This window comes from Bos indicus, chromosome 15 (genome assembly GCF_029378745.1).
Source record: "Bos indicus isolate NIAB-ARS_2022 breed Sahiwal x Tharparkar chromosome 15, NIAB-ARS_B.indTharparkar_mat_pri_1.0, whole genome shotgun sequence".
Classification (NCBI taxonomy): Eukaryota; Metazoa; Chordata; class Mammalia; order Artiodactyla; family Bovidae; genus Bos; species Bos indicus.
This window is the reverse complement of record NC_091774.1, coordinates 42,354,808-43,496,904: the sequence shown is the minus strand read 5'-3', so window position 1 is coordinate 43,496,904 and position 1,142,097 is coordinate 42,354,808. Positions and strand designations below refer to the sequence as shown.

The following is a 1,142,097-nucleotide window of genomic DNA, read 5'->3' as shown; positions in this document are numbered from 1 at the left end:
ATTATTTTCTTTTTCTTTTTACACTAAGCCCTGCAGATTATGTAGCCTGCCCTGCCTAGGAAAGCTCTTCAGTTCTCTTTTTGCTGTCACACAGGAGGTGTGACTCGTGTTTGGGGAATATATCATATGCTTCTGCTTTTTAGGTTATGGGCTCCCATAGGGTAACTGGGAATTTCTACTTCCACAGAATTCTAGGCATCCTGCAAAGCAGGTCACCTCTAGCTTCTAAACTCACCTGCCTTGAGAGACACAAAGAGTCCTCAATCCTTCATGCAGAAATTTCATATTGTGTATAGAACTCGGCTAAAATTGAAAGACAGAAGGCAAGTCTTGTGAGCATAAAGCATGCTCAAAAATCAGGATAATTGCATGAATAGTTAAGATGAAAATTAGCTGGCAAAAGTTTTTTCTTCTCACTTTTCTGCTTTTGAATGACAGAGAATAGCATTCTTGCTCTAATGTCAATCCTAAATTTCTCCTAGATTGCTTCCTTTCTGCAGTTTCCCTGGACACACAGGAGGCATCCAAAAACAAGACAGAGCACCTTCACTAATCTGTCCGGAAGGCCATCTGCATAAGGAAGGATGTGGAAACACAGTTCTAATCTGAGTTTCAGACTCAGTCCCAGAGCCCTCTAGATAAATTCTGCAATTTCTAAGAAAAAAGGTAAAATCTCTGCTGCCACAAGGGAGTTGTCTTATCTTTTTAAATAGGGAACTTTTGCTCCAAGCAAGTGATGGCACTTTTGTGCCGATGAGGACGCTGGGAGGGCAGTAGGTCCAGATGGGAGCAGCTGTTATACTCACCAGACCTTTTACCCAGACAGAACTCATCAGCTAAGCGGTTTCCCCACTGCCTTAGAGCTTCTCTAACTAGTAAAGTAATGCTCAAAATTCCAAGCCAGGCTTCAGCAATATGTGAACCACGAACTTCCAGATGTTCAAGCTGGTTTTAGAAAAGGCAGAGGAACCAGAGATCAAATTGCCAACATCCACTGGATCATGGAAAAAGCAAGGGAGTTCCAGAAAAACATCTATTTCTGCTTTATTGACTATGCCAAAGCCTTTGACTGTGTGGATCACAATAAACTGTGGAAAATTCTGAAAGAGATGGAAATACCAGACCACCTGACGTGCCTCTTGAGAAACCTGTACGCAGATCAGGAAGCAACAGTTAGAACTGGACATGGAACAACAGACTGGTTCCAAATAGGAAAAGGAGTATGTCAAGGCTGTATATTGTCACCCTGCTTATTTAACTTATATGCAGAGTACAACATGAGAAACGCCGGACTGGAAGAAGCACAAGCTGGAATCAAGATTGCCAGGAGAAATATCACTAACCTCAGATATGGAGATGACACCACCCTTATGGCAGAAAAGTGAAGAGGAACTAAAAAGCCTCTTGATGAAAGTGAAAGAGGAGAGTGAAAGAGTTGGCTTAAAGCTCAACATTCAGAAAATGAAGATCATGGCATCTGGTTCCATCACTTCATGGGAAATAGATGGGGAAACAGTGGAAACAGGTCAGACTTTATGTTTTGGGGCTCCAAAATCACTGCAGATGGTGACTGCAGTCATGAAATTAAAAGACGCTTACTCCTTGGAAGGAAAATTGTGACAAACCTAGATAGCATATTCAAAAGCAGAGACATTACTTTACCAACAAAGGTCCATCCAGTCTAGGCTATGGTTTTTCCAGTGGTCATGTATGGATGTGAGAGTTGGACTGTGAAGAAAGCTGAGCACCGAAGAATTGATGCTTTTGAACTGTGGTGTTGGAGAAGACTCTTGAGAGTCCCTTGGACTGCAAGGAGATCCAACCAATCCAATCTAAAGGAGATCAGTCCTGGGTCATTGGAAGGGCTGATGCTAAAGCTGAAACTCCAGTACTTTGGCCACCTCATGAGAAGAGTTGACTCATTGGAAAAGACTCTGATGCTGGGAGGGATTGGGGGCATGAGGAGAAGGGGACGACAGAGGATGAGATGGTTGGATGGCATCACTAACTCGATGGACATGAGTTTGAGTAAACTCTGGGAGTTGGTGATGGACAGGGAGGTCTGGTGTGCTGCAATTCATGGGGTTGCAAAGAGTCGGACACAACTGAGCGACTGAACTGAACATTCTGAAATTACAGAATATTCTTTGAATCAGAAAATCAGGAACAACAGAAAAGTGGACAATTTTTGGTGTGCAAAGGTGAAGTTGGTGAAACCTTGTGGGTGTATTAAAGTCAAAAAGAAAGCAATTAGCTAAGAGATGAAAAGCTCTGGTGAGCCTTGGGGTCAGCCACCAGCAGGAGGCACTAAGTAGGTTCAGGGAGCAGTTGACAGCTACACACGGCTTCACCACTTCCTTCTGGAAGGAATCAACTGGCTGTGGCTGGATGAGGTCAGTCTTTAATCTCAAAGGAATTCATTTCATGCTAGGAGAAAACAGGGTTAGTGATAGGAAGAGAAGAACCCTGACTGCCTCCTCAGGTCATGGCGTTTGACATTAGGACAGGGGTCCCCAACTTCTGGGCTATGGACCGCTATGTCCTTTCAGATCAGTGGTGGCATTAGATTAGAAATAAAGTGCACAGTAAATGTAATTCTCCTGAATCATCTAGAAACCACCCGTACCCCACCCAGGTCTGTGGAAAAATTGTCTTCTGTGAAACTGGTCCCTGGTGCCAAAAATGTTGGGGACCACTGAATTAGAAGGAAATGCCCACACCAGACTTAGGAGACTAGCTTTGTCTCTTGGCTCAGTCTCACAACCACTTCTGGCTTTGTAACCAGTGTTGACCAAGGAAATACTTCTGAGCACATCTGAGATTTAGTCCTGATGCCAGTTGCAATTCTTGTGACTAGAAGGTGCTGAGGACTAAATATTGTTTTCAAGCCTGCACTTACAGGGCAAATCTCTGCCAGGCCTACTGGGTCCCAAGTACTAGTCACTTACTCTACCAATGTTCAACACTCCTCAGCCCAGTCCTAATTAATGTACGGGCAGGTTGTTGGCAGTATTTATTAGTGGCATCCTGCATCCCTGCATGGGCTTCCCTGGTGGCTCAGCAGTAAAGAATCTGCTTGCAGTGCTTGCTTCGGCAGCACATATACTAAAATTGGAATGATACAGAGAAAATTAGCATGGCCCCTGTGCAAGGATGACAAGAAAATTTGTGAAGAATTCCATATTTTTTCAGGATGTGGAACACATGTACACCCATGGCTGATTCATGTCAATGTATGGCAAAAACCACTACAATATTGTAATTAGCCTCCAATTAAATAAGCAAATTTAAAAAAAAAAAGAGAGAGAGAATCTGCATGCAATACAGGAGGCCACTTGTAATGCAAGAGACCAGATCCGATCTCTAGGTTGTGAAGATCCCCTAAAGAAGGAAATGGCTGCCCACTCCAGTATTCTTGCCTGGAGAATCCCATGGACAGAGAAGCCTGGCAGGCTACAGTTCATGGGGTTGCAAAGCGTCAGACACGACAGAAACTAAACCACCACCACCACTATCACTCTGCAGTCTCGGGGTAAGGTCTACAGGGCCACTTTCCTCCATCTTCACAGAAAAAGCCACTTGCTCACTCAAAGGCAGACCCCAGTTCAGGGCCCCAGAGTCAACCATGACTGGATGCAATAGGGTGCTGAAGCTCTTACCCAACGTCCTTAGCAACCATTGGGATGAATGCCCTTTCCTGCCCTACCCTTGGATTTGAGTCTAACAAGTAGGCTCTGACTGGGGGCTTCCCTGATGGTCCAGTGGCTAAGACTTTGCAGGGGGCCTGGGTTCGATCCCTGATTAGGGAACTAGATCCCACATGCCATAACTAAGAGTTCAAATGCTGCAACTAAGAGTTCAAGTGCATACCACCACTAAAAATATCCCACACTCTGCATAGACAAATAAAATAAACATGGAGGCTCTAACCTTGTTGCCAGGGTTTGCAGATGCTACTACTCTGGAGATATTTTAAAAAGTGTTTTTAAAAAAAACAAAACCTATTGCCTTTAACTACCTTCTTTGGCTATCTTTCTTCCTTTTTCTTCCTTACTGGGTATCAGAAGACAAGGAGGAGCTTACTCATACTGTATATGCAGTGACTAAGATTTACTCTTTCAGAGGAAGAAGAGCCTGTTTCTAGCTCCACCTCTGAAACTAGGAAGTTAGAACTTAGCACTCAATCCCTAGGAAAATTTTTCAAGCTTTCCTAAATGACCCTTCAATCAGTGACAAACCAAGACTAAATTATAAACTAGTTTTAAGCATATAGCTGTGTGAATGTATGGTCTTCAACTGGATGTGAAAGTATGAATGATCCTCATAAATCTAAAGTTGAGCAAAAGAAGCTGGATGCAAGAGTATAGACCAAACTATTCTCTTTATTTGAAGTCAGGACACTGACTACCTCTGCTAGGGAGTGGGGCTGAGGATGAAAAGAGAGCCAAGAGGGGAGTCGAAGAGCCAGCTTCAGGGGCATGTGTATAGGGCCCTGTGCTTTGAAAGACCCCACAGTTGACTTCAAGCTCTGCAGTCACCATCTTAAAGTTCTTAATAAAACTGGAACATTGCATCTTCATTTCTCTTTGGGCCCTGTAAATTATATAACTGCTTCTGGGTATTGGTGATGTTTTCTTTATTTTTTTATAATTTTATGTGTTTATTTTATTTTAGCTATTTTTGGCTGCACTGTGTCTTCATCGCTGCGTGAGTTTTCTCTAGGTGCGGCAAGCAGGGGCTACTCTCTGTTGTGGTGCACGGGCTTCTCACTGCAGTGGCTTCTCTCGTTGCGGAGCGTAGGCTCTAGAGCCCAGCCTCAGTAGTTGTGGTGCACGAGCTTATTTGCTCCGTGTCATGTGGGATCTTCTTGGACCAAGGATTGAACCCTTGTTCCCTGCATTGCAAGGTGGATTCATGACCTTACACACTTTTATTGCTAAATAAGAAAAAATAAAATTTCATTAACAAAGCAGATGACATAGGAAATTAGAAGAGGAAAAAAGTCACAGCAAAGCAAAATTTAAAGAAAGCAAAAGGAAGAAATTAATAAAGATAAAAGCAAAATGAATTATTTCAATAGCAGAAAAGCAATTGATTGATAAATCTAAAATCTAGTTCTTTGAGGTTGCTGCTGCTGCTGCTAAGTCACTTTAGTCGTGTCCGACTCTGTACGACTCCATAGACGTCAGCCCACCAGGCTCCCCTGCCCTTGGGATTCTCCAGGCAAGAACACTGGAGTGGGCCGCCATTTCCTTCTCCAACGCAGGAAAGTGAAAAGTGAAAGTGAAAGTGAAGTCGTGTCTCTTAGCGACCCCATGGACTGCAGCCCACCAGGTTCCCACCAGGAACCCACCAGGCTCCTCCTCCTTGCATGGGATTCTCCAGGCAAGAGTACTGGAGTGGGGTGCCATTGCCTTCTCCGAGGTTGGAGGAAAGCAAACAATAAAACTGATAAACCACTAGCTAACATGATGAAAAAAGACTAAATAGGGAATTCCCTGGTGGTCCAGTGGTTAGGACTCTGTGCTTTCACTGTCAAGGGCTCAGGTTCAATTCCTGGTTGGGGAGCTAAGATTCCACAAGCCTTGTGGCGCAGCAGAAAAAAAACACAACAAAACATAAATATACAAATAAGGAATGAGAAAGGGCTTATAAGCATGGGTAAGAGGAAATAATGAGAAATACAAGTGAAAACTTGGCCCTATTACAATTTAAAATCTGAAAGAAATGGATAATACTCAAGGAAATATAAATTACCAACAGGGACTCAGAGACGGTAGAAAATCTAAATACACAAATAACCATGGACAGAAGCTGTCAAAAGCTATACCTCAAAGAAAAGTGCTGAACCCAGACTCATTAATGAGCAACTTCTTTCAAATTTTCACAGAATCAACCATTCTTATACTATTAAAGCTGTTGGAAAGCAGAGAAAGAAGCAAACATTCCACTATTTTGTGAAGCCAAAATCTTATAGAGATTGTACGACAGAAAAACTATGGCTCAGTTCCATTTATAAAAATAGATGCAAAATGCCTAAATGAACATAATTTTGCAGTATACTTTGAAAGCAGCTTGACTATAGTTTATTTCAGGAAGGATAGAGTGGCATAATAGAAGGAAATCCATTAATTTAATTCACCACATACATAATTAAAAACAGAAAAAAAGACTAATTAAGAGAAATGCTAAAAAGGGGGTATAATGGAATATTCACTCCTCAAATATTCTGATGAAAGAATATTTCTCTAATATGGTAGATATAAATCAAGTCCACATGTACATATATACACATCTTATCACCCAATATTATTCAGTTCAGTTCAGTCACTCAGTCATGTCTGATTCTTTGTGATCCCATAGACTGCAGCACACCAGGCCTCCCTGTCCATCACCAACTCCCAGAGTCCACCCAAACCCATGTCCATTGAGCCACTGAGGCCATCCACCCATCTCATCCTCTGTTGTCCCTTTCTCCTTCTGCCCTCAATCTTTCCCAGCATCAGGGTCTTTTCAAATGAGTCAGTTCTTCGCATCAGGTAGCCAAAGTATTCAAGTTTCAGCTTCAATATCAGTCCTTCCAATGAACACCCAGGACTGATCTGCTTTAGGATGGACTGGTTGGATCTCCTTGCAGTCCAAGGGACTCTCAAGAGTCTTCTCCAACACCACAGTTCAAAAGCATCAATTCTTCGGCACTCAGCCTTCTTCACAGTCCAACTCTCACATCCATACATGACCACAGGAAAAACCATAGCCTTGATTAGACGGACCTTTGTGGACAAAGTAATGTATCTGCTTTTTAATATGCTGTCTAGGTTGGTCATAACTTTCCTTTCAAGGAGTAAGTGTCTTTTAATTTCATGGCTGCAGTTACCATCTGCAGTGATTTTGGAGCCCCAAAAAATAAACTCAGCCACTGTTTCCACTGTTTCCCCATCTATTTGGCATGAAGTGATGGGACGAGATGCCATGATCTTAGTTTTCTGAATGTTGAGTTTTTTTTTTAAATTTTATTTTTTAACTTTACAATATTGTATTGGTTTTGCCATATATCAACATGAATCCACCATCCTGAACCCTCCTCCCTCCTCCCTCCCCATACCATCCCTCTGGGTTGTCCCAGTGCACCAGCCCCAAGCATCCAGTATCCGCATTGAACCTGGACTGGCGACTTGTTTCATATATGATATTATACATGTTTCAATGCCATTCTCCCAAATAATCCCACCCTCTCCCTCTCCCACAGAGTCCAAAAGGCTGTTCTATACATCAGTGTCTCTTTTGCTGTCTCGTATACAGGGTTATTGTTACCATCTTTCTAAATTCCATATATATGCGTTAGTATACTGTATTGGTGTTTTTCTTTCTGGCTTACTTCACTCTGTATAATAGGCTCCAGTTTCATCCACCTCATTAGAACTGATTCAAATGTATTCTGAATGTTGAGCTTTAAGCCAACTTTTTCACTCTCCTCTTTCACTTTCATCAAGAGGCTCTTTAGTTCTTCTTCACTTGCTGCCATAAGGGTGGTCTCATCCGCATATCTGAGGTTATTAATATTTCTCCCGGCAATCTTGATTCCAGCTTGTGCTTCCTCCAGCCCAGTGTTTCTCATGATGTACTCTGCATAGAAGTTAAATAAGCAGGGTGACAATATACAGCCTTGACGTACTCCTTTTCCTATTTGGAACCAGTCTGTTATTCCATGTCCAGTTCCAACTGTTGCTTCTTGATCTGCATACAGGTTTCTCAAGAGGCAGGTCAGGTGGTCTGGTATTCCCATCTTTTTCAGGGAAAGAGAAAGCCTTCCTCAGCGATCAATGCAAAGAAATAGAGGAAAACAATAGAATGGGAAAGACTACAGAGCTCTTCAAGAAAATCAGAAATACCAAGGGAATATTTCATGCAAAGATGGGCTCAATCAAGGACAGAAATGGTATGGACCAAACAGAAGCAGAAGATATTAAGAAGAGGTGGCAAGAATACACAGAACTGTACAAAAAAAATCTTCATGACCCAGATAATCACAATGGTGTGATCACTCACCTAGAGCCAGACATCCTGGAATGTGAAGTCAAGTGGGCCTTAGGAAGCATCACTATGAACAAAGCTAGTGGAGATGATGGAATTCCAGTTGAGCTATTTCAAATCCTGAAAGATGATGCTGTGAAAGTGTTGCACTCAATATGCCAGCAAATTTGGAAAACTCAGCAATGGCCACAGGACTGGAAAAGCATAGAACATAGTTTGTGTATTTATTTCATCCTTGCCATATTTCTGTGCTCTTGTTGTTTCTAACTACTGGTTGATAAACATACAGACAGACACACAGAGCCCTGGAAAGTCAGCACAGCTTAGTCATGGTGGGTGGGAGTGGGGACAGGCATCAAACACAAGACTTGGCTGCTTCAGAAATCTTTGACGGCAAACCTGCTTTGTCCGCAAAACGGGTGATACAGTCAGAAGTGACCGGAGCATGTGTGAGCTATCCTATGCTCCAAACTGAGTTTCTGGATCAGTTAAATTCTGAAGCTGGTTACTAGGGACAAAGTCTTTTATTCTGCACTTAGAAGTGAGCCTGCAATAAATCAAGAGTGATCCTGGAAGCCCCTTCCTTATCAGCACTCACCATGGACGACAGGCAGAACACAGAGCTGCTTGTCTGAGACCGGCCGGAAGACCAGTCCAAATGAAATAACCAGGCTGAGAGAACCGGAGCACACGCTCCTATCCCAAGAGCAAAGCCAGAGAAGGGAGAAAGGGACATGAGAAAATGGAAGGAGGGCTGGGGCGTCAGTGACCAGAAAGAGTGGAGAGCTACAGGATGTCAGAAAAAGCAGGGTATGGTTCTCCAGGACCTCTGCCATATTCCACTTGCCCCATCCTGTTTTAGAGCAATGTTACAGCTTCTCTCTTGTCTCTCTCGTTAGTTGGTACCCAGGCATTTTGGAAGTGAGATTTTTTGATAAATTTGTATATTTCTCTGTATGGTTAATATATTTACTGTAGGCTAATTTTTTTTTTTAGGCTAATTTTTTAAATAGAATCATTATATAGTTTTGCAACCTTTTTAAAAATTATATCTTAGATATCTTTTCATTTTGTATGTATAGCTCTATCTCATCATTTGGCAAACTGTGGTTACTTAATATTTAATAGACATTCAGGTGGCTTCCAATTTTTGGTATTATATGCCATACCTAGAACACAATTCTCCAGATCTCCATTTGGCTTATTCCCTCACTTAATTCAGACTCCTGCTCAAATGTCACTTCCTCGAAAGGCCTTCCTAGATCACCCTATTAAAATAGCACCTCCCCCCAACCCTCTGGGGCTTCCCTGGTGACTCAGAGGGTAAAGAATCTACCTGCAATGCTGGAGACCCGGGTTCGGAGCCTGGCGGGCTACAGTCCATGGGGTCGCAAAAGAGTTGGACACAACTTAGCGACTAAACAACAAACATTCTTTTACATATTTTTGCAGGCCTGTACCCATGGACAGAGGAGGCTGGTGGGCTGCCGTCTATGGGGTCGCACAGAGTCAGACACGACTGAAGCGACCTAGCAGCAGCAGCAGCAGCAGTAGCAGCAGAAAGGTTTAGTAGCATTGCTGAGTCAAAGATGATCAATATTTAAATTGCAGAAGAAACAGTCAAAATGATCTTTTAAAATGGTACCAATTTATACCCACCCCCATAGTGGACAGGAATGCGTTTCTCCAAACCCTTAGCAACACACCATAGTATTAATCTTCGCAATTTTTCCTCTTGAATTTAGAATTTAAAATACATGTGGGTTTTATGGTATAACAAAAAGGCAGAGGTGCCAAGTATGACTGTCTTTGACACCCATGGCCCCCACCGCGTCCTGCTACCCTAACCCTAGCAGCGCACTGTCCATGGTGGGGTCCTGTGACCCCGTCTTCAGCAAGTCTCCCAGGTAGTTCTCACCCTCACCTGACCCAATCCAGCTTGTGTGAAGGTTCTAGCGAAGGAGTGCAGCTATTCCAATACCCTTTCCGACGAGCTTGATCTTGCAGCTTGAGGAGGGACACACGTGAAGGGGTGATGCAGGAAGGGGACACTGGTCTAGCCAGCCAGATTAGCTGAGTCAACCCTGGTGATTAATGGGGTGATAGATGTCACAGCCAGATCGCCCTCACACGCGAAAGAGCGAGTCTTGAAGTCAGTAGTGACACAGTCTCAGTTATACCAGCTGTATGACTATGTGATATAGGCATTTAATCTAGTTGGGTTTCATTTTCTTTCATTTTTTTCATTTTCTTCATTTGTAAAAACATGAATTAAAATACCTCGGAGCATTCCTATAAAGATTAGATAAATATGGAAAGCATCTGGCTTAGTGCCTGCCATATACAGCCAGCACTATAGCCTTCCCAGCTCCCTCCAAAGCACCCCAGCTTTTTTGTGGCCCTTAGGATATTTCTCATACCCTGACTCGTATAAAGGTAAGGGGCAGTAGGCAGGATATGGATCATGCTTGAACAAGGCACACACCCAATAGAAGATGCCAGGTAGAGTTGATTTCTGCATTCAGGAACTAATTCACCCTCATGGGTATTTTTTTTCCATGTACATATTTATGCCCACCAATCAGCTGATCGTACCTAATACTACTGGGTACTCTCCACCCAGTTAGCTCCTGGATGAGCTCATCTCTCAATCCAGTCTGAGCTGGATTTTTACAGAACTTTAAAACTGACTCACCACTGAATCATTAAAACATAGCAATACCCAAACACACCCCTGTTGCCACACAAAAGACCAGCAAGGGGTGTCTGCCTCATCTCCTTTCCCTCTCCTACTGAGACAGGGCCCCTTGTTTCACTGGAGAGGTGTCATCACATCTTTTGTGTTGCAGTAATCTGAACAAAGCTGGTTCAGCCAATCACAGTGTGGCCGCAGAGACTGGCAGTCCTGTAGTCCTCCAGATCATTTCCTGTGTGTGTCACTAACCCAGGAGGAGAGGCAATCAATCAATTACCGACTGTGTATTTAGCACTGCTGTTCTGTTGCTCACTCGCTCATGACTCCTCCTGTTTATAAATAGATTCCTGTGACGTGACCTTTTCAGTTACTGAAACTCATTAAGAATTTAGAGAAAAGCAGCTCTTTGCAAGTATTAACAATACTGGAGAAAATGGGACTACTTAGTTCCATTCCTCTAAAAAGGAATTTTGAAATAGCAAATAGGAAGCATGATGTTTTGGCTGCCTCACAGAGCTATAATTTTAAATGTTGGTTGAGAACTCCTCTCTTATCTAGGAATGCTATGTCCAGTGGCCAGTACTGTCTCGGGAAAAGTCTTAAAGTTAGCATTATTGCCACAGGCCTTACTGAGTGCAGTGGACTATCAAGCCTTTGAAGGCCAGAGGGGCCATGTAAAGGCTTAGATGACTTCGAGTAGGCCTGAAGGCTTCTCTAACTAACACAACTGGTTATAGCAGAGGTTTTGTGTATGTACACACACAGTGGTTTTTTTCCCTTTTTGTTTTGGCCGTGCTGCAAGGCATGTGGGATTTTAGTTCCCTGGTCAAGGATTGTGCCTCCTGTAGTGGAAGCTTGGAGTCTTAACCACTGGACCACCAGGGAATTCCCCAGATACAACTTTTAAGTACCCTAGCACGGTCTTTCAGTGTTGAAATCCCCAAAGATAAACTGAATGAGAATTTTAGATCCTCAAACTTTTTGTACATAATCTATATAATTGATACAATTGTATGTAATGGAATCTGCTGTTGATCTTACATAAATGTTAGAAGGATAAATGGAAAGAGTATGTTGGTAATCCTTAAAGATTAATTAGGCATGAAAATAAAGTACATTCATTCCATTAAAATACAAGCTTTCAACTGGTCACTCTTTCCTAGCTATACTTTTCAAGTTCTTATCAATACTATCTCTGTTCTGATTTGATCATCCTCACTGGCTATACACAGACTTAACTGTTTATTCACATTGCGTGTTTAGTCGCTCAGTCATGTCTGACTCTTTCTGACTCCATGGACTGTAGCCTGGCAGGTTTCTCTGTCCATGGGCATTGGGTTGCGCCAGGGGACCTTCCCAACCCAGGGATCGAACCCAGGTCGCCCACATTGCACGTGGATTCGTTACCCTCTGAGCCACCAGGGAAGTCCTAAGTTTCACGTTAGGCAAACTTGTTTTGAGGACACCAGGAATCACAGGCTGCATTTACTGATTAAAGCCATTAACAAGTATGATTATTCTCAAATAACACTGCTGTAATTAAGGACTTTCCTGGCAGCCCAGTAGTTAAGACCTTGCCTTCCAAGGCAGGGGTCACAGATTCAGTCCCCAGCTGGGGAGCTAAGATCCCACATACCTCATGGCCAAAACGTCAAACATAAAAACAGAAGCAATATTGTAACAAAGCCAATAAAGAGAATAAAAAATGGTCCACATAAAAAAAAAAAATCTCTAAAAAAAAATTGCTATACTTAAAAGTACACACAAGATTTATTGAACACTATTTGTAAGGCACAATGCTAGTCTCCCATTTAATCTATTGAACAACTAAGGGGGAACTGGATTTGATTATTCTGTATCAGAGTGAGCTGATGAACACGCGGTGAAGTGGTCAAACAGTGTCATCCATCAGAGGGTATTACGGCAAGCGACAAAGTACAGAAATCTAAACTACACCTGAGAAGTAAAATGCAAGCAGTGGTAGGGTTACCACATTCCAGCCTGAGAACTGGATTCTGGAGCCAAATGGCAGTTGGTAACAGTTAAGAGCTGGGCTGAAGTGAGGTGAGCTTTGCTGAGAGAACCAGTGGAAGAGGATCGGTAAAGACACCAGGAAGATGAAGAAAAACAGTTGAATTTTTCAAGCATATTATTTGGTTTTTAAGTGAAAAACAGATTTGACCAACATGACTTAAAAAAAAATTAGATATCTATTAGAGTAGGCTTATCTTTAGAAAAAGTTATTTCTCCAGAATAAAAAGCATAAGCTAGAAAGGATTCAGCTGTGGGTAAAAGCAGGCTAGTCTTGAGAAACATTCCTAGAAGCCTTACATCACTGTGAAAAATTAGTTCCTAGTTCTCAAGGACCTTTCATTCAAAAGTTCATGGCTTATGTTTACGAGAATACGCACATATATTTATGTGCTGTATAAAAAGTATTTGAGAAGGTGATTTAGGACTCTCAATTATAAATTTTCAGGGCAGAAGACTTATTTTGCTGCTAGGACAGGTGAATGGGCCAACAGCGGATGAAAGCCTTTACTTGGTAAATCATCATTGTTAAAGGAGAGAAACAGGTTAAGTTTGTTCTCCCAGAGCATGATTTTTACTCAGTTATTACAACATTACCACAAAAGCTGCCTAGTAACATTAGTTAAAAACAACACAGGGTAGGGAAAGAGCAGGAAATTTGAATTAGATATGCCCCGGGGCAGGTGGGCGTAACCCCTTCTCTCAGTACAGTGAGTGCTGTATTCTGAAGAGCGTGAAATTTAAAAAATCGGAACAATCGTTTAGAATTTCAGTTAGGATATTGCTGCAGTTAAACCCATAACGCTGTGCCATGTTCTCAGCCGCAGGAGGCAGGGCCTGGATTTCTTACTCATTTGGGCACTTTTGTTGTTTAAAGAACACTACATTTTAATTATTCCGGAAACATTTATTAAGCACCTTCTTTGGAGCCAAGGCACACTGCTGTTTTCTGCAGCTCTAAAGATAAATAAAACTTGATCTCAGCCCTGGTTGGGAGAGAAGCCAGACAAGTAAACAAAGGGTGTTACATAGTCCACGCAGGGTGTGGTGAAAAGTCTGGAGCAGGGAACATCTATTTTACATGGAAGTGGAGAAAGTCAAAGGATTCTTGCCCTGAGTATCACTTTTAATGATACTTAAAAAAATTTGTTTTCGTCTTTCCCCCAGTCATTCTATACATCTGGTGGGAATTTACCTCTCCTATTCTGTGTGAGGACCTGGGTGTGAACCAAGAAATCTTCCCTTCCCATTGGGAATCCACACCCTTTTTGCCCCCGCTGATTTTAAGAATATCCCAGTTTAGGGAAGCAGAGAGGTGGCAAGGTTAAGAGTTGACAAACAAGGAGTATTAGAAGAGTTTTCACCTCCAGGAAGGGGGCTTCGGCAGAGGGTTGCGAGGTTAAGTGGGAGACTTCTGTATCATTTGAACTAATAATATTGAGAGATAAAATAAACCAATAAATATGTAAGTAAGGGTCCTATTATCACTCAGAAGATACTGAGCACCTAAGCCGTATCATTTACTTTGCTGACAAACGTCCACATAGTCAAAGCTATTGTTTTTCCAGTAGTCATGTATGGATGTGAGAGTTGGACCGTAAAGAAAGCTGAGCACCAAAGAATCGATGTTTTTGAACTATGTCATTGGAGGAGACTTTTGAGTCCCTTGGGCTGTAAGGAGATCCAACCATCCATCCTAAAGGAAATCAGTCATGAATATTCATTGGAAAGACTGATGCTGAAGCTGAAGCTCCAATTTGGCTACCTGACGGGAAGAACTGACTCATTGGAAAAGACCCTGATGCTGGGAAAAATTGAAGACAGGAGGAGATGGGGATGACAGAGGAGGAGACGGGGATGACAGAGGATGAGATGATCAGATGGCATCACCAACTCGACGGACGTTGAGTTTGAGCAAGCTCTGGGAGTTGGTGATGGACAGGGAAGCCTGGCATGCTGCAGTCCATGGGGTCGCAAAGAGTTGGACACGACTGAGTGACTGAACTGAACTGAAGCCATATCAGAATACTGCAATAAACAAAAGGAAAGGTCCTTATACTCAAGGACCTCATTTTCTAGAACGGAATAGTAGTTAACAATCAACACACTCTGAGATAGATAAAAGCCTGTCAAGGAAATGAAGCAGGATGTTGTGAAAGAGTGAAGGGGGTGGGAGGCAGCATGATTTTGCATACATAGAAACAGCAGATATAGAATTCTTTATATAGGAGAAGCTTGGGGCAAAAAATTAGGGGGCAGGGGTGTTTAGGAAGCACACTGCTTTCCATACAACTCATGTTACAGATCAACAAAGAGTAGAAGTTTTACAGAGTTATTTTTATTTATACTTCACATGAAATTTAGAAAATGTCAACTATCCATATCAAAGAATTTATATTTCTCACTAGGAGGGAAGAGGTGTTGGAGTGCTGAATCACTTCAGGCATGTCCAACTCTTTGCGACCCCATGGACTGTAGCCCACCAGGCTCCTTTGTCCGTGGAATTCTCCAGGCAAGAATACTGGAGTGGGTTGCCATTGGGGAGGGTGCTAAAAACCACTCCTTGGCTTTTCAGAGAATGGCACTCCTTGAAACATACAAAATAGTAGAGTTCCTGTCTTCTGAGCTTAAAATTAAGTTTGGATTAACACACACAAAAAAGAAATATCAGTTAGCAAATATTTGGAGAAAATGACTGTTTACTCTGCACTGCATCTTCAGTTATGTAATCTCAGGGAATTTCCCATGTGATAAATACTAAGATGTGTTTCCATTACTAAAAATCCAGCTTAAATTTTAACTTTTGAAAAGTGTTAGAACAGCATATATGGTCAAGTGTTAATATTCATGAAGTGCCACAAGCCCATGAAAACTGTCCAGTGATATGAATCAAAACAACAAAATTAGATCAACAAACATTAAGTACCCAGAGAGTCCCTTGGACTGAAAGGAGATCCAACCAGTCCATTCTGAAGATCAGCCCTGGGATTTCTTTGTAAGGAATGATGCTAAAGCTGAAACTCCAGTACTTTGGCCACCTCATGCGAAGAGCTGACTCATTGGAAAAGACTCTGATGCTGGGAGGGATTGGGGGCAGGAGGAGAAGGGGACGACAGAGGATGAGATGGCTGGATGGCATCACTGACTCGATGGACGTGAGTCTGAGCGAACACCGGGAGTTGGTGATGGACAGGGAGGCCTGGCGTGCTGCGATTCACGGGGTCGCAAAGAGTCGGACACGACTGAGCGACTGATCTGATCCGATCTGATCTGATCTGATGTCCAGAATTCTCAGAGTGTACTGTAATCCACTGCCAGTGAGAACATAATTTTTTTTTTCTGGAGAGCAGTTGGGCAGTTTATATACTTTGACACAGTAATTCCTACTTCTTTCAATGTATCCTAAAGAATAAAAAACAAAACGGAGAAAACAACACGAGAAGGAAGAAGATTCATTAGGGTGTTAGAACTGAAAAAATTGTCAGAACCTTCTGTTTTCGACAATAACAGAGGGATAAATCACAATTTGACAGGAGTACTAGGGAAATTTTTTCTCAAGTTGCTTTGAAGTTTGCAGCAAGCTAAGCCGATCTGTTTTGCCAACACTTGCCCACGTGCTGGCAAACAAATATAAACACCGTGGCCGCGTGGTGGGCACTTGGTTTTGTGCTTAGGGCCGAGTGTGGAGCTGCATTATTTACGGTGAACGAGTTGGGGGGTGGGGTGGGGGGGAACGGAGATGGCAAAGACCACGATCTGGGGGCGTTCTGCATACACCCCGGCCCATAACAGCCTTTCTGGAGGGAAACAGAGGCTCAGAGACAGCCCTTCAGCCAGGGACCTCGCCTGAGAACTCGAGTCTCCTCCTTCTGACTTTCAGTCAGTTCAGTCGCTCAGTCGTGTCCATCTCCTCCGACTTTGGTGTCAGCCTAACCCATTTGCACACACTTCGGTCCAGAGGCCGGAGTTACCATTCCCGGCTCAGACCACGACTCGGGAACCTAACTCCCCTCAGCCACGCCCATGCGCCCCAGGGGCCGGAACCAAAGGGATGCGGGACGTTAAGGTCAGTCTCCCTCGGGAGCAACCAAGGGCCACATCGGCCTCCTGCTCGCTCCGACCCGCAGGGACTCGGAGGCGCTCTCCAGCCGCCAGTCCAGCTCCACCTCCGAGAAGTCGGAAGGGCCCCGAGGCTGTAGTGTGCGGGTTGGCGCTCGGCTCGGCTGAGTTCAGCCCTCAACCATCGCCCCTCCCAGAGGGCCGCCTAGGGTCTCCTGCCCGGCCCAGTCCGGGAGGCGCCAGACCCAGCTCCCAGGCATCCCGCTCGCTCATAGGCCCGAGGCGCCGCGCCCGCCCTGGCCAGGCCCGGCGCCGAGAGGGAGGGGCGGAGCCAGCGAGTTCGCGCCAAAATCGCGTAGCCGATCCCTCCCCAGCGGACTACGTCGCGCCCTCCATTTTTTTCAAACCCTAGGCTGGGTGGAGATTGGCGGACTGGGCACTCACGTGGTTAACGGTCGCGGGAAGCCGCGGAACCCGAACCTGCGGCTGGACCTGCGGAGACCCCAGACTCGGCGCCCGGGCCGCCCCGCCACTGCCGGACAGCCCGCGCTGCCGCCTGCCCCGCCGGCCGCCGCCCAGAGCGTTCCGGAGCCGGCGTTCGCCGCCGCCGCCGCCGCCGCCGCCGCCGCGCGGGCCCGCCGCCGCCGCGGCCCCCGGGCGCGCCTAGTCGCACGTGGCGGACCCGCCCCCTGGGCCGGCCGAGCCCTGGACTCCGCGGGCTCTGGTTCTCCGGTCCTCCGCCCCGGCCCCAGGGGCGCGATGAGCTTCCTGAGCCGGCAGCAGCCGCCGCCGCCCCGCCGCGCCGCGGCCTCCTGCACCTTGCGGCAGAAGCTGATCTTCTCGCCCTGCAGCGACTGTGAGGAGGAGGAGGAAGAAGAGGAGGAAGAAGGCAGCGGCCACAGCACCGGGGAGGACTCGGCCTTTCAGGAGCCCGACTCGCCTCTGCCTCCCGCGAGGAGCCCCACAGAGCCCGGGCCCGAGCGCCGTCGCTCTCCGGACACAATCCCCGGTAGCCCGGGGGAGCTAGAGGAGGACATGCTGCTGCGGGGCGCCTGCCCCGGCGCGGACGCGGCGGGCGGCGGGGCAGAGGGAGACTCGTGGGAGGAGGAGGGCTTCGGCTCCTCGTCTCCGGTCAAGTCGCCGGCCGCGCCCTACTTTCTGGGCAGCTCGTTCTCTCCAGTGCGCTGCGGAGGCCCGGGGGATGCGTCGCTGCGGGGCTGCGGGGCGCGCGGGGTCGGCGAGGGCGCCTGCTCGCCGCTGCCAGACTACCCGGGTACCCCGCCCCACAAGACCTTCCGCAAGCTGCGGCTCTTCGACACGCCGCACACCCCCAAGGTGAGAGGACGCGGCCGCCGGGGCGCCCAGAGCCCGCGCCGGCCCAGCCTTTTTAAAAGGCCGCGGCGCCGGGAGCGGAGCGCGGCGCTGCCCGGGTTCGGTTACATAACCGCCCGGCCTCACCCCAGCTCGCTCTCCGGCGCGGTAACAAAAAAGTTGGCAGTCTTTTTTTTGGGCCCTGCCCAGCAGTTGTCCGTTAAGATTATGTAACTGAACAATGGGCCTCGTCTGGAACTTCTTCATCTTTCAAAGGGGCTGATCGGCGCCGTCCAGGTGGCTGATGATTTAACGCCCGCCGAGTCGGGGCGGCCCCGAGCGTGGCAGGCGGGAGTGTGGCACCGATAACGCGGTTTGGAAGGATGCTCCAGTGGTGCTGGCCCGGCCACCTGACACTCCTCAGCGCCGCAGCCATCTGGTGCCTTTTAAACGCAGTGATCACTCCTGTAATTTGGGCGGCGCACTCAGGAGTTCGGTTAAAAAAAAAAATGCACTTATCGTTTCGTATCAGGTGGCCTTTTGGGGGAAAGTTTGAGATACGGAGGGAGACTGCGCTTCGACTTGGGAGAAAAGGCTGGCCTTCAAGTATTTACAGCCTTAAAAAGGCTCGTAAATAACTCGGGGTAGCGTTTAAACCTCTTTCCGGAAAGAATATTTTATTTGGTAAGCGTTTGTTTACACTCGGGTTTGCAGTTCCCAAGTTTGATCAGCCGAAGTGTCTGGATTAGGAACGTCCAGCTGTTAAAAACCAGCGTGGATTTTGTCGCCTGGACCCTCAGGCTTTCATACCATTGATAATGTCTCTTAAAGAAGTAGGTATTCAGCACCTGTGTGTTGAGTGGCAAGTGAGTATGCAGATTACCACTTGTAGAACTTTACAAGTAACAGCAGATTTTAAAGCAGACACTTACCGAAATTCAGACAGTATCGAACTTAAAAGATTAATGTGGAAAATGTACCTTTTAAAGTGAGTTTCAGTCCGCTTACTAGTCATAAACCTTAGGAGATGTGTGCTTTTTGTGCCTTACTGTTTATTGGCCGACTTGCCCAAGGCAAGTCTGGAAGTGAGGGGAGGAGCTCTATGGTGGTGGCTTTCAAAGCCCTACTTGGATGGGGGAGGGGAGCTTTTATGTGACTCCCAGAATGCTTTCTATTTTTAGATGGATTGAAAGGTTTCTTAACTTTTAGCTCCTAGAGTGAACTTAATTTTAGTTTTCATTCATATTCTTTTTAGGGCTAGAGACCTGTTGACTTTTTCAGGAAAGGTAGTTGGTATCCAGCTTCAGGCTCCTAAGTAAACCACTGTCTATTTTGCTTGAAAGATTAACAAGGGTTGGTGGTTGCTTTGACCTACACATTCAGCCAGGAGAAAGACTTGTTGAAAATTAGGTTGAGAAGGCTATCTATAGCACTTGGATCCTAAGCGTTTCTTTTCCTCTCCTAGAGTTTGCTCTCCAAAGCTCGAGGAATCGATTCCAGTTCTGTTAAACTCCGAGGTGGCTCTCTATTCATGGATACAGAAAAATCAGGAAAAAGGGAATTTGATGTTCGACAGACTCCTCAAGTGAATATTAATCCTTTTACTCCAGATTCTCTGTTACTGCATTCCTCAGGACAGTGTCGGAGAAGAAAGAGAGCATATTGGAATGAGTAAGTTATTTATTTTTCAACAGTTTGGTTCCTCAACCACCCAAGACTGGTTTGGCATAATTAAAATTTAATTTCAGCCAAATGATTTGGAAGTTTATGGGCTGAGAATTTTCTCCATTACTAGCAATTTTCAGTAATCAGCTATGGCATGGGAAAGGAAGAAAGAAAAGGTCTAGATAAATTATAGTAAATCTGCTTGTGTCAAAATGAGGCAAGCAGAGAAAGTTGATTTAGAAAGGCTTTAATTTTGATATGTGTGGTGGTGTTGGTATATCTAAACAGGAACAACATTTTCATCACTTGGTCTGTATCTTGTCATTACAAAAGTAAATGCTTTCTTTTCGGTTTTCATTCATTAAATTTTCATTTTGCTATATATCTGTCAGATAGTTTTGGATCTCTAGTTGATGGATCTGTCAAATACACTGATAGAAAAAATAATATTTTTCAGTTCCTGTGGTGAAGACATGGAAGCCAGTGATTATGAGTTTGAAGATGAAACAAGACCTGCTAAAGTCAGTAGCTTTTGATTTCCTTTTTATTGGTTTTTAAAAAAATTTTCTTTTTATTGATTTTTATATTTGTTTCTACTTAACAAGCTATCATATATACATGTTGAAATTGAAAGCCACTCAGTCATGTCTGACTCTTTTCGACCTCATGGACTATAGCTGGCCCGGCTCTTCCATCCGTGGAATTCTCCAGGAAAGAGTACTGCAGTGGGTTGCCATTTCCTTCTCTGGAGAATCTTCCTGCCCCAGGGATTGAACCCAGGTCTCCTGCATTGCAGGCAGATTCTCTACCAACTGAGCCACAAGGAAAGCCCATATATACATGTTAAATAAGCATTAAAACATAAGATAAAATTTTTAAATTTCATAGTGTTATCACCTTAGTGAAAAAATCACTTTCGTACCTTTATAAATATATGGATACACTTTTTATTACAGAGAATTACAATTACTGAAAGCAATATGAAGTCTCGATATACAACAGAATTTCATGAGCTAGAGAAGATTGGTTCTGGAGAATTTGGTTCTGTGTTTAAATGTGTGAAGAGGCTGGATGGATGCGTTTATGCCATAAAGCGATCAAAAAAGCCATTGGCTGGCTCTGTTGATGAGTATGTATTAAAGATTTTGTCTTTTGCTCTTTTGTTCATCAGTATGGTGTTAGAAATGTTAAGGTTTTAGGTGGTCAGTCACTGAATTTAATCTCTAATGTTTGAGAAGTTATAATGACTTAAATCAGATCCATTTCATTTTGTGCCATTTGTTTTTATTGGATTTGGTAGAGTAATATGAGGAGTCTGATCTTGGAGCCTAATTTAAATTTTGTATTTCTAGTAGCATCCATGAATTCACAGTAGAGTAGAATTTCATCTTTCCTGAATTGTAGGGCCAGCAAGATTCCTTCTTTCTAACATTCTTAAATGGCATGATGTGTGCTTAGTCGTGTCTTATTCTTTGCAACTCCATGGACCGTAGCCCACCAGGCTCCTCTGTGGAATTTGCCAGGCAAGAATACTGGAGTAGGTTGCCATTTCCTACTCCAGATTCTTTAATGGAAACCTTTGGGAAAATCTCATACAGAGTTTTAATCCTCTTTTAAGCAAGTTCTTCAGCATAATGAATGATAGATCCAGAAGTCAAGATTCTTTTATGAACTTTCAGATAAATTAACTCAGTTTATCTTAAATAAAAATGATTTATGATTCTCTTAATCTCAAACTTCTAGGCAGAATGCTTTGAGAGAAGTATATGCTCACGCAGTGCTTGGGCAACATTCTCATGTAGTTCGATACTTCTCTGCCTGGGCAGAAGATGATCATATGCTTATACAGAATGAATATTGTAACGGTGAGTAATGGTTCCCCTGTAAATGTGTAAGCTCAAGAAAATGAACACCAAGGAAATAATTTATTTTTTATCTAAAGTCTTGCTCTAATTCTATATATCTTTTACCTGTTATAAATTCAAAGATCAAAAGCCCTGACATGAAGTGCAAGTTATTCTTACCTGGAACATAAGATTGAAAACCTTGTTTTTTCTACCTAGATAGTAGAACCATGCATATTATTTGTATGTCTGTTACTCAAATTAAACTGATTTTCTTGAGAGGATAGCAGCCTTGCCATGTATTTTGGTATTCCTAGCACTTAGCATGGTGTGGGGGAGGGATATAATAGTTAATAAGCCAAGCTCCCTGTATCTAGCCTTCCCTTTGCCTTTCATTTTATGTGCTGCTGAAACTGATAATGGTTACTTGTAAAATGACAGTGACTCTCCATTGATATAAATTCAGCCATTTTTGAATCTTGCTCCCCCTACCATCTATCCACCCTTTGTTTACCACTAGAATCCACTGAAATGTTTCTGTAAAGAGAGAATTATTCTCATTAGTTCCCTAGCTGTGCTTGCCTCCTTTCTTCCTCCCTGCCTCCGCCCAAAAAGCATTTATAGAGGTTTAACTTTGGACCTTTATATGGTTTTGAATTTCAGCAGGTCCTTCAACAGTCATCCTGGGTCCTTCCTTTTTCACTAAATCTTTACCAAAGTCCTGGCCTCACTTCTGATTCTTACAGATCTGTTATTAAACACCTAAAATTTTGTATATGATGGATTTTTATTTCTGTACATCTTCAGTGAAATATTAGAGAACTTAGAATTTATTGAATACTTGAGTAGTGAAGATTATTTTTGTTGATTCTCATTTTTTCCCCTAAGACTAGCCATTTCATAGCTTGTGAATAAATAAGTGGTATAAGTAGTAGATCAAGTTTTCTGTTTTGGAAAATAATGAACAAAACAGATGTAGAAGATCCATTTCTCATACCTGACTTCTCACTGAGTTGTCATTTTATTCTACACCCTTGAAAAAATATAATTGTTCAGTATGCAGCATTGCTGCTGCTTTCACAAATCTCTTGAAATGTTTCTATTCATATCATCAAAATATTTATGTAGCTGTCACCTGTGGCTTTGTGGACTATTCTGTTGCTTAACCTCCATTTTTTAGTTACTGCACTTACTAATAGTATAACTTGATCATAATACCTCCTTTCCTCCATATTTGCTAGACACCATCTCCTTCTAGTTTCTTTCTACCTCTCACCTTGTTGATGTGACTTGCTGTCAGCCACAGTCCAGAAATCACAAATTTGTAGCAACCTACCAAATACGTGGTTGTGTTATTTAGTTGATTCTGAGATAACTGGCTTGGGCCTGGGATTTGAGTGAGGGGGATGAGCCGTTTTGCTACCCTCTCAGATTACAAAGACCCTGTCCTGTAATAAAGTTAGATTATAAAATAATCTTTTGAAATAATTTATTATTTTGGAGCAGTCTTAAGCACTTTAGGAATATGGATCTTTAAAAAAATAAATAAACTTGTGTAAAATAGAACAGCCTCTTTGTATGATGTTTTGCTTAGATGAAAGAAAATGAGGCTGTCTAGATATATTTGTGAGCTCTTCTGTTTGCGTTTTCCACCATTTTCTCCACATAAACCCTAAATGTCCTAATAGACCTAGCTAGATCCTTTTCTGTAGTTTCACAGGGATGGATTCTGTTATCATTCATTTGTAGTGTTGATTAACTGATATCCTTTATCTTAACTGACTTTTTATCGAAAACAGTTGTTTGCATTTTGAGCCTGTTTTCTTGATTTGGTGATAGATGGAATTTCTACTCTTGATAAGCAGGTGTAGAAAAATGTTAATTGATAGCGCAGGAGAACCTGAAATATCAGATGAATGGTTTGCTCTTCTCACCTTTCTTACCCTTTCAGCAGCAAGATAGAAGAAACTGGCCCAGCTGTAGTAGCTAGACCCATTAAAAAGCAGCCATATTATTTCTTGGTGAACTTGATCTAGGACTTCAAATTCACATATCCCAAAAAGCTTATTGACCTGCTCCCTTCTAGAGCTCTCTTTTTCCCACAGTTCAAGATTTGTACAAATTAAGTTTGGAGAACATACTTAATCCTAAACTATACAGGTGTGTGATTTACTTTTATTTTTACCGCACATTTGATGTTTTTGCTATTTAGACTTGTTCAAATTATAGGACCTCCTTTTCTGAGTAGTATATCATCGACCTAGATTTTTATTACCTTGCTTCTGGTTTTATTATTCCCAACTAAGCTTTAAGCAGAAGTGGTTTGTTTATTTTTTAAACATAACTCATTTCCTCTGAGACAGAGTATAAACAAAGTTTTTAATAAAACTTATGAAGTATAAACTTAAAGTTTTTTAAAGTATAAACAAATTAGCTGATAGGTTTGATTCTATAAAAGCAGGTTTGTTCTTATTCATAGTAAGAGTGGTATAAATTAAAACTATACTAAGATACTGGATTTTACTTATAAAATTTGTAGACTCTGTTGTTATGTGTGTGGGAAAATAGGTATTCTCGTACATTAAGCATGGAAGTGTGATTTGGTACAGCCTTCTCTAAAGGGGACTGTGTGTGTGTGTAATCGTCCAGATTTGTCTTCCAAATCCCCAGATTTACATAACCTTATGCTAGCAGATTTTAAGTATTAGCCTTTTGAAATCAGGAATTGAGTGTGTTTTATGTGAGCTTTCAGAGGCAATCAAGTCTTGGCATTGATACTGTGAAAACCAACCCAAAACTGTTTTGTAGGGTAAATGGAAATGGCGCTCTCAGCTATAGGAATTTATCCTATATGTAATAAAATAGTGTCTCATACACCCAATGAATGTGTATAGTACACTATATATACCATTTGACCCAGCAGTTTGTTTGTAGGAGATAACAAAATATGTGTGAATTCCTGAGACTATAATTTGTAGTATTGAAAAGTGAAAGTGAAGTCGCTCAGTCATGTCCGACTCTTTGCGACCTCATGTACTGTAGCCTACCAGGCTCCTCCCTCCCTGGGATTCTCCAGGCAAGAGTATTAAAGGCTTGGAAATCATTTTTAAATGTCCATCAATTAGGGGATTGGTTAGTGCATTACCATTCAATTATGCAATGGAATTTTGTATACCTAAGAAAGGAGTGGTCTTTGTATATTATAAAGAATGATCTTCAAGATAATGAAAATGTGTTATTGCTTGTATAAAAAGGAGTTGAAAAGAATTCATAACATTACTCTGGGAAAGAGAACTAGGTGGGTTGCTAGAGTATGTATTGATAAGACAGAGACTTTATATTATAGTTTGTACACATGTGAGTGTTTTAGCTAGTGAAAGAATAAATACAATTTTGATTTCACAAGCAGGTTGAAGAGAATAGGTCCTGTAAAATGTCATTTTCTTGGTTGCGTCTAGTCATACAGTAAAGATGAAAGAAAAATGGTATTTCAGAAAGAAGAAAATTCTGACGTTTCTTGTGTTTGTTAGGTGGCAGTTTAGCCGATGCCATAAGTGAAAACTACAGAAGTATGAGTTACTTTACAGAAGCAGAGTTGAAGGATCTCCTCTTACAAGTTGGCCGGGGCTTGAGGTATATTCATTCAATGTCTTTAGTTCACATGGATATAAAGCCTAGTAAGTATTACAGATCATCTGACCTATATATGTTCTTTAGGGTTTTATAGAATAAATGATTTCATTAAAACAATATGGCAACATAAAACATTTTACTATATTTTTTCATTGTTTTTTTTAACTTTTTATTTTATACTGGAGCATAGCTGATTAACAATTTGTAATAGTTTCAGGTGGACAGCAAAGGGACTCAGCCATACAAATACATGTATCCATTCTTGCCCCAACTCCCCTCCCATCTAGGCTGCCACGTAACACTGAGCAGAATTCCCTGTACTGTACGGTAGGACCTTGTTGGCTATCCATTTTAAATTCAGCAGTGTGTACATTTCATTTTAGCTTTAAAAGATTTTTGACCCACTTAGTAGTAGTGTTTCATTTCCCATCACCTCTTCCCTTGTTACACCAAAAGATCTGAAATAATACTCTCATTTTTACTAAAAGCTGAAAAAAAATGTTCTGCATCTTATGGGAACCACAGTCTTAGAGTGGGACTGATGGGGAGACTAAAAGAACTCATGTTTAAAGCCTGTCTCTTGTACTAGGCTATATAGATCTGTACTTTTAAATTAATGCTGGTGCGGCTAAGAGGGTTATTGTTATTACTGTTTTGTTCAGAAAAGAAAATGGTACATGCATTTTTATTTTGCGTTTAAAAAAGGATGCAAGTGAATCCTACACTAACATTTTAGTGCAGATCCCTCTCGTCAAAAGTCACGTCGTAATGTACATACTGTTTTAGAACTTTTTTAAAAAGACACTGTCTCTACCTTTCCATTTCAATAATTATCTACTTGCCAGGTCATATTAAAATTTTTCCTAGTTGACCAAAGTCCTTAGCAGTTGCTTCATCCAAACTAGCGTCCATTTCAGAACCATGCATTACATCAGGGTAAATCCATTTTCTTTTTTTAGGTTTTACTCTTCCCCTACTTATATAATAATAATACAGACCTTGTTTTGCCAGATTTCCTTTCTTCTGGGTTCGACTGGTTGCTTTGTTGCATCATTTAGCTAATTCCTTTTTCTATCCTTTAATTTAGAAGTTATAACTAAAAAGTTAAGGATTTTAGGGATTTAAGGGATTTAAGTTAAACATTTTAGGCTAGGTGTTTTTAGGCATTGTCAGGTGGATTCTTTACCGTTTGAGCCACCAGGGAAACCCAACTGAAAGGTTGATGGATTTAAGTAAACATTTTAGGCTGAGTGTTTTTAAATTGAATTACTGAGGTTCTTTTCTTTTTTTAATCTATGCTAAGTCGTGTCCTACTCTATGCAACCCCATGGACTGTGATTTAAATCATTTTTCGCAACTTAATTATATGAATTATATGAAGAATTTTTGTATGTCAACTTATTAAAACATTTATTTTCAAAAAGAAAAAATTAAGTTTGAACTGGTTGCAATTAATGTAGATCATTGAGGTTTCCCCATACTCATAGCTTGTATTTAATGTTATACAAACATAGGGGACCATTACATTACAGGTACAAAAGTTGAAAATATTAAGGCATGTGAAGTTTTAAATTTACAAATATCCCCATAAAATAAGTTGTCCTGTAAATAAAATTGAAAAGATGCTAGTGAATGAAACATTGATAAAACTACTAAAATAAAGTTTGCTGCTGAAACTTATATTTATATAACCTTACCTGCATTAGATGAAGAAGAAGTTTGTGTACAGTAGAAATAGTGAACCACAAAACCTCTTTGGGTTGTAGATGCTGTATGGTCAGCCAAACTCAATAACTGCATGACTTGTTTTCACACCAGCCTTGTAGCATTAGATTAAAATTTGTGCCTCAGTAGCATCACAGAGTCGGACACGACTGAAGTGACTTAGCAGCAGCAGCATCATGAATTAGTATGTTAATTGCCCTTTGTATTATTTCTAAGTAATTAGAACTGCTGAAGATCAATGTGTAGCTGACAAGAGTCTAATGCAGTGGTTTTCAAGTGTTAAAGGACCAGTGCTAGACCAGAAAGTACATTTCTGTATTTTCTGTATCTAGAAAATACAGTCCCCTTTCCTTCTTACTGGGTTTGGGTAGAACACATAGTCTATATATTTAAGCGCTTTCTGAATGATTCGTTGTATGACTTGTTTGTGAACTTTGATTCTATTAATTGTTAGTATGGCTTACCTAAATAACTGTTTGACAGGTAATATTTTCATATCTCGAACTTCAATCCCAAATGCTGCCTCTGAAGAAGGAGATGAAGATGACTGGGCATCCAACAAAGTTATGTTTAAAATAGGTAAGAAAGAAAAGTAACCAAATTATTTCCTTAAAATAGAGGCTGTTTTGTTTTAATTCTTGACTGTATTTTTTTCAATACTTCTAGGTGACCTTGGACATGTAACAAGGATCTCTAGTCCACAAGTTGAAGAGGGTGATAGCCGTTTTCTTGCAAATGAAGTTTTACAGGAGGTAGTTTTTCTTCTTTAAGCCATTTGCTTTGTAACACTTATTATCAGATGCTAGAAAACTATAAATGCAGATGTACTGAAATTTTAAGCTAATAACCAGTAGAAAGATAATACAGAATAGAAAGTGTAAACTGTTAGCTTGTTGGGGTATTTAATCTAGCAAAAGTCAATAAAGGCAAAGATTTATCATATTCAACAGTGGTGGGGTTGCAGTAAAAAAAAAGTTTCCACGCATTACTGGTGAAACTTTAAAATGACAATGTCTTTTCGGAGATCAAAGTGTTAACATCTGTCAACATTTTAAAGTCACATTCCCTTTTACCCAGAATTTCTATTTCTAGGAGTCTCTCTTAAAGAAATATTCATATACAAATAAATTGAGAATGTTAATATTTAGCAATAAAGGAATGATTAAATAAAGTATGGATACAGTTAATAATGTGAAAGTATGTGTTAGTCACTTAGTTGTGTCCAACTCTTTGCGACCCCATAGACCATAGCCCGCCAGGCTCCTCTGTCCGTAGAATTCTCCAGGCAAGAATACTGGAGTGGGTTGCCATTTCTTTCTCCAGGGGACAACTTCCTGACCCAGGGATTGAACCCAAGTCTCCTGGATTGCAGGCAGATTCTTTGCCATCTGGGAAGCCCCATAGTTAATAATACTATTTCAAAAACAGTGTTGTAAAATATTTCTTGATAAGCGTTTTTGAATGGAAATAGAATAACTAGAACAAATGAATTGTATGACACTATTCTCTTTATGTATATTTGTGTTGTATATGTATATGCATATTTCTAACTTGTTGATGTTTGTAGTTTCATATGAATGCCCCGAGAGCTAAAGTTTCTTCTGAGAGTTGAGTGAGGCTGGTGATAAAGGGGAGGCCTTTTAGAAATAACCTGAATACTTTTAGAAATGTATTTACCATCCCACCCCAAAGTGTATTGTTGTTTAGTCGCTAAGTCGTGTCCTACTCTTTGCAACCCAATGGACTGTAGCTCGCCAGACTCCTCTGTCCGTGGAATTTCCCAGGCAGGAGTACCGCAGTGGGTTACCATTCCTTCTCTGGGGGATCATCCCAGCCCTGGGGTTAAACCTGTGTCTCCTGCATTGTCAGGCGGATTCTGTCCCACTGAGTTACCAGGAAAGCCCCAGAGTGTATATAACTTTGTCATTAAAAAAAGTATAATCTCCCCAAATTTAGCTTGTTCTCTGAGTATGTCCTAAATTTAAATGTATCACTGGACATTTTAATTTCATCTTATTTCTCACCCAAATCATCATTGAGGTGTAATCTTACTTTATTTTGACAATCTTTATATTCCCTTAACTTTTTTTTCCCTTTAATTTTACAGAACTATACTCACCTTCCAAAAGCAGATATTTTTGCCCTTGCCCTCACAGTGGTATGTGCTGCTGGTGCTGAGCCTCTTCCCAGAAATGGAGACCAATGGCATGAAATTAGACAGGGTAGATTACCTCGGATTCCACAAGTGCTTTCGCAAGAATTTACAGAGTTGCTAAAAGTGAGCATTTTATATGTGAAGCACTTTATTGACACAGTTCAATATTTTATTAAATTGCATATCTTTGTGTTAATTTTACTTCTCTTTTTAAGGTTATGATTCATCCAGATCCAGAGAGAAGACCTTCAGCAATGGCACTGGTAAAGCATTCAGTATTACTATCTGCTTCAAGGAAGAGTGCAGAACAATTACGAATAGAATTGAACGCTGAAAAGTTCAAAAATTCACTTCTGCAGAAGTAAGTGATGGGGTTTTTGTTTTTTTAGTTTCTCATTTTTATTCTCAGATTTTAATTAGAAATGATTTATACTTTCCATCAGTGAAGAATAAAGTGGCTTGGCATGTTATATGGTTAAAGTTTGGGGACTTCTGTCTTGATATTTGACCTATAAATTGGCATTGTTTCTAAACTTTGAAATTATGGACTTAAAAGGTTTTTAAACCTGCATGTATTCAAAAGTGGTGATATCCTTATGCCCAAATTGTCCCAAAAGCTAAAATGAGCAGGTATCAGTTTTTTCTCTCCAAACTCTTGTCATAAATGACATTCTCCTCAAAATGTTCTGTTTACTTTTATGAAAGGATGAAATTAATGTCAATTGGGTTAGATGATTTTCACATTTGATCTGAATGACCTTTGACATTTTTGGAAAACTGGTTGGAGTGTTTATCTAATTCATTTGCTTTATTGCTACCATTTTTATACTAACCTAATAAAACTGACTTGAAATACTTAAAGGTTATTTTGCCATTAGTTTGATAGCCAGCATAGTTCATATAAAGAGGAAATAGAATTCTCCTTTTGTCTCTTATGTAAATAGATTTTCACTTTTTTTTCTCTTTAATTTTATCTTGGAGTAATGATGGCACACAAAAATCTCCCAACTGATAATGTAGTTTGTATTTGGCCTCTTAGGATCCCTTTCTGGGTTTAATACAGTAGGTGAAAAGTCTTGTTTCCTATTTTTATGTTGTTAGAGAACTCAAGAAAGCCCAGATGGCAAAAGCTGCAGCTGAGGAAAGAGCACTCTTCACTGATCGGATGGCTACCAGGTCCACCACCCAGAGTAATAGAACATCTCGACTTATTGGAAAGAAAATGAACCGCTCTGTCAGCCTTACCATATACTGAACTACTCATTACCCACCTCCCCCCAAAAAAACTGTGACAAGAGGAAGCTAGGTTGAAATCACTGCTACAATCCAGTTAGCAATTCCTTTTTCAATCGGTGTCAGTAATTTTACTGAAGTACCTTTTAGGACTTATTTGTGAATTACAGTTGAAAGCTGTATTTTTACCAGTGCTTTATCAGGCTTTTGTCTGGTCTTACCAGTCTGTCTTCTGTAGGATGTCGGTCACTGTTGGATGTTACACCAGCCTGTCCAGGGTTAACCACTGTGGTGGTGTGCTGCTTATGGTTTGCTGTTGCATTGTAATAAAAGGTATCTTTTCCTGTAGTGACCTGTACAAGGACCCAAGGGCTTTATTACATACCTGTTCTCCCTTTGAAGGGAATGCTAAGAGACTCAGTACTCCTCAGCTTTCAATGTACCTGTGTGTCAATCGTATATTTCTTTTTTTTTTTTTTTTTTCTAAATTGTGAATTATACTTGTATACCCAACTGGGAGCACTTTGTAGGCATTGCATGAACCATGGAGTGATAATTCTGTGGAAGTACTGCCTTGTGAATTTGCTGCTATTTTAGTTTTGTCTTTGCTGTAAAATTGTAGCATTAAACAATCATTGTTGTTAATAGGCTTTCTTTTTAAAACAATTATGTGAAATATATAGCTGCTCTTGATGAAAGTAGCTATTTGCCTTTTTTTTTCTTTGAACTTTGAAGCTAGTGCATTGGAGAAATGCACCTCCCTCCCCTCCTTTGGAATGCTATATTAATGTAGTATAATTATTACTGGTTTTGTACTTTTTTCCTGATAATACCCTTCTCTGACTCTTTAAAAAATGTTTTCTCCTTCCACCCAAGTTTTGTACCTGATTGTATTGTTAGTCTGTTTTTAAATGTTTTGCCCGGTTTCTCTTCAATATTTGTGTATATAAACTAATCTTGGTGATACTGTACATAGCTGTTTGAAATGGCAGAATGATTTCTGACTATCCCAAGCTTTTCACAAAATATATTTTATCTGTGATTAGCCATTTGACTAATAATACTGGCTAACAGATACTGCAAAAAAAAAAAAAAAAAATAGAATTTGTCTGTTGTTTTTCTATTAATTTTCTTTTAAAACATGTTTGCACTTGTCTGTTTGACTTGTGTTTTATTAACATTGATTGGCATATTAAAAGTCACTCTGAGCTTACCTTCATTGTGTGAATCTTTGTGGTGCCTGTTTTCTACTATTTTATCTCCATTATCACTACATTTTTTTTTAACACATTTTAAAATGTTGAATATAATGTATTTAAAGTACTAAAGACAGAGGACACATTTTTGATAGAGTATGAAACATGATTTAATGATGAGCTTTAGTTCACATTGGGCTTCCCTTGTAGCTCAGTTGGTAAAGACTCCACCTGCAATGCAGGAAACCCTGGTTCAATTCCTCGGTCAGAAAGATCCCTGGGGAGAAAGGGATAGGCTACCCATTCCAGTATTCTTGGGCTCCCCTCGTGTCAGCTGGTAAAGAATCTGCCTCCAGTGCAGGAGACGGGTTCTATCCTTCGGTTGGGAACATCCTTTGGAGAAGGGAACAGCTAGCTACCCACTCCAGTATTCTGGCCTGGAGAAGTCCATGGACTGTATAGTCCATGGGATCACAAAGAGTTGGACACAACTGAGTGACTTTCATTTTATTCCACATTAGTTAAACTTTGAGATTTAAGAAAAATTTACCCATCAACCTTGAATGTTTTTTGTCATTATAAATAACATCTTTATATCACATTGGATATTATGCATTTGATCTGCTAGAAATGTATAATGTGGTTTGAAATAGCTCTAAGTTAATATAATGGATAGGACTTATAACTTTAATTTGAACTGAGTGCCAGAAGAGAGTTTTGAAGTGGGGAGGGTTTTAACTCACTAAACTGGACTAGATTTTAGAATTGATAGTGTAAATTTAAGTTATTAACAGTGCTAATTCTACACATCTTTTTCTGACAAATTAGTAGTGAAGGCCGTTTAGCAGGTAAAAATGTCACAAGATCCTTGTGCTTTTTCATCATGGGTACATACATCATTTCTTCATTAGGGTCCATTTATTTCTGCTCTTAGCGTTTCTAAAAACCTTGATTATTTTAGCTTTTAAGCGCGATTTAGAGGTGTGAGAGGAGTTGATAGAGACATAAAAAGTAGATATATTAAAGTTGATAGGTGTGGGAAACAGGAAAAAGTTACATAGGCTAGAGCAGGTAATACGTTTTAGCCACTGAGGACAAAGCTATAAAGAAGTATAATAATTGGTGTTTATTAGCATCACTAAGTGATTAAGGTGCATTTTTCTAGTGCACTAGCTTCAAAGAAAAAACTAGATGTTTTTCATCAAGATTTGTAGTAAATTTTTCTCATTGTTTAAGAGTATTTGATTGAGTAGGAAAAAAGTCTGGTTTTCAAAGAGAGTTCTTAGGCTATCTGAAAGCTGATAAAAGAGTTGGGCTCATATTCAGTGTAAGATACTTAACATTAAGTGCCTTTTTTGTGATAACTGGTAGACCAAAGAAATGGTCTTTGTCCACTAGATACTCAAGATAAAATATAGAAGACTCATGTAAACACAAAATGACAATAAAATTTGTTTAGTGCTGTGTTGGAGGGATGGTTCAAAGGACAACTGCAAGATATGCAGTTGTTGGGAAAATGCTGGTGGCAGATTAGAGAATGGACCATGGCAATTATGTTTGGCTTGGTTTCAAAGCCATTGTACTAAATCAGGGTAAGATTAAGGAGGGCCTGAACTAAGAGGCCTATGGATGGAAACAAGGGGATGGGATTTCATTAGGAACACTATGTTGAACACTTTATAATAGAATGAGAATTTGTTAGCATAGCATCAGGATTGGGGAAAACTGCAAGTGCTAATATGGAAGCATTGAAGAAACTTCCCAGAAAAATCACTTAAATTGCAGAGGTCTGTTATTGTTTGAGACAGATATTTAACAATGATAAAGTTACTTTTTTGGGAAGCTAACTTTAGTGAGGAAGAAAATATTTAAAATATTTTAAAAATTTAAATATTAAAATAATTTTATGTTTAATTTAATTATATTTAAATTATACTTATATAATATATAATTAATTTAATTATAAATATTAAATATTAAAAAATTTTTAAATTAAATATTTAAAATATTGACTATGCAGTTGGGTAGGAGGAATCATATTGCAGTTGGCTACAAGTTGACACCGTTGCCTTACCTTTATCTTGCCAAGAATCGAAGGCAATCCCCTTAAATTAATGCCTTTTGAAGAGCCAGTTCTCAAACTTCGGTTTTTACTCTGTTCCAGAGGGAAAAAAATGGTACTTAATTGATAACAGCTGGGTTTGGATAATGCTTTGACAGTCTCCCAATTCTTAAGCAGCAGCATCCTGCCTGATAGTTTTTCTTCCTCTCATTCATATCCACAAAGCGTCTCACTGACTTTAGCCAACAGATCAGAGTTGTTGCATCCTTAAGATATTTATATTTGTGAAATTATTAAAGGTCAATTAAAGCAATTAGCAAAGAAGATGAATCAAAAGGAATTGTGGAAGTGTTTTAGATATTGGTTTTTTAAATTTATTATTTATTTGTTTTGGACACTGAAAATCATAATTGAAGCCCTGGAACTAGGAATTTGGAGGAAACTGCCTCAGTGTTTTGAAGGCGTTTGTATAACTGTAAAAAAAATCACCGAAACCGGTCAGCATTGCAGAGTGAGCAGATCTAGACATTTGTCCCGCAAACCTGGTTGTATTGTTAGGTGTTTCTCAGAGGCTCAGCAAAGTAGATTTTTATGAGATGCAGGTTTGATTTCTGGGTCAGGGAGATCTCCTGGAGGAGGAAATGGCAACCCACTCCAGTATTCTTGCCTGGGTAATCCCATGGACAGAGGAGCCTAGTGGGCTACAGTCCATGAGGTTGCAGAGTCAGACATGACTGAGCACGCACGCACATAAGACATCATTGAAACTGCCCCTCTTCCAGCATTTAGTTTTCAGAAACTTTGAGAGGCCTCTTTTTTTCTTTGTGGCAGATGACCCTAATTTTCAATGTAGTTCAGAAGTCTCCTAGAATAAGGAAAAATATCTGTGTATGCCCTAGGAAGAGTTACCAGCAAGAGAGCACATGTTCTGTCCAAACTTCATTAAACTAAGAGTCTAAGAAACCTCGGCCAGTCCATCCTATGAAGAAAAATGCCTCAAAGGAACATTTATATCATAGTTCATATTGTTTAGTTTTATACGGTTAATAAATATTTTGAAGAGCACATTTTTTGTTTTGAGTTTTGACATTCTTAAGGTAGGAAATGAGTTTCTAAGTCTGGAATTCCAGGTTAAGCCTACTGATTCATTACACCCATGGGAAATGTAGGCTTAGTGTACAATGACTCCATTTGGACTGATTATCCAGGAGAGAAGTTACCTTTCCACAGACTAGAGTATGGCGGCTCAGGTAGTTAAGTAACAGGAACTCAGTTTGGTAAGTAGGAGAGCCAGAATTCCAACTCAGACCTCATAGCAAAGAATTGTGCTTTTTTTCCAGATACATGAAAGTTGAGGGCAACACTAATTAAAGGGCAGAGTGAGGCAGCAAATGAGAGTAGAAAGGATCAGTATGAGAATTAGGAAAATTGGGAAGACTAGTGTCATGGTGGAGAAGGCAATGGCACCCCACTCCAGTACTCTTGCCTGGAAAATCCCATGGATGGAGGAGCCTGGTGGGCTGCAGTCCATGGGGTCGCTGAGAGTTGGACACGACTAAAGTGACTTAGCAGCAGCAGCAGCAGCAGCAGCTAGTTTCATGGAGACCAAGAGAGAACTTTGAAGGAGAAATTGGTTGACTGTGCCTATATGCAGAAAAGATTAAGAAACAACTTGAAGCTCTATGAATGCATCTGAAATTTATTCAATCTTTAGCAAGCAGTGTCAGTAGAGGGGGAGCAGAAGCGATTACAGTGAGGTATAAATGGGAGATGGACAAGTAGAAACAGCAAGCATAAATTCCTTTTAAGAAACATGGCTGAAAATGCATGGCAAGGGAGGAGGGGGCCGAATAGTTGGAGAGGAATCTTTGGATCTTGTTGTGCTATCATGTACTGATCACCTGGTATATGCTAAATGTTTTCCATACATAATGTCATTGATCCTCATAAGAATTCTACACAAAATCCTCACTTTACACATGATATTTAGAGAGGTAAAACAAATTTCCCAGATGACATAGCCTCAAAGCTTCAGTGTTCAAGCCTAAAGTGTTTGGCTGAACTACTAGCCTAATTCATAGCAATTCCTTTGAGCAGAGGAAAAATGTGGATGAGATAAGTTTGGAAGTGATGGGGGGGATGCAGGAAATGGGAAAGGAGAATTCCAGTTTGAAGTCTCAATAGTAGAGTCCCATGAACTGAAAATGCCTGTGGACAAATAAACATACGTGGGAGGAGTACTAACCCACTCCACTGCATTCTTTCTAAATGAGGGAAATATATAAAGAGTATACTATAAGGCTACCGTCAATGGGGTCTCCAGAGTCGGGAACAACTTAGTGACTAAACCACCACCACATATGGCCATTTAAAGCAAAGTTTCAAGGAATTTTTATGACTGAGGGAAATGTATGAGTTATAATGTTAAAGTGGAAAAAAAAAAGGAAGCAAAATTGTGTGTAAGGGATTTTTTTTTTAAGCACTAAAAGAATGAGGCCTAACAATGGCTGTCATTTGAGTGGTGAGATTATGCATATTTCCCACTTCTTAACCTTCTATATTTTAAACAATGAGCCTTTATTTTGTAATCAGAAAAAGTAAAGTGTAAAAATGTTTGATGTTTTTAACATCTGTAGTCAGTACAAATGGGGCTTAGTCAGCTGAATTGCAGACTTACCCATTGATCATATCTGTGGGCCCTAAAATTTCTGATAATAAACCCACTCCTTTGAGTGTATGCTAAAGATCCTAGGGTTCCGAATAAATCCCTTCGTTAAGGCTCCTGTTGTGTCAAGACTCCTGTCTGACAGCAGCAGACTCCACAGCAACCTCTCCTGGCCTGCCGTGTTTTTTCTGGTTATGTGTGGGTGTAGCATCAATTTTCTAGTGGTTATTTTGTGCTAAGCACCATGCACAACAGTTCCAGAAAGAATTCTGCTGAATGTGATTAGACACCACATAGTTTTATTAACAGCTCAAGAGATTTAGCCTGGTAAATCTTTAGACAATAATTGGACTGTGCAGTTTGTTTTCCTGTCTGCCATACTCTATTGCTGTGATGTCACAAATGCTTTTTTGTTTGTTTGTTTGTTTCTACTGCGATGTGCAGCATGCAGGATCTTAGTTTCCCGACCAAGGATCAAACTAGTGCTTCCTGCACTGGGAACACACAGTCTCAACCACTGGACTGCCAGAGAAGTTCCAAATATGCTATTTTTGAATGAAGACATTGGAGATAGAAACCAGGGGAGTGGGCTTCCCTGGTGGCTCAGTGGTAAAGAATCCGCCTGCCAATGTTTTCCTTTTCTGGTTTTCAGTTCCCTGACAAACTGCTAAGAAATATGGATTTCTGTTTATTCTGTGCCGAAGAGTTGAAAATGATGATAAGTGAACAAATGAAAGAAAAATAAATAATAGGTCCTAGGTCTTGGCTGTCAAGGAATATGAGCCACAACAACTGTGGGAGGAAAAGAAGAGAAGAGCTTCGATCACTGTTGCAACCTCAGCGTCTTCCGAGCTCCATCCTCTGGCAAGGACCTGGAGGGTCTGCTTCTGCTGTGACAATGGTCCTGCTGTCCGCTCCAGGAGCAGGCCAGCTGTAGGCACCTTTTCTCCTGTCCTCTGTATCATCCTCCTGCCTCCAGTGCTCCTGGTGCTGCCTCCTCTGTGCCCAGACCATGTGCTTGAGCTCAGGCATTGCCACCCACATGCCCCTTCCTAGCTCCTGGTCCCTGAATACTGAGCCATTCCAGCAGAGACAAGACTTGGAGCAGGTGGTGGAGGGCAGGCCTGTACTCTGGAAATAAGCATCTCCTCCCCTTTGGCAAGGGCGGCTGCTTCTCTTCCTTTCTTACTCATTGGTGTCCAGAGAGGGCCAGGAAGGACCTAGCAGCCTCCTCCTCTATGAAGTTGGATGCATTTCTGCAGCTGAGCCCGCGTGATACTGCTGTTATGATCTTGACTAGAGTGCTTGCCAAGCGGGCTGGCAGGGAGGGATCTATGGAAAGGCTAAAATGAAAGGCTGAAATGAAATCCTAACCAACGAGGCTAGAAGGTGAATAAGAGCTAAATCTAGAGAACTACAGGGGCCAGCGTAGAAAACCAAATTCAGCTGCAAGCCAGAGGCAGAAGGCTTGGATCCTGGCTTGGATCAGTCTGGCACACTCCCTTTGGCTGCTTCACTGATTGTCAGCTGTGTAGGTGTTAGTGTGTTACACTGGTTCTGCGAGCTCACACGCACACTGGTTCATGCAATTTGGAGGCCAAAGAATCCCTTCCATCCAGGAAGAGACCCAGGCCCAGATGGGGAGCCTGTGATGGGACGGCTTCTCCCCCTGTCCTCTGCACTGGAAAGGAAATTCTCTCAACCACCAAGGCTCCTTCTGAAAAACTGCAGCGGGTGCAGGTTTACATCTGTTTGCATTAAGAATGCGGAGAGGGCAATGACACCCCACTCCAGTACCCTTGCCTGGAAAATCCCATGGACAGAGGAGCCTGGTAGGCTGTGGTCCATGGGGTCGCTAAGAGTCGGACACAACTGAGAGACTTCACTTTCACTTTTCACTTTCATGCATTGGAGAAGGAAATGGCAACCCGCTCCAGTGTTCCTGCCTGGGGAATCCCAGAGACGGGGGAGCCTGGTGGGCTGCCGTCTATGGAGTCGCACAGAGTTGGACACAACTGAAGTGACTTAGCAGCAGCAGCATTAAGAATGGAGGCAACGTCGAGGCTCCCCCTTTGGGCATAATAAAAAAGAGAGCAACTCAGAGATAAGATGGTGCCAGGGAAGGAAATACGGAGGGTGGCTTGTGAAAAGACATGGGCAGCTTGGGAGAGATGAGAGGGGCTGAGAGGCCTTAGAAGTGCAGCAGAGGGAGGGCAGTTGACTGGCCTGAGAGGGATGACAGAGCAAGGAGAGAGGCTCAGCCGTGTCCCCACATGCTTTAACCCTTGAACTCCGCACGGGCAGTTTGACTGTGCTTTGGGTAAGGATTGAAAAATACTTACTTAGCAATGACATAGTAATGCTTCTTAGAGGTGGCTACCTGTATTTTAACTACAGCATTTGGTTTTTGTTTTTTTTACAGCACTGCGCAGCCTGTGTGATCTTAGTTTTCCCACTAGGGATCAAATCCATGCCCCCTGCAGCGGAAGCTTGGATTCTTAACCACCGGATCACCAGAGACGTCCCTAATTATAGTATTGTAATTGTAATGTTCTAATACATCTTCTGCTCTGGGAAGTGTCCTTATTACATGGGGCAGGTACCCAGTGAGTGGGTCTGTACTTTGGGACTCATTTCCTCAGCACAGCTGGTTGATCCTGTGAAAGACACTTTGACTCAAGAGGGCTCTCACATCTCTTCATAGCCCAGTCATTGGTGATATTTTTATGGGACCAAACTTGGATCTGCTTGCCTTCCATGCAGCAGTCCACGGACGCTGGGTCTTGGTGAAGGAAAGGACGCCGTTTATTGCAGGTGTCATGCAAGGAGAAAGGGACCACTCCTGCTCCAAAGTCCTCGGCTCCTGGAAGACTTTGGGGGAAGGGTTTTCAAAGACAGAATGCAGGAGGGGATCTCAGGGTGAGGGATCAGCCTGTGTGCATGCTTCTGATTGGTTGGTGGTGAGGTAACAGGGTAGTAGTATACTTAGGAGTGAACATCAACAGCTTTCTGGGTCCAGCTGGCCTGGGGGCTATGTGCTGGTTGTCAACAGGCAGTCAGCTTCCTCCATCTGGTATTTGTTTTTTTTTTTAATTAATTAATTAATTGATTTTTGGCTGCCTTGGGTCTTTGTTGCTGCGAGTGGGCTTTCTCTAGTTGTGGCAAGCAGGGGCTACTCTCTAGCTGCAGTGTGTGGGCTTCTCGTTGTGGTGGTTTCTCTTACTGAGAAGCATGAAATCTATGGTGTGCAGGCTTCAGTAGTCATGGTGCGCAGGCCTAGTTACCCCATGGCATGTGGGATCTTCCCGGACCAGAGAGTGAACCAGTGTTCCCTGCACTGGCAGGTGGATTCTTAACCACTGGACCACCGGGAAGTCCCTAGTGGGGGTTTTTAGTATCTGCAAATTAACTTAACAATGTGCATCAGACTTACCTTTACTTTTTCTACAGTGAAGGGAGGGGTTGGGGGGTGGGTCCCTGTGACTGATTTATTGTTTAACTTAACGACTACTCTCCTGCCTGACTGTGCGAAGATCTTTGTTTCTACATTCGTTACTTCCCCAAACATTAACTGCTGGGACCTGTTGTTTGTTCCACAGGGAGGGCCTAGGAGGTCACAGTGTACTTCTATAGCCTCTTTTCCCAAGAGGCCATCAGTGGAAACACAGAAGGGTCTGTCACTGGGAAGGCCGCTAACGGACTTGCTCAGTTTCAGTATGGAAGTCAGTCCACAGCCCAAGCCAGGACAGGATCTCCTCTCAGAACAGAGAGAGACTAAGCCAGTCCCTCTCTGCAAGGGGCCAGGTGGGATGTAAGAGGCCAGGGAGCTTTTGGCACTTAGCCTCCCTGAGGAGCCCAGTCTCCTTAGTGGGGAAAGTTACAGTCAGCATGCAGAGAGAACCAGACATTGAATCCTTGCTTCTAGTTATATCTGCAAGTGAAAGCGTTAGTCTCTCAGTCGCGCCTGACTCTTTGAGATCCCATGGATTGTAGCCCACCAAGCTCCTCTGTCCATGGAATTCTAAGCAAGAATACTGAAGTGGGATGCCATTTCCTTCTTCAGGGGATCTTCCCAACCCAGGGATCGAACCCTGGTCTCCTGCGTTGCAGGTAGATTCTTTACCAGCTGAGGTACCAGGGACTGAGGCTCAAACTCAGAGTTTCCCTCCCATTCCTCTAGTTTAGTTGCTGTTGAAACAATTATCCTTCCAACAAGCCCCACAATCCTGTTTTTCTTTCTCAAAGTAGTTTTTGGTTTCTTGTATCACACTCCAAGAGGTCTTTCTTACATGGGTGACCGACTGAGTAGACTAAACTCATCTTATCCAAAGCTTTCTTCATTCTCAGACCTCAGATCACTCTGCACCCCCTTTAGAAGCTCCATGACCACAGCTTGTATCTGCCCTTCTAGGAAACTCTCAATCCTAGAAAGACCTGGGAACTGCCTTTGAGAACCCACAATTCAGGAGAGAATAGGAGACCCAGATGCTCAGGGACTTTCCTGGAGTTTCCTCAGAGGATGTCTGCTTTTAGCTTTACATTTGACCCAGCCTCTTCCCATAGGAAGCTGAACATCTGCAATACAGCAAAACTCATTTTTAACTATGCAGACAAATGCACTGTATCTGAAATCGTTTGGTGTCATTTCATGGGCTCTAGTACTATAGTCCTTTATGTCTTCATGCAGAAAGAATTCAGCGAGAGGGAGAGTGACAGATAAGAAGTGATTTATTAGAATAAACCCCATGGACTGTAGCCTGCCAGGCTTCTCTGTCCGTGGAAGTCTCCAGGCAAGAATACTGGAGTGGGCTGCCATTCCCTTCTCCAGGGCATCTTCCTGACTCAGGGATTGAACCCAGATCTCCTGCATCGCAGGCAGATTCTTTACCATCTGAGTCACCAGGGAAGCCCAGAATAGAGTGCTTGTGAGTCTTAAGAGTGGGTGGGCACGAGAATGTCACACCCTGAGAACTTATTGGGCTACAATTTTATAATCAAAGGAAAAGTGGGGAGGGGGAGAAGACCTTCTTTGTTTTTCTTGAGTAGACGTCATGGTTCCATCATCAGCTCCTCCTCAGGTTGAGCAGGGGAGTTTTCTTGTCCCTACATGGTCAAGCTAGGTCCACAAATTATTGTTTTTTTTGTGTGTGCAGAGAGCATGTCCTAGGGATCATTAACTTAGTGAGCTCACTGGGCAGGATGTGGGGCTCATGCCACCATTGTTTTATTGTTTTGGGCATGTCTTCTGCTTCTGTTGCAAGGTTTTGTTGCTAGACAGCCTGCTTGGTTTTCTGGTTAAGCAAACCTACTTCTTGAGTGATCATTAACTTACAGGGATCCCCCATATTTTTTCCTATGGGCTTCCCAGGTGGTGCTAGTGCTAAAGAAACGGTCTGTCAATGCAGAAGACAAAAGAGACACAGGTTCGACCCCTGGGTTGGGAAGATCCCCTGGAGAAGGGCATGGCAACCCACTCTAGTATTCTTGCCTAGAGAATCCCATGGACAGAGGAGCCTGGCAGGCTAGAGTCCACAGGGTCGCAATGAGTTGGACACGACTGAAGCAAATTAGTGTGCACAACCCCCAAGTGGGATTAACTATTTAATCATCTCTTTTGTCCCTTTTTACTCTGTCCCTATCATATCTACTCACCTAGACCCTGCTCTGTACTGCATGACTCATAGGTCTTCCCCACCTCACCCTCTGAAAAAGCACACTTACACAACAAAATGTGCCAGGAATCTGACCATACAGACAAAGCAGCAGGTGAGATTCCTCGTTGGAAAGAATGACTCTCAATGGAACATAAATAGATCCCCTCAAAGCATATATATCTCACATGAGTGTGAGACTACATATGTAATATATGAAAAGGAATTTGGTCTCTCCCAAATTATTTCTGGTTACTTAGAAATAATAATCAACATCTCACTTGAGGAAGTGGGAGTGCTACAGTCATGTCATAGATCAAGGTCCACTTGCTCCTGCACACGCTTCCCGTCTGTACACTATATTCCCTTGCTGAGTGGGAGCATCTGCTGATCTTAATTTTGACTCTGCCATTTCACACAGAGTATGATGCTTTAGTGAAGAGAAAGAGGAGTTCAAATTACAGAACAGAAAGTTCAATTTTGGCCATGTTAAGTTTGAAGTCCCTGGGGGGCACGCTGGTGGCAATATCCAATGGGTGATCACCTATCTGTTCATGTCAAAATTTTAGATTTGGGCATCATTGGCATTTCCATGGTCATTGAAATCTTGGGCCTCAAGAGAGAGAGAATCTGAGAAGAATTTATAAAATGAGAGAAGTAAGCCCAAGGAACAATATTTATGGAATTGAGGGAGGAAAAGGCATTAGGGAGAGCATCCCAGGAGACAGAAGAAAATGAGGGGTGACAGGTGTATCAGTAGCCCCAGGAGAAGAGAATTTCAAGAATAAGGAATGTAGAGAAGGGGACTAATTAGATAAGGACTAGAGTGTCCCTCTGGTTTAGCAATACAAAAGTCTCGTGACACTGGAAAGAGCAGCTTCAGACATGAGGAAGAGAATCCAGACGTCATGGGCCTGAAACTGGAGACCCTGGCCCCTGTCCACAGGGGAATGGAATTTTCCCTGCCCCTGCTTAGCAGTCGGTGTTGACAAGAAGATAGAAGGATAAGGAGACAAAGGAGGTGGAGAGATAAGAGGAGAGTTACAAGTATGGCTGTGTTTGGAGAATGGGGCTTTATCATAGAGTGTAGCCCTTCTAAGTAACAACAAGACTTAGAGTATGACCAAGGGGATGAGTGGCTCAAGCAGTAGGAAGAACAAAGGTTACTGGAGACAAAGGAGTCAGAGACTTTAAGATTAAGATGGAGAATGTATTATCCACAGAGATACTAAGTTATTTATGATGATGACAGTATTACCCAGTGAATGCTGGGAGATGGGGAAGATGATGTTGCCAATGAGGGGAGACTCAAAGCAGAGTGACAGTCCAAAAGAGGTGGTGGGAGGTAGAAAGATGCTGACCACCCTCCTCCTTGTCCTGTCATAGGTGGACAACGGGATTGAGCCAGCATCTCTCAAGAGATCGGCAAGGGAGGCCTTGTCCCCAGCCAGATTTCAGTTAAGGTAGAAGGTGGAGGGAGCTCCTTTCTGTAGGTGAACAAAGATTGCAGGTGATACAGGCTCAGGAGACTGAGAGTAGTGGCAGGAAGGTCAGAGGGCAGCATTAACCAAGACTATGGGAAGAGGCAGGTAGCTAGATTGACATGTATTTTGGGTGTATTAACTCAAAAATTAGCCACAACCTGAAAGTAGAGAGTGTTATATGGTGGGAATGTTTAGGACTCCAAACCCAGGAGACAGCATCTCAGTAGCCCTAAGAGACTGCTCCAAGGAGGTGGGAAAGGGCATCAGACTATATGTTTGCAACAAAGGGGGCCGGCAGTCTGAACATCAAAGATTATTGTTAAATAAGATAAACCAGATATCAAGTTAAAACTTTTAGCATTCTTCTGTGCAAGATGCAAGAGTCTGGGATTATTGAAGTCATTCCTTTCATACGCATCTCAAGTATCTGGGGCCAGCGCTCTGCATTTTTACAGAGAAGAATAAAGAGATATTCTTCTCTTCTTGAATTCCCTTAGGTCACACCAGAGGGTTGTAATCACTGATGATTGTGACATCCTTAAGTTTCTCCTATGTGGAGTGGTGCAGCTTGTCGGCATGGCTCAGAAATTCGCATTTGGAGGGCTGGAATTGCAGATGGCTATGACACTTCTTGCCCACCATATGGCAGGGAACATTTCATTTCATGGGAGTTAGCCCGGGATGACAAGCAGGGAGCGAGGTACAGTGAGACTGATTGACCAGGACCAAAGGAGACCATGATTGAAATGGTCTCCATGATGTACAGACCAAGACCCAAGGCAACTTGATGTACAGTTTAGGGTTTTGCACCAGGTTCCCAACAAAAATATGTGGGTGTTGTTTGGGAGTCTCTGCAAGACCTGGCCTTGGTGAAGGGATGGGTAACTAGACTGCATCAGAATAGAAACAGGCAGTTATCTCCCACACCCCAGCCCTTAGTGGATATTCCTTTGTCATGGATCCTGTGACAGGTCCCCATGCCCCATTCATGCCACTCTCTTTTCTAAAGGGAAGCCATGCTCTTTAGTCCAGATTGACTTCACTTCCAGCCCCAGCAGTGTGTTGTCAACCAGCTAGAGAAAGCCCATCTTCCAGCCCAGTGCCTGATTCAGGGAAAGGGCCTAAGGCAGCTCCCGCAACTCCCTAGCTGCAGAGGTTGCTGTGGGACTTCCCTGGTGGCTCAGCAGTAAAGAAACCGCCTGCAGTTCAGGAGACCCAGGTTGGATCCCTGTGTCAGGAAGATCCCCTGAAGGCATGGCAGCCCATTCTAGTATTCTTGCACTGAGCTGAGCTTCCTGTGTTATACAGCGGCTTCCCTCTAGCTATCTGTTTCACACATGGTTGTATATATATGTCAATGCTACTCCCTCAATTTGTTCCACCTCTTTCCACCCTGTTTCTGCAAGTCCATTCTTTATATCTACAGACACATGTTTATATTTTGTAGAACCTTTTGTGGGCTTCCCTTGTGGCTCAGATGGTAAAGAATCTACCTGCAATGCAGGAGACCTGGGTTGGATCCCTGAGTTGGGAAGATCCACACTTCAGTATTCTTGCCTGGAGAATCCCCATGGACAGAGGAGCCTGGTGGGCTACATCACCTGTGATCGCAGAGTCGGACACGACTGAGTGACTAAGCACACATACACGCAGACCCTTTTGCACTATTACATCTGTTTTCTTAATAATCCCCCTAAGCTAGTTTTCTGGTTTTTTTTTGGTTTGTTTTTAGTGTTCTGTTAATGAGAATGTTGCCTCCCATCTCTGATCTTTACCACATTGTACAGTACTGCCTGCTTTCCCTTCCCTCTCTCATTTATGTAGGGAACATTTATCCAGTGTCCATTATGTGGCAGGCACTGTGCATACACAGTGAACAAAACAATCATCTCTGCCTTCAGAGGTTTGTGTTCTAAAGAAATATAGATAATAAACAAAATACACAAGTGAAAGACACATACACAAACAAAATACACAGGTGAATTACACACACGCATGTATATGTGTATATGTATATATACACATATATACTTTATTTTTAGCCACCCAATGAGGCTTATGGGATTTTAGTCCCCCCGACCAGGGACTGAATTGGGGCTGTTGGCAGTGAGAGCACAGAATCCTAACTAGGGAATTCCCTACATACCTTTAGATAGTGATAAAGTAGAAAAATCCAAAGCAGGAAGGTTTGTTTTTTTTTTGTTGTTTTTGTTTGCCTCACTGAGAAAGTTGTTTTTGCTTCTGAGTAAAGATCTGAAGGACGTGGGGCATGTACCATGTGAGACTATGGAGGGGAAAACCCTCCTGGCTGAGGAAATAGGTCCGTCATGTGGGCATGTGCCTGGTGTGCTTGAGGAACAGCAAGGAGGCCAGTCTAACCAAAAGGAGTCATGGGAAGGGAAAGGAGGAAGAGAAAAGGCCAGAGATGTGGGGGAGGGCTTTAGGGGACAGCGACCACCTCAGCTTTTACAGGTGATGATAGATGGAGAGATTTGGGTAAGTTTTAAATACAGAATTGGCATGATCTGGCCCAGACCTAAAGGAAAGAGAAGGACTCAAGGATGACTCCAAGTCTGGGGCCTGAGCAAATCAAAGAACTGACTTGCTATTAACCGAGATAAAGACTGTTAGAAAAACAGTCGTGCGTGGTGTATGCGTGTGTCTGGAGAAGGAGAGATGGAGAACAAGCGGTCAGATTTGGACATTTATGTTTGATATCCATTTGAAGAGGTCAGAGGACAGACAAATATTTGAGTCTGAAGTTCAGGGGAGAGGTTGGGGTTAGGGATCTGTTTTGAGAATCATTAACACAGTGATGGCATTTAAAACCACAGAAGTGAATAAACTAAGTCAAGATCTTTTTTTGCTTTTACTTTGAAGATCTTTTCCCTAAACTGTGGCAGTACTTTAATTCATATCTTTAGATACTTTATTTTGCAACAGACTGAGTGTACTGAAAATGAAGCAGTGGCATTTTACGTCTGGCTAACTCCAACTCTGGGAAAAGGATGAGGTGAAGCAATCTTTTTGCAGTCACTTTCCATTGAAGTTAAGGGTTTTGTTAATTGGGTGAAGATAAAATAACATATATTTGACTATATTACTTCAGTTTAATGAATTTATCATTGTCTTAAGATGTATATAAGATAAATCAATTTTTAAAATATTCAAAGTATTATTGTGAGCATTATTTTATTGCTTTGCTAACATCATGCATTACAATTTTACGGCATTTCTTCAACTTTAGTAGATGTATGGTGCTATGTCAAAGTTTTTTTTTTAATAAAAGTATAATTGATTTACAATATTATGTTAGTTTCAGGTGTACAATACAGTGATGAAATATTTTTCAAAGTTGTTTGAAGTTTAAAATATTTGATTATCTGTAACAATGAAAATTTCCTCCTATACTTGTGTACTAATTTTATTTCTCCTCTTGAATTACATACTTCTTTGTAAATTGAGTTAGTGGAATCTTTGTTTTTTTTAGATATATAAACAAAATTTTATACGTTTGAGGGATTTTCTGTTTGTTGTTTTGTGTAAACATTTTTCTTTAAAAAATCCTGTGGAGTTTTTGAATGTTAGTCTTCCTTTGCAGTTTCTTGTTTCAAAGCTTTGGGAATGCTGACATTTACCCATAAATCTGTTTTATCCTATTTAATATAGTGTTTCTATGATGTTCTTTAAAATATTTAGAATTTTAATCCACATGGAGTTTATTTTGATGTATAATGTAGAACTTCCTTTTTTTCCCTCCAAATGTTCATTCATGTATGCGAGCATTCCTCACTAAGTAATCCCGTTTTACACCCGTGTTTGGGAATATTAATTTACTATGTGTCACATCAGGGTTTTAGACATACACACATGTTTGTTCAGTCTCATTCCTTTCAGTTGATCTCAGCTTCTATTTTTGGCTCTGGTTTCAGTCCCAGCCTAGCAGTAGAAACGAACATTTTGCCCCCTGCAGGCTGCCTTGGTCCCACCGGACCTGAGAAGCCTGGGGCCGGGCCTAGAATCTGCCTTCCAAGCCCGCAGCCCGGGTGTGTGTGTTGGGGGTGTGTTGGGGGTGTGTTGCGGGGGTGGGGGTGGGGTGGCGGGCGCTATGTGTACCTCTGTCTCTGCAGGAAGATTTGGGGCCCTTTTGACCGGCCTCCTTCTGTTCAGGTCTCCTGGAGTCTCAGGTTTCCCCAGTCCCACGTCTCTAGTGCCTCTAAGAGCTGGGCCTGTACCCGGCTATCAGGTAGTAACTATCCCCTTCGGGCTCTCCCTTTAGCATCTTTCTTTCCAGTTCCGTGATGAGGTCACGTGGTTCTCGCCCTCTGCGCGGAATTCCGCGGCACCAGGCGCTGCGCCCGGATATGTTCTAGGAGCTGACTTTCCAGTCAGCAGCTTCCTGCGTTTTTTACCCCACTTCCTTGGCCGCCCCCCATCCTTCTCAGCACATCACGGACTGTACCCACTCCGAACAAGGAGCTCACTGTTGAAATGTTGAAGCAGACACCGTTCAAACATGAAAAATAAAATATTTTATTTATTCAGCAGACGCATACATACAGAACGTGTGCAAGATGCTATTGTCAGATGAGTCCCGGACTGAGTCGGGCCGGGTATTCTCGAACCAGCCAAGTTTGGTTGCCAAAGTGGAAATCAGGTTTGGGGGCATCTCAGGGAATGAGAAGACAGCCGGGAGAGGGGTCGGCCTGGAGTCGTCAGCGATGAGGAACAGGCTGGCGCGTGCGCCCCTTTGCTTACGGTCTCCCTTCAGTCAGCGAGCCGCCGGGGAGGAGGGTGTTTGGGAACCGCACCGTCTCGGGCCTGGCGCCGCTCAGCCCGACGCCGAGGCCTGTCGGGAGCCGGCGCCCTACGGCGCCCCCACCGCCGCCACGCCCGGCGCGCCCCTCCGCGCGGGAACGCCGCGCGCTCCCTGGTCTCGGCCGGGCTTCCCGGCGCGCCCAGGCGGGGGAGCTCGCGGGCAGGACATTCCGCGGTTGGCCGCGGCCCAGCCGGCCGCCTACGCCCGGGCGCGTCAGGGCTCCTCCCCAGGGCGCTCACCCGGAGCGCCCTCGAGGGCTGCGCCACGCGCTCAGGACCGTGCTGGTTATTTTTGTAGACACTGGCTGACAGTCTACGTCCAGAAAACCCAGTGATAATTGGGGAGTAAAACTTAAAATACAGGTGAGCCAACCAGCGGTTGCAGCATTTCCGTGAAAAAAAAAAAAAAAAAAAAACCCCGAAAAGCACAGGCGCCTTCCAATGCCTGGGCCCCGGGACCCGCCAGGGCAGGACCCACTGTCTTAGAAGGGACATTGGGGGTTCAGCCTTGCAGCAGGGATAGGAGACCCCTGGGATGGAAGACCCCCTTTAACGTGTTCCTGGACCTGTAGGGGCGTTTACTGTCTCTTTGGAGAACATAAAACAACAACAAAGTCCCTGAATTCAGTATTTCTTTTAAATTAATCTGTACTTATTTATTTGTGTTTATTAATCACAAACCTATCAACAGATGAAAAAGAATGTTCACGTCATACACTATGTATGTAGCAGATGCAGCAGGAGTTTTTAATCTAGGGGTACAGGGCCAAGTAAGCTTGTCTAGGATTTAAAGAGTCCGTGACAACCCTGAAATTGTTTCCAATTTGGGGGGTGATGTGCCTTTTTCTAGTAAGAAATTCGGTAGCTTTTATGATGACCAATGTACATAACCTTAATTTGGTTATGAACAGCTTAACATTCAGTGGGTTTCTAGATTCAGATCTCTCGGCACTAACATGGAGGTTCCCCTGAGGAGCGACCCGAGGCCCACGAATCTGGACCCCAGTGGAAGTGTTTGGTTCTCCAGTGAGGGTCATTACAGCCTGGACTTGACTTTCTCTCCTTACAGAAGCCCCTTCCACCACCCCCAAAAACGCCTCAGGGGCACAGTTGGTTTCGTTTTAAAGACAAATTAGGTTCACGTAGATCTACTTCTGCATTTCTCTGTGCTTAAATAGAAATAAGTCTCTGGTGGGTTTTTTTTTCCTGGATTAGTCATGCAAACGCTCTATGCCTCACTTACCACTGGGTTTCAACCTCTGGGGCAGCCCTCTGTGCAGGCGAGGCCCAGGACCCCTCCTCCATGCAGGGGAGTCTCTGGGGAAACTTGGGTGCTGACTTCACTGGGCTGGGATTTTCCTCAGCCAGTGTGCCCAGGGAGTTAAAACGTGCTCCTTTTAAGGAAGAAAGAATACAAGATTTTTTTTTTTTAATTGTAAAGGGAAAAAAGAAAGATTACAAAACCACCCACAATGCCACTAATAGGCCTAACACAGTAATTTATTTTGTTTTAAACATCAGCTCTCCTGTGTGCACACATTTGCATTGCTGTAATTATAGCAGCACAGTAATTACATATTGAGAACTGTTCTATTTCACAGTCTGCTACTTTTAACACACTATAGACATTTTACTGTCTTCATAATTAGTGTTTTTAATGGCTGTATACTTTTCCACCCCGCAAACATATGTCACATCTCCCTTTGTTGTACATTTTCATGGGTTTTAAGTTATTGAGGGTCTGTGTGTGGTGGGGTGGGGCGAGGGGCGGTGGTTATGCCATGAACTTGTGTTCAAGAGTTTGTGCTGAGGTCTTTTTTCTCCAGCCAATTTCTGGTGTCATGATGAACTCTTGAGCTCCAAAGAAGCCAGCCTTCCTTTCTTCCTTCCCTCTTTCCTTCCTCTCGCAAATATTTAGTGAATGTCTACTACCTGCCAGGCACTGGTCCAGGCACTGAGGATAGAGAAGTGAATAAAGTCTGTGCTACTGTGAAGCTTCTAGTTAGGGAGACATACAATAAACATATATATTAAATATTATGTATTATGTATTATATTGTCTGATAATCATAAGTGCAACAGAGGGAAATGAAGCCAGGTGAGGGAGATTAGGTGTACTGTTTTTATGTAGAGTAGTTGGGGAAGATTTTTTTCTGATGTAACATTTGAGCAGAGATACGAAGGAGGTGAAAGAGCAGCCGTTTTGCAAATCTGGAGAGGGGGCTTTCATGGCAGAAGAAACACCAGAGCAAAGACTTTGAGGCAGGGGCATGTGCTTGGCATGTGGGAAAAAGCCTGTGTGACGGAAGTGGAGTAAGTGGGAAATGAAGGGGACGCAAGCAGAGTGGTGGATTGTATCACATACTGTGATAGTGGAGCCATTGGAGGGTTTTGAGGAGAGGAATGAGATGCTCTGATTTAGCTTTTAAAAGAATCAATTTGATTGTCAAACTGTCAGAGTTTGGAGGTTGTTAATAATTCAGGCAAGAGATAATACGGTGCTTTGAACCAGGGTGCACTGGTAAAGGTGGTACAGATAGCCTGGGCATGGATCCAGCAGCATTTGTTGATGGTTTGAATGTGAAGTTTGAAAGGAAGAGTCGGTGATGGCTTAAAGTTTTAGAAAGAATGGAACTGCCATATTTAAAAAATTTTATTGTTTGTTCTTCTGTTTGTGTTTTATAGAGGGAGTCAGAGAATTAGGAACTTAGTTTTGGACATGTTAAATCTGAGATGCCTCTTAGAAAGCTAAATGAATACATCAAGTAGGCAATGGAATTTAAGAAATTGCAGCTTAAGAGACAAGCCAGCTGATTTTGGAGATGTCAGTGAACTCCATATTTAAAGCGTGGGAAGCCATGAGAGAGCCAGCCCAGATCTCTCTCCTTAGTCATTTATCCAGTTGTCTACTTGACATCTCCACTTAAAAGTTTAAAAGACAACCCAAGGTCAGTGTGTCCACACACAAACATCTAATCTTACCCCCTGTACTGCTCTACGCACAGCCTCCCCTGCCTCAGTTGATGAGGGTGGTCTTCTTCCATTGCTCAGACTAAATAAAGCCTGAGAGTCATCTTTTCTTTTTCTCTCACCTCCTGCCTCCAACCAGGAAATCCCTACGGCTCTGTCTTCAGAATATACCCAGAGTCGAATCCGTACGCTGCTCACGACCTGCACTGCTCCCATCCTGGTCAGAGGCACTCTTAGTTATTTCTTGCCTGGGTTACTGCAGTAGCTCCTACAATTTGCTCTGCTTCTAAATCCACCCCCACCTCCAGGAGTCTGTTCTCCATTCAGAAGCCAGAGGAATTCTTTTCAAATATGTCATAGCAAGTCCCTCTGCTCAAGACCCTCTGACAAAGTCTTGTGTGATCTGACCTAGAGGACTGCACCTCTGGCTCCTACTGTTCTTGTCATCATTCACTTTGCTCCAGCAACAGGGTCTTCTTGTCGTTCCTCAGTCATGTCAGACACACCCTGCCTCAGTTCTCTCTACTTAGAACATCCTTCTCTCAGCTATTCTCCTTGTCTTCTTTCCCCACTTTCTTAAGATTTTGCTCAGTTCACTTAGCTCACTTTCTCAGTGGGACAGCTCCTGGCAGCATCTTTCACCCTGCGCTCTTATGCTGGTTTCCTTGCTTTTTTTCCTTTATCTAACTTTTTATAGTATAACATATGATATAACATGTTTATTCAAATGTTATATTTATTCATATTTATTCAAAAATGAGCCCTTGCAGAACACTGATATTTGTTTTGTCTTTTTTAATTTATTGATGTGTCCCAAGGAGCCAGAGCAATACCTGGAACATAGTGGATGCTCAATACATATTTAAAATTTTATTTATTTGTTTATTTGGCTGCACTGGGTCTTAGTTGTGGCTTGCAAACTTTTAGTTGTGGTATGTGGGCTCTAATTCCTTGATCAGGGATTGAATCTGGGCCCCCTGCATCGGGAGCATGAAGTTTTAGCCAGTGGACCACCAGGGAAGTCCCTCAATACATGTTTGTTGAATGAATCAGTGGTTGAATTTAGAACATAATGAAATGAGTCAGATGGTTTCCAAGGCAGACTGTGATGGTAAAGCTGAAGTGGAGTGATGGAAGATGCCAAGAACAGGTATAGGGATAATGCTGAGACTCTTTCTGGGCTGGGTGCAGGGTACAGGTAAGAGATTGTGAGGACCTGAATCAAGACAGGGAATGGAAGCATATTTTTTAAGTGACAGACTTAAAAAACTGAAATTTACAGAAACCAGGTAGTTATTTGTTCATTCATTCATTCGCTCAGTCTTTCATAAAATGCTTTCTCCGCTCCTGCAACATGGAAAATGTGGAGAAAAGCAATGCTGTGTCCTGCCAGAGCTTTCCTGAGTTAAAAGGTGAAGTGTCCAAATAAATTAAAGAGCTAGTGTATTCCTTGAGGAGGGCATTTGTCTCAGTCTCATGGGTTATCAACACTTACATGAGCTGCCAAACACCTCATAGGTGGGAAAAATGAAAGCAGAATGAACTGAACTGGCTGGTTCTCCTCTGGCAAATCTGCTTGCTTTTTTTGCTGCCGGGGACGTCTGGGCCTGCCTTAAGTCAAGGAGGCACAAATACAGGATCAGAACTCCGAAGTTTCCCAAACATCTGTTCAGGTAAGCTGTGTAGGCTGAGACCCTGCTTACTGCTCCCCACCCTGCCCCCTGGGAACTGTCTGCAGCAGGTCAACTCCTGGGGCAGCACATGTTGACCAGTGGAAGCAGTGCTGAGACCAGTTTTGAGACTGAGCAGGATTTTCAAACATCCAAGTCCCTGAAAGGACTGATATGGATGGGGACTAGGCTTTGGCCTGCAGGGGCTACACTCAGACAGATACCCCGGGGCCCTGGAGTCAGAGCCAGCTGGAAACATAAACCATGTCACAGTTTCATCTTTTACAGTCCTGAGTGTGTCCATGTGTGCATAACTTGCCACGTTGATTTAGACCTTCAAGGCAAGCAAAGATTTGGATCCAGGACAGCATGACACAGGAGTCTGGCCCACTCATCTTTGATCTGGTCTGCATCCTCCTCCACTTGGGATCTGGCATCATAGAAATCATCCCATTTTGTAACAGCTGTCTTTTTACAGAAAGGAGATTGAATTAGACTAAGAGGCTCAGTTCAGTTTAGTTCAGTTCATTTCAGTTGCTCAGTCATGTCTGACTCTTTGCAACCCCATGAATTGCAGCACGTCAGGCCTCCCTGTCCATCACCAACTCCTGGAGCCTACCCAAACTCATGTCCATTGAGTCGGTGATGCCATCTAACCATCTCATCCTCTGTTGTCCCCTTCTCCTCCTGCCCTCAGTCTTTCCCAGCATCAGGGTCTTTTCAAATGAGTAAGCTCTTCGCATCAGGTGACCAAAGTATTGGAGTTTCAGCTTCAACATCAGTCCTTCCAATGAACACCCAGGACTGATATCCTTTAGGATGGACTGGTTGGATCTCCTTGCAGTCCAAGGGACTTTCAAGAGTCTTTTCCAACACCACAGTTCAAAAGCATCAATTCTTTGACACTCAGCTTTCTTTATAGTCCAACTCTCATATCCACACATGACTACTGGAAAAACCATAGCCTTGACCAGACGGACTTTTGTTGGCAAAGTAATGTCTCTGCTTTTTAATATGCTGTCTAACTGTTCACTTTTACATTTGACTTTACTTGAATTCTTAAATTGAGCAGGAATTATTTTTGTTATTTAAAGCTTTGGTTTTATCAGACCACCTGACTTGCCTCTTGAGAAATCTGTATGCAGATCATGAAGCAACAGTTAGAACTGGACATGGAACACCAGACTGGTTCCAAATAGGAAAAGGAGTACGTCAAGACTGTATCTTGTCACCGTGCTTATTTAACTTATATGCAGAGTACATCATGAAAAATTCTGGGCTGGATGAAGCACAAGCTGGAATCAAGATTGCTGGGAGAAATATCAGTAACCTCAGATATGCGGATGAGACCACCCTTATGGAAGAAAGTGAAGAACTAAAGAGCCTCTTGATGAAAGTGAAAGATGAGATTGAAAAAGTTGGCTTAAAGCTCAACATTCAGAAACTAAGATCATGGCATCCGGTCCCATCACTTCATGGCTAATAGGTGGGAAAACAATGGAAATAGTGTCAGACTTTATTTTTTTGGGCTCCAAAATCACTGTAGATGGTGATTGCAGCCATGAAATTAAAAGACTCTTGCTCTTTGGAAGAAAAGTTATGACCAATCTAAACAGCATATTAAAAAGCAGAGACATTACTTTGCCAACAAAGGTCCGTCTGGTCAAGGCTATGGTTTTTCCAGTAGTCACATATGGATGTGAGAGTTGGACTGTGAAGAAAGCTGAGTGTCGAAGAATCGATGCTTTTGAACTGTAGTGTTGGAGAAGACTCTTGAGAGTCCCTTGGACTGCAAGGAGATCCAACCAGTCCATCCTAAAGGAAATCAGTCCTGGGTGTTCATTGGAAGGACTGATATTGAAGCTGAAACTCCAATACTTTGGCCACCTGATGTGAAGAGATGACTCATTTGAAAAGACCCTGATGTTGGAAAGATTGAAGGCAGGAAGAGAAGGGGACGACGGAGGATGAAATGGTTGGATGGCACTACCAACTCAATCGGCATGAGTTTGAGTAAACTCCAGGAGTTGGTGATGGACAGGGAGTCCTGACGTACTGCAATTCATGGGGTTGTAAAGAGTGGGACACGAATGAGTGACTCAACTGAACTGATAGTTGATTTACAATGTTGTGTTAATTTCTACCATACAGCAGAGTGACTCACTTATACATATATATGTATATTCTTTTCCATTATGGTTTATCACAGCATATTGAATGTAGTTTTCTGTGCTGTACAGTAGAATCTTGTTGTTTATCCATTCTATATGTAACAGTTTACATCTACTAATTCCAAACTCCCAGTCCAACCCTCCCTCCCTCCCCGCCTACCCTCTCCTTTGGCAACCACAAGTCTGTCTTCTATATCTGTGAGCCTATTTCTGTTTTGTAGATAGGTTCATATTTTAGATTCCACATAGAAGTGGTATCATATGGTATTTGTCTTTCTCTTTCTGACCTACTTTCATGTAGAATGATAATATCTAGACACACACAGGTGAGGTTGAAGGGATTGAGGAACAGGCCAAGACCAGAACCCGGGTCTCCTAAGATGAGAGGAGTCTAGGCCCCAGGGTGAGGCGATTTGAAGAGCAAGTGGGCCTTCCCCCGGCTCAGCCCCTGCCTCCACCCGCAGCTGCCCTCCTGATGGAGGAGCTGAATCCCTATTCCAAGATCAGCCAAGCACTGGGTTCAGGGTGGCACTGGGTGGGTGCTGTCACAGGCATTGTCCTCCTGTTGCTCCTCATTGTGGTACTGCTGCACCTGTTCGCCTGGCGCTGGTGGAGACAAAAAGACAGGGGCAACAAAAAAGAGAAGAAATGCCCAAAATGGCATTATTTCATTTGTTTTTCCAGTGGATGAGTAGTATCCCATTGTGTATATATACCAAGTCTTCTTTATCCATCAATGGACATTTAAGTTGTTTCCATGTCTTGGCTATTGTAAGTGCTACTATGAACATAAGGGCGCATGTATCTTTTTGAATTATAGTTTTCTCCAGATATGTGTCCAGGAGTGGGATTTCTGGATCATATGGCAACTCAATTTTTAGTTTTCTGAATAACTTCCATACTGTTCTCCATAGTGGCTGCACCAATTTACATTCCTACCAATAGTGTGGGAGGGATCCCTTTTCTCTACATCCTCTCCAGCATTTATTATTTGGAGACATTAATGGTGGCTCCTGTGCCTGGTGAAGGTGGTATCTTGTAGTTTTCATTTGCATTTCTCTAATGATTAGCAGTGTTGAGCATTTTTTCATGTGCCTACTGTCCATTTATACATATATATTTTTTGAGAAATAGCTACTTAGGTCTTCTGCCCATTTTTTGGTTGGGTTGTTTGCTTTTTGTTATTGAGTTGTATGAGCTGTTTGTATATTTTGGAGATTAAGTCTTTGTTGGTTGCATCATTTATAAATATTTTCTCCTAGTCCATAGATTGTCCTTTCATTTTTTTTTTAATGGTTTCCTATCAAAAAAGCAAGAGAGTTCTAGAAAAACATCTATTTCTGCTTTATTGACTATGCCAACGCCTTTGACTGTGTGGATCACAATAAACTGTGGAAAATTCTGAAAGATATGGAAATACCAGACCACCTGACCTGCCTCTTGAGAAACCTATATGCAGGTCAGGAAGCAACAGTTAGAACTGGACATGGAACAACAGACTGGTTCCAAATAAGAAAAGGAGTACATCAAGACTGTATATTGTCACCCTGCTTATTTAAATTCTATGCAGATTACATCATGAGAAACGCTGGGCTGGAAGAAGCACAAGCTGGAATCAAGATTGCCAGGAGAAATATCAATAACCTCAGATATGCAGATGACACCACCCTTATGGCAGAAAGTGAAGAGGAACTCAAAAGCCTCTTGATGAAAGTGAGAGAGGAGAGTGAAAAAGTTGGCTTAAAGCTCAACATTCAGAAAACTAAGATCATGGCATCTGGTCCCATCACTTCATGCGTGGGAAATAGATGGGGAAACAATGGAAACAGTGTCAGACTTTATTTTTTGGGGCTCCAAAATCACTGCAGATGGTGATTGCAGCTATGAAATTAAAAGACGCTTACTCCTTGGAAGGAAAGTTATGACCAACCTAGATAGTATATTGAAAAGCAGAGATACTACTTTGCCAATAAAGGTCCGTCTAGTCAAGGCTATGGTTTTTACTGTGGTCATGTATGGATGTGAGAGTTGGACTGTGAAGAAAGCTGAGCGCTGAAGAATTGATGCTTTTGAACTGTGGTGTTGGAGAAGACTCTTGAGAGTCCTTGGACTGCAAGAAGATCCAACCAGTCCATCCTAAAGGAGATCAGTCCTGAGTGTTCATTGGAAGGACTGATATTGAAGCTGAAACTCCAATACTTTGGCCACCTCATGCAGAGAGTTGATGTATTGGAAAAGACCCTGATGCTGGGAGGATTATGGGCAGGAGGAAAAGGGGATGACAGAGAATGAGATGGCTGGATGGCATCACCAACTCGATGGACATGAATTTGAGTGAACTCTGGGAGTTGGTGATGGACAGGGAGGCCTGGTGTGCTGTGATTCATGGGGTCATAGAGAGTCGGACACGACTGAGCGACTGAACTGAACTGAACTTGCTATGCAAAGGAGCTTCCTTCATACCTCAGTTGGTAAAGAATCCTCCTGCAATGCGGGAGACCCCGATTTGAATCCTGGGTCAGGAAGATCCCCTGGAGAAGGGATAGGCTACCCACTGCAGTATTCTTGGGCTTCCCTTGTGGCTCAACTGGTAAGGAATCTGCCTGCAATGTGGGAGACCTTGGTTTGATCCCTGGGTAGGGAAGATCCCCTGTAGAAGGGAAAGGCTACCCTCTCCAGTATTCTGGCCTGGAGAATTCCATGGGCTGTAGTTGGACATGACTGAGCAACTTTCACTTGCTATACAAAAGCTTGTGATTTTTGACTAGGTCTCATTTTTTAATTTTTTACTTTTATTTCTATTACGTTGGGAGACTGACCTAAAAAAACACTGGTATGATTTATGTCAGAATGTTTCACCCGTGTTCTCTTTTAAGAGTTTTATGGTATCACGTCTTATGTTTAAGTTGTTAAGCCATTTTGAGTTTATTTTGTGTATGGTGTAAGGGTGTGTTCTAAATTCACTGATTGACGTGCAGCTGTCCAGCTTTCCCAACATCACTTGCTGAAGAGACTATCTTTTTGCCATTGTATATTCTTACCTCCTTTGTCAATGATTGACTGTTGGTATGTGGGGGGAAATGAGTTTTGATATTGTAGACTTTCTCAATTATTTGAGCTCCTTCTGAATTAAATGCCAAAAATCACATAGCAATTTCCTATCAAAATTATTTTTAACAATCTGTCAGCTGACACCTCAGTTTTCAGTTTTGTTGAAAGCAAAAGAGTTGGAAAGCACCTAACTTTCAAAGGAACCATTACCCACAGCTTCACTCACTTAATTCCTGGGAAACATACCAAGAAAGGCTTTATCAATACTTAACAAATTAATAATAATATTACTTATGTATTTTATTCTTCAGATAGAGGCATTTTATTTGACCCCAAATCCTCAGAAAAAATTGGGAACATAAAAAATTAATTATAATATACCTTGCAATACAGCTCCCCCTTGAACAACATGAGTTTGAACTGTGTGGGTCCAGTTAGAGGCAGAATTTTTAAATAAATATATTGGAAATTTTTTGATATTTGTGATAATTTGAGAAAACTCTCAGACAAAACACATAGCCTAAAAATAGTGAAACATTTTTAAAAAGCTTGGTATGTCATGAATGCATAAAATATATCTAGTTACTAGTCTGTTTTACCATTTATTACCATAACATTTACACGGATCTATTATAAAAAGTTAAAATTTATCAAAACTTACATACACAAACAGAGACCATCCATGGCGCCATTGGAAGGCCAGAGAGATGTAAATGAACATGAAGATGTGGTATTAAATCATAGCTGCATAAATTAGCTGTGGTACATACTGTACTGCTGTAATAATTTCATAGCCACATCCTGTTGCTATTGCAGTGAGCTCAAGTGTTGTCTGCTTAAAAGGCTTTATGAGGCTAATCATCGCCACATGAGCAGTTACTTAACTGCTTTTTCCAGTAAATAGCATATTACAGTAAGAAATGATCTGTCGTGGTTCTTACGTATTTTTCATTGAGTTTAAAGCAGTACCGTAAACCTTAAGTAACACTGTAGGACCCATACAAAGTGTTGCTAGTGATGTTGGAAGTGCTCCCAAGAAGCAGAGAAAAGTTACGACATTATAAGAAAAAGTTGAATTGCTCGATATGTACTGTAAATTGAAATCTGTAGCTGTGGTTGCCCACCATTTCAAGACAGAGTCCAGCGTAAGGACCATTGCAAAAAGAAAGAAGAGGCAAAGTAATGTCTCTGCTTTTTAATATGCTGTTTGGTTTGGTCATAGCTTTTCTTCCAAGGAGCAAGCATCTTTTCATTTCATGGCTGTAGTCACCATCTGCAGTGATTTTGGAGCCCCCCGAAAAAAGTCTCTCACTGTTTCCATTATTTCCCTAACTATTTGCCATGAAGTAAAGGGACCAGATGCCATGACCTTCGTTTTTTGAATGTTGAGTTTTAAGCCAGCTTTTTCACTCTCCTCTTTCACTTTCATCAAGAGGCTTTTTAGTTCTTTTTCGCTTTCTGCCCATAAGGGTGGTGTCATCTGCACATCTGAGGTTATTGATATTTCTCCTGGCAATCTTGATTCCAGCTTGTGCTTCTTCCAGCCCAGCGTTTCTCATGATGTACTCTGCATATAAGTTAAATAAGCAGGGTGACAACATACAGCCTTGACGTACTCCTTTCCTAATTTGGGACCAGTCCGTTGTTCCATGTCCGGTTCTAACTGTTGCTTCTTGACCTGCATACAGATTTCTCAGGAGGCAGGTAAGGTGGTCTGGTATTCCCATCTCTTTAAAAATTTTCCCCAGTTTGTTGTGATCTACACAATCAAAGCCTTGGGAGTATAATAAAGCAGAAATAGATGTTTTTCTGGTATTCTCTTGCTTTTTCAATGATCCAGCGGATGTTGGCAATTTGATCTATGGTTCCTCTGCCTTTTCTAAATCCAGCTTGAGCATCTGGAAGTTCACGGTTTACATACTGTTGAAGCCTAGCTTGGAGAATTTTGAGCATTACTTTACTAATGTGTGAGATGAGTGCAATTGTGTGGTAGTTTGAACATTCTTTGGCATTGCCTTTCTTTGGGACTGGAATGAAAACTGACCTTTTCCAGTCCTGTGGCCACTGCTGAGTTTTCCAAATTTGCTGGCATATTGAGTGCCACAGTTTCACAGCATCATCTTTTAGGATTTGAAATAGCTCAACTGGAATTCTATCACCTCCACTAGCTTTGTTCATAGTGATGCTTCTTAAGGCCCACTTGACTTCACATTCCAGGATGTCTGGCTCTAGGTGAGTGATCACACCATTATGATTATCTGGGTCATGAAGATCTTTTTTGTACAGTTCTGCTGTGTATTCTTGCCACCTCTTCTTAATATCTTCTGCTTCTGTTATGTCCATACCATTTCTGTCCTTTATTTAGCCCATCTTTGCATGAAATGTTCCCTTGATATCTCTAATTTTCTTGAGAAATCTCTAGTCTTTCCCATTCTGTTGTTTTCCTCTATGTCTTTGCACTGATCACTGAGGAAGGCTTTCTTATCCCTCATTGCTATTCTTTTGAATTCTGCATTCAGATGGGTATATTTTTCCTCTTCTCCTTTGCCTTTAACTTCTCTTCTTTTCTCAGCTATTTGTAAGGCCTCCTCAGACAACCATTTTGCCTTTTTGCATTTCTTTTTCTTGGGAATGGTCTTGATCACTGTCTCCTGTGCAGTGTTACAAACCTCCATCCCTAGTTCTTCAGGCACTCTGTCTATCAGATCTAATTCCTTGAATCTATTTGTCACTTCCACAGTATACTTGTAAGGGATTTGATTTATGTTATACCTGAATGGTCTAGTGGTTTTCCATACTTTGTTCAATTTAAGTCTGAATTTGGCAATCAGGAGTTCATGATCTGAGCCACAGTCAGCTCCTGGTCTTGTTTTTGCTGACTGTATAGAGCTTCTCTACCTTTGGCTGCAAAGAATATAATCAGTCTGATTTCAGTGTTGACCATCTGGTGATATCCATGTGTAGAGTCTTCTCTTGTGTTGTTGGAAGAGGGTGCTTTCTATGATTCGTGCGTTCTCTTGGCAAAACTCTGTTATGCTTTGCCCTGCTTCATTTTGTACTCCCAAGGCCACATTGCCTGTTACTCCAGGTGTTTCTTGACTTCCTACTTTTGCATTCTAGTCCCCTATGATGAAAAGAACATCTTTTTTGGGTGTTAGTTCTAGAAGATCTTGTAGGTCTTCATAGAACTGTTCGACTTCAAGCTTCTTCAGCGTTACTGGTTGGGGCACTTGGATTACTGTGATATTGAATAGCTTGTCTTGGAAACAAGCAGAGATGTTCTGTCATTTTTGAGATTTCACTGAAGTACTGCATTTCAGACTCTTTTGTTGACTATGAGGGCTATTCCATTTCTTCTAAGGGATTCTTGCCCACAGTAGTGGATATAATGGTCATCTGAATTAAATTTGCCCATTCCAGTCCATATTAATTCACTGATTCAGACAGAATGAAAATCCACAATCACAGAAAACTAATCAAACTGATCATATGAACCACAGCCTTGTCTAACCCAATGAAACTATGAGCCCTGCCATGTAGGGCTGCCAAAGATGGAGAGGTCATGGTGGAGCGTTCTGACAAAACGTGGTCCACTGGAGAAGGGAATGGCAAATCACTTCAGTATTCTTGCCTTGAGAACCCCATGAACAGTATGAAAAGGCAAAAAGATATGACACTGAAAGATGAACTGCCCCGGTTGGTAGGTGCCCAATATGCTACTATAGATCAGTGGAGAAATAACTCCAGAAAGAATGAAGAGATGGAGCCAAAGCAAAAACAATGCCCTGGTGTGTATGTGACTGGTGATGGAAGTAAAGCCTGATGCTGTAAAGAACAATATTACATAGGAACCTGGAATGTTAGGTCTATGAATCAAGGTAAATTAGAAGTGGTGAAGCAGGAGATGGCAAGAGTGAAGCCTACTCTGGGTGACCTCTTTAAAGAGATGACTTTTTTAGGTATCTAAGCTCTTTAAAGAGATGACTTTTTTAGGTGTCTGACTCTCTTAGGATGCGTGGGTGATGCACTTTTTTTTTTTTCTTCATAAAGAGAAGAACAGTTGTGAAAGCTGTAGTGGGGATAGACAATAGGCATGATAGTGTACATGGAAGGTGCATCCTTACATCAATTTGAGGCAACAATGCATATGGAAGCCAAGATCAGATCAGATCAGTCGCTCAGTCGTGTCCAACTCTTTGCAACCCCATGAATCGCAGCACGCCAGGCCTCCCTGTCCATCACCAACTCCCAGAGTTCACTCAGACTCACGTCCATCCAGTCAGTGATGCCATCCAGCCATCTCATCCTCTGTCGTCCCCTTCTCCTCCTGCCCCCAATCCCTCCCAGCATCAGAGTCTTTTCCAATGAGTCAACTCTTCACATGAGGTGGCCAAAGTACTGGAGTTTCAGCTTTAGCATCATTCCTTCCAAAGAAATCCCAGGGCTGATCTCCTTCAGAATGGACTGGTTGGATCTCCTCGCAGTCCAAGGGACTCTCAAGAGTCTTCTCCAACACCACAGTTCAAAAGACATCAATTCTTCGGCGCTCAGCCTTCTTCACAGTCCAACTCTCACATCCATACATGACCACAGGAAAAACCATAGCCTTGACTAGCCCAACCTTTTTTGGCAAAGTAATGTCTCTGCTTTTGAATATGCTATCTAGGGTGGTCATAACTTTCCTTCCAAGGAGTAAGTGTCTGTTAATTTCATGGCTGCAGTCACCATCTGTAGTGATTTTGGAGCCCAGAAAAATAAAGTCTGACACTGTTTCCACTGTTTCCCCATCTATTTCCCATGAAGTGGTGGGACCAGATGCCATGATCTTCGTTTTCTGAATGTTGAGCTTTAAGCCAGCTTTTTCACACTCCACTTTCACTTTCATCAAGAGGCTTTTGAGTTCCTCTTCACTTTCTGCCATAAGGGTGGTGTCATCATTCCAGCTTGTGTTTCTTCCAGTCCAGCATTTCTCATGATGTACTCTGCATAGAAGTTAAATAAACAGGGTGACAATATACAGCCTTGACGAACTCCTTTTCCTATTTGGAACCAGTCTGGTGTTCCATGTCCAGTTCTAACTGTTGCTTCCTGACCTGCATACAGATTTCTCAAGAGGCAGGTCAGGTGTTCTGGTATTCCCATCTCTTTCAGAATTTTCCACAGTTTATTATGATCCACACAGACAAAAGCTTTGGCATAGTCAATAAAGCAGAAATAGATGTTTTTCTGGAACTCTCTTGCTTTTTCGATGATCCAGCGGATGTTGGCAATTTAATCTGTGGTTCCTCTGCCTTTTCTAAAACCAGCTTGAACATCAGGAAGTTCACGGTTCACATATTGCTGAAGCCTGGCTTGGATAATTTTGAGCATTACTTTACTAGTGTGTGAGATGAGTGCAGTAGTGCAGTAGTTTGAGCATTCTTTGGCATTGCCTTTCTTTGGGATTGGAATGAAAACTGACCTTTTCTGGTCCTGTGGCCACTGCTGAGTTTTCCAAATTTGCTGGCATATTGAGTGCAGCACTTTCACAGCATCATCTTTCAGGATTTGGAATAGCTCAACTGGAATTCCATCATCTCCACTAGCTTTGTTCGTAGTGATGGAAGCCAAAGATCCCTTTAAACTGATGTCCTTAAACTGTCCATTCTTGCATAGCTGTTGAGAGCCTTGTTTAAAGACCATTATCTGAAATTCAGTTCGGATCCTCGGCTTCCCAACTAAAATTTTGAATGGCTTCTTATTGCCTGTGGTGGTAGCTCCTAATCTAATTATCATCAGAAGCATGGGTCCTACCCGCCAAAGATTATGATACAGAATTGCTAGAGTATAACTCCAGAACATTCATGTTTACAGTGTTCCTTAAGTAGTTCTAATGGCTTCAATGATGCTAAAGCCTTCTAATGGGAACATGAGTTCTGGGCTTACAGCATTTGCCTCCATCCCTCCTGCATAATTACTCTCAGTGACTCCAGCATCCAACACCCAGGCCTCGATTCTGTGTATTTGTTTGGCTGAGTCAGGTCTTAGTTGTGGCACACAGGGATCTTCGATCTTTGTTGCGGGACATGGGATCTTTATTTTTATTTTGTAAATTTATTTATTTTTAATTGAAGGATAATTGCTTTACAGAATTTTGTTGTTTTCTGTCAAACCTCAACATGAATTAGCCATAGGTATACGTATGTCCCCTCCCTCTTGAACCTCCCTCCCATCTCCTTCGCATCCCACCCCTCTAGGTTGATATAGAGCTCCTGTTTGAGTTCTCTGAGACATACAGCAAATTCCCATTGGCTGTCTATTTTACATATGGTAATATAAGTTTCCATGTTACTCTCTCCATACATCTCACCCTTTCCTCCCCCTTCCTGTGTCCTTAAGTCTGCTCTTTATGTCTGTTTCTCCATTGCTGCCCTACAAATGAATTCTTTGGTACCATCTTTCTAGATTCCATATACATGCTTTAGTATACGATACTTTTCTTTCTTTCTGACTTACTTCCCTCTGTATAATAGGCTCTAGGTTCATTCACCTCATTAGAACTGGCTCAAATGTGTCCCTTTGTATGGCTGAGTAATATTTCATTGTGTGTATGTACCACAACTTCTTTATCCATTCATCTGTTGATAGACATCTAGGTTGCTTCCATGTTCTAGCTATTGTGAACAGTGCTGCAATGAACATTGGGGTACATATGTCTTTTTCAATTTTCGTTTCCTCAGGGTATATGCCTAGGGGTGGGATTGCTGGGTCATATCATGGTTTTATTCCTAGTTTTTTAAGGAATCTTCATACCATCTTCCATAGTGGCTGTGTCAATTTACATTCCCACCAACAGTGAAAGAAGGTTCCCTTTTCTCCACACCCTCTCCAGCATTTATTGTTTGTAGACTTTTTTAAAAAAAGATAATATATTTTTATTTGCTCAGAATGCTTGTTTTTAAAGATCACTGAAATTAAAAATGTTTACTTTCTAATGAAGTTGTTCACATCCAGAACTTTATTAAGTTTACAACAATTAAGAATTTACAACAAATAGGGACCTATATAGTCTTAGCTGATATCTGAATAGTAAGGTATACACTCTATGGTGGCGCATATTCTTTTTATCAGAGCATAGTCTCCTGAACAGACACAGAAATGCAGAAGTAAGTAACAGTGTTATTTTCACTTTTATTATGCTTGAGTATAATAAGATTTTAGTTCCTAGAATTCAAAACTCAAAATTGTGCACCCAGATTTAGTTTTTTTTCCTTCTTGTTCAAGTCTGGAGAGCTCCTCTATAAAATTTTACATTTTATAACTTTTCCTTTGAAATATGAGAAAAATGTGGAATCTCCTAAGTTACATGCAACTTATATTTAAACATTATTTAAAAAAAAATCACAAATTAACCACCATATATATCCATAATAAGCATCCTTACTATTCACATAGTTCTTTAAACAATATTCAAGTATATTTGTGCTTGTATGTTTACATTACTTTAGAGCCTATTTTTAACTTTCCATAATACTGTATCTATAAAAATTACTCAAATATTTAATAAATAAAGCAAACCAGTCATTATGAAAATATAAATTGTGTTTACAGCCTTTTCATCTTTCATGTTTTTATGCATTTCCTGTCAACCATATAATTTCCTTTTCCTGAGGGAAGTTGCAGAGAAGGCAATGGCACCCTACTCCAGTACTCTTGCCTGGAAAATCCCATGGATGGAGGAGCCTGGTTGGCTTCAGTCCATGGGGTCACTAAGAGTCGGACACCACTGAGCGACTTCACTTTCACTTTTCACTTTCCTGCATTGGAGAAGGAAATGGCAACCCACTCCAGTGTTCTTGCCTGGAGAATCCCAGGGACAGGGGAGCCTGGTGGGCTGCCGTCTATGGGGTCGCACAGAGTCGGACACAACTGAAGCCACTTAGCAGCAGCAGCAGCAGGGAAGTTGATAAATTATTGTCTTTGTAATCTCAACACTGCTGCTTTCTCAACTGGCCATTCAGATTTTCTGAACACGTGGTATTCTCTTTCTGTATCAGTTGTATCCGTGGAACCTGATAATGTTGCTATTCATCATTTCCAGTTATTTCAACTGCAGGACCACCTTGTTAGCTGCTTCCCAGGAATTTATTAGATTTTCAGCTCTTCTTTACTCATTTCAACAGAATATGGCTTGACTTCACCATTTTCTTTTACATCTAGATGAATGTTTAAAAGTGGCATTTGTAATATAGCAATCTTGTCACTAGGAAGTGCAAGCTTTAACTGCCAATCAAAATTCTGTAGCTGTGCAGAGGAAATATCAACTGTTTCTTCCAACAGAGTCTGCTTGATTTCATCTTTCCTACTTTTTAAGCATTTCATGATAGCTTCTTGATGAGATGAATTCAGCTGATTCAACTGCTGAGATATCTCTTCGTCAGATAAATTTTTACCAACTACAGCTCTGAAAAAGGTGGTAATGTCTTCTAGAACATGCATCCATTCTGCTGAATCCCAAATCCTGTGATAATCCTGGTAGAGAGGATAAGTTCGGCCACAAATGCCATCAATTATTTTGTGAAGAAGCTGCAGGCCCTGCTCTGTGGGAAGCTTCTGCAGCCGCCACAAGGGTGTCCCTTCTTCCGGGTCCATCCCTGTGAGAAGCTAGGGGCTCTGTTTGTAGACTTTTTGATGTTGTCCATTCTGATGGGTGTTTTGATTCACATTTCTCTAATAACGAGCAATGCTGAGCATCTTTTCATGTGTTTGTTAGCCATCTGTGTTTTCTTTGGAAAAATGTCTGTCAACCCACTTTTTGATTGGGTTGTTTGTTTTTCTGTATTGAGTTGTATGAGCTGCTTGTATATTTTGCAAATTAATCCTTTGCCAGTTGTTTCATTTGCTATTATTTTCTCCCATTCTGAGGGTTGTCTTTTCACCTTGCTTATAGTTTCCTTTGCTGTGCAAAAGCTTTTAAGTTTAATCAGGTCTCATTTGTTTACTTTTGGTTTTATTTCCATTATTCTGGGAGGTGGGTCATAGAGGATATTGCTTTGATTTATGTCATCGAGTGTTCTGCCTATGTTTTCCTCTAAGAGTTTTATAGTTTCTGGTCTCACATAGGTCTTTAATCCATTTTGAGTTTATCTTTGTGTATGGTGTTAGGAAGTGTTCTAATTTCATTCTTTTATATGTAGCTGCCAAGTTTTCCCAGCACCACTTATTGAAGAGGCTGCTTTTGCCCCATTGTATATTCTTGCTTCCTTTGTAAAAAAATAAGGTACCCATAGGTGCATGGGTTTATTTCTGGGCTTTCTATCTTGTTCCATTCATCTGTATTTATGTTTTTGTGCCAGTACCATACTGTCTTGATGACGGTAACTTTGTAGTATAATCTGAAGTCAGGATTGTTGATTCTTCCAGCTCCATTCTTCTTTCTCAAGAGTGCTTTGGCTATTCAGGGTCTTTTGTGTTTCCATATTAATTGTGAAATGTTTTGTTCTATCTCTGTGAAAAATGCAGTTGGTAATTTGATAGGGATCACATTAAATCGGTATATTGCATTTGGTAGTATAGTTATTTTCACAGTATTGAGTCTTCCTACCCAGAAACATGGAATATCTCTTCATCTGTTTATGTCATCTTTGATTTCTTTCATCAGTGTCCTAAAATTTTCTGTATACAGTTCTTTTGTCTCCTTAGGTAGGTTTATTCCTAGATATTTTATTCTTTTTGTTGCAGTGGTGAATGGGGTTGATTCCTTAATTTCTCTTTCTGATTTTTCATTGTTAGTATATAGGAATGCAAGTGATTTCTGTGTACTGATTTTGTATCCTGTGACTTTGCTAAATTCACTTGTTAGCTCTAGTAATTTTTTGATAGTATCTTTAGGTTTTCTATGTATAGTATCATGTCATCTGCAAACAGTGAGAGCTTTACTTCTTTTCTGATCTGGATTCCTTTTATTTCTTTTTCTTCTCTGATTGCTGTAGCTAGGACTTCCAAAACTATGTTGAATAATAGTGGTAAGAGTGGACACCCTTGTCTTATTCCTGAACTTAGGGGAAATGCTTTCAGTTTTTCACCATTGGGAATAATGTTTGCTGTGGGCTTATCATATATGACCTTTACTATGTTGAGTTAGGTTCCTTCTGTGCCCATTTTTGGAAGAGTTTTAATCATAAGTGGGTGCTGAATTTTGTCCAAGGCTTTTTCTGCATCTTTTGAGAGTATCCTATGGTTTTTATCTTTCAAATCTTTAATATGGTATATCACATTGATTGACTTGTGTATACTGAAGAATCCTTGCATCCCTGGAATAAACCCAACTTGATCATGGTGTATGAACTTTTTAATGTGTTGTTGAATTCTGTTTGCTAGAATTTTATTGAGGATTTTTGCATCTATGTTCATCAGTGATACTGGACTGTAGTTTTCTTTTTTTGTGTTGTCTTTGGTTTTGGTATCAGGCCTCATAGAATGAGTTTGGAAGTGTTCCTTCCTCTGCAATTTTTTGAAAGAGTTTTAGAAGGATAGGCATTAGCTCTTCTTTAAATGTTTGATAGAATTCACCTGTGAAGCCATCTAGTCCTGGGCTTTTGTTTTTTGGGAGATTTTTGATCACAGATTTCAGTGCTTGTAATTGGATTGTTCATAATTTCTATTTCTTCCTGGTTCAGTCTTGGAAGATTGAACTTTTCTATTTAATCTGTCCATTTCTTCCAGGTTATCCATTTTATTGCCATATAGTTGTTCATAATAGTCTCTTATTATCCTTTGAATCTCTGCATTGTCTATTGTACCCTCTCCTATTTCATTTCTAATTTTGTTGATTTGATTCTTCTTTTTTTCTTGGTAAGTCTGGCTAAAGATCTGTCAATTTTGTTTATCTTCTCAAAGCACCATCTTTTAGTTTTATTAAGCTTTACTATTGTTACTTTCATTTATTTTTAATTTATTTCTGCTCTGATCTTTATGATTTCTTTCCTTCTGCTAATTTTGGGGATTTTTTGTTGTTGTTGTTGTTTTTCTTTTTTTCTAGTTGTTTTAGATGTAACATTAGGTTGTCTGTTCGATGGTTTTCTTGTTTCTTGAGGTAGGATTGTATTGCTATAAACTTTGCTCTTAGAACTGCTTTTGCTGCATCCCATAGGTTTTGAGTTGTCATGTTTTTGTTGTCATTTGTTTCTAGGAATATTTTGATTTCCCTTTTGATTTCTTTAGTAACCTGTTCGTTATTTAGAAACATATTGTTTAATCTCCATGTGTTTGTGTTTTTTACAGTTGTTTTTTTTTTTTTTTGTAATTGATGTCTAGTCTCATAGCATTGTGGTCAGAAAAGATGCTTGGTATGATTTCAGTTTTCTTGAATTTACTGAGGTTTGATTTGTGACCCAAGATGTGGAGACGTGGGACCTTTAGTTAGGGCATGCAGGATTTTTTTACTTGTGGCATGTGGGATATAGCTTCCCAACCATTTGAACTTGGGTGACCCACTACATTGAGAGCCCAGAGTCTTAGCAACTGGAACATTAGGGAAGTCCCTCAATTCTGTGACTTTCTTGTCGTCAATGACATTTCTTCTATTCCTTACTACTCTTGTGGATTCACTTGAGATCTTACCACCAAAATCTTCACCACCTGCAAAATCTCCCCCTTCCAGTTCTCCAGCTCAGTGTTCTGCTTACTCCATGCTGTTGTGGGCAGGATAGAGGTCCCCCAGAAATGTTCACATTCTAATCCCAGAACCTGTGAATATTCTACTTTACAGGGCAAAATGGACTTTGCAGGTGTAGAAAAGGTATGATGTTTAAGATAGGTAGGTTATCCTGGATTGTCTAGGTGGGCCCAGCCTAATCACGTGAGGCCCTAAAAGCAGAAAACTTTCTGTGGAGTCAGAGAGTTATAACCAAAAGTGTAAAGCAGAAGAGATGTGGCCAAAGGGGCAGTCAGAAATATTTGAGATTTAAGGAGGACTCCATGTGCTATTGCTGGTTGGAGGATGGAAGAGACAACATAACAAAAGGAATGCAGGTGTTTTAAGAAGTTATAGAGGTTCCTGCCTGACAGCTAGTAAGGAATGGGGACCTGAGTCCTTCAACCATATGAAACTGAGTTGTTTGTTGTTGTTGTTGTTGTTTTGTTTTTTTTGGCTGCAGTCTGTGGCATGCAGAACTTTCCTGACCCGGGATTGAGTCTGTGGCCCCTGCAGTGGAAGCGTGGAATCTTAACTGGACCACCAGAAGTCCCTGAGGTGTTTGTTTGTTTTTTAACATTGAAGTGTAAATGACTTACAATATTATATCGGCTTCAGGTGTAGAGCATAGTGATGTGATATTTTTATACAAGATGATCACTACGATAAATCCAATTACCGTGTCACTCTACATAGTTATTAAAATATTGATGATATTCACACTGAATATTACATCCCTATGACCTGTTTATCTTATAACTGAAAGTTTGTGCCTCTTTATCTTCCTCACCTATTTCATGCTACCCCTACCCCACCTGGCCACTGGCAACCACCAGTGTGTTCTCCTGTCGATGAGTCTGTTTCTGTTTTATGTTTACTCCTTTGTTTTGTTGTTTAGATTCTACATATAAGTGAACTCATATGGTATTTGTCTTTCTCTGTCTGCGATTTTACTTGGCATAATACCCTCTAGAACCATCCATGCTGTCACAGAGGGAAAGTTTCATTCTTTTTTATAGTTGAGTGTATATATATATATATATATGTATTAATATATGTGATATATATAATATATATAACACATCTTATTTATCCACTTATCATTCAGTGAACACTTAAGTTGCTTACATTATGTTGATTATTGTTAATAAGGCTGCAGTGAACCTAAGGGCACACATATTGTTTCAAATTAGTGTTTTTGTTTTCTTTGAAAAAAATACCCAGAGATGGAATTGCTGTCTTGTATGGTAGTTCTGGGCTTTCCAGGTGGTGCTCATGGGAAAGAACCGCCTGCCAGTGCAGGAGATGTAAGAGACGTGAGATTGATCCCTGGGTCAGGAAGAATCTGTGGGAGAGGGCATGGTAACCCACTCCAGTATTCTTGCCTGGAGAATCCCATGGACAGAAGAGCAAAGAGTTGGACATGATTGAAGTGACTTAGCACACATGCATAGTAGTTCAATTTTTAATTTTTTTTTTTCTTTAATTAGTATACATGTGTTCCCCATCCTGAACCCTCCTCCCTCCTCCCTCCCCACACCATCCCTCTGGGTCGTCCCAGTGCACCAGCCCCAAGCATCCAGCATCGTGCATTGAACCTGGACTGGCATCTCGTTTCATACATGACATTTCACATGTTTCAATGCCATTCTCCCAAATCTTCCCACCCTCTCCCTCTCCCACAGAGTCCATAAGACTGTTCTATACATCAGTGTCTCTTTTGCTGTCTCGTATACAGGGTTATCATTACCATCTTTCTAAATTCCATATATATTCGTTAGTATACTGTATTGGTGTTTTTCCTTCTGGCTTACTTCACTCTGTATAATAGGCTCCAGTTTCATCCACCTCATTAGAACTGGTTCAAATGTATTCTTTTTAATGGCTGAGTAATACTCCATTGTATATATGTACCACAGCTTTCTTATCCATTCATCTGCTGATGGACATCTAGGTTGCTTCCATGTCCTGGCTATTATAAACAGTGCTGCGATGAACATTGGGGTACACGTGTCTCTTTCCCTTCTGGTTTCCTCAGTGTGTATGCCCAGCAGTGGGATTGCTGGATCATAAGGCAGTTCTATTTCTAGTTTTTTAAGGAATCTCCACACTGTTCTCCATAGTGGCTGTACTAGTTTGCATTCCCACCAACAGTGTAAGAGGGTTCCCTTTTCTCCACACCCTCTCCAGCATTTATTATTTGTAGACTTTTGGATTGCAGCCATTCTGACTGGTGTGAAATGGTACCTCATAGTGGTTTTGATTTGCATTTCTCTGATAATGAGTGATGTTGAGCATCTTTTCATGTGTTTGTTAGCCATCTGTATGTCTTCTTTGGAGAAATGTCTATTTAGATCTTTGGCCCATTTTTTGATTGGGTCATTTATTTTTCTGGAGTTGAGCTGTAGGAGTTGCTTGTATATTTTTGAGATTAGTTGTCTGTCAGTTGCTTCATTTGCTATTATTTTCTCCCATTCTGAAGGCTGTCTTTTCACCTTGCTAATAGTTTCCTTTGATGTGCAGAAGCTTTTAAGGTTAATTAGGTCCCATTTGTTTATTTTTGCTTTTATTTCCAATATTCTGGGAGGTGGATCATAGAGGATCCTGCTGTGATGTATGTCAGAGAGTGTTTTGCCTATGTTCTCCTCTAGGAGTTTTATAGTTTCTGGTCTTACGTTGAGATCTTTAATCCATTTTGAGTTTATTTTTGTATATGGTGTTAGAAAGTGTTCTAGTTTCATTCTTTTACAAGTGGTTGACCAGATTTCCCAGCACCACTTGTTAAAGAGATTGTCTTTAATCCATTGTATATTCTTGCCTCCTTTGTCAAAGATAAGGTGTCCATATGTGCGTGGATTTATCTCTGGGCTTTCTATTTTGTTCCATTGATCTATATTTCTGTCTTTGTGCCAGTACCATACTGTCTTGATAACTGTGGCTTTGTAGTAGAGCCTGAAGTCAGGTAGGTTGATTCCTCCAGTTCCATTCTTCTTTCTCAAGATCGCTTTGGCTATTCGAGGTTTTTTGTATTTCCATACAAATTGTGAAATTATTTGTTCTAGCTCTGTGAAGAATACTGTTGGTAGCTTGATAGGGATTACATTGAATCTATAAATTGCTTTGGGTAGTATACTCATTTTCACTATATTGATTCTTCCAATCCATGAACATGGTATATTTCTCCATCTATTAGTGTCCTCTTTGATTTCTTTCACCAGTGTTTTATAGTTTTCTATATATAGGTCTTCAGTTTCTTTAGGTAGATATATTCCTAAGTATTTTATTCTTTTCGTTGCAATGGTGAATGGAATTGTTTCCTTAATTTCTCTTTCTGTTTTCTCATTATTAGTGTATAGGAATGCAAGGGATTTCTGTGTGTTGATTTTATATCCTGCAACTTTACTATAATCATTGATTAGTTCTAGTAATTTTCTGGTGGAGTCTTTAGGGTTTTCTATGTAGAGGATCATGTCATCTGCAAACAGTGAGAGTTTTACTTCTTTTCCAATTTGGATTCCTTTTATTTCTTTTTCTGCTCTGATTGCTGTGGCCAAAACTTCCAAAACTATGTTGAATAGTAATGGTGAAAGTGGGCACCCTTGTCTTGTTCCTGACTTTAGAGGAAATGCTTTCAATTTTTCACCATTGAGGATAATGTTTGCTGTGGGTTTGTCATATATAGCTTTTATTATGTTGAGGTATGTTCCTTCTATTCCTGCTTTCTGGAGAGTTTTTATCATAAATGGGTGTTGAATTTTGTCAAAGGCTTTCTCTGCATCTATTGAGATAATCATATGGTTTTTGTTTTTCAATTTGTTAATGTGGTGTATTACATTGATTGATTTGCGGATATTGAAGAATCCTTGCATCCCTGGGATAAAGCCCACTTGGTCATGGTGTATGATCTTTTTAATGTGTTGTTGGATTCTGATTGCTAGAATTTTGTTTAGGATTTTTGCATCTATGTTCATCAGTGATATTGGCCTGTAGTTTTCTTTTTTTGTGGGATCTTTGTCAGGTTTTGGTATTAGGGTGATGGTGGCCTCATAGAATGAGTTTGGAAGTTTACCTTCCTCTGCAATTTTCTGGAAGAGTTTGAGCAGGATAGGTGTTAGCTCTTCTCTAAATTTTTGGTAGAATTCAGCTGTGAAGCCGTCTGGACCTGGGCTTTTGTTTGCTGGAAGATTTTTGGTTACAGTTTCAATTTCCGTGCTTGTGATGGGTCTGTTAAGGTTTTCTATTTCTTCCTGGTCGAGTTTTGGAAAGTTGTACTTTTCTAAGAATTTGTCCATTTCTTCCTCGTTGTCCATTTTATTGGCATATAATTGTTGATAATAGTCTCTTATGATCCTTTGTATTTCTGTGTTGTCTGTTGTGATCTCTCCATTTTCGTTTCTAATTTTATTGATTTGATTTTTCTCCCTTTGTTTCTTGATGAGTCTGGCTAACGGTTTGTCAATTTTATTTATCCTTTCAAAGAACCAGCTTTTGGCTTTGTTGATTTTTGCTATGGTCTCTTTTGTTTCTTTTGCATTTATTTCTGCTCTAATTTTTGAGATTTCTTTCCTCCTACTAACCCTGGGGTTCTTCATTTCTTCCTTTTCTAGTTGCTTTAGGTGTAGAGTTAGGTTATTTATTTGACTTTTTTCTTGTTTCTTGAGGTGTGCCTGTATTGCTATGAACTTTCCCCTTAGGACTGCTTTTACCGTGTCCCACAGGTTTTGGGTTGTTGTGTTTTCATTTTCATTCGTTTCTATGCAAATTTTGATTTCTTTTTTGATTTCTTCTGTGATTTGTTGGTTATTCAGCAGCGTGTTGTTCAGCCTCCATATGTTGGAATTTTTAATAGTTTTTCTCCTGTAATTGAGATCTAATCTTACTGCATTGTGGTCAGAAAAGATGCTTGGAATGATTTCTATTTTTTTGAATTTACCACGGCTAGCTTTATGGCCCAGGATGTGATCTATCCTGGAGAAGGTTCCATGTGCGCTTGAGAAAAAGGTGAAATTCATTGTTTTGGGATGAAATGTCCTATAGATATCAATTAGGTCTAACTGGTCTATTGTATCGTTTAAAGTTTGTGTTTCCTTGTTAATTTTCTGTTTAGTTGATCTATCCATAGGTGTGAGTGGGGTATTAAAGTCTCCCACTATTATTGTGTTATTGTTAATTTCTCCTTTCATACTTGTTAGCATTTGTCTTACATATTGCGGTGCTCCCGTGTTGGGTGCATATATATTTATAATTGTTATATCTTCTTCTTGGATTGATCCTTTGATCATTATGTAGTGACCTTCTTTGTCTCTTTTCACAGCCTTTGTTTTAAAGTCTATTTTATCTGATATGAGTATTACTACTCCTGCTTTCTTTTGGTCCCTATTTGCATGGAAAATCTTTTTCCAGCCCTTCACTTTCAGTCTGTATGTGTCCCCTGTTTTGAGGTGGGTCTCCTGTAGACAACATATGTAGGGGTCTTGTTTTTGTATCCATTCAGCCAGTCTTTGTCTTTTGGTTGGGGCATTCAACCCATTTACGTTTAAGGTAATTACTGATAAGTATGATCCCGTTGCCATTTACTTTATTGTTTGGGGTTCGAATTTATACACCATTTTTGTGTTTCCTGTCTAGAGAATATCCTTTAGTATTTGTTGGAGAGCTGGTTTGGTGGTGCAGAATTCTCTCAGCTTTTGCTTGTCTGAGAAGCTTTTGATTTCTCCTTCATACTTGAATGAAATCCTTGCTGGGTACAATAATCTGGGCTGTAGGTTATTTTCTTTCATCATTTTAAGTATGTCTTGCCATTCCCTCCTGGCTTGAAGAGTTTCTATTGAAAGATCAGCTGTTATCCTTATGGGAATTCCCTTGTGTGTTATTTGTTGTTTTTCCCTTGCTGCTTTTAATATTTGTTCTTTGTGTTTGATCTTTGTTAATTTGATTAATATGTGTCTTGGGGTGTTTCGCCTTGGGTTTATCCTGTTTGGGATTCTCTGGGTTTCTTGGACTTGGGTGATTATTTCCTTCCCCAGTTTAGGGAAGTTTTCAACTATTATCTCCTCAAGTATTTTCTCATGGTCTTTCTTTTTGTCTTCTTCTTCTGGAACCCCTATGATTCGAATGTTGTAGCGTTTAATATTGTCCTGGAGGTCTCTGAGATTGTCCTCATTTCTTTTAATTCATTTTTCTTTTATTTTCTCTGATTCACTTATTTCTACCATTCTATCTTCTAATTCACTAATCCTATCTTCTGCCTCTGTTATTCTACTATTTGTTGCCTCCAGAGTGTTTTTAATTTCATTTATTGCATTATTCATTATATATTGACTCTTTTTTATTTCTTCTAGGTCCTTGTTAAACCTTTCTTGCATCTTCTCAATCCTTGTCTCCAAGCTATTTATCTGTGATTCCATTTTAATTTCAAGATTTTGGATCAATTTCACTATCATTATTCGGAATTCTTTATCAGGTAGATTCCCTATCTCTTCCTCTTTTGTTTGGTTTGGTGGGCATTTATCCTGTTCCTTTATCTGCTGGCTATTCCTCTGTCTCTTCATCTTGTTTAAATTGCTGAGTTTGGGGTGTCCTTTCTGTATTCTGGCAGTTTGTGGAGTTCTCTTTATTGTGGCTTTTCCTCGCTGTGTGTGGGTTTGTACAGGTGGCTCGTCAAGGTTTCCTGGTTAGGGAAGCTTGTGTTGGTGTTCTGATGGGTGGAGCTGTATTTCTTCTCTTTGTTCAGTCGCGCTGTGGGGAGGGAGGGAGGGATGCTGCAAACAAATAACACTGGCGTGTGCTTGCAGTGCCTCAGCCACGCTGGGTCTGCCCCCGCTCACGGTGCGTGTAGCCTCCCTGCCCACACTGCTCGGGCTCTAGGTTGTTCCGCCGGGAACAATCCGAGGCTGGCCCTGGGTTGCTTGTACCACCCAGGTCCAAGCCGCTCAGGTTCAGGCACTCGGGTAGTCCTCAGAGGCGCAGACTCAGTTGGGCCTGAGTTTTGTGCTCTTCCCAGGTCCGAGCAGCTCAAGTGATGAGGTGTTTGGCAAGGGCCAATGCTGCAACTTATCGCCTCCCCGCCACTCGGTTATCTGGGTGTAAAACCGGCGCACCTTCTCAGGCAGATGTTAACCGTCCAGACCCCCAAGAAGTTTTAGTTAGCTAAGAAGCCTGCTTACAGTTTTATAGGTAATGTCTCTCTGGGGCTGCGATTGCCCCCTTCCGGCTCTGGCTGCCTGTCACCGGAGGGGGAAGGTCTGCAGCCGGCTATCTCTGTTCAGTCCTTTGTTCCGTGCGTGGGCCTGGCGGTCTTAGGTTAGGGCTGGCTTTTCGCGTGGTAGATATCCCACAGTCTGGTTTGCTAGCCCAAATTATTTCGCTCAGATAGTGCTCAGGGTATTCAGGCCAGATTCTTACTCTAAGCGATGCAGCCTGCGCTGCACCTCCCTGCCCAGCCCCCGCTTGCTAATGGCGGATGCAGGCGTCTGCGCTGCTTCTCCGCTGGGGGAGTTACCGTAGGACTCGCAATCTTCGAGTTTTAATTGTTTATTTATTTTTTCTTCCTGTTATGTTGCCCTCTGTGCTTCCAAAGCTCGGCACAGATTCGGCAGTGAGAAGGTTTCCTGGTGTTTGGAAACTTCTCTCTTTTTAAGACTCCCTTCCCGGGACGGAACTCCATCCCTCCCTCTTTTGTCTCTTTTTTTGTCTTTTATATTTTTTCCTACCTCCTTTTGAAGAGTTGGATTGCTTTTCTGGGTGCCTGATGTCCTCTGCCGGCATTCAGAAGTTGTTTTGTGGAATTTACTCGACGTTTAAATGCTCTTTTGATGAATTTGTGGGGGAGAAAGTGTTCTCCCCGTCCTACTCCTCCGCCATCTTGGCTCCTCCTACCCATCTCACTCCTATTTTTAATTTTTTAAGGAAACGTCATATTGTTTTCCATAGGACTGCACCAGTTTATATTCCTACCAGCAGTCCGCCTTTTCTCAGCATCCTCACCAACGCTTGTTATCTTTTTGACAGTAGCCATTCTGAAAGGTGTGAAGTGATACTTCATAGCTTTTATTTGCATTTCCCTGATGATTAGAGCATCTTCACATGTGTCTGTCACCCATCTGTACGTCTTCTTTGGAGAAATGTTCAGGTCCTCTGCTTGTTTTTTTTTTTCTTCTTCTGGCTGTGCTGATTTTTTGTTGCTGTGAGGGCTTTTCTCTAGTTGCAGAGATGGGGGCCACTTTCTAGTTGTGGCGCCTGGGCTTCTCAGTGCAGTGGCTTTTCTTGTGGAGCACGGGCTGTAGGGCACGTGGACTCAGTGGTTGCGACTTGCTGGCTCCAGAGCACAGGCTCAATAGTTGTGTTGCATGGGCTTAGTTGCGCCAAGGCATGTGGGATCTTCCCAGAACAGGGCTCAAACCTGTATCTCCTGCACTGGCAAGTGGATTCTTCACTACTGAGCCACCAGGGAAGCCCCTGTCCGTTTTTTAATTGGGTTGTTTGGTTTTATTTATATGGAATTGCAGGAGTTCTTTACTTTGAATATGAATCCACTATAGGATATATCATTTGCACGTATATTTTCCCATTCAAGAGACTGTCTTTTCATTTTTTATTTCTGGCTGTGCCATGTGGCTTACAGAATCTTAGTTTCCTGACCAGGAATTGAACCCAGGGCCATGGCAGTGAAAGCGCAGAATCCTAACCTCTGGACTACCAGGGAATTCCCTCTGTCTTTTAATTTTGTTGATTATTTCCTTCTCAGTGTACAAGCTTTTTAGTTTGAAGTAATCTCATTTATCTTTACTTTTGTTTCTCTTATTGGAGGCGAGATATCTGAAAAATTATTGCTACTATTTATGTCAAAGAATATATTGGTTGTATTTTCTTCTCTGAGTTTTATAAAAGTTTCAGTTGTTATATTTAAATGTTTGATTCATTTTGAATTTATTTTTGTGCATGGTATAAGAGAGTAATCCAGTTTGATACTTTTGCATGTAGCTGTCCAGTTTTCCCAGCAACATTTATTGAAGAAACTGTCTCTCCCCTGTTGTATATTCTTGCCTCCTTTGTTGTATATTGTGCTGTGCTAAGTTGCTTCAATTGTGTCCAACTCCTTGTGACCCCACAGACTGTAGCCTGCCAGTCTCCTCTGTCCTTGGAATTTTCCAGGCAAAAATGCTGGAATGGGTTGCCGTTTCCTTCTACAGAGGATCTTTCCAACCTCTGGACCAAACCCGCATCTCTTAGGTTTCCTACATTGGTATTCAAATTCTTTACCACTGGCGCCACCTGGGATTGTTGTAGATTAACTGCCCGTGTAAGTGTGAGTTTATATTTGGGCTCTCTATTTTGTTCCGTTGATCTATATGTCTGTTTTTATGTCAGAATCACACTGTTTTGATGACTGTAGTTTTGTAGTATAGTTTGAAAGCAGGGAGCATGATACCACCAGCTTTGTTCCTCTTTCTCAAGATTGTTTTGGCTCTTTGGGGCCTTTTGTGTTTCCATACAGATTTTGTAATTATTTGTTCTAGTTCTGTGAAAAATGCCATTGGTATTTTGATAGGAATTACATTAAATCTATATATTGCCTTAGAGAGTATGGTCTAAGTATAGTCATTTTAATAATAATAATTTTTCCAATCCATGGACATAGTATATTTTTCCATTTGTTTATGTCATCCTTGATTTTTTTCATCAGTGTCTTACAGTCTTCCAAATATAGATCTTTTACTTCCTTGATTAGATTTATTCTTAGGTATTTTATTCTTTCTGATGCAATTGTAAATGGGATTGTTTTATTAATTTGTCTTTCTTAGATCTTGTTATTGTACAGAAATGTAACTTATTTCTGTATGTTAATTTTGTATCCTGCTATCTTACTGAATTAATTTATTAGTTCTAAAGTTTTTTGGTGGCATCTAGAATTTTCTATATATAGTATTATATCATCTGCAAACAGTGACAGTTTCCTTAATAATTTTCTTTGTGGATAATCTATTGATGTAAGTGGGATGTTAAAGTCTCCTATTATTACTGTGTTACTGTCAAAATTTCCCTTTATTCTTATTGATATTTGCTGTATATATTTGGTGCACCTATGTTGGGCACATATGTATTTACAATGGTTGTGTCTTCTTTTTGGATCTATCCCTTTATCATAAGGTAATGTGCTTCTTTGTCTCTTGTTACAATCTTTGTTTTAAAATTTATTTTAAGTATTGCTATTGTAGATTTTTTGTTTTGTTTCTATTTGCATGGAATATCTTTACCCAATCATCTCACTTTCTTTCTGTGTGTGTTTTTAGATCTGAAGTGAGTCTTTTGTAGGCAATATGTATATGGTCTTGTGTTTTATCTATCTAGTCACACTATGTCTTTTGACTGGAGTATATAGTTCATTTACACTTAAAGTAATTATAGGTATGATGTGGTTGTTGTTCAGTCACTATCTTATGTCCAACTCTGTGGCCCCATGGACTGTAGCATGCCAGGCTCCTCTGTCCTCTACTATCTTCTAGAGTTTGCTCAAATTCATGTCCATTGAGTTGGTGGTGCTATCTAACCATCTCATCCTCTGCTGTCCCCTTTTTGCCTTCAATCTTTCCCAGCATCAGGGTCTTTTCCAATGAATTGGCTCTTCTCATCAGGTGGTCAAAGTATGGGAACCTCAGCTTTAGCAACTGTTCTTCCAATGAATATTCAGGGTTGATTTCCTAGGATTCACTGGTTTGATCTCCTTTCAGTCCAAGGGACTCTCAAGAATCTTCTCTAGCAGTGCAAATAGAAAGCATCATTTCTTTGGCACTCAGCCTTCTTTATGGTCCAACTCTCACATCTGTACATGACTACTAGAAAAACCATAGCTTTGATTAGATAGATCTTTGTTGGCAAAGTGATGTCTCTGCTTTTTAATACACTGCCTAGGTTTATCATAGCTTTCCTTCTGAGGAGCAAGCATCTTTAAATTTCATGGATGCAGTCACTGTCCAGTGATTTTGGAGCCCAAGAAAATAAAATCTGTCACTGCTTCTACATTTTCCCCTTCTGTTTGCCATGAAGTTATGGGACTGGATGCCATGATCTTAGTTTTTGAATGTTGAGTTTTAAGCCAACTTTTTCACTCTATTCTTTCACCTTCATCAAGAGGCTCTTTAGTTCTTCTTCACTTTCTGCCATTAGGGTGGTGTTGTCTGCATATAACCTCACCTGAGGTTATTGATATTTCTCCCAGCAATCTTGATTTTAGCTTGTGATTCATCCAGCCCAGCATTTCACATGATGTGCTCTGCATATAAATTAAATAAGGAGGGTGACAGTATTCAGTCTTGCTGTACTCCTTTCCCAATTTTGAACCAGTCCTTTGTTCCATGTGCAATTTTAACTGTTGCTTCTTGACCTGCATACAGATTTCTCAGGAGACAGGTAAGGTGGTCTGGTATTCCCACCTGTTTAAGAATTTTTCAAAGTCTGTTGTGATCCATATAGTTAAGGGTTATGTACTTACTGACATTTTGTTAATTGTTTTCTGATTGTTTTCATAGTTCTTTTTTGTTCCTTCTTTTGCTCTCCTCCCTTCTGATTTGATGACCATCTTTAGCGTTATGTTTGGATTCCATTCTCTTTTGTGTATGTGTATCTGTTATAAGTTTTTGTTTTACGGTTACCATGAGGTTCATACTAATATATAACCACCTTTAAATACACATGATTATTTTAAGTTGGTAATCTAAGTTTCAGCACATTCTAACAACCCTGCATTTTATACCCCCCTGTTTTGACATCATATTTTATGTATTTTTGTTTTGCATATCCTTTCCTCTAATTGCTTATTGTGGATATAGGTGATTTTACTACTTTTATCTTTTAACCTTCCTAGTAGCTTTGTAAGTTTTGATCTACTACCTTTACTGTATAATTACCTTTTTCAATGAGATTTTTCCTTTTGTAATTTTCATAATTCTGTATGTGATCTTTTCTGCTTAGAGAAGTCCTTTTTATATTTCTTGTGAAGCCAGTTAAGTGCTGCTGAACTCTTGTAGCTTTTGCTTGTCTGTAAAATTCTTTTATCTCTCCTGCAAATCTGAATGATAGCTTTGCTGGCTAGAGTATTCTTGTTGTAGTTTTTATCTTTCATCACTTTGAATATGTCAGGCAGCTCCCTTCTGGCCTGCAAAGTTTCTGTTGAAAAGTCAGCTGATAGTTTTATGATAGTTCTTATGTAACTAGCTGCTTTTTCTCTTGCTGCTTTAAAAATTCTTTCTTTATCTTTAATTTTTGCCATTTTAGTTATAATGTGACTTGGTGACCCTTTTTGGGTTCATCTTGTTTGGGACTTCCTGGACCTGTTTTCTTCCCTAGGTTAAGAAAATTTCCAGGTATTATTTCTTCAAATAAATTCTCTGCCCCCTTTCTCTCTCCTTCTGGGAATCCTGAAACCAAATGTTCATACACTTGATGTTGTCTCAGAGGTCTCTTAAACTAGCCTCATTAAAAAAAAATTTTTTTTTAATTTTTGGCGTGGGTAATTTCTACTCCTCTTCTAGTTTGTTGATCTATCTCACTGTGTCATCTAATCTACTATTGATTTTTTCTAGTGTATTTTTTATTCAGTTTTGTTTGTTCCTTTATATTTTCTGAGTCTTTGTTATACTTCTCATCATGTTCACTGAGCATCTTTATGATCATTATCTTGAATTCTTTATCTACCCAGATTGCTTATCTCCATTTCACGTAGTTCTTCTAGAATTTTATTTTATTCCTTAGTTTGAAACTTATTCCTCTGTTTCTCATTTTGCCTGATTCTCTGTTTATTTCTATGTATTGGGTAGGTTGGTAACATTTTCCATTCTTGGTGAACTGTCCTTATGTAGACGTCCTAGGGTGCCCAGCAGCACACTCCCCTCTGGTCACCAGAACTGAATGCTCTAGGGGTACCCCCTGTGTGGGCTGTATAATCTCAGTGTTAGGAGGGATGAGTCCTGTGTGACTGGCTGAATGGCCTGGGGTGGCCTGGGGCTGATGCCAGCCCTCTGACAGTGGGGGTAGGACCTGGTGGGGCAGGCTATGTGGTCTCGGGGGCGGGGGGGCAGCCCCTAGGACTGGTGCTGGCCAGCTGGTGGGTGGGTAATTTCACAGGGCTAATAAACTAGAGAGAGTACACCAAAAAAATCACTTGCCAGACTAGTGTCTGCATGATAGAACAATCTCCCAGAATTGGTGGTGGTCAGAATCTGTGTCCCCAGGGGGAGTTCCAGTTGCCTCCTGCCTCTCCAGGAGGCTCTCCGAGGTTAGCGAGTGGATCTGACTCAAGATCCTTTAAAATCATTGCCTCAGCCTGGGAGCTTGAAGCTTGTGAGAATTTGCACGTGCCCTTTGAGAACAGAGTTTCTGGTGCCCACAGTTCTCTGGTTCTTTGTACACAAGCCTTGCATCTTTCTGGTGCAGGACCTCTGGAGCCTGATATGTGGCTTGGACCTTTCACTCCCTGGGGAGAACCTCTGCAATTGTGATGATCCTTTCCTTTGTGGGTCACTTCCCTGGGGGTGTGGGTCTTGACTATACTGTGCCTCCACCCCTCCTACCTATCTCATCATAGGTCCTTCTTTATATCTTGGAAAGAAAGTGAAAGTGTTAGCTGCTCAGTCGTGTCCAACTCTTTCCATGGACTCCATGGACTACAGTCTGCCAGGCTCCTCTGTCCATGGGATTCTCCAGGCAAGAATACTGGGGTGGGTTGCCATTTCCTTCTCCAAGGGATCTTCCTGACCCAGGGATTGAACCCAGGTCTCCTGCATTGCAGGCAGATTCTTTACCATCTGAGCCACCAGGGAAGCCCACCACTTTGTATCTTTAGTGGTGAAGAATCTTTTCTTCTGATCGTCAGCATGTTCTCATAGATAGTTGCTCTGTAAATAGTTGTGTGCCTGCAGGAGGAGGTGACTTCAAAAGTTTTCCTATTTTGCCTTGCATACCTCCTACCTCAAGGAACTAAATTTAGTCAGCAACCTATATAATCTCAGCAGATTTTTTCCTTAGAATCTCCTGTGAGGAATGCAGTCCAACCAACATTGACTTCAGCCTTTTTGATACTTTGAGCAGAGGACCCAGCTGAGCTGTGTTGTCCTGGTACTTCTGACCCACAGAACTATGAGATAATCAGTGGGTGCTATTTCAAGCCACTTTATTGTTGTTTAGTTGCTAAGTAGTGTCTGACTTTTTGTGACCCCCTGGATTATAGCCTGCCAGGCTCCTCTGCATAGGAGCCTGGATTTCCCAGGCAAGAATACTGGAGTGGGTTGCCATTTCCTTCTCCAGGATCTTCCTGACCCAGAGATCCAACATGTGCCTCATTATTGGCAGGCGGGTTCTTTACCACAGAGCCTCCAAGGAAACCTTCCAAGCCACTTAGTTTGTGGTATTGTGTAATGGCAGCAATAGAAAATGAATATACCATACTCTGGTTGTTTACGTTATATTCTAAGCCATTGATCCCCATTACTTTATCATTATTGGTCAGTCCCTCATGCCTTGACTTCCTTTCTTTTCCAGTTTAGACTCTCTAGTCTGCCATTTAATTATTCCCTTATAAACACCCTCAGGTCTCTTTGTTCTTTCCCTTTTTAAAAAAAAATTTATTGGCTGCGCCAGGTCTTAGTTGGGGCATGCAGCATCTTAATTGTGGCGTGTGAATCTTTCACTGGCGGCATGCTAACTCTTAGTTGCAGCATGTGGGATCTAGTTCCCTGACCAAGGATCAAACCTGGATTGGGAGTACAGAGTCTTAGCCGCTGGACCACCAGAGAAGTCACTTGTTCTTTTATTTCAGTGCTGCGCAAACTTGACTGGGTGTAGCATCAGGGTCACCTGAAGGGCTTGTTAAAACACAAACTGCTGGGCCTACCTTCTGAGTTTCTGATTTAGGACATCTGGAATGAAGACTGAGACTTTACATTTCTTACCAGTTTTCAATAATTCTGATGCTCCTGGTCTGAAGACCACACAATCATAACCCCTGCCTTACTATGATCACTCTGATTGAACTCAACAGATTGAGGACAGGAGGAAAAGGGGACGACAGAGGATGAGATGGTTGGATGGCATCACTGACTTAATGGACATGACTTTGGGACTCTTGAGAGTCCCTTGGACAGCAAGGAGATCAAACTAGTCAATCCTAAAGGAAACCAGTCCTGAATATTCATTGGAAAGACTGATGCTGAAGCTGAAGCTCCAATACTTTGGCTACCTGGTGCAAATAGCCAACTCATTCGAAGGGATCCTGATGCTGGGAAAGATTGAGGGCAGGAGAAGGGGTCAACAGAGGATGAGATGGTTGGATGGCATCACTGATTTAATGGACATGAACTTGGGCAAGCTCCAGGAGATAGTGAAGGACAGGGAAGCCTGGCGTGCTGGAGTCCATGGGGTCGCAAAGAGTCGGACCAGCTTAGTGATTGAACAACAACATTGTCTTTTCTGTACCTGCAACCAACTAGCTGGATATTGCTTAAGAGAAATCACCAATTGGACTGACTGCTTTTGTTTAAATATGTGATTACAGACTCCAGCTGGTCCCTCAACAACTGCCTGGCTGTCCGTTTACATTTCTCTAGTAAGGTCTCTAACTTTTCTCTCTTCTCAAACTTCCAGTATCCTGCTCACCCCTTAGTTTCAGCTGATAGCCTCACCTCCCACACTTCATTCACGAAGGTGAAGCCAGGAGATGTGAACTCCCTCGTCTTCCCATCCACAAGGCTTTAGCTCTGCTGCAGTCTGCTCCTTCTTCTGTTCTGTTCTACAAAAGATAGATCTTGCCCATAATCAGTCAACCTCTTCTCCACGCTCTACATCTTGTTGCCCTCATCTCACCAAGAACTCTACTTCTTTAATCCCCTCCTTTCTCCTTTGCTGCAGTCCATGGGGTTGCAAAGGGTCTGACATGACTGTGCAACTGAACTGAACTTTCTACTGTACTACTGATTGTGTTAATCTGATTATGCCTCATATCCCCATTTTTAACCCTCCCTAGATCATATTTAACTTCATGGCTGCAGTCACCATCTGCAGTGATTTTGGAGCCCAAAAAAATAAAGTCTGACACTGTTTGCACTCTTTCCCCATCTATTTCCCATGAAGTGGTGGGACCAGATGCCATGATCTTTGTTTTCTGAATGTTGAGTTTAAGCCAACTTTTTCACTCTCCTCTTTCACTTTCATCAAGAGGCTTTTTAGTTCCTCTTCACTTTCTGCCATAAGTGGTGTCATCTGCATATCTGAGGTTATTGATATTTCTCCCAACAATCTTGATTCCAGCTTGTACTTCTTCCAGCCCAGCGTTTCTCATGATGTACTCTGCATAGAAGTTAAATAAGCAGGGTGACAATATACAGCCTTGATGTACTCCTTTTCCTATTTGGAATCAGTCTGTTGTTCCATGTCCAGTTCTAACTGTTGCATCCTGACCTGCATACAGGTTTCTCAAGAGGCAGATCAGGTGGTCTGGTATTCCCATCTCTTTCAGAATTTTCCACAGTTTATTGTGATCCACACAGTCAAAGGCTTTGGCATAGTCAATAAAGCAGAAATAGTTGTTTTTCTGGAGCTCTCTTGCTTTTTCGATGATCTAGCAGATATTGGCAATTTGATCTCTGGTTCCTCTGCCTTTTCTAAAACCAGCTTGAACATCTGGAAGTTTACGGTTCACGTATTGCTGAAGCCTGGCTTGGATAATTTTGAGCATTACTTTACTAGTGTGTGAGATAAGTGCAATTGTGCGGTAGTTTGAGCATTCTTTGGCATTGCCTTTCTTAGGGATTAGAATGAAAACTGACCTTTTCCAGTCCTATGGCCACTGCTGAGTTTTCCAAGTTTGCTGGCATATTGAGTGTAGCACTTTCATAGCATCATCTTTCAGGATTTGAAATAGCTCTACTGGAATTCCATCACGCTTACTCCTTGGAAGAAAAGTTATGACCAACCTAGATAGCATATTGAAAAGCAGAGACATTACTTTGCCAACAAAGGTCTGTCTAGTCAAGGCTATGGTTTTTCCAAAGCATCCACAAGAGTTGAACTGTGAAGAAAGCTGAGCGCTGAAGAATTGATGCGTTTGAACTGTGGTGTTGGAGAAGACTCTTGAGAAGACTCTTGCATCTCCCTTGGACTGCAAGGAGATCCACCCAGTCCATTCTAAAGGAGATCAGCCCTGGGTGTTCTTTGGAAGGACTGATGCTAAAGCTGAAACTCCAGTACTTTGGCTACCTCATGGGAAGAGTAGACTCATTGGAAAAGACTCTGATGCTGGGAGGGATTGGGGGCAGGAGGAAAAAGGGACGACAGAGGATGAGATGACTGGATGGCATCACCGACTTGATGGACGTGAGTTTGAGTGAACTCCGGGAGATGGTGATGGAGAGGGAGGCCTGGCGGGCTGCGATTCATGGGGTTGCAAAGAGTTGGACACGACTGAGTGACTGAACTGAACTGAACTGAACTAAACTGAGATCATATTTACTCTCTCAGTCATCCCATTTCTCCATTTCTATTCACAGCAAAAATTCTTGAGAAGATTGTCAACTTACTGTGTTTCTACCTCCTCAATCCCCATTCCTTCTTTTGAAAGGTGCATGGGTGGTATATTTATTGATTAAAATATTACATTGGATAGTTGATATCTGTTAAGTTTTGTTCTGCAGTTCCCACTGTCATGAGTTGGTGGGTAAACCCCTAAATATGGCATTTAGAGCAAGTGCTACACAGAAAACAGAAGACAGTGGTGGTTTTTGTGACTCATAAGGGCATTCATGAAATTTATATTGAGTACCGACAATGCACCAGAGAATGTATCAGTGAAAAGCAGAGGTTTCTGTCCATGTGCTGTTTACTCTTCTGGAGAATATAAGAAATAAGCAATGACAACAAAAAGATAAAAGTATATGTTGGTGATATGTGATATAAGGGAAAATAAAGCTGAGAGAGTTAGGGTGTGTATGCAGGGGGATTGTAACTTTAAATATCATGGTCAGAAAGGGACCCTCTGAGAAGGTCATTTGAGTAAAGACCTGAGGAAGGTAGAAGAGTTAGCTGGGGAAGAAAAGGATGGAAGGAGAGAGCAGGCGCAAAGGCCTCAGGGTGTGAGCATGCCTGGCTGTGGAGTAACTGCAAGAAACTACAGACTTATCAAGGAGTTGGCCTGGAGCTAGATGAGCAAAGGGAGTGACCAAGAGTCATCAAGGAGCCGGACTGTGACAGGCAGGGATTGGCAGACTTTCCTGTAAAGAGCCAGATAGTAAATATGTGAAGCTTTGCAGGACACATGTGGTTTCTATCACATATTTATCCCTTAAAAATGTTAAGCAACCTTTAAAAAGTGTTGAGGTCTTTTTTTTCTGTAGTACAAGGGTTTGGCCCACTGGCCCTAGTTTGCCACTCTCTGAGACCTTGTAGACTGTTTTAAAGGTTTTGTTTTTACTCTGAGTGAGATGAGAGGCACTGGAGGATTCTGAGCAGAGGAGTGACAGGGCCTCGTTTTGATTTTGGATGGATCTCTCCTGCTGTTGTGTGGAGAACAGCCGAAGGGGCGGGGAGGGGTGCCTTGTGAAGGAGGAAGCAGGGATGCTAGACTTTAGGTTGTACATGGGGCAAAATAAACCACCCATCACTTACAGACTGAAGCAACAAACTTTTACTGTCACTCATGGTTCTGTGGGTCAGGAATTTGGCCAAAGCGCAGCAGGACTACCAATCTCTGCTGGGCCTGAAAGGTCCCATGTGGCTCCTTCACGCACATGTGTTCACAAACAGTCAGGGTCCTGGCTGCAACACACTTGGGGCCACAGGTCTGGGCAGCTTGGCTCCTGCTGTTGGCTGGATTCCTTGGTTCACTTCCAGATGGTCTGGTAGCCTCTCCCTCTTTTCCTGTGGCCTCTCTAACAGGGTGGCCAGACTTCTTACGTGGCGGTGCAGGGCTTCCAGAAGCGTAGGAGTAAAAGCTGGCAGGCCTTCTAAAGACTTTGGCTCAGCATCAGTTTTGCCACATTCTCTTTATTTAAAGCAGGTACCAGGCCAACTTTGATTTGAAGGGAGGAACCATTCAAGGACATGAATATAGGAGCTGAAGTTCCCTGAGGGCACCAAAGTGAAAGTCCAACACCACTGAATTGAAAGCTATTTCAGTAATTGAGGCAAGATGACATGGTGGTTTGGGCCTAGGTGTTAGCAATGGAGACGGGAGGAATTCATTGGTTTCTGGACGTGTTCTGAAAGTAGAGTTGAGAGGATTTGCTGGTGGCGTTGTAGGCAGGTGTGAGACAGACAGTTCAGGGTGACTCAGGTTTTCAAATTGAGCACCTGGAAGAATGTTATTTACTGAGAAGCAGAAGACTAGGGGAGGGGCAGGGTTAATAGAACTGTTAGTTATTCCAATTTGGAATTTTAAGCTTGAGATTTCTGTTGGACATACAAGTGAGATATCAAGGAACAGCTGAATATTCAGGTTTGGAGAGGTCTGTTGTGGATATATAATTTTCAAGTTGTTTCAGGGTATAGATGGTATTTTAAGACCATGAGACAGGATGTCACCAAGGCAGCTTGAAAGCAAGAAAGGGAAATTTCCAGGAGGCAGAAATCAAAATGCAGCCCAAAGCTAGTAACCTGAGCAGAATTCAGAGCTGGGACAGGATGGGTCTCAGGCACTAAGGATGGGATTTCATGTCATTATGGCAACAGGAGATTAGGCTTTGGACTCGCTAAGACTTGGACCTGGGATGAAGGTCCCATCATAACATATGAAAGAGTCCACTGAAAGTCTAGCAGAGTGAATCAGAATCAGTACTCCGTGGAGAAATTTCAGAACAGTGTGGACAAGGAGGTGTTCCTAAAACCTTTCAGGGAGAAAGAACCATTTTCTACAAAGCCTTAAAGATAAGACATCAGAATTCTCACCTTTCTCATGGAAAGCTAGGAAGCAATGGAAAAATGCCTCCAAATACTGGGAAAAAAAATTTTTTTTTAATGTAGAATTCTAACCCTACCAAGCTATCAAGTGATGGTAGAAAAAATTCTTCAGACATGCAAAGTCTAAAAAAATGTTGCTTCCAATGCACTCTTGGGACATAACAGGAGAATTTGCTCCAGGAAAACAAGGGGATAAACCAAAAGGGAGGAAGAATGGGAACTAGGGGACCAGGTCTTTATCACGAAAGAGAGGGAAAGGAAGTCCCCAAAACAATGGTGAATGAAAAAGCCAAGATGATGATGATGCTGCAGGCTTAGAGGACAACCAGCTCACGCTGGAACCAGTCAGAAGGCTCCAGGGAAGATTTCAAGGAGATGGGATAGACAGCATGCCTAAAGGGAAGAAGTATGCTTGAAAGGAGATTCACACAGCTGATGGAATGTTTGAAGATACATTAGGATAAGGACATAGAAGACTAAAGGAAATAAAAATCTAGGATTTTTTAAAATGGGGAAACAAAACTAAAAGTTGCCAGTTGATTGTAATATGCATCGTGACTTCAGAGATGTTAAAATGTGAACAAATGTGCATGTTAGAATCAAAATCCAGTAGTTCATTAGGAAGGGCCTATGAGGGGTAAGAATTTGTTAGTTTTTATATGCTGAGATTCAGCTCCCCTAACACTCCTGACTAATAATTTGGTTGAGTCTAAATTTCTTTCAGGGACTTCACTGGTGGTCCAGTGGCTAAGACTTGGCGCTGTCGATGCAGAGGGCCTGGGTTTGATCCCTGGTCAGGGGACTAGATCGCACATGCTGCATCGAAGGGTTCACATGCTACAACTAAGCATCCTGCTAGCTTTGACTAAAGATACATAAATAAATTTCTTTCATTCCTAAGACTTTTTCTTCAATTCTGGAAAAAAATACTCAGTGCTTTTCAAATATTGCTCTTTCTGCTATTTCTTTCAATTCTCTTTCTCTGGAACTCTTATTATATGAATATTTCAACCCTTGAATCTGTTCTCCATGTTTTAACTACGGTTACTTTCCATTCACCTCATATTATACTGTAAGTGAGCTCCTGAATTGTCTTTTGCAATTCTGTAATTCACTCTCTGAATGTGTTCAATCTTGAGTTTCTCCTGTTACGGCCTTTTTAAGCTTTTTATCTTTGGCTGCACTGAGTGGCTTGCAGGATCAGATCTTAATCAGGGATTGAACCCGGGCTTTCCGCAGTGAAAGTACAGTGTCCTAAAGACTGGGAATTGCCCCATTGGTGACTTTTAGATTTCAATGAGGGTATTTTTCATTTCAAGGATTTCTGATTGGTTATTGTTCATATTGTTCATTTCAGTCTGTTTTTGCCTAATAATTTCCTCTTGAAATCAAAGGTGTGCATTCATCTCTGAACATTTTCAACATCCTATTTTAAAGTCTCTTTACACTCTTTCACAAATTTTCAGTGGAAATTTGAGAAAATTTCTGATCTGATGGTTAATTTCAAAGGCCATCTCCCTCTCACCAAGTAGGTTCTTTCATATGTTTTGGAATTATAGTTTGAGTAAGAGAATGTTTGTTTTTGTTTGATTTCTCTCTTTTTCTGACTTTCCTCTCATTCCCTTCTCAAGATTCCACCGTCTGGCCCTCTGGCCCTCAACCTAGATAGAGCCAGGAGAATTATGATCCTCCATCCCCAGAGGTTAGGAATGTCACATCTGGTCAAGGGCCAGGAGATGACTTGATGATCAAGCAAGGTGCCCTCACCTCCCCAGACACTAATAAAACCAGAGTCCCACTGTTTTATTCAGGTTCTTTTCACAAGCAGTGGAGCAGACATAAGCCTCTGGTATCAAGCCATGAGTTTCAGTCCCCTCATTAAAGGGAGCACTCGATCCCCATAGTCACTGAACGTCTACCCAACTGCCAATGTCCAGCTTCCAGACTTGGAGCCCATAAGCCTGAGACATGGGCCCCACTGACCTTACTGTGTTTCTGTTTCATTTCTGGCTCATGGACATATGTGAGGGTACAGCTATATCTTTTTTACTTTTAATTTATTTGGCTGCATTGGGTCTTAGTTACAGCATGCAAGATCTTAGGTTGTGGCACGTGGGCTTTAGTTGTGGTATGTGGGGTCTAGTTCCCTGACCAGGGATGGAATCTGAGCCCCCTGCCTTGGGAGTATGCAGTCTTAACCACTGGACCACCAGGAAAGTCCCCAGCTATATCTTTTTAAAAAAAAATCATTTTTATATTTTTAAATGTCATGGCTGGCTATATGTTTGAAGTAAGGGGGTTTTGGGAGATAAAAACTCACTTCCTTGTGTTGAATTTGGTCTCCTCACACCTGCTTTCTGTCCCCCATCCCGCTACTTTTCCCACTAAGTCAAAGCCACTGATGATGATGTCCAGGTTGCCAAATGCAGTGTATGTTTCTCTGTCCCGATCGTACCTGACTATTTGGCAGCTTTGATGTAACTACTTGCTCTGTTCTCAAAACATCCTTCTCTGCTTGGCTACCCAACATTCTCCTGTTCTCATTCTCATTGCCTTTTAGCATCTCAATAGATCAGCGGTTTTAAGATATTCCTTTGTCTTCTGCCATTTATCGTTGTTGATGATGGCCTGCTAAAGCCTATTCAACTTCTGTAGGTATTCTGTCTTTTTCCATAGATTGTTTTTAAATTTTGTCTCTTACTTTTGATGTTCTTCAATTTTACCATGATGTCTAGGGTTGAATTTATTTGTATTTTGCTTAATATTTGTCACCTGAACCTGATGGATAATGTGAATTTGGGTCCCACACTGGTGCAGAACAGGCAGGCTTGGGGTCCCAAATTATCCCTGGTGATTCCTTTTCTGCCTGTGACCCAGGCCAGTGGTGAATGTTCTTGCTCCTTCCCCAGGGTAGTAAGCAGAGTTTTTCTATCCTTCTGTGGGGAGTAGATAGGACTTTTATTCCAATTTCAGGTCTTGTCAGGGCTCAAGGCCTCATCTTCTGCTGCCATAGCAACATTAAAATCTCACCCCTAATGCCTAAGACCTGTCCTGTCTCAGCTTTGCATTCTGCTTACTGTGATGGCTTTGGGTTCCTATTGATTTCTGGCCCCTGAGAATTTCCCTTTTTCGCTTTCAATGTCAGATACATCTTAAGAAAAAATTATCCAGCATTTTTCTTTGTGTGAGCAGTGAGTTCTGCTTCAGTTCCATCAGCTTGTCTTGGTTTCCAGACACTGTTTTGCAATACAAAGCCAAGTATTTAACTCTTTCTCCTCACTGGGCTCTTTTGGGTCTTATTTCCTGTGTCAGTAGAGCTCATCTTTAAGATCTAGTACAACTAAGCTGGTGAAAATTGAGTTTTGGTCAATTAAAGCCAATGTTTAATACAGTGGGGTTTGGGAATTTCTGACCTTCAGGATAGAGGTCAAGTTCCCCAAACATTTTTAAAAAATATTAATGATTTACAATATTAATTAGTTTCAGGTGTACAGCATAGTGATTCAGTATTTTTATAGATTGTTCCCCAAATATTCTGATCCTAAGTATGTTCCTAACTCTACTTCTTATTATCTTCTCTTACACACCCAATCTTTTGATACACCCAAGTACCTGCTATTTTCCAAGTACCCCTGAAGTTTCTCACATCCATGACTTTCATATTACTCCTCACCCAAAATACTTAAACACATTGTTTTTTTAAATTGGAGAATAATTGCTTTACAGTGTTGTGTTGGTTTCTGCTGTACAGCAGTGTGAATCAGCCATTAGTATATATATATATCCCCTCCCTCATGAACCTCCCTCCCACTACTCAGAATACTGCGCCATCACTTCAGGCCAAATCCAAGCTGCGTTTCAAAGTCCGGCTCAGCTGGTGCTCCTTAAGTTACCTGTGTTTCCTCTGAGTTTCTGTCACTGAGGGAAGCAGCTATGGTATGAAGGACTGAATCTGTGACTTGATATCGGGACCTAGTTTTTCTACTCTTTAGCGATCTGAGCCTCAATTCTTCTTTCTTTCTTTTTTTTTTTTTAAATATTTGTTTACTTAGGCTGTGCCGGGTCATAGCTGTGGCATGCTGGACCTTTAATTATAGCATACAAACTCTTAGTTGTGGCATGTAGGATCTAGTTCCCTGACCAGGGATTGAACCTGGGCCCCTTGCCTTGGGAATGCAGAGTCTTAGCCACTGGCCCACTAGGGAAATTCTTCAATTTTTCTTATATAAAACGGAGGTACAAATATCTACCCCATGGAGTTAAAGTTTCTTTTGTGACTCTTTTGCTTTTGAGTGACAGAAAAACCCAACCCAAATTGGCTTCTGATGAAACAATATTTATTGGTTTGTACAGGTGAAAAGTTGAGGGGCAGAGATGGCTTCAGGCAGGGGTGAAGTCCAGGCTCAAATGATATAATCAAGAGTTGGTATCTCTCCTTCTTTCAGTTCTGCTTTTTGCTCTGTCACCTTCAGGCTTAGGTTCAAAGAGTGGCAGCAGTCCCAGAACACACAGTCTTTGTGCTCTAAATCTAGCAGACTCATTTGGAATCTCTTTCTCAGAAGTCCTAACTAGGAGTTTCCCTGGATGACTAGTGGGTTAGGACCCTGTGCTTTCACTGCTGAGGCCTGGGTTGGATCCCTGGTCAAGGGACTAAGATCCCACAAAGCTTGCAGTGTGACCAAAACCAAAGAAATCCTAATTGAATTTTCATTGCCCTCAGTGAGTGATGTGCCCGTCCCTGAGGTGGTCACTAATGGCTAGGAGAACTCCATGCTTGGATTGGCTGGGGCCCAGGAAACTTGTTCTACCTCAGACCCTGGGTGCAGGCCTGGGAGTAGGACACAGGATCAGAGTGGGTGGGTGGAGTTTCTTCCCTGAGAGGTTAGGGTACACTTAACCCAGAGGGGGAAACGATGCTGAATGAGAATTATGGCAGATGCCCACCACAAGTTGTGTCAAGGAGCAAGTGAGATAATATAAGGAAACTGACTTCAGAAAGCCCCATTCAAATATAAATGATGATTATTCTTTGGTTATCTCTCTCGTGGCATGTATCACTTTCTTCCTTCAATTACAGCCATCAAATTCATGCTTTATCTCCTTTACTGCACCCTGAGCAGCTAAAGAACAGGATCTGTGTCCTGGTCAGATCCTTGGTGGGTATTTCACTATTTCTGACTCAGCACAAAGAAAATAGAAAGTACTCAAAAATTGATTATGGGTTAACTGAATGAGCCTAAAATCCCCAACATTTCCCAGAATTGTGCTAGGCCAAACTCTTGAAGGACTGGGGAACTTTACGCTTTCAGTGCAGTCATAGGCCAGTCAGCTCTGACTTTTTTCACAGTGACTGGAGGGGTAGGTGTGTACATGCTCATTTGCTTCATTGGTGTCTGACTCTTTGCAGGAGAGGAGCCTGTAACCTTAAGGGATTCTCCAGGCAAGAGTATTGGACTGGATTGCCATGCTCTTCTCCAGGGGATCGTCCCAATCCAGGGATGGAACACATGTCTCTTGCATTGCAGGCAGATTCTTTACCCACTGAATCACCTGGGAAACCCCTGGGAGGGTAGGGTGAGAAATAATTTCAGGAAGATGTGTCCTTGTATTGATTTGTTGATCTGGCCAACCTAAAGCCATTCAAAGAAAAGTAAAGTCCTTCTGGTTTGTTTACTTATTTGATTTCTGGATTATTTTTCTCTTCCTGCCCTCACAATTGGGGAATGGGCTTCAGGAAAGTACAGACTGAATGAAAGAATTTTCCAAAGGCACTGATCAGCAGGACATGTTTGGGGCTCCCTCCTTCTTCTTGAGACCTGTGCGTCCAGGAATTTTTGAGTTTAATTAAAGGAACTGGATATCAGATCTACTTGAGCAGCTGGACAGCCAGCCCAGTGAATCTCTTCTGTGTCTCTGAGATTGTATTCATTGTAATCCTTGGATTTCCTATCTGAACATAGAGACTGGAGCTACTGGGGCCATACTGGAGTTTAGGAAATGAACTCTCAAGAGAGGGGATGAAGGATCCAAAACACATCTTCTAAAATTTCTTTTATGTTTCTTTATTTGGCTGCATTGGATCTTAGTTGTAGTGGGATCTTCATTGCGTCATGCACAATCTTTCGTTGCAGGGCACAGACAAGTTATAGCACATGGGCTGCAGAGTGCACAAGCTAAGTAGTTGTGGCTGGCGGACTTGGCTGCTCCATGGCATGTAGGATCTTAGTTCCCCGACCAAGGATTGAACCCACGTCCCCTGCATTGCAGGGCGGATTCTTTAACCAATGAGCCATCAGGGAAATCCCTCAAATCACATATTTTTGTGTGTGTTTTTTGGTAATTTTATTTATTTATTTGACTGTGCTGGGTCTTAGTTGCAGCACGCAGGAACTTTTAGTTGTGCTATGCGAATTCTTAGTTGTGACATGTGGGGTCTAGTTCCTTGATCAAGGATCGGAACCCAGGCCTTCTACATTGGGAACATGGAACCTTAAGCCACTGGACCACCAAGGAAGTCCCCCACATCACCTCTTAAAATAGTTTACAGGGGACCCCTACTCCAAAGTTTGCCTGGACCTTGTTTTTTGACTGATTTTGCAATAAAAATACCAATTCTTCAGTCACAATTGTTAAGCAGGAAAGGTGATATGGATTATTGTTGTTCAGTCACTCAGTTGTGTCCGACTCTTTGTGACCCCATGGACTGCAGCACACCAGGCTTTCCTGTCCTTCACCATCTCCCAGAGCTGGCTCAAACCCATGTCCATCGAGTGGGTGATGCCGTCCAACCATCTCATCCTCTGTTGTCCACTTCTCCTCGTGCTTTTAATCTTTCCCAGCATCACGGTCTTTTTTAATGAGTTGGCAGTTTGCGTCAGGTCGCCAAAGTATTGGAACTTCAGCTTCAGCATCAGTCCTTCCAATGAATATTCAGGATTGATTTCCTTTAGGACTGATTAGTTGGATCTCCTTGCAGTCCAAGGGACTCTTAAGAGTCTTCTCCAACACCACAGTTCAAAAGTATCAATTCTTTGGCGCTCAGCCTTCTTTATGGTCCAACTCTCACATCCATATGTGACTGCTGGAAAAACCATAGCTTTGACTAGACAGACCTTTGTTGGCAAAGTAATGTATCTGTTTTTTAATACCCTGTCTATATTTGTCATAGTTTTTCTTCCAAGAAGCAAGTGTCTTTTATTTTCATGGCTGCAGTCACCATCTGCAGTGATTTTGGAGCCCAGGAAAAATAAAGTCTGTCACTGTTTCCATTGTTTCCCCATCTATTTGTCATGAAGTGATGGGACTAGATGCCATGATCTTAGTTTTTGAATGTTGAGTTTTAAGACAGCTCTTTCACTCTGCTCTTTCACCTTCATCAAGAAGCTCTTTAGTTCCTCTTTGCTTTCTGCCATTAGGGTGGTGTCATCTGCATATCTAAGGTTATTGATATTTCTCCCGGCAATCTTGATTCCAGCTTGTTCTTTATCCAGGCTGCCATTTCTCATGATGTACTCTGCATATAAGTTAAATAAGCAGGGTGACAATATACAGCCTTGACATACTCTTTTCCCAGTTTGGAACCAGTCCACTGTTCCATGTCCAGTTCTAACTGTTGCTTCTTAACCTGTATACAGATTTCTCAGGAGGCAGTCAGGTGGTCTGGTATTCCCATCTCTTTGAGAATTTTCCACAGTTTGTTGTGATCTACATAGTCAAAGGCTTTAGCATGGTCAATGAAGCAGAAGTAGATGTTTTTCTGGAATTCTCTTGCTTTTTCTATGATCCAATAGATGTTGGCAATTTGATTTCTTGTTCCCCTGCCTTTTCTAAATCCAGCTTGAACATCTGGGAGTTCTCGATTCATGTACTGTTGAAGCCTACTTTGTAGAATTTTGAGTATTACTTTGTTAGCATGTGGAATGAGTGCAATTGGGTGGTAGTTTGAACATTCTTTGGAGAAGGCAATGGCACCCCACTCCAGTACTCCTGCCTGGAAAATCCCATGGACGGAGGAGCCTGGTAGGCCTCAGTTCATGGGATTGCTGAGGGTCGGACACGACTGAGCGACTTCACTTTCACTTTTCACTTTGATGCATTGGAGAAGGAAATGGCAACCCACTCCAGTGTTCTTGCCTGGAGAATCCCAGGGACGGGGGAGCCTGGTGGGCTGCCGTCTATGGGGTCACACAGAGTCAGACACGACTGAAGTGACTTAGCAGCAGCAGTTGAACATTCTTTGGCCTTGCCTTTCTTTGGGACTGGAATGAAAACTGACCTTTTCCAGTCCTGTGGCCACTGCTGAGTTTTCCAAATCTGCTGGCGTATTGAGTGCCACAGTTTCACAGCATCATCTTTTAGGATTTGAAATAGCTCAGCTGGGATTCCATCACCTCCACTAGCTTTGTTCATAGTGATGCTTCCTAAGGCCCACTTGACTTTGCACTCCAAGATGTCTGGCTCTAGATGAGTGATCACACCATTGTGGTTATCTGGGTCATGAAGATATTTTTTGTACAGTTCTTCTGTGTATTCTTGCCACCTCTTCTGGATATCTTTTGCTTCTGCTAGGTTCATACTGTTTCTGTCCTTTATTGTGCCCATTTTGCATGAAATATTCCCTTGGTATCTCTAGTTTTATTGAAGAGATCTCTAGTCTTTCCTATTCTATTGTTTTTCTCTGTTTCTTTTCATTATTCACTTAGGACGGCTTTCTTATCTCTCCTTGCTATTCTTTGAAACACTGAATGGCAGATGGGCATGTCTACTTTTCTCCTTTGCCTTTTGCTTCTCTTCTTTTCTCAGCTATTTGTAAGCCTCCTCAGACAATCGTTTTGCCTTTTTGCATTTCTTTTTCTTGGGGATGGTTTTTGTCACTGACTCCTGTACAATGTTACGAACCTCCATCCATAGTTCTTCAGGCCCTCTGTCTATCAGATCTAATCCCTTGAATTTTTTGATATGGCTTAACATATGGAGGCTGTGGGGACCTACTGATTTTCAAGCTGGCCTCTCTTCTATTGTAGCAATAATGCTAATCCAAGAACTTGGGCCCTATCAGGGCAGAAACAACAGGGACAGTTTTTTAGAGAAGGAAATTTACATGATTACATGTATATTGAATATGGACATAAGCACTTGACTAAATTGTAGAATCATTGTTGGAAATAGTGTTGTAGCTCCTCTATATCAAAGAAAGTTACTGGTTGGTAGGGGAGTGGGAATGAAAATTGTCCGTGGGCACTGTTAGTAAGTTAGGAGTCACCAAAGGAAAATCTAAGCTGGTGAGTCAGTAGCTCCCAGTCTGTTGCTTGGCAAGCTTGAGCTCACAGGCCAGGTGTTGCTTGAAAGGAACTCCTTCTTCACTGTGTTTACTTCCTGGACTCTCCAAGTCACTACAGATTCATTTCTGGAAGGATATCCCTTGACCTTACCACCCTTTCATGTCTCTGTCACTTCCTCAGTTGGCATTTTCTCTCTTTTCCTGACACTGGCTTCCTCTTTGGCCTCAGCAGAGCCTCAGCGGTGTTCTCATAACTATTTTGCATAATGCTGTTCTTGCTTGAACCTGCTGATTGGTCTCTCCTTCCCACAGGTAGCCACAGGTGTTCTGCCCAAGGGACCTGTATCAGCATGGCCAGAGAGAAATGGCCTAAACCTGGAAGCTACACAGAGGTGGGTTCTAATCCTGGTTCTGCCATTTATTTAACAGGATGAACTTGAGCAAGATATTTCATTTCTCTGAAGTCTTAATTTCCTCATCTGTGAAATGGGGATAATTTATCTTACTGGGTTTCTATGAGGATTTGATAAGTTAAAGACCTAGGATAGTGAGCAGGTTGACCCTTGGTTGACCCTTGGCAGCTCTTACTAAAAGGGAAGAGCAGACTGGCAGGGACACACTGCACAGCATCACCTGCATCTCACCAGTGATAGCATCTGACCAACAGAATCAGGCGTTTACACTGGGGAAACTTCCTGCATAGATGGAGCCTCTACTTCCTCATTTGTAACCTGCTCTAATATTGCACCGTCTGTCGGTCCGGAAATTGTTCTTAATATCTAGCCTAAGTTCCTCCTAACTGCCATGTGTCATATCACAGTTTTTAACAAATGACACACAAATAGACTCATGAAAATGAGCAGAGTTTTCTATGAGTCAGAGGCATTCACAGGCCTTGGATTTACTCTTAAAGAAACCAGTGAATGCTTGTTGTGTGACCCCTGTAGACCAGGGACTGTGCTGGCCTATGCTGGAAGCTCCAGAGAGGTGTGACAAGACTCTCTTGAGACTCATGTGCCGTTTGGGCCAGTGGTCAAAGTCTTTCACTCTCTCTTTTAATTTTTCGGTTGCAAGTGAATGACTGATCCTGATTTATAAAATCTGGGAACACAATAAAGGACTTTAGCAGGACTGATCATGTTGGTAACGAATCATAAATACCCAATTTGGCTCTGGCAAGGATTGAAATGAAAATTTTGTCTTCGTGTTTGATATTTAAGCAGATGACACTGACCAGCCACACACAACAGATTATTTTGTTCAACTGTGCATGTGCGTTTTGCAGCTCATCCTTGCTGGGCTATTATTACGAATTACATCTTTTCAGCTATGTGGCCCCAAATCTCAGTATATGAGCAGCTCCTGTGAGAAGGAAATGTTTGCACATTCCACATATATCCATCCTATGGACGTGCTCTAAACCTACCAGCTGAGGTTGCAAACTGATACTCTATGCACCACAGATAGCTTGTAGATGTATTCTATTTGGCCCCGCAGTGTTTTGTTTTTAAAACTGAATTGGTTGGAGATTTCCCTGGTGGCCCCATGATAAAGAATCCACCCTGCAATGCAGGGGATATGGGTTCCATTCCTGGTTGGGGAACTAAGATCCCACATGCTGCATGCCGCAACTACGAAGCCTGAGAAGCACAACTAGATTCCAAATGATGCAATGAAGATCCTGCGTGCCACAAGTAAGACTCAACACAGACAAATAAATATTTAAAAAATTGAATTGGTTGCCCTAATCTAAAACTTCATATGATTCATATGATCCAGTTTTTTGGCTTTTCTTGAAAAAGGGAAGATTTGGCAACAATAAAGCTGCATTTCCTCACCATAGCATCACCTGGGTTTGAGTAGCAATGCTGCCTGTAGATGGGAGCACCATTCCCTACTGCTTCATTTCCACTCATTTTCCTTCATGTATGGACCCTGCCTGGGCCCTGAAGGCATTTGAACTGGGGACTCCTGGTCTGTGAAGTCCCCTTTGGTTGTTGATAAAAGAGCATAGCTACTAGTGATCTGTTCCTTTGGGCTCTCAAACTTCTTGCCCTACACCAGAAACCAGTGTTTATGATTCCTACAGATACCAGCAGAAATCAGTTGTTTGGGATTCCTTCCCTGAGTTTATAATAAACATCACAGGTACGTGTCATGTTACCAGTAGGTCCTCATATGAGGATCAAGGGCATGAAGCTGTCATTGCAATTTGCCTTGCCATATTATTTCTAGGTTCTTCAGAGTCCAGGAGATTTCTTTCTGTGCAGAGAAGCATTTTCTACAACTTCCAGTCTAATTGATGTTCAGTTTATCAAATTTATATGCCTAATCAACTGACAAAACTAATAAATTTTTAAAGTTTCTCAAAATACAATTTTACATTTAAATCCTATTGTAAAATGTTTGTTTTGGCTGGAAATAACAGAAAGCCCTGAAGTGGGGTGGGCTGTGGGCACGGTGCACCTGGGCTGCAGCTCCACTTCGTCATGATCCTCTTGGTTCTGCCCTTCTCCGTGTGCGGGCACCACCCGCAGGCTTGTAGCATTGTGGCTGCTGCAGTGACATTGTCATATCCAGACACAAGTCAGAGAAAGCAAGACTCTTACTTCCCTTTGTTTGTAACTGTGGAAAACTCCCAGAAGCTCTCTGTGGACTTTAACTCCCATCTCTTTGGCCAGAGTTGTGTCACATGCCTGTTCCTAAACCAGTCACTGCTGAGGAGAATGGGATGGCCAGTTGGCTTTTACTAATTATCCCAGAGTGGAAGGACTGTTGAGAAATCCATCCTAATGATCACCACATCACTTACTGAAATTCCCTTAAACAATCCAAATAGTAAACACAAATCCAGTAAGACTAATTCCTCAAACATTTGAAATGTCCCAACACACCAAATAGCAGACAGAAACATTAAAACAAAGTACTCACAAAGGCTATAACCACGTTTAAGTCTGAATTGTTAAAACTATGGATTTAATTTCTTTTTCATTACTTCTATACTTATTCATGGAAATAATATTTATTTAGATACCTTTTCGGTTACAGTGATTTTACTAGACCTCCAATTAAAATAATACTATTTCATACTGGCCAGGGTTGTAGGTTATTTATGTAGGTTGGGGTTATTTAAAATTTAAAAAGTTCATTTATTTGGCAGTGCCAGGTCTTAGTGTGGCACATGGGATCTTTGATCTTCATTGCAACGTGCAGGACCTTTAGTTGAGGCATGTGGGATCCAGTTCCCTGACCAGGGATCAAATCTGGGCCCCCTGCATTGGAAATGCAGTGTGGAATCTTAACCACTGGACTAGCAGGGAACTCTTGGGGTTACATATAATTGATTCTTGGCTGGAGCAGAGGATTTGGTGACATCTTCTAAACTTGAGCTAGTGTGCATGAGTCTGCCCTCCTCTCTTTTATTGTAACAGCTTTACTGAGATAAGATTTACGTACCATATCATTCACCTTTTGAAATATACAATTCGATAGCTTTTAGTATATTCACAGAGTTGTGCTACCATCACGCAATCAATTTTAGAGCATTTCCATCATGGCAATGGGAAATTCATTAGGACTCACTCCCCATTTCCCTCCTCTTCCAAGCCCCAGGCAACCAGCAGAGATGGCATTTTCTGTCTCTATGGATTTGCCTATTTTGGCCACTTTGTTCACATGGAACCATAGACTATGTGGAGGCTGGGACCCTTTTAATCATTAAACACTTTACATGCTCCATCAGTGGCATTTGTCGTGTCTGTTTCATGTGCTTCCCAGGTGGCACTAGTGGTAAAGAATCCGCCTGCCAATCCTCCTGTGAGATGTAAGGGATGTGGATTTGATTCCTGGGTTGTGAAGATCCCCTAGAGGAGGGCATGGCAACATAGACAGAGGAGCCTGGTGGGCTATAGTGCATAGGGTTACAAAGAGCCAGACACAACTGGAGTGACTTAGCACACATACAGCCCTTTCATAGGGGGATTTCCTGAAATTATGTAGCTTTGCTTAGTTAGTGCAGGTATGCCTCATTTTATTGTGCTTTACTTATTGCACTTCACAGATACTGTGCTATTTATAAACTGAAGGTTTGTGGTGACCTTACACTGAACAAGTCTATCAATTCACAATATTTTAGACTTTTTCACTATTATTATATTTTTATGGTGATATGTGAACACTGATTTTTTTATATTATTTACTGTTTACCATTGCATGAAGATTATGACTCACAGAAGTCTCAGGTGACAGCAGTTTTTAGCAATAAAGTATTTTGTAATTAAAGTAGGTACAGTGGGGTTTTTTTGGCAATGCTGTTGCACAAATAGACTACAGTATAGTGTGAATGTAACTTTTCTATACACTAGGAAAACCAAAAAATTCATGTGATTTGCTTTATTGCATAGTCACTCATAGACTCATAGACTCTCCTTTATTGCATATTTGCTTTATTGCAGTATATGATTTATTGTGATAGCTGGAAGTGAATTTAACCCTCAGTATCTCTGAGGTATGCTTGTATTATACAATTAGTTGTGCTGCCTTTGTTATATATTTACACAGTTGTTTGGAATGACTAGAAATATAAGCATTCTCTCCCTTCTTTTCTTCCTTCATGCCTTCCTTTCATGAATAAGCATTGAGCATCTTCTCTGTGTCAGGTATTATGGCAGTCACTTGAAATACAGCACAGAACATGTGGGTAAGCCATTCCCCTCATGGACTTAGAGTTGGGTAGATGTCCTGTCCTTTCTGCTGATGACTTGAAAAGGCCACGACATGTGGATGCTGCTGAGTACCACTCAAGAACTGTTTAGGGTCCTCAGAATAGCTTCCTGATCTCTCTCATACGTCCAATCTTCCCTTAGCTCTCCTACCATCTAACCTTTGACATACAATCTTCAAGTGTATACTTACCAACATATATGCAAACTTTTCCATACATGGTTAATTATCTTATTATCACAATAACAACTCATGAAATATGTATCAGATTTGCTTTGTTACCACATTTTATTTGATCACAACACTAAGCTGTTCATTTGTTTCATATTTATATCTACATTATTCCCCAAAAAGGATCAAAATTGAAGCAGAACACATGTCATTTCTAAATAACCAAGGTATAGATGTTAACAGCTAAGAAAATCTTTCTTACAGTTGAGCCCTAAATTTATTTTGGATCAAAAAAAGAATGCAAACAAATTTGCATCCGTGAAGAGACTTCTGAGTGGTGACAGATGATTCAAACAAAGATTATAAAAGAGAAGAAATTATAATCATAGATTTGGTGAGGGGTTAAAAATTAAGGAAGTAGAACATATATTAAATTATTATATTCATATATTAGAATAAGTAGGAGTTGGATAAAAGTGGAAAGATTTAATGCAAATTGATGGGGACTCAGGAAGAAAAATACTTTTCAAGTTTGTCACCTGTAAACAACTTTACTTACTACCAAATTGATTTGCACACCCAATATCCAGATTTTGGATTCTACTATGCCCCTTTAAAAAAGCCTAGACTTTAAAAAATATACATATATATTTATTTAGTTGGTGCTCCAGGTCTTAGCTGTGGCATGTGAGATCGGGTTCCTTGACCAGGGTTTTTAACTTGGGCTGCTTGCATTGGGAACATGGAGTCTTAGCCTCTGAACCACCAGGGAAGTTCCCAAGACTTTTGAAAGCTTAGTTAATTCCATGTCTTGGAACAGGGAAAAACCAGGGAGGGCTCATAGTATCTGAGAAAATGATGCTTCCAAAAACACTTGAAATAGTACTGACTGGACATTGAAGCCAATATAACAGGGCTCTCAATGGCCATGTTGTCTCTTTGAGCATCAAAAAAGAATAATAATTATAGTTAATTAAAACATTTCTAAAGTCCATGATTCAAAGTGAAAGTTTTAAAGAAGCATATAAAAAGGTAATTATAATGCCAAAGGAGGTTAAATATAATACAATACATTTAAATTCTTATTAGTTTTCAAAGTAGGTGTTAATATTTTTGGCTGCTTTGTTTCTTCTGGTAGGTACATTTTCTGTAGTTCTGGGGCTTAGGGCAGGCCACCCCAAAATGTGTCTCATAGCATATAGGTTATTTTGAATAAAGTTACTTAAGAAATGGCCAACATAAGAGGTATACTTTGACCTCCCCTCATTCTCCCTGAAAGCAAGAAATAGATCTCTCATGTGAAAGGTGCCCTCCCTGCATCTGGAGGCAGAAGGAGACCCTATCCCTAGAGATAAGGAATTCAGGCCAAGATTCCTGAACAAACAAATCCTAAACAAACCTTGTTACTTCTTTAATTTACTACCCCAAGCCCAAACTCTGTTTAGATTCTTCACTAACTGAGCATCCAAAACCAAAAATTCTTTGTCGTCACTTCTTCACAAATTTATTGTTTTGTTTTTATCTAAAAAGTATAAAAGTTGCCTGCGTTGGCCAATTCTTAGGTCCCATTTCTATGGCATCTCCATGTGCATGAATTAAAATTTGTTTCATTTTGCCTGTTAATCTATTTTATGTCAATTTTATTATTAGTCCTACAGGAATTCAAGAGGGATAAGGTAGAAATGTCAGTTTCCAGGAGAAATATCAATAACCTCAGATATGCAGATGACACCACTGTTATGGCAGAAAGCAAAGAAGAACTGAGGAGCCTTTTGATGAAAGTGAAAGAGGAGAGTGAAAAAGCTGACTTAAAACTTCAACATTCAAAAAACTAAAATCATGGCATCTGCTTCCATCACTTCATGGCAAATAGATGGGGAAACAGTGACAGACTTTATTTTTTGGGGTTCCAAAATCACTGCAGATGGTGACTGCAGCCATGAAATTAAAAGATGCTTGCTCCTTGGAAGAAAAGTTATGACCAACTTAGACAGCATAGTAAAAAGCAGAGATGTTACTGTGCCAACAAAGGTCCATCTATACAAAGCTATGGTTTTTCTAGTAGTCATGTATGGGTGTGAGAGTTGGACTATAAAGAAGGCTGAGTGCCGAAGAATTGATACTTTTGAACTGTGGTGTTGGAAAAGACTCTTGAGTCCCTTGGATTGCAGGGAGATCCAACCAGTCCATCCTAAAGGAGATCAGTCCTGAATATTCATTGGAAGGACTGATATTGAAGCTGAAACTCCAATACTTTGGCCACCTAATAGGAAGAATGGACTCATTAGAAAAGACCCTGATGCTGGGAAAGATTGAAGGCATGAGGAGAAGGGGAAGACAGAGGATGAGATGGTTGGATGGCATCACCGACTCAATGGACATGAGTTTGAGTAAGCTCCGGGAGTTGGTGATGGACAGGGAGGCCTGGCGTGCTGCAGTCCATGGGGTCACAAAGAGTTGGACGTGACTGAGTGACTGAACTGAACTGTTGAGAAGAACTGACTCACTGGAAAAGACCCTGATGCTGGGAAAGATTGAAGGTGGGAAGAGAAGGGGATGACAGAGGATGAGATGGTTGGATGGCATCACTGACTCGATGGACACGAGTTTGAGCAGGCTCCGGGAGTTGATGGTGGACAGGGAAGCCTGGTGTGCTGCAGTCCATGGATGGGGTCACAAAGAGTCAGACACAACTGAGTAACTGAACTGAACTGAAGGTGGAAATTTCCACTTCCCCAACAGTATAAAGTATAAGTATTTATTTCTGTCAGTGTTATGAGGGAAGAATGTATATAGTGAACAAAAGTAAGCCAAAGAATTATGTAAAACGCAGAAGCTGTACTAAGAACAGGAAAATACACTTAACCTGATGGTCACATAATAACCAGCTTAAAAGGGAGTCTGATAATATGTTAAAAGATGGTGTGTCAATCAAATATCATAAAGAAAGCTGACTCTACTGTCTCGGTCCTTTGTTTCCGGAAAGTAAAGTCTTCAGATGATTCTACCAAGGTATCAAAGGTTAGATGATGGAAGAGATGGGGAAAGATTGAAAATATGAGAAGGAGCAGGAAGCTATTCTGAGGACCCAGTGAACAATCCTAGAGTGGTGCTCAGCAGCACGCACGTGGCATGGCCTCCTGAAGTCATCAGCAGAAAGGACAGGACATCCACCCAACTCTAAGTCCATGAGGGGAAGGGCCCACCACCTGCATGTTCTGTGTAGATTCCCAGTGCCTGGCACAGTACCTGATACAGAGAAGATGCTCAATGCTTATTTGTGAAAGGAAGGAAGGAAGACATGGAGGAAGAAAGGAAGAGAATGAAGAATGTTAAGACTTTTTTTTTACATTGCTGATTTTCCCTTCATCTTTATTGAGGTATAATTGATAAGTAAAAATAGTATATATTTAGGGACTTCCCTGGTGGTCCAGTGGCTACGTAAGACTCATTGCTTCCAATGGAGGGGGCTGGGTTCTATCTCTGGTCAGGGAACTAGATCCCACATGCCACAGTGAAGAGTTCACATGCCAAAACTAAAGATCTTGAGAGTCACAACTAAAGATCTGGTGTGCCACAATGAAGACCCAGCACAGACAAATAAATATGAAAAAAGTAGTATATGTTTAAGGTGTATGACTTGATGTTTTGATATATGTATACATTGTGAATCTTAATGGCTATAGTCAAACTAACTGACATATCCATCACTTCACATAATTACCAGTTACCATTTTTTGTGGTGGTAAGAACAATAAAGATCTACTCTCTTAGCAAATTTTAAGTATATACTGCAGTATTGTTAACTCTATTCCCATTGCTGTACATCAGATCTCCAGAACTTATTCATCTTGCAAAACTGAAACTTTGTGCTTTTGACCAACATTTCCCTCCTTCTCCCTCCCTGCAGCCCCTGGCAACTATCATTCTACTCCTATCGTCTATGAATTTGACTGTATTAGATACACATACAAATGAGATCATGCAGTATTTGGCTTTCTGTGTCTCCCTTATTTCAGTTATCATGATGTCCTCCAGGTTCTCCTGTATTGTTGCAAATGTCAAGATTTCCTTCTTTGTAAAGGTTGAATAATATTTCATTGTATATGTGTGTGTGTGTGTGTGTGTGTGTGTGTGTATATGTGCTGTATTCTTTACCCACTACCCATCAATGGACATTTAGGTTGTTTCCATATCTTGGCTGCTGTGAATAATTCTGCCATGAACATGAGAGTGTATATATCTCTTCAAGATGCTGATTTCAATTTTGATGTGTGAATGTTTTCCCTGCACCAAGCAATCCTCCAACACTAGCTGATGTCAATTTCGACACTCTCTACCTGGAGACAGCTAACCTGGAGACAGGTTAAAGGCTCAGTCCCACGACTCTTCACTTCAGATGCCAATTCCAAGTACAAGTTGTTACCTGTGCTTCTGACCCACTGGCTCTAACTCAGAGGTTCCCACGACTCCTTGGGGATTTGACTGCTTTGCTAGAATGACTCACAGAAGTCAGGAAACCAGTTTACTTATTAGATTACCAGTTTATCGCAAACGGTATTAAAGGTTATGAATGAACAGTCAAATGAAGAGATACATATGGTGACTTTTCTGAAAACAGGAGTTTCTGTTTCTGTGGAGTTTGGGAGCTGGAATATGGATGCATTCTGGTTTACCAACCGAGAAACTCTCCAAATCCTGTGTCCTTTGAATTTTTATGGAAGTTCCATTACGTAGGAACAATTGATTAAACCATTGGCCATTGGTGATTGAGCTCAATCTCCAACCCCATTCCTGTCCCCAGAGGTCAAAAGGGGTGGGACTCCAAGTTCCAACTCTCCAATTAAATGGTTGGTTCCTCTGGCAGGGAGCCCTTATCCTTAGGTTCTTTATAAAAGTTACCTCATTAACATAACAAAAGACACTGTTATGGCTGTCAATGCTTAGGAATTTCTAAGGGTTTTAGGAGCTTGTGCTAGAATGCTGCTGCTGCTGCTAAGTCGCTTCAGTCGTGTCCGACTCTGTGCGACCCCTTGGACTACAGCCCACCAGGCTCCTCTGTCCCTGGGATTCTCCAGGCAAGAACACTGGAGTGGGTTGCCATTTCCTTCTCCAATGTACTGCTGCTACTGCTAAGTCACTTCAGTCGTGTCGGGCTCTGTGCAACCCCATAGATGGCAGCCCACCAGGTTCCTCCATCCCTGGGATTCTCCAGGCAAGAACACTGGAGTGGGTTGCCATTTCCCTCTCCAATGCATGAAAGTGAAAAGTGAAAGTGATGTTGCTCAGTCGTGTCCGACTCTCAGCGGCCCCATGGATTGCAGCCTACCAGGCTCCTCCATCCATGGGATTTTCCAGGCAAGAGTACTGGAGTAGGGTGCCATTGCCTTCTCCGTCTCCAGTGCACACATGCATGCTAAGTCACTTCAGTTGTGTCCGACTCTCTGCGACCCCATGGACAGCAGCCCTCCAGGCTCCGCTGTCCGCGGGATTCTCCAGGCAAGAATACTGGAGTGGGTTGCCATTTCCTTCTCCATGTGCCAGAATGGGACAAGATTAAATGTATATTTGTTATAAATCATGATATCATATAGCCAAAGCACTATCCTTCTTCTCTTTTTTTTTTTTTGCTTTTCTATTTTTGCACATGCAGCTCTTTCTGGAAGGCCCTACCTCCTCTTCTCTAGCTATCTATGAACTTTCACTAATTCTCAAGACTCAGTCTCCACATCTGACAAGGGCTTCATCTCCAAAATACACAAACAGCTCATACAACTCAACAACAGAAAACCAAACAACCCATGGAAAAATGGACAGAAGACCTTAATAGACATTTCTCCAAAGAAGACATACAGATGGCCAGTAGACACATGAAAAGCTGCTCAACATCACTAATTATTAGAGAAAAGAAAATCAGAACTATAATGAGGTACCACTTCACATCAGTCAGAATGCCATCATTAAAAAAAAAAAAAAGTAAATAACAAATGCTGGAGAGGGTGTGGAGAAAAAGGAACCCTCCTACTCTGTTGGTGGGAATGTACGTTGGGGCAACCACCATGGAAGACATATGGAAGTTCCTCAGAAAACTAAAAATAGAGTTCCCTATGATCTGGTGATCCCACTCCTGGGAATATACCCAGACAAAACTATAATTTAAAGAGTGCACCCCTATGTTCATAGCAGCACTATTCACAGGAGCCAAAACATGGAGACAACCTACATGTCCACTGACAGATGACTGGATGAAGATGTGGTACATATACACAATAGAATACTACCCAGCCCTAAAAAAGAATGAAATAATGCCATTTACAGCAACATAGTATGATGTGAGTATCATACTAAGTGGGGTAAGTCAGAAAGACAAATACCATATGATATCACTTATATATGGAATCTAAATGTTTGGCACATATGAACCTATCTACAAAACAGAGACGTATAGAGAACAGCCCTGTGCTTCCCAAAGGGGAGAGGGGATACAGGTAAGAAGAGGGGTGTACAGGGAGTTCAGGGTTGGCAGATGCAAGCTACTACATTTAGAATGGATAAACAATAAGGTTCCACTGTATAGCACAGGGAACTATGTTCAATATCCTGTGATAAACCATAATGGAAAACACTGTAAAAGAAGAATTGTATATAACTGAGTCACTTTGCTGTATAGCAGAGATTGGCACCGGAGAAGGCGATGGCACCCCACTCCAGTACTCTTGCCTGGAAAATCCCATGGACAGAGGAGCCTGGTAGGCTGCAGTCCATGGGGTTGCTGAGAGTCGGACACAACTGAGTGACTTCACTTTCACTTTTCACTTTCATGCATTGGAGAAGGAAATGGCAACCCACTCTGGTGTTCTTGCCTGGAGAATCCCGGGGACGGGGGAGACTGGTGGGCTGCCATCTATGGGGTCGCGCAGAGTCGGACACGACTGAAGTGACTTAGCAGCAGCAGCAGCAGCAGAGATTGGCACAATACTGTAAATCAACTGTAGGTCAATTTAAAAAAAAAAAAAAAAAGACCCAATCTCCATGTCTGTGAAGCTTCTCTCAACCCTACCCTCATCCCTATTCTTAATGGGTCAGGCTGACATGGAATTTTCATACATGGATCTATTCCATGGGGCAGTAGATCTGGTCTTGGTCTCAGTGAAAGATGATTAAATAAGGATTTTCTGTGGAACACGGGATTCACCCTAAGCTTCAGCTAGTGATGTCAGAGAAGGCTTTTAGTTCTTACAGTTAAAAGATCAGATTTTGCTGCTTCTGCACCTTGAGCAAGTCACCCAACCCTAAGGCCTCAGAGGATTTTGTTCTTGCTGGCATCAGAACTCTATTATTCTCCTTCCTGTTTATCACCATTGTCGGTCCCATTTGGACAGGCTTTAGTGACTATGCCTCACTTTCACGGCTGTTAATTTTACTTGATCCTCACAATAACCCCCGAGAGCTGATTTTACCAGCTAAAGAGACTGTAATTTGTCCTGGTTCTGAGAATGTAAATCCTGGCATTGGTTTATGAAACTTCTCATGGAACCAGAAGCTTCCTCTCAGGAAGCTGTGGGGTGACAGCAGTCACAAAGATGCTATCAGCGGCCTTGTGGCTGAGGGCTGGACACCACTCCCATATCTGCCAACGTCAGGCACAGTTGCTCAGCATTTCTGCTTTTTGTTCTAGGTTGTGCCCACTGATTACGGGGCATTTCAGGTGATGAAATAAAATTCATATTTTATGGCAAGGTAAGGAAAATTTAAGCATAAAAGTTCTCTCCATCTGTTTGGGCCTTTTCCTTCTCCTTGCATCTGCATTACCCAGAGCTCCTTAGGAGAATGTTTTCCATCTTCATCTTATAAGGGGTCATAATGACTCACTTTGTATATGCAGATCTGATTGTGGCCACTGTCAGTATATCTTCTGATATAAAACCCTTTGTCTCAAAAACTTATATAGCTGTGCTTTGACCTCTAACAGGCAGAACAGTCCTCAGAGCTTTCTGAAAGACTGCTTCCCGCATTATAATCTTCAGGTAGGCTTGAATAAAATCTTCCATCTCTTTCTTTCATTTTTGGGCTGTGCCATTCCCTGACCAGGGATCAAACCTGTGCCTCCTGCATGAGGCACTCATGAAAGCATGGAGTCTTTTTATTTTTATTTATTTATTTTTTGAGAGATGATACCATTTAAAAAATATTTTTAAATTGGAGAATAATTGCTTTACAATGGTGTGTTGGTTTCTGCTATACAACAAGGTGGATCAGCCATAAGTACACATGTGTCCCCTCCCTCTTGAACCTCCCTCCCATATCCTACCCCATGCCACCCCTCTAGGCTGTCACCGAGAATCTGATTGAGCTCCCTGTGTTATACAGCAAATTCCTGTTAGCTCTCTGTTTTGCATATGGAAATGTATATGTTTCAGTGCTACTCTGTCAATTCGTCCTACCCTTCCTTCCCCTGCTGTGTCCACAAATCTGTTCTCTATGTCTGCGTCTTTATTCCTGCCCTGCAAATAGGTATATCAGTACCATTTTTCTAGATTCCATATGTATGCATTAACATATGATATTTGTTTTTCTCTTTCTGACTTCACTCTGTTTAACGGGCTCTAGGTTCATCTACCTCATTAGAACTGAGTCAAATTTGTTCCTTTTTATGGCTGAGTACTATTCCACTGTATATATGTACCACAACTTCTTTACACATTCATCTGTCAATGAATATATATGTTGGGAAGAACTGAGTCTTAACCACTGGAATGCCAGGGAAGTCACTTCCATTTCTTTCTTAGATTGACTGTCGATTGATTTTTTTCTTCAACACAGGTCTCGGCCAAGATAAGCGCTTGACAGAGCTCACAGGCAGGGCTGTTTCTCTTGGCTTATTATTTTTCCAATGTTGCCTCTCTAATTTCTCCTCTCAGCTCAGCACTGTCTCCCTGTTCTGCACACTCAGGCCACACTGGTCTTCACTTGGGTTTCATTACTGAACTATGCTCCATCTACACTCTTCATTCTGTCTGGAAATTTCTTCTCCCGTTTTTTGCCTAGCTCACTGCAACTTATCCTTCAGGACTCAAACTGATTGTCACTCTTCATTTGACACTTTCCCTGTTTCCAGCAGAGCAGTGTGTTCTCTACACTCTCATACCATCCTGTGTTTCTCCTTTGTCGCAGTTAGCAGAAAAAGACAGGATGTCCTGGGACACAGTCCAAAGAGAGGGAATGCCATCTATTTGTAACACTTAGAAAGGTAAGTGTTAACCATAACTGTGGTATTCCTGAATGAAAGAACACAGTCCACCCAGCCAAAGCTAATTTTGAAAGTTTTCACGTCCTTTATCTGTACCTTTCAAATGGGGCTATGTAGTCTTTCCTGAGATCTCTTAGAATCACCCCTTCTCCCACCCACTGCCTTTACATAAAACTGCTTTTCTTTTCTTCTCAACCATTACCCCTTCTCCCAAATTCTGCATTATGGTCTCTTTTCCCTCTTCCTTTCTTCCTAATTTGCCATTATAAGAAAGAGCTCAGGAGCTGGTCTGGGAAAGAGGGACTCTCCTTGAAAGGCAGGGGGAGGGGAAGCATCCTGAGTAGGCCAAGCCAGAATCTTATTCAGTGGGCAGCGGAAGGAAGCATCTTGGGAACATCACCTTGCCCCTGCTGTTCAGTTATCTAATGCTACCCAGCAAACCACCCAAACCACCATGGTATTTCATGGTGGGATGAAACACCAACCATTTTATTATGCTAATGATTTGTGGGTCAGAAGTTTGGGCAGGGCACAGGAGGGATTGTTCGCTTTTGTTTCCCAATGTCTGGGGCCTCAAGCTACATTGTCTCAAATGGCTGGAGATGGCAGGAACAGCTTACCTGGGGTCATAAGTCTGGGGTTTTGGTTCTTTTCCATGTTGTATTTGCTGAGACTAGAATGTCCAAGATGGCTCCTTCATTGACATGTCTGATATCTGGTCTTGGATTGTTGCAACACTTGGGGTTTGGCCAGCATCGTTCCCTCTCTCCATGTGGTCTTTCCACGTGACTTTAGCTTCTCATGGCATAACAGTAAGTCCCAAGAGAGCATATTCAAGAGTAAAAGTCCAAGAAATTGGGTGAAAAGTGTAGGTTTTTAATGATATGACCATAGAAGTCCCAGGCTGCCACTTTTAACACATTCTGGAAGTCAAAGGGTCTTCCCAGGTGGCTCAGTAGTAAAGAATCCACCTGCCAATGCAGGAGATGCAAGAGACATGGGTTCAATCCCTGGGTCAGGAAGATCCCCTGGAGAAGAAAATGGTAACCCACTCCAGTATTCTTGCCTGAGAAAATTCCATGGACAGAGGAGCCTGGCGGGGTACAGTTCACAGGGTCGTAAAAAGTCAGACATGACTGAGTGACTGAGCACACATACGTCAAACAAGTCACTAAGTCCAGCCCATATCCAAGCAGAGAGGAATTAGACTTTTTTTCTGCACCTCTTTTCTTTTTAGTGTTTATTTGGCTACATGGGGTGTTGGTTGGGCACATGGGATCTTCACTGTGGCATGTGGGATGTTTAGTTGCAGTATGCGAACTCTTAGTTGTGGCATGTGGGATCTAGTTCCCTGGCCAGGGACTGAACCTGAGTTCCCTGCATTGGCAGTATGGAGTCTTAACCACTGGACCACCCAGGAAGTCCCAGACTTCACCTCTTTATATGAGGAGCAGTATGTCTCTATAGGGAGGGACAGAGTTACTAGCAGCCGTCTTGGAGACCATCCACTACAACCCTCACCTCATCCCAGTTACCACAATTCATGTGCCTTTGATGGAATTGGCTTGAAGTCTAGGATCTCATAAAAATCCTGGTAATTGCAACTCCTCTTCATTTGAAGAATTGTGAATGAAACAGACAAGTTACCTGTCCCATTACTTCCTATGTTGGGCATCCCCAAGACCACCCCCAGTGAATTTCAGTAATTTATTAAGAGGACTTATGGGACTCAGCATATAGTCATACTCAGGGCTAAGGTTTATTACAACAAAAGAATTCAGAGCAAAATCAGCAAAGGGGAAAGGCAGATGGGGCAATGCCCAGAGAAAATTAGGGGCAACTTCCAGAGGCCTCTCCCAATGGAGTCACACAAGATGTGCTTAATTTCCCTAGAAATGCATTGTGAAGAGACATCTGAAATGTCACCAACAAAGGAAATTCATTAGAGACCCAATGCCCAGGGTTTTTTATTGAGGGTTAATCAAGTAGGTAGACTCTGCCTGACCTGTACCTGAATCATAGACACCCAGATAGAAGACGAGTATTCAACATGAACCATATTGTTTGTCCAAACAGTTTAGTAGGCATAGAGAGCCACTCTAATCAAGTAATGGTGGGAGCCTTCTAGAAATCTAGGTTCCCAGTTGCCTGCCAAAGGCCAACCTTTTTTCTCCCAAAGGTCAATTTTATATGCAGACTTTCTAAGGTTAAGCAGTCAGGTCTGCTATGTTAGCTCTTTTTTGTACACTGGCCAGTATGCAATGGTAATATACGGACAGAATAACTATAACAACTGCTGCTGCTAAGTCTCTTCAGTTGTGTCCGACTCTGTGTGACTATAACACCTACTTCCATTCAAAAAAGTGGAGGGGAGAGGGATGAAAGGCAGGTAGCAGTCACTGGTTCATAGCAGTTCTGAAATCCATCCAAGCATATGTTTTAATTCCTTGACTAAGGCCTGGTCCTGCTTAGAAGTGTTTCTCTGTAATTCTTGGCTTTTCCCTCTGGATTCTTGGCTCTGTAGTCAGTCATTATTCCTTTTGCATAAGAAATAGCCTATGTTTGCAAATGGGTTGCTCTCTCTGTCATCTTCCTGTTCGTATAGTGTTGCTGTCCCTCCCCCAGGCCACTTTTCATTCTGAACTATCTATGTTTTTTCTGTCCAAGTTGATGGTGCTTCTACCAATATCATTTTCTTAACAACATTGTGGGTTTTCTATTAAATGCATTGAAGTCTCTTAAATATAATCCCCTCTGTTCCTTGATCTTCCCATTCCAATACTCTTGCCTGGAAAATCCCATGGACGGAGGAGCCTGGAAAGCTTCGGTCCATAGGGTTGCTAAGAGTCGGACACGACTGAGCGACTTCACTTTCACTTTTCAGTTTTATGCATTGGAGAAGGAAATGGCAACCCACTCCAGTGTTCTTGTCTGGAGAATCCCAGGGACGGGGGAGCCTGGTGGGCTGCCGTCTATGGGGTCGCACAGAGTTGGACACGACTGAAGTGACTTAGCAGCAGCTTCCTTGATCTTAGAGTCAACATGCTCTGAGATAATGCTCTTTAAAGTCTTAAAGCTTTTTTTTTTTGGTCTAACTGGGAGTATCTGTGAAGCATACCTTTCAACCTTGCGTTGGATCCTTGAGCTGAAAAAAATCCTGAGATGATTTTTACCTCTCCTTTTCTTCAAGTGTGCTGGATTTAATCTTTGCTCTTAGGCTATGTCCTGCTTTGAAGGTCTTTTACCAGGAGAAACTGGGAATTAGAAACAGTTTTATCTTTGAACCCAGCATATCTTGGCTTTGTTACAGTCCCTCTGAATGCAGCTTCCAAATTGAATAATTCCATCTTTAGTTCAGCTCCCTTCATGTACTTTATCTTAGACAAATAGAAGAATCCAGTTGGCAATTTCAGCATTATGACTGAAAATCTCCTTAGCCAGATCCATAGATCATTAAATATCCTTACTGTTTTTCACTAGATACTCTATGTTTTACATTGTGTCAGGTAACAGCGTTGCCAAACTTTTTGCTAGCTATAACCTTTTGTCCAACACTATTTGCTAGTGGTGCCATGGTAAAGTACTACAAACTGGTGGCTTAAATAACAGAAATTTATTACCACATGGTTCTGGAAACACAAGATCAAGCTAACAGCGGGGTTGGTCCTTTCAAAAAGTTATGAGGGGGAGTTTCTTGGTGGTCCAGTGGTTAAGACTCCATGCTTATCAGAGGATCCTCTGTGAAGACCAGAGGAAACTAACCAGGGATCACAAAAGAAAGCTGGTGAAGAAGTCTATGGAAGGCTGTAGCCTCTGCAACCAGAAATGGGCCTGAAACTGATAGTCATCACAGCTAACAGGAAGACAACTTGGATTGAACTCAGAGAGAGTGAGGGCAAACTAGAATTCATAAGGACAAACCGGAACCGGTGAGGTCAGAATAGAACCCACAGCTATCTCTCACATTGCTGATGCAGGCAGCCTTCCCCGAGAAGTTAATGCTTTACCACAGAACTACATGTATGCCTTGCCCCAGAGGCTTGTTGTTGTTCAGTTGCTCAGTCGTGTCCTACTCTTTGCGACCTCATGGACTGTAGAATGCCAGGCTTCCCTGTCCTTCACTATCTCCCAGAGTCTGCTCAAACTCATCTCCATTGAGTTGATGATGCTGTCCAACCATCTCATCCTCTGTCGCCCCTTTCTCCTCATGCCCTCAGTCTTTCCCAGCATCAGGGTCTTTTCCAATGAATTGGCTCTTTACATTGGGTGACCGCAGAGGCTAGGAGAAGCTGAAATTGGAGATGTGGTGGGAGGTGGAGGAGCTGGGGACCAGTTGCTGCTCTGCACCAACAGTGTGCCAGCAGGTCAGTAAAAAGTTTACAATCAGCAGCTGGTACTTGGCATCAGCCATGGAGCACAATCACTGCTGCTTCACTTGCTTCTTTCAAATCCTACACAGATTTCTCTTGTGACCAGTCCTATCCTGGAACCAGAATGGGAAGGGAAGTTTGGGGAACTGAATTTGAGTTCAGTTAAATTGACAGAGCAGAAAACCACCACAAGAGCCAAATATCAACAGTTGTCAGGTACCAGGGTACTGTGTCTCATATATACTGATGTCTCATTTAAGCCTTATAGCAGCTTTGCAAGATAAAGATTAGCCTTCCCATTTTACATGAAGAAATGAAGCTTCATATTTGCTCACAGGTGAGCAAATGGTGGAGTTTGGGTTCTACCCTACATCTGTGTGGTCACCAACTTCCAACATGGGCCCCAGTGATTCTTGGCTTTTGATTGTTGTTTAGTTACTAAGCCATGTCCAACTCTTTTGCCACCCCCATGGACTGTAGCCCACCACAGTCCTCTGTCCATGGGATTTCTCAGGCAAGAATACTGGAGTGGGTTGCCATTTCCTTCTCTAGAGGATCTTCCAGACTCGGGGATTGTACCCACATCTCCTGCAATGGCAGATGGATTCTTTACCACTGAGCCACCTGGGAAGCCCTGCCTTCTGATATTCAGGCTCTTTTGGAGTTCCCCTCCCACCTTAAATAGGTCTGACCTGAGTAATCAGTAGAATATTACAGTGATGATACGTGACTTTTGAGGCAGGATCATAAAAGACATTGAAACATGTATAATATCATGTATGAAACGAGTTGCCAGTCCAGGTTTGATGCACGATACTGGATGCTTGGGGCTGGTGCACTGGGACAACCCAGAGGGATGGTATGGGGAGGGAGGAGGGAGGAGGGTTCAGGATGGGGAACGCGTGTATACCTGTGGCAGATTCATGTTGATATACAGCAAAACCAATACAATATTGTAAAGTTAAAAAAAAAAAAAGACATTACAGCTTCCACCTTTTTCTTGGATCACCTGCTCTGGGAAAAGCCAGCTGACATGTTGTGAGGACATCCAAGTAGCTGTAGGCAAACCCATATAGGGAGGAACTGAGGCCTTTTGTGAACACGTCCATGTGGGTGAAACAAGATGCAAGTAATTTCTACAGCACCGGCCTCCCCTTCAGATGACTACAGTCCCATATTCTGACCGAAACCTCTCAAAAATCCTCAAGTCAGAACTATAGGACTAAATGGCTTCTAAATTCTAGAAATTGATGAAAATATGAGATGATTATTGCTTTAAGCTGCCTAATTTTGGGTTAACTGGTGGATGCAGCAGTAGATAATATAATTTGCTAGGTTCCAAAGCACAGTTCCTATGACATTATTTTGCTTTAAAATTTGTTCAGATTATGAGACTGCGGATTGTGGAAGAAGTCGAAATTTGAAAGTTCAGAATGTGCTGGTCATGTGACACCTCGCACCCCAGCAAAAGCTTTGAAACATCTTTCTGGTGCTTCCAGATACAGAGAGAAAGAGGAGTGTCATCTAGTGGTTAATCTGAACCTTGAGAATTAGGAGGGTTTCTTTTTTGTCACTACCCAGGAAAAGCTGAGTTGTGTGAAGAAATTAGAGGTTAAATCATGTGTTTTTGTTGACTGGAAGACTTGACCTGGAGTAGGGAAGATCACTGATGGAGACTGGATTCTAGCAGAGAAAGCAAAGTCCTGACAAATGGAGAAGCAGGGGCTTAAGTGCCCTCCAGTGAGAGACTGACAGTAACCTCTGCTTCTGCCCCTTCCCTTCAACTGGGTTATCCCTTCCTCTGCCCCACCAAGTTCCCTTTGGCCTCAAGCTCACTGAAGTAGCTTTCCTTTTCTGCTCTCTCCAAATCCCCCTTGCTTATGATACCCTTTTCCTTTTAACAAAGTGCATGTACATGCATTTAGGAACATAAAAGAGGAAAACAAAACCATCTGAGAACCATTTCCCTTTGAAAATTCTTAGTAATTGTTTTTCTCTCCTTTTTGTCCAGATTTGGTCTTGGATCGGAGATGTAAGGCACTGTGCCTGGTGACTTAATCAGACTGGAGTCAGCCAGCAGAAGTTACTGCCTTAGGATGTTAGCACTAGCAGAGCCCTTCCAGAAAATTTGGAGCAACCATGCTCATTTAATATGTGGAAAATTTGAAACCCAAAGAGCTCAAGTGATCACTGTTAACAGATATGAAATGAACATCTACAATGAGGAGGACATTCTTCTGGGCATGGATAGGTTCTTTTAAATGGTCCACCCATTCTGATTAGTAAGATGGGTGGAGTGATTTGCTGGGATCCTTCCAGATCTCATATTACACAAGCACAGAAATATCAGTAAACAGCATGTCAAACCCTCTGTAAGTTGTGAACTGACCCTAAACAGCTGAGAGTTAGAATGTTGCCTGACTCTCTGACTTCTAAACCCACCTTAAACCTCGTCTCTGAGACCCCCGAGTCCACTACACAGTAGACATCAAGAAACGGTTTGCAAAATCAACGCACCAATTTCCCTCGAGGCCCTTCCCTGCTTCCCGCCCCCCCACCCCCACCCCCGGCTCCATATCCTGTCCCACTGGGAACTGTGCCAGAATTTGAGCCCCTGCCCGGGAATTTTTGGAATCTTGTCTGGCCTCCTCAGACTGTGACCCCCTTATAGGGTCAGGACCAGGGCTCCCTTTTTCGCTGCTGGACGCGTACTGAAGCCGAGGAGGCTGCTCTCCTCTACCCTCATATTTTTCTTCGGGATAGGGACTTTTGTTTGGAAGGCGTGCAAGTACCGAAAAGTGGCCCGAGCTAGTTTTGGAAGCACTAGGGGAGTGCGTGGTGTCGCCTGTCTTCCTGGCCGGGCGTCCCTACCCGCAGGGATAGGCAGACCACGCGACTCCGTGCTCCCTCGGCGGAGCGCAGTTCCCCCGCGGGCGCCGAGTGGGCGGGGCCTGGTGGGGGCCGGGCCTGGAGAGGTCATGTGACCGCTCAGCAGGCGGGGGAGGCAGAGGCAGAGGGGCTTCGGACGCACAGAGTGGCTGGCGGGGCAGTCGCGGCAGCCGGAGGAGCAGCGCCGCAGGCATGGGGAGCTTGAAGGATGAGCTGCTCAAGGGGATCTGGCATGCGTTCACCGCGCTCGACCTGGACCACAGCGGCAAGGTCTCCAAATCCCAACTCAAGGTGGGCACACCCTCTCCCGGACCCCTATTCGCCCCTCCCCGGCGCGCGCTCTACTATCCCCGGGTGGAAGCGGGCAGGCGGACGGTGACCACAGGGAGTGGCAGGCCAGAATGTGGCCGAGCAGCCTGCTTGGGGTGGCGGGGGCAGAGACCGGCATTTACATTTTTTGGACTCCCTCTTGTATTGCGTTAGTTTCCCCAGGGCTCACCTTGAGCAAGGGACCCCTGGGGTGGGGACCCTGAGCGGCGAGCTCGGCTCCCTGTTGGCGCAGGAGGCCGGGAAAGTTTCAGACTCCGAGAGGGCGGTGGGAAGCTCCCTAGGAAACTAACCCAAAGTTTCCTCCTTACTCTGGGAGAGGAAGGGTCTTGCCCAAGGTGCCTGGGCAGAGCCCTGCAAGGCGCACGCTCCGCACCGGGGCAGTGCTCAAAACGGCCGGCTGCACCGCAGGCAACCGGGCAGTTCCGAGAAGAGAGGGAGAAGTGCCCCAGGGCCCGGCCCTCGGCGGCCTCCGCTTTTGGGGCGCTGTGGCAATGGGGGACGCTTTCCGATTAGTGACGACGACCTGGCGTCCTCAAGTCTGGATCGAGTCCAGGGTGTGCTCTGTCCCGCAGGAACGTAGTTTCCGGGTGAGGAGCTCTATCGGCACCCTGCAAAGGTCTTTATTGTGACTGCCAAAGACCCCATCATTAAGTGAGAGTAAGGTATGAATAAAGGAATGCTTGCAAATTGAGTAATCCCAAGCAGGGCAAGTGGCAGTTGGCTAGGAGAAATTGGCAGCTTGAAAGTTTAAAATATGGAAACAGACAAGAAGAACCATTCATAGGCATTTTGAAATATACACATTTTGGATATGAATGTCTTGTTTTCTTAGCCTACTCTGGGAGTGAATTTCTGAAGATTGAGTTTGCTTTGTATATTTTGTGCCGTCATCAAGAGGTTCTTATGACTAGTGGCTTTTATGCCAGTAGGACTCAGCATTCTGCCTGTTTTCCTTTCACTCTACTCTTTTTTCTTATACACAAAATCATAGTCTGGAACAATTCATGGAGATCATCCACTTAATCTTTATTTGAATAAATTTTTTAAATTAACAGTAAAATTAACTTTTTTGGTGGATGGTTCTGAGTTTTAACATGCATAGATTTGTATAACTACTACCAAAATTGGGTTTCTGTCAGTTACATCATCCCCAAAATTTGCTTCATGCTGCTCCCTCTTCCTTAACTGCTGGCAATCAATGATCTGTTAATTACTGTAGTTTTGTCTTTTCCACAATGTCATAAAAATGGAGGCATAGAGTATGTAACCTTTTGACATTGGCTTCTTTTATTTAGCATATATGCCTTTGAGATTCACTGATGTATCAATAATTCTTTTTGTTTCTAAGCAGTATTCCACTGTATGGATATACCATGGTTAATCCATTCACTCTTGAAGCATATTTGTGTTATTTCCAGTTTTTGGTAATTATTTTACTCTTCACTGTTTTTACTTTTAGTTTACCTATACCACCATGTTTAAAGTGAGTTTCTTTAGATGGCATGTAGTTGGTTTTTTAATCCATTTTTATAATCTGTAATTAAATATGTGTGTACAGACCAATTACATTTAATTCTTGATGTGGTTCGATTTAGGGCTAGCATTTTACTATTTGGTTTCTGTTTGTTTCCACTATTTTCATTTTTTTTGTCTTCCAGTTGATGACATTAATGAAATGTTTCCTATTTTGTTCTATACCATTAAGCATGGTCTTTGTGGCTACTTATGGAAAAGGTGTCTGGAGGATTCTTGACTGCAGGCTTGGTGTATGTGCATGCTAAGTCACTTCCATCATGTTGACTCTTGACCTCATGGACTGTAGCCCACTAGGCTACAGCCCCTCTCTCCTGGATTCTCCAGGCAAGAATACTGGAGTAGATTGCCATGCCCTCCTCCAGGGAATCTTCCCAACCCAGGGATGGAACCACCTTTCTTACATCTACTGCATTGGCAGGTGAGGTTCTTAACCCCTGGTGCCACCTGGGAAGCCTAGGCAGGAAGTAAATCCCAGTTCATAACTTTTACCCACAAGATGTTGATAATGCAAATGTGCATTTGTATTTTGTCTCTTTCTCAGCTTAACTGAGAGATTTGGGGATTGATTCAGTTCTGTTCATCTTGCCAATGTGTCTGGAATTGGAAATATTAGAAAATTGCTATTTAGTTCTCTCCTTTTTGGAATTTTGACTCTGTAGTTTGGTGGGCTACAGTCCATGGGGTCACAAAAGAATCAGTAATCCATTGGCTAGGAAGAATTTGTGCCTTAATTTGCTCATTCATTTGTTCTTAAATGACATTTGTGTGTACTCTGTGTAAGGTATCATGGTAATTTCATTAAAAAATTAGTATTTTTAGGCTCTTTAAGAGTTAATATCTTGGAGGAAATATAGAATTGATTAAATAGAAAAAAAATTACACACCCCAAATGAGGTTAAAATTTATCACTTTGGAAAACTATATGGGCATTCTGAAATAAGTTTGACACTTATCTTTTTGAACTACTTTCAGTTTTTGACGTGCGTGGTGACACTTGATGTGTTATTAGATACTGTGCCTAATTCTAAGGGTAATATGGATAGCACAGGTGGAGGAGAAAGAAACATCAGTTTTTGCTTTTAAAGAGTTTAAATTTTGGTAGGCAAACTAAAAACTTAAGCAGCCATTAGGGAAATCTCTCTCTCTCTCTTTGTCTTTCCAGGTATATATGTAAATTATATTACTCAGAGAGTTACCCTATCCTTAAAAAATGTAAGATCTGGTGACAGAGATAAGAAGTACAGAAATACTATTAGAGGAAGATGCTGAATGTGATAGAAGATAAGAGGCCATGAGATTTCAGAGGAAGAGACCAGTAGTTTTTACTGGTGAAATTACTTCATGAAAAAAAGCATTGAAGTGACCTCTGAAGAAAGCTAGGGTGTGATTATGTGGAATGGGGGAGAATTAAGCCCATTCTATTAATTCATTCAGCAAGTAGCCAGGTGACTCAGTGGTAAAGAATCCACTTGCCAATGCAGGGACAGGGGAAGGAAATGGCAATCTACTCCAGTATTCTTGCCTGGGAAATCCCATGGACAGGGGAGTCTGGTGGGCTACAGTCCCAAAGTCGCAAAAGAATCAGGCATGACTTAGCAGCCAAACAATGAGAACAACAGCATTCATTCATTCATTCTTTCAATGGATATTTATTGACTGGTTTTAGCTCTAAGGGATCCATGTAAACTACTGCAGGCCACAGAAATTCATCAGGCACTTATATATAGAGACTTCTGTGTGACTTATTTTGATTGGAGCATAGGATATGAGTGTGTTTGTGTGTAGGAAGAAGAAAGAGTTGTTGAGGTCCTCGACGGATGGAGGTTTAGCTGGAGATGATGTTCTTGGAGAAGTGCGGGGCTGTTGGTACAGATCTAGTAGTTGAAGCGTGGAAAGAGGAGAGAAATTCAGCAATGGCCTTGGAGAATGGCTAGAGTAGAGGGAAGAAAAGAAGCCTGGGGACCAGAAGTGAGATGCAAGAACCACTCTGGGACAGCATTGGTGCTGAGGGAGAAGGGATTTTCCAAAGAAGACCTGATTTGTTATCTTTGAGAACTTATTATTAATTATGTATATATATTTGGAGATTATAAAATAATGACTGATTTTTCCCAGCTGTAGATCATAAACTACATATTTTTTCTTTTCTGAAGGGAAGTTGTGAAATTTTCTTTCTTTTCTCTCTTTTTTTTTAAAAATAATTTTATTAACTTATTTTTGACTGTTCTGGGTCTTCGTTCGTATGCGGGCTTTCCTCTAGTTGCGGCGAGTGGGGGCTTCTCATTACGGTGTGCAGGCTTCTCACTGCAGCGGTGTTTCCCTGGTTGCCGAGCACAGGCTCCAGCGCGTGTGGACTTCAGTAGTAGTGGCTCCTGGGCTTTAGGGCCCAGGCTCAGTAGTTGTGGCCCTTCGACGTAGTTGCTGTGCGGCATGTGGGATCTTCCTGAATCAGGGATCAAACCCGAGTCTCCTGCATTGCCAGGTGGATTCTTTACCACTGAGCCACCAGGGAAGCCTGAAGTTGTGAAAAGTTTGGAATATTGGCATTATCTTGGGAATAAAGTTATCTTTTACTTTTAAGGAGATTACTTTGTAGTATAGTTCTCATTTAGATAAATGTTTGGGTCTCTGCTATAATTAATATTTATTTTCCTTGAGGGACCCAGTTTAGTACAAAAAGCTTATTTTTTAAATTTATTTTTTAGTGAAGGATAATTGCTTTATAGAATTTTGCTGTTTTCTGTCAAACCTCAACATGAATCAGCCACAGGTACACATATATCCCCTCCCTTTTGAACCTCCCTCGCATCCCCTCCCTATCCCACCCCTCTAGATTGATACAGAGCCCTTATTTGAGTTTCCTGAGCCATACAGCAAATTCCCATTGGCTATCTATTTTACATATGGTGATGTAAGTTCCCATATTACTCTTTACATGCATCTCACCCTCTCCTCCCCTCTCCCCAGGTCCACAAGTCTATTCTCAATGTCTGTTTCTCCATTGCTGACCTGCAAGTAAATTCTTCAGTACCATTCTTCTGGATTCCATATATATGCATTAGAACACGATATTTATCTTTCTTTCTGACTTACTTCATTCTGCATGATAGGTTCTAGGTTCATCACCCTCATCAGAAATGACTCAAATGTGTTCTTTTTATGGCTGAGTAATATTCCAATGTGTATATGTACCATTCTTTATCCATTCATCTGTCAATGGACATCTAGGTTGCTTCCATGTTCTAGCTATTGTAAATAGTGCTGCAATGAACAATGGGATACATGTGTCTTTTTCCATTTTGGTTTCCTCAGGGTATATGACTAGGAGTGGGATTGCTGGGTCATATGGTGGTTTTATTCCTAGTTTTTTAAGGAATCTCCATACCATCTTTCATAGTGGCTGTATCAATTTACATTCCCACCAACAGTGCAAGAGCATTCCCTTTTCTCCACACCCTCTCCAGCATTTTTTGTTTGTAGACTTTTTGATGATGGCCATTCTGACTGGTGTGAGGTGATATCTCATTGTAGTTTTGATTTGCATTTCTCTGATGATGAACGATGCTGAGCATCTTTTCATGTGTTTGCTAGCCATCTGTATGTCTTCTTTGGAGAAATGTCTGTTTAAGTCTTCTTCCCTCTTTTTGATTGGGTTTGTTTTTCTGGCATTGAGTTGGATGAGCTGCTTGTATATTTTGGAAATTAATCTTTTGTCAGTTGTTTCATTTATTATTATTTTCTCAAAAGCTAATTTTTTAAAAAAAAATTTAAGTTTAAAAAAATTTACTTTATTGAAGTATAGTTGACTTAGAATATTTTAATTTCTGCTGTACACCAAAGTAATTCAGTTATACATATACATATATATACACACACCTTCTTTTTCATATTCTTTTCTATTATGGTTTATCACAGGATATTGAATATAGTTCTCTGGCCAGTAGGACCTTACTGTTTATCTGTCCTATATATAATAGTCTGTGTCTGCTAATCACAAACTCCCAATCTATCCCTCTCCACCTTGACAGCCTCAAGTCAAAAGGCTTATTTTTGACACCTAAATTTTATTATTAAATAATAGTCTGTTTTTGAGTAAAACAAAAATTACTATCTGTATAAATTTTGAAACTTAAACTCCAAAAAAAATTAACTTAAGAAAGATATTTGTTGAGGCAAACATAGTTTCATTAAAGTTATCAATAAGATAAAAATATAGAAAGAATTTAAAAACTACTTGTGACTTTCGTAAGCTACTATAGAAGCAGATGTTGAGTAGTCCTCTAGTCACAGTGATGTTTTTTGTTAAACCCCACCCCCAATCCCCCACCCCACCCCCTCCATGCCTTCTCGTCCTCCCACAAATAGGGAACCAACTCTGCCTCATTCCTCCCCTCTAGCTTCTTGGTGGCAATCTGTGCACCCTCTCCAGGTGACTCTTTGGCTCCAGTTGTGGCATTTCTGGCTCCCCACCTGTATAGGTGAACTTGTAGCTGTATAGGTGAAGTTGTAGCTTCACCTCCATAGTCAGCCTATGTACCCCTGTAGAAGTCATCAGCTATGTTAGCTTAATTTGTAATTGCAGCGTTGCAAGGCAACTCATTTTTTAAATTGTCATTGGTTTGCTCTCTTCTTCAGGCTGGAATACAGAGGGATACTAAACTAAGTTACTGTTTTAAGTTAAGCTTGTTCTGATTGTGTAGAGGTCTACTTTTCACCTGTGAAAGTAGATAGTAGACTAATGGTGGGAAAGAAATCTCAGAAACACATTCTTTACTTGCTTTTATACTTGTATTCATGAACAGTCCTTCCTTAGAACAAACTGTAGTTTATTGTATGCAATTTTAGTATAGTCTATGATAACTGAAGAAAGGTTAAAAACTGAGAGAGATTTTGATGGAAATTTTTCTGTATAGGAAGATCCATACATATAGGTGGCTGAGTAAACATTATTGAGCTTAATGTTTTAGAAATTTTTTTCACCAGTTTTTCCCTTGGTTTTGATGTTTGTGCCCTTCTTTTGTCTGTTGTTGTTTTTTAAGGAGGGACATTTGTGTGTAGATCCTGTATTTTAGGAAACTTTATTAATGTGCCATCTGAAGCAGACATTGATACTTTTAGGTTATGTAAATTTCTAAAATTCCTAAGGGAAAAAGATATGGCGCATATTATTTGAAGGAGAAGCAGCAATTCTTCTCCACTGTATGTATTTATGGCTGTGCTGGGTTTGTGATGCTGTGCATGGGTTTTCTCTAGTTGCAGCGAGCAGGGGCTACCCTCTTCTTGTGGTGCACAGGCTTCTCATTGCAGTGGCTTTTCTTCTTGCAGAACATGGGTTCTGGGGGTACCCAGGCTTTCGTAGTTGCAGCTGTTGGGCTATAGAGTGCAGACTCAGTATTTGTGGCGAACAGGCTTAGTTGCTGTGCAGTGTGTGGGATCTTCCCAGATCAGGGATGGAACCAGTATCCCCTGCATTGCAGGGCCGACTCTTAACCACTGGACCGCCAGGGAAGCACTGCACTGATATTTTAAAAATATCTTCAGATGATTTAGAATTTCGATGGTCTTGCAGAAAGATACTAAATCTCCAGTGTTAGTTAGTGGGGATTCTTGGAATTCTAATACATGCAATTCTAAGAAGATGAAAAGATGAAGCCTATCATTTAAAAAATATAAACCAAAAAAAACCTGTTTGAATACCTCCTATATATACATGATATAAAATTCATAATTTTCAAAAGAGCATTTAGGAGAGTGAAAAGTAAGTATCATCTATACCCTGGCCCACACTAGTTATCTACCCTCAAGGTAACCATTTTTACTAATTTTTTTAATATTCCTTCTAGAAATCTAAATGTACCTTAAAATTGAACTCTCCTACACTGGTGGTGGGAATGTAAATTGGTGCAGCCACTTTGCGGAACAGTATAGAGGTTCCTTAAAAAACTAAAAATAGAATTGCCATATCCAACAATCTCACACCTGGGCATATATCTGGAGAAAGCTATAATTAAAAGAGATACATGCATCTCTTCACTGCAGCACTATTTACAGTGAATGGATAAAGAAGATATATATATATATATCACAATGGAATATTACCTGGCCATAAAGAAGAATGAAATAATATCTATAGGAAATAAATTTCCACATTGGAAACAAATTTATGGTTGCCAAAGGGGAAGGGGGGAGGAAAGGATAAATTAGGAGTTTGGAATGAACATCTATATACTACTATATTGAAGACAGATGACTAACAAGGACCTTCTGTGCAGCACAGGGAACTATACTCAGTATTTTGTAGTAATCTAAAAGGGAAAAAAATCTGAAAAAGAATATATTAGATCCCCCTCCACATGTATATGTACCTGGATTACTGGGCTGTACACCTGAAACTAGCAGAATGTTATAAATCAACTTCAATAAAAAAGTTCCTGAAAATTATTCCTTTTATTATTATTAGTAAATGTTTTCTTAATTATAGTAAAATCTAGTGATATTTTTGCAACCTCTATTATGATTTTACTTTATAATTATGGTTGCAGTGTGAGTTACATGTCAGTGCTGGAAATATCTTGAAATAAGCTTACTGTCTCTGCACTTTTATCCTTTTGTTTTTAGAAACACAGGATTTTGTTTTGTTTTAAATTGTGCCCTTCTGAGGTAAAAGAGCTCTCAACTAGTGAGAATCTAAACGAAAACAATTTGAGGAGCAACATGAATACTTTGAATCTTTATTCATTTCTCAATGATAGATTTTCAACTAAGTGTTTTTAAATTTTGGCCATGCACTTGTTTGAGTATCTTGTGAATAATGTCATGTGTTTTGTTCCCATGTAGGCATTTAGCCTCAAAAATTTTTAATCTTGCTAGTTTCAGAAGTAATTGAGCCAGGCCAGCAATCTGTTGAAAATATAAAGGAAGCAAGCTGCAGTAAAGAGCTGTCTTTGTGTGAAACACAATGTAAAAGATTTGGTTAATTCTTGTGAATTTGGCCTGTGTAAGTATTCCCTTTCTAATCTTTAGTGTTATGTTTCTGTTAACCCCTGTGGTTAAAGCTGTTTCTAAAAATCTAATTAAAAAAAAATCCCCATTTAGAGGACCAGAGCATGACTCACAAGTGAGTCTGTGAAAGTCTTTGTAAATATTTTTTTGTATCTCACCAAAATGAAACAATAAAGGCAGCTTTCCAAATAAAGAGCTTATAAGAGACATGTAAAAATCTTAAAATGGTAATAATGGATTCTAGATTATTTCCTTTTTCCATTTGCTAGAAACTTTTCAGTAAGACACATTGGAAGTTTTTATTTTATTGAAATACACGTAAGCTTTTGCTTTATTGAGGATAGTATGCAATCTGTGAGGTGTTTTTTTATGTGTGACCTTCCATCTTAATAGCCAGTGCTTTTCTAATCTTATGACTCAATGACTCTTAACCTTCCTGGTCCCCGTTTTGTATTTCCTCTGGGGTCTTACTGCAGTCCCAGAGGTACATAGTAACTGGAAGCTAGAGACGGAAGAGGCTTTGAATGACCTTTTCTCACTTAACACAGTTTGCCCTCCCATTTTCCCCAACAGGAGGGTTACTGTAATCCCCTCAGTGACTGTTAGCACACTGAAATCCAGATACTCCCAGCTTTTCTCCTCAGTTCCTCTTGCGTGTGTCCCAGTTCCCTTCCTGAGCCTTTGGATCAGTTTCCTTTATGTTCCCCAAGGCTTCATTTCACGAATCTGTTTTTCTGCTCTGCTGTCTGCTTTATTTACTTCTTCTCATTCTACCTTTAGATTCCTTCTTTTTTTTTAACCCCAATGTGTGTCTCCTTGAAACTGCTGTTTGCTGTTGTTTAGTTGCTAAGTTGTATCTGACTCTTTGCAACCCCATGGACTGCTGTTTTCAGAGATTAGGGTTTTAATTGTGGAAAAGTATTTGAGAGTAAGTCTGCATGTAGTCAAATTTTATGTAAGGAGATCTTACAGTTAGGAAGATCTGCACTATTGGAAAGACTAATTTTTTCATCTCAAGGTTCTTCTCTGTCTTCTCTACCTTTTGCTTCTTTAGGAATTATTAGCTTTACAACTACCAGGAGAGTGTTGTTATGTGGGCCTGGTGCACCAACCAGAAGTGCAGCAGTTAGAATGAAAGCTGTTCGGTCTGGTGGACAATGTTGAAGGTATTTTATTTCACTGGGTAGGCAGCTCTGGGAGGATGGAGCACTGTCTGCTTTACCAGGCTGCACATCTCCATCAGTTCTTTTAGTTCATAGGATATTTGATGTCTCAGCCAGATGCTGTTACCTTGGAGTGAGAGCAGGAGCTGGTGGGCAGCTGACTTAACTCTCGTGACTCCCTTCAGGGATGATTTGAGAAGACACTATTAGATAATGGGACATCGGCTTCCCAGGTGGCACGGTGGTAAAGAATCTGCCTGCCAGTGCAGAAGACACAGGAGATTTGGGTTCCATCTTTGGGTCAGGATTATCCCCTGGAGTAGGAAATGGCAATCCACTCCAGTATTCTTGCTGGGAAAATTGCATGGACAGAGGACCCTGGTGAGCTACAGCCCATGGCTTTGCAAAGAGTCAGACATGACTGAGCACACATGAGTGCGTGTGTGCATGGACCACCAGGGTGTTAGCAGATCAAACTAGGTTGGAATTCTGAAGTTCTACATTGGGATTATTTGGGGAATTTGCTTTGCTCATTGTATTTTAAGTGTGTGCGTGCTCAGTCCTGCCCGACTCTTTGCGACCCTTTGTACTGTAGCCTGCCAGGCTCCTCTGTTCATGCAATTTTCCTGGCAAGAATACTGGAGTGGGTTGCCATTTCCTATTCCAAGGGATCTTCCTGACCCAGAGATCGACCCTGAATCTCCTGCGTCTCCTGCGTTGGCAGATGGATTCTTTACCGTTGTGCCACCTGGGATCCGTTAAATGGGAATAAGAAGACATTTAAACAACATACTTGCTTGAATAGATGAAGCTCACAGCCTGTATGTGTGACAACAGAACATTTACTAGCTAACTGTTTCTTACCACACACTGAGGTTGAAGAAAACTAATCTACAAAGCAGCATATAAATTTGAAGGTTCTAATCTATACCTTTTGCTCGGATTCTGGGGAAGTGAAAATTGTACAACATTGCCCCTTACATTGAGAAGCACGTGGTTTAGTAAAGAAGACAATACATGAAATGACTACAGCAAGTTAATATATAAGCCAGTTCTACAAGTGGAAAATAACTATGGAATATGATGTCCAGTACATTAGCCATTAACCGAATTTGGCTATTGAGCATTGAAAAAGCAGCTAGTCCAAATTGAGAAGTGCTGTAAATATAAAATATACACTGGATTTCAGAGACTTAGTACAGGAATGTAAAACATCTCTTTAAAAGATTTAAAAACATTGATTACATGTTGTAGTTGTAATATTTTGGATATATTAGTAAATTTAATGTTAGCTTTTTTTTTTTACCTTTTGCATCTTTGTACATTTTTAAAATGTAGCTATTAAAACTTTTAAATTCCATTTGTAGTTTGCATTCTGTTTCTGTCAGATGATCTGCTGTAGAAGTTTAAAGGAAACAGAGAAAAAAATGCACACGGTTGTAGACAAAAAACGTTTCATGGAAGAGATAGACTGTCAGCTGCTTCTGGAGGGAGTGGGGCTGATCTTGTCCAGTATAGTCAAAGAAAGATGGCAGTTATGGCGGTGGCCCTGTGCATGAGAGCAAGAGCTGAAACTTGCAGTATTGTGAGCGATAAGGAAATACTTTGACTAGAGTGTTTGTTTTGAGACATGGTGGAAAATCAGGATTTAAAGGGAGATGGGATTACATTTTAGATGATTTTGTTCTTGTACAGAATAAATGAGTAATGTGTATTTGTTGACTATGTTATAATGAGTAGTTTGGAACTGATCCTGTAAAGAGGGGAAGTTATTAAACTTTGGAGTGTAGATACGTGACAGAGAGAGTTCTGAGATTCTTCTAATGATGTGGGTGTGATGATACGAGGTGAGAGGCTGGAGTTGGGGGACCAAGGGAGGGACTGCTGTAAAGACTGATGTGTGCTAGACTGGGGTGGCGGCCCTGGGAATCAAAACCAGCAAGCTTCCTACTCTCATGGAGCTTGAAGTCTTGTGAGTGAAATGTATCAGCAAACTGACAGGGCAAAGATAATGAGATAAAGAAAGTACCCAGTGCTGGGAAACACAGAGGAAGGGAACTGCTTAGCTGTGGTGAGGATTGGAGGCATTGGGTCAGAGAATGCTTCTACAGCAATAGTCAGTTGTCATTGACCCTAAGGAATGTGTGCGGCTTCTCAGTAAGCACATTTGCGGTGAAAGATTTGGAAAGTAAATCCCTTGGAGACAGAGGAAAAAGTGTCAGGAGAAAGAGAGCACTGGTTAGGGAGTCAGGAGACTTGTCTCTCCTTTTGTTTGTGTGTGACCCTGGGAGGTTTCTTCTTCCTGAGCTTCATCTTGCTCATTTGTGAAATGTGGAATAGCAGACAAGATCTTCAAGTCTTAGCCTTCTAATTGAACGTCGTCAGCTTGATGTGTTTACCATGTCGTATCCTCATGAGTGGCCTCTGTTAGGGCCTCAGAAGGGAGAATGGGACCTGCTGCTGAGAGCAGGAAGCCTTTGCTCCCCCAGCCTCACTTTCTCTGGTTAGTCTTTCACCAGCAGAGGGGCATGAGGGGGGTGAGGAGAGGGATTGACCCTGGGGGAGGGGATTGAATTGGATCCAGAAATAGGACAAACTATATAAAAAAGTACAAGAGGAGAGTCCATAGTTTTATTGTTAAGGGAATGGTGGTACCACAGTCAGAATCAGAGTGGGAAACCTGTTTTAGGGAGAAAGATAATGAACTCTCCTTTGGATTTTTTGGATTGAGACAAATTTAGCCTGGAAATCTTTAATATTAGTGATATAAACCAGAGCTCAGTTGAGAGGTCAAGACTAGAAAGGGATCTGGGAGTCATTAAGGTGACTTGTTGTTGTCAGAATTAAAGCACTCTTTAAGAACTAGGGGCTCAAAATTGGGCTTTGAAAAATGTCCAGAATGGGAGAATAAAGGGTGAGGGAAGTGAACCCATAAAGATAGAGCAAGGTAGAGCTAGTATGTCGTGGGACCAAGAAAGTCTTAAGTGGAGAGGATGATCCAGACTGCCAGAAACTTGGGAGAGTGAATTGTTTAGAAGATGTCTGTCCCAGGTTGGGTTCTCCAGGAAGCAGATGTTGAGACAGAGCTGAAAGTGCAGAAGGGTTACTGGGGAGAAACATGTATGGGGGAGAAAAAGAGAGAGGAAGCAGGATTGGGAAAAGGAGCTATCAGTCTAGGACATGGACTTGACAAAACCAGGAGCTCTGGAGCAGAGATGGCCTCTTGGAGGACACCCACACTGGGGAGAAATGACGTCACTACCTTGCTCAGTCATTGGCTGAGGTGGACCCTGGAGGTACTAATAGCTGGAGGCTCTGCTAACCTCAGCTCCTCCTTGTAGCCGGGCCTCAGTTCCTTTCTTGAGTGCTGCAGCTGTGTGTCTGCCACAGAGTCTTTTTGAGAAAGCAGTTTCATGACTCTGATAGGGATAGAAAGAAGCCGTATTATAGTGACCAGAGGGGACAAGGGGCCTGAGTGGTCAGAGGATGGGGCAGCAGAGGTGAGCCCTCAGATCTGTGATCTTTGTCATCACTGAGTGGTCAGAGGATGGGGCAGCAGAGGTGAGCCCTCAGATCTGTGATCTTTGTCATCACTGAGTGGTCAGAGGATGGGGCAGCAGAGGTAAGCCCTCAGATCTGTGATCTTTGTCATCACCTTTGGTGTGTACTGTGGCCTCAGATCTCTTGGAGAAGAGTATACTAAAGTAAACTGCCTGGTTTCTCTGTCTTCTACTGTACAGTTCTCTCTCATACACTTGTTAATTTCTCTCGAGTCCTTTCCTCAAAAATCCAAACTGGACTGCTGTACTAGGTCTCAGGTCAGATGAGTAATGCCTGCTAATTCTGGGAGTGTTAGTGACTAATAGAGGTATTGTATAGAGTTTTTTTTTTAAACTTCAAAAATTATTTGAATTAGAGATTCCAATTAAACAAAAATTCTTTCTGGAAAGAATATGCTGGTAGTTTAGTGAAATACATTAAAAAAAAACCCACATCTAGATTAAGGTGACGGAGAAGCAAACTAAATGAAACTAAACCAAAAAAAAGAAAGAAAGAAAATTCTTAAATGGGACTCATTTAGCAAACATTTGTAGGCATCAGACACTGTCTTCTCGGCATTTCATTAGGTTTTAGTACTACAGGATAGATACACTAGTCTATAGTCTATCCTCTCTCTAAGGAGCTTACAGAGTTGTGGGAGAAATAGATAGAGGCTTACTTCCTGTACATGAATTATCTTCTTAAAGACATTTGTTTATGCTCTGATCCCGTGGGAGGCTGGAATCTAAGGCGGCTGCTCAGGTAGGGAGACTTTATTGCCCACATTGTGGCTTCAAGAGGCATGGCAAAGCACAGTTCTTTATGGATGACTAAAGTGAGTTAATTTCATCAACTTTATAGTCCTACAGTGATCTCTTCATTTAATTTTATTGGTGCTTTCTAGCTGGGATTTTTAAAAATTCCTTTAACATTAATAATTTTACATAAATATATTTAAATTTTACATAAATATAAAAGCTTCGCCTTTTCTTATTTTAAAGATAGTACATAGAATATTCAAACAATACCTTAAAGTATAGAGACAAAGATAAAAGCACCTGGACTTCTGCCACTAAAGGCAGATGCAGTTAATTTTGCAGTGATTATCCTTTTAGCATTTCTTTGTCCCTCCCTATCCTTCCTCCATCTCCCTTACTGCTTACAAGCATATACATGCGTGCACACATGTGCATATACATATATATTCTTTTATGTAAATAGGATCCTATTTCATATGCTTTTGTAACCTGTTTTCTTAATCAGTATGTTAGGGTCATGTTTCCATGTCAATGCACATAGACACAGACACCATCATTCTTTATAATGACTATGAGCTATTTTACTGTGTTGATGAGTCATGCTTTATTTAACTGCTTTATTGCTCACAGATATTTGAAATGTTTTGGTGGTTTCAGCCAGGGATGCTGTGAAACTTCCTACAATGCATAGGACTCTTCTCCCTGCTCCCCAGCAAAGAGTTATCTGGTCTAAAATGTCAGTAGTGCTGGAGAAAACTTGCTCTATACCTTCTCTCGTATTGGATGTTGGCAATTTTTACTCTCCTATGTCTGGTCAAATGCAAGGAGTTGCTTTTCAGGTGAAAAAGTAGTTGCTTTTTTAATGTGCATTGTGTTGATTACTAGTGAAGTAAAGTAGCTTTTCCTGTATTTATTAATCATTAGCTGCTTTTGTGAATTTCCTATTCCTGTCTGTTGTCCCTTTTTAAAATTAGGTATTAATCATTAGCTGCTTTTGTGAATTTCCTATTCCTGTCTGTTGTCCGTTTTTAAAATTAGGTGTTCATTTCTTACTTAATAATTTCTAGGAGTAATTTGAGTATTGGAGCTATTAGCCTTTTTTGTTTATGGTGTCTCTTTTTAAAAGGAAATTTAAGAACTTTTATGTAGTCAGATCTCCCAGTATTTTCTTTCTGATTTCTGAAGAGGGCCAAGTTAGTGAACTATCCAAAATAACTTTTTAAAGATGGTCTATTTAAAATGTAATCCCGTGGCGTATGCTCTACTTTGTTGTTGTTGTTTAGTTGCCGAGTCGAGTCTGACTCTTTTGCAACCCTGGGGACTGTAGCCTACTGGACTTCTCTGTCCATAGGATTTCCCAGGCAAAAATACTGGAGTGGATTGCCATTTCCTTCTCCAGGGGATCTTCCTGACCCAGGGATTGAACCTGTGTCTCCTGCACTGGCAGGGGGATTCTTCACCACTGAGCCACCTGGGAAGCCCATGCTGTAGTTTAATGGCGTGTATTCTGTGGACAGCATTGCAACGGGTAATTTTGAGTTAGCTATCCTGCCTTAATGTGTCTGTGAGTGTTATATTCCTATTGAGTCCTCCCTTAACCCTCTGCTAGTCACTGAAGGATGTGGAAGAACAGTTTAAGGCAGGGTTTCCTCCCTCTCTGAGCCACAGTTAGGTATTTGAGCTATTGCTAGTGTATGAAGCAGAATTCACATAAGTGCTAAATAGGAGTTCAGTGGACAGAGGGGGCAGTGAAGGGTTCCTCGAGTTTATGAAGAGTGACCAAGTCTTGAATGATGCGACTAGGTAACAGATAACATTTCCAGCACAGGGTTTGATTGTGGGACAGGCAGTTAGGAAGGAGAGTTGGGTTCTTGCTTCCGATTTGTTACTCATCAGTTCAGTTCAGTTCAGTCACTCAGTCATGTCTGACTCTTTGCGACCCCATGGACTGCAGCACACCAGGCCTCCTGTCCATCACCAACTCCCAGAGTTTACTCAAACTCATGCCCATTGAGTCAGTGATGCTATCCAACCATCTCATTCTCTGTCATCCCCTTCTCCTGCCTTCAATCTTTCCCAGCATCAGGGTCTTTTCTAAGGAGTCAGCTGTTCACATCAGGTGGCCAAAGTGTTGAGGAGTTTCAGCTTCAGCATCAGTCCTTCCAATGAATGTTCAGGACTGACTTCCTTTAGGATGTACTGGTTGGATCTTTTTGCAGTTCAAGGGACTCTCAAGAGTCTTTTCCAACACCACAGTTCAAAAGCATCAATTCTTCGGCACTCAGCTTTCTTTATAGTTCACCTCTCACATCCATACATGACTACTAGAAAAACCATAGCTTTGACTAGATGGACCTTTGTTGCCAAAGTAATGTCTCTGCTTGTTAATATGCCGTCTAGGTTGGTCGTAACTTTTCTTCCAAGGAGCCAGCATCTTTTAATTTCATGGCTGCAGTCACCATCTGCAGTGACTTTGGAGCCCCGAAAAGTAAAGTCTGTCACTGTTTCCACTGTTTCCCCATCTATTTGCCATGAAGTGATGGGACCAGGTGCCATGATCTTAGTTTTCTGAATGCTGAGTATTAAGCCAACTTATTAACTCTCCTCTTTCACTTTTGTCAAGAGGCTCTTTAGTTCTTCTTCACTTTCTGCCATAAGGGTGGTATCATCTGCATATCTGATATTTCTCCTGGCAGTTTTGATTCCAGCTTGTGCTTCATCCAGCCCAGCGTTTCTCATGATGTACTCTGCATAGAAGTTAAATAAGCAGGGTGACAATATACAGCCTTGATGTATTTGTTTCCCTCTTTGGAACCAGTCTGTTGTTCTGTGTCCAGTTCTAACTGTTGCTTCCTGACCTGCAACAGTGTGTGTGGCTTAGACAAATCTCAGGCTTCAGTGTTTTTATCAATGAAATAAAGAGATAGGATATTTCCTAAGATTGTTGTCACTGTTAAACTTACTGTGGTTTTACTGTCAAAGGAGAATTTTTAGAAGGAATTTGTTCAGCATTTATTGAAAGCCTTCTGCATTCTGAGTAGCATGCTAGGTATTGTGGGAATGCAAGGATGTAAGACATGGACCTTTCAGAAATTTAGTCTTATGGGAGAGAGTAAATCATGTGCGGGAGTGTAAAATAAGAAATACAGAGTGCTTGGGAAATGCAGAATGGGGAAGACCGTCTTGATTTTGGGTGGTGGAGGCTTTAGAAAAGAATGGCATTTATGTTAGGTAGAAATGGAGGTGTAGGGGTGGTTGAGCAGAGGCCTGGAGGGGGACAGGGAAGTGATACGGGGTTTGCTTGAAGTGCTGTACTCAGTCACTTCAGTTGTGTCCGACTCTTGTGACCCTGTGGACTATAACCTGCCAGGCTCCTCTGTCCATGGAATTTTCCCAGCAAGAATACTGGAGTGGGTTTCCATGCCCTCCTCCAAGGGATCTTCCTGATGCAGCAGGTGAACCTGAGTGTCTCCTGAGTCTCCTGCACTGCAGGCGGGTTCTTTACTGCTGAGCCGCTGGGGAAGCCCCTAAGGTGTTCTGCGTAAACTTGTTTGCCTAGTTTTGTACAGTTGGTGCAGAAGGGTGGGAAAAGATAAGGCTGAAAGTAAAGTGGGACTGGCTTGCCAGGGGGCATACACCACCTTGGTTTTTCCCTCCGTAGGCTTTTTATGGCTTTCAGACAAGGTGGGAGCGTGAGGTGAGCAGCCCTTGAAGATGAATGTGGTAGAAGTGGCTAAGATGGTGATTGATTGCATTCAGGGACTTGAGTCAGAGATGACGTTGAGATTTCTGAGGCTGAGTATAATACAGATAGTTTAAGAGAAAGCTAGCAGGCCTTAAGCAGTGACAAGCAGGACGAAAAGATATTGTCAGGAAAGGGAAAATGAGTCCTTGTGGTAAGGGGCGGGATTTCTATTAAGACAATGCTCTTAAGGCAGGGCATAGCATGGGTAGGAAATTGGTCATTCTGTTAGGAAGCGTTTTCTGGTAATTCACCATCAGCTTGAAATTTTATTAATCAGACAGGAATTTTCACGCTTTAAAAAAAGATTACCCATTATGAATTTTAGTTCTGTAATTGTGTCCCTTGAGATAAGCTCGCTGGGATCTCCACCCCTCTTTTTTTCAGTGTTGAATTTTGCCCATTACGCACATCCTGTAAAGGGAAGCAGCATGTGACTGGGGTTCGGCCGGGAGGGAGGTTCTTTTCAGAGAACCTTTGTAATCTCTGCATCTTTGGGAGGGAGGAGGGTAAACATTAGGCATTAGGCACTCATGTGTGTTAAAACACTGTGTAGTCGTTCATCATCCTTGAGTTCTTTCCATGATAGTTGGAGTAAAATACTTAAAAAGGGTAAACGGCAAACCACTGAACAGGAACCAACCACACGAGCAGTTAGTCATTTCTTGTCGGCAGAGGCCCTGCAGAGGCCCTGGCAGACAGCTATGAAGGAACTGGAATGATGAGGGTCTGGCATGGATATGGATCTTTTATTGTAGTAACAATAGTTTATTCTTCAGATCAAGGAATGAGAGCAAAGTTGCTTAGCAATTATGTGGGCGTTGAAAGAATGGCCTTTGGAGGAGCAGGCATTTGAAGTAGGATAAATTCAACTTTCTCAAGAAACTTACACTGATTAGCGTGATTCAGGGGCAGTCCTTTTACAAATCAAGAATGTGTAGTCCTGTTTCCTCCTGATGGCTTTGGTCCTCATCTGTTTTCCAGTTTTCTCATCTGGAGAGGAGGATGGTAACTCTTGGAACAGTTTTCCCCAAAGGCAGGTGCTGGGAGATGAGGGCTCCCAGAAAGAGAGTGGTCCCAGACTTCTAGGCAGATGTGGTTCTTTACCGTTGGATCTAACTTCGCTCCGCTAAATAGCTGTGGCCGTCTTGCTGGGTGCTGGAGACCTGACCTGGTGGGCACTGGTCCATCACTTCACCTTAGCAATAATAGACATGCATGGCCACAGCACGCAGGTCACTTTTGTATGGTCAGGGCTCTCTGTTTGTCCAGGGGGAAAGGGAAAGTGGTAGGGCGTGGAAAGGGCACCAGAGTATAAGGTTTGGGTTCTAGTCCTAGTTTCACTGCACCAAAAACTATGTGATTTGGGAGACATCTCCTCATCTCTGAATTAGCGTCATCTGTACAGAAGCAGTATTATCTACTCTCCAGGGGTGAGACTAAAAGCAACTAATGGATAATGTGAGTCTACTCTAAAAAAGCATCAACTGCTGTGTAAGTTTGTGGAGATTTTACTTCTTGTTACTAGTTTATATTCTGGCCTTCAGGAATCCTCTTTTTTTTTTTTTTAAATACCTTTTACTTAAAAACTTTGAGATACTGTTGTTACTTTGTTTAAAGAGGACTTCCCTGTTCTAGACCTTACTAACAATGAAAAAAGCTGAATTTCTGATCTAAACTATATAGTTCTTTCTGTTGAATTCATGAAATGAGTTTTGGTTGATAGTTAAGGATTGGACTTTTGAAAACATTAGTTTTAGAAACAAGTCACCAAGTCTTCATTTTGCAGTGAGGGTACTGAGACTAAGCAAGTAAGCAGCAAAATATTCTAATATTTTAAAAGGGTAAATGGTAAACCACTGACCAGGAACAGACCACATGAATACAGTGGGTACTCAAGTCTCCTCCTCCAGGGTCCTTTAATATAATCTGATGCCTCTCGCACAGTTTGCTTAACTAAAATAGATTGTTAAGAAAGTTATCCTTGAATTCAGTTATCCCTGTATTTTTTAAAAGTGCTGTTTAATTATCCATGGCTGGAGTCTAGGGTTTAAATCTAAATCTTCAGTGAGATCACTGGATTGAACTAAAGCGTCTACACAAAGATGTTGATTTTAGAAAACTGAAAACATAATGTTCCTTATTACTGGAGAGTGTTGGACCAGGGTTTACAAAACCTGACTTAGTCTCAGTTCTCCCAAGTCACCTTAGTCAAGAAAAACAAATTTAATCTCTTGGAGCCAGTACTCACCATGTGTAAGATGGGAAGGATCTAAGGCCTCTACCAGTACTTTAGTTGGAGGGTCTGTGAAACCCAAAGGCAGAAAAAGGGATGGGTGTGGGAGAGATGGTGTCTCCTTTTTTTGTACCCTGAGAATTTTGCATTTATCAGTTACTTTTCTCATATTTTATCCCTGTATCTGGAAGACCTTCCAGTTGCCCTTTTCCTACCCAAAGTGACAGTGAAAGTGGTAGCCACGATCAGTTGTGTCCGATTCTTTGTGACCCCATGAACTGTAGCCTGCCAGGTTCCTCTGTCCATGGAATTCTCCAGGCAAGAATACTGGAGTGGGTTGGCATTTCCTTCTCAAGGGGATCTTCCTCACCCAGGGATCGAACTCCGGTCTTCTGCATTCCAGGCAGATTCTTTACCGTCTTGAGCTACCAGGGAAGCCCTTTCCTACCCAAAAGCTCTCCTTATTTTGGGGCCTAGGTTACATTTCATTTAATATATGATGTCATTGTAGCACACACTATTCTTTCTGAACTCATTTGTTGCCCTTATACCTTATTCATCCATTAGTCATGGTAGGTTGCTGTGGGATATGTCTCTCTTTTGTACCTAATTTTTAGGGGGTAAGTTAATGTAGAAGATAAAGTGTAGAGTTCAAAGATAAGTTGATTTAGCTGTGTGGGACTTCCCTGGTGGTCCAGTGGCTGACTCCATGCTCCCAATGCGGGGGGCCCAGTTTCCATCCCTGGTCAGGGAACTAGATCCTGCATGCCAAAGCTAAAGATCCTGCCTGGTGCAATAAAGATTGACGATCTTGAGTGCTACAACTAAGACTCAGTGTGGCCTAATAATTTTTTTTTAATTAAAAAAAAAATATTAAAATATTTAATGTGAGCTTAAGCTGGCCATTAAGAAAAATGTGTGTATGTATATATGCTTAATTTTTAAAATAGCTATTACATTTTTTGAATAGGTAAAATTTTTTCCAGAACTTAATAACGAGGGAGATACAGTGAAAAATCTTTTGGTCTTGGTCTGCAATCAAACTAGTTTTCCCCCCACTGTTACTTGTTTCTTATATATCCTTGTAGAGTTCATAAATTTTTTTCTTCCTTTTTCTTTTACACAGAAGCACACTGTATGTAGTCTTAGATACATTGTTTTGTTTTGTTTTTTTTTTCACTTAAGTTACCTGGGAGATCTTTTCATATCACTACACAGTAAGTTCCTCATTGTTCTTAATGTTTTATGGATATACCATAGGTTAACCTGTGATTGGGAGTTTTTACTTGGGTAAAGTCCCAAATAATTTTAAAATCTGAAAGACTATTGGGCCTTATAAGAGGACTGTATTCTTTATTTTTCTATATTTCTACAGTGTGTTGCAGTTTTTAAGCACTTTATATTCTTGAAGTAGATCCTCACAAAAACTCTATAGGTGTTACAAGGTAAATAAAGAAAGGAAATGTCTATTTAGGATTTTTTGACTGTGGTGCAAGATTCAATAAAAGCTCCACCGTGCCCTTTTCATGTGCTGTACTACTGGCAAATAGAGAGTTTACTTGAGAAACACAGCCTGCTTTGTAGGGCTGATAAAAGTCTTCATTACTTCATTTATAACCATTTGTGTACTTCCTTCACTTTACTTACTTCCTTAAAACCAGCAGAGCATGTAGAAAAGGATCTCCACATAAATGAAGCTTTGAGAAACAAAACAAATGTAGACAGAAGATATGCAAATGTTATTTTTATAGATTAATTTTTTAAATTGTAAAAAATCCTAACTGAAATATATGTATGCAGAAAAAAGTGACTTGCTTAATGTAATTGGAAGTATTCATTGAGGTGAATGTGGCTCCTTAAAGCAATTGAATGGGTAGGGCTGAGAAAAACAGGGAAGATTTTAACCTGGGATTTAACATCTAATAAGATTCTGTATTAGAGGAAGTACCGCTTTAGCTGTAGAATTTGACCTGTTTAGAATGCACAAATGAAATGGAAGGAATTTAAGTTTTATTTTTAAATTTTCATTTAATATGAAACACAATTAGTACTCAAATAGCCCAAACTGCTAACTCAACTACCTGAATGTTAAAGTGTGCATTTAGATTATGGCAAGACCAGAACGCAAATTCTCTGCAAAATATTTTCAGCCATTTTGGTGACTCTTGAGATATTTTTGCTATTGATTTTTTTATATATTTTTAAACCAGGCAATTGATTTCTTTCTCTTTTATACTTTTATACTCATTTTATACCCTCATTTTATACTCTTTTATACTCATTTTATACCCTTTTATACTCATCCTGAAAACTTAACCTAGCATCATGGAGTTATAGAGATGGTTGGACGACTAGAGATTACTAATCAATATTTGATATATTCGTACATTAACCTGGCCCTTTCTGTTGAACAAAAGAGAGAAGTGAAGCGGAGCGAGGTTGTGGCCAGCCTGGCTTGGCCACCTTATCCAGAGCCCCCAGCCGCAGCTCTTCAGTACCTTGCGGTTTCTTTCACAGCTTTGATTGACAGACACTGTTCCTGCCTGGAGAATCCCAGGGATGGGGGAGCCAGGTGGCTGCCGTCTGGGGTCACACAGAGTCGGACACGACTGAAGTGACTTAGCAGCAGCAGCAGCTCTGCTTGGGGAGATGTTCAATTCTGAACACATTCTCTTGCTCTTTCCCCCCTTTTTCTTTCTAATGTGGGCCAATTTATAAAAGCCTACGAGGAGTATGTGCAGAAGGGAATGGCAGTCCACTCCAATATCCTTGCCTGGAGAATTCCATGGACAGAGAAGTCTGGCAGGCTGTAGTTCGTGGGGTTGCAGAGCCAGACACAAGTCTAACACACACACAAGGAGTACTACAGATCTTTCATGGAGCCTGGCTCATTGTAGGCAAGTAGAAGAGACTTGTTTGAAGTGAACCAAAACTGGAGAGGGAATGAGACCCTGTCGATAACAAGTGGGGAACCTGGCAGCTGGCAGTTTATTTTTCATCTTTCTCTCCCCAGGGTAGGGGCAGCCGTTTGTGTTCCAAACGTGAAGGTGCCACGTGCTGCTTAGTGGATGCCTCTAAACTGCTCTTTCTCCCTTATAGGTCCTCTCCCATAACCTGTGCACGGTGCTGAAGGTTCCACATGACCCCGTTGCCCTTGAAGAGCACTTCAGGGATGATGACGAGGGACCTGTCTCCAATCAGGGCTACATGCCTTATTTAAACAAGTTCATTTTGGAAAAGGTATGATTCTAACCTCTTCCTGCTTATAGCGGGTGTTCAAGTTACACATTACAAGTGGGCCCCACACATCTTTGTTGGTGAGTTCCCTAAGGAGTTTAGTTGTGAAGCATCTCGAGATAAATCAGAATGAAAGAAGAGACTGACAGTGCTTCCTCTTTCTCTCTCTTCTCCAGTGTCTTCTAAACCTTGGTTTGATACTTTTACAACTGGCTCTTTTTTTGAAATTAAGAACTGTATTTTGTGTTAATCTGCACCTGTCTTCTCTTTGGGAGCTTTTCTTTTTCCTTTGTAGATTCTGGTTCCACATGTACCAGAATTGTTAAAGCATGGATTTGATATATGATTTTTTGTTTTGAATTCTGGTTCCACATGTACCAGAATTATTAAAGCATGGATATGATGTGGTAAAATATCTATACTTTATAGATACTATACAGCAAAGTTTTCATCCTGGACTTTTCTGGGTACCACATGGATGTTTCCTCTATTATGTTTTAACTAAGGATGCTATAAACTATTAGGTGTTTGGAAGCCAAATATAACCTACTGGTATTTTCTGCCTCATTTGAGGTCTCCTTTGGTTTGGATAATTAAAAATGACACATTAAATTGTTAGATATAATGTTCATTTTTTTTTGAAGAAAATCATCTAAATTAATGGCACATTTAATTAAAAACATTTGTGATTTAAAAGTTATGAAAGATAGGAATTCCCTGGCAGTCCAGTGGTTAGGACTCTATGGTTTCACTTGCTGTGGCCTGTGTTCAATCCCTAGTTGGGGAACTAATATACTGCAAGATGCAGCCAAAAAAACTAATTAAGTAAAGTCTTAAAAAATTACATAAATTGGCTTATTGTTAAATAGGCACTTAGTAAAAATATATGAGATAAAAAGTGAACTCCCTTTTTAGTCTGAGTCTTTAGGAGTAACCACTTTTAATTATTTGCTGACCCTTTTATATGCATGCAAACACACACCTATACAGTACATAGTGTTTTATTTCTGTCCCAATAGGATCGTGCTACATAAAGTTCAGTTTGTTTTTTTAACTAAGCAATATATTACTGTCATCTTTCCATATTATGTACATTTAGTTTAGATATGAAAAGTAATCATATATGCACATTAAGGGTTGGGAGCTCCTACTTTTGCTTATTTATAATATATAGCATGAATTTTGGGGGTATATGTTAAAAATGTCTTTCAAAAAGTGACGGTGATAATACCTTTAAATTAAAAATAAAATACATTATAAAGCCTACTTTCCAATCACCTAAATACCATAACTACTGACATATTTTTTCCTATGATTTAAAAAATTTTTATAGCTATTTATATGTATAAATTCTTTTTATAATTTAGTATCTTTTTATAATACCAAAGTACAATAACTAAAATGTATAATAATAATTTAAGTTATTGGTTTGGAAAATGCCAAAATGTTGGTCAGCATTTTTTTTTAAATCACATTTTATTTTTTTAGAAATTTTGCAGCAAAGACTGTCAAAACTAGAGTCTGTTCATTTAGGTAGTGTTCTTTGTACCTATATCTATTATTTTATATAAGCCTCAACAATACAATTTATGCTCTTTATTTGTATGTGTGTGTATGTTTATATAAATATAAAACATTGCCTTGGTCATGCTTTTCTTAGAAAAGAAACTGCAGAGGGAAAAACCACACCAAAATGAAATGTAAGACTTAAACTTGCAAAAACCGCCTATTGTATGATCCAGTTTATATGAAATGTCCAAAATAGGCAAACACATGAAGATTCAAAATAGATTAGTGGTTGCCAGAGGTGGAGGGAAGCGGGAATGCTGAGTGACTGCTGATGGGTTTGAAGTTTCTTCTTGGGGTGATAAAAATGTTCTCGAGTTAGATAGTGATGATGATTGTAAAACCTGTGAATATACTGACTACTACTAAAATGTACACTTCAAGAGTGAATTTTTTGGTATGTGAATTATATCATGATAAAATTTTAAACAAATTATATATAAACTGTATAATTGTTTCTATATATTGCAGTATTGTTAGTTATTGACACAATGCTGTGCAGTAGATCCCAGATCTTTTTCACCTTACGGCTGGAAGTTTGTACACTTTGATCAGCATCTCCCCGTTCCCACTCCCTCTCTCCAGCCCCTGACCACTGCCATCCTATTCTCTTATTTCCTTAAGTTCATTGTTTTAAATATTCTACATAAAACTGAGAACATATAGTATTTGTCTTTCTCTTAAATTGTCTTAGCCATGGTTAGTTAAAACAACTTCAGAATCCTGAGTTTACCATTTGATATTTCTGCGTTAATTTAAATAAAAGTCAAGAGGTTTTGAATACAACTGCAGTGGTGAGAACGTTTATATTCCATTAACAGCCCCTAAGACAAGAGAGCCTGTTGATGAGGGTGAAAGAGGAGAATGAAAAAGCTAGATTAAAACTCAACATTCAAAAAACTAAGATCAGGGCATCCGGTCCCATCACTTCCTGGCAAATAGATGAGGAAAAAGTGGAAGCAGTGACAGATTCTAGATTCTTGGGCTCTAAAATCACTGTTGATGGTGACTGTAGCCCTGAAATTAAAAGAAGCTTGCTCCTTGAAAGAACAGCTGTGACAAATCTAGATAGCATATTAAAAAGCAAAGACATCACTTTTCATACAAAGGTCCGTCTAGTCAAAGCTATGGTTTTTCCAGTAGTCATGTATGGATGTGAGAGTTGGACCATAAAGAAGGCCAAGCGCCAAAGAATTGATGCTTTGGAATTGCGGTGTTGAAGGAGACTCTTGAGAATCCCTTGGACATCACGGAGGTCAAACCAGTCCTTAGTGAAATCAACCCTGAATATTCACTGGAAAGGCTGATGTTCCAATACTTTGGCTGCCTGGTGTGAAGAGCCAACTCATGGGAAGGGACCCTGATGTTGGGGAAGATTGAAGGCGAAAGGAGAAGAGGGTGGCAGAGGATGAGATGGTTAGATAGTATCACCGACTCAGTGGACATGAATTTGTGCAAACTCCAGGAGATGGTGAAGGACAGGGAAACCTGGCGTGCTGCAGTCCCTGGGGTTGCAGAGTTGGACATGACTCAGCACCTGAACAGCAACAACAACAGGATAAGTGGTTAGCAAATGAAGCCTGCCCAGATCCCACATAAGGGGTCAGATTAGGCGTATTCCCCTCCTTTTCGATCAGTACCTATTTTAATCACGTGTAGGCTCCAGTACTCTTGCCTGGAGAATCCCACGGACGGAGGAGCCTGGTGGGCTGCAGTCCATGGGGTCTCGAAGAGTCCGACACGACTGAGCAACTTCACTTTCACTTTTCACTTTCATGCATTGGAGAAGGAAATGGCAACCCACTCCATTGTTCTTAGCTGGAGAATCCCAAGGACGGCGGAGCCTGGTGGGGTCACAGTCGGACACGACTGAAGCGACTTAGCAGCAGCAGCAGCAGGCTGTATGAACTAGAAGCAAGACAGTCTGCAGTGGACCGTCAAACCCAAAGGACCCCCTTTCTCTGTGCCTCTAGGACAAACAATGCCTAGATCCCTAATTTTTTCACCTAAAGTATATATGTTAGCACTCTGGCATTGTGGACTTTAAAGAAATAGACAAAAACTTGTTGTCTTCCCTCTTTTTATAAACATGTGTTTAAAACATACTACAACCTCATTGTATTTTTACTTTTTAAAAAATTTCAGTTTATTTAAACCAAAATCAAAACCAGAAACAGAGAGGTACCATTTCACGCCAGTCAGAATGGCTGCGATCCAAAAGTCTACAAGCAGTAAATGCTGGAGAGGGTGTGGAGAAAAGGGAATCCTCTTACACTGTTGGTGGGAATGCAAACTAGTATAGCCACTATGGAGAACAATGTGGAGATTCCTTAAACAACTGGGAATGGAACTGCCTTATGATCCAGCAGTCCCACTGCTGGGCATACACACTGAGGAAAGCAGAATTGAAAGAGACATGTGTACTCCAATGTTCATCGCAGCACTGTTTATAATAGCCAGGACATGGAAGCAACCTAGATGTCCATCAGCAGATGAATGGATAAGAAAGCTGTGGTACATATACACAATGGAGTATTACTCAGCCATTAAAAAGAATACATTTGAATCAGTTCTAATGAGGTGGATGAAACTGGAGCCTATTATACAGAGTGAAGTAAGCTAGAAAGAAGAACACCAATACAGTATACTAACACATATATATGGAATTTAGAAAGATGGTAACAGTAACCCTGTGTACGAGACAGCAAAAGAGACACTGATGTATAGAACAGCCTTTTGGACTCTGTGGGAGAGGGAGAGGGTGGGATGATTTGGGAGAATGGCATTGAAACATGTAAAATATCATATATGAAAGGAGTCGCCAGTCCAGGTTCGATGCACGATACTGGATGCTTGGGGCTGGTGCACTGGGACGACCCAGAGGGATGGTATGGGGAGGGAAGAGGGAGGAGGGTTCAGGATGGGGAACACATGTATACCTGTGGTGGATTCATTTTGATATGTGGCAAAACCAATACAATATTGTAAAGTTAAAAAATAAAATAAAATAAAAAATTAAAAAAAAAACCAGAAACAGTTCACACAGTAAATATGTCTTATATTTGGCAAATGTTTGATGACCTGCTGTGTGCATGTGTTTGAACTTAAAAATTAAAAAAAAAAAAAGCAGAATTATGTCTGTTATTAAAATATATGGAACATACCGGGAAAGTCTCAGAAACCTGGAAATTGCGGTTTTTCAGTGCTAGAATTTGTGTGGGCTGGAAGACTGGGTAGAGAGACATGGTTGAATATCTTGAGGTGCTGTACCCTGATACCACATTTTGTTCTCCTTGATGTAACTTTCTTTAAACATCCTGAGCTTTAAAGTTTTAAAATGTTCTTTGTTTTAGTATTCAGGTATTTAAAAGTTTTGTAACTGGGGGAGAAACTATATGACAAACCTCAGTTCAGTTCAGTTCAGTTGCTCAGTTGTGTCCGACTCTTCGCGACCCCGTGAATCGCAGCACGCCAGGCCTCCCTGTCCATCACCAACTCCTGGTGTTCACCCAGACTCACGTCCATCGAGTCAGTGATGCTATCCAGCCATCTCATCCTCTGTCGTCCCCTTCTCCTCCTGCCCCCAATCCCTCCCAGCATCAGAGTCTTTTCCAGTGCGTCAACTCTTCGCATGAGGTGGCCAAAGCACTGGAGTTTCAGCTTCAGCATCATCCCCTCCAAAGAAATCCCAGGGCTGATCTCCTTCAAAATGGACTGGTTGGATCTCCTTGAAGTCCAAGGGACTCTCAAGAGTCTTCTCCAACACCACAGTTCAAAAGCATCAATTCTTCGGCACTCAGCCTTCTTCACAGTCCAACTCTCACATCCATACATGACCACAGGAAAAACCATAGCCTTGACTAGACGAACCTTTGTTGGCAAAGTAATGTCTCTGCTTTTGAATATGCTATCTAGGTTGGTCATAACTTTCCTTCCAAGGAGTAAGCATCTTTTAATTTCATGGCTGCAGTCACCATCTGCAGTGATGTTGGAGCCCAGAAAAATAAAGTCTGACACTGTTTCCACTGTTTCCCCATCTATTTCCCATGAAGTGATGGGACTGGATGCCATGATCTTCGTTTTCTGAATGTTGAGCTTTAAGCCAACTTTTTCATTCTCCACTTTGACCTTCATCAAGAGGCTTTGTAGTTCCTCTTCACTTTCTGCCATAAGGGTGGTGTCATCTGCATATCTGAGGTTATTGATATTTCTCCCGGCAATCTTGATTCCAGCTTGTGTTTCTTCCAGTCCAGCGTTTCTCATGATGTACTCTGCATATCAGTTAAATAAGCAGGGTGATAATATACAGCTTTGATGTACTCCTTTTCCTATTTGGAACCAGTCTGGTGTTCCATGTCCAGTTCTAACTGTTGCTTTCTGACTTTCGTACAGATTTCTCAAGAGGCAGGTCAGGTGGTCTGGTATTCCCATCTCTTTCAGAATTTTCCACAGTTTATTGTGATGCACACAGTCAAAGGCTTTGGCATAGTCAATAAAGCAGAAATAGATGTTTTTCTGGAGCTCTCTTGCTTTTTTGATGATCCAGCAGATGTTGGCAATTTGATCTCTGGTTCCTATGCCTTTTCTAAAACCAGCTTGAACATCAGGAAGTTCACGGTTCACGTATTGCTGAAGCCTGGCTTGGAGAATTTTGAGCATTACTTTACTAGCATGTGAGATGAGTGCAATTGTGCGGTAGTTTGAGCATTCTTTGGCATTGCCTTTCTTTGGGATAACATATTAAAAAGCAGAGACATTATTTTATTACTGACAAAGGTCTGTATCGTCAAAGTTGTGGTTTTTCCTGTAGTCATGTATGGATGTGAGAGTTGGACCATAAAGAAAGCTGTGTGGAACAATTGATGCTTTTGAACTGTTGGAGAAGACTCTTGGGAATCCCTTGGACAGCACGGAGATCAAACCAGTTTATCATAAAGGAAATCAGTCCTGAATACTCATTGGAAGGACAGATGCTGAAGCTGAAACTTCAGTACTTTGGCCACCTGATGCAAAGAGCTGACTCATTGGAAGGGACCCTGATTCTGGGAAAGACTGAAGGGAGGAGAATGGGACGACGGAGGATGAGATGATTGGATGGCATCACCAACTCAATGGGCATGAGTTGAGCAGGCTTTGGGAGTTGGTGATAGATAAGGAGGCTTGGTGTGTTATAGTCCATGGGGTTGCAAAGAGTCAGACACAACTGAGAGACTGAACTGAACTGAACTGAGCGACTATAGCACTATTTAAGAAGTCCAAAATTAGCCACTACATTTGGGGAAAATCTTATTCACAGAGCAAGTGAGGATGTGATGAAACAGTGAGCCCTTGTTTATTATTGCTTAGCCACCTGGAGTGGAATTTTGCCAGGCTTTCAGTCCAAATAAAGCAGCCGAGGTTTCCATGGTGTGGGTTTAAATTGAGCGGATTGGTGCCTTGTTTTGAAACTTGGTTGAAAAAAAACGCCAGTAGTGACTGAAGAGTGTTAACAGAAAACTTAAAGATTGTCATCAGTTATGTAATGAATATATGAAATGATGATTAAACATTTGCAATATGTGCTTTTATACATACACACACACACACACACACACGGTCTGATTTGATCCTCCTGCTAATCCTATGATGCATAACTGGAATTCTTATCCCCATTTAACTCAGGAGGAAATAGAGAACATAGCTAATAAGGGGTAGATAGGTTTTGAACTTAAGCTATTTCACTTCTAGACCAGAGTACTTTTACCTGTATGTACTATTGAGGGATTAATTACTACTTTGCAGAATTAATACTTTTCTAGTTACTGGATGTATAGTAGGGGCTAGGGGAAAGTGGTTTAAAAACTATTCTCATCATCTCAAACTCTTTCATCCAGCGTCAGAACCCTTAGGTTCTTTCTCAACTGTTTTAATGTAACTTTTCTTCTTCTTCTTCAGTATCTGGTGTTCCTCAGTGTTCAGGTTGGTCATTTCTCCCCTGCCCACCCCCCACCCCAATTATTTGAGAGGTTTTTCTGCCTTCGCCTAAGAGAGTTACTCAGAAGGGGTTGAGACCAAGAGATAAATTATAATGAAACTTGCTTTGCAAAAAATAATTTTTCCTTTTGGTTTCTGTATTTGCTTCTTCAGAGGGAATAATTCATGTTGTTTTTCACATTGATAGAATTTATTTTCAGCTTTCCTGAGACTTCAGATGATGATTTTGTGTGTTCATGTATTGAATATTTTGCTTCTGCTGATTGTTAACTTTTTTCTTGTTTGTTGAATTCCTTTTTTTTTTTTTTTTTTTTAAGTAAAGAATAGGATTCTGTAAACATCCAGGAAGAATTTTTGAATGTTTGTGAGCTCCTCCCCACCTTTTTGGGACAAAAAAACACTGTGCCTGGATTTTCTGACAATGAATAATTGAAGAAAGTGGTATATTGTTACTTTTAAAATTTTGAGCCCCAGTAGACTACACTGGAAACTAGTTCTGAGACTTCGCTGGTAGTACAGTGGATAAGAATCTGCCTGCCAGTGCAGGGGACATGGGTTCAATTTGTGGTCTGGGAAGATCCCACATACTGAGGGGCAGCTAAGCCTGTGTACCGCAACTGGTGAAGCCCACTCACCACTGGGCCTGTGCTCTGCAGTGAGAAGCCCATGCTCCACCATGAAGAGTAGCTCCCACTGGCTGCAACTGGAGAAAGCCTGTGTGCAGCAACAAAATCCAGCACAACGTAATTAATTAAAAAAAAAAACAAACTAGTTCTGCCTCAGCGTGTTATGAGGCAATCTAAACCTTTCATGAGCTTTAATAGCCTAGTTGGCTTCTTCGTCCAAATCATTGTCCGTTCTTTTCCCTGATTCTACACATTAAAGGTTGGTCTGGGCTATTTGACTAAAAACCAGTAATCCTTTGTCAATAAGCCAAGTCCTAATTGGGGGATTTATTGCTTTCTAATGTAGTCCTTTTTTTGTTGTTGTTTTTGTTTTAATTTTGTTTTGGGAACACACACACATGCAAAAGAAAAATACACAAAGAGAGCCATTTTTGTTCAGTATAATGTTTCTTCTCTCTAGCAGTCTGCATTCTGTTTTCTTAGGCTGGACGTTATACTTTCTTCCCAAATGCTTACTGTCCCTTAGTTATAGTTCTACCATAAAATGAGTTTTCAAATTTCTCTTACCTTCAGCACTCAAAATGTTGTCCAATGTATACCTAACAAGTATCATGTAATAGGAAAGGGTGCGTGCGTGTGTGCTGAGCTGCTTCAGTTGTGTCCGACTCTTTGCAACCCTATGGACCGATTCCGCCAGGCTCCCCTGTCAGTGGGGTTCTCCAGGCAAACATACTGGAGTGGATTGCCATGCCCTCCTCCAGGGGATCTTCCTGACCCAGGGACAGAACCTGCCTCTCTTAAGTCTCCTGCGTTGGCAGGTGGGTTCTTTGCCATTAGTGTCACTGGGAAGCCTGATAGGAAGGGTGCTGCTCTTAAATTCCCCAAACCAGGCTTTTATATGATTCTTTCTTCTTATCCTTTAGCCTGTGTTGTTTTTTCTTTGACTGTTGCTTGAAAGTTACATAGTATTAATTTAGAACAATGGCCAAGTTGGACTCTTTCATCATGTTTGCAAAGTAATACAGGACTAAAAACTTCTGAGTGACTGAAGAGGTTCCATACTGAGAAGTATGAATGACTTTATGTCATTGAACACCATGGCCAACAATATAAAACTGATGTAGTCTACAGAAATCTTATGTTTTTTTAAAGTGTCAGTTCTTTACTACAGTAATCAAGAGGGAGAATCACCTTACTTATTTATGCCTGCAGTGTGGGGCATGTGGGATCTTAGTTCCTCAACCAGGGATCAGACCTGTGCCACCTGCAGAAGCACAGAGTCCTGACCACTGGAGTGCCAGGGTATTCCCAGAAGTACTCCTTTTTAAGATAGCAACTTTAGTGAGATATAATTTGGTGGTAAAAACCGTATCCATTAGCACTTACTGTCCTCCCCCTCAGCTGTAGGCATCCGCTAGTCTGCTTCTCACCTGTATGGATTTACTCTTACCTCTGTGGATTTACCTCTGTCTGGACTCATGCATGTGACTGGGACCATATGACCTTTGCGACTGTCTTCTTTCATTTAGCGTCAGGGTTTCACAGCTCATCCATGTGGTAGCACATAACTACTTCATTTCATGTCCGAAACATATTCCACTATGGATATACCATATTTTGTTGGCACATTCATTGGATGACGGATGTTTTGTTTTCTTCCCACTTTCGGTTATGAATTTACTGCTGTGAGCATGCATGTTCAATTTTTGTGCGGAGGTGTGTTTTCAGTTCTTGGTCGTATACCTAGGAATGAAATTTGGGTTATGTGGCAGCTCTGTGTTTAACCTTTTGAGGAACTGTCAAGTTGTTTTCCAGTGCAGCTATGCATTTCACTTTCTGCCAGCAGCGGCTGAGGGGTCCAGTGTCTTCATATCCTCATCAGCATTTTGTTTTTATTATAGCCATTCCAGTGGATATGAAGTACATAGCTTACTGTGTTTTGATTTGCATCTCACTGATAATTAATATAAAATTCTGTTTTTAAAATTTGTTTTTTATTGTAATGGTAATAAAAGGGTATTATTGAAATTAAGAAAAAAACTTATTAAGAAAATATGTATCATCCATAGTTTAACATACAGAGGCAGTCACTGTTAGCATTCTGATATGTTTGTTTTGAGTTTTTATTTTTATTTTATTTTTGTGGCCACACTGTCTGGCTTGTGGGATCACAGTTCTCCAACCAGAGATTGCACACGCATGCTCAGCAGTTAAAGTGTGGACTGCCAAGGAATTCCCAAGTCTTTATTTATTTATTTATTTTTCCAAGTCTTTATTTTTTAAAGTGTTTTTATATATTGTTTTTCAAGGGATCGTATTGAACACTTAGCATTAATATTGCCTGTCCCATGTCATTGAATTTTTTAAAAAAACCTTGAGTATAAAGATGCTACTATTTATTTAGAGTCTATTGTGTTTCAGATACTAAATGTTTTAAACAGGTGTTCTAATAAAGTCTTTATGTCAACTCTGTAGGTTAAGTACCATCATTACCACCGTTTTAAAGATGAGGAGATGGGCCTTGGGTTAAATGCTTGCTCAAGGTCACCCAAGTACTAAGTGGTATTCAGTGATTGTGTAATAGTTTTGTACTTTACAACCATGCCTTTTTTTGGTGGACTTTTTATTTTTTTCCCCACTCTTTTAAATAATAGTGACTATCCTAGGTGAATCTTTATCTGATTTTGGATCTCTTGTTAGGATAATCAACAAGTATTGATTGAACAAGTATTGATTGAACAACAAGTAATTAAATAGAATTATTGATCAAAGAGTATGAATGCTTTCTGAGAAAAATTTCTGCTGTTTCTAAAGCACTAAATTGACCAATTTCCCTGTCTTTTGAGAACTGTTTCTGTTCCACAAGAACTTTAGTCTTGAGCTGGGTTTGTATGAAGTTTCTAGTTTAGAGAACATGTGAGTTTAGTTTTGTAAATACTTTTAATACTTTGAATCAGAATTGAGGTGGTATCTTATTCTTCATATGTATGAATCTTGATGTAAAGTAAAAATTTTATGTAAAAATAAGAACCACTCTACATATTTCTTTCTTGGAAATTATCTTCGGTTTGGACACCTTGAAACCACTAGCAGCAATTATTATTAAATGTGAGACTATTGATTTAATATATGTGATACAAACTAGAATTTTGGAGCCAGTTTGTTCTTGTAGATGAGATAGAGTATGGAATCATAGATTTTTAGACCTTTTATAGTTTGAATGGGCCTAGAGACCATTTCAATTTATGGATTTATTTCAATTGAGGTAACATTGGATATTGAGTGCATACCCTTCAGTGGCTTGTGTTGTTTTTCGGTAAGTCCGGCATCTTTATCATGACACACAGGGCCATGTTCAGTTTGGCTTCTGCAGCCTCTCTAGCCTTCTCTCCCCTCCTTCTTGCTCACTTCAGGGCAGCCACCTTGGCCTTCCTCAGATTGCTAAGCCCCTTCTTGCCACAGAGCCTTCAGAGGCTGCTTCCTCTGCTGTGAGGTTTCCTCCACCATCATGTGGAGGTCTCGGCTTGATTGTCACTTCCTCAGGGAGGTTTCTCCAGGTAGCACCCCACCCATTCTAGACCTAACCAGCTTTCCTGTAATATACACTTGTGACATTCTGTGCTTTTCTTTTTTGCCACTCTTTTCACCATATAGGTGGTTGTGTTATTGCTGTATAGTTTGATATCTTATTACTCCCCTGGAGTGTAAGTTCTAGGATGGCAAGAACTGTTTCACCCATGTTGATGGGTTGTGTTTTTTTCTTTTTGTTATGTGCAGGAGCTTTTAAGTTTGATGTTATTTTGTCTAATCTTGCTTTTGTTGCCTGTGCTTTTTTAGCATCATGTCTAAGAAATCACTGCTCATTCCAGTATCATGAAGTTTTTCCTCTATATTTCCTTCTAGGAGTTTTATACTTTCTGGTCTTACATTTAGATCTTTACTCCATTTTGAACTTAATTTATGAATATGGTATAAGGGTCCATCTTCATTGTGTTGCATGTGGACATTGAGATTTTCCAACACCTTTTGTTGAAGAGACTGGCCTTTAAGTATAAATGAGGGTTTATTTCTGGGCTTTCTATTCTGTTTTATTAGTCTGTGTGTCTGTCATTATGCCAGTACCATACTGTTTCTTTTTTCTTTCTTCTTCTTGTTTTTTTGGTCATGCTGAATGACTTGCAGGACCTTAGTTCCCCAACCAGGAATCAAACCCATGCCCCCTGCAGTGGAAGCATGGAGTCCTAGTCACTGGACTGCCAAGGAATTCCCTAGTACGTACTGTTTTGATTACTGTATCTTTGTAGTAGGTTTTGAAATCAAGAAGTATAAGGCTTCCACCTTTGTTTTTCTCAAGATTGTTTGAACTATCATGGACCTTTGAGATTCCTTGTGAATTTTAGGGTAATGTTTTTTGTTTCTGCAGGAAAAAAAAAAGCCATTGAAATTTTGACAGAGATTGCATTGAATCTGTGGTAAATGCTTTGGATAGTGTGGGCATTTTAATCGTGTTAAGTCTTTCAGGCCACAAGCATAGGATGTCTTTCCACTTATTTATGTCATCTTTAATTTCTTTGAGTACTGTTTTCTAATTTTCTGTATACAAGTCTTTTTATCTCTTTGGTTCAGTTTACTCCCGAGTATTTTTGATGCTATTACAAATCAGATTGTTTTTTTAATTTTCTTTTCAGATTGTCATTGCTTCTTTCTTTTCAATTTGGATGCCTTTTATTTGCATTTCTTGCCTAATCTCTGTGCCTGGGATTTTCAGAACTATGTTGAACAGAAGTGGTGAGAGTGGGCATCCTTATCTTGTTCTTGATCTTAGAGGAAAAGCATGCAGTTTTTCACCTTGAAGTATGATGTTAGTTGTGGACTTTTCCTGTATGATCTGATTTTGTGCCTTTTTTTTTAAAGGTGTAAATGCCATCATTTAATACACTTTTACCTTTGAGTGTTCTTAAACTAAAGAATAGTATTGACAGATTAGAATATAGAGAAGTAATAAGCCAAACAAGCAACTTATTTAAAATTAAGTAAGACAGTGAGCACTTGCACTTGCATCAAAAAGCCACTATTTATTTCCTGGGAAAGCTAATTTATGGAGAATTTGCTTGGTTTCTGATCCTATTGCAGTCTGACTTTATACACAGACTTCTTGGCTGTCTTGAAAGTAACTAACTAGTGACCAGTCAGTTGCAAAACCAGCAACTGTCTTTTCTTAAATAACTCTTTCTTAAGTTCTCTGTAGCGTTTGGCACTGCAGTAGCCCCTCCTTGTCTGTAGTTTCTCTTTCCGTGGTTTCGGTTGCCTGTTGTCAACTGTGGTCTGAAAATATTAAATAGAAAACTCCAGAAATAAAGAATTCATAAATCATTGTGTGTTCTTCTGAGTAGTGCGATGAAATCGCACCTTTTTGCTCCATCCTTCCCAGGGCGTGAATCGTCCCTTGTCCTGTATGTGCCACCTGTTAGTTAATATCCATCTGGGTTATCAAATTGACTGTCATGGTATTACAGTGAACACATGAGAATGTGTTCAAGTAACCCCCCCCCCCTGTTTTTTTTTTTTTTTTGGCCATGTCACATAACTTGCAGGATTTTAGTTCCATGACCAGGAATTGAACCACAGCCACAGCAGTGAAAGCTCCAAGTCCTAACCAGTGAACAACCAGAGAATTACCAAGTAACTCTTATTTACTTAAAAATGGACCCCAAGCACAAGAGTGGTGATGCTGGCAAGTCAGATAGGCCAAAGAGAAGCTTTAAAGTGCTTCCTTTAAGAGAAAAGGTGAAACTTCTCTACTTAATAAGGAAAGAAAACCTGCTGACATTGCTAATATGTTTGGTAAGAATGAATCTTTTATCCGTGAAATTGTGAAGAAGGAAAAAGAAATACTGCTAGTTTTCCTGTTGCATCTCAAAACTGCAAAAGTCATGGCCAAGTACACGATAAGTGCTTAAAGATGGAAAAGGCATTAACATTTGTACAGGGAGATATTTTGAGAAAGAGAGAGACCACATTCATATAACATTTATTACAATATGTTGTTTATGATTTTTCTTTTTATTATTATTGTTGTTAATCTTCTATTATGCCTAATTTGTAAATTAAACTGTATCATAGACTTGTATGTATAGGAAAAAAACACATGCGGTTTCAGATGTCCACTGGAGGTCTTGGAACTTACCCCTCATGGATAACAGGGGAGACTGCTGGGTTGGTCAGACCGTCTTCTTGTTTGCTCACTCAGTTTTTGTCTTTGTGGTTCTCCTGTCACTTTGATTGTTCTTCCAGTCATCATAATTCCTTATCCTTCTCTCTCTTTGTAAATGTGCAGATCCTCTGAGGTTCTGTTTTGATTCCCTCTCTTTTCTCACTTTGAGTTTCCTCTCAGTGATCTCATTGAGCGTTGTGGCTTCAGTCCTCGTCGGCATGCAGTTGATTCACAAATCTGCCTTTCCTCTTAGGTTACAGTTCCTCCTTTGATTGTCTTCAGACGACACAAATATCTCACCAGAACTGCAGGTTGAAGATGCACATGCTTGAACACTTTCTCTCTGCCCTGTTTGTGTCCCCTTCATCCTGTGGCTGTTCCGCAGACGTGGTTGGTGTGCGCTCCTGCTGAGCCCTTGCTCATGCAGTCTCCTTTCCTATCCTTTGCAATACTGTTCCTTGTACTGTTTCACCGTGCTTTGAGGTCTGCCCCAAATACCGTCTTTTCTGCCAAGTACTGATCTGGCCTGTAGGTGACCTGGCTGTTCTTTGCTCTAAAACGGGGTGTTTCCTAAGGCTATTTATTTATTGAAATTATAAAGCTCTTTGTGATTTCTGTCTGTGTTTGCTTTTCTAGCCATAAATCTGGCCACTCCCTCTCAGGAAGTCTTAATTCACCACATGATCCACATAGAATCACTTCTTGTTCCTCGGAGCAGAGCTTTTTGCTTCCATGCATATGTCATTTCCCCCGGTGGCGTGTCTTCCACTTAGTGCTTTTTAGGGCTGTGGGTGTTTAGAGTTGATAAACTGGCCTTTGAGACTAGTCCTGTAGAGAACTCTTCCATCATACAAATAGAGTCCTTCGTCTGCTGAGTTCTACAAGCCGTTGGGCATAGAAAAAAGGGATAGAATGTAAGCTTTGAACTCCAGTCTTGATATTTACTAGTCATGTAAACTTGGTACCCAATTTTCCTGAACATGTTTCCTGATCTGTAAAATGAGGATATTTAACCTTTATGGGGCCAACACAAAGTTTAAATGAGAAACTGCATATAAAATGCCAAGTATATGCTAAGTCCTCAATAAATGGTGTTAAAGAAAAAAAAAATGAAAAGGAAAGAAAAAAGAGAAGCAGAAGCTGTTACTTTCCCTTCGTGGGGTCATTTGTGTATACTGGGGGCATGGGAAACTGTGTCAGACCAAGACTGGGTGCCGAAGGCAGAGCACAAAGGATATCTTCTTACTCTTGGGAAACTGGTTTGCCAACCACAAAGAGAAACTTCTTCCTGCAGCTAACTAGCAACTTCTTCCTTATGTTATACACACTTTGTTCATCTCTCTCTCTAAACAGAATTGCTTTGCTCGTGTTGTCCTGTTACCCACTCTGCCTCCTCCCATTCTCCATACTGTCCCTGGCCTTAAAATGCAGGCTGTGTATGTTGCTCCCTCCCACTCCTCCAAGTCAGATAAATCCTAATTCTTTACCCTGAACTATATATTCGGCTCTTCGTGATCTGGTCTTCACTCTCTCTAGCCTAGTCTTTCACCATGCCGCATACAGTGGGCATTTGTTTGTGTTTTTTTTTTCCTGACTGTCCAGTATCTGAATTCCTTTCTTGTGTATGGAAGGAGGACAGGACCTGTCTCATACCTCACATATTGAGAAGTTTAGATACTCATCTTCCCTCTTTCCTGGTAGCTCGGGCATAGAAATGTGACCCAGTGTGACTCTGAAGCTGCAGTGAGTGACATGGAGGCTCGAGGACTGGATCAGTGGCAACAGCGATGGCCTCACGTCATACTGACCGTGGTGTCTCCCCCTGCTGGTACCACGAGCAGTTTCAACTGCAGTTCTGACTGCCTAGCCTGGATTGTTACTGGCTTAGTTTCAAGAGTCTAGATTTTTTAGCCTTTGTGTTAGATCTTTGAGGTTACCCATTGCTTTTCCAGTACATTTTCTTATCTGTTTAAAGGAACTCAAGATAGTTTCTGTGGTTTGCACTTATGAGCAGCCTGACTTATACCACCCGCAGTACCAAGTAGCCCATTCACATTCATCTTCTGCAGTTCTTCCACACTGACCATGGTTGTTTCCACCTCTGGGCTTTTTCACGTTCTGTTCTACCGGTAACAGTCTTTACCCTGTTTTCAAACTGTTTGACTCTTGATGGTTCTTTGGGCCTCAGCTCTATCACTTTTCTGGAAACCTTTCCCCAGTTCTTAAGATTGGGTTGTTAGCCCCTCAGTGTTCCCACAGAAGCCTCTGTTTACATCTGTGTAATACTTACCACATTATATTGTAACTGTCTTGGCATTCCTTGGAGACAAGGGCTAGCAGTATTGAGTTGGCCAAAAAGTTCGTTAGGGTTTTTCTTCAAGCTCTTATGGGAAAACTCGAACAAACTTTTTGTCCAACCCAGTATATTCAGTATCTCTGTGATGGCCCTGGCAGATAATGACTACTGTCTACATTTTATCGGTTGAATGAGTAAAAACTATTGAATCATACACTGTGTTATGTTAAGATTTGTCTGTTTGCATGTCTGTTTTTCATAATAAACTGTGACTGTTCTAAGAGCAGGGACCAAGTTATTCTTCATCTTTATATCATTCATTTTTAAAAAACTGTTTGTTTGTTTCTTTATTTGGCCGTGCTGGATCTTTAGTTGTGACATGTGGGATGTAATTCCCTGACCAGGGATCAAACCCAGGCCCCCTGCATTGGGAGCACGGAGTCTTCGCCACTTGACCACTAGAATAGTTCCTTTATATCCTTATGTAGCTTAGTAGTTGGCTTATTTGTGCATGTGTGCCGAGACATCTCAGTCATGTCCGATTCTTTTCGATCCCATGGACTGTAGCCCACCAGGTTCCTCTGTCCATGGAATTCTCCAGGCAAGAGTACTGGAGTGGGTTACCATTCCCTTTTCCAGGGGAGCTTCCTGACCTGGAAATCGAACCCAGGTCTCCTTCATTGCAGGCAGATTCCTTACCATCTGAGCTACCAGGGAAGCGAACCAGTAGACCCTGAGGGAATGTTGAACGCATGATTGAATGACCGAGTGGCAGAGCTGTCTTTTTAGAATTTCAGTTAAATAGTTTTTCCCAAGAGAAAGTATCTTCTTTGACCATATAGGTAAAAATGATATCCGCATGTGGCTCATATTGAATAACTGACATTCTCAACTCCTATACCAAGATTGGTAGTCTGTTTAGAAGATAATATCTATACATGAAAAAATTACTTGACAAGCTAGTATTTCATGTGGCACGTGAGTCATATGAGCAGGTGTTACTTCAGCGTCAGGCTCAATAGAACATTCTTAATTGAACCTTTGAAAGTGTGGTATCTAAGCAGCTCCTTAGGAAATGGCTGTTGGTTAGCTGGATTGATTAAAATGGACGCCTGTAGTAGGCTTTGTCTTTCTGTTTTACTTGGTGTACATGCTACTTATTTTGGACTGATTCACTGGAATTTTTCCTCCTTTCTTTTTAGGTCCAAGACAACTTTGACAAGATTGAGTTCAATAGGATGTGTTGGACCCTCTGTGTCAAAAAAAATCTCACAAAGAATCCCCTGTTCATTACGGAAGAAGATGCATTTAAAATATGGGTTATTTTCAACTTTTTATCTGAGGACAAGTACCCACTAATTATTGTGCCAGAAGAGGTAAGGTGTGGCTCTGGGACGTTTTATGTGACTATCTTAGCATCTAATAGATCTAACTTGGAAGTATCTGTGTTAGTTCAGTGTAGATATGGAAGGAGGTCCTGTGCTAGTTTTTTGGATCAGAGGCAAAAAAGCGTGGATCCAAAAAAGTCCCAGACTTAGTAATTTGAGGTCATGCAGTAACTCTGGATATTTACAGGTAGGGTGGGGCTTTTCCTCTTTAAGCTGTTCTAATTATAGACAAATCCATTCTCACATTAAAGGAGTCTTTTTTCAGTATAAGTCACAACATAATTTTCTGCCTACGTAGATGTTGGCAAACCATAAGAACTAGCTGAAGGATACTATATGGGAAACACACAGGATCCAGAATGGTATTCCCAAGGCTCATTTATGTGAGGAAATACTACTCCTGTGTCAAAGTCAAGGATGGAGACTATTTTTAAACCATACTTTACAAAAGAAATTAAAAAGGACATTTGCTTGTTTTGTTGTGGATTCTTTTCCCTGAGCTTCCAAAGGTGGGGAGAGGAGCAGGGAATGCAAGAGTAAGGCTCTGTGCTGTCTTATTGCCCTAAAAATGATACATATAATATATGCTTATTACAGTTGTAAATTTAGAAAAGACTAATAATATCAGATTAATCAACTGTAGTCTTCCCCTTAAAAAAAGTCATCTGTAATCCTCTAACATTGGACAGTGTTATTTAACCTCTTGAATTTTAATTTCCTCATCTATAAATCGGAGAAGGCAATGACAACCCATTCCAGTACTCTTGGCTGGAAAATCCCATGGACAGAGGAACCTGGTAGGCTGCAGTCAATGGGGTCGCAGAGAATCAAACACAACTGAGTGACTTCATTTTCACTTTCATGCAATGGAGAAGGAAATGGCAACCCACTCCAGTGTTCTTGCCTGGAGAATCCCAGGGATGGTGGAGTCTGGTGGGCTGCCATCTATGGGGTCGCACAGAGTTGGACAAGACTGAAGCGACTTAGCAGCAGCAGCAGCAGCAGCATCTATAAAATAGAGCTCTTAAAAATGTTTATTCTAAGAGTTGTGAGGCTTCATATTTAAAGAACTTAGTTCAGTAAGTGAAACAAGTCAGAGAAAGATGGATACATATGATTTCATGCATATGTGAAATATAAACAAAATAATTAACCAAACCAAACAAAAACATGTAGATGCAGGGAACAGAGTAGTGGTTATCAGAGGGGTAGTGGGGGTAGGGCTGGTAAAATGAATAAAGAGGGTCAACTGTATTGTGATGGATGGAAACTAAATTTTTGGTGGCGAGAACACTGTAGTGCATTTAGACGTAGAAATACAATGTTGTATATAAGAAACTTATGTAATGTTATAAACCAGTGTTACCTCAATTAAAAAATCTAAAATTAAAAAAATAATAATTGTGACTAGGGGAAAAAATAAAGGAGTTAGCTCAGTGCCTAGCATGTGATACGTATTCAGTAAATATGTTAGGTCCTGTGACTAATATTATTGCATACATTTTTGCACACTAGTCTGCTTCTTTCTTTCCACAGTGTCAGCAGTGGAATTCTAAGTCCTAAAAAATGCATACTTTTAGGGTATTAGATAAACGAAGCAGAACTGCCCCTTCAGAAAGGCTATACCAATTTGTATACCCACCACTAGTGATCAAGCATGCCCATTATTATCCAGTCTGTCAGCATGGAGTTTGGTCTGCGATTTATTTCTGTGATTCATGTTCATGTTAGGAAAATCTGTTTAAAAGTCTATACCGCAATATTTTTTCAAATCAGCAAGTATTTATTGACTGGCAACAATAAATGAGGCAATAAGAGGAATCTGAAGTGAAAAAGATGACTTCCTGCCTTCAAGAAATGTGCAGTCTGCTCAAGGAAAAGAAAGTCAAGTGTAATTCAAAGCAAAATAGACAACCTGTTATAAGAGAGAACAAATACCATGTAACTACAGAGAAGGGAAAGATTTATTCCAGTTTGGGAGAAGTCAGGGATCAGGGAAGTCTTTTTAAGAGAGGCAATAGAATGTAGTGGTTAAAAGCAGCATCTTAAACTTTTTCAGTGAAGGCCAGACAGAAAATATTTGAGACTTTGTGGGCTTTCTGGCTGTATTGTCTGTGTTGTAGCTACTCAGCTCTGCTGTTAATAGCATGAAAGCAGCCACAAGACAGTATGTTGCTTCAATAAAACTTTTATTTATAGATGTTGAAATTTGAATTTCATATAATTTTCATGGACCATGAAGTATTATTATACTTTCGATTCCCACCCCTCCCCCGCCCCAACCACTTAAAAATGTGAAAACTGTTCTTAGAGCAAGGGTGTATAAAAACAGGTTGAGAGTCAGATTTGGCTGGTAGGGTAGATTTGACTCATGGGCTGTAATTTGGTGTTCCCTGGTTAAGAGCAGAGATCTGGAGTCAGATGTCTTGGATTTGAATTCTAGCTTTATCACTGCTTACTAGCTGTGTGACCTTGGGCAATTTATTTAATTTTTGCTACAGTTTCCACCACTGTAAACTAAGACTAATGCTACTATCTACCTCCTGCTATTTTTGTGATGATGAAATGAGAAGAACGCCTGGCTCTTAGGAAGTGCTCATTAAGTGTTAGCTGTTATATTTAGGGGGAAATAGCACTTATGCTGGATCTTAAAAGATGGAAGAGTTTTGACTAATGGAAAAAGCCAAGGAGAATACTCCTGGATGGAAGGGACAGAGGGCGAGGTCATGTAAGGCAGGAAAGCAAAGGAAGAGCATGTCTGAAATGAGTGAGGTATCTCACTTGGCGAATTGCCAGTCTTCAAAGCAGCTGGACTTACTGATTTAAGCCAGAAAGGTAATTTAAAAAATGTTGGGTAGCTTATAGAATGGCTATTATGGCTGAAAACCAGATGTGGAGGCTGTGTAGTGAGGAACCACAGGGAAACTGTGTTGTACTGTGGAATATCTCTGGCCCTGCATGCTGCTGCCCAGGAACTCAGATCTTCTTGCAGCTGTTCTTGCTACCACAGAGAGCTTTCTATGCCTACTTCCTAATCACAGGGCATGATGCATCTGATTGTTATGATCTAGGTCAGGTGCCATGAACTAGTTGCAGAGAAGGCTTGAAAAGGGTCCATTTGTGTTTAGCTTCCACATTGGGAATTCCTCAGACATAAGGGGGTTAGCATTGATTTCATCAATGTGCTTGCTAGCTTCTCCCACTCTGGACTGGTCTGTTTACCTGGTCATTCTTTTGGTCATGGTCAAGATTAGACTCTGGGGTCAGTCACTTCAGTGCGCAGCCTACTGGTTTTTTCCAAAGAGTGAGAGTTGAGATATGGAATTTCAGTATGCCCTAGACAACCTCCATTTGTGACCCTAGAGAACAGAAGTACCTGAAACATGTCATTTTGAAGACTACTCATTTAGGGTTTTACTTTGAACTTTCCTCACTAATAAGGTTAATAATGAAATGATACTCCCAACAATAACTATTGCTACTAAGCCCCTGTAGAGATAAAAGTAGATCAGTGATAAGAGCTTTTGTGCACTATTTTTAGTTCATAGAATGAATGAATGACTGATTCATGCCCAGAGCTTAATTATGTGAGGGTTTGGTGGCTGTCACTCTGATCTTTTGTGTGTCTTCACTGGTTTTCATGGTCAGAAAGAGGCAGACCTGCTATATGTAAGCCAAGTTTTACTGGCTTCTGTCAGGGAGCTGGTAGAGAGAGTTATTTTAAAAAATTAATAGCATCCTTTCCCTATAAAACCAGACCACCTTACTTGCCTCCTAAGAAATCTGTATGCAGGTCAAGAAGCAGCTTAGAACTGGACATGGAACAAAAAGATTGGTTCAAAATTGGGAAAGGAGTACGTTAAGGCTGTATGTTGTCACGCTGCTCATTTAACTTATATGTACAGTACGTCATGCAAAATGATGGGCTGAATGAATCACAAGTTAGAATCAAGATTGCAGGGAGAAATATCAATAACCTCAGATATGCAGACACCACCTCCCTTATGGCAGAAAGCAAAGAGGAACTAAAGAGCCTGTTGATGAAAGTGAAAGAGGAGAGTGAAAGAGCTGGCTTAAAGCTCAACACTCAGAAAACTAAGATCATGGCATCCAGTCCTATCACTTCATGGCAAATCGATAAGGAAACAATGGAAACAGTGACAGACTTTATTTTCTTAGGCTCCAAAATACTGCAGGTGGTGACTGCAGCCATGAAATTAAAAGATGCTTGCTCCTTGTAAGAAAAGCTATGACCAACCTAGACAGCATATTAAACAGCAGAGACATTACTTTGCCAACAAAGGTCCATCTAGTCAAAGCTATGGTTTTTCCAATAGTCACGTAAGGATGTGAGAGTTGGACCATAAAGCTGAGTGCCAAAGAACTGATGCTTCTGAACTGTGGTGTTAGAGAAGACTCTTGAGAGTCCCTTGGACAACAGGGAAATAAAACCAGTCAATCCTAAAGGAAATCAGTCCTGAATATTCATTGGAAAGACTGATGCTGAAGCTGAAGCTCCAATACTTTGGCCAGCTGATGTGAAGAACTGACTCATTGGATTAAGACCCTGGTGCTGGGAAAGATTGAAGGCTGGAGAAGGGGACAACAGAGGATAAAATGGTTGGATGGTATCACCAATTCAATGGACATGAGTTTGATCAAGCTCAGGGAGTTGGTGATGGACAGGAAAGCCTGGCGTGCTGTACTCCATGGGGTCACAAAGAGTCGGATACGACTGAGTGACTGAACTGAACTTTCCCTATAAATAGCATCTTTCCCCTGGTAGCTCAGACAGTAAAGAATCTGCCTGCAATGCAGGAGACCTGGGTTTGATCCCTGGGTTGGGAAGATCCCCTGGAGAAATGAATGGCAACCCACTCCAGTATTCTTGCCTGGAGAATTCCATGGATAAAGAAACCTGGTGGGCTATGGTCTATGGGCTCACAGAGAGTTGGACATGACTAAATGACTAACACTTTCACTTTCCCTATAAAATATCTGTTAATTACACAAATGTTAGATTCTTATTCTACTTATTTCTACAAATAAGTATAAAGAACTTTCTTTCTATAGTTCTGTAGTTCTGCCACTGAAAGAAAACCAAGGTTAGCATTTGGAGATACTTTTTATATTTTTTCTATTCATGACTTAAAAAAAAATACAGTGTAATTGTACAATATATAAAATTTTCCCTGCTCTTTTTTTTCAGTTAACATTATGCTGTAAACATGTCATTGAAAATTAATGTAATTTAATAACTAAAAAAGGGAGGGATTAGGTGCTGGGCAATAAAAATGAATGACACATGTCCTTTTTAACTGGAGCATGATGGATGTGCAGGGACAGAGACAACTTTCAGGTCTGGGCAACTGGGAGGAAATACAGTGTAGTTGTTTAAAGCCTTATCTTTCAGATCAGACTGCCTGATTTAAATCCCTGCTTGACCACCTTTTGGCTCTGTGACTGTGAACAGATTACTTAGTCTCCCTGTTTGGGTTTCCCCATCTGGAAAATGGGGATCATTGCTTCCTTCACTGGACACTTGTGAGGACTAAAATAGTTGATGTATGTGAAGCATTGGTGATGAGCTATTTGGGGTGTGATGTATGGTGACGGTTTGGTACAGTTGGCATTGTGAGGGGATCATCCTTGTGGAACTGCCTTGTTTCAACTGGAAGAGTACGTTCAGAGCCGTGAGAGGCCAGGGCTGGAGACAGAGACAGGGAAGCCGTGGGAGTCGGTTAGGTCAGGAAGAAAGAGACGGTGGTGGGAGAAGCGAGGGCCGAGGACAGAACCACGGGTATGTTTCTGTAGCCGGGGGAGGAAGTAGATTTGGTAAAGGAAGTTTAATAGTCTGTCAGGTAGGAGAACTGGGAGAGTGTTGAGTCATGGGTGCCAAAGGAAAAAAAAGTTCTAAGAAGCAGAAAAGTAGTTCCTAGCATTAGGTGCTATAGAAAAATTAGAGGGTGATGAATGAGAAGTTGTCCTTGGATTTAACAATTAGGTTGTCATTGATAAGCAAGGAGAAAGCAAAGTTCACTATAGTGGTGGGAACAGTTTTTCAGTGTTTAATAATAATAATGTAATTGTGCACATATGTTAAAGGGGAAATTAAAACATGTTATGGAATTTTTGTCCATGAAAATTATCTTAATACAGAAACATATGGAAGGGAATAGAATGTTGATAGATGTAGATATGCCAGTGGTATTTTTAAACCTAGCTGCTGCTTGGAAAAATTATGATAATAAAATCTCCATTATTGTCGTTTAAGACATTTTGTAGTTTCATTCTGGATTTTCTTTGGAACTGGAGATGTAGTGGGTCTCTTACCCATGATCTTTTGGTTCTTTCCATCACCAAAATATACATGGTGGACTTGAAAGTGACCTTAGAATTAGAAATTACTTTGTAGGGAGATTTACCGTATTCCTTGAAGCAGCTCTGACTTGATGTGGGAGGACTTGTCATTGGCTTTAAGTCGTCACTGAGTCACAGGCTGTGGAGGGAGCCGTCGGCACCAGCTTCCTGACTGCCCTGCCTAAGACACTCAAAAGATTTCTGCTTTGGGTGGCCTGAAAAACTGGGACTCACAGAAGACTTGAGGTGGGCCATGAGTTTTATTTTTCTGCACCCAGAGCCCAGCCAAGACTCCACAGCTTGCTTGTTTTCCTCTTTGCAGGCTGACAAGAGTGTCTTGCTCCTCTCCTAAACAAGTTAGTCTCATTTGAGAAGGGAACCCCAGGCAGCATACCTTCTCCTGTCAGTTTGGACTTACTCTGTTGTTTTGATGTCCTTAGCTCCCTCACCGTTCTTCTGATTAGAAGTAGAATTAGAGTGAGTTCTACAGATTACTCCTCTGTGGCCAGGAGTACTTGTGTGGGGAAGGAAAGGATCATTAAAACAGATTTGTGTGAAATAGCTTTGTCTGAATGCTGAACCAGCCTCCTAAGGTTTAAAATATGGTCTTGTGTTTATTTAGCTCTTAGCACATCTCCTGGCCTTTGCTCAAGCAATGCAAATTCAAGGTTGCGCATTTTGTGAAAAACAGTGGAGTTATTGCTTAAGGTTCCATTCTCTGTTAGATTTTGCTTCCTTCCTAAGTATTTATTAAAATACTTTTATGGTACTAAGTATTTAAAAAAACTGTATTTGGAACTAGTTTTAGGCTTACAGATTTTAATTAAGTGTGAAAACATACACATTTAAAGTAAAATTGAAGTATAATGTCTTAATTTGTCACGTATGAATTTGATTTGTAATATTACCAGTTGATTTTATGCTTTATAAATTTAAAGTAATCTTTATGTTTCCAATAAGTCATTTATCATAATGATCATTTGCATTTTAAGTCCAAAATGTTTTTAAGTGAGATTTTATTCTCCGCCTTTGATTAATACTGTATTAGACATAAGTAACAGTAGTAGTTATATGAATAACATAAGTGGTATAGATAAATTTGCTTTTGATTCAGATTCCCATCACCCAGAAAGTAGTATCAAGAACATTGAATAAACAAGTGACTTACTTCACTAAAGTCCAGAACTAGCGTGTCCCCATTTGAGATGGTTCCGAAATTTTTGTCAAATGGTTTTCCTGGAAATGTGGGTGTGTGAAGTATAGTTTTTATGTTAGTATTCATTTCCCACTGAGCCGAGAAGAAAACAGGATGTGTCTGTTGCTTATTTGGAAGAATTGCCTTCATGCAGTTAAATCTCAAACCTGAAAGAGTTTTAAGAGATCCTCAGTGAAGTAAAATCTGAATTAAGTCAGTAAAGACCCTCGTTAATGATTACAAGGAAAGAACTTTTAACAAAGAAGTTTCAGAGCCAGAGGCCTCAAAAATCACATGCAGCTTGAAAGTTTATTCTTTGTTATTTTTGGTGCAACTTGCCTTGGAAGGAGGAAGTAAGCTGCTTCCTGAAACTGAATGAGCTCTTAGAATTGGTGCAGGCCACTCAGACTAACACAGCAACACGTGATTTATTATTTAGTATGATCGAATAGTTGAGAATGGGAATGTTTGTCTCTCCTTGGCCCAATATAACAAACTAAGAGGTTCTTAAGTTACTTGGTTGTGAGAAGTATGTGATTGTGTTCAAAGTCAACAGGAAATGAATCTAGATTAGTTACCTGGCGCAGTCACTGGGAATGCAGAGCACAAACTGGGCCCTGATGACAAACTCTGAAGGGCTGGGGAGGGCATGTTCAGAAAGGTTCACGAGGAACCTGGAGAGCTGCCTGTAGAAGAGCTCAGTTTGCTGCAGACAGGAAACACTGTAAAAGACATTCCAATAAACTAGAGGAATTGAAGCTCCAATATACAAGAGGAACTGAGGGGCACAGGGTCATTCCCTGCTGTTTCCTGACTTGCACTAATGGTCAGTCAGATGCACTGTCTTGTCACACCCACTTTTTGTCATCCTGTCCATACATGTGGCCACACCCACAGCCTCACTACTGAAACTTCTAGGAGTGCCTATACAGCTTTTATCCCAAGTTGTGATCAGGCAGCATGGGCCCTCTTTCTGCTGCCTTAGGGAGATTGAATTTCTGTGCATGAGAACGCCTCTGAGTTACTTTACTTTGGTCAATTGTTTATATAATTAAGTTTTTCTTTCTTGTGCCTTATTGCTTTACATTTTTTTTCCCCTTCTCTTTTCTATCCTGTTCTCTCTGTCCCTCTTCCCTTTTTTCTTCTTGATTTCCTTTTTTCTCTTTTTCCACTTCCTGTCCCTGTTACTTCTTTTTAAAGGCCAAGAACTTACCTGGTGGTCAGGTGGTTAAGAACTCTCCTGCCAGTGCAGGGGATATGGGTTCAATCCCTAGCCTGGGAAGGTCCCACATACTGAGGGGACCTAAGCCCACGTGTCACAACCTGCATGGCACAACTACTGAAGGCCATGTGCCCTAGAGCCTGTGCTCTGTAGCGAGAAGCCACCACAGTGAGAAGCCCTCACACTGCAGCTGGAGAGTAGCTCCTGCTTGCTGCAAGTAGAGAAAGCCCATGTGTGGCAACAAAGACTCAGCACAGGCAAAAATAATTTTTTTAAAAAACCAAGAAAATAATATCTGTTAAACTTAACAGCAGATGCACAAGCTTAACAGGTACATCTCCAACAAGAGAAAGGAAAGACCTGAGTGTGTTTTTCTCCAGCGAGTAAACATTTGTTGAACACCCCACTGTATGCTAGATTTAGGGTATTAGATAATCTGCATACTGGAGGAGCTTATAATATCTCATCAAATTACATCAGTAGAGCTCTTCATATTTTTTGACCTTGTGATGTTTTGTGAGTGTGTATTTCTTTGCAAACATGTTTTTCCTATTGTTCACATTCTTTTCCTATTAAAGTATGTTATTTCACAAACAACATTATAACCAAATTGGAATTGCAAAGAAGAGAAAGAAATTAATTCATAATCCTATCTGTAACAAAATTGACTGTAATATTTTTCTCTAGTATTTGTCAGAATATTGACATAATCTTTATGCAGTGGAAATCATAGGTAAATTTAATTTTGCATTCTTCCTCATTCTGTGTTATTTCATGAATGCTTTCTTAAATGTCATTTGAAAGGGTGCAGTACAGAAGGAAGTAGCATTGATTGAGTACCTGTTATGCCAGACATTGTGCACAATGTTCTATTTTTGTCCCATTTTATCCCCATGGGAGTCCTATATGATAAGTTTTATTATACCCATTTCTTTGATGAGAAAATTGAGGTTTAGCTTGGTTTATTTCCGTTTCATTAACTGAGCTCTACTACATCTGTGTACGATGCTGAGTTCTGGAGATTCAAAGATGAGTGGGACATTGTCCCTCCTATAAGGAGTTCAAAAAATCAGCAAGGGGCAGCATTTGAATATAGAGATACTTTCTGTACAGTATACCGAGTTCAGAAGAGGAACACCTGACCTGGGTCAGAGCACTTTAACCAGAGCAGTGCTTCTCAGACTTTAATATGCATAGGGAAGTACCTGGGGTTCTTGTTAAAATGCAGATCCTGATTTGCAGGTCTTTGGTGGGATATAACTGAGTAGAGAAATGGGGAAAGGTAATCTCAACAGGACAGCATGGGGCAAGGCATAGAAGCATGAAAAAGTGTGTTACATGGGTAAACTACTTATAATTTTCCACAGGTGTTGGCTGACTACAGTTTACTGGCTGAATTCAGTGCACAGCCTGGTTTTATGTAGCCCCTGTGCTAAGATAGTTTTTACATTTTTAAAGGGTTGTTAAAAAGGAAAACCCAAAACAAAGAAAAACATATAGCAGAGATGTATAAAGTCTTAAATATTAACTAGCAGCTAGCTCTAGCCCTTTATAGAGCTTGTGTGGGATCAGTGTTGATGGTGGTGTTGGTGGGGTGTAAAATCTGCAGTGAGGCATCGTGGAGAAAATGTTAGAGACAGTACTCGGGGGGTGAGTGACCACAGGGGACACAGAGGAGCTTGCCTTTATCTTTGAGGTGATAGGGAGCCAGGCAGAGTTTAAAGAGGGGAAATGAAAACAGTAGGATTTTGTCACTGATCTTGATGTAAAGGAGTGGGGCATGGTTTGTCGTCCTGGCATGGGTGAATGGTGTTGTTCACAACTGAAATCCATAATTGGAGGAGAAGCCATTTGAAAGGTAGAGATGATTCATTCATATTTGGATATGTTGAGTTTGAGAGAGCACTGTGGGATACCCAGGCTTTCCAGAAGATAAGAGACATCAATTGTAATTCAGTATTACTGCCTCACAGTGGGTTTTTTTTGAACTGTTACTATTTCATTTACATTTTTAAAGTACTTTTCATGTCATGTGCACATCCATTCATTGTGCGCTCATTCATCAGAAAAAAATGGCTATTGGACAGCAGGAGTCTTGTGATCCCTTTCATGCCAACGTTGTGTGTGTGTAGAGCTTTTTGGAGGGATGAGTGCAGTATTTTCTACTATTTTTGTATACAAAGCTATGTGTTTCAGAATTCAATAAACTTTTCTGGCCCAGTCTAGGAGTTCACCATTGTTTGCAACACTGTTAGAATTCTAATGAGAAGCGGCAGCATTAATTTCAAATAATTGGCTTATGTGGAAAATTTATAAATTGGTGACTAACTTGTACATACTTTGAGATGATTATTTAGTGCTTGCATATTGGTTCAGCAAAATGAGTATTCTCATATGTTGAAATCCAACAGAGTAAACGGATCACATCAGTTAGTTAGTGTATGATCATGTCTGTGTGCAGTTTGCTTTTGTTCTTTATACAAATACACTGTTAAGGGTTCCAGATTTTGATTACTTTATTCTAAGTTAGCATAGACTCAGGGGCATTTTATCCATACCCTTCTCCTTGAGGGTGTCAAGATTCTTTAAAGATACACTTGGAACTATAAAAGAATATTTCCTAAATTGACCTTTTAATTTAGTTATTTAGTGTAATAACATAGATACATACTTAAGTTTAAAAGTTTTTTTTTTTTGTTATGCAATAATACTTATTAAATTCTTTTTCTAGATTGAATACCTGCTTAAGAAACTTACAGAAGCTATGGGAGTAAGTTGGCAACAAGAACAATTTGAAAATTATAAAATCAACTTTGATGACAGTAAAGATGGCCTTTCTGCGTGGGAACTGATTGAGCTTGTTGGAAATGGACAGTTCAGCAAAGGCATGGATCGGCAGACTGTGTCCATGGCAATTAACGAGGTTTTCAATGAGCTAATATTAGATGTGCTGAAACAGGTAAGCATCCTGTAACAGTGTTTCTCCTCACCTTTAGAATTTGACATGTTTGAAATAAAAGATTTTTATCACAAAGATGAGCCTAAGTCACTTATATTTTCACACTAATTTAGAACAGGAATAACATTTCTTATTTTCTCAGTCTTGTGTTGGGCTTACATTATAAATAATTACAGTTAAACACTGGGAAGTTACTATTTTGAAAGAACTGTTTATATGATCACATTTCTGAACGTAGTACTTTCGTGTTATGCCTTCATCTATACTCATTCATCTGAAAGATCCCATGGCACGCTCTTCAGTGAAGAAAACAGGTTGTGGAACAGCAGGTGTCTTGTAATCCCTTTCATGCAATGTGATATGTGTGTGTAGAGCTGTCTGGAGGGATGGTGCCAAAATGTTAGGAGTGATCACTGCTGGGTTGTGGGATTTCTATGAATTTTATTTTATTCTTTTTCTTTTCTTATTATTCGACTTACTACTATAATGTTTATATGTGTTAACCTCTCTATAGGATATGTGTAATTTTTATGAAATCAGAAAAATGCCCTTCCTTTTGGGGAAAAGTGCCTTTATGTAATAAAGTTGTGTTTATCATATTAGGTTACAAAGTTTGTATTCTCAGTGCCTGCATAGCATCTGATAATATTTATGGTATACATATGCTGACATACATAGTCTGTTTAATAAACATAATGCAAATAGAATTTATATATTTTGAGTGGATCTTTCAGATGTCTTACATTATTATATTGAATAATAACTCTTACTGGTTGGTCCTTGTTTTGCCCTCTTAGGTAATGATGTTGTTTTTGCTCTTTTCTTCAGATGTAGCCTATCAATAAACTTTAATTGAGGCTTAATTTGTGTAGGTTTTTGGTGCTGTAAGAAGTTAGGAAACATGGTCTCTGAAGAGGATTTCCAGGCCCATTAGGGTGGCAGAATATAGAACTGCAGATGAACAGCCGTATGAGATGGCCTTGGTTTAAATGTCAGGAGCGAGCAAACTGAGCGAGTCATGTGATTAGAACTTAATATAATGATCACGTGATACAGCCAAAATATTATTATATATTTGATGCTGTCAGCACCTATAGATTTACTGTGTGAAATGTTAGCTATTCTTGAACAATCCTGAAGTGTTTTGGCCTGTAGTAATGTGTAGTCTTGCTGAAATAAAATTTTGGATCACACATCTTTGAGGCTGACATATGGGAAGAAAATACAAGCCTAGTAAGTGTGAGCCTAAAAGCTATACTTAGAAGCTAGGATCCTAACAACTGGTCATTTTCTGCTCCTGATTTCATCCTCCAGAATCCTGAGAGAGCAGGTAGAGAGGTGCGCTGGTGCCAGAGGGTGATTGTCTGAGAAGGCATGCTTGGCCAGGTTTACTGACACCGTTTAGCATTTTCAATAATGGAGGTCTAGATTTACTGAGAATCACAGTTAGGGTGTGTGTGTGTGTGTTAAAAGGAAGAGATACCAGCTCTTATAAGGAAAAGCACCAGCATTTATATCAGATTTAATCTTATCTAGGGTTACATGATAAAAAAAGGCCATAGACGGAAAAACTGGACTGAACGCTGGTTTGTATTAAAACCCAACATAATTTCTTATTATGTGAGCGAGGATCTGAAAGATAAGAAAGGAGACATTCTCTTGGATGAGAACTGCTGTGTGGAGGTAAGAGTCAATGGTTACCTCTTTCCAGTGCTGCCGCCTGCTGTTCAAGTAGTTTATCTTCCTTCTTCTAGACTCTAGAGCCTTAAAAATAATCTTAAAATTCACATTTCTAAAATAATATAGGCATACAGTAACTATAGTTTCTGAACCAAAAAATTACAGATACCTGACAACATTTTTTTCTAATGTGAATTTATTTTCTGTCTTGTATTCGAGAATAAAGTATAGGGATTAAATCTCATTTATTTGTATATTTAAGGAATCATTTCTTGAGTAAAATGGAGTCATAAATAAGAAAGCCAAAAAAAAATCAGTAAGACAGCGTTTGAAATCACGAGTGTATCTGAGCACCTGGGCCTTTTTTGAGTGTAATAAATAAACCAAAAGAACATGTCTTTGAATAACTGGTATGACTTTCAGAACACTTTATCACTGCTAATTCTGTAAATAGGTGAAGTCCTCAAGAACATAATGTTTTGAATTTTTAATTTATATCTGAATTATTACCACATCTGTATTTGTTGAAGAACATTTAAAATACCTAAGATCTCATTCATAAATGATAATGTGTCTTGATGGATGAAATGGTATGTATTAATAGTAAGGGTGTGCCGTGCCCAGTAAGGGGTTTTCTTAGAGTCAGCTAAACATGGAGACTCACAGGATTATGATGGACGGTGCCAGTCTGCTTATAAGGATATAGGACAAGAACCACAGCTTGCTGGCAACAACACCCCTGGTGCCAGGAAGGGAGAGACACACATGCAGGGTGTGGGAGTCACCCTGGGTGTCTATACCTGTTGGAACAGTTCCATGGGCATATTTTCCAGGATTCCTGAGAGAGACGTGTTCAGGTAGAAGGTGCAGTGTACAAGGGTTGCTGTGCTCAGGAAAGGCCATCGCGTGGCCCATCAAGTGGTGTTGGTTCTCCCAGTCTAGATGTCGTATATGAATCTGGGGTGGTTTTTACCTTAAGTATTGTTGCCTAGAGGGCAGCATAAATAAACCAGTAATATTCATTTATAGGTACTTCTTGTATAAGTAATTAAGTTTGAATTTAAATACTTGAAAGTAAAATTTGAAAGACTAATTTTGCTTTCTGTCCTAGTCCTTGCCTGACAAAGATGGAAAGAAATGCCTTTTTCTCATAAAATGTTTCGATAAGACCTTTGAAATCAGTGCTTCAGATAAGAAGAAGAAACAAGAGTGGATTCAGGGTAAGATAATTTTTATTACTTGTCATGGTATAACTTAAGAGCACTTTCTGTTTTTCATTAACAGTCCCTTGGACGGCAAGGAGATCAAACCAGTCAATCCTAAAGGAAATTAACCTTGAGTATTCATTGGAAGGACTGGTGCTGAAGCTGAAGCTCCAGTACTTTCATGACTGATGCAAACAGCCAACTCATTGGAAAAGACCTTGATGCTGGGAAAGATTGAGGGCAGGAGGAGAAGGGGGCAACAGAGGATGAGATGGTTGGATGGCATCACTGACTCAATGGACATGAGTTTGAGCAAACTCTGGGTGATGGTGAAGGACAGGGATACCTGGCATACTGCAGTCCATGGGATCTCAAAGACTTGGACACGACTGAGTGACTGAACAACAACAGAGATGCTCGGCATTGTTCTCCATTGCCTATAGTTATTTCTGTGTGAAGCCCAGTAGCTAAAAGAAAAACAAGCTGAGAGGAGTTCCCAAAATTTTCATCAGGTTCATTTGCCTGGTGAACTTGTGGGAAAAGTACAAACTGGACCTTCTCCGTTTTATTTATTTACTCTTACTGTTTCGAGAATATGAAATTTCCCCCTTTAAGGACCATGAAGAATTTTAAAGTGGCCATTTTGAGTATTTAGAAATATGTAAAACAAAAGAGGGGTTGTGCAATAGGTTTTGAATACTTCAAGTAATTTTCAAGATTTGTTACTTTCACAGGAAATCACTAGTTTCAGATATCTTGAGAATGAAAACTCATGATTTAATAACTTTTAAACTAAAATATCACTCCAGCATTAGTAAAGGTTAAAGTGAGATTTTCTCTTTAATCATGAAAGGGGATTCTCAGTGTTATATTCTTGAATCTAGGTAAAATTGTTTATTGAGAATTGTGGTCATTTTGATGTAGCTTGAGAGTTTGAGGCAAGTGTACATGGGTCTGGATCCTCTCTCCTGGGTCACTAGGAATTCTGGAGCAGCTTTCTTCTCTGGAATGGGGCTAATGATAGTACCTACCGCTCAGAGTTGTGAGGGTTAATAATGAGATAGTGAAGATACAGTTGCACATTTTTAAAATGACACGTCGTTGCAGGATTGTTTGTGATAGATTTATAAACACATGTCCACTGATCGGGGCGTGGTTGAGTAGATGATGGCAGCCGCACACTGGAGGACTGATCAGTACTGTGCAGTGTGTGCTGATACGAAAGCTCTCCAGGGGAAGTAAGAGGACAGACTCAAGCTCTGAGGACAGTGTTACGCCGCCACCATGTCCGTGGAAGGTGGAAGGTGTATATATATGTTTATTTGTATTTGCTTTTAAAGTATCTCAAGAAAGATGCACAGAAACAGTTGGTGTTAGTTGGTAGTGGAGTGAAGAGCTCAGTGCTTGGGAATAGGAGTAGGACGGACATTTCATCTCTGTCCTTTCAGGCTTTTGAATTTGAACAGTGTGAAAGTACTGGCTGTTTATTTATTTTTGATTTTATTTTTAATTGGAGGATAATTGCTTTATAATGTTGCATTGGTTTCTTCTGTACAATGATGTGAATCAGCTATAAGTACACATTTATCCCCTCCTTCTGGAGCCTCCCTTTCACCACCCCCACCCTGTACTACCTATTTAGATAATGGAAACAATCAGGAAAGAAGTCAGATTTCATACAAAACTTAGATAATGTGTGTAAAGAGTGTATGTATATATATACACACATATATTTATATATAGCAAATATTCAATATATGGTATTGGCTGTTACCACCTTGGGAAGGGAGTATATAGGGAGATGGTTTCATAAGGCATAGATGAGGGGCAGACTACCTACAGTTCAGTCGCTCAGTCCTATCTGACTCTTTGCAACTCCATGGACTGCAGCACGCCAGGCCTCCATGTCCATCACCAACTCCCAGAGCTTGCTCAAACTCATGTCCATTGAGTTGGTGACGCCATCCAACCATCTCATCTTCTGACATCCCCTTCTCCTCCTGCCTTCAATCTTTTCCAGCATCAGGGTCTTTTCCAGTGAGTCAGTTCTTCGCATCAGGTGGTCAAAGTGTATTGGAGCTTCCGTTTCAGTGTCAGTCCTTCCAATGAATATTCAGGACTGATTTCCTTTAGGACGGACTACTTACAGCAGGTAGCAAATCAGATACCAGGAATTTTGAATCTCAGCCCTTGTGATGTCTTATTCTTATTTGGCCTTTTGGGAAGTTAAGTAAGGAAGTTGCAAGTGTTGGGAGTTCCTCAAGTGCATGTTATGTTCCCAAATCAAGTCTATTTAAGCACAGATAGGCAGTTATGGGACTTTGGAGCTGGAAGGGACTCAAGAGATCATCTCTCTCTGGTTAGAGGTGAGAAACCCATGTGTAAGTGGTTCTGTGACTGGCTCACGGTCACAACACTGCTCAGTGGCAGGATCAGCATTACCCTGGGTTTCCGATTTTCTTCCCACTATGCCATTCAGGTTAGGCTCACGGAGAATAAAAGGTATTTCCCATCTTTTCTCTCATGCCTTTCACAGCCATCCATTCTACCATCCATCTCCTGAAGCTGGGCAGCCCCCCACCACACAAAGAAGCCCGCCAGCGTCGGAAGGAGCTGCGGAAGAAGCTGCTGGCCGAGCAGGAGGAGCTGGAGCGACAGATGAAGGAGCTGCAGATAGCAAACGAAAACAAACAGCAGGAGCTGGAGGCCGTGAGGAAGGTGAGAGTGGGCGCTGGGCTGGGGGCGGGCTCCCGTTTCTCTGTAGGAACCTCTGTGATCTTGCTTATGAGCTTCAGTTCTACCGGGACTAGGTTAACAGTGACTGTAGGGAGATGATTTGGTGAACTGAGCTTCCAGGAAGTGTATCTAGACCATTGAGTGAGACACTGTTTTCCCAGCCCTTGAAGAGTATGAGGGTCTCAGGACAACAGGGATATTTCATTGACCAGAAAAGAACATTTGTAAGAACAGTAAGCACAGTTGAATTCGTTCAGTGAAAGATGAGAAGTTTCTCCTGAGGATGTCAGGGTCACTTTTGGTGAATGGATAGGATCCATTGCCTTTTTAGGTTTTCCCTTTAGCTCCCATCTTCACTCATGAGGATCTTGGAAGACGCTTAGTATTAGAATTGTGGATTTTACTTATTGTTTGGAGTCAAAGATACAGTCTGGACACCACCACCAGCCCCTCTTCCGCCCCCAACTCCCTCTTCAGATGCCAGTCCTGAGTCCAGGTTATTACCTGTGCTTCTGAGCAACTGGCCGTAAGTCAGAGGTTCCCACAGCCCCTTCTCTTGTGCTGTGCTGTGCTTAGTCACTCAGTCACGTCTGACTCTTTGTGACCCCGTGCTCTGTAGCCTGCCAGTCTCCACTGTCTGTGGGGATTCTCCAGGTAAGAATACCTGAGTGGGTTTCCATGCCTGCTTCCAGGGGATCTTCCCAACCCAGGGATCAAACCCAGGTCTCCTTCTTTGCAGGTGGATTCTTTACCAGCTGAGCTACCAGGGAAGTGCCCCCGCCCCCACCAACTTAGGTTTGATTAATTTGCTAGAACAGCTTACGTAACTTGGAGAAATGTTTTCCATACTAGTCACTGGTTTCTTACAAAAGACTGTAACTCAGGAATAGACACATGCATAGGGCAGCATGTGGGGAAAGGGCACGGAGCTTCCATGCCCTCTCCAGGCGTATCACTCTCCCCAAGTCTTCCTATGTTTACTAACCTGGAAACTTTTTGAACCCTGTGCTTTTGGGTTGTTATGGAAGATTCATTACACGGGCATGATTGATTACATCATTGGACATTGGTGATTGACTCAACCCCCAGCCCCTCTCCTTTCCTCAGAGGTCAGACTGAAAGTTCCAACCCTCTAATCACATGGTAGGTTTCATTGGCAACCGGCCCCTATCCATTGTTTTCTTAAAGTCACTTTATTATCACTCTCAACACTTAGGAAATTCCAAGACTTTGGGGAGATCCGTGCCAGAAACTGGAACGAAGACCAAGTATTATGTATTTCTTACTGTAAATCGCAATATCATGGTATAGGTTTATGAGTTTTTACAGGTGCCTAGATTCTTGAAACCATCACAGACAGAATTTAGAACAATGCCAGTGCCCCACAGAATTCCCTCATGCTGCCTCTTGTATTCAGACTCTCCCCTTACCCCTGGCCCCTGGAAACCACTGATCTGTTTTCTGTTCCTGTATTCTTTCCAAATTATCATATAAACAGAATCATAGAGTATGTACGTTTTCAGTATGTGGGTTCTTTCATTTAGCATCCTGCATTTGAGATTCATCCATCTGGGACCCTTTTAAACTCGTCGACTTTTAACTCAACCTCCAGGAGCATGTAGCTCCCTGTTCTGTGCTACGTGAATGCGTACCCAGAGTTGGTCAGACCTCAGCTGACCTCGACCACCTTGCCACATCCTAGTTCTACCGAATCATTAAAGCAGCTGATTTGAGGTTTGATGGGTAAATATTGGAAAGCAGTTATTATGGATCCTTTAATAATTATTAAATTTCTTTTCTTGTCAAAAAAAAATTCTCCAGTTTTTCACTGAAGCATTTTTATAAAAATACTACTTAGATGAATATTTGAATCACCTGGAATGAGATTACATTTTGTGAGACTTGATACAAGGCCTCATTTAATTCAGAAGGAGGAATAAGAAACTATGGTAGGCTGTTTTTTTGTGTGTTTTCTTTTTGGCTGCACTGTGCAGCTTGTAGGATTTTAGTTCCTTGACCAAGGATTGAACCTGGGCCCTTGGCACTGAGAGTGTGGGGTCCTAACCACTGGACTGCCAGGAAATTCCCTGGTATTTTTCTTTAACAAATTAACAGATTTCTTTTTTTCCTCCCAGATTTCTTTAAAGTGTTACTCAAGTAATTTTATTAAAAGACTTAATTTTTTTTAGAGATGTTTTAGGTTCACAGTAAAACTAAGAGGAAGGTGCACAGGTTTCGTACATACCTCCAGTGTCAATATATACATGTCCTCACCCAGAATCAACGTCCCCAACCAGAGTGGCACATTTATTTCAGTTGATGAGTCTACACTGACACCCCTAGTCACCTAAAGTCCATAGTTTATCTTAGGGTCCACTCTTGGTGTATGTTCTGTGGGTTCAGACAAATGTATAACAACATGTATCTACATTATAAATACCATTCAGAGTATTTTTTTCACTTATATTGCCTTAAAAATCCTTTGTGTTCCACCTACTTATCCCCCCAACCCCAGCACATATATAATCATTTGTATGAGTAATAAAATCATATGGTTCAAAAATTTTAAAAGATAAAAAGGGATTCAGTGAAAAAATTTCCTTCTACTGTCTCTTCCCTCTGCTTGGTTCCTATGCCTTGCCTAAGACAACTATTATTTTCATTTCTTATGTATCTTTCTAGATTCATATAATGTATATTCTAGAGAATATGAATATACATTCTTATTTAACCATTTTTAAACACAAAAAGTACATATTTATGATTCTGTGTCTAGTTTATATATATATATATTTTTTTCTGTATCAGTGTAGTATAAAGAGCTTTCTCATTCTTTCTGATAGCTATAAAATATTCTATTATTTGACTATATTATTATTTAACTAGTTCCTCCTGTTGATGAACTTGTGGGTGGTTTTAGTCTTTTGTTTTAATAAGCAGTGCTGCAGGGAATTATTTTGTACTATGTCATTTTATAAATGTCCATACATGTCTAAAGGGCTTCCCTGGTGGCTCAGACAGTAAAAAACCCGCTTGCTATGCAGGAGACCTGGCTTCAGTCTTTGGGTCAGAAAGATCTGGAGAAAGGACTAGCTACCCACTCCAGTATTGCCTGGAGAATTCCGTGGACGGAGGAGCCTGGCGAGCTATAGTCCATGGGGTTGCAAAGAGTCAGACACGACTGAGTGACTAACACTTACTTATACATGTCTGATGTATCTGTAGAATGAATTCTTAGAGGTGGGATTGCTGGATCAGAGTGTATATACATCTATAATTATGACATACAGGCGGATGGAACAGCCACCATGTCAAATACTGCTGTTCACTGTGTCAGACAAACAAGTGTTCTAGAATTTCCCAGTTAACTACTCCAGCCCAGAAATATCACACTTCGCTCTATTTATTTACGGTATTCTGGTCAGAACTAGTCACATGTTTCTGAAGTTGGTTGTCAGTCTTACCGGTGTTCCCTTGTGTAAGATGAGTCATTTTTCTCTTGTCACTTTCGGCATTTTCTGTCTTTGGTTTTCCACAGTTTTACTATGGTAAATATGTGTGCATGATATGATGTATGTGTTACACTCTTAGTGTTTATCTTACTGTCTTGGATGGGTGTATTAATGTTTTCCATCAAACTGGGAAAGTTTTCAGTCATTATTTCTCCCAATATTTTTCTACTCCTTCTCTTTTTTCCTCTCCTTCAGATATTCCCATTTTGTGAATGTTGGTGTGTTCAGTGGTGTCTCACATTTAATGAGTGTCTCACATTTCTCTGAGGCTATTTTCTGTTCTGTTCTTCAGATTGGATGATTTCTATCAGTCTGTCTTTGATAGATTCTTCTTGTATTGGTGAGACCCTCTAGTGAATTTTTTAGTTCAGTTATTGTAGTTTTCAAGTGCAGAATTTCTGTTTGCTTCTTTTTATAATTTCTGTCTCTTTATTGACGTTGTCTATTTGAGGGGATATCATCATATCATCTATAATTTCCGTAAATAAGGTTTCCTTAGTTCTTTGAACATATAATAACTTCTTTGAAGTCTTTGCTAAATCCAGAGCCTGGGCTCCTTCAAAGGTAGTTGCTATTACTTGCTTTTTTCCAGTGTATCAGTCACACTCTTTCTCGACATATCTCATAATTTTTGTTGAAAACTGGGTGTTTTAGATGATATTTGTAAGCCCTCTCGATGTGGCTTCCGCCCTTCTCCCAAGGACTTCCTGTTGTTTGCTCATTTATTTGCATGGTGACTTGGCCGGACTATTAGAGTGAAGTCCATCTTCCTCATGATATGCAGCCTCTGACTGTCCGTCCTCTGTCAAGGCACAGCCTTGGGTATGGGTACAGTGTCCTGGAGTAACCAGGGTGTCAACAGAGCTTTTTTTTTTTTTTTCTGTATTATTTAAAAAAAAATAATTTGTAAAGGTTACGCTGCATTTATCGTTGTTACAGAATACTGGCTCTCTTCCCCACGCTGTATGACGCATCCTGGAGCCTGTCTTACCCAGCGGTCTGTGTCTCGCACTCCTCCCTCCTGTACCCGGCCCCTCCCCTTCTCTCCTCACTGGTAACCACTGGTTTATTCTCTGTATCTGTGAGTCTGCTGCTTTTTTGTTATATTCACTAGTTCGTTGTATGTTTCCGATTCCACCCATAAGTGATATCATACAGTATATCTTTCTCTGTCTGACCCACTTCACTTGGCATAACACCCTCCAAGTCCGTACACGTTGCTGCAGATGGCAACGTTTTGCTATTTTTTATGGCTTAGTAGTAGTCCATTGTATATTTGTAACACCGCAGCTTCTTTATTCATTCATCTGTTGATAAGACACTTAGATTGCTCCCATATCTTGACAATAATAAATAATGATGCTATGAACATTGGGATGCATATATCTTCAAATTAGCGTTTTTGTCTTGAAACTTCCTACCTCGTCACCCAGGGGCGGAATTGCTGGGTCATGTGGTAGTTTAGTTTTTAGTCTTTTTGAGACCACTCCATAATGTTTTCAACAGTGGCTGCACCAATTTACATTCCCACCAACAGTGTGCAGGGTTTAGCTTTTTTTTTCCCCTAAATCTTTTATTTATTTACTTGTTATTTCCGGCTGCACTGGGTCTTTGTTGCCGTGTAAGGGCTTTTCTCTAGTTGTGACGTGTGGGCTTCTCATCGTGGCGGCCTCTCTTGTTGCGGAACACGGGCTCTAGCACAAGGGCTCGGTGGTCATGACACGCGGGCTTGGTTGCCCTGCGGCATGTGGGATCTTCCCAGGCCAGGGATTGAACCTATATCCTCTGCATTGGCAGGTGAATTCCTAACCACTGGGCCACCAGGGAAGGCCTGTTTGGTTTTTTTTAATGTTAAGTTGTATGAGCTGTTTATATATGTTGGATATTAGTCCCCTTATTGGTCATATTATTTGCAAATATTTTCTCCCATTCAGTAGGTTGTCTTTTCATTTTCTTGATGGTTTCCTTTGCTGTGCATAAGCTTTAAAGTCTAATTAGGTCCCATTTGTTTTTGCTTGTATTGCTTTTCCTTTAGAAGACAGATTGAAAAAATACTGCTGTAATTTATGTCAAAGAGTGTTCTGCCTGTGTTTTCCTGCAGGAGTTTGGTAGTATCTGGTCTCACATTTAGGTCTTTAATCCGTTTTGAGTTTACTTTTATATGTGGCAGCAGGGTTCCGTCTCCACCTCTGATCTCTCTGTTAAGTTGGCTGCCTCAGTTGGCGTCACATTCTCAGGTGTTCATCTCACAGGTTTATCTGTTGTTTTCAACAATGCCCTGGGGCCTAACTTGCCCCATAGTCTGATATTTAAATTCTGGCCCACGTTTGATCTTTGAGGCCTGACTTTGAAACTTGTTCCTAATACATGGGAGCTCTTTGCTGTCTTCCCCTGTTTCCCCTGTGAGACTTTTAGCTGGCCTGTGATTTAGTTTGTTGATCTTGTTGACTGAAAAAAACACACAACCTACAAGTTGAGAGTTATGTTTTATCTGGTGCCTTTTACTGAGGACTCTTGCCTGGGAGAAAGCTTCTCAGCTATGAGGAGCTATTTCAAAGAGATAGGCGGAGAGCCAGGATTTATAGGAGTTTTTGTTGGAAAACAAACAAAACCGTGTGGTTAGTGCTTATCACAAGAAAACAGATATTTCAAGTTAATGATTTTAGTGCTTTTCTATATATAGGAAGATACAGATTTTAGCTCATTAAAATGATTTTGTAGGTATGCATTTTAACTCTCGAGGGCCAGCGTCCTGTTTCTCTCCACCCTGAATTTCCCTCATGGGTCATTGTTGGGATGGCTGCAGTGGCTGATGGCTTGATAGCAGACTTCATCCTTTGTTTATTGGAATAGCAGACAACTTTTTTTTTGTCTGCATCCTCCTGTGGGATACCATATCCTTAGACTGGAAACTGAGAGGGAGCCTTGTGGGCTTGGTTCCATGGCCACGGGTAGAGCCTCCTTCTACTGCCAACGCAAGGGTAGGGTGGAGAGGAGGCCGTGATGCGGTTCAGATGCCATAGACTTTCACAGTTCTTGCTGAGATTCAGTTGATTTTCTTGGATAAATGTTCTCTGTTTGCTGTATGCTCTCAGGATAATTCCCAGAGACTTTAAATGATTGCTTTCGGTTTTTCCCTTCTTTCACTAGAGAACCACCCTTTGGGAAGTTGGGCTTCCCTGGTGATTCAGACAGTAAAGAGTCTGCCTGCAATGCAGGAGACCCAGGTTCCATCCTGGATTGGGAAGATCCTCTGGAGAAGGGAATGTCTACCCACTCCAGTATGCTTGCTTGGAGAGTTCCATGAACAGAGGAGCCTACAGTTCATGGGGCTGCAAAGAGCCGGACATGACTGAGCGGCTAACATAACAACAGCAAAGTTTTTAAGGAACAGTGTTAAGATGACAGAACTGCAGTGAGCGCAAGAAATAGATTGGAACTTCACAGATGCATTTGCAAATGAATTTAATGACGACACTAAAATTTTCTTTGCAAAATGTTACAGCTTACTAGGAGTCATTCGTTTATCCAATTTGTTTTGTATGTTGACTGGGAAAATTGTTGGACTGGAATTGCAGTGGATCTACAGGGTTTATTCTGTCTTTATTGAACATTGAGAATGACTGGCTTCCCCTATAATGTTTAAATGTGACCCTTTCTCTCCAAATGCACTTCCACTGTAACGGTCCCTGCTTTTCTATGAATGGTTTTCGGGTAGAAACTGGAAGAAGCAGCATCTCGGGCAGCAGAAGAAGAAAAGAAGCGCCTTCAGACTCAAGTGGAGCTCCAGGCCAGGTTCAGCACGGAGCTGGAGCGGGAGAAGCTTGTAAGTACCGCACTCCCTGGGGTGCTGCTGCTTTAACTTGAAAAGCCCACCCCGATCCCGTCCTGGTCAGCAGAAGGACAGAGGCCAACCTGTGTGGATGGAGGGGCAGGAGCCCGCCTGGCTTGGTGAAGGGGGAAGACCTGGGAGGCTAGAGTGAGATCATCTTGCCAGCTGTCTCTGCTGCTGACTCACGGTGGGCTGGCTGTTGGGGAGGTTTTGTGTTTGTTATTAACTCATTATTAGTTTATTGAGCACTCTGTGTGTGCCAGGTATCATGCCAAGGATGTAAAGGTAAATCTTGCTCTCAAGACCTCCAATACAAATTTATGGAATGGGTTGATAAGTGCTGTGGGGAGGGGGACTCCACGTCCTGGTTTGCCTGGGACAGTCCCCACCATCCTGGTATAATTATTGCTAGCATCCCTTTCATCCTTCAGAGTTTTGGCTTGGAAAAAAGTAAGCACAGGTTCCATGATATTTCCCCTCTGTCGTGAGCAAGAGTGGGGGTTCTGAAGTCATGAGAATACGTGAATGCTGGTCTACAGGTTCCATGATATTTCCCCTCTATCGTGAGCAGGAGTGGGGGTTCTGAAGTCATGAGAATATGTGAATGCTGGTCTGTGACTCTTGGCAGCTCTGACTCATCTTAGGGGTTCTCATCCCCACGGTCCAGTTGCTTCAGGCAGTGAGCTGGTTAACTGGAACACAGGTCTCCTCACATTGGGTTACAGTGTGTGGGAGACGGCTGGGCCCATGGCCCTGCTAAATACGTGCTGTGACATTTCCTTCAGCAACTTTCTGTTGCTTAGACTTGAAGTGGATGTGTGTGTGTTGTGAAAGGAAGGCACCCGAGATCTGAGGGGGTGCTGCACCACAGCCAGATCTGGGTTCGTGTCCTCTGCTCTTGCTTATGAGTATTAGTTTCTCTTCTTCAAATTAGGGGGATGTCACATGATCTCTCATGACCCCTGTGAGGATGAAGTAAGCTAATGCAAGTGAAAATACAAACTGCAGAGACATGTGCTAATATGTTTGATATTACATTTATGATGTCCTTGTCTTAACTTTTAAGGCAGAGATTCAAGGCTCTTTAATCCAGAATGGAGAAACCATAAATGTGTTAGAATGCTAATTAGATGCTTGAGGGTCCCCCAGGTTTGGAGGTGCCCTAGGGAGGGAGAAAGTAGAGGGTGCTAGGCAGCCAGGTAAGTGCAGGAGACCATCTTTCCTTTCCCCCTTATTTTAACCTTTTGGGTGTTCTGAGTGGGAAAGGTTCATTCCTTTTAGATGGATGTGGCTTTAAGACAGAAATGAATTTAAAGAGAAATTATACGGGGAAGTATTTTTTTCTTGAGTTTGAAATGCAGGGTGGAAGGGATGAGAAATACACCAGGGCAGGAGAACAGCCTTTGGGTGTAGTCTGTGTGCCTGGACTCTTAAACTGTGGTCTTGCGGATGGGTGTGGTACTCTTGCTTCCTCCATCATCAAGGAGTGAAGGACAGGGCCCTGCCCAACCTGAAGTGCTGTGGCTGTGGCTGTGGCCTCGCTCAGGGTGGTGTTGGAGCAAGAGGCTTTCCCGAGGGCGAAGTCGGCCTGGTTTAAACATGATTTTTATACCCTCAGATCAGGCAGCAGATGGAAGAACAGGTTGCCCAGAAATCCTCTGAACTGGAGCAGTATTTGCAGCGGGTCCGGGAGCTGGAAGACATGTACCTAAAGCTGCAGGAGGCTCTCGAGGATGAGAGACAGGCTCGGCAAGATGAAGAGACTGTGCGGAAGCTACAGGCCAGGTGCGGATCAACTCATCCTCTGCTCTTTGTGTGCCCTGCCTGGGCTCATACACTTTCTAGGAAGCACTGACTCTGCTGGAGAGGGAAGAGTCTCTGCCAGATGGGAGGGACCCTGGAGGCTTATCTGGCTGGGCTCTTTATTCCCCATCTCCCCCGGGAAACCCTTGCTTCTGTGGCTAATGACAGGCCGTGTATCTATTTCAGAGTAGTCAGATGGATGTGTTTGGTGCGGTTCCCTTAGTCAGATTCTAGAATGTCCGTGGAGCCAGCATCAGCCCTGATGAGAATCTGGTTTCTTCCACATGTTCCAGACCTGAGAAGGCCCTCGTGTGGAGGCAGGGGCCTGTTAGGCCAGAGCTGCAGCCACTTTGGGGGACAGTGAGGAACTGAGCAGTTTCCATTTGGTCTTTCAGGATTGGTGACATTCCTTACATAATTCTTAGTTTCAGAAATTCTTGAAACAGATTTTTTTTTCCCCCTTAGACCTTTTAAAGTCAGGTTTACTATGTATGATGGTCGTGATCTTGGATGAGAACTCTCACTTTTGACTCAGTAGGAGGGACGAAATTGAATGAAGACCCCAAAGAGCAAATGTCAGCTGCCATCTCCCAGTTTCTAACTTGCTTCCCCATTAGCTGTCCTTGAGATGTCGCGTCAGGGGTTGCAGCACTAACCACCGTTGCCCCGTAGCCGCAGCTGATTAGTGCAGGCACACCTCACGCCATTGTAGGAGCGGGTGTGGGATGAGCTGGGATAGATTTTCCATGGCTGCATCCACACGTGGAGCTGCAAGAGGTGTTTGTTTAATCTTCAGGTAGGAAGAGAGAAAGAAAGGCTTGTTACGCACGTTGCCAAAAATGACTTCAAAAACAAATTAGGTGTTGAAATGTTTGATTCTGTTAAGGAAAAATTATCTTCTAATAGAAGATCGAATGCTTTACACATCGCTTGGAACATACGGGTCCCACAAGTGCGTGTTCATCGTGGTGTTAGCCAGGGTCTAGGGACCTTCACCCGCTTGCCGTTGGGCAGTGGCAGTGGCACTGTACAGTTGTGATCTTAGCACACCGTCCGCTGCATGGGAAGGTTTGGTCCCGTGCGACTTCCGAAGAGAGACGTTCTAGGGACGTTAGGTATTTTTGACCCGCGTCATTTGTGATGTGTTGAGTTTATAGGTTGCCCTTGTGTAGAGAATTCACAGATGAGATGCAATATGTATTTACTTCTCTGAAGCTGTGAGGGAGATTAATTATGACATGGCAGAGATCAGATCATAAAGGGAACCAGGTAACTCTAGAAATTTATTAAAGTATTAGTTACTTCATGTTTATAGAATGATGTTTTGAATAAGACAGTTTTGGATAATGGCAGTAATTTTTAATCAATAGTAAATATCAGAATCATTTACATAAAGCTTTGAAAAATGCACGTGTAAGGACTGTTCCAGATTTACGGTATCAAAATATCTGTGGATAGGAGCCCAGGCATGAGTATTTTATTTAAAAAGTTCTGGCTAGGGAATTCCCTGGGCTTCCATGATGGCGCAGTGGTAAAGAATCCGCCTGCCAAAGCAAGAGATTCAGATTTGATCCCTGGTCCAGGAAGATGCACCTGGAGAAAGAAATGGCAATGCACTCCCCAATTCTTGCCTGGAAAACCCCATGGACAAAGGAGCCCCGGGGGCTCTAGTGCCTGGGGTCACAAAGAGTCAGACACGACTTAGTGACTGAACAGCAAGGGAATTTCCTGGTGATCCAGTGGTTAGGACTCTGCGCTTCCACTGCAGGGGGCACAAGTTTGATCCTTGGTCAGGGAAGTAAGATCTTGCATGTCTCATGGCATGGCCAAAAAAAGAAAAAGCTCTGACTAATTATTTTGTACACTCTAATCTCAGTAAATGGAAAAATGGTTTCAACTTGGTAAATGGAAATATAACTACTACATACAGCTCTGTACCAATAAGCTAAAATTACTACACAAAAACTAACTACTTTTTCTTGGTGTTTAAAGGCCATTTTAGGCATTTTACTATTCTGTTTTTAACTTCGATTTTGGAACTTGAAAGGGACAGACCTACGCCCTCTAGTGGTCTTTTTTTTTTTTTTTTTTTTTTTAGTGGTCATTTTTTAAAGTGTGGTGAGTCCATATCTTTTCCAAAGTCACTAGAGGCTGGGCCTGATTCAGAGGGACATTTTGTCAGACTGACCAAGAGGGCTTTCTCCTTGCTCCCACTCTTCAGGGTACCCTTTGTGGGTAAAAGGTCAAAGGAAATCATCATGGAGTTGGGATAGAAACGTTTAAGTCTAGCACTAATGAACTGAAAAGCTGAAAAAACTTCAATTTTAATGGAAAAACAAAAAACCCTAAACAAGAAGACCCAGGTGGCTCAAGTCAAAGTTCCTGTATTTAAACGACTCGCGATTAAAAAGTACCTCTGGGGAAACTTAAGACACTGACAGAGGAGGGCCCGTCCACTGGAAGAACAGCGAGGTGCCAAATGTTCCGAGAGTGCCTTGCTGTTGCTCAGAGCTGGGACAGAGGTCAACTGAAAAGCCCTCTGTATACACCCTGCAGCTAAGCTTATGTTTCATGACTGAGCACACACGCACCTCAGTGAGCTGTAACGTAATCTTCGCTGGGGGTGTGTATCCAGGGCTTTGTAGTTGACCTCTGTCCTAGCTCTGAGCAACAGCAAGGCACTCTCGGAACATTTGGCATCTCGCTGTTCTTCCAGTGGACGGGCCCTCCTCTGTCAGTGTCTTAAGTTTCCCCAGAGGTACTTTTAATCGCGAATCGTTTAAATACAAGGACTTTGACTTGAACCATCTGGGTCTTCTCGTTTTGGGTTTTTCCATTAAAATTGAAGTGGTGTTGCTGTTTTTTAATGTGTAATCCTTAAGGTTATCTAGCCTCTTCTGAGTGGAACTCAGAAGGAAACTGTTCATTTACCATTTGGACAGCTCAATTATTGGAAACTTCTTGAGACTGAGCCATAGGCTGCCCCATTATAACTTCCACCCACTGAATTTTTATGTTTGTAAGGCCTGGGAGCACACTTTGGTCAGGTCTGTATCCCCAGCAACAGGTGCATTGTCTGGCACATGGTAAGTACCCACGGAATCTTTTTTGAATGGGTGGATCCAAGTTCTACTCTTGGGGCCATATGGAACAGCAGTCCACACAGTAATAGATGGCCCCGGACTGAGGATCTGGGTTTGATTCCCAGCCATTGTACTGTCTAGTCGTGTAATTTTTAGACAAGTTACTTCACGACTTTCAGCCTTCAGTTCCTTATCTGTAATAAGCTCATAGGGTTGTTGTGAAGGCTGAAGAGGGTGGTGCTTGCAGAGTTTAATGTCTGGATTTGATAGTCATCGGAATTTGTTGGTTTCTGTTCCTTTATATCTCATTTGCAGATGGAGAAGAAATGTAATGTATAGAATATCAAAATAAGCATTCAAAAAAGATGTTGACAGGCTGGAATGCTGGTTTTAGAGCAAGAAGATAATTTAAAGTATCAACAGAGCAAGTACAGGATCCAGGAGACTTGGCTTAAAAGCAATTCATTTGAAAAGGTTCAGGGTTTTACTTCTCTGATGTAATTGATTGCCAAAAAACCTCATATACTCATATACTCTCAGGCAGTCTTCATGAGCATTCAGAGCAAATGAGCTAATAGTCCCATCATAACAATATGAGCTGACATTTATTCAATACTAACAATGCGGTAGGCATGGTTCTAAGAACCACCTACATTATCACATCTAGTGGATCAGCAAACCTTTGATGGTGGGAGTAGTTCCTAGTGGGGCTACCCAGGTGGCGCTGGTGGTATAGAATCTGCCTGCTATTGTAAGAGATGCAAGAGATTTGGGTTCATTTCCTGGGTTGGGAAGATCCCCTGGAGTAGGAAATGGCAACCTACTCCAGTATTCTTCCCTGGAAAAACCCATGTCCAGGGGAGCCTGGCGGGCTGCAGTCTATGGGGTTGCAAAGAGTCAGACATGACTGAACATACACAAACACACACACGCACGTAGTTCCTATTCCTTTTTCATAAATGAAGAAATTGAGGTACAGAGAGGTTCGTCTTTAGTCAGGAGTCCTATTTGCAAACCAAAAAAACCCAACTTGGGTTAGCTAAAGCAATCAAAGTGTTTTTTTGGAAGGTTCTTGAGAAATTCACCAATTCCTCAGAAAGGCAGGTGGCCAGGCCCTGAACACAGGCAGGAACCAAGGGAGGCTGAGCAGACCAAACAAGGCCATGGGACAAGCCCAGGGAGGATGTCACTGATGCAGATGTTGGCACCATGGGTTTGTCAGTCAGTTGTCCCCATTGCTTCTGCCATCACTCAACACTGCATGTTGCTACCACCAGCAAGATAAACTCTCCACTGTCTCTGCTCTCGTGAGTCAGTGGTTTCACGAAGTTCTAGGAGTGACAGCTGCTTAGCCAAGCCCAGCTTCCACTGCACCCCAGCTTGCCGGGGCAGAAGGGCAGGGGCTGTGACTTCTGTGTTGGGAGACGGACCCCGTTTTTCATCAAGACATTCCTGGACACGTGAAGGGGATTCAGTGCTGGGCAGCCTCACCTTCTGCAATATCCCTTGCCCTCCAGACTTTGACCACCAGGATGAAGAAACAGATCTTCCAGTCTCGTTCACTGGTGTATCTCCCATGTCTAGGAAAGCACATGGATGGTGTATAGCATACACACTCTGGTTAGCCCCTGGTGGCAGGGTAGTGTTCACTGCGATGTCACATCCAAGAGACGACTCAGAGGGAGCACACTGGCCCTTTGTGGAACCCGAGGGAGGAGATAGGAGATAGTTGAGAAAGAACTTTTAAGGATCAAGGCTGCCCAGAAATAAACTGACCCAGGTTGTGAAGCAGTGGCCCATCACACACGGTCGGAGGCCACCCTGTAGGATGTCGCTGAGGGAATTCTTACAGTGGTGCAGGATTGGGGTGTCAGATAGTGGCTGTAGAGGCTGTCACTTTATTTCTGCTGCTGTTGGCTTTAGACGTGCAAATGCTCTTAGGCAGCAGTAACTGGCCTGCTGTGGGGTTTGTTACATAATTCTGACGATTGAGCCAGTAGACGTGCGTCCTGTCCTGGGCTGGCATCTAACCACATTGTCTACACTTGGGGTACAAGTTAGTTTATTTATTAAATACCTGCTTAACCTGGGATATCCTCCGATAGGTAGCCTGTTATTAAAAGATAACATTTTGAAGTCACGTGGGCCTGGGTTGAAATCCATTGCTTACCTGTGCGTCATACTTTGAAACCCTTTGACTTCATCTGCAGGGACAATAACACGGTGTTATTGTGATGACAATAACACCGTGTTATTGTGATAACAATAATACGGAATTCTGGGGGAATCACAGGAACAAAGGTAGAGCCTGACCTGTAGTGCTCGGTCAGTAGCTGGCGTCTGCTTCCTCTGGCTTTTGTCAGCTCCTCCTCCTCTGCCTTTGTTGGTGTGCCAGCTTTTCCCTTGGTGATAGGTTTCTGCTAGATAAAAAAGTGTTTTAATGTTGTAGCAACCAGCAGATTTCAACACTCAGCCTGCCACCTGCCTGTCAGGTGGATGACCTGGTCCAGGTCACCTACCCTTGGTGCCTCACTTTCTTCATCTCTGAACTGAATAATAATAGTACGTAAGCCTATTGTGAAGATCAGTTGAAAAAATGCACTTCTTTCTTGGCCCATTAAGCCTTCAGTACATGTTATTTTTAATTTTTTTTTTTTTTCATAAAAGGGTGAAACAGAGCTTGGAGCAGACCCGTGGGTCACCTTACCCACAAATCTGGGCCTCTCTGGCTCCTGGGTTCCTTTTTGTGAGAAGAGAGGTGGTTGGATGACCTCCCGGCTCCTCTGAGGCTCCGCTGTGCTTTGTCATCTTCTGGGTCGGGTGCGGTCACCCTGAGCTCTCTGTATTGCAGGCTGCTGGAGGAAGAGTCGTCCAAGAGGGCGGAGCTGGAGAAGTGGCATCTGGAGCAGCAGCAGGCCATTCAGACCACGGAAGCGGAGAAGCAGGAGCTGGAGAACCAGCGTGTCATCAAAGAGCAGGCCCTCCAGGAAGCCTTGGAGCAGCTGCAGCAGCTCGAGCTCGAGCGGAAACAGGCACTTGAGCAGTACGAGGTCATTACGCCCATCCCTGCAAATATGTGCATTTAAATTCTTAAACATTTAAAAACAAGAGAATATTTATTTGCTCTGCCATAAAAAGCTGTGTGAGGATGTTGCTTAGCTGTAAGTGAGGGTTTTTCACAGGCGATGAGGTATAACAGTTGGAATTCAATCGGGAGACTGAAACCACACAGTACTTTGAACAAGGAAGGTTTAATATAATCAGCTATTAACTACAACAGAGGATTACCTACTGAGCAGCCAAAAAACTCTTAAGAATACAGGAAGAGCAGACACAGGAAGCAGCCACTGCCCCCACCCCCACCCCGGCTGGGACAGAGCACGCAGGCAAGGAACACACACTCTGCTCTATAAGCCCAGTGCTAGGATCCAGTCCTCCTTGGGGAGGGCATGGCCTTGGCCCCTGGACGGCAGGAAAGCCCAACGAAGCACTGTGACGGGGAAGCTACCCTCTGGGGCACTGGTGGCAGCTGCCCACAGGGGAGGTGCCGCTGAAACCCACTAGATGGACACTGTGGGTGTCCCACGTGCCACAGGAGCTGCTGAGATGAGCACAGTGGAACCTGGAGGCAAAGCCCCCGCCTCTTCCAGTGTCCTGCCAGCTCCTCCACTGACGAAGCTTACGTGGGGCCTGCTGGCGAGGGTCACAGGCAGGACAGCGAAGGGTGGATTTGGAGTCGAGAGGCAGTAAGGCGTCACTGGCACAGGAGTATCTTATACATCATCTGTAATTAGTGTGAATTAGGTCCTCGGGGGACCTCGGGCAGGTTATTTAACTGCTCTGAATCCTAGTCTCCACCTGTGTACCATGAGGGTAATAATAGCCCATGTTTCTGTGGCTGGAATGACTTAATGAGATAATCCACAGGCATGGAGCAAGTGCCCAATCAGTGTTATTTGGCTCTTAAACTACCTGTGTGTTTGCAGAGTCTCAAGTCTGCTCTTGTTCCAGGGAGTTAAAAAGAAGCTAGAGATGGCAGCTAAGATGACCAAGAGCTGGAAGGACAAAGTGGCCCATCATGAAGGATTAATTCGATTGATAGAACCAGGTAACACACTCTCTGAAGTAATCAGATATTTAGTCAGTTTTTCTCTTTTATTTGTGTACTTGAATTGTGCTAAAAAAAGACTTTCTTAGCCCAAATATACAGGAACCCAGCTCTTTGCAATAAACTTTTCTTGAATTTCTTTTGCTTTCTGATAGATGAGAAGGCCTGTTTAATTCCCTTTGTGTACATCTTCTGATGGTTTTGCCTCCTATGACCTTTATGGATATTCCTCAGAAAAGAAAATAAAGTAGAAAAATGTCTTGTCTATAGAAAAATGATAATGTTAATTGAAGAATATAAGACCTTGTATGTTTGATGCGTGTTTGTCTCTTAGGTTCAAAAAATGCTCACTTGATCACTAACTGGGGCCCGGCAGCTTTCACCCAGGCAGAACTTGAGGAACGACAGAAGAGCTGGAAAGAAAAGAAGACCACAGAGTGAGCTGTCATTACGTCAGCTGTGTGGGTTGCAAGCATAGCTGCAGAACTTTATGCTAAAGACAGAAGGCCCTGGCTTTTCTGCTTCTAATCCAGTGCCTCCTGTGGGGTCAGTATACTAAAGAAGCCTTCTTATTTATCTGCCAATAAGGAAGGGCTTACCTGAAAAGAAAAAAAAAAAAAAAAAAGTCAACATTGTCAGGCTCTTTATTTACTCTTTCTTTGAAAACCTCAGCTTCTGAAAATTCCCTTCAGCTCCCTCAGATTCTTTTCGGAGGCGGCGGTGCACAGACAGCCCAGTGGCGTGTGCCCAGGAGCCGGGAGGCGCTCAGGTCACTGGGTATCGGAACCTCTGTGGGCTGGGGCTGTTGTTTTTCCAGCAGCGTATTTCCTCCTCCGCGTGCTTGTTTCTAAACTAAGTCGGCCACCCTGCTTACCGTGGTCCGCGGTGGACGCGGACGCCTCTGACCACGGCTGCTCAGCTGGAAAAGGCCCTTCTCCTGGACGTGGGCCTCGCTCGGACTGAGGGCTTGCCATTCTTGCCTTCGGTTGTGCAGGTTTAATGCCGCGTGAGCGATTGGCATCTAGCTCCAGAGACACCGTCTCAAGGGAGCAGAAGTCTTTAATAATGCTTTGGCTGAGATAGATACTTCAGAATCAAAGATAACACAGAGAGGAGCTAAGTGAATCCCATTCAGAATGATGTTTTGATACTAACTGAATTCTTCCTAATATTTAAAATGGTTTCAACCATCCACGTGCTGGCAGACCCCTCGGTTTTACGTTTGTAGTTACTGTACAGAACATCTCTGGTGTGTGTGAATGCTTGTCCTAATCAGACCTTTGCCTTAATAAACAGCAATATGATCATTCCTAGAAATTACACATGAAAAAAGTTTTTAAAATGTATTTTTGTGATGTGCTATGTTGAGAGGGAACAAAATATTTATAATTTTCAAACATTCTTACCTAAATATTGTACAATGTAATATGCTGAACCTTCTTAATTTTTTGGCTAATTTTCTAAGATATGTTAAAACTGTTTTGTATGGTTCTTGTTTGTTTTAGTCAAATGGAGTCGATAAGAAAATAAAAAAATATGGGAAGACCATACATTTTAAGCTGTCTGATTTAACGGAACAGGAGGGTAAGGTTGTGTGTATGTGTGCATGTTTCCATATAATGAGGTGAACTTGGATTTAGGGACACTTCCTGAAATACTGGATTTGCAGTTTGTAGCCCCCAAACCGACACTGTCACGAAGTTAGCTATGGCCTCGAGTTTGCCGCTTGAGTCACTGATGTGGGAAACCATGGTGGATGCGTCAGCTTACAAGCGGGAACTCACACGGATAATTTCTCCCTCGTCCTCGCTATTCCTCCAAATCCTCTTGCCTCTGCTTTCCCGAATTTTCTTTTCTGCCTCTCCTGTTTTTCTTTCAGTTTTTACCAGAGTAAACAGTGTGGGTTTTTTTGTTTTTGTTTTACACGGTTGCCAAGATTAAAAAATGCCTTTTGTGGATTAAGCAGGCCCACTCAGTGCAGCCTGATCATGTCTTGGAAAGCTGAAATGTGGAGGGGCAGTGTCTGGAGACATTTTTGGTGGTCACTACTGGGAGTGTTCCTGGCATCTAGAGGGTAGAAGCCAGAGATGTTGCTATATACCCTGCAATTCATGGGACGGTCCTTGTAACAAAGAATTACCTGGCCTGATAAACATTCTCTGCAGAAAGGCACGTTCTGGTCCAGAACAGAATAGGCTCTTGGCGTCAGGGTTTCCCTAGGAGGGGTGTCAGGAGTTGACCTCGTTGGTGTAAGTAGAATGCATGTTCGAGGACAGCGGCCGGGTGCTCGGTGAGCGGGCAGAGGGCGGGAGCCGAGGCCGCCCCGTGTGGGGCGTTGTGCTTCAGAGGCTCTGTAAAGGCCCTTTCCGCTTACGTGCCCGGGGAGTTGCTTTGTATATGCTTTAAAGTCTTCCTAGGATCCAGGCTGCTGAGGCGGGAAATGTAAAGCTGCCATGACCTTGAGTGTGGGGAGGGGCTGTCGGAACCATTTCAGCAGCTGGGGAGGAATGAGTGTGCAGATTTATGGCCCGGCTGGTAATGTCCCTCGCAGAGCACCGGTGCCTGTTCCACTTGGCACAGCCTCCATCGTGCCTCCACAGCCGTGCCAGCAAGTCACAGCTGTCCTGGCAGAGCAGAGATGGGTTGACGTCAGGCCACGGGGAGTGGGAAAGAGGTGCGGCCCAGCTTTTACCAGATCAGAGTAGGGCCTCAGCATTGACTGCAAGAATCAGTATTAGGAGTACTTTAAGGTCCATCTATTTCTTTCCTCTTGCTCTTCCCTCTACTTCCTTCTGTATTTTTATATTCACTTTGAGACCCATAAAAGTCACCCCTCAACTTAGGAAGCAAAATGGTGATATCTCCTCATGCTAGAGACAACACCTGCCCGCAGGCCAGTGGTCCCCCCAAGGGCAATGAGGCAGGTGTCCACAAGGAGACCCTGCAGGGGGTTCACTGCAGCTTCGTTCAGGATGACCCAAAGCAGCAGCAACCGCAGTGCCCATCAGCTGAAACAGATCTGTGGATGTGGTGTGTTCAGACAGGAATCCTACTGAGAGATGAATTTCACAGCAACGTGGATGAATTTCACAGACATTTTGTTGAACGAAGAAGCCAAACACAGAAAATACTGTTTGACCCCATTTATATTAATTTCTAGAACCGGCAGAGCTAATTTGCGGTTTTTGAAGTCAGAATTGTGGTTACCTGGGGGTGGAAAGGAAAGTTATTGACTGGAAAACAAGTGAACTTCTGGGATGCTGGAAATGGGTAGTGGTTACATAAGTAAAATATATCAGCGTTATACTCAAGATTTGTAGTTTGCTCTTTTGTACCTAGTGCCTCTAGAATGCTGGGCTGGCTAGTTCCTGGGGTCAGCTGGTCCAAAGCCCTCCCTTTGCAGAGAAGGACCTGGAAGGGGACCAACCACATCTACCCAGGAACAGCTGACCGTCTTCTAGGATGTGGTTCATGACGCCACCTGCCTCCTCTGGGTTCTTTAAATACATTTGATGTCACACGGTTTTATCGTGGTGTGTTTCTGTCTCCCACCACACAGCTGGTTCCGTGTCCCTGCATCACCCCTCTGGAGGAGTGGGCCCTGACCCCTTCTTGTCCTGTGCCCAGCTTCCACTGACCTTTCTGAGGTTGCTGAGTCTTTGCTCTTGGGGAGTGGGTAGGTCTGTGGCGGACACAATTCCATCCAGGGCTAGCCTCAGATTCCTCTTCCATGTCTACTACGTAGATGCAGCATACTGATTCTCGGGGTCGTTCACCCACAGGAATGAAGGCCTTTCTCCCTGTTTGTGTCCACCTCCTCAACAGCTGTCCTCAGGGCCCGGATGAGGGCCGGAGGACGTGATGAGTGGGAGACGGAAGCTTTGTCTAGCAGCCCCCACTCCAGTCAGCCCTGAGCCCCGCATCCTGCCCTTCTTCCCCATCTAAATCTCTCATTTCCTGTCCCAGGTCCCCCAGCCTCTTGCCCGCAGTCAACACTCTGCAGTCCATGATGGGTCTCTTGATTACAGGGTGTCTTAGGTGTTCCTCTTTGAGTTCATCCTGTGTGGGCTTCTCTGCACTTCCTGGACTTGGGTGACTCCTTTCCCAGGTTCGGGAAGTTTTCCGCTATTATCTCTTCAAGTATTTTCTCAGGCCCTTTCTCCTCCTGGGGCCACTCTGAGTACTGGTGCCCCCTGATGTCCCAGAGGTCGCTTAACTCTGCCTGTCTCCCCCTCACTTAGTTGTTCTTCTGGGGCTTTGTCTTGTTCCTTCTTTTCTAGGAGGCCCAGGCTAGTGCTGACTCACTGAAGGACAGAGTCAGGGTCCCAAAGGCTCTGGGGCTGCTGCCCACCCACTGGCAGGTGAAGCCAGGGCTTGGCGTTACTGGCAGGCAGAGCTGGTCCCTGGAGTCTGGCTGGAGGGCCAGGGATACTGGAGTTCATTTTAGATCATTTGCGGGGGGTGGAAGCAGTTCCTGACTCACTTGGGTAAGGGGCCTGGCGTGTCCTGAAGGTTGCGGTGGTCTGCTAGTAGACAGGGCCAGCCAGGGCCCAGTTGGGGCATTGCAGCTTTCTGCTTCTGGTGTCTGCCCCGATGGTGGGCAGGGCCGAGTCTGGAGGCAGCTGTGGGCTCTTTGGTCTTTAAGCAGCCCATTTGCTGGGCCATGTCTCCGCCCAGTTAGGTGCTTGGCTTGAGGCACCTGCAGGTTGTTAGGCTAATGAGCTGGAGGGAGATTTTCAAAATGCGGTCCCCTAGCCTCAGCCTCAGCCAGCGCCAGCGTCCACACAGTTCCTAAGAAGGGCTGCTGCCAGTGTCTGTCCTCAAGGTGCGCGGCAGCTGTGCCCCCGCCTTTCCAGGAGACTCTCCAAGACCAGCAGGTAGGTCTGGCCCAGGTGTCTATCACATTACTGCTTTTGCCCAGGTTCGCATGCGACTTTGTGAGCCCTCTGAGAGTGGAGTCTGTCTCCCTGGTCCCAAGAGGCTCCTGCAGTTAAGCCCCGCTGGTTCTTCAAAAGCCAAATATTTGGGGGGCTCCTGTTCCCAGTGCTGGACCCCTGGGGCTGTGGGGCCTGATTTGGGGCTCAGAACTCTTGCTCCTGTGGGAGAATCTTTGCAATGTAATTATTCTCCAGTTTGTGGGTCGCCCCCACCCCGGGTTGATGGGGTTTGATTATATCGTGAGTTTGTTGCTCCTACTTGTTTTGGTTGAATTAAGTTCTGTGGACCCTACTCGGGCCTAGCCTGGCTGAGGCTCTCGACTTTGGCAGGGTAGGGTTCTTTTTCTGTCAGGATTCAAGCAGCCAGCAATGAAACCAAAGTTGAAATTGACACAGCATAAGCTTTACTCAGTGGCCAAAAAAATGAAGAAGCAGGAATTAAGTTCACAAATCAACTTCTCACTCACCTGGCAAGAGGGATTAAATTATAGCGTAACAACAGAGGGAGGAGGAGTGGGACTGACTCTGGGGAGGCCTGTGCTTTAGTCTGTGGGGAAGGGGCAGGGGGCCGTGGGGGTGCCATCCCCTGACCGTCCCTTTTTGGTCCTTGGTGTCTGGTTTTGGCCACTGGTAGGTGTGTTATTTAATATGCTAATGTAGTAAATTCAACATATAATGAGACTCAGGGTCTGCTGGAGGTCAGACTCGGCACCATCTTTGGTGCTAGCTGGTTCCATCTAGGTTTTTCTTTTTTTTTTTTAAACGTTAAAAATTTGCTTTTCTTATTCAGTAATACAGAGTTTCACAAGAAGGCTGATTAAAAAAACAATCTTTGAAATGTCACCTGCCAGGGTCCAGCCCCAGCAGGATCCAGGGGTACCCTCAGGATGATGGCTTAGGTAATAAGGATAGCCAAGCGGAGAGCAGGGCTTGATCTTCCTTGATAAACACAGAAAGCCAATGAAGCTCCTGTGTTCCAATGAGTCATTCTGAAAGAAGAACAGAGAGAGAGAAGGAGGGAAAAGGAAAAAAGAACGACACGGGGAGACCAAGCTTCGGTGAGCGAGGCCCATAACTTTATTTTCAGAAGGAACTTTTATACCTTGACTTGTACATAGAGGGAAATGAAAGATGCAAAGTCATACAGAGTCAGCCCAAACATTACATCTGTTTATCAAAACCAGGATTTTTTCTGCACACCTTTCCCATAAACAATGTTGTGTACATTATCTTCTGGCCTTGGAGGCCTGTGGACATTTTATGACCCTTTTTTGATAAACGCTGCTCAACCAGAAAACTTATTTTCCCTTAAAGTGTTTCTTCTTTATTTTTCCCAGCCTCAGAAAGTACTAAACAGAGTTACATTCTCACGGAGCAAAGGTGCAGTGAGTTACGACAAAGAAAGAACCAATTAGCTCAAAGGTCTGATGTGGTTAATTCCAAGGCTGCTGCTTGTTTTTCTTACATTCCAGCTATGTTAACCAATGCACTTCCAGGTGCACAGTGGATAAGGGATATGGGAACTTGGCAGCAAGCATTGGCCCAATAATGAAGCCCTTTACCAATACTATCTATTCTAATAATTTTCATCCCTTAAAGGACTCTGTGCTCATTAGGACTTTTAGAATGTTTAGGTTTCCCGTGCCTTTCAAGGTTGGGGAATTGTGAACAATCATGTGTGTTAATTGCAAGAGTATGGATAAACCTGTCAGGCAAGCTAGAATGCTAACAGAGGGGTTTGAATTGAAATACTCCTATCATGCCCATTAACTAAAGCCCTAAGTTGATTTTTTCCAGAGAAAGGTGGTCGGGGATAGCCCCCTGTTAATGACAGAAGAGTTGGTGAAAGGCATAATATAATAAACAGTAGACAGATTTCGGTTTTGGGGTAGATGCTCGAGCAGATTCAGGGGGTCCCTGGAGGCCTGATCCGCCTTTGCCTGTCAGGTCTCTTCCGCATGACCTTTGGCATGGGTTGGGATCTCCTGTGGTGGCTCCCGGCAGTCACCGAAATAAAACTTAAATATCCATTTTTGTGGGGTTTTCTTTTTGGGTGTGTGTCGTTTCATTTCTTATCTCTGGACCCTTTCACTTAGATTCATGTCCCCTCCTGCTAACGGTGGGGGAGGTGGCAGTTGTGAGCAAGGACAGTCCTGCTAAAGGGTGGTGATTCACGCATGGGTTTTGAGCAAAGACTTGGAGCAGCTCCAGCAACTCTCCTTTGTGTCTTTGGTTGTAGAAGGTCTTTCCTGGTAGGTTCTGGTCTTTTCCATTGACGGTTGTCCTGTGGATCGTTGTGATTTCCGTGTACCCGGGATAGGTGAGCTCAGGGCTTTTCTTTTCCACCGTCTTGGCCAGTCTCGCCCACAGTGGGTCTTGGAGGCAAGTACTGAAGATTAGAAGCTAAGATTACAAGAGAACCGAGGTATTTTTAATTGTCTAGTGTAGCTGAAGTGGCATTTTGTCCATATAGGATGAGATCCCTGTTGGACTATTAGAGCCTGTTTTATGTAGCAGTAATGGGTGAAGAACTGTTAAAGCGGCAATAATGAATGGGAGGATAAAGTGGAAGGTGATGAATAGGGTGAGTGGCTTTTGTCAACTGAGAATCCTCCCAAGATTCATTTGGCTTGGTTAATGCCAATGTAAGGAATTGCTGAAAAGGAGATTGGTAATGACTGTTGCCCCTCAAAAGGATTTGTAACCTCATGGTAAGATACAACCTATATATGCTGTAGCTATTACCTTAAATAGTAGGATAATTCTGACATTTCATATTTCTAGGAATGGGTAAGATCCATAATACAGGCCCCTTCTTAGATGGATAAATAAGCAAAGAAAGACCAGGAAAGGTTCATTTGCATATAAATATCAAATGATTCATCCATAGTTTGGTAGATATTAAATACAATGTATTGCCAGGAATAACCCTATTAAGATTTGTAAAATTAAATACTGGAGGCTCAAGAGGGAGGAGAATACATGTATACTTATGGCTGATTCATGTTGTACACCAGATACTAACACAACATTGTAAAGCAATGAAAATAAATTTAAATTGAAAATATTTGAAATTGAAAATAAATTTACAAAATGGAAGGAAAATTGCATCATGATGAGATTTGATGAGGATGGTAGATCAATAAGTACAATGTTAACGATTTTGATGAATGGGCAGGATTTTTCAATATTTAAAAAAAAAAAAAAAAAAGTACTGAGTTGGAAAGGACCTGAATTTCAGAATGATACAGACTTGGGTCCTAATCACAGTTCCCTGCGGAGTCACCTCGGGTGAGCTGGGCTGGGGGTCTGCGTTCTCACAGGGAGTGTGTCCTGAGGGTGTCACACCTGGATGCACACAACGCCCCCCCTCTCATTGGTGAGGCAATGGAGTCACCTCAGGTGAGCTGGGCCGGGGGTCTGTGTTCTCACAGGGGGTGTGTCCTGAGGGTGTCACACCTGGGCGCACACAACGCCCCCCCTCTCACTGGTGAGGCGACGCACAGCCCTCTCGGGTTTCTCAGCTTCACAGACATGCTCTGACTGGCATTTTGTCTCTGCATCTAGTTACAGAGTCTTGTGGTGAGGGGCTTTCCATCTTGGCCAGAGCTGGTCTCCCTAGTGGGGATTTTGTTGACAGAGTGGCAAGCTCTGGGAAAATCCTGCAGGTGACTGAGGTGGGTCAGTCCTGCATGGCTCCCCCTCCACAGGCCAGTGTCACTTCTGAGTGAACGAGTGAGGGCCTCCAGTGAAGGTGCCTCCCACGTCCCACCACACCAACCACTCGGATGGCCCCAGCAGGCTGTGAGGGATCTCAAGGGCCTGGGGTAGAGATCAAGGGCCTGGGGTAGAGACCAAGGACCCCCAGGCTCTGCTCTTCCTTCAGGGCTTATGTGGCTTCCTTGATGGTCATTACAGCTTTTTTCTGTGGTGGCCACAGCTGTTCTCCATGTCCTTCTGGGGATTCACCCAGGGCTGCAGCCCTATCACCACACTGGATGTTCTTCCTGGTTCCCCTTCAACAGCAGTGGGGTATGGCTCCCTCCGGCACTTCAGCCCTGAACACTCCCAAAGTCCAGTCCAGTGCTGGGGAAGGGCGGGTGTCCTCCTCATAAAAGCTGGCTTGTAAATAGCCTTTTTCTGAAAGAAATCCTTGTTCTCAAATGCCTCACCAATACAGTCCCCCTGGGCTCCATCTGGCAACCCACTCCAGTACTCTTGCCTGGAAAATCCCATGGACGGAGAAGCCTGGTAGGCTACAGTCCATGGGGGTTGCAAAGAGTCAGACACGCCTGAGCGACTTCACTTGGGCTCCATCAGAGCTGACTGACCACAATTCTCCTCTCATTGGTGGCTTTCACCTAACCCTATCCTGAGGTTGGGCTTCCTTGGTGGCTTGAAGTGAAGTGAAGTCGCTCAGTCGTGTCCGACTCTTGGCGACCCCATAGACTGTAGCCTACCAGGCTCCTCCGTCCGTGGGATTTTCCAGGCAAGAGTACTAGAGTGGGTTGCCATTTCCTTCTCCAGAGGATCTTTCCAACCCAGGGATCAAACCCGGATCTCCTGCTTAGCGGGAAAGAATCCACCTGTCACTGCAGGAGACTCGGGTTCAATCCCTGGGTCAGGAAGATCCCCTGGAGAAGGAAATGGCAACCCACTCCAGCATTCTTGCCTGGAGAATCCCACAGACAGAGGAGCCTGGTGGGCTACAGTCCATGAGGTTGCAAAGAATCGGCTACGACTGAGCGACTAAACAACAATCCTGAGGTTAGGGACTCGTTTCCCTTTCTTTCTTCTTAAAGTTAACACCAGCATACATGGAATCTGGACCATCCACCCCCGTGCTGCCAATCCCAGTCTTCTCTTCCAACGAACCCTGGGAAACTTCATGTGAACGGAGACGCTAGAAAACCCCCAACTTCCAGAGTTCCCTGCCTGCGCTCTAACCTGCCCCGGAAAATCCCACACCCAGAGCCCGCGGGCCGGGAAAATGCCCTAGTGCCGGCCGCGAGGATCCGCATGGCCGCCAGGGGGCAGGCGTGCGCCGCGGACCGTCCCGGCCGGACCAGGCGCGCTGCTCCCCGGCTCCCGCGGGCGGGGCGAGGGCCCGGGTTGGAGGAAGCCCCCAGTCCCGCGGCCCAAGGAAGCAAGCCCCGCCGCAAGCTCATTTTATCTTCAACACTCCGGGAACTCAGCGCTGCTCTCCTAGTTTACCGATGAAGGAGGTGAGGCTCAGAGTTAAGCAGTTGCCCAAGGGGACACAAAACCCAGGTGCCCAGGCTCCAGGGCCACTCCGTCATTCCTGGCACGTGCATGTGCGGGCAAGTGCTGGCCAGCCCGGGGGCCTCGTGAGGGAAGGGTGAGAGCACCCCCGCTTCTGGCTCAGCCCCTGGGGATTTCCTCCTGGGGGGGGGGGGCCCTAAGGAGGGCCCTGTTGGCGCCTGGAGGCACGTTAGTCATGCATGCTCCCCCATTCCCCCCGCCTCCCTCCCTGGGGCAAACAGCCCTGGGCCCTGTTGCTGTAGGCATCTCAGAAAGGGGCAGCCCTCTGCCCTCTGTGGACACGCTTGGCTGGAGTCTGCCGGCCGTCTGGCTTGGGTGAGAGTGGGTGAGGAGGGAGGAGGAGCAGCCAACAAGCAAGGGCCTGTTTCCTGCCTGGCCTGACCCCAGCTGTCCCCAGGGAGGCCCCAGCAAGCCGATTAAGGTCATCCAGGGCGAAATTCCAGCCTGAGCCCTGAGCAGTCACTTCACTTTTCTGATAAGGCTCAAGAAAGGACCCGGAGTGTCCTCCGCACACCCCCTCGCTGTCAGCACCTCTGTTGTTGGGGAGCCTCCGCTGCAGACAGCCTGCCTGGAGAAGAGACACAGATAGACCCTGGGACAGATAAGGAGAGACAGCCAGGCAGAGAGAGGGCAAGGGACGCGGATGAGGAGATGGGGTGGGGGCAGGGCAGTGGCCCAGGCGTGGGTCTGGAGCCCCAGAGGTCAGAAGAGGTTCCCAGTTTCTCTTGCTGAGCTCTGCCTGGGCTCGGGTGTTGGAGAAAGATGCCATCATGGTGGAAACAGAAGAGCTTTTGTGTGGTAGGAAGACGATTAAGCTGGCAGTCCTGCCTCTCTGGGCCTGGTGGATGAGGGTGCTGGCAGAGTCCATGTGGGGCGTGGCCACCGAGCCTCCTGGAGGCCAGGCCAGAGGGGTTGAGATGGGGGGCCCTGTACCTCAGTGGAGGGGCAGGTGGGGCACCCCTGGGACAGATGGGGCTGTACCCAGACAGCTAAGTGTCTCCTGCTCAGGGCCTCTTCTTCCTCCCTATAGAATATTTGCACCTAACACGGGTGATTTGACTTGACAAGTGAGCAAGGGCATAAAGTCACAGTTGGCCTGCGGGCACCCCAGTCACCATATGCAGCTGAGTCAGTCACAACCATTTCCCCCATCCCCTGGGGGCCAGAGCCTCTGCCCCACCTGCACACGTAGACACATCCACGCAGGTACGCGCAGGTACACACAGACGTGATGTGACTGAGTCATAGATGCCTCCTCAGAGAGCACGTGCCTGCATGCACGCGCACACAGGTGCCTGCAGACACCACGTGCCTCTGATTCTGAGTCACCAGGCCACTGAACCCTGAGGGAGGGTGCCCAGAGTGTGTGCTGCCTTCCCTGTTTAGACCCATATATACGCATATATATGGTGCCCATATATACGCATGCACGTGTACGTGCCCACCCTCTATCCTGCTACAATCTGCTGGGGGGGTGGTCAATAAATATCTGTGGAATGGATAAACGAATGAATGAATGAATGAACAAACAAGTGAAAACGTGAGCAACACCCACACTGCTTGGAAACTTGGTACCATCGGTTGGGGCTGCGCTGCAGGGTGGGTCCCAAGTGTGTCTGCTGGGAGTTGTCCTGCTCCAAATATAGCCTCCGTGGGAGGGCTGGGAGCCAGGGCTGCCTCCCAGACTGTGACTTCACTGGGCCTGAGGCCCAGCCTCTGAGGAGTTGGAGAAAATTAACAGAGAAGAGGCCCAAGCTTTCCACAGCCAGGGCTGAAGTGTGAGACTAGAGCTGGTGGGTGACTGTGTACTCGAAGTGTCAGCGGCTTGAGCTGGAGGGTTGAGGACTGTGTGGTGGGCCCAGAAAAGACAACTTCTGAGGCAGGCCCCTGGGAACCACCTATCTGGGATGTCTTGGGCCAGATGTGCAGAAGGCACAGCCCCACTTGAGGATGGGGAAGCACCATGCTTAGGTCCGTTGGTGGGTGTCAAGCCAAGGCCTTTTAGATGGCCCCCCATCTGGACAGGCCTGCTTGCAGGGCGGTTCCCATCTGCAGCTTGACTCTTCCTTCCCTAGAGGCTGTGCCTCTGCCCTATTTCATCATCTAGGATATTGCAATATTACCCCAACTGATCTTTCTGCCTTGACTACCCCCTCAAGTCCATCTTGTTCATAGCTGCCAGCTTTCTTTGTCTGAAATATAGATGTGATTCTGTAACTCCTCTGCTCAGAAGCCTTCCATAGCTTCCTTCTGTTTAGCAATAAAGGTGGCTTGCCTTAGTCTGGTGCTCAAGACCCTTTCATAACCTGCTCCTGCTTTGCCATGTGTGTTTCGAAAGGCTGACGTAGGACGAGGGCATTGGTTACGTGCTAAAGGGCGGGTTCATGGATGCTAGGCTGATGGATGCTTATAGGAATGGAGGGGCCCAGGGACTGTTTGATTTGTAGACAAATGATTAGAGCTTGGGATGCTCACGGGGCTAGCAGTAGGCGTGGAGACGTGGATGGGTTGGGGGGTTGGAAGTCAAGGCGGTATTGGTTGTAAAGGACAACCCCACCCCCGCCACGTGTCATCAGGAAGGGGGTGAGGGTGAGTGCGAGGCCCCTTGGACACACTTCGCTGGGGGCCGGGCCTCGGGAAGGTGGCTCCTTCCTGTCCCAGGCAGCTCTCAGGTCTGGCCGCGCCTGCCCTGTGGCCCCTCCCTCTGCCTTCTCCTGCCTGGCCTGGTTTTCTGCCTCACGGCCCAGCAGTTGTCCTCAGCCGTCCTTGAGCCTTCCTTCCTTCCACAAGATGTTTGCTCTTTTTTTTATGTGACCTATTTTTAAAGTCTTTATTGAATATGGTACAATATTGCTTCTGTTTCGTGTTTTGGTTTTTGGGCCTTGAGGCATGTGGGCTCTTACCAGGGATCGAACCTGCACCCCCTGCATTGGAAGGCTAAGTCTTAACCACTGGGCTGTGAGGGAAGTCCCCACAGGTGTTTTTATCAAGTGACTGGTTATGTGCCTGTTTGTACTCAGCAAAGCTTCTATGTGCTGAAAAATAGACTGGGAACAAAAAGTTACTGCCCTCTGGAAGTGTGCTTTCTGAAGGGAGAGACAGACGTGAAGCAGTTATGTGCCAGGTGGTTAATGCTGTGGGACGACCGTGAGGGCTAGGGGGTTGGGGTGCCTGCCCAGGGGGCTCAGGAAGTCTCCCATCAGGGAGTATTTGAGCAGAGATGTGAATAGAGTGAGGGTGAGCCCTGAAGATCGCTGGGGCAAGAGTGTTTCTAGGAAGAGGGAATGGCAAGCGTGGTGGCCCGGAGGCAGGACTTCTCTGCACGTTTGAGTAGCATCAGTGAGTCCAGTGTGGCCGATGCAGAGTGGACAGGGGTACGGAGGTAGGAGATGGGGTCAGAGGGACAGAGCAACAGGGTTTTGGAAGCCGTGATTAGGACTTGAGCTTTTACTCCAAGAGGAGAAGGCTGGAGGGTGTTCGACAGAGAAGCAACGCTCTTCTGTGGTTTCAAAGGCCGCTCTGGCTTCCGTGTTGGGAACAGACTAACGGGGTCCAAGGTGGAGGCAGGGAGCCCAGTTAGGAGGCTCCTGCAGAAACCCAGGGGGAGCTCACCCAGCGCGGCTGTGGCAAAGGTGGTGACGGGTTGTCCAGTTGAGGATGTATTTTGAAGGCAGAGTAATCAAGATTTGCTGATGGATGGGCTGTAGGTGAGAGAGAGAAGAAAATTCTTTCAAGGACGAACCTAGACTTTTTGGCCAGGGTGACTGAAGATGGAGTTGCTTCTTCTGAAGTAGGAGGTTGTCTTTTGCGGCCGCTGTCACCCTTCCCTAGACCACAGCAGCCTCCAGAGTGGCTCTCCACATCCTCTCTTACCAGCCTCCAGCCTGTTTTCCCTGTTACAGCTACTCCGTGAATGGGTTCTGCCTTTTTTTTTTTTTTTGATGGTTTGCTGCTGCTAAGTCGCTTCAGTCGTGTCCGACGCTGTGCGACCCCATAGACGGCAGCCCACCAGGCTCCCCCGTCCCTGGGATTCTCCAGGCAAGAACACTGGAGTGGGTTGCCATTTCCTCCTCCAACGCATGAAAGTGAAAAGTGAAAGTGAAGTCGCTCAGTCGTGTCTGACTCTTAGCGAACCCCATGGACTGCAGCCTACCAGGCTCCTCCGTCCATGGGATTTTCCAGGCAAGAGTACTGGAGTGGGGTGCCATTGCCTTCTCAGGTGTGTTTTATTGGTTTCCTTTCTGAATCCTTCTACAAAAGAGCAAAACGAAACCTCCTAGCAAGAGGGTGAGGTGTGTGTGTGTGTGTGACTCAGTCATGTCTGACTCTTTGCAACCCCATGGACTGTAGCCGGCCAGGTTCCTCTGTTCATGAAATTCTCCAGGCAAGAAAACTGGAGTGGGTTGCCATTCCCTTCTCCAGGGGATCTTCCCAATCCAGGGATTGAACCCAGGTCTCCTGCATTGCAGGCGAATTCTTTACCGCTCTGCCTCTGGGGAAGAGGATGAGGACCCTTCCCCATCACCATGTTCCCCACCTGTGTCCCTGCTGGGTTCGAAGAGGCAGGGGACCGGCTGCTCGGGAGGAGAGTCAGAGAAGCCCCCCCACCCCCACCACGCAGAGAGGGGAGAGGCCTCTCCTGGGGAGGGTGGGGCCGGCTTGGGGTCACAGCAGGGGCTGGAGTCCAGGCGGCCCTGTCCCTGGGCAGGAAGGCAGACCCGAGTGTAGGCTGGAGGCCCGTTAGACCCAGAGCTCCGCCAGAAGAGGCTGTGAAATTTGCAGTATCAGGTTTCGGAAAACACAGGGTCAGGGTCAGCGGAGCAGCTGGTAGTGGGGAAGGCCAGGCCCAGCTAATTTCCTGTCAGAGTGGCCCAGAGGCCCCAGCCTCTCTCCGAGCTGGCCGCAGGGGAGGAGATGCCGGGAATGGCTCACATTCCTCTGGCGGGGGCCCACGCCGAACCTCGGGGGGCCCGCGGGGAGTGAGGAGGTGGACGTGCTGAGGCCAGAGGCGGGGGCCCTCTGCAGGGACCAGGCCTCTGCCGTCCGAGCCTTAGACTGGGATGGGGCCAGAGGCGGGAGAGCAGCTGCGGGAGACCATCGCAGCTGCTAGAGCTCCAGGGTAAAGGAGCCCAACCTCATATTTCAGACGAGGAAACAGAGGCTCAGACAGGACCAGATCTCAGCAGGATCGCAGGAGCATCCTGATTCTAAGCCCTGGAGCTGTTTTTTCTGGCCAGGCCCACCAGTTTCCTGGAAGGCCCTGCATTGCTAAGTTGTGTGACGGAGAAGGGTGGGCAGGCAAGCAGGCTCGGTCTGTGCTCCTCCTGGAGGGAGGTGGGAACCCTTGCTTCCACATGGGGGGCTTGCTTCCCGGATAGTATTGCTGGGGGTTGGGTGGCCCGTGTGGAGCAGGCCGGGGGGCCTGCGTCAGCTGAGGGCCCACCTCTCCTTCCCGTGGAGGACCCCAGCCCATCCCCACCACGGATGGGACTCTACGCCCTGGCCCAGCCCCAGGAGGATGAGGCCATGTTCCTGGCCTTGAGTGGCCTGACCAGGCCCAGTGGGAGGCAGAGGTCACAGGTCCTGGCCCAGCTGAAGTATGATGTCCAGGTAGGATTGGCCCCGGACACGGGCACACGAGCCCGGGCGCAAACCTGGCTCGTCGGATGCCACTGTGTGACCTCAGGCAGGTCAGGTAACCTTTCTAAACTGCAAAACAGAGAGGGACCACTGCCGTTCTCTCTTTCCATCAGCTTGTATGGAGGGTCTGTGCCTTGGACAGAGGGTCTCCTGCCGGATGCTGTGAGACACACCCCCTCCCAAGGCTCGGAAGTGTTGCCCGTGCCCTCTCTCCACATCGCCCACCACCCCCAGGGAGTATCTGGGGAGGCTAGGCCAAGGCCTCCGCTGTCCGCCTAGCCATCCTTTCCTCGCTCTCAGCACTTGACTGTGAGACTGGGACCTTGTAAGGTGTCCCAGGCATCCACTTGACCAGACTGTCCCTCCATCCCCTCTGTCCACCAGTCAGGCCCCAAGTTCTACAAATGCCACCTCAGGCCTGTCTCCGAGGCTTCTGTATCTATGCAGCCGTGCTGCCTTCTCAAGTCTGAACAGCCACGGTGGCCTCCAGCCGCCCTCCCTCCTCACTCTCCCCCATGCACTCTTCACCAGAGAGATCTTTCTAAATACGCATCCCAGCCTGGCCTAACTGCCTTCCCTGCCCTCCTCCGCGCACCTTTGCATCCCTGGACTCAGCATAAATGTCACTTATTCAGGGAAGTCTTCTCGGATCCCCAGGGCTGGACTGGGCTCCCCTCCCATCTGGGCTTCTAGCTGTCCCCATCCCATCACAACTCTGATCACACTAGACATCAAATCTTTCAGGTCTGGGGAATGGATTATTTTACTTGGAGTCTAGAGTAATCAGAACAGCAAACATCCATGAATGCTTTTGGAATGCCTGAAAGGTGGGCACACAGTGCTTTGGGGTGATGGGTCTACTCGTAGTCGGTTCCATCCTACGTCTGGAGATATGGGGGAGTGTGCCCCTTATCAGGACTGACTCTGGTACCTCACATACCGAGGCCCTGGGCAGAGACATGACTTCTAGCCACCTCTGTCTGGTGAGGCTCAAGCAATGTGGTCATGGAAGGAACCCCCAGCCTCACCTGCTAAACTCAGCTGCCACCAGGAAATTCAGATGTTGACAGAGGCAATGGGTGGGCCCATGTCAGACAGCATCTGCATGTAAAAGTGGGTGTGTGCTCGTGCAAGTGTACAGGTATGAATATGCAGCCGCCGCCTGTTGTCTGTGTGTGCGTGGCTGCGTTTGTGTGTAAGTGCTCCCCTTACAGCGACTTCTTTCCCAGCCTAGCCTGTGCTGGGTGCTGGTGCCTTGCACACACCTATCATGACTTGTATCACGGTACTTTATCTGTAGGATGCTATATTAATTTTCTGTTGCTGTTGTAACAAATCACTACAAACTTAGTGGCTTAAAACAGCAGACTTATTATCTTACACTTCTGGAGGTCAGAGTCCAGAGTGGGTCTCACTGGGCTAAAATGAAGGCGTCAGCAGGGCTGTATCCCTTTTGGAGGTACTCCCGGCTTTTGGGGGCTGCCCACGTTCCGTGGCTCATGGCCCCTTCTGTCTTCGAAGCCAGCGATGGCTGAGTGAGTCTTTCTTAGATCACGTCACTCTGACGTTCGCTTCTGCCTCCCTCTTCTGCATGTAAGGACTCTTGTGATGATATGGGGCCCATCTGGGCTGGTCTCTGGAGGTCAGTTGATGGGTAGCCTTAATTCCATCTGCAACTGTAATTCTCCTTTGCCACGCTGCATAGCTTGTTGGCAAGTCCTGGGGATGAGGGCGGGGATGACATTGTTCTGTGTCAGATATGCTCTGCCCCTTCTGTCACTTGTGACCTCTTTGGGCCTGTGCTGGGTCTGATTGATCTGCATGCCCCTCTGGAGCAGGACACTGGCCAGCTGGCCCTAGGTGCTTATTACATATTTGTTGAATAAATCTGATTCAGCCAACAGCTTATGGAGAATCCGTTTTGTGTTGGGTACTTTGACATCACAGTTTTTCCTCCCATTTGATAGGTGAGGAAGATAAAGCTCAGAGAAGTTAGGACCCACCCAAGGCCAAAGAGCTAGTTAGTGGCAGAGCAGAAGCTCAGTGTACCCTGACCTCGGGTCAGCAAGGCTGACACCTTAGTTCCTTCGAGTCTGGGATGCTGAGAGAGACCAGTCCTGGACCTTTGGTGGTGGCCATGAAAATGCATCTCTTGAGTTTCAGGCTGGCCTCTGCCACTGTGCTCACACCCACCGCTGTTTGCTCCCAGGCCTGCGGGCTGCCCTTGACAGGCAGTCCTGGCATGAGGATTCCCCACTGGACTTGTTGCTGTCTTAGGCCTAAACTGCCACCTTAGACTCTTCTACTCTCCCTCTGTGCTCCTGTCTCTCCCTGGTAGGGTTCAGACCTCCATCAGTTTGGTGTCTCTCCCAGCTCCCCTGACTCCCTACCTACTTCTCACTGGAAATGTCTCACACAGAGGAGATGGGGAGGAGGATGCCATCCTGGTTGGTGGGGACCCCACATGGTCCCTGGAGCTGGTAGTAGCTCAAATGCTAGAAATTTCACTGGTGAGAACCCAGGGAAGTTTCCTAGAGATGAACTCTGTGGCAGGTGTGATAATTCAGGAATTTGAAAAATATGGGGGGAAGAGTGCCTTCAAAAGATGGGCCGCTTGCTTCTCACTTGTCCTGATGGCCCGCAAAGGGAGGAAGAGGGACTGTGAGCCCCCAACAAGCAGCTCGTGGGTGAGGGGGACAGCACGCAGCCTAGGTGGGGGGGCTACAAAGAGGCCCTTGCCTCTAGCAGTGGGGGACAGCTGTGGTGGAGTGGCAGGTAAGGACAAAGAGAGTTGCAGAGCTCCGGATGAGACTGAGCACTCGGCCAAGGTAGTTGTATGGGGGTCAGGCTGTACTGGGTAAATATGGCACCCTGAGGTCACTGAAGCTGCAGCCTCCCTGACCCTCTGGGCTGGCAGGTGTGGCCCACACTTCCTTGGGAGAACTCCCACCTCCCCTGCACTGAAAGATGCCACTGAGGCCTCGCTTCCACAGGGCAGCGGGTCCCCTCCCAGGAGCAGCACCTGCTTCCTCTCCTGTCTGCTAAGGACAATGATGAGGGTGGAATTCCAGAAGAATCTGGCTGGGGACATGCTGGGCCTGATAAGGGGGAAGGAAACTACCCTAGGAAAGAATAAGAACCACGGTGGGTACGGGCAGAAGGCAGGGGGATTTCCTGGGACTGGATTTGCGAGTGTTTGAGGCAGCTGGAATGGAAGACTGGATCAGCCAGAATCCATTGACGTGAGGGCACGTTCTTCAGACATAGAATTTCATACCCTAGCTAGGATGCCAGGGGGTGGAGCAGACGCTCCTAGAAGCCTTTTGGAAAAAGTCACAGCCAGCACTCAACAGAGTGGAAATACCCAAGTTTCCCTGGCAGACAGTAGAGAAGAAATTCATGACAGCTGAAGAAAGTGGCCACTTGGAGTGATGTATTATGTAAGGCCGGTATGGACAGGCAAGGACAGAGGGCCAGGCAAGTGGACAAGTGTATCGAGCATGGTGTCCCCAGGGGCCAAATGGATGGGCAGCCAATAGGTTCTGCTTAACGTTATCAGCCGGGGAAGCAGACAGGAATGGAGGAGCAGGAGTGGGGCAGCAGAAAGTCAGGGTCCCTACTCAGTTCCCAGACCCGAGCCTGTTTTCAGACATGGAAGCCGTCTCCTGAAGAGGCGGCCAGGGCTCTAGGAAGAAGGACCCTGCAAAACAGCCATCAGTATGTATCATCATGATTCCTTCAGTTTTCCCCAAAGGTTTATAGCCATTTATTTGAGTGACTGTTCACTAGAGAAAGGGGGCCACCAGGCAGGTTTTGAGTCATATTAACACTTGGAGGCTCCAGGCATCTCGCAGGCTATTTGTCAGAGTGGGGCCCATGGAGGTCAGGGAACAAGTGGAATCCTGGCTACAACTGGGCTTGCACTGGGTCCACGACCCATGCAGTGTTTAATTAGAATTCACGTGCTCTGGACCCCACTCTGGGTACCTGGCCTAGTGGGCAGGAGCTGTCACAGCAGAGAAAGCTAAGTGGAAACTTCTGAAATTGCCTTCTCCTTGTTCCCTCATCCTGCTCAAGGTAATAGATAAAAAAACAACACCTCATCCCAGGGGTGATGGCAGAAACAAATGCCACCGTTAACAACTTAAAGGACGAATGGGTGGCGGTCCTACCATCTCTCCATTTAATTCACCAGTCTGACCTTTGCAGAAGTTGACCAGATCCTGGAAGAAGACTGCAGGCTTCACCAAGTGATAGCTCTGTTTGCAGCTGCTGTGCCTGTGGAATCATTCCTAGAGCAGATTCATAAGGCTTTAGGTATGCACTTTGCGGTCATTTGGCAAATGCCTTCTTTTCCATTCCAATTTGAAAAGAGGATCAGAAACAGTTCACGTTCACATGAGATGAACAACAATATTCATTTACAGTTTCACCTCGGGGCTACATTAACTGTCTTGCCCTTTGTCATAATATAATCCCCAGAGATCAGAGCCATGTGAGTATCACAGTGATCCATTACATCAGTGACACCGTGGTGGTGAGACAGGGTGAGCAAGAGGCGCCTCTGTGCTGGAGGCCGTGGCGAGGTCACACGCTGTGTAGAGCAAGGCATAGAAACCTGCGAAGACTCAGGGGCCTGACACTCCAGTGGTTTGTAAGGGGCTCAGCAGCCAGGGGTATGCAAGGATATCCCCTCCCAAGTAAAAGAAACAGGTGTATCTTGTATCTTTTACAGTGAAGACAGCACAGGGCCTGGCTACCCTTGGTGGAAGGTTGCTCTTGGTTAGAGACAGCACCTTACTCTGGGAGAGATGGAAGGCTGCCGGCCGCTGGTGGGTCCCCTAACAGGACCAGGCACTCAGAAGGTCCAGGCTGCAGTGCAGTCCTGCGTTGGGTCATACCATTTGGCAGACTCTCTGGTGCTGGAAGCGTCAGTAGTGGGAAAGGGAAAAGATGTGGTATGGGGCTTATGGAGAGTCCCAGGGATGCTGCAGCAGGCTGCACTATCAGGGACAGAGGATTACACACCTTTGAAAAATAAATTTTAGAAGCTTTATTATGTTATGGCCGCACTGGGTCTCTGTTGCTGCAGGTGAGCTTTCTCTGCTTGTGCTGAGCGGCGGCTGCTCTTTGCGATGGTGCCCCGGCTTCTCACTGCGGTGGTTTCTCTTGTAGAGCACGGTCTCAATAGTCATGATGCACGTGCCTGGTTGCTCTGTGGCATGTGAGATCTTCCTAGACCAGGGATCAAACCAGTGTCACTTGCATTGCAAACAGGATTCTTAACCCCTGGGCCACCAGGGAAGTCCCCGATTATAAACCTTTTGAGAAACAGTTTCTGGCCTGTTACTAGGCTCTGGTAGAGACAGAACGTCAGATCACAGGAGGCATCTCAAACCGCCCAGTCTGAGTTGGGGTGTGTTGGATGTGTCAGTTCATTGAGTCGGATGGGCCTGGCAGTAGACCAGCGTAAGAGGAAAACGCTCCCTCTGCAGCCGAGCCTGAGTGGGGCCGGAGCGCACCAGGAGACCGCATGAGGACGCAGCCGGGCCCGGCCCCTGACTTGCACCTACGGCCACATGGAGGTCCTGCATAACCAGCTGGAAGAGGAGGGACAAGCCTGAGCTTGGTTTATGGATGGGTTGGTTTGGTACATGCCTACGAGCTGCGGGTGGGCAGTAGCTGTATGACAGAGACCTAAAGGGAAACGGAAAATATTCCTGCTGGGTAGGGCTGTGAGCAGAGTACCTGGTCATGTACTTTGTAGACAAAGAGTGGCCCAAGGTAGTGAGCAGATACATACCCTCCTGGGCAATGGCCAACTGCCTGTTTGGTCAGGGGCCTGGAAGGAGAAGAACGGGAAGATTAGGGACGAGGAGATGTAGGGTAGAGACAAGTGGATGGACACATGGGGGAAACACGAAGATTTTATTTTTAAATTTATTTTGGCTATGTAGGCTCTTTGTTGTGGCACGCAGGTATCTCTCGTTGCCCTGCACAGGCTTAGTTGCCCCTCGGCATGTGGGATCTTAGTTCCCTGACCAGGTATCGAACCTACACCCCCTGCACTGGAAGGCAGATTCCTAATCACTGGACCACCAGGGAAGTCATCATGCAAGATTTCAGTGCCACATGTTAATGCCCATTAGAAAGCACCTGGCACATTGGAGGCAGTGAACAATAAGTAAACAAAATGACCTGGATGGTTGACACTAGCTGGTCCTTGTCATTGCTATGCGGGACCAGCAGGATGAGCCCGAGTGGGGTGGCCACAGTGGCAAAGGCAGAGCCAGGCAAGGGCTGACTTGGCCCACCGGCACAGACTTCCACATCCCAAGGCTGCTCCAGGTACTGCTCCCTCTCCGTGCCCAGCCTGCCAGCAGCAGAGACCTATGCTGAGCCCGCATGTGGCCCTCCTCCTGCCTGGGGCAGGTCAGCTACCTCAGGCACTTTCCATCCTGGAAGGGCCAGTGGTTCATCTTCACAGGGATGGAAATCTCCTTTGAGTTTGCCCTTCCTGACCAGAGAGCCTCAGTCAGCACCACTGCCCGGGAACTTACAGAAGGTCTGATCCAAAGGCATGGATTCCACACAGCTGAGCATTTGACCAGGGACACAGGAAGGGTCCTGCTGAACCACGGCTCATGGCTGTCACCAAGGCGACGACTCATGTGTCCAGGAACCAGCAGGGGTCCTTGACCCTGATCAGCAGAAGACAGGGCTGCTTCTACACGATGGGGGCAGGAAGGAGGGTGACTTTCTAGCCACTCAAGTAATCCCCACTGTAACCCAAGGAGACCTGTGCAGCAGTCCTGACCTGAGACAGGTTTGATTACCCTGGTCCTCCCTCAGAGTTGGGAAGATCTGGAGAGAGAAACGGCAACCCACTCCAGTATTCTTGCCTGGGAAATCCCATGGACAGAGGAGCCTATGGGGCTACAGTTCATAGGGTCACAGAGTCGGAAACGACTTAGCAACTAAACAACAACAACCTCCTTCAATGAAGGCTTGGATCACATCTCCAGGAGAGTCCTCAGCATACCCTGAGGTGGCTGAGGGTGAGGGGAACTCAGAATGGAGAGTGGGAAGAGGGAGGGCATGAGATGAACTGCATCAAGGGCGCTGTATTAGTCCTTGGACTCGCCTCTGAGTTTGGCTAGAAGAGAGGCCCAGGGGAAACTGGGAGGAACTTCTCTGGAAGCTGGCTGTGAGAGGTGCTCTGTGACCACGGTGAGAAGACCCCCTGGGTATCTGAGTGCACAGCCTGTGTGTGACTGTGGGCCCCAGCTGCTGCTGCATTTTGGAATCCACTGCTGTTTGTTTCCCTGGCTGCAGCATGCTGATGGCTGAACGGGGTGGGTGTCCCAGGCTGTCCTGGGGAGGTGTGGGGTTGCTCTGATGATTCGTGATGTCCTGAGGACTTCTCATCTGCCTTGCCGAGCTTCCTTAGAGTTACTCCACAGTCTGAGTCTCTCACCCAGCTTTTCCTCCTCCCTCCCTTCCCTGGGTCTTTGACAAGGTCATGCCTGCATGCTGGTCTCCTGACTCTCCCAACCTCCCCTACTTTGCTGCGCATTTGGCGCCTGCTTCTCAGAGGACTGGGACGAACACGTCTGTTAGCACCACTCAAAGCAGGATCCTTGGACCAGCAGCCTCAGTGTCACCTGCGAGCATATTAGGAATATGGAATGTCAAGTCCCCTCTCAATCCTACTGAGTCAGGATCTTCATTTTAGCAAGATGATTCATACACACGCTACAATTTGTGAAGCGCTGATTTAGATGCTTTGGTCTCTTTCAGCAAATCCTTTCCATCACAGTTTGGAGCCTCAGTTGCTGCAAAGGTGAATCCTTGGAATCACAAGTTCACAGATCAGGGTCCTTCATTTTATAGGTCAAAGCCTTAAAGTTAAGATGTAGTTCAAGGTCTTATCACGAATTAGATGCAGCACGGAGGTCCCTCACCTCCCACTTTGGCTCTGCTTTGAGCAGGTTGCTTGCTCTAAATCTGCCTTGCCTAGCATAGTAGCCCAGGAATGTGGCTAGTTGTGGTATAATTTTAAAAAGTTTTTTTTTTGGATCTTTGTCCTGGGTTTGTGACATGGAGTTGCTAAAACCTTTAGAACTTCCTGAGTGAAAGGCGTGCCTTTGTTATTCATAATAAGTCCCTCTGCCCACACCTGTGTTTATGTGAATGCAGTGACTCAGGCTGGGCCCCTAGATAGCTTCAGGGTGGTTACCAGAAAGAACTACGTGCGAACGGGGTGTGGGAAATTACACCTCCAGGGGGACTGGAGAGTGGGTTATGAAAAAATCCTGACGGGATGTAGAGAGCTTCCCAGCTGGCGACCACAAAGAGGGGCTGGGAGGGCACAGGCCACCCACCCTCTCTCCGATCCTTGCCCCACGCATCCCTTCCTTGTGGCTGTTGCTTCCTTAGGACACACTGATAAGCACAGACCACGCACTTCCTGAGCTGTGCATGTTATTCTGCACAATCACTGAACCCGAGGAGGGGGTTGTGCATTGGTCAAAAGTCTGGTGGCCCCTGGGACTTGCAAGTGGCATCTGAAGGGGGGACACTCATGTGGGACCAAGCCCTCAACTATGGGGTCTGGGCTGACTCTGAGGAGGAAGCGTCTGAACTGGATGAACTGCGGGACACCCAGCTGTATGGGGGAACTGGAGAAGGGAGTGAGGAACGACAGGAATTTTGTATGAGAAATGGTGTTGGAAAAAAGATAACATACTGGTCCAAACTGAGATAGACCGTAGGTGCAAAATACTCACTGGGTTTTGAGGAGTCAGTATGAACTAGTTCATGAGAAATTTTTTGTACTGATTATTTCAACATGTCAATTTTGATAGATTACAGTAAATAAATTATTGAAAAGATAAAATGTTATAAAACTTTATCAACTTCTTTTTACTTTTTAAAAAAGATTCACAGTGGCTTGATTATATTTCTATTTGGCAGTACTGCTCCAAGTCTTATCTCTTCATCCATACTGTTGCAGGAAAGGGGGTCCCTTCCAGGGCCCAAAACTGGGCTCTTGTCTAGCACTCGGAAATGAATTGTCTGAGGAGACACATGTGCTGACAAAGCAAGAGATTTTATTGGGAAAGGGCACCCGGGCGGAGAGCAGGAGGGTAAGGGAACCCAGGAGAACTGCTGTCACGTGGCTTGCAGTCTTGGGTTTTATGGTGATGGGATTAGTTTCCGGGTTGTCCTTAGCCAGTCATTCTGACTCAGAGCCTTTCCTGGTGGTGCTCACCTTGTTCAGCCAAGATGGATGCCAGAGAGGAGGATTCTGGGAGGTGGTCAGACAGGTGCTATCTCCCTTGACCTTTCCCGAACTCTTCTGGTTGGTGGAGGCTTATTTGGTTCCCTGTTCCTTACCAGGACTGCCTGTCATAGAACAACTCACGCAAATGGTTACTATGGTGCCTGGCCAGGGTGGGCGGTTTCAATCAGTGTGCTTCCCCTGACAATACTGTTTTATTCTTGGCTTAATTCATAGCTCTGATTGCTGAAATGCTGAGGGCATTTCCTGGTTATCAGCCTGAGATCTTGAGATTATTCAGAAGTTCTTTGAGATAATGGAGTTACTTAACAAGTCTTAAAACAACTCCGAATGAAATATCTATAAAAGTCAATTTTCATTGAGAAACAAATTAGCCGTACTATTAACAGTTAACACTCCACCTCTGGAGTGAGGTCATCGGGTAGAGGGGCTAGGGAGGTAAGATGAAGAACCTGGGCTGAAGGTTTTGGGGGGGTGGCCTGTGCTCCCCTGGGGCTGCAAGAACCCAGGCATAGAAAGGCCTTGTCAGGGGAGCCGCAGGGCCAGGGCTCCAGGCCCTAGTCTTTCTTCCTTGGAACCCAGTACCCTTCTCCCCACACAGCTAAGGTTGAGGAACGAAGGGCGGCCTGACACTCTTGGGCTCGACTCCCAGCTGTTTCCCTTGTTAGTCATGTCAGGGTCACAGCATGCAGAATGGCAGGTCCCAGGAGTCCTGGAGACTCAGGAAATTGGAAGGCTCAGGAGGGCGACGATGGGGCCCTTCCTTCTCCCTGGATCTCCAGACTTGGGGGTTCAGCCCTGAGAACCTGCATTCTGTTGGCTCCCCATCCAGATGTAATCGGGGTCCCCAAGGTAAACTCCAAGAGCTTAACGAGAGGAAGTATGGTCCAGACTGTGCTGTTTAATAACTTCCTGAAGCAGAAAAATCTGCTTCTGGACTAGCGTTTGATTTCTCCTGCCTAAAATTCTTGCCAGTTGCCATATGCCACAGGTGGCGAAACTGCAACCTGGAAGAGGTAAAGGATTTAACCAACTTCACACAGCTCATCAGAGGCACAGGGCGGGCCTCTTCCCTAAACTCTGCAGCAGTGTGTTCAGAACCAGGGCAGTGACGACATTAATAAACCAAGACAAGAGATGGGTTATGCTGTGCTTTACCCTTGAACTTTTAGTCCCGTGTATGAATCATGAGTGTGGCCTCCTAAGTGTCCCGCAACGCACAATGAGCTCTATTTCAGTAAGTGAGGGATGCTTTTTCTTAAGAAATGTTTAATTCAAGGTGGTTAGTGAATACAAGGCATGTAGTGCCTTCATGAAAGTTAAAAGAATCCAGTTACAAAAGAAGCACTGTGTAAAGTCTCAAATAGCTGAAGGTACAGTGGGCTCCATATTTTACAGAGTACAAAAAATTATTTCATATACAAAGAAAAATACAAATAATGTGCAAAAACATTTTCACAGGTGGCAATTTATAAAATGAAAATGATAGAAAAATCCTTCATTCTTATTTTCCCCGAATTTCTTATATATTAACACAGTTCTGTTTCCTAGTGTGTAGATAATTTTAAATTTGAAAATCTGATTTATTTTTCATCTACAAAGTGGCTTTTTAAAAAGGGAACCATTTTAAAATTACTGAAATCTTATGAATGAATCAGTTAATTTTATATTAAATTATAAGCAGACTACCTGAAAAACAAGGGTATAGAAATCATATATACATATTTTTGAAACATTAGTTTGGTATTTAACATATTAACATTTCAAAACAAATGTGATGATCTAGCTACCTACGACTCCAGCTGACCAGTGGCTGTTGCAGAAAAGCTGTCTCTGTTCACTGTGAGCAAACAGCATTCCTGTATCTCAAGCTGGACAAACACAGGTTATCAAAAGTACAGAAAATCTAACCGACTAAACAAGTCCTTAAGTTCACGTGCAGAGGTGCTGTTTGGGTATCCAGTCACGCCACGGTGCGACCGTGGCTATACAGCCCTTGTCACAGGGGTGGTGTGCTCATAAACAGCTGGCTTCTGCCTCTCCAACATCTTCACTTTATTAGAGTTCAGTGCAAGTGGCTGTTTTGTGAATTAGTGCATTCAGCTTTCTGCATGTTATTTTGTGTAAGAAGCTGTCAGGGAGCAGAAGAATACATGGGACCATGAAGTCCTGGATCCTCAGGGCACCTTTGGCCTAGGAAAACTCAGTGTTTTGGAAGCGGTGTTTTCCTGCATTGGCCTGGTGATTACTGCACCATTCCCTGGCCAATCTTTCCCATCAGGCTATTCTGTGTGCCCCTTGGCCTGCCTGAGCACTGGTGGTCTTGCTGTGAACCCCAGCGCTGAGCAGGGATCCTGGAAGCACCTTCGGCAGCACCAGAGAACCAAGTATCTCTAAGGTTGGGCAATAAGAGCAGGAGCCTCCAATGGGAAACCTAGGCAGAATGGAAGATAGTCTTGGAGGATTTTGAGTTTTGCTTGTCAGGAAGTTCTCCAAGGAAGTTATGACCTTGGAGAAGAGAAAGGATCCTGCTTTCATGAAGAAGGACCCAGGTGGGTGGTAGCCGCTTGGCTAGGGGATGGGTGACAGATGGCTCAGGAAACATTCTTCTGATCCCTAACCACAAGGGATTGTCCTAACCACTAGGTTAGAACAACCTAGTGCACGATGCAGGGAGGGCCTGGGGCTCTTGACCAGACTTGTGTGACACATCTACTCCGGCTAAGAAGATGTAGCAACTGCCGAGAGAGGGGAATGGCTAAGTCTGGGCAGGAGAACCTCAGGCCCTAGGATGACTCATCAGAACTGAGCAGGAAGCTGTCAGCTCTTCAAGGATTCATGCACTTTTTTCCTATCTGGCAGCACAAGCCCTTCCTCCCTCTTCTGTGTGGGTTGACCATGGGTATCAGGCATCAGAGATACAGCTCTGGATCCTGTCCATCCACTGCTGGGCACTCTGTCCATCCTGGGCACAGAAGTTATACACACGTTTGCTGGTCTTGAGCTGCAAAAACAAAGGAAGAGAAGCAGAGATGAGGGCAGGGCTAGTCTACAGGTTTGGTCATGTGAGCTAATCAATCCCTGAGACCTTCCCTTTTCATGCTACCCTGGAACCTCCGTTATTTCTCTGCCCTCCACTGTACTGCCATTGTGTATGGAAGTGATTTTACTTTCCTGGTCCCCAGAGTCACAGGGGATCTTAACAGAAGGGTCTGCAGAGAAGACAGATATTCCAGAAAAGCCTGACTTTGTACCTTATTGACTAAGGAAGAGGGTGTGGAATAGCTGGAGCTTCTTGCCTCACCCATGTACTGCAGCCATGCAGCAAAGGAGCCAAGAAGACTGAGCTTCATCCACATCATGCTGGGGTTGGCTTTCACATTCCCTTCCCATCTCTTTCTCTAAGTCTTCAGCTGGGGCCTCACTGGGAGTTCAGAGTCAGGGAAATGGCCTCACAGCCCTGAGCAGGGCACTAGAATAAGACCTGTGTTTGGTATGAAGTCTTGCTTGGCTCTGGGGACTACATAAGTCCCCTATCATGTGGCCCATAAAATGTCCCAAGGCCTGCTGAAGATGTCAGGGAAGACAGGCATCATGTGTGACTAATGATGTTTTTTTTGGATGATCAAGCTTGAAGACAACAAGATATAAAAGGGAAGTAACATCTGTTCTTGACAGAAGGTGGTGAGTGAATAACAATATTTAACAAGGAGTTCCTCTGCTTCCAAGTGTAGTTGGATACCTTTTGAAGAAGTCTTTTGTGCAAAGCAACACGCAGCCTTTATGAGCCACAGGGACAGCGGGGAGAGGTCAGGTTTGGGGATTAAGAGTGCTGGCTTCAGGTTCTGCAGCAGTTCCCACAGCCAGGGTGGGGCTGTGGCCCATCGGTAGTCACCATCAGCTGCTCTGAGGCCCTGTCATTCTTGGAGTGGATGGACTGACTGTAAGGGATTACGTGCAGAGAGCCAGGAAAAGACAAGGTCAACTTACATCAAAGAAAGCCTTGTCACTCGTGTGCTTCGGGGCGCCCATGCTGGGGCCGGCAGGGATGACCATTTCTACTTCAGCCAGGTCGATGTGGCCCTTACAGCTGGTGTCCTCACCCGAGTCATAGTATCGCAGCTGGAACCAAAGGACACGTGGGGTATGAGACTCAGGAAGGGGGACAGCAGGGCTTTGCAAAAGGTATCTGAATACTTTCCCATATCTTGTTCAACTATGTCTGGGAGAACAGACAAGAAATTAAAAACACTGCTTCTAGGAAGAAGAATTAGGTAGCTGGGAGAGAGGGTAAAAAGACACATTTTTTGAAATTTGAATAAATGTATTATAAAAGAATAAAAACATCAACAACTGTAAAAATATATGGAACATATGAATAGGGGGTTAATGTTTAGAATATATACAAAATTCCTAGAGATTGAGAAGAAAAAGATAAACAACCTAATAGAAAACTGATCGAAGGATTTCAACTGGCAACTCACAGAAAAAATTTGAGCGACATATAAACATCTGAAAAGGTGAAGAGCCTCAACAGTCAAAGGTAAATGAAATCGATGAGATTTCACTTTTCACATAGATTAAGAAATATTTCAAATGGCTGACAATATTCAGGTTGAATGGAAGGCATGAGGTATTCGTAAGCACCGTTTGTGGGGTTATAATTAGTCAGAAACCTATTAGAGGACAATCTGGCAATATGAACTAAAACTTAAAATGCTTATCCCTATTGCTACACCTTTCCCTTTTTATCTTACAGAAAGACTCCCACAAGCATGCAAAGGCACACAAATAAAGAGGCTTCCTTCAGCACTCCCTCTACCAGCTAAGGACTGAACAGATGTATCTGCCTGTCAGTAGGGTGTTGGTTAATTAAATGATGTACATCAATAGTATGGGATGCTATACAACATTTAAGAAATAAGATCTGTGTGAACTGGGAGGAAAATATGTTCAAGCTATACTGTATTTGAAAAGCTGATTTCCAAATAGCATGTAGATATGAAGTGATTTTTGAAAAACAATGAAGAGCTCAACATTTGACTGATGGTTACTATGTGTAAGGACTGGATTTCACTTGAACTCTATCAGTCTGGATTTCAGAAAGTTACATGGCAGGAATGTGTCTGGTGCCTCCATCACTGTGATTCTGGCCTCAGACTTCTCTCTGCCTCTCTCTGCAGGCATGGTAGGAGCAGGACAAATAGAAAACCGTACACCTTTTGTATTAAATCTAAAAGACTGTCAAGAATGCAAGTATAATTTGACGTTACTGTAAATTATAGAAACATCATGACATTCTCCTATGTTTTATTTAGTGGTTTAATGGGACTTTTCTACACAATGTAGGCTCTAATTTCAGAGACAGTGCTGTTTAAAGTCCAGTTGCCTAAAACGGGCTTCCACTGCATATCTGTAAAAAAAAAAATTCTCTGTATCTGTAATCCAGCAGGATCCTGTGTAACCTTTATGAAACTCCTTGAGCAGAGTGAAAGGTGGTTGATCCCCACATAAAGTGTTCATCTGGCAGGAGTCATCTAGATGCAGCTCCAACCAGAGCACCGTACTGGGGTACAGCCCGTATCTTTCTCAGGAGACTCCATGTTACACATAAATGCACTGAGAATCTGCTCAAGGCTGACCGGTCAGTTCTAAGGCAGAGTGACGTCTCCGGTCAGACCATGGGAGGACACGTGACTCTCCAGTGAATGATACAAAGAGGCTGGAAGTTTGCCTAGTGTCCCCCTACCCTCCAAGATCACCGGAGCAAAGATTCTGACTCTAAGGACTGTGGGGAGAGCGGGGGGGCTAGAGCCATAGCAGAGAACCTAACAGTGGGGAAAAGACTTCCAGCATGGTCTGGGAGGTCCAGGCTAGTGTCCGCCCACTGTGGATTTCAGGTTTGCATGGGCACATCCCTTTCTGCCTATTTTAAAGCTCCCGCCCTCCTCTGTTGCTGTCCCCTTTGAGGGATAATGATGCCTTCTTTAGTACAGGGATGGGCACAGAGAAGGTGTTCAAGAAATGTTTGTTGAATAAATTAACGCCCTCGACTCTGAATGGATGCTTTGTGCTGTCGAGACGAAGTGATCTGTACTCTGGAGAGTGTGCACAGGCGTGGGCTCTGTATGTGCGTGTGGTATGCAACACGCTGAAACCCTGAGGTCCTCTCCTGGCCTGGTTGTGGACAGCAGGCAGCAGGAGATGCATGAGCATTAAAAAGCAGAGTTTTGTTGCTCTTAATGCTCTGGGCGCCAGGTCACTGCCTCCGTCGCACACACCCGCACTTTCTCAGAGGGCTGCTGCGTGCTCTCTCACTGGGTCCATGGAGGAGCCCCCAGGTAGCTGGTGGGAGGCCTCAGGGAAGCATTCTGTACATGGGGGCTGTGTGTGTCTGCTGAGAGTCACACAACAGCCAGGGACGGAGGCTCGCCTGGGCAGAAGTGACTGCTATAGGTTGTGATGGGGTTTATTACCTGATGCTTTGTTACATCCAAAACAAACCAACGGGGCTTCCAGCCTTTCAGCAAAGCCCCTCTTTTGTACAGCGTTCCCTCAAAGGACCTAGAAGTAATGATGACGTGGCGGTTAATATGATTTTACTACGTACTGTAAAGGCGATATCTGTTGTTTTTGTTGGTCAAGTTTCTGTTTCCCCTAGATGATCCAAAAAAGATCAGTCGGAGCTCCCCCCAGAATTTCTCTACTAGGCTCTCAGGGAAAGACTGCCTCATTCTGCTGGGATTACCAAACTTGTGAGGTTTGGAGCTCTCAGCAGCCATCCTTTGTACCACGCTGGGGTTCACGCAGCCTGTACAGGAAGCAGAGCTGGTGAATGACAGAAGCCTGAAGGTAGCCTTCTCACTTCATGTGAGTAAATTCCTTTCTGATTGGGCGAGCATGTGCTGGATCTCAGAAGTCTGCCACTGGAGAAGCGCTCACTAACACACATTCCCTCAAAAGACCAGGCAGATAGGAGATAGTAGGACCTGCCACAAAAAACTACAACCTCCTGGCCTTATTTTAGTTGTAATTTTGACTTTTCCTCTTCCAAGAACCATCTAACACATTTAAAACAGAAACAAAGAATTAAAGAGGATCCATTTTAAGTTGATAGAACGTGGCATGGCCTAGGCCTGGCTGATTCGAGGGGGGCTGGGAGAGCCTCTGTCGCACCCCCGGGCAGGGCTCCCAACGTCCACCTGTTCTCGTCGTTCTTGGGCGTGTACTGGCTATACAGCGTGGCTGCTCTGCGGTCCACCCCGTTGGATGGGGAGACACCAGTGTTCTGCTCCTCTGCCAGGTTGCTGTCTGGAAGGTGCAGCTGAGGCCTCTTCTGATAAAAAGGGAGGTTGGTGGACACAGTTCCTGGGGAGCCTGAAGGGTATCTCTGGGGCTGAAAAAGACAGAACAGGAGATAGGAAGGCTTTACAAAGACTTTAAGCGACTGACCCGGTAATTTTACTTCTAAAAATTTACCTCAATAAAGAAACTGGACCATATATATGTCTATATAAAACATGTATAAAAAGATGCTTACCTTGGAGTCTTTTTTTATAATAGCAAAAAACTAGAAACTACCTAAATGTCTATCATTATGGGGCTAGTTAAAAAAAATATGTCTGAACAATGGGATTCTAGACATCTGTTACAAAGGGTGCTGATTTATATACGACAAATGGAAAAGACACGCATGCCATATATTAAGGAAAAAAGAAAGCAGGTTTTAAAACTATGTCTATAGTAAATCCCTTTTATATATGTGTTTAAAAGTCTGAAGGCATAGCGGTTTATTTCTACGTTATAAATTTTGGGTGACTTCTATTTTATAACTTCCTGTGTTATAAAGGAATACATATATCGTATTCATAATCAGAAAAAAAATTAACAAACTATTTTATTCTTCTGAGGAAAAAAGCAGTACATCCTCATCCACCCACGGCCTGTCTGATAACAGCCCCTGAGTTGCCACCTGAAGGCCAGAGATGGCGCCCCAAGAACCCCTTCTTACAGGGTCAGAGGACATCTTCTCCTGTACTCCATTCTCCTTGACCGCTCTGTGACATCTGACCCTGCTTACCTCTCCTTTCCTGAAGTGCTCTCATCTGTCCTAACCTCCCTCTGTTGCACTTGGAGCCGACCTGCTGTGGGTTTGGCTGGTGGCCGCCCTGTGTGTCAGCCGTGTTATCTGGGCCTGAGCCTGCACGCATGAGCCAGACGCCGCTGCCTCGCTGCGGGTTAATAGGACGCTAAGGTGTGGATGCTCAGGGGCTCAGCACAGCCCATTCCACATTTTACAGCTTAAGGGGTGGTGAGAAGCCGAAAATGGAGTATTTGGTATTAAAATATTTTTAGAGTAAATGTTTCTTAATTTAGAAACAAAAAGGGGGTGTGAACAACAGAGAGTGGCATATTTTATTGTTTTAAAATATTTGATTTTCCCTATTTCTCTGGCGCCAGCAAGATCTTGGCATTTCCTTCTTCCCTCCTCTCCTGTGGTAGAAGATCAGCTGAAACCACAGAGGTGCTGAGATAGAAAAGACCCAGTAATTTCCCCTGGATTTGGGGCACTGAACATAAGTATTATATCACTGTGGTAGAGTCAGACACTCAGGAAGTACTCGGTCGTTTGGAACTTTCTGCCCTGGACCCTCAAGGCACGACCCCTCTCTTTGGCCATACACCTCCTGGGTTACCGGTGGCAGAGGCCCCACCTGATCCAGTGCCCTCAAGAAGCTCAGCAGCAGCTCTTCAAAGGGCTTTGCCAACTCACATGGTCTGCTCTGGGCTCTTCTTTAAGGTCCACGTTTACCCGCTCCCACAGCTGCTGCCACTTCTCAGGGGTTTGGTTCAATTTATGCTCCAGTCTTTCAATTTCCTACAGAGAAATCAAAAGGGTTGTTGTTTTTTTTTTTTGACAGTTAAGTATTGGGTTGGTTAAGAAGTTCGTTTGGGCTTTTCCATAACAGCGGACAAACTCAAACGAACTTCTTTCACAGAAATCATGGTGCTCCCCAGAGCCACAGCTCCTCGGAGCCAGAGGAGGAGCACGACCAGAGCAGTGAAAGGCTGCAGCGAGCCCGGGCCAGAGGCCTCCCAAGCCAGGAACAGTGGTGGCGGGAGTGCTAGCTGGTGTGATACACTGTGGCAAAGATGATTTATTAGGATCTGTAACCAGGCCTCTTTGTACAGATGGCTTAAATAGAGAGATGAAATCTGTATCCCAAACACCTTCACCCTTGGCCAGCCCATAGGAAATCTCATGGCCACAGCAAAAGGTCAAGCACTAGGCCTATGTCCAGTCCCTAATAGCTGAGGTAGATGAGAAGTCTGTCCTGGACAGAGGAACCCCTTGACTCTGATGATTCAAACCAGATGTAGGGAGAATGAACCAAGAAATGCCCAAGGCCTGGCGTTTCCCTCGGCCAGGGAGACTGAGAGCAGAGCAGCGGCCTCTGTGACGGCGCGCTCACACACCCTTCTCCTGGTGGGAAGACTGAATGGAGAGGACTCTTCAGGAACTGTCTGGCCTGTGTCAGGGCTCAAACCCTTTCCTCAGGGCCACTGCTCTCATCATGGGGTTACTGCCAGAATGGCTTCACTCCAGAATATTCCTTGTAGAAGACGGCTGGCAGTACTCCCATCAGACCATCAGCTCCCCACACTTCTGACTGGAGGAGTAAGGCACCCACAGAAGTCATAACCCAGGCCTGACTCCGGCTCTTGGCCAGATGAAACAGCCGGGAAGCTGCAAACTGCTCTACTTGCTTGAATGCTTCCTCGTAATGATGAAAAACTCACTTCTACTAAGACTGTTTTCCAGTCCCTGCGCCTGGATCTCCAGGGATGCTGGGGAGCAGGTCTGGCTTCCGCATGTTCTATGGTGCTGGCAAGAATGCTAGCCCAGTGTGAGGAGAGCCATGGCCAGGAGCTGGTGAACCAGGCTTCACTCAGCCAGGTTCCCGAGGCCTCTTGTGCCTTCAGGAGCCCAGAGCCTTGGGAGTCTGGCTTCACGTGGTGACTTACACTGAAAAGGCTGGTGAGAGCGTCGGGCTGAGCGCAGCTGACATCATCGTAGCACGGCCACACGGTTCTCCTCTGGCTCTGGGGCCTGGCTCCTCCGGCCAGCTCAGAGTCTTCGGAGGGCAGCTGCTTGGGGGTCAGCATCATCCAGTCATACGAGGGCCCCGTGGAAAGCGTCTCCTCTATGTAGTAATCCCACTTCTTGAGGCTGGAAACGTTTACATTGGGCTTCAGGGCCTGTTTAAAGAAAATTCTGAAATGTAGTTTCATCCTGACCTCAAAGTAGCCCAAGCTTACTGGCAGGCCAGCCCCTAACACTGCAGGGTCCAGGGAAGAGGATGAACAGAGGTTCTGATGACATATGTCTATATATTTAAACATTACACATCAATATAACTATTAGATAAAGTATGTTCTATCTTCCTACTCTGACAAATATAACTTCCAAACGACCTAGAAGGCCAGGTTTCAGTTGAGAATTCTCAGACCCCTCCGCACTGGGGGAGGCTGGTCCCAGTTCCCAGTTGTTGGCCTAAACCCCTGCTCCTCCAGGCTCAGCTCTGTCCTACACTCTGAAGGTCTCTTACGAACATGCACATATACCCCAGCCCTGCAGCTGAACTCTGTCTGCTCCCTGACAAATGCTACTCCTTAGCTGCCCTTTGGCTTAGGAGTACACTTACTGGCTTAGGGAAGTGGTCTGGTAAGTAATTTGAATTTGGGCAAGGAATTGTGAAGTACCAGAGTGTGGTCTAGATGAAGGAGGAGCATCTAAGCGTGTACCCTTGGTTTCTCACACACCTCATGAGAAGGGTGCATCTGGAGAAAGGCCGGGGTGGGGTCCTATTGTTCTGGGGCTCACAGCCCAGCCTTTTTGCCCATGAGTGGTGGTGGAGAGCTCCACTCCACTGCAGAGCCTATTTCATGCAGACGGGCATGGCAGAGCGTGGCCGTCCCTGAGAAGTCAACCTTCGTGGGCTGGGCTCCAACCTTCCTGCTTCTCATAGGGTTTCTTCCATGGCTCTGGTATGAATGGATTTAGGGAAGTCTTATCTGAAGTATTTTAGGTTTTTCAGCTTAGACAGCATGCTGAGGTTTCAAGTTTTGTTTTCCCTTCCCAGGGCAAGTTGATTTGCTCTGAGTTTCTTGAAGTTATCCTTTCTATGTCTAGGGGGCCAGCTCCTAATTTTTCTGGTCAAGAATTTGGTAACAGACTTCATTGCATCATAATCTAAACCCAAAGTGTATCAACTTTTAAATAGCTTCTGGTATGAAACCTAGTCAAATGTTTATAAAAAGCTTAAACAGCTTATATACGCTCAAAGTAAGGAAAACTTCAACACAAAAATATCCCCAAAATGCAACATAAATGCTTTCTTTCTTTACCTCTATTTCCACTGGTGAATATAAATAATTAAAGAAAATGGGACTCCTCTTGTGCATTCTATCAATACACTCCCAAATACAAATTCCTTTTTTAGCATGCTTGTCTCCTTTATCATCAAATAAAGTTCCTGGAAAAAAAAAATCAGCAAAACAAAAGTCAAATAAATCAACAGTCTGCTTAAAAATGTGATGCATGTAGCAGATGAAAAATGGAGCATTTCGTATGGCTCTCGAAACATCACTGCATGCGCAAAAACCTTAGAAAATAAAAAGATAGGAAAGGACTGTAGCAAAGCTAAAGATAGGAATGGACTTCACAGCTATATGGAAACAAATCCAAATGGAAGGAAAACATGTGCTGAAGTTTTCCCAAGTATTGAGCAATACATCATGACTCCCCCCCAGGCCACATCCCACATCTATATCTAGATTCACAGAGGTCCATGCCAGCAGACATTCTACACATTTTTCCAAAAAGCTGGAAGGAAACTGATTTGATGAGACTCAGTTAAAAACATAATTTTATGTTTCTTTATAAAGTTGCTGGCTGTTTATTATGAAGCCATTTAAAGTGTCTTCTTTGGTAGTTCACATACACCACACATCGTGGTCAGGAGACTGTAGATGTCAGATGGGTGTGGTCTGTATCCTTGGGTGAGTTCAAAGCTGAGTTGGGGAGGGTGGCATTTCAGGCACTATATTTACACCTTTTAGTCTGTCACTCACATGAGCCCACTTTGTTTTAATAGAGAGGAAGGTGTGTTAGCATGAGGCGGGAGGTATTTCTTGAAAAGGCCAGGAAGAGTGCCTCTCGTGGCAGTGCTGTCTTTTCTTGCTTTAAATGAAAAGACTCAGTCAAAAGTTAATAAGCATTTTATTGACCATAAAATAATGTCTCATGCCCAAGACTGCACAAAATCTTATGAGGGGCCCCCAAGACGTGGAGTTTTAGGAGTTGGACATTACTTAGAGACTAAACTAGCACCAACACTAATTAATGTTTCTTCTCTACCTGTTAAGTGTAGAGTGCAGAACAGTAGTTCTCAACCCTGGCCACTCATTTAAAAAAGACAACAACAAAAAAAACAGGGGCTTCAAAAAGTCCCAGTACTTAGGTCTCACCTCAGACCAATTACAGAGTATGAGAATGGGCCCCAGATAAAAGTCATTTTAAAAAGTTCTCTAAGTGACTCTAATGTCCACTGTAACCAGCTCTACTTAATGTCTTCCCAACACAAGGGTGACTAAAAAATTAAGGTTTCTGATTGTGATGTATGGAATGACAATTTTATGAGTCAACAAAGGTCTGGAAGTTCAAATAGGAAAGGAAATGGTATCACCAGTAATGTCTCCCTTACCAAAAGTATGAAATATTGTACTAGACAAGTTTAATAGCATGCATTGAAAAACAGTATTTCTTGCTTTCATATGTTAAACTCAGAACATTAGTGAATATTTTCAGCCATTAAGAAAATCCTCTTTATGAATATTCAGTATGTATAATATACTGAAAATACACAGTAAACATAACATACTGCTTTTCTTTATTTCTTTTTACCCCTCCCTATAACAATAGCAGAGTAAGAACGTAAAATCCCCTTGGGCAATGTTTACACAGGGGCTGACCAGCTTTCAAGAATCTATTCTTTAGAACTGTTACTGCCATTAAAAATTATAATAACGGTGCTATCTAAAATTTATTGAGTTCTTACTATGTGGTAGCAACTGTGCTAAGAAATTTACAAATATTAATGTGGTCATCCTGGTCCAAAAAGCGGTGTGTGCTATTATTCTCCTCATTTTAAAGATGTGGAAACTGAGGAAACTCAGAGAGGAACCTAACCTGTCCTAAGTATCGATGCTTGGCTGGTAACTGGCAGTGTTGAAATTTAACTGTATTCTGTTTGCTCCAGAGCCCGTGGCCATAACTGCTATGCAAACTGCTTCCAGGGGAGCAGTAACCTACCAGAGTGTACCAGGGATGGGATGACTAGGAGTCAGGGGTTTCTCCATAAACAGCGCTACTGCTTGGAGATAAGAAGACAGTAATAAGCAGATTTACGTTTTCAAAGGTGCTACAGGATGACCACTAGCAGTCCCTAAGATCTGGCACAGCACAAAATCTCACTCGTTCATGTCCATTATACTTTCATAGTTCAGAATAAAACACTAAAATGGCCTTGCCACACTTGGGGGTGATTATTTAATTAGAGGTTTTAATTAAAAATACATAAAACTAACAAAAAAAGATTGAACAAGGGCATGCAAACACGTACCGTGCTCTAATCTTTCATAGTCTGAATCCAGGAGAAATGTTTTAAAGCGATTAGACACATAGTGGAAAGCCAAGAACTTTAAGTAATAGAGATTGAATTCAAACTCAGTTGGATACTGGTTGTGAACCTGAAACACACAAGGCAAAGAAAAGAATAAGAATTAAATGGAACAAAAAGTGGATGCCATGCCACTGAACACTGACTGAAATGCATGGGAGACCATTTGGTGACTCAGTCAACTGAATCCCTAACAGGAGTGGAGGTGGGAAGTGAACCAGGCCTTTGCCAGATACCATGCTAGGGGGTTTTACAAGCATAATCTCATATAATCTCCATAACAACACTACAAGATACGCATTATTTTTTGCTGGATTTATTGAGCAAAAATCGACATATAACATTGTGTAAGTTTAAAGTGTACAACATAGTAATTTAATACTCAAATCTATTATAAAATGATTACCATGTTAGTGGTAGTTAACACCTCCATAACCTCATATGATTACCTTTTTTTTTTTTTTGGTGGTGAGAACATCTAAGATCTACTTTCTTAGCAACTTTCAAGGATATAATACAGTAATACTAACTATAGTTGCCATGGTGTACAGTGGGCCCCCAGAACTTACTCCTAAGTCTGGGAGACAAACATCTCCCATCTGCCACCTCCCCACAACCCCCAGCCTCTGGTAACCACCATTCTACTCTGTTTTTGTGAGTAAGGCTTTTTAAGGTTTTACCTATAAGTGAGATCATACAGTATTTATCTTTCTCTGACTTATTTCACTTAGCATAATTCTCTCAGGGTTTATCCACACTGTTGCAATGGCAGGATTTACTTTTTTCTCACGACTGAGTGATATTCTAATGTTTATGTATATAATGTTTATATTTATAACATATGTTATATATATGTTATCCTTTCACCTGTAGATGGATACTTAGGTCATTTCTTGACCATTGTGAATAACGCTACAGTGAAGTATCTCTGAGGTAACGATTTCATTCCCTCCAATGTATCCAGAAACGGGACTGCTGGGTCACACGGTAGCTCTATTTTAATATTCTGAGGAGCCTCCGTGTTGTTTTCCGTAGTGACTGAATCAATTTACATCCCTACCAGCAGCGCACAAGAGCTCCCTTTTCTCTGCATCCTCTCCTGCACTGTTACCGTTTGTCTTTTTGATACTAGCCATTCGAACAAGTGTGAAGTGACGTCTTGTGATTTCAATTTGCACTTTCCTGATGATTACTGGGGCTTCCCTGGTGGCTCAGAGGTTAAAGCGTCTGTCTGCAATGCGGGAGACCTGGGTTTGATCCCTGGGTGAGTGAACACTTTTTCATATACCTTTGGCCATTTGTATGTCTTTGGAAAAATGTCCGTTCAGATCCTTTGAAGAGAGGTATTCTCACCCATCCCCAACCCTGTACGGATGAGGAAGCTGAAGATGAGCAGGATTAAGTAATTTGCCCAAGGTCACTTACAGTAATGAGAGAGCCCAGATTTGAATCCTGGCTTGTTAGGCTCCTCAGTCACTGTCTCATTTACTTCATACTGTGCTAGATACTTGACAAATACAAATTATTGTATGCCGTGGTCCTTGCTTTCCAGGCATCTGTGGTGTAACAGTGTGTAATACAACAAGAAAAATTATACTTACAGAAGTTTGGCAGTGAAAGGAATGAGAAGAGAAGGTGGTGGTTTGTGGGGGGACAGCAAGAGTCGTTTTCCTGATAAAAGAAAGGTGTGCCTGTCTGAGGGCAAGGCAGAAGGAGCCAACAGAGAATAAACTGTGGAGAAAGAGCTGATAACTAAGAGAGTAAGGCCCTGGGAAAGCAAGAATGAACGAGGCCAAGGGTCCAGAAGCAGGCAAAAGCCTTAAAAATGAGGCGGAATAGAAGAGTAGACAAGAAGAAAAGTATGTTCAAGTGCCAAGGGTGGGAGGGAAGAGCTTATGCCTTTTAACCTTAATTTTCCATCAGTAACTTAGTGAGGTCACTGGAGAGAGGAATAAGGATGAGGGAATGGCATGGGAGGGTGGCAGCAAGGCAGAGCCTGGAACGGTCACTGAGCTGTGGTGTGCTTTAGGCAGGCTCTCTGGAGCCGTCTTATGTTGGCAGAAGATAGGCTGATGGCCTTGGGACACTCTGGTCCACCCAGCAATCTCACCTCTGGACTGCTCACTCTCTCATGACCAATGAGAGAATTTTGCTTGGTTGAGATAAGTTCCAATCATAATTGTATTTGCTTAAAAGCTGTTTCAAATGAACACTGCAGGCAGGCTGTCTAAAAGCCAGCTTTCCTCTCCATGTTTAATTTGGCAATGTAGACTCACACTTGGTCAGCCAAGAGAGCGGCATATGTGCAATATGTTGATTGCTCAATAGATCAATGGGAGTTTAAAGTCATGATCTGGATACCATCAATTTATCAACCTTTATCACTTGATTAGAAACCTAGATTTCTGTGATGATTAAAGATTTTTTTTTCCCTATTTTTTTTTGGCTTTTACACTGAACTAAAATTTTAGTTCATACATAATGCAAAATAAAATGGAGGCTAAGAAGAATGTATTAAAACAGTCTGACTCTTCTGCATCAGGCTTGCAAACTGTGGGTGGACCTGCTTTCTTGACCTGAGCTACCGTCCTTCCTGTTGCGTCTGGCCTCCCCAGGACAGGGGAACTTTCTGTAGGACAACTGGGGTGTGGCTCTGAATAGTGAGGTAGTGCACCATATTCCAGGTTTTAGAACTTAAACTCTTTAGCCTGAGTTCCTGAATCCATACCACCACCTCAAGGGGCCAGAGTGCACATGATGGAGAGGGGGTGACTGGGACTGTGGCTGTTGGGATAGAAGAAGAAGACTGGTCCAGGATGGAGCTTGGTTCTCTACCATCTGAGAGTCTCAGAGAGAAATCTGCAATTTGTTTGGGTGTGAGCTCCAAGAACAACTTTGCCCCAATAGCCCTTGGAATAAAACTCCGTAATCACAGGCCAGACCCTTGGCTCACTGTATCCAGGGGAAGAGTTCAGGGCAATTTCCACTGACCTAGTCCATGACAATTCTAAAAACTTAAAAAAAAAAAAAAATTATTAAACAAAGCCCCAGAATAACAAAACATTTCTCTCAGTGATTCTTCTCCATAAAAACCACTTGCTGCATATATAACTGTTATCTTTTCTTGATTATTCTGATATTTAATATGCCTAGGAATATGATCTTAATGACCCACTTCTGAGGTAAAGTAGAATGGAAATGATAATGAATATGACCTTAAGTTGAACTTACAGGCACTCAGGGAGATCAGCCGCTAGGACTAGAAGGAAAACTCCTCTACAAGTGGAAAAATGCTCTCACAGACCACTGTGCTGAGTGACTGACCTCACCACAAACCCTGCACTCTACAATTAACAACAGTAAGACTAGACACTTCTTCAAGGCTGCTGGCGCTCGCCCTGCTTGAACTGGAACTGCTGCTTAGAAAACACCCAGGTGTGAGCGCTTGGGGGCACCATGGTGTCTGTGTCCGTGTGGCCATGAAGGCACCTGCAGTTGCTAACTGCTTGGAGTGAAAAACAGTCTGTCCCCATACTGGGGTTAATTATCAGGTCTGTTGGAAGTGGAAGAGAAGATGCTGAACAACTTGGTTCTTTTACTTGGTAGCAACAGTTTTAAGCAACAAGCATGTAAAAATTTCTTCGATGGAAAAAAAATAAATAAAAGTGACCTGAATGCCGGTTGATTAATGCCTAGCTACGTTTGGAATCTGATATTAAGAAACTCAAGGAATTTTCTGAAATGTCTTTTGACTATAATGAAAAATTAAGACCTGATTGTGAATACAAGACAAAAATCTCGTGCTTAGACTTCTAGTAAATACTCTCTCCATTTAGTCCTACATCCCAGAAACTGAGTTTGTCCAGTTAATCGGCTCCCCTCCCCTTGTCAACAGGACACCCGGACTCTCCTCCCGTACCCCACCACAGTGCTCTCCACAAGGCACAGGACACACACAGGCTTTCTCCTCCTCCTGTTAAGTATCACTGTGATAGAGGAAATGGGATCAAGGGCAGAGACGTCCTCTAAGGACATACTACAGGGAACGAGTGAGAGTTTAGAGGTTTGTTGGCCACTTTTTTTTAAATTTTAATGAGGTATAATTGACATACAATAAGCTGCATATACTTAAAAGTGTAGAATATGCTACATTGTAACATCTCCATACACCTGTGAAGCCATTGCCACCATCAATACAGTGAACCTACCAACCATAACTCCCCAAAGTTTCCTGCACCCTCCTCTGCAAGCAATGACTGATTTGCTTTTTGTCACTATGGGTTAATTTGTACCTACTTATTAAACTTTATTATAGGGCTTCCCTGGTGGCTCTGTGGTAAAGAATCCGCCTGTCAATGAAGGAGATGTGGGTTCACTCCCTACGCTGGGAACATTCCCTGGAGAAGGAAATGGCAACCCACTCCAGTATTCTTGCCTGGATAATCCCATGGACTGAGGAGCCTGGCGGGCTACAGTCCATGCGGTCGCAGAAGAGTAGGACACAACTTAGCAAATGAACAATAAGAACTTTATATAAACGGAATCAGAAATGTGTACCCTTTTTGTGTGTGTGCCTTCCTTCACTAAGCATAATTATTTAAGACGCATCTATGTTGTTGGGTTTTCAGTAGTAAATTCCTTTCTATAGCTAGATAGTATTCCACTACATGGATATCCCACAGTTTGTTTATTCATTCACCTGTGGATGGACAGGTGGATGGTTGCTTCTAGATTTGAGGTTATTACATATAATGTTGCTGTGAACAGTTATGTATGAGTCTTTTTGTGGGCATAAAGCCTTCGTTTCTCTTGTGTAACTGCCTAGGGATGGAAAGATGAGTCATATACTAGATAGGTATGTTGAACTTTTAAAGAAATGGTCAAACTGTTTTCTCAATGGTATAATTTTATATTCCCGCCAGCAGTGTTAAAAAATTCCAGTTCCTCTACATCCTTGTCAACACTCCAGGCAGTCAGTTTTTAAATTTTAGTCATTAAAATAGGAATATAGTAGTTAAATAGCTACGTAGTAATGATTTTAATTTGCATTTCCTAATGACAAATGATAAAAGTATCTTTTCATTTGCTAATTTTCCATCTGTATATTTTTGAAGTCAGTATAAATGTTATGCTATTTTAAAAAATAGGTTGGTTGTTTCTTAAATACTGAGTTTTGAGAATCCTTTATATATACTAGATATAAGTCCTCTAGCAGATACATGATTTGCAAATGTTTTCTCCCACTCTGTGATTTGTCTTTTCATTTTTTTAACAGTGATTTTGAAAAACAAAAGTTTTTAACTTTGACAAAGTCTAATTTATCTAAGGGAGGCCTGGTGTGCTGCGATTCATGGGGTTGCAAAGAGTCAGACACAACTGAGTGACTGAACTGAATTGGCTGAATTTATCTAATTTATTTTTTCCTTTTATGGATGATGCTTTTGGTGTTGAATCTAAGATATCCTTGTCTCATAACCCAAGATCACAAGGATTTCTTCCCATGTTTTCTTCTAGAAGTAGAGTATTATGACCCCTTTGGAATTAACTTTTATTTGGATGCAAGGTATGGGTCAAAAGAAATGACCCATTTTCCATTTTGCATCTGGATCCAATTGTCCAATTGTCCAAAATCCAATTGTCTGATACCATTTGTTGAAAAGACTCTTTTCTACCTATTGTTTAGACATTGTTTTATTGAAAAATTTTTGTTGAAGTGTAGCTGATTTACCATGTTGCATTAGTTTCTGGCGCGTGGCAAAGTGATTATTTATCTATATAGACACACACACATATATGTATGTGTGTACATATATATGTATGGGCTTTCCTGGTGGCTCAGCTGGTAAAGAATCTGCCTGCAATGAGGGAAGCCAGGGTTCAATCCCTGGGTTGGGAAGATCCCCTGGAGAAGGGAAAGGCTACCCACTCCAGTATTCTGGCCTAGAAAATTCCAAAGACTGTATAGTTCATGGGGTCACAAAGAGTTGGACACGACTGAGCACCTTTCACATACACATACATCATATATATATTTATACACACACACACATATATTCTTTCATATTCTTTTCCATTATGGTTTATTACAAGACATTGAATATAGTTCCCTGTGCTATACAGTGGGGCCTTGTGGCTTAACTATTTTATATATAGTAGTTTGCTAATCCCAGACTCCTAACTTATCCCTACCCCACCCCCTTTCCCCTCTGGAAATCATAATTTTTTTTTCTGTGTCTGTGAATCGGTTTCTGTTTTGTGAGTATGTTATTGTTATCATATTTTCGATTCCACAAATAAGTGATATATTTACCTATTAGTTTTGCATCTTTGTAAAAAATCAGTTGTCCATATATCATATATATATATGGAACTATTTCTGGACTGTCTATTCTGTTACGTTGATCTATTTGTCTGTCTTTATACCAATTATCCTGTTTTGATTACTACAGCATTATAATAAAATCAGATAATGTTAGTCCCCCAATTTTGTTCTTTTTCAAAGTTGTTTTGGCTATTCTAGATCCTTTGCCTTTCCATATGGATTTAATTGAATTAAGTTTGCCAGTTTCTACAAAGTAGCATCCTAGGAGTTTTATTATGATTACATTGAATCTTTAATTTGGGGAAACTGATATTTTAACATCAAGTTTTCTGGTCCATGAACAACAGGTATTTCTTGATTTATTTAGTAAATATTTTCTTTTTGTTTTCTCTTAGTAATATTTTATAGTTTGTGTCTAGGTCTTTAATGTATTTTGCTAGATTTCTTTCATTTTTTTGATACTGTGGTAAATAGCAGTATTTTTAAATTTCAATTTTCCTATGGTTTATTGCTAACATTGATTTTTGTATATTGAGCATGTATTCTGCAGCTTTGCTAAACTCATTTATTTTAGTATCATTTTTCTTTTTTTGGAGGTAGAGTCCATAGATAATCACGTTGTTTGCGAATAAAGCTAGTTTTACTTCTTCCTTTCTAACGTGGGTGTCTTTATTATTATTTTCTCGCCTTACTGCATGGCTATTAAGTTTAGTACAATGTTGAATAGAAGTGGTGAAGCAGGCATTCACATCTTGTTCCTCATCTTAGGAGGAAAGCATTCAATCTTTCACTATTAAGTATGATATTAGCTGTGGGTTTTTTTGTTTTTTATACTGTTTATAGTTTAAGAGAATTTCTGAGAATTTTCATAAGGAAGGGATTTTATATTTTGTCAGCTTTTTCTCTGCATCTATGGAAATGATTGTATGGGTTTTTTTTTTTTTTTTTTTTAGTCCCTTAATATGTTTTTTAGCTGCACTGGGTCTTCGTTGCTGTGCACAGGCTTTCTCTGGTTACGGTGAGTGGGGGCTACTCTTGTTGCAGTATGCAGGCTTCTCATCGTGGTGGCTTCTCTTGTAGAGCATGGGGTCTAGGCTTGCAGGCTTTAGTAGCTGTGGCACTCAGACTCTGCAACATGGGCTCAGGAGTTGTGGTGCACTGGCTTAGTTGCCCTTTGGCATGTGGGATCTCCCCAGACCAGAGATCGAACTTGTGTGCCCTGCACTAGCAGGCAGATTCTCAATCACTGGACCACTAGGGAAGTCCTAGTTCCTTAATATGGTGAGTTACACTAATTGATTTCAAGTGTGAAACTGACTGCATTCCTAGAATAAACCCCATTTGACCATGGTATCAGAGAAGGCAATGGCACTCCACTCCAGTACTCTTGCCTGGAAAATCCATGGATGGAGGAGCCTGGTGGGCTGCAGTCCATGGGGTCACGAAGAGTCGGACACGACTGAGCGACTTTCCTTTCACTTTTCACTTTCCTGCACTGGAGAAGGAAATGGCAACCCACTCCAGTGTTCTTGCCTGGAGAATCTCAGGGACAGGGAAGCCTGGTGGGCTGCAGTCTATGGGGTCGCACAGAGTCGGACACGACTGAAGCGACTTAGCAGTAGCAGCAGCAGACCATGGTATGTCACTTTTAAAATATATTGTTGAATTTGATTTGCTGAAATTCTGTTTAGAAAATTTGAATCTATGACCATCAGAGATACTGATCTATAGTTTCCATTTTTCTTTGTCAGACCAAGGTAATGCTGGCCTCATACACTGAGTGGCTTTTTGCTTAAATTTTCTGGAAGAGTTTTTGTAGAATTGCTATTATTTCTTCCCTGGCTTCTCTGTTAGCTCAGTTGGTAAGGAATCTGCCTGCAATGCAGGAGACCCTGGTTCAATTCCCAGTTGGAAAGATCCACTGGAGAAAGAATAGGTTACCCATTCCAGAATTCTTGGCTTCCCTTGTGGCTCAGCTGGTAAAGGATCTGCCTGCAATCCAGGAGGACCTGGGTTCGACCCCTGGGTTGGGAAGATCCCTGGAGAAGGGAAAGGCTACCTACTCCAGTATTCTGGACTGGAGAGTTCCATGGACTATATAGTCCATGGGGTCACAAAGAGTAGGGCATGATGGAACGAATTTTACTTCCTTAAATACTTGGTAGAATTTGCCAGTTAAGTCACTGAGGCCTGAAGCCATCTTTCTACGTGGAAAGCTTTTGACTACAATTTCAATTTCTTTACTAGACACAGGCCTATTCAGGTTATATATCTGTTCTCGAGTGAGTGGGATAGTTTGTGTCTTTCAAAGAATCTGTCCATTTGAACTAAATTTTTAATTCTACTGATGCAAAATTGTTCACAATATTCCCTTATGCTGCCTTTACTATCTATAGAATCTGTAGGGATGTCATCTTCTTCATTGCTAATACTGGTAATTTGTGTTTTTTTTTCCTTTCAGTCTGGCTAGAGGTTTATTAATTTTACTGATCTTTTCAAAGAAAAGCTTTTGGTTTCATTAGTTTTCTTTATTGTTGGCTATGACTTGCCTAAAGGCAAGTCTGCTTCAAATAAATTTAGCTGTACTGTATTATGCAGAACTGGGAATGATAGGCATCTCAGGCTATAAATTAATTCTATGTGAGCATTTCCCCAAATATGCTGATGAACAGAGTTTTAGGCCTCTTTCAATCATCATTTGGATTCTGTTGTTCAAAACAATTTTGTATTTATCTTGATAAAGAGAAAAAATATATACAGATTTAAAATATTAGGACTAAGCTGTTTGAGGTATTTTTGGTTTTATTTTTCATTAAGTACTAAAACCTGCCAATTTCACTTATTTATAAGAAGAGAATATGAAATGGAATCTGGAGAAATATGAATTTATAGGGTTTTACTTTTTGCCCATATGCCATTAAGTACTTTGTAAAATTTAAAGACTCATAAAAATAAGCTATGACTCAAATCCCAGGAAAAGTCAACATTTTGGGAATAAAATATAATATGTTAAAATTGGATTTTATTTCAGGAATTACAAATATTAAGCTACAAGAGAACCTGTATTTAATGGTATCAACATTTTAAAAATTATGAGTATACTAGACACACCCTAGAAAAAACAGGTAGCTAATACTAGTTTTTGTTATTTCACAGATTAAGATTTAACAAACATTAACTGTATACCTTCTGTGCCAATCATTTCACATAAGATTTTTAATCCTTCTGAGATATATATATATATATAAACATATATAAAGAAACTGAAGTACAAAGAGGTTAAATAATTTGTTAAAGATCAAAAATTAGTAAATGAGACTAATATGCAAACTCAAACGTACTTTATGGGCTCAAACATTAAAAGCTTTTAACGTGCAATTGCTTTGTTATAAAACAACTTAGAGTATGCCAGTTTTGCCAGTTTTGAGTTGACTGGGAAGCAGGCAGACACTAAAACTCTTGAATATACCATGAATCCATTAAATGCAGTTATTTTGCCAATACTCATGGATACATTTTAGAGTAACTGACCTATGTGAGGGGGCAGCTTAGCTGCTCAAATATGTACTCAAGGGAAAGCTCACATCTCTGAAAGGCAAATAGCTTTTCTCTTTGGAATAGGACCTAGCATAGTGCTGGCATAGTGCTGGCATGTGATAACTGTGAGGAGAATCCTATCATAAAGTCAGACAGAGTGAGTCAATTTACAAACTGAATAAACTTCAAAGGCAAAGTTATAACTGTTACTTGTTTTTCTCCAAGTAGGAAATAATGAGAAAGTCCTAAGATGCACTCGAAGATTTAATCTAATGCTGGAATAAAGGAGATGCTTTCCGACATGCCATGTTTTCAAATTCATACTTTACGTATTTTTCCCCCTTACTTTTAGAAAGAAATTTTAGGTAATTAAAACAAATTTTTTGGATGTGTTTTCCTTCTAAGTTTGGTTCAACTATTTTAAGAAAAGGAAGCATCCTGTAATGATATCATCAGAGCTAAGCCAATTTCTTTTAGAAGCAACAAAAAAATCTGCCAGATGTTGCTATTATGAAACAGTGATCCAGCATTTATAATTCATCTGACACCTGGATATACTGGCGTAAACAATGGCTTTTTATATGATGAGGCAGTTCTAATTTAAGATCAGTGCTTCATCTGTTTTCTTTGTAACTCTATTAGCACTAATGGGCAAGTCTAAGCATACGTCCTTTTGGCATCCAGTGTGTTACAAACGGTTAATAAGCAGTGGACACATTCCACCTGGGAAAGTTTCGCTTGCTGCTGCATAATTTTGCACTTATTTTTTAAAATGTTCTTGGGCCTGGCTCTGTTTTGTGCTCCTGAGAGACTGAGGATAGCACTAATTCGAACTGTCTGGCAAAGGAGAGTCATGTAGAGCGTTAGTGTTCACTTGAAAGGTATTCCAAGAAGGCATTTTCTAATGCCTAAAACCAGTATGTAAGAGATGAGGAAACACTACCATATAATTAAGTCAGCAAGAATCAAAAGCACTATCTGTTAACTACAGTCCCCTGTTTTTGAATGAATATATAATCCCTTTCAGCACAAAATAATCTACTTCACCAAAACTATCACAGCCAAACATTCTTTAAATACTGCAATTAATGTCATATACTCACTTTGCCATGACTTGCCTGCACTCAGGTAATTATATTAGGGTACTAAGTTGAGGGTTCAGACAAATTTTTAAAAATTTATATTTTAATTGTTTTTTTTTTTAAACATGGTACAACCAGATTTGAAATCATACTAAAGGGTCTTTGGATCCTGTGAAGCACTCACCTGCAAGTAATTGAGCTTTCATTAAGTCAACTTTTGTTTTCAATTTCAGAACTGACTGGTTTATACAGAATATTTGCATTTTAACTCTTGTGTAAAATAAGAAAGTTCCAAAAATTAAACATATGCCCCATGTTACTTTATCTAACTTAACAATACACAGTTTGAGCATCTACTGTAATGAATTCTAAAGGTAACAGATGTAATTCATACTTCATTTTCGTTTATGTTGAGTTGGTTTGGTTACCCCACGAAAGAGGTACTTGTAGAACACAGGTTACTTTCCAACATGCTTCCGTTCAACTCATCCCACCCCAACAATAAAATACAAGCATTACATTTCAAGTAATTATTATTATACTTGGGACACAATGATATTCCCATCTGTGAGGACAGTGTGTCTTATATGAGAATACTCCATGACTCTGCTTGTGAGTGGATTCTTTTGCTGACGCGAATATTTAGGTATGCAGAGCTCTGCAAGGTGAATGTGGGTGTTTAACACCTTTAATAGTGTGTTTAACTGAAGCCAAGTTCAGCCACACAGACACATCCCCTAGCAACTCTCCCTCAAGTAAAGAAAAGGGATTTTTAAAAGGTACAAAGTCGAAAAGGAGGTGGGGATAAAGGGAGCAGGAGACGGGAGAAGATCAAGAAAATTCTGAAAGATGGAAAATTTAAGAATAGCAGAAAATGACAGAAGATAAGAAGCTATACTAGAATGCCTGTAGGATGAAAATGATTTGAAAAGTGAGAGTTTGCTCTGTAAACCCAAAAAGTCTCAGAAGCCCAAGTGCTATAAAGGGGTAAGTGTTACCCCCTTTATGGGGTTGCTCAGTCGTGTTGGACTCTTTGCTACCCCATGGATTGTAGCTCACGAGGCTCCTTTTTCCACGGAATTCTCCAGGCAAGAATACTGGAGAGAGTTGTCATTCCCTTCTCCAGGAGATCTTCCTGATCCAGGGACTGAACCCGGGTCTCCTGCATTGCAGGCAGATTCTTACTGTCTGAGCCACCAGGAAAGCCCATAAAGGGGTGAAATCGGGGCTAAAAATAAGAACAGTTGTAAGTCTAGAGAGGCAGTGCCAAGACTTCCAGGGTCCTTTCCTACCCCATGAAGTCATGTGACTACCTTCTTGCAGGCAAGAGACTAGAGGTTTGTTGTCTTGAAAAACCAAACTTGGTAAGTTCTGGACTTGGGGACACCTGTGCACAAGTATATTAATGATGAGACTGACAATGTATGGAAAAAGTAAAAACCTGCATACTTCACTGGGATTTCCCTGGGCCTATTTCCTGCCGAACTTCCAGAAAGCAGGCAGCCAGGTTTATAAGATTGCTCTGGGTATCACACTGGCAAGTTTTTCTTTAGAGAAACTAGAGAGCAGTTGTTGTCTTTTTTTAGAACTCCAGTTTACTGACAGGTTGGAGTTACTATTTAAAATATTTTTTTTTCAGGTTCATTGAAGTACACTTTAAATATAGTTAAAATTTTCCTATTTTAAGCATACAGGTTGACTCGTTTTGGTCACACGTTTGTGTAATTGTGGTGGTGTAACCGCCACCACGATGAGGATGCAGAATAGTTCCCTCACCCTCTGAAGCTTGCTCATGCCCTTTGGGAGCTGACTCCCTGCCCTGACCGCCGGTTCCAGGCGACCACCGATCTATTTTTCAACCACTATTTTGCCTTTTGTAGGATATCCTCTAAGCATAAGAGTGTGTAGTCCGTAGTCTTTTTAACCTATTTTTCTCCCTGGTTTTAATGAGAAATAGTTGGTACACATCACTGTAAAGGTTTAAGGCACAGAGCGTGGTTGTCTGACTTACATACATCATGAAATGATCACCACAATGTATTTAGCTCACATCTACCATCTCATACAGAGAAAATAAGAAGAAAACCAAATTCTCCTTGTGATGAGATTTCTCTTTTTTCATGGACCATGCTTTTGACACGTCCATGTTGTATTATTTCATTCCCTTTGCTTGCTGATTAATATTCCACTGTAAGCATATACCAGACTCAGTTCATCTGTTCACCAGCTGATGGATAATGGTTTTTCATGATACCCTTTTATAGTCATACCTATTCTCTTCTCCCCACTATCTCCACACCCTCACAATCAATAATTAATCTCTATAATTTTGTCATTTTTGAAAATGTTATGCTAACGGAATCATAGTGTGTGACCATTTGAGACTGCTTACTCAACATCATGCTCTTGAGATCCATTCATATTGTTGCCTATTATCAGCAGCTCACCCCTTTTTATTGCTGAGCAGTATTCTGTGGTGTGGATGTACCACAGTCTGTTTAGCCACTTACCTATTTTAAGACATTTCGTCCCCTCTCCCCTGCAATTTCTGGCTATTATAAATAAAACTTCTATAACGATACTTTCATATTTGAGCTGAGTTTCCTATAAAAAGCATGTGTTAGGTCATGTTATGTTTAGACTGTCTCCATTTAATGCAATTATTGATGTGTTAAGGCTGAAGTCTGTCACTTTACGTTTTGTCTTCAGTTCTATATTTTTTTTCCCTTTGTTTATTTTCCTGCCTTATATGGATTACTTGAACATTTTTTAGAATTCCATTTTGACTTATCTATAGTGTTTTTGAGAGTATATCCTTATATAGCTTTTGTAGTGGTTGTTCTAGATATTACACTACATATATTGTTATGGTCAACCGGTGTTGGCATTTTACCAGCTTCAGTGAAGTGTAGAAACCTTACTTGCCTTCACATCCCTTTGTGCTCCTCCATTTCCAGTTGTCTTAACTATTTCCTCTACCTATATTGGGAACATCAAATAGTGTTATAATTTTTGCTTCAAGAATAACTTAGGGAACTCAAGAGAAAAGTATACTGTGTTTCAGTTCAGTTCAGTCACTCAGTCGTGTCCGACTCTTTGCGACCCCATGAATTGCAGCACACCAGGCCTCCCTGTCCATCACCAACCCCCAGAGTTCACTCAGACTCACATCCATTGAGTCAGTGATGCCATCCAGCCATCTCATCCTCTGTCGTCCCCTTCTCCTCCTGCCCCCAATCCCTCCCAGCATCAGAGTCTTTTCCAGTGAGTCAACTCTTCGCATGAGGTGGCCAAAGCACTGGAGTTTCAGCTTCAGCATCATCCCCTCCAAAGAAATCCCAGGGCTGATCTTCAAAATGGACTGGTTGGATCTCCTTGCAGTCCAAGGGACTCTCAAGAGTCTTCTCCAACACCACAGTTCAAAAGCATCAATTCTTTACCCACATTTTACTTTCTGTTGTTCTTTTTTTCCTTCCTGATATCCCAAGATTCCTTCTTTTATCATTTATTTTCTACTTGAAAAATTTCCTTTAGCAATTTAGGTCAATGATCCATTTCAGGCAAATTTCTGTGAATGATGTAAGAATTCGGGGTTCATAGTTTTCTATACAGATATCCAGTTATTCCATTACCATTTGTTGAAATGTTTCCTTTCCCCATGTCTAAGTTTACAATTATGCTTTGGTGGTGGGGGTAGGGGAGAGCTGTCTTTAGAGTCTTAATCCCTTATTGTGGAAGCAGAAGTTAAATTTACTTATTTTATTTTTAAATATTTATTTGGCTGCATTGGGTCTTAGTTGTGGCCTGTGGGATCTAGTTCCCCAACCAGGGATAGAACCCAGGCCCCCTGCATTGTGAATGCAGAGTTTTAGCCACTGGGCCACCAGGGAAGTCCCTAAACTTACTTATTTTAAACTTTATTTCATGCTGTGAAATCTGAGGATGTCACTTCAACATGTTGGAAAAAAGGAACCATTACAAACTTTCATTTTAGCTGAAAAAAATTAATTTTAGGATAAAAATGTGAAAACAAAAATATGGATATTTTCAAATGCCTATGGATAATATCTTAAAGAAGCTTATAAACAAACGGCCTATTCTCAGTGTAATTCTTATGTAAGAAAAGCTTGATGGGGGAATGCCCTGGTGGCTCAGTGGTTAGTACTCTGCACTGTCAGTGCTGAGGGCCTGGGTTCACCCCTGGTCAGGGGACTAAGATTCCTGCAAGCTGTGTAGTGTGGCCAAAAAAAAAAAAAAAAAAAACAACCCCCCAAAACTTGACATGGGTTCAGTTTAATTCTTATTTAAAAAAGTCTGCATGAGTGACTTTACCTGCCACTCCTCTCATTGAAGTATATTTTTAAAAAATATCCTTTTCCATTACGTTTTATCCTGGGAGACTGAATATAGTTTTCTGTGCTATATACGATAGGACTTTGTCATTTATTCATTCTAAATGTCATAGTTTGCACTGACCAATTCCAAACTCTCAATCTACCCTTCTTCCTCCCCACACCTTTCTTGCAACTTCAAGTTTTATTTCTATGACTGAGTCTATTTCTGTCTTGTAGATAAGCTCATTTGTGCCGTATTTCAGATTTCACACATAAGTGACACCACATGGTACCTGTCTTTCTCTTGCTGACATGCTTAGTATAATAATCTCTAGTTGCATCCATGTTGCTGTAAATGGCATTATTTCATTCTTTTTTATGGCTAAGTAGTATTTCATTGTATGTTATGTACCACATCTTTCAGATCAGATCAGTCGCTCAGTCGTGTCCGACTCTTTGCGACCCCATGAATCGCAGCACGCCAGGCCTCCCTGTCCATCACCAACTCCTATCCATTCACATTTAGGTTGTTTCCATGTCCTGGCTATTGTGGATTGTGCTGCTATGAATTTAGGGGTGCATGTATCTTCTTGAATTATAGTTTTGCCCAGGTATATGCCCAGGAGTGGGATTACTGATCATATGCTAATTCTGGTTTTAGGTTTCTGATGAACTTCCACATTGTTTCCACAGTGGCTGCACCAACTTGCACTTCCACCAACAGTGCAGGAAAGTCCCCTTTTCTCCACACCCTCGCCACCATTTGTCATTTGGGGACTTTAATGGTGGCTGGTGTGACGGGTGAAGGTGGTTATCTCATTTCAGTTTTGATTTGCATTTCTCTAATGATTAGCAATGTTGAGCATCTTTTCATGTGCCTACTGGCCATCTGTATATCTTCTTTGAAGAAATATGTCTATTAAGGTCTTCTGCCCTTTTTTCCATTGGGCTGTTTATTTTTGTTGTTGAGTCATATGAGCTGTTTGTATATTGTGGAGATTAAACCCTGTTGTTCACATCATTTGCAAATATTTTCTCCCATTCAGTAGGTTGCCCTCCCCCCTGCCTTTTTTTTTTTTATGGTTTCCTTTGCTGTGCAAAAGCTTGTAAGTTTGATTAGGTCGCATTTGTTTATTTTTATTTCTATTGACTTGAGAGACTGACCTAAGAAAACAACAGTACAGTTTATGTCAGAGAATGTTTTATCAATGCTCTCTTCTAGGATTTTTATGGTGTTATGGTTAAATCTTTAAGCCATTTTGAGTTTATTTTTGTGTATGGTATAAGGGTGTGTTCTAACTCCACTGATTTACATGCAGCGTGCTTCTTTTGTCAAAGATTAACTGACGGTAGGTAGGTGTGTGGATTTATTCCTGGGCTCTCTATTCTATTCCATTGATCTATATGTCTGTTTTTGTACCAATATCACAATTTTGATTAATGTAGCTTTGTAGTATTATCTGAAATCTGGGACAGTTAGGCTTCCTACTTTGTCTTTTTCCCCTCAGAATTACTTTGGCAATTCTAGATCTTTTATGATTCCACACAAATTTTAGGATTACTTATTCTAGTTCTGTGAAAAATGTCATGGGTAATTTGATAGGGATTGTATTACTTTTGTAGATTGCTTTGAGTAGTACTGCCATTTAAACAATATTAATTCTTCCAATTCAAGAGCACAGGATATCTTTCTATTTCTGTGAAGCCTCTTTAAATTTCCTTTATTAATATTTTACAGTTCTCAGTGTATAAGTCTTTCATCTCCTTTGTCTGGTTAATTCCTAGTAATTTTTTTTTTTGAGGGGGTGCAGTTTAAAAAATTATTTTTTACACTACCTTTCTGATATTTATTGTTAGTGTAAAGAAATACAACCAATTTCTGAATGTTAGTCTTGTATCCTGCTACTTTGCTGAATTTATTAGATCTAGTAGTTTTTGTATGGTGTCTGTAGTGTTTTCTATACATAGTACCACATCATCTGCATATAGTGACAATTTTACCTCTTCCTTTCAATTTGGATACCTTTTATTTTTCTTGTATGATTGCTGTGGCTAGGACTTCCAATACTATGTTGAATAAGAGTGTGAGTGGGCATCCTTGTTCCAGATTTTAGCTTTTCACTGTTGAGTATTATATTGGCTATGGGTTTGTCATAAATAGCTTTTATTATGTTGCGATATGTCCACTGTAACTCACTTCAGTAAAAGTTTTTATCATGAATGGATGTTGAATTTTGCCAAATGGTTTCTCTGCATCTACTGAGATGATCATGTGGTTTTTGATTGTCTTTGTAATGTGATGCGTCACACTGATTTGCATATGTTGAACCATTTTTGTAAGCTTGGGATGAATCTCAAATGAAGAAGGTGTATCATCTTTTTTTCTCTGTGTTGTTGGATCTAGTTTGCTAACATTTGTTGAGAATTTCTACATCTATATTCACCAAAGATATTGGCCTGTAATTTTCTTTTTTAGTGGTATCAGGGTAACTAATGGTGGCTTCATATAATGTCTTTGGGACTGTTCCCTCCTCTTCAAACTTTTGTAAGAGTTTCAGAAGAAATCAGTATAAGTTTTTTGTATATTTGGTAGAATTCACCTGTGAAGCCATCTTGTCCTAGACTTTTGTATGTAGGGAGTTTTTTTTTTTTTTTAATTACAGGTTCTTTCACTTCTAGTGACCATTCTGTTCAAATTATCTATTTCTTCTTGATTCAATTTTGGTGAGTTTTATGCTTCTAGAGGGCTTCCCTGGTGGGTCTATGGTAAAGAATACAGGAGACACAGGTTTGATCCCTAGGTCAAAAAGATCTCCTGGAGAAGGAAGTGGCAACCCACTTCAGTATTCTTGCCTGGGAAACCCCATGGACAGGGGAGCCTGGTGGGCTACAGTCCATGGGGTTGCAAAATGAGTCAGACAAGACTTAGTGACAAAAAACAACAACAATGTTTCTAGAAGTTGTTCATTTTCTTCTTAGCTTGTCAAATTTGTTGGCATATAATCATTCATAGTATTTGCTTACGGTCTTTGTATTTCTGTGGTATCAGCTGAGATTTCTCCTTCTTCATTTCTTATTTTGTTTTTTTTGAGGGGGTTTTCTCTCTTTTTGGTGAGCCAGGCCAGAAGTTTGTCGATTTTGTTTACCCTTTCAAAGAACCAGCACTTGGTTTTATTGATTTTTTTTCTATTGTGCTTTTTTAATCCCTACATGTTCTTTAAGTGTGAACACCACATTATGAAGACTGTGACTTTAATTGTTAAAGATACACATTTTTATATGCCAAAGACATTAAAAGACAGTCAGTTGCTTCATCTAGTATTCAAGTGAATAAACAGTGATATTATTTCAATGCAGGGGTAAAACTGATTGAGAGTACTTACTGAGACAACACAGACATCCAGTAAGGAGCCTTAAAAACCTTTCAAGTGATTTTTGACAGTATTATATTCAAGTTGGTTGTGAGTAATTCTTTATGACACAGAGCCAATGAAAGTTTCTGTCTGCTTTAAAGATTTTTGTAAAAGAGGATAACAGTATCATATCTGAGCATTCAGAAGATTTTACTAGCAATTGTACTTAGGATATCTGAGATGGTCCTGATGAAGGGTAACGAGGGCCTGAATAAGGCTGAACCAGGTGGTCATTCCAATTTTCATGTATTCATTCGTTGTACTTATGTACTGAGGGTGTACTACACTCCAGAGACTGAAATTATAATTAGATATTAGGGATATGAAGACTAATATGATACAGACCCTGCTCCCAAGACTTCTCAGTAGAAGGCAATATGCATTTATTAATAGATGGATGCTAGTGTATAGATGCTATCAAGGAAGTCTGTAGATGGTTTGTTAGAATACAAAAGAAGAGGCCTCGAAAAGGTTCCAGGATTACCTAGAAAGAATCATGAAATGTAGTGCTGAGAACAGTGCCTGGCATAATAGTAAGTGGTCAAGAAGTATTAGCAATGACTGCAAGGGGGTGGGAGGCAGACAGGGAGGCAGGAAACAGCCTGGTGCACTCGGTTAGCATAGTAAGTGTGAGTTAAGTGTTTCATGAAGAACGTGTATGCCTTCACCTGTCCAGAAGTGAGAAGAGATGCCTGCACATCTCTTGGTCTCAGTTAGGTTTTCTGTTTCACAGACAATGGGCTTCATACTTCTCCTTCATCTATTTGCTGAAAGGAATCCAAATCAAAAGGCTAATATTCCAACAGGAAGCAAATAGATCATTTGCTACAAAGAGTTTAAAAGCATACGCTCAACCTTGCGGCCAGCTTCTCCAGATGCTGCTCAAATCAATTAAAATTATTCAGTAGGTCTTTAAAAAGCTGTGGAGCAATCAAAAACACAACCTCCAGTGTGTGTGTATGCTGGGAATGGCATCCAGGTGGAGGTGGTGTACAAGTCACTGCTAATGTGTATGGAGTTTGTTTATCGGGTGATAAAACAATCTGAAATTGCTTGTGGTAGTTGTACAAGTCTATGAACATACTAAAAACTACTGAATTATACACTTTAAATAAATTTTTAAAAATATAAAGTGAATTGATAAAGCTGGTGAAGTGATTAATAGAATACAAATCAAAACACAACCATACATAAGATGACCTAGTTCCAAAACTGGTTCCTAAAAATATTTTTACTTTTCCTTTCAATACATACTTGAGGCCAAGGTATTTCAATTTCAAAGAGGTTCACCATTTTGACAAATATGTGTGACATGTCAGAACCCATTCACTGTTGATGAAACACAGATGAAAGCACGAACCTTGTTCTTCCCAGGCCAATTTAGCCACTGGCGCCAACACCTTCAACCTGCAAACTCAGTGCCATCCAGTTCTCAAGCCCAATCCTGAGACGAAGGTAGGAGGGAGCCGAACATGCACATGTCCCTGTTCCACTGGATTTGACTGCATTACATACCTTTGTTTCTGTCTGGGTCTTTGATTAGTGATGATTATGTCACCCAGTGGAACTCAGCCATTGTTTTCAACCCCAGAGGCTTGCCTGGTCAGGCCCGAATTCTTTCTCAAGGGTTAGGCTCTACCTCTCCTAAATTCTCAGGCACGAGGTAGGGTTTTCCCCAGCTGGGAAGATCACGTGTAGGATTTCAAGCCCCACCATCATCTAGAGATTTTTGCTATTCTACACTAGACCAGATCTTCTTAGAGAATAAGCCCAAGTTTGTTCCTCTTCTTGGTAGGTGATAATTTAGAGTGCTGATCCCTTCACTTGGGGCTTCCCTGGTGGCTCAGTGGTAAAGAACCCACCTGCCATGCAGGAGATGTGGGTTTGATCCCCAGGTTGGGAAATCCCTGGAGAAGAAATTGGCAACCCACTCCAGTATTCTTGCCTGGGAAATCCCATGGACGGAGGAGCCTGGAAGGCTATCGTCCATGGGGTTGCAAAAGAGTAGGACATGACTTAGTGACTAAACAAGAATAACCCCTTCACTTGGGATCAAGCTCAACAACCAGCTCAGCTGTCTTAATTTCAGAAACCAACTAGTTTGAACTTCCCTGGCAGTTCAGTGATTAAGAATTCGCCTGCCAATGAACGGGACGTGGGTTTGATCCCTGGTCTGGGAAGATTCCACATGCTTCAGGGTAATGAAGCCTGTGTGCTGCAGCTACTGAGGCCCTAGCACTCTACAACACAGGCTTGCAACACGAGAAGCCACTGCAATGAGAAGGCTGCTCGCCGTAACTAGAGAATAACCCCTGCTTGTTGCAACCAGAGACAGCCTGTGCAGCAATGAAAACCCAGCACAGCCGTAAATAAATAAACAAAAACTAAAAAAGAAGAAACCAACCAGTTCTTTTTCTCTTCCATTTCCAGAAATCTACCGCTGAGATTTCATCAGGTCTATGGCTGAGTCCATGAGTTGTGACATAAAGATGCCTGGCACAGCAATGCAATACTCAATAAATGCTACTTCTGGTCTTTCTTTCGTACCTAGTTGATTTAAACTTGCTCTACTTACCTGGTGTACACAATCTAAGAACTGTAGGAAGACCGGAGTGAAACCACTGCCCTGACAGCTGAGGGTCAAGCTGCTCCGCTGACTGAATTTATGACCAAAAGAGAGCCACTCTTTTTCGACCAGCATCCGGAAGCCTTCAAGCGTCCTATAAAAGGGATCACTGAGTAACTGAACCAGGGAGGTCACCTAGGGCACAAGCAGGTTGGATACTTCATTACTTTCAGTCCTGAAAAGTTCCTGTTGCTAAGACAAAGCACTTCATTTTGATGACCGCTTACTCTACAAGCAAAGTATCTGGATGGCAAATTTGTTCACTAACCTGTCCAGGACAACTAACTGTATTAATTCTGCAAGCTTTCCATTAAAAAGTAAGACTCAAATTCATTTTGGTTACATTTTTCTACAGAGAATTAAGAATTTAATCCTTGTCTGGCCAGTTTGCTGACTGGCTTTCTCCTAGGTTAATCAACAAGGTCAGAGGCTCAATTCAAACCTACACCTTCTGGGAGATGTAGACTAACGTTTTCCTGTGGATCATACTCATACTCATACTTTGGCGTGAGTAAAGAAGGGGCTAACAGAACCAGAGAAAGAACTGACAAAATGCAAGAAAGATGGTCTGTGAACTACACGGCTGGTCACGCTTGCATGGTACATCTGTGGTGATGCTCTGTGGAGCCTGATGACTTGAGTCAGCGCGCTCAGGCTATGGAGGGCCTAGGAACTCCTGGCACAGAGCTTTTTGATGAATACCAGGTGGTGTTTAACAGAGTACCTTCTCTGCCCATAAACACATTAGTCATTATACAAAAGATTCACCTGCAGAATTTTAAAATAATTCAATTGAAATACAAATATACAACCATCAGAAAATATGGCTTAATAATTTACTTGTGCAGTGATGTCCCAGCCTTCTTCCAAACACACCAAAACTGAGGAACCATTCTCAAGTACTTCTGAAACAACCACAGCCAGCTGCAGTATCCTATGAAGCTAAGAAAAAGGAACAGAGGCCACATTTAGACCAAGTGCTTTCTGAGCACCAAGGACAGACACACCTGCCATCAACCTTAGATAATCAAACAAGTTAGGGATAAAATACTTGAAAGAACCATATAAATTTTAAACAATTAAAACTCTTCATCAAAATTAAGATTAAACAATGACACAATTTAAAACAATGTGTTCAAGTGATACATAATGAAATAAATTGAGCTCCTAAGATTCCCCTCAAAGCCGAAGAGCTATTATAATTCTATGGAGTGGCAAAGACAGGTTTTAAGTGGCCCTTGCAATACAGTTATTGGATTTAAAATTTCTTATTATATGATGTAGTATGTTTTATCTCAGAGGGCTGCACAACTTTGTAAATATACTAAAAAGTATTTTTCACTTTTTTCATTTTAACTGAACTGTACACTTGAAAAATTTTAAAAACCTCACACTAGAGAAAATATCCATACCAAAAATCTTAGGAGAAAGAAAAATATTACAGAATATATATAAAATGCATCTCCCTAGAGAAATTAAAAAAGATTTTGCTTCTATCAAATGTGAATCGTACACTTAAGTATTTGTACTGTGTATTAAATGAGAAGAAAACTTGCATTTGTGCTCAGCTTTTTGAGGCAAGCCAACTGACTCAAAGTCCCTAATGAACAATTAGGTTGTGAGCAGAGCATATAGATCTCAAAACTAAATGTGTAACATTCTGATTTAAAAAAAAATTTTTTAAGCCTCATGACATAATTTGGAGAATGAATCCAACTTGGAATTTAAACACCCCCACCAACATATTTTAAAGAGCTAGGCTATTTTGGAAACAGGAACAAGGCACGTATCCCCTCCAGGAACAGGAAGCTCCTCACCCAAAAGTTCCTATAACACAACTATTAGCAGGCCTGAATTCTCCTGGGCTTAGTTAGCATTTGCTCTAAGTTAACTTTTAAATTGCCAATATCCCAAGTGGGACAATGTTTTCCATTGTTTTTAGTCACTAATTTCTGATATGGATCCACCATGAAGTAAGGAGCAGAATGCAGAATAGCAGAAACAGATGGATAGGTTCAGTGGTGGAACATTTTGGGGCTGGGGCTCATAGCTTAGGAACAGAAGGGAGTACTGATTGCTCAGCTTCCATGGCTACTTCAAAGTATCCTGAATTGCCTTAACAGTAATTAACACAGTCTCATACAGATTTATAGCTAAGTATATATGTGGCTGTTTTCCTGGAGTTTAAGTACCTTGAGAATAGTCACTGCCCTGGGTACTTACATCATTTTCTGGCTTTTTTTTTTTCCCCTTTTTAGTCCCATGTACTTTTGGAAACAATCCATTTTCCTCAAGCGAGGAAGGGGGGAAAAAAGAGGTCGGAGACTTGGAGGTTGATGTAGACAAGGGAGAGAGGGGATGTGCACTCCTGTGGGGGGAGAAGGAGTAATGGACAAGCACGAGGGGCCTAAAGACAAGGCTGTACTGCAGAGAGGCTCTTGGCCAAATGTCTGCATCAGTGTCTGAAACATGCATGTCATAAATACCGTTCTTTCTGTGGTTTGGAAGACATGTGGGTTATGTGCTGGCATACCTATTTCCTTAATTTCTCGATAGGAGTTCAATTGAAAACATCACAAGACTGACTTAGCTGAGGGAAGGATAAGTGGTTTTTCCTAAACCTTAAGAAGGCTTCAGGGCATCCAGTGTGCCTTTGATGGGCTGTTTGGGGGATGAATCCAAAATCCAGAGAGATGGAACAGGTAGAGACAAAAAGAAAGTGAGAAAGGAAAAGGCCCTTGGAGCCACATAGAAGTCACGTTCTGTCCTGGATTATCACCATTGACAATGACAGACCAGAAGCCTTATAAATACATGTTGATTATATTTGTTACGTATCAAAAAGTTTCCACCTAAAAATAATCTTTCTTAGCATCCTATGGAGACCAAATTTCAGTAACAGAGAAAAACCCAGGATGAAGAATTCCAGCCCTGCACCTCCTGCATCACGTGGTGCCCTGGCACTGAAAGGCCTTTACAGATGACACACGAGAAGGGGAGAGGGTGTCAGGGAGTGGGGAATACAATATCCTTTTCCTCAAATATCAATTTTGTATATCCCCTTGGGACTCTCTTTCCTTGAGTTAGAAAACAAGCTGCTCCAAATATTACCTGTGGGAACCACTCAGAGTCTCCCAGGGCTCTTAGGAAGGTCACTTCTGAGTCAGTAGGGATGGCACTTGGAACACAAGCCCTCATCAGCTTTTTGAAACTGGCTTTCACTTGTCGGATGTCATGATACTCAACAGGAACAAACTCACAATTTAAAGCAAATTCTAACTTGAAGTTCTGTGGATGAAGATGCAGAGAATTAAGCAGATGAAGTGTAACAGGTAAAAGAACAATGTTCTCAACAGGGAAATACTTAATAATATATAGTCAGTTGAGGCCAAGGAGCTGCAGGGGCTGCAATGGGTCAAGAAGGTCAATCTTATGTGGCTAATGCGTCAGTATTGCTGGAAAGAGATATTCAGTAAGATGTAGTGGTTTGACTTGACTTCTCACTCTGAAACTTGAAGAGGCTACTTGTAGACTGGAATTTATTTGCTGGAGCTTATAGCACCAAATAGAAGTCACTTAAAAAACCATGAGGACTTCCCTGGTGGCTCAGACGGTAAAGTGTCTGCCTACAATGTGGGAGACCCGGGTTTGATCCCTGGGTCAGGAAGATCCTCTGGAGAAGGAAATGGCAACCCACTCCAGTACTCTTGCCTGGAAAATCCCATGGACAGGGAGGCGTGACAAGCTACAGTCCACGGGGTCGCAAAGAGTCGAACACAACTGAGTGACTTTCACTTTCTTATAAGGCCATGAACCTGGAAGTCTAAAGAGGAACCAATGATGCATGACTAATCCCAAACTGTAAACTAAATCTCCCTAAGATGTGCATTACAATTAAAAGGTAATATGCTATTGAGGCTCCAAAGCTCTACAACTTAAAGTTTATAGACATACACATTTGTTTCTTATTATGCAAGTACAACACAGCCACTGTGAAAACGAAAAAAACAGAGATAAACATGGAGAAGGAAATAGAACTCACTGTCTCACTGTCCTAAGACTACTAATATTGTAGTTATTCTTTTAAAGCCAATAATAAAAAAAATGATATACAGTAAAACATGAGAGGCTTTGTTGATTTCTAACTTTTGGACAATTTTTCCCACTCAATATGACATATATTTCAATCTATATTTATTTGAGTACTTTTACTCAAACAAAAATTCATATGGAATTTTTGTACTTTTAATCCACATGGAGTTTTTCCAGGTGAGTTTTCAATATTAACTAAAGAACGCTAAATTGATGGCTCACTGTAATAGTTTATTCTGATAATCTAGTTGCCTACTTCTGAAGATTTAAAAGTTCTCCAGCTTCTTATGGCAAAGAATGAATGAATTTTCTCATGTTCTTTTCACTTTCTTCATATCCTGCCCAAATTACTCGAAACTGGATCATCTGTTTCCTGAAGACTGACTATACAATAACGTGAATGTGATTAGCACCACTAAAGTGTGTATGTATGTTAAGACAGTAAGTTTTATGTTATTTGTACTTTATCACAACTAAGCAAAATTGCTGCCAAAGATTACATATAGGGTCCATTTCATGTTTTATACTGGTTAGAGTGTTTTTAAAAGGCCTATAAAAGTTTCCAAATAAAAAGCAAAAATTCCCAAGTTTTTTTTTTTCCTTTAAAGAGCATTTCCAACATATATTAAGAAAAAAAGTTTCTTTGTCTTAGTAATTCCATGTTTAGGGAGCTACCCTAAAGAAATAATCTAAAATGTAGGAAAAATCCTCTAGTGGATTGTATTGTATCTCAATAAAAAAAAAAAATAAAAAAGCTGTATGCTACTGTGATTTTACATATAGATGATAAAGAAAAACAGAAAGGAACTCTTGTTCTCATACTGCTAGATTCTTTATCTCAAGTCATAACATGTTTCGATGTTGTATAATATAATAGACTTCATAATTATTTCAATCATTGGATAATTTTCCAAATTGTTGGATATTTTGGATTTATCATCTATGTGTAAAAATTTCAGTCACATTGTCAAGTTTTTTTAACCTTTTTGCTTTACTTTAAAAGTTATATACAATTCAAAACATTTATTATAATCCAGATATATTTACCAAGATATTTGAACATTTATATTCCTGAGTAAGTTCCCTGTGCTGTATGGCAGGTCTTTTTTTGTTATCTATTTTTTAAACTTTTTATTGAAGTATACTAAATTGATTTACAATGGTGTGTTATATAAAGTACAAAAAAACAACTTCTAATACATAAAAAATAGTTTATTTTTCAGGACAACTAGATTCTTTTCTATTTCCCATCTACACTTGAGGTAGGTATACTTACCTTAAGAGGCTTCCCTGGTGGCTCAGACCAGGGAAGATTAAATAATTAAATAATCTGCCTGCGATGCAGGAGACCCAGGTTTGATCCTTGGAGAAGGAAAGGAATGGCAACCCACTCCAGTATTCTTACTTGAAGAATTCCAACGAGAGAGGAGCCTGGCGGGCTATAGTCCATGGGGTCACAAAGAGTTGGACATGACTGACAGAATAACACTTTCATACTTACCTTATAAAAGCAGGAGTTATCAACCATAGTGTTGAGACACACTGTTAGATTATAAGGAATTTGTCACCAAGATATTAAAAGTATATGAATTAAAAATGGTAAATAAAGCCAATTCCAGATTATTTAGAGTAAGTCACTCTCACTTATTGGTTTCCTGTGTTTGCTTTTGCTGGGAGAAGAAGGTGTGGAGCTGTAACCAGGCAGCACTGTGCTGCCTAGACTGAGGCACACATCAAACGCATGCACCCAGTCTACAGACGGAGTTCAATAAAAACACGTGAATGGAACACACGAAAATGCTCATAACTAATGTGCCATAAATTATGTTTGGGATTATGGAATTATGCTTTTTAAATATAATATTGTATTGATGAAAGAGAGAAGGGAGGGAAGAAAGGAAGGGTCTATTTGGCCAGTCTTTCTTACTTGTATATGCCTGATCACACAGCTTATCTGAAGACTGATGTGCAAAGGGAATGGTAGAGATGTGCATTCAGGAGACAAACTTTGGGGAGTGACTCAGATCATAAATAAATAAGCGGTGTGCTTAAGTGTGAGAAGTCTGTGCTCTGGGAAAGACACTGGTGCCAAAGAGGCTGTGCAGGCCTCCCTGGGCTACTGTTGAAAAGTGTCCCAGTTATTTTCTGGACATAAGATTACCTGCTGTATCAGAAGACACATGTGCATATTTAAAAACTGAGCGTTACCCAGCAGTTTCATTCTACCCTAAAGCCTGGAGACTAAGTGACTACGGCAGTCCAGGCAGCGGGAGAAGTGCCAGCCAGATTGCCACAGAGGAGCTGACTCAGGCTCTGGCGTCCTTTGGACCAAGCCTGAGGGATCCTACTCGCAGCCTCCATTCTTCAGTTCAACTGAAGGTCTGCCTAGATTGTCCAGTGCTCACTGCAGCCCTGGACTAAACTTGAAAGGATTTCTTAATTAACAAGCACTTTTTTATTTCCCACACACCTGTCAGTAATGATGAAATTTATTTTGTAATGTGTGAATTGCAAAACATTAAATCCAGAAGAATTAATGTTGCTTTTGGAGATGGAGACTGTCTTTACAATTTAGAGGACTTGAGCACAGTGAAGCTCTTTAGCATAATAACTGAAAAGTAAGAATAAAGTTGATTAGCAGCTAATTAATATTTTACATTTTCTGACATGTCTTAGAGGACATGTGTCTCTGTATATAGCCTTGAGGAATCTTAAAAAATGTAACCTAAGAAGTACAACCTTGGCCTTCCCTTGCTTCCATATGCAGTGCCATACTCCTCTTTCCACTCTTCTTCCTTCCTATGCTTTATCAATAGGTTTACGAAGAATAGAAACATCTGTTTTGCCATGGGCACAGATTCTGGAAGCTGAACTGACAGAGTGGAAAACCACAGCCTGAATAGACTTCTTTCTTCTTTTTTTAAATGTATACTCCCTAATAGTCTTGATGTTTACGCTGATTTTCAAAATGATTATGTACTACAAGTTCTTTACCCATTAACAATAAAGAATATAATAATAATTAATAAATAAAGAATAATTAACAATAAAGAATATTACTCAGCCACTAAAAGGAACAAAATTGGGTCATTTGTAGTGATGTGGATGAATCCAGCCTCTGTCATACAGTGCGAAGTAAGTCAGAAAGAGTAAAATATTGTATATTAATGCATATATATCCATCTAGAAAATGTTTCTGAAGAACCTGTTTGCAGGACAGGAATAGAGACACAGACATAGAGAATGGGCTTGTGGACACAGAGGGGAAGGAGAAGGAGGATGAATTGAGAGAGGAGGATCGACATATATATACTACCACGTGAAAAACAGCTAGCTAGCGGGAAGCTGTGTGTAATGGGGACATCAGCGTGGTGCTCTATGGTGACCTAGAGGGGCGGAGGGAGGCTCAAGAGGGAAAGAATATGTATATGCTTATATCTGATTCATGGTGTTGTACAGCAGAAACTAACTCAACATTGTAAAGCAATTATCCTCCAATTAAAAATATCCTATGATAAACCATAATGGAAAAGAATATTAAAAAAAGAATATATATATGTATGTGCTGAGCTTAGTGGCTCAGTCATGTTTGACTCTTTATGACCCTGTGGACTGTAGCCTGCCAGGCTCCACTGTCCATAGGGCTTCTCCAGGCAAGAATACTGCAGTGGGTTGCCATGCCCTCCAGGGGATCCTCCCAACCTAGGGATTGAACCTGGGTCTCCTGCATTGCAGGTGGATTCTATATCATCTGAGTCACCAGGGAAGCCCCAAGCAATTATCCTCCAATTTAAAAAAGTATCTTATGATAAACCATAATGGAAAAGAATATTAAAAAAAGAATGTATACATTATGTGTAACCAGATTACTTTGCTGTAAAATAGGAGTTAACAACATTGTAATCAACTATACTTCAATAAAAGAAAAAAAAAATGATTATAAACACTTTTTTCACGGGTAAAATATGCATGTGTGTATATGCATATGTATCTCCTACTTAAGTACAGGCAGACATACATATGTAAACATATTCATGAGCTAATTTTTTTGAGATTATTAACTCTAGGTTAAGAATCCAAGCTGGAAAAAAAAAATTCTAGGAAAATTGGTTTATGAAATGAGTTTTAGAAGCTGCCTTCCTGTATCCATGAAGTTTCTAAGTGAGAAAAAGAAATCTTACCCTTAGCTGTGACTTCTCACCAAATATGTAAAGGGTTGCTTGACGTTTCAAGAGCTGGTTTTGCAGGTAAGTGCTGTTACTGAAGGAGGTCGAGTGATCCTTGCCTGCCAGCCGGGCGCCAACATCAATGAAGGATGTTGGAGAGCTGATCAGGCGAGTGCTAGAGCGAAGACTTGCCCAAACACCTTCACAAAAGTCAAAACAGTTGAGTGAGATAATCTGATGTGAGAATGCCATTGGATAGGGAAAAAGATGCATGCTCTGCGGGTACGGTTTTAGAGGTAATAGCAAATTAATTCATCTAAGTAATCACATTTCATATTGGTCATCTGCATCATATAAGCATTATTCAACACAGCATTTCAAAAATCATTTGGCTCAGAGGAATCTAAGAAATCACCCAAGTCAATTCTATTTTTGCATACTGATGTAAATTCAGTATTTACATACTGAGATCATAAATAGAGTACACTGACTCTAGGAAAAAAAAATGTGGGCAGGAGGCAATAATGATGCCTAGGGAAGAGAACATGGAAGTAAATTCCTCATGGCTTCAAGAAAGAAGTAAGAAACATTCTTCTGCTTTAGTCAGTTCAGTAAGAATTCCACATTAAGAAATAAATCAGAGCTTTACTAAACCCACTAAAATTTGAGGCTGGATTTAGAATTAATATTTGCACATCATGCCAAAATGATGTAATTTTAAGTCAGTAAAGATTATATTTTTATCTTTTTTTCCCCAGTATCCAGGAAAAACAGTGAAAAGTTATAAATTTAGTAATGTGCATTTCACTCTTAGGAGGCTTTATTTAAGAGGGACAGTTTTAAATAAAGGGGCAGATGTCTTCAAGGGAAAGATGAAGCTAAGCTATAGGAAGAATCTCGTAAGTTGACCTTAATTAATTAGAAAAATCAAGCATTTTATATGCAAGTTAGACTATCAAATATTAAATATTTAAACACAAAGGGATATAATATAGCTCGAATTTTACAGAGGTCCTTAGAAATGCCCATAGACTGTGGTGTCAGGCTGGTGATGGAGTCACAGGGGTACACAGCACTGCTACTGCTTCCCTAAAGAGCTTTCTTTAGATTTGGAAAGGCTCTTTGAGAAGCTTTAATCTTTGACAAATATTAAATCAAGCCATGTTTCTAGGTGACCAGAAGTCACCATGATAATGTCACATCTGTTTCTCTCTTTATAAGCATCTATAGGGTCAGAAAGACCAGTTCTCAAGAAAAGGTTTCATAATTTCTGCTTAATATGGATGAACCTATTACAACCTATAAGGTTTCTTAGATACTATGGCAAGTGTTAATTTTTTTGTAAATGAAGTCACAGAGGAAATTCAGAATGTGAATGAGAATAAAGAATACAATTTGACAAACGAATGTGAAAAAAGTCACTTGTAACACATATGCCTTCATATGAAGATGGTTAAAAACAGTGAAACATCATGACAAATAATACAGTACCTTGATTATGGACTCTTCCCTTAGCTGAAGATTTGGGATTGGACTGAGTAAAACATTTATCTCTGTACCCATGCACTGGTAGGTAAGATTAAAGAAGGAAGGAGGAATGAAATGTACATAGCAGCAAACATCAGAGCAAATTGCATAAGAGAAGAACAGGTTAATTTTAAAAATTAAATTAACAATAGGGAAAATGTAAATATAATAAAAGCAGAAGATTTGATTAACAAATAAAAAGCTTATTTGATTAACAAATAAACAGTCACACAAAAAGATGAACTGAGTGTCTGTTAAATGAAATTTCAGCACTTGTTTATAAATATTATAAGCACAATGAAATGGACAGCACAGCAAAGAGTGCCACTAAAAAATTATACCAAATGGAATAAGCTTTGAGAGGTTGTCCCTTGGTGAGAAACAAATTTTTATAATAAAATTAAGGAATTTGGGGAGGGGGTGAATGTTAGGAATACATTGGTCCTGGTACTTAATGAGGCTGACTGATTTGCAAATAAGATTTGCTATATAACACGTTTATTCTTTGAGCAAGGGCATCATATGAGGAATGAAGCTCTACCAACCATTTGGAATAACAAAGGGCATGTTTTCGCAGTAGAGCAGTAAGCATTGCCACACTATCTTCTTTTTTCTCTTTTCACTTGGAAATTCCATTTATTTTCCATAAGCCGATAGTTATGCACAGCAAAAACTTATGATCCTGTGACAATACCCAATGCCACAAAAAATATAGCTTGTGATGGCTGACGTAATGGCTTCTCCTAAAATCCCTACTTGCACCAAAATGACAGGTAGTATCAAAGATAATACTTTTGTAATTTGAGTAATTTTTTTTTCTGACAGAAAGTGCTTTGTGACTGTGGCAAACTTAACCTGGTAATAACAAACACGGTGAGAAGTCAGTCACAGTTACATTCTTTCCTGAGCAAAAGAACTGCTCAAGTCACTTAAGGAAAAGGATTCTGTTCTTATTAAGGATTGAAAACATCAATGGCAGGATAATTAAGCTATCTATTTCAAAACTGCATAAAATATGACATAATTTGATAAAAGTCATCAGACATGATCTTTCATTTCTGCCTCACTCCTTTGGAAACAGGAAACAAAGGGCACTGATGCTTTCAGTAGCCAGAAGAAGTCAGAAAGCTCAGGCTGCAGAGGTGCTGGCTGATGGTACACAGAAAATGCTACTACAAGACAGAACAAAGAGCTGAAAAAGGCACAGGGCTCCCAGAAAGGAGCCTGCCAGTCTCCTTTCTGTCAAGGCTCTGAGCTTTCGTACTGAAATACAGATCAGTAAATGCTTGCTTACAGTGACGCCTGAGTGCTTGGGTCCCTGATTTTGAGATATTGTTCTCTAAATATATCATTTTCTTACGCTAGTCCCTCAGCCTAGAATGACCTCTCCCATTTCTTTGCCTGACAAACTCCTTATTCCTTAAGATCCAGGAACAATGTAAACTCTGAAAACCATTCCTGACTGTCCCTAGAGTCGTAGAGAGTTCTATTTGAACTCTGATCCCATAGCACACTGTGATTATTTGCACATCTTATTTTACTGATTGTGTGTTACAAAGGGCAGAGACCTAATCACATTTAGTCTTTGCTGTTGCTGGCTGTGCCATGCGTCTTGCGGGATCTTAGTTCCCCAATCAGGGATTGAACCTGGGCTCTCAGCAGTGGAAGCACAGAGTCCCAGCCACTGGACTGTCAGGGAATTCCCCACAAATAGTCTTATCTCCATGCCGAGAGCCCGAAATGTAGGTACTGCAAACATTTGCTGATTACTTTCTTTTTGAAAATTGATACATGTGAGCTGTTGTGGTTTTCTACTATATCCTGAACTCAGTTATTTGCCCTGAAAGAATAAAAGGGGTATTAAATTGTAAAATAATGAAGTATTTTCTCAAACAGAGCCTCATTAATGAAAAACTGCCATGTATTTATCGCTGAGCAGACAGTCAGCAATGAGAAAACAGCCTGCACTGCCATGGGGCCAGCGCGGGGCTTAGACAACTGCAGTCCACGTGGCGGTCATGTCACCCCAAGGTGTGACGCTGCTTCACTGCTGGTGAGGCCCACTTATCGTCCTAAGGGATTTTCAGGTGTCAAATACGTGTCCTGAGCATGTTAACACCAACCTGGAGGTGTGTGTTTCCAAACTGCAGAGTCCTCCTTAGTGGTTTGTGAAATGATTTTAGAAGGTCAAACTGTATTTTTAAAGAAGTGAAACAGATTAGAACAGAAAAAAGGTATGTGCGCTGCTTGTGGTATATAGATGAATATTGTTTTGTGAAACTTTCATTATAGTCTATATACATTTTGCATACACATACAAAGGTATATGTATACATACGGTAAGAAATACATTTTATATCCGTAAGTCGTGATCAAAAAAATTTCAAAGTTATTGGTCTAGGCTGAAGGCACATTTCCTTTATCTGCTTGCCTTTTGCCAGTGAGGAGCAACCAGACTTAAGGCAATTTACATTCAAATATAGACTTCCCTCCCATTTCAGTGGAGTATGAAGCAACGATAATGACAATAACTTCAATAATAATAATGGAACTGACATTCACTGAGCTCCTATTAATAATGAGCCAGTTACTAAGTTAAGCGCTTTACATATATTTCATTCTTTCCTTATAACCACTTGAAAGCGAAAATATTAATTATTATCTCCATTTTACAGATGAGGACACTGAAAATGAAGAGGTTTCCTAAGTTGCTTACTATCATACATTAAGTATTAGGACCGCAGTTTGAGTCTGAATGTAACTGAACCGAACTCTTAGTGTCTTGTTGCCTAAGCAACCATGTGGCCCTGGATCTGTCCAGAAGAGTCTGGATAAAGAGGTTGCTTCAGGGAAGAAGTCATCTAGTTCATCCCACCCATGGGAATGAAGTGTTGTTCAGAGTGTGAGTTTCTTGAGCAATGGTATTATTCTCTCTACTCTGTTCAGAACAAAGCAAGGAAAGAAGGAAAAGAGATGCTAGGGTTGGATGTAGGGACAGCGTACTATATTTATCAAAGTAACCTTATGCCTAGCAAAATGCATGACGTATAAGTTACATTCAGGGAATGCTGCACTGAAATGGACTGAACTAATCTTAGTCCCAGTTCTGCTCTTATTTGCTAAGTGATCTTGGCTAGGTCATGTCATCTCTCAAAGTCTCTTGAAACATCTGTCCTGAAGGTTATTTTAAGGATAAAATAACCTTGCTGAGGAACTTAAAGGGCTGTGGAAATGTAAAGGAGGAAAAATTTAAAAATTTTCCTCCATGTGGCTACTTCTCAAATACACCCAGCTATTTGATTTTTATATTTAAGAGGCGGATTTTCTCATGGCATTTTTCTACACAAGATAATTTATCCAAGTTGCAAATATCTGCATTTTGCTCACAGGGCACAAAACCTACTGTCATTTTAAATGAAAAGCAATGTTATCTTCATCGTTTCTTAACTGGTTTCTGCAGTTAAGAAGCAAAAAGGTTGCTTCTCCCGTCTGAAGAACTCTTCAACATGCATGCTCAATGCTAAGTGACCACCCTGACTGCAAAAGGGTGAAGGAGAAGGTGGAGGTCAGTCTAAACCCTCATTCATCAGGGTAGGTCAGAGGCACAGTGGAGAGAGCGTAAGAAGGAAAGCAGGAACTAAGATTCTATGACAATGAAAAGGAATGGAAAAACAGAGAAAATAGAATAGAAAAAAGGAGAAGGTTGGTAGGGAGATTCCAAGATAGGAGGTTCTTTCCACACAGGGTAAATGAGGAACTGCTGGTGAAGTGGTACCTAGCTCTCTGGAAAAATGAAGACTCTATACTTGAGGATGGGAACAAGGAAATGAACTAACGGCAAGGCATGCAAGTGTCTACATGTAGTCATGCCCTGGCCAATCTGAGTGTGAGTCCACCTGCCATGTTCATGTTAACAGGGAATCTTCTGAGATTTCCCAAGCTTGCCCCAGTCCATTCTTGCTGCTCTGTATGAGGAGGGATGATGCTATCAGAAGAGGCAAAGGAAAGCAGCTCGAGGGACACAGAAGTTTAAGGTGTCAGGAAGTGGCCACATTTCATCTTCCAGTTAATCACTGGGACCTTGTGAGATGTGGAGGCTTTGGGAAAGAATTAAGAGATGGACCTGCTTAGGAGCAAAAAATCTTGTCATAAGGAAACACACCAAGTTTACAGTAATTTTTAGGAGAAAATATTTGGGAAGGGGATCATGAATAATAATTATGGCCTCATTATGCATAGAAAGAGTCCCAAACAAATTACATAGAGTTTAACCCTAAGATGTAAATACAGCTTTCCAGGTACATTTGAGAATAGAAAAGAAAGGACACAAGATTAGAATGTAACCGCTAGTGGGGATTCCCTTGCATAAAAAAGCCATGAGTCTGAGGCCAATATAAAAAAAGAAAAGATACTGTAGTTGAAACATATTGGTGAACATCCTTGAGTCTCAGGTACCAACACAGAAACTGAGACAGTTTCATACCTAAAATTTATAATATAGGTCACCTGGCCAAGTGGAGGAATAGATAATGTGTTTGTTGTTGATGAAGTTTCAGATCAGATCAGATCAGAGCAGTTGCTCAGTCGTGTCCGACTCCTTGTGACCCCATGAATCACAGCACGCCAGGCCTCCCTGTCCATCACCAACTCCCGGAGTTCACTCAGACTCACGTCCATCGAGTCAGTGATGCCATCCAGCCATCTCATCCTCTGTCGTCCCCTTCTCCTCTTGCCCCCAATCCCTCCCAGCATCAGAGTCTTTTCCAGTGAGTCAACTCTCCGCATGAGGTGGCCAAAGTACTGGAGTTTCAGCTTTAGCATCATTCCTTCCAAAGAAATCCCAGGGCTGATCTCCTTCAGAATGGACTGGTTGGATCTCCTTGCAGTCCAAGGGACTCTCAAGAGTCTTCTCCAACACCACAGTTCAAAAGCATCAATTCTTCGGCGCTCAGCCTTCTTCACAGTCCAACTCTCACATCCATACATGACCACAGGAAAAACCATAGCCTTGACTAGACGAACCTTTGTTGGCAAAGTAATGTCTCTGCTTTTGAATATGCTACCTAGGTTGGTCATAACTTTCCTTCCAAGGAGTAAGCGTCTTTTAATTTCATGGCTGCAGTCACCATCTGTAGTGATTTTGGAGCCCAGAAAAATGAAGACAGAAATCAAGAGTAGGATGGGGATGGGAGGGTTTCAACTAGATAAACCAAGAAGTTGCATTCTACTAAAAGTTAAGGGAAAAGGTGCTGACATGCCTGCTAATATAAGGTTTCAGATGGCAAATGAAGAAATAACGAGAACTGCAACTTCTAACCAAATCCTGACACCAGTTCCTGGCAACAGAAATACCAGAAACCTTAGGAGAAATACACTGTACTATCTTTTAGTTAAAACTCACCAAGAAAGAAATGAGGAGAAGACTGAAGACTGTATCTTAGACTTTAAAACAACAAGTATTTAAAAGTTCAGGAAAAAGCTACATATAACTGTTATGGGTCAAACTGTGTGCCTCCCACCCCATCAAAATTCTTCTGTTGTCATCCTAACCCCTCAGTTCAGTCGCTCAGTTGTGTCTGACTATTTGTGACCCCATGAATCTCAGCATGCCAGGCCTCCCTGTCCATCACCAACTCCCGGAGTTCACCCAAACTCATGTGCATCGAGTTGGTGATGCCATCCAGCTATCTCATCCTCTGTTGTCCCCTTCTCCTCCTGCCCACAATCCCTCCCAGCTTCAGCGTCTTTTCCAATGAGTCAACTCTTCGCATGAGGTGGCCAAAGTATTGGAGTTTCAGCCTCAGCATCAGTCCTTCCAATGAACACCCAGGACTGATATCCTTTAGGATGGACTGGTTAGATCTCCTTGCAGTCCAAGGGAGACTCTCAAGAGTCTTCTCCAACACCACAGTTCAAAAGCATCGATTCTTCGGCGCTCAGCTTTCTTCACAGTCCAACTCTCACATCCATACATGACCACTGGAAAAACCATAGCCTTGACTAGATGGACCTTTGTTGGCAAAGTAATATCTCTGCTTTTCAATATGCTATCTAGGTTGGTCATAACTTTCCTTCCAAGGAGTAAGTGTCCTTTAATTTCATGGCTGCAGTCACCATCTGCAGTGATTTTGGAGCCCCCAAAATAGTCTGACACTGTTTTCACTGTTTCCCCATCTATTTCCCATGAAGTGATGGGACCGGATGCCATGATCTTAGTTTTCTGAATGTTGAGCTTTAAGCCAACTTTTTCACTCTCCTCTTTCACTTTCATCAAGAGGCTTTTTAGTACCTCTTCACTTTCTGCCATAAGGGTAGTGTCATCTGCATATCTGAGGTTATTGATATTTCTCCCAGCAATCTTGATTCCAGCTTGTGCTTCTTCCAGCCCAGTGTTTCTCATGATGTACTCTGCATAGAAGTTAAATATGCAGGGTGACAATATACAGCCTTGACGTATTCCTTTTCCTATTTGGAACCAGTCTGTTGTACCATGTCCAATTCTAACTGTTGCTTCCTGACCTGCATACAGGTTTCTCAAGAGGCAGGTCAGGTGGTCTGGTATTCCCATCTCTTTCAGAATTTTCCACAGTTTATTGTGATCCACACAGTCAAAGGCTTTGGCTTGTCAATAAAGCAGAAATAGATATTTTTCTGGAACTATCTTGCTTTTTTGATGATCCAGCAGATGTTGGCAATTTGATCTCTGGTTCCTCTGCCTTTTCTAAAACCAGCTTGAACACCTGGAAGTTCACAGTTCACGTATTGCTGAAGCCGTCCTAACCCCTAGCACCTCAGAAAATGTGACCCCATTTAGAAATAGGGTCACTGCAGACGTAATTAGTTAAGATGAGGTCACACTTCAGTGGGGTGGGCCCCTAATTCAGTGTGATTGGTGTCTTTATAAAAGGGGAAATTTGGAGACAGGTGCACAGGGATGTCACGTAAAGATGAAGGCAGAGATCTGGCTGATGCTTCTACAAGCTAAGGGATGCCAAAAATTGCCAGCAAACCATCAGAAGCTAGGGGAAAGGCACGGAACAGACTACTCCTCATGGCCCTCGGAAGAAGCCAAACCTGATAACATCTTAACTCTGAACGCCTGGCTTCCGTACAATGGCTTTTGAAGCCACACAGTGGCATTTTGTCACAGTAGCCCAAGAAACTAATACAATGATGTTAAGGCCTGATTAGGAAGATAACCAAAGAAGGGTGAAAGCTCTTAGGAAACTCTGCAATCACAGAAAGTTTTGATGAAGAAGGAAAAAAAAGTATCTATCTAAAGAATCAGTATGATTGCCAGGAGATGTGCACAGTAATCTTGGTTTTCAAAAGGGAAACAAGTGAATTTTGTAAAATAGTCTTTATGTCGATCCTGAACTATTGTCTCTTATTCCTCAACCTAGCACTTCCGAGAACAAGAGTAAAAATAACAGGCATTGGAGGCACAGCCTTCAAGTCTGGGCTCACACTGCCCTAGCTGTTTATGCTTCTGTGCTCAGCTTTTCTACCCTGCATACTTGAAGCATCGTGGACTGCTGCCAGGGCCGAGTCACCATTTCGACATGCTCCACGCTCCCCTCCCCATCCAGTGCTCCCAAACTCATCAGTATGTAAGATTTCAGCAATTATTATACCTCTTGTTCCATGAGGCTAAACTCATCTGTCACCATGCTAGTAATACATTTGATCATTCATTTAGAAAGGGTGATTAAAAACAAATTTAATCATTAGTTGATTTAAAGTATCACTATCTAGAAAAAAATTTTCTGCTTTTAAGGTTGTATCAGGGCTCAGTTATAAAATCAGTCTTACTAACCTCCTCGAGCAAAGCTATTGGATGGGTTTACATCCAAATGTCCTGGCACTACCTGCTTAAGCACAGTGGACATTCTTGAAGTCCTCCTTTCAGTCCCTAAAGTCAGCCAAAAAGAAGAACAAAAACCATGTCGTTGGGGTTAACATTACTCAAATGACAAAAAGTTATCTTCATGTGTAGCATGTCTAATTGCTGCCAAACATTGTACTTTTTAAGTACCCAAAGCTTAATAGAGATAACAAGGCACTGTTACTATTTCCTCAGAGATACACACATCTGCAAGATTATAGAGAGTTAGGTTTGGCAAGTGCAATCAGAGAACTGAATGATAAATGAAGCAAGGCATGCATGGTGTTACTTTACAAGAAAAGCCACTTTCTGCTTATGTTGAGCTAATTCAAATAGCTGATTAAGCCAAGGAGACCAGCTTCTCAAGTCACATGCTCCTGTGTCTAACACATTAGGGTTACCTCTACATGAACCCTTTGGGGTTCCATCACATGATAACTGAAACAGAATATTAGTACAAGTCTTAATGGCTTCATCCAAATCTAGTGAAAACAAACTGTACTGCAAGTCATAAAAGGCCACAGAAACTTCAGGAATTTCAAACTTATACATGATGATTTTAATAAACATTCAATAAACATGTTCAACTTACACAGTCAACTCTAATACTGATATTTTAAACTGTGTAAAACAGATTTCAGGAAAAAAAAACAAAACTCACATGACTTTGTCTTTCCTACCACCTCTCTTACTACTCTTTTTAAAAGGAAATAACCGAATCTCTAAATTTGGTTACTATTTACTAGAAATTTATAGTGGTACCCTGATAAAAGCTAAAGTTACAGACCATAAGGTAAAACATTAAGGGGTCGTGTTGACGGAACAATGCAAATAACTAAAGAGGCTAACCCTAGGAATGAATATGACCTTTCATAGCTGTCAAAAAGAAATGCATTATATCAAATCTTACCTGGAGACAGAGCAAGTGCTGGCCTGACAGTAAGAGGGTTATTGCCACTGAGTTTCTGATGGACAGAAACTGCACTCAGTAATGCTTGCAAGTACTTTTCTTGTTCTATGCTACTGGAAGATTCTAAAGAGGAGGTAGGAGCTATAAAAGGAAAAGATATTAAGTAAAACCATCTCTATATTAATAAAACAGGTTCACTCTATATACATATGCTTATTCCTTCTATATATGGTCTTCAAGTTACCACAATCAAATATAGAAACCAGCCCCACTTAAAACTCCAAACTTAAATAGCTAATCCTCCGATGATAATGGTTTCACCACATATACTTCCAGGCTGCCTCCTCATCCTCCTGAAAGAGCCCAGGCCCGGAAAGCCAGCACACAGCTGTCCTCCCAAGTGGAGGTATAGTTTTTCACTATCCAACCAACTCAAAGATTTACAAAAGACAACATTTCCATGATGACCCATGCCTCTGTTCGGGAGCAGAGGATGGAGTGGGTTCCCTCAGCATCCCAGAATGGGCAGAAGTGAGACTTCCCAATACCAGTAACTGTATTCCAATTCTGTCACACTAGCCTAACAGGGGATGTGAACTTGTAGAGGGTTGTTCTGGGAAGAGTGGAGGAAGATGAGGACATAGGAGCAGCTACTGCTCAATCCCCTGGTCCTTCTAAAACAGGATCAAAAAGTATGCACAGATGGAAACAACAGTGAGAGCAATTCTGGTTGGAGGGAGTCTGAGCCTGGCTTGCATGGAATAAAACAGAATCACTGAAAATGGCCCAGGTACTCTAAAGTGGTATTGGGAGGGGACTGACTAGAAGAACAACAGATAATAACAAGTTTTCCTACAACATGACTAGGAAATAAATAATTAGCATTACTATCTTATATTTTATCAACTTTAAAGTGCCATCATTTTATAAACTCTAAAATGCCATTAATTATAAGATGCACTACTATTTTATTTAATGAGAATTTAAAAACTGCCATTTAAGCCAAGACACAATTCTTTCTGATCACATGAACTGTAGGTCACATTCCCATTTCAAAGATATTAAAATGTGAGTAAATGTGTGAGTTCAAAAAGTGTGAAAAACAATAAATTTATATTATACTGAAAAATCAGAAATGAGTGGAATAAGACAATTTCAAGTTTTCCAACTAAAAGCTCAGTGATATGCTCATAATAATGCTCCTGAGATGATTCACTCACTTTATGTAATCTACATATGTTATGTTCTATCATCCCCTTATGTAGCTTGAGAAGATTCCTTAGGACAGAAAAAGTTAAAAGCCGACTGCCTTCAATATATATATGTTGAGATTCCATGCCAAGTGGAATAACAACAACAATATAGCCCACCAGGCTCCTCTGTCCTTGGGATTCTCTAGGCAAGAAATATTGGAGTGGGTTGCCATTCCCTTCTCCAGGGGATCTTCATGACTCAGGGATCAAACCTTGGTCTCTTGCATTGCAGGCTGATTTTTCACTGTCTGAGTCATGAGGGAAGCCAATAATATAGCATTGTGTGTATAATGTCCTCAAGTCAACTGAATGATCAAAGACATGCTGGCCAACTTTGAACTTTCAGGAAGGAATGGATGAGAATAAAGAAGACATATCAAAAAGCACATGGTTCTACCTACTGAACCACTGAACTTGAGTTTGCTCATTTCCAAAGAGGGAAGTCATTCCTAAGTTGAATCTGGTGTCTTAGTGGTCCTTGGTTAAATTTTTTGAGCATCTGTTTTAAGCTAGAGGTTATGAGAAAGGTTAGCAAAATGTAGCTTCTGACTAACTTCAGACCTCAAACCCAGTGCTCAGAAGTGTCCTCAGAAAAAGGGGGCCGCGCTTAGTGTGCGTTTTTTCTTACACTGACCAGCCTCTAGCTTCCTAAAAACCTTTCCGTTTGAGTGCTCCAAAACCAGGATTTTGGTCTTTAGGTTGCTGACTTGTATGTGTGTGTGTGCGTGACATGTAGGAATGAGACAGGATATCCTATATCACATAGGACAGAATACCTATTTACTTCTGAAGCTAGTAAATATATCTGAATACTTCCCCCCCAAAAGAAAACAATTATTATATCTGTTTCCATTTGTGGATACTCTGGTTTGCTGAAATGAAAACAGCTAGAACCAAAGACTTTACTATGTTAATTTCTATTAAAATTCAAATATAGACAGACATATTAAGCAAGATGTCAAATTCAAGGCGGAGCCCCACAGCGTCAACTCTAGTTCTTAACTGAACAGACTATACACAGCGCACTGGAAAAGTTCACATGTGAGAGGCTTGATGGAAAGGGCACAACTAGCATTCCTGGACTTTACTTCCTGAATTTTTGGAATACCCAGAAGTGGAAGGATCAGAATAGTGCTGTGGAGAGTTGCTTACCTGCCTGAGGGGAGTTCTGAGACTTAAAAAGGCCAACCACTCCCTTTCCATGGAATCCTCCAGATCGGAGGAGCAGGGTACTGCTTCTTGAGTTTCTCCAACATACAACAGGCAGGCGATTGTGTCGATAGCAGCGGGCTACTCTTGGTAAACTACTGTCCTGTACAGCTTGAGGTACAACTAAAAGGCCAGGATAGCTTCAGGGGTATGGAAAGGAGAAACAGGATGATTTGGGTGGGTGAGGCAGGGTCGGGGGAGGAGAAGAAAAAAGAAACAGGGAGAGAAAGAATACAAGCATGTAAATTTCATAAGTTCACAGCAAATTTCTAAGACTCAGAAACACTGGTGGAGAGATAAGACATATATTTCAAACATGAAACAATTCAGTTCTTTGGGGGTTGAGAAGAAAAGGCCTAGATAGTGAAAACAACTAGCTCATCTACTAATCTTTTCTTTTTTTTTTAAAATAAGCCTTCTTCAGTGATAATGCAAGCTTTTGCTGAGTAACGTTAAGTGTAAAAATTAAAAACGGCATACATAACTATTAAAAAGGCCTCCAATAAACAAGATTTCCCTTGCCTTATATACAACTTGAATAAAGATTGCAAGATTAATGTATTAATGTCAACTTTATGAGAATGACAAATCAAACTGTCAACTCCTTGGATTACTGAAATGACAACAGAGGATAAAGTACACTAACATTCAGAATTCCAGAGATGGTGAAAGGATTAAAAATCAAAACCAAATGATTTTTGGTATGAAAACAATATGTTCAAATGTCAAGTGAGTGTAAATATTTTATTAATACTACATGTTGATAATTAAAAAAAAAAGATTAGCTCATAAATTTACAGGATATGATGCTGGGAAAATTAAAAACAGACAAGATAGATAAAAACTTATTTATCTTGTTTTTATAGATAAGTACAAGAAGACAGGCAGCTTTCAAAGCAGTTCTTTAGTTTATTTAGAAATATTAAAGAGATTCCATGTTAATAACCTCCTAACCTCTAATCCCATGTCTTTTGTGTGTGTGTGATTTTTTTTAGAATTGTGGTAAACTGTACCTAACATGAAACTTAACATGTTAACTATCTTCAGTCCACAAATCAGTGACATTGTCACAATACTGTGCAATTGATCACTTCCAGAACTTTTAATCCCTTATCTTGTTATAAGTCAGTGCTGAGAGCAGGGAGAGAAAACCCAGTATGTGGTCATATAACCTTCAATGGCTTTAGTAAATGCCAATTTTATTTCTCTTATTTACCCAGAGATTCCCTGGAAGCATTCTGAAAGCCTAGCACTTTCGTGCTTCAGGTTTACAGGCTGTCTTTTTCTAATACCACAAACTGATAGAGAGTCATAGTTGTAGACATAATCATTCATGAAGACTTGAAAACCAGTTCCATTATTAGGGTCCTATGCTTCTTTTCTTTTTTAAATCGCAGTACAGTTGTTTTACAATGTTGTGTTAGTTTCAGATGTACAGCAAGGGCTTTCTCTTTCTAACTCCAGTTTAGTATTTGTTTATTGCTCCTTTTGGTTCTAGATACTATAGTGATTTTGTGTATTAGATAAGAGAGTAATGCTTAATAGCTTTCGGTACTGTTTCAGTAACTGGGAAAGAACCAACACACTCCTCTACCCCATTCCCCCGTCCCTTCCTTCCATGGCATTAGCACCACAGACCATGCTCTGCTACACACAGGATCTAAGACTTTCCTGGTCCCAGGCATGGGCCTGAGTGACGGCTGGATAGCTACTGGTGCTAGGGTAAAAAGCATACAGCCTGAAGGCCAGCAGAGGCTATTCTCAGGACCAGTGTCATTTAGCATGAAAGATATATCCATTTATCCTGCCACCCCCCCTATTCTACCACCACTACTTAGAGCTACCAGCCATGGGTACCAGAGGAAGCCTTGAGGTAGACTGGGCTTTAGGAGCTGCTGTGGAAACTTTTAGGGCTTCCCTCATAGCTCAATTGGTAAAAGAATCCACCTTCAATGCAGGAGACCCTGGTTTGATTCCTGGGTCAGGAAGATCTGCTGGAGAAGGGATAGGCTACCCACTCCAGTATTCTTGGGTTTCTCTTGTGGCTTAGCTGGTAAAGAATCTGCCCACAATGCGGGAGACCTGGGTTTGATCCCTGGGTTGGGAAGATCCTCTGGAGAAGGAATACTCCAGTATTCTGGCCTGGAGAATTCGATGGACTGTAGTTGATGGGGTCACAAAGAGTCGGACACAACTGAGCCACATTCACGCACTCTGGAAAGTGGAAACTTCCGATCAAAGAATAACGCATATACAAATAGCTTGAAACATACATGAATTAACACAAAAAGAAATCCATATCATTAGCACCTAGGTCAAGAAATGGACCATTCATTACCAGCATCCAAAAAATCCCCTTGTGTCACCTCCCAATCAGTGTTTCTCCCTTTTCTTCCTCCAAAGATTATCATTAAACATCCTTGACTGCTAACAACATGGATGAGTTTTGCCTGTTTTTTGAATTTTACAAAAAAGGAACAAATAGAATTTATTTTTTTGTGTCTGGCTTCTTTTTCTCAACAGTATGTTTATGAGACCCATCCATGCTATTGCATGCAACTATAGTCTGTTCATTTTCATTGATGTAGAGCTGGGGTCCCCAACCTCTGGGCCATAGATCAGTGCCTGCTCTCAGATCAGAGGTGGCATAAGATTAGACATGAAGCACATAATAAATGCAATGTGCTTGGACAATCCTAAACCCCCACACCCACCTCCCCCCTGCAGATCCATGAAACTGGTCCCTGTTGCCAAAAGGTAGGGGACTGTTGCTGTCTATTATCCCACTATGTGACTATATTACTTATCTAATCCTTTTATTGTTGATTTTGAGTAGTGTCTAGCTTTTGACTATATAAGAAACATGTTGCCATGAACATTCTTTTAGTTGTTTTTTGGGAGTATGTACGCTTTCCCAGATGGAGTAGGCTTTCCAAGAAATACATAACAAATTTTGCACATGTTCAGTACAGGTCTAGAAGTTTAGTAGATGCTGCCAGGGAGCTTTCTAAAGTTATTTAACCAATTTACAGTTACACCAGCAACAAAGAGTTCTACTTGCTCAACATTTTTTACTAGCACTGTGTATTGTTGGTCTTTTAAATTTTAGCCATTTTTGCAGGTATAAAGTTGTCTCATTGGGACTTTAATTTGTATTTATCTGAAGACTAATAAAATGAGCACTGTTGGAAGATGGAGGGAACTAAAAGTGCCTACCAAATTGAGAAGGCATCTTGCGATTAAAGCATAGGCAGGCAGCTCCACAAGTAAATACTATATATTTATATATATATATATATATATAAATATAATAATAAAATGGACCAGTTCATTAGAGGGTAACTTACTCACAGGGTGGGATCTATCAGTGGATAATGATCAGGAAACATTTGCTACTATACTCTGAGCCCAGGACAATTTTATAGTCAACCTAGGGTATGGTGGTAGGTGCTTAGAAACAGGATGTGCATTCCCAAGTTAAGAATAATAGGTCACTAGTCTCAAGGGCCCTGGGAATACTTCAGGGAAGGTTTTCATCATTGTTTGGGAACTAACAGAGGATACAGACTACCTGGTCCTAATAAGCATTAAACAATATCTATTAACTACAAAGCTCTTGATGACAGAGAAGTGATTCACTGCATAGTACAGTGCTGGGCAGGGTCAGTGAAAAGACAGGAGAAACTGTTAAGGCCCAAGATGGCATCAGTTATGCCAAGAGTCACATAAGCATCTTTTTAGATATTTATTGCCCACTAGGATATCCTCACAAAAAAGGACATCCTCTGCCTTTGGTTATTGCCTTTTTATCCCCCTAATAATGTTTTCTGATATATAAAACTTCTTAACTTAGCAATCTTTTACTTTATGGATAGCTTTTTTCCTGTCTTAAGAAATATCTTCTAGAAGCTTTATTTAAAATTTTAACCTTTTTCATGTAGATCATGTAGCTCTACAGATCAGTGGGAATTGATTTTTGCCTATGTAGTGTAAGGTAGAGGTCAACATTAATTTTTTCCTTGTATGGATATCCAGCACCATATATTGAAAAATATCTTTTATCTACTATTTTTAAATGCTATCTTTATCTTAAGCCAAGTGTTTTCATATGTTGAGATTTTTCTATATTCCCTATTTTGCTCTAGTGATCTGTTTATTCCTGTGAACATTGAATACTGCCTTAATTACTATTACTTTATATAAAGTCTTGATATCCTATAATATTATTCTGTAAGACGATCCTGCTACTTCTGGCCTTTTGCATTTTAATGTAACTCTTAGAATCATCTTTTCAATTTCTGTGAACATTTTGCTGGGATTTTGATTGCGATTGTATTGACTCTATAGGTCAATGTCTGGAGAAATCACAGTTTTAGAGTACTGAATATTCTAGTCCAAGAACATTAAATATCTATTTATTTGTCATCCTTAATACTGTTTTGACTGTACCATGTAGAGATTTTATACATCTTGTATTAGATTTAGTCCCAAGTGTTTAATAATGTTTTTTAGTGCTACTTTAAATAGTACTAATAGTATCAAAATAACATCATTTAAAATTTCATCTTTTAATTGTTTTTGGTGTATATACATGACTAATTTTTTATAATAACCTTGCAAATTTGCTTATTAATATAACAAGTTTATCAGTTGAGTCCCTCAGATTTTCTGTTTAATCAGATCATCTGTGAAAAGCAGTTTTATTTCTTTCCTTTCAATCTTTCTTTTATTATTAATTTTTCTAATTTTTGTGTACTTCCTAAGACCTCTAATACAACACTGACTAGAAGTGGTGATAGTGGGCACTTTTGTCCGGATCTCAGAGTACAAGGTGTCAATACTTTACCTTAAGTAATTTTTGCTGCAGGATATATTTTTTAGAAACTTAGGAAATTAAGAAGCTCTCCCTGTATTTCCAATCTGCTTAAAGTTTTTTGTAAAAACTCATATATTATACTTTATAAATGCTTTTCTGTATACAATGAACTTACAATAGTCTGTAATTCTTTTAATGTGGTGAACTGTGCTGATTAATTTTCAATTGTTAAGCAAGTTTAGCATTCTTGTAATAAACTACACTTGGTCATAATGAATTCTGAATGAAATGAATCTTTTGTCATTATGAGCCATCTTTTTTTTATTGCTAGTAAAATTTTACTTTAAAATATATTTTAAAATTTATATATTGACGATAGCTTTATTTTAAAAAGGTGGTTTTGCATGCTGTATTCTTTCTGTTCACTTTCAACCTTTTGGTAATTTTGTATATTAGATATAGCCCTTAAAAGCAGCATAAAGCTTAAAAAATTCGGATTATCTTTTTCTTTTAACTGGAACATTTATCAATATTATAAGTAATATAATTACTGATATATCTGAATTTATACTATCTTACTATTTGCTTTCTATTTGTCCCATCTGCTGCATGATTCCTTTTCTCTCTTTCTTGCCTTCTTTTGGATTATTTACTATTATATTTCCTTCTAATAGCTTATGGGTTTATGCTATTTAATATCACCATAATCTCCTTATAATAATCATTAGAATAAATGGTATATTCAGATTTTATTTTGTTTCTGACAGAGTGAAATGATAAATAACATCTGTTTTCTCACTGTCAGATAAGATTTTGATAACAAGCTTCTCAAATAGCAGGACGTCACACCTTATGCCTTTGCTTACACTTAACTACAAAGAAAATTTGGTTAGAAGGACAGAGTATTAGGAAAATTACTGCATACTCAACAAAGTCACAGCCTTTCAGTACTTAATGTGAAATTTTTATTTATCCCAAATGTCAATCTACATTCCCAATATGTTTCTCAAGTTTCACATTTGTATTTGTACACTTAAACTGTCATTTAAAATGAGATAGCTACAGTTCTTCAAGAACAGCAGGGCTTAAACTAATAGTAACATTAAGACAACTTTCTAAAATATGTACAAGACTTACAATTTACAAAGTACTTTCACAGTGTTATTGTATTTAATCAAACCAGAAATTTATACATGCAAAGAAAAGAACTTACCTGAAAATGATCAAACTTGTGGAGGGTAAAAATGTAGTTTTAAAAGACATAAAGCAGGAAATAGGGCTTAACAGATATATATAAAATAGCAGTAGACACAGTAGAAAAAAGAACATGTGTTCATATTATTCTTTAAGTAATATCTCTTGAAAAAATTCTATTTAGACAGCATAAGGAAACCTGACCTACACTTGGATTAGCAAATTACGGCCTGGGCCCAAACTGGCCTTGCCCATTTCTTTATGTACTGGCTATGGCTGCTTCAGTGGCAGAGTTCAATAGCTGCAATAAGAGAACATATGCTGAGTAAAGTTGAAAATATGTACTATCTGGTCCTTTAAGGAAAAAGTTTGCAGTCCCTTGACCTACAGTATATTTTCATCTCTCCTCTGCCTGGGCAAATTCTATTCCTACTTCACGCTATCTCAGGCATGCTAGAAGAGGGGCAAACAGGAAGAGAAAGACAAATATGGGAAATTCATAAAATGGACAGAAACTATTACCGTCCACTTTCTGATCTAACATAGGCACTGTTCAGTGATACAGCTATACTTGTGAGAATGTCAGTGAGACGCTTGCACATGCTGCACAAAAAATGTCCCTTAAACACACATACCCCTGGACAGCCTGCTCCTGTTTTCCAGCATCTCTCTCTTGGCTATGGATGCAAATAGCCCATTCAAGACTCAAATGGAAGAAAGGAAGGTCTCTTTTGGAGAGACTAACAGACTTACCTCCGGCAGAGTGAGTACATCCTGTTGGAGGCAGTGATTCGAAAGTACTCTGGTTTAGAGCGAGAGGAGCTGCCACTTATGGTTCCCAAACCCAAACGCTGATAGTCTCTGAAACAAGCTTTTTCTACTAGCTGTTCCATAGTAGATTTCTCTGAGGCCTTTAGAGTGGTACTCGTGGGGAGTTCACTATCATCTGAAACTTGATGGCAGAAACAGGTTTTGAAGAAATGAGATAGCTCAAAGTACAGGATTAAAAACTTCCTTCTAAAGAGGATCTTTAACCAAGAGAGGTTTATATTAAGGCTAGAGGTGCTATGTATGCCAAAAATTGAATCATGGAACTTCTATGAGGCATCATTATGCTCAAACATAAACTGTAATAGTCAGAAAATAAAATATTAGGAGCTCAACTAACTCAAAATGTCAGGGAAAGTAACTTAAAATTTCTAAAAACAATATAATTTTGAATATATTACCCATATTTTTCTTTGTTAGTCAGGCTTGATTTTTACTGTCCACCTGGAGTGATTTCTATTTAGGACTCTGTAAACACTCATACTTTGTGAGAGACTAACCTATTAGTAAAACTCACCTCTAACATAATCATTACACAAACTCATCAGGTTTCAGTTAACTTTAAAGAGCATACACTTTCATTAGAAACTCTTAATTAAGCAGAAGTTCACTACTGGGAAAGGATCTTTCTTAGATATGAAGAAGTTATATTTGGTGGAAGTTTTATTTTGTCAGAGGATGTGGTGTACATGGGAAACTCCCTCAATTTTGCAATCACAGGTTACAGAAGCCTTTAAAATTTTAGATGTTGGAAGAGTTTACCCAATAACCAAGTATTTTAGGGAGGATTAAAAACAACAACATTCCTAATTGGTACTGCATGTTCTAACTAAAAAAAAAAAAAAAAAAAAAAAAAAAAATTCCATGTTAAAAACTGTCCTAATTTACTTTCCTACTTATTTTTACAATGAGAGAATTAAAATTAACCTTTCAAAGTTTTTGGAAATGTACTCAAAGTTCTAACGTCAAAGGGAAAGATATAGCTCTCTTCAATTAAAAGAAAAAAAAAAACCTAGCTTATTTCTATAAATATAAGCCTTTGTGCTTTAGTTTGTGAACTTCACAATGCAAATGCATCATTAAGTATCAGTTTTATTTGTTTTGGCCTCTTATCTTTAGAAGAGCAAAGAGTATTACATAATTTGGTCTTTTGGAGGAATAATTAGCATAGAACAAGTTTTTGTTCTGTGAAATCATAAAAGCTTTAAATTAGAAGAGTCAATAGTGATGGGTAGCAGTAATTTTTGTATGACTTCCCATGTGACTGTGAGAAGCCCGGGTTCCAATAAATGATCTTTTCACTGCCCCCAGAGGCAAGCCTGTAGCTACACATACTGAAATGGAGACCTTTAGCCAAAGATCTCTCTAAAGATGATAGTTCTTTCTTTAAAATGTTCTTCTGTTGTTATTAGTGGCAGTAAAAGTAGTAGTTGTATAATCACTGGTGATCCAGTCTAAGAGTCTGAGAAGAAAAAGGATGCAATGGCATCCTCTCTCTTAGATCAGATTCTCTCTAGTGTTAATTCCATAAGCATACTTGACATTGGGTTAAGGAATAGAAAAATTTTGCTACTAGTTTCCTGACTGAGTTATCTCAGCTTCCCAGGTTCTGCTCTTTTAGATATTTAGCAGGCATTTTTTTCTTATCACCTAAGAATGCCTTCATCTTAGATTCCCCATATAGATTAGGAGTACCCACAATGTTCTCACCAAAACCCCAAATATTCAACTTTGAATAATTTATGCCCTTATTTTCTTATTCTTATTCCATAACAATAAAGTACAGGGGACTACTTTATACCTAAATTTCCTGTGCAGTGGGATTTCTTTCTTTCTCTTTTTAATGAGACCCACATGCTGCTGCTGCTAAGTCGCTTCAGTCGTGTCCAACTCTGTGTGACCCCATAGACGGCAGCCCACCAGGCCCCGCCGTCCCTGGGATTCTCCAGGCAGGAACACCCACCTAACAGTGGCCAACTGGCTCTATGGATTTAGTGGAGGAGTGTGTGTGCTATGTCGCTTCGGTCGTGTCTGACTCCCTGCGACCCCATGGACTGTAGTCTGCCAGGCCCCTCTGTCCATGGGGATTCTCCAGGCAAGAATAGGAGAGGGTTGCCAGGCCCTCCTCCAGGGGATTTTCCCAACTCAGGGGATGACCCCGCATCTCTTACATCTCCTGCATTGGCAGGCAGGTTCTTTACCATTAGCGCTACCTGGGAAGCCCAAAGGAGGAATACAACTTAACAGAATCTTATCTGAACAATGGAATTCTAGGAAAACCAAAAAAATTTTTTTTCCAGTTCTGAGAAGGTGGTAAGTACCTCCCATCTTATGAGGTAGGTTTTTAAGAGTCAGGTTTAAGTGCAACTATGTCTTTCTCTCTTGTTCTTACTCATATAAGAAGAAAGAACAAAGTTCATTCACGAAGGAAAAATGAGTTCTCACATACCAGATACGTCATCGTCTTCATTCCATCCAGGACGGCTCACTCTCTCTTCCACAATCGTCCCTGTCCTCCTCTTCAGTAAATACTGCCGCCCAATCGTCATTTTGCCTGCCCTTTTAGCACCTTTCACAATGGTTTTCGAGAAAGTGCTGCGAGTTATAAAACCAAAGAGAATGTTAATTTACTATGAAAATGCCACTTACATTTTTTGATACCCATGTTGCTCAACTTGTTTTTTCTCTACCGCCACACCCATTAGTATTATCCAGACCTTCATTAAGGCTCTCTTTCTTCAGGTCACTTTTTATATGGCAGAAGGCTAATTTACTATATAACGTTATCATCAGGACACTGTGTTAGGCAAAAAGTGCAAGAACCTAGAGTGGGACACAGACTATTTCTCATCCCCAATCTAAACTCCTCAGTTTGGCTTTTTGTCAAGCATGCCCCCAACTCACTCTGTTTATCCATGCCACTGCCTCCACCAGAGACCATGCTTGCAGAAGTCCTCCTGCATGGAAAGCCAGCCTACCTCCTTCTCTACTGATTCAGAATCTCTACTAACTCATAGGTTTTCTTTAAGATCACCACAAATGTAGCTGGTAGCACCTCCACTTATTTCTTAAATGCTTTAAATGTGTAAGTGTAGTGTCCTGCCTTCTGACACTAGAAACCTTCTGAGATATGGAAAAGAATAATTAACATAATTCCCTTTTCTGAGAGGAGAAAAGACAAGAAATCAGAAATCTGAGTACCCTTTTGAGAATCAGCTTTAATTACAGAGAAACTAGGATTTAAGATATTTGGATCTAAAAGTACCTTATTTAAATAGTTTAGTTTTTATTGCTGATAGAAATTCTGGGTGTAGATATTTATAATCCAAAGAATTAAACAAAGGTCCCATTTCCTGAATAATCATATTGAGGTGAAGGTTTCAAGTAAGAATGTTTTTGATTTATTTGTCCACATACAACAACAGAACTTTTCCTGTGTTTTCTTGTTGTTCAATGAAAAGTGATAAGGATTCTTTTATAGACAAATAGTTTTATCAGACCTCATCTTTAGTGATCTGAAATGTAAATTTGAGGGTTATGGACCTCAAATTAAAATGCTGTTTTATGTAATTTTTAGAATTCACGCAATATAGATATTTCCTAAATTAAGCCTTTTGTGAATCACTTCAGATGTAACTTAAACTCAAGGGGATTTTTGAATGTTTTCCCAGCTAGAGCTGTATCTTTTGTTTTATATATGCAAGATAATACTAAGAGATTTTAAGGTTTAAAATTGATATGTCTCTGTTGTAGCTTGATAGAATAAGCTTGATTTTACAGATATATAACCACCCTCACCCCAACAGTTTCTAAACATAAAACACCATACAAAGCTTTGTTTCTTCCATAGAGAGTTAAAACAATGAATATCATAGGCTCCTCTGTGACCACACAGTGCTAAGATGCAACGCCTGGCTCACCATTTCAATGTTTAAAATGCTGTTCATGCTTCTTCAGCATCTCACACCTGCATATGCGTGGTCTCCTTTGCTTACCAGGTAACAACGGTACAAGTGGCTAGCCATGCAGTTTAGAAACGACATACTGCCTGCAGCCTCAAATGGCCTATCATCTCCACCCGGCCCCACTTTCAGGCAAAAGGAAGGCCTTTTCTCCAAAGTCCGCAGAGTAACCCTAATATGTAATTTGTACTAGCAGATGCCCAAACTCCAGGTGATTAATGGTGAACGGACTGTAATATTAACCCTTATATTTTACCATTAATTGAAGAACATTTTAAAGCAATTATTATTTTGTAACCATTCAAATGTAAATGTTTCAACATAAATTCATAAACATTTTCATTAAAAAATAAGGGTTCCTACTAAAGAAATGTGACAAAAGGAAATGCAATGACTGATCCTGGATTGGATCCTCTACCAGACAGAAAAAAAAGGAGCTGCAAAGGCTCATAAGCAAAATTTAAATATGAAATCTGGTCAGGTGAAAGTTTTATATCAATTAAATTTCCTGGTTGGATTACTGTACTGTGGTTACATAAAATAATGTCTTTGTTCTTAGAAATATATATTGACATATTAAAGAAAAAAGGAGCATTATGTATGTAACTCAAATGTTTAAGAAAATATATATGAGAGATAAAATGATAAAGAGAATGGAATAAAGCATAAGCAACTGGTGAATCTAGGTAAAGGGTATACAGGACTCCTTTGCACTGTGTTGTAACCTTTGTATAAATTTGACATTAAATAAAAAGCCCATCAGCAGACCAATGGATAAGAAAGCTGTGGTACATATACACAATGGAATATTACTTAGCCATTAAAAAGAATACATTTGAATCAGTTCTAATGAGGTGGATGAAACTGGAGCCTATTATACAGAGTGAAGTAAGCCAGAAGGAAAAGCACCAATACAGTATACTAATGCATATATATGGAATTTAGAAAAATAGTAGTGATAACCCTATATGCAAGACAGCAAAAGAGACACAGATGTGTAGAACAGTCTTTTGGACTCTGTGGGAGAAGGCGAGGGTGGGATGATTTGAGAGAATAGCGTTGAAACACATATATTATCATATGTGAAACAGATCGCCAGTCCAGGTTCAATGCATGAGACAGGGTGCTCAGGGCTGGTGCACTGGGATGACCCAGAGGAATGGGATGGGGAGGAAGGTGGGAGGGGGATTCAGGATGGGGAACATGTGTACACCCATGGCTGACTCATGTTATAACCTCCAATTAAAAAAAAAAAAAGAATGGGGAAAAAAAAAAATGTTCTCACCTCTCAATCAGAACAAAACTGTTTACTTGACCTGGGTATTGATGGAAACTAAAGGGATTGCTCAAAGGTAGAAACTGAGCAACAGAGGAAAAAGGGAAAATAGAACTTCACATTCTAAAACTGCATCATTAGCAATGAACATGATTGTTCCATATGTCATTGCTGCTCTCCATAACTCCTGAGCTTCGTTCAGTGGGTGTGACAGAATGGCAAACACATACTGACTTAGGAGATGGGTCACATTCCCTGACAGTGACTTTCAACTTTGGGACAGCTGAAATGAAGAAACTGTCTCCTCACCGAAAGGAAGTGTTCTTCTCCTTCTGCTTGGGTGAAATGATCTGTGGGGCAGTTTGTCCAGCAGCAAAGGCAAAGGTGGTAAAAGCGGACTGAGGGTAACGGAGCTTCATCAGCTGCTTCCTGAAGACCTCTACGACTTCTGGGCTCACTTCTTCATCAAATGCCACTTTAACCAACTGGAGACAGAAGAAATTAAACATATCAGAAACATTAAAGATTTCTAGGTAGCTTCCCCGCCAATTACAGAAATAACAAAAAAATAACAATACTAAATGACAAGAGGTTAGAGGTTGAAGGGACTTTGGATATCATGCAATACAATTTAAAATTTTTAAAAATAAAAAAGGGCTCAATAAATTGTGGGCTCAGAAAGGTTTACTTGTGATAGATGGTTGGTTGGTAAGGAAAATAATGTATGTTGAAGTTGGGTTTCTTTAAGACTATCTTTTCTCAATTTCTTTTCCTTTTTGGCTGCACTGTGTGGCTTGTGGGATGTTAGTTCCTTGACCAGAGTTGAACCCGGGCCCTCAGCAATGAAAGTGTGGAGTCCTAACCACTGGACTGCCAGGGAATTCAGGACTGTCTTTTTTAGATGCGATAGGGAAGTTAACTTATAGTGGCTGGAGTAGGAATTGTGTCCTTGTTTAACAACCACTGGTGGTCCTAGATAGGGGATTTTGCCTAAGGAAGTGTCTTCCTATCCAGAGATACTTATAAATCTAGGGAGAAAAAATTCAGTTTGACTAGAATCCTAATTGGTAGACCCATGTGTTTGATAGAGCCTTTAGACAGTGTCTCTTGGCATCTGTTTCTGGAGGAAATGCCTGTGGCTCTTCTACGGAAGAGGCAGAGCTCTGAGACCACAGCATTCTAGTTTAGAGTCCTTTGGCAGTTGGAATAATGAAGAAATCCCTAAGAGATCAGTACTCTCATGTGGCCAGAGCAGGTCTGGACCTACAGATTAGAAGGCTTACATTTCACACAACCAGAATATGGAAGTATTAGGGAGAGCTTCTTGACTAGAAGGAACAGGGCAAGAACTGGAATCCCTGGAAATCTGAGAAGTCAGAACAAGGCACAAGAGTGGGAAGAGCAAAATGTGCTCTTGAGAATTATTATTTTTTTTTTTTAAAAAAGCAAAACTAAGAAAAGATCACTCTTCTGAGTGTCTGGTTAGCATCAGTAATTCCCACAAGTTCTGAAATGTTCAGCGCTCCCTGGAAAAACCTTGGCTTCACCAAGGTTTACTTATAATCAACAGTACTTTAGCCCTTGCTGTAATTCTCAGAGATCTGCCTCTTCCATAGAAGAGCCACATGCATTTCCTCCAGAAACAGATGCCAAGAGATGCTATCTAAAGGCTCTATCAAGCACAAATTGAAGTATTACATGGCAGAGAATAAGAGTCAACAGTGTGAGTCTGAATTTGTGAGATCACTCAATATCAACAGATTATCCATTGTTACTCTGAGCTGACTGAAGGGCTCAGGAAACAGAGGATTAAATAAATCCAATGCTGTTCATGAGCTGACTCAGTTGAAGATTACCCTCACAGAACCTCCTCCTCCTCCTCCTCCTCTAACTCCTGACCATATATGATCAAAAGAAAGTGGCTACCATTTGTAGATGACGTCATTTGTAGACATGACAAATGTCTACAAATGACAACATCTGCAGAGAAATGTTGACAGCACAGTGGCGGCTCCCTTTCTTGATACCTGAAAAGACGCCGATGTGACCTGCAGTCCTTCTTGCATGTTCTGTTGTAGCTGGTTCTGCATTGTGATCTTCTTCTCCTTGGTGATGGAGGCAATGGGGAAACTTCGTACAACTGTCTGCTCACCAACTAAAGGAAAACAGGGCACAGACTAAGCAACAGCACTTTACAGCTCATCTCTAGTCTCTGCTGCTCATTTTACCAGCCTCTGCTGGAGAAATGTGTCTGGAGAGGACAATGTCCAGGAAAGAAGCAAGATAAACTGCCATGATTCTAGAATTGCATTCATTAATTGTGTTGCATGGCAATTCATTCCTGACACACATTTCTTTCCTGGAGTGCAGGCATGGTCCCAAACTTCCAACCTTCATTCTAGTTCCCCAACCTATTGTGTGTCACACATCATCATCTGGTTTAAGGCATCTTACAGGAAGGGTAGGTATTAAACAGAAGAAAAGAAGTATCTTCAAATATTGAAAAGACATTTATTATATTTAATATAAGAATAAAGCAAAAGAGAAAAGACTGTTAAGGTAGTTAAAATTTGTCTTTAAAATTTTGTCTTTTGAAATCATTTGAAAGATGATGCTGTGAAAGTGCTACACTCAATATGCCAGCAAATTTGGAAAACTCAGCAGTGGCCACAGGACTGGAAAAGGTCAGTTTTCATTCCAATCCTTAAGAAAGGCAATGCCAAAGAATGCTCAAACTACCGCACAATTGCACTCATCTCACACGCTAGTAAAGTAATGCTCAAAATCTTCCAAGCCAGGCTTTAGCAATAAGTGAACTGTGAACTTCCAGATGTTCAAGCTGGTTTTAGAAAAGGCAGAGGAACCAGAGATCAAATTGCCAACATCCGCTGGATCATGGAAAAAGCAAGAGAGTTCCAGAAAAACATCTATTTCTGCTTTATTGACAAGCCAAAGCCTTTGACTGTGTGGATCACCACACACTGGAAAATCCTTCAAGAGATGGGAATACCAGACCACCTGACCTGCTTCTTGAGAAACCTGTATGCAGGTCAGGAAGCAACAGTTAGAACTGGACATGGAACAACAGACTGGTTCCAAATAGGAAAAGGAGTACGTCAAGGCTGTATATTGTCACCCTGCTTATTTAACTTCTATGCAGAGTACATCATGAGAAACGCTGGGCTGGAAGAAGCACAAGCTGGAATCAAGATTACCAGGAGAAATATCAATAACCTCAGATATGCAGATGATACCACCCTTATGGCAGAAAGTGAAGAGGAACTAAAGAGCCTCTTGATGAAAGTGAAAGAGGAGAGTGAAAAAGTTGGCTTAAAGCTCAACCTTCAGAAAACTAAGATCATGGCATCTGGTCCCATCACTTCATGGCAAATAGATGGGGAAACAGTGGAAACAGCAGCTGACTTTATTTTTCTGGGCTTCAAAATCACTGCAGATGGTGACTGCAGCCATGAAATTAAAAGGTGCTTACTCCTTGGAAGGAAGGCTATGACCAACCTAGATAGCATATTGAAAAGCAGAGGTATTACTTTGTCAACAAAGGTCTGTCTAGTCAAGGCTATGATTTTTCCAGTAGTCATGTATGGATGTGAGAGTTGGACTATAAAGAAAGCTGAGTGCCGAAGAATTGATGCTTTTGAACTGTGGTTGTTGGAGAAGACTCTTGAGAGTCCCTTGGACTGCAAGGAGATCCAACCAGTCCATCCTAAAGGAGATCAGTCCTGGGTGTTCATTGGAAGAATTGATGTTGAAGTTGAAACTCTAATACCTTGGCCACCTGATATGAAGAGCTGACTCATTGGAAAAGACCCTGATGCTGGGAAAGATTGAGGGCTGGAGGAGAAGTGGATGACAGAGGATGAGATGGTTGGATAGTATCACCGACTCAATGGACATGAGTTTGGTGGACTCTGGGAGTTGGTGATGGACAGGGAGGCCTGGCATGCTGCAGTTCATGAGGTTGCAAAGAGTTGGACACGACTGAGAGACTGAACTGAACTATACATAATCCATGGAATTCTCCAGGCCAGAATACTGGAGTGAGTAGCCATTCCCTTCTCCAGGGGATCTTCCCAACCCAGGCATCAAACCTAGGTCTCCCGCATTGTAGGCAGATTTTTTTACCCACTGAACCACCAGAAAAGCCCCAAGATTCTTGAGAGTTTAAATACTAAAGGAAGAAATGAAAAATATAAATATTTATCAGCTACCTGAGGATATGAAGATAAGCATCTAGAAAAGAAGCAGCACACATGAGGTCTCCCCTGGAAAGCTAGCAGTTCCTCATGGGAGAGGACAGCCACATGTAGAATACAACAGCATGCAATTAGCTCCCAGGTTTGAGGGAACATGGCTTTAAAGACTTCAGAGCGAGAAGTCTGCATGCTAGATGGCTAGAGAATTAATTCCCGGAAGAAGTGACAGGGCAGGTGAACTTTGAGAAGAATGGAGGTTTGCATCTGCAGAAGGGAAAAGGGTGGGCATTTTAGGTAGCAGTACAAGTAACAGAACAGGACAGTGATGAGCAAGGACCCTCAGCTCTTAAGCCAGAGAGGGTAAGACGTGAACTAGGTATATCTGACTTAAGAGCCCCTTTATTAACTAATATACTTATGATTATCAGAATTCCTCATTCCTTGAACTTCTAAATTCCTAACCTGGAAAATTCTGATTATTCTCTTATGTTAAACTCATACCCAGAGATTAAATAAAATCAAGACGTACATTAGGATTTTAGTTCTAAAATGTATTAAACAACTTATGTTTATATCACTCATGTAAAATGATCAGATTCCTATGTGTCATTAAAGGAGAAATTTTAAATTTTACCTTAAAAGAGAAATAAAAGAGGCAAATAAAAAGATTTTCTCTGATGAAAATAATTTTCCTAAACTGTGAAATTAACCCCAAAATTATCAGGAAACAAGAAGAGACCAATACAAACTTTCACACTAAATATGGCTTTGATTTCTTTAAAAGACGTAATTTAGAGCAGTTTAAATGACCAACTATCTCATATATTTATAAGCCCAAAGTGTTATGTGTATGTCCGTTGAGCTCACAAAGGTTTCAGTACAAAAAATGTAAGTACCAGATATCTAGTTTTAAAAATATACTGGCTTACAAATACAAATGTAATTTATTTACAGTAATATGACAGAAGGTTGAGAAATTCTGCTGTTTTTTACTTTTCTTCAAAATGAACACAGCTATTCCTGTTGATTCGTTGTTTATTGAATTTTATAGGCTTTTTGCTTTTCATGTGGTAAACAATCTTTATGACCAAGATAATAAACCACATGATTCTAGGTAAGCACGGGATTATACAACTGTGAGAGTTTGAAGATAATACAGTTCATATATCTGAATCCCACTGTCTGACAAAGTGCACAGCATATAGTACATACTCATCAAATGACAACTGAATAATTTCAGATGAGGAAGGAATTCTAGTGACCATGTATCCCCATGTTTCTCAATCCTCAGTTCAGTCGCTCAGTTGTGTCTGACTCTTTGCAACCCCATGAATCACAGCAAGCCAGGCCTCCCTGTCCATCACCAACTCCCGGAGTTCACTCAGACTCATGTCCGTTGAGTCAGTGATGCCATCCAGCCATCTCATCCTCTGTCGTCCCCTTTTCCTCCTGCCCCCAATCCCTCCCAGCATCAGAGTCTTTTCCAATGAGTCAACTCTTTGCATGAGGTGGCCAAAGTACTGGAGTTTCAGCTTGAGCATCATTCCTTCCAAAGAACACCCAGGGCTGATCTCCTTTAGAATGGACTGGTTGGATCTCCTTGCAGTCCAAGGGACTCTCAAGAGTCTTCTCCAACACCACAGTTCAAAAGTATCAATTCTTTGGCGCACATCCATACATGACCACAGGAAAAACCATAGCCTTGACTAGATGGACCTTTGTGGACAAAGTAATGTCTCTGCTTTTGAATATGCTATCTAGGTTGCTCATAACTTTCCTTCTAAGGAGTAAGTGTCTTTTAGTTTCATGGCTGCAGTCACCATCTGCAGTGATTTTGGAGCCCCCAAAAATAAAGTCTGACACTGTTTCCCCATCTATTTGCCATGAAGTGATGGGACTGGATGCCATGATCTTCATTTTCTGAATGTTGAGCTTTAAGCCATCTCAATCCTCAGTATGTATCAAAACTATATAGATATCTGGGTCTCCCCCTTTCTAGCAGCCTATTACAAATTCCAATTTAGTTGTTTGAGAGTTAGACCCAGAATTTTTTTTTTAAAGCTTCCCAGATAATTCAAATACGCAGTCAAGGCTGAGAACCACTGGATTATCACCAAACGAATCCGATCCCCTCATTTTATAAAAGGGGAAATTGAAACTTGGATCAGGGGACTTACTTAAGATATCCAGATTGGTCAACAGTGACTGAAACCTGGGCTTTTTGATCTAGAGTCCAATAATTTCACCCAAAACCTTATATGCTTGTCAACTAGAATAGTTTACACAGAGACTACAGTGATTTAAAAAAGATAATTCAGATTTGATAGTGTCTGCGATTCTTTCTAACGCAGAAGACTGTGGACAGTTGTGGAAAACAGAAGTTGATAGAGTTTAGTGAGCAGAAGAGCGTTCCGCTAAGAGAGGAAAGGATTAGTTGAAACGGAATCAGAGAAGTGGCTGGGGTTAGTTAAGTTAGTGCCGTACAGCCCTGTAATACTTAGCACACCTCCGTCTCACAAAGGGGATCCTGAATCTGGAAAACCTCAGCCTTAACAGTTTACTGCAGCATTCAGAAGGTGGGGAGATCAGCAGGGGATGCCACTAGCATCTGGTACTCTGAATACCCTGAAATCACAAAATGCTACTTCATGAAATTATTATAGTTTCTATGGATGAACCATAGTTTGCTGTTTAGAAGATATCCTTGGTTCTTTAAATAAGAATCCAAATTATCATTAGGTTTGACAGACAGTATTCTAAAAAAAAATACGTGTGTGGCAAAAGGCTTACTTTGATTTTGAACTGACCTGCAAATCACTGCACACAGATGGAAGCAAAGCCTCACACAGATATCCCTGTTCTGATGACATAATATGAGCCTTACCTAGTTGATCATGGGGAGTCCCTCTGAACAGAATTCTGTATGTGGTAAGGAACAAGGCTCCTTCTGCTGGCAGAAGCTGAGGGCCTCCAAGAAGGCCTCCAGTGGCTTCTTCTCTTCCATCAGGATCCAGTAGGACTCGAAGGCCTTCACAAACAATTTCTTCTCCTGGCAGTAAAGCAGGTCTAAGAATCTTGGGCTAACAACAGACAAAGTTATTTTAGACACAATTCTAGAGAGATTCCCAACCCTTACAGTAAGGTTCCCTTGTCAGTTACAGATCTAAAAATGTGAATCAGACTTCTCATGTAGCCAAAATGAGTAAACAGATTTGAGAAGAGTCAGAAATGATGTTTCTGCATCCAAATGTAAAAAGACTCTCTGCAGCATTACTTATTCACAGTAAAATTGCTGGAAATTACTAAACCAGTTGAGATACCTATTCAACGGAACATTTTGCAACCGTCAAAAAGAATGGCATGGATCTAGATACATAAACACAGAAAGATGCCAGAATACATTGTTAAGTAGAAAGAGTTACCAACCAGTATGTACATTATGATTTCCTTTTAGTATATGAACCAAACTGTTAAAGCTGGTACTGTCATAGATAAGGGTAGAGGTCAGGGTGAGGAGAATCATGGGAGACTTTCATTTTGTACAATGTGTGCTCCTTTAATGCTTCAGTTTTATACAAAAGCGTCGTTAGTTTGCAAACTGAAAAAACATATTTTAAAAAATGGACACGACTTATTAGCCTTTAATAAATATTAAGACAAAAAAAACCGGCCAAGTTATGACCATTTACCTATCTTGGGAAATAAGGAAGCACATGATACACTCCCTTCAAGAGTTTAGTGCTAGAAAAAAAAAGTCCATCTCTCCTGAAGCTCTAATACACTTATTTTCTTTTACTGAGCAATAAAAACTATACAAATCCGGACAATTCTCTTTGTTGGCTTGAGGAAGCTCAGAGCTAAAATGTAAAGCCAAAGTATAATGATCACTGTGTCTCAGATTTCTGATAGACTCATCTTTCCTTTCCATCTGGCTTTTGATTTCTCCTTTGAATTTATTTTTAATAGTTCTGTTACATAGGTAAGAGGGTCCTAAACCCTAGTTCCACAGACTGGTGCCAGACTAACTGCAAAATAATCACCTGGGATACTTATTAAAGTACAGATTCCCAGGCCAAGTCCCAGGGTACTCCAATTCAGGAGGCTGGGCTGAGATTCAGGCCTCTCAATTTTTAATAGACTTCCCAGATGTTTGTGATGTATGCTTGTAATGCATACAGATTGAGGAACCTGGTGATTTTATAGTAATTGCCTTAAGTCATTTTTTGGGGGAAGGGGGCAGAACATAAAACCTTGGCTTGGGCTTAGAAGTTAGAATGTTCACAATTTATGCCCTGCCTATAAAAGTAGACTCAACAAGAGATTATTATTGCTCCTTTGTTGATCTCCTATTCTGCTTCACCATCCTTTTTATGAGGATCTACATGTAAACTCCTCTCAAAGTTTAATGTATCATTAAAACTAGAGCTGGTCTGTAGAATGTTAGAAGGTACTTTCTGTGGCACAACAATCTACTGTTGCTGTTTTTAGGAGGTTTTACTTACTCCCTCAAAGCATGCAGTCCGGAATAATTACCTTCTGTATAGGTGGAAGTCTTCTACTCTCTCGATGCACTGCTTCTAGGGTTTCAATGTGCATAGCTACAATTCCTGGGATGAGTCAGAGAATTCAAAATAAAAGAGTACCAAACAAGCAGAATTAAAACAAATTCTGGATATTTTGGAATTGAAAACTAATCAGAGTTTGGTGGTTCTTCAAAAAGCTAAACACAGAATTATCATATGACCCAGCAATTCCACTCCTAGGTATATACCCCCAAAGACTGAAAATAAAACTCAGACACTTGTGTATGAATATTCATAGCAGTACTATTTACAAGAGCCAGAAAGTCACAACAATTCAAGTGTCCATCAACAGATGAATGGATAAAGAAAATATGGTATATCCATATAATAGAGTATTATTCAGTCATAAAAGGAATGAAGTCACAATACCTGCTACAACGTGGAAAAACCTTGAAAACACTATGCTAAAGGAAGTAAGTCAGACACAAAAAGACAAGTATTATATGATTTTATTTATATGCATTATCTATAATAGGCAAATTCATAGAGATAAAAGGAATTAAGAGGCAACCAAGGGCCAGAGCGGAGAACGGAGAGCTACTGCTTAACGGGTACAGACTGTCTGTACGGGGTGATGGAAAAGCTTTGGTAATAGACAATTGGTAGTAGTTGTACAGCATTGTGAATATAATTTATGCCACTGAATTTTACATTTAAGAAAGTTTAAAATGGCAAATTTTATGAAGTATATTTTATACAATTTAAAGCTATTTAAAAAACAAATCGAAACAAAAATAAACAGCATGACTAAGCTACTTGGAAGCCAAGTGCTATGCTGGAAAATGACCCATAAGAATAATCCTTATTCAGTTATTTCTAATATTCCAGTTCTCTGATGTCTGCAAAGTGATTACCTGGTATCATGCAGTGCAGGCTCTTGATATGATCCTGAGTAACTCCACTCTCCGTACAAACTTTGTCAATAAATCGGGTAATGAAACGCACAACAGAATTGGCAATGTCATTATTCTCTGAATCTTCAAACCCACTTTCTGTATCATAGCTCTCAGCTACACTTCCTGCAATACTAAGAAAGTCAAGGGAAGAAATCATGCTCAGTACTCAAATTTAACAAATGACTAGTATATCACAGTGACTTTCCACAGCAGTTTAAACTTGCTCAAAGGGATGTGTACTCAAGCAGAAACCCCACTGAACTCCACGGCTCCTCTATAAGTGACAGTGGCGAAACACGATGTTTCGCCTACACTTGGAAGCTACCGTCAGGCATTGTCCTTTGGACCCAACTTAGGTGCCTTAGTCACTCACTATGTAAATCAGATTGTAGAAAATGTCATGAAAGAAACAAAGGCATGTATGCCTGTGGCGGATTCATTTCGATATATGGCAGAACCAATACAATATTGTAAAGTTTAAAAATAAAATAAAATCAAAGTACCTTAAAAAAAAAAAGAAAATGATGGATGTGCTATTTAAGACAGGAAGTCAGCAAGGTCTCTCTGGGTAGGTGACATCAGAGCAGAACACTAAATGAAGGGATTCTTGTGACTATTTCGGAGAGTATCCCAGATTGTGGGTATAACAAGTACAGAGGCCCTGAGGCAGTATCATGCTTTGAATGTTAAACAGGGAGACCAGTTTGGTTGATAGAAGAGTGTAAGAAATAAAGTCTGAGCAGCAGCCAGGGGCCAGATCCTGTTAGGCCTTATGGTCTATGGGTTTTATTTTCAGTGGTACAGGAAGTATTTAGGGTTGAGATAGTGTTAGTCGCTCAGTCGTGTCCGACTCTGTGACCCCATGAACTGAAGCCTGCCAAACTCCTCTGTCCGTGGGATTTCCCACGCTAGGATACTGGCGTGGGAAGCCATTCCCTTCTCCAGGGGATCTTTGTGACCCAGGGATCAAACCTGGGTCTCCTGCACTGTAGGCAGTTTCTTTACCATCTGAGCCACTAGGGAAAGTGTTAGAACAAGGAATGGTTGGGGACACGATTACAGGCAAATGCAAGGGGTAAGATGAGGAAAAGGCGGGCCAAGAAACAAATAATCACTTTAATCAGAGTCCATTAGTACTTTCCCACAGTGCTTTCTGCAAGTTGCTGTGGCAGAAAGTAACTGAAAGGGCTAGATCAGTAATGCGCGAGACATTTAAAAAGTCAGAGGTCATAAAAGAGAAGAGGGTATGGGAGGTATTTAAGAATAGTTGGATGTAGTCAACGTCTTTAATAGAGAAAAGCTGAGCAAGTCTGAAGGTGAGGACAATGGTTAATTTTTGAAATGTGTATAGCACCATTTACCCCAAATACTTCGTATGTTTTGCTAAACCAAGAAGGACAGGGTGTCTGTGTGTGCCCACATTTCGGTACCTGTTTGTGACGATGCTGTTGCTCCCACTCTCCCAATCTCCTGGGGCTGACGCTCTTAGGAGCTTGTTTTTACTTGAATCCAGCGGAACCAGCAGATTGACCATGAGGTTTGCAAAGTGAATGGCCTGACTAAAGACAGTGCTTTCCTCACGCTGCACCAGCTCCTGCTGAGTCGATTTGCTCAGAGTGGGCCAAAGGCGTAGCTGCTCAGCTGCCAGGTCCATCGCTGTCTTCTCCTGATATTGGTCATCAGGAAGTTTATCCTAAAAACCAAACCAAACCAAAACAAAATCAAAATCTGTCACTTCACACAAGCTTCAAAAAACATGGAAGATGTTTTAATAGTTCATCTATTAAATACCTATGTCAGTAAAAGTGGAAATACATTTAAAAAATATAACAAGAACACGAAACTTAGTCTTTCTTTTTTCTGAGCTCCAACAGGCCTTGAATGGAGCCATGTAACAAATCCAAGGAGACAGCAGCAAAGCACTGAGATACACACTTCTCACTGCTAACATTTCACTGCATTTATTGATACTTATCTCTGGCTCTATCACCTTCAAGTCGCCAGTTACAACAAATTATTGACCTGAAATACCTGTAAATGCTCTGGTCAAACATGCCAGTAGCATTTTCTAATACTCCGCTATGTTTCTTTTCTTCTGCTCTCTGGTTGAAAAAGACAGAATGACCCAAGTCACAAAAAAGTAGAGCTAGATTTCCTTGTAAATGTGGGAGTCAAACATTATCATTAAATGGGTATACAGGTGTCCCTGGGATTTTTAAGAGGGGTTTCCCATAGGCTGAAGAGTTAAACAATAGCAGTAACCCACACCTGCATAGTACTTTACAGCTTATGAAGAGCTGGTATATCTATAGTCTTACTCATATCTAACCTGGGGCTCCAAGACACACTTTTACAGAATAGAGGACATAGAAGCAATGACATGTATTTGCCTTATGAATGTTTTGGAGATACACCAATGTTGTGCCAAGTTACCAGTCACGTCAGACACTTTGCAACCCCGTGAACTGTAGCCCAGCAGGCTCCCCTGTCCATGGGATTTCCCAGGCAAGAATACTGGAGTGGGTTGCCATTTCCTTCTCCAGGGGATCTTCCTGACCCAGGGATTGAACCTGTGTCTCTCACATCCCCTGCACTGGCAGGCAGGTTCTTTATCGCTAGCACCGCCTGGGTCCCCTCATACCCATGTCAGCACTGTATTTTCTTTAAAAATTATCAAAAGCACCTTACGAGGCCAATCATCTCTACAACATGACCTCAAGCTAATACTCTTTGGATGTGGCCCAAGTTACTCCTTTACCCAAGTGCATCTGGTGTTTTTGAGTTTTAATTTAAGAAAATAATTAAAACTAATTGTATAGTAATAATTTGGAATATCTGATAGATGTCAGATAGTACCATTTGTTATTAAAAGCTTCTGTTCTTATCATATTCATGAGTAGACCAATAATATAGTTAAAATTATTTGAGGCATAGAAATGTATGAATATCAGGCAGTTTCAGTTAGCTATCTAGGTTCATTTATCTCACACAGTATAAGGAAAATTTAAAATGCAGGAAAGGATCAGCAGTGATGTATTAGCCCAGCATGTGGAAAAATTACTCAATAAAAAAGGTAAAAAAGCCCCAACAAATTACTCCAAAAAATTACTCTTAAAGTGAATCAACACTGGTAATCAGCCCTTCATGCTGCTCTAAGTTCAGTTAATAAGGACAGTAATTTCTAACTTTTATGATTTAGTATGTGCCAGGAACTCTTCAATGCCCTACACTTGTATTAGACATTAAAAGCTTACAATAATCATGTCTGCTCATTTTACTAATGAAGAAATAAGACACAGAAAACTAAAGTGAACTGCCTAAGATCAGACAGCTAGTGTATGACATTTCAAAATTTCAATTAACTTTAATTTGGGCTTCCTAGGCAGCACTAGTGGCAAAGAACCCGTCTGCCACTACAGGAAACATAAGAGATGCAGGTTTGACCCCTGGGTTGGGAAGATCCCCTGGAGGAGGGCATGGCAACCCACTCCAGTATTCTTGCCTGGAGAATCCCCTGGACAGAGGAGGCTGGTGGGCTATAGTCCACAGAGTTGCAAAGAGTCGGACGCGACTGAAGTGACATAGCACGCAACTTTAATTGGACATTTCTTCAAGAAGTTAATTGCACAGAGACATCTGCCTAGGTATTTTAGGTTGACTTGTTTCAACTTCCTATAAATGTTTCCAGGGAATTCTTATTAAAATATAATAAAACAATTCTAGTGCTACAGAACTGTAGTAAGAAGTTATTATGGGAAAAAAAAAATATCAGGAATCAATAGAAGAAAGATGCTCACCAGGGGGCTTCCTAAAGTAAACCCCAAATACACTGCTGCTGCTGCTAAGTCGCTTCAGTCGTGTCCGACCCTGTGCGACCCCACAGATGGCAGCCCACCAGGCTCCCCCGTCCCTGGGATTCTCCAGGCAAGAACACTGGAGTGGGTTGCCATTTCCTTCTCCAATGCATGAAAGTGAAAAGTAAAAGTGAAGTCGCTCAGTCGTGTCCGACTCTTAGCGACCTCATGGACTGCATCCTACCAGGCTTCTCCGTCCATAGGATTTTCCAGCCAAGAGTACTGGAGTGGGTTGCCATTGCCTTCTCCAAAAATACACTGGTAGGAAGTGGCTAGATAATACCTGACTGAACTTCCCTTGAAGCCAGGACCCTAGCCCCACACAAATACATTTCTTTATCTTACCTTTTGCTTCAGATGCAGGGCATGATTGTCCTCCTTGGCCGAGAGATACAGGGAGCGAACCTGTTCCTGCACCGCATTATAAAAGGTTGTCTCCCAAAACTGCTGATTCGTCCAAATGGGGTGGTCCTGTACACAGGTGTAAGCAAACTGGCTGACTCCAGGGGCCAGTTTCTGTGAGAACACATAGTATATATCACCATGGAGCTGACGGGGTCAGGACAGTTCAGAAGGTTACAGAGGCCACAGATAATCGTGAATGTGATCAAAGGATTTATCTAAACACATCTTATGGCAATACAAGCTTAGCAATCAGCAACGTACACATTTTTAACTGGCAACTATGGGCTTGCTATCAAATCCTTTAAAGGTCTCTGTCATTTTATCTCTTAAAAGGGACATTTTAAAATCAAAAGTATTATACGAATTAGAGAATATATGAAACGTACCTAAACACTGTACTGTGCATATAGCAGGAAATGTAGAGTTGGGTAGTTATTACAATTAGGACATATAATAAAATCCATCACAACCTAAATCTAAAATTCCAGATAGTTCAGAATTTTTTCTACTTGGTATTAGAGTACATTTTGGTGGGGTTAGGAGGGCACTAACTGAAATGCGAGTGAGCCTACAGCTTGGCCTTACACACAGAATGAGGGCGTATCATGAATTTCCCACCTGCTCATTCTAAGCCTTTCCCTCCTTACGAAGGCTGCTGCCTGGCTCACACACTCGCCAGCAGGGCTGCCACGGTATTTTCTGGTAACCAAGTCTGGGTGTGGGAAGGTCCTCTAAAACCAAACCTTCCTTCCCAGGACTCCCTGCTGGGCTTCTAAGTAAGAGTAAACCTTACTCTATGATTAACAACAGCGGGAAAGAAAACTAACTCTGCAGTCACTTGAAGCACTTCATAAATATACATCTCATTTAATACTGAAAATCTTGTAAGATGCATGTTGTTATTGCCAAATTAAAGAAGAGGACACAGAAGTTCAAACAGGTTTAACTGAGTGATTGCCCAAGGCCATATAGCAATTACGTAAGTGGTAGAACTAGGTTTCAAGCCCAAAGTTTGTTTCCAAATCCCCTGCCCTTTTTATTGTAACAAATTATCTTGAAAAGAAACTGAAAGCAAAAAAAAAAAAAAAAGAAAAGAAACTGAAAGCAAATCATATATAAATTGAATAACGGTTAGTACAATTCTTGGTTATTTTAATCTTTTATTTTAGGTTTCATTTCCCAGAGTAATATTCTGCCTTTTTTTTTTTAATTAATTTATTTTTTAAATTTTATTTTATTTTTAAACTTTACATAATTGTATTAGTTGAAACCTCTGATATGACCTGACTCACCTTTCCACAGCTGTTGCTTTCATTTCTCAAAGTTAAAAATGTCTCAAAAAAATTTAAATCTATTATTTCTCAGCAAATACTTGATAATGGTCTCATTAGACAACTTTTCAGTCCATTTTATTCTTTAGAATTGAATTAATTTTTTCTCTATCAGTAAAACTAAAGTTTCTGATAATGTAAGTTTTCTTTTGAAGCAATTAATAAGTGAATTCTTTTCTGCTGAAATATTGAACACTGAAGATCACTGTTAAAGTTACATACATAACAGTTATGTAGCAGAGTTCTTTCTTTTCTTAGGGACACATAACAAATGTATAAGGTACCTGGTCAAAAATTATATGCTCAATACATACAAACTTCCTTCTTGGTCTAGAGCAGAGTAAATCTTCAACTGGAATAAATCATGCATACCATGAAATGTACTGCTGCTGCTGCTGCTAAGTCACTTCAGTCGTGTCCGACTCTGTGCGACCCCATAGACGGCCGCCCACCAGGATCCCCCGTCCCTGGGATTCTCCAGGCAAGAACACTGGAGTGGGTTGCCATTTCCTTCTCCAATGCATGAAAGTGAAAAGTGAAAGTGAAGTTGCCCAGTCGTGTCTGACTCAGCGACCCCATGGACTGCAGCCCACCAGGCTCCTCCGTCCATGGGATTTTCCAGGCAAGAGTACTGGAGTGGGGTGCCATCGCCTTCTCCGATGAAATGTACTGTAGTACTTAAATAATTGGAAGTGGGGTGGCTGTGATTTTTGCCTATTAGAGTCTGTGTACTTCTGAATCTCATGTGTAAGTCCCTTTCAAGGTAGGCCTATGTACTGTTGTTGGGGTGATCATCTATTAACTCTTACAGGCAGCCATAAGCTAGAACTGACCATGAAGCAAAGGTCAGGAAATCCTTAAGGGGAAGTTGCATGAGGATTGCTCATTCAAAACACAGCTACTCTCTACCTGTACAAAAAAGATCTTCATGACCCAGATAATCAGGATGGTGTGATCACTCACCTAGAGCCAGACATGCTGGAATGTGAAGTCAAGTGGGTCTTAGAAAGCATCACTACGAACAAAGCTAGTGGAGGTGATGGAATTCCAGTTGAGCTATTTCAAATCCTGAAAGATGATGCTGTGAAAGTGCTACACTCAATATGCCAGCAAATTTGGAAAACTCAGCAGTGGCCACAGGACTGGAAAAGGTCAGTTTTCATCCCAATCCCAAAGAAAGGCAATGCCAAAGAATGCTCAAACTACCTCACAATTGCACTCATCTCACACGCTAGTAAAGTAATGCTCAAAATTCTCCAAGCCAGGTTTCAGCAATACATGAACTGTGAACTTCCAGATGTTCAAGCTTGTTTTAGAAAAGGCAGAGGAACCAGAGATCAAATTGTTAACATCCACTGGATCACTGAAAAAGCAAGAGAGTTCCAGAAAAACATCTATTTCTGCTTTATTGACTATGCCAAAGCCTTTGACTGTGTGGATCACAATAAACTATGGAAAATTCTGAAAGAGATGGGAATACCAGACCACCTGACCTGCCTCTTGAGAAACCTATATGCAGGTCAGGAAGCAACAGTTAGAACTGGACATGGAACAACAGACTGGTTCCAAATAGGAAAAGGAGTACGTCAAGGCTGTATATTGTCACCCTGCTTATTTAACGTCTATGCAGAGTACATCATGAGAAACACGGGGCTGGAAGAAGCACAAGCTGGAATCAATATTGTTGGGAGAAATATCAATAACCTCAGATATGCAGATGACACCACCCTTATGGCAGAAAGTGAAGAGGAACTAAAAAGCCTCTTGATGAAAGTGAGAGAGGAGAGTGAAAAAGTTGGCTTAAAGCTCAACATTCAGAAAATGAAGATCATGGCATCTGGTCCCATCACTTCATGGGAAATAGATGGGGAAACAGTGGAAACAGTGTCAGACTTTATATTTGGGGGCTCCAAAATCACTGCAGATGGTGACTGCAGCCATGAAATAAAAAGACGCTTACTCCTTGGAAGGAAAGTTATGACCAAGCTAGATAGCGTATTAAAAAGCAGAGACATTACTTTGTCCACAAAGGTCCATCTAGCCAAGGCTATGGTTTTTCCAGTGGTCATGTATGGGCGTGAGAGTTGGACTGTGAAGAAAGCTGAGCACAGAAGAATTGATGCTTTGGAACTGCGGTGTTGGAGAAGACTCTTGAGAGTCCCTTGGACTGCAAGGAGATCCAACCGGTCCATCCTAAAGGAGATCAGTCCTGGGTGTTCATTGGAAGGACTAATGCTGAAGCTAAAACTCCAATACTTTGGCCACCTCATGCAAAGAGTTGACTCACTGGAAAAGACCTTGATGCAGGGAGGAATTGGGGGCAGGAGAAGTGGACGACAGAGGATGAGATGGCTGGATGGCATCACTGACTTGATGCACATGAGTTTGGGTAAACTCCGGGAGTTGGTGATGGACAGGGAGGCCTGGCATGCTGCGATTCATGGGGTTGCAAAGAGTCAGACACAACTGAGCGACTGAACTGAACTGAACTCTCTACCTATGGGAAATCAGGGATAAAATGTGTGTGGTTCTGTGAATATGCAAACAGAAGTGTCAGACTCTGAGTCACATACTCCTTCTACACTCTGCTTAAGGATACTTGGGATGTAGGTTGCACTTCAATTTTTTTTTTTGCCCCAACCACTCTAAGGATTAACAGTGACCTCAGTGGCAATACACATACCTATTATGAAAGAGATTTTAAAGGCATAAAATTTAAACAAGGTACAAGCGTGACTTTCCCATGAGTATAGTCAGGCAGCACCATTTCTTATGAACACAATATAACAACAGATTCTAACACTTTGGAGTTTTGAAATTATATTAACATAGATGAGCTCAGAAAAACCGAGCTCTTAATAAATCCTTATCAGTTTCTTACATAAAGTTCTTTACGATCATCAATACAGTAAAAAATTTATTATAATAAATCTCTTACTACAACTTGACAGAGCTCTATAGGAATTGGAGAGTATAATGAAGCCCTGCCTTCTTGTAGCATTTTTCTCACTGTTGATGCATATTCACTTTACTTGGCACATTATCAGTTATTATCTTCCTATTTATTCAAAAACTAAAAGTGACTACGTAAAAACTTCTCATAAGTGTTTTCAATAAAAGTGGACTGCATATGTTCCAAGGAAGAAAAATGGTGTGAAACAGTAGCCCAAAGTGTCAGAACCCAATGCTAGTTTACTGGATGAGAATGACAGGAAGGTGAAGGGATTATAGGATACGTGCTTTTTGGTAGCAAGTCAGTCACAAATGGTGCTGGCATCTGATAAATGTATAAGAAATTATTAATTCCCAAGTACTTAAAACGTAATTTTTCTAAACATGAAATTTGCTTCTTTTCTTTGTGGTTTCCTGCTATGTCTTCTCAAGCGAAAGAAAGGAGCACTGAGACCTTTGATGTTTGAATGGGCAAGATCATTGCACTGATGGGCAGGTATGTTCTGAGGACCAGCAGAGGGCAGTAGCACCTTATTCTGTCTAAATTCCATGCTGCTGCTGCTGCTGCTGCTAAGTCGCTTCAGTCGTGTCCTACTCTGTGGACCCCATAGATGGAAGCCCACCAGGCTCCCCGTCCCTGGGATTCTCCAGGCAAGAACACTGGAGTGAGTTGCCATTTCCTTCTCCAATGCAAGAAAGTGAAGAGTGAACGTGAAGTTGCTCAGTCGTGTCCAACTCTTAGCAACCCCATGGACTGCAGTCTACCAGGCTCCTCTCCATGGGATTTTCCAGGCAAAAGTACTGGAGTGGGTTGCCATTGCCTTCTCCGTGAGGGATTTTTAAATAGGAATTGAAAAAAATGGAGCTCTACAGCCTGACTGGGCTAGAAAGTTGGGTGGAAGAAGAATACTGCACGTCCTCACTGTACATTTGAGAGATCTCATAAAGCAAGTGGATTTTCCCAAGGTCACATAGCAAGATATGTGGAAGAGAAGGGAATAGAGACAAGGTTTTCCATTATTTTATGTCATTTCTGTACAATACAAAAATTAAGATACTCCACCAAACAAAACTATAATTATCTAGAGAAAGATACAATAATACTGCTCAGGGATTCAGATTCACTATATCCTGTGATAGCAGTTTTAGTAAACAAGAAAATAAGCACCTGTGGAGAAAACTATCTCATGATTCTAATCACTTCTTTGTTTGAAAAAAAGGCTTTCCTAAGACAATTTCTCAAATTGGCCCAGATGCCAGCTTCATGACCTTTTATTTTACATACAGATGAGACTCAATCCATACTGAAGGTCTGAGGGTAATGGTGGTGGTAAGGAATACTGTTGTCAAATACTGATATCTTTCTTCCTCTTCAAATCTGGCAACAATATTTACTTTACATTTCATAATTCTTATGATTTTATCCTAAAGAAACAGTTGATATTTTGCTATGTAATTTCATGAGATGTTTAAAAATGTGTTGACTTCCTTATCTAGGAAAAAAAAACAGCTCTGAAGGTACCAGATTAAGCAATGCCATTCATGTTTTCACAGAGCATTCAAAGGAAACCCAGCATGGGACAGGATATGGAGAATAAACTTCATGGGGCTTACCAACCAGCAGGCTAGATTCAAATCCAAATAGATGGATACAAATCCTCTCAGACGAATTGGTCAAGGGAAGGTTAAGATATCAGTATGAGAGGCCAGTCTAAGGCCTGTCTGGCTAGATATGTTTGCTCTCCAGGCCCAAGCTCAGAGGGAAACCAGATTCCAGGAGAAAAAGTGCCTAGGAAGATTGAGTCCATAAATATTAATAGTCTTTAATAATTAGAATACAAAGAGTCACTGTTTAAATTGTTGGGTATTTCTTATCCAGTTCTGGACACTGGAATACAAGAGTACCTCACTGCGCAATTCAGGGCTGGTGCCAGTCAGTTCTTTTATGATTCTACACTGGCTTAATGAAGCCCACATATTAAGTCACTTCTGAATGTATTCTGATGAACTTTGGAAATGCCTAGTCTTGACAGACTTTAAAAGGAAGACAGAAATGGGAAAAATGTGTATCTAAAACCTGTATTTATCAACTCTTAGCCACATCTTAACACATTTGCTTTTGTGCATTATTTTTTTAACAAGAGACATACAACATTATAGATTTGATTGAAACCCTTCACCCCATTTCTCTATCTGAAAGGCAACAATGATCCTGAATTATTTTTCATTCCCATTTATGTTTTTATACCTGTTTGTATCCATAAAGAATATACAGGATTACATTGCAGGTTTCATCTTATTCCTTACTAATCTTTTTCAAAATATACAGTTTATATTTCATTGATTTATATAATATTAAACTATATAATTAATTGGGACAAAATATCTGGCTCTTTATATACATACAACTCAGAAGGGACAGACAGCGGCCTACAAGAGATAAGTATTTGGAATATCGTGTTCATTTGTCAGTGGGGTTTACAGAAAGGTGAGTAATCAAATAATTAAAAGGATGTAATGTGAGAATCTACTATACTTTTTCCTTGATACTGAGCAGTGCAAGTAACTTTAAATGCATAACCATCTAAACCTCTCCTGGACTCCTTAGGAGATCCAAACACACAATTTCTACACAAGAAATATATTCATTCACAGCACTGCCCAGTATTCATTTGATGTGCCATTGTCAGTAGCTGGAATGACAGGGTTGAAGTCCTTAAACCATGTATCTTTTTAATGATTCTCTGTATTAAGATGCTTAGCAAATACTGACATACTGAGAGAGAAGATGAATCAATTTCTTTCCTTTGTTGTCCAAAATTTAGTAGAAATCAAATATGGTGTTGTCAAGTCCTTTGTCTGGGTTTAGTATTCCTAAAAACACAAAAAAGGATGCAAATCCCTGCTTCTTTTTGGTAGGTTTTGAAACTTAATATAGGCAGTATCATATTGTGTCTTATTTTGCCACTTGGCTTTTTACATATTATGTTGCTAGACTTATTAAGGTAATAAATAATAATTATTATAACTAACTTGTTCTGGTGGTTTCTCACTATATATATTTATGAAATGACTTAGTCCTTAGAGTAATTTTATAATCTACTGTGTGTGTGTTCTATCTTTCCCACCCAGGGATCGAACCTGCATCTCCTGTGTCTCCTGCATTGCAGGCGGATTCTTCACTGCTTCACCGGGGAAGCCCCACAATCCCCTGAGATAAATACTATTATTACCCCTGTTTTAAAAGGGAAGAAACTGAGGCACAGAGAAGTTAAGTAATTTGTCCAAGAGAATATTGCCAGGAAATACTGGGACCAGAGCTGGGATTCAAACTCAGGTAGTTTAGCTAGAGAATTTAATTTCTTATTCATTGCACAACTTACTGTATGGAATTCCACTGTATGAATATATAGCATTTCCTTGTTCCTGTTAATGGATATTTGTATTGTTTCTACCTTTTAGCTATTAGAAACAGTGGTTCATATCAACTTTTAGCTTTGATGAATAATTTCAGTACTATTTATTTATTTATTTAATTTTATTTTATTTTTAAACTTTACATAATTGTATTAAATTTAATAGTGCCTGGAACTGAGAGAATTCTCAGATATATTCCCATTGTTATTTGTACCAATAAACATTTTTGGGTTACTGCACACTGGTTATTTTTCTAATGAGGAATTACTTCACAAAGACTTTCTACAAACCTACTGTTTGAAAACTCAATAATTCTTTAATATAAAATATCTAGTCAGTGTTTAAAATAACTTTTAAATGTTAAAAAAGTTTTCCTTTGATTTTTCCTTGTTTTTTATTTTTACTTTTTTTTTTTTTAGAATCAGTTTGTCTGACTCAGGAAGGACTCAAACAAGGTCTACATACATACATTCTACATACATTCATTTTTCATTCATTCATATATATATGAGGTAGGTTTTAACCTTTAGATCTCTCTACCACCTGTCTGTCCACCTCTCCCCCCACCCATCTGCAATCTATTTTTTGAAGAAACTGGATCATTTGTCCAACAGAGTTTCCATCTGTCTAGTGGTTGTTGACTGCATCCCAATGATCTCATGTGAAATATTCTTTTGTCCTCTACATTTCCTACAAATTGGTAGCTGGATCTAGAAGCATGATCCGAGTAAGGCTTCACTGTTTGGCAACAATATTTCACAGATACCAGTATAAGAGGCCCATCTGGTTGTTTCTCTTTTTGCAGTCTTAAAGGCCACTGACAGTCAACGCCTGGATTCATTAATCATTAGGAGCAATAAAATACTGATATTCTCATTCTACCATTACTTTCTCACTTATTGTTGTTATTGTTCAGTTGCTAAGTTTTGTCTGACTCTTTGTGACCCCGTGAACTGCTGCATCCCAGGCTCCTCAGTCCTTCATTATCTCCTGGAGTTTGCTCAAATTCATGTCTATAGAGTAGGTAAAGCTATCTAACCCTCTCATCTTCTTGTTGCCCCCTTCTCCTTTTTGCCTCCAATTTTCCCCAGCTTCAGGGTCTTTTCCAAGGAGTCAGCCTTTCACCTTAGGTGGCCAAGGGATAGGAGCTTCAGCTTCAGCATCAGTCCTTCCAATGAATATTGGAGTTGATTTCCTTTAGGATTGAGTGGTTTGATTTCCTTGCTGTCCAAGGGACTCTCAAAAGTCTACTCCAGTACAACAGTTCAAAAGCATCAGTTCTTTAGCACTCAGTGTTCTTTCTGGTCCAAGTGCCACATCTGAACATGACTACTGGAAAAACCATAGCTTTGACTGCATGGTCTTTTGTCAATGTCTCTGCTTTTTAATACGTATGTAGGTTTATTATAGCTTTCCTTCCAAGCAGCAAGTCTTCTAATTTCAAGGCTCCAGTCATCATCTGCAGTGATTTTGGAGCCTAAGAAAACAAAAAAAATTTCCCACTGCTTCAACTTTTTCCCCTTCTGTTTGACATGAAGTGATGGGACCAGACGCCATGATCTTAATTTTTTCATGGTGAGTTTCAAGCCAGCTTTTTCACTCTCTTGTTTCACCCTCATCTAGAGGCTGTTTAGTTCCTCTTTGCTTTCTGCCGTTAGAGTGGTATCATCTGCATATCTGAAGTTGCTGATATTTTTCCTGGCAATCTTGATTCCAGCTTGTGATTCATCCAGCCTGGGATTCTGCATGATGTACTCTGCATATAAGTTAAATAAGCAGGGTGACAATATACAGCCTTCTCATACTCCCTTCCCAATTTTGAACCAGTCAGTTGTTCCATGTCTGGTTCTAACTGTTGCCTTTTGACCTGCATACAGGTTTCTCAGAAGACAGGTAAGATGGGTTGGTATTCCTCTCTCTTTGAGAATTTGCCACAGATCGTTGTTATCCACACAAAGGCTTTAGCTTAGTCAATGAACAGAAGTAGTTGTTTTTCTGGAATTCTCTTGCTTTTTTCTATGATCCAATGGATGTTGGCAATTTATCTCTGGTTTCTCTGCCTTTTCTAAACCCAGCTTGTACATCTGGAAGTTCTCGGTTCATGTACTGCTGAAGCCTAGCTTGAAGGACTTTGAGCATAGTTTTACTAGCGTGTGAAATGAGCACAACTGTACGGTAGTTTGAACATTTGTTGGCACTTCCCTCTAGCTTCTCTTTAGATCATATAAATCTTCCTCACTTATTAGCTAGGATATTTATATAAAGAAAAACTTCCCCTCATCAACTGTTTGGAGACTCAAACATATAGTCTATATTAGAAAGTAGGATAAATATATGATTTTATCTCTTCATTTTTCAGTTTTAAAAACAATGACTTGTTTCTTTAGAAGCTATTATAGATGAACAGTTTAATTTTTCTTTTCCTATTGAAATTTTTTGAAACTGCAGATTTTAAAACATATTTTATAACTATGCTTAGACCTGTGGATCTTGTGGACTGATGCATCTAATAATGTGGTTTGTAACAGCACTGTAACCCAGGAGGATAAAGGGCCTAACTGGGAGAATATAATCAGCAAAAAGACTAGCAGATCTGTATCCAGGTATCTCCTCTGGGGTCTATGTGCCAAAGGAGCGAGAGAAGAAAGGTGTGAGTGAGTACTGGCACAGGAAATGGAGGAATTTGGTGAGTCACAGTTCTCACGAGGTGTACTTGCAAATGGCCCAAAACGCAACAAAAATGTTTATTTTAGCATTATCCTTAATAGCTATACCCGCCCCCCCTTCCAAAGTTCACAATTTTAATGTTTAACTATAGAGAAGAAAGGTCAGGCAAATGATGCTACCTTATTAACACAAAAAATATTATGCTACAATTGAAGTGGTTAATACGATGATGTGCTTATGAGTGAAGTGCTTATATTTAAAAAAAACAAGCCAATTATGCTATGATTACATCTGCAAGTACATAAAAACTAGGAGGAAAAGGCAAAATGAAAATGAAGTAAAGATAATAGAATTTTGAATAATTTCTTTTCTTTCTTCAAAAAGAATTTTTAAGAGATTTTTAAATTAAATGGCAGATTGAATATTCTTTTGTTCCCTGAACTCCATTGAAATAGCAAAGAAAAAAAAACTGTTAAAAATATACAAGAACAAAGAGAATGAGAGAGGAGACAATACCAGATAAACGATGTTAATAAGATTTTAGAAGTCATAAAATGGATTTAATAACAAATAACAAATTTGGAGAAGGACATGGCAACCTACTCCAGTGTTCTTGCCTGGAGAATCCCAGGGACGGCAGAGCCTGGTGGGCTGCCGTCTATGGGGTTGCACAGAGTCAGACACGATTGAAGCGACTTAGCAGTAGCAGCAGCAACAAATCTGAAGATCAGATAAAGTTGAAACCCCTTACTACATAGAGAAGGAAAGCCCTTTTCACACTTTAAAAGAACAAATTTTTATAGTACATGAATTATATCTCAATTTACAAATGAAACAACCCCAGTGTATATCAAATGATGAATAAAATGTGGTATATGTGTACAATGTAATACATAGCAATTAAAAAAATATGAGGTACTGATAATGTTATACCATGGATGAAACTTGAAAATGTTATGCTAAGTGAAAGAAGCCAGTTATGAAAGATTACATATTTCATGGCTTCATTCATATGAAAATCCAGAACAGGCACATCCACAGAGATGGAAAGTAGGTTTGCTGTGGCCTAGGGCCCAGGGGATAGGGGGAAATGGGCAGTGGCAGCTAATGGGTACGGTGTTTCTTTTCATAGTAATATAAATGTTTTACAATGGATTGTGGTGAAAGAGAATTTACTAAGCCACCGAAATGTATACTCTGAATGAGTGAACTGTTGTGGCATGTGAATTATATCTCAATAAAACATTTTTAAAAGGCTGCTAAGAGAAACCGGGCAAGGACACATGGAAACTCCATCTCACCAGCGTTTGGTAAACGTCAAAACACTCTAAAAGCTGACTGTACAAAATGGGCGAAAGAAGACGTGGCACACTGACACGCGTCCAAAGGACGCTGGAGTGGCTCTGTTAATACACGCTGATTTCAAAGCAGAGAACACCACCGCAGAGAAAGAAGGTCATTTCACGATGGTAAAGGGCCAATTAATCAAGAAGACATAAAACCTCAAAGTGTTTATGTACAAGTAAGATAGCTTCAAAATATAAGAATGAAATCTGATAGAAATGCAAGGAGAAATAAATACACAATTATAGTTGGAGATTTCAATATCTCTAAGTAATTAACAAGTGTAAGCAGAAAATCAGCAAGGATATAATAGACTTGAATAACATTAACAACTAACTTGACTGACAGCATGACAGCAAAATAACCACACGTGTCAAGTGAATACAGAACATTTATCAAGAAAATCTCTCTGGCAATAAGTTATAACATACTTAAGGGATTCAGATTATACAAACTATATTCTCTGACCAAAATGGAATTAAATTAGAAACCAATAATAGAAAAGTATCTAGAAAACTAAATGACTCACCGATCAAAGAGGAAATAAAAGGGGAAATTAGAAAATACTTTGCACGAAATGAAAACACAACATATCAGAATTTGTGATATGCCACTAAAGCAATAATAGTTTGGGAGGGATTTTATAGCAATAAATGTCTGTATTGGAAAAGAATGGTCTCAAATCAATGACCTTAGCTTACACTTAGATTATACGAGAAGCAAATTAAGATCGAAACAAATAGAAGAAGGGAATTAATAAAGATTAAAGCAGTAATCAATGAAACATAAAACAGAAAACCAATAAAGAAAACCAATCAAACCAAAAGCTGATTCTCTGGTAAGATTAATAACATTGACAAATCTCTAGTCAGACTGATTAGGAAAAAAAAAGATAAAATTACTACTATCAAGAATGAGTAGCACTGCCTGGATGGGAGGGGAGTTTGGGGTAGAATGGATACATGTATCTGTATGGCTGAACCCCTTCACTGTTCACCTGAAACTATCACATTGTTTGTCAATCAACTATATCGCAATATAAAACAAAAAGTTAAAGAATAAGTAGCATCATTAGAAATTCTACAGAAATTAAAAGGATAATAAAGAAACACTATGAAGAACTTTATGTTATTGACAACTTAGACAAAATGAACAGATTCCTTGAAAAATACAAAGTACCAAACCTCAATCAAGAGGAAACAGGTAGGAGACTTCCCTGCTGGTCCAGTGGATAAGGCTCTGTGCTCCCAGGGCAGAGAACCTGGGTTGGATCCCTGGTCAGGGAACTAGATCCCACATGTTGCAACTAAGACCTGGTCAAACTAAGTAAATAAGCATATACTTTTTTTAAAAAAGAGGAAGCAGATAACCTGAATAGGCCCATATCCATCACAGAAATCGAAACTTCAGTAAAAGAATTTTCCAATGAAGAAAACATTCAACACACAGCTCTATCAGGAATTCTACCAAACATTTAAGAAAGAACTAATAACTCTTTTACCACAAACTCTTCCAAATAACCAAAGAGGAGGGAAAAATTTCCAACTCATTCTATGAGGCCAGTGTTATACCGATACACAGATGTAAAAATTCTAAACAAAATTCTAACAAACCAAATCTAGCATGTATTAAAAGAATAATACATAACCCTTGAACAACACAAGTTTGAACTGCACTTACAAGTGGAATTTTTTTTTTACTCAATATGTACTACAGCACTACATGATCTATATGGACTGAATCCAAGGATGCGGAACCTTGAACATAGAGGGTCAATCAAGCAGAGAAAGGGTAATCTTGCAACAAATGTTGTTACAGCAATTGGATCTTTGCTCATATCTAGTACCATATAGAAATATTAACTCAAAAGGAATCACAGACTTATACGTAAAACCTAATATTATTAGATTTCTAAGAATATTTGCAAATCATATATTTGCTAAGGACTTATATCAAGAATATGTAAAAAATCCTCAAAACTCAAGAATAAGAAAACAAACAATCCAGTTCTAAAAGATGGGCAAAATACCTGAACAGATACTTTACCAAAGATGATATACAGAAAGCAAATAAGCACATGAAAAGACCCTCAACATTATTAGTCGTTAGGAAAATGTAAATAAAAATCATGATGAGATATCATGAGATATATATTAGAACGACTAAAGTTAAAAGCAATGACATTAGTATGGAAGGAACTGGAATTCTCAGTCACTACTGAGAGGTCTATAGAATGGTAGCACTCTGGGAAAAAGTTTGATCATTTCTTAAAAAGTTAAACATATACCTATCATATGATCCAGCCACTCTATTCTTAGGTATTTATCCAAGATAAAATGAAATGTAGGTCTATACAAAGATTTGTATACAACTATTTATAGTAGCTTTATTTGTAATAGCTCATATTTAGAAACAACTCAAATGTTCAGCAACAGGTTAAATGTAGGGTGTTGTTTTGTTTTTTGTTTTTATGGAACACTACTCAGCAATAAAAAAGAATACATTGCAACAACACAGATGAATCGCACAATAATTTGAGATTCATCTATGCTGAAGGCAGACAAAAATATCATATACTGTATAACTACATTTATATATAACTACAGAACACGCTAACTTCATGCAAAGTCTGTAGTGATAGAAAGTTGATCAGCAGTTTCCTGGGGGTGGGGATGAATGTCAGATGAGAAGAGATCACAATGAAACATGAGGAAACCTTTGGGGCAGTGAATATGTTCACTGTATTGACTGTGGTGATGGTTCCATGGCAGGTATATATATCTGTTAAAACTTATCAAATCAAATTGTATAGTTTAACTATGTATAGTTTATTATGTGTCAGTTATACCTTAATAAAATCAATTAAAAACCCTAGTACATGTATAAATAAGTTTTAAATATTTCATTGTATGTAAATTTTACCTCAAAAGAAGAAAATACAAACTATAATTACAATTCTCACTACAAAATGCTATGCATCTTAAAGTACTGTAATTATATGTTGCCTATTTGCTTTGAAATACATAAAAAATAAGGTAGATTGATGGACGGACAGACATCAGAAAGGACAGAAAAATGTTAGTATTAGACTCTAGGTGGTAGTTTTATGGGTGTCTACTGTAAATTAAAAATGTTTTCTCTATGTTTGAAAAATTTCATAAAAAATATTGAGAAAAAATAGAGTATTAGTCTAGGCATTAGTATCCAACCAGTAGGTTGGTTCTAGAAAGAAAAACAGGAAAAACTGCAATGATTAAATAAGAAAACCAAAGGACATGGATTTTCAAATTGAAAGCACCATCTCATATCTGGCAAACTGAATGAAAAAAGAACCACATTAAGGTATATAATTATGAACACTTAATCCTTAAAGGAGAATTCTATAAAGGAGCATAAGGAAAAAATTGGGCCACACACAAAGGATTAGAAATCATTATAGCATCAGACTTGGTATGGTGGTGAAATGAAGACATCTAAATTTTCATATTCCAAGTCAACTGATATAATGTCTAATATTGTAAAATTAAGGAATAGAAATAAAAGCATGTTATAAACTCTAAGCCAAATACCAAAAAGAAACATCTGAACAAATAAACATGGTAGATCTTGAAGGTAAGGCAAGGGACCTTTGTTTTGTTAGAAACCATGTAACCTTTGTATTTCTGACTTATATACATGTATTACTTCGAAAGGCTTTACATTAGAAAACACTTTAAAATGTGATTGGCTTCCCAGGTGATGCTAAGTGGTAAAGAACCCAACTGTCAGTGTAGGAGACATAAGAGACACGGGTTTGACCCCTGGGTTGGAAGTAGTGCAAAGATTTTCAACTTTGTGGTTGGAAATGAAATACTTAAGATTTTTTTTTTGCCACATCACTTGGTTTGTGGGATCTTAGTTCCCTGACCAGGGATTAAACCTGGGGCCCTTGGCAGTGAAAGTGCAGAGTCCTAACCACTGAACTGCTAGGGAATTCCTCAAAATGCTTAAGGTTTTAATCCTTGGTTAATTAGAAAAAAAATAATCATGTTATTGTAAAGTTTTGCTGGGTATTAAAACTGTTGGTGTGGCCTCAATCTATTATGCAATTTGTGTCATTAGAATATATTTCTATAAAGATACACATTAGCTGAAATCTAATTTATAAGGGACCATTCCCTTGACTTACACTGCTCAGAGTAGATGATCTATTACTGTTTTTTCTCTTTCTTCACTAGTATGTTCAAAATATCTCCTGGAGCACAAGCAAGGTCTCCAAGGCCATGTCCTAAGCAAACTGATCTAGAGTGAAAGAGGTGACATTCATAACAGTGCAATGGTATAACAAGAGGATGGAAGAGGCACTGACAATCACTGGTTCCAATGCCCAAGCCCCATTGGCTTGGCAGATTTCAGAGATGGAGTGAAAAATACACTGTACTTTTACCCCAACAGCACATTCTAAAGTAATTCATTCTTCCGCTAGTAGAACTGAATATTGTTTCTAACAAAAATAATAGCTTTGGTGATACTAATGATTCTTGGATTCCACTTTATCAGAGATGAAAGGAAAACTCTTTCTAGGGCTTGGGGAGTCTTCTCAGTGACTTAAAGCAATCACTAAATAGCAAGTTTTATAGTGTGCTACATAGGTCTAAAGAGATTTGTATTAGTGTAGTATAAAAATATTATGACATTGGATTTGATACTGATTTCTTAGATATGACATTAAAGGCACATGTATCAAAAGAAAAAAGACAAGTTGGACTTTATGAAATTAAAAACTTTGTGCATCAAAAGACACTATCCACAGAGCAAAAAGGCACCCCACACAATGAGAGAAAATGTCTGTAAATTATACATCTGATACAGGACTAACATCCAGAACATATACAGAACTTCTGAAACCCAAAAACAACAGAACAACTCAAATAAAAATGAGCAAAGCACTAGAATAGATGTTTCTCCAAAGAAGATACATAAATGGCCAATATGTGCATGTAAAGATGTGTGCTAATTATTAAGGAAATGCAAATCAAAAGAGTCAGTCCAACTCTTTGCAACCTCATGGACTGCCAGGCTCCTCTGTCCATGGAATTCTCCAGGCAAGAATACTGGAGTGGATAGCCATTCCATCCTCTAGGGGATCTTCCCGACCCCGGGATCAAACCCGAGTTTCCTGCATTGCAGGCAGATTCTTTACCATCTGAACCACCAGGGAAGCTGAGAACAGATGTTTCTCCAAAGAAGATATATAAACGGCCAATTGCACATGTAAAGATGTGTGCTAATTATTAGGGAAATGCAAATCAAAACCGCCATGAGCTACCACCTAACACCCACTAGGATGGCTACTCTCAAAAAAAATCAGAAAGTAACAAGTGCTGGTGAGGATGTAGAGAAAGGGGAAGCCTTATACACTGTTGGTGGGAATGTAAAATGTTATAACTGCTGTGGAGAACAGTATGGTTAATTCTTCAAAAAATTAAAAATAAAATTATCATATTATCCAGCAATTCTAGTTCAAAAAGCTAAAAGCAGTCTTAAAAACATATCTGTGTAGGTATATTCATAGCAGCAGTATTCACAATAGTAAAAAATGTTAAAGTAACCTAAGTGTCCTTTGACTGATGAACAGATAAGCAAAACCTGGTATATACACACAGTGGAGTATTATTCAGCCTTAAAAAGGAAATTCTACAATATACTATAACATGGATGAAGCTTGAGGACATCATGATAAGTGAAAATAAGCCAGTCACAGAGACAAGTACTGTATGATCCCACTTATATGAGGGATGCTGGGAGGGATTTGGGGCAGGAGGAGAAGGGGACGACAGAGGATGAGATGGCTGGATGGCATCACCGACTCAATGGACATGAGTTTGAGTGAACTCTGGGAGTTGGTGATGGACAGGGAGGCCTGGCGTGCTGTGATTCATGGGGTCGCAAAGAGTCGGACACGACTGAGCGACTGAACTGAACTAGTCAAAATCATAAAGACTGAAAATGTAATGGTAGTTACAAGAAGATGGGGGAGAAGTCAATGGGAAATTATTATTTAATAGGTATAGAGTTTCAGTTTTACAAGATAAAAAGAGTTATGGGGATAGCTGAGCAGACAGTTACACAGCAATGTGAATGTGTTTTATACCAATGAACTGTACATCTGAATGCAGTAAAGACGGCAAATTTCACGGTATGTGTGTTTTACCACAATAAAAAAAGAAAAAAATTAGCTCACAATCATGAAAGGTAGTTGTCATTCACCACAGCTTTAGTAATCCAGAAGGTATACTATGTAACCAAAACTAAAATTATGGTATACCATCTGTGCTAATTTCATTTCAATTTGTCCCCAAGGAGGTAGGAAGATTCAGTATATTAAACACTTAGCATAGTACGTGGCACTTAATATGTATTAGAAAATAGAAGCAGCAGCTAGGGCTCAAGGATTTAGCGAAGCAGTTGCACAGTTGCACAAGGTGATAGCGCTACTGCCAAGAGCCTGTGTGGCAAGTCATGGCATCTCTGGAAATACAAGCGCCTGCCTGGGCAGAGGACAGTAAGCAGTTTTAGGGGCCTGCGAGGCAGCGGGACAGGCCACATGGCTAGAAAGCCGGCAGCGGTCATCTGGCTCTAGATGTCCTGCATGTAACAGTTCACTATTACATCAGGACAAAAAAGACAAAGATCTATTTCCTGGAAAAGCATGTTCCTTTCCTTATGTGATTAAACTTTACAGTTGAAATGCTCTGATTCAATTTGGGTAATGTTATCGTTATCTTAAGAGACGGTTCCAATGACAAAGAATCTAGAGGGAAAACAATTAGCAATTAGCATTAGCAAGGCTTGATTTCAAGTGATTTTTAACTTGAATTTTATCACTTTAAAAAAATCTTAAGAAAAATGAACTTCTTCCTTATACTGTTTTCTACTTTTTAAAAGATGAAAGCGGGAATCACAGTACTATCAGATTACAATTTTGAGGCACATCTTTTCCTTCCTTAGTTTCCATCTATTCAACTTTTCCAGACACATACTGACACACACAATTAAATTATTTTGTTAGAAATATGAAAAGCAAAGTAAGTCTTGAAAGCATCCTTACAAACAACAAAACCAATATCTGGGGGCCTAAATTTCAGAATTTTATTGAAATTTTGACTCAAAAACTTAAGACTCTTGTCAATGACCAAATAAAGATTCAAATTGTAGGTTGCATCCATGGTCTAGTCAATTGTGGGTGAAGTAACTGCAACGGTTTTCTAAGGGTTTTATTTTGAAACTGTGGTCTTCAGAGAATGAGTGATGGACAGCCACTATGATTCACTAAGTTGGTGCCCACGCAAATTGGAGGCCACAGAGCAGAAAATGCTAGGGCTGAGCCTTGAAGTGTTTCTGACTGATACAATATTCTCAGATGAGTCACCTAAGCTCCCAGTTTAAGTTCATTACAAAGATAACACCTTCTTGATTGGATGTGTTTCTGCCTATTTTTGAAAAGAAAAACATTATTATTAGATGACTCTATATAGTGGGGAAAAACATTTCTTGAAGAGAAAAATATGTCATTATTTTTTTAGGAGAACAGATCTTCTTCAACTTTAGTCCTATTGACTTTTATTTATGAAAGATTTATTAAAACTGGGCCTCTAAAATGATGAATAAACTGTTGGATCTACTTAGCCATTTCCCAGGAAGAAGAATTATCTACTGACTCATATAGGTCAGGTCAAAGTTATCAAAATGTTTGTACTAGTTAGTCCATAACTATACCCAGAATTCTAAAATACAAGTGAATAGCAGTAATTATCTGCCTAAAAATAGCTAAGACCAGTCCAGGACTTAGAATAAACAGCTGTAAAGTCATACTAAACTGTTCAAGGACTGGAGACAGTTTTCAAGCTTCAAGGTCATTTCCCAGTTTTGATACTTTTAGGAACACCACAAATCCACCTCTGTACCAATTCCCAGCTTCTATGTCCGTTATTAATGCCTAGAATTTTACTATTCATGTATCATTCTTACAGTTGAAGGGCTAGTTCCTTCTAAAAGGCAAATATTCCTGCAGGTTTGGGGATACTTTTACCCAGCTGCCTACCAGTGAATATGAATAAGGCTTTGAGATTAAGTTTCCTTAGCAGGGTAGAAAAAGCAGTCATGAGGGAACTTGAAATTTGAAGCAAGAGAAAATAGGAGGGCCAATGAAGTTGGAAAAAGGCATGGAACAAGACTGGGGAAACCAATTATCTCTCTAATTTGCCTGGTAAATTCTCTCTGGGAGGTCCATCTGGGTTCCTGGAATATGCAGAGAAAGGTTTCTAATTCATGGGGAGGTAGGAGGAGTTCAAGTTCAACATATAAGTGGCAGTAGATTTTTATGCCTATCATCAAACACTTGCAGAAGTGGGCACATCTGCTGGTGCGAGAGCACAAATGTGAAAGTACACAGGCACATACAAACACACAATATGTGTTAAATTGCTTATTTTTTTTTTTTTGAAGTATAGACTCCTTAAGTTGAAAGAAACCTCAGAGATAGTTTAATTTTTTCATTGACATATGGGGATGCTAACAGATACAGAAGTAAAGAGACGTGATCAAGGCCACATAGCTATTTAGAGCAGCACTAAAACCAGAGAAGGAAGTTTCGTAAGATACTAAATAATTTGGCCACATCCTCTCTTTCTGGACTTCCTGAATACCATTCACTTTTGTAGATGTCATCCTACAAGTGAAGGAGCTGAATGCTCTGTGTGCTGAACATATTCTTTGCTTTCTCACTGCTATGACATTGGTTAAGTTATTTGAATCTTCCACCTGGAATCTGTTCTTCCAATCTCTAATGATTAAAATTCTCTTCATTCTACAAAGGCCTATAAAGCCTCTTTCAAAAAGACTTTCCTGGTTACTATCTCTCAATTTTCCATCTGTTAGGACTAATTGTGCCCACCTAAAATTTATATGTTAAAGCCCTAATTCCCCAGTGTGACTGTATTTGAAGGAAGTAAACAAGGTTAGGGCTTCCCTTGTGGCTCAGCTGGTAAAGAATCCACCGGCAATGCGGGAGACCTGGGTACAATCCCTGGGTTGGGAAGATCCCCTGGAGAAGGGAAAGGCTACCCACTCCTGCCGGGAGAAGTATCAATAACCTCAGATTGAGGGTGGAGATGACACCACCCTCATGGCAGAAAGCAAAGAGGAACTAAAGAGCCTCTTGATGAAAGTGAAAGAGGAGTATGAAAACCTGGCTTAAAACTCAACATTCAAAAAACAAAGATCATGGCATCTGGTCCCATCACTTCATGGGAAATAGATGGGGAAACAGTGGAAACAGTGGTTGACTTTATTTTCCTGGGCTCCAAAATCACTGCAGATGGTGACTGCAGCCATGAAATTAAAAGACACTTACTCCTTGGAAGGAAAGTTATGACCAACCTAGATAGCATATTCAAAAGCAGAGACATTACTTTGTCAACAAAGGTCCGTCTAGTCAAGGCTATGGTTTTTCTAGTAGTCACGTATGGATGTGAGAGTTGGACTATAAGGAAAGCTGAGTGCCGGAGAATTGATGCTTTTGAACTGTGGTGTTGGAGAAGACTCTTGAGAGTCCCTTGGACTGCAAGGAGATCCAACCAGTCCATCCTAAAGGAGATTAGTCCTGAATATTCACTGGAAGGACTGATGCTGAAGCTGAAGTTCCAATACTCTGGCCACCTGATGCAAAGGACTGACTCATCAGAAAAGACCCGGATTATGGGAAAGATTGAAGGCAGGAGGAGAAGGGGACGACAGAGGATGACATGGTTGGATGGCATCACTGACTCAACGGACATGAGTTTTAGCAAGCTCCAGGAGTTGGTGATGGACAGGGAACCCAGAATCTATAATCCTGGAATTATGGGGTCACAAAGAGTCAGACACAACTGAGCGACTGAACTGAATCAAAGTTAAATGAGTTATAAGTTATGGTGGGGCCCTAATGTGATAGAATTAGTGCCCTTATAAGAAGAGATACCAGAGAGTTCTTGTTCTTTCCCTCCCCTTGACTCCCCATGAAGTAAGGCCCTGAGGACAGAGCAAGAGGTGGCTTCAAGACAGAAAGAGAGTCCTTAACCAGAAACCAAATTAGCTAGAACCCTGATCTTGGATTGCCAGCTTCCAAAATTGTGAGAAAATAAAATTCTGTTGTTTAAACCACCCATTCTATGGTATTTTATTATGGCAGTCTGAGCAGACTAAGACACTATCTTACATAGAATCTGTTTATACTTCTCTTACAGTTGTTTCATTCTATTTTTTATATCTAGGACTACTTTTGTTCAAGAATGTGTTAAAATGCCACGTTAAAACTCCTCTCAAAAAAAAAAAAACCTCCTGTCAGAATTATATTAGAACAAATACTGACAGATTTTAGTTGCCAATGTGGTAAAATGTAATAGCAATAAAGAGTCCTAGTATTTGTATTATGATCATTTTTTTTTAAAGAGACTTTTAGTAACACCACAAAAGCCACCTCTGCACCCCTAATTCCCAGCCTCTATGTCTGCTTATTAATACCAAGAATTTTTCTATTCACACAGACGGTTTTTTTTAAAACAGTAATGCCTTACTGTTTATAAGACATTGTATTATGTGAAATGAGTTCCTATATTGTTCCTATCTTCACATAATCATTAAGAGATGATAACAGATATTAATTAAAAGGTCAACTTTTTTTTAGGTTTTGAAAACTAAGTATTAAACTATTAATTAAACAAATAAACTTTTTTTTTTTTGTACATACAGTCTCTCTCTTAAAGCCTTTGATGGCAGACACCATCTCTAGCACACAATTGGAATCAACTCAAATACCTAGTTAAAGTATCTTAAATATGGGTATTGGGGATATACAGAATGTTTGCTGAATTCTAAAAAAGTTAATTACATGTTTTCAAGAGGTTTGCTTCTAACATTACCATTTTCATTCTAAGTTTATTAGCTGAAATGTCACCCAAGAGTATAACAAAACTAATTTCTCATTCTAGCTGGTTCTCCGACTTCTTCCTGGTAATCCCCTGCCATAAGTACTGAAGCACTCCCATGACTGAGGGTTCCCCCTGCTTTCATTTCCCCAGTACTTAATCTCCCTCTGAAAGTGGTCTCTGTCTTTATGCCTCTCTCATCACTGAAAAATCTATCAGTGACAAACAGGGACAACTGCAGAGCTGCAGAAATTAAAAACAGACCTCATGAGTTGGGTACAAAATGTTTCCCTTTGGACTTAAAGGGAATTTGCTGAGTCACTGAGTTAAGTATTTATAGCACCACATAATTACTTTTCTGCTGTAATAACTTCTGTAACTCAGCAGCTCCTGCACAAGTCTCTATCAAATCTATGATTACTCAAAAATGCTAACAATGCTGACTAATAAGAAGGAAACAGTGCTACCTAAGCAAAATTAAACTAGAAAAATAATCTATGTATAAAGTGCTCTTTAGGGACAAGTTGCTAATAAAATCTTTGCTTTCATTATCCACAAAGAGAGTCATAAGTTTTGTATACATTCTTTTCTGAAGCCAAAAGTTTTCTAATTCCTATCCTTAGGCCTTTTCTTTATTGCACTCAAGAATTCACAACCAGAAGAAGCTAAAGCTACAGATTGTAAAGCCAGCCTCCTATTAGCTGCATCTGGCTGCGGATGTTTTACTTTCCTTTTTTTTGGCTGTCAAGGACTTTGAAAAAATTAAGCCAACACTTAAAAATGAAAGGATTCTACAGAAAAGCTAAACTTCTAACTTCTCTTGAAAAATTGAAAGTCACAGTAAAGATACTCCTGCATTCCTGCGTGGTGACAACTCTGAAGCTGACTGAGGAGGGGCTGCCCTCAGCAGAGAGTTCTCTTCTTTTGGCGGGCTTAACTCATTTGCCTCATTTTTGTTTGTTTGGCCTCCAGAGGCATTTGGTTTGTCACCTTTGCTAAAAGCAAACCATGTTATAGATAAATTTCTATCCACTTAATGGATCTCTCCCTAAGTGCTCTCATTGACACTTGTCTATTATATTGGCCTCTTAAGTGACTTTTGTTCCTCAACCTCTCAGTTCTTCTCAACATCTCCTACACCGCTGTTAGGTTTCTGAAGCACAAGCAGGTAACTCCCCTGTTCAAAAGCATGCTATTGCGTGTTCTTAGTGACTAAAGAATAACATTAATCTAAACTTCTTAACGTGAAATCTGAGGCGATTCTCTGATTAGATTCCAAATTACCTTTCCCATCATATTTTCTAAGTAGATTGACACTATCCAAAAAGGAAATGTCAAGTGGCCTGCTAGGAAGTTCTGCTGTTTTCAACACTTTTATCAATGGCTTAAGTAACAAGACCCTGGAGAAGGAAATGGCAATCCACTCCAGTATTCTTGCCTGGAAAATTCCATGGACAGAGGAGCCTGGCAGGCTACAGTCCATGGGGTCGCAAGGAGTCAGCCACGACTAAGCGACTGAGCACATAAATAACATGAGTATGATTTTCAGATTTAAGGAGAAGGAGGAATAGGAAATACTGATAATTTATTTACATCTCTCCTGTGAGATGTATGCCTTTATCTTTTTACTGCCTTTGACAAGTGCTCACCCGCAGAAAACAAAACCATCTGGGGTCGATGGTATTCTAAGATACACAAATGTCAATCATAAACATAAAGATATAGAGCTCCTTTGCCTTTTTCAGCACAGTGAGCATTCCTATGGACATAGAATCTCATTTTTTTCAAGACCAAGAAGAAAAGCAGGATGGCAAATAAAATATACAAATAAATTGAGGCAGTGGTTACACAAAATAAGATTTGCATTTGGATAGAAGGCTCTCTGCACAGTTTTGGTACCTAAGAATATATTATACTATAACCACAAACATTTTTCAGAGTACCAAAGATAATGTTTAGCACTCTGCAGGGGGCTTGGTTGGTAATTCTAAAATGTACTGTCACACAAGGTTTTAAAACACTGGGATGAAGCCCTATGAAACAGCCTCGAGTCATGCATATAATTCTTTGCAATTATATGCATCTCCCTGGAGGAGGAAATGGCTACCCACTCTAGTATTCCTGCCTGGGAAATCCCATGGACAGAGGAGCCTGGCAGGCTACAGTCCGTGGGGCCGCAAAGAGTCAGACATGACTGAGCAGAGTCATGTTAGGAAGAACACGTAACTGCCAACTGTGACACAGCATCCCACTAGAGAAAGAATTATGCTGTAAAAATTTTAATTTTGTTCATTCCAAAAAAGGTGATACAGTCCAGATAACGTTTTCTTTTTTTACTCAGCCTTCTAGATTCAAATTCCACTCCTGGTGGACCAATTTCTCACGATAACACTTTGGCATGGGGCATGCCCAGATGTCAGCTGCAATGCACTTCCCAGAAGTCATGTCAGCTTCAGTTAACTGTCTTGAACGGAAAAGATCACAGATTTCAGTTTTGGCCAAGTACAGTCTGCAGCTCCAACCCTCAACCCGCAATTAAACAAATGAATTTGTTTTGTAAGAAAAACAATAAAGCAAAATGTGTTTTTTACCCAGAGCTTTTCTTATAACACTGCAGGTCTTTATAACATAATAGTTAAGTCATCAAACATGCAATCGGGAAATGAATTACTTAGTAAATAGACAAAAATTCTGGCTCAATACAAACGTTTCCTTAACTTGAGAGGTACTAAAAATGCAAACGGAGGCCAGAGAACATTTCAGAAAAAGCATTCTAAGGCTTGCTTGAGGGAAGAAAAACCCCTCTTCATTACTTGTTAGCTTCTGAGAATTATGAATTAGTACCTTCATTGTTATTCTATGGAAACTTTCCTACAAGATTCATAGGTAGCAGGATGAAGCCAGTACAATTTTGATTGTAACCACAAGGAAGAAAAAAATTATTAATGGTGACACTTTATCCTGAATCACAGAAGGTACACAATTGCACAATTTTAGCAGACATTTGTATTATGTGAAGTAATTTAGCATGGGACCATTGAAAAGCACTTCCAAATATGGTATTTTATTTTTATGAAACTTCTAATACAGTTCTTGCAAATACCTTCTCTTGTACTAATCAGTATTTCTTTTAAGCCATATTCCACTGCAAAATTAATAAAAACTATAATTCATATTGGTCCCCTCACCCAAACACCTATGATAGCTCCTTACTGATCATATCTGGATGTCAAAACTTGATACTAAAAAGCTACATAATGATGATGATCGTGATAATAATAGCTAACACTCACATAGCACCTACTATGTACAAGTAATTTTGTTATCTATTTTCTGTGTAAAAATAACAGCCCCAAAGATAGTGGCTTAAAAACAACTATTTCATTATCTCTCAGTACTTTATAGATTGACTCATGTTTAGAAGAATGGGTTCTGGACTCAAAATTGTTGTTGTTCAGTTGCTCAGTTGTGTCCAACTCTTTGTGACCCCATGGTCTGCAGCGTGCCAGGCCTCCCTGTCCTTTACCATCTCCTGGAGTTCGCTCAAGCTCATGTCCAGTGAGTCGGTGATGCCATTCAACCATCTCATCCTCTGTTATCTCCTTCTCCTCCTGCCTTCAATGTTTCCCAGCATCAGCGTCTTTTCAAATGAGTCAGCTCTTTGCATCAGGAGGCCAAAATATTGGAGCTTCAGCATCAGTCCTTCCAGTGAATATTCAGGGTTGATTGACTGGTTTGATTTCCTTGCAGCCCAAGGGACTCTCGAGTCTTCTCCAACACCACAGTTCAAAGGCATCAATTCTTCGGTGCTCAGCCTTTTTTACTGTCCAGCTCTCACATCTGTACATGACAACTGGAAAACACATAGCTTTGACTATACGGACCTTTGTAGGCAAAGTAATGTCTCTGCTTTTTAATACACTGTGTAGGTTTGTCACTGCTTTTCTTCCAAGGAGCAAGCATCTTTTAATTTCATGGCTGCAGTCACCATCTGCAGTGATTTTGGAGCCCAAGAAAATAAAAGTCTGTCACTGTTTCCATTGTTTCCCTGTCTATTTGCCATGAAGTGATGGGACCAGATGTCATGATTTTAGTTTCTGAATGTTGAGTTTTAAGCCAGCTTTTTCACTCTCCTCTTTCACCTGCATCAAAAGGCTCTTTAATTCCTCTTTGCTATCTACATAAGAGTGGTGTCATCTGCATATCTGAGGTTATGGATATTTCTCCCCGCTAACTCAGACTATCTGAGTTTAAATAATTTTGAGTAAATTACTTATTTTTTCTGTGCTTTATTTTCCTCATCTGATAAATCAACAAGTAAGTAGGGTTTTAAATCTCATAGTCTTTCAAGGTTAGGATGTTGAGAATTGAAATAAATGGCATGGTATATGGAAGATGCTTAAAGCAGTATTTGGTACCCAGGAAGTATTCAAACAATATTAGATATTACTACTGCATAAGCTCTTTTTTTCCCCCAGCTCAATAATAATATATCACAAGCTCCCCAAAGACAGAGGGCAGATCTTCTATGTTGAGGCTCCTCACTTAGCCTACCAAAGGATTCTGAACACAAAGAAAGAGCTGAATAAATACTTTGTGATTTGATTCAGTAGGTGCAATGAATTAAAATAGGTGTTCTTCATTTTTCATTAACTTTTTTCTTAGAATTTTAAACATACAGATCTGAAAAAAGGCTTTGAAGCTATTTTTTGGACACTAAAATCTCAGATTTTTTCCCCTTGGCATGGAGGAATAATGTCTTTACAACCACTGCCTACTTGTAAAGTATGTTATTAAGTTATATTAGACATCACCAGTATTTTCACTGAGTTAATGACAGATTCTCAGGGTTTTAGGACCTTTAAAGACCTCTCAGTTCAACTGTGGAACTGTTAAGACACCTGTGTCCAGGTTTCAGCTCCAGAGACTTTGGTTTCAACTTTGATAGGAGTTTTGTTTATTGTCTTTAAAAGCACTCCCGGTGATTCTAATGTGCAGCAGGGTTGACAGTCGTAGATCCAGGAAAAGGATTAGAGCTCATTTAGAGAAATAAATGCTTGGGAATCAGGGGACTTGGGCTCTTATACTAAATGCTGATTAATCAATTCAACAACATTTTGGTGAAATGTTCTGGACCATTTAAAGATAGGGATGGGTTTCAAAGCCTTTTAAAAGATGTACTTTTAGCTTTCCTTCAAAGGAAATCTTAAATGTAATTCAATGCACACAAAAGAAACAAAAGGGAAGTGGGCAGGGGTTAGGTATTTCTGCTATATTGCCTTAGCCTTCTCGCTGCTCTTCTAAATAGAAAGCCAACGCTCCAATCCTATTAGCATTTTCATCTTATAGCTTTTGTGGCACACTTGTTCCTTATCCCAAGATTGTAGATCTCACTTTTCCTGGAGTAGAACTGAAATGAGGACAAGTGTTTGTTGCAGAGCTTTGGGTTTGTGAAATACACATGCTCTTAAGAATCCTGGCCTAGAGAGTCCCAAGGCCTATGCCGCCTGTGTTCAGTTCCTGACTTTCCTCTCAGGCTCTCCCATGTGTCCTTTTGAGGTAAATTAATTAACCACTGTGCTCCAATTATTTTTGGTAATAGTAAAAGAAAACCTAACAAAATAAGTAATGTATTCAATCATGTAAACATATTCCAAACATTTCATGGAAATACCCTGAGGTGGTCAATATATAAACCAGGGCTTTTGAGACCTAGATATTGAAATATTGTAATTACTTCCTGTTGCTATACAAGCTTCAGCAATACGTGAACCGTGAACTTCCAGATGTTCAAGCTGGTTTTAGAAAAGGCAGAGGAACCAGAGATCAAATTGCCAACATCCGCTGGATCATCGAAAAAGCAAGAGAGTTCCAGAAAAACATCTATTTCTGCTTTATTGACAAGCCAAAGCCTTTGACTGTGTGGATCACAATAAACTGGAAAATTCTTCAAGAGATAGAAATACCAGACCACCTGACCTGCCTCTTGAGAAACCTATATGCAGGTCAGGAAGCAACAGTTAGAATTGGACATGGAACAACAGACTGGTTCCAAATAGGAAAAGGAGTACGTCAAGGCTGTATATTGTCACCCTGCTTATTTAACGTCTATGCAGAGTACATCATGAGAAACGCTGGGCTGGAAGAAGCACAAGCTAGAATCAAGACTGCCGGGAGAAATACCAATAACCTCAGATATGCAGATGACACCACCCTTATGGCAGAAAGTGAAGAGGAACTAAAAAGTCTCTCGATGAAAGTGAAAGTGGAGAGTGAAAGAGTTGGCTTAAACCTCCATATTCAGAAAACTAAGATCATGGCATCTGATCCCATCGCTTCATGGGAAATAGACAGGGAAACAGTGGATACAGTATCAGACTTTATTTTTCTGGGCTCCAAAATCACTGCAGATGGTGACTGCAGCCATGAAATTAAAAGATGCTTACTCCTTGGAAGGAAAGTTATGACCAACCTAGATAGCATATTCAAAAGCAGAGACATTACTTTGCCAACAAAAGTCCGTCTAGTCAAGGCTATGGTTTTTCCAGTAGTCACATATGGATGTGAGAGTTGGACTGTGAAGAAAGCTGAGCACCGAAGAATTGATGCTTTTGAACTGTGGTTGTTGGAGAAGACTCTTGAGAGTCCCTTGGACTGCAAGATCCAACCAGTCCAGTCTGAAGGAGATCAGCCCTGGGATTTCTTTGGAAGGAATGATGCTAAAGCTGAAACTCCAGTACTTTGGCAATCTCATGTGAAGAGTTGACTCATTGGAAAAGACTCTGATGCTGGGAGGGATTGGGGGCAGGAGAAGGGGATGACAGAGGATGAGATGGCTGGATGGCATCACTGACTTGATGGACAGGAGTCTGACTGAACTCCGGGAGTTGGTGATGAACAGAGAGGCCTGGAGTGCTGCAATTCATGGGGTCGCAAAGAGTCGGACACGACTGAGCGACTGAACTGAACTGAACTATATATAATGTCAACACTCCAAAGTAGTTCATGCACTTTTAATTGCATTATTTTAAAAAGTGAAATATTCTTTAAATGATATAAAATCTATATAATGTTTTCTTCCAGTCCTCATGCTGCCCATGAATATCCTGTCTAGTTCAGCCCTATATTAATTCACAATTATGTCTTTACACTCACTTCCCATTCCCAGCTCCTCCCCACCAAGTTCATTGAGCCTGGATAGCACACTTCTCAATTTGGGGGATATAAACTTTTTTTTAATGTAATAATTTATTTATTTTGGCTGTGCTGGGTCTTTATTGCTGCACAGGCTTTCTCTAGTTGCGCCAAGCGGGGGCTACTCTCTAGCTGTTTCTCATTGCAGTGGCTTCTCTTGCTGCGGAGCACAGGCTCTAGGGTACCTAGGTTTCAACAGTTGTGGCACATGGGCTCAGCAGGCTTCAGTAGTTGTGGCACATGGGCTTAGCTGGCCTGAGGCATGTGGGATATTGCTGGATCAGGGATTGTTCGATCCATGTCTCTCGCATTGGCAGGCAGAATCTTTACCACTGAACCACCATGGAAGCCTATATACATTTTATACTGTATTCTATACATGGTAATAACAGAGTAAGAAGAGATATAATTTTGGGAGAAGTCCATCTTCTCTAGGGGATGAAAACTTTCAAACAAATTTTTAGGTTTTGATTACGTTAAAACTTCTACTTTTAAATCTGTATGTCAGGAATTATTTGCCTGCCTTTGAATCCTGCAACAGGAGCTAGGGTATCAGGTATACTAAGGCTCAGGCAGAACCAGACTTAGATTCTGCTGCCCTGTTGCATCTTCCAGTATGACCTTCAGCAGATGGGACACCTCCTCCCTTCAAATGTACTTGGAGGGGCCAACAGAATATATCAAATTCCATGCTACAGAGTAGAATAAGTTGAGTGTAGCTTCAGTTCAGTTCAGTCGTGTTCAACTCTTTGCGACCTCATGAATCGCAGCACGCCAGGCCTCCCTGTCCATCACCAACTCCTGGAGTTCACTCAGACTCATGTCCATCGAGTTGGTGATGCCATCCAGCCATCTCATCCTCTGTTGTCCCCTTCTCTTGCCCCCAATCCCTCCCAGCATTAGGGTCTTTTCCAATGAGTCAACTCTTCGCATGAGGTGGCCAAAGTACTGGAATTTCAGCTTTAGCATCATTCCTTCCAAAGAAATCCCAGGGCTGATCTCCTTTAGAATGGACTGGTTGGCTCTCCTTGAAGTCCAAAGGACTCTCAAGAGTCTTCTCCAACACCACAGTTCAAAAGCATCAATTCTTCGGTGCTCAGCTCTTCACAGTCCAACTCTCACATCCATACATGACCACTGGAAAAACCATAGCCTTGATGAGAAGGACCTTTGTTGGCAAAGTAATGTCTCTGCTTTTGAATATGCTATCTAGGTTGGTCATAACTTTCTTTCCAAGGAGTAAGCGTCTTTTAATTTCATGGCTGCAGTCACCATCTGCAGTAATTTTGGAGCCCCCAGAAGATAAAGTCTGACACTGTTTCCGCATCTATTTCCCATGAAGTGATGGGACCAGATGCCATGATCTTAGTTTTTTGAATGTTGAGCTTTAAGCCAACTCTTTCACTCTCCTCTTTCACCTTCATCAAGAGGCTTTTTAGTTCCTCTTTACTTTTTGCCATAAGGGTGGTGTCATCTGCATTTCTGAGGTTATTGATATTTCTCCTGGCAATCCTGATTCCAGCTTGTGCTTCTTCCAGCCCAGCGTTTCGCATGTATTCTGCATATAAGTTAAATAAGCAGGGTGACAATATGCAGCCTTGACGTACTCCTTTTCCTATTTGGAACCAGTCTGTTGTCCCATGTCCAATTCTAACTCTTGCTTCCTGACCTGCACACAGGTTTCTCAAGAGGCAGGTCAGGTGGTCTGGTATTTCCATCTCTTGAAGAATTTTCCACAGTTTATTGTGATCCACACAGTCAAAGGCTTTGGCATAGTCAATAAAGCAGAAATAGATGTTTTTCTGGAACTCTCTTGCTTTTTCCATGATCCAGCGGATGTTGGCAATTTGATCTCTGGTTCCTCTGCCTTTTCTAAAACCAGCTTGAACATCTGGAAGTTCACAGTTCACGTATTGCTGAAGCCTGGCTTGGAGAATTTTGAGCATTACTTTACTAGCGTGTGAGATGAGTGCAATTGTGAGGTAGTTGGAGCATTCTTTGGCATTGCCTTTCTTTGGGATTGGAATGAAAACTGACCTTTTCCAGTCCTGTGGCCACTGCTGAGTTTTCCAAATGTGCTGGCATATTGAGTACAGCACTTTCACAGCATCATCTTTCAGGACTTGAAATAGCTCCACTGGAATTCCATAACCTCCACTAACTTTGTTCATAGTGATGCTTCCTAAGGTCCACTTGACTTCATATTTCAGGATGTCTGGCTCTAGGTAATGATCACACCATCGTGATTAACTGGGTCGTGAAGCTCTTTTTCGTACAGTTTCCCTGTGTAATCTTGCCACCTCTTCTTAATATCTTCTGCTTCTGTTAGGTCCATACCATTTCTGTCCTTTATCGAGCCTATCTTTGCATGAAATGTTCCCTTGGTATCTCTAATTTTCTTGAAGAGTTCTCTAGTCTTTCCCATTCTGTTGTTTTCCTCTAATTCTTTGCATCGATCGCTGAGGAAGGCTTTCTTATCTCTCCTTGCTATTCTTTGGAATTCTGCAGTCAGATGCTTATATTTTTCCTTTTCTCCTTTGGTTTTCACTTCTCTTCTTTTCATAGCTATTTGTAAGGCCTCCCCAGACAGCCATTTCGCTTTTTTGCATTTCTTTTCCATGGGGATGGTCTTGATCCCTGTCTCCTGTACAATGTCACAAACCTCTGTCATAGTTCATCAGGCACTCTGTCTATCAGCTCTAGTCCCTTAAATCTATTTCTCACTTCCACTGTATAATCATAAGGGATTTGATTTAGGTCATATCTGAATGGTCTAGCAGTTTTCCCTACTTTCTTCAATTTAAGTCTGAATTTTGCAATAAGGAGTTCATGATCTGAACCACAGTCAGCTCCTGATCTTGTTTTTGCTGACTGTATAGAGCTTCTCCATCTTTGGCTGCAAAGAATACAATCAATCTGACTTCGCTGTTGACCATCTGGTGATGTCCATGTGTAGAGTCTTCTCTTGTGTTGTTGGAAGAGGGTGTTTGCTATGACCAGTGTGTTCTCTTGACAGGACTCGATTAGCTTTTGCCCTACTTCATTCCGTACACCAAGGCCAAATTTGCATGTTATTCCAGGTGCTTCTTGACTTCCTACTTTTGCATTCCAGTCCCCTATAATGAAAAGGACATCTTTTTTGGGTGTTAGTTCTAAAAGGTCTTGTAGGTCTTCATAGAACCTTTGAGCTTGTTCAGCGTTACTGGTTGGGGCATAGGCTTGGATTACTGTGGTATTGAATGGTTTGCCTTGGAAACGAACAGAGATCATTCTGTTGTTTTTGAGATTGCATCCAAGTACTGCATTTTGGACTCTTTTGTTGACCATGATGGCTACTCCATTTCTTCTCAGGGAGTCCTGCCCACAGTAGTAGATATAATGGTCATCTGAGTTAAATTCACCCATTCCAGTCCATTTCAGTTCGCTGATTCCTAGAATGTCGACGTTCACTCTTGCCATCTCCTGTTTGACCACTTCCAATTTGCCTTGATTCATGGACCTAACATTCCAGGTTCCTATGCAATATTGCTCTTTACAGCATCGGACTTTGCTTCTATCACCAGTCACATCCACAACTGGGTATTGTTTTTGGCTCCATCACTTCATTCTTTCTGGAGTTATTAGATTAGCTTCAGTTTAGCTTCAGCTCACAATTACATTTCTACTTTCACAGGTTTTGTTTTTAAATAATGATTAGTTGATTTTTAAAGGCACTGAAAGACTGGTCAAATTAGCAACTTCCTTTCTTCCTTTAACTTCTATTCAAAAGCAGGAATTTTGCAAGTTCTCTTGATCTCCTATATATGACTCTCTTGTTCTGCTTCATTCTTTGGTTTTTCTTCCTTTCTCATTCCATAGAAATTTCCCTCAGGTTTCTGACTTGTATTATTTTCTCTTTCCTCCCAATAGCATTTAGTAATCATCTCTCTTTAGAAGCCTCTCAAATTTATACCTTCAGTCAAACCTTTCTTTCAGGTTAAAATTTGCATTTCTCATTGTTATCTACCAGATCCACATAGAGGTTCTCTAGTAAAGGCTACAATCTAGCATCTTGCAGTTACTTTATTTTGGATTTTATTATTAATAATTAGGAAATTTTTTTTTAATTTGCAGCAAATGGACAGATCTAAAGATTATCATACTAAGTGGAAGTGAGTCAGAAAGACAAAAACCATATAATATCACTTATATATGGAATTTAAAATAGACACAAATGAGCATATCTACAAGACAGACTCACACAGAGAACAGACTTCAGGTTGGTAAGGGGAAGGTGGGGTGGCGGAGGGGAAGAGTGAGTGAGTGGGATTAGCAGACGCAAGCTCAGACGGATGAACAAGGCCCTACTATATAGAGCTTATTGTTCAGTTGCTAAGTCGTGTCTGACTCTTTGCCACCCATGGACTGTAGCCTGCCATGCTCCTCTGTCCGTGGGATTTCCCAGGCAAGAATACTGAGTGCTGCTGCTGCTAAACTGCTTCAGTTGTGTCCAATTCTTAGTGACCCCATGGACTGCAGCCTACCAGGCTCCTCCATCCATGGGATTTCCCAGGTAAGAGTACTGGAGTGGGTTGCCATTTCCTACTCCAGTGGATCTTCCTGACATAAGCACTTGAACCTTTGTCTCCTGCATTAGCAAAGTATATCCTTTACCACTGAGCCACCAGGGAAGCCTGAATGTATAGTACAGGGAACTATATACAATATGCTATGATAACCTGTAATGGAAAAGAGTATGAAAAAGAATATATATATATGTGTGTATGTATATAAAACTGAGTCACTTTGCTGTATAGCAGAATTAACACAACGCTGTAAATCAACTATATGTCAATAAAATTAAAACAACCAAACCAACCTCCCCAATGCCCCCCAACCTTGATTTCTGTCTTACTTTGAAAAGTGCAAGACCCAGCAACACTGTGCCCATATTTCTACCTGACAACAAGACTGGAACTAAACAGAAGATGTTGTCTTAACATGGAAGAAGCATTCTGCAGTTCTGCACATTTCCGTTTCAATCATTTACATTACCAGTCTGATTTCTTTAAACATTTGAGTTTGCAATCTTGCCAGAAAGGACAGGAAGAATAGATAGCAGGCCTGACTAAAACTTTTAGATTCCTTCCACTCCAATGTGTCAATGTTTAGTGACAGTCTACCCCTAAATCCATATATTTGCCATGATATCATTGGAGAGTTGGTCAGATATTTTGTATGTTTTCAGTTCAAGTAATCAGCACGTGACCTTTCAGTAGGGAGTGTACAGCCTGATAAGTAGAGTGGTGTGTATACTGTATGTGTGTACTGGGGGGAGAGTTGTTTTTATAGGGCCCCTGGAGGGTTATCACCAAGTTCTCTTAATCCAAGAGCAATACACAGACCACGTCTTCTATTCTTCTACAATTCCCCTCTTCCTCATATCATTTGTCTATTAATGCTTTCAAAACTCAGCACAACTTTGGCACAGAGCTTTCTATGCTAAGAAAATGCAATAAATATATCTGTAGTATTCTGAAAATAAAACCAACCAACCAACAAACCAACACTCAGCAAAAAGCCAGTAAGAATTATTGGACAGTTAGTTTGAGTGCTGATTCTTATGTTAGACAATCAATGTATCTACCTATAGGACTTCTGACTGGCTTTCACAGCATTTGTTACTCTCATTTGGCAGAACTGAGCTAAGCTTGACACAAAGAAAAGGAGGAGGAAAAAGGCATAATAAAAAATCAGCAGTAGTCATTAACACTTACTGAAGGCCTATCACATGCTGGGCAGTAAAACACTTTATATAGCCTACTGCAGCCAGGAAATTAAAAGACGCTTACTCCTTGGAAGTAAAGTTATGACCAACCTAGATTGCATATTGAAAAGCAGAGACATTACTTTGCCAACAAATGTCCGTCTAGTCAAGGCTATGGTTTTTCCTGTGGTCATGTATGGATGTGAGAGTTGGACTGTGAAGAAAGCTGAGCGCCGAAGAATTGATGCTTTGAACTGTGGTGTTGGAGAAGACTCTTGAGAGTCCCTTGGATTGCAAGGAGATCCAACCAGTCCATTCTAAAGGAGATCAGCCCTGGGTGTTCTTTGGAAGGAATGATGCTAAAGCTGAAACTCCAGTACTTTGGCCACCTCACGCGAAGAGTTGACTCATTGGAAAACACTCTGATGCGGGGAGGGATTGGGTGCAGGAGGAAAAGGGGACAACAGAGGATGAGATGGCTGGATGGCATCACCAACTTGATGGACGTGAGTTTGAGTGAACTCCAGGAGATGGTGATGGACAGGGAGGCCTGGCGTGCTGCGATTCATGGGGTCCCAGAGAATTGGACACGACTGAGCAACTGAACTGAACTGACAGCATTTAATGCTCATGATAACCCTATAAGGTAGATATTATTATCATCCTTATTATGGTTAACAACCATAGAGAGAAGTAAAATAACCTGCCTAAGCTCACACAGGTCTTAAGTCCCAGTCAATCTGACTCCCGAGAAGGCAATGGCAACCTACTCCAGTACTGTTGCCTGGGAAATCCCATGGGCAGAGAAGCCTGGTGGGCTGCAGTCCATGAGGTCACTAAGAGTCGGACATGATTGAGCGACTTCACTTTCACTTTTCACTTTCATGCATTGGAGAAGGAAATGGCAACCCACTCTGGTGTTGGGTTGAATCCCAGGGACGGGGGAGCCCGATGGGCTGCCATCTATGGGGTCACACAGAGTCGGCCATGACTGAAGCGACTTAGCAGCAGCAGCAGCAATCTGACTCCAGGGTCCACTCACTAGATAGTGGTAAGCTTTGTGAAGGTGAAAGGAAGTTGTATTTTGGAAGATGTGTCCTATGTGATGGTTAAAGGGACAGATTCTGGAGTTAGATAAAACTAGAGTATTAAGTCTAGTTACTACTCATTTTAGAAAACAACTCTGGGATTTGTTGATCCCCTGTACTGTATTTTTGTTTTTCCTTTTCATTAATTTCCTTTTTTATTAAGGACTGATTGTGTACCAGGCACAATTTAGGAGATGGGGACAGACCAGTGAAGCAGTGAAAATTTCTGCTTTCCTGGAGCCTAGTAGAAAGACTGAGAAAATAAATAATAAAAATACGTGATGTGCACATACCCACTAAAGAACAGACAAGAGGAAGCAAGAGTGCTAGAGAGGGATAGGTAAAATTTTAAATAGGGTTATCAGGATAGGCCTCACTGAGAAGATGACATTTAAGTAAAAACAGGGAACTGAGGGACAAAACCACAGAGTTAATTTAAGACAGTGCCTCTGAGTATGATAAGCAGCAGTTGGGGAAGGGGGTTATTAGCAGAGGGATGACACACTTGCTGTGCATTTTAAAATGGTAATGTTGGCAGCTGTGTTGACAACAGAATGTAGGGGGCAAAGGTGAAAGCAGGGAAACCAAAAAGAGGTAATATCCAGGCAAGAGACTGCCATGGCTTCTCAGAGAATCTGTACGTCTATAGATTTCAGTCTCCCCACCCAATGCCAAAGGTTCTAGGTTCAGGGTATAACTAGATGCTTTCAGGTTAGTTGCAGCTTTACCCAGCAACAGTATATCACCTTAGATTCCTGCTTCCTTTGCATTTTCACCCTTGAAGATTCTCCTTACTTTCCTGTGCTGAGTTATGCATTAAATAAGATATTTTATATTATCCTACATGTTAAGTGTTTTAATGCTGGTGGTGGGAGTGTTGGCCTGGGATGTTTCAGAACATTCAGTATGCTACATTGTCAAAGTGGAAGTCCCTAGATTTGAATACCACCTTTTCCCACTTACTAGTTGTACGGCCTTGACAAGTTATTTATCTAGACTCAGTTTCCTCAAATGTAAAATGGAGAAAATAACATCTAGACTGTGGGGAGGTTGTAAAGATTATGATCTTCTAATGTACATAAAGTACATAAAGTGCTTAGCCACAGTGCTTGGCACATAGGAAATGCTTAATACACTTTATTGCTGCTATCATCATCATCATCACGCCTGCAGCACTGTATACATAGTAGGTATTCAATAAACAACTGCTAAAGTGATCTACTGAAAATGAATTAAAATTGCAGTGTGCTCAGTGGAAAAGACATGCAGCTGGATTGTCTCTAAGTATATAATACAAGGGCCAAATACAGAAAAATGTTAGAACTCTTGCCACCCATTCCCTTTAGAAAAGTAAATAGGGGCTGCACTCCTCTAGCTGTAATTCCTTAAATGTCTTCAGATAAACACCCGTGCTGTATTTATTGCCACCTTCCATTTCCCCAGGAGCAGAAGTGAAGGTGGAAGTAACTAGCCCAAGGTCCAATTCTACAATCTCACGCCTTCAAAAACAGTCAGTGAAACAAAAAGAGGGAAACAAAATAGAATTTCTCCTCTGTAGCTTGCCAGGACTGAGATGCTAGCTCTTTGTTTCTTCCAGGCAGGGTTTCCTTGCAACTGACATGGTGGCAGTGGGTGAGCTGCTCACCGGGTTCCTTAGAGGAGGCATAGGGCTTCCTCTTTCTATAAGACTATCATACTCATTAGCTGTTTAAACAAGATACTATCAGATAAAGGTTTAATTGATCTCTATTTTAAAGTGAGCATAATAAAAAATTTCCCATAAAACGTATCAAGTATAAATCAATGTGTTTTTAATTATAAATCTCAGTCTCGGCTGGTCAATGCAAGTAGTTTTACAAAAGCAGGTGAATATTTGATCTCACGAAGAATGTTTAGCTTTCCACAAGGAAAATTTTATTATATAACCTGAACTAATCATGAAGGGAATCTGGAATATAACAATGGATGGGTCAGGGTGAATGCAATTCCTCTCCTGAAATCAGCTCTACAGTCTTTGTAATATTTGTGTGGCTGCACATCATCCATTATCTCATCATTCCCTACAAAAGATAGCCCAGGACATGTTAATAATATAACACATTATCATATGATCCAGTAATCCCACTCCTGGGTATATATCCAGAAAGGAAGAAAACTCTAATTCGCTCTAACGTTTATAACAGCACTATTTGTAACAGCCAATACATGGAAGCAACTAAGTGTCCATCAAGAGATGAACAGATAAAGACGTGGTACGTATATACAATGGGGTATGAGTTATAAAAAAGAAGGAAACACTGCCATTTGCAGCAACGTGGATGGACCTAGAGATTATCACATTAAATGAAGTAAGTCAAGAAGAGAAAGATAAATATTATATATTATTGTCATGTGAAATTTAAAAAACAATACAAATAAACTTACTTAGAAAATATAAACAGGCCCACAGACAAAACAAATTTACGGTTACCAAAGGGGAATGGGAGAGGGATAAATTAAAGAGTATGAGATTCACAGATACACATTACTATAAATAAAATGGATAAACAACAAGGATTTACTGTAAAGCTATATAGCACAGGGAACTATATTCAACATCTTATAATAACCTATAATGGAAAAGAATCTGAAAAAGAATATATATTTTATATATGTATAAAAACCAAATCACTTTGCTGTGTACCTGAAACACACTATTGCAAATCAATTATACTTCAATAAAAATACAACATATCACATTTGTGTGTGTGTGTTCAGTTACTCAGTTGTATCTGACTCCAAGATCCTTTGGATCCACCCTGCCAGGCTCCTCTGCCCATGGGATTTTTCAGGCAGGAATACTGGAGTGGGTTGCCATTTCCTCCTTGAGGGGATCTTCTTGACCCAGGGATTGAATTCTTGTCTCCTGCATTGTAGATGGATTCTTCACTGCTGAGTCACTGGGGAAGCCCTTACATATTACATGATACATATAATACATAGTAGTAATAAATTATTGAAATAATAAAAATCTTTTCTGAGATTTAACAAGTTAAATGGCTTTGAATATAGATTACTTTTTTGACTCTGAAAATATCTTTGTGGGTAAATTAAAAATAATTTGGGGGGCTTTGCTCTGCAGCATGTGGAATCTTAGTCCCCTGACCAGGGATCGAACTTGTGACCACTATAATGGAAGTGTGGAGTCCTAACCAATGGACTGCCAGGGAGGTCCCTTTGTGGGTAAATTTTAAAAATTTCAGAGTGAATTCTGTAAATAAATAAAAACTATCAAGTATTAGAGAACCCATGAAAGAAAAAAATTATTTCATAAGCTTTCACCTTGTTTTCTAAAATCTAGATACCTGAGTTTCAGACAAGCTCAAAGTTTAGATGACAAGAAGTCTGACCATGTGTTGTTAAGAAAGAATTTTTTAAAATAGCATAATAATATTCAAAAAATGGGAATAATAATAGTTACTATGATCCTATACATATAGAAAACATTTAGTTTAGTTCCTGGTAGGTCAGAAGTACTCAATAAAAGTAATTATGATTTTTATTATTCTTTTACTTATTCTCTTTCAATAACCAATGAGTAAAAACAAGTAATTATACACTACCATTATATAGAATCTTTTAAGAATATTTAAATAAATAGTGTCTAATCCATTCTACATACATATTTTAAATCTGCATTTGTAACTCTCCTTTTAAAGTTAGGCTATTCCCTCAAAGCACTTAAGCAAAATTTCTGGCATTTAGCTGAGGATTTTATGTAACCAAGATTCTGATCTTTTCTTAGTACACTGAATACCCTTTACAATAATTGTACTCATATCATGTTCTCCTAACCTCTTACTACAACAGATACTCATTCAAGGGATCAAATTCCAGAACAATACATATACATATGCATAAACAAAGAGAGTAAAGTCAGACCATCTTTCTGTTCCAAAGCATCTGGTTGGACCTCCACTTTGAATGGTAGTTTGTATTTCAAACTCGACTCTGTTATACAATAATAATGGAAGAAACAGCAGGTCCCTCCTCCAAGGTGGATATTTCTTAGTGAATGATTAGACTGAACAGTTTTGACTGAATATTGGTAATAAATCTTGAGGTTGAAGGCTAATTACTGGTAACAAATTATCCTTTGTGAGTAACTTTCTCTACAACATTAATGAAAGTGTCTTGATTTGTGTAGCTTTCACATATATTAATGTCGAAGGATGCTCTAAGGCTGAATGAAGCAGAAGAAATAACAGAAAGAGGTTCTGAAAAGAAGGAAATTAGGAGAGAAGGACAATTATGCCCTGGAAAGCATGGAAAACTGATTAGAAAGCCTAAGGGAGAAGGTCCCCATGTGAGGGAGGGGACAAAACTCACACATAGCAAAACCTGAACCCAGAGGGAAAGGGAGGAAGAGAAAACAGATTCCCACAAATCATGGTGTCATTATGTAAGGGAGATTATAGAGGATTTTAAAAAATAAATAATAGGTTAGTCTCCTTAATCCTTGGTATACTCCTACTCAGTCTAACAGTTCACTTTGTTTCTTTCTAGTCTACTTTGTGCTAGTCAATTTCATGCCTATCTATCCTACTAGATAATCAGTGGATAGCAGAAAGCAAGTCTTATGCATTTTTGCAACTCACACAATTTGTAGGACAGAGGTTTACATAAAATAGACAGAGATTTTGTTGAAATAAAATTTTCTACCAAAGTGGTTAAAGTAACTTTATATTTACAAGTAACTATGCTCCTTCAAATCTTGTTTTTGCTATTAGTTTGTTTAAACCTTTAAAAGAATTATGAGCATAGAAGTAAAAAAAATCTATTATTTATACATTATTCAAATTACTTAACATGGCACACAAAGCCCTTCACAGAATAGCCACCAACTACCTTGCCTTTGTGCCTCCACCTCTATAGCCATAATTCCCAATAAGCAATTCATGGTATCTTCTCTGCCTGTAATATTTGTCTTCCCAGCCCACCCACTTCTCACGTCATCACCACGTGTGAGACAAATGCCTATTTGTCTTTCAAGGCACAAATGTCAATAATTCATTTGTAGTGTTCCTTGCTGCACCAGGAATTAATGTAGTACTTATACCTGTTTTAGAACAGTTACACTGTAATTTATTTTACTAATCTGTCTTTTCTGTAAGTGTGTGCTCTTTAAGGGTAGAAACCATGACTATTCACCATGTTTTACTAACATTTGGGACACGGTAGTAAGTATTCAATGTCTGTTAAACTCAATTGTATTAGTAGGCTGTCTTATTTCCTGAAGAATGAACAAAAGGGCCCCCAACCTCTGAACATAATATAAAAAAGTTGAACAGTCAAGAAAAAGGCTCCATAAGTATTTATTAATTCTTCACTAGAAAACACAATAATAATTAATATCCACTCTCAAACTTTTAAGTAATCATTCTATAATTGCCTTGCATCATTAAACTGTGAATATTAAACTAGTATTAATAAAAAAAACGGGGCTTCCCTGGTGGCTCAGTGGTAAAAAATCTGCCTGCCAATGCAGGAGACCAAGGTTTGATCCCTGGGTCAGGAAGATCCTCTGGAGAAGGAATGGCAACCCACAATAGTATTCTTGCCTGGAAAATCCCACAGACAGAGGAGCTTGGCAGACTACAGTCCATGGGGTTGAAAAAGAGTCAGACACGACTTAAAGTGACTAAACAATAACAACAATAAAAAACAGTAATTCCAAACTGGTTATAAAATTATAGAGGCTTTTCAGGAGGACCAGGAGAAAGGAGCAGCTGTGTAAAACTGGAAAGAAGGAGTAAGAAAAGCAAGAAGAGATTGTGTTGAGAGGCAGGAGGAGGAAGGAATGCTATACTGTCCTAAAGAAAAGAAGAAGGTAGAGGAAGTAAAAGCAAGATACTATTTTTCTGGCCATTCTAAAATTCTGCTGTACTGGAAGCATCCGCTATAATAAACATATTCATATCTTTTCCAGGCCAAATTTGGATTCAGCCCAGTATTGATGCCTGTCTTCACTCTGAATTGTTTTTCTGCTGACTTATTTTTAAGATTAGTATGTGATTTTACAGCAGAAAAAAAAGGTGGAAAAAGACCCTTTATCATCTCTCTCCTTTTTTGGGCCAAAAATGTAATCCTTTGAGATCTGTTATAGGAAATGCAATGTATCCAGATTATGAAGTCTAAGAAAACAAAATTCTTTTCGTATTTTGTAGATTTTTAAGAAACTCTCTTGTCATGTACCAAAGGCAGAAAAATGAAGACTGATGAAATATCTATTTTTTATGACGAAAAGATTTTTCTTCCAGCAGCAATCTTCCATCCGTTAGAAGCTGCTGTATCTACTGTGGGAAAAGTAGAGTCCATATTAATTACTAAGAAGCAAAGTCAGTTAGTTATTCAAATAAATTCTAAAGTAAAAGAAATACAAAAGTGCATCTGGTGTGATCCTGTGTACTTAGCATGCTTTATATTAGAAATATGTGGAAGTTAGAGATTTATAAATAATGTCATGGGACAGTTATTTCTTAAATTAACCATAACAAACAAACAATCAGCATTTCCTAACTTTTGCATCCTCCAAGCCAAAGCTTAATGAAATATCTTTGCTGGATATATGGATGAAAATGGCTGATGGAATGAGGAGGTAGGAGTGATGCCAGTTCAACACCTCTAAGTAAAGAGTCAAAAAAGCTCCAAGAGTATGCTGCATAACCGGACTCACGTGGGGAATCCTATCACAGTTAAAGACACGAGGCTTTGGAGTCAAGTAGAACTGCGTTTGAGTTTCAGCTCTGCCACATACTGGCTCAGTGGTACAGATTCTCTCTAAGACATAGCTTTTTTTGTCTTAAAATGGAAATAATAATACTCACTGACTTGGATTAGGTATAGTAAACCAAATGTAGCATCTTGTGCATAGCAAAAATTCAATAAATGTTATTATTCCTATCACGTTCCTTTGGACTTCTGTTCTTTACTGTTCTCTGTTAGGTGCACAGGCTTACATAAGAGATATCAAGCTTTGATATGAAACATACTGATTATAGATTTTAGTTCACTTATTTTGGGGGGCAGGCGTTGGGGGGCAGAATTATTGCTAGAGTCTGGGGGCAGGAAGATCATTGCTCAGGAGATGAAACAGAAAATTCTGACATTTTTCATGCTTTAATGTTAACTTTCTGCTTCTCTGACTGATTAGGTAACCTGCTGCTGCTAAGTCACTTCAGTCGTGTCTGACTCTGTGCGACCCCATAGACGGCAGCCCACCAGGCCCCGCCATTCCTGGGATTCTTCAGGCAAGAACACTGGACTGGGTTGCCATTTCCTCCTCCAATGCATGAAAGTGAAAAGTGAAAGTGAAGTCGCTCAGTCATGTCCGATTCTTCGCGACCCCATGGACTGCAGCCTACCAGGCTCCTCCGTCCATGGGATTTTCCAGGCAAGAGTACTGGAGTGGGGTGCCATTGCCTTCTCCAGATTAGGTAACCTAGGCTTATACAAATGACATTTTTCAGATTTTCCTATCACATCATGCTGAATATACTTGCTTTGGGCTTTTATATTTTGAAATAGAAATGATATCTAAAATTTAGCAATGGAAATATAAAAAAACCCCATAAAATGTAGACAGAAATGTGAAATATATTTCTTCAAATTGAGAAATTATGCTTTACATCTCATATGTTTTCCTAATGTATTTACTGAAAGATAATTAATTATATATTTCATTAGAATTAGGTATAATTTGAAATAAGGTGAAAATTACAGAAGGTGACATAAGCACTCAGGGTATGAGAATTTTTTCATTAATAATTAACAGCCCTAAAGAAATCTTCAAAAAACCATAGGTGAATTTCAAGTACATTATGCTTAGTGAAATAAGTCAGACACAAAAGAATATATATATGATTCCATTTATATAAAATATGCAGAAAAGGCAAATTTACAGAGACAGAAAGTATGTTAGTGGTTGCCAGAGAATGGAGAGTGGCTAAATGGGCATGAGATTTCTTTTGGGGGTGATGGAAATGTTCTAAAATAACATGGTGGTGATACTTACACAATGCTGTGAGTATACTAAAAGTCACTGAAATGAAATTTAAAAGGAGTGGATATTCATGGTATTTAAATTATACCTCAATAAATCTAGTAATAAAATAAATCTTCCATGTGACTAGATTTCAGAAAAGACATTTTTATGTACTATATGAAATGAGAATTTTGAAGAAAAAATCTACCACTGAGAATGAGAGCCTGAGTAATGCTTTTAGGCTGAATGAGACCTAGCTCAATCAATAAAACATTCTCAGAGTGGCATCCACAGTGGGAAATCTTTGGAATTTGGGAAGGCAACACTTTATGATGCTTGAATTTAACGTAAATAGGGTGCTGCTTTTTTCTCCTCGGGTAAACATAAACCATGACTGGTGCCAAAGGAGAAAGTGTCATCTCTCCTGTGAGTCATTCTGAGTATCATTAATGAACAGATGTGCCTCACAGAGGTAACGAGAGGGACTGGTCATACTTTGATAGGACTCTCTCCAGATTACGTGGGTTATTAAGAACTGCAACAGCATAACTCTGAGGTGGGGCTTCCCTGGTCACTCAGATGGTAAAGAATCCACCTGCAATGCAGGAGACCCAGGTTACATCCTTGAGTCAGGAAGAGCCCTCTGGAGAAGGGAATGGCATCCCACTCCAATATTCTTGCTTAGAGAATTCCATGGACAGAGAAGCCCAGCAGGCTACAGTCCAGGGGGTCTCAAAGAGAGTGACTAACACTTTCACTTTCAAGTCTAAGCTACATAGGTCACTGAGGAGAAGGTATTAAATGGTGGTTCATAGACTTTATTGTTGCTCACTGCTACCATGTTACATGGTTCTTCAGTTAACATGATCTTTCCCTGGTGGCTCAGACGGTAAAGCGTCTGTCTAGAATGCAGGAGACCCGAGTTTGATCCCTGGGTTGGGAAAATCCCCTGGAGAAGGAAATGGCAATCCACTCCAGTACTATTGCCTGGAAAATCCCATGGACAGAGGAGCCTGGTAGGCTACAGTCCATGAGGTCGCAGAGTCGGACACGACTGAGTGACTTCACGTCATAAGTAAACAAAGAGTAGCCCAATGTTATTTAATAACTGAAAGAGTTCCTCTGTCAGTAGTTAATTAAAAGATATAACATTAGACAGTATGTTTCTTGAGGGTAAGGACCATGTTATTCACCTGTAACTCAGCAACAAACATAAGCACAGTGTTTGGCATGCATAAAAAACATCTTCTGAACTGAGAATGAAAGCACCATATAAACAATAAATGTAAAAATTATTATTTTTCACCATAAAAGTAACCCTGATCATTTAAACCTAGCTGTTAAGGTACTACCTTCAAGAAAGGCTTCATGAGTTAAAGACACATTAAATACAAGTTTCTTAAAGTAGAAAAAGGTGTGAAAGAACTGTAGAGGAAAAAAAACCTCTATATTTATGGTGGCCGTGGTGTAACAAATTCCCAAAGATCTCATATAGATAATGTCAAAAATGGTACATCTTTTAGTCTAAGCAAAGCTCTAAAAGAGAGACATGTGTTTAATCTGGGCCAATAAAACACTCTACTTTTATGAGAAGGGTAAGTATATGCATAATTATTTTTTAAATTAAAAAGAAACTATACATCCTGAAAACTAGAAACCACTGATAAAGGAAACTGAAAATGATTCAAAGAAATGGGAAAATATTCCATGCTCTTGGATCAAAAGAATTAATATTGTTAAAATGGCCATAATACCTGAAGCAATCCACAGATTTAATGAACCTTTATCAAAATACATTATGACATTTTTTCACAGAACTAGAACAAAGATTTCTAAAATTTATATGGCATCATAAAAGACCCAGAATTACCAAGTAATCCTGAGGAAGAACAACAAAGCTGGAGGAATAACCCATCCACACTTCAGACCATACTACAAAGCTATAATAATCAAAACAGTGTGGTACTGGCACAAAAACAGACATATAGATCAATGCAACAGAACAGAGAGCCCAGAAATAAGCCTGTACATCTGCAGTCCATTAATCTATGATAAAAGGGGCAAGAATATACAATGGATAAAAGACAATCTCTTCAATAAATGGTGCTGGGAAATTTGGGACAGCTATGTGTAAATCAATGAAATTAGAACACTCCCTTACACCATATAGAAAAATAAATAAATTCATAATGGGTTAAAGACATAAATATAAGACACGACACCCTAAAATTCCTAGAAGAGAATATAGGCAAAATATTATCTGACATAAATTGTAGCAATATTTTCTTATATCAGTCTCACAACGCAAAAGAAATAAAAGCAAAAATAAACAAATGGAACCTAATCAAACTTGAAAGCTTTTGCACAGCAAACTAAACCATCAACAAAATGAAAAGACAGTCTATGAAATGGGAGAAAATATTTGCAAATGATGTGACTGACAAGGGATTAATATTGAAAATATATAAAGTTTATATTACTCATTATTGAAAAAACAAATTCAATTAAAAAAAATGGGCAGAAGCCCTACATAGACATTTTTCCAAAGAAGACATAAGACGGTGAAGAGACACTCGAAAAGATGTTTGACACTGCTAATTACTAGAGAAATGGAAATCAAAGCCACAGTGAAGTACCATCTCATATTGGGTAGAATAACTATCATCGAAGTCTATGAATAATAAATGCTGGAGAGGGTGTGGAGAAAAGGGAAGAAATCCTTGTACTCTATTGGTGGGAATGTAAATTTGTGCAGCTACTATGGAAGACAGTAAGGAAGTTTCTTAAAAAACTAAAATTAGAGCTACCATATGATCCTGTAATCCCACTCCTGGGTATATACCTGAAGAAAATGAAAACTGTAATTCAAAGGATGAATGCACCCCAATGTTCACAGCAGTACTATTTACAAAAGCCAAGACATGGGAACAACTCCTATGCCCATCAACATACAATTGGCTTAAGAAGAAATGGTGTGTATATATACACCCAGTGGAATAGTATGCAGCCATAAAAGAAAGAAATACTACCATCTGTAGTAAAACAGATGGATGTAGTGAATATTATACTTCATGAAATAAGTCAGATGGAGAAAGACAAATACTATATGGTATCACATATATGTGGAATCTAATAATAATACAAATGAATCTATATATAAAACAGAAACAGAACCACAGATATAGAAAACAAACTAATGGTTACCAAAGGGGAGGAAGGAAGGATACAAATTACTATACATAAAGTAGGTAAGCAACAAACATTTACAGTATAGCACAGGGGATTATATTAAATATCTTGTAATCCCATGGACAGAAGAGCTTGGCGGGCTACAGTCCCTGGGGTTGCCAAAGAGTTGGATACAACTTAGTGACTAAACAGAAACAACAATAACTCAATGGGTATAACCTGAAAAAAAATCACTCTGCTATACATCTGAAACTAACAGTAATTCACTAATATTGTGAATCAACTATACTTCAATTTTTAAAAAATAGCTGATATATTAAAAAAAAAAAACCAACAACATAGGCACCTGATCCATCATCTCTCCCACCACCTTACTCAGAGCAGGCTTTGAGTTCCACTATTAAAAAGACATATATATGGATACATATATGCAGTCATTAAAAATAATTAGGTATATATGCTATAAATTAATTAGGTATACAGAAGGATCTCCAAGATATACTACTAAGTGAAAAAAGCAAGGTGATCACTTTAGTTAAAAAATAATTTTATCTGTATATTCTAGCAAAAATACACAACTTTTTTTTTTCCCCTAGGAGGAAACCAACTGTCAGAAGAAATGGAGTAGAGGTGGGAAAGTGAGCGTTTATTTTGCATTTTCTATCTCTCTGTACCATCTGAATTTTCTAACCATGCATATATACTACTTTAAGAAAATGTCTACCTGATTGATGAAAACTGTGGACCAGCTTGTTTATTATTTATTACATTATAAAGACTAATGTAAGTTCCTAGTGGCCCCATCAATATTTTGTTCATCTTGTTACCCAAGATATTGTCTGGTATAGTAACCTTTTTTGTTGAGATGCTCAATAAACTCCTGGTGCATTGAAAAAAAAAAGACTAATAAATGTTATTAAAAAATATTTTCAAAGCAAGTTTAAGCAAGACAAGTAGCTGAGTCCATTTTCTGAAGCAATGCTGAGCAAGACTCAGGAATTTACACCCTTTGAACAGTATGAGGATGGCTCATGTGCAATCAGAGGCCAGGATAATGCAATTGACATCTACAGAATTTTCCTGAATTAACAAATCCACTATGCATCAGCAATAATTTCCTGTAAGACAGAAACTCAGAAAGTATCTAAGAATCAATATGATCTACTCCTTAACCCTGTCTGCTGGGTATCAGTGCAGAGCCTCTCTCCTCCGGATCCACCTGCCTTTCCTCGCTTTTTGGTAATGCAGCTGGACCTGTCACAGTTTTTCTTTGCCAGCTGGGACACTACAGTATGAACTGGTCTCTTTTCCTGGTTCTGGTGTGCTCTTCCTTCTCGTTCCTGCTAGTTGTGTGTGGGACACCCAGACGCGCTCCCCACTTCGCAAGTTTCAGTGGTGCCCCAGAGACGGCGGCTTCCTAGCAAGCCTTGTGAGAACTCCAGCGGGCATTTCCTGCTTGCCAGTCCAAGTCTGCAGCCCCTCAGTGAACTTCGCTTCAGTGCCGGTCATAGCAATGCCTCTCCAACAAGGTCTGAATCTCAGTCTTGCTGGAGAGTGGCCCTCTCCAAATTTGCTCCTTTTGTGGGTATTCTGCCTGAACCTTCGACAAGCTGCTCCCTTTATCTGCTATTTCTGTATTCTTTAAAATCTTCTGTACTTCTTAGTAGTTAATCCCCTATTAACTTAACAATTCCTTACATTAAATTTTTCCTGCTCATATTACTGTTATGGTTTCTGGCTCCTGACTGGACCTTGAGTAATTCATGCCCAAATTAAACCAAAACAAACCAAGTAAAATCAAGCCAAGCCAACAGTAAAGAATTAAATCTATAAACTCATCATAAAATGTAAGTCTGTATTATTAAGTTTGATAACACAGAGAAAAGCATGGCACGCATCCCTGCTTATTAAATAACTGCATGCATTAAACACATGCATGGAACAAACAAAAAACACAGTGTAATGCTTTTGCACTGTGTAAACTAAGCTAAGCTGGAACTATATTTCCCAGAACTCTCTTTGCCGCATGAGTCCAGGTTAAGGTTAATGACAGAGAAATGTGTCTAAGATTTGGAAGGCAAAAATGAAGCAGTGGCCGCTACACTCTGAAGGTCAGTACAGCCACGTGCTGCTGTATTTCATACACTTTTATAACTAATCTGCTGGATCATCTTAATGTGTGGGAAGAACCAGGCTCACATTTCTTCCAGTTCCTATTGGATCTCTTCCATTAGCTACTCCTACTCAGAGCTAGGCACATGTGTAGCTCAATGGCCAACAACGTGGCTTCTTTTTCAGGTCACCTCCTTCCCTGAAGTTGGAGGACATGAGAGACATACACAGATTCTACTTTGCCCTTGTTCTTCCCTCTGTCATGCCCAGCTTTTCTTCTTGACTGCTGCCCTGATGACCTACAGTGACATCAGGCCAACAGGTAGACCCTAATTTGAAGCTTTCCATAAACTTCTTCTCCAGCTTCTATAACAATATAAAAGCTGGTCCCTACAATAGGGTCCTTACTTCCTATCACTCATGGTGCTTTCGCTTGATGACCAAACCCTCACTAATACACTGTAAAACAGGTTAATAATCCAGCTTAAACAAAGTCTTCAGTAGTTTGGATTTCTTGAGCAATTGAGTTTCTACTGTCGGTTCTTATTTTCCCTACATTTCTTCTTGTTTTTTAAATGTAGATATATTATATAGAAATAAATATCTTAGATGTTAAAGTAGGAAAATTTTAAAATGCTATTTTCTTTAACAAATGCCCATGTGAGGGCCCATATGAAGGCTAGTTAGAAGAAAGTTTTCTGGTTACTCTGGGATATGGAGACAAATTTCCTTGATGGTTTAAGACACAGGAGGGCCTGACCTATTTTTGTAACATTGTTCTTCATGTTAGGAGAGGAATAAGATGAAGAACCACTAAGCAGTTAAGAAAAACTGGAGTGGGCCTGGAGATTGGTTAAGGGAAAACCGAAAGATAATGCCCAAGCTCCAGCTGGTTGTCTTTAGTTTCTAAAGCCAAATTCATTTGATTAAAATTTTTGAGATTTGTCCTTATTTCCTGAGGATGCTCAGTATGACCTGCCAGATCTCAGAAGTGTGAGTCTCATAAATTTCATTTTCTGTTTTTGAAGAGGATGGGAAGGTAAGGAGGAAGAAAAAGGAATACGCAGTGACTTAGCAGCAGAGAAAGGGCTCCTGATTATGGAGAATGTTTGGGTTAAGACTTTTAACTCAGAGACTGTGGACAAACTGTTTGAAGTAAAGTTTTTTAAAAATTGGTCTTATCAAGAAATATTTATTGAACACATGCTAAGTGCAGGAAGAGGACTAGACCTCATCAGTCAGAAATGGTGGATGAAACAAAAAGGATAGGCAGAACAAAAAGCATCTAAGGGCATGGATCATTTTTATGAATCAGCTAAAGCACTTAGATATATCTGATGCCTAGTTAGTTCTCCACTAAATTAGATCTGGGAATATCTGATAATCTCTCTTGACTTAGAGTCCATGAAACAGGGAGTAGCTAAGCTAGAAGTCCTTCCATAACGCCTATCTGAAGTCCTGAGCTTCCTGAGGCTAACTGCACATAGCTGGGCCTGAGGCAGCCTGGCTGCCACAGGTTTCTTGTTTCCTATTGTGTATTTCAGACAGACGTAATCAACGTGCTCTTCAGAGCGTGGCTCCGTAACTCCCTACAAGTCTTTACAGGAAAAGAGAGAATAAGAATTTGCTGGATTGTTTGCCATAAGAATCAATCTCTTTGAAAGGCATGGACAGGAGAACTACAGTATGTGATAGAATTAAGAAAAGCACTGAGCACTCCAGAAAATTTTAAGAAGGTTCACAGAAGTTGCCAGTGATGTTAATCTCTAATTTCTGCCTGACATTTATTCATCTAGTGTGTTCATTCATTCATTCATTCAGTAGAAACTTATTAACATTGGGATATAGCAATGAATAAGACAGATAATATATAATATTAATATTAAATTTATTAAATATAATAAATTTATTATAATTAATGATTAATATTAATTAATATATAAGTATAATTATAATATATATAATAATATCCCACCAAATTTGTTTTCTTTGGTGGCAGAGAGCAGTCAAATATAAACTAAACAATACATAATTTCAGGTTATTAAGTTGCTCTAAAGAACAATGAAATGGGGATAGAGTGGTGGGGTTATATCTTAGGAGATAATTTAACATGTATTTCATTTTTTGCACATAGTATGCAACAAATGTTATAATAGATATAGCCACAGATGTGTCTTAGATATTGTCAGGAGATGGGACTGATGTAGTTCCATGATAAATCAAGCTGAATACATTTATATAAATCAAAATGACTTACATATAGACCACTAAAACTTACCCTATAGAAAGCACTAGTCAGAGGGAGTAATGCTGCAGCAATGTTATATTCTTCTAAACTGGAACAATCCTTAAAGAAAACAAAGAGAAATGAGCATTATTAGGACATTTATCAGAAATCACAAATATATGGAAACAAAAATCTATGATACATTATTTACTGTTCTAAGGGGTTTTTACTTTTATTCTAAATTGTCATTAAGACTTACCTAGATAATTGTGAAAAAAGAGCTGGAAAAAAATACTGTCCTGAAGCACAGTCTTTTGTTGTAAAAATACATTTGAGAAAGATATTTTCATACACTATTGGTGAGTAGCTACTTTTACTTTCCCGTTTATGTTCATAGCTGTGCAATTTGTCCAAAAAATTTTGGAGGGGGTTTAAATATATTTAATTACTGCATTTCACTGAACCAAAGATACACCTTTTCCCTCCACATTTTAACTTCTCTAAGACTGGGATGTATGTTATAATTGAAATAGTATATTTTTTCTCAGTGTTACCTATGAAGAGTTTGCATGTAAAATTTTGTTATGGATCAGGCAAGAAATATCAGTGATGCCAAAACCCTTTGGGTGAAATGTTGGGGAATAGGAAAGTCAGGAAATCTCAGTGGGAATGTAAAATGGTGCAGCTGCTAGGAAAATGGAGAGAGAGGAATGAAGAGAAGCCGCTAAAGACAGAAACCTGGGGAAGATAGATGCTTATATAGAAGGAATAAAGGAAAATCAAGATGGGAAAGAAATTAGAAGAAAGCAATACTAAAGATGTCAGGATTCCCAGGTGGTACTAGTGGTAAAGAATCTACCTGCTAATGCAGGAGACGCAAGAGACACAGGTTCGATCCCTGGGTCAGGAAGATCCCCTGGAGTAGGAAATGGCACCCCTCTCCAGTATTCTTGCCTGGAAAATTCCATGGGCATAGGAGTCAGGCGGGCTAGAGTGATGGGGCCACAAAACGGTCAGATGCGACTGAGCACAATACTATAGATGTCAGGAGAAGAAATGACCAATGGTGTTGAAAGCTTCATGAAATTCAGTAAAATAAAGATTGAGAAAAAGCCAAGAAACTTGTGAATCAAAGAGGTTACTGGTGACATGATGAGGGTGTAAGTGAGTAGAGTAAAACAAAGGCCCCCAGTGTAAATGCTCATAGCTGTAAAGGGGAGGAAGCTGTGGAAGAGTCATGACATCCAAATGGGTGGCTGAATAAATCTTGGTAGTACTGAGCCAGATGAATACTAACATTCTATGTAATCCTTTGATTCTGTAAGAATTAGAAGGGACCCGTGCACACCAAGGAGGAAAATCCAAGGGAGAGAGAGTTGAAAAAGAAAGGTCACTGGTAGAACAAGGTTTCTGAGATATGGCTGCTACGCAACGTGGCTCCCATTTCTAAGGGGGAAACATCTCATTTACATAAAAAGCAAACAAACAGAATTTATATTAACCATCAGGATCCATGAATACATCAGCAAAGGTAACATATTAGGAGAGAGAAGCTTGGTTTTACAAGGAAGACTCAGGCTTATCTAAGAAGTTTCTATGAGGGCAGTGGGCAGTGTCCTTACTGTTGTGCAAACACTAGTTGTTTTTTTTTTTTAATTGGAAGATAATTACTTTACTATATGGTGAGGTTTCTGTCATGCATCAACATGAGCCACAGGCAAGAACTTGTTCCCTTCCTCTTAAACCTCCCTCCCAATCCCACCCCTCTAGGTTGTCACAGCTTTGGGTTTCAGGCATCATACAGCAGATTCCCACTGGCTCTCTATTTCACATGTGGTAATGTGTATGTTTCAATACTACTCTCTCAGGTCATCCTACTATCTCCCTCACCTACAGTGAATGAAAGTCTATTCTTTATGTCTGTGTCTCCTTTGCTGCCCTGCAAATAAGAAGGCAGTCATTACTTTAGAACCACATTTATGTTTTTATTTTAAAATAAAGGCAGGCTGGGAAAACTGGATATCCAAATGAAAAATGAAACTAGACTTCTATCTTATATCATACACAAAAATCAACTCAAACTGGATTAAAGACATGAATATAAGACCTGAAGCAATAAAACTCCTAGGAGAAAACACAGGTGGTAAGTTCCTGGACATTATTCTTGGCAATCATGTTTTAGATGTGACACTTAAAAGTACAAAGGCAACAAAAGCAAATATAAACAAATGGGACTACATCAAACTAGAAAGTTTCTGCACATCACAGAAAACCATCAACAAAATGAAAAGGCAACCTATGCAACAGGAGAAAATATTTGCAAATCATAAATCCAATAAAGGGTTCCTAGCCAAAATATTCAGGGACCTCATACAACTCAAGAGCAAAAAAGACCAAATAACTCAATTAAAAAACGGGCAAAGTAACTGAACATTTTTTTCAAAGACATACATATGGCCAACAGGTACATTAAAAGGTACTCCACATTGTTAATAATCAGAGAAATGCAAATCAAAACCACAGTGAGCTGTAACTTCATTATTAGAATGGCTATTATGCAGAGTACATCATGAGAAATGCTGGGCTGGAGGAAGCACAAGCTGGAACCAAGATTGCCAGGAGAAATATCAATAACCTCAGATATGCAGATGACACAAGCCTTATGGCAGAAAGTGAAGAGGAACTAAAAAGCCTCTTGATGAAAGTGAAAGTGGAGAGTGAAAAAGTTGGCTTGAAGCTCAACATTCAGAAAACGAAGATCATGGCATCTGGTCCCATCACTTCCTGGCAAATAGATGGGGAAACAGTGGAAACAGCGGCTGACTTTATTTTTCTGGGCTCTAAAATCACTGCAGATGGTGACTGCAGCCATGAAATTAAAAGATGCTTACTCCTTGGAAGGAAAATTACGACCAACCTGGACAGCATATTCAAAAGCAGAGACATTACTTTGTCAACAAAGGTCTGCTAGTCAAGGCTATGGTTTTTCCAGTGGTCATGTATGGATGTGAGAGTTGGACTATAAAGAAAGCTGAGTGCCAAATAATTGATGTTTTTGAAATGTGGTGCTGGAGAAGACTCTTGAGAGTCCCTTGGACTGCAAGGAGATCCAACCAGTCCATCCTAAAGGAGATCAGTCCTGGTGTTCTTTGGTAGGACTGATTTTGAAGCTGAAACTCCAATACTTTGGCCACCTGATGCGAAGAGCTGACTCATTTGAAAAGACCCTGATGCTGGGAAAGATTGAGGGCAGGAGGAGAAGCAGATGACAGAGGATGAGATGGTTGGATGGCATCACTGACTCAATGGACATGGGCTTGTGTGGACTTTGGGAGTTGATGACGGACAGGAAGGCCTGACGTGCTGTGGTTCATGGGGTCGCAAAGAGTCAGACACCACTGAACGACTGAACTGAATTACCAAAAAGACAAGAAAAAATTGCTGAGGAGGATGCAGAGAAAAGGGAATCCTTGCACACTGTTGGAAGGAAAGTAAACTAGTACAGTCACTATGGAAAACAACTGGAGGTTCCTTAAGTAACTAAAAATAGAACTATCATATGATCCAAGAATCCCACTTCTGGGTATATACACAATGCAAAGAAAATCATTATCTTACAGAGAAATCTGTACTCCCATGTTCATTGCAGAATTATTCAGAACACCCAAGGTGTGGAAGCAACCTAAGTATCCATCAAAGAATGAATGGATAAAGAAAATGTAGTTTATATATGCAATATTATTCAGCCTTATAAAGGAAAAAAGTCCTGCCACTTGGAACAACATGGATGAATGTAGAGGGTATTATGGTTAAGTGAAATAAACCAGGCAAAGAAAGACAAATACTGCATGGTATCACTTATAGGTATAGTCTTAAAAAAAAAGTTGAACTAAGAAAGAGTAGAATGGTGGTTGCCAGGGGCTGGGGTATGGGAGAAATGGGAAGATGCTGGTAAAAGAGTACATATAAGATGAACAAGGTTTGAGAATCTAATGTATAACATAGTGACTACAGTTGATAATACTGTTATTATATAATGAAAATCTGCTAAGAAAGTAGAATTTAAGTATTCTCACCCTCCCCAGAAAGGTAAATCTGCAAGGTGATGGATGTGTTAATTAATTCGATTGTGGGAATCCTTTCACAATGTATGGTATTTTAACGCATATATATGGAATTTAGAAAGATGGTAACAATAACCCTGTGTACGAGACAGCAAAAGAGACACTGATGTATAGATCAGTCTTATGGACTCTGTGGGAGAGGAAGAGGGTGGGATGATTTGGGAGAATGGCATTGAAACATGTATAATATCATGTATGAAACGAGTCACCAGTCCAGGTTCGATGCACAATAGTGGATGCTTGGGGCTGGTGCACTGGGAGGACCCAGAGGGAGGGTATGGGGAGGGAGGAGGGAGGAGGGTTCAGGATGGGGAACACAGGTATACCTGTGGCGGATTCATTTCGATATTTGGCAAAACTAATACAATATTGTAAAGTTTAAAAATAAAATTTAAAAAAAAATCTTCATGGTGTACACTTTAAATACATTACAAATTTATTTGCTGATTATACTTCAGTAAAACTGGAAAAAGTACAGAGGCCATGTAGGAAAACACCACATCCTGTTCCTGTTCTGTCATCTCCATGGATTTTATAATCCCAGAATATGGCAAAAAGTGTGAATCATCTTTTTTCTTCCTAACTTATTCCTCATTCTCTTGCTTAGGACACTGTTATGTGCAAGAATGTCATCCCCTGTGTCCTAGCACATCTGAGTTTCTTTAACAGAAATGCCTTGCATGTTTCTGAAGACTGTCATGAGGCCCAAGGCAATAAAGTTCAACAGACTTGAGCTGTAATCTTCTCCTAAGGAAATGATTGGGATGCCAAGATGCCTTTTGACTTTGATTTCACAGCAGGGCTTCATTTGTAATGATGCTGTCCAAACTTTAAATGACAACAGCTGTGATATGAAGTCCCACACACTCATTTATACAAATTTCCCACATATTAAAAAAAATTAAACAATGGGGAATTTCAATCCATGACCAATTAGCAGGGAACAGGCAATCATAAAACATTTAGAAGCTATTTATTATCTTACAAAATGTTTACACATTGTAGTGCATGTCTCAAACCTGAGCGCCAGTCAAATGCTGATTGCAAAATATAAATATAAAATTCTTTGTAAATCACGTTAGAGACATTCTAAGTTAATTAGATTGAAAAATGGAAAAATTCTGAAACAAGAAGTACAATCACTGACATAGCAATAGCATTTCGGCATAGTGCAGTTATCTGTTGGGGAATCAGTTCGTAAATACACATCCTGAAGTCCCCTGTGTTTTGGCCACATAATAGCAAAGTAGTTATAGGCATACCAGGCAATTTATAAGCCTCCAAGGACTTGAATACCTATACATGTTTTATTTTGAACTTTGCTACGTGGTTTACCTTTAATTTTCCTCCTACAATTGAAGAGTGAACCTTGCAATCTTAATTTCTCATTACCCTAAATTATTTCATATTTGGATTTGCATACCTTTGGAACTGTTATAACCAGCATTCCTGTTTTCATAAAACTTTGGAATCTCTCAAAAATGATATATGTAAACATTAAAAGAAAAAAATAAGGCCAAAAGGCATGATGTCTTACAAAGCTTTTTTTGAGTTTGGATTAGACATAGCTCAGAAAAAAAATTTTTTTTGAGTTGTCCAAAACACTGAGAACATTTGTATCTTCTACACAGAGACAAAAATTAAAACTACCAAAGCCAAAAATACCTCTGTATATCATATTACTCTCTTGCTCAAAAATGTCAGCTATGTTCTGACCAATACAGGATAATGAGCAAAGTCTTCTGCTAACCTTGTAAGACCTCTGTGGTGTGGACCAATCTCCACAGTTAACCGACCATATGGCCCTCCAGTTATAAGCCACAGCTCTAGTCAGTCTGCTTTTTTTTGGTCATCTTCTATTCCACATCACCAACTCAACAGACATGAATTTGAGCAAACTCTGGGAGATTGTGGAGAGCAGAGGAGTCCATAGGGTAATAATGAGTTGGACATGTCTTAACAACTGAACAACAACAAACGATTCCACATTATAACTACTCTTATCACATCTAATACCTCTAGCATGCCACCCATGCCTTGCCTCACCATTCACACTCCTCCCCTTTGGCACCCCTACATGAATGCCCTCCGGCTCGTCCACCCTTTCCAGGTACAGCATGTGCTTGCATGCTAAGTTGCTTCAGTTGTGTCTGACTCTTTGGACCCTATGGACTGTAGCCCACCAGGCTGTCCGTGGGGTTCTCCAGGCAAGAATACTCAAGTGGGTTGCCATGCCCTCCTCCAGGGGATCTTCCCAACCCAGGAATTGAACCTGGGTCTCCTGCGTCTCCTGCATTGGCACACAGGTTCTTTACCACTAGCACCACCTAGGAAGCCCTCCAAGTACACTGCTAAGTACAAAATAAGCAGTGAGACTCTTGTTGTTTCAGCCTCAGGTTATATTTTAATGCTCAATCAGCTAATAAAACCACTGAGAATGTACCACAATTTTGAACACTATGGTTATTTAATATGTACCACCAGTCCCACTGAGACAGAAGATGAATGCTAGACTTGACAAATAACATCCAGTCTTAAGTTTTTGAGTGAATGGTGCAAGTCTGCTTCAGCGTTGTATGTCTGGAAACTAGGACAGTGCACCTGACATATGGTAATAATAGCTAACATTTATTAAGTGCTTACTAAGTATTAATAGCAAACATTTTCAGTTTGGATACACAGAAATTATTTCATTTAATTTTTACAACATCTCTAGGAGGTAGACACTAGAATTGGGTCCATTTTGTTTAGGAAGGAACTAGTTTCTAGAGGTTAAATAATTGCCTGAGATTAAATGGGTACAAACAACAGAGGAAGAATTCAAACCCAGCAGTCTCACTCCAATGTTTATGCTTTAAAGCTCTAAGTCCTGTTGCCTCTCAAATGCAATAGAGTATCAGATCAGATCAGATCAGTCACTCAGTCATGTCTGACTCTTTGTGACCCCATGAATCACAGCACGTCAGGCCTCCCTGTCCATCACCAACTCCTGGAGTTCACTCAGACTCACGTCCATCGAGTCAATGATGCCATCCAGCCATCTCATTCTTTGTCGTCCCCTTCTCCTCCTGCCCCCAATCCCTCCCAGCATCTGAGTCTTTCCAATGAGTCAACTCTTCGCATGAGGTAGCCAAAGTACTGGAGTTTCAGCTTTAGCATCATTTCTTCCAAAGAAATCCCAGGGCTGATCTCCTTCAGAATGGACTGGTTGGATCTCCTTGCAGTCCAAGGGACTCTCAAGAGTCTTCTCCAACACCACACTTCAAAAGCATCAATTCTTCGGTGCTCAGCCTTCTTCACAGTCCAACTCTCACATCCGTACATGACCACAGGAAAAACCATAGCCTTGACTAGACGAACCTTTATTGGCAAAGTAATCTCTCTGCTTTTGAATATGCTATCCAGGTTGGTCATAACTTTCCTTCCAAGGAGTAAGCGTCTTTTAATTTCATGGCTGCAGCCACCATCTGCATTAATTTTGGAGCCCCCCAAAATAAAGTCTGACACTGTTTCCACTGTTTCCCCATCTATTTCCCATGAAGTGGTGGGACCGGATGCCATGATCTTCGTTTTCTGAATGTTGAGCTTTAAGCCCACTTTTTCACTCTCCACTTTCACTTTCATCAAGAGGCTTTTTAGTTCCTCTTCACTTTCTGCCATAAGGGTGGTGTCATCTGCATATCTGAGGTTATTGATATTTCTCCCAGCAATCTTGATTCTGGCTTGTGTTTCTTCCAGTCCAGGGTTTCTCATGATGTACTCTGCATATAAGTTAAATAAACAGGGTGACAATATACAGCCTTGACGTACTCCTTTTCCTATTTGGAACCAGTCTGTTGTTCCATGTCCAGTTCTAACTGTTGCTTCCTGACCTGCATACAGATTTCTCAAGAAGCAGGTCAGGTGGTCTGGTATTCTCATCTTTCAGAATTTTCCACAGTTTATTGTGATCCACATAGTCAAAGGCTTTGGCATAGTCAATAAAGCAGAAATAGATGTTTTTCTGGAATTCTCTTGCTTTTTCGATGATCCAGTGGATGTTGGCGATTGGATCTCTGGTTCCTCTGCCTTTTCTAAATCCAGCTTGAACATCAGGAAGTTCAATAAAGTATAGAACTGAATATAAAAATGGCATCTGAGAAACACATAATTCAGGCAAAAGAAGAAAATTTCCACTAATTATAAATAATCTACTCAAAAGAGGTTGAAACTATATTACAACTGTGAAAACCAATTGAAAATTTAAAATGTGATTGCTAAAATTAAAATGCAAAGGAAGTGCTGGAAGTTAATTTTTACCCCCATAGTATTCATTTATTTCATCTCTGTCTTGATAATTTCTTTAAAAATTAAGAAATACAGAGAATCAAGTCAAAGCTTCTAAAATATGCATAATAGGAGTGCTGGAAATAGAGGAGAAAGCAGGAAAAAGTAAAAGAAATAATAAAAGAATTTAGTCTTCATATGCTAAGAGTTCAGGAAGCATCAAACAGGAAAAATGAAAAAAGGTATTTGGTAGAATGAAAAAAATGTGGTATACTGATACAAAAGAATACTACATAAAAGTGAAAATAAATTATAGTTATATCCAACATCATGGATTAATCTCCCAGACAAAATTTTGATCCAAAGAATCAAGGCAAAAGGAATAATCACCACCATTTCATCATCATCATCAAATTAGTCACTACTGAAAAACACATCCAATTTAACGCTGCTGTAGTTTTTTTTTTTTTTAACTTTTTATTTTGTATTCAGGTATAACCAAACGACAGGGAAGCCTGGTGTGCTACAGTCCGTGGGGTCGAAGAGTCCAGACACAATTTAGCAATTGAAAAACAATAGCTAATTAAGAAACAATGGTGTGATAGTTTCAGGTGAATAGCAAAGGGACTGAGCCTTTCAAATACCTGTATCCATCTTCTGAAATACACTTTCATATTAACACTGGCCTCTACCTCTATTCACCCCATCAAACACAGAAATGTAAACATGTAAACAATATAGGATTTCATAAAGTCTACCAAGTCAAAGAACTGCTTCTATCACATCACACTGACAAAGCAAAATCAAACAAAGTTAGATCAAGTGAAAAAAAGATCACTGGTTAGGATGATTTTATGCTAAGTGTTTTAAAAGAATATGATTTGCTGTCAGAGGATTAAGAGAGTCCATTAAGAACAATTATGAAGGCTTTAAATATTTTTTCAAAAAGGATCATCTTTGGAACAGTGCTGTAAAAGCCAAACATAAAGTAAATCATGATGCAATTTTGTTGGAAAATAATTTTAAATACTTTTACCTCCCCCAAGGAAAGTGAGATTCATACTTTGGTTCTAAAAGTATCAGCACATGGTAAAAATAATCTAAGTATTTGTTAAAATAAAATTTTAGATATCTTCTTTTAAATATAATGTATCAAATGCTTTCCCCACTATTTGGTATGAAATTTTGGTTCCTATTTTAAATGGATTTACTGGTGGTAACAGTGAAAATTAGTTCCACTCTTAATGATTTAAAGGGTGCAGGAGTGATGGTCTCTGTCATAGCTCTATTTAATTCTCCAGTCCTGTGTCTGTAGAAACCAGACAGATACAAAAGTATAAAAGTAGACTACAACAAATTCAACCATGAGGAAGCTCCCACGGCAGTTATATAATAAAGTCACATTGCTACCGCAGATTACGGTTGCAGGAATGTTGCATGTAGTCAATGATTTGGTGAATAAATTCTATCTCTATCACAGAGGAGGATCTGAAACAGTCTGTATTTACATGAAATGGACAATGGTAATTACGTATTTACAATTTTGCCTCAGGGATATGTTAATTAAATCCCCCTCCCATTCAAATTTACTTGGAAGAAACGTGGACATTAAATGTCACCTAGAACATTATACCCGACGGAGGAGGCAATGGCACCCCACTCCAGTACTCTTGCCTGGAAAATCCCATGGATGGAGGAGCCTGGTGGGCCGCAGTCCATGGGGTCGCTAAGAGTCGGACAAGACTCAGCAACTTCACTTTCACTTTTCACTTTCCTGCTTTGGAGAAGGCAGTGGCAACCCACTCCAGTGTTCTTGCCTAGAGAATCCCGGGGACGGGGGAGCCTTGTGGGCTGCCGTCTATGGGGCTGCACAGAGTCGGACACGACTGAAGCGACTTAGCAGCAGTAGCAGCAGCAGAACATTATACTGATCTGCTACATTGATGACACCTTGCTAATCAGGCTGGATGAGCTAGCAGTGACCACCATGTTGGAAATCTTGGTGAGACATGCACTGCAGAAGATGGGAGATAAACATTATAAAGGTCCTGGCCTGCTGGGACATCTCATTCAAAGAAAAAGGACAATTTGTTGCATCTTGTATCTCTCATCATAAGGAAATGAGTAAGGAAGCACAAATTCTCATAGGCCTCTTACGGCTATGATGAAAGCATATTTCACATCTGGGACTCCTTTACAGGCTTATACCAGGTGACACAGAAAGCTGCCAGCTCTGAATAGAACTCTGAACTAGGACCCAGAACAAGAAAGGGCTCTGTAGCAGATCCAAGAATTAAGAAGCCCTGCTTACTACCACAATCAGTGACCCACTTAGAGAATTTGCACTTTCCATTGCTATAACTTCGAGCTGTACAAGGTTACAGATTCTATTCCCCAAAGGAGGAACACATTTTACTAGGGGACAAAACAAGAATCTCATTAATCTGTAAACTACAGCTGTTGCCAAGGAACTGGCAGACAAGAGGAGCCATCATCTTGACAAGAAAAACCCCAAAAAACAACCTGAATGCCAGGGAGGTAGGGCTAATGTCATACAGTGAGTGCAAGGAGGAATGCCTGGCACCCAGGTTAAGTTCTTGGGTACCTCTTGGTACTTCCTTGCTAAATTCTGATGGAAAATGAACCAGTGCAACAATGCTGGGCTGAGAAACACAGGTGACCAGAGGCTAAGACCCCTCCAGGATGACGGTTTGAGTCATAAGAAGAGAGGTTAGCATCATTTGCATTCCTACCATCAGCTACATCTGCAGGGGCTAACGTTTTCCCCACTTACCCTCTTCTCAGTTTCCCCCAGCAAGAAAGGCACACTAGAATTCTGGAGGAGCTGCTTCTGAATACCGTTGTAGAAGGGGAGGTGAGCAGCACAAGGAATGAACATGACAATGCCTTATCCAAATAACCCTTCAAGGAAGGACTTGTTGCTGCCATGACTTGGCAATGCTGTCAACAGCCCCTCCTGAAGCAGTAAATATTCAATGACTGATCAAGGTGTGGGTCCATACCCAGCTATTCTCACATAATGTGGACAACTCTAGCCCCAGAGCTCTGTGTGGGTTAGACTGAGACTAACCTTGAGCCCACAATGTTGCCTGACTTCTCCTTTTGCCCAATTCTATTTTTTTCCCTTCCCTCCTACAGGTGTTAATCTAAAGATCACTCCCTGACAAATATCCTTTGAACTAAACTCTGCCTCAGAATCTGTTTCCAACCTGAAACAATTTCCTAATAAAGTGGTAGTATACACATTGTTTTCTGGGGAACCCAGGCTAAGAGAGATATGTAGCCTGAAAAGATCCACTGGCTGGCTATAGGATAATGCTGCTGAAGTGCCAATACTTTGGCCACCTGATGCGAAGAGCTGACTCATTAGAAAATACCCTGATGCTGGGAAAGATTGAAGGCAGGAGGAGGAGACAACAGAGGACCAGATGGTTGGACGGCATCACTGACTAAACGGACATGAGTTTGAGCAGGCTCTGGGAGATGGTGAAGGGAAGGGAGGCCTGGCGTGCTGCAGTCCATGTTGTCACAAAGAGTTGGACACGACTGAGCGACTGAGCGAGTGAACGACGACAACCAGCTAAGAGAGATCTGTAGTTTGAAAAAAATCACTACTGGCTATAGGATGATGAATGCGTTTAGGCCAGAACAAAAGTGGATGGGGGAAGAATGTTTAGACGAGTATTACAGTCTAGGAGGGATGATGGTAGCTTTGACAGGGATATAGGTGGAGGGAGAGGGAAGAGGATTGTGTCAAAAGGTTCCTATGGGGTGAAAATCAATATGACTTGGTGTTGGAGATGAAGAAGATGGCATCAAGGAAGGCTCTTAGGTTTTAGTTTGCATAACTGGATCAGTTGTGGTGCCATTTGCCAAGATTGGGAATGGTGAAAGGGAATCAGGTTTGAGAGTTGAGGGGTAAAGGAAATTCATTATCATGAGCTTAGTTTCTAAAGCTGACCGTCTTTGACACCATGAAAATGAGATATCAGGCACCCAGCTGGATATAAAGGTGTAGAGCTCAGAGCAAAGGTCTGGAGTAGAAAATAAACTTCCAAGAGTCATCAACATATAGGTAGTAGTTTAAGTTGTACACGTGAAAAAGATCATCATTGAAGTAAGTATAGAATGAGACAAAAAAACAAAATAAAAGAATATGAAGCTTTAAAAATTAAAGGCCAAGTGGAGAAGGATGAGCTTTAAAAGATGGAAAAAGAATGGCCAGAAAGGTACAAGGATATGTAGAAAATGTTTCATCATGGAGCCAAGGAAAGAGCGCTTCAAAAAGAAATTCTAGTTGATAAACTGCTTCCTCTATCTTCAAAGCAAGGAAAAGCTAGTGGATGTAGCCATGAAGAGATAACATTAATAATTTATATACTTTACAGTTTCAAGGTAGCTACTATAACATATTTTTTGTTTGTTTTCCTATACTCCCACCCCTCTGAAGACCATACTTTAAATTCCTGTGACAAAAAGAGGAAATGAATTATAAATCTGTCTGATTTAGAACTAAGAAATAAGTAAAACCTATAGAAAAGCCTTTTAGATTAGAAAAGCCTTCATGTATTGATTATATAAGTGAGGTTATAAAGGAAAACAAACAGCTCTTTTTAGCTTTTATTTTCTTGGCCGTGTCGTGCAGCTTGTGGGATCTCAGTTGCCTGACCAGAGGTCAAACACCTTGCATTGCAAGTACGGAGTCTTAACCACTGGACCGCCATGGAAGTCACTGTTTTTAGCATTTTAACCCATAGGTTATCATTATGTTGCCTTTATAACATTAGCAAAAGATAAAATAATCAAATACTTATATAGCCAATTACTGCAAATAGTAATAATTGGAGACAATTTTCCTCATGATTTATATTATAAAAATAATGATAACATATGGTCAGAAAAAACTTAAATAGCTCTTAGTTTCAGTAAGAATATTTTGGAATATCTTTGTAAAGAGTTAAAAATGGATACTGGGAAAAACTTTTAAGATTCATTAGCAGCACTATTTATTAAAATCTTCTTGAAAGTCAAAATCAGATTCCATACAATGAATGAAATGTGTAAAAAGTCAGACTCAACCACATCTAACCAGCCTTAAAAATAAATAGGCAAGGAATTATCAACCCTATAGTTACATGGCTATTTTTCCCGAGGCACTGATAAGGAAACACTCAGTGAAATGTAAAGTGTTACATAAGGTCAGGATAGTAGCATGAAAGCATTTCTGGGAATCCTAAGAAAACAATGTTTGCAAATTCTGAATTTATTCCTTAATGACAACAGAAAACTCGGCACTGGCCAGAAGATCAACCCTCTCTAGATTGGCTTTGGCCTTTTGAACTTCCTACCCCCACTTGCACTGGCAAAGGTCACCACTTTCACCTCTTACACCAACCAAATGGATGATGTTTAGACATTTAATTTAACCTCTATACCATTTGTTAAGATTAAACACATATTTTATCTTTTTTAAAAAACTACTTTCCTTTAAAAAACCCCCCACACTTCCATTATAAAAGATCTAGGAAATGCAGGTTAAGCAGGGAAAAAAAAACCCCAAAATATCTTGTGATAAATCCCATGACCGTTATACAACCAATGTAAAATTTTGGTGTCTATATTTTCCAAATCACAAATTGTATATTTATTCATATAAATGAACTTTACTTCTATATAGCCATTTCAAACAATCATTTAGTGAACAATATCATTTAGTGAACATCTGTCATCTCATACAGTTGTCAAATTAAAGAAACAAACATATTTTTGTGACAAGAATTCAGGATTTACTCTCTTAACAACTTTCAAATACAACAAACAGCTGTGTCAATTATACTCATCATATTGTACATTACATTCCTAGTACTTATAACTGGGATTTTGTATTTTTTGACTGCCTTCATTCAATTTCCCCTCCTCTGATCTTCCACCGCTGGTAAACACAAATCTGTTTGTTCTTGAAATATAATTGGCCTATAACACTGTTAGTTCCTGTTACACAACAGCAATTTGATATTTCTATACATTTCCAACTGAACACCAGGATAAGTTACACTATAAAACCAAAGATTTTATTACATAGCTATTGACTATATTTCCAACACTGTACATTTCATACTGTGACTTTTTTGTACCTGGAAGTTTGTACCTCTTAATCTTCCTCATCTGTTTCTCACCCTGTTGTCGTTCAGTCGCTAAGTCCTGTTGAACTCTTTTGCAGTCTGCCAGGCTCCTCTGTCCATGGGATTTCCCAGGCAAGAATACTGGAGTAGATTGCCATTTCCTTCTCCAGGGGATCTTTCCAACCCTGGGATCAAAACTGCAGCTCCTTCCACATCTCCGGCATAACAGGCAAATTCTTTACTGCTGAGCCACTAGGGAAGCCCACTTCTTGCCGTACCCTTCCCCCATAAATACACTGTAACTACCCTGCATTTTTCTCACCCCCCACTCCCTGCATTTGGGAATCTCCTGTAGCTCAGAGGGTAAAGAATCTGCCTGAATTGCAGGAGATCCGGGTTCGATCCCTGGTTCAGGAAGATCCCCTGGAGAAGGGAATGGCAGGCAACCCACTCCAGTATTCTTGCAGGGAGAATTCCATGGACAGACCATGGGGTTGCAAAGAGTCAGACACAGTTCAGCAACTTTCATTGCCCCTGCATTTACTGTTTTTGATAACATGTTTTATAATTTTTTGTTCTGTGTATCCCTTAAATACCTATCGTGGATAGATGATTTTACTATTTTTGCTTTTAAACTTCCTACTATCTTTAAACATGGCTTTGCTTTACTACTTTTACTGTATATTTGCCTTTACCAATTAGATTTTTTTTTTTTTTTTTTTGGTAATTTTCATGTTACTAATTGTGACCTTTTCTTTTTTGCTTAGAAGTCGTCCCTTTAACACTTCTTGTAAAGCTAGTTTGGTGGTTTTGAACTCTTTTTGAGCTTTTGTTTGTACAACTTTTGATTTCTCCATCAAACCTGGAAAGCCTTGCTGGGTAGAATATTCTTGGTTGCAGATTTTCCCCTTTCATCACTTTATATCATGCTATTCCTTTTTGGCCTCAGAAGCTGGATCCTGGGGCAGCTGCCTGAGGGATCCGAGGTGTCTAAGAGCTGGTGTTGGCCTGCTGATGGGTAGGGCCAAGGCCCAGGGGCTCCAGGGGCTGGTGCCTGCTCATTGGTAGGTGGAGGTGGGTCCCAGGGTCTGTAACTGCAGGGCCCTGGGGGATCCCAGGGCTAGTGATGGTAAACTGGTATGTGGGGCCAGGTCCAGGGCTCCCTGGTAGACAGGGTCACATTCCAGGGTGGCTGTGGGCTGGGTCCTGGTGCTAGTAAGCTACAGAGAAGAAGATTCCAAAATGGCACTTGCCAGCACTAGTCTCCACGTGGTAGAACAAGCTCTCAAAATGGTTGCGGTGTCTATGTCTTCAAGGTGAGCTCAACTTGCTTCCTGCCTCTCTGGGAGGCTCTCCAAGATCAGCAGGTGGGTCCACCCCAGGCTCCTTTCAAATTACTGCTTCGGCCTTGGGTACTGGAGGATGTGAGATTTCATGTGCGCCCTTGAAGTCTATTTCCCACAGCCCTCTAGCTCTCCAGAAAGTAAGCCCTGCTGGCTTTAATTAAAGCCAAACATTCTGGGGGCTCATCTTCCCAGTGTAGGAGTCCAGGGGTGGAGGGCTTGGACCACTCACTCCTTGGGGAGAACTCGGGTAATTGTAATTATCCTCCCATTTGTGGGCTGCCCACCTGGTGGTATGGGTCATGACTGTATTGAGTCTCTCCCTACTACTTGACTTGCTGTGGATCCGTCTTTATGACTTCAGTTATAGAAAATCTTTTCTGTTAGCCTTCCAATCTTTCTCATCAATAGTTACTCTGTAAATAGCTGTAATTTTGGTGTGCCCACGGGAAGAGATAAATTCAGAGTCTTCCTACTCTACCACTGTGGCCTGCATTCTTTCTAGTCACTTTATTCTTAATTTCCTACTTTGGCCTCCATGACCCCATTTTTCTCCTCTTATGCCTTTTCTTATGGATCTTTCATCTCAATGTTTTAGTTTTTATTATTCTGCCCACTCCTTAAATGTCAGTATTTCTAATTTATTTATTTATTTTTTCATCCTTAGATCTCCTCTCTTTTACTGCCAATTTTCCTTAGGCTGGCTCAACCATTTCTGTGAGATACAGTGCCACTGTATTTCTAGCACAGACAACTCTCCTCAGCTCCAGCAGACTTGGGCTCTTTCAATCTGTTGTAAAGACCTCAAATTTATCTTAAACTGAATTATCTCCACCTCTAATACCCACCTTCAAGCCTGATACTCTTCCGTATTAGCTTGGTAAAAAGGACAAGCATCTATTCCATCAACTAGCCAGGAACCTTTGTATCACATCATACCCTCAAATTCACTCAGATATCAAGATGATGCTTCCAATGTGATCCTGCTTCCATCTATCTATTCAACAAATATCTTTAGTAGAACTAGGTACATTGTGCTGCGGGCTCTGCATTAAACAGTTACACAATCATTGTCCTCTTGAACTTGAATCAGTTAATGTTAGTTCTGTCTTCATCACATTTTTATCATTTGTTTCCTCTTCTTCGTATTTATTATCCTTATTTGGGCTTTCACCACAGATATAATTTCTTTACTCCAACCAACTTCTGAGCCTTTGGAGAGTTCTGTAGTATAAATCAGACTGCTTCTCTGCTTTCCTCTGTCTTCCTAATTTTACCTTTCTCATGCCCATTAAATCATTTAACTCTTGCTTTCTGTCTTTTAAAATTTTTGTGCTAACATTTCTTTACCTGTTTTCTCTGTCCTTGTTGATCTGTGTTTATCTTTAAAGATTTTCTATACTATCACTTCTAGTTGAGTTTCAGAAGGGAAATGGAAGTAAACATGTGGAGGTAAGTGATCAGGAGCCCCAAATTAGGTCATTCTAGAGTTTATAATTTCTGGAAGTTTCTTTATGCTACCATTGCTAGAATATTTTAATATATTTTCCTTTACATTTCCTAGCTATGTGATTTTTCAGCAAGAGAATTCAAAACAGCCTCTTCTTCATTAAAAAAAAATTATTATTATCTTACACAGTCATCTAGTCACTGAAGAAATAGGAAATAAAATTTAGGAACTAGGCCAGTGTATTAGGAGATAGCAACCATGTATAAATCATTAGGCAACACTGTGCAAATATTAGTGACACATACCTTGGGCCTTAAATCTCAAGTAGAAATTAAGTCTAGTTTTTTATTTTGGAATGCTAAAGTCTACCTGTCAAATAACTGGCATGATGGACTATTAGAAAATTCTCTTTCAGGTCTTAATTAAACATTTCAAAGAACTATGTATCTTTCTTCTACAAAACTTTTGGAATAGACACACACCCACACACAGAGCCATAGTATTTTTGAAAGGATGTGAGAGTTAGCCTTGAAATTGAACAATCAATCAAATAATTCCTACTGCTTTCTTGGGGAAAACAAATCACACCAATGGCCAGAATTCTCTGGAAAAAAAAAATCAGAATTTTTTGTTTCTGAGTGTATCTTTTCTAAATAACACACAAACATACAATATAGGATTCACTAGCTGAGAAAATGCAGTAAGGGCTGTAGAAACTGTAAAGGTGCTGGACATGAGAAAAGAAGTAGCAAGGTTACTGGAAAAAAGAGAGGAATCCTTGTTGGAGAAGACTCATCAGGAATATATATATATTAAAGACAAGACAGGCAGAATTGGGATGTAGAAAGAATATATTCTAAGTTGGGAAACTAAGCTTTGGACAGGAGTAGAGGGAGAAAGGTACAAGGGGGAAAGGCAAAGGCAGGAAAAGCTCCTGATACAGAGAAAAGCTATCAGTTTTGTGTCTTTTATGAGACCCACTACAGACATCTGGGCACTAATATAAGCGCATATGTTCCTTCATAGGTACCTAGTCTGTCTTTCAGAGCATGCACATAAGGGAATTTTGTGATCAGGCGACAGATTAGACTCTTTTCCATTAGATAAGGTTTTCATATCTTTATATGTGAAAAAAAGACATCATCTAAGATTTCCTTATGATTTTGCCTTTTGCTCCGTGAGATTTTAGTGTTGTGTAGGAAAGCTGTCCCTCAAGCACTGCTTTCAAAAGGTTGGCTGGAGAAGGAGGCTGATTTTCTGAAATACTACTGACTGGCTGGTAAAGAGTGAGTTTGGCTGTGGTGCCCAGTTCCTCTATTTCCGAATGACTAGGTGTCAGATCAGTGGTACCCCAGTTAGGGAAGCAGGAAGTGGAGACAGGCCTTATTTTTTAAAGTTTTGGTGTTTTGTCAGGTCTCCACATTGCTCCTTTCCTTAATCTTCCCACTCATTGTGCACACTGCCATGCTTCTTTCCTTCTCTTCTTCAACTTGCCTCTCCTCTCTTCTTAGTCTATTTGGCTACAATAGCATTTCAGAAAATGAGTTTCCTGGACCAGCAGTAGTAGTATGACCTGGGACCCTGTTAAACACACAAATACACAGGCTCTACTTCCAGCCCACTTGAATTAGCAATCTAGGTGTGGGGATCAGCATTCTGTGTATTAACAACCTCTTCAGTTATTCTAATACATGTTAAACTTTGAGAACACTGGCTTACAATGTACCAGTACTGTCTCTTCTGATTCAACTTTGTACCATTCTAGAAAAATAGGGCTATATCTGACTTTAGATTTAGGTGAAAGTGTGAAGTATTTTGTGTTATTCGATTTACTCTACATTTGCTTAAAGTACCTGCCACCAAATTTTTTAGACTAAAATCTACATGTTGAGAAGAATTAAGTTTGTGTTATTTGGTTTGTACTTACATGTTTTCATTTTTTCAACCAATACATATGAACCCTATGTGACACTGTTTAGAAGGTAGTGGAACCAGCAGACAGGCCTAACAAGAGCTAATGAAAATCAGTGTGTTCAACATGCCACAGGAGAAGCAAGAAAAGCTGTTAGGGAAGCACTGAGGAGGGAGTGATTCCACCACAGCAATCAGAGAAGGCTTTATGAATAAGAGGCATCTGAGCTGAACTGAAAGACGAATAAGCTCTTTGGATTAATTTCTCTTCTTTCACATCTCTAATTTTTTTCCTTTTATATGCCAGTTAATGGCTATTTTGCATATGGTTTTAGATGTATTGTTTTAAATATATATAAAAGATAAACATGATTTTATATATATATATATATATATATATTCTGCATTGGAAATGAGGCCTAGTGATTTTAATTTTAAGAAAAGCATTATGTTTTGCCTCAAGAGAAGTTTTCCAATATTGAGCTACTTTATTTAAGTGAATTTTAAAATTTCCTTTAAATAAATCTAAAGAAATGTCTTTATGGTCACAGACCAAAAACTTGCTATTGTTTAAAGACTATGTGTAAAATCACAGAACTGAACAACATTAAGACCATATGTTTATTCTCAGTATGTCACTATTTGGTCCTGTGATCTTGAGGAAATTACTTCACCTCTCTGGACCTTCATTTCTTCATCTAAAAAAACTGGTACTCAATAATCTCTAAGGACCTTTTTTTTTTGTTTCTTCTTTTTCAAAACCCTTTGAATCCCATTTATAATTTCAATAGGTTCAATTATTAAAATATTAATCAACAAGGAGAATGTCTCTTTTTCTGGCTATCTAGGCAAATATCCTCCACAAATACTTTGGCTACAAGGGTAGATTCTAGAAATTAGTTGCATGAAGTTTACAGAACACAATGTTAGGCTCAAAACATGTTCATAACAGACTGCATTAGGAAAGAGTGTCCTTAAAATTACATTACTTCATCTCTAACGAGAAATGTCTCAAGAGCCCATGGCAGTGGTCAAAACCTTGGCTGAATGACTTTCTGATACATTATTGACAGAAAAGTCATTCCTCAAACTGTAAAACCTGCTTACCCTAATTAAACAACAACATAGATAAGGCCAGAACTGAATTTCACAGACAGCCTAAGAGATTTAAATCAAGTGTAAGATTATTTTGCTATGGTGAGACTCTGAAAACATAGAATATATCAGTCCAAATAAATTTGTAGTGCACAGAAAAATAATGGCAACTGTTTACTACGGTTGTGAAAATTTTGAACCTGTCAAAAACCTTAAAGAATGAAAAGTTATATAAAAAGGAGCATGTCTTCTTGACTCTAAAAAAGTTTGCAGGCCATTTTCTAGCCTGGTTCCTTTTGACGCATGGCTGTCATGCTGTGAACTGCAGGAAGAGGGATTGAGCAGTGACCTTTGGAATGAACCACCTTACGGGCCAAGTGTCTGTACCTAATTGATTTTCCTTACCCCTTTAAAAGTGTATCTCTTACTCCTGGCCTCAATGCCTGCTTAAAGTTCAGCCAATTATTGCAGCGAGATTCAAGCTAAGTGAATTTCACTGAAGCATGCAGTGTGAGGCAGACACAGAATTCATCATCTTGATTGTGGTGATGGTTTCAAAGGTCCATACACATGTTAAAAAGTTATCAAGTTGTACTCCTGAAATAGTCCAGTTTACCGCATGTTAAAAGTTCAGTTCAAAATGTTACAAAAAAACTCATTAGTGCTTATGGTGTGTGTGTGCGGGCACACGTGCACGTGTGCTAAGTCACCTCAGTCATGTCCGACTCTTTGCAACCTTATGGACTGTAGCCCACCAAGCTCCTCTGTCCCTGGGATTCTCCAGGCAAGGTAAGAGTAGTATATAAGTGCTGAGTTGGTCCAGTTGTGCCTGACTCTTTTTCGACTCCATGGACTGTAGCCCAGCAGGCTCTCTGTCCATGGGATTTTCCCCACAAGAATACTTGAGTGGGTTGCCATGCCCTCCTCTGGGAGATCTTATCAACCCAGCAATTGAATCCATGACTCCTGCATTGCAGGTAGATTCTTTACTGCTGAGCCACCAGGGAAACCCATATATAATTACATGGGGAAGAGTATAAAAGAGATGGCCATTTTTACCTGAGAAAGACACGAAAGGTAAAAGTTGAACTGAGGCTTGAATGATATGTTCACCAGATATGGGGGAAATTGAAGGGCAATGGGCATTATAGTACAAAGCAGCTGAACAAGGCACAAAGGCAAAACACAGTTTGGTCACTGTACTATAAAGAAGGTGGTTGAGTGAAATTTAAACTAGTAAGATGACATGTTGTGGTAAATATAAGCCTAGAAAGGAAGGCATGGCTTTGATGCCATTCTAATACATTTTGACTATACTGTGTGGGTGACTAAAGTTGAAAATTTTATACACATTTGAATTTGCTTAATTCCAAAATACACATCTAAATTTGCTTCCTCTTAAAACTTCACTTAAATTACAATGAAGATATTATTTTCTCAATGCACTCTCTATTAAAATTCCAATGGCACTTTTCACAGATCGAAACAAAAAGTCTTAAAATTTCTATGGAACCACAAAAGACCCTTAATAGCCAAAGCAATCTCAAGAAAGAAGAACAAAGCTGGAAGTATCATGCTCTCTGGTTTTCAGGACACCAGAATCAGTTGGAGGTAGGTGTACCATACTGAAAATGAGAGAAACTGAGCTTCCAGAACTCTGGCAGCCAGGTTTTTACATTTCAGGGAGCTGATCAGATTATTTTCTGAAAAGTATGACCAGCTCCCTGCAAAAAAAGGGGGAAAAAAAGAAAATTAAAGCTACTGATATTGAGGGTAGCCCTATAAGCAGACAATAAAATATTACCAGACATCTGAACAAAGTTTCTAATATAAAAGACAAAGACCAGAATAAAGAAATAGCCAAAAACTATGGAGAAAGAGAAACCATGCAGCTCTCTCTGCCCTGCTCCTCTCCCATAATATGGGCCAGTTCTTTCTCTATTTTTGTCTGTCAATACCCTCAGATAGATAAGTGAAAAAGTTATTACATTCATGAGACAAAACCAGAATACCAAAAAAGTGAATATTCCGAGAATAAAACTATATTTGGGTGTAAAAACATAATACCTGAAATGTAAAATTCAACAGAGGGTTGGAAGATAATCTTGAGGTAATCTGCCAAAGGGTAAAGCAAAAGGCAGAGATAGAAAATAGTAGAGAAAATAAAATTAGAGCATTGCTCCAGAAAAGACATCTAAATAGTATAAAACCCAGAAGAATAAATTGAGAAAATGAAGGAAAGGACATCAAAGAAAATAACTGAAGAAAATTGCCCAGAATTTAAGAACAGGAACGTCCAGACTGAAGGGACCTATCAAGTATCTAGCACAACACACTTAAATAGCCCAAAGACATCAGGGGGCATCAGGGCACTTCACTGTGAACTTTTAGAAGACTGGGGTCAAAGAGGTAAAATCCTACAACTTCCACAGAGGAAAAAACACAAGTTTCATGGGAAGGATAAAGTAATGGTAGCATGGTCCAATGCATGATATTTACCTGCTTAATCCATTTTATAGCAAGGAGAGAAATATTTCAATGCAAAGAAATAGAGGAAAACAATAGATTAGCAAAGACTAGAGATGTCTTCAAGAAAATTAGAGATACCAAGGGAACATTTCATGCAAAGATGGGCTTGATAAAGGACAGAAATGGTATGGACCTAACAGAAGAAGAATATTAAGAAGAAGTGGCAAGAATGCACAGAAGAACTATACAAAAAAGATCTTCACGATCCAGATAATCATGATGATGTGATCACTCACCTAGAGCCAAACATCCTGGAATGTGAAGTCAAGTGGGCCTTAGGAAGTATCACTATGAACAAAGCTAGTGGAGGTGATGGAACTCCAGTTGAGCTATTTCAAATCCTGAAAGATGATGCTGTGAAAGTGCTGCACTCAATATGCCAGCAAATTTGGAAAACTCGGCAGTGGCCACAGGACTGGAAAAGGTCAGTTTTCATTCCAATCCCAAAGAAAGGCAATGTCAAAGATGCTTAAACTACCACACAATTGCACTCATCTCATATGCTAGTAAAGTAATGCTCAAAACTCCAAGCCAGGCTTCAGCAATACGTAAACCGTGAACTTTCTGATGTTCAAGCTGGATTGAGAAAAGGCAGAGGAACCAGAGATCAAATCGCCAACATCCGCTGGATCATCAAAAAAGCAAGAGTGTTCCAGAAAAACATCTGTTTCTGCTTTATTGACTATGCCAAAGCTTTTGACTGTGTGGATCACAATAAACTGTGGAAAATTCTGAAAGAGATGGGAATACCAGACCACCTGACCTGCCTCTTGAGAAACCTATATGTAGGTCAGGAAGCAATAGTTAGAACTGGACATGGAACAACAGACTGGTTCCAAATAGGAAAAGGAGTATGTCAAGGTTGTATATTGTCACCCTGCTTAAATTTAAATTCTATGCAGAGTACATCATGAGAAATGCTGGGCTGGAGGAAGCACAAGCTGGAATCAAGACTGCTGGGAGAAATATCAATAACCTCAGATATGCAGATGATACCACCTTTATAGCAGAAAGTGAAAAAGAACTAAAGAGCCTCTTGATGAAAGTGAAAGAGGAGACGGAAAAAGTTGACTTAAAGCTCAACGTTCAGAAAACTAAGATCATGGCATCCGGTCCCATCACTCCATGGCAATTAGATGGGGAAACAGTGGAAACAATGGCTGACTTTATTTTTCTGGGCTCCAAAATCACTGCAGGATGGTGACTGCAGCCATGAAATTAAAAGACGCTTACTCCTTGGAAGGAAAGTTATGACCAACCTAGATAGTATATTAAAAAGCAGAGACATTACTTTGCCAACAAAGGTCTGTCTAGTCAAGGCTATGGTTTTTCCAGTGGTCATGTATGGATGTGAGAGTTGGACTATAAAGGAAGCTGAGTGCCAAAGACTATGCTTTTGAACTGTGGTGTTGGAGAAGCCTCTTGACAGTCCCTTGGACTGCAAGGAGATCCAACCAGTCCATCCTAAGGGAAATCAATCCTGGGTGTTCATTGGTAGGACTGATGTTGAAGCTGAAACTCCAATACTTAGGCCACCTCATGCGAAGAGCTGACTCATTTGAAAAGACCCTGATGTTGGGAAGAGCTGAGGGCAGGAGGAGAAGGGGATGACAGAGGATGAGATGGTTAGATGGCATCACTGACTCAATGGACATGAGTTTGGGTAAACTCCGGGAGTTGGTGATGGACAGGGAGGCCTGGCATGCTGTGGTTCATAGTGACGCAAAGAGTCAGACATGGTTGAGTGACTGAACTGAAATGAACTGAATCCATTTTATCAACACATTAAGGGTGAAAAAAACATATTACTACAATAGGTGCTTTAAAGCCATAAAAATATTTATCAACATATTATATATATGTGTAAATATATATATATATATATAATAGCTAAGTAAAACAGAAATAGAAGAAAGCTAGTTAAATATAATAAGGAATATCTATTAAAGCCAAATAATAAATATTACCCTAAGTGACAAAACACTAACCATTTCAATCAGGAATAAGACATGGATGACTTTCATGAAATTTTTATTAAACACTGTCTTGGAGGTTCTGGGAAATAGAATAAGACATGAAAATGAAATAAATAAATGGAGCAAACACTGGCAAAGAGGAAATAAAACTATCATTTTGGGGGACTGATACTATTATATGTTTAAAAAACACAAACACTGTAATAGAAAGCTGAAAATAATCAGAGAACTTGGTAAAATGGATAGAAATAAAATATACAAAATCAATAGCTTTACTTTTTAGAAAAAGTAAATGCAAATGGGAAAAGCACTCCATTCACAATAGCAATATAAACTATCAAATACTAGGGAATAAAACACTTAACAAAGAAAAGAACTTATAAGCAGTAAACTTTAAAAGTTAATTAAACAGCATAAAACAAAAATTAAAAAATGAAGCATTTATTGGTTGGGAAGATTTGATGGCAAAAAGTTAGCCACCCCGTTGTGTCAAGACTCTGTGATTCCATAGACTGTAGCCCGCCAGGCTTCTCCATGGAATTCTCCAGGCAAGAATACTAGAGTGGGTTGCCATTTCCTTCTCCAGGGGATCTTCCTGATCCAGGGATTGAACCCGGGTTTCCAGCACTGCAGGCAGCTTCTTTACTGACTGAGCCACCAGGGAAGCTCACTGGAAGACTTAATATCATAAAATATTAACTTTCCCAAAATTGACATAAAAATTAAATGCAATTTCAGTTAGCTTGCATTCTCAATTCTAATGGAATTTTTTGGAATTGAATATTATTACCTTAATGTTTATATGAAAGAATCAGGGGTTAGGAATGGCTAAAAAAATACAAAAAAGAATATCACTGTAGGATAATTTGCTTTATCGGGTATCAGTATATAATAAAGTTCCTTAAATCAATATAATATGGTTTGAAGAAGTGAAGTGAAGTGAAGTTGCTCAGTCATGTCTGACTCTTTGTGACCCCATGGACTGTAGCCTACCGTGCTCCTCTGTCCATGGGATTTTCCAGGCAAGAGTACTGGACTGGGTTGCCATTTGGATATATATAAATATCCATGGATTGGAATAACATATCTAGAAATAAGTTACAGTATATTATGAGAATTCAATATATGACAAATGTGATAATTCAATTCAGCAGTAAAGCTATGAATTATTTAATAAGTTGTGCTGACATTAACTGGCTATCCTTTTGGAAGAAAATAAAATTGGATACTTATGATATACTAGGTAATTATAAAAACAGATTCCAGATGGACTAAGAATCCTGCAAGAACATTTAGGCAACATTTATACATTGGGAATGAAAAAAAGACTCAATTATATAGACAGAAAATACAAAGCCTATATATATAAAAAAAAAGAACAGCCAAAACCTGAGCAAAAAATTTAGTTTCTCTATAGCAGAAGATAAAATACAAAGCCAACAGATAAATAAATGTATTTGGGAAAAAGTCTGCAAAGGCAATATGTATATTAAACAAGGTGCTCTTGCAAAATGGCTAGCAAAAGTCAAATAACCAAAAAGGAAAATAAGCAAGAGGTATATGCATAAGCTGGAGAAGGCAATGGCACCCCACTCTAGTACTCTTGCCTGGAAAATCCCACGGATGGAGGAGCCTGGCGGGCTGCAGTCCATGGGGTCGCTAAGAGTCGGACAGGACTGAGTGACTTCACTTTCACTTTTTTACTTTCATGCATTGGAAAAGGAAATGGTAACCCACTCCAGTGTTCTTGCCTGGAGAATCCCAGGGAAGGGGGAGCCTGGTGGGCTGCCATCTATGGGGTCGCATAGAGCTGGACACGACTGAAGCGACTTAGCAGCAGCAGCAGCAGCATATGCATAAGCAAATCACAGAAAAACAATTCCAGAAAGGTCAAGCATCTAAATTGATGTTAAAATTTAGTACAAGTTGAATAACTTCAAATTGAAAGAACAATGAGATTGTTGATTGCTTGGTTGGCTGATTCGTTTATTCCTAATTCACACACTGAAATTTACTGAAAATTTTAATGAGTCAGGCACCACTCTAGCAGATCAGAAGTAAACTAAACAAAATCCTTTTTACATAATTTTTGCCATACCGTTTTGCCCATATGTCAAAGGGCAAACACTGAAAAGAGCAATTGAACCTATCATAGACAATGATGTAGGAAAGAATATATCATCAATTAATGTTGGCAGAAACATGAAACATATAACAGCCTTTTTGAAAAGCAATCTGGTATATCTATTCAAACTATATATGTGTGTGCATGCGTGCTCAGGTGCTCAGTCATGTCCACCCTTTGCAACTCTGTGGACTATAGCCTACCAGGCTCCTCCGTCCATGGAATTTCCCATCAGGATTTCCCAGGTGGCTGTCAATGCAGGAGATGTAGGTTCAATCTCTGGGTCAGAAAGATCCCCTGGAGAAGGAAATGGCAAGCCACTCCAGTATTTTTGCCTGGGAAATCCTGGGGACAGAGGAGCCTGGAGGGGTACAGTCCATAGGATTTCAAAGAGTAGGATATGACTTAACAACTGAAGAACATACACATATGAGCACACACACACACACATACAGGCAGATTCTGTACCACTGAGCCACCTGGGAAGCTCATATATACACCGTGCACACACACACACACACACACACACACTCTGAAGCAACTCCATTCCTAGGAATCTAACCCACAGAAATATAAAACAGTAAACAAAGACATATGCTAGTTACTGAAGCTTTGTTTAAGATGGGAAAAAAAACTGGACAGAGTGTCATTTCCCATCAACAGGGAAATACTTGAAGAAAAAAAAAAAAAAAAAAAAAACCTGGGTTGCAGCCACACCATGAAATACTATGCAGTAATTAAAAAGAATGTTTAGAACCATGGTTGGTTCCTAAACTGTGAGATGAGTCATCCTGAGGTACTACATTAAAATCACAGGAGTGACATGCTATAATTTTAATGGTCAGAGAAAACACAACATCTTTCAACATCTCTTGACACTACATGAACTAGCTTGAGGTAATTCATATTTTTAACGTTAGATTATGCTACATTACTATCAACAACATACCTTCGGGAGGCTAGGTATTCAGCCGTTGCTGTGATTTAAACGCAAGAACTAAGCTAACGGCAAGATGGAATAGGATACGTACGTAGCACAAATACTGGTTTGAGCAGCTGTGCAGTACTTAACAAGAGCACACATTCCATTAGTAAACGACTGTAGTTATTTAAAAATGAAATAAAAGTATTAATTTTTTCAATGCATGTGTATTTTTGCCAAATGGCTATTCAGTTTCAAGAACATCAACACATATTAAGCTGGCCTTAACCACTCAAGAAGTGGCACAAGGGGCACCAAGAAAAAACTGCTGGGATATAAGGACTCTGTGAACTCAGGACGTTTGGAAACTTCTTAATCCTGTACTTTAAGAGGTTACAAATAACAGAATAAAATTAAAACAAAAGGGAATAATAAAAGTAGAGCAGAAATTAAATGCAAAACAAAGATATAAAGGCAAAGGGAGTACAGAGTAATAAAACTGGCAAAACCAAGTTTTAAAAAGAAAACTTCTTAAAAAAGAAGAGTGAAGTCAACAATAGACAAACTCCTAGGAAAAATTACCAAACTCAAGAAAAATGAAAAATTTCAATAGTCTATAGGTAGTTAACCAACTACCTTTAGGAACCAACCATGGTTGGTTAAGATATTCCTACTGGGCTTCCCTGGTGGCTCAGTTGGTAAAGATTCACCTTCAGTGTGGGAGACCTGGGTTCAATCCCTGGGTTGGGAAGATCCCCCGGAGAAGAGAATGGCAACCCACTCTAATATTCTTGCCTGGAGAATTCCAAGGACAGAGGAGCCTGGTCGGCTGCAGTCTATGGGGTTGCAAAGAGTAGGACACGACTGAGCGACTAAGCACACAGTACAAAGAAAACACTGTGTTCTGATGGTCTTACTAATGAGCTCAAACAGACCTTCAGGGAACTTGCTATTTCAATCTAATATGCACTATACCAGAGAGAGATACAGAGGAACACTCCCTACTTCATTTTCTGAAACCAAATATAAACTCATTCTGATACCAATCAAGGACAATATGAAAAGGTACAGGCTAATTTCACTCATGAAAACAACCATGGGGAAAACTCCTAACATATCAAGTCCAACAATTCATAAAAATAACTGAGAGTTGCTGAAAAAGCATTTCATAAACTTCAATACCTATTAATGACAATAACTCTTAATAACAGAGAAATAAAAGAATACTTTCTAATCTGATATAGGAGGACATCTATTTCACAAATTTCCTCATGGCTTTTTCTAAAATAAATTACTGTCTTTTAATTTGCGTTGTTGATCAGTGGCTATGTCCAACTCTGTGTGACCCCATGGACTGCAGCATGCCAGGCTTCCCTGTCCTTTACCATCTCCCAGTGCTTGCTCAAACTCAAGTCCATTGAGTTGGTGATGCCAACGAACCATGTCGTCCTCTCATCCCCTTATCTTCCTGCCTTCTATTTTTCCCAGCATCAGGGTTCTTTTCCAATGAGTTGGCTCTTCGCATCAGGTGGCCAAGGTATTGGAGCTTCAGCTTCAGCATTAGTCCTTCCAGTGAATATTCAGGACTGATTTCCTTTAGGATTGACTGGTTTGATCTCCCAGCAGTCCAAGGGACTCTCAAGAGTTTTCTCCAACACCACAGTTCAAAAACATCAATTCTTCAGCACTCAGCCTTCTTTGTGGTTCAACTTTCACATCCATACATGACTACTGGAAAAAATCATGGCTTTGACTAGATGGACAGATGTCTCTGTTTTTTAATACATTGTCTAGGTTTGTCGTAGCTTTTCTTCCAAGGAGCAAGTGTCTTTTAATTTCATGACTGCCGTCAGCATCTGCAGTGGATTTGTTGCCCAAGAAGATAAAGTCTGTCACTGTTTCCCCATCTATTTGCCATGAAGTGATGGGACCGGATGCCATGATCTTTGTTTTCTGAATGGTGAGTTTTAAGCCAGTTTTTTTTTTTGGTCCATGTTGCCTTACTTTTGTCTACCCCTGCACCCCTATGACACTGACATGAATTTTCATGTTTTGGTGCTTTAGTGCTGCCCAAGGCTATCTTTTGCTTCTTTTTTAGCCAGGCTACCTTCCAGTCTTCCTCAAAGGAGGATTCCTGTATAGCTCTCAGTCTGAGTTACATGCTTCCTTTTAAGTGCTCATGAATTTTTTTAAAATTTATTTTTCTATTGAAGGATAATTGCTTTACAGAATTTTGTTTTCTGTCAAACCTCAACATGAATCAGCCATAGGTATCCATATATCCCCTCCCTTTTGAACCTTCCTCCCATCTCCCCATCCCACCCCTCTAGGTTGATACAGAGCCCGTTTGATTTTCCTGAGCCATACAGCAAATTCCCATTGGCTATCTATTTTACATATGGTGATGTAAGTTTCCATGTTACTCTTTCCATGCATCTCACCCTCTCCTCCCCTCTCCCCATGTCCACCAGTCTACTCTCTATGTCTGCTTCTCAATTGCTGCCCTGGTGGCTCAGACGGTTAAGCGTCTGTCTGCAATGCGGGAGACCCGGGTTCGATCCCTGGGTAGGGAAGATCCCCTGGAGAAGGAACTGGCAATCCACTCCAGTACTATTGCCTGGAAAATCCCATGGACAGAGGAACCTGGTAGGCTACAGTCCATGGGGTCGCAGAGTCGGACACGACTGAACGACTTCACTTTCAAGTAAATTCTTCAGTACCATTTTTCTAGATTCCATATATATGCATTAGAATACGATATCTTTCTCTTTCTGAATCACTTCACTCTGTATAATCTAGAATCATTCCCCTCATCAGAACTGACTCAAATGTGTTCCTTTATATGGCTGAGTAATAGTCTATTGTGTATATGTACCACAACTTCTTTATCCATTCATCTGTAATGGACATCTAGGTTGCTTCCATGTTCTAGCTATTGTAAATAGTGCTGCAGTGAACAATGGGATACATGTGTCTTTTTGAATTTTGGTTTCCTCAGGATATATGCCTAGGAGTGAGATTGCTGGGTCATATGGTGGTTTTATTCCTACTTTTTTTTAAGGAATCTCCATACTATCTGCCATAGTGGCTGTATCAATTTACATTCCCACCAACAGTGCAAGAGCATTCCCTTTTCTCCACACCCTCTCCAGCATTTATTGTTTGTAGACTTTTAGATGATGGCCACTCTGACAAGTCTGAGGTGATATGTCATTGTAGTTTTGATTTGCATTTCTCTAATAATGAGCAATGTTGAGCATCTTTTCATGTGTTTGTTAGCCATCTGTATGTCTTCTTTGGAGAAATGTCTGTTTAGGTCTTTTTCCCACTTCTTGATTGGGTTGTTTTTTTTCTGGCATTGAGTTGGATGAGCTACTTGTGCATTTTGGAAATTAGTCTGTTGTCAATCGTTTCATTTGCTATTATTTTCTCCCATTCTGAGGGTTGTCTTTTCACCTTGCTTATAGTTTCCTTTGGAGAAGGAAATGGCAACCCACTCCAGTGTTCTTGCCTGGAGAATCCCAGGGTCGGGGGAGCCTGGTGGGCTGCCGTCTGTGGGGTCACACAGAGTTGGACACGACTGAAGTGACTTAGCAGCATAGTTTCCTTGGCTGTGCAAAAGCTTTTAATTTAATCAGGTCCCACTTGTTTACTTTTGTTTTTATTTCCATTACTCCAGGAGGTGGGTCATAGAGGATCTTGCTTTGATTTATGTCATCGAGTCTTCTGCCTATGTTTTCCTCTAAGAGTTTTACAGTTTCTGGTCTTACATTTAGGTCTTTAATCCATTTTGAGTTTATCTTTGTGTATGGTATTAGGAAGTGTTCTAATTTCATTCTTTTACATATACGGTTGTCCAGTTTTCCCAGCACCATTTATTGAAGAGGCTGTCTTTGCCCCATTGTATATCCTTGCCTCCTTCATCAAAAATAAGGTACCCATAGGAGAAGGCAATGGCACCCCACTCCAGTACTGTTGCCTGTAAATTCCCATGGATGGAAGAGCCTGGTAGACTGCAGTCCATGGGGTCGCTAAGAGTCGGACACGACTGAGCGACTTTACTTTCACTTTCCACTTTCATGCATTGGAGGAAATGGCAACCCACTCCAGTGTTCTCGCCTGGAGAATCCCTTGGACGGAGAAGCCTGGTAGGCTGCAGTCCATGGGGTCAAACAGAGTCAGACATGACTTAGCAATTAGCATAGATGCATGGATTTATTTCTGGGCTTTCTTGTTCCATTGGTCTATATTTCTGTTTTTGTGCCAGTACCATACTATCTTGATGACTGTAGCTTTGTAGTATAATCTGAAGTCAGGAAGGTTGATTCCTCAAGCTCCCTTTTTTTTTTTCCCCACTCTCTTCTTCCCCCCTTGTCAATAGGCTCTTTAGTTTCTTTTCGCTTTCTGTCATGAGGCTGGTGTCATCTGCATATCTGAGGTTATTGATATTTCTCCAGGCAATCCTGACTCCAGCTTTTGCTTCACCAAGCCCAGCTTTTTGCATGATGTATCTTGCATATGTGTTAAATAAGCAGGGTGACAATATACAGCCTTGACTTACTCCTTTCCCGATTCTGAACCAGTCCACTGTTCCATGATTGGTTCTAGTGGTTGCTTCTTGACATGCATACAGGTTTCTCAGGAGACATTTAAGGGGTCTGGTGTCCCATCTGTTTAAGAAGTTTCCTCAGTTGTGATCCATATAGTCAAAGGCTTGAGCCTAGTTAATGAAGCAGAAGTAGATGTTTTTCTGAAATTCTCTTGCTTTTTCTATGGTCCAGTTAATGTTGGCAATTTGATCTCTGGTTCCTCTGCTGTCTCTAAATCCAGCTTGTATATCTGCAAGTCCTCGGTTCACGTACTGTTGAAGCCTAGCTTGGAAGATTTTGAGCATGATCTTGCCAGTGTGTGAAATGAGTGCAACTGTGTGGTAGTTTGAACAGTCTTTGGCATTGCCTTTTTTTGGGACTGGAATGAAAACTGACCTTTTCCAGTCCTGTGGTCACTGCTGAGATTTCCAAATTTGCTGGCATATTGAATGCAACACTTTTATAGCATCATCTTTTAGGATTTGAAACAGCTCAGCTGGAATTCCATCACTTCCACTAGCTTTGTTTGTAGTGATGCTTCCTAAGGCCCACTTGATTTTACACTCCAGCATGTCTGGCTCTAGGTGAGTGACCACATCATTATGGTTATCTGGGTCATGAAGACCTTTTTTGTATAGTTTTTCTGTGTATTCTTGCCACCTCTTCTTGGTATCTTTTGCTTCTTTTAGGTCTATACTGTTTCTGTCCTTTATTGTGCCCATCTTTGCGTGAAATATTCCCTTGGTATCACTAATTTTCTTGAAGAGATCTCTAGTCTTTCCCTGTTTCTTTGCATTGTTCACTTAGGCTTTATCTCTCCTTGCTATTCTTTGGAACTCTGCATTCAAATGGGTATATCTTTTTCACTTTTTCCCCCCTTCAGTTATTTGGAAGACCTCCTGAGACAACCATTAGGCCTTTTTGAATTTCTTTTTCTCAGGGATGGTTTTGATCACCACCTCCTGTACAATGTTATGAACCTGCATCCATAATTCTTCAGGCACTCTATCAGATCTAATCCCTTGAATCTATTTATCACTTCCACTGTAAAATGGTATCTGATTTGCTTTACGTTATACCTGAATGGTCTAGTGGTTTTCCCTACTTTCTCCGATTTAAGTCTGAATTTTGGAAAAGGAGTTTATGATCTGAGCCACAGACAGCTCTTGGTCTTGTTTCTGCTGACTGCATAGAGCTTCTCCATCTTTGGCTGCAAAGAATAGAATCAATCTGATTTTGGTATTGACCATTTGGTGTTGTCCATGTGTGGAGTCATCTGTTGTTTTGTTGAAAGAGGGTGTTTGCTATGCCCAGTGCGTTCTCTTGGCAAACCTCTGTTAGCTTTTGCTTTATTTTGTACTCCAAGGCCAAACTTGCCTGTTACTCCAGGTGTTTTTTGACTTCCTACTTTTGCATTCCAGTCCCCTATAATGAAAATGACATCTTTTTTTGGTGTTAAGTTCTAGATGATCTTGTAGGTCTTGACAGAACCATTTAACTTCAGCTTCTTTAGCATTAGTGGTTGGGGCATAGACTTGCATTATTGTCATGCTGAATGGCTTGCCTTGGAAACGAACCAAGATCATCTGTCATTTTTGAGACTGCACCCAAGTACTGCATTTAAAACTCTTGTTGACTATGAGGGCTACTCCATTTCTTCTAAGCATTCTTGCCCACCGTAATAGGTATAATGGTCATCTGAATTAAATTTGCCCATTTCGGTCCATTTTAGTTCACTGACTCCTAAAATGTCAATGTTCACTCTTGCCATCTCCTGTTTGACCACTTCCAATTTGCTTTGATTCATGGATCTAACATTCCAGGTTCCTATTATTAATAGCATCAGACTTCACTTTCACCACCAGACACATCCATAACTGGGTGTTGTTTTCTCTTTGCTTAGCCTTTTCATTCCTTCTGGAGCAATTTCTCCGCTCTTCTCCAGCAGCATATTGGGCACCTACTGACCTGTGGAATTCATCTTTCAGTGTCCTATCTTTTTGCGTTTTCATACTGTTCATGGGGTTCTCAAAGCAAGAATACTGGTTTGCCATTCCCTTCTCCAGTGGACCACGTTTTGTCAGAACTCTCCACTATGAGTTGTCTGTCCGTCTTGGGTGGCCCTACACAGCATGACTCACAGCTTCATTGAGTAGACAAGGCTGTGATCCATGCCATCAGTTTGGCTAGTTTTCTGTGATTGTGGTTTTAATTCTGTCTGCTCTCTGATGGATGAGGATCATAGGCTTGTGGAAGCTTCCTCATGGAAGGGACTGTCTGTGGGGAAAACTGGGTTTTGCTCTGGTGGGCAAGGCCATGCTCAGGAAATCTTTAATCCAATTTTCTGCTGTTGAGTGGGGCTGTGTTTGATCTCAGGAACTACCCCTACTATGGTAGAGGTAATGGCAACCTCTTTCAAAAGGACTTATGTTGGCATGCGATGCCTCCCAGGACTGCTTCAGTCAGTGTCCCTGACCCTGTGATAGGCCACTGTCAACCCACACCTCCACCAGAGACTCTAGAACACTCACAGGTAAGTATGGCTAAGTCTCTTGCGGGGTCACTGCTCCTTTCTCTTGAGCCCTGTGTATACAAGGTTTTGTTTTTGCCCTTCAAGAGTCTCTGTTTCCCCAGTCATGTGGAAATTTTGTAATCAAATCTCACTGGTCATCAAAGTCAATCTCCCTGGGGGTTCTCAGTCTTTTTGCTCAATATCCAGGTTGGGAAATCTGCTGTGGGCCCCAGAACTTTTGCAACAGTGCAAGAACTTTTTTGGTATAATTGTTCTCCAGTTTGTGAGTCGCCTGCTCGGTGGCTCTAAAGTGGGGCTTAATGGCTACCTCCTCCAAGAGGATTTATGCCACACACCACGCCTCCCAGGACTGCTGCTGCTGGAGTCCCTGTCCCTGCAGCAGGCCACTCTGACCCATGCCTCCTCAGGAGACACTAAAACACTCAAAGGCAGGTCTGGCTCGGTCTCCTTAAGGTCCTGGTGTGCACAAGGTTTTGTTTGTGCCCTCTAAGTGTTTTTGACGGGTATGAGGTTTGATTTTAAATGCAGTCACTTCCTACCGACTGTCTTCTTGCAGCTTCTCCTCTGCCCTTGGACGTGGGGTATCTTTTTTGGTGGGATCCAACATTCTGCAGCCAATGGTTGTTCAGCAGCTAGTTGCGATTTTGTTCTCACAGTAGAAGATGAGCACACGTCCTTCTACTCCACCATCTTGGAGTGATTTAATTTTTATTTATTTATTTTTTGGCCACTCCATGTGCCATGTAGGATCTTAGTTCCCTGACCAGGGATTGAAAGGTGACACCTTGCATTGGGAATGTGGACTCTCAACCACTGGACCTTCAGGGAAGTCCTTAATCTGATATAGACATTTATCAAATACCTTTTAGCAAATAAAAAGTGCAACAATGAAACTTTAAAAGAAAAGTGCTATCACTTTTATTTAGCATCATACTATAAATTCTTCCCAGATAATAATAAAAGAAAAAGAAATAAAATGTATTCAACTCCAAAAATAAGACAAAAAACATTACTATTACTAGATTATATGCTTGCCAACACAAAGTACCAAAAAGAATATGTAGACGAATTATAAGAATTAAGCAAGTTTGCAATATTAGTGAATAAATTTATTGTATTTCTAAATATCGAAAAAAGCAATTAGAATATGTAATTTTAAAAGATACCACTTATAAAAACAATAGTAAGAACAGTCTTGAGTATTCATTGGAAGGACTAAGACTGAAGCTGAAACTCCGATACTTTGGCCACCCGATGTGAAGGACTGACTCATTTGAAGAGACCCTGGTGCTGGGAAAGATTGAAGACAGGAGAAAGGGATGCCAGAGGATGAGATGGTTGGATGGCATCACCGACTCGATGGACATGAGTTTGAGCAAGCTTCAGGAGTTGGTGATGGATAGGGAAGCCCGGCACGCTGCAGTCCATGGGGTTGCAAACAGTCAGACACAACTGAGCGACTGCACTGAACTGAAAACAGACAAACTAACAAAAGGCAAACAAGAATAGATCTAACAGAAGATGTATAAAGTTTTCATGGAAAAAAATCACAAAATGCTACTGAAAGACATTAAAGGCTCATACACATTAGGGAATATACCATGTTTACAAATAGGAAGACTTGGAAAAACATCAATTCTTCCTTAGTCTATGAATTCAATGTAATTTTAATCAAAGTCTCAGTGGAGTTTCTCATGGAATCCAACAAAGTGATTCTAAAATTATATAGAAAAACAAAGGGTGAAGAACAGGCAAGATATTTCTTAGGAAAACACAGCATGGGGTTGCCTCACAGATTTTAAATTTATTATTAACTTTAACTAAGACTTTGAGATGCTTTTTTGAAAACAGGCTAAGAGACCAACAGAGCAGAAATCCTGAATAGGCTCACATATTTATAGAAATATGGTATGTGAAGAGGAGGCCATAGTAAACCACTAGAGAAAAGGTATTTATAGAAATAAATCATTCTGTGGGCTACTGATTATACATTTAGAAAAAGATAAAATAGATTTCTACCTCACACAATTCACAAAAAATTGATTTTAGACAAAGGACTTAAATATGAAAGGCAAAATTATTAAACTTTTAAAGTGGATATGAGAAGATCTTTATGACTTCACTGAATGATTGCTTACATAAGACACAAAAAATACAGACCATAAAAGAAATGATTAGTGAAGCTAACTACTTTAAAATTACAAACCTATATTCATCAAAGGTACCAGAAAGACAAGGAAAAGACAACCACAATCTAGGAAGAGGTACCTGCAACATGAAAGGATTAGCATTCAGAACATATTAAGACCTCCTACAAATCAATGAGAAAAAGCTAAACAATTCAAAAGAGAAAAGGGCTGAAGAAGCACATAGGCATTTCCTTACACAGAAAACATGCAAAGGTGATGAATATGAAAAATTATTCCACTTTATCAGTTACTGGGAAAATGCAAATTCTAACTACAATGACATACCATTATATAATGACCAGACTGGCAGAATTTAAAATATAGAGTTTTTTTAAATACCAAAGTTGGTAAGGATGTGAATAGAAATGCTCATACATTGTTGCAAGTATGTACATTTATAAAGATATTTTAGAAAATAATTTGTCATAATCTAGTAAAATTGATGTTGTATATACTCTTGACTCAGCAATTCCATTCTTATGTGTTAATTAAAGAGAAATTCTTACACAAGCCCATCAGTGTACAAGAATGGTCATTACAACACTTTTCAGTTACAACACTTCTTTCATTTCTGTTGCAATGGAAACAGTACAAATATCCTCCAACAGTGGAATGGATTTATCTAGCAGTGAATAAACCATAACTACGTGCATCAACAGGGATGATCATTATGAGCAGCTGCTCAAAAAATAATTGTATCAATGAAAAAACAGGATGATTCCAATTATAAGGTCAAAACAGTCAAAACTAAATGGAATTATAGTTCAAGAGTACACATACAGGGTAAAACCATGAGGAAAAGCAAAGGAATGAATAATATCAAATTCAGGACAGTAGCTCTAAGTGAGAGGAAGAGTGAGAGCAGTTGAGTGGAACTCCCAAGGATTTTAATGTGAATGTTCTATTTCTTAAACAAGATGTTAGGTATATATGAGTGCATCTTATTTTTATTCTTTTAAAAATATGTATGTGGAACTTCCCTGGTGGACCAGTGGTAAAGAATATGCCTTGAAGTGCAGGGGACACAGGTTTGATCCCTGGTCCAGGAAGGTGCCACATGCCATGGGGCAACTAAGCCCGTGCGTCACAATTACTGAGTCCATACGCCTACAGTCCGTGCTATGCAACAAGAGAAGCCACCTCAGTGAGAGCCCACACACCTCAACTAGAGAGTAGTTTCCATTTGCTGCAACGAGAGAAGAGCCCATGCTACAGTGAAGACCCAGTGCAGCCAAAAACAACAAATAAATAAATAAAATTTAATAAATACATGTCATAATTTATTTCGCAAAAAGAATTTCATGAGTCACAATGACTACTTGAAAACAAGGTCAAGTTGAGCTGCACAATGGGTAATGATTCTGAAGGCTTACACACTACCTAAGTGTTTCACTAGTACACACTAGCACTACATGTACAGCTCATATTTCTGCCTCAGCAAAAAATATAAATTACTATGGGTTATAAATTGTTCTCAAATAGTCAACATATAGAATGCCAAACCTACGATTGTCAGCAGTCTGTTAAATTTCCATCAAGTGTCCCTTAGATGTGTACACACATAATAAAATCTCATATAACTAGATAACAGATATATCCCATTTGTAAAAGGAGTTTATTATCCAGAATTTTTAATAATTATTGTTGGTCTTTCTACACATTTAGACAGATGTAACTGAGATAAGTAAAATAAAACAAACGTTCAGAAAATGAAGATTGCTACTTAAGGATTTTTCTGACCTGTACTGGGATTTTTTTTTTCAGGAAAAAACCAACCTAAGGATGGAAATCTGGACTTGGTTCTTTGATCTGATTAGATTCAATGCCTTAATAACTGGTGGGGGGTACAAAAGGGCAGAAGATTCTTAGGGTAGTGAAAATACTCTGCATAACATTAATACCATTATGATGGGTACATCTCATTATACATTCGTCCAAACCCAATGAATGTAAAGCGCTAAGAATCATGCAAACTGCAGACTTTACATGATTATGATATGTCAATGTAGGTTCATTAATTGTAACAAATGTATCATTCTTCCGAGAAATGCTGATAATGGGGGAGGCTAAGTGAAGAGGAACTAAAAAGCCTCTTGATGAAAGTGGAAGTGGAGAGTGAAAAAGTTGGCTTAAAGCTCAACATTCAGAAAACGAAGATCATGGCATCTGGTCCCATCACTTCATGGGAAATAGATGGGGAAACAGTGGAAATAGATGGGGAAACGGTGGAAACAGTGTCAGACTTTATTTTTCTGGGCTCCAAAATCACTGCAGATGGTGAGTGCAGCCATGAAATGAAAAGACGCTTACTCCTTGGAAGGAAAGTTATGACCAACCTAGATAGCATATTCAAAAGCAGAGACATTACTTTGCCAACAAAGGGCCGTCTAGTCAAGGCTATGGTTTTTCCAGTGGTCATGTATGGATGTGAGAGTTGGACTGTGAAGAAGGCTGAGCGCCGAAGAATTGATGCTTTTGAACTGTGGTGTTGGAGAAGACTCTTGAGAGTCCCTTGGACTGCAAGGAGATCCAACCAGTCCATTCTGAAGGAGATCAGCCCTGGGATTTCTTTGGAAGGAATGATGCTAAAGCTGAAACTCCAGTACTTTGGCCACCTCATGCGAAGAGTTGACTTACTGGAAAAGACCCTGATGCTGGGAGGGATTGGGGGCAAGAGGAGAAGGGGACGACAGAGGATGAGATGGCTGGATGGCATCACTGACTCGATGGACGTGAGTCTCAGTGAACTCCGGGAGTTGGTGATGGACAGGGAGGCCTGGCGTGCTGTGATTCATGGGGTCGCAAAGAGTCAGACACGACTGAGCGACTGATCTGATCTGATCTGATGCATGTGTAGGTACAAGAGATAGGTATCTCTATACCTTTCTCTCAATTTTGCTGTGAACCTGAATACATGGAAAATCTCTATACCTTTCTCTCAATTTAGCTGTGAACCTGAAACTGTTCTTAAAAAATAAAATCTTACTAAAAATAATAATTATTAATTAACAAAAAGCATCAATAAATCTTTTGCCAGTGGTTAATGAGAAACTCGGAGAAGGCAATGGCACCCCACTCCAGTGCCTGGAGTGCCTGGAAAATCCCATGGATGGAGGAGCCTGGTAGGCTGCAGTCCATGGGGTTGCTAAGAGTCAGACACAACTGAGCGACTTCCCTTTCACGCATTGGAGAAGGAAATGGCAACCCACTCCAGTGTTCTTGCCTGGAGAATCCCAGGGATGGGGAAGCCTGGTGGGCTGCTGTCTCTGGGGTCGCACAGAGTCGGACACGACTGAAGCGACTTAGCACAGCATAGCACAGCAATGAGAAGCTGGTAGTCCCTGGCACTCAGAAGCAAAAGAGTTACTTAAATTTACCCCTAGAGACAACTGTTATCAACTGCCTATATAACCAAGTAATTGTTGTCATAAACATTTTAATTCAGATAAGGGGAAAGATAAGACTAGTCCACTGTATCAAAGTTCACTAGAGAATCTGAGTAAGTCAGATAGAGGAGAAATATCATATGACATCCCTTATATGCGGAATCTAAAAAGAAATGATACAGATGGGGTGGGGGAAGAAGAGGAGGGATAGTTAGGGAGTCTGAGATAGACATGTACACATCACTTTGCAACCAACAAGGACCTAATGTATAGCACAGGGATCTCTGCTAATGTTATGTGGCAGCCTGGATAGGAGGGAAGTTTGGGGGAGAATGGATACATGTATATGTATGGCTGAGTCTCTTCACTGCTCACCTGAAATTATCACAGCATTGTTAACCTGCTATATCCCAACACAAAATCAAAAGTTGTTTTTTAAAAAAATAGGTAACTAGAGAATTTGAAGGAGGATCACAATTTCAAGATGCTAAATGTCTATCACAAGGTTCCTGCTGGATTTCCTCTTTCAGCATCTTTGAATTCTGAGCTAGTGTTTGTGCAGCTCTGTGGTGACAAGAACTAACTTTTTATACAAATGAACAGCATGATCAAAGTTGAAGGCTTAAAGGCAGTGAGAGATACAGAAGATTCCAATGTGTAGTTGCTCTCTCCTTCTTCAAAAACAGGAAAATGTATGGATGGATTAAATAATCTACAAACAGAAACTGATTACAGGTGTATGTAAACCCCATATTTCAATTCATGGACTGAAAGTGAAAGTCACTCAGTTGTGTCTGACTCTTTGCCACCCCATAGACTATACAGTGGAGAAGGAAATGGCAACCCACTCCAGTGTTCTTGCCTGGAGAATCCCAGGGTCGGGGGAGCCTGGTGGGCCGCCGTCTATGGGGTCGCACAGAGCTGGACACGACTGAAGCGACTTAGCAGCGGCAGCAGACTATACAGTCCATGGAATTTTCTAGGCCAGAATACTGGAGTGGGTAGCCTTTCCCTTCTCCAGGGATCGAACCCAGGTCTCCCACATTGCAGGCAGATTCTTTACCAGCTGAGCCACAAGGGAAGCCTAAGAATACTGGAGTGGGTAGCCTATCCCTTCTCCAGCAGATCTTCCTGATCCAGGAATTGAACCAGGGTCTCCTGCATTGCAGGCGGATTCTTTACCAACTGAGCCATCCAGGGAAGGCAAGTGTAAATGTGAACACTGTACTTATTACATAGATTGCCTTTAACATACATGTTGCTGTGTATATCTTTAGCACATTAAAAAAAAATGCCCGCTGATTAATACTTCATGGTGTACATGCACCAAATTTCATCTAGCTACTATCACTGTCTCCCATATATATAAGCTTCAGTCGTGTCCAACTCTTTGCGATCCTATGAACTGTAGCCCACCAGGCTCCTCTGTCCATGGGATTCTCCAGGCAAGAATACCAGAGTGGGTTGCCATATTCTTCTCCAGGGGATCTTCCTAACCCAGGGATTGAACTTGGGTCTGCCACATTGCAGGCAGACTCTTCACTGTCTAAGGCTAATAGTGAATAAAGGAGTAACCAGGTACAAGTCCTTTTATGGGCTTGTACAAGACCTCTCTCTTGTCCAGAACTGCTGGGTCATACAGTATGTATACTTTTCTGTTGACTAATTACCATCTGATTACTTTCCAAAATGACTGTATCTGTCTTTGCTCTTACCAGTAATGTATAAAGATTCCCATATTGCCACTTCCTACCAACACTTTGCATTGTTCTACTTTCTAATTTTTCCCAGTCTGAGTAATAGTATGAACAGTTACTGTTTTAATTTGCATATCCTTATAGCTTCCTGAGTTCTTTCTTTTATAAAAAGTCTGTTCATATCTTTTTTATTTTTATTTTTTCATTTTTTTTCCCACTGGGGTTGTTGTTTATTCTTGGTGATTTTGAGAAATTTTTTTTTTGGTGTGTGTATACACACTCCTACAACCCCTCATATATTCACAAACATACACATACATTTCCACGTATTTATTTCAATATATATGTTGAAAACCATGAGTTGACATTGTTAGCTCTAATTTATTCAAAATCATAGGATTCATGCTTTCTCTTTTTTCCATACTTATAATTTATTCTTTTATCAGTGAAAAACCTGGCTACAATTATTCTCAGTACATTTGCTTATTTGCCCAGTCTTTTAACTGTAAACAGTACTCTTATTCCACTGGGCCACCAATACCAATTCATCTTGACCCTGTTTTGCAAGTATGGGACCAGCCTCTGCCCTGCCTCAGCTTGCCCAATGGTGCCTGGATACTGGAGAAAGGAAAAAAGGGAGGGAGGGATAGAGGGAGGGAGGAAAGGCAGAGAAAAGGAAAATTAAAATTTTTTTTTACTTGTTAGGTTTTGCTGGTAAAAAGAAAAACTACTGATTTTTGTAAATTGGTATTATATTCAGTAACCTAACTGAATCATCTGATTAAAGTTAAAATAATTGTCAACGTGGCACTTTTTCTAGGCAGAGGATCATATCATCTGAAACCAATGACAGCTTTTTCTTTCTCTTCTAATCCTTAGATCTCACCTTTACCTTCTAACATTTTTAATTGGGAAATAATTTACATGTAACATGATATTCGTTTTAGGTATACAACATAATGATTTTACACACTGTTAACAGTGGTGATAAAAGTAAGCATTTTTATCTTGTTACAATCTTCAAGGGAACACATACAATTTCTTCATTAACTATAAGGCTTGCTTTGCTATGTAGGTTTTATCAAGTATGGAAGCTTTTCTCTAATAAATTTGCTAAGAACTTTTACACAAATACACTTTGAACTTTATTAAATGCTTTTCTGTACTGATTAAGATGATGACAATTTTTTTCCTTTAATCTATTAATGTGATGAATTATATTCAAAGGATCCAGAGATCTATTCCACTATATCATGATTTTTTTTATGCACTACTAAAATCAATTAGCCAATATTTTATTTAGGAATTTTGCACTTACATTGATATGAAAAATGAGACTAGTTTTTCTTTCCTTCTGTTGTATTATTTGGTTTTGGAATCAGATTTACATTAGCCTCATAAGATGATATTAAAAACATAATGCTGATTAAAAAAGAAACATTTGTGCTTTATCACTCAGTAGTGTCTAATTCTTTGCGACCCCACTGACTGTAGCCAGCAAGGCTCCTCTGTTCATGGGGATTCTCCAGGCAAGAATACTAGAGTGGGTTGCCATGCCCTCCTCCAGGAGATCTTCCCAACCCAGGGATCAAACCCAGGTCTTTCACACTATGGGTGGATTCGTCACCATCTGAGACACAGGGAAACCCAACAAACCATTTACATACCAACACACCATTGACATTCTTTTATTTTTATTACCATTATGCACTCAATTTCCCTCAGTCATTTTAATGTGTTTAATATATTGCTTTCAATGCAGATGTTCTTTAAAAATACATATTATTTAGTGCATATCTATTTTATGTACATATGAACCACACGATTTACATAAAAAGATATACACTAAATTAATATGTATTAATATGACTGAGGGAAATTGAGTGCATAATGGTAATAAAAATAAATGAATTGAACAAGAACGGGACCTTGCATGAACCAAAAATGATAATGTGTTATGAACTGGAGAGGGCCACTATTGCTCCTACTAGTCAAGGATGAAAAAAAGGATCCTGAGATAATATAATTTAGAAGTAAGAGGAACCCTGGGTATCTAGTCCAACACATTGACAATGCAGAAATCCTTTTTCAGCTGTCCTGGAAATGACTGGAGTGATAGACTGCATATCTGTAAAGCGTCCTTTTTGGTGTTAAAAAGTTTTAAATGTTGGCTCTAATCTCCCATTTCCCAGACTTACCAAATCAGAATCTCTGATGATGGGGTCCAGAAATGCATTTAAAAATGTTAAGAAAAGTTTAAAAAAAAAAAAAAAAAGTGACTACAGCAGATATCAGAACACTCATTTTTTTCAAATCTTAATTAAATGTTAAATTTACCTGCAGAATTTAAGGAGAGTATTGGCTGGCCAAAAAGTTCATTTGGGTTTGTCTGTAACATCCTAATAAAAACCCAAATGAACTTTCTGGCCAACTCAAGATTTGCTGGCTATACATGAACTTTAAATTTTGCTTTCAAGCACAGTTGTGAATTATCAATTATCCATCTAGGTTTTCTCACCTAGATATTCTTGTGCACAGAGACACAAAGTGTGCAGAGGCCAGTTATGGTTGGGGACTGGATTACAGCCAAGAAAGGATGAAAGCTACTGACTGGTGTAAGGATGGAAGATGTCAAGAACTGAAACTCTAACCAGATACGGTAAGCAGCTACTTATACTACACTCACTTATTCATTTACTCATTCATCCAAATTGGACTGAGCAGGTTGTATTTCATGCCAGACATACTGGGAAATATAGGTAAGCAAACAGCAATTTCATTATATGTGACAAGCATTATTGTAGGGTTCCAGTGGATAGGATGGGGGCAGTAGAAGATAAAGTAGAAGTACATAGAAGCAGTTCCCAACTCACAACTGATGGGCCAAAGAAGGCTTCCAGGAGGAAGTAACATCTAAACTGAGAGTAAAGGATGGCTAGGAGTTAGCTAGGTGAAAGGGACAACTGAGGGAGTAGGGAGTCGAAAGAAACAGTGTTCCAAACTAAGGAAGTAAGATGTGCAAAGGCCAGAGGATTCACAGAAGTGAAAAATGAGACCACAGATGTAGGAAGGAGCCAAGATACGATTAGAATTTACTCCGAGGGCAAAGGTTAAGAATTTTAAATTGGGAAGTGACAAGATCCAACTTGAACTGTACAACTATCACTTTTGTAAAGCAAGGAAATAGACAAGTAAGGGGGTGGGTCAGGAGGGAGGTGAGGAGACCTGTTAAGAGGTTGGTGCAATGAAAGAGGTAAGGAATGTTGGTAACTTTAATGAGGATATTGGAATTAAGGGATAGATTATAGTGGATCTAATTTGAGACATTAGGAGAGAGATATAGGAAAGCAGAATCTACAGGACTCAGTTGCTGATCATACATGAGGATAAGGCTAAGAGAAAGAGACTAATTTCATGTTTTTGACCTATTTGGTATCATGTATTAAATTAGAAAATAGGAAGAAGAGGCTGTGGAAGGTGGCTAAAAACAGGGATAAAAGGTGACTATTTCAGTTTGGAATACAGCATCTAAATAGCTTTGGGGCATTTAAGTAAAGATGGAGAATAATCAGAAGATACTCAGTTCTGGAGGTAGATTTGGAAGGATTAGGTAAAAGACAGTAATGGGGATGAATAAGATTGCCTAGGTAGAATCTTAGACTATCTAAAGATACAAATAAACATCATCATCTGTATAACGGGGGGGAAAGAAGGCCTACCAAAAAAAGACTGAAAAAGAGATTTAAAAGAAGTAGAATATCAGGAGAAATGGTATCATCAAAGACCAGGGAAGTGGGTTTTGCACAGAAGTGGCCAGAGGTTATCATCAAATCTACCATGTGCCAAAAAAGATAAGAACAGAAGAATTTCTACTAGATTATCAATGAGTTCTCATTGGTGAGTAGTGGTATCCAAAGATTTAGCCTAAACCTTAGAGCTGTTAGAATACTTAACTTCTTAATTTTTTCCTATATCTGAAACTCAAAGTGTTGACAACCAAGTTGTTTCCTTAATAAGCATCTTAAAAGATTAAAGACTTATTTCAGTAATTACTATTTACATGAAATTATGTGCCAGGTACTGTGCTGGATGTTGGGTATACATTGATGAACAATAAAGACAAAGTCTGTTTTCATCCAGTTAAGGATGGAATTTTTCAATAGCAATTTAGAAAAAATAAAGATCCGTGTTTCCAGAATGTAAGTTCCTGATCGAATTTTAAATTCAGTTATACAGCACCTACTACCACAGTTTTTGGAGAGCACAGTGTATCAGTGAGTTACAGGCACAGAATAAAAAAAAAGATTTAGAACTCATTTTTCAACTTAAGGAGCTGTGGTTTGAAAAAATTAATTTCTTTGAGCCTACTTCAAGAGGGCAGTAGTGATTGTGGACAACTGTTTCAAAGCCTGAAGAAAGCTGAGGTTGTCTGAGGCAGTCAGGGATAAAAGTACCCAAGGAGGAAAAGAACAGAATAATTATCGATGTTGACTAAATGGTTCTCTTACAAGAGAGTGGAGAATGAAAGAAGAGTTGAGGAACAAAGGTGGGGGTAGGAACTGACTGTTTATTGACCCCTTCTGCTTAGGTCATCTTCCATAAGAGGTAAACCGAAGATTGACAAAAAAAAAAAAAGAATGTATACATGATGGAACTTGTTGACTGCAAGCTTTGTTACAGCATGACCTGGTTGAGCTGTTCTGTTAAGAACCTCCTATCTCAGTGTTTTCAGTAAAATCTTTTTCTCTTTGGCTGGTCAGATTTCTCAGAGAACTGTCTTCCAATGTCTGCTTGAGGGAAGCCTCCCAGAGTTCTAGGAACTGAAGGGGGAAAGTTGTTGACTGGTATTCTTAACATTTGACACTCATTTTACTCTCTAGTTTGTAGCAAAACAGAACTTCCCTCAGCCAGACATAGTGTCTCCCTTGCCTGTTCATGCTTTGTCTCTCAAAAATAAATACACAAACAAGCAAACCTCTGATAGTCTGCTAGGATAAAGGAGAGGCAACTGGCTGTTAACACAGAATTGGAAAAGATCTGAGACAGGACTCTTATTGCATGGTAAGACTTTCAACTAATCCTCTTTTTAATGTTTAGCTCCATCTTAAGCTCTTGCTTTCAGAGATAACCTGATATCTCTAATTCTTGAGCCCTTTGCAGTTCTGGCAACTGGGATGCTTCAAGGCATTTACAACCGTTAGTTAGGTAAAGGCTTTCTTGGGGCTGTTAAGTCACTCATCCATCAGCTTTCTAGTTTCCAAAATATTGTTGCTGTTGTCTCCTATCCTATCTCCTATCCTGTCTCCTATCTCCTGATTTGCCTGTGGGTTTATGCGTTAAAGGGCTTCCCTTGTGGCTCAGCTGTTAAGAATCCGTCTGCAATGCAGGAGACCTGGGTTCGATCCCTGGGTTGGGAAAATGATCTGGAGAAGGGAAAGGCTGCTGCTGCTGCTGCTGCTGCTAAGTCGCTTCAGTCGTGTCCAACTCTGTGCGACCCCATAGACAGCAGCCCACCAGGCTCCCTTGTCCCTAGGATTCTCCAGGTAAGAACACTGGAGTGGGCTGCCATTTCCTTCTCCAGTGCATGAAAGTGAAAAATAAAAGTGAAGTCACTCAGTCGTGTCCAACTCAGCGACCCCATGGACTGCAGCCTACCAGGCTCCTCTGTCCATGGAATTTTCCAGGCAAGAGTACTGGAGTGGGTCGCCATTGCCTTCTCCAAGGGAAAGGCTACCACTCTAGTATTCTGGCCTGGAGAATTCCATGGACTGTATAGTCCACGGAGTCACAAAGAGTCGGACATGACTGAGCGACTTTCACTTACGCATTTTAAAAATCCTCTATACTGTTGTTTTAGTGGTTTTGGTGGGTAGCAGCTGAGGTTAAATGTATATATTCAATTTACACTATAACCAGAAGTTACTCTATCTACTTATCTACCACCACCTTTCTTTACTACACTTGGCAATATGGAACAGCTTTCAATTTTCAAAAACACAGGTCCTTTCCCTATTTCTTTTTGCTACTAGCAACTTCCTCTATCTGGAATACTTCACCTCCCCACCAATCCTTGTCTGACCCTCTGTGACCATCTCTTTCCCACCCTAAATCCAATAACCCAGAACAGCATTCATTGTACTTTTTAACACACCCCTATCAGGGCAAAGATGATGCTGTGAAAGTGCTGCACTCATTATGCCAGCACATTTGGAAAACTCAGCAGTGGCCACAGGACTGGAAAAGGTCAGTTTTCATTCCAATCCCAAAGAAAGGCAATGCCAAAGAATGCTCAAACTACCGCACAATTGCACTCATCTCACATGCTAGTAAAGTAATGCTCAAAATTTTCCAAGCCAGGCTTCAGCAATATGTGAACCGTGAACTTCCTGATGTTCAAGCTGGATTGAGAAAAGGCAGAGGAACCAGAGATCAAATTGCCAACATCCGCTGGATCATGGAAAAAGCAAGAGAGTTCCAGAAAAACATCTATTTCTGCTTTATTGACTATGCCAAAGCCTTTGGCTATGTGGATCACAATAAACTGTGGAAAATTTTGAAAGAGATGGGAATACCAGACTACCTGATCTGCCTCTTGAGAAATTTGTATGCAGGTCAGGAAGCACAGTTAGAACTGGATATGGGAACAACAGACTGGTTCCAAATAGGAAAAGGAGTACGTCAAGGCTGTATATTGTCACCCTGCTTATTTAACTTATATGCAGAGTACATCATGAGAAACGCTGGACTGGAAGAAACACAAGCTGGAATCAAGACTGCCGGGAGAAATATCAATAACCTCAGATAAGCAGATGACACCACCCTTAGGGCAGAAAGTGAAGAGGAACTAAAAGCCTCTTGATGAAAGTGAAAGTGGAGAGTGAAAAAGTTGGCTTAAAGCTCAACATTCAGAAAATGAAGATCATGGCATCTGGTCCCATCACTTCATGGGAAATAGATGGGGAAACAGTGGAAACAGTGGCAGACTTTATTTTGGGGGGCTCCAAAATCACTGCAGATGGTGACTGCAGCCATGAAATTAAAAGACGCTTACTCCTTGGAAGGAAAGTTATGACCAACCTAGATAGCATATTCAAAAGCAGAGACATTACTTTGCCAACAAACGTTCGTCTAGTCAAGGCTATGGTTTTTCCAGTGGTCATGTATGGATGTGAGAGTTGGACTGTGAAGAAGGCTGAGTGCCGAAGAATTGATGCTTTTGAACTGTGGTGTTGGAGAAGACTCTTGAGAGTCCTTTAGACTGCAAGGAGATCCAACCAGTCCATTCTGAAGGAGATCAACCCTGGGATTTCTTTGGAAGGAATGATGCTAAAGCTGAAACCTCAGGCAATGAGTTGACTCATTGGAAAGACTCTGATGCTGGGAGGGATTGGGGGCAGGAGGAGAAGGGGATGACAGAGGATGAGATGGCTGGATGGCATCACTGACTCGATGGACGTGAGTCTCAGTGAACTTCGGGAGTTGGTGATGGACAGGGAGGCCTGGCGTGCTGCGATTCATGGGGTCACAAAGAGTCGGACACGACTGAGGGACTGATCTGATCTGATCTGATCAGGGCAAATGGAGAAGGAAATGGCAACCCACTCCAGTACTCTTGCCTGGAAAATCCCATGGACGGAGGAGCCTGGTAGGCTATGGTCTATGGGGTCACAAAGAGTCGGACACGACTGAGTGACTTCACTCACTCATCAGGGCAAATCTCTATATCATAAATACTAGTTTACCTATGAGTTTTTGCTTCTAGCCTCTGAACTCCTTAACAACTAAAATTATAGTTTAATCACATCAGTGTGTCCAGTACTTATTGCAGAGGCTAGCCCTTGACCCGCAGGAGAGCTGCTCCCTGCACCCAGGCTCTTGGTCACCTCTCCCCAGAGGGCCTGTTACGGGAACTGGCTCAGCTGCCTGGTTGCTGGGGGAAGGTAGAAATCAGTAAACGTTTGGAGGAAGACAAAGGAGTAAAATACATAGTCTGCTTAAGGAAAAGATGCATTCTATTGATTAATATACTCTTTTTCTTAAAATTGAAGTACAGTTAAAATATTGTGTTAGTTTCAAGTGTACAGCAAAGTAACTAGGTTTAATATGTATATAATTTTTTCCATGATAGGTTATTATAAGATATCAAATCTGTAAATGCTTGTTGTTTGCATATTTTATATATATATATATCTGCAATCCCAAACTCCTTATTTATCCCTCCCCTCTTCCCTTCTGGTAAGTTTGTTTTCGATGTCTATGAGTCTGTTTCTGTTTTGTAAGTAAGTGTATTTGTATTATTTTTTAGATTCCACATATAAGTAATATTAAATGTATTTGTCTCTGTCTGACTTACTTCACTTAGTATGATAATCTCTATGTCCGTCATGTTGTTGTAAATGGCAGTATTTCATTCTTAATTTATGAAATATACAAACAGCTCACACAGTTCAACATCAAAAAAGCAAACAACCCAATCAAAAAATGAGCAGAAGAACTGAACAGATGTTTCTCCAAAGAAGTCAGACAGATGGCCAACACTCACATAAAAAGATGCTCAACATCGCTAATTTTTAGAGAAATGTAAATTGAAACTACAATGAAGTACAGCATGACCCTCATCAAAAAGTCAACAAGCAGCAAATGCTAGAGAGTGTGGAGAAAAGGGAACTCTCCTACACTGTTGGTGGGAATGTAAATTGGTGTAGCCACTACGGAGATTCCTTGAAAAACTAAACTAGAACTACCAGCAATCCCACTCCTGGGAATATATGCAGAAGAGATGAAAACTCCAATTCAAAAAGACACGTGCACCCCAATGTTCACAGTAGCGCTATTTATAATAGCCAACACATGGAAGCAACCTAAGAGTCCATTAACAAATAAATGGATAAAGATACACACACACACACACACAAATGGAATACTAATCAGCCATACAAAGAATGAAATACTGATTAATATCTTCTCATTAGACTGTTCTGCACTGCCATAACAAAACATCATAGACTGGGTGGTTCATAAACAACAGAAATGTATTTTTCACAATTTGGGAGGTTGGAAATCCAAGGTCAGAGTGGTAGTGAGGGTCTAGTTAGGGCCCTCCTCAAAGCTGCAGACTTTGTATTATATCTTTACATGGTGGAGCGGATTAGGGAGCTCTGCTGGCTCTCTTTTACAAGGGCACTGATCTCCTTGGTAATGTCTTTGCCTTCCTGACCTAATCCCCTCCCAAAAGCCCCATCTCCTAATATCATCACCATTTTTTAAAAATAGTTGCTCAGAGGTGTCTGAGTCTTTGTGACCCTATGAACTGTAACCCACCAGGCCCCTCTGTCCGTGGAATTCTCCAGGCAAAAATACTGGAGTGGGTAGCCAGCTCCCTTCTTCAAGGGAGCCTCCTGATCTAGGGATCAAATCTGGGTCTCCTACATTGCAGGCAGATTCTTTCCTAACTAAGCCACCAGGGAAGCCCTTAGGCAATAGGTTGCCAACATATAAAACTGGGAGGACACATTCAGAACACAGCAATTAACAAAATTCTCAAACTGGTACCGCTTACATAGGAACGGGTCATGAACAGTGCTTGAGGACCTTTGAAAACTTCTAGGCTGGGCTTCCCTGGTGGCCCAAGTACTGAATCCATGTGCCTAGAGCCAGTGTTCCAGAACGAAAGAAGCCAGTGCAATGAGGCTATACAACAAAGAGTAGCCTCCACTTGCTACAACTAGAGAAAGCCAGCACACAGCAACAAAGACCCACTGCAGCCATAAACTAATAAATAAGCTTCTAGATTGTGGAAGGCTTGGGGTTCCAGAAGATAATCCATTTTCCTCATACTTTTAAACCTCTATGTGGTTTCCTAAGTTATTCAGAGCCCTTAGCATAACAAGCTCAATGTAAGAATTTATACAGACACCACCAGACACCACCCTAATGGCAGAAAGTGACAAGGAAATAAAGAGCCTCTTGATGACAGTGAAAGGAGAGAGTGAAAAAGCTGGCTTAAAACTCAACATTCAAAAACTAAGATCATGGCATCCAGTCCCATCACTTTATGGCAAACAGATGGGGAAGAAAATGAAACAGTGACAGACTTTATCTTCTTGGGCTTCAAAATCACTGCAGATGGTGACTGCAGTCATGAAATGAAAAGACGCTTGCTCCTTGGAAGAAAAGCTGTGACAGACCTAAAAAGTGTATTAAAAAGTAGAGCTATCACTTTGCTGACAAAAGGTCCATCTAGTCAAAGCTATGGTTTTTCCAGTAGTCATGTATGGATGAGAGTTGGACCATAGAGAAAGCTGAGCGCTGAAGAATTGATGCTTTTGAACTGTGGTGTTGGAAAAGACTCTTGAGCGTCCTCTGGACTGCAAGGAAATCAAACCAGTCAATCCTAAAGGAAGTCAACCCTGAATATTCATTGGAAGGACTGATGCTGAAGCTGAAGCTCCAATACTTTGGCCACTTGATGTGAAGCGCCAACTCATTGGAAAAGACCTGATGCTGGGAAATATTGAGGGCATGAGAAGGGAGAGACAGAGGATGAGATGGTTGGATGCCATCACTGACTCTATGGACATGAGTTTGAGTAAACTCTGGGGGATAGTGAACGACAGGGAAGCCTGGCACGTGGCAGTCCATGGGGTTGCAAAGAATCAGACAAGACTGAGTGAACAACAACACTGGATTTTTATAAAAAAACATTTTGTTGATAACTAGATTTTTCACCCTTCACAAAACCTGAGGCTTGATTAGGACACTTGGTTCCTTTTGGAGATACTGACCAGTTCTGGCTGATGTCATACTAAGTCCACTGCTGAACAGCTTATTTATTTATTTTTAATAACAAGACTTTCTCAGTGAAAAGAAAGTCAGTGATTCACATACTGGCAGAACTTTCTTATCTTGTCACAGACTAGTACTTTGAATACTACTGTGTTAGTATTTGTATCATCCTTGTATTTTTTTTTAATTCTCTTCCATATTTTCCATGTTCTTGTCTCTCTCTGCTCCACTAGGGGTAATTGCTTCAGATCTGTATTCCAGTTCACTGTAATTCTCTCACTGTATTTAGTCTGATGTTTAATGTATCCAATGTGTTTTTTCTAATTATGCATCTATTTCTTTGTTTACTTATTTTATCCCAAATAATTTCAAACATATATCAAAGTTGAAAGAATTTTACACTGAACTTAGGTGGTATGCTAACCACTTAAGACTGTATCATTAACATTTTACTATGCTTGCTTTATCATTTAGTTGTCCATCTATCTATCTATCAATTATCCCTTCTTCTTGTTAGTATATTTCAAAGTAAATCATAGATAGACATCAGTTATACTCCCTCCTAAGTACTTTAGCTCCCCTGGAAAAGGAAATGGCAACCTACTCCAGTATTCTTGCCTGGAGACTTCCATGGACAGAGGAGACTGGTGGGATACGGTGCAAACAGTTGGCACGCAAAGAGTTGGCACGACTGGCAAACTAACACTCACACTCAAGTACTTTAGCATGCATATCATTAGAGTTCAATATTTTATAGTTGTTCTTCCACTGTACAATTTATATACAATAAAGCACAAGCTGGAATCAATATTGCCAGGAGAAATATCAATAACTTCAGATATGCAGATGATACCACCCTTATGGCAGAAAGTGAAGAGAACTAAAAAGCCTCTTAATGAAAGTGAAAGAGGAGAGTGAAAAAGTTGGCTTAAAGCTCAACATTCAGAAAACTAAGATCATGGCATCCAGTCCCATCACTTCATGGCAAACAGATGGGGAAATAGTGGCTGACTTTTTTTTTTCTGGGCTCCAAAATCACTGCAGATGGTGAGTTCAGCCATGAAATTAAAAGACATTTACTCCTTGGAAGGAAAGGTATGACCAACCTAGACAGCATATTAAAAAGCAGAGACATTACTTTGTCAACAAAGGTCTGTCTAGTCAAGGTTATGGTTTTTCCAGTGGTCATGTATGGATGTGAGAGTTGGACTATAAAGAAAGCTGAGCGCTGAAGAATTGATGCTTTTGAACTGTGGTGTTGGAGAAGACTCTTGAGAGTCCCTTGGACTGCAAGGAGATTCAACCAGTCCATCCTAAAGGAGATCAGTTCTGGGTGTTCACTGGAAGGACTGATATTGAAACGGAAACTCCAATACTTCAGCCACCTGATGCGAAGAGCTGACTCATCTGAAAAGACCCTGATGCTGGGAAAGATTGAGGGCAGGAGGAGAAGGGGACGACAGAGGATGAGATGGTTGGATGGCATCACCAACTCAATGGACATGGGTTTGGGTGGGCTCCGGGAGTTGGTGATGGACAGGAAGTCCTGGCAAGCTGTGGTTGATGGTGTCGCCGAGTCAGACATGACTGAGCAACTGTATGGAACTGAAAATACAAAAACCTTATGTGTACACTCATTGAGTTTCTACAAATATGCCATAATGTTTTTGAGATTTATCCATGAGGTTACATGTAACCTTATGGATATATTAACTTTTTTTTAAAAATACTGATTAGTATTACTTTGTATGGTATATGGTAATTAAAAAAAAATAACACCTATTCTCTGATTGATGGGCACCTGCACTGATTTCGGCTTTAGACTGTTATGAATAAAGCGCCTATGAATATTTTTGTTACGTCTTTTTGTAGTGATATGCTTTCATTTTTTTAAGGTAAGATCCAGGTGTGAAACTCCTGGATCATAGGGGAGGTATATGCTTACTTTGATAAGAATCTCCTAGACTTTTTTCTAAAGTGACTGTACCAGTTTACACTCTCAACAATAAAACATGAGAATTCTGAGTATCTTAAAACCCTGCCAACACTGGGGGGAGGTCCTAAAATGGGGAAGAATAAGACGGGGAGACCACTTTCTCCCCACAAATTCATTGAAAGATCATTTGAACACTGAGAAAATACCACAAAACAACTTCTGAAAGCTGGCGGAGGACACAAGGCACCCAGAAAGGCAGCCCATTGTCCTCGAAAGGAGATGTTTTATCATCAGTGCTGTATGGATGGAGAAGTCTTGAGGCTACTGTAAAAATAAGACTGAAAGCCAGAGGCAGGAGGCTTAAGTCCAAAACTTGAGAAACTAGAAAACTCCTGACTCCAGGGAACATTAATCAGCAAGAGCTCATCCAAAAGCCTCCATACCTACACTGAAAGCAAGCTCCATCCAGGAGCCAACAAGTTTCAGAGCAAGACATACCAAGCTAATTCTTCAACAATGCAGGAACATAGCCCTGAGCACAAAAAAACAGGAGGCCAAAAGTCACACCAAACCCACAGACACCTCAAAACTCACTACTGGACACTTCTTTGCAATCCAAAGAGAAGAGATCCAGCTCCACCTACCAGAATACGGACGCAAGCTTCCCTAACCAGGAAACCTTGAGAAGCCACTCGTCCAACTCCACCCACAGGGAGGAACCTCCACAATAAGAGGAACTGCAAACTTCCAGGATACAGAAAGACCACCCCAAACACAGCAACCTAAATAAGATGAAAAGGCAGAGAAATATTCAGCAGGTAAAGGAACATGATAAATGCCCACCAAACCAAACCAAAGAGGAGATAGAGAGTCTACCTGAAAAAGAATTCAGAATAATGATAGTAAAAATGATCCAAAATCTTGAAAACAAAATGGAGTTACAGATAAATAGTCTGGAGACAAGGATTGAGAAGAGGCAAGAAATATTTAACAAGGACCTAGAAGAAATAAAAAAGTCAATCAGTGCAATAACTGAGATCAAAAGCACTCTGGAGGGAACCAACAGTAGAATAACTGAGGTAGAAGATAGGATAAGTGAGGTGGAAGATAGAATGGTGGAAATAAATGAAGCAGAGAGGAAAAAAGAAAAAAGAATTAAAAGAAATGAGGACAACTTCAGAGACCTCTGGGACAATGTTAAACGCCCCAACATTTGAATCATAGGAGTCCCAGAAGAAGAAGACAAAGAGAAAGGCCATGAGAAAATACTTGAGGAGATAATAGTTAAAAACTTCCCTAAAATGGGGAAGGAAATAGCCACCTAGGTCCAAGAAACCCAGCGAGTCCCAAACAGGATAAACCCAACGCAAAACACCCCAAGACACATATTGATCAAATTAATGAAGATCAAACACAAAGAATAAATATTAAAAGCAGCAAGGGAAGAACAACAAATAACACACAAGGGAATTCCCATAAGGATAACAGATGATCTTTCAATAGAAACTCTTCAAGCCAGAAGGGAATGGCAGGACATAGTTAAAGTGATGAAAGAGAAAAACCTACAACCCAATTATTGTACTCAACAAGGATCTCATTCAAATATGAAGGAGAAATCAAAAGCTTTACAGACAAGAAAAGCTCAGAGAATTCAGCACCACCAAACCAGCTCTTCAACAAATGCTAAAGGATCTTCTCTAGACAGGAAACATAGAAAAAGTTTATAAACTCAAACCCAAAACAACAAAGTAAATGGCAACGGGATCATACTTATCAATAATTACCTTAAATGTAAATGGGTTGAATGCCCCAACCAAAAGACAAAGACTGGCTGAATGGATACAAAAATAAGATCCCTATATATGCTGTCTACAAGAGACCCACGTCAAACCTAGGGACACCTACAGACTGAAAGTGAAGGGCTGGAAAAAGATATATCATGCAAATGGAGACCAAAAGAAAGCAAGAGTAGCAATACTCATATCAGGTAAAATAGACTTTGAAATAAAGGCAGTGAAAAGAGACAAAGAAGGACACTACATAATGATCAAAGGATCATTCCAAGAAGAAGATATAACAATTTTAAATATATATGCACACAACATAGGAGCACCACAATATGCAAAACAAATGCTAACAAGTATGAAAGGGGAAATTAACTAACACAATAATACTTGGAGACTTTAATACCCCACATACACCTATGGATAGATCAAATAAACAGAAAATCAGCAAGGAAACACAAACTTTAAGTGATACAATGAACCATTTAGACCTAATTGACATTTATAGGACATTTCACCCTAAAACAATGAATTTCACCTTTTTCTCAAGTGCACACGGAACCTTCTCCAGGATATATCACATCCTGGGCCATAAATCTAGCCTTCGTTATTTCAAAAAAACTGAAATCATCTCAAGCATCTTTTCTGATCACAATGCAGTAAGATTAGATGTCAACTACAGGAAAAAAACTATTAAAAATACAAACATATGGAGGCTAAACAAAACACTTCTGAATAACCAAAAATCACAGAAGAAATCAAAATATGCATAGAAACGAATGAAAATGAATACACAACAACCCAAAACCTATGGGATTCAGTAAAAGCAGTGCTAAGGGGAAGGTTCAAAGCAATACAAGCTTACCTCAAGAAACAGAAGAGAAATCAAATAAAAAACCTAACTCTACACCTAAAGCAACTAGAAAAAGAAAAAATAAAGCACTCCAGGGTTAGTAGAAGGAAAGAAATCATAAAAATCAGGGCAGAAATAAACGTAAAAGAAACAAAGAGGACCATAGCCAAAATCAACAAAGCTAAAAGCTGGTTCTTTGAGAAGATAAATATAATAGACAAACCATTAGCCAGACTCATCAAGAAATACAGGGAGAAGAATCAAATCAACAAAATTAGAAATGAAAATGAAGAAATCACAACAGACAACACAGAAATACAAAGGATCATAAGAGACGACTATCAGCAACTATATGCCAATAAAATGGAAAACTTGGAAGAAATGGACAAATTCTTATAAAAGTACAACTTTCCAAAACTGAACCAGGAAGAAATAGAAAATCTTAACAGACCCATCACAAGCACAGAATCGAAACTGTAATCAGAAATTTTCCAACAAACAAAAGCCCACAACCAGATGGCTTCACAGCTGAATTCTACCAAAAATTTAGAGAAGAGCTAACACCTATCCAGACTACATCATTAGAAATGCTGGGCTGGAAGAAGAACAAGCTGGAATCAAGATTGCTGGGAGAAATATCAATAACCTCAGATATGCAGATGACACCATCCTTATGGCAGAAAGTGAAGAGGAACTAAAAGGCCTCTTGATGAAAGTGAAAGTGGACAGTGAAAAAGTTGGCTTGAAGCTCAACATTCAGAAAACTAAGATCACGGCATCTGGTCCCATCACTTCATGGGAAATAGATGGGGAAACAGTGGAAACAGTGTCAGACTTTATTTTTCTGGGCTCCAAAATCACTGTGGATGGTGATTGCAGCCATGAAATTAAAAGACGCTTACTCCTTGGAAGCAAAGTTAAGACCAACCTAGATAGTATATTAAAAAGCAGAGACATTACTTTGCCAACAAAGGTCCATCTAGTCAAGGCTATGGTTTTTCCAGCAGTCATGTATGGATGTGAGAGTTGGACTGTGGAGAAAGCTGAGCACCGAAGAATTGATGGTTTTGAACTGTGGTGTTGGAGAAGACTCTTGAGAGTCCCTTGGACTGCAAGGAGATCTAATCAGTCCACTCTAAAGGAGACCAGTCCTGGGTGTTCTTCGGAAGGAATGATGCTAAAGTTGAAACTCCAGTACTTTAGCCACCTCATGAGGAGTGTTGACTCATTGGAAAAGACTCTGATGCTGGGAGGGATTGAGGGCAGGAGGAGAAGGGGACGACAGAGGATGAGATGGCTGGATGCCGTCACTGACTTGATGGACGTGGGTTTGGGTGAACTGCAGGAGTTGATGATGGACAGGGAGGTCTGGCGTGCTGTGGTTCATGGGGTCGCAAAGAGTCGGACATGACTGAGTGACTGAACTGAACTGAACACCTATCCTACTCAAACTCTTCCAAAAAACTGCAGAGGAAGGTAAACTTCCAAACTCATTCTATAAGGCCACCATCACCCTAATACCAAAACCAGACAAAGATGCCACAAAAAAAGAAAACTACAGACCCATATCACTGATGAACACAGATGCAAAAATCCTTAACAAAATTCTAGAAAAAAGAATCCAACAACATATTAAAAAGATCATACATCATGACCAAGTGGGCTTTATCCCAGGGATGCAAGGATTCTTCAGTATTTACAAATCAATCAATGTGATACACCACATTAACAAATTGAAAAATAAAAGCCATATGATTATCTCAAAAGATGCAGAGAAAGCCTTTGACAATATTCAACATCCATTTATGATAAAAACCCTCCAGAAAGCAGGCATAGAAGGAACATACCTCAACATAATAAAAACCATATATGATAAACCCACAGCAAACATTATCCTCAATGGTGAAAAATTGAAAGCATTTCCCGTAAAGTCAGGAATAAGACAAGGATGCCCACTCTCACTACTAGTATTCAACATAGTTTTGGAAGTTTGAGCCACAGCAATCAGAGAAAAAAAGGAACAAAAGGACTCCAGATTGGAAAAGAGGAAGTAAAACTCTCACTATTTGCAGATGACATGATCCTAGACATAGAAAACCCTAAAGACTCCACCAGAAAATTATTAGAGCTTATCAATGAATATAGTAAAGTTGCAGGATATAAAATTAACACACAGAAATCCCTTGCATTCCTATACATTAACAATGAGAAAACACAAAGAGAAAGTAAGGAAACAATTCCATTCACCATTGCAATGAAAAGAATAAAATACTTAGGAATATATCTACCTAAAGAAACAAAAGACCTATATATAGAAAACTACAAAAACACTGATGAAAGAAATCAAAGATGACACAAATAGATGGAGAAATATACCATGTTTATGGATCGGAAGAATCAATATAGTGAAAATAAGTATACTACCCAAAGCAATCTATAGATTCAATGCAATCCCTATCAAGCTACCAATGGTATTTTTCAGAGAACTAGAACAAATAATTTCACAATTTCTATGGAAATACAAAAAACCTCAAATAGCCAAAGCAATCTTGAGAAAGAAGAATGGAACTGGAGTAATCAACCTGCCGAACTTCAGGCTATACTACAAAGCTACAGTCATCAAGACAGTATGGTACTGGCATAAAGACAGAAAGATAGATCAATGGAACAAAATAGAAGGCCCAGAAATAAATCCATGCACCTATGGACACCTTTTCTTTGACAAAGGAGGCAAGAATATACAATGAAGAAAAGACAATCTCTTTAACAAGTGGTGCTGGGAAAACTGGTCAACCACTTGTAAAAGAATGAAACTAGAACACTTTCTACATTCATACACAAAAATGAACTCAAAATGATTTAAAGATCTAAATGTAAGACCAGAAACTATAAAACTCCTAGAGGAGAACATAGGCAAAACACTCTCTGACTTAAATCACAGAAGGATTCTCTATGGCCCACCTCCCAGAGTAATGGAAATAAAAGCAAAAATAAACAAATGGGACTAATTAAACTTAAATGTTTTTGCACAACGAAGGAAACTATAAGCAACGTGAAAAGACAGCTTTCAGAATGGGAAAAAATAATAGCAAATGAAGCAACTGACAAAGAATTAATCTCAAAAATATACAAGCAACTCCTGCAGCTCAATTCCAGAAAAATAAGCGACCCAATCAAAAAATGGGCCAAAGAACTAAACAGACATTTCTCCAAAGAAGACATACAGATGGCTGACAAACCATGAAAAGATGCTCAATATCACTCATTATCAGACAAATGCAAATCAAAACCACAATGAGGTACCATCTCATGCCAGTCAGAATGGCTGCTATCAAAAAGTCTAGAAACAATAAATGCTGGAGACGGTGTGGAGAAAAAGGAACCCTCTTACACTGTTGGTAGGAATGCAGACTAGTACAGCCACTATGGAGAACAGTGTGGAGATTCCTTAAAAAACTGGAAATAGAACTGCCATACGACCCAGCTATCCCACTGCTGGGCATACACACCGAGGAAACCAGAATTGAAAGAGACATGTGTACTCCAATATTCATTGCAGCACTGTTTACAATAGTCAGGACATGGAAGTAACCTAGATGTCCATCAGCAGACGAATGGATAAGAAAGCTGTGGTACATATACACGATGGAATATTACTCAGCTATTAAAAAGAATGCATTTAAATCAGTTCTAATGAGGTGGATGAAACTGGAGCCTATTACACAGAACGAAGTAAGTCAGAAAGAAAAACACCAATACAGTATATTAACACATAGATATGGAATTTAGAAAGATGGTAATGATGACCCTATATGCAAGACAGCGAAACAGACACAGATGTAAAGAAAAGACTTTTGGACTCTGTGGGAGAAGGTGAGGGTGGGATGATTTGGGAGAATAGCATTGAAACATGTATATTATCATATGTGAAACAGATTGCCAGTCCAGGTTCCATGCATGAGACAGGGTGCTCAGGGCTGGTGCACTGGGATGACCCTGAGGGATGGGATAGGGAGGGAGAGGGGAGGGGGGTTCAGGATGGGGAACACATGTACACCCGTGGAGGATTCATGTCAATGTATGACAAAACCACCACAGTATTGTAAAGTAATTAGCCTACAATTAAAAAAAAAAACCCTGCCAACATTTCGTATTGCCAATCTTTCTAATTTTAGCCATACTGGTGGTTATATAGTATTATCTCATAATGGTTTCAATTTGTATTTCTTAGATGACTGACACTGACTAGTTCATATTTTTATTGACCATTTCCATATCTTACTTTGTGAAGTGTCTGTTTAAGCTGTCCATTTTCAAAAAATGGCTTGGCTTCTTCTTCTTAAGTTGTAGTTCTTGATATAACCATGACATCAGTTCTTTGTCACATATATATTTTGGAATAATTTTTCCTAGTCTTCAATATTCATTTTCTTAATTCTGTCTTTTGATAAGCTTATGTTTTAATTTCTATGAAGTATAATTATGTTTTTTTTCTTTTTTTGGTTATCACTTTTTGTGACCTAAGAAACTTTTGCCAGTTATAGAAATTATAAGTGGCAAAAGATTCAATTAATAATTTTTTAAAAAAGGAAACTGTTGCTCATTCCCAAGTCATGAAACTATTCCATGCTTTCCCCTAAAACCTTTGTGGTTTTCTATTTTATGTTTATGTCTATGCTCTACCTCAATTAATCCTTGTGTCTGATATGAGGTAGAAATTGAGGTTCACTTTCTTCCATATGGATAGTCAGTTTTCCAGCACTATTTGTGGAAAAAATTTTCCTCCCCTGATTGGATTATTTTGGTGCCTTTAACAAATTTCCCATAAATTCAAGTCTAATTTCTGGGTGCCCTTTTCCACTGATCTATTTGACATGTCAGTATTACACTATCTTGATTACTGTGGGTTGATATTAAGTCTTGAAACCAGGTAGGGTGAAGTCCTCCAACTTGTTCTTATTCAAGATTAATTTGGCCACTCTAAGTCTTCAGCATTTCCACATACATTTTGGAATCATCCAGTCAATTTCTAAGAAAAAGTTTGCTGCAATTCTTATTGGAATTGCATTCAGGCTACAGGTTGATTTGTAGAGAACTGACATATTAATGATACTGGGTTTTCCATATCCTTTGATGTTTTACTTTACTGATTACATAATCTAAACTTATCTAGCCCTTTTGTTAGTTTCTTATTATCTGCTTACTTTGTATTCAATCCTTTTATTTAAATATTTTAATTATTATATATTCAAATTAGATAATTCTAAAATATAATGCCTATGAGGTTTTCAATCTGTTTTTGTATGTTTCTGTTAACACTTTCACACTGGCTCATTTCTTTGGTATTTGGTCATTTTAAAATTGTGACTTCACATCTCACTAAAGTTTATCCGTGGGAACCCTGACTGCCTAAATCGGGGCTGATAAATATTTAATAAATTATACAAAAGATTTATATTGTTTCTTCTGGAAGCAACGGTGAGGGGTATACCACTGAAGAGGGATTATTTCATTTTTCTTCCAATGTCCTACCCTGGGGTAAATAAAGCTCTCAGGTTCAACCAGCTCTCTTACAGAAGTCAAGACTTAACTGATTGAGCTCATGTATCTGGTTTCCCCAACTGCTAAGTGCTCAGAATTTGGTTTTCCCTACTTATCTTTTTCTTGAGAATAGAGGAGAGGTCTTTTAGAGATTTCCTTTTCTTCTTAGGAAAAACGATATATAAAAATAATGAGTTTTTGCTGTTGCAATTTTCTAAGATCTATTTCTACATTAGTGAGAGGGTCCCTCATACCCTGCAGTTTATTATAAGGCTGGAAATGGAGTACTCCACTGGGTTTTTAAGTTATAATTTACCATTAAAAGATCTTAGCTAAGATCTTACACATAAAAATTATGTATCTGCTAAAATGAAAATAGTTAAATCCATGATATTTTTGAAGAGACATATAATAATCTCAGTTATAAAAAAAACTAAAATAAGATCAGTTATTTGAGATGAGAAAATACATAGGAATAATCTATAATCTCCATAAACCAGTCCTTTAAAAAATCATCTTGGCACTGGAAGAACATGATAAACAAAATAACCCCTTGGCAGTACTCATGTTCCATTTAATTTTCCCTTGAGGACAGAAACTACAGGATAACTTCATGACAAACAAAAATAACTAAAGTTTTTGAATCACTACCTAAAACTTAGTTCATTTAATGTTTCTATTTTAAAACACCAACACAGATGTTTGGCCTCTCTGCCTTGAAACTCTATGCTTTTGTAAAAAAATGTTCAGAATGTTATGTTAAATCCCCACAAGTATTGTAACAAGAATATAAATATTAATAAATCCCAAGTTGGTAAATAAGTAATTCATTAAAATAAAAGTATCACATATGAACTCATTTATAACCAAAAGAGCCTCTCTATAATAGAACAAAGACAAGATCTAATTTTATGAAATACTGAATTACAAAACATTAAGAGCTCATTAGTGCAGGTGCATTTGGAAGCAGCAGCAACAACAAACCCAAGCTTCCCCCGACAGAATATGATTATTCCAATGAAAAGGAGTATTTTTCTAGCCCAAGGGTACCTGGCTATTCTGTAATCAATTACTAATTGGTTTATGCTAAAATTAAGTTTAGATAAAGCCTTCTAATTTAGTTCTTCAGTTAATTCAGTTCAGTCGCTCAGTCATGTCCAACTCTTTGCAACCCCATGAACCCAGTTAATTACAGCACATAAAATACAAATGGAAAAAAGCCTCCCAAAATAGTTTTTTCAGTTTTATCACCAGGTATAGGGAACCAGGATATTATCTAAGTTTAGGACTTCTTGTAACCTTGATCTCTTAATCAAATTCTTTTGTTCTCTGCAATGACAGTACCAAAGGAACTGAAACAAAGGAACAGAAGTAGCAAAAGACTTGTGATTTTTATGGCAAATGAATTATGTCTTACTCTTCTCATAAAGTTTCAATAATTCCTTCCTACAAAAATGAGAATACTCTTCTGTTATAAAAAACCCTTGTTATATGTTTTAGATAATTTAATTATGCTTATGTGTATGCGTGTGTTTCAAGCAGAGAAAAGTTTAAATGGAAGTCAAAACTCTTCTAATCTATATATGTCAGAGATAACCATTACTAAGGATTTAGTGTAAATATCCTTCTAGATTTTCATTATAATATACACACCTACATACATATAATTTTAGGTCAAAATAGAATTATATCTACCTTATGTACCCCTGGTGGCTCAGATGGTAAAGAATCTGCCTGCAGTGAGAGAGACCTGGGTTCAATCCCTGGGTTGGGAAGATCTCCTGGAGGAGGGCATGGCAACCCACTCCAGTATTCTTGCCTAAGGAATCCCCATGGACAGAGGAGCCTGGTGGGCTACAGTCCATGTAGTCACAAAGAATCAGACATGACTGAGTGACTAAGCACTACCTTATGTATCTTTCTGTGTGCCCACCTGGCAATATGTAACAGAAGTTTTTTCCTATAGGTATATATTATAGTGCTACCTCTTTTATTTTAGTAGCAGAACAGTATTCCAAAGAAGTGTTCTACCATACTTACATTAATTTATATCCAAATGGTAAACATTTAGGATGCTTTCAATTTTTGATATTATAAACTATTATAGCTAGTCTCTTATGCTCTAAAATAAGAATTTTTTTCCAGTAGAGGTGAATTATCTCCTATTTTGTTAATTTGCTTTAATAAACCACAAAGTGCTTGTTACCAGATTACATTTTTCATTCTAGCTTTTAAATTAGAATTTCTGAGAAAGATATTATCTGAAATGCATTTGAAAAGATAAATACACCCTGCAAAAAAATATAACAGTAGTACCCTAAGACATTAATGTGTATAAATTATAAGGAAGACCTTAGCAGACATTTCTCTAAAGAAGACATAGAGATGGCCAAGAGGTACATGAAAAGATGCTCAACATCACTAATTATTAGAGAAATGCAGATCAAAAACTACTACCTCACAGAATGGCCATCATCAAAAAGTCCACAAATAATAAACGCTGGAGAGGATATAAAGAAAAGAGAACCCTCGTGCACTATTGGTAGGAATGTAAATTGATACAGCCACTATAGAGAACAGTACAGGGGTTCCTTAAAAAACTAAAAATTGAACTACCATATAATCCACCTGCAATGCAGGAGACCCCAGTTTGATTCCTGGGTCAGCAAGTTACCCGGGAAAAGGGACAGGCTACCCACTCTAGTATTCATGGGCTTCCCTGGTGGCTCAGACGGTGAAGAATCTGACCCGGGAGACCTAGGTTCGATCCCTGGGTTGAAGACTCCCTGGAGGAGGGTGTGGCAACTCACTCTTGCCTGGAGAAACCCTGTGGAAAGAGGAGCCAGGCGGGCTACAGTCCATGGGGTCACAAAGAGTCAGACACAAATGAGCGACTAAGCACAGCACACAGCACCATATAATCCAGCAATCCAAACATTTGCTGCAGCACTATTTACAATAGGGAGGATATGGAAGCAACCTAAATATCCATCAACAGATGAATAGATAAACAAGATGTGGTGCATATAAACAATGGAATATCACTCAGCTATAAAAGGAACAAAATTGGGTCATTTGTACAGGCAGGATGGACCCAGAGTCAGAGTGAAGTTAAGTCAGAATGAGAAACAAATATTGTATATTAACACATATATGTGGAATCTAGAAAAATGGTACAGATGAAACTATCTGCAGAGATGAAGATGTGGAGAATGGAAGTGTGGGCATGGAGTTGGGGGTTGGGCCATGGATGAATTGGGAGAGGGGGACTGATGTATGTGCACCGCCATGTGTAAAACAGATAGCTAGTGGGAATTTGTTGTTCCTGTTGTATAATGTAGGGAGCTGAGCTGGGATGATTTAGAGGGGTGGGATGGAGGAGGTGGGAAGGGGGGTCAAGAGGGAGGGGATATATATATATATATATATATATATATATATATATATATATGAAAACAGATAGCTGATTCACTTTGTAGTACAACACTGTAAAGCAACTGTAACCCAAGGAAAAAAAAATGATACAATTAATACCCATATACATAGGTTAAGAAATAGATTATGAACCGAATAATTCATTCATCATTTGGATTACCCACCATTCATTGCCCTCTATTTTAACCGTACAACTGAAAACTGGCTGAAAAGGGATGACAAAAATATAGACATTAAGTAATATACACTGAATGTTTCAAAGATGACTTCACTTCAGAAAGCTTACTTACAGAACTAGCAAAATAACCTAGTATTTTTCAAGGAAAAAAAAGAATAAAAACACTCCTAATATTTATGCTGAGCAATACATAAGTGTTTCTAACAGAAATGCTACAAATATCAGCTCTTCATATTATCAGATGTGGAAGGCTTAAGAACCTGATATACTAGTAATTATTGAACTGCCTGGGGAAAAAAAGTATTATTCTCAAATAAGAAGAGAAATCTGAAAGAACTAAAAGTTACCTGTAGAGTACAGTTCATCATCCTTATTATGTAGTCAAACTGCTGATGATCTAATATTGCCCGGTTCTGCTGAACATGTAAACCCAGCTCATCAGTGAGACACTGTCTTGCTGCCTTTCCTTTAAGGGCTCTCAATGCAGCAGGAAGGGTCTGAGGACATAAGAGGCAGACATGAACAAGAGGTTTCACTGGAAAAAAAATAACTTTAAATCATGCTAACTCATGCATATCCTGTAAACCATTTAACAGAGCTATTAGAATTAGAAAAGAGTTGATTTGCTGTTAAGGACAACATGGATTTATAGTGATTTTTTAAATTTGTAAGGCAGCATGAAAATAAACAGGACTAGTTTAAGTGATACATTTAAAAAACATTAAACTTCATTAGAAAAAAAAAAACTTATCAAAACTGTGGCCACCAAAATAACTGCTGCTTCAGATTCTGAGTCAAAACCATGGATACTTGACATGTTCTTTGAATAACTGGCCACATCTCCACGGCAAGATTAGAAGGAAAAATTAAAATGACAAGAAGCATGAGTGATTTTATTCTTTTATAGTGATTAGCAACTTAATCACTACTCAGTTTTAATTTATGACTGGGAAATTCTGCAATCCCTTCTATTTCAAAAGTATAATTAAGAAGGAAAAAACTCAGAGCAACAAATAGAAATCTTTAGGTTTACATACTAAAACTCTTCCACTTCCTCACCCACAAGAATGCCTCTTCCAGTTCACCTTTAGAGCCTGAGTTACTTTACATAACCTAGTATTAACAATAGGCTTATTTAACTTTGGAAACGTAAAATGAGAACAAAGGAGCAAATAAGAAGGAAGGAAAAAGACTGAGAGTAGGAGGTCCTAATATTGTTCCAAAGGCACAAGAAACAGTGTGAAAGTTGAAAGCAAGAGAAGCAGAAGAAAGTCCCTTTAACACTTCAATCATAAGAAAAAATGGATTCCAAAAAACTCAAAACACAGACTTGAGGGTCATTAAGTGGATAAAAACTTTGTTTCACAAGCTTTACTAGCCCCATGTAATAAATGCTCAGAACTATGACAAGTCACTAAGAAAAGGTGACATTAATGTTTAATATGTTTTATTAAAGAAGGCAAGAAAATGTGCTATTAAAGCACACATTAAAGGCATATTTAAATGAAGATCACAATTTTTATAATTCATTACTTGTTTTAAGTAGATTTTTTGTAATAAATAAAATTATATTGTAAATGTTTTTAAGCCTCTTGATGAAAGTGAAAGGAGGGTGAAAAAGTTGGCTTAACGGTCAACATTCAGAAAACTAAGATCATGGCATCACTTCATGGCAATTAGATGGGGAAACAGTGTAAACAGTGGCTGACTTTATATTTTTGGGCTCCAAAAAATCACTGCAGATGGTGACTGCAGCCATGAAATTAAAAGACGCTTACTCCTTGGAAGGAAAGTTATGACCAACCTAGACAGCACATTAAAAAGCAGAGACATTACTTTGCCAACAAAGGTCCGTCTCGTCAAGGCTATGGTGTTTCAGTAGTCATGTATGGATGTGAGAGTTGGACTATAAAGAAAGCTGAGCACTGAAGAATTGATGCTTTTGAACTGTGGTGTTGGAGAAGACTCTTGAGAGTCCCTTGGACTGCAAGGAGATCCAACCAGTCCATCCTGAAGGAAATCAGTCCTGAGTGTTCATTGAAAGGACTGATGTTGAAGCTGAAACTCCAATACTTTGGCTACCTGATGCAAAGAACTGACTCACTGGAAAAGACCCTGATGCTGGGAAAGACAAGGCAGGAGGAGAAGGAGACAACAGAGGATGAGATGGTTGAATGGCATCACCGACTCAATGGAGATGAGTCTGAGTAAACTCCAGGAGTTGGTGATGGATACGGTGGCCTGCAGCGCTGCTGTCCATGGTGTCGTGAAGAGTTGGACACGACTGAGCGACTGAACTGAACTGACTGAAGTTTCTAAATAATATGCCAAAATAGAATTTAATGAACAATGTTTAAAAGTTTCAGAGGGGGAAATGACTATCAATATTTCGGGCTTGGCTAAGATTTTAAATATTAGACACTATTCATTTAAAATGATAAAAACAATGAAAGAATACTTTATAAAGAAAAGGGATGGAAATAGAGGAGAGGTCAGTTGGCAAGCTAAACACAGAAATCTGAAAGGGACATGATGAATATTGGGAATGATGGCGTTTTATTACCTTTTCAGTCTCCAATGTTTTATTTTCAAATATGAATGAAATGCAGTTTCTAACGACTTCCAATCTCTGTGCACTGTTGAAAACTGTTGTCACTTTATCCATTATTGAAACTATTAAAGGAATATAACACAAATTAAATTCCTTTGGCAATAATAAAAGCAAGGGGAATATTACTATTTACAGTTTATATGACTCTGTTTACATGACAAACACTTAAGCCTTTATTTCCCCCTTGTTACATGACACTGAAGGTACTTCATCACTTTGATTACATTTCTACGTTGTGAAGTGACAGGCTAATCAATAGCTTATTGAGGATAATTTCACAGGATAGATGCTAATACTGTACTTAACTCTTACACAAATTAATTCATGTTGCACAGTAAAATTTTATTAAGCAAAGATAAGCATCTCTTTTTTTAACCGTTAGTTGTAAACAGACAAGAAATGTGTCAGGTACAAGATCATGACCAACACAGGTAACGCTCATATATAGAGGACTGACTACTAACAGGAAAAGAAGCTGATATTTCTAACATATTACCAAAGAAAAACCACATACCACTAAAAATTAGGTTCTAAAAATCTGAGTATAGGTGACCTGAAGAAGCACTGCACACAAACAAAAGTGATTATGGCCGAACAACTGCTTTATAAATCTGGGAGAGTCACTTTTCGGTTCTGTGAACTTAGTACCTATCAACTTCACAAGATTGGATAATTCTAGTGTACTACATAAGCTAAAATTACTTAAAACAAATGTAACTTATTAAAAGAATACTAGAAGATAGAAATTAAATCAGTATTCATTAAATAAATATCATTTGTACAAATCAGGTAGTAGCTATAATTCTTAAGCCTTATATTTTATGATTGCTCTTACCTAACAAGAAAAACCATAATACCATACTCTTGGCCTTCCTTTCATTTCATCAATATGAACTTTTACATTCTTAAAACAAGTTTTTAAACTTAAAAATTTTGAAATAATCATGAGCTTACACAGAGTTACAAATTAGTACAGAGAAGATCCATGTACTTCACACCCAACTTCCCCAAATGGTGGTATCTTACCTAACTATAGTGCTTTATCAGAATCAGGAAATCAATCTTACTTGGTTTTTACTAGTTCTCTTGAAATCATTTAAAATTATGTAACAGTAATGACCATGATGGTAAAACAGATTATTTCATATGACTTTCTCTGTCTGAAATGTGCATTCTTTATTTTGTACTCTGGAGCTTCCCACATGTGGAGGTCTGTGGCATAGATAGAAACTGAAATTGATCTGTATTTAGAGTAGAAAATGTCTTAGTCTCCAAGTAAGACCACATACTTTAGAGAGCAACAATAAATTTTTAGTTCTAAAATTTCTTTCATAGCATTTTAAATTTTCTTTAGGGATGAACCATTAAAAATCCCACCTTTTAAAATAATGAATCTGTTTACCATCTGGAAATTATTACTTTCCTTTGGAGACTATGACTTAGTTCATTCCCAGTACAAAGTTCTTCACTTAGAGTTTGATATATCAGGGATTGGCCAAATCCTCAGCTGCAGCATTCTAATACTAGCTTTCTAACAGTTGACAACTCTGGTTTATGGGTATTCGACTTTTCAGGTCTTCCTTCTTAAGGTTTTGGCTTTCAAATGCTATTTTTAGCAGTTCATCATCATTCTGGCACCTCTGAAGAATAGCTGGAAAGTAATTACCTTCTCAAAATGTGAATGGTTCTTAAAGTGACATAGCAATTGTACACTCATATTAAGTGGGTATCATGTAAGATGAAACACTCATACTTTTAAAACTTTAATGCAATGAAAATCCTGATTCTGATCAATTTAAACAAATCAGAAATTGGACAGAGGTCCCTGCATTCATCTTTCACTCATTCATTCATCATTCTTTCATCTGTTTGTTTATTCATTCATTTTGGTTTTATAGGCAGTCCATGCAGGGACAAATACTGAGTCATATGTATTTCTCTCACTGACTACAATGAGAGATCCCATATGTATATAAAAAATTTGATGTTGACTGAAAATGAAGAAAGTAAAGAGATTATACAAAAATAATACTGAGACAAGGCTACAATTCAAGCAGATAAAATTTTAAACCAACTTCATGTGTGTACTTAAAGAAAGCATTCAACTAAGTTATGAATATTAAACTTACAAGATGAAACCCTTCAAAAAGTAACTACCCTAACACATTGGCTTCTCTATTTTCTTCTCCATGTGAAAGTATGATCAACACTTAAGTATAAGCTGGTATTATGTAGGGAAATTACAGCAAATTAGTATTATTAAGTAAATAATAAGTAATATTCACATTACTATATAATATCCCTGACCAGGGATCAAAGCTGGGCCCCCTGCATTGGGAGCATGGAGTCTTAGCCACTGGATCACCAGGGAAGTCCCTGTGTCTTATATCTTGATTAAAAGTTTACCTTAAAACAAACAAATAGATAAATACATACCAACAGGTGGACCTGCAGGCACAACACATTTCTTTTCCACTCTTGAAGCAGGAGGTGCATTCTGATTCTTAGCAAGATTTTCCTGTATTAATTCCTGTACCCGAGTTTCATTAATTTTGGGGAAAGGAAGAATATGAACTCGCAAGTGGGATCCTTCTGTTGGGCGTGGAACTTTCTGAAATGCCATATGAGGGTTTGGATTCTCCTGCAATATTAAACATAGGTAAGATTATTCAAAAGTTAAAATAACAATGGCAGATTGTTGGCCAGAGGGACAGAAACTGAAATCAGACAGGTGAGAGATTGTACATATATTCAGATATATACCATAAAATACAGAGTCCTGGAATACATGAGCTACCAGCAGCATCTGATACAGCTGATCAATCACTCTTTTCCTCTTCAACACACACTTTCTTCACTTGGTTTGTAAATTTCTTGCTACATCTTTGTCTATTTTTTATCTCCTTAATCTCTTAACTATGTGACTACCCCAGGGCTCAGACCACAGGCCTCTTTTCCATTTACATTTACTTCCTTGGTGATAACTTATAGTCTCGTATTTTTAACTACAAGAACACCAATGATTCACAAATTTTGGTCTCCAAATAAGTGTCCTCCTGAACTCCATATCCATATATTCAACAATCCGCAAATACTGTTTCCACTTGGATTTAAAATAACATCTCGAATATATGTTCAAAACGAGCACTTAGTATTCACCTCCTCCAAAACTGCTATCTACAGTCTTCCTCACTTCAGTACATGGCATATTTATTTCTTCTGATCACTTCAGTGAAAAACTTAAGAGTAATCATTAATGCCTTTCTCTAATACCCCATTATCCATTCCTGGGCAAACCTTTAACTTGTGTCTTTAAACTATGTCTATAACCTGACCACTTTTCAATACATCTTGGTTTAAGTCAGCATCTCTTTCATATTGCTAAGAACAGTGTCCTAATCTGTCTCCCTGCTCCACCCTTGCTCCCACTTTCACTCTATTTTTAATACTGCAGACAGAGTGATCTAGTTAAAGCATGTCAAATTATTATCTACTTGTTCATAATAAGTGGGACACGATGTTGAACACATATCAGGACTATATTAGTTAAATTAATTGTGTCAGCTAATATTTTCATAGACCCTAGGAGTTGGCATGGAGTTTTATCCAGCCACTACTTATGTAGAATTATATTTCAAATACTACAGGCAGAGTGGAATCCATACTTTTTACAAAGTTCCATCTGAAAGGCTGCTGTACAATCATTCTTAGGCCAACTCTTGCATTTACCATTCAGTGAAACCAGAAAGTTTCTTTTTCCTTCTGAACCTGCATTATTTATGTTGTACATTAAGCTCAATATTGCCCTACATATTCTCTGGACAGTTAAAATGGCCAACCAGCATCATCTACCAGAGCTGCTCCCCACAATTCTTTCTGATTATTTGGCCCAGACCCAGATAAAGGAAAGGCAGGAGCAGAGTAGAAGATAAAGGGAGCATGTCAGTAACAGAGTGGAAATAACACTCCTTTAAGTGTCCGAAAACCTGGGTTCTAGTTTTTGCTCTACTCATTATGTGATACTGGATAAACAACTTTGCTAAGTCTATAAAGGCATGCCTTGTTTTCTTGCACTTCACTTTACTGAGCTTCATCAGTTCAGTTCAGTCGCTTAGTCATGTCTGACTCTTTGCGACCCCATGGACTGCAGCACGCCAGGCTTCCCTGTCCATCATCAACTCCCGAAGTTTACTCAAATTCATGTCCATTGAGCCATCCAACCATCTCATCCTCTTCGTCCCCTTCTCCTCCCGCCTTCAATCTTTCCCAGCATCAGGGTCTTTTCAAAAGAGTCAGTTCTTTGCATCAGGTGGCCAAAGTATTGGAGTTTCAGCTTCAGCATCTGAGCTTCATAGTTACTATCTTTTTCACAAATTGAAGGTTTGTGACAACCCTATATCGAACAAGTCTATTAGCACCATTTTTTTCCAACAGCATTTGTTCACTTTGTGTTTCTGTCATGTTTTGGTAATTCTCATAATATTTCAAATTTGTTCATTATTATATTTGTTAAGGTGATCTGTGGTCAGGGACCTTTGATGTTATTATTGCAAAAAGATTATGACTTACTGAAGGCTCACATGATGGTTAGCATTTATTTTTTTAACAAAAATAGTATTTTTAAATTAAGGCACATACATTGTTTCTTTTAGACACAAATACTATTGCACACAACAGACTACAGTATAGTGTAAACACAACTTTTATATACACTGGGAAACAAAAAAATTCACAAGACTCACTTTATTGTGATACTTGCTTTTCTTCAACTCACAATATTTCCAAGTGCCTATACTTACACTTCTCTTAAAAGATTCCTGAGCTGGTGAAATCAGATCAAAAACTTGTTCCTGCCAAAGTAGCCCTCGTATACACTTTGTATTCCCCCTAATATACAAAGATACATTAGCAAAGACAGAAAAAAATAAGTAAATTCCTAAGCCAAGTCTTCACAATCACCACTATCTAAACTATACGCTGAAAAAACTGTTCTAAAATTACACCAGATTAACACCAATATCACTGGTCTGGAGTTTCTGAAACTGCCCTTTCCAAAAGCAGTATGTTTGTTCTCTGTTCTTTAAACACAATATCTAAGATACTTTATCTTCTCAAAAATTATAAATATACATTTTCTAAAACTCATTGGACAGATAATTCTTTCAGGCTGGGGAGGTAATTCATGTGAATTTTGAGTTTTGAGTCATTTAAAGTATATTTGTCACTATTTCTGTTTCTATATACACTATTTTCTTTATAATGAAGTTAAAACTAAATATATTTCCTATGATGTAAATAATATTTATTACAGTGAATTTTAAAACATGGAAAAATAAAAGTAGAAAAGAAATCTTCTTAGTGATGATAGTATCTTTTCTAACATATTTTATCTCTCTCTCTCTCACTACATATTCTTCTTATTCCAAAAGTAACTTAAAGTGGTTTACAAAAATAAAGATACACATATTGATTGCTTCTAGTCAAAAATTCGGTAATGTTACAGGTTCATTCTAAACTGCATAAGCAAGACTGAAGATCTAAAAATAGTCAAGGGAATTCTGAAGAACAGTAAATGGAGAAGTCAAACTCTCCAGATTATAAAACTTATATAAAACTTTAATAATTAATACAGTATGGTAACTAGTATCACTGAGGGTTAAAGGGCTAATGAAATCAAGAAGCCCAGAAACAGGACTATAAGTGAAAATGTGATAGAGATGGGAGGCACTGTAATTCAGAAGGAAAAGTTAAAACAGTTCAATGAAAGAGAGTAATACAACCAAGTATTTTTAGCTCATGGTCTCTGATGTCAGACTGCCTGGATCAAATCCTAGCTTAGCCACTCACTAGTAGTGTGACCTAGTGTAGTATCAATTCTCTTACTACCTGTGTTTTAGTTCCCTCATCTGTAAGGAAGATAATAATACAATACCTACTTCATAAGGTTCTTGTGAGAGTGGAACAAATTATTATAGGAAAGCTTTATAACATACACACACATATTTCCCCTGAACAAATCTAAAGCTCTTTTCCAAAAGTCTAGAGTATATTCATCTGAAAAATGTTCAGTCATTGCATATTCTATGGCATGACACCAAGCTTCTAAAACTAAAACCCCACTTCTTTTTCCATCGTATCATCCATCTATTCCCATATATTCCCATCATATCACCAGCTACTTATATTTTTAACAACAATAGTATTCAATAAGGGTTTACATAAAAATCACTTATTAGAGAAAATATATAGCTATTCGTCACTAACAGTGTTTTTCTTCTCATAACCAAATCCATACACAATTTAGAACAATAAGCATCTAAAACAAAAATAACTTTAAAACAAAGTTCATATTCTTCAGTTGTACAGATAGTCTTCATAAAATTCAAATTATGGGTTAAAGTTACTGAATAATAATATATTTAACTGTTTTTAGAAAATTCAAGAAAGGCTCATGCCCCAAGATCTAGTATTGAACACTATTTGGTTTTCCGGCTGCCGTATCTGTACACTGCTGCCCTCTAACGGGCAGTATGGTAATTATAAAGGACTACATTCACCACCTCGCACCCAACTTGGTTGTATAATGACTTCTGAGAAGACAGCAGAAATGAGAGACATTTTAAGGCTGGTTGAACTCCGCATGTTCTTGGAAACATGTGATCTTATTTATAACTCCAAATGAATTTAGAACAATCCCTTGAAGACTACTGAGCTCATTAAAAACCGCAGACCAATTTCATTGTTTAATCACCATGTTGAAATAAGAAAATGCATTATTTTCCAATAGAACAAAAGAAGCAGCCAAATGGTCAACTCCGATTTTCGAGAAGTGCAAATATTAAGTAATAACTAAGGATTTAGACAACCACATACTTAAGGTGAACATAATTCTGTCCAAAGCAACGCGTTGGCAAAATGTACTATTGTTTAGAGGAAATTTTAAAGTTGGATAATGATTTTCAAGAAATGAGCTCTGTAATCCTGCTTTTAGAGAATACTCTATCAATGGGAAGCACAATGATTTTCTCAGACTTGAGAAACTGACACATAAACCATCTGGTCTGGAAACATGGATTTTTCTTTTGGCAAACTAAATGAGAATATGCCTAGGGCTTACAGAAAACAAGGCTGAGAAAGCATTTCAAATAAAAGCAAAACAACAAAAAAAAGGCCCAAACTGTACTGGAAATTCAAAGGAGGCACATTGGGGAAAAAAACTTCTTCCACACTGGTCTCAATAATGAATGATAAATCAATGTGTCTCTATCAGAGGCTACCAAGTTTCCCATATTAGTTTAGGTATTTAATAATTATTTAATGTGCACCAATCATATCTACAGCTGTTATACAAATTCTTAAAAATCCATTCAAATACAGCCAAAACAAAACTATCATTGGACTGAATTGCTAAACACTGACAAAATGGACTTTTTGGACTTGCCTCACTGTGAACACATTTGCTAGAATGAAACATCCTCAATTTTCCATCTCACAGAATTAATTAACAGAATTAATATCTCATCCTGAATACAAAGAAATCTGGTGTATGACTTTAATATTTGAAGTGCTGGCTGCCCTAATTCAAGGTTTATTGACCTTGACACTATTGACATTTTGAGCTAGAAAATTCTTGTTTGGCAGTGAGGGGTGGGGAAAAGTGGGTGTCTTGTATATTGTAAAATGTTCAGAAGCATCGTTGGCCTCTAACTAACTATATGCCAGTAGTATACTCTCTGGTTTTGACTACCGAAAAATGTCTCCAGACACTGCCAAATTTCTAGGGGAACAGTTTGCCCTTGTTAGAACAACTGCTCTATTCATGACTCTAGAATGGAGGCTGCGTGTTCTAAGACATGTATCCTTTTTACAAATACCAAAAGAGCACAAGTGACTAGCTCAGAGACTTAATACTCTCACACAGCTGCTGGCATGCAAATTAAAGCCATAAAAGATAAAACTACAAACCTATTAAAATGGCTAAAATTAAAACAACTGAGTACACCAAGTGTTGGTGAAGATGCAAAGCAAACAGAACTCTCATATATTACTGGTGGGAATGCAAAATTGTATAGACTCTTAAGAAAACAGCCTGGAAGTTTTTTATAGAGTTATCATCTTGTTACCACTGTTCTAGCAGTCTATTCCTAATTACTCACTCAAGAGAAATAAATATGTTCACATAAAACCTGTCAGATTGATTATATTCTTTGCAGCCAAAGATGGAGAAACTCTATACTGTCAGCAAAAACAAGACCTGAGACTAACTGTGTCTCAGATCATGAGACATCCTTACTGAAAAATTCAGACTTAAAGAAAGTAGGGAAAACACTAGACCATTCAGGTATGACCCAAATCAAATCCCTTATGATCTTACAGTGGAGGTGACAAATCGATTCAAGGGATTATATCTTGTAGACAGACTGCCTGAAGAACTATGGACAGAAGTCCGTAACACTGTATAGGAGGCAGTGACCAAAACCACCCCAAAGAAAAAGAAATCCAAGAACACAAAATGGTTGTCTGAGAAAACTTTACAAATAGCTAAGAAAAGAAGAGATGTGAAAAGTAAAGGAGAAAGGGAAAGATATAAGCAACCGAATGCAGAGTTTCAAAGAATAACAATGAGAGGTAAGAGAGCCTTCTTAAATGAACAATGCAAAGAAATAGAGGAAAATGATAGAATGGGAAAGACTAGAGATCTCCTCAAGAAAACTGGAGATACCAAGGGAACATTTCATGCAAAAGATGGGCACAATAAAGGACAGAAATGGCAAGCACCTAACAGAAGTAGAAAAGATTAAGGAGAGGTGGCAAGAATATACAGAAGAACTGTACAAAAAAGGTCTTAAACTGCCCAGGAGAAACACAATGATGTGGTCACTCTCATCTAGAGTGGGGTGTGAAGTCAAGTCGGCCTTATGAAGCATTACTAAGAACAAAGTTGGTGAAGGTGATGGAATTCCTGCTGAGCTATTTCAAATCCTAAAAGATGCTGCTGTAAAAGTGCTGCACTCAATATGCCAGCAAATTTGGAAAACTCAACAGTGGCCACAGGACAGGAAAAGGTCAATTTTCAATCCAATCCCAAAGTAAGGCAATGCCAAAGAATGTTCAAACTACCACAGGATTGTATTCATTTCACATGCTAGCAAGGTCATGCTCAAAATCTTTCAAGCTAGGCTTCAACAGTATGTGAACTGAGAACTTCCAGATGTACAAGCTGGATTTAGAAAAGGCAGAGGAACCAGAGATCAAATTACCAACATCAGCTGGATCACAGAAAAAGCAAGAGAATTCCAGAAAAATATCTACTTCTGCTTCATTGACTATGCTAAAGCCTTTGAGTCTGTAGATCACAACAAACTGTGGAAAATTCTTAAAGAGGTGGGAATACCAGACCACCTTACCTGCTTCCTGAGAAAGCAGGTATGCAGGTCATACCTGTATGCAGATCAAAAAGCAACAGTTAGAACAGGATATGGAACAATGGAGTGGTTCAAAAATGAGAGAGAAGTACGTCAAGACTGTGTATTATCACCCTGCTTATTTAACTTATATATAGAGTACATCATGCAAAAAGCCAGGCGTGATGACTCACAAGCTGGAATCAAAATTGCCAGGAGAAATATCAACAATTTCAGATATGCAGAGGATACCACCCTAATGCCAGAAAGCAAAGAGGAACTAAAGAGCATATTGATGAGGCTGAAAGAGAAGAGTGAAAAAGCTGGCTTAAAACTCAACATTCAAAAACTAAGATCATGGCATCCGGTCCCATCACTTCATGGCAACTAGATGGGGAAAAGTAGAAACAGTGGCAGATTTTATTTGCTTGGGCTCCAGAATCACTGCAGATGGTGACTCCAGCCATGAAATTAAAATACGCCTGCTCCTTGGATGAAAAGCTATGACAAGCTAGACAGCATATTAAAAAGCAAAGACATCACTTTGCTAACAATAGTCTGAGAGTCAAGGGCAAGATTTTTCCAGTAGTCACGTATAGATGTGAAAGTTGTACCATAAAGAAGGATAAACAAAGAACTGATGCTTTTCAATTATGGTTCTGGAGAAGACTCTTGAGAGTTCCTTGGACAGCAAGGAGATCAAACCAGTCAATCCTAAAGGAAATCAACTCTGAATATTCATTGGAAGGACTGATGCTGAAGCTCCAATAATTTGGAGTCCAATACTTTGGCCACCTGATGCGAAGAGCTGACTGACTGATAAAGACCCTGATGCTGGGAAAGATTGAGGGTAGGAGGAGAAGGGGGTGACAGAAGATGAGATGGTTGGATGGCCATCACCGACTCAACGGACATGAGTCTGAGCAAACTCTGGGAGATACTGAAGGACAGGAAAGCCTGGCATGCTACAGTCCATGGGGTTGCAAATAGCTGGACATGGCTTAGTGATTGAACAACAAAAATCTTTGAACATGTTTAGTGTGGTTTTACTCACAACTGCCAAAATTTTCCTTCATTTGCTTAACAGATAAATAAAACTCTGATTAGCCATAAAATGGAGTAGTGCTCAACAATAAAAGGGACTGATTCATGCAGTGACAGGAATGAGTGTGAAATGCCTTATGCAAAGAGAAACCAAACTCAAAAATCTACATAATGATACTATGAAAAAGGCAAAAACTAACTACAAAGACAGAAAACAGATCAGCTGTCAAGAGTCTGAAGTGAGAGAAGGATGTGACTGTATCGGAGTAGTAACAAAATCTGGGGGAAGATAGAAATGTTGGATGCCCTTAGTGTTGTGGTGATTGCATAACTAGATTCATTTGTCACAATCTACTTAATTGTACATTAAAAATGGTAAATTTTACTATAGGTAAATTATATCATAGTAGATCTGACTTAAAAATGAACAAACAAATAGGATGGAAGAAGGAATTTGATTTTTATGCTTTGGGTTGAGGGCCTCATTTTATCATAACAATCTAAGTGTTTATGTTTTAACTTTGATGATTGCAATATTTTACTTCTTTCCTATAAAAACAACAATAAGAAATCCCTTTATTCACAGTTGCCAAAGAGTACAAATATCATCAGTTTAGATCAAATGTGCCTAGTAGTAAAATTAACTTTCTGCAGAAATGTAAAGGAAACAGACCTAATCGATTTAGAATGGCTATTCCTGCATTTGGGCTTTCTTTTCTCATTAGAATTTTCAAACCTATCTGTTTCAATGCTGGGCAATGAAATACCTATTAAACACAAATAGAAATCTCATATTTTAAGAAAGTCCAAGTCCTCTCATTTTTCCTTTAATTTTTAAGAAAACAGACAAATGACACAATCTAGCAAATGATTATGTACTACCACAGGTGCAAAACAAATAGAAAAACTGCACTGTGTAAAACAGCAAAACACATGTCCAAATGATTGCTTGATGCCTCGGAATGGATGCTGATAAAGTGCTTGTTCTGGATTATTTTAATACTCTCATTTTGCATTCAGCTAGTTGATTATTATAAATGTATACTAAGACTCATAGAGAAAGAGCAGTGCAGGAGTTAAATATGCTGTCATCAAAGATGACAAATATGCAGACATCAAAGATTCTGAAAACCAAAATAGGCAGTCACAGTATCATCAACTGGGCATGGAAAGAAAAACTCTACCAATATATGGCCAATGAAAATGTTCATGGTATAACTTTGCCAACACTTACACATTTGTCTCTAATGGATTTATTTGTTTTCCTTCTTCATTCCACCTCCCCTTTCCCCTCCCAAACTCACCAGAAACTTTTATTTAAGAAGCTCCAGAAAGTTAAAAGAGCAGCTACACCCAGCAATTCATCCTTCTCACATCTACTCACATTCCTGCTCTCTGAATAGCACAATAAAGGAGTGGTGATAAGAAAGTGAACAATTAAGGTTCGTATCTGAGGTACTTCAAAGGGAAGTAAAACAGAGAGGCTAGATACACATACCAGACTTCAGTGCAATCAAGTATTTACAAACAACGGAGTGGAATAACCAGGTTTCAATTCTAACCCAATACTAAGGAAACAGTCAAATTATATGGTTGGCTTTTGCTTACCAAAAGGGAATTTTAGAAGTGTGATGATTAAAAAAAAAAATGACTAGTTAAAAATAGAACCATCTGGATTATTTTCCTTGCATTGAGACCATCCTTCCTCCCTCCCCTCAGCTTCCTGTACAACCCAAGAAAGTAACTTTAGCATCCTGACTGCTTTTTAACTTTAAGTATTTATTTTAGGAATGTTAGGACCATCAAGAACTTTAGAATCACAGAACTAAAAGGAATCTCATAAAGTCTGCTGACAGTCCACTGGGATATTCTCAAATACTCATTCATCATAAACGTGTATCCTCTTCTCAAGGATATTAGTGGAATCTTGTACCTAGAAAATGCCTGGAACTAGTACGTGCCTAATATACATACTGAATGAGTAGATTTGATTAAATTAAATGGAACAGAATTAGACTGTGGAGGGGGAAAAGCTCAATAAGTTCTCAAGAAATGAGAGAACATCTGAAGAGCGATATCCATATCTTACCTAATAATACAATCCCTCATGATGATCGCCTTACTAGTGTCTGATAAGACGCAAGCTGTTTGTGTTTTACATCCACTCTCAAGAATGTGTAATTGCTAGATACTTATTTCACTTCAGTTTTCAGTTTTGTGTTGGTTTAGTTTAAGTTGGACTTCCCTGGTGGCTCAGACGGTAAAGCATCTGTCTACAATGTGAGAGATCTGGGTTCGATCCCTGGGTTGGGAAGATTCCCTGGAGAAGGAAGTGGTAACCCACTCCAGTACTCTTGCCTTGAAAATCCCATGGATGGAGGAACTTGGTGCAGGCTACTATCCATGGGGTTACAAAGAGTCGGGCACGACTGAGCGACTTCACTTTCACTTTAGTGTAATTAGGTATCATTAAGTTATAGATTAAATTTACATTATCATTATATATTTAAGTGACTTTGTTTTTGCATTATAATGGCTTGGCACATGCCCTTGCATACAACGCATACTCAGTCCTGTGATAGAGACAAACCTGTGTCGGAACAGAGCTCTGGTCACTTACTGGCTATAGAATTTTGCAGTTCTGGAATAATCTTGTAAAAACTTAAGAAATAAACATTCAGTTATTAAAGAGATCAGTCCCAGAGTCTCAAACATTGTTTCCCATTTAATGTTTTGCTATTCTCTGAAATCCATAAATAAATCACTCCTAGTGAGCAAAGAAAAAAACTTTCTAATCTTCAATTTCCTAACATACTGACATCTGCCCTATCTATCTCAAAGGGCTATTTACAAGACGAAATGAGAAAATACATTAAAGGGCTTTATAAAGAAAAAAGTATACAGTCAACCATTGGAAGTACCACTACTTGTCCAACTGGAGATGAGTCAGCCTAGTGGGAGTGAAAGAACATAGTCTTAGGTATTGTAGAGATGAAAATTCCTGAATTTAAAAAATCTGGATTCAATCACTTAATAACCATTTAATAACCACAGGATCATGAATCAATTATTCCCAGTAAAATGGGGATAATGACACCTATCTTACATTGTAAAGATTAGAGATAATGTATGTAAAGTGCTTAATCCCATGCCTGGCATGTTGTGCTAAACACTCAGTATTTATTCTTATTACAATAGGTCAACAGAATTTTCTCACATGAGCACCCTACACATTAGTTCTATACAGTCACCATAAATGGTAAAGCCAAGCACAGAACACAAGTTTGCCTTCTGATAGAACTCTTTTTTAAGTTTTAGCATATTGAACAAGAAACATATTGGACACAATTATAAATGTGAAATTTAGGATATCAGTCCAAGGGATAAGTTTTAAAATAACTTCAGAAATAAAATTTATAAATAATTGAATAATCATGAAACAGAGAAACACAGTTTAGTATCCTGCTTTTATCCAACTGGTTCTTAGATTTCGAAAGGATGTTACAACCCACTGATTAATGACCCAACATCCAAAAAGACCCACCTATTCAAATATGAAGTTAATTAAGCAATACCACACGCTAGTAAAGTAATGCTTAAAATTCTCCAAGCCAGGCTTCAGCAGTATGTGAACTGTGAACTTTCAGATGTTCAAACTGGTTTTAGAAGAGGCAGAGGAACCAGAGATCAAATCGTCAACATCCACTGGATCATCGAAAAAGCAAGAGAGTTCCAGAAAAACATCTATTTCTGCTTTATTGACTATGCCAAAGCCTTTGACTGTGTGGATCACAATAAACTGTGGAAAATTCTGAAAGAGATGGGACTACCACACTACCTGACCTGCTTCTTGAGAAACCTATATGCAGGTCAGGAAACAACAGTTAGAACTGGACATGGAACAGACTGGTTCCAAATAGGAAAAGGAATACATCAAGGCTGTATACTGTCACCCTGCTTATTTAACTTATATGCAGAGTACATCATAAGAAACGCTGGGCTGGAAGAAGCACAAGCTGGAATCAAGATTGCCGGGAGAAATATCAATAACCTCAGATATGCAGAGAACTAAAGAGCCTCTTGATGAAAGTGAAAGAGGAGAGTGAAAAGGCTGGCTTAAAGCTCAACATTCAGAAAACTAAGATCATGGCATCCGGTCCCATCACTGGCAAACAGATGGGGAAACAGTGGAAACAGTGTCAGACTTTATTTTTCTGGGTTCCAAAATCACTGCAGATGGTGGTTGCAGCCAGGAAATTAAAAGATGCTTACTCCTTGGAAGGAAAGTTATGACCAACCTAGAAAGCATATTAAAAAGCAGAGACATTACTTTGCTAAAAAAGGGCCATCTAGTCAAGGTTATGGTTTTTCCAGAGGTCACGTATGGAAGTGAGAGTTGGACTATAAAGAAATCTGAGTGCTAAAGAATTGATGCTTTGGAACTGTGGTGCTGGAGAAGACTCTTGAGAGTCCCTTGGACTGCAAAGGAGATTCAACCAGTCCATCCTAAAGGAGATGAGTCCTGGGTGTTCATTGGAAGGACTGATGTTAAAGCTGGAACTCCAGTACTTTGGTCACCTGATGCGAAGAGCTGACTCACTTGAAAAGACCCTGATGCTGGGAAAGATTGAGGGCAGGAGGAGAAGGGGACAACAGAGGATGAGATGGTTGGATAGCATCACCGACTCAACGGACATGGGTTTGGATGGACTCTGGGAGTTGGTGATGGACAGGGAGGCCTGGCGTGCTGCAGTTCATGGGGTCACAAAGAGTCGGACATGACTGAGCGACTGAACTGAACTGAAGCAATATTAGGATACTGATCCCAAATCCTTCTTAACTATATTTTCTTTAAGATACATCTCCCCTCAACTTTACACTGGAAGACAATACTTCTCATTTATTTTCCTTTTTTTAGTAAAAAGATTCAACCCTGAAAATCTTCGCATGCAGGAGAAATAAGCCAGTATCCACATTAGCCAGTATCCACTTTTCTGTGTGCATCTTCTCTTCTCTCCTGGTATCCAAATACAGACTTTAACACATTCCAGTCTTTAACTTACTGCGTTTCTTTATCAGGGAATACTTTCACCCTTGAGTTTGTATGGCACCTGACAGTTTTCTTTCTTTAAGCTTTTCATTCCTGTATATTCAAAGCAATGCACCTCGAAGTTTTTCACGATACAGTGGACAGTCACTGTACCAAGCTAAAGCAGAATACATCGGTCAAATCTGTCCCAGGTAGTTGTGGTCTCCATGAGTCTAATTGTTACATCTCAAAAATATTCAATATGCTCTTAAGAAGACAGAGATCCAAATGAAAATCACAATGAAGGCAAATGATAAACTGGAAAACTGGGACTAATATGTTTTCATAATGTATCAATTGACAGGGAAATCACTTTGAAAAATGAGGTCTATTTTGATGCACAGTACCAACTTTAATATTTTGGAACTCATAGTCTCAAGGGTTTTAAATCAGATCAAAAAAGATCATCACTAGGAATATGAAGCTTTTGAATTTTTCAAAGAAAATACTTTATGAATACTTTTAAAATTAATGACTATCTAAATAAATATACTTACGTACATTTTTAAATAGTTGCTCAGCAAGTTCTCTGACATGCTTTATCATCTTCATTGGGTTATTTTCTTCAACTTTAATTCGCTCTACTTCAAAAGCTACCACCTTGGAAAAAGAATCAAATGATAAAGTATCAACTGTAAAATATGCTGAATTAGCAAACCATGTGATAATTTCACACAATTTGCAAACTAAAAAGCATACAATATGTATATTATTATTAAAACAAAGTATTTTATATTTTTACTGGGTTTCACTTCTATTCTAGAGTTAATCAAGTCCTTGAATGTTCTGGTGGTCTCTCTCTCTGATGATTCAGGTCCTGTTTTTTCTTGGGAAAGTCATTATTTTTGGAACTCAATGAGATTCTCTCATTCTGCAGGCCTCACTCAAAGAATTCTCTCACTCAGAGAATTTCAGACAGTCAGAAAGTCTCCAAACATTTCTCTAACTCACAAAATATGAAGTAAATGTTCAAGTTGGGTCACTCTAGTCCTAGTTCTGCTAACAGCATGATTTGAAACAAGTCACTAAGACTCCTGAAATGCAGTTTTTTCATCTCTAAAATAAGATTAAGAACAAGATGACCTTAAGGCTCCTTCTAGTTCTCAAATTATAGAACATCTGATCCATTTCCTTACCAACTGATTTACTGGAAGAACCATGTTAGTGTGTACACTTGGAGTGGAGCAAAGAGTATTGACAGGAAAAAATGAGGTAGGAGGAAGAAGTAAATAGATGGATTTTTTTAAAGGGTATAATATAGGGATTTTCATTCTAGCAACTAATAGATTCACGGGAGCAGACAGACATATAAAACTATGACTCCAGCTATTGTAGGCCAGCATTCAGAAGGATATCCAAAGAAAGTCAAATGCTTCTTTCCTTCTAACAGGTCTATTTGATGGCTGTCTGTGGATAAGACAACAGACAGTGCTCAAAACTGCTCAAAGCTCCATAAGCCTTGTGTGTGGCAGGCTGCCCTCAGCCAAATGAAAACAAGGCAAGAGCAAATGCAATTTTCCTAAAAGCACATTCCCCTGCAAGCCAATTAAGTGGCCGAAGAGAATAGAAGAAGAAATTACTTACGTCTGAGGTCTCATTTCTTTTAGGCCCTTGACAGAAGTATATATAGGAGTAACTGGCTTTCAAGTAATAACATTAATAAGACATTAAAAATCATCACTGTAGACTGAACAAAGAAGTAGATGAACACTAAGGGGAGACTAACAGGAATTAGTCTACTAGGAATCTTGGACAGGTCCTTGCAGTATTATTGTTTTCAATGTGAAGAATATATATATACGTGTCTGTTGTGTATATGGACTTCCCTGGTAGCTCAGACGGTAAAGCGTCTGCCTGCAATGCGGGAGACCTGGGTTCGATCCCTGGGTCAGGAAGATCCCCTGGAGAAGGAAACGGCAACCCACTCCAGTATTCATGCCTGGAAAATCCCATGGACCGAGGAGCCTGGTGGGCTACAATCCATGGGTCGCAAAGAGTCAGACATGACTGAGCGACTTGTGTGTGTGTGTTGTGTATATAAATGTACATAATAAAAGATAAGTTGTCATATAAAGTTAGAGACATAAAATACAGCTTAATGCTGACTGGTGGCTTTCAGAGTCATCTACTTGGGGCAAGTCTGTAGGAGGTGGTGAGATATGAGCAGAGTATGAAAAATGGACAGAAAAGGAGAAAGAGAGCACTTTCTCTCTTTATAAGGGCAAGGGAAGCACTTATAAAAATAGAGTCTGTGGCAAGCTGGCAAGCAAGTTTTCTGGAAGTAATCGATCTGACTTATTAGTTGTAATGAAGCTGAGAGAAAGGATCACTAAAAGAATTTGTATAGAAAGAAAAAGGGTACATAAACCCAAGTTACTATTTCAAATGCTTGAGACTAATAAAATGTAGGTGCTAGAAAGGACCTTGGGGAGCACCTAATTCATCCACATAAATCATTATATATCAGTTACTTAGTTCAAGATCTAAAGGGTGATATATGTTAGTATTAGGTAATCAATGATCAATCATATTAGAGAATCAGAGATCAATAAGTGATCAGAAAAAACTGTCCACCTCAGGGCACTCTCTCTGAGATCTTCACATGTTTTGTATTATTATTAAGTAAAGCATTTGGTATAGATCTCCATGCTCAGAACTAAAACATGTACCTTTTCTTTTATTCTGACTTTACTTAACTATCTTTACAGAGAATAAAAGACCCTTCTCTAAACAAAGGTTATGAAATAAAACCTGTATGAAATAAAACCACCAGTAGCAACAAAAGTCCATATAGTCAAAGCTACGGTTTTTCCAGAAGTCACATATAGATGCGAGAGTTGGAACATAAAGAAGGCTAAAGTGAAAGTGAAGTCACTCAGTCGTGTCCGACTCTTTGAGACCCCGACTATAGCCTACCAGGCTCCTTAGTCCGTGGAATTTTCCAGGCAAGAATACTGGAGTGGGCTGTCATTTCCTTCTCCAGAGGATCTTCCCAACCCAGGGATTGAACACAGGTCTCCCGCATTGCAGGCAGACGCTTTACCGTCTGAGTAAAGAAGGCTAAGCACCGGAGAACTGATGCTTTTTAACTATGGTGTTGGAGAACTCGTGAGAGTTCCTTGGACTGCAAGGAGATCAAACCAGTCAATTCCAAATGAAATCAACCCTGAATATGCATTGGAAGGACTGTTGCTGAGGCTGAAGCTCCAATACTTTGGCCACATCACTCGAAGAGCCAACTCACTGGAAAAGACCCTGATGCTGGGAAAGATTGAAGGCAAAAGAAGAACGGGGCAGCAGAGGATGAGATGGTTAGATAGCATCACCAACTCAATGGATATGAACTTGAGCAAACTCTGGGAGATAGTGGAGGAAAAAGGTGCCTGGTGTGCTGTAGTCCATGGGGTTTCAAAGAGTCGGACACAGTGACTGAACGACAACAACAACCAGCAGCGTAATAGGGTCACTGTTACTATTCTCCATTACTCTAGGTACTAGGAGTGGTCTTCTTTTACAGACTTCTGAGAACTTCTACATTTCTTGGTTCTAACATAATGCTCTTCCAGAAGTTTAAATGGGAGTAAGAGTCATTGTTCTATCTATCAGAATGGGCTTCTATGAACATAGTTAATGATAAATGGAAAGATGCATCACAATAAGAAAAATCAAAAGTAACACAAAATAGCATCCTTATTTTGAGTTGCATCTGCTCAAACTTTTCCTTTATATGGCCAATTCCTGGAACAAAAGACTAATTCCTTGAACATAGAGACTAAATCTGCCTTTCATATATTTATTATCTCCTAAAGGAAATACGAGCTCTGGGTTGGGAAGATCCCTTGGAGAAGGGAAAGTGAAAGTGAAGACGCTCAGGACTCTTTGCGACCCTGTGGACTGTAGCCCACCGGGCTCCTCAGTCCATGGGATTCTCCAGGCAAGAATACTGGAGTGGGTTGCCATTTCCTTCTCCAGGGGATCTTCCCAACCCAGGGATTGAACCTAGGTCTCCCGCATTGCAGGCAGATGCTTTAACCTCTGAGCCACCAGGGAAGCCCAAGTGAATGTGAAGTCGCTCAATCATGTCCGACTCCTTGCGACCCCATGGACTATAGCCTACCAGGCTCCTCCCTCCATGGGATTCTTGAAGGGAAGGGCTCCAGTATTCTGGTCTGGAGAATTCCATGGACTGTATAATTGATGGGGTCACAAAGAGTTGGACACCACTTAGCGACTTTCACTTTCAAAGAAGCTACACAAATGCCAGAAAAAAATCAGCATTAGTTAAGAATGGCTTAGCTAAATGCAAAGAAGGTGCTAATTCTTACTTGAAATTTGCTATATTTTCCAAGGATTAGTACTTAAGAAAACACCCTGATTTATGGTTCTTTTATGGAGAAACTGAAATTGTGGCCTCCTTACTTTATTTTCCAAGCTTTGATTAAAATAAAGATAACCAAAAAATAAATAAATAAATAAAAAAGAATGGCTTAGTTAAACTATGGCTCTAGGACACAGATTTAATGTAATAACAGTTTGAAATAACATATTTATACATTAAACTTAGACCTTTCTCTCTATAAAACTGGTAAGTTCTACTTATACAATCACTGTCAATTTTTCAAAAAGATTTTAATCAACTATTTAAAATTCAATTATTCAAGGAAATTTCCTGGTGGTCCAATAGTTAGGCCTCTGAGCTTCCAACACAGGGGGTACAGGTTTGATCCCTGGTTGGGGAACTAAGATCCCACAAGCCAAAAAAGTATTCAGTTGTTCAAAATTTCTATGTATTTTACTTCTGAGATATCCTATATTTTTTCTAATCCACATTATAAACACCAAGATCTGATACATACAATAGATATTTTTTTATCTTAATTAAATGTTTAAAACACTGCTTCTCTACTTTTAGCTACTAATTTTGTCTGTAAATAATGAATTCATTTGATAATAAGTATACCTCATCAAAGAGATCACAGGATCTATAGGGAGGACCTCTTTCTGAAACAAAACCTGCAAATGCCATTCCATTGAGAACTTTAGTGAGGAAATCATTCTCAACTAGACCACGCTGTCCCAAGAAAGCTGTCTGTAAAGAAAAACAATGTGAAATGAATAACTTATCACTTAGCAATGGATGAATGAATGGTCAAAACAGAAACATACTAGAAAGATCAAAGCCTGAATAAACGTCTTCATACGTAAGTATGTTGTCATAAAATACATTTCTCTCTAGAAGGGCTTTGATACCTGAAATACTACATGTATTGAATAAAAATGAACCTGTCTGTAAAGCAGGAGTGGAAATCAGAAATAACCTCAATTTAAAAAAAAATCAATTTAAAGTTAACATATTCTAAAGGAAAATATATCAGTTCCACAGTATTATTAAAAATTATCAGACACCTGACACCAACACAACACTGTAAATCAACTACATTCCAAGAAAAATAATTAAAAAAGAAAAAAATTATCAACTAGCCACACAAAGCAGAGATATTAAATAAACAAATGTGATAGATTAAACTCAAAATACATGGCTAGAAAAAGACTGCCAAGTTCTTTTAATTAAATTAGAGTTTACATTTTGGACAGATACAGTATGGTATTAGATCTTACCTTGTGAAAATGTATTACTGGTTCTGCGTGAATTCTTATAAGCTGTAAGCATGATCTATATCCTTGGAAAAGTTGTGCAAATAATCTAAGAAAAACTGCACGCACTTCCTTATCCTGAAAATATAAGAAGAAACATGTTAGATAACTGAATTTCTTAAAAAAGAAAAGAAAAATCACAAATTAGAAAGTTGTAAAGAACCTAAGAGATTATTTAATAAATCTGTGCTTCCTATGCAGAAGTCTCATTTGTAGCAGAACTAAGTAGTGGGCATCTAGTCTGTGCCACGGTTGGACAGTGTAGGCCGTTAAATAGTTCCTTTAAAAACTGAACCTAGTAAAACTTTCCTCCAGTACATCCAATTTTCCTCTCAGAAAAAAACATAAATCAGAGAGGCTCTGCTTTCACCATGTTAGAGAAGGGCATATTTCCCAAGACATTTGATTTTTATCTCCATCAAAAGAATTACTGTTACAATACAAAAGAAAAAACTCAAGACTATTTTAAAAGCTTATGATATTATTCCAAAGTTTATACTAGTTCTAAAAATCTATTCTTACATTAATATAAAATATAACTTAAAAGTCTGTTTTGATAATTCAGATTTTAAAAAAATCATAGTTTTAGAACTCTAAGGAAACTCTCAGATTTAGTCAATCCCTTATTTAATAGATGAAGAAATAGTTGAAAATGCTTCATAACTCATCAAAGGTATGCAGTTCTATAACTTTCCATACTGGCCGCAAAGTTCATCACTAAGAAATGCACTGATCAAAATAAAAAAGGGGTCTCTGCTGTATAGTCACTCTTTTATGACTTTCAATTGGAGCTACATTTATCCACTCACTCAAACTTGATTTTCTCCTGTGACCAACGACCTCTGTTTCCATTTTTTATAAGCTTCTCTTATTTATCCTTGCCTGACCCTTTCGATTTGATGCTTGGCACAACTTTTCAGGCTCTAATCTAAGTTCTGATTTTTTTGTCCCATACTTAGTCATGCCTCCTCAGAGAAACAGTCTTAGCCTACTCCTCTCCCAATCAATGTACTGCCTGTGGCTTCCCCTTCAGGAGGTCACAAGGTCAATCAGTGGCAATTCTCCTAATTTCTAATTTGGCACACATTTACTAGGCTGTCCATCTAACTCTCACTATACTCAGCTTCTTTGAAAAATATACAAAGAAAAGAAACTCTTTTTAAAAACATCAATCTTAAATATTAAACTTCTTACCAGCATTTTTGAGTGGGATAAAGCTGTTCGTGGAGGGGGAAAAGCATGATCTGCTACTTCCAAATCTGGGTGTAGAATCTAAAGCAAAGAAGCTCTGTTACGTAAAATACCAATAAAACCTATTATTTGATCTACTGGTGGCATTAAGATGAAACAGTCTCAGTATGTGAATTACAATATATTCATTCCCTCCATGAAATACATTAGCTGAGGCAGCTCTGCATGTACTATGCGAAAAGATATTCAAGAAAAAAATATTCAATTAAAATACCCGTTACAGGGAAACACACATAGTTTGGTTTCATTTATTTGAATATAGCCGATCTCTTCTCCAGGGGATCTTCCCAACCCAGGGATTGAACCCAGGTCTCCCACATTGCAGGTGGATTCTTTACCAGCTGAGCCACCAAGGGAAGCCCAAGAATACTGGAGTGGGTAGCCTATCCCTCCTCCAGGGGATCTTCCTGACCTGAGAATCAAACTGGGGTCTCCTGCATTGCAGGCAGATTCTTCACCAGCTGAGCTGACAGGGAAGCTGAATACCGAGCTACCAGTATTACCAGCCAAATACCAAGCTACTACTATATATAGTAGTATATATCATATACATATATTTCATTTATATGATAAACATATAAATGAAAATGTAAAGTTCTGAAATACACACTAAAATATAAAATAGTAGTCACCTCTGAGAGAGAATGGTCTAGGGCAGAGCTATTTATCTATACAGTTGAAAATCTAAAGCATTTATTTTTATGTTTTTTAAATATAATTAAAAATTAATTAATTAAAATACTGAGAAGAAACAGAATAAGTTTGTGAACCTCCCAGTCCAGAGGGGTGACAGTATAACACAATGTGACAAGTATTATAAATACATAAAATAATAATATGTGAACATAAAGTATAATTAATTCAACCTAGAGAAAGTCAAAAAAAGAAGGCAACATTTGTGTTAGGCTTTAAAGGAAGGCAGGCTGAGGGGGCACGTGGGAAAGACACATCCATGCAGGGCTTACACAGGGAAAATAATTCTGCATCAGTAAGCAGCAAATTTTTGTCTTTGCAGAATCACTTTCAAATACTGAAGATTTGGTATTATAGACCAAAAAGCTCAAAACAATACTTATGAAAGACACCAAAATATCAATAATATTTATAATCTAGTCATCAAATCATTATCACAGTATAATAACATCTTCATGTCTATAAAAATGTCCCTGATTATTACACTGTGTAACCATCAGATTATAATTATTTACTGACCAAATGAAGCTGACATACTTGTATGTCAAATCTCCCACACAGTCCATCAAATATGATATCTTTTTAGTCTTATACACTTATGTACACTGTAGTATATGATCCAACAAAGTGTTTGAAAACTGCATAAATAGACATACTCAGTTCCATCAACTCTGAATTGTACTCATTGTCAAGTTTGGTGGCACAAGTGTTGAAGGTTAAGGTTTAACAGGGTGCAGCAAAACCTCTACCAAAAGCCACTGACAAGAACTAAAATCTTAACCTTTGTTAATTTTGGTACTTAATCCCTGAGTAAGTAAAACTATCATTAAGTAAATGAACATTAATATTTTTAAACTTATTTAATATTTCTAGAAACATAAAACTTTTTCAGTCACTCAAATACTACAGTCTTAGCTTTTGCTATATCCATATACCGCCTGTGCAATTGTTTAGCTAATATTTTTCTTTGAAATGTCTTTAAATCAACTCATCTCTTTAAATCTAGTAAATTTTCTTAGATGATATCATCTGTGAAATCACAGGTTTTGTATGCTATTTTTAATAAAATAAACATTATAACAAATACATAATTATTAAAATTTAAAAGTTGCCACATACCACCCCAAATCATCTCCATTCTTCACTCTGGGAAAGAGGTATTTGTCATCCTTTGTATAAAACATTCATCCTACTAATAAAGACTAGGAAACAGAGGATGGAATGTGATTTGCTCAAAAATACCCAGTGGCAGGATGCTGACTAGAATTTAGGTCTCCTAAGTTCTAACCTAGTATGCTTTTTACTCTATCACACCTGGTATTCCAGATTACAAATTATAGTGGGAACAAGTCAGTCTTCTCTAAGAGTTCCCATCCTACATACCACTATAACAACACAAGGACCAACACAAATTTGGAAATTTCTGAAAATAAAACCCCTCTTGGTAATCCTAGACTTCTGAGTTCCTATCTAAGTTCCTATTTAAGGGGGAAAAAGATTTTAAACAGCTCAGACTGGAATACCATTCAAGAAGAATATGAAAGCCTTAATTTTAGTAATAGCTTGAAAGGGAATGAAGAATTTCTAAGTTTCAAATTTCTGATGATGGGTAAGTGGGCAACTAAAATGTTGGTAAAATACAATACTGTGCCTTGTGCTTTTAAAAATAAACAAAGGTTGACAAAAAATAAATTTGCTTCAATGAGAAACACTCAGATCACAAGATTTCTTACAGCTTCAATGCACAGAATACTAGATATTTATCAATAAATTACATCTTTTCGTAGTAAGCTGGAAACACTGGCCAGTCCTTATCGCACTGCTTTGCAAGAAGCACATCTACCAAAGAGAAGTGGGATGTCATTAAGAAAGGTGAAGGAAAGGGGACAGGTGCTAGCTTATAATGAGGGAAGTTAGGAGAATCAAGGATTTTGAGGCATAGTCTGGTCTTATTTTCAGAGGTGTGTTTCTAATACCTAGAACAAATATTCACTTAGGATTCAAAGTATACTCTTTAGATAATATTTTGTAAATTATCCTATTCCAACACTATATGAGAATACATCTATATATTTTAAAAACATATAACTCTCGTTTTTAAGTAATTACACTGTCAATGAATGATGTCCAATTACCTTAGTTTAGATTTAAATCAAGAGAAAAATACTTCAAGAAATTAAGTAAATTAAGAAAGAATATATCATACCAAAGAAAGAGCTGCTTGAGTCTGTTGTAGAAGTGGTTCCGGAAGGGAAGAGAGGTGAATACATTCAGGAATTTTAATAGTGCCTCCATCCAAGTCAGCTATGATTACATCTAACTGAAGAAGATAAAAAGAATATATAATTAATAAAATGTCTTTTTAGATTGATTTTCAGCTACTGTATATTTCCCAGTTTCCTCTGAAATTAGATGTGGCATATGACCAAGTTTCTGCTAATGGAGCGAGAAAAGTGATGTGCACATTTTCAGGCATTCAAAACAGAGGTCCAGTCAGGCCCTCCTATGCTTTCTTTCCTCTTACCATCGCTGAAACTGAACTAACAACACAATCTTGAACACATTCAGAGGATGACAATGCCTAAGTGGATTCTAGCGGAGAAACAAGAAGCAAACAAGCATGGTCCTTTCTTGAATGAGTTCATGGAACAAACTGGTCTGACATAATGGAACACTTCTACAAACTGCTGCATGAGTGTTAAATAAAATTCCATTTTGTTTAAGCCATTGCATTTTGTATGCTTTATTATAGCAGTTCAGCCATATCCTAAATAACATAGTAATCATAAGAGTTAACAAGCAAAGCAACTAGTATACATCAAAACAGTACTGTTTAGGTAGCTAAATCACTAATTTTTAGCATTTTACAAAATCTATTTTAAAATAACATGAAAAATGTAATAGAGAAACCAGTCAAAATGATTGAAGGTATTATGTTGCTAACAGGATTAAAATTAATTCTAATTTATTCAATGAAAAGTTAAGAAATTCACTTTTGTCAATATTTGGTTTGTCTAACTTCCACAGACTGTTTTTATTTACTGGGAAAAAAACTGTCTACAAACCTGATGAGTGTGTTTTTAATTAGTACTAATGAGGTTTCACTTAATGTTTATGCATTTATAGGTATTTTTGTATGTTGATATCAAAGTTAAAAAGGAACCAGATATCCATATATAAAGTCAGAAAAAAGAATGAGGGTCCTGTTTATAACTGCAATGTGCGATGGTCTTCTGTCAGTTTAAATGACAATTATGATTTGATTACAATTGTAATTATACAAAAGTACCTACAGAGCTTACCTCTTCACTGGCATTTATAACTAAAATAAAATTAGAATAACAAACTCTTTAGGATTTGTGAATCACAGATGTCATATAACCCAACCTTTCAATGAAGAATTTTTCTTAAACTCCCTGAAAACTGTAATGCAATCTGTCTTTGCACTCTACTTAGAGTACTCTTCACATAAGGAGACACATTCATTATACCGGGCAGCTCTATTTACTTGAAAACTCTTAGACTGAGCAGAAAATTGTTTCTATATCCCACTATACCCACTGATTCTATTTCAGCGTCTACCCCTTCTTTCTAAGACAGCTACTTAAATATATATCTTTAGCTATCAAATAACATTAGGTTATTACCTGTGAAAATTTTCTTAGGCCCTCAAAGAACATGGTTTCTAAACTCTTGACATCCTAAATGTCCTTCTATGAAGTTCAATTTTGTTACAGTCCTTCTTAAAGCACACTACAGAGAAGAAAACTTATTTTTAATAAGTTTACTTATTAAACTGGTTGAATAAGAGCTGGTTGAATACAGAGTATTACTTTCTCTCCTTTAGTATTTCCATTTAGTATTAAGAACAGAATAATCTGGGGGCAGAAGTTGGGGGGAGCTCCCAATAAACTTGTATTCCTCCAAAACCCTTCATTCCTTTGCAAATGCTTTTTGCTTTTTGCAAGTGAAAAAGTGAAAGTAGCTCAGTTGTGTCTGACTCTGTGTACCCATGGACCATACGGTCCATGGAATTCTCCAGGCCAGAATACTGGAGTGGGTAGCATTATCACAGACCTCATTTCAAAAGATGAATAAATTAAAGCACTCATAATAAAAGCATAAATAGACTGCTAAAAATGGATAATTTTATCTTCCTTTCTCATATGCGAAATGAAGAAATAGAAAGATAAACTTAATATGCCAAAAGAGGGACATTTTAAAAGATTAGTGAATTCATTTTATAAATCTCCTTTACTTGCTGTAAGGAAATATTAATGTATTTACGTTTTTTAATGATGCTGTGCTTCCAGCCAATCTTTTCTATTGGGAATGGAACAGATTTGAAAATAGTAATTAGTTGAAGTGCTATAGGACTGAGGTCACAGCAGCTCACTCCAGGATTCTTGCCTGGAGAATCCCACAAACAGAGGAACCCAGCAAGCTACAGTTCATGGGGTCGCACAGAGTTGGACACGACTGAAGCGACTTAGCAGGCAGGCAGGACTCAAAGAAATGTAAGAAACCTCTGACCTCAATAACTAGCCATTTAAAGATGAATACTTACAAGTTCATGAACATCAGTTTTAAAGACAGAATGTACTCCAATAATGAAAGGCGTCGGGGAACTCAGAACTTCCAGGAGCTGAGCCGGGAGAATAGGAATATAAGGGTAACTAGAAATAATAGAAATACATATGAGAAATATTTGTTCTTCCATAATACAACATACCTTTCTTTCATTTTTATACTTTGTGAATTTCAGATTATCTGTGTTTAGAAATTATCAATAATATTCTCAGAGTTGTTAATATTAAATTCTTGGGAGAAAAAAGATTTCAAAAATTCTTCATGTGAAATGTATGATCTGATATAAGAAGATATGAAGTAAGCAGGGCAGCTTTCTTATCCCTTACCCCTCTAGGCAAGCAATCTCTTTAAGTTTTTCAAACTTGCTTGAAAGAATTTTTCCTTAACATAGAGATCTGACATCAGTTGGTAACACTGACTTCCTGATGGAATACCCTCACCACCCACATACTGGTGATAATATATTTCTCTATATAAAACAATCATTTGAGTTCCATTTTCTCTATTTGATTTTTATATTTGGTAAGGATGGCAAGGTACAAAATTAAAGTTTAGAATGCTCTCTTATCTGGAGGTTTAAAAAAAGCACACAGGTTAAAAAATATTTTTAATAAAATCTGTAGACTATATTTTTTCTAGGTCACTGTGACTAACAAATTGATAAAAAAAAATCAGAATAAAATATTGTACTTACAGCACTCTCAGTCATCACTGTTTTCCTTTATACTTTGTATTACAAAAAAAAAATAACATCCTTCTCTGCCCCCAAAAGAGAGGGGAAAAAAGAAAGATAAAGCCTCACGTATTTAATCAGCTTTGACAATCACCAATGCATGGTCACATATATATTTCTACCCATTTTTGTTCTTTTTCCTACCACATTATTTGGAGCAAATCCCAGATACCATATCAGGTATACATAAATACTTCAGTATATATCTAAAAAAGGTAAGGGCTCTTTTAAAAGTAAAACTATAATACCACTATAACTGCCTGAATTAACAATTTCTTAATATTAAATAATCAGTACTATCTTAAGACTTTTATCTCCAACTATATTCAAAGGGAATTAAATGTTGCTGACAATACTATTCAAATTGATTACTTTTTCATGAAAGGAATCAACACTCAATAATAGGCAACTTGGAAAAGTTCCAAATTCCAGGCTAGATTTCTATCAGAATCATGACTCTTATAACAGCATAACTTTGTAAAATATGCTCTTGTTGTTCAAAACTGTTGTGAAATGATGTTTTGATTGATCACTGATAAGTAATGCATAATCTGGGAATAAATAAAAACACCAAATAAAAACCCTCACCTATATTTAAGAGGAAACATTAATGACTCCAGGGCTCTACAAGCATCACTAAGTCTCTGGAAACTTGCAGAGTGGAAGAGAACCTTATTTTCTGTAAGGACCGCACAAAAGAGGCTGAGGACATTCTGAATTCCTGAAAACACAAAGAGCAAATGCTTACCAAATGCATTAAATTTTATTATGTGCTGCCAAGAAACACAGCCTTAGCATTACATGGAATGAAAAAGCCAATACTTAAAAAAATCTCTGAAGAAAAATATTTAGTTAAACTATGAATTCCAAAGAGCCTATGGGTATTTGTTTTCCCAAACTTTCAGTTTTGTTTGTCTTATTCTTCAAATCAGCGTACACTCATTGACTATATTAGTTAATTGGAAATATACTATTACCTTCTTTTCAACTTCATCTCCAAGGTCTGTACATAAATTTCTATCTTAGATGCTTGGCCTTGTTCTAACAACTTTTTTCCCTTTTAAAGTTAATTTGCCTGATTTTAACATAACCAAACCAGTTTTGTTGTTGAAATTTTCCTAGTATATCTTTTTTCCATCACCCTTTTTTTTTTTTACATCACCCTTTCTCTAATTCATGGAAATAGCATATAGTTGATAATTTAAAAAAAAATCTCCTCTACAAGCAAGGAAAAAGCAACATAGGAGAATAATATGAATTTATAATTTACATAAGAGGAAATCAAAATGGCTGATTAACATGAAAAGAAGCTGCAACACTTTTAATAATCAGAAAAATTCAAACTCAAAAATTCAGGAGGTATGATTTTAAACCTACTACAATAGCCAAAACTAGAGTTTGACAATTCTAAGTTTTTATGAAGATGGTAGGGAAAGGGATTATCATATACACTGCTGTGATGAATATAAATAAAGTTAAGATGCACATGCACATACCCTGGTATCTAGTAAATGCAGTAATTCTAATAATTCCATTTTGAGTTATTTATTATAGAAACTTTCATGTGTTTCTATATGTGTACCCAAGAAGATAAGGTACAAAAAGGAACATTGCAGAAGTATTTAAACAATGAAAAAAGGGGTTACATCCCAAATATAAGAATGAATAATAAATTATAGTAAAATTTTAGTTTAATTTACTAAAAGTTAATACATGAACTGTGAACTTCCAGTTGTTCAAGCTGGTTTTAGAAAAGGCAGAGGAACCAGAGACCAAATTGCCAACATCCGCTGGATCATGGAAAAAGCAAGAGAGTTCCAGAAAAACATCTATTTCTTCTTTATTGACTATGCCAAAGCCTTTGACTGTGTGGATCACAATAAACTATGGAAAATTCTGAAAGAGATGGGAATACCAGACCACCTGACCTGCCTCTTGAGAAATTTGTATGCAGGTCAGGAAGCAACAGTTAGAACTGGACATGGAACAACAGACTGGTTCCAAATAGGAAAAGGAGTATATTGTCACCCTGCTTATTTAACTTATATGCAGAGTACATCATGAGAAATGCTGGGCTGGAAGAAGCACAAGCTGGAATCAAGATTGCTGGGAGAAATATGAATAACCTCAGATATGCAGATGATACCACCCTTATGGCAGAAAGTGAAGAGGAACTTAAAAGCCTCTTGATGAAGGTGAAAGAGGAGATTAAAAAAGTTGGCTTAAAACTCAACATTCAGAAAACTGAGATCATGGCATCTGGTCCCATCACTTCATGGGAAATAGATGGGGAAACAGTGGAAACAGTGTCAGACTTTATTTTTGGGGGCTCCAAAATCACTGCAGATGGTGACTGCAGCCATGAAATTAAAAGACGCTTACTCCTTGGAAGGAAAGTTATGACCAACCTAGATAGCATATTAAAAAGCAGAGACATCACTTTGCCAACAAAGGTCCATCTAGTCAAGGCTATGGTTTTTCCAGTGGTCATGTATGGATGTGAGAGTTGGACTGTGAAGAAAGCTGAGCGCCAAAGAATTGATTCTTTTGAAGTGTGGTGTTGGAGAAGACTCTTGAGAGTCCCTTGGACTGCAAGGAGATCCAACTAGTCCATTCTGAAGGAGATCAGCCCTGGGATTTCTTTGGAAGGAATGATGCTGAAACTCCAGTACTTTGGCTGCCTCATGCGACGAGTTGACTCACTGGAAAAGACTCTGACGCTGGGAGAGTTTGGGGGCAGGAGGAGAAGGGGACGACAGAGGATGAGATGGCTGGATGGCATCACTGACTCGATGGACGTGAATCTGAGTGAACTCTGGGAGCTGGTGATGGACAAGGAGGCCTGGTGTGCTGCGATTCATGGGGTCGCAAAGAGTCGGACACGACTGAGCGACTGATCTGAACTGAAACTTCTGACTGAAGATGGCAAATGTTGACTAAAACAAAAAACTAAAACTAAAATTTTATTATTCAAAATTTATAAAATGAAATATTAAAGAAATTTAAATATTTTCAAGCGATATGGCTTTTGTAGAGGGTAGGTCTATAACAGTTATACCTGTGACTTTAAGATTAAAACATCACTAAGACTTTGGGGATACCTTTACAACCTGAAAATAAGAGAGCTAGTACTAATATATCAACATAAACAACTCTCCCAAATATAATGTTGAGTGAGGAAAGTATGGTACAAAGTGATTCTATAGAATGATAGCATTTATATATTGCTTAAAACCATACAAAATGCTACTATATACCGTTCAGGTATATATCAATACAAACATAGACTGTCTAAAGATATATCCGGGAATAAAAAGAACCAAATAAAGGATGGTATTATCTCTGGGATGAGGTGGCATATGCAAGAAGTTTGAACTATATTTATGATGCCACACTTATTAAACTGAATAACATGTGTGTGTTCAGTTGTTCAGTCGTTTTGGACTCTTTGTGACCCTGTGGACTGTAGCCCTCCAGGCTCCTCTGTCCATGGAATTTCCCAAACAAGAATACTGGAGAAGGTTGCCATTTCCTTCTGCAGGGGATCTTTGCAACCCAGGGATTGAACAGGTGTCTCTTGTGTCTCCTGCACTGGTATGCAGATTCTTTACCACTGAGCCACCTAATAGATAACATTAAATATTTTTCTTTGGAAATAATTAAAGCTTAAAAAAAAGCTGCAAGAACAGTACACAGAGCACCCAAATATCCCTCACAATGATTCACCTAATGTTGAATTTTGCTCCATTTGCTTTAACATTTGTACTTTATGTGTAAGCATGCCCTGCCTCTTTCTAAAACCACACACACATTTTCTGACCCGTGTGTCAGAAAATTCTGACCCATGAATGTCATGACATTCATGATGTGTACAGTAAATATGTCAGCATGTTCTTCCTAAGAATAAAGATGAAATCTTCCTTAACCACAGTATGGTTATCCTCCTCAGCAAATTTAACATGTTGCAATATTTTAAGTCTAATCCAAAATCACTGCAGATGGGTAACTGCAGCCATGAAATTAAAAGATGCTTGCTACTTGGAAGAAAAGCTATGACCAACTTAGACAGCATATTAAAAAGCAGAGACAGTACTTTGCCAACAAAGGTCTGTCTAGTCAAAGCTATGGTTTTCCAGTAGTCATGCACGGATGTGAGAGTTGGACTATAAAGAAAGCTGAGCACAGAAGAATTGATGCTTTTGAACTGTGGTGTTGGAGAAGACTCTTGAGAGTCCCTTGGACTGCAAGGAGATCTTACCAGTCCATCCTAAAGGAAATCAGTTCATGCTGTAGTCTATGGGGTCACAGAGTCGGACACGACTGAGTGACTAACTGAATATTTTAAATCTAATCTTACATATGTATTCTCATTTTGTTTCATTCTGACACAAAATTATTCTTTGGAACTTTTCCCCTACCATCAGGATTCATTCTAAGCTTAATGATTTCATTTAGGTGTCCTGTTTCTTTGCTGTGCTGTGCTTTGTCACTTAGGATGGAGCATTTCCACAGCATTAAATTATTTTCATTGAGATGAAATTCACATACCATAAAATTAACCATTTCAAAGAGAACAATTTATTAATTTGCTTACTGAATCATCCCAAGGACTATATCCTACTCAATCATGTTCTATGATCCTTTACCATATTGTAGAATTTGGTTATCAAAATCTTTTTTTATTTATTATTTTTTTAAAATTTTATTTTAATTTTTTTTAATACCAAAAACATTTTTATTTTATTTTATTTTTTTTTCTAATTTTATTTTATTTTTAAACTTTACATAATTGTATTAGTTTTGCCAAATATCGAAATGAATCCGCCACAGGTATACATGTGTTCCCCATCCTGAACTCTCCTCCCTCCTCCCTCCCCATACCATCCCTCTGGGTCGTCCCAGTGCACTAGCCCCAAGCATCCAGTATCGTGCATCGAACCTGGACTGGCAACTCGTTTCTTACATGATATTTTACATGTTTCAATGCCATTCTCCCAAATCTTCCAACCCTCTCCCTCTCCCACAGAGTCCATAAGACTGTTCTATACATCAGTGTCTCTTTTGCTGTCTCGTACACCGGGTTATTGTTACCACCTTTCTAAATTCCATATATATGCGTTAGTATACTGTATTTATGTTTTTCCTTCTGGCTTACTTCACTCTGTATAATAGGCTCCAGTTTCATCCACCTCATTAGAACTGATTCAAATGTATTCTTTTTAATGGCTGAGTAATACTCCATTGTGTATATGTACCACCGCTTTCTTATCCATTCATCTGCTGATGGGCATCTAGGTTGCTTCCATGTCCTGGCTATTATAAACAGTGCTGCGATGAACATTGGGGTACACGTGTCTCTTTCCCTTCTGGTTTCCTCAGTGTGTATGCCCAGCAGTGGGATTGCTGGATCATAAGGCAGTTCTATTTCCAGTTTTTTAAGGAATCTCCACACTGTTCTCCATAGTGGCTGTACTAGTTTGCATTCCCACCAAGAATCAATATAGTGAAAATGAGTATACTACCCAAAGCAATTTATAGATTCAACGCAATCCCTATCAAGCTACCAACAGTATTCTTCACAGAGCTAGAACAAATAATTTCACAATTTGTATGGAAATACAAAAAACCTCGAATAGCCAAAGCGATCTTGAGAAAGAAGAATGGAACTGGAGGAATCAACCTACCTGACTTCAGGCTCTACTACAAAGCCACAGTTATCAAGACAGTATGGTACTGGCACAAAGACAGAAATATAGATCAATGGAAAAAAATAGAAAGCCCAGAGATAAATCCACGCACATATGGACACCTTATCTTTGACAAAGGAGGCAAGAATATACAATGGATTAAAGACAATCTCTTTAACAAGTGGTGTTGGGAAATCTGGTCAACCACTTGTAAAAGAATGAAACTAGACCACTTTCTAACACCATACACAAAAATAAACTCAAAATGGATTAAAGATCTAAATGTAAGACCAGAAACTATAAAACTCCTAGAGGAGAACATAGGCATATTGTAGAATTTGGATTGCCAATATTTTGTTGAAGATTTTTGCATCTAAATTCAAAACGCTAAACCTGTAGCTTCCTTTTCTCATAATGTCCAAGTCTGACTTTGGTATTAGGGTAATGCTGGCCTTGTAAAATGACTTTGGAAGAGCTCCCACTTCCTCGGTTTTTCAGAAGAATCTCTAATATACAGCTATTAATTCTTCAAATTTTTCATTGGATTCATCCAGTGAAGCTGTGTGGTCCTGGACTTTTCTTTTAGGGATGTTTTTGATTACTGATTCAATCTCCTTGTTAATAACTGTCCTGTTCAGACTTCCTATTTCTTTGTTATTCTGTTTTGGTAGGAAGTTATTTATTCTTCCAGGTTATCTAATTATTGGTGTCATCACAGTAGTTGCTTATTCCCCCATTACCTGCTTATTTATATATCCATCATCAGTATAGACTCATGGATTTCTATTTTTTTATTCCAACATTCTATAAGTTATTACTGATCTTAACTATGTTTGTGCCCATTAAGTCCTAAACTTAGAACGGTCACCCCTTTAACCTAGTTCCTGTGTCCCTATGATATGAACCCTTTCTTTTTTAAGTTCTTTCTTACTTTCTAGCTTGACAAAATAATCCAGGCTCATATTTTACCTACTCTGTCCCTGCTCTGAAGTTAGTCACCTCTCCAAGGAGGCTTGGTTCCTTCCATTAGAAATGGCTTTTAAAAATCAAGAATTGAGAGTATTAGGGTAAATGTTAGATTATTTCTGCCAAGGTATCTTTGTTTTGGGGTTACTTTTACAGATAAGAGTAGATACATGCACATATATGAACACATATACATGCATATAGACAGACACACACATACATATAGATCCATATACATGTATTTGAGAAATCCAAGTCCATATCATTACTTTCAGTTCCAATCTATTCTCACAGAGTCTCCCAACTAACTCCAATACATATTTCTATGTTCCTTTTTCCAGTGAAAACCCTGGATCCTAATGACATAAACACATTTTTTCATTTGCTAAATCTTATATTGGGGGCTTTCCTGATGGCTCAAATGGTAAAGAATCTGCCTACAATGCAGGAGAAAAGAATGGCTATCCACTTCAGTATTCTTGCCTGGAGAATTCCACGGACAGAAAAGCCTGGTGGGCTACAATCCATGGGGTCGCAGAGAGTTGGACACGCAGATGACACCAACCTTACTGCAAAAAGCAAAGAGGAATTAAAAAGCCTTTTGATGAAGGCAAAAGAGGAGAGTGAAAAAGCTGGCTTAAAACTAAATATTAAAAAAACAAAGATCATGGTATCCGGTCCTATCACTTCATGGCAAATAGATGGGGAAACAGTGAAAACAGTGACAGACTTTATGTTCTTGGGCTCCAAAGTCAATGTGGACGGTGACCACAGCCATGAAATTAACAGACACTTAGTACTTGGAAGAAAAGCTATGACCAACCTAGACAGTGTATTAAAAAGCAGAGACATTTCTTTGCCTACAAAGGTCCGTCTAGTCAAGGCTATGGTTTTTCCAGTAGTTACGTATGGATGTGAGACTGAGTGCCAAAGAATTGATGCTTTTGAACTGTGGTGTTGGAGAATTCTTGAGAGTCCCTTGGACTGAAAGGAGATCCAACCAGTCCATTCTAAAGGAAATCAGTCCTGAATCTTCACTGGAAGGACTGATGTTGAAGCTGAAGCTCCAATACTTTGGCCATCTGATGCGAAGAGCTGACTCATTTGAAAAGACCCTGATGCTTTAAAAGACTGAAGGCAGGAGGAGAAGGGGACAACAGAGGATAAGATGTTTGGATGGCATCACTGACTCAATGGATATGAGTTTGAGCAAGCTCCAAGAGATGGTGAAGGACAGGGAAGCCTGGCAGTCTGCAGTTCATGGGGCTGCAAATAATCAGACATGACTGAGCGACTGAACAACAGCAGCAGCCTCGCTCTGTAATCTAGGTTTCCTGGTTCAATGGATAGAGCCCGGCTTGGGGGAGCCAAGCCTTGGATTCCTGTTTTGGTTGTCCCTAACTTTCTAGGTGACTTTATTATTCATTTATTCAACAAACATTTACTGTGTGCCTACCATATATCTGACACTATCTGAGCCCTGGGGCATGCATTAGCCCATAAAATGTTCACAGTTCCTGTCTTACTAGAGCTAATGGCTGAGTGAGAAGACAGACTACAGGAAATTAACAAGCAACCTGTCCTCCAAACCTTCATTTCCCAAACCTTCAGTTCAATTCAGTTCAGTTCAGTTGCTCAGTTGTGTCTGACTCTGTGACCCCATGAATCGCAGCACACCAGGCCTCCCTGTCCATCACCAACTCCCAGAGTTCACTCAGATTCACGTCCATGGAGTCAGTGATGCCATCCAGCCATCTCATCCTCTGTAGTCCCCTTCTCCTCCTGCCCCCAATCCCTCCCAGCATCAGAGATGCTGACAGAGTCTGCATCTGACAGACAGAGTCTTTTCCAATGAGTCAACTCTTCGCATGAGGTGGCCAAAGTACTGGAGTTTCAGTTTTAGCATCATTCCTTCCAAAGAAATCCCAGGGTTGATGTCCTTCAGAATGGACTGGTTGGATCTCCTTGCAGTCCAAGGGACTCTCAAGAGTCTTCTCCAACACCACAGTTCAAAAGCATCAGTTCTTTGGCACTCAGCTTTCTTCACAGTCCAACTCTCACATCCATACATGACCACTGGAAAAACCATAGCCTTGACTAGACAGACCTTTGTTGGCAAAGTAATGTCTCTGCTTTGCTGCTAAGTTGCTTCAGTCATGTCCAACTCTGTGCAACCCCATAGACGGCAGCCCACCAGGCTCCCCCACCTGGTGGAGTGGGTTGCCATTTCCTTCTCCAATGCATGAAAGTGAAAAGTGAAAGTGAAGTCACTCAGTCGTGTCTGACTCTTCGCGCCCCCATGGACTGCAGCCTACCAGGCTCCTCCGCCCACGGGATTTTCCAGGCAAGAGTACTGGAGTGGGGTGCCATTGCCTTCTCCCAATGTCTCTGCTTTACAACCCCATATATATGTGGAATCCAGGAAAATGGTACAAATGAACCTATTTGCAAAGCAGAAACAGACACACAGATGCACAGAACAAAGGTATGGACACCATTGGGGAAAAGGGGGTTTGGGATGAACTGGGAGATTGGGACTGACATATACATACTACTAAGATAACTGAGGAGAATCCACTGTGTAGCACAGGGAACTCTACTCAGTGCTCTGTGCTGACCTAAATGGGATATAAATCCAAAAAAGAGAGAATGTATGAATACATATAGGTGATTCACTTTGCTGTACAGTAGAAACTAATACAATATTGTAAAGCAAGTACATTTTGATAAAAGTTTAAAAAAAGACAGTGGAGTTTATTTGCTTCTGTATGTCTTCAGTTTTAATATATTTTGCCTCTTTTGATCATGATTGGTCTAATACTATTTTCTGAGGATGTGAGATCGAAGTAAGTTTGGAGAATTCAGAACTTGAGAATTTGCTGTACCATTTTAGCAACTTCTTGTGAGTCCAGGTATTTAAAAATTAAAATTTATATTTAAAAAAGTCTGTAGTGTAGTAATTTCCAATGGCTATTGTAGCAAATTTCCACAAACTTAATGGCTTAAAACTCAGAAGCCCTACTCCTGGGTTTCCCAGCTTCTAGCAATTGCCTGCATTCTTGAGCTCATGGCCCCCTTCCATCATCGAAGCTGGTAAGGTTGGTTGAGTCTTTCCCTCTTGTGTGAATCAGAGTGCACCACTCTCACACTATATCTCCCTCTTCCATCTTTTAAGGACCTTTATGGTTACACTGGGCCCACCTAAAGGAATTGACACTCGAGTTGCAGTTTTAAGGATAAGCAGCAGTTAGAGTTAGGGAAGGGAGATCAGTAAGACTTTCAAAGTTGACAGACGACCACATGCAAAGAAACAAAGGACTGAGGGAGGGAAAGGCATTCAGAAGACCTACGAGGAGATTTGCCGAGGCCAGGTTCATGAAGAGTCTGTATACCATTAGGAAGGAATCCAAACTTTTCCCCTGAAGACTCTGGAGAAGAACTTTTCCCTCTCTACTCCCCTCTGAACCCACTGTAATACCCACAAAGAAATAAACCCATTTTGATAATCCATCAGAAAATACAAGTCATGGCAAGCATCATGTAGTATTAGATAAAAAGTGAAGAAGGAAGGCATACAGCTCTCCTTAGAAAGCTTACATTAGTAGAATCAATTTGTGACAGCAAGGAGTGAAATATTACACTATATTTACTACTAAAGGATAACATCTCATGTATTAGAAATGAGTTAGGGGTAACAGTCTAATGCTTAAAGGGTAAGTTTCTCATTATCCAGAAAATTATTTCAGTTCAGTTGCTCAGTTGTGTCCGACTCTTTGTGACCCCATGGACTGCAGAATGCCAGGCTTCCCTGTCCATCACCAACTCCTGGAGCTTGCTCAAACTCATGTCCATCAAGTCGGTAATGCCATCCAACCACCTCATCCATAATATAAAATAAAATTTACCTGTGACTAACTACTGGACAGCTTAAATTTTGCATTTTTAAACATCACATGCTTTAAGTTTTAGATAATTAACAATCTCAAACATTTTAAGAAATTAAATTACATTGATGTTTTTATTCCTAACTAGCAACACTTGTTGCTGGCTTCATTATCCTTGAACTGCTAGTCATAATCAGTTTTCTAAATAACCTTGAATGTTTCCTAGTCTTCAGTAGCCAATGTCTATCCAAAGCTACACAATAACAGGAGAGAAAAACAGTATGAAAAGCAAACATTCCAGTGATAATTTCTACTGATTTGACTACAATGATACATACACATCCTGTTGACTGTCCAAATAGTAAAACATTCTGAAAAATTACTTCCTGATCTTAACTTTTCTTTGGGGGTTAAAGATCTAAAATTCATAATATCAAACATTAATGAAGGTATTTGTTTCTTGCTTTGAAAAAACAACACCACAAACTTCTCTCCAGAAACCTCCCCTTCTCTGAATAATAAAGATATGTTATACAAATAGAACACTATGTCTCAGCTTTCAAATGGGCAATTTGAGGAATTGAAGGTCCTGGTTTTCTTGGCAGGTTATATTTCCAAAAGCCTTAAAGAATTTACTATAATTCTGTCAATCCACAATGGAGAAAATGTTATAATGGTCATGGCTTAACAAAAGTCATGAAAAAGGATATTTCCCATTCATTTGATCACTATTTGTTGAAAGCCTACAAGAAAAAGAAATGCAACAAGGCAAAATGGTTGTCTGAGGAGGCCTTACAAAAAGCTGAGAAAAAGAAGAGAAGAGAAAAGCAAAGGAGAAAAGGAAAAACTTGAATGTAGAGTTTGAAAGAATAGCAAGGACAGATAAAAAAGCCTTCTTAAGTGAACAATGAAAAGAAATAGAGGATAACAAAGAATGGGAAATACTACAGATCAAAGAATATTCAAACTACCACACAACTTCACTCAATTCACGTGAGTAATCCTGGTAATGCTCAAAATCCTTCAAGATAGGCTTCACCAGTATGTGAACCAAGAACTTCCAGATGTACAAGCTGGATTTAGTAAAGGGAGAGGAATCGGAGATCAAATGGCCAACATCTGTGGAATCACAGAAAAAGCATTCCAGAAAAACATCCAGGAATTCCAGGAAAACATTTACTTTTGCTTTATTGACTACAGTGTTGTGACCATATGGATCACAACAAACTGTGGAAAATTCTTAAAAAGGTAGGAATTCCAGACCACCATACCTGCCTCCTGAGAAACCTGTATGCAGGTCAAGAAGCAACAGGTAGAACTGGACGTGGAACAATGGACTTGTTCCAAATCGGGAAAGGAGTACATCAAGGCTGTATATTGTCATTCTGCTTATTTAACTTATATGCAGGGTACATCATGCAAAATGCTGGGCTGGATGAAGCACAAGCTGGAATCATAATTCCCAGGAGAAATATCAACAACCTCAAAAACGCAGATAACACTACCCAAATGGCAAAAAGCAAAGAGGAATTAAAGAACTTCTTGATGAAAGTGAAAGAGAGTGAAAAAGCTGGCTTAAAATTCAACATTCAAAGAATTAAGATCATTGCATCTGGTCCCATCACTTCATGGCATATAGATGGGGAAGCAATGGAATCAGTGACAGACTTCATGTTCTTGGGCTCCAAAATCACTACAGATGGTAACTGCAACCATGAAATTAAAACACGCTTGCTCCGTGGAATAAAAACTATGACAAACCTAGACAGCATATTAAAAAGCAGAGATATCACTTTGCCAACAAAGGTCCATCTAGTCAAAGCTATGGTTTTTCCAGTAGTCATGTATGGATGTGAGAGTTGGACCATAAAGAAGGCTGAGCACTGAAGAACTGATGCTTTGGAACTGTGGTGCTGGAGAAGACTCTTTAGAGTCCCTTGGACTGGAAGGAGATCAAACCGTTAATCCTAAAGGAAAGCAACTCTGAATATTCACTGCAAGAGCTGATGTTGAAGCTGAAGCTCCAATACTTTGGTCACCTGATGTGAAGAAGGGACTCACTGGAAGACTCTGATGCTGGGAAAGATTGAAGGCAGGAGGAGAAGTTGACAGCAGAGGATGAGATGGCTGGATGGCATTACCACTTCAACGGACAAGAGTTTGAACAAGCTCCAGGAGTTGGTGATGAACAGGGAAGCCTGGCATGTTCATGGGGACACAGAGTTGGACATGACTGAGCAACTGAACAATAACCACCACCACTATGCTCCAGATACTAGGAATACAATAACGAAGAAAAATAAAATCCCTACCCTCTCAGATTATCTAATACTTTATACAGTTAAGTTCTGTAACTACCGTTGAGAGGCAATGTTTCATATTTGTTACAAATTCAGTATATTATTTCCAAATATGTTATAAATGGAAATCTTCTAAGTAAAAAAATGTAAAGAAATGTAACTCAATTGGGCAACTATACATGGGTGTACTTTAGTGGTTATGAACATTTTTATTCCCTTGAATGTGACATGAATTAAATACACTTTGCATGCATGCCAAGTCTCTTCATTTGTTCCTGACTCTTTGTGACCCTGTGGACTGTAGCCTACCAGGCTCCTCTGTCCATGGGATTTCCCAGGCAGGAATACTGGAAAGGGTACCATTTCCTTCTCCAGGGGATCTTCCCGACTGAGGGGTTGAACTCAGTCTCCTGCACCTGCAGGCAGAGTCTTTACTGCTGAGCCACCAGGGAAGCCCATTTAGTGGTAGCATTTAACCATTTAGTGTTAGTATTTAAACCCAATAAAATGAAAATGGAAAATCCTTTGAATCAGGATTCTTCTGAACTGTCCTCAAATGATATCATGTAGCAAGCAGATATTAAATACTTTATTTATGTATGATTCTAGCAAGCAGAGTACATTAATCAACAACCAATTGGTCACGACTGTTAGTATTTGGTATTTTGAAGAGTTTCCTTTATAAACCTAGCATAAATATTAAATGTTTAATTTTTAAAAGAAAGCAATCAGTTTCCTGATAACATTGTGACCACTTCTGAATGCTCAAGCTTCATCAAATATCTTATTATTTCATGAATGCCTATCATGGCTCTATATCATTGCTTATGTCTTTCTCTCTGCCTGGAATGTCCTTCCACTTTTCTAGCTAGTAAAAGTTAACTCTTAGTATCTCTATTATTGCATTAATTACAGTGTACCATAATTTTTAAAACATATAAAAGTATTATCTGGGAGAAGAGGATGAGACTGTTTTATCTTTACATCCCTAGTGACTAGCATAGGACTTTACATATGGTAATGGTTCTCTAAGTATTTGACAAAAAAATTATACTCCTGTAGATAGGCATTACAGAAATTTTGTTTGGACTCTGGAATAAAGTAGACATGGTAAGAAGTATCTTCAGAAAAGTGCTGCAGACAGACTAGTGAGAAGATTTAATTTGTTTCAAAACCTCAAGACAAAAAGCTGACAATCCAACTATCTCAAAATGATTAATAATACATACAGTTACAGTAAAACACTAAATTTCCTATTTCTTCCTTTTCTACCTAGAGCACAATATTCCATTACAGTAATGATCTAAACTTTTGTGCCCACAAATTCTCCAACTACATGTTAAATTACATATAATAAAAATGAAAATGGCTACTTCATCTTTTCAATTGTAATTGAGAAAAAGACTAAATCAAGTACTAATGTTACATGAATGATCTACGAAAACTAAACGAAAACAGTACTGTGATCCAAGACTCTAGATTTTGATCATTTAAGGAAAAAGGACAAAAATCATTCTACAACTGATGCATTAATCATGTGGTTCATAAATTTACCAGTCAACATATTCTTAAAGGTGTTACCTTTAAAGAGAAGAATCTTCCACAACTTTAGCCTTCATTCTTTCCTCTAATAATATTTCTTCTTTCTTTTCAGGAACATAAATTAGTTTTGATATGCTTATAAAAGTTAATATCATTTTAAGAATAATTATATAGCATTACAACCAGAAGCTTTTCCAGAGGAAGACAAAAGAGAGAATGCCAGAAGTTTTCCATTAAAACATTTAAGAACAGAAATAACTTTCTGAATAGCAGGTATGGTTACAATCAACATTTTAAGGATGTTTATATAAAAAGGAAAAATAATGTTTGTAAGATAAACTGCAAGGAGATCCAACCAGTCCATTCTGAAGGAGATCAGCCCTGGGTGTTCTTTGGAGGGAATGATGCTAAAGCTGAAGCTCCAGTACTTTGGCCACCTCATGCAAAGAGTTGACTCATTGGAAAAGACTCTGATGCTGGGAGGGATTGGGGGCAGGAGGAAAAGGGAACAACAGAGGATGAGATGGATGGATGGCATCACCAACTCGATGGACATGAGTCTGAGTGAACTCCAGGAGTTGGTGATGGACAGGGAGGCCTGGCATGCTGCAATTCATGGGGTCGCAAAGAGTTGGACACGACTGAGCCACTGAACTGAACTGAACTGACTGAAGATAAACTGAAGAAAAAACACTAGCAATTTTAATAATTTTTTAAAAAAATCTCTACTTAGTATTAGAGATAATACACAGAAATATTGACTCAATAATAGTCCATGAAAAACTGGCTACATATGGGTAAGCAAAAAGAAGTATGCATATAAAAAAGTTTACACTAGGATGAGATCATGATGAAATAGAAATTTTGATCAGACCAATAATGAGTAAGGAGATTCAAACTATAACCAAAACCTTCCAACAGAGAAAAGTCCTGGACCAGATGGTTTCACTGGTGAATTCCACCAAACATTTAAAGAAGAATGAATATCAATTCTTCTCAAACTCCTTCAAAAAACTGAAAAGGAAGGAACAATCCCTAAGGCCAGAATTACCAGAATAACAAAGCCAGGTAAGGACTCAATAGGAAAGAAAACTGTAGGCCAATCTTACTGATTAACATAATATATGAAAATTCTCAACAGAATAGCAGGAAAATGAATTTAATACCATATTAAAAGGACTATACACAATGATCAAGTGGAATATAATTGCAGGATGCAAGGATATTTCAACATATACAAATTAACCAATGTGATATACATTAATAGAATTAAATATTAAAAAATCCTATGATTATCTCAATACATGCAGAAAAACATCTGATTCAAAATTCTTTCATGATAAAAACTCTCAAAAAATTAAGTATGGAAAAAAACATACCCCAACATAAAAAATGCTGATATGAGAAGTCCACAGCTAACATCTTATTTAACAGTGAAAGCATTGAAAGCTTTCCTGCTAAGATCAGGAGTAAGACAAGGGTGCCCATTCCTTTTCAACACAGTACTGGAAATCCTACCCAGGGCAATTAGGAAAGAAAATGAAACAGAAAGCATCAAATCAGAATGGAAGAAGTAATAGTTTGTTTGCAGATTATATGATCTTAAATATATACAGAAAATCCTAAAGACTCCAACAGAGAACTGTTAGAACTAATAAATAAATTCAGCAAAGTTGTAGGATACAAAATCAACATAGAAAAATCAGATGCATTTCTACACACTAACAACAAACAATTTGAAAAAGAAATAAAATAATCTCATTTATAGTAGCAACAAAATGAATAAAATACTTAGGAATAAATTTAACCAAGGAGGCAAAGATCTGTATGTTGAAAATGATGAGAGTTTGATGAAAGAAACTGAGGAAGATATAAATGAATGGAAATATATCCCATATTCATAATTCAGAAGAATTAACACTTAAAATATCCATACTACATCAAACCACCTATAAATTCAATTTAATCAAAATTATTGAAAAGATCCTGATACTAGAAAAGATTGAAGGCAGGAGAAGAAGGGGACGATGGAGAATGAGATGGTTGGACGGCATCACCAACTCAATGGACATGAGTTTGGATACGCACCAGGAGTTAGTGATGAACAGGGAGGCCTGGCATGCTGTGGTCCATGGGGTCACAAAAAGTCAGACACTACTGAGTGACTGAACTGATAATTATATTTGAATAGGCATAGAAAAAAATCAATCCTAAAATTCTTATGAACCATAAAAGTTCCTAAATAGCCAAAGGAATTCTGAGAAAGGACACAGTTGGAGGTTTCACAATTCCTGATTTTAAACTATATTCTAAGGCTGCTGCTGCTGCTGCTAAGTCGCTTCAGTCATGTCCGACTCTGTGCGACCCCATAGACGGAAGCCCACCAGACTCCCCCGCCCCTGGGATTCTCCAGGCAAGAACACTGGAGGGGGTTGCCATTTCCTTCTCCAATGCATGAGAGTGAAAAGTGAAAAGGAAGTCGCTCAGTTGTGTCTGACTCTTAGCGACCCCATGGACTACAGCCTACCAGGCTCCTCCATCCATGGGATTTTCCAGGCAAGAGTACTGGAGTGGGGTGCCATTGCCTTCTCTGTATTCTAAGGCTACAATAATATTTTTTTTAAAGTATAGTATCAGCATAAAAACAGACACATAGATCAATGAAATAGAATTCAGAGTGTAAAAAGAAACTCACACATATACAGTGAACTAACACGTGACAAAAACCCAAAAATATTCAGTGGGGAAAGGAATAGTCTCTTTAACTAAAACTGAATATTCATGTGCAAAATAATAAAATTGACCCCTATCTCACACCACTCACAAAAAATAATATGAAACAGATTAATATATAAATAAAAGAAACAAACTATAAAACTACTAAAGGAAACAGAGGAAAAGCTCCCTGATGCTGGTCTTGGCAATGATTTTTTAGATGTGACACCCAAAACTCAAGCAGCAAATACAAAAATAAACAACTGGGATTATACCCAACTAAAAAGTTTCTGAACAGCAGGAGAAACAATCAGCAAAATGAAGAGGCAATCTATAAACTGGAGAAATTACATGCAAATCATCTATTTGCTAAGATATTAATATCTAAAATATAACAGGAACTCATATAACTCTGCAACATTCCCTGGTAGCTCAGAGGTTAAAGCGTCTGCCTGCAATGCGGGAGACCTGGGTTCGATCCCTGGGTTGGCAAGATCCCTTGGAGAAAGAAATGGCAATCCACTCCAGTATTCTTGCCTGGAGAATCCCATGGATGGATGAGCTTGGTGGGCTACAGTCCATGGGGTCGCAAAGAGTCGGACACGACTGAGAGACTTCACTTCCACTTTCATATAACTCAATAGCAAAAAGGAAAAAAGAAAGACTACAAAATGGGTAAAGGACTTAAAAAAAACAGACATTTTTCCAAAGAAGACATATAAATGCTGACATGCACATGAAAAGATGCTCAACTTCATTAATCATCAAGGAAATGCCAATCATCTCACAACAGTTAGAATGACTACTATCAAAAGACAAAAGAGATCTCTCTTATACACTGTTGGCGGGAATGTAAATTGGTCCAACTACTATGGAAAACCATATGAAGGCTCTCAAAAAAAAAATAGAACTACCATTTGATACAGTGATTCCACTTCTGGGTACATATTCAAAGGAAATAAACTCACTATCTCTAAGAGCTACTCATGTGTTCACTGCAGTATTATTTACAATAGCCATGACATGGAAACAACCTAAGTGTCCATCAACAGATGAATGGAAAAGAATACACATATAATACATTGGAGAAAGGAAGGAAACACTGTCTTTCATGACATCATGGATAGATCCCGAAGGCACTATGCTAAATGAAATGTCAGCGAAAGACTAATACTTTATATTCTCATTTTTATAGACTCTGAAAAAGCTGAAATCAGAAACAGACAGAATGGTGGCTGCCAGGGGCTAGGTGGTGTGGGAGGGCTTTCACAGGTGCCTCAGTGGTAAAGAGTCCGCCTGCTAAAGCAAGCAGATGCAGGAGATGTGGGTTTAATCCCTGGTTTGGGAAGATACCCTGGAGTAAGAAATGGCAACTCACTTCAGTATTCTTGCAAGGAAAATCCCATGGACAGAGGAGCCTAGCAGAATACGGTCCATAAAGGTAGCAAAGAGTCAGACACAACTGAGTAACTGAGCACACATGTACGCAAAGCGTTGGGGAAGTGGGAAGATACTAGTCAAAAAATACAAATTCCAAGTATAAGATGAATAAATTCTGAGCATGTAATGTATAGCATGGTACTATAATTAGCAATATTGTATTACAGATTTAAAAACTGTGTAAAGAGTAGATATTAAATGTTATCAGCACACAAATGATAGTTATGTGAGGGGATGAAGGTGGTAACTAATCTTATTACAGTAATCATTTTGCAATACATATAAGCATCACAGCATCACACTGTAAACCTCAAACTTATACAAGTTATAGCTCAAGAATATCTCAATAAACACAGATGTTACATGACGAATGCTGTTAACAATGGAAACAGAGTGACAGTAACTTAAGGCCCAAACTAGCTTTAGCCTGTGACTTTAAGAAGGTCTAATAAATAGTATACTATAAAATTGGGAACAATTATTCTATAATGAGTGTGTTTATAGTTAGAAACCAAATTATAGGTGAAAATATATCTCAAAAGATGTCAAGAGAATTTCACAAAATTATCTGGGTCAAGGAGGGATACCTGAGCTATGGATTAAAAAAATCAGAGGGACTATAAAAACCAGTTCCTGTGAATACAATCTTAATTAACATGAAAAATTACAATTTTCTACACAAAACACAAATCTTAGGTAAATAAAAAGCAATTCACATAGACTACAAAAAGATACAAATAAATAAAACAGATGTTAAGTTGGAGATGAAGCTGGTTAACAGAAAATTTTAAGGAATGAAGTGGGTAATGGCATAAGTCCACATAACAACTTCAGGCAAACATAGCTCTGAAACTGTGAAAAACAAACTCATTATCATAACAACCCTTGGAAAGAAGAACCAAGGAAATGCTATCATTACATTTAGGACTTTCACAGGAAAACTAGTCAAGGCTACAAAAGTATCTTAGAATTTTATCTGCTTCCTGTCTGTGCTTTGTAAAATCTACCACCACTACCGCATCCCCAACATAGGTAGTGAACTGTGATAATGGTCTAATGTTGGCCTTCAACGACAGTCTAACCAAAATGACCGGTGATAAAAACATGATTTCAGACAGAACTATCAGTACCACATGCTTTGGCAACTACAACTGCATACAGTGCTGTTTGAGAGGCATCCTTCTTTCTCCTTTCCTTTCTTATCTTTTCCTTATGAAGAATAAGCTGAAAGAAAAATGCTGAAAAAGTAAATTTTTAATATGTAAGCAAAAGATAATTAACCTCAAAATACTAGAAAGCTGATAGTCAAATGGCTGATCATCATCTGTTCTGTGCACTTCATCCATATACAGAACTCTCCTAGGAGATATGACTGCCGTCTTCTTCATGGCTGGTGCAGTCATTTATTCAGTAAATACTGATGCCTTCTGTGTCCAAGGCACTATGCCAGATATAGAGGATGCACAGGATAATAAGACAAGGCAGTTCTTGAAGCTCCCCAGTCAAGAAAGTGAACATGCCCTATTAATAAATAAGGGAAAAACATGTCTTCCTGAAGACATCTGGGAATTAACATATCAGTCCTGTACTGTCTTTTTGTTACTGGAGGATAAAATCTTTTACTTTGTTCAAGCACTGAACTTTTATAAACAAAAAAAAAAAAGGTGCACATATGAAGAGTTAAATAGTTGCACAAGTTTTCTAAATATTTCTAACATAAAGCACAAATACAGAAAAGGATACAAATTAAATGTATAGTTCAATGAACTATCTTACAAACACTACCAAGGTCAAGGGAGGACTTTGCCAGCAGCCCTAGAAGCCCCTTGCATATGCCTCTAATCATGATAACCTCTCCATTGCCATAAGTTTTCCTGGTTTTTCCTACAGACATTTTTTTTTCACCAAAAGGTGCATCCCTAGACACTACAGTATAATCTCACTCTGTTAAAAATGGAATCTGTTTCAAATCTCTTACTTATTTTTTGTCCATGTCATGTGGCATGCTGGATCTTGGTTCCATGACCAGGGATAGAACCTGCATTCTCTGCAGTGGAAGCATGCAGTCTTAACCACTGGACCGCCAGGGAAGACCCTCAAAACACTTTAAATCTTGAGGTTCCTCCTCCATATAATTTATTTGTTAAGAATTTGTGACATTGACCAACAGTTTCTGAGAGCCTGGATTTTGACAACTGCAGTCTCTGGAAGCAATGTGTTCCCTACCTTCTGTTTTCCAGGATCAGAATCAGACTTAATCTCTTGGGAAAATACAGGTAGTGTTTGGCAAGGTTAGTTCAGTTCAGTTCAGTTCCGTCGCACAGTTGTGTCTGACTCTTTGCGACCCCATGGACTGCAGCACGCCAGGCTTACCTGTCCATCACCAACTCCAGGAGCTTGTTCAAACTCATGCCCATCGAGTCAGTGATGCCATCCAACCATTTCATCCTGTCATCCCCTTCTCCTCCCGCCTTCAATCTTTCCCAGAATCAGGGTCTTTTCCAATGAGTCAGCTCTTCGCATTAGGTGGCCAAAGAACCGGAGTTTCAGCTTCAGCATCAGTCCTTCCAATGAATATTCAGGACTGATTTCCTTTAGGATGGACTGGTTGGATCTCCTTGCAGTCCAAGGGACTTTCAAGAGTCTTCTCCAATATCACAGTTCAAAAGTATCAATTCTTCAGCGCTCAGCTTTCTTTATAGTCCAACTCTCACATCCATACATAGCTACTGGAAAAACTATAGCTTTGACTAGATGGACCTTTGTTGCCAAAGTAATGTCTCTGCTTTTTAATATGCCATCTGGGTTGGTCATAGCGTTTTTTCAAAGGAGCAAGTGTATTTTAATTTCATGGCTGCAGTCACCATCTACAGTGATTTTGGAGTGCAAAAAAACAAAGTCTGTCACTCTTTCCACTGTTTCCCCATCTAATTGCCATGAAGTGATGGGACCGGATACCATGATCTTTTTTTTCTGAATGTTGAGCTTTAAGCAAACTTTTTCACCCTCCTCTTTCACTTTCACCAAGAGGCTCTTTAGTTCTTCACTTTCTGCCATAAAGGGGGTGTCATCTGCATATCTGAGGTTATTGATATTTTTCCTGGGCAATCTTGATTCCAGCTTGTGCTTCATCCAGCCCAGCATTTCTCATGATGTACTCTGCATAGAAGTTAAATAAGCACAAGCACGGTGACAATATACAGCCTTGACGTACTCCTTTTCCTATTTGGATCCAGTCTGTTGTTCCATGTCCAGTTCTAACTGTTGCTTCCTGACCTACATATAGGTTTCTCAAGAGGCAGGTCAGGTGGTCTGGTATTCTCATCTCTTGAAGAATTCTCCACAGTTTATTGTGATCCACACTGTCAAAGGCTTTGGCATAGTCCATAAAGCAGAAGTAGATGTTTTTCTGGAATTCTCTTGCCTTTTTGATGATCCAGCAGATGTTGGCAATTTGATCTCTGGTTCCTCTGCCTTTTCTCAATCCAGCTTGAATATCTGGAAGTTCATGGTAAACATACTGTTGAATCCTGGCTTGGAGAATTTTGAGCATTACTTTATTAGCGTGTGAGATGAGTGCAGTAGTTTGAACATTCTTTGGCATTGCCTTTCTTAGGGATTGGAATGAAAACTGACCTTTTCCAGTCCTGTGGCCACTGCTGAGTTTTCCAAATTTGCTGGCATATTGAGTGCAGCACTTTCACAGCATCATCTTTCAGGATTTGAAATAGCTCAACTGGAATTCCATCACCTCCACTAGCTTTGTTCGTAGTGATACTTCCTAAGGCCCACCGGACTTCACATTCCAGGATGTCTGGCTCTAGGTGAGTGATCACACCATCGTGATTATCTGGGTCGTGAAGATCTTTTTGTACAGTTCTTCTGTGTATTCTTGCCACCTCTTCTTAATCTCTTCTGCTTCTGTTAGGTCCATACCATTTCTGTCCTTTATTGACCCCATCTTTGCATGAAATGCTCCCTTGGTATCTCTAATTTTCTTGAAGAGATCTCTAGTCTTTCCCATTCTATTGTTTTCCTCTATTTCTTTGCATTGATTGCTGAGGAAGGCTTTCTTATTTCTCCTTGCTATTCTTTGGAACTCTGCATTCAAATGGGTATATCTTTCCTTTTCTCCTTTGTTTTTGCTCCTCTTCTTTTACAGCTATTTGTAAGGCATCCTCAAACAGCCATTTCACTTTCTTGCATTTCTTTTCCATGGAGATGGTCTTGATCCCTGTCTCCTGTACAATGACACAAACCTCTGTCCATAGTTCATCAGGCACTCTGTCTATCAGATGTAGTCTCTTAAATCTATTACTTCCACTGTATAATTGTGAGGGATTTGATTTAGGTCATACCTGAATGGTCTAGTGGTTTTCCCTACTTTCTTCAATTTATGTCTGAATTTGGCAATAAGGAGTTCATGATCTCAGCCATGGTCAACTCTTGGTCTTGTTTTTTCTGACTGTAGAGCTTCTCCATGTTTGGCTGCAAAGAATATAATCAATCTGATTTCGGTGTTGACCATCTGGTGATGTCCATGTGTAGAGTCTTCTCTTGCATTGTTGGAAGAGGGTGTTTGCTATGACCAGTGCATTCTCTTGGCAAAACTCTATTACCCTTTGCCCTGCTTCATTCTGTACTCCAAAGCCAAATTTGCCTGTTACTCCACATGCTTCTTGACTTCCTACTTTTGCATTCCAGTCCCCTATAATGAAAAGGACATTTTTGGGGGGTGTTAGTTCTAAAAGGTCTTGTAGGTCTTCATAGAAACATTTAACTTCACCTTTACTGGTCGGGGCATAGACTTAGATTACTATGATATTGAATGGTTTGCCTTTGAAATGAACATTATTCTGTCATTTTTGAGATTGCATCCAAGTACTGCATTCCGGACTCTTCTGTTGACTATGAGGGCTACTCCATTTCTTCTAAGGGATTCCTGCCCACAGTAGTAGATATAATGGTCATCTGAGTTAAATTCATCCTTTCCAGTCCATTTTAGTTTGCTGATTCCTAAAATGTCAATGTTCACTCTTGCCTTCTCCTGTTTGACCACTTCCAATTTGCCTTGATTCATGGACCTGACATTCCAGGTTCCTATGCAATATTGCTCTTTATAGCATTGGACCTTGCTTCCATCACCAGTCACATCCACAGCTGGGCGCTGTTTTTGCCTTGGCTCCGTCTATTCATTCTTCCTGCAGTTGTTTCTCCACTGATCTCCAGTAGCATATTGGGCACCTCCCAACCTGGGGAGTTCATCTTTCAGTGTCCTATCTTTTTGCCTTTTCATACTGTTCATGGGGTTCTCAAGGCAAGAATACTGAAGTTGCTTGCCATTCCCTTCTCCAGTGGACCACATGTTGTCAGAACTCTCCACCATGACCCATCTGTATTGGGTGGCCCTACATGGCATGGCTCATAGTTTCACTGGGTTAGACGAGACTGTGGAACCCTTGCAGATATCCCATTCTTTCTCTCTGCAACTCCCTGCTCTCTGGGTTCTGTCCTAAGAACTCTAGCTGCCTTGCTCTCCAGAGGTCTCCACTCTATTTCCTTGTCTAGGGAGTCCTCTAAGCCCCACCTCTGTTCCCCCTCCCTGCACCATGGCCTGTAAACTCTCTCAAGGCAGAAAGTGGTGCCAATAGTGAAAGTGAAAGTCACTCAGTTATGTCCAGCTCTTTGTGACTCCATGGACTATACAGTCCATGGAATTCACCAGGCCAGAATACTGGAATGGGTAGTCCTTCCCTCCTCTGGGGGATCTTCCCAACCCAGGGATCGAACCCAGGTCTCCCACATTACAGGCAGATTCTTTGCCAGCTGAGCCACAAGAGAAGCCCAAGAGTACTGGAGTAGGTAGTCTATCCCTTCTCCAGCGGCTCTTCCTGACCCAGGAATCGAACTGGGGTCTCCTGCATTGCAGATGGATTCTTTACCGAATGACCTGCTGTTTCCTGCTTTTCAGGGATCTTTGTCCTTCAGTTGCCCACTATTTCATATTATTTTTTTCCAGCTTTTTAAGGTGTATCAAGCTGCAGGGTAAATCCTGGCCCAAAATATGAATCAGTTTTTATTAAAGTTTTATTATCTTGTTGTTCATAGTCGTTTTTTAGTTGATCCTATTCACTTTTCCAGTGAATGATATAACAGTTATATCACTGGGAAATAGTGATACTTTTATCTTCCAATTTTTGTATTGTTAGTTTCTTTCTCTTGGGTAATTACTTCTGCTAATATGTCCAGTAAACAATATCAGCAATTCTGGAACTCATTTTTAATTTAAGAATGAGTGTTACGTTGAATTATGTCCTATTTTTAAAATTAAGGAGTTAATTTTATTACTTTTATAATTTATTAATGTAATTAATTAATGTTAATAGATTTCTGTTGGTATTTTGATTTTTTTGATCCATTGTAAAATATTTAGCCTTTCTCTTTTTATTTTTTTCTCTTTAGGATTTTCTTTTTTCATTTGTTGAACTTTCACGATGATGTGCTAAAATTAATGGCTTTTAAAAAACATTAATTCAGTGTGCTAGACATATTGACGGAGAAGGCAATGGCACCCCACTCCAGTACTCTTGCCTGGAAAATCCCATGGACAGAGGAGCCTGGTAGGCTGCAGTCCATCGGGTCTGAGCGACTTCACTTTCACTTTTCACTTTCATGCATTGGAGAAGGAAATGGCAACCCACTCCAGTGTTCTTGCCTGGAGAATCCCAGGGATGGCGGAGCCTGGTGGGCTGCCATCTATGGGGTTGCACAGAGTCGGACTGAAGTGATTTAGCAGCAGCAGCAGCAGTGGTCCATGTGATTAGATTGGTTAGTTTTCTGTGATTGTGGTTTTCTGGTTGTCTGCTCTCTGATGGAGAAGGTTAAGAGGCTTATGGAAGCTTCCTGATGGGATAAACTGACTGAGGGGAAAATGGGTCTTGTTCTGATGGGCGGGGCTGTGCTCAGTACATCTTTAATCCAATTATCTGTTGATGGGTGGAGCTGTGTTCCCACCCTGCTGTTTACCTGGGGCCAAACTGGAGGTAATGAAGATAATGGTGACCTCCCTCCAAAGATCCCATATATGTACTGCTACACTCAGTGCCCCCAACCCTGCAGCAGGCCACCACCAACCCACGCCTCCACTCATGGACACCCACATGCAAGTCCGGGACAGTCTCTTGTGGGGTCACTGCTCCTTTCTCCTAGGTCCTGGTGCACAAGGTTCTGCTGTGCCCTGCAATAGTCTATTTCCCAGTCCAGTTAAGTTCTGGCAGCTCTATGGTAGGGTTAATGGCGACCTCCTTCAAGAGTGCTTATGTGATACCCATGTCTGCTGCACCCAGAGCCCCTGTCCTTGAGGCACACCACTGCCGACCCATGTACAGCCATACAAGCCGTCCTAAATGAAAAAGATCATGTGAATAGTGCTTCAGTTCAGTTCAGTTCAGTCACTCAGTCGTGTCTGACTCTGCAACCCCATGAATCACAGCATGCCAGGCCTCCCTGTCCATCACCCACTCCCGGAGTTCACTCAGACTCACATCCATCGAGTCAGTGATGCCATCCAGCCATCTCATCTTCTGTCGTCCCCTTCTCCTCCTGCCCCTAATCCCTCCCAGCATCAGAGTCTTTTCCAGTGAGTCAACTCTTTGCATGAGGTGGCCAAAGTATTGGAGTTTCAGCTTTAGCGTCATTCCTTCCAAAGAAATCCCAGGGCTGATCTCCTTCAGAGTGGACTGGTTGGATCTCCTTGCAGTCCAAGGGACTTTCAAGAGTCTTCTCCAATATCACAGTTCAAAAGCATCAATTCTTCAGCACTCAGCTTTCTTCATGGTCCAACTCTCGCATCCATACACGACCACTGGAAAAACCATAGCCTTGACTAGATGGACCTTTGTTGGCAAAGTAATGTCTCTGCTTTTCAATATGCTATCTAGGTTGGTCATAACTTTTCTAGCTAAAATCAATTAAGTTAGTGATTAGTTAGGGACCATGCACAGGCTCTGTAGGTAGTTCATGAACCCCTAAAATTACATCCAAAACTTTGTGGAGGAAGGTTTTAATCAATAAGATATTCTTTACAGAAATAAGTGCCACCAAGGAGTCAGTGCCTATTTCACACATTAAACAAAATAGCTTTAATTAAATTAATTTGAACTTGGTTGAGATGATTCAACGAGCAGAAACTTTCAGGGAGGAAGAAAAGGAATACATGATTTTTAACAGTTTAAACTCCTATGGGGAGGCAGATATAATAGGGAACTACTACTTTGGGACTGATGCCATCATTCATCTTTATTAGGCTACTAGAAACTCTATGTGTGGTGATTTGATCACTGAGTCATGCTCAACTCTGGAGACCTCATGGACTGTAGCCAGCAAGGCTTCTCTGTCCATGGGATTTTACAGTCAAGAATACTGGGGTGGGTTGCCATTTGCCTCTCCAGAGGATCTTCCTGACCCAGGAATTGAACCAAAGTGTCCAACATTGCAGGCTGATTCCTTACCAACTGAGCTACAAGGGAAGCCCATTAAACTCTTCTGAGGCTCTCTAAATTTCACTGATGGAAGTCACAAAGAAGAATAAGGATGGGGCCATTAGAGGAAAAGGAGTGATGTGTTTCAGAGTTGAGCAGGGAGTAAAATTCAACATGAGATGGGAGGAAATAAAAAGGTAGAATTTTTGTGTAAGGAATTAAAAATTCCATGGAGAAGTAGAGATAGGCCTTCAGGAAAGGGACGGTTTCAACTCAACTATAAAAAGACACAGATGGGGAAAAAGTGAAAAACATAATCTAAGGGAGTGAGAAACTCTTATGTAGGTACACATATAAGACAAGTAAGAGATAACTGGACATGGAACAACAGACTGGTTCCAAATAGGAAAAGGAGTACATCAAGGCTGTATATTGTCACCCTGCTTATTTAACTTCTATGCAGAGTACATCATGAGAAATGCCAGCCTGGATGAAGAACAAGCTGGAATCAAGATTGCCGGGAGAAATATCAATAACCTTAGATATGCAGATGACACCACCCTAATGGCAGAAAGCAAAAAGGAACTAAAGAGCTTCTTGATGAAGGTAAAAGAGGAGAGTGAAAAAGTTTGCTTAAAGCTCAACATTCAGAAAACTAAGATCTTGGCATCTGGTCCCATCACTTCATGGGAAATAGATGGGGAACAGTGGAAACAGTGGCTGACTTTATTTTTCGGGGCTCCAAAATCACTGCAGATGATGATGCAGCCATATAATTAAAAGACACTTACTCCTTGGAAGGAAAGTTATGACCAACCTAGATAGCATGTTAAAAAGCAGAGACATTAGTTTGTCAACAAAGGTCCGTCTAGTCAAGGCTATGGTTTTTCCTGTGGTCATGTATGGATATGAGAGTTGGACTATAAAGAAAGCTGAGGGCCGAAGAACTGATGCTTTTGAACTGTGGTGCTGGAGAAGACTCTTGAGAGTCCCTTGGACTGCAAGGAGATCCAACCAGTCCATCCTAAAGGAGATCAGTCCTGGGTGTTCATTGGAAGGACTGATGTTGAAGCTGAAACTCCAATACTCTGGCCACCTGATGTGAAGAACTGACTCACTGGAAAAGACCCTGATGCTGGGAAAGATTTTGGCAGGAGGGGACAGAGTATGAGATGTTTGGATGGCATCATTGACTCGATGGACATGGGTTTGGGTGGATTCTGGGAGTTAGTGATGGACAGGGAGGCCTGGCATGCTTCGGTTCATGGGGTCGCAAAGAGTCAGACACGACTGAGTGACTGAACTGACTGAAGAGATAAAGTAAGTGACAATCTCTGGCAGCACTGATCTGAAATATACTCTAAGTTACATTACTCCTTTAATGAAGTATGAGCTGTCCAATGTACAGAGGGCACTTTCTCGTGTCCTCCCTCTAATTCTTCACCCGAGCCATTGCTAGAAAATTAGAGATGAAGTCCTGTTACAGGTGGCGAAATGAAAAGGAAGGGATTCTTTTAGTTTTACCTTCTAAGGAAAAACAAAACATACTACCTATTCGTGTTTTACAGCACAGAGAAAATATGTTTTCCTTCTAAAAGCCTAAGTGACTACAGAGCAAAAGGAGCCGAGGTTAAAAACAATGAGTACTAGTTGGGATTAGAACCCATATAATTATGTATTTTATATATGTTATTTAATGGTTTACTTTTTTATTGTCCTGGTTCATGTCGGGTGATGGCTTAAAACTTAATCTTGTTTTCAGAAGCTTTTAGAAAAACACTGAAAAATGGAGAACAAGACATACCTAACTGCTGGAACAGGAGAGCCACACTAGTTCCTGTGACAGGAAGACTGTCATGCAAGGGAGTCTGGATCAGCTGTCTGTCTCCTGCACCCAAGGAAAACAGCTTCTGCAGATTGGGCGGAAAAGATATACACACAACAAATGATTTCTTTTCACACATTTTCTCAAGATAAAAAAAATCTCTTTGAAGTTCAAATTGAGAGCAGATGATGGTCTTATAAGACCCAACTAACAGATGCGAAGGGCAACAAGGCAGCTCAAAACACTAAAGCTACTTTGTGCCCAAATGAATATGATACAAGAAAATTCAGTAGTTGGAAGGTGAAAATTTAGTAATAATGAAACACACAAATCAGTGACAGTAACATGTAACTTAAAAATAATAAAATATTAAAGCTAACATTTATATGCAAGTTACATGTGAATAAAACTGGAAAAATAAAATGTAATATGAAACACATAATTTAAAAACTTCTAATAGTCACAATAATAATCCTTTTTAAATTTAAAAATACATAAAATCGTGTCAACAAAAATTTCATCATAATAAAGTCTCATAAAGTAACTCATCTGCTTTACAGTGTAGGTTCAGTTGTGACTAAACTCACGTTTCATATTCTGCCCTTGGAGTACAAACAGGAGAGTGAGGGAGGGGAGTACAGAAGGAAAATAAGCTTAAGAGTAACCAAAAGGCATTAGGAAAGATAGTAGATAGTTAAAAAGGCAAAGGGCAAGGGAAAAAGTTGTCAATTTTACCATAAGTAACATCTCTATCAGACTTTTTTTTAATCGATCAGAGTTTAAAAAATGTAATTTTTAGAGGGCTGTTCTTTCCCTTGATATTGATATTTCATAAGAATAAGCATAGTAAGTGGTCAACTAATCAATTTTAGGACTTAAGTAGTTTTTTTAAGTTACCTAGGAACATTTAGTCTTAGAAGCTGAGGTTCTCATTTTTCTACTTCAGAGAAGAAGATAAAAATTTCAAGACACAGAGAAGATGAAAGACATGTCACTTTGGGAAAGCATTATTTCAGTGTAAGAGTTTAATGTCCTCATGTGCTCAATCTACGTATGATGAAATTCTTTAAGGTATAGATTATACTTTCCAAAGAAGATCTGTGATTTTGGACAATGGTCAATATCATCATTATTATTATTAAAGGCAGACAACTGAGATGAGAAAAATAAGCCCTCTTCTCCTGAAGCTTAAGTGCAAGCTATTCTACTAAACATTACACACAACACACAAAATGGTTTTAGGAGATGAAGAAATGAATTAACCTATCCAGCGGTAGTTACAATGCTACAAAAAATTATACTGACAGTTTTCTTAATGTTATCTCTGAATTTGTGTCACTGAAAAAAATTTTAATGAGGTGTAATCATATAGAGGAATAAGCATGGTATAAAGAACACATCTGAAATTCAATTTTAAAAAGTGCATTCCCAAGAAAATGTAAGCTAGATTTCAAGTTACACAGAATATAACTTCTAACTATGCAATGTGAAAGGTGAACCCTGTGTTAAAATTAACCCCATGACCTAAGAAAAGAATGGAATCTTGTGTTTCTAGAAGGAAGACCACAGGGACAATGCTTAACTAAACTAAGACCTTTTTTTTTTCCCAAGGATTGAACTCTCGCCCCCTGCATTGGAAGGGCGGAGTCTTAACCACTGGACTGCCAGGGAAGTCCCCTAAGACCCACTTTAAAAAGAAAATATTTAAAGAATTCGTTTTTTTCCTTTTCTTCATAAATTAAATTAACTGGAGGAGAGGAGAAGAGAAGCAGGCCCTCTTCATCGTCTTTTTTATTCTGTTTACCTGAGACCCTCCAGCCGCTGGGACAAGACACGCACACAAGTTTGCAATGAGACTTTCCAAGGAGACATTCAGACTGTCCACATATACAGTGTAGATCAAACCCAGGCAAGCCTGAAAACAAAAGATGCATGTAGTTATTTAATGGAAAAAGCAAGCACTAAAAATAAATTGTGACATCTGCTCCCAGGAAAGGTTCTCTTTGAATGTAGTATATTCTACAGTGACCATGGAATAAATTTTAAGCAGCAAATGTTATTAAGTTTATTAAATTTTCCTCCAGAACCAGAAGCTCTAAATGAGCTTCTAAGATGAGTTTATAAAAAACAGAAGTACATAATTTGTAAAACAGGTGTTTGTGTTCAGATAACCACTTTAGCAAATTTGTAAGGCTTAAAACTCTTTTTGTCTCAACTTATTTTGCAAAACTCCAATTTTCAAGAAAAAAATTTAGAAATTTTACCTTATTTTGTGATTATCAATAATTCAGAACATTTATTTTACAGAAAAATTTAACTTATGTGAATTATTATAAAGAACAGCAAAATAGAGAATATATGATTAACACTTTAAGCTCAGAAGAAGGTAGGTGGTAAAATGGAGGACAAAATGGAATCATATGAATCTTCCAGTTTATTAAAATTTATAATTAAAAAACTAATATCTGTTAGGACTTACCAATTGTCATTGAAATCTTGACACTAAGAATATATATAATCTCAACTATACAGAAAAGTTTTCCAGAAATTATGCATTAATTTCTCAAGTCCTTGAGAGATTTTAAGGTGTAATTTATACTTTCTAAAGAAAATCTGTGATTTCTAGACAATGGTCAACATAACTAATATTAAAGATAACGACTGAAGTAAGAAAAATAAGCCCTCTTCCCTTTCAAATGTATTTATAACTACAGTAATTTTTTTTCTATATTTGAAAATTCTAACTATCTAAAAAGTAAAATATCTGGAAGTAAACAATATTTTAAAGCTATGTTGGTAGCAGTATGATCACAACTATTTGAAATCACAAATACTCATCCTATTTCCTTTCACCTGGACTCCTAAAAAGATTCAGTAAAAACACACTAAGTTGTTATATTACTAATGCATTTTAAGCTTGATACAAGTAATCAAATGATTTCTTTAGGATTCATAAATTTTGGAGTCAGTAAAGATGAGACCTATTTTAAAACAAATTAAACATCCTTAAATATAAGGATATTTTAAACATCCTTAGAAGTTTAAATAGTTATACTAACTTATTCAGGTATTTATTTCATCCAACATGAAATTCATTTCTTCTGTTCACAGTAATTTTATTTTATTGATGAATTCCCAATCAATTTAAAGATATTTTAGGTACAAAAAAACTTGTTACCATGGTTCACTCAGAATAGATTTATACAATGATACAAATCAATAACAACTATGAGTTCTTTACCCTAAAAATTTCTGGATAATCTAATCTGGATACCAACACCAGGCTTTTGGGAGCAAACACTTCCGCAGGCTGAATCAAACCAGACACTTCCACTTCACCTTCAGTCTCTTCCTTCTTTGTTCCCTAAAAAGAGAGACACTGTAATCAACAGACAGACAATTTCTTAGGTTTATAACTGACAAAATGTAGCCATATCACACACTTCCATGTAATTTATGAAATCCAAAATTAATTCCAAAATATAATTTACAAAACTCAAACTAAAAACAAAGAACATACTTTGAGAGGAATCTAAGAAGCAAGTAGGCAAAGAAATTATGAAGCAGGGCATACTCATTACATTTCTGAGAATCCTTAAGCTCCAGATATATGGCACAATTTTATTTGAACATTTGGTTTCTATGTGAGGTACCAGTAATAAAAGGTAAATAAAACACAATTCATCACTGACTAGACAAATACAAATGACACTTAATGGAAATTCAGTTTCTAAGACAAGAAAAAGAAATCTGTTTTAGAAGTAAGGCACTATTTTTTAGTTTTGTTTTTTGGACTTCTCCCAGTCTTTCAAGCAAAAGAGATAATCATTTAGGATTATCTTGCAGAATGCTCTTAGAAGTAAAGCCCAAACAGCTCTAAATTCTTTTTTCTCAGGAGCAACAATGTTGATTTTTTTAAAAACAGAGGACATTTTTATATACATAACTAAGTTTCAGAATGTACCTAGTTGTCACTGAGCTGTAAAGTTAAAAATAGTTGAAGTGTAAAGCTTATGTCACGCCTATTTTATTAGCACAATAAAAATATCTAGAATTTTTTTTAAACCCTAAATATTGAGTGATTAAATACTGGTTAATGTAATAAACTTGGAAAGTATTATTCTGGGGCTTCCCTAATGTTCCAGTGGTTAAGAATCCACCTTGCAATGCAGGGGACACGGGTTCCATCCCTGGTTCAGGAAGATCTCATAATGCTGCGGAGCAACTAAGGCCATGCCCACTGACTACTGAGTCTGCACTCTGGAGCCCATGAGCTGCAACTACTGAGCCCTGCATGCTCTAGAGCCCATGCTCCACAAGAGAAGTGACTCAATAAGAAGGGTTGATGCCTGTGCACCGCAACTAGAGAGTAGCTCCCACTCTCTGCAACTGGAGAAAGCCTGTGCACAGCAACAAAGACCCAGGGCAACCAAAATTAAACTAAATATATCGAAAGAAAAATAGTCTTCTCACTCATAAGCAACTTATTCAAATTCATAAATGCTCCATAACACTATATGATGCACTATAAAACTTTGAAGAGAAAAGAAAAAACCAAGATAGAAAAATATTCAAATTTATTTCCAAATGATAATGCTAGGGCATTTTCCCTGACTAGAATCCTTTTCTCTTTCCTTTCCACTAATCAAAGGTCCAGGAGCTTAGACTTTATCTTGCTTCTCAAAGGCTTTCTTTCACTGATTTTTTTCTCCAACTGTTAATTCTTAGCATTTATCAACATTGCACATACCTGTTCATACTTATTTCTCCTGCTACGCCTCTCCCCTAAATGCCACAAAATGCTGATTCAACTGCCTGCTTGACCTCTCCACTTAGATGACAAATAGGTATCTCAAATAAGACAAAAATATAGCTCCAATCTTTTTTCCCAAACTCCACTCCTCCTTCAGTAATCTCTTATCTCAGTTAAAGGAAATTCTATCCTCCCATTTAGCAAATCAAAAATGCTGATTCCTCTCTCTTTCATAACCTTGGTAGCAATCCCGATTTCTCACCACCTCCACTGCTACCACAGGGCTGTGAGCCACGATCGTCTCTTTTCTGGGTTATTTTATTAGCTCCCTTTTGTCTCCTCCATTCCTCTTTAGCCCTACTTTGCTTCCTTGCTGCTCCTCAAATGTGCTGGACATGTTCCCAGGTAAAGGTCTCAAACACTTTATTATTCCTTTACCTGGAATAGAAACAATAAATAATTCCCTCATCTCCCTCATCCTCCCATTCAAGCAAACTTCTGCTCTATTAAGGCTTTGCTGGTATCCTACTTGAAACTGCAATATCCTAACCCCACTTATGTCCCCTTTGCTTATTTTATTTTTCTCCATGGCACTTGTTACCATCCAACATTCCACTTATATTGTTTTCTGGTTTTTGCCTCAACTAGAATGTGCTCTATGAAGACCAGGATTTCTGTTTTGTTCACTGTTGATTTCCCAGTTTCTAAAACAAGAGGTGGGCACACAGTTGATATTTATATAATATTTATTCACTGCATTCATGCAGGAATGAATTTTCTTACATAAAATTTAAAATTTTCTTATTTTACCAAGGAAAGTTTTTCACCTCTACTCAAGGAGGCCAAGAACTGTATTAATATTTTCTATCTTCTCTGGAGCCCATATAGCTTCTATACAGTGACATATGACCAAGTATTAGATGTCTATGGAATGTACATATCCAAAGGGAAATATCTGTTTACTTTTTATTATGTATGATAAGATCCATATGCTCTTGAAAGATTTTCATTTGTTACAAAGCAAAAGCTAAAATTAGGTTGGGTGGTTCTGGAATTCTTAGAAATAATAAAAATGTGATGAAAATGAATTTACCAAAGATTTCCACACTTAATGAATCATCTTTTTTATGGATTACTAACAAAATTTGTCCTTGCATGACAAAAAAATGACTGAAATTCCTGAAAGAGATAAAGTTATCCACATTTTTATGAGATTGTGATACATGCCCCAGAGTACCATTAGAAGTCAGCTTGAGTAAGCACATAACCATTTCATATAAATGACCATTAACCTATGTTAAACTAAACATAAAATAGAAGGCATTGGTCATTTCCTTTAATTAAATATTCACTAAGTGGAATAATTATTAACAAGAAAGAAAAAAGGTCTGACATAATATGAATCAATACTAAATAAAAACAAGTCCATTTTCTTTACATCACTATTATAGATTTTGACCTTTACTTTGTAAATGTGCTATGAATCATAAGATGCTGCTATTCTTCATTCCAATAGCTCTTCTATAAGAATACAATGTCCCAAGTTTAGAGAAAATTCGTATTCCTTTTTTCAAAGCAAAGCACTGCTGTGATTTTTTTAAAATTGTTGTTTATAACAAGTCTGATTCCAGTAAACAGTAGTGTTGTGATTTTGGTTAACTTTTTCTATAAGTAATTTATCATGTAAAAGAATAGTGCCGTTTTTTATAGCTGTTAGAATATATTTTGTGTAATAATTATGTAGTGATACTAACTCTGTTATGTGTTTTACAATGACAAATTTTCACATATTGAAAAGATGTGAGAAACGTAATAAGCAGGAAATTAAAAACACAGGAATACAAATGTAATAGACATTATAATAATGGTTAGAAATTTAACATTTTATAGTATAAAGCATTTTCACATACTGAATCTCATTTGAACAAAACTTACAAGACTTCTTCCAAGCTAAGATTATTCCTTGGTTTTAGTAGGTCCCAAAGTACTCTTGCCTGGAAAATCCCATGGACGGAGGAGCCTGGTAGGCTGCAGTCCATGGGGTTGCTGAGGGTCGGACACGACTTTCACTTTCATGCACTGGAGAAGGATATGGCAACCCACTCCAGTGTTCTTGCCTGGAGAATCCCAGGGACAGGGGAGCCTGGTGGACCGCCGTCTATGAGTCGGACACGACTGAAGTGACTTAGCAGCAGCAGCAATAAAGATACATGGAGAAGGAAATGGCAACCCACTCCAGTATTCTTGCCTGGAAAATTCCATGGACAGAGGACCATGGCGGGCTACAGTCGATGGGGTCACAAAGAGTCTGTCACGACTGAGCACATCAGCAATAGATACAAATTTACCTTAAATTCTGTTTACTGAACTGCCTCACATTGACATATAAAGTGATTTTATCTTATATTTAGTGTAAGCGTGTGCCACAACTTGCCCACTGACTGGTATTTTTTCCTACCTATTATTACTGTGGACCACATCTACTAGCGGCATTCCCAGCTTCCATGTAGTTCCCATTCTATGTAGCTCTCAAACTCTTCATGCCTCAATAGTATGGGATAAATTAGTACCCATCATAGCAATCTGCCTTAAAAGAACTACTGCCTTTCAAACATATCCTCAGGGAAAAATGCTAAAAATTATTAGAATACTGATTTTATGGAATGACTGCATATAGCAGATAGGCACAATCTGTAAGAAGCTTATCCTATCACCCAGGTAGAATACTTCATTCTCATCTCTGCTCTACTCCTGATGCTTGACTCCTGTCTCTTCTATTCTGAAAAGACTAACTGCATCCAATATCATCTGTGCTAAGCTCATTTTCAGCAACACTGTTTCATACTGTGTGTGTGTGTTAGTCACTCAGTCCGCTCAGTCGTGTCCAACTCTTTATGACCCCATGGACTGAAGCTTGCCAAGCTCCTTTGTCCATGAAATTCTCCAGGCAAGAATACTAGAATGGGTTGTCTTTCCTTTCTCCAGGAGATCTTCCCAACCCAGGGACTGAACCCAGGTCTCCGGCATTGCAGGCAGATTCTTTACTGTCTGAGTCACCAGGGAGTTCCTACTAATTCACCCTACAAAATTTCTTTAAACACTCAATTTTAAAAGGAGGATGAAGGACACAGCGGGATAAATTGTGAGAGTAACACTGAAACATACACATTAATATATGAAGTGGGAAGTTGCTATATAACACAGGGAGCTCAACCCAGTGCTCTGTAACAACCTAGAGGAGTAGGATGGAGTAGGGGGGTAGGGGATGGGAGGGAGTTCAAAAGAGAGGGACATATATATACTTACGGTTCATTCACATTGTTGTATGGCAGAAAAGCAAACATATTTTTAAAGCAGTTATTTGCCAATTAAACATTTTTTAATTGTGAAAGGAATTATGCAAGTAAAAATTTTCCAGTTTCACATTTCCTTTTTGAAAACCAATTTATTACAGTACACCATTATATAGATTTGCCACAGCTAAGCAATTTGAGGACTTCAAGATCTTCCAAAATTGGAAATAAGGGAGTAGGAGAAGTTGCAAAATTCTGTAAGGTCTACAATTCCACCCTGAAAACTTCATTTCTTGCCTAACAGTCCCTTAATTATCTTGACACGTCTATATGACAAAACCTAATTTATTCTTGCATTGGTCTGAAAAATAATGACTACATGAGACAAACACATCTTAGGATTTCAAAGCTTCAGACAACTGGGCCACTAGTCTTCAGTTCAGAATGCAGTTTACCTCTAGCAAACAAAATACCGATATTTTCCCCTTCAACAGCTCCTGGACCCGCCACTATTCCAAAAGTAGGGCAAATTCATTTGCAGGTCTCTATATATTCATCCAGAAAGCTCCCTATTTTTAAGAAGCACACAATCCATAAGTTTTTTAAACATATATACTTATAAGGCAGCATTTTCCAAAGTGTTTTCTGCTGGAAGCTAACAGATATTGCTTAGGTAAAAAGGTATCCTAATCAAAAATTTTGGAAACAATAAATTAAAGCCAAGTTAAAAAGGTTTCCTCACTGAAGGAATTTTCAGACTGATAGGCAAATCTCGCTTGTGCAATGTCAAGCAAAGATGATATGAATTATTTCTCCAACTTACTGGATGCTTTATTAAAAGCATCTAGGGGACCTAGTGCCCTATGAAACATATGCTGAGAAAGGCTGTCACAAGCTGTTCTAGAATAGAAAATGTATGAAAGTGAAATACGTATATATTCCTATGTTCTATATCCTAAAAAGACTAAGTTAATACCATGCTTATTTCATAAATATATTATTATATTTTATACCTGTTTCATTCATTCTCACATTTCATAAACTAAAGTGAGATTTGAAAATATTAGAATGTAGATAATGCTGCTGGAAGCTAGGGCACTTTAGTTCAGTTAAGTTCAGTTCAGTCGCTCAGTCGTGTCCGACTCTTTGCAACCCCATGAATCGCTGCACGCCAGGCCTCGCTGTCCATCACCAACACCTGGAGTTCACCCAAATTCATGTGCATCGACTCGGTGATGCCATCCAGCCATCTCATCCTCTGTCGTCCCCTTCTCCTCCTGCCCCCAATCCCTCCCAGCATCAGGGTCTTTTCCAATAAGTCAACTCTTTGCATGAGGTGGCCAAAGTACTGGAGTTTCAGCTTTAGCATCAGTCCTTCCAATGAATACCCAGGATTGATCTCCTTCAGGATGGACTGGTTGAATCTCCCTGCAGTCCAAGGGACTCTCAAGAGTCTTCTCCAACACCACAGTTCAAAAGCATCAATTCTTCGGCACTCAGCCTTCTTCACGGTCCAACTCTCACATCCATACATGACCACAGGAACAACCATAGCCTTGACTGGACGGACCTTTGTTGGCAAAGTAATGTCTCTGCTTTTGAATATGCTATCTAGGTTGGTCATAACTTTCCTTCCAAGGAGTAAGCGTCTTTTAATTTCATAGCTGCAATCACCATCTGCAGTGATTTTGGAGCCAAAAAAAATAAAGTCTGACACTGTTTCCACTGTTTCCCCATCTATTTCCCATGAAGTGATGGGACCGGATGCCATGATCTTTGTTTTCTGAATGTTGAGCTTTAAGCCAACTTTTTCACTCTCCACTTTCACTTTCATCAAGAGGCTTTTAAGTTCCTCTTCACTTTCTGCCATAAGGGAGGTGTCATCTGCATATATGAGGTTATTGTTATTTCTCCTGGCAATCTTGATTCCAGCTTGTGTTTCTTCCAGCCCAGCGTTTCTCATGATGTACTCTGCATAGAAGTTAAATAAACAGGGTGACAATATACAGCCTTGATGTACTCCTTTTCCTATTTGGAACCAGTCTGTTGTTCCATGTCCAGTTCTAACTGTTGCTTCCTGACCTGCATATAGGTTTCTCAAGAGGCAGGTCAGGTGGTCTGGTATTCCCATCTCTTTCAGAATTTTCCACAGTTTATTGTGATCCACACAGTCAAAGGCTTTGGCATAATCTATAAAGCAGAAATAGATGTTTTTCTGGAACTCTCTTGCTTTTTCCATGATCCAGAGGATGTTGGCAATTTGATCTCTGATTCCTCTGCCCTTTCTCAATCCAGCTTGAACATCAGGAAGTTCACGGTTCACATATTGCTGAAGCCTGGCTTGGAGAATTTTGAGCATTACTTTACTAGCATGTGAGATGAGTGCAACCGTGTGGTAGTTTGAGCATTCTTTGGCATTGCCTTTCTTTGGGATTGGAATGAAAACTGACCTTTTCCAGTCCTGTGGCCACTGCTGAGTTTTCCACATTTGCTGGCATATTGAGTGCAGCACTTTCACAGCATCATCTTCCAGGATTTTAAAAAGCTCAACTGGAATTCTATCACCTCCACTAGCTTTGTTCATAGTGATGCTTTCTAAGGCCCACTTGACTTCATATTCCAGGATGTCTGGCTCTAGGTGAGTGATCACACCATGGTGATTATCTGGGTTGTGAAGCTCTTTTTTGTACAGTTCCCCTGTGTAATCTTGCCACCTCTTCTTAATATCTTCTGCTTTTGTTAGGTCCATACCATTTCTGTCCTTATCGAGCCCATCGTTGCATGAAACGTTTCCTTGGTATCTCTGATTTTGTTGAAGAGATCTCTAGTCTTACCCATTCTGTTGTTTTCCTCTATTTCTTTGCATTGATCGCTGAGGAAGGCTTTCTTATTTCTCTTTGCTATTCTTTGGAACTCTGTATTCAGATGCTTATATCCTTCCTTTTCTCCTTTGCTTTTTGCCTCTCTTCTTTTCACAGCTATTTGTAAGGCCTCCTCAGACAGCCATTTTGCTTGTTTGCATTTCTTTTCCAAGGGGATGGTCTTGCTCCCTGTCTCCTGTACAATGTCACAAACCTCCGTCCATAGTTCATCAGGCACTGTGTCTATCAGATCTAGTCCCTTAAATCTATTTCTCACTTCCACTGTATAATCATAAGGGATTTGATTTAGGTCATACCTGAATGGTCTAGTGGTTTTCCCTACTTTCTTCAATTTAAGGCTCTTTACAGCTGCCCTAAGAAAATATTCAGTTTGCCTGTGGCCCATTCTCACCATGAGTTAGGAACTTCTTCTCTAGACCAGTGGTTCTGTAACTTTAGTGCACAACAGGATCACTGCTGCTGCTGCTGCTGCTGCTGCTAAGTCGCTTCAGTCGTGTCTGACTCTGTGCGACCCCACAGACGGCAGCCCACCAGGCTCCCCTGTCCCTGGGATTCTCCAGGCAAGAACACTGGAGTGGGTTGCCATTTCCTTCTCCAATCCATAAAAGTGAAAAGTGAAAGTGAAGTCGCTCAGTTGTGTCCGACTCTCAGCAACCCCATGGACTGCAGCCTACCAGGCTCCATGGGATTTGAGGGCTTGCTAAAACCGATTTTTGAGTCCCACCCCTAAAATTTCTGATTCAGTAGGTCTGAGGTAGAATCCAAGGATTTTCATTTCTAACAAGTTACCTAGTGATACTGATATTGCTTGTGCAGGGATCAGTTATGTCCAACTCTTCGCAACCCTATGGATTGTAGACTTCTCTGTCCATGGGATTCTCTAGTCACGAGTACTGGAATGGGTTGCCAGTTCCTCCTCCAGGGGATCTTTACTACCCAGGGATTGAACCCGCATCTCTTAGGTGTCCTGCATTGGCAAATGGGTTCTTTACCTCTAGCGCAAACTGGAAAGCCCAGAGATCATGCAGTTTTAAATTAATCAATATGAGAATATAAAAGAAAATAATAACTGTAACATATATTCTATATGCCAGACACTGTTCTAAGCATCATAAGAGTGTAAATAATTCATTTATACAATCAAGAACTTATTAAATACTATTTTCCAGTAAGGAAACCAGAACTCCCTGGAGAAATGACATTCTAATTTTGAGTCACAAAAAAGTACAAAATTAGCCTATTCATCTTAGTAAAAAAGTAAATAATCTGTCAAAGACTAACAGAATCAAAATAAATAAAAATCACAATTGACTGATTTAAACATACAAAAATCCATAAGTTTATAATTTTTAATTGGTCACTGCTTCCCTGGTGGCTCAGAGGTTAAAGTGTCTGCCTCCCATGCAGGAGACCCGGGTTCAATCCCTGGGTTGGGAAGATCCCCTGGAGAAGGAAATGGTAACCCACTCCAGTATTCTTGTCTGGAGAATCCCATGGATGGAGAAGCCTGGTAGGCTACAGTCCATGGGGTCGCAAAGAGTCAGACACGACTGAGCGACTTCACTTCTTCTTCTCACTTCTCAAAGATGGCTAAAGGGGTTCCCTGATAGCTCAGGTGGTAAAGAATCGGCCTGCAATGCAGGAGACCTTGGTTTGATTCCTGGGTTGGGAAGATCCACTGGAGAAGAGATATGCTACCCACTCCAGTATTCTTGGGCTTCCCTTCTGGCTCAGCTGGTAAAGAATCCGCCTGCCTTGCAGGAGACCTGGGTTTGATCCCTGGGTTGGGAGGATCCCCTGGAGAAGGGAAAGGCTACCTGCTCCAGTATTACCAATCTAACTGTAGTCAATGAAAGTTCTATTTAATAACTGAAATTCAGTTAATAAATACAGAAAGAATAATAGAAGGAAGAATTTACCTTTTGCAATTCTTGCTTAAATAATGTATTTAGGCAAAGATCATCAGTAGACCCAAACTAAGTGAAGGCTGGCACCACCCCAAAGCCACAAATCAATCTTAACAATACTAAAAGTAGAACAACCAGAAGTTAAGTTTATCTTGATGAGATGCAATAGGAAGTACAGTACAATCTTTGAAGTGGTCTTGATTTAAAAATTGAATGTGAATCCAATCAAGCCTCTAGATCTAAATATTACTTTAAGGAAACTATGGAGAATAGAGATATAATGGAGAACAGAGGTAAAAATAATATGGAGAATTAATCAGCCCAATCCAGAATACAGAACTTTGTATAGAACAAATGACCCAATTTCTCTACTGCCCCCAAAAGACGGCCTGTTACAGAAAAAAACTGAAGAAATATCAACCAAATATAATGTGCAGAATTTGCCTGAATAAGTCAAGACAAATTTTTAAATTTAGAAATATGTAAGTTAGATATTAGATAATATTAAGGGATTATTCGTTGTAATTAATTTTTAAGTATTATAATGGCAGATTGGTAATGTAAAAAAAAATCTTTATCAGTTAGAGATATATACTAAAATATTTGGGGCTTCCCTGGTGGTTCAGGCGGTAAAGAATCCACCTGCTAATGCAGGAGACCCAGGTTTGATCGCTGGGTTGGGAAGATCCCCTGGAGAAGAGAAGGGCTACCCATTCCAGTATTCTTGCCTGGAAAACCCATGGACAAAGGAGCATGGCAAGTTACAGTCCGTGGGGTCACAAAGAGTCAGACATAACTGAGGGACTAAGCATGCGTGCAGCATGCACACACTAAAATATTTGCAATAATTTATGGTGTCTGGGGTTTGCTTTAAAATGTCTCCATTTTTAAAAAAAAGGATTTAAACTTTAAAAGACCAACAAAATTCTGATAATTTTTAAAGCTGGGTCAAGTGTAATGGGATTTATATACTACTCACTTAAATTTTGTTTTAAAAAAAATTCCCATCTAAAAAACAAAGAAAATAAAACCTTCATTATCCATCTCCTATGTGTCAACGTTATTCTAAAGTACATTTATTCATTTTGCTCCTTTGATCACACTTGGTTGCTGACATACCAAAATGTCTTTAGTTTGAACTGTATTATTATTGGTTCATAAACACACTTACGGACTCATTAAAAGATTCTAAAATGATACACATCCTAAGTTGCTTCAGTCTTGTCCAACTCTATGCGACCCCACGGACTGCAGCCCACCAGACTCCTCTGTCCATGGGACTCTCCAGGCAAGAATACTGGAATGGGTTGCCATTTCCATCTTCAAGGGATCTTCCCGACCCAGGGATGGAACCCATGTCTCTTAAATCTCTTGCATTGGCAGGCGGGTTCTTTACTAGTGCCACCTGGGAAGTTCAAAAAATTTAGACAAGTCCATCTTTTTTTAGGGTAAGTCATATAATAAAGCACCTCACATCTATCATATTTTACTGATTACTTAAAAAATGTTATAATCACATTGCCTAACTGAATAATTCTGGGAATATGTTATCAAAAATTTAATGCCAAGCTTTTGCTTGTGTTTTTTGACAGTGTTACTGTAACTTAGAAAGATAAGAGCCAACATTTTTAAAGTTGCACAATTATATTTTGGATGGTTTGTGTCCCTAAGTTCCTCTTCTTTAGACTTCCAAATAATGTGTCATAGTATATTTGGTATGAAATAATTCACACCAAATGAGAATTAAAAGATCTATTTTTGAATTGATGATATGATCCAAAAATAAAAGAAAAACACATTTTTTAAAAAGGACATAGTTCACTGTTCACATTGAAAATGGGAACAACATTAATGATGACCCAAGAAAGGAACATCATCTGGACTTTAATATTATCTTTTTCAAATATTACCTCATTGTTTTTACCATTTTTTTGGACCAATTCCAAAAGATATTATCTCTCGATTCTTCACAAAGAAAAGCTGTTATATAATTCTGGCTAGCGTCTACTACCTAGGTGAACTTATACAGGAGCTAGAAATCTTATAACTTAAACTCGAAGCAGACTCTAACTTTCTGTAAGGTAACTGTGAATACTAAATAAATTACAATGCTTTGGTCCAGTTAAAGTGGCAAACAGGAAAATATTTGAGCTAAAAAGAAAAATAATTTTCAAGTGTTAATTCTAAATATATGAGAACATTGGAGAAGGCAATGGCACCCCACTCCAGTACTCTTGCCTGGAAAATCCCATGGGCCGAGGAGCCTGGTAGGCTGCAGTCCATGGGGTTGCTAAGAGTCAGACATGACTGAGCGACTTCACTTTCACTTTTCACTTTCATGCATTGGAGAAGGAAATGGCAACCCACTCCAGTGTTCTTGCCTGGAGAATCCCAGGGACGGGGGAGCCTGGTGGGCTGCCATCTATGGGGTCACACAGAGTCGGACACGACTGAAGTGACTTAACAGCATGAGAACATTGATCTTGGTTTTTAATATTATTTATTAGTCAAATGAGCCAGGGATCCTTGAAGTATTGGCTGATTTAAAGACTGGAGCAGGGAAGGAAAAAGGTGATCCTGGAACACCTTGTTATGACAGAAATTTTTAAAATGCTTTAAAAAAAAAACTATTGTGGGGTTTTGACAAGACAACACAGGAACCATTCTGATGGGGTAATCACTGGTCAAATCTTAGACAATCTGTGTATCACAACAGTGAAAACCATTAATTATATACTACTGAAGAAAAAAGAAACTAGAATACATGAGATCATATCTCACATAGATAGACAAGACAGAAAAGGTAAAATGTCAACTGCTGACTGGTAAAGGTACAGATAGAGGGTGTGCACAGTTGGAAAACAGTCATTTTGCAACCATCATACTAAGCACTGGCATAGGCAAGAATCATCACTAAATGCTAAATCTGGTGGGAGTGTAGAGGGATAATTAATTAGTTACAGAATATTTAGTCTTAAAGTATCTTACCACACACAGCTTATTAGTTCCAAGAAAGAAAAAAAAAACAAGCAAGTATACAATGGAGATATCTGACAATCACCAGACCAGGTACACAAAAAGAACATCAGTAGGGCAGGCTGGTAGCAGACAGACATTGTGTACTTCCACATATGTGCCCATAGAAGGACATACACTTGGTATTCCAAATGCTGGTAGTATTCCAGCTACTGGTGGATAACCTGAATCTAAAGCGAGAGATATCAGAAAAACAAAAAATGTTAAGAGTTCTATTTAAAAGAGGCGTTCGGACCTGCATTATTTGAAAATGTCAAAGGCTGAGCAACTATTTCAGATGAAAACAGACATAAGAGAAATGATAAATGCAACACATGATTTTTTTAAACTACATCCTATACTGGAGGACCAAAAAAAGGCAGTGGGAAGGGCATAAAGAACATTAGGTCAAATGACAAAACTGAATATGGATGGTAGAGGAGATAAAGGTGTATTACCGATGTCGTTTTCTAATACTGATAACCATACTATGCTTATGTTAGAAAAAAAAAAAACTAACTCATGAAATACACACTGAATACTTTAGGGCAAAGAGAAATGAAACACACTAATTTGTCTCAAATAGTTCAGAACAATGTGTGTCTATCTGTCTATCTAAGGAGAAAGATGGAGTGGAGTAGGGGAAGGAGAGTGGGGTCTATTAAAGATAATTAATATTTACGATAATAAACATCTTAATCCATTTAACTATTGATGGTCTCTTAGCTTGTTGCTGTATCTTGGCTATTGTGAATAATGCTGCAATGAACATGGGAAGCAGATATCTCTTCTATACCCTATTTTCATTTCCTTTGGATATATACTCAGAAGTAGTATTGCTGGATTTATAAGGCAGTTCTATTTTTAATTTTTTGAGGAATTTCCATTTTCATTATCCATAGTATTTCCCACCAATTCACATTTCCACCCACCGTTCACAAGGGTTCCCTCTTATCTACAGTCTTGTATACACGTGTTGTCTCTCATCTGTTTGATAACTGCCATTCTAACAGTTGGCAGTGTTAGGTGATATTTCATTATGTATGAGGTGATATTTCATTATGTTATTGATTTCCATTTCCCTGATTATTACTTACTTCTGCTAAGCAACAACAAAAAAATCCAAGTCACTGGCAAGACCTTTGTTAAGGAGTTTATCCCCAAGTGTTTACTTTTTTTAAGAGCTTACTGTTTCATTTATTTCCACTCTGATCTTTGTTATTTCCTTCATTCTATTAATTTTTGGCTTAGTTTTGGCATCTTCTAGCTCCTTACAGTGTAAACTTAATTTGCTTATTTGAGGTTTTGCTCTTTTCTTAATTTAGGTGTTAATTACTATAATCACTGTAAATTTCCCCCCTTTTGGTTCAGTCAATAAATTTTGGTATGTTGTATCTTCATTTTCATTTGTCTCAAGGTTTTTTAAATTCTTCTTTACTGTATTCTTTGACCCACTCAGTAGTGTATTATTTAACCTCCACATAGCTGTAAATTTTCCAGTCCTCTTCTTGTAATTGACTTCTAATTCTATACTTCTGTGGTTGGAAAAGAAGCTTAATATAATTTTAATCTTAAATGAATTGACTTCATTTGTGGTCTACCATATTATCTATCCTAGGGAATGTTCCATGTATGCTTGAGAAGTATGTGTATTCAGCTGCTATCATAGGGAAGGTTCTCCATATGTTGTATAGAGGCACCTTCAGGAATATGGAAATAAAAGAAATTATTGCATTCTCAGAACTAACTTATATTCAAAAGATCAACAGGGAAATGAAAGGTCCCTTCAAAGAGACAGTGAGGCTCTCAAATAGAGAACATTCTTTCTCATCAGAATGAACTGATCAAAATGGGAACTGAATTAACTAACTGTGTTGGCAACACCCACTTGAATGCTATCTAGGACAGAAATGATTAGAATCATAGACATTTAAGTTTTCTGTCTGCACTGACAGCATGTTATTGTTGTTTAGTTGCTCAGTCGTGTCTGACTCTTTGTGACCCTATGGGCTGCAATATGCCAGGGTTCCCTTTCCTTCACTATCTCCTGGAGTTTGCTAGACCTTATGTCCATTGAGTCAATGATGCCATCCAACAATCTCATCCTCTGTTGACCCCTTTTCTGCCTGCCTTCAATCTTTCCCAGCATTGGGGTCTTTTCCAATGAGTCAGCTCTTCGCATCAGGTGGCCAAAGTACTGGAGCTTCAGCTTCAGCATCAATATTCTAATGAATATTCAGGGTTGATTTCCTTCAGGATTGACTGGTTTGATCTTCTTGCTGTCCAAGGGACTCTCAAGAGTCTTTTCCAACACTGCAGTTCAAAAGCACTCAGCCTTCTTTATGGTCCAATTCTCACATCTGTACATGACTACTGGAAAAACTATAGCCTTGACTATACAGATAATTATTAATTTAAAAAATAGTTGGCCCTGAACAATGCAGGATTCAGAGATGCCGATTTCTCTGTGCAGTTGAAAATCCACACGTTACCTTCACAGTTGGTGTTCTGTATCCACATATTCAACCAACCATGGATCGAGTGTTTACTGAAAAAAAACCCATGTATAAGTGGACCTGTGCAGTTTAAGCCCATGTTGTTTAAGGGTCAATTACACAAATAATTGGCTGTGTTAATCTGGCAGGTATTACATCCCTGACATGAAAAATTCCTTTGTTTGATTCCACAATCAAAATGAATCTGATTTTGACATGGCTTCCCACAAAGATCTGACAATACGGAGAAAGTGTGCTGATAATATAGATAACATATATTTTGTTCTATATAAACTTTTAACTTATCACTATAAATTAAAAACCAGCATACTAGTTTTAATACATTGCTCTAATGAACTTAGATAATGTGAGTCAGTACCATGAAAGTTGGTTTGTTTACTCTTGTAAAGGGAAATTTTTGCATCAAGAACATTCAGACCATGGCATTTAATTAAAATAGCAAAAATAACAAATGCTCCTTTGTGAGGCCACTTCAGAAAGCACAGCAAATAATGCAAACTGACTCCCTCAACATCCTGCAAACTGTTTTATAGTTTCCTTCTCATACTATAGAGACTTAATTTGTGCACAACAAATTAACAAATAACAACAAAAAAGTTTTTCTGATTCCTTTGTGGGCGGCTGGAGGGGGGAATCTGTAAGCAATCTGACTTACACAAGGAAACAACCCATATGGCACTTAAAGCAGGAGTCACCAACACGTGGCAGTGGCTGCATGTGGCAGAAAGGGTTTTTTTTTTTAAGTGCAATTATTATGAAGGTTATAGTGGTGGTTCAGACAGTAATGAATCTGCTCATGATGCTGGAGACCTGGGTTCAATCCCTGAGTCAGGAAGATCCCCTGGAGAAGGAAATGGCAACTTACTCCAGTATTCTTGCCTGGAAAATGCTCCCCAAAGGAGCAATACTTTCTCATAATATCTTTTCTGAATAAATTAGAGGCAGTATTTAGTTATCTGAAACAGAGACAACCCCAACTAATACTCTGAAAGACCAGTACTTTTAATTACTTTTAATTTCTATAGTTCTAGCCTAATAATTTTAGTACCATCATTGTGATAATACCACCACCAATAATAATGAGTTAACAGTTACTTCCGTGCTTAAAAAATAATATCAAGCATTGTGATAAGTGATTTATAAATATTCTGATTAAATGCTCTATATTCTGTGAAAGCTACCTCAGGAGAAGGACTAAAAGGGACAAACCACAGCTTCACCATGAGCAGATACAAATCTTCTTACCAACCAATTTGCAGATGTGCTATTCTTAGAAATATGTAGACTATAAATAATATTTTAAAGAAGAACAATTAATCTTGGACAATTACTTTGCCTTTTTGCTCTCTTCAATAATACAGTACCTCAGCCTTTTTAAAGTAAATCACATAACTCAAACTTGCAGTTCTAACAAAAACAAATATAGCATAATAAACAGATTCCTAAAAAGGTGCCCTTTGGCTATAATTTGGCTAGAAAAGTTATTGCACCTGAAGATTGATCTCTGCTTCATAAAAGGTTAGACACGAGCAGTAATGTCGATCTGAGTCAATATCTGTCAGGACCACCACAAAAAACGTTGGTTGCTTCCTCTCTCTGGACAGCTGCCATCCGCCAGGCTGACAAAACTAAAATCAGATAGAAAAAAATAAAACTGTTACATCTGAAAAGTATAAAGGTAAATTTATTATTTATATATCTTTTAAGAATGTTCAATGTTTTCTCATTTACAAAAATTTTTCAGATATGTCACTTCAGCCATTATTTTTAAAATCAATCACAAATTGATAATATTAGCATACTTCCACTAATGTGCATATGCGTTTTAAGAAGACAGCCTAGATTTTTCCAGAGATGCCACACATTCTGAGACCTAAGTTGGCATCCATAGGAACAGAGCACTGAGATGAAAGTTTTGTGTCATTAGAACAAATCATGAGGTAAGCTGAAGATAAAAGTACTCACTTCCTACCATGGATGGAAAATAGAATTATTTTAAAATATCATCATTAATCTAAGACTTCAATTCAGAAAAATAGGCTTTGTTCATCGAGACAGACCACATTCTGGGCTATAAAATACATCTTAATTTATTTAAAAGGATAGAGTTCATATAAAGCATGCTCTCAGACCACAGTAAAATTAAACTAAAAGTCAGTTACAGAAAAATGGCTGGAAAATCCCAAAATACTTGGAGATTAAATAATAAGACACTTCTAAGAATCTCAAAAGAAATTTTCAAATATATTTAACTAAATGAAAATATAACAACATTTGTGGGATTCAGCAAAAGCACAGCTTGGAGGGAATTTTATAGCAGTGAATTCATATATTAGAAAAGATGAAAATCTAAAATAAATAATCTAACTTTTAGGAAACTAGGACAAGAAGAGCAAATTAAATTCAAAGCAAGCAGAAGAAAAGAAATAATAAAATTAGATCAGAAGTCAATGAAATCTATAAAAGGAAATCAATAGAGAAAGGCAACAAAATCTAAAGCTAGTTCTTCAAAAAGAACATTAAAGTCAACAAGCCTCTAGCCAGACAAACTAAAAATAAAAGATACACATTATTAACATCAAAAATGAAAGATGACACATTACTACAGACATTAAAAAGATAATAAAGGAATACTATGCATAAGTCTACGTCCACAAATTTGATAATCTACATAAAATCAGTTTCTTGAAAGACATAATCTGATAAAATTCACCAAGAAATAGACAATGTGAATAGACCTAGATCTATTAAAGAATTTGAATCAACAATTAATAATCTTCCAAAATACAAAGCATCAGGTCCCAAAAGGTTCATTGGTAAATCTTAACAAATATTGAAGACGAAACTAAAACATCCTCTATAATCTCTTCCGTAAGACTGAAGCACAAGAAATACTTCCTGACTCATTCCATAAAGCCAGCATTACCCTAAAACTAAAATCAGAAAAAAACAATTTACAATAAAACTACATATCACTGAGCTTCCCTTGTAGCTCAGTTGGTTAAGAATCTGCATGCAATGCAGGAAACCAGGGTTCAATCCCTGGGTTGGGAAGATCCCCTGGAGAAGGAAATGACAACCCACTCCACTATTCTTGCCTAGAGAATCCCATGGATAGAGGAGCCTGGCAGGCTATAGTCAATGGGGTAGCAAGAGTCAGACACGACTTAGCGACTAAACCACCACCACACATCTCTCATGAACACAGTTGCAAAAAGCTTCAACAAAATATCTGCAAATTGAAAATACCAACATATGAAAAGAATTACACACCAAGACAAAATAAGATTTATTTTGGGTATGCAGAGCTGGTTCAACATTTGAAAACCAATTTATCACATGAAGAAGCTAAACAAGAAAAAGTGCATGATCGTATCAGTAAATGCAAAAAAGGAATTTGAGAAAATCAAATACCAATTCACGATAGAAACTCTCAGCAAAGTAAGGATAGAGGGGAAGTTCCTTAACTTGTTAGAAAAAAAAAAAAATCTACAGCTAACAATATACGTAATGTTAAGAAACTAGATGCTTTCTAGCTAAGATTAGGAACAAAGATGTCACTTCTTACCACTACTTTTCTAAATTATACTGAAAGTCCTAGCTAATACAATGAGTCAAAAAAAAAGGAAATAAAAGGTTTACAAATTAAGAAGGAATAAGTATAACTGTCTTTTTACTCCCAAATGACATGACTGTCTCTGTAGAAAACCTGAAAGTAATAAGCAATTACAGCAATGTTCCAGGATACAAGGTCAATAAACAAAAGTCAAGTCTCCTATATATACCAACAATGATCAAGTGTCATTTGATATTAAAAACACAATACTATCTTCATATATTAGCACCCTCAAAATGAAATACTTAGGTATAAACCTAATAAGCTATGTATAATATATATTATATATATAAATTACAAGACATTGACAAAGGAAATCAAAGAAATAGAGTGATTCCAATGTTCATCAATAGGAAGACATGATACTGTCAAGTTTCAATTCTTCCCAGCTTGATTTATAGATTCAATGCAATCCCCCCAAAATCCAGCAAGTTATTTATGGATATTGACAAACTAATGTTAAAGTTGATGTGGAGAGGCAAAAGACCCAGAAGAGCCAACTTAAATGCAAGAGCAAAGCTGGAAGAGTGACACCATCTGACTTCAACACTTACTATATAGCTACAGTCATCAGGACAGTGTGGTGCTGGTGAATGAAGATACAAATAGATCAATTAAGAACAGTGAGCCCAGGAACAGACCACGTGAATACAATCAACTGAAGTTTGACAAAAGAGCAAAAGCAACACAGTGGAGAAAAGACAGTGTTTTCACAAATGGTGCTGGACCAACAAAATATTCATATACAAGAAAGTAAATCTAGACACAGACCTTGCACCCTTCACAAAAATAAACTCAGAGTGGACCATACATCTAAATGTAAAATACAAAACTATAAAATATCTAAGGATAACATAGGAGAAAACAAAGACAATATTTGTTTGGGCAATGACTTTTTTGATACAACCCCAAAATTATAAACCAGGAAAGAAAGAGTCAATAAGTCAGACTTCATTAAAATTCAAAACTTCTGCTCTGTGAAAGACACTGTCAAGAAAATAAGAAGATAAACTAAGGACTGGGAGAAAATATTTGCAAAACACATATCTGATAATGTATTATCATCCAAAATATACAAAAGAGATTTTAAAACTAAATAATAAGAAAGTGAACAACTCAATTTAAAAGACAGCAAAAGATCTGAATAAGATTATTGTTGCTCAGTTGCTAAGCCATGTCCAACTCTTTGCGAACCCATGGATTGCAGCATGCCAGGCTCCTCTATCTTCCACTATCTCCTGGAGTTTGCTCAAATTCATGTCTACTGAGTCAATGATGCCATCTAATCAATCTAATCCTCTGCTGCCCTCTTCTCCTATAGCCGTCAGTCTTTCCTAGCATTGGGGCCTTTTCCAAAGAGTCAGCTCTTTGTAGCATGTGCCCAAAATATTGGAGCTTCAGCAATAGTCCTTCCAATGAATATTCATGGTAGATTTCCTTTAAGATTCACTGGTTTGATCTCCTTGAAGTACAAGGGACTCTCAAGTCTTCAACACCACCACAGTTCAAAAGCATCAATTCTTCAATACTCAGCTTTCTTTATGATCCAACTGTCACATCTGCATGTGACAGGTGGAAAAACCATAGCTTTGACTATGTAGATCTTTGTCAGCACAGTCATGTATCTGCTTTTTAATATTCTGTCTAGGTTTCTCATAGATTTCCTTCCAAAGAGAAAGCATCTTTCAATTTCATGGCTGCAGTCATGGTCTGCAGTGATTCTGGAGTCCAAGAAAATAAAATCTGTCACTGCTTCCAATTTTTCCCTCTTCTATTTGCCATCAACTGATGGGACCAAGTGCCATGACCTTAGTTTTTAGAATGCTGAGTTTCAAGCCAACTTTTTCACTCTCCTCTTTCACCTTCATCAAGCAACTCTTCTTGGTTTCCCTGGTAGCTCAGCGGGTAAAGATTCTACCTGCAATGCAGGAGACCTGGTTTGATCTCTGGGTTAGGAAGATCCCCTGGAGGAGGGCATGGCAACCCACTACGTATTCTTGCCTGGAGAATCCCCATGGGAAGAGGAGCCTGCCAGGCTACAGTCCATGGGGTCGCAAGGAGTCGGGCATGATTGAGCGACTAAGTACAGTGCAAGATAGTAAGAAACTCTTCAGTTCTTCTTCAGTTTCCTTCTGAATAAATCTCTCTCCAAAAAAGATACACAGAAGGCAAATAAGCATATGAAAAGATGTTTAATATCATACTTCATAGTTCAGTTCAGTTGCTCAGTCATGTCCGACTCTTTGTGACCCCATGAACTGCAGCACGCCAGGCTTCCCTGTCCATCACGAACACCCGGAGTTCACCCAAACCCATGTCCATTGAGTCAGTGATGCCATCCAACCATCTCAACCTCTGTCATCCCCTTCCCCTCCTGCCCTCAATCTTTCCCAGCATCAGGGTCTTATCAAATGAGTCAGCTCTTCACATCAGGTGGCCAAAGTATTGGAATCTCAGCTTCAACATCAGCCCTTCCAATGAACATCCAGGACTGATCTCTTTTAGCATGGACTGGTTGAATCTCCTTGCAGTCCAAGGGACTCTCAAGAGTCTTCTCCAACACCACAGTTCAAAAGCATCAATTCTTCGGCGCTCAGCCTTCTTCACAGTCCAACTCTCACATCCATACATGACCACTGGAAAAACCATAGCCTTGACTAGATGGACCTTTGTTGGCAAAGTAATGTCTCTGCTTTTGAATATGCTATCTAGGTTGGTCATAACTTTCCTTCCAAGGAGTAAGCGTCTTTTAATTTCATGGCTGCAATCACCATCTACAGTGATTTTGGAGCCCCGAAAAATAAAGTCAGCCACTGTTTCCCCATCTATTTGCCATGAACTGATGGGACCATAAGGGACTGCAAATTAAAAGAATGAGACACTGCCATATACTTATTAAAATGGCCAAAATACAAAATAATGACAATGCCAGATGCTGACAAAAATACAGGACAACAGGAACTCTCACTTATTGCTAGTGAGAATGTAAAATGGTACTACTAAATTGTAAGAGAGTGTGGCAGTTTCTTACAAAACTAAACATACTCTTACCTAAAAGCCAAATACTTACCCAAAGGAGTTGAAAACATATATTCACACAAAACCTGCATGTGGATGTTTATAGCAGCTTTATTCAAAACTGTCAAAATGTGGAAATAACCAAGATATCCTTCAGTAAGTGAAGGCACATCCAAGTGAAGGGATATTTTATTGCACTAAAAAGAAATGAGCTATCAGGCTTCCCCGGTGGCTCAGTGGTAGAGAATCTGCCTGCCAATGCAGGAGACATGGGTTCAATCCCTGGTCCATCAGGATCCCACATGCTGTGGAGCAACTAAACCCGTGTGCCACAACTACTGAGCCTGTGCACTAGAGCCCAGGTGCTGCAACCACTGAAGCCTGCACACGATAGGGCCCATGCGCCACATGAGAAGCCCCATGCTGCAACTGGAGAGCAGTCCCCATCTCGCCACAACGAGGAAAAAAGCTTGGGCAGCAACCAAAACCCAGCACAGCCAAAAGTAAATAAAATAAAGAAATGAGCTATCAAGCCATGAGAAAACATGGAGGAACATAAATACACATTACTAAGTGAAAAACAGTAGTCTGAAATGGCTGCATATGGTAAAATTCCAAATTTATAATATTCTGGAAAATATACAGCCATAGAGAGCAAAAAGATTAATAGTTACCTATGGCAGGGAAGACATAACAGGCAGAATTTCAAGGATTTTTAGAGCAGGGAAGCTATTCTGTGTAAGACTATAACTGTATATAAATATTATTATGTATTCATCAAAATCTTTAGATGTACACCAAGAGTGAAATCTAAGGTAAATTACAGCTTTCGGTTCCTGATGACATGATCAATGTGAGTTTATTCATCAACTGTGATAAATATATCACTGTGGTGGGGGATACTGATACTGTGGAAAGCTGCATGTTTGGAACTGAGAACACATGTGAATTCTCTGTAGTTTTTGCTCAATCATGCTATGAATCTAAAAGTACTCTAAAAAGTAAAGCTACTTCTAAAAAGATGAAAAAGAGAATATCTTGTTAACAGTATTGGAGAAATGGAACAGAAATAGAAACAAGCTCAACAGTACAGAAGCTCTCTGTACCAGGTTACCTTCTTTATCCTGCTTAATAACTGTGCAGTTTCAGCATTTCATTCGCCCTTTAAGAACCTTAGTTTCCTCATCCATAAAAGGCAGAATATTAGTACCCATCTACTAGTACTACAGATTTATACTTTACGTATACAGATTTATACAGTTATACTTTAGAACTGGACATGGAACAACAGACTGGTTCCAAATAGGAAAAGGAGTACGTCAAGGCTGTATATTGTCACCCTGCTTATTTAACTTATATACAGAGTACATCATGAGAAACGCTGGGGTGGAAGAAGCACAAGCTGGAATCAAGATTGCTGGGAGAAATATCAATAACCTCAGATATGCAGATGACACCACCCTATGGCAGAAAGTGAAAAGGAACTACAAAGCCTCTTCATGAAAGTGAAAGAGGAGAGTAAAAAAGTTAGCTCAAAGCTCAACGTTCAGAAAACTAAGATCATGGCCAGCTAGTCTCATCACTTCATGGGAAACAGATGCAGAAACAGTAGAAAACAGTATCAGACTTTATTTTTTTGGGCTCCAAAATCACTGCAGATGGTGATTGCAGCCATGAAATTAAAAGACGCTTACTCCTTGGAAGGAAAGTTATGACCAACCTAGATAGCATATTCAAAAGCAGAGACATTACTTTGACAACAAAGGTCCGTCTAGTCAAGGCTATGGTTTTTCCAGTGGTCACGTATGGATGTGAGAGTTGGACTGTGAAGAAAGCTGAGCGCCGAAGAATTGATGCTTTGAACTGTGGTGGTGGAGAAGACTCTGGAGAGTCCTTTGCACTGCAAGGAGATCCAACCAGGCCATTCTGAAGGAGATCAGTCCTGGGTGTTCTTTGCAAGGAATGATGCTAAAGCTGAAACTCCAGTACTTTGGCCACCTCATGCGAAGAGTTGACTCATTGGAAAAGACTCTGATGCTGGGAGAGATTGGGGGCAGGAGGAGAAGGGGACAACAGAAGATGAGATGGCTGGATGGCATCACCGACTTGATGGACATGAGTTTGAGTGAACTCCGGGAGTTGGTGATGGACAGGGAGGCCTGGCATGCTGTGATTCATGGCGTCGCAAAGAGTCAGACACGACTGAGTGACTGAACTGAACTGAACTGAACTAGTACTCTAAAGATATGACACTGAAAGATGAACTCCCCAGGTAGGTAGGTGCCCAATAAACTACTGGAGAAGAGTGGAGAAATAGCTCCAGAAAGAATGAAGAGGCTGAGCCAAAGGGAAAACAATGCCCAGTTGTAGATGTGACTGGTGATGGAAGTAAAGTCTGATGCTGTAAAGAACAATATTTCACAGGCACCTGGAATTAACAGTCCATGGTAAATTGGAAGTGGTCAAACAGGAGATGGCAAGAGTGAACTTCAATACTTTAGGAATCTGTGAACTAAAATGGACCAGAATGGGCGAATTTAGTTCAGATGACCATTATATCTACTACTGTGGGCAAGAATCCCTTAGAAGAAATGGAGTAGTCCTCATAGTCAACAAAAGAGGCCAGAATGTTTGTACTTGGGGGCAATCTCAAAAATGACAGAATGATCTCTGTTTGTTTCCAAGGCAAACCATTTAATATCACTGTAATCCAAGTCTATACCCAAACCACTATTGCCAAAAAAGCTGAAGTTGAATGGTTCTATGAAGACGTTCAAGACATTCTAGAACTAACACCAAAAAAAAAAAAAAAAAGTCCATTTCATCATAGGGGACTGGAATGCAAAAGTAGGAAGTCAAAATACCTGGACTACAGGCAAGTTTGGCCTTGGAGTACAAAATGAAGCAGGGCAAAGGCTAACAGAGTTTTGCCAAGAGAACGCACTGGTCATAGCAAACACCCTTTTCCAACAACTCAAGAGAAGACTCTACATATGAACATCACCAGATGGTCAAATGCAAAATCAGATTGATTATATTCTTTGCCGTCAAAGATGGAGAAGCTCTACATAGCCAGCAAAAACAAGACCAGGAGCTGACTGTGGCTCAGATGGTGAACTCCTTATTGTAAAATTCAGACTTAAATTGAAGAAAGCAGGGAAAACCACTAGACCATTGAGGTATAACCTAAATCAAATCCAATTATACAGTGCAAGTGACAAGTAGATTCAAGACATTACATCTGACAGATAAGACTGCCTAAAGAACTATGGACAGAGGTTTGTAACACTGTACAGGAGGCGGTGATCAAAACCATCCCCACAAGGAAGAAATGCAAAAAGGCAAAATGGTTGTCTGAGGAAGCCTTACAAATAGCTGAGAAAAGAAGAGAAGCAAAAGGCAAAGAAGAAAAGGAAAGATATACCCATTTAAATGCAGAGTTCCAAAGAAGAGCAAGGAGAGATAAGAAAGCCTTCCTCAGTGATCAGTGCAAAGAAATAGAGGAAAACAATAGAATGGCAAAGACTAGAGATCTCTTCAAGAAAATTAGAGACACCAAGGGAATATTTCATTGCAAAGATGGGCACAATAAAGGACAGAAACGGTATGGACCTAACAGAAGCAGAAGATATTAAGAAGAGGTGGCAAGAATACACAGAACAAAATTACAAAAAAGATCTTCGTTACCCAGATAACAATGATAATGTGATCACGCACCCAGAGCCAGATATTCTGGAATTTGAATTCAAGTGGCCCTTAGGAAGTATCACTACAAACAAAGTTAGTGAGGTAATGGAATTTCAGCTGAGCTATTTCAAATTCTGAAAGATGATGCTGTGAAAGTGCTGCACTCAACATGCCAGAAAATTTGGAAAACTCAGCAGTGGCCACAGGACTGAAAAAGGTCAGTTTTCATCCCAATCCCAAAGAAAGGCAATGACAAAGAATGTTCAGACTACCATAATTGTACTCATCTCACACACTAGTAAAGTAAAGCTCAAAACTCTCCAAGCCAGGCTTCAACAGTACATGAACCAAGAACGTCCAGATGTTCAGGCCGGATTTAGAAAAGGCAGAGGAACCAGAGATCAAATTATCAACATCTATTCAATCATAGAAAACGCAAGAGAATTCCAGAAAAACATCTACATGTCAAAGCCTTTGATTATGTGGGTTACAACAAACTGTGAAAAATTCTCAAAGGGATGGGAATACCAGACCACCTTACCTGCCTCCTGAGAAATCTGTATGCAGGTCAAGAAGCAACAGTTAGAACTGGACATAGAACAATGGACTGGTTCCATATTGGGAAAGGAGTACATCAAGGCTGTATATTGTCACCCTGCTTATTTAACTTATATGCAGAGTATATCATGAGAAATGTCAGGCTAGATGAAGCACAAGCTGGAATCAAGATTGCCAGGAGAAATATCAATAACCTCAGATATGCAGATGGCATTACCTTAATGGCCAAAGATAAAGAGGAAGTAAAGAGCCTCTTGATGAAGGGGAAAGAGGGAAGTGAAAAAGCTGGCTTAAAACTCAACATTCAAAAAACTAAGATCATGGCAACTGGTCCCATCACTTCATGGCAAATAGAAGAGGAAACAATAAAACCAGTGACGGACTTTATTTTCTTGGGCTCCAAAATCACTGCAGATGGTGATTGCAGCCATGAAAATGAAAAACGACTGCTCCTTGGAAGAAAAGCTATGACAAACCTAGACAGCATATCAAAAAGCATAGACATTACTTTGCCAACAAAGGTCCATCTAGTGAAGGCTATGGTTTTTCCAGTGGTCATGTATGGATGTGAGAGTTGGACTGTGAAGAAGGCTGAGCGCCGAAGAATTGATGCTTTTGAACTGTGGTGTTGGAGAAGACTCTTGAGAGTCCCTTGGACTGCAAGGAGATCCAACCAGCCCATCCTAAAGGAGATCAGTCCTGAATATTCATTGGAAGGACTGATGCTGAAACTAAAGCTCCAATACTTTGGCCATATGATGCGAAGAACTGACTTATTAGAAAAGACCCTGATTCTGGGAAGGATTGAAGGCAGTAGGAGAAGGGGACGACAGAGGATGAGGTGGCTGGATGGCAGCACCGACTCAATGGCCATGAGTTTGAGTAAGCCCCGGGAGTTGATGACGGACAGGGAAGCCATGGTCCATTGGGTCAGAAAGAGTCAGACTGAGTGACTGAACTGAACTGAACAAATACTCTTGGGAAGCTCACAAAAGGTAACAAGAGAAAAGTACTCAGAATAGACTCTGCCATATAATTCTGAGAAGTAAATTTTACTTATTATGATTATTAACCCCCTTGATCTGCAGAGTTTCTAGTATCATATCTATAACACTTTCTTTCCCCTTCTTTGTCAGTTTTTCCCTGCTTCTTCTTTCATTGCCTCATTGACTCCCTGATTCATTCTAAAGAAACATCGAAAAAGTAATATTTGGATGAATTCCTACATTTAGAGAGACACATTAATCACTGTCAAAGCTTCTCTACCAAATGAAAAATTCTACCAGACACATTTCTTTCAGCACACATCATAGGGAATACATAAACAGCAGAAAAACTTTAAAAATACATGAATTAGTAAGTAAAATATCTTTCTCTACCACATTTTTGTTTTGAAATAGTAATTTAGTGAACAAATATTTATTTACCTCGTTAGTATCACTTACTCTGTGAAGCTTCTTCTGAAGCTCCCCAGTTTCTCTAAACCCCCTCCAAACCAAAGAATCAAGCAGTTCCACCATGTGCTCCAAACCATTTTATAAATTCTTATTATAATAAGTAATTATAATAATCACAGTAACCTTTTATTCCTCTCTATATACACACATGTATATATATCACTAGAAGTTATATATTTTACTAATCCAGTACAGAAAAGTTAACTTGTCATTTTGTGTATATTTCTCCCTCAACAATTATTTATCCAAGTTACATGACTTCACATCTCAGATTTTTCTGTGGCCACTATAAGCCTATTTTATTCTAGAATAGCAGCCCTCAAAGTATCGTATACAGAATTACAGGAGTCCCAGTGGTTAAAACAGTTATCATAATACTACTAAGAACTGGTTGTTTCTTTCACTTTGTTGGCATTTACTTTAATGGTATTCAAGCTGGTTTTAGAAAAGGCAGGGGAACCAGAGATCAAATTGCCAACATCTGCTGGATCATGGAAAAAGCAAGAAAGTTCCAGAAAAGCATCTATTTCTGCTTTATTGACTATGCCAAGGCCTTTGACTGTGTGGATCACAATAAACTGTGGAAAATTCTGAAAGAGATGGGAATACCAGACCACCTGATCTGCCTCTTGAGAAACCTATATGCAGGTCAGGAAGCAACAGTTAGAACTGGACATGGAACAACAGACTGGCTCCAAATAGGAAAAGGAGTACGTCAAGGCTGTATATTATCACCCTGCTTATTTAACTTATATGCAGAGTGCATCATGAGAAACACTGGGCTGGAAGAAGCACAAGCTGGAATCAAGATTGCCAGGAGAAATATCAATAACCTCAGATATGCAGATGACACCACCCTTATGGCAGAAAGTAAAGAGGAACTACAAAGCCTCTTGATGAAAGTGAAAGAGGAGAGTGAAAAAGTGGGCTTAAAGCTCAACATTCAGAAAACAAAGATCATGGCATCCGGTCCCATCACTTCATGGGAAATAGATGGGGAAACAGTGTCAGACTTTATTTTTCTGGGCTCCAAAATCACTGCAGATGGTGACTGCAGCCATGAAATGAAAAGATGCTTACTCCTTGGAAGGAAAGTTATGACCAACCTAGATAGCATATTCAAAAGCAGACACATTACTTTGCCAACAAAGGTCCATCTAGTCAAGGCTATTGCTTTTCCTGTGGTCATGTATGGACGTGAGAGTTGGACTGTGAAGAAGGCTGAGCGCCGAAGAATTGATGCTTTGGAACTGTGGTGTTGGAGAAGACTCTTGAGAGTCCCTTGGACTGCAAGGAGATCCAACCAGTCCATTCTGAAGGAGATCAGCCCTGGAATTTCTTTGGAGGGAATGATGCTGAAGCTGAAACTCCAGTGCTTTGGCCACCTCATGCGAAGAGTTGACTCATTGGAAAAGACTCTGATACTAGGAGGGATTGGGGGCAGGAGGAAAAGGGGACGAAAGAGGATGAGATGGCTGGATGGCATCACTGACTCGATGGACATGAGTCTGAGTGAACTCCGGGAGTTGGTGATGGACAGGGAGGCCTGGCATGCTGCGATTCATGGGGTCACGAAGAGTCGGACACGACTGAGCGACTGAACTGAACTGAACTTTAATGATGGAAAAGGAATTGTGGGCAAAGTTGCTGGTATCTTAACAGTAATCAATGCAGCAGCACTAAACTATACTTATAGACATTGTATTCTTCAAAGCTACACCCTTGCAGTTTTATAAAAAGTTTCATTAATAGTTTCTTTGCTGATACAATAAACATTTTAATTTCATTATAACATCATCCCTGAATTAAAATATTCTGTTTCAAAGAATAAGTACACATAAAGCGCTTTTACAGCATATAGGAGTACAATAGCTGTGTAAGAAAAACTACTTGTGTAGTTGTTTAAATTGTAAGCTGAACCATTCTACCCACCCCCACGCCAAGAAAACCATTCTTTTACTTGAAAGAATAACTGACAAATAGGCTTATAAAGACTTATGTATTTGGTAGTCATTTTCTCAAAATGAATGAAGTGGCCTGTCACTTCAAGATAAAGATCTGAGGCTATTTGTTATCAATGATAAAATGAACTTTCAAGCACAATCATGAACCTGACAGCTTTGTATTCCTAATTAATAGGACAGTATTATTAGCTAACATTTTAAACACTGTATATGTTAATATTAGGAAGATCTGTATAACTCTCAATCCCTATTTGCCAAATTACTAAAGCATGATGCTATAAAATCTTGCATGGATAAAAGATCTTTCAAAGTGCAAAGCCAACAATAGATTTTATCACAGAGAATAAAAAATGTTCATTGATGTGTTTACATAACTCACATTACAATTAGCCTTTAGGAAATTTCCATTTATTGAGTACTGATGTAGTATTCAGACAAGAGTTTCCACAATATCTGAAAAGGCTACAAAAATATACCTCCTTTTTTCAATTACATATTTGTTAGACCTGATTTTCTTCATATACTTCTCGGTTAACCAAAACAACATACGGTATAAGCATGAATGTAGACGGAGGAATGAGAATCCAGTTGTCTTTTATTAAGTCAATATCAATAATATTTCCAAAAACATAATACCACTCTTTTTCTTATGTTTTTATTATGGAAAACAGTTACTTTTTCAAAAAATATGCTATTTAATATGCAATGGTTCATTGACCTTTTAAAAATAGTTAAAATTTTCTAGTTGTCATTTCTAACATAAAAATTAATAGCTAAAACTACATTAACAAAACTTTTTGCAGATTCTCAATAATTTCTGAGAGTATATATAAAGTGTGAGACCCAAAAGTATGAGACTTGCTATTCTAGTAAGAATGGGTGTTAATCTGTAACTCGCCTTGGCTTAAGCTAGCAGAAAGGTATAATCTTTGGTAGAACTCGGGAGTTTTAAACAGGTTTTAACAAAACCTAGAAGTGTTTTTCAAAATCCTCATGTCTGAGCTGAGATTATGAAATAATATAAGAGAGAGCTTGTATCATCAGGTCCCCTCATTCCAACAAACAAGTCTTCTGATACAAAGACAGTCAGTTCTGTGAATTAATAACAAATAAACACATTCTCTTAGATGTCTGTCATTCATTACCATAGCTGCTCATTAGGCTTGGCAAATGGTACTGAAAGTTATACGTCATAGAATGACAACTATATATTTTCACATAATTAAAATGAAACTATAAGTTTTCAGTAAGGAATCAACTAAATCTTTTTTTGTGTTAGTTCCAATTCTACCAACTTCATTGATTTCTCAAATCAAAGGTACCTATCATAGAGGAAGAGTTCACAAATAACAAAGTAACTTTTGTAAGCCAATAGATACATTACTTAAATAAGCAATCATATATTTTGCTGCTAAAACTAGAAAAAGCAAGTTGTGCTTACTTTTATATCAAGTGCTTTACACATACAGAGAATATGACAAAATATTACAGAATAATTAAAGATTCCCATAACATTATTGTGACTAATTTGAATGATCTCTTAAAGGTGTAAAGTTGTAGAAGGTTCTTGAGATAATAATCACTCAGTATTTTCCAAGACCTTCATGTACATCTATAAATTTAAAGTTCACTAAACCACATTTCATTGTTCAACCTTTAATTAAAAAATTTAAAAAAAAAAAAAAGAAAGAAAATTCCTCTCATAGAAGATAAGAAACACATAACATCCAGAAGAATATGAGAGTTTAGGTAGTAAGACCTCCTTACTCATTTCCCAAAGTTTACATTATAACAGGAATTCTGTTAAATTATGACTTCAAAAGTATTAACAGTGGGAATACTGGGAAATTACAAGGATCATTCTTTTCAGATTCAGTAAGTACTTATTCAAAATTAAGCTTAATGTGACCACAACTAGGACAGTAATAGTAATTCATGATAGGCCTGGTCAGATATTTTTTACTAAATGTTTCACAAAGAAGGTGTCAAGATAGCTGGTTATACATGACACCTTTTATTTCACACATCCAAGTACAGCTATATAAAGGAATTATTTTATTCTATGCTATAATTATAATTATACTATAATTAATATTATTAGAATCATACTCCAAGAAATTTTGATATTGTATTCCCAAATGAAATATATTAATTTATAAATATTCAATAAATAAACAATAGTTCATATAAGCAAATATACAGCAACTTTTTTCCAATGGATGAAAAGAAACAGTCCTAATCTCCAGATAAATGTCTACCTTTCACATTAAATGTGTTATAAGATTAAGTAATAACAGAACTTGGTATATCAGGAGATGATCCTACCACTAATGAGAAGTATTCCTCATAGGATCTGGATTTGAAATACAATAATGCTAGCTGGTTTAATCGTTTCAAACTTTAACTAAAAGTGTGCTGAGGAAGTAATAAACATGAAAGGGGAATTCGCTGGCAGTCCAGTGGTTAGGACTCTGTGCTCTCACTGCCAAGGGCTTGGGTTCGATCTCTAGTCAGGGAACTAAGATCCCACAAACTGCTCAGTGTGGCGAACATACACACAGAGGAGGAAGGGACCCTGTAATTCTTGAACCTGAGCTCAAGTTGTATTTCTGACAGGAATGTGAGAGAATGTTTAGACAGCTGGAAAAAGAATAGTCACTAAAAGACAGTAACAGAATGATAAGCATTAAACAAACAAGATAAAAATCAGGATTCTGCTCTCCCCAGTGTCTTTATTGGCAAGCAGGAGGAAAAATGCTATCACAGGTGCAAACCTAAACTGTTTACAACTGAGTGTCATGACTGGCCTGCAGTTTGCTCTTTTTTCGAGTGACTGCGGAAACATCTATTTGGAATGACACTATCAATGTACATACCACATAAGCTGACAAATACTGTTTTCATAAATACATGAGTGTATATACAGCAACTTATGTTTTTCACTATTCCTTTCCACCTGACTCTCATCATTTCCCACAGACCAGACTCATTAAAATTTTACAACTTATTAGTGACAGTCAAGATGGGGATAGTTTTTCAGGATGCTACATGTCTTTGTTCAGTTTCAGTTTTCTTTAAGACATATCCTGGAATCACATGATACTTCAAAAGCGCAAGGTTAGAACTGACAGACATTTTTAAGCTCCACACTTAATGCATTATAAATATCAACTTTGCTTACTTGGGGATTCCCAGGGGGCTCAGCGGTAAAGAATCCGCCTGCCAAAGCAAGAGACACAGGTTCGATCCCTCGGTGGGGAAGATCCCCTGGAGGAGGAAATGGCAACCCACTCACTCAACACTTTATATATAACTGAATCCCACAAGGTTCATTCTACAAATGATGAAACCAAGGCTAAGAAACATTAAGGTGATATAGGTAGTATGTGACAAAGGCAGCACTAGAATTTAAGCTTCTGTATCTCTAGGAACTGTGTCATCTCACTGCTGAATTATCTTTATAAATCACCTTATGGATATTATTTTATGTTAATATAAATTTAAAGTTGAAAAGTTAGAAAAGAAATAATGAAAATGAACAGTTATTTAATTTAAAACTTTGCTTTGCAACCATTTATATCTGGATGTATCTTTTTACATAAAAGGGGACATATACATACAGTTTTGAGCCCTTTTTTCTCCACCTTCTGTAACAAGTGCATTTTCCCATGTAGTTACATATTTTTAAGAAAGTTATTTTTAATGATTGACTATTACACCAGCATATAGGTAAGTACCACAATGTAACCAATTCCCTATTGTGGGTTGTTTAAGTTGTTCACAATTTTTTAAATAATTAATTCTGGGATAAGCATTTGCATGCATGTTAAGTCGCTTCAGTCGTGTCCAACTCTTTGCAACCCTATGGGCTGTAGACTGAATTAAGTATGGTATTATATAAATCTTCCCTGGCATGTCTCATTGTGTTTTTTGAGAAGAACTGGTTTTGTAGATAGAGCACAACCAAAATGAGCACAAAAAAATGTTTAATTGACCTTGAATTCCTTTTTAAAAGTTAAGCAACCCCAAAATTATTTTGTTTTGCTGATAGAGTTCTTTTCTAAAGAGGACAAAAAAGAAGTGATAACAAAGAACTGTTATTATGAACTATATTCTGACCAAAGAAGAAATGACTTGTGAAATAAAGTAACAGAAGTCTTAAGAAACTGAATTCCATTGCCAAGTCAGGCCATGGCAATGTCAGGTGTGTGTTCTATATTTTAAACAGGTATTTTTCAAAAGTTCAGAGAAAACACAGTGGTTATAAGACTTTGGGAGAGAAGCAATTTAAGAGTTGGGAAATTTCAAATATTTTGTTATCCATACAATAATGAGTATCACAAACACGTGCCTAGTTTTAGTAAACAGCTTTTGATGAAACGTATTGATATAGTATAAAAGAGTATCCAAAATAACTTAAATGGGTTTATGTGTAAGATAATATGATTGTCAGCCTTCAGAATCCAAGCAAACTGATTAAATATTGTTTGAGTAAATAAGAGTTTAGTTATGTAGCCTCATATAAGAACATATAAAAATCAATAGCTCTCTTTGAGACCAGCAACAAGTAATTTTTAAAAATATCTTATTTATAACCTTAATATGGTCTCAAAGTCACAGGATGAGCTAACCTAATCTCTTAATTTTTTAGTATTCTAGCACATCAGTCTCATGAAGATCCCTACATGTAAAGCTTTAAATATAAAAATTTCAAGAAGTAAACTCCAAAAAAGAAAAATGAACATTAGAGTATGTTCTAACGTCCAACTTCTGAAAGAAATACAGCAGTACATGATTTACAAACTTAAAATAGTTCTAAGATGAAGAGTGCAAAAAAAAGTTATTAAATGACTTCCAGTTAAGCATTACAGATGAAACAAATGCATTTACCTCCAAAACCTCCTCAAATGCTCTGAAATTGCAGTTAAAACACACATGCACACACACACACACACACACACACACACACACACACACACAAACAGCAAAGTAATGTGAAGGAAGATAACAGGTTTAAAGTGGGAAGTGACTTTCGGAAGCCAGAAAACTGGTTTACACTACCAATTCTTAGAAAAGATAATGAAAGAGAGGCCCCAGGTGTGTATGCATGCCACAAATATGAAGGGAAGACCAAAATGAACAAAGGAAGAGGAACTCAGTGACCATAAGACAATACAAAGAGAAGCAGAAGACTTTCAATACATGAGAATGAAAAGATCAAAATCATTAAGAAGAGTCTGTATATCAGAACATCTACAGAACAAGAGAAATAATAAAAATTAAAACTGAAGCAACTGTAAGACTGTTCCAGTAGGCCCCCAAAAGGGACATACAAATGGAAAATGGGAAAGAAATAAGTAAGAAACTTAGATCGTGGGAGTTCTAATTCTTAGGTAACAGGAAATTCAAAAGGAATACACATAAAGAAAATATATAAAAGAAATAATAACACAGCCCTCCCATGCCCACTCCCCAGAAAGACTCAGGACCTTAGGACAGAATTAAACTTCAATATGTCTAGCACACTGAGTTAATGTTTTTTAAAAGCCATTAATTTTAGCACATCATCGTGAAAGTTCAACAAATGAAAAAAAAAAAAAAAAAAAGATCCTAAAGAGAAAAAAATACATAAAAAGAGAAGGCTAAATATTTTACAATGGATCAAAAAAAATCAAAATACCAACAGAAATCTATTAACATTAATTAATTACATTAATAAACTATAAAAGTAATAAAATTAACTCCTTAATTTTAAAAATAGGACATAATTCAACATAACACTCATTCTTAAATTAAAAATGAGTTCCATTATTGCTGATATTGTTTACTGGACATATTAGCAGAAGCAATTATCCAAGAGAAAGAAACTAACAGTACAAAAATTGGAAGATAAAAGTATCGCTATTTCCCAATGATATAACTGTTATATCATTCACTGGAAAAGTGAAAAGGATCAACTAGAAAACTACTATGAACAACAAGGTAATAAAACTTTAATAAAAACTGATTCATATTTTGGGCCAAGATTTACCCTGCAGCTTGAAACACCTTAAAAAGCTGGAAAAAAATAATATGAAATAGTGGGCAACTGAAGGACAAAGATCCCTGAAAAGCAGGAAACAGCAGGTCATTCGGTAAAGAATCCATCTGCAATGCAGGAGACCCCAGTTCGATTCCTGGGTCAGGAAGAGCCGCTGGAGAAGGGATAGACTACCTACTCCAGTACTCTTGGGCTTCTCTTGTGGCTCAGCTGGCAAAGAATCTGCCTGTAATGTGGGAGACCTGGGTTCGATCCCTGGGTTGGGAAGATCCCCCAGAGGAGGGAAGGACTACCCATTCCAGTATTCTGGCCTGGTGAATTCCATGGACTGTATAGTCCATGGAGTCACAAAGAGCTGGACATAACTGAGTGACTTTCACTTTCACTATTGGCACCACTTTCTGCCTTGAGAGAGTTTACAGGCCATGGTGCAGGGAGGGGGAACAGAGGTGGGGCTTAGAGGACTCCCTAGACAAGGAAATAGAGTGGAGACCTCTGGAGAGCAAGGCAGCTAGAGTTCTTAGGACAGAACCCAGAGAGGAGGGAGTTGCAGAAAGAAAGAATGGGATATCTGCAAGGGTTCCTCTGAGAATTCAGGAGGGCTCTGGTCAGTGCATGTATATGAGGAAACCACCCAGGCTGGTAAAAGAGTCATCTAAAAAGATTAGAAAAAAGAGCACTCATCATTTAAGCATAGCTGGGCAAAGTGTCTGTTCCTTCCATCCAGAATGGAAAAATTCATAATTCATGGGACACTGGACAGAATCCATAGAAAGGTCTTGTCTCAGTAGTAGGAATAATTAGACCTAGATTGAATCTGCTCTAAAATTACATAACAAATCATACAAGCAAGACCCAAAAAGGTCAAATTGTTTAAAGTAACTTAACTGCATCTTAGAAGCTCAGGAAGATTTATAGGAATACAAAATGTCCATCATCCAACAAAATAAAATTCAGGATGTCAGGCACCTTATTAAAGATCAACAGACATACAAAGAGAGAGGGAAACAGAACCCATAATGAGGAGGAGAATCAATCAAAACTGACTTAGAACTGACAGAGATATCAGAATGAGCAAAAAAATACACACAGCTACTATTACTGATTCCTACACGTTGAAAAAGTTAAATAGAGACGTGGAAAATATAAAAGACTCAAATCAACTTCTAAAGAGAAAAACTACAATGTATGAGATTTTAAAAATGGATAGGATACACAACATATTAAATGTCACAGAAAAAAAGATTCAGTTCAGTTCAGTTGCTCAGTCGTGTCCGACTCTTTGCGACCCCATGAATTGCAGCATGCCAGGCCTCCCTGTTTTGAATTCACACCAATAAAATTATCTAAATAAAATACAGAAAAAAGAAAGAACCCTCTGAAATGAAATGAAATGAGCATCAGTGAGCTCTAAGACTTCAAGCGTCCTAACATAAGAGTAGTAAGAATCAAGGAAGTGAGGAGGAGAAGAAAGAGAAAAAAATGTTTGAATAAATAATGGCCAAACAACAGCAGATGAAAACTGGATCTACACAAAACAGTACAGAGCACCAAAAGTGTAACCATGTGCATAAATAAATAAGATTTTCCTTATTTAAATTTCTTTTAAAGATGATTGACTATATAAACAAAAATAACATTGTGGCATGGGATTTATACTCTCTATAAATCCCATGCCACAATGTTATTTTTGTTTATATATATATATTTATTTATATATATATATCAGTAAATGTAAAGTATATGTCAACAATTGTACAAAAGTCAGGAGAGGCAAATGGCAGAGTACAGGAATACTATACAGTTCATAATACTGTAGGAAAGGTTGTATAGTATCACTTAAATATAGAGTGTTAAGTTAAATAGACTGTAAGTTAAAGATGTATAAGACTGAAAAATGACAAATAGTTAAAAATAACAAGACAACAAAAGAAATAAAATAGAATAATCAAGAAAAATAATCTAAAACAAAGCAGAAAAGGTCAATGAGATGAACAAAAAACAAGCAGTAAAATAAACTTAAACCTAACTATATTAATAATCACATTAAATGGCTGAGATAATGGAATTTGGATAAAAAGCAAGACCCAAACGTGTGCTGCCTACAAGAAACTTAAAAATACAACGAGGCAAAGAAGTTAAAAAGGATGGAAAACAGATATCATATGCTAACATTAATCAAAAGAAAGCTGGATTAAGATTCATATTACTGTAGATTTCAGACCAAAGAATGCTAACAGGAATTAAAAAGAAATTTTATAATGATTTATGAGCCAGCTCCTCAAGGAAGCATAAATTTCTAAGTATTTATGCCCCTTATAAAGAGCTTCAAAATACATGAAATAAATCGGACAGAGCTATGAGTAAAAAGACACAAATTTCCTCTATTTTAGTCAAAGACTTCAGAATCTCTTAATAACTGATAAAACAAGTTTACAAAAAAAAAATACTAAGAATGTAAAAGATCTGAACAATACTATCAACCAAATTTAAAAGACGCTTACTCCTTGGAAGGAAAGTTATGCCCAATCTAAAGAGCATATTCAAAAGCAGAGACATTACTTTGCCAACAAAGGTTTGTCTAGTCAAGGCTATGGTTGTTCCTGCGGTCATGTATGGATGTGAGAGTTGGACTGTGAAGAAGGCTGAGCGCCGAAGAATTGATGCTTTTGAACTGTGATGTTGGAGAAGACTCTTGAGAGTCCCTTGCACTGCAAGGAGATCCAACCAGTCCATTCTGAAGGAGATCAGCCCTGGGATTTCTTTGGAAGGAATGATGCTAAAGCTGAAACTCCAGTACTTTGGCCACCTCATGCGAAGAATTGACTCATTGGAAAAGACTCTGATGTTGGGAGGGATTGGGGGCAGGAGGAGAAGGGGACGACAGAGGATGAGATGGCTGGATGGCATCGCTGACTCGATGGACGTGAATCTCAGTGAACTTCGGGAGTTGGTGATGGACAGGGAGGCCTGGTGTGCTGCGATTCATGGGGTCGCAAAGAGTCGGACATGACTGAGCGACTGATCTGATCTGATCTGATCAACCAAACTAGACCTAACTAATTTTTATAAAACACTCCACACAAATAGCAGCAGAACACACATTCTTTTCAAGCATACTTCAAAAAAGGCAAGACAGAGTATATTCTGGGTCATAAAATATATTGCAATGAATTTAAAATGACTTGAATCATAAAAAGCATATTTTCACACCACAAGGGAATTAAATCAGAAATTAAAAACAGATCTCTAGAAAATCCACAGTCTTGGAAGCTAAATAATAAATTTCTAAATAACTCATGGGTCAAAGAGGAAATCAAAAGGGAAATTACAAAGTATTTTGAGCTAAATGAAGTGAAAAGATTACCTATCAGAATCTGTGGGATGCCACTAAAGCAGCAATTAAGGGGGCAGTTATAGCACTTAAAATAGAAAAGAAGAAAGGTTTTGGTCAATGAACTCAGCTTCTACCTTAACTAGATAAAGAAGAGAAAACTCAAAGTAAACAGAATAAAAGAAAATAATAGGGATCAAAACAGAAATCAATGAAATAGAGAACATATGCAATAGAAAAAGAAATAATGAAAGCAGTAGCTGGTTCTTTTAAAATATCAAAAAAGTTGACAAACTTCTAGCCAGACTGAAAATGAGAAAAGAGAAGACACAAACTGCCAAAATCAGAAATGAGACAGATGGTATCACTATAGAGCGCTGACAGTAGAAGATTAATAAAGGAATATTATGGATAAGCTTATGCAAATAAACTCGACAATCAGAAAAAATAAACAAAATTATCTAAAAAACACAAACTACCCAAGCTCACTCATGAAGAAACCGATAACCTAAAGAACCCTATATTTACTAAAGAAATTAAAACTGTACTTAAACATCTACCCATAATGAAAACTACAGTTTTACTGGTGGAGTCTACTGAACATTTAAGGAATCCATAACAATGTTCTACACAAACTCTAAAAATGTGAAAAGGACAGGATAATCCCCAACTCATCCCATGAAGCCAATATTACCCTGATACCAAAATCTGACGAAAACATTATAAGAAAACTAGCAGTAGCCCTCAGGAACACAGTCACAGAAATTCTTTTAAAAATACTTTTTAGCAAACTGAATCTAAGAATACAGTAAATGGCATCATGACCAAGAAGGATTTGTCCCAAGAATAAAGGGTTGGTTCACATTTGAAAAACAATATAATTCATTATTTTAACATGGTTACACAAGGAACTGTAACAAACTAAAAAAGAAAAAAGAATATGATCATTTTGACAGAAGCAAAAAGTATTTGAAATTCAGTATCACTTCTAATAAAAAATTCTGAGCACATTAGGAGTAACAGCAAAATTTCCTTAACAGATAAAGGACATCTACGCAAAACCTACAGTGAACGTCACACACTGAATATTTAAAACCTGAATGCTTTCCTGCTAAGACCAGAAATAAGACCGGCATGTCCACTATGACCACATCTACTCTACTTTGTGCTACAGGTTCGAGCTGGAGCAATTAGGGGAAGGGAGGGAGGGAGGGAGGAATGGAAGGTATATATTTTGGAAAAACAGAAATAAAACTCCTTACTCACAGACGGCATTCAACTGACAATGTAGAAAATCTACAAACAATGTCTAGAACTAATAATACATGATGCCGAGTAAGATTATAGAATCAATACACAAAAATCAGTTGTATTCTACACATTAAGAGTGAACAATCATAAATGAAAATATCATGTACAATAGCATCAAAAATATGAAATAGGGATAAAATGTCAAAAAATATGAAAGACCTGTAGACTGAACTGCAAAACATTCCTAAAAAGCTAAAGAAGATCTAAATAAATAGGAAGATATACTTTGTTCAAGGGATAATACTTTGTTCAATATTATTAAACTATCAACTTTCCAAATTAACCTAAAATTGAATAAATCTATAGATTCAATGTAAAGTAAAAGTAAGTAAAAAGTCACTCAGTCGTGTCCGACTCTTTGCGACCCCATGGACTATAGCCTATCAGGCTCCCCCGTCCCTGGGATTCTCCAGGCAAGAACACTGGAGTGGGTTGTCATTTCCTTCTCCAATGCATGAAAGTGAAAAGTGAAAGTGAAGTCGCTCAGTCGTGTCTGACTCTTAGTGACCCCATGGACTGCAGCCTACCAGGCTCCTCCATCCATGGGATTTTCCAGGCAAGAGTACTGGAGTGGGGTGCCATTGCCTTCTCCAAGATTCAATGTAATTCCAATCCAAATGCTAGAAGGGTTTTGTTTTTGTCTTTGGTAAAAATTATAAAACTGAATTTAAAATTCCAATTGAAATGTAAAGGATACAGAATAGCTCAACCAACTTTGAAAAAGACAAAAGTAAAAGAACTAACACTACTTGATTTCAAGAACTGTGATAAAGCCAGAGTAATAAACAGCAGTGTGGTATTAGAGTAAACAGGCAAACAGAGCAAAGGAACAAAACAGAGAATCCAGAAATAAACCTCAAATACAAAGACAGCTCATCTCCTCCCACCAATGGGAAACTGTGACACTTGTTCAAGAAAAGATTAACTGCTGTTGTTATGTGTTCTAAATGTAAAGGATGATGAAATGAAGCAACACGTTAATGGAGAAAGTTCCTAAGCAGAAAAAAATAATCTTTGCACATTGGGTTCCCTAATCTCTTGGTGCTTGCAAGTCACCCCAGCACAATATCCACACAGGTAATTTTGACTTTGTGTATATTTATACATATAGGATTAAGTGCTTCCTTAAGTGGCTTAATGGAGAAATCATAGGTGTTTCCTTCCACATATTGTTGTACCACTTACATACACATGTGCGTATATAAATATTAAGTCTTACTTCAAATAGTACAATGAAAGCCATCTTCCTTTATCTAAATTCACTGTCACCATTTCACCACATACAAATATTTAGTTTTACACATAGGCATTTCATATATTTTATTTAGCCATTCAGGTAGAACTCATTAAGATTATAGTTACTAAAGTTAAAATTTTATAAACAACTCTAAGAAAAAACGAATCATATCATCAAGACTTTATATATTTTATAGGAAAATTAAGATTCCATTCAGTACAGAGAGCTGACATTTCAAAATCTTTCAGGCTCAACTACTCACTTCCTGAAGCTCACTGCACTTTAAAAGTCAAAAATACATATTTCAAAGACAGTTATCAGTTAGTTCAGTCACTCAGTCGGGTCCAACTCTTTTAATTGAAAACTGAAACTTAACCAATAGTCATAATAATTCCTTGGATTTTTTTAGAATGAATTCAAAATTTAGTGCTTATGAATAGGAGAAATAAGGTGAGTTCCATTACAATTCCTCTTTCTTTTCAGTTTATGAACATTGTTTATATAAACATTGGAATTTTACTAATTTCCTGGATGACAAATGGAAGGAATGTTTTCATCCGGGGCTTTCCCACTTATAGTCCCATTACCATGATCTCTAAAAACAAAGAACCCAGTGAAAACTTGATGTCAACTGACTCCTTCAAAAAGCCCATGTATAATGTGGCTCATACTACATGAAAATGAAACTTCAGAAATTATATCATGTGTGAAACATTCATTTGCATTCTTGTCCTTTAAAGTGCTCTATAAGAGCCCAAGAAAGAAGGTAAACTTGAGAACTAATGGTCTTTCACTTAAAGAAACTAAAAGCCAAGGGAGGGTCTACCATCCCCTAATACAACGTCATCCAAAAAGCAAAACATGAATGTGATACGCTAGAGATATTATTTTTAAGGGAAACATTTACAAAACAAAACAAAACAAACATGGAAAAAAAGACTTATTAGCAGATCTGAAGAGGGAAAAATTGCCCCAAATGAAACCTTTTATAAAATAAATTAGGTACTATATATTAAGCTCAGTATAGTAAAAAGACTGGTGACTGGCTTCAAAATAATGTACACGCAAAATGTCTCAAAAAAAAAAATTAGGCAGTCGAATTCTGCGGTATATAAAAGGAAAAGGAAATACAAACAAGTGGGATTTATTCAAGCAACTTAAGGTTAACTCAGCGTTCAAAAACAAGTCAATATAACCCATCATATCAATCTAAAAAAGAAAAACCACATCATAATATCATTTAACAACACATTGACACCATCAGGATAAAAATTATCATCAACCCAGGAATAGAAGGGAACTTTTCAACCATAAAAAGGACACGTGCAATTGATCTACAGCGAACATCACAGTAAATGATGCAAGGTGACATATTTTCCACCTAAGAACAGGAAAAATGCAAGGATATCTACATTCACCATTCTGGCAAAAAAAAAGACATACAGACTAGAATGAAGGAATAAAACTGCCTCAATATGTAGATGACAAGAATGTCTGTAGAAAAACCTAGGGATTAAAAAAGAAAATCTTCCTAGAACTAATACAAACAAAACTGCAGCAAGATACAAAGTCAAAACACAAAAATCACGTTTCTATACATGAGCAATAAACAACATGAAGCTCAAAAAAAAGCAGCAACATTTATAAAAGCTTCCTTCCACCCTGGCCCCACTGGCTCATGGAACTTTATTCAGAATGGAATAATAAGATCCTTTTGGTTCTTGCTGCAGTTGAAAGGTTAGGCCCAGCTAGGCATATTCCCTAAGAACCCAGTGCTGAAGACCAATGATTGCATTCCTACTTCTTTCAAAACTCCTGGGACCAGAGTTGGGGCCTACATCCTTTCAGAACCCAAAGGAACACTGCCTGACAACAGGGAAAAGTCTCACACCCATCACAGTCCCTCTGCCACACATACACAGATGTATAGACACACTGCTATTGAAAACTTTTAGATATAAATGTAACAAATCATGCCACTTAAGAAAGACAGCAAGGATGTTATTAAAAACTGGCAGACAGTATCAGAAGACTCACCATATTAAAGATATAAATTTCCACCAAAATGATCTATATTAAAATAAAAATGCAAGCAGGGCATTTTTTGTACTTACAGATAAAGTTCATTTTTAAACATTAAATGGTACAACAAAAGAACAACAATAACTAAAAAAATGCTGTAAAAAGAAATTAAGTTGGAAAAACCACAGTACTGAATTTTATGACAATTATAAAGCAACAGTAATCAAGAGATTGTTTGGAATTCTGTGGCAGTCCAGTGGTTGGGACTCCATGCTTCCACTGCTAGGATCCTGAGTTTGATCCCTGGTCAAGGGTTCCACAAGTCACCAGTGTGGCCAAAACACGGGCAGGGCGGGGAGGGGCAGGACTAACGTAGGTCAGTGGAATAGAAGTCCATAAACAGACCCGTAAGTATGACCATTTGATCTCTGACAAAGAGCGCTTGTAATTCAAACTGGAAAAAAAAATAGTCTTTTTCCAACAAGTGGTGTTGGGACAACAGGTTGTTTAAATGCAAACGAAAATAAAACCTAACCTCAATCTAAACTTGTCTTATATAGAGACTGACTCCAAATGGACCATCAGATCAGATCAGATAAGTCGCTCAGTCGTGTCCGACTCCTTGCGACCCCATGAATCGCAGCACGCCAGGCCTCCCTGTCCATCACCAACTCCCGGAGTTCACTGAGACTCACGTCCATCGAGCCAGTGATGCCATCCAGCAATCTTATCCTCTGTCGTCCCCTTCTCCTCTTGCCCCCAATCCCTCCCAGCATCAGAGTCTTTTCCAATGAGTCAACCCTTCGCATGAGGTGGCCAAAGTACTGGAGTTTCAGCTTTAGCATCATTCCTTCCAAAGAAAACTAAACAAAAAACAAAGTCATAAAACTTTTAGAAGAAAACACAAGAGAAAATCTTTGTGACCTGGGGTTTAAATGAAGAATTCTTAGAAATAACACAAAAGCAGGATGTGTTAAGAAAAATTAGTAACTCAAACTTGACAAAAGTTAAAAATTTGGCCTGTAAAAAAGACACTCTTAAGAAAATTAAAAAGCCAAGTCTCCAGAATATATAAAGAACTCTCAAAACTCAACAGTAAAAATAACAGTCAATCCCATCAGAAAATAGGCAAATACTTGAATAAATATTTATTCAAAGAAGATCATGCAAATAGCCAAAAACACACGAAAAGATGCTTAGCAACATGAGTCATTAGGGGAATGCAATGAGATAGTACTTCAGTCCCATTAGGATGAGTATAGTCAAAGAGGCTGGTTAAAGTATTGGCAAGAATGTACAGAACTGCTGGTAGAAATTTCAAACAGTACAAACTCTTTTGAAAAACAGTCCAGCAGTTCAGCAAAAGGTCAAACATACAGCTAACACATGAATCAGTAGTTCTACATCTAGGTATATACCCAAGAGAAATGAAAACTAATGGGTCTACACAAAAACTTGTGCATGAGCGTTCACAGTACATTATTCATAACAGCCAAAAACTGAAAGTAACTCAAATGCCTTTCAATAGGTGAGTGGATAAACAAAAATACGGTACACCCACATAATGGAATATGGAATAATATAATGAAAAGGAACAAACTACTGATATGTGCAACAACTTAGTCTCAAATACATTACGTTAATTGAAAGAAACCAGGACCTAAAGTTTACACACTGTATGATTTCATTTATACAGCACTGTCAAAAAGATAACAGTAATGGTAAACATATCACTGGTTGCCAGGGGTTACAGTGGTAGGAGGTGTGACAATAAAGGGATAGTATGAGGGAATCTATTTCAGCGATTGAACCATCTTGTATTCCAATGGCAGTGGTGGTAATACATGTGTTAAAATATATATATAGGCTGTATCCTAAACAAATAAAAAGGTCAATTTTACTGCATAATAATTTAAACAAAAATATTTAAGAATAATGGAAAAAATTCTATTGATCCCAACAGCTGCCTATGAGAATTAAAGAAAACAAACATGGTCAAATTGAGTGTTTAAGGCCAAATATACAGGATTTACTTCCTACATGTCTGATTACATGGGGGTACACAAAGGAGGGGTTAAGAATGTGTGCCAATATTTATGTTATGGTTTCCCCAGAAGCAAACCCTGAAGTGAGGATTCTAGTGCAAGCAGTTTCTTCAGGAAATAATTCCAGGAAACTGTAGTCAGGAAGAAGGGAAAAGAAGGCAGCCATGGTGATCATTAATGAGTAGTCTACATCTGCGGGCAACTGGAGTTCAACTGTCTCACTGAGAGTCAGTGTGGGTCTGACATTAGAGTTTATCCCATTCAAGGGGCGAGGGAACTAGAGATTTTCCCCTCAGTTTCTGTCGGTCATCAGTTGGAGGCTACTCCTCTGGAGCATGAATTCCCTAGAACTTTTGGCCTGTCACTGTGCAGGTACAGAGTAAGCTTCAGGAGACCAAGAAAGCCCCTAAGCTAACAATCAGATGTACTGGCAATCAGATGTCAGGACAACTTGCATGGAAATGGAAGGTGCTGATCACAGGCAGGGCACTGAGGAAAAAAGGACAGGGCCACAACAGCATTTGCTCCAGATGGGTAAACATGTATCAGCTCAGTTCAGTTGCTCAGTTCTGTCCAACTCTTTGTGAGTTGGACTGCAGCACACCCCATGGACTGCAGCACACAAGGCTTCACTGTCCATCACCAAGTCCCGGAGCTTGCTCAAACTCATGTCCATCAAGTCGGTGATGCCATCCAACCATCTCATCCTGTCATCCCCTTCTTTTCCTGCCTTCAATCTTTCCCAGCATCAGGGTCTTTTCCAAAGAGTCAGTTCTTTGCATCAGGTGGCCAAAGTACTGGAGCTTCAGCTTCAGCATCAGTCCTTCTAATGAATATTCAGAATGGATTTCCTTTAGGATGGACTGGTTTCATCTCCTTGCAGTCCAAGGGACACTCAAGAGTTCTCCAACACCACAGTTCAAAGGGTCAATTCTTTTATTGATAGCATAGTTAATAAAGCATAAGTAGATTTTTTTCTGGAATTTTCTTGCTTTTTCTATGATCCAATGGAAGTTGACAATTTGATCTCTGGTTCCTCTGCCCTTTCCAAATCCAGCTTGAACCATCTAGAAGTTCTCAGTTCATATACTGTTGAAGCCTAGCTTGGAGAATTTTGAGCATTACTTTGCTAGTGTGTGAAATGAGTACAATTGTGCAGTACTCTGAACATTCTTTGGCATTGCCTTTCTTTGGGACTGGAATGAAAATTGACCTTTTCCAGTCCTGTGGCCACTGCTGAGTTTTCCAAATTTGCTGGCATATGAGTGCAGCACTTTAACAGCAACATCTTTTAGGATTTGAAATTAATAGAATTACTTCTGAAATAAAACCCAAGAAACTGTCTCTGGAGTGTCAGAATAGAGAGGATATTTTCCTTTTAAACCTTTTAAAAAAATTTCACCATGAACATAAATATTAACTTTTCAAGGCTACTGTGCTTATCCAGTAGAGAAATAATGGCAGCGAGGACTGTGCTCATTGTGTTGGGAATGGAGGGAAAGTAATAGATTTTTCTGAAGATGTAATTAGTGGAATGGATGTGGCATGTGAGGAAGAGAGGAGTACCCAGAATGTGATTTATGCTTTTGGGATCTGAGCAACTGAAAGTATTGTAAATCTGGATCAATAATAGTGTCATTTTTTAATAGGGTTGTTTTGAGTATGGAAGTGCTTACAACAGTGCCTAGCCAGGTAGGAAATACTCAGTAAAGGTTACTTTAAGGTGTGGCAAATTTTCGTTCTTTTTATGGCTGAGTAATATTCCATTGTGTGTAAGTGTGTGTATATGTATACACACCACATACATATACATATACATATATACAGATACAGATACACACACCACATCTTTATCCATTCATCTGTTGATGGACACTTATGTTGCATCCATATCCTGCCTATTACAAATAATACTGCTAGGAACACTGGGAGTACAAGTATCTTTTCAAATTAGTGTTTTCATTTCCTTTGGATATATACCCATGAGTGGAATTGCTGGATCATATAATAGTTCTATTTTTAGTTTTCTGAGGAACTTCCATATTGTTCTTCATAATTTCTGCAACAATTTACATTTCTACCAACAGCTATCTCCTCAAGAATTAGAACCCCTTATTGGACATATTAAACCAGAAGCTAGATGGCAATTTATCAGATATACCGAAAACAAGTTTGTAAAGAAGGCTGAACTTGATAATCTCAAGGCTTCTGACATCAGACAGAAAAGAAGTGAGTCTTGATTCTGGCCTTAAGTGCAGTTATGTTATTCTGGCCTTAGTGAAGTTTCCTAATTTCTCTGAACCTCAGTTTTTCTTGAACATAAAATATCTCATATTTTGTGGGTAAGATTAAATGATATAATGCATGTAAGTTGTTTAGCACAATACCTGAGACAGTGGATGATTAATAAACACTATGGTAGAACCTTTAGCCTGTCACACAGCTGGTACTCAGATATACTGGCAGTCCATATCACCTTCATTACTGCTACTATTATATAAGGGTTCTAGTCAGTAACTGATGAATGGAACAGAGGAAACATCTCATCTGAGACATACAGTGTGGGATGGTAGAGGGACCAAACAGGTGACATTACTGAAGGGTAGAATCCACGTGTCCATATTTTTATAAGCAATGATGTCCAGTGTCTGGGTGTCCAGTGATGGACACCCAGAAATGGATGGTAATTAATTAATTCAATTAATTTATTGAGCAACTACTCTGTGCCAAGCACTAAAACAGGATAAGAAAAATAAAGTCCTTGCCCTGTGGGAGTTTATGTTTTAGTGTTTCTGGTGATTTTAATGATGCATAGTTGTTACCTGAATGTAATATAGTGCAAGAAAATATCTGAACCTGAAATGTGTGTGTGTGTGTGTGTGTGTGTGTGTGTGTAAGTGTTAGTCCTTCAGTCGTGTCCAACTCTTTCAGACCCTATGGACTGTAGCCCACCAGGCTCCCCTGTCCATAGAATTCTCCAGGCAAGAATACTGGAGTGGGTTGCCATTTCCTTCTCCAGGGGATTGTCCCAACCCGGGTCAAACCCAGGTCTCCTGCACTGCAAGCAGATTCTTTACTGTCTGAATCACCAGGGAAACCTATATATATATATGTGTGTGTGTGTGTGTGTGTGTAATGTATATAGTAGCTGTATTTTCTGTGGGCCCAGGCAAGAGTACTAGAAATGGCTAAGTCCCTCAGACTAGTATTATATGTTTGCAGAGGAATGACACTCCAAATCACAGTGATACATGATATAGATACCACAAAATATTAAGTACAGAAACTTCACAAAACCCCTGTAATCAATTCCAAGTACTAATTCAATCCATGGCTAAGATATCAATGTCAAAAACAACCCAAGTTTTACTGTAAATGGTAGCTGACTGCAACACTGCACAAAAACTATCATTTTTCAAAACACAGGATACAGTATAACTTGTGATTTGGAAATAAATCAAAATATACATCTAAGTAAACTAATGAAATGATTCAACCAGTTCAAAATTTGTTAGTTTTAGCTCTCATGGGCTTTACAAAAATATGTTTGGTATGAAATGCTAACACTGTTTTTGATAAGAACTGTCTAAACAAGATGGGTATTATTTACCAAAACAGAAAAACAATGTATTAGTTTGATATGGACAGTTGGCTAGTTTTAAATTCTATCATCTGTCAGTCACCCAGAATACTTACTACTTGTTTACTTAATGCAGCCTTTCTGAGAAAGGCACTTGCAGAATATTCACTGGCTGCTAAATATTATTGTTAGAAACAGCAACCAGAGATGGTTATCTGTTTAAGCTGTTTATCTTTGTCCCTTGAAAAAAAATTACAGCAAGCAGAACAAAATGTTCTACTGCAAAAAAAGCTCAGTCTAAATGTATCTGGATAATAACAAAATGAGTGTCTCCTTGGAACTTCAGAGGTAATAATCTCTGAAAAGCAGCCTGGAGAAGAAAATCTTCCTTTCGATCACTACTTTATCAAAGAATAAAATATATAGAGAGAAAAATTTTCCCTTGAAAAATAACAACTAAATCATTCATTCACAGAAGAGAGAAAGCCTGAGTGCCACACCACCACAGTGTACCTAGACCCAAGCATCAGGACCAAAAATAATGAAGACTGAATAACAAGGTCAGACCCACAAAGCAAACAACAAAGGTAAAGAGAAAATGGCTAAGAGGTCTCCAATCAGATTAGCTCACGGGAAAATGCTTAAATAAAAATGCTTAAATAAACATAAAATAAAATAATAGCACATCTTCTGTTTACATAGCACCTTGGCATTTTCAAAGCACTAGGGCTTGAGATCAAACAATCAGCAGCTCAGTGACGGGTTTGCTTATTTCAAGTTTAAACTGCTCCTTTTGGGGGGGCTCTCAATCCTTGAATATCTATATTTGAACATTTATCCAACTACCTTGTATTACAACTGATTACAAAACAAGCTGTATGTCTCACTATATTATTACTAACCATAAAGCTGTGTTTTATTCAATTATTTCCCTAGAACTTATTACCACTATCTCTCTCAAAGATAGGTGCTATTTAAAACTTTGTTGAATTTGACTCTTTATCTTCCACAATGATCATAACTGTCCCATGAAATAGTGAAAGCAGACAGTGTACCTGTTTTACAAAGGAGGAAACTGAAATACAGAAAGGCTAAATAATGTGCCCAGATTCACCCAAGTAGGCTCCACTTCAACTTCTAGGATAACAGTGTCCCTTTGTACGACAGTGTTTAGAAGACTTAGATACAGAAATTGATGGGGAAATAATTCACAGAATTTAGAATGAAAACTAAGCACTCCCAATTTAGCATTATTCTATAAAGAAACGATTTATCTATTATCTACTGCAGAGCGTCAGTAAAAGAATAACACAATTTGTAATTCTGAATTTTCTTTTTGCTTTTCCTGGTCCACTGAGAATCAAGGGAAGTTAAACCCTATATACTTATTTTTGAAAGTTACTACCCTAGGAATATGACTTAAATCAGGATGGCATAATATTGAACCTTCACTGACTAACTGTACACCAAAAACATAGTTGGGACATGTACAACACATGAAAAATAAATTTAACAAAAAAGACACACCCAATTTCAAAAACAAGATAAATTCCAATGGCCTGTAATGAAACAAAAATGGTTAAAAAAAGAAAAAAGTAAATTTGGTTAAAAGCTCCTGATTTTAATAATGAAACTGAATTTTGGAGTTAGCATCAAGGGGAATTTTTTTTAGATTGTTTCTTAATCTGTGATTTTCCTATATATTTCTGTCCTTCTCATCATCCTACAAACCTGACCCATTCTTGTGAAAACTAAGGCTAAATACATGGACCGGTTGGGTCACATTATATCTGGTGGTGGTTAAGGCAGCAGTTCCAGTAATCCAGCTGTTAAGGGCATGAGAGAAGTACAGAAATTCTACTGCCACGCTCCACACAGCATTCATTTGACAAGCAGGGGAAATGCAGTCAGGTGATGGCTTTACTCTTGTGTTTTACCTTCCTCTTCCATTCAGTTCAAGTAAACTCCAGAAATAAGTCAAATTCACAGTAAGCACTGACTGAAAACAAGGCCCTATACTACATACTATAAGGGGTACGAAAGCTATCTTCCCTTCAAGAGTTTACTATTTAGATAAGAAAACAGTTGACAAGTAAATGATGGGCCAAGATGGAGTAATGAAGAGCTAGATTTAAGCTCCTGTCAAAACAAATTTTTTAAAGGAGTAAAGAACTGAACAAAATATATAAATAACAAGTTTTCAAGACAATGAACATCATGTAATATAGGACAATAATCATGAAAAATGAGGTGACCCTTAGGACTTCCTCTGCTTCCCACACTGAGTTTACAGAACAGAGAGGGATGAAGTCCAACAGATTCCCTGGGAGGAGAAGACAGAACAGATATCCAGAAAGACCAAGAGAGCTAGAATCTGCAAAAGACGAAAATGCTAAGAGAGAAAATGCCAGAGATTTGTAGAAGGTTCCCCTCAAGTATTCAAGAGCATATAGATCAGAAGCAAAAACAATAATAATAAAGATCAGAGGGGTAAAAAAAAAAAAATAGAAAACAGGAAAACACTTAGGTAAAAACTAATGAAATCAAAGCTAGTGCTCTGAAATGCTGAATGTAATTTATAAACCTCTAGCCAGATAGTTCAGCTGGTAAAGAATCTGCCTGCAGTGCAGGAGGCCCCAGTTTGATTCCTGGGTCAGGAAGATCTGCTAGAGAAGGGATAGGCTACCCTCTCCAGTATTCTTGGGCTTCTCTTGTGGCTCAGCTGGTAAAGAATTCACCTGCAATGTGGGAAACCAGAGTTCAATCCCTGGGTTGGGAAGATACCCTGGAGAAGGGAAAGGCTACCCACTCCAGTTTCTGGCCTAGAGAATTCCATGGACTGTGTAGTCCATGGGGTCGCAAAAAGTCGGACATGACTGAGCGACTTTCACTTTCAGCCAGATGGACAAAGAAAAAGAAGAAGACACAAATTATCAGTATCAGGAATTTAAAGTATACAGATCTCAAAAACATTAATACTATAATAAGGAACTATTTAAAATAACTTCATACCCATAACTCAACAGCTCAGATGAAGTGAATAAATTTTTTTAAAGACACTCAAGAAGAAACAGATATTCTGAATAGTCCTGTATATCAGAATATCTAGTTTAAAACCTTACTACAAAAAAAATTCTTAGGCCTTATAGTTTAATAAGCAAATTCAATTAATCAAGATAAAATATTAAAACTCTACATAAAGCTTTCTTGAAAACAGAAAAGTAATATTTCCAAATCTATTTTTTGAGTTGAGTATAATCCTGAGACCAAAACCAGACAAAGATATAATAAGAAAACTACAGATCAATGTCTTTCATGAATATAGGTAAAAAATCCCCAGCAAAGTATTAGCAGACTGTTCCCAGTAATATGTAAAAAGAATAATACACCCCATTAAGTAGCGTTTATGCTCAGAATTAAAGGCTAATTCAATACTTGAAAATCATTCAGTGTAATTCCTCAAATCAAGAGACTGAACCAACTCCTGGGCATTTATCTGGAGCAAACTCAAATTCAAATAGATACATGTACCCTAATGTTCATAGCAGCCTGAAGATAATATGCTAAGTGAAACAAGCCAGATGCAAAAGGACAAACATTGTATGATTCCACTTCTATGAAATACCTAGAAGAGTCAAATTCACAAAGCCAGAAAGAATGTGATTACCAGGGGCAGGGAGAGGAGGGAGGAATGGGAAGTTATTGTTCAACAGATACAGAATTTCTGTTAAGAGATGATGAAAAAGTTCTAAAGACAGACAGTAGTGATGGTTGCACATGTGAATATATTTAATGCCACTTAACTGTACATTCGGAGAAGGCAATGGCACCCCACTCCAGTACTCTTGCCTGGAAAATCCCATGGATGGAGGAGCCTGGTAGGCTGCAGTCCATGGAGTCGCGAAGAGTCGGACACGACTGAGCAACTTCCCTTTCACTTTTCACTTTCATGCATTGGAGAAGGAAATGGCAACCCACTCCGGTGTTCTTGCCTGGAGAATCCCAGGGACGGGGGAGCCTGGTGGGCTGCCATCTATGGGGTCGCACAGTCGGACACAACTGAAGCAACTTAGCAGCAACTGTACATTAAAAATGGTTAAAATGCTAAGTTGTATTTTATGTATATTTTACCATGATTAGATAAATAAACTTAGTGAAAAAAGAACTGACAGGTCTCAAATAAACACTGACCCAAGCAGAAAGGACAGTGTCCACCTTGTAGATATAAAGAACCTGGTATAATGAAAGAATCTGAAGATAATTTCCCACTACCTAAATCCCAAGAATTAGGTACGCTAAATCAAACACACACCCTTTTCCTCTGCTTCTGAAAATTTCCAGCTCTGGTAGTGAGGGGGGAAAGAAGCTTCTACTAAGAAGAAGTAAATTAAAAGTTGAATTCAATTTATTTGTATTGTAAAACTAATTTATAAAAAATTCAAATTTAAAAATTTCAAAGTTACCAAATACAGTAAAACTCTACTATAAAGGAAAAATAAGTCAAATATAATCTGAAGAAAATATTAAAAAATATTAATTTGGAGGGACTTCCCTAGTGGCCCAGTGGTTAAGAATCTGCTGCGCAATGCATGGGACGTATGTTCAATCTCTGGTTAGGGAATTAGGATCCCACACGTCATGGGGCAACTGAGCCCAAGCACCACAACTAGAGAGACTGTGTGCCCCAACGAAAGATCTCACATGCCGCAACTAAGACCCAACAAAGCCAAAAAATAAATAAATACTTTTTAAAAAATAATGCAAAACACAAAAGGAGAGTAAAAGCAAAGTCAGTAAATTAAAGGAACAGAAAGGAAAATACTAAATCCCAAGAGAAGAGAAAAGGTCTAGAGAAACCAAAATTATAAGTAATACCCTACTTTCTTTTTTTTCTTAGAGTTAATATATATAAGTGGTTTTATTTCTTCCTAGAAAGTAGATAATTTTATGGCTACATTTAGTTTTAAAACAACTTATTCTAAAAAGTACAGATCTGTGAGTATAAGATCTAAACTGACATTTTTGCAATCTATGTACAGTTGTGATTAGCTGAAGCAAGAAGTTATATGTGAAAATTTTGGCCTGCTCTAAAATAGGACTTAACTTTCTCATACAAACATGAGAAAGAAGCGTTTAACTCACTGCCAGTGCTACTACGTTATCATACAACTCATATTATTTATCATAGCTCTGTTTTCTAGACACAAGTCTAACATTCTAGAACCAGAAAACTAATTCTGTTATTTAAATCAACCTGCTATCTTTACAGAAGCCAAAAGTTCTCTGATAGGAATGAAAGAGGATATGAATCAGAAGCAAAGAATAACCATTAAAGGTTAGAACAAGGGGATAGCACAAAAACACATGCATTGAAATTCAAAAATTATAAACTAAATGACTCTAGCCAACACCAAAGAGTATGTATAGGGGTGGGGTGTGTGTGTGTGAGAGAGAGAGAGAGAGAGATACGGAGATAGTGGTAGAAAACACACCATGAATATAGTGTGGGCAATTCTTAATAATCCACTCAGTGGGATTATACCCTAAAATAAGCATAAGATGAGAAACAGAGCTCTTTTTCACATAGCTGACCTCAATTCAGGAAAGTCCTTTAGGGGAAAAAAAAAAATCTTTGTACTGTGCATTATTCAAATATCTAAGCCATAAGTTATAATTTTCAATTAACATGAACCCAAAATATATTAACAACTTCATCCAATGCTTTAGCTGGAAAAAAAATAATCAACTTCTTCTAACAATGAAAGAACCAGCTGCTTCAGACACATGATTTAGTTTGTTGGGCTTTTCTTAGGAAGAAATTTTAATTAAACTGAAGGAGTATCACAATGGGAAGAACATTCCAAAGATTTACATCAGTACAGTACAGATTTACTAAATTTCGTAAAACTACCTTCAGTTCGGTTCAGTTCAGTTGCTCAGTCGTGTCCGACTCTTTGCAACCCCGTGAAGTGCAGCATGCCAGGCCTCCCTGTCCATCACCAACTCCCGGAGTTCACTCAAACTCACGTCCATCGAGTCGGTGATGCCATCCAGCCATCTCATCCTCTGCCGTCCCCTTTTCCTCCTGCCCCCAATCCCTCCCAGTATCAGAGTCTTTTCCAATGAGTCAACTCTTTGCATGAGGTGGCCAAATTACTGGAGTTTCAGCTTTAGCAAGATTACCTTAGCAATACAAGATTTTTGCTTTTTGTATAACTTTAGAATCTGTTTATCACATACTTCTACATATAATAAACATAAGCTAAATACGATTCTGTTGTTATTTTTAAAGCCAATACATAATGAACATGAAACTTCTATTCTTATTAAACTATAACTGTTTAATTATTTCAAAAAATAATATCTTTATTTTTTTCTAAACAGAAAAAAACTATTCCAAATCTTGTGAGTACTACTAAATGCTAATCTGTAGTATTTTATAACAGAGCTATAGACAGTCTGAGAGAAGAAAAAAACATACTTGCTAGGATGAGAAGCACACATCTGAACAAACGAATGTTATCCTAACTCCAATTTACCACCCCTTAAGCTACGTAAGACGGTGCAAAAGGCTTTACCATTTCTCTCGAGAGTTCTTCTTGGACCCATGTGTTACTCTGATGTGCACTGTTTCATTCCCAAGTATTCTGGGATTTTCCAATTACCTATTACTGATTTCTAGGATAATTCCATTGTGGTCTGAGAATAGACACTGTATGCTTTTCAGTCGTTTAAATTTGTTAAGGTGTTGTTTTATGGTCCCGTATTTTGCCACTGGAACTGACCACTTCTGATACAGGGGGTGTTGAAGTCTCCAACTGAAATAGTGGTTTCATCAATTTCTCCTTATAGTTACATTATTAAAGATTTTCCCTCATATTTCAATACTCTTTCCTTAGGTACATATATATTAAGAATCCTTTTCACCCCCAAATTGCAATTTAAAACAACAAACACTTATTATCTCATTTTATTTGAGTCAGAATTTAGTTTAGTTGCTGGGTGGCTCTGATTCAGTCTCTCTTGAGGTTGCAGTGAATCTGCCAAGTCTGGGTTGCAGATCTGCTTCCACGCTCACTCCCATGGCTGTAGGCAGGCCTCAGTCCCTTCCATATAGGCTTCTCATCAGGCTGACGGAAGGTCCTCAAGATGCAGCAGCTGGCTTCCCCCAAAGCCAGTTATTCAAGAGAGAGAGAAGGTGAGAGATCACATCCAAAACTGGAAACTTCAGTCCTTTCAAAACCTAATCTCACAAGTAACATTATAATAGAGTTGTAGATTACTGTTTAGACATTTAATACACACATCCTTTGTCAGATAAATGTTTTTAAGTATTCTGGCCTAACGTGTCACCTGCCTTTTCATTTTCTGTATAGCAGATGATGAAGAAAACCCTTCAACCTTGAAGAAGTCTGGTCTATCAGTTTGCTCTTTTATGATTCCTGTTTGCTTCCTTTGTACTGAGTATCTGCCTATCTCAAGGTGGCAAAGATACTCTCCTAAACATCTTATTAAAAGCTTTATAATTCTAACTTTTAATTGAGATCTTTAATCTATCTAGAACTGATTGTTGCTTCTAGCATTCTAACATCACTCAGTTCAATTCAGCTCATTCACTCAGTCTCGTGTCCAACTCTTTGTGACCCCATGGACTGAAGCACACCAAGCTTCCCTGTCCATCGCCAACTCCCAGAACTTGCTCAAACTCACATCCATTGAGTCGGTGATGCCATCCAACCATCTCATCCTCTGTCATTCCGGTCTCCTCCTGCCTTCAATGTTTCCCAGCATCAGGGTCTTTTCAAATGAGTCAGTTCCTTGTATCAGGTGGCCAAAGTATTGGAGGTTCAGCTGCACTATCAGTCCTTCCAATGAATATTCAGGACTGATTTCCTTAAGGATTGACTAGTTTGATCTCCCTACAGTCCAAGGGACTCTCAAGAGTCTTCTCCAACACCACAGTTCAAAAGCATCAATCCTTTGCCGCTCAGCTTTCTTTATGGTCCAACTCTCACATCCATACATGACTACTGGAAAAAGCATAGCTTTGACTAGATGGACCTTTGTCAGCAAAGTGATGTCTATGCTTTTTAATATGCTGTCTAGGTTGGTCATAGCTTTTCTTCCAAGGAGCAAGTGTCTTTTAATTTCATGGTTGCAGACACCAACTGCAGTGATTTTGGAGCCCCCCAAAATTAGGTCTGTCACTGTTTCCATTGTTTCCCCATCTATTTGCCATGAAGTGATGGGAGCAGATGCCATGATCTTAGTTTTCTGAATGCTGAGTTTTAAGCCAGCTTTTTCACTCTCCTCTTTCACTTTCATCAAGAGGCTCTTTAGTTCCTCTTCACGTTCTGCCATAAGGGTGGTGTCTTCTGCGTATCTGAGGTTATTGATATTTCTCCCAGCAATCTTTGTTCCAGCTTTTGCTTCATCCAGCCTGGCATTTCACATGATGTACTCTGCATATAAGTTAAATAAGCAGAGTGACAATATACTGCCTTGATGTACTCCTTTCCCAACTAGGAACCAGTCTGTTGTTCCATGTTTGGTTTTAACTGTTGCTTCTTGATCTGCATACAGATTTCTCAAGAGGCAGGTCAGGTGGTCTGGTAATTCCCATCTCTTGAAGAATTTTTCACAGTTTGCTGTGATCTACACAGTCAAAGGCTTTACAAAGTATTATTTTTGCTATCTGAATTGCTTTGTTATCTTGAGCAAAAATCAACTGAACTTTCAAGTTTGGGTCTTTTCCTAGATTCTCTATTCTGTTTAATTGACTTACAGTATTTATATATTTTATGCTAATACAATGCTGACTTGGGTTCTAAAACTTTATAAATCTTGAAATTGCAGAATATAATCTTTCAGCTTTTTTCTCCTTCAAACATTTTTGACTGTTCTAGGTCCTTTGAATTTCTATATAAATTTTAGAAACATCCCCTTAACTTTTACTAAAAACTTCCACAGGGAATATTATGTTTGAGGCTATACTAAACAAATTAAAACAACAAGAATGTTGACAATTCTATAAAATATAATCCAATCTACTGCTTTATCTTCTTAAATTTATCTCAACAATGTTTCAGGGTTTCCAATTAGGAGTCTTATATGTGTTTTCTTAAATTAATCCCAAGTATTTCATGTGTTTAGAAACTGTTGAAATTGGAATTTACTTAATACCTTTTCCACTTAAGGTCACTAAACTACTAGAAAGAAAATTTATATTTATCATTCTGGCTTTGTATCCTGAGGCCTTGCTAAATCTATTTAGCTAGTTCTAGCAATGGTTTTGTAGACTGTTGTTGTTGTTTAGTTGCTAAGTCATGTCTGACTCTTTTGCGACCTCATGGACTACAGCCCACCATGCTCCTCTGTCCACGGGATTTCCCAGGCAAGAATACTGGATTGGCTGGGTTGCCATTTCTTCCTCCAGAGGAACTTCCCAATCCAGGGATCAAACTCACATCTCTGCATTGGCAGTAAAATTCTTTACTACTGAGCCTTCTAGGAAGCCACCAGTTGGCCTTTTCTTTATATCATCTTATTGAACAACGAGCAATGTTGAATATAAATGGTGAGAGTGAACATCTTTGTTAAGTCCACAATTTTAGTGGGAAATTGTCTCAATATTATTCCAATAAGTTTTCTGAAGATGATCTTTATCAAATTAGGGAAGTTTACTTATAGTCCTTATATGGGGGGGTGGTGTGGGAGGGAATAGGGGAGGACAGAATGTTTCATTATGAATAGGTACTCAATTCTTTTAATGTTTTTCCTGCTTCTATTGAAACAATCATATATATGGTAAGCTTTGTCTTCTATTGTGCTTGTATGATGAATTACACTGATTGGTTTTCAAATATTAAATAAACCTTCCATTCATGGGTAAATCTCCACTTGATTATGATGAATCATGATATGTAATACTTTCTAAATACTGCTAGAGATTTGACATGCAAATATTTAGGAAAGGATCTGCATACTTTCATGAGGGATAACATCCACAATTTTCTTTAAATATCTTTAGTTTAGATGTGAAGCCTTATGCTGACTTCAAAGGAATAAGTTCAGAATTATTCTCTCTTCTGTCTCTTCTATTTTCTGAGTTTGTATAAAATTAGTATTATTTCTTCCTATGTTTATGAAATAATTCATCACTGAAGCCATCTGGACCTGAAGATTTCCTGACGGAAAGGGTTTTGACAATGAATTCAACTTCTATACTAGATATGAAGCTAATCAGATTTCTCCTTCACTTTATGTTCTAGTTAGCTATGCTTTTTCAAGAAATTTGTCCATAACATCTAATTTGTCAAATTTATGGGCATAAAGTTGTCTACAATATTCCTTTATTTTCTTTTGAATATCAGCAGAATATACAGAAATATAAGCTCTTTCACTGCTAATATCAATAATGTTTGTTTATGCAAGTGTGTGTTTATTATAAGTGTGTGTTTATTATTATTATGCAGGTGTGTATTTATGCAAGTGTGTGTTTATTAGACTTGACAACAACAACTTCAATTTTTTAAATTTTTTCCAAAAAAAATTTGGATGGCTATTTCTTTGTTTTCTATTTTATTGATTTCTACTTTTATTTTTATCATTTACTTTCTTCTATATACCTTGGATTTAACGTGATCATCATTTTATATCTTAAGATAGAAATGCAAATCAATAATTTTAAATCTTTCATCTTAGTACATATTCATTTAAAGGTAAAGTTTCCTCTAAGCACTGCTTTAGCTGCATCCTAACTGTTTAAAAAAATCAGTTTTAATGATATATATTTTCCATAAATAAAATGTACTCCTTTGAAATATACATGATGCATTTTGAAAACTACCTAGATCTATGAAATGACCACAATTAAAATCCAGAACATTCCCATCACTTCAAAAAATTCCCTCCTGCCTTGATGAAGTCAATTCCCTCAACCCAACCCAGATTCCTGACAACAACTGGTCTGCATAGTGTCCCTATAGTTTTTGCTTTATAAAGAATTTTATAAAGGACTAACTACAGATCCCTTTAAAAGTAGCTTTATTAAGGGATTAATCTCAAAAATACATAGAACTCTAACAACTCAATATAAAAAAACTATTAACCCCAATTTTAAAATGACAGACAGCTACCTCTCTAAAGAAAAACATAAGTGCTAACAAGTACATGAAAAGGTGCTCAGTATCACTAATCATCAGAGCAATGTGAATCAAAACCACATGAAATAGCTCCTTACATCTGTTAGGCTGTATATTTTAAGAAAGTGTTGCCAAGGACATGAAGAAACTGAAATCCTTGTATACTGTTATTGTGAATACAAAATGGTACAGCTTCTACGGAAAACAGAAGAGAGGTTGACGAAAAAAATAAAGTATTACCATATGACTCATCAATCCCACCTTTGGCTATTTAACAAAAGAACTAAAATTAGGATATTCAAGAGATATCAAATGCCCCCACAAAAAAATAAAAATAAATAATAACCTTAGGTATAATTTACAAACATATAATGCACACTCATTTCAGGCATATAGTCAGAGGAATATTGGTAACTGAGAGTCTTGTAACCATCACTCTAAACAGTTTCCTTTTACCCCTTTGCAATGGACCATCTCTCTTATCTCAAGCTCCAAGTAACCACTGAAAAGATCTCTCTCTATATGACTGTGCCTTTTAAAGAATTCCATATAGACAGAATCATATAGTCTTTGGCATTTGCCTGACGTCTTTCACTTCACATAGGGTTTTCAAGATTCATCAGTATCCTAACATGTATCAGTATTTCATGTTATTGCTGAGTAGAACTCTGTTGAATAAATGCACCATATTTTTTTTACCCATTAACCTGTTGATAAAAGTACATGTTTAAGAAACTAGCTGTTATCCAAAATGATTGTACCATTTCACATTATCATCAGGATGTTCCAGTTATTCCACATCCCCCGTAACATTTGATATTATGGGTATTTTCCATTTTAGACATTTTATTGGGTGTATAGGTTTTAGTATGTAATCCCTAATGACCAAGGACACTAAACACACTGGCCATTTGTATATCTTATTTTTTAAAGTGTTGGTATAAATCATTTGCCCATTTTCTAGTCAGGTTGATACTTCTGAATTTTAAGAATTCTTTACATTCTGGACAAAGGTTCTTTATCATGTATGTATTTCAAAAATAAGTTTCTGCTAAACTGTACCTTATATTTTCATGTTATTTATAGTCTTTTGAAGAACAGAAGTATTTGATTGTAATGAAGTTAATTTATCAATGTTCTTTCCTATGGTTTCTGCTTTTTGTACACTAAGACATTTTTGCCTAAAGCAAGGTCTGAAAGAATTTATCTTAAGCCTTGCTCTACAAATTTTATGTCTTTAGCTCTAACATTTAAATATGTAATCCCTTTCAACTCAATTTTGGCACCTGGAATGAAGTACTGTTTGTGATTCTTTTCTGTCCTATGGCTTTCTAGCTGTACAAGCACAGTTTGTGAGAAAGATTATCTTCTCCCTCATAGCATTGCCTAGATATGGAATAGCTCTATAAAAACTCAATGAACCATATCTCTGAAGATCTATTGCTTTTCTTTTTTTCTAGTCCATGATAAATATATATATGGATATTTGTGCCAGTATCACATTTCTTTATTACTGTATCTTTTTATTAAGACCAGAAACCAAGTAAATTAGGTTCTCTCACTTTTTCTTATTTTTTCCAAATGGATTTGGTTGATCTAGGCTCTACTGCATTTTTGAATGAATTTTATAATTAGCTTTTAGCTTGTAAGTTTCTTTTAAAAAAATAAAAACTCTCAGAATTTATATATTTAAATGAGACTGGTTTTAATCTTGAGATCCATTCAGGAAGAAAGTTCATTTTAAAAAATATCAAGTCTTCCATGAAAACAACCTAAGTGTCCATCAACAGCTGAATGGACAAAGAAGATTAAGTATATACATATATAATGGAATATCACTCAGCCAAAAAAAGGTAAGATATTGTCATTTGCTGCAACATGGACAGACCTAGAGATTATCATACTGAGTGAAGTAAGTCAGAGAAAGACAAATATTATATGGTATCACTTATATGTGAAATCTGAAAAAGAATATAAATGCATTCATTTAAAAAACAGAAACACGCACAGACATAGAAAACAAACTTATGATTACCAAAGGGGGATGGATGTGGGGGATAAATTACAAGTATGGGATTAAGAGATACTACTATGAATATACGTAAAATAGATAAACAACAAGGATTTACTGTATAGTTAGGGAACTATATTCAATATCTTATAATAACCTATAATGGATATAAAACAATCACTTTGCTGTATATCTGAAACTAACAACCCTGTAAAATTTTCAAGTGCATGAACATAATATATAACCTTCATTTATTTAAGACCTTCAAAATTCCTCTCAGTAATATTTTATAATTTCCCTAACAAATCTCTTAATAATGCTTTCTACTTTATGAGATATGGTTATCTTCTTTTACTTCATAAGGCATGATTTCCTTCAGTTCTTTGAACATATTTATATGTTCAAAGTAGCTGCTTGGAAATTTTTATCAGCTAAGTGTCATCTAAGCACCTTCAAAGGCAGTTTCTATTACCTGCTTTTTTATATGTATATGGGCTATATTTTCCTATTTCTTTGCATGTCTCAGAACTTTTGGTGTAAAATCACACATTTTAGATAATGTATCTATTAACTCTGGATACTGATCTTCTACCTATCCAGAGAGTATTGTTGTGGTTTGCTGGTTTACTTCTTCAGTGACTTGGCTAAACTATTTTAGTGACATCTATCTTCCCCACAGTGCACAGCCTCTGATGCTGCTCCTCAGAGGATACAGCCTGGGGCATGCAGAAAGATATTCAGTGGTAACAGTTTGGGGGAACTCTCCTTGTCTCTTTCCTTGATTTACCTGTTGTCAGCTTCTGTGGGTATCACACCTGGCTGTTGACCTCCTCTAGCTGCCTCTTTACTGCTTAACTGTTTTCAAAAGTATGCTGGGCATAAACTGTTCCACAGTCTTATCCAATTAAATCCTGTCCTCTTTACAGAGGATGGTCTTTAAAGCCAGAGTATTTGAAGTTCATTCCAACCCCAAGTGGACTATTCTTAGCTATCTCTTTCCCTAGTTTTATCTGGTAAACTTCCAGCTGCTCTACAATTTATCTTGCTGTGCACATGGAGCTATCAGCCTTCTCTGAATAGCCTATACCAAAATCACCATTGTTTGTGAGCACACCTTGGGCTTGAACTTTCCCAAACTCTGTTCCAAATAAAGTCAGTTCCCGCAGGGAGAACTTCAGAACTCTTGGTTTTTATGGCCTGCCTCTTCTCCAAGAAAAAGCTGGTACCACTTCTCTGGAACTGGAAACTGCGGCCATCTATCTCTCAGAGTGATACCTCTGCTTTATGAATAGGGTACTTCACAGCTGGGTGCAGTCGCTTATAGTCTTCTCATCTTGCTCCTCCCAGTGTGGAACCTCCATCCTAGTAGCGTGCTGGGCTGATGGTGATTGAGGCCACAGTATTCTCAGCCTGCTGCCCAGAGGAAGGGGGCTGGATGGAAGAGGAATCCCAGACCTCTTTATTTATTCTTGCCTAGAAGAGAACTTCTGTAACATAGAGCTGGGGGAAAACAAGAAACGCTGTCAGCCTGCCCCTTCAGGGGAAAACCACAGTCCTAGACTGGAAGCTGAGAGGGTGAGATGGCAGAAGGAGCCCTGCATACCAGTTTGAACCTGCTCAGAGTAAGGTTTCCTTTGTTGACCTGCTGGGGAAGAAAAATGGCTCAAATGACAGACTCTCACTGTTAGAAGATTTAGTAGATTTTCTTGAATAAAGGTTTCTTCATTTGCTATATGCCCTTATAACCATTTGCAGAGATTTTAAATGGTTGGGCGTTATCTGTTTGCTTTTTTTGTTTTAAACTTCATCAGTTATAATGGTTTTACAAGGAAGAGAGTCTGCTGAAGCATCTCATGCCATCATTTCAGAAGTCATGTCTGATTATATATTTTTTCTTCTACTGAGTGTTACACAATCATCGTATTCCTGGAATAGAGCCCACAAGGTTATATATAATACATGATATTGTCTATGTTACTAGATTCAAACTGTTAATATTTTGTTAACATAGCTTTATCTATCTTCACTAGAGACATTAGCCTGTTGTTTTCTGTAATGTCTTAGTCTGTTTTTAAGATCAGCTGCTCTCATAGGAAGCTGGTAAGTATTTTCTTCTTCTTTACTGACTGAAAGACTCTTTAATTAGAAATAAGTAAATGCTGTAGATGTTCAAAAGAAAACACTGTGTCCCAGAATTGATTTGGGAGTATAATTTGAGTTTGGCCTAGGAAAGATAGTCTTAGGTGAGACAAGTGATGAAATGGCATAATTAAAGGCACAAATATATTTCAAAACAACATTAGGAAATAAGTAGCCCACTTTACTAGAATTCAGCAACTTTTGGCATTGTGTTACTTTCTTGCTTGCTTGCTTGCTAAGTCACTTCAGTCATGTTTCTTTGTCACCCTATGGACTGTAGCCTGCCAGGCTACTCTGTTCATGGGATTCTCCAGGCAAGAAAACTGAAGTGGGCTGCCATGCCCTCCTCCAGGGGATCTTACATCTCTTAAGTCTCCTGCATTGGCAGGCAAGTTCTTTACAGAAGCACCACCTGGGAAGCCCATCCTGTTACTGAGCCATTGAAACATAATGATGGTGGGATGTCGTTGCTAAGTCATGTCCGACTCTTGTGATTCCATGGACAGCAGCCTGCCAGGCTCCTCTGTCCATGGGATTCTCCAGGCAAGAATACTGGAGTAGGTTGCCATTTCCTTCTCCAGGGGATCATCCCAACCCAGGAATCAAACCTGGGTCTCCTGCACTGCAGGCAGATTCTTTACCAACTGAACTACAATGGAAGCCCAAACATAATAATAGAAACATTTTATACAAGGAATTTATATCTCCAACTTTCATTTCCTTTGTGAAGAATCATCACACATAAATTTTTATACAGAAATGCAAAGGAGTTAAGAACAGCCAAAACAACCCTGTAAAAATGGGGGCAAAGTCCAGATTTCAGGAATCATTCATAAAGTATTCAAAATAGTAGTACTGTCATCAAGACACAAATAAATCATGAAACAGTATAGAGAGTGCAGACACAGATGCACATATAAACAACTGATTTTCAACAAAAGAGCAAAGGCAAATTCATAGGAGCAAGGATAGTCTTTCAACAAGCCATCTGGAATAAGTGAATTTTCATAGCAAAAAAGTGAATCCACACCTTGCAGGGTATGCAAAGATCAACTGAAAATGAGCCATGGACCTGATAAAATATCTAAAAATTAAAATTCTTAGATGAATACATAAGAGAAAAATATTAGTAACTACTTTGGACTAGGCAATGATTTCTTAGATACAACACAATTATCATCCATCCATACATGTACAGATGATGATATATCCATATATCATTAAAAAAATACATGAAATGGACTTGTAAAATTTAAAGCTCATTTTGCTGTACAGCAGAAACTGAAAACTGTAAATCAACTATACTCCAACAAAAAAAATTCATTTAAAAAATGTAAAGCTTCTACTCTTTAAAAAAAATCTAGTGTTATGAAAATGAAGATAACAGCCACAGCTTTGATTAAAAAAAGTTGCAAAGCATGTATCTGATAAATAACTCGTATTCACAATATAAAAGAAAACTCTAAAAGAGGAAAACATCCTAAAATAGACACTTCACCAAAGAAAATACCCAGGTGGCAAGTAACAACCTGAAAACATGTTCAACATCATTAACACTAAGGAAATTCATATTCAAATCATAAGCTAGTATGACATATCTATTAAGATGACTAAAATTTAAAAGATCAACCATACTAAGTGTTGATGAGGATGTGATAAGAGTTCACATACACTGATGGTAAAAATTGAAAAGGTATAACCACTTTGGAAAAAAGGTTTACACATTTCTTTTGATCTAGTTTTAAGCAATCTATTTGGATACAAGTCCTTCACCAGATAAATGATTTGTAAACATTTTTCTCTCAATTTGTGTCATGTCTTTTCATCCCTGGATTGAATTCCACTACTGGATTTTTACCCAAAAGAAAAGAAAGCATATGTCCAAATAATACATAAATGTTCGTAGCGGCTTATTTGTAATAGCCCAAAACTGGAAACAACCCAAACAGGTAAATGGATAAACAAACTATAATATTGTTGAAAAGAAAAATAAAAAGGAATTGACCACTGATACATAATAAAAGATAAACAAATCTAAAAATGTTTAGGCTGACTGAAAAACATTTACTCCAGACATAGGAGAGAACACAGGTATATAATTTCAATCTATATAAAACTCTGGGAACTGCAATTTAATCCATAGTGACATAAAGCAGATAAATGAATGTCTGGTAGAGGGAGGTGGATAAAGAGTGGGAAGGAGGGATTATAAAGGGGCAGTAGGAAACTACTATGGGTGATGAATACATTCATTATCCTCACTGTGGTGGTTTTATGGTATAATATATGTCAAAAACTTTTCAAATATGTGTAGTTTGTAATATGTATAGTTTATTACATGTAAATTATACTTTAATAAACCCACTGAAACAAACAGTTAAGGAAAGCACAGAAAGACCACCATCTCTGATATATAACACACATGGCTGATTAAAAACCTCATAAATATAGGACCTCATTAAAATTACAGACTTCTGCTCTTTGAAAGATACTTATAAAGGAATGAAAAGACATGACAGATTGAGAGAAAAATATTTATAAATCATGTACCTGGTGAAGAAGTTGTATACAGATAGATTGTTTAAAACAAATAAATCTCTAAGCTCAATAATAAGAAAACAAAAACTCCAATTTTAAAAATGGGCAAGAGATAGGTTATTTATTTGACTTTTTTCTTGTTTCTTGAGGTATGCCTGTATTGCTATGAACATTCCCCTTAGCACTGCTTTTATAGTGTCCCACAGGTTTTGGGTTGTTGTGTTTTCATTTTCATTCATTTCTATGCATATTTTGATTTCTTTTTTGATTTCTTCTGTGATTTGTTGGTTATTCAGCAGCGTGTTGTTCAGCCTCCATATGTTGGAATTTTTAATAGTTTTTCTCCTGTAACTGAGATCTAATCTTACTGCATTTGTGGTCAGAAAAGATGCTTGGAATGATTTCAATTTTTTTGAGTTTACCAAGGCTAGATTTATGGCCCAGGATGTGATCTATCCTGGAGAAGGTTCTACGTGTGCTAGAAACTAGAAAAGGAAGAAATGAAGAACCCCAGGGTTAGTAGAAGGAAAGAAATCTTAAAAATTAGGGCAGAAATAAATGCAAAAGAAACAAAAGAAACCATAGCAAAATTCAACAAAGCCAAAAGCTGGTTCTTTGAAAGGATAAATAAAATTGACCAACCATTAGCCAGACTCATCAAGAAACAAAGGGAGAAAAATCAAATCAATAAAATTAGAAATGAAAATGGAGAGATCACAACAGACAACACAGAAATACAAATGATCATAAGAGACTGCTGCTAAGTCACTTCATTCGTGTCCGACTCTGTGCAACCCCTTAGACAGCAGCCCACCAGGCTCCCCCGGCCCTGGGATTCTCCAGGCAAGAACACTGGAGTGGGTTGCCATTTCCTTCTCCAATGCATGAAAGTGAAAAGTGAAAGTGAAGTCGCTCAGTTGTGTCCGACTCTTTGCAACCCCATGCACTGCAGCCCACCAGGCTCTTCCATCCATGGGATTTTCCAGGCAAGAGTACTGGAGTGGGGTGCCATCGCCTTCTCCATCATAAGAGACTACTATCAGCAATTATATGCCAATAAAATGGACAACTTGGAAGAAATGGACAAATTCTTAGAAAAGTATAACTTTCCAAAACTGAACCAGGAATAAATAGAAAATCTTAACAGACCCATCATAAGCACGGAAATTGAAACTGTAATCAGAAATCTTCCAGCAAACAAAAGCCCAAGTCCAGACAGCTTCACAGCTGAATTCTACCAAAAATTTAGAGAAGAGCTAACACCCATCCTACTCAAACTCTTCCAGAAAATTGCAGAGGAAGGTAAACTTCCAAACTCATCTATGAGGCCACCATCACCATAATACCAAAACCTGACAAAGATGCCACAAAAAAAGAAAACTACAGGCCAATATCACTGATGAACATAGATGCAAAAATCCTTAACAAAACTCTAGCAATCAGAATCCAACAACACATTAAAAAGATCATACATCATGACCAAGTGGGCTTTATCCCAGGGATGCAAGGATTCTTCAATATATCCACAAATCAATCAATGTAATACACCACATTAACAAATTGAAAAATAAAAGCCATATGATTATCTCAATAGATGCAGAGAAAGCCTTTGACAAAATTCAACATCCATTTATGATAAAAGCCCTCCAGAAAGCAGGAATAGAAGGAACATACCTAACATAATAATAGGTATATATGACAAACCCACAGCAAACATTATCCTCAATGGTGAAAAATTGAAAGCATTTCCTCTAAAGTCAGGAACAAGACAAGGGTGTCCACTTTCACCACTACTATTCAACACAGTTTTGGAAGTTTTGGCCACAGCAATCAGAGCAGAAAAAGAAATAAAAGGAATCCAAATTAGAAAAGAAGAAGTAAAACTCTCACTGTTTGCAGATGACATGATCCTCTACATAGAAAACCCTAAAGACTCCACCAGAAAATTACTAGAACTAATCAATGAATATAGTAAAGTGGCAAGATATAAAATTAACACACAGAAATCCCTTGCATTCCTATACACTAATAATGAGAAAACACAAATAGAAATTAAGGAAACAATTCCATTCACCATTGCAATGAAAAGAGTAAAATACTTAGGAATATATCTACCTAAAGAAACCAAAGACCTATATATAGAAAACTATAAAACACTGGTGAAAGAAATCAAAGAGGACACTAATAGATGGAGAAATATACCGTGTTCATGGATTGGAAGAATCAATATAGTGAAAATGAGTATACTACCCAAAGCAATCTATAGATTCAATGCAATCCCTAGAAAGCTACCAATGGTATTTTTCACAGAGCTAGAACAAATAATTTCACAATTTGTATGGAAATACAAAAAACCTCAAATAGCCAGCCAAAGCAATCTTGAGAAAGAAGAATGGAACTGGAGGAATCAATTTGTCTGACTTCAGGCTCTACTACAAAGCCACAGTCATCAAGACAGTATGGTACTGGCACAAAGACAGAAATATAGAGCAATGGAACAAAGTAGAAAGCCCAGAGATAAATCCATGCACCTATGGACACCTTATCTTTGACAAAGGAGGCAAGAATATACAATGGAGAAAAGACAATCTCTTTAACAAGTGGTGCTGGGAAAACTGGTCAACCACTTGTAAAAGAATGAAACTAGAACACTTTCTAACACCATATACAAAAATAAACTCAAAATGGATTAAAGATCTAAACTTAAGATCAGAAACTATAAAACTCCCGTTGCTGCTGCTGCTAAGTCGCTTCAGTCATGTCTGACTCTTTGCGACCCCATAGATGGCAGCCCACTAGGCTCCTCTGTCCCTGGGATTCTCCAGGCAAGAATACTGGAGTGGGTTACCATTTCCTTCTCCACGGTGTGAAAGTGAAAAGTGAAAGTGAAATCGCTCAGTCATGCCCAACTCTTAGCGACCCCATGGACTGCAGCCTACCAGGCTCCTCCGTCCATGGGATTTTCCAGGCAAGAGTACTGGAGTGGGTTGTCATTGCCTTCTCCAATAAAACTCCTAGAGGAGAACATAGGTAAAACACTCTCTGACATAAATCAAAGCAGGATCCTCTATGACCCACCTCCCAGAATATTGGAAATAAAAGCAAAAATAAACAAATGGGACCTAATTAAAATTAAAAGCTTCTGCACAGCAAAGGAAACTATTAGCAAGGTGAAAAGACAGCCTTCAGAATATGAGAAAATAATAGCAAATGAAGCAACTGACAAAGAATTAATCTCAAAAATATACAAGCAACTCCTGCAGCTCAATTCCAGAAAAATAAATGACCCAATCAAAAAACAGGCCAAAGAACTAAACAGACATTTCTCCAAAGAAGACATACAGATGGCTAACAAACACATGAAAAGATGCTCAACATCACTCATTATCAGAGAAATGCAAATCAAAACCACAATGAGGTACCATTTCACACCAGTCAGAATGGCTGCAATCTAAAAGTCTACAAGCAATAAATGCTAGAGAGGGTGTGGAGAAAACGGAAGCCTCTTACACTGTGGGAATGCAGACTAGTACAGCCACTATGGAAAACAGTGTGGAGATTCCTTAAAAAACTGGAAATAGAACTGCCATATAACCCAGCAATCCCACTGCTGGGCATACACACTGAGGAAACCAGAAGGGAAAGAGACACGTGTACCCCAATGTTCATCACAGCACTGTTTATAATAGCCAGGACATGGAAGCAACCTAGATGCCCATCAGCAGACGAATGGATAAGAAAGCTGTGGTACATCTACACAATGGAGTATTACTCAGCCATTAAAAAGAATACATTTGAATCAGTTCTAATGAGGTGGACGAAACTGGAGCCTATTATACAGAGTGAAGTAAGCCAGAAAGAAAAACACCAATACAGTACACTAATGCATATATGTGAAATTTAGAAAGATGGTAACGATAACCCTGTATGTGAGACAGCAAAAGAGACACAGATGTATAGAACAGTCTTTTGGACTCTGTGGGAGAGAGTGAGGGTGGGATGATTTTGGAAGAGTGGCACTGAAACATGTATAATATCATATATGAAACGAATCACCAGTCCAGGTTCAATGCATGATACAGGATGCTCGGGGCTGGTGCACTGGGATGACCCAGAGGGATGGTATGGGGAGAGAGGTGGGAGGGGGGTTCAGGATGGGAAACATGTGTACACCCATGGTGGATTCATGTTGATGTATGGCAAAACCAATACAATATTGTAAAGTAATTAGCCTCTAATTAAAATAAATTTATATTTTTTTAAAAACTGGGCAAGAGATTTGAACACATATTTCACCAAGTAAGATATAAAGATGGAAAAGGAACAAGTGAAAAATTGCTCAATAGTATGAGTCATCAGGGAAGTAAAAATTAAAACCATAATGATATGTCACTACACACAGTACAATGGTTAAAGTTTAAAAGACTGACCCTACCAAGAACTAGTCAAGATGAGGCAGCACTTGAATTCTCATATACTACTTGAGGGAATATAAATGGCACAGTATTTTCAAAAAAACACTTTTGCAGTTTTATTAAAAAGCGAAATGTGTACATGCTGCTGCTAAGTTGCTTAAGTCGTGTCCGACTCTGTGTGACCCCATAAATGGCAGCCCACGAGGCTCCTCCATCCCTGGGATTCTCCAGGCAACACTGGAGTGGGTTGCCATTTCCTTCTCCAATGCATGAAAGTGAAAAGTGAAAGTGAAGTCGCTCAGTCATGTTCGACTCTCAGCGACCCCATGGACTGCAGCCTACCAGGGTCCTCCGGCCATGGGATTTTCCAGGCAAGAATACTGGAGTGGGTTGCCATTGCCTTCTCCAAATGTGTACATATATAAAGTCAAATATACCGAAGCACTCAAAATCTAGAAATTTATCCAAGAAGAATAAAATCATCTGTCTACACAAAGATGACACAAATGTTCATAGCAACTTTATAGTAGAAAAATTTGGAAATAACCAAATGTTCATAAACAAGTGAATAAATTCAACAAACTGTAGTCAATATATACATATGTGTACACATATATAGACTACATATGTGTATATACTTAGCAATAAAATGAATTATTAACACATGCAAAGGGCATCTAAAAATAAGTATGCTGAAAGAATCTAGATAAAAAAGAATACACACTGAATGATTCCATTTACATAAAATTCTAAAAAATGAAAACTAATTTTGTATCCACTTCATTGGGATACTGTGACAAATTATCACAAATTTGGTGGCTTAAAACAAAATAAATTTAGTCTGTCACAGTACTGAAGGAGAAATCCAAAATCAACATGTTGGTAGGGTTAGTTCCTTCTGTACACTTCAAGGAAGAATCTGTTCTGTTCCTCTTGACCAGCTTCTGATGACTGCCAGTAATACTTGATAGTCCTTGGCTTGTAGATGAATCACTACAATATCTAACTCCATTACATCACCTTCTCCTCTCTATGTCCTTTCTTTCTCTTATAAGGACAATTATCATTGGATCTAGGGCCAAATCTAAGCTAGGTTGAGCTCATTTCCAGATCCTTAACTTAATTACATCTTCCAAATAAGGTCACATTCATAGGTTCCATGTGGACATAACTTTTGGGAGCCCACCATTCAAGCCATCAATGTACAGTGACAGAAAGCAAATCAGTGGTTGTCTGGGGGTGGGAGGCAATGAGAAAAAAGTATCACAAAGAGGCATGAGAAAAACTTCTGAGGTAATAGATATGTCCATTATCTTGCTTGTGATGATAGCTTCATGGATATAAGCATATGTTAAAATCTATTAAAGTGTGCCTGATGAGATAGTTAGATAGCATCATCGACTCAATGGACGTGAACTTGAGCAAACTCCAAGAGATAGTGGAGAACAGAGGAGCCTGGCGTGCTACAGTCCATGGGCTTGTGAAGAGTTGGACACAACTTGGCAAATAAAAACAGCAACAATTTGCAATAAGAACACCTTCATTACTGACATTTGACTTTCAAAAATACAGCCATTATATGGTACTGAACAAAGTAAGTGACCACAAATTCGAAGTAAGATAAAGGGAAAGAGGTTAGGAATGGATACATAATTGAAGAATACCAGAACAAATTGAGCTATAAATTATGAATGACAGAGGTTAAAGAAGGAGTTCTACTACCTGGAAGGGAAGAAAGGTTAATCAGACAGCTTAAAATCAGTACTCTGAACACTGCCTGCCAGGCAGACCCTTGAGAAATACTTGTAAAGGTTAAATATATACATACATACATATATGAAAAAGAGGAGGGCTTCCCTGGTGGCTCAGTGGTAAAGAATCTGCCTGCAATACAGGAGACTGAGGTTCAATCCCTGGGTCGGGAAGATCCCCTGCAGGAGGGCATGGCAACCCACTCCAGCACCCTTGCCTGGAGAATCTCATGGACAGAGGAGCCTGGCAGGCTACAGTCCATAGGGTTGCACACAGTCGGTCGGACACGACTGAAGCAACTAAACAGCAGCAGCAGGAAAAGTCAACATACCGGTGAATTAGTAATACATGAAAAGAGTCAAATGTATCAATGAAGCATTCGTTCAGAGCTCCCGTGGTAACCATAAGGTGGTATTCATACAAGGAACAAAAAGTGGGAAGCACAAAACAACAAGAAGGGTGCAAAAGAAAATGAGAACAGATAACTTTTTAAGGTAGCTATTCTTAAAAAGTACAGGAAACCACAGTTTCTAACAGTAACACTAATATAAATATGACCCCCAAAATTAATATTTCCATTTTCATTCTCATTTGCCAAGAACAAAATTTCATATGGCAATGACTTAAGTGGGAAGAAGGGTTAAAATAGGGAGTAAAAGAGTAAAGAAAGAATTCTCAATGACTGGCCCCTTTCTAGACTCTTATAATACCTACAGTTTGGTGATGCACTGGAAAATCTGCTGAAACATAAGAATTCTTGCCATATTGTTCAGAAACCACTAAATTAGACACATATGCAAAATGCATTCTCTATCTCATGGAAAATTCAAAGCTAAAAAACATATAAAAACAATAGCTACAGATTTATGTACAAATAAACTTTATTATGTTATGTGAAAAATATATCACATTAAAGGGTGTAAATGTAATCCTTGAAAAAAAGAACCCAAACATCCTCTTTAATGAGCAACACCCATTTGTTCTAGTATATCACGCTTAATTCACATGACTAGCAGTTTGGTTTGGCAATCTCAATGCATAAGAAAAATAATTCATAAAAGTTTGACAATATTATTTTTAGTTCACATACTTCTTGGATTGAACCCATAAATGCTTCTACTTTATGCTACTCTAGGGACTCCATTCAGACACAAATACATTTTTTAGCCATTGTGAGGCTGAGGAAGGAACTGAGTATATATACTATTATATTCTAAGCATATATAGCCCATTTTGGCAGAATTTAAAATACAACAATTTTTAAAAAGGACTCTAAATGGAGCCGATGAAGTATGATGGTATAGTTAAGACTAAGACTATACACCATTACGTGCAAGAAGTACATTTCTGTTAGGTAAGGCTCACCAATGATCATGCTCTGTCAATTTAAATTTTAATTGCTCCCTTTCATAAAACTCATAATGTTTGAGAATGGTGACACAAATATCTTCTCAAATATAATCTGTGTTATAACGACCTTGATTATATTATGAAGCACAAAACATATTCATTTTTAATGAGGGAGAAAAAGATCTAAAATTAGAACACAAACATCTGAATCAATTGTTTCCCCAACTACTTCCAAACAAAATATTTCAAATTCCGTACAAGATTCTGCAAACCCATGAGTACAAACTCTAATCTTGACACTGAATTTGGATCATCTCCATGGAGGAAATCCATGAACCAGATGTGAATTTATTCTTCCAGATGTATTTTATATGTTTGAAAAATAAAACATTTCTTCACTGGCTTTCTTTGAGGCCACTTAAAATTACACTAAAATTAGAGCCAACAGAAGGGAAATCCTACAGATCTTTTGAGTCTTCTACTACTCTTAAAGTAGTCATTAATTGAATTATTCCTAAAGTAACCAAACTACACATACAGTTGCTACATTATCAATGAACATTAAAGTAACTGGTAACTCAGAATCAATTTAACATTTATAATCCACCATTTTTCTCAATGTTCAGAAGCCATACTAATTATAACAAACTGTTTTAAAACAACTTTCTTTTGATATTATCAAACAACGCATATTATTGGAAAATAAAAAAATACACCTATAATGTTATTAAAATGCCATGACTTCACCAGCTGAGAAAAAATTCTACACAGAAATAAACTAATCACAGCAAAATTTAATAAAATTAGTCATACACCTGAATCTAATTGCATGGTTTCAAAGTTTTAAATCACTTTATAATACTAATGACACAAATCAAAAATCAAGAAATTTAATATCACAAAAACCAACCACCATTATATTAAGATCTCAACTAACTAAAAACACACAAAAATGGTTTCTCTGGCACATACATTTTCTTTCTCCTCCAGAGATCCTTTAAATACTTAACAGTTCCTATTTAAACTTTAAAAGAAGATTTAAAAAAAAAGAAAGAATTTAATCAGGAAAGTGGGTGATCTTGTTGAACTGTTTAATTTTATCCAGGAAAAGGCCCATGCTAATTAGTTATAACAGCTGTAAGTGGGTATGACTTAAATAACTATTTCATATGAAAACTGCTTAGTGCACTAAGAAATAGCAGCTAATCAAGCATCAGTGCACATCACAAAAATCTAAACACACACACAAACACATGAAACTGACAATTTTGGTCCTTCTCATGTTTTCAGTGGTTTAATAAAAAGTTAGAATTATGATATCCTACATAAAATGAATATTTTAAATTTAGCAACCCATCTTAATTTTACTAATAATATAATTTTACATGATTTCATAGAAATAGTCTATGAATATTCCAAAAATTTAAATTCTAAATTAAAGGAAGAAACTTTTCCAGGTAGGAGATATTATATAATTTCTTTTTAACCTAAAGGATGGGGTTGATTTTCTACATACATCAAAAGTAAGTGTGAAGTGCTAAACAAGAACACATGTTATGAGCATCAGTAATATTGTGAAGTAACTCAAATCAGAGAAAATTTCTAATTCTCTAAAGTACCAGGAACAGAGTATTTTACACCCACACATATTTATTTAATACACAATTTTGATGTAGTGCCAATAACTCTTAGATTCACCAAGAATTCCTCTCTGGAAGTAAGTAATTGTGGTTGGATTTTAAATATAAATAAATTAAAAACAAAAATTTAACTTAAGTGCACTTAAGAAAACAGATGTTTTCTTTTCACTATTTAAAAATCCTACCAAGCACAAAAACTCCTTTTGGTTTAAGAAGAAACCAGTTGTTTCATTTAAATTTCACACTTGAATCTGAACAACATAAAAGTTACTCTGAATTGCAGAAAGATGATCTCTGATTTCAAGGAATAAGATATGAATGACAGTAGTCATGAACTACAATGTCACATTCCATACATGGTAAGATTGAACCCTTGACTTCTTAAATATATCTGACTTTTCTTTTAAACTCATGAAAGGAAAACAAAAAAAAACCCGATAGTAAATTTAACACTTATAATCAGATAAAGATAATTGCAATCTTTGGTAAGTCAATTAGCAAACATATCTTCAGAGAAAGTAAAATTCGTAGGATGCTAGAAGCAGAACACACAGGCAAAAAGAATAAACAGAAGAGGTTAGGATGAGGGAAAGCAAAATCATTTAAATCTGACATAGGTCTTTAAATAGTAAAGTACAAGAAAGAAAAAGAATATAAGAGAATATTCCTATTAAGGTAAACACTTACTAAGTATATTGAAAACAAGATGAAGTATAAATAGGAGAAATGCATTAAAACTGTATATTTATGGGGCTTCCCTGATGGTCCAATGGTTAAGAATCTGCCTTGCAATGCAGGGGACATGGGTTTGATCCCTGGTCTGGGAAGATTTCACCATGTGCCACAACCACTGAGCCCGCCTCCTACAGCCCCGGAACCACAAGAGAAGTCACTGCAGTGAGAAGGCTGTGCCCTGCAGCTAGAGAGCAGCCCCCGCTCTGCACAACTAGAGAAAGCCCATGCACAGCAACAAGGAACCAGTACAGCCAAAAATAAAAAAAGACAAATATTTAAAAAAAACTAAATACTTAAGATGAAGAGGATTTTTTTAACCTTTTCTTCCGCCAAATTATCTTTTTAAAGCATCCAAGAACTATCATATCTGACACAAATAATTCTCTAATAATAATATACATGCTTATAATAATAACCTATATTGGTGGTATCTCCCCCCCAGCTTTACTTAGGTATAATTAACAAACAGAATTATAAGATATTTAAAAAGCATACAACACAATGATTTCATACACATATACATCATGAAAGGATTCCTCCACACACTGAGTTAAGAAAGACATCCAAAATGGCATGCTTTTAAAATCTCACATATTTTATTAAAACTGATTAAAAGAATATTTGCACAGAATACATCATAGTAAATCAAAATATAGACCAACTTGTTTCATCTAATATTTCTCTATAAGAATTATGATAGGTGAAAAAAGAATGACTATTAAATATTTCTAAATATATTTAAGACTTTAATTAAAATATTGCTATATTTTTCAGTCAAATATTTACTGACAGCATACCACATGCCAAGTATCCCACTAAATGCTAAAGATGCAGCTGGCAAGTAAATAAGGCAAGATCATTGCTCTCATAACGATTATTTTCCAGTGGGGCAGAAAGACACAAATTAGAGGCAGGATAAGTGTTAATTCGTAAATCACTCCATTCGTCACTTTCTGGAACATTTCGTGTAAGACAGACATAACTTACTAATAGAAATTTTGGTAAAATTCATAAGTAAAATAACTGAGACTAATGCTTCTTATACACATTTTTAAAAATGTATTTATTTCTTTAATGGTTAGAGTTCTGTTAGATTTTCTATTTCCTTCAGTCAACTTTGGTCATTTATATTTTTCTAGAAAACTAGAAATTCTAAATTAACCAGAAATTCTAAATTTAATTCAAATTTTTGAATTCATATTTTTGGACTAAACCTGTTTAAAGTTGCTATTATAATTTTTAAAAATCTCAACATAAACCCTTTACATTTCTAACACTATTAGTGTGTTCTGCTTCTACCATTTCTTGACCAGTTTTATCAGGGGAATTTGCAAAAGTTAAAATACTGGCTCCATCATTTATAAGTTGTGTGGACTTAAGGTTTTAACTTCTCTGAGTTTTCCTGAATTTTTAAGTAGGAATAAGAATATACTTTTCCTGAAGATTATTGAAGGAATTAAATGATATAATACATGTAAAGAACTTGGGGAATAATAAGTGCTCAACAAATGGTACATATTAAGTATGGACTTATTTTTATGCCCCTTGTTGGGAACACAGTATGTTCTTCAATCTAAAATCTCATGATATTCCTTAATCTTCAAAAACTTAACAGCCTTTATCCTCCCTTCAGATATTGTCTTTGATTCATTCTCTCTCTCCTCTAGCTCTAAAATTTCTAGAAGTTGGACCCTCTAATTCTGTGGGTCATGTTAACATTTTATAAATATTTTTTTCTTTATGTATCTGTGCTATTTTCTGGGTGGTATCCATAAATCCCTCTTCCAATTAACTAATTCCCTCTTCAAATAATTATACTATCCTACAGTAAGAAATACCTTGTAGCACATAGAAAGAATGCAAAAGTTTGCTGAGTAAAAATCACTGATATTTTAATTTCATTTACTGTATTTTTTCATTGCTAAGCATTTGGTCTCTGTCAAATCTCCCTGTTCCTCTTTCCTATTACACAAGTTGTCCATACTGGAAATGATCAATCACTAATAATTTTAAATGAACTTGGTTTAAAAAACATTTTTTTAGTTGTAATATAGCTGATTTACAATATTAGTTTCAGTTGTATAGCACAGTGATTCTACATTTTTATAGATTATACTCCATTATAAGTTATTACAAGATAATGGCTATAACTCCCTATGCTACACAGTATATTCTTGTTGCTTCTCTATTTGATACATAGTAGCTTGTGTCTCTCAATCCCATATGCTCTATTTGCCCCTCCCCTCTTTCCACTCCACTTTGGTAACCACTAATTTGTCTTCTGTATCTGTGAGTCTCAGACTTGTTTTACTGTTTCTTCAAGGTTTTTCTATTATCTCTCGCTCTTGTTGTATTTGTTCTCTTGCCTATTGTGTCTACTCATTCTCTGCATGAGGTTTGTTTCCTATAGTCTACAATGTCTATAACCTTCAGCAGAGGTTGCTTTGTTTTATTGGATCTTTGAATGCCCTAAGCTATGAAAGCATACTTAAAGGATAGAAACACGCTCATTTGCTTTTGCCAGGCCCCAAGGAACTTACTTCACTGTTCCCTGACCAGGGACATGAGAAAGAAGTTCATCTATATAGAGTTTGTGTGAACCATTGTGTTTATTTCACATTATTATTTTAATTATGACATGGATAACTTCACCATCATTACAGGAATTCCTGGCTGCAGTGAGCAAATATATCTAATATTCTTTTAGATGTTTTTCTCTTAAATAAAAAAACATTCAATTAATTCCTGAAATGTACATTCCTATCCCAAGTACTGGCGATTCTAATCTACTCTATAAATCATCTTTTTAATAAAGAGCTACAATATATGATGTGTATTTTCAGAAGTAATAATAATGATAATAAATATATTTGGGCAGTATGTTACGAGTTTATGTAGTCCTTTAAGTAAACTTAAAATACAGTGTCTTTCCTTTGTTTCTCACATCCTGGGAAGATGACAGAGTCAGAACTATAACCCTTGTTTTATACATAAAGATCTGAGGCCCAAAGCTGTTGCCTTATGTGCACATACAGAAATACACTACATACTCATTTATTATTCATTAGTAGTATGTATACCAACATTTTTCTGTTTCTTCTTCTGTTTTTTTTTTTTCTTTCCTGCTAATTCTGGATATTAAATCCTATGATAGTCCCCACTTTATTTTATTGCTTCAATGATTAGTAAAAAAATACTAAGACTACAAATCTACAAGGCACATAATACTGCTACAACCGTTATGAAAACATCATGTAATCTCTATTCTAAAACATATCTATCACACTCAATGTTTCTATTGTCAGGATGGATCTCCCAAATAACATCAAAAGAAACCTACTGGTGATCATGCAGAAAAGTAAGTTATGAAATCACTACAAACACAATTGTGCAAATAAAATATCTGTTCATCTGAGTATTACCTTTAGTTGAAGTATCTGTATTTATAGCACCAAATGTGACTAAATTTTAATTCAAATTTAATCTCTGGGTGTCTGTTAAATTTTCTAAAAAAGATTACACTATGATGTTGCTCTGAAACAGAAAGTAAGAGTACAAAAATAAAATTGACTGTCACATACCAGGTAAGATGATTATACACAGTGGGAAAACGTGAACCCTTTATGAATTGCTGATTTCCAACGCCAGGACAGAATTTATGCATCAGGGAAAACTCAGATACATTCTTGTCCAAGCATTCCAATGAAGCACCACTGATAGATTAATTTTCTGAAATATGTCTTTGGTCATGTTATTCTCCTGTTCAAGAATCTGTAATGGTTTCTTATTTCTTAATTCAAATACACATTTTATACAACTTTCAAGGCCATCCACTATCTGGCTTCATAAATTTATGCAATTTTAATTTCCATTCTTCTCCACTTCTACCCCCTTGAATCTCTGCTTCAGTCAGGTCACTCTCGTAAAAGAAGTCCCCATCTGACCTACAACCCTGTCTGGATCTGTTCACTTCCCCCGCCCCATCCTCTTCTTGCTAACAAGTAAAATCCTACCCTACCCTTCAAAGCAATTCAAGTCTTAATCTACTTCATTTTCAGCTCCTGCTGTAGCTAGAGACACTATTATATAAATTATCAACAATACTAAGCTATTTATTTCTTAAATATTGCTTTTTCTTAACTTAGATCTTAAGAGACTTGGAATACCATCCAGCCTTTCTCTTATACACTAGAAGACAGAAATCCTGTTAGGGGGAAAAAAAAAAAAAGGAGGACTTATGAGATAGAAAACTAAATCTGTGAAATTAAATGAAATGTCCAGATTAGAAACCTATATATAAATAGTTCAACCTAGACAAAAGGCCATCTAAGTGATCTTCACCTCCAATTCAGTATTGACACATGAGGTACAGCGCAAAACAAAAGGTATGTAGCAAACCCTGATCGACTTTGCTTTTTAACTTATATAAAAAATAAAATCACAAAAGGGGCATTATATACTTCTGTGACTTGCGTGTTAACCCACTGACATTCCTCTTTCCCAATTAGACTAAAAGTTTGTGAACTCTGAATTAAAGTTCCAATACAAATTACGGGCGGCTACTGAGAGGAGAGGAGAGAGAGAATTAGTTATGGACTTGCTTAGAGTCACAAAGTTGTATTTAACCTTGGTAAAGCAGCCTTAAGAGTTTCTCTTGGGTGCTATTTACACATTTTTTTTCTGACTACAATCATGCAATATGATTCCATTTGGGATTTTGAGTAAAGTTGGAATGCTGTATTCCCTAAGGAACGAATACTGTTTAGCTTTAAAAAAAAAAAAAAAAAAAGAATGTGATACTTCTGGTCAAAAGTTCTCTTTCTGGCATTTGTGATAAATGAAAAGAATTTTGGCTGTTCCTCTGTCGTTATGTATATCACAAGCAACGTGCGATTTCTCATGTCACTACAACCTGGTTATTCACTGAAACAACTGATCTTATTACAAAACAAGTTAAAGAAACAAACAAAGCCTCCTTCAGTTCCTGCCTTGATTCATTATTAGAATTCACCTTTCCTTTCACCTCAGCCACAATACCAGATATTAAATGCCAAATGTTGGTCTCACTGAAAGACAGGACATTAGACAATTTAAACATCAGCGAAATTGAATTCAGCTATCCTTAGTCACTGACTGATGACTCTATTCCTATTTGCACATTTTTAAAGTACTACTATGTCCTTCCCGGAAGTTCTTTTTGCATTCCAGATTACAACAGAGACTGAAGCACAACAAAGGAAAAATGCAAAAAGGCAAGTGTCAGGACAAGAGTTGGAAGCAGATACACATATGTAGGTAAGCCTGGGCCAAATTCCTATTCAATGAAATATTAATCTTTAATAGAAATTTAAATAAAATTTTGAATACTTTATTTAGCCTATAAAGCAACTTAATTCTGCCTTAGTACCAAATTCAAAATGTGATCAGAAAGTGTACACTATAACATATATAAGAAGAAAGTATTTACAAAGCATTTCAAAGATTCTGTAATAAATAATATTTGATTGTAACATACATCCTATTTGTCTAATGTCATGTGAAAATAGGATATAGGAAATGTTACCATCAATTTTTCATCTCCCATTTTATAACAGTAACTAAATATATTTCCTCTCTCCCCCCTACCAAAAATCAGAGGGGATATGATTAAAGTACTCAAAAATTTATTTCTAAAATTTACCTAGAGGAGCTTCAAAAACCGAACAATTTTATACAAATACCAGAAATTACATTTAAACAGCTGTACACATTCTGTATCTAAAATGAACAGAGTTGATTTCACAAATGACAGTTGTCTTTACTTCTACTGCTGATTACCCGCTGGGAGCACACACACACACAAAACCTAACTCTGTCAAAGTCACATCTGCAGGAAAAAGGTTACTAAAAAAAGAACAGTCTGCTATTTCAAGTTTATATACTGCCAGTAGATATTTTGCAGTGCTAAGGACAAAAACTGATTTCAAAGAAATAGCTTTATATTTGCATATATTTAAGGCAGAAATTAAACATATTTAAAAGTATCTGAATGCAGAGTTCCAAAGAATAGCAAGAAGAGATAAGAAAGCCTTCCTCAGCGATCAGTGCAAAGAAATAGAGGAAAACAATAGAATGGGAAAGACTAGAGATCTCTTCAAGAAAATTAGAGACACCAAGGGAACATTTCATGCAAAGATGGGCTCGATAAAGGACAGAAATGGTATGGACCTAACAGAAGCAGAAGATATTAAGAAGAGGTGGCAAGAATACACAGAAGAACTGTACAAAAAAGATCTTCACGACCAAGATAATCACGATGGTGTGATCACTGACCTAGAGCCAGACATCCTGGGATGTGAAGTCCAGTGTGCCTTAGAAAGCATCACTACGAACAAAGCTAGTGGAGGTGATGGAATTCCAGTTGAGCTATTCCAAATCCTGTAAGATGATTCTGTGAAAATGCTGCACTCAATATGCCAGCACATTTGGAAAACTCAGCAGTGGCCACAGGACTGGAAAAGGTCAGTTTTCATTCCAATTCCAAAGAAAGGCAATGCCAAAGAATGCTCAAACTACCACACAATTGCACTCATCTCACACGCTAGTAAAGTAATGCTCAAAATTCTCCAAGCCAGGCTTCAGCAATACGTGAACCATGAACTTCCTGATGTTCAAGCTGGTTTTAGAAAAAGCAGAGGAACCAGAGATGAAATTGCCAACATCCACTGGATCATGGAAAAAGCAAGAGAGTTCCAGAAAAACACCTATTTCGGCTTTACTGACTATGCCAAAGCCTTTGACTGTGTGGATCACAATAAACTGTGGAAAATTCTGAAAGAGATGGGAATACCAGACCACCTGATCTGCCTCCTGAGAAATCTGTATGCAGGTCAGGAAGCAACAGTTAGAACTGGACATGGAACAACAGACTGGTTCCAAATAGGAAAAGGAGTACATCAAGGCTGTATATTGTCACCCTGCTTATTTAACTTATATGCAGAGTACATCATGAGAAACGCTGGGCTGGAAGAAGCACAAGCTGGAATCAAGATTGCCAGGAGAAAAATCAATGACCTCAGATATGCAGATGACACCACCCTATGGCAGAGAGTGAAGAGGAACTAAAAAGCCTCTTGATTAAAGTGGAGAGTGAAAAAGTTGGCTTAAAGCTCAACATTCAGAAAATGAAGATCATGGCATCCGGTCCCATCACTTCATGGGAAATAGATGGGGAAACAGTGGAAACAGTGTCAGACTTTATTTTTTGGGGCTCCAAAATCACTGCAGATGGTGACTGCAGCCATGAAATTAAAAGATGCTTACTCCTTGGAAGGAAAGTTATGACCAACCTAGATAGCATATTCAAAAGCAGAGACATTACTTTGCCAACAAAGGTCCGTCCAGTCAAGGCTATGGTTGTTCCTGTGGTCATGTATGGATGTGAGAGTTGGACCGTGAAGAAGGCTGAGTGCTGAAGAATTGATGCTTTTGAACTGTGGTGTTGGAGAAGACTCTTGAGAGTCCCTTGCACTGCAAGGAGATCCAACCAGTCCATTCTGAAGGAGATCAGCCCTGGGATTTCTTAGGAGGGAATGATGCTGAAGCTGAAACTCCAGTACTTTGGCCACCTCATGTGAAGAGTTGACTCATTGGAAAAGACTCTGATGCTGGGAGGGATTGGGGGCAGGAGGAGAAGGGGACGACAGAGGATGAGATGGCTGGATGGCATCACTGATTCGATGGACGTGAGTCTGAGTGAACTCCGGGAGTTGGTGATGGACAGGGAGGCCTGGCGTGCTGCGATTCATGGGGTCACAAAGAGTCGGACACGACTGAGCGACTGAACTGAACTGAAGGCAGAAATTCCATACTCAGAAAATTTAAATGATAACTGTACTATTAATAAATTTCACTGAAGAAGTCTGTCACCTTTATCTGAGACTCTGATTTGCACCATACTTCCTAAAACCTTGTAATGACAAAAATTGTCTTGGTCCTCCCCTTACCATTTGCATCAAATATATTCACCATTTATAATTCTCATGTGTAAATACTAGTATCAACAACAAACTAGAGACAAATTTTATTTTGAAAATCTAGAAAGTGACAATATGGATATATGTAATAAAAACTGTTGAAAGTATAAAAGAACAATACAATTCTAGTTGAATAGCATTTACTCTTTCAAATAAGCCAAAGTTTAGGTTAAATAAATGTTAATTATATATAGGCTACTTAATTATATATATATATATATATATATGTAAAAGTAGATTTAAAAATTCTTATAATGTAGGCATTGATGAAAATCATCCACCAGACAGCTTGATTCTTTTGTTTTCACAAATTTCTTCAATTTACTATTAAAAGGGTTCTCTGATTTCAACTCTTATGGCTGAATTAATAAATGATTATTTAGTAAGTTAGAATTTAACAGTAGGTGAACCAAACAATACTTAATTTCCAGGAAAGAAATTATTCACAAGATCATATGACATCATCTTCTTTGCAGCTTGTCTTATAATTTCTTTTTCTAAAAAAGTTTTTATGCGTTTTTTTTTGTTTGTTTGTCTGTTTATTTCAGTGGTTTCCAAACCTGCTGTAGAATCACCTGGGAGGCTTTAAAAATTTTTCAACGCCAGGACCCCAACCCAAATCATAAAAATCATTATTATCTTGGCAAGCAGGCCAATTTATAAACTATTTCGATTTTTTTAACTGTAGTACAAGTATATAACAATTTGCCATCTTAACTATTTTTCTTTAAATTTTGTGTAGCAAAATCTGTGTCAGTCATGCTGTCTCCAATATACTTTTAAAATCAGTTATTTTAATTGGAGGCTAATTATTTTACAATATTGTGGTGGTTTTTGCCATACATCGACATGAATTAGTCACAGGTGTACATGTGTCCCTCCATCCCAAACCCCACCCCTCTACCTCCCTCCCCATCCCATCCCTCTGGGTTGTCCCAGTGCACTGGCTTTGAGAGTCCTGTTTCACCCATCAAACTTGGACTGGTCATCTATTTCACAAATGGTAATATACATGTTTCAATGTTATTCTTTCAAATCATCCCGCCCTTGCCTTCTCCCACAGAGTCCAAAGGTCTGTTTTTTATATCTGTGTCTCTTTTGCTGTCTTTGCACATAGAGTCGTTGTTACGATCTTTCTAGATTCCATATATATGTGTTAATAAACTGTACTGGTGTTTCTTTCTGACTTACTTCACTCTGTATAATAGGCTACAGTTTCATCCACCTCATTAGAACTGACTCAAATGTGTTCAATAGCTGAGTAATATTCCATAGTGTATATGTACCACAACTATCTTATCCATTCATCGGCCAATGAACATCTAGGTTGCTTCCATGTACTAGCTGTTGTAAACTGTGCTGCAAAGAACATTGGGGTATGCATGTCTCTTTCAATTCTGATTTCCTCAGTGTGTATGCACAGCAGTGGGATTGCTGGGTCATATGGCAGTTCTGTTCATTTTTAAAGGAATCTCCACACTGTTCTCCTTAGTGGCTGTACTAGTCTGTATTCCCACCTACAGTGTAAGAGGGTTCCCTTCTCTCCATACCCTCTCCAGCATTTATTGTTTGTAGACTTTTTGATAGCAGCCATTCTGAACAGCATGAGATGGTACCTCATTGTGGTTTTGATTTGCATTTCTCTGATGATGAGTAATGTTGAGCATGTTTTCATGTGTTCATGAGTCATCTGTATGTCTTCTTAGGAGAAATGTCTGTTTAGTTCTTTGGCCCATTTTTTGATTGGGTCACTTATTTTTCTAGTATTGAGCTACATGAGCTGCTTGTATGTTTTTGAGATTAATTCAATTTAACTATTTTTATACTTATATTTATACAGTGGAAGTGGCAAATAGGTTCAAGGGGTTAGATCTGATAGACAGAGTGCCTGAAGAACTATGGACGGAGGTTTGTGACATCGTACAGGAGGCAGGAATCAAGACCATCCCCAAGAAAAACAAAGGCAAAAAGGCAAAATGGTTATCTGAGGAGGCCTTACAAATACCTATGAAAAAAAAAAGAGAAATGAAGTGAAGTGAAGTCGCTGAGTCGTGTCCGACTCTTTGCAACCCCATAGACTGTAGCCCACCAGGCTCCTCCATCCATGGAATTTTCTAGGCAAGAGTACTGGAGTGGGTTGCCATTTCCTTCTCCAGGGGATCTTCCCGACCTGGGCAATGAACCCAGGTCTCCCGCATGGCAGGCAGACGCTTTACCGTCTGAGCCACCAGGGAATCCCGAAAAGAAGAGAAGTGAAAGCCAAATGAGAAAAGGAAAGATATACCCATTTGAATGCAGAGTTCCAAAAAATAGCAAGGAGAGATAAGAAAGCCTTCCTCAGCAATCAAAGCAAAGAAATAGAGGAAAACAATAGAATGGGAAAGTCTACAGATCTCTTCAAGAAAATTAGAGGTATCAAGGGAACATTTCATCCAAAGATATACACAATAAAAGGACAGAAATTGTACGGACCTAACAGAAGCAGAAGATATTAAGGAGAGGTGGCAAGAATACAGAGAAGAACTATACAAAAAAGATTTTCATGACCCATATAATCACGACGGTGTGATCACCAACCTAGAGCCAGACATCCCAGAATGTGAAGTCAAGTGGGCCTTAGAAAGCATCACTACGAATAAAGCTAGGGCAGGTGATGAAATTCCAGTTGAGCTATTTCAAATCCTAAAAGATGATGCTGTGAAAGTGCTGCACTCAATATGCCAGCAAATTTGGAACTCATCAGTGGCCACAGGACTGGAAAAGGTCAGTTTTCATTCCAATCCCAAAGAAAGGCAATGCCAAAGAATGCTCAAACTACCACACAATTGCACTCATCTTACATGTTAGCAAAGTAATGCTTTGCTAACAATTCTCCAAGCCAGGCTTCAACAGCATGTGAACTGTGAACTTCTAGATGTTAAAGCTGGATTTAGAAAAGGCAGAGGAACCAGAGATCAATTTACCAAGATCCCTTGGATCATCAAAAAAGCAAGAGAGTTCCAGAAAAATATTTACTTCTGCTTTATTGACTATGCCAAAGTCTTTGACTATGTGGACCACAACAAACTGTGGAAAATTCTTCAAGGGATGGGAATACCAGACCACCTGACTTGCCTCTTGAGAAATCTGTATGCAGGTCAAGAAGCAACAGTTAGAACTGGACATGGAACAACAGACTGGTTCCAAATAGGAAAAGGAGTACATCAAGGCTGTATATTGTCACCCTGCTTATTTTTATATGCAGATTACATCATGAGAAATGCTGGGCTGGATGAAGCACAAGCTGGAATCAAGATTGCCTGGAGAAATATCAATAACCTCAGATATGCAGATGACACGACACTTATGGCAGAAAGTGAAGAACTAAAAAGCCTCTTGATGAAGGTGAAAGAGGAGAGTGAAAAAGTTGGTTTAAAACTCATGTTCATTCATGTGACAAGATTTCCTTTTTTTTAAATTTCCTTCTTTTTTAAGGCCAGTGTTTCACTTATGTATATACCACATTTTCTTTCTCCATTCATTAATCAATGGACACTTGGGTAGCTTACCCTTTTTAGCTATTGTGGATAATGCTGCTCTAAACATGGGTGTAGAAATATCTCCTTGAGACTCTGCTTTCAATTATTTTGGGTATTTATCCAGAAGTGGAACTGCTAGATCATATGGTAATGTTATTGTTTAATTTTTTGAGAAACCGCCATATTGTTTTCCACTGTATCTGGACCATTTTACACTTCCACCGACAGTGCTCAAGAGTTCCAAATTCTCCACACGCTTGCTAACACTTGCTATCTCCTGGTTTTGGGAAAGTAATCATCCTAATGGGGGTGATGTGTCTTGCTGTGGGTTTGATCTGTATTTCCCTGTTAGTGATGGTTGGCAACATTCAAAGAATTATCTCTTTTCAAAGATATGGAATTGACTGACATTCAGAAGAAAAAATAATCAAGCACCAAAAGGCAATGGTTGAAATATACTTAGAGAATAGTCAGAACCTTCAGCTAAGACTGGTCTGCTTCTTCCATCCTACTCAGCCTTCTTCCTTCCTTGCACCTTTCCAGTCTCTCCATTTTCTATAGTTTTTTCTCCATCATTTTAATTCTCTGCTTAAGAAAGGATTAAATATGAACCTAGAAATGTTTATTATTTTTCCCTGGGTCATTTACATATAAAGTCTTAACATCCTTTTAGGAAAGACTTTTTATTTTCACTTGGTAAGAAGCTTTAAGCCACAACTCTGAAGCAGAGGTGCTCAAGGACTGATGCCCTCACAAGCCAGTTTGAAAGATGACTGACTCACAGTTGGTCACTTATTTCACTTAGGGCTGACCATTTTAGAAACAAGACAACCAACACTGACATAAGAATATTCTTTGGTACCCACCAAGCATTTACTTAGAGACCTGTAGAATAAACTATATCTCTTATGTATTTTAGAGTTTAGAGCTAGAACTAAAGCAGGTCCTGAAAATTTGAATTATGAGAATTTTCCAACATCATCACTGGTTCATTACCCTCAATTATGCAGAATACAGCCAAGACCCTAAAAATAGGCCAAACAAGCAAAAACGAAGAGCAAGTTACATTAAAAAAAAAAAAAAAAAGAACAACTTTGTTAAAATGCATCTAATTTCCTCATAGGAGAACCCTTTGAGGCTTACTGAGTTACTGGAAAGTATCAGTTTACAAACAATTTTAGCAAATATAATGAAATGATTTTCTAATCATTTACGTTTTATAGACATAAATACATTGAAGATGGAGACATGTAACTACGAACAAGCACAATCATCTAGGTTGGCCCTTTTACATACACACTGCATATTACAAACATCACTTATTACACCATGCTATTAGAACTGGTATTCATATTGAATAGTTTTACTCATTAAAGACTGAATTACATTAGTATGCAATTATAGAAACTGCACGGCTTGCAACCTGTGCAGCGGTAGTGCACGCACAGACACACACACACCTTATCTACACCTCTCTCCTGCTTCCTGCCAGCAGCTACTCAATTTTGACTCTCTCATGAGTCACCACATAAGCAGCTCTTTACTGTGGGTTTACCCTTCCCTGCCTAGTTTCACCATTCCAACCACCTGACTCAACTGAAGGGAACCTTCCCTCCATTCTCCCTACTGAAAGGAAAGAATGCTTCAGGACTAGAGAATCTACAAAACTGAATCTAAGAACATTCAACTTTGAAAGAGAAAGGCAGAAAGGAAGATGACCGAGGAAAAGAAATGGGAGTAAGAAGTGAGACACAAGGCCTAGCTCATAAAAACAATGGGCCGAGTAGAAATATTTATTCTTCCTCTCTTAATAGCTTATTTATGACAGATACATGGGGGGATAACATACTATTAATATCTGTTCTGCTTTCCACCTCTTTAAAATCAGTAGAAAAAAACTGAAAGTTATCCCTATTATCTGGGTAGTTTTATAAAACCCTACAATCCAATGCTTTGTGTAGGTTTTTTAATATATTATTTGTCCTTCTTTGCTATCTTCGTTAGGTTTTCTGTATTACTTACTGCTCAAAGTGACGCTGCTTTCATATAATTCACTGTGATGCTTTCAGTTCTGTACTTTCAATATTTTAGAATTGTTACAACAATTTAAGAATTATCTGTTGCTTGTTAATGAGCTACACTAGAAAGGGCAGTAGGCCAATAAAACTATACGGGCATGCTGCCCCTTTTTATGACAAATCTTTAACAATTCTTTTCTTAACTATTTAAACAAATTTTTACCTTAGAAAAATTTTAGACTTACAAAAAAAAAGTTGCTTATTTAACTTGTATGCAGAGTACATCATGAGAAACACTGGGCTGGAAGAACCACAGCTGGAGTCAGGACTGCTGGGAGACATATCAATAACCTCAGATATGCAGATGACACCACCATTATGGCAGAAAGTGAAGAAGAACTAAAGAGCCTCTTGATGAAAGTGAAAGAGGAGCGTGAAAAAGTCGGCTTAAACATTTTCAACATTCAGAAAACTAAGATCATGGCATCCGGTCCCATCACTTCATGGCAAATGGATGGGGAAACAATGGCAGACTTAATTTTCTGGGCTCCAAAATCACTGCAGATGGTGACTGCAGCCATGAAATTAAAAGACGCTTCTTCCTTGGAAGAAAAGTTATGACCAACATAGATAGCATATTCAAAAGCAGAGACATTACTTTGCCAGCAAAGATCCGTCTAGTCAAGGCTATGGTTTTTCCAATAGTCATGTACAGATGCGAGAGTTGAACTATAAAGAAAGCTGGGCGCTGAAGAATTGATGCTTTTGAACTGTGGTGTTGGAGAAGACTCTTGAGAGTCCCTGGACTGCAAGGAGATCCAACCAGTCCATCCTAAAGGAGATCAGTCCTGGGTGTTCCTTGGAACACTGAAAGGACTGATGTTGAAGCTGAAACTCCAATCCTTTGGCCACCTGATGCGAAGAGCTGACTCATTAGAAAAGACCCTGACGCAGGGAAAGATTGAGGGCAGGAGGAGAAGGGGACGACAGAGGATGAGACGGTTGGATGGGCATCACTAACTCAATGGACATGGGTTTTGGTAGGTTCTGGGAGTTGGTGATGGACAGGGAGGCCTGGCGTGCTGCAGTTCATGGGGTCACAAAGAGTCAGACACGACTGAGTGACTGAACTGAACTGAACTGATATTCTTTACTGGTTTCCTCTAAACATGTTATATAGCCATGGTACATTTGTCCCAATTAAGAAACTGCCATCAGTAAAATATTAAGCTACAGATTCTATCCAGATTCTTATTTGTCCACCTATGTGCTTTTTTCTATTTCAGGATGTTGGCTTAAAGCTCAACATTCAGAAAACAAAGATCATGGCATCTGGTCCCATCACTTCATGGGAAATAGATGGGGAAACGGTGGAAACGGTGTCAGACTTTATTTTTCTGGGCTCCAAAATCACTGCAGATGGTGACTGCAGCCATGAAATTAAAAGACGCTTACTCCTTGGAAGGAAAGTTATGACCAACCTAGATAGCATATTCAAAAGCAGACACATTACTTTGCCAACAAAGGTTCATCTAGTCAAGGCTATGGTTGTTCCTGTGGTCATGTATGGATGTGAGAGTTGGACCATGAAGAAGGCTGAGTGCCGAAGAATTGATGCTTTTGAACTGTGGTGTTGGAGAAGACTCTTGAGAGTCCCTTGCACTGCAAGGAGATCCAGCCAGTCCATTCTAAAGGAGATCAGCCCTGGGATTTCTTAGGAGGGAATGATGCTGAAGCTGAAACTCCAGTACTTTGGCCACCTCATGTGAAGAGTTGACTCACTGGAAAAGACTCTGATGCTGGGAGGGATTGGGGGCAAGAGGAGAAGGGGATGACAGAGGATGAGATGGCTGGATGGCATCACTGACTTGATGGACATGAGTCTGGGTGAACTCCGGGAGTTTGTGATGGACAGGGAGGCCTGGTGTGCTGCGATTCACGGGGTAGCAAAGAGTCGGACACGACTGAGAGACTGAACTGAACTGATGTGCTTTTTTCTATTTCAGGATACCAAAATGCATTTGGTGTCATGACTCCTCAGTTTCCTATGATCCATGAATGTTACTCTTTGCTTTTCTTTTTTTCCCCTAACTTGATAGTTTTTAAAAGTATTGGTTCGAAATGTGGTAGAATGTCCTCCAACTTGGGTTTGTCTGATGTGTTCTCACATCTCTACTGCTGTTATGGGTCTCAGGAAAAATGTCACAGAAATAGAGGCCTTTCTCACTACATCATTATCAACAGGTAAACTCTACTAACATGACTTATTACTGGTGATGTAAATAAACATTGATGACTTGGATAGTATTTTTTTTTTCAATTCATCTGTTATCAATCTGTTCAGGTTTTCTACAGCTTAATTTCATTCTGACAATTTGTTTTGTTTAACAAATAATCTGCCTCATTGAGATTTTTCAAAGTGTACATGTTTACACTGCATAAAATATTTTACTCTCTATTGTTAATATCCTCTAAACCTGCAGATATATTACCTATCTCAATCCTGAAGCAGTATATTAATGTTTTCTTTCTTCTTTTCTTATAAATATATATTTTAGATTGGCCTATTTCGCACACCTTTTTTTTTTTTTTTTGAGTTTTAATATCAATCAATTATATTTTTGGCTTTCTAATTTACTATCATGATGGTGTGGTCACTCACCTAAAGCCAGACATCCTGGAGTACGAAGTCAAGAGCGTCTTAGGAAGCATTACTAAAATAAAGCAAGTGAAAGTGACCAAATTCCAGCTAAGCTATTTAAAATCTTAAAAGATGACACTGTTAAAGTGTTACACTCAATATGTCAGCAAATTTGGAAAACTCAGCAGTGGCCACAGGACTGGAAAAGGTCAGTTTTCATTCCAATCCAAAGAAGGGCAATGCCAAAGAATGTTCAATCTACTATACAGTTGGGCTCATCTAACATGCTACCAAGGTTATGCTCAAAATTCTTCAAGCTAGGCTTCAACAGTACATGAACTAAGACCTCCCAGGTGTACAAGCTGGGCTTTGAAGAGGCAGAAGAACCAGAGATCAAATTGCCAACATTTGCTGGATCATGGACAAAGCACGGGAGTTTCAGAAAAACATCTACTTCTGCTTCATTGACTACACTAAAGCTTTTGTGTGAATCACAACAAACTGTGGGAAACTGTCAAGAAGCTACAGTTAGAACCAGACATAGAACAAGGGACTGGTTCAAAATTGGGAAAGGAATATATCAAAGCTGTATATTTTCACCCTGCTTATTTAACTTATATGCAGAATACATCATGTAAAATGCTGGGCTGTATGAATCACAAGTTGGAATCAAGATTGCCAGAAGAAATATCAACAACCAAAGGCATGCAGATAATACCACTCCTATGGCAGAAAGTGAAGAGGAACTAAAGAGCCTCTTGATGAAAGTGAAGGAGGAGAGTGAGTAAACTGGCTTGAAACTCAACATTCTAAAAACTAAGATCATGGCATCCAGTCCCATCACTCCACAGCAAATAGAAGGAGAAAAAGTGGAAGCAATGACAGATCTTTTCTTGGGCTCCAAAATCACTAAAGACAGTGACTGCAGCCATGAAATTAAAAGACACCTACTCCTTAGAAGGAAAGCTATGACAAATCTAGACAGCATTTAAAAAGCAGAGACATCACTTTGCCAACAAAGGTCTGTCTAGTCAAAGCTATGGTTTTTCCAGTAGTCATGTATGGATGTAAGAGTTGGATCATAAAGAACGCTGAGTGCCAAAGAACTGACGCTTTCAAATTGCAGTACTGGAGAAGACTGAAGAGTCCCTTGGACTGCAAGGAGGTCAAACCAGTCAATCCTAAAGGAAATCAACCCTGAATATTAATTGGAAGGACTGTTACTGAAGCTCTGGCACTTTGGTCACCTGATGAGAAGAACAGACTCATTGGAAAAGACTCTGACACTGGGCAAGACTGAAGGCAAAAGGAAAAGGGGGTGGCAGAGGATGAAATGGTTAAGACAGCGTCATTGACTCAATAGACATGCTGCTGCTGTTGCTGCTAAGTCACTTCAGTCACTTCCGACTCTGTGCAACCCCACAGACGGCAGCCCACAAGGCTCCCCTGTCCCTGGGATTCTCCAGACAAGAACACTGGACTGGGTTGCCATTTCCTTCTCCAATGCATGAAAGTGAAAAGTGAAAGTGAAGTCACTCAGTCGTGTCCGACTCTCAGCGACCCCATGGACCGCAGCCTACCAGGCTCCTCTGTCCATGGGATTGTCCAGGCAAGAGTACTGGAGTGGGGTGCCAGTGCCTTCTCCCAATGGACATGAATCTGAGCAAATTGAGGGAGATAGTGGAGGACACAAGAGCCTGGTATGCAACAGTCCCTGAGGTCACAAAGAGTCATACACGATTTAGCAACTGAACAACAACAATAACAGTTTACTATCATCTTTTAACTCCATTATTTATCAGAGAAGTAGTATTTAGATCTTGACAGATGGCCAGGGTATTGACAGATCAGAAAGTGATGGGACTTACATGTGGATGTAAAATATGACATGAATGAACTTATTCACGAAACAGAGACATATTAAACATAGAGAAGACTTGTGTTTACCAAGGGTGGTTGGGGGGAGTGGCAGAGGAACCAACTGGGAGTCTATAGGGTTACTAGGTGAAAACTATTATATATACAATCGATAAACAATAAAGTCCTACTCGGTAGCACAGGGCACTATATTCAATACCCTGTAATAACCATAACAGAAAAGAATATGAAAAATATATGTATATATAACTTAATTACTTTGCTGAACAGCAGAAACTAACATTGTAAATCCACTATACTTCAATAGAAAATAAATTTTTAAAAAAGTGATTGGAAGACAAACTAACAAAGCAGACAACCAAAGCCATAGAGGATTAGGAAAAAAATGGAATATGTAATCTGACCTAGCTATCATACATAAAACACGTAGGATGAGAAAGTAAGAATAGATATAAGCAATACAATAAAATATATTCCAAAAATAGTCCTCTTCAAAAAATTAAACATAAAATGCCCATATGATTTGCCCAAAATGATCCAGCAATGTCATCTTTTGGATATATTTCCAAAAGAATCAAAAGCAAGAACTTAAGAGATATTTGCACACACATGCTCACTGCAGCATTATTCACAATAGTCAAAAAGTGAAAATAATCCAGGTGTTCACTGACGGGTGAATAGCTCAACAAAATGTAGTATATACATAAAATGGGGTATTATTTACCCTTAAAAGAGAAACTAAATTCTGATACTTGCTATACTGTGGATAAATCTTGGTGACTATGCTAAATAAAATAAATAAAACATAAAACAACAAGCATTATATGATTCCACAGATATAAAGGACCTAAAACAGGCAAATTCATAGAGACAAAGGAGAACAGAGGTTACCAGAGACTGAGAGGAAAGGAGAATTGAAAGTTGTTATTAATGAGTACAGAGTTCAAGTAGGGGATGAATAAAACAGTTCTGGAAATGAACAGTGGTGACTGCTTCACCACAGGGTGTTTATACATAATACCACTCAACAGTATATTTAAACATGGTTAAGAGCTGACTCATTGGGAAAGACCCTGATGCTGGGAGGGACTAGGGACAGGAGGAGAAGGGGACGACAGAGGGTGAGATGGCTGGATGGCATCACCGACTTGATGGACGTGAGTCTGGGTGAACTCCGGGAGTTGGTGATGGACAGGGAGGCCTGGCGTGCTGTGATTCACGGGGTCGCAAAGAGCCGGACACGACTGAGCGACTGAACTGAACTGAACTGAAGATACTACATTTTATATTATGTATTTTTTCCTATTTTTTTAATGGTGATAGATTTTAAAATATGAAATTTAACATCTTAACCAATTTAAAAGTATCATTCAGTGGTATGAAATATTTTTATTTTCCAGTTTGTTGAGACAAGATTGACATATAACATTATATAAGTTTAAGGTGTACAGCATAACAATTTGACTTACATCTATCATGAAATGATTACAAGAAAAAGTTTAGTGAACATCTTTCATCTCATATAGATACAAAATAAAAAGGAAGTTTTCTTTGTGATAAGAATTCATAGGATTCACTCACTTAGCAACATGTATATATACGCATATATGTATATATAAACATACAGCAGTGCTTGTTATTCACATTGTGCATTATATCCTATCACTTACTAGAAGTCTTTATCTTTTGACCATTTTCATTCAATTCCTCCTCCTCCACCTTTGGTAACCACAAATCTGATCTCTTTTATGTTTTTTGAAGTATAAGTGACCTACAACACTATGTTATTAATACTTTCTAGTGTGCAGCATAGTTGTTCAAAATGATCCCCATAATCAGTTACCATCTGCCACTATACAAAGATAGTATACACTTACAATAATCTCCATGCTGCACATTTCATTCATATGACTCATTTATTTTGTAACTGGAACTACGTACCTCTTAACCTCCCTCACCTATTTTATTTATCCCTTTACCACCCTCCCTGTTGGCAACCACCTGCTGGTCCTCTGTATCCATGGTACTATTTATGTTTTATGTCTGCTCATTTGTTTCGTTTTTTATATTCTACATATAAGTGAAATCATACAGTATTTGTCTTTGTATGATTTATTTCACTTAGCAACACTCTCGAGGTCCATCCATGTTGTCACAAATGGCAATATTTCATTTTTCTTACAGATGAGTGATATATACTAATCACATCTTCTTTAACCATTCATCTATCAATGAATGCTTCCATATCTTGACTACGGTAAATAATACTGCAATGAACACAGGGGTGCAGGGTTGGTTTTTTTTCCCCCCTCCCACCTCCCTCCCCATACCATCCCTCTGGGTCATCCCCATATATTGTTTTAAATTAGTGTTTGTTTTCTTTGGAAAAATACCCAGAAATGAGACTGCTGGATCAAACAGTAGTAGTCCTATTTTTTTTTTTTTTTTTTAAAAAGGAACCTTCATACTGTTTTCCATAGTGGCTGAACCAATTTATATCTCCAGCAACAGTGCACAAAAGTTCCATTTTTCTCCACATCCTTAGCAGTAATTTGTTATTTATTATCTTTTTGACAACAGCCATTCTGAGGAGATAACTCATAGTGCCTTTGATTTACATTACCTGATCATTACTGATGTCGAGCATCTTTTCATGTCGCTGTTCACCATCTGAATTTTGGGGAAAATGTTTATTTGGACTCTCTGCCCATTTTTTAGCAAGATTGTTTTTTTGATATTGAGCTGTATGAGTTCTTTACATATTTTGGACATTAATCCCTTTTCAGATATATCATTTGCAAACATCTTCTCCCACTCACTAGGCAGCATTTTCATTTTGTTGATAGTTTCCTTCACTGTGCAAATGCTTTTCAGCTTCACATAGTTCCATCTGTTTATTTTGCTTTGCTTACCTTGCCTTAGAAGACAGACCCGAAACATAAACAAAATCAAAGAGCATAATGCATATATTTTCTTCTAGCATTTTTAAAGTTTCAGGTCTTACCTTCAAGTCCTTAATCCATTTTGAGTTTATTTTTGTATATGGAATGGTTTGTAATCTAGTTTGATTCTTTTGCATGCAGCTGTCTGGTTATCCCAGCATCATTTATTAAAGAGTAGTAGTTTCCTCATTGTATATTCCTGACTCCTCCATCACAGGGTTCATTTCTAGGTGCTCTATTCTGTTCCACTGATTTATGTGTCTGGTTTTTGCCAGTAGTATACTGTTCTGGTTACTGTAGCTTTGTAGTATAGCTTGAAATCACGATACCTCCCAGTACCATTCTTCTTTGCCAAGATTCTTTTGCCTACTCAGGGCCTTTTGTATTTCCAAACAATCTTTAGATTATTTGTTCTAGTTCTTGGAAGATCCCACTGGTATTCTGATAGAGATTCTGGTATTCTGATGTGAGAGTTGGACCACAAAGAAGGCTGAGTACTGAAGAATTGATGCTTTTGAACTGTGGTACTGGAGAAAACTCTCGAGAGTTCCTTGGACAGCAAAGAGATGAAACCAGTCAATCTTAAAGGAAATCAACCCTGAACATTCATTGGAAGGACTCATACTATTGCTGAAGCTCCAATACTTTTGGCCATCTGATGCAAAGAGCTGACTCACTGGAAAAGACTCTGATGCTGGGAAAGACTGAAAGACTGAGAAGGGGACAACAGGATGAGATGGGTGGAGGGCATCACCAACTCACTGGGCATGAGTTTGAGCGAACTCTAGGAGATGGTGATGGACAGGGAGGCCTGGCATGCTTCAGTTCATGGGGTAGCAAAGGGTCAAACATGACTGAAGTGACTGAACAATAACAACAAACCCTAACAAGCTTGCATTTTACTCCATCGCACACATTTAAAGTTTTTAACATCATATTATTATATATACTTTTTCCAGTAGTCATGTATGGATGTGAGAATTGGACTATAAAGAAAGCTGAGCACCGAAGAATTGATGCTTTGGAACTGTGGTGTTGGAGAAGACTCTTGAGAGTCCCTTGGACTGCAAGGAGATCCAACCAGTCCATCCTAAAGGAGATCAGTCCTGGGTGTTCATTGGAAGGACTGATGCTGAAGCTGAAACTCCCAATACTTTGGCCACCTGATGTGAAGAAATACTTATTTGAAAAGACCTTGATTCTGGGAAAGATTGAAGGTGGGCAGAGAAGGGGACAACAGAGGATGAGATGGCTGGATGGCATCACCAACTCAATGGACATGAGTTTAAGTAAACTCTGGGAGTTGGTGATGGACAGGGAGGCCTGGTGTGCTGCAGTCCATGGGGTCACAAAGAGATAAACTTTTTATTTTTGTATCCCTTAGCTACTTCTTGTAGATATAGATGATTTCCTTACTTTTGTCTTTTAACCTTCCTACTAGCTTTATAAGTGGTTGATCTACTACCCTTACTGTATATTTGCCTTTACCAATGAGATTTTTTTCCTTTCATTATTTTCCCATTTCTAGTTGTTGTCTTTTCTTTTTCACTTACAAAAGTCATTCTCGGAAACACATCCTGGAAAACTGGTTTTGTGGTGTTGAACTCTATTAGCCTTTGCTTGTCTGTAAAACTTGCTCTTAAAGATCAGGAAATGTAACCAACCTATGTAATATGAACAAGAAAGCACAGAGAATTCAGCAAAATGAGGAAAGCTTTACAGGAAGCCTAACAGGATATTGGTTGTAGGTTTTCCCCGTTCTTTACTTTAAATATAAATATATGATGCCACTCCCTTCTGGCTTGCAAAGCTTTTGCTGAAAAGTCAGCTGACAGTCTTACAGAAGCTTCCCTTATATGCACCGAGTTGTTTCTGCCTTGCTGCTTTTATCTTCCATTTTTGCCATTTTAATTTCAATGTTTCGTGGTGTGGCCCTCTCTGGGTTGATTTTGTTTGAGATTTTCTGTGCTTCCTGGACCTTGATGTGTGTTTCCTTTCCCAGTTTAGGCAAGTTTTCAGTTACTATGCCTTCAGATAAATTATCTGCCCTTACTCTTTCTTCTCCTTTTGGAACCCATATGTTAATAATGCTTCAGGTTGTCCAAGAGGTCTCTTACACTCATTTTTTAAAATTCTTTTTTCTTTTCTCAGTTCAGCTTGGTGATTTCCAGTACTCTGTCTTCCTGTTCACTAATCCATTCCTCTGTATCATCCAATCTACCATTGATTCCTTCCAGTGTATTTTTAATTTCAGTTATTGTATTCTTCAGATTTGTCTTTATATTTTTTAACTTTTTGTTAAACTTCTCACTGGGTTCATCCATTCTGCTGAGTTTGTTGAGCATCTTTATGATCATTACCTAGAACTCTTTATTGAGTAGACTGCATAGCTCTACTCGGTCTAGTTAAAACCCACTCAAGGGTTTTAACTTGTTCCTTCATTAGTCACACCCTATTTTGCCTAATTCTCTGTGCTTATTTGTACATATGAGGTGGGTTGGTTATATTTCCTGATCTTCAAAAAGCAGTCTTATGCAGGAAACATCCTTTGGGGCTCAGCAGCACACTCCCCTCGGGTCACAGGAGGTATGACCTGGGGTGCCCCAAAGGCTGAGTGGGCCCTTCTGTTGTGGTGGGGTCAACTACTGTGGGTGTGCCAGTAGGTGGGGCTGGTTCCTGAGCAGTTGGCTGCAGACCCTGCCTCACATGGAGGCTGCCAGCTGCTGGTGAGTAGGGCTAGGTCCTGACATAGCTGGCTGTAGGGCCTGGGGCTGGTGCCAATCGGCTGGTGGGGAGGGCCAGATCCCGGGGCAGCAGGCTGCAGGTAGCAGAAGTTTAGAGGATAGTCATGACTTGTGGTTGAGTGGGGTCACTGCCTGGGGGGTCCTGGGGTTGATATCACCCCACTGGTGGGTAGGGTCAGGTCCTGGACCACCTGGTGGGTGTGTCTGTACCCATATATATTAATAGCTGGCTGTTTGGCCTAGGGAGGGCAGGGTCCCAGGAATGGTGCCAACTGGCTGGTGGGCAGGTAAGCTCCTGGTATTAATAGGCTAGGGGGAAGATTCCAAAATGGTGTTGCTAGCACCAGAGTTCTCATGGTAGTCCGAGTTCCCCAAAATAACTGCCACTGGCATCCACAGCCCCCAAAGGGAGTCCCAGTTGCCTCCTATCTCTCTGGAAGACTCTCTAGATCAGCAAGTAGGTCTGACCCAGGCACATTTATGTGCTGGGTCTTGAAGCATGTGATATTTTGTATCTCTGCTTTGAGAGTGAAGTGAAGTCCCTTTCCTACAAGCCCCACTGGTCTTCAAAATACAATGTGCTAGGGGGTCATCTTCCCAGTGCAGTATCCCTGGACTAGGGACCCCAACATGGGGATTGAACCCCTTACTCTTTGGAAAGAACCTCTGCAATTTTGTTTATCCTCCCGTTTATAGGTCTCCTACCTGGGAGTGCAGGTCTTGATTATATTGCGTCTCTGCCCCTCCTAACGTGGTTCCTTCTTTTATACCTTTGCACAGTTTTCCATTAAAATAAGTGCTAACTAAATTAATGAAATAACAAATATTTCATGAAGTCCAAAAGGTTTACACAGATACATCATTAACAATAAGACATCTTTCCTTCAAAAATATTGATTCTGCCTTCCTGAAAACTAAAAGCAAAGGTTATCTTTTTGCAAGAGCCACCTGATGGCTCAGTGGTAAAGAAATCACCTGTGGCTCAGAGATAAAGAATCTGCCTGCCAATACAGGATATGCAGGTTCAATCCCTGCATAAGGAAGATCCCCTGGAGAAGGAAATGTCAACCCACTCCAGTATTCTTGCCTGGGAAATCCCATGGACAAAGGAGCCTGGTGAGCTATAGTCCATAGGGTAGCAAAAGAGTCAGACACAACTTAGCAACTAAACATCATCTTTTTGCAAGGATCACCAGAGAATATCAATCTATCTTGCTGCTGCTACTGCTAAGTCGCTTCAGTCGTGTCTGACTCTGTGCAACCCCATAGACGGCAGCCCACAAGGCTCCCCCATCCCTAGGATTCTCCAGGCAAGAACACTGGAGTGGGTTGCCATTTCCTTCTCCAGTGAATGAAAGTGAAAAGTGAAAGTGAAGTCGCTCAGTTGTGTCCGACTCTTCACAACCCCATGGACTGCAGCCTACCAGGTTCCTCCATCCATGGGATTTTCCAGGTAAGAGTACTGGAGTGGGGTGCCATTGCCTTCTCCAATCTATCTTAGCCCCCCCCCCTTTTTGCAACATGTTCTAATACCAAGAACATATGCCAGTTAAAGAATCTATAGTGGGATATCACAGACTGAAGACTTTGATGACTGAAATTAGATGAAAGGACAGTACTAAACTTCAAAGTCCTAAAAAGAAGAAAAAGAAAAAAAAAAACCCTATTTTTTGAGCTGAAAGTGAGAAATAATATATTTTGTCAGTTTTATTAATTTATAAACTCAATTTCTGGGGGACAATGCTCAACAAAATAAAAGGTAGTGAATTTACAGAGTTGTGAGCCTTTCATCACTTTAAAACAAGTAGGGGAAATAGCTGTGTTTTCTTTTGAACTATACTTTCTAATCATTTTTATATGAATAAATGTTTATTTTTCTACTTGTTTTCTTATCTAGTGTAATTCAGTCTCAAAACAGGAATTTCTCTCCACCTGGACCAACAAAAGATAATATCCAAACAATTAACTTTGGTTCAAATAATTATGTCTACCAAAGAATACTATTTCTTGCTCCTTTGTGATTATTTCCTAGGTGCTAAGAAGCTTTAAGAAAATTGTTGTTACTTGTATCCAGTTTTTTTTTCTCCTCTCCCCAAAATAATCAATAGTATCTATTAAACATATAGCCATGCACTTAGGAACCCAATAAATCAAATTATGATCCTTCTGTAATTTTTTTAAAATTTAGTCTATTTTTATTCTCCTTGATACTTACTTTACCCTCACTTACCTAAAAACCTTCAACAATCATGGGTCTGATCTATAAAATATATTGCACATCCAACCACTTCTCTGCACATCCATTTCCACTGCTTGGTTCAAACCACTGTACTCTTTTTAATAGAGCTGCTTTAATAACTAAATAACTGACTACTAAATGAGTAGTCGTTTTCACTCTAGTTTAGTAACAGACTAGTATGTGAGCTTTCTAAACTCTATATTGGCATTTCAATATTTTTTTAATTAAGTTTAAAAACTGCTTTATGAAAATGTTCAAATATTTAAAAAATAATTAACATGCTTATTTCTACTACTTAGACTTTAAAATTATGATTTGGTCACAATTGCTTTTTTTTACTGAGATATAGCTGACACCTGACATTAGTCTCAATTGTACAACACAGTGATTCAGGATTTGTATATATTGTGAAATGATCAGGTTCTCCTTTATTTTTATTGAAAGCACTTAATTGAAAATCATCTAACTTCCAAAAGGATTTGTAGCCAGGTTTGAGGATGATTTATTAGTTTCTCATTTTTTGAGAAGTATACAAAATGACTTTCAAAAACTTATCTTATGAATATTAATTACAAGTGTTATCCTTTCACTTAGAAACAGGTTCTTTAATCAAATATACTAAAATGTGATGGGACATTTCAAAAATATTCTTAAATTTCAATATACCTCTTATAAAACAATATCTTAACTTTTTATTTTGAAATTAGAGAATATAGGCAACTTAAGAGAGTATATAGAGGCTTCGATACTTTTCCCCCAATGGTTACTACTTATACAAATGTAGTACAATATCAAAACCAGAACACTGACATTGGTGTCATTTTATCACTCATATAATATTGTGCAGTCACCATCCAAAATGAGAAATAAAATTATTTCAGCACCATAATGATGCTACTCCTGCTACAGCCTTATAGTTACACCCAACTCCCTTCCCCACCTCAATTCCCTGGCAACCACCAACTTGTTCCTAATTTGACCTCTGTAATTTTGTTATTTTGAGAATGGTATATAAATGGAATGGCATACAATGTATCTGTGAGACAGATTTTTTTCACTCAGCATAATGCCCTTAAGATCCATCCATGCCATCAAGTGTATCTACAGTTTATTTCTTTTTATTGTATGTCATGGTACATATGTACCTGAGTTTCTTTAATCATTCATTTACTATAGGACATTTTGTTAGATATGTGGCTTGACTTCCACTTTGATTCCATCATGGTCAGAGGACACACTCTGTATGATTTCAATTCTTTTAAAATTTTTTCAGATTATAAAATGTTTAACCTAAACAGAATATAAGTGTTCTATAAATGCTGACTATATCCTGTTGGCTGATAATATACCCTTGCTGATTTTCTACTTGTTCTATCAACTGATGAGAGGTGGGTGCTGAATTCTATTAATTATAATTGGAAATTTGTTTTCTCCTTCAGTTATATCAGTTTTGCTTCACATTTTTGAAACTGTGCTGTTTGATGCATATGCATTTAAAATTGCTATTATTTACTGATGGACTGATGGCATTTATCATTTTGCAAGTTTGTCTCTATTCTGGCAAGGACTTTTGTTCTCTCTGAAGTTTGTTTTATCTGGTATTAACATAGCCCACCCTAGTCTTGATTAATGTGCGCATCACGTATTTTTCCATTCTTTTTCCTTCAACTATCTTTTTGAAACTACCTACGTTATATTTGAAGTGATTTCTTATAGATAGCATATAATGGTCATCCCTTTTTATAAACTTTTAATTGATATATCAATTTACATTTAATATTATTTATATAACAGGGCTTACATCTGTCATTTTATTTTTGTTTCCTGTTGGTCCTCTATTCTACATTTCTTTATTTTATTTTTCCTGCCTTTGTGTACATTAGTCAAATATCTTTTAGAATTCCATTTTCATTTATTGATAGTGTTTGCGTATATTTTTTATATAGATTTTGCAGCAGTTGCTCTAAGGATTACATATGTACCTAACATCGCAGTCAACTAGTATCAGTATTTATCTAATTTGAGAGAAGTGTAAAAACTCTGCCTTCCTTTATGCTGGGTTATTGTTGTTCAGTCGCTCAGCTGTGTCCGACTCATTGCAACTCCATGGACTGCAGCATCCCAGGCTTCCTTGTCCTTCACCATCTCCTGGAACTTGCTCAAACTCATGTCCGTTGACTCAGTGATGCCATCCAACCATCTCATCCTCTGTCGTCCTCTTCCTTTATACTGGGAGGGTGGCATAATTAAGAAAACTCAAGAAGAAAAGTCACTCTATGGCTCCTAATGCTGCTGATGAGAAATCTGCTGTTATTAAAAAAAAGCAATCCCCTATTGCTTAGGTGTCATTTCTCTCTTGCTGCTTTCAAGACTGTCTTTAGTTTTCAGAAATTTGACCGTAGATGTACCTTGGCACAGATTTCTTTGGCTTTATCCTTTTTGGAATCCACTTAGCTTCCTGAATCTGTAAGTTTGCATAAACTTTTGCCAAATTTGGGATTTCTTCCCTGCTATTATTTATTGAATAGTTTTACAGTCCTACCCTCTTTTTCCAGCATTCTGATGACATGCATGCTGGATCATTTATATATTCCCACAGGTACCTGAAGCTCTATTCATGTGTTTGTCTTGTTTGTTTTGGACTATTCTCTCAGATGCTGAGGCTACATAATTTCTTTTGCTCGATCATCATGTTCATGGATTCTTTTCTCTGTCCTTTCTAGGCCTCTGTTGAGTCAGTCTATTGAGGCTTCTTTCCCTTTTTTTTAATTTTCAGTTTTTTTAAAATTCTAATTTCCTTTTTCATTTAAGTATGTTTGAAACTGTTCATTAGGCATTTTTATGACAGCTGCTTTGATTGTCAGATAATTTTAACACCTATGTCATTTTGGTGTTGGCATCTGTTAACTGTCCTTTCCCATTCAAGTTAAGATTTTCTTGGTATTATGATTAATTTTCCATTGAAGCCTAGAAATACAAAATACTATGTATAAAATTCCAGATCGTTATCAAATCTTCTATTTTAGCCTATCTCCTCTGATAGTGCTCTATCAGGGGAAGGAGATACTGCCAAATTATTACATGATGCAGATGGAAGGCCAGTTTCCCTACTTAGTTTCTGTGAATGCTATAACAGAAAGGGATCTTTTAATTTCATGGCTGCAGTCACCATCTGCAGTGATTTTGGAGCCCCAAAAATAGTCTGACACTGTTTCCACTGTTTCCCCATCTATTTCCCATGAAGTGATGGGACCGGATGCCATGATCTTCATTTTCTGAATGTTGAGCTTTAAGCCAACTTTTTCACTCTCCTCTTTCACTTTCATCAAGAGGCTTTTTAGTTCCTCTTCACTTTCTGCCATAACGGTGGTGTCATCTGCATATTTGAGGTTATTGGTATTTCTCCCGGCAATCTTTATTCCAGCTTGTGCTTCTTCCAGTCCAGTGTTTCTCATGATGTACTCTGCATATAAGTTAAATAAGCAGGGTGACAATATACAGCCTTGACGTACTCCTTTTCCCATTTGGAACCAGTCTGTTGTTTCATGTCCAGTTCTAACTGTTGCTTCCTGACCTGCATATAGGTTTCTCAAGAGGCAGGTCAGGTGGTCTGGTATTTCATGGAACATTTAAACTCCATAAAGTACTTAAGCCTAGGGCTTCCCTGGTGGCTCAGACAGTAAAGAATCTGTTTGCATTGCAGCAGCTCTGGGTTCAATCCCTGGATCAGGAAGATGCCCTGGAGAAGAAATGGCTTACCACTTCAGTATTCTTGCCTGGAGAATCCCATGGACTGAAGAGCCTGGCAGGCTATATAGTCCAGGGGGTCCCAAAGAGTTGGACACAACAGCTACTAACACAACACCAAAGGCTAGAGGTACGCAAATCTGACTTTTTTCAGATTTGCTGTAACCTTCAGGTAAGAACAAAAGTAAAAATTATCCATCCTCTTTAAGCTCTTAAGTCTTGTCAACTCTGTACCTTTCCTTAAGAAACATCATTCCTCCAAGATTTCATCTTAGATTTAATTCATTGCTAATTCTGAGAAAGAAGCACATACTAAAGTCATCATTAGCAGGTAAGTAACCTGTATGATAGGCATGAACTGTACCATTTCTGAATATTTTAAACATTTTTTTTTTTAGTAATAAACTTGGATAAGGATATTCTGTGACCTGAAATATTGCACAAAAGCTTCTGATTTCTTATCATGTATCCTCCATTTAGATGTAAATTAATTTCCTTATCTGCTAGAGATTTGGGAATGTAGTTTGGCTTTATATTTTTCAATATTCAAGGAGACTGTGCTATCAGGTGTCCTATAATGTGAAAGCAGTACAAAGTATGACTCTCATTACTATTTTGAAAATTAGGATTATTGGAGAAAGCTTCAACATCAAACAAAGCCATAATTTCTAAGAAAAACAACCTTATTTTTCAAGAAAAGTTTATACTGTATCAAAATACTTTTCCTTTTATCTATTCAAATTCCAAAGGTCACATTATGCTGTTTAGAAAACAGCTTCTGGTATGAAGTCACCACTTACCACAAAAATGACTTCTATATGAGGATGTCATAAATGTCAAACTATAATGCCATAAAGCCATTATTGACTTCTTAGTGCTTCCACTACCAAGAACAATAAACTTTAAACTTGATTTTAAGCAACCAATACAACTATTCGACTAGCCAGAAGTTTGAGGACATTTTTGTAATCAGAATTTATACTGACTATTTTAAAACTATTTACAAGTTGAGATATCTCCAAACAGAATTAATAATAATCCTCTAAAGAAAGGTACCACTTGGCAACTCAATGATAGGTAATTGACACAAACACTTGGAGGGGATCATTCTGTAAAACTTAGATTGAACTCAGAAGGGTGGGTACTATAAGAAGACATCAAGTATGTATCCAGACATGAAATGTTTTGTCTGCTGCAAAGCCAACAGTCTCATGAGAGTATTTGCATCATGAATTTTTACTAATTTCACTCAATCCTTGGTTACCCTATAAAATATTGATGTATTGGGTCCCCATTCATAGGCCCCCATTAATTAGGCACTTTAGGTAGTTACACAAATTTCTGTCTCTAAAGAGAGATCAAAGAAAGGAAAGGCAGGAAGAAATCTGTTAGCCCCCCCCAGTGACAGAATCCCATGTGAAACAATATGCAATGAAAGAAAGTTATACTGGTTATTACCCCTATTCTGAAGTAATCTATAAAAGCACTAAAACAATTAACAGTCAGATTTATAAAATGATACAGCAAATACACTGTTTTTCAAATTACAATTTTTTTTGTGTAGTCATAACCACCTTTATTGTTCCATTAAAAAATACTTTCAGATGGCAAATATTTAAGATATTAAAATAGCACTGCTTTTTAAGGAAACCCTGACAAAGGATTTTGAAACCCAATTCTGACAGAAGATGGTAATAAAAAAATATAAGATACAGTAAAACAAAGGCTTAGACAAAACATATTTTTTTAGTTTCTAAAATGTTTTTTTTTTAAGGTCATATTCACTAAGATAACAGCAGAGTCACAAGTGTGCTATTATGATTTGAAAGTCAAAAATATTTTTTAAATAGGAATAATCAAAAGTAAAAGCTCACAAAGAAAATGAACATAAACTCATAGAACTAATAAGTAATTTTAGCAAGGTTTCAGGATAACTACAAATCACTGATGAAGGCAATTATAGAAGATCTAAATAAATGAAAGGAAATCTGGGTTCATAGTTTTGTAGATCAATATTGTTAAATAAGTCAATTCTCCTCGTAATGATCTACAGGTTCAATGTAATCTCCATTAAATTCCCATAAGATTTTTTCATAGATATCAATAAATGAGTTTTCAAAAGTCCTTCAAAATGTGTATCTCCGCCCAATAATGTTTTCTGATCTTGATTTAACCTTCAAATTTGTTTTTGCCATATTTGTGTCCTGTATGTTCAATATGACTACTTAATGTATGAACAAACTCTGGTAATTTTTATGTGTTCTATTGAGAAATATAAATAACACTGGCTACAGTCCATGGGGTCACTAAAGAGTTAGACATGACTGAGCTACTGAGAAGGCAATGGCAACCCACTCCAGTACTCTTGCCTGGAAAATCCCACAGACGGAGGAGCCTGGTAGGCTGCAATCCATGGGGTCGCTAAGAGTCGGATACGCCTGAGCATCTTCACTTTCACTTTTCACTTTCATGCATTGGAGAAGGAAATGGCAACCCACTCCAGTGTTCTTGTCTGGAGAATCCCAGGGACGGGGGAGCCTGGTGGGCTGCCATCTATGGGGTCGCACAGAGTCGGACACGACTGAAGCGAATTAGCAGTAGCAGCAGAGCTACTGACACATAGCTAGCTTTATCATTAGACCCTTGTTGTGACTGTATACTATTTCATGAAAACAAAAACAAAAATATAAGCCTTCACACTGTACAAGAACTATGCTCCTGTCAGAAAGAATATGTACGACAAACTTTTATTTACAAAAAATTTAAACCCATTAATGAAGTATTAATTTCATTAATACTTTGGAATGAAGTATTAATAGCCCCTACCATCTTTGCAGCCTTCTCTGTTATGACCTAATATCCCTCCAAATCCAAAATACATAAAATGGCACCCCACTCCAGTACTCTTGCCTGGAAAATCCCATGGGCAGAGGAGCCTGGTAGGCTGTAGTCCATGGGGTCGCAAAGAGTCGGACATGACTGAGCAACTTGACTTTCACTTTTCACTTTCATGCATTGGAGAAGGAAATGGCAACCCACTCCAGTGTTCTTGCCTGGAGAATCCCAGGGACGGGGAAGCATGGTTGGCTGCTGTCTATGTGGTCGCACAGAGCGACTGAAGCGACTTAGCAGCAGCAGCAGCAGCAAGCTTCAGACAACTTTAACATCCCATCTCAGGACTTTTGCTAAAGCAGTACAAATGTCTTTTCTCTTTAGCATATTCAAATTCCACTTATCTTCCAATTACTCTTAGTGCATAAGTCATCTCAAGATACAGTAGCTCAAATTAAGCACTATTTTATTATGCTCATTGAGTATGTGGATGAGGAATTTGATAGTGCAGAAGACTATTCTCATTCAACTGAACAAAAGTCAACAGAGAAGTTTCAGATCAATAGATTTAAGATTAGCTATTTCTGGAGAACAGGGGATATTTAAATGTAAATTTAGCAATTTAACATTTTAAATGTATAAGTTGACTGACAGGGTTTAAAAATTTTTTTTAATTAATTTAACTATATTGATATGTTGTGTTTAAATAAACATATTTTATTGACAAACTATCTAGACTACAAAAGTTATTTTTTAAGCAGTTCAACTGGAAATGCTTCACCTTGAAAATAAATGATGATCTTCTATGATTCTACTTTAAAACAAATGTCCCATATTTTGCACCTGGATGAAACAGCTCAGACTTAACAGACACTTCAAAGAAAAATAATCATAAATATGGCAGGTAGGAGATGGAGGCATTGATGGTGTGGTGTGGTGTGGTGGATTCCCCCCAACTAAGTCCATATAAAAAGGTCAAGTGCTAAGAAAAAACAAGAGCAGGCATGAAATGGGAGGATAAATAACCAAATAAGGATAGAGGCAGAATTGGAGCAATTACCTAATGTATTAAATTCACAATCACGCATGACTAAAACCTTTTGGAATTGGGCTGAAATCATTATAGAAACACTAGTCAGCACTTCTCATTAAGACTCTTGACAACTAAAGGGCTCCTCCCAACTTTCTAGGCTAAAGGTTGGAATGCATCTCCCTTAGAAGACAGCACATTAATGTGTAATCATCAAACCTAATATTCTGATGTACATGATCTCTAACCTTCAAGGATTCAATATTTGAAAACATCTATATTCAGCTATGCATATACATACCATACTTACTTAATACCTATAAAAATGTCCATTGTATAGTTCAAGTTCTAAAAAGCTTCTATATTAGAAAATCCCTTAGCATGCCTTTGCTCACCTAGACCTCTCTCCTCTGCTTCCTTCTTCTACAGATTGGGCAGATAGACCATATACCCCTGACATGAATTCCATATACCCCTGACAACTTTCACTAGTATTCCTTTCCTCCTAAGAAACAGCACATCTAAAAGGGGTGTGAAAACAATAAAGTGCTACCCAAACATTATTACTGCACAGAGCTCATTTTCTAGCTACAAGAACAATTCCCATTCAAACAATCCTTTATGGATCACAAAGTATGTCACAGGAAATTAACCGGTTTGTCAAACAAGTTATTTAAAGCAGAAAATCATAAAAACAAACACCTCTGATATTTTTAACTTAAAACACGTTAAGTACATCATTTTATAATAATGAGAAAACTTTAGGTTGTTTAGAAGAAATATTATTTGCAAGATATTCTTTCTATTGCTTCATCATAAGTTACACTAAACTTTGCACATATAATAAAATAAGGATTGGGCAGCTCTGGCTACTAAAGAAGTAATTTCTAGCTTTGGAGGTAATTTCAACTCCTCCTTTTCTTCATATTCGGATCCATCTATTTATGTCACTATGTGTAAGATATCTGCTGCTGCCAAGTTGCTTCAATCGTGTCCAACTTTGTGTGACCCGATAAACAGCAGCCCACCAGGCTCCCCCATTCCTGGGATTCTCCAAGCAAGAACACCGGAGTGGGTTGCCATTTCCTTCTCCAGTGCATGAAAGTGAAAAGTGAAAGTGAAGTTGCTCAGTTGTGTTCGACTCTCAGCAACCCCATGGACTGCAGCCCACCAGGCTCCTCTGTCCATGGGATTTTCCAAGCAAGAGTACTGGAGTGGGTTGCCACTGCCTTCTCCATAAGATATCTACATCACCCATAATTTCATTTTCTAACTAATCATCAATGGTAATCAATTACTACATATCACCTTCACTAAACTATAGGAATATATGAATTTATAGACATCAATTAATAAGCTATTTTCAGTTTCTGTTTGCAATTCATTATTTTCTGTGATATTATTAAACTCCTTGGTTTTATCTAAGATTCAGTGAAAACTGAGTTGGAAATTTTGTTCCATTTGTAAATAGTCTTTAATGTTGATGACTTATAAAAGGTGCAAAAAACTTAGAATCGAGAGTTCAACATACTTCAAAACATAACTTTGAATTTTTCGCCATTCCTGAATCTTTTGATTCATGTGTCTGAATTTAAAATACTGTCAATATCCTCACTATTGAGATCTGAAGGAACACTGAGTGCCTACATAAATGGGGCAGCCAAAATCAAAGCATACCATAAGACAGATATTAAGAATGAACTAAGATCACAGTAGACACCAGCAGAGGAAAGCAAAGAAAGTTCCACAGGTGCAACAGAATTGGCATGCGTATTAGATGAAAAGCAAGAAGGGAAGAGAAAGGGAATTCCAGGAGAAAGGATCAGTTTGATCAAAGATATATAGGAAATGAATGCCTAATGCAATTTTGGAAAAGAAAACCAGTTTAACATGGTTGGAATATAAAACGTGCAGACAGAGATAGCAAAGGATGATAAAACTGGACAAGGATTTCTTAGGAGGATAACTTGTAGCCAGGTAATGAACCTTGTCTCCCATGACAAAGAGAATGAATTTCATTCTGCAGATAGACAGTGGGATTAACAGCAGATTTTTGGAGAAAGTCAACACTGACCAAATCAGATTGATATTCAGGAATAATAACTCAGGCCATAGTGAAATGTAGGCAGTGATAAAGTAACAAAGACTGGATGGGAAATTATAATTACCAAGAATAAAAATTACAACAGCTACAAACAAAAGTAGCAGAGACTGAGAGACCATATTCCAGGTCATGTAAAAGGCATTCACTAGTGGCTTCCCTGGTGGTCCAGTGGCTAAGACTCTGAGTTCCCAATGCAGGGGCCCAGGTTCAATCCCTGGTGAGGGAACTAGATACCACATACTGCAACTAAGAGTTCATCCGCCACAACTAAAGATTTCACATGCCTCAACGAAGATGCAAGATCCCCTGTGCTGCACCTATGACCCAGCACAGACAAATAAATAATTAAAATAAATATTTTAAAAGCTATTCAGTAAATTGAAAATGATCTGAATCACACAAAACTATATTCACTGACTACAGTGGAATTTAAAACATTAAAAAAAAAGAAAGATTATCTACAAAAATCTTAAAATATTAAGAAACACAATTCTAAATAACCCATGGGTCAAAGAATAATTTTAAAGGGAAAGTAAAAATTGGTTTTGGGCTTTCCTGATAGCTCAGTTGGTAAAGAATCCGCCTGCAATGCAGGAGACCCCAGTTCGATTACAGGGTCAGGAAGATCCCCTGGAGAAGGGATAGGCTACACACTCTAGTATTCTTGGGCTTCCCTTATGGCTCAGCTGGTAAAGAATCCGCCTGCACTGAGGAAGATCTGGGTTCGATCCCTGGGTTGGGTAGATTCCCTGGAGAAAGGAAAGGCTACCCACTCCAGTATTCTGGCCTAGAGAATTCCATGGGTCCATGGGGTCACAAAGAGTTGTACACGACTGAGCAACTTTCACTTTCACTTAAAAAACAGTTTGAACTGAATTAACATGAAAATATAATTTACTCAAGTTTATGAAAGGCAATTAAAGCAATACTTGGGGACTATTAATTTATAGCACTAAACATCTTTTATGAGAAAAGAATAAAGGTCTCAAATCAACGACTTCAGCTTCCACCATGTGCTTAGACACTCAATCGTATCCGACTCTGTGACCCCATGGACTCCAGTCTGCCAGGCTCCTCTGTCCATGGGGATTCTCCAGCCAAGAATACTGGAGTGGGTTGCCATGCCCTCCTCCAGGGCATCTTCCCTGGATCCCTGGAAGCCAGGTCTCCTGCACTGCAGGAGGATTCTTTACCTTCTTACCCACCAGAAGCAGGCAAAAAAGAAGAGCAATTAAACCCAAAGTAAGCAGAAGAAGGAAAATAACAGAGAATGGCAATCAATGAAATTGATAACAGAAAAGCAATAAAGAAAATCAATGAAAGCAAAAGCTGGTTCACTGAAAATATTAATAAAACTAATAAAACTAGTACTGATAAGAAAAAAGAAGTTCTATAGTTTCAGACTTTAAATTTAGATCTATGTAGGCTTTCCTGGTGGCTCAGCCTGACAGTGCAGGAGACACAGGTTCAATCCCTGGCCTAGGAAGATCCCACATGCCGTGGAGCAGCTAAGTTTGTGCACCACAACTACTGAGCCTGTGCTCCAGAGCCCAGGAACCACAACTACTGAGCCCTCGTGCTGCAACTAATGAAGCCGCGAACCCTAGAGCCTTGTGCAGAACAAGAGAAGCCACCACAGAGAGAAGCCTGCGCACCGCTGCTCACCACAACTAGAGAAGAAGTCCTTGCGGCAATGAAGACCCCGCACAGCCAAAAATAAAATAAATAAAATTATAAAAAATATATAGATCTATGATCTACTTGGAATTCTTGAAATATGAATGGAAGTTCATCTACTAAATAATATGGCTATCAAATGTTCTAGCACAATCTGTTGAAAAGGTTATTCTTTCTCCAGAATTACCTTTGTATGTCTGTAAAAAAGATCAGAGTGTGTGTGTGTGTGTGGGTATGGGGTAAGGGCTCTATGTCTGGATTACTCCTTCTACTGATAGAATTAGTACTATCCCATTACCCATCCTGACTCTAGTATTAAACTATTTGAACACCATAACTTAACAATATGCCTTCAAGTCAATTAGTATAAGCCCTCCAACTTTGTTCCTCTTTGTCAAGGCTGTTTTTATATTCTAGGTATTTTGCATTTCCATCTGAATTTGAATTCTACTAGTTCACTGTTAGCAATATTCAAAACTTAGTTTAGTTTTTGTATATTGATCTTATATCTTGCAACTTCCCTGAACTCATTTATATTAGTTCTAGTAGTATTTGGAGATTCTTTAGGATATTTGACACTCTGGTTCTCTTTAATCTACTCGTTTCTGTATTTTTTACCCTTTAACCCTCACCATGGAAAAGTTGGAATATTTTCTTTTCATCTATCTTTCAGTTTACTAACTCTCTTCAGCAATGCCTAACATGCTGCTAAGTTAATCTTCTCAGTTACTAATTTCAGTTACTGTATTTTATCAGTTCCTGAATTGCATTTGGTTCTTTTATTAGTTTCTAATACTCTGCCAAAATACTAAATCTTTTATGTTTCCTAGACATATTAAGGCACAGCCTAGTCTGACAGTGCCATTATCTAAATCCTTTGTGAATCTTTTTCTATTATTTGTCTTAGCTTTCTGCCACATTATCTTATCTATAAATTGATTACTTTTCAATTGTAAACTGAACTTGTTTTTTTTTTAAAAGATGGAGATAAATTGAGACTCCCGATGATGTTATCTTCCTCCAAAGTGAATCTATGTTTTCTTTTGGCAGGTAGCTAGTTGAAGTGAAGTCGCTCAGTCGTGACCGACTCTTTGGGACCCAATGGACCATAACCTACCAGGCTCCCCTGTCCATGGGATTTTCCAGGCAAGAGTACTGGAGTGGGTTGCCATTTCCTTCTCCAGGGGATCTTCTTCCCGACCCAGCGATTGAAACTGGGTCTCTCACATTGCAGGCAGACGCTTTACAGTCTGAGCCACCAGGGAAGCTAGTCTAAGGACATCATAAATAATAGATAACCTTAATCCAATCAGGAGTTAAATTTAAGAATTCGTTTCACTCCCTGTGAGGGCTGATCTATTTCTAATTCACCTATATATCTACAATGAAGCCTATTATAACACTTAGAAGTACTTCCAGAAATGATTTAGGATAAAAGATGGAAGTTTTCCAGCTTCTAACTCCATCAAAATTACAAAATTCTGACTACCTATTTTATCATTGAAAGCTTTCCTAAGAATTGAATACTCTTTCTCTATAGAGTCAGCTTTGGTGTTAAATTCTAAATAATCTTTATTTTTTTAATTTTTTTTATTTTTAAACTTTACATAATTGTATTAGTTTTGCCAAATATCAAAATGAATCCACCACAGGTATACATGTGTTCCCCATCCTGAACTTGTAATGAACAAGTAGATCATTTTCAGTGAGCTACAATGTCAGTCATGTAGAAATCAAGTGTTAGGGATCTGTCAGTAATTGCTTCACTATCACTAAGAAGAGAGTAATCTTATACACTGGTCACACTTAATCCACAATTTATTTTCCCTCAAAATACAATATTCAAATGGTAGAAAATGTGAAAGTATATCTAGAGACACTAAATTTTGTAACACCACTGCTATATTCTACTGTCATACATGTTAAAAGAAGTTAAAATAAATAAACAAGAGAAACTGAAAGCATTAGAAGCATTCTTGGTTCAAGAAAGGCTGAGACATCATAATAGAAGATATACTGTCTCCTTATATTTGAATTTTTTAGAGGGAGATATATAATGAAACTTTAAGATAATGCTCCCCTAAATTTATATATATCTTTATAGTCTAGAAACTCTTTATGTTCTTTTGTTAAAATTTCATGTCTATTTCAGAGGGAATGGTCATATGTATATACATTTTAAAGGTTATATATATATATATATATATGATTAAATAACCAAAATAACTTTCTGAACATTTTCAACTTGCTCTAAAATAGAGTAACTTTTTAATGTATTCATAATTTTATTTTATTTTTCCACACCTATTGGTATTCTCACATTACAGGAACAGTTACAAGCGAAGAAAACTGCCAAGCACTTTAAATTGTATCTTTAAAAAGATTTAACTTGTCAAGCTATCAGATCACGTGTTTAACTGAAAACAACTGAATATCTCAGTTAGCTAAATAAAACCCATTTTTGTAGAGCGTTCACTCTTCCAATCATCAAAGCAAAAGTAATAATAATCATGGTAAATAAAAATGAATGCAAAGTAGGCTTTTCTAGTGTTAAAAATTTATTCTCACAAAAACACTTTTTTCTCATATTCATCCAAATATTTACATTATATATAACATGTTTAAATTTTACCACATACAAATGCAGGCTCATTATGGTTGCTGATGGGAGGGGTGAGGGAAGAGGAATAGTTAGGGAGTTTGGGATGGACATGTACACTCTGCTATATGGATAACCTATAAGGATCCATGGAATAGCACATGAACTCTGCTCAATGTTATGTGGCAGTCTGGATGGGAGGGCACTTTGGGGGAGAGTGGATACACGTATATATATGACTGAGTCCCTTCACTATTCACCTGAAATTATTACAACATTGTTAATCAGCTATACCCCAATTCAAAACAAAAAGTTAAAAAAAAATGCAGGTTCATGTAGTGTAACTGCAAACCACCAACCATCCACAATCATACCCCTATACTCCTCTTTTATGGGTAAAAAATACTTAAAAAAAAAAAAAAAAAGCAAACGCAAATTATTTGATCTGACCAGGTGCTACTCACAAGTAAAACTGATTTAAATGATTCAACTCTCCATCCTCAAAATTATGCCTCTTTCTATAATATTTATTTCAGAAAATGAGTCCAAAACAAAAACCTTGCCTCTTTCCACACCTTAACCTCTTTTTTCATTTGAATCCTTCGACAGAATCTGACCAGAGAATAGGAAGAGAGAGAGGAGGAAAGAAAGGAGAAAGGGGGAGAAGGAGGAAAGAGAGAAGGAAGAGAAACTGAGGAATTATGGCAGTTATGAGGAAGTGTACCAAAATGTTAAAGACAGTTATCTCTGGCTGAAGATATTACAAGTAATCACATTCTTTTTTATACACCTTTCTGTATTTCTGAGATCTTCAAAAAGAGAAAAATGTGTTTCCCTTTTCAGCAGAAGGGGAAAAATGTTTTGAAAATGTCTTTAATGATATTAAAGTGATATCCAATGATATTGGATAAAAGTCTAAGTCTTTTACTAGTCGGTTCCTATGCCTTTTGCCACTCCCCACACCCCTTGACACGACTGAGCAACTTCACTTTCACTTTTCACTTTCATGCACTGGAGAAGGAAATGGCAACCCACTCCAGTATTCTTGCCTGGAGAATCCCAGGGATGGCGGAGCCTGGTGGGCTGCCGTCTATGGGGTCTCAAAGAGTCAGACACGACTGAAGCGACTTAGCAGCAGCAGCACACCCCTTGCATCCTAATATCTGTACCTCTGCACAAGCTGGACACAATCCCCACTCACCTTTACCTGGCTGATTCTCACCCACATGGGTTGCCTCCCCTCTGGCAAGCCTTCTTGGACTGCAGCTCTGCTCACTTCAAACCCGCTGCTCCAAATACCCCTTTTACATGCACCTTTAGAACCTAGTGCACACAGTAGGTTCAGTATTTACAGTGTTTGCAGATTTGCCTCCCTCTTTCCTTGAAATAAGGAACACACTTATTTGTTATCGAATTCCAGCATCTAACACAGTACCTGACACATGGCAAGGGGTCAAAAAAAAGTTTGTTGTGCAAATAATTTCAAAGTCAAATTATTTCTATTCTATTATGTTGTCTCTCTAGAGCTATATAAAGGTTGAAAAGGTAAATTCCTAAAATAGCAGATTCTCAATCTGGGAGTGAAACAGAATGCTACCATTCTTGTTCCTTCAATCAGTTATTCACCAAATATTTATTTAGTACCTCATATATGCCTAGCATTAGGGATAGAAGGATGAGCAAAAACAAAGGGTTTCTTCTCTCATGATTCTCAAGATGGGATGACAAGAGGGTAAATATTGACTAAATACTTAGGGTTATTTAAAAAAAAACACAGTAGTGAACTGGCCTTGCAGTTAAAAAACACAATTCTGATAGATTATATATGGAAAGACATCACCATGTTTGGAAAGATCAAAGATTCTGAATTAGGAATGAGGTAAGGTTACTGGAAGATGGCAATTGCTAATCTTCTTTTCTGGCTGCCACATACATATATTTCCACAGTTATGCATTCTTTCCACAACAAGCTAAATAACTTTACTCCAAATAAAAGAGCATAAAACCTCATAGTGCTTGCCAATACCTAGCTCAAAACACCGAATCACCTAACTCGAGACTTTTCTATGTTACAGGAAAAAAAAAACACACCCACCTCATTAAGTCACTATTATTTGGGTTTATTTGTATGCAGTTGAATCTAAGCCCAACAAATGCTGTTGACAACTAATGGAACTAAATGAAACCTCTGCCCTTTGGGGCAATAGAAGAATATAATTCAAAATGACATGCATAGCCAAGAGTGAAGTAAGACACACCTTAACAGTGAACACCCAAAGCAGAGTTGTTTGAAGAACTCAGGGTTTAAAGCTATCTCTTCCTTGTAACTAGACAGCACATTAACTGAAATGACATAGTGTTCTCTTCCAGTTATGAAAGGATACTAGAGTTTAGCTGAGAACAATATTATTTTAGGTACAGCCTTAAATATACTATTTTCAAAATAAATAAAACAGCCACAAATTTTGGTAGTTATGGGTACCAAACTGCTAGGCCTCCTCCAAATTCTAACTGGCATGCAGTTAAATACATAGGCTCACTGATTATGTACAAAGACTAAACAGAAACAGGTATGCATAGCTTATTTAAATATTGATGGGTATAGGGAGATGAGAGAAGGAAATCTAAGACTATATGATTTCTACAGATCCAAAAATAACTAGAGACAGTCCTCTTTATGTGTGGGGCTTCCTTCAGTCTGATAGCTTTCCTCAGACTGCCCCTGTCATCTGTAATTTCTGAAATACAGTTTTTTTCAGATGAGTCTTTAGGCTAGTTTCAGCTTTTCTGAGAAAGCAAATTGCTTCCTATAGGTTCCAAGAGAACACTCCGTAGTGTATGAAGGTCAAGGTAAGCAAAACCTACCTGTATAGGAAAGTCCGAAGGACCAGATTAATATGTAGAAGAACAAAGCTAATGTCATGGAGTGAGGGGAGCAGAAAAATGAAATCTAACATCAGAACTTTGACTTTAATTGAGATAAGACACACTGTCCAGATGAAAATAACAAAAGTAGGAAATAAACATTTTCAATATGGCATTTTAAACAAAAAAGAACTGTAAGTACAGTAATAAAACACTTTAGAAGACCCTTTCCTCTCCCACTTCCCTAAAATATGTAATAAGATTAACATGATTTAGTAATTACAACTGCACAACACATTTTCCACGCCTTGATTCTTACTCATTTGAGATGGTATTGAAAGCAGGAAAGGAAAGGGAATGAAGTCTCCTGGGACTGCTCCAAATAAAAGAAATCCTTTTTATATCAATAAGTTTTATACCAAAATTACAAAATTATTTTGGAAAACATACCTTAATAATGTTAACAACAGTACCAACAACTAACATATAATGATTACTATGTACCAGCACTATTCTGAGAATTTTATGTGTAGTAATTCATTTGATCTTTATAATGATCCTGTAAGTCAAATACTATTTTTAAGCTCATTAGATTGGTGAAAAGAGGCACAGGGTCTTTAAGTAAGACTTAGATCTCTGAGTTACTAAGTGGAGAAACCAGAATTAAATTCAAGCAGTCAAGATTTTAGAGTACTTGCTCTTAATCACTTTACCAAATTGTCTTTTTAGGTTATTACACCTTAAATTCATTTGCAGAGTAAAACTGGACAGATTATTTCTAGTTTCTCCCTATCTTGTCAAGGTACTGCTACTGCCCTGGTCACCGAACTTTGAATCTGCAAGGTAACTTTTCATCCTTCAGTGCATTCTTATTCAATTAGTCATCCAACCAAACCCTGTTGATTAAATATATACTCTGTTTCCACACCTATTATCATCCTGGTGATTCTGTAGCCAAAAACTGAATCAGCTTTTCAAGAAGCAAATACCTCATGCTCACCTTATTAATAAAACATCTTTTTCACATGAACTGCAGGCCTCTTTTATCAGTTTTATGGGACACAATTGAAATAAAATATTTTATGTTTCCCTATAAAAGTCCTCCTTATTAATTTCAGCCCATCATTTTAGCCTACATATTACTACTCCTTTCCAGATATATAGCAAACACTGGGTAAGCAAAATTTTAAATGAAAAATGTACCAATCACACTCCCTATTCAAAAGAAACACAGAGCCTTTGAGGTGTTAGCACCAGAAATAAAATCTACAGGAGACAAAGGTAGCTGGATCAAGCTGGACCCCTAAATTATACTTAGGGGTAGGGTGCTCTCACTTCAATTACTAGTCATGACTTACATGACCCTCAAGGAAACAGAGGGTCATGTAAGTTATAACCCTCCTTTAATCCATTTTGATTCCAATGAGTATTAGTGACTATTTAGAGACTTTGAAAAGGACTTTACCAAACAGAGAGAGAATCAAAATAGAGACCAAGAAAGCTTAAAAGCAGTCCACAGCATTGGATAAATCACAATGCTCTCCAAACTTTTTCACTTCCTACAACACAGAAGACGCTATTTACACAGCACACACGCCAAATCAGACTGCTCATATCAGTGGTCTCAATACCTCAACAAACTGACAGCCCAGTTAAGTGGCACAAACCATTGCTAGACAAGTTCCACACTCACCTACTGCACTTTATTTGCTCTCAGCTGTCATAAATTCTAGGACTTCCCTGGTGACTCAGACGGTAGAATCTGCCTGCAATGCAGGAGACAGGTTCAATCCCTGGGTCAGGAAGATCCCCCGGAGAAGGAAATGGCTACCCACTCCAGTATTCCTCCCTGGAGAATTCTTTGGACAGAGAAGCCTGGCGGGCTACAGTCCATGGGGTTGCAAAGAGTAGGACAGGACGGAGTGACTAAAACTTTCACTTTTTATTCACTTTCATAAATTCTAATTTATTGCAAGCCAGAGATTCATCTGAAGCCCTAGGACATCTCTGAAGGTCCTTCACATGGGTTCTTCATTTTCTAGCTCCCTTTTGGCCAGGATGTGGGGAGTGCTATCATCTGCTCTTCCTCTTAGAGACAGAAAGAAATAGCTAATTCTGACCTATACCCTGGACCCTATTTTATTTCTGTTTTAAATCTGAGAAAAGCCTCATCAAGCTGCCTGGTAACTGACCACTGAAAGACTATTCAATTACCTCCACATCATGAACTCCTTATTGCCAAATTCAGACTTAAATTGAAGAAAGTAGGGAAAACCACTACACCATTCAGGTATGACCTAAATCAAATCCCTTATGATTATACAGTGCAAGTGACAAAGAGAGTCAAGGGATTAGATCTGATAGAGTGCCTGAAGAATTATGGATGGAGGTTCGTGACATTGTACAGGAGGCGGTGATCAAGACCATCCCCAACAAAAAGAAATGCAAAAAGACAAAATGGTTGTCTGAGGGGGGTTACAAATAGCTGAGAAAAGAAGAGAAGCAAAAGGCAAAGGAGAATAGGAAAGATATACCCATTTAAATGCAGAGTTCCAAAGAATAGCAAGGAGAGATCAGAAGGCCTTCCTCAATGATCAATGCAAAGAAATAGAGGAAAACAATAGAATGGGAAAGACTAGAGAGCTCTTCAAGAAAATCAGAGATACTAAGGGAACATTTCATGCAAAGATGGACTCAATAAAGGACAGAAATGGTATGGACCTAACAGAAGCAGAAGATAGTAAGAAGAGGTGGCAAGAATATACAGAAGAACTATACAAAAAAGATCTTCATGACCCAGATAACCACGATGGTGTGATCACTGACCTACAGCCAGACATCCTGGAATGCAAAGTCAAGTGGACCTTAGGAAGCATCATTACAAACAAAACTAGTGGAGGTGATGAACTTCCAGTTGAACTATTTCAAATCCTAAAAGATGATGCTCGGAAAGTGCTACACTCAATATGCCAGCAAATTTGGAAAACTTAGCAGTGGCCAGAGGACTGGAAAAGGTCAATTTTCATTCCAATCCCAAAGAAAGGCAATGCCAAAGAATGTTCAAACTACTGCACAATTGCACTCATCTCACACGCTAGCAAAGTAATGCTCAAAATTCTCCAAGCCAGGCTTCAACAGTACATGACTGTGAACTTCCAGATGTTCAAGCTGGACTGAGAAAAGGCAGAGGAACCAGAGATCAAATTGCCAATATCCGCTGGGTCATCAAAAAAGCAAGAGAGTTCCAGAAAAACATCTACTTCTGCTTTATTGCTATGCCAAAGCCTTTGACTGTGTGGATCACAACAAATTGTGGAAAACTCTTAAAGAGATGGGAATACCAGACCACCTGACCTGCCTCCTGAGAAATCTGTATGCAGGACAAAAAGCAACAGTTAGAACTGGACATGGAACAACAGACAGGTTCCAAATAGGAAAAGGAGTATGTCAAGGCTATATATTGTCACCCTGTTTATTTAATTTATATGCAGAGTACATCATGAGAAACGCTGTGCTAGATGAAGCACAAGCTGGAATCAAGATTGTCAGGAGAGATATCAATAACCTCAGATAGGCAGATGACACCACCCTTATGGCAGAAAAGTGAAGAACCAAAGAGCCTCTTGATGAAAGTGAAAGAGGAGAGTCAAAAAGTTGGCTTAAAGCTCACCATTCAGAAAACTAAGATCATGGGATCGGGTCCCATCACTTCATGGGAAATAGATGGGGAAACAATGGAAACAGTGACAGGCTTTATTTTGGGGGCCTCCAAAATCACTGCAGATGATGACTGCAGCCATGAAATTAAAAGACGCTTGTTCCTTGGAAGAAAAGTTACGATCAACCTAGACAGCATATTAAAAAGCAGAGACATTACTTTGCCAACAAAGGGCCGTCTAGTCAAGGCTATGGTTTTTCCAGTAGTCACGTATGGATGTGAGAGTTGGACTATAAAGAAAGCTGAGCGCTGAAGAATTGATGCTTTTGAACTGTGGTGTTGGAGAAGACTCTTGAGAGTCCCTTGGGCTGCAAGGAGATCCAACCAGTCCATCCTAAAGAAGATCAGTCCTAAATATTCACTGGAAGAAGCGATGTTGAAGCTGAAACTCCAATCCTTTGGCCACCTGATGCGAAGAGCTGACTGATTTGAAAAGACACTGGTGTTAGGAAAGATTGAAGGCAGGAGGAGAAGGGAACGACAGAGGACGAGATGGTTGGATGGCATCATCAACTCAATGGATGTGGGTTTGAGTAGACTCTGGGAGTTGGTGATGGACAGGGAGGCCTAGTGTGCTGCAGTCCGTGGGGTCACAAAGAGTCAGACATGACTGAGTGACTGAACTGAACTGAAGGTGATAGGAGATTATAAAATGTATCAATATTGGTATTTGAAACTTGCCGCAGATATTAACATGGTGTGATATAGAGTAGATTAACTTCTCACTAGCGGTGTTCTTGTAATGTTTTCATACCCTTGCAGTACTGCAGCTAACATCTCTAAAAATGAGTTCTGGGCAATTAACAAGAGCTCATGACTCCACTGGCTCAGCTGGTAAAGAATCCGCTTGCAATGTGGGAGACCTGGGTTCGATCCCTGGGTTGGGAAGATTCCCTGGAGAAGAGAAAGGTTATCCACTCCAGTATTTTCATGGCCCTGGAGTATAGTCCATGGGGTCGCACTGAGTCGGACACGACTGAGTGACTTTCACTTTCATGACTCCACTAGCAATAGCTGGCACTGGTCTATAGTATCTAATAAAATCTGTTGCAAATCTAGTGAAAAATAATGTCCAAAGATTTGCCTGAGCTGAAATTTCTTTTTGAAAATCAGGTTACTGAATTAAGATCCTAAGTGTACATGTATAAAGTAGAACACCCAGCATTAAATGGACCAGATCCCCATCTTAATCACTTTCAACTAGATTATGTAAATGTCTGAAATCACTCTTAAAGTAGTTAAATAGGTAGATACTAAGAGTCAACATTCTGCCCTGCATATATTCTAGAAAGTCCAATTTATTACATTAAGAGTCTTATATTTGTAATTTAATAGCACACCTAAACATTTTTAAAAACTCAACTTTTGAAAAAAATATATAAGCATGTATTTTTTTTATATAAAGTTAGAAACAGGCTTTTGATAAGGAAAAAAAGAATAAAAAAAACAAAGTACTTCCAAGTACAGTAACAATGAGTAGAATATTTACCTGACTAGGTTAGGTTAATGTTCACACAAATCTGTAAAGTAGAAAAAGACCCTTAAAGATGATTTGTAAATATACACACACAAGCAAGTTTATCATCACTTTAAAAATGCTACTAGACTGAATATGAGGGCATGGCCACATCTGTCATATTTATTGCTGAATTCCCAGCACCCAACACATTGTCCAGCACCTAACAGGCACTAAGAAAATACTTAAGGATGAATCACTGGAAGCTACATGACCATTTGGCAAGAATACTATATACAAAGTAATTTAATCATCACAAGGGAGGTTGGAATTTGACCAGGAAACCTTTAAGGTCCTTTCCAAACCCTAAGATTATAAGACATTTTTATCATTATCCCAGTCATGATTTTAAATGATGGTCACATTCTATTATAGCAAAAGCCTTTAGAGAGATGCTTACCAATAACTAGAGGATGATTCATAACCCACCAGTCAGTCAGACTATAAAAATCTTTGTCAAGCAGGAAAAAAGAAAGAAAAAAGGGTAAGGGAGAATCACTAAACATTACTGATCCTAAAGGACAAATTAAACATATATATTGCTACATTGAAAACAGACAAGCAACAAGGATCTACTGCAAATTCAAACAAAAAAAGTACACAGAATCATGTTTTCCTTAGAAGCCTCAAATTGGAAAGTCCTATATCAATTAAGCAATTGCTCAGTTACAGAACTGATTTAGAAATACATTAGATTTTTTTTTACTTGTACTTGACTCGCTTTAATGACAAATTGCACATGTGTGATACATCTCTGAACTCTTTGCCCTTGTATGAAATACAAATATTTTAAAAATACTGTATCATATACAAATGGATTACACACTAAATGTATAGCCTCTTTGATTACAGGAAGTTATAACCACAGTAATGTAGAACTCACCTATCTGGATAATTTTTGGCTACTGTAAGACAAGAAACTAACATTCATCACTGCTTCATAATATAAGAAATATTTTCCTTAATAATCTGGTACAGTTGAAGTATGTATTTATAATTTGCTTTGTAATATCAAAAATATGCCAAATTCTAAAAGCTATTTAACCTAGCTTATTTGCTTTGCTTAGACTATCTGGCAAGCAGCAACAGGTAACTGGTTGCCTTGGTTATTTATAAACAAATGGACCACATTGTTTCTGTCAATGCTTTAGTACTTATCACTTCTCATGTACTACACAATTTACTTACTCACTATAGTTAGTGCTGGCCCATTGTCTACTATAAATTAAAGTTTTAAGAAGACAAGGACTTTATTTGGTTCACTGCTATATCATCAACACCCACCGCCATGACTGACACAAAGTAAGTGCTCTATAAATATGTTAAATGAATGAACCAGCATTAAATTGTAGCCAAAGTTTCAAATTGGCTATAAATTTTAAAGCAAAATTCTGGACAAATGAGCAAACTATAAAAAAAGAAGCTGTATAAGTACTAACAAGCTAGCACTTTAATAATCTTTATTTTTAAAATCACCAGATAAGATCCAGTAATTCCACTCCCAGGTATATACCCAAAGAAAACCAAAGCATTAATTCAAAAAGATATATGCACTTCTACGTTCACAAAAGCATCATTTTAAATTGCCAAGACACAGAAACAACCAAAGTGTCCATCAAAAGATGAAGGGATAAAGAAGATGTGGAAATACATACATTGCATAGTATGTATCATGGGATACTAATCAGCCATTAAAAAGAATGAAATTTTGCCTTTGCAACAACATGGATGGACTTGGAGGGCATTATACTTAATGAAATAAGTCAGAGAAAGACAAATATTGTAAGGTATCACTTACATGTGAAGTCTAAAAAATAAAACAACCCGGCAAATATTATAAAATATACAACAACAACAAAAAACAGACCAGTGGTTACCAGTGGGGAGAGAAGGAGGGGCAATATTAGGGTATGAAATTAAGAGGTACAAAGGTACCTAGATTAAGAAGTACATAATGTATAAAATAAATTAGCTACAAGGATATATTGTTCAGCACAGAGAATAGGGCCAATATTTTATAATAACTATAAATGGAGTATAATCTTTAAAAACTGCAAATCATTATGCTGTATACCTGAAATTTATAGTCAATTATAACAGTTTAAAAAAGTAAAAATCACCAGAGATCAAAGACCCCGCCCTTAAAGTGTCTGGGAAGCAATTCTTCACTTTCAGTAAGAGGAGCACCACACCATTCTACTTAAGGTTATCACTGTCACCCAGCACTGATAAATCTATCTGCAGGGCAGCAGTGAAGATGCAGACATAGAGAAGAGACATATGGACACAGGGGCAGGGGGCATGGGGAGAGAGGAAGGAGAAGCTGGGCCAAGTGGAGAGAGTAACATGGAAACATATACACTACCATGTGTAAAATAGATAGCCAATGGGAGTTTGCTATATGACTCAGGGAACTCAAACCAGGCCTCTGTAACAACCTAGAGGCAGGTGGGAAGGGGCGGGAGGTGGGAGGGAGGTTCAAGAGAGAGGGGACATATATGTACCTATAACCAATTCATGATGATGTATGGCAGAAACCAACACAATATTGTAAAGCAATTATCCTTTGATTAAAAATAAAATTTTTTTAAAAAGTCACTGTCACCAAGAGGCAACAGACTGTTCTGTGAGATTAAATTACAGTGTTACCTAGGTAGAACAATATTAAGATAAGTAAATATTTATGTGGAATTGGAATACATCTAGAAATTTTAAAGAGGTCACATTCAGTTTAAAAGAATTTCTAGTTGATGGAATAAGTAGAAAAAGAATTTATAAGCAGGGAGCTCTCCTGTGGCTCTTTTAGACTCAGAAAACATCTCTTCCACTTCTCTGACCTATCAGAGTAACACTTAACCCAAACGGAAAGTTCCACCCCATCTTGTGTATTAGCACTCAGAAGTCTCAAAGTAACACTTAACCAGAATGGAAGATTCCACCCCACCTTGCGTATTAGCACTCAGAAGACTCAAGAAAAGCAGTCTCAAGAAAACCCAGTCAACAATGGAAACCACAATCAACCCACAAATTGATAGCACATCTCATTTAAGTTTTATAGGAATTTATTCCTATTTCCAAAGTAAGTACACAGTACTGAATTGGAGAAATATACTGATGATCTTACTACCCTTACTGAGATCTTTCAGTCAGTTATAAACCCAACAGTAGAATCTAACGTTTTCAGTAGAACATTAAAGCTGTCATATTTGAAGGTTATTCTGAGTTCACCTATACTATGTGTGTTTCCGGTAAATATGGTCCATCTTTGGAAGAAATAAAAGCTGCCAACTCCTTAATTACCAAAGATTTGTATCATTAGACCCTTCTGATTTTAATGTTTTAACATTAACACTTTTTTATTCACTTCTTCCCAATGCCAGCTAAACCTTCCTAATTAGAATAAGACTTATTTGTTAATTTTTTTTGAGAAAAAAGAGAAAAAAAAAATTTTTTTTAATCAGCTTACCACATCTAACCCAAGAATATTTTATATTAGTTTTAGAAAAGCTTTAGCGGAGAATCAAAAGGCCAAGGGCTTCATTATCATCTCAGCCTACATATAGCCTAAGTAGCTATATGACCTAGATTTCAATATCTAATTTTTAGCATGAATAGAGATGAATTTCAGCACTTAAAATAAATCTAACTTACCTAAACCTGTCACTTTTCTCTTTAGCTTTCCAAATCTTGAATTTATACAAATTTTTCCAAATTGTCTAAATTTCAGAAATTTATACAATTTCCACATATATTTCAGATGCTGGATACTTCTTAGTCTAACTTAAAGTATCATAAACTAGCCAGAAGTAGCTATTTAGAAATAACTAAGGATTGATTATCTTTATGATTAACTTATAAAATATTGACCCTATTTTTAGCTTTTATTATATTTAAGGATATGTCAGAAATCATTCTACCATCCTTTATGCACACATTTCAGCAAAATGCAATAGTAAACTACTGCTGACATAGTACAAAATAGAAACACTATCAAGTAAGATATGTATGTAACATATAATTTAAAGGCATTTCTTGAAAGTAGGGAAAGCCTATTTCCTTCTTGAAAGTAAGGAAAGATAAAATTTGCAATAACAGACCCAGCCGTACATACATCACTGACAGATTTATAGTGGATCAATAAATTTTTAGTTCTCAAAGATTAAAAACTCTTCTTCAATAAATATACACATTTGTGTTTGTCAACTTAGTAACTCTCTCCACCTAAAATTTTGTATATTGGGGATATTACTGACTTTTTGTAGACACATAAGTACCACTAGAGGCCACCAGAAGCATTTTTAAATGCTTTTTAAAACTGACATGTTTGTTTTTCCAAGGGTTTTCAAGTACTCTAGAAAAACTTATAAGGAAAATGACTATATTCATAGTAGGGAAAATTCCACATGAATACTCAAAGTACAATACAAACTCAAGAAAAAAGATGTGACTGTAACAGGATGTCTGGACCACGGAAGAACTTGATTAGAAAAAGAACTGATGTGTGAGGGGATGGATAATATGAAAATATAATTCCTTATTATACCATTGAAAATAGATTATATAACTTAGAAAGTTGGTGTTCTCTCTCTAAATAGCTGTTGCTTTTTATAATCAAATTATATATAGGTATATATACTGATACAGACAGATAAATAAAATCCCGGAGTTCAGTATTCTTTCTTCGATATTACAAAATCTTGTACATATAATAATGTTTTTATATCTCAAGTTGGCTATCATCTATAGCAATTAAATTTTGATAAAGAAGTTCTATTTGCAAAAGCCACCCCACAGATTTGAATATATCCAAAATTCTGGCTTGACAAGAAAACCTGGCTCAGCAGAATAGATAACATTTGAGAAACCTTTGCTCTGAGATCCTAGGTAAATTGTTTCTAGAATCTCCCTCTTTTCTCCCAGTCTCCTCCTCCTCACTAAAGGGAAACAGCAAAAAATAGAAGGCCCAAGTGGCATCCAGAGATTCTGTAGATCCAACTGAAATCTATGAAACAAAACAGGACTTATTATATGACTACCCACCTTTGCTGCATAATAAAGCAGAGAAACTTTATTAAAGTCTCTCCTAAAAAAAAAAATAAAGTCTCTCCTTAGCTAAAGGTTTGCAAAGATGCTGTCCTAAGTTTTCTTTTAAAAATCTTCACAGTTTTAGCTTTTACATTCAGCCAATGATCTGTTTCAAATTAATTTTTCTATATGGTGTGAGGCAGGGTCAAAGCTATTTTTTTCCAAATGGACATTCAATTGTTTCACTACCATTTGTCAGAAATCCCATCTTTCCACAACTAAGTTACCTTAGCCACTCTACTGAATATCTGTTTAGCATAACATGGGGATTTGCTTCTAGACTGTAGCATGGATCTACATGTCTATCTTTAAGCCAATACCACACTGTCTTGAATATTGAGTTCTACAGTATGTCCTGAAATCAGGTAATGCAAGTCCTCCAATTTTGATCTTTCTTCTCTAAATTGTTTTGGCTATTTGCCATACAATGTGTCAGAGATTAATTCATGTCACTGAATAAAGCTCTATCTCATATTTTTTTTTAAAGTTTTTAATAGTAGTACACAAATAAAGGCAATGGCAAAGAATGCTCAAACTACCGCACAATTGCACTCATCTCACACGCTAGTAAAGTAATGCTCAAAATTCTCCAAGCCAGGTTTCAGCAATACGAGAACTGTGAACTTCCAGACGTTCAAGCTGGTTTTAGAAAAGGCAGAGGAACCAGAGATTAAATTGCCAACATCTGCTGGATCATCGAAAAAGCAAGAGAGTTCCAGAAAAACATCTATTTCTGCTTTATTGACTAACTATGCCAAAGCCTTTGACTGTGTGGATCACAATAAACTGTGGAAAATTCTGAAAGAGATGGGAATACCAGACCACCTGACCTGCCTCCTGAGAAACCTACATGCAGATCAGGAAGCAACAGTTAGAACTGGACATGGAACAACAGACTGGTTCAAATAGGAAAAGGAGTATGTCAAGGCTGTATATTGTCACCCTGCTTATTTAACTTCTATGCAGAGTACATCATGAGAAACACTGGGCTGGAAGAAGCCCAAGCTGGAATCAAGATTGCCAGGAGAAATATCAATAACCTCAGATATGCAGATGACACCACCCTTACGGCAGAAAGTAAAGAGAAACTAAAAAGCCTCTTGAAGAAAGTGAAAGAGTAGAGTGAAAAAGTTGGCTTAAAGCTCAACATTCAGAAAACGAAGATCATGGCATCCGGTCCCATCACTTCATGGGAAATAGATGGGGAAACAGTGGGAACAGTGTCAGACTTTATTTTGGGGGGCTCCAAAATTACTGCAGATGGTGACTGCAGCCATGAAATTAAAAGACGCTTGCTCCTTGGAAGGAAAGTTATGACCAACCTAGATAGCATATTCAAAAGCAGAGACATACTTTGCCAACAAAGGTCCGTCTAGTCAAGGCTATGGTTTTTCCAGCGGTCATGTATGGATGTGAGAGTTGGACTGTGAAGAAGGCTGAGTGCCGAAGAATTGTTGCTTTTGAACTGTGGTGCTGGAGAAGACTCTTGAGAGTCCCTTGGACTGCAAGGAGATCCAGCCAGTCCATTCTAAAGGAGATCAGCCCTGGGATTTCTTTGGAAGGAATGATGCTAAAGCTGAAACTCCAGTACTTTGGCCACCTCATGTGAAGAGCTGACTCATTGGAAAAGACTCTGATGCTGGGAAGGATTGGGGGCAGGAGGAGAAGGGGACGACAGAGGATGAGATGGCTGGATGGCATTACCGACTCGATGGACATGAGTTTGAGTGAACTCCAGGAGTTGGTGATGGACAGGGAGACCTGGCGTGCTGTGATTCATGGGGTCGCAGAGTCGGACACGACTGAGCGACTGAACTGAACTGAAAGTATACATAACATTTATCATCTTAACCATTTTTAAATGTGCAGTTCATTAGTGTTAAGTACACTCATACTGTCCTGCAATCAATCTTCAGAACACTTTTCATCTTGCAAAACTGAAAATCTATACCCATTAAACATTTCCCCATTCTTGCCTCCCCACCCATGGTAATCACCATTCTACCTTTTTCATGAAGTTGGCTACTCTAGGTACTTTACTTTGTGACTGGCCTATTTCACCTTGGCTAATGTCCTCAAGATGCATTCAAGTTGTAGCACATGTCAAAATTTCCTTTATTTTTAAGGCTGAATAGTATTTCATTGTATGTATATAACACATTTTGTTTATCCATTTATCTGTCAGTGGATATTTGGGTTGCTTTTGGCTATGGTGAACAATGCCACTATGAACATGTGTGTACAAAAATCTATTTGAGTCCCTGCTTTCAGTTCTTTGGGGTATATAACCAGAAGTGAAACTGCTAGACCACATAGTAAGCCTGTTCTGAATTTTTTGAGGAACTGCCATATCATTTTCCACAGCAGCTATACCATTCTACATATCCACCAACAGTACACAGGGCTGTAATTCTCCACAGCTTTGCCAACTCTTGTTATTTTCTATTATACTTTTTTATATTAGTCATCGCTTAATAGGTGTGAAGTAGTATCTATCTCATTTTCATTTTGATTTGAATTTCCCTAATGATTAGTGACCTTAGCATCTATTCAGGTGCTTGTTAGCCATTTGCACATCTTCTATCTCATACTTTTAACAGTTGCATTTTATTCCGATGAATGATTGTAGCACTAATTCAGTCAGTCACCTACTGACAGACATTTAGGTAGTTTCCATTTTTTGCCATGCATAACTTTATACATGTATATGCATATGTATAAGCAACCAAAAAATCAATTTGTTCAGGATAGATTCAGTTTATGCAAGTTTTCCAACTCACTACTTTCACTCTCAAAGTATTCTTGTTTGAATAATACATATGACTTATCAAGTGTCAGTTCCACCATAGCACAAACTGCTACAAGTGAAATTAGGCAAGAACTATCTCGACGGACATGAGTCTGAGTGAACTCCGGGAGTTGGTGATGGACAGGGAGGCTTGGCGTGCTGCGACTCATGGGGTCGCAAAGAGTCAGATACGACTGAGCGATTGAACTGAACTGATCTTTTATTAAACCTTCCAGGCAATTTGTTACCAGAACTCACACAACATTAGAAGCCCAGGATTAGAAAGAGATACCAAACATGGCTTAGCTCTATCTGAGACATACAGGCAACACACTTAGATTATAGGAATTGCACAAAACAACAATCAAAGGCGTGACCAGAATTCAAGTTTAACAGACTGATGCCATCACTTCCAAGAGAAACAAGATATCAAAAAAATGAAAACTGAATCTTACAGTCTGTAGTAAGGAAGCCACAAAAACAAAATAAAACAAAAATAAGGAAAGGCTATGGTTTTTCCTGTGGTCATGTATGGATGTGAGAGTTGGACTGTGAAGAAGGCTGAGTGCCGAAGAATTGATGCTTTTGAACCGTGGTGTTGGAGAAGACTCTTGAGAGTCCCTTGGACTGCAAGGAGATCCAACCAGTCCATTCTGAAGGAGATCAGCCCTGGGTGTTCTTTGGAAGGAATGATGCTAAAGCTGAAACTGCAGTACTTTGGCCACCTCATGCAAAGAGCTGACTCATTGGAAAAGACTCTGATGCTGGGAGGAGAAGGGGACGACAGAGGATGAGATGGCTGGATGGCATCACTGATTCGATGGACGTGAGTCTGAGTGAACTCTGGGAGTTGGTGATGGACAGGGAGGCCTGGCGTGCTGCGATTCATGGGGTCACAGAGTCGGACATGACTGAGCGACTGAACTGAACTGAAGAGAAAATTAGCACGATGGAGATGGCTGTATTTTTCCTGATGCCAAATATGTGTGTTTTCCCCAACACCAACTGGGTGGCAAACAATTCAGTTATGACACTAACTTCCCAGAGTGAGTACAGATCCCACAGTCAAGGGGTCAGGCCTCAGCCAACAAGACTGTCCTCAACTTCAGATGCCAGCTGCAAAAGGATGTCCAAATTATCCACATTTCTGCCTGTAGACTACAAATTCAGGGGTTCATATGACTGTCCCCCTAGGTTCAATAACTCATTAGAATAGCTCACTGAACTCAGGAAAACACTTTATCTACATTTACCAATTTACTGTAAAGGTATGGAGGGAGGGCGAAATACAAAACCTCCATGCCTTCTCCAAGCTCACTACCTTCCCAGCACATCCATGTGTTTACTGACTCAGAAGATCTGTATATACTTTCGTTTAGGGGTTTCTATGGAAGTTTCATTAGGTAGGCATGGCTGAATGTTTCATTAGGTAGCTCATTGGCCATTGATGACTGAACTCAATCTCCAGCCCCTCTTCCTCCCCAGCGGGCCTGAAATTTCCAATGCTCTAACCACATGGTTGGAGAAGGCAATGGCACCCCACTCTAGTACTCTTGCCTGGAAAATCCCATGGACGGAGAACCCTGGTGGGTTGCGGTCCATGGGGTCGCTAAGAGTCGGACATGACTGAGTGACTTCATTTTCACTTTTCACTTTCATGCAATAGAGAAGGAAATGGCAACCCACTCCAGTGTTCTTGCCTGGAGAATCCCAAGGACAGTGGAGCCTGGTGGGCTGCCGTCTATGAGGTCGCACAGAGTCGGACACGACTGAAGCGACTTAGCAGCAGCAGCACCCACATGGTTGGTTACTCTGGCACACCAGCCCTCTTCCTGAAGCTATCTGGGGTTCCTGAAACCCATAAGCCATCTTATTAGCACACAAAAGAGTAAATTCCAAAGATTTCAGGCACCTTATGTCAGGAACTGAGCCAAAGTATTTTTTATTCTACCACAAAGACTGAATTAGTGATATCAAAAAATAAAGTCATCAAAGAGAATTAGAATAAGGGAAAGATCTTTGAATCTCAACAAGAACACTGTGGCAGAGGAAAGGCAGCTGTTCACTAAATCTGTTTCCCTTTTCGCCTAGGCACACATCTAGGTTTTATTTGCCAAACTCCCCTTACAGTTAACTGTGATTAAAAGACTGATTTCCGATGAATGGAAGAGAAGTGATGTATACAGCCTTCGGGGCTTCCCCAGTGGCTCAGTGGTAAAAAATCCTCCTGAATGTGAGAGATGCATGTTTGATCCCTGGGTCAGGAAGATCCCCTGAAGGAGGGCACAGTAACTCACTCCAGTCTTCTTGCCTGTAGAATCCCATGGACAGAGGAGCCCGGCAGGCTACAGTCCACAGGGTCACAGAAAGTTGAACACAACTGAAGCGACTGAGCACACACGCATACAGCCTCCCAGACCTTCCCCATAAAATCCACCTTTACTATCCTCCATGTTTTCTCTTATTACTCTGCCAAGTGAATGGTAATGCTCAAGATGAAACTTTGAAGATACCAAACCACACTCTTGTCTACCCTAGTGCCAATCAAGTCTGTGATCATGCAAGTAAGAAGAAAAAAAGATCATCTCATTTTAGCCCCTAAGGCTTCAAGGTTTACCTATTATAACATCAAGCATTACCTTAATGAATTCAGAAAATACTAACAAACTACAACTTTGCAATTTTAGAATGGAGAGGGCATAACTATACTTTAGAATACACCCCTGAGATGTGGGTGAGATGGGTATAAGAGATGAGAGTGGATAGCAAGAAATCAGAACATTAACAGTCTTATAGGAAAAGTAATATGATCACAAAGGTAAATTAACTTTGTTTAAGGTTTTTAAGTTTAGATGCCATATTCCTTCCATAGTACCACACTAGGTTCTTACAGAAATGGAGACGGCAAATGAAGAAGAATCATTTGAAACATTTCATAATAAAGAAAAAATATGATAATAGCTAAAGAGATAGGGTCAGGAAAAGGCTTTTTTAAGTTAATACTTGGGATCAATGAAAAATGAAGACCAGAATGAGGAACTAAAGTTAAAAAGTACAGAACAAGCCATAGTGGTGATATGACAGACAATTACATAAGAGATGAACAGCAGTATTCTGTGTGGTAATGGAGCCAGGCTGTTTGCAAACAACATAAATCTGTAATAGGTTAGGCTTGTGTACTGTAGTTCTACAGCTTCCCCAGAAAGTTCTCTATGGCATCAAAGCTTTAGGTATAACAGAGCCCCAGCATGGCAATAAAACCTTTCCTGAGGTGGTTCTGAGAGCAGACCAAGGAGAGTGGGTAGATTAAAGATTCTCTAGCACAACAGAGACTACTAATCCTCAGTGTTAGTCACTAAGTCATGTCCAACTCTTTGCAACCCCATGGACTATAGACCACCAGGCTCCTCTGTCCATGGGATTTCCCGGACAAGCATACTGCACCAGCTTGCCATTTCCTTTTCCACTGGATCTTCCTGGACCCAAGGATCAAATTTATGCCTCCTGCATTGCAGGCAGATTCTTTACTGAATAAGCTACCATAGGTATCTTCTATAATTAGATATTTTAATTTTTAGCTGTCTTTTTGTATTTGTCAAATCTCTGGGAAAGTATTCTGCTTTCTTTACTCTAAATAATCACTTATATATCTAAATTTTTTATACTCATGTAGGACCTACATTTTCACCTATTCAATTTAATCCTCTTATATGAAGGACCTGTAATTCCAACCTTTTAAAATATTTGTGAAACCTGATTCTGTCATCCAATATGTTCATTACCTTTCTCATTCTCCTTTCACACATATTCCTCTACAAAGAGGGGAAAAATTCTCTTTCATCCTTTCTACACTCAGTCCCCTGACCAAACAGTACTTATATCTAGGTCAGATGGACAGCCACAAGCCCATTTGCAGTATTCAGTGCATTCTAAACAGCTTAAAGAATTAAAATATTACATGACGCTTATACTTACTTCTCTGCCTTCAAATAGCATCCCATACTAAGACTACTTCTCCTAAGTTACAACTACAGAATGTTGAATACAAAGTATTTTTCATCTCTTCTCCCCAATCTATACTTAAAACTACAGAAAACTGGATTCATGCTGGTAGTCAAATCACTAGTTTATAACTTAAACAAATGGACTAATATCTTAAGAATCTCAAGTTTAGAAATTCTAATGAAACATTTAATCCTCTTTTACCCAAGCCACATTTTGTAATCACAGTACTTTAGTCTTCTAAAAAACAAATTAGAAAGATTTACAAATGCCTCAGTTTAGGCATTCCCTAGTGAAGACTGTGACACATTTTTTGAATGTGAATATAAAAAAAATTCACTTCTGAGACAGGGCATCTTTAAAAAGAGCTGGTGCCTAAAACAATACTATTTGTTGATGCCCAAAATGAAGCCAATACAAACATTGCTTCCCATAATCAGAAATAGATTGTTAGCCATAGAATGCCTCTGCAAAACAATTCTTAAATTTTCTTTGAAATAGTCACTAAAATTGACTGAAACTTTATTTATATGACTGTCTGTGGTTTCCATGTATGCCTAAAAGGTACGAGTAAAAGATAAAAATATCCTAGAATTGGAAAAGCAGTCATTATGTTTGGTTTAGCTTATTTTCATATTTTTATTTTTAAAAAACCATCCAAATTAAAGTTCAGCACATCTCAATAGAAGAAAAGAAAGAGAAGGCAAGTTTTTTACACAAAAGCTTTAGAAAGACTAAATTCAACATCCTCTGAATTAAATTTGGGATCTGACTTATTAGTGAATGAATGTCTAAAATCCTTTCCCACAGTCATAAAGTTTAGTCTTCAGGCTGAACACAATTGCCTTTCAATTAGAATTTGAATACATGAAATACCTGCTGTGTGGGCAGGAAAGATGACAACAGAAAATAATTTCGATATAATACTATGTTCTGAACCCAGGCTTATCCTTTAATAAAATAAATAAATGAAACTGGCTTCTAATAACACAGCATTGTTTTAGCACAGCATTCTTTTAAGATTTCTGAACCTCAGGTCTACCAAATTATAGAATCCTGTTTTCAGATCCTGCATTTAAATGTTAACCATAGCTTAAAGTATCACTCTCAGAATATTCTCAGATTTTGACTGAGACTGAGAGTTAAAAGACCTGGGTTTGAATCCTAGTTCTGCTGCATCTCAGCTGTTAGACCTTAGCAAAACTGTTTAAACTTCCTAATCCTCAATATACCTACCTTTAGATATATTAATACTATCTCTAATCATCTAATTTGTCAATTCATCATATTCTATCAATTGTATACAACTGTTAGATATTAACATTAACATTACATGCTAAAAAGTTGCTCCATTACCACCACCTTGGAGGAGCTAAGATTTTTTTTTTTTTTTTTTTAAGTAAATCATCAGAAAAGGGTCACTACAACCCTGGAATCAACAAACCACTTAAGAGACTGAACCAGACCATCTTTAATTACACTAAAATTTTATTAGGTCTATTTCTGGTCTTAAAGCTGCAGGACTTGCTCTAGATTACACAGTTTATCACAGTTTTCAAGTTATTGCTGTTAATATGCAGAATAGCTTCACATTTCTAACATATAAGGTATAGTGTGTGTGTGTGCTCAGTCACTAAGTTGTGTCCAACTTTTTGTGACACCCATGGACAGCTGTAAATAGTAAGACAACAAAAATGTAACAGTTAACGATTTTGTATGTTTTTAAATGGATTTGATACATAATATAAACAAATTTATTCTGTACCTGACAAAGCACAACAGACATTAGGAAATAGGAATTGCTATCAATTATGAAAAAATTTAAAGGAAAGAGAAAGTTCCCAATGTAATCCAGCAAGATAAATAATCTTTAAATATTAATCTAGCCCCAAACATTCTGAAATGCTTCACAAAAAATCACCCAACATATTCATCTAGGAAAATCTTAGGTGAGGAAAAGTTATGCTACTTCTGAACACCTCAGTTTCACCAATCCAGTAAAACTCTACTTGTTACTGGAGAGACCCTGACAGCACCCAAACACAGGACTGTCTTTCCCACAAAGAAAAAATATCCATTTAGTTAGTAGTAAAGTCAACACCGGAGAAGGCAATGGCACCCCACTCCAGTACTCTTGCCTGGAAAATCCCATGGACGGAGGAGCCTGGAAGGCTGCAGTCCATGGGGTCGCTGAGGGTTGGACACGACTGAGCGACTTCACTTTCACTTTTCACTTTCATGCACTGGAGAAGGAAATGGCAACCCACTCCGGTATTCTTGCCTGGAGAATCCCAGGGATGGGGGAGCCTGATGGGCTGCCATCTACAGGGTCACACAGAGTCGGACATGACTGAAGTGACTTAGCAGCAGCAAAGTCAACACATTAGGTCTGATAGACAGAGTGCCTGAAGAACTATGGATGGAAGTTCGTGACATTATAGAGGAGGTTGGGATCAAGATCATCCCCAAGAAAAAGAAACGCAAAAACGCAAAATGGTTGGCACAAATAGCTGTGAAAAGAAGAGACGCCAAAGGCAAAGGAGAAAAGGAAAGGTATACCCATTTAAATGCAGGAGTTCCGAAGAATAGCAAGGAGAGATAAGAAAGCCTTCCTCGGTAATCAGTGCAAAGAAATAGAGGAAAACAAAAGAATGGGAAAGACTAGAGATCTCTTCAAGAAAATTAGAGATACCAAGGGAACATTTCATGCAAAGATGGGCACAATAAAAGACAGAAATGGTATGGACCAAGCTTGCTACTTGGAAGAAAAGTTATGACCAAACTAGACAGCATATTAAAAAGCAGAGACATTACTTTGCCAACAAAGATCCGTCTAGTCAAAGCTATGGTTTTTCCAGTGGTCATGTATGGATGTGAGAGCTGGACTATAAAGAAAGCTGAGTGCTGAAGAACTGATGCTTCTGAACTGTGGTGTTGGAGAAGACTCTTGAGTGTCCCTTGGACTGCAAGGAGATCCAACCAGTCCATCCTAAAGGAAATCAGTCCTGAATATTCATTAGAAGGACTGATGCTAAAGCTGAAACTCCAATACTTTGACCACTTGATGCAAAGAACTGACACATTTGAAAAGACCCTGATGCTGGGAAAGATTGAAGGCAGGAGAAGAAGGGGATAACAGAGGATGAGATGTTTGGATGGCATCACTGACTCAATGGACTTGAGTTTGGGTAGACTCCGGGAGTTGGTGATGGACAGGGAGACCTGGCCTGCTGCAGCCCATGGGGTAGCAAAGAGTCAGACACGACTGAGTGATTGAACTCAACTGAACTGAAAATCAACACATGTCTCTCCATTACTACTAGTGAGACATGAGAGGCATCACAGTATCTATGCCTTAACTTTTGAAATACAGAAAGTATTCCTTCTCAGTCATAGCTAAATAAACTACAGTCAAATCATGATCTCTCTCTAACCCAATAACGTCTGTTGTCCTTAAAATTTATGAAGGTGGTTCACTGTTCATACTGTCAAACTGATGTAATTGATATCCATCCGCACATTTATGTGAGGGGAGGTAGGAACACACAAAAGTTCTAAAAGACCTCGAGTACCAAAATGCTCCCCTTTCAATCATTACTAAAAAGGACAGTGAAACGGTTTTAAAGCTTTAATAGTACAAATGCCAGTTATCCACACTGTAAGACCAATTACTAGTATTTGCCAAGATATGGAAGAGAAGAAAAAGGAATATAAGGAGGGTCCTTAAAAACCTACTTTTCTCCTCATGTGGTAACGTTTACCTTACCCAGAATACTTCATCTCTGACACTCCTAGTCACCCAATGTGTGGGATTTTTTCCTCAAAACAAGCAATTATGCACAACATCTGCTGGGTGTCCTACAATTTAACTGACTGATTAAGGTTAAGGGCTCAGTCCCATGAGACCAACACACCTCCTCCACCTGAGATGCCAACTGCAAACAGATCCCCAGGTTACCTACAACTTCTGTATGACTGACTTGGCTACAAATCGGAGGTTCCCATGACTTCAACCTCTTTGGATTCAATTAATTTGCTCAAGTGGCTCACTTAAAAAACATTTTACTTACAATCAGTTTATTAAAGGATATGATAAGGAATACAGATGAACAGCAGATGAAGAGATATACAGAGGAAGCCTGGGAAGGTCCCAAGCACAGGAGCTTCTCTCTCTGTGCAGCTGGGGTGCATCACCCTCCCAGTAGGTGGATGTTTGAACAACCTGGAAGTTCTCCGAATCCCATACTTTGGGGATTTTTATGGTGGCTTCTTCATGTAGGCATGATCAATCATTAACTAAACTGTTAGCCCTTCTCCCTTTTCAAGAGAATAGCAGATAAACGCTGAAAGTTCCAAGCTTCTAATCATGGCTTGGTCCTTCTCCTCATCCAGGAACCATCCAGGAGTCCCCCAAGAGTCACCTCATCAGAACAAAACACTCCTACCACCCAGGAAGTTACAAAGGTTTCAGGAGCCCTGTGGCAGGAACCAGGATCAAAGATCAAATATTAGAACAAAAGATGTCTCTAGTATATTTTGACTTAGGAATTACAAGGGTTTCAGAAGCTCTGTGCCAGGAACTAGCGGCAGAGACCACTTTGTTGTTCAGTTGCTCAGTCATGTCCAATTCTTTGCAACCTCATGGACAGCAGTACACCAGGCTTCCTTGTCCTTCACTATCTCTTGGAGTTTGCTCAAACTCACATCCATTGAGTCAGTGATGCCATCCAACCATCTCATCCGCTGTCGTCCCCTTTTCCTCATGCACTCAATCTTTCCCAGCATCAGGGTCTTTTCCAATGTATTGCCTCACAGATTCTCATACTCTTCCCCCCTTTTTAATGCCTAAACTCAAGTTTTACCCTCTCTGTGGATCTACAGAACTCACAGCCTTCTTTACACAATTGGGTTTAACAATCAAAATTAAGCATTTAACAATGTATTTTTTATCCTCAGGGAGGCAGAAATGGACAGTCATTTGCTAAGATAAGAAAAATCATAGTTTTCAACATCAGTTTTATTACTAATAAATATTTATGATATAGGCTAACAAAAGACTGAACAGTTCTTCCTCTGAGGTAGGAGCTGCAGTATGTCAAACACAGAGCACCAATGACAACAATAATAACAAGCTACCTTATTTACTGAGAACTTTATGGAAGACACGGTTCTAAGCATTTTAATTGTATTTTTCTTATTTTATTTTTACATAACCCTAGGAGATTAGTATTATCAGTGTCCTCATTTTATAGATGAAGACTCTTGTCGCTCAAGAAATTAAGTAACTTGCCAGATATCACACCATTCAGCTGGGATTTTCAACCCAAGCACTCTTCTCATTGTCATATTATACCAAATGTTCACTCAAAACAATTGCTTTGATGAATACTGCTCGTGTGTGTGTGTAAATATACATACAATATAGATGAACACACACACATATATACAAACACATATACACACACTCTCTAAACTTTATAGTCATATTGCAAAAATACTTTAGTGATCATCTTTGCAGTCTCTGATTTTATCACCACAGATCCACCACCAGAGAGAATGTGTTAGTCATATAAATTATGCTCAACCAGAAATTGCTTTAAAATGGTTGACAAAAATAAGGCAGTTAATTGCACTCTTACAAAACAAAATACAAATCCTGTAACTAGAAAGAAAGAATTCAGATTTTTATTTCAAGACCAAATTCAAACCATGATTGATCACTATTAAACCAACCTTTGGTTTTGTTTATCTACGTTTTTATTTAGTTTTCACTAAAACAACGACCTTGAAATTTTCAGGAAAAAAAAAATACAATAAATATTTGATTAGTGACACACACTATCACTGAAGATACTAGACTAAGAGTTTGATTATAAGAATCAGAGGAATTTTTCAGCTTCCAGGTACATAAAGATTATCTATTTCATCTTTAATATTAAAGAGAAATTTAAATGGGAAGAACAGGTATTCCAGAACCAATGTAAGTCAAAGGTTTCTGTGTTGGGAAGATTATTTTTAATAATGTGTTACAATTAAATCACCAAATAATTTAAAAGTAACTGCAACATAAATATAACCATAAATAAAACAAGAAAAGTATCATTTTAAAAGTACAGTAATACAACATCAGCTTACCAATTCAATTCCCTGTGGAAAAGGTGTATCATCCCAGTCCTTCTGTGGAAATCTCTGGATTATTTTCCCCAGACCTGCTCCTGACCCTATTAATAAAATCAAAGTGCATTAAGTTACAGGTACTTAAAAATCTGAATACTCACTTTATTAATACTTATTTCTAAATGAATACTTGTTGAATAAATTTATATACTGATTAAACATGTTCATGTTTTAAAGGGTATAAAACTATCTTCTAAACACAATACTGAAATGATAGGTAATTCCCATCCTACAGACTCTCAGAAGAATGACACAGAAATACTAGGAAAAACAGGCATGTGAAATCAAGTCTCCACATCATGGGAGTAACTACCCTTTATTTCCAATAAGGAAAGCCATCTTCTGCTCAGTATCTCAAGTTGAACTTTAAAACCTTTACCATGAAGACAAAGTAATCTTAAATGACAAATGAAATGGCACTATTAGCACTAAGCTTCAGTTATGGGCTATAAGCACTCTGCAAGGTTAAAGAAAGATTTTTCAGAGTGGCCTGGAAATTAGACAATCACCTAAACAGGGTTTCTCCACATCAGCACCACTGACATTCTGGGCCAGATAATACCTTGTTGGGTTTGAAGGCAGTGGGAGGGGAGCTATCCTGTGCATTATAGTACACTATAGTATGTTTAGTAACATCCTTAGCTTTAACCCACTAACAGTTAATAACACCGCATCTATACCACTAAGTTGTTACAACCAAAAATGTCTCCAAATCACTGCCAAATATGCTCGGGGTTGGGGACGGGGGAAAAATGCCCCTGGTTGAAAACCACTCATCTATATCATTCAGTTCAGTTCAGTTGCTCAGTCGTGTCCGACTCTTTGCAACCTTAGGACACTAGAACGCTAGGCTTCCCTGTCCATCACCAACTCCTGGAGCTTGCTCAAACTCATGTCCATCGAGTCAGTGATGCCATCCAACCATCTCATCCTCTGTCGTCCCCTTCTCCCACCTTCAATCTTTCCCAGCATCAGGGTCTTTACAAATGAGTCAGTTCTTTGCATCAGGTGGCCAAAGGATTGGAGTTTCAGCTTCAGCATTGGTCCTTCTAATGAATATTCAGGACTGATTTCCTTTAGAATGGACTGGTTGGATCTCCTTGTAGTCCAAGGGACACTCAAGAGTCTTCTCCAAAACCATAGTTCAAAAGCATCAATTCTTCGACGCTCAGCTTTCTTCATCATCCAACTCTCACATCCATACATGACCACTGGAAAAACCATAGCCTTGACTAAACAGAACTTTGTTGGCAAAGTAATGTCTCTGTTTTTTAATATGCTGTCTAGGTTAATCATAACTTTTCTTCCAAGGAGTAAGCATCTTTTAATTTCATGGCTGCAATCACCATCTGCAGTGATTTTGAAGCCCAAAAAAATAAAGTCTGTCACTGTTTCCACTGTTTCCCCATCTATTTGCCATGAAGTGATGGGACCAGATGCCATGATCTTAGTTTTCTGAATGTTGAGCTTTAAGCCAACTTTTTCACTCTCCTCTTTCACTTTCATCAAGAGGCTCTTTAGTTCTTCATTTTCTGCCATAAGGATGGTATCTTCTGTGTATCTGAGGTTATTAATATAACTTCAGGTTAATGCTGAGGTTATTCTCCCAGCAATCTTGATTCCAACTTGTTCTTCATCCAGCCCAGCATTTTGCATACTATACTCTGCATGTAAGTTAAATAAACAGGGTGAAAATATACAACCTCGACGTATTCCTTTCCCTATTTGGAACCAGTCTGTTGTTCCATGTCCAGTTCTAACTGTTGCTTCCTGACCTACATACAGATTTCTCAGGAGGCAGGTCAGGTGCTCTGGTATTCCCATCTCTTGAAGAATTTTCCACAGTTTGTTGTGATCTGCACAGTCAAAGGCTTTGGTGTAGTCAATAAAGCAGAAGTAGATGTTTTTCTGGAACTCTCTTGCTTTTTCAATGATCCAACGGATGTTGGCAATTTGATCTCTGGTTTCTCCGCCTTTTCTCAATCCAGCTTGAACATCTGGAAGTTCACAGTTCACGTACTGTTGAAGCCTGGCTTGGAGAATTTTGAGCAGTACTTTGCTAGCATGTGAGATGGGTGCAATTGTGTGGTAGTTTGCACATTCTTCGGCGCTGTCTTTCTTTGGGATTGGAATGAAAACTGGCCTTTTCTAGTCCTATGGCCACTGCTGAGTTCTCAAATTTGCTGCCATAATGAGTGTAGCACTTTCACAGCATCATCTTTTGGGATTTGAAATAGCTCAACTGGAATTCCATCACCTCCACTAGCTTTGTTTGTAGTGATGCTTCCTAAGGTCCACTTGACTTTGCATTCCAGGATGTCTGGCTCTAGGTGAGTGATCACACCATCGTGGTTATCTGGCTCATGATGATCTTTTTTGTATAGTTCTTCTGTGTATTCTCACCATCTCTTCTTAATATCTTCTGCTTCTGTTAGGTCCATACCATTTCTGTCTTTTATTGTGCCCATCTTTGCATGAAATGTTCCTTTGGTATTACTAATTTTCTTGAAGAGATCTCTAGTCTTTCCCTTCTGTTTTTTTCCCTCTATTTCTTTGCACTGATCACTGAGGAAGGCTTTCTAATCTCTCCTTGCTATTCTTTGGAACTCTGTATTCAAATGGGTATACCTTTCCTTTTCTCCTTTGCCTCTGGCTTCTCTTATTTTCCTAGTTATTTGTAAGGCCTCCTCAGACAGCCATTTTGCCTTTTTGCATTTCTTTTTCTTGGGGATGGTTTTGATCCCTGCTTCCTGTACAATGTCATGATCCTCTGTCCATAGTTCTTCAGGCACTCTGTCATATCTAATCCCTTGATAGACAGAGTCTATATCATTTCTCTATCATTACTATTACAAAATTACCCTGTGACACTAAAGACCAGATCAACTCAAAATTGATCTTTGGGGATATAATCTGTGAGCAATTTGGGCTAGAGAGTACATGCTAGATCTAAATTGCTTTTTGCTGTACTTTTTAAAGAGCTTCCTGCACTTACATATTCTACATGTTGTTCCCACTCACTCTGAAGTAAGAGCAACTGCATTCTGATTATCTGTGCATCTAACTTAAGGAAACCTTAACACCTGATTCAATTTTTTAAAAAAAAATCATCCACTATCATCTCTCATCTTCATCCCTGTGAACTGAACTTCCCTTTGGCTCTCACTTAGACTTCAATCACTTTATGACCAAATTCTTACCTTTAAAAGATAACTGGAAAGTTAAATTCATCTTATTGACCAACTGAGAATTGTTCTAAAATTGAGGTCACGTTTGAAAAAGGCAAAATAAAAACATTCTCAAAAATGAACAACTGCTGCAGTATAGTAACTCTTCATATACCAACCATTATAGGGAAATAAAGGATTTCAGTAAGAGTAAACTAAAAGTGATTTATTATAGACACCCAGCTTCCAAAATCCACCTCAAGTATCACCAGTTCTTACATTCATAGCAAACTTAATTCAACAAATTACTAGATACTGGAGATATACAATGAAAAAGACATGGCCCCTATCTCAAGGAATTAAGAGAACAGAAAACAGTAAAAATGAACTGATAATTTCAGTACATCACAGTAAGTACAACGACAGAAGTAGCAGAGAAATCATGGAAATTTTTACAGAAATGACAGACAGCTTCTGTTCTTTCAGAACCATCTTTATATGCCCAAGTACCTAGCATAATGAATGCCTGGCACTTAGTTCATATTGAGCTAAATGTTTATTTCAATAGATTTGTTAATACTGATGGAAACTGTTTTAAACTTATATCTCCTCTCACTTTTTAAAAAGTGATATGAATATTATATATCTCATCATATTTAATCAGGTGTTCCTATATTGCTTTCAATTCTGAAAGTCATAACTCATGTACTTCAGGCTCAGGAAATATTTTATCACATTAATTTTCACTAATCATAAAAATAATAAATGTCAGCTGCAGAAAAAACTTTAATATATAAAAATATAAAGGAGAAATCATCTATTATCCCACACCCGAAGACAATTACTGCTAATGTTTGGATTTTACCCTAGGCTTTTCTCATATGTGTATTTTTTCCATCATAATCAAGATAATACTAAACTTAAGTTTATATATTGATTTATTATTAATGTTTTCTAACATGCCTTTGACAAATATATATATTTCCTATTTTCTCTATTATAAATAATGCTATGAAAGCACCTTTCTATACAAATCTTTATCCTCATCTCACTTTTGCCCAGAAAAAATCTTAGGTATACAACTAATGGATCAAAGAATATGAAAATTTTAAAAACTCACACAAAGTCAAAGGGCCCATCAGTAAGATATAATTTTTTACACCCTGTATATAAGAATGAGACTGTTACTTTCACTTGTTTAGTTAATGCCAATTTGAAAAGTAAAAAGCTCCTTGTAAGCAGGAACGTAACTTTCTAAAGGTCTCTAGGAGCCATATACTTAATTTATTGATTTCATAATGATATGCAGTCTTTCAATAAGAAGAAAGCTTAGTGTGAAATGCTAATGTAACATTTGTAAGCACACAGAGAAATATGATTCATGAGTGATATAACTTCCTTATATGATGCTATTTGTAAATGGAAATTAGGTTATAAAAAGGCAAAAATAAAAATGGTAACATGGTATTTCACAAAATGTGGAAGGAGCTACAGTAACTTGGTTTTGAATATCAAATATGCAAATTGGTACAGCTAACTTTTGAGAAACTTAGGAGAATACCCTATGGAAGTAAACGAACATTGTCTGATGCTTCTTTTTGGATTTTAAGACTTTAAACTGAATGTTTACATTTATTTTCCAAGTTTATAAAATTTACCTAAAACCATTCTTACAGGAAGCGCTGGTTGTATTTAAGAATGCTGACAAGATGAAATTTTATGTTAAGGAGCAAGCCATATTGCGGAAAGACTGTTTTAGACTCAAATGTCCACCTGTGGGCTGATTCTTGTGTCCAGAGGTGAAGTCAATCAGAATGGCTGTGGAAACAGCTCCGATTTGCACTATGTATTAAATGGGCATGGGTAACTGGGTAGGGAGAGAGACACTTCTCAAAAGAAAGGGGATCACTTCTTAGAAAAGACAGGTGCTAGGCTGACAAATTGTGATTGTTCAGTGCATTGCATACAGCTAAATTGAAAAAAAAAAAAAAGAGGGGGCAGTTATTAGTCAAGGCCTTCCTGATTTTCTTTCCAGCCCCTACTCTACCACTGCATCATAAAATCAGGAAATACAATGACCAAATGTGGAGCTCATACATAAAAAGAGGGACTCTTAGCAGGATACCAACACATTTGGAAATAGCTTTCTTTAAAAAAAGAGCAAATGCTAGACAAACCGCCCCACACAAATTTAGGAAGGGTGAGGAAATACTGGCGTGATCAGGCACACTTTTCCCTCCTTTATGTGTGGTAACCCATCCACCTTCCCCTGGGTCCTGATAGGGTAATCCACTTACCCGGCCCACCACAAGGATTATCAAGTGACCTAGGATGATCCAACCATTCACCCTGCCAAAGTGACTGTTCAAGCCTTACCAAATGACTGCAGGAAAGTCAAACAGTATTTTTAGGGAGTGCTAAGTAGCATGCTGTATGTGTGGAACAGCTAATAAATAGTATGAGGAAGATGTTCATTTGCAGAAGAAATGAAGTCAGTAGGGGTTAATTAACTGAAGAAATGCAATACTTTGCTCTATATGAAACAAGATGCTTGATATTTGTTGATCGTATCAACTGACAGAAATCAATCATTTTAGTATCATGTATATGTTTAAAGTATACACATATAAAATATATACTACTTGGCTTAACAGAGGCTCTGAATTTTGAGAAATGCTACTCTAATGCATACTTTTTAAAATCTTCTCTATGTTTGTCTACACAACTAGATCGGTGGTTATCTATATTAGAGTTGCTTTCTGAAGTCCATCTGCCCATATCACATTCTATCAAAAATGGCACCAGTTCAATGAAGGGCAGCAGTCATGTTCAGAAGCACACAATCCTCTCTCTCTTACCAACCAGAGAGAAATTATGAAATCATTAATCTGACTAGTACATTTACTTCTACTTATATATTTCACCTCACTAGAATGGAAACAGTGATTTTGACCTGCTATGTTTACTGATGTATCCCAGGCATTTAGAACAATAACTAGTATATATTAGATATTTAATAAAATACTTGTTGAGTCAATGAATGGGACTATTAGGTGGGCAAGGGCAAGCAACTGGCAAGCAACTTATGACCAGAGTGACCTATAAAAGGTACCTTAGACAAACCTGGCTCCTCTGCTGGGAAATTCCGAATAGAAGAAATGAGAGACTAAAGCAGCTAAAAAGATGTATCAAGACTTGTGAGTCAGGCAACCCAGGGGGTCATGTGTAAAGCCAGTTACAGAAGAGCAGAAACCCAGGCCAAGACTTGCCAGTACAGTTGCCAGTACAGGACAGGTTGGCAGTACAGACACAGGAGGCAGCAGAAATGATGCGAGAGAAAGGCTGGGTAGCTGTCTAAGTTCTACCTCCAGTAAACCAGTAGCACTGGAGCATCTGCCATCAAACTTCAGAAGTAACAATATTCCTCCCTCTGAGACTAGACTAGATCTATGATTCCTTGTCACAAAACAGGCCAAACAATAATACACTGTAAAAGGCATCTGTGATAGATCAAGCCCTTTCAAACTGGTAAAGGGTCTGGAAAATTTTACATAAAAGAAGATTTAGTCAGAAAAGTGTTTTTAAAAGTGCTTAAAAAGAAGCACATATGAGAACTTTCTCCAAATGTGTAAAGAGCTATTATATGGAAGAAGATAGAGTGGAACAAACTAGAGCCAAAAGCTATAATTCAGAGGAGATATGATTGAATCAATATAAATGAAGAACCTTGTGAGAATGAGAACTATCAAAAATGACAGCGTGAACTGCCACAGAAACTACAAGGACTTTCTTGGTGGCTCAGTGGTAAAGAACCCGCCTGTCAATGCAGAAGATGCAGGCTCAATCAGGAAGATCCCCTAGAGAAGGTAATCCCTACCCACTTCAGTAACATTCCCTGGGAAATCCCATGGAGAGAGGAGCCTGGTGGGCTACAGTCCATGGAGTCACAAAATAGTCAGACATGACTGAGCAACTAAGTAACAACAACAAACGGTGTATCCCCCTCAAAAAATCTTAAAAGCAGACATTCTTTCATGGTTTAAAAAGCAATGTATTAAGTCTGTTCTCTATACCTGTGAGTTTGTTTCTATTTCACTCATGAGGCAGGATGGGAATAGGGGGTTGAAAGGTAAGAACTACGATGTATAAAATGGACAGACCACAGGATGCGCTATACAGCACAGGAAAATAGTCACTGCTTTGTAGTGATTTTAAATGGAGAGTAACCTATAAAAAATGCTGAATCAGGGACAGTGCTCTGTATCTGAAATTAAAATGATGCAAATCAACTATACTTCAATTTCTAAAATGCAATTCGAGTTTTCTAAAAGTGCATGCTGCATATACATAGCAACCTCTTTTCACAATGACTTTGTTTTTCATATGATTTTTATACTCAGCAAACTTTATACTCAGTCTACATTTAATACTGCAGACATTCATGAATAATTATGGAAATTAAAGTATGGACTTTCTCACTAACACGTTTCAAATATATAAATCAAATAACGGACTAAATTTATTAATATGTGCATGCAAAAGCAGAAGTCTCTCAGTCTATTAATACAGAAGGGTATTTGTCCTTCTCTGTCTGGCATATTTCAGCTAGAGTAATGTTGCAGGGAAACAGGGAGATGTTAGTAAGAGTACAAACTTTCGACTATAAGATGAATAAGTTCTGAGGATCTAATGTAAAACATGGTGACAACACTATAATTGACAACACTGTATTGCAAAATTGAAATTTGCTAACAGTAGAACTTGTACTCACCTAAAAAAAAAGACAAATATGTGAGATGATGGATGAATTAATTAACTAGGTGGGGGAATCCTTTCACAATGCATATGTATATCAAATCACCATGATGTATTCTTTAAATATCTTAAATTTTGCTTGTTAATTTTACCTCAATAAATAGTTGGGGAAAATTAGTGAAAAGCCAAAAAGAAAATTAAATGAATGGTACTAACAGAAACCTTTAAATAGTAATTTTATACAAATGAAACAGTAGCCTTTATCATTGACCTTTGAAATAATTTTACAAGTAAATGAGTGGATAATGCAGAACAATACATCAGCTAAAATGTCTTCTTACTTTCATCACAGATTGCCCACCCCTCGGTTCCTAACTGATCCTCATCTCTCCCAAGGAGGACAAGAACAGTCTGCACATAGATTTGTCTTTAGACACAAAGAAGACAAATTCTGATAAAGGAAGATGGCAGACACAGTGTATCTAACCTCTGATTAGTACAGTGGAAAAACCTGGGCTTGGAGGCTAGTCAGACTTAAGTTCAAATTCAGGCTCCACTATTTCACTTACTCTCTAGAAATCTGTTTTCTCAACCTCAAAATATGGTTAATATAATCCCCATCATAAAAAGCTGCCATTAAGAATGAGATCACACACGTAGCAGCAAAGAATCTGCCACAAAAGACAGGCTTGAGACAAGAAAAGTTAGATCAAGTTAAGACTCACTCTTTTACTTAAAGAATATACTTTAAAGGAGTTCCCACTGTTCATATTATCTCAGGGCTTCCCAGATGGCCCAAGGCGTAAAGAATACGCCTGCCAATGCAGGAGACACAGGCAGGAGACAAGGGTTCAATTCCTGGGTTGGCAAGTTGCCCTCAGGAGGAAATGGCAACCCACTCCAGTATTCTTGACTTGAAAATCCTATGAACAGAGAGCCTGGCAGGCTACAGTCCATGGCGTCATAAGAGCCGGACACAACTTAGCGACTGAGCCACAAACACATCCAAAGAGTATTGAGAAATCAGTGGCAACCTAAAGGCAGCCTTTAGCTGACATTTGTTTTACTCTGTCCCAATCAACACTTACATTAATTACATAGTTGAAAACATAAGACATCCTCTTCAAATCTGTAAAAAGAAAAAAATCTGAAGAAGATGGAGGTAGCAGAAACCTAGCTCACCAATTTTGCTGAATTCCCATATAAAAGCATCAAAACAGCACAATTGAACTGGCATAAAAACCAATGTAACAGGGACTTCCCCGGTGGTCCAGTGCTTAAGAATCTGCTTTCCAATGCAGGGCACACAGGTTTGATCCCTGGTCGGGGATCTGAAATCAAACATGCTACAGTGCAGCTAAGCCCACACACCTCAACTACGGAGCCTATGAGCTCTAAAGCCTGTGCTCCACAACAAAAGAAGGACACACCCCACTACTAGAAAAGCCCCTGTAAGCAGCAATGATCACACCAAAATGAAGACCCTGGGCAGCAAAAAAATAAATAAATAAAAGACCTATGTAACAGGATAGAGAATCCAGAAATAAACCCTCATGTATATGGTCAAATGATCTTTAAGAAAAGTGCCAAGGTTACACAACGGGGAAGGACAGTTTCTTCAACAAAATGTGCTGGGAAAACTATTTATCTGCATGTGAAAGAATACGAATGGATCCATGCCTTACACCACATACAAAAATTAACTCAAAATGCATTAAAGGCCTAAACCATACCTGAACTACAAAATTCCTAGAAGAAAACAAAAGGGAAAAGGTTGATGTTATTGGATTTGGTAATATTTCTTACATATAACATAAAAATACAGGCAACAAAAAGTAAAAACAGCAAAATGGGACTACATCAAACAAAGATTCATGCACAGCAAAGGAAATTAAAACACAGTAAAATGCAACCTACAAAATGGGAGAAAGTATTTGCAAGCCAGGTATCTGATAAGGAGTTAATATCTACAATATATAAAGAGCTCCAACAACTCAACAACAATGTCCAATTTAAATATAGGCAAAGAACTTACATAGACATTTCTGCAAAGAAGACATATAAACAGCCAACAAGCATATGATAAGATGATCAATATCACTAAGCATTAGGGAAACTCAATTAAAACCACACAGATTAGGATGGCAACTATCATAACCCAGAAAACAACACACGTTAGAGAGGACACAGAGAAACTGGGACTATTGCGGACTGTTGTCTACAATGTAAAATGGTACAGCCCCTATAGAAAACAGTATGGAGGTTCCTCAAAAAACTAAAAAAGGAACTATCATATAATCCAAAAATCCCATTTCTGGGTATATATTAAAAAAACCTGAAAACAGAATCTCAAAGAGACATTTGCACATTCGTGTCCACTGAAGCATTATTCACAACAGCCAAAAGGTGAAAGCAACTAAAACATCTATTAACAGAGATGTCTCTGGTGGTCAGCGGCTAAGACTCTGTGATTCCAACACATGGGGTACAGGTTCTATCCCTAGTCAGGAACAAGATCCCACATGCCACAACAAAAGATCTCACATGCCACAACTGAGACCTGGCACAGCCAAATAAATATTTTTTAAAAATCTACTAAGATGGGGAACACATGTATACCTGTGGTGGATTCATTTTGATGTTTGGCAAAACTAATACAATTATGTAAAGTTTAAAAATAAAATAAAAATTTAAAAAAAAAAAAATAAAAAAAATAAAAGATGAATGGATAAAGAAAATGGGGTACATACATACATGGAATAATATTTAGCCATAAAAAAGGAAATCCTGTCAAATGCTACAATACAAACAAACATAGAAGCAACCTAGATGTTCACTGACAAATGAATGGACAAAGAAGTTGCAGTACATATACACAATGGAATATTATTCAGTCATAAAAAGGAACACATTTGAGTCAGTTCTAATGACATGGGTGAACCTAGAGCCTATTTGGAGTGAAATAAGTCAGAAAGAGAAAGATAAATATCATATTCTAATGCATATATATGGAATCTAGAAAAATGGTACTGAAGAATGTATTTGCAGGGCAGCAATGGGGAAACATAGAGAATAGACATGGACATGGGGGGAGGGGAGGAGAGGGTGAGATATATGGAGAAAGTAACATGGAAACTTACATTACCATATATAAAATAGATAGCCAAAAGAAATTCGCTGTATGTCTCAGGAAATTCAAACAGGGTCTCTGTATCAACCTAGAGGGGTAGGATGAGGAGGGAGATGGAAAGGAGGTTCAAAAGGAATGGGGTATATGGATACCTATGGTTGATTCATGTTGAGGTTTAACAGAACACAACAAAATTCTGTAAAACAATTATCCTTCAGTTAAAAAATAAATTAATTCAGTTCAGTTCAGTTGCTCAGTCGTGTCTGACTCTTTGTGACCCCATGGACTGCAGCAGATCAGGCTTCCCTGTCTATCACCAACTCCCGGAGTTTACTGAAACTCATGTCCATTGAGTCGGTGATGCCATCCAACCATCTCATCCTCTGTCATCCCCTTCTCCTCCTGCCCTCAATCTTTCCCAGCATCCGAGTCTTTTCAAACCAGTCAGCTCTTCGCATCAGGTGGCCAAAGTATTGGACTTTCAGCTTCAGCATCAATCCTTCCAATGAACACCCAGGACTGATCTCCTTTAGGATGGACTGGTTGGATCTCCTTGCAGTCCAAGGGACTCTCAAGAGTCTTCTCCAACACCATGGTTCAAAAGCATCAATTCTTCGGTGCTCAGCTTTTTTTATACTCCAACTCTCATATCCATACATGACTACTGGAAAAACCATAGCCTTGACTAGATGGCCCTTTGTTGGCAAAGTAATGTCTCTGCTTTTTAATATGCTGTCTAGGTTGGTCATAACTCTCCTGCCAAGGAGTAAGCGTCTTTTAATTTCATGGCTGCAATCACCATCTGCAGTGATTTTGGAGCCCCAAAAAATAAAGCCTGTTTCCACTGTTTCCCCATCTACTTGCCACGAAATGATGGGACCAGATGCCATGTCTGAATGTTGAGCTTTAAGCCAACTTTTTGACTCCTCTTTCACTTTCATCAAGAGGCTCTTTAGTTCTTCTTCATTTTCTGCCATAAGGGTGGTGTCATCTGCATACCTGAGGTTATTGATATTTCTCCTGACAATCTTGATTCTAACTTGTGCTTCATCCAGCCTAGCGTTTCTCATGATGTAATCTGCATATAAGCTAAATAAGCAGGGTGACAATATACAGCCTTGATGTACTCCTTTTCCTATTTGGAACCAGTTTATTGTTCCATGTCCAGTTCTAACTGTTGCTTCCTGACCTGCATACAGATTTCTCAGGAGGCAGATCAGGTGGTCTGGTATTCCCATCTATTGAAGAATTTTCCACAGTTTATTGTGATCCACACAAAGTCTTTGGCATAGTCGATAAAGCAGAAATAGATGCTTTTCTGGAACTCTCTTTTTTGATGATCCAATGGATGTTGGCAATTTGATCTCTGGTTCCTTTGCCTTTTCTAAATCCAGCTTGAACATCTGGAAGTTCAAGGTTCATGTATTGTTGAAGCCTGGCTTGGAGAATTTTGAGCATTACTTTACTAGCGTGTGAGATGAGTGCAATTGTGCAGTAGTTTGAGCTTTCTTTGACATTGCCTTTCTTTGGGATTGGAATGAAAACTGACCTTTTCCAGTCCTGTGGCCACTGCTGAGTTTTCCAAATTTGCTGGCATATTGAGTGCAGCACTTTCACAGCATTATCTTTTAGGATTTGAAATAGCTCAACTGGAATTCCAACACCTCCACTAGCTTTGTTCGTAGTGATGCTTCCTAAGGTCCACTTGACTTCACATTCCACGATGTCTGGCTCTAAGTGAATCATCACACCATCGCGACTACCTGGGTCGTGAAGATCTTTTTTGTATAGTTCTTCTGTGTATTCTTGCCATCTCTTCTTAATATCTTCTGCTTCTGTTATGCTCATACCATTTCTGTCCTTTATTGAGCCCACCTTTGCATGAAGTGTTCCCTAGGTATCTCTAATTTTCTTGAAGAGACTTCTAGTCTTTTCTATTCTATTGTCTTCCTCTATTTCTTTGCGCTGATCACTGAGGAAGGCTTTCCTATCTCTCCTTGCTATTCTTTGGAACTCTGCATTCAAATGGGTATATCTTTCCTTTCTCCTTTGCTTTTCACTTCTCTTCTTTTCACAGCTATTTGTAAGGCCTCCTCAGACACCCATTTTGCTTTTTTGCATTTCTTTTTCTTGGGGATGGTCTTGATCCCTGTCTCCTGTACAATTAATAAATTAATTAAACACCCCCCAAAAAAAATCTTAAGAAAGCTCATATCAAGCAGAACATCTTAGCCAACTATATTACCAAATATCGATCACTATTACTTTGACTTAGGTGTTTTTCGTCAACACATTTTACCAGTTTATTCGACATGAGTACTCGTGAGTATATAGCACAGAAAACATATAGAAAGATGCTCATCAAAGCATTAACATAGGATTTTCATTCAATTGTACTGCCTGATCCATATATTCTAAATTTTCTAATATGTACACACATTTCTTTGTAATGAATGAAAAGTTTTAAAGCATATTAACCACTTTTGTACCTTCAATGGTGGAAAAAATTATATAGGTGCTATTAAATTTATAGATATAAAAAATCTATTAGATGAATGGATAAAATGGGGTATATACAAACATGGAATATTATTTAGCCTTAAAAAAGGAAATCTTGTCAAATGCTACAACAAGAATAAACTTTAAGGACACTATGCTAAGTGAAACAAGCCAAATAATGCATGATTCCTCTTCTATGATGAGGACCCCAAAACAGCTAACAAGTATTCACTAGAAAGTAGAATGGCCAATTTGAGAGTGGCAGCACATTTCTGTAGCATGGACTAAAATTACTAGAGCAGTTTAAGACCCCAGACTGGAAAAACTGCAAGGAGTAGAATCAAAACTGAGCAGAAAAGGACTTTCTACCACCTGACTGTGTATTGTCACCCTGCTTATTTAACTTATATGCAGAGTGCATCATGCGAAATGTTGGGGTGGATGAATCACAAGCTGCAAACAAGACTGTCAGGAGAAATATCAACAACCTTGGACACGCAGATGATATCATTCTAACAGCAGAAAGGGAAGAGGACCTAAAGAGCCTCTTGATGAAAGTTAAAGAGGAGAGTGAAAATGTTGGCTTAAAACTCAACATTCAAAAAACAAAGATCATGGCATGCAGTCCCATCATTTCATGGCAAACAGGAGGAGGAAAAGACAAAGCAGTTACAGATTTTATTTTCTTGGGCTCCAAAATCACTGTGAATGGTGACTGCAGCCATAAAATTAAAAGATGCTTGGAAGGAAAGCTATGATAAGCCTAGACAGCATATCAAATAGCTATTAATTAGCAAAGACATCATGTTGCCAAGAAAGGTCCATATAGTCAAAGCTATGGTTTTTGCAGTAGTCATGTACAGATGTGAGAGTTGGATCATAAAGAAGCCTGAGTGCCAAAGAACTGATGCTTTCGAACTGCAGTGCTGGAGAAGACTCTTGAGCGTCCCTTGGACAACAAGGAGATCAAACTAGTCAATCCTTCCGGAAATCAACCCTGACTATACATTGGAAGGACTACTGCTGAAGCACTAATATTTTGGCCACCTGATGAGAAGAGCCGATTCAATGGAAAAGACCCTAATGCTGGGAAAGGTTAAAAGTAAAAGGAGAAGAGGGTGGCAAAGGATGAGATGGTTAAATAGCACGGACATGGATTTGCGCAAACTCCAGGAGATAGTGAAGGGCAGGGAAGCCTGGCGTGCTGTAGTCCATGGAGCACAAACAGCCAGACACGACTGAGCAACTGAACAACAGCAGCAATTTATCTGCTGGTCACAGTGCTCCTTCCTGGAACTACATAGGATAAATTCAGTCCCATTTCTACAAGACAGTTCTTCAAATATTTGAATATAACTAACAAAAATCTTGCCCCCTGTCTCTCCTCTGTACCTCCCCTGATCTTTTCTTTTTCAAATTAGTTTCAATTTCCTCCTCAGATTCCAATGTGATTTTTAAAATTTTTTTACAGTGTTAGGAATATGGAGTAGGGATCTAGATTACCTGCATGTGCTCAGCTGCTCAGTCATGTCCCACTCTTTGTGATCCCATGGGTAGGCTGCTCTACCCATGGAATTTTCCAGGCAAGAACATTGAAGTGGGTTGCCATTTCCTAGTTCACTTCCACCATTTACTTGCTATGTGACTCTATGAAAATAGTATTATCTCTTTGTGCTTCATTTTTCCCCCCATACATAAAAGGTACTATTACCTACATTTTAAGAGCTCTTGTCAGGAAAAATATGAGTTAATATACATGTGAAGAGTTTCAACAAGCATCTGGTGCACGGTAAATACTATATATGTGTTGATGATGATGATAACAATGATGACCATGATTATAACAAAGTAAGTGTGTGCCAGTTCGCCTGAGTAGTGCTCCAGAACGGAACACAGTACTTGAGATTACTGAGTTGGTCTAAGTGATACACTGTAGACAACTATTGCTCTAAATTACATTAGGTCCTTTGGTGACCACAAGACTTTGGAAGAAACATGTAAACCCCGTTTTAAACATGTTTTGATGCTACCCTGTACCTGCAAAAAACTGTTTCAGACTCAAGTTATACCTGTTAAATTTTTTTAGTTAGCCTAGCACAAGCATGTTTTAGATCTTATGTCTGTTACTCACTGTACATACATTATTCAATTTTTTAAGTGGGGGCATACATTTCATAGAATGTGACCATTTTAACAGCTTGATAGCTGTTGACAGAATCTTAAAAACTATTTCGGTAAAATAAAAACTAAAATGGAAAAAGTGGAAATTACTTAATTGTAACATGCTAAAAAATTGTTCAAGGAGTTTCTCCAGAAAATATTTTCCAAAAACATTTCATCAAATTGGCATAAGTCTGATTAATATTTTTTATTTTCCCAACTCCCCTTCAAAGATCACTGCCTTGTCATAGTGAAGGGGCTTGCATAACTCAATGAAGCTATAAGCCATTCCATGCGGGGCGACTCAAGACGGACTGGTCATAGCAGAGAGTTCTGACAAAACATGATCCAGTGGAGGAGGGAAAGGCAAATCATCCCAGTATACTGGCTGTGAGAACCTCACGAACAGTATAAAAGGCCAAAAAGATATGACACCAAAAGATGAGTCCCCCAGGTGTGAAGGTGTCCAATATGCTACAGGCAAGAGTGGAGGAGAATTACCAATAGCCCCAGGATGAAATGGCTGGGCCAAAGCAGATACAACTGTCAGTGGTGATGAAAGTAAAATCGGATGCTGCAAAGAACAGCACTGTATAGGAACCTGGAATGTTACGTCCATGAATCAAGGAAAATTGGATGTGGTCAAGCAGGAGATGGTAAGAATAAACATCAACATCTTAGGAATCAGTGAACTAAAATGGACAGGAATGGGCAACTTCTATTCAGATGACCGTTATATCTACTACTGTAGATATAATGTGGGCAAGAATCCCAAAGAAGAAACAGAGTAGACCTCATATTCAGTGAAAGAGTCCAAAATACAGTACTTGGGTACAGCCTCAAAAATGACAGAATGATCTCTGTTTCCAAGGAAAGTCATTTAACATCACAGTAATCGGAGTCTATGCCCCTACCGCCAATGCCAAAGAAACTGAAGTTGATCAGTTCTATGAAGATCGAGAAGACCTCCTAGAACTAACACCTAAAAAAGATGGTCTATTCATCATTGGGGATTGGAATGCAAAAGTAGGAAGTCAAGAGATACCTGGAGTAACAGGCAAGTTTGGCATTGGAGAACAAAATGAAACAGGGCAAAGACTAACTGAATTCTGCCAAAAGAACTCGCTAGTTATAGCAAATACACTTTTTCAACAACACAAGAGATGACTTTACACATGGGCATCACCATCACCAAATGGTCAATACCAAATCAAACTGATTACATTCTTTGTAGCCGAAGAAGAAGAAGCAGTACAGAGTCAGCAAAAACAAGACCTCAAGTTCACTGTGGCTCAGATCATCAGCTTCTCATAGCAAAATTCAGACTTAACTAAAGAAAACCAGGAAAAACAGTAGGCCAGCCAGGTATGACTTAAATCAAATCCCGTATGAATTCACAGTAGAGGTAACAAGTAGATTCAAGGGACTAGATTTAGTTAATAGTCAAGTGAAGTGAAAGTCGCTCAGTTGTGTCCAACTCTTTGCAACACCATGGACTGTAGCCCACCAGGCTCTTCTGTCCATGTTATTTTCCAGGCAAGAATACTGAAGTGGGTTGCCATTCCCTTCTCCAGGGGATCTTCCCAACCCAAGGATCGAACCCAGGTCTCCTGCATTGCAGGCAAATTCTTTACCGTCTGTGAGGTCTGTAATATTGTACAGAAGGCAGTGAACAAAACCATCCCAAAGATAAAAAAAAAAAGCGAGAAGGCAAAGTGGTTATCTGAGGAGGCTTTACGAAGAGCAAAAGAATGAAAAGAAGCAAAAAGCAAGGGAGAGAGGGAAAGATATACTCAATTAAACTCAGAGTTCCAAAGAATAACTAGAAGATACAAGGCAGCCTTCTTCAACGAACAGTGCTTAATAATAGAAGAAGACAACAAAAGGGGAAAGACTAGAGATCTCCTCAGGAAAACTGCAAACATCAAGGGAGCATTCCACCCAAAGATAGGCACAATAAAGGATAAAAATGGTAGATATATAGTAGATGCTGAAGAGATTAAGAAGAGATGAAAAGAAGACATGGAAGAACTGTATAAAAGGATCTTAATGAACCAGATTACTACAATGCTGTGGTTAGTCACCCAGAGCCAGACATTCTGTAGTGCAAAGTTAAGTGGGCCTTACGAAGCATAGCTGTTAATAAAGCTAGTGGATGTGATGAAATTCCAGCAGAACTGTTCAAATCTCTAAAGGATGATGCCATCAAGATTTTGCATTCATTATGCCAGCAAATCTGGAAGACCCAGCCAGTGCCACAGGACTGGAAAACGTCAATCCTCATCCCAATTACCAAGAAGGGCAATACCAAAGAATGTGCTAACCATCAGACAATCGCACTCATTTCCTATGCTAGTAAGGTCATGCTTAAAATCTTGCATATGTTAGGCTTCAGCATTATGCAAACCAAGAACTTCCAGATGTCCAAGCTGGGTTTAGAAAAGGAATAGGAACTAGAAATGAAATTGCCAACACTTGCTGGATTACAGAAAAAGCAAGGGAATTTCAGAAAAACACCTCTGTTTCATCGACTATGATAAAGCCTTGACTGTATGGATCATTAAACTGTGGAACGCTCAGAGAGATGGGAATACCAGACCAATTTACCTGTCTCCTGAGAAACCTGTATATGGGTCCAAGAAGGAATAGTTAGAACCCTGTATGAAACAACTGACTGGTTCAAGATCGAGAAAGGAGTACAACAGGGCTGTCTGCTGTCACCCTGTTTGTTTAATCTATACATTGAGCACTTCATGAAAAATGCTGGGCTGGATGAGTTACAAGCTGGAATCAAGATATGCAGGCAAATATCAATAACCTCAGATGTGTGGATGATACCACTCTAATGGCAGAAAGCGAAGAGAACTAAAGAGCCTCTTGATGAGGGTGAAGGAGGAGAGTGAAAGAACCAGCTTAAGACAAAATATTAAAACAACTAAGATCATAGCATCCATCCGCATTACTGCACAGCAAATAGAAGGGGGAAAGGTGGAAGTAGTGACGAATTCCCTCTTTTGGGCTCCAAAATCACTGCAGATGGTGACTGCAGCCATGAAATCAGAAAACAACTGCTTCTTGGCAGGGAAGTGAGGACAAACTTAGTGTGTTGAAAAGCAGAGACATTAACCCTGTCGACAAAGGTCTGTATAGTCAAGGCTATCACAAAGCCTTGAAGACAGTCAAGGCTATCTTCCCAGTGGTCACGACGGTTGTGAGAGCTGGACCGTAAAGAAGGCAGAATTGATGCCTTCAAACTGTGGTGCTGGAGAAGACTCCTAAAAGTCACCCAGACAGCAAGGAGATCAAACAGTCAATCTTAAGGAAGATCAACGCTGAATATTCACTAGAAGGACTGAAGCTGAAGCTTCAGTACTTTGGTCATCTGATGTGCACAGACGATTGATTGGAAAAGTTCCTGATGCGAGAAAGACTGAGGGCAGAAGGAGAAGAGAGCGTCAGAGGATGAGATGGCTGGACAGCATCACCAATGCAATGAACATGAACTTGGGTAAACTACAGGAGATGGTGAGGGACAGGGAGGCATGCTGCAGTCTATGGGGTCGAAAAGAATTGGACACGATGGGGTGACTAAACAACAACAATTCTCCCAGTTGGAGTTAAAATTTCCCACAGGGAAAAAGTTTTGGTCAAAACATGCTATATACATATCACTGGCATTGGCACCAGTCCTTCTATTCTATTCTATCCCAAACAATCTCCAGCTTCAGCACTGTGCCTAGCACCTGTTCTTTTCTTCACTGAGAATATTACCCTTAGGGGAAACAAGTGAAGCAAAAGCACGACACTAGAAAAATCAGACTTATGATCTTTCAGAAACATATAGCTGACTTATACATCTTAACAGGGTAAAAAAGCTGATCAGCAGAAATTTAATTTACTTGTTCATAAGTAAAATTAAGATGAGGGTCTTATAGATCCCAAGCTCCCCATGCTTAATTGAAAAATCTGCTTTTTACCAAATTATCATTTTAAAAAATGTTTTCTTATTCATCAAAGCCTTGTGCTATAATGCCAAAATAATCAGAAGATCAAAACTCTGCAACACAAGATCTAATTGTGCCAGTAAAGACCAACTTTCAAAGGATAAGGAAAAGAAAAACTGTTCATTCACTGCAAAGAAAGCATGCAGGAAATCATTCCACAATAGGCTTTCATATTTGATCCATTTAGTATTTAATCAAAGAAGTCTGGTTTTTTTTCAACTGAAACAAGCCTTTTTGTGGTTATTCAAAAATTTAGGTAGGAATGCAATATGATTTTCCGAATTTCCAGTATAATCTCCTATTATTCAAAAGGCTTATTAAGAACACACAAACTATTTTTTTCCAGAGTTAAATTTAGCAAAAAGCCAAAGGGCTTTCACAGAAGGGAAAAAGAATGCATTTCAAAATTTAACAGAATACACACAATACAATGCATACCATTAAAAATAATAAGTCAACAATAACTATATAACCTTGTGTTTTTCTTTTTCATTTTTAATTGGGGAGAAATTGCTTTATACTGTTGTGCTGGTTTCTGCTGTACAACAATGCAAATTAGCCATAATTATACATATAATCCCTCTCCCCATCCCACTCCTCTAGGCCATCACAGAGCACCAGGCTGGGTTCCCTGTGTTATACAGCAACTTCTCACCAGCTATCTATTTTACACATGATAGTGTATATTATGTCAACATGCCCCATTCATCCCACTCTTTCCTTCCCCAACTGTGTCCACAAGTCCTTGCTCTACATCTGGATCTCCATTCCTTCCTTTCAAATAGATTAATCAATACCATTTTTTAGATTCCACATATATGTGTTAATATATGATATTTGTTTTTCTTCTTCTGATTTACTTCACTCTGGGTAACAGGCTTTAGATTCATCCACCTCACCAGAACTGATTCAAATTTGTTCTCCTTTATGGCTGAGTAATATTCCATTGTATATATGTACTGCTGCTGCTACTGCTAAGTCGCTTCAGTCATGTCCGACTCTGTGCGACCCCAGAGACGGCAGCCCACCAGGCTCCCCCGTCCCTGGGATTCTCCAGGCAAGAACACTGGAGTCCGTTGCCATTTCCTTCTCCAATGCATGAAAGTGAAAAGTTAAAGTGAAATCGCTCAGTTGTATCCGACTCTTAGTGACCCCATGGACTGCAGCCTACCAGAGTCCTCCATCAATGGGATTTTCCAGGCAAGAGTACTGGAGTGGGGTGCCATGTACTACATCTTCTTTATCCATTCATCTGTAGACAGACATCTAGGTTGCTTCCATGTTGTTGTGCTCATGCTCAGCTGCTAAGACAGGACCAAGTCTTTGCAACTCCATGGGCTGTAGCCCACCAGACTCCTCTGTCCATGGGATTTCCCAGGCAAGAGTACTGGAGTGGGTTGCCATTTCCTTCTCCAGGGTTATCTTCCCAACACAGGGACTGAACCCACGACCCCTGCATTGGCAGGTGGATTCTTTACCACTGAGTCACAAGGAAAGCCCATGTCTTAGCTATTGTAAATCGTGCTGCATTGAACATTGGGGTACATGAGTCTTTCAGAATTGTGGCTTTCTCAGGGTATATGCCCAGAAGTATACTTGAAACAAAGGTTTTTCATACACTGACATCAGGCACTAGTTGACAGTAAATCTAGAGAGAAAATAAACAAATTAAGTGAGTCCTACAATTGCCCCAGCTTACTGCCTAGTGAGAGCTTCCAGCCTGCAGAACAGGAATAGGGAATCTGAAGTGAAGTTCAGCAGCTTCCCTAAGTTGAAGCAATAGAGTGAAGGGTCCAGGAAAGCTAAACAGGTTAGAGTTCACAGGGCAGAATACCAAAGAGAAGAGAGATTCATAGTAAAAGAGAAGTCCAGAGATCTGCAGAGGGTCTACCTGAGTCTTCAGCTATCTAACTACTTGAATGTGAGAAAAACCACCTGAGGCCAGAGAATAAACCACATTAAAGGAACAGAGAGAATGAGTCTCAGAGCTCACATAAGGCCTGGAATAGTATGTGTTCCCAATAGCCAAAGTGTGCGGGGGAGGGGAGGGGCACAGTGGGGACAGAAACAAACAAAAATCCTGCCATAATTCCCAGAGCTTCAAGCAGAGAATCCAGAAGAGTACTGCCTTAACAGTGTGGAAAAATCAGCCCCAGACTAAATGCTGCTGTGGGCCCACCTAACAAAACTGAAAAACAAGGGTCAAAATGATCAAGCTATTTCCAAGTGATTTAATTACATCCCAGAACAAAATTCAAGAATATTTATAGATATGTAAAAATATTCTTCACTCAACAGAGTAAAATGCACGATGTCTAATATCTAAGTCAAAAACCACCAGGCATGAAAAGAAGCAAAAAAGTATGGGTCATAATGATTAGAAAATCAACCAACTGAAACAGACTCTAAATCGACAAAGGCGATGAAATCAGTAGATAAGGACATTCAAAGTTATTATAAGTTTGTTGCATATTTTCAGGTATGTGAACATGAAAATACACTGGATACAATGAATGAATTAGACACTACAGGAAAAAAAAGATGAAAGTCTCCAAAACGAAAGAGAGACAAACGGAAAGAAAATGAACAGAGCATCACTGAGCCGTGTAACTTCTATTGACCTAATATGCATGTAACAGGAGCTGGGGAGGAGAGAGACAAAAATATATCTAAAGTAACAAATGGCCAAATTTGATGAAATTTTATTTTTCCAAATTTGACAGAAACTGTAAACTTAATGATCAAGAAGTTCAACAAACCCCAAACACACACACAAATGTGGCAAACTATACCAAGGCACATCATAATCAAATTACTGTAAAATGATATAAAGAGAAAAATCTTAAAAAGAGCCAGAAAAAAAAGAGACATGCTATTAAAAGTAACAAAAGTAAGAGGAACGACAGCAGACTTCTCATTATAAACAATGCAAGTCAGAAGACAATGGAGTCACATCTTTAAAATACTTGGGGTGGGGGGGTGGATGTCAACTCAACATTTTAGGCCTTGCGGGCTCTGAGATTCCCCTCCCACATCAAGAGGCAGCAGACAGTCCAGCTTGGGAAATACCTTCTGCCACTTCAGACAGCACTAGTCTGGACCTGTGGGAGAACCAGATAAACCAAGATCAAAATAACATTGCAAAGACCTGAAAATTAGACTGCCACTGGAACAACAGCTCACAGAATTAGATAATGGTCTATGCACTAAACACAAGCAGAACAACTAACTGAGCAACCAAAATATCCACAATGTAATTTAAAAAATATCCACTGTACCATGAACCAGGAAAATCAAACCTGAATAAGAAAAGACAATCAACTGATGCCAACATAGACAAAGATATGACTCAGTTGATATGACAAGGATTTTAGAGTATCTGTCACAAAAATGCATCAATAATTAATTCCAAATTCCTGTGAAACATAGGAAAAACAGAAAATATCAACAGAGAAAGAGAAGTTATAAAATGAATGAAAATTATAATAAAAAAATAAAATAACCAAAATAAAAATCTCAGCGGAAAGATTCAGTGGTAGAATAGAGATGGCATAGAACAGAATTACTAAAGTTTGAGACAGTTAATAGAATTTATCCAATTCTGAAAAAGAGAAAATAAAATATAAACAGAGCCCTGGAGATCCATGTTATCCTAACAAAACTGCTAATGTTCATGTAACTGGAATACTAGGGAAAGAGGAGGGAGTGTACCTAAAAGAGTATTCAGAGATAATAATGGCTGAAAGATTCTCAAATTTGGCAAAGCAGAGAAATTTAAGAAGCTGAGTGAATCTCAAATGGGATAAAGTCAAAGAAATTGATACCAAGACACATTATTATTGATGTTCTGGAAAAAAAATTTTTTTTTAATCTTGAAAGAAGCAACAGAGAAACAATATATTGCCACAGGATAACACCAATTCAAACGACAGCTAACTTCTCATCAGAAACCACAGAGACCAAAAGGAAGGGCACAACATTTTTCAAACGCTGAAAGAAAGAAATATCAACTATGAATTCTATTTCCAGCAAAACTATCCTTCAGGAACAAAGGGGAAATCCAGACATTCTCAGATGCAGAAAAACTAAAAGAAACTATCACTAGAAAACCTGTTCTTAGAGATTAATTAAAGGAAATTGTTCAAACAGAAAAGAAATAATAAAAGAACTAGAGCATCAAGAAAGAAGAACAAGGGACAGAGCAAATATATGAGTACATACAATAAACTATAATTATCTTCAAGAGTTTTATAAACTGTATCTGATGATTAAACAAAGAAGTATAGCAATTCAATTCAATGTTTAAATACCTTCTACAATATCCCCAAACAGTTGTTCATCCTCTGTCTTAACATCTCAAAGTAAAAAATGAAATCACTACTTTCAAATTATTAGAAAGTTCTTTTACATGTTGAAATATTTGTTCAGAATCCAAGTCTCCCCAGGACTAAGGTTTTCTTTTTATTCAGGTCAGACACCTTCAGATCAGATCCAACAAATATTTACTGTGCAGTTATTGTACATGAGGCAGTTAATCCTAACAACAAGCTATGCAATAAAAATATTAATCTCCATTTTACACATAAAGAAATAAATTTACACACCAGGTAATGTTTCCAAAGTCACACTGTATAAATAAGCAGCAGCCCACAATTGTGAATCCAATTCACAATTGGATTCTAAATCCAGTACTCAAATGTTGCTCAACCTAATGGCTGGTGTCCTGATGTCACCTGATGGCTCTAAACCTCTTTCTGGGGCAACAGTCTACACCCTTTATTCTTAGTCCAACAACGTTTGGATCATTGAAAACTTCTCTAACCTTGATTTTACTGCTTACTTGACTTGCAACCTTTAGTTGTTGTACCATAACAGGGCAGGTGGTTAGGAACAGCCAGAATTAATCCTTCTTTCAACACAAAATTTAATACAGGTATGACTCTATAGATAAGTCTAGTTCTAGGGCCTTGACTCTCTCTTATACTTTCCATTCAACTGAAAGAAACTAGACCTCCCTGGGGAAAGCCCAGAGATTTAATAACTAATATTTGCTATACTCACCCTAACAACCTAAAAATAAGCTCACCCCTCTCCTACAGGTAACCATTTAAATACTTAAAAACAATTACTGTGTCTTCTCAAAGGTAAATATAATTTCCCTTTCTATTTTGGTCAGTGTTCCAAAGGTCTTTCTATTTCTCAAAAGACTACTACACTAAAGACATCAACAGAAATTATGAATACACAGAAATAACTCTAAATGTAAATATCTTCACACAGTATCTTCTAACTAACCTAAGACAAAACTCACATACATAAACCACTGAGTCTTGTTTTAATAAATACTACATTGGTAATCAGGAGATCTCAGGCTTGTCTTAGCTCTATCTCTAATGGTAACCATAAGCAAATCCTCTAACTTATCTAAAGCTCAGTCTCTCATCTATAACGTGATCTTAGGTCCCTTATGACTCTAAAATTGTATGCGTGATAGACACCAGAAAATGTGAAATACATACATCTACCACTAGAGGGAACAAAATGATGGCTGCCAACCAAAAGAGCAGACAAAAATCTCCAGACAGATTACCTGAGAAGATGTCCTGAAGAAGAGAATGGAAAACCACTCCAGTATTCCTGCCTAGAGAATTCTGGAGTCTGGTGGGCTTACAGTCCATGCGGTTGCAAAGAGTCGGACATGACTGAGATACTAACACTTTCACTTTTTAAGCAAATCCTCTAATTTCTCTGAATCTCACTCTCTTACCTATAAAGTGACCTTAGGTCCCCTCCAGCTCTAAAATTCTACCCATAAGAAAAAGATACCAGAAAATGTAAAATACATGTATTTGCCACAAGAGGGAACAAAACTATGGCTGCCAACCTAAAGAGTAGACAAAAATCTCCAGAGAGATTACCTTGCTAGGAAAACTATATTCATTTAAACTAAGCCTCAATAATTCATCTGCTGACAAAGAACTTGGGCTACTGCCTAAACACTGTTACTATGTATGATGCAGAATAACAGATCTCTTTCTAGACAGGTTAAGGTTATCTTAAACCATTCTAAAGGAGATCAGCCCTGGGTGTTCTTTGGAAGGAATGATGCTAAAGCTTAAACTCTAGTACTTTGGTCACCTTATACGAAGAGCTGACTCATTGGAAAAGACTCTGATGCTGGGAGGGATTGGGGGCAGGAGGAGAAGGGGACGACAGAGGATGAGATGGCTGGATGGCATCACCGACTCGATGGACATGAGTTTGAGTGAACTCCGGGAATTGGTGATGGACAGGGAGGCCTGGCGTGCTGCGATTCATGGGGTCGCAAAGAGTCGGACATGACTGAGCAACTGAAGTGAACTGAAACCAAAGTGAATATCAAAACAAAAACAGGCTTATTGTGTAACACTAAGGAATCAGCTCCCTTACCAAAAAAGAAGAGTAGAAATAGTTGGACAGGAAGAACAAAGATGGAGGGAAAGAAGAAGGGAGGAAGAAGAAAAGGGGTTTTCTGGAATTTCTGCTGTATAATAGTATACCTATACCTTTCAAAGTACTATAGAAACATACTACCATGATACTGCAGAACATTTAGCCCCTGTTGATAATACAGCAGAAAAAACAATCCCACACAAAAATTACAGATAACTTTCTTTGAAACAGTTTAAAAACACTTAATATTTTGGTAGTATCCATAATACATCAATCTTTTTATAATTAAAAAAATTACACTTTTAAAATACAATTCTTCTTGGGACTTCCCTGGTGGTCCAGTGGCTAAGACTCTGCACTCCCAATGATGGGGGCAGGGTTCAGTCCCTGGTCAGAAAACATCCCACATGCCACAACTAAGACCTGTTGCAGCCAAATAAATCAATTTTTTAAAAGAATTTTTTTTTAAGAATATTTTTTAAAAGAACAAAAAAATACAATTCTTCTCTACTATGACTTGCTGTATCAATTTCACTATGTTGTTTAAGTTTCCCCCCAACTGAAGATAGGATTACTACAAGACAGGTATTTAGTTTTAGCATAAGAATTTTAGAATAGAACATTGTTAAACTAGGAAGAAAAGTTATTGATTGAACAACAGAAAAGGTCATCATGTTCATCTTCCTTAAACAAGAGATTCCTGTTTGTTGCACAACTCAACCAGGCACGATCACACCTAAATTTCTCATTAAAACTCATTCAACATGTCCCTATCAATGGACTGTCTAAGTCTTAATAAAGGACAGAAAGCAAGAAATCTCTGAGTTTGAAAGAATCTCTAGCAACCTGTGCCTTGCAAATCAACCAGGTCTTTAAAAGAATATATATACTAAATTTGTTCTTCCCAAATACAGTTTAAACATGTCCTCTACCTACAGTACTCTCCCCTTCTCTTTCGCGTCTCTAACTTCTATCTCCAACTCAAAGAGCACAACTGCCAACACAGATAATCCAAGCCTTATGTTTTCTGCTTAATCCTGCTCAAAAATCAAACTTCCTGTTCCACAAAGAAGAAGTGAACGAGTCATGAGGCTGGTTGTTTTCCCTGAGGTTTCACTCACTTTAAAACATTTTCTTTTTCTACCAGATAAAACAGAACTTTTCTCAAGCTCCCAATGCCATCAACATCCCTTACTGAACATTTCCACAGACACAGTAAATTAAACACAACCAAAATGGGCTTTTCCCATTGTTTCTACAAAACCTGTATCTTCTCCTCCTCCTCCATTCCGTGTCGCAGAGGGAGGCCTTATCCATCCAGGTATTCACTGTCTCTGATAGGGGTAGGCTCAGCAGCATATGACACAAAACCCTAAATATCACCAGCTTAAACAAGGGAGAAGTTTATTTCACTTCATATAAAGGAAGCCTAGAGGTGAGAGCCCAGGACTAAAGACGAATCTTTGCTCTAGGAAACCAGCTTCTTCAGCTTCACTGCTCCATTATCTACATGATTTGGCCCTGATTTTCATGGTTAAGATCTGCTAGAGCTCCAAATGACACATCCACATTTCAAGCAGAAATTGAGAAGGACACAGGTTACTTAGTGAGAATTCCTGAAAGAACAAATTCACTTACATATCACTGGTCAAAGTCTAGTCACATAGCCATGCCCAACTGAAAGGTAATGTTAGTTAAGTGACAACTGTTCCACTAAAAAACCTGAGCTTTGTTTCTAAAGGAGGAGGTAGGGAAAACAGATATTAGGAAGGCAACTAGCAGTTTCTACCAGACTGTCCATTAGTCTGACAAGTGTCAACACACTGTTTATGAGGGACACAGGGAACTCTTCAGGAATGAAGCCAGGATGGTCAGGGAGAGAGAGCCATACAGAAACAGCTTTGCATGTGCAACACACATGCACTTCAGTACCTGCACTGTGCCCAGTCCCGGACACACCTCTTCTATCTGGCGCTGGAATGCTATTTGCTTGTCATCCCGTGCATTGACAGTTCCTGTCCTGGTATCCAGTATTTAGGCACTTTTCTCTAACAGATATAACAGCAAGACAGAAACCCTTTTCAAAAGTAGAATATTTGCTTGCCAAAGAAGATACAGATTGCCACTGTGATTTTCCTGCTGGGGCCTGTAAGAAGCTCCATACAGCAATCTAAGGGCAGCTTAACAGATTACTCAATAAAGAGGATGGGACAGTACACTTAAATGAAGGGTAATCCTGACCCCAAATCCCAAGAGATCCACCAGTTACTGTATTTCCTTTTGGTAGCAGAGGATGTAAGATGCAGTAGTTATCTTCTACTTCAGAAGGAATATCTCAACTTACGTCTAAACACTGCCACCTCAGAAATTTCACTAAGGCATCGTATCCTCAAAATTCGTATGGGATTCATGTACTACCATCATCTGGGTCTTTACAAAGGCTCTAGAGTGCTTGCTAGCTCTCTAACCCAAAGTCCTGTCATTCAGCATTATATCCTCATTGCAGGGGACAAGAGAGAGGTACTTCGAGATGGTGAGATGAACAAAATCCCTATAGACTATAAATTACAGCACAGAGCTAAAAAACTGGCCTAATCATGGAGGCAATATGGTGACAATATGGCAGCACTACACTGCTGGCCATTTCTGATGATCTTTGCATATATGTGTGTGTATGTACTTGTATATATACTTTTTTTTTGGTATGGCATTTTGATCAATCAGTAGTTAATCACTAGTTAAACACAGTGTCTTTTTCTAGTGAAGAGACCACTTGTGGAACACCAGGTAGAACTAGAGTGGTGGAAGAAGATAAGGTAAATAATATATCATCATTTTCCAAAATCTATTATCTTCCATACAGACAAGAGAGTTCCATGCAGCCTGAATGTTTCCACCCCTGAACCTTTCATGTCTTTAATGGGGCATTAATCTCTATAATTCTGGATGTGAGATGGCTTTTGGTTCATTATTTTGGTAGGAAGAGAGCTCCAGGGGGCTACACCTGGCTCTTCCTGACATAATGACTCTTAATCCATGGACATGGAAGCCAATTTGGGAATTCTCCCACTGTCAAACATGTTTATTCCAAATATGCACTAAGAAACAAGATATAACCACAGGATAATTCACAGACTTACCAGCCCTACTGTGAAATAATTTCAAGCCAAAGATCTGTTCACATCTGATTTCCATAAGCTCTCATTCTGCCTGGTGAAACACAGTGGTATCTTGAGTCACTGGGGATTAGCATTAGCTCAGGTTCCAACTGTGGGTAAAAGAATTTACCTGCAATGCAGGAGAGGCAGGACACATGGGTTCGAACCCTGGGTTGGGAAGATCCCCTGGAGGAGGGCAAGGCAACCCACTACAATATGCCTGGAGAGTTCCATGGACAGAGGAACCTGGTGGGCTACAGTTCATGTGGTCACAAAGAGTCAGACAAAACTGAGCAACTAACACTCACTTTTTTCTGATTCCAATACTCCCTGAAAGGTTTGAGTCTTTTCCCTTCCCTGATACACAGTTACACTTATATATGACCAAAGGTCCTTTTCTTTAGAGAAGGCTGCAAAAAAAAATTAGCTGCTTCAAAAGAAGATACCCATAAATTTAAAAAAGAAAGGAAGGAAGGAAGGTACCTTGCCTTCTCTTTATCCAGGGAGTTTTAGATTGTGAAGTAACAAAGGTATGGGGATTAGGTGATTTCAGTAGGGTGACCTAAAATCAAACCTACATTTATTAGACCTAAGACGCTTTGTTTGGCTTGTTTGTTTGCTTTAATTCGAGTCTCCAGATCAAGTACGACCTTGGTGAACTGCTGCTCCATGTCAATCTGCTATGATAACCATTGTCCACCTTGTCTCTGATGGTTAATTTGTTACTTGTCTCTGCCATTCCAGGACCCCAGTCACTTAAGGGGGCCCATTTTATAGCAGTATCTCTCATACTCACACCACACCAGAGAAAACTGCCACTACAGCAGCTTTTAAGGACGCCAGCATTCCCCTCACCACTGTTATTTTCTTAAAGGTAGCAGAAAGCATCCATCTTGGGAGAACATAATCAGAGAGTTAAGAAAGCCTGCTGCACATAATTCACCTCCCCAACATTCCTGATTTCTCAATTCTGGCATCTCAACTTCATTAAATGTAGATCACTACTGATCTGAAGTGTCAGTCAACAAAACAAGCAGACAAAATTAGAATCAGTTTTTGCTGCTTGAGTAATCACCAAATCTGAAATCTCTTGTGGGTGACCCTACATTAATAAATTCAGCCCAAAATAAAATTAGATCCCCTCTTTCCTAATCTAGAAACCTCAAAGTCCAGTCTTGCATCTATTTCTTTTGCATCTATTGCATCTATTTCTCTTGCATCTATTTCTTGCATCAATTCTTTTGATGCATAAAAACATGTCTCTGATTTTGAAACTGGCCCTTTGGACTTGCTAGGATCTGACTCTAGCTATAGGTCTGGAGGCCACGAGGTGGTAGGGTTGGGAATGAATACAGCCATGACTCTACTCATGAGGCCATTATAGCAACTTTATGCAAGGCAGGACCACTCTCATCGAAGAAAGAGGGGTGGGTTCTGCTGGCAAGGGAGGTTCAGTAAAAACTATACTTCAAAATATGTGGGGAATTCTAGGGTAGTCCAGTGGTTAGGACTCTAAACTTTCATTGCCAAGGGCGCAGGTTCAATCACTGTTAGGGGAACTGAAATCCTATAAGCCATGTGGCATGGCCAAAATAAATAAATAAATAAATAACAAATTAAAAAAAGAATATCTGGAGTCATCCAAACAGTGTTACCATTCCAATTCTTGAATTTCACTCTTTCCCAATCAATGTCCCAACTTACACTGAAGAGATATGACTAAGCTGTGGATTCAACCTACACTGTAGTTCAACTTACTGGATTAGGCTCTGCTCCAATTTTGGTTCAGACAGCCCTGGAGTTGTAAGATACAAAAGACTGTTTTAAACCAATCACAAAACTGCTTAGTTCTCTAGCCATAACTTCAGATGTGACCTTGCCATGTTCTTTAAATCAATTTACCAAACTCAGCACTACCAACATTCTGGGCCGGTAACTCATTGTTTTCATGGTAAGGAGGAAGCAAGCCTCTATAGCAGCATACTTGGTCTCTGCCCATTGAGTGCCAGAAGTACCCTCCTCCTCTAGTTGTGGCAACCAAAACTGGCTCCATACATTGCCAAATAGCCCCTGGAGGGCAAAATTGCCCCAGCTTGAAAACACTGCTTTAAACTCTGCAGTGGAGTTAAGAACAGCCAATCCTCCCATTTGTTCAGTCTCTCAGTCATGTCCGACTCTCTGTGACCCCAAGGACTGCAGCACACCAGGCTTCCCTGTCCTTCATCATCTCCCGCAGCTTGCTCAAACTCATGTCCATTGAGTCGGTGATGCCATCAAACCATTTCATCCTCTGTCATCCCATTCTCCTCCTGCCTTCAATCTTTCAGCATCAGGGTCTTTTCTCATAAGTAGGCTCGTCGCATCTGGTAGTCAAAGTATTGGCGCTTCAGCCTTAGCATCAGTCTTTCCAATGAATATTCAGGGTTGATTTCCTTGAGGATTGACTGGTTTGATCTCCTTGCAGTCCCGGGGACTCTCAAGAGTCTTCTCCAACACCACAATTCAAAAGCATCAGTTCTTCAGTGCTCAGCCTTCTTTATGGTCCAACTCTCACATCCATACATGACTACAGGAAAAAGCACAGCTTTGACTAGACGGACCTTTGTCGGCAAAGTAATGTCTCTGCTTTTTAATACATTGTCTAGGTTTGTTATAGATTTTCTTCCAAGAAGCAAGCGACTTTTAATTTCACAGCTGGAGTCCCCATCAGCAGTGATTTTGGAGCCCCCAAAAAATAAAGTCTGCCACTGGTTCCACTGTTTCCCTATCTATTTGTCATGAAGTGATGTGACTGGATGTCATGATCTTCATTTTTTGAATGTTGTGTTTTAAGCCAGCTTTTTCACTCTCCTCTTTCACCTTCATCAAGAGGCTCTTTAGTTCTTCTTCACTTTCAGCCATAAAGGTAGTGTCATGTGCGTATGAGGTTATTGATATTTCTCCCAGCAATCTTGATTCCAGCTTGTGCTTCATCCAGCCTGGCACTTCGCATGATGTATTCTGCATATAAGTTAAATAATCAGCGTGACAATATATAGCCTTGATGTACTCCTTTCCCAATTTTGAACCAGTTCATTATTCCATATCTGATTCTAACTGTTGCTTCTTGACCTGCGTACAGGTTTCACAAAAGGCAGGTCAGGTGGTCTGGTATTCCCATATCTTTAAGAATTTTCCACAGTTTGTTGTGATCCACACAGTCAAAGGCCTTTTCCAGTCCTGCAGCCACTGCTGAGTTTTCCAAATTTGTTGGCAATATTGAGTACAGCACTTTAACAGCATCATTTTTTAGGATCTGAAGTAGCTCAGATGAAATTCCATCACCTCCACTTGCTCTGCTCATAATGATGCTTCCTAAGGTCCACTTGACTTTACACTCCAAGATGTCTGGCTCTGGGTGAGTGATCACACCATTGTGGTTATCTGGTCATTAATATCTTTTTTGTATTCTTGCCATTTCTTCTTAATATCTTCTGCTTCTGTTACGTCCATACCATTTCTGTCTTTTATTGTACCATCTTTGCATGAAATGTTCCCTTGGTACCTCTAATTTTCTTGAAGATTTCCTTATTGCAAATTCAGACTTAAATTGAAGAAAGTAGGGAAAACCACTAGACTACTCAGATATGACCTAAATCAGATCCCCTACAATTATACAGTGGAAGTGACAAATAGATTTAAGGGATTAGATCTGACAGAGTGCCTGAAGAACTATGGACAGAGGTTTACAACACTGTATAGGAGGCGGTGTTCAAAACCATCCCCAAGAAAAAGAAATACAAAAAGGCAAAATTGGTTGTCTGAGGAGGCCTTACAAATAGCTGAGAAAAGAAGAGATACAAAAGGCAAAGGACAAAAGGAAAAATATATCCATCTGAATGCAGAGTTCCAAAGAATAACAAGGAGAGATATGAAAGCCTTCCTAAGTGAACAATGCAAAGAAACTGAGGGAAAAAAATCTTCCCTTAGTCTTTGTATTACATTATTTTGTCTCCCCAAATGCATCACCATTCAACCCACTACAGCTTTGCCTTCAACAGGTCCTTCATTTCAGGTGACCACAAACAAGTAACTTTCACCATTAGTTGCCATGGGCTGATATCCAATGACCCTTCCATATTTCTCAAGGATCTGTTTCCTCGAACATTTTTGGTACCAACTGCTTATACTGGTTCAGGATCAGAATCCACTCTAAGCAGTTTAAACAAAAACAGGTTTAATATAAGAATCAGATGTTCACAAAATCACTAGAATAATGGATAGGCAGGCTACAGAGTGACTATGACTCCAGAAACTAACCCACATAACACTCTGCCTTAGCCACAATCAGGAAAGCTGTCACCATGAGTACAGGAAGCTAGGAGCAAGCAAACAAGGAAGCTGCTGCAGAAGCTGCAAAAATAGAAAGATACCCACTAAATTAGGAAACTGCCCCCACAAACAGCTAACTCAGAGCCATTCTACCTCTCTCACAATCTTTGCCAGCAAAATTCAAAGCCATCCCCTACTTCTCTCCCACGTGGTTCAGTTCCAAATCAGAGTGTATAGGAAGGATGGGATCTAAATCATGACCAAAAACAAAGCAGCCTGTTGGGGAAGAATGTACTGGTCAGAAGGATTATTAAGTACTCTCATTCTGAAAGTTATATTTCTATCTAACTATATTCAGTGTCTTATAATAACCCATAATGGAAAAGAGCATGAAAAAGAATAGACATATGTATAACTGAATCATGTTGCTATATGCCTGAGGCTAACACAATATTGTAAATTAATTATATTTCAATAAAGATGGTTATTTAAAAAAAAAAATTAAATAAATAAAAAGGGGCTGAGAGATTATATTATCCTACTGCAAATGTCTATATTATCTTAAAACATTTTTTTATACTGAATCAAAATCTTCTCCAAGGATTCTCACTAACTGATGTCACCAGATTCCAAGAATATATCCATTCCTTCTTTAACATGATAGCCTTTTAGCTGTTTAGAGACCATAAGCATGATTCTCCCATCGTTCTCTCATAATTCTTATAATGTAACTGAGTAATTTTCCTATTATACATTACTCTAACCGCTATTACACAGCGTTCAAATAAAGCTAAACAATTTTAAGTTTCCCTTCATAGTAAGTAGTCAACAGACACTGTACATCTGATCATTCAACAAACATAAGTATAATAATAGTATTTAAAGTAATAACATCTCCTCTAGACTAGCAATATTAACATAATAAATATGAGGAAGTAGAAGGATAAACTCTCAAGTTTATTAAATTTTCCATCTTTCATATTTGAGAATCAACAGATGCTATACAAAGTTGCTCAATATATTCATTCCTCCAGGCATTCACCAACAAAAGTAACACAAACTGAAAAGAGGTATTACTTCAAAGGAAACAGGAATGAGTGAGGGTGGGTGAGGTAAGAGAGACATCTTACTTTATAGTCTTCTGTTTATTTAACTGCTTCATTTGAAAAACAAAACAAAAACCAACTAAAAAGAAAACATTTACTAGTGCATACAATATGGTGGAAAAAACTAGTAAAATCTGTGGACTATATACTCAAGGAAATAAAAAGCAAATAAAATGACCACTGACAACTTTCAATAGTTTCTTCTATTAATTACTCCAAAAGTATCATCACTATGTAATCACAAAACACTCACTGCTACAAGTCAGAGACAGCGATGCCTCTACAAAAGGCCAAATTATGCCATTGCTTCCTGATAATATTTATGAGCAAAATACTCTCCGAGTCCTAGAGAGATATTACTCTATTTTGTAAAAATAACTTTCCATCATTACAGAACTCTCCTTGTTCTTTAACACAACAAATGTGCAACCAAGACCCACTGCTTCTACTCCTAAGTTCTCACTTTAATTCATTTCCTCCTCACTACCACCATTCCCTTGCTGCTGCTGCTGCTGCTAAGTCGCTTCAGTCGTGTCTGACTCTGTGCGACCCCATAGACGGCAGCCCACCAGGCTCCGTCGTCCTTGGGATTCTCCAGGCAAGAACACTAGAGTGGGTTGCCATTTCCTTCTCCAATGCATGAAAGTGAAAAGTGAAAATGAAGTTGCTCAGTCGTGTCCGACTCTTAGCAACCCCATGGACTGCAGCCTACCAGGCTCCTCCATCCATGGGAATTTTCCAGGCAAGAGTACTGGAGTGGGGTGCCATTGCCTTCTCCGCCACCACTCCCTTAGGCCTTCAAATTTTCTTGCTTTAATTGGTATCCATCTCTCCCTTTTTTCCCCATTCTGTACACTGATACAAAGCAATCATTCTAGCATGCAAACTTGACTGCAGGCAGATTCTTTACCAACTGAGCTACCAGGGAAACCTGATTATATCACACTCACATTTAAAGTTTCAATGGCTTCCCACTATCTATAAAGTCCAAAGTCCTTGGCATGCCGTTCAAGGCCTCTAATGACCTGGTCTAGCCCAATCTTTCTGGCCTCATATTTTCACACATCCCCTTATACACCCTATAACTCTGGCCACACCAAAACTACTTGTAATTCTTCTAAAGGATCATTCATTCTTAGGCCCCCACAAGTTTCTATTCTTTTCTCTTCTTTCTTAGAAGTCTTATTCTCTTTCTTTCTCATAGATAACAATACAGCAATCACATCCTCCAGAAAGTCTTCTTGCATCTCCTCTCTCCCCTGTCAGGTGGATATAGCTTTCATTCTCTGTGCTCTGCATGGGATTCTATTCATCCCTGCATCATGTCTCCTTTTCACTGATATTACTATCTTCTCTTTACCTGATTGTCTTTCCCACTAGATGTTCTCTCTTGAGATCAGGAACTGTGACTTCTCTCTTTCAATTAGGCAATTTATAAAGATAATATTCAAAATAATTTCTTACCTAATTAGAATATGATGCTTTTAAAAGTTGGTATCTACAATAGGAAATACAATCATAAAGGGAATTTCCCCACACAAAAAGAACAAGGGCAAATTCTGCTTCTGGTATCACTGAGTAAGTGCCAACCAGATCAACACACTCTCAGATAACAACTATAAATTGTGAATAAAATATAAAAATAACTACCAAAAGACACTGAAGATTGACCAAAAGAAGGCACATTAAATGATACTTGGAACACAAGAGTACAAGTGAACTTCTCATTTTAACTTTTTTCCTAAGGCAGGTCCAGTCAGTACCACAGGGGTTCCTAAAACTCCAATATAAACCTCACAGTCTTCCTACCTTGAAGAACCAGAGGACAGAGTTCAGGGACATTAAACATGAGCACTGAAAAGTAAGAGGAATCTCATATGAAGACAGTCAGAAAGGGAGAGATACAAAATCTAATACAAATCCAATCCAACCTCTGGATGGATACAAATCCAATCCAACCTTACAAATCCAATCCAACCTTGCAAATCCAACATTTGCAAGGAGCAAACCATAAGAGGCCCAGCTAAGGATAAAAGAACTGAATTAAGACTACCATCTAAGAGAGTTTGAGTCCAGTCATGCTAACTGTCCATTAAACAAAAGCATCAACAATCTTTAAAGGAATATAACAGAATTCAGTCTCCACAACTTTAAGTGTACAATGTCCAGCATACAATCCAAAGTTCTTTGAAAAACAAAACAATCAAGAAAAGACCCATTTTCAAGAGAAAAGATAACCAACTAAGTACAAGACTGCTCAGATGTTACAATTAGGTGACAAAATTGTCAAATAAGTATTACAACTAACTTCAAAGATAGAGAAAATTTTGATCATAACAAATGAAAAGAAACATTAAGAGGCCAAAAGAAAATTTAAAAATAACCAACAAAGGAGAAGGAAATGGCAGCCCACTCCGGTATCCTTGCTTGGGAAGCCTCATGAACGGAGGAGCCAGGTGGGCTACAGTTGGTGGAGTCACAAAGAGTCAGACACAACTGAGCATGCATGCATACACAGGGACTATGACCACCAGAAAAACAAAACAGAAACACTGCTTCAAAGGTTAAGATACACTAGGGCAGGGAATGCCCCTTATTGACCACCAGGTGGCACTGTAGACCAAACACAGCTTGGTTGTTAGGCTATAATCTGCAGTGTGAATGCTGGGTGTCAAACCTGGTAGGGCGGCGGCGGCGGCGGCTGCTGCTGCTGTTGCTGCTGCTGCTGCTGCTAAATCACTTCAGTCGTGTCCGACTCTGTGTGACCCCATAGACGGCAGCCCACCAGGCTCCCCCGTCCCTGGGATTCTCCAGGCAAGAACACTGGAGTGGGTTGCCATTTCCTTCTCCAATGCATGAAAGTGAGAAGTCAAAGTGAAGTCACTCAGTTGTGTCCAACTCTTTGCGACCCCATGGACTGCAGCCTACCAGGCTCCTCCGCCCATGGGATTTTCCAGGCAAGAGTACTGGCGTGGGGTGCCATTGCCTTCTCCGGTAGGGCTAGATACATACAATGGAAAATTATTCAATCTTGTAAGGGAAGAAAAGGGACTTTCTTGGTGGGCCACTGGCTATGACTCCAAGCTCCCAATGCAGGGGACCCAGGTTCGTTCCCTGGTCAGGGAACTAGATCCCTTATGCTGCAACTAAGACCTGATGCAAATAAATAAGTATTTTTAAAAATAATAATAAAAAAGGGGAGAAAATTCTGACACATGTGACAGTATCAGTGAACCATAAAGACATTATTCTAAGTGAAATAAGCCAGACAGAAAAGGACAAATATTACAGGATTCCACTTAAATGTACTTAGAATAGTCACATTTATAGAGATTAGAAAGAATAGTGACTTCCAGGGGAATAAGAAGTTACTGTGGAGTGGTACAGAATTCCGTTTGAGATGTCAGGTTTTTCTGAAGATGGATAGTGGTGATGGTTACACAGCAAAGTGAATGTACTTAACACCACGAAACTGTGGCTAGGTTCACAAAAATGACTGAGATGGTAAATTTTATGTTATAAATATCTTACCACAATTTAAAAAATTCAGGAAAAAAAAAACCAACAGGTATCCTACAACTGAAAAATATACTATCTAAAATTTAAAAATTTACTGGACAGGACTTCCCTGGTGGCACAGTGGATGAGAGCCTGCCTGCCAACACAGGGGGCACAGGTTTGATTCCTGCTCTGGGAGGATTCCACATGCTGCAGAGCAACTGAGCCCATGAGCCACAACTACTGAGCCCAAGCGCCTAGAGCCCATGCTCTGCAACGAGAGAAGCCATCGTGAGAAGCCTGAGCAACACAACCAAATCTAGAGAAAGCTTGCCATACAACAATTAAGACCCAGCGAAGCCAAAAATAAAATTAAATTAAAAAAAAAATTCACTGGACAAACAGCAAAATGAAAATAACAGAAAAAAACACTGCATTTGAAAATCGACCAACAAAATCATGGAATTTGAAAAATGGAGAGGAAAAAAGATTTAGGGAAAAGAGAAAGTCTCAGAGCTTAGTATACAAAATGCTAAAAGAATTTCTTTAGGCTGAAGGAAAATGATACTAGGGAAACTCAGATCTCCAGAAAGTATAAATACTGGAAATGTCTTGAAATGCATCCATTAATTCAACAATATTTAACATGTACCCAGGATAGATAATGTCCTTTAGGCAATAAACATTTCATTAACCTTGTATATAAATCATTTTTATTATTAGTTTACGCTATATTTTCAGGGATGCTTCAGCAGTAGTCCTGTATATGCCAGTTATGAAGTGTCTCTTTTTTGGCGGGGGGCGGGGGGGGCCACACCACATGCAGGATCTTAGTTCTCCAACTGGGGATTGAACCCTGACCACAGCAGTGAAAGCGCTAAGTCCTAACCACTGGACCACCAGGGAATTCCCATGAAGTCTCTTTACCTCCTGCTTTAGACTCAACGTTTGTGTCCCCCCAAATTCATACCTTGAAATCCTAGTTCCCTATGTGATGGTATTACAAGGTGAGCCTTTGAGATGTGATTAGGGCCTGGAGGTGAAAGCCTCATGAACACGATTAGTGCCATTATAAAAGAGACCCCCCAGAGTTCCCCTCCCTTCTGCTATGCAGGAAGATGGCTGTCTATGATCCAGGAAGCAGGCCCTCACCAGACAATCTGCCAGCACTAGGATCTTGGACTTCCTAGCCTCCACAAGGATGAGAAATAAATTACTGTTGTTTATAACCCCCCCGACAGAGGATGATGGTTGGATGCAATCAATGACTCAATGGACATGAGTTTGGGTAAACTCTGGGAGTTGGTGACGGAGAGGGAGGCCTGGCGTGCTATAGTCCATGGGGTCGCAAAGAGTTGGACTCGACTGAGCAACTGAACTGAACTGATAAGCCCTCCCGTCTTCAGTATTTTTGTTAAAGCATCCCAAACAGACTAAGACACCTTTCCCAAACTGTATATTTGAAAGTTTTATTCATTTTATAAACTAGGAATGTAAATGAAAAGTAACACAATAGGCATACACTGAATACTTTTATTAACTCACTGACTATAAAATCTACCAAGTTACGGACATCAGTTATGTCTCCTCCCTGCCCCATGTTCAACTTGTAGGTCGTTATTTCTATTCCATTCCATCTACTTATCTCAACCTTTATTGCATAACTCATGCCATCATCATTTCTTACATAGATTAATTACTATTTTCCCCCTTGCCCTCTACTCTCACAACAGCCACAAATCATGGATCATGTTCACTCTTCTTCACTGATCCCCAGTGCATTTAGAATGAAGACTTAAACTCCTTGGGATTCCCAGATGGTGCTAGTGGTAAAGAACCCACCTGCCAATGCAAGAGACATAAGAGACGTGGCAAACCACTCAAGTATTCTGGCCTGGGAAATCTCATGGACAGAGGAGTCTGGCAGGCTACAGTCCACGGGGTCACAAAAGAATTGGACATGACTTAGTGACTAAATGGGCTTTTCTGATAGCTCAGTTGGTAAAGAATTTGCCTGCAATGCAGGAGATCCCAGTTGGATGCCTGGGTCGAGAAGATCCTCTGGAGAAAAGATAGGCTACCCACTCCAGTGTTCTTGGGCTTCCCTTTAGGCTCAGCTGGTAAAGAATCCAGTTGCAGTGCAGGAGACCTGGGTTCAATCCCTGGTTGGGAAGATCCCCTGGAGAAAGGCTACCCACTTCGAGTATTGTGGCCTGGAGAATTCCATGGACTATATATAGTCCAAGGGGTCCCATGAAATGAAGTGAAGTCGCTCAGTCGTGTCCAACTCTTTGTGACCCTGTGGACTGTAGCCCACCAGGCTCCTCCATCAATGGGATTCTCCAGGCAAGAATACTGAATGACCCCTTATAGTCGCAGCTGAATGACTTTCACTTTCGCTTTAGCGACTAAGCAAGAACAGAGAGGACCCCAGGAAGCTCTCTCACCCTTGTTCCACCATGTGAGAGTACAATGAGAAGATAGCCTGCAACACAGAAGGCCTTCACACCAGAACCCAACAATGCTGGCATCTTGATCTTGGACTTCCTGCCTCCAGAACTGAGAAATAAATTTCTGTTGTTTATATGCCAACCAGCCTATGGTACTTTGTTATAGCAGCCAGAACTAAGATATGCAGCTATTCATATGGCTAGCTCCTTCTAATCTTTTACACGTTAGTTTGCATGTCACCTCTTTGAAATGCTTATCCTGACCACCTTGTCAAAAATAGGTCTCTGCATTATTCTCTACGGCTGCACTATTTTTTTCCCTTCATTAACACTTGTCACAAATCATATGGTGTTTTTGTTTTGCTTTACTTTGCTTTTTATTACCAGGGACCCCCATACACAACTATAGCTCCATGAAAACACGGAACACATCTGCATGGTTTGCCAGGCTGCCTGACAGTTAATACAGCAGGAATACTGAGGGTGCTTTTTTTTAATTAACTGAAAACCAAAAACAGGCTCAAGTATTCACACATCTCAAATATTGTTTCATTTTAAGTAGTTTATTTGATATCTCAGTTTACCATATTGGGGGCAGGGAAGTATGAGGAAACAGACTTGACAAATGTTCATGTAAAATGTTTATTAAAAATGGAGAAAGTATAAAATACATCCTTTATTGCCCCCAGAGAATCTGTGTTACTTGAACCAGGATGAAAAAAATATAATTTTTTTTAATCGCTGGTAATATTCCAAACTAATCCATATCAGAAACATATCTTTAAAACTTACCATTGAGAATATAACTGAAAATATGTAGCAATTTAACAAAAATAAAAATTTTTCCTCTATTAAAAAAATATATATAAGTGGACTATTAAATTATGCCCCCAAAACAAGAAAGATATTTTAGGTAGATGTAGCATTTTGAAAACCCAATTTCCTATCAAAAAAGCAAGAATGTTCTTAAGAAAATAGTAAACATCTAAATCCTAGACAAGAAGTACTCTCTGTCCCTAAAAACTAGTCATAGCGGTTGTATTTGTGCTACTATAAATAGAAATCTATCTCTTAGTTATTGTTGTGCATATATTTCCTTTATTATCTCCACAGGAGAAACAGATGACAACGACTACATCAGTTTTTTTAAAAAAGGCAAAAGCTGCTTTTTGCTTTCATGTCTTTAATTCTATTAAAAGTCATCTTCAATTCACCCTGCCATCAGATCAGATCAGTCGCTCAGTCGTGTCTGACTCTTTGTGACCCCATGAATCGCAGCACGCCAGGCCTCCCTGTCCATCACCAACTCCCGGAGTTCACTCAGACACACATCCATCGAGTCAGTGATGCCATCCAGCCATCTCATCCTCTGTCGTCCCCTTCTCCTCCTGCCCCCAATCCCTCCCAGCATCAGAGTCTTTTCCAATCAGTCAACTCTTCGCATGAGGTGGCCAAAGTACTGGAGTTTCAGCTTTAGCATCATTCCTTCCAAAGAAATCCCAGGGCTGATCTCCTTGCAGTCCAAGGGACTCTCAAGAGTCTTCTCCAACACCACAGTTCAAAAGCATCAATTCTTCAGCGCTCAGCCTTCTTCACAGTCCAACTCTCACATCCATACATGACCACAGGAAAAACCATAGCCTTGACTAGACGGACCTTTGTTGGCAAAGTAATGTCTTTGCTTTTGAATATGCTATCTAGGTTGGTCATAACTTTCCTTCCAAGGAGTAAGCGTCTTTTAATTTCATGGCTGCAGTCACCATCTGTAGTGATTTTGGAGCCCAGAAAAATAAAGTCTGACACTGTTTCCACTGTTTCCCCGTCTATTTCCCATGAAGTGATGGGACCAGATGCCATGATCTTAGTTTTCTGAATGTTGAGCTTTAAGCCAACTTTTTCACTCTCCACTTTCACTTTCATCAAGCCATAGAAGTTCTTAAAATAACAATCGGTGCAGTTAACTTCTAATTATCCCAAGGGAAGCTATTCCTACTACTTCCCAGGAACATTTCATCATTCTAGACTCAAACACTTGCAGCATTTGTAGTAAATTAACATATGACAGCATTCATTATTCATAAGATTGGCAAAAGTTAAACTGACAAGGCCCAGAGCTGATGAAAGGATTTAAAGTGGGAAAAGAGCATTCATATACCTTGCTACCAGAAGTATAAATTGGCAAAATTATAAATGATATATGTTTCAGAAGTTTTTAAAATGTTTCAGGCCTTTTAAACCAGGATTTTCATTTTGAAAACTTCATCCAAAAGAAATAAGCAGTCAGGAGACATATATAAGCCTGTCTGCTGCAACACTGTTGGTAATATTGAAAAAATGTAAATTACCTACATACGATTTGGTTATCTGGCACTGGAAAACTGGTTAAATGAATTATAGTATATTCATATATGTCAGGATCCAGTCATAATAGGCATAATTCATGTTGAAAAGACAGAGCATTCAACTATTAAGATGTCTTTATTTATTATCATAGATGTCCAAACATCTATGGGCTCCCCAGGTGGTGCTAGTGGTGAAGAACCCGCCTGCCAAGGCAGGAGACATAAGAGACGTGGATTTGATCCCTGGGTTGGGAAGCCCTCCTGGAGAAGGAAATGACAACCCACTCCAGTATTCTTGCCTAGAGAATCCCAAGGACAGAGAAGCCTGGCGGGCTACAGTCCACAGGGTCGCAGAGAGGCAGACACAACTGAGCGACTAAGCACAGCACAGCACACATGTCTAAAATACAGAAACAGTTTAATCTTCTCTGTTGAGTATAATGTTAGCTGTGGATTTGTCAAATACGGTCTTTATTACGTTGAGGTATTTTCCTTCTACATTCAATCTGTTTGGAGCAGTGGTCCCCAACACTCTTGGCACCAGAGACAGATTTCGTGGAAGATAACAGCCCCGGGGTGGGGAGCATGGTCTCGGGATGATCCAAGCGCATTACTTTTATTGTGCACTTTGTTTCTCTTACTATTACCTCAGACGCACCTAAGATCATCAGGCACTAGATCCCAGAGGCTGGGCACCCGTGGTTTAGGCCATCTATTCTGAAAGGATATTACATGCTGTCAAATGCTTTTTCTATATATTTTGAGATGATCAAATGACTTTTATCTTTTTTTATATTTTACTAATGCAATGTATCACATTGATTTATTTGCATATGTTGAACCTAAACCAGTATTCTCAATCAAAGAATCTAACTTACCACATACTAAAACTCTTTTTAATTGGAGGATAGTTGATTTACAATGTTGTGTTTCAGGTGTACAGCAAAGTGAATCAGCTACACATACTCATACAGCCACTCTTTTCTTAGATTCTTTTCCCATATATTAATAGGCCATCACAGAGAACTGGGTAGGATTCCCTGTGCTATAGCAATAGGTCCGCACTAGTTATCTATTTTATATACAGTAGTATGTATATGTCAATCCCAATTTCCTAATTTACCCCTCCCCCACCTACCGCCTGGTAACTATAAGCCTGTTTTTTATATCTGTAACTCTATTTCTATTTTGTAGATATTTTCTGTTAACCATGCCTTCTCTTCAAAAGTTTCATGTTGATACACAAATTGAGTTCTCTAATTTTCCCTTTTAAAGGAAAAGTATCATTATCAATTCTCTCCATTTTTATCATATTTTAACAAGACTTCTTTCACACATGTGATAAGCATTATGTCCTAATCTTCATTAGAACTGTATAGGAAGAGTTATTTTGTCTTTATCTTAAAGCATAAGAAATATGTAGCAAAAAAAAAAACCTTTCTACTGACAGATCATCGGTCAGGTGCTCTTATTCTAAGTAATCCATATTTTATCATCTTACCTATACCACTAATTTTTAAGAGTTTCTAAACTAAAAAGTATGCATTTACTTTTCCTTAGCCTCTTAAGGAGTAAAAGTAAAAGTAAACACTTCTAAGGAGGTGTTAAGAGGCTACGGGAAAAAATAAATTTTTCCCTGACCAAAAAAAAAATTTTTTACCTCAAAAACTCTGTATTATTTTGAACAACCTATGCTAATTCTTTTTTAAAAAATGATTATTAGCATGGCAGCCAAGGAGATGAGCTGCTCAGATCTCCTTTCAAGAAAGAACATAAAATACACCTGCATGGAGGGTAAATAGCAATTAGAATCTTCAGGTTCTGCCACAACTCTCTAGCCAAAACCACAATTTTCCCAGGCATAACCCAACCAATGACTGTGCATGGTTGGGTTACTAGGACCTGGCCACTTCCACCTAACACAGGATTCCTCTAAGAGGCAATCTTTGCTCTAGAGCTCCCCACTGAGTTGGCTGAGACTTTGTACTGAGTTAATCACTGTACAGAATATTAATTAAGCTAGGACACTGGCTTAGAAATTGGCTCAGAAAAAAAACACATCCTTGGTGTCAGAGTAAAACATTTGCAGGGGTAAAAACAACTACCTTAACCAACTTTCCAAATAAAATGGCAAAAGTCTTCAGTATATTTGTTCTTAATATTTTATACCATTTTTTTCCTCCCTAAAGATTCATTCATTATTTTGACACAAAAAGTAAACCCTTTAACCTGGAAAGAATTTCAATTGTTTTCATAATGTTGTAGAGCAGTATCTTCTAAATCTCATCCTATAAGTACCTGTAGAAGAGTCCAAGGGAGTATACAAATTAGAGAAATAAATGTTTGTTTGAGGTGCTAAAATTACAGTTTTATGTTTGGATCTTTGATGAGTAATAATGCTACATCGGTATTAAATAATTGTGTCTGCTGGGTCCTTTGGGAAGAAAATGCTAAGACAAACATAGGAGTACAAGAAATGTTTTAGAGAACAATGCCTGTGAAAGGTTAAAGGAAGCAGGACTGGGCCAGGAAAATCTCACCATGATGTAGCAAGGACAAAATCTCAATCATGTCATCAACTAACATTTTTTTAAAGCCAACTGAGAAACTTGACCTATACTAACACCATACCTATAGTTATATGAACTTCTTTCCTTTTGTGAAAATGGAGAAAATACTTTGACATCAACTATCTTTCTATCATTTCTCTAATTCTTCACAATTCCTCAGTGACCATCATTAGCCACTTTCTAGGACCATCACTGATGATGCCCTGGAATTTTATTAATCCCCCACAGAAAACTTACTGTGCTAAGCCGATTCAGTCGTGTCCGACTCTGTGGGACTCTACGGACTGTAGCCTGCCAGGCTCCCTCCATCCATGGGTCAAGGCCATTCCCTCTCTAGGGGATCTTCCCAACCCAGGGATCAAACCAGTGTCTCTTACATCTCCTGCACTGGCAGGAGAGTTCTTTACCACTAGCCCCACCTGGAAAGCTCTGAATCACTACTGTACCTAGCAATTCAACACAAATATCATCATCCAATATGAGTGTCAATTTGCTTTCAAAAAATTATCACCAAAAATGGCATAAAAGAAGAAATTTAAAATAATCTGATTATAGACTAAATTACAGTAAGCAAGACAGAAAAAAAGAATTACAGGACACAGATCCAGGAGAAGAAAACCTAGAGGAAAAAAATCAACATTTTGGGCCACTTTTTCCCTAGCACAACTCTCCAAATCCAGCTGAAGATTTAGAAAATAAGCAGAGCTTCTGACAGGCAGGGAGGGATAGAGGACAAATACTGGAGTCCCGGGTCCACCAAGAAAAGAAGTAGAGTTAAATATTCTGTATCTGGTGTCCAGACCCTGAAGGGCTACTCCCTAGGAAGCCTGAAATAACTGACTATCTTTGGGATTACAGCCCAGCCTCAAATCATCTCAGTACTTAAAACTGGATTAAGGTGAGATAGTATCACTAGTTCCCTTAGCCACCTGCTAGAAGCAAAAATAAATCTTCACCCTAAATCTTCAGTTATTTCTATAACTTTTCTAATATCTAACACTCAATCAAATATGACTAGGCATAGAAGGGAAATGTTTTTTTTTCTAAGCTACAATAAAACCCCAACAGGAATCCAGAAAATAGCGTTATCAGAAACAGACTATAAAATACCCAAGTCTCATGCCCCATGCATAACTTCTATAAGAATATTCCTAGCAGCTTTATTTGTAATAACCAAATACTGAAAACTTCCCAGGTTTTTCCCAGGTGACGCTAGTGGTAAAGAAGCTGCCTACCAATGCAGGAGACATAAATGAGGCGGGTTCAATCCCTGAGTGAGGAGGAAACGGCAACCATTTTCAGCCTTGCCTGGAGAATTCCCATGGACAAAGGAGCCTGGCAGGCTATAATCCACTGGGTCGCAAAGAGTGGGACACAACTGAGCACAACACACAAACTGGAAACAGCCTAAATGTCTTTGGATGGACCAATGAATCAACAAACCTCAACGCTGTCGATCTGTCAAACAGCCACAAAATGGGATCTTGTTGTTGTTTAGTCGCTAAGTTGTATCTGACTCTTTTACAATCCCATTACTCAACAATGAAAAGAAACTATTTGATCAACACAATCAGGATATCAAGATAATCATACTGAATGAAAGAAGCCCCCAAATACATACAGGTTATACATTTATATCAGAGAAGGCAATGGCACCCCACTCCAGTACTCTTGCCTGGAAAATCCCATGGACAGAGGAGCCTGATAGGCTGTAGTCCATGGGGTCGCTAGGAGTCGGACACGACTGAACGACTTCACTTTCACTTTTCACTTTCATGCATTGGAGAAGGAAATGGCAATCCACTCCAGTGTTCTTGCCTGGAGAATCCCAGGGACAGGGGAGCCTGGTGGGCTGCCGTCTATGGGGTCGCACAGAGTTGGACACGACTAAGGTAACTTAGCATACATTTATATAAATTGCCAAAAATACAAATAATCTACAGTGCCAGAAAGCAGATCAGTGGTTACTTAGGGATGGGAGTGGTAAGGGGAGTAATGGATATGTTTATTATTATGCTGGTCATGGTGATGGTTTTACCAGTATAAACATATCAAAACTTATAACATTGTAAATATGTGCAGTTTATTTTACAATAAATCAATTATATCTCAATAAACCTAAAAACCTTAATATGTTCAAATAAATAATAATAAATCAAAGAGAACTTTTTTTTAACAAAAGAACCAGGTAAATAATCTAAAATTGAAGCATACTATTAACCAAAATTAAGAATTCAATGTGTAGGTTTAAAAGCAGCTCAAAATGTAGGTCAGAAGAAAACATGCAGAATACAAAGAGATAAAAGGATGGACTATATAAAAAATTAAAAGTTGAGGAGCAAAACACAGGAGAGATACAATGGGAAAATCAACATACATGTATTTGGAATTCCAAAAGGAGAAAGAAAATGAGACAGAAGAACATTCAAAGTGATAATGGCTTAAAATTTTTGAAAACTGATTTCAAAACATCATGATTGAGCCTAAAGAAGCCCAGTGAAATGCAAACATATAAATAGAAAGAAAATCATGGTGAATTCAAAGACAAAGGTGGGGGGTGGGGGGGGCGGGTAGAGGGGGTTGGGGGGTGATGCTTAAAGCAATGCGTGAAAATGCTAGCTTCACTTCCTGGTGGAAGTCTGAAGAGCCAGTATGATTCACCATGAAGGAGCACTCCATCAGTGCCCACCCATATTCCTTGGATCTTTTGGGGCCAACTTTGACCTGCAGGGTCAGCATCTCGGTGCCTGAGCGCTTTCTCTATACCTGGAAAGACAACCTGCCTGCCTTCTCAACAGGTCAGAGTGCCTAGGATATTACACACCAGGGGAAGGAAATGGCAGCCCACTCTAGTATTCTTGCCGGGAGAATCCCATGTAAGGAGGAGCCTGGTAGGTTACAGTCCATGGGGTTGCAAAGAGTCGGGACACAACTGAGGGACTTCACTTTCACGGAAAAAAAAAAAAAATAGACTTTAGGCTAACTTCAACAGAGACAATAGAAGCCAGAACACAATAGAAACAAATCCTTAAACTGTTGAATGATAACTGCCAACTTAGAATTCTATTTCTTGAAAAAATATTTTTCAAGCATGAATGTGAAATAAACACATTTCCAAATGTAAAAGAGAATTCTCACAATTACACACAGAAAACTCAGCATAATTATTTTGAGACTCATTCATACGGTTGTATATCAGTAGCTTGTTCCTTTTTATTGCTAAGGAGTATTCAACTGTATAGATATATCTCAATTTACTTGTATATTCATCTATTAATGGACATTTGGGTTGTTTCCAATTTGGGGCTATTACAAACATAGTATGCTTCAAGAAGAAGAAATACTTTGCCAGGCAGAAGCCTTAGAGATGCAGGAAGGGAAAAAAATGTAACCTTAAATATGTGAGCCAGGACAAATCTCAATAACCTCAGATATGCAGATGACACCACCCTTATGGCAGAAAGTGAAGAAGACCTAAAGAGCCTCTTGATGAAGGTAGAAGAGAAGAGTGAAAAAGTTGGCTTAAAGCTCAACAGTCAGAAAACGAAGATCATGGCATCCGGTCCCATCACGTCATGGCAAATAGATGGGGAAACAGTGGAAACAGTGTCAGACTTTATTTTTCTGGGCTCCAAAATCACTGCAGATGGTGACTGCAGCCATGAAATTAAAAGATGCTTACTCCTTGGAAGGAAAGTTATGACCAACCTAGAAGCATATTCAAAAGCAGAGACATTACTTTGCCAACAAAGCTTCGTCTAGTTAAGGCTATGGTTTTTCCTGTGGTCATGTATGGATGTGAGAGTTGGACTGTGAAGAAGGCTGAGCGCTGAAGAATTGATGCTTTTGAACTGTGGTGTTGGAGAAGACTCTTGAGAGTCCCTTGGACTGCAAGGAGATCCAACCAGTCCATTCTGAAGGAGATCAGCCCTGGGATTTCTTTGGAAGGAATGATGCTAAAGCTGAAACTCCAGTACTTTGGCCACCTCATGCAAAGAGCTGACTCATTGGAAAAGACTCTGATGCTGGGAGGGATTGGGGGCAGGAGGAGAAGGGGATGACAGAGGATGAGATGGCTGGATGGCATCACTGACTCGATGGACGTGAGTCTGAGTGAACTCCAGGAGTTGGTGATGGACAGGGAGGCCTGGCGTGCTGCGATTCATGGGGTCGCAAAGAGTCAGACACGACTGAGCAACTGATCTGATCTGATCTGATGGGGCACTGACAATGGTCCAGTTTTGAAGTGAGTGGTAGTTAAAACTGTGTGTTCATTTTGGGGAGTATTTACTGAGCTGTGTAGTTTGTGTACTTTTGTATATGCATGCTACAATTTCATTAAAAGTTTTTTAAAAGACGGTGTAGTTTATATAAACTGATATGGAAAACTTCAGAGCATACTCCTGGGAAAATTAAGTTCTGAGAAAAAGAAGAAACTACTGAATAACAGTTTTATCTCTTTTTATAAAAATATATTGCCTATATACATTTTGCAGAAAAGAATTCTGAGAGGGTATCAACAAAATATCAGCAGGAGTTATATCTGAGTGGCATAAATGGGGGGGGCTCATTTTCTCCCCATATTGGTCTGTTTTTTAAATTTATACAACAAATATGGAAATCCTACATGATAGATATACATGAAAGCTAATTATAAAAGAAAAAGTCTTTTTATCCTCCTTAATCTAAAGATAATTCATCTTAAAAGAGGAGATAAAAGCCAAATGGGAATAGAAAAGCTCTGCTTTCTCTGACAATCTACTAATACAACACCTCAGTTCCAAATAGCAGGACTATCCTTTCTTTGTTGTTACTGCTACCAAAACAATCTTAAAAGCTTTTTATGGACTTAAGCATTTGTCACAGCTTCATTACAAGCTTTGGCCTTCTCCACACTATTTGTATACTCTAGTGTCTTTTATATTCATCTTTGCTTATATCTGTCTTTGCCCTTTTATTTTTTACATCCTTTCAATAACTGCATTGATCAGTACTCCCATCTTATTTTACCTACTGTTCTTCTCAAAAGTAATATCCCAAGATTTTTTTAGAATGTCTTGTCTTCAAAGAGCAGAACACTGGAAAATTAAAATTTCACCAACTCCACACAATTCAAACATGTGTTAATACTTATCACTGAAAGTACATAACTCTTTTATAGCTAACTGTAAAATATTACAAACCCTTTCAATGCAGTTACCCAATAGTCAACACTTTTTTTTCTTTTTGGCCATGCTGCTCGCATGTGGACTCTCAGTTCCCCAAACAAGCATCAAACCCATGCCCCCCGCACTGGAAGCTTGGAAGTGCAGAGTCTTAACCAACTGGACTGCCAGCGGAGTCCCCCAGTATTCAACACTTTATGTGCTTCATTTTGGGGTTTTCCTAACACCACTTTGATCAAACCTTTAAACAGTAAATGAAATGCAGAAATATTTACAACAACAATTTATAAATACTCAATTTTACTTATATAAAATTTATGCAATGAGAAAAAATAACATCATTTGATCACTCTAACAAAACTTACTTTGAGGTACGTCCTCCTTTCATTTCTCTCCATTTGGGTTTGTTTTAGACCCATAATTACTTTGCATGTATGACCTCAGATTTTCACTTTTTTCCCCAACTATACCATAAGAATTTTCCATGTTTCTATACCCTCCAACATTTTTAACTATAATCATTCCATTTGTGCTGAAGATTACTGGCTCCAGTGTTTAGCTACTATAAATAATGCTGCAAAAAACATCTTTAAAGTAAAAGTGAAAGTCAGTAATGTCTGACTCTTTGCGACCCCATGGACTATACAGTCCATGGAATTCTCCAGGCCAGAATACTGGAGTGTGTAGCCTATCCCTTCTCCAGAGGATCTTCCCAACCCAAGTATCAAGCCCAGGTCTCCCACACTGCAGGCAGATTCTTTACCAGCTGAGCCACAAGGGAAGCAGAATAAATAATGCTGCAATAAACATCTTTATATAGTCATTTTTCCATATTTTTTATTTTATTCTTAGGTTAGATGCATTATGGAAAAAGCAGTTCTTGAATTAAAGAAGAGAGCATTTCAGGAATTCCCTGGCAGTCCAGTGGTTGGGACTCCACACTTTCACTGCTGAAGGCAATGGTTCAATCCTGGCCAAGGAACTAAGAACCCAGAGGCCAAGAGGCAAGACCAAAATAAATAATAAAGCAGAGAGAATTTTCAATAGACAAGAGGACAAGCAAGGCCCTGGATCTGAGCTCTTTGGGGAATACAGAGTGATTCCATTTGGCTGATACATTATATACGTATAAAGGAAAACAATAAGAAATAAAAATTGGAAAGAGGGGTTGAGCAAGATAAAGGAGGAATTTTATTAAGTGGACAATGGAGGGTAACTCAAGTTTTTAAATAACACAGGTTAATGTAACTGATACATATTTCTCAAAGTAAGTAAAAACCTTAAGTGGCTCTGAACATGTAAGTGGGGCTTCTAAAATTTTTATCTAAAGACCTACCTTAAATCATAAAACTATAAACCATCTCCTATATCAGAACTTTTGTTAAGCTTCAATCTTTTTCAGGTTCCCCTTCTAAAAAGTGAGTTGATTCAAGGGAATGAGAAGACAAGCCACAGACTGGGAAAAAAATATTTGCAAAGACGACTTAAGTAGACATTTTTCCAAAGAAGACATACAGATGGCCAACAGGCACACGAATAGATACCCAACATTGTGAATTATTAGAAAAATGCAAATCAAAACCACAGTGTGGTATGCCTCATACCAGAATGGCCATCATTAAAAAGTCTACAAATAACAAATGCTGGAGAGAGGGTGGAGAAAAGGAACCTCCTACAACACGTCGGTGGGAAGCTATGTTGTTGGTATAGCCACTATGGGAAATACTATGGAGATTCCTCAGAAAACTAAAAATAGAATTATCATATGATCTAGCAATCCCATTTATCGGCACATATCCAGACAAAACTATAATTCAAAAAGACGTCTATGTTCACAGCAGCACTATTCAAAAGAGCCAAGATATGGAAGCAATCTAAATGTCCATCAACAAAAGAACAGATAAAGAAGATGTGGTACATATATACAAAGGAATACTACTCAGCCATTAAAAAAAAATAATGCCATTTGCAGAAACACGAATGCAACCAGAGATTATCATAATAAGTAAAGTAAGTCAGAAAAAGACAAATAACAAATGATATTACTTATTTGTGGAATCTCAAGTATGACACAAAGGAACTAACCTACAAAACAGAAACAGACTTGTGGTTGCCACGGGGGAGGGAGCTGGGGAAGGAATGGAGTGGGAGGTTGGGGTTAGCAGATGTACGCCATTATATATAGAATGGATAAACAACAAGGTCCTACCGTATGGGCAGGGAACTATATATCCTGTGATAAACCATAATAGAAAGGAATAGTTTCAAAAGTGTATGTATAAATGAAACAGTTTGCTGTACAGCAGAAATTAACACATTATAAATCAGTATTTGCAAAAAACATAAAGGGCTGTTATCCAAAATATTTTTTAAAAACTCTTAAAACTCAACAGTATAAAAATAAATAATCGAATACATTAAAAATGGGTAAATGATTTAAACAGGCATCTTTCCAAGGAAGATATACAGAGGCATATTAGCATATGAAAAGACATTCAATACCATATTTTATTTGGGAACTGCAAACAGAAATAATGAAATACTATCACACACATATTAGAACGGCCAAAATTCAAAACACTAACAACATTAAATGCCGTCAAGAATGTGGAAAAACAAGAAATCTCATTCACTTCTGGTAAGACTGAAAAATGGTACAGCCTCTTTGGAAGACAGTGTGGCAGTTTCTTACAAAACTAAACATACTGTTACCATACAATGCAGCAACTGTGCTCCATGTTATTTACTGAAAGAAGCTGGAAACATACATCCACATCAAAACCTGCGCATGGATGTAGTTTTTCTCCATAATTGTTAAAACTTGGAAGCAACCAGTATGTCTTTCAGTGGGTGAATGGATTAATAAACTCTGGCACATCCAAACAATTAAATAATATTCAGCACTAAAAAGGCATGAGCTATCAAGCCAGAAAGAGACATGGAGGTATCTTACACGCATATGACTAAGTGAAAGACACCAATCTGAACAAGCTACATATGATATGCTTTTAACCAAAGACATTCTGGAAAAGGCAAAACTATGGAGACATCCGTTGCATCACAGAAAAAGCAAGAGAATTCCAGAAAAACATCTTCTGTTTCACTGACTCTGCTAAATCCTTTGTATGAATCACAACAAACAGAGGAAAATTCTTAGAGATGGGAATACCAGAGCACCTAACCTGCCTCCTAAGAAACCTGTATTCAGGTCAAGAAGCAACAGTTAGAACCAGACATGGAACAACAGACTGGTTCAAAATCAGGAAAGGAGTATGTCAAGGCTGTATATTGTCACCCTGCTTATTTAACTTATAAGAAGAATACATCAGGTGAAATGCCAGGCTGAATGAAGCACAAGCTGGAATCAAGATTGCTGGGAGAAATATCAATAACCTCAGATATGCAGATGATGCCACCCTTATGGCAGAAAGCAAAGAAGAACTAAAGAGCCTCTTGATGAAGGTGAAAGAGGAGACTGAAAAACCGGGCTTAAAATTTAACATTCAAAAAAACTAAGATCAGGACATCACTTCCTCATAAACAGATGGGGAAAAAATGGAGAGAGTGACAGACTTTAGTTTCTTGGGCTCCAAAAATCACTGTAGATGGTGACTGCAGCCATGAAACCAAAGACACTTGCTCCTTGCAAGAAAAGCTATGACAAACATAGACAGCGTTTAAAAAGCAGAGACATCACTTTGCCGACAAAGGTCCATATGACCAAAGCTACGATTTTTCCAGGAGTCATGTATGGATGTAAGAATTGGACTGCAAAGAAAGCTGAGTGCCAAAGAACTGATGCTTTCAAACTGTGGTACTGAAGAAGACTCTTGAGAGTCCCTTGGACAGCAAGGAGATCAAACCAATCAATCCTAAAGGAAATAAACCCTGAATATTCACTAGAAGGACTGATGCTGAAGCTGAAGCTCCAATACTTTGGCCACCTGATGTGAAGAGCTTACTCACTGGAAAAGACCCTGATGCTGGGAAAGACTGAGGGCAAGAGGAGAAGGGGATGACAGGAGATGAGATGGTTGAAGGCACCATCGATTCAATGGACATGAGTTTGAGCAAACTCCAGAAGACAATGAAGGACAGGGAAGCGTGGCGTGCTACAGCCCACGGGGTCACAAAGAGTCAGGCACAACGGAGAGACTGAACAACAACAAATGGAGACAGTAAAAAGATTAGTAGTTGCCTAGAGTCAGGAGAGAGGTCATGATGAATAGGTGGAACACAAAGGATTTTTAGGACAGTGAAACTATTCTGTATGATACTGTAATGACAGACACAAATCACTATGTATTTGTCAAAACAGATAGAATGTACGATACCAAGAGAGAACCCTAATGTAAACTACAGATTTAGGGTGATAATAATGTGTCAATGTAGGTTCATCAACTAACAAATGTCCCGCTCTGATGCAGGTTGTTGATAGTCAGGAAGGCTATACATACCGGGGTAGAGGGTATACACCAACTCTGTACTTTCCCCTCAATTTGCTGTGAATCTAAAACTGCTCTAAAAATTGATCTTTTGTTGTTGTTTTTGGTTTTTTCTTCTGGTTTTATTGAGATACAATTGTAAAGTTTTTTTTGATTGGAGTCCAGTTGCTTTACAATGTTGTATTAGTTACTACTGTACAGCAAAGTGATCAGCTGTTAAGTATACATATTCTCCTTTTTTGGATTTCCTTCCCATTTAGGTCACTATGAGCACAGAGTAGAGTTCCTTGTGCTATACAGTAGGTTCTGTCTCATTAGTTAACTATTTTATACAAGGGCTTCCCAGGTGGCTCTGTGGATGTGACTGGTGATAGAAGCAAGGTCCGATGCTGTAAAGACCAATATTGCATAGGAACCTGGAATGTCAGGTCCATGAATCAAGGCAAATTGGAAGTGGTCAAACAAGAGATGGCAAGAGTGAATGTCGACATTCTAGGAATCAGCGAACTGAAATGGACTGGAATGGGTGAATTTAACTCATGACCATTATATCTACTACTGCAGGCAGGAACCCCTCAGAAGAAATGGAGTAGCCATCATGGTCAACAGAAGAGTCCGAAATGCAGTACTTGGATGCAATCTCAAAAATGACAGAATGATCTCTGTTCCTTTCCAAGACAAACCATTCAATATCACAGTAATCCAAGTCTATGCCCCAACCAGTAACGCTGAAGAAGCTGAAGTTCAAAGGTTCTATGAAGACCTACAAGACCTTTTAGAACTAACACACAAAAAAGATGTCCTTTTCATTATAGGGGACTGGAATGCAAAAGTAGGAAGTCAAGAAACACCTGGAGTAACAAGCAAATTTGGCCTTGGAACACGGAATGAAGCAGGGCAAAGACTAATAGAGTTTTGTCAAGAAAATGCACTGGTCATAGCAAACACCCTCTTCCAACAACACAAGAGAAGACTCTACACATGGACATGACCAGATGGTCAACACCGAAATCAGATTGATTATATTCTTTGCAGCCGAAGATGGAGAAGCTCTATACAGTCAGCCAAAAAAAAAACAAGACCAGGAGCTGACTATAGCTCAGATCATGAACTTCTTACTGCCAAATTCAGACTGAAATTGAATAAAGCAAGGAAAACCACTAGACCATTCAGGTGTGACCTAAATCAAATCCCTTATGATTATACAGTGGAAGTGAGAAACAGATTTAAGGGCACTCTATCTGATAGAGTGCCTGATGAACTATGGAATGAGGTTCGTGACATTGTCCAGGAGACAGGGATCAAGACCATCCCCATGGAAAAGAAATGCAACAAAGCAAAATGGCTGTCTGGGGAGGCCTTACAAATAACTGTGAAAAGAGGAGAAGAGAAAAGCAAAGGAGAAAAGGAAAGATATAAACATCTGAATGCAGAGTTCCAAAGAATAGCAAGGAGAGATAAGAAAGCCTTCCTCAGCGATCAATGCAAAGAAATAGAGGAAAACAACAGAATGGGAAAGACTAGAGATCTCTTCAAGAAAATTAGAGATACCAAGGGAACATTTCATGCAAAGATGGGCTTGATAAAGGACAGAAATGGTATGGACCTAACAGAAGCAGAAGATATTAAGAAGAGGTGGAAAGAATACACAGAAGAACTGTACAAAAAAGATCTTCACAACCCAAATAATCACAATGGTGTGATCACTGACTTAGAGCCAGACATCCTGGAATGTGAAGTCAAGTGGGCCTTAGAAAGCATCACTACGAACAAAGCTAGTGGAGGTGATGGAATTCCAGTTGAGCTATTCCAAATCCTGAAAGATGATGCTGTGAAAGTCCTGCACTCAATATGCCAGCAAATTTGGAAAACTCAGCAGTGGCCACAGGACTGGAAAAGGTCAGTTTTCATTCCAATCCCAAAGAAAGGCAATGCCAAAAAATGCTCAAACTACCGCACAATTGTACTCATCTCACACTCTAGTAAAGTAATGCTCAAAATTCTCCAAGCCAGGCTTCAGCAATACGTGAACCGTGAACTTCCTGATGTTCAAGCTGGTTTTAGAAAAGGCAGAGGAATCAGAGATCAAATTGCCAACATCCGCTGGATCGTGGAAAAAGCAAGAGAGTTCCAGAAAAACATCTATTTCTGCTTTATTGACAAGCCAAAGCCTTTGACTATGTGGATCACAATAAACTGTGGAAAATTCTGAAAGAGATGGGAATACCAGACCACCTGACCTGCCTCTTGAGAAATCTGTATGCAGGTCAGGAAGCAATAGTTAGAACTGGACATGGAACAACAGACTAGTTCCAAACAGGAAAAGGAGTATGTCAAGGTTGTATATTGTCACCCTGCTTATTTAACTTCTATGCAGAATACATCATGAGAAACACTGGACTGGAAGAAACACAAGCTGGAATCAAGATTGCCGGAAGAAATATCAATAACCTCAGATATGCAGATGACACCACCCTTATGGCAGAAAGTAAAGAGGAACTAAAAGGCCTCTTGATGAAAGTGAAAGTGGAGAGTGAAAAAGTTGGCTTAAAGCTCAACATTCAGAAAACGAAGATCATGGCATCCGGTCCCATCACTTCATGGGAAATAGATGGGGAAACAGTGGAAACAGTGTCAGACTTTATTTTTCTGGGCTCCAAAATCAGTGCACATGGTGACTGCAGCCATGAAATTAAAAGACGCTTGCTCCTTGGAAGGAAAGTTATGACCAACCTACATAGCACATTCAAAAGCAGAGACATTACTTTGCCAACAAAGGTCCGTCTAGTCAAGGCTATGGTTTTTCCTGTGGTCATGTATGGATGTGAGAATTGGACTGTGAAGAAGGCTGAGCGCCGAAGAATTGATGCTTTTGAACTGTGGTGTTGGAGAAGACTCTTCAGAGTCCCTTGGACTGCAAGGAGATCCAACCAGTCCATTCTGAAGGAGATCAGCCCTGGGATTTCTTTGGAAGGAATGATGCTGAAACTGAAACTCCAGTACTTTGGCCACCTCATGCAAAGAGCTGACTCACTGGAAAAGACTCTGATGCTGGCAGGGATTGGGGGCTGGAGAGAAGGGGACAACAGAGGATGAGATGGCTGGATGGCATCACTGACTCGATGGACATGAGTCTGAGTGAACTCCAGGAGTTGGTGATGGACAGGGAGGCTTGGCATGCTGCGATTCATGGGGTTGCAAAGAGTTGGACACGACTGAGCAACTGAACTGAACTGAACTCCCAGGTGGCTCAATGGTAAAGAATCTGCCTGCCAGTACAAGAGGTGCAAGAAATGTGAGTTCAATTCCTGGATTGGGAAGATCCACTGGAGTAGGGAATGACAACCCACTCCAGCATTCTTGCCTGGAAAATTCCATGAACAGAGGAGCCTGGCAGATTACAGTCCATAGAGTCGCAAAAAGTCAGACATGATGGGTACACATACAAAGTGTATATATGTCAATCCCAATCTCCAATCCATTCCGCTACCCCTTCCCCCCTTGGTAACCATACATTTGTTCTCTATGTCTGTGCTTCTATTTCTGCTTTGCAAATAAGTTTATCGATACCATTTTTTTAGATTCCACATTCATGCACTAATACATATTTATTTTTCTCTGACTTACTTTACTCTGTAGGATGATATCTAGGTCCTTTCATGTCTCTGCAAGTGGCACAATTTCATTCCATTTTATGGCTGAGTAATATTCCACTGTATATATGTACCACATCTTCTCCATCCATTCCTTTCTTAATGGCCACTAATGAGGTATCACCTCCCACTGGTCAGAATGGCCATCATTAAAAAAATCTATGAACAATAAATGCTGGAGAGGGAGTGAAGAAAAGGGAACCCTTTACACTGTTGGTGGAAATGTAAATCGATACAGCCACAATGGAGAACAGTATGGATGCTCTTTAGAAAGCTAAAAGCAGTGCCATCATATATTCTAGCAATGCCACTCCTGGGAATATACCCAGAGAAAACCATAATTCAAAAAGATACATGCACCCAATGTCCACTTCAGCTGACCACCTAAATGTCCATCAACAGTATCAAGTCTTCTATAAAAAAATAAGTTAACATCTCAAAAAAATTTTTAAAAAGTCAACATCTCAAAAAAATTTTTTTAAAAGTTAACATCTCAAAAGCACCTAAGAGTCTCATATGCAGTAGAACAGCAGTTCATTAATGCTTCATTAAATCCTAGCTTGATCATAGAATTACAAACATCAAAATAAGCATGTTAGATGCCTGTCCAAGTTAAACATCAAGGTCTTGATTGGGATTTACATTGCAAGGGTGTATTTGTCTGTTAAAACTTAACTTGTACACTTAGGCTCTTGTGATTTTATTCTATATAAATTAACATCCAGAAAATTCTGAAATTTTAAAGTGATTCTGAAGAAACTTGACTGGGTATTACAGCCCATAAGCAAATAAAATTTCTGCACTTGAAGTTGATTTTTTTTTTTCTGTTTTAAAGTTTTAAAGGAGAGGTGCTACCAAAGATACAATAATTAGCAATGCAACCACAGAGAGAAAGGAAAAAAACAGGAGAGGATAAAGTACAAGTTTCAAAGTTGAAAAGCAGTTGGATAAATTTAGCTGTATTAGCTCACCTCAGAACACTAAATCCTAAACCATGGGGAAAATGACTAGAAGCTACCAGATTTACACTTCAGAATGCTCAACAAGCTCTGACAGTCCCAAGCAAGACTGGCAGTACCAAACAATTGTAGAAGTGAAGGATCGGTGGGACTGTAGGAAAGCCTAGGTAAAAAGCAGTTAAATCCCCAGATACCCTCCCTTCTCTACACACCTAGGTGACTATCCTTGCTCTACCATAGCAGAAGAGTAGAAGCTTAATTAGGATCAGGAAAAAATAAAAGAGAGGGTAACTCATCTGTGGGAATACTTAGCGATTGAGAGTAATGATTTCAAACTACACAGAGAAGAAATGATTTAAAAGTTTACATAGGGAGTGCTGCAACCCCAAATAATCTTCCTCTTCCTGGCTCCCAAATTTCTGGCAAAGAAACCTATCCCTCCCAGGCAAGAGCTATGGGAGGACCCTTCTCTGGGAAATCTGACAAACCCAAAAGACCAAGGGAGGATGGAAGGATGTAAATCTGTAAGTTACCAATTTGGAAGAGTCTACTGTATAGCCATAATAATGAAGACAAAAACAGCCACTTGAAGACATGAAATTTCAGAAACCAGGAATAAATGAAAAATCCAAAACTCTGAAGGAGGGGAAACAGCACCACATACAGGATTAGGAATGAGAGTAGCTCTGGATTCTCAACAATCTCAAAATCTAAAAGCCAATGGATAGGGACTTCCCTGGTGGTCTAGTAGTTCAGACTTTTACTTCCAATCGCAGAGGTTGAAGGTTCCATCCCTGGTTGGGAAGCTAAGATTCCACATGCTTTGCAGCCAAAAAACCAATTAACATAAAACAGAAGCAATATTGTAACAAATCCAACAAAGACTTTAAAAATGATAGACATTTAAAAAATCTTTAAAAAATAAAAAGACAATCGATCAATAACTTCGAATTTCTGAGGGGAAATATTTCTAGCCAATTCAAAGTATCAATCAAGAATAAAAACATTTCAGACATGCAAGGCCTCAGGAATGTTACTTCCTTTTTAATCTTTTCGCAAGATGCTACTGGAAGATAGCGCTAACAAAATTAAGAAGGAAAAAAAAAGAAGAGGTGAGATTTGGGAATAAAGAGATCCTACACAAAGAAGGGAGAAAAGGAGAATCTTCAGAATGATGGGGAAGAAAAGTTTCAGTATATCAGTGGTGCATCATATAGAACAATTAATATAAAAAGCACCCAAGAAGACAGAGCTGACAGAGATTTAAATGACTGACCGAGTTAGTTGTATTTGAACTAAGGATAAGCAATGGAAAACTAAGTAAACAACGAAAAAGATAATTATTAAGTTCATTTACATCATCAAAATGAAAGCACTGAACACTGACTTAGACAAAATTACAACATAACATTTGGGAAGATGTCAGGTGAGTGGGAAGTGCTTCTGTGCAGGCAAGTGAAATAGGTTAGGGGAAAGTCAATCCCCATTTTCACAAAAGTCCAAGAAATACAGCCTAATATTTTTAATCAAAAACAGCAATATAAGGTTTATTTAGAGATATGGAGTCATATCAGATAGGGTTAGGCAGGGCTGCAAGTGAAAGGAAATCTTAATAGTAGTTTAAACAAAACAAATTTCTCTTTCACACAAATGAAAGAATCTAAGGTTGGTATGGAGGATCCATAATTATCTTTTCACTCTACAATCTTCAATATATCGTTTTTAATTCTTGCTCATGATGGCTGCTCAAGTTCTAACCATAACATCTACTGTCTAATCAGCAGGAAAGAAAAGTAATAATGAAGGGTGTGCTCCTTCCTCTTAAAAACATCTCCCAAAAGCTGAAAATGACTTACTGTTTAGTATTTAATCATATTACTGCAACTAGCCACAAGAAAGATTATTAACATTTTTGCCCTGTTGTGGGGAAAAAAATCACTTCATTAAGATCAAGGATACTTTCAGAGTATCAGATGTTATTAATTCTGCAAAATGCACAAAGGATGAGAAATTCCCTAGAGTTAAGACATTGTAGTTAGTATACTAATAAATTATACATATATATATTTTACCAGATTTTTACATCCAGAAATGACTTTTTTTCTCTCTTAGTTATGGTCTAAGGACAATATTTTTATGTTGAGTAAGAGAAAAGAAGTACATGCAAAGTAATTAATAATAGCTAACATTTATTCAGTGTTTTCTATATGTACAAAGCCCTTTACAAACATCTCCTTCAATCCCTACAGTCTGGTAGATACTCTCATTATGTCCATTTTACAGATAAGAATGGAGGATATAGGTAACTTGTCCAAAGTTTTGCATCTGACAGTACAGGACCTGGGATTCAGTCTCAAGCATTCAATCAAAACTCCACAATCTACAGCCTTTTTTAACACCTGCGTTGTCCTGCTTTATTTCAGTGAAAATTCTGTTTCCTTATTTGAACTGAAATAAGATTGCTTGCAGGAAAAGAGAGCTACTCGAGCAAGTTCAATTGAAAGTGAGGATATTACGAAGGCACAACAAAGATCTCACGGAAGTCCAAGGGCTTGACTCCCAGAAGCCAGGCCAAGCCCAGAACGCAGGAACATGGCCTGGGTTCGCTTACCTCTGCACGCCTTCTCTGTTCTGCCCGTTTTTTCTGTTGGTCAGTTCCTTTGCTCCCGAGCAGTTTCCTACTCCTTTGTGATTTTCACTAGCTATCCTACTGCTGCTGTGTGGCTCCTTCGGCCCCTCTGTGGTATGGTTTTCCATGTGGGGCTCTAAATTATATGGACCCATCTTCCCTTTCAGCGGCAAACCACATAAGTGAATGGGTTGTCCTTTGAGTTCCTATCCTGTCATTTCTGAAGACAGTAAAGTTACATGATCCAGAACACAGCCACTGACCCTTAACATGGCCATGACACTTCACCTGAAGTCGGACACGGATCAGTGGGATGGTTAAGATTTACTGATAACTAACTGACCTAGTTTAGGTGAAACTATCAAAGAAAAAGACGGTCATGTGAAATTTTTGCTAGATAAATATTTTCCAAGATGCCTTTCACAAAGCAGTTCTAGTCAATGCCCTGTGAAGAGTGTTAACTTTGACTAAGTATATATAGGAAACTCTGCCTGTATTTAGTTCCTGGACATTCAGTGTGGAATGGTATATTTAAATTTTCTGGAAAAAAAAAACTGGGAATCCCTGCAATATGAAATTTTGATGAGCCCTTTAATATAACATTTCCCACATTTACTTTGTCATAGAACTCTTAGTGTGTAATGATACCTCATTGAGCAGTATTTTGGGAAGCATTGCATTAGAGCAAGGTAGTTTTCTTTTCTTGGAGAAGGCAATGGCGACCCACTCCAGTACTCTTGCCTGGAAAATCCCATGGACGGAGGAGCCTGGTAGGCTGCAGTCTGTGGGGTCGCTGAGTCGGACACAACTGAGCGACTTCACTTTCACGCACTGGAGAAGGAAATGGCAACCCACTCCAGTGTTCTTGCCTGAAGAATCCCAGGGACGGGGGAGCCTGGTGGGCTGCCATCTATGGGGTCGCACAGAGTCGGACACGACTGAAGCAACTTAGCAGCAAAGGCAGCAGCAGTTTTCTTTCCTTAGTGGGGTAGGAGTAGTTATTTATAAAATAGCTTTACCATCTGAGCTACCAGGGAATCCATTTATAAAATACTATTGTTAATTCTACTTAGCAGTCATTGACAGTAAGAGATGGTTGTTAAAAACACAGGCTGTGGCATTACAGAGATAGGATTTGAATTTTAGCTCTGCAATGTATTAGATGTGATTTTGGATAAGAGTTTAACTGTTCTGGGCCTCAGTTTACTAATCAGTGATATATCCCAGCAGATGCATAGCCCAATGCCTGACACAGTGAATACTTAATAGGTGATATGTAAAACTAACTGTGTTTCTACTAGAAAATATTTAGGCGCACAGTTAGGGCAATTATTCTTCTGTAAGAAGTTATCTTATATGGGAAGAGTTTTATCTAGCATAACATAATTTCAAAGAAGAACCTCAATTCACAGAAAAGATATCAGTAGGAGAGAGGCTATTAAATTTATGGAGTAAAATGTATGGGGGGCGTGGTGTGAGATGAGGTTACTGTCTGAGACTGCTGGATAGGAGTCTGTGTGTAGGGAGTGACAATATGGTTAAGAGTATATGCTCTTGAGAGGGCAGACCAGATTTTAAAATCTGAATTCACTTAATGATGCTTTGATTTTTAAACCAAAAGTGTACAGACAAATATAAAGCTCTGGGTTTAAGCAACAGCCACAGTTCATTTCTGGAAAAAGCAGTCTCAAGGCTTACATCACATGTTATGCTTTCTATCATGAGTTCCTTCCACTTTGCCACAATTAACTAGACCAGGGATGTGTATGTAGGCCAGTGGCTTTTACATTAGCATGACCTGAGAACTGTTCAGTAGTTCTGTCTCACAAAATGATGAACTAACTCAGTCTGATTTTCTTCTTCAGGGGATCTGAATATGAGATGGCAAAGAAGGCAGTAAGCAGAAGCTGCAGTACAGCAGAAACCATGAAGTAGAGAAAGCAGTCATGGAAAAGAAGAAAACGAATCTACAGTCAGAGTGGAGGCAGAATCAGGAAACTGAATGATGATGATGATCAATTAAGACTTCCTGTTGGGATACCAATTTTATTTCATTCATCCAGTTCTCAACGAGGCCTGATGGTGGAGACTTTTTCTTGTCCTTCCACACTACACCACTTATTCTTAACTAAATTTCTAATATGAAGTAATTAAATTGAATCTACATATAGTTCTGGCCATCAGAAAGAGTCCATCTTGCTTAATATTAATACTACCACCCACTTCCTTTAAGTAAAGTACAATAGTTCACTTAGTTGGTATAAATGAAGCCAACTGATGAGCTGGGTGGGAAGAACAGGGCCTCTGTGCCATTACTAACCAGGGACTGTAACAGCAGGTGGGCCCCTTTCTGTTTGGACATAGTTGCTTCAGTACTGGGGGACAGAGACTTGGGTTTAGGACTCTGCCATCCATTAGCTATGTATGATCTTAGATAATTCTCTTCATTTGGGGGTCAGAGTTTTCTTTCTATAAATTTGAAATTAGTCAAGCCGGGGTTTCGTGGCCGAGACAAGAGATTTTCAGCACAACTGGTCACTGTTCACAGCATTTAGAAATGGTTAGAGATGGCAATAAAGCTGAAAAATGAGAGGAAGTAAGTGTAGTCAATCTAAGTAAACATTAAAATATTGACACAGCTTAACCAGGAAAGTCTAATAGTTTTCAGTGTTTCTCTACTCTTTTGTTTAGGAAAAAAGGGAATGTCTGGGGGATGATATGTCTTCACAGATGGGACACTAACTTTAATACCATATGTTTCTGGTTTTTCTTTATTTATATTTCAAATATTTACAGCCATTTCCTCTAAAGAACTTGACAAAACAGGTAGATCTGTTTTTCAATCAGTACTTCCCTAGGCTTTGAGTCAACCTGGCTGCTAGTTGTTCCCCAGTATCTGTTTTTCCCTCTTATTCAGTAATGGAACCTTTGGTTTTTAGCTGAGTACATGGCTATCTGGAAGACAATTATGTCCCATTTTTCTCTCACTCAACATAAAAATCGTGTCCTTAGACCGTAACTAAGAAAGAAAAAAAAAAAAACACCTTATTTCTAGATGTAAAATGCAGAAAACCTTGTTTTTAGATCTTACTTCTACATGTAAAAAGTTTGGTAATTTTTTTTAAATTTACTAGTACACTAACCACAATATCTTAACTCTAGAGAATCTCTCACCCTTTCTACATTTTGCAGAATTAATAATATTCTGAAAATATCTTTGATCTTAATGAAATTACTTTTTTCCCCACAAAGGTTAATCAGAGAAAACAACAACATTAATCAGAGAAACCGAACAATGAAATACTACTATACACATATCAGAATGGCCAAATATTTAAAAGACTGAAGACACCAAATATTGATAAGATTGTAAAATAACTGCAACTCTTATACACTGTTGGTAGGGATGTAAAATGGTACAAGCACTTTGGGAAAATATGTTGCAGTTTCTTATAAAATTAAGAATATACCCACAATGACCCAGAAATTTAACTAAGTACTGACTGAAGTGAAAAAACATTGTCACAAAAAGACTCATAGGAATATACATAGCAGTTTTATTCATTATAGCAAAAAATTGGAAATAGCCTAGGTATCCACCAATAGAATGGATTGACTGTCTTATATTCACACAATAGACTACTACACAGCCAAAAAAAAAAAAAAGAAACTTCTAACAGACCTAACAGTATGGGTCAAAAACATTATGCTAAGTGAAAGATGCCTTATATAAAGGCGTATGTGCTATATAATTCCATTCACAAGAAGTTCTAAAATGGGGAAAATTAATCTAGGGTGAAAAAAAATCAGAACGGTGACAGTGATTACTTCTAGGAGGGTTGGGGGCAAGAACTGACTGGGAACAAGCATAAAGGAACATTCTCGGATAACAGTGCTATACTACATCACGATAGGGGACTGGGTTATACATATGTGTTAAATTTCCAAGAATGTAAACTTAAGATTTGTGTATCTCATTATATATAAATTTTACATTGAAAGAAAAAAGGTCCAAAAAATATCACACTCTAGTTCATGATATGCATGCCAAACTAATTAGGAAAAAGTACACTGAAATCAACAATTTATTTTGAAATGCATCCCCCAAAAAGATGGATAAATGGGTGATAAAGAAGTGAACAACAACAACAAAAAAAAACAAAAAAGAAAAAACAACAAAAAAAAGAAGTGAACAGAAGCATTAATATGGGATAAACTAAGTACAATAAAATGTTAATTGTACAGTGTAGGTAGTAGACATATGGTGCTCACTATAAACTTCATTCAGCTTTGAAAAAAGACTTTTCTTCTGATAGCACTACATGGCTTGAGGGACGTTGTTCCCTGATCAGGGATCAAACCCAGGTCCCAGCAATGAGCACACCAAATCCTAACCACTGGATCACAGGGGATTCTCTAAAGTTCTTCATAAGGCGGGGGGGGGGGGGGGGGGGGGGGGGGTGGGGGGGAGGGGGGGAATTTACCCAATCACTCAAAATTTAACTCAAAATCAATTACTTATGAGCCTTTTCCCATTACCCTTAGCACTGGAACACTAGTCTTACTGTCAGTAGCATTAATTTGGCAATTTTATGTTAGTTATCTTTTCACATACTGTCTTACATTTACAAAATAAAGTGTAAGCCTTTTGGGGGGGACTGATTCTTGAGAGTGGGAATAAAAAAGACTGCAGTGATCTGTTGATTATTTTTTCTTTGTAAGTTTAAATTCTTTAATGAGTCATAATTCCCAAAAAACAACCTATCAGTCAACTTAAACACCAGTATATATGCACACACAACACACATACACACATCTGAAAACTAACAACCATTATAACCTTTAACCAAGTGCTTGTGCTTTGTTTTTGAGTCCTTGCCTATTAATGAAATATACTATGCTTACTGAATTCAACTATTCAAGCCATGTGCGCAAAAAGAATCGGTCAGCTTTTTCTCAAAACACTCTGAAGTGCCACGGCACCAGAGGTCTCAGATCTTTGAGGATAAAGGTGTCTTCAGGAAGTTAAATGTGGGCTATAATTCTATGATCACAGAAAATGAAAAAACATTCACATAAAAAGTGATGCCATTCTTTAAAATTGATTGACATCTTCCCATGTTCAATACATTTAATTAACCTTAAAAAGTTTTATTATCTTCATGTTTAAAAATTATACACAATATTTACATTTAGGATCTTAAAATTTCCTTCACTTTACAAATACCTTTTCTCTATATCTGTTAAAGGATAATAATAAAACATTTAAGAATCTCCTGTTATCCTCCTTTAAGGAATATAAATATCAGGATAAGAAATCAATATTTAGATATGAGCAAAAGGAAAGAAGCATATAAATCATACATACATACTTTAATTTTAATAATTCTACATTTTTGTCCCCAAAAGAAAAAATATGAAGCAGAAAGTATCAGATATAGCAAATACTTAAACAAGTTTTTCTTGATTCATCTGAATTGTCATGACATAACGCTGGAAGAAACTACAATTTACTTTCAGTTTAGAGGGGATTCTCTCACTGCCATGTATGAATAACCAAGAGAATGATTACTGTAGCCTTAAAACATTACTGATAACTATGACTGATTCAACGGAGAAGGCAATGGCACCGCACTCCAGTACTCTTGCCTGGAAAATCCCATGGATGGAGGAGCGTGGTGGGCTGCAGTCCATGGGGTCACTAAGAGTCGGACACGACTGAAGCGACTTAGCAGCAGCAGCAAAAGTACAGAGCAGGAAACGACACTATTTGGAAAACCTTTCAGCAAGGACAGAGCACTGAGGCTGTAGAAGACTAGGGAACACCACTCATTATGGTGAAGAGGAAACATCCCTGTCATGCAGGACAGTGTGACTGCATGATTCAGGTAATGCAGATTTCCTCTGCCACTGACTTAGATACCTTGAGGCACCCTGGGTATGAATTTGAAGCCAGTGGCAAACTATTGAAAAATTAAACACAGAGTGATATAAACATTTTACTGAAAAAAACTACTTTGCTGTATGAAACTAGCTGGAGAAGAATTTAACTGAAAGGAGGGCCTGAACAATGGCATTAACTATGGGAACATATAAGAAAAGTGAGAAAAATTTTTAAGGAAAAATAAAACACTTTGAGGTGAGAGAAAGTAAAGGAAAAGTGTGGCAAGTTTCTAACATGGGTGAATCACCAAGAGGAAAAGGTCTGGAAGAGGAGCACATTTACTTGAAAATGTTGAATTTCCAGTTCCTAGGTGATCCTAGGAATTTCCAGTTCCTAGGAAATCCTAGGTGGATTTCCACCCCCCGCCCCTCCCAACTGCAGGCAGTTCCACCTCCTAATCCTTACCCACATACCCACGCTGGTATCCTCTTGATGTCTTAGAGCTGTCCAAAATCACCTGATCGTTACATCTCATACTGGTATAGATGTGAGCCTTTTAAAAGAAGAATTTTCTATTTCTTTGCTAATGAGGTTGATCAAGCTTAGCAAATTAAATAAATCCCTTGAGAACAAAGCCAATATCCCCAAACCCGCTCTCTAATCATTCAATAGACACTTGACTGAATGGCTAAAAGGAAGCCATTTGGCACTTCTTATAAAAGGCTTACTAATTTTCTTTAAAAGAGGAGAGTCAAGTTCAGCTTTTCCCTAAGTGCTCTAGCTTGTAATTTCAAAAATCTCCAGTTATTTATTATCCTAAATGAATTCTTGTTGTCCCTCTCATTTCTTTCCTCCTTAAAAAAAAAAAAAAAAAGTTTTATTAATCTAATCTTGTGTGGATTTTAGTTTACTAAGGCTAGTATTATTTGGTAAAATATCTGTCTCAAAAGAAAAACAAGTAACATTCTTTTCAAATTCCATACAACCGCGTGGGACAATTATATGAAGCATTTGTAAAATTCACTCCAGTCCCAACTACTATTTTCCATTGCAAATTAATTTTCATACTATTATTTTCCAAGTTTGTTTTGACACTTGATTTCTCTTTCTCTAAATGTAACTAGATCAGCTTAAGCTGAGGAAAGAAAGACATATTTTTACCTACAAGTAGATGTCATTAACTATAAACAGATTACTTTAAAACTTATCCCCAAACTAGTTATTTTCTTTAAATAAGAATCTTTAATTCCAAGGTTTCAAATCTTATGTTTAAATTAAGATTAAAGTATATAACAAATACTTGATGGAAAAAATAACCTGAGATGTCAAATCTCCTAAAGAGTTAGTTGTTTTCTTCAAATGATGGCACTCACTGATCTTGTAAATTAATGAAGTACGCACAAAGAGCTACAACCACTCAAGGCTAAAGAAGTCATCTACAGAATGATCTCATCCATGGAAATGGGCCTTTCCAAGGAAGATACAAATTTCTTTGTATTCTTTCTCCTAACTCAATCTATTAGGGAAATCATTGAAAAAGAAAATCCTAAAATCTGTCTACTCAGTAAACGTTCAGCAAATAAGTGTTCCATTCCCATTAGATAAAGTAGTCCACCAAAGCAGTAAGAGTATGTCTGCTGAAAGGGCTTTCTCCTAGTTTCAAAGACTTCTCTACTCAGACTTCCCTGGTGGTCCAATGGTTAGAAATCCACCTGCAAATGCAGGGAACACGGGTTTGATCCCTGGTCCAGGAAGATTTCGAGTGCTGCAGAGCACCTAAACTGGTGCACCACAACTACTGAAGTCCAGGCGCCTAGAGCCTGTGCTCTACAGAAAGAGAAGCCACTGCAGTGAGGAGCCCGCGCATTGCAATGAAGAGTCATCCCCACTCGACGCAAGTAGAGAAAGCCCTCAAGCAGCAACTAAGACACAGTGCAGCTAATGTAAATAATATTTTTTAAAAATTTTAAACCAAAGACAAGTAATATGTTGTAATGTTTCAGAGACATAATTTAAATTAGGTATAAGATCTGATCTCCCTGATTTTGTCCCTTACCATTTACACCTTCATAAAACTATGCAGTTTCCTCTGTTATTGCTTAAGCAATAAATTTTATTAAGTAATTTTTTTTTCTAATTAAACTTCTCCTGAAGGAAGGAATTCTTTGGCGGTCCAGTGGTTAGAACTCCAAGCTTTCACTGTCCTGCTGGAACCCAGGTTCCACCCCTGGTCAGGGAACTAAGATCTCACAAGCCAATAAACAAATTAATATACATTTTTTTAAATTAAAAAAAAGATTCCCCTGAAGGAAATGGGAGTATATACTGATATAATCTTTCTGGAATACAATTCAGCAATATACCTCAAAACTACTTTCAAAATTGTTCTTTTGGCTTTCAGGAATGGCTGGACCCAGAAATCTTAAATGATGTTTCCAAAGCTCTGTCTCCTCATTTTTCAGCTATCTTTGCCTCTCTCCAATATTCAGACAGACTCTCTATACATGGTGGGGAAAACACTGACAGCCCCAACTCAGTCACATTATCCTACCTTAGTTACCCTAGTAGAAAAAAAGATTTTCTAGTTCCCTCCAAAAGAAAAGACCTGTAAATGACTCTAAATGGCCCAGCTTAAGGTATAGGGTGGGAGCAATGAGGACACTTTCCCTGGAACCACAGGGAATAGAACATGCTTCCCAAAGGAAGAGACGCTAGGCAGAAAATTAATGTATGTCTACATAAATGTACATGCCCTTGATCCAGCAATCCTACTTCAAGGAATTAAAATTGACACAGTTATTCAGGAAAGGAGTACGTCAAGGCTGTACATAGTCACCCTGTTTATTTAACTTCATATGCAGAGTACATGATGGGAAGCGCTGGGCTGGATGAATCACAAGCTGGAATCAAGATTGACGGGAGAAATAGCAATAACCTCAGATATGCAGATGACATTAACCTAATGGCAGAAAGTGAAGAGGAACTAAAGAGCTTCTTGATGAAGGTGAAATAAGACAGTGAAAAAGCTGGCTTAAAACACAACATTCAAAAAACTAAGATCATGGCATCCGGTCCCATCACTTCATGGCAAATAGAAGGGGAAACAATGGAAACAGTGACATATTTTATCTTCTTGGGCTCCAAAATCACTGCAGATGGTGACTGCAGACATGAAATTAAAAGACACTTGCTCCTTGGAAGAAAAGCTATGACAAACCTAGAGAGAATATTAAAAAACAGAGACATCACTTTGCCAACAGAGGTCTGTCAAATCAAAGCTATGGCTTTTCCAGGAATTATATATGGATGAGAGTTGGTCCATAAAGAAGGCTTACTAAAGAATTAATGCTTGCTTTCGAACTGTGGAGCTGGAGAAGACTTCTGAGAGTCCCTTGGACAGCAAGGATATCAAACCAGTTAATCCTAAAGGAAATCAACCCTGAATATTTACTGGAAAGAATGATGCTGAAGTTGAAATTCCCAATACTTTGGCCGCCTGATGCAAAGAGCTGACTCACTGGAAAAGACCCTGATGCTGGGAAAGATTAAGGGCATGAGGAGAAGAAAATGACAGAGGATAAGATGGTTGGATGGCATCGATATTTACTCAACTCAATTTATGGGAGACAGTGAGGGACAGGGAAACCAGACATGCTGCAGTCCATGGGGTCACTAAGAGTCAGACACGACTGAGCAACTTCACTTTCACACATTGGAGAAGGAAATGGCAACCCACTCCAGTATTCTTGCCTGGAGAATCCCAGGGATGGGGGAGCCTGGTGGGCTGCCGTTTATGGGGTCGCAGAGAGTTGGACACGACTGAAGCGACTTAGCAGCAGCAGCATTTTATAGATACAGAAATTCAGACAGAAAAATTAAGTAATTTATCTAAAGTCAGAACTTCTTAGAGCCAAAAGTGAAAGTGTTACTCGCTCAGTCATGTCTCTTTGAGACCTCATGGGCTGTAACCCACCAGGCTCCTCTGTCCATTGGATTCTCCAGGCAAGAACAATGGAGTGAGTAGCCATTCCCTTCTCCAGGAGATCTTCCCCACCCAGGCGAACCCCGGTCCCCTGCATTGCCAGCAGATTCTTTACCGTCTGAGCCACCAGGGAAGCCCCTCTTAGAGCCAAAACCAGGAATCAAACCCAGATCATGTGACTCCATCCCATGCTTTTAACTACTTAACTTCACTGCCTCTCGCTTTAACTACTTATCCCAAGCAATTAAAGATGAATGCAAAGATGTAGCAGAATTCATCACAGTTATTATTACATGTACATTAAATTATGTTATTTAATAATAATGTTATTTAGTTAATAAAAATTAACCCTACCATATATACATATACATATATGTATACACACACATATATTTTTTAGAATATGGAAAGTTGCCACTAATATACAGTTAAGTTTTAAAAAACACATACTGAATAAATTAAACAGGCACTATGAACTTGTTTTATAAGAATTAAAATAAGACTATACATATGGATGCACACAAAAATCTCTGGAAATATATCTTAAATTAAAATGTCAGCAATATACCACTTTACACCCACTAGGATAGCTATCATTGAAAAGATAGGTAACAGATAACAATGAAAGACTAGCAACTCCAAAGTCGAGAACAATCTTGATCCCTTAGGAGAATGGCAAGTAGTTCACTACAGCTAAGGCTTCTTTATTTGCCATTTATCAGCTACTCACATTATTTCCCTAAGTCTTTCAACAAATTCTTCAATAGCTTCAAACCTCATGACCCACAAGTACAAATAACTCTTGGCAAACATGGTGACCTCACCACAGTATATTATCCATTACAAATAAACAATCCCTTGACGTCTCTGTGTCATATGTACACAGAAGAAAAGACCACTTATACTATTTTGCTTGTTTTTTCTTATTTATATGTTTGGTAACTAATTATTCTGTTTAATCAATAGTAGAAGAAAACAGTTCCATTTTAATAGAAAAGAAAAAGAAAGTGATAGGGACAGTTTTCAGAAACCATTACTTCAGTTTAATTGTATAAATTAAATCAGTCCAGAATCCAGATGTTTTTGAACTTAAGGTATTGTTTTTAAAAAACTGCTTCAACTAACACTCATGCTTACTGAATAATAAAAATGGTATCATTATTTGTTCAGATTAAAAATCAAACAGGAAAGACTACAAAGCATCAATTAAAAATAAATATGAACACATAGTACTACAAAATTTATTTTTCTTTTAAAAGTAACAGAAAATATGATGCTTGTTTAGCTGTGCTTTGATTTGTACATGAATGTTATGACTATATTTCTAGGTAACAAAGTTTTGTCGGTGCTGGGACTGTGGGTAAAAACAGGTACAAACACAAAGATGTCCTATTCCCACACTTTTGTTTCCGGATATCCCCTTTCCCTGTGCTGAATTCTAATACAGCAGACCAGTTAGTGCTATAGACCGATGGGTAAGAAATGGATTATCTCCTGAAGCACAGTCCTGAGACAGATCCTTGGGACAGAAAACTAGAACCAGGAAAGTGGACCCTGGATAAACCTGACAGGAATGGATTATCTAGCCCCCACCCAGGGCCCAGACTTAAGGAGACACATTAAAAGGAAAGATAACCTCTAGCACAAGAAGGTACCAGAAACTAGATAGGACAGAATTCCTTTAGGAGACCACAGACTAAAAAGGAGTACACACTTTGCAAACCAAATGACTGACTGACTCTCTGGCTTTGTTCCTCTTCTGTTTTATTTTCAACCTTTAGAAAAGTCTTTTTTCCAATAATCCAGCCTTGTTTCAGCTGTGTCTGAGCAAATAAAGGGGAAATGACTGGGTGAAGAGGGAGTTATTTGAGCCAGAATGTGAAGAAACAAGTGGTACTGCACGAGAACAGTAGAGAAATGGAAGACCTGGGGCTCTGAGGCCAAGCCAATTCTTCCCATGTAGCGGCTTTCCTTCCACTGCCAACCTTGGAAGACTATACCATTTTCATTTTATTAAGAGAACTAGGAATTTTCTATACGAATACGGAGAAACAAATTCACTGTCACAAGGTCTGAAGAGATGGGTACTAGAGTCAAGAATAAGCAACTTTCTGTACTGTTTGAAATTTTTATAACAAGTATGTTACTACAACAAGTAAAATATAACACACACTAGCAACAGACAGGTCAGTCAAACCAGGAAAAAACTGATACACCAAAACCATGACAGTATGAGTCAAAACTGGGTAGAAAAATAGATGAATAGAGTTCCAGATGCCCTGGACAGAAGACTAAGTCAAGAGCCAAGCAGAAATAATAGTCAGAAAGTAGGTCTAAACTAAGTAAAGTCAAGATGTGAATAAAACAGTATGCACAGACTACAGAGAAAGGAAACCAGACCAGTTTGAAGTCAAAGGCAATTAACCTGCTTTCTATAAAAGCAAGCACTGTGTCACCCTATTTGTGCTTATAGTTGTGAAAGCACAACACTGCTTTAAAAGAATTGAGTGGCACTACCCTAGGTTCCAAGACCAGAAAAAAATATTTTACTCCTCAGGAGCCTAATTCTCTGTTGGAACAACTTGGTAGGTATGACACTCATCTCCCTCTGATATACTATTTACACGATGTAAAACTAAAATATTTTAAGTTATTTGTTGGATGTTTAAAATATTGTTTTAATTTCATGTTCTTAATTTCCAAGGAAAAATATCTACCTTACACTCTAAAATTCCTTTCATTTATGTAACTTTTCATTAACTTTCACTCTTTGGCTTAACAGTCTTTCATAAAAAACAGGTTTTCAATCCTGCTCAGTTCCAAGGCTGCTATAGAATCTTAAACAAAATACCAATACCTAGAAGGGATAAATTAAAAATTGCTTCTTGGGGAACATATTTTAACACCTGGGTAACGCTTAAACAATTCACTATTCCAAAGCAATATTTTAACATAAAATTCTATAGGCTCTTTAATTATATATATATATGTGAAGATCCACTAAGTGGCTTCTTAAAGAAGCACACTCTTCCTCCTAAGAGTATAGAAAACAGTATGGTATTTCACTGTTGTCTCTGAACTTCTGTGGTATTCATAATACTTACTATAGATTACATCATGAAACTTGAAAATCCTCTTTAACTTTTGGTCACAGTTATAAGCAAATAAAGCATTAAATTTAAGAAGCTCGAAAAGAAGCAATTTTCTTCTGAGATTATAGCTAATGACCTTTCACAGTGATCACTTTGCATAGTTTGACACTTAACTTTCCACAAAAGACATTGCTGATAAGGAGCAGACAGTTCTCAGCATAATTAGGAGTCCAGACTCACCTGTCAAACCAAAAAAGAGCAACCACAAACTGCAACAGAAAAATATTTTCCAAAGCAAGTTTATCTTCCTGACTGCCAAAGTTCAATATTTCTACAGAAATATTTTTAAACCTTCTTGTGCAACAAGGTTTTAAATTTTGTTTTCCAAAGTATCAAGAATTTCAGCTCCAGAGATTAGGTGCAGAAGGACAAGGAAACAAAGCAATGAAAAGTGACAAACCTCAAAAACAGCCCAGGAAACACAAAAATAACTGTCTTAGTTACTGTAATATAATCGTCATTTATTGCCTATCCAGCGCTCCTTTTCTGGTTATGAAACTGTTACTTAGCAGTTCTCCTCTTCTGGTCCCAATATTTCAGCCAAATCAAAGTTCCTCATGGTTGTTCACTCCAGTGCTTTTGCCACTACCACTATCCCCTCACCTAAAAACCCCTTCCCTATTCCTCTCCCTCACTCTTCTTCACTCCCTGCCAGTCGCTACAATGTATTTATAAATAAGAGTTTTTAAAGTGAGAAAATCGAATTCTATTTAATCCCATTTAATTCCATTTATGATCCGTGTGAAAGTGGGCTAATTACTCAACTTTGATGGACCCCCACAGCATAACTCACTGTGTTACCATGAAGAGTTACTGAGATAATGTATGTGGAAACTAATTTTTTTTAACATATAAAATGAAGATAAATCTCTGCATATGAAGCAAATTCCTAAAGAAAGAAATGTAAGCCGTGTGGCACATCCAGAGAAAGCATCTGTAGACCTTACTGACACAATATGGAGAGAAGAAATGGCACTAGTAAAAGTGGGGCTTCCCTGGTGGCTCAGCGGTAAAGAAACCACCTGCCAATGCAGGAGATGTGGGTTCTACTCCTGGGTCGGGAAGATCCCCTGGAGAAGCAAACAGCAACCCACTCCAGTATTCTTACCTGGGAAATCCCATGGACAAGAGGAGCCTGGAGGGGTACAGTTTATGGAGTCCCAAAAGAGTCAGAGACAACTTAGGGACTGAACAACAAACAGCTAGCATTACAAAAACTGCATGAACCACTGTGTCTGTAGTTGGCAGAATTGTATCCTACAAAATTCATATCCACAGAATGTGGCCTTATTTGGAAATAGGGTCTCTGCAGTATTAATTAGTTAAGGATCTCAAGATGAAATCATTCTGGATTTAAGGTGGGCACTAAATTCAATGATTACTTCTGTATAAAAGAAAAGAGATTGGGACACAGAGATACAGAAAAGAAGGCCATGTGAACATGAGGCAGAGATGAGAGTTCAGTCAGCCAGTCAGTTCAGTCGCTCAGTTGTGTCCAACTCTTTGCAACTCCATGGACTGCAGCACACCAGGCCTCCCTGTCTATCACCAACTCCCGGAGTTTACTCAAATTCATGTCCATTGAGTCAGAGATGCCATCCAACCATCTCATCCTCTGGTGTCCCCTGTTGAATACCAGGCTCTTGTGTCCTCCATTATCTCCCTGAATTTGCTCAGATTCATGTCCATTGAGTCAGTGATGCTGCCTAACCATTTCATCCTCTGACACCCCTTTCTCCTTTTGCCTTCAGTCTTTCTCAGTATCAGAGTCTTTTCCAACGAGTCCATTCTTTGCATCACATGGCCAAAGTACCAGAGCTTCAGCTTCAGCAACAGTCCTTCCAATGAATATTCAGGGTTGATTTCCTTTAGGATGGACTGTTTGGATCTCCTTGCAGTTCAAGGTACTCTCAAGAGTCTTCTCAACACCACAGTTCAAAAGCATCAATTCTTCAGCACTCAGCTTTCTTTATAGACCAACTCTCACATCCACACATGACTACTGGAAAAACCATAGCTTTGACTAGACGGACCTTTGTTGGCAAACTAATGTCTTTGCTTTTTAATATGCTGTCTAGGTTGGTCATAACTTTTCTTCCAAGGAGTAAGCATCTTCATGGCCACAGTCACCATCTGCAGTGCTTTTGGAGCCCCAAAAAATAAAGTCTGTCACTATTATGATGAGAGTTATGCTGCCACAAATAAAATAAGCCTAGGACCACCAGAAGCCAGAATAAGGAAGGATTATTTTTTTAATATATATAACCAAAATTTCTTTTATGCATAAAACATAAGAAAAATTTTAAGGCAGTTATAAACTTGAAAAATATTTCAAAAACATGACTAAGTATTACTAAACTTAATATATGAATAATTCTATAAGAAAATTTTTTAAATTTTACTCAGTTAAAAAGGGTAAGTCCAAAAATGAAGAAATAAATTTATAAAGAATGTTCAGTTCAGTTCAGTTGCATAGTTATGTCAGACTCTTTGAGATCCCATGGATTGCAGAACTCCAGGCCTCCCTGTCCATCACCAACTTCCAGAGTTTACTCAAACTCATGTCCATTGAGTCGGTGATGCCATCCAACTATCTCATCCTCTGTCATCCCCTTCTCCTCCTGCCTTCAATCTTTCCCAGAATCAGGGTCTTTTCAAATGAGTCAGTTCTTTGCATCAGGTGGCCAAGTATTGGAGTTTCAACTTCAACATCAGTCCTTCCAATGAATATTCATGACTTATTTCCTTTAGGATGGACTGGTTGGATCTCCTTGCAGTCCAAGGGACTCTCAAGAGTTTTCTCCAACACTACAGTTCAAAAGCATCAGTTCTTTGGCACTCAGCTTTCTTTATAGTCCAACACTCACATCCATAAATGACTACTGGAAAAACCATAGCCTTGACTAGATGGACCTTTGTTGGCAAAGTAATATCTTTGCTTTTTAATATGCTGTCTAGGTTGGTCGTAGCTTTTCTTCCAAGGAGCAAATGTCTTTTAATTTCATGGCTGCAGTCACCATCTGCAGTGATTTTGGAGCCCCCCAAAATAAAGTCCACCACTGTTTCCCCATCTATTTGCCATGAAGTAATGGGACTGGATGCCATGATCTTAGTTTTCTGAATGTTAAGTTTTATTTTGTTTTAAGACACCAACTTTGTGATAATTTGTTATGGCAGCCCTAAGAAATTAACAGTGCTGGAGAGCTAGCCTGTAGCGATTACACAATAAATCGTACTGTCCTTAAGACATTTTAGAGAGTAAGGATTATTTCTCTGGTGTGTGCTCAGTTGTTTAGTCGTGTCTGACTCTTTGTGACCCATGGAAAGGGGTCATAAAGGCTCCTCAGTCCGTGGAATTTTCCAGGCAAAAATACTGAAGTGGGTTGCCATTTCCTACTCCAGGGGATCTTTCCAACCCAGGAATCAAACCCTAATCTCCTGCGTCTCCTGCATTAGCAGGCAGATTCTTTATCACTGAGCCACCTGGGAAACCCATTTCTCTGGTGCTGCCATATAATGTTCCCTTAAAATACAAGCTTTTTTATTTTCTTAATCTTTTTGTTCTATACTCAAGAATAATCGGTAACTATAGAACTATACAATTTGAAAAATCTAGTCTATTTAAATCCATTTATACTTAAGTAGCAGTCATATGAAATATTCCCACAGGTAAAATATTTCTTCATTTCTTTTGTTCAGTAAACAATGGAAAACTTACAAGTTTAACTAAAATTTTTTATGAAAAATTCAATAATGATGATACTGATATATATAAGGAAAACTAAAATTATGAAATCATAAAAGATCTTTTCCTTCACAATGTAGCTTACAAAAATGAGAACTTCAAATGAACAGCATTTACTTTATAAACAACTGCATAACCCAAATTATTAATCAAATTCAGCAGTAATTTAAAAAGCACCATAAATCTTGTGATATTTAACGATCTCATTTTTCACAACAGCAAACTTTCTAAAGTAATAAATACTAGTCAATGGCCTCACTGTTGTAATACGATTTAGTCAATGGCTTCACTGTTGAAATAGTTTTTAATGAATATCATCATCATATTGGGCACAACAACCTACAACATATGTTAACCTAAGCTGGGAAATGCAGAGTACAACATGAGAAATGCTGGACTGGAAGAAACACAAGCTGGAATCAAGATTGCTGGGAGAAATATCAATAACCTCAGATATGCAGATGACACCACCCTTATGGCAGAAAGTGAAGAGGAACTCAAAAGCCTCTTGAAAGTGAAAGTGGAGAGTGAAAAAGTTGGCTTAAAGCTCAACATTCAGAAAACGAAGATCATGGCATCCACCCCATCACTTCATGGGAAATAGATGGGGAAACAGTGTCAGGCTTTATTTTTCTGGGCTCCAAAATCACTGCAGATGGTGACTGCAGCCATGAAATGAAAAGATGCTTACTCCTTGGAAGGAAAGTTATGACCAACCTACATAGCACATTCAAAAGCAGAGACATTACTTTGCCAACAAAGGTTCGTCTAGTCAAGGCTATGGTTTTTCCTGTGGTCATGTATGGATGTGAGAGTTGGACTGTGAAGAAGGCTGAGCACCGAAGAATTGATGCTTTTGAACTGTGGTGTTAGAGAAGACTCTTGAGAGTCCCTTGGACTGCAAGGAGATCCAACCAGTCCATTCTGAAGGAGATCAGCCCTGGGTGTTCTTTGGAAGGAATGATGCTAAAGCTGAAACTCCAGTACTTTGGCCACCTCATGCAAAGAGTTGACTCATTGGAAAAGACTCTGATGCTGGGAGGGATTGGGGGCAAGAGGAGAAGGGGATGCCAGAGGATGAGATGGCTGGATGGCATCACTGACTCGATGGACGTGGGTCTCAGTGAACTCCAGGAGTTGGTGATGGACAGGGAGGCCTGGCGTGCTGCGATTCATGGGGTCACAAAGAGTCAGACACGACTGAGCGACTGATCTGATCTGAAGCTGGGAGATAAAATTGCTTCTCAAAAATTTATTTTGAGAGGTTAGACTTCTTTTTTTTAAACTTTACAAAATTGTATTAGTTTTGCCAAATATCAAAATGAATCTGCCACAGGTATACATGTGTTCCCCATCCTGAACCCTCCTCCCTCCTCCCTCCTCCCTCCCCATACCATCCCTCTGGGTCATCCCAGTGCACTAGCCCCAAGCATAGACTTCTTAGGAACTCATTTTTTAGATACTTGCATCCAAATTTAAAGCTTACCCTGAAACCACTCTCTTAGCACGCTTCACCACTGTCTTTTTCCAACAGTACCCTGTCCATTAGTGCTCATTTTACCTGTAGATTTCTGGTTCTATAATACGCCTATGTGACTTCTCATCATCCAGAAAATCCCCACAGCTCATCAGTGAAATGTTTTGATGGACCTCACTATAGAAAGTCTCCAAGACTAATGATATGGCAATATTGTTTTCCAAAGTGCATACTCTTTTTAGGGGGGGATATTCAGAGCCCACTGATATATTTGTATCCTGTATACATGTGTTCCAGACTTCAAGTCCTGAGGAACTTCCTTCCCATACCTATCTCCACTCTCTCCAGGATCAAGTGCTCTCATTCTATTGATTCCCATTCTTCTTTCTGCCTTTGTGTATGCTCAGATCTGTCCTATACACTTTCAAACTCTCAGTGGACCACACTACTTCTTGCAATTCAATTTAAACATGTCTTATTAAGCACTAATCAGCCACACAACTCCGGGATACAAAAAAAAAAAAATAGTCTTTTTATCCTGAAGACAAAGCATTCCATGTTTTCGAACCAGATATTCTTACCTCTCAAAATTCAGATGACTCAAACAAATGGTCTTAATCTGCTGCATTCACTTCCAATTCTTTCTCCTGTTTAAAGTTTTACTATTTGTTTTATAATACAACATTCTGGCTGAAACAATTTTGGAGTAAAGACTATCCTTGATATAAATTCTCAAAGGATAGCATGGTGTATTAGAATACAGGCATCAGGAAACTTGCAGTCCAGGATAAAAGCTGTGTGACCATTCACAGGTAACAACATGTAGCAGAGAAGGGTTGTGGGAACATGGGCACATTGGTTCCTCATCCATAAAATACGTTGAGTCAAATGACGTATAGTTAACTTTCAACTCTAAAATTTTATGAAACACAAAGATCTTCACTAACTCCACATCTCACAGACCTCTATCTGCCACCCTTGACGCTGAGAAATAGTCCCCCCACTTTCTATGACTCTGGATACCAATCTCCTCCACCTCTGTGTACCTGGATTAAGATTAGCTTCATGCAACAGAAGACTCTAATTTCTAGCAGTTTAAACACAAAGTAAACAAACAAACAAACACATACAAAGTTATAGTCTTAAAAAAAAAAAATTCCAGAGGCAGCTATAATAACCCCACTATAAGTCATTAGGGACCGAGGTTCTTTCCAGCTTTTTGCTCTAATTTCCCCAGGATGTGGGCCCTTATCTACATGGTTTAAGATGACTCCAGTTTTTATACCAGTATGCCAGTCTCAGGATCCACTTGCCTGAGAGAATCCCAGAGATGGAGGAGCCTGGTGGGCTTCCGTCTATGGGGTCGCACACAGTCGGACACGACTGAAGCAACTTAGCAACAGCAGCAGCAGCCAGTCTCAGGAAAGAAAAAAGTAAGAGAAAAATACCCTCATCCTTTTAAGAATACTTCTGGGGATACTGCATGTATTATTTCCAATTACATCCAACTGGCCAGAACTCATTCATGTGTTTCTATCTGTTAGTAACTTGAAACAGTCTCTCCTGCATGGCTACAAAACTAGCCAAAAATCAGGGGTTTTATCACCATTGAGAAGAACTACTACTATTGGGGAAATTAAATCTCTCTCTCAACTCCCCAACTCCTTCTTCTGTGGTTCCTCTTATTCTCCATCTTAGTAACAGTGTTCCCCAAAGATCAGTTCTTGGTCCTCTATTCTTCTGTCTCTACAGAGACTTTCCTTGGGTACTCACAGTGACGCAGATCTATCTACTAATGACTCTCAAGTCTTTGTGGTCAGCCTCTGCCTGTCCATCTTCTGAAGACTCCATCTAGATAACTGTCAAGTAAAACCCATAATCTTCCAAGCCAAAAACACAAATAAGTAATTTAATAGAAAAACATTTACAAACTTCTTAAGTCATGGTATCAAAAAACATCCCAGACCTCCAAGTTTGGAATTTTAGTCACTTCTGCCTCTTTCCATAAGCCACGGTTTGTAGGTTATACAGATTGTCTAAAAAGAAATGAAATAAATTGGACTATATAAAGTTTATACAGCATATGACCTGGGATGTGCATTTAGCAAACTGGCTTTGGCCCCTTCAACTCTCTAATGTTCTAAAGTCACCATCCTAATTATCAAGTCTATGAGTCTGTCATACAATGTGAACACCCCTCCCAAAAAAAAAAAAAGAAAATGCATATATGTTGAAACCTAAATCTCCCAATGTGCTAGCATTTGGGCCAAAGTGATGGTACTTGGAGGTGACTAGGGCATGAGGGCAAAGTTCTCATTACAGGGATTAATGTCCAAATCAAAAAGACCCCAAAGAGCTCCCTTGCCCCTTTCAATGTAAGGACATCATGAGAAGACAGCCATCAATGAGCCAGGAAGCGAACCCTCAAGAGACCCTTCCTTAGAGTTTTATGTATTTTCCATATGTTCAGTTCAGTCACTCAGTCATGTCCAACTCTTTAGGACCCCATGAACCACAGCACGCCAGGCCTTGTTGTCCATCACCAACTCCCGGAGCTTACTCAAACTCACATCCTTTGAATCAGTGATGCCATCCAACCATCTCATCCTCTGAAATTCCCTTCTCTTCCCACCTTCAATCTTTCCCAGCATCAGAGTCTTTTCAAATGAGTCAGTTCTTCACATCAGGTGACCAAAGTATTAGAGTTACAGCTTTAGCATCAGTCCTTCCAATGAATATTCAGGACTGATTTCCTTTAGGATGAACTAGCTGGATTTCCTTGCAGTCCAAGGGACTCTCAAGAGTCTTCAACACCACAGTTCAAAAGCATCAATTCTTCAGCATTCAGCTTTCTTTACAGTCCAACTCTCACATCCATACATGACTATTGGAAAAATCATAGCCTTGACTAGATGGATCTTTGTTGGCAAAGTAATGTCTCTGCTTTTTAACATGCTGTCTAGGTTGGTCATAACTTTCCGGCCAAGGAGTAAGCATCTTTTAGTTTCATGGCTGCAGTCACCATGTGCACTGATTTTGGAGCCCAAAAATATAGAATCTGCCACTGTTACCACTGTTTCCCCATCTACTTGCTATGATGTGATAGGACCAGATGCCATGATCTTAGTTTTCTGAATGTTGAGTTTTAAGCCAACTTTTTCACTCTCCTCTTTCACTTTCATCAAGAGGCTTTTTAGTTCCTCTTCACTTTCTGCCATAAGGGTGGTGTCATCTGCATATCTGAGGTTACTGATATTTCTCCTGGCAATCTTAATTCCAGCTTATGCTTCATCCAGCCCAGCATTTCACATGATGTACTCTGCATATAAATTAAATAAGCAGGGTGACAATATACAGCCTTGACATACTCCTTTTCCTATTTGGAAACAGTCTGGTGTTCCATGTCCAGTTCTAACTGTTGCTTCCTGACCTGCATACAGATTTCTCAAGAGGCAGGTCAGGTGGTCTGGTATTCCCATCTCTTGAAGAATTTTTCAGTTTGTTGTGGTCCACATAGTCAAAGGCTTTGGCATAGCCAATAAATCAAAAGTAGATGTTTTTCTGGAACTCTCTTGCTTTTTCGATGATCCAACGGATGTTGGCAATTTGATCTCTGGTTCCTCTGCCTTTTCTAAAATCAGCTTGAACATCTGGAATGTCATGGTTCACGTACTGTTGAAGCCTGGTTTGGAGAATTTTCAGCATTACTTTACTAGCATGTGAGAGGAGTGCAATTGTGGGGGTAGTTTGAGCATTCTTTGGGATTGGAAGAAAACCGACCTTTTCCAGCCCTGTGGCCACCACTGAGTTTTCCAAATTTGCTACCATAATGAGTGCAGCACTTTCACAGCATTATTTTTCAGGATTTGAAATAGCTCAACTGGGATTCTACCACCTCCACTGCTTTGTTCGTGGTGACGCTTCCTCAGGCCCACTTGACTTTGCATTCCAGGATGTCTGGCTCTGGGTGAGTGATCATACTATCATGATTATCTGAGTCATGAAGATCTTTTTGTACAGTTCTTCTGTGTATTCTTGCCACCTCTTCTTAATATCTTCTGCTTCTGTTAGGTCCATGCCATATCTGTCCTTTACTGTGCCCAGCTCTGCATGAAATCTTCCTTTGGTATCGCTAATTTTCTTGAAGAGATCTCTAGTCTTTCCCATTCTACTGTTTTCCTCTATTTCTTTGCACTGATCACTAAAGAGGGCTTTCTTATCTCTCCTTGCTGTTCTTCGGAACTCTGTATTCAGATGGGTGTATCTTTCCTTTTCTCCTTTGCTTTTCGTTTCTCTTCTTTTCTCAGCTATTTCTAAGTCCTTCTCAGACAGCCATTTTGCTTTTTTGCATTTCTTTTTTCTTGGGGATGGTCTTGATCCCTGTCTCCTGTACAATGTCACGAACTTCATTCCATAGTTCTTCAGGCACTCTATCAGATCTAATCCCTTAAATCTATTTCTCACTTCCACTGTATAATCATAAGGAATTTGATTTAAGTCAAACCTGAATGGTCTAGTGGTTTTCCCTAGTTTCTTCAATTTAAGTCTGAATTTGGCAATAAGGAGTTCATGATCTGAGCCACAGTCCATTTGTACAGCAATGGTATACTCACTCAATACATCTTTATTAAACATCTACTATGTGTCAAGCACTCTTCTTTGCATATAATTCAAATAGCATATAACAACTATTTTTTCCAGTTTGTAAAAGTAATTTTTCAAAAAACAAGGTTTTCTTTCAATTCAAATTTAAAACAGAAAAATGAAAAAATAATCAACTAAAAATATTATTAATTACATTTTATGAACAAACACAGTTTAGTATATTGAACAGATAATTCCAGGAACATTCTGGAATTAAACACAGCATATTTCAGAATCATAATATCATAATGCTAGCTTTTAGAGCGATGTAGGTAATAAAATCATACTAACTCAAGAAAGCTTTATAACAAAGGTTTGTAGACTCAATTAGGTTTATTCTTCATTCACAATTCAAACATTTATATAGATTTGGTGAATTTTGTCCCAGTAGGTTTTTATAGAGAGTTTCAGTAAAAATGACTACTGAAAGGATACAAAACTATTTAAATACCTAAAAAAGCTATGGTACTGGAGAAGACTCAAGCGTCCCTTGGACTGCAAGGAGATCAAACCTAAAGGAAACCAACCCTGAATATTCACTGGAAGGACTGATGCTGTAGTTGAAGCTCTTAGTACTTTGGCCACCTGATGTGAAAAGCCTACTCTTTAGAAAAGACCCTGATGCTGGGAAAGACTGAAGGCAGGAGGTGAAGGGGATGACACAGAATGATATGGTTGGATGGCATCACCAACTCAATGGATAAGAGTTTGAGCAAATTCCAGAAAATAGTGAAGGACAGGGAAGACTGATATGCTGCAGTCCATGGGGTCCCAAAGGGTCAGCCACAACTGAGCAACTGAACAACAACAAAAAGTCATTCCAATTAAAACATTTGCTCTTCAAAAGCTATCGCTAAGAAAATGAAAGGGCAAGCCACAGACTGGAAAAATATATTTGCAAAACATCTGATAAAGACTTGTATCTAGAATTTTAAAACTCAATAAAAAGAAGCCAAACAAATGAAAACTATTACATAAAGAATGGATAAATAAGAAGGTCCTACTGTATAGCACAGGGAACTATATTCAACATCCTGTGATAAACCAAAATGGAAAAGAATATAAAAATGAAAAAATATATATATGTATAACTGAATCACTTTGCTGTACAGCAGAAATTAACACACACTGTAAATCAACTATACGTCAACTAAAAAAAAAGAAGCCAAACAATCCAATTAAAAAAAGAGCAAAAACTTGCTCAGACTCTTTACAAAAATATTCCAGTGCAATAGGTGCAAGAAAAGGTGCTCAACATCATCAGCCACTAGGAAAATTCAAAATGAAACCACAATAAGATACCACTACATGTCCACTAAAATGGTTAAATTTTTAAAAGTAATATAAATAAAATTTAAAAAAATAACTGGAAATCTCATACACTGCTGGCAAGTACGTAAAATGGCACAGCCAGTTTGGAAAAAGAGTTTGGTGGTTTCACATAAAGTTAAACAGACACTGATCAAACATGTGGTGCCCTGGGACAAAAGAACAAGATGAGCGAGAAGGATCTTGGAATGCAGGAACAAAAACCACCGGACTCTTATCGCCCTTCCCGCCATGTTGTAACCATCGTAGAATCTCTGAGTCCTCCTGAGTAGTATGGCCTGTTCCCACTCCCATCCCATATAAGGAAAAGGTATCTGGCTTACTCTTCTCCTGCCCTGTATGTTGTTGTTCTATGTTTAGTAGCTAAGTCATGCCCGTTTCTTTGAGACCCCATGGACTGTAGCCCACCAGGCTTCATCCGTCCATGCAATTTCCCAGGGAAGAATACTGGTGTGGGACTTCCCTGATGGCAGTGACGCAGTGGATAAGAATCTGCCTGCCAATGCAGGGAACAAGAGCTCAATCCCTGGTCTGGGACGATTCCACAAGCCACAGAGCAACTAAGCCCATGGGCCACACCTACTGAGCCTGCGTGCTGCAACTACCGAAACCCTCACCTAGAGCCTGTGGTCAGCAGCAAGAGGCTACGACAGTGAGAAGCCTGTGCGCCACAATGAAGGGTAAATCCACCCCTACCCTGCAACTAGGGAAAGCCCTCGCAAAGCAATGAAGACCCAAAAAGGCCAAAAATAAATAAATAAACAATATGTTGATTAAAAAAAAAAAGAATACTGGCATGGGTTGCCATTTCCTTCTCCAGGGGATATTCCTAACCCAAGGATTAAACCCATGTCTCCTGCATTGGCAGGTAGATTCTTTACCACTGAGCCACCAGGGAAGCCCCGGTAGAGGGATGTATATATGTAGTTCATCCAATCAGCAAATGACTCGAAAGACCCCTGCCTTACTTCTTGTCCTCCAGCTATACAGACCAAAAAGCCCTGTTTGGGGTCTGCTCTCCCTGACTAGCAGGAAGTGGGCCTACTGTACAGGCAGCGATCCCCTCTCCCCTGCTCTAATAAACTTTAACCGTCCTTTCACTCTGCCTCCTCTCTGAAAATTTCCAACCCGCACACATACCATGACATATGACCCAGCAATTTTTCTCCTAAGTATCCACCCAAGAGAAATGAAATCAAATGAACAAAGATCTTTTTGCAAATATTCAGTGTAACTTTGTTCATAATAGCCCAAAACCAGAAACTCAAATGTCCACCAATGGCTGTATGGATAACAAATCATGTTATATTTAGCAATAAAAAGGAATTGACAGTACATACAAGATGGGTAAGTCTCAAACATATTTTTCTAAGTGAAAAAAGCCAGACATAAAAAACTATAATTTAATTTGTAAGACATTCTAAGAAAGATAAAAAAGTAAGGACAGAAGAAGATCAGTGATTGCCAGAGGCTAGGGAAAGAATTAACTGTACAAAGGGACACAGAGGAGCTTTCTGGAGGGAAGTGTTCTATCTATATCTTGCCTGGCTACACTTACACATACATCTGTCTAAACTCACTGAACTGTTCAGTTAAAAGGTGGATTTTACTGCATGTAAATTTTACATCAATAAGTATGACTAAAGAAAAACTGGGGCTTCCCTGGTGGCTCAAACGGTTGCCTGCAATGCAGAAGATGCATGAGATGCGAGTTCGATCCCTGGATTGGAAAGATCCCCTGGAGAAGGGAATGGCAACCCACTCCAGTATTCTTGCCTGGAAAATTCCATGGACAGAGGAGCCTGGCAGGCTACAGTCCATGGGGTCGCAAAATTATCCCAAGTTAAAAGAAAGATACACTTTGCTATCGAGATTCTGTGATTTAAAAAAGCTTCTGGATTTTGTTCCTTAAAAAAAATAATCTTCCCTTTCTCTGCTGTGGGATACGGAGCAGTCATTATAGCCTGGCGGGAGCGGTAGTATCAGAGCCCAAGTGAACCAAGAAGGTACTCCATGTGGGAAGGAAAGGCCAAAGGAGATGAGTTCAGTCAGAGTCCAAGCACTGCAAGGAGGGTGCCAAAACAGAGGGGCAACCTGGAATAGGGCACTGGGGAGTATGGAATGAGGATGTCTTCCTTCAAATGGAAGAAGCCCAGTGTCGTGTGTCAGACCTAAGTAGGGTAAGAAGTATATCCACAGACACTGGGTAAGATAACATGGGGAGCTAGAGCCAGAGCTAGTTGAATAGGGTGTCCCTGTACTGAGACATCCTGGTAAGGGCTATTAGGTCCTGACAGGGGCAGGATGTTGGGAGAGACAGAATGAAGAATCTGAGCCCGACAGAGAGAGGAAGGCATCCAGGAGGGAGAGAGTGGTAGCAAAGATGAAAGCCTGGTGTAATACATGGAGATTGAACAAAGAAGTAAATATAATAAGGATAATGGGAGCCAGATTTCTATCAGAGAAGAATATTACAAATATGAAAAAGGGAAAAACTTGAGTGGACCCAGAAGTGTTGGACTGAAATCGGTGATATTGGTAGGAACTCAGAATTTTTTAATATATATAAATAAATATAGACATAAACGTGTGTGCATGCATGCATGCTCCGTTGCTCAGTCATGTCCAACTCTTTGCAACCCATGGACTGTAGCCCACCAGGCTCCTCTCTCCGTGGGATTTCTCCAGGCAAAAATAAACTGGAGTGGGTTGCCATTTTCCTCCTCCATGGGATCTTCCCAACTCAGGGACTGAACCTTTGCTTCCTGTGTCTCCTTGTATTGGCAGGCAGATTCTTTACCACTGAGCCACCTGTGTGTACCCATACATGTATTCCCCAGCTCCGTCCATTAAGAAAGCCTAAAAGCAGTAGCAACACAGCAGCAGTAAACACACAAGTACTGAGATCTTAGCTTCTTAATGTCATCCAGCATTAAAACAATCCAGGTCTCCCTAGAGAAATGGCTGATTCCAGCACTGAGGCAGGGACAGTACAAGATAAGACCAAAACATCTTCTTATGCCAAAAAGTAAAAAAAAAAAAAAAAAAAAAAACACTCAAAGTAAAACGCTCACAGTGGGGACATGTCATAAAGACACAGAAGCCAGACTGAATGGGCTCTAGTTGGCCGAATGAGGAAAATTTGAAGAACTAAATAAATAGTAACAATATAACCCAGCCAAAAAAAAAAGAAAACCATGAATCCATACAGATATAAATGCATAAAGGAATACATTACCTGTTTGATGAGGACCAAGACACATAGTTTCAAAGCAATCCTCACGAAAAACATTAGCTATTTTTTCTTTTTCTTAATTTTTTAACTGGAGGAAAAACACTATTAAATATTAACTTTGGGGAATTCTCTGGTGGTCCAGTGGATACAATTCCATACATCCACTACAGGGGACACAGGGTGAGGAACTAAGATTCCACAAGCTGCACAAGGGACTCCCCACAAGGTGGGAAGAGGTAAAGAATCCACCAGTCAATGCAGGAGACCCAAGAGACATGGGTTCAATCCCTGGGCTGGGATGATCCTCTGGAGTAGGAAATGGCAACCCACTCCAGTAATCTTGACTGAGAAATCCCATGGACAGAGGAGCCTGGCAGGCTATCGTACATGGAATAGTAAAGTGTTGGACACAACTGAACATGCATGCACACAATCTTCATTAGGGTCAGGATTATGAAAATCAAGAGAAGATGAGGGAATCATTTCAGATTGAAGAAGTCATGAAGCATATGGCCAAGAATGTACTGAAAGTAAATGAGAACTTAATGAAATTCATCACCATCAAGTATGCAAGCAATAAACTCCTGAAGATCAGTGTGATTCCTCAGCTGAGCTCCAAAGCTATCCAAGAGCTTGCCTCACCTCTGATGAGATGACCCTATGGCAAATAAATGCAATATGAGATTCTGAATCAGATTCTTTTGCCAGTAAAGACACGGCATAATCAACAAAACTTGAACCAGTACTGAAACAGGAGGGGAGGGGGCAGAGCATAAACTTTAAAAGAATGACACAGCCTGAGGATGCGACAATTAGATTAGAACCAAATAGGTCCAAGATGGCCAACAAGCTGACTTCCACTACACCTTGAGCTTCAGTATAAGGCTCACTGTAACACATCAGCAAGCTAAGTGACACACCCTCCGGCGCCATGACAGGTTCGAAGCCAGCCACCAAAGACCAAAAAGTGATTCCTGGAAACGTCTACCCCTTACCCAAAACAATAATCCTCCTACTCATTAGCGTATGAAATTATCCAGCCCATAAAAACTAACCAAGCCATAATTCAAGGCTGTTCTCTTTGGAGATGGTCCACACTCTGCTTGTGGAGTATGTTGTTCACTCGCTAAGTCGGGTTCGATTCTTTGTAACCCAATGGACTGCAGCATGCTAGGCTGTCCTCCACTATCTCCCAGAGTTTGTTCAAGTTCATGTCCATTGAGTCCATGATGCTATCTAACCAATTTATTCTCTGCCATCACACTCTCCTTTTGCCTTCAATCTTTCCCAGCATCAGGGTCTCATCCAATGAACTGCCTCTTCTATCAAGTGACTAAAGTATTGGAGCTTCAGCATCAGTCCTTACAATGAATATTCAGGGCTGGTTGTGGAGTGTGTTTCTCTCTAAATAAATCCACTTATCTATCAATTTGTCTCTCACTGAACTCTTTCTGTGATGACACATCAAGAACCTGAGCGTAGGAAGTTCTGAAACCAGGTGTGTGTGATCACAGTTAACAGATGGTGGGTTTTCAGCTGGGTTCCAGTCTCGCAGGTGGGCTCAAGTCCCAATCTGAGATACACTGTTTCAGTCTGAGAACTACATGAAGTACTATGTCAGTGTAAATTTCCTGATGTTTGATGACTGCACTGTGATCATGCAGGGGAATATCCTTGTTCGTAGAAAATACACAACCTGGGGTGATAAGGGAAGGCATCAGGTCAGCACTTCCTAAAGGTTCAGGGAGAAAAAGGTTCTTTGTACCATACTTGCAAGTTTTCTGCAAGTTTTTCATTGTTTCCATTTTTTCTAAGTGAGAAAAAACTCAAAGTCGCTAAAAATTAAACAATGTTAAATACAAACTCTGCTTCTCCATATTGTCAATCTTGGTAAGAAAGAGATAGCAGACTATGCAAAATTACTAGGAAATAAATAACACTTTGTGTAGTCAGAAAATATTTAAAATATAGCCCAACCCTTCTCTTGCTAATCTCAATCAGGTCAAGAATAATTAAAGACTAAAAACTTTAAAAAGTCTCCACTAAAGGAAATTATTAGGAGAGGAACAGTGAAAGGGGCACTCCACCAAGAGTGGGAAGAACAATGGTATTCTGAAGCTACAAATGACTGTAACCATCAGCAAAACACAATCTCAGCATCCCCTCTGAAAAAGGAAGGGCTGTCTAGCTGAGACCTTAAATTTCTTGTAAATTACCCTGAAGTTACCCTGAAATAGATGTGCTTCCCCAATTCATTACATTATGCTTAGCTACGCAGTAATACAAAAGGAATACAAAAATAAACGTGCATAAACGTTGAATTCTCTTAAATTGTGGAAATCCCTCCATTAAAATACATCTGCCAGATTGTTACCTAAGAGGGTAATTCTGCGACGAATGAAAAGGCTAATTAAAACACTCATTAAAGTGAAACAAGATCACCTGCAGCGATGTGCTGACGGTCCTTACTTAAAAGATCGTATTCAGACTCCTTTTGAAATGACCGTCAGATTTGTCCTGAAAGAACAAGGAGCATTTCCTAGAAATGTTCATAAGTTCAAGGATCATTTGCCCTCTCTCGGTACCATGCGTCCACGGGCGCGGTGACTAGACGGGCCCCCACCAGCTCAGGGGTGAGGTAGCACTGGACTCTCAGCACTTCCTTTAGGAGAGGACAGCCCCCTGCGTCATTCGTTACTCACTCAGGATGCTAGGCAGAAGTTTATCCCCGAGGAACTTAGCACAGTTGGCTCCCGCCCTCCCAACCCTGAAGCCCTGACCCAAGCCCGCCGGCACCGGGGCGATGCCCGTGGTACCCGGCCAGTTTCAGAGCGAGCGCCACGGTACCCAGACTCGCATCAGCTGGGCCGCCCGGGGCCCGGAAGACGAGGCCGCCTCCTCCTCCTCCTCCCTCGCCCCTCGTGCTGGCCCCTCACGCCCACCGCGAGGCTCAGCCGGGCCATCAAGGCCCGACGCCGAGTGCCAGGTCCACCGGGGCCGGGACCGGCCCTCCCCGCCTCCCGGCCGCGATGCCCAGCCCAGAGGAGCCCACTGGACGGCAGCCGGGGGGCGGGGGCAGAGAGGCCCGGGGGCGGCGCCCGCCCCACACCCTTACCTGGCTTCTCGTGGTCGTAGCCGACTACGATGAAGTAGTCGGCCAACCTGGCCATGGCCTCCGCCGCCGCGCCCGAGAAGCAGGTGCCCGTCGCCGCCCTCGCCGCCGCCGCCCACCGGGCCCGGGAGGGCTCAGCATTTTCCCTGCAGCAGCAGTAGCGGCAGCGGCGGCCCTTCAGCCATGTTTGACAACCGAGGCGCGCTCTGCGCCTGCGCCGCTCTTAGCGCCCGCTGCTTCCCCGCCCCCACCCGCGCTGGCTCATTGACCCAAGCCTCGGCGGAGAGCCCACCCCCACCCTCCCCGGGCCGCTCGGACAGCCGATCTTGGGAGTAGGCAGCCTAGTGTATTCCTACCGCGCGTTGTCAAAGCAGCCTCTCGGGGTGCTTCACTTTGAGGCCTGGCTGCCCCTCCGCGGCCCACCTCCCGCTCCCGTGTTTCTCCTAAACAGGGTGTCCTTCCTTCCGTCCTCTCCACTCTTTCTTTCTGGGTCTGGGAAGAAGAGACAGGGATAGATGAGGGGGTCTCCTGGAAAGTTTGCTGCTTCCCGTCCCCACCCCCACCTTCAACGGCCCCTCCACCCGGTCACCCGCCTTCCCAAGACAAGATTCTCCCGCCCTCGACTGGAAGCCTGGAATTTGCACCGCCAGGGCTTTTGCTGCACGTTTCCTGTTTATGTTGTGCAGATGGGAATTTTAGGAACTTGCCACCGAGCAGGCGCAGGAGGGAGAGGCTTTTGCGCAATCCTCAGAGGCGCCTCACGCTTTAGTGCTGGGTGGGCTGGGGGCGGTTGGCCTGGGCTTCCCCCAGAGCGCCTGGGGAAGCTGAATTCCTCCAAAGAATGCGGCATCCCCGGGATCCTCCTGAACTGGCCCGGAACAACCGAGTCCGAGGGAGAAGGCTTGTCTCTCCCTAAAGAGTTCTTCCCGCCTAGGTTTTCGCCCCCTGCAGCGGTCCCAGGGGTCCCGCCGCAGGAGCAGGTGGTGAATTCCAACTTCCCTGTGCAAACAATGCAATTAAAATGAATTCGTATGTATCATCATCCAATCTAGGAATTATCTAGGTCACTTTCTTGTTACTGCACCTCTTATTGTTTGGAATTTGGCAAGTGAGAAACCCAGGTGAGCATGCTTTGCCCTCTGTTAGTATCTTATTAAGTTTTGGTAGCAGGATATGTTACAAGGGAAGTTTGGGAAATCTTCATAGTTTGCAAATGATCATCATTCTAGGTGCTTATCACTACTCATTAATTGAGGGTTTAACCTTTACCATTTACTCTTAGCAAAGGGTCTTTTAAGTGCTTAACTAGTATGTTTGATGAGTGAATATACAAATTCCCCCAGCTACCAGCAGGAAGCTGCAATGGCTCGAACTCTGAATTGAGAGTTCAGAGATTTGGTGTCTCAGCTACTGAAAGTTCACTCTCATTGATTATTTCCTCTTTCTGTGTGTGTGGCATTTTTTTCACCTACAGATTGAGAGGGTTGGGCTGCACTAGAACTGAAACTCCAGGGAAGGAATACTTGAACTCAGGGAGTTCATTTGCAAATTGCTTATGGTCAAACTGAATCAACCTAGTTGTAGATGTGGAGGGAAGATAGCAGATAGGTCTTGAAAATAATTAAACTAAAAAAGCTTTAGTCACACCTCAAGAATCTTCTCTATAACTTCCCTGAGAGCTCATCTAACTTGATCACTTTCAGTAAAGCTTAATTTAACTTCCTTGGGAGGCTGCTTATTCCACTGTTTAACAACACTATTGGAAAGTTCTTCCGTGTTATGTCCGAGTTGTCCTGTAACTTCCCCCAATTTTGCTCTATGGAAATACCCAGAAAAAAATCTATCTTTGTATGATAGCCTTTCTCATTTTTAAGCAGCTATCATATTCCTTCCCCATTTTACTTTTTTTTTATGGTGAAATTCACATATCATAAAAGGAACCATTCTAAAGTGTGCAATTCGGTGATATTTAGTACATTCATAATGCTGTGCAACTACCCCCTCTATCTAGTTCTAAAATACTTCCACCACCCAAAAGAAAACCCTGCACCCATAAAGCAGTCACTCCCATTTTCCCCTCCCCCAGTCTCTGATAACTATCAGCTTGCTGTCCCTGTGGATTTATCTGGTATGGATATTTGATATAAACACAATCATACAATATATGACCTTTCATATCTGGGTTCTTTCATTTAGTATAATGCTTTCCAGGTTCGTTCATGCTGTAGCATGTATCAGTACTTAATTCTTTTTCATGGTTGAATAACATTCCATTGTATGTATATACTATACAAAGTCAATTTTATCTAATTTTTCTTTTGTCTCCTGTGCTTTGGTGTCATATCTAAGAATCATTGCCAAATCCAAGATCACTCCTTCGAAGTGAAAATTTACTCCTATGTTTTCTTCTAAGACTTTCATAGTTTACTCTTGTTTTAGGCCATTGATTCATTTTTAGTTGATTTTTACATATGATAAGAGGTAGGGGTCCCACTGTACTTTTTAAATGTTTTTTTTTTAATTTCATTCACAAGTGTTTGTTCAAATTAGTGTTATTACGTAAGTCCCCTATATACAAACCTTGAAGTTGCAAACTTTCAAAGATAAGAATGTCCATGCCAATCCCTGTATGCCCTGCTGTTGTACTGTACTATTCAAGGTACTGTAAGATTAAAAATGTTTTGTTTTGTTATGTTTTTCTGCACATATTTGTGTAAAAAGTATTATAAGCCTATTATAGTACAGTACTATATAGCTGATTGTGTTAGTTGAGTACCTAGGCTAACTTTGTTGGTCTTAAAGCGCAAATTGCACTTATGAACGCACTCTCAGGATGGAACTCATTGGTATGGGAGGGGGGACTTACTGTATTATTTTTTAATCAAAACTTGGCTATTTTCAAGCCTCAAATCAAATGTTTGCTTTTAGACATATTTCATCTGTTGAATCATATGTAGGCTGCCAGCCCATTTGCAAATGGATGTTTAATAGCATAGGGATTTTGAGATACTCCAGGTATATGTATATAAAGACACCATGTATTTGTATACACATGTGAACATATTTAGCATACACTGGAACTGTATTTGGCTTCTCAGCCAACAGCTGCCAGTCTGCTGAAACTGATAAGCCCTGACAAGGCAGCCTGATTACTGAGGTTGGCTGAAGGCCAGACCATCCCCTGAGATAACCACCATCACCTCTCACCAAAGAGGGAGTAAAGCAAACCCAGATTTGTTTTACTGAAGTGGGGCAGGAGCGGGAGGGAGGAAGACTATGCTTTATAAGACAAAAGGAGCTGATTACTAGTAAGCAAGAACAATCAGCCTGCTCTTCCTACGTTCAGCTGTTGTGGAGTAAGTGGTTGATCTATACAGTGATTTCAACTGCTTCCTGTGGTTAGCCACTAAAGTTCAGAGAGGCAATATGACAGTTTGATTTGACTAAGCAGGGCTGGGGCCTGTTCAAATGGTCTCTACCAACCAATAACAAAGGAGACTAAGCAGTTGTGGTAGATTCCCTGCTCCGTTGCCACATCTCCATCCACTCAATTGCCCAAATAAGAAACAATGATTGCTATGCTTGCCACCTGCCTCTCTCATAACCCTATATTCATCACTCAGTCCTACTGATCCTGCCCCCCAAATATGTATGCTTCTCTCCCCACTCACTGCCACCCCACTCATCTGAGCCACTATCACCTTCCACCTTGACTATTGCAATAGCTTCCTAACTGGTTTCCCTGCTTCATTGGCAGTCCCAGACTTTCCTAGTAGGTAAAACATCAGGACGGTAAGTAGATTATGAACACTTGTCATCAAATTAAATCTGTACAGGAAACATACTATTTCTATCTTGAGTGTGTATGTTTAGGGTGCAGGAAGGAGACTTCAGAGATGGCTAACAGAAATTATCGTGCAGTTGCTTTCATGTGTGTAATTATATGAATAATTGAATCTTGACACATAAAGTACCTCTGACATTTAGCAGTATAAATAGGTGCTGTGAAATTGCAGGCTGCTTTAACTTAGATTGCATGTCTATTTGGTGAGTGGGACTGGCTGTGGAATGTGCAGAGACCAAAGCAAAATGAAAATGTAGGAGTCTCTCTGTTCAAAAATTATTAAGAATTTCAAAGCAGAAACAAGCAGAACATTAAATCAAGTGTGGGGCCGTATGTGACTGAACAGGATGCACATCCATGAAGACAGCTCTGTTGGTGAAATTTAGGATGGAGTGTGTGTGTGTGTGTTGAGATTATGTGGGGACTAGGCCCTCGCCAGTCTCTCCAGGGCACCACCACTGCACTGCTCCCCCTCTTGTTCCTCTCTAATCCAGTCATCACACTCGATAGCCACAGTGACCTTTTAAATAAATGTATATATAAACTGAAAACTTTCAGTTTTCACTTTCATGCATTGGAGAAGGAAATGGCAACCCACTTCAGTGTACTTGGCTGGAGAATCCCAGGGACTGGGGAGCCTGGCGGGAGGCCGTCTATGGGGTCACACAGAGTCAGACATGACTGAAGTGACTTAGCAGCAGCAGCAGCAGATCATATCTCTCCCATCTTCAGACCTGTCAATAGCTTCCCAAATCACTCTGAATAAAATGCAAAATCTTCATTATATTCCAAAGGGCCCTATTTACTCTAACTTTGATAACCTCCTTAATCTCATGTCATGCCTCTCTTCTCCCTCACTCAGTGAATTTCAATCTCCTTTTGTCTCCCCTAACGTCCCAAGTTCTTTCTCACCTCTAAGCATTTGTGCATACTGTTTCCTCCATTTGGAACATTCATTTCAGATCAGTCGCTCAGTCGTGTCTGACTCTTTGTGACCCCATGAATCGCAGCACGCCAGGCCTTCCTGTCCATCACCAACTCCCGGAGTTCACTCAGACTCACGTCCATCGAGTCAGTAATGCCATACAGCCATCTCATCCTCTGTCATCCCCTTCTCCTCTTGCCCCCAATCCCTCCCAGCATCAGAGTCTTTTCCAGTGAGTCAACTCTTTGCATGAGGTGGACAAAGTACTGGAGTTTCAGCTTTAGCATCATTCCTTCCAAAGAAATCCCAGGGCTGATCTCCTTCAGAATGGACTGGTTGGATCTCCTTGCAGTCCAAGGGACTCTCAAGAGTCTTCTCCAACACCACAGTTCAAGAGCATCAATTCTTCGGCGCTCAGCCTTCTTCATAGTCCAACTCTCACATCCATACATGACCACAGGAAAAACCATAGCCTTGACTAGACGAACCTTTGTTGGCAAAGTAATGTCTTTGCTTTTGAATATGCTATCTAGGTTGGTCATAACTTTCCTTCCAAGGAGCAAGCGTCTTTTAATTTCATGGCTGCAATCACCATGTGCACTGATTTTGGAGCCCAGAAAAATAAAGTCTGACACTGTTTCCACTGTTTCCCCATCTATTTCCCATGAAGTGATGGGACCGGATGCCATGATCTTCGTTTTCTGAATGTTGAGCTTTAAGCCAACTTTTTCACTCTCCACTTTCACCTTCATCAAGAGGCTTTTTAGTTCCTCTTCACTTTCTGCCATAAGGGTGGTGTCATCTGCATATCTGAGGTTATTGATATTTCTCCCAGCAATCTTGATTCCAGCTTGTGTTTCTTCCAGTCCAGCGTTTCTCATGATGTACTCTTCATATAAGTTAAATAAGCAGGGTGACAATATACAGCCTTGACAATATATAGCCTTTTCCTATTTGGAACCAGTCTGTTGTTCCATGTCCAGTTCTAACTGTTGCTTCCTGACCTGCATACAAATTTCTCAAGAGGCAGGTCAGGTGGTCTGGTATTCCCATCTCTTTCAGAATTTTCCACAGTTTATTGTGATCCACATAGTCAAAGGCTTTGGCATAGTCAATAAAGCAGAAATAGATGTTTTTCTGGAACTCTCTTGCTTTTTCCATGATCCAGCGGATGTTGGCAATTTGATCTCTGGTTCCTCTGCCTTTTCTAAAACCAGCCTGAACATCAGGAAGTTCACGGTTCACATATTGCTGAAGCCTGGCTTGGAGAATTTTGAGCATTACTTTACTAGCATGTGAGATGAGTACAATTGTGCGGTAGTTTGAGCATTCTTTGGCATTGCCTTTCTTTGGGATTGGAATAAAAACTGACCTTTTCCAGTCCTGTGGCCACTGCTGAGTTTTCCAAATTTGCTGGCATATTGAGTGCAGCACTTTCACAGCATCATCTTTCAGGATTTGGAATAGCTCAACTGGAATTCCATCACCTCCACTAGCTTTGTTCGTAGTGATGCTTTCTAAGGCCCACTTGACTTCACATTCCAGGATGTCTGGCTCTAGGTGAGTGATCACACCATCGTGATTATCTGGGTTGTGAAGATCTTTTTTGTACAGTTCTTCTGCGTATTCTTGCCATCTCTTCTTAATATCTTCTGTTTCTGTTAGGTCCATACCATTTCTGTCCTTTATCGAGCCCATCTTTGCATGAAATGTTCCTTTGGTATCTCTGATTTTCTTGAAGAGATCTCTAGTCTTTCCCTTCTGTTGTTTTCCTCTATTTCTTTGCATTGATTGCTGAGGAAGGCTTTCTTATCTCTTCTTGCTATTCTTTGGAACTCTGCATTCAGATGTTTATATCTTTCCTTTTCTCCTTTGCTTTTTGCTTCTCTTCTTTTCACAGCTATTTGTAAGGCCTCCTCAGACAGCCATTTTGCTTTTTTGCATTTCTTTTCCATGGGGATGGTCTTGATCCCTGTCTCCTGTACAATGTCACCAACCTCATTCCATAGCTCATCAGGCATTCTATCTATCAGATCTAGGCCCTTAAATCTGTTTCTCACTTCCACTGTATAATCATAAGGGATTTGATTTAGGTCATACCTGAATGGTCTAGTGGTTTTCCCTACTTTCTTCAATTTAAGTCTGAATTTGGCAATAAGGAGTTCATGGTCTGAGCCACAGTCAGCTCCTGGTCTTGTTTTTGCTGACTGTATAGAGCTTCTCCATCTTTGGCTGCAAAGAATATAATCAATCTGATTTCGGTGTTGACCATCTGGTTATGTCCATATGTAGAGTCTTCTCTTGTGTTGTTGGAAGAGGGTGTTTGTTAGGTCTCCCTAATCTTGCTTTTCCTTCAGAACACTTCAGTTTCAGTTCAGTCGCTCAGTTGTGTCTGACTCTTTGCGACCTCATGGACTGCAGCACGCCAGGCCTCCCTATCCATCATGGACTCCCAGAGTTTACTCAAACTCATGTCCATTGAGTCAGTGATGCCATCCAACCATCCCCTTCTCCTATCTTCAATCTTTCCCAGCATCAGGGTCTTTTCAAATGAGTCAGTTCTTTGCATCAGGTGGCCAAAGGATTGAAATTTCAGCTTCAGCATCAGTCCTTCCAATGAATATTCAGGACTGATTTCCTTTAGGATGGACTGGTTGGCTCTCCTTGCAGTCCAAGGGACTCTCAAAAGTCTTCTCCAATACCACAGTTTAAAAGCATCAATTCTTCTGCGCTCAGCTTTCTTTATAGTCCAACTCTCACAGCTATACATGACTACTGGAAAAACCATAGCTTTGACTAGACAGCCCTTTGTTGGCAAAGTAATGTCTCTGCTTTTTAACATGCTGTCTAGGTTGGTCATAACTTTCCTTCCAAGGAGCAAGCATTTTTTTCATTTCATGGCTGCAGTCATCATCTGCAGTGATTTTGGAGCCCCCCCCCCCCAAAATAAAGTCTGTCACTGTTTCCATTGTTTCCCCATTTATTTGCCATGAAGTGATGGGGCCAAATGCCATGATCTTAGTTTTCTGAATGTTGAGTTTTAAGCCATCCTTTTCACTCTTCTCTTTCATGTTCATCAAGAGGATCTTTAGTTCTTCGCTTTTTGCCGTAAGGGTGGTGTCATCTACATATCTGATATTATTGATATTTCTCCCAACAATCTTGATTCCAACACTTACCAAGTTTGTAATCATGTACTTATTATTCCTATGAGGATTTGTTTATATTTGCCTACCCTACATGCTATAAGCTCACTGTGAGCAAGAATGATACTTGCATTAATGATTATTGTATGCCTAGCATTTAGCACAGAGAAAGGCATGTAATACATACTCAGTAAATGTTGAAGGAACAAATGACTTTCAAATCATGGAAGCGCATACATTAGAATTGCCTCATTCTGCCAGTTTTAATCTGATAGTACAGTATCCCCAGCTGGAGGCAGGTGGCATGATGGTGGTTCCCTCTCATTAACACCATTCTCATTGGCTAAGTTCAGTTCAGTCGCTCAGTCATGTCCAACTCTTTGCAACCCCATGAATCACAGCACACCAGGCCTTCCTGTCCATCACCAACTCCCGGAGTTCACTCAGACTCATGTCCATCCAGGCAGTGATGCCATCCAGCCATCTCATCCTCTGTCGTCCCCTTCTCCTTCTGCCCCCAATCCCTCCCAGCATCAGAGTCTTTTCCAATGAGTCAACTCTTCGCACGAGGTGGCCAAAGTACTGGAGTTTCAGCTTTAGCATCATTTGGGAAAGACTAGAGATCTGTTCAAGAAAATTAGAGATACCAAGGGAACATTTCATGCAAAGATGGGCTTGATAAAGGACAGAAATGGTATGGACCTAACAGAAACAGAAGATATTAAGAAGAGGTGGCAAGAATACGCAGAAGAACTGTACAAAAATGATCTTCACGACCAAGATAATCACGATGGTGTGATCACTCACCTAGAGCCAGACATCCTAGAATGTGAAGTCAAGTGGGCCTTAGAAAGCATCACTACGAACAAAGCTAGTGGAGGTGATGGAATTCCAGTTGAGCTATTCCAAATCCTGAAAGATGATGCTGTGAAAGTGCTGCACTCAATATGCCAGCAAATTTGGAAAACTCAGCAGTGGCCACAGGACTGGAAAAGGTCAATTTTCATTCATTGGCTAAGGATGACCCCAAATGATCTAATCATCTCTATTATACTGCATTTATTAATGTCATTCATTGTGCTACCAGTAGTAAATTTTTCTTAAAGTCATTTCACCTCATTCTGTTCTAGATGTTAGTATAAGAAGTTTTTATACGTTAACCATCTTCTCTGTGTTCTCCTTTATCTGTCCTACGGCAACTTATATTCTTTAAGCTTCAGGGAGGTTTGTCTTCTGGCTTTATCAGATACAAAGACTGATTATTTCTGTCCATATGTTTTGTGCAAGAGCACAAAAATGAGGCAGCAAAAGCATTTATTTTCTTTTTGCTGATGTCCTGGAAAATTCTATGCCCTACAAATAGAGAGGTTAACTGCCCTCATCTACCACTCCAAGACAGAAATTAATGCAGTAGAAACAGTACTTTTACAGCATTCTTTACTTGGTCCACCTCCTGAAATCATATGTTTATTTTATACTTAAATTGGTTTGTGTACATGTGCATTTTTCTGGAAAGGATCTATATCTTATTAGCTCCTTAGAGAAGTCAGAGATTTCAAAAAAAAAACAAAACAAGTACCCTGAGCTTTGTATCCTGCTTTACTTTTTCTCCTGACTAAATTTGAGAAGCTGATTGGCTCCTTTCTCTAAACCACTTGGTGTTTTGACTCCCAGATGCTTCTTGAAAGTTGTTTTCAAATGGAATTGGTAAACAAGCCTCAGCAGAGGCATTCTGAACCATATGAATAATAAATACATTATAAACATTCCTGTTTGAAAAAAGAGGCATCAGAGATAAATATGCAATGCACTTAGCTACTCTAGTTATTCTTATTAATATTATTAATACTATTTATTGTTTCTCATTTCTTTTCTTCATGACCTGAGTGTGGTCACACTGGCTTTAGGGACTGCATCCACAGTGTTAACTGAGAAGCCACCACCAAAATTTTTTTAAAACTCCAAACATTACTAAGAATAAGGCTTGGATTTAGGGCCTAAAAATAATTCAGTTGGAATGTGAAGTTGAGACACCATTATACAACAAGGCTTCTGGCATGTTTGTATATCTGTATATATGATGTCAGCATACATAAAATTATTACAATGCTTTGGGGGTTTATTTACAACATGACCTTTTAAAAAATTCTTGGACACAAAAAAGAAGTGGATCTTCATTAACCAGATTGTTCTTCTGTTTCTCTCACTTGTTTTGCCAGTGAGATTTTAAAGATGTTTCTTCCTGCACTTCCTTCCTTCCTTCCTTGCACTCTGTGTGAATCTACAATCACTGCAACTTGAATGGATGAAAGTCCACAAACCGCCAAAAGCAGAACTCCTAGGTTGTTTCTTTCCAAATTCGATATTTAACCGTAAATGCATTCTAGTGATCGTCCCGGCCTTCAACAGTAAGTAAACGAACCCCAGGTTCCCAGGGGGAAAAAAATAGATGCCAACATTTGGCAAAGTTTATAGCTATGTTTCAACTTTATACTCCACGGCACTTTGGGAAAACCCTATGGCCCTCGTCGCCGACCCACGTAAACACACTTTCGAAGATACGGGTGTTCTAGCAAAATCCCGAGCCGCCAAGCCAGGACTCTACTTAAAGATTTGACGGAGTTCTCAAGCTTCAGACTTCTAAGTGCCAGAGCTACAAGGCGCACCTGGGCTGATAAGGAGCGTGGCCAGGCTCTCAGGTGGGAATTCCTGGCACCGCCCCTACGCCCGCTGGCTTAGGCACTGGAGCTCCGTGGAATCTCCACTTCTGGGTCGGGTTTGCTTGTTGAAGCCCCTAGTAGCTCAAAACTAAGTCTGCACCAAGAGCAGGCTTCGCGGTCCTTCAGCGGGAGTGAGAGCTCAGCGCCCTCCACCCTCTTTCCTTCCCCCATCCCCTCCACCCTCCCTTTCTCCTGGAATCAGGGCTCTCCTAAAGGACACAGCGGGGAGGCCACGAGGTGCAGCTGAAGAGTCCTCTGCAGACCAAACCCCCCAGGGCTGGAGGGAACTGGAAGGAACGAGTCCAGACCACGGGACCTTCCCTGGCTGTGGGCCGGCGCCCAGCTGTCCTTGACCTCCCCAGCAGTCGGAGGCGCGCGCCGGGGAAATGAAAGTAAAAACCTGTCTTGGCACGGACCCAGCTGGAAGCTGGCGACGAGTAGGTCGCATCCGAAGACAAGAGTGACAGACAGCGGGTCCTACACAGGGTCGCTGCGAAAAGTCAGACTCGCAGCGGACAAACTGAAAGAAAGCGATGAGAAACGGGAGACGAGCGAGAAAAACAGAATAGTTGGGACTGGGGCGGCTCCTGGAAACAGAGCAGGCGTTCAGTAATAACCTGCAGTCTGCGGTGCGGGCCGACCGGCCGCCAAACCTCATCTACTGCGGCGACTGCCCAGAGGCCAGACATGCGGCCCGAACCTTCCGACCCTCAGCGTGTCCAGCCCAAGTCCGAGCCCAAGCCAGGGATCTGTCCCCTACCCGGAGCTGGAACTCAGGTCCACTCAGGTGACTCCCTTGGGGAAGAGCGCTCAGAATAAATAGCCTCGAGGCGACCATTCCTTCCCCAAGTGTAATGTCCACCGGTCATTCCTGGGAGTGAAAAGGCGGCTGAGGCAGCAGTGCTCGGCCCAGGCCAGGCAAGGTCCGTGCGCGCCCCAGCGCCAGCCGTCTGTGCACTGGGTCTCAGAACTAGAGTGGCAGGGCAGGTAGGGAGCTTAGGGATCCTCTGAGGGCAAGCTAGATGGGGAAGCTAGAAGGTGGGGCGTAACTTGCCCAAGTTCATACAGAGAATCGCTGTCGGGTGAGGACTGGAAGCTGGTCCACAGAGTTCTAGTGGTCCCTCACCTTACACCTGTCAGTCTAGACCCTCAGCTTCAGGACCCGTATCCAGGGTAGTGGGTGACAGAACTAACTACAGAAGCTGTCCTGCAAGAAGTGGGGGAGTCCCGCGGGGCTAAGTTCCCTCCCCAGTTTGACCTCCAGAATTTAAGTAAGAAAGTGAAGTCAAGAAGCAGTAATGGAAGAGCATAAACGGGTGACAAACATGTTTGGGGGTGATTCATCATGAACAGGCATAAATCCTTGGGCGGGGGCTAGGACTCTCCTCTCCCCCTTGAGGAGATGATGGCCCCAGCCTAGAAAAATATCCATGCCGCGCCCCACTCCAGTCTGCCATGCATGCTTCCTGGCCGAGCTGTTTACCACCTTTGGTGTGACTTTGAGCAAATGCTTACCCCTCTGAACTTTAGTTTTCTTATTTCACCAAGTAGAAAATTGATGTTACCTTCCTTGTCTAACTCAAGGGTAGGTGTGAGGATCAAAGGAGATCGGGATGCGGCCATGATTTGTAAAGTGTAAAGCGATTAACATACGTGAAGCATTAGTGTGCTCCTTGGCAGTAAATCCTCACGTTTACAAGGGGTGAATGAAGGCTCCAAGGGCAGTCAGGCAAACTCTCAGGTTGTAACCTTATAAGGCATAATTTGATTACAAGGGGGGAAAAAACGAAACTGTATTCTTCGTCCTAATTTTGGTTATTCCTATATTTCCAAACAGGCATGCAAATTCTGAAACTTCAGGTGACTCCCCACTCTAACTCCCAATTCTCAAATTAGCCTTTCGGAGCCTTGCCCCTATTGCGAAATCTTACCAGTCCATCCCCAGAACCCAGAGTCTTGGCCGCTCGGGGTGGCGGCGGGGAGGGGGCGCTGGCGAGCCCCCTCCTCTCAGTAGTGCTCTGTGCCCTGCCCGTGAGGCTCCGCGGGAGTCTGGGGTCGCGGCCAGGTCAGGCACCAAGCCGGCACGGGGTGCGGTCCACTCGAGGCCACAGCTCCCGAGGTCTGGGGTTCGGGTCATCCACGTGGTACCCCGCGCTGGCTCTTGCAGTTCTGTGCCAGACCTTACACTCTGGGCTGCATGGGTCCTAGGTAAGGAAGGACCCCAAGAGGTTGTACCGGCTCTGCTTCGTCCCGGCTTAAGGTCTGAACGCTGTACCCAGAGAATCAGTACCGGGGCAGTTCCTGCATCAGTCTCCTGGAGCTCATCTCTAAAACTTTCTAGGCATGAGGGATACCCCTCTCGCCAACCTGCAAACCCCACACTCACGGACAAGCAATGCGCGCGCCCGATTATAGAGCGCGCGCCCAAGGGAAGGGAGGGAGGGAGTGCAGGCCGCCTAGGCCCCGCCCCCTGCGCTCTTATAAAGCAGAGAAACGCGAGCCGGCCACTCAGTGGTTTCTTGGTGACACTAGGCGAAACAGCTCGAACCTTCTCACTTTTGGCTTCTCACTGCAGCTTCGACGTCGGGGTTTTGCCACTGCCAGAACGCCGTCTCAGACTTAATACTCCAAAGAATTTTGGCAGATCACCCCCTCAGCAGGTATGCACCGCGGGCGGGGCGGGTTGAAGTTGTGGGGGCTTGCATAGAAGCGCTGAATGAGGGGTACAATCTACTTTGCAGGGTCCTCTGCTGGGTGCGTCCCACATCCCGAGCCCAGCTCGTGGACACAACTGGAACTCCAGAGACCCAGTCCCCTCTGCTCCGTCAGCCAAATTCTGAGAAGTTGAGTAGGGAACCTCTGGGAGCCTGGCGCTGGGCAGCGGCCTCCCCTGCAGGGCTTGTCACCCGCTTGGCGGGTGCAAATGCCGCTGGCGCCTCTCTGCGCCCCTGGGAGATAAGCGTCTGAGTCAGGCGGAGCGCAGGCTCACCCTGGCCGCGCCGGGGGCCCCCCGCTCGCCTCCTTGCCCCGCCCGGCGGTGCGGCAGGCCCACACACTCAAGCTCTGCTCTTTTTTCTCCTTCCCCAGGGTCTGCGCATCGCCGCCGGGATGAAGCTGGTTCCCGTCGCCCTCCTGTACCTGGGGTCGCTCGCCTTCCTAGGCGTGGACACGGCACGGCTCGACGTGGCGGCAGAGTTCCGAAAGAAGTGAGTGGCTGGCAGCGCCTTCCCCAGTCCTGGTACCTGCAACGCAAGGGAAACTGACCAATGGTCGCCGAGGGGTTAGAAATGAAGAGGAATGGGGATGGGCCAAGACCTCGCCAGGACGATTGCGAATGGAGTCTCTTTGTTTTTTAGATGGAATAAGTGGGCTCTAAGTCGTGGAAAAAGAGAACTTCGCGAGTCCAGTAGCTACCCCACCGGGCTTGCCGACGTGAAGGCCGGGCCTGTCCAGACTCTTATTCGGCCCCAGGATGTAAAGGGCGCCTCTCGAAGCCCTCAGGCCAGGTAACTATGCCAGGCGCTGTTGCGGATCCCTTCTCCTTTGCCCTAGCCCTGGGGATCATCAGGGCTGTATTGCAGTTGAGATGGAGATGGCAGTTTCCAGCTCCCTCCGGTCTTAGAATGGCTACTTTCCCGATGACTGGGACCAAAGACCTGCTTGGTGGTGGTGGTGGTGATGGTGGATGTGGTGGTGGTGGTGGGGGTCTCACATAGCCTTCCTTTCCCGTCTCCAGCAGTCCTGACGCAGCCCGCATCCGAGTCAAGCGCTACCGCCAGAGTTTGAACAACTTCCAGGGCCTGCGGAGCTTCGGTTGTCGCTTCGGGACATGCACGGTGCAGAAGTTGGCGCATCAAATCTACCATTTCACGGACAAGGACAAGGACGGATCCGCCCCCAGGAGCAAGATCAGCCCCCAGGGCTACGGCCGTCGGCGCCGACGTTCACTGCCTGAGGCCGGCTTGGGTCGGACTCTATTACAGCCTCCAGAGCCAAAGCTGCGAGGGGCCCCGGACTCCCGGGTGCATCAAGTACTTGCCACCCTCAGGATTTAGGCGCCTGGGCAGCAGCGAACAGTCGCGCACGCATCTCGCCGGCACCTCTTCGGGCGGGAGGGCTTCCGCGAGCCGAGCCCCTCACTCAGCCTATGGGCCCGGGCTGAGAACAGCCCTGAGAGACCGAGAGTCCAGGAGGCACCGTCCGGCAGCCAGCGAGCACTGGCTTTGCAGGAACCCGTCCTCCTCGGAGGGGAGGCAGTGTTCTCTTCACTCTAATTGGGGCCAGGTGCAGTTTCTCCTCTCCGTGAGCCTGGCAGACGCTCACGGAGAGGAGAAACTGCGAAATAAATGCTGAGACCCTCAGGGGCAAGGGTCTGAGCCACTGCCGTGCCCGCCCACAAACTGATTCCTGATGGGGGTGTCACCCCACCGGGGTGCAAGCCTCACTATTACTTGAACTTTCCGAAACCTAGAGAGGAAAAGTGCAATGAGTGTTGTATATACAGAGATAATTATCAATATTTAAATTTGTTGTTGTCAAGATTTTTTTTGTAACTTCAAATATAGAGATATTTTTGTACGTTATATATTGTATTAAGGGCATTTTAAAGCAATTGTATTGTTCCCCTCCCCTCTATTTTAATAAGTGAATGTCTCAGCGAGATGCAACGTTGTTTGCTGCGTGGAATGTGAGAGTGTGTGCGTGAAAGAGATGAGTTGCCTCTTGTGGAAGAAGAAAACACCGTGTCTGTATAATCTATTTACATAAAGTGGGTGATTTAAGAAGTAGCAAATCAATAAACTGTCTCAATGCTGATTCATTCTTGGGTCACGAGTCTTGGGAGGGAGAGTGTCCCGGGTCTCGGTCTGCCCGGGAGCCTTGGGGTCCGGCCGCCTGGCGTAGGAAGGTTAGGACTGCTGCGCTGGCTGGTGCTGGCGGCTCTTCGCGCTGGCTAAGCTGCCGGAGTAACCCTCTACGGTGGGACGCGCAGAGCGCGTCTTGCTTGCCGGTTGGGGCTTCACGGAGATGTTCCAGGTCCCATCCTCGTGGGGCAGGGGGGCCGGGTAGAGTAGAGTGAGCCCTTAGTGGGGAGGTGAACTTGGACTCTCGATTGCGCAAGAGTCCCAGATTTTATGGAGTCGGTCACGGAACCCCGCGTGAAAGCGCCCCTCGGAGAGTTGGGGTGGTCTCCGAGGCTTTCCAGCTGAGGAGTTTCCCCCTGTCACAGCGGTGCTAAAGTGGTGCTTTTTTGACTCCAGCAAAAAGTGCGAGCTCCTCCGGGAAGTGCTCAGCCGGGCCAGTTAACCCCAGTTCTCTCCCGGCCCGGTGCCCCAGCGAGTCGGCGGGCTCATAAGCGATGCTTCGGCGCCCCCAGCCGGCCGCCTCCGACGTGCCAGAGAGCCATCAGGAGGTACGTGCGGTTTAATAAGTCCTCCTACGTGGGAGTCAGCACACAGCCTTAATGAAAGAGGAAAGAAAAAAACAGTTCGCAGATGCCAACCAGGACCGCCCCCCCCCCAGACCTGTACCGTGGCTCCCTGTTCTGGGACCGTGACTCAGCGCCCACACGCTGCGCCGCGTGCAGCTGCTGACCGGAGGCGGGCCGGACGGACGTGCCGCCGGAACCGTGCGCCTGCGACGGCCTGAGACCTTCATTGTTCCGCCTCTCCTTGCCGCTCTCCTCTTCCTTCCTCCTTCCCAAGACTTTTTCCATTTTTTTTCTACACTTCTCTCCCTTCTTCCTTCCTCCCCTTTGCTTAAATTTATACCTAATCATCTTAGACGGTTGACCCCAGTTCTGGTGATACAAGCCCGACACTAAGCTCCAGTGAGTGACTAGAAGGGCAGGGGACATTGGAACAGTTCGGTCAGAAGAGGAGGATAGAAGGCACCCTACTCTTGATGTCCCTGTCCCACTGGTCTCAGTCAACATCCTGGAGACCCAGGATGGAGTCCTACTCCCTGCCTTTCCAGTTTAAAGCATGACTGAAACGGGGCTTCTGGGTGATCTCAGAAACCTTCCTGGTGAAGAAAATCTGACGGTGAGTTTGAATAATAAAAGTGTTTCCAGGGCAGCCTACCTTGGTTTTGTTTTTGCATCCATTGCATACCACAAGGTCCCTTCTGAGGGCCCAGAATGGTTCCTTTCAGAAAAAGCCTGAGTGAGGCTAAAAGAGGGCCAAGGTCTGGGGTCCAGAGACTGCCTGCTTCTGAAGCAGTTTCCGATTCAGAGAAAGTAGATCCTGGTGTGTGGAATGTCTTTGAAGACCATCTGAGGCCTCTGTTTTGAGCACCTGGCTGTTGAACCTGTAGTCTTCATATAGTTCATTGTCCTATTTGATCTTAATTTTATGAGGTTTGTTAGGATTCTAGGGGTTACAAATGCAGCAAGAGCCCATCCTGTCCTCAAGATCCTTCTAGTAAAATTCACTTACAGGGAGCTCTGTGCCAGGCACTGCACAAGGTGCAGGGGATGTATTGGAAGAGTAACTACAAAATCCAGTTTTGGAATTCCCATGCCAGTGAGTGGTTTTGAGTGGTCTGAAGGGGCTACAAAAACCAGAGAGTCACAAACACTTCAGGCTTGCAGACAGCAACTCGGGGTTAAATACTCACCCTTCTCCTTGAGCCAACGTTTGTCCCATAGCCACAGAGCCCTTCAGCCAAACCTCACCCTGGCAGAGTTTCAGCCAGCAGGCAAAGCTGCCAAAGGCAGGTTGGGCACTAGCTTAGGGCTGTTCTGAACAGGGAGCAGGCATTTGCCTTCTGCCCAGGGAGTCTTATGACTCCAAGGCAAGTGAAAGAGATGGTTCAGCTCTGAGATGAAGAGGCAGCTGCTCAGATGGAGTCCTTCCCAACTAAAAAAAAAAAAAAAATCAATGATTGGAGATGTGTCTGAAGAGACAAGAGACCTTCCTTAAACCAGTCCAGTACAAGTTCTGAATTGACTGAAGGTCATCATCAAACCATGGAGACCTTCTCTGTGAACCATCCAACCTTCCTTCTGAATTTTTTTTTTCTTTTCCTAAGGTGTCAAAGCCTGTCAGGATAAAGCCTCTTGATTTCAAGAACACATCGTTTATCAACAGTGATGAGTCATTTGTGAGCTGATCCGACCTGTCGGCAGCTGAAGAGTAGCCACAGCTTTTATCTTTAGCTACTGTTGCTGGCTGTGGGAATGGTACCATCCATTTGTAATCAAACACAATGTACCAAGCAGTTTCTTCAAAAGCTGACACCTTGGCTGAACAGCTAAGGGTGGAAGGGAATGATGGGGAGGAATGGAAACCGATTTCTTTTTTTAGCACCTGCTTTGTATCTGACATTCTCCTTGCCACTTTAATCTCTTATCTCATTTAATTCTTACAGCAGCCTTGTGGAGTGGGTGTTATTATCTCTGTTCTGTCTGCGGATAAAGAGGCTGAACCTCAGAGATGTAAAGTAACTAAGCCAAGGTCACACAGTGAGTAATCAGGACTGGAGTTTGGATTTGCACTCAAGTGCTACAGGCTATTTTGATGCTATGAAGACATAGAGAGTAAAAAGGTGGGATAATTTTAACATTTGTATTCTCAAGCCAGATGTCCCCAAATGTCCTCTAATATGAGGATGGCTTGGGTAGGTGATTTCCACCTGTGGTTCTGAGAGATTTACATGAGGCTGGTAGGACTGGAAACCAGAACGGCTTCAGTGGTATGCTCAGTGAGTGCAAAATAAATAAATGAAGTGAGTTTTTACATTCTTGGACCTGGTTTGAAGCAGGGATTATAAATCAGAAATAGTCTCTTTTTCCCCCCCTGAGCTAAGCTACTGACCTCTTTGGTTTTTGTTGCCAAATATAGTTAGAACATACACTGAAGACCTCAAGAGCTGGCTTCTGAGAGGAAGGCCTTCTGAGCTATTCCTGGCCAAACCCAGCCCCACACTGCAGGTCTTGAGTCGCCTGGAAGGACACCTGTGTCTACAAAGCTGCAAATAGAGTTTCCACCCTTAGGTGGAAGCTTTGTCTTTGGCAACAGCTGCCCAGGCCAGCTTTTCAGCTGACAAGAGTTCTGAGTGCTGCCCCTCCTTTCCCCAGCTGGAAAGCCAAGGGCCTTGTTAGCTTGGGTCCCACAGAGCTTTTTGACAAAGCCTGATTGGAGGCTTGGTCTTCATTTGCATGGGAAGAAGGGTGAGGCTAGATAGCTATTTGGTGGTCCCACTGGTCTCGTTCCAGAGTTATTTTGGAACATTCTGGAAAAATAATAAAATGACTGTGACCACACAGGCAGATGAATTTACTAGGTTATTGTACATCTATCAAAAACCAAGAAAGTAGTTCTGAGTATTAAGATGAGTTTTTGAGAAAGAAATGCATGTTACTTATTATACAGTATTTATTCAGTGTAAAAAAAAGAAATGATTCACCTTTCATACCATTCCCAGAGAGATAACCACGACTAATATTTTAGTGTTTACCTTTTAAGACATTTTTAGACATATACACATATCAGATCAGATCAGTTGCTCAGTCGTGTCCGACTCTTTGCAACCCCATGAATCGCAGCACGCCAGGCCTCCCTGTCCATCACCAACTCCCTGAGTTCACTCAGACTCACGTCCATCGAGTCACTGATGCCATCCAGCCATCTCATCCTCTGTCGTCCCCTTCTCCTCCTGTCCCCAATCCCTCCCAGCATCAGAGTCTTTTCCAGTGAGTCAACTCTTCGCATGAGGTGGCCAAAGTACTGGAGTTTCAGCTTTAGCATCATTCCTTCCAAAGAAATGCCAGGGCGGATCTCCTTCAGAATGGACTGGTTGGATCTCCTTGCAGTCCAAGGGACTCTCAAGAGTCTTCTCCAACACAGTTCAAAAGCATCAATTCTTCAGCGCTCAGCCTTCTTCACAGTCCAACTCTCACATCCGTACATGACCACAGGAAAAACTGAACTTGAGCGCAGAGAGCTGAATTAAACATACTCCTCAGTTTAAGGCAAGTTGTTGTTATCCGTCTTTGCAAGGCTTCTCTCTTGTTGTAATTATTTATTTTTCTCCTTTATTTCCTGTCCTCCTTCCTATTTCCTCCACAGGAACTGTCTTTCATATGTTTGATACTTTACTTATTCTATGTTTATAATCCTGTAGAATTGTTTTGTGGTTTTGTGACTATGTGTTTGCATGTGTATGTGTTCTGTGTGAAGCACTCTATCATTCCAAACTTGTTTTTTCCAATTAATCAGTATCAGTTGTTCTTTTCGGGAACAAAGACCTGCTGATTTCAGGACTTAATAATGCTTAGGTTCTTGATGTCTCATTGCAGAAAGAATTCGGTGAGAGACAAAGTGATAGGTTAAGAAGTGGATTATTTAGAGAGAAGTGCACTCCACAGACAGAGTGTGGGCCATCTCAGAAGGAGAGAGCAGCCATGACTATGTGTTTTTAACATACAAGTATATTGTGTTAAAATTTTTCCATGGGGTCGCTAAAGAGTCAGACATGACTGAGCGACTTCACTTTCACTTTTCACTTTCATGCACTGGAGAAGGAAATGGCCACCCACTCCAGTGTTCTTGCCTGGAGAATCCCAGGGACGGGGGAGCCTCGTGGGCTGCTGTCTTGGGATCGCACAGAGTCGGACACGACTGAAGCGACTTAGCAGCAGCAGCATATTGTGTTAAAATTTTTCCTACTTTTTCTTACTAACCACTTAAATAATTACCCAAGTAGATTATTCCTTCTTACAGCTGCATATTATGGAGGAACAATGCATCTACCACATTTTAATTTTCTTGTCTCTTAATGAGAGACACTTGGGTTGCCTGTAGCACCCGTTTGCCACGAATAATGTATACAAGAACATCCTGTTTCGTGTCCTCTAATGGATCTGAATAAGAATTTCTTCAGATTATATATCCAGAAATGGCATCAAAAGACTTCTGCAGACAATGCTAAATTTTGTGAGATTACTCTTCAGAACGCCTGTAACCAGTTTGTATTCCCACCAGCAGTGCATGTTCCTACCTCCCTGTGTCCCTGTCAACCTCTGTATGGATTCACGTTTGCCATCCAAAAGGGTATACATTAATAAGGTACTATTGATTTAACTTCCATTACTGATTACTACTGAATTTTAGCACTTCATTTATTTTATTGTTTTAAAGGCAAATTCTTATAAGTAAAATTATTGAGACCATTTTCTCACTCCACATGCAAATGTAAACTAAAAATGTTTTAAAGATTTACATGTAACCTCTGAAACCTTAAAACTTCCAGAAGAAAACATAGCCAATGTGTTCTTTGATGTTGGTCTTAGCAAAAATTTTGCCTGTCTCCTCAGGCAAGGACAACAAAAGCAAAAATAAACAAATGAGGCCAGATCAAGCTAAAAAGCTTTTGGATAGCAAAGGAAGCTATCAACAAAACAAAAAGGCAACCTACTGAATGAGAGAAGATGTTTGCAAATGATGCATCTGATAAGGGGTTAATACCCAAAATATGTAAAGAACTTGAACAACTCAATATCAAAAAAACAGTCTGATTAAAAAATGGGCAGAGGATCTGAATAAGTATTTTTCCAAAAAAAAAACATACAAAAGGTCAATACGAGCATTGAAAAGATACCCAACAACACTCATCATGAGGGAAACAAAAATCAAAACCACAATGAAATACCACCTCACATGAGTCAGAATGGCTATCATCAAAAAGACAAGAAATATCAGGTGTTGTAGAGGATGCAGAGTAAAAGGAATCCTTGTCACTGTTGACGTGAATCTAAATTGGTATAACCTCTATGGAAAACAGCATGAAGATTCCTCAAAAAAAATCCAGCAATTCCACTCCTGGGTATTTATTAAAAATAATAATAATAATAATGCTAATTTGAATAGATGTGTGCAAGAGGAGCCTGGTGGGCTACAGTCCATGGGATAGCAAAGAGTTGGACCCGACTGAACTATTAAGCACACAGCACACATGTACATGTATGATACACAATAGAATATTGTTTAGTCATAAATAAGCATGAAATCTTGTTGCAACAGACATGAATGGACCTAAAGGGCATTATGCTAAGTGAAACGTCAGACAGAAAGACAAATACTGTATGTTTTCACTTACAGATAGAATTAAAAAAAAAAAAATTAAAAACAGGACAAAGCAGAAATAGACAGGTACAGAGAAGAAACTAGTAGTTGCTAAAGGGGAGGAGGATGGGGAATGGATAAAATAGGTGAAAGGGGCTAAAGCATAAACCACCAGTTATAAAATAAATAAACCACACGAATGTAATATACAGCCTGGGAAATATAGCCAATAATATCGTGATAACTTTGCATGGTGCACGCTCAGTTATGTCTGGATCCTTTTACTAGGGAATGGTATAAAGAGTGCAGTCTGGTCACTGTGTGTGTGCTCACTTGTGTCTGTCTCTTTGCGACCCCATGGACTGCAGCCCACCTGGCTCCTCTCTCCATGGGATTTTTCCCGGCAAGAATACAAGAATACTGGAGCGGGTTGCCATTCTCTTCTCTAGGGGATCTTACAGACCCAGGGATGGAAACCCTGTCTCCTGGTGTCCTGCATTGTCATGCAAATTTTTTACCACTGAGCCACCTGAGAAGCCCCAACTTTGCTGGGTGCATAAACTATAAAAATCACTACATTGTATACCTGAAACTAATATAGTAAGTCTTACTAATACCACTGAGCCATCTGAGAAGCCCCAACTTTGCTGGGTGCATAATCTATAAAAATCACTACATTGTATACCTGAAACTAATATAGTAAGTCTTACTAATATAGTAAGTCAACTATATTTCAATAAAAAAATAAGTAAATTTATTGAGCCCATGAGTATGTACTTTTTTGTTAAATACTGTACATGTATTTCCAGATCAACCTCTGGGATGATCAGTTTTTACTTCTACTAACAGTAAATGTCAGTCTCCTATATTCTTAGAAACACTGAGCATTATCCCTTTTTCTTAATACTGTGTTATCTGATAGGTAAAAATGATGTGTCTTATTAGAAAGTTTTATTCTTTTCCTATGTTTTTAGACTACATTTATATATTGCTAATTCTGAACATTTTTAGTTGATTCATTCTTTTTAAAAGAAAAAAATTCAGTTATTTGGCTGCACTGGGTGTTAACTGTGGCATGCAGGATCTCTAGTTGTGGCGGGTAAACTCTTAATTGCAGCACGTGGGATCTTACCAGGGATTGAACCTGGGCCTCCTGCATTGGAGCCTGGAGTCTCAGCCACTGGGCCACCAGGGAAGTCCCTACACTTTCATTCTAATAACTCTATAATCTTTATCAGCTGACTCTTAGTCATCATGATTTATTCCCTATTTCTGTAATTTTGGGTTCTGCGCTCACCTTGTTAAAGCTTCCGGGTTGAGGTGAATTGCTCCAGAGAGGTTTGTGTTTGTTTTTTCTTACTGCTCCAGAGTTGTTATACCAGATTTTTTTTTTTTTAATTGGAGTATAATTGCTTTACAATGTTGTGTTAGTGTCTGCTGTACAGCAGCGTGAATCAGCTGTATGTACATATATATCCTCTCCCTCTTATACCAGCCATTTTAAATATTTATTTCCTGATTTGGTGTTTCTAAACCATGCACATGGCTTTTGTGTTGGAGAAGTGGGGCATAGCCTTTGGAGGATCCTGGATTTACTTGAGTGACTCAGTTCCTTTTCTTCTGTCCCTGAGAAAGTTTCTTTATTACCAGGGAGAGGAAAATCCTCCCCGAAGCCCAGGCAACTATTGATACTTTCCAGTTCAAGCTCTCCATTCTGATGTTCAGTTACCTTGGTTTGGTCTCTTGTGAATTTTCTGTATGTTCATGGGAGTTCAGTTATCTATTTAAAAGGATGTTAAGTATACTTTACTTAACATGTCTAGATGTTTTATAGTAGTTGAATTTTTAGCTTATCTAGTTTGCCATTATCATCAAAAATAGGAGTCAGTATCAACTCTTCTCATTATTACTTTAATTTATAATATTTCATTGATCAATGGTAATGAAATATTTTTCATATCTTTATGATAATTTATATGTCCTCATATATATTGTTTTGTTGCTGTTGATCCTTTTATTCTATTGGAGTGTTTTTTTTATTGATTTGAAATTCTACTTTAGGAATATTAAAGTTTTGTCACATACACATATTCCTTTTTTTGTGAAATGTGACTTATTTTTTTGCCCTATAAAACTTTAGATATTTATATAATCAAAGATACTAGTTTTCCCTTAATTTTTGCCTTTGTTGGCTTGATTAGGAATCCTTCTCTCTGGGACGGGGGACGGGGGACAAAAAAAAAAAAAAAGGAATCCTTCTCTGTCTTAATATTTCAGAACATTCATCTATTTTTCTATTATTCATCTGATTTCATTTTGTACTTTAAACATTTTAAGGTGACTAGAATTTATTTTGGTATATGATGTAAGGTAGAGATTTAACTTTATTTTTTTCCCCAAATGATTAGCAATTATCTAATACATATATTAATACTAAGTAATATACATTTTCTGCAGGACTTGAGAGGTTTCCTTCATCATAGACTACAGAGGTTTTCAAACTGTGTCCTATAGAGCCACAAGGTTTCCTGGGGTTACTTCTGCAGATTCCTGGGGAGACAAGGAGGAAGAAAAAGAACTAGACTCTCTAGCTCAAGTGGCGGTAGTGGTAAAGAGCCTGCCAGTCAATCAGGATACGTAAGAGACGAGGGTTTGATCCCTGGGTTGGGAAGATGCCCTGGAGGAGAGCATGGCAACCCACTTCACTCCCATATTCTTACCTAGAGAATCCAATGGACAGAGGAGCCTGACAGGCTACAGTCCATAGGGTCACACAGAGTCAGACATGACTGAAGTGACTTAGCACACGCACTCTAGCCTCAAGTGGAGCAGGTCTACTCTTTTTTATTTTATATGTTGGGGTCCCCTGTCAGAGTTTATTTGAAGAAAGAATTCATCTGCCTGAAAATCATTAATACAGTATAAATCTTTTGCAATTAAAAAAATTTTAATTACTTTTTGTTGGTGTATATTTGATTTATAATGTGTTAGTTTCTGCTGTACAGCAAAGTAAATCAATTCTATGTATACATATATCCACTCTTTTTTAGATTCTGTTCTCATACAGGTCATTACAGTGTATTGAGTCTGAGCTATACAATAGGTTCTTATTGGTTATCCATTTTATATATATATTAGTGTGTATACGGAGAAAGCAATGGCAACCCACTCCGGTACTCTTGCCTGGTAAATCCCATGGACAGAGGAGCCTGGTAGGCTGCAGTCCATGGAGTCGAAAAGAGTTGTACACAACTGCACAACTTCGCTTTCACTTTTCACTTTCATGCATTGGAGAAGGAAATGGCAACCCATTCCAGTGTTCTTGCCTGGAGAATCCCAGGGATGGAGGATCTTGGTGGGCTGCTGTCTATGGGGTCGCACAGAGTTGGACATGACTAAAGTGACTTAGCAGCAGCAGCAGCAGCAGTGTGTATATGTCAATCCCAATCTCCCAATTTATCTCTCTCTCTTACAATAAATCTAAAACTATAAATGTTTGAATTTGTTTCTGGCCCTTTTATTCTCTTCCATAGTCTCTCTTTTCCTGTACTAGATTAACAATTTAAAAAATTGTTACAAGACTTCAAATTTAACAACAACAAAAAAAGAGATAATAACTAAAGAACTCTCATATACCTATTATTAAAATCCAACAATTATCAAGATTTTGTCACACTTCTAAAGAGCCTCTTGAAAGTGAAAGAGGAGAGTGAAAAAGTTGGCTTAAAGCTCAACATTCAGAAAACTAAGATCATGGCATCCGATCCCATCACTTCATGGCAAATAGATGGGGAAACAGTGGAAACAGTGTCAGACTTTATTTTTCGGGGCTCCAAAATCACTGCAGATGGTGCTTGCAGCCATGAAATGAAAAGATGCTTACTCCTTGGAAGGAAAGTTGCAGCCAACCTAGACAGCATATTAAAAAGCAGAGACATACTTTGCCAACAAAGGTCCGTCTAGTCAAGGCTGTGGTTTTTCCAGTGGTCATGTATGGATGTGAGAGTTGGACTATAAAGAAGGCTGAGCACTGAAGAATTGATGCTTTTCAACTATGGTGTTGGAGAAGACTCTTGAGAGTCCCTTGGACTGCAAGGAGATCCAACCAGTCCATCCTAAAGGAGATCAGTCCTGGGTGTTCATTGGAAGGACTGATGTTGAAGCTGAAACTCCAATACTCTGGCCACCTGATGCAAAGAGCTGACTCATTGGAAAAGAGCCTGATGTTGGGGAAGATTGAGGGCAGGAGAAGGGGATGACAGAGAATGAGATGGTTGGATGGCATCACCGACTCGATGGACATGGGTTTGGGTAAACTCCAGGAGTTGGTGATGGACAGGGAGGCCTGGTGTGCTTTGGTTCATGGGGTCACAAAGAGTCGGACACGACTGAATGACTGAACTGTCACACTTATTTAATCTATCCCCTTTACTCTTCTGTTTGTTTTGTTTCAGTATATGGTTTGCCCCTCCCTCCTTTCCTTCCTTCCTGTTCTCTTGTCCCCAGACATCATATCATTTCATTTCACCCACACACAGTTCCCCACACAAGGGGCTTCCCTTGTGGCTCAGCTGATAAAGAATCCGCCTGCAACGTGGGAGTCCTGAGTTTGATCCCTGGGTTGGGAAGATCCCCTGGAGAAGGGAAAGGCTTACCACTCCAGTATTTTGACCTAGAGAATTCCATGGACTGTGTAGTCCATGGGGTTGCAAAGAGCCGTATATGACTTTCACTTTCACACACAATTCAGTTTGCATCTGTTAAGAAAAAAGAAATGAAAAAAGAATGTTTTCTTACATAACCAAATGCTATTGTTACACTTAACAATAATTTTGTGGTATCTTCTCATACCCAGTCCATAATCAAATTTGCCTTACTTCTCAGACATGTCTTTCAACAGTGGTTAGTTCAAAACAGACTCCAAACAAGATTGTTGTATCTCTACATTTCCTTTTAATCTAGACCAATCTGCCCCCGTCCCTTTTATTTTCATGCCATTGACTTGTTGAAGAAAACAAAGTTTTAATAGTTGTCATTTAGAACTTTTATTATCAAGATAAATCTTGGTTCTCCTCTTGATTCTGCCCGTGAAGACTCAGCCAGAACATCCTGGCCTGCTCACTTGCCAGGGTGGGTCAGGGTGGGGGACTGGAGTGACCAACGTCGAAGTATTTCTTACACAGCAGAGTATCTTGAAAGGTTAATCTTTGTGCTTTTCTTGCTACACTTTTTCCACTTGGCCTTTCCCCTAGTAAATCAGAGGAATTGCCTCGAGAAGAATTAGTATTGGTAAAACCGGAATGTGAAGAGAAAGAGTCAGAATAAAACAGTCAAAGTTCAGCTTTCTGACATTTAAAATAGGCTCTTGAAGCCCACATCAAAAACAATACTTTTCAAAGCCAAAGCCTTTTATTTGCAGAGCACCAGGTTTTGTTGAGAGAAGAAAAGGCCCTTGAGAATCCAAAGGAAAGGCCCGGAAGCATGAGGAATTGACTTTGCCGTAGAAACACATTGGAAAGAGACTAGAGGGAGAACCTGACTAAGCCGCTTCACCCCAGCGTCCTCTGGGCTGCTGCTGCTGCTAAGTCACTTCAGTCATGTCCAACTCTGTGCGACCCCATAGACGGCAGCCCATCAGGTTCCCCCGTCCCTGGGATTCTCTGGGCTAGGGGAGAGCAAAGACTTAGGAGGTTCGATGGAGGCCTGAGGGAAGAGTCCCACCTAGAGGAGGGCAGCACCTTGGAGAGACTGCAGTCGGCCTCAGAAAACTTTGGAGGGCCTGGAGTCCATCTGCCGTCTGATTAAGTCCGATGTTTCTGAGCCGAAGAGCCATGTTAGCTGTTCTTCTTACCACTGCCGAGGGTCTTTCATCACCAACAGCCAGAAGCCCCAGCAGAAGTGACACTTGTCTGTGTCCATTGTTGAGTCCCACCCAGAGAGCTCCGAGTGGCAGAGGACACAAACAAGCCGCCCCCAACTACTTAGTTCAAAGGTTGGGGGTACTTTATACCGAGGAGCGATAAACTGAAGGAGGACCACTCATCTCTGTGTTTGGGCAGGACATTCACAAGTCACATATGGGACGGGATCTCTCAGCCTAGTTGTACTCTTGTATCCTAGCCTAGTTTTTGTCTCAATTTGATGGGTTTGTTATGCTAGTTAGAGCAGTCATCCTTAACCTTTTCTGCCTATTAAAACCACTTGGGGGAGCTTTTAAAAAAGTACTCACACTGGGCCACATCCCAAACCAATTGAACTAGATTCTCTTGTGGGTGGCGCATAATGTCATTGTGTGTTTGTGAGTAAAATTTTATCTTTGTGAGGCCACTTAACGTTGTTTAGCCCAGACGTTATCACTCTGAAGCTATTTCAAAAATGCACCCCAGCCGTCATAACAGACTGAGACCAAGAGTTAGTGTATGTTTGCATGTACTGCTAAAGAGAAAGCTACAGGCCCCAGACGGCATCACCTGAGCTAAAGCTCTTGCTGCCAAACTAGACATAGTACTCAACCTAATCGCAGTTTTTAAAAAATCTATTGACTTTTAACTGAAGGATAATTGCTTTACAATATTGTGTTGATTTCTGCCACACATCAATGTGAATCAGCCATAGGTATACATATGCCCCTCCCTCTTGAGCCTCCCTCCTACCTCCCACCCCATCCCACTCCTCTAGGTTGTCACAGAGCCCTGGTTTGAGTTCCCTGAGTCATAGAGCAAATTCCCACTGGCTATCTATTGTACATGTGGTAATGTATATGTTTAGGCTTCCCAGGGGGCACTAGGTAAAGAACCCACCCGTCATTGCAGGAGACATAAGAGATGTGGGTTCGATCCCTGGGTTGGGAAGGTCCTCTGGAGGAGAGCATGGCAACTCACTCCAGTATTCTTGCCTGGAAAATCCCATGGACAGAGGAGTCTGGTGGGTTACAGTCCATAAGGTCGCAAAGAGTCAGACACGACTAAAGCAACTTAGGATGCATGCAGTGTATATGTTTCTGCTGTAGGAAGGGGGGGGCCCCTCCAGGGCCTTAAGAGTGGGCTCTTGTCTAACACTCAGAAAAGAATTATCCGAGGAGACAAGTGCTGACAAAGCAAGAGAGTTTACTGGAAAAGGGCACTGGGCAGACAGCAGCAGGGTAAGGGAACCCAGGAGAACTGCTCTTTCATGTGGCTTGCAGTCTTGGGTTTTATGGTGACAGGGTTAGTTTCCAGGTTGTCCTTGGCCAATCATTCTTACTCAGAGTCCTTCTTGGTGGCGCACACATTGCTCAGCCAAGATGGCTGCCAGAGAAAAGGATTCTGGGAGGTGGAAAGACACGTGGTATCTCCTTTTGACCTTTCCCGAACTCTTCTGGTTGGTAGTGGCTGATCAGTTCTGTGTTACTTACCAGGACCTCCTGTCATAAAACAACTCATGCACACGGATACTACGGTGCCTGGCCAGGGTGGGCTATTTCAATCAGTTTGCTTCCCCTAACATTTCCAAGCTACTCTCTCCTTTTGTAGCACCCTCTCTTCCCCTGCCCCACCCACTGTGTCCACAAGTCTGTTCTCTATGTCTGCATCTCCATTCAGTTCAGTTCAGGTGCTCAGTTGTGTCCGACTCTTTGTGACCCCATGGACTGCAGCACACCAGGCCTCCCTGTCCACCACCAACTCCCAGAGCTTGCTCAAACTCGTGTCCATTGAGTCAGTGATGCCATCCAACCATCTCATCCTCTGTCGTCCCCTTCTCCTCCTGACCTCACTCTTTCCCAGCATCAGGGGCTTTTCAAATGAGTCAGCTCTTCGCATCAGATGGCCAGTATTGAAGCTTCAGCTTCAACATCAGTCCTTCCAATGAATATTCAGGACTGATCTCATTTAGGATGGACTGGTTGGATCTTCTTGCAGTCCAAGGGACTCTCAAGAGTCTCCTCCAACACCACAATTCAAAAGTATCAGTTCTTTGGCACTCAGTTTTCTTTATAGTCCAACTCTCACATCCATACATGACCACTGGAAAAACCATAGCTTTGACTATACGGACCTTTGTTGCCAAAGTAACGTCTCTGCTTTTTAATATGCTGTCTAGGTTGGTCATAACTTTCCTTCCAAGGAGTAAGCATCTTTTAATTTCATGGCTGCAAGCACCATCTGCAGTGATTTTGGAGCCCCCCAAAATAAGTTCTGTCACTGTTTCCATTGTTTCCCCACCTATTTGCCATGAAGTGTTGGGACCAGATGCCATGATCTTAGTTTTCTGAATGTTGAGCTTTAAGCCAACTTTTTCACTTTCCTCTTTCACTTTCATCAAGAAGCTCTTTAGTTCTTCTTCACTTTCTGCCATAAGGGTAGTGTCATCTGCATATCTGAGGTTATTGATATTTCTCCCAGCAATCTTGATTCCAGCTTGTGCTTTCATCCAGCCCAGCGTTTCTCATGATGCACTCTGCCTTTAAGTTAACAAGAATGATGACAATATACAACCTTGACGTACTCCTTTTCCTATTTGGAACCAGTTTATTGTTCCATGTCCAATTCTAACTGTCCAGTTCTATGCTTCCTGACCTGGATACAGATTTCTCAGGAGGCAGGTCAGGTGGTCTGGTATTCCCATCTCTTTCAGAATTTTCCACAATTTGTTGTGATCCACACAGTCAAAGGCTTTGGCATAGTTGATAAAGCAGAAATAGATGTTTTTCTGGAACTCTCCTGCTTTTTCGATGATCCAGCGGATATTGGCAATTTGATCTCTGGTTCCTCTGCCTTTTCTAAAATCAGCTTGAACATCTGGAAGTTCATGGTTCACGTACTGTTGAAGCCTGGCTTGGAGAATTTTGAGCATTACTTTGCTAGCATGTGAGATGAGTGCAATCGTGTGGTAGTTTGAGCATTCTTTAATGGCAACCCACTCCAGTACTCTTGCCTGGAAAATCCCATGGACAGAGGAGCCTGGTAGGCTACAGTCCATGGAGTCACAAAGAGTCGGACACGACTGAGCGACTTCACTTTCACTTTCACTTTCTTAGGGATTGGAATGAAAACTGACCTTTCCAGCCCTGTGGCCACTGCTGAGTTTTCCAAATTTGCTGAAATATTGAGTGCAGCACTTTCACAGTATCATCTTTTAGGATTTGAAATAGCTCAACTGGAATTCCATCACCTCCACTAGCTTTGTGTGTAGTGATGCTTCCTAAAGCCCACTTGACTTCACATTCCAGGATGTCTGGGTCTACGTGAGTGATCACACCATTGTGGTTATGTGGGTCATGAAGATCTTTTTTGTATAGTTCTTCTGTGTATTCTTGCCACCTCTTCTTAATATCTTCTGCTTCTGTTAGGTCCATACCATTTTTGTCCTTTATCTCCATTGCTGCCCTGCAAATAGATTCATCAGTACCATCTTTCTAGAGTCCATATATATGCGTTAATATGTGATATTTATTTTTCTCTTTCTGACTAATTGCAGTTTTGACCTTCCCAGAAATGTAAGCTTAATCAATCAGGCTGGAATTTTCTGGTCAGCCCCTATGATGTGATCTGTCACTACACCATTTCCATCCCCTAGCCCCAGAAGGGATGTGCATGATAAAATCCTTGTCATTCTCTCCCCTTCCCCTAAGCTGTCCTGACCTAAAAATAATCCTTTCTTTTCTTTTCCCTCACTCCATCCTTCCTATAAAAACCTTCCATTTTGTACAGCCCCTGAAACCCCCTTCTAGTTGCTAGATGGGATGCTGCCCCATTCATGAATTGGTGAATAGAACCAATTAGTTCTTCAAACTTAATCAGCTGAATTTTGTTATTTATTTATTTACGGTCATGCTGTGCAGCATGAAGGATCTTAGCTTCCTGACCAGGGATTGAACCTGCACCCCCTGAAGTGGAAATACAGAGTCTTAACCACTGGACTTCCAGGGAAACCCCTGAGTTTTTTTTTAAATTATTTATTGATTTTTGGCTGTGCTGGGTCTCCATTGTTGCGTGGGTTTTTCTCTAGTTGTGGTGAGCGGGGGCTACTCTTAGTTGTGGTGCACAGGCTTCTCATTGCTGTGGCTTCTCTTGTTGCAGAGCTCAGGCTCTAGGGTGCAAGGGCTTTAGGGCACATGGGCTCTAGGGCACAGGCTCAATAATTATGGCACAAGGGCTTAATTGCTCTGCGGCTTGTGGGATCTTCTGGAATCAAGGATCGAACCCACATCTCTTGCATTGGCAGGCGGATTCTTTACCACTGAGCTACCATGGAAGCCACTGGATTTTGTTTTTTAATAGTAGTTTTAGATTTAGGTTTGTACCCATTAACACAGCCAGAAATAGAAGGGTTAACTGCCGCCAGCAGGGGCAGGTGTTCGGAGAGAAGACCAGCTGCAGGTGATGGGAGGAAGGCCAGCCCAGGGTGCGTAACAGACAACAGGTGGCTGTGCTGTAAGTCGTTGGCGGCAAAAAGGAACAGCAGGAAGCACCAGGGCATCAAGAATGGCAGAGAACACAGCTGTGGGCATCCTAGGAGCAAACTGTAGGCAGGCCCCAGCAAAGTCCAGGTGTAGGAGGCAAAGAGAGGACTCTACCTGTGACAGCCTGTTATAGGCTGGACTGTCTGTTCTTCCCAAATTTATGGTTGGAGTCCTAATTCTCAGAACCTCAGCATGTGACTGCATTTGGAGATAAGGACTTTAACGAGGCAATTAAGGTAAAAAGAGGTCTTCTGTGTCATTTCTAATCCAATATGGCTCATGTCCTTATAAGAAGAGGAGATTAGGACAGAGATAGCATGCAGACTGAGGGATGACCATGTGGGGACACACAGAAAAAGTGGCCATCTGCAAGCCAAGAGAAAGGACTGGCTTTCCAGTCCAGAAAGCAAACCCGCCAGCATTGTGATCTTAGACCTCTAGCCTCCAGAACTGTAGGAAAAAAATTCTACTCTTTAAGCCACTCAATATATGGTATTTCGTTATGGCACCCAAGTAAACTAACACACTGCTGTCAGAGGGATTTGGAGAGAACAGGGCAGGGCTATAGTCCTAGAGGTAGGGCATCCTGGCTGGGTCTCAGTACCAAGCACATATCAAGGGTCAGGGAACCAGGACTGGGTCACTGACACAGGGGAAGCAGGATCTCATTCATTCAGTCAGTCAACAATAATTAATTAAGCTCCTACTGTATGCTGGTCCCTGTTCCAGGCACTGGATACACTGTGACTGCAGTGGTCTGGTTGAAAGGTGACATCGGCTTGGATTAACAGAGTGGCGGTAGACTAGGTGATTTGACACAAACTGCCAACCTGGAGCTGACATTTCCTGAATCTCCCTGCCCAGGCATATACCTACTTATCTACCTGCAGAAGGATTTGAGTTTCCTCATTTTCAGAGAGGAGGAACTGTAGAGCAGTGACCAGGCAGGTGGTTTATAACTTTTCCAGAGATATGATTTTTCTCTTTGGGAGAAAGTGAAGTTTCAGTTTACACACAGTTTTCACTGGCACCTCAGATAACAAGGGCTTCCCAAGTGGCTCAGTGGTAAAGAAACTGCCTGCCAGTGCGGGAGACGTAAGAGATGTGGGTTCAATCCTTGGGTCAGGAAGATCCCCTAGAGAAGGAAATGACAACCCACTCCAGTATTCTTGACTGGAGAATCCCATGGACAGTGGAGCCTGGTGGGCTACAGTCCATAGGGTCACAAAGAGCCGGACGTGACTCGGCGCCTGAGCACACGTGTCAATTAACAAACTTGGATGTTCCCCTGAATGTCTCCATCTCGTGATCCTTAACACATAACATTCCCATTTTATCTTAACTTCATTAGTTTTTCTAAAATGTCACAGTTTCTTTCCCAAACCAAGTTTCATTGGAAAATTCGAACATTTCCAGGCAATAACTCCATCATCTGTGCCACTGTGGACAACCATCAGATAAACTTCCCTAATTTACACCACATCTGCTCTCCCAGTCCTGCTTGACTTTGAGCATTAAAAAAAAAAAACAAAACCATCCAAATTATTTTTTTCCCAAAATAAGCATCCCTCCCACATTTCCCTCACCAATTTTCTATTAAGTGAAAGACAAATCGTCAACATCGAATCAGCCAACTTTTATGAAAAGCTGGGAAGTCTTTCAAAAGATTTCAGAGTAAACTGCCTTGTTGAACATGACGAGTAGATAATGGGCCATAGTTTCATCTGTATGGTCCCTGTAGATCTCTTTGATAATTCTGGTAACCGAGGACTGTTTAGACACTGGCATCCTTCTCTATCACTGTGAAGGACTCTTTCCTCATTCCATCATTTGAAAAGTTAAAGCGATGTGAGCCTACAATCTCCCAACTTGATTTGCACTCTGGCCTTGTTTCATTTGGCAGGCAGCATAGGGGAAGAGAAAAGGCCATAGGCTTTGAAGTCAGGCAGCCTTGAATTTGCCCATGGATTCTTCCTTCTTCTAGCCCTGTAATTGTGGGCAACTCTCTTAACCTGACTCTCAGTTTCATTAGCTATAAAATGGGGATAATAATATTTACCTAATAGGCTTGTGTGAGGATTAATGATACAACATGGATGAAAGCATCAGCCCCTGCTGGCAGTGTAGTAAATGCTCATTAAATGGCAACTCTTTTAAAATAGTAACAACTGAAGATACCCTGACTAAAAAAGAAATAAATAAAGCACCTACTCTTCCCCATGCCAGACCCAAAGCTGAAACAGTAAATGTGTCATGTCACCTTAGATTTATAATCTTTGAGATCCAACCAGTCCATTCTGAAGGAGATCAGCCCTGGGATTTCTTTGGAAGGAATGATGCTAAAGCTGAAAGTCCAGTACTTTGGCCACTTCATGTGAAGAGTTGACTCATTGGAAAAGACTCTGATGCTGGGAGGGATTGGGGGCAAGAGGAGAAGGGGACGACAGAGGATGAGATGGCTGGATGGCATCACTGACTGGATGGACGTGAGTCTGAGTGAACTCCAGGAGTTGGTGATGGACAGGGAGGCCTGGCGTGCTGCGATTCATGGGGTCGCAAAGAGTCGGACACGACTGAGTGACTGAACTGAACTGAAAATTGGGAGATGGAATCAATGATCTCTGATTCCTCCCCTCTAGCTCCATCCTGCTAAGATCTTATGTTCAGGGAGAAATGAACACTGAAAAGCAGAAAAAAATTAGATCATCTTTTCTGACTAGTGCCTTTGAAAGCTCAAGCTGTGTTTCACTAGTACTTCCAGTTCCAAAGCTTATAGGATGATGTTTTTTCAAGAGATCAGGAGAAGGAAGCCTGGGGGTAGGGGTGGGGGTGGAAGTGAGGAGAGTACCTGTTAACTTCATGGCTGCAAAACAGTTTTTCAGGGTTAACAGAAAAAGAACAAAGGGACATTTGAACTTTTCATGATTTTTTTAAAATGCAAAATACAAGGTATGCACATAATCTTGTTTTGACTGATCCTTTAAAAAATCTGGCATATTAATGATCCCACTTAAAAGCACTGAAGATGGGGGCCAGAAGGAAACTTTTCTTTCTGAACAATGACTGAGAAGGGAATTCTAATGAATATTTTGGCACACCAATCTCATTTTCTGGCTGCTTCAAGACCCAAGAGCTAGTAGGTCATAATTAAAGCCAATAATGGCAACTCCAGACAGTTATACAAATATTTTCCTGGTGCTGTCAATTCTCCGTGTTAAATGATTTAACATCATATTTGGGGAGTGTAGAACATACAGAGAGGGAATTGAATGTTGATATAAATTCTGGAACATTCACTGCAAATTGCCTCAGAAGATATTGTTTATTACATTCGGAGGAATCATAAAATGTTTTCTTTAGTAGATAATTTTAAAGGACCCTTTCTGTGTGCAAGAACTGTGAAGTTTGTCTTTAAGCTCTCAGAGCAAAATCACATTTTCTGCAGGAAAGAAACATATCCTGTGTTGGGGACTGAAGCCTCATGTTATGTAAATAAATGGACTTCTACCTCCAGTGCACCTTTCTGAAATGTTCTCTTTGATCCCCAAGAATTGCTAATGCTGTGGATGTAGTTATACAACTTACAAAAGACCAAAGCTGCTCACTTTTCTGTCAATTCCTGTTCCAAAAAGAAAACCCACAAATACATCTGTTTGTAAAATCTGTTTAGGATCTTGAAAACAAGGTCTTCAATTTTGTCTTTTTTTTCCATAACAAATTTTGTATTTTTAAAAATGATAATTATGCGAAATCCTCCAGCCCCATCCCCACCCCTGTCCATTCCTACTTTAAACAGGAAGAGCGTTTCCTCCTGGATGAAAATAAAGTGTGTGTGTGCGTGCTCAGTCCTGTCAGTCTCTTTGAGACCCCATGGAATATAGCCTGCCAGGCCCCTCTGTCCATGGAATTTTCCAGGCAAGAATACTGAAGTGGGTTGTCATTTCCTCCTCCAGGAGATCTTCCTGACCCAGGGATTGAACCCATGTCTCCTGCGTCAACAAGCGGATTCTTTACCACTGAGCCATCTGGGGAGCCCGGAAATTAAGCAGCTCAATCTAAAACGGGTCTGAGAGAATTCTGAAGCACCACTTTGGGATAAAATACACTGCCTAGTCAATTCATAAAGGCAAAACTGGATTTATTCTGCAAAACAGTTCAGCCAGAACTTGGGTTCCAAACTCTAGTGCTGTACTGGGGCAATGGAAACTTTCCAGCCACAGCTTGAAGCTGGGCGCCAAGCACAACACTGAGGCAAAGAAGACATTTGAGACCAAACCAGACAGTGATCTTGGCACAACCTGTCCCTGAGCTCAGGACGTCAGCGGCTGTGGGGTGGTGATGTAGCCTTCAGAGGTCTCTAGATCTCTAGGTGCACCAGAGACCAGATTTGAAAATCTCACTTGTTTCCCCTATTTTTTTCTATCCACACAGATCACCTTGTGGGTTACATCATAACAGATGGTGAAAATGCTATGCAGCATACCCACAATTCTTAGGCACACTTCCACTTAATCATACTTGGGTTTCTATGAGGGCCCCCCCACTGTGAATGAGCAACTCCTTGACATTGGGCAAGAGAACACGAGACTCACAGCCAGAGCCTCTGGCTCTGTGATCTGGCCATTCTGTGCCAGTCACTTTCCTGCCTGGTTTGCAGAACCAGGTAGGTCTCTGGTTTGGCATGACATTTTGGGGGTTCTCTTGTCATAATGCACAGACACCACTCAAGAAGACTCTATATTCTCCATATTACAAGAGGGCAGTGTGCCAGTTTTAGGGCCAGCTGGCTGACTCAGAGATGAGGAGATAATTCCATGACAGTTTGTTTTCATTCTCACTCAAAGGGTAAAAAAAATAAATAAATAAAACTTTGCTGCCACCTGCTGTTTTCCTAGGAATAAATTCTTAAAATGATTCTAGAATAGTTATGCATTGATTTATTTTAGTAAAGTGCCTTGAAGAATTTGGGGGATTTCAGAATAGTGTGTTTGTTTAGTTGGGTAGAGTCGGACACGACCAAGTGACTTCCTACTTTCACTTTCCACTTTCATGCCTTGGAGAGGGAAATGGCAGCCCACTCCAGTGTTCTTGCCTGGAGAATCCCAGGGACGGGGGAGACTGGTGGGCTGCCGTCTATGGGGTTGCACAGAGTCAGACACGACTGAAGTGACTTAGCAGCAGCAGCAGCAGCTGGCCTGTCATTTCCTAGGACAGATTGCTGGGCCACACAGATGGCTTCCTTCTTTCAGGCCAATGAGTCCTGTCTGTCCCATCCCTTGGTACAAACTTGCTGGGGCTCAGAAAGGAAGGGCTCTCTGACCCCTGGCAATCTTCCAAGGATGTCCACGCAGGGATCTAGCCTATGAGGTTTAGGTTTGGATGCCCTTTCCCCATGGGCCAGTGATGTCATGAAAGGCATAACTGAAGTCAAATCCCCCAGGTACACACTGGTCTCTCCTGGGGGTGTTGGAGGCCCAGGGAAATGGTCCTCAGAAGTACCCTTCCCAGCAGAGGTGATTGTAAACCTTGGGATGAGGTTCCTTTGTGATGGCTCCAAATGTTTTATCTTTGTCATCCTTGAGGAAACTGAGGCAGGTTAAGGAAGAGGGGTCCCCAGAAAAATGAAAGTGAAAGTGAGGTCGCTCAGTCGTGTCCGACTCTTTGAGACCCCGTGGACTACAGCCTGTCCATGGGATTCTCCAGGCAAGAGTACTGGAGTGGGTTGCCATTTCCTTCTCCAGGGGATCTTCCCAACCCAGGGATCAAACCCAGGTCTCCCGCATTGCGGGCAGACGCTTTAACCTCTGAGCCACCAGGGACGTCACCAGAAAAATGAAGGTAAACCCAATTTGAATCACTCCCAGGTGAGAATCCTTGAGCCTAAGTTACATGATGAGTGGGAGGAGGGAACATAGTATCTCCTTGCTGCTGCTGCTGCTGCTGCTAAGTCGCTTCAGTCGTGTCTGACTCTGTGTGACCCCATAGACGGCAGCCCACCAGGCTCCCCCATCCCTGGGATTCTTCAGGCAAGAATACTGGAGCGGGTTGCCATTTCCTTCTTCAATGCATGAAAGTGAAAAGTGAAAGTGAAGTCGCTCAGTCGTGTCCGACTCCTAGTGACCCCATGGACTGCAGCCTACCAGGCTCCTCCATCCATGGGATTTTCCAGGCAAGAGTACTGGAGTAGGGTGCCATTGCCTTCTCCAGTATCTCCTTGAGGCACAGGTAAAGAGCAGGAGAAGAGTTAACAGTCAGAAGCTTAGCTAGGCCTCAGAAGGGCCCTTAGTCACCTTACTGGAGCCATGTAGAGGACAGAGACCTCCTAACCTTGACTATATTAGTCACTTTTTGCTGCTCCAAATCACAAAGTGGGATTTTTTTTTCTTTCCTATTTCCCAGAAGATTCATTTAGATGTGAATGAGTTCCTTTCCATTGTTTTGAGAATTCTTTCAACCAAGATATTTTTATTGGCAGAGATTAATGAATCAATTAAGTGTGCTTTCATATATAGTTTTAAGTGTCCATTCTTCCTTTTTAAAAAAGATGTAAGATCTGGGACCTTGACGATGGCACAGAATGCAGTTTCAAGGGAAAGACCCTTGCTTTTTCTTCTTTCAAAAAGAAAAGGCATCTGAGTGGAACTGATAAGTTTTAAAGGTGTGTGATGGCCCATTATTCAATGTCTGGCATGATAGCTGGCATGTAGTAGTATGTTCACTGAATGAACGTTCAAACTCATCACCCGTTGTTTCTTCAGTAGGTTTGTGAGAACTGTTGGGGAGGGTTTGGAGTAGAAAGGAACAGAAGGAATAGTCTCAGATTAAACAAGGGGCAAAGTCTGTGTGTAGAGTGAATCATAGGAACTAGTGCTATTATAGGACCAAAAGGATAGGGGATTAAGAGGTACAAATGACTATGTGTAAAACAAATAAGCTAAAGGACATATTGTACAGCACAGGTAATACAGTCAATATTTTATCATAACTATGGAGTATGCTATTGCTGCTGCTAAGTCACTTCAGTCGTGGCCAACTCTGTGTGACCCCATAGATGGCAGCCCACCAGGCTCCTCTGTTCTTGGGATTCTCCGGGCAAGAATACTGGAGTGGGTTGCCATTACCTTGTCCAATGCATGCATGCATGCTAAGTCGCTTCAGTCGTGTCTAACTCTGTGCGATCCTATGGACAGCAGCCCACTAGGCTCCTCTGTCTTTGGGATTCTCTAGGCAAGAATACTGGAGTGGGTTGCCATTTCCTTCTCCGCACTATAGAGTATAACTTTTAAAAGTTGTGAATCACTCCATTGTACACCTGAAACTTAAATAGTATTGTACATCAACAATACCTCAATAAAAAAACTTACAAAGCAGACAAAAAACCCAACTAATGCTGTATAAGTGACAAAATATATTTGTACTACTTATAAATTGAATATAATTCTTGGAAAAAATCAAACAACAAGAAGATTATAATGTATAAAATTCTTCCTTGCATGTCTCATTCCCCAAACACTACCATTGTGAATGTCATGCATAAGCCTGACATGTTTATGCTTCATGTATTGTCTTGTTTATATCCTCATTCTTTCTCAAAGATTTGTAAAGTCTCTGGAAAGGGGCTAGTTTGGCTCAGCCATGTAAAGAAGAGTTCAGGGAAGTGGCGTGTATCCTACTAAAGAAATATCAGCATCTCCCTGAAAGGGCTTATATGGTGATGGCAATGCGAGGTAAAAGTGGGAGGCTAAGTAGGAAGGAGAACTCAGGTGGACTGGACTAGGTCATGGAGATTCCCACTGGAGTTTCTCCCTTCCTGGAGATTCTCCATTTTTTAGGTTTTCTTTTTTTCTCCCCCCAGCATTATTGAGGTATAATTGACAAATAAAACTGTATATTTAGAGTGTTCAGTGTGATGATTTGATACATGTATATATTGTAAAATGATTACCACAATTAAGTTAATTAACACATCCATCACCTTGCATAGTTACTGTGTGTGTATCTGTGCGTGTGTGTGTGTGTGTGTGTGGTGAGAATGCTTAAGATCTAGTCTGTTAGCAAATTCCAAGTATACATTATAGGATTATTACTATTAAAAATGTTTTTTTGGCCGTATGGCATGTAGGATATTAGTTCCCTGATCAGGAATTGAACCCATGCCCCCTGCACTGAAAGTGTGGAGTCTCAGCCACTGGACCACCAGGGTAGTCCCACAACACAGAGTTATTAACTATAGTCATCATACTGTGCATTAAGTCCCCAAAACTTATCCATCTTAAACCTGAAGATTTGTACCCTTTGGTCAATATCTCCCATTTTCCCCTAGTCTCTGGCCACCACAATTCTACACTCTGTTTCTATGAGTTCAAATTTTTTTAAAGCATCCACATGTAAGTGAGGTCATTCAGTGGTACACTGTATTTATCTTCTGGAGACTCTCTTGATAGTGTTCATTACTTGAAGGTTCAGATGTTTTTGTGGTGGGGTAAAAGGAGGCAACTTCTGGGGAGAGTAATGAGGTTGGTGTTTACCTGCATGATGTATTTGAGTAGCATGGAAGCCCACCATCCCATGCATCTGTTGATCCCTTTCTCCCTGTAGAAACTCTGTCCCGGTGCAAATGTCAGAGCCAGAGTCCTCAATCTGGTTCTGCACTCTAGGGTGGTGAAGAGAGTATTCTGTGTGTTTAGTCACTCAGTCATGTCTGACTCTTTGTGACCCCATGGACTGTAGCCCACCAGGCTCCTCTGTTTATGGGCTTATCCAGGCAAGAATACTGGAGTGGGTTGTTATTTCCTTCTCCAGAAGAGAGTATAGTAACTGCTAAGAGAACTGCAGAGGACTATAAGGTAAGCAGATGGCCAGTAAACTCTGCCCCTTGTAAGGGTATCAGAACTCTTTCCTGACAGACGGTATTTTGCAAGGGTACTATGGGGCTCTCCAGTGACTGGATGAATAAGATCACTGTTTTTGCAAACCTGTCCTCTGAAGAACACACAATCCCACCCAATGGTGCCAGGACATGGTTGTTTGAATGTTTTAGATACTGGCTCCTGCCCCTCCTGTTGTGCTTGGTAACTAAGATGATGTCAAGAAAATACAGCAGGCTTATATGAGCTTAAAAAGAGCATTTCAAAATATGGCATTAGCATTAGCCTTTTGTCCCTTCAGTCTATTTCTCCTCGAACAAATGTAATCTTAGTCGCTAAAAATTCTGTTTAAAATAGCTCTTCTGATGAGTCACCTAGAGTTAAGCTGCAGATATGGTATTGTTTTAGCTATGTCAAGCTTGAAATGTTAGCCAAGTCCTAGTAACGACTCACTCCGGGAAACTGGTGACATGTTCTCACATGTGTTTTGGGGGAAGATCCTAAAATGTCCAGAGAGAAAGACATGCTGCGGGTGAGTCGGTCAGTATTATGCATCTCAGAACAGGCTATAAGAGTGTCAAAATGTAAGGAATGGTCTCTTCAGGCTCAGGAGCTCCTCATGGTCCAAGACCTGTGAAAGTGCTGCCTGCCATACACCAGCCCCACCCCGGCCAGTGGACAGAAACGGGGAGGTCTCTAAGAGGCCATGCAGAGGGGTCAGAGGACCTTGCAGATGCTCTGAAGAATAAATTAAAGCTTTAAGCAGAACATCATGCCATGACTTTAAAGGTCATTATCTAGTTCACACTTACATCAGACTCTAAATATTGTCAGAAAGTGGATAAGTTTGCCAGAATCATGAACAGTAAAATTGCTCAAAATAGACCACAGAAATCATCAAGGCCGGTGTGGCCGTGGCAGGCCGTGATGTTCAGATCTGATGCTGCCTCGTGAGAGACCTCAACAGGAATGAGAAACAGCAGCTGCTTAAAGGAACATTTATGCTCACTGACCCTCAGAAAATTGCAAAAGCTTTTCAGGCCATGTGAGTGCATGTGACCCTGTCTCTCCCTTTCCAAATGGAAGTGGTGCAAGAAGGAGAGTTGTGTACCTTCAGTGAAGTCCTTTGTCCAGCTGTACTATGGCTTCTAAACTTTCTGTCCTTCCCCCTTCCCATGGTATAGCTTGGTGCCCAGTGAACACTGAGCAGTAGCTAGCAGCTTTACCCTCCTGCTTGCCCCACCCTCTGTTGGCCAGAGCCAGGTCCCCTCCTGCCAGGCAGCTGCTGGGTGAAAGTCCAGAACAGCTCTCCTGAATAAACAAGTCAGAGAATGGCAGTTCCCAGCAGTGGATGGGGCTGTGCTCCAGAAGTCTATTTGCAAATCTGTCCTTTGGAACTTGGAAGACATCCCCAGGAGGACGTAATGCATTGTGGCAAGGTTCCCAGACTAGCCCACTGCATGGATTTCACCTGAATTGGAATTGGGAAGTGGTACTCTAGAACTCACCAGCAGGGGTAATAGATCTGTGGTCTCTTCTCTTCAGTTCACAGACATTTGCTGAGCATGGTACCAGCTCATGTGGGACTCAAAGCTGCCCCAGGTTTGCAGGGTAGATTGATTTAGTGACTTTTGGGTACCAAGACAATGGATGAGATTCCCCCAACTTCATGATCACCCTGCTGTCCTTTTCCACTACTTTAGCTGAGGGTGAAAGGTGACTATGCTGGTATTCCTTTAGTTTGATTCTCAAGGTACCCTGGTGTTGGGCCAGACAGCCTGGGTAATAATTCCGACTTCACCCCTTGCACAGTTGCATAACCTCTCTGAGCTTGTTTCTCATCAGCAAAATTGCAGTCATGTATTCCTTAAATCACTGTAGATGGGGATTGCAGTCATGAAATTAAAAGACGCTTACTCCTTGGAAGGAAAGTTATGACCAATCTAGATAGCATATTCAAAAGCAGAGACATTACTTTGCCAACAAAGGTTTGTCTAGTCAAGGCTATGGTTTTTCCTGTGGTCATGTATGAATGTGAGAGTTGGACTGTGAAGAAAGCTGAGTGCCGAAGAATTGATGCTTTTGAACTGTGGTGTTGGAGAAGACTCTTGAGAGTCCCTTGGACTGCAAGGAGATCCAACCAGTCCATTCTATAGGAGATCTGCCCTGGGTGTTCTTTGGAAGGACTGATGCTAAAGCTGAAATTCCAATACTTTGGCACCTGATTCGAAGAGTTGACTCACTGGAAAAGACTCTGATGCTGGGAGGGATTGGGGGCAGGAGGAGAAGGGGACGACAGAGGATGAGATGGCTGGATGGCATCACTGACTGGATGGACGTGAGTCTGAGTGAACTCCGGGAGTTAGTAATGGACAGGGAGGCCTGGCGTGCTGGGATTCATGGGGTCGCAAAGAGTCTGACAGGACTGAGCGACTAAACTGAACTGAACTGATTCCTTAAAGAGCCTTGGGTTGTCTCCCCAACATCTGTTCTCCTTCTCTTGGCAACTAGCACAACTTTTGTTAGGGTATTCACATCTCTCCCCTAACAGAACTCTTTGTTCCTAAAGGCTCAGGCCTAGAGCAATTCTATTTCCAAGTCATTGTAACAGACCCAGGGCTGGCCTAATTCAGGCCAATAAGCTTACTGAAGTTTATTGGTTACTCTCAGAAAGAAAAAAAAAATGTCATCTCTCACATTAGATAAGAATGGGGATATATGTGGTCCCACTCTGAGATTGCAGTAGGGGTCCACTCTAGCTGGTAGCTCTCACTGTGGGTGGCAAGGTGGAGAAATGGAAACAGCACCCCTTGATGAAGCTGCTGGACTCCCAAGTGGACCCGTTCTGAAGCCAATTCTACTTCTATTGTCTCAAGTGTGTGAACCAATAACCCCCTTTTTACCATTTTGAGTTGAGATTTCTGTTCCTGTTCTTGTAATGGAAGACATTTTTAATTGATACATTATAGCACAAGATTTATCATGGGTAGTACATGGGATAAAGCATTCATAATATTTATTCCAGAGCCTAATTTATAGAAATGACTTCCACTCTTTTAGCCCAAAGGCATTAGTGGGAGAGACCAGCATTTCTTAAGCCTTTATTGGGGCTAGGGAAGAAGAGGGTCTGACTCAGCAGATCCCAACTAAACCTTAACCTGTTTCAAGGTTTAGGTATCTTGCCTGGGCTGGGAGGGGCCCCTGCTGGACTAGTTCTAGTTTCAGGATAAACCTTTCTGGACGGGGTCTTGTAAACCTGGGGTTCCCCTGGACCCTGGGCAGGTAGGATTGAAGAGGGTTGGAGGACAAAGAGGGAAGAAAGGAAAGAACCATGATTTGCTGGAGCAATAACAAAAGGACTTATCTTTGGGATCACAGTTAATCTCTTCCTTTCTTCTTTTTTTCTTCATTTCCCTCTCCACTTCCTTCCACTGTTATTTACTCTCAGTTCTCACCAGGCCTGGGTGATAGAGGACATCAGAGTTGGGAAAGATTGCTGATAAGGGCAAGGACATCCTTCCTGGAGGGAGACAGGAGAACTTCTATCTCACTCTAGTGACTTATTTAAGTGTAGCGGGGATCTCAGTTTGCAGACTAAAAAGTGGATTTAGACTCCTCCTATATGAGGTTGGCAAGGCTTGGTTGGTTGTCTTGGAATCTTTGCATGAAGGATAAGGATGTAGGAAAGACAGTTCAGTTCAAAGACAAACAGTTGTGTTGTGACTGTGGTAGGAGGGCTGTAAGTAAGATTTCCGGTCATTTCATCACCCCTAGATTTAGGCCTGCATCTCTAGAGAGAGGAGACTGCAATAAAAGAATAAATTGACACAAAGCTGGCAGGACTGAAAGCTCTGTAAGCGACCTTGTTCACGTGACATCACTGCTTTGCAATCTCGTTGCATATGAAGGGTAGAGCTTATTTGTCCCAATTTAGCACACTGCTTTTGAAATATGCTAGAGGATAGAGAAGGAGTGTAAGAAAACATTTCTTCATAAAAATGGGTTAAGGGTGCCATGTTCCAACAGTGAAGCAGATGCCTAGAAGTGAAAATAGAACCACAGCGTGGTCTGATGAGAACAGGACTGAACTGCCAGCATATTATCTGGACATGAGATTTATGACCATGGTCAAGAATTGCCCTCGCCTTTGTTTTTATCAGCCACATTCCATTAATGCCTCTTGATGAAGCTGTGGTCAATAAAAAAACCTACTTGTTTTTAACAAGAACTGCTGCCAAACCAGGAATCCCCATGAATTTGTACTGCCGATTTTAAAAAAACAAAATACACAACTGAATAATGATCCTTGCTGAATTTCATGCTGTTCAGATTGTTTTTCATCTTGCCTCTTTCATCTCCTAGCTATGACTCTAAACTTTGTGCTTATCTTCTTCCTTTAAGTCATATATAAAAATGCTGACTAAAGCAAGGTATAAGAAGGATGAGTCTGATGGAAAACTTCCTGCTAACGGAAACCAGTTATTTATCAATCCTCTGTGGATATGGCTCTTTAGTCAGCTGCAAAATCATGTCATTATACTTTTATACCACTCACCTTCCCGACCTATCAGTGAATTGTGGGATGCTTTGTCTAAGGCCTCACTGAAATCAAGTTACACCGCCTCTGGCATTCTGACCCCTGGCAGTCTGGCACTTGCCCAATATGTTGCACGTGGTAGGTGCTCATAAATGTTTGTTGATTCCTTGAATCATCAGCTTAATGACCATATATTTTTTAAAAAAGGAAATGAGGCATGATTAATTGATGAGATACCTGGTTTCCTGGTGCTCTTTATATTCATTTTTATTGTTTCAAGTAAAAATATAAGTGTCATACATTACAGAAAAAACAAATATAGACTATGACTGACAATAACCATTGTGCCATTTATTATCATTATCCATATCCATTATTATAATTTTTTACTTTAAAAAACATAATCACATGAAGCGTCATTTTTCATTTAACCTATTCTAGCTATTTTTCTTTTTCTGAGTAGTACTTAGTTGTGTGGATCTCATTCTTCTTGAAGTCTGTTTAAATTCTTCAGGTTCTGACATCACAATTGTTTGTCTTTAAATTGTGGAGTTAATTCATTCCCAGCAGTGGATGGGACTGTGCTCCAGAAGTCTATTTGCAAATCTGTCCTTTGGAACTTGGAAGACATCCGCAGGAGGATGTAATGCATTGTGGCAAGGTTCCCAGACTAGCCCACTGCATGGATTTCACCTGAATTGGAATTGGGAAGCGGTACTCTAGAACTCACCAGCAGGGGTAATCTGTGGTCTCTTCTCTTCAGTTCACAGACATTTGCTGAGTATGGTACCAGCTCATGTGGGACTCAAGGCTGCCCCAGGTTTGCAGGGTTAGGTTGATTCAATGACTTGTGGGTACCAAGACAATGGATGAGATTTCCCCAACTTCATGATCACCCTGCTGTCCTTTTCTACTACTTTAGCTGAGGGTGAAAGGTGACTATGCTGGTATTCCTTTAGTTTGATTCTCAAGGTACCCTGGTGTTGGGCCAGACAGCCTGGGTAATAATTCCGACTTCACCCCTTGCACAGTTGCATAACCTCTCTGAGCTTGTTTCTCATCAGCAAAATTGCAGTCATGTATTCCTTAAATCACTGTAGATGGGGATTGCAGTCATGAAATTAAAAGACGCTTACTCCTTGGAAGGAAAGTTATGACCAATCTAGATAGCATATTCAAAAGCAGAGACATTACTTTGCCAACAAAGGTTCGTCTAGTCAAGGCTATGGTTTTTCCAGGGGTCATGTATGAATGTGAGAGTTGGACTGTGAAGAAAGCTGAGTGCCGAAGAATTGATGCTTTTGAACTGTGGTGTTGGAGAAGACTCTTGAGAGTCCCTTGGACTGCAAGATCCAACCAGTGCATTCTAAAGGAGATCAACCCTGGGATTTCTTTGGAAGGACTGATGCTAAAGCTGAAACTCCAGTACTTTGGTCACCTCATGTGAAGAGTTGACTCATTGGAAAAGATTCTGATGCTGGGAGGGATGGGGGCAGGAGGAGAAGGGGACGACAGAGGATGAGATGGCTGAATGGTATCACTGACTTGATGGATGTGAGTCTGAGTGAACTCTGGGAGTTGGTGATGGACAGGGAGGCCTGGCGTGCTGCGATTCATGGGGTCGCAAAGAGTCGGACAGGACTGAGCGACTGAACTGAACTGAACTGACTCCTTAAAGAGCCTTGGGTTGTCTCCCCGACATCTGTTCTCCTTCTCTTTGTATATTCCCCTCTTCTTGAGTGCAGACATGGCCTGTGACTTCTTTCTAATAAAGAGAATACACTAAAGGTGATGGAATGTATATGATTATTGATTTGATTGCATATATAATCTTAATATTATTTTCCTGAAGGGCTTTTTTAGCTTTGAGGAAGCAAATAGCTATATTGGGAGCCCCATGTGCCAAGGACCTGTGAGCAGGCTGTAAGAGCTGAGGGTGGCCACAGGCTGACAGACACCATGAAAGTGAAATCCTGAATTCTAAAACTCCAAGGAACTAAATTCTGCCCTCTGAGTTCTGAGCGAGCTTGGAGCAGAATTTTCCCTAGGCTAGCCTTAGAGGCAGAGAAGGCAATGGCAGCCCACTCCAGTACTATTGCCTGGCAAATCCCATGGACGTAGGAGCCTGGTAGGCTGCAGTCCATGGGGTCGCTAGGAGTCGGACACGACTGAGCAACTTCACTTTCACTTTTCACTTTCATGCATTGGAGAAGGAAATGGCAACCCACTCCAGTATTCTTGCCTAGAATCCCAGGGATGGGGGAGCCTGGTAGGCTGCCGTCTCTGGGGTCGCACAGAGTTGGACACGACTGAAGTGACTTAGCAGCAGCAGCAGCAGCCTTAGAGGAGAACATAGCCCTGGCTGATACCTGATTGCCTTCTGAGACCCTAAGCAGAGGGTCCAGTTAAGTCATGGCTGGACTCCTGAACTGTAGAAACTAGTGGTAGTGACATTAAGCAGCAGTAGGTGACTAATACACCACGGGTTGGCCTATTTTGCCTTGCCTAAGAACTGCAGGATGAAGAACAGAGAGAGGGAAGAGACTGGAAGGGAAACTCAGCAACTTTACGAAGAGAAGGAAGTGACAAGAGAATGGGCTTTTGCTGTGAAGCTCTGCCATGTTGATTCACTCATTCACTCATTTATCCATTCATTTGTTAATGGATGTTAAATTGGAAGTACAGATACATCAAGATATATGTATCAGTCAGGTTTCAGGGAAGGATGTGGTTATAGACTGAATTGTGTCCCCCTAAAATTCATAACTGAAGCTTTAAATTCCAGTACTTCAGAATGTGCTTGTATTTGGAGAGAGGGTCTCTAAAGAGATAATTAATTTAAATACTGAGGCTATTAAGCTTCCCAGGTGGAGCTAGTAGTAAAGAACCTGCTTGCCAACACAGGAGACATAAGAGATACGGGTTCAACCCCTGGGTTGGGAAGATCCACTGGAGGAGGACATGGTAACCCATTTCAGTATTCTTGCCTGGAGAATCCCATGGACAGAGGAGCCTGGTGAGCTACAATCCATAGGGTCATACAGAGTCAGATGCAACTGATGTGACTTAGCAGCATAAGTAGCAACAGCAGCAATGAGGCCATCAAGGTGGGCCCCCATAAAACCTAACTGGTATTCCAAGAAGAGGAGATTAGGGTACACAGAGAGACATCAGAGGCACATGTGCCTTGAGGGGCAACTGTATCCAAAGACAGAAAGAGAGCAGCCATCTGTGAGCCAAGGAGAGAGGCCTCAGAAAAACCAACCTGGCCAACACTTTGATCTTGGACTTTTAGCCTTCAGAACTAGGACACAATAAATTCTTGCTGCTTCATCCACCTGGTCTGTGGTATTTTGTTATGGCAGCCCAAGTAGACTAATCCAGAATTAGAAACCATTCTAGGTATTTTATGCACAGAAAGATTTAATAGGAATTTCAAAATCATTGGAAAAGCTGGAGTATCTGGGGTTGGGCTGCCACCAGAACTAATATGTTCGAGAATGTGCTTCTGTGGCCGTGATCCTGGGGATCGTGAAGTTGCTGCCTCTTCTGTCCACTCTTCCCTGGCCACCACAGCTTCCTCTCAACACCCAGGAAGGTGGCAGGCTGCCCCTGAAAAGCTGAGGTCAGCTACTCTTCTGGCTTTCTATACTTAGGTGTCCATGACCTTGAGTGCCAGGGATAAATGGCAGTGGGGTGATGTCCTCCATCCCATTTACGCCTTCCAAATCTCATATGAAGGTTCTTTTGTTAAAAAAAAATATTTTATTAAGACACATACCCTAGTAGAATTTAAAAACCAAAGGAGAGACTGTAGCATTTGCCCCCTGTTATGGCCTGCCCTCTGTGAAGTGTGCTTCTCTTTGAATAAATCCACTCCTTACCTAAAAAAACAAAACAAAACAAAAACCAAAGGAGGGCTTCCATGGTGTCTCAGTGGTAAAGAATCTACCTGCCAATGCAGGAAACATGGACTCCATCCCTGATCCGGGAGGATCCCACATCCTGCAGAGCAACTAAGCCCATGCCCCACAACTGTTGAGCCTGTGCTGTAGAGCCCATGCTTCTCAATAAGAGAAGCCACCACAATGAGAAGCCTGTGTACCACAAATAGAGAACAGCACCCCCTCCCACAACTAGAAAAAAGTCTGCGCAGCAACGAAGACTCAGGACAGCCAAAAATACATAAAGTTGGATAAGAAAAACAAAGGAGTATAGCTCCAATAAGAATTATTTGAGTGAAACTGTGTTACACATATAAAGGCACACAATGTTACCTTCTCTGTAAATACTGAGGCAGGTACTGTTTTTCCATATTACCATATCTTATTGTTGCCCTTGAACATTTTTATTCATTTTTTTTATTATTTTACTTTATTTCTATTTATTTATTTTTTGGCTGTGCAGCATGGGGGATCTTAGTCCCCTGACCAGTGATTGAACTCTTGCTCCCTGCAGTGGAAACACAGAGTCCTAATCACTGGACCACCAGGGATTGAATCCAGGTCTCCCACATTGTAGGCGGATGCTTTACCATCTGAGCCACCAGGGAAGCCCAATGCAAATTTAGGTTCTGCCTGATGAGTCCCTGATTATGACACCCAGTGAGCATTTAGTAATCTTTAATCTCAATAATTCTGTTAGTTCTAATTCTTACCTTAGTTTCTTGAGCTGATTGACTTTCAGTGAGTACATCACCATATTCACTCAGCTGGTAAAGAACCGCCTGCAATGCAGGACACCCTTGTTCTATCCCTGGGTCGGGAAGATCCCCTGGAGAAGGGATAGGCTACCCACTCCAGTATTCTTGGGCTTCCCTCGTGGCTCAGATGGTGAAGAATCCACCTGCATTGTGGGAGACCTGGGTTTGATCCCTGTGTTGGGAAGATCCCCTGGAGGAGGGCATGGTAACGCACTCTAGGAGTCTTGCCTGGAGAATCCTCATGGACAGAGGAGCCTGGTGGGCTACAGTCCATGGGGTCGCAGAGAGTCAGACACGACTGAGCGACTAAGTACAGCACGTTCTTAGTGACTCCCAGTGATCTCCACTGTCCTATTGCAATTACTAAATGGTAGTAACTGACTTCTGACCAACAGATTACAGCCAAAGTAAACTGGGATGTCACACCTCAGCTTTATTTATTATTACGTTATTTTTAAAAATTCATTTTATTGAAGTTAGTTAATTTACAATGTTGTATTAATTTCTGCTATACAGCAAAGTGGTTCAGATATATATGTACATATATATATTCTTTTTAATATTCCTTTCCATTATGGTTTATTACAGGATATTTAGTATAGGTCCCTGTGCTATATAGTAGGACTTTGTTGTTACACCTCAGTTTTAAATACAGAAGACTGTGACTTCCCTGTGACACTCTCTCGAGTTCCCACCCTTTCTCTTTCCCCTTGTTTCTGTTCTCTTCCTCTGCACTCTCTCTCTTTTATCCTGGAAAGCAGGCACAAATGTTAAGAGCTATTCTACAGACATGCTCGTGTGATGCTTCTTAACTATGTTTAGTATTCTGGCTGCAAGGGGGCCATGGTTTTTAACTTCTCAGCCTCTGTAGCACTGCTGCTGCTGCTGCTAAGTCACTTCAGTCGTGTCCGACTCTGTGCGACCCCAAAGACGGCAGCGCACCAGGCTCCCCCCGTCCCTGGGATTCTCCAGGCAAGAACACTGCAGTGGGTTGCCATTTCCTTCTCCAATGCAGGAAAGTGAAAAGTGAAAGTGAAGTCGCTCAGTCGTGTCTGACTCCTAGCGACCCCATGGACTGCAGCCTACCAGGCTCCTCCATCCATGGGATTTTCCAGGCAGGAGTACTGGAGTGGGGTGCCACTGCCTTCTCTGCTGTAGCACAGGAAGGCACAAAGAAGGGCGTGGGAAGGGATGCTGAAGCTTATAGACATATCGAGGGCCATGCACTAGACACCAGAGCAAAACAAGTACCAAGACGTTCAAAGAAGATATCTGAACCTGATTACAGAATTCACTGAACTGCTCACTTATATCAAAGATATAAAATGCATGGAAAAGAGAGGATTTGATTTCTTTGGGGAAGTTGTGCAGTTTTGTCTTCACCTATCGCTAGCAATAGCTCTGAGTGCTTCTCCCAGCACTTCAGGTGAGAAAGAAGCTATTCAGCAGGACCACCTTGGGAGTCTGATATGGATCCCCCTGTGATTTGGGCCTTGGAGGATTCCTACTGGACTTCTGTCTGACTTTTGCCTTGGAAAATATAAAAGATGGAGATGGTTTGGTGAGCTGCTCAGACGTTGGGAGTGAAGGAGAGGTAGTTGATCTGGGCAGCTTGCTCTTCTAGAGTTTATTGTGGCAGAGAACGTGTATTTCCGGAGCTTTGGAATGTCCAGGAGACGTGAACGGGGAGAGCTGGGGGAAGCATTTGAGTTGAATCATTGTTGGAGTTAGCTAAACTGAGAAGGGTGGAGTATGGTATCCCAGGTAGAGGGAACAGTATGTGCAAAGGCTTAGAGGCATGAAAGGGCCTAGAATGTCCAGGTGGAAAGTTGAATGTTCAGTGTGGCTCCGCTATAATTTGAGGGTGCAAGGAGTACAAAAAATTAGCTTGGAAAAATGCCCTAAGTACATGCTGTGCTTCCAAGCTTAGCCTTTGTCCTTTAGGAACTAGGTAATTACTGTAGAGGTGTTTTTTTTTTTTTCTTTTCTTTTAAATTGACAATGTATTTTTTTAGGACATTTCAGATACACAGAAAAACAGAGCAGATAGTACAAAGAGTTCCCACAGAGCCCCATAGTTTCTTCTTCTGTTACTAACATCTTACAATGTCATAGTACATTTGTCACAATTAATGAACCTTCTATTGACACATAATTAACTAAAGTTCATAGTTTATTCAGGTTTCCTTACTGTTTACTTAAAGTCCTTCTTCTGTTCCAGCATCCTATCCAGGACCCCACATTACAGTTAATCTTCATTCCTCCTTAGGCTCCTCTTGTCTGTGACAATTTCTCAAACTTTCTTTTTTTCAATAATCTTGACAATTTGTGGAGTATTGGTCAGGAATGTTTTTGCCGATACTGCTGCTAAGTCGCTTCAGTCGTGTCCAACTCTGTGCGACCCCATAGATGGCAGCCCACCAGGCTCCCCCGTCCCTGGGATTCTCCAGGCAAGAACACTGGAGTGGGTTGCCATTTCCTTCTCCAGTGCGTGAAAGTGAAAAGTGAAAGCGAAGTCACTCGGTCGTGTCTGACTCTTCGTGACCCCATGGACTGCAGCCCACCAGGCTCCTCTGTCCATGGGATTTTCCAGGCAAGAACGCTGGAGTGGGGTGCCATTGCCTTCTCCGAGGAATATTTTAGGATACTTTTAAATTGGTATTTGTCTGATGTTTTTGTCATGATTTGGAGAAGGAATCATTTGTCATGATTACACTAGAACTCTGGGTACCATGGATTTTTCAGTATAATGTGACCTATGCCAGTGTGAATGGTGAATGAGATGGGGATATTAAGTTGGCACTCTTTCATTAGCAAGGCCTGCAATGACTCTCCATCACAGTCATTATTATTTATTAATTAGTTTATTCACTTGGGCTGTATTGTGTCTTAGTTGCAGCGCTCGGGCTTCTTGTTGCATCGTGAGGCTCTTTCACTGTGGTGCACAGACTCCCCAGCCACGGTGCCCAGGCTCAGCGGTTGTGGCGCTCAGGCACAGTTGCTCCACAGCATGTGGGATCACAGTTCTCTGGGGATCGAATCCATGTCCCCTGCATTGCAAGGCAGATTCTTAACCAATGGACCACCAGGGAAGTCCCACAATTTTTATTATTATTGTTTTAATTTTTAAATTGATATGTAGTTGGTTTACAGTGTTGTGTTAGTTTCAGGGGTACAGCAGAGTGAGTCAGCTATACATTCTTTTCTGATTATTTTTCCATTATAATTTATTACAAGACACTGGATATTGTTCCCTGTGCTATATAGTAGGTCCTTGTTGTTTATCTGTTTTGTATATAGAAATATGTATGTATGAATTCCAAACTCCTAATTTATTGTCTCTCCTCTTTCACCTTTGGTAACCATAAGTTTGTTTTCAATGTTTGGGAGTCTATTTCCATTTTTTAACCAAGTTCATTTGTATCATTTAAAAAATGATTCCACATACAAGTGACATTATATGATATTTGTCTTTCTCTGACTTTCTTTACTTAGTCTGATAATCTCTAGGTCCGTCCATGTTGCTACAAATGGCATTATTTCATTCTTTTCTATGGCTGAGTGATAAACCATTGCAATTATTGGATTAAAAAATCTAGAGAAAGATTAAAAGATCTAGAGAAGGCAATGGCACCCTACTCCAGTACTCTTGCCTGGAAAATCCCATGGGCGGAGGAGCCTGGTAGGCTGCAGTCCATGGGGTCGCTAAGAGTCGGATACGACTGAGCGACTTCACTTTCACTTTTCACTTTCATGCATTGGAGAAGGAGATGGCAACCTGCTCCAGTGTTCTTGCCTAGAGAATCCCAGGGACGGGGAAGCCTGATGGGCTGCCGTCTATGGGGTCGCACAGAGTCGGACACGACTGAATCGACTTAGCAGAGAAAGACAAAATTGTGTATGATTTCATTTATATGTGGAATCTGAAAAAACAAAAACAAATGACCAAACATAGCAAAACAGAAACAGAGTCTTAGATTCAGAGAATAAACAGGTGGTTGCCAGAGGGGAGGGAAGTGGAGGAAGGAAAGAAATAGATGAGGAAATTAAGAGCTACAAACTTCCAGTTATAAAACAAATGAGTCATGGGGGTAAAATGTGTGGTATGGAGAATGCTGCTGCTACTGCTAAGTCGCTTCAGTCGTGTCCGACTCTGTGCGACCCCATAGACGGCACCCCACCAGGCCCCGCTGTCCCTGGGATTCTCCAGGTAAGAACACTGGAGCGGGTTGCCATTTCCTCCTCCAGTGCATGAAAGTGAAAAGTGAAAGTGAAGTCGCTCAGTCATGTCCGACTCTTAGCGACCACATGGACTGCAGCCTACCAGGCTCCTCCGTCCGTGGGATTTTCCAGGCAAGAGTACTGGAGTGGGGTGCCATTGCCTTCTCCCGGTATGGAGAATACAGTCGATAATAAGATGATTTCCTTGTGTGGTGACAGTAACTAGACTTGCCGTGTTATTTGGTAATGTACAGACGTATCCAGTCACTACATTGTGCACCCGGAACTAACGTAGTGTAGTAGGTCAATTACACTTCAAAAGCAAACAAAAACTCATAGAAAATGATATTAGATTTGTGGTTACCTGAGGCAGGGGATAGGGGCAGGGGGGAGTTGGATGAAGGTGGTCAAAAATTTTAAACTTCCAGTTACGAGATAAGCAAGGGATGTATCATACAACATGATAAATATGATTAACACTGCTATATTTTATATCTGAACGTTAAGAGAGTAAATCCTGAAAGTTCTTGCCACACACAAAAAAACTAGTTTTCCTTTGTTTTTCTTTTTATATGAAATAATACTGAATTTGAATGATACTGAAATGATCAAATGAATGATACTGAACCTATTGTGGTATTCATTTTATGATCTATGTACTTCAAATAGTTATGCTGTGCACCTTAAACTTACATAGTACTGTGTGTCAATTATATCTTAGTGAAACTGGAAGAAAATGTCATACTCTTTAATATGACTTACACAACCTACAGGATCTGGACCCCGCCTGCCTTCCTGACCTCATCTCCTGGCACTCTCTTCTTTGCTCTTAATGCTTCAACACCACTGGCATTTGTTTGCATTTCTTGAAGACAGTGAAGGACAGGGAAGCCTGGCGTGCTGCAGTCCTCGGGGTTGCAAAGAGTCAGACGCAACTGAGCGACTGAGCAACAGTTTGAAGGGGCAAGGTTTGCTGCCCTCAGGACATTTGAGTGATTTTTGCTCTATCATCCAGGTAGAAGACGAGTTGGGCCTGAATTAGAGGAAAAGGGACCTGGTCAGAGAGTGTGTAAGTGTTAGAACTGAAAGGCTTTAACTGACTGAATATACAAAATAAAGAAAAGAGAGGATTCGGGCACAGTTCTAGACTTTGTAGTTTGAACGACTTGATCACTAGACTTGCCCATTCACTGAGATGGAATGCAGGAGCCTGGTGGGTGGGGGGAGCATCATGAGATCACAATGACATACCAAGTTTGATGTGCTTGTGGACCATCAAGATGTTCCTGTCCAGCAGGCGTTGGAAATCATGAGTCTTGGGTTCAGGAGGGAGGTTGCATGGAATAAGAGCAACTGCCAAACGAGAGATTGTGGCGGGGGCGCTGATTATTAATTCAACTGGGATAAACCCAAGGGACATATTTGCAGTAATTCAAACCCTTGGCAGAAAGTAGTTTAATGTGAACTTCAGGTCAGCAGAGAAATTAAATTTATTTTGGAGACTATCAAGCCAAAGGAGGCCAGGACTTTGGGGAGGATTTTGTGGTCATTCCACTCACCACGCTTAGGCTAATGACTGCTTCTCTTCTACTGGAATGAAACTTTGGGGTTTGAAAAAGCTGCTATTTTAACTAATTAATATAGCCTCAGAAGAAGTAGCAAAGAGTCCTGGGGTTTGGACAGAGTTTTATGTAAGTGGAAAGTAGAGTGATGGACAGGTCAGGTTGTGATGAAATTGCTCCCAGGTATGTCATTCTACCACTATAGTTACTGCCTTCATACCACCATGTGCGTGCGTGTATGCTCAGTCACTTCAGCCTTGCTCGACTCTGCGACCCCATGGACAGTAGCTCACCAGTTTCCTCTGTCCATGGGATTTTCCCAGCAAGAAAACTGGAGTGGGTTGCCATGCCCTCATCCAGAGCATCTTCCTAACCCAGAGGTCAAACCTGTGTCTCCTGCATTGCAGGCAGATTCTTTACTGCTGAGCAATGGGGGAAGCCCCTCAAACCACTATATTCACAGTAAAAAAAAAATTTACAAAAGTGGTATACCCATGCTTTGCAGTTACTGTAGGCTGGCTTACTCAGTAAACACTGAGACTAATTTCTCCCCTGTCTTTTACTATAGAGTTTAGAAAGCAAATTACATGAATTCCAAGACCTCCTTAAAACCAGAGGTGGTCATGAAATACAGTCTGGGTTCATGAAGAGTTCCCAGAAGTTCTTGTGGTGGGCATCCATTTCTGAATAGAAAGGCAAAGGTTTGTGAGGAGAAGTTTTTGCCCTTATGCGTTCTCTTGCATGAAACTTAGATAGAATGCCTGGAGACAGCAGCCATTCTGGTACCAAGAAAGTAAGAAATGTAAGCTGAGAATAGTGGAGCCAGATTCTATCATGACTTCCTTTAGCAACTGTACTGATCCTGACCTGCTTCTGGATTTCATGTTATGTGAAAAAAAAAAAGCCTTTACTTCTTTACTAGTAAACTGGCTTCCAAACTTAGCTGCCCATGAGAATCACCTGTGAAGGTTTAGGGTGCCAAATGTTTAAGGAACCTCTGATACCACGAGTTGAATGGAAATGTCTGGGGATGGGAACTTAAGATTCTATAATTTCTAATTACAGGGAATTCCAAGGTACAGCCAAGTTTGAGAACCAGTGTTTTTTTTTTAAACCACCGTTTTTGTTTTTGTTTTGTTGTCATTCCCCGGTGGATGCTATTGTTACGATACACATGTTGAAACTGTATTTAAACAATAGGAGCATATAAACTCCCCCATCTCCAATCAGCTCCAGCTCTACTACTGTCCCTAGGGGATACACAATCCTCATGGTGCTGTGCCATTTAAAAAACTTCCTATCTGCATATACCAATGTATATTCATTTTTTATTATAAAAACTCCTCTAAAGGCTGTTCAAGTACAACCTGAGAAGTGACATTTCCAGGTAACCTGGATGACCATAACTAATTATTTCACTGTGCAGCGTCGTGTTAGTCGCTCAGTCATGTCCGACTCTTTGTGACCGCATGGACTGTAGCCCAGCGTCGTGTTAGTCGCTCCAACTCTTTGTGACCGCATGGACTGTAGCTGGCCAGGCTCCCCTGTCCATGGGATTTCCCCGGGCAAGAACACTGGAGTGGGTTGCCATTTCCTTCTCCATTCAGCTGTAAGACATAGACCATGCTGACAGTGGTATTGGTGAGCTTTGATGTACGGCAATCCTCATGTTTTATGTACTAAAATCCTCCTCTGTGATTACTTGCCTCAAGTTTCAGTTGTGAGGGTCGGTTCTTCTGAAGAACCATCATCTTTTTTGATTTATGTTTCAAAGTTGCAAATCACTTTGAGAATCAGGAGAGATTGAAATCAGCACATATAACATTTTCAGCAACGCTGCTATAATTGATAGCATATTTTTTAAAAAATGGGGAATTTCTTGGCAGTTCAGTGGTTAAGACTTTGAGTTTCCACTGCAGTGGGGCATGGATTTGACCCCTGGTTGGTGAACTAAGATCCTGCATGCCTCGAGTTGCATGCAGGATCTAAAGCTAAATAAATAAATATTTATATAAAAATCAGTTCAGTTCAGTCACTCAGTCATGTCCAACTCTTTGTGACCCCATGAACGGCAGCACGCCAGGCCTCCCTGTCCAACACCAACTCCTGGAGTTTACCCAAACTCATGCCCATAGAGTCGGTGATGCCATCTAACCATCTCATCCTCTGTCATCCCCTTTTCCTCCTGCCTTCAATCTTCCCCAACATCAGGGTCTTTTCAGCTCTTTGCATCAGGTGGCCAAAATATTGGAGTTTTAGCTCCAACATCAGTCCTTCCATGAACACCCAGGACTGATATCCTTTAGGATAGACTGGTTGGATCTCCTTGCAGTCCAAGGGACTCTCAAGAGACTTCTCTGACACCACAGTTCAAAAGCATCAATTCTTCTGTGCTCAGCTTTCTTTATAGTCCAACTCTCACATGCAAACATGACCACTGGAAAAACCATAGCTTTGACCTTTGTTGACAAAGTAATGTCTCTGCTTTTTAATATGCTGTCTAGTTGGTCATAACTTTCCTTCCAAGGAGCAAGCGTCTTTTAATTTCATGGCTGCAGTCACCAACTGCAGTGATTTTGGAGCCCCCCAAAATAAAGTCTGACACTGTTTCCACTGTTTACCCATCTATTTGCCATGAAGTGATGGGACCAGATGCCATGATCTTCGTTTTCTGAATGTTGAGTTTTAAGCCCACTTTTTCACTCTCCTCTTTCACTTTCATCAAGAAGCTCTTTAGTTCCTCTTCACTTTCTGCCATAAGGGTGGTGTCATCTGCATATCTGAGGTTATTGATATTTCTCCCGGCAATCTTGATTCCAGCTTGTGCTTCATCCAGCCCAGCATTTCGCATGATGTACTCTGCATATAAATTAAATAAGCATGGTGACAATATACAGCCTTGACGTACTCCTTTTCCTATTTGGAACCAGTCTGTTGTTCCATGTCCAGTTCTAACTGTTGCTTCCTGACCTGCATACAGATTTCTCAAGAGGCAGGTCAGGTGGTCTGGTATTCCCATCTCTTTCAAAATTTTCCACAGTTTATTGTGATCCACACAGTCAAAGGCTTCGGTATGGTCAATAAAGCAGAAATAGATGTTTTTCTGGAACTCTCCTGCTTTTTTGATGATCCCAGTGAATGTTGGCAATTTGATCTGTGGTTCCTCTGTCTTTTCTAAAACCGGCTTGAACATCTGGGAATTCATGGTTCACATATTGCTGAAGCCTGGCTTGGAGAATTTTGAGCATTATTTTACTAGTGTGTGAGATGAGTGCAGTTGTGCGGTAGTTTGAGCATTCTTTGGCATTGCCTTTCTTTGGGATTGGAATGAAAACTGACCTTTTCCAGTCCTGTGGCCACTGCTGAGTTTTCCACATTTGCTGGCGTATTGAGTGCAGCACTTTTGCTATTCCTCTGTTGAAAAGACCTCTCGCTCCAGAGTGAGGACTCTTGTGCCAAAAAGTATTAATGTTGTGACTTTACAAAGTGTCTTGTAAAATAAATGCTAATTTCTTTTTCATGGAGGGGAAGCATTGCATTACAAGTTCTGGAATGAGAAAGCATGGGTTCAAATGCCAACTCTTGGCAAGGAACAACAAGTGTCAGTGAGAATGTGGAGAAAAGTGAATCCTTGGGCACTCTTGGTGGGAATGTAAATTGGTACAGCCATTGTGAAAAACAGTATGTCAACTCCTCAAAAAATTAAAAATAGAGTTACCATATGAGCCAGCAATCCCATTTCTGGGTACTAATCCAAAGGAATGAAGACACTAACTTGAAGAGACATCTTCACTTCCATGTTCACTGCTCATTATTTACAGTAGTCAAGATATGGAAGCAAACTAAGTGTCCATCAATAGATGAATTAGCAAAGAAAATGTAGCCCAACACCTATCATTTAACAGTGGACATTGAATTTCCAAATACATGGGATTTTGTTTAAAGTGTCTTTAATAGTAATTTCTCATTTTGATACTAATTCTCATTTAAAAGCTTTCTTCTCTGCAATCATCCTCCATGTTTTTTCAGTCTTCTCACTTTATTGAGGTTTTGATGGCTAAGTCAGAGATCTCTCTTGGTAAATTTCACACTGCACTTCAAAATTTGTGGCTTATCTTCAAATGTCTTTTGATATTGCTCTCTAACATAATTCCACAGTAATAAAAGAACAGATTCTGTATGTTTTCAGTACCTTTAGGCCATGAAATTTCTGCACCTGGTTTTATGTCTCTGGATATATTCCATTGTCTTCTAGTTTATAGTCTATGGGAACTTGAATAGAATTTGTATCCTACTGTTGTGTGAAAATTGTATAAATCTTAATTTATGTTGAATTGGTTCACTGTGCTTTTCAGGTCTACTATATCCTTATACTTCTGTGCATATTCATTCTATTAATTTTTGAGAGTTTGATATTGAAACTCCAACTAAAAATCTTAATTTATCTACTTAAAAAATAACTGTAATATATAGTGACAATGCAGGAGACATAGGAAACACAGTTTCGATCCCCGGGTTGGGAAGATCCCCTGGAGGAGGCCATGGCAACCCACTCCAGTATTCTTGCCTGGAGAATCCCATGAACGGAAGAACCTGGTGGGCTAGAGTCCATGGGTTTGCAAAGGGTTGGATAGGACTGGAGCAACTTAGCACATACATAGTAGAACAATACCCTTGTTCTGTATTTTCCAAGTCTCCTGTAAATATGTTATTATACTTTCATAATTTAAAAGATAAAAGTTAATAAAAGAGAATGTAGGATATATGTACAATGGAGTATTATCCGCCAATAAGAAAGAATGAAATCTTGCCATTTGTAACAACATGGGCGGACCTTGAGGGTGTTATGCTTAGTGAAATAAGTCAGAGAAAAACAAATACCACGTATGATCTCACCTATATATAGAATCCAAAAAAACCCCAAAACCTTCATGAGTGATGGACAGATTGGTGGTTGCCAGGGACAGGATAGGGGTGAGCAAGATGGGTGAATAGGGTTAACACGTACAAACTCCCAGCTACAAAATACATGTCATGGAGGTATAATGTATAGCATGGTGACTGTGGCTAATAATGCAATAATGTAAATATGAAAGAAATAAAATTTTTATAGCTGTGTATGGTAAAGGAGTTTTTTGGCTATGCCACATGACTTATGGGATCTTAGTTCTCTGACTGAAAGTGAAAGTTGCTCAGTTGTGTCAGACTCTTTGCATACATATACATGGATATACAGTCCATGGAATTCTCCAGGCCAGAATACTGGAGTGGGTAGCCTTTCCCTTCTCCAGTGGATCTTGGAGGGATCAAACCCAAGTCACCCTCATTGCAGGAGGATTCTTTACCAGCTGAGCCACAAGGGAAGCCCAAGTTCTCCAACAAGGGACTGTTTTTTGTAACCACTGGACTGCTAGGGAATTCCCTGAAGGACATTAACTAGATTTATTGAGATCATTTTGCAATATATACAAATTTCAAATAATCATGTCATACACCTGAAACAAATATATGTCAGTAATATCTCTGTAATAACGAAAGTCATTCTACCCTATGTGACTTGGGGCATATTATTAAATCTCTATGCCTCAGTTTTCTCATCTGTAAAATAGTGATATTATTATTTCTCTTCTTACCAGATTGCAGCAGGTTTTATAGTGGCCCCCAAAGGTTTTCTCAAGTTGTAACCCCCAGAACCTCCAAAGTGAAAGTGAAAGTTGCTCAGCTGTGTCTGACTCTTTGTGACCCGATGGACTATACAGTCCATAGAATTCTCTAGGCCAGAATACTGGAGTGGGTTGCCTTTCCCTTCTCCAGGGGATCTTCCCTACATAGGGATCAAACCCAGGTCTCCATATTGCAGGTAGATTCTTTACCAGCTGAGCCACAGGTGAAGCCCAGAACCTGCAAAGGTGACCTTATTCAGAAAAACAATCTTTTCACTTGTAATTGTGGATTCTGAGATGAAATCATGTTGGATTTAGGGTGTGTTTGTTTGTTTGTGCTCAGTTGTGTCCAATTCTTCATGACTCCATGGACTGTAGCCCTCCAGGTTCCTTCGGTCCATAGAATTTTCCAGGCAAGAATACTGGAGTGGGTTGCAATTTCCTACTCCAGGATAATAGTAGTATTATTGTGAGGATTAAAGGAGATAATAAACAATTAGAAATATGCTTAGTAAATGACCAATGCTGCTGCTAAGTCGCTTCAGTCATGTCCGACTCTGTGCAACCCCATAGACGGCAGCCCACCAGGCTCCCCCGTCCCTGGGATTCTCCAGGCAAGAACACTGGAGTGGGCTGCCATTTCCTTCTCCAATGCATGAAAGTGAAAAGTGAAAGTGAAGTCGCTCAGTCATGTCCAACTCTCAGAGACCCGATAGACCACAGCCCACCAGTATCCTCCATCCATGGGATTTTCCAGGCAAGAGTACTGGAGTGGGGTGCCATTGCCTTCTCCGAAATGACCAATAAATATTAACTATTTGGTTAGCTGTGAATCATTTGCACACTTAATCCTGAATACTTATGCTCAAAGGCAAATTCCATTTTTGTGGAATTTTTTCCCCCAGACCTTCAGTTGACACAGAATTCCTCCCTCCAACAATTTCTATTGAGTTTGTTGTTGGGATTTCACCATTAATATTTCATTTTCCTCTTATGGTTTCACGTCACACATTCTTCCTAACCTCTAGTTATCACCTTATGCTGAGTGGTTCCCATATTTGAAGCTCAGTATTAATTTGTTTTGTACATGCTCCAGACTCCTATGGCTTTTCAGACATTACCACTTGGATGTTCCATAACATTCCATCTCCTAAACTGTATTCCCTATCGCAGAGAATGGCACCATAATTCGCCCACAGCCTCCTAATTCTGAATGTAATCCTCGACTCCTCCCTTTTACACCCATCAAGCAGTCTACCAATTGTATCTTCAATCTACTCACTTCTCTCCATCATTTTTGCCATTGTCTTCTCTCAACTACTGCATTAGCTTCTCATTCTCCTATCTTCACACTGTAGCTTTAATAATATTTCTAAAATGTAAAACTGTCATGCTATCCCTCTGCTTAAAACTCTTCAATGACTCCCTATCATCCTCAGAATAAAATACAAACTCTCTAACAAAACTTGTAAGTTCTGTCAAGATCTGGCTGGTGATTGGTCTTCCAGCCCCTCTCTGTCTTTTTTTTTTTTTTGACTTTGCCTGGATCTTAGTTCTTGCTAGGATTGAACCTGCACCCTTGGCAGTGAGAGTGCTGAGTCCTAACCACTGGAGAACCAGGGAATTTCCCCAGACTCATCTCTTGCCCTCCTTTTCTTTATATCCCAAAGTCCAGACTTATTGATGAGTCCACTTTGCTGTCTTAATCTCAGGGCCATGGTGCTTGCTGCCCCCTTTACCAGTTTTTCCTCCTTGTCCCAGCCTTTGCCCTGCCTCATTTTACCTAACTCCTTCTGATCCTTCTCAGTCGAGAATGGCGTCCTCTCAGAAAACTTCTCTTGCCTCCCATACTTGGGTTAAGGGCACCTCCTCCTTGTTCTACAGAACCCATTTCTATCATCCCACTGATTCATACTACATTGTAATTATCTGTTTGCTTACCTATAGCACTCACAAGAGTGACACACAGTTAAACCTTAATAAAGACAAGGTTTGTGTAATCAGTATCTGTTGTGTTATCAGTACCTCTATCAGGCACTTGTTCACAGTCTTCTGGGAACAATATTTCTTTTCTGATAACTAATTCGTGTCTTACAGACTCTGGAGAATTTGGTAGGTCTTTACAGGACTTAGATTGAAGGTGAGTGCATGGTCCAAATGGGAGCAATCATGGTATAAAAATTGTGATGGAAAAAACCACATTGTGATGGGATAATGATAAAGCCTAATAGATGTTGGATTCAAATCTAGGCTCTTCAGCTTAACAGCAAATGAACATCTTTGTGGTTTTATCTTTTCCATCTGTAAATGTGTATAATAATACCAACTTTATGCATCTTGAAGAATGACAATGAATTATTGTAAATCTAATCGGATGTTGGTTAAAGATGGAGTTTCATCGTTGGAACAATTTAGCACACCTGGTATGCAGCTGGTGCTCTGAATGCTTTTTTCTTTGTACTTGTTAATAAAGCCCATCAGAAGCACCTTGCTTTTAGTTGTTAGGGCCAACAATATCCCTTCACTATCCTACCTAAGGGATGTGTAAACTCTTCAGCCCTATGTCATACTTTCGTTCCAAGGAACCTTGATTGCCTTTGGTTCTGAATCATCCCAGTTCATCAGGTGGATGACATCATGCAGACGCTATCATGCTTCCTGGCAAGCAGGAAGTAGCAATGACCATAGATACACTGGAAACACAGATTTATGGACAGGGTGGGAAGTAAACCCCACAAAAATGTATGGACTTGGCACCTTGTAAAATTTCTATAGGTCTAGTGATCTGGGGCACAGGGAGTTATCTTTTCCAAAGTAAAGAAAAAGTTGCTGCATCTGGTCCCTCCCACCACTAAGAAAGAGGTACAATATCTCTTGGGTCTCTTTAGGTTTTGGAAGCAACATGTAATTCATTTCAACATGCAAGTCTCACTAATTTACTGAGAAACTAAAAAAGTTGCCAGTTTTGAGGGGGACCCCAACCAAGAGAAGACTCTGCTTCAGATCCAGGCTGCCATGCAAATAACTCTACCACCTGGGCTGTGTAATACAGTGGTTCTTAAAGTGCCTGTGGCAGGTAGGGACACTTCAGCAGTCTCCAACTGGTGAATCATAGCCCAGACTGTTAAGATTCTGGAGCAAAGCTTACCATTTTCTGAAGACAACTATTCTCTGGAGAAACAGTTTCTAGGTTGTAAATGGGCCTTAGTGAAAAAGCAAGAGAGTTCCAGAAAAACATCTATTTCTGCTTTATTGACTATGCCAAAGCCTTTGACTGTGTGGATCACAATAAACTGTGGAAAATTCTGAAAGACATGGGAATACCAGACCACCTGACCTGCCTCTTGAGAAATCTGTACGCAGGTCAGGAAGCAACAGTTAGAACTGGACATGGAACAACAGACTGGTTCCAAATAGGAAAAGGAGTACGTCAAAGCTGTACATTGTCACCCTGCTTGTTTAACTTATATGAAGAGTACATCATGAGAAACGCTGGACTGGAAGAAGCACAAGCTTGAATCAAGATTGCCGGGAGAAATATCAATAACCTCAGATACGCAGATGACACCACCCTTATGGCAGAAAGTGAAGAGGAACTAAAAAGCCTCTTGATGAAAGTGAAAGAGGAGAGTGAAAAAGTGGGCTTAAAGCTCAACATTCAGAAAACGAAGATCATGGCATTTGGTCCCATCACTTCATGGGAAATAGATGGAGAAACAGTGGAAACAGTGGCAGACTTTATTTTTTGGGGCTCCAAAATCACTGCAGATGGTGACTGCAGCCATGAAATTAAAAGACACTTACTCCTTGGAAGAAAAGTTATGACCAACCTAGATAGCATATTAAAAGCAGACATTACTTTGTCAACAAAGGTCTGGCTAGTCAAGGCTATGGTTTTTCCTGTGGTCATGTATGGATGTGAGAGTTGGACTGTGAAGAAGGCTGAGTGCCGAAGAATTGATGCTTTTGAACTGTGGTGTTGGAGAAGACTCTTGAGAGTCCTTTGGAATGCAAGGAGATCCAACCAGTCCATTCTGAAGGAGATCAGCCCTGGGATTTCTTTGGAAGGAATGAGGCTAAAGCTGAAACTCCAGTACTTTGGCCACCTCATGCGAAGAGTTCACTCATTGGAAAAGACTCTGATGCTGGGAGGGATTGGGGGCAGGAGGAGAAGGGGATGACAGAGGATGAGATGGCTGGATGGTATCACTGACTTGATGGACGTGAGTCTGAGTGAACTCCAGGAGTTGGTGATGGACAGGGAGGCCTGGCGTGCTGCGATTCGTGGGGTCGCAAAGAATCGGACACGACTGAGCGACTGAACTGAACTGAAACACTGAATACTTGATGATATCATCCAGATTTCCATGCAACCTAAGTTGGTCACCATGAACTGAATGTTGTCTGACCTTCCAGGCCATAAAATTGAACATTTATGGCAGCATTCCACTATTAAATGTAAGTGTATGTATAAGATCAGGCTCAAGTGAGTTCTGAAGGCACAAGTAAGCTATATAAGAAAATGGCACAAGTGCCCAAGGCCCATGCTCCTCTCACATTGCCATTTCCTCGCCAACTTGAATCTGTGGCTTCTTGAGGTGTTTCCTATGACAAATGAAAAATTCCAAGCCCGGTTTAAAGATGGGTCTATATAATATGCTGGTGCTATTCAGAAGTGGATAGTTGTCACGCTGCAGGTCTCCCATGATGGATGGCTTTAAAATGTAGGAGTGAAGGAAAATCCTCCCAGTGGACAAAAGTAAGGATTAATGTTGACTTCAGTGCCGATGGTTTGGTTGGATCATGATTGAAAAATTGGTGACAAGGTCTGAGAATGAGGTCTATGGACAGAACTCTCTGAATATGAACATAGTGTTAAGATATTCTGTCCATGTGAAAACTTCCTACACAGAAATCTCATCATAAGAGGATCTTAATAAGCAGGTGAATGAGATGACATGTCTGTGGACATCGGTTAGCATCTTTCCTTAACTACTCCTCTTAGTCCAGGAGAGAAACCAAACAAAGATGTCCATGGAGGTTATTCAGGGACTGAGCAACATGGATTTCCAGTCACCACTGCTGAGACCAACACTGAATATTCATTCTGGCATCATTCCCTGGGAGCACCAGCCTTCCCTTTCCACAGATGTTCTACCAAAACCACTAAGACTTGTAGGTTGTGTTATTCACATGGTATTTCACAAAGATAACCACGATAGTGTGATCACTCACCTAGACTCAGACATTCTGGAATGCAAAGTCAGGTGGACCTTAGGAAGCAAGCATCAACTACGAACAAAGCTAGTGGACGTGATGGAGTCCCAGTTGAGCTATTTCAAATCCTAAAAGATAATGCTGTGAAAATGCTGCACTCAATATGTCAGCAAGTTTGGAAAACTCAGCAGTGGCCACAGGACTGGAAAAGGTCAGTTTTCATTCCAATCCCAAAGAAAGGCAATGCCAAAGAATGATCAAACTATCGCACAATTGCACTCATCTCACATGCTAGCAAAGTAATGCTCAAAATTCTCCAAGCCAGGTTTTAACAGTACATGAACCATGAACTTCCAGATGTTCAAGCTAGATTTAGAAAAGGCAGAGGAACCAGAGATCAAATTGCCAACATCCGCTGGATCATCAAAAAACCAAGATAGTTCCACAAAAACATCTACTTCTGCTTCATTGACTGTGCTAAAGCCTTTGACTATGTGGATCACAACAAACTGGAAAATTCTTAGAGAGGTGGGAATACCAGACCACCTTACCTGCTGCCTGAGAAATCTGTATGCAGGTCAAGAAGGAACAGTTAGAACGGGACATGGAACAACAGACTGGTTCCAAATTGGAAAAGGAGTACATCATGAATTCAATGAATTCATTCATTCATTGGCTGTGTTATTGTCACCCTGCTTATTTAATTTATATGCAGAATATATCATGCGAAATGCTGGGTTGGTTGAAGCACAAGCTGGAATCAAGATTGCCAGGAGAAAAATCAATGACCTCAGATATGCAGATGACACCACCCTTATGGCAGAAAGCGAAGAAAAACAAAAGAGTTTCTTGATGAAAGTGAAAGAAGAAAGTGAAAAAGTTGGCTTAAAGCTCAACATTCAGAAAACGAAGATCATGGCATCTGGTCCCATCACTTCATGGCAAATAGATGGGGAAACAGTGAAAACAGTGACAGACTTTATTTTTGGGGGCTCCAAATCACTGCAGATGGTGACTGCAGCCATGAAATTAAAAGATGCTTGCTCCTTGGAAGAAAAGCTATGACCAACTAGATAGCATATTAAAAAGCAGAGACATTACTTAGTCAACAAAGGTCTGTCTAGTCAAAGCTATGGTTTTTCCAGTAGTCATGTATGGATGTGAGAGTTGGACTGTAAAGAAAGCTGAGCACCGAAGAATTGATGCTTTTGAACTGTGGTGTTGGAGAAGACTCTTGAGCATCTGTTGAGCTGCAAGGAGATCCAACCAGTTCATCCTAAAGGAAATTAGTCCTGAATATTCATTGGAAGGACTGATGGTTAAGCTGAAGTTCCAGTACTTTGGCCACCTGATGAGAAGAACTGACTCATTTGAAAAGACTCTGATGCTGGGAAAGATTGAAGGCAGGAGGAGAAGGGGATGACGGAGGATGAGATGGTTGGATGGCATCACAATGGACATAAGTTTGAGCAAGCCCTGGGAGTTGGCGATGGACAGGAAGGTCTGGCGTGCTATAGTCCAAAGGGTCTCAAAGAGTCGGACATGACCAAGTGACTTAACTGAACTGATTTCACAAAGCTTTGCTTCTGAGCAGAGAACTCACTGCAAATGAAGTGTGCCAATGGGCTCATGCTAATGGAATTCTCTGGTCTTGGAACATTGCCCATCACCTTGAAGCAGCTGCCCTGATAAAGTGGTGGCATGACCTTTTAAAGGCTTAATTACAGTGCTATCTGGGTGAAAACAGTTTGCAGAGCTGGGGCAATGTTCTTCAGGGTGTATGTATGCTCTAGGTTAATGTTCAGCTTATGTTGCTATATCTGCTCTAGCCAGTTTTTATGGCTCCAGGAATCAAGCTGTGGAGGTGGGACAGGGTTCTCTTACTATCATATTTAGTAGTCCACTAGTAAAAAAAATTTTTAAATCTTTATTATGTATTGGGGTATAGCCGATTAACTATGCTATGATAGTTTCAGGTGAACAGCGAAGGGACTCAGCCATACATACACAAGTATCCATCCTCCACTAGTGAAATTTTTGCTATTTCCATCATTTTAGGCTCTGCTGGTCTAGAAATCTTATTTCTCAAGGGAGGACTGTTTCCATCAGGTAACACCTCAATGGTACCATTAAACTGGAAGTGAAGACTGTCATGTGACCACTTTGGGCTCCTCATGCCAATGAATCAACAGGAATAGAGGGGTTACTAAACTGGTTGGGGAATATTTGATCCTCACTATTAAGGGGAAATGGGATTTTCTTAGAGACTAGACTTGAAGAGGCTTGTGTGACCCTGGTGGCTTGGGGCTTAACAGAATTCTTGGGGCTTCCCTGGTGGCTCAGATGATAAAGAATCTGCCTGCAATGCAGGAGACCCAAGTTTGATTCCTGGGTCGGGAGGATCCCCTGGAGAAAGGAATGGCCACCCACTCCAGTTTTCTTGCCTGGAGAATCCCATGGACAGAGGAGCCTGGTGGGCTGCAGTCCATGGTGTTGCAAGGAGTCAAACCTGACTGAGCAACCAAGCACACAGCAAACTGGCTGGGGAATATTTGATCCTGACTATTAAGGGGCAATTGGATTTTCCTAGAGACTAGACTTGAAGAGGAGAAGGCAATGGCAACCCACTCTAGTACTCTTGCCTGGAAAATCCCCTGGACAGAGGAGCCTGGTAGGCTGCAGTCCATGGGGTTGCTAGGAGTCAGACATGACTGAGTGACTTCACTTTCAATTTTCACTTTCCACTTTCAAGCATTGGAGAAGGAAATGGCCACCCACTCCAGTATTCTTGCCTGGAGAATCCCAGGGACGGGGGAGCCTGGTGGGCTGTTATCTATGGGATCGCACAGAGTCAGACATGACTGAGGCAACTTAGCAGCAGCAGATTTGAAGAGGCATGTGTGACGCATGTATCAAGGCCAAGTATGCTGGTTTACACCTGTATTTTATTAGGGTTCATTAACTGCAAAGAATAGAGTCCCAAATCCAAGCAGCTCGAGAAAAACAAGGAATTTACTTAGAGAATCATCTCCTGGAACTCAAAGACAAGACCTCAGTTAACCCTCAAGAATAAAGTAGGATCAGGCTCTCAAATGCTGGGTCCCCATATCTCCTTTCAGCTTTTCTCTGCACATGGATTTCATTCCATGTTTTTATTGCAGATTGGTCCTCTCTGCTCCTCAGTTCATGTGGCTCAAGATATGGCATCTAGTTCCGGAGAAGGCAATGGCACCCCACTCCAGTACTCTTGCCTGGAGAATCCCATGGACGGAGGAGCCTGGTGGGCTGCAGTCCATGGGGTCACTAAGAATTGGACACGACTAAGCGACTTCACTTTCACTTTTCACTTTCATGCATTGGAGAGGGAAATGGCAACCCACTCCAGTGTTCTTGCCTGGAGAATCCCAGGGACCGGGGAGCCTGGTGGGCTGCCATCTATGGGGTCGCACAGAGTCGGACACGACTGAAGTGACTTAGCAGCAGCAGCTGCAATAGCTTCAGCTCCCTGGAGGGAGACTGATACTTCTTTCTTGTTCTGGTTGCAAACTTCCTGGGGAAGAATTCTGATTAGTCCAGCTTAATTCAGTATTTGAGGGAGGGGTCATATTGTACTAGTGCAAAGGCTTCCATGAAACCTCAGGGGGAGAGGTGGTTGGCCAGAAGGTTAGGAATGGATGCGGAGGTGATTGTGGGAAAGTGTGTTCCCAGAAGAAAAAGAAGGATGCTGGACTGACAAGTTACGAGGGTCTATTACTAAGTAGTCCATTCCCCACCCCCCCAATGATAATTTTAAAAACTAAATGAATAAATAAACAATAACTAATATATTTGGAGCTTACTATGTGCTAGATTCTGGAGGTGGGTATGATAACCCACTCCAGTATTCTTGCCTGGAGAATCCCCGTGGACAGAGAAGCCTGGAGGGCTACAGTCCATGGAGTCGCAGAGAGTTGGACGCAACTGAGTGACTAAGCACAGCACAGCATGTGCTAGATACTGTGTGTGTGTATCATAGTCTATAAGGTAAGTTTAATTTGTATTCCCATTTTACAGATGAGGATAAAGAGACTTAAAGAGAATTAAGTAATCCAAGTAGGTAGATGAACTGGAACTTGAATGCAGGTAGATGAACTGGAACTTGAATGCCAAACTTAGTTATTTCCAAGGGCTGTTCTTATACCATGACACCTTTATCTAGTTCTTTAGGTTCTAGGCACTCAGTCTTACCACAGACCTCAGGGTGCTGGCTGGCCATCTGCGACCCTACATAAGTCCTGTGAGCTACTTTTTATGGGATTTTGTCTGTGGGCTCCATGCATCTGACTCTGTAGGATCAACTGACCCTGAACCTTAGTTTTCTTATATGTAAAAATGGGGTTGCTATAGGATTATGGAAAGTCTTTGAGGGCAGATATTTTTATCTACCATGTTTACTGCTAATCCCCTGGACCCAAAACAGTGCTGGATACGATAACAATTTATTAAATGAATAAATGAGATGATGTGAAACTCAAAAAGGTCCTCTTTGAGGAATACAATATTCTTGCCTTTTGGCTAACTATTAGGATTTTGTGTGTGGGGTTAGGCGAGTGACAGAGAGGGAGGTGGAGAGGACTTTAAAGAAGCTGTGTATATGGGGAGGGAGAGACAGGGAGAGAGGAGAGAAAAAGAACCCTGCTACAGGAAAATTACAGAGACTGAGGAGGAGAGGAGGGAGAAGACAAATGGAGCTGCTGGGTTAAGATTTACTAGCGGTCTGCCAGATACATGGGTACAGCGGGGTGAGGGGAGGGTGGGATGAATTGGGAGAGTAGCATCGACATCTGTACACTGCCATGTGTTAAACATCGCTAGTGGAAGCTGTTATGTAACACAGGGAGCTCAGCTCCGTGCTCTGTGATGACATGGAGAGGTGGGGTTGGGGGTGGGGAGGCTCAAGAGGGAGGGGATATAGGTATACATATAGCTGATACACTTTGTGTACAGCAGAAACTAACAACATTGTAAAGCAATTATACTCCAATAATTAAATAAATAAGATGACATACCAAAAAAAAAGAAAAAGATTTACTAGTGGTCCACAATGTAAATATCCCCACGGAACCTCTGGTGAACTCTTGTATCTCTCACCCTTGCTGTAGAGGTGGATTCGTCAAGTACTGGCCTTGAGGTGGGTCCGTGGTGATGTTCGGAGCTGAGCACACACAGTTACGATTGAATGAGATGAGGTAATTGAACTCCCTGGCCCAGCACCTGGTTCATGAAAGTCAATCAGTATAAGTCTATTTCCCTATTGACCTCAGCTGACCTGCCACATCTCCCTGAACACAGCACAGGGCTTGGCATGTAGAGACTGCTCAGAATGTCTGCCTCCCTGCCAAGCGGGTTTTCCAAGGGCTCTGCTTGAGAGCATGACAAAGCTCTGAGATATGAAGACTTTTGTGCCACTTCACTCTATGCAGAGTTCACACATGCCCACTCCCAAAAGAAAACACTCTTTAGCCTGGTTGGGAGACTCCTGGGTAAGCAATGATGTAATTTGTTTTCACAAAAACTATCAGAGGCTTTTGAGTTAAGCGTTTGCTCAGCTGGCCTTTGCCAAAACCCATGGTTGCTTTGTGTCATTGCCTGTTGACAATGGTCATGGTTACGCATTGTACCTCAAAGGCCAGACCATTCCAGGGTAAAATGCTTATAAGGGAGCTGAGCTCAGAGCTCAGAGCCTAGAGGTCTGGAGAGATCCCATTAGGTGCTCAGCCAGATGTGGCCCCAGGGACTCTACTCCAGGTACAACAGAGTTAGTAGACAAAAGGGAATGACAACCCGTGCAGGCCCCTGCTGTCCGCTTGGGCACAAATGTTCTCAGAGTTGCCATAGATATTTTAATCAGGATGTCCCTTTCATTTGAATCAGCGGGATGCAGATTCTATATTTAGTTGTTTGCCCCTGCTAACAGGCTGTGATCCCCTAAGAGGGCAGGAACTCTTGTCTTATTCATTGTCATGTGCCTGTGGCTTAGCACAAACCCAGGTAAAAAGGACCCGTTTGGTGAAAGTTTATGGGATGGAAGAATGAACAAAGTGTCCTCCTTTCAGCCTCTGTTTTCAGGCTCTTCCTTACTCCCTTTCATTGGCTTGGGTCCCTGCTCCCTGCAGGTGTCTCCTAAGAGCTCATGTCCCTCTGTTTCCTTCTCATCCTGGAAACGGAAGTTCATTTTGAAGGCTGCTCTATTGTTTGTTCTGCTCGTCATCCCAAGCTGAATGAGACCCATTTGTTGCCTGTTTGGCCGCTCTTCACACAGCGTGTTTTTGTGATACGTAACATTTCCTTTCAGACCAAGAGTGGCCTGGTGTAGTGGCAAGCTCCAGTGCACCTAGGGCTGTTAGTGTCTGAAATTTCAGCTCTCCTATTTTCTAAGGCTGTAATTCAGGCACATTATTGAATTTCACGAATCCTCAGGGTCCTCTGTCCCTAACATCGGTGGAACAAGGTGAAATCGACTGAGATTGGACCCAAAGATTTTTGGATTTTTTGGATAAACTTGAGATTGAAGAAGGACCCGTGATTTAAGATTCACAAACAGTTTTGTCTCCTAAAGTTTCCTGAAGAGGAAATACCTAGGAAATGCCTCTTAGGCACCTTAAGCAAACGTAGAGCAAAGATCTGACTCTAGAATGGGGAGGGTCTGATATTCCGTAGCTCCAACAACCTAAAATGGTTAGTAAAATTGTGTCAGACATTTCTATTGTATTAGAGTTAATCTCTCCAAAGTGTTTCTTTTGGAGCAGTGTTTTTTTCCTCAGTACGTGTTAGACTGCCATCTGCTTGTTTATTATTGCTTTCAGGAAATGGATGAGCCATTACCAACTAGTCAATCATAGAAACTCAGTTGCTCAGACACTGACGATGCCTGGAAGGCTGCATCAGCCTGGTCATAAACTCTTTTCAGAGGAGAGAATGTGAAAAAGGGCTTAACTGGGTTTTATGGGGCTCAAGATTGTCTGGCCTGTGGTCAGAATGCTTTTTCTAATATCATTTAGAAGTTGGAGTTTTCCCTGAAATGGACACTTCAATTTTCTGACTTCCTGGAATAAGATCCTAAAGCAGGAAATAAAGACAAAGGTGATGGGCCTTAGACTGGAGTATAGGGAAATAACCACCTCTTTTATCTGGATCACAAGGATTTGGGGAATGAAGAGTATTCCTGCTGTGGGACAGGCTGGCCCTTGCCCCGTGGCAGCAGTAGAGATGAGCACAGAAGTCCAGCACAGGGCCTGAGAAATTAGAGTGAAAGTACTGGGTTTTACATTCCTCTCTGCTGAATTCTCTCTTCTCTCTCAGGCTGTGTCATCACAGTGAGAAAATAGGGGAAGGGTCCTGGTGGCTTAGACAGTAAAGCGTCTGTCTACAATGCGGGAGGCCTGGGTTCCATCCCTGGGTCGGGAAGATCTTCTGGAGAAGGAAATGGCAATCCACTCCAGTACTATTGCCTGGAAAATCCCATGGACAGAGGAGCCTGGTAGGCTACAGTCCATGGGGTCACAAAGAGTCGGACAGGACTGAGCAACTTCACTTTCCTTTCCTCTTTTGTATAGCTCATGCTGGGGCAGTGCAGTGAGTGGGCTCAGGAAAGTTGTACCTTGAGGGAGGCAGGTGTTCAGATCCAGCATCCTCCATGTGAGGCCAGGCAGCTGGCCGTGGTGGAAAGTACAGGAGAAATGGGTAGGCCATGTAGGCATTCTTAGGGGAAGCTGGTAAAAGCCTGGATTTCTTTCTTTGTGTTTTTAAATTTTTTATCGGTGTATAGTTGATTTTGGGCTTCCCAGGTGGCTCAGGGGTAAAGAATCTGCCTGCCAGTGCAAGAGACGCAGGTTTGATTTCTGGGTTGAGAAGATCCCCTGAAGAAGGAAATGGAAACTCACTCCAGTATTCTTGTCTGGAAAATCCCATGAACAGAGGAGCCTGGCGGGCTGCAGTCCATGGGGTTTGCAGATGACTTGGACACGACTTAGTGACTAAACAACAAGGGTTGATTTACAACGTTGTGTGAGTTTCAGGTGCACAGCAAGGTGAACTAGTCACACGCATGCAGGTCTCCACTCTTGTTTTTAGATTCTTTCCCCATACAGGCCATTGCAGAGTGCTGAGTTCCCTGAAAGCTTGGGTTTCTAGAGGACAAGTGGGATGGGGCTTAAGCTGTAATGATTGGGGCAGTAAGTAGAAGTATGATTTACAAACTGAAAGTGGAACATTTTTGAATGACATCAGGATACTAAAATCTGCCTCATCCAGTGGTAAAGGATTTGCCCTTACAGTCAGGTTTTACTATCTGTAGCTATTATCATTACTAGTGTAAGTTGGGAGAAGGCAATGGCACCCCACTCCAGTACTCTTGCCTGGAAAATCCCATGGACAGAGGAGCCTGGTAGGCTGCAGTCCATGGGGTTGCTAGGAGTCGGACACGACTGAGCGACTTCACTTTGACTTTTCACTTTCATGCATTGGAGGAGGAAATGGCAACCCACTCCAGTGTTCTTGCCTGGAGAATCCCAGGGACGGGGGAGCCTGGTGGGCTGCCGTCTATGGGGTCGCACAGAGTCGGACACGACTGAAGCGACTTAGCAGCAGCAGCAGTGTAAGTTGAATTGATCAACTTCTTTTTTAGTTTCTTTTTTTTAAGTTTTTTTTTTTTTAAGTCTTTATTTAATTTGTTACAGTATTGCTTCTGTTTTATGTTTCTGGTGTTTTGGCCCCAGGGCGTGTGGAATCTTAGTTCCCTGACAAAAGATTGAATCTGCACCGCCTGCATTGGAGGCAAAATCTTAACCCCTGGACTGCCAGGGAAGCCCCTTGCTGATCAGCTTCTGAGATGCCTTCCTGCTTAGCAGTTGCTAGAATCTACAGGGTGCTGGAAGCACCCGTGAAGTTAGCCTGGCTTGAGTGTTTGTTGGTTCTCCTTACTGCATCCTTGTCCCTCACTGTCCTGATTCTGTTCAGCTGGCATGGAGTATGGGGCAATGCTGGAATATTTCAGAACATGTAGCCAGGGCAATGTTGTAATTCATTAGGAGTCATTCTTTAGGGGAGAGAAGCTTGTACTTTAGATAGTTGTCCACATTCTTGGAAATTATGGTTCTGAGGTTCTCTCTGGTTGCAGGAGGGCCAATTCCCATTCATCTTGTGACATGCTGAGATGTTGTTTAAGCATTTCTTAAAAACAGAGGAGACATTTCAGGACGAGCACAAACAAAGCCTCAATTTTAAGACGGCAACAAAAGAAGTTAAGTCTTACTTAAAATTTACATGTGAGCACATCAGGTCCTGCTACGGGACAAGGCCAAAGAGTCACGTGGCAAGTTGTGCTGTCCAAAGACCGCCACAGTACCACTCTCCTCCCACATGCTGTCCCCACGATGATAGCCTGACATTCCTTCTTTTGAGAGATGGGATCTATCTTCCACCTTCTTGAAACTTGACAGGCTTTGGGGAGAAGTAATGCTATGTGGCTGAGCCCAGGTCATAAAAAGTAATATAACTTCTGCCTGATTTGTGTGGGATGCTCACACAACTGTATTAGATACCTATTACTATGTAACAAAGCACCCCTAAACTTAAAACAACATACATTTATTATCTCAGTTTCTTTAAGTAAGGGATTTGACCATGGCTTGGCTTGTTCCTGTGCTGCAAGATCTCTCCCAAGGCTACAGTCAAGTTTCCGACCAGTGCTGGGGTGTCACCTGAAGTTGAAAATGGGGAAGGATCCACTTCCAAGGTCATTTATATGGTCATTGGTAGGATTCAATTCTTTGAGGATTATTGTATTGAAGTCTTTAATTCCTCACTGGCTATGGGCCAGGGTAACCCTCAATTCCTTGCCATCTAGGCCTCTTCAACATGTCAGCTTGCTTTATCAAAGCCAGAAAGACAGAGAATCTTATAGTAAGACAGAAGTCATGATCTTTTGTAACCTAATCATGGATGGAATATTCCATCAATGTACCATATTTTGTTGGTTAGGAGCAAGTTACTCAAGGGGACAAGATTACACAAGGCTGTGAATACCAGGAGTTAGGGCTCATGGCGGGCTACCTTAAATCCTTCCACCGCAAAACCTAACCACCATGCTATGAGAAATTCCAGCTTGAGAGGCCACATGTAGATGTTCTAGTGTTATAGATATGAGTGAAAGAGCCTTCAGACAATTCCAATACCTAGTCATTGAGTAATCCCTGAGCTTTTCAGACTTTCCAACTGAGGTTCCAGGCATTATGGAACAAATATAAATTGTCCTTGCTATGCCCTTTCTGAACTCCTGACCCATATAATCCTTGAGAATAATAAACTAGTTGTTGTTTTACACCACTAGGTAGTAACTAGAACAAACCACATATCTGAAGATTTATTACTTACCTGGTCACCTGGTTTGATCATATGAAATACCATTGCACATTTTTTTGCAACTAGATTGGTATCACATTTCTACCCAAAGTTTGCAACCTGAGAATATTCTAACAGTCCCTGCAGGATTAAAAAACCTTGAAAGATCCTATGAAAGTGTAATAGGCAATACTTACTTTTTGGCTCATCTAACAAAAATAGCACCCTACTTTCGGTGTCTTTCCTGTATCAGCAGTTTGTAAATTGTCTTCACAAGGGGCACAAGACAAATCCAGTTTTCCCTGGCTCAGTTCTGGGATTCAGCTGAGCTTTCATGGCCATGGGCACACTCCTGAATCAGGCAGGATGTTCTAAATTTTCTTATCAGTCCATTTTGAACAGGACAACCATAGTGCTTGGTCAGGCATTAACTATGCATCAGAATAGCTCTGCATACTTTTTATTTACATGTGTATATTGAGATGGAAAAAAATTTGGGTTACTTTAACATCTGGCACTTGAATTCCTCTATGGGTGGGAAGTGACTTTGTTTGAAAAAAGAATTTGATAAATAAGCAGTGGGGGTACAAGAATATGACCCAACCCATCCCCCCTGCTCCAGCCTCTCTGAGTGAGATAAGGAAAGGAATTTGTTTCTGAATTTTGAGAGATGGTTGGGAGAGGAAAGAGCAGAGGACAGAGAAGGGAGAAGGAAGACAGAGGAACCAGAGGAGTATGTGTGAGTGGGTTCAGTGAAGGAAGTTATGGTGTTGGGGCTACTAGAGAAAACCATCATCAGGGGCTGGCTGGAGGGGCTGAGGACAGCAGGAATGTGTGATGGGGATTTCTAGATTCTCTGTTGTACTGTGAATGATGGGACTCCCTACCTGTGACCTCTCCTTAACATTTTAAGCAAATATTAATCTTTTTTTTTGACTATGTCACACAGCTTTCAGGATCTTCGTTCCCCACCCAGGGATTGAAGCTGGGCCCTGACAGGAAAAGCACTGAGCCCTAAGCACTGGGCCACCCGAGAATTCCCAAGCAAATATTAATCTTATATATGGGGTATATTAATTTTTTTCCATGAAAGGGCTAAATTTCAAGCCTTGATTGATATGGTGCTAAACAAAGGCTTTACTCAAAGAACATTACCCTGAGAAAGCAGGACATGAGACTGTACGTGTCCTGAGCATTCACAGAAATCCTAGAGAAAGCTTTGGACTTCCAAAGGCCCTGGGTGTGTATTTTGAGCACAGGTCTCCTAACCTTCCTGACGCAGGGAAGTCCCAGCTGATATGAGGGACTGTCTGAGCCTCTATGTGTCAGGCCCTATCTGCTTCCTGGCCGCTACGTCCTTTCTCAGTTTTCTACCCTTACTTTTCCCTTGAGCTATGTATGTGAAACCCTGGCTTGCACTTACAGGCCTAGCCCTGCTCCAGATCTCTGGGACATCCTGGAGATTCAAGAGGCATTTAACTAGAGCCAATCTGATGGTCTAGGGCTACACATGACGTCAGTTTAGCTGCTTGTGCTTTCCTGATTTTGCATCCCTATTTTGCTACCTCTCTTCCCTCCCCCCACCCTCCCTCCGAGGGCCCTCAGGACTTATAGCCAACTATAAGGTGCTATGCAACCTATTTCTAAATTTCTTCTCTGGTCTTCCACTTACTCCTTTCCTCTTAGGAGTAAGGAACCTTGATCTTTGGGTCTAGATCTGATACAAAATTGCTCTTGACTTTTGCAAAGTCACTTTTAACCTCTGGCCCCTGGATTTCTCACCTGTCAAGACATTGTGGTTAGGAAGATGATTCATAACTCAACAGGCCTGGACATGAGTTGTAGAGGCTCCTCAGCACAGGGACTAGACGGGATGGGTTCCAGGAGTCTACTAGTCCTAAATGTGTGGTGAAGTCAAGCTAGGTGTGGGTCAGGGCTTGTGACTACAGGGCTTTATCAAGGGTTTGGGTGCAGCCATGGAGTGTAAAGTAGAGATACATGGAACAATCTTGGTTTTCAAGATTCAGGCCGTTGAATACAAACTCAACCAGTGGCTGGGAGTTGGGGAGCAGGGTCTAGCCCCTCTGTAAAGGAAATCTGGTTAGGTTAGATAGGGACTCAGAACCACAACCAGAGCTAAAGCCGGGAGGACTAGAGTTCAGGACAAGACTCAGTTTTTAGGGGGGCAATGGAAAGACAGTCAGGGAAACTGAGGCTGAAAGTCAGTGGTATGAACTGAATTGATATAGCTGTCTGGTTGTGACTAGGAGACTTTGGGGGTTAGTTCTAGCTTACTGGCTTTTGGGGGATAAAAATAACAAGATTACTTTTATATCAGCAACTGTATCAACTAACACAATTAAACTTCCTTGGGTCCAGCCTTTTCTACTCGAGGCTGCTTTGGAATGGGACTAAACCTGTTTATGGGGGAAGATGCATTGCTGGTACCAGAACTGTCCTGGTAAAAGACTCTAAGGTTCCTTGAGCAGTGTCAGACATTCAGGAGGGGTCAAGTGAGGACAAGTCACAGTACCCTCCATGGTCGCAGAGAGTATAGGCCAGGGCACACCTGGATTAGGTGGCCCCTTTCTAACATGTTTGTTAGACCAGGCATTGAGCAGAGCACCACACTTACTTGTGAGTTCACTCTTGTGTGGATGAGAGACCATAGTATCTGACACATAGTAAGCCTTCTATAAATGTTGGTTAAATCAATGAAAAATGAAAGTTGAATGAAATAAACAGGAAAGATTGACAGCTGGAAGAAAGGATAGAACAGCAGTGACCTTAGAAAATTGTCGTATTTCCTTCATGTGATCCTTACCATCAACAACTGAGTCTTAACCTTTTCCCTATAACAAGAAAAATAACTCTCAAAACATATTTTCAAATTATGGATTGCCAGAGTCAGGGAGATGTTCCTACCCTTGACCCAATAATCCCACTCTTGGGATTCTATCATAGGAAATAATTCAACAAAAACAAAAAGTTAAGTGCACAAAAGTATTTATGATAACATCATCTGAAGCTGCAGAAAAATGTGAACAGACCATGTGTCCAATGAAAAGGGCCAGGCTGAATAAATTTTGGTACTTCCACTCAGTAAAATATACTGAAGGTATGAAAAAGATCAGTATAAAGATTATGTGCAAACATGAAAATCACCTACTAAATTATTTCATTAAAAAAAGGAGTATGCAAAATGCTACATATTTTATCCATGCAAATGTGTTGAGTGTTCTTTCTTGTCTCAGCCAATTTATTCTAAGTTCCTATTGCTATGGTTAAATTCCAAAGGAATGTAGAAGTTACTTCAGAATATCTAATGTTCCCTACTCTTGCTCTGATTTAAAAATGATGCATAGGGAATGTATCAGGCAATCCAAGCAATCCAGTGGTTAAGACTGTGCCTTCTAGTGCAGGGGGCATGGGTTCTATCCCTGGTCAGGGAACTAAGGTCCCACATGTCATGTGGTATGGTGAAAAAAATAAATAAAAATAAATAATGATGCATATTGTATAAACTTTATTAATTGTGGGACTGCAGCAAATTTTCCAGAAGTCAGAATAATGCATATCCTATTATAGACAGTGATATTATGGTTTGTTATAGTCTTCTCAGTGTTTTATATTATAAATACGTGTATGTGTGTGTGTGTGTTAGCTGCTCAGTCGTGGCTAACTCTTTTTGACTCCATGACTCCTGCCAGCCTCCTCTGTCCATGGGATTTTCCAAGAAAGAATACTGGAGTGGGTAGCCATTCCCTTCTCAGGAGGATCTTCCCAACTTAGAGATCAAACCCAGATCTCCTGCATAGCAGGCAGATTCTTTACCATTTGTGCCACCAGGGAAGCCCAAATAAATACATGCTGCTGCTGCTGCTGCTGCTGCTCAGTCCCTTCAGTCGTGTCCGACTCTGTGCGACCCCATAGATGGTAGCCCACCAGGCTCCCCCGTCCCTGGGATTCTCCAGGCAAGAACACTGGAATGAGTTGCCATTTCCTTCTCCAATGCATGAAAGTGAAAAGTGAAAGTGAAGTCGCTCAGTCGCGTCCAACTCTTCTCGACCCATGGACTGCAGCCTACCAGGCTCCTCCGTCCATGGGATTTTCCAGGCAAGAGTACTGGAGTGGGGTGCCATCGAATACATAGTAGAATCTAAAAAAAATTAGAATACATATTGGAAATGTGAGAAGATGGCAGGAGCAGGATAGCATAGAATTTGAATCTTCTGAAAGTACCACATAAAAAACAGAGCAGCTAGTTAAAAAAATTAAAGATCTAGGGTTGATATTTATAACAAAAGTAGGTAACAAAATACAAGCACCAACAATCATAATGTGTTTGGCATCTATGTAGGACAAAGTGGAGGAAGGTAACAGGGAATTGATGGACCTGAGAAATTATGAGACAACATTAGACATGATGGAAGCATGGAGGGTCAATCTGAGAGCAGGAACTAAACCTGGAAGGGGTTTGCCCACTCCAGTGAGGGATGGAAACAGAGGGCTTGAGGTAAGGCCTGAAGGAACTGGGACACTAACTGCTTTGAACATGAACTTTCTCTTTTTTTTTGAGTCAGGTTGACTTTTTAAAAAATAATTTTTATTTATTTATATTTTGGCTGTGTGTGGGCCCTCTAGCTGTGGTGAGTGCGGGCTGCTCTCCGCGGTGGCATGTGGGCCTCTCATTGCTGTGGCCTCTCGTGTTGGAGCACAGGCTCCGGGACTCAGGGCCTTACTAGTTGCCGCTCATGGGCTCTGGAGCGTGGGCTCGGTAGTTGTGCTGCATGAGCTCAGCTGCTCCATGACATGTAGGATCCTTCCAGACCAGGAATCAAACTCCCACCTCCTATGTCGGCAGGTAGACTCTTATCTACTGCACCACCAGGGAAGTCCCTGAACATGAACTTTTGAAACTGAGTAGTCCTGATGTCATTTAAAAGCAGGGGCCTATATTAAGGGAAACTTCTAGGAGTACAGTAAAAATTGATGAGATAGAGTTAAAAAACAAAGCAAACAACTAAAGTAAGAGACGGTTGAGAAAAAGTGGGAAAAAAACAAAAGAACCAGGAAAGAAAGAAAGCAAACTATTAAAAAAAAATAAACTTTTAATTTTAGAAGGCAGAGTGCCACTTTTTGACATTACATGGACACAGCAGAAGAGGGTGCTCTGTGAAGTTAGAAAAACCATTTGAACAAAATTCAAGGAAACTATACTCCCATCAGTACAATCACCAGAACCGTATCAAAATCAAATTTTCTATGATGAAAGGATTATGCAGCATTTTAATATATTCAAGAGATAATGAAAGCTTGCCAGAGAGGCATGCTCAAAAAGGATATGAAAATATAACATTCTATTTCAAAACAAGAGATTAAAGACAAACATAAATCAGAATTTGAAAAATTTAGAAATCGTATGACAGAACTGGGCTTCCCTTGTGGCTCAGCTGGTAAAGAATCTGCCTGCAATGTGGGAGACCTGGGTTCGATCCCTGGATGGGGACGATCCCCTAGAGAAGGGAAAGTCTACCCACTCCAGTAGACTTCTTCTGGCCTGGAGAATTCCATGAACTGTATAGTCCATAGGGTTGCAAAGAGCTGGACACAACTGAGCAACTTTCACTTTCACACTTTCATGACAGAACTAAAAAATTAGAAATAACAGACAAAATCATTTTAGAAATGAAGATGCAATTAGAAGAAGCAATAGAAACTATTCAAAGTATAATACAAAAGAGAGGGGGAAAAGGCTGAAAAAGATGATCAGAGCCTCTGTAGCCTATAGGACAGTAACAGGTGGTATAATATATGTATTATAATTGGAGTCCTAAATTGGGGATGGGGTGGGTCAAAGGAATAATGGCAGGAAAAGTTTTCATATTTAATAAAAACAATAAATCCACAGACCCAAGAAGTACAACAAACCCCAGGCAGGAAAACTAAAAAGCAAATCACACCAAAGCATAATATAGTCAAACTGCTGAAAGCTAATGACAAAAACAAAAAGCAGACTTAAACTTAGAGAACTTCAGAGACACATACAGGGAAACAAAGATAAGAATGACTATAAAAACAAGCCATTGTCTTCCAGCAACATTTTTGAAGTACTAAAAGAAAACTCTGTCAACTTAGAATTCTCTATCCAGAAAAAATATCCATTAAAAATGAAGGTAAAAATAAATACTTTCTCATATAAATAAAAGCTGAGAGAATCTGTGACTATCACTTAACTGCAAAAATGTTAAAGGAAGTTCTTAATGCCAGAGAAATATGACACCATCTGGAAACTTGCAGCTACATGAATGAAAGCAAAGTGGAAGAAATGGTAAACATGTGAGTATTTATAAAAGAATTTCCTCTCATTTAAAAATTTTATTACAAGATAAGTCGCAGTTTAAAAATAATAAAATGGGACTTCCTTGTCGGTCCAGTGGTTAAGGCTCTGTACTTCCACTGAGGGGGGCTCAGGTTCAATCCCTGGTTGGGGAACAAACATCCCAAATGCCATGCAATGTGGCCAAAAAATAAACAAAAATGAAAATAATGACAGTGTTTCATGGTGCTTATAACGTATGTAGAAGTAAAATGTATGACCACAATAGCACAAAGAATGCGATGGGGAGATAGAAGCAGATTGTTTTAAAGGTCCAGCACCCGACTCCAGTACTTTTGCCTAGAAAATCCCATAGATAGAGGAGCCTGGTGGGCTGCCGTCTATGGGGTTGCACAGAGTCGGACACAACTGAAGCAACTTAGCAGCAGCAGCAGTAGCAAACCACATTAAGTGGTATATGATTTAAAGCTAGACTATATAGGATAAATATGTATATATAAAAAAGGAGGCAATCACTAAAAACAAAACAAAAGTCAAAAGAAGGTACCTCCAAGGAAGTGATGTTTAAAATTATAGTAGTTTAAAAATATATTTTATATCTGGCAGAACAAAGGATTTCCAATACCCTTCTTATAAACATTTCCCCAGCTCTTGTAAAACTAAATGTTATTTATTACAGGTAATATATTTACTTGTCTTAAAAATCAAATCATAGCAAAAGGTGTACAGATGCAATAAATGTATTTATCCATGTTTAAATATGCATCCATATTTTATACATAAACTAGTGAATATATAAGTATAATTTTTTTCTATTTAAAAAAATATGTGTATGAATGATAGCAAGCTAGCACAGTCTTATGTACTTTGGTTTTTCACTTAACATTTTACCTTGGAGTTCATTACATTTCAGTCTGCTGAAAGCGTCTTCATCCTTTCTTAAGCTGCAGTGTGCCACTGAAGAGATAGCACAGCTGTTCATCGAGCAATTTCTGATTGATACATATTTTTTCCATTTTCTTAGATAATAACAATAAATAAAAAATAACATTGTGCATATGCTTTTTTACATAGATACAAGGATATCCAACAGATAAATTTCTAGAAGAGGAATTTTTGGATTAAAAGGTGTGCGTACTTATAATTTTTAACTATTGCCAAATTGCTCTCCACAGAGGCTGTATCAAGATACAATACAATGACCAATGTATGAGCGTGTCCATTTGCTCACATCCTTATCAATGATATGTTTTCAAATTTTTTGATAGTTACCGTTCTGCTGCTGCTTATGTGCTGTGCTCAGTCATATCCAACTCTTTGCGACCCCATGGACACTAGGTTCATATATATAGCACACTGGGTTTCTCTATCCATGGAATTTTCCAGGCAAGGATATTGGAGTGAGTTGCTATTTCCTACTCCAGGGGATCTTCCTGACCCAGGGATCTAACCCATGTCTCCTGCATTGGCAGGCAAATTCTTTACTACTGTGCTATGTGGGAAGTCCACGTAAGGTAGAGCATTGATAAGTAATGACAATTTTGCCTTAGAGCCACTTGTTTCTCTTTTATGTCTTCCTTTATTGTACTGACCTTAACTTCAAGAACAGTATTAAAAAATAATGATGAGACTGAGCATCCTTTTCCGGGTACTGATTTCAATGAAATAGTCTATAGTATTTCAATTTTAAGTACAATATTGCTACTCTTGATTATGTTAAGAGATTATCTTACTCTTCCTAAAATTTTTAACAATTAAAAAAAAGAACCAACAGAAATGGATGTAGAATTTTAGCAAATGTTTTTTAGAATGTAGATTTGAGTGATTTATTTTTCTTATTGATGAATTGTATAATTTTAATTCCTTTCTTAATGTCAAACCATCCTTCCATTGCTGGAATAACCCTTGCTTGAGTATCACAGATTCTTTTTTAATGTGCTTTGATCCAATTTAGTAAAATATTTCTCAAAATTTTTCTGTCCATATTCGAAAGTGAGACTGCCTGTTGTTTCTTCTCGTGTTTATACTGTTTTTGACAGGTTTTGTTGTCAGGGTTATGATGACCTCATAAAATGAACCGGGCAGCTTTTCTTTGCTCTTCTGCCTTGCTGCTCTCCTGGCTTGGGGAGAACAAGGCTGGCCTGCGTTCAGAGCTCTTTCAGGACCCCTGGTGACCTCCAGCATGTTCCCCGCCCTCTTCTGGACTCTTGATGCTGTTGTCTCTGGCATCTCTCTGCTTTTCCTAAGGCCGGACTTCCCAGTGCGCTCCCTTAGCATCTATGCTCCGATGTGGGCTGGCCTCCGGGTGAACCCAGGGGAGGGGATTTCCTTGGCAGATGGAGCCTCTCTGTGTGCCCCTCCCACTTCCTCCAGGAGCCGGACCCCCCTCCATCCCCCCCACAACCAGCTGCAGTCACTAGCTCTCTCCTGGGTTTCTGTTTGCAGCTCTCTGCTGCCCTCACCTGCCCTCTGGCCACCATGTCTGTCCTTACCATGATTCCCTTCAGCCAAAAGAATTGAAGACAGGGCTTACTCCCACAGGTTCAGTGTTCATGGATGTCTTGAAGCCCCCTTGGAGTTCTCCAGAGCAACCGATTAGAAGTGAATGCTGCAGGGAACAGAACAGGTGTTCTGGCTCTCTCTCTGAAGAAAGAGAATGCAAGAATAGTCCCAGAGCCTGGTCTCTGCCCTTATGGGAGAAACACAAATCACATTTCTGTTACAGGTCACCTCTCAGAAGGCTTGATGTGTTCTGGCAGGGCAGTCAGAGTGGGGAAAGGTCACATTTCGTCTGGACCTTTGTCCATCATGAATTGGTGTCCCCAGAGACATCTGTGGCCTAAGAGGTGTCTATGACTTACACCTCTACACCCTCCACCCCCTAGGCTGTTTTCCCTCCTTTTCCTGCCACCTGACACAGTTTGTATGTTCATCCTTTCTGTTCCACTGTCAGCTGTGAATGACGCCAGATGGTGAAGTCTGAGCTATTCTGTGAACCATCTGGCTCAGGCTGACGCTTTCCTTGCCAATCTCTCCTGATGCCATTTAAGGCCAAGGCTGTGGGGAGGCACTTTTGTAAGTATATTGTTGGTCACAATTTAATCTCATCTAGTGGTGAAGAGTCAGGCAGATTTGGTTTGAACCTTGGGTATGTCACTTACAAACCTTATACAAATAACTGGCCCTCTCTGTGCCAACATTCCTTGTCTTTAAACCAGGAAAATAATAGATGGACTTGTTAGGTTGTTGTGAGATACGAATGCATGTAATGCATTTGACCTGATGCCTGACCTAGTACACATTCTATAGAAGATAGTTCAGTTCTTTATTATTCTGATGATCATTTCTCCTGTGAAATCAAGGTAACTCCTTAGCGGACATTCAGGGCTCTACACAATCGGCTTTCAAGCTGCCTTTCCAGCCTTAGCTCTACCGCTCCATTGTACATACTCTATTAATCAGCCAAAATTTTACCTCCTTGTTTTTGTTCATGCTGTTCCCTTACACTGATCTCTTCCCATTTCTTCATCATTTGCTGATAAATTTCCCAATTGTTAAGGCCCAATTTAAATACTATGATCCACGAGGAGTTCTTGGACGCCCCACTCAGAGGCTGTCTGCCTCCTCCTGGAATGTTACCATTGTAACTGTTCTCAATCAAGAATTGAGTGATGAGATTTGGCCACTGAGAATGAAATTTAATGTCAAATTTCATGTGACAAATGTCCTGAATTTCCATGGATATGCCCCTCTTGGAGAGTTGATCTCTGACTGCCTCAGGCCTTAGGGACACCCTTGGCTCCAGAATTTCATCACCAAAAGGGCTGGGAGGGGAAGCTAGGGTTGCATGGTGAATACCACTGTGATGTCTGTTTATTAAGGATGCTTAGGGGTAGGGGTAAGAGATTGGAGTCGGGTAGCTTTGGTCCTACTGATGAGCTATGGATACTTCCTAATCCATGAGTGAATGGACTAGTTAGACTTTGACAATAACTAACCCAGCTCTAATGTAAGCTGTTCTTAGAAAAGAAAATGTGAAGAAAGGTGCAAGGTGGTTCTCTGGTGACAAGTCAGGGTATTAACGTATGTTGTGTCACAGCCACCTCCAGGTCTCTTTGTGAGAGTCCTACTGGGGAAATGGGACCTTTGCCTGGGTTGCGCTGGGCTGGCTGGTGTGGGCATGAACTTGACATTCCTAGAAGTTGAATTAGTCAAAACTTGGGCCTTGGTAGGCAAGGACCTTACTTCTTCAGGGACCTCTCAGGTCTGGTGACAGCTTGGCCTAGACCTGTCTACCAAGAATCACAGGCAGGAGGTCAGGCTATGGGCAGAGGTGTACTTATCTCTGGCAAGTGGGTTGCGGGCTGTCCCCAGGGATTCCAAGGGTCTGGCTGTGCTTTGGAGCATGAAGTTGGCAAGGGTGGTGGTGGTGGGGGTTATGTGTGTGACTTGGCGTCTAGGCATCCTCCCCCTGGATCAGAGGATGCCTGAGAGGCAGGAGCGGAGACCTGTAGTATGAAGGTAAAGTCAGGGAATGACCCAGAGGACTTGAGAGGTTCTTGTTCCTCTGAACTTCTGTGTGAGGCAGCAAAGGATAAACTGGGCCCAGAGAACAACCAGCAGAGAGCCTTTTAGAGCAAAGTCATGGAAAAGCCTCATTTTGCTATATTCCAACCTAGGCCCCAGGATCCAGCCCTAGCCCCTTCCTTGCCTTTCATTGAAAAGTTTGTTCCTCTCTTAGACTTTGAGGAATCATTAATGCTGTTTTCCAGATACTTCCAATTCTCCTCTATTCCAGACACACAGTAAGATTGCAATTCCCAGGCGCCCTTGTGACTGGAGCCAAAGTGACAATTTGAAGCCGATGGGTTGGGACCGGAAGGGGTATGTGTATGCATCACTTCTGGACCAGAACATCTCATTATTAATACCAGATCATCTGGAACTTTCTTTCTGACAGTGGTTTGGGCAATGCTCAAGATGATGGCTGATCTATCAGCCTGGGTTCTGAAGGAAGAGCTGTGGAGCAAAGCCCCCAGTCCTGGACAGGTAGCATAAGAGGGGAAACAAACTGGATTACTGTGAACCACTTATTTCTATCAGTTCTGCTTCACGGGGGATCCAGGCCCCCTGCCTATTCCCCCATTTTACTCGTCCACAGTGTTGGAAGACCTGTTTATTTTTTCCTCCAAGACTGTGCTTTCTGATTTACTCTTGTCTTTCTCTATCCTCCTCTTTCTTTTCTTAGTTCTTATCTTTTGCACACATATCCCTGGGTCCTGGTGCTACCTTGTCATCGATTAGCTCATCCTTGGGACCCTCGAAGTCCCCTCTTGGACCATGAAGAAAGCTGGGCATACCGCAGGCAAGATTGCAGAGGCTGGAGTGGGCAAGGGCAGAGGGCACGTTGTAGCTTTCAAGATGTCCCTGGTGATCCTCGCCTCCTGGTATCACACCCTCATGTATTTCCCTCCCACCTGCTACCAGTGTAAGTCTGTGAGATCAACAGAGTATGGCAGAAGGACTGGGATGTTACCTCCAAGATTATAAAAGATTGCAGCTTCTGTCACTCTCTCTCTTGATAATTCACTCTGGGGGAAACTGTCATGAGATGCTATGGAGAGGTCCCTGTGACAAGAAACTGAAGCCTCCTGCCATTAACCCTGTGAGTAAACTTGAAAGTGGATGCTCCAGTCAAGCCTCAGATGACTGGAGCCCTGGCTGACACCTTGAGTGCCACCTCACAAGAGACCCCTTGCTAGAACCACCTTGCCAAGCCACTCCAGGATTCCTGATCCATAATACACTGTGGTTGTCTTAAGCTACAAATTTTGGGATAACTCATTATGTGGCAATAAATAACTAATACAGGGAAGATGCTGGGAAGATTGTTTGGGGACCTCAAAGCTGAGTACAATAAAGATGATAGGTCTCAGCTTAGCCTAGGCTGTGTCCCTTGCTCAGGGACAGATTTGGCCACGGGATGCCTTTACACATCATTCCTGGGGGACCTTCCAAGACAGCATGCAACCCAGGGGAGGAGGAGACAGGATATGTGAACACAGCCTGGTGTCTTATCCCTTAGAAATGTCTCTTGACTCAGTTCTAAGAGACCCACTCAAATCTGTTTTGTGATAAACACTGAAACCATTTTACAAAGAATGTAAAACATTGGTGCATTAGCCGCATTCCTTTCGGACAACTTTGCTTAGTGTGATGCGCAGAGAGACAGCTAGTGTGACTCTGTGAGGATTCCAGCACACGCATAGAGCCATGTAGAGTAGTGGATACCCCAGAGATAGGTGATGACAACCATAGGAATGAGCATCTAAGTTGTTGACAGGGAGCAATAAGTTGGTGAAATCAGAACTATTGCTTTTAAAGCATCTTCACGTGGCTTATAGCCTTTTGGGGCTTGGGAAAATCTGGGGTCCAATAACAACAACAACAACAAATACTGTCCTTCCACTTATTTAACCCTTGCTTTGTTTGACTTCAGAGTGAATAGTTCATGAAAGTGAAGTGAAGTGTTGTTCACTCAGGCATGTCTGACTCTTTGCGACCCCCTGTACTGTAGCCTGCCAGGCTGCTCTGTCCATGGGATTTCCCAGGCAAGAATACTGGAGTGGGTAGCCATTCCCTTCTCCAGGGGATCTTCCCAACCCAGGGATCAAATACCTGGGTCTCCTGCATTGTAGGTAGATTCTCTACATTCTGAGCCACCAGGGAAGCCCAAATAGTTCATGCAAGTCATCATAGTTTTCAAGCTTTGAAATATTCTATTAAGTGAATATTACTCCCATTTTACAGATGAAGAAACTGACATTGCATAAGTTGCTTCCCCCAGAAGTCAAAGCAAGGGCCACACAGGCAGTCACCTTCCACTCCTAAAGGCACAGTCCTCTGGTTCCTACACCTGACAAGGAGGACTTCGTTCCAGTTGTGTTCTAAGCACTTGTAAATCTGGCCCCTTTGCAAGACCAGGTCCCCTGAAAGAAAGTCCATACTACCATCTGAGTAAGGCTCTTGGCTCCAGGGATCCAGGGACTGTGTAGAGTGGGGCAGGGGTGTTTCCAGAGTTGGGGAAAGGATATCTGAACTCCTCCAGGGCTCAGGGGCAAGGTGGGGTCCCTGAGATGAGTCTTTACGTCTTTATCACCCACAGCCTCCACTAAGCCCAACACAGAGCCTCATGTACCTGTACCAGGGAGGGCAACCTGCAAAAGAGGGTTTGCTAGAAAACTGATGTCCACTCTGTACATCCAAGAGGAGGGTCTTTTTAATGCTTAGCTTTTGAGAGGGAAATCTATCTAAAATGGCATATATCTTTTTATTTTTTTAAAAATTAATTAATTATTTTAATTGGAGTATAATTACTTTACAATATTGTAGTGGTTTTTGCCATATATGAACATGAATCAGCCATGGGTGTACATGTGTTCCCCATCCTGAACCCCCCTCCCACCTCCCTCCCCATCCCATCCCTCACGGTTGTCCCAGTGCACCAGCCCTGAGCACCCTGTCTCATGCATTGAACCTGGACTGGCGATCTGTTTCACATATGATAATATACGTTTCAATGCTATTCTCTCAAATCATCCCACCCTCGCCTTCTCCCACAGATTCTGTTCTTTACATCTGTGTCTCTTTTGCTGTCTCACATATAGGGTCATTGTTATCATCTTTCTAAATTCCATATATATGCATTAATATACTGTGTTGGTGTTTTTATTTCTGTATAATAGGCTCCAGTTTTATCCACCTCATTAGAACTGATTCAAATGCATTCTTTTTAATAGCTGAGTAATATTCCATTGTATATATGTACCACAACTTTCTTATCCATTCGTCTGCTGATGGGCATCTAGGTTGCTTCCGTGTCCTGGCTATTATAAACAGTGCTGCGATGAACATTGGGGTACATGTGTCTCTTTCAATTCTGGTTTCCTCAGTGTGTATGCCCAGCAGTGGGATTGCTGGGTTGTATAGCAGTTCTATTTCCAGTTTTTTAAGGAATCTCCACACTGTTCTCCATAGTGGCTGTACTAGTTTGCATTCCCACCAACAGTGTAAGAGAGTTCCCTTTTCCCCACACCCTCTCCAGCATTTATTGTTTGTAGACTTTTTGATAGCAGCCTAAAATGACATATATCTTATGCGTCCTTTTAAGCTATCTGTAAGAATCATATTTTACAACATGGTGAAGGGGAAGAGACTTGGGCTTTGGAGTCATAAGGATATGGTTTCTTTTACTCAATCGACTAATAAAGCACAAAAGAATAAAAAATTAAAATTAAAAAAAAGGAGATTTGGGAAATTATTATCACTTAGGAAATGGGATCTGATAGAAGAAAACGACTGTCCTCTTGAGATTTTACGTAGGTCTGTGTGGAATATGGATCAACAAGCTGAAGAAGTGGGTGAGCAGGTGAGACACTGTTGGGTCATGGCAAGGATGACCAGATGAGATCGTCACAGAAAGTCTCAGTTCAGTTCAGTTCAGTCGCTCAGCATGTCCGACTCTTCGCGACCCCATGAATCGCAGCACGCCAGGCCTCCCTGTCCATCACCAACTCCCGGAGTTCACTCACACTCACGTCCATTTAGTCGGTGGTGCCATCCAGCCATCTCATCCTCTGTCGTCTCCTTCTCCTCCTGCCCCCAATCCCTCCCAGCATCAGAGTCTTTTCCAATGAGTCAACTCTTCGCATGAGGTGGCCAAAGTACTGGAGTTTCAGCTTTAGCCTCATTCCTTCCAAAGAAATCCCAGGGCTGATCTCCTTCAGAATGGACTGGTTGGATCTCCTTGCAGTCCAAGGGACGCTCAAGAGTCTTCTCCAACACCACAGTTCAAAAGCATCAATTCTTCGGCACTCAGCCTTCTTCACAGTCCAACTGTCTCATCCATACATGACCACAGGAAAAACCATAGCCTTGACAAGACGGACCTTTGTTGGCAAAGTAATGTCTCTGCTTTTGAATATGCTCTCTAGGTTGGTCATAACTTTCCTTCCAAGGAGTAAGCGTCTTTTAATTTCATGGCTGCAGTCACCATCTGCAGTGATTTTGGAGCCCAGAAAAATAAAGTCTGACACTGTTTCCACTGTTTCCCCATCTATTTCCCATGAAGTGGTGGGACCAAATGCCATGATCTTCGTTTTCTGAATCAACATTCAGCTTTAAGCCAACTTTTTCAGTCTCCACTTTCACTTTCATCAAGAGGCTTTTGAATTCCTCTTCACTTTCTGCCATGGCCCTAGTAGCGCTTAGGTGTGTGTGCTCAGTTGTGTCCGACTCTTTGTGACCCCATGGACCACCAGCCTCCTCTGTTCATGGGATTTCCTGGGCAAGAATACTCGAGTGGCTTGCCAGTTCCTCCTCCAGGGGATCTTTCTGACCCAGAGATGGGAACAGTGTCTCCTGTTCCCTCTGGGCTTTCCTTGTGGCTCAGCCGGTAAAGAATCTGTCTGCAGTGCTGGAGACCTGGGTTCGGTCCTTGGGTTGGGAAGATCCCCTGGAGAAGGGAAAGTCTACCCACTCCAGTATTCTTGCCTGGAGAATTCCATGGATTGTATAGGCCATGGGGGTTGCAAAGAGTTGGACACAACTGAGCAATTGTCACTTTCATTCAAAACAATTTTGTTAGATTGTATTGTGACATCTATCATATCAGCCTGCATTAAAAAACTTATCAAAATTGGTGAATTTTTGTGCAGCCATTTTAATATTGAAGATGCAAGAAAAAAGTCACATTTTCAATATATTATGTTTTATTTCAGGAAAGGTGAAAATGCAACTGAAACACCAAAAAAGATTTGTGCAGTGTATGAAGAAGATGCTTTGACTGATAGAACATATTAAAAATGCTTTGTGGAGTTTTGTGCTGGAGATTTCTTGCTGGATGATTCTCCATGGTTGGGCACACAAGTTGAAGTTGATGGTGATCAAATTGAGACATTAATTGAGAACAATCAATGTTATACCACATGGGAGATAGCCAACATTCTCAAAATATCCAAATCAAGCATTAAAAATCATTTGCACCAGCTTGGTTACATGAATCACTTTGATGTTCGGGTTCCACATAAGTGAAGCGGAAAGAAACCTTCTTGACCATATTTCCACATAAGAGTCTCTACTTATAAGTAGCAAAAACATTCTGTTTTTAAAATAAACTGTGACAGGCAATGAAAAGTGGATACTGTACAATAATGTGGAATGGAAGACATTGTAAGGCAAGCTAAATGAACCACCACCAACCACAGCAAAAGACAGTCTTCATCCAAATAAGGTGATATGATACATATGGTGGGATTGGAAGGGAGTCCTCTATCGTGAGCTCCTTCTGGAAAACCAAACAGTTAATTCCAACAAGTGCTGCTCCCAATAAAACCAACTGAAAGCTGCCCTCGACAAAAAGCATCCAGCATTAGTCAACAGAAAATGCATAATCTTCCACTAGTATAATGCAAGACCACATGTTTCTTTGATGACCAGGCAAAAACTGTTACAGGTTTGCAGGGAAGTTCTGATTCATCCACTGTATTCACCAGACATTGTACCTTCAGATTTCCATTTCTTTCAGTCTTTACAAAATTCTCTTAATGGAAAAAAATTCAATTCCCTGGAAGAGTGTAAAAAATACCTGGAACAGTTCTTTGCTCAAAAAAATAAAAAGTTTTGGGAAGATGGGATTATGAAGTTGCCTGAAAATGGCAGAAGCTAATGAAAGAAAACAGTGAATACATTGTTCACTAAAGTTCTTGGTGAAAATGAAAAAAATGTGTCTTTTATTTTTGCTTAAAAACCAAAGGAAAATTTTCACCAACCCAATATATATACTGTATGTCTATGTATTATTATATGTAATAATAGTTATACAAGAATTATACAAAATTATATCTTATACAATATGTAATTATGTAATATCATACATTACACATGTCACACACATGTAACACACATATATGTATATGTACATATATAATAGACATGTATGTACATATATTACACATATATGTGATGCATATATTACATAAAATTATGTGATATTACATAATATGTAATCCAACCAGTCCATTCTGAAGGAGATCAGCCCTGGGATTTCTTTGGAAGGAATGAGGCTAAAGCTGAAACTCCAGTACTTTGGCCACCCCATGCGAAGAGTTGACTCATTGGAAAAGACTCTGATGCTGGGAGGGATTGGGGGCAGGAGGAGAAGGGGACGACAGAGGATGAGATGGCTGGATGGCATCACTGACTCGATGGACGTGAGTCTGAGTGAACTCCAGGAGTTGGTGATGGACAGGGAGGCCTGGTGTGCTGCGATTCATGGGGTTGCAGAGTTGGACATGACTGAGCGACTGAACTGAACTGAACTGAATATGCAATAATATAATTTTGTATAACTATTACACAATTGCAATTGTTATTGTATAATAGTGTGAGAGACAGAGAGGCCTGGCGTGCTGCAGTCTATGTGGTCACAGAGTCGGACGTGACTGGGCGACTGAACAGCAGCAATAGTGTAACATATATTACATTATATAATGTCAGTTATGTTCTATATATTTATGTGTGTAAATATATATATATATGATCAGTAAACATTAGTACAGGTTTGATCACACAGGATGGGTTCGGGTCTTTCAAATGATTCTTTGCCACCTTTACAAAGTCCTGGGTCACAGAGGCCTCTCAGGTTCGTGTAGAAAGGAGCCTGCAAGGGTGGCCCCAAAGCACTGTAGTTATCATTCCAGGGCTGCACTCCAGATGAGCTGATCTTGTTTCTGTGTGTCTGGGCTACATGTTAGACTTGACCTGCAGCAGAGCACATAAAGCCACCATGGCAGAAACACACATGTCCTGATGACTGGGCAGGAGAATCCAGACCCTCTTCAGATCCTGCAGGCTTCCTGGGAGGTGGGGTCCTGACTTGACTCTCAGGGAGGAGCCCTGTTCCTGAACAGTAAGTGATGGGTCTGGAAATGGGTTTTGGAGTTGGGAGAGGAGCTGAGGCTCCTGCTTTTTGCATGCTGAGAAGCAGAAGTCTTTTAGAGATATAGGACTTGACTGCGAGTTGTGAAACTGGGGTGCCATCTGCTTTCCAGGCCCTTTGGATGGTTAAGAGACTCCTTTGCCTAGCCAGCTTTCCCCTCCAGCACCAGGGAGGACTCATACCTTTGACCACGCTACACGTAGCACAGGATCTAAGAGGGGCTCCACATCCCCTCATTCCCCTCTTGGCTCAGTCCACAGCTGTCTCTCACCCTAATTATAATCCCTACAAGGGCAAATACCGTGTCTGAATTCATCTTGGATGCTTCTGTAGCTCTTTACCTCCCTCTCTCCTTGTGCTTTGCAGATAATATATAATAGAGGATACCAGTGACCATTTGTTAAAGACCCTTGTCCCCAGATGCTCCTTAGCAAGTTCTCTTTTCCTCTGCCCTAGAGACCAACTGCTGTGGCTTGATGACTTTACACTGTCAGCCAGAGTTCTTAAACTGCAATTTATCATAGTCTGTGGTCTCCAGATTCTTGCTTAATTCCTCTCTCTCTGGAAATATGCCAGATAAATCACAGTCAGTCATATCCGTGCTTCACCTCTCCCCAGAAGAGCCAGTGGGAGGGCAGAGTTAGAAGGGAAAGCATCCTCATATTATAGACAGAAAAACAAAACCCCTGGGGAGAGAAGGGACTTGCCCAAGGTCATGGTTTTGAGTCTGGGCCAGAAGTCAGCTCTCCTGCCTCCCAACGCCTCTGTGGCTCAGCAAGCTGGCCTGGTGGCCTCTCTCTGTGTGCAGATTGAAGCTTTGAAAGGGCTTTTCTCTGGCCCTCACCTTTCAGGCATCATGTCTGGAGAGGCAGGTTGATGGCTCGGTCAGGCCAAGCGTGTCAGCTCTAGGGGAGGATGAACGCTTGGAGCTCAAGGAAAAAGACTGGCCCAGGGAGTGGAGATCGTAGCCAGGGGCCCTTTTGACATTCTCTCCATGCAATGCGGTCTTCTGTCAAGTAGTGGTTTGACAATGAACCCACTGAACAAATAGCGTCCTGCTGGAGTTCACCCTGAAAGTGAACTTTGTAAAGTGTTCACGGCCATCAGAACTTCTTGCCTACCCCATTTAACTGTCTTCTGGCAGGAGGATGGTTTTGTTTTTGTGGCCTCAGGGTAATGTTTTTCTCATCAGCAGAGGCTGATTCCCGTCTGAGCTTTGACCAAGGCCTCCGGCTACGTGCCACGCTGAGTTCTTTGGGGGAGGAAGCTGGTAACAGTGCTTTGTGAAGCTGTTTTCTAGGCACTGCTTGCTTGATCCCCACTGAAGCCCTGGATGACAGGAGGGAAGTCCTTATTCAGTTCAGTTCAGTTGCTCAGTCGTGTCCGACTCTTTGTGACCCTATGGACTGCAGCATGCCAGGCTTCCCTGTCCATCACCAACTCCTGAAGCTTGCTCAAACTCATGTCCATTGAGTTGGCGATGCCATCCAACCATCTCATCCTCTGTTGTCCCCTTCTCTTCCCGCCTTCAATCTTTCCCAGCATCAGGGTCTTTTCCAATGAATCAGTTCTTTGCATCAGCTGGCCAAAGTATTGGCACTTCAGCTTTAGCATCAGTCCTTCCAGTGAATGTTCAGGACTGATTCCTTTAGGGAAAACAGTCCTTATTAGTCCCTACTTTATAGAAGACATAATGCAGGAGCCATGAGAGAGTGAATTCGATCTCTGGGTTGGGAAGATCCCCTGGAGAAGGGGATGGTAACCCTCTCCAGTATTCTTTCCTGGAGAATCCCATGGACAGAGAAGGCTGGTGGGCTTCGGGTTGGTCCTGGGGGTCCATCGGGTTGCAAAGAGTCAGACACGATTGAAATGACTTTGCACACACACACCACACAGCCTAGAGAGGATGAGTGATTAGCCCAAGGCCACAGAGCTAGTGAGTAACTGAAACTGTGGAAGTTCTCATATTCAAATTCTGCTATTTACCCTGAAGAGCATTTGAATCTAGGGTTTCCTACTTACTAGTTGTGGGATCTTGAGCATTATTTAACCACTCTGCCTCAGTTTCCTCACTTTTAACATTAAGAATATAGCATGACCTTCACTGGAATGTTGGGAGACTTAAGGTTATGTGAAGTTCATAACCCCGCACTTGGCAGTTGGTAAGTGCTGAGTAATGTTAGAGATTATTGTTATTATCAACTCTGGCTCTGCTCTCTAACAGGGCAAGTTTCTTCTGAGCTCAGATGGGGATCCCTCCAGACAAAGTCAAAGTGCTGCAGAAGAGCTAATCCTGTCTGACTGCTCATTTAATTTTATTATTATTTTAAAAATCTGACAATTGAAGATAATCATATATAATTACTCTTGTGATACATAGTAATTAGGCCCACAAGGCCAGTGGTTCACATAAATAGTTGAAATTATTTTTGCCTTGATGTAGGCAAATAAAAAGTTGATTTTTCTCTTATTTGGTTATTTTTGTTGTCTGTAATAGAGATCTATGTCATCACATTTCTCCATTACATGCACCATTTAATCCTGATCAAATGCACTGACAATGACTCACGTTAAGAGACAAAAATAGGAAAAGAAAACAGAATTACTCATAATATTCGGGAAGTGGGGGGTGGGGAATGATAGGAAGTGTAAGGGTGTTAATTTCCTTACCTTTCATAGCAGCCAATAAATTGATACTGTTTAAAACTGAAGACTGTTAAAAAAAATACACATAGTGATTCCAGTCTCTTAATATTTTTCATAATATGTTTTCTTAACCTTAAAGGTATCTTTGAGAATAATATCTCTTGTGGAGAATAAATGAAGTAAATAATTCCATTAGCTTTACTTCAGTATTTTATACCTTTTACTAAATAGTATGTGGAGGGTGATCCTTTCTAACTATTTATTTATATTCATCCATCCCGCCATCTATTCAACCACTCTTTGTTAGTTACCTGCCTATCTATCCATCTCTCTGTACATCCATAGAAAGAAATATCTGCAATGATGTTCAGTCGTGTGAGCCATGATTATTTTGAGGTGAAGGGATTTTGAAGATTTTTGAATAACGTCTTTGTGTTTTTAATTATTATTTAAATTTGTTGTAATTAATATGTATCTGCCATTTGCAGTAATTTGGACATGTGTGCTGTGCTTAGTCACTCAATTGTATCTGACTCTTTGCAACCCCATAGACTGTAGCCTGCCAGGCTCCTTGGGCTGTGGGGATTCTCCAGGCAAGAATACTAGAGAGGGCTGCCATGCCCTCCTCCAGGGACTCTTCCCAACCCAGGGTTCTGTCTGCCGCATCGCAGGCACATTCTTCACTGTCTGAACCACCAGGGAAGACCAAGAAGACAGGAGTGGGTAGCCTATCCCTTCTCCAGAGATTCTTCCTGACCCAGGGATTGAACCAGGGTCTCCTGCATTGCAGGCAGATTCTTTACCAGCTGAGCTACGATTATAATACTAAGTAAAGTAAGTCAGAGAAAGACAAGTATCATATGATATACTTATATGTGAAATCTAAAAAAATAATACAAATGAACTTATTTACAAAGCTGAAATAGATTCATAGACATAGAAAACAAACTTGTGGTATGTATAAGATAGATAATCAGCAAAGACCTACTGTGTAGCACAAAGAACTCTACTCAATATTCTGGGATAACCTACATGAGAAAAGAATCCAAAAAAGAATGAATGTATGTGTATGTATAACTGAATCACTTCACTGTACACTTGAAACTAACACCACATTGTAAATCAACTGTATTTCAATAAAATTTAAAAAAGAAAACAAACTGTGGATGCCAAAAGGAAAAGGAGGGGAGGGATAATTTCCAAATTTGAGATTAACAGATACATATATATCTACTAATCTCAAATTTGGAAATTATCCCTCCCCTCCTTTTCCTTTTAGATCTCTCTCTCTCTCTCTCTCTATCTATATATATATATATAAAAGAGATAACCAATAAGGACCTACTATATGGCACAGGGAGCTGTATTCAATATCTTATAATAACCTAAAATGGAAAAGAATCTGAAAAATAATATATGATATATATATATAATAAATCACTTTGCTGTATACCTAAAACATTGTAAATCAACTATACTTCAATAAAATATACTAAAATTTTTTTCAAATTTAAATTTATCATTTTTATAAAAATAGAGGTTATCTTAAAAAAAAAAAAGCAGACAATGCTTCTGTAGTTCCCCAACATTTGGATTTTCTTGCTCTTATCACCCTCCCCTACTCCACAGGCTCCAGAACCAAGGCTTTCAGGCTCATCCAATACCCATGGTGGTTCTATCCCAGGCCCCTGTTCCCAGAGCTGATGTCAGGAGTCCTCAGTGATGGAGAACTTGGGTGGCAGAAAGTCTTTGCAAAGAGGCTGTGAATAGCCTGACAGGGAAGCATATAACTGAGGGAAGGTGGCCAAGGATGGGGAGAAAAGAAAAGAGCTCTGAGTCCCTGGCATTGCCTCATTTTACATATAAGGAGATCAAGCTTAGAAGGGAAGCGTGGCTTGTTCAGGGTCAACCAGCCTGTCACACACGTTCAGTGCACCACGTCAAAGGCAGGCAATGTCTTTCTCCAAGCCCTATTGAATAAGTAGAAGTAGTAGGGCCTCAGCCCCTTATTCTTGATTTGGAAAATGGAGAAGGAAACGTAACGTCAGAGTGTGAGAGAGGAATTGGAGCCACAACCTCTTCTTCTTCAGCATCTAGTTCTATTTTGTTTTAATAGGATGTAATGTCTTTGGTGGCTCAGTGGTAAAAAAAAAAAAAAAAACCCGCCTGCCAATGCAAGAGTTTTGACATGGATTTGACCCCTGGGTCAGGAATGAGGTTTATGTTCCCCTGAAGGAAATGAAAACCAGTATTCTTGTCTGGGAAATCCCGTGGACAGAGGAGCCTGGCAAGCTATAATCCATGGGGTCTCAAAAGAGACGGGCATGACTTAGAGACTAAACAACAGCAGCAAACAATGTCTGGCAGAATTAGCATCTGTAGGGAGTGCAAGACCCCCTGGAGACATCTACAGCAGCCACTGCACTGACTGTTTAGATTCAGAGACTTCTGGGCAAATATTATGTCTGGATCTGAGTAGAGATTTAGAAGACTCTGCCAACCAGTGATTGTCTTCTCTACTCCGATTGGGGAACGTGACCTGTGTTTCCCTGCAATAGTTTTTTCTTTTTTTTTTTTTAAATAGTTTTTTCTTGTTTCTTTGGGGTTGGGTGGTGGCAAGGATGAGGAGGGGGCTCTTTCACAACACTCGAGGAGGGCAACTCCTGTCCAACTATTGTCAGCACCTGCCTGGTGGACAGCTCCACGGCAACCACCTGCTCTCCCCATTTCAATGGGGCATGGAACCATTGGTGTTCTGTGAATGATGGCTTGTCTTTCTCTCGTTACTTCTTTCTTTCTTAAGACATCATTTTGTCATAAGGGGAGATCTGATTCAAGAGGTTTTATTCTTTAAGATACACAAAACAGTATGTAAAAAGAAATATTAAATTAGCCTGAATAAAGGATTACTTTGGCTAATTATAAGAGCCCGAGTGATTGAGTTAGAAACAGCTAAGGGATCTCTGTGTGTAATAGCTCAGGAATCTCCTATGGCAGGACTTTCAGATCCAAGTCAACATCAAGGATACATCATCTCACAAAAATTGTTTGGGCTACTTCCCAGTGCTAATGCAATATGGGAGAGGTTAGTTGGACACTGAAACCTTAGCATTTCAAAGATATTTTAATGTTTTGAGGTTGCTGTTCAGAATACTTAAAATCTGGGATGTTCCAGAAAATCCAGAATTATAATTATTATGCCCCTAACCAGCAATCTAGAATGACTCAAGTAGAAGAGAGAAGTCTAACTGGAAATGGATGTCCCAGAATTGTGAACACACTGGAAACCAAAGTACTCAGGATGTACAGAGATTTTTGTGCCGGGAGTGAGCAGAAAACTTTGAAAAAATATGATTCCATCTATTTCTTCACTTAATAGAAGTGGAACATGCCACTAAAGGCTGTAAAAAGGTGTGTAGCCAGGTCAGGTGCTGGCGGGAGAGGCTGGTTGGCTTCCATTAGGCTCCTTATAAAGCAGCCTTTATTGGTGAAGTCATGTTATCACAGAGTCTGGTTCCCAGCCTGGAAGGCTTGAAAATGCAATTTTGCCAATATCGAGAGTGGCTCCATTTCACTCAGACCAGGGTTTAACTGGTATTTTTAACTGGTTTATTTACGTATTCACAATACTCTTTATGATTTATCCATTCATTTTATTTAAGAAACAATTTGTTAAAATTATTTGATTAGATTTTGCTCTTTCTACTCCTGATCCCAGGAAGTCTATGATTATAGCTTTTTACCTGTTTCTAGTTTCACTGAGAGTGTGAGGATTTTGAGTTTAATTCTTAGAATTTTGGGAGTGCCTTGCTGATGATCACAAGTACTGATTCCAGGAGGTGGGGGTGGGGAGGAGGAAAAACACATTAGTAATCAGAAAAGGAGGAACATTTAGAAACAGAGTATTTGATGTGCCCTGAATTTTTAATGAAACTTGATCATGGACTCTTGAGTTCATCTGGAAGAGAAAAGACACAATCCTAGCCAAGAACATTTTGAAAAAGAACAATGGTGAAGAATTTTCCCTATTAAATATCAAAATATGTGATAAAGCTACAGTGATTAAAACATTGTGGTTTTGGTATGAGTGCATGCAAGTCACTTCAGTTATGTCTGACTCTGCAACCCTGTGGACTGTAGGCTGCCAGACTCCTCTGTCCATGGGATTCTCCAGACAAGAATACTGGAGTAGGTTGCCATGCCCTCCTTCAGGGGATCTTCCCGATACAGAGATTGAACCTGAGTCTCTTATGTCTCCTGCACTGGCAGTGGGTTCTTTACCACTAGCGCCATCTGGAAAGCCTGGTTTTGGCATAGGAATAGACAAATAATTCAGTGGGACAGCACAGAAAGTCCAGGAATAGATTCACCTATATATGTGAGTTTAGCATATGAATGAATATTTCAAATGAGAAGATAAAGGGAGGAGAATAGGGTGAATTGTATAGTAAATGGTTTTATTAGTTATTCATTTAGAAAATAAATTAGATCCCTATCTCATACATACACAAAAATAAAATTCAGTTGTAGAACTAATACTAAAGAACAAAACTAAAACATTTTAGAACAAAACATATGATATTATTATTATTTTTTGTAAATCTTGAGAGGGGGAAGATCATTCTAAGTATGTCAAAAATTTAGAACCCTGGAAAAGGCTGCAGATTTGACTATGTAATATTGAAAACTTACGTGCCGACTAAGATACCATAAACATTACAAATGTAAAACCAGGTCTGGAACTCTGCCCCCACTCTCCAGCTCCTGTCTCTCTCTGTCTGACTCTCCTCTTTTCAGTCCCTGGCGGCTTTTCCGAATCCCTGCTCTCTTATCTGTGCCTCTCCTCCTTCTCTCTCAGTCTCTGATCTTTCCTCTTCGAGCTTTCCGTCATTTTGTCTCTGGGTTTGTCTCACAGTTTCTTTCCTTGAGAAAAGCCTAAAGAGTGAACTCACACATGGATTGAGAAGTCAGGAAGGAAAAAGATGGTAGAGTGGGAGGAAAATTTGCAGTATATATATAAGAAAATATTGAGATTCATAAGATATATATAGTAAACACAAGTCTGTACAAAAGGCAAGTGCTATTAGAAGATTGGATAAAGGACATACACAGGCCATTGGAAGATACTAAGATGTACGTGGCTTAGTGATGCTCTGTAGCCCTGGTTCCCTTAGAGCAGGACACCCATCCCCGAGGTTCTGGGCATCTCAGTTCCCTGTGACTCTCAGCTGAGTCCTCCTACAGGAACTGTCACTTAGAATGAAAGTGAATGCTGTCATTCCTAGCAAAGCAGTCACTGAGAAGTTTGAATTACACTAAAAATGGGGTCACTGCCGTTTATAAATAAAAGTAGTCTTTACAGCTGCCACCATAATTGTGTCAATTTCCTAAATCTAACTTTATTCTTTTTTAATTTAAACACTTAATTCCCTTGCCACATAAAAAAGGGAAAGACATAATTTGCATTTATGTTAATCACATGTTATTATCTAAATCAAGACTTTTTTGGATATTTGCTTGCTTTTATATCAGGAACTGTGAGGTTCCAGGGAAATTTGCTCTGCCCTTCCGATTCTCCTGGGAGGAACTCTGACTGACCTCTGTCCTGGCTAATGACAGGAGCCAAGGGCCAGGACAGGGGGCAGTGGCTGAAAGCCTCTTTGGGATCTGACTGTCCTCAGAACACAGAAACACTGAGTGGACCGGAGCAGAACTTCAGTGACAGGCATGAGTCAAAGGGAAATGTTGCTGATAACAACAGCTGGGGTTGTCATTGTGCTTCCCCTGGCAGCTCTGCAGATCCATGTGTTCATGATCCCCCATCTCTCCCCAGTACACAACGTGATGGGATGTTTACTGCTCACCTGAGCAGCTGAGGCCCAGAGGGGCCAGAGGGGCCAAAGATATAAACAAGGAGGACAAAGCAGGACTTGAACCCAAATGTCAGACCACACGCATTCCTGACTGAGTGTGACTCCTTTAAAAATCCCCTCCCACTTCTTTATGCTCCTACAGGTCCTTGTTCATTCAAAATTATGTCAGATTTGAAGTATCTCTGTAACCCTTGGACTATTCTTGTAACACCCGTGTGGGGTGGGTACAGTCTACCACCAGAAACATCTCATACTCTCAGGGCCTCATGTACAACTGGAGAGTCCAGGAGATTCAGCAAAATGATTTCATTTTCGCATCAAGTCATTCATCACTCCTTACAGAAGTAGCCTTAGATGGGCAAATGGGAATTCTCTTGGCTCTCCTCACCTTGCTATGATCCTGTTCCTTTTCTCTATTCCTTGGCCACCCCCAGGAGCCTAACTCCATTCCAGAGCTGTGGTGTTATATCCTAAGATCTTCAGGTCTTCATGTCTTTCAAAATCAGCAGAGAGAAGCATCCATAAAACAAGTCATCCTCTTTCTAATATTAATTGTCTTCTGTAGCCTGGGGTTTTTGTGCCAACAGAGTGTCGGACACTCTACTGTGACTATCTAGAGACAAGCCTTCCTCATAAGGGACAGGTGAGGTTAGGGTTAGGGAAGGAAGGAAAAAAGTGGATGAGGGGGAAAGAAAACCTCACACAGCTACCACATCCCTGGGTCTGTCTCCTCTGGTAGATGGTGGGCTCCTTGAGGGCAGGGATGTGCCATAATCCTCGATACCCCCACATCAAGCATGGGATCTGCTTCAGAGTGAAAGCTCAGTGAACACTGGATGAGTGGAAACACTCAGGTAGAGAAAAGTAGACCTCAAGAGCATTCTGGAACCCAAACCTCCTTCACATGTGGCTGGTGTGACTTCTTTTGATTGATTCATTCAGCAACATTAAAAATTATCTTCACCAACCTGGGCCTGAGAGAACACAGTCCCTTCCCTCATGTCAAAGAGCTTCTGAGTGATTCTGGTAGAAACAAATTAGCCACACAGTCACGTGCTGTCTTGTCACTAGAGGATGGGGGTCCACAGGACGCAGTGGGAGCTCAGAAGAAGGACCTCCAGCCAGACAGGGGATTGGGGAAGGCTTGAAGTTCTTTTTAGAAGCTCATATGTTCCTGCTAGAGATGGGGAGAGGTTGTGGAGAGCCAGCAGAGAGGGAGCTGGCCGGCAGTGGGGTCAACAAAAAACTTGGCTATTTTCACCAGCCTCCGGCCAGGAAGGGGGAGTGAGAAGCCTCAAATGGAGCTTTGACACTGTTTTTCTTTCTTCTGGAGAGCTGCCACGTGCTGCCACAGAGAGCATTTCACGGGTAGATGCATATTATTCCAGTGTGTTTATCTAGGAAACCGGAGCCCAGCTCCAGCATCTGGTTTTCAGCACAATCCTGAACAAAGTCCAATTTTCCAGTTGGGTTAATGAAAATAAAACCTGGGAAGCTGTGGGCTGGCTGCATATCAGGGGTGAGTCCTGGGCTCGCACAGGGTCACTGGCTGCAGGGCCGGAAGGGCTCTGGCAGGTCATGGATTCCGTGGGCCTGGCCGTGAGGCTGGCACTGAAGACAGCTTTGCACAGAGGGGGAGAGCTGCCAGCCTGGCTCGGAGGAGCGTGCCTCACGGAGGAATGGATGTCTTTGGATTCCATCTGGCTCGACCTGACAAAAGTTGACGGAGTACCTTCTGTGGCCAAAGCACCGGGCGGAGTTGTAGGGCGGGTGAGATGCAGATGTGAACCAGCACTGGCCCTGGCCTCCCAAAGGGCAACACAGAGCCACCGACCTGCCAGACAAGCTGACCGATGAGTGAGACCCTTGACAGCCCCTGTCAGCACTCGCAAGCTGTCTGGGAAGCTGGGATGTGAGAGGGACCCATTTTTAAAAGTCACATTGAAAAAGATATAGCGGGGCTTCAGCGCTTCCTAGGTGGCGCTACTGGTAAAGAACGCGCCTGCCAATGCAGGAGACCTAAGAGATGTGACTTTGATCCTTTGGTTCAGGAAGATCCCCTGGAGGAGGGCATGGCAACCCACTCCAGTATTCTTGCCTGGAGAATCCCATAGACAGAGGAGCCTGGCAGGCTACAGTGCATGGGGTTGCAAAGAGTCGGACACAACTGAAGTGACTTAGCACTCACGCACACGGGGTTCAAGGAGACCTGAAACCCAGAACTCTAAGTCCATACAGTTCTCCTTGTTCTCATGGCTGCCCATCCTGCATGACCTGCCTCATTTTCCCATCTCATTGCAGATCGGGTATTTCTGTTCTCCAGACTGCATGGCAAGAAAACATGATTTCCCCAACTGTTCCTGAGTTCACATGAGCCTCCTTCTCTCACTCTTTCTTTCCCAGTTCCAGATTTCTTGGGAAAAGGTGTTCATTGGGCCTGGTAGGTGACAAACTCACTCTTGGTAAAATCAGCTATGGCCAGGCATCAGGGTCACATGTGTAAATCAGGGGAAGGGGAGCTGATCCTGACCTGGGCCTCTTCTTCATGAAAAGTGCTTATAGGAAGATGCGCATCAGAGGAGCTTGTCCTCCTCCCAGTCTACTGATGTGAGTGAGATGGGACAGGGATGCTCATCCATGAGTGTCGGAAGCAGGGCTAAACCCAGACTCCTGACCTCCAATCCGGTGCTCTTTCCACTACACCCCATTCGTTTGGTCCTGATGCAAAGCCAACAATTGTGAAATAGACTCTGCCCATGCCGTTCCCCCGTGGGAGCAGCTCCAGAATTAGTAGTGTTGATTAGAGAGAATTTTGTTGGCGGACCTTGGAGTGAGCTGGAAGCAAAACACCAGTGGTGGGGCTGGTTGAAAACCCTTGGGGAAGCTACCAGAAGGTGTGTGTCATAGGTCGCAGACAGGGTGATCTCTCACAGGGCTGTGAGGCTCTTGGGGGAAGGATGGCCTCTTACTCTTGTCTCCTTTACCTGGAGGTTGCTTCTTAGGACAGAATGTAGAGAAGGCCAGGGCAGGGCAGGGAGGAGGTGCTTCTTTCTCCTTGGTCCTGGCTCAAACTAGCGAGCCATAAAATGGCCTTTGGTGGAGACAGCTTTCCCTGAGACTAGAGAGCAGAGTCCCCAAGCCAAGCCAGAGAGCTAACTCCTGAATGACTCCTAGGGAAAGGCAACTGGTATATCCTGGTCATCCTTCAAAGCTCCTGATGATGACAGTTTTCTTTCATTGTACCATCTTGGCGTGGGAAGTGATGTGATGTTTTCCAGGATGCTGTCAGTGGTGGACACACCCTGCTGCTCCTGCTCCTGACTCTCCAGAGCCTCATGACTGAGATCATTGATGTTGTGGCTTCCAAGGCTGAGCCCAGCCCAAGGCTGGAGCCAATCCTGATGGTGGCATCAGTCCATTCCTGGGGGTTTAGACCCATCTTCCTACTGGTAGACCTGGCAAGGGGAGCACCAGGCCCAGCCTCTGGTTGGGCTCCTTCTGCCTTTCTGTGTTGGGATATCCATAGACTAGGCTCCTACCTTGGTCCCTTCTTCCTATTTTACTTGGTCATACTTCCCTGAACCCAAACTACCCGGGGCTCCACATCCACTTACAACCTTCGAGCTGCTGTCCATTTCTCCAGCCACTGATGAGCACCCTGATCTAGCTTCGCCTGTTCTTTATCACCTCTCATCTCTGTCATCTCTGCCTACTGGACAGGCTGCCTTAAATACTAATGCTGATCAGAAATGCCTTTTTCAGCTGAGCTGGAACCTCTGGCTCAGGGTTAATGAGGAAGCGCTTTCCATCCTCTCTTGTTCCTCTCCCTGGCTCTGCCTACTTCTCTGTGCCCGTTCAAGTGATATTTAGCATGAGCTGTGCTTCATGTCCCACTAGACCCTGTACTGGAGTCTTCCCTCCTTTCCATTTGTCTTTTTTTTCATTAATTGTGAGGTTTGTTGGGAGGCAGTGGTCAGCAGCCCTTTCCCCAGCGAACAGATCTCCTAGTATACCAATGAGGGTTGCTGACATTTTAGAATCAAGCAAATCATGTAAATATGCCTGGAATATTACAGATCATCTTATATCAGGATGACCATCAAACAACAGGATTAATCCGAATCTAAGCAGCTCTGCTCAAGGTGAAGAAGGAGAAAAGTAGACCGTATTCCTCACTCGTTTGACTTTAATTCTTCCTCCCATGATGCAGGCAGGTATCACCTAAGCACACTCTTGGCTGACCCTTCACAGCACTTTCCTCAATCCGGCTGCTGAAATGACATTGTTTACATCTCTGAATTTGGGTCCATACAGTTCCTTGCATCTGCAGGGGCTGTTCTGTCTAATCACTTCCTCTCCCTGGGACATGGTTCATATAGTGTTTGCCCAAGGCTGAAATGTCCTCATCCTCCTACCTACCCACCCACCCATGCGTCCAGTCACAGTTAATGCTTCTGCCAGGTTCTGCACTGTGCGATGAGAACAGTGTAAAGCATGGTTTCCTCCCCCAAGGACCCCTGTGCTCCACCTCGACCACCCCAGCACCTCTAAGCGGGAGTCACTGATGTGTCCACCTCTGGGCCTGGGCTCATTTTTGTGGGGATGACAGACAAAAGTGGGGGAGACTGATGATAAACATGTAAACAATAATTAACGCTAGTTGGCTATAGGGAATGACTCGCATAGCAAAAGAGAACAGCAAGGGATCAGAGGGGAGACCTATTTAGAAAGGATGTTGGGAGTAGGCTTTCTGAGAAAGTTACTTTTAAGCTGAGATCTGAAGGATATGGTTGGACAGAAATGCACAGGCAGCAGAAAATAAAATACTCTAAGGCCCAAAGGTGGGAAAGAAAATGGTTTCAGGAATGGAAAGCAGCATGACTGAAATACAGTAAAAGAGGAAAGGACATGAAATGAGACCAGGGAGGTAGGCAGGAGACATATTAATGGACAGCCTTTGGGTTACAGTGAGGAAGTTGGAAAGGGAAGAAGCTTAATCAAGGACTGATGTTATCTGATTTATATTTTTAAAAGATTACTCCAGGACCTCTCATATGGTCCAGTGGTTAAGACTTTGCCTTCCAATGCTTTGGTCATCCTTCAAAGCTCCTGACATTTTTCTTTCATTGCACCATCTTCATGGGTTCAGTCCCTGGTTGGCGAGCTGAGATCCCCAACATGCCTTGGGGCCAAAGAAACCAAAGCATGAAACATAAGCAATATTGTAACAAATTCAATAAAGACTTTAAAAATCAGTTCAGTTCAGTTGCTCAGTCATGTCCGACTCTTCTCGACCCCATGAATCGCAGCACACCAGGCCTCCCGGTCCATCACCAACTCCCGGAGTTCACTCAGACTCACATACATCAAGTCAGTGATGCCATCCAGCCATCTCATCCTCTGTCGTCCCCTTCTCCTCCTGCCCCCAATCCCTCCCAGCATCCGAGTCTTTTCCAATGAGTCAGCTCTTCACATGAGGTGGCCAAAGTACTGGAGTTTCACCTTTAGCATCATTCCTTCCAAAGAAATCCCAGGGCTGATCTCCTTCAGAATGGACTGGTTGGATCTCCTTGCAGTCCAAGGGACACTCAAGAGTCTTCTTCAACACCACAGTTCAAAAGCATCAATTCTTCGGTGCTCAGCTTTCTTCACAGTCCAACTCTCACATCCATACATGACCACAGGAAAAACCATAGCCTTGACTAGATGGACCTTTGTTGGCAAAGTAATGTCTCTGCTTTTCAATATGCTATGTAGGTTGGTCATAACTTTCTTTCCAAGGAGTAAGCATCTTTTAATTTGATGGCTGCAGTCACCATCTGCAGTGATTTTGGAGCCCCAAAAAATAAAATCTGACACTGTTTCCACTGTTTCCCCATCTATTTCCCATGAAGTGATGGGACCGGATGCCATGATCTTCATTTAAGCCAACTTTTTCACTCTCCTCTTTCACTTTCATCAAGAGGCTTTTTAGTTCCTCTTCACTTTCTGCCATAAGGGTGGTGTCATCTGCATATCTGAGGTTATTGATATTTCTCCCGGCAATCTTGATTCCAGCTTGTGTTTCTTCCAGTCCAGCGTTTTTCATGATGTACTCTGCATATAAGCTAAATAAGCAGGGTGACAGTATATAGCCTTGATGTACTCCTTTTCCTATTTGGAACAAGTCTGTTGTTCCATGTCCAGTTCTAACTGTTGCTTCCTGACCTGTATACAGATTTCTCAAGAGGCAGATCAGGTGGTCTGGTATTCCCATGTCTTTCAGAATTTTCCAGTTTATTGTGATCCACACAGTCAAAGGCTTTGGCATAGTCAATAAAGCAGAAATAGATGTTTTTCTGGAACTCTCTTGCTTTTTCCATGATCCAGCGGATATTGGCAATTTGATCTCTGATTCCTCTGCCTTTTCTAAAACCAGCTTGAACATCAGGAAGTTCACGGTTCACGTATTGCTGAAGCCTGGCTTGGAGAATTTTGAGCATTACTTTACTAGCATGTGAGATGAATGCAATTAAATGGTCCACATCAAAAAATCTTTACAAAAAGAAAAAAAAAAAGATTACTCTAGTTGCTATGTGGATGATAGTTTGGAGAGAGGTCCCGTGGAAGTGGGGAGACCAGATGGGAACTACTGCAGCAGATCTTTCAGCTGAGAGATCTGATGACATGGCCCTGGAGACACATTTTGGATACAGAATAGGAAGATCAGAGGTGGTAGGCAAGGGAGACTCCATGCATGAGGCCCATGTTTTCTGGCTTGAGAAACTACGTGAATAGAGGTGTCTTTAACAGAGATATGGAGACTGCAGGCAGAGAAGCTTCATTTGGCCGAGAAAATCCAGAGTTCAGACTCGGGCATGTCCGTTAGACAGCCAAGTGGGTCAAGTAGGCATTTGGAGAAATGAGACTGGAGCTCAGCGAAGAGGTTGGGCTGAAGTTGGTTAATCAGCCTTATCAGCACATGAGAGCAATGAGACAGAAGGACACTTTGTATCTGCTCCCCTGGCAGCTTTGCCCCAGAGCTAAGGTCTTTCACGCTGCCTTAAAGAAAGAGGTTGGGGTAGGGGTCCCAGGACATGCTTCTCATAAGAGTGGGGCTTTGGGTTCCTGCAGGGTCAGGACTGTGCAGAATAGTGATTCAATTGGGGTTAAGAACTTTCTCCTCCTCACTGGGACCAGCCTTTCCTAGGACTGTTTTAAATTCCATTGATTTTTTTTTTTTTTGCTTTGCTCTGGAAACAACTCCTTTTTATGTAAGCCCTCTCAGAAAGTGACGAATCATGGAAAAATTCTCTTGGATTTGGATTCATCAAAGATGGCACATCTTGCTCTGTGGTGCGGAGGCCACCCCCAAGGATGCGCTAGAGGCCAAAGAGCTGGAAAGTAGATGCAGGTCGCCAGGCTGGGCCATCACAACTCTTCACTCCTGAGAAACCATACACAGCTTCACAAGACACGGAGGGAGTGCAGGGGGATGGCGGGGGTGGGGCACTGCCGTGTCTGACAGCCAAGGCAGGAAGGGAAGAATTGGACGGGGAGGGGAACATGTTTCTCTGGGGCAGGAGAACACAGTGTACTCCTCTCGCTTCCAGGAGGAAATCTCCTGCCCAGGGTTCCAGTCTCTCCCATGACTGAACTCTCTAGTAAAGAAGACAGTGATCTCACCCCAGGGAACCTCCAGTGGAGGTGCCTGCTGCCGTAATTCTTGACTCTAAAGGACACATTTGGGGAAAGCAGAGTCCTGTCCCTCCTCCCATAGGGAGAGCTTCCTGAGCTTTTAAGACTTCTCCAGGGATGAAATGCCTGCTTCTGCTCTTCATTTCTTTATTTCTGCACACTTCCCCTCAACCCTGATTTCCTTTCTTATATCTTTATTTCCCAACTCTCTGCCTCATGATGGAATGAAGTGGTGTGTAGGGGCTGATGTCCTTGGCCATAGCTGTAGAATGTTGACGGTGGCAACAGAAAGTGAGGAAAAAGCAGAGAAGCTCCATGTACCCAGATCCCAGAAGGTACCTCTTCAAGCCTCAAGGTTGTGATACTCAGTAATAAAGGAGGAGGTACAGGGTGGAGATGAACTTCCGGTGGGCAAAGAGAAGGGAATCAGCTGTCACCATGGCACATTTGCTGGATATGATAGACTTAAAAGTGGCATGTTGATTGATCAGTTGTCAAGATTATAAAGAAGAGAGACTAGTGGAAGCAATGTGAAGAGCACAGACATCAACTTGGAGAGAGGGTAGTCGACCTGTGGCCCCTGGAGGTCCTTCTCCCTCCCTTCCTCCTCCCACCCCCAGGTGCTTCTCCCTAAGGTTAAAGCCATCTCCCTCTGGGGCTGAGACAAAGTAACTGGGAGCCAAGGCAATGGCTGTTGAAAAATGCAGAGAACTTGGGACTTCCCTGGTGGTCCAGTGGCTAAGACTCTGTGCTCCCAATGCAGAGGGTCCGGGGTTCAATCCCCGGACAAGGAACTAGACCCCACATGATGCAATTAAGATAGAAGATCCTGTGTGCCGCAACTAAGACCCAACGCAGCCAAGTGAATACATATTTTAAAAAAGAAAAGAAAATGCAGAGATCGCTCTGGGGCACACAATGACCCAGGAGTGGTGGACACAGAAGGTCTGGATGGTAAAAACCACCCCTTCCCCTTTCTTTTTTCTCTGCTTTTTGTGAGTTTTATGGAGTTAGTATAGGAACCCTGGGTAAACACTTCAATGGCATCTCATCTTTCTGAGAGTAAAATCCAAAGTTCTTATCGCAAGCCTAAGGCCCTTCATAACTCGGTCCCCACTGCTTCTCCCTGTGTTCTCCTTGTTCACTCTTTCCAGCCGATTGGCCTCCTTGCTGTCTTTTGGTGACGCCAGCATATCACATCTCAGGGTCTTAGCATTTGCTGTCTCCTCGGCTTGGAGCTCTTTTCTCAGAGACCTGCGTGCCTCACTCCCTCAGTCAGGTTGTCTGTTTCAAAGTATTCAAATGCTTCAAGGTATTCAAGTGCTACCTTAACAGAAGAGCTTTCTCCAGGCATTCTACCTGAGTCAGACACCTCCCCAATTCACCTCTCCACTATCCATCCCTTTTCATGCTTAGTTTTTCTTCACAGCTCTTCATCACCCTGTATCAATTACATGTCCATCTGTTTGTTTCAGGTCTGTCTTTTCCTGCTTGAATGTAACTATTCAATACTGCATTCCCAAAGCCTAAAACACTGTCTGGCACATGAAAGAATTCAATAAATATTTGTTGGGTGAGTGGATGACTGATTAAATCCGACGGAAGTAGAGGTTTGGGTGACTCACTAGCATTGACATGTAATCTGCACAGTGAATGTTTGTCACAGTTATCAACATTTTCTTCACATTAATCCACTTTCTAATAATCTTGTCTCATTAGTGCAAAATGATTCCTCAGTGTTGGGCCAAGTGCCAGGTTTTTCCTGGAAAGATTAGCAAGAAAGACCAGCAGGGTGCTCGAGCTGAGCCCCTGGTATCTGAGAAGAGGGCCATGGCACTCCTGGGACTTCGACAATGATCTCACATTATCTGAATTTTCCCGAAGGAAGCCTGGGCTATGTCCCTCTCCGTGGATGAAGTGGAGGGAAGGGGGGATATTAGTTAGGGTCCTCCAGAGAGACTACTGACAGGACACATACACACACAGACACATCTATCCATCCATCCACCCATCTATCTATCTATCAAGAGGTATCAGAAAGCCATGTGGAACAGAGGCAAGAGATGGGTACGATTGGAGAGGAGGAGTCAGCTAAGAGGAAAGAAATGGAGATGAGAGACAAGTAGATCTGAAGAAAGAGGAATTAAGGGCGTGTCAGCTGAAGGCCCCTGCCTCAGTAAAGCAGATGCAGAGGCTCTCCTGAAAATACTGACATTGGCAAAGGCAGTTCGTGGGGTTTGAAGGGAGAAGATAAGGGCAGCTTGTTGGCCAGAGAAGTGAGGAAACCCTGGGCTGAATGAGGGGCTACAAGAAGGCTCCCCAGTAGATGAAAGGTGTGACTCAGACCCTCCTGCAGCCCTCACTGGCAAAGGGTTTGGGGACCAGACAAGAGGGGACTGGGAGAGGACTGGGAGTCAAGAAGGCCAGAGGGTGCTGGTTGACCTGCACTGGAGACCCTGGGAGAGGCCCAAAGCCTGGAAGTCATCCGGGGGCTCCAGGGCAGGCTGGCAGAAACGGAAATGTGAGGTTGGATTGGGGGCTGTGCTCTCCAAGGGGGGTCCACAGCCCGAGGAAGGGGCAGGGGTTCATCATGGTTACCATGTCCTCATACCCCTGTAGCTGCTCTTGCCCTGTCTGGAACAGCCCTGCCCTTGACGTGTCCCACAGCCCCACGCATGCCTCTTTCACTGACGGCTCAGGTGGGGACAGTTATCTCCTTCTCTGTGCTCCCAGCTCCTGGGCTTGCCTCCTCGCAGCGCTTGTCAAGCTGGATTGAAGGTGACCCTGTCCATCTACTTCTCCCATTCCCCACAAACCCCAGCCATGGGACTGTGATTTCTTGAGGGAACAGGCTTACGTCTTGCTCATTTGTGGGCCCCTCTGTGGGTCTTCAAACAACTATGTCCTGAAATGGGGCTCTCCTGAGGATGGGTTTATGCCCAGGATTCCAAGTGAGAGTAAGCAGAGGGCTGTGGTGGGAGGCTGGGTGTCTCCTCTCCCTTGCTCTTTGCTTTCCCTCCCTTCCTTCCTTTTCTTTTTAAAGATTTTTTTTTTGATGTGGACCATTTAAAAAATCTTTATTGAATTTTTACAATATTTCTTCCGTTGTTTATGTTCTGGTTTTTTGACCCCGAGGCATGTGGGATCTTAGCTCCCCCACCAGGGATCGAACTCACACCCTCCACTGTATTGGAAGGTGAGGGCTTAACCACTCAACCACCAGGAAGTCTCTTTCCTTTCTTTTTTCAAATTGAAGTATAGTTGATGTACAGTATGTATTCGTTCCAGCTATGGACGGTAGTGATTCAGTATTTTTATCGCTTATGTGCCATTAAAAGTTATACGAGGTAATGGCTATAATTCCTCCACTCTGTTGTACAATCTATCCTTGTTGCTTATCTATTTTATACACATTCCCTCTCCTTTCTTTCCTCCTTCCTAACCCGGCTCTTCTGTTCTCTGTTCTGGGGAAAAGAGACAGAGCAATCCAGACCAACTGATAGCCTCAGAGAGTACAAAGTCTGAACAGCCCCCAGCGCTCAACACCGGAGCGCTTTCAAAGCTCAGAGCCGCTTGCGACGAGAAGGAGACATCCTGGCGGCGGAGGAAGCACCGCGCCGCGCGGGAAAGAGGCAGCCCCAGGGAGGGTCGGTAGGGGGCGCCTAGAGTAGACAGTCGGCCTCCTTGCCTTCCCTTGTGGGTGATCTCAGACGGTTTGCAGCAGTATCACAGATGGGATGCTTATGGTCATAGCTGAGGGCTTGCGCGGCCATTCCCCGGCTGCGTGATCCAGTGCCACCCACAATCTTAGTTTTCACAGTTATAAAATGGGTTTGTAATAGGACCATAAAACGTGAAAATGTTCTTAAAGCGTTTTCACATTTGTTACTGATAGAGGCTAGCTGTCTCTACTACTACTAAGTCATGTCAGTCGTGTCCGACTCTGTGCGACCCCATAGACGGCAGCCCCCAAGGCTCCCCCGTCCCTGGGATTCTCCAGGCGAGAACACTGGAGTGGGTTGCCATTTCCTTCTCCAATGCAGGGAAGTGAAAAGTGAAACACTCAGTCGTGTCCGACTCTTAGCGACCCCATGGACTGCAGCCCACCAGGCTCCTCCGTCCATGGGATTTTCCAGGCAAGAGTACTGGAGTGGGTCGCCAGTGTCTCTAGGACTTAAATTTCCCGATTTCCCGCCTAATACCTTTTGCATCCATCAAACATGTTTGGCAGGGCTAAGGATGAAAAATCCTCCTTGGGTGGGCCTCCTCTCTGAGGATGGTAAGTTCTCAACAACTACTGTAAACGCTGTTAGCCCCACTCCTGCCCGGGCTTTTTATTACCTAGTGGGGGTGCCCTAGCGAGGGGATTTTTTCACCAAAAAGGGTGAAAAGTTGCTCTGCCAACCCTGATTGAGCCCTTTGTTTATTCACCAAGTGTTCATTGAGCACTATTATATGTAAGGCTGTTCCAGGCACTGGGGATACAGTGGTGAGTCAGATAGCATGACAATTCTGGACTGTTTTTTCACTTTTAAAGTCTCGACCAATCTGTCCTAGACAGCACTAGTGGTAGAGAACCTGCCTGCCAATGCAGATAGAGGTAAGAGAAGGCAGGTTCCATCCTAGGTCGGGAAGATCCCCTGGAAGTGGGCAGGGCACCCCACTCCAGTATTCTTGCCTGGAGCATCCCTTGGACAGAGGAGCCTGGCGGGCTACAGTCCATGGGGTCACACAGAGTCAGACACGACTGAAGTGACTTAGCCTGCACATCCTAGCTTAGTTTCAGGTTTCCCTAAATCAGGGGCCAGAAGATTCTGCCTCTCCACCCTCAGTCTCAGCCCCTGCCCTCTGTTAATGACAGCCTTGGAGGAGCTCTGTGTGGGGTCGAAACGTCAGGCTCAGAAATGCCAGGGCTTTTGGAGGCCAGGGGCTGACACCTCCCCACGCCCATCTCTCCCACAGCTTCCTCAGGGAGTTTTACCCTCATAAAGAGTGATGAGCTCTGGGCTTTGTCAGGCATAAGTCATCCTCCGAGTCTGACTGAACTCACGCAGCACAAAGTGTGGCTGAGTCTGGGCTGGTTCCCTCTCCCGCTCCTCTACTGTGCTCTCAGAGAACTCAGTCTCTAATTCCTCAGCCCTAACTCTGGGTGTTAGCTTGAGCCTTCCTGAAATTTCCCAGTTGCTGGTTCTCTCTGTGTCTGAGTTTCTAAGCCCCAGGCTCCTGTTTTGCTCAGCGTTCCGGAATCCAGGTCTAGAGCACCTGAGAAGTGAAACCGCTGTTGATGGTCTTTAGGGATTCCCATAGCGCCTGCTGAGATGGAGGCAGCCCAGGCCCCAGGACTGCATAAAGAGGCCTGGAGCCTGGCCCTCCCGCTCTTACTTGTTTGCTGTGAAATGTAGGGCAAGTCATTTTCCTTCTCTGGGCTCAGATTACTCGTTTGTTCATCTACCCATTCATCCACCAGTACAGTAAACATTTCGACAAATCTCCATCACCTGGCACTGTTGGATAAAGTCTCAGCCCCTGAGCATGGCATTTAAGGCCCCTGATAGTCTGAACCATCTGGGAGGGAGCTGGATGAGAGATTTTGTTTCTTGAACTGTTTTTATTCTGCCCTGACTACCCAGCCCTTCACACACCACCCCCGGAGCCACGGCTGGTCTCCTGTGCCAGGTGGTCTGGCAGAGACACACTCAGGGTACCTGAGTGCAAAGAAGCTCTGTCCTTCCTAGAATTTCCTGGGAATTTTGGCCACCTGCTACTAAAAGACCCAAGGGTTTTGAAAGGTCTTTCAGTTCCTGAATTCAGGTCTAAACCTGGGGGTAGAGCACAGAGAAGCAGGTTATAATGAGAACCAGGTGACCTGGAGAGGCTCAGTGGAGTAGGTCTCTGGATGCACAGTCCAGGGAAGAAAAGGGAAGGTTAGAGGAGAAAGAGTTCTGTAGGAGTCGAAACCAGGAGAGACCTGGGAGTGGTCATGGGCAGATTGGTGTGACTCAGAAATGGGGACTTGAGTTTGCTGCTGCCTTGGTGTCCAGACTGTCGGAGAGAGACAGTCTGGGCAAACTGGGTGTGTGTCCTGTTCCGTCCCTTGACCCACAGTGCTTAGCTCAGCTTATGACATGTGGCTCAGGAGACGTGCGGCTTATGATGTGTGGCTCAGAGTAAATTCCAGGGCTTGAACAAGAGCTTTGGGGAAGAGACTTGATCTTTTCCCACTGGACTTGTATCCAAGAAGATGAAGGCTTGGAGTTGCTGGGAGCCATTTTCCCTTAGCTGTGACATGAGATTAATGTCAACAAGGTGGAGAGCAGAGCAGGGGCAGAGCTCAAATATCATCATTTGAGCCTCTTATGCTGCTTTGCCTGAAGCTGCCCATCCCTGGGACTTTTTAGTTTCATGCCCCTCGCCTATTATTATTATTATTTTTGCTTGAACCAATTAGATTTTTGTGTGTATGCATGTGTTTTAATCACTTCTAACTGAAAAGTCCTACCCAATATAAAGACACGATAAAATCCATCTTTATTAATAAAGGCCAATGTGACGGGAAGGTTCTTCAAGAGATCGTTAGAATTCAGCCCCACAGTGACTTAGTGGTGATCACCTGCTGATGACTGCTGCCCTGTGCAGGGCCAGTAGGGCCTCACTGACCCAGAGACCGGCAGCCTGGGGGGCTCAGGAGAGCTGCTTTGTGGGTGCAAGTGAGGCAGGCCCAGAGCCTGTCCACCTGCTCACAAGTGCACCTGCCCTGCACCGCTTGTATTATTGTCTGGCTACTGTCTGCAGCCCAAGATAAGTCTGCTCACATAGTCCCAGGGAAAAGGGATTAATTAGACACCAAGTCTGGGACTTAATCTCCTCCTGGAGAGGGTGTGTGCTTCTGAAGGTCCCACTTGAAAGCAAAGACTGAGAGAGAGATTCTGTGTCCCTCTGATGTCCTTCATCATAGCAGTCATGAAGTTGTCACTCCCTCACTATGACTTAGCCTAACATCTCTTCCCCAAGTGGATTTCTGGGTCTTGACCTGGAAAAGTGGAGCCTAGACAGGGAGCCAGGCTACCCTGGTGGCTCAGATGGTAAAGAATCCACTTGCAATGCAGGGGACCTGGGTTTGATCCGTGAGTCAGGATGATCCCCTGGAAAAGGGAATGGCCACACATTCCAGTATTCTTGCCTGGAGAATTCCATGGACAGAGGAGCCTGGCAGGCTATAGTCCACAGGTGGCAAAGAGTTGAATACTACTGAGCGAATAACACACACACACACACACACACACACACACACACACACACACACACAGGGAGCCAGGACCTCTAGCCTGCAGAGGTCTTCAAATGCAGCAGATGGAAGTGAATACTAGAACAGATTATGTAGAATTTGTAGTTTTCTGGACTTAATTCAAAGCAGAAGTGAAGTTCCCGCCACAGTAAATGGTTCCATACAGAGGAGAACTTTGTTATCCTCAATAATTTATTTGCTGCCTGTATAAATGAACCACAACTTTTATATGTTCCAACTTTTATAAAACTTTCACTTGTGTAACTACATGTTGATACTTTGAAACTGGTACTTTGTCTATTAGCTGATGGACTTTGTGTTCCTTCTTGGTGGCCAATTGCTCCCTGCTGCTGCTAGCGGATGAGGGACCAGGTCTCTACCTTGGGGTGGGCCACAGGAAGTATGTATGGTGGTGTTGGCCTCATTGCCTTCCATGTGCCAAGGGGACCCCTAGTCCCCTGGATGCTCTGGGCCTGGAACTTGCCTGTTGATATAAGATTGCTGAACAGGGTAGTTGCTTCCATCTCCCTTCTTCCCTCCTGTGGTCCTCGCATCTTGTGGGGTGGGGAAGGAGCTTGGTGGCTTATGTTCTCGGTGATGGCAAAGGTGGTCTTCTGCCTGGGGATGGTGCAGATTTTGCTAATCTGTAGTAGTGGAGAAGATGAGGGTAGCAAGGGATGGTGGAATCTTGGAATAGAAGCCACAGCCTGGACTTCTCCAGGCCCCATGGAACAACAGGGAGATGTCCATGAAGCCTTGCACCTGCCAGGACCCAAGGTGAGTAATAACTGTGATGTTTTTGCAAATATAAAACTGATGTGTTTAATTAATTATACCTCTTAAGGTCATTGTTTTCCCTCAAAGAGCCAGTTATAAAGATGATCACTAGAGGGCAGGAGAGACTTCTTTAGCAAGACAGCAGGCTTCCAGCCCAGGCCAGCACTTTCCCATACCTGGGGCTGAACTGCCTGATGCTTCCCCATTCATATAGAAAATGAGAATATGTGCATGGCACAGTGGGGTAAACTGAAGGGAACTTGGGGATACCTGTTTGAGCTTAGTGAAGAATGCACAGCATTTTTTCACATTTTGTAATTATAGTAAGATACAAAGTAAAGGAGAATTCAGTTCAGTTCAGTTCAGTCACTCAGTTGTGTCCAACTCTTTGAGACCCCATGGACTGTAGCATGCCAGGCCTCCCCGTCCATCACCAACTCCCGGAGTCCACTCAAACTCATGTCCATTGAGTCGGTGATGCCATCCAACCATCTCATCCTCTGTCGTCCCCTTCTCCTCCCACCCTCAATCTTTCTCAGCATCAGGGTCTTTTCCAGTGAGTCAGTTCTTCTCTTCAGGTGGCCAAAGTATTATAGTTTCAGCTTCAACATCAGTCCTTCCAATGAATATTCAGGACTAATCTCCTTTAGGATGGGCTGGTTGGATCTCCTTGCAGTCCAAGGGACTCTCAAGAGTCTTCTCCAACACCACAGTTCAAAAGCATCAATTCTTTGGTGCTCAGCTTTCTTCACAGTCCAACTCTCACATCCATATATGACCACAGGAAAAACCATAGCCTTGACTAGACGGACCTTTGTTGGCAAAGTAATGTCTCTGCTTTTCAGTATGCTATCTAGGTTGGTCATAACTTTCCTTCCAAGGAGTAAATGTCTTTTAATTTCATGGCTGCAATCACCATCTGCAGTGATTTTGGAGCCCCCCAAAATAAAGTCTGCCACTGTTTCCACTGTTTCCCCATCTATTTCCCATGAAGTGATGGGATCAGATGCCGTGATCTTCGTTTTCTGAATGTTGAGTACTTTAAGCCAACTTTTTCACTCTCCTCTTTCACTTTCATCAAGAGGCTCTTTAGTTCTTCTTCACTTTCTGCCATAAGGGTGGTGTCATCTGCATATCTGAGGTTATTGATATTTTTCCCGGCAATCTTGATTCTAGCTTGTGCTTCTTCCAGCCCAGGTTTCCTCATGATGTACTCTGCATATAAGTTAAATAAGCAGGTAACAATATATAGCCTTGACACAGTCCTTTTCCTATTTGGATCCAAAGGAGAATAATAATATTGAATTTGTATAAAATTCTAAATAAAATTATGTCAAATATTTTACTGTTAAATATGAGTTGGCATCCACTAACATATCTTTATATATCTAATTTTAAGCTTAAATGGAGACATGAAATTTCTGATCAAGATTTTTAGTTATTTCTTCAAATGATGACTATCAAGAATAATCATCATTGATGAGAAAATTCATTCATACAAACTGGTGATAAAGAAATTAAAAACAACTTTATAATGGCTCAAAAATTTACAGCAGTTGAAATTAGGTTTAAAGACTATAAGCTTTTGCTCTTCTTCTATTGATTAATGGAGTGCTGAAATTTCTTGTGATAAGGCATTGGATTTAGCATCCACTGAATCTCTTGGATTTGAGTATACTGAAATAATGATGATTCATTAATTTGCATAATGCACATGCATTCTTAGAGCAATCACCCTGCAACCAGCCTGGATGTAACTAAAAAAAACTCAGCTGCTGAAAAAGATAAGCAGCAGCCCATATACAGAGAGTAACCATTGTCCTGATTTGTCCTGAAGGGTTCTGACTTACATCTTCCAACTTGACATGACTATTCATAGCGCCTCCTTTCACTCAAAAAAAAAAAAAAAAATTGCATCAGTTTTTCAGTTTGGTGTTGATACACATAAAATGGATGAATCTCAAAAACATCCTGAGTGAAAAAAGCCAGACACCAGAAAAGTACATGCTGTATGATTGATTTCATTTATTTGAAATTCTAGAACAGGCACAACAAATTTGTAATGATGGAAAGCAGATGAATAGTTGTCTGGGGCAATGGGGTGGGGCAGGGGAGTGGGTGATGACTGCAAAGGGGTACACAGGAACTTTTTTGGCAATGGCAAGGTTTTCTATCTTGGTTGTGGCAGTGATCACCCTGGTAGATCACCCACATATACATTTGTCAAAACACATAGTTTTGTATAATATATTTAAAATGGATGTATTTTATTGTGTATAAATGATACCTCATTAAAGTTGATTTAAAAAAATAAGATGGGGACTTCCCTGGTGGTCCAGTGGTAAGGCTTGGAGCTCCCAGTGCAAGGGGCCTGGGTTCAATCCTTGGTCAGGGAACTAGATCCCACATGCCACAACTAACAGATGTCACGTGCTGCAACTAAGATCCAGCATGGCCAAATAAATAAATAAAAACAAAGTAAAATAAAATAAAATAAAGAAAGTGTACTAGTTTGGTCAAGAGACTATACGGTTTCTGTCCAGGGCTGCCATCTGACGCTGTGCCCACCAGGAACTCCCTCACCTGCCCCATCCCCACCCCTTGGTGGGCACTCTGTGGTCTCTGGGCATGTGGGACACAGTTCTTCTGATCCACAGCGGGCAGCAGCACACACTACAGCTGGTGGCCAGGAGACATATGCTGGTGGTGGGGGCCCCCTGTGCCGACTGGGGGAAGATCATTGTCCTTGCTGCCGAAGGGGGCCTTCTTCGGGGAGGGGCGGCCCTCAAGGAGCTGTAGGCCAGGCTCTCCCCACGCGTGACCAGCTCACGTGGTTTAGCTGCCAATGCACCCCAGGGCTGTGGGCATCACACCATTTTGCTGCACCTCCTCAGTCCACTGGAGGCATGCCTAGTAGAAAGCTCCGGCCTAGGGAGGGTGCCTATGCCAGTCCCTAAGCCTTAACCATGAGGCTGGAGTCAGAAACAGGGAGGACCTTATGTAAAGAAAATGAACCAACTCCCGTGTCTTGGCCCCAGGAAGTAGGGGAAGATGAGAGCGGGAAGGAGGAGAGACATAAGAGCTGTCAAATACATGGGTCTTAAATCCCCTTTCTGAACTTTGGTCTAGAATGGGTGTCAGGCATACTTTTCTCTAAAAGGCTAGATAGTAAGTGTTTTAGGCTTCCAGGTAGTCCTAGCTCTGTTGCAACCACTGAACTCTGCATTGTAATTTGAAAGCAGCCATGGACAATACAGAAGTGAATGACTGAGGTTGCATCAATACAACTTAATTTATGGATGCTGAAGTTTGAGCTCACGTAATTTTCATGTGTCACAAAATATGATTTTTCTTTTGATTTTTCCCCCCAATCATTTAAAAATGGAAAAAACATTCTTAGCTCACAGGCCTTACTTACAGAACAGCCAGTGGGCTGGATTTGGCTGGCTGGGCACAACTTGCCAACTACTGGTCTAGAGAGGTGTGTTTTGTATGGGGAGACTGAGGGGGAGACATGGAGAAGGAAATGGCAACCCACTCCTGTGTTCTTGCCTGGAGAATCCCAAGGACAGAGGAGCCTGGGGGGCTACAGGCCATAGGGTCACAAAGAGTTGGACACGACTGAGGTGACTTAGCACGCACTGGGGGTGCAAGGCTTCTGGAAAGGGATGGCTCTTTGATCTCTGGGTTTCGACATAGTTAAAGAGGCCGTGACCTTTAGCATTACCAAGACATTCTTAGTTCCTATTTGATTTGCACGCAGAAGTTCTCTCAGCCCCTGAGGAACTTTCTGAGTACAACCCCAATTCAGAATATGCAAATATATTGTTAGACTTTCGGTCATTTGGTTTTGACTTTCAAGTAAGTTTTTGGAGATCATTTGGCATGACATAATTAAAATTATAAAAGAGGGCCATAAATTGACATAAAAATGTGTGGGGAACCAAAGGCTATGAATAACCAAATTCTGTGTTTTGAGATCTATAAAGAGGTGTGTGTGAGGTGGCTACCTGAATAAATTTAGGGTGGGGGCCTCTTCAGGTACCATTATAGGGAGCTAATTCGACGCGTGGCATCAAGGGTCCACTGTACTCACTGCGCCTGGCATCCAGCACAGGTAGGCCAGGGAAGCCGCGTTGTGACGGGAAGGGCCAGATTAGTCGGGCCCTGTTTGCGCATGCGTGATGCCTAACGCCGGCATGCCTTAGCGCAGCCTGCACGCACAGGTATCCCTCAGCCTGCTGTTTTCTGCTTTCTGTCTCCCTTCCTCCTGGGCCCCACGTCTCACTCTCACTCTACAGCACCGGATCCTTTCTCTCCTTATTCCCTTTCCTTCCTCCTTGTCACAGGCAGTTGTTGGGTTTTGCTCTCAGTTTTGTGTTGTGTTTTTTTTTTTTTTGCTGATATCAGGAGTTGGTGTCCCAGGTTGGCACCGTGGCAAAGCTTTTGGCCCTCCCACTCTGTCCCTGGTGGGTCGGGGGGAGGTTTTTCCTGCACCCACTGTTTGTGAATTGAGTGAGGGAAAATGGCAGTCTGACTCAGGAATCACTGAAGCTAAACAGCATCCCTGGCTACCTCACTCACTCTTCAGTTGGAAGCCAGCCTAAAAAGTCCTGCTCCCAGGACGGTGTGGTCATCGGAGGACTGGCTGTCCTGACTTCTTCTCTGTTCTCTTCCCTCAGTCCCTCTGCTCTTCCTGTCATTAGCTATCTTTCCTGTGTAGTCAGTAGATTATAACTGCGGGTTCTTAGACCCGCCTCCCACAGGGTCTGGGCAGGGCTGCGTGTATCCACCCAGGACCCAAACCAGGGCCAGGCCCAGAGTGGGCCTTGATGATATTTGTTGGCTGGAATTGAATCAGCAGTTCACTAGCAGGATCTGTCCAGTCTGACTGGAATCTGGGAGCTTTAGCCAGCCCTGCTGCCTGTCCTCGAGGGACCTTAGTCACCGAGGATGCCTGTGGGTCACTTACTCCAGAACAGTCTGTTGTGCTGACTAACAGGGCATCCTGGGGTGATAAGGGTTGGGACCTAGGAGGGCGGGGGGATGCAGATGAGAACAAGGTCAGGGCTCCAGAAAGGGACTTTGGTAGGAACTTTGCCATGGGGTAGGAGCAGAGAGAGCAGAAGCAGAGAGCCAGGGAGTGAGATCCCAGCCCCGGCCTTGGTCCTGGTCTTCCTGCTGGGGCCCTGCCCTGCTGGAGAGAGAAGCTGGCAGCCTCTCCCAGGGAGAACCAGGCCTCATAGGCGGCAGTGTGAGTGCTCCGGCAGCGTCCCCTGGTGACCCAGTCCCTCACCTCCGCTGGGGTCTGACAAGAGGGAGTTTCAGCTCTCAGGTTTCCTCTGCTGAGGGCTCTGGGGGATAACTGCTGTGGGAAAGGGCAATTTGGGGTGGCAAGAAAGGGATTTCTGCGAGGCCCACTATTTTGTGGGTTGGGTGGAGGCACCTGGGAGGCGTTGGAAACTAGGTAGGTGGAACCTGCAGCTTGGGCCTCTGTGGCCTCACTTGGACCTCACTGGCCTGACTGATGGCTTCTGCTTTCATCTTCAACATGCTTGTTCTTTCCTCCACAAAGGATGATAAAAAGAGAACTTCTAGCATCCAGCTCTGTTTAGACACTGACAGGAAGCTCACAGTCTAGAGCGTGGAGGGGGGTGTACGATTTAATAAGAAACTGCATAAAATGAAGAGGTGGGGCTCAGGAGGGGTGCCCAACTCTACCTGGTGGTGGGGCTTGTGGGGACACCTTCCCAGAGCAAATGGTGCCTTTGCAGAAGTGGGTGGGGAGGCAGGAGGGTAGTAATTCAAGCAGAGGGAACAGCATTTGCCAAGACATGGATGTGAGAGAGTTCAAGCTGTCATCCATCCCTTCAGGCAGTCAGGAAGCTTTGCCACAGTGCTTGGGAGGGGAATTCAGGGTGGTCTTTTAAGAACTCCCAAGGGGCCCACCATGAGGGGTATGGTCAGCATTTGGGTGGTGTCTGAAAGCATTACAGACTGCTGGCTTCCACTAAAGCCTCCAGCTGCCAGCCCTGGGTGTGCATTCTATTCTTCCAGTCTAGGGGGCTCATCACTCCCCCTGCTCCCTCACCTCCCCTCAGCCCCAACTGCAGTCCCTAGAGAAAGCCTTGAATTATGAGAAGGAGGCTCAAAGCAGGGCCCCTGTGTTTGATGGCTGTGATAGTGGCTGCCACCAGGGTTAGATTCTGTGTGTCTGGGGGGTACAGACCGGCCCAAAAGAATGTGGGAGCCAGTTCCCACTTTTTATATTAATTTTTATTTTATATCGTAGCATGGTTGATTTACAATGTTGTGTTAGTTTCAGGTGAGTGATTCAGTTATACATACACACATATCCATTCTTTTTCAGATTCTTTTCCAACTTAGGTTATTACAGAATATTGACTAGAGTTCCCTGTGCTATATAGTAGGTCCTTATTGATTATCTGTTTTATGATAATAGTGTATATATGTTATTTCCAAACTCCCAATTTATCCCTCCTACCCATCTCGCCCCTTTGGTAACCATAAATTTGCTTTTTATGTCTGTGATCTGTCTCCATCTTGTAAATAGGTTCATTTGTATCATCTTCTTAGATTCCACATGTAAGTGATATCATAAGTAAGATATTTATCTTTTTCTGTCTGACTTACTTTGCTTAGTATGACACTCTAGGTCCATCCATGTGCTGCAAATGGCATTTCATTCCTTCCAGCTTCCACTTAACACCTGTGTCTGCTATGATCTCACAACTTCTAAGACAGCAGTGTGCTCCCCAGTATGTCTCCTGGGAATCTTAGCCCCCAGGATTAGGTGTTGGAGGAGCTTAAGCTCAAGAATCACCTTCTCTTCCAGGCACGGATGATTTGGGGATGTTGGCTCCCATGTTGGCGAAATGGAGATCAAACTTATTGAAGTTTGAGAAGTTTTAAAGAATGTTAATAGCTGACAACAGAGTTCTTGTCCTGGACGTCTCAAATCGGAACACACAATGCTGTACCGAGGGTAAGATGAGTTAGGATAAATATGGACCATCTTCCTGGAGCATCAATTTGATGTGAATTATTTGTGGGAAATACCACTCCCAGCTGTGTTTATTCAAACAAACATACATATAGGAGTAGAATTTACATAAAATTACAAAATTTACATAAACGTTTAAGTGAATAGGGAGCCCTGATGGAAATCTTTAGTTTAGAAGCATTCTCAGGCTCTCCTCTGAGACCTATGAGATTTGCATTCTTTTCTCTGCTCTGAGCATTGCCACTCTCTCTACATTTTACAAATGATAACAGTAGGTCCTGAGAGAGAGGTGGGTTGGTGACTTGCCTAAGTGATGCCATAGATAGCAAGGTGGGGATGTGACTGGAACCCGCAAGGCTGGACTCTGCATTTAGCATGTTGTCTGCCACGCAAAAGTGAATCTAAGGCACCATGTTTTAGGATTTTGGTTTCAGTCGTGCCATGGAAATAACTAAATCCTACCTGTCAGAGTAGTCTTTGAGCATGTTGGAGGGATGGTAGGGGCAGTGGAAGGAGTCAGAGACTGAAAGTCAAGAGACTGAACTTTATTCTTGAGCAGTTCATTCAGTAATTAAGTTCTGTGACTTGAGAGAAATTGCTCAATGTCCCTGTGCTTGGCCTTCCTTACCTGTAAAATGGGATGGCTACACAAGATACCAACAACCTGGTCTTCTAGGCAGTGGGACACTGCTTGCCTTCCCAGACTCCCCGCACCTGCAGCTGGGCCCTTCCTTGCCATTCTAGAGCCTCCGAGGGAGGGGTGGCTTGCAGCTCAGTTGGTCACCCTGCATAACAGTGAGCAAGGAACAATGCAAAGGGGCCTGTACAGGGGTCTAGAATATCAGCCTTTTACAGGATTACCCCGCTTTTGTTGGGGACCCTCTGGTTCCAAGGTTGAGGTCAGAGCCACTCAAGGTGTCCTTGTAAGGGGTGCTTGTGTGAGGATGCACTGGGCCATCTCACAGCCTGGGGGAAGAAGAACTGCCTGACCCTGGCCTGAACCTGGCACCCAAATCTGTCCCTACATCCTGGGGCAGCCCCATCATTCATCTTCACTGCTTTCTCTCTCCTCTCATCTTGACTGGCTCCCTCTGCTTGCACATAGCCAACTTGGCTGCCAGCCCAGCAAGGGTGTTGCCCACAGCTACTCAGGCTGTTACAGAGAGCTATAGAGAGCTGCTGGCTGGGCAGGGTGATGTGAGCCTCGCCAAACCTCTCCTGCTTTCAGCTCAGTGCCTCACCTTTACCTTCCCCAAGTTAAGGATCTCTTGTCCTTGAGTTTCTCGGATCAATTTCTGCAGAGACTAAACCATTCCCCAGCATGATAGTTTCCTGGCAGGGTAGGATTAGGGAAGGGCTCTGGGAGAGCCAACTCTTCCTTATAAAGACTTTCTCCCTATGCTCCTATTTTCAGCCCACTTCTCACCTTGGCTCAAGTTCGTGAGCCTTGCTGGGGTTCGCTGATTGGAATCAGCTTGCTTCTTGTTGGCATCCCCACCCCTCCTTCACAGGCGCTTTGGTTTCAGTTTTCCCTGCTTTGCTTAGTCGACATTATCCAGCCTCTTGCCTCTTCTAAGGATTTGTTAACTTCTCTTGTCCTCTTTCACCTTCATGCCATTCTCTTTGCTCTTGTGGGACTCATTCATTTTTAGTTCATCCGTTATACTTTAGTGGGTTTCAGGAGGGAATGGAGATACACATGTGTTTAAACCCTTCCATGCTTAAGGGCAAGTCCTAGTCACCATTTAAGACATTCTTTCATCTCTGACAGTCCTTTGAAACTCTTCTTGTCAAGGACACACATTATCTTCACATTGCCAAATCTAGAGGTCACTTCACTGCCCTCAGCAATAATGTTTCTCAGCAGCATTCCACATACTTTTTCATTGCAGTATAATTGCTTTACTGGAGAAGGCAATGGCAACCCACTCCAGTACTCTTGCCTGGAAAATCCCATGGACGGAAGAGCCTGTTGGGCTGCAGTCCATGGGGTCGCTAAGAGTTGGACACGACTGAGCGACTTCACTTTCACTTTTCACTTTCATGCATTGGAGAAGGAAATGGCAACCCACTCCAGTGTTCTTGCCTGGAGAATCCCAGGGACGGGGGAGCCTGGTGGGCTGCCGTCTGTGGGGTGACACAGAGTCGGACACGACTGAAGCGACTTAGCATAGCATAGCATAATTGCCTTACAATGTCGTGTTATTCTCTGCTGTGTAACAACATGATTAGCAATCTGTATATATATCTCCCCTCCCTCTGGAGCCTCCCTGCCCTCCCCCCACGATCCCGCCCCTCTAGGTCATCACACAGCGCCCAGCCGAGTCCCCTGTGCTATACAGCGGCTTCCTGATAGCCAGCTGTCTCACACACGGCGGCGCATATATGTCAGTGCTACTTCCTCATTGAGTTCCCCCCTTTCCTTCCTCACCTGTGTCCATAAGTCTGTCCTCTACATCTGCACCTCTATTCCTGTCCTGCAAGTAGGTTCATCAACACCATTTTTCTAGATTCTATATATATGCATTAATATACCATATTTTTCTCATTCTGACCTACTTCACTGTGTATGACAGGCAGCATTCCATGCACTTGACCCTCCCTTCTTCTTGAACAGTTGACTTTTTTTGACCTTCATGGTGACCCATTCTTCTGATTTGTCTACTTCATACACTTGCTGCCTTCACTCTCTTTTGCTAATTCTTCCCCTTCTGAGAATCCCCAATGGACACTTTTCTTGACCCTCTTCTGTTTACCTGTATACTTTCCCCGGTGAATCTGATCTAGTTCTGGAGCTTTTAATGCCTCCTAAAAGGCAGTAACCCCCACATATCCATCTTCAGTGCTGATGTCTCCGAACTTCAACTTATTGGACCTCTCTATTTGGCTACCTAATAGGCAAAACTAGAAGTCCTGATTTTCCTTTCAACCTGTTCCTTCCTGGTGTTCTAAATGGCATGCCCACACAGTTGTTGTTCAAGACCAGTTGTTCAAGACCAAAACCCAAGGTCATGCTTCAGTCTGTTATTTCCTTCTCTGCTCCTATTCACTTTATCAGCAAGCCCTGTCAGTGCCCTCACAATGCACTATTATGTCCACATCTTTCCAATTCCACTGCAACTACCCCATGAAGGCCGCCATCACGTCTTGCTTGGACTATGCTAATTACCTCCTGATTGATTTATCTGCTGTCACCATGACTCCCCATGTCCCTTGAGCCACCTTCCACACTGTAGCCAAAATGATTCCATTAAAAATGTCTATCAGGCTCCAATTCACCTAAAGCAGGCATCAGGAAATGATGGCCTGCTGGCTAAATCTGTCCTGCCACCGGTTTTTATATGAACCCTCAGGGTTTGATCCTTGGGTCAGGAAGATCTCCTGGAGGAGGGCATGGCAACCTGCTCCAGTATTCTCACCTGAGAAATCCCATGGACAGAGGAGCCTGGCGGGCTACAGCCCATGGGGTCACAAAGAGTCAGACATGACTGAAGCGATCTAGCACACACAAGCCAAGAATAGTGCTAAAAGTCTAGCAAAAAAATCAAAAGAATAATAATATTTCAAGTCACATGAAAGTTATTGCTATTATTGTTCAGTTGCCCAGTCATATCTGACTCTTTGCAACCCCATGGACTGCAGTACACCAAATGAAAATTACATGAAATTCAAATTTTAGTGTTTATTAATAAAGTTGTATTGGAACACAGCTGTAGGCAGTCACTTATGTATTGTTATGGCTGCTTTTGCACTATAAGGACAGAGTTGTGAGGTTTGTGATAGAGCCCTTATGGCCTCAAAGCCTAGAACATTTACTATCTCGATCTTTACAGAAAAAGTCTACTGACCCCTGACCTAATCACAAATAGAGTTTAACGTTATGACCATTTACAATTTGGTGATGGGAGTATATGGATAGCATGTGTTTTCCTTCTGAGAATTAAGGAATTATTCAAAGCATTTGTTTCTTTGGGAGAAACTCTTTGGATTGGGCTAAATCTACAATAATTCTAAATAAAGAAAAACACAATTCTTTCATCTTGTTTGAAGTCTAAGAGTGAAGATGCACTGATTATCAGAAGTTATTTAAAGATTCAGTCAAAACAAGACTTGCTAATGGATTAGAATGAATAATTTCCTCACCTGACTTGTAAACATATTCTTAATGGAGAAATCAGCTGTGCCTTAGCAAATAAAATATGGAAGGGAGTTTGTACTAAAAAATATCTATCCAGATTATGCCACTCTCTTGTTTAAGATTCTCCAGTGATTTCTTTTTGCATTTAAAATAAAACCCAAGAGTTTTACCATGGTCTCTGCTCTTCTAGAAACTCCTTCTACCACCCTCCCTTGTTTCATAGGCTTCAGCCACTTTGGCCTTTCTGTTGTTCTCTCATTTCTGCCTCAGACCTTTGCATTGCTCTTCCTTTTGTCTAGAATATTCCTTGCAGCCACAACTCCTTCTCATTCATGTGTAAGCTCATATTTATCTCTTCAGAGAGGTTTTCCTAGTCTATTCTATCTAGAGTAGGCAGCTCTTCTCTCAAATGACTCCCTGCTGCTGCTAAGTCGCTTTAGTCGTGTCCAACTCTGTGCGACCCCATAGACGGCAGCCCACCAGGCTCCCCCGTCCCTGGGATTCTCCAGGCAAGAACACTGGAGTGGGTTGCCATTTCCTTCTCCAATGCCTGAAAATGAAAAGTGAAAGTGAAGTCGCTCAATCATATCCGACTCTTAGCGGCCCCATGGGCTGCAGCCTACCAGGCTCCTCTGTCCATGGAATTTTCCAGGCAAGAGTACTGGAGTGGGGTGCCATTGCCTTCTCCTAAATGACTCCCTAGAACATCACTTTGTTTTGTTTACATATGAAAAAATTCATAACAAGTGTCATTATCCAAAATTATCTTCTTTGTTTATTTGCATATCATTTAACTCTTCCACCAAAAAATTAGCTCTGTAAGGAAGGGCCCTTGTCATCTTGTTCATTTTTTTGTATCTCCACTTACCACAGCGCTTGACATACAGGAGGTGTTGGATAAGTATCTGTGTAATAGATGAATGAGTGACCACGTAAGTTAAAGGGACTAGCGACAGGGACAGATCCCAGAGAAGGGGATATAGGTAGAGCAGGCACCTCTAAATGTGTCTCTTGAACTTTTACTTCCTTTCCTCATTCGAGGCCAGAGTATTACGTGAAGGCTGGCACCGCCTCCCCCAAGCAGTGCAGTTTCCCCTTGTGGTGTCCTGTGACTTTCTGTGCAGCTGTCCTTCACAGCTCTTTGTGGGTGGTTTTCCACGTGGTCAGTCAGCTCCATCAAGTGTAGGATGTGGAATGGCTGCGACGGTCCTGAGGATATCCGAGGGAAGGTGTGGTGTGTTACTTGTACCTGGAACCAATTCCCAGCACTTCTTGGTGTAGGAGAGTCCGGGAGTGACGCACGGGATGTTCCTCTGCGGCTCTTTTTAAAGGGAATGGTTCAAAGAAACTCATTTTTGCCTCCACATTAAAACTGGAACCTGGGAACTTCTCTGGTGGACAAGTGGTTAAGACTTTGCCTTCCAGTGCAGGGGTACCAGTTTGATTCCTAGCCAGGGAGCTAAGATCCCACATGCCTTGTGGACAAAAACCCAAAAACCCAAAAAACAAAGAACAGAAGCAATACTGTAACATATTCAGTAAAGATTTTTAAAAATGGTCCACGTGAAAAGAATCTTAAACAAACTGGAATCGGTGGTCTGCAGTTCCAAGGAGACATGGTGACACAAATTCTTCCTAAGAGTTTGGGCTGGAGTCCTGGAAATGACTACTTAGCAGTTTCCTTTCATTTGTGTTGCTGTGTGATTATTGAAGTTCTTGATTTGGAGGAAGAAAACAAACAAAGATAGCAACAAATATATTTATAAAAAAACAGCAAGAGAGAAAATGTTCACCTTTGAAGAAAGCAAAGCGGGAAGCCGGGCCGCTGAGCACGTTTCCTTCGTGAGCAACTTGAGGCTCTAGGGGGTCACAGCGCTGCTGCAGAATTTTCTCAAAACTAGGGAAGTGGTGGGTCGAGCTTTTGGAAACTCTGCCTCCTGTTCCGCTGCCCACAGCCCAGGGCAGGCTCTACCCTGAGGTGAGCTAGGGAGCAGCAGCTCCTGAGGGGGTTTTGCAGAGTTCTCCCACCCCCTCTTCCCCTGCCTGTTTTCCTGGGGCTGTGACCGCACTCCTTCAGGCCTCGGGGAAGAAGGATGCTCAGTCAACTTGCAAGACTGGACCTCTCCTAGCAACACATTCCTAATGACCTAATAGCACAGCTGCTGGGAATTTCCTTGGTCATATCTCAGTGATCTGCATGCTTGTTGTTTCTTGGGCCCCTTTATGTCTGTCTGACCCAGTTTTTAGTCTGGACTTTGCTTCTTAATTAACCCACGTGCTTGTGTGACAAGCAGCACACCCACATGGGGATGAGGCCTATCCAGGCCTCGTTCTCTTGCGTTCTGGCTTGTTATATGAGTTTCTATGCATGTGGGTGGGGTAGGCGGGGAGAGCTGCCACTGGATCTGCTTAATCTGGAACCAGGGTCAAAGCAGTGACTGCCGGAAGCCACCAGGCCAAGATGTCTTTCTATCATGGCTGGTGTCTTATCACCATACCCAGAGAGGGCTTCCCTTGGAACTCTAGAAAGACGATGACAGCAAAAAGGTGAGTCAGAAGGACTGGGCTGATGCTGGGCAACGAGAGCTGTACAAGTGGACTGAAGCAAATGTATGTACACAGGAAACCGCACAGAAGGTGAAGAGTTGTTCGGGTATTGATGCTAACTCCTCTTCACTAGGGGGTGGTGACAAGTGACAGCCAGCTGTGGCTGAGGGCTCACCACTGTCCTGATTCTGTCAGGATCCTCTCCTTTTGTTGTCTTACGCTGGTTTCAGTTCTTAATCCTCTTCTTTGTCTCAAGCTGTCTGCACACCGCATTATCTACTCTGACATGATTTACTTTCTTAAAATGGGGTTCAGTATTAAGAGAGGGGAATTTTGAGTCTCTCCACCAGCAGTTGCTCAAAGTTCACAGTAAAGGAGCAAGTCTTCAGCGACTATGCATTTGGAGAGGTTTAATTTCACTCAGTACCTCTGGATCTGCATGAACTCCTTAAAATACCAGGAACAGCCTTTGGGCCAGGGAGTCAGTATGACATTAAAACAGGCTCCAATCTAGAATCCCCCCAAAATGAAAACACTAATTCGAAAAGATATGGGTACCCCAATGTTCACAGCAGCATTATTTACAGCAGCCAAGGTATGGAAGCAACCTGAGTGTCCATCAACAGATGAATGGATAAAGAAGATAAGACATATATATGCAATTGAATATAACAAAGAATGAAATTTTGCCGCTTGCAACAACATGGTGTATTTGGAGGGTATTTGATTAGTGAAATAAGTCAGATAGAGAAAGACAAATACTGTGTGATTTGACATATATTTGGAGCCTAAGAAAGAAAAACCAGTGAATAGAACAATAAAGAACTCACAGGTATAGAGGACAAACAAGTGGTTAGCAATGGGGAGAGGGAAGGGGAAGGAGAAGTATAAGTGTAGAGGATAAGAGGTACAAACTATTATGTACAAAATAAATAAGCTAGCCAATATTTTGTAATAACTGTAAACGAAATATAGCTTTTAAAAATTTGAATCACTGTGCTGTACATCTGAAACTTATAACAGGTCGTGTCTTAACTATACTGCAACTAAAAACAAACAAGCAAGCCTGGCCCCAATGCCGTCTGCTTTACAACTTTGGTTCTGAATCTCTCCTGACCAGGTGGCGCTAGTGGTAAAGAACCTGCCTGCCAGTGAAGGAGACACAAGAGACGTGGGTTTGATCCCTGGGTCAGGAAGATCCCCTGGAGAAGGAAATGGCTACCCACTCCAGTATTCTTGCTTGGAAAATTTCATGGACAGAGGAGCCCTGTGGGTTACAGTCTGTGGGGTCGCAAAGGGCCAGGCACAACTGAGCACACATGCATACACCCTCCCGGCAGCTCTGCACGCTGTGTTCTGGCTTGCTCTTGATCCTTCCTGTTCTCAACCTGACATTTTCCATCATTAACCTTTTTTTTTTCTTTATTAGAGTGTAATTGCTTTACAGTGCTGAGTTGGTTTCTGCTGTACAACAAAGTGTACCAGCTGTATTCACTTTATCTTTTGCATCTGTGCATAATGCTGGCTCTGCTCTGCCTACTGCCACCTGGCTGAAATCACTCATTCCAGCCTTGCTTCCAAGTGAGTGAAAGTCTCTAAGTTGTGTCTAATTCTTTATGATCCCCATGAACTGTAGCCCACCAGGTTCCTCTGCCCGTGGAATTCTCCAGGCAAGAATACTGGAGTGGGTTGCCATTTCTTTCTCCATGGGATCTTCCCAACCCAGGGATCGAACCCAGGTCTCCTGCATTGAAGGCAGATTCTTTTTTTTCTTTAATCGGAGGCTAATTACTTTACAATATTGTAGTGGTTTTTCCATACATTGACATGAATCAGCCATGGGTGTACTTGTGTGCCCCATCCTGAACCCCCCTCCCACCTCCCTTCCCATCCCATCCCATCCCTCAGGATTGTCCCAGAGGGATCTAAACTGGGAAACTTTGGAAGCAAGGCTGGGCTTCCCCGGTGGTTTTCCCTTTCAGGTGCACCACCCCTGAGAGCCCTGTCTCATGCATCGAACCTGGACTGGTCATCTATTTCACATATGGTGATGGACAGGGAGGCCCGGCGTACTGAGATTCATGGGGTCGCAAAGAATCGGACATGACTGAGCAACTGAACTGAATACACATTCTGTTCTCTCAAATCATCCCACCCTTGCTTTCTCCCATAGAGTCCAAAGTCTGTTCTTTACATCTGTGTCTCTTTTGCTATCTTGCATATAGGGTCATTGTTACCATCTTTCTAAATTCCATATATATGCATTAATATACTGTATTGGTGTTTTTCTTTCTGACTTACTTCACTCTGTATAATAGGCTCCAGTTTCATCCACTTCATTAGAACTGATTCAAATGCATTCTTTTTAATGGCTGAGTGATATTCCATTATGCATATGTACCACAGCTTTCTTATCCATTCATCTGCCGATCAACATCTAGGTTGCTTCCCGTCTAAACCACCAGGGAAGCCCAGCCTTGCTTCCAAAGTTCCCCAGTTTAGATCCCTCTGGGGAGCCTCTGCCATTCTCTCTAGTTGAAGAGCAGGATCTAGATGTGTCTGAGTGTCTCTTCCAGCTTCCATCTGTGCCTCACACTGGGCCAGGCCATGACCACAGATCAGGGTGGATGCTGACTGCCAAAGGCTCCTTACTGCCCAGTTGTTGATTCCCCACCCTCTGGATTCCTACCATTAAGCATCTTCCAGTTGGGAGGTGCGGGGAGGTTGGTTTTTAACCATTTCATGACCACATACATAGACTACAAATTTACATACACTTCTGAGGGCATCCTTCTGATAATTAATAATTAATAGTTCTCACATTTGTCCAGTAACATATAGTCAAAAGAGAACTTTAGTGTATTCACACATATTGTCTCATGTCCATACTTCTATTTTCTTTTGCCAGAACTACATTGACGTATCATAAAGTCCATATGCATTTGTTTCTTCTGTTCTTTTTATGGTTTGAAAGCTCATTTCTTTTTAGAACTGAATAATATTCCATTGTCTGAATGTACCACATTTTATTTGTCTAGTAGCCTTCTGAAGGACATCTTGGTTGCTGCCAGTTTTGGGCAGTTATGAGTAAATCTGCTATAAACATCTGTGTAGACATAAACTTTCAACTCATGTGGGAAAATACCAAGGAGCATAATTACTGAGTGGTGTGGTAAGAGTGTAAGTTTGTAAGAATTTTCAAACTGTCTCCCAAAGTGGCTATGCTGTTTTGCATTTTCATCAGCAGTGACTTAGAGTTTCTGTGGCTCCATAGCCTCATCAGCATTTAGTGTTGTCAATATTCTGAATTTTTAACATGCATGTGGCAGAATCTCATTATTGTTTTAATTTGGATTTCCCTAATGACATATAGAGGAGAGTGAAAAAGTCAGCTTAAAGGTCAACATTCAGAAAACTAAGATCATGGCATCTGGTCCCATCACTTCATGGGAAATAGATGGGGAAACAGGGGAAACAGTGTCAGACTTTATTTTTTGGGCTCCAAAATCACTGAAAATTGTGATTGCAGCCATGAAATTAAAAGACACTTACTCCTTGGAAGGAAAGTTATGACCAACCTAGATAGCATATTGAAAAGCAGAGACATTACTTTGCCAACAAAGATCCGTCTAGTCAAGGCTATGGTTTTTCCTGTGGTCATGTATGGATGTGAGAGTTGGACTGTGAAGAAAGCTGAGCACCAAAGAATTTTGAACTGTGGTGTTGGAGAAGACTCTTGAGAGTCCCTTGGACTGCAAGGAGATCCAACCAGTCCATCCTAAAGGAGATCAATCCTGGGTGTTCATTGAAAGGACTGATGCTGAGGCTGAAACTCCAATACTTTGGCCACCTCATGTGAAGAGTTGACTCAATGGAAAAGACTCTGATGCTGGGAGGGATTGTGGGCAGGAGGAGAAGGGGACAACAGAGGATGAAATGGCTGGATGGCATCACCAACTCGATGAACATGAGTTTGAATAAACTCTGGGAGTTGGTATGGACAGGGAGGCCTGGCGTGCTGCGATTCATGGGGTCGCAAAGAGTCGGACACGACTGAGCGACTGAACTGAACTGAATGACATATGATGTTGAACATCTTTTCATATGCTTATTTTCCATCTGTGTATCTTTGATGAGGTATTTGTTAAGGTCTTTTGCTCATTTCTTAATTGGTTCATTTTCTTATTGTTGAGTTTTAAGAGTTCTTTGTATATTTTGGATAACAATTCTTCATCAGATATATTTTGTCCAAATATTTTCTCCTAGTCTGTGGCTTATTTACTCATTCTCTTATTAACTTCACTTTTGTAGATAATAAATGGTATAAATTGTTGAAAGCTTACCATACACAAGCACTGTGCTAAACTTCCTACATATATTATCTCATAAAAGTCCTATGAGGTACTGTGTTTATTGAGGTTCTGGCTTCCGCAATGGCTCAGCTGGTAGACAATCCGCCTGCCATGCAGGAGACACAGGAGATGCTGGTTCAACCCCTAGGTCAGGAAGATCCCCTGGAAGAAGAAATGGCAACCCACCCCAGTACTCTCGCCTGAAAAGTTCCATCGACAGAGGAGCCTGGTGGGCTACAACCCAAAGGGTTGCAGAGAGTTGGACAAGACTGGGCGACTAAGCACACAGCACAGCACAGACTGTAAGCAGCAGAAACTAATTCTGGCTAGCAAAGTAAAGAAGAAATGTATTGAAAGGATGATAGGGTACCACATGGGATAGGAGGCAGAATTGAACAATCAAAATTAAGAGAGTAGAAACCCACTCTTGCCTACTTTTGTAGGCTCCTTGCTGCTAAGTCACTTCAGTCGTGTCTGACTGTGTGCGACCCCATAGACGGCAGCCCACCAGGCTTCCCCGTCCCTGGGATTCTCCAGGCAAGAACACTGGAGTGGGTTGCCATTTCCTTCTCCAATGCATGAAAGCGAAAAGTGAAAGTGAAGTCGCTCAGTCGTGTCCGACCTTCAGCGACCCCATGGACTGCAGCCTACCAGGCTCCTCTGTCCATGGGATTTTCTGGGCAAGACTACTGGAGTGGGGTGCCATTGCCTTCTCCTTAGAAGGTGGATTTGGAGATAAATCTGGGCAATCCTGTTGGCTCCTAGTTCCTGCTATCTCTTTGTTCCAAATACCACTTTTCTTTGATGGAGAATCTGATTGGGCCAGATATGTATCCTCGGGCCAATCAGGTTGAAGGGACGTATGTTACAGGCACAGCCACTGGGGCCCCTCACCCTTGTATAAGGGGTGTTCTCAGAGAAAGGGAATCCATGTGAACCAGTTAGTCACCCAAAGGGTGTCTGCTGCAAGCACATAGTTCTATCAGTCAAAAGGTCCTGGCACTCAAAAGTGGATCACTGAAGCACATTATTAAGGGGATTAAGAGGGAAGAGCTTAGGGAAAGCAGCCAGATATGCTAGAGTGTCTTGGGGCCGTGATAGCAGGGAGCTGTTCCGTGCCAAGCTTGAAGAGGAAGGAGGAAGTAGTGGTTTTTGAAACCTGTGGAGAAAGCTTAAAGGAGAAAGCTGGCTGAAAAGTAGCTGTGGTTTGGGGGAGAGGGTCACAACCAACTTTCAGAAACTCAGCAGTGTGGGATCTAGGGAAATAAATACCAAGTTTCCACTCTCCTCTCACCTGCCCATTTCTTGGACACAATCAGAAGCCAGAGAGCAATGGAGTCCCTTGACATGATTCTTAGAGGCCAGCCTCCCGGGACTCCAGCCTCCCTGCACTCCTCTACTCTTCAGTGTAGAGAAGAGTGGAGAGTGGATATGCAGAGGCAAATAGATGGCAGCCAACACAATAAAAATACAAATTTCAGCTCATGGACAATGACTGTCAGGTTCGGAGGAGGTAGTGACTGGTTTAGATTCACAATTAATTGAGACTCAGAGTTAGGGTTTGAACTCAGTCTGACTGCAGAAACTATGCTTTTGACCACTGTTCTCTCAGGTGAAAATGCTGAATTCAAATACTGACTCCTTGCAACATCACCTCTTAGCTGTAGCAGCAGGAAGAGCCCATAGTCCCTCAGTAGTGCTGGTTTCCCTCAGAGTCCTTCCTCCTGGGCTCTGCGGGGCCATGTGGCTTGGAATATCAGAGGCAGTCAAGGTAGAGTCCAGGCTTCCTGACACCATTCAGGCAGCTCCACTCTCCTGGGGGTAGGCATGTGATCAAGATTTAAATTGCACTCCAATTAAGCCTCTCCTTGGGGGACCATTCTCACACTTGGACCTTGCACTTGTGAGAGCTAATGCCCATTCCTCTCACATAAATAGGCCCATTAGTGGCTTATCTGTCTGGGCTTTCACTTTCCTGCTGCTACATGGGACGCCCCAGACAAACACATTTCCAATCAGGCATGCAGAAGAAAATATCATTAATGGCAATAATATTCATTCTATGGTTTTATTTCCTTTCCCATTATTTTCTAACTCTTTAACTTATTTAATAAGAGCTAATACCTATGAGAAGGAAATGGCAACCCACTCCAGTGTTCTTGCCTGGAGAATCCCAGGGACGGGGGAGCCTGGTGGGCTGCCATCTATGGGGTCGCACAGAGTCAGGACACGACTGAAGTGACTTAGCAGCAGCAGCAGCAGCAATACCTATGACATAGATGTTATCATATCATATCATATCACCAGAGATTGCCTGGTGGCTCAGATGGTAAAAAGAGTCTGCCTGCAATGCAGGATACCTGGGTTCAATCCCTACGTTGGGAGGATCCCATGGAGAATGAAATGGCAACCCACTCTAGTATTCTTGCCTGGAAAATCTCATGGATGGAGGAGCTTGGTGGGCTACAGTCCATGGGGTCGCAAAGAGTCAGACACGACTGAGCGAATTCACTTTCACTTTCATGATATACTTCTATGTGCTAGACACTGCCCTGTTTTTAAATACATGGATTGTCTCATTTCACTTGACAAAAAACCTAGGAGCTAGCTAGATACCACTTAAACCCCACTTTAAGGTGAGCAACTGAAACTTACAGGAGTGAAGTATGGAGCCATAGGCAATAGAATTATTATTAAGTAGATCCAAGATTTGAACTCAGACAGCCTGGCTCCAGAGCCCACAGCCCTTAGCCATGATGAGGGCTCTTCCTGCTCTGGATAGCTTGTATTCATAAAACAGTGAATTCTAACTACCCCTATGCCACTTTAGAGGTGAAACTTTAATTTATTTAGAGAATAGAGGTAGGAAGGGTACAGACTGCTAGGGATCATCAAATATCAATGTGCTCCCGTAAGGTTTCCATCTGTACTGCAGTAGACTTGTGAGAGGGTAACAGTCAGGAAGGCAAGGGGTATCCAAACGGAGGAAATAGCCTGCAAGTGTCAGACATTTTTATCTCCCTTAATCCGCAGAAGGAAACAAACTAGCGATATTTTTTCCTTCTCTATACAAATTTAAAAGGAGGCTTCTCTTAAAATACTGTGTTGCCATAATGACACCTGGTTTCACCTGAAGTTAACTGTTCTCAAACTAGGCAATGGCAACCCACTCCAGTACTCTTGCCTGGAAAATCCCGTGGATGGAGGAGCCTGGTAGGCTGCAGTCCATGGGGTCCCGAAGAGTCGGACATGACTGAGTAACTTCACTTTCACTTTTCACTTTCATGCACTGCAGAAGGAAATGGCAACCCACTCCAGTGTTCTTGCCTGGAGAATCCCAGGGACGGGGGAGCCTGGTGGGCTGCCGTCTATGGGGTCGCACAGAGTCGGACACGACTGAGGCGACTTAGCAGCAGTAGCAGCAGCAGAGATAACCAATGCCTTGTTCTTATGGGAATGTTTGTCTTAAGCTATGCTAATGTACTATGCATTTACCCCAAACTCTGTCTTCAAGTCGGTTCCGCCTCTTGGCTCAGAACCTACTTGACAAACCAGTATGTTATACTCAGGTATTGTTCTTCTAATCTATGTAAACGAAACTATTTGTATGACGATCTACCCTTCTTCAAGATTCAAGTTAAACCTTTTTTGGCCCAGGATGAACCATTTGGTGCCAAGATTATCCAAAAATGCATCTTATGGGTGAGGGGCCTGGTGCCATTCTGAGTTTTAAGATATTCCTTTCTTTCATTAACAGACTGCTAGTGACTATATAACATCCAGCTGAAGACTAGCAGGGGGGGTACTCTTTCTGCCCCCTTCTGATGCCTATGTCAGAAGCTTTCTCTATCTCCTTTATACTTTAATAAAACTTTATTACACAAAAGCTCTGAGCAATCAAGCCTCGTCTCTGGCCCCGGATTGAATTCTTCTCCTCCAGGGGCCAAGAATCCCGGCGTCTTTGCATGATTCAACAACTTTCAGTTGGAGACATGTAACTAAGTCTGGCTCATTCGATATGTGGAGGAGTGATATACACCATTTTCAAGCCAGGCCATAACCTCCCTGCACTCTGGGTCACTCTCTCTTTTCTGTCTATGGTTCTAGAACTGAAGAACTCTGAGATGGCTAAATTGCCATTTGTAAGGAACTTGTTACTGCGTGGGGAGGGCAATGTAGAAGAGTTGCCTGACCTGCATTGGACAGTGACATAAGTGAGAAACAAATCTTTGTCAGATTTGACCATTTAGAGTTTCGGGTTTATTTATTATTGCAGTATAGCTTATTGTACTCTAATATAAATTTCATACTCATACGGATATTGGTACCTCTAAGTAGGGCACGGCTCTAACAGCTTAACAGTCTAGTGGTATACTGAGCAGAAAACTATTGTTGAAGACTAGAAATACCTTAGCACTGTAGTGCTGAAACATTATTAATTGATCTAACTTGGGGGGCATAACCCATGTTTATTAATAGGACGTTTCTAGGAGAAGAGATTGAAAAGCAGAACATTAGTAGTGTATGCTGGCTACTTCTGGCTGCAGTTGCCAAGGTACTACAAGAAAAAGATGAACTCAGAATAGAATTGGCCAGACTGGCGGAATAAATAAAAATCAAACAGACAAACAAACAAACACCTATGACCCAACTATATGCTATCTACAAGAGACATGTGTTAGCTTCAAAGACAGAAATAGGTTGAAAGTAAAAGATATACCCTCCTCGATAGCTATCAGAGAGAAACGAAAACATACATCCACACGAAAGCTTGTACACAAATACTCATGGCAGCGTTATTCATAACAGCCCCAAAGTGGAAACAACCCACATGTTTATAAACAAATGAATAAACAAAATATAGTATATCTTCACAATAGAATATTATTCAGCCATAAAAAGAAACGAAGTACTGATTCATATTACAAAGTAAATTAACCTTGAAAAATTATGCTAAGTGGAAGAAACCTGACACAAAAAAGCGCATATTCCGCTTATATGAAATATCTAGAATAAGAAAATACAGTCAGAAAACAGATGAATCTAGGGCATAGAGGAATGGGAAATGGGGAGCGACTGCTAACGATTGCAAGGTTGTTTTTGGGGGTGATGAAAGTATTCTGAAATGAGACGGGGTGACGGCTGCACGGCTTTGTGGGTACACCAAAAACACACTAAATTGTACTTCTTAAAAGGGTGAATATTGTGGTATAAAAATTTACATCTCAATTTGAATTTAAAAGCACAAGATTGGTGGCTTTGTTAATTAAATTAAATGCAATAGACAAAGTCCAGTATACTGAGGCCTGCAGAGTTAGAAAAGCTGACTGCTTTTGGTTCCCGTATAGTAAGAGATGGGCATTTAAAAGTTTTTGCATGACAAAGGCCCAAGAAAATATCTCAGTTGAAAGTGAATCATGGAAAATACCTGATGAAACGTAGGTTCCTTTGTTCCAGCTAGCTTCACCAGCTAGTTTAAGTAAATCACTCTCACATTGAGAGTATGTGGGGGCAAGAAGGCAAAAGAATAAAGTAAACATGAAAACTATGTCTTACAAATGGAACACTGAGGGTGAATATTGGCAAATAGAATCGTCTGGGTGCAAATAGGTCAGACACTAAGCAAATTTTTGAGGAAGCTGTATTGTCAAAGAAACCACAGGTGTGTGTAAAAAGTTTGAGTTCTTCAGTTAAGCCATAAACAACCTCTGGGAGGAAGTTGCACAGCCCCTAAGAGAGCTTTCTCCCCAGTTCTCTCTTTAGATGTGGACAAAGAGAATATGGGTCCAAGAGGAAGCCCCTCCCAGGGTAGTGCCAAGGATCGCAAAGAACAGTAGGGGAGAGATCCTGCCTCAGGCTAGGCAGTAATTCTAAAGGCTGCCCGCTGGTACTTCAGCAGTGTAATACCAGTGTATTCAGCAGAGTCACACCAGCGTAGCTGTGGGACGGTGACCACTGTGGGTCTCTCATTCTCCCCTTTCTGAAGGGGAATGTTAATTGAAGTTATCCTATTCCTGTTCCATCACTGCGTATTTGTATGTTGGCATGGGTATGGGTCAACTAACCCAGGTAGTTCAGTGTTAAAGAATCCACCTGCCAAAGCAGGAGATGCAAGATACCTGGAAGATCCCCTGGAGTAGAAAATGGCAACCCTCTCAAAGGTACTCTTGCCTGGGAAATTCCATGGACACAGGAGCCTAGTGGGCTACAGTCCATGGGGTTGCAAAGAGTCAAATACAGCTGAGCAACAGAGCACCACACACGTGGGTATGGGATGGACAACGCGCCCTTTTAGTGCACGGTCTACAAACATTCACATGTGTTCCCAGCAGAGAGGACTATGAAGCACAATGACAGATTGGATTTTGGGTTGTTTTCCGTGAAGAGCAATGGAAGGTATTGTATTTGTGAAAGAAGGAAACCAAAGGGATACTCAGTGACCAGGAGAGTACACTGTGGTGGAGACAGTTATTGTTTACCAATAGGCTTGCCATTGCTCCTTTAAATTTTTCAGCCTATGATGTTGGCTAATAATTTTTCTTTCTTGTAATGTCTTTCTGATGTCAAAGTATCAAGTTTTTGCAAGCCTTACTAAATGAGTTTGGGTTCATCTGTTTAGATGGGTATTATTTATACCTTACATTTTTGTGATTCCATTTGGGCTTTCAATTTCCCTTGTGGAAGAGTTTTAACATCAGATTCAATTTCTTTGATAAATATACAACTATTGGTATTTTCTATTTCTTCTTGTGGCGATTTTGGTAAATTGTATTTCAACAAGATTGAATGTTTCACCTAAAAATTTCAATTTATTGACATAAATATGTGCATATAAAATGCCAATTTAGTGGCATTGAATTGTTTATGATACTCTGTCATTATCCTTTTAAAATATGTAAGGTCTGTTGTGATGTTCCATTGTTTTTATACCTGATTTTGGTATTTGTATTCTCTCTCTCTCTCATTTTTTTCCCTCTCTGTATCTGCCTTGCCAGGCATTTATTAATTGTATTAACCTATTCAAAGAAAACACTTTTGACTGTTGATTTTCTCTATTGCATGTCTTTTTTCTATTTCATTGATTTCTGCTCTTTATTCTTTCCTTCTATTTGTTAGGGGTGGGAGTTAATTTGCTGTTCTTTTTCTGAAAGTTTTTAAGTTGGACACTTACATCACTGGTGTTCAACCCTATTTATATTTTAATATATAGATTTAGTAGCTTCCCCGATTGCTCAGAGGGTAAAGAATCTGCCTGCAATTCAGGAGACATAGGATCCCTGGGTCAGGAGGATGTCCTGGAGAAGGGAATGGCAACCCACTCCAATATTCCTGCCTGGAAAATCCCATGGTCAGAGGATCCTGGTGGGCCACAGTCCAAAGGGTTGCAAAGGGTGGGAAACGACTGAGCGACTAAGCATGCACACAATATATAGATTTAATGGTACAGGTTTTCTTCTAGGTACAGCTTCAATCGTGCTGTTGGCCACACACCACCTCCCTTCTCCCATACATCAAGTAGTGAAAGGCTCCTAGCTGGTGAAAGTGCAGGATGGAACCTGCATGGAGCTCTGAGTCACTGTTTGGAGGAAAGCCATACAGGAGAGTTACCTGACCTGCACCAGCTTGTGATATAAGCAAGAAATATAACTTTGATGTGTTGAACTAAGTTTTGTTTGTTTGTTTTGAATAGGTTTGCCATTGTCTGACTTATCTTGGCTAATGCAAGAGGGCCTACATTGGTCTATATTAAAGAAGACTTCTTCTCTTTGATTTTTCCAAGTTATACATACCATGAGAGGGCTTCCTTTGTGGCTCAGCTGGTAAAGAATCTGCCTGCAATGCGAGAGACCTGGATTTGATCCCTGGGTTGGGAAGATCCCCTGGAGAAGGGAAAGGCTACCCACTCCAGTATTCTGGCCTGGAGAATTCCATGGAATTCCATGAACTGTATAGTCCATGGGGTGGCAAAAAGTGGGACACGACTGAGCGACTTTCCCTTTCACATACTATGAGATTGTTGTTATAGGAGGTTTTTCCTGAATATGTAGGGGTACTGGTGGGGTATTACAGCACAGCACACAATAGGAAATAACTTTACATTGCATATGTCCCCCTCTTCATCCCATAGGAAATTTTTCATTGTTTCTCTCTTTGACTTGGTCCTGCCCCATAGCCAGGTTTTGGATTCCCTTCTCTATTTAAGCTCTTTCTTCACAGTTCATATTTTTTCTTCTTCCCATCCTTCCTATTCCAAAGCAACTCAAAACTCTCTAGTTTTTGCATATAGCTTTTCCTTACCTTGGATAAAATAAAATTCCTAGTGTTCTCTCTACTGACCAAAGTGCACCTAGAGGTCTGGGATGGAAATGGGGCTGTGAGTAGTGTGTTGGAGAATCGGGGGTGGCGGGGAGCTTCCAAGCCAAGGGGTTTTTTTCTGCAGAACCCAGAGTTGTGTTAAAAAATTTTCCTGCCACTTTTTTCCTATTCTTTGGGTTTTTATTTATTTGACTTCTTTCATTTTTTACGTAGTTGAAATCATGCTCTGTGCTGTACTTTTATAACTGAATGTTCTATCATAAACATTTACTATATTACTATATGATCTTGGTAAGCACCTTTTTTACATTCACACTTCTTCCTTTTTATCACGCCACAGTTATCAATCCCAAGGTGTATAAAAAGGACAAAGCAGTGCCCTGAAATCACACCCACTGGACGGAGAGCATTTTATACACTGGGCTACGTGACTTTGGCTTCCGACAGTTGGACTGAAAGAAGAGTATTCAGAAAGTCTGTGGAGTGACTGATTGGACAGAGCTGTCCCTTATCATACTGTAACTGAGCCATGGTTCTGGCTGGATAGCTTGGGGTCCTGGGAATCAGGACTGCCAGGCTCAGATGCATCTGAATGTGTCTGGAGCAGTTGCCGGGAGGGTCAGGAGCAGTCTGCTCTCAGAAGGATCTAGGAATCACTTGGAAAGGGTCCAGCCTGTGCACATTGTTCCTCTTGTCCTGACTATCCTGAGTGAGGGGCTATAACGGTCAGGTAATATAAGACAAGTAAAATGACCTGGAATCTGCCTTTCTTGGAGGCCTTCCGTGTGATCGGTGCAAATGCTTTTTCACCTTCCCTGTTCAGGCCCAGGGAGGTGACACCCTGATGGTACCAGCCCTTGTTTATCATACAGATCCCCATGGTTCCCTGCACCCTACTTACATCTTATTAAATAGTTCCTTTATTAAATTATCTGTTAAGTCAATTCACCTAATGTGAATGTAGTATCTGTTTGCTTCTGACCCTACCGATATAGAAACTGTTCTGTTGATGGCTCTGGAGAGGCCCCCTGGAACTCTAGTTCTCAGCAGCCAACTCTGGTGATGGAGGATGGGATTTAAATGGTGGACACCTAAAGGAGAAGAAAGCACAAAAGGTAAGGTCAGAGACTGTGACTTCATTGACATACTTCAGAGATCCCTGGTAGGAATGGAATTTGACGGTGCATTTGGGCCTAAGTCATTGGGATAGATAGAGATCAGACAGATCTGATTTGAATCAGCGAGGTAGGGTGGTGGTATTAGGAGGCAGGACCATTAATATCACCGGATCTTATTCCACTGCTCTCTGGAGAAGGACTGAGCACAAGTTAAGACCCTGAGGGAGCATGAATGATGATTAAAGCTAGAGCCCACTGAAGTAGGAGTAGGGTGGGGTGGGACCTGGCCTTGGAGGGCCTGCACAGGGTCTGGCTCCTCTAGAACTTTGGCAGAAGGAACAAAGATCCTTACAAAGCAATATGGGGAGGAAATTATTCCCCACTGACTTCCAGAATATACTCATATGGAAGGAATGTTTGAGAGAGAATTGGAAACTTCCAGAAAACACAGGGTTTGGGGATGATGGGCATGAGGAATTTAAAAACAGGTTTATTTATAAATAAATTATTCATAAATGCTGGAAAAGTGACAGGATTTGGAAAAGTTAATTTGAAAACATCAGCACCCTGGGGCACTAAGTCTGGTTTTATTTACCCAGGTCATGTGGTACTTTCTTTAGTAAAATAAGGAATTTATATGGAAATAAGGAATTTATGAGGAAATCAAGCTGTCACTGTGTAATCTTTACAGAATGTCCAATCAAGAATACGGGGCAGAAATAAAATGGGAGAATATGACTCAGGTATTGTTCTCCTAAATTCTCCCAGGGCCTTTGCATATACTGTTTCCAATGTGTGGAACCTGGAAGGAGGTCAGTTTTTCTTGTTGTGTTCTGATACAGTGCTTGTACTTCTCTTTCTAGCATTGTCACTGTTGAATTTATGTGTTCAAGTGGTCCTTTGATTAATGTCCTGTCTTGCTAAATAGCTGTAACCTGCATGAAGGCAAGAACTGTTCTGCTGACTGTTGTTGCTCAAGGGCATGGGGCCTGAGCCCTGCTAGATATTCCATAGGTATTTCATGGATGACTGCTTGAAGGACTTTTAGAACATGTTCCCAAGTAAGAACAAGTGAACTACAGTACATAATTCTCCTAATCTTGGGCTTTGTGTGTGTGTGTGTGTGTGTGTGTGTGTGTGTGACTGTGCTGGGTCTTCGTTGCTGTGCACGAGTTTTCTCTAGTTGTGGCCAAGTGAGGCTCCTGCAGTGGCTTCTCTTGTTGCAGAGCATGGGCTTTAGATGTGCAGGCTCAGTAGTTGTGACTCGTGGGCTGTAGAGCTCGGGCTCAGGAGTTGTGGCGCACGGGCTTGGATGCTCTGTGGCATGTGAGATCTTCCTGGACCAGGGATCAAACCATGTCCCCTATACTGGCAGGTGGATTCTTTAACACTGAGCCCCCAGGGAAATCCCTAACCTCAGGCTTATATTTCATTGTTCTGTGTAAAGACCTTTTTCTGACACCACACTAGCATGCTGGGAGCATTGACACCAGATTCAGCATGGTAACTGCCCACATTGGGACTTCATGAGGAAGGGTAGTGAAGACTTCTTAAGTCAGTCAGAATCCTGCCCTCACAGAACAAAAGACACACAACTCCTTTGACTTCCCTGAAATTGTCAAAAGGTTTGTTCTTACCTCAGAGGTCTTGCATCTCAGAGCGGTTGCCACTACTATGCAAATATCATGGTGCTCTGACTCCAACTTGGAGAAGTTCTGGGTGGTGATCTCTACACTGTACTACACTCTTCCCTGTTTCCTTTGATGGGAGATTTTAGGCCTGGTGTAATCAAGGTAATCACAAAATCTATGGCAGTTATATTTGGATGTTACAGAGCTGCTCAGTGTGGCCAACAGGAGATAAGTGGGAGTGTGATATGGTGGCTTCATTAAAAGACATTTGGGATGTGCTGCATGGCACAGAGCACTGTATTCAATATTTTACAATATCTATAATGGAAAACAATCATATAGCTGAAATCAGTGCAGTAACTGTCTTTCAATGACTGGCTTCTTACACTTAGCATCGTGTCCTAAGGTTCATCCATGTTGTCACATGTTACAGGATTTCCTTGTTTCCTAAGGCTGAATAATCTTTATTGTATGGATATATCATATTTTCTTTGTTGTTCATCCGTCAATAGACATTTAGGTTGCATCCTCATCTGCCTATTGTGAACAGTGCTGCAGTGAACATGGAGTGCTAATCTCTCTTTGAGATCCTGATTTCAGTACTTTTGGATAACTGTGCAGAAGTGGGGTTGCTGGATCATATGGTAATACAACTCAATAGCAAAAAAGCCACCCTAATTACCCAATTTAAAAATGGGCTAAACACTTGAATAGACACTTCTTTGAAGAAGACATACAGATGGGCAACAGGTAATTGAAAAGATATTCAACATCATTAATCGTTTGGGAAATGCAAATAAAAATCACAATGAGATATTACTTCATATTTGTTAGGATGGTTATTATCAAGAAAACAAAAGACAAGTGTTGGCAAGGATGTGTATACACTGTTGGTGGTAATGCAAAATGGTATATCTGCTGTAAATAGTATGGAGGTTCCTCAAAAAATTAAAAATAGACCTACCATATGGTCCTTTCTCCCTCTTGCTTCATGAAACATGGATGAGATGACTGAAGATCTAGTTGTAAGCTTTTCTTAGCAGAGGACATGCATGCTGCCTGCATGCTAAATTGCCTCAGTTGTGTTGGAGCCTATTAACTGTAGCCTGCCAGGCTCCTCTGTCCACGGGATTCTCCAGGCAGGAATATTGGAGTGGGTTACCATGCTCTCCTCCAGGCGATCCTCCCGACTCGGGGATTGAACCCATGTCTTTTATGTCTTCTGTATGGACAGGCAGGTTCTTTACCAGTAGCACCACATGGGAATCCCTAGCAAAAGAAAGGTGACTGCTAGTTCCAACAAGGATGAGTTCACACATGAGGTCAGGTAAGCTGGTGACTGGCTCAAGTGGGGTTTGTCTGGAATATGATTGTAGATAGGAACCATGCAGATGGGCCAGCTTTGGGGAACAGTCGGCAGGTAATAGACACCAGTGACTTCCTACTGCAGGAGTCTGAGGATCTGTGAAGTGTCTGTAAAACCCAACTCTGGACTATTTACTGAAGGGAAGAGAAAGAAATTTTTCTCTTATTTATCGCATTGCTATTTTAGGTTACCCTCAGCTGAATCTAATTCCCACTAATATATTTAAGAATACTCAGTTATTGGTAAACCACAAGCTTTTGCAATGATCATTTAGAAAGGATCTGGACGTTGACATACGTCACTGAAAATTTATCTGGCTCAAGTGGGGTTTGTCTGGAATATGATTGTAGATGGGAACAATCAGATGGGTCAGTTTTGGGGGACAGTTGACAGGTAATAGATACGAGTGACTTCCAATTGCTTTGTTTCTCTTTCCCAAAGACTCACCCTTTAGACAAATCATGAGCCACGGGGACTTTTGCCCACCCTGAACTGTTTTGGGCTTGTCCAGTGTTCTCTCCAAGCCGTCTGAGGATTTCTGGGTGGAGTTTCTGACTCGTGGTGACCTTTGTGTTCTCATTCCTTGAGCTGTGTGGATTCTCTCTCCTCTGGCAGCCACCCTCCCTTCTTTCCTGAGTCCTTCCAGTCTGGAGCTCAACTCTTCCTTCTTTGTTCCCTCACAGCACCTCTGAAAGTTTGGGGATAAAATGGTTGGTAAACAGCCATTTGCCCTGGACCTGTTCACACTTAATGGTTCAAAGAAACAGTGGAGTTGTGAAATAACAGTTTTTTAAAAATTCAATTTTGGAGGTTTTTTAAACAATTTTTTATTGTAGTAATACATATAAAACATAAAATTGCCCGTTGTAACGTGGACAATGCTGCATACATTTCAGTGGCATCAATTACATTCACAATGTTGTGCAATCATCACAATTTTTGGATTTTTGATTTCCCAAATCAAAATCTTATGCAGAGTCCTCCTCTCTCACCCAGAGGTGTCATTATCCTCAGTGAGATCATAGTGAGGTCATTCTTAAATAATCAAAATTCAGGATCTTGAAAAATGTCTGTGCTTCTCTCTTGTACAATGTAAACTGCTCCCATTCCTCCCTGGTAGAATCCACAGAGCTCAGGATGGATTGGGTGTTGACTGTACTGTAAGGACTGAGGGTGGCCAAGAGCCTGGAAGCAGGTACCGGGGGACAGGACAGCTCCAGGCTCTTGCTTCTGCTTCAACCTTTGACCTTTGATCTTATCATTCATTAAATGGTTGGGTGGGCAGTTCTGAATCAGGCATTCAGGGGTTGAAAAGAGGATGGCCTGGGTGTGGTGTGTGTGTGTGTGTGTGTGTGTGTGTGTAAGGGCCTGGGTGTGTGTGTGTGTAGGGGCCTGGGTGTGTGTGTGTGTGTGTGTGTGGGTGTGGGTGTGGGTGTGGGTGTAGGAGCAGTGAGGGAAGTCTGCATTTTCAGGAGACAGAGGTCATAACCTCATTTGAGGCTCTGCTCTGCTCACTTTCTTTTCTTCCCTCCCAGATGATTCTGAAGGGCTACAGTCATGCTAGATTTTGATACCTGAATTTCAAATTATAAAGTATGAGGTGAAGGGAGTTTGGGGCAGATACTTTGGGGCGTTCAGACAATGACTTAAATGTGCAAGATGTTTGAGGCTGTGATTCCTGTCTATAGGAGTCCAAGGGCAGAGTCTCACCAGATGGTACAATGGTTAGGCTGATGGTAGAGTTTGGAGAGTATGAAAAACACACAGACATGGGAATGAGCTGGAGCTACAGCCCAGCATGGTGTTGTGCAGAGTCCTGGAGGGAAGGCAGAGACAACAGGCCATTCTTAGATGCGGAAGAGGACTGCTAATTCCTAGGCTTCCATTTAATTACAGGGACCATGTGCCCAGGTGGGTCCTGGGGAACAACAGCCCCTGACTACTGAGCAGGTGTTCTGCGGGCATGCAGTCTTGGCTGTGGGCCCCAAGCCTCGAGTCCCCAGCCACTGGCCCTCTTCACTCCAGTCCAGAGAGGAGTGACTGGGAGACGCTAAGCCCAAGGTCCCCAGTCACCCCGAGTGCACATGCCCTGGATCTAGACCTAGCTCTCACTCACACTAATTTTCAGAGTGCTCAGGTTTGTCTCTTTCCTTTCTATATTTCATTTCAGGAAGAAGGAACTGGCTGCCAACTGTAAGGGTAGAGTCCTATGCGACTCTAGCTTGCTTACAGCTGATTGGCCAATCAGAAGTCAGACACTGCTGGGGAGGAGGGAGTTCCTGGTGGCCTAGTGGTTAGGATTCCAAGCTTTCACTGCAATGTCCCCAGGTTCATTCCCTGGTTGGGGAACTGAGATCCACTGCATGCTAGGTACCAAAAGAAAAAATTCCTGGGGAGGGAATTGAACCTCCTGCTGGAGTGGCAAGGCAGGTCGGGGAAGGCTGTACCCTCAATTATGCCACGGTATCAGTGGGGGCCACAATGCCCTTCCACTCTGGAGCCAGGAACACTGCCCCAGGCACGCTTCCTCTAGCCACCAGTCGCTCCTGATGGACCTATTTCTGTCCCGTTGTTAGATCATATGCCATGATTTCAGTCCATTCAATTAGTAGAAGGCCCTGGGGCACTTTGGTTTAAAAACTGGATACATTTGCTGAGATTCTGCTAAGCACTCTCAGAAGCAGAACCCTCTCTTATTGTCTCCTTGGGGAGACATATGCTTCTGCAGTGCAGGAAAGAGTGGTTGTTGTTGTTCATTGTCTGAGCCGTGTCCTACTCTTTGTGACCCCATGGACTGTAGCCCACCAGGCTCCTCTGTCCCTGGGATTTCCCAGGCAAGAATACTGGAGTGGGTTGCCATTTCCTTCTCCAGGGGATCTTCCCAACCCAGGGATCGAATCTGCGTCTCCTACATTAGTAAGTGGGTTCTTCACCACTGAGCAACCAGGGAAGCCCTCAGGAGACAGTAAAAGGAAACAGAGAAACTGGTTATTTGGAGGCTGCTATGGACACGACTGAGCGACTGAACTGAACTGAACTGATGCCATCTTAGATGTGCGTGTGTGCATTGTAGAACAGTTACCCAGAGTGGGGTGTTAGTAGGAGCCGGGGGGATGATGCACAGACCCCAAACACCTCTGGGCTTCCAAAAATGCTCAAATAGCCCGCACCTGCCAATGGTATCAGGAGTCAGAGCACTCTGGGAGGTAACCGACAACTCTGAGTCCAGTGCTCTCTAGAGTGTTCAGGTCTGGATGATTGGAGGGAAGTGCCGGTTGGAGGAGAGGGCTCAAGAAGTCTTCTGGCGGCTGAGGCCTGGAGGAGACACTGGTGGTGCTGCTGGGGGAAGACGGTGGGGCAGGGGAGGTGATTTTGTTGGCAGCGACAAGTTTGGTTTTCATGTTGAACTGAGGCTACAGGAGGGATGGATTAAATCAATGGTCTTCAAAGTGGAGTGTTTAGGATGGATGATCCAATGGGATATAAAAGAAAAATTTAAACTTGTACTTAAACAGACGTACCATGGATATCATGGCTTCAGTTCCAGATCACCATAATAAGGCAAGGATCACAGTAAAGTGAGTCATAAGAATTTTTTGGTTTCTCAGTGCATGTAAAAGTTGTGTTTACATTATGCTGTAGTTGGGACTTCCCTGATGGTCCAGTGGCTAAGACTCCACATTCCCAGTGCAGCCCAGGGCCCAGGTTCGATCCCTGGTCAGGGAACTAGATCCCATATGCCACAACTAAAATGTCCAGCACGCTTCAGCTAAGACCTGGCACTGTCAAATAAATAAATAAAAATAACCATTAAAAAGTATATGTTATAATATAGTTGCTTAAGTGTATAATAGCATTATGTCTAAAAAATAATATACATACCTTAATTAAAAATATAAAACAAAAAATTACAACAGTAACATCAAAGATTACTGATCACAGATCACCATAACAAATACAATGATGAAAAAAATGTGAAATATCTTGAGATTTTCCAAAATGTGACCGAGACATGAAGTGAGCAAATGCTGTTGGAAAAGTACTTCTAGTAGACTTGCTCAACACAAGGTCACCACAAAACTTCAACTTATTAAAAATGCAGATTTGCTAAGTGCAATAAAGTGAAGCAGAATAAAATGAGGTATTTCTGCTTTAGTGTACAAATAAATAAAAAAGTCGAGTTTCACCAATACTTTCTGTATGGATTGATAAGGCACGCTTCCTTAACACTTTCACCACAGGTCCATGTCATGTATCCTAGTAGAGGGTCCCCAGGGAAAGGAGGGGAGAGGGGGACAGTGAAACCCTCACTGGTTCAGTTACTTTCAAGTGAATCGTGTAGCCCAGGTTAGATAGATTACACTACCTAACAATCATTTAACTAATGCTCACAAAAGGGACAAGTGGGTTGAAAAGGTTCCGGCAAAGAAATCCAAAGACTGAAAATGCAGTTGTCCTTCTGTATCTGTGGGTTCTGCATTGGCAGACTCAACCAACTGCGAATGGAAAATACTTTTTAAAATTTCCAGAAAGTTCCAAAAGGCAGAACTTGAATTTGCAGTGTGCCTGGCAATGATTTACATAGTATTTATATAGTATTTGGTATTGTAAGTAATCTAGAGATGATTTCAAGTATTTGGAGGATGGTGCGTAGGTTATATGCAGATATACCATTTTATATAAGGGACTAGAGCATCCATGGGTTTTAGTATCTGTGCAGGTACTGGAAGGGACACTGTAATATGGATAGTGCAAGCAAAAGCAAACTCAGAAAAAATGGCAGGGCTAACAATTTCCTACTATTTGTATGAGATTCGTCATGATGATATCTCTGACATGGAAGTCTATCAGGAAAAAAGTTTAAATTTGTTTAAAAAAATTCAAAACATGGATTTACATCACTACAGTTAACAACCAGCCTAAGGGTTTATTGGACCTTGAGGTATTAGCTGATAATAATATAAATATGCCATCATGATCAGCTAGATATGTGCATTCTATCCACCCAGAGTGTGAAGACAAAACTCTACAATTTTTTCCAAGTCATGTGATGCTTAGTTGCATATTTTTATGAACTGTTATTAAATATAATAAATATGTTTAGAAATCCCTGTTGAGTAAAATCTCTTTTATTTAATAAAATCTTTTTTATTCAATAGTAAAAGACAAAATGGCAGTCAGTATCACTGGGAGAAAACTACTGTTCTATTTGCCATGGTTACAGTGACTGAAGCGGTGCAGAGAGAAGATGGCAACACATAAAAGGGCATTCTGTAGAAAAACACATTATCAGGTGTTTGAGAAAGGTTTAGAACACATGGAAGTTGGCTATATGATTGGATGCCAGTTGCTAACATGTTGCACTTCAGTCTTTTCAATGAAGGCATTAAGAAGGGAATACTTTTTGTGCTCTACTAAAGAAAAAGTGTGTTTATAATGTGAAAGATATATCTAGTATAATATGCTGTAGTTTTTATGTATAAGAGTAACCACCAACGGAGTGGCTGCCCAGACTGGAATACAAAACTATGGATTGGGGGCAGGGAGGGACTCCATATGAAACTCATCAGTGGCATCATTTACTTACAAATTGCAACAATACAGAAATTGAAGTTAGAAGAGCCAAAATATAGGATGTGGATAATATGGTTAATTTGAAAAAAATTAAATACAGTAGAATCTTTACAATAATTTATAATGGGATGTGGGAGAAGGCAATGGCACCCCACTCCAGTACTTTTGCTTGGAAAATCCCATGGACGGAGGAGTCTGTTAGGCTGCAATCCATGGGGTCGATAAGAGTCGGACACGACTGAGCGACTTCACTTTTACTTTTCACTTTCATGCATTGGAGAAGGAAATGGCAGCCCACTCTAGTGTTCTTGCCTGGAGAATCCCAGGGACGGGGGAGCCTGGTGGGCTGCCGTCTATGGGGTTGCACAGAGTTGGACACGACTGAAGTGACTTAGCATAGCATAATGGGATGTGGATGAGACTATGAACATTTTTTATATTAGTCAAGGTTTACTGATCATCCCAAGGGAAAGAACTTAAAAGTTGTGGAATTAAAAGATGTGTTTCTTTTTTTTTTTTTAAAAAGATGTGTTTCTTTAAGAAGAGGGCAGTTGGACTTCCCTGGTGGTACAGTGAATAAGAATCCACTGGGGACATGGGCTCGATTCCTAGTCTGAGAAGATTCCACATGCCATGGGCAACTAAAGCTTTTGTACCACAACTACTGAGCTCTAGGGCCAGAGAGCCACAGCTAATGAGCCTCTGTGCTGAAGCCCTCGAATCCTAGAGCCTGCCTGCTGCTAATACTGAAGCCGGTGTGCCTAGAGCCTGTGCTCCGCAAGGAAGAGCAGCCCCTGCTCGCTGCAGCTAGTGAAAGCCCTTGCACAGAAATGAAGATCCTGTGCAACGAAAAATAAATAATAATGAAAAAAAGGAAAAAACCAGTTATTTCAAATTTGCTGGCCTCTTGCTTGTGACTGTCTGTGTGTGTGAGCTCACACGGAAGCACACACACATCCTCACACCCACTCCCCCCTGCACACACATATATATACACACACACACACACACAATGTATCCCTTCAGGTAAAGGTGATGTTTTGGGAATTAATATGACTGTGCTTTAAAATAATCATGTTATGGGGAAAGCATTTTGAAAATTGATGTTTGGAACTGTTTCTATTATTATGTGATTTTAATGCCAAAATGAAGTGTCTCATTGCCAACTATAGAGACTGGCATAGCCACAGCCTCCAAAATTAAGAAGTACACTTTTAAAACCCATTTTGCATTCTTCCAAATGAAGAGTTTCTGGAGTTTAAAAAATCCCATTGTTAAAAATATCCCCAGAAACAACTGATGAAAATGAAACGGCTTCTAAAACATCAACCAGCTTATACTGGTTTTTGCCTCCCCAACCAGCTTAAACTGGTTCTGCTTCCTTCAAATAAGTTCATTAATCAAACCTTGACTTATTTTACAGAGACAACAGTGCAAGATGGGAAACCATCTCTCCAGGATGACCCCCAACCAAGAATCTTCAGTCTACAGAACTCAAAGAATCAAAAGGTTGCCACTGGAACCCTTAACAAAGCAAAGAACTAAGTCATTCAATAAGGAAAACCTGGCTTCCAGTAGCATGACTAGCTTATATGTTCTGATTCAAGACTAGCCAATCAGCTTCCAAGTTTGAAATTCCCCTAACCCCTTAAATTTTATTTAAACCAACCCTGGATCATGGAGACAGATTTGAGAGCTTTGTCTCCTGTCTCTCTGCTGGTTAACCTCACAATAAAGATTTTTTCCCCCCTCAAAACCAGTGACATATTATTGGCTACTATACACATCAGGCATTGAACACTTGCTTGATAACAAAAACATCAGGAATGAAGGCTTCATGGACAAAGAAGGGTTTTCTGGGGGAACGTCACATTTGCAAAACTGATATTAGATGGAATTTAAGCAGTGAGAATTATGGTTTAATAAGTGTAGTGAAAGATAAAATTCTTCTATTTGGGTGTATTTATCTTTGTGAGGTTTTTGTTTTGCAATAATAGCCATTAGGACTAAGTATTGACATTAATTGAACTTAAAAGCATACTTTCTAGTCTCATAAAATATTAAAGTAAGACTTATTAAAATCATTTTTAATCATGTTGCTTTCACTAAATAGAATTTTGCTAATAACTTTAAAGAGGGAAAAGGTATTAAAAATGAAATTATTTAAGATTATTGTTTCATATTTATCAAATCCTTTAATGGTCTTTGTGATTGCTGAGTCGCTAAGTTGTGTCTGACTCTTTGTGACCCCCTCTGACTGTAGCCCACAAGGCCCCTCTATCCATGGGATTTCCCAGGCAAGAATTCTGGAGTGGGCTGCCATTTCCTTCTCCAGGGGCTCTTCCTGACCCAGGGATTGAACCCAGGTCTCCTGCACTGCAGGGCGATTCTTTACCACTGAGTGACCTGGCAAGTGTGCCTGATATATTTATTTAGTTACATGTACATAAAACTCACACATAAATTGTAAATAGCAGGCTAGGACATCAAAGGAATAAAGCTTGGTACGGGAATCAGATGATGTGAAGGCAGCTGGCACCATCAGGACACTAATGAATAGTTTCAGTTCCCCATGGTGACCAACTTGATGTGAGAAATTACAGGGAGAAAGAGTTGAGAATAGCTCCCAAGCATGGCCTACGGAAGTGGGTGGTGGTGCTGTCATGTGGAAGGCTGAAATGTTACCCAACCAAACTTGGGTCCATTGACCAATCTACCAACATCAGGTTGTCGGGAAGTGAAGGGAAGTGCATCATTTGCTGCAAGGCCAAGCAAGGAGTATTGGCGGCTAAGGCTCAAAAGACCTGAACTACCGGATGGATTGCAGGGAAGTGTTTTTAAAGACAGGAAATGGGTCACAGGGTGTGTGAACAGCTCATGGACAGTCTTCTGATTGGTGAGATAATTGAGAGTCAACGTCATCAGCCTTCTGGTTCCAGTTGTTGGAGGTCTATGTGCTTGTTGATCAACATGCAGTTAATGTTTTTCAATTGGTGTGGGTTTCAGTGTCTGCAAAACAGCTCAAGATTATGGCTCAGATGTTATAGATAGCCTTCCAGGAGGAGCAAAACATTCTTGAGTTTGTTTTATAGCTAAACTATTATTAATTTATCTTACTTGTCTATTTTCTTCTATTTCAGCATTTTCCTACTTCTCTGATTAAATCTGCTCCTAGGAACTCAGGGAAGGCCTAGGATGCTAAGTCGTGTCCGACTCAGGCTCCTCTGTCCATGGGATTCTTTAGGCTAGAACACTGGAGTGAGTTGCCATTTCCTTCTTCAGGAGATCAGGATTCCCCATCCAGGAATCGAACCCAGGTCTCCTGCACTGCAGGCAGAGTCTTTACCAACTGAGCTAGGAGGGAAGCCCTAGGATGCTAAAGTTTTCCACAAACAAGAAGCAGGTGGAGGACAGGGAAGATGGGAGAAGGCTGTTCCTTGGAAGGATCTATAGGATCCTGCTTGGTTACAGAAACACAGGAATAAGAGCAGGTTCTGGCACGTTCCTGGGTTCCTGGAAGGAAATTAGGAGTTTGAGTTTGGACACGTTTTCCCAGGCTTTGGAACCTCTGGTGGAGATGTGTCCAGTAAGTTGGATAGACCATTTGCAGCTCTGGAGCATTCCGGAATGATGAGGACTTTCAAGAGTCATTAGCAGGCAGGAGGTTGTTAAAACCGTGGGAGTGGGTGAGAGCCCCAGAGGAGGCAGGCAGCTCAGCGGTAGAAAACCCAACAACGCTGCAACGAAAAGCCAGGCCCTGGAGGCTGAGAACCTAGCAGTCATCATTGGGGTATGTTGAAAATCTGGGGTTGTGGTGGGGCGCGGGGGCCAGCTCTGGAGACTGTACTCCAAGGGTTCCAGGAAGGAAGGTGTGGTCAGCAAGTTCAAATGCTGGGGAGGGGCGAGTAGGGGCTACAAAGCACTCACTGGCTTCTGGCAACTAAGAGGTCAGTGCGGACTTGGAGAGGCGGGTGCATAAGCCCAGGGTTGCAGGAGAGGGCGAGAGGGAGTGTCAGCTCAGTTCCGGGGAGTAAGTCACCTGTTTGGGGATCGTGACCCCAGCATCTCTCTTTGGGACAAGTTCCGGCAGGGGAGGAGGTTCGGGAAGATGGAACACAGAAGAGAGCGCTTTGGGGGCCGGAGCTGACCGCCGAAGCGAGGTGCAAGGAGCCGGACTGGTCCTGACCCCCGGCGGCTGCGGGCGCGCTTCCGGCCGAGGGACCCATCGCCGCCGCGGCGCCCCTGGGGCGCTCAAGTTTCCAGTTGGCCGCGCGGCCCTGTAGCGGCGCTCCAGGTAGCGGCGGCCCGGCCCGGTGGGCGGGCGGCGGGCAGGGCAGACCTGCGCGGCGGCGGCCCGGCCCGCACCGCTCTGTTGCCGGCTCCTCGCTTCCTCTCCGCTCCGCGCCCAGGTAGGTCACCGGCTGGGGCGGCGCGAGGCCCCCGGTCCTCTCCCCTGAGGAGGTGGCCCTCCTCCTGCCTCCCGGCGGGCCCGGGACGCCGCAGCACCGCGCCCTGGGAGCGCCGGTCCCCGCCCCTGCTGCGGGACTCTCCGCAGGCTCCCGCCCAGCGCCAGCGGCGGGCAAGGCCTGGCCGGGGCCGGCTCGCCCCGGCAGCAGTGCTCCGCAGCCTTTCCGCGGTGCTGGCTGTGCGCCCTGCCCCGCGCCGCCACCTGTGTTCCAGCCTGCGGGCCGCCCCCATCGGCCCGCGGCATGGCCCTGTCCCCTGAACTCGGTGAGTGCGTGCGATGCTGCGCTCCTGACCTTGGGCCCACGCCCCGCGGCCCCCGGCTGCCCGGGGCGGGAGTCGGAGCGCCCCGTGGTGGGAACTAAGGTCCTGGGCTTCCTCGCCCGCTGAGAAGGTGGCTCCGACCCCAGGCTCATCGCTCTGGCCTCTTCCAGTCCCTGTGGTAGCCTAGGGTTCAGAGTCCTCGGGTGAACCCGCCGCCGCATCTCGGCTCCCTGGCGGCTGATTTCGGATTCGAAAGGTTTAGAGAAATTAAGGGATCTGGGACTTGCCGCTACTTAAGTACCTGGACAAATTTCTGGGTGCTTGAGGACTGGCCAGATGCCAACAGCTTAAGACTTCCACCTGAAGGCAGGGGGGTGGACAGGATGGCAAGGTGATGGGATCATTGGAGGCCTCCATCCTTAGCTCTTTGGCTCTTTCCAGGCAAGGGAGGTAGGTATACTGCATCTGGCAGTCTGCTTTATGCCCTTGAACTTCCTGGTAGTTGCTTTGCCAGTGGAACTGCTTGACTTGGCTGGCAGAGGCCTCTGGAGTAGGAGAGGCTTGCTAACTAGAGTGTCATTTCCCCTAACTGTTGGGTCCTTGTGTGTGAGTGGAACCTTGATGATGATAAATTAGCAAAGGAGCTGAGTGAAGAAAGCTGGAAACACTAGGAGGAATTTCAGCATGGTCCTGAGTCCTTGTTGACTATCCCCCTGGATGTGGTAACCAACATTTGGCCACTTTAGGGAGAAATTGGCTGCAACTGGAACTCCCATAGGAGAAATTCCTCCCCTGACTGAAGCATCAGTGGCAGCCATAGAGCCAGGCAGCCATAGAGCCTCTGTCAGCCCTCACCTTCTAGGGTATTGATAGCTAGTTTTGAGTAGTTGTGTGCTGTGCTTAGATGCTCAGTCGTGTCCAACTCTTTGCGACCCCATGGATTGTAGCCCTCCAGGCTCCTTAGAATTTTCCAGGCAAGAATACTGGAGTGGGTTGTCATTTCCAACTCCTGACCTACCTACAACTCTGGCAGCAACTCTGAGGAGCTGCTCTAAAGATGCCTGTTTGGGGCTGCCCTAAGAACTACAGTACTTTCATGAGTGGCCTGAGGGAGACTCTTGGACTCTGAGCCCCACCCTCAGCCCAACCTCGGTTCTTCAGAGATCCTCAGTAAGGGGTGAGGGACTCTCAGCAAAGTCAAGAAGCTTTTGGAGAGATGAGCTCTGCTTTCCTTGTCTTCACACTAGGTCTGTCCTCTTTAGATGGCTTTGAAATCAATTCCTGGTCTTGAAAATATCATGAGCAGATAAAATACAGCCTTAGGGTTAAGCACGCAGAATATCTTCTCTCCCTGAAAGCTGCTCATTGGTCTTTCGGTTCTTCCCCCACAAATATTAATCTCTTATTTCTAATGTGTGCTGCTGCATATCTAGGACAGGAGACCATGGCTTTGGGCTCTGATCTAGCAGGGGCTAGCCCTGAATAGGGTGGGCTCCTGACTTGAGTGCTGGCCGTGCAAAGTCAGCAAGAAGTATCACTTATAGAGGAGAAGGTTATTTTTCCTGATCTGGTTTCACATTTGAACATGGTTTCCTTTTTCTTGAACCCAAATAGGAGTTGAGACAGTACGTGGCACATATTAGTGCTCAGTAAATAATGCTGAATGAAAGGATTTGGTGTCTAGATGAAAGGTCATGTTCATTTTCTCTGTTGGACTTTCTCACAGCTAGTATCAGAATGATGATGATGTCAAGAGATCATACTTATAAAACACATATTATGTGCCAGGTACTATTCTAAGCACTTTACACATGTTAACCGATTGTCATGGCAACCTATGAGGTTGGCACTGTTATTATCCCCATTTTATAGGGAATAAAACGGAACCAGAGAAATCAGTAACTTGTCCAAGGTTACGTAACTTAGTGGTGAAGCAAAATTCAAACCTGAGAAGTCTGGCTTGAGTCCATAGTCTTAACCACATACTGTACTGACTCTTGACATTGACGTAGGTAGATTGACCACTTAGCTCATTGACTCATTCATTAAGTTATGCATTCACTCATTCAACAGATGTTTCTTGATACTTACTATAAGGATTCAAGAGTGAATGAGAAGGGCAAGGTCTGTCATGAAGGTGATACATAGTGAGCGAAACCCCTTTGCCCAACCTCTCTTTGAGTCATGCACACCTCAGAAATGAGAAGAAAATGAACCCTGTATAGGCAAGGCCACAGCATCCTTTTGGGGAGAGGGAAGTGGTATCTTTTTGGGTAAGACATAATTTGATTCCAGCCTTTCCTGTTTGTTGGGATTTTGTAAGGGACAGTTAAGTAGTAAAAGCCTGATTTGGCACAATAATTTTACATCCTTGAACCTAATAAATATTGTAGGTTTTTATATCATGGAAATGAAAATAAAAAATTGGGTGTAGTCTGGTCTCTTGGGCAGGAAATACAGGCCTAGGCCTGGTTATCATAGATGGTCTTTTTTTTCCTTAAAGTCTATTGTAAAAAATTGAGATATAGTTCATGTATAATATTATATCAGTTATAGGTATGCAACATAGTGATTCATAATTTTTAAAGGTTATATTCCATTTATGATTATTGTAAATTATTGGGAATATTCCCTGTGTTGTACAATATGTGCTTGTAGCTTATTTATTCTATACATAATAGTTTGTGCTTCTTTATCTCCTACCCCTATCGTGTCCCGCTCCCTTTCCTTTCCCTACTGGTAATCACTAGTTAGTCCTCTATACTGTCTCTGTTTCCTTTTTGTTATATTAATTAGTTTGTTGTACTTTTTAGATTCCACATGTAAGTCATATCATACAGTATTTGTCTTTTTCTGTCTGACTTATTTAACTTAAGTATAATACCTTCCAAGTCTATCCATATTATTGCAAATGGCAAAATATTCTTTCTTATGGCTGAGAATTCTATTGTATATATGTCCACATCTTCTCTATCTGGTCATTGCTGATGGGCACTTAGGCTGCTTCCATATCTTGGGGATTGTAAATAATGCTGCTCTGATCATTGGGGTACTTTCAAATTAGTATTTTCATTTTTTCAGATCTATATCCAGGAGTGGAATTGTTGGGTCATATGGTAGTTCTTTCAGGATTTGAAATAGCTCAACTGGAATTCCATCACCTCCATTAGCTTTGTTCGTAGTGATGCTTCCTAAGGCCCGCTTGACTTCACATTCCAGGATGTCTGGCTCTAGGTCAGTGATCACACCGTCGTGGTTATCTGGGTCGTGAAGCTCTTTTTTGTACAGTTCTTCTGTGTATTCTTGCCACCTCTTCTTAATATCTTCTGCTTCTGTTAGGTCCATACCATTTCTGTCCTTTATCGAGCCCATCTTTGCATGAAATGTTCCCTTGGGATCTCTAATTTTCTTGAAGAGATCTCTAGTCTTTCCCATTCTGTTGTTTTCCTCTATTTCTTTGCATTGATCGCTGAGGAAGGCTTTCTTATCTCTCCTTGCTATTCTTTGGAACTCTGCATTCAGATGCTTATATCTTTCCTTTTCTCCTTTGCTTTTTGCTTCTCCTCTTTTCATGGCTTCCAGGCCTCCCCAGACAGCCATTTTGCTTTTTTGCATTTCTTTTCCATGGGGATGGTCTTGATCCCTGCCTCCTGTACAATGTCACAAACCTCCATCCATAGTTCATCAGGCACTCTATCTATCAGATCTAGTGCCTTAAATTTATTTCTCACTTCCATTGTATAATCATAAGGGATTTGATTTAGGTCATATCTGAATGGTCTAGTGGTTTTCCCTACTTTCTTCAATTTCAGTCTGAATTTGGCAATAAAGAGTTCATGATCTGAGCCTCAGTCAGCTCCCGGTCTTGTTTTTGCTGACTGTATAGAGCTTCTCCATCTTTGGCTGCAAAGAATATAATCAATCAGATTTCGGTGTTGACCATCTGGTGATGTCCACGTGTAGAGTCTTCTCTTGTGTTGTTGGAAGAAGGTGTTTGCTATGACTAGTGCATTCTCATGGCAAAACTCTATTAGCCTTTGCCCTGCTTCATTCTGTATTCCAAGGCCAAATTTGCCTGTTACTCCAGGTGCTTCTTAAGTTCCTACTTTTGCATTCCAGTCCCCTATAATGAAAAGGACATCTCTTTTGGGTGTTAGTTCTAAAAGGTCTTGTAAGTCTTCATAGAACCGTTCAACTTCAGCTTCTTCAGCGTTACTGGTTGGGGCATAGACTTGGATTACTGTGATATTGAATGGTTTGCCTTGGAAAAAGTTGGCTTAAAGCTCAACATTCAGAAAACTAAGATTATGGCATCTGGTCCCATCACTTCATGGGAAATAAATAGGGAAACAGTGGAAACAGTGTCAGACTTTATTTTTTTGGGCTCCAAAATCAATGCAGATGGTGATTACAGCCATGAAATTAAAAGATGCTTACTCCTTGGAAAGAAAGTTACCATAGCATATTAAAAAGCAGAGACATTACTTTGCCAACAAAGGTCCATCTAGTCAAGGCTATGGTTTTTCCAGTAGTCATGTATGGATGTGAGAGTTGGACTGTGAAGAAAGCTGAGGGCCGAAGAATTAATGCTTTTGAACTGTGGTGTTGGAGAAGACTCTTGAGAGTCCCTTGGACTGCAAGGAGATCCAACCAATCCATTCTAAAGGAGATCAGCCCTGGGATTTCTGTGGAAGAAATGATGCTGGAGCTGAAACTCCAGTACTTTGGCCACCTCATGCGAAGAGTTGACTCATTGGAAAAGACTCTGATGCTGGGAGGGATTGGGGGCAGGAAGAGAAGGGAACAACAAAGGATGAGATGGCTGGATGGCATCACTGACTCGATAGACGTGAGTTTGAGTGAACTCCAGTAGTTGGTGATGGACAGGGAGGCCTGGCGTGCTGTGATTCATGGGGTCACAAAGAGTCGGACACGACTGAGCGACTGAACTGAACTGATGGTAGTTCTATGTTTAGCTTTTTGATTTTCCACAGTGGCTGCCCCAATTTACATTCCTCCTAACAGTGTATGAGGGTTCCCTTTTCTCCACATCCTCGCTAACATTTTTTATTTGTGGTCTTTTCGATCATAGCCATTCTGACAGATGGGAGATGATATCTCATTGTGGTTTTAATTTGCACTTCTCTTATTAATGATATTGAGCATCTTTTCATGTGCCTGTTGGCCATCTGAATGTCTTCTTTTGAAACATGTCTATTGAGGTCTTCTATCCACTTTTTAATTGATTTGTTTGTATTTTTGATGTTGAGTTGAATGAGGTATTTATATATTTTGGTTATTAGCCCCCTATTGGTTATATCATTAGCAGTATATTCTTCCATTCAGTAGTATCATAGATTGTCTTAATGTTCTTTCAAAAGGTAAAGGGCTTTGAGTTTGGGACCAGTGCTCCTCAGTCTAGGGGGACTTCTGGGCCATGAGGAGCAGAGATGTATTAGGCTCAAGGAGGAATTGTTAGTTCCCCAGCAAAGTTTGCTCTCCCAAGACAAAGCCACAGTTTCCTTCAAAGCTGCTGCTTTTCTGGAGGGTCTTGCATCCCTCCAGTGGGACCCTTGGTCTTTGTCCCAGCCTGTGTCATTGTAGTGGGGCTGCTGCCCATCTCTCTTTGGACATGATGGAGTAGATCTCATGCTAATCACTGGGGCCTGGGAAGGCAGCTTTTTCTAGATTGGAAAATGAAGGCTCAAAGTGGAAGGCATTTTCCAAAGCCTATGCCCAGGATATGCATAGGTATTTTTCCCTAGGGTGTCAGTGGTGGAAGGGTCAAATAAGTGTGTTGGGTTAAACAAAGTCAAGCAGCTTTTAAAAAGTTATTATTTGTTTATTTTTGTCTCCGTTGGCTCTTCGTTACTATGCATGGGCTTTTCTCCAGTTACGGTGAGCGGGGGCTACTCTCTAGTTGGGGTGTGCAGGCTTCTCACTGCAGTGGCTTCTCTTGTTGCGACTGACTGGCTCTAGGGTGCACAGGCTCAGTAATTGTGGTGTGAAGAGTTACTCACCCTGCGGTGTGTGCGATCTTCCTAGACCAAGAATCGAACCCATGTACTCTGCATTGGCAGGTGGATTCCCAACCACTGGACCATCAGAGTAGTCCCCTCAAGCAGCTTTCTTGACCAGAGGATTTCGAAATGTTTAGAATCTGCTAGTAGGAATCGTGTGTGTGAATTCCCATGAAGGACTATGTTATGCAGTACTGTGTAAGCCTTCTGGCATTTTATGTTCTACAGACTACACTTTGGAAAATGCTTGTTTAGACCAGAACTTTCCAGGGTCTGGTTAAAGATCTAGAATAAGACTCCCTGGATGTGCTAGGTCCAAGTCGGTTCTCAGATGCATGGGCTAGGATGCTCCATGGCAGCCCATCCTAACCCCACTCCCGCCCCAAACACACTAGCCAAAGGAATCATTTGCCTCTCCTCCCTCTGGCAAAATGGTACTAAGGGCTCAGGTATTTTTTTCCCCCTCCATTTTAAGGTCATTTAATTATTTAATGAATACACATGACCGTCCCTCTACATTGCTTGTAGCCTGCTGTTCGCGCTGTTTATGAAACAGCTGTGAGGACAGGTGGGTCCTAATCTCTGGGTAGCTAAAGCCCAGCAGCAGCCCGAGGATCGTGTGTCAACCCTGTAATCCCACTCTGTACGCACAGGAATTACTCTGCCGCTCAGGAAGGCACAACCTCACGATTGGACATGAGGAGGTGACTCAGGCCCAAGCCAGGGCTGGAGCCAGCCTCCCAGTAAACAAGTGGCCCCATCCTCTCTGGGCGCTTCTCCCCAGGGTTTCAACAGCACCACAGAAATAGCCCTGTTGCTCATGGTTATTTCCCAGACCCACGCCGCTGCTCTAAGTCCCTGGGAGGCCGCGTGTCTGTTGTGAGCTTCCCCACAGAGGACTGTTCTTCTCCTAAAGGGCGGGTGAGGAGTGGGACTTCGCGCCCTGGGAGGCTGTAGTGATCCACCTGGACTGCTCCGTGGGTTACCTGAGGCAGGGAGCCCGGCAGCTGCTGGCGGCTGCATCCAGCCGGCCCTCAGGAGGCTTCTCCAAGCTGGAGGCCCACGTGGGAGCTGACAGCGGCAGTAAGGAGGGGAGGCTGGGGCAGGTGGGAGGCACTTCTTTCCCGGGGGTGGGTGGGTGGGCCAGCAGGCCCGCTGCTCTGGCTGAGCTGGTCAGGTTGCCCTGTCATCTGTGATGTGCAGCTCCCTTCCGGGAAAGGAGCCGATCGAGGCAGCCTCTCATCCTCACCTGCTCCCGCCCTGCTCTCCCCTTGAGCTTCTGTCCTTTCCCTCAGGTGGGGGAGGGGCTCACATTGGCAACTGGCCCAGAGCCCCCTCCCCCCGCACCGCCAGTCTTGGGGTGCTCCCAGGAAGGCTGCTTCGGGGCGGGGGGCCCTCTGAGGGGACTAGGGCAGGCTCGTAAGATGAGCCGGGTCGCGAGGCAGAGCCTGAATTGGAGTTTAGAAACGGAAGCGGCGCAGGTGATGGTATCGCAGCTAGGGCTCAGCTTTCAGGAGGGGTCTGGACGTTCGAGGGAGGGGGTGGCTTATCAGCTGCGGTTGGTCAGGAAGGCTGAATGTACTTTTGCTTAGGGCAGCAGCAGCTTGAGTTTCCTGCTCTGAAGGGGGCTGTGAGTGGGGGCAGGACACTGCTTTCTGGACACAGCAGCCGTGATAGCTGGCATTACCTGGGCCCTTTTAGGACTCTTGGAAAATTTCCACTTCCATTTCATATTCACGGAAGAATTTCCAGCCCAGACGTATCCTGCTGTTGCTCAGGGCTGCTCACAGATATGCAAAGCAGAGACCTCCCACCCCAGCAGCAGACAGAACCCAGCTAGCTAGCTGCACTCACACTGACTCAGCTCAGCCTCCCAGGCAGCACGCAGCCTTTGGTCCCAGTGCGTCACCTGGATGGCATCCTCAGGAGCAGCCATGGGGACCCCAGCACCAGGCTCAGGTCTGTGTCGTGGGTTCTGACTATGGGATACTGGCAGGAGCGAGAAACAGCTTCATTTGTGTAGCGAGGGGATTTTTAAGACGCACTGTGCCGCTTTTCTGGAGAGGCTGTGATACCGTGAAAAAGTGCCTGTTTGTTGAAATTGGTGGCATATTACAGCTTTCTAACTTTGGGACACTTTGCCGTCAAGCTCATTGGAGGGTGTGGTATTCTATGTCACAACGACATAAGCCAATGCGAGTGAATTCACAGTTTAGCCTCCCAGGCGTGCTGGCTTCAGCTGACAAGTGGTTGAAAGTCAGGCTTGAACTGGCAGTTGGAGCTGAAGCTCTGCTGGGCTTTCTTCCACATGCCTGGCCTGGCCAGGGTCTCTGGGTCTGAGAAGAGAGGCAGGCTTTGGAGAAAGGGGTTGGCAGGTGGGACTTGTCTGCCAATGATGTGCAGAAGACAACAAATATCCAGAAGGCTCCTAAGCTCCACTGACTTAGCCCAGTGCCCTGGCTGGGTTACTTGGTCAATTCTAAGTCATGGAGTAGTCTTCACCAGGTATTTAAGATGTTGGTAGTAGTGCTGCAGGGGATTCATATGGATACTGACACAAAGAGGTCTATGGGGAGATGGTACTCTGTGATTCTCAAGTCTTTGGTGCGCCCCGTGAATATCTGGGGTGAAGAGGCTATGGAATGCAGCATTTCCCTAATTATTGACCCCAGGACCTGTTTCATAGCAACAGGTATTGACTTCTAATGAGATCCAATATGGAAAAGACTGACTTAAGTTATCTGAGCTAAAGAAAAAGGAAGATCACTTGTAGAAGGATGCATCCTGTAAAGTATGTTTAGTTGACTTGAGTACACTAAAAATGCTTCGTGGAAAAATTGGCAGGATCTGGCATAAGAGCCCTCAGACACAAAAGACACCCCCAAGTGGCCCACTTCTGAGGGGATGTGGCTGGGTCATGCTTGTGTGTATTTAGGGGGTATTAGGAGGTGGTGGTGAGCAGCCTCTGTGATGCTATCACAGCTAAAGGGCTAAAGCTAATGCAGAGATAGGTCTTAAAGGTGGAATTCCTTTTGGACTGGCCTCTTTCTGGTGTGGAGTAGGTGGGAGAGGACCCTGATGACCAAAATATGGGATGTAGACATTTGATTAGTTTTCATATTTTTCTCTTTTTGGAACTCTTGAGTCTATTCATTTTCTTTTTCTTTTCTTTGTTTTTGTGTAAATGACATTACAGTAGCATCAACGATCAAAATCAGATATTGCCTTTCCCACTGGCAGTCCTGCCATCTGGTCATTTAAGTGTGTTTCTTGCAGCCCTGGTCCATAAGGGGTTGCATTTTTGTATCATTGTAATCAAAGCTTGGGAACAGTTTCATGTATTAGTTTCTTCATTTGCTGTTATCTCACAAGGTATTTTTTTATGTGATGGCGCTGTCCTCATGATTATAATTTTGGTTGCTTCATGTTCTTTTTCAAGTGCGTATGCTCTCATCTGAACCTTTTAAAGCTATTTCTATGAAGAGTGCAGGTAAACATCTTTGTGCATTTTCCTTCCTTCAGATTCTTTTCTTAGAAGCAATTTCTCAAGTGCGCTTACTCTTTCAGATGCTTGAATGCTTTATTTCTGCTGCCCCTTGGCTGGAGCCCTTTAAAGATCTGGAAAGCTGCACTTGACAGAGGCCTTAGAATTGGGGGATGGGGAACAAAGTTGGTCCAGCTTTGTTCACCCCTAACAGCTCCTCCTGGGTCCAGCTCTTTGTCTTTCTCTCCATTTCTTTCTTCCGTCACCTTCTTCTCTGGCCTCCGCTCTGATGGTTTCCAGCTTCCTCTTCTCTGCTATCAGGGTGTGGAAATCTCCACAGCCAGCCGTTCCTCTTCATCTTTGCAGGATGCTATCTTGGTCTCTGCTGCCACAGACCCGCACAGTTGCGTCCTGGGCTGCCTCTCTCCTCCCACTCAGGCCCCGAGGGGTGAGAGAGGCCCAGGAAAGGCCTGGCCTTGGGGGCGGAAGGAAGGAGGAAATTGGTTTCACGGTCTAAGGGCCCGCAGAGGTTTTGTAGAATACCTCTCTATATAGCCTGCCCTTTAAGCAGCCTGCTTTCCTCCTTCCTGTCTGTGTTATGAATTAGATCCACAGGCCGCAGAGAAGACCAGAGCAGCAAGCCCTCCTGGAACCAGAAACCTCACTGGTACCTAGAATTATGGTGCTTAGAACTGAGACGGCCTTGGAGACCACTTAGTCTAGTCCCTTTATCTCACAGATGAGAACACCGGGAGGCGTAGAGAGTGACTGCCCCCAACTGCTCAGCGTCCCTCCTCCTCTGAAAGTGCTTCCTCTCCCTGCCAGAGAGCAGCCGGGCACTGTCTCAACCTTCGTCCTCTGTCTGCCTGATGACACCACGTCTCTCTTTAAACCCTCCTTAAAGAAACTGGATTGACGTTCCCGGTGAAGGTGGCGTGTGGAAGGGATACAGTATTGGTCTGCTCCATAAGTGGGATGCTAGGGACAGCGAGGGGACCTGCCCTGACCCCCAAATGGGCAGAGAGAAGCAGCACAGTTTAGGGATTCAGAGGTCAGATGCCAGAACCAGATTCGTGGGCTCAGAGTCCCTGAGCGGAGGCTCAGAGAGGAAACGGATGGGAGCCAGTGGCTGGGAGCAGTGCAGGTCATGGCCTGCTTATTAGAAGTGTGACCCTGGGCAAGTTAGCTGTCTGTGCCTTCATTCTGCCATCTGTAAAATGGGAACGATAGGATTAACTTAGTTATTACGTGTATAGGCCTTGACAGAGTGCACTTACTACATGCTATATAAGTGTTGAAAGGCAGGCAAAGAAAAGAATCAACCAGGCGATTTAGGCCGGCTACTGATAGTGAGAAGCCAGTGTGCAGAGGAGGTAAGGGCAAGCTTCTTTGAGGATGTGAGTCTTCAGCCGGGCTGTGAGAGGTAAAGAGTCTCCCTGTCCCCAGATTTTTATGTTATAGGCTGTCCTGTTAGAAGTTCCAGAGGGTTTGGGAGATGGCGCAACTGTGGTTTCCTTTCAGCAACAGTTCTCATTTTGTGTAGTGAGGAATGCTCTTACGCCGACCATTAGAGCCTTTGGGCTTTGGCCTTCCTCTCTATGCAGTGGGGAGCAGGCTTGGTCACGGTAGCACCCCGCACGGCTGCCTCATTGTCTACAGGAGGGGTTCTGAGCTCTCCCCTCCACAGGAGGTGGGAAGGGTGGGGCTTGCCCCTTCACGAGGATTCCCTGGGTTCGGGAAAACAGTAGAACCCTTGGTTGGACAGTTCATGCTTTCACTTCTGAGCGTTTGCTTTCTCAAGACGTAAGCTGGCCTATGCCTTTCACAGTCACTCACTTAGGGAGCTAGTTGTAAAAATTGGCCTGTTGGGTTTGATCCAGGGAATTCCTGAGTAGACAGCTGACCCCAAAGACTAGGGCACCTGGCCCTCTTTTCAATGCCTTCTCCTGCCCTGCACACCAGTGACTCAGGTGGTCTAGTAGTTCTTGGCTCACGTTGGTTCTCTTTTCCTGCCAGCCGAGATGCCGCGCCAATTCCCCAAGCTGAACATCTCCGAGGTGGATGAGCAAGTCCGGCTCCTGGCCGAGAAGGTGTTTGCTAAAGTGCTCCGAGAAGAGGACAGCAAAGATGCCCTGTCCCTCTTCACAGTCCCTGAGGACTGCCCCATTGGGCAGAAGGAGGCCAAGGAGAGGGAGCTGCAGAAGGAGCTGGCGGAGCAGAAGTCTTTGGAGACCGCAAAAAGGTTTGTCCCCCTGAGCTGGGTGGGGTTGTGCAGACACAGGTGGGCTACAGATGCTTGTCTTGTGATGAGGCACCTTGTGTGAAATCAGCTGTCCTGGGAGCTGACTTTAGTTCTTAACCAAGACTATTTAACTTACCACGTATTCACTGAAGGATGTTGTGGCTTTGGTTGAAAAGATCGAAAACCACTTTCTCTGCTGCTGTTTTAAAAACAAATCATGTGCCTAGATACTCACGATTTCTAAATAACATTTCCATCTTCTTTCTAGAAACTTGAGGGTTAGTTGGGAAACATCAATTTTACTTCTTTCATCACTTGACAAGTACTTTGTGTTGTTAATTAACTCAGCTCACTATTTGCCAGGTGTTGTGCTGGGCACTGGGGATATATTAATGAACTAGATATAGTCCCTGCTGTGTAGAGCTTACAGTTGGTCTAGACAATAATTGACTGGACAAATTAATTGAGAAATGACAAGTTGTGATAAGTGCTGTGTCAGTCAGAGTCTAACCAGAAAAGCAGAAACACCTTGAGTATTGGAAGTAGGATGTTTTCGCAGGAAATTGGTTACAGAGGTGATAGAGAACCAAGCAGGGGGGAGAGAGGCTGCCCAGACAGTAGACACAGTAGGAAGCAGCTGTCCCCCCAGACTGGAGAGACAGTGGAGGGAAGTGGGGTTGCTGGAGCTTGGGGTGGAGGAGTTGGAACTGCAGTGGCCTTTCCAATGGAAACTGGAGCCTAGGGGGTGATGCAACAGCTGCAGAGATGGCCTCCAAAGGCAGAGATGGAGACAAGAGATACCTGGCTTTAATCTTTCTGGCACCTTCTGGTTTCCCCCACTGGTTGCCATTGTCCAAGCCCAGCCAGAAACCAGCTGACACATGGAGAGGGAGAGTCCTTTTTCAGATTGGGTAGTTAGGGAAGGTGACATTGTAGCTGATGCAAGGGTGTAAAGGAGCCAGCTACTGTAGAGCTGGGTGAGCGCCTTATAGGCGGAGGAGCCAGGACAAAGGCCCTTAGGTATCTTCAGGGAGGCCTGTGTACAGTAGAGGTGTGGTTAAGGGTGAAGTGCCATGATCTGCATCTGGAGGGTTAGACAGGGCCCAGACCAGACTGGCCTGTGCTCCCTGATAAGTAGTTTGGATCTTTAAGTGCATTGGGAAGCCTTCACCTTTCAGTTTATCTCACCTGTGTTGTGCTGTGTGCTTAGTCACTCAGTCGTGTCCAACTCTTTGTGACCCCCATGGACTGTAGCCTGCCAGGCTCCTCTCTCCATGGGATTCTCCAGGCAAGAATAGTGGAGTGGGTTGCCATTTCCTTCTTGAGGGGATCTTCCCAAACCAGGGATTGAACCTGCATCTCCCATGTCTCCTCCATTGCAGGTGGATTCTTTCCCCTCTGAGCCATCTGGGAAGCCCATCTCACCTGGGAGAGCAGAATTAAACAATAGAAAGCTTTGAGAAAGTGTCTGGTGGGGCTCTAGCTAGGTGCCTGCCTGGCCGGCACACTGCAGACCTGAATAGCTAAGGTAGTGGAACTTGAGCCCTCTCTGCGACCCAGTCCATCGTCAGGTCCTTCCTAAGGTACTGCCTCATTTTAAAAGGCAAGTCCTTTCCTTCCTTGGTAGTATAGAACTTCAGTACTTTGGTAACATTTTTTAGGAAAGTAGTGAAAAATCAAGTATTGGTATAAGGGCAAGAACAGAGCTTTATTGTGCAGAATGTAAGTGTTTTCCTTCCTCTGAGGGGCTGTAAGCCCGTGAAGTGACGGGGTCGTTGGTGTCATTAGCCAGTGAGGTGGTCACAAGTTACCCTGGAGAGTGAAGCAGAGCCTGACTGTGGAGGCCCTCGTCCATACTTTGCTGGCTGAACAGATGTTATGAAGTAAATGCTCTGCAGGACCTTCTGTCTTCTGAATTGAGCATTTTGGACCCTTAATAATGAGAAGAGAAGGAGTCCTGACATTTTTGTATTACTAGAAATGATAGGTTTCTGAGGTCAGTTTCCTACAGAGAGACACTGGACCTGACATCTGCAAAAGAGATTCTTCTGTTATCAATGCCCAGGCTAACAGCAAGCCTTCTTACTCTTGAGTCCAAATGATGCTCCAGGGTTTCCAGAAATTCCTCTGCAACCTTCTCTCCAGAATTTTTGTTCTTTCCCTACTTGTTAGGTTGTGGTGGTCTTGGTTTGCATCTGTCTGCCCCCTTTGACTGGAAGCTCCCTCAGGACTGTGTCTGGCTCCCACTGTATCCCAAGGACCCAGCCCAGAACCTAACCTGTGTTGGTGAGCAGTGGTTATGTGGTAGGAGAAAGACATCCGGTTTCCCCACTGCCACCACAGACACCACCTCAGAGTGGCCATGGCTCCCTGGATTGCTGTGTTCTGCCACTCACTGGGATGTTCTGTGACTTTGGGCCATTAGGAAACTTCTCTGTGCCCCAGGTTTTCACCATCTGTAAAGTAAGACCAGTCCAAGAGCTACTTTCATGGGATGTTGTGAGCAATGAGGGAATTAACATGTAAAAGGCTTAGGGCAGGGCCTGGATCACAGTAAGCCCCATGGAAAGTTTAACTGTCCAACTTCCTGCAGTAGAGATGGGCAGCAACCTTACTGTGGGCTAAGTTAATCTGTATATTAAACTCTGTTGCTCAGTTGTTCGGTAGTGTCCGACTCTTTGCGATCCCATGGACTGTAGCACACCAGGCTCCCCTGTCCTTCACTATCTCCTGAAGTTTGCTCAAATTCATGTCCATTGAGTCGGTGATGCCATCCAACCATCTCATCCTCTGTCGTCCCCTTCTCCTCTCCCTCAGTCTTTCGCAGAATCAGGGTCTTTTCCAGTGAGTCTGCTCTTCACATCAGGTGGCCAAAGTCTTGTACCTTCAGCTTTAGCATCAGTTCTTCCAATGAATATTCAGGGTTGGTTTCCTTTAGGATTGACTGGTTTGATCTCCTTGCTGTCCAAGGTACTCTCAAGAGTCTTCCAGCACCACAGTTCAAAAGCATCAATTCTTTGGTGCTCAGTCTTCTTTATGGTCCATCTCTCACATCTGTACTTGACTACTGGAAAAATCATAGCTTTGACTAGATGGACCTTTGAATGCAAAGACATGCCTCTGCCTTTTAATACACTGTGTAGGTTTGTTATAGCTTTTCTTCCAAGAAGCAAGCGTCTTAATCTTGTGGCTGCAGTCACTGTCTGCAGTGATTTTGGAGTCCAAGAAAATGAAACCTGCCCCTGCTCGCACTTTTCCCCCATCTATTTGCCATTAAGTGATGAGACTGAGTTATATGATCTTAGTTTTTTGAATGTTGAGTTTTAAGCCAGCTTTTTCACTCTCCTCTTTCACCTTCATCAAGAGGTTCTTTAGTTTCTCTTCACTTTCTGCCATTAGACTGGTATTATCTGCTTGTCTGAGGTTGTTGATACTTCTCCTGGCAATCTTGATTCCAGATTGTGATTCATTCCGCCTAGCATTTTGCATAATGTACACTGCACCTAAGTTAAATTAGCAGAGTGACAATATACAGCCTTGACTTACTCCTTTCCCAATTTTGAACCTGCCCACTGTTCCATGTCCAGTTCTGACTGTTGCTTCTTGACCTGCATATAGTTTCCTCAGAAGGCTGGTAAGGTGGTCTGGTATTCCCATCTTGAAGAATTTTCTGCAGTTTGTTCACAAACTTTAGCATAGTCAATGAAGGCTTTAGCATAGTCAGTGAAGCAGAAGTAGATGTTTTTCTGGAATTCTCTTGCTTTTTCTATAATCCAGTGGATGTTAGCAATTTGATCTCTGGTTCCTCTGCCTTTTCTAAATCCAGCTTGTACATCTGGAAGTTCTCCATTCACATACTATTGAAGCCTTGCTTGGAGGATTTTGAGCATTGCCTTGCTAACATGTGAAATGAGTGCATTGGTAGGATAGTTTGAACATTCTTTGGCATTGCCTTTCTTTGGGATTCTTTTTTCCAGTCCTGTGGCCATGGCTGAGTTTTCCAAATTTGCTGGCATATTGAGTGTAGCACTTTAATAGCATCGTCCTTTAGGATTTTAAATAGCTCAGCTGAAATTCCATCACCTCCACTAGCTTTGTTTGTAGTATTGCTTCCTGAGGCCCACCTGACTTCACACTCCAGGACGTCTGGCTCTAGCTCTAGGTGAGTGACCTCACCATCCTCATTACATGGGTCATTTAGATCTTTTTTGTACAGTTCTTCTGTGTATTCTTGCCATCTCTTCTTAATCTCTTTTGCTTTTGTTAGGTCCACATTAAGCTTATCAAGTGGATATTCTTATCTTGATTTTGCAGATTAGGACACATAGCCAGTAAGTGACCCAGGTCTTTTGAATGTAGACCCTCACACTTTAACCACGAGGCTGTCCCATCTCCAGTCAGGCCTGGGGTCCTTGGTTCAGTGTGGAGACACTGGGGACTGCTCTCCAGGTTGTAATTGCTGGCCGCTGAATGGAATGGAGGGAAACCTGGACCACAGCTCCCTGCTGCCCACTGGCTCCTTTTCTGCCAAAGCACAATCTGGTCCCTGGACTACTTGTCAGACGTCCTGGTGTCCTCTGGAGCTGTGCACCCCCAGTTTTAGCTTTCAGCCTCGCTGCTCAGTAGAGGCACTGTTAGGCAAATATTTAGTGAACCGTCTGGAGGCGGAACACTCTCTGCAGCTTCCTCTTTTTCTCTTGCTTGTCCCTGACACTCTGGAATGTAACTGGTAACATGGAGCCCTCTCGCAAGGAACCCCCAGGCCTGGAGCCAGAAGCAGGTTTCCAGATACCCAGAGTCTGTGGATTTGTGTTTCAAACTGTGACATTAGATGGGACTTCTAGTTTGGAAAAAGGTCTCCCTCGCCCTGGCACCTCTGACAAGCCCGAATGTTTCTGGTACTTGGAGAAAGCTTTTTTGTACAACCATTCTCTTTTTCTCTCTTATTATTAAAAAAAAAAATAAAAAAGATTATTTAAACTCTAATGTAAAGGCACTAGCTAGAACTTGGAAGTAAACAGCTTCTTAGAAAAAGAATGAGAAACTTGGATTGTGAATAAGAAAGATGAGCCCCTAAAACGCAGAGGCTGTTGTCAGGATTCCAGCAGTTCTAAGAGCTGAATTGGGCTCAGTCATAAACCTCCCAGGGCTAGGGGCCCTCTCCAGGGAGCTGGCACCCCAGGCTGCGCAAAGAGGCGCTCGGTTTGCAGGCCAGATCAGGAGGTCAGCAGTGACGTCTTGCTGCAGGGACCTCTCTGCCTCCTTAGGAAGATGACATTGACCAGGCCTCTACTGAGACTCAAGGTGTGTCAAGGTGAGCGGGAGGGGTAGGCTGTCTATGGAATCAAAGTTAGGAGGCAAAGACAAGAAGACTGGAAAACCCTGCTGGCACCCAGAAGCTCTCTGTTGTTCACTTTGAATCTCATCATCTCACCTAGCCAGAGCTCAGCCACCCTGCAAATATACATAGCTGGAATGTAGCCAGCATGGGTGACAACCCTGTAAGAATATCTGATGTGCAGCCAAAGTGCACATCAGGGCTCCTTCGGCGCTCTACTTCTTGTTTTAAAGCAGCTTTATTGAGGTGTAATTCACATACCATATAATCCATTCTTTTGAAGTGTACGATTCAGTGGTCTTTTAGTACATTTGCAAAGTGCAACCGTCACCATGGTCAATTTTAGAACATTTTTTCAACCCCTCCCCTCTGAAAGAAATCCTGTACCTTTTAGCTGTCACCCCCCCAATTCTCATCCCATCTTCTGTTCTTATTTCACACTGAGTTCTAATAAGCTTGGTTATTTTGTTTCTTATCCTGTGACAGATTTAAGGAAGCAAATTAAAAGTGGGAGAGGGACTTCTATAGGCAGAGTCAAGGGCATGTTGTGCGGTGATTACGAACTCAGACTTTGGAACCAGACCAGCTGGGTTCAAGTGATGGCCTGTGTCTTATGACTGAGTGGCCTCAGGCAAGGACCTTAAGTTCCTATTTCCTGATCTGCAGAAAAGGATGATGGACCTACCTTGTGAGAATTAAATGAGCGAATAAGGATGGCTGCTTAGCACACGTGCTTAGACATCATCAGTGTTCTTGTTTTTGTTATTATTTAACAGTTCACAGTGAGAGAGGAAACAGAATAATTATGAAAATCAGACGCAAGAATTCAAAGCACAGCAGTCTTTGGCCAAAATGTCTCTAAGCTGGTGACTGAATAATGCGATGATGACGCTGAGTCACGGAGAGAAGTTTCAATTATGTTCAGCGCGCACTGATTCAGATACAGGAATTATGAATTTCATTTTTAAAAGCCACACTGAATTTTTTTTTTTTATTTAGAGTATAAAGGGGACAGCCATCTGATGGGAAGAGCCAACTCATTGGAAAATACCCTGGTGCTGGGAAAGATTGAGGGCAAGAGGAGAAGGGGACGACAGAGGATGAGGTTGTTGGATGGACTTGAGTTTGAGTAAACTCTGGGAGATAGTGAAGGACAGGGAAGCCTGGCGTGCTGCAGTCCATGGGGTCACAAAGAGTCAGACACCACGTAGCGACTGAACAACAGCAAAAGGGGACTCTCCAGAGCAATTACTTCCCTGAGTAAACTAGATAAACATATTTGTTATGAATCGAACATAGCACAGCTAAATCATTTTGTTTTATGAAACTTCTTACATCAGGGGTAAGTCATGTCTAAGTTCAGGGCCATTGACAAAGGAGCTTCATTTGAAACAGGTTAATTTATCTGCTTTTAAAGTTAAGAAGAGAGTTTAAGACTTAACAGGTAAGGAAGATCATACTTCACTGTGCTCTCTGGGGAGGAAGAGTAGCTGAGAAGGACTGGGGAGAGGGAGAGCGAGGTCCATAGAGACCTACACATGGTCAGGAGCGGCGGGAGGACAGTGGTAGGTCTCGGGGGGAGGTGAAGGGAGAGATGGTTGAGGTTCTGCCTTCATCCCTGGCGGGCTTCAATGTGCAAGTCGGCTGCACCCACGCAGTCAGACACACTGAGTATGTGCTCTATGCCCTCTGCACACCCACCTTTTGGTGCCCACCATACAGCATGTGTCACAGTCAGCTTGCCCGCCTTCTCCCTTTCAGACAGGCTGAGGTCTCTGGTTTCAGTCACAGAGTAGGTGGCAGCTCCTCAACTGCTCCCCTGCTTAGACCCAGGGCCCCACTTGCACGTGAATCAGTGGAAGCAGTAGGAGCAGACACGCCTGTGGAAGTGCGAATGCCTGCCCCACTTAATGCCATTCAGGTTCAGATTGTTAATGAAACCTTGTGCTGGTGTCTGACTCCTGCTTCGAGCCTTTAGCATAGTAATTCTCACCTGGAGTGGTCTGGGCTACCAAAACAACCCGAGTGTGTGTGTGTGTATGTGTATAGAGGGGCTTCAAACAAGTCTCCCAGTTGGGAATGTTCCCCTCTCCCTCTGGGAATGAGGCAGGGAGCCTTCTCTGACCCTCTTGCTCTATGGCTCCCAGCCTCAGTCTGGGTTAGAGCCTCCTCTGGGATCCCGAAATAGCAGGTCGTCTCATCACACTACCCACGTCCTGTGATGATAATCTATTGAACTGTCTGGACATCGAGGTCAGCCTCTGGAGTCAGAGGAGTATTTTGTCTACCCGTCTAGCCCCAGGACCTGGCACATCGTTGTTGAGTAAAGTGAAATCCACTGTGCCTCCTGACCCACTGTATGTTGTTCAGAGCCTTTGGTGAAAGCTTGCCCTGGCCAGACCTCACAGGGCAGTGGCTGCAGGCCCCTGAGAAGATGCTGACTCTTCTCTGGAAGAGCATGGAGGCTCTGGGGCTCTTAACTGGAGTGCCTAGGAGCAGGGAAGGGCTGGGGAGTGGGCAGGGTGAGGGTGGGAACACAGAGAGTGACAGGGACAGGCAAGGGCCATAGAAGAGTTGGGGGCAGCAGACAGGTGCTGAGAGATGCCTGCTAACAGCCCAGATGACCAGGTCGTGTCCTTAGCTGAGGGTCTGGTGGGACAGGAAGGTCCCTGGGGCCCAGGAGGGAAGACAAAGCTGCTCCCTGGCCCGTTGGGCCCGCAAGCTTGGGCTGGAGCTGGTGTCCTTATAGCCCCACTCCCTGCCAGTTCTTGGGCAGGAGTGCATTTCTGCCAGGTGTGTGGGTGGGGAAGGGAGCGGGTGGGCCAGCTGTGGCAGAGCAAGCCCGCTTACTCTGTGTCCCAAGGGCTCACACGAGGGGCAGCAGGTGGAACTGCGGATAGACAGATCTTGGCCCGTGACAAGGAAGTGCTTTCTAACAGTGGCAACAGATCGTGTTTTGTTCACCTTGTATTTGCGTGCTTGGCACTGGCATGGCTCAGAGTAGGTCCTTGGGAAATGGTTTTTGAATAAATGGTTGACTGCTGACGTCTTATTCAGAAATGTAGTGAGCTGTCCGTTCCTGGATGTATTCAGACAAAGGCTGCCTTAGAGGATTGGGGTGTGTAGCTTTAAAATCCTTTCCTGCCAGGATACTGCATGGTTCTATAGTTCAGAAAAAGCATTTGGTAACTTCATTGTTGTGACGCAGGTGGGGCTTCAGACAGCCTTGAGAGGGCTAGGACACACACACACTCTCAGTCACTCAGCTGCCGCTCTCCACCTTTGTGGCTGAGCCTCAGCTGCACAGAATGGGAATGAGATGTGGACCTGTGGTAGACAGAGTTTCTAGAACGTCCCCCCAGAGGTGTCCTTCCCTAATCTCCAGACCCTCTGAATGTGATGAGGCATCGCTCCTGTGATTATGCTGTGCTGTGTGGCTCAGTGGACCTGAAGGCAGGGAGGTGAGCGGGCCTGACCTGGTCACAGCAGCCCTTAGTGCAGGGAGTGTTCTCAGGGGGTCACGGAGGGGGAGGTCAGAGATTCCAAGTGCCAGAGCCAGGCACTGTGCCAGGCTTAGAAGATGGAGGGCGCCATGTGCAAGAATCAGAGGGTGAGCCCTGTCCCATAGCCAGTGAGGAGCCAGGGCCTCAGTGTAGGGCCACATGCAGATGAATTCTCCAACCACCTGCATGAAAGCGGACTCTTTCCCAGGGTCTCCAGTTCAGAGGCTAGTGTGGCCAACCTCCTGGTTTTGGCCTTTTGATACCCTGGGCATGCATAGAGCCCAGCCGTGCCCACCCGGATGTTTCACGTATAGATCTGTGGGCCAGCGAGTGGGGGTTGCTTGCGGTCACCAGGCTCGTGTTTATCGTGCAGCCATAGAAGATAATGCAGGGCGCTCTGTTTAGTTTTTCCAGTTTTCTTAGAGACGAGCCTGATGGTTAGCTCTGGTTGTTCCAAGCACTTGCCTAGGGTGTCTGGACCCAATCTATTGTTAAACCTGTACCTTATCCCTACAAAGTCCAAATCCCCAGCCTGTGTTCACCTGTGATAATTTTGGAGCTCACCTGGTGACCAAGACTAGAGTCATCGTGGATGTCTTCAAGAAGGAGAAGTGAGGGGGGGTGGGGACCAGCTGGTGGCTTATTCGTGGGGGCAGAGGGATATGGTCATTTCTCGGATAAGCCTGGTGGCCTCTTGCCTTAAGCAGCCTTCTAACTTTCTGATCGTGGTTGGTGTTTTTTTTTTTGTTAATTTTCTTACCTGTTTGTCATCTTAGATATCGCCTTGCTTCTCCTTAGCAGGATTGGTCCTCAGGCAACATTGGCTGAGGCTTCTGGGGGTGAAGTCGGCAGAGGGATTAAAACAGTGGCCTGGTAGACAAGAGCGACATGGAGGCCAGAGTCTCACAGGGTCTGGCTGAACCTGTCAGAACATGAGAGGGAGCCCAAAGTAATGGCTCCTCTAGGTGTGAATATCTGAAAGATGCTAAAGTGGGAACCTCATCACTTCCGGTGAGTCTGCCTCTAAGGAATGATTGACAGGCATGAGTTGGCATCTTCCTTGGAATGGGATGTTTGACTCAGCTCCATGTGATGGATAGATGGCGGGCTCAGAAAAGCCTGACTGGATGTTCCTGGAGTTCATCCTGGGTTTCCTGAAAAACCCAGTATATCTGTTATGCAGGGTCAGGACCAGGGCAAAAACAGACTTCTGAAAAAGGACCACCTCCACTTTCCAAGTGTAAACAGCCTTGTCCCTGAGGAGGTGATAACACATATGGGCAGATAAGAACCAGAGAGCTGTGGCAAGCAGCGGATGTATAGACAGAGCAGGGAACTGTGGTTCCTGAAAAATGGGCTGTGGGTCTGTGAGAAGAGGTCTGGCCAAGGGCCAGGAGGAAGACAGCTGCTTCCGGGTCAGTCATAAGGTCTGTTTACCGATTTCTCCACAGCCTGTACTTGTCACTGGTGCCTGGAGAAGGGGGCAGGTGCTAGGGGCTCTGGAGGGTCACGGTTGTCACTGAGTCCTTCGCTGGTGGCTGTAGGCTCCGGTTGTGCTGGGATAGTACCCAGGACACTGCTGGGCCCCGTGGCATAGGAGGGCAAGCAGTCGGCTGGTTGTTGGCATTGGACATCATTGGGCAGCAGTGCTGGGTTCCCTCGGAGACAGAAAGAGACATGGGAGAGGGGAGTGCTGATGGTGTCATCTCCCTGCTGCTGAGCCTCCTGCCCAGGGATCCTAGAACTTACGGTGGTGTCATTTGAAACATTACTGATTAGTTAATGAGGAAGGTGAGTATTCACAAAACAGCCTTGCAAATAAGCATGAGCTCATGACAGTTTAAACCAACCTGTGCCTACTTCCCTAAGAGTTTGTGAAATCATCTTTTGGTGTCAAGGTGACAGGTCCAGAGGACCTGAAATTGATGCTGATCAGTTACTTTCCCATTACAGAGCTACAGATCTGTGCCTGAGCCAGCAGCAGGTGGAGGGTACTGCCAGGCTGGAGGAAGGAGCAGCAGGGGAGTTGGGGTGCCAGGGAGGTGGGACGCCGAGCGCTAGCTGCCTGGCTAGGACTTCATAGAAGTCATTTCACGTTGTGAACCCCTGACTCTTCCTTTTTGAAAACAGGAGGTGGACTGGCTGATTGTCACAGTCTCCTCTGGCTCCAGTGCCCCAAATGATCAACTTTGTGAAATGCGCTGTAATTGAGACTCTTCACAGGCTGGGACTCAGAGTTCGGCTTATCTGAAGACAGCATGCTGGCCAGTTTGACATCGTCCTCACCTCTTCTGCCCTCGGTGTTAGACCCCTGCTGCGTGGCCTGCGGTCTGTCTTCTGAGACATTTGCCTACTTACTTGCTCCACGTGCTGTGCAAACACAGCCCAAGCAGTTCTTAGTGGCTGCATAGAGGGGTGTCTGGGATGTTGCATGTGGAGAGACGTATGTGAGAGAAAGGCATGAATAATTAGAAACTTCTGAACGGTAGGGCCAGCACCGCTGATTAGTCAGAGCCAAATTCTCCTGCCATGTCCGTAACAGAGAGTCTTCATCACTCTCCCCGATTAGCTGCTGTTGTCTCACACTTTTGCATGTCCTTGACTTTTAGAAAGAAAAGTTTTAAGATGATTCGATCCCAGTCCCTGTCTCTGCAAATGCCGACACAGCAAGATTGGAAGGGTCCCCCGACAGCCAGTCCGGCCATATCTCCTGCAACCCCCGTGCTCCCCGGAGCCACTCCCCTGCCTGCGCCCGCACCCTATGCCGTGCCCGAGTTCCAGCGGGTCACCATCAGTGGAGACTACTGTGCTGGGGTAAGGCATCTCCGTGGGCTCTCTGGAGGCTGTGTGAGTGTTGCATAGCACGCCTTTTGCAAAAGCTGGGGTCCCTGGGGTCACGCCGAGACCCCAAAGCCTGGCTTGGTCTGTGAGTGTCTGGGAGATGGCGGGCAGATGTCTGGAGAGAAGGAGGGTTCTAGGCAAGGTGGTGGGTATGGGTGTGTGTCTAGGGTACTGCTGTCCTTGTGGGGAGGGCCTGGGGCTACAGGCTGGCACATCCAGTGGCCTGTAGTTTCCATGTGGTCTCTGAGCCCAGAACCCCGCTCTCTGTTCCTGTAGCCCATTGGAGATGGTTCCAGTTGGGGCCCTTCAGAGTTCTCAGATGTTGAATGGATTCAAGTCCTGGTGTTGATTGGTTTGCATGCCATCAGGTATTGCTGATTCAGCTCTTCCTCTGTGCCTGGACTCATGTTCTTAAATATAGGCCAGACCCTCGAACTGGGAAGAGACCCTCGAACTTGACAAGAATGTGATCAAGCTTGGTTTGCCCCAAGTCAGTTAACTCAGCCACTGAAAATGTGCTAATTTCACCTGGCTGGATGCTGAATTTTTATTGCTTCTTGAAGAGAAATATCACTTAGCTCCAGGTTTGGTTCTGCCTTCCTGGCCCTCAACCTATACTCATGCCTCAGTTGGCTTGTTATCCTCTCTTCTTTTTAACAGTACTCTTAGGATATACAGTGTATCTGAGAAGTGTGACTTATTACTTGTATTGCAGAGTGACTTATTACTCTTATACATTTTCTTCTATTTTAACAAAATCAATAGAAGATCTTTGCATATGGCTTATAACTTAAAAGGCCCCAGAATTATAGCAGTCCTCTAGCTACCCGATTCGCCTCCCCTGAGGCAGTTCTTGGTTTTGGTTTCTTATTTATTCTCACACAGTAAACTGTGTACCTACCGTGCTCATGGTTTCTATGCTCATGTAGTTGATTTATTTCTTTTTACACAAATGGTGGTTACCATACATTATACTGAGCCTAGGTTTTCCCTTAACAGTATATCTTGAAGATAACGCTATATCATTCTATCAAGAACTTCCTTGTTTTTTTTTTTTTTTTTAAAACAGGTGCAAAATATTCCACTGTGTGGATGAACCATACTTTAAGTTCCTTTCTATGGATGGGGATTTTGGTTGGATTGCAAATAGCACAGGCCTTGTTTGGAGATATCGCTTCGTGACCAGGAATCCATGGTGCCCACCCAACTTCCTGCATGTGGCAGAGTGGCCAAAAGGGAGAGTAGAGGGGGCTGAGGGCCAGCTGAAGGGAGGACATTGGCTGGTGTGTTAACCGGCTCTTTTCTATCAGTCTCCTTGTTGGCACATTGTAGGGCACGGAGCCTCTGAACCGGGAGACTGGTCCCCTGAGAGCCACCAGTTCGTAAGTGGCAGGCTGACCTTGCAGGTCGCCTTGGGCCCCATGGGTCTGCTGCCAGGCCTGAGGTGTGCAGTGGTAACAAGCTGGCTGGTCTGGTGGGATGCTGAACTCGTCTCTGATACCTCCAGGCCTGGCCCGAGCCCGTGCTGTGCTGAGTCAGTCAGTGCTGCAGATGACGTGTTTGGCTTTGTCGTGGGCAGGAACGTATTTGTCTCTGGTGTTGTCTGCTCACCTGAGCTCTCAGAAGCCATCAGAAGGTGTAAAATGGAGTTAATACCCCCTTATGGGGACATATGTAGTCAGGAAAGGAGAAGCTACTTCCTTAATAAAAAGCAACGGGGAAACAAAAGTAAAAGTAGAAACACATGCATGGAAAGATATATACCTTCCTCTGAGGGTAGAGTTTTAGCTGCATCTGAGATGATCTATTAAGACATCCGAAACAGTGATAAAAATGTTAAAATTGTCCGCTCCGGAAGGTAGATGCACAGGTGTCTGTCATCTTCAGTGCTTGTCTGTATGTTCACAACATTTCAAAACTAAAAGTGATTTTTTTTTTTCACTGAAGCAGAGTGGGCCCCAGCCTTCCTCCTTCTGTGCTCCATCTTGCCACCTCCCTTTTCCGCATCTCTTATCCCCTCTTATGAATGAGTGACTGTTCGGCTGTTTTCTCCCCCAACACGTTCAGGTTTCTGCCACACGCATCCTTCCCAACAGACAGAGATGAACACGTGCACTGGGAGGTGGGCATTTATCTCATTTGTCTCTGAGTACGAGGCAGCTCTGGGAAAGCAGAGCATCCTTGGGCTTTAGGAATCAATCCGTTCAGGGTCTGAAGTGTGACTTTCTGACTTTCTGTGATTTATCCTCTCTGGGTCTCTGTTTCCCCAGTGGTGAGATGAGTGGCAATGAGGACCAAAGTGAAACTTATGGAAAGGAACCATCCCATAAGCGTGTGTTGCTTGGGTGGATTGGGGTGACTGCCAGATGAATCAGAAGGCTGGGGTAGCAGACTGAGCACTCGGAAGGACCCATGTATTTTCTTAACTGATCATGATGATGCTCACTCCATCAGGGACACGGTCCAGGCTGGGCCTCTTCATGTGCTGGGTGCCGCAGCATCTGGCTTGTGGTTGATGTGCTGAGTGCTGGCCTGGGGTGTGCACATTGGAGTACCTGCCTCCCTCCCAACGGCCCCAAATCTCCTCCTGTGTTAGGGGGTTCCATGATTTGCCAGGAGGACTCCTAGGACTCAGCGCATAGCTGCACTCATGACTAGGATTTACTACAGTAAAAGGATACTGAGCAAAATCAGCAAAGGGAAGAGGTACACAGGGCAGAATCTGGAGGAGGCCAGAGGCAAGCAGCCCCTCCCAGTAGAGTCACCAGAATGCACTTAATCCCTCAGCGTTCACGTGTGACAGCACGTGTGAAGTGTCATCTTCCGCGGAAGCTCATTAGAGACTTAGTGGCTGAGATTGTTACCGGGGCTGGCTGCACGTCTGCAGGGCACACCCCTCAGTCGGAGGCTTGCAACAGGAAATCAGGCATGCAGCATACACCACGGTGTGTGCACAAACTGTCAGGCAGAGGGAGCCACTGTGCCCTCCATGGTGGGGATGCTCCTCAGACCCAAGTTCCCCGCTGTCTGTCCTGGGCCTACCTTGCGGCAGCTCTCACTAGGTCAGCGGCCTCAGGCCTGCTCTCTGAACTTTTTCCTGCAGATCACCGTGGAGGACTATGAGCAGGCTGCCAAGAGCCTGGCCAAGGCCCTGATGATCCGGGAGAAGTATGCCCGCCTCGCCTATCACCGCTTCCCGCGCACCACGGCCCAGTACCTGGGTCATCGGCGGCTGGACACCACGCCCCTGGAAGAGGGCCTCCCAGGTATGGTGCTGTGGCGGTAGCTGGGCTTCCAGCGGGGCACGGCCCGAGAGTTGGTCAGGATGTCTTACTGGCTGGATGTGTTTCCCTCAGATGGCTTCTCCTACGCTGATTTCTTCGCTAGTTTCCCAAGGGTTGATTCCGTGTGCACCAGGTGCCTTGCTTTGAGCTGAGCTGTACAAGTTGTGGGGAGTGGAGGGGCTGAAAGGCAGTCTCTGATCTTGGGAGATGGGCAGTCTCCGCCTGGATATTTAAACACAGTCAGACAGTAAATACCAAGTTAGTGGTGAGGTGCATGGATTGGGGGTAGGTAGAGAGGGTGTGTTCTCAGGGCAGGGAAGTTGGCTCTGGAGTCCAGCATACTCACATTCCGATCTAAGCTCCACTTTCTAAATACCTAAAGACCACTTTCTTGGGAAAGGAAGTTATTTCTCCAAACCTCAGTTTTTCAATCTGTAAAATGGGAATACTAATAATATCTCTCCTTTGGGCCTGTTGTGAGGATGAAACGAGAGAAAGCATGTGAAGTAGTTGGTGCATTTCCGGATCTAGTGCATGCTTAGTTGCGTCTGACTCTCTGTGACCCTATGGACTGTAGCCTGCCAGGTTCCTCTGTACATGGGATTCTCCAGGCAAGAATACTGGAGTGGGTTGCATGCTCTCCTCCAGGGGTTCTTCCTGATTCAGAGATCAAATCTGCATCTCTTATGTCTTCTGCATTGGCAGCCAAGTTCTTCATCACTAGAGCCACTTGGGAAGCCCCTGGATCTAGTGAGTGATTGGTACAGTAGTTATGTTGATGCTGTGGAGTTCAGGGAACAGGGGATCGGAGAAGGCAGGATGCTTTCCGGTGGAATCTGTTTGGCCTGTGAAGGATCCAGGGGCAGTAGGGGCTGTAAGTTAAGCAATGTGAATGAAGACAACAGGAGACCTCGATCGTGAAAGCTGGTGGTGGGGAATCAGATGAGGGCCTGGTGGTCTGTGCCAGCACCCAGGACCCTGGGTGGAGTTGGTGCCAAGATGTCTCCTCTCTGGCTTCTTTGAAGCTCTGAACCTGGACTTTGGGCATCTGTTACCACCTGGGGCTCTGAGTCTCAGGCCTCCCGGGCCCAGTTCCCTGTCTGTCTGAGGGTTGATCCCACTTGCTCCACTGTTGGCAGGCAGAAATGACTGTCAAAGGTGTACTTTATACAGAACAGAGTCCTGGGGGCCTGGGTGTGAGTGTGGTAAAGTGCAGGCTGTGGTTGACCCAGGCTTTTGGACTGCCAGCATCTCATGGGCACTGCCCCGCATTTGGGACTCATGCCTGATGGGGGTGTGTGTGGCATCTCTTTCCCTCTCTGTGCTGCCTTAGCCCCTGGGATGGCTCACGTCTGCTCCAGGGACAGTCTGTTCCGAGCTCTGATGGGAGACACTCAGCCAGCCGCTTTGCCTTCCTTCCTTCCTTCCATTGATGATTCCAGGATTTCCTCCTGCCTGTGCTGGCAGTGGACAGCCCAGACCCTATGCAGGGTTGGCTGATGTGCAGAGTTGAAGCCCCTAGTTCTACTGCTACTTAGCATAACCTGTTCCTTGGCCAGAACAGAGCTTGTCGAGAGCCAGGAAAACCCACTACAAGAGTGATGAGAATAACGCCCTATGATATATTTACACAGCATCTTCCTCTACCTGCCGCTGCAACCCTCACAGCAGCGCATTAAGGCAGGGCGTCATCCTCAGCTGAGCAGACAGGGTCGGGAGGTAAAGTCCCATTTTGCTCAAAGTCATAGCTGGGAAATAGCCAAGAGGTGTTTTCTGGCTCCTATGGACTGACAGCCCATGGTGTGGGGACAGACAGCTCTGTCTCTGGGGGCACAGGCTCCCTATTCTGTGCTTATGGGGAGGGCTGGCTTCTCCATCTTGCCCCTTGGCCGCCCTGGGCTCAGGAAGATGTGGAAGGACAGGAACAATTATATTCCCGCTGGGCAGTCCCAGATCCTGTCTGTTCTCTTATTAGGAGAAGATGCAGCTGCCTGTCTTAATAAGCTTCATGTCCCTGAACTACCCAGAAGATGGAAGCTCATTTCAATTAAGTTAAAAAGAAAAAAAATGAAGTGCCAGCTACTGGCCAGGGATGGTTCTAGGAAATGGGGACACAGCAGTGAACAAGATGAACATTTACCACCCAAGATAAAGACAAGAAGTCATCTTCAGTTCAGTTCAGTTGCTCAGTCGTGTCTGACTCTTTGCAACCCCATGAATCGCAGCACGCCAGGCCTCCCTGTCTATCACCAACTCCCAGAGATCACTCAAACTCACGTCCATCGAGTCGGTGATGCCATCCAGCCATCTCATCCTCTGGCGTCCCCTTTTCCTTTTGCCCCCAATCCCTCCCAGCATCAGAGTCTTTTCCAATGAGTCAACTTTCGCGTGAGGTGGCCAAAGTACTGGAGTTTGAGCTTCAGCATCATTCCTTCCAAAGAACACCCAGGGCTGATCTCTTTTAGAATGGACTGGTTGGATCTCCTTGCAGTCCAAGGGACTATCAAGAGTTTTATCCAACACCACAGTTCAAAAGCATCAATTCCTCGGTGCTCAGCTTTCTTCACAGTCCAACTCTCACATCCATACATGACCACTGGAAAAACCATAGCCTTGACTAGACGAACCTTTGTTGGCAAAGTGATGTCTCTGCTTTTCAATATGCTATCTAGGTTGGTCATAACTTTCCTTCCAAGGAGTAAGCATCTTTTCATTTCATGGCTGCACTAACCATCTGCAGTGATTTTGGAGCCCAAAAAATAAAGTCTGACACTGTTTCCCCATCTATTTGCCATGAAATGATGGGACCAGATGCTATGATCTTCGTTTTCTGAATGTTGAGCTTTAAGCCAACTTTTTCATTCTCCACTTTCACTTTCATCAAAAGGCTTTTTAGTTCCTCTTCACTTTCTGCCATAAGGGTGGTGTCATCTGCATATCTGAGGTTATTGATATTTCTCCCGGCAATCTTGATTCCAGCTTGTGCTTCTTCCAGCCCAGCGTTTCTCATGATGTACTCTGCATAGAAGTTAAATAAGCAGGGTGACAGTATATAGCCTTGATGTACTCCTTTTCCTATGTGGAGCCAGTCTGTTGTTCCATGTCCAGTTCTAACTGTTGCTTCCTGACCTGCATATAGGTTTCTCAAGAGGCAGGTCAGGTGGTCTGGTATTCCCATCTCTTTCAGAATTTTCCACAGTTTATTGTGATCTACACAGTCAAAGGCTTTGGCATAGTCAATAAAGCAGAAATAGATGTTTTTCTGGAACTCTCTTGCTTTTTTGATGATCCAGCAGATGTTGGCAATTTGATCTCTGGTTCCTCTGCCTTTTCTAAAACCAGCTTGAACATCAGGAAGTTCACGGTTCACGTATTGCTGAAGCCTGGCTTGGAGAATTTTGAGCATTACTTTACTAGTGTGTGAGATGAGTGCAATTGTGCAGTAGTTTGAACATTCTTTGGCATTGCCTTTCTTTGGGATTGGAATGAAAACTGACTTTTTCCGGTCCTGTGGCTACTGCTGAGTTTTCCAAATGTGCTGGCATATTGAGTGCAGCACTTTCACAGCATCATCTATCAGGATTTGAAATAGCTCAACTGGAATTCCATCACCTCCACTAGCTTTGTTCATAGTGATGCTTTCTAAGGCCCACTTGACTTCACATTCCAGGATGTCTGGCTCTAGGTGAGTGATCACACCATCGTGATTATCTTGGTCGTGAAGATCTTTTTTGTACAGTTCTTCTGTGTATTCTTGCCACCTCTTCTTAATATCTTCTGCTTCTGTTAGGTCCATACCATTTCTGTCCTTATCGAGCCCATCTTTGCATGAAATGTTCCTTTGGTATCTCTGATTTTCTTGAAGAGATCTCTGGTCTTTCCCATTCTGTTGTTTTCCTCTATTTCTTTACATAGCGGCAAGTGCTAAGGCGACGAAACAAAGCAGGGAGGGGGAGGTGAGATGCTGGGGCTGGTTGGGGTGGTTAGGTTTTAGGTCAGACAACCAGGACAGACCTCACTGGTGACTTTGGAGCCCCTGTGAGCTCCTGAGGTCAAGGACATTTTGCTATCACTCAGTCCTGTCTTTCAGACTTTCATCCCCCCCCTCTGCCTGAAGAAGACCCATATTGCCTGGAGAATGCTCCCCCCAACCTGGGCTACTTGGTCCGCATGCAGGGAGGCATCCTCTATGTGTATGACAACAAGAAGATGCTGGAGCGCCAGGAGCCCCACAGCCTACCCTACCCCGACCTGGAGACCTACACGGTGGACATGAGCCACATCCTGGCTCTCATCACGGATGGCCCCACGTAAGTCCCCTTCCCCCTCCATGACCAGGTGAGTCCACCTCTTTCTGCAGGAGCACTGCTCTGTAGAAGGGACCAGGGCAGGCCTTCTGCTCTGGGCTTTCCCTCAGTTAAACCACCGCAGAGAGGGCTTTGTGGGTTTCTCTCTTCCCAGTGCTTTTGGGCTTTTGCGACAATTTTTCTTCACAGACTGGCGTATTCTTCGAGTTGCTCCTGCCTGTGCCTTCCGCATGCACGGGTGTGGAGCTCCTGCTTGCCGGTGGCCACCTGTGCACCTTAGAATGATGGTCAGCCCTCACCCCAGGCCGGACAGCAGCAATGCAGAGAGTTACCAGCCCAGGGCTTTAGGGTAGATGGTGGGGGAGCCGTGAAGACTGTTGCTTCCGGTGTTGGTTTTTCCATGTTTCTGGAGCAGGGAGTGCAGGGAGCCTGGGAACTCTGAGCCACAACTCCCAGGATGCTTCTAGGCTTAGCTGGAGCTACCCTGGCAGGGAACTGTCTTCCTGAGTTCCGGCCCTCACTCCTCGGAGAGCATTTAAGGGAATCAGCAGTGGAGGTTGCGCATGAGTGCCCAGCTTGGGGGAGCAGAGGAAGCTGGTCACAGCTGAGGGACTTCTCTCTTGTCCTTCTGTTTGGGTTTTGCTGGGAGTTGGGTGACGCCAGTTTCTACGGGAGGAGAGTGGGCCCCGAGGGGATGGACAGAGTGGGTCGAGGTCCTTGGTGATCTGAGGGCAGAGGGAAGAGCTGGGGGGAGAGTGGGATCCCTGGGAGCTTGCCTCAGCCAATGTGAACAGAGGATCTGAGGGGAAGCCTTGGGGACAGGGCTGTTCCAGGAGGTGTGTGAGCAGCAGCTGTCCTGTCTGGGAGACTGTCAGGGCGAGTCCTACCAGGAGAGGGACTGGGAAAGATGCCCTTGAGAGTCCCGTCTGACCCAGACTCTGCCATGCTTGGCTGTGGGCTCATCCTGGCACACATATGGTGGTGCTGGTCCAGGCTTGGTGGCCGCTCTTTACAAGGGTCTCTGTGCCTGGGTGCCAAGGGAGCCATGTGCATCTGGGGGCCACAGGGGAGCAGAGTGGCCCGACTTGTGGTTGCATGTTCTGTGTAGCTGTGGCACAGGCACGTGGCCAGGCCCCTGGGCTGGATGTGCGCTGGCTGTTGGCTGAGAACAGTGGGTGCTCCCACCCTCCAGTGGCCTTTGCAAGCTGGTGGGGACATCAGTTCTTTCATGGACTTCTGTCCTGGTAGCAACACCCCTATATCCCTCATCTGCCTACGATGCAGAACATCCACCCCTCGTCCTGAAGCCTCAGGGCTGAGAAATCTTCTGGGTGTCATCTGGTCACAGCCAAGGCGGGAAGGTCATGCCTTTGGATTTGACTGTATTACTGATCTTCTGGACAGAAGTGAAACTCCTTTCAAGGAATGAAAGCTGGCAGAGGATAGATGGGAGGGTGGAAAGATGGAAGGGCTGAAAGAGGGAGACTTTCTTTGAGTATCCACGAAGCTGAGTTGGACCCTTCACACCCTAAGCCAATTTGGCCCTCACTTCAGTCTTGGGTAGTACCATCTCTGTATTTGTTCATGAGAGACAGCAGCTTGAGATTAATTGCCTAAACCTCTAAAGCTCATACAGAAGGAATCTGTATGAGGTCAGCTCTCTGCTGCTGCTGCTGCTAAGTCACCTCAGTCGTGTCCGACTCTGTGTGACCCCATAGACGGCAGCCCACCAGGCTCCCCTGTCCCTGGGATTCTCTAGGCAAGAACACTGGAGTGGGTTGCCATTGCCTTCTCCAATGCATGAAAGTGAAAAGTGAAAGTGAAGTCGCTCAGTCGTGTCCGACTCTTAGCTACCCCATGGACTGCAGCCCACCAGGCTCCTCGGTCCATGGGATTTTCTGGGCAAGAGTACTGGAGTGGGGTGCCATTGCCTTCTCCGGTCAGCTCTCTACTGGCCCCTATTGACTCTCCACGCGTTTCATAGAGCACGTGGCTGTGGTTACACAGTTTAGCTGGGTCTGTGGATAGCTGGCCCCTTCTCATCCCTCTCTGCTCCATCCTGACCTTACACCCAGGACTGGGTCCCCACAGACACCGGAGGTCTCCAGACTGGAGAACTGATGCGACTTCTCCTCAACTGTGGTTTCTTCTCCTTCCTGACCTGCAGGAAGACGTATTGTCACCGGCGACTGAACTTTCTGGAATCCAAGTTCAGCCTACATGAGATGTTAAATGAAATGTCTGAGTTCAAAGAGTTGAAGAGTAACCCCCACCGAGACTTCTATAACGTGAGAAAGGTGCGTTAGCGGGCCAGCGTTCAGAGCTCCTGTCCCAGGCCTCATTCCAACCCATTCCGGCCCTAGCCAGTCGGGGGCTGGTCCCCAATGTGGCCTTCCTATGAACAAAAGGAAAACTGGCCAGTCTTCCATGTGTCCGGCCACGCCTCAGATGGTACTTGTTATGACTTTGTTGTATATCTGTTAGAATGTACCATCCTGCTTGAAAAATAGAGCAGGACCTATTAAGAATTGAGACATAGAGCTTGCCTCAAATTTATCATGGATCGAAAAACAGTTATCAATGTTAAGACCTCTTTGGACTTGGGAGTGTGTGGTTTTTCTTCCTTTTGGACTGGGTGTGTTTAAGAACAAGTATCTGATGTGCTTCTCTCTCTGCCCTCTAGAGTGGATGAGCAGCCTACTCCTGGGCTCAGGGGCTGCAGTTGGGATAAGCCTGTATTTAAATGGTCGCCTCCTCCTGCTTTTCCATTTTATTCCATATAACTAATATATATCAAGCATGGGATCAGTGCCAAGTGAGGGACATTTGATGCTGAGTAAGGGTCGCTTTCTGTCTATAAGCAGTTCCCAGCTGGTTACTATTAGTTTGATAGGGATGTGATAGAGGTGTCTTTCAGGAAGAGGTCGGAACTGAGCTGACTTAGAATGAGTTATGCTCAGCTCCTGGGCTCTAAGGCTTACGTAAAAGTCTTGGGGATTTCCAGGCAGAGGTGAAAGGGCATGTGTTGGATGTTTACCTTCAAGCACCGTCTGTTTCTTCTCTGTGATCCTCAGGCGCTCAGACAGATGGGTGCCTCAGTCAATAGGCCAGCTCCTCTCTATCGTGCCTCCATGAACGCTTCACCCTAGATGGGTGTCCAGGGAAATTCCTCACCCAGCTCTGGGCAAGCCTGCCCTCCGCACATGGGCATGCTCAGGGCCGGCCGGCCTCCTGCAGTGTCCTTGCTGACTGCACCAGCTCCGACACTGTTTGCTTCTGAAGCGGGGCCCCTGTGGGTGCTGATGGGCTGGCCAGCTGCTCTCTGGCCACTCTGTGGGTGAGAGTCCTGGGGACAGGGGTGGGGGCTGTGGTTACATACCAGAGCCAAACCTCGAGCTCTCTGTCAATCTGGGGGTTCGGGTACTCTCTGAATGGAGATTCTTTGAGTGCTGTGCTGGGCTGCACTCTGGCTCCACAGCCGTCCATAAACACAGGCCAAGGTCTGCTCCAGGTCAGGCTGTGCCTGCCCCTCCCTGTCTCCTGGGTGCTGACTGCTCTTACCCTGGAATTCTCTGCGAGGGGAGGAGAGCTGATTCTGAAGTCAGGATGGGCTGGGAGGTGGCCTCCTCACTTCCAAGTGGCTCTCAGTGTCATGGTGGCCCTGCTCTGAGGCAGGAGCTGTGTGTGGCCATGGGTCAGTGTGGGTGGTATTGTGAAATTACCTGCAGTATCACAGCAGATCCTGGGTCCTGGCACCGTGAGGCCCAACCAGCAGGTGTGTGTAACTGAAATGATTGTTTTCAGCTCGGAGCTGAGAACAAGGGGCTGAGTGTGTTTGTTGCTTGGCAGTGGGGTAGGATTAGGCCTTACCCACTTTGCTTTGTTTCATACCATGGAGAGCAAACAGGTTTCATCTTCTGTGCCAAACTTGACCAATGGGTAGTGGCTACCTGAGGCTATTCCCAAAGCTTAGTGAAGGGTGCTGTAGTTGATTATTGATGTCTGCCATGGATGTGGCAGACCCCAGTTCGATTCCTAAGTCAGGAAGATCCCCTGAAGAAGGGATAGGCTTCCCACTCCAGTATTCTTGGGCTTCTCTGGTGGCTCAGCTGGTAAAGATGTGGATGCCTGCAGTGCGGTAGACCTGGGTTTGATCCCAGGGTTGGGAAGATCCCTTGGAGAAGGGAACAGCTACCCACTCCACTATTCTGGCCTGGAGAATTCCATGACAGAGGAGCCTGGCGGGCTACAGTCCATGGGGTCGCAAAGAGTCGGACACAACTGAGCGACTTTCACTATGGATGTGGAAATAGTGTTGGCTTAGAGGCCAGGTACTGGCCAGCCCATTTAGAAACCACTGTTTGTTTAGACCCAGATCTTAGGTGAAAGCAAGGAATGCTCTTGGATCTTCCAGTGAATTGAAAGTGCTGACCTCCGATTACAGGCTGTCTTACTTGTTCCTAAAATAATCACCCTGGTAGTTCTGAAGTTTGGATCCCGTGCTTCCTGGATTGTGCAGCTGTTTTCCTTCCTCACCTTGTGACTCACGGGGGTAAGCACAGGCTGCACCCACCCCCTGCGGTGTGTCACTGGGATGCCGGAGGACAGCAAGAAAGCCCAGAATGTGCTGAGTCATCCTGAGGTGGTTGAGCCCAGCTGTGTCCGGACGGCTGAGCTGAGGCCGGCTGACCTTCGCTTGTGCCTCCCCCACGAGTCCAGCCTGTCCCTGAGGGGCCTGAGCTTTGGGTGATGTTTTAACTTTTGGTGCTTCGTTTCTCTGATGCCCAGTGGTCTGTCTTCCTGGTAGGAGTGGCGGGATTAAAGGCAGGAGGGCCCCGAGGAGTGAGTGATGTGGCCGGTGACAGGGGCTGGCTGGTGGAAAGCTCACAGAGGTTCAGTGGATTGGATGTCGGGTTTGGCATGACTCGGAGATGCCTGGCCAGCTGTGGACAGCATTCCTTGGCCTGAAGTCAGCCGCCTCCTTACCCCAGCCCTGGCAGATTGCCAAGCTGGCCGCAGCAGGGACTGCAGAGTGTGGGCTAGTGGTTGGCAGCACCCTGGCCTGTGAGGTCACTGCCACCTTCCCTGGGACCTCCTGCAGGCCCCTTGGCTTTATGGAAGAGGGTCAGGCTGCCCACTGTGACTTCAGGCCATCCCTCAGCTTAGCCAGGGCTCTGTTTCTTTAGGGCTGGTGGCTGAGGGGAATGCTCTGGGGGTTCTAAGAGAGGTCAGTAGCAAGTGTGGGATTTTGCGGGGCATTACGTGAGCCCTCGGGGTTCTATGAGGAGGAGGTGGATATCACTGAAATGGTCGGAACCTCCCACACCTGTTCATTGGTCCGTTCATCCATCCATTGATTTCACATCATCCCAGGCTCTGGGGTAGGCACTGGAGACTTAGATGCACAGACACGCCCCTGTCCTTGAGGACTGAGCTTCCAGTCTAATGATGAAGTAGATAGAAACTTATTAGAGAGGACTGGAGGATACATACAGTGACAGGAATGTCTGCGCCAGGGCTCCAGGTTGGACAAGGGGAAAACTCGCTCGTTGTGTTTGGGGGATCAGGATAGGCTTGTATGTGGAGGAGGTCGTAGAAGACTTCCAAGTGGATGAGACTGGTGGGGAGGAAGGAAGACATCCAGGCTGAGGAGTAGCATGGCTCCTCGGATACCTGTAAGTGAGGTGTCCTGGCTGGAGCAGAGAGCAGGGCAAGGTGAGACTTAAGACTGAAAGGAAGCCTTGAATCCCAGGCTAAGGAACTTGGGCGTTATTTTGAAATGTTGGGCAGCACTGATGTGTTAACAGGGACAATGGCCAGATTTGAACTGTACTAAGAAAAGGTCTCCTGATGCTGTAAGAAGGGGGATTGGGCAGCAAGGCTAGGGCGGGGAAGCCCAGTTCTAGAAGAGATACGGGGTGGGGCGGTCCAGCACCAGGGGGGTGCTGAGGCTCTGCACGCGACACCGAGGCCCGGGGGTCCTGGTTCTCGGTGCCGAGGGAGGCGGCTCGGCTCACGTGCTGGGCCTGTGTCGCAGGTGGACACGCACATCCATGCAGCTGCCTGCATGAACCAGAAGCACCTGCTGCGCTTCATTAAGCACACGTACCAGACGGAGCCCGACAGGACAGTGGCCGAGAAGCGGGGCCGGAAGATCACCCTGCGGCAGGTGTTCGACAGCCTGCACATGGACCCGTACGACCTCACTGTGGACTCGCTGGACGTCCATGCGGTGAGTGGGCTCGGCCCCAGGGCCTCACGCAGTCCTGGTGGAGGACTCAGCCTGCTGGAAAGCAGCCACGATTGGTCTTGGAGAGGGGCTGGCTGTGTAGGCATCTCTTTCTCTTCCAGCCGTGGGAACTGTGAGAGGCAGTTTATCCTCAGAGAGTAAGGGCTGGAAGCAGCCTTGGGACAGAGGAGAAGAGGGTGTGACTTGGAGTCAGAGACATTCCCCTTCTAACTCCCATTTCCGCTACGTAAGAGTTAAGTGCCTTTGAGTAATTCACTTGAGCTTTTATTTCCTTGCTTGTAACATGGTGACTACCACGTGCCTTAATGACATTGCAGTGTTATTAAAGTACTAAATGGAGGTGCAGCTGCTGTAGAAAACAGTGTGGCCGCTCCTCAGGAAGTTAAATGTAGAATTACCATGTATTCCAGCAATCCCAATCCTAGGTATAGACCCCAGGGACTAAAACTGATACTTGCACATCAGTGCTTATCACAGCATTATTCACAGTGGCCAAAGAGTGTCCATCACCACTTGAATGGATAAACAAAATGTACACACACACACACACACACACACACACACTGGAATATTATTCAGTCCTGAAAAGGGGTAAAGTACTGATAACCTGCCACATCCACGGATGAACCCTGAAAACATTATAAATCAAAGAAGTCAGACACAAAAGGACAAGTACTGCATGATTGCACATGTATGAGGCATCTGGAACAGGCAAACCCATGGAGACAGAAAGGAGAATGGTGGTTCCCGTGGGCTGGGGGAGGCGTCGTGGGGAGTTGTTTTGTGAGGACGTAGTTTCAGTTTTGTAAGATGAAGAGAGTTCTGGGGACAGATGGTGGTGATAGCTGTGCAGCAGTGTGAATGTACACTTAAAAATGGTTAAGACGGCACATTTTGTGTTGTATACATTTCACCACAGTGAAAAAATCCTAAAAGCAGACACTGAATGAGGAGATGTGGAAAAAGGGCCTTATGCAGTCCAAGCAGTAATAGGGCACATGTTATTACGGATGGCTCAGTATTCTTTGCTCGCTCAGCTAGCCCTGCTCCTAGAAGCACGAGGACCTTGACCCTGCTCAAGAGGGTCTCAGGAACGGACCCCAGGGCTGACCGAGTGAGGACGTGTGGTCCCGGCCCTGGGACTTTCCAAGCTTCCATGTACGAACTGACATAGAAGGTGCCTTTCAGTGTGGCTCACGGAGGCCACATTGTAATGGCTGGAGGAGGCGTGTGTCTGGTGGCTGCAGGACAGCGTGGTGAGCTAGCTGGTATTTCTTTCTCCAGGGCCGGCAGACATTCCACCGCTTTGACAAGTTCAACTCCAAGTACAACCCTGTGGGGGCCAGCGAGCTGCGAGACCTGTATCTGAAAACAGAAAACTACCTAGGAGGAGAGTACTTCGCTCGGATGGTCAAGGTGAGTGAGCCCTGGGCATCTCAAGCCCTCCTCGGATTCCCGACAGCATCTGCGTCCAGGGAGTGGGGGCCTGCAGGGGCTCCTGTCCTCTTCCCCTTCCTGAATCCCTGTCCATCCAGCTCAGGCGAGGGGCAGGCGCCAATGCCCAGTGCTGTGGCCCTGGCCGCCGGCTTCCGGGTGGGCAGGAAGTGCTGTGTATGGACTGTGCTGACTGCGGGCAAGAGGAAGGGGAGGATGTCCGTCCCAGCGCAGCCCTCCACAGCCAGGCTTGCTGCTCTGCGTGTTTGCAGCCTACACTGGGTACAGGTTCGCTCTGTTTGGTGACGCTTCTGCCCCCGGGCCTCTAGTCACACGTGTGACTGTGCAACCCAGGGCTTTCTTCCCCACGAGGGTGGAGTGAGTGCTAACAGAGGTGTAGATCAGGCCTTATGAGCTGGGGAGCTGGTGGCTGGGGGAGCTGCAGGGTCTGCTGCTGGGGTCAACCCAGGTTCAACCCTTGGGCTGATCTGAGCTCTTCTTTGTGCCAGGAGGTGGCCTGGGAGCTGGAGGAGAGCAAGTACCAGTACTCAGAGCCACGGCTCTCCATCTACGGCCGCAGTCCCGAGGAGTGGCCCAACCTGGCCCGCTGGTTCATCCAGCACAAGGTCTACTCGCCCAACATGCGCTGGATCATCCAGGTGCCCCGGATCTAGTAAGTGAGGCAGCTGCTGTCTCCCCGTGTCCTCTGGGGTCGCCAGCCTGTCCCACAGGATCTGCTGAGCCTGTTCCAGTGCCAGCCTAGGCCTAGTGCCCCTGGGACTCCCCTACAGAGAGGGGCGGTCTGCACAGATACTTTGTGATGCTTCAACACTGTTGTTTGAGGAACATATAATCGCAAAGGCCTGGTGGAACCGTGCTCAGTCACTCAGTCATGTCTGACTCTTTGCAACCCATTGACTGTAGCCCACCAGGCTCTTCTGCCCATGGAATTTTCCAGGCAAGAATACTGGAGTGGGTGGCCATGCACTCCTCCAGGGGATCTTCCTGACCCACAGGTCGAACCCGTGTCCCTTGTGTCTCCTGCATTGGCAGGCTGATTCTTCACCACTGTACCACCTGGGAAGCCCTGGTGGGAACGACTGCCCATCTTCTTGTCACTGTGATTTGAGGATGGACTATCTTTTTGGGTGAGGCTGGGAGTCTGCATAACCTGATGGGGGCCTACATTGCTGGCCCACTGCCTGGATATGGCTCAGACTACCCCTGTCCTCTCCAGTCTGGGCAATATAGGGCCCCTGGAATGTCTGGGACTTGTGGTTTAGGGGAACTGAGCTGAGTGGCAGGGAGTTGGATCAGCCTGAATCCCAGCGCCCCCCTCCCAGTGTGGCCTCTAGCTGAAGAAAGCTCACTGATGGGCATGGGTAGGTGCTGAGTGTGCCAACCAATGCTTGGTATTGCAGAACTTGGCGAGGAGGGGAGGGATCTGTGTTGGAGCCCCACCTCTGACCCTGCCCTGGGTGCTTAAATGGGGACTTGCTCTGCCTGAGGAAGGGACCAGGGCTGATCTCTGACAGGTTGAGGGGGCTATTGGAACCACCTTTATCGGCAAGTCTCACTTTCCCCCAGTGACATATTTAGGTTAAAGAAGCTGCTGCCAAGCTTTGGGAAGATGCTGGAGAATATCTTCCTGCCCCTTTTCGAGGCCACCATCAACCCTCAAGATCACCGAGAGCTTCACCTCTTCCTCAAATACGTAAGCACGGGTGGTGCCCAGGTGATGTGCCCAGGTGATGTGCCCAGGTGATGTACCCAGAGTGGAGGGAGGAGAAGACTCCCAGCAAGTTAAGTCAGCTTAGCTTCTAAGATCACTGGTGTGCCCCAGGCATGAAGTGTCCCACCCTAAGAAGCTGAATTTCTAGAATAACAAGCTTCTTGCAGAGAAGAGAAGTTCCCTTCTCCTCTGGGGTGGCCCTGCAGGCATAGGTGGGGTGATGGGAAGGCAGCCGAGGGGCAGAAAGACTGAAGAGTCAGTTCCTGGCCAGGCAGGGTGAAAGGACCGGGCCTGCCCCAGCTGCAGACATTCCAGACTCCTGCTTTCCCCTGGACACCAGTGGTCCTCACACGTTGTTTGGTTGAGCCCCACAAAATATGTTTATCTGGTTAGCTGTGGGAGAGGGGAGAAGGGTGGAGAAGAGACTTAACTAGGAAGGGCATCAGCTTGTCCCGCCCTCTGGGTACCCAGAACAAAGGTGGCTGCAGATGGTGAGAGGCAAGTTCAGTGCCTGGTGGAGGTTATGGTGTGGATGGTTTCTGCCAGGGAGGGAGGCAGGGAAGATCCCAGAGGGCTCAGGGTGAAGAGGTAGGGGTGGAGGGATGGCTGAGTGTATTTGTAGGGGGAGGGGTTGGGGGGTGCTGGACAGGCGGAGGTTTGAACAGGCGGAGGGCCAGCGTTGAATTTATGTCTTAATACCATCGACAAGCAGGCTATTGAGTGAGGAAAGCCCTGGAACAGAAGGTAGCTGGACGTGGGGGCAGGGGCGCAAGGTGAGAGTTGGGGGGCCTGCTCAACAGTAGAGACGTGAAGGGGGCTTGAAGTCATAGTAACAGTTCACACTGATGGCCTCCCTGCGCGGTGATCCACGCCATGACGCGATCTCGCCTCACCCTCAAGACTGCCCCATTTTACATCATTTGCTGGTAGTAGCCAGCATGATTATGTGTTGCTGTGTGTTCAGACACTGTGGATTATCTCACTCAATCCTTACAGCAGTCCTGTGAAGCTACTAGCTCCAATTTACACACCAGGAAACTGAGAGACCACAGAGCTGAAACGGGGCAGGACTGGAATTCATACCCAGGTCCTGACCCAAGTGTCATCGATCCCATAGAATCCTGCCTCCCATTAAGGAAAGTGAGGGGTATACAGGTGGTGGGTGCAGTTGGAGAACAGATGGGGCGTGGGCATGGCCTGCAGGTGAGCGAGGCGAGGAGTCGGAGGGGCCCTCGGTGCCTGGTTTTGCAGGGGAGCAGGTGCTGTGCCTTTAGGAGGTCACTGCCAGCTGTGTGGGGAGTGGGGAGGCTGGGGAGGAGGAGGAGTTGGGGTTTGGACAGATTCTGTGCTTGAGGCCCTTGGGATGTCCAGTTTAGGGCCCTGCAGGGGGGACGCAGAGCTCAGGAGAGGGGCTGACATTGCCCCCGTGCTGGGCCCTGAGAGTTCAGGAGCAGCATGGAGCTGTGAGTGCAGACAGAGCAGAACTCGAGGTCCCTCTGGCCCCCAGATGTGTCCAGGCCATGCTGAGAGCTGCAGTGGGGACTGTCATTTCCTTTGACATGTGACTGACAGAGAAGATTCTGGCAAGACCTTGGTGGTCCTTTGCTCCCCTGGGCCTATACTGCCGAGTTGGGAACAGGCAGACCTGGCTGGGGCTGGGCTGGGAGCCCCCCAGATTGAGCCTGTCCTTCAGGGGCCCCTTCCCAAAGCACTGCTGGGGCCGAGTGACGGGAGCCAAGTGGCCCTGCGTGCCAGCGCGGAGCCGAGTCCTCGCAGGTACGTCTTCCCTCAGGGCCCGACCTCTGGGAGGAGGCGACAGCAAGAGGCTGGTGCCTCGGGAGGGCCCATGGAGTGTAGGGCGGGCCCAGTGTCAGTGTATGCTGCGGGGAGGGCGTCTTCTGAGCTGCTCCGACCCTGCTCAGAGGGCAGGCTCCAGGAGCCAGGGCTCAGCCTTCCAAGAAGCCCTCTTGGATGGCGCCCACCTTGGCCTGCTTATGAGGCATCCCAGTGGGTTTCTCATGGCCACTCCAGGGCATCCTCTACCTGCAGCCCCGAAGAGTGCAGGCCCAGAGCCCATTTAGGCTCAGCTGGTGGTCTGACGTGGGCAAGTGCCTCCACCAGCCCTGCTCTGCTCTCAGCCAAGCCCACCCTCACAGGGCCACTTGAGCACTGAGTTAGCTGACGTGTGTGGTGAGTGCTCCAGGCAGGGCCTGACACCCCGTAGGTGTATGGAAACTCCTGTCCCCTTCCCCTCACAGCTGTTGTCACTGCTGCTGATGGCACAGCGGAGGACGGGAGGTGAGTCCAGCCGCCTCACCCTGCACCTGGCCTGGCCTGAGTTCCCCTTCACTGTTGCTGCCACACAGGGGCTTGGTGCTCTCTAGACTGGCTTCCGGGTACCTCTGGAAACCCTGGAGGGACAGCCTGGGGCGCTGTGCCCACTCCCCATCCCTGGGAGAAATGTGGTTCAGGCAGGCCCCGGGGTCCCCAGCTGAGAGGCCTGGGCGCCAAGGCCTTTAACAATTCGCTTGGCGGCCCGTCTGCCGCAGCTTGATGCAGGATCCCTCCTCCTGCCCAGGTGACAGGGTTTGACAGCGTGGATGATGAGTCCAAGCACAGCGACCACATGTTCTCGGACAAGAGCCCCAGCCCGGACGTCTGGACCAGCGAGCAGAACCCACCCTACAGCTACTACCTGTACTACATGTATGCCAACATCATGGTGCTGAACAACCTCCGCAGGTGGGTGAGCCAGCCCTGTGCACCCCTTGCACGGGGGTGCTCCCCAACCCACCGCACTGGACCCGTACTCGCAGGGCCGCACGCACACACACAGGCCTGCTTGCTGCAACAGGCACCATCACACATACAAGGCGGCCAGCCCCCATGCCTAGACACATGTCCATACACACACCACACCTGTGTGTGTGTCCATCCCTGATAGGTTACAGATGCATGACCTTCCGACACATGTTCACTCACCTCCACACCAATGGCGTTCATATGTGTGTCCATCCATTCAACACTTCACAGCACCTGCCAAGTGAAGGCCCTGTCCTGGGCCCAGGACACATAACAGGGAGCTAAACAGACTGTGTTCATGCCCTCAGAGCTTCCATCTGGTGGTCTTGTGTGCCCAGGCTCCCCCAGCGCACACACCCAGGCGGGGTCCAGGCGGCAGGATGCTGAACGGTCCTTCCCACCCCTGCTGGGTCTCGAGGCTGAGACCTCAGGAAGCACTAGTTCCTGGGTGAGGGGCTTTGAGTGGGACCACGACTGAAAGGAGATGCCAGGGGTGGAGTCCTGGGCTGAGCTTTCTGAGGCAGGGGCTCTAGTTCAGCTGTTGCTGCCCTGCTCAGGGGCTTCTGACATCTGGCTCCACTCTCTGGGATTGCCCCCTTCTTACAACAGAGTCTGGACTCGATGGTTTCTCAGGGCCTTGCCTGTCTGAATCTGGGCTGCCAGGCCCTGGGGGAGAGGAGGAGAGGATGGATGGAGGACTGGGCCCTCCCTCTGTTCTCCGGAGATGGCATCTCTTGGTTCTGAGGAGCTCTGGGCCTGGGTCTCAGATTTGGGGAGAGGTTGTTTCCAGGGTGCTGACCCTGCCATGGGTGACTGTCTTCCCTGGAGTGGGCCCTGAGCGAGCGGCGCAGGCCCACGGTCACTGGGGCAGGTGGACCAAGGGTCCTTTTTTACCATGAGCCTCATGCCTGCAGGGAGCGGGGCCTGAGCACGTTCCTGTTCCGGCCTCACTGTGGGGAGGCTGGCTCCATCACCCACCTGGTTTCTGCTTTCCTGACTGCTGACAACATTTCCCACGGGCTGCTCCTCAAGAAGGTAACCAGGCCCCTGACAGATGCCTGCCCTGCAGTAACAGTCCCGCCCTGGGGCTCCTCTGGGGAGGGTGGGGACCGCCTGGACTCTGGCCACACCCTGGGAGTCTCTGGCCAGTGATGCAGAAATGCTGGTTCCTTTTCTAGGCTTTGCTATCTGTAGTCTCTTGGTTTTATATTTAATTATGAAATAATATGATCAAGTCCATCCCAATTTAGGTTTTCAAAAAAGTGGAGAAATAGAAAAAAAATTCCTTACTGCTATCACTTGAAAAAAGCATCATTAGCTTGTTGTTATTTCCAATTCCCATCTTTTTTTTCCAGGGCATATTTTTAATAAGCTTATTATCATAACACACAGTTCCTTCTTCGTCCCCTAACTTTGTTTCACAAGCATTTTTCTGTGCTGTGACATGACATCTGGCTGCTCATCCTAAAGGCTGCGGAAGGACAGCCCTTCTCCAGCTGTTGCACAGAATCCATCCGACTTTTTGCTTGTGTAACTAATGCTACCATGAACTCTATGCATTCAGTCTTCTCCATATTTTGACTCACTTCCATAGGAAGGATATTTGCTCAAACTCCTCTCCTTCCCTGTTCCTAGGGGCCACCTAGCCATGCCTCATGGTTCTGTGTGGGGTGGGTGCTACATCAGAGAACCACTCTAGCCCGGTCATGTCCGCCCCTTCCCACCTCCAAGGAGTTGCAGTGTTTACAGTCACAACCTCAATGTTTGTGGTCAAGCAAAACAACAAAAGTGGGGCATCTCCAAGGGCTGACTTGTTGGGGTCAGTGCCTGGGAGAGGGGAGCTGAGGACGTAGGTTGGGGTCAGCCTGGGACCTGGCAGGTGCCCTTCCTGCCGTGAGCTGTGCTTCTGGTCTGGAGCCAAGATGGAGCACTTCCAACAACGGGCAGGAGAGCAGTCCCAGGGAGGGATGGGCCCCGATGCAGGAGAGAGGTGAACACAGAGGGTGGGGTCCAGAGTCCTGGCAGGGAGCTCAGGGGTCTCCCACAGACACTGCCTGGAGCCCTGGCTTCCCTTGGTGAATGCTCCCCACCTTTGGCTCTTGTCCCCTGAGTTTGGTGGTTCTTTTGCAGAGTCCGGTGTTGCAGTATCTCTACTACCTGGCTCAGATCCCCATTGCCATGTCTCCTCTTAGCAACAACAGTCTGTTCCTCGAATATTCGAAAAACCCTCTGAGGGAATTCCTGCACAAGGGGCTTCATGTTTCTCTCTCCACCGATGATCCCATGCAGTTTCACTATACGAAGGTGAGGACTCTAGGGGAAGGTGAGGGCTGTCCTCCTCCCACGGTAGGGACCTGAGCACACGGTGCCTTCAGGGTGGCGCTGGTGACCAGTGAAGACAAGAGGAGGCTCCTGGTGAGGAAAAAGTGTTCCTCCCAGAAGCCCTTTTCTGGGGTTCTTGAAACCATGAGGCTTTCTTTTCTTTGCCTTTCATTTTCCCTTCCTTTGATATTCCCTACCTCTGTAATACTGGCACTGTTACTTGTATTAAGAATGTTAGCTATCATTTTTGTTACCACTATGATTACTAGGAAGTTGTGCATCTCTGGGACAGTGAGGAGGAAGGGAAAGGTGGTATCATGCATGGGGACCAGTCACCAGTGTACCAGCACAAATGTGGTAATGATGAGACCAGCCACACATTAGTGAAAACAGAAGTGCCTAGGTCTTCTAGGACAGGCTCCAAGCTTCTGGTCTCACGTGTGCGTGCTCAGTTACTACTGTGTCCGACTCTTTTGCAATCCCATGGACTATGCAGTCTGCTGGGTTCCTCTGTCCATGGCATTTCCCGAGCAAGAATACTGGAGTGGTTGCCATTTCCTTCTCCAGGGAATCCTCCCAACCCAGGGATCAAACTGCATCTCCTGCATTGGCAGGCGAGTTCTTCTTTACCACTGAGCCACCAGGGAAGCCTCTGATCTCAAGACCCCTTTATATAATGAGGAACTGAGCTCTCAGAGAGCTGAGGTTGACATGCCTTCTAACTAGTGAAAATTAACTGTGTGAAATTGAAAAATATTAACTCATGTAAAAATAACACTAATAAATCATGAAATGTTAACACAATTACCAATTTTTATGAGAAATAACCATATTCCCACAAACTTCAATAACAAAATAGAGAATGGCATTGCTTTACATTTTTGCAAATCTCCTTAATGTCTGGTTTGATAGAAGACAGCTGGATTCTCATCTCTGCTTCTGCAGTCAATCTATTGTGACAAATTGTTTTTACCAAAGTGCATGAAGAAATCTTGCCTCACAGAATAAATACATAGTTGGAAAAGGGAGGACCTTTCAAAAAGCCCTGGGGATCCTTAGGAATCCTGGGACTGTGTTTTCAGAACCACTGCCTAGGATACAGAGGCAGTGATGTGGCAAAGAGGTGAGAGAAGGACTTGTGATAAATGTGAGCTATTTCACAGCTGAGAAAACAAAGTGAACGCATAGCTCAAGCTTAAATCCTCCTCGGCTTACACTGTCTCACTACTGACCCTTGATCACTTCTCATTCCTAATCAATGCTCCATCTCTGTTAGTACTTTACTCAGATTAACTTTTATTTTGGATAATCTTAAGAAAAAGTGTTGACTACAAGGCAAGGCTGCAGAGTGGGTATTAAAAGTGTGCATGACAGGGAGATAGGCACAGGAGAGCAGGCTGGTGCCCGCTAGTCCTGGGCGCAGGGCCTTGAACATGAACATGTGCCGGTCAACAGATAAATCTGTAGCTGTTCTTTGATATCTCTGTCTTTGGTTACCTGAACTTTCACACAAAAAAGATCTTGGGAGTTTGTGATTTTAGGGGGAGGGGGATGTTGTTTTATTGTCCATGTGCCAGTTCTTAAGGAAAAATGAAATCTGCGATGTCCAAGTGTTGAAATGGACAGGCTCCCATCTAACGTTTCCTCTGGGGGGAATCTAGGAAGCGCTTATGGAGGAATACGCAATTGCGGCTCAAGTGTGGAAGCTGAGCACGTGCGACCTGTGTGAGATCGCCAGGAACAGCGTGCTGCAGAGCGGCCTCTCGCATCAGGTACCTCTCGTCCTTTCCACACTGTACGTCAGATGCCTGCTCTGTGCCAGGCGTCTTCGGCCCTGCCCCTGGGGATGGACGAAACAGGCAGGGTCTCTGCCGCATTCTAGGGGAGACCGCTGGGGAGACTCCTAAATTTTCATGGCTGCTCTGTTGCCTTTTTTCAGATCTCTGCTCACATGTCACCTCCTTGGAGAGGCCTTCCCCAATCACTCATTCTATAGTAGCCACACACCTGCCCTCATTATCCATCCCTTGTCTGCTTTTTTCCATAACATTTATTACTACTGACATTGCCAATTATGTAGTCATGTGTTTTTCTGTCCTGCCTTCCAGAATATAAGTTCAGCATTACATCCCTGAGGTCAAGATTAGATTTTGGCACATAATAAGCACTCAGGGCTTCTCAAATAGCTGAACAGTACCTAGATTGAACAGAAAACTGTAGGAATGGGACCCAGACATCACTCATTTTTTTTAACAGCTCTCTAGGTGATTCTGATATGGAGCCAGGGTTGAGAACCACTGCTCCAAAGGGTGTCTGTGTCCCTGGGCAGCTCCCCTGGGCAGTGTCAATGGTATAGGGAGAGGGCTGCATTGTGCTGCTCTTGTTGGACGCTGATGCAGATAAGAGGTAAGGCTCAAGATTCATTTTGTGGGGACTTGGTTCCCTGGACTGGTTGTCCCCAGGCACATCTGTGTGCCCTTGTCAGCTCTCGGGAGAGACTTCGAGAATCTTCACGCCTTCACCTTGCTTTCTTCATTGCCAGCGGCTCTTATAGTTCTTGTCTTTCTGATCAAGGAAATCTCAGTTAGAAATGAAGGGACTGAATGTGGTTACCAGGGTGACATCCTTGAGGACAGGAAGGCAGGAGGAATTTTGTAACAGCTCTGTGAGGCAAGATGTCTTGATGGAGGATCTGCTTTGGAGGAATAGCCTGATTTGGTATGGCTAAGTCTGAGCTGCCATGTGGATATAGAAAGTGAATATAAGGTATATTGTTTCATTTGTATTTCTCTTGGTCCATAGGAAAAGCAAAAATTTCTGGGACAAAATTACTATAAAGAAGGACCTGAAGGAAATGATATTCGAAAGACAAATGTTGCTCAGATCCGGATGGCATTCCGATACGAGACCCTGTGCAATGAGCTCAGCTTCCTGTCTGATGCCATGAAATCAGAAGAGATCACAGCCCTGACCAACTAGTCGAACGTTGGACATGCGTTTTAACTTTTTGGTTTAATTTCAAGTCTGCCGTGATTAACAGTGGTCAAGATACCAAACTAGGACTTTCCTCCATGGAGACGATACCACTGAAGAACTTTCAAACTAGTGATTTTTGGTTGCACTGTTCACTTTAAGGTCTAACATACCCATTTCGGTGGCTTCCCTGGTGGCTCAAAGTGTCTGCCTGCAATGCGGGAGACCTGGGTTGGGAAGATCCCTGGGTTGGGAAGATCCCCTGAAGAAGGAAGTGGCAACCCACTCTGGTATTCTTGTCTGTAAAATCCCATGGATGGAGAAGCCTGGTAGGCTACAGTTGATGGGGTCGCAGAGTTGGACACAACTGAGTGACTTCACTTCACGTCACTTCATGCCAATTTCTGTTAATATTTTTGAGTAATAGATGGTGACTCCTCCTTGGGGATCTGGGAGCTGGACTAATTCCTAATTTTCCAAATGTTCCTCTTCAAAGTGCTAATGCTTGCATCGTGGGGGCCAGGATCTTACATGGTCCAGTGCCCAGATACGAAGTCTGGTTTTCTGCCATAGTCTTCTCTATATACCCCGCAGGCTCGTTGGTAGTTGTTCATTTCAGCCTCTCATGGGCTGGCTGCCTTAAAATCTACTCCAAAGCTCCCTTTCATAAAGGAGCTACTTTGAAAGAATTAGACAACTTCCTTCTTTGCGTTTTTTTTAAAATGAGTTTTAAAACTGTTTATTTAGCCTTCCTCCCTTCATATTTAGGAAACCAAATATTCATATCACAGCCATCACTCCTATCCTGTGTCTTGGTTTCCTCATCTGAAAGGTGAAGGTTTCGATCAGATGAGTGGTTTTCCGTGGTGTTCTGTGAGCTCAGTTCCTGGACCACTTCAGGGCAGGGAATGAGAAGGGGGTTGAGGCTCTGAGGTGCTGCTTTTACTTCAAGGTGACTCAGCTTTTATCGGTTTTATACTGGGGCTTCTGTGTATTTACATTTGAACTAAGGACTTTGAAAAGCACAGGACTAGATGACCTCTGTTCCTTTTGGTTCTAATATTCTGTGACTGTAGCCCAATTATCATTTTACTTATGAACAGTTAGGGCCACAGAAGTGAAATTTGATTAAGGTCACACAGCTCTAATAAGTAATAGGATCAGAACTAGGTTTCCCTAATCCTAATCTAGTCCTTTCCCCACTCTTCCTTCAGGCCTGACACATTTAGAATTTTTTTTTATCACTGTAACTTGGTGCATTTCCCACCCCCCACCACACGGTGAAATCTCTCCTTTACCTAATATGCAGACCTCTTCAGTATGTACCTGGTCCCAGGGGCCAGGTAGAAAGCATTTTTAAAGACCAGTCTGAATTTAAGCTTTACCAATGTACTCTTCATCTGTGTTACTAGGGCCTGGTACATAGTAGGTGCTCAATAAATGTATATTATATAAAAATGAACGAATCTCCTCTTTTGGAAATATTTTAAGGTTGTATGCTCCTGGAACTCAAGAGGCTGCTCAAGGACCTTCTTGTCTATCTCTATGGACAAATATAGACTAGAGTAAGCCCTTGTGAATCATCACAGAGTTAGAAGAACACTATTTTTGCCTGTGAAGATGCTTACCTGGCTTTAGGTTGTCTTGTCCTGTTACTTTGTAACGATTATTCCCTCCACTGGTCAACTTAGCATACGGAACAATAAATACAGTCTTTTTACAAGGCAAACATATGCTACCTTATAGCTAACCATGAAACTGAATGAAAACCGAGCATTTATTTTAGGCACTCGTTTTTAAAAAGCCATTTGTATACATTTGCCTGAACATAACAAGTATTTTACAGTTCTTCATTGTCATTTTGTGTGTATCAAGCATTTAATTATTAAATAAAGTCTGTTAGGGCTGTGGCTCAACAGTTTTAAACTATTTTAGGCAAATCTTTTAAGTTTTAAAGAAAAGATATAGGCATCATGAAAAGCTATCAATAATAATGACTAATTTATCTATTCTGAATCAAGATTCAGATATGGATGACATTCACTAGGAAAACTCAAAAATTTGAACTGAAGCTTTCAAAACCCCGGAGGGAAACTTTTGCCCTTTTTTTCTAACTTCTGCTGTAACAGTTCATGAGTAAAGTCTCACATGGTCATTTCCTTTCCCTGGATATATCTCCAGTCTGTTCAGTCAACACCTATTGGATTTTACCTGACCTGCACGCTTTTCAGATACCTTTTTCTATAGCACAATGCACTTTTATTACATCATCAATCTCATTGGCCTTTTTAGGGTGAATCTCTTTCTTTTGTGATCACAGTTGGAATCAAAGACAATTGTACACTAGCCCACGTTTCTAGCAGAATGGTTTTTGAGACATGCTTACTCGAAAGGGCTCAAGTTCACACTGTTACTTGAAACTGCACTGTTGAAATGATCAATGTTATTGTTCTGTGCCTCATGAAAACCAATCACAGTTGTTCTGTGCCTCATTAAAACCAATCACAGCTCCTGGGGTGGTGGTTACCAGGCCTGTCCTGCACCTTTACTTTGTCTTACCTTGGATAAGGCAGAGTTAAAAGCACATCCCTATGGCTTTCTCTTTACTTGTTTCTGAATGCCGTGATGGTGAAATAATATTTTGATCATTTTCTGAGATCGCAGACGCAACTGAAGGTGATACACTATAAACCTAGGTATTCTCTACCTAAAAACTATGACTGTTATAAAAAACAGGTATAACTAACTGCAATAAAAGGAACACTTATCAGACATAGTTCCTTGAAAATTTTTATACCTTCAACCTCTAAAGAAATATATTAGGGAGATAGAGTATGCCAGAGTTAAGACTATAAACAGCTGCAAGATTGTAAAAATAAATCTCTGAGGGGGCTTTTATGTCTTTGACACCAAAATGTGTACTTCTCCATGATGATACACATTAATTATAAACTGCTACTCCTTCTTATAAATGGTTTTCCCATTCTCAGCACTAAGATTCTAGCCTGCTTCTCTAATTCCACTCTTTTATCTTAGAAATGATCTTACAAGGTAAAATATCAAAACCACCACAGGGTGAAGTATTTTATTATTTTTACTATCCAGTAGGGTAATAGAAAGACATGAAAACAAATGAACAGCTGTTGCTGTTTATGTTATATTGTCATTATAAATGTCCTTTATAAATGTGGGTGGTCACCTGATTTCTCTAATCTCCAAGTAGCTTTCTTACTCCTAGATAAAGAAAGCAAGCTGGACTTAAGAAAAAAAGTTAAAAGTACAAATTCTTTGGATTGCCTTTTAATGAATCCAACTTCTTAATGATAAAAATCACTGAACCAAAAGATACTTTCAAGCAGCCTTATTACCTATATTAGGTATAAGTAAATCGAGTCTAATTTGAAGTGTTTTAAAACATAGCACAAAAACAGCACAATCCGCCAGAACACAACACAAAACAGTCCTCTAAGGAATATAAACACTTGGTATATAAAAACGTGAAACTACATAATAAAAAATCTCAATTACCTAAAATTTAATTGCTAAAGATTATTTATTGCACAATACATCAGTTTGCCCCAAAAACAAAACAGATACTATTATCTTCAACTTCTAAATTCAGTACATAGTCAAATCCATTTTCTCAAACTAAAGTTCTACAGTATTATGAGTAAACCTTTGTTATTAAGACAGGGAAACTTTATAACTTACAAATTTCTTAAGAGTTCATGAAACAGCTTCATAAATCCTAGAAGGCACACATATTTCCTATCATAGTAAGTGCATTTAAGTACTTAATATTTAAAAAAGACAAGCTGTACAGAATACAAAAAGTACACATTTCATCCATTAAACAAATTTACAACTTTTGCAATTAGTTATTACAGTAGAACCTACCTAACATTCACATCTAAAGAATTATTACCCAGTTTAATGGAGTGAGCAAAAAACTGTGCTCATTTATTTGATAAGGCTAGTAAAAATATATTTCACAGTATCAGTTAGTGTCTTGGAGCTTATATTGGAAAATAAAAAGGTTTGGGCAACATCAAGTCACTGGGCTCACTATGAAAAATAATTCCTTGAAAGGTGAAGGATTCTGGGGGATAAAATCATTGGCTATACCTGGAAAGATCCAAAAATCTATGAAGGAATTTTATTCATTTTCGGAAACATTCTTAAATTGGGCAATCTGAATGAGACTCAGCAAAGTCATAAAATAGTACTCCATGGAACATATTTTAGAAGATTTAATCTCCAAAGACTTTTATCTCAAAATTTTCAAAATATGTTCCATGGAGTACTGGGGAACAGAGGAGAATTAGAGGTCTGGATTTTGACTTGGATTTAATTGAATTTTTTTTGGAAAAAAAATAAAAAAAAAAAAAATAACAAGTCCCATCATGCAACTGTGTTACTCGTCAAATTCCAATATACTTGTAATCACCATGCATTAACATGTTTTTGTTGGCTGACTTCATAAATATTTAGTTACTGTGGTACATAAATTTATATACGGAAATGTATAATGAGAAAATGATAGAGCAGGGGTGGGGTAGGGGGGTACTGGGGGGTACTGTGTGTGTGTGTGTGTGTGTGTGTGTGTGTGTGTGTGTGTGTGCAGCACGTGTGTGTAGGGATTTTGAGTATAATTTTTACTTGGGAAAAAAGTTCTGCTGCTGAAAGAAAGTGTGAATACCACAGATAAAGTCTGTTTCTAAAGAGCCTGCAAACGAGAGGAAGGGGCTTTCTCAGGTCTCACAGCCATCAAGTGCACTGCCAGGTCGATAGGACAGAGACCCCAGTACTCCTCTTGTATAAACAGCTGCCTCCATCAGGAAAGTAAACCAATTATTAGTACTATATTAGGGGGTAAAATCCAAGCTACATTTGGTCAGACATTTTTCCTAAAAATTACTTAATTTGCATTCTGATTAAAGTCCCCAGTATCCAAAAATTCTGCTGTCAATAAGCAGCAACTTAAATTGTATGCTTTGGTATTTCAGAAAATAGTAACATACCAATAATAAATCAGAAAATTATGTGGAATGTTAAAACACTTTTAAAGACATCAGGCCCTAGTTTATTATATGCTGAAATGTTAATATATAGCATAAAATAAAATTTTACTTTATCAACAAAAATTTTAAAAAATGGCTCAAGTGCTGCTGAACACCATATCTATACTCTTTCCTGGCGTTTCAAATGAAATGCAGTGAAAGAGAAAGTCAAGTCATCTCCTAATTTTCAGGGGTGTTTTGTGTACATATGGTTAAAAGGCTACATACTATTTTCTTAATCTAAGAAATTTGAAGACTCTGGGACCTCAGGAAGATGCCTTCAAATTAAGAAAATAAAAGCACCATAACCAATGTTAAAGACTTATCATAATTTGGACATAAAATTTAGGGTCTATGATGAAGAAAAACTTCCATCTGAATCTCCAGGATGAATAAGTATTACCAAAAGCTATTTAGAACAGTTTCCCAGCTGTAAGAAAGCATTTCTAGAATAGCCAAGAAGACTCCCCAGCAGAAATCCATTTACAAGGCAAAGTCCTGCCCTAATTCATAGTCTTCACCCAAGTTACACAGCATGGGGGGAGAAAACACTTAAGTTAAAAAACATGTAGTTCCAAAACACACTGTTAAAGTTAGGAAATAATTAGGGCTTATTTCAAGTACAAACTATTAAAAGAGCAATAGGCAACCACAAGGGGGCATACATATTCCTTAGATCCCAGCAGAAAGACTAATTTAAGTAGTAACATGCACTCTGATGTATTATACATTTTCAGTTAAGATTTTCTCTCACATGGCTACAACTTTTTAAAATTCAAGGTTTATTTTAAACCTAACTAAATAGATTCCAGAATACTCTTGCCCTGAAAAGTAACAGTGTTTCAGAAGCCCCCGGAAATGTTAACTCAGCAAAGAATTCAAGAGCAATTAGTCCTAATATGTATTAGAACAGATAAATAATAGGAAAATATAGTCTAAAATGGTAGCAAATTTTAGTTTATCCGAAGTGGAAGACAGGGAAAGTTTATCAAAATAAAAGGACAAACTGTCAGAATAGCAAAAATAAGAGGGTGGGGGGGGGAATTGCTGTGTCTGTGCTACAATATCCCTGCCCTCTTTCCCCATGACTGAAGTATGTATAGCCCACACCAGCAATGGAACACTTCACCAGGAGGTCACGGCCTGTGGGGCTGGCCTGCCTCATCAGCCATGTTAAGAATATAGTTAGCCATATCATCTTCAGTGGGTGCATCAGATACCACCCAAGATTCATTCGCTCCAGTCATCTGTAGGCGACAAATAGGGCAATTCCTGTGTCGATCACTCCTATTAGAGAAATCAAATAAAGAATAGTTTGTTTTCTTTTTCTGTTTAAAACAATGAATTTGAAATGTAATACATGTACATTTTTTTAAAAAAGGAAATAGCATAAAAATGTATAGTGAAAAATACATCTCTTCCTCCTACCCTAATCTTTATTATCCCCAGAGGCAACCGCTGTTAACCAGTTTCTTATATATTCTTCAGTTTTTTATATATTCTAGAGATAGACTAGCCTTGACCAGCTTGTGTGTGTCTACACATCACTGCTCTTTTTAACAAGTATCAGCACATGTTAGAGCTGCCTATTCAAAATACACTGTTTGGTTAGGCCATAATTCATTTAACTTATCTCCCATAGAAGGAAGGACATCCAGATTTTTTCCTATCTTTTGCTGCTATAAACAATGGAATGGAAGCATTCAAGGCTTAAAATAAAATGAACTTTACATGCAGAATAATTTTGGGGGGAGGAAAGAGCTTATATATAATCACTTAAATAAGATTATGTTTTCCAAAGGGATTTTTTTCTCTTGTCAAACATTACTTTGGAAATTTTAAAAATAGCATATTTGAGCCAGAAACATGTCACAGAGGGAAAATATTTTTCTCTTTATTGCTCAGTGAAATCTGAAACCTAAAAGTAGTTAATTGCTCTTTGGCTTCTGTGCAAAAATGTATAAATCTGTTCTAAAAACTAAATGTGAAAGTAGAGCTGACATATATTGTTCAGATTCATTTCTGGATCTTCAGAGATAGTTTTTAAGATAATTATCTGTGCTCTTCTGTGCGCAAAAGTCACAATTTTAAAATAGTCGATTTCTGCTTCTGGCCAAGGGACCAGATTTATCTTCCCACTTAAAACAACTTAAACACTGGACAAAATACATGAAATAATGGTTTTCAACACTAAACACAAGATGACAAAGGATTATAATCCCAGAGAGATGGGAAACAAAACAAGGTGAGCCCTATAATTACCCAGCTCACTGCCTCTGAGAGTTCCCATGCCAGAGAGAGAGCAGGGGAAACTGAGACGGAGCCTGGTAGACTCCCTGAGTTGACAAGACAAGAGCAGAGAATCTTAGGACGCCAAGACAAAACTAGTTCATAGGGTAAAGTGCTGGACAAGAGAAAGCTACACAAAGGGAGAATCCCAGAGTCTACTGAAGGTCCCTGTAGATACATTCAGCAGAGTAATGATCAGTGTGTGCAAGTCAGGAAACTACTCAAGCCCAGGAATCACTCAAAAGGATCTGAGGGGACAGTAACCAAAGCTCACGAAGGGCCTGGACATTGCCTGTTCCTGCCAGACAGAGTGGAAAACCTTCTCATTTATGGAGCATCGGGTAGAGTACTCTGAAGGCTTGCCTCAGCAGGGCATAATTAGCTCTAAACTAAACATCACTCTGGTCCTGCCTAACAAGCCATAAAAGCAAGACTCAAAAGGATCAAACCGTTTCCAAGTAACTATATCCCAGAACAAAGCTCAAGGATATTTACAGGAATACAAAAATATCCAGTACCCCAAAAGGTAAAAAAATCACAATGTCTGGAACCCAGCTAAGAACTACCATTCATACAGAGAAGCATAAAAATACAACCCAAAATGAAGAAAACAATCCATCAAAACTAATCCAGAATTGACAGATACATCAGAATCAGCAACAAGAAAATGAAAGGTTATGATAACTATATTCCATATACTTAAAAAGCTAGAGGAAAGACCACATATTAAGCAGAGACTGGAAGATATTAAAAACTTGAACTTCTGGATGAGGACTAAGATATCTGAATAAAAAAATACATTGAGTGGGATTAATGGCAATAGACTGCAGGAAAAAAAATCAGTGAATTTGAAATGATATAGCAGTATTAATTATCCAAAATTAAACACAGAGAAAATGACTCAAAAAAGAAGGAAAATAGTATGTGAGGTGTGCAAAAGTGGTCTAGTACATCAGTGGCTGGAGTCCCAGAAGGACATGGGACAAAAGAGAACAGAAAAAGATGTTTAAGAAAATACTGGCTGAAACATTTCCAAAACTCATGATACTATACACCTACAAATCCAAGGAGCTCAATGAATCCTAAGTGCAAGAAACATGAAGAAAACTAAGGCACCTCAAAATCAAACTGCTGAAAGTCAGAGATGAAGGGGAAAAAACCTTAAAAACAGCCAGAGGAAAAAAGGCACATTCCTTACAGAGGAAAAAAGATAAGGATGAGAGCAGATTTCTCATAGAAAATGTTGTAAGCAAGAAAATGGTGGAGCAATGTCATTAAAGTACTGAGAGAAAAACTATTATCAGTCTACAATGTTATATCCAGAAAAAATCTCTCTCAAAAAAGGTTTTGCTGTCATTCAAAAAAATTCTATGGAATTTATAAAAAAGAGCTAATAAATCAATCATTATTAAGGTTGCAGGATACAAGACTGATACACAAAACTGCTTATTTCTAGTATATAGAAATACAATAATCAAAAATTGAAATTTAAAAATAACATTTAAAGTAACATAAAAATTATAAAATACTTAGGGATAGATCTGTCAAGGATATGCAACACTGGAAACTACGATTGATGACAGAAATTAAAGAAGACCTGTGGGAGACCTGGGTTTGATCCTTGGGTTGGGAAGATTCCCTCGAGAAGGGAAAGGCTACCCACAGTATTCTGGCCTGGAGAATTCCATGGACTGTATAGTCCATGGGGGTCACAAAGAGTTGGACATGACTGAGTGACCTTTACTTTCACTTTCAAATAAATGGCGAAACATTGTGAGAAGTGGGTTGGAAGATTTAATATTGTTAAGAAGTTTTATTATTGTTTAGTCACTATGTCCGACTTAACACTCCCCAAATTATTTAATTCAATCCCAATCAAAATTCTTACAGACTTTTTTGGGTAGAAATTGATTATAAAGTTGATTATAAAATTCACACTGAAACGCAAAAGATCTAGAAAAACCAAAACAACTTTGAAAAAGAACAAAGCTGGAGGACTAATACTTCCTGATTTTAAGACTTACAAAGCTACACTAATCAAAGTAGTATGATATTGGTGTGAAGTAGACAATAGGTCAATGGAACAGAAAAGAGTCCAGAAATACTCACCTGTGTTTGAACAACTGATTTTCAACAAAGGAGCAGAGGCAATTTTAGAGAAGAAAAGACAGTCTTTTCAAAAAACTGTGCTGGAGCAACTGGAAAGCCATTAGGGTAAAACAAAAATTTTTTGATCCATACCTCACACCATATAAAAATTAACTCAAAATGGATCCTAGACCTAAATGTAAAACCTAAAAACAATAAATCTTTTAGAAGGAAAAAATTGAAGAAAATCTTCGTGACCTTGGGTTAAACAAAGATTTCTTAGATATGACACTCAAATGATTATTCATTAATCACAAATTGAGAAACTGGACTTCATAAAAATTAAAAATTTCTACTCTTTGAAAGACATTCTTAAGAGAATGAAAAGATAAATCACAGAGTGGGAGAAAATATTTGCAAATTATATATCTGATAAAGGGCATGTGTCCATAATACATAAAGAACTCTCAAAACTTAATACAAAAACAACTAAGTAAAAAAATGGGCAAGTAGGATCATCAGTACCATGTTTCTAGATTCCATATATATGCATCAATATATGGTATTTGTCTTTCTCATTCTGACTTACTTCACTCTGTATAATAGGCTCTAGGTTCATCCACCTCATTAGAACTGACTCAAATTCATTCTTTTTAATAGCTGACTAATATTCCACTGTGTATATGTATCACAACTTCTTTCCATTCATCTATTGATGGACTCTAGGCAGCTATTGTAAACAGTGCTTCAGTGAACACTGCAGCAAAGGAGACACAGACATAAAGAATAGACTTTTGGTCACAGTCAGGGAAGGAGAGGGTGGGATAAATCGAGAGAGTAGTATTGAAATATATATATTACCGTATGTAAAACAGTTAGTGGGAATTTTCTGTATGACGCAGGGAGCTCAAACTGGTGCTCTGTGACAACCTAGAAGAGTGGGATGGGGAGGGAGGTGGAGGGAGGCTTAAGAGCAAGGGGACATACGTATGCCTGGGGCTGATTCATGTTGATGCATTGCAGAAACCATCACAGTATTGTAAAGTAATTATCCTCCAATTAAAAATAAAATACAGTTTTTAAAAAAGAAATGGGCAAAAGAATCTGAATGAATATTTCACCACAGATGAAATACATATAGATACGTATAGAAATTAGCATAAGAAGTGCTCAGCACCACCAGTCAGCAGGGAAAGGCAAATTAAAACTACAATGAGATACCACTACACATCAATTAGAATGGCTGCAATTAGAATGACAAATACCAAGTATGGCAAGGTTGTAGGGCAACTGGAACTTTCATACACTGGAGTGTAAAATGGCACAACCACTTTGGAAAACAACTGGCAGTTTCTTAAAAAGTTACACATACACCTACCATATGATCTAGCCATCCCACTTGTAGGTGTTTATCCAACGTAAAAGCCAAAATGTACATCCATAAAAACAGCTGAGCACAAATGTATACAGCAGCTTTATTTGTAACAGCCAAAAATTCAAAACAACCCAACGTCCATCAAAAGGTGAATGGATAAAGAAGCTGCAGTATATTCGTACAATGAATACTACTCAGCAATAAAAAGCAAGGGACTACTGATACATACTACAACAAAGTAAATCTTGAAAAAATTATAATGAACGAAAGAAGCCAGACCAAAAAAGAGTGTATACTGTATGGGACATCTAAATTATTTTATAGCGAGTGACTGAAACCATATTAGTGGTTGTCTGGGGACTAGGAGAAGGGATTGGGGGAAGGAGACCTTACAGTGGGCAAGAGGTAACTTGAGGGTGATGGATTTGTTCATTATCTAAATTGTGAGGATGACTTTTATGATTATATACATATGTCAAATTGTACTTTATATATAGTTTACTGTATGTCAATGATAAATTTTCTTAAATGCTTGATTCTTATTTTGTAAAATAATGAGCTTGACTAGCCATTCTCTAAAGTTCTCCTCAGGTCCAATATTCAAGGATTAATATTATTCTGATGACATATGGATGGAAAATGTAGAAAAGAGGAAAAAAATGGAAGGGAAAGGAAAAATGTTTGATTCTAGACTTTAATCAGGCACAAACCTCTTTATAGCAAAAGTAAATTGTCAAAACTAAGCTACATCCTCACATTATAGACTATGTATAAAAATATTTTAAGCAGTAAGAGGCATGTCATAAAATCCAAAGTATTAAAGAACAAAGTCTCTTATACTTAACTATAATATATTTGCATTTTTTGAAGTGTATTCATATACACTTCCCCATTTGACCTTGGCCTACCCCATGAAGGCAGATTACTTACCACTTGTCAATGCACTTCTGACAAAAGCTGTGAGCACAGGGCAGGATAAGGTCAGCCCGACCATCCATACAAATACAGCACTCTTCCTCGTCAGTCAGCTGCTTTACCCTGCAATGGGAAAAATGAGCTGGAGCAGTGATATTCTCTGTTGTCACTGTGCTGTAAACTTTCTTTCCATTGGTTTAAAAAGCGTAAACAAGGATGTATGTGCTCTCAACACAAAGCACATGACTCATGCAGTATCAGAGTAAAATAACCTGTATTTTAGGGATAGCAAACATATTAGGGAAGAAGTACTAGAGGGGAAATTTCATAGAGAAAAGACTAAATAAAAGATAAATCCTGAGATGGTTTAAAAGAAAATATGGACTAAAACTGGAAATATTCAGGTCTTTCTGAAAATAACTTAGCCCATTTTAATCATATTGAATTTTTACACATGAATTCAACCAATATGATTTATTCACCATGCAGGATATAAAGCTCTCTAAAATATGGGCCCTGCCATCAGGGTCTATATATTGTGCTGCTGCAGCTAATGGGCATATAAATGAAAGAACAGCTTAGTCTTAAGGTTCAGGTGCTATATGAAATATGAAAGAGACAGAATGCAAAGTATCTGTCCTCAAAGAGCTCTTCCATCTTGGGAAGAAAAGAGATGTTCAACCTTCTACTCCAGCCACAATTTAGATGCCCCTGAATGAGCCAAGCGCCTTTGGAGGTGGTGGTTTCCTTTCCTGGAATACCCTTGTGAGTTTGACAAACTCCAACCTCAGTTACTCAGCTCAAGATACCATCTTCTCTATGCTCTCAAAAACCAACATTTTCCTCAACTAAATAAAGGTCTTAAATACTGCATTTTATTGGCTGTTTATTGGTTAGTCTATCCATAAACTGTAAACTCATAAGGAGTTTGTCTTAGGTTCTCAATATGTATTTCTTGGAGTGATTTAAATTTGCTTTTAATCTTTGTGCTATTCTGTAATGTTTAGGTTTTCTTCATCAAGCATGTATTGCTTTTATAATTATACAAAAATTAAATGTTCCAAAGTATAGCCACTAGACTATAAGCTTCTTAACGGTAGAAACTACCTCTAACATGTTTTTATTCCTGGCTGTGCTTATACCACTGTATGTAAGACACTGATATACTACTTTAAAATCTGTCAATTTGTATATAGAAAATAAGCAAATGTCAAATGTGTATTACATGTAGTAAGTGCTAAGTAAAGAAGGAAGAAAGTATATTTCAAATTTGTCAGAAAGATAAGGCAGAAAAATGACAGGATTTCGATAGAGGACATTCAATGTGAATAAACAAAGCTAAACAGGTAGGGAAAAGTGTCTATCAAGCAGGCTGGTATGAAAGACTGCTTAAGTATAGCAGAGATAATCTGATCCTTGTATGTCAAAAGAGTAAGTTTAAATTTGTTTTGATAGACTTTAATCAAGGGGAAAGTGAACCCCCATTGGAAATAGTGCTTTAGGATATCAACTGGGAGAGCAGTATGAGGGACAGTCTAGAGAGAGGAACACCAATTAGATCCTTATTTCAGTATTTCACCTGGGACATAATTAAGCCTGGTCTAAGGGGCATTACAAAAGACAAATCATTAGGATGTGGTAACAGAGTAAATGCTGTGCTTCAGCAATGCATAAAAGAGGGCAGCTTCTGAATTGAAATTGGGAAACTGAATGAAAACCTAGATGGGTGTGGATCTAATGTATTTTTCTATATCTATTTATTTCAATGTTTAAATGCTTTTTAGGTGCAAGGTAATGCTAAAAATCCTTCAAGCTAGACTTCAGTAGTACATGAACTGAGAACTTCCAGGTATACAAGCTGGATTTAGAAAAGGCAGAGGAACCAGAGATAAATCACCAACATCTGTTGGATCAGAGGAAAAACAAGGGAATTCCAGGAAAACATCTACTTCTGCTTCATTGACTATATTAAAGCCTTTGACTATGTGGATCACAACAAACTGGAAAATTCTTAAAGAGATGGGAATACCAGACCACCTTACCTGTCTCCTGAGAACCTGTATGTGAATCAAGAAGCCACAGTTAGAACTGGACACAGAACAACTGACTGGTTCAAAATTAGGAAAGGAGTATGTCAGGGCTGTATATTGTCACTCTGCTTATTTAACTTATATGCAGAGTACATCATGTGAAATGCTGGGCTAGATGACTCACAAGCTGGAATCAAGATTTCTGAGAGAAATATCAACAACCTCAGATATGCAGATGATACCACTCTAATGGCAGAAAGTGAAGAGGAACTAAAGAGACTCTAGATAAGGGTGAAACAGGAGAATCAAAGAGCTGGCTTGAAACTCAACATTCAAAAAACTAAGATCATGACATCAGGTCCCATCACTTCATGGCAAATAGATAGGGAAAAAGTAGAAACAGTGACAGACTTTATTTTCTTGGGCTCCAAAATCACTGTGGATGGTGACTGTAGACATGAAATTAAAAGATGCTTGCTCCTTGAAAGAGAAGCTATGACAAACCTGTGCGTGCTAAGTCGCTTTGGTTGTGTTCGACTCTTTGCAACCCCATGGGCTGTATAGCCTGCCGGGATCCTCTGGCCATGGGATTCTCCAGGCAAGAATACTCGAATGGATTGCCATGCCCTCTCCAGGGGATCTTCCCAAACCAGGGATTGAACCTAAGTCTCTTATATCCCCTGCATTGGCAGGCAGGTTCTCTACCACTAGTGCCACCTGGGAAGCCCAGACAGCATATTAGAGAATACAGACATCACTTTGCCAACAAAGGTCTGTATAATCAAAGTTATGGGTTTTCCAGTAGTCATGTATAGATGTGAGAGTTGGACCATAAAGAAGGCTGAGTGCCAAAGAACTGATGCTTTTCAACTGTGGTGCTGCAGAAGACTCTTGAGAGTCCCTTGGACAGCAAGGGGATCAAACCAACCAATCCTAAAGGAAATCAACCCTGAATATTCATTAGAAGGACTGATACTGAAGCTGAAGCTCCAATACTTTGGCCACCTGATGGGAAGAGCCGACTCACTGGAAAAGACCTTGACCCTGGGAAAGATTGAGAGCAGGAGAAGGGGTTGACAGAGGATGAGATGGTTGGATGGCATCACCGCTCAAAAGACATGAGCCTGAGAAAACTGCGGGAGACAGTGGGTAGGGAAGCCTGGCATGCTACAGTTCAAGGGGTCGCAAAGACACACAACTCAGTGACTGAACAACAACCAGGTGCTATGTACTGTGCCAGATCCAAAGGAGCTGGGGTCTCTGCCCTTGAGGAGCTTACAGTTTATATCTAAGGATGTGGACTTGGTTGTCAGTAGCAAAGAATATAACTGAATCCATAAAGGGTGACAGACAGGGTTTTGAAGGTTAGAGTTTAAAACTGAGGAGCAGAGGGCCACAAAGAACAGCGTTCTGGATGGAGGAGATGCAGAAGCAGCCAACGGAAGTCGTACTACGTTCACTCGATTGTTTTGCTACCTTCCTAGCAGTACAGTTACCAGAAGAAGGAGGGAGAAAGGCTTGCTGTTTGTCCTTATTAGACCACTTGTAGAATGGAGAATTCAGTTCTCTGTCCCCCTACTCTGAAAAACAAATTTACAGATAAAAGATCATCCAGGAAAGCCCCTGGAATATAGAAGAGACCAATATAAACAAAGGCTGAAGGAACTGGGGAGGTTTATCCTGGAGAACAAAAGGCTCAGTGAGAATTTGATTAGTGTGTTCAAGTCTTTGACTGAGAGAAAACAGACTTGTGTGGTGGAATTCCAGAGGGTACTGTCACTGAAATTAGTAGAAAACAGTAATAATTAGTAACAATGATAGTTAACTTTTATAGATATATATTTTTATGAGCCAGGCACTGTTCCAAGTATTTTACATATACTAACTCACTTAACTCTCAAGAGTCCTATGAAGTAGATCTTATTACTGTCATTTTCTTTTAAAAGATGAGGATACTGAGTAAAGAGAGGTTTAATAACTTGTCCAAAGTGACACAGTAAGGAGTAAAGCCAGGATTTAAACACAGGCAATTTGCTTCTAGAATCTGTGCTTTGCCGCTTTGGAGAGCCAGATTTTGCTCTAAGGAAAATTATGCAAAAGGAAAAATTACACAGTGATTAAAGCCATTTGTGTATCAAAAACCTTGTCTTTCTGAGGCAGTGAGTCCCACACAACTGCAGGTGTTCACGTTCAAGCTGGACTACCACTTGGCTAAATATGGTAAGTCTCGCTACACAAAGTGCTATCCATGGTGAGCAGTAGTGACAACACCTGAGAGCTTGACAGAATCTCAAGCTTTTTCTCAAAACCACCGAACATCAAAGTTTAAGAAGCACTGCAGTACAGGATCTTCGTGCACCAGGGACTAGTAATGCAGAGATTAGAGCATGGCTGTACTGCCAGACAGGCCTGAATGTGAATCTCCGCTAGACCAGTTTCTAGCCATGTCATTCATTTGTCGAAACCTCAAGTTGCTACATCTGCAATGAACCAATATTTGTATTCCCCTGGGATTGCTATGATTTAATGGGTTTATTAAAAGGGCTTCCCTGGTGGCTCAGATGATAAAGAATCCACCTGCAATGCAGGAGACCTGGGTTCGATCCCTGGTTTGGGAAGATCCCCTGGAGAAGGGCATGACAACTCACTCCAGTATTTGTGCTGGAGAATTCCCATGGAAACAGCAGCCTGGCAGGCTACAGTCCATGGGGTCACAAAGAGTTGGACACGACTGGAGTGATTAAGCACAGAGCACAATGAGTTTATACATGTAAAGCACTCCTCACAATGCCTAATACTCTGTAAGTATTTAGTAAATATAAAATACTACTAGAAATAGGTAGCAGATATAAGACTGAATCAAATAAATACCTCCCAAGATCCCACTCAATCTGAAAACTCTATTTTTCTATGAACTAAGTATATCAGGGTATAAAAAAAAACAAAAACCCAAAATATACAAAGGCAAGCAGCAGCCCTAACCTACCAATTACGCATTGAGTTTCCCAGTCTAGAGGGCACATGAAAAGGGATAACACTCTTACCTTCCTCATTAAGATGACTGCAATACGAAAAAAGTATTACTTTCATTTTCTACCACAGAGACTAGTAAATACTATTTACTATTAAATGCTATTTTCAACTTTTAAAATACTTAAAAAAAATCACCATTTTGAAGAGGGAAAGGAATGAAAAACAGAAAATCAGATGTCTGTCTTTGAAAGATTAACTTAACAAAATACAGGAAAGATAAGCCTAAATGCTACCTATAATACTCAAACTCATTTGGCATTTCATCAGTAACACTTGTACTGCCCAAGCCTAGAAAACCAAATAATCCTATTAAAGACAAACAGGAAAGAATAATTTAAAATACAATTTTACTACAACATAGTATTTGGAAACCAGCTGGTTAAGAATGGATCGGAAAATGCAATTGCAAATGGAGCAATAAAAATGAAGTTCTTGTTAAGCATATTCTTAACTTTAAGGTAAAAGATACTGTCAATACTGATTTGTGCTGTCTACCCTGTTTGACAATAAGACAGGATGTCAACATGTCTAGACCCACGTAAGCCTTTTTCCAGTGAGGCATTCACAAATTTAAATTATGGTCATGGCTGTCAAATGGCAACAGGTGGGTGCATTCACATGCCAAAAGCATTATGGAGAAGGAAAAGAAAGTCTAGATAGAACAATAATATATTAGGCCTGAGTAAACAAGCACCATCACAGAAAATGCTGGCTGACCTCACTTCCTTCTGGTAACTCAGTACATGCAATATGTGCACCAACTACTTGTCCATTCCAGAATGGACTGCCAAGTCCTGGAGCCAATATTTACAACAGTAATGCTCCAATTAGTCAGATACCTTTAAGAAAAACTGGAATGGTTTTACCAGATTCTTGGACCTAATTCCTTGAAGGGCTTTGATTGTCTAAGATCCTAAATGAGTATTACAAGAGGGTATTAACTATATACCTTGTCATTAAATGCAAGCGGGTTGAGTAGATTCATGGAAACTGGGTTGACAGAAACATGTGAATCACTTTAGTTTTTCTTTAATGTGGCACTCTAACAATGTCCTGAAACACAGAATAGTCCAAAAGCAGATCTGGGATATAATACCATCTGAGACAAAAAGTAATGTGATTTAAGAAGTCACAGAGACCATTAGCAAAAATATTACTGTGATATTCAGTAGTTTGCATGTTGGAAAACAAGAGAAACATGGCATTTATGCACTGCATACCTTCCCATCCAAAGACTAGCCTGACAAGATGTTACAGATGCTGAGTTTTCATCAGCGTCTTCAGAGGTGGAGCTCTGTGCTAATACTCCTGCTGCTTGACTTGTGATGTCTTTATAAAGCTGGATAAACTGGTACAAATTCATGATCCGTGATGCTTCCACAATGCCACTGCTTTTGTTAATCTAAAAATACAAAGAAAATGAAAAAAAAAAGTTGATAATCTTTGACTGATTTTTTCCCAAAAGGGGAACAATTATTTAGTCACCTAGGAAACAAAGATTGCAAATTACCTAAAAAGAGAGCAATAGTCTGAGCAAATGAATAATGTCACTTCCTCTACGTTTGCAGGGTTCAAAACACACAATATTTTCTCATGTGATAGTCAAAATAACCTGTAGGGTTGATTAGGCATCAACTTATTTAGTAGTGGAGGTCAGGCAATTTTCCCAGACTTAAAAAATGAATTTTAGAGATAAATCCTTTTAATTTATTTAAAGAATTTCTTAAAGGTTTATTTGAATCCAACAACCACTTGCCATTCTACTATAACTGAAAGAGATTAGTTTCTTGAATATCTTAAGTTTTATTATATACCAACACTTACAAACTGAAGCAAGAAAACTATAATAAAATCTATTTTTAATTGCTAGGTAACCGCTTTATGTCTAGCTTATATTCTTTTTAAAATATTTATTTATTTATTTTATTTTTGGCTGTGCTGGGTCTTCATTGCTGCATGGGCTTTTCTCTACTTGTGGCGAGCAGGGGCTACTCTTGAGTTGCAGAGCGTGGGCTCTAGGGTGTGCAGGCTTCAGTAGCTGCAGCTTCCGGGCTCTAGAGAAGAGGCTCAGTAGTTGTGGTGCAACAGCTTAGATGCTTTGCAGCACGTGGGACTGTCCCAGATCAGTGATCAAACCCATGTCTCCTGCACTGGCAGGCAGATTTTTTACCACTGAGCCACCAACAAAGCCCCTAGCTTACATTCTTAATGTGAGGAGGTATTGGGGGCAAGTGTGAGATAATAGGTAAGAAGAGACAATATTGTTTTCATCTGTCTTGGGAAGTATGTAGTATGGCATACATTCTCTCTTCAAATGAGCAAAGCCAGGATTGAGGGCATCATATTCTCGGATAAAGAACTTTAAATAATCAGAGACAGATTATAGAGATGTGAAAGACTTCCTGTCAACACAGGAGATACCACAGAAGACAGTGGGAACTATTAAATGCAATTGAAGTATGAAACCTATTAAGTGCATATCAAAGTATATGGAACAAAAAAAATCAGAAAGCATTTAGAAAGAAATGAAGAATAGAGGGAGAGATATAGAGTAGACCTTAAAATTGTAAATGAAAGTTTTTTAAAGTATTGCTGGAACTGGGGACATGAGAAAGTGAAGTGGTTTGATTATATTAAAAAACATGTTACAGCAACATTTCAATATTTTGAAGAATAACAGTTGTAATTAGCATTTATTATTAGTTGAGAAGACAGTAAAAGAAAAAAGTTGAGAGTCAAGTATGAATCAGACTCCATATTGTGAAAATGGAAGAACCATTTCTAATAGAAAATTGATTCAGTTTGGGGAAGGTTAAGAATCTATCTGGAGATGCAAATGTGTAAGATTCTTTGTAATAGATTATACATGGGTAGAGAACAAATAGAATTACAGGTGATTGGAATTTAGGTGGGGAGAAGACTCTTGAGAGTCCCTTGGACTGCAAGGAGATCCAACCAGTCCATTCTGAAGGAGATCAGCCCTGGGATTTCTTTGGAGGGAATGATGCTGAAGCTGAAACTCCAGTACTTTGGCTACCTCATTCGAAGAGTTGACTCATTGGAAAAGACTCTGATGCTGGGAGGGATTGGGGGCAGGAGGAGAAGGGGACGACAGAGGATGAGATGGCTGGATGGCATCACTGACTTGATGGACGTGAGTCTGAGTGAACTCCAGGAGTTGGTGATGGACAGGGAGGCCTGGCGTGCTGCAATTCATGGGGTCGCAAAGAGTCAGACACGACTGAGCGACTGAACTGAACAAAAAAAGACTTTCAGAGCTGAGGAAACTGAGCCAGTCTTCCTTTGGAAATGCACAGTTCATTAGAAATTAGGGAATAATTCACATAAATGTAGTATTTAATAGCAAAGTTTATCAAACTGCAATTTTTAAACTGAAGTATAGTTGATGTATAATTATAGGTATACAATTTAAAAATTCATAATTTTAAAGGTTATACTCCATTTATAGTTATTATAAAACTATTTATATTCCCTGTATTGTACAATATATCCTCATAGCTTATTTTACACCTTATAGTTAGTCTTGTTAATCCCCTAGCCTTATATAGCCCCTCCTCTTTTCCTCTCCCCACTGGCAACCAACAGTTTCTTTACATCCATGAGTCTACTTTTTTGTTATATTCACTACAAACTATAATTATTATAATCATAGGACTTACAAAACAAATGTTTACCAAGTGTCCACTATGTGGATGTTACAGGTACTATATAGGTACTACTGCTCTAGCACTAGTGACACGTGTATAAAAACCAGATAAAAATCCCTGCCCTCACGAAGATTCCTCTAGAGGTTGGAGAGACAAAATATACATAAGATGGAAATAAGTCTTATGAAGAATATTAAACGGAGGAGAGAAAATGCTGAAAGGTTGCAGGGAAGGCCTCACAGAGGTACCATTTAGGAACTAAAGCGGTCCAAGAATGAGTCATGTGGGTATCTGGGGAAAGAGCACTCCAGGCTAAGAGAATAGGAAGTGCAAAGGCAGATGTGAACCCGGCCAGTACCATAATGTCTTGATGACTGTAGCTTTGTAGTATCATCTGAAGTCAGGAAAGTTGATTCCTCCAGCTCCATTCTTCTTTCTCAAGATTGCTTTGGCTATTTGGGGTCTTTTGTGTTTCCATATGAATTGTGAAATTTTTTGTTCTAGTTCTGTGAAAAATGTCATTGGTAATTTGATAGGGATCACACTGAATCTGTAGGCTGCCTTTGGTAGTATAGTCATTTTCAAAATATTGATTCTTCCTACCCAGGAACATGGAATATTTCTCCACCTGTTTATGTCATCTTTGATTTCTTTCATTAGTGTCTTTTAATTTTCTGTGTACAGTTCTTTTGTTTCCTTAGGTAAGTTTATTCCTAGATATTTAATTCTTTTGTTGCAATGGTAAATGGGATTGATTCCATAATTTATCTTTCTGATTTTTGTTAGTATATAGAAATGCAAGTGATTTCTGTGTATTGATTTTGTATCCTGCAACTTTGCTAAATTCACTGATTAGCTCTAGTAATTTTCTGATACTATCTTTAGAGTTTTCTATGTACAGTATCAGGTCATCTGCAAACAGTGAGAGCTTTGCTTCTTCTTTTCCAATCTGGGTTCCTTTTATTTCTTTTTCTTCTCTGATTGCTGTAGCTAGGACTTCCAGAACTATGTTGAATAACAGTGGTGAAAGTGGACACCCTTGTCTTGTTCAAGACAATATGGTACTGGCACAAAAACAGAAATACAGACCAATGGAACAAGATAGAAAGCCCAGAAATAAACCCATGCACCTATGGGTACCTTACTTTTGACAAAGGAGGCAAGAATATACAATGGGGCAAAAGCAGTCTCTTCAATAAATGGTGTTGGGGAAACTGGACAGCTACATGTAAAAGAATGAAATTAGAAGATTTCCTAACACCATAAACAAATATAAACTCAAAATGGATTAAAGACCTAAATGTAAGACCAGAAACTATAAAACTCTTTGAGGAAAACACAGGCAGAACACTTGATGACATAAATCAAAGCAAGATCCCCTATGACCCATCTCCTAGAGTAATGAAAATTTAAAAAAAAGTAAACACGTGGGACCTGAATAAACTTAAAAGCTTTTGCACAGCAAAGGAAACTATAAGCAAGGTGAAAAAACAACCCTCAGAATGGGAGAAAATAATAGCAAATCAAACAATTGACAAAGGATTAATTTCCAAAATATACAAGCAGCTCTCATACAACTCAATACCAGAAAAACAAACAACCCAATCAAAAAGTGGGAAAAAGACCTAATCAGACATTTCTCCAAAGAACACATACATACATGTGCTAACAAACACACGAAAAGATCCTCAGCATCGCTCATTATTAGAGAAATGCAAATCAAAACTACAATGAGATATCACCTCACACCGGTCAGAATGGCCATCATCAGAAAGTCTACAAACAATAAATGCTGGAGAGGGTACGGAGAAAAGGGAATGCTCTTGCACTGTTTGTGGGAATGTAAACTGATACAGCCACTATGGAAGATGGTATGGAGATTCCTTAAAAAACTAGGAATAAAACCACCATATGACTCAGCAATCCCACTCCTAGGCATATACCCTGAGGAAACCAAAATTGAAAAAGACACATGTATCCCATTGTTCACTGCAGCACTATTTACAATAGCTAGAACATGGAAGCAACCTAGATGTCCATCAACAGATGAATGGATAAAAAAATTGTGGTACATATACACAATGGAATATTACTCAGCCATAAAAGTAATGCCTTTGAGTCAGTTCTAATGAGGTGGATGAACCTAGAACGTATTATACAGAGTGAAGTAAGTCAGAAAGAGAAAGATAAATACCGTACTCTAACGCATATATACAGAATCTAGAAAAATGTTACTGAAGAATTTATTTACAGAGCAGCAAAGGAGACACAGACAAAGAGAATGGACTTATGGACATGGGGTGAGAGGAGAAGAGGGTGAGATGCATGGGAAGAGTAACATGGAAACTTACATCACCATATGTAAAATAGATAGCCAATGGGAATTTGCTGTATGGCTAAGAAACTCTAACAGGGGCTCTGGTTCAAAAGGGAGGGGATATATGGATACCTATGGCTGGCTGATTCATGTTGAGGTTTGACAGAAAACAAAAAAATTCTGAAAAGCAATTATCCTTCAATAAAAAAATTAATTAATTAGAAAAAAAAAGAAGTGAACCTGGCAAGAAGCACAGGGTCCATCAAGGAGCCCAGGGAGGCTGGAACGAAATGAGAGAGGGAAGACTGGTAGAAGATGAGGTTCGGGACTGAGGTGGGGCCAAATGTACAGGACTTGGCTGATCACAGTAATGCCTTTGGGTCTTATCTCAAGTACATGGCAAGTCACTGGAGGGTTTTGAGCCAAGGAATATTAAGACCTAATTTCACTTCAGATTATGAGTGGAATAGATTGGTTGTTGATCTGAGACTACATAGAATGGGGACAAGGGCAGAGAAGCAAGGAGATGAGTTAGAAAGCAACTGGAATAATCCCAGTGAGAAACGATGGTTGTGAGGAATAAGGTGACAGTAGCAACAATGGTAAGAGTTGGTCACATTCTGAATATATTTTTGAAGAGCAACCTAACAGGATTCCTTATGCACTGACCGTGGGGTGGGTATAAGAAAAAGAGAAGTCAAGATGACTCCAAGGTTTTGATCTAACAAGACAGATGAAAATAATATAATTCATGAAGCTTCTAAACAGCCACCTTAGACCATAATTTTAATTAGCTCATTAATTTTCTAATATTATTTCCACAAAATATTCCATTTAAACATTATTTTTTTTTGTTTAAACTGGTGGAAGAGGGGTTTTCTGTGATTTGTAGCTGATGGCAATTTAAATGACAGAGGAATGAACATTCTATATGAGGGAACTCAATGAGCAGAGGCATTGAGATGGAAAAGTTACAGCTGTACAGCCTTAAGGACTTCCCTGGTGGTTCAGACAGTAAAGCGTCTGTCTACAATGCAGGAGACCTGGGTTCAATCCCTGGGTCGGGAAGATTCCCTGGAGAAGGAAATGGCAACCCACTCCAGTACTCTTGCCTAGAAAATCCCGTGGATGGAGGAGTCTGGTGCAGGCTACTGTCCACGGGGTCGAAAAGAGTCGGACGTGACTGAGCGACTTCACTTTCACTTTACAGCCTTAAATTAGTTAAACCCGGTGAGACTGTAGACTTCAAAAGGGGATAATGATAAAACAGAATAGACAGTTTGGAGCCATACTGCAGAAGGCCTCAAATGCCAGGTGAATGAGTTGGGATTATTTTTTTTAACATTTATTTAAATCGCTGGGTCTTCACTGCTGTGCACAAGCTTTCTCTAGTTGCAGCGAGTGGGGGCTGCTGTTTGCTGTGGTGCACAGGCTTCTCTCTGCGGCGGCTTCTCTTGTCGCAGAGCACCAGCTCTAGGGCACACGGGCTTCAGCAGTTGTGGTGCAAGGGCTCAGTAGTTGCAGCTGTAGGGCTCCAGAGCGCTGGCTCACAAGTTGTGGTGCACAGGCTTAGTTGCTCCGAGGCATGTGGGATCTTCTGGAATCAGGGAGCAAACCTGTGTCCCCTGCTTTGGCAGGCAGATTCTTAACCACTGGATCACCAGGGAAGCCTGAGTTGGGACTATTTTGAAGTCCAGGAGGAATTGTTGAGGAACTTTAAACAGAAAAGTGATCTGATGAGAGTTCTGCTTTAGAAAGGCTATTCTCATAGCATCACAAATTAGAATTAGGAGAGGAGTCTGAAGGTGCAGAGACTAATCACAGAATCTAAAGTAATCTAGATGAGAAGAAAGAGGGGCCTAAGTATTAGTTACAGTCTCCTGGAGAGCGTGAACTCTTTCTTACAAATAAACTCAAGTAAAACATAGTAGAGGTAAAACCAAAAAGATCAGCTGGATGGTTACTGTGGAAGAGAGAGCAAGAAAAGGAAAAAGAATGTATATTTTTTCAGAAATGACCTTTGTCACTAGTTTTTATAAATTTACCCATGTATCCTCTGAAGTAGACTTTCAAATAGTCCTGAAAGATTATGTGCAGTGTAAATTCACAGACAATGGGAATATGGGAGATACTTAATTTGAATAGACTTTACATGTTTTAAGCCCAGTTCTTCATTTCTTCTTTACCGTATTTCTTTGTAAAGTCAAAGGTTGCAGATTCCCAAAGTTCTTTTGGGGAGTATGCATATTTACAGCACTGTAAAAAAACCCCTAATGAATTTAATATAACCCCCAAAACAAACACAAAATGGAAAAATATGTGGTTGGTATATAATTTTTGAGCCCAGGAGTCAAACTATAAACAATAAAATGTGACTGTGGATCAAGTTCTTTCAGCATGCATTCTGTTATTTCTAAAGGTGCAGAAATAATACATTCTTTCAGCATGTATTCTCTTTCTTCTCACCTAGATTACTTTAGATTCTGTGATTAGTACCTGCAACTTCAGACTTCCCTCCTAATTCTAATTTGTGATGATGCCATGAGAATAACCTTTCTAAAGCAACAGTTCTCATCAGATCACTTTTCTGTTTAAAATTCCTCAACAATTTGTAACATATTATATACTATATAAAGTTACACTGCTACCCAAACTAGTATCATATTATCTACTTATGATGAATAATGTAAAAAATTTTTGAATGATGGTTCTCTGGCAGCTATTATTGCTATTGCTATTGCTAAGTCACTTCAGTCGTGTCAGACTCTGTGCGACCCCATAGATGGCAGTCCACCAGGCTCCCCCTTCCCTGGGATTTTCCAGGCAAGAACACCGGAGTGGGTTGCCATTTCCTTCTCCAATGCATGAAAGTGAAAAGTGAAAGTGAAGTCGCTCAGTCTGTCTGACTCAGCGCAGCTATTATAGTCCTTTTTAAAATCTGGACTTAAAAGAAATCAATAAGCAAATGTTCAGTGTGGATAGACCCAGTTGAATGGTATTAATGATACTGTGTATTTTCTCTAAACCAACTGTAAACTTGAACAGGTGCCATTCAATTTCAGTCAAGTGTGGAATTAAGATCTTGGTCTTTGCTAATCTAATCCTCTTAAAAGTTCTTTTATTACTTAAATAGATTAGACCTTCAAATTTGATCAACTAAACAGAATCAATCCTACTACACTTACAGCTTAGTAGAGGCAATAAACCTATTGGGGAAATGTGGCATATTATTTGGGTAACATCCAGGATCCACGATACAAAAGAAAAAAAATCTCCTTTATAGGAGATTCTTTCTATAGGAATTCTTTATAGATTGATCAGGAGTTGAATTAAGGACATTCATGATTGCCCAACTTATTGTTTCTAGGAATATGGATGATTTTATTGTATTTTAGAGCAGCAGCTGGGATAGGAGGAAGCTTAATAATATTCGTTCCTTCATCTTCACCAAAAGTTCACTGGCCTCAAAAAGGTTAAGAACCACCTATTCTAATCTACCCATTAGTGGATAAGGCTTCCTGATACTCTATGACTGCTGCCATCACAGTTTTTCACACAGTTGATATACTCATTTATCTTAAATTTAAAGATGAGTTAAGAGACACAGTGTGTCTCTTAATTGATGGTGAAAATCCCTTAATTAACTAAAAATAACTTAAAAAAAAAACCACCCAAACCCACAATCCATTGTAAAACTAAAAATTACTTTTAACCCCCCCAACCAAACCAAAAAACCAACTCTTTCTAATGGATTTTATAAATTATCATTTAACAAATAAAACCTAATGTTTTTTAAAATAAATGATCTCATAAGATACTTTAATTTTTAAGAAGTCATTTTAGAGCTATGTAGGGTGTCACTTTAGGATTCCACAGTCAGTTAAAATCCAAAAAGAGAGGTACACGATAAAGATCAGAGTTTACTACTTACTGCCTTCCTTCGGTATAAAAATTTCTGACATATGGCAATTATATAACCAGTGAAATTTAGTTAACCTGGAAGAGCCATCAAAATCATTTTACATAGTTTTACAAATAAATATTAATAAAAACCAAATTATAAATATTTATTTCTGCTATATTATAGTATACTAATAAATACGGTTCTAACCACCAAAACAGTTTAAGCTCAGAGCTGGAAGTTTCTATCACTCTTACCTTGGTACAGACCACTCGTACAACCACTTTCCAAAAGGCAGAGGAATCAGACCCAGGTTGTACCTCAAAGAGAAGATGTTTTTCCTGGCCAGAAGCCACTTTAGCAGTTCTGAAAAGAGGCAAACACATTCATTAATTTTATGAAAAGTCATATAAAATAATGGAGCCGTGAGCCCAGATTCAAGAAAGTTTAAGGCAGAGGAGGAAATGTGAAGAAAACACAGAAAGGCAAGTAACAGTAACGGTGATTCTAATAGTTAGATTCTTAAAATACAGGGATAGAAAATGTTTTGACTATACACATACAATTTAATTTCCAAAGTGGACAGCATAGTGGAATGATGTTTATAAATCTATTTTTTTTCAGATCTGTATCTCAATGGTCTTTAAATTTCTAATAAAAACATTTAGGAAAAAATGTGTACAAAGAATCAGGTACTTCAAGAAAAAATTTAGCTGGTTTCATTTATCCCAGTTTTGACTACCACCTCAGATATATATAAAATGTGAAAAAATCTTGCTCTTGGTTGAGGAACAACACATATTTTTAGAGATAATTCTAAACTGGATAAAGCAAATGATTTTGAGACATAGAACTTCACTCTCTTCCCCTAGCAGAGTCATTCTAATTTACAAAGAAAGAGAATACTAACATAAGAATATAACACTTTTTAGGATAACTCAATATTGTGCATATGTCAATTTAAATCAGTTCAAAGACATAATTAAGTATTGCAGCTCCTTTTTTACTTTTTAAATAATTACTCACATTTCTCTCTGAACACCAGTGGGGATATCACATTCAGAAGTAAGTAACTTTCAGCTAGATAAATTGAGGCCATTGAAAATTAAGCAACTAGCCCTAGGTAACAAAATCAGCCAGTTAAACTAGTACTGCCGGTTGTCAGTTCCATTTTCTAGCTATCAAGTCATGCTTCTTTTATGTAAGCTTAACTATATAACTCTCAGACAGCACTGCATTTGTGAAATGTCCAACTCTGGTCCAAGGGAATTGGTTTTAAGAAGCAAATATAGTCAGAAACATTCTGTGCTAAATAAATAAAAGGGAGACACACTATACCACCGTCTCTGTATTACACAGTAAGCTTAGCTTGTGGATGCTTTCATGGGACACACTTTATCCAGTGTCTTTAAACCAAAAAACAAAATTTCAAAGGACAGACTAGATTTTTTTGTACATAAGTTCTAAGACTTTAAGGGATGGCAAATGTCATTGATTACTGGTTAGAAAGTTGAAACAATAAACTTTACAAAAAAGTATTTCACTTTTATGATACTATTAAATTCACAATCCAATTTTATTTTCTAGGAATGTGTTCTCAAAAGTAATGCCTCAAATGCTACCATTTGTATGATCTTAAAAAAAAAGAACAACAACAAAAAGAACAAAATAAAATGCTGGAGTTTTAAAAACCATGACTACATTTTTATTATAAAAGATCAGACAATAAACAAATACAGTGTAAAATCCCCCTTATCTGCCCACATCTCCATCAGCTCCCCAGAGACCCAATGTGTATCCTTCCAGTTCATCTTCTATGCATTTACATACAGGATCCATCCCTATATCCATACAGGGTTCTTTTTTTTTGGCTTGTTTTTAATGAGTGAAATCCAATGTTTTTAAAAGAAATGCTCTTCTAATATAACTTTTAAGAGTTAAGAATGCTTTATTCTTCATGACTGGCTGATGACAGGATGCTCCAGTCATGTCCATAAAAGATATAGCTGTAACAAAACTTAAGGAGTACATTCATGTATTTTACCCTGAACTGTCAATGGTGACTATAATATAAATTGATATATACTAAATGGTCCCAAACAGCTAGATGATTTTGTTTGGCCTTTTCCAGGTTTAAGGAGAGGTAATGTGGGATAGCGGGAAGAACTTTAGATTTAGGGAAAGCTGGTTGATTTAGGGAAATCAGTAATTACTTTAGGCCTCAGTTAAAACATCTGTCAGCAGAGTGCCCTGCACATACTCTGTGTTCAGCGAATGTTAGCTAAGTTGAATAGACTAAAGAGAGAACCTTTAAAAGGTTTAAAAGGCAATGCCAATAAGTTATAACTATACCCTCAGGGAGATAGAAGATACATATATAAAGAGTCAGATATAAGTGCTGCTAGAGGAAGACTTAATAGAAGTGACATCTGCTCTCCTGTCACTAGGGAGAATACACACAAAAAATGGAGTATTTTAAAAGTATAACAATCTGGGGTCTTTCAGGGACAAAGAGCCCTGTGTATTTTAATATCTTCTATACAGATCACTGCACCCCACTCCAGTACTCTTGCGTGGAAAATCCCATGGACGGAGGAGCCTGGAAGGCTGCGGTCCATGGGGTCACTGAGGGTTGGACATGACTGAAGTGACTTAGCAGCAGCAGCAGCATACAGATCACTATAAAAATTGATTTAATAAAGAATAATTCACAAAGAGAAGGCTAAGTTCTATTAGGTGTGCTCTTTAAGGAGGCAGAGAAGTTTATATTCCATCTTAGAAATCAATTCAAGAATTAAGTAGAGATTTAAAGAAAGTGAAAGTTGTTCAGTTGTGTCCAACTCTTTGTGACCCCATGGAATATACAGTTCATGGAATTCTCTAGGCCAGAATACTGGAGTGGGTAGCCTTACCTTTCTCCAGGGGATCTTCCCAACCCAGCGATTGAACCCAGGTCTCCCGCATTGCAGGCAGATTCTTTACCAGCTGAGCCACAAGGGAAGCCCCAAGAAAACTGGAGTGGGTAGCCTATCCCTTCTCCAGGGGATCTTCCCGACCCAGGAATTGAACCAGGGTCTCCTGCATGCAGGTGGATTCTTTTACCAACTGAGCTAACAGGGAAGTCCATCAAAGATTAAAAGATGACCAGAGATTTAAAGATGATAGCTAATTAGAAAATATTTATAAACAAAACATCTTATTCTTCAGTGATGAAAAACGAATTACTACCATATAGGCGTGTATCTGGCAGAATGGTTCAGTGGACAAACACAGATTTATTATCTAGATGAACTGGTTGATTGTCAGAAACCTGAAGTGCCCTTTGACTATCCGAGGTGCCTTTCTCTAGGTGACTAATTGGTATATTCTCTTATGTTATGCACCTTCTTCAGTGCTTTCAAACAAAGGTCAATTTATATGCCTACGATCAAAATTCAATTTTAAGTTCTTTCCATTCGTTTAGTCCATTTCAAAATATGACATATTTTGAAATAGTCACATAGAAAGTCTTAAGGTATTCAATAAATACTTGCTACCCACTGCTGCTGAAAACACTGTCTTACCAATCAACACTTCTGGTTATTTCCCAGACAGTCACAACATTGGAGCATATGTTAGGGAGAAAAAATAAAATGAAAAAGAGCAAGTCTTACACATCATTAAGTTCTGCTACTCTTCCAAGAAATTCTTCATAAGTTAAGGAGCCACTTTCTCGAACCAACATGACATGTTTTGCTACTTTTTCTGGTAACTTGTTAAGAACCAACTGTGTCTGATCCGAAATTTGCTGTCCCATGATGAGATGATGTCTTATGAAATCCAAAGAGTGTTGCTTCACATAGTTTCTGTCAAATATACATAAAAGTTACTTTTATGTGCAATATAAAAATGGCAATATACCCATCCCTTCAAGAAAATAAAAACAAGAATACTTTTAAGTGAGATCTCAATAAACTTGCATGAACCTAAGGTGGAATTTAAACAACTATAAAGATTTACAGTTTTATTTTTCTAAAGATCATATAAATAAGAAAACAGGATTCATTTATCTTATTGGGAGGGTGCATTTCTATAATTTTGCCTACTTGGCAACCATTACACACACACAGGCATTTAATTGACTGTATTTAATGGGAAGCTTATTTACCTCATATAATTTTCCTAAAAACATTTCCTGACTGCTCACCACATCTCAGGCTTCAAACTAAGGGCTTTCTTATACTATCTCATCTATTTTTTCCAATAACCCTAAGAAGTGGGCATTATTATAGCCCTAGTTGACAGATGAGGAAATAGAATTGAGTGACTTATCTAAAGTTAAACAGTTGGTAAATGGTTGAAGTGAACTTTAAACTCATGTGTTTTAGACTCTTGTGCTTATATTCTTCAGTTCAGTTCAGTTCAGTTTAGTTGCTCAGTCGTGTCCGACTCTGTGACCCCATGGACTGAGGCACGCCAGGCCTCCTTGTCCATCACCAACTCCGAGAGTTTACCCAAACTCACGTCCATTGAGTCGGTGATGCCATCCAACCATCTCATCCTCTGTCATCCCCTTCTCCTCCCACCTTCAATTTTTCCCAGCACCAGGGTCTTTTCAAATGAGTCAGTTTTTTGCATCACGTGGCCAAAGTATTGGAGTTTCAGTTTCAGGATCAGGACTGATCTCTTTTAGGATGGACTGACTGGATCTCCTTGCAGTCCAAGGGACTCTCAAAAGTTCTCCAACACCACAGTTCAAAAGCATCAATTCTTTGGCGCTCAGCCTTCTTCACAGTCCAACTCTCACATCCATATATGACTACTGGAAAAACCATAGCCTTGACTAGACAAACCTTTGTTGGCAAAGTAACGTCTCTGCTTTTTAATATGCTGTCTAGGTTGGTCATAACTTTCCTTCCAAGGTTATATTCTTAAACACTATAATATTCTATGATGTATAATCATGATATAATAGATCAGCTAAAATTTTTATTGTAGAATTACTATATTTATAAATGTGCAAGTTAATTCTAATTGTAAAATATATGTAAATTTAACAGATTTTTCAGCTAACTGAACTCTCTTACATTTTCTGCTTAGGAAAAAAAAGATAGTGCTTTTGCTTTTTAACTCCTCTAGGTATTTTAAACTTAGAATTTATGTAACTTGTTTTCTAAATATAAAGGTGATATTTTAGTTAAAAGGCTAGATCACTAATAACCTACTATCAATGGAGATCAATAAGTTACTGAATTGGCTTAAAATTTGATCACAAAAATTTATTTAGTCATCATTTAAATCTTTAAAGATTCTATGTATCATGGCTAGAGAAGAGTTGGATATGTTTATTCTAGATAGTTTTCTTTCCTTTGGGTAAAACACAAAGATAAACTTTTAGTATTTATCTACACTGATATGTTATATAACTGAATAAAGAAATCCGATTCAATATATATACCACTACTAATAACAGGAAAATCAACTAATATTTGTTGACCACTTCTCTTGTGTTACAATCTTCTAGGCACTTTACATGTATTCATAAATTTAGTCATTTAAATCTTTGTAATAACCATTTTACAGATGAAGAAACAAGATAGTTAAGGAAAAAGCACAGAGAGGTTAAAGTAACAAAGTCACAAAGCAAATAAGAGTTTTTAAAAAAATAAAGTTGGAAAGAGAAAAAAGCATTAGAATAAAAAAAAATCTAGTTCCCCCTCCTCCAAGAAATTCCATTTTACTTACCCATCAAAGAGTATCATTTTACCTCACCTGAATTAATACTCATAGCATATAAAGCAGGTAAAATAGTAACAATTTATAGCAAAAGTTTTGTCAGGAAATCTGCTTTAACATTTAATTAAAAAAGTTAAAACTAAAATATTATCTAACTTTAAAACATAAAATCATTTACAGTAAGGGTTCTCAGTAACCATAAATATGCAAATTTTATCTTTAGGTATCCAAATCTATTATATTTGAGGCTTATTCTTTTAGTCACTTTAAATATAGGAAAAGTACAACTGTTCTAAAAAGATAAACTCGACAATTACTGTTTTGAATCTGAGCCTACTTGGCAATGATAAGTATGTATTACAGAGATAAATGAAAGGAAGTTGTTGAGGAAGATCCAAGGCACTAAAAAAAAAATCTCTGAAGGCAAAATTACATATTTTAAATATAGCCAAGTGCATTCATAACAACTGTATTCAAACAGAAACAAAGATTTTGGCCTAGAGGAGATCTCAAGAGTATTCAACATTAGTGACTCCTGGATTTCATAGACTAGTCAAGTCTCAAAGCCCCATGGTGCTGCACATTTGTTTCGACAGTGTCCAACAATAAACAAAAAAAAAATCCCTAAACTGTAACAAAAAACTTAAGAACTTACAACCTAAGAACTAGAAGGATATATTAATAATACTAGAATAAAAGCCCTTCCCAAGAAGGCAGTAATTTTACACTGACATACACTAACACTACTGTCCTTATTTTTCTTGTTCTAATCCAAACGTGTGAAAACATCATCAGGAGCCAAAGGTCGTACACCAGTGCTAGGGAGCCACTGTTACACAGCCTTTGAAAAATTAAATTCAATAAGCACCATACCCCCTGCACTGTGCCATGTTCTGGGGTTTCAAAAGTCAGTGCAAGAAATGTGGTTCTTGCCGTCATGGAGCATCAGATACAATGGGGAAGAGACAGCAATTGCATAATGAATACATAACTACAAAATGATAGGGCTTCCCTCCTGGCTCAGTTGGTAAAGAATCTGCCTACAATGCAGGAGACCCTGGTTCGATTTCTGGGTCAGGAAGATCCCCTGGAGAAGGCGTAGGCTACCCACTCCAGTATTCTTGGGCTTCTCTTGTGGTTCAGCTGGTAAAGAATCTGCCTACAATGTGGGAGACCTGGTTTGATCTCTGGGTTGGGAAGATCCCCTGGAGAAGGGAATCGCCACTCCAGTATTCTGGCCCGGAGAATTTCACGGACTGTATAGTTCATGGGGTCGCCAAGAGTCGGACAGACTGAGCAACTTTCACTTTCACCAAAGTGCTAAGCCAAACAAGTATAGGGTATTGAAAGCCTAAAGCCTATAAAACGGGGACTTGACCTAGCCTTGTCAGAGAAGTCCTTGGGCAAACATTTGATCTGCCATCAGTCAGCTTGGCAAGGGGAGGACAGTCCAGGCAGAGGCTACAGAAAGTGCCTAACACAGGGAGGAGTATGGTAACTTTGAGGTAATTAAAAAAAAAACTCAAGTGTGACTAAAACCTAGACAGAGGACAGGGAGACTGCCACCAAGAGATGGGATGTTTACCAGTTTTGTTGATGACAAAGACAAGACTCCAGGCCTGCTCAATCCTCAGATGACTAAAACAGGAATGAATAATATCCACAGAATACCAGGATCAAGACTGAAAGTGGATACTTATTTTCTGAAACTGAATAAATTACATCAAATATGACTAACTTGTTCAGGATCTAACCTAAATATGTTTTAAAATGCACATAGGTAACATATGCTTAAAGGTAATTAAAATATAAATGGTCTGAAGGTTCTAGTCAAATACGGATAAGAAAGATGCTAAAATAATCCTAAATTCTTGCTAGAAGCAGATGTCCAGAGCAAGGGCCTAAAATTCCACTATACTCTGTAATGGTTCCAACACACTGAAATTTGGACAGGGAGGCCTGGTGTCATGGTGTCATGGGGTCGCAAAGAGTCGGACAAAACTGAGCGGCTGAACTGAACTGAACTGAACTGAAGCAGTCACACTTACTGTTTTAACTAATTAATCAATTAACTTGACTGCATCGGATCTCAGCTGCAGCACTCAGGATCTTTGATTTTCACTGTGGCATGTGGGATCTTTAGTTGCGGCCTGAAGACTCTCAGCTGTGGCATGTGGGATCTAGTTCCCCAAAACAGCGATTGAACCCAAGCCCCCTGCACTGGCAACAGAGTCTTAGCCACTGGACCACCAGGGAAGTCCTCCCAGCAGCCACACATTTAAAGAGCACAATCATTTGAACATATATGGGAAAGCACACAACATGTTACAGATCTAGAGAAGGAAATAAAGCAATTTATTTCAGATAATCATGGTTCAGTAACAACATGACAGGTTTGTTTAAACTCTTGAAGAGCTTTCATATGGAAGAGTAAGTAACATTTATTTTAGTTACACACACCAGAATGGCCAGTATAAATTAGGCTGATTTCAGGTCACTATAAGAATTTTCTATCATCCACAATCATCTGGAAGGGTTAAGGGCAATCATCTAGAAGGGTTAAAAGCATGTGTGCCTGCTTTCATTGGAAAGGTGGATGTGCTTAAGCAAAAATAAGTTCATCTAATTAGTGTTTTAGAGAAAATTCTTGCTTGAATGAGAAGTGGAGAAGATGTTCTCTAACCTAGTATTTCACTCTCAAAGTGAAAACTTAAATTCTCTCTAGCATTCCTATATTGATTTAATAAAAATGCAATAAAATATTCTACTCAACCAGACTGAAAACTTTACATTATACCTACAATTCTTAACAAATAAAAAAATTAAACTTTTGAAATATATGGTCTTAAGATTTCATGTACAACATTAATGATAATTTAATCAATATGCCCACCAAACAAATAATAAAGAGATCTGGTTGCTTGTTTAATGAATTAGAAAATGGTGCCTTCTAAGAGGTAGAATTGTGGGAGGGAGGTTCCAGAGGGAGGGGACATATGTATACCTATGGTTGATTAATGAAGATGCATGGAAGAAGCCAACACAAAAGTGTAAAGCAATTATCTTTCAATTAAAAATAAATTTGAAAGTAAAATTAAAGAGGTTAAATTGTCATTATATGCAGATTTCATTATATTATATATAGAAAACCCTGAAGATTCCACACAAAAACCACTAGTTCTGATAAACAAATTTAGCAAGGTAGTAGGATATAAGATTAGCACACAGAAATATGTTTTAAAATTGCAGCCCTACTCCCTCCAAAAACAAAAACCTTAAACCTGACCAAGGAGCTGAAAAACTTATATGCTCTCAGAACTATAAAGCACTGATAAAAGAAACTAAAAATACATGTGTATTTATGGCTGAGTCCCTTCACTGTAAACTACCACAACATTGTTAATCAGCTATACCCCAATACAAAATAAAAAACTATGAAGTTTAAAAAAAAACACTTTGAAACAAATTAACATTTACTCAACAAATTTTATGATTTCATTTAGAAAATTCTGATATGACACATTAGCTGCTGCTGCTGCTAAATCGCTTCAGTCATGTCCGACCCTGTGCGACCCCATAGACAGCAGCCTACCAGGCTCCTCTGTCCCTGGGATTCTCCAGGCAAGAACACTGGAGCGGGTTGCCATTTCCTTCTTGGCACATTAGCAATCACATATATTTACTCATAAAAGTTTAATTCATTAAAATTATTCCATACAAATACATGCATATATATATAAATCATAGACATATGACCTTGATTAATAAACGTTTGCTAATATATTTAGCAAAAAAAAAAAAAAAAGAACTACCATATGATCCAGCAATTATACTCCTGGGTATGCTGCTGCTGCTGCTGCTGCAAGTCACTTCAGTCGTGTCCGACTCTGTGCGACCCCACAGACGGCAGCCCACTAGGCTCCCCCGTCCCTGGGATTCTCCAGGCAAGAACACTGGAGTGGGTTGCCATTTCCTTCTCCAATGCATGAAAGTGAAAAGTGAAACTGAAGTCACTCAGTCGTGTCTGACTCTTAGTGACCCCACGGACTGCAGCCTACCAGGCTCCTCCATCCATGGAATTTTCCAGGCAAGAGTACTGGAGCGGGGTGCCATTGCCTTCTCTGACTCCTGGGTATATATCCCCCTAAAAAAGAAAATGCTAATTTGGAAAGGTACATACACCCTCTATGCTCACAGCAGCATTATTTACAACTGCCAAGATATGAAAGCAACTTAAGTGTCCATCAGCAGATGAATGAGTAAAGAAGTGGTATGTAGATATACAATGGAACACTACTCAGCCATGAAAAGGAATGAAACCTTGCCATTTGCAGCAACATGAATAGACTTGGAGGGTGTTATGCTTAGTGAAATTAGTCAGAGAAAGACAAATACTGTATGTTACCATGTATATGTAGAACTAGAAAATAAAACTAGTGACTATAAAAGAAACAGACTCATAGACAACAAACTGGTGGTTACCAGTGGGGAGAGGGAAAGAGGGAGGGGCAAGATAGGGATACAGGATTAAATATACAAACTATTGTGTATAAAATAGATAAGCTACAAGGATATACTGTACAACACAGGGAATACAGCCAATATTTTATAACTATAAAATATCCCCCCCCAAAAGAAAATGGTCCATTTTGTTTCTGTACTGTTTTGAAATTGGTGTCCTAACTTTGAAGAAAATTTAAAATGTGAAGCAGCATATTAACTCATCTTGTAATTGTACTTGGTATCAGGAAACCTGACTATTAACTCCTCAGATTAAAAGGGAAAACTATCTAGAGACTACGGAAAGAGCATGGAACAGTGCCTCTCAACCTGCTTCAGTGGAGAAGGCCCCCGATTCACAGTTCATTTTGAATACCATAAAATGACAAATATCTGAGTCCATCTGAGAATAAAAATATGGCTCTGCAATCTAGATGCAATAAAATCACAATCAAGGGTGCATGCATGTTCACAAAACAATCTGCTGAGGCCACCCTCTCGTCACCCCCCACAGATTTTTCAATGTCCCTCTTTGGTGACTCGGCACATTCTTCTATCACAGCACACATCATCAGTTAGGTCACTTGACCATCCCCCTCTGTGAGCTTCTTGAGGGTAGCAGCTGTGTTCTCTTTTCTGGCAGATACATAAGCACACAATAAATGTTTACCAATGGATACAGAAAATACTGTTGACAGTTTGGGGTTTTTTATTATTCACTTAGTATTTTTTTGACTTTTGTTAACTTGTTCAGTCATCTACTAGTTGGGAGAGAAGCTGACATTAAAAAAACACAGGGAAGAAAAAATATAAAATTTATTGTTAATGTTTAGGTGAATTGAGAAGTATTCATTATTTGGTATGAGCAAAATACTTCCTGTGGATCATGAAACAGCAGTATTGAACAGGAACTAAATTTGTGAACCACTGGCATACAATTTAGCAAAAGATAAATCTCTCGTCAAGACTTAAAGAACTGACCGCTCTCATATTATTGTACCCCTATAATTTAGTCCTTTCAAGCAGGATAACAGTGTGCTTTCAAAAAACATTTGAAGGATTTTCTAAATAAAGAATAACTGTTATTTTGAAACTCATAATATCAAGGATTCCAAAAATGCCACATTCCCTAGTGGGTGGTAACTCATACACTTGATCACTTCTTTTTCTAACAAAATGAACTTTTGTAGTTCAAATATTCTTTATAAAGATACAAAAATCACATCATGGGTAACTGGAAAAAAAAAAAAACCTTCATGAAAATTTAAACCATATCCATTCATAAAAGGATTAAACAAAGATGAAAAGCCTAGACGTGTAACAAGATGACTAGTTCACAAATACTGAAGTATTTAGAAAACGTCTCTGAAACCTCTTCTCCGTGAAATTTTGTACCAATTTCTTTACTTAAAAAAGAGAGATTTATAGTTGAAACTATTTTCACTGTTATTTAGCATCAGTGATGCTAAAAGCACTAAAAACTAAGGTTCCTAAAGATACTATTTATTACTCATTATACTCAAACTCTAGATCATAAACAGATTATCAGCTGTCCTGCAAGACAAGAAATTAAGAGCAGTTATAAAAGACCATACTGAAACAAAGAGACTGGTCAGAGACACTATAGAGTCTGGAATGCCTGTTACAGACTCAAAGATCTTAATCAGACAAAAATTTTATACAAAGAAAAACTACAAAAGGATAGTACTTGGAGACTGAAAGCGTGGATTTCTGGTATCACTAGGGTGTTTACTAGTACATTTCATATCTGGAAAAATGCACTAACTAGACTTTGGACCTTCTCTGCCTTTTGGAGAAGAGAAAGAGAAAGGAAGTGTGGCAAGTGTTTCAATACGAACTAAGAAGGCACAGGTGGTAACACACACCAAATATAAAATGCACTTAAACCAAATGACAAAGAACATATTTTGGAAACATACAATCATATTCTGACGAAAATATTTAGAAGCTGCAGCCAGGCAGCATCAGAGGAAAGGAGAAATATTCATACTATTTTTTGTGTTCTGAATTCAGAAAGCATCGCTTCTTAGAGGGGAGATGCTTTCCAACACAGAGGAGGCTAATTCAGGATTGTTGGTCCGGGGCCCCTCACGTTCCAGATGAAATTCGGAAAGGATGGAGGTCATGTTTTAGCAAGAAGAATGGGCGAGGGAAGATGCAAAAGAATCACTCCATATAGAAGATCTAAGAATGATAAACCATAGGAAGTGTCACGGCCGTTTTATAAATACGCCAGAGACAAGAACTGAATCATTCGGCACCGTGAAAACAGGCCAGGGTCAGAATACAGAGACGTACACTGAAAGGGGCTGGGGATAAAATATTAACAATAACAGTAAGCCCACATTCTAGCACGGTAACACGATAAAAATAACAAAGAAATCATTCCAAAGCGACACAGAAAGTTTCCCTTCCAGGGATGATTACTACAATTAGTAGTAAACTTCTGGTCTTTGCCGGGTCTCACGGTAGCTGGTTTGACGAGCTCAGGCCTTTCGGAAGGGGAGCAGCCTAAGCTAGTTTAGAGGGGGTGGCCGGATTAAGTAGACGGACTTGGATATTTCTGAGCCATCACCCAGGCAAGGGTTTCTAACATGGGGTGTCCACTGCAACGGGGGAGCACAGGTTTCCAGCCTCACCAGTGCGTTAACTCAACACACCCGCCACCCTCCCACCACCGCCCCTCCTCAAGCGCACCTGCACTCGTAACCAACAGCTACGTCCGCTGGCCGACTGACTGCGCCGGCGGCAATATTCAAAAGCAGGTCCGCGCTCGAGGAGAAAAAGCCTCTCCTGGTCCCCCAGAACCACCCTCCCCAAACGGGACGAGCCACTTCCACGCCCTGTCACTGGAAACCACCGGGTTAGAGACAGTGCGACCATGGAAGGGCCTCCCAAGCCAGCTCCTCTCCCTAAGCCGAGGCCTAGAAACTGCGGCGGCAGGGCGGGGCTTGACCCCCCACGGAAGCCCGGCCCTGCAGTAGAGGCGTGGCGGGTGTTCCTATTCCCTGTAGGAGGGCTGAGGAGCAGTTGGGAAGGGAACCGGCAACAGGCTAGCGCAGCAGAGCTCACCCCAGGTTCAAGGCATCGCGCTTCCGGGAGCCGCGGCGCCGCCTCAGTCTCACAGACCCGCAGGCGGCGGCGGCGGCGGCTGCACGGACCACTACCCGGTCGCACTTCAGTGACGCACAAGTCCCGCCTCCAGAGCGTTGCTTGGAGACGGTGCCCAACCTTCTCCAGAGCTTCGACTAGCTGGCTGCGCTTCTTCTGAGGACCTGCGAGGCCTTGGCCTCGGGAGCCATCCGAGAGGGAAGGGTGGCGGCGAAGGCCAGAGGGGGCCGTGCGCTAGAGGCGGCAGCAGAGGCTTCGCCTGGCAGCTTCCTCAAGTCTAAGGCTCCGTGGGGCGGCAGTGGGTGTGGCCTGGCCGACTGCCGCCTCTTCTGGCCCCACTTCCCTAGCGAGAGCCCACCTGGTGACAAAAGGCACTGCGATCCCTGATTTGGTCAAAAGTTGAATTCCAAGTCACTACTTATAAGGCCTCTAATCTCCTACTGGTGATAGCTACACAAGTGAAAGTGAAAGTCGCTCAGTCGAGTCCGACTCTTTGCAACCCCAATAGACTGCAGCCCGCCAGGCTCCTGTGTCCATGGAATTCTCCAGGCAAGAATACTGGAGTGGGTAGCCATTCCCTTCTCCAGGGGATCTTGCCAACCCAGGGATGGAATCCAGGTCTCCCGTATTGCAGGTGAATTCTTTACCATCTGAGCCACCAGGGAAGCCCATCTCATTTCTTTTACGTGAAGGGGGCCCATCGTGCTCTCCTAGCTAGAATAAGAAGTATTAAAGAGAAATACAGGAAATAACCAGCACAGGGTTCAAACCAGTAAGCCCTAGTAAATGACTATTATTATTTTGAACACATGTTGGCGAGATCATGGCTTTTCAGAACGTCCCCAGTGGATAATTGCTATTAAGCATCTGTTGTGTGCCAAATACTATACTAGGCACTTTTTAGGCATTGCTTTTGTTTAAATAGTGCGCTTCAAGTTACACAGCCCGTGAATAATGGAGCAAGGGTTTAGACCCAGGTATGACTCACACTATCATCTTTATGCTTAGCAGCTAAATTACTTAAGCTTGTTGCCAGGCAAGAATGCTGGAATGGGTTGCCACACGCTCCTCCAGGGTATCGTCCAACCCAAGGATCGAACCCGCGTCTCCTAAGTCTACCTGCATTGGCAGATGGGTTCTTTACCACTAGCGCCATCTGGGAAGCCCAATCTTGCCCTCTAACAATAGGTAATATTTGTTGACCATTTACTATGTTCCAAGCCATGTGGTGCTAGTGGTAAAGAATCTGCTTGCCAATGCAGGAGATGCAAGAGACACAGGTTTGATCCCTGAGTTGGGAAGATCCCCTGGAGTAGGAAATGGCAACCCAATCCAGTATTCTTGCCTGGAAAATTCCATGGACAGAGGAGCCTGGTGGACTACACTCCATAGGGCCACAGCAAAGAGTCAGATATAACTGAGCACATGAGCACAAGCCCTGTTCTAGGTACTTTAAAGGTATTAATTCATTTAATCCTTGCAGCAATCCTATGAGGTGTGTAAGTATTATTAATATTCTCATTTTAGTTGAAGAAACAGGCTTAAGAAAGTCAAGCTTTCCAAGGTCAATCTATTAGTAAGGAGCAGAGCAGATTCAAACCCAAGCTGACCAAACCCTGAGCTTCTTGTTTAAACTGTCTAAATAAGATAGTGAGAGGTCATTAGGGCCAGGTCCATGGCCTGTGTACTCTTAAAATTTTTTCTAATTGAAATATAGTTGATTCACAATGTGTACTCCTTTTTTATACCTTATGGAGAGTGTATTGAGGATTATCTCCTTGACAATCAGTACCAAACCTGGCATTCAATATTTGTTCAACATCTGGACATTTGATGAATATTTGAATGTGAGAAAAGCAAAGAGCCTAAAAATGAACCATACATAATGATTTTTAAATATCTAATTAAACAAGGTCCTATAGTTGAGCCTAATCTGGATCAGGAGTTAGGTCTATATCTCTGAAAAATTGCCTTCAATTAAATATAGAGTAGGAGATTCTAGTCAGTGCAATAAAACTAGACAAAGAAACTTTAAAAAAAGCATTCACATTGGAAGGAAAAAAGTTTAACACTGTATTTTCAGACAAAAATACCATGGAATATTACCAAAAAAGCTACTAGAACTAGAAGTGAGTTTCGTAGGATACCAAGTCAATATATAAAAATCAGTTCATGTTTCTATAGTAATAATGAAAAATTAGACTTTAAAATTGTAAAGTACCCTTTAGCAGCAAAAAAATGCCAAACACACACACACACATACATAAACTTAGGGATACACTTGACCAAAATGTGAAAGACATATAAATTGAAAACGGAAATACTGTGAGAGAAATTAAACATCTAAATACAGGAATATATCATGTTCATGGATCAGAAGATTCAGTATTTTTAAAATGTCATTTTTTTTCTCTGAATTGATATATAAACAAGGAAAGTCTAATAAAAATCATAGCAGATTCATTTTGTGGAAATTACAAAGCTGATTCTAAATGGTCTATGAAAATGCCACCTAGAGTAGCCAAAACTGACTAAAAACAACAAAGTTGAGGGACTTACACTACCTGACTTCAAGACTTTATGAGATACAGTGATAATACAGTGTGGTATCAGTGTAGAGACAGACAAAACGGAGTTAACAGAATAGAGTGCAGAAATAGACCTACACAAATATGGTAAATTGATTTTCAACAAATATGCCAACGCAATTCAATGGGGGAAGGATAATCCTTTTAACAAATGATGCTGAAACAAGTGGATAGCATATGATAAAAATAAAAAAAAAATGAAAAGAATCTTGATCCTGTCCTCATTCCATATGAAAAGGTAACTAAAAATGGATCATAAATCTAAATTTAAGTGCTAAAATTATAAATGTTATAGAAAAGAACATAGAAAAATTTTAGTGGCCTCGAATTTGGCAAAGATTAAGAAAATAGCACAAAAAGCACAATCTATAAAAAGAAAAAATTATATTTACTAAATTTCACTTCCTTAAAATTAAAGCTTCTGCTTTTCAAAGCACACTTAAAATGAAAAGGCAAGCCATAGACTGGGAGCAAGTATTTGCAGAACATATATTTGACAAGGGACTTCTAACTATAATATATAAAGAACTGTTAAAATTCAATAAGACAACCAATTTTTTTAAATGGACAAAAAATTTAAATAGGCACCACACCTAAGAAAATACATGGATGACAAAATAAGAACACAAAAATATGCTCAACACCATTGCCATCAAGGAAATGCAAGTTAAAAAGTACAATGAGATATCGCTGCACATCCTAGTCAACAGAATGCCTAAAATTAAAAAGACTGATCATATTAAGTGGGCAAGGATGTGGAACGACAGGAATTCTCATAGACTGCATGTTGAGAATGCAAAATGATACAACTATTTTTAGGAAAACACTTGGCCATTTTTAAAAGAGTTACACACACCGACCATATGATCCAGCCATTCCACTCCTAGGTATTTACCCGTAAAGACTTATACATGAATATTCATTGCAGCATTATTTGTAACAGGCCCAAATTGGAAAACATGGATGAATCTTAAAAACATGGATAAATCTCAAAATAATTATTCTGAGTGAAAGAAATCAGACTAAAAGACAATTCACACAGTGATTTAACTGATATAAAATTCTAGAGAATCCAAACTATAGTAATACAGAAAGCAGTGTTTACTTGGAGTGAGGGATGAAAAGGGGCCAGGGTAGAGAGGAGTGGAAGGGTGGAATTACTTAGATGCAAGAGAAAACTTTTGGGGGTGATAGGTTCATTTTCTTGATTCTAGTGATGGTTTCATGGGTGTATGGCTTCACTGGTGGCTCAGATGGTAAAGAATTTGCCTGCATTGCAGGAGACCCAGGTTCGATCTTTGGGTCAGGAAGATCCCCTGGAGAAGGGAATGGCAACCTGCTCCGGTACTCTTGCCTGGAGAATCCCATGGACAGAGGAGCCTGGTGGGCTACTGTCTATGGGTTCACAAAGAGTCGTACCCTGAGCAACTAACACACATTTCATAGGTGTATACATGTGTCAAAATCTCTCAAACTGTACACTTCTATCACATGCAGTTTATTATACCCTAATGATGCCAATTATACCTTAATGATGTTGGGAAAAAAACATATCTGTTTAAATTCTAAGAGACTTTATATTTCAATCTGATTTGAGCATGGAAGTTAGGAAAATCACTTCTACAAATTACCTTCAATTTTATGAAATAGGGCCAGTACTCTTATATAGCTCATGGAGAATATAATAAGGACTGGACTTTTGGCAAGATCACAAGACTTAAATATTTTAAAATCAACATTAAATTGGTGTTATTACAGACATCTCTAGATCGTTCTGTCTCATCAGTACAGCTCTTTTCTTAACTTTGCACAAGCATAATAATTTAGTTAGAATGTAAACCAATAGGTTAGTAATAAGGATTATCTTAAAAACCAAAATAAAAGAGATTAGAAGTTCTCTCTGGAATAGGACTTATGAAGTTGTTTTGTAGCAAGATAAGGAAGCCTTTATTTTTCTTTAATATATAGAAAAAGTCGAGGAAAAATGTTTGTAGGAAGCCATAAATATAAACAGTTATGGGGGAGGGATAAATTAGGAGTTTGGGATTAACAGATACTATACAAAATAGATAAACAGGGTCCAACTATATTCAATATCTTGTAATAACCTGTAATTGAATCTATATATAACTGAATCACTTTGCTGTGTACCTGAAACTAATAAAAACTTGTAAATAAATGACAGTTTTAAGAAAAGATTTTAAAAAGAGTTATGGGAGAAGAAATCTCTAAGTTAATCCTTTTATAAGAAGAAGGATCCTCTTGTAATGAATCTTGCAGTTTGTAATGTGTATTCAGGTGGCCATAGTTTGTATACGTATTTTCCAGTTAAAACAGAGGCTTTGATAAAATTGTAGTAAACACAGTCCTTTAGTGAAGACCAGGAAAATTTGAGAGAATTTTGAAATATTTTTTCTAGGAAAGTATGTCCAGTGTCTCCTGCTTTTCATAAGGTCACTAAACATCTGTGATAGGGCTGTGGGAATGTATGAGGAAGGCTTTCAGTGGCTACGGGTTGTAAACATTTTTAACTTCCTGTATATAATTCATAAAATCATAAAGTAGAAAGAACTAATAAGTCCTCTTATCAAACATTCTTCTTTCATAGATGAGGAAACTGAGATCCAAAGGTGGGAAATGATTCACTTAAGGGCTAAAGAGCAAGTTAACTAAACTGGGTTAGATTCCAGAAATTTTCTGGCCACTAGTGCTTTCCCTCACAACGTATTACTGCGTTTAATTAGATCGAGGTAGAACACAGAGGAACGGGTCATCTACAGTTAAGATGAAAGCATCATCATTTTCCAGGATACTGAACTTTGAGGTTTTTATATTTGACTGACTCCCCCTCTCAGGCTGCTGCTTCTCAATCTCTGGCCTCAGCCTCTGCTTTTGTTTTTAAACATTCAGAGAGCTCATGCACTCAAAGCTGCAATCATCACCTGTTTACAGATGATTCCCAAGTCAATATTGATTAATGTTAACTTTCATTGGTGTATCAATCCTGTACTTCCCTAATTACATAGGCTGTCTTCTATAGGAATGAATATTACAGTAATGGCACCCAAATGCAACAATTTCTATATCAAAATGGCTTCAATATTTCTTCTGGTCGCTCAGACTCAATCATACGAAGAGATATCTTTCTGTCTCTTAAAGCATTCTGGTATTCTGTACCTTCGTTAAAATTTCTTCTCATTTTTTTAATCCTTTTTTTTTTTTTTTTGAGTTCTTAGTGCTCTATATGTATTATCTCCTATAAGGCTCACAATGGTCCTCAAAGACAGATGTTAAAGATACTAATATCATCTCAGTTTTACAGACAAGAAAACAGTCCTAGAGAGGTGCAATAACTTGCCCAAGTTCACATAGTGCATACATGGCAGAGCAAGGATTCAAACCCACTGTCTGAATTCAGAACCTCATGTCTTAGCTACTGTACTTTCTATTGGGTATAACCCTTTCTTGTTTATTCCTATCATCTCAGCCAAAGTTTCATATTAGATCAATGGCCACAGATAGATTAGCATACCTTAGCTGATCAATCTATCCTGAAACATATTTATTCAGTCTATTCTGTATCTTGCTGTCAGAGCAAGCAACTTAAAATATTAGCTTCTAATATTAGCTTCTAATATCTAATATATGTTTCTCAAGTCTATACCACAAAGGTTCAGTTCAGTTGCTCAGTCGTGGCCAACTCTTTGCCACCCCATGGACTGCACCATGCCAGGCTTCCCTGTCCATCACCAACTCCTGGAGCTTACTCAGACTCATGTCCATCAAGTCAGTGATGCCATCCAACCATCTCATCCTCTTTCATCCGCTTCTCCTGCCTTCAATCTTTCCCAGGATCAGAGTCTTTTCTAATGAGTCAGTTCTTTGAATCAGGTGGTCAAAGTATTACAGCTTCAGCATCAATCCTTTCAATGAATATTCAGGACTGATTTCCTTTGGGATTAACTGGTTTGACCTCTTTTCAGTCCAAGGGACTCTCAAGACTCTTCTCCAACACCACAGTTCAAAAGCATCAGTTCATCGGCACTCAGCTTTCTTTATAGTCCAACTCTCACATCCATACAAGACTACTAGAAAAACCATAGCTTTGACTATATGGACTTCTGTCAGCAAAGTAATGTCTCTGTTTTTTAATATGCTGTCTAGGTTTGTCATAACTTTTCTAATGAGGTGCCGGTGCTCAATATTAAGCCAGAGCAGGTCAAGAAAATGGACCCTAGTGTTTGGCAACAGTTTTAAATGAGTGATTTTACCACCCCATACCCTAAAGATCTATGTGGGTCCTGGGGGAGAGATAGCTCTCTAGACTACCTACTCCCAGGGTTATTATGTTAATCCAAGCCACCTCCTAACACCCTCCCACACAACCTTTCATTGCAATGTACCGTGATCACTAATCTTAACAGAACTCTTCACTGCCCACCTTCCTTTGTCATAACTCATCCCTCACCTCAGGCAAGTTTATTCTCTGCCTCAGCCATCTCAATTTGACCCCAGGAATTCCGATTTTCCTGCCAACATCTCCTCTGCCATCTGCTTTTTCTTTGAACGGCTCTCTGCCTTACTGAAACCAGAGGAATTCACCTCTCTGACAACATTTTTTTGGCTAGGAGACAAGTTAACATTTTCTTCCCTAGCTATCAGGTCCTTCCACAATGTTTTACTGCTATAAATGTTTTACTACTATCAATCAGCCATCCTGATGCCTGCAGAGCAGGAGTCCCGGGTTCCTGACCCAGTGCAGGTCAGGAAGATCCCCTGGAGAAGGAAATGGCAACCCACTCCAGTGTTCTTGCCTGGAAAATCCCATTGACAGAGGAGCCTGGCAAGAGGCGGATACGATTTAGCTACTAAACCATATCGGCCATCTTTACTTCTTTAAGCACTTCCCTCTGGAAGTCTGTTTTTTCCTAAACCAGCTGTGCTTATTAATAATACAGATGAAAGTCATGTTTCTTCTTATGCAAATATGAGCCTCAAACTATCATGTATAATGCAAGGAAAAATCAATCCGATGCATACAGACAGGGCCAGGGGAAACGAAGTGAGAAAATTCAAGAACAACATAGAGATTACTTGCTCCAATCCTGGAAGCTATTCACCTTGGTTTTTTGGGTCCTTATTGTCAGACAGACTAATGGGAAATGGCAAAGTCTATCCTGAGAGAGCAAAACTCAGGTCAGTTTATCACTCTGCTACATGGAAAACAAAGACTAGAAGCAGCTGGTTCAGATTATGTGAAACATGTCTTTTTACAGATAATAAATTTGTACTAATTTGTTTTGATTTAGAATGCTAACAATCCTTCATCGCTATATTCTATGATCACTGATCTCAGCATAACTGTTTATGGCCTCTCCTTGCGTTTGATTGTTAAGTTTTAAAATTTAGAACAGTCTGTCTATTCTGCTTTTTTCATGCTATCAACTTGTTACAAAAACTGGGTGTGTTAGGGTTCAACCAGAGAAACAGAACAAGTAGGAAATATATTCTGAGAGATTTATTGCAAGAAATTGACTCAGTTGTCGGGGCTGTTATGGCAAGCTGGAAATCCATAGAGCAAGCTGTCAGGAAGGAAGGCTGGAACTCTTGGGCATGAGTTGAAACTTCTACAGTTCAGTTCAGTTGCTCAGTCGTGTCCAACTCTTTGTGACCCTATGAATCGCAGCATGCCAGGCCGCCCTGTCCATCACCAACTCCCGGAGTTTACTTAAACTCACGTCCATCAAGTCGGTGATGCCATCCAGCCATCTCATTCTCTGTCGTCCCCTTCTCCTCCTGCCTCCAATCTCTTCCAGCATCAGGATCTTTTCCAATGAGTTAACTCTTTGCATGAGGTGACCAAAGTATTGGAGTTTCAGCTTCAACATCAGTCCTTCCAATGAACACCCAGGACTGATCTCCTTCAGAATGGACTGATTGGATCTCCTTGTAGTCCAAGGGACTCTCAAGAGTCTTCTCCAACACCACAGTTCAAAAGCATCAATTCTTCTGCACTCAGCTTTCTTCACAGTCCAACTCTCACATCCATACATGACCACTGGAAAAACCATAGCCTTGACTAGATGGACCTTTGTTGGCAAAGTAATGTCTCTGCTTTTGAATATGCTATCTAGGTTGGTCATAACTTTCCTTCCAAGGAGTAAGCGTCTTTTAATTTCATGGCTGCAGTCACAATCTGCAGTGATTTTGGAGCCCCCCAAAATAAAGTCTGACACTGTTTCCACTGTTTCCCCATCTACTTGCCATGAAATGATGGGGCCAGATGCCATGATCTTAGTTTTCTGAATGTTGACCTTTAAGCCAACTTTTTCACTCTCCTCTTTTACTTTCATCAAGAGGCTGTTTAGTTCCTCTTCACTTTCTGCCATAAGGGTGGTGTCATCTGCATATCTGAGGTTATTGATATTTCTCCCGGCAATCTTGATTCCAGCTTCTGTTTCTTCCAGCCCAGCATTTCTCATGATGTACTCTGCATATAAGTTAAATAAGCAGGGTGACAATATACAGCCTTGACATACTCCTTTCCTATTTGGAACCAGTCTGTTGTTCCATGTCCAGTTCTAACTGTTGCTTCCTGACCTGCATACAGGTTTCTCAAGAGTCAGGTCAGGTGGTCTGGTATTCCCATCTCTTTCAGAATTTTCCACAGTTTATTGTGATCCACACAGTCAAAGGCTTTGGCATAGTCAATAAAGCAGAAATAGATGTTTTTCTGGAACTCTCTTGCTTTTTCAATGAGCCAGCTGATGTTGGCAATTTGATCTCTGGTTCTTCTGCCTTTTCTAAAACCAGCTTGAACATCAGGAAGTTCACGGTTCATGAATTGCTGAAGCCTGGCTTGGAGAATTTTGAGCATTACTTTACTAGCATGTAGATGAGTGCAATTGTGCGGTAGTTTGAGCATTCTTTGGTAGTCTGGTAGAATTTCTTCTTCCAGGAAGCTTCAGTTTTGCTCTCAAATTCTTTGAGCTTATTGAATCAGACCCACCCAGATCATCTAGGATAATCTCCCTTGTTCAGTACTTAAGTCCTGTCCGACTCTTTGTGACCCTTTACTTAAAGTCAATTGATCAGTACTTTAATTTCATTTACAAAATACCTTCAGAGAAACACTTAGATTAGTATTTGAATAACTAGGGACTAAGAGAAACTAAAGAGCCTCTTAATGAAAGTGAAAGAGGAGAGTGAAAAAGCTGGCTTAAAACTCAGCATTCAGAAAACTAAGATCTTGGCATCAGGTCCCATCACTTCATGGCAAATAATGGGGAAACAACGGAAACAGTGAGAGACTTTTTTGGGGTGGTGGGGGCTCCAAAATCACTGCAGATGGTGACTGTAGCCATGAAATTAAAAGTCACTTGCTCCTTGGAAGAAAAGTTATGACCAACCTAGACAGCATATGAAAAAACAGAGACATTGCCCACAAAGGTCCATTTAGTCAAACTCTGTTTTTTCCAGTAGTCATGTATGGATGTGAGAATTGGACCATAAAGAAGGCCAAGCGTCAAAAAATTGATGCAAGGAGATCAAACCAGTCAATCCTAAAGAAAATTAACCCTGACTATTCATTGGAAGGACTGATGTTGAAACTCCAATACTTTGGCCACATCATACAAAGAGCTGACTCATTAGAAAAGACCCTGATGCTGGGAAAGATTGAAGGCAGGAGAAGAAGGGGATGACAGAGGATGAGATGGTTGCATGGAATCACTGAATCGATGGACATGAGTTTGAGCAGGCTCCGGGAGATGGTGAAGGATAAGGAGTCCTGGCGTGCTGCAGTCCATGGGGTCACAGAGAGTCAGGACTGAGTGGCTGAACAACAACAAGATTTAGCTACATTAATGCATAAGGACTATCACTCAGGGTTAGCTGTTGCATAGACTATCCCTTCATTTTGGATTTATCTGTTTTCTTCCATTTACCTTGCTCCCTTTTCTTGCCACATTTCCTGTATGAGTAGTTTGGCTTTAGAGGCTTGATTTGTCTCACAATCAACTGTTTGGGCAGGAATACCTCTTAGGTTCTGCTGTGTGCTTCATGCTGCATCACATCAGGAGGCCCACAGTATCTGCTTTAAGACTGATCACCAGGACTCCCATCAATATTTCATCCAATGCTTTTATCCATTATGATGGTAGCCTGAATCTATTTTATTAGGGATTACAAAGTGTTGATTTTCTAGTTATCATAAATTAGTAGCTTAGTTATCACTAAATTATCACTTAGTAGCATCACATTTGTAAAAAGTATAAAAAGGCTATTTGTTTACCCTGAAATACTGTTCATACAGGAAAGACACAAGTAATACCAAATTCCTTCCTTTTAAGGAGTTGGTAACTAGCTCCTTACAGTTGTGTCCAGGATGTGGAATTTTACTTTTTCAGTATAATTATCAATTTGTGGGTTTTAAATATTTGATCAGTTGAATTTATTATTAGTTTTGATGTTTATATAGTCCCATTTTTGGCCAGTGATAACCACAGTATACAGTCTTTTAGGCAAGACTTTGATAGCTTCCTTGCATTCTGGTCCCTGGCTTATCTTCTATATTTTTTGCTCCAGATCTGGAACTAGCCATTCTTCCAAGGAATTCTAGATCCTTTTACTGGAGAATGGTATACAGGGTCCAATCCTGTCACTAGATATATCCATAGCTATTGGACTATCATTACTTCTAGTCATTTTCAGTGTACAGAGTTAGGGAAATTAAAAAGGAAATAATAATCTAGAGTTCATACTGATGTTCCTAGTTCAAGATTTAAAAGATTTAAAATCTTGATTAGTCTTTTCATGTACTAGTATTGCATTGTTTTAATTACAGGGGATTTATAATATGTTTTACTATCTGGTTGTGATAACCTCCTCCTCTATCTCTCTTTTGGTTCTCAATGGAGAGAACTTATCTGAAGGGGAAAGGAAGCCAGGCCATTATGAATGTTTGCCTAATAAAGCCTTAGTCAAGGGATGGGGAGTGGGTTGGAGTGAGGTGATTTTAACTTGATTTTAATCCATGAACCAATTCCCATGGAATCAAATCCATGTCATAGATTTATAAAAGGATGTTAATAAAAACTGCAAAAGCTGTCTGCACTAAAAAGTCAGTATTTTAGGTTATGTTAAGTACTGCTTTGGTCCATTTTAAATGAAGTTAATTGCAATTGGAGAAAGAAGCACTAATTCTCACACAAGGGTTCTGCTTGTCCCACACTTGGGTTACCAGATAAACAGGGATGCCTGGTTAAATTTGAATTTCTCCAATTGCAATTGGAGAAAGAAGCACTAATTCTCACACAAGGGTTCTGCTTGTCCCACACAAGGGTTACCAGATAAACAGGGATGCCTGGTTAAATTTGAATTTCAGGTAAACAACAGGGTTTTTTTTTTTAGTATAAATAGGTCCTAAATTTTACATCACACCAATATATGGAACTAAAATGTTATTTATTACTTACCATAAATTTAAATTTAACAGGGTATCTTGATGTTTGTCCTGCTAAACTCAGCATGCCTATCTAGCACATTCCTTAGCTTTGGTACTTCAGGGATTTCAGCCCATCAGTGCTGGTGTCAGGCAACTGGAATAATAGCAGGCAGAGAGGGCCGTGCCTGCAGAGCTTTGTGGCGGCTGGAGAGAAAAGCAGCCGTCTCTAATAGACAACTGCCATCTAGAGAAGTAGCACTGTTAGCTGATAGATGCCACAGAGGATGTTATCAGAGAGCAGCAGCAGAGTCTGTCAATGTCACTGGTTTCCTGTGGGTGTCGCAGTTCCCAGAGGAGACAGAAGCAGTGCTCAGTGCAGACAGTGGTGCCTGGTAGATGTACTGATACCTTAGAGGAAATAGTCATAGTACTTGGTAGGAAAAGGAAGCAACAAGCAGAAGTGGCCAGAGTTTCTAATGGAAGATATGACAACACTCCCTGGAGGGGAATTAGACTGAGAGCAGTGGGAAGAACAATGCCAAAAGGATGATGACCACACTTGCTAGTGTATACACTTCAGGTGTCTGCTTCTGGATAAATCTAAAGAGATGCTTCTTATTTTTTTAAGGAGTAGGACTCTGCTTCAACAGAGCCAGAGAAATGCAGATTATGCTGGTTCCTTACAAACCATCATTCTAGAAAAGGAGAATAAAGAAAGTACAGACAGTGTCACAAGTATAGACAGTATCATAATGATCTCTGCCTCTGCCCACACTTTACTGATATCAGCCAATAACCCCCAAAGCAGGGCTCTCCGTGGAAGCTACTTTAGGCACAGGGCTTAAGGCTAGAGGCCTAAATATTATCCAGAAAGAGAAGATGCAAAGGGAGCCACAAGTCCACTTATCTAACCATGTATTTAGTGTGGAAGTGATCGATGGCTACTCTGCCTCTAGGGACAAGGCCTTGCCAGAGTCTGAGAAAGTGGACAGTTGAGTGCCATGAATAATTCCTGAGTTTTAAGGCAGAATAACTCTACACCCCAGTGAAATAAGGGCTAATAGAGGTCCTGACCTTTATCAATGAGGTTAGCAATGGCTCTTCTCATCATGGTGGTGGTTTAGTAACTAAGTTGTGTCCGACTCTTGCAACCCCATGGACTGCAGCCTTCCAGGCTCCTCTGTTCATGGGCTTCTCCAGGCAAGGATACTTGAGTGGCTTGCCATTTCCTTCTCTAGGGCTCTTCTCATGAGGGGGTATTAGAAAGGGGACATCTAGGGACTCCCTGGTGGTCCAGTGGTTAAGACTTCATGCTCCCAATGCAAGGGGCCCGGGTTTGATCCCTGGTCAGGGAACTAGATCCTGCATGCCTCAACTAAAGATCCCACATGATGCAAGAAAGACCCCATGTAGTGCAACTAGGATCTGGTGCAGCAAAATAAAAAGTGGGGAGGGGAAACATAGAGGTAGAAGCAGGGTTGGGAATATTCTCTTGCTTCTGCTAAAGTTTGAAGTGTTTCCCAGCTCTGGTGGTCTCCACATGGCATTTCTCCATATGTAGGTGCAGACCACCCAGCTTACACACTGAAATATTACCGTGTCATTTGCACTGAGAATTGAATTCTTGATCTACCTGTACTGGAGTTTCAGACACTGGTCAAGATGTCCCACAGACAAAGCCATATTTCAGCCCGAATTGGCATCAGCTTTGCCTCTTGCCTCCACCTAGACACTAGTCAGTACCCATGGTGAGTTCACATCGTCTCTGATATCTACGGGTGCCATGTGCCCCATCCCACCCCCTTTCCAAACTTATAACCCAAACAGTTTCCATGCTGGACTTCAGATTTAGACATCTCCTTCCCATAACCTCTACTACGCGGACATTCCACTTGATAGTATACCTTTAATAGGATCTTTTAGGAATTCTGCTAATGAGAAAACATGACATGACTTTAACATATCTGTTATAATGTTTTAGCTTTATTCAGTTTTGTAACATCTGTCTTTGTTATTGCTATAATTTAAAATACATATAAATATTACTATAATTACTAAATATATTCAGTTCAGTTCACTCACTCAGTTGTGTCCAACTCTTTGTGACCCCATGGACTGCAGCATGCCAGGCCTCCCAGTCTATCACCAACTCCCAGAGTTTACTCAAAGTCATGTCCATTGAGTCAGTGATGCTATCCAACCATCTCATCCTCTGTCGTCCCCTTCTCTTCCCACTTTCAATCGTTCCCAGCATCAGGGTCTTTTCAAATGAGTCAGTTCTTCACATCAGGTGGCCAAAGTATTGGAGTTTCAGCTTCAACATTAGTCCTTCCAATGAATATTCAGGACTTATTTCCTTTAGGATGGACTGGTTGCATCTCCTGCAGGCCAAGGGACTCTCAAGAGTCTTCTCCAACACCTCAGTTCAAAACCATCAATTCTTCAGCACTCAGCTTTCTTCACAGTCCAAATCTCACATCATATATGACCACTGGAAAAACCATAGCCTTGACTAGATGGACCTTTGTTGGCAAAGTGATGTCTCTGCTTTTCAATATGCTATCTAGGTTGGTCATAACTTTTCTTCCAAGGAGTAAGCGTCTTTTAATTTCATGGCTGCAGTCACCATCTGCAGTGATTTTGGAGCCCAGAAAAGTAAAGTCTGACACTGTTTCCACTGTTTCCCCATCTATTTCCCATGAAGTGATGGGACCGGATGCCATGATCTTCGTTTTCTGAATGTTGAGCCTTAAGCCAACTTTTTCACTCTCCACTTTCACTTTCATCAAGAGGCTTTTTAGTTCCTCTTCACTTTCTGCCATAAGGGTGGTGTCATTTGCATATCTGAGGTTATTGATATTTTTCCCGGCAATCTTGATTCCAGCTTGTGTTTCTTCCAGTCCAGAGTTTCTAATGATGTACTCTGCATATAAGCTAAATAAACAGGGTGACAATATACAGCCTTGATGAATTCCTTTTCCTATTTGGAACCAGTCTGTTGTTCCATGTCCAGTTCTAACTGTTGCTTCCTGATCTGCATACAAATTTCTCAAGAGGCAGATCAGGTGGTCTGGTATTCCCATCTCTTTCAGAATTTTCCACAGTTTATTGTGATCCACACAGTCAAAGGCTTTGGCATAGTCAATAAAGCAGAAATAGATGTTTTTCTGGAACTCTCTTGCTTTTCCTATGATCTAGCGGATGTTGGCAATTTGATCTCTGGTTCCTCCACCTTTTCTAAAACCAGCTTGAACATCAGGAAGTTCACGGTTCACGTATTGCTGAAGCCTGGCTTGGAGAATTTTGAGCATTACTTTACTAGCGTGTGAGATGAGTGCAATTGTGCGGTAGTTTGAGCATTCTTTGGCATTGCCTTTCTTTGGGATTGGAATGAAAACTGACCTTTTCCAGTCCTGTGGCCACTGCTGAGTTTTCCAAATTTGCTGGCATAGTGAGTGCAGCACTTTCACAGCATCATCTTTCAGGATTTGGAATAGCTCAACTGGAATTCCATCACCTCCACTAGCTTTGTTCGTAGTGATGCTTTCTAAGGCCCACTTGACTTCACATTCCAGGATGTCCGGCTCTAGGTGAGTGATCACACCATCGTGATTATCTTGGTTGTGAAGATCTTTTTTGTACAGTTCTTCTGTGTATTCTTGCCACCTCTTCTTAATATCTTCTGCTTCTGTTAGATCCATACCATTTCTGTCCTTTATTGTGCCCATCTTTGCATGAAATGTTCCCTTTGTATCTCTAATTTTCTTGAAATTATCTCTAGTCTTTCCCATTCTGTTGTTTCCCTCTATTTCTTTGCACTGATCACTGGGGAAGGCTTTCTTATCTCTTCTTGCTATTCTTTGGAAGTCTGCATTCAAATGGATCTATCTTTCCTTTTCTCCTTTGCTTTTCGCTTCTCTTATTTTTTCAGCTATTTGTAAGGCCTCCTCAGACAGCCATTTTGCTTTTTTGCATTTTAGCTTTTGATGAAATTATAATCTTCATAGGTAAAAGAATATGCACAATAGAGTATTCTGTTAGATATTTTGGTATTTATAGAGATTGTACTTTTAATTGACTTTGTCTTTTTTTTTAATCACAAAAGAATGTCTTCAGTTTACCTGAAGACAAAAAGCTAGACAAAATAAAAATTAATGTGTAGTAAAAAAAAAAAAAAAAAGTCTGGAAATGCACCCAAATGTTTCTAATTTCTAGAGAATCTTAAAATTTAGTATGCAGAATGTCAGAGTGCCAAGAAAGCACCCTAAATAGATCCTTAACATCACTCATTATTCAGTTCAGTTCAGTCACTCAGTCGTGTCTGACTCTTTGCGACCCCATGAATCGCAGCATGCCAGGCCTCCCTGTCCATCACCAACTCCCAGAGTTCACTCAGACTCATGTCCATCAAGTCAGTGATGCCATCCTGCCATCTCATTCTCTGTCATCCCCTTCTCCTCCTGCCCCCAATCCCTCCCAGCATCAGAGACTTTCCAATGAGTCAGTTCTTCACATGAGGTGGCCAAAGTACTGGAGTTTCAGCTTTAGCATCATTTCTTCCAAAGAAATCCCAGGGCTGATCTCCTTCAGGATGGACTGGTTGGATCTCCTTGCAGTCCAAGGGACTCTCAAGAGTCTTCTCCAACACCACAGTTCAAAAGCATCAATTCTTTGGCCCTCAGCTTTCTTCACAGTCCAACTCTCACATCCATACATGACTACTGGAAAAACCATAGCCTTGACTAGATGGACCTTTGTTGGCAAAGTAATGTCTCTGCTTTTCAATATGCTATCTAGGTTGGTCATAACTTTTCTTCCAAGGAGTAAGCATCTTTTAATTTCATGGCTGCAATCACCATCTGCAGTGATTTTAGAGCCCCCCAAAATAAAGTCTGACACTGTCTCCACTGTTTCCCCATCTATTTCCCATGAAGTGATGGGGCCAGATGCCATGATCTTCGTTTTCTGAATGTTGAGCTTTAAGCCAACTTTTTCACTCTCCTCTTTCACCTTCATCAAGAGGCTTTTGAGTTCCTCTTCACTTTCTGCCATAAGGGTGGTGTCATTTGCATATCTGAGGTTATTGATATTTCTCCCGGCAATCTTGATTCTAGTTTGTGCTTCTTTCAGCCCAGCGTTTCTCATGATGTACTCTGCATAGAAGTTAAATAAGCAGGGTGACAATATACCGCCTTGACGTACTCCTTTTCCTATTTGGAACCAGTCTGTTGTTCCACGTCCACTTCTAACTGTTGCTTCCTGACCTGCATACGAGTTTCTCAAGAGGCAGGTCAGGTGGGCATTTAGCGTGGGCGGCTGCGACCAGCGTGAGCGGCTACCCCATGTCCGGGGTCAGGAGCAGAAGCCGGGAGGACCCCATGCCCAAGAGGAGATGGCCAAGAGGAGTTACCCCACGTCCGAGGTCAGGGGCAGCAGCTGAGAGGAGCTACCCTGCATCTGAGGTCAGGGGCTACAGCCGAGAGGAGCTACCCTATGTCTGAGGCCAGGGGCGGCGGACGGGAGGAGCAACCCCATCTCCAAGGAGCAGTGGCTGCGAGGGCACAGGAGGGCCTAGAGGAGCTATTCCATGTTCACTCATTATTAGAGAAATGCAAATCAAAAGTACAATGAGATACCACCTCATACCCGTCAGAATGGCCATCATCAAAAAGTCTACAAACAATAAATGCTGGGGAGGGTGAGGAGAAAAGGGAACCTTCTTGCATTGCTGGTAGGAATGTAAACTGATACAGCCACTGTGGAAGACAGTATGGAGATTCCTTAAAAAAGTAGGCATAAAACTACCGTATGACTCAGCATTCCCACTACTAGGCATACATCCTGAGGAAATCAAAATTGAAAAAGACACGTGTACCCCCATGTTCATTGCAGCACTATTTACAATAGCTACAAGATGGAAACAACCTAGATGTCAATTGGCAGATGAATGGGTAAAGCTGTGGTACATATACACAATGGAATATTACTCAGCCATAAAAAGGAGCACACTTGAGTCAGTTCTAATGAAGTGGATGAACCTAGAGCCTACTATGCAGGGTGAAGTAAGAGAAATATAAATACCATATATTAATGCATATATATATATATATATCTAGAAAGATGGTACTGATGAATTTATTTAGAGAACAGACCTATGGGCATGGGGGGAGGGGAGGACGGAGAGGGTGAGATGTATAGAGAGAGTAACGTGAAAACTTACAATGCCATATGTAAAATAGATGGCAAATGGGAATTTGCTCTATGACGCAGGGAACTCAAACAGGGCCTCTGTAACAATCCAGAAGGGTGGAATGGGGAGGGAAATGGGACGGAAGTTTGGGAGGAGTACCTAAGGCTGATTCTTGTTGATGTTTTACAGAAAAGAACAAAATTCTGTAAAGCAATTGTCCTTCAGTTAACAAATGAATAAAAATTTTTAAAAAGCACCATAGATTTCAAAGACTAAAATAGAAAATCTAGAGAGGAGCCACCTTTTGCTAATATTTATTGGTTTTGTAGTTGCTGAGGGAGCTCAACTTTCTTTAACTTGACCACTGTCCAAAACACACTGCAGTTTCCCTGCTAAAATAAATATGAATATGAGATTACTCATAAAGGTGAGTCAATGCACAACTCGTAAAGTTCAAGTATTATAGTCTTTATATATTCTTCTGGCTTGTTCACAACTGCATTCTGTACCAAGAGAGTCATCAGGAAGAACAATATTTGGATGGTCAGGAACAATCGGCCCTGTAATGGATGATCTTCAGCCTTGATACAGAGAGTTGGATAAAGATATTGACTTGGAGCTCATGAAATCTGAAGGTGTATGCAATGTGGTCATTCAGCATTTACTAAGAGCCAGCCATGTATGTGCTAATATATATGGTATCCTTAAGTCCAGGCACAGAACTCCTAAAATAGCCTAAGTGATAAAAGCACCTACTAGGAACATCTTTTGTTCTAATATTTGTGTTTTGACCCTGTATCCTGACACAGAGTTCCTAAATCTCTTGGAATCTTTTCTCTGGGTGGTAGAAGTGTCTTTTCTTCTAATGACATGACTTTTGGTAAGCTTCTAGATGGTGGGTGATCACCAGAAAGACCAGTCATGAATAGAAGCTTGAAACTGTTCAGTCTCACTCCTTATCATCCCGAGAGGAATTGGTAATGGATTTAATGAGTGATCATGCTTATGTGATGAAGCCTCTATAAAAATCCCCGCAGGAACTTCCCTGGTGGCCCAGTGGTTAAGAATCTGCCTGCCAATGCAGGGGTGGTGTTGCTGGTAGACATGGATTCAATCCCTGGTCTGGAAAATAAGATCCCACATGCCACATGGCAACTAAGCTCTGGCGTCACAACTATTCAAGCCCATGCACTGCCGAGAGCCAGTGCCCCACAACAAGAGAAGCCACCTCAATGAGAAGCCCCTACACTGGAACTAGAGAGTAACCCCCACTCCCTGCAACTAGAGAAAGCCGGAGCGCAGCAGTGAAGAGCCCATGCGCAGCAGTGCAGACCCAGCACTGCCAAAAGAGCCACCCCAAAGTACGGGGTTCAGAGAGCTTCCAGGTTGTGATGCATAGGTGCTGGGAGATTGGCATACCTGGAGAAGGCACGGGAGCTCTGCACCCCTTCCCACATACCTTGTCCTGTGCATCTCCTCCTTGTTCTGTGCTTCTGTATCCTTTATCATCTCTCTTTAGATAGACTGGTAAGCAGTAAACTGTTTTCCTGCACTCTGTGAGCCGTTCTAGTAAATTAATCAAATCTGAGGAGCAGGTTCTGGGAACCTCTGTTCTATAGCCAATGGTTCAGAAGCAAGGGCTTCCCTAGTAGCTCAGTTGGTAAAAAATCTACCTGCAATGCAGGAGACCTGGGTTCGATCTCTGGGTCGGGAAGATCCCCTGGAGAAGGGAATGGCAACCCACTCCAGTACTCTTGCCTGGAGAATTCCATGGATAGCAGACCTGGTGGGCTACCGTCCATGGGATCGCAAAGAGTCGGACACGACTGTGCGACTGACTTTCCTTTCCTTTCCTGTCAGAAGCATGGGTAACAACCAGACTTTGATTGGTGTCTGAAGTGGGAAGGAGGGACAGGCTTTTGGAACTGAACCCTTAACCAGAGGGATCTGACGCGATCTCCAGGTGGACTTTGTCAGAATTGAATTAATGTCCTTCCCAGGTGGAGCTAGTGGTAAGGGACCTGCCTGCCAATGCAGAAGAGGGAAGAGACGTGGGTTCAACCCCTGCATTGGGAAGATCCCCTGGAGGAGGAAATGGCAACCCACTCCAGTATTCTTGCCTGGAGAATCCCAAAGACAGAGCAGCCTGGAGGGCTACAGCCCATAGGGTGGCAAAGAGTCAGACACGACTTTGCACGCACGCATGATACCTAGCTGGTATCCCAGAGAATTGCTTGTTGTGGGGAAAACCTCACACATATGTGACGACAGAAGTGTTGTGAGTGTGGCAATAGTATGAGAGTAAAGGAAAGACACGCAGTTTTTCTAACACAAGTAAGAATGATACCATGTCGCATAAGCTAACAGACATACAAACAAATTGCAAAGAGAAAGAATGACAAGAATGACTAATGTTTGTGGGAGGCAGCCTTCTAAAAAGACTCCCAGTGATCCCTCACCTCCTGGTATTCATTGTTTATGTTATTTAGTCGCTAAGTCATGTGTGACTCTTTTGCGACCCCATGGACTGTAGCTCACCAGGCTCCTCTGTCCATGGGATTTCCCAGGCAAGAATAATAACGTGGGTTGCTGTTTCCTTCTTCAGGGCATCTTCCCCCACCCCAGGGATTGAACCTGCATCTCCTGCATTGGCAAGCAGATTCTTTACCACTTAGCCACCGGGGAACTACCTTGGTGCATTCATGCCTTGGCATAATCCCTTCCTCTTAAGTATGAGCTGGACATAGTAATTTACTTATAGTGAATAGAATATATAAAAGTAATGGGATATCACCTCCAAGATCAGGTGTAAAAGATGATTTCCATCTTGCTAGCATACTCTCTGACTCTTCAACCTTGCTGGCTGTGATGAAGCAAGTTGCCATTTTGTGAGCTTATCCCAATAGTGAGTTCCATATGGGAAAGTACGGTGGTTAGCCTTTGGCAGATAGCAAACAAGGAACTAAATCCTGCCAACAACCACATGAATAAACTTGAAAGTGATTCTGCCCCTAGAGGAGCTCTGAGAAGAACACAGCCCTAGCTGACACTGTAGCTCTGGGAGAGCCCTGAAGCAAAGGACCCAGTTGGCCATGCCCAGACTGCCGACAGACAACAACTCTAGATAACAAGTGTTGCTACAAGTCATTAAGGTTAGGCTTAATACTTTGGCCACGTGATGTGAAGAACCAGCTCATTGGAACAGACCCTGATGCTGGGAGAGATTAAAGGCAGGAGGAGAAGGGGATGACAGAAGATGAGATGGTTGGATGGCATCACCAATTCAATGGACTTAGGTCTGAGCAAACTCCAGGAGACAGTAAAGGACAGGGAGGCCTGGCCTGCTACAATCCATAGGGTCACAAAGAGTCGGACGTGACTGAGCAACTGAACAATAACAACAACAAGGTTAGGGGTAATTTGTTATGCAGCAACAGATAAAAAATACAATTGGGAAAAAAAGCAAAGGTATTTGAAACAGAAGGAACAGCACTTGCAAAGATGAGAGGTCATGACACTAATTACATTCCAGAATAGCAAATATTCTTGCAGTTACATCATGAAGGATTCTTGCAGAAATGACTGGAGAAGAGGTTTGAGATAAGGATTGAAGCCAAACTGTAAAATGTGTTCAAGAATCATTTGTATCAGTCAGTGTGTCCTCACAGCAAACAGAAATCTCTCCAATTGTTTTAAACAGGAAAACCTTAACATAGGGAATTAGGTATTGTTGGAAGGACTTAGAACCTAAGTGTGAAAGCTACAACTGTAGCTGCTTCCCACCACCCATAAAGTTAGGTTAGCTTCTGGAACTTTGCTGCAGAAAAGCCACGATCCACAGTCATGCTTGCCTGTAGCCAATTGCTGAAGTTGTGCAAAGCTGGTCTCTCCCTCCTTCTGCCTTCTAGCTCCTGGATCATTGTATAGTCCCAGAAAGTAAGGAAGTGACCAATAAAAGCACAATTACGGGAGTAGGCCAAAGGGACACAGGAGCAGAAGAAATAGTTCCTAATGGTCAAAACTGGAGCAATTTGAGAAAAAAAAGAAATGAAATAGTACCAGAGTTTTCCTAAGTGGTGCTAGTGGTAAAGAACCTGCATGCCATTGAAGGAGACTTAAGAGACATGAGTTCGATCCCTGAGTTGGGAAGATCCCCTGGAATAGGAAATGGCAACCCACTCCAATGTTTGATGGTACCCCACTCCAGTACTCTTGCCTGGAGAGTCCCATGGACAGAGGAGCCTGGTAGGCTGTAGTCCATGGGGTCGTGAAGAGTAGGACACGACTGAGTGACTTCACTTTCACTTTTCATTTTCATGCATTGGAGAAGCTCTTGCCTGGAGAATCCCAGGGACGGGGGAGCCTGATGGACTGCCATCTATGGGGTCGCACAGAGTCGGACATGACTGAAGCGACTTAGCAGCAGCAGCAGAAAATCCTAAGGACAGAAGAGCCTGTCCTTTGTCCATAGGTGGGCTACAGTTTATAGGGTCACAAAGAGTCGGACATGACCAAAGCGACTAAGCACGCACACACGCAAGCTTGTGAATAGTATTGGATTATACTAAAGTAATAAATATTCATTAGTCCATATTGATAGAAATAAGCTACTGAATAAATTAAGGAGATTATTAAGTCAGTATCCTGTGCAAGAGAATTACAAGTAACTTATGTAGACATTTTACTTCCAAGGAGGCAGAACATAACTCCCCTACTTAAGTATGGGCTATGTATTGTGACCTCTTTCCAAAGAGCACAGTGTAGAAAGGGGAAAAGAAGGCTCTCGGCTGATTTCAGTATTTTAAAAATTCTCTGAGGTAAAACCTGACCTTGCATATAGACTGTTATGGGGTAAGCAACTAAATTTTATTTTCACTGAACTAGGAGATTGATGGAGAAGGAAATGGCACCCCACTCCAGTACTCTTGCCTGGAAAATCCCATGGACGGAGGAGCCTGGTAGGCTTCAGTCCATGGGGTCACAAAGAGTCGGACTTGACTGAGCGACTTCCCTTTCACTTTTCACTTTCATGCATTGGAGAAGGAAATGGCAACCCACTCCAGTGTTCTTGCCTGGAGAATCCTAGGGACGGGAGAGCCTGGTGGGCTGCCATCTATGGGGTCACACAGAGTCGGACACGATGAAGTGACTTAGCAGTAGCAGCAGCAGCAGCAGGAGATTGAACGGACAAATAATTGCTTTTTTTCCTGTTTGGATACCTAAACCTTTTCTTTTCAGTGTGTGAGTGACTCTTCCATTCCTTAGGAAGAGTTTATTTATTTGCATATTATTATTATTGTCTTTAGAAATTTGTTCTCCCCCAGAGCTTTGGGTACTAGCTAAAGGTCTAGAGAAGTACAATAAAATGTAAAAATGTAGCATTCTTTGGCTTGAAAGTCAATATGGTTCAATTCTGTTCAAGCCAATGGATATTTAGAAACTCCCACTACATGCAAACATGTGCTGGATCTCAAGCCATCTGCTTTACTCCAGTTTTCTATATTTGGAAATCAGCTTGTCTTCATTGGACCGACATTGGCGTGTTAATATCTGACAGTTGGCCTGGACTTCATAAGCATGCAGTATTACAGAGGACTCCTTCCCAAGACAGAGTAACTTTGTCCAAAGGAGTGCATCTATAGTATTTGAGCCTGTGAGACATGCTTGGAGAAGTCATTTCTGGGCAGGGAAATCCTTTGCATCACCTGCAAATGTAATCACATGGCTATCTACCAGCCTCTTTCTAAAACTGGCTTTGGTAGGCTGGTCTGTAGGTCTGACATGGGATGCCCCCTCACATTCTTCCAATTTCTCTTTGTTCAGTGGAGAATAAAGAGAATCTGACTAGGAAAGAGGAAACTTCTAGACCAGGATCTACTTCTAGTTGGTTGTGACACTGGGCTCCATTTTTTTTTTTTTTTTTTAACTATGAAAACAGAGTTTAGAGAAGCTTATTTTGAGCCCTTCTGAGTCTTATATTTTCTGATTCTATGAACTGAATCAGGTAAGTCTTTGCTGAGGTCAGTATCTGCCTCAAGGAAGGAGCAGTTCTCAAAGTCTTTTAATGCTTCTCTTTTCCCCTTGTTATTGCAATGGATTTTAAGAAAAATTCCCTCAAGTTGGGACAGGAATCCCAAGTCATTTTTCTTATTTCACCTCTGTGTTTTTTGGCAAGTGACTGATTTCAACCTTGCATACTGGAATGGTTTACATCCCTACATTGTCATTTGCAAGGGGTGTCCATTGTTATAGGGGAAGGAGTGTGGGCTCTATGGTCATTCTGACCTGGAATTGAACCCTACCTTCACCACTTAACTAGGCCTGTGATCTCAGAAAAGTGACTAAACTCCTTTGAAAATCCAACTTTCTAATAATAAGAAATGACAGTAATAATCCTTCTCAGGGAAGATGTGGCAATTAAATAGAACAACATGAGAAAATGACTGTCACTTAGTAGGTGCTCAGTAAATGATAGTTTCCTCCCTTCCTCCCTCCCTCCCTTCTTTCTTTTCTTATTTCCTTTCTTCCATAAAGATGGAAGTTACACATTTTCATCAGTATTTTTGCAATTGACATTTGGACTAGCAGTCATATGTGGCTGGGTAGAGTTTTAGTCTCTCCTCCTCCCTCCTCCTGAGTAGGGTATACTGCTACTGCTAAGTCGCTTCAGTCGTGTCCAACTCTGTGCGACCCCAGAGACGGCAGCCCACCAGGCTCCTCTGTCCCTGGGATTCTCCAGGCAAGAATACTGGAGTGGGTTGCCATTTCCTTCTCCAATGCATGAAAGGGAAAAGTGAAAGTGAGTAGGGCATAGTCTTGTCTAAATTAATACAAGATCCTGTATGGTAGATGGGCCCTGGTGGCTCAGTGGTAAAGAATCCACCTGCCAAGCAGTAGATGAGGGTCCCTGGGTCGAGAAGATTTGATCCCTGGGTTGAGCAGATTCCCTGGAGAAGGAAATGGCAACCCACTCTAGTATTGTTGCCTGGGAAATCCCATGGATAGAGGAGCCTGGTGGCTATAGTCCATGAGATTGCAAAGAGTTGGACACGACTTAGAAACTAAAACAACAAGTGTGGTAGGTACTCATGGATGGAAGACCTAGTGTAGAAGAGCTGATTATTTTCCAGCTAAACCCCACAGATGGAAGGCCCCCACTGAGGCTTTTCTCCCCTTTTCTTATTCACCTCTTGTGAACTGGTTGAGGCTGATTAAGCTTTGTTGTTGTTGTTTATTCACTAAGTCGTGTCTGACTCTTCATGACCCCATGGACTACAGCCCGCCAGGTTCCTCTGTCCAAGGGATTTCCCAGGCAGGAATACTGGAGTGGGTTGCCATGCCCTTCTCCATGATTAAGCTTAAGGACTGACAAATCAGGGTTTTAAATTCGTAGACCTCAGGGCCAGCCAGGCATGTTGTCAAAGAATGAAATGGACTGGGTGTGAAAAACAAAAAGGCAACAGTACTATAAGATTCATAGGAAATGGCACCTTTACTTTGGTGTGAGGTTGCAGTCAGGAATGGTGAGGACTGCAGTGAGGTGCAGAGAGCATCGTCCACTTAAGGGGGCAGCCGCAGCTCAGGATCAGCAACTGTGAGGCAGTAAGCATTCTCTAGTTCCACATCTTGCCAGTTTTCAAGGGAACAGAAGTATAAGCATGAAATCTCTTGATGTTTAATTCTTGGCAATTAAACCTAATTTTAAGAGAATACTCTGTGGGGCAACCATAAAAGACTATGCCAACAGGTTATGGTCTCTGAGCTGAAAGGATCATGGAATTGTGGGGTTACTGATGCGGGGAAGAAGACATTAGCAGTCTAAGAGAGAAAGACTGTAGAGAGAGAGAGAGAAAGTTAGAGACACAGGACAAAGGAGAGGCCCTGAATCCCCAATTTCATGTAAACTCTGAAACATATTGGAATGTAGGACCTGAATACTACCTGAATACTAAGTAAAAGACTAATTTATGTGTGTATAATTGACCTACTGAAAATAAGCTCATCTGAAACAAGTAAAGTCCCACATGGTGACGTAGGTTCTATTGGCTTTGCTTATTTCAACAACCAAAGTTGTTTACTTTTGCAAACAACAGGTTACTTCATTGCATGGAAGTTATAAGGTGTCAGTGTAAATAAGAGGGCAAAGAAACTTTATAAATGTTTTTATTTTTTCAGTACAATTATTTCTGCACCTCCCAGGCTTATTTTGCTGGAAGAAGGAGAGCTAGCGATACATTTGGTAGTGACATCTAAAAAGCATATAGAGGTAATGATGTATTTTTCAGGTATGTTAATAATAAATTAAGGCTTAATGGTTGCCATATTAATGAGAAAATAATGAGTAGGTTAGTATCCGAAAGAAATAATTGGGTTTTGGAAGTAGACAAGCTGGGATATTAACAGTGAAAAAATTATCTTCATATATTCTACTATATGAAAATTTTGATGAATAATATTCAATTATGGAATGTAAGGACTTGCACAGCACCTGACATTCAGCAAATGTTTATTATTTACTGCTTTTTAACACAGTGATTTTATTCACTAATAATTTCTGTAATTTGGATTAAAATAGAAATTTGTAAGAGTTTTTTTTTGGGGGGGGGCAGGTTCTTGTAACAGTATATTCTTCTAGAGAAACTAGCAGCAGCTCAAGAGAGAAAAGTAAGTGTGTGTAGCTTCTGATAAGTGATTTCAATTCAAATTATTCAGAGATGAACATTTGCTCTGACTGTATTTATAGTCCCTACTGACAAATGCTCCCAACATCCCCAGCCTCGTTCTTTTTCTCTATTTATTTTGGCTTTACAGAGATTAGGTCTCACATTACGGGAATCTATGTCTTTTAGTTGCTAAATTTTTCTTCCTTCTTTCACTCTTGCCTGGCTCAGAAGAACATGCCAGGTGGTAAAAGTGTTTCCTTTCCAGAGCTGAAGAAAGGATCTGGGCTGTAGAGTCAATCAATAGACAAAGCCTTGATCTCAATGGTTTCTTGACTCTCAACTCACCTATTCCCAGGCAGCATAAAGGCCACTTGACAAACATGTTCTGCTTAGCGGTTTAGGTCCTGGTGTTTTGCACAAGCTCCTTTCTCCCACTGGGATATTATTAGGACATCACCAGGCTAGAAAGGTTGTAGGAAGCTTTGGAGGTAGGAGGGTAGGATCCAGAAAGGACTGCAGTAAGAAAAAGGGAATTTCCTTTGGTGTACTCCGGAGTTGAAAGGTAGCCCTGAGTTGAGTCTAGTCAGGAACCAAGGGTAAACTTGCTTGCTTGGTTCTCTGGTCCTTTTAGGCTCCCCGTCTGGGACCAGGATGTGTATCAGGAAGGAAATAAGCCTGAGGTGTGTCCTCTCGTTTCTCGCTCATCTACACTTCAGCTTCCAGGCATCGCACTGTGGTTTTGGGTGGACTCTTGGGCTCCTCTGGCGTTTTATTCATTTTCTTTGATTCCTCATTAGGGTTGCTATCATCGGCCTTCTCCTCTTTTACTACTTTAGTTTCTATCATTTCCTTCTGCTGGTTCTTATTTGTAAAAGGGAATGCCTTCACATACCTGTGGGCATAAACACAAAATTAAAATGAGACTTCTATATAACACATAGAACAACAGATGATACTTTGTAAAGACCTACACTGGCGGAGTACACTGGGTTCCTCTATTTCAGAGAGATGCCAACACATGCATGCATGCTCAAATACCCCCACCCATCCTGACCTGAATGGATTCATTTAGATGGGATGGTAGGTTCACAGGCCAAACTTTAGCCTGGTCTCAAAACCCTCTCATCAAAAGCAAAGAATTGAAAATCAAATAAAGCATATCCATTTCCTCCTAGATGCCAGTCTTTTCATTTCTTGATATTCAAAGGGACAGCCATTGAGCTAAATCTTCAAGCCGGATAACACGCATGTGCTGAAACAGTAGGGAAGTTTGGGTGGTAGGGAGGACAAATGAGGTGGGGAGGAACATGTACAGTGTATGAGCACTGCCATCTCCATTTGGGAAAGGGAAATGCTAATGGCAACCTGGATAAACATGAGATACAGATGCGACAAAAATGATGAGACCGACCATCTGCCAACAACCCCACCTTTTGACGTAGCAAACTGCGAGGCCAGCTGCCGCAGCAAAGAAGAGGAGCGCAAGCACCAGCAGGGCAGTGGGAACACCTGGGGAGACAGAGACAGGGCTTGTCGGTCCTTCACACAGACATTGCTGTGGGCTGGTCTTCTCACGACGCATCCTTACACATGATGGAGACCACAGAGCAGGGGAAGAGCCTCCTCTGTGACCACACAGGGGCCACACAGGGTGTTAGGCCCACATATACTTCTTTCTTTCTTGCCTATAGAATCCTTAGTCTTGTCTCTCACATTCTCTGCTCGTTAGTTGCAATATGACAGAGTCCGTTTCCTGTCTGTGGCCTTGAAGATGATTAGTTTGGAGCAAATTAAGTGCAAGATCCTTCCTTTTAAATAGGAAGACCAACTTACTGGTCATAGGCATTTAAGGTGTCTGGATATATTTTTAAAACTTCTGCATGTGAATAGATAGTAATTTATTCTGAAAAGTCTTTATATTTTAAAAGTGAATCTATCTTATTTTATTTTTTTAAATGTAGATTTTTATTACATATCATTCTTGTACATGTATAAGAAGAAAAATAATTGGTTAAGATCCCCCTAAAACTTCTTCATATTTGGAGTCCGTTTGTTTTTCTCAAAATCATTGATATCTGGATATCTCATACAATACAATTCTATGAAAACTTAGGGGATATATATACTGCTTAGAAAAGTGTTTTGCTGTTGTCACTAGAATTTTATTCCAAGCTACTGAAAAGTGAATCTATTTTAGACTCATGGTGGTGGTGGTTTCACTAAGTTGTGTTCGACTCTTTGCGACCCCATGGACTTTAGCTCCTCAGGCTCCTCTGTCCATGGAATTTTCCAGGCAAGAATACTGAAGTGGGTTACCATTTCCTTCACCATGGGATCTTCCTGACCCAGGAATCAAATTTTCATCTCCTGCAATGCAGACAGATTCTCTATTGCTGAGTCACCAGGGATTCCCTTTAGACTCATGATGTTTAGTTTAATCATTAAGGTTCTCTAGAGACCTCAAGTTCTGTGACTATATGAAATTTGAATTTGCATCAAGCTTTTATTTGCATTAGTATTTGTCAGGTCCTGAGTGCCCAATCTGGATACAGGCTAGTTTCTATGTATTGTCTGTTAAATGCACACACACACACGCACAATACAGACAGAAAGTTTTTACCTCCAAACCCAACAGCTTCATTCTTGAAGGCTGGTCTATTTTGAATATCTGATTCTCTTTCTGTAGCTACGGCGCTAGTGTCCATAAAAGCTTCTGTTATGCAAATTAATTTTCTTTTCCGTGGAGTAGACGTGGAAGCCAGAGGGGGAGCCACAGTCGTTGTAACATAGTCAGGACCATCAGTAGACAATTCTGAGTGTGTACTGTCACTGACCATCATTTTTGTTGTGTATGTTGCAGTTTCAGTGTTGAATAAGGGATCATCGGTGGTGATAATTTCTGGAAGGCAGGAGTTAATCCAAATATCTGTCCAGGGAAGGAAAAGTAAAATAAGAAGTATGTATTGAAATAGCCTCCTAAGTGATCTGTCTGTCTCTAATCTTACTTTCCTCCATTCTCTTCATACTGTAACTGGAATGGTCTTACAAAAATGTGAATCTAATTATATCACTTTCTTCTTTAGAATCCTTCCCTCACTATACTGCACAGCCTATGAAGTCCTTCATGACCTGGATCCTGCTGACATGGCCTGCCTCACTTGATCAGTCTTTCTCTCATTCCCCTTGCCATAATGGAGTTCCTTCAGTTCTTTGATGTGCTTTCTCTCACATTCAAGTCTTTGACCAGGATGCTTTCTTCACCTGTAAGAAGCCCCTTTTTATTAAGCTTTCCTTGTCCTTCAGGTCTCGAACTGACGACCTCTTTCTTAGACAGACGTGAAGGCCATTCTGGATCCCTCGACTTGCAGTCTTGTACCTCCTGGTATTTCCTTTGTCATGATTCTCATTATACTGCTCCCCATTGGACCATGAACTCCCTGGAACAGGACTCCTGTCTGTCTTGGTCATCATGGTCTGTGCACTATGCCTGGCACATAGTATATGCTCAATATCTGATGATTAAAGGAAGGAAGGAAATGTGAAATGAAGAAAGGAGTAGATGGGGAGGCCAAACATACATACATGACACCACTTCAGGACAAAGATCTACTAAAACCAGATTGTTCCATGTTTGTTGGAAAAAAAAAAAAGTTTTTAAAGGAGGTGGGGGACAGAGGAGGGATGTTGGTTTTCTCTCCAATCTGTTGAATGTGGTAGAGAGGAAACTAGCATTTGATGAATATCTTACTCTTGAGTCAACCATGGTACTTCATTTACAATTTTATAAAACCCTCATTTGTACAAGAGAAACTGAAATTCAGAGAAATTGAACACCTTGCCCAAAGTCATGTAGCCAGTAAGTGTTAGAGCCATGCAATGTATTCCAACATGCATTTGTATCTCTTTTAAATCCCTAGTTATTTGTGAGAGTGGGTAGCATCGGCTGGAATGTTAGCCATAAAGGAAAAGTTATTCTATTATTTTTTAAAATTAAGTAAAAATTACCAACCAAGTCTGTGGTGAATGTGAAAAAACGTTTTGACTCCACCAGTGCTTTATACTATTCTTTTTACTCTGAAAAGACCTCTATTCAAATAGGCATCATCCTTGACCTCTGCCCTGGACTTTGGAAGGCAGCTTTGCTCACCACTATACCACTAATGCTGCCCTGGACGTTTAGCTACATTTTCTATTCTTGAGCACGTGCTAAGTTCTTCCTTCAAAAAATGAACAGTTTTTAAATATCAGGGGGAAAAGCCTACTGAACACGATATATGTGCTTGGAACTGAGAATACAGAATCAAATACGGGGGGATTCCTGTTTCCTGGAAAAGTATTTTGATGAGAGTAGGGGGAGATAACTGGGGATTCACAGATGAGATGGTATGAACAGCATGTGGAGGGTTAATGTGCTCACTCAACAAATATTTAATAAGCTCCAACTCTGTGCTAGGCAATAGGGACATAGTGCAAATAAGACAAAGTGCTTACTCATAAGGGGCTTATATGTTACTGGAAAGAAGGATATAGATAATAAAAAAGCACAAAATAAGCCAGAAATTTCAGAAGAGGATAATTAAACAGAATCAAACCGGAAGAGGCAGAAATGGGAATAGATACTTTGGATAAGGTGATAAGAGTAAGTCTCCTTGGGGAGATGATACTTAAGTTGGAACCTGAATGATAAAAGTAGTGAGTCATTGAAGATCTCGGACAACAGCATTCTAAGTAAAGAGAACAGTTCAAAGGCCAGAAAGTGAATAATCTGGGCATGTTTGATGATAAGAAGGCCAGTACGGCCGGGATTGAGCTCCAGCTCCTCTAATATGGAAGAGGATATCCCAGTCAGTCAAAAGGGCGTGACCCAAGATTCCAGGAATTTGCACGTGTAGGCATGTCAGAAAATGAGAGGGCACGCAGTGTGGCTGGCGCGCAGGTGTGCCTATGTTGGGAGCGTGAAAGCCCGCAAGGAGGAGATGAGACTGACAAGATAGGTGGGAGGGTATTAAAACTGCGTGGTAAAGAATTTGGAATTTGTTCTGTAGGAGAACTCTTCAACTGGAGTCAGCAAACTTTCCAACTGATAGAAGTTCTCGTCTACACCCAGTTTTATGTGAAAAAAGTCTTCATAGTTCACATTAGGTTCTCAGATGGGAAGCCACCCAAAGCTCTGGAGCAGAGGAGGCTCTGTGTGGAGGATGAAATAGAGATGAGAGAGTAAACATGGTCATTGTTACTTAACTTTCAGGAGCCAACAAAGAGGTTACTGCAACTGTACAGAAATAGGAGAATCCAGAGTACCTGGAATTCTAGAACTTACATTTTAGAGATGCTGGCAAGAGAAACAGTTTTCAACTCTGACTGCAGCTTAGAATCATCTGGGGAACTCTGAAAACATATTCATGTGAAGGACCCACCCTGGGCCTGGAATGTTACTGTCATGTGGTAATCACCAGGAAAGGTGACGACGAAGTCACCCAAGGCCCAGGATTTAAATCCTAGCTCTGTCCCTCAGTGACTGTTGACACAGCAGAGCACACTTGAGGCATAAGTTACTTCTCCTGGAAAGCAGTAGTGGTACCCTCGTGTGATTTCACCGAGGAGTGGTGAGACAGTAAGTGTGTAGGGCCCAGCATAATCTATGACATGATCTGTAAGATCTATAAGAATCGGTTTCCTTTGACTCCCTGTTCATTAAGGCAAGAAGGCTGCCACGTTGAGGGAGCAGCAGCAAGCTGGCTCCTTACCAGTTGAGGGTACAGTGTGTCTCACCCGGAAGTGATAGGACCTGGGTCTTCTTCCCTCCAAGCAGTAAATATAGTTTCTCTAGAATATGCCAAATTCTTCAATAGATTATTAAACACAGTGTAGTTAGCGTACAAGAGCAAAGATTAGGAATTGGGGGTACAGAAAGTCTTCCTGAAGAAGGAAGTCTTTATGCAGACTTGAATAAAGAATACAAGTCAGTCAGGTGATGAGAGGATAAGCATCGTGGCAGAGGGAACAGCATGAAACACATGACACCTCCCAAGCATTAAGAGCACGCTGGTCTGATTCCCAAAGCTCACAAAGGCAGCAATGAGAGGACAGCCTTTGGAGTCAGGTTTCAGGTTACTCTGATCCTCAGAGCCTGTCAGATAGCAATAAAAAAGAAAGCTACGAAAACAAAGAAGCATGAGATAAATCCAGGTCACTGTAAGATGGGCTAGGGTAACTCTGATCCTCACAAAGATGGCAAACAGAAGCAAGTGAACCTAATTTATTTTAAAAGGGTAGCAAATTTTCTCAAGTCACTTTTATATATAATTCTCTGACAGTACATTCTCAGAGAGATACCTTCTGAGGACTAAAAGAACTGCAAATGAACTGCAAATTCCATTCAGTAGGTTTATTATCTTAATAATGTTGTCTATAATTTTGAAAATATTATAGGATAAGAAAATTATTTATTGAAAACAATAATTTTCCATGTAAGAGAAAAAAGATGCCAGTGTATATACATACACACATATATATTCCTAGTTGCCCACTGAAAAGGGCTGAGAAGTAATGAAAATGAGAGTATTACTTAGAACAACTTGCATGCAGATTTTGGTTTCTAATTAACCTTCCCCATTAAAAAGGTCTCTTGGAGAAATAGCTATAAATGGCTGATTCCATGTCTAGGATAAAGGAAGTACAAAGTGACATGTTATTATGACAGAAAGCAATGACTTGCTCAAATACTAATGGGCTGAAGGACACAAAAGTCAACTAGCAGGGGTTTCCACGTGCCAAATGTGGGATAATTTGAGCATCAAAAAGAATAAAGTAATAATAATTCTAAAATTGATGACAACATATTGAACACACAGACTAAGTAATGCTATGCATCTATGTGATTATAATATTAGTACTATATGAATTATAGTATTAGGGGGAGAGAGAAGATGTGCGTGTGTATGTGTGTGTGTGAAAGACAGAGATTCTTCTTTATCAAAGAATGCCAGCTAATAGATGTAGAAGGAAGAATGTATTTAGAAAATTAACATTTTGTAGCCCTGCATATAACTGATTCCAGCAAGGATCATCAATGTTTGCTTGAACTATTAGGTAAAATATCATTGGGGGTATGCATGGTGCCAAAATATCACACTAGAGGTTCCTTCCTCATTGCCAAAGGGAAAACAAATCTGAGTTCATTAGGGAGGTCCAGCAGTCACCATCTTATTCAGATGATGAAAGTTAGCATGTTAATAGTGGGATATACCGACATTCAGTGCCTTTTGTTAGGATATGATCTAAAGTACACAATATCTAACCTATCAAGTATTTTTGCCCAAACTAGTAGCTGTGTGTCTAATCAAGCCTCTATACTTAACTCTAAGTATATAGAAAGCATAGAGAATGGAAGTATAAGTTAAATGAAACCACGAGGGAACACGCAAACCTGAGTCATCTCCCTGGACTTCTTTTCGTTTAGTCCAGAGGACTGGGTGTTTGTTTATCACACTGACAGCTGGCAGGAAGGGCGGGCATTTGAAAGGCCAGGCCATCTGACAGATGTGCATTGGCTGTCATATAAGCAGGCAAAGAAACCACCAATTCCCCAGCCAAAAGCGATAGGTGGATGAGGTGGGGAGAAGAGGATCGTGAAAAGAGTTTGTAAAAAGCTTATGTTCTAGTCTTTACATAGCTGGAAGCTCACTGTAAGAATTTGAACAAGACAGACCTCCATTCTGAGCTATAGTCATTTCATCTGCGAAGTAAGGGAAGTGAAAAGTCTCGAGACTTTTTGAGGCCAAGGCCCCATAGTTCATAGAATTGCTTGGATCTAATTGCTGCCTTTGGGCAACAGAACAGTGCTGGTGCAATGTTACCTCCTGGATCTTAGAGAATGACCACTGAGCTCCTGACCTTTAGAAGGTCAGATTTATGAGTATGTGTGAAAAGTAATAAATGAGACAGAGGTTCTTATGATAAGTGGAGAACAAGTGTTTAGTCAAAAGCTTTCTGAGAAGTTACTTGGGTAAGGCACTTGGGCTAAGGCAGCCAAGGTTTTCCAACAAGGTTAAAGGGATGACCATGAGCAAATCAGTTCTATTTTATAGCTTCAATTCCTTCCTTCATAAAATGAAAATTGGGTCTTGTTCTTAAAAACATCTAATGTAGCATTTTAAATTCCACTCCTGTAAAGGAATGTGGGATAAATGAAGGAGATCTGCGTGTGAGTCTTCATAGTAAGGAAATCTTAGACAAATGTACTTACGTCCTCTAACCTAAGCTTTTTCATTTGCAAAATAGGGATGATAAAGCATACCTCCTATGGACATTGTCAAGGTTTAGTGAGATAAATTAGTATATTGCTTTGTCCATGGGTGTTTCCTTCCCTTCTTCCTGTTTATCTTATGGGATGAGAGGAGAGGATGGAGCCTCTAGGGGTACCCTCTCCCTATATTGCGAATCTGTCATATTTCCCCTAAATTTTTCCTCTGAGGGGGACACTGCCACCTCTAGCCTTGTCAAAGAGGCAGTCTTGGGAGGATTCAATGGCCATCACCGAGATTGCTTCTGCTGCTGCTCAGGCTTACTCTTCTCAGACTGGTCATGGTGGTGGTGGTTTAGTCGCTAAGTCATGTCCAACTCTTGTGACCCCATGGACTGTAGCCTGCCAGGCTCCTCTGTCCATGGGATTTCCCAGGAAAAAATACTGGAGTGAGTTGCCATTTCCTTTGCCAGGGGCTCTTCCCAACCTTGGGATCAAATCCACGTATCCTGCTTTGCAGGCAGATTCTTTACCTCTGAGCCACCAGAGAAGTCCTGGTTATAGAGCTATTGAAATCCAGACACAACACACCGCGTGGAGAGACCGCATGTCTAACTCACCAGATGAGTTGTGGCAGTAGGACCTGTGCCTACTGCTGAGTGAACTTCTCCAAATCACGACGCCTACCCCACTCTTCCCACACTTGGGGTTGGAGATAATTCGAGGGATGACCACGAACTGATTTTTAACCCATCCATAGCTGTAACAGAATACACATGAATTGAATGGATACACAGATCTCTTGCTGCTGAGCAAGAACACAGAGCCAACAAATCTCCCACCATGTTTGTGAGTCTGTTTCTCACCTGCAAGTCTCAAAGCCAAATTTCCGTGCTTCTTCAACCTGGTCTTGGCTGGCCAAAGTGAGTCCCACAAGCCTACAGGCCTCCTGGGCTTCTGTGAAATTCAGAAGCGGCTGTGTCTTTTTGGTCACTAGGGTGACCCCCATGATTCTGCATGGTCCCAAGATGGAAAGTTCTGCAAAGGAATCACAAAGCCCCTCAGCGTGCTGCTGTCCTTGTCTCAGCCCTTGGGCTCTCCCTTGATTAGAGCCTCACTGTCAACACAGCAGCTGGGATTGGAGCTCAGAAATAAGAAGACCCAGATAAGGCAGGTAGGTGCTAGCCTTGATCCGTGCTGTACCTCTCACCGGGTACAAGTCCATCCCCCCTCACTGAGTTCAGGTGCCTTGTTCATTACATGGAGACTTTGGCTCCTAGTTCCTGGGCAAGAGCAAGTCTAGGGGATGCAGCTGCTGCAAACCTTTTTGGAGTCTATAAAATGAGGGGTCTGAGACTGAGAAAGATGAAATCCAGGGCTCTGCGTAAACACGATAGCAATACTCCCAACTAATGTGGGTTGGAGACAGCACTATTTCTGAGATGGGCTGAAAAATGTTGTACTTGTTATAATGGAATGTGAACTTTCTCAGTCCCAGGTCGTCTCTGACCATTGGGGGGCAGGCTTACGCAGAAATTCCTGGAGGAGTCAGATAGAAAAGCTTGCATGGCAGAGAAACTAAATAAAGGAAGTGGAGTTTTAGAGTCAGACCTGGATTCGAATTCTAGATTGCTTGTCAGCTCTGTGAATTTAGGCTGGTTACTTCACCTGTTTGAGCCTCAGTTTCCATATTTAGAAAACTGAAAGAACAACAGTATCTACTGTACAAGGTGGTGGTGGTTTAGTCACTAACTTGTGTCCGACTCTTGTGACCCCATTGACTGTAGCCCACTAGGCTCCTCTGTCCATGGGATTCTCCAGGCAAGAATGCTGGAATGGGTTACCATTTCCTTCTCCAGGGGATCTTCCCAACCCTGCAATCAAACCTGGGTCTCCTGGATTACAGGCAGATCCTTTACCAACTGAGCTACCAGAGAAGCCCACAGCATAGGGTAATGAAAAGTTAAATGAGTTAATTCAAGTAAAAGTGCTTAGCACAGTGCCTGTCACATAGTAGGTGCTCAATAAATAATAACATAGTTTCATTATATCATCTTCAAAGCACTTTAGTTTTAGTTTGCTAACGATTGATCTCCCTGGGGAGGCTGAGGCAGTTGAACAGTTAATATGTGAATAATATCTTACTCAAAATCTAATGAATCCGAGAGTTCTGTTGATCCCTTCTCTCTGGATTCTGGGATTTATAGACCTGTATGAAGTTGCAAAGTTGCATTGCATTCAGGTACTTTATTCCTACTGGGCTTCACCCTCGAAAGTTCACGAAAGGGCATTTCCTGAGTAATTGCTTAAACACAGATCTGTGCATTGGATACCTGGTCAAATGTTTGACCACTGTCTTAGTTGGTGTTTAAAGGAAGTTTCTTCTTGCAAACATGCAAAGAGCATTTCTAAGTACTCCAGGCGACCTTGTTGTGGAGCAGGGGACTGGAGGAAAGGAAATTAATAAGATGTATGGCATTTGTGGATAACCTTATTTGCTTCCAGACTCTGCTCTTAACAAAAGAGAGACTAGAGAGCCAACACCCTTATGAGTGTTTGTGACAGAACAGCTTCTTATGACTGTGTTCACTAATGCTAATACCTACACCAGCACTGATATTAATACTAATTAATTCCAGCTTCTATCATCTGTATATGACACTCTGTGCCAAACCCTGACTCTTCTGACAGAAAATTGAAGTTCAGGGAGATAAGCAACTTTCCCAACCCAAGGATATAGAGCATCTGGGTGGAAGTTTGGAGGCACAAATCCAACCATGACTGATATGAAAACCTCAGGACTTAACCAGTGCCGGGAGCCGGCAAGAGACATTCCATTCGTGATACGAGCCTCAGGAGTCCCCCTGGATATTCTCGAGCATCTACCCCCAAAAAACCAGAGTCTGCCTACTTTATTGCTTTGTGCTCTCACCTCTGACTTTACTGGGGGCTGTCCCCCACCACCATCTCACTCTCTCTGACAAAGAGTTAACTTACAGCTCCGATTAATAAAAGTTCCTGGGCAACTAGGAGTGTTTAAATCCAAACCCCTCAGATGGCTCTCTAACTCGCCTGACAAGTTTACCCGGACTCCTGCAGCTATGCATACGATTGTTTACAGTCTCCCAGCCTCAAGAGGCACAGGAAGCTTAAGATATTCAAATAGCTTAGAGCCTCTCAGAGAGTTAGAAACTGTCAGAATAAAACTAGTAAAAGATTTCATTGATGAGCCAGTGCTTGTTGCCAAGTTTCCACATCCCCTGAATTGTATCCTTGAATGTGTATTAATTAATATGGTTGGTATGTTGAAAAAAAGGTAGTGGTCTTGATGTTAGTAACTTTAGACCCTTAAGGTAATAAATTCTTTCCTTTGTTGTAAACCCATTACACATCCGTCCTATAGGAATGCAATTTTATCTTCGGAAGATGGCACCAAACCTTAAAATAATTACTCTTAAGAAAATAAGTCTTACGGTTGATAAGTCTTTGTCAAGAGTCATAAAATGTTAATAGGCCTTCTGGCCAGAAGATGATGTAAATCACCTAAACCATTTGTATACGATAAAAATTTGCAGGAAAGAAACCCTGGTTTTTGATAAAGATCAAAAACTGCTGACTTTGCATCCCCTATTATCCTCTATGTGTAACTTAGGGTATAAAAGCCCCTATTGAAAATAAAGCTACGGGCCTTGCTCGCCAAAGCTTGGTCTCCCCATGTCATTCTTCCCCTTAATTTCCAGCTGAGTCTCCATCTGGAGTGCAGATATCCTCTGTGACCATTTATTTGCCTGGGCTTCTAAGACCCACTCGAGAAGGTGTCTAAGGTGGGGCACCTTCCGCTATTCGAGAGGGCGCCTGTGGCCTCCGTGGTCAGAGCTAACCTGGTGTCACGGGTTATATTGATTTTCCGTGTAAACCAAGCTACTCAGCTTCTTTTCTCCACTGAATTTTCCTACTGAGATATCCTCATTCTATTACTTTTTATATCTTTGATAAATAAATAAATAAATAGGTCGCTGAAGCCGTCTCTCCTTCAAATACCCTGGATCAGCCGGGGCTGGACCCCGGCAAACCAGGACACTGTTCTGCTTCTCACTGTGCAATGAGGGGAAGATACACACACACAGAGCTAGAACTGAACTCTTGCAACACACCATTTGTCCTGGAATTTGGCTCATTTAACTCATAAGCTTGCTTATAGCAGCGTCTTTGGGAATACTTATAGAGAAGGTATGTTAATTACACTGTAAAGTGGTCTTGATGCTTTCTCATCATACATCATTTTTACTCTAAATATTGTTGTTATAAGTAACGACAGACCTATTCTGGGCAATAAACCTAGCTTTGACCATTTCTTCTCTTGTTAATTGGCTGTGTAACCTTGGGGAAGCTAGTGTTCTCAGCTGTAAAAGGGGGATGGTTATATCTTTACAGAATATTTGTCAGAATTGTTAAATATATAACTTGTACCTAGTGGAGGCTGGGTGCATAAGTGGGCAGTTGACAAATACTTGTAGATTTTATGCTTTCCTATGTAAGGACAAAAACAGGGAGCTGGAACCTAAAGGATCCTCCAGTAACCCCTTCCTTAAGCTTTCTTAGAAAATTACAAGTGTAGTAGAAAGAGTATATACCTAGGAATCAGACAGAGCTGAATTCAGACCCAAGCTTTATTATTTACTGCTTTTATGACATTAGGCAAGTTGCTTGGCCTCACTGACCCAGTTCCTTCATCTATAAAATGTATTCTTAAGAAATATATATGAAAAAAAAGAAATATATATGCATACATTTCTTTTATATATTTTTTACATACTGTATATACAATATATAAAAATAGGCCCTCAAAAATACTAGTGCCCATTCCCATCCATTTACCTTCATCAAGCCCCTCCTCCCTAATCATGGCTCTGGACAACTTTCAGTTGTTTACAAATCTTAATTTCCTTAGGAAAATTTTGTCATTATTGAGGGTGGTCTGAAGAGTGTGATGAATCAGGGTCAAAGAACAATTTCCATAATAGTTTGAATATTAATGGCAGTAGTTTGGGGAAAAGTGAAGAGTCTCCCCAGGGGGATGTCAAATAAGTTTGTTACTTTCAAACTTATTTGAAAGTAACATATTCTGGCATTTGAAAAAAAAACCAGTCCTGTAACTCTAACCTTTATAAAATGGAATGCAACAATATCTAAATTAAGTCTGGATGTCTGTTCCCAACATATTTTATACTTCAGAGCATCTCCCAATAGAGGAACACGTAATTTTCCTTTTAAAGTGCTCATATTTTCATTTGCCCAGAGCTGTAATGAGTGATTTGTGGTCACATTTTTATTTATTTTTTGCCTACAGTGCAGAGTGAAGTTACCAGTTAGGCATCTCAAAAGCCCAGAAATCATTTAAGACATTCTTTTGGTAGGAAGCTGATAGCTAATTTTCAAACCTGTATTTTTTTCAGGTTTTTTTTTTTCAGTTAATTTGCTGTTTACTGCATATTAAAAATGTATGTATCCCATGATAGTGTAGTAAAACTAAAATTAAAACAATCACATTGACACTTCCAAAGACATTAAACAGGCCAATATTCTGTGAAAGTTAACCATTTCCCAGGCTTCATGATTGCTTAAAATTTTTCACAATCATTCTTTGCTCCTTCAATTAAGCACTTTTAAAATCAAGTGATCTCTCTTCATTGTGTCAAAATATTTTTATTAAAAATATCCCATAGCCAAAAATAAAAGTCAAGATAACATAAAGGTAAGTGAGAATCATTTTGGTGAAGCTGACAATATGGTGAAAACATTTCTGCCAGAACACTCCTGCCAACGAGATCTTCTGTTGACACTGAGGGCCACCCCCACCCCAGAAATTCAATCAAGAACTTAGTAGACTTAGGACAATATGCAGCATCTTGCTTTGCCTCAGGCTGGCCATCTAGTAAGAAACCTACCTTCTGAGCGGAGAGAGCCTTGGACCAGGAGCCTTGTGGTCCAGATGGAGGCAAGAAGCAACCCCAGGCTGAAGAACTTGGCCATTGTGCCAGCACCTTCAGAGCCAGAGAAGCAGGTCAGATGAGCACTGGTAGTATCAAAGGCAGACAATAATCACCAGTGGATGGAGACTTCTGGAAATATGTGGGGCCCCCACTGCTCTGCTTCATAACCGAGACATCCGGATTTCCCTGCTTTCAAGCTTCTGACTTGTCAAGGTCACTAGGGGGAAATGAGTGACGTCCTTGAAAGCCCAGGCTGTACTTTGTGGAAGGCTTTCTGGAAAATTTAGCTAATGCTGACTCAGAAAACACACGAATGAGGAAGGCAGATAGCACAGGGAGAACTGCTGGAGGTTTCCCCAATTCTCATATCCCCTGCCACCACCCATGTCCCCCACCAGCTCAGTTCCTACCTGGTTCATTGTTACTGTCTGTGTAGCTGCTGATTTATATAACTGAACATGGATTGTGCTTCTTTTCCTCCTACAATCAGTGGGTTTTTTTTTTTTTAAATCCCCCAACTGCATATCCTTGTGATCTGTAGGGAAATGAGGCTAAGACTCATGAAAACAAATGATTATTTAAATACCGAGGACAGAATCCTCATGCTCCCTTTCAAGATTTCTTTATCATTTGAAATGTCTACCCCACTATAGGTGATTCCTGCTTCAAAGAAATCAGACACATTGAAGATTCATACAAAACATGACTAGGGTGGCAATTTATAAAATCAGTAATACTTTACAATAGTAATCACCACAGAGGTCCTTTATATAACTTTCTCTTGAATAATTTCTCATATTCTGGTAGGTGAAAATTCAACTCAGACTTCCCCTTTTTGGTTTGATGAGTGTGAGATTTTTCTGCACTTGTACGAGCAGTCTGAATGCTCTCTTTTCCCAGCTAGAGTTTCAGTGGTTTGTCTTCCATGGTAATTATGGGATTCTGGCTTGAGAGTAATGCCTTGAGCAAAAGGTTACTAGTTTTCTCCAAAAGGAATGTCATTTTCAGGAACAGTGTATAGGGATGTCCCTGGTGGTTCCAGTGTTTAAGATACCACGCTTCCAAAGCAGGGGATGAGGGTTGGATCTTTGGTTGGGGAATTAAGACCCCATGTGACTCGAGTGTGGCAAAAAAAAAAAAAAAAAAAGAGGAGTAGTATATGGGTAACTAGTTCTTTCCTCTACAAATGGTATTGGTCATGAAGTTAGATATTGGTATGGAAGATACCAATATGAAAGGAGAATCTGCTCTGCACAGGCATAGAGCACTTCTACGTAAATAGGGTTTGTTTGTGCTCACTCAGTCATGTTGGACTCTTTGCAGCCCCATGGACTGTAGCCTGCCAGGTTCTTCTGTCCATGGAATTTTCCAGGCAGGAATATTGGAATGGGTTGCCATGCCTCCTCCAGGGCATCTTCCTGACCCAGGGATCCAACCAGTATCTCTTGGATCTCCTGCATTGACTGGTGGATTCTTTACCACTAGCGCCACCTGAGAAGCCCAGAGACCAGGAGACTTACCTTAATACACCTTAAATAGCTGTAGTTTAGACCTCATTACTTGGGTGAGCACAAGACCTAGGCTACAGGGACCTCAGAAACATAAACGACTCTATCACCATGGAGCCAGGGAGACAGGAAAACAGGAACTGTGTCCTCTTCATCATTATGCTTAAAGCTAGCATCACACCTGAAAGAGAGTTAGCCTTCAAGCTTTTGATAAAGTATTACAAAGAGGAAGAAGGAAGGAAGACAGGAAAGGAAAAGAGAATTACGAAAGGATCTCCCTATTCAAGGTCAACTGCATTATGCAAAATAACAGGAGTGACGTCTCACATTCAAGAGTTCCAGGGAGTGAGGTGTAGGGGACATCTTGAGGGGAGACACTTTAGACGTTCTGTCAACCACAGTTCCCTACCTTCATTTAGATCCTGATTCTGCTTCCTAGGAGAAAAGCCCACGTCCCATGTCTACTGTTCTCTGTAGCTCTTCATTGTATAGAATCTTCCTTGGCCACATTTGTAGTGGGAATTACAAATTCCCCCAAGGCTTCTTGGGGGTAGCACAGCTTGTAGAGTCTGCTTTCTGCTGAAGTAAGCTCAGGATGCCAAAAGTTGTTTTCTAACTTAACAATCGAAGGAGTTTTTAGTCGTGGCTTGTATCTCTTTGTAAATGCTGCTGCTGCTGCTGCTGCTAAGTCGCTTCAGTCATGTCCGACTCTGTGTGACCCCAGAGATGGCAGCCCACCAGGCTCTGCCGTCCCTGGGATTCTCCAGGCAAGAACACTGGAGTGGGTTGCCATTTCCTTCTCCAATGCATGAAAGTGAAAAGTGAAAGTGAAGTCACTCAGTCGTGTCGGACTCTTCGTGACCCCATGGACTGAAGCCTACCAGGCTCCTCCATCCATGGGATTTTCCAGGCAAGAGTACTGGAGTGGGGTACCATTGTAAATACTACTCTTTCCCAAACTTAGGATTCTGGTCTAGTTGCTTCCATTTGATTTCACGTGCTAGTAATCATACCCCAAATTATAAATATATAATATATTTATATATAATATATAAAATATATAAATATATAAAATATCAGCCCCATGCCCCTCTCTCTAATTTAGTGGTGGCTATTGAGTTCATTTGAAACCACAGATGGAAGGACCATATCCTGACTCTGAACTTTACCATAGGGCTGGTCTGATCTGAATTCAACTAACAATTTTACTTGTTCTTTTTCACTCAAAGCTCTTTTCAGTCTAATTGGGCTTTAAAGCAGCCTGGTTTTCTAACCCTTCAGTATAGGAACTCTGTATCCTTTTCCCTTTCTGTTTCAATTTATCCACTTCTTTCCCAAGTACTTCTTTTTCTTGCAATCTCTCAAAAGTTAGACAAAAAGAGTTCACATACTTCAATACTCTGATTTTTTTCAGCCGCTTCTCTTAGAGCTATAGGTTGTCCATGGACTGTCTTTTAAGTTATCATGGGTAAGACTTTACCTATTATTTTTGTTTTATTCACAGCACAGGTCACCATATTTCCAGTCCGTGATATCAGTGTTCTGGTTTCCTGCCACTTGACCTCGAAGTCCGTGTCTCCTATTTTGAAAATTTGTTCTTGAAGTTCCCTATTACTGCTTCTGTATATGTTAGTCAGGGTAGGCTAACTGCTATAATAAACATTCCTGAATTTCTGTGGCTTAATATGCTAACATCTTATTTCTTGCTTATGTCAGTTGAATTCTGGGAATGCCCACAAGAAGACTCAGCTTCTACTGAGTGGGGCCAGCAACTTCTTGGACGTCACGTTCTGAACGGAATGCCCTGAATCTGGCAGGCAGAAAGGGGACTACAGGGAATGCAAGGTACTAGGCAGGAGAGTCTGTTTAGGAAACTGGATCTGGAAGGTTCACATTCGCCTGCCCCTTGCTGCAAGAAAAGACAAAAAAAAGATTGTCTAACTGTAGAAATCAGATTGGTGAAAATGTAGCAGTCTCTATCACAGAAAAATGTATCAAAAAAAAAAAAACAAAAAACACAACAACACACACACACACAGACCAGGAAGATATGGGAAACTAGGGTCAGGAATGAGGATGAGAAGCAGAGGAATTGATGGAGCCCCTGGAAGGGATCTGGTAACCCAGGGCCTGGGGGCCTGGGAGGCACTGTCACCCAGGGTAGATTCTAGTTCAGGGTTGGGCAAGGTTCTGACTCAGCTCCACAAAATTAGGAGGCATTTGGCTGCTGCCAAAGGTTTGGAAATGTGCTTTTATTTTCAAACTCAGGTACGTGACACTCTATAGTTCAATGCTAGCACACCTGTGTGAGGTTTAACAACATTAGGAACTGCCAGCCAGTGATACATAAACCCCGCATCTCCCTCTCCTCTTACTCCGCCAGGCTGTATATGGGAGTGACACAGAAAGTGAAGGTCCTCTAGGAGGGGACATCGCGGCACCAACAACAGAGTCCTAGGGCCAAGCAGAAATGTCAGACCTCAGAGGCATGGTGAAGGAAGGGAACTTTTATTTCTGATCAATATCACTCACTGTTGGACATACAGGGCCTGTTTCTCTCCATTTCACTGCTGCTTTGGCAACAGTTCCAATTGCATTAGGTCCATCTTCGCTTTTAAGAAATACCGAGGAGTCCTGTTTCAGGAATGCCCTTGGTAATGCGATTACTCGTTTGCTCCTTCTGATCACTTCTTGTCCTTGACTTCCCTTACTCATAGAGTCGTTTGGCTGAGGGCCTGGTCTAGAAGCATTCTTGCAGGCCTTTCCATGAAGCAGCTGGAGGCTCAAGAGCTCACGGCAGCTCCTCTCCTGGCCTTTGTCTCAACTGGAAACAAAGGTGGGAACCCTGTGGCCAAGGGGGCAATGGGTCAGCTCGGCCCAGTCCTTCTTCGGGGCAGGCTGAGACTGGCCAGCCCAGAGTCCTGCTCACAGCCACACTCTCCAGAGCTCTGTTTACATCCTGCCTTTGGCTCTGAGGGCCTAAAGCTCCTTCGGTGTGTCTGTTCCCCCTTGAAGAGGTAGGGCAAACCATCCATCAGTGAATCCAATGTCCGTCTGCCTTGATCTGCGCCTCTTTACCTTAATGGCACATCCTTGGTCAACCCTGGCTTGGACTTCTCTCACAGTGGTTTTCTCGACACTGAAAAGGGTGCCCCCTCCCCGCCTCCAAAAAAAAAAAAAAAAGCTGTTTTACCGAGGGGTCCTGATCTAGGTCGGTCTTTCTGAAAGAAGTGATTGCTTCAAGCCCAACCCTTTAGTTTGGAAATGATGTTAGGTCACAGAGTAGATTGAAAAAATACTAGAATAAGTTGAGGCTAATAAAGATGTGATTTCTCTCATTCACCATTTGAGATGGTGGTGGTGAGGATGCTGGTGCTGGGAAGTATGAAAAATGTCAGCTGTTCCCAGACTGCTCTCCACCACCTTGCACACTCATTCTTCTGACCAACATTAAATGACACCCTCCCAAGCATCAGCCACCATGCTAGGCACTTACCCAGAGAATGGGTAAGACATGGTTCTTGTCTTTGAGGATAAACGCTTGGAAAGACAGACACATAAATAAGTTATTAATATTATGATACACTATAGTAATGCTCATTAGTAGTAGTAATGAAAATGTTTTAAAAGTGCTGAAAAGTACAGAGAAGGGTATGACCTATTAATGTGGTCTGGTGTGGAGTTGGAGGGAGGCCATGAAAGCTGCCTGGAGCGGGTGATTTTTGTACTTGGTCCTGAAGAGTGACCAGAAGAAAAGAGGAGCACGGCAGAAGAAAAACGAGCATGAGAAAACAGTCTAGTTTGGGAACCAGAAATGACTTGGAGTGGCTGAAGGGCTACCTAGGGGTGTGGGGCTGAAACAGAACATGACTAGATAGAAGACCTTTGGAAAAGGCAATTTAGTGCAGGGGTAAGAGCATAGCCTCTGGGACCAGCCTGGCTGGGTTTAACTTCCAACCCCATGGGTATCCTTGGCAAGTTACTTGTGTTTTTGTGCTTCAGTTTCCTTATGTGAAAATGGGAAGAGCCATAGCTTTTTTCTTTTTCGTGAGGACACAGTGAATGAATCCTTATATAATACCAGTGTTTGGCCCACAGTAAGTTCTACATAGGGTCAGCAACAAAAACAAATGACCACAGCAAAACAAAAGCAAAGACACCACCATAAAAGCCACACAGAAACCAGCACTCCCCAGATCTGATGCAGAAGAAGGCAGGCAGTGGCTATCCAGGTGGAGCAGGAAGTCAAGCTGCAGGTGGGATTTGCTCTGTTTTCTGCTAAATAATGGGAAAGCTCCAAGACCTACACTTGTGTTGGGAATCCCACCGAAACTGGAGCCTTGTGGCAGAGATGCACACTTGCACGTGGGCACAGGAAAGTTGAAGCACACCATGTTTCTTCCCTTCCCAGAGAGAACAAAGTGGGGACAGACCATGCTGTAAGCATGCATGTGCGCTCAGCTGTGTCTGACCCTCTGTGACCCCATGGACTATAGCCTGTGAGGCTCCTTTGTCCATGGGATTTTTCAGGCAAGAGTACTGGAGTGGGTTGCCGTTTCCTCCTCCAGGGCATCTTCCCAACCCAGGGATCGAACCTGTGTCTCCTGCATTGGCAGGTGGATTCTTTACCACTGAGTCACCTGGGAAGCCCCCACCATGCTGTATAGCAGCTTAGAATTAACACTGGAAATGGAGACCAGCAAGTTCACCATGCAAGTCATGAGTTTTCAGTGTTTCTCAAACATCGTAAACCCATGTGGAGAGCTCACTGAACAGGTAAGTGCCTGGTGACTGCCCCACATGTGAAAATCTGTGGGTTGGCTTTATGCACAACACACACCCAGAGCACACATTTGGAGGACAGTTGACTTCATGCACGTGTGTGCTGTGTGTGCTGTGTGTGTGTGTGTGTGTGTGTGTTGTATGTGTACAGAGGCATATGTATTAATTTACATCTTCCCATTTCATTTCAAGCACTGAGCTAAAATCAGCCTAAATATTTTTCTGAGAAATCTTTCCATCTTCTGTAAAAAAAACTCTGATTGCAATGAGGAGGAGGGGAGGCTGAAGGAGAGTCAGTAAGAATGAGATGTGAAATGGGAAGATACTCATGTTGCTATTCCAAATTCCAGGTCTGATCCTCAGGGCAGAGTTAGCCCTTAGGCACAATTGTTCCTGATTTCCAATCGATTGTAGAGAGGAAAACCAAGGAGAGTGGGCTTTTCATGTTTGCCTGTGAGGAAGGTATTTTGTTTCTCCCCAGCCATCTGAACTGGTGCAGCCACCTTCCCTCCTCTTCAAGTCCCCTGGTGACGGCTACTTCCTTGTCCACTGATGCTTTCTGTTGATCCTCCAGGAACATCAGCTATTGTGTGTGAATAGCTCCCGCAGGGGTGCCAAGTGGAAAGAACCCCTGCTTGTTCCCCTGATGGCAGCAGTGGCATGCCCATGCCCACGCCTGACGCGTCACGCTTGAGGAGAGGGCGACAGGCTGTGCGCTGGAGCAGGGCACTGCCTGAGCATTGGGTTTTCTACTGCTCTGTAGGCTGCTCATGCTGGAGTCCTGAGCTCCACCAGGAGTCCCGTTGGGCTGCTGAGCACGTGGATTTCCCAAGGGACCCGTCGGCCTGCTCTACGCAAGAGTTATGGGAACCGTAGAGCCCCAGCACGACAGTCAAGACCAGCATCGCCGCGGCCATCATCCAGATGACTTGCCAATGCTGACACAGTTTGGGATACATGACTTGTAAGAAATGAACCAGTTCTTCAAGTTTGCTGTCAAATGAAAAAAACAGGTGGAGGGTTTAGTATATTGGACACATATAAGATGCCCCGACCCATACTTCTGCCTGGAATACTTTCCAAGTTGTCTTGAGCCATGGTTCTCAAACTCAGCTGTGCAGAATTGCTTAGCAGTAATTATTCAAAATACCCCAGGACTACAGACTAAGAATCTTCAAAGGTATGGTCCAAGAGTCTGCAGTTTAAAACATTTCCCCAGGTGATTCTAAGTCTATAACCTTTATATTAGGAGTGACTGGGTTAGACCACTCTATTTGTGTGATCATTCAGCCTCTGACACATGCCCTCATCTATTCATGAGACAGTCATTGACATCTGAACTCCCCTAAGGCCCGAGATCCAGGCTGGCTGACCCAGACTCCCATGCATCCACGCAGGCCCAGCATCTTATCTGTACTTAGTGTCACTAATGTAGAGATCAGCTCCACGTTATAACCTGTCCCCTGCCTCCATGTTCAGAGGCATAATTTGTTGTGCTCAGCTCCACATATGACCATGTCCAGAGTGGAAGGACTGTGATAAATTCCTAGAAGACTCCTGAATAATAAATGAAGACGTTGAATAATAAATGACATGGAACCAGTAACCTCAAGAGCTCACTTTAAACCATCCCAGGGGATTCCAGAGAACTCCTAGCCTCCGGCAACCTCAGGGTGACTTATTCAAGTATTTTCTCAGTCCTAGTAATCTTCCTTCCCAGTGAAATAGGTAGCCAACAGGAATTTGCTGTATGGCTCAGGAAACTCAAATGGGGACTCTGTATCAACCTAGAGGGGTGGGATGGGGAGGGAGATAGGAGAGGATATATGTATACCTATGGCTGATTCATGCTGAGGTTTGACAGAAAACAACAAAATTCTGTAAAGCAATTATCCTTCAATTAAAATATATATTTATATATAAATATAAAATAAATCTTCCTTCCCAAATATCTCTTCCTCCACTTTGTCTGGTCTCTCCACACTTTTCTCTCCTCTCTCATTGCCATTCATCCCCTCACCTCTGCTTTTTGCCTGTGTCCCCCCCGCATCCTTGGCTTCCCAGGTGGCTCAGATGGTAAAGCGTCTGCCTGCAATGTGGGAGACCCAGGTTCGATCCCTGGGTTGGAAAGCTCCCCTGGAGAAGGAAATGGCAATCCACTCTAGTACTCTTGCCTGGAAAATTCCATGGGTGGAGGAGCCTGGTAGGCTACAGTCCATTGGGTCGGAAAGAGTCAGACATGACTGAGTGATTGAACTGAAAAGACATTTGGTCAGATGGCCCACTTGTAAGAGTCCATTCTTGAAGCTATCTGGACATACTCATTAAGCTGGAATTTCTTCCCAGCCCCCCTTTCTTCCTACCTCCCCACCCTTTCCTTTTTCTTCTCTTCCTGACTGCCTTTCAACTTTTCCACTCTTTTTTTGTGGCACAGTGAAAAGATGGTTGGATGGCATCACTGACTCGATGGACCTGAGTTTGAGCAAGCCCTGGGAGTTGGTGATGGACAGGGAAACCCGGCGTGCTGCAGTCTATGGGGTCGCAAAGAGTTGGACACGACTGAATGACTGAACTGAAAAGACATTTGGTCAGATGGCCCACTTGGAAGAGTCCATTCTTAAAGTTCTCTGGAGAAGCCCTGGACACACTCATTAAGCTGGAATTTCTTCCTGTTTCTAATCCCAGATTGATCAATCAATCCATCTAAAACTGAGAATACTGAACATCACCAAATGGAGGAGGTGAGAAGTGACAGGAGGGCCTTCTCCAGATCCTGAAGCTCACATAGACCCTGAAATATGCAGGCCACTTGCTGAGAAGTAGACAGCTCTAGTTGCCTTACAATGGGTAGAAAGATTAAACAAATACCCTCTGTACAGAGGGATCAGATGCTCAGAGTACCTGCCTTGGATGTTAAAGCATTGGTTGATTTCTTTTCCACATGGGAAACCACTGATAATTGTTTCAGAAGTAGTTAAGCAAAGCAAAACAGTGAGCACATGAGCCAAGGTGGAAAATCATTGGCTACTTTCATAACTGTAGGGGAGAGAGAATTTGGAAATGGAAGCTTGTTTTCTTTTGGCACCATTTTGATTCTTTAACTTCTATTTAGATACAGTTGGATGCTATGGCACAGTCTTTCTTCTGGGCTGTATTTTTCTGGGCCCCAAAACAAGCTGCTGGAGCTGGAAGAATCCCACTCTCACTTCATCCCTTAGAGGGATTGGGAAGGAGGAGGGTAAGATAGGCCTCATGACCCTCAGCTGGTTACCTATTTAAAGTCTATAAAAATGATTAGAAATAGAATTATTGATTAGAAATAGAATTCCTTCGGAAATCAATTTTTGGTTGCTCTGAGTTCTACCTACTCCTCCATTGGGAGGAGTGAGGTTGCTCACCCGTCACCTGGGCTAGGAGATGCTGCGTGGGGAGCTCAATACCTCGCAGTTTGGGCACATGGTGAGTGGGCTGGTGTGTGACTCCCACCTGAGGGATCTGAAGAATGAGAATCTTGCTGAACTACTTGATGCCATCAGAACACGGGGCCATGAGACCGAGAACCATCCTCCCGCCGCTAGTGGGCCAGAGATGCGTATTTCATTTTAACTGGGTATAGGCAGGAGAGGGAGAGCTGGCACCCGATGTCATAGACCTGGAAACACTACCAAGAAGCTGAGTACGGAAGCTACACTTTCAGCTGCCCAAGGACTGAGAGAGAGATTATAAGTAGCCAGCCAGAAGACCTGCATTTGACCTCACAAAGGGAATTGCAGTTGAGAGATCCTCAGTAATGGTGTGTGTGTGTGGGAGGGGGGCGGTGGTGTGGGGTTCTCTGAAGGTTCCCTAAAACACCACACTGAACAAAATCAGAAAGTCAGGGGACTTCCCTCGTCCGGTGGCTAAGATCCTGAGCTCCCGATGCAGGGGGCCCGGGTTCAATTGCTGGTCAGGGAAATAGATCCCACATGCCACAACTAAGACCTGGCACAACCAAATAAATTAGTAAGCTAAGCTAAGTCACTTCAGTCGTGTCCGACTCTGTGCGACCCCATAGACGGCAGCCCACCAGGCTCCCCCGTCCCTGGGCTTCTCCAGGCAAGAACACTGGAGTGGGGTGCCATTTCCTTCTCCAATGCATGAAAGTGAAAAGTGAAAGTGAAGTCGCTCATCGTGTCCGACTCTTAGCGACCCCGTGGACTGCAGCCTACCAGGCTCCTCTGTCCATCGGATTTTCCAGGCAAGAGTACTGAAATAAATTAGTAAAAATAAATATTAAAAAAAATCAGCCTTAAATCCCTGCTGAGGCCTTGAGCCTGCTCACAATAAGACCAGTGAAGTAATACCTTCCCTACCCTTAATCTCCATCCCCTTGCCCAGCCCTGGAGAGGTCAGGCACTACATTTACTAAGCTCAGTGGAGGGCACGAGTGACAGAGAGCAAGAAGTCAACTCTGGCCCCACTATTGGCTTCCTTCCTGAAGCAGAGCCAAGCTGACTGGAGGCAGGAAGGGATGGGTAGAAGGTTGAACTTTTTAAGTTCAGGATTTTGACTATTTCAGGGATCTAGCCATTTAAATGACTGAAATGAGGTTATTCTTGGGACTTCAAGTTGATCAGAGGACTTCTATTTTCTGATAGTTATTGGAAAAATAAAGGAGTCTGCCTAATATCATCTTAACCCCATGGAGCAGTTCTGCAGAGACACTGAGAGCCAAGACAACAGTTTTCTGTTGCATCTTATGAGTCTCATTCATTCAGTGCATTACATAAATGTCAGAAGACTAATGTTCTCTGTTTTAATATAGTTAAGATCTTGGGTTGATTCACCCAATAAGTTCATTGAAGCTGATCCTCCAGAAAGTAATATTGAGAACAGATTATATTATTATAATAGAGGAGAGATTCAGTGTTTCAGGTTGAATGTCTTCAATAAAGGGTTGGCTGCTGGGGTGATTCTAGTGTTTTTCAAATGTACTAAATAGGACATTGGAGAAGGCAATGGCACCCCGCTCCAGTACTCTTGCCTGGAAAATCCCATGGATGGAGGAGTTTGGTAGGCTGCAGTCCATGGGGTCACTAAGAGTCAGACACAACTGAGCGACTTCACTTTCACTTTTTACTTTCATGCATTGGAGAAGGAAATGGCAACCCACTCCAGTGTTCTTGCCTGGAGAATCTCAGGGACGGGGTAGCCTGGTGGGCTGCTATCTATGGGGTCACACAGAGTTGGACACGACTGAAGCGACTTAGCAGCAGCAGCAAATAGGACATGGAACTTTTCACAACTTCAGACCTTGCTTGTTAGTGAGATGCCAAAATTTAGTGGTGGGAATTGTGCTTGAGTAGAGGTGCCTGCAGGCAACTGTGTGTGTTAGGGACTTGGAGATGAATGAATTGTCTGGCATTCGAGACAATGGCTCTTGGGATTGGTCTGGGTTGGGTGACAGGTGAGGAAGGGATCCTGTGACTGTGAGTGGGCAGTTTCTCTGATAGCAGTCTCAGTCGTTATGGAGACGATGATGCCACACTGCTGAGCCTGAACAGGTGAAGCTGCACCATGTGCTAAGGACCCTTCTGAGGCTGTGCTGATGCCTGGTATCCATCCCCCGAGGTCCAGGCATGTTCTTAAGACCAGAAAGTGAATCTGAGAGGGAGCAGGGATTGGGAGAGAGAAGAAGGCCTTTCAGGATCAGCAGAACCAAGAGAACACTCTTGGACGATGGATGTGAAGGGCAACCATTGCCATGCACTGCTGACCAAGAGCTGGAGAGAGGGAGAGCTGGACACAGCCTCTCTTCTGCTGGGATTCCACGAATTAGAAGGGAGCCGCCAATGGCCCAAGATCAAACCAGCTAGATAAGGATTCTAGCCCTGTACTTTGTAAACCAGTTTGTTTATATTCCATGTACTCTCTGTGGTCTGTTCCTTTTGTTCTTTCTTGGTGTTTGGAAGTTTTAGAAGGCCCAGCCTGTCTTTTGTTTTGAAGGGAGCCAATGATGGACAGGGAGGCCTGGCGTGCTGCAATTCATGGGATCGCAAAAAGTCGGACACGACTGAGCGACTGAACTGAACTGAAAGAAAGGGCTGTTGTCAGGCCTGGAATTGACTGCGTTAAAGGAGAGGAGATAGTGTGGTGGCCAACAAAATGAGAGCAGAGGACCCCCAGGAGGGACAGAAGACCGAGAAAGACAGGACCCAGTCGCTCAGAGCAGGGACTGTGCTTTGATTGTGAACACTGGGCTTCTCTCCCTAGAAGAGGTAGTGCATCCTAGCACATGTTTGTTTCCAGCTGTGAAACACTTTCTCTTCCCATGAACGCTGGAGTTGACTCATGAAGGCTAATGCCTCTTACTCTGGTTGAATCTTCCAACTGGGCTCTGCTGCTTGTTCTTATGTGCTTTGAAGCATATCCATCTCACTTTGAATCTGCATTTTATTACATGTTTCATTGCATGCATATGATTTCCAGAGTCTGCTAGCAATGAGACACAGACAACATACCCTATCCCAAATGAAGCAGCTGATTAGATTAATTGATCATTTTTGACTAAAGTCATCCTGGACTGAAGGTAGCCTGGGAGTCTAAAAGCAGTAACTTTGGTGAAGTGTTCCAAGTTAGCTGTAACTACATTTTAAAAATCCCAAACTCAAGACTTCTAGTTTAAATGTGCTAATAGAGATAATAGGGCCGGATATACAAAATTGGGCCCCTCTGGTAAAACCCAGGATGTCAATTTGTCACTAGATCCATAAGGTACAGGTAGGGCAAGATGCTGGACCTACATTACCTTTATCTACATGTTACATAGATTTTTCATGATTTTGTGGAAAATGCACTTAAAATACAAAATATATTTGGTCACCATGGAAGAAACATTTTGGAGACTCATGTTTGCCACAAAGTTGAGTTGTCCCCTATCTCTACGTGTTCTCTCCACCCCTATCCTCCTCTAGGGCTTGCGGTCAACTCCCTTGACCTTGGATCTCTCATGGGAATGGCTGGGCAGTGAGTTAACTGTGGTCCCTTGCATTTTCTCAGCTCTTAGGAACTCCTGACCCCACCCTTGGCCACCACTGACCCCTAAACCCTGGCAACCCCCTCCTTGTTAACTACTTGGACTCTTTGGGATTCCCTCTGCCTCCTCCTCCAACACGAGTTCCCTCCTGGTTTCTGTTGGCTGCTCACTTGGGCCCTGGACGGCCTTGGACTGGCCCCTCCAGGGATGCTGTGCAGTGAAAGGGACTGAGGCCCAAGTTAGCAACTGTGAGGGCTGCAACCTGCTTCTCTGCTCCTTCTCCTCTTCCTCAGTTTCTGCCACCTCCTCTGGCTCCTCTGGGCTCTCGCTCTTCTGTTCTTCTTCCTCCTCCCTCAGGCCTTGAAGCTCCTTGGTTTTCTTTAGACCTTCTTGGTATCTGGAAGGCAACAATGAACAACTGAGTCTGGAAAGGCCAGCAGATGCAGAGCATCCTTCCCCAAGTTGCTAGAGGAGGGACTCTGAGCACTTGCTGGGATTCTGCACTCACTTCCTGTGGCTCCACACAATAGGGAAAAGCCACCACATCCCACAGTGGCTCATATCAGGACAGTTTCCCTTCACCCCCCGTCATCCTTCCTGTTTATGTGAAAGTGTGACAAAACAGATGGGCAAAAAATGTGGGTGCAGTCTCCTGGCTAGATTCTTCTCCAACAAACCATTTGGGAGGGCTAAGGACTGCATGTGCTCTCTGTGTGGCCTTGGAGCCTTGGCTACTCCCCTGAGAGAAGGAGGGGTTGGCACCCATTTCACAGGTGATGGAACATTCTGAGAAAGTGACAAGAGTACAGCTTGGCCTGGGGAAGGTGGGGCTCATACACAGGCTTGGTGGGAAGCTCTGTGGAAGTGAAACGTACACAAGTTCTCTGTAAATGGTCACAAAGGCAATGGAAGCATTCACTCCCCTCCATTCTAAGTACAGAGGATAGGTATGGATGAAAAGACAGGCTTTTCGAGAGAAATCTTCTGACTTCCTTCTCCCAGTCTTAATATTACCCTGAACATACATTTTGCTCATCTAACAACTGAGTGTTTAAGGCCAGCACAGTTGGGCTGGGGCAAACCCCACTGTGGTTGTAGGTGCCACCACACCAAAGCCCACAGGTTCCATGTCAGAGAGAGGCTGCATCTCCCTCAGGGGCTACAGGGCAAGAAGCTCAGGATGCAGTGCCTGGTCAGAGGTAGTTCTTTACCTGGCTGGGCTGGGGCCCTGCTCAGTATTCTGTCCCATCAGTGACTGACAACAGGCCAAAGGTGCTATTGCAGCTCAACTGGAGAAGGGAGTGGCTAGAAGTTGAGGGGACTCCTGTGGCAAGAAGGGATGACTGAGGCAGTTCTGGGAAGTGGGGCTGCAGCTGCTCCTGGACACTGCTGGCAGCGGCGTGACTGCTCTGGGCATGTGTCAGGAAGTCTCAGGCACCACCAAGAGGAACCCACCCAGGGCCTTTGACTTCCAGATCATTCTGGTGGCTTTATGCCTAAAAAGAGGGCAGTCTGGTTATTATCTAACCACACCCTCTTGCCCCATTTCCTCCTGTCTTTCCTGTGGAACAGTACTGCTCTTTTCTATATAATTCCTTACTCAGGCAAGGAGGTCCTGGGGCCATGAGTTGCTTCCCTAAATCCATTAAGAAACAGGAAAGGTCTGTGGGAAGGTATCTTGTGAGACGTGCCAGGTGACCTTAGGGCTGCTGACAGCTGACTCACCCCTTGTTGTAAGCTTCTTCCTCCATCCTGGCCTTAGCCTCCTGGCTGATCCCCTCCAGGCAGCTCGGAGTTGGCACAGAAGCAGAGGCTTCACAATCTGGGTCGCCATTTGTCTTTCCACTAGTGAGAAGGCAAGGACAGGACATCCTTTCAGGGACAGATAGGGCATCTGAAAACCAAACCATGTCTTTGGCCTGTTCCTGGACAGAAGTGAGGAAGCTCATTCGGGTTGAATCTATTTCAATCTTTCTATCTTGAGATAAGATTCTTTTTTTAAAGGCTCTGGTCCATGAATCCTCCCTAGACCCCCAAACATCCAGTACTGTACCAGCTCCCCTTTTCCCTCCTGCTCTCAAACCCGCTTCCATTCTTTTTCCAAGAGATGCTGTGAGTAGACAGCCAGCTATTGGGAGCTCCAGGGTACTAAGAGGAAGAAGACGGGGTGGACCAAATGTTCAGAGTCATCCCATCCCTGCAGTCCGTCTTCTGCTTCATTCATTTAAATATCTACCCAGGATTAAGTCACAGGCACCTTGTAATGTGCTGGGGAGACATTAGAAAACAAAAGAAAAAGTCTTAGCCAACATGGAGCACAGCAGGAGAAAACGCCCACAAAAATCAAGAAAAAATATAAAATTAATTACAAATTGTGATGACTTTTATGAGAGAAATAAACTCTGTGCAATGACAGAAAATAACAAGGGAAGAACCTGCTTAGATTGAATGGCTACAAAAGACCTCTTGGAAATGGAATAGCAGACCTGAAAGATGAGAAGCCAGCACGTCTATGGCAGAGGGAAGATCATCCCAGGTAGAGGATACAGATGTGTGAAGACCTTGAGATACAAAAGATGTGAAGTTTGAGGGACTGAAGAGAGGCAATGAAGTAAGAGTTAACTTCTGGATAAGATATGTTTTTGATGCCTGTGAGGTATCTAGTTGGAGATGCCAAGTTGGTAGTTGTATGTACCATAGTGCTTAAGAGGAGAGCTCTAGACTGGAGATATTCAGAAGATAGCTGGTATTTAATGCCAGAGGAATGGAAAAGAATGTCTGGGGACAAGTATGAGGAAAGATGAGAAGACAACCCAGGACCAAGCCACGTGCATATCCACCCTTAGCTCAGGTAGAGAAGGAGGAACCTGCAGAGGAGCTTAGAAGTAGCAGCCAGAGAGGTAAGAGGAGAATCCGGAGAGTGTGGAGTCCTGGGAGCTGAGAAAGTGTAAGCAGCTCTTTGTGGGAAACCTCCTTCAGCAGGAAGCCCCTTTCCTTGTCACTTTAGCAAAGCTATATTGAAACTAACCATTCATTCATTTATTCATGCCGTACAGCATGTAGGATCTTAGTTCCTTGACCAGGATTCAATCTACTTCACTCCACCCCACCCCATCCCACCCTGTGTTGGAAGCTCAGAGTCTTAACTACTGGTCTGCCAAAAAAGTCCCTGTAACTAATTTTTAAACCAGGCACCACCATGCTCTACTTATCTCTGGCTCAAGCACAACTTGCCTAACTTTTTGGTTCCTCCTATAGATCAAAAAGGTAGAAATGAAGAATAAGTTAACAGATGACCAGATCTATTCCCTAGCTCCCCATTCAGTCATCTCCCAAACAACCATGTGACCAAACTGTGTGAACAATATAACATCTAGAGTCAATGAGACTACATGCAGTGGGGGGATAGTGACCACTCTGACCCGCATCCCAGTAATTAACTGAGATGACTTCCCTCCTTCCGCTTAAAGGTTTCCTGGCCATGCAGGATCTTCGGAGGTGTTTTTGGGGGACAGTGAGTCCATCTTCACAGACTACCAGCATTCCAATGAAAGGAATTTTCCTTTCTACCATTTTACTAATTTTGTAAGCGGCGAGCAATGGGACCCTCTTCCCCCGCCCGCCCCTAACATGGAAAGCGTGTCAAGGAGGGAGCATTGTCTCTCACACACACACTTCTGAGAATCTGACTCAGATGTGTATAGGAAAAGTGACTCTTGGATTGGATACCATGGAGGGCAAGAAGAGCTCTGGTGACACGGCAAGAACCAGATTGGAAAGGGCTGAGTGAAGACTGGGAAGTGAGAAAGGTGAAGATGTGGACACAGGAAACTGACAAGGCCAGGGAGCAGGGGGACTGTGCAGCTGAAGCAGTGGGTCAAAGGACAGAAGCACATGTGAATGTGGATAGAAATGGTTCAGTAGAGGGGATGAGAGAAAAGGGAAGACCAAAGAAATAAATCCTTTGAAAAGGAAAGTAGGGACAGATCTTAGAAAGGTAGAGAAACTTCTCCTTACTCATAACAAAGGCAGGAAGGCAATGGAGATGGTGGGCTGGGAATCTGGCAAAGGAAGATGAGAGGAATCTTCTCTTCCAAGAGCTTAAATTTTCTCTATAAAATGGAAAAACAAGGTCATCTACTAAAAGTGAGAAGTAGGGAGGCTAGGCAATCTTGAGGAGGGTCGAGAAGGCATAAGCATCATGAGGTGGAGGTAAGGGGGACAAATGTGCTAGATTAAAGTAGGATAGCTGATGATGCCAGGAGTCCATTTGAGGTATGAAATCACGAGTTGAAAGGAAATATCCTGATGGCTGTGCTTTCTCTATGTATCCTGCAGCTCACCTAAGGGCCTGGAATTCCAATGGGAGTCTTGTCATGGCGGAGACCACAAACAAGGCAGAACAGTGACTAGGGCTTTGCAGCCAGGACTCTGAAGCTCACAGCTGCTACCCTCCCTGACATCTCGGCCAGGCTTCCTGAGTGAGTCTCCTCATTCTCAGCATCAGTTTCCTTGTCTTAGTTTCCTTCAGGCCTTGTAAAATTTACATTTCATCAGGTTGGAAACCAAAACCCATTGTGAACAAGAAAGAACACTCTAAAAATATCAGCTATTCATAACATTTCTCCTTTTTAAAATCACATTATCCACTCCCTTCTATGTGACCTCTGCCTAACGTACAGTTTCTTATTTTTCCAAATGATTGGGAAAAGAGCAGAAAAACAGAGCTACAGCCAAGGGCAGGGAAAGCCATTCTTGTACAAAATTTGGTGGTGGTGGTTTAGTCACTAAGTTGTGTCTGACTCTTGCGACCCCATGGACTGTAGCCCACCAGGCTCCTCTGTCCATGGGATTCTTCAGGTAAGAATACTGGAGTGGGTTGCCATTTCCTTCTCTAGGGGATCTTCCCAATCCAGGAATCAAACCCAAGTCTCTGCATTGCAGGCAGATTCTTTACTGACTGAACTACGGGGAAGCCCTTACAAAATATGGTAGGGTGTAAAATGTTTGCAGTTATTTCCTGACCCCTAGACTGAGTCTGTGTGTGTGTTACTTGCTCATTTGTGTCTGACTCTTTGCAATCCCACAGACTGTAGCCCACTAGGCTCCTCTGTCCATAGAATTCTCCAAGCAAGAATACTGGAGTGGGTAGCCATTTGTTTCTCCAGGGGTTCTTTTTGACTCAGGGATTGAACCCAGGTTTCTTTCACTGCAGACAGATTTTTTACCATCTGAGCCACCAGGGAAGCCCCTAGACTGAGCTTATAGTTCCTTAAATATCTTCTCCAACTATCTGGAATCTTCTCCCCATGCACTTCAAAGGCTTGGTTCAAATATATTTTCCTTTGTGAAACTCTTGCTAATGTTTTCCTCTCTCTCATACCCTCTGGTTAAAGTTGATCTCTCCCTCCCTTTATATCCTCAGGAAACCTCTTTTACAGCATAACTCAGAGCTATGGCACTTTTATACACATGCTCTTCCTTCTGTATGACTGTGATTGCAGAGTGTGTTTCGGTTTGAATGATGCTTAGCACATGGGAAGTGCCTCTAAGTGTTTGCTGAGCTGTACTGCCTTCACTGTGGCTCATCCCTGTCAGTTAATCTTACAAAATGGGCAGGTCCTCTATGTAAATGACTCTTTCCTGAGAACTCTGTGTTTGAACTGAGCTGAAGGAATCTCTACGCATGATCGTAAACCTGGAGCTGAGCACAGCCTGTGCCCACCTTGAGATTTCTGGGCCAGACACTCATGGATCTTGGCATCTGTCCCCAGTTCATAATCTTGTGTGCTTTCTTCCTGAGATGACTGATTAGAATGAGGCTCATTGTTCTCTCACATCCACTGGGTCAAAAATGTTTGTCATTGTGCTTAGCTCTCAGTAATGTGAAGAGATATTTAGTCAAAATGTGTTGTTTGACCTGCAGATATATTAGATTCTATTTTTCCCACGTGGTCAACGGTATTTGAAAGCGACTCCAGTCCTTTCCCATGGAGAGATCTTACCTTCTTGGACTCAGCTATGTCTGTAAGCCACCCCCATTACCAGGTTCCCTCAGACAAGTCCAGCCTGGGGGACCTTGGCTACAAGAACTCCCTGAGTCTCCATTACTCAGTCCCAGGTTCCTGGAGTTCACTAATAGGTTGATTGAGGGCTAATCCATTCCAGAAGACTATCAGCAAAGGGGAACTGTTTAACTATATATATTTATGTCATATAAAACCTGTAAGCAATTATCTTGACTGCTTCAAAAATGTAGAAAATGGTTATTTTACAGATCAAAGAGAAAATCGCTCTGTGCTATAGCAATATAATGGCCACTTTTATGAAACCAGCCCTGTGCACCACCCACATTTATGATGGTGCTGAGCCTTCACTGAATGGCTCTGTGTGAACTTTGCACTCCCATCTACTCCGCCCTCCACTCCATGCCTGGTCACCAAGTTCTTTCACAATAGCTCACAGGAGCTTTTTCAAAAATAGCCCTTAAATCCACTCTTTTCTTGTGTGTCACACTGAATTTCTTCCCATTTGTCCAGTTGGAGTGTCTATTAAGAGGTTAAGTGCATGCGATCTATTATCTACTAGCTGTGTATCCTCAGGTATGTGATGGTTTCTCTGAGTTTCAGTTTCCTCATCTATATTAATAGTATACCTTCCTCATGGTATTATAAGGATTAAAGGAGATCATTAATGTAAAGCAATTAGAACAGAACTTGGCATAAAGTAAGCATGCAGTAAATAATAAGAGTAATTCTCATTATCTTCAATATTATTCCTTGATTACTCCATACTTTATTGCCTTAGTTCCTGGAATGTTATTAACCTCCTAGTTACCTGGTTAACTATTATAACCTTCAGGTTTCACTTTTAACATAAATTGCTAGAGGAAATGTTTTCTAAGCAACCCCGATTACCAAAACTGGGTGATGTGCTCATTTTCTTGTATGTTGTTTCCTTATAGCCTGTTCTTCCTTCTGATATCACTCATCACACTATATTACAATAGGCTGCTTTCCATCTGTCTTTCCCATTATACTGTGAGCTCCTTGAGTGCATTCCAGGTACCTGGGTCTTGGTCATTAATTGGTGAAGAAATGAAAGACTATGAATAAACAGCTTTTTCAAGTTAAACTGAAACTGTTTCAAGTTAAAATGAAACTGTTCTTGAGCCTTATTCTATTTTAATCTTTAATACTAATTTTAAATATCTCTCTCTATTTTTCTCTAAGTCTACAGGTTCCTAGACCCTTGTTGAGTGAAGAACAGGTTTCTATGAAGTCATATGGAAGAACAAGGCTCAGAATTCTTTCAAGTTATTATTGGGAGTGCAGTCTGTGATCAGATATTTGCTTTTGAACTATCCGCAGGCAATATGATCTTCTCATCATATTTCTTGTGCTTAGCCAACTTCCCTCCTGCTCAATCACTGTATGCTTAGGGAAATGTGAGATCATTTAAACACAACAATCTAGATAGTAATACATATTAACCAATAATGCATTGTTTCTCTTTAACAGTATGGAAAAGGCAGTTATAAACAATTGTATTTCTGTTAGAATGGAAATTATGAATTCATTTTCACTCACAGATTGTCTCATTGCCGATCTCTTGGCAATCTATTAGATATTTCCAGTTCCATAAATTTAGATCAAAATTACTTTGCATCTTTTAGAAATCCAGAACGGAGAGTTGTTGTTAATCTGAATCCCTCCTCATTTGAATAGCCCTTCCCCTTTCTGCAGTCATCTTTATAGACTGGGTGTATTCCCAACAGGCAAGTCAACCACAGCATGGGAAATGTATCACAGTGGTCTTTTTGAATAGCCCATAAGAATGAGCAGCACGCAGTTGCTTCGTTAGGGTTTCTTGCTCGACTAGGTTCAGTCCTCACTCTGTCCCTGTCTCTCTCGGTTCTATACCCTTGGAATGGTGCTGTCACCATTGATCCTCATTCATTGCCACTCCTGATTCAGGGCTGCTACCTACTGTCCCCAGTTTCGTACCTCACTTTCTCCTACTTAAGGATAGTTCAGATCCTTGATGATCTCTGCTGCCTCAGATGGAAGCTCTCAGCTGGCCTGAGCATTCATTCTACAGAGTACAGGCCCTGCCCCATCCTGAAAGTCTGCTGGGGAGAAAGGGGATGTAGATCTTCTGCCTTGACTGGCTCTACAGGCTGAGGGTTGAGAATGGAGCCTTGTTAGGGCCCTCTTGGAAAGGGGGTTGGTGTGTCCTAAGGTGGGACTTGGGGGGAGAATTTTAGCATGCTTCTCACTCAGGGCATCAGATGGCTGTTTCTGGAGAGATTTCAGAGACCATGGACTGGACACCATGACTCTAGGGACTTGGCAAGATTCTGTAGGCTCCGTTACCTCCACACGGTTGTGAGTCTGTCACCCCTTTACAATGTCCCTGTAGTGATCAAAAAACAAGCAAACAAACAAAACACCCTACTCAACATGAAGGATCTCTAAGCTTTCTCTGGGTTAGGTGGAAAGGTGAAGAACTGCCCAACCAACTTCAAGATTAATGGACAGAGAATGAATCACTGAGTGATATGTTGGTGGTTGCATATACTGAGAAGTGAGGAAAACAGGCCGAGTCTGGGGTGGGGAGCTGGGAGCTTGCCTGTACTAAAAAAAGGCACACGACACAGACCTTCCTTGCCAGGTCAAGCAAAACTATTCTAACAGCAATGAAAAATGAAGTACTAAAGCTGTCTCAAGGCAAGGAAGAAGGAAGAATAGAGGTGTATGTTCTACCAAATGAAGAAAGACATAAGGGGAAAGTTCTGAGAGGTGGCAGCTGTGATCCAGATGTTTCCAGCAAGTAAATGAAAGAATTGGAAAAGCAAGTTATAAACTTCTCTTGAGTATGTAGAAATAGCCTGCCTTGCTTCGGCTAAGGATGAAAAGAACTGCAAACAGCATAGAGGCCTAGAAAAGTTACATGTAGCAGAAACTGTTTGTTGCCAACCCATTATTCATTCTTCCTATTTCCTAACAGCAACATGATTTTGCCTGGGAATTTACTCTTCTTCATGGATCCAATTGCTCCATGGGAAGCTGATCTTCTCTTCCCATCTCCGGGGTATAGTTTAAAACTATGATGACAATCTCATTGTCAATCACATTGCCTGTGATTGGTTTAGAAAGGGACCATGTTCCAAATCTGCTAACAAGATAAAAAGGAAGACTGAAAGACTGGTTCCTAAGAAATAAACATGGGACAGGATGGTCCCTTTCTTCCTCAAGATGTTGTCATGTCTGGATGAAACACCTGGCATTAGCCATTTGTCACAAATCTGCTAATGAGGTCAACATGCATAGTGGGCAGAGACAAGGAAACTATAGAGGCTGAGCTGGGGCCCTGCCATACCAGGAAAAGCCTCACCTATTATTTAAATACCTTTGATTTGGGGCTTTCTTGCATCTGTAGCTCAAAGTATCCTAATGAATAAAGAAGGCTTCTGTCCCCTCTGGGCTCTTCTAGGATTGAGGCACACTTGCACTCATCTACAGCATCTTCCTTGTCCAGGAATTTTGCAAACTGGGTCTGAAATCTTTGTGGGTCTCAGAGTACCATTCATTTCCCCCTAGAACTTAATTTGCCTCCCACTGCATTTTGTGAGTGAGGATGGGAGGAAGGTGAGTTGGAGAACTTTTCCTCTGAGATCCCCAAAGTTAAGAAGAAAATGGACATACTTACTTTTCCAAAAGTGCAGGCAGTGCTGAGGAGACAGGTGGGTTGCCTTTCCCATTGGATGATTCTGACTGAATGGAAAACAGGAGATATTGAATTGAGGATGAGCTAGGAAGGGAGAAGCCAGGGCTGACCAGTCTCTGAATCCTGGGGTAGGGCCTAGGCATTGAATGTTCTATAAGTATCCTGTGTGATTTTAATGGAGAGCCCTGATTGCCAATCCCTAGTCTAAAGGAATGTATATTTGGAAACTGCAATGTACATTTAGTATAGTTTGGGAAATAGTCTCTGTTAAAACATACATGGGAAATAGATGGGGAAACAGTGGAAACAGTGTCAGACTTTATTTTTCTGGGCTCCAAAATCACTGCAGATGGTGATTGCAGCCATGAAATTAAAAGACGCTTACTCCTTGGAAGGAAAGTTATGACCAACCTAGACAGCATATTAAAAAGCAGAGACATTACTTTGCCAACAAAGGTCCGTCTAGTCAAAGCTATGGTTTTTCCAGTGGTCATGTAGGATGTGAGAGTTAGACTGTGAAGAAAGCTGAGCACCGAAGAATTGATGCTTTTGAACTGTGGTGTTGGAGAAGACTCTTGAGAGTCCCTTGGACTGCAAGGAGATCCAATCAGTCCATTCTAAAGGAGATCAGTCCTGGGTGTTCATTGGAAGGACTGATGCTGAAGCTGAAACTCCAGTACTTTGGCCACCTCATGTGAAGAGTTGACTCATTGGAAAAGACCCTGATGGTCGGAGGGATTGGGGGCAGGAGGAGAAGGGGACAAGAGAGGATGAGATGGCTGGATGGCATCACCGACTCGATGCACATGAGTCTGGGTGAACTCCGGGAGTTGGTATGGACAGGGAGGCCTGGCGTGCTGGGATTCATGGGGTCTCAAAGAGTCGGACACGACTGAGTGACTGAACTGAACTGAAAACATACTAACTGGTACTCCTGAGGCTCCTTTTCAAAAAATTGTTTTCAAATTGCTTTATTTTAGTGAGTGATTTGGGAGCTTATAGTGATCTTGTGGGTGATTAAAATGCTCAAGATCAGAAGAAGTGAAAGAAGTTTTAGAGTTATTGCTACCTATTATTAGTACAGTAAAGCTTTTTATTGCTTATACAGTCAGATTGGCTCTTTGTAGAATAGTGCTGATCACGAACAGGGCATAGAGAAACAACTGGAGAAATAATTAAAGAGTTTTAAATAGGATTAACCAGATTCACAAAGTTCTGGGAACTGTTTACAGGAGCAGTCTTTGTTTAAAAAACATTGAAATGCATTATTTTCTAATTATAAGTAATACAGTTTTACTATAGAAATATAAAAAGGATCAAAAAATTAAAATTACCTGGGTTTTTACCACTGCCTGGAAATGACTATTATTAGTAGTTCCATATATATTCTTTCAGAATATTCTATGTCTACACATAGACAGACAAACCCTTTTTTAAAACTACAAAACAGAGTTACACTGGAAATACTGGGGTTTTGCTTTTTGTTTGTAATAAATTATGGACTTTCTTCATGCCAATAAATAAAAATTTACATTTTAATCATTATATTTAGCAACTGCATAGAAACTCCTTATTGGGCTATTCATAATTTACTTAAATAGATCTCTTATTAATGGAAATTCTGGTCATGTCCAATCTTTCCATGTTGTAAACAATGCAGTAATGAATCAAGGTAGGGTAACATTGGGTTGAAGAACTCAGGCTCTGGGATCAGAGTACCTAGGATTCAAAGCTCAGCTTACTACTTCCTCCACAATGCAACTTTCAGCTGTTTAAACCCACTGTAGAGTGGAGGGTTCTGGTTTAAGCATGAAGAGAGATACACTTTGCAAGGAACACTCTCTGAGTGGCCAGCACCTTGCTCAGGGATACTATGTCTTCTTCTCTGGGCGGTGCAAGACATGGGGCCTGGTCTACGCTGAGGTTTCTCAGCCTATAACCTATAGCACAGAATCTGTGCTTTGAATTGTCCCACTTCTTTGATGCTGCCGCATCCAGGTCACCCCCACAGTTGTGAGCCTGAGGCCTGGGAGGCAAGCATCATGATACTCACCAGGGCTGGTAAGGAAGGAATGGGGGATGAGCTGGGTGACTGGCCCGGCAGGTTCAGGATATTAAACTTGGGCACCACGGCAACGCTGACCCTTCGGCGGGGCATGTTCTGTGGGAAGAGAATGGATCCACCGTCACAGAGGAAGCACCCAAACTTCAGAAAGGCCTGGGAAATGCCTACTAATTCCTAATGCTGTATTCATTGGATATTCTGGCTTTAAGGTAATGATGGTGGTAGAGGCTGGGGTGGAGAGAGTGGCCAAAATTAACAAATTTTTTTATTAGTGAGGAGTGATTTCTCAACACCTTCTGATTTTTTACAGATTTTTTTTAATGTGAATCATTTCTAAAGTCTTCATTGAATTTGTTACAATATTGATTCAGTTTCATGATTTGGTTTTTTGGCCACGAGGCATGTGGGTTCTTGGCTCCCTGAAAAGTGAAAGTGGCTCAGTCGTGTCTGCCTCTTTGTGACCCCATGGACGATATGGTCCATGGAATTCTGCAGGCCAGAATACTGGAATGAGTAGCCTTTCCCGTCTCTAGAGGATCTTCCCAACCCAGGAATCGAACTCAGGTCTCCCGCATTGCGGGCAGATTCTTTACCAGCTGAGCCACAAGGGAAGCCCAAGAACACTGGAGTGGGTAGCCTTTCCCTTCTCCAGGGGATCTTCCCGACCCAGGAATTGAACCAGGGTCTCCTGCATTGTAGGCAGATTCTTTACCAACTGAGCCAGGAGGGAACCATGGATCAAACCCACACGCTCTGCATCGGAAGGTGAAGTTTCCCAACCAATGGACTGCCAGGGAAATCCCAATTCTGATTTTAATCAATCAGATCCTAAAGAAATGGAACAAAAATGACCTCTAGTCATTGTACAGTGTATGAAACCTGACTAGCATAGGAAAACTATCTATGACAATAGCAAAGTGTGTGCATCATTTCATGTTCATTAAAGAGATGGTACAGTCTGGGAAGCCATGAGCAAGAGAAGGTTGGAGGATGAGCTATCAAGTGTGGGAAGCTGCATGAAAGACTCTGTCTAGAGGTTCTCTGGCACCTGTGGATCCAAGAATGAATGATTTCCTGGTAATCTGTAGAAATTTCTTTCTCTCCCCAGTTTTCCTTGAATATGCATACCTTTCCCAGCGAAAGGGACATGGACCGCGCTGTGCGAGGGACTCCATCTTCTGCAGGAGGAGGAAACAGAGGAGAGAAGCTAGATGAGTTTTCAGAGTAGGCTCCAGCAGGAAGATCACAGAAACTGAGTCAAGGTATCTACGGACCAGAACTGACCCTCAAGGGATGCCTCAAGGGCCGAGGTGCCGAGGTCACTGACTTTGACACTTGACCCTTTGAGACAGTCACCTGCAGAGTAGGGTTTCTAGGGGACAGAACCTTCATCCTAACTCCTCTGGACACAATGAGAAGTCTCGGTCCTGCCCCTCTGGTCTCCATGTGACACCACTGTACCATCTCTGGATTATGCCCTGGTGAGTGTGTGAGGATTCCTTGTAGCAATACCAGGGTTTACTGGATCATCTTGCTCATTCAAGGTGTGGACAGTCAAGGAAATTATGAGCAAGGAAGGTGTGGTGTCAATAAAAAGTGGAAACTTGACAACAGTAATTTTAATGTCATCTACAAAATAATTTTGAACAAAGGAAACCAGCATACTCAGATTTTCTTCTGCTTAGTACATATATTAAGTGATAAAATTTGTGTTAAATATTTAGCACCACACATGGATAATACTGCCACTAGAAAACACAAGTATGCGTAGAGAAAGGCTTTTGACAGCTCAATTCAGTTTGCTTCAGCTTGTATGGCTGTCTATTTCTCACATTCATGTACTTTAGGTGTGTCTCTTGAAAAGCACATAATTAAACACATTTTCTTAATCTAATCTGAGGTTTTCTATTAACCAACAGTTCTAAACTGTTTATATTTCTTGCAATTGATATATTTCTACCACCTTATTTTGTATTTTCTAATTACCTTGCTTCATAAATCAAATTTATTCTAACTGCCCCCTCCCTAAATTGATTTGGAATTTATATATTTTAGTTGTAATCTTTAGTGTGCCCCCTTAAATTTTTAACATGTTATTTGACTTTAGATTTAAATGAATCAAGATCTCTATTCTTCCTGAATCGTCCTTAAAACGATGAACGTGCCTTCAAATCTTACTGTTTTTCAATATTTTTACTTCACTTGGTTTTTGTAATCTCAAATTATTGTGACTGCTGTTTTACATAGTGGCTAGTTGTTTAGATTTACTTACATGTTTACAAATGTCTGATTACCATCTCTTCTTGCATTCAACCTTCTTTCGATCTCCATTTTATTTTTCCTTAAGTGCATTCTTTAATTGTCCTTTTGGTAAGGGGCTGTGAGAGGTAAACTGTCTCAGTTTTTGTCATAAAATGTCTTTCCGTAGCCCTTAAGCTTGCATGACAGTTTAGTTGGTCGTATTAGCTCTAGGTTAACAGTTACTTTCTCTCAGCTCTTTCAACACTTGACTTCGTTGTCTCCTGGTACCGGTATTGGTTGTGGAAATTGTCACTCCTTTGTGGATAATCTGTCTTCTCTCTCTGGTTATTTTTAAGATCTTCATTTTGCCCTTGGGGTTCCATAAAGTTTCTCTTTGATGTGTTTTTCTTTCTTTCGCTTGGGATTCTCTGTACTTTCTTAATGCAACAATTCATGTCTTTCTTTAGTTCTGAAAAATCCTCAGTTCCTGGGAAATTCCTTTGAATATTTTCTCTCCTGATGTATATCCTAATAAGTGTATTTCAAATCTTTTTTTATTTTATATCCCATGTCATATATCTTATAACATTTCTTTCATATTTTAAATTAATTTATCCCTCTGAACCACATTGTGGGTGACTTCCTCAAATCTGCATTCTGGTTAACAATTTTTTGCCTCAACTATTCCTAATCTGATATAAATGTTACACCAATCAGGATAAGCAAGGTTATGCTACAATAATAAACCACCACAAAGTCTCAGTGGCTTATAACAACTAAGATTTATTACTCGCTTTTGCTACACTGCTTATGAGTCAGCAACAGGCTCTGCTCTGCATTTCCTCACTCAGGACTCAGGCTGATGGAGCTTCTACTATTCTGGAGCAGGGATGATTACAATGTCTGGTGGAAGGAAACACAGGAAAAACTGCATACTAGTCTTAGGGATCTCAGCTCAAATGTGATACATGTCCTGCCACTGACATTTAATGCCAAATCACATTGCTCACCTAACTTCAAGGGGATGGAGAAGTGTGTCCAGGAGAATACTGAGAAACAGCTTCAACTATAGGAGCTACCAAAGGGTCCGACTACCAAAAAGTCGTACACAACTGAGCAACCGAACAGCTGAACTAAAAGTAACTACCACTCCTAAACAGCTGAGTGTTTAATTTTCATGCCTCTATTCCTCATATCTAGGATTATATTTTTTATAATTGTATTTTTATTCTCATATTTTTTATTTGTTCTTTTATGCCTCTAATTTTATACACAACTTGAACAAAATTTTAAGATTGCTTTATTATCTGCTGTGTTTAGGATACAGTCCTATTGTTTGGGTGTCTGATGATTCTCACTGATGGTAGACTGTTTTATTTTATAATTTTATATTGTCAACTCATCTCCTGTGAAGTTTTATTTAGAGGATTCTTTGTCTCCTGGGCACAGGGTGTGTCTCTCCAGAGTGGTTTATATTTATTTCCAATAGTGTTCCTAGCAGCACCATTGTGATGTTCTTTTCAGAATCTCTGCATATTGCATCATCTCTTCTATTATAGCATGTACTTTGTGGGTTTGCAGTTTTCCTATGAGGAAGGAGAAAGTTTTTTTCCTATCAGAGTCCAGGGTGAAGCAGATAAACTTCCTTGATTTGTTCCATTGTGACTTGGTGATTGTTTCAAAGATGCAGTCCTTGGAAAGTCTTCACTTTGTATAGGAGGCTCAGAGTCAGCTCCCTGCCATGGGGTCTCTGAGGCCTCATCTCAGATTGCACGTGAGTGCAAAAGCCCAGAGTCCAGATAGCTGAGGCTGACTCTTATCCTCAAGGAAACTGCAGGGTCAGCTTGGTTTCAGTTCTCTTTTCTTTTCTAGTATCTGAGTATTTCTTGTGGATTCAGCTATTCCTTTTGGGTAATGTTTGATTCACTTTATCCAGCAGAAATTTCTAAGTATTTGTAGTCAAAGGATTTTCAAGTTTTCTAGTCAGCCAAAATAGCAGTACCAGAAAATATTCTTTGTATATGAAAAGTTAATGCAATTAATAAAATACCAATCTCATAAGAGGGGCAAAGAATTAAAGAATTTACACAAGTAGAAATACGAAGGCCCAACAAACATTTGAAAATGAATGTCAAGCAATACAAATTAAAACTATGAGAAGAGGTACAATATTGGTTCAAAGTCAAAAATACTTTTAAAAAGAAAAAAAAAAAAAGACAGGATTGTCCATGGTATGATAAATTGAGCATTACTATTACCCATTAAATGGAGATATCAATGGGTTATTTGGAAATAATTTGCTTTAAGAGCCTTATAAATATTCCTTTCCCCTGAGCCAGTATTTATACTTCTGGAAATCTACCTTAATCCAAAATGCAGACAACTGACATGTTTCACATTCAGAAAAAAATAGATGTTATATTTTTCTTTTGAATGTGTATCACCTTTCTTGAAATCAGAGATATTTTTCTTGCCCTGTAGTCTTCAGAGTCTCAGGCATAGAGAAAGATTACATATGTAACAAAGAAGTCATATAAAAGCTTAAGGAACAAGCACCATCAGGGAATGGTCTCGGGCACGTCTGGCCCCTCTGTACCAGCCCAAACTGAAGTGTAGCTTGGAAAAACAGTGGAGTGGAACCAGATTGTGAAAACCACACATTCACCATTCAACACTCAGCTACCTCCCGTCTTAATGCAAGCACTTTCTTGTGTCCCCAGGCTGAACGTGGGCCTCTGCCATGCGCCCCGTAAAGTCTGCTTGCTTCTGTCACGGCACCACTTTCCCTGCCCTGCCCTCACCACAGGTTGGGAGCTCTCTTGGGTCAGGCACAGGCTACCCTTCTCCTCTCTAGTCCAGTATCACATGGCACACATCTCAGTGCTCAGTTAATGTCTGTAGAACTAATGGATGAGACTCATGGGCAACTGTGCTCATTCTACAAATTGTGGGTAAGGTGGTACGCAAGAGACCCTGCACCTTGCTGGACAACAATGCAAGAGCCTGCGTGTTAGGATTTCTTTGGTGGCAGCTTCTCCAACTTCCGTGGTACGCAAGAGACCCTGCACCTTGCTGGACAACAGTGCAAGAGCCTGCGTGTTAGGATTTCTTTGGTGGCAGCTTCTCCAACTTCCAACTCTGACAGAGAGATGTTTGTTAGAGGCCCAGATGCATGTGGGTCAGGAGCCTTGCTGCCAAGATCCAAAACAGACGGTCTGGAGTGAGTGTGTGCTGCCTTCGGACTCTGGGAAGTATCACTGATATTCCCCAGGAAACTTGTGAAACCTCCTGTTTATAAAGGTTTCTCCATCTGTTATACTTTCCCTCCTCCTGCTCTTGGTAATACGGATGTTTGCATTCCATAGGGATTCCTGTCACTAAAAGGTCTGTTTTCTCCTACTAACACCACCCTCATCAGCCAGAGCTCAAACCCTGGCAGCTCCCAAGGACAGATCCTGGCCCAAAGCACCATCCTCCTCCCCGTGGACTGCGGCAAAGCCTCCAAACGCATCTCTCCACTCCTCAACGTCCACTCCTAATACATCATCCGCTCTGAAGTCAGAGCAATGTTCTAAAAATAAGATCTGACTATGGCCGCTGGAGTAAACTCACGGGTGTCTCATTGCCTGTGGGGCAAACACCCAGACTGTTCTCAAGGCCTGGCACGTGGCCTGGTCTAAGTCTTACCTTCAGCCTGTCACTGTCCCACTCCAACACCGCAACCAAACAGAAGATGGTTTGTTTCAGAGTCTTCTCACCCCAACCTCCACATCTTTGCACATGCTGTTTCCTCCACCTGTGATGCATTTCCCCCTCTAGTCTGGAAAACTCCTATTTTTACTTTAAAACATAGCAGCTCTCTTACTGCATAGCACAGGGAACTACATTCAAAATCCTGTGGTAAACCATAGTGGAAAAGAAGATGAAAAGGAATGTATATGCGTACGTATGTAAACTGAGTCACTTTGCTGTACAGCAGTAATGAACACAACATTGTATATTAACTACACTTCAATAAAAGATGAAAAAAAAAACACTGCAATTCAGTATCAAGTGAAATAAGGTGGCGCCTCTCTGTGGTTCTATAGCAATCTGTCCTGAACTTAAAAAAAAAAGTCTTTCTTTAAAGCACTTGTCTTGCCCACAGTTCTGCTGGTTATCTTAGCAGTCAATCCTTTAGCCAGGCTCTCACTCCACCCCCACTGCCCAGACTCCACCTCTATCTGGACTCCTGTAATAGCCGGCTCGTGGGTTTCCCTGTCTCTGTCTTTATCCCAGTGATGTAACTGTCACACTATTGCCAGAGGGAATCTTCTAAACTATATATGATGATGGAAACTCCCTGATTAAAATCTTTGGTTGGATCCCTAATGCTTTCCAGAATAAAAATGCAAATTCCTTAGCATGTGCTGCCCAAAGTGGGGACCCCACAGCACAAAGCCTCTAAGGTCTGGGGTCTGGCAGTCTCATGTGAAGTGCAAGTTGCTCAGTCGTGTCTGACTCTCTGTGACCCAGTGGATGAAACAGTCCATGGAATTCTCCAGGCCAGAATACTGGAGTGGGTAGCCTTTCCCTTTTCCAGGGGATCTTCCCAACAGAGGGATCAAACCCAGGTCTCCTGCATTGCAGCCAGGACTCTCCACCAGCTGAGCCACCAGTCAGTCTCATAAAGGAGGTTAAATTCTTGCAGCCTAAGGGCTCTGCATCACTAGTCAGCTTCTCTGGTTATTTTTATCAGGAGTTGCTTGGGGGCCGTTCATGCTTTCTGGTTCCAGGCCCCCGGGGCTCACGGGAGCAGTGGCTGCAAGGCCCCTGTGGACAGCATTGGGTGGGGCAGCAAGCCTTGCTCACCCTGACATAGGCCCTGGGACTGCCCCATAGGTGTGATCCTAGCCTGGATCCATCAGGTACCCATAATCACAGGGCCAAGGTGGGGCAGTGGGCAGGAGTCCAGTTTCTTACCAGAGGGGCCACAGCTGCGGCTCGAATTTTGATTTGCAAGTTTTTTAAACTCCATGAGCTCTGCATGGTCCTTCTCATACGTCCTCTTTAGGTTCTCCACATACTGCATCATCACTTCTGTTGCTTTCGACATGCGTTTTTCCTGCAGGGACGCAGAGGAAAAGCTCATCAGCCCTCCTTGCTCTGAGCCAGGATCTGGGCTGTGGAATTCAAAAGGTTACAGTGATATGACTCTAAGAGTTTGCTGTCTGGGGTGTGAGCTGAAACAGGGGCTCAGGCACCTGCCCTCGAGGAGAACAAGAACAAGCCCAGCCATAAAGCCTCAGGAGACGAGAAGGAACAGAGTCCTCCCTGTAAGAATGGGTTGGGGGAGGCTTCATGAAACAGGCTGAAGTGATGTAGGGCATGGGCAGCATCTGGGCATGTAGCTATGGGCGTGAGAGACAGTTCGCATTCAGGGAACTCCAAGAGCCAAAGTCTAGAGGCAGGACATTACCAGGCTTGTATCAACGTGAGGATTCCCCCTCCAGACAGAATCCTTTGGAGAGTAAAGAGGATGCCTTCAGGAATTGAGGGCTTCCCTGGTGGCTCAGACAGTAAAGAATCTGCCTTTAATGCGGGAGACCCAGTTTCAATCCCTGGGTTGGGAAGATCCCCTGGAGAAGGAAATAGCAATCCACTCCAGTATTCTTGCCTGGAGAATCCCATGGATAGAGGAGCAGGGCGGGCTATAGTCCATGGGGTTGCAAAGAGTCAGACACAACTGAGTCACTTTCACTTACTTATCAGGAATTGTGCTGGGGCAATAGGCATATACCAGAACTGTCTGGAAAGCCAAGAAAGCACAGGTCGTCCTGCTTATATAGGAATCAGCAAATGGTTGGGTTTGTTCACAAGATGAAAAGGTGAGTTAGAGCTGAACTGAGTGCTTTGGACTCATTCTGAAGGAAGAGGGGAGCCACTGAATGTCTTAAAGGCGTGTCATAATCAGTCCACCAATGGAGACTGGTCTAAAGGAAACAAGATGAGTGGCAGCTAGAGCAACAAGGAAAATGAGGATAAGTGCTTGAACCAGTCCATCGGAACCAGAGAGGACTCTGAGGACTGAGACAAGGAAGCCACTTGGAGAAGGCTGAAGGCTGGAGTGAGAAGCACGTTCACAAGGACTGTGCAAAGTGAAGAGTCTTCTCTGCTGACACCTCTCCAATCCCTCAGAGAGCCACAACCTGCCTGTCTGTGGAGGGGCATGCTCAGTGACCAAACCCTGGACAAAGTCCCCGTAGCCCTGAGCCGAGACCAGTCACTTCCCTAAAGCTCTCCCTCTGTGCTGCTCCCAGCTGGAAGAGCTTTCTGGGTGCTGCCACTCAGGAAAGTTGGGTGACTTTTCCCTGGACGGACATAGGTGGGACAGGCCTGTGGTTTGTTCTTCTTTCTTTCTATGAGAACCGCCCAGGGCTGGGCCCCAGGAACACCCCTGTCATGCAACCCACGAGGCAGGACACATGGTACACAGATCCATGGCAACAGCAACAGTGACAACAACATCCAGGGGCTTTACAAGTGTCTCAGCAGCCTTGGACGGCAGACACCGCACTTTACATTTGGAGCAGCTGGCGCTCAGAGAGCTTGTTAACTGACCCAAGGTCACACAGTGAACCCTGGTACAATCAGAATGGAAACTCGGGCCATCTGGCCCCACAACACCACGATGGGTTGGGGCAGTACCTTGTGTGACTCAGGACTTCAAAGTGGCTGCAAGGGAGCCACACTTGGGCTTTCATCCCAGGTTTGCCCATCACTGTGTTATTACCTTTCTGAGACTTCACATTTTTGTTGAGGAATATCTTTCCAAGGTTACTGGGAGGATTAATGAAACAAAGCGGGTTTTCCTAAAGCATGTTTTGCCAAACACTAAATTCCATGGGAATTGAGTAGGTATTTTATAGGGAGAAAAAAAAGAAGGAAGGGATGGTTCTTTACTCAAATACATTTGAGAAATACATAGGTAACGTTAAACAGGATTTTTCATACAGGACTTCTCAAAGCCTTTATGCCAACAAGCATTAGAAATCTCCAAGAAAGGTAGCACGCAGCAGTTCCCATGCAGTAGGTATCCATGCGTGCAGGCTAAGTTGCTTCAGTTGTGTCTGACTTTTTGTGACCCCACGGATTGTAGCCTGCCAGGCTCCTCTGTCCTTAGGATTCTCCAGGCAAGAATACTGGAGTGGGTTGCCATGCCCTCCTTCAGGAGATCTTCGCAACCCAGGGACTGAACCATCATCTCTCACATCTCCTGCACTGACAGGCGGGTTCTTAACCACTGGCATAAAAGTTTTTTCTGGGGGAGCACCTCAAGAGTTTAGTGGTCTGCCAAAAATACTCTGAAACAATCGCAATTGGGGACATAGGATGTCCGGCCCACAGGAAGGCATCAGTTGGTGGTGTCTGCAGTTGTCAGCGCTTACACTCAGCCCCAGTTACAAGAGGCAGAGCAGAGCTCACCTGGCGGACGGCCCCCACCATCTCGGCACGGCTGGAGAGGCGGGCAGCCAGGCGGTGCAGGACAGCAATGTCCTCCAGCAGCTTCTGGTAGGTCTCCCGGTGCTCACAGTGGTGCCAGAGGGAAGCTGAGGACTGGGGAGGGAGAAGGAACATCACCTGGGGTCCTCGCAGACCAAGACTTGACTTGTGCTGTCCTGACCGAGAGGAGGGGCCTCTGTAGGCCACCAGCTGCAGCTGTTTCTGGGGTTGAAGAAGCCCAGTGTGGACACTATATATCTGGCCAGCCCAGAGGAAGGCAATCACATCCGGGTCTCTTGTCCCCAAGGTGCTCCCTCTGCCATCCCAGGTCACCCAGTCCCCTTCCTGAAAAGCTGCTGAGGGCTCGCAGGCCTTACACACAGCCCTGAGGTAACCAGGTCTTCAGGATCTCAGTCTCAGCTCTCTGAGGAAGCTTCTGCTTGGCTCAGGGCCTCAGCCTCATTTCTCATTTCATGAGACTCTTCTTGGTGACTATGAAAAGCAGGACACCTGGCCCAGTCCCTGGGGACAGTCCCTCCTGCAAGGGTTCTCCAGTCAGGCTTTGCAATTACCGTAATGGAAGCTTTGAAGTTTTCCAGTTCCTTCTCTGTGTTTTCCTCTGTCAGGTTGCGTTCCCTTTCTGCCTGGTTAATTCTAGATTCCAGGGTGTAGCTGTCATTTCTAAAGGCCAAGGACAGTTGTACAAACACGTTCTGTTGGGAACAAGAATGTGGAAGAAGCGCTAGGAGGAGGTACTGGAGGGAGCAAGGCTGCCGGTGAGTTTTTTGCATGAGCATTTACATCGTCTCATGGAATCAGCCCGCCCAAAGCAGCCAAGTACAAGTGAAACTCTCCCTTCTTGGAGCAAACTGCACAAAAGATGGTGAAATAGGTCCGTACAGTTCCTTCCCAGGACCAGAAGACCAAACGCATTTTACTAATAAACAATAAGAGAGTAACACTTTGCTTTTTCCTAAATGTCAAGAAAATAACATCCTGTATTTGGGTTTAGATAAACTCAGGCCAACATAGCTGACTGTGTAAGCAATGTGGATTCATGCTAGGATTTATGGCACGTGAGTTTTGGAGGTTTCGCATGAAACTACTGTATTTAAAGAAACTCTACTTGAGATGTAAGCCTGCTGATCCAAAGCACATTTCAATCAGCATCTTATCTGAATATACCAAATCCTGAAAGCAGCTTTTAGAAGCTGCCAGGAGATTAAATAAAACCAGGTATGATTCTGTTAGAAGTTTTCTGGAAAGAGTATTCCATGCCAAAAATGCAGCCTGCATGAATGAACTTTGAGAGGTGGGGTTCATCACACATGGAATTCCTGGGCTAGTAGGAAACTTCTGGAGAGGAGAGACAGACAGATGGACTCCACACAGGAAGTAAACAATGGCCTTCATGTGCCTTGCCCGCATCAAGTGGTAGCAGATTTCCACCCTCGGGTGAGCTGATTCTGCCTGAGCGTCTGAGGTTCATGTAACATGGTCCACGGTGGGTAGACATCTCCAGATGGAGAACCGAAAACCCTGAGCTACTCAATAAGATGATGAGAGCAACATCGAAATCTTCTCTGTAGCAAACGTCTGCTCTGCGCCAGCACTGCCAGGACTTTCATGCACTTTAGCTCATTTCATCCCTCAACCACATTCTGTGTCAGGAACTGCTGTGTCCACTTTATGGGTAAAGAGACGGACACCAAGAGAGGTCATTAACTGGCTCAATGAGCCACAGGGGAGTAGCAGAGACAGGATTCAGCCTCAGACTCTCTGATTGCAAAGCCCGTGCTCCTTTCACTGTGCTGACCACGGATTGTGTCAGAACACACGGAGGACAGGAGCACGCTGTTAACCAAACCACCCATGGCCATCTCCACCAATGTGAGTGGGTGGGGATTTTCTGCCCTGCCCAAACCTCAATCAAGTTTATTAGTAATGGTCAAAGTTTTGTTCTCTATACCTGGGTTATCCCCTTTAAAGGCAGTGCAATATAAAGTGCCCTAAATTCAGTCAGAAGACGAGGATCCAAATGTTGGTTCTGCGAAGCACTGGGTCTGGGATCTCAGATGAGTCATTTAATCCCTTAGTTTCCTCCTTTGTTCTGCTTCCTACTCTACCTGTTTCTCAGAGCTGATGAGCGGGTCAGTTGAAAGCATGGACATGTGTGTGTCACGGGCTGTAAGTGCCCTGTCTGTGTGCCAGGCAATTGTTACTATCTGTGCCAGTATTTCACGTTGTCTCTCTCTCTGCTTATGTGGTCCACTGAGTCTCAGGAAGGGTATGTTCACTTTCTTGTTATCAGGGGTAAACCATGCTATAAGATTGTAAAACCTTCCATCCTCCTAACCCAAAGTGAAAAGAAATTCTGGAATCATCTATGTTCCTGCTCCCTTCCTTCTGTCAGCATCGACATAAAATTGTCATGGAAACAAACTGCTGCTGGTGTTGGAGGTCCTCACTGTCTCCCCTCCGATGCATTCTCTTTGTCCATCTACCCCTTCACCAGAATGAAATGCCTCTCAGCTCTCTCGCCGCCCCCAGTGGGACAGCGTCTCTACAAAGATGAGGAGGCCCTGGGGGGGATCAGTCGAGGTGAGAGAGCTGCCCCCACAGTCTCTCACCATGGCTGAACTGGCTTCCTTATATCTGAAACACTTAGAAGGAAAGCACCTTCATCTTCCAAAGTTTGAAACATGAAATCTGATCCTATTTTAATAATTTAAAAAATAAATTTGATTCACTCTGCAGCCTCCCAGCTGACTTTGTGTACTTAAGTCATGCTTTTAAAGAAAACAATCTTTGAAGAAATGTGGGACTGCCAATTACCTTCTTATCCCTGACCAAAGTTGTTAAAATCTTCATTAACTAGGGTGGGGGAGGCGGGATGGCTGGTTCAGTTGGTCTGATCACAGTGCCCATATTTCCTCCATGGTCACTCGTTCTCATGTTTGTGTGAAAATGTCAGGAGCAGAGGCTGGAGAAGGGAATGTTTTGAATAAAGCCACTCATGCCCAAGTACTCAATTTCATAAAGCACTAGAATTACTTACCTCGACTTCCTTTTCAGTGAGTGGAGGGGCACTGTGAAAAAGAAAAAGACACAGAAATGAACTTTGTCCAATCCACGAAATAAACCCAAAGGTACCTTTGGCCAACCAGCAGACCAGGTGTTTCCAGGAATTGGAGTAAGCAGGGCTGGCGAGATGGAGAAGACGCAGGGTGCACTTTGCGTGAGTTCTATAACCTGCGAGAGACTGCCCGGACGCTGACTCCTACAGAGGAAGTGTGCTGGAAAATATTAGATTCTGGGCTCAGTGCTCTACAAGTGCCTCCACTAACGGTGACTTTGGGTGAGCTCTTTAATCTAAGTTTGCTCATCTATAAAATGGGAATAATATCTATCTTGCAGGAGTCTTATAAGGAATACATGTATGTATGTAAATATATATGTACAATACATGCATATATATGCGGGCTTATATTCATACATATGTGACATCTACACAGTTGTTTATGTGTATATACGTATACAAGCACATATATGTATGTATATACGTGTATGGTACATCTGTGTATATACATGTGATGTCTACACGTGGTGGGCACTCAGGAGTGTTGATTATTACTATGACTAACAGGCGTGTTGTGAAGTCTTAATGAGAGAATACACAAGCTATACAATTTATGAGTTGTATACATCTGAACATCCATTGTCATCTTTCCGGGGCTGCTCAGGTCTGTAAAGCCTGGCCCTTCTCTTGCCCCTGAGGACTGTGATGAGGGCGCATGTGAGCCAGAGAATGAATGGCAGGAAAGAGTGGCCAGAGCTCTTCTCCCTACCAAGGGCCTCCTCTGATGGCTGGAATCAGATCAGGAGAGAGAGTCCCAGCTGGTGCAGAGGGCGTGGTTTCCCCAGCAAGCACCCTCCACTCTGCACGCTCGCGCGGACACCGCTCTGGCTGGTGACTACAGCTAGCCCAGCTCAGAAACCTGGACAACGTAAACAACACACGGGCCCTTTCCTGTGCTGGGGAGGACGAGGAGTCCCACCGGCGTCACAGGACTTGGCAACACAGTGTGTCATCGATAAGGCTCTCAGGAAACACAGCTTCCTCCCTTTGACGGGTGCGGAGAGACCCTGAGAGCAAAGGTAGGGGTCAGCAGTCTCTGCAAGGGGCTGGTTCTCACCCCTGACAAGGGACTATGAGAACCTTCCTGTCAGGATGAGACAACAAGACCCCATGGCCATCCAGTCAGCAGAGTACAGAGCATGAGATAAACAACTGCAAAGATGTTGGATGCTTGCAATTCTTGCCACAACCCCATCCGTCAGGCCCTTTCCTCTGGGGGCCAGCCAACAATCTCAACTCTCCTATAGAGCATGCATGTCTTGCTTATATGGTGCAACAAAACTCATTGAGCTTACCTTTGACTCTTGACTTTGTTTGGACATTATGTGAAAATTACATGTTTTCATCAATTATTAACCAAATTTATTTTTCAACCTTGATTACTCATTGGCTGCTTTTCTTTTTGCTATAGAAAACTTTTTTTTTTAATGTACAAGGCCTTGAGGGCTCAGGGAGGTGTGGTTTAGGTAAAGAAACTGCATGACAAGGCCAGCTCCCAAAGCAGAGTGCTCTACCTCATGAACTGTCACCGGCAGGCAAGGGGGCAAAGCCATTACCCTCCAAAAAGGTGGCGACGTATGAGGAGACCAGTTTGGATATCATTGTGTGCCTCAGAATTCAAACTGCCTTAAGAGGCCTTAGAATAAAATCAAGGGCCTCTGTGAACTGTCCCCTACCAGACTCTCTTTCTCAGCCTTGAAGGCTGTTTCGTCTTCAAACACACTTATCTCATGTGGCCCCGCGGCCTTTGCATCTACTGTTCTTCCCTTTTTTTCATTCTCTTACATTTGTAATTCATAGAATTGTACAAACATCATTACAGTCAACCTTAGAACTTTTTAATCATCCCCAAAAGGAACTCTGAACCAATTAGCAGTCACTCTCCCAACCCCCATCCTGAGCCCTAGACAACCGCTAATCTCCTTTGTCTCTATGGATGTCCCTATCCTGGATATCTCATATAAATGGAGTCATACAATACTGACTGACTTCTTTCACTTACCATAATGTTTTCAAGGTTTATCCACCTGGTAGCATATACAAATACTTCATTTTTATGGCTGAATAGTATTCTATTCTATGGATATATCAGATTTTACTTCTCTGTTTATTAGTTGATAGGCATTTGGTTTGTTTCCATTTTTAGGTATTATGAAAAATACTTGTTATTGAACATTCACATTCCAGTTTTTGTGTGGGCACATATTTTCATCTCTGCTATATATATAGGAGTGGAATTGCTGGGCTACTTTGGCCACCTCATGCGAAGAGTTGACTCATTGGAAAAGACTCTGAGGCTGGGAGGGATTGGGGGCAGGAGGAGAAGGGGACAACAGAGGATGAGATGGCTGGATGGCATCACTGACTCAATGGACATGAGTTTGGGTGAACTCCGGGAGTTGGTGATGGACAGGGAGGCCTGGTGTGCTGCAATTTATGGGGTCGCAAAGAGTCGGACACGACTGAGTGAATGAACTGAACTGATGATAACTGTACGTTTAACTTTTCAAGGAATTGTTATTCAAATTGGCTGTACCATTTTACTGAGAATTTCAATTCTTCCACATCCTCACCAACATTTGCTATTGCCCAACTTTTTATTGGGCTTCCCTGGTGGCACAGTCCGTAAGGAATTGGCCTGCAATATGGGAGACCTGGGTTCGATTCCTGGGTTGGGAAAATCCCCCGGAGGAGGGCATGGCAACCCACTCCAGTATTCTTTCCTGGAAAATCTCCATGGACAGAGGAGCCTGGAGGTCTGCAGTCCATGGGGTCGCAAAAAGTTGGACACAACTGAGCGACTAAACATAGCACAGCACATGTTTTCTATTATAACTATTCTAGAGATTTAAAATTATATCTCATTTATGATAAATGATAAATCATTCAATGAAGTTATTATTCATGATAAACCATCTGAATTTGCATTTCCCTAATGACTAAAAGATGAGGAAAGGCAGGCACCTTAAAGATGGCAGAGTAGAAGGACGTGCGCTCATCCTCTCCTCTGAGAACTCCAAAATTTCAGCTAACTGCTGAACAGCCATTGACAGGAGAATATTGGAGCCTACCCAAAAAAGACCCCACATCCAAGGGCAAAGGAGAAGCCTCGACAAGGGTAGGAGGGGAAAAACCACATTTAGAATCAAAGCCCATACCTTCCAGAGATGCTCAGAGGGCTCAAACAAAACCTTGTGCATGCCAGGACCCAGGGACCCCACAAGAGACTGAGCCAGACTTGCCTTTGAGTGTATGAGTGTCTCCTGTGGAGGCACAGGTCAGCGGAGGCCTGCTGCGGGGACAGGGACTCTGGCAGCAGCAGACCTGGGAAGCCTGGCTTGTGAGCCCCACCATAGAGCCACCGAGCAGACAAACCCACAAACTGGAGCAATGACCCCACAAGAGACTGAGCCAGACTTGCCTATGAGTGTCCAGGAGTCTCCATTGGAGGCATGGGTAGATAGTGGCCTTCCGTGGGGTCGGGGCACTGAATACAACAGTCCTGGCATAAGTCCTTTTGAAGGAGGACCCCCAATCCTGGTTTGGCCTCAGGCCAAACTACAGGGAGAGAACACAGCCCCACCCATCAACAGAAAATTGGGTTAAAGATTTACTTAGTATGGCCCTTCCCATCAGAGCAAGACCAGGATTCCCCCACAGCCAGTCCCTACCATCAGGAAGTTTCCACAAACCTCTTATCCTTATCCATCAGAGACAGACAGAATGGAAACTGCAGTTATAGAAAACTAACCAAACTGATCACTTGGATCACAGCCTTGTCTAACTTAATGAAACTATGAGCCATGAAACTATGTAGGGCCACCCAAGACGGACGGGTCATGGCGGAGAGTTCTGACAAGACGTGGTCCACGGGGGGAAGGGAATGGCAAACAACGTCAGTATTCTTACCTTGAGAACCCTATTAGCATTGTGAAACGTCAAATAAGGTATGACGCTGAAAGATGAACTCCTCAGGTTGGTAGGTGCCCAATATGCTACTGGAGAAGAGTGGAGAAATAACTCCAGAAAGAATGAAGAGGCTGAGCCAAAGCAAAAACAACACCCAGTTGTGGTTGTGATTGGTGATGGAAGCAAAGTCAGATGCTGTAAGGAACAATATTGCATAGGAACCTGGAATGTTAGGTCCATGAATCAAGGTAAATTGGAAGTGGTCAAACAGGAGATGGCAAGAGTGAACATCAATATTTTAGGAATCAGTCGACTAAAATGGACTGAAATGGGCGAATTTAATTCAGAAGATCATTATATCTACTACCGTGGGCAAGAATCCCTTGGAAGAAATGGAGCAGCCCTCATAGGCAACAAAAGAGTCCTAAATGCAGTACTTGGGTACAATCTCAAAAATGACAGAATGATCTGTTTCCAGGGCAAACCTTTCAATATCACCGTGATCTAAGTCTATGCCCCAACCACTAATGCTGAAGAAGCTGAAGTTGAAAGGTTCTATGAAGACTGCCGGGGACCAGCCCCGGCTGATCCAGGGTATTCGAAGGAGAGACGGCGTAGGCGAAGATCAGGAAACAATTGCTTAATTAAATGTTAATTAAGGATATAAAGAGTAATAGAATGAGGATAGCTCAGTAGGAAAATTCAGTGAAGAAAAGAGGCTGAAATAAGGATAGCTCAGTGAGGAAATTCAGTGGAGAAGAGAGGCTGAATAATTCAGCCAGAAGGTAAGAGAAAGAACGACATGGTGAGACCAAGTTTTGGTGAACAAGGCCCGCACTTTATTTTCCAAAGTAGTTTTTATACCTTAAGTTATGCACAGAGGATAATGGGGGAAGGGGTAGAGTCTTGCAGCAAACCAGGCTTTCTTCCTGCAAACTTATCATATGCAAAAGCTTAGGTGATTTGCATCATCTTCTGGCCCGGAGGCCTGTTAACATTTTAAGACCTTTTCTTCAGAAAACTTATTTTTCTCTAAAGGTGATTGGTCAGGAGCCACCCTCCAAAAGCATTAGATAAAGTTGCATTCCTACAGAGCAAAGGTGTGGTGGGCTATAACAAGAAAAAGAATTAACTCAAGGGTCCCAGGTTACAAACATTAAAGCTACTACTTACACCAATTATATGAATCAATACACTGCCAGGGACACAGCAGGTAAGGGATATGGAAATTTAGCAGCAAACATTGGCCCAACAAGTGAAAATCCCTTCACCAATACAATTTCTAATCAGTCTTTTAACTACTCAAAAGAATCTGTGTTTAGACAGTTTAGAACATCTCCTGCCTCTCACAGTTGGGAGGCTCTGAACAATCACATGTGGCCGGAAAAACCTATTCAGGCAGGCTAGAGGATTTCCAAAGGAGTTTGTAGGTTAAACACTGTCACACCCAGGAATTATTAACTGGAGCTGTAAGCTAACTTTTTTCAGAGAGGTAGTGGGGGACAGCCCCCCGTAAAGTCAGAGGTGTAGGTGAAAGCACAAAGCAGAAAGTAGGCAGACTCTGGTTTTGGGGGTAGATTGCTCGAGAATTTCCAGGGAGACTCCTGAGGCTTGATCCCGCCTTTGCGTATGCCAAGCCTCCTTCCTCATGACCTTTGCCAGAGGCGGAGCTCGCTCCCCGCAGAAGACCTACAAGACCTTCTAGAACTAACACCAGAAAAAGATGTCCTTTTTATCATAGGGGACTGGAATGCAAAAGTAGGAAGTCAAGAGGTACCTGGAATAACAGGAAAGTTTGGCCTTGGAATACAAAATGAAGTAAGGCAAAGGCTGACAGAGTTTTGCCTGATCACAGCAAACACCCTCTTCCAACAACACAAGAGACGACTCTACACATGGACATCACCAGATGGTCAATACTGAAATCATATCGATTATATTCTCTGTAACCAAAGATGGAGAAGCTCTCCACAGTCAGCAAAAACAAGACCAGGAGCTGACTGTGGCTCAGATCATGAACTCCTTATTGCAAAATTCAGGCTTGAAACTGAAGTACAGAAAACCAGTAGACCATTCAGGTATGACCTAAATCAAATCCCTACAATTATACAGTGGAAGTGACAAATAGATTCAAGGGATTAGATCTGATACATAGAGTGCCTGAAGAACTATGGACCAAGGTTCAGAACACTGTACAGGAGGTGGTGATCAAAACCATCCCCAACAAGAAGTACAAAAAATGCAAAATCATTGTCTGAGGAGGCCTTACAAATAGCTGAGAAAAGAAGAGAAACAAAAGGCAAAGGAGAAAAGGAAAGATATATCCATCTGAATGCAGAGTTCCAAAGAACAGCAAGGAGAGATGAGAAAGCCTTCCTCAGTGATCAATGCAAAGAAATAGAGGAAAACAATAGAATGGGAAAGACTAGAGATCTCTTTAAGAAAATTAGAGATACAAGGGGAACATTTTATGTAAAGATGGGCACAATAAAGGAAAGAACAGTATGGACCTAACAGAAGCAGAAGATATTGAGAACAGGTGGCAAGAATACACAGAAGACCTATACAAAAAAGATCTTAATGACCCAGATAACCACGATGGTGTGATCACTCACCTAGAACCAGACATCCTGGAATGTGAAGTCAAGTAGGCCTTAGGGAGCATCACTACAAAGAAAGCTAGTGGAGGTGATGGAATTCCAGCTGAGCTATTTCAAATCCTCAGAGATGATGGTGTGAAAGTGCTGCACTCAACATGCCAGTAAATTTGGAAAACTCAGCAGTGGCCACAAGACTGGAAAAGATTAGTTTTCATTTCAATCCCAAAGAAAGGCAATGCCAAGCAATGTTCAAACTACCACACAATTGTACTCATTTCACACGTTAGCAAAGTAATGCTCAAAATTCTCCAAGCTAGGCTTCAACAGTACTTGAATTGAGAAATTCCAGGTGTTCAAGTTGGATTTAGTAAAGGCAGAGGAACCAGAGATCAAATTGCCAACATCCGTTGGATCATAGAAAAAGCAAGAGAATTTCAGAAAATCATCTACCTCTGCTTCATTAACTATACTAAAACCTTTGACTGTATGGATCACAGCAAACTGTGTAAAATTCTTTAAGAGATGGGAATACCAGACCACCTTACCTGCCTCTTGAGAAATCTGTGTGCAGGTCAAGAAGCAACAGTTAGAACCAGAACATGGAACGACGGACTGGTTCCAAATTGGGAAAGGAGTACGTCAAGGCTGTGTATTGTCTACCTACTTATTTAACTTATATGCAGAGTAAATCATGCAAAATGCCAGACTGGATAAAGCACAAGCTGAAATCAAGACTGCTGGGAGAGAAAGCAACAACCTCAGATAATGCAGATGATACCACCCTTATGGCAGAAAGCGAAGAGGAACTAAAAAGGCTCTTGATGAAAGTGAAAGAGGAGAGTGAAAAAGCTGGCTTAAAACTCAACATTCAGAAAACTAAGATCATGGTGTCTGGTCCCATCACTTCATGGCAAATAGATGGGGAAACAATGGAAAGACTGACAGACTATTTTCTTGGTCTCCAAAATCAGTGCAGATGGTGACTGCAGCCATGAAATTAAAAGATGCTTGCTCCCTGGAAGAAAAACTATGACAAACCTAGACAGCATACTAAAAAGCAGAGACATTACTTTACCAACAAAAGTCCATCTAGTCAAGGCTATATTTTTTCCAGCAGTCATGTATGGATGTGAGAGTTGGACCATAAAGAAAGCTGAGCGTCAAAGAATTGATGCTTTTGAACTGTGGTGTTGGAGAAGACTCTTGAGAGTCCCTTGGACTGCAAAGAAATCCAACCAGTCCATCCTAAAGGAAATCAGTCCTGAATATTCATTGGAAGGACTGATGCTAAAGCTCCAATATTTTGGTCACTTGATGCGAAGAGCTGACTCATTTGAAAAGACCCTGAAGCTGGGAAAGATTGAAGGCAGGATGAGGAGGGGATGACAGAGGATGCGATGGTTGGATGGCATCGTCGACTTGATGGACATGAGTTTGGGCAAGCTCCGGGAGTTAGTGATGGACAGGGAAGCCTGGTGTGCTGCAGTCCATGCGATCAGAGAGAGTCAAATATGACTAAGTGACTGAACTGAATGACTAATGATGCTGAGCATACTTTCATGTGTTCATTGACCCCTCATACACATTCTTTGAAGAAATGTCTATTTAAATCTTCTGTCCACTTAAAGATATTAGTTGTCAATACTACTCAGCCATAAAAAATGAAATTGAAATTTTGCCATTTGCAGCAATACGGATGGACTCGGAGGGCATCATGCTAGGTAAAATAAGTCAGACAGAGAAAGACAAACATTTTATGATCTCACTTTTGTGGAATCTGAAAAAGTACATCAAGCTAGTAAATACAACAAAAAAGAAACAGACTTACAGATATGGGTTACCAGTAGGGGAGAGGGAAAGAGGAAGGAAGAAGGGCAATATAGGAATATGGGATTAAGAGGTACAAACTATAGTTAAAAAAAAAAAAAAAGGCTGTAAAGATATATTGTACAAAAACAGGGAATATAGTCAGTATTTTATGATGACTATAAATGAAGTACAACCTTTTTAAATTGTGAGTCATTATACTGTATATATGTAACTTATATAATATTGTACAACTATATTTCAATAAAAAATTTTAAATTATTTTTAAAATTTAACAAATGTTGTGTTATTGAATTATAAGTTCTTTATATATTATAGAAAGAAACCCCTTATCATATACATGCTTTGCAAATATTTCCTCCTGTTCTGTGGTTTGTCTCTCCACTTTCTCGATGGCGTTGTTTGCATCACTTATGAACCTTACTTGCTGAGTTGGAACCACCTCACGTGGCCCTTTATTATTCCCTTTGTTTTGGGTGCATTAGCCCTGCCTGGACTATTGGACTTTGGCCTTTCTGGGGTCAAAGCTCAAGTCTGGTGCTCTTGTGTTCCATCCAGAATCGAACACAGGGGCCCCCCAGTGTGGGCTCTTGTGCAGCCCACGCCCTGATTTTACCTTCCAGGGAGGGACTTGTGGACCCGCAGTTTGCGAAGCAGCACATCAGAAATATTGGGCATGACATCCAGCCCGCCCTTTGACTCTTCTTCCTCAATAGCTGAGGAGAGTTCAGAAGGGTGTCCTGGAAAAACAGAAAAAAGTATTTAACTTATAAAATGTCTGTTTGAAATCACAGTAATATTCTTGGCAATTTGCTTCAGGGGGTAAGGAAGAACTTTAACATTTATTAGAGCTTGGTTATATGCCAGGGGCTTCATGATTGTTATTTTATCCTCGCAATAATCCAATGAGCTAGACTTTAATCATCCCATTTTACAGGAGGGTAAACCAAGACTCAGCAAGATTAATATTGTGTTGGCCAAAAAGTTCATTTGGGTATATCCAAACAAACCCTTTGACCAACCCAGTAACTTGCTTACAGTCACAGAACTGGTAAATGGCATGGACTATAAACAGTTTTATCTGCACCAAGTTCTCTGTTCTTCCCACCGCTCCCCACAGTACCAAGCAGTCTCCTTTGTCTGGGGTCTGAGATTGGTTTTTGGCAATTGGAAGCTGGTTGGCTCGTAGGCTATAATGTTTAGAAAAGTCCCCTCTCTTTGGCAGACTTCTCAGGAGGCTGGCTGCCCAACTAATCTTCCTCAAGTGAATTCTATCATCTGTGTCCCACTTAGAAATAAGAATTTGCTTCCATATTCCCACAGATAGGAGTAGAAACAGGGTTTTTCCAGAGTAAAGCTAAGGTCATTAGATCTTTGATCTTTTGTGGACCTCTGAAATAGTTGCCTCTGAGTTAGTTGTCCTGAGTTGCCTCAGGACCAATAAAAATTTTTTTTTCCCCCAAATATCTCCTAACCTTCCTTGGTCTGTGCTCTGAAGGCAGAAACAATAAGCCAAGTGTTCTCTTTGCCACAAATTTTTCTCATGTTCACAGACAGCTCCAAAGCTTCCTTTCTCCATTTTCCCAACTGTTCAGCGTGGCCTCTAGATACATCCCATGCCCCTACATTCTGGTTGTTGCTACCCCAGAGGCTCCAATGTCCTCCATCAAACTCTTATCTCTGGAGCATGTTGGCAATGTCCTTTGCATTGACCTCAGTTATTCATTTGGCATAGACTTGCTGTGCCCTATGGGCTCATAGCACACTTCAAATTAAAAGTCTCAAATCTCTTTTACTTGAGCTAAATCAAATATCTATGTCTCATACAATGCTTACTTTCCATTGCAGGACTTTATAGTTATCCATCCCTTACCATCTTTCATGGATTTGGGCCCAGCAGATTTCTAGAACTATAGTCAAGGCCTGCGATCAGGACTGTGGGCAAGGTTGTGGTAGCCAGCTAAATGGAGCTAAGATTGGGAGTCATGAATTAGAAGCCTCCTCAAGTGAGATCACGTGGTGAGATGATTAGGTATACTTTGGCTCTAGGTGAAGAATGTTTACATACTTAGATCCTTCCAACAACTGAACAGTGTTGATGATGTTCCTGGCCCTCAAGGCATCCAGCAAAGTCTGGAGAACCATCTATCAGAGCCACGGCAGCCAGCAATCCTTCTTGGGATCTGAGATTCTACTCATATCAGGTAGCTACTTCTCTTAGCTACCTGTCACCTCTTGAGTTCTGCCCTGGCACTGCTCTCTGACATTTCCACGTGACAGAGGGCAAACCTTGTGGTGCCTTTGGCCTCACTCTGCCTTTATGTATCCCCACTTCACCCAGCAGAGAGATAATGAAGAACTGGGCTCCTGAGGAAATCTGTAGGATTGATAGAATTATACAAGGTCTAATCATCATAGTGAAGTCATATGAGGGGGTTTTTTGCCTGGAAAAGTCCCCTAGGTAGAACCCCACCCATTAAAATGGCTGTCTTAAGAGTGATCCCATGGGATTTCCCTGGTGGTCCAGTGGCTAAGACTCTGGGTTTCCAATGCAGGGGTCCCAGGTTCGATCCCTGATCAGGGAAAGAGACCCCACACGCGTCAACTAAAGATCTCACATGCCATAGTGAAGATCAAAGATCCTGCATGCTGCAACTAAGAACTGACACAGCCAAATAAATAAGTAAATATTATTTTTTAAAATGGTGGTCCTAGAACAAGTGGCTCTCAGAACCAGCCACCCTCCTGATTGCAACCAAACTGACAACAATGCCAACACAAAATTTTTAAGTCAACTAAAAATATATCACAACTCTCAATACAGGAAATGATAATAATCTTTAAAAATAATGGTCAGAGAAAAAATTTCCTAGAAATAAATGTAGAGCTCCCAACCTTGTTAACCCTTTCTTCCTCCCTCAAAGAATCAGTCCTGAGAGGAAGATATCAGAGGTAGTGGTAAGGTTGTGATAAACTCTTGTAGTCACTTTTGTGACTACAGAGCCAGAAGAGAACAGGACCAAGGGGTGAGTGGGCAGATGAAGAGGTGTTCAGAAAGTTTCTCTGGAGTAGAAAGATCTCCACACCACCAAACAACACTCCAAGAAGATGAAAAATTGCCTGTGCGGCTGTTTGTTTTTCATACTGAGGAGGCGAGGAAAAGAAAGGAAAAGCAGAATGACAGCATGGTATTCTACCAGCTGATAATCTCAAACAATATAAAGGGATTTACCAGAAAGGAAGATACATGAGAAAATAAATCAAACAAGTCCCACTGATGGAGTGAGTGGCAGAAGACACATGGAAAACCCCAGCTGAAAATCAACCCACCCATCCTGCACTTCTGAGAAATAGCAGAGTGGCCAAACTCTTTGAATTTTGCCTGTCTTTTCCTTCCTTTCTCTGGCAGAAGAGTGAGAGTGGCTGCTGGCAATGGATGGGTCAAGTGTGGAAAACAAACATCTGGGCAGATTGTCCCTATAATTCTACTCTGAATTGGTGAAATAATCCATGCCTTACTACTGGCCACCCAAGGGAATAAGATATACCCCAACTTCGGTGTCATAAATTCAAGTGCTACGGTACAAACAAAATTATAGAAAAAGAGCAGAAACCAACCCGCAACCACCACTACCCACAGCTCCATCTGAACTTCCTCTTTTCCCCATTCTCCAGGCAGTGACCAAGCAGACACAAAACACCCAGTCCTCAACTCAGCGCAGCCAGGAGGACAGAGATCTCAGAAAAGGTAGAAAGAAGTCAATGAAAATTGATCTACACAATATATCTAGGTCAAGAGAAACTTCAAGTACAAATGTTCTCATCAAAAATAAATTAAATGAAAACAAATGTCATGGCAACTACACAAAAATAGTGAAAAGAGGAAGGAAAGCAGGGAGGAAGGTGTAAAGGAAAGAAGAAAGGAAACACACAGGCCACAGATGTCAGGATAGAAACAGAGATGCAAGAACATGTCAAAAATGCATTTTTGTGTAAAGGGCATGGCACAAGTGCTTTGACTCTAGGAGAAATTAGAACTCCCCCTCAAAACGAAAAAAAGAATCAGAGGTGAAATTAGAGGATGGCATAAAATGGAAGAAGATTACAATCTAAGAAAATAAAACTGAAGACCAAAAATAATAAAGCAAGAAATTCTAAAAACGTAGATCTAACCAATATGTTGGAAATATGAAGAAATAAAAACAAAGCCTCAAGTTGAGTTAGTGGAGGAAACTGAGATGAGCATAAGGAATAAAAAAGGAAAGAAAGATTAAAGTATTGAGAGGCAGAATAATGGACCTCCAGTGAAGACACTGATGAGAAATTTCCAGATAATGGTGGCTCTGAAGAAGGGGAAAAACAAAAGCAACAAAGAACAGGGTCAAAGACGAGAGAAGAAAAAATTTCCTCCATGGAGAGAAAAGCCAAATTTGCAGACTGAAAAAGCACACCACTACAGAAAAAAACACATGTATATATAATCTTATTCTTTCTATGTATGTAGATATATCTTATATAGATCTGTATCTATATATCTTCTCCAACTACCCTCATAGAAAGAGTAAGCCACCTACAGGGAAAGGTGAGGATTGAGAGGTGCTGTAAATAAGCTGGTCTTAAGACTTCTTGGCAAGACTGAATACAGTGGGGCATTTATAAAGATCTGGGGAAAAGAGAGATCCAGAATGTATAACCGTCCAAGCTCTCTTTCAAGGGACTTTCTTCCCTGGTGGCTCAGTGGTAAAGAATCCACCTGCCAATGCAGGAAGGCATGTTCAATCTCTGGGTCGGGAAGATCCCCTGGAGAAGGGAATGACAGCCCACTCCAGTATTCTTGCCTGGGAAATTTCATGGACAGAGGAGCCTGGGGGGCTACAGTCCATGGGGCCACAAAGAGTTGGACATGAGTTAGTGACCAAACAGACAACAGCAACAGTACCTCAATGATATTTTAAAAGTGTTCATATTTCTTGTTACTTTGTGGCTTAGATAATCATACACTGCATCCTTTTTAAATGTGTATCAAAGACTGGTTCTGGGCCCTTGATTCTGTTTTATTCTGACAAGTACTGTACCACTTTAATTACTACTGCCTTATAATATATTCTAAGTATACAGTCAGTTACTTCTCCCCTCTCGCTGTTTTTTTTTTTTTTTTTTTTTTGAAGAGTATTCATTATATTTTAGACATAAAGATTCAGTGAGAATAGAAAGAGCAACTAGACAAAAATTCAGGAGACTGGACTTCATGGCCAAATACCACTTAACAGTGTCTGGTGTCTTTCAATGTGTCTGGTGTCTTTGTGACCCTACAGACTGTAGTATGCCAGGCTCCTCTGTCCATAGGATTCTCCAGGCAAGAATACTGGAGTAGGTTGCCATTCCCTCCTCCAGGATATCTTCTCGACCCAGGCATCAAATCTGCATCCCCTCCTGGGCAGGGAGTTTCTTTACCACTGAGTCACCTGGGAAGCCCAATCTTTGGGGTAACAGAATCTTAAATCTTCAGATACATATATATTATTAAATAAAACAAAGTTCAGAAGTATTAGTAAGATAAATACAAATATAACTATATATAAACTGCTTGAAAACAGATTTGCTACCCCAATTAAGGAGAAATAATTGGGCTTCCCTGGTGGCTCAGATGGTAAAGAACCACCTGCAGTGTAGGAGACCTGAGTTTGATCCCTGGGTCAGGAAGATCCCCTGGAGGAGGGAATGGCTACCCACTCCAGTATTCTTGCCTGGAGAATCCCACGGACAGAGTAGTCTGGTGGGCTATAGTCCATGGAGTCGCAAATAATTGGACATGACTGAATGACTAACACATATACACTGGAGAGAATAAAAAGTTTTTGCTTTTTAAGAATTTATGGGGTTGTGGGTAAAATTTCAAGACAAATCTTTTCCTAGGGTTTTAGACCTGCTTTAATAAAGAAGTTAGAAATTAAAAGTAGAGATTATATCATATTTTTTCCAAAGATATCATATAAACATGATTAATTTTTAAAAAATTAATGGATATTTTACTTCTGTGAATCTTCTTGTCAATGCTGAATCAGATCAGATCAGTCGCTCAGTCGTGTCCGACTCTTTGCGACCCCATGAATCCCAGCACGCCAGGCCTCCCTGTCCATCACCAATTCCTGGAGTTCACTCAGACTCACGTTCATCGAGTCAGTGATGCCATCCAGCCATCTCATCCTCTGTCGTCCCCTTCTCCTCTTGCCCCCAATCCCTCCCAGCATCAGAGTCTTTTCCAATGAGTCAACTCTTCACATGAGGTGGCCAAAGTACTGGAGTTTCAGCTTTAGCATCATTCCTTCCAAAGAAATCCCAGGGCTGATCTCCTTTAGAATGGACTGGTTGGATCACCTTGTAGTCCAAGGGACTCTCAAGAGTCTTCTCCAACACCACAGTTCAAAAGCATCAATTCTTCGGCACTCAGCCTTCTTCACAGTCCAACTCTCACATCCATACATGACCACAGGAAAAACCATAGCCTTGACTAGATGGACCTTTGTTGGCAAAGTAATGTCTTTGCTTTTGAATATTCTATCTAGGTTGGTCATAACTTTCCTTCCAAGGAGTAAGCGTCTTTTAATTTCATGGCTGCAGTCACCATCTGCAGTGATTTTGGAGCCCAGAAAAATAAAGTCTGACACTGTTTCCACTGTTTCCCCATCTATTTCCCATAAAGTGATGGGACCGGAAGCCATGATCTTCATTTTCTGAATGTTGAGCTTTAAGCCAACTTTTTCACTCTCCACTTTCACTTTCATCAAGAGGCTTTTTAGTTCCTCTTCACTTTCTGCCATAAAGGTGGTATCATCTGCATATCTGAGGTTATTGATATTTCTCTCAGCAATCTTGATTCCAGCTTGTGTTTTTTCCAGTCCAGCATTTCTCATGATGTACTCTGCATATAAGTTAAATAAACAGGGTGACAATATACAGCCTTGACGTATTCCTTTTCCTATTTGGAGCCAGTCTGTTGTTCCATGTCCAGTTCTAACTGTTGCTTCCTGACCTGCATACAAATTTCTCAAGAGGCAGATCAGGTGGTCTGGTATTCCCATGTCTTTCAGAATTTTCCACAGTTTATTGTGATCCACACAGTCAAAGGCTTTGGCATAGTCAATAAAGCAGAAATAGATGTTTTTCTGGAACTGTCTTGCTTTTTCATGATCCAGCGGATGTTGGCAATTTTATCTCTGGTTCCTCTACCTTTTCTAAAACCAGCTTGAACATCAGGAAGTTCACGGTTCACATATTGCTGAAGCCTGGCTTGGAACATTTTGTCTCTTGAGACTCTTAAGACTAATAGAGTTTTGCCAAGAAAATGCACTGGTCATAACAAACACCCTCTTCCAACAATACAAGAGAAAACTCTATACATGGACAGCACCAGATGGTCAACACCGAAATCAGATTGATTATATTCTTTGCAGCCAAAGATGGAGAAGCTCTATACGGTGAGCAAAAACAAGACCAGGAGCTGACTGTGGCTCAGACCATGAACTCCTTATTGCCAAATTCAGACTTAAATTCAAGTAAGTAGGGAAAACCACTAGACCATTCAGGTATGACCTAAATCAAATCCCTTATGATTATACAGTGGAAATGAGAAATAGATTTAAGGGCACTCTATCTGATAGAGTGCCTGATGAACTATGGAATGAGGTTTGTGACATTGTACAGGAGACAGGGATCAAGACCATCCCCATGGAAAAGAAATGCAAAAAAGCAAAATGGCTGTCTGGGGAGGCCTTACAAATAGCTGTGAAAAGGAGAGAAGCAAAAAGCAAAGGAGAAAAGGAAAGATATAAACATCTGAATGCAGAGTTCCAAAGAATAGCAAGAAGAGATAAGAAAGCCTTCTTCAGCGATCAATGCAAAGAAATAGAGGAAAACAACAGAATGGGAAAGACTAGAGATGTCTTCAAGATAATTAGAGATCCCAAGGGAACATTTCATGCAAAGATGGGCTCGATAAAGGACAGAAATGGTATGGACCTAACAGAAGCAGAAGATATTAAGAAGAGATGGCAAGAATACACAGAAGAACTGTACAAAAAAGATCTTCATGACCCAGATAATCACGATGGTGTGATCATTGACCCAGAGCCAGACATCCTGGAATGTGAAGTCAAGTGGGCCTTAGAAAGCATCACTATGAACAAAGCTAGTGGAAGTGATGGAATTCCAGTTGAGCTGGAATTCCAAATCCTGAAAGATGCTGTGAAAGTGCTGCACTCAATATACCAGCAAATTTGGAAAACTCAGCAGTGGCCACAGGACTGGAAAAGGTCAGTTTTCATTCCGATCCCAAAGAAAGGCAATGCCAAAGAATGCTCAAACTACTGCACAATTGCACTCATCTCACACGCAAGTAATGCTCAAAAATGCTGAATAGGTAGGTGTTAGTTATTATACGACAGACTGTGTGCTAAGTAGCTTCAGTCGTGTCCGACTCTTTGCAACCCTGTGGACTGTAGCCTGCCAGGCTCCTCTGTCCAAGAGATTTCCCAGACAAGGATACTGGAGTGCGTTGCCATGCCCTTCCCCAGGGGTCTTCCTGACCCAGGGATTGAATCCATGTCTCTTAAGTCTCCTGTACTGGCAGGCAGGTTCTTTACCATTAGCATCACCTGGGAAACCCCTATGTCAGACTGGGGGCTTCCAACACAGTTGGTGGCACCATGGACATGAACACACAACAATCCTTAAGCAGACGGCTTCTGTGCTAAGAATGACTGAATGAGCATCAGCCATCCGGAGAGGTAAGTCAGGAGAGGGAGCTTGGGTTGGAGGGGAGGCAAGACCTCCCCCCAAGTCTTCCTTTCTGAAGATAAGTCTGGCAAGAGGGTGGGTGGGGCCTCGCAGTCCCCAGGAAGGAGGGGCTGGGGTCTGAACTCTGGTGACTGCAGATTAGAAAGCAGGTGATGACTCTAATGTCTCAAAAAGAGGAACTGCTATAGTTGGTGACATCCTGGGTGTAAGAGGAAAAGGAAAAGGAAGCATCAAAAGTTCAGGCCTGGGTCACCCTTCCAACCCACTAGGTGCTAATGAGACTCAGGGAGGACTGGCAGGATCTGGAACAGGGGCTGGTTGGAAGGAGGCAAGTTTAGAGGTTCTCTGAGTGAGCAGGATCTGATTCATTCATTCATCCATCTGCAAATATTTAGCATGGGCCTGCTCTGGGTCCGGCCCACACTAGCCACCGGACAGACAAAGGCCCTGACAGGAAGTGCAGTGTTTACACGTTCAGCTTCTTTGATCTGGAGAAAATGAATCCAGCCCTAGCCTGAAGAGAGTGTCTGTTCAATCCCACCTACCTTTTTCCTGCTCAGCCGCTTCACTAAGTTCTGGAAGCTTGAGCCCCACTAAGTTCTGATTTCTCAGCAGGATGTGCTCCTTTTTAGGGAAAGAAAGACAACATTTCAGATGGTGACCTCAGGCTGGACTCCTCCCTTGGCTGTATGGCTCTGTGACTGCTCAGTCTCACGGAGCAGACCCTAGGAACATGGATAGTCACAACACATGAGGGGCAGTAGGGAGACTGCTTCTCTCCCGGCCCGTAAATGTGCTAGAAACCCCAGCTTCAGCACCCCATTCCCTGAGTCAGGAATTGTCCTTGGTGTGGCTGCCTTTTAAAATCGGCCTGTGAGCCTCAGGGCGAGAGAGCTGCCAGCCACACGGTGGCTGAAGGCTGGAGGACAAACAGAAGCAGGCCCGGGGCTCTGGGGAAAGGAAGGTCCCCTGGGTGTATACGGAGCTGCCAAAGATGGAAACAATCTCTGTGATCTCACGGCTGTGCTCTGAGCTGGCTGAAGCCTCCTGCCTTGTTGTTCTTGGGCAGTGAGTGCCCACTTCTGGGACTTGTGGCCTCTCCTGCCCCCAGCTCCTCAGTGGCCTGTGATGGCACCTCTTGAGATGTTTAACTCTCCAGACCAGTGAGGACTGCAGATTGCCGCCCCAAGGCAGCAAGCCAGCAGCCCCTGCTGCTGGGGGCCTTACCAGGGGAGCTGGGAAGAGATGGGGCTGCTGACTCCAGGTATGTGGCACAGGAAGCCTCACACTTGTACCAAGTCCAAGACCAGTGCCCCCAAGAGGAATTGCCGGACAGGGCTCCTTGGCCCTGGGACTTGTGCTTTCTAAGAGGGTTTTCAGTGTCCCTGTAGCAGAGGCCACTTGGGCGGTTTGCCTCCTGGGTGAAGGAGAGGAAGAGGCCAGCAGAGGGAGCTCTGGCCCAAATGGGAGCCACAGGCCAGGGCCCTTTACCTGTTTCTTTAGCCAGCCGCCCACAACCGAGCAGCTCTCAGGACCCTGGCTTGGGGTAGTGGTGGGGGCTGGGGATGAGGTCAGAGGCAGGGCAGTGGTTAGTGAAATGGGGCTTCCAGATTCTTTCTACTTTGCTGCAGAGAGAAACATGCAGGGGTCTGGGGGTGGCCTGTTGCCTGGGCCTGGCCTCTGATGCCCAGAAGCCCAAGAAGGCAAATGCCTGACTGGCTTCCTTGGTGTCACTCCACGCTATGGAGTCATGGCTGCCTTAGCCTGTGGTCTGGATTGGCCCTCTGGGGAAGGAGGGCTCAGGTAAGGATTTCTTTTAGTAACCTCTTTTCTTCCTCACATCCAGGGCTCTCTCCCCCCATCTCTGGATGCCACCCCCTCTCCCCCAGTCATTCCCTGCTTAGGGTGGCAGCCTCATGACAGACAGTTGTGTCTGGTTTGATGGCCAGTGAAAGCTGGGGACATCACAGATATTGGAAGAAATTCACAAAGAGGGAGTAGCCCTTCCTGGCTGGGAATGATGGATTTGAGGCCCTTTGTTAACAAGCAACAGGGAGGAAAACTTAGGGGCATGACAGAAAGAAAAGCCATCCCATCCTTGTCTGTCCAAGGTGACAGGGCACTCCATCAAAGGCTTCTCGCTCATAAGGCATCGGCTCTGGCTGGAGCGGGGAAACACAGCCCAGCACTGAGGGCCCATGTACCCCTGCCTACACCCACTTTCCCCTCAAAATGTGGCTTTGTGTGGCAGCTACTTCCCAACTGACCTCGCCCGAGTGAGCGGGCAAAAGCCCTCAAAGATGATATTTATGCAGAGTGCACAGCCCAGCGGGCCTGGCTTATCAGGGTGGGGACATTTAGGGCTCTACAAGGCCCACGTCTGGGCCAGAGCCACCCCAGCTCAGCCCAGCGGTCCTCAGCCCAGGGTGGGGACCTGCACGCACAGCCCACCCCAGGAGGCCCCAGAAACCCACCTCACGAAGCTTGGTCAGTTTCTGCATCCGCACAGGCTGCACTTGTATCTGAAAGTCTTTGAGTCCGGGCGCCTTGGCCAGCTTGCTGCCAGCTTTGCCTGTAAAACGCTTCTCTTCCTCAGCCAGCGGCAGCTTGGCAAGCACTTTCTGCAGCCGGGGGCCGGGTTCTTCGGGGCCGCTGTCCCAGGACACTCCCCGCAGCAGGGGCGGCCGGGACGTCGGGGGCCACAGCTCAGCTTTGGAGCCAACCTTGGACCCTGCGGGCTCTCCAACTGTACTCTTCCCCTGGGAGGCCTGGGGAGCCACCCCCCCAGAGCCCTGGGTTGGACCTCTGGGCAGAGGGTTGCCCTCCTTGGCTGTCTTTGCCAGCGGCTTTCCCAGCTCGCTCTCCACGGGGCCAGGCTGGGGGCTGTTAAGGGCCATCTTCCCACCACTGCCTGGGCCAGAAGCTGGGCCCTTGGGTATGGCCTCCGGGCGCTGGAGGGGATCGAAGTTTTCCTTTTGTTCTATCGTAATCTCTTTGGACTTCTCAACTGTGGGAGAGCGGGGAGTCAGCCTGCCCTGAGACAGTTTTCTCTGGTCATTCTGCTTCCGGTCAGCTAGCCCTTTGAGGACGTTCTGAAAGAGACAAGGTAAATTTGGGACCCCGGAGGCAGGTTGGAGAGAAGAAGGGTGAGTTCACTTCTGCTGTGGGGTCTCTACCCCACAGACTCTGCTAAGGGGACTACACGTAGCGGGTGGGCTAGGTAGAAAGTGAGGACTGCAAAGTCACATCTGAGCCAGTAAAGGGAACCTACAAACAAGCTGGAGGTTTGTAAAACAGACAGGACAAGGGGACCTGCCATTCAAAACCTGCCAAGAACTTCCCGAGGGTTAGGAGCTGCAGAGGACAGTGGAACGGAGGGCAGCATGGGGGCAGTCACAAGTTCTGGCTTTGACTCAACTGCCCCAGATTCTAGCCCTGACTGCCTGTCAAGGCCCTTAACTCTTAGGGCCTCAGATTTCCCATCAGGTTTGTAAAGAAAGAAAGAAAGAAAGAAAGTGGAGTCGCTCAGTCGTGTCCAACTCTTTGCGACCCCATGGACCCCGTAGCCTAGCAGGCTCCTCCGTCCATGGGATTTTCCAGGAAATAGTACTGGAGTGGGGTGCCATTTCCTTCTCTAGGGGATCTTCCCAACCTAGGGATCGAACCCAGGTCTCCTTCATTGTAGACAGACTCTTTACCATCTGAGCCACCAGGGAAGTCCTAACTCCCTGAAATTATATGCAAATGTATATGTGCTGTTCATGGGCTGTATGTATTTTTCTGGGAAGAGAATCCACAGCTTTCAACAATTTCTCAGAGTTCTATGATCCAAAAGAGGCTACAGATCACTGAATGAGGTGATTCTTGCAAGCTGATATTTTACTGTTCAGAAGTTCTAAGATTCTACATTCTTTCATTTCCCAGGGAAAGCTGCTTTGTGAGGCGCACGTGGGTCTGTGTGGGTATTTGTGTGGCTGTCCTGTGTGTGCACTGACACTCTAATAGAAGACTCTGTCCCAGACCCAGTTCTATTAATAGATGAGATTATATGCTATGCTGCCCTTGACACCACCTTGAGCAGTTGACTCTGAGCAGATGTGGGACTCTTCCTTTGCTCATCAGCCAAGATAAAGTTTTCCGGGTGACCCCCAAGAAGAGCCTCAACTAGGGGCTGGAGCTTCCCTGCAATTTTCATGCAAGCTGACTGGAACAGCAGACTTGCCCAGCTTTTGCTGGGTCCAGAGGTCCCGCAGGTCTCCGGCAGCAGCCTGACTGGGGCTCTAGGGCTATGAGCAGGACCACCATGGAGGTCATCCCCACTAAATCCCACCTCCTCACCCCTCCTCCTCAGAATTCTAGTCAACTCGGGGCAGAGGAAACTTCTAGCCTCCTCAGCCTGGACCTTCCACTCACGCACACCCACTGGCAGGCTGCCCAGGGCCTAGCCTTCTGGGACACCGTGTCTCCTACACTCAAATCATCCCAGTTGGGCAGAGCTCAAACTCACAGACTCTCCAAGGTGAGGTGAAGGGACTTCGGCCTCATCCCCCTTCTGCTGGAGAAAGTAAACACGAGTTAGCCAGCCACGTGAAGAGACCCTATCTCCTCTTGAAACACCCTCAAGGAGACCCTACAGTGGTGTCAATGCCTCCCCCACCCAGAAGCCCCACCCCCAGGGGGTCATAGGGCACCTCTCAGGAGTTAAGGGGTAAGAGAAGAGACTAGCTGGCATAGAAACCCCACAGCAGCCCCATTACCTGTGGCGGTGCTCCGGGCAGAGGGGATGGTGGGCCACTGCACACATCCAAACCTAAAATAGTCCAGAAGCTGCTGAGTGATGCCCAGCGCCCCCAGACTCTCAGCTGTCCTCCCCACAAGATCCTCCCTTAGGTCCCTCAGGCCTGGAGCCAGTGTTTGTTGAATACCCCTCACAGTGCTGCTCTACAGGGAGCCCTCATCTAATCATCACAGAAACCACATAAGCAGGCTGGGGCAGAGGGAGAGCAAGGCCACACAGCCAAGAGAGTCAGCACTGGGCTCTGAACCTGGGTGGCCTGGCCTGAGCCTGAGCTTGCCCTGCAGCTCTGACCAGGGCAACCTGCTCTCCTGGGCACCTCACTCCTTCCCTGGCTGAGCTTCAGTTATGGCTCTGAACACAGCCTCATGAGGGGAAGCAGTCAAGATACAAATTGCGGCCCAAGTAGAGGCCTTTGCAGTAAGCTCTGAGGTCACCTCTCTCCAAGGCCTCTCTGGACAAGGGGCCCCAGTCACAGCTCACTCCCACCACCTTGCACGCATCCTCACCCTGGGCCAGGCCCACTTCCACGTGCTAGCTCGAAGCCCTGAAAGAAAGCATATCCTCCTCTGAGGCCGCCCAGCCAGGCCCCGGGGGAAGGGGCCAAGAGAGGGTCCTGATTGGGAAGCCCGCAGGATGGGAGCCCTGGGGCCCAGGGGAGGGACTGAGCCACCACCCAGCAGGAGGAGCCAGGGCAGGTGACTTCCGGGGACTGGACCTTACCAGGCGGCGTGGGGACGGTGAGGGAGTTGCTCTGAGAGGACGCAGGAGAAGCTCCGGGGCTGAGGTTTGGGGAAACAGCTGTGGAGACACACAGATTGGCCAGCATTAGTGAAGGCTCAGGACTTCAGTCTGACAAAGACATCCTTTCAGATCGTCTCACCCTTGGGGACCGGGTCTGCCTCGTCGGGTTCACAGGCTGATTCTCAACTCTATACAAGGCCCCTGCCATAGCCTAACCCCTCCCTGCCCCAACAGAGGGGGCACTGAGGTCACTTAGGGGTGACAGACGGCAATTTGGATCTTACTCCTTGGTCTGCCTGGCCTCAACCCAAAGTACCTTCTAGAAACAGAGGGCCTGGCATCGCTTGGCAGGTATAGGTCCAAAGGCTGTACCTCTTAGGCTTGTCAGGATGCCCCTGATTTTAATTGCACCCCTTGTCTCCTAAGTACATTCAGACTTGTCTAACTGACCCAAATTCTTGCTCAAGAAAAAAGAGTGACTTTAGCCAAAGGGTTAACAGGAGGATTTCAGGGTCCAGGAAAACCTTCTAATCCAGAAATTTCATAAAAACACCAAAGACCACCTTCCCTTCCCCTTAGTAGCTAGGATCCTTCCCAGGGTCTCCAGCTGGAGGTCAAGGAGAGGGAGCCCAGTGCCGGCCTCTCCTGACCTTCGCAGAGGAGGTGCCCATAGAGCAGGCCTCCTGGGGATGGTGAGATGCCATACAGACCTGACTTGCGGGGTGGCCCAGGGGTCTGTGCACACTGGCATCACAAAAGGGTTTCTCTTCTTTCAGGGTTCAGGGACTGGGGAGCCCAGGTCAAGTTCACCAGTATCATATGGGCTAGTATTTCTTGGCAAAGCAGGAGGACACAATGGTAACATATAGTCCCCCAAAACTGAAAGGTAAGAGAGTTTTCTGGGCTAGAGTTGCGTATTTCAGAGCTTCTGATATGGGGCAAGATGCTCTCCCCTCACAGGATCCTCTTCATGAGGCTCAGTCCTCCTGGGGCTTAGAGGCCTGGTGGCAGGTGCTTTGAGGGCACCGCTCAGAACCAGGGCTCCTGCTACAACTGATGCCCAGCCCTCCCCACCCCCACCCTTCAGAGGGGCTCAGAGCGGCCACCTGGCCTCCTACCTGGTGAGGACTCTCCGGGACTGCTCCTGGACTTCCTTCCACGGCGGGTCAGGAACCGCTCGCTCACCAACTTGGCTTCCTCCAGTAGCGCCAGGTTTTTCTTCTTGTCCTCCTCTGAGATGCTGATGTCTGGCAGCTGGTCATTGACCAGGTCAATGACGTGCCCTGCAGGGTCTGCAGAGGCAAGTGAGCTCCAGGTGAGACCCATGGAATCCTTGGTCCCTCAGGGCCTCAGCCCTGCCCCCAACCCCAAGCCCCCAGCCCACAGATGCTGCCCAGAGTGGACTCGGCCAGCCAAACTTCGGCCCAATTCCAGGCCCCGGAGAGGGCTCCGAGGGGACAGACAGGCTCCCTCAGCAGGCCTAGCCCCACCAGCCCATGGAGTGGCATGCCTTCTGCCACAAATGGCCATGAAATCCCCCATGAAATTCCCTGTCCTAACTTCTTCCATCAGGAGCCCCACCCGTGCTGTCTGCTCCCCTAGTGTCCTTCCTTTGGGTCTCTGTTCCTTTAACGAGCCAAGGACACAATTCTATGGCTACCTTCCATCGTTTTGCCCTCTATTCACACTGTTCAGCCCTGTGCTGTGCTAAGTCGCTTCAGTCATGTCCGACTCTGTGTGACTCGATGGGCTGTAGCCCACCAGGCTTCTCTGTCCATGGGATTCTCCAGGCAAGAATGCTGGAGTGGGTTCCCTTGCCCTCCTCCAGGGGATCTTCCAGACCCAGGGATTGAGCCCGTGTCTCGTCTCCTGCATTGGCAGGCGGGTTCTTTACCACTAGCGCCACCTGGGGAGCCCCTCTATCCTTATTCTATCCTTCTCCAAAACTTACCCCTATTCTTCTCCAAAGCTGCCCCTTCTCCAGGAGACTTTCCCTGGGTGAGTGGTACCACCTCTCACCCAGCTGCTCAGAAACATGAGAGACACTCCACACTCTTTCTTCTTTCTCAGTCCACCCAGGTCCCACCAACTCATCATCAAGTAAATATCCCTAGAACCTGTGCCTCATCGCCATTTTTGCTCATCAGCTGTAACTTACTTGCTCAATTACATCAGCACCTCCCAGGTCCTTTCCACCCCCGGGTTACCTGCACCATCCCATCCTCTGCTGCCTCTCAGAGTGACCATCCCGAGAGCCTCCTCTGACCATGCAGTTCTCCCGCCTCAGCTCAGCAGGAGTCCTCATGGTCTCCAGGGTAACATCAGATACCCAGCTGGGCCCAACCGCTCTTCCTGATCCCACATACTCCTCTCCTCCAGCCCCTCTGTGGTGAACGGCTCCCGCTGTGCCTCTCCAGCCTCCTTTCCTCCTCCTTCCAGTCAGAGCTCCCCAGTCTCTACTGGGTGAAGCTCACTGGAGTCTCAGTCATGTTGGGAAATTAGGAAGGAGCTAAACCCTGTTGCCCACCTCGTCTCATGTACCAGTAATGGAACTGTGTACCATCCTCAGCCAGCCAACAAGCTCAGTCCCCCTGGGTGGCTGGCTCAGAGATGGCCAGGTGAGGCAGTGAGAGGCAATTCTGAGAAAGGTGTTGGGTATATGGGAAAGAGGAACTCTCTTTTCATTGAAGGGGTATAACTTGCTCATAGACATTTTCCCAGAAGTAAACCAACACACAAGAGAGGAGACTTGGGAGAGGAGATGAGATGATTGCTCATGACCCAGCGTGAGCACCTGGGGTTAGCACACCCCGAAAACACAGACCCTGGCTTTTATTTTTATTTTTTGGCATGAAGTAGTATAAGCTGTATTTCTTATACATATTTCTTATGTAGTATAAGAAGTATTTCTATGATGTGAGAGTCCTAACTAATAACCACAGCAAAGCATTCAGTTGCTCTGTTAAGGTTCCTGTTCCCCAACAATGTTGCTTCTTCCATCCAGATGACCTTTCCTCTTGTCCACCTCTCTAAGGCACAACTCAGGTACTCTCCCGTCTGGAATACCTATCCAGCCTTCCCCGTCTCTAGCCAGAACTGGTCCCCTTCTTGACTCAGTTTCCCTAACACTTCTGTGAAGGACCTTGCCACACAGTGTCTTGATTCTATCTGTTCACTTGTCAGTCTCCTCACCGACAGTGAGTGACATGCAAGCAGAGACCACACCTGTATTTGTGATGGTCCAGAGCAGGCTCTGAGATACACTGCGGAAGGAGAAGGTGGTTGGGGCAGCCAGCCTTGCAGCTAAGCACACACCTACCTGGATGTGGGCCTTTCTAGCTGGGGGCAGAGTGCCTCACCCAGCCCATCTGTCTCCCTTTGCCTCAGCTTCCTCTGTATGCCCAGGACTTGTCTTTTTACCAAAACAAACTAAAATCAGATATAATACTTCTGGGCTCAGACACAGAGGGCTCATCGATTTTGCCCTGTTGGGCTTCTAGGGACGGACTTATCTGAGAAACAGGAGTGGGGAAGCTGGCCAAGCTGCCAGACCTCAGCCTTCCTACTCAAACAGACCTTCAGCTGGACCTCTACCTCTAGTTGCAGAAATAAGAGAAATCAGCTTAGCCCTTACCCACAGAAGTCAGTGAAGCAGTGGAAACCTTCAAGTGTCGGTGAGAAAGCCTCCTGTGGGGACTGTGGGCTCTGAAAGACAGGACAGAATCACCTTGTTAAGAAAATTGGTCCACAGAGCATGTAAATAGGTGTCTAGATGCTTGCCTATGCTTTCTAAGTCATCCTAGATCATGGCTTTCAATCTCATCTAAGCTTGGGATTTGGTAGAAATACACATTCTCAGGCCCCACCCACCAACAGGATCAGAAACTCTGGGGATGGGGTCCAACACCCGGTGATTGATTGAACAAGTCCCATCCTCCACCACCAGGGGCTTCTGATGCTCGCTAAACCACTTCCCTGAGGAGAGGTAACTGTTTATCAGGGCTCAGACTCTGAGCATCTAACTTGCAGAAAACTCATAAAATGTGAATAATTGCCTGGTAGAGATGCAGATGATTTCTGTTGGAGAAAAAAGATTAAAAAAGTAAGGTTTCATTGTTCCGTGAAACATTAACCTATTTCATATCTAACTGAAGCAATCTTATTCCAGCTTTCTTGTCCTCCTCACTGAGTATATTAAGTATGTCCATTTCTTGTATCCTCTTTTGAACCAGCTTTGTATTCCTGTTGGCCCCCCACCCCCATTAATGAGTTAAATAAATCTTTGACACATAAATCTTTGACACATGCTCATTACATATCTGTATTAGGGTTATCTTCATAACTTTTTGGAAATTATACTTAGGCCATCTCATTCTAGGTAGACAAATGCATGAGGTAGTGCTGTGTAAGACAGGCAGTGACATCTCTGTGCCTGTGAGCCAGTATTCCTCCCACGAGGTCATCTGCCACACAGGCAGAATACTAGTCAAGAATCCACATCTTCCAGGTCTGTTTGCAAGTATATGGACAGATATTACAGGAAACTCCCCTGCTATGACTTGTGCTTTTCTTAAAGGTTAGCCAAGTGCAAAGATCTGAATCCAGGAGAGAAAATAATATGGGGGAAAGGGAGATAATGGAAAAATGCCATGCTCTCTCTCTCATTTCGAAAAACCGTTTGGTTTTATTTCATCAATAAAATCATCAAGAAAGAAGAAAAGATTTATTTAAAAAAAAAAAAAAAGAGTTGTCTAATCCCACATGCTAGGAAGTAGTACCCTTTATTGCATAGATTAGGCACAGAGGATGTACCTGTTGACCGGGTTTTTGTCAGTTTCTCCTTCTGGTGAACTGGCATCCCCAGTCAGGATGATGGTGGGTGGACTGCAAGATATTCCTGTGGTGGCAGGGTCCTGGTGATTTAGAACAAGAACACAAATGGAGTTAAGCTTCCAGGAGCTGGAACCTTTATTCCAGCGTCATGATACCAGAGCCTTCTTGAAATGGGCCAAAGGAAGTTTATTTGGATTATCCAGAAAAAAGAAAAAGAAAAAAAGTTTCTCCATCATTCACCTAGCTTAACTTGGTCTATCTTTTATGCACTAAGATTAGGAAGCCACAAAGCAATCCCTGGTTATTTCTCACTGCTGCTGCTGCTGCTGCTAAGGCACTTCAGTCGTGTCTGACTCTGTGCGACCCCATAGACGGCAGCCTACCAGGCTCCTCCATCCATGGGACTTTCCAGGCAAGAGTACTGGAGTGGGGTGCAATTGCCTTCTCCATATTTCTCACTAACAATGTATTAATAGAAAAAGAACAGTGGAGTCCTCAGGCTGCAAGCAGCCTGCTTGGGGAAGGATGCAGGCCAGCAGAAAAGGTGGCGACATATGTGTTCCTGACACCCAGTGACAGTCCTCCATGTGGCTGATGTGACATTTCAATAAAGTGATTTGTTCCAGGGGTAATGGAACATGGTGTTTAACTTTTATCTTTGTGAAAATGTTTATATAAATAAACAAACATTTCTGAAATAATAACAAAAGTTACAGGCCAATCCTTAAATTTTTGAGATAGTTTGCAACTACTAAGCAAAATAGAACAAAACTTCTCATCATCAAAATGAAAGTTATTACACTGCAGATTGGAGCAGCTGTAGTGAAAATGGTATACTGTTATGCTGCTAATGGCTGTGTGAGTGGCAAAACCCTACGTATACAAATGTAACATACAAATGTGTATGTTCCAAATATGTATAATAAGTACTTGTTGAGTGAGTAAATGAATGAATGAAATAAAAGCATGCTGTATAGGATATACAACAAAATTCATAAAGATACATGTCAACCTGTGGATCTGGAGATAGAAATAGGACCAGTGAACAGGAACAATAATGTCTTTGATTTCTCTGCCACCTGCTGTCCCAGTGTACCCACCTCAGAATTGTTCCCAGTTATATCTGGGAAACTCTCTGGGGGTCCTCTTTATGACCCTTCATCATTTTCCTTCTCCTTGCCCTGCTCTCCCACACTGGTGTGTGCTGTTCCAGCCCTCTGCAAATGCCCTACTCCCCCTACCAAAGGCCTGTCTCCCCATGCTCCTGAGCATGTCACACCACCTACAATATCAATGCAGCTTCCTGGAGCTTCAGAGAAGTGGGTCCCCACAGCCACTTTCTGTGGAGGTCATGTCCTTCTAGAGTCCCTGGAGATTAGTGCTCTTACCTCTACTGGCCTCGATGAAGCCATGGCCTGGGGGCTGCCCTCACAGAGCCAGGCTGAGCTGTGTTCTTAAGTCCTTGGCATGCAGGAGTTGGCTTTTAGCAAGGTGGGGAGGAGGCCCTCTCTCCTTTTCACATTATTCTTTCTTGTCAAGTGGGTACTATACAGAGTCATCTGGACTTCTTGATTCCCACAACTTTTAGTGAAACCAGCTCTTCCATTTTCATCTGCGTCTATTCCCTCCCTTAGCCTCAAACATGAAGCCAGGTGAGCTGGGGAAGAGTCTCTGAGTCCAGCCAGGGAACGCCAGATCCCTGTGTTCCACGATCTTTCAGCAGGAGGGAGCTGTAGTGATGAGACAGGGGGAAGCCCTCAGAATCCCTGAGCACATGGAAGGAAACTTCAGACAAGGACTCTGGCTGGGTAGGAGTAGGAAGCAGCATTGCCTTTTTCCTTTTCCTTTGGAAGACTCACACCCTCAAATTTCTGCTCGTCATCCACTAGTTGTGTGTCCTCGGGCAAGCTACTTGACCTCTCTATGCCCCATGATAACTCACAAGGCTGATGTGAGGATTAAAAATAATGTTGAGAAAGTACCTTAGCACAAGACTGATATATAAATAAACAGTCATACCACTGTCAAATCACTTTTCTCTCTCGCTCAACAAACACATTTTAGTTATGCATCATGAGCCAGAAGCAGTTTGAGATACAAAGACCCTCATGAGCTCACAGACAAGCAAGGGATACAGAGAAGTAATTCATACTGATAATACATATAAGGTGATAAGGGATGAACCACATTCTTTGAAAGCTCAAAGGAAAGCAAAGCAAACTCTCTTATGAGGGGAGCTGGAGAAGACTCTCCAGAGGAGGGGACATTTAAGCTAGCTCCTAAGGGATGAATATGAGTTTGCAATACAAAGATATTAGAGGAGGGACCTCCCTGGTGGTCCAGTGGTTAAGAATCCGCCTTGTAATGCAAGGGATGGGGGTTTGATCCTTGATTGGGGAACATAAGATCCTACATGCCATGGGGGAACTAAGCCCACAAGCCACAACTAGAGAGTCTGTGTGCCACAACGAAAGATACCACATGACTCAGTGAAGATCCTGTGCTGCAACTAAGACCCGACCCAGACAAATTTAATTAATTAAAAGTAAGATATTAGGGGAGAGGTTTTGGGCAAAGGAAACAGCATTAGTAAAAGGCATAACAGCACTAAGGATTCATGAGGGTAGCTGGAGCATAGACTATGGAGTAGGTGAAATAACTTGCTTACTCTTCCCCCACCCCTTTCCCTCTCTCCCTCTCTCTGTTCCTCCCCCCAACCCAGCTTAGCTCCATTCATGGTGTAGATTGTTTTACCCCCCTTTTTTTTAATGAATGACACAAAAGTTTTCAAAAGTCTTAGAGTCTAAGAGAGCGGCCAGTCTGTAAACTTTTGCACATTATTACACTTTATTCTGTCTATTCACCCAGCAAACATTTATTGAATGCCTACTATGTGCTAGGGCCTACGCAGACAAAGGTGAACCAGGACCTCTGAAATACTCCGCTCCCCCCAGCTAGCACAGTGGGAGGGGAGTGAGGTAGAAGTAGCCTCCTCCTCACCGCTACCCATCCCAGGTAGGGTCTCACCGGTCCAGTCCCGTTGGGTGCCCTCAAGGTTGACGCTGTGAGGTAACTGGTCTCCAAGGCACTGGAGGAACTGTTTTCCAGTGGAGTTTTCCCTGACTCCTGGTGAAAGTGATGAATATGAGTCACTATCCAGAGGTGATTGTCATCCACAGGGTTGCTGGTACCGTCACCCAGAGGAAGGTCAAGGGCAAAGATTCCCACACAGAAAGGCAGAAACGAGCTCCTGGCGGCGAGTGCCAAGTGTGTAAATAAAGACTGCTGCTGCTGCTGCTAAGTCGCTTCAGTCGTGTCTGACTCTGTGTGACCCCATAGATGGCAGCCCACCAGGCTTCCCTGTCCCTGGGATTCTCCAGGCAAGAACACTGGAGTGGGTTGCCATTTCCTTCTCCAATGCATGAAAGTGAAAAGTGAAAGTGAAGTCGCTCAGTTGTGTCGACTCTAGCGACCCCATGGACTGCAGCCTACCAGGCTCCTCCATCCATGGGATTTTCTAGGCAAAAGTACTGGAGTGGGGTGCCATTGCCTTCTCCAGTAAATAAAGACACACACACACAATTTGAAGTTGCTTAAAAGCCAGGAGGCACAAAGCAATCAGGGAGAAATCCTCTAATCCCCTGATGGAATGCCCTGGAAAGTCCTCATGCTCTCCTTCCAAAGTGTACAAAATATACACTAATAAAATCAAATTGTTCTCTCCTTAATCAGCTCACAGAAAGCTCCAGGCAATATCTAATTTTCTGCAAAACTGTTTTTGTGGAACATTTAGTCTTGTGCTGGCTGGGTTTCACTTTAACGGGGGAGTCAGCAATCAGGAGAGAGTGTGGGAAGATTCCAGAGGCCCTGCTGGTGAATTCTGCCAGGTTTTAATGCCGTGTAAATACTCATCCTTGCTCCCGCTCTGAGCTGCCAAAACAGAAGGTAGGGCCTCAAGAAAGCTTGTTGGGCGGCGCATTCAAACAGAATCTACCAGGCAAGTTCCTGGCTCCAGGACTTCAGGACTCAGGCTCTGGAGCCACACTAATTCACGATACAGCTTTTCACATTAGTTGTGTGACCTTGGGCAAGTGACCTCACCTCTCTGTGCCTCATCTATAAAATAGCTATCTCACAATATAATTACAATTCCACAGACTGATGTAGAAATAGGATTGCCAGATAAAATACAGGATGCTGCTGCTGATGCTGCTAAGTCGCTTCAGTCATGTCTGACTCTGTGGGACCCCATAGACGGCAGCCCACCCTGTTACATTTGAGCTTCAAATAAACAACAATTAATTTTTTAGTGTAAGTAGGTCCCAAATACTTACACTAAAGTATTCAGTGTAAAGGAGCTCTGAAGGTAAAGACTCTGCCTTCAGTGCAGGAGACCAGGGTTCGATCTCTGGGTCAGGAAGATCCCCTGGAGAAGGGAATGGCAACCCACTCCAGTATTCTTGCCTGGAGAATCCCATAGACAAAGGAGATTTGCAGGCTACATTCCATGGGGTAGCAAAGAGTCAGACACAACTGAGTGACTAACACACATGTCCCAAATATTGCATGAACATAACTATTTCATTTGCTAAGTGTGGCAGCTCCAGACGGTAAGCTTGTAGAAGAGCACCCGGCAGCTAGTAAATGCTCAATAAGTGTCAGATGTTATAGTCTGTTATTGGTACCGCTGGGGCTAAATTAATGACTTTGGAATTTGGTTTGGAGAAGACTGTTGTTCTTAGTTTTGCATCTATACGAACTTTTGGAGTTCAGTTAGGAGGACCTTGCACTTCTGGTCATGGAGCCACGGAATATCTTCCATGGGACACCCACAGAATCAAGTAATCAAGCACTCCCAGGGAAGCCTACATCAAAGGCCTCCTTCACCTGGCTCCACTCCCTCTCTCACCACCTGCCTCTCAGACAAAGTAGAGATGACTCTTACCTACAGAAGAAGCAAAGAAACAAACATGGATAGAAGGAAGTGACAATTAGTCCCACCTACTGCCTGCAGGGCCCTGCCCCAGGCACTTCCTGTGTGTTTTCTCATAATCCTTCCCGCATCTCTGAGGATGAACCTCAGGACGCCCACGAACAACATGGGGTGAGAATGTCTCCTGATCTCACAGAATCGTGCAGGGGAGATAAGACGACGAAAGCAAAAGCCCTGAGTGTGAAATAGGGGATTAATATGTTTCTTTTCTTTCTCCTTTTTTCACATTTCAATTCCCACTTAACCAACAATAAAAACCAGACTGTCCAGGGTTGCATAACCCTGGGGAAGAGACAAATATCAGGCCTGTTGGCCTTCCTGCCACACACGCTGGCTGTACAAGTTGTCTCCAGGTCTTGGGTCTCACCTTCCCTGATTTCTGGTGCCCTGCAAGCCTCTGACGTGCCTCTCTTATTCTTCCAAACTGTACCCTACCCAGTAAGCCCCTTCCTCCAGGAAGCCCTTCAGGCTGAATACACAGCTGGAGGAAAGATAGCAGGGGCACCCTTCTCACCTTCCAGGGCCCAGCCTCCCCAGGGATCCGTTCCCCTTCCCTGGAGTCAGCCGAGCACTGCGGGAGCTGGGCCATCTCCCAGCAAGCTCGCCCTTTAATAAGCCAGCGGGTCACATTTTGTTCTCTTTAAATAAGCCTTATAGAAACATTTAAATGTTTATTTCGCTCATAAATTCCCAAGAATGCACCACAGTTTCCTAACTGCCTGGGCGCAGGGATAAATATAGGCCAGTGTCACAGACGGGAATATTAGCTTCCTTTCCCCCATGTCACGTGACGAGCCCTGGCTCGGAAGCTCTGAGCAGCAGACCAGCCCCAGCCCAGGCAGGAGTGGGGAGTTTAGCTCCTGCGCTGGGACCCTGGCAGCGGGTCTGGGAGAGGCCTGTGCAGGCAGGCAGTGTGGGGTGGTGAAGTTGGGAGGTCTACACTGCTCGGGGACCTCGGGCAAGTCACTTAACTTCCCTGGGCTTCCTGTTCTCAAACATTAGTTGGAGCAAATAATCCCCATTTTCCAGGCTGGTTTTAAGGGTGACAGCGGCAGTGAGGGTAGTGACAGAGGGCGGGCACTGCTGTAGCTGTGTCCCCAGGCCCCTCTCTCACAGCCCGAAGGGCAAATAAGGACTGTCTCTGGAGAGGACGGCCCTGGCCGCAAAGAGGATTAGCACTCCCGTGACAGGATAAAAGGATTCTCTGGGGACTTCCAAGAAAATGATTATTCCAGCAATGAGTCCTAAGAGCATGGGAGAGAGCAGAAGTGCCTCTGCTGAGCTCGGCTGGACATGGGGCTCCTCCCTGCCAAGCGTGGAGGATCAGATTCTGGCTCCCAAAAGGTTCCCCGTTGCCCGCTGTGTGGATTTCCCCGTCACTCACGGCCTGCCCTGCCTCTGTAGATCCTCTTTCCGGCCATCGTCCGGTCTACTCCTAGCAGTCTGGGGTCGTTGCTTAGTTGCTATGTCTTGTCCGACTCTTTGCGACCCCACAGACTGTAACCCGCCAGTCTCCTCTGTCCATGGGATTTCCCAGGCAAGCATTCAGGAGTGGGTTGCCATTTCCTTCTCCAGGGGATCTTCCCAACCCAGGGATTGGGAACTCCTGCATGGGCAGGCAAGTTCTTTATGGCTGAGCCACCAGGAAAGCCCCAGTCAGGGGTCACCCACCCCCCAGATTATCCTACTTCTTTGTCACAGTTTTTATTCTTATGCCATCAGCCTTTGAAGTGTGAAAGTGCATAGAGTGTCTGTTAGCCTTCCTCTGTCAGGGAGGAGGGTATCACTCAACCAGTTGGCCATTCATCCATGATTATCTTCCATCCTTTCCTCCTCCTTCCTGTCCATCTCCTCCTCCCTTAAGTCCAGGCATTTAATCATCCATACAGCCAATTATGCACCCAGCCTATCACACAACCAGACATCCCTAAGCTCTTACATATGCAAGAGCCTATGCTGAAGGTCGGAGAGACACACATAGCCCCTGACCCTAAAGGAATGCAACCTGACAGGGTACTCAGAGAAATAAAAAAAAGACAAGCTACTCCATTGCTTATAATAGGACCAATAATTGTAATATACATTCCTGACCATCTGCAATAACCAACATTTCTAAAGCACTTTCAGCTTTGTCCTGGACAGTTGCACAGCTATAACCTCACAGCTCTTACTCTCTGACCCAAACCATTAGAAGCCATCCTGATAGAACAGTCCTCTTGACTCTTTCTGAGCTTCTCTTCCATAGAGGATGGGGCGTCAAGCACCTACCTCCCATGCCTGGGGTTTCTGGTGTCCAAGACACTGGATTTACTGCTGGGTAGGACCAGGGAAGGAGGCCAAGGTGGTGGGAACACCTCAGCAGAAATGGGTTTGAATCTCCACTCAGCCATGACACACCATGTGGCCTTTGACAATTATGTAACCTCTTTAACAAAAAACAGATAATAATAATGTCTACTTTAGGGGTTCCCAGTAGATATCTCCAATGTCTTATACATCAGACTCTAATGCTTTACTGACAGTTTATTTGAAGATGCTTCACTGAAGATCTGAACTGAGCCTGTTTCTGCAAAGGGCAGGATGAGATAAGGATGAATTCAAAATCTTCAAGTGGAGTATTCAAGGTACTCCTCAGTTTCTGGTGGTTAGAGTGTACTTCCTTGTCTCAGTTTCTCATCTGTAAAATGAATAATAATCATACTGATCTCCTAGAATTGTTGATGTAAAATGCTTAGAGCACTGTCGGTCACAAAGGCAGCACAGTAAGTAAGAGGGTTCTCATAGGGTTAGTTGGGGAGGGGGTCCTCCCCACTCTACACAGTCCTTACCAGTTTCCAAGTATTTAACATGCATTATCTATTTCGCCTTCATCTCATTCCTGACAAAGGATTGATTCTTTGAGTCCTGAACCCTTTTCCCACCAGTGTAGAGCACACATTTCTCCAGGGGCCTCCACTGGGGTATAGATGGAACCCTAGCCCACTGACCAGTGAGTACAGGGTCCGAACAGCCAAGAGGAGGCGAAGTGGAGAGTGAAGCTGGCAATCCACCTTACAGAGTCACATGTGTTAAGGTCTAGATATTTCTGGGGATGGCATAGAACAAAGATCCTCCAGTTCCTGATCAGAGAAGGTCATGAGAGCAAATCAGATCAGAGAGACTTGTCATTCAACTGTAAATCCACAAGGAAGTGAACTCCCTGAGAGTGGGGCCTTGGTTGGTTAGAGCTCAATAAACGCTTGGCGAATGAATTCAATAAACATTTATTGAGTAAATTAAACTCAGTTCTATATTTGCTGAGTACCTACCACACGTCAGTGAACTGCCATCCCTTTCCTGTGTACTCAAACTCCACTGCATTGCAATGGGGTGTTTTCTGGACTAGAAAGAAGAAAAACCATGATTCTAGGCCTGTTTCTCAGCTACGAGCCATGAGGCAGTGAAATTCAGGCCTTGTTATTTCTTCATTATATGACTTTGGACAACTGGCTTAACCTCTCCAAGACTTACTTTCCTAATCTATAAAACGGGTACAGGCATTGCTAACTTACAGGCCATTATAAAGGCCACCTGAGATCGTGAGTGTAAAGAGCTTAGCCTAGAACACAGTAGGAGCCTCACATGTTAGTTTCTCTCCTTGCATCCAGCTATAACACCTATGTGCTCTGAGATTTCCAGTTTCCTGGGGATGATGATCTCTGTTCCCACAGTGGCGTTAGAGGATCAACAGCAGTGATGCCTGTGAAAACTTTTTAATAGACCATTTTGCGCTGCACAAAAGACTGAGAACTTTGTTGAATACTAAGTGAAGTTGAGTACTTTACCTAGCACTGGCTATATATTATCCTGGTAGAGTCAAGTCGCCTAGGTTTGGGTCTAGGCTCTTACAATCAAACCCCTTAGCTGTGTTGCCCAGTGCACCTTGCTTTCTTTTCTGTGCTTAAATTCTTCATCTATAAATAGGAATAGCAGTAATACCGACCTCACAGAGTCAGTGTGAAAACTAAATGAGATAATATAGACATAAACCTAGCAACATGACTGGAATTGCCTTAAAAGTTAGCTGGTGTGAGCGGCTATTACTGGAACGCTCAGCTTATAGATAAGGAAGCTGAGGCATGATGAATAACCCACCCAGGGTCACACTCAGGGATGAAGCGCAGGCCCCCTTCACTCTGCCACATGGCGAATGTTTCATGTTCCTATGAAACAGAAGCATTTCCTGTGCCTTCCGGAGCTCCCTGGCTGCTTGGGGAACCCTGCTTGGAATTCTGCTCTTCTAACAGGACAGCCATGCGGGATGATGGTAGTGAGTCTGGATGTGTCTCTTACTACGCTAAGCAGGGAGAGAGTTCCAGGTTTGTTATAGTGGCAGCTACCAGGCTATCCAATTCTGGGCCAAAAGATGGGGAGACCCCGCAGCTTCATGGTCGGAGGTTCTAGGAGCTCCACAAACAGATCCTTTCTTGTTAGGGCTAGATGCAGAGGGCTGCTTTTCCAAAAAACACTCCAACCTCATTTTCAGTTAAGTAATAATTGGGGCAAGGATACTGCTGGTTAGTTGAGTGCCCCCGTGATCATGTCAACCAGATGCTGCTGTATGTGAGGGTTAAACATCAGCTTCTGTCTAGAGGATCAGAAAGTGCAGTACAGTAAGTCCCCTACATATGAACCTTCAAGTTGTGAAGTTTCAAAGATGGGAACGTGTATTTGCACGTAAGATCACGTTATTTCACGCATCTAGTGTACTTTGTTCGGAGAAGGCAATGGCTCCCCACTCCAGTACTCTTGCCTGGAAAATCCCATGGATGCAGGAGCCTGGTAGGCTGCAGTCCATGCTAAGGGTCGGACACGACTGAGCGACTTCCCTTTCACTTTTCACTTTCATGCATTGGAGAAAGAAATGGCAACCCGATCCAGTGTTCTTGCCTGGAGAGTCCCAGGGACGGGGGAGCCTGGTGGGCTGCCGTCTATGGGGTCACAGAGTCAGACACGACTGAAGCGACTTAGCGGCAGTGTACTTTGTCTCGTGCACGCATCCTCTACGAGCAGCTACGCTTTTGTGTACTTTACTGTACAGCACTGTATGGAGTGCAGGAGTACAGTAGCTTTATTTCAAGCCCAGGATGTCCAAAAGCATAAAAGCTCATTATGTTCTGGGCTTTTTTTATGTATTACTGATGTGAAAAGTATTATAAACCTATTACAGCACAGTAGTCTACACTGATTGTGTTAGCTGGGTACCTAGGCTAACTTTGTTGGATCTATGAACAAATTAGACTTACAAATGCATTCTCAGAACAGAACTCCTGCATACGTAGGGGACTTATTGGATCAAGTAGATGCTCAGGGAGGCCTGGACTGAGAGGAACACGTGTGTGTGGCCTGAAGAGGGAACAGCACCGTGGCCTGGGTTTCTAGGGCTCAAGACACACCCAAGCGCGCTGTTTTATCGGGACCACGCTGTGGCGCTTCAGGTTTGTAAGGTGGTAAGTTCTACGGGGCCCAGGTTGGCTGCCTCTGACAAGTGGTTTTGGGAGCAGAGGACAATGTTCCCTTGGTCCTAGCACCCCTCACAGAGGCCCCAGTGCCAAAGCTGAGAATGCTCAGTGCAGGGCATAGACCAGGAATGTGGGCTCGGGGGCCAGGCTGCCTGGGTGCAAGTCCTGGGCCTTTCACTTACAAGCTGTGTGACCCTGGAGCAAGGTGCTTAACTATGCTGTGCCTCAGTTTGCTCAGCTATGAGACGGAACTGATGATGCCTACCTCATAAGGCGGCTTTAAAGTTAACTGAGTTAATAGAGTAGTAACCCCAACAAGGTCCATTTGGTCAAAGCTATGGTTTTTCCAGCAGTCATGTACAGATGTGAAAGTTGAACCGTAAAGAAGGCTGAGTGCCAAGGAATCAGTGCTTTTGAATTGTGGTGCTGGAGAAACTCTTGAGAGTCCCTTGGACAGCAAGGAGATCAAACCAGTCAACCCTAAAGGAAATCAACCCTGAATATTCCTTGGAAAGACTGATGCTAAAGTTGAAGTTCCAGTACTTTGGCCACCTGATACAAAGAGTGGATTCACTGGAAAAGACCCTGATGCTGGGAAAGATGGAAGGCAAAAGAGAAGGGGGCGGCAGAGAATGAGGAGATGGTTGGATAGCACCACCGGCTAAATGGACATAAATCTGAGCAAACTCCAGGAGATAATGAAGGACAGAGAAGGTTGGTGTGCTGCAGTCCATGGAGTTGCAAGGAGTCAGACACACTTAGCGGCCGAACAACAATGAAAAGCGTAGTACCTGGTAGCACAAGGTTAGCTGTTCTTACTGGCTTTATGGATAATGGAGAAGTGCGGTAAGGGAGTGATTAGAGAATGGTGATCAGAGTGATGCTGGAGGAGATGATGTGAAAGATGTGAGGTCAGCTTATGAGCTCACACTGACCTGCCCCTGGGGCCTTCCAAAACCCCTGGAGGGGGATAGGGATGAGATCCAGTGAGAACTGGGCTCTTATAGTTAATATGAATGTCTCCGTACTTTGAGGTTTGTAAGGTCCCTCTGAGGAGGCCATGCAGTTCCAGTGAGTGGAGTTGCTAATACGGCTGTTGGTCACAGGCCTGGAAAGGGCTGATGTCCTGGTTACACTGCCTCTAGGGCCTGGGGGCAAGTCTGGTGCCCCACAGTGAGGCAGAGACAGGCTGGTATGTGTGGGGAGGGGTTGGAGGAGGCTCTGAAATGTGCCATGGCATCAAAGCCTGGAGGAACTGGAGACAGAGAGGCTCTAGGAAGACGCAGAAACCTCCTTCATGCCTCTGTGGGTCTTCACCCACAACAGGCCGCTGTGATGACAGAACTGAGGGAGTCGGGGGAGGCAGGCTCCAGCCTGACCAGGAAGCAGAGCTGCCAACCACGCACGGGTCCACCCCAGGGACTTTGGTCCAGTGGGTGTAGGTTGGCAGAGGAATCCAGGGGTAACAAGCTCCCAGGTGACTTAGACCAGGCAGGATTTTGCCTGTCTTTGGAGGAAGGGGCTTAGATGTGACCTGAGATCCCTTCCAGCTCTGTCAGTCTGTGATCCCATAGACTTGTATCCTCACAGCTTCTGTTCCTGCCAGAGCCTCTTGGCTACCAGCTCATCCCTTCCGGCCCTTCCCTGTTCAAAGGCCAACCCAGGAAACACTGCTCAGGACACAGCCTTACCAGAGGGCGTCGCCAGGAGGCTTTAATTCTTTGTGCATTTTGATTATAGCTTCTGCTTGGGATCTTAAACAGTATATCTCTCTGTCTATCTGTCCAAGTCTGTGCGTGTCTGAAAGTGTGTTTAGGTCTGGCATGTGTATGAGTGTTCATGTGCTTATGAGTGTGTGTGTGTATGTGTGCGTGTGCAGAAGGAAAAACAGGATCTTTTGTGTTTTTGTGTGAGACGGCCTCAGCTAGTGCTCGTGTCAGCGATGGCAAGTGGGGGCTGGGACCTGAGGAACCAGAAGTAGGGCCGGACCCCGGGGAGCCGTAAACTCAGAAGGATGGTCTGTTTTTGCCTGTTTCACAGAGTGGGAATTCACACAGCACCAGGAGTTCCAGCCCAGTCTACCTGGCCAATCTTGCTTCCCCGGCCTCTGCTGCTCTGAGCGACTCAGGCTCCAGCCCCCAAGGCTCCAGTCTAACTCTCAAGACCTGTCTCCTGAGGCTGCGGCTGTCGGAGAAGCCCCATGTGGGTTGTCTGATGGGCACTGCAGAGGAAGATGCTCTTTACTTAGGATGCCTCTGGGTTTCTGGAGGACTCAGGGAGGCCCAGGGCCTGTCAGTCAGGGCAGAGAATAAAAGGATACTGAATCTGATGTGGCCTCCAGCCTGGGGTCTAACCTGTCCCAGCTCCACAGTCCCTCAGGCCAAAGCAGGGCCTCAAGGGCTGGGCTGAACAGACAGGGTCCAAGAGGCAGCCACTAACACTCACCCTGGGGAAAAGACGAGGAACCAGAGGTGTGTAAAAGTTAACAGACTCAACACCAGGTCTCTTGACCAGCATATGGAAGAGCTATGACTTCAGCCCAGGTTGGCCTTACTCCAGAGTCCATGTTCTGAAATCCTGTGCTAATGGGCCTCTCACAGGATCCAGGCATCCTGGCTCCAGCTCACCCGGGTTCCTCATGGGTCCTTCTCCTGATAGACTCTGGCACTGCAGAGGCTATTGAGGCCCACAGTCTCCTTATTTTCTTATCTCCCCATGAGCACATAGAGGATCTTCAGAGATCCTGAGGGCCCAGGGTGTTTGTTGTAGAAGTCTGGTTTGGGAAAGTGAGTTTGTGGAGGCTGGAATCTGGAGTTTCTGCTGCTCAGCTGGGGCTCTCTGACCCTCAGCTGTGTGGTGAGCTCCTGGCACCCTATCCCTGTTAGTTATCCCTAGAAATTCACCCTCACCTCTGACCCAGTGAAGTTACACCTACGTGTGGTTTGAAGCCGTGATGGGGAGAAAGGCCAGCAGGCTTTTGTGCCACCTGGTCTTGCGTCTTGGTGGAGGTTTGAAGTGTCTTTTAATTAGAGAGGTTTGAAACCAAGAGGAACTGAACTCAGTGTTAAAAGGATCTCTTCTCTGAGGTTGGAGCTGTGTCTCTGCCCATCTTTCATTAATTTATTTTTTTAGGAACACTTGAATACTTGGGGAGCAGGGCATGGCAGCCATTCAGGGGAGTTGCCCAGGATTCAGGTGCTAGATTTTGCATCAGAACCTGTCTTAAGGGCACTATCATTGTGAGTAAAGTGGACAGGGTCAGGGATGACCACAGCAAGAAGTGATCCAGGACTGAGGGGTGAAGATGCTAAGGGAATAGAATCTGGGAAAGGGAATGACCTGAGGATTGGGAGCAGATTGGAATCCAGATGTGTTTTAGTCTAGCTACCTAGGTGGCTCAGTGGTAAAGAATCCGCCTGCCAATGAAAGAGATGCAGATAATAAGAGTTCGATCCCTGGGTCAGGAAGAGCCCCTGGAGGAGGAAATGGCAACCTGCTCCAGTATTCTTGCCTGGAAAATTCCATGGACAGAGGAGCCTGGTAGGCTACAGTCCAGGGTCACAGAAGAGTCGGACATGACTGAGCACACACACACAAGTGTTTCACTTTGTGTTGTACTTCCCTTCTTTAAACTCCGAGATTTCAGTAGATTAGCAAACTTTTTGTTGGGTAAACCTTACAGTCACTGTTGGTAACACTTTGGGGGAATTGTCCACACGTGATTAGGAGCAGCAGCAGGAAAAGGGCAACAACAGAGCACACAGTTTGGGGAAGGCTAGATGTCACCTGCAGAGGAGTGGAGGAACAGTGTGGAGCCACTGAAAGGAGCTGGACCGCAGCACCCACCATAGCCCAGGACACTCCTGGGAGTGGGGCTCAGTTAAGCCCTGGTGCCTACGGCCAAGGGCATGGGGGCTTGGCTTACTGTCATTTAGAAATTCAAGGGCTCTCCAAGGCTGCCAAGTCCTACAGCATCTCAATCCTAAGAGCTTGGGATGTGGGGATTCAAGAGGCTGTTCTTTTCTAATTATCTGTTCTTTTTATTATCTTAGTTCCCACAGTTACGATGTGAAAAGAAAACAAATGTCATTATAACATGAAACTATTCACTAAGAATCTGCCCACTTTTCAAACGTATCAAATTAATGCCAGCTCATATATCCTTCCCTTACTTAACAAGTATCTCTCCCTCAGTCTCAGGGACATTTGGAGAACTGTCAGATACAACCGGATGGATAAGTTCAGTGCAAACCAACTGCAAAGTTCATCAAGTTCAAAAGACCACGTCGGAGACCTTCACATACAAGATCTTAGATCAATGAGGAGCTCATGGAGTTGGACCAGTTAACAGATGAATTCAAAATTATGAGGATGATGGAAAGATAGGTTCTTCATGAGGGAATATTGAGGGATCGAAAGAGGTCCTTAGGAAAAGGAATGAAGCCCTTCAATATTAAACAAGCAGAATCTCTTAATGAACGTGCTATAAAGTAAAATGTAAAGGTTGTGACATCATGTGAACAGATCGCTTCACTGGCATAGAAAATATGTAATACAAAAATCAACATACTTGATTAATTCTCTGTTCCTTCTAAAAATTAGCATATAAGCTATATTTTGTAATATGTACGGTTAAAAGTTTATCTTCACAATATCATTTGTACAGTTAAACCTCAATGAAACCTTTCAATCTAGTTTCATCATTGCCTTTTTTATAATAAAATCTTACTGAAACCCTTTTTCACTATTTACTAAGAAACTTTGATCTTCATTTTAAGAGGATTCAGTTTAAGTGACCTGATGCTGGTGCCCACAGCCCTGACAGGACAAGGCCCTCCATGCTGGTGGTTCTCCTCCAGGTATCTCTCCATCCTAGGAGGGCAGTCTGACTTCCCAGGAGACCTCAGTCAGACACAGCCCAGGAGGTTCCACTTTCAGGGTATGTGGGGGCCAACTCAAATGACCTTTGTATATGTATTCCTTGGTGTGGAAGCCACACACCTTCCCCGGGCCCCCTGCCGCCTGCAAAGGCTGGTGGCACACCCTATGGCCTCAGCCCAGGGCACTTGGCGTGGCCCCGGCCAGGCAAGCTGCAGGAAGGGAGGCACTTACTTGGCCGGCCGGGCTCTGGGCTGCCTGTGGCTCTCCGGGGGGCTCCTCGTCCTCGGGAATGTGGGGCATGGCAGCCTCCTGGCGGGAGTGACTGCGTGTGCCCGGAACCTCCGCTGCGTCAGCCCCAAAGATGCTCCAAGAGGCCTGGGCTCCACAGGCTGAGGAGACGCCAAAAGGACAAGTCAAATCCAGTCCCATCCCTGACCCACGCCGGGTCCCATTTCCAGGAGCCACAAACCGCAGAGAGCGCCTGCTTGAGTTTACAGCAACAAGGGCTAAAATAGGCGAGCAGAGGGCATTTGGAATTGCATTTCCTCCTGCTCCTTCGCTCTGTTTACAAAGTCAGAGGCGACCTTAGAGATTTTGCATCTAATTTAGGCTGTACAGGAAACAGCCATCCCAGAAGGGTGCCTCGAACGCCTCGAAGCCATAACCGATGGAAGATACTCCAATGGGAGCCAGACTTGTGTTTGCCAGCCATTTATTGAGCAGCTGGGTGTTAGGCATTATCTAGGAATGTTACAAACATCACCTAATTTAATCCTCACTCTGTAGACATTACTATTTGCATTTTATAGATAAGAGAAATATTTGGAGAGTGGAAGCCACTTGCCCAAATCATACAAAGACCAAGCTTTTGAATCAAGATCTTCCTGATTTGGAGGCCACTATACCTTACAACCTTGCTTGGTCAGATGCGGGAGGAGGAAGGGATGGTGGTTCCTGAGTCCTGCCCCATGCCTCACCTCAGGCCCTTTAGCAGCAATTCTGATCCTCAGTTGAGGAACAGCCCTCACTGGACCTGCCAGGACTCTGCTAAAGTCATGGTTCTGGAGGCTCAGCCAGGGTGGATCTCTTGTGCCTTGTGCAGTACACAACCCCAGCAACCTTGGGTTGCTGCCCCAAAGCCACACTTAACCCTCCCTCCCCTTTTCTTTCAGCTTTCTGAAAAAATAATAAAGGAAGCTGAGCACCGAAGAATTGATGCTTTTGAACTGCAGTGTTGGAGAAGACTCTTAAGAATCCCTTGGACTGCAAGGAGATCAAACCAGTCAATTGTAAAGGAAATCAGTCCTGAATATTCATTGGAAGGACTGATGTTGAAGCTGAAACTCCAATACTTTGGCCACCTGATGCGAAGAACTGACTCATTGGAAAAGACCTGATGCTGGGAAAGACTGAAGGCAGGAGGAGAAGCGGACGACAGAGGATGAGACAGTTGGATGGCATCACAGACTCAATGGACATGAGTTTGAGTGAACTCCGGGAGTTGGTGATGGACAGGAAGGCCTGGCGTGCTGCAGTCCATGGGGTCGCAAAGAGCTGGACACGACTGAGTGACTGAACTGAACTGAACCCTCTCCCATGGGGTAGCAGCCTTGAGATCTGGTTGGGGTTGACACCAGTCAGCATAATCTCATCCATCTCAGCAGAGATCGGCTCAGGGCTAGACAATAGATCCAGACTGAGCCAAGGAGCACGCAGCAGTGATCTGGGACCCCGATGCTCTCTCTTGCTCTGGGTGGTGGAGTGTGCAGGTCTGGTGCTATGGATGCCATTCTGCCTCCATGAGGAAGGCCAGACTGAGGAGAAAACTTGACACCTAGAGGAGAGCAGAGACAGGAGATCTGCAGAGAAACGGAGCTGGAGCCCTGGTCAGAGCTCACCTGCAGCCGGAACTATTTCTTAATTATCCAGTTACACAAAGAATTTAGTCTCAGAGTGTTTAAATCAGTTTGAGTTGGGGTTACTTTTAACTACTAAGTACTGTTACTTGTAAGTACGAACTGCACTTTCACATTTCCTGGCTGTTAAGAGGTGTAGGACCAAGATCTGGCAATAAACCTGAGCCAATGGGTCAGGCTCCTCTGATTCCTCTTAGAAAAGGGGACCAGTCACGTCAGGTCTCCATCTGGAGAGGCAGGACAGCAAGGTCGAAGGAACACAGGCTGGGAACCGGATATCTGGATTTGAGGCTCCACTCTGCCCCTCACTGGCTGCTTAGCCTAGAAGCCTGGCTTCACCTCTGAGCCTTGGTTTCCTCATCAGGGAACAGAGATAAGAATGCCTCCCATGCAGAATAGTCCCAAGATGAAAAGAGAGCTCACTCAGCATGGAGTAGGTGTTCACAGAGGCCACCTACATGCTGGTCTGCAATCCAGAAGCTTGGCTTGAGCCCAGGGCCTCTGCCTGACCTCTTCTCATCCCTAAACCCCTTTAGGTTCCCCTGCCCTGGAAGGTGAGGAATGCCTCCAGGGACCCGAAGAACCAACAACCAGTCTGATTATACAACTTCTGGGGTTCCTTGAAGGAGCTGCTGTGGGGGACAGCAGATGAAAGCCACCAGAGGCAGATGTCATCCTTAGACCCTGGCCAAGGCCACTCAGGAGCTGCCGGGACACAGAGGGGAAATGGAAGACACTGCCATTTACTGAGTACCTACTATGCGCCAGGCCCTATGCAAGGTGCTGTTTGCTGGAGACTACTGGAGAAGGAGCCAGAAGGCCCTGCCACCGCCCACAACACCAGGAGTTCTTCTTGTTCCACCTGTCCCAAGAAAGGGCTCAGGAAGGTGCTAGTGTCACTGAGCTATGGGGTGGCTCAGATGTGGCATCAGCCACAGCTCTTACTGACGCCCCCCCCACCAATACACACCTCTAAACCAAGCTTCCTTGAGGCAGACAAGGTGGTCATAGATACCCAGATCACGATACCACAGGTATCGACTGATCACAGATACCCAGAAATTCATGTTGAGCTGTATTTTAAGAATTGGAGAACTTTATCTCTGGGAGTTTTAGTCCTTGTGACCACCATCTTGACTTTTGTCCTTCTCTTCACTGCACAGGGAACCCCATTCATCTCTGAAACAGTTGGCTGACCCCTGCTGGTCAGCTCAAGAAATCTCAAGTAGAGGACCTGTGAGCTGACCTCCTTCACCACAAACACTCACATCTACTCTACCATGAAGATGAAGAAGATGTGGTCTTGGCCCCAAAGGAGCATGGAGTCCAGTGGGGCAGGGGCGGGGGAGACAGCCAGAAAACCAGATGAAGAGGGTAAACACTTTGAAAGTGAGATGCTTTCCCAGAAAAGGGTCCCTAACTCTGGAAATTGGGATGAGTGGAATACCGTTTTAAGGAAGATTTCACATTAGAAATGGCATTTAGACTGAGCCATAAATACTGAAATGCTGATGGGATTTCTCTGAACAGAATAGCTGGAGGAGGTGAGACAGGAAGGTGGGTCATTGCCAAGAGGACAGATTTAACCTGACTTTTGGGAACAAGAGCTATGGGACCAGGATATGCTGTGCCTCCCAGCCCAAATGGTTTCTGTATAAGTAAATTGAGCAACAGGTTTGCCCAAAGATGAGCTCTGTGATGAATTCCCATCACCCCAACTTGGGTGTCAGCAGCAGGGACAACAATGCTGTGCTGTGCTTAGTCGCCCAGTCGCGTCTGATTCTTTGCAACCCCATGGAATGCAGCCTGCCAGGCTCCTCTGTCCTTGGGGGTTCCCCAGGCAAGAATTTTGGAGTGTGTCTCTATGCCCTCCTCGGTGGATCTTCCCAACCCAGGGGCCGAACCCCGGTCTCCCACGTTGCAGGTGGATTCTTTACCATCTGAGGCGCCAGGGAAGCCCAGGGACAACGGTGGTGCTGGATTAAGTACAGGGTAGTAGGGTTTGAGGGCAGCAGAAAAAGATCCACACACCCCAGTTCTACCTGCAAAGTAGACTGCATGTCCCAAGAAAAATTTTTAAATGATATGCCATGTGTGTGCAGGTCTCCAGGCTGTCTTAACGGTATAGTTTCCAAAACAGGGGAGGTAAACAGTTTCACATTTCTTTTGTCTTAATCTACATGAAGTGCATTGCGCTCTGCATGCTAAAAGAGATTCAGACAATGCGGGGCATACTCAAAAAAGGGGAAGCAGGACAAGAATTTGTGTTTAAAGAATTAAAGGGTCTTCTCTGACGGTTCAGTGATTCAGACTTCACCTTCCATGCAAAGGGTGCATGTTTGATCCTTGGTCGGGGAGTTAAGATCCCACAAGCCTAGTGGCCAAAAAACCAAAACATAAACCAGAAGCAATATTTTTAACAAATTCAATAAAGACTTTAAAAGTGGCCCACATGAAAAAAGTCATAAAAAAAAGAACTAATGATCTTTAGCCTGGAAAAGAGCTGGTACAGGAAGAAATAAAATCTATTTGCAGATATCTGAAAGCCATCCATGTAGTTCTATTGCTGCAGAAGGGCAGATGCATGGCCAGTGACCGAAAAGTGAGATCAAGGCAAGGAAAAGCTTTCTAGTAGTTGGAACCATCAGAACATGAAATGGGCTGCTCTTTAAAATAGTGAGCTCCCCATTCCTGGGAGAGTCTCATCAAAGGCTGGGGCAAGGGTCATAGGATTTCTAACCTACTTCAGGGGCTTTCTCCAACCCTAGGAGTCCCTGAAATCCTGAACTCCTCCTAATCATAGCAAACCACAGACCTGAGGGACCCATCCCATAGGATTTGGGGCCACAGTATTCCGAAGTTGCATCAGAAATATCGCCACTTCCTTTCCTTTACCTCCCGCTCCTTAAGAAAGACCTCAGTCAGTCCCTGGGTCAGAAAGCAAAGTAAAACAGAAACAAATTGAGACAAGCACCAAGAGGTGTCAGCTGCTGCAGGATAAAGCAGAGTGGAGGCTGGCTGAGGTCCCACGCTTGACAGGATGGATCCCCAAGTTCTCCAGGGGGAGCCCCAGCAGCCCCGCCCACCCAGGCCATTCCCACGCTGCTCCTGCCCCGTTGCTTTCTCTCCCATCCATTATTATAAACTCGCTGCTTAAAATAGCAAGGTAAAAGCAGAGTCCCTCCCTCAGGGTGACATCTGGGTTCCGTTGGAGCTCGTGGGCACGCGGACCTCTCATCCATCACAGCAAGTTTAGAATATAATCTCCAGGAAGTGGTGATCTAGAGCACCAACCCAAAAAAGGAAAAAATATTTAGTAATGTTTGGTCTCTGAGCAGCTCCTTCTTTAACCCGTTTTCAGGACCTTTCTTGCTGCCTCTCCAACCTGGTCAGTAAAGGGTTAGGTGGATCATTGCCAAAAACCATCAGCTCTTTTGACTCTTTCAGCCCCCAGATGTTGCTTAACTATGTAGCTTGGCCCATTTTACAGGAAGGAAAACTGAGGTGCAGTGTAGTGAAGCAACTTGATTGGTCTAGCTACCTTTGTACCTGGTGCAAATTATCTAAGTCTCTGCGGGAATAACTATACAATTGTTGCATAACCGAAAAAATCAAAATTCTCTAAACCTCATTTAAGTATGTTAATTTCCCCCTGGCTATTCATTAAAGAAAGCAAACTAATATAATTTTATTCCTTCTTATTCATTAGACATGTCTAGGTTGTCTGCTGAGTACTGGACGCTATGTTAGGTGTATTTCAGATGCTATCTTTTTGTTATTTCCATCTTATGTGTTAAGGAGCTAAGGATCAGAGAGGTGCAGCAACTTGCTCAAGATCGCACAGCTAATAAGCGGCAGGCTAAGGATTATAACCCAGGCAAGTCTGAGTCGAAGGCCCCTCATATGTTCCCTCTTCTACTTGGTCTCCTCCATCAGGAGTTCTGCTAGAGTGTAGCCGCCAAACCCAGCACGGGCACACTGCCTGCAGGGGAGAGATGGGGAGTGCATTCCCAGCGGGGATAAGATAAGATAGCAGAAGCAACAGTGTGTCGGGCCAGGGGTCTTATGAGGCCAAAAGACTGGGCCCACTGTTAGAGGTTCTGTGACCCCCACTGTGTAGGGTGAACCATTCACCCATCCATCAGTCTGGGGGTCCACGTGTTCACCCACTCGTATTCTTAATCTTCTACTTATACAACTGTCCATTAGTTTGTTCATCCAATCTTTCACCCTAGGAAGGCCCACATTTGTTAGGTGAGCAGCACAGACTCTGCCCCTGAGAATGGTCACTGCAGGACCCTGCAGGCCTCGGGGAGAGGGCAGGAGGGGGCTTCTCTGACAGAGTGGCCATAAGGCACAGTCCTGCCACCCACAACTGGCAGAAGACCTCCATCCTGCACACCTCAGCCATGGGAGGAGGGTGGCTTCCTGTGGGGCTGCCTCTGTGCCAGCAGGCATGGGGGCCACTGTCAGGAGGTGTGATTTCACAAGGGCCTTTACAACCTCTTTGGTGTTCTCAGCAGCCCTTGAGGTCGATAATGTATATACTATTATTATTAACATCATGATCGGTCCCATTTTGCAGATGAGTAAACAGAGGCTCAAAGATTGGCCAAAGTCATGTCCCCCATGAGCGGCAGTGCTGGAAGTCAACCACAGGTCTGTCTGACTCCCCAACTCCCTGCAGCGTCACGTCCACTGGATTACGGGTTCTTGGTAAGCATGATCTCTTAACAATGGCCCCTGGGCTGCCTCTCCCTGAGCCTTGCGACCAGTCCCGAAGAGCCCAAACCCCTCTCTGATACCACAGTATCCCAGGAGCACAGCCTGCCTACTGAGTGGCTCTCACATTCCCTCTGTTAATCTCTGGGTGGAGGAAGAGCCAGAGGCACTTCTGGGAAACAATGGGTTAACCTAGACTCCACTGACCTTTCTGGAGTGACTCAGAACTCTCAGAAGGGGAGGGTGGTTTTTTTTTGTTCTTCCAGCTTTGAATTTTTGCTTTCATTTTAGCAGCACAAAGAATTTGAAAGAGATTAGGTTGCTATTAATACCACTGGTCTATCTCTAGATGAAGAATTCGATGGAGGGAATTGTTTGGGGTGGCTGCACACACATCCCTCTCAGTTCTTTGCAAACTCAGAGGATGACAGAGAGGCCACTGGAGAAGTGCCAGTTGTGTCTCTACTCCCATCCGACAAACCCACACAGTGGCAGGGACTTGACCAAAACCACACCTGTGGGTGAAGAGCAGCCAGAGAAGGTCCCAGAACCCCTGCCCCTCAGCCCTACTACACACGTCAGCCTTCTGGCCTCTTATGTTGAAGGTTTGCTTTTAGTAAATAATAAGTCGATGTGTCTCTGCCGTGAAAGCAGGAGTCCCCTGGCAGTGCCTCTGATCTTGGGAGAGTGATGTTAATGCTAATGCTAAGTCGCTTCAGTCGTGTCTGACTCTGTGCGACCGCATAGACGGCAGCCCACCAGGCTCCGCCTCCCTGGGATTCTCCAGGCAAGAATACTGGAGTGGGTTGCCATTTCCTTCTCCAATGCATGAAAGAGCAAAGTGAAAGTGAAGTCGCTCAGTCGTGTCCGACTCTTAGCGACCCCATGGACTGCAGCCTACCAGGCTCCTCTGTCCATGGATTTTCTAGGCAAAAGTACTGGAGTGGGGTGCCATTGCCTTCTCCGTGGGAGAGTGAAGATGCCCCCAGATCCCTGCATTTGCCCCTGGCAATTCTGGACACACTTGGAAAGTCTCCTTGGGCATCAGAGATCAGCTCAAAATACTGAGAGGTGCCTCTGAGGGTCCCTAGACCTGGCCAACTGCAGAGTTGGGTCCTGTGCTTGCTAACTCGCTTCAGTCATGTCTGACTCTTTTGTGACCCCGTGGACTATAGCCTGTCAGGCTCCTCTGTCCATGGGATTTTTCAGGCAAGAATACTGGAGTGAGTTGCCATGCCTTATTCCAGGGGATCTTCCCAACCCAGGGATCGAACCCGTGTCTCTTACGTCTCCTGCATTGGTAGGCAGGTTCTTTACCTCTAGTGACACCTGGGAAGCCCCTAGGTCCTGTATCCTGAGTAAGTGAGGGCAAGCTGGGGGTCTCGCCAGGATAGTTCCATCCTGCTTCCTAACCTCAGGATGCTGCGAGAGGGCTTTGGACCTTGGCAGACTAGATTGTAATTCTCCCTCTGCCTCTTTCTTGCTGGATTGGTCTCCTCTTGGCCTCAGTTTTCTCATCTGTAAAATGGAGGGAACAGGACCTACCTTTTCAAGTTGTTGAAAGGATTAAATTAGGAAATACACATGGTACCCACACAGAGTATACACTCGTTGAGTTCCTTTCTCATTCTCTGAATTGGACAGCTGAGTTCTCCAAGTCGCAACATCACCAAAACCCAACCAAGGCCCAGAGAGTTTGGTGTTCATCCTGGGATGCAGAGTTCCCAGCTCTGTCCCTGGCAGATAAAGGAGACAGAGTCCTGGCCCGGACAGGGCTTCTCCTATGTCCTGACACATAGATAGCAGACCATCAGGGGCTGTGCACTCTGGTGATGCTGACATTTTTCTCTGTTCTTGGGCAGCCAGTGGCTACAGTGGTGGATTTACAGAAAGAGTGTGTAGTACTGTGGTTGCCTGAGCTCTGGCTGTGGTCGTCTGAGCTCTGGCTGTGGTCAGTCCTGAGTCTATCTGATTCCAAAGGAAGTACATGCTCAGTTATGCCCAACTCTTTTCGACCCCATGGACTGTAGCCTGCCAGTCTACTCTGTCCATGGGATTCTCCAGGCAAGAATACTAGAGTGGGTTGCTGTGCCCTCTCCAAGGGATCTTCCCCTCAGTTACTTCTCATCCTCACCACAACCCTTCTGGCCCCAGGACTAGGAGCAAAGGAGCCTCAGCCTAGCAGTGTTTGGGCAAGGGAGCCCTGAGCACTCCTGACACTCGCTGGGGTCTGGCTGTGCTGTCCAGCCCAGAGGATCTTTTATGGGCCCATTTGGCTGGGGGTGCCTTCCTCCCCTAATTCAGACTCCAGTCTAGTCCTGAGAGTGAGCCAGCATCTGCTGAGACCAGTGCCAGCACCACATCCAAGAGTGGGGGTAGGGCCAGTCCCCAGAGGAAGAGTACCTGAGTGAGGATGATGCTCAGCTGACGGGAGCCGGGGTCGGGGTGGGGCGGAAAGGAGGGCCACAGCAGATAGATGGCACGTCTGGAATCATAACAGACTCCTCATTTCCCTTCACATCTCCTTTCCCCCGCTGCCTTTCCCCTCCAGTAAACAGTGAGGCCCTTCTGTGCCCATTGCTTGGGAAGGGGGTCCGGGGAGAGGGGGCTCGTGGTGGCAGCAGGAGGTAGAGAAGAGGGAGTCTGTCTCTGCCTTATGTATCACAAAGGGCTAGCCCTTAGGGAAACTGGAAGGGTTGGGTAAACATTTCTGCCAAGACACATGAAAGGCCAACAGGTACATAAACAGATATCAACATCAGGAGTCACGAGGGAAATGCAAATTAAAACAATGAGATATCATCCCACACCAGTTAGAATGGCTATCATCAGAAAGACAAGAGCTGACAAACGCTAGTGAGGGCAAATTTGTGTCCTATTTGATGAGATTGTATTTTGGTACAGCTGCTGTGGTTCTCCATGGTATGTGTGTGTGCTCAGAAAAAAAAAAATGGGGCCAAAGCATTCTAAGGGTAAGTCTCTCTCCACCCAAGACTGTGAAGATGACGGGATGAGGGGGAGACAGGAGAGGTGAAGTAGGAACAGCGAGAAGTTAGGCTCTGGTGAGTCCCTGAGAAAGGGGCCTGTGCCCTTCCTCCCCAGGGAGGTGAGCAAAGATCCCCAAATCTGAGAACCGAGAGGTCTTGGGCCACATTCCCCAGACACCTCAGAAGAGAAGGGATGGCTGTTTGCTGTGACTTGCTCGATGAGCCCTTCTGACATCGTCACTGGAGTTTTTACATCCCTGGGGTGGGGTGGGGGGCATGGGTCTGAGAGCACAGTGATTTCTGCCCACCTAGGAGCAGAGCTGCCAAACCCGAAGCTACCTTGAGAAGGCGGATCAGAAGTTACTCCTAAGCAAGGCCTGAAAGCAGGGGCCCGTCTTGTCAAATGACAGGTGCCCTCCTCACGCGGGAAGCCTCTTGGAACTCAGATGCTGCTCAGGAAGAATGAGGGTTGGAGACCCATCAGTGCCTGGGATCCAGCTTCTACACCCCCTAAAAAGTGGTCAAGTCACAGCCAGACCTCTATCCACCCGCCCCCACCCCGCACTCCCTGCCCCAGCTAGGACAGGAAGTTAGCCAGAGCATCTCCCCAGCTTGCTGCTCCAGCTTGTTCACTTCAGCAATCCTTTCTTTAAAAATAAGTCCACTTGAAAAAATTTTTTTCTTCTTGGAAATATGTACGATTGCTTCATCAGAGGGAGTTCAAAGGTACCGGGAACAGCAGAAAAATATCCGAGTCTTGCATTGAGCTCCCAGGAGAGATAAATCTCGCTTGCTTCTCTTTGTTCCAGGCCGCCCAGCAGCCTCTTCCCTGAGTCACTCACTCCAGAGTGACATGAGTCATCGTCCTGGGGTTAAGTACCACACCGTGTTCCTGGGGCTGCAGGGCTGGCCAGGGCGTAGAAGGGCCAGCAGGGAGACCCGATGCCGCCTCCAGCAACAGAGGACCAGAAACTGCCTCCTAGATCTCGGACCTGGTTCTACCCTCCTCAGGTGTGTGACCTCGGGGAATCGGTGAGCCTCTCTGGGAAGGAGGTGGCTTTCCAGGCTCTTCCATCTTGTGTTTCATGGGAACATCTCCAGCGCTGTGCTGGTGCCTGCTAGTATGGGCTCATAAGAGCCGAATGTAAAATTGTCAAGTGTTTTGTGAGCTGGTCATTAAACACAGATATTATGAAAAATTAAATTACCTTAGAAACAAAGGAAATAAATACCCACAATAATGATGCCTTGATTGGTTTACTACATTTTACTATTATCTATGGTCTTGAGACGACTTTTTCCTAGTATCTGTATGGAGGGAACACTATCTAATGACCTGCTACTGTATACCTCTTCCCAACCCCATGTTCAGGGATGTTGAATTAATAGCTTAAAATTGGTCATGATGGGAGTATTTTTACCACAGGAATCAGCAAATGTTATATATCAAAGTCTTATTTCCCTAAGAGCCAGCTGTTAAACATTTCCCAGGACACCACTGAGCCCCTCAGTCGCAAGCCCCCTGCTTCTCACCTCTTGCCGGGAGCAGAAAGGATGCAGATGACTTGAACATCGCCCCAGAGAGCAGGATTATGGACTTGTGATTGCCGACTGCCTCTGGACAACTCTTCCCACAGGCACTGTGGGCCCTGCACACTCACCATGCCCCAAACAGAACCCATCATTCTTTCCGCCCCCAGCCCTGCCCTCCCACAAGCCCACTCGTGTGTCCTAGTGAACACACTCAAGCTCAAAACCCAGCCATCATCTCTCCTGCAGGGCTGGTCTCATTCAGTTAGACTCTGAGTCTTGTTAATCCCAGTTAGGTGTCTTTGGTCACTTGCCTTCTTCCCATGGCCACCATCCCGGCCATGGCTCCGTGGGACCTGAGTCACTGTGGCAGTCTCATTGGCCTCCTTACCTCTGGTCTGGCCCCTCCCAACACCCTCCCCAAACTGCCAGAGCAAGTCTCTCTAAAACATAATTTGGATTACCCTTTCCTTTCTTTTAATCCTTGAGATGGTAAGAAATCTTGATTTAGAACTGGTCCCTTTTCCCACAGGACGAGATCTAAGGTGAGATTCCAACCCCTCTCACTGGCCTCATCTCTTATTTCAGCCGTCATACATCTTATGATCCAACCACAATGGACCAGCAGCTAACCTCCTAACACGCCCTGCTTTTTTACACTTTTGCACCATTCTTTTCCCTATGCGTAGGCTGCCTTTCCTCCCCTTTCTATACCTGATGAGCTCCTATTCATCCAGTTCAAACAGTCCTTCATTCACCCCAGAAAAAAATTCTCCCTTCGTATATTAGTATTATGGTTCCTGTAACAAATTATCAAAAACTTGGTCTCTTAAAAGAACGCAGATTTATTATCTTACTGTTCCAGAGGTCAGAAGTCCCGACTCAGTCTCAGTGACTAAAGTCATACCAGCAGACTGTGTTCCTTCGGCAGGGTCTAGGGGGGAATCCATCTCCTTGCTTTCCCTGCTTCTAGAGGCTGCCCGCATACCTTGGCTGGTGGCCCTTTCTCCGTCTTCAAAGCCGACTGTGTAGCATCTTTTCTCTTCTCTGACCTCTGCTTCCATTCTCACATTTCCTTCTTGTCTGACTTTGTCCTGCCTCATTCTTATAAGGACCCTTGGAATTACACTGGGCCCACACAGATAATGCAGGATGATCTCCAAATCTAAGGAAACTTAATCTAATCATATCTGCAAAGGTCCTTTTTCCATTTAAGGTAACATATTCAAGGTCCAGGGATTAGCACAGACCTCTTGGCGGGGAGCGGGGGAGGAGTATTCAGTTTACCACACTTCTCTCTGTTCTCCCTGAGCAATTTGCACAGGCCTCAACTCAGCTAGAATTTGAGCACCTCAACAGCAGGGACTATACCTTATTCATATTTTTATGACTGTCTTTAATAAGTCTTCATACTTTTATGACCCATGTCCAGGGTGAAGCCCAAAATGGCTACCCACTAAATGTTGGTTGAATGAATGAATGAAATCATATCATTAATAAACAGATTAAGAAGGGTTTGCTTTAACTGGCACCTAACTTCTGTAAAAATAGGATTCATGCAAAGGTGGCAGATTGAGATCCTCCAGGGGCCAGGCAGCTGAGATGAAAGAGAGCCATCATAGTGAGTGGCCAACCACAGAGCACAGGCACCATCTATCTGGGGCAGTTACTACTACTCAACTGGTGGGGGTCGGTCATGAAAAAATATCCATCTTTGTTAGCTGTATCTCCCAGTTTTTCAAGAAAAGCCCAAATCCCAGGTGTATAAATATTAAATCTCCCCAATTTATAAATGTTTGTCAAAACAAACACATTCCTGGTCAAGATTCAGTCTGCAGCCACAAATTATCACCTCTGATTTATATCCTGCGAATGTGTTCCCCTTGACTTTTCCTGCTAGTTAACCTAATTCAAATCAAGTCCAATAAGTAGTGCCAACTACGGGTACCATCTGAGGAGGCCAGCCAGCTAAGTGGAGATTGGCTCTTCCTAAAGACTGATCCCCTGGAGAAGGAAATGGCAACCCACTCCAGTATTCTTGCCTGGAGAATCCCATGGATGGAGGAGCCTGGGGGGCTACAGTCCATGGGGTAGCAAAGAGTCGGACACGACTGAGCGACTTCACTCACTCACTCACTCAAAGACTGAAGAGGCGCCATCCCATGGGTTCTTTGGGTGATTTGTGAGTCTGTGGGTCCCTCCTTGCTGTCCAGGCCCTGGAGCTGCTGCTTGAAGAGACAGTTCTCTGCCTGGCCTCAGACCTTGATGGAGGCCAAGGCCTGCTCCACGCAGAAGCATCTCCCCAGTCCAGTGGCCCTGCCTCTGGCAAGGACATCAAATGAAACCCAGCTCAGGACTGGCAGCAAACATGAGATGTGGTACATCGAGAAGAATTGGGATTTAGGGGTGAAACAGACCAGAGGTTCCACTGCAGCTCTGAAACTTGCAGCTCAGTGGCTCTTGACAAAGCAATGAACTTCTATGGGATCAGACTGCTGTTTGTAAGATAGAATTAAGATACTCCTCTCAAACTGTTGTTATGAGATTTAAGTACAATTGCCATGGAAAGTATCAAGAATGTTCATTTACTCACATCTGAGAAAGAAAATATTGATAACACTTATCACCCATACCTCATGGAACAGAGGGTTTGACTTCAAACCTACATAAGCTCCTCTCCAGGCTTGGTTTTCTGGTTTTCCAGTTCACGGCAGATCAAAAACAGTGAGAAGACACAACTGACCACAAGGAGGGAAGCAGCCAAACAGCAGACACAAGCACTCTGTGTGGCCCAGACCCGGAGTCACTGGGTCTGGGTCTGTCTTAGCCTTCCAGGCTCTGTGCTTCCCTGGTGGCTCAGATGGTAAAGAATCTGCTTGCAATGAGGGAGACCTGGGTTCAGTTCCTGGGTCAGGAAGAGCCCCTGCAGAAGGGAATGGCAACCCACTCCAGTATTCTCAGAGAATTCCATGGACAGAGGACACTGGAGCAGCCCATGGGGTTGCAAAGAGTCGGACATGACTGAGCAACTAATACATCCCTTGTGTTCAGCCCTGCTACAGAGCTAGAATGTCCACAGTGAGTATGGATGAAGCAGAGCTTGCATCTGGCTCCTTGGGAAAGACTGGAGAGCAAGTCCCATTTTAGAACATTCTGTCCAAAATGGTTCAAAGGCATAAAAGTTTGATGGTTTGGACATTTTTGTTTGTAAAATATTGACTGGGGGTGTGTGGGGGGGAACAGGTGGCATGATTCTACTTTTATTTTAAAACCATATATATTTTTATATATATACTTTTTTGTGAAATATATGTAGATCAAAATATGGCTCTGTCTATTCATGAGGGTGGGGAGCAGAAGTCAAGAAGGTTAAAACCCAAATGTTAAAAACAGTTATCTTCAAGTAGGATGGGCTTCCCTTGTGGCTCAGATGGGAAAGAATCTGCCTGCAATGCAAGAGACCTGGGTTCGTTTCCTGAGTGGGGAAGATACCTTGCAGAAGGGAATGGCAACCCACTCCAGTATGCTTGCTTGGGAAATCCCATGGACAAAAAGAGCCTGGCAGGCTATAGTCTATGGGGTCTCAAAGACTCAGACACGATTGAGTGACTAACACTTTCAAGTAGAATCACGAATAAATTCAATCTAACATCTGATGCTGGGAGGGATTGGGGGCAGGAGGAGAAGGGGATGACAGAGGATGAGATGGCTAGGTGGCATCACTGACTCGATGGACATGAGTTTGAGTGAACTCCAGGAGTTGGTGATGGACAGGGAGGCCTGGTATGCTGCAATTCATGGGGTCGCAAAGAGTTGGGCACAACTGAGCGACTGAACTGAACATCTTTTAAATATTTATGTGTATATTTTCTCATTTTTTTTTCTACACTGAACCTGACTTGCCTGCATAATAAATAATGGAATTGTTAAAAGGAAGAAAAGATACTCTCTTTGGTGTCTTGAGAAATTAAAGGAAACCACAGCAGCAACCTGTCTGAAAAGCCAGGAACAGCACGTTACCACCTTGGGAATTTTGTTCCAAACAAAAATAAAATTTCTTGGGATTTCCCTGGTGGCCCAGAGGTTAGGACTCCGAACTTTCACTACCAAGGGCCCAGGTTTGATCCCTGGTCGAGGATCTAAGATCTCACAATCTGCATGATGTGGCCAAAAAAAAAAAAATAATAATAAAATAAAACAAAATTTCTTCCTTGACTCAGCAACACCCCTATCCCCAGACAAAAATAATAAGTGAATGTCCAGGTCCCAGCTTGCCTCTCTTTGCCATTCTTCCCTCCACGGCCCCTCCTTCCTCTCCCTTCCCAGCTTTGTTCTGGGGAGTGACCATCAGGGTCTACCTGCAGGAACTGGTTTGGGAAAGTCAGAAGGAAAAGATGGGCTGCATGGTGCCTGTCTAAATCATTCATTCATTCAGGAAACGCCGTGGGATGCCTGCTCAGTGTCAGTGCCGTGCTGGGCACTGGGGCTCCAAGCGCATCCTTCACGGCTGCCTCCCCAGGAAGTTGTCCTGGCCTGTCCCGGATGCTGTGTGCCCTCTGGTCCGTGATAGCACTGTGCAGCTGTCCCCATCTGCTGCGCAGTGGTTCCCTGCATCCTGGCCGCATCTGCCAAGCCTGAAGGCAGAGAGCTCTCATCTGTGCCCCAGCTGTGGGAATCAGCAGTGTCCAGGACTCAGTACCTGGTGGATCCTCCTTTAGAAAGAAAGGACTCTAGGAATCAAACCTTGTTTTTAATCTGGCATCCTTCACACACAGCACATTATGTAAACGTTATTTATTAGCTTTTGAACCCTCTCGGCTCTGTGAGGAAGGGTTTCACCTTTCCATTTCACAAATGAGAAAATAGAGTGTCAGAGGGGTAAAGTGACTTGTGCTGGGTCACACCGTTGGGGAACAGAGTCAGGACCAAAACCTGGGCCTCCTGTGCCCAAAATGGGTTTTTTTTTTTTTTTTTTTCTCAAGAGCAAAGTCACTTCTGTCCCTCTGTAACCTCAACGGAGACAGACAAGAGCACTGGGAGAGGTTTCCAGACAGAGGCTCTGGATTGCTCCAGGTCACAGCCCTACCTCAGGGCCAGCAAGGGCAACCCTAGCTGAGGTGCAGAACTAAAAGTCCTCCTCGCAGCATCCGCGGGGGTAGATAGGAAGTAGCTGTACAACCCGAGGCAAAGAAGACAGAGCTCTACCTGTCCCCTGTGTATCTCCACGTTGGGATCCCAGTTCTCAGAAGCTGTGGGAACAGGCCCCAGAACCTGGACTGAGCTGCACGGCAGAGTCAGGCTCCATAAGTGCTTCAGAAGGCCAAAGGAAGGAATTACGACGGGTTGGTGAAGGAGCCTTCTGGGAGAATGGAGAGCTGACTGTGACGTCCCCAGCCTGTGTGGGGATGGGTTCCTTCAGCACTCAGCCCTCAGTCTCCCCATTGCAGTAAGGGTCTGATTATGTTGCTGGACTATACCCCACGATTTTGGGGTCCATGGAGCCTATTGAGAGCAATCAGACAACCAGTGATGAGGGGTCTTAACTGGCAACCTCAGGGCAGAAGCAGTCTGAGGCCATATTTGTATCACTTCCCTTATTACAGTGATTGGTTCAAGGGTGAGCATGTGACCAGCCAGAGCCAATGAGATACAGTAAGACATTGCTGGTCATTCTGGAATGAGATTCTTAAGTGCAGACCTTGAGTGTAAGAGGGTGAAAACAGAATTCTCATTGTAAAGGTAAAGAATTTGTCTAAGAATGGAATCAGTGTGAAAGAAAGCACAGCAAAGATCCAGAAAGAAACTAAGTTCTAAGGCTATCATCTAAGGCCCTGATCAACCCATGCCTGATATCCCTGGCCTTTTATGTTTCAAGAACTGATGAATACCCCTTTCTGCTTAAACTGGCTTATGTTGACTTTTTTGTCTCTTGCAAAAAAGAGTTCCAACTGGGACAAATAGCTGAGTCTTTGTAAAGTTGGCTGTACAGGGTCTCTCTCTCAACACCAAAGGCTTCTCTCTTCTTATTGTTCTGCTGCCTACACAGGAGTTTGATCTGAAAAACTCAGATCTGGAGCAAATGTATTTGCCCTAAGTTATTTGGTGACTAAACTTATCACCATGCCCCTTTCCTCAGAACCTGCTCCTCATTCTGCATTCCCTGCCCTCATTGATGGGCTCAGCACCCTCCCAGAACCCCCAGCCCAAAGCCGTCTTGCACAAGGCCTGTCTCCCACCCTATCTCCTACTACACACACACACACACACACACACACACACACACTCTCTCTCTCTCTGTCTTAAACTCAGGCTCCAGAGGTGGGAGGGACTCCGTTTGAGCAGCCAGCATGTTCTTGCCTAAAAGATGGCATGATGAACATAAAAACAAGTTTGAATCAAATTTCATGATGGTCTTTTCTTTTTTTTTTTGATTGACACATTTTAAACTTTTTATTTTATATTGGAATATAGCTGATTAACAATAATGTGAGAGTTTCAGGTGGACAGCAAAGCAACTGAGCCATAGATATACACGTATCCATTCTCCCCCAAGCTCCGCTCCCATCTAGGCTGCCACATAGCATTGAGCAGAGGTCCTGCCCTGTACAGTAGGTGGGTATCCATTTTGACACGTACAGCAGTGTGTCATATCAAACGTCATTGCCTCCTGTGGTTGACCACCAGGACCTTCCACCACCCACTCCTCAGCTCAGAGGCAGATGGGATCTGACTGCTAACCCTCCCCAGGAGAGCAGATACCAAGGCCCCAGCAAGGGGTTGCTGTGTGAATACAATTTCCACCCTCTGCCCCGGACCCCAGTCCTAGAGTTTGGGATGAGGACCCCAGTTTGCTGGACAAGGAAGTAGCTCACACCTCTCATTCATTGAGGCCTGTGGAGGAGACAGGAGTAGTTTTGGATCTTGGTTGGGGTCTTATCTTCACTAAGAGAATCTGAATCAAACTGCTTTTGCAGTTTGGTCAACTCAAAAGATGCCCTTTGGGTGGGGGCTGTGGCCACAAGAAGCCATGTGCTTAAGTCAAATGCAGCAATTCCCCTGGTGTCCAGATCTATGCAAATAGCTTTGGGATTTGAGTCTTCAAGCACAGCTTGAGAACAGACTATGGTAAACAGTGATGTGAAGTGGCCTGGGAGGCTGGGGGTGGGGAGGGCAAGGGCAGGAGCCTGGGAATGGCTATCCCAATAGCAAACTTTGGTGGCCTGCGGCACATAGATTTCATTGTGCTGCTACTTGAACAGGCATGAGCAACAACAGCTGCTTAATGATCTGAGACAGGAAGGACCATAAAGGATTTCTCTCCAGGGAAGTTGTCATCTTCCCACAGTGGAAAGATGGCAAATGCATGACAACAATACCCAGGCATCAACAGAAGAGAACATACATTTGTTGCATGAGGTGCTCTTCCTGGCTCTTTACATCCTTTAAAAAGTCCTTACATCAACCCTGCAAGGTCTTGTTATTCCCATTTTACAGATGGGAAGCTCAGAAAGGCTAAGCAATTTGCTCCAGGCACTACAAGCACTGTAAGCAGAGTTTGAGCTCAGAATAGTCTGGCTCCAAGCCCAGGGTTCTGTTCAACACACCGTGATGAGGGCATTACAGAACCCAGCAGCGGTGGTGGCACAAAAGAAACACCAATGCTGGAGCAGAAGAGATTTTTCTGGCCAAGGATTCACCGATTCATCATGGAGAAGGTTTTATCCTTAATGTCAGATTCACATAGCTTCTGTCTGTTACATTGCAGTTGGTTAAGTCTTTAAGTTAACAGGTACGCAGCATAGAGTTCAATGCAGAGTTTAAGCTGAGTCATTCTTAAGAAGCTTCTGGAAATTTCTCATCTGCACTTCCAGGTAAGAGAAACTGATAACGAATCAGAAAACGGACCCTTGAGAGGGTTGGTTCCCATATTATGATGACACTTTCAAACTCAGGATTCAGTGAACTAAATCTAACCCACTGACTCCATTTGTAAATAAAATTGTATTGAAACACAGCCACAACCATTCATTTTTGCCTTGCCTATGGCTGTTTTTGCACTCCAAGGACAGAGTCGAGTAGGTAAGACATATACTGTTATATCTGACTTACAAAGCCTAAAATATTTACTATTTGGCTTTTTACAGAAAAAGCTGACCAAGCCTGCTGTAACACAATTCCAGTTATTTGTTTTCAGGTTGGTCTCCCCAACTTCACAGACAGCAACTCAGTGGGTTTCATGGCAGACTCCTACTCATCCTTCAAAACCCAGTCTCCTTACATTATCTATGTATCCCCAGCAACAGATACAGATATAATTAGGATATGGCAAAAGTTGAGCTCAATCAAATAATTCTTTAACCCAGATTAATGCATACATCTCCTGAAAACTCCTAAGGAGAAAGGGGACAAGACTCCTGGGAAGGTCAGAGATGTGCGACTTGAGGAAACCAGGGCCACCTGGGGAGTAAAATCAGGCATTCTGAATTTTTCCTCATGGTCCTGCTTCTGAGCCTGATTCTCCCTCCTTAGGCAGGGGAGGCCCTGCTCTCAGGGCTCCCACAGATGGTCTCACCGACTTCTATCACCCAATTCCAGCACCTGGGCCTTGCAGTTAGAATATTTTCCTTGATGGAAGGAGAGGAGAAGCTCCTTCTAGGAAATTTTCTTTTCAAAGTTAGTGCACTCCCATTATCCAAGAGGGCAGAAATGGTTGGTCCAAATTGCCCCTTACAGCGGACAATTTGATATATTCTTTTTAAATAATAAATGAACTAGCTGATATTTTTTCTTTCTAGTCTTCTCTTTTAGTTCTGACTGCTCGTGAGTTTGCATTTCCTGACCAAAGTTCCTTTTGCGAAGAAAATTAGGATTTCAAAGCAGAGAGGCCATTTCTTTGTGACCTTGTTATGAAACCACTCTGTGACCTTGGGCCAGTCATGCCTTTCTCTGGGCCTAGCTTTCAGCTTCTGCCCAATAACATTCAGACTTTTGACTCCCTGGGCGGGGATGGAAAGCAGTGGCCTGACATCAGACAGCTCTATAGAACTTCTTTCTTCTTTCCCACCTCTGTGCTACAGTAACCGCCTCTGTCTTCTCCCCACTCTCCAGCAAATCCAGCAGTTCATTCCTACTGCCCTTTCTTGAGGCTTAGAGAAGATACTTTAGCTCTGAAGCTGATCCTTGGAAGATAAGAAAATGCCACTGATGTGGTTGGAAAAATCTGAGCTAGATGAAATGGAAACACAGAGCTTTCCCTGGAGGCCAGATGAGAAGAGCATGGACAGAGGCCAAAGTCCATCCCTTCCTTGAGCTTCTGGGAGCTGGCTGCCCACCTCCTGTTTCAGAACACAACGCACCCCTTACCCCTCACCCTTCTTGCAGATCCCCCCATGGACTTAACTCCTGAGCCTGCAGAATCCTGGTTATCTGGGAGCAAATCAGTCTTACTATGGATTGAGCTGGATTTTATTGATTTCCCTGTGGGTGATTTATAACTGCCTGCTTCCTAAAATGGTGTGTGGCCAGATGTCAATAAAAACAAACAGAGGGTAAGAGAGTTAAAAATAAAAGGCTGAAAAAGAGAGCAGAGGAAAGAGGGGATAATTTCACCAGTCAAGTTTGGGATGTGTCTTCCATTCAGATGACTTGGAGAGAAAGCTTGATTTTCAGTTTTTATAGACATAACTAATTTTGCTTTGGGCTACTATAAGAATTAAAGAGCGAAGACAAAGACCAAAGAATAGTTAACATCTTGAACTTTCAAAACTGACTCTTGCTCAAAAAAAAAAAAAAAAAAAAATTAGAGTGAGCTTTTGCACTTCAGAACTTTGAAGTTCATTTCACAGGAGTCTTTCCGTTTAAGAACTTCAAATTTCACTTCACAAAAGGACTCCTTCTTCAAGTATGTCCTCATGCTCTTACACAGCAGGATCTGGAATTACTTTTGTTGTTGTTGTTGTTTTCTTTTTAAAGCAGGCAGTATAAACAGAGGTTCTAGGTGTTATATGCATGTGTGAGTCTGATGGCTGGTCACTGACTGTCCTGGATGTGGCTCTAGGGCAAACTGGCTAAAATGAGCTCAAGGAACATCCAGGACCACAAGTGAGGGCCCTTTAGCTCACGGACTAGAGGCAGTGCCTCTTAATTCTGGCTGCAGGTCCTGTCATTTGGTGGTCTTGTGAATGGGTGATTTAAACAAATTCTGGCTTCACTCGTTGCAACCAGCCGGAAATCAGATGACTCAGAAAAGAAATATGGGTATTGTTATGGGTTGAACTGTGTCCTCAAAAAATTCATATATTGAAGCCCTAGCCCCCAGCACCTCAAAATGTGACTGTATCTGGAGATAGTGTCTTCAAAGAGGTGAGGGCATCAAAATGAAGCCATTAGGACTTTATTCAGTCTGACTTGCATCCTTATAAGAAGAGGAAATTTGGACACACAGAGAGACACCAGGGTTGTACATGCACAGAGGAAGGACCATGTGAGGACACAGCAAGAAAGTGGCCTTCTGCAAGCCAAGGAGAGAGACCACAGGAGAAACCAAGCCTGCTGACACCCAGAACTGTGAGAAAATACAAGTCACCTAATCTTTGGTATTTTGTTATGGGAGACCTAGCAAAATCATACAGCCATTGATAGGATTTCTTAGTCATGTCAGGGCTGAAGTTAATCATTTATTTTTCAAACAGTGAGTCTTCGGTATCAGTGAAATCTGGGGAATAATTTCTTTAGCATGTTTCTAGGCCAGCCACAAATCTCCTTGTAAGACTCTCTAATAAAATTAAAATGCTCTGAAGTAGGCCCGAAGAATTCTAGCTTTAAAGAAGTAAAAGTATCACTATTCACAGAAGACACAATCTTATATGTAGAAAATCCTCAGAAATCCACTAAAAAATCTATTAGAATTAATAAACACGTCCAGCAAGGTTGCAGGATATAAGATTGATATACAAAAGTCAACTATATATTTCTATACACTAGCAGCGGACAATCTGAAAATGTGAAAGCATAAAATAATTGGGAACACACTCGACAAAAGAAATGAAAAACATATACTCTGAAAACAACAAAACATTGTTGAAAGAAATTAAAGAAGACCTGAATAAGCAGGATGCCATCTCATATTCACAGATCAGACGACTAAATACTAAGATGGAATAGTCCCCCAGCTGAGATATATATACATATAAAACAATCCTTATCAACATCCAACAAGCAGATCCTAAATTTCATACGGAAATGCAAGGGTCCAAGAATAATCAAAACAATCTCAAAAAAAGAAGGGAGAAAATAGGTAATCCACACTTCTTAATTTCAAAGCTTAATATATAAAACTACAGTAAGACAGTGTGATATCAGATACTACACAAAAATAGACGTAAAGGTGAATGAAACAGAATTGAGAGTTCATAAATAAAGCTTTATATTTATAGCCATTGATTTCAACAAGGGTGCTTAGATAATTCAATGGGGGAAAGAATAGTCTCTATAACAAATATTTCTGAAACAAGTGAATATCCACATTCAAAATAATACAGTCAGGCTTGTTCCTTATACCATATATAAAAATTAACTTGAAATAGATCAAACACCTAAATGGAAGACATAAAACTATAGAACTCTTAAATAAAGATATAGGAATAAATCTTTGTGTCCTTGGGTTAGGCCATACCTTCTTAAATACAACACCAAAAACACAGTCAATAAAAGAAAATATAAATAAATTGGACTTCCTCAAAATTAAAACCTTTTGCACTGCAAATGATATGATTGAGAAAGTGAAAATACAACCAATAGAATAGGAGAAATATTTGCAACTAACATATCTAATAAGGGACTTGTATCCAGAATATACAAAGAACTTTTACAAATCAATAATAAAAAGACAAAAAACAATTTTAAAATAAACAAAATATTTGAATAGGCATTTCTCCAAAGAAGATATACAAACGGCCAATAAACATGTAAAAGGGATTCAACATAATTAGCCATCAGGAAGTACAAATCAAAAGAACAACAAGATACCACTTCATACCCATTCGGATGACTAAAATAAGACAGACAGATAAGAAACAAGTATTGGCAAAGATGTGGAGAAGTAGGAACACTTACACATTGCTAGTGGAAATGTAAAATGATACAGCCACTGTGGAAAATAATTAGCAGTTCCTTGAAAAATTAAACATCAATTTGCCATGCGATCTGCCAGTTTCACTCCTAGGTATACACCCAAGAGAAATGAAGACTTACATCTACACAAAAACACCTACACAGTGTTCATAGCAGTATTATTCACAACAGTCAGACAGTGGAAGCAAACCAAATGCCCAACTGATTAACAGGTTAATAAAATATGGTATATCTAGACAATGGGATATTATTCAGCCATAAAAAGGAATGAAGTACTGATCCATGCTAAAATATGGACAAACCTTGAAAACTTTATGCTAAGTGAAAGAAGCCAGCCACAAAAGACCATATACGACTGTAGTCATATGAAATGTCAAGAATAAAGAAATCTATAGAGACAGAAAGTAGATTAGTGGTTGCTTAGGGCGCACAGGAGGAGAAAGAAATGGCAACCCACTCCAGTGTTCTTGCCTGGAGAATCCCAGGGACTGGGGAGCCTGGTGGGCTGCCGTCTCTGGGGTCGCACAGAATCGTACACGACTGAAGTGACTTAGCAGCAGCAGGGCTCACAGGATGTGGGAGGATGGGAAGTAACTATTAGTAGGTACAAATTTCTTTTTGACTGGTGAAAATTTTCTGGAATTTTTAAATAGTGGTGATGGCTGCACAATTCTCTGAACATATAAAAAACATTGGAATTGTATATTTTATTTATTTACACTTTGATTGGGTAAATTATATGATATAGGAATTATATCTTAATAAAGCTGTTAAAAAATAAAATTTTGCCATAAAAAAGAAAAGAAAAAACAAAGAATTTAAGAAAACAGATTGAGGAAAACAGATGGAATATCTGTTTGTGTATGGGGCTAGGTGGGGGGAAATAAAGGAGAAAGAGACAACAAAATGATGACAAGAAATAGGAAAAGATGTAGGGACCAGAGACATGAGCTGAGAGAGACAGACACATGGAGACATGGAGACAAGACTGCACTGAAAAGAAAGAGAAACACAGGGTGCATGTGCAGATCATGCACCGATTCTTCCACTTAGCAGGTATTTACTGCGCATCTACAAAGCCAAGCTCTGTATATACTAGCAAACCAGGGAGAGCGAGTCACTGAGTTCCGTGGTAAGAGACAGAGCCGCCATCAGGCACTCGCAGGCATGGATGGGGAAAGCTGTGATGCAGTACACAGGTCCACAGACATATACACATGCTCACTCCAGACCGCACGCAACACAGGCAACATTCCCAAAAGTCAAATCATCCTGCCCTGTACATCATTTCTCACCTGGAGCGTTTAAGATTCTGCTAGCAAGGACATTCAAATATTCAAATATGCTGTACTTTTACAAGCACAGGCACAAATGGGAATGGCGTCTTTTATTCTCTTCCTAAAGTTTCCATAAAAGAGTCTCAAGGACAGGATTCATCTCAGTCAGGAGCTTCCTTGTACTCTTCCCCTTCATCTTTAAGGACTGGCTTTGGAAACAGAGAGGAATATGAATGGTAACAAGTACACCAGGACTGCTCCTCTGGGCTTGCAGCTGGAAAGTTCCCAGAACACATTGTTATAATTGTCCTTTCATCCATTCAGATTTAGCCTGATAAAGACATTCATGTTGCCCATTCTCCTGTCTTCTGTCCCCTCTACTGCTGACAAGCGCGTGAGAGATCTCAGCTCGTCAGGAAACGTGACTGTTCCCTCCACAGAATCTGCTTCCTGCCTGATTTAGAAAGGAAGGCAGGGAAGTTTCTGGATGTCCTGGCTCTGATCCCTTTTCTCCTAAGTTAGCCAGAGTCCAAGCCACATAACATCCCTGAAATAGTCTTGAGTCATCCTAAATTTGTAGTTCATCCCCCTCCCTTTTTTTTTTAAGATTTTTTTTGGTGTGGACCATTTTTCAAGTCTTTATTGAATTTGTTACAATACTGCTTCTGCTTTAAGTTGTGGGGGTTTTTGGCCCTGAGGCATGTGAGATCTTAGTTCCCCAACTCGGGATCGAATCCATATCCCCTGCATTGGAAGGCGAAGTCTTAACCACTGATCCACCAGGGAAGTCCCATCCATCCTTTGTGTTAGTATGTGAAGGATTCTCTTTGGGAGATTTGGTATTGAGTGCTTTGGGCACTGTGTACCAGCAGAGAAGTAGGAAATTCATAAAACCCAAGGCATGTGGGGAGGGGGCACTGGCCTGCAGACTCTGGGCAGGCTGAACCAGAACTGTGCTGGGAAACAGCGCTTGGTTCCCTGAAGGCCTCCTCAGCTGGCCACCATTTGGAACGGTAGTGAATTAATGTGATCCAGGCTCCAAAAATAGTATTCAGAGCATCTAAAATTGCCTTCCACCCTGGGCTGGGCCAGTCCCCTGGGGATGTCAGTATTTCTAGAATGTCCCCATTCACCCAGAGTGCCTTGTGTCAGACCCGAGTGGGGATCTGGGCAACCGTTAAAGTCTGCTGGTTGGATTCATTCCTGCCCAGGCCTTCTTGATGGTACATCACTTGTCCTGCTTCCCAAACAGGAAATGCTCTAGATTTATGCTGCTTGCTGCCACCAGGTCAAAGGCCTTTAACCTGGCACATGGCTCAGAAGGGCAAAGAGTGGCCTGGCTGACTGTCATTGTTTAGTCACTAAATTATGTCCAACTCTTTGCGACCCCATGACCTGCAGCACGCCAGGCTCTGCTGTCCTTTACTATCTCCCAGAGTTTGCTCAAACTCATCTCCATTGAGCCAGTGATGCCATCCAACCATCTCATCCTCTGTCATTCTCTTCTCCTCCTGCCCTCAATCTTCCCCAGCAACAGGGTCTTTTACAGTGAGTCAGCTCTTCGCATCAGGTGGCCAGAGTATTGGAACTTCAGCTTCAGCATCAGTCCTTCCCATGAATATTAAGGGTTGCTTTCCTTTAGGATTGACTGGTTTGATCTCCCTGCTGTCCAAGATACTCTCAAGAGTCTTCTCCAATGCCACAATTTGAAAAGCATCAATTCTTTGGCATTCAGCCTTCTTTATGGTCCAACTCTCACATCTGGACTTGACTAATGGAAAAACCACAGCTTTGAGTATGTCATTAGCTGTGAATTAATTCCAAACTAATCCCTAAAAATGAAGACCAGGAAAGCAGAATCACCTGGTAGGGGGCAGAGCTTCTGGCTTGATGTTGATGCCAAAGGAAGACATTTCCATGACAGCCTATCTCTCTCTGATAAAATGATTCTGGGTTCCCAGGGAACTTTATCATCAGGAAGACTTGTCATACCAAGCATGCCTCAGTGCCTGTCTACATCCTCTGCTCTAAGTATGAATTTCCTTTACCCCCTCTTCCCTGCTTGACAAATGCCCCATTGCCCTCTTCTGCAATGTCTTGCTAAGGACTGGGAAGCCATGGTGTGCGTGAAGTTTGTCTGCAATGAATGCTCCTGAATCACCATCAGATTGTACTCCATGTCTAGAGATGCACACCCCAGACTCACCCACCTCTCGACCAACAGGAATTCCCGGTTGCCTTTCCCCCAGAACAGGAGGGACACAGGGAAGGAGCATCTCCAACAACCGGACTGACCTCCAGTCTTCCAAAAATGAAGTGGTCAGGCTCTCCAACACTGCATAAGCTGCCTGACCGAATGCAGTCTGAGTGTCTCTCCGCTTAAAGATCATGTGCTTTACTTCTCATTCTCTTGGCTGTCAGCCTCCTTAGTGGCTCCACTTTGCCTCCTTAAGAGATGCCCACGTGGCACAGAACAGAGAAAGTGCTTGGGGAGTGGGGAGGGAGGACAAGTTAGCCTATGCCTCTGTTTCCTCTTCTGCAAGAGGAAGACCATTGATTCCACCTTAGTGCTGGGAGCCGGCGAGAGGCACTCCACTCATGACAAAGGTCATGAGGAAGGAGGCTCAGCATACGCAAAGGTGGGATCGAGCCGCAGGAGTCCCCCTGGATATTCTCGAGCATCTACCCCCAAAAAACCAGAGTCTGCCTACTTTATTGCTTTGTGCTCTCACCTCTGACTTTACTGGGGGCTGTCCCCCACCACCATCTCACTCTCTCTAACAAAGAGTTAACTTACAGCTCCAATTAATAAGTTCCTGGGCAATTAGGAATGTTTAAATCCAAACCCCTCAGATAGCTCTCTAACTCTCCTGACAAGTTTACCCGGACTCCTACAGCTATGCATACGATTGTTTACAATCTCCCAGCCTTGAGAGGCACGGGTAGCTTAAGATATTCAAATAGCTTAGAGCCTCTCAGAGAGTTAGAAACTGTCAGAATAAAACTAGTAAAGGATTTCATTGATGAGCCAATGCTTGCCGCCAAGTTTCCACATCCCCTGTATTGTATCCTTAAATGTGTATTAATTAATATAATTGGTATGTAGAAAAAATAAGTAGTGGCCTTGGTGTTAGCAACTTTAGACCCCTAAGGTAATAAATTCTTTCCTTTGTTGTAAACCCATTACACCTCTGCCCTATAGGAATGCAATTTTATCTAACACCTTTGGAAGATGGCACCAAACCTTAAAATAATTACTCTTAGAGAAAATAAGTCTTACGGTTGACAAACCTTTGTCAAGAGTCATAAAATGTTAATAGGCCTTCTGGCCAGAAGATGATATAAATCACCTAAACCATTTGTATACGATAAATTTGCAGGAAAGAAACCCTGGTTTTTGATAAGGATCAAAGACTGCTGACTTTGCATGATTTCACATCCCCTATTATCCTCTATGTGTAACTTAGGTTATAAAAGCCCCTGTTGAAAATAAAGCTACGGGCCTTGCTCGCCAAAGCTTGGTCTCCCCATGTCATTCTTTTTCTCAATTTCCAGCTGAGTTTCCATCTGGAGTGCGGAGGTCCTCTGCGACCAATTATTTGCCTGGGCTTCTAAGACCCACTGGAGAAGGTGTCTAAGGTGGGGCACCTTCCGCTATTCGAGGGGGCGCCTGCGGCCTCCGTGGTCAGAGCTAACCTGGTGTCACATGTTATATTGATTTTCCGTGTAAACCAAGCTACTCAGCCTCTTTTCTCCACTGAATTTTCCTACTGAGCTATCCTCATTCTATTACTCTTTATATCTTTGATGAATATTTAAATTAAGTCGCCGACGCCGTCTCCCCTTCGAATAACCTGGATCAGCTGGGGCTGGACCTCGGCACCTTAGGATGGTTACATGGATGAAATGAGATGTGTAAACATCTTGGCTCAGAGTTGGTGCTTTGAGGGACAGCTGCAAATTATGCCCCTCGTTGCAGCAAGTCCCCCTTCTTCTGGTAGCAGCAACCGCGTCATCATCCCTTTGCTTGGGGAAGGATGAGGCCAGGCTCATCAGAGCACCCCACGCCCCTGGCCCTGGCTATTCACTGAGGGATGAACACCAAATGTCAGAATGAGCCAATACTGGAGGAAGAAACAGTGTCCTATCCAGGGACTAGGACACCAAATACACACTCTCTCACCTGGGCTTACCTGTGGCTGCACACTAATTGTCCTTCTGTGAATGAATGTATTGTAATTGTTTTTATGAATAGCTTTGAGGAAAAAAATATCATTGCCCATTTTAAAATGAAAGTGTTTAACTATTACTACCATGGACATTCTTAAAATCCTTTTTGTACTAAGTAAAAATAAAATGAATTTCCCTTGCAGAAAAAAAAAGAAAAGGAATGGGCCAATAAATTCAACTTGGTGACTTTCATTGGAAGGATTGGGGGACTTCTTGCTGCTGGGCGTTCTGAAAGTGAAGTGAAGTGAAAGTTGCTCAGTCGTGTCTGACTCTCTGTGACCCCATGGACTATACAGTCCATGGAATTCTCCAGGCCGGAATATTGGAGTGGGTAGCCTTTCCCTTCTCCAGGAGATCTTTCTGACCCAGGAATCGAACCAGGGTCTCCTACATTGCAGGCGGATTCTTTACCAACTGAGGTATGAGGGAAGATTCTGAGAGGAGGATATAAGCTGGGAACTGCAAGCACCATGGTGCGACCGAGAGGCAGAGGCTGCCTGAGGAGAGAGGTCCCATACTGGAGGCAGCTGAGAGATGGCGGGAACGAGCCCCAAGGGTCCAGTCATTTCTGGAACTGCCCTAGACATCTCAGTTATGCGACTAGGAAAATCTGGTTCTTGTCTAATCTAATTCAAATGCCTTTCTGTTCCATGCAAACAAGAATCCTGGCTACTGCTCACCAGATTTGGTTTGACCATGCCCCCTGCCATTGCTCAGGGTGTGGTGAGGGGCTCCTTGAGGCCAGCAGAGCTAATACCACAGCCCACCTTCTCGTCCTCAGCCTCCTCTTCAGTCCATCATCCACCACACTGACCATTCTGGAACAAGGGCTTAGTCCTATTACTCCTCACATAGAAGGCTCCTTCCCTGCCCTCCCCCCACCACTGTGTAGACAGCAAGTCACCACTTCCCACAGCTCTACCTTCAAAGCCCTCTGCAATCTGACCCAATTCCCTCTCAGGACCCTCTCCCCTACCTCCCTACCTGCTGCTTTACAGATATTGTGCCCGATCCATAGCTGCCAGCTCCCTACTCTGAAATGCTCCCCTGCACCCTCCCACACACCCTGTCCCTGGAAAACGTTCCCCTTCTCACCAATCCGCCAACATCTCACCTCCTCAACTATCTTCTCTTCCAAGAAGCCTGCCCAGATGACCGAGGCAGAGTGAATGTCTCACTGCCCTGCCCTTCCTCCCTGCTTATACATAGTACTTGTCAGTCTGTCCTTAAGTGAGAATAACATGTACACATTTTGAGAGCAGGAGGCATGTCATACTTGATAAAGATCCCCCCGGGGCCCCCACAGAAGGATTGGCTGCCATATGCTTTTGGTAAACTTGTTGACACAAGACCTCAGCTTCTAGCTGACAAGCTCTGAGGCCCCTGCCCCTCCTCTCAACCACACTCTAGGAGAAGGGAATGTAGCCTTGGGGTCACATTTCCTCTTTACCAGGAAACTTTTTTAAATTGCAGTCTGGTGGCATTAAGTGCCGTCACAATGCCGGGCACCGATCACCATGATCCGGTTCCAGAACTTTTCAGCACCCCAAAGGGAAACTCATACCTGCTAGGCAGTCCCTTCCCATTCCTCCGCTCCTCCCGCCAGGCCTGTCAACCACTAGTCTGCTTTCTGTCTGTATGGATTTGCCTGTTCTGGGTATCTCATGTAAACGGACTCATACAATATGTGGTCTTTGTGTCTGGCTTCTTTCACTTAGCATCATGTTTTCAAGATTCATCCAGCCTGTAGCATATTTAGTACTTCATTCCTTCTAATGGCCGAATGATACTTCACCGCATGGATACATCACATTTTGTTTATCTGTCATCAGTTGATGGATATTAGGTTGTTTCCACATTTTGGTGATTGTGAACAGTGCTACTATAAATATTACTGTACAAGTTTTTGTTTGAACACCTGTTTTCAAGTTTGGGGTATATACCTCAGAGTGAAATTGCTGGGTCACATGGTAATTCTACATCTACTGGGAAAATTCTCACACTTATCATCTTTAATTTCACCAATATCCTGAGTCTGCTTAACTGACTTTACTTTGGGAGAGTCCGTCAGCTTTTAAAAGTAAGCTATTTCGTCTTTATGACTGTCTCCTGACAGCAATCCTTAAAGGGTGTTCCCAGTTTTTAATATTAACCTTTTGCTGTTTTGACTTTTCTATTGTCGAAGCTGTTCAGATCCACTTGTTTCATTTGTGCATCACAGAAATGCTGCAGGGTGGATATTATGACGTCTGTTTTTCAGGTGAAGAGGCTGAGTTTCAGTGGAGGGACGTGACTTGACAAGGTTTACAACCATAGGGGACCAGCTGAGATTCATTCCCAGCGCCAAGCCCTTTCCATACTACCACAGGGTCCCTCTCTGTCCAAGGTCTTTTTTGAAATAATGTATTCTGAATATCTGAAATGTATTCTCAGATACATTACTGTTTAAAAATGCCCCTTGCTAGGTGACTAGTCAGTGCTGGCACAGACTTCACACACTCTGCCAGTTGGCACCTCATTTATAACCAGAACTTTTTCCCTGGGGCAGATTCTGCCTGTAGCAAGAAGATCAATTTTTTCCTTTCCTGGATCTTCTGGGACCTGCTGAAATCCTGGGTTAATACTCCCTTTTGATGTTGAGCTGAAGCTAAATGTGAGTGTGTCCCTTAGCTCAATCTGACATTTCCTCCCCATTCTTTTATCCAACTCAAGTTCAACCCAAGAGCATCCTCTTCCCCTTCTCAGGAGGAAACTGTCTTGGACTGAGGAGTCCCTTGATCTCTTTGGAGCAGAGAAGAGGCACAGCTATGCTTGGAAGCCTCCAACCCTAGAATCCTATTTCCACGCGGAACCACATGGAAGACTGTAAAGCAAAATAGATGACGGACGACGATGACAACACTCACATTCATCAGAGCCTACTGTGCCCCTGATGCTGGTCTGTTGGCTCACACTGTCCCCCAGCTGCACTAGAAGGCAGATGTCATTCAGCAGATGAGGAAACTGAGACTCAGCGCCCTGTGGTGATTTCTCCAGAGCAGCAGAGCTGAGGGTGGCCAGGCAGGACTGGACACCAGCAGAGCCCATGCTGTCCCACATCCTGGTCGCCATCTGCCTCCCAGGGAGAAGCTTTGGGAGTGGGACAGGCCCTGCCCTGGCAGTCCTGAGAGTGGCCATGGGATCTGCCTCACCACAACTCAAGTACATGTGTCCCGAGCCAGCCTTGCCCAAGTTATGTCCTCTGGAACCCTGGTGTTCTGGGTGATAATAGGAGCTCTGAAAATAAAGGTTCCACATTTTGATACACTTGAGGATATCACTAATGAGGCAGGTTTCTGTCCTGTAGGCCTTCTCAGCCCTTAAAAGCCAAAATAGCCCCGGGACTTCCCTGGCAGTCCAGTGGTTAAGACTTTGCACTGCCAACGCAGAGGATGTGGGTTCGATCCCTGTTCCTGGAACGAAGATCCCACATAACTTGCAGTGTGGTCCAAAGCTTTAGATAAATAGACAAATAAATAGACCCAGATATAGAGAAGAGACTTGTGGACACAGCGGGGGTAGGAGAGAGTGGGGCGAGTTGAGAGAGTAGCGCTGGAACATAAATATTACCATATATAAAATAGATGGGAATAGCTGGTGGGAATTTGCTGTATGATGCCAGGAGCTCAACCAGGTGTTCTGTGACTACCTAGAGGGGTGGCAGGAGTGGGAAAGGGTGGTGGGTGGGAGGGAGGTTCAAGAAGGAGGAGACCAGTATACCTATGACTGATTTATGTTGACCTATGGCAGAAACAAGCACAACATTGTAAAGCAATTATCCTCCAATTAAAAATGTTTAAAAATAAAATAATAAGTAAAATACAGGGAGGAAAACTTGAAAAAAAACTATTAAGAAAGGTTATGTAGGTAGCCTTAAATTTATTTGATTATGGGATGTCAAACAGAATATCTCCTTTTTCAAGAAGTGGCTCAATGTGTCTACCTCAAAGCCCTGATCAGAGATGCCCCTGAGCCCTCTAATTAGTCGGTATGCAGAACTGAGGGGGCATGATGGCTGTGCCCGTGGGCTCTGGACCCAGGCTGTCTGGGATCACATCCCAGCCCTGCTGTGTAGTAGCTGCATGAACCTCAAGCAAGTTACTTCATCTATCTGTACTTCTATTTCTGCATTTGTAAAACATGGATGATGATAACAATGTAAATTATATTCTACATGTAAGCTTCTTAGAACGATGTTCAGCACATAGTCAGCACTCACTAGATGCCAGCTGGCATTTTCAATCCTTCTTGAGCCCTGCAAGTCAGAGTCTACACCTGGCCTCCCTGCCCCCAGGCCAACAGTACCCTTTTTTGTGTTTTATAAAGCCTCTCAGTGAAGATGATGCAAAGCCAATTAAAAGATAGCTCCCTAGGAATAACCCTTCCTATCCTTGAAGGCTGTAAAAGCTCCTTTTATTTCTACTTGATATTTTTCTTCCTCACAGACAGGCACATAAGAGTCAGAAGACCAAGATTCTACATGCTACTTATTTATTTTTCTAGTGGGATCTTGAGTTTCCTTCCCAACAACATGGTACTTAACAAGCCTCTAAACCAAGGGCAAGGCACAGAGTGGGTGGGGCTACAGTAGACAGAGGCTGGATGGCCAAGCCACAGAGGACAGCACCGGTGACAGGTGGTGTGTGTCTTCCCCTTTGGGGGAAGCAGGAGACAGGGAATATGACAAGTGGACTTGGATACTAAAATAGGAGAATTCACAGTAACTGCTGCAACAGACCTAAAATCTTAGTGGTGTTGCATGTACACCTTGGGGACTAAGTGTAACACCAGTTGCGATGCCCACCTCCACTAGCAAGAAGTGCTAGAAGAGACCAGTCTATATGGAATATATGGCCAGCATTAAGTGGGTATGTGAATACCAAGAATTCCTGGATGACTTTGGCTGCCAAAACCTTTTTCTGTTGCCCAGCTGATGCTCCCCTCCCTCTTACTGGAGAAGCAAGACCTTGAGGGAGAGCATGTGTTAATTTCTCTCAGCTTTTAAAAGTCTTCTCTGCAAGTCTGAGTCTCTAGCAGTCTACATCCCAGTTTATTATATTCTTGCCTCTGGGAAGCCTCAGGCTCTGCAGCAGCTGTTGCTTGTCTCACTGATTTTTCACCTGAAGTGGAGATGGTCCATACTCTGTATATGTCCATAAAGTGAAAGTGAAAGTGAAGTCGTGTCCTACTCTTTGCGACCCCGTGGACTGTAGCCCACCAGGTTCCTCCGTCCATGGGATTCTCCAGGCAAGAATACTGGAGTGGATTGCCATTTCTTTCTCCAGGGGAATCTTCCCGACCCAGGGATCGAACCCAGGTCTCCCTCATTGCAGGCAGATGCTTTAACCTCTGAGCCACCATGCCCCCCTGCATTTCCCAGCTTCCCTTGCAGTTTACTGGGGCCATATAACTATCTCTGCCCAAGAGACCAGGTGTCACCTCTGAGTGGAGGCACCGAGGACAGGGCCTCCTACCTCTGCCCCTGTTGAGATGGCTCTGGAGGCCTGGAGCTTCATAGAAGAGCTGGAAGAACCAACTCAGAAGCAGATGCACCCCCTCCTCCTGGGTCTGCCTTCTCCACTGAGAGTGTGTGAGGGGGAAGGGGAAAAGAGGGGCCCTCACCTACTCAATGGACATGAGTTTGAGCAAGCTCTGGGAGATGGTGAAGGACAGAGAAGCCTGGAATGCTTCAGTCCATGGGATCGAAAAGTGTTGGACACGACTGAGTGACTGAACAACAACAGCTGGATAAGAGAGAACAGTGTTTGCACACAGGGCCGTCCAGGAATTCTTGGCATTTACACAGCCATTTAGCGGTAGATGTACCTTCCATATGGGCCTTTCTGTGACTAAACTTCTCGCTGTAATTTGGGGGAACAGTGTGACCTGTGATTCCGATATACCAGTGGTACCATGGGACAGTGTGGCAGACAGCATGCCTCAGACTACAATATACACACAAATGACCCAGGGGTCTCGTTAAGTTGCAGATTCTGATTCAGTAATTCTGCGGCAGCACTCAAGAGCCTGCATTTCTAACAAGCTCCCAGATAATGCTGACGCTGCTGGTCGCTAACTATGTTCTGAATAGGAAGGTGAGGGGGCAGGGCTGACTCATCCATTACATATGGTAGGAACAGAGCCTGCTGCTGCTGCTGCTAAGTCGCTTCAGTCGTGTCCGACTCTGTGCGACCCCATAGATGGCAGCCCACCAGGCTCCCCCGTTCCTGGGATTCTCAAGGCAAGAACACTGGAGTGGGTTGCCATTTCCTTCAGGCAAGAGTACTGGAGTGGGGTGCCATCGCCGTCTCCGGGAACAGAGCCTAGTGCCCTTGAAAACGTTTTAATCACTTTTAAAAATCAGAAGAAAAAAAAGCTTTTAGGCCAAAGAAAATGTTTTAATATGTAACATTTAACATATTTATCTTTACACCAACAGAGATATAGACTTTGTAAGCAAGAAGGGGCCCACAGGGTCTTCCTTAAGCCATCCAGTGGTTAAGGCTCCATGCTTCCACTGCAGTACGGCATGGATTTGATTCCTGGTCATGGAAATATGATCCCTTAAGGTACAGCAAAAAAGTAAAAGTAAATAAGTAGTTGTTTTTTTTAAAAAAAGAAGGGCCTCATTAAGGCAAAACTGCCTAGACCCCACCAAAATCCTACACAGGGCAGGGGGGCAGTGGGAAGGGCTATGCCATCTATAGTGTATATAAGTGTGCATATTCGACTCTTAGCAACCCCATGGACTGTAGCCTGCCAGGCTCCTCTGTCCATGGGATTTCCCATGCAGCACTATTGGAGTGGGTTGCCATTTCCTCCTCCAGGGAATCTTCCTGACCGAGGGATTAACCTGCATCTCCTGTGTCTCCTGCATTGCAGGTGGATTCTTTACTTGATGAGCCATCATTGAAACCCCTCTGCTGCTGCTGCTGCTGCTAAGTCACTTCAGTCATGTCCGACTCTGTGTGACCCCAGAGACGGCAGCCCACCAGGCTCCACCGTCCCTGGGATTCTCCAGGCAAGAACACTGGAGTGGGGTGCCATTTCCTTCTCCAATGCATCAAAGTGAAAAGTGAAAGTGAAGTTGCTCAGTCGTGTCCGACTCTCAGAGACCCCATGGACTGCAGCCCAGCAGGCTCCTCTGTCCATGGGATTTCCCAGGCAAGAGTACTAGAGTGGGGTGCCATTGCCTTCTCTGGAAACCCCTCTACAGTACATAAAACTGTGAAATCTTGAGCAGTCATGAAAGGTGACACAGATAAAATGGCTCTGTGGTCCTCTCAGCGGGGAGGATCACATGAGATAGAGTATAAGAACATGTTACTGGGCAACAGAAAATGGCTTTGGCAGCCAGGCTCATCCAGAAATGCTTAGCATCCATACTCACTTAATGCTGATTCCTTTTAGCATGGTCTTTTCTAGAGCTTCTTGCCACAAGATGGAGGTGGGCATCCCGATTTGCATTAGACTTTGTCACCAAGATGCAGTTAGTCGTTTGAACCATTTTTCTGAGTGTCCTCAGGTTCTCAAGATCTCCACTTAGGGAGCTCTGAGGGGTACCCAATGCCTTCTAGAGGCCCTCGAATTCTAGTGTCCCAAAGTCTTCGAAGAGACTTCCAGTCTTTTTGTCCCTGCTCCCCACAGCATAGGACACACCCATGTGCTCCCAGAGCTGGAGGGCTTGGAGCAGCTGGCCCTGTAGTGAAAGGGAAGAAGGACCAGGCTCCAGAGGCATTTTTTGTTAGTGACGAACACAAGACCATCATCTCTAATCTAAGTAGCAAACGTTCAAAGTGTGAGTCAAATGCCTTGTAACAAGAAAGAGAATGAATAAGCATTCCCTTCAACAGTAAATGTTTCCTTAAAAACACAGCCATCCATTTGGACCTGATGCCAGTTCTGACTGTCCCCAAAAGCACTGCATTTGCTTTGAGAGAATGGACAGTGATAGCTGACTCTAACACACCTGTAATCCTCCTTTGTCACAGATGCATCTGACACAATTATTGCTCTTGCTTGGCCTCAGTCATGCACCTACTGGGGTGAACCACTGGGCCTTGGTCGGTGTACTGTTCATGGATGAGGAAACTAAGGTCTCAAAAGGGACATGTCATCTGCTCAAGGGCACAAAATGAGTTAGAAGCAGAGCCATGCCTAGCAGCTGGGACCACTGCTTATATATGCAGTCTTCATTTCAGCACCAGGGATGGATACTGGAATACTGCCTTCAAACTTTTACTGTTTTCAAACCTGGGAAGATTCATTCTTTCATTCACTCACTGTCTACCGAAAACCACCTTAAACTTGACATGGTTCTCGCTTCCATTAATACATCTCAATAAAATCATAATGATCTAACCTTTTGAAGAGTCTTACTGGCCCAGCCTCTATGTCCTCCAGCCTGATAGTTCCAAGTGTGGGATTCTATCTGTTGATGGGCTGTATGTGTTTTGCAGCAAGGGCAATCTAACCTTGACCTTGCCACTTTCCACTGTGCAAACCCAAGTGAACTAGCAAAACTCAAAGCCTCCATTTCTCATCAGTGAAATAGAGATATTATTATTACCTATCTTACAAGGTGCAAAAATGTTATAATATGTGTAAAGCATTTAACACACTATGTAGCTGGTGCTCAATCAATGACAGTTGTGATAGTAATGATCATAAGTACATTATTATTCTCTTGTTCTTTTCAAGTGAAACAAGCTCCTGGGGATTTCAGCAAGTAGAACCTCCCCACCCAGAAGGCTGAAAAGTCAGGCTTTCTTTGTTCACGTGCGTGCACAACTTCCGTGGTTTACAAACTATAGGACTCATGACAGAGGGACAACTTGCAAGTGTTTCTGGGTCTAATGTACCAGATCCTTGGAGTCATCACCACGTCCATCTTTGTCTGCTGAACCCAGCTGACCAGAGAAACAGTCTGCCCCAACCAGTGTAAGGCCCTGTGAACCCCAGCATTGTTGGGAATGTTGGCTGTACGTGGGGACAACTGCAAAGGAAACAAGGCTGCCCTCTGATGTACAACCATGTGAAAAGCCACATGCAATGGACATGATTAGTCATCTGTGGGAGTAACCCAAGAGATTGCCTGTAAACGTGGCTGAAGAGATGGGAGGCTTGACCAGGATCTCCAGAAGGCAGGACAGAAAGACAATTATAAGCGTGTGATGACACCTTTTGGAGAGAACTTTGCTCTCAGCAATTTCCCCTTCTCTAAGAGGAATCCTTGGAGAAGTCAGTGGCAACCCACTCCAGTACTCTTGCCTGGGAAAATCCCAGGACGGAGGAGCCTGGTGGGCTGCAGTCTATGGGGTCGCGAAGAGTCGGACAAGACCGAGAGACTTCATTTTCACTTTTCATTTTCATGCATTGGAGAAGGAAATTGCAACCCACTCCAGCGTTCTTGCCTGGAGAATCCAAGGGACGGCGCAGCCTGGTGGGCTGCTGTCTGAGTCGCACAGAGTCAGACACGACTGAAGCGACTTAGCAGCAGCAGCAGCAAGAGGAATCCTTACATACTGAGGAATGGCTCCTTATGGCCGCATCTCTACCCCACGATCTTGTCACCTGACGGTGGCTGATTAATACTGACTCAACCAAGCTGGGCCTATCAGGGTCTCTCCCCTGAGACCTCGGACAACGATGAGGAGCCATGGAACCTGGTTAAGATAGGAGTTGAGCCCTAGTGCAGTGGTCTTCTGGGTGGGAGGTGCATACCCAGGGAATATCCGAGATGATCCATGGAATACGGGAAGACAATCGGGAACAATTACTTATTTCGTTCCTTTAGTATTAAATAAGCAGACTGGCAATGATGCCTTCATTCAGTCACATGTTGAAAGGTCACTGTCTCATCCAGTTTGTGAGATGTCCTGAGGGAATACGGGAAATTCTACAATGCTAAGGGACTGATGTCACTCCCTCATGTATTACTTTGCTTTCAGTGACATATGACCCAGTTTATATGTGATCAAGTGGATTCGTGAAACATATCTAGTTTTAAGCAAACCAATCATCATAAAATGGACAAGTGGCTTAAATGTCTCCTGCAAATATGTGGAGTAAGTATACTATAACCACTAATAATACCACAAGCAACTCTCAAAAGTTTCTACAAACTGGTGGATCAAACTAAAAAAGTTCACTTACAATTCTGCAAGTAAGGACAATTTTATTCCACATCAGCTGTCTGAGCTGGCTATCCTTCACTTGCTCTCTCTCTCTCCTTGTCCTGCCCCAGGATCCATCCTCTCTGCTCTGGGCTCCCGGATGACACCTTTAAGACTGGATGCATCACGCGGGCTTCCATGCTTGCTGAGTTTGGCCAACGGACCAGTAGGAGGTGGGGGGTAGGGGGAGAGGTTGGGCATTTCCTTCCCTGCACCCTTCTTGCTTCAGTGTTACATCTCTGGCAGTGGCTGTGACCCTCCTTAATATCAGCTCAACCTGGATGGTCCCACCTCCATGGCTCCAGGTGTCACTGGCTTCCAATCACACTATTTTCTCCTCTTGCCCCTCCTGGCTAGAACTGGTAATGGCTCCCTGCTGTTGCTAGTGTGGGGGAGTACCTGGGCACCATCCCTCGTGATTTCTAAACCTCTATAAATGGTTCTTTCTTTTGTTAAATCTCTTGAGCCAACTCAGTTAAACTTGGTTCCTCGCCGGGAGACTGGTACGTGTCTCATGTAACCATGACAGTTATTAAAGCCAGGGGTTATCCAAAGTGCTGAGATCTTAAAACATAATGAGGCATAAGTAATCACATTTCTCTTACTAAAGAATACTCTTTTAAGGAAAGCAAAAAAAAAAAAAAAGTTGCTGGCACTGGTAAAAACACAAAGCAAGATTTTTAAATAGTGTTTTCTCTTTCTTATCTTTTTAAAATTTCTATTTTTACTAGTTTTATAAAATAACTTGCATATCGCCAGTGGTAAAGAATCCAACTGCCAGTGGAGACACAGTGCAGGAGACACAAGAGACACAGGTTGGATCCCTGGGTTGGAAAGATCCCCTGGAGTAGGAAATGGCAGCCCACTCCAGTATTCATGCCTAGAAAATTACACGAACAGAAGAGTCTGGAGGGCTACAGTCTATGGGGTCGCAAAAGACTTGGACACGACTGAGCACAAGCACAACATGAATGCAGTAGCTCATGAACATAACTGAAAACAGAGATATACACATAAACTAGAGCTCCATTCTAAAAACATTTTAATTGGCGAGATGAACCATCAAAACCCTCTGCTGTAGAGAAGACCTCTGCTCTAAAGAAAACACTGGCAAGTTCCTGCTGCCCCATCCCTACCACTGCCTGGGGGCTGCGTTCCTGGGGCAGGTCTCCTCCTTCCTTTGATTCTCTGAACTATGTTCCAACAAATCCCATCTTTCTACAGAAGACAAAGGGAATTCCAAAGAGAAACGCTTATCTAAAGTCCCCAGGGGACAGACCCATCCAGTGCTCTGGGGGAATCTCTTTGTTATAAGCAGAGATGGCTATCAGGCCATTTTATGGCTCACATGAAATACCCCTTACAACTTTCCACCTTCTGAGCTAAATCTCCGTCTCCCACACATTTTGGTCACTGGAAGGGTAATCTTTTCCCATACATTAGCACACAGACATTCAGAATTACATACTTCTGTCTCTTGTGAGTTTGATTATCATGAGTCAGTCTCATATACATAATTAACTCCAGGCCACAGACCAGGTTTAGGGATAGGTCCAGGACCCTGGAATATCCCCAAGATCATGTTCCTCAGGGAGTCCTCTTGGCATCCAGTCTAGATTCCCCCTGACAATATTCAGCTTTATCATCATCACCTTCCATCAGGGACAAGTTGGACCTCAACTGGGAAATAGGAAAGATGTCTTAGGTAGGAAGTCCAGAAGGGCATCACAGTCTTTCTACCAGGGATCCAAACCCCAAACAAGTGTAAAATATCATGACAAGACAGCCCTTAGTGAAACCTGACCACCTAGAGCCACAAAACTCTAGGTGTTCCATGTGCTTGATGTTTATCTAAGCTTAAATAACTGTTATTATTTATTGAGTACTTACACACATATAAGTACTATGGATACAGCAGTCCATTTCATCTTCATAAAAACTCTTTGAGCAAGTTAAATTATTAGCTTCTTCAGCCTCATCTTACAGGTAAGAAAAGTAGTTAGATTCTTCCCCCAAAGTCACATGATAAGTTACAGAGTAGGGATTTGAATTCAGGTCATTTGATTTGAGCACCTGAGGTCCCAACCGTACTCCATGCTGCCTCTATAGCAGATTGCGTGGCTTTGGCCATGTCTAGGAACTTTTGGGGCATAAACCTTGGTGGGTCAGAGAGAATGACTCAGGACTCATGACATAGGACATGGCATTTCCTGCTAATAGAAAGCTCATGGTTCTAGACTTGTATTTTCCTACTAAACAGAACATAGGGCCTGGCTCATGGACAAGGTTATGAGACCTGAAACAGACTGCCACATACTGGGAGTTCCCTGGCAGTCCAGTGGTTAAGAATTCACCTTCCAATGCAAAGGGTGAGAGTTCAGTCCCCGGTAGGGAAACTAAGATCTGAGAACTAACTACTGAGCCCGAATGCCACAACGAAAAATACCACATGCCACAACTAAGACCTGACCCAGAAGGGTGGGATGGGAGGGGGTCGCGGAGAGCAGACACCAAGCTGAGGGATTTAACCCCATCAAGTGGACACCATCATTATCCCTGTTTTACAGGAGAGGGAACTGAGACTCGGAGAGGTTAACTGTGGCTCAAGGGGTACAGCTGGTCAGTGGTGGAGTCACGTGGTCACTCCAGGGCCTGTGCTCTCCACCAGACAAGATGCTACTTCCAGCTCCAGCCATCAGCTTCCACTGTGATTGTGAAAGAAAGTGAAAGTGAAATTGAAGTTGCTCAGTTGTGTCGGACTCTTTGCGACCCCATGGACTGTAGCCTATCAAGCTCCTCTATCCATGGGATTTTCCAGGCAATAGTACTGGAGTGGATTGCCATTTTCTTCTCCAGGGAATCTTCCCGACCCAGGGATCGAACCCAGGTCTCCCGCATTGTACACAGACGCTTTACCGTTTGAGTCAGAGAGAAGAGCCAGTCAAAGCTGAGCCCTCCTCCTGACTCAGAGCTGGCGCTCTTTTAACCACATCTGTATGAGCAAAGTCAAGGGTGTCTTCGGGCTTGCTTTCTCTTCTGTTGAACCAGGAACCTTGGGCTCTCTGGAAACATGCTCTGGTTAGCTTGTGGGTAGCCTCCGGTAGCCTCTGTGTGTCTCTTCCCGGAGTGACCACCATGCCTTCGGCACCGTGTCCCAGCCCTGCACCCCTGCTGCAATCACTGGATGGCCCCGTCCCTTCCCACCTCTTCTGGGCCCGTTGGCTCCTAATTTTCACTTAGTTTTGCTGGGGTGGCTCAGTTTCCCTCTGCCCCATCTTATACTAACTGATATGCCTGCTCACAAAACCTGTGTTTCCTAAAACTGAGTCATCTACACCCCACCCTCACATGTTCTCACCTATATATTTAGTGATTTAATTTTTTTCATTTGATTAGCAAAGCGCCAGGATTGCTATCTTGGCTGGGCCATTTACCACCTCTGGGTTGTTGGCCAAGTTCTTTACCCTCTCTGGCCCTCAGTTTCCTCATCTGTACAATAGAGCGAACAGTTGTAACTATGTCAGAGGGCTGCTGTGAGGATGAAATGAGGTCCTGCAGGGAAAACAATAGGATGTTGCTAAGCACATGAGAAGTGCCCAGTGTGTTAGCCTCCCCTGTCGTCACACTTATTTTAAAAGGGAACTTTATATCCCTACCATCCATGGAAAAGTCAGTACCATTTGTAACACAAATAGAGAGGAGTTAGTTGTAAAAATAAACTTAATGAAAACAGATATTAAATTCTAACTATTCCTGACGAAGTCTCCAAGCCCAAGACTTGCTCTCATTTTTGTCAAGAAGAGAGACAGGAAAGCATTGGAAAGACGTTGAAGGCACACTAGGTCCAAACCCAGGGGAACAACTTGCCCGGATTTGCCTGGGACGTCTGGTTTTAGTACTGCAAGTCCTGCACGCCCGCACTCCTGGGCTGCTGCAGATAGATGGGAAAGAACATAAAAGGCAATTCTGACGTGAATCCGTGTATTTAGAGCTGAGTCAGTATCTCACTCACTAGCATCTTGCAGAAAAAACCCACACCCTAGAGCCGTACCGCACAAGCCCACCCGGGAGCTCGGAGTTCCCAAACACCACACATGGATGGAAAAGCTGTCGTGTGTGTGCCACTGAGACGGGCCCCAAAGGAAAACCACACTTGTAAATGCCCAGTGGGAGGAACGATGATTTTAACTGTTGCACAGCAGAATTACTCGGTCGTACACAACACCCGAAACATCATGTTTTGAAGTATCTTTGATGACATGAGAAAATGATCATGATAGAATGTTTGGTTAAAAAAAGACTACTATTCAGACATTAAAAAAAAGAATGAAACCTTGCCATTTGCAATAACGTGGATGGACTTGGAGGGTATTATGCTTAGTGAAATGTCAGACAAAGAAAGACAAATACCTTATGGTATCACTTATGTGGAATCTAAAAAACAAACTAGTGAATATAACAAAAAAAGAAAGAGATTCACAAATAACTCCAGTGGTTACCAGTGGGGAAAGGGAAGCAGGAGGGGTAGGATAAGAATAAGGGATTAAAACTGCAAACTGTTATGTATAAAATAAATGATCTATGAGGATATAATGTACAACATAGGGAATACAGCCAGCATTCTGAAACTATATAAGGAGTATAACCTTTAAAAATTGTGAATCAGGAAGAACTGAAGCTGGAGCTGAAGCTCCAATACTGTGGCCACCTGATGCTGAGAACAGACTCATTTGAAAAGACCCTGATGCTGGGAAAGATTGAAGGTGGGAGGAGAAGGGGACGACAGAGAATGAGATGGTTGGATGGCATCACTGACTCAACGGATGTGAGTTTGAGTACGCTCCGGGAGTTGGTGATGGACAGGGAGGCCTGGCGTGCTGCAATCCATGGGGTCGCAAAGAGTCAGACATGACTGAGTGACTGAACTGGACTGAATGTTGTAAGCTGTAACATATAATATTGCACATCATTGATACTTCAGTTTTTTAAAAATTAGGGGGAAAAAAAGCCGACTAAGATGTCCTTCAGTAGGAGAATGGATAAACTGTAGTGCATCTAGGTAATGGAATGTTATTCAGTGCTAAAAAGAAATGAGCTATCAAGTCATGAAAAGACATAGAGGAATCTTAAATGCTTATTACTATGTGAAAGAAGCCAGTCTGGAAAGGCTACATAGTGTGTGATTGCAACTGTATGGCATTCTGGAAAAGGTGAAACTACGGAGACAGTAATAAAAATCTGTGATTGCTAGAGATCTGTGATCTCTGATTGGGGTTATCAGAGAAGGATGACTAGATGGAGCACAGAGGATTTTGAGGCAAGCGAAAATACTCTGTGTAATACTATAATGGTGCATACATGTCATCATACAATTTTTCCAAACCCACAGAATGTACCACACCAAGAGTGAACCCTAAGGTAAACCATGGACTTTGGGTGACTATGATTGTCAATGCAGGTTCATCGGTTGTAACAAATGTTTTACCCTGGTGGAGCCTTACCTGACAGAGGCTATGCATGTGTGGGGTGGAGAGGAACTGGGAAATTTCTGTGCAGACCTTCCTCTCAACTTTGCTGTGACCCTAAAACTGCTCTTAAAAAATAGTCTTTAAAAAAAATTTTTTTTTTGGCTGTGCTGTGTGGTTTGCAGGCTCTTAGTTCCCCAAAAAGAAACTGAACCTGGGCCACCGCAGAGAAAGCGCTGAGTCCTAAACACTGGACCACCAGGGAATTCCTTTAAAACAGTTTTGTTTTTAAGCAGACTATAAAACCCATGGTAAGACCCTAGTTTTATAAAATATACAGAAATGTAAAGGAAGAGACACACCATATTAACAATATTTATGGGGACTTCCCTGACGGTCCAGTGCTTAAAACTCCACTCTTCCAATGCAGGGGCACAAATTCGATCCCTGGTCAGAGAACTAAGATCCCCCATGCCGTGCAGCCCAGGCAAAAACAAAAACCCAGTATTTATCTCTGAATGATACGATTCCACAGGGATCTTTCATTTATTTATATTTGTTTCTGAATTTCTTACTTATACTTTCCATGAAAGTTTAGCAAAGAATACACATTATTTTTATTACTAGGAAAAAAATCTGAATAAGAATTATAAATTTAAAAAGTACTGGGATGGGAAGAAAGTAACCAGAGCAGATTAAGCCCCAGCCTTCGCTAACCCTTTTTTCACATCTGTGGCTTATTAGCTGAGAGGCAGAAGAGGTTTTCTGTCCGGCTGGCTGACTGTCACCTGTTTGCCTTCTTCCGTGGGGAAGGCCCTCACAGAGAAGTCAGGGCATGCCCAAGGTCACGGACTCATGTTGCCTCTGCTCCTCATCCAGTGAGGCTGCCCTGGGCTGTCACCTGGACTCAGGGTCTGGCCTCCAAGGTCCACGGGGCAGAAGGAATCCCCTTGACCTTCCCATCACCTGGACTGTGACGCTCTAACTGCTCGAGATCCTGGTTACTAACTAGAGGCAGGACGGCATCCAAGTGCCCACTTTGGACCAAACAGCCTGAGCTGGAGTCCTCGCTCACCACCCACCGTGTTCCCTTGGGCATGTTGCTTCACCTCTGTCAACCACAACATTCTCATCTCTACCACAGGATTAAATGAAATAACAGCTCTAGCACAGAGCCTGGCACAAAGTCAATTCATATCCATTTTCTCTCCTCCTTCCTTTTACATTTGCTACAAGAGAACTCAGTTCTCTATCTCTGTCCCCCTGCCTCCGAGAGCTCAAAGAGCAGAATCTGGAGGCTCCTAGATCTCTCCTCCCCACCCATCTGGGCCTCTGCTCCTCTTCAGTCGTCAAACAGTCCCTCTGCTGACCACCAAGCCATAGAGAGGGCAGCTGAGAGGCACTCTAGAAGTTACATGTGGCTACCCAGGAGAGGTGGCAGGGTAAGGAGAGGGTGGATGACTTGAGACAACCCCCCCACCCCCGCCACTACCTTGCATTCTCTCAAGATACACCAAAAGAATCTGATCATCAGGTACACACACATAATAAACCCAGGGCCCTGTTTAACCAGAAACCACATTATAAACATTATGTCCATTTCTTCATAAGTAATAAAATCGCTCCTGAGAACTTTGTATTGATATACTCTGGGCATTATTCTGAATGTTGGACACACTCTACAGAATGAGATGGGGTCTGTGCCCTAAGAGAGCTCAGCATCCACTCCTGCTGAACGTGTGGGCACACCCATCCACCTTTGTTACTAATAGGACAGAGGCAAGGATTGTTTGGGAAGCTGGGAATCCATTTGTGAGGTTCAGTCCACCAGGCAAGAAATCTGGCTTCCTCACACAGAGATTCACAGAACCAACCCCTCGTCCTGAGATTATGAGCCCACTGGTCCACCTGAGAGTTAGTTTCCAGTAGAAGACATCCCGTGGCCTTCACTATCTTCATCCAGGATACGAAGTCTCCTGCTTGTCACTTGGTGGCTGGATGGCCTTGGACAAGTCATGTAACATCCCCCAGTTCTAGTGTCCTCCTATGAAACTGAGGTGCAGACACATCCCCTTTAGCGTTGCTGGCGAGAGCACACGAAATCACGTATGGAAAGTCTGCCACTCAGTGTTGGAAGAGAGTCGGTGCTTCCCCACGACCCGCTCCGAAGCGGCACCGGCCAGAGATGAACAGGGCACAGTGGTTAGAGCAGAGCCTATGGAGATGGGCTGCCTGGGGTCGTAGGCCAGCACCACCTGTCACCAGCTGTGTTTCCTCTCTGGGCTAAAATGTCCCATCTCCATGATGAGGATAATAATAACCTGTGCTTTATAGGGTTGTGGAGGTCTGAATTGCTACATGGCAAGTGCTTAGAGCAGTGTTCCATGCATAGTAAGAATGGCATGTTTGCTTTTTCTTCTTCTAGAAAACATGTTTATGGGGATCACTGATCATGGTGTAGCAATTTGTACAGGATTGTACCTCCCAATCTTACATGGTATGCAAGAACATCCTGCTTACTACCAAGCACAGAGGAAAGTACATCAGCTGTGAATACAAGCAGCCACTTTCAACACACACCTATAGACTTACGCACCCACACACAAACACCACTGAATCATGGACAAAACAGACATGACAATGACAATTGTAATTTCCATTAAGGACAAAAAGCCCAAGACACTCCCCAAGGCAGAAGTGTACCCTCATATTCCCAGTTGTGTTGAGGGGCAGGCGTTGCAGCTGGACTCGTACGGACTTGGCTCTGACTCCCAGCTCTCCTAGCTCTGCTCCTCCTCAGTGGTCTGACCCTAGACAAGTCACTTAGTTTGAGTTTCCTCCCCATAAAAGCCTTGGGGTGAAGCTGAGGGGAGTTCATGCCACCTGTCACCCACACGTCACTGCCACCTGGTGGGGACAACAGAACCCCCGGCGGGCTCCGACTCCCTAGTACTCCCAGCCTAACAGCCTGGGAAGCAACTTCCTTTTTCCTGCAGAAGATCCATGGGCTGCTTGACTCCCCCCACACCTAGACCCTCAAAGAGCAGCCTGAAAAGTGGGTGTTAAGAGGGCAGCTGCTGCTGAACTCTGGGGGATGGGAGCACCAGCCAGGGGTCCCTGACAATCTCACACTGTTTACTCAATCTGCAGAGCATCTCCAGGCTTTTATAGCCGTTTACTGGACAAGAGGGAACAGACAGCTGGGCCCCTCTCTGGCCTCCGGCTTCCACCGGCCTTTCCTTTGGAAAAAGGCAGCCTGAGTGCCTTCCACTCTAGGAATAGCTCTGACTCCGAGCTTCTAGAGGTGTGCAGGCTCAGTGCACAGGCCAGGCACACACAACCCCTCGAGGGTGCAGGGAAAGGTCACAGAGGGGCAAAGCTGGAAGCAGGAGAGATGGGGACGGGGTAAAAACCGGGGCTGCCACCAGAACACAGGATAGAAAGTGCAGGGACAGATACAGGGGCAGGTCAAGGAGGGAGACAGACAGGGCTGGGCCAGCACAAGGGCCAAAGTGGACAGGAGGCGAGTGTTGAGGGGGGGTTGGTGACGGTGGCAGAGAGAGACACAAGTGCTCACAGAGCAGGGCTGGGGCAGCAGGCAGTGCGTGAAGAGCCCTGCCCAGTGGGCTTACGTAATCTGGGGACCCTCTATTACTCCAAAGTGGTCCACAGGAAATCTGGGGATAGGGATCCCCAGTCAGAACCCACGTTTTCGCCCTAACTTGTGCATGCTTTCCAACAGCAAGCAAAAGAAGCACAATTTAGTTAAGTTAGGACGGGCTACGATTCACTTCTTATTTTAAAATGATGACAGCAACAATAAAAATCCTCGGCTGAAATGCCATTCGACCAAGCCAGCTCCCCTAGAAAGTTAAAGTCAGGCGCCCCCATCCCAGCACACCCTGTACCTTTAAGGAGGAGAAGAGTTCCCTTGCTCCCAGCTGAAGAGGCAGGTTATTCTTGGAGATAGCGACGACTTACCTAAAACTGAGTTATTCCCCTTTCCTCCTCCGGCCAGCCTCTCTTCACTCTGGGGAGCTTTTACCATTTAAGGTCAATGTTACATCTGGCTCCGGAGCTTGGAGCTGAGAAGCCTCTGGCTGCCGAGCTCCGCTGCCCGCCTCCTCGGAGAGGGGCTGGGACTTAGAGCCCAGAGCTCCTCGGGGACCCCTCTGGCCCAACTCAGGGGGCAAACGGCAGGGAAGCTGGCCAGGCCATCCGAGGCTCAGCGCAGGCTGGGCCTGAGAGGCAGTGGCTGGCCCTGGGCCCCTCCCACAGGCCCCCACACAGTGGAGGGCAGTGCCCACAGGCAGCTCATGCTGCTGGGCATGTCCTGGGCAGGCAGGGACCAAGAGAACTCGCCGATCTGCCTCCCAGCCTGGAGTCTCCAGCGAGCATGTGAGTCTGGACAAGACCCTGGCCCAGCGCCAGCGAGACTGGGAACATTTCCTGTCCCGGGGATTGGGAGGTGGGGGCTGCTCCCACCTTAAACCCTCGGGATTAGCAGAGAGAAGGGCCTGGAAGATTCAGCTAATCCCAGACCTGGCACCCGCCCCAGGGCTTCGGTCCTTGCTCCTCCACTGAGTAGCCCTGTGGTCTTAACCTCGTGGAGCCTCAGTCTCCTCATCTCTAAAGTGGGAATCACTGGGATCACAATGCCTAACTCCTAGGGTTGCAGGAGGATTTGATGAGATGATACTGAAAGGCTTAGCAGAGTGCTAGCATCTCAGACTTGCTGATCAATACCAGTGAGTTTCCTGCCCCTGCTCAGACACAGGTGAGGAAGAGCTGCTCTCTCCTGAAGTCCACACCTTGCCCTTACTCGCTCCTCACCACCTTGGGTGCAGCCCCCCACCCAGAGAAAGATCATGGTGCTGTGGGCCCTGGCCAGTCACATGGGGTCTCCAACCCTTTTCAGCAGTTAGAGGCAGCTCAGAGAAATCCTATGTAGGACTGCCAGATAGAATGCAGGACACCTACTTAGACTTGAATTTCAGATAACACATATCTATTTTAGTATAAGTATGTCCCAAATATTGCACAGGACATGCTTACATACACACACACACATATATATGCTGTGCTGTGTGCTTAATTGCTCAGTAGTATCTGACTCTTTGTGACTCCATGGACTGTAACCCACAAGGTTCCTCTGTCCATGGGGATTCTCCAGGCAAGAATACTGGAGTGGGTTGCCATGCCCTCTTCCAGGGCATCTGCCCAACCCAGGGATCAAACCCAGGTCTGCCGCATTGCGGGCGGATTCTTTACCATCTAAGCCACCCCAGAAGCCCAAGAATACTGGAGTGGGTAGCCTATTCCTTCTTCAGGAGATTTTCCCAACTCAGGAATCAAACTGGCATCTCCTGCATTGCAGGTGAATTCTTTACCA

The 1,142,097-nt window shown here is 41.4% G+C and overlaps 8 protein-coding genes, 2 long non-coding RNA genes, 2 other non-coding genes and 1 pseudogene across 32 annotated transcripts; 8 read left to right on the top strand and 5 right to left on the bottom strand.

Annotated features, from left to right (window-relative positions):
* The first annotated feature begins 3,081 nt into the window (after positions 1-3,081).
* On the top strand, positions 3,082-3,188 carry LOC139176186 (U6 spliceosomal RNA). Its single transcript, XR_011560642.1, has one exon. It is a non-coding gene; the product is annotated as a U6 spliceosomal RNA (small nuclear RNA).
* Positions 3,189-17,256: 14,068 nt separating this feature from the next.
* On the top strand, positions 17,257-31,598 carry WEE1 (WEE1 G2 checkpoint kinase). Of its 2 annotated transcripts, none has more exons than XM_019975625.2 (11): positions 17,257-18,154; positions 19,596-19,801; positions 20,253-20,316; positions 20,752-20,924; positions 21,539-21,660; positions 25,170-25,316; positions 27,481-27,576; positions 27,664-27,749; positions 29,105-29,275; positions 29,368-29,513; positions 30,254-31,598. In XM_019975625.2, exons 1-11 carry the CDS (start codon positions 17,579-17,581, stop codon positions 30,405-30,407), a joined length of 1,941 nt encoding a protein of 646 aa, XP_019831184.2. In that variant the 5' UTR covers positions 17,257-17,578; the 3' UTR covers positions 30,408-31,598. The 2 variants fall into 2 exon arrangements, with proteins under 2 accessions (XP_019831184.2, XP_019831185.1); XM_019975626.2 differs by lacking the exon at positions 17,257-18,154 and adding an exon at positions 18,209-18,814.
* A 14,697-nt stretch (positions 31,599-46,295) lies between these two features.
* On the top strand, positions 46,296-197,270 carry SWAP70 (switching B cell complex subunit SWAP70). 4 transcript variants are annotated; one of them, XM_019975353.2, is made up of 13 exons: positions 46,296-46,456; positions 99,331-99,410; positions 143,827-143,967; positions 161,842-162,015; positions 173,536-173,763; positions 175,300-175,446; positions 176,555-176,663; positions 179,185-179,366; positions 186,615-186,722; positions 188,347-188,513; positions 194,466-194,664; positions 195,626-195,722; positions 196,057-197,270. In XM_019975353.2, the coding sequence occupies exons 2-13, from the start codon at positions 99,369-99,371 to the stop codon at positions 196,161-196,163; spliced, it is 1,701 nt and encodes a 566-aa protein (XP_019830912.1). In that variant the 5' UTR covers positions 46,296-46,456; positions 99,331-99,368; the 3' UTR covers positions 196,164-197,270. The 4 variants fall into 4 exon arrangements, with proteins under 4 accessions (XP_019830912.1, XP_019830911.1, XP_070659790.1 ...); XM_019975352.2 differs by lacking the exons at positions 46,296-46,456; positions 99,331-99,410 and adding an exon at positions 120,524-120,711; XM_070803689.1 differs by lacking the exons at positions 46,296-46,456; positions 99,331-99,410; positions 143,827-143,967 and adding an exon at positions 120,524-120,711.
* On the bottom strand, positions 66,251-66,757 carry LOC109569705 (COMM domain-containing protein 8 pseudogene; annotated as a pseudogene).
* LOC139187307 (uncharacterized) lies at positions 121,419-143,820 on the top strand. The gene is made up of 3 exons (XR_011570857.1): positions 121,419-133,951; positions 134,074-135,723; positions 135,788-143,820. It is a non-coding gene; the product is annotated as an uncharacterized lncRNA (long non-coding RNA).
* A 24,868-nt stretch (positions 197,271-222,138) lies between the features above and the next one.
* On the bottom strand, positions 222,139-721,253 carry SBF2 (SET binding factor 2). 2 transcript variants are annotated; one of them, XM_070767585.1, is made up of 41 exons: positions 721,039-721,252; positions 628,001-628,086; positions 501,805-501,942; positions 485,190-485,312; positions 483,753-483,863; positions 481,928-482,033; positions 453,698-453,830; positions 452,354-452,462; positions 449,993-450,106; positions 447,037-447,114; positions 445,807-445,920; positions 445,148-445,276; positions 440,689-440,787; positions 427,087-427,291; positions 424,603-424,712; positions 422,387-422,536; positions 355,301-355,369; positions 302,953-303,123; positions 300,184-300,446; positions 298,712-298,884; positions 297,808-297,881; positions 296,159-296,354; positions 291,088-291,215; positions 289,370-289,545; positions 286,272-286,417; positions 283,748-283,946; positions 276,928-277,124; positions 274,523-274,663; positions 273,544-273,639; positions 264,216-264,400; positions 259,054-259,230; positions 256,783-256,884; positions 255,892-256,077; positions 234,572-234,698; positions 232,296-232,423; positions 230,913-231,146; positions 229,660-229,764; positions 228,089-228,282; positions 227,363-227,450; positions 224,877-225,008; positions 222,139-223,890 (listed from the first exon to the last, which is right to left on the bottom strand). In XM_070767585.1, exons 1-41 carry the CDS (start codon positions 721,091-721,093, stop codon positions 223,792-223,794), a joined length of 5,646 nt encoding a protein of 1,881 aa, XP_070623686.1. In that variant the 5' UTR covers positions 721,094-721,252; the 3' UTR covers positions 222,139-223,791. The 2 variants fall into 2 exon arrangements, with proteins under 2 accessions (XP_070623686.1, XP_070623685.1); XM_070767584.1 differs by lacking the exon at positions 273,544-273,639 and having other exon boundaries at positions 721,039-721,253.
* On the top strand, positions 494,242-494,313 carry TRNAG-CCC (transfer RNA glycine (anticodon CCC)). The gene has a single exon. It is a non-coding gene; the product is annotated as a tRNA-Gly (tRNA).
* A 12,916-nt stretch (positions 721,254-734,169) lies between the features above and the next one.
* ADM (adrenomedullin) lies at positions 734,170-736,485 on the top strand. Of its 4 annotated transcripts, XM_019975601.2 has the most exons (5): positions 734,172-734,330; positions 734,412-734,513; positions 734,758-734,876; positions 735,027-735,176; positions 735,407-736,485. In XM_019975601.2, exons 3-5 carry the CDS (start codon positions 734,779-734,781, stop codon positions 735,723-735,725), a joined length of 567 nt encoding a protein of 188 aa, XP_019831160.2. In that variant the 5' UTR covers positions 734,172-734,330; positions 734,412-734,513; positions 734,758-734,778; the 3' UTR covers positions 735,726-736,485. The 4 variants fall into 4 exon arrangements, with proteins under 4 accessions (XP_070659789.1, XP_019831160.2, XP_019831158.2 ...); XM_070803688.1 differs by having other exon boundaries at positions 734,170-734,330; positions 734,412-734,876; positions 735,410-736,485; XM_019975599.2 differs by lacking the exon at positions 734,412-734,513.
* A 109,546-nt stretch (positions 736,486-846,031) lies between these two features.
* On the top strand, positions 846,032-878,773 carry LOC139187139 (uncharacterized). Its single transcript, XR_011570777.1, has 4 exons — positions 846,032-846,173; positions 847,776-847,925; positions 868,292-868,411; positions 878,409-878,773. It is a non-coding gene; the product is annotated as an uncharacterized lncRNA (long non-coding RNA).
* A 2,471-nt stretch (positions 878,774-881,244) lies between these two features.
* On the top strand, positions 881,245-931,707 carry AMPD3 (adenosine monophosphate deaminase 3). Of its 6 annotated transcripts, none has more exons than XM_070803686.1 (15): positions 881,245-881,394; positions 893,234-893,459; positions 904,910-905,114; positions 908,245-908,407; positions 912,516-912,735; positions 914,900-915,029; positions 918,770-918,964; positions 920,267-920,398; positions 920,926-921,089; positions 922,004-922,130; positions 924,727-924,890; positions 925,865-925,985; positions 927,081-927,254; positions 928,934-929,044; positions 930,075-931,707. In XM_070803686.1, exons 2-15 carry the CDS (start codon positions 893,239-893,241, stop codon positions 930,249-930,251), a joined length of 2,304 nt encoding a protein of 767 aa, XP_070659787.1. In that variant the 5' UTR covers positions 881,245-881,394; positions 893,234-893,238; the 3' UTR covers positions 930,252-931,707. The 6 variants fall into 6 exon arrangements, with proteins under 6 accessions (XP_070659787.1, XP_070659784.1, XP_070659786.1 ...); XM_070803683.1 differs by lacking the exon at positions 881,245-881,394 and adding an exon at positions 881,698-881,716; XM_070803685.1 differs by lacking the exon at positions 881,245-881,394 and adding an exon at positions 888,565-888,654.
* A 2,072-nt stretch (positions 931,708-933,779) lies between these two features.
* RNF141 (ring finger protein 141) lies at positions 933,780-970,467 on the bottom strand. Of its 2 annotated transcripts, none has more exons than XM_019975127.2 (6): positions 970,230-970,467; positions 960,575-960,766; positions 957,179-957,287; positions 948,256-948,437; positions 941,988-942,095; positions 933,780-936,592 (listed from the first exon to the last, which is right to left on the bottom strand). In XM_019975127.2, the coding sequence occupies exons 2-6, from the start codon at positions 960,715-960,717 to the stop codon at positions 936,442-936,444; spliced, it is 693 nt and encodes a 230-aa protein (XP_019830686.1). In that variant the 5' UTR covers positions 960,718-960,766; positions 970,230-970,467; the 3' UTR covers positions 933,780-936,441. The 2 variants fall into 2 exon arrangements, with proteins under 2 accessions (XP_019830686.1, XP_019830687.1); XM_019975128.2 differs by lacking the exon at positions 970,230-970,467 and adding an exon at positions 969,855-970,197.
* A 26,171-nt stretch (positions 970,468-996,638) lies between these two features.
* On the bottom strand, positions 996,639-1,011,658 carry LYVE1 (lymphatic vessel endothelial hyaluronan receptor 1). The gene is made up of 6 exons (XM_019975512.2): positions 1,011,348-1,011,658; positions 1,006,266-1,006,437; positions 1,006,020-1,006,159; positions 999,775-1,000,080; positions 998,585-998,663; positions 996,639-998,046 (listed from the first exon to the last, which is right to left on the bottom strand). Exons 1-6 carry the CDS (start codon positions 1,011,430-1,011,432, stop codon positions 997,860-997,862), a joined length of 969 nt encoding a protein of 322 aa, XP_019831071.2. The 5' UTR covers positions 1,011,433-1,011,658; the 3' UTR covers positions 996,639-997,859.
* Positions 1,011,659-1,015,133: 3,475 nt separating this feature from the next.
* Positions 1,015,134-1,141,089, bottom strand: IRAG1 (inositol 1,4,5-triphosphate receptor associated 1). Of its 7 annotated transcripts, XM_070803678.1 has the most exons (22): positions 1,140,687-1,141,089; positions 1,092,464-1,092,621; positions 1,079,885-1,079,983; positions 1,076,837-1,076,937; positions 1,075,659-1,075,729; positions 1,073,143-1,073,316; positions 1,072,004-1,072,081; positions 1,071,243-1,071,295; positions 1,070,993-1,071,037; positions 1,068,960-1,069,577; positions 1,067,031-1,067,109; positions 1,058,306-1,058,429; positions 1,049,273-1,049,303; positions 1,046,787-1,046,927; positions 1,046,197-1,046,328; positions 1,043,695-1,043,836; positions 1,037,620-1,037,669; positions 1,036,480-1,036,587; positions 1,034,409-1,034,473; positions 1,026,423-1,026,542; positions 1,024,960-1,025,094; positions 1,015,134-1,018,675 (listed from the first exon to the last, which is right to left on the bottom strand). In XM_070803678.1, the coding sequence occupies exons 1-22, from the start codon at positions 1,140,751-1,140,753 to the stop codon at positions 1,018,432-1,018,434; spliced, it is 2,835 nt and encodes a 944-aa protein (XP_070659779.1). In that variant the 5' UTR covers positions 1,140,754-1,141,089; the 3' UTR covers positions 1,015,134-1,018,431. The 7 variants fall into 7 exon arrangements, with proteins under 7 accessions (XP_070659779.1, XP_019830930.2, XP_019830929.2 ...); XM_019975371.2 differs by lacking the exon at positions 1,079,885-1,079,983 and having other exon boundaries at positions 1,140,687-1,141,088; XM_019975370.2 differs by lacking the exon at positions 1,079,885-1,079,983 and having other exon boundaries at positions 1,070,993-1,071,040; positions 1,140,687-1,141,084.
* Positions 1,141,090-1,142,097: the final 1,008 nt, after the last annotated feature.

Bases quoted from the DNA above. Each gene is read 5' to 3' on its own strand.
- WEE1 (XM_019975625.2), top strand. From the start codon at position 17,579: ATGAGCTTCCTGAGCCGGCAGCAGCCGCCGCCGCCCCGCCGCGCCGCG. The intron at 21,661-25,169 runs GTGAGTAATGGT...TGTGTTTGTTAG, and splicing joins ACAGAATGAATATTGTAACG to GTGGCAGTTTAGCCGATGCC. The intron at 29,514-30,253 runs GTAAGTGATGGG...TTATGTTGTTAG, and splicing joins AAAAATTCACTTCTGCAGAA to AGAACTCAAGAAAGCCCAGA.
- SWAP70 (XM_019975352.2), top strand. From the start codon at position 120,613: ATGGGGAGCTTGAAGGATGAGCTGCTCAAGGGGATCTGGCATGCGTTC. The intron at 143,968-161,841 runs GTATGATTCTAA...CTTTCTTTTTAG, and splicing joins ACAAGTTCATTTTGGAAAAG to GTCCAAGACAACTTTGACAA. The intron at 188,514-194,465 runs GTGCGGATCAAC...TCTGTATTGCAG, and splicing joins GTGCGGAAGCTACAGGCCAG to GCTGCTGGAGGAAGAGTCGT.
- SBF2 (XM_070767585.1), bottom strand. From the start codon at position 721,093: ATGGCCAGGTTGGCCGACTACTTCATCGTAGTCGGCTACGACCACGAG. The intron at 228,283-229,659 runs GTGAGTTGGCAA...TGTCTTTTTCAG, and splicing joins AAGAGCCCAGAGCAGACCAT to CCCCAGAGATACCCTTCAGG. The intron at 225,009-227,362 runs GTAATAAACCCC...CTTTGGTTCCAG, and splicing joins TGGATGTAACAAAGCATCAG to CTGCGATACTATGACTCGGG.
- ADM (XM_019975599.2), top strand. From the start codon at position 734,779: ATGAAGCTGGTTCCCGTCGCCCTCCTGTACCTGGGGTCGCTCGCCTTC. The intron at 734,877-735,026 runs GTGAGTGGCTGG...TTTGTTTTTTAG, and splicing joins GCGGCAGAGTTCCGAAAGAA to ATGGAATAAGTGGGCTCTAA. The intron at 735,177-735,406 runs GTAACTATGCCA...TCCCGTCTCCAG, and splicing joins TCTCGAAGCCCTCAGGCCAG to CAGTCCTGACGCAGCCCGCA.
- AMPD3 (XM_070803682.1), top strand. From the start codon at position 889,647: ATGGCATCCTCAGGAGCAGCCATGGGGACCCCAGCACCAGGCTCAG. The intron at 908,408-912,515 runs GTATGGTGCTGT...CCTGTCTTTCAG, and splicing joins CCTGGAAGAGGGCCTCCCAG to ACTTTCATCCCCCCCCTCTG. The intron at 915,030-918,769 runs GTGCGTTAGCGG...CCTGTGTCGCAG, and splicing joins ACTTCTATAACGTGAGAAAG to GTGGACACGCACATCCATGC.
- RNF141 (XM_019975127.2), bottom strand. From the start codon at position 960,717: ATGGGACAGCAAATTTCGGATCAGACACAGTTGGTTCTTAACAAGTTA. The intron at 957,288-960,574 runs GTAAGACTTGCT...GCCTCTTTTCAG, and splicing joins GTAGCAGAACTTAATGATGT to AACTGCTAAAGTGGCTTCTG. The intron at 936,593-941,987 runs GTAAGTAATCTG...TTTCTCTAATAG, and splicing joins CAGAAGTGCATTGACAAGTG to GAGTGATCGACACAGGAATT.
- LYVE1 (XM_019975512.2), bottom strand. From the start codon at position 1,011,432: ATGGCCAAGTTCTTCAGCCTGGGGTTGCTTCTTGCCTCCATCTGGACC. The intron at 1,006,438-1,011,347 runs GTAGGTTTCTTA...ATTCCTTTGCAG, and splicing joins AGGCTCTCTCCGCTCAGAAG to AACTTTCCATCTTGGGACCA. The intron at 1,000,081-1,006,019 runs GTGAGTTAGACA...TTCCCTGGACAG, and splicing joins CTACTGCCACAACTCATCTG to ATATTTGGATTAACTCCTGC.
- IRAG1 (XM_070803678.1), bottom strand. From the start codon at position 1,140,753: ATGGTAAAAGCTCCCCAGAGTGAAGAGAGGCTGGCCGGAGGAGGAAAG. The intron at 1,046,329-1,046,786 runs GTAATTGCAAAG...CTCCCTCCCCAG, and splicing joins ACTTCAAAGCTTCCATTACG to TCCTCAGCTTCCCTCTGGCA. The intron at 1,025,095-1,026,422 runs GTGAGTCAGCTG...GTTGCCTTCCAG, and splicing joins GAAGAAGCTTACAACAAGGG to ATACCAAGAAGGTCTAAAGA.